The sequence below is a fragment of the Schistocerca piceifrons genome, chromosome 1 (genome assembly GCF_021461385.2).
Source record: "Schistocerca piceifrons isolate TAMUIC-IGC-003096 chromosome 1, iqSchPice1.1, whole genome shotgun sequence".
NCBI lineage: Eukaryota > Metazoa > Arthropoda > Insecta > Orthoptera > Acrididae > Schistocerca > Schistocerca piceifrons.
The window spans coordinates 1017200514-1018341723 of NC_060138.1; the positions used below are offsets into that span (position 1 = coordinate 1017200514).

The following is a 1141210-nucleotide window of genomic DNA, read 5'->3' on the forward strand; positions in this document are numbered from 1 at the left end:
ATTGGTGCACTTGCAGTAAGAACAGATTCTGGTGCACTGTTGGTCCAGGCAGTGGTTCAAATGTAGTGGCAATTTTGGGTATTAAGCCAAATGATCCATCACTGCCATAAGGCTGGGGAGCCTGTCAACCCCGTACAATGCCATATTTCAGTGTCTACTGGTTTACTTCTCGGCTATTTCGCTTTCGTGCTAGTTTCTCATGCTGGTATCACTAGCAGCATTACTCTCTTCAGGGGATGTAATTCTATTGCAAATCAAATGTCATTTACAAAGTCGGTTTAGCCTTCTTTAAATGCCGGCCTTATTACGTTTTGAAAAAGAAGTTTTCATGCTGTTTTTACCATCCAGAAATAACAATACACTTCTTATATACAGTACTTCCAGTATCGATATCGGTAACGCTGAGATTAATTCACCGTGAAAGGGGCAATTAAACTGTTAATCAGTACTGTAACAAGAACAAGGTTGCTATAGTCTGATTTTAACTACAGTTGACTAATGGCGTACCCGTTTAGATCAAAATTTCTCATCTCATAGCACTCTTTGATACTGAAAATCCATTTTATCGTACGAGAATATTCATGGTCATAATCATGATTTTTCATCGCATGGAATTATTATTATTGCGTCCGCAGCCCGTGGTCTTGCGGTAGCGTTCTCGCTTCCTGCGCACGGGGTCAGGGATTTTCTCTGCCTCGTGATGACTGGGTGTTGTGTGTTCATCATCATTTCATCTTCATTGACTCGCAAGTCGCCGAAGTGGCGTCAACTAAAAAGGACTTGCAATACGGCGGCCGAACTTCCCCGCATGGGGCCTCCCGGCCAACAATGCCATACGATCATTTCATTTCATTATTATTGCAACGTGTAATACGGGTGCAATGCGATGAAGGGAAACAGTGAAACGGGCCAAACAATGACGAGGATTCCACGAAGAAAAGGAAAATGTTTGGTGTCGATCATCATAGGCCTTTTGTCAAGAAAAGCTTACAGGAGGAATAACGGGCCGACTTTCCTACATCGCGGAGACTGAGTCCTTGGAAGAAATTGGTGACCTTAAGGAACTATATGCTAATCATAAGCGATTTTATATTTTGGTTCCTAATCCAAGAGAGTGAACGTGTGCAAGAGCATCATTTAAGTTAGCTACCCGTGAACTAACACACCGACATTAGGCTTTGACAGTTTTACGTTGTGCACTTATATTTTGTTACTTTTAAGACACAGAAGCCAAAATTACTGTACTGTTGGTTGGTTTTAATACTAGCAAACAAGTTCAGGTGATTGCAACTCACATTCACCATTTCGTGTAGTCTTGGAAACTTTATATAAAAAATCCAGGAATATAACTAATTTTATCGTATCAGGTTTACATCATCTACCTATCAAGGAACAACTGTAATTAAATTTTCATTGTTGTTTCCTCGGAAGTATATTCAGACGCGATTTTCAGTTGCTTCTGTTCGAACAGCTGTACTGAAACTGTTGCCATTACTTAGTTGTCAGCTTATTTTAGGTTCTACCACCGGGGCAAGATTTGAGACCCATTACAAGGACTTTTTCTTGGTAGTGGCGAAAATCCCGTCGCACCCAGCTTACGACGGAGATTGATTTTTGTTTAGTTTTGCGGCGGACCGCCAGAGGGCAGCTGCTCTGCCAGGAAGGGTAGGCAAAAGGCACGGCAAGCGGGTTGACAGAGCCATCTCACCACAGTTAGCTAAACCGTGTTTGAGAACATCAATGGCAGTGCACCTTACGAACTATTCGCGCATTGGCGAACAGCGCTCGAAGAGATGTGCGTCCTCTGTGTGAGAGGATAACTTAGATGCGTTGCAGAATCACTGTAGAATCGGTAAGTTATGAAATGTCGCCTGTTGCGTTTCTTTATGAATAGCGCATTGGCGAAAAAAAAATGCCGGCCCGATTGCATTTTCGTCACTGTTTCCATGAGCGGTTTTTTGGCGTGTTTTTGATATACGACTGCGAGTAACAATTTGTCTCTTTAAACAGCCGTGACGTACTTGGTGTTGAGATACTGTTTGCTGAAATTTTGTTAGATTTCACGAAAGACATTTGAATTTCGAGTAAATAGTAATTCACATTTGCGCACTTGTCATCGGTTCCCCCAGCTATGGGATGGGCAAAACTTTATATTAGTATGTGGCAATATATTTTATATTATAGCTCCACTCGTATAAAGGTAAACTCAACTGGCCAGAAAAACGACGCCAGACTTGGTATATGAAAACAGATGATTGTAAGAGCTGCATTGTTGCGCTGCCTTTTGGAAATCATGACAGTGAAGCCTAAAATACAGTTCACACTGAGCGTACTATCGGATCTAGAGGTAAAAGCACATTTCTCGTCATAAATTAAATAAAATTTATCTGTGTAGTGTGGTGATACAGCAAAAAAGAAATTGTTGACTTATGTGAAAGGATCAACTTTCGACTTTTAAATTTATATACCACAAATATAAATGTGTGAAAAACAGTCGATATATAAAGCGAAGGTTCTTTAAGACGGATATCTCATTGTCTTTCGTACCCTGTCACTCCATGTATTTTGCAGAGGTGAGGTGAAATTTATGTTAAACGACTATAACGAAGTTCTATGTTGTAACAAGAAGGAAACAACGGTAGTTCAAATGTTACAGTGAGAAGGACGGGCTTAAATACGATTAATTGTTCTTTTATGAAATTACCAATGTTGCATTATTGTAGACTGGCTTCTGACTAGTAACAGTAAATAAAAATGTAATTTTGTGCAACTGCCCAAATATAAATGTTTCGAGCTTGCTATATTTAAATATGTAGTTAACGTCTACAATGTAAAACATGTTCAAATGGGTGTGAAATCTTGTGGGACTTAACTGCTACGGTCATCAGTCCCTAAGCTTACAAACTACTTAACCTAAATTATCCTAAGGACAAACACACACACCCATGACCGAGGGAGGACTCGAACCTCCGCCGGGACCAGCCGCACAGTCCATGACTGCCACGCCTGAGACCGCTCGGCTAATCCCGCGCGGCTCTACAATGTAGGTGCTTGAGTTTTTGAGATAAGAAACCGCACATTATGTCCTCTTATATTACGTCGAAATCAAATACCCTTGACTGTTAGAATTATTTGTTTGGTTCCTCTGGCATGAGAGGGACGTTTGTCGATATTCAGAGGCCGCTTACATTGTTTCTGATAGAAATTTGTTATGTATGAAGTTGCTGCGTATAGTTACGGTGCAATCCCTTGTACCTTTTTCATCGATGTATACTTTGTCATTGACGAGTACGGAAGCATCCGTTCATTGTGTTGTCTCTCGCTAGTTAGCACGAGTTGAACGAACAATTAATGCCTCCCGCGTGAACCGATGCTATAAACAGAATACGAACGCGGCAAATGACTTGTAACGCCACTGAAAAAAATGAGACATCTTCAGCGGTTATACGTTATTTAGCATTAACTGTTTCATTTTAACTCACTTGGTTTCTATAGGCAAAAAATAGCTGGTAGTAACGAGGAGGATTACACTGACGAAAACAGAATGTGTTAGTTTTGGTATTCCTAATTACGTTATATTGTGTTGCTGCGGAGGAGACAGATTTGTCCACACGATATTTCTAGAGACACTTAGAAATAAACACCTATGGTTCACTGGTTTTAGACAAACACGCTTTATTTATCGTGCATGGGATGTAATTATGGCTGATTGCTGCAGTGTTTCCAGAGCGAGAAATTTAAAAAGTGAAGCACAAGATTGGGGAAGCGAAGACGCAGTTTTGCAGGTTTTTTAGTGGCTGCTGGAAACAGCATTGGGGGGAAGCTGGGTGGATAATTATCGAGCCAGGTTTCAACAGAAATAAAGAGTAAACTGTTACTAGACACACAAATCATGTAAGATTGCACATTCCATAATATTTGGCACGCGCGATGATTTTCTAAAGAAGCAAAGATGTGAAAGTATTGTTAAGGATGATCTTTTCTCAAGAAACCAGTAGCCATTGCTTGTTCGTCTGCCGTGTTGCCCCATGCTACTCCGGCTATCCGAGTGGTTTCGTCACACGTGTGTAACGTGCAGGTGATTAAAGCGTTCCCAATCGCGCAATCGTTTCAAGACTTGCTTCTGTATTGCCAAACAGTAAATTACGTAACAGCCGAAATGGTCGACAGCTACAGCTACATCGGTCCATTCTCTTTTCGGAAGTTGTAAAGTTATGGCGCATCAGGGCAACGTGTTCTGTGAGACAGTTATAATAACTCTGAGAAAATGTGAAGTCGTCGCTATGCAACATAAACGTGCAATTGCGGTATACGGCAAACGAAGACGTAAAGCAACCTCGTACACAATGCAGCAATGTAGATTTTGACCGAAGTAAGATGGGAGCGGGCACCAAATATTGTATAAAAACATATTCACTTATTTCCTTTGGGTATTTTTTTTTCGTGTTTTATGTCTCTTCAGTAGAAGCGCAACACTCAGATGAGCCCAAGCTTTGGATGTGGCTGCTGCTTCATTAAAAGATTGAAAGTTAAGAGCTCAAAATCTCGTCGCGATCACTAGAGACGTAGCGCTAGCTAAAGTGAGCAAGGATAAGGAGAAAGAAGCTGCTACGCCCTGTTTAATGAATCATTTCGGCATTTGCGTTAAATTATTTAGAGAATCGTGGAAAACCTAAATTACGGTTACCGGACAAGAACTTCAGTCTTTATCTCGCTCTGTGCTTTGTTAAAGAAAGTACTCCAGCATTCGTCTATAGTCATGCTACTGACTTCTACCATCTTAATAAGAGTCTGAAGGTATACTGAAGTAATGCTTGGTCCCCATGTTACTCACTGTATATTCTCTTAAGGGCCTATTGATCCCAGAAAGAGTAAGTAGGCTTGTTTCTAAACTCAGCCCAAGTTATAGGACTGTCTCCCAGCCTTGATACTGTATTTACGGTTCATAGGGCTTGCCCCCATCTCCCCCCTCAGTTACACGGCTCGCAGACATCTGAACACTTTCGCACTATTCCATGGATTACACTAGTCGCAGACAGTTGGAGGTACACTAATTCCTACTTACCCGGGGGGGGGGGGGGGGGGGGGTGGCGGTAGGAAGGACATTCGGCCACCCTTTCAACTAACATTGTCATATCCGATTAACCATGCCGACCCTGCGTATCCGCGGGGAAAACGGTACAAGCAAAAGAAAGAACAAAAAAGAAGAAAAGTTATAGTATTCTCACATCTCAGCTGAACACGGGTTCTCCGGGACCTTGCGTGGTAGGTGCGTCGCTGTTCCTACGAGTCTGTTACCGAGGTTGGAGGTAAACATTGCTATATATATTGGGGTTCGAACTCCCACTGCAGATAAGTGCATTTGCGGCTGTGAACTGAGGTAGTAGGTACATTCTGAATAGGGGGTTGACTGCTGTTCAGGACGACAAGAATCTGAATCTCCGCTCTTGCATTCGAAGTTATTTTTTCTGTTTTTTCTCTCAAACATTTCAGGCAGGTACTGGGATGGTCCCTTTAGAAAAACCATGGAGAATTCGTCTCCCGTTCTTCTCCAGTTAGGATAGTGCTCCACTTGTAATACCCTCCATTTTTATACGAGATGCTACTTTTACCCTCCTTTCTAGATGTGGTTGTTTGAATCTTGACTGAACATACTTTTAGACAAAATCTTATTCGTTGCTGATGAGATTGCTATTTATAAAACGAAAATGTACCTTATGAATTAATCATCGAATGAACTATGTCACGCTGTGTATTTCCACATTAGAGAGAAAAACAACTTGCAAAGAGATCGACCCACCTAGGAATAATACCATCATCAGTGAAAAATTAATAGAACAAACTTCACATTTCACGTACCTGGACTGTGAAATATTTTAATAAAAATTAGAACATTAGGAATTACTATCCATTTTTTAACCTGTGTAGCAAGAGAGAAACTGATTTTTTAAAAAGAAATACGTATGGCGTTCTTCAACTGTATTTTGTCCAAAAGCTTAATAAGAGTAGCAAAAACAGGCGTAAATGAATTATGTTAAGGTAAGTTCACGACGAACAAGTAGGTGTCAGATCTGAAAAGGGCGTATTGACGGAACGGAGTATCTGCCGTTGTCCTGTATGTAGAGCAGGGGTGCCCAAACTTTTAGTTTACTTGGCCCACATTGGAAAAAGACGAGGAGTTTTGGACATCTCATGATATACTTAACACTAAAAATAACTGCCGAGGAAAGAAGAAACAAAACAGGATGGACCAACGAGAGAATAACATCAAGGGGCGGGGGTTTCAGACCGAAAATATTTAACTTTATTCAACATAAACGGAATCGACCAGCAGATTGGACATCCCTCATGTAGGGATTTTGAAGATTTCAGGGGAAGAGGAGTGTCAGTTTTCTGATAAACGAGATAATGGGTTGCATTTGACATGTTCATTTGTATTGTTAATTCTGCACTTCAGTATCTCTGTGTCAGTTCAACATCAGTATTCAGCAATACCTCCCCTCAATCTGTTGCAATAGGGACACAGTACGAGAGCATTTAAAAAAGGGCGGGGAAGGAAAGTGTCTGTGACTTTGCTGACGGGACCAACTGAGCATACATCTCAAACCACGTGAAGTCAGAATCAGGATTATTTCACTTGCTGCTGTCACTGTAGCGCCGATTTCAGATCTTCTGCATGAAATTCTGCGATTCACGTCCATCACCATTACAAGGACAATATTGTTTTTCTATATTTGACGGGACTGGTACAAAATTAAAGTATCATTGAACTTACGATCTCAGGTGAACGAATTTATAGTTCAGAAGCCAGTGTTGCGTCGAGATATCTGACTTCATCCCTTCATTGCCCGCACAATCGACCTCTTATCTTACTGTTGAGTAAAAAGCAATTGTTTTACTGCCAGGACATTCTTTGATGTATTATGTATGCTGCTATCAAAACATGACTGCTCCGTAAGTTTTTCAAAGTGGAAAATATCTTTTTTTTTTCAGTTCAAATAACTGCTAGGATGAAATTCACGATCGATCAGATTATGATTTTAAAGGCAGTTAGCTGTTTGGTTATTAGTCTCTCTATCGTTGGACGATCTGTCTGGAAATAATATCTTAATAAGAAAAGGGTGGCGTTTTCTGTCATATCATTCAACTCTTGCCTTTGTCCCAATGAACATCTTAAAAGTTAAAACTTGTCTTGTTATCTAATAGGCGTCAGTCAAAAGAATGGAGGAAGGCAGGCTGACAGTGTGGGGATAGATCCATCCTGAGCTTGTTTTAGACGCTAGAGGATGTAAATGTATGCTTCTCATTCTCATAACGCAAGAACTAGGGTTCTGCTTCTAACGACAATGATTTAAGCGAAAATTCATTTGCTGAACTGAGGTCAAAAGTTGAAGTTCATAGTAACGATATTGTTCCGAAGTAAACAAAAATTACTAAGACCCAACGGGACTTCACTGATGCTGCTACAAGCGTCGTTTACTCGTCTCATACTGAGCTAGTTAAGAGTTACCATAGATAGTTAATTTATGATATTTATTAGCATCTCACATTGTTTCAGACTAATTTATAAAGTCCTTGTAGCAACCTTTTACACAACATAAAATACAACTTGGAGGAACACTCACTACAAATAGGATTCTAACCAGTAAACCCCGATTCTTTAAAGAGTCGAAATGCCACGTATAAAACAACTTCAAACGTCTGATTACAAATGAGTTACTGTATTAAATATTTACATTTAAGCATATAAGCGAGAAAAAGTTTTGCCGGCCGCGGTGGTCTAGCGGTTCTGGCGCTGCAGTCCGGAACCGCGGGACTGCTACGGTCACAGGTTCGAATCCTGCCTCGGGCATGGGTGTGTGTGATGTCCTTAGGTTAGTTAGGTTTAAGTAGTTCTAAGTTCTAGGGGACTTATGACCTAAGATGTTGAGTCCCGTAGTGCTCAGAAACATTTTTGAGAAAAAGTTTAGGAAAGGTTTGAAACTATGTTTAAAGTGCTCTCATTATGAAAAGCAGGATAATTTGCTCTCCATTTTAAGCTAAAGTCTTCTAGGCAGCTCAGTGTTGCCGATGTCATATCACTGAACTACGTGTCGTACAGTGATATAATTTTGCAGGTACTTTCAGTGGTGTATAAGGATACTGTCTGCAAACTGTGCTGCGAATAGAAGTAGTCAAGAAGTGATAAATTAAAACGCCGTGCCTAATTCTGAAGTTTGACTACACGAGAAGCGACAATGACTAAGCGATAATTTTTTTTCTTTCGTTGTTTTGTGGGGGTGCCAGCGAGAAGAAGTTACACGAAGGTTTGAAATTATGTGTAAACTTTGCTGGAAGTATTTACAGGGTGTTTCAAAAATGACCGGTATATTTGAAACGGCAATAAAAACTAAATGAGCAGCGTTAGAAATACACCGTTTGTTGCAATATGCTTGGGACAACAGCACATTTTCAGGCAGACAAACTTTCGAAATTACAGTAGTTACAATTTTCAACAATAGATGGCGCTGCGGTCTGGGAAGCTCTATAGTACGATATTTTCCACATATCCACCATGCGTAGCAATAATATGGCGTAGTGTCTGAAAGAAATTACCCGAAACCTTTGACAACGTGTCTGGCGGAATGGCTTCACATGCAGATGAGATGTACTGCTTCAGCTGTTCAATTGTTTCTGGATTCTGGCGGTACACCTGGTCTTTCAAGTGCCCCCACAGAAAGAAGTCACAGGGGTTCATGTCTGGCGAATGGGGAGGCCAATCCACGCCGCCTCCTGTATGTTTCGGATAGCCCAAAGCAATCACACGATCATCGAAATATTCATTCAGGAAATTAAAGACGTCGGCCGTGCGATGTGGCCGGGCACCATCTTGCATAAACCACGAGGTGTTCGCAGTGTCGTCTAAGGCAGTTTGTACCGCCACAAATTCACGAAGAATGTCGAGATAGCGTGATGCAGTAATCGTTTCGGATCTGAAAAATGAGGCATGATTCCTTTGGAAGAAATGGCGGCCCAGACCAGTACTTTTTGAGGATGCAGGGACGATGGGACTGCAACATGGGGCTTTTCGGTTCCCCATATGCGCCAGTTCTGTTTACTGACGAAGCCGTCCAGGTAAAAATAAGCTTCGTCAGTAAACCAAATGCTACCCACATGCATATCGCCGTCATCAATCCTGTGCACTATATCGTTAGCGAATGTCTCTCGTGCAGCAATGGTAGCGGCGCTGAGGGGTTGCCGCGTTTGAATTTTGTATGGATAGAGGTGTAAACTCTGGCGCATGAGACGATACGTGGACGTTGGCGTCATTTGGACCGCAGCTGCAACACGGCGAACGGAAACCCGAGGCCGCTGTTGGATCACCTGCTGCATTAGCTGCACGTTGCCCTCTGTGGTTGCCGTACGCGGTCGCCCTACTTTTCCAGCACGTTCATCCGTCACGTTCCCAGTCCGTTGAAATTTTTCAAACAGATCCTTTATTGTATCGCTTTTCGGTCCTTTGGTTACATTAAACCTCCGTTGAAAACTTCGTCTTGTTGCAACAACACTGTGTTCTAGGCGGTGGAATTCCAACACCAGAAAAATCCTCTGTTCTAAGGAATAAACCATGTTGTCTACAGCACACTTGCACGTTGTGAACAGCACACGCTTACAGCAGAAAGACGACGTACAGAATAGCGCACCCACAGACTGCATTGTCTTCTATATCTTTCACATCACTTGCAGCGCCATCTGTTGTTGAAAATTGTAACTACTGTAATTTCGAAAGTTTGTGCGCCTGAAAATGTACTATTGTCCCAAGATATTGCAACAAACGGTGTATTTCTATCGCTGCTCGTTTAGTTTTTATTGCCGTTTCAAATATACCGGTCATTTTTGAAACACCCTGTATGTGTTCTCTTTCTCAAATATTGGACGAATGAAGTCCGTGTATTTGCTTACGCTGCTGCAAGACAAACACAGTTTCTGACTGTGTAACTTGTTTTATTGTGTTACACTTTTAACAAGAGATTATACCTCTTAATGAGTAGATTATGACAGCATTTTAAACTTTTATATTCGGTCAATAATTACGCGAAATATTGAAAATCGAATTTTTATGCCCCTACGCTGTAACTGGTACCGAGTTCCGGGATAGCATTTTACTAATGATTACACACTGAAGCGCATGCATGTTCAAATAGAGAGGTATGTAAACAGGCAAAATACGGCGCTGCGGTCGGGAACGCCTATTTAATAAGACAAGTGTCTGGCGCAGTTGTTAGATCGGTTACTGCTGCTACTATCATCGATGTGGGCTTTCTGATCCGAAGACCCATTCGTGTATCCTTCATGACTGCCCGACACAAAGCTTTACGCCTCGCCTCGGCCCGTCAACACCGACATTGGACTGTTGATGATTGGAAACATTGTCCCTGGTCGGACGAGTCTCGTTTCAAATTGTATCGAGCGGATGGACGTGTACGGGTATGGAGACAACCTCGTGAATCCATGGACCCTGCATGTCAGCAGGGGACTGTTCAAGCTGGTGGAAGCCCTGTTATGGTGTGGGGCGTGTGCAGTTGGGGTGTTATGCGACCCCTGATACGTCTAGATATTACTCTGACAGGTGACACGTACGTAAGCATCCTGTTTGATCACCTGCATCCATTCATGTCCATTGTTCATTTCGACGGACTTGGACAGTTCCAGCAGGACAGTGCGACACTCCACACTTCCAGAATTGCTACAGAGTGGCTCCAGGAACACACTTCTGAGTTTAAACACTTCCGCTGGCCACCAGACTCCCCAGACATGAACATTATTGAGCATATCTGGGATGCCTTGCAACATGCTGTTGAGAAGATATCTCCACCCCCTTGTATTCTTACGGATTTATGGACAGCCCTGCAGGATTCATGGTGTCAATTTCTTTCAGTACTGCCACGTCGTGTTGCGGCACTTCTTCGTGCTCGCGGGGGTCCTCATGATATTAGGCAGGTGTATCAGTTTCTTTGGCTCTTAATTGTATAAGACTAGCTACCCCGGAAATGCTTCACAATTGTTAAATATGTATGAGAATTGGATATACGCCCTAATAATCTCCCTTCTCTTCCTCTGTCTATTCTTCTCTCCCCACCCTTCACTGTCCATCTGCTCCTCCCCCTCGCTCTGATCTTATTTATTGTTATTGCAGACGGACCCTTGATTGAGAATAGAAATTGAAATCAGTGGGTAAATCTACTGGAATTATTAGTACACGTGGTATGAGACAGAACTTTCTAGCTGCTGGATCTGTGAGGATAGTAGCTTTAATGACAGTATTTCGCATGGTTTTAATCTACGAAGAGACAGAATTATAAAGTAAGTCATAAACACAGATTTTCGGTTTTCAGTTAAAAATGACTGCGAAAAGGAGAACAACACCGCAAATTTTCACAACACAGCTAAACATGTTCGTTCTCGCTGCCCGTTTAACAGAAAGTGTTTATTGTATAATCCTTATTCCAAACGCGGTCTACGCATTTCGTCAGTCTCATCATGTAGATGGCTTGCGATGCACATGCCCCGACCGATATTTCGACGTCTAACCAGTGGCATTTTTTTTTTTTTCAAATAAATAAGTAAAACACGAAATGAAATCAACTGAATGAGACTTCCTGGAAGATTAAAAACTGTGCGCCGGACCGAGACTCGAACTCGGAACCTTTGCCTTTCGCGGGCAAATGCTCTACCATCTCTTTTTTTATCGCGCTTTGTTCATTATTGGTCATTGTATTTATTCGGGGCGGACGCCTAATGACGCTTGTTCAAGCTCGTCGTTGATCCATTAACTCAGTTCTTTTATTACGGAGGGCAGCTAACCCTCTGGCCAAACACGCTGAGCTACAGTGCCGGCAAATGTGTGGTGAACTGGGATTCGAACCCGGGATCGCCTACTTACCAGACAATCGCATTAACCACTGCTCCATCTGGGACACACCATCTGAGCTATCCAAGCACGACTCACGCCCCCTCCTCACAGCTTTACTTCCGCCAGTACCTCGTCTCCTACCTTCTAAACTTCACAGAAGGTCTGCGAAACTTGCAGCTAGCACTCTTGGAAGGAAGGATATTGCGGAGAGATGGCTTTGCAACATCCTGGAGAATGTTTCCAGAATGAAATTTTTGGAAATTTGTGTTAAGGTCTTATGGGACCAAACTGCAGAGGTCATCGTGCCCTAAGCCTACACTACTTAACTTCAACTAACTTACGCTATGGACAACACACGCACCCATGCCCGAGGGAGGACTCGAACCTCCGACGGGGGGAGCCGCACGGACCGTGACAAGGCGCCCTAAGACCGCGCGGCTATCCCGCGCGGCTGAAATCTTCACTCTGCAGCGGAGTGTGCGCTGATATGAGACGAGATACTGTCGGAAGTAAAGCTGTGGGGAGGGGGTGTGAGTCGTGCTTGGGTAGCTCAGATGGTAGAGCACTTGTCTCGGTCCGGCTCACAATTTTAATCTGCCACGAAGTTTAATATCAGCGCACACTCCGCTGCAGAGCGAAAATTTCATTCTGGAAACATCCCCCAGGCTGTGGCAATGCCATGTCTCCGCAATATCCTTTCTTCCAGGAGTGCTAGTTCTGCAAGTTTCGCAGGAGAGCGTCTGTGAAGTTTGCGAGATAGGAGACGAGGTACTGGCGGAAGTAAGCTGTGAGGACGGGGCGTGAGCCGTGCTTGTGTAGCTCAGCGTGTTCGGTCAGAGGAGTAGCGGCTGTCTGAAAAAAAAAAAACAACCCTAGAGTTCATGAATGAACGATGAACTCGAACAAGAATCATGGAACGTCCGACACGAACAAATACAACGAACACCAACGCACAAAATGAGATAAAAAAATCAAAAGAAGGTGGTAGAGCCCTTCTCCTCGAAAGGAAAAGGTCCCGAGTTCGAGTCTCGGTCTGGCACACAGTTTTAATCTGCCAGGAAGTTTCATATCAGCGCACACTCCGCTGCAGAGTGAAAATTTCATTCTGGAAATCAACTGAATGTTTGCAACACACCAAATTACCACCAACCGACATCGATTCAGTAATCACAACACACAAAAGGGACGATCACCACTGATAACACACTGAAATATACCTTTCAGTTATATTCTTTTTCGCAAAATATTAAGTTCATTGCGAATTTGTTGTTTTTGTTTTGAAAACATGCGACAGCAGTTCTGTCAAAGTGAACGTCATTTTTTTTTTTTTTTTTATGAAGGCATATGACAGCAGAACTATCAAACCGACCATCACATTTCTTTCATCGAGATCTTCATACAAAAATGCCATCCAGATTTCCGACTTTTGCAGTGGATTTTCTAAAAATTTTCTTTGGTACAAACCTTGTCCTGACAATTACGAACACAACCAGAAAAAAATGAACCAAATCGGTCGAGCCTTTCTCAAGTGACGATCTTTCATACATGCGGCAGTTGATTTTAATTTATATAGCTAGATGTTGCGTCTGTTACTACAGATGAAACTCTCTCGCTTAGCGTATGTTCGATTTTTTTATTTTTTATTTTCTTTTTTCTTTTGTTATTCTGATCGCTCACCCAAGTTCTAAGAATATTAGGTTAAATTTTGTCTGCTCTGGATGCCGAGATCACTACAAACGAAGCGCACAGTTTTGCAAGCGAACCAGGCGATATCTGCCATACTGACTGAAGCAGTCCGGCATTCGTCAGAAACCCTCGGAAAAGTTAAACGTTTGCGATTGTACGGAGATTTGAGCACCACTTCTCTCGACTAAGACTCCAGTGTCGTAACTATTGCGTCACTTGGATCGCCCTCAGTCTCATAATGACAGTTAGCAGTATGAATGCAGCTAATTAGTTGAATTATGGCCAATTAATTCTCTCCTTCGCGACCGTCCAATGAACTGTTATCGACCGATGAATGAAAGCCTTTCGCACTGCTGGTCACCGTTGGCATCGCAACGACAGGTAGTATAAATACGACGCTTTGACTTCATAATCTGGAAAATTATTGCGTGGATAAAACATCAGTTCTCGAACGTCCAAATAAAACGTCATGCTTTCGATCAATGAGATATGAGCGCTGCCTCTACGTTATATGTTAATCGACAGTGTTTTTATATAGCTCCATCTCATGTAACAGAACAAAACTGGTTAATGTATCTGACTTCGTGGTCTGTCTTGGTTAGTGAAAAAGCAATACAGCTAACTTATCTACGGGAATTCACGTCGGTTTGAGCAGGAGTACACACTGAGGTGACAGAGGACTTCCAACGACTTATTGAGTCCTTGCCACGTCGAGTCGGTGCACAATACCCGGCAAATAGAGGTCCGACACGATATTGGGAGGTATCCTATAACTTTTATAGGATACCCCCTAATATTGTGTCAGACCTCTTTTTGCTAGGTATTGTGCACCGCCTCGATGTTGCATGTACTCAATAAGTCGTTGGAAGTCTCTTGCAAAAATATTGAGACATGCTGCCTCTATAGCCGTCCATAATCTCGAAAGTGTTTGCGGTACAGGATGTTGTGCACAAATTGACCTCTCGTTTATGTCACATGAATGTTCGGTGGGATTCATGTCAGACGGTGTGGGTGGCCGAATCGTTCGCTCGAACTATCGCTTATGTTCTTCAAACCAATAGCGAACAATTGTGGCCCGATGACATGATATAGTTATTTGGGAACAGCAAGTCCGTGAATTGCTGCAAGTGGCCTCCAGGAAGCCGAACATAACCATTTCGGTTCAGTTGGACCAGAGGACCCAGTCCATTCCATGTAAACACATCCCACGCCATTGTGGCGCCACCACCAGTTTTTACAGTGCCTTGTTTACAACTTGGCTGGATGGCTTCGTGGGCTCTCCGCCACCGGTACTCCAATGATCAGTATCCATTGTTTCCGAACAGCGTCCGTAAATGTGCAAGTTCCTTAGACAAATTCTCTGCATCCGACGCCATATGTGCCCTGTGCATAAGGGTTTTAAGTAAACTCATGGTTTGGGATGGGTGATGGCAACTTGGAGAATGTAGGTACAAATCAGTGTCAATGGGCTTACGATAAACATAGTGTCCCATCGAGCAGTCACTCACTCTTCCGTTTAACCAAAACATCCAGGAATGGAACGCAACCATCTTTCTCTAGCTCCATAGTAAATCGAATATTCTCAAGGATGGAGTTAAGATGATGAAAAAACTCCATTAACTTATCTTCTCCGTGGAGCCACACTATGAAAGTATCAATGGATACTCGACCCGGCAAATTAACAGGACCTTCTCAACTAGAGCCAGGAAGTGGATAAAGAGGAGAACGCGCCAGCCAGGTCCCTTGGTTTTCTTCCATTCGTTGGAAGTATCTCCTTCAAAATAGCGAGGATTCTTAATAATTTACATGTGAAAGTGGTTTTTCGTTCACCTTCTATGACTTCGGATTTTCTGCGATTGGTGAAAGATGATTTAACACTGCGGAAGGCGGGGATTTACAAAATACTGTGTCAATGTGGCATGACCTATATTGGAGAGACAACGCGTACAGTGGAAGAGCGTTGTATGGAACATCAGCGTTGCACTCGCCTACTGCAACCCATTAAGTCTGCAGTTGCGGAACATTGTATTTCCAACGGATATTCAATGGAGTACGACAAAACTTCGATTTTGGCCACAGCAACAACTTTTTGGGAGTCCATCAAAGAGCCGGCCGCTGGTGGCCGAGCGGTTCTGGCGCTACAGTCTGGAACCGCGCGACCGCTACGGTCGCAGGTTCGAATCCTGCCTCGGGCATGGATGTGTGTGTTGTCCTTAGGTTAGTTAGGTTTAAGTAGTTCTAAGTTCTAGGGGACTTATGACCTCAGCAGTTGAGTCCCATAGTGCTCAGAGCCATTTTTTTTTTTTTTTTCCATCAAAGAATCCGTTGAAATACGCATCGTGGGAAACCTAATGAACCGTGACAGTGGTTACCAATTGAATAACGCGTGTAATCCCGTCATCTCCGAAATTTGCTCGAGTCTAAGACGCCAGAAGACTTCGATAGCTGCGACCAGCGACAATACCGACGGTAGCTGAGTCTTGCAGGTCCACCAGCGAGGGCTCTGTCGCTGGGCGGTGCGGTCTTTCTGTCTCCGCGACTGCAACGCATGCGCGACAGTACCATCAGCGCACTGTATAAGACGAAGCGAACGTCTTCGTTAGTCCTTGTTCAGCTCACCTGAAGGTGGCTGGCAGTTGTCCAGCCGAAATATCGTGCAACGAAGTTTACGACGACCGGCTGCAAGCCTGAAATCTTTTTGAACAACTACTTTTATTTGCTTCATGCAGTTTCAGCAAATAGTGTCTCAGATGATAGCATTGTCCTACAGCTGTATCAATTTTATTTATTGATTTATGCCGTCTTTTATATCTTTTTCAATTTGCAAAGGTTTGTCAGAACATTGTATTCTCCACATTTACATAGCAAATGAACACAGCATCAGTACCTCACCTTGTCATCCTTGCGTGGTTATTTAATGAACAGTTTACTATGTTGCTTGTAGCTTTATTTAAATGTGATTGCAAATGCTATTAAAAAGCTGACTGATTTAAGAGTGGTCAGTGTCTTGTGTTAGCAGACACCAGAGTTGAAAAGAGAATCAAAAGACTCTTCTCTGGAGAAGACTAACCTAAGGACATCACACACATCCATGCCCGAGGCAGGATTCGAACCTGCGACCGTAGCGATCGCGCGGTTCCAGACTGAAGCGTCTAGAACCGCTCGGCCACACCGGCCGGCGACATTTCTTTATTTAAATATTATTTTAATGTATTAGTTTAGTCTGGAGAGCGGTCTATTTGAATCAAATCATGTCTGTAGAGTTTAAGAACGATGTATTTTCGTTGGGATGGCTTTCAGTCAATGAAAAAAAAAATGGAAATGAGCGTTTGGCATCATTGGACGGGAGGCCCCTTACGGGGCAGGTCCGGCCGCCTTGGTGCAGCTGTTATTACATTCGACGCCACATAGGGCGACCTGCGCGCCTATGGGTATGAAATGATGATGAAGACAACACAACACCCAGTCCCTGAGCGGAGAAAATCCCAGACCCAGCCTGAAATCGAACCCGGGCCCGTAGGACGGCAATCCGTCACGCTGACCACTTTTTTTTTCGTTGATCTTATTTTGTTTTATATTGTTCGTTGAATTTGTTCGTGGCGGATGTCCGATGACACTCGTTCATGTTGTTCATTGATCCGTTCACTCAGTTTTTTTATTACTGAGGGTAGCTAAACCCTCTGACCAAACACGCTGAGCTACCGTGCCGGATACCACTCAGCTATCGGGGCGGATTTCAGTCAATGGAAAAGTAGACAGTAGCTGAACACTACCCAATCAGGTGGAGACTGGGACTTTTCGAGTGAAGAGCACAAGGGAGCGATTCTGGAGACCTGATGTTGAGTTCTTGAAGAAGGCAGACCTGCCTGCAGTAACATGCGTGATTCGGTATTTTTATTCTGGGCGGTGAATCGCTGCTACTATACTTTAATTTCTCTGGGGACGTTATATTTCGAGAGATCTGAAGGTTCTACAGTGCAGGACTCTTAATTTATTCTGCTTGATTTACGGAACTGAGGATAGACAGAGTATGAGTTACTGTTCTTCGTATCATGTGTACTAATTTGCGAATCATCATGTTGGACTCTGAACTATTTTGAGGTGGTGAATCTCTGGTATATTGTGATCACGAAATGGATATAGTTTTCGCGAGTCTGATGACTGTTTAGTTTGGAGATCTTGCTACCATTCTCACAACGCCCTCAACGTAATTTTATTACATTTGATAACGATATTTTTCTTTGTATTTTAATTGAATGTCGTAGGACCACTTCCCATTTGTTTGAGATGTATTTTCGTGAATAAATATTATTCAACATAATTCTCTGTGCACTACCTCAATTGCAGATGTTAGAATAGGACCCTTGTTATTTATCACAGGGTGTATACGCCCTGGGTCAAGCGGGAAATCGGATAAAAATTAGGGAATTTTTCATTATTTTAGTTGTCAGTTAAACGTCTGTAATTTTGACTGTTAAGAACTGAAACTCTAACAAAAAATTCGACTTTAGCCCGCTACTGCAGAATAATACTGCAGCAATAAAACATAAAAGAGATAATACAGGGTGATTCAAAAAGAATACCACAACTTTAGGAATTTAAAACTCTGCAACGACAAAAGGCAGAGCTAAGCACTATCTGTCGGCGAATTAAGGGAGCTATAAAGTTTCATTTAGTTGTACATTTGTTCGCTTGAGGCGCTGTTGACTAGGCGTCAGCGTCAGTTGATGCTAAGATGGCGACCGTTCAACAGAAAGCTTTTGTGTTATTGAGTACGGCAGAAGTGAATCGACGACAGTTATTCAGCGTGCATTTCGAACGAAGTATGCTGTTAAACCTCCTGATAGGTGGTGTATTAAACGTTGGTATAAACAGTTTACAGAGAATGGGTGTTTGTGCAAAGGGAAAAGTTCTGGTCCCTTTTTCTTCGAAGGTGCTACTGTAACTGGACTACAGTATCTGGAGATGTTAGAGAATTGGCTGTTCCCTCAGCTCGAACAAGAAGCACAACAATTCATATTTCAGCAGGATGGAGCGCCACCACATTGGCACTTATCTGTCCGTAACTACCTGAACGTTAACTACCCGAGGAGATGGATCGGCCGCCAGGCAGCCCGTGACAGAGCACTTCATCACTGGCCTCCAAGAAGCCCTGATCTTACCCCCTGCGATTTTTTCTTATGGCGGTATGTTAAGGATATGGTGTTTCGGCCACCTCTCCCAGCCACCATTGATGATTTGAAACGAGAAATAACAGCAGCTATCCAAACTGTTACGCCTGATATGCTACAGAGAGTGTGGAACGAGTTGGAGTATCGGGTTGATATTGCTCGTGTGTCTGGTGGGGGCCATATTGAACATCTCTGAACTTGTTTTTGAGTAAAAAAAAAACCTTTTTAAATACTCTTTGTAATGATGTATAACAGAAGGTTATATTATGTTTCTTTCATTAAATACACATTTTTAAAGTTGTGGTATTCTTTTTGAATCACCCTGTAACACCAAATTAAAATGTTAGTTGCAAAGAAAATTATCTGTTTACAACAACGGAACACAGTGCACATACAAGCGTCTTCCGATAGCAAAATGTGGCAAAGGATTTAGGACGAAGACTATGCCATACTTTGTAACAACGAACTGCTTTCGGTGAGTGTGACGTAACAACTGTTTACATTTCTAATAGGTCACGGCAAAATATTGCGAATGGTGGGTTCAGAAGCATTACTTTCAAAGTGAATTTCCACTTACGCAAGGCGATTTATGTTACGTGTGAGAATGTGTGATGAATTTATTAAATCACGCAACGTTTGACACTCGTTTAGAACATAAAGCTTTGAGTACAAGGCACTTAAAAAAATTCAAGCCCAGAGGACCAGCCATTTATGTCATAATTTAAAATTTTGCTAGCACTTTCGTGTTAGATATATTGTAAAGGGTAACACATGCTAAAAAACCAATCTTCAGCGTTAGCTTTTCATATTTATTGTAGTTGTTGCACAGATAACAAATTTTGCAGTAACTATGGCAGTAAGTGTAATTATCCTTCTAAAAAAGTGCAGGATGAGTTTTTGAGCAATTTCACACGTAATCGGCTTTTCTGTGGAAAAGTCAAAGTCCTCGACGGAACATGTATTCAGTTAGGTGACCCACAAATGTGAATTTTACGATCGCGCTTGTCAAAAAAAAAAAAAAAAAGAAAAGAAAAAAAAAATATTATGACCAATATTACTTGATGAAAAATACTGTATCATCTAGTAGTCGTATTTCTCAAAGCAAGAATACATATTATCGCTCCATATTTTCCCGAATTCGAAGTTCAGTTCAGGCCTCTCCGAGCGCTACTACGGTGCTTTATTTGGTGATTTCGTATTTTTACTTTTATAATGCGAAAATATGCAGTGTAGGTGTCGCTACGCATTAAATATCTTTCCAAAATGTGTTAATTTTTGCTACGAGTGCCTGGTGTTTCTACGCCGGTGTATAAAGCGTTTACCTTTCAAAGGGTTGATATGTTTTGCATCTTCGTCATTGTCACTTATCACGGAAAAAAGTGCTTTCACACAGCGTATAGTCTATTTTCACTCAGTAAACAGTGCATTTTCATCGAGAAGAAAGCGTATTTTTAACCGAGAAATCCGAGCACGTGTTTTTCTTGTGCGCGTGTACACCCTGTATTAAATTAATCATTTATCTTTTATTTTATATTTCTGGGTAATACATTACTTCCAATTCTAGCCAATGCTTAGACTATTTGACTGCAAGATCACAAGTTACGGGTTATTATTTGCAGCGATTTAGCTGCGGGGCATGAAAGTAGACGTGCACGGATCGACCTCATGACTACGTCCAGCCATTCTTTTTAAACAGCGCCGTGCACAGCCCAAGTACTTAAGTACGAGTAACCGCAAGTAAAGACGCAACTGGTTTGCTCGTTTGGATGCTATTAGGAAGAACAACTACACAAGCAGTAACCGTTAGGTAACGTCGCAAGTTTGTGACAGTTTTTTCAAAACTTAGTGATTAGCATCAGTCCAGAGCAACTGTTATATTGCGGCAGGAACCGCAGATTTAGCCGTGGGCAGTATTTTAGAGTAATCTTTGTCCGCTGACGGTGCTTTCTTACATAGTGATTATTGCTTCGTGCGCGCGCTTAGCGTAGTCCTGTGGTAGCAGATATGACTGGAGTCTGTCGTTGTTGGGGGGCTGTACTCGATAATATGTTCGGGCTAATTACCCCCACCGCGTTCGCACGGGATTAAGGTTTCAGCGTGAAGTGATTAACGCCGTATTGTGGCATACGGGATGCTGCTAAAACTAAGAGTAGCTAAATTGGTTTTGAAGTGAGAAATAATTTCAGTATTAAGTAATACTATCAGTTATCCTTTCATCGCCCGCTTCCTAAACGTTACCAGTAAAAAACAGTATATCATTAGATCGTTGAGCGGAAGTTCTGATTAATAAAGCATCACTCAACGGTACGCTTACAAAATCTCTCACTGTTTGTGTGCATATGCCACAATTATGAAGAAGTTTCTCTGCAGATTCGCCCTTTTACAACATTTCTACAACTCCTTATCCCATTTTGATCGTTAAAACAACTCGCTTGCGTTTACCTCCTGTGGTCTTCTTAGCACATATAAACTGCCCGTGAGTTCAACAACAAGAAATGTCGCAAGGGCTAACACTCATTTTCCATGACCCATTTTAGAAGGTGCGGAATTTTTGGGATCTAGAAAACAACGATCGGAAATGGTTTCGCCCTGGCTATATTTAACAGTATATTTTCATTTCGTAACAACATAAAATACGAATTCTGAAGGGAACCGTCCTGAAAGAAAACGTAAATCCTTTTCTTTTACTGTGTGCCTTAAGTCAGTTGGATATTATTAATTCTTAGCTCCTATGGAAAGGAGTAGACCTTTTAGCTCCTAGGGAAAGGGGTAAACTAACTAGACAAGTAATCTGCTACGAGTATGCTACAAAAGGAATCTGCCTCAAAATGAAATGGGAAACAACGAAAAAATATAAGGTTGCCGCTTAAGTTTGTAGCGTTTTTGTTCTGTTGGTATTCCGGTTGCTATGGGTTTATTCATCGATTGTCATTTTTTTATTTCTAGTGCACTGTTGCTATTTGAGTTTTTCGTGATTTGGAGATAGTCAGTGGAGCTGTGGAGGCTAGAAAATGCAGTGCCAATCTGAACATTCCTGACATATTCTTCTGTTTGAGTCCGACAGTCGGGTGATAGCAGCGGAGGCAGCCAGAAACATTCTGTCCGTATATGGGGGTAATGCCATCGGACGGAGCAAGACAAGAAAATGGTTTTCTCGTTTTAAGAGGATCGTTTTGATATTAGTGACCTACGGGGTTTGAGGAAGATCGTTTAAACGCATTAATCCACAATGATGCACGTCCTTGTAGTCGAGAACTGACAGATATGATGAACTGGTATCATCCGACCATCATGCGACTTTTGCTTGCAATCGGGTGTATGAGTACCGCATGCGCTAAGCTAAAATCACAAAAATCAGCGGCTGGCCGTACAGGCAACCCTGCTTGTTCGTCATTAGTTGGCTCGTGAACAATACCGGTCATTCCAATCCTGTATCGTTACTGGCGACGAGAGATGCTGTTTTTATGCTAACACATAAGGAACAGAAAGGAATGAATGAGCCCATACAAAGACCTGCGCGCATCCACAAAAGGTAATGTTATGCATCAGGTGAAACAACGACGGCATGGTGTACAATGAATTGCTCCTCCGAGGTTAACCATCACTGCGGACATTTATTGTCAACAACTGGGACATCTTGCAAACGCAAACCAAGAACAACGACCAGGAAGACTGCGTAAAGTGATGCTGCTTCATAATAACGTCCGCCCACATTCTGCTAGACTGACAGAAAAACACTGTACAGGCGTTGGATTGGTGCGTCATTCCAGACCCATCTTATTTACCTGATCTTGCGCCCTCAGATTTTCACCTTTCTCGCTCCCAAGGAACTTCCTTTTTGGATGAAAATATGCTCCGAACATGGCTCCACGAGTTCTTCACCTCAAATCCAAGTGATTTCTGCAGTCGCGAAATCGAAAAGGTACACCGTCGTTGGCAGACTTGTAAATAGTGAAGGAGAATAAATTATTGATGACTAAAAGTCTCTCTTATGTGTATTTTTTGTGCTTTTTAAACGCATGGAAAAACGCTACGAACTTGTGCACTAACCTAACATTTCAGGGATGCCCGTCTGCGGGATTGGGGCCTGCATCCTCTTCTGGAGCTGAAACACGAGTCACATCTGTAACATTGTGTTCTAAACGAAAATTTTCGTTATAATCTATATTACTAACGGACTAACCTGGTCCATGGCCCATGGTTCCAGTTGCAGGTTGCCTACCTAACAGCCTCCAGGAGCAACAACAGTTTGATATTCAACATTTCACATAATTATTAATCTAATTTAAAATCGTTTCATAATCTACTCATTAAGAGGCATAACCTTATTTTAAATGTTTTATATAGTAACACAAGTATTAGAGTTAGAAAGTGTGGAGTTGTCTTGTGGCAAAGTAGCTCACTATGCGCAAATTGGCCCGAGTATATTCATACAATATTTGAGAGTGAAAGCACGTAGTGACTTCTAACGAACGTTAAACATAATTTGAAACCCTTACGATTCTTTTTCTTGTCGATACTCCCAGAAAAATGACGAAAGAGAAAAAGTTTATCGCTTACTACGTTTTGCTGTCTTAGCAGTAAAACTTCGGCGTTAGGAATGACGTTTTAATTTAATAATTCTTTGCTACTATCTCTATTTGCAACTCAGTTGCAGACCCTATCCATATATACCACTGCCAGTACTTAAATTATATGATTCTTAGCCACATAGTTCAGGAGACACGACGTCGTAAACATTGACATGCGCGAAAAACTAGCTTTTGCTTAGAATGGAGTGCAAATTACCCATACTATACTTGTTATGATGACGACGAACGAGACGTCGCCAATATTGACTGGTGGCCAATGGTAAAGAGAAACATATAAATCACAGCAGGTTTGTCAGTAACGTCGAGAAGGTGCTGGCTGCATGGTCTCGATCTGCAACGACTAAAATAATTAGAAGTCGTTGGTAAAAAGTAATATATGTTGTATTTATCTGGTTGTACAGGATTCTTCTTGGCTGCATACGTGTAATTGTAAACAGATAGCTATTGAGCCTCACTTAGGCCATACGTTACTAAGCGCCTTGTCAGAAGTTGCTTCCTGTCAGCTGAAGGCTATGCTACTTTACAACTTGACGTCCCGAGCAAGAGTGGACGAGAGCTCGTTAGAAACTTGATACAAGCCGCGGAGCGGCGCTGGTCGAGACTCGCGGGTCCAACGATATTAATACGGATCGCGGTCGATAACTGCAACCCCTAACAAGTGTGGTAGCGAACGTTGATACCACAATACTCATAGTGTGAAAGCACTTAGCGACTTCCAACAAACTTTAAACATAATTTCAAGCCTTTACTAATTAACTTTCTCGAGTATATATTTAACGACAAATGTTCAACACGTTAGCTCATTTGTGAAGTACTCAGACGTCTGAAAGTATTTTATGCATAGGAGTTCGATTCTTTAAAGACTCGGAAAAAAACTGGCTATAACGAAATACTGCAGGCTTTGATTTTTACTTTTTTTTCGAAAATCGCCGATGTAAGCAAGGATAATCCGCACACCGTGTAACCAGCGCCCTAATAACCGGCAGATTGCTTTATGTTCTAGTTTTTAGTGCACACATGGAATGCGGTTTGATCTCTGTTGTTCTTCGTTGTTCTATCTGTTGTGTCTCCGCAGAACTCGGGTACTCGCTACCTCAAGCGTCCAGTCGCTACTGCCTCGCAGTACGGATACACTCTGTGTAACGTAATACCGCGGCAGCGCCAGGCCGGGAAACTGCTGTGTCCGCGCACGCACTGTAGGTGACGTGTCTCTTTGTGCCGCCGCAGCAAGCAGAGGTCGTTAAGTGAACAAAGTAAGCCTCGGTTGCTTAGTGCTATGTGGCTTCCAGGCAGATGCGAAATTACATCTACCTCCTATTTAGCGGACAAAGCGGTGCGATGAACGTTTATGGTAATGAAATTGTATGTTTAAAACATTCTCGGTTTTCTTGCCACTTCACATCTGTCTAAAAACTTCTTTCGGCGATCACCTCTATTGTATTCGTCTGCAACAACTGACTGTCGCGGCTGCTGTTGTAAAGCCTTTTACAGCCCATTGGCAACTTTTGATTGGTCGACGTAAGTCATCATTACGTCATGTTCCCAGAGACCATATCAGTGACGCGCTGGTTACATCACCACTCTCAAAGGTACGCAAATAATTCAGCGAACTTCTCCAGATGTGCAGGCGGATTTTAGGCATCTGTAAGTGTCATTAATTTGCTTGGATTTGCAATTCGATCGCTGTGGCTTCCACCCTGCTTACGTCATACTCATCTGCTAAGACCTAAGTTCTAAACACGCCTCCTGACGCTGATAGGCTAAAAACAGAAATAGACAGATCCTCTAGACCTGTCACGGTTGGTGTTCCGGCCACGTCCACTCATTTCCGTTGCAATCGTCCCTTCCGCCCTGATGTACTGGACATCATATGGCAGTACGAATTGTCAGTAATTAATGAATTGGACTCGGATCACAATTCTGTCCTCCTTACGTTGCGAGGCAATGCCCGCCGACAGGGCCACGGGCACACCGTTAGGACTACCCACACCAACTAGGAATGTTTCAACACCTTCGTTACCACTGACATTTCATCATTACCTATCTCAACTTCTAAGGCACCCATCAACAAAACCGCCAGCCGCGGTGGTCTAGCGGTTCTAGGCTCTCAGTCCGGAACCGCGCGACTGCTACGGTCGCAGGTTCGAATCCTGCCTCGGGCATGGATGTGTGTGATGTCCTTAGGTTAGTTAGGTTTAAGTAGTTCTAAGTTCTAGGGGACTGATGACCACAGATGTTAAGTCCCATAGTCCTCAGAGCCATCAACAAAACCATTACTTCCTTGACGGACAACATTACAGAGGGCAACAAGCGAGCAAGATCACACAAGCAGATGTTTACTTCCTCACGACATCCAGGATCTTCCTTCAGGAAAACGGCTTTGCCACAGACGCTGCCAGAACTACTGCAATGCGTAAGACGGCCACCAGGACAGTTACAGACGGCAAATCAAAGAGCAGCTGCGGCAACATAGATTCTAGCGTTGAAAGGCATACCTTCAGCTGAGCGTAAGCTGAACCTGTTTTGGAGGATCATCAGATCGAGAAAACATCATTCTTCTACCATCAAACCACTTCATGGACGAAATGGGCTTGTTTACGACTGAGCGAAAAGCAGACGCCATGACTGACACTTTAAAACTTCAATTTAATACCTCTACCCCGGCGACTAGTAAAGCAAAAACCATGAATAAATTTTGATCAGAAGGATTAGCCCGCAGATTGTGTGCACCCATTATGGTAGACTGTCCTCACATTATTACGACACAGTGTGCAGGTACGTCAGACGACTTCATAAGAATAAGGCTCATGAGCCAGACGAAATCACCTCCCCCCCCCCCCCCCCCCAAACACCCACCACCTACTGGTGTTGCGTGCCTCACCAGCATCTATAACTCCTGCCTCGATATGTTCTGCTACCCACAGCCCTGGAAGTTGGCAAAGGTTATCACCTTGCCTAAGCTGGGAAGGACTTTTCCCTTCAGTACTGTCCAGATAAAATCCTCGAACGAATCATTCTGCACGTCCTCCCAAGAATTTATTACAGCCTGGAATATCATTTTCCCTCAGCAATTCGGCCTCCGCAACTACCAAACCACCACTCACAAAACTCTGCGACTGTTCGAGCATGCCGGCCGTGGTGGGCGAGCGGTTCTAGACGCTTCAGTCTGGAACCGCGCGACCGCTACGGTCGCAAGTTCGAATCTTACTTCGAGCATGGATGTGTGTGATGTCCTTAGGTTTTTAGGTTTAAGTAGTTCTAAGTTCTAGAGGACTGATAACCTCAGATGTTAAGTCCCATAGTGCTCAGAGCCATTTGAACCTTTTTCTGGTCGAGCATGTTTGTGCCGCACGCCAAATCAGGCCCAATACTAGTGCCGTATTTGTTTGTATGGAAAAAAACTTTCGAGAAGGTTTGATTCTGGGGCCTTACCTACAAACTTCTCCGTCATGATAATGCACATCATCAAAATAATCTTTCTCTTCCCCTGCAACAGGTACTTTTTTTGTCACTATTCAGTGCTGTGATAGCCAGCTACGTACAAAAGCTGCCTGAGTCCCTCAAGGCTCCGTTCTGGGCCAACTCTGTATTTCATCTACACGAACGACATTCCGCATCTGCTACGGTGTCATTTGTTTATCTTCGCCGATGGCATTGTGATTTACAGGACAACCTCCACCTAATGTACGCTGCACGGAAACTGCAGGAGTTCCTGAACTAATTTCATCAGTGGGTACATTATTGTACAACATAGCTAAAACGCGAGCTATTCTCTTCGCTTTCAAGCGCATACTCCACAATGTCAGACTGATGGCGTTTGGAAGTGACATATCGTGGAAGACAAGAATAAAATACCTAGGCATCATCCTCCACTCCCGTCTAACATTGTGGAAAAGAGTACGTCTACAACATAGTTTCTGGATTGCTCTAACAACTATGTATGCTCCCTCAGGATGAAAACTCGATTTTTTAAAACGCTCTTGCTTCGTGTCATCACATATGGATCGTAAATCTTGGCATCAGGTCGGCTACTAGAGATGAAAAAGGTTCGAACTCTTTTTAAAATCGATTTTTCCACATAGCGGCGGATGTTCTGCGCTTTTACTCCTCAGACTGCGTGGAAAAATTTAGCACTTGTACCACAGTATCTTCATAAGCTCAGTTCCCTCATTCAAACCCCTAATTCTTCGACAAAAGGAAAGAGACTTATCATATCCCAGGCCTTGAACCTTCATGGGGCTCGTCTCCATGAGACTCCGCTGTCGGTCGGTCTCTGTATCTTCTTAGCAACGAGAGATTTTGATGCCCCGTTGATGTTCCGCAACAGCGGTCGTAAATGGTACAGTTGGACTGATCGGTGTAGTTCCTTCCGCACTCAGACGTAATCTTTTAAATTATAGGCGCCTTGAGACTGTCCTTAACTAGACACAGCATCTCCTTTATCTTCTTAGACTTTTACACAGCAGTAAGAAAAGCGAGAACGCCTTATACAAGTACAAGGATGCCGTCGCGAGAAACGTCGTTGTAATAAAATGGTATGCCGAACTGGGAATCTAATCCGGATCCTTGCTTCCCGCAGGCGGTGTTTTCATTTGCACTGCCTGTGTACGCTCCTCGAAATGTCCCCTTTCTCTACTTGTCTTTACCGTACCTTCCAAGCTTCAAAGAGGCTGTGCTGCGCCGGTCCAATTGGGCGTGCATGTATACTGCATTTTCTGGCTCTTTGCCAGTGATAGCTAGGGATACTTGTTCGAGTCCCGGTCCTACTTGTAATTTTATCTTGATACACCTATAGCGGGAGTTTGGCGGTCATAAAGCGAAATGCTGTTTTGGAGGTGATTTGTCAGTGTTTTTTTCCCATATAAGAAAAGATTGTGTAGATGACAGTGGCATAAAATAAAACGCCAGACAAGTGCGAGTTGGACTGGCGGTGTGAGAATTCCTTATAAACTTAATTAGGCTTTAGGAAATTTTAATAATAATTTCGTTTGGCCCAATGGCCTGGTGCAGCTCTTTATTGGCTTTTTATGGGACGCCACTTGGGCAACTTTCGTGTTACTAACTTACTCCAGCTATCTAACGGGGAAAGGAGACCTAAAGTTTAAAGTGGAATTCGAACCACGTGTTGTTTCTGGCAAATCATCACATCGTTGAGAGGAGAAGACTTTGAATAAAACCAAGGCTGCAAAATCCGTAGTCAACCGAGATTTGATCCCGCGTTCTTTCGGTTGCCAGGTACGCACTATGCCGTTTTTTTTCCTCCATTTTCTCCGCTAGTGTTCTCGTCATTTGGTCTGGGTGGACGTCGCATGATCCACTTTCAAGTTCATCGTTGAATACTTCCATCGATATATATACTAGCCCTCTGACCTAACACGCTGAGCTACTGCGCCGCCTTCGTTAGACCATCGGGCCCGATACATATGTCCGTATCTTCTGATTGCATTGACTTAGAAGCTTAAAATTTTACACCGCCAAGGGACCGTAGAACTTTGTATTTGACATGAATTTCAGCTTGATACCTGTATCTATTCGTGTTAAAAAGGGGTCTTAACAGTCGGATAGACAGGCAGACGGACAACAGTGACCTTATAACGATTTCCGTTTTTACTGACTGAGGTACAGAGCCATAAAAATGATTTCCCAATGTGGTTCACCCGCCTACCATAGTAGACTACTCCAGTGCAATACTATCATAACGTCCACATCACCTAAAGACTCTCCGAACAGCCCGTCGTAGTAGACACTTTTACCTGCCTTGTGTAGAAAAATACCCAGCCCACGCCACAAAAGTGAATTATGCATATAAAGAACTGTTTATAGCCGGATAGCTTTACTTATCTACCAAGACCATGATTACAGCCTTCTAATTGGAGACCCACTAACTACAGAAGTGTGCGAAGAAGGTGATCTCAGTTCTCGGGATCACTAATGCTGTGAAACATTTTACTCAAGTACAAGATCATTAAATCTAAATGTCTATCTAAACTAACAGAAGACATTGAAGTGAATTGTGGGAATTGCGCACAAATTATCACCCAGCTTTCAAACAGCAGACAGCAAAAATTAGTACTCGTACGAGCACATCGGAAAGATAATATTTTATTTCTTGCTCTACAGTGACATGTTGGTTAGTGGTGTTTGAAAAATTCTTCATTAATTAGGTAAGATGGCTCTTCATTAATGATAACTATTCGCGTTTAAACAATGTGGCTGTCATCGAATCAGTTTCATAAATTGTGGCTCCTCAAGTTAAGGTTAATGGTCATCCCTTCTATATGCGCATTCACCTGTTACCTAGTCGAAAAGAGAGTACTTGTCTGTCGACACTAGGTTGTAATGTTTTCGGAGCAGTAATCCCGATACCTGTATAAACTGATGAATGATCGGAGCTCAGAAATACTTCAGAGATACATCCCATCCATGTTGCGTATCATGTCAGTTCAGCCAAAGTTTTCATCTTGGGAAATAGGAAGAGGTCAAACGAAGCATCTTGTTTTTAGTCGCAAATTCCTGAACAATGTAGGCCTTATGATGCCGTGTTCGTTTTCTTGTCACGTTCTCCTCAAACGTCTTAGAACATCGCTATGGAACTCTTTATTGAGCGGCCGGCCGGTATGGCCGTGCGGTTCTAGGCGCTACAGTCTGGAACCGCGAGACCGCTACGGTCGCAGGTTCCAATCCTGCCTCGGGCATGGATGTGTGTGATGTCCTTAGATTAGTTAGGTTTAAGTAGTTCTAAGTTCTACGGGACTGATGACCTCAGCAGTTAAGTCCCATAGTGCTCAGAGCCATTTTTCTTTATTGAGCTCCGATCAGGAGAGACGAAATCAATGTTGCTTTTGACTTGTGTCTTCTTTTTCCGAGGTGAAGAACTCATCCGTCGTCACGATTGCTGCTTAGTTTCAGAGTCACAGCCATAATCCCAGCTTTCGCTGGGTCGTCTCTGACGTTTCTGATCAAGTCGAAGCAGTAATGGCACAAACTTCACTGCAATCTATCTCATCTTCAATTCTTCTGATGACAAAGTACTTTCACATGTAATTAATGTTTGCAGAGGTCTTGGATGATCTCTCTACAATCTTACAGAATCAGATACCTCACTTTCTAAATTTTCTCTGATGCGACGCCAGTTTGCTGCCGAGTCGATGTTCGCCCCTTTTTACAACTCTTATACGAGTCCTAAGTTTGTGTCTGACCTAAAGTGTTGTCTCTATGAACTTGCTTGAACAACTGGCGCTTTTCTGCAGCGGTCAACCTAGTTTATAAAATTAAAAAACCTATTTCTACAGACGCACTTCTCTTTCAGGTGAGCTACGACCAACAACCAACCATACCATTCAGCTCGCAGCCACTCGCTACAGTGAATCAAGAAGGATCTATGGGCAGGCACCTAGCGGTATTATCAGTGTATTCGTAATAGAAAATTTCGGGAACTTTTGGCAAGCTGTTGAATTGAGTGTTCTCTAGTGGCTTTCGCATTGTCAGTGTGATGTGGCGGCGGAAACGTAAGGCAGAAGTGTCGTCGCGCTGTCTACAAGGGCGTGCTAGTTATCACCTGTTACGGCGGGACGTCTATAAGCGACCGTGGCCGTAGGAACACTGCCTGCTTTCAGACACCTCGGCGCTGCGCTGCGTCACACAGTTTGCAACGACTGCCCCTGGGGCACCTAGGTGCAGGATCCGGAGGCCAGCCTGCTCTTATCTTTATTGCTTCCGCTGTTTTCCTCTAGTTTCCCGTCTGCGCCCTACTATCTTCAGCAGAACTCGTTTCGCAGCTGTTTTTCTTGCCGTCGACGTTTATGACTTGCGATTTACCCGTCCACTCGACTTTTAATGACACAGAGGTAGCAAAACCTCTGTAATGTCAACGGCTCTAAAATCGACCTCTCCTTCCTCCTACGTTTCTGTTTGCTCGATGTTTCGTTAGCGTCTAGTCTGAATGTGCTATGTGGTGTGCATTCGAAACGCGGATTTGCCCTTTTGTGTGGTCGAGTGTCATTACATTTAAAATGTCGCCTAATCATTACGTCCGTTTCGATCTGCCATATGAACTCCGATGCGTAAATTATCGAATTCTGATTCTTTGCATATCACTTAATAGAAATCGAAGCGCCGCGCGGGATTAGCCGAGCGGTCAGGGCGCTGCAGTCACGGACTGTGCGGCTGATCCCGGTGGAGGTTCGAGTCCTCCCTCAGGCATTGGTGTGTGTGTCTGTCCTTAGGATAATTTAGGTTAAGTTGTGTGTAAGCTTAGGGACTGATGACCTTAGCAGTTTAAGTCCCATAAATTTCACACACAATTTTTCGAGAAATCGAAGCATTTCCCATCTCAAAATTGATGATGAGGCTGCATTTCATACATCGTGTTCGGCCATTCTGCATAACGAATATCGACATATCATTATGACGAAGCTACAGCGGAACAGAAGGTGAAAGAAGGCCCATGGGGTGCCGACCGGCCACCGTGTCACCCTCTACCTTGCAGCGTCATGAGAGTGCGGTATGGAGGGGCAAGAGATCAGCACACCGACTTCCAGACCCTGGAGCCGCTGCTGCTCGGTCAAGTTGCTCCTCAGTTGGCATCACGAGGCTGAATGCATCCCGTATTGAGTCCTCCCATCAAGGAAAAATACTTGTTAGTATCCGGGAGTCGAACCCGGCGTTCCTCGTGGCAGCCATCTTGCTGATCTCTCAGCTACGGAAGCGGGCGTATTGTCTAAGTGGTCGTAATTAACTGATTAAGCAACAAAGATTTGTTGCAGAAATTCTGTTTCTATAGAAATGTTCGGTCTCTAGTGGAAATACCTTTATTATGAAATCACAATAACACCTCACACAGCTGAAGGTACTAAATGTCTTCTTGAAAGCTACATGAATCAGACGTGATTCTCATTTCTTACCCAAGATTGGCACTGTTCCGAACAGTTTAAATGCTGTTTTGGCAGAGTTTTAAAGTGCGCTTCCACTCATCCCAATTTATGATATTCCGTTGTTGTTTTTTTTTAAATGTCTTCATTTAGGTAAGCACTGGGGTGGTACGTTCAACGTCAGTTTCGTCCCGTATCCTCCACTGGAACTACTTTTTCATCCCCATAGACATGATGTACGCAGCGCGGCATCCTTCGGCAATATGAAGATTGGAGATGCTTCAAATGACGTAGTGTATGCCGTTCAGGAAGCCTCATTCCTGCTGAATGGGTATATTATATGACGAGACTGGGAGCCATTGAAGTCAATGGCAGTCAGTGCTGTGCCTTCTGAACTGTTCCTCTGCAGAACGTAAGCGATTGCTAGCTGTATTGCCATGTTGAAAGATGACGTTATTTGGAAAATCAACTTGTTCCGGTGGAGATCATAAAAATCAAAGTCTCTCCACAGGTACTAAGGAGTCAATTTGTTGCTTCGTATATTTTTCTCACGCTATACAACGTTTACCACTGCCTTCCACATTTATTAGACCACATGGCAAACGAATCTTCAGCGTTATACGATTGAAATAAACCATGTCCCCCCCCCCTCCCCAAACACACACACAAGCGCACTTGTAAAACCAGCAGATTATTTGCTAGTAGTCACTTGGTTCGTCGGCATGCTTGCTGCACAGGCAAGTTGCTTTTGATGTGAGATGCTGGTGAGATACGGCTGATGGAGTGAACACATCCAGAACGAGCCCAGTACAACTAATAATGCGACATCTGTTCGTCGAGAATGTGTCGTCAGGTAAATGTCTGTTAAGTTGCTACTTATGACTCTACAATACTGCGTCATTGGATACGAAACAGTTACCTAATCCTGCGCTGTCCCTAATGTGAACGGGAATGAGATTTTCACTCTGCAGCGGAGTGTGCGCTGATATGAAACTTCCTGGCAGATTAAAACTGTGTGCCGGACCGAGACTCGAACTCTGGATCTTTGCCAGCAGCTGTGGCAGAGCGGTTCTAGGTGCTTCAGTTCGGAACCGCGCTGCTGCTACGGTCGCAGGTTCGAATGCTGCCTCGGGCATGGATGTGTGTGTGTTGTCCTTAGGTTCAAATGGTTCAAATGGCTCTGAGCACTATGGGACTCAACTGCTGAGGTCATTAGTCCCCTAGAACTTAGAACTAGTTAAACCTAACTAACCTAAGGACATCACAAACATCCATGCCCGAGGCAGGATTCGAACCTGCGACCGTAGCGGTCTTGCGGTTCCAGACTGCAGCGCCTTTAACCGGTTGTCCTTAGGTTGGTTATGTTTAAGTAGTTCTAAGTCCAGGGGACTGATGACCTCAGATGTTAAGTCCCATAGTGCTCAGAGCCATTTGAACCATTTGTTAAGTTCCATAGTGCTTAGAGCCATTTGAACCATTTGATAACAGTAGTGGGTGAAGTGCACGTGCTGCAGTGGCACCTTAAAAATTAAGGAATATTATTGTATGGCAACACGTAGAAGACACAAAACAAGTAATTCAGATAGTCTTACCTGGTTGATAAAACATTTTTATAGTTTTATCACCTTTATGATTAGCAATTTTATTTTGAAGTGGCTAAGATACAAACAATATTTTGTCAATGACTGCTGCTGCGAAAGACTCCACAATTATATAATCTTCCCGATAAGGGCTATTTTCAGAGTTTCCATCGCAAATGTTTTATTTAAGCTAGAAATCTAATTAAATGTGAGAGTAAGTTTTCATTGAGTAAAATAACTTTTAAGCATTAGTTTTTCTGCAGCAGTTCATAAACAAACTTTCCCAAACAAACAGGTCTTTGGGGCAAATACAACTTTATTAGACACAAACTATGTTATTTATAACTACTTATCTTCTAAATAATTTACTTTTAAATGAGATAATTAACTCAGAATACAGTAACTGGTCAAATTAGAATACAGTGATTATTAAAACATTTTGCTTACTCAAAAATCAGCTGAGCCGAAAATGTCGGAGTTTGTGTTGTTTACAGTCCTCGTTTGCTATTCTGTTTCCCATTTGGTGTAGAAAAATTTTTAATTAGCTGCTTGCTTAGTATTTGACCAAATAGTTACTAGAATACATGACACGTGCAGGTTTCCTGAATGACGTACACAACTTCGCTTGTATATCCAATTCAGATAAACAGATACCACACATAGGAAGGTAAAAGACGGCTGTCGAGACCGTAGCTGTATGCCTAACGTACGAGCTACCTGCCCTACATGGTAACACGCACGAGTTGTTCAGCGACACAGATGAAATTAGCCTTGTATGGAAGTGAAAGTTGGACGATAAGCGGTTCAGACAAGAAGTGAATATAGGCTTTTGTAACGTGATACTATAGAAGAATACTGAAGATTAGATGAGTAGCTCGATTAACAAATGAGGAGAAAGTGAGTCGAGTTGGGAAAAACTGTGCATAGCTTGACAAAAAGCAGAGATAGTTTCGTAGAACATATCCTGATGCATAAAGGAATAGTCTTATGAGGTAATAGAAGTAACAGTTGTGTGCGGGGAAGTGGGGGCATAAAATTTATAAAAATACCTGTGTTTGAAAACAGAAAGCAGGTTCAAATGATGGATGTAGGTTGCGGTAGTTACGCAGTCTTGCACAGGATAGACTAGCACCGAAGGCCTCATCAGACTTGTCTGCGCAACAACAACAACAACACAATTTTGACGGTATGGAGAGAAGGTGTGATGGTTTGCAGTTCTGAACGTCACAGCGTGAACGAATCTCATTGTATAAATCACAATCATTTACACAGTGTCTTAAGAAGTGGTGGCGTATGACACTGTTTGCGATCCGTCCATTCGACAGGGCCAAACACGGCGGCCAGCTTGTAGCTATTCGAGAGCAGTAGGGTTTCTGATGGTACCGGCTTTCACACTCTGTCTCCGCCTCTGTTGTTAACAACATAGCCGGCCGCTCTGGTCGAGTGGTTCTAGGCGCTTCGGTCCGGAACCACGCGGCTGCTCCGGTTGCAGGTTCGAATCCTGCCTCGGGCGTGGATGTGTGTGATATCCTTAGATTAGTTAGTTTTACGTAGTTCTAAGTCTAGGGGACTGAGGTTAGTTAGATTTACGTAGTTCTAAGTCTAGGGGACTGATGACGTCAGATGTTAAGTCCCATAGTGCTTAGAGCCATTTGAACCATTTTTGTTAACAACATAAACACAACACTACGTTCCTGATGCACTTATCAGTCGCTTTCAGTAAATAGATCCAGTTAAGGCGCGGTTCGTACATTGCTAAGGTAATGTGACATTTACGGTAAAGGAGAAATTCTTTTACATTAGACGTTTGAACTGCTTCTCGATGTCAGCCATATCATATGACTGTTTTCATATAATATACGGTTGGGAGGATTACGATTTTACCGGAGTCACTTGCTTCTTAAATGTTAATGCAGAAATGTACACACTCACCTAAGGTACCTGTACTACCCAAATTTAAGCGAAGCAAATTCTTTGCATTGCTGTAATCTGATCAGCCTATCTACAGGTTAAGTACAACTCCGCAATAGCAGTTAATAGACTTGCCGAGCGTTGGAAAAAATAAAACCAACACGAATGCTAAGTACCCAGAAGTATTGCGCCCTAAACACAAAATCATTTTCATGGTCATTATGGCACGTACTCTGAGTCGAAGAGGTCTGTTTTACGAACGTCAGGAACAGGTTTTTAGCATGCTTTATGTTAGCTTACATGCCGTCGCTGAAACTACACTTCACTCTCCTTGTGCAGGGTGAGTCAGGAGGAAAGGTAAATGCATTGAGGGGTGATAGTATCAGTGACACTGGAGAAAAACGTCAAATGAACACATGTCCTGTTCTTAACAGTTTCCGGAACTAAGGAAAATAATGGTAAACAGGACAAATGCAGGTTATAATAAATGAAACACTGTGATCAAATGTCTTGTTTAATTATGCAAAATTTACTCACAAAAATGTTCAAAATGTCCATCTTCAAACGCAGTGCTTTTTGCAGCTCGTGTAGACAGCTATTGTGTTGCTGATCTGAGCTTATTAATACCGTCCTTTACACGAGCACAAGCATGTAAAATACGAACTAGTTTCTCCATTGTGAAGTGCGCACTGAAATGCGCAGTAAAGAAAACGATACTTAGCCTAATGTTGCTGCGGTTATATTCGCTTGTGAGTGTTGACAGAAAAGGACATGCGCCCGACGCCCGTGTTTTTGAAACAGCTACTTGTCGGATACGGCGAAGAAAATATTCATTTGAATCACCAATACTATCACCCCACAAATCATGTACACTACTGGCCATTAAAATTGCTACACCAAGAAGAAATGCAGATGATAAACGGGTATTCATTGGACAAATATAACAGAACTGACATGTGATTACATTTTCACGCAATTTGGGTGCATAGCTCCTGAGAAATCAGTACCCAGAACAACCACCTCTGGCCGTGATAACGGTCTTGATACGCCTGGGCATTGAGTCAAACAGAGCTTGGATGGCGTGTACAGGTACAGCTGCCCATGCAGCTTCAACACGATACCACAGTTCATCAAGAGTAGTGACTGGCGTATTGTGACGAGCCAGTTGCTCGGCCACCTTTGACCGGACGTTTTCAATTGGTGAGAGATCTGGAGAATGTGCTGGCCAGGGCAGCAGTCGAACATTTTCTGTATCCAGAAAGGCCCGTACAGGACCTGCAACATGCGGTCGTGCATTATCCTGCTGAAATTTAGGGTTTCCCAGGGATCGAATGAAGGGTAGAGCCACGGGTCGTAACACATCTGAAATGAAACGTCCACTCTTCAAAGTGCCGTCGATGCGAACAAGAGGTGACCGAGACGTGTAACCAATGGCACCCCATACCATCACGCCGGGTGATACGCCAGTATGGCGATGACGAATACACGCTTCCAATGTGCGTTCACCGCGATGTCGCCAAATACGGATGCGACCATCATGATGCCGTAAACAGAAGCTGGATTCGTCCGAAAAAATGACGTTTTGCCATTCGTGCACCCAGGTTCGTCGTTGAGTACACCATCGCAGGCGCTCCTGTCTGTGATGCAGCTTCAAGGGTAACCGCAGCCATGGCTCCGAGCTGATAGTCCATGCTGCTGCAAACGTCGTCGAACTGTTCGTGCAGATGGTTGTTGTCTTGCAAACGTCCCCATCTGTTGACTCAGGGATCGAGACGTGGCTGCACGATCCGTTACAGCCATGCGGATAAGATGCCTGTCATCTCGCCTGCTAGCGATACGAGGCCGTTGGGATCCAGCACGGCGTTCCGTAGTACCCTCCTGAACCCACCGATTCCATATTCTGCTAACAGTCATTGGATCTCGAACAACGCGAGCAGCAATGTCGCGATACGATAAACCGCAATCGCGATAGGATACAATCTGACCTTTATCAAAGTCGGAAACGTGATGGTACGCATTTCTCCTCCTTACATGAGGCATCACAACAACGTTTTACCAAGCTACGCCGGTCAGCTGCTGTTTGTGTATGAGAAATCGGTTGGAAACTTTCCTCATGTCAGCACGTTGTAGGTGTCGCCACCGACGCCAACCTTGTGTGAATGCTCTGAGAAGCTACTCATTTGTATATCACAGCATCCTCTTCCTGTCGGTTAAATTTCGCGTCTGTAGCACGTCATCTTCATGGTGTAGCAAATTTAATGGCCAGTAGTGTACATCTCCTCCTGGTTCACCCAACATGCACTGCAAAAAAGAATTAAAGGATCATTTTCTTGAAATCCTTCATCTCCCCCCCCACCTTAATTGCGATGCAGAAGCGTGAAATTTGGCTAAAATTGCCTACTATCTTCCTTTGCAACGATGCAGAAATATGGCGCCTTGCGACTTCACTCTCCGGCTCGGTTACGCTTCATACTGCAAAGTGTGGACACATGCGAAAAAAGGCCAGAGCTCACAAGTTCATGTGACGTGTAAGGTGAGTAAATGAGATCACATTGGCACCGTTATGCCCATCGCCACCGTGGACGCATCACACAATGGGAAGGCCGCCACACCTCTCCTCCTCCCCTCCCCTCCCCCCTTCCAACCAAATCTCAACCTTTATTCTGACGCCACCGCCATGGAGGTCAGAACAGCGACTCATGGCGCTGAATCCACGCCATTTTCTTATGGGTACTTGAGGAAAACATTTCAGACACACCGGCACTCTAAATCGACACGAAAAGGCCTCGGGACATGGCATAAGGAGCGTCAATGAAACCACCCCTTCCTAGGGGCGATCATTTATACGCGGTCGAAAAGGACACTTCACAGTGTGATGTGCAACAGAAAGACGTCCTTGATAATCTTAGACACTGTCGACACCCCCCCCTTACCCCCCAGATGATTCACCACTTCTATAAGGATATCGTGGGTCTGCAGCCCGACTGAAGTGATCTGACCCTCTTGGAGTGTAGCGCGACCGCAATTTTTGCTGTGGTATACAGGATGGAACCCCTACGGACCATTGAAAGCCATTCAACGAAATTTGAGGTCCGAAGCAGCAAAGAAGGGTGTTTAAGTTTTTCCAGCCCTCCTGTTTCGCGGACGCATGTGACATGATCAACCGGGGGAGGAGGTGGGGCGACATTGACACGTACATGAATAAAAGGTGTACTTATGTATTGTGTTTTTTACTAGCGTCACAAGGTATCTGTTCAAATGTTGCTTCAATTATAAAGAAAAATTTAATACTCAGGTTGTTGTTCTTTCACGCATTGTTTGTGACCTGTAAAACTTTCAATGGTTTAACGTTGGTACCGACTTTCATGGTTCAGAGGGAGTAACTTTCTCTGCTTTTCTCTTCAACTGCTGAACTGTGCTGACATCAGGTTACACTGAAAGATTTATGGTTAGTGGGATATAGAATCGAAGTCCCAGACTCCGACAAAAAATTGACTCGTGTTAAGTATTCTACCCAATCCGTAATTTGATTTTAGGGTGTATCTTTTCTTCTGATCCTGTAGATCTTATCCGTAATTTTTCTGACAACGTTCATAGTCATGTTAGCCGTTATAAGCTTTATATGTGTGTTATGTGTTTAGTACAAACTCTAGGAACTGAGCGACGAAAGGATGCGGAACAAAAAAAACGTCTAATGAACTTACCTCCGGAAATGCATGGTTTCCATGCTAGAGACCATTTATTCAATCATACATTGTTACAGAGACTGCGGTGTAATACGCGCTGTACCGTGTAGCCACAGCTGCAGCTACAGTATGTGTTGACAATGGTTTCCACGTGCCTCAACGCCTGCGTGTATGCGCCGTAGTACATTCTGTTTCATACGTTCACACCGACCAGGCTGCATCCGAACAGTGTCGAAGGGAGCATGAATACGCTGCTCAAGTGTCTCCACACCTGGAATGGGCTCTGCATACACGATACTTTCCAGATGGCCCCATAACCAGAAAACGCATTGGTTGAGATCCTGTGAACGAGCAGGCCATTCAACTGGACTCCCTCGTCCGATCTATCGACCAGGGAAGACACGATTGAGATACGTCTGGACGTTAACGGCGAAGTGGGCTGGGGCACCGCCATGTAGCAGCCACATAACCGTTCGAATCATCAATGGCGCTTCTTCCAGGCGGGGAGGCAAAGTCACCCGCAAGAAACGCATTTTAGGTGACGTAGAAGGAAGACTGGTCCCAAAATACGGTTGCGAATGACGTCGGCCCACACATTCCGGCTGCACCGATGCTGATGATTCGCTGTCACCATACCATGGGGGTTCTGCATACTGTCCCACAGATGACTGTTATGAAAGTTGAAGATACCACTCCTCGTAAAGATGGACTCATCTGCGAACAGGATGAATGACACAAATCCCGGAATCGTGGTTGCCTGGTGAAGAAACCAGTGATAAAACTGCTCCCCATGTGGATAGTTTGTCGCTAGTAAGCCCTGCACACGCTGTAAATGGAGAATGTTCCACACAGTCGTCTGGCTTACCCTGTGCTGGCGGCCCAACTGCCTGGTAATGACACGACGGTCGATTTCCACATTGTTAATCATATTTTCCGCCAAGTCTGGTGGCTGAACATTTCGGGTATGTCCTTCATGATTTTTTGCTTCCTGAAACGACACTGTCTCAGACAAACGGCGAAACACTGTTGCAAACATTGAATGCTTTTGAGTTGTCGGCGGGGCTAGGTCCAATACAACCTATGTGCCCGCCGCCCGTTGCCATTTGCCTTTCCGTACGTCAACACCACGTCGGCAAGTTCTCGATTCGAATACGGAACCATTGTGTACAAAGCCGTATCGCATCCACTACAAGGTGAGTCAACAAGAGAAGTGAATCTTGCACAATATTACCAATTACTATCGCAGGAGAGGGCGGTAGTGCATGACGTTTGAGGAACAGTACCACCCTCTAGGAGGAAACCGTGCACACTAACTGTGGATGCGTAGTACAGCGCGTATTAGATTGCAGTCTCTGGAACAAAGTATGATTGAATAAATGGTCTCTAGCATGGAAACCATGCATTTCCGGACATAAGTTTATTAGATCTGTTTTGTTCCGTATCCTCACATCGGTCCATCCCTAGAATTTTATACGCTGGAAAAAAATCACCCTGTATAGTGATTGGTATTGAACGAATGAACAGTGTAGCACTGTGCAGCATGCACTGTTAAATAACTTTTTTGCAAGAATGTTCAGACAAAGGAGCATTGTACAGTAGGTATAAGCCAAACGAAATTGCGTTTTTATTAAGAAACTGACCTCGTATTCAGGCCACCTTAATTTAGGTTTTCCGTTATTTTCCTAAATTAATTGCGGCAAATGCCAAGATGGTTCACACACAGCCGTGTATAACAGTGACACAGATTTTTTCTCCATTTTGATATTCATGACATCATATATCCTTCAAAGGAAATACTGGGGACAATTAAGTTCGGATAAAATCGGCGACCTTGAAGTTACATCTCATATTTTCTCTTTGTACTGTTTTTATGTGCTTGCCTTCTTAATATGGCGTTTGAATTTCATCGTCTCGAAACGTCCAGCACCTTATCTTTTTACCATCTCTATTATAATTTCGTACTGCTTCAAATTCAACCTACACATAAAACTAGAAGGGAACCTATCTGTAGCGCTAAATTGTGAAACTATATTACCTTGAGACATGTCTAGGAGACTTTGGTGGTGCTCAGTAGCTTGAAACTGACGTGACATCTTTCTGGATCAGCTGGAAAATTTGTTAAGTGCCCAGACTGGCTTGCGCAACAAGAATCTGTGAGTACAGAATTATAAACACATTCTCTCCTGGACTCGTTAGGACGGCCTAAATGACGTTTCCTGTAATTAAGGAGCAAAATCTACAACTGCGTGATCACACCCTACTGTAGTTAGCAAACACTATATCTTATTCAGACAGTACAAATTAACCTAGTGGAGTGAGACAGCAATAAACTTCTTAACTTGAGTACAGTAGTTAAATTTGTCTGACCGCTCAGACCTACAGTTTTTGTGTTTTACGGAACATTGTTCAAATACAATTTTCCGCTAGCTGCGTAGTCTCCAGCTTCTGTTTGTTTTAGACAAAATAGATATTGCTGAATTGCTTACAATTATCCGAAAATTTAGGCGTGCGTCTCACCGTGCCTTTGTGGGAAACAGTGATTTTCCATCTAGCTTTTCTATTTCCTCTTCGGCAAACCAAGGATTCACTTGAAGATTTTCTTTTACGTTTTTTTAAATTAAAAAAGCATTCATCTATTTAACTTTACATCAGCGTCAGACGATGGTCACGCATCTCTCTGTCTCTAATTTCTGTTTCTTACAGTGTCAACAAGACGAGTTACAAAAACTGCAACAAAACTGTGAATGTACTGTTCCTCCACTCCATTTTTTAGTTTATATATAGAGAGTATAGAGCTTCTCAACTATAACTGAGCAGCCAGAACTATGATATTCTTTCTCTTTTTAGGAACATCTCTTAGAACATAATATCCTCAGAACTAATACAATTTGCCCACTCCTCTCGTCGACATTGCAGGTTCTGCAATAACTTTTCCATCATGTGACCTGAAGTACTTTTCATTGTTATTGTTGTTGTGGTCTTCAGTCCAGAGACTGGTTTGATGCAGCTTTCCATACAGTAAAGTTGGTTAGTGTTACAAGGCCAGATCAGTCAATCATCGAGACTGTTGCCTCTGAAACTACTGAAAAGGCTGCTGCCCTTCTTTTGGAAGTTTGTCCGGCCTCTCAACAGATACACATCCGTTGTGGTTGCACCTACGGTACGGCTATCTGTATCGCTGAGGCACGCAAGCCTCCCCACCAGCGGCAAGGTCCATGGTTCACGGGGGGTCATTGTTATTGTTGTTGTTGTTGTTGTTGTGGTCTTCAGTCCTGAGACTGGTTTGATGCAGCTCTCCATGCTACTCTATCCTGTGCAAGCTTCTTCATCTCCCAGTACCTACTGCAACCTACATCCTTCTGAATCTGCTTAGTGTATTCATCTCTTGGTCTCCCTCTACGATTTTTACCCTCCACGCTACCCTCCAATGCTAAATTTGTGATCCCTCGATGCCTCAGAACATGTCCTACCAACCGATCCCTTCTTCTAGTCAAGTTGTGCCACAAACTTCTCTTCTCCCCAATCCTATTCAATACCTCCTCATTAGTTACGTGATCTACCCACCTCATCTTCAGCATCCTTCTGTAGCACCACGTTTCGAAAGCTTCTATTCTCTTCTTGTCCAAACTAGTTGTCGTCCATGTCTCACTTCCATACATGGCTACACTCCATACAAATACTTTCAGAAACGACTTCCTGACACCTAAATCTATATTCGATGTTAACAAATTTCTCTTCTTGAGAAACGCTTTCCTTGCCATTGCCAGTCTACATTTTATATCCTCTCTACTTCGACCATCATCAGTTATTTTACTCCCTAAATAGCAAAACTCCTTTACTACTTTAAGTGTTTCATTTCCTAATCTAATCCCCTCAGCATCACCCGACTTAATTTGACTACATTCCATTATCCTCGTTTTGCTTTTGTTGATGTTCATCTTATATCCTCCTTTCAAGACACTGTCCATTCCGTTCAACTGCTCTTCCAAGTCCTTTGCTGTCTCTGACAGAATTACAATGTCATCGGCGAACCTCAAAGTTTTTACTTCTTCTCCATGAATTTTAATACCTACTCCGAATTTTTCTTTTGTTTCCTTTACTGCTTGCTCAATATACAGATTGAATAACATCGGGGAGAGGCTACAACCCTGTCTCACTCCTTTCGCAACCGCTGCTTCCCTTTCATAGCATCTTGAAAAGAAATGAGAGTGAGCACATAATTAAAAATCTTGAAGCTTCTGCTAATCTGAGAAAGCCCTTCTTCGAAGCCACAACTGTTCCTGCATTATTTGTTATCTCCCTTTTTTCCACTTTATACAATTCCTGGACAAGCTGAGGACTTACACAGAATATATGATATGTAATAACCCGAATAACTGATACCAGATGATTGGTAGATTTTCAAATAACAAATTGTATACCCAAAACTGTCTTGACATAAAACAGAATATGATAAAACAAGCAGTTGAAAATATCAATTTACACCTATGTGTCTAAAAGGTTGAACGATCTTGGCTGCTCAGTAATTTGGCCCGGCCACGTATTGAACATCCGATTACCAACCGAAGTCACCGTCTCTGGTATTCGAGCTACTAAATCTCTCATACGCCCCCACATTCAGTGTGCATTTCAGGTCATCGAGTACGTGTATTGTTCCAGCTCATCCAGGACACGCTCGCTTTTCTACAACATCGAGGAGATGAGGTACCTTCCTGCTGGGTAAAATAACAAATAGGAATCCACGGCAACGAACTGCCGAATATATCGTCCAAGGGGACTTGCGTAAGACCTAGTCCGGCCTTATATAAAGTCCCCCCTACAAAGAGTGATTTGAGACAAAGGGCCATGCTTATTTGTGAGGCAGCGTGACTGGGAAGGAAGTTAATATGCTACAGTTGCTGAAGCCAACTACCCGCTAGTGACATAGCTCCTTATTGCACAAAACCAGAAGTCAATCACTCCTGCTCAACTAGAGGACTTGATAGTTTGCGTTGTGAGTGGCATCCGATTATGTAGGCGAAACGAATGTGTCTGCGCAGAAAGCACTCTGTACTTCACCAGATGGTAACGCTGTCTGTGTGCATACGTGAGTAGTGCTGGGCGATAATTAATATAGCACGGAACACCAGAAGTTAAGGAGATTCTGTACCGCGAGTCAGTCTGGCAGATCGTAGACAACAATGACGACGCAATGCTTTGAAAGGCTCCGGAGGCGTATCATCATCTGAATCAATCCTCCCCCCTCTGCTATTGGAACAACAATACCGTTGCTTTGCCCACCTAGGAAATCTGAGAGAGTAGTGACTCGATTCTTTTCTGGACGACGCTCCTCAACGAATGTGACTGTGTGCCTTCAGCCAAGGGTTAAACCTGCTGCGCCGCGCGGGATTAGCCGAGCGGTCTCGGCGCTGCAGTCATGGACAGTGAGGCTGGTCCCGACGGAGGCTCGAGTCCTCCCTCGGGCATGGGTGTGTGTGTTTGTCCTTAGGATAATTTAGGTTAAGTAGCGTGTAAGCTTAGGGACTGATGACGTTAGCAGTTAAGTCCCATAAGATTTCACACACATTTTTTACACCTGCTGCAACCGAGGAGCCATGGAGAAAAGATGCAGACGGATACTTCTGTCCACCCAGAAACAGACGAAGAATCAGATTCTTCCACAACATTTGTAGTACACATCTACAGGCCACTGAGTGACCATGACGAGCATCTGATGCACAAAATTCTCAAATAACTAGTAGCCATGAGCTTAGCGTGGTAAGGATAGATGTTATTAGCCATCATAATATTATTGGATTTAATAATGTTGGAGGTACACTTAGGCAGATGGAGTAGTAATAGTAACAATGGTGATGGTCGTATTATCATATTATTAATAGCAATAGCCCAACGAAAATAGTTCTCTGTATTTTTAATCGCAATGTCATTATTATTTAATTTAATGTAACTGTAAAAATAGAAGTTTAGAAAGAAAATGCGGTATGTTGTATAACATTAAGTTATAGGCTGCACTGTTGAACGAAGAAATGAATACCTGTATACAACGGATTGAAGGAGTGGATCCAGATTGATAACCATTAGGGTTGCCTTTGAGAGAAACAAGTGCCTGGTATTAAAGTTTCATCTAAGTAGAAACATAGAAGGAAGACTCATTCAGTAAGCCACTAATTATTTAGCTGAAGGTATTTCTGTATATTTTGATCAATATTTTTGTGTCTACTTTTTTCAAAAATGGTTCAAATGGCTCTGAGCACTATGGGACTTAAATTCTGAGGTCATCAGTCCCCTAGAACTTAGAACTACTTAAACCTAACTAACCTAAGGACATCACACACATCCATGCCCGAGGCAGGATTCGAACCTGCGACCGTAGCGGTCGCACGCTTCCAGACTGTAGCGTCTAGAACCGCTTGGCCACCCCGGCCGGCCCTACGTTTTTCAGCATTTTCTTTTATTTATCGTTATTTTCCTTTTTGATTGATGAATTTCCATAATTTATTCGATATGGGCCTCTGTTTATCCGTACTGGAACAGTAACTCCTACTCTCTAATCCTCAGCAAGAGCAAAAACCAAAACCGTAAGTACCATTTCGTAGGCTTTCGTCGGCTGCGCATGAATTAAAATTTTTAAATAGCTCTATGGAGGAGACTGGAACGGTATGCTGTTAACGTAAGGTTCTCTCACAAAGTGCACGGAAATCTTCGATAACAATGAGAAACAAGTGGCTGGTATTTCCCTAGCGACGCTGCAAATAGAGAGGGGAAAAAAAGTTAATACTTGGGAACATCCTGCCAGTGACATCAGCACAGTAACGTAAATGAGGCACTTGAGGGGGGAACACCCATTACAACACAGTTTGTGGAAAGCTCAAGGCGCTAATACTCGCAGTAATGTGCAAAGTAATGTGCACGCTTTACTTTTTATTAGGTTAGTTAGAGTACAAGATTATAACTGAACACGATGGCCTTTCGTCTAAAAGATACTATCTTCACAATGTGGAAAAAGAGTTCATTACTGTCTCCTCTCCTTTCTTACATCAGCTTCCATTTGTGTTTTACAACTTTTACTTCAAAATAGTTCGTAAATGTTCAGTGTCATGGTACTTGGAAATCTGTTTAGGAAACCGAGGAACTACATTTCGTGCATTTATATCGTGTCATTTTTATTTACATTTTGGGGTTATTTCTCTTGGTACGCTTTCGTTGCGAAATACATTTTCCTTCCGGGGAAGGAAGCTTTCGCTAGCCAAAGTATTTTTTATTATTATTTCAATACATAAAATTTAATTAATTGTGTTATCTGTGACATTCGTCGCCCTGAGCCAAGAGTGGATCAACCATCAGACATTTTTTTCCGCTCTGTTTCAATTTCTTTTTTCTTTACGGTAAACTTTTTTCCTATTTTTTTTTCAAAAAGTCGTCCATTTCTCGTCGAAATATATTTGTTATTTTTTCGCCTTGTTTAGGGAGTTAAAAAGCGCGACTATTAAAGGACCTCATGCTCGATTTCCTCCTAAAACAAAAACTAGTAAGTACTGTATCGATTAGTGATTTCCTCACTACGAAAATATTCCATACTCTTGTTTTTCTGTACTCTTGCTTTTTCAGTGAGGAGAAACGTTTCAGTTTCATAGCATCAAAATTTCGACAGAATCCAAATTATCTACAACTTCAATTTACATTTTTCAGTTGAATCGTTGAACTGCGTACATCGATAACTGCAGTAAGTAGTTTTAATGTTTGTTAGACAGTACTGTAAGTGTGTGTCTTAACACAAGTTATGCTGCTCGTATCCATATTATTTTCCGTCGGGAATTTATAAAAGGGCCTTTGCCTTTTCTAACTCAGTACATTCCCATACGACGTCTGAACATTTTGATCTGGATGCAGGATACATTAGATTCATAAATTCCGTCGACGAGATAGTCAACACTGCAGACCCAACAAGGAAGAGTGACTTAATTGGGACGCTGCCTTGTCAAAGGAAGCATTTGCCGACAGTGATCTCTCGAAACGAAGAAAGAATCACATCTGTAAGCTCTTACGTGGATTTGCGCCTCATTCCTGTCGAAACCAGTGTCAGATACTGTGCCTCCCTCCTTGGCTCAAAAATGTTTCATAGAATACCAAGAATCTATAGTTCTCTGTAAAATCGCGTAATTAAAGTTTTCATCCAACATGTCGGTGATCAAGCTGACGTCGAAAGAGAAGACAACAGAACGGAACCAAAACCCTTGTGTCTGCTTATAAACGTTCTCTGACGGAGGAAGATCACTGCATAAAGTCTTAAATTAGTAATGCCATACAACATAACCAGTAAGCAAATGATAAAATCAGACACGCAGAAGAGAAGTAAAGGCTTTCTCGCCATGTTTTAACTTGCTTGTACTTTGGCATTGCTTACCTGTACCAGAAAATGGCTATCCCGGTTCGTAATTATTCGTGATTCACAATCGCAGTTGCAGGTTGCTTATCCAGCGGTTTTCACGGACAACAAAAGTTCTATTTTGTATATTTCATATAATTATTGACCGAATTTAAAAATTTGAAATGCTGCAAAATCAGCTCATTAAGATTTGTCTTAAACAGCACAATAAGAAAAGTTTTACTCTTAGAAACTATGTTTATGTCTTGAGGTAGCGTAACTCATCGTGCGCAAATATCCTGATTACACATAGTGACTTGCAACAACCTTTACACATAATTACAAGCCTTTCCAGACACTTTTTCTCGTCGACATCCCCCACGAGATAATGATTTCGCGTGCCATATTTTCCCTGTTCATGCAGTAGAAACTATTAATTTATTACTTCTTTACTCCTAGCTCCATTGGCAATATAATTTGGAGATGGTATCGGCATATTACATTGAATGTATCCGTAAAATTAAGTAACTGTACTTATATTTCTGGAGATACGACAGCCTAAACATTGCGACTTCCTACAACTTTTAAACAAAATTTCAAACCTTTGCTAATCTTTTTCTCGTTTACATGCTTAACGTCAAATATTTAACACATTAACTCATTTGTAATGTAATGAAAAGCTTGAGGTTGTTTTATCCATGGGAGTTCGATTCTTTAAAGAATCGACAGCGTACTGGTCCTCTCAGAAGCAACTTATTTTTAATGTCTCACACACCGAACAGTTCCATGTGGTGGTAATGTTAGATGTGGGAACAGATGTTAGTTATACACCGATGTTCCTAACGTCTGTCTGTTTCCCCAGTCTAGAATATTCTTCAGACTCCCGAGTAACGGCATTACATAAACTGAGAAACTTTAAAATTTTTCGGTTTTTATGCTCATCTCACTCACGAACTGACTTGATAAAGAAAAGACATTCCGTGTATCTACAGAAACAGGCGCCTTCTCTGCATGTGAAATGACATCTGCTTTGCATAATTAATGTATAACGCTTTTGCGAAGATGAAAGTTGGTTCATCTAAATAAGTCGTACGATGAAGAAGATTATGATTGCTTGCAGTGTGTACTCCGCCATCATTGCAATCGAGCCAAACAACGGAAACCTTAACTCAGAATATCCGGACAAGGATTTGATCTGCGCTAGTACCGAAGTCAAGTCCGGTGCCTTGAGAATTAAATCATCCCACGCAGTCCGTTTCGGTCAAGACTAGAAACGGAGTAAAACAGTAGAACCGACTGTTAAGTTTGAAATATTTTTCGAGTGACTGTTTTGGTGTGATGGTGTTCTTCATTTAGTCTACGTTACCAGTAAATCTCCAGAGTAATCACGTAGCCGTAGACACCCTATTCCTTAAAGAATCGAACTTCCATCTATAAAATATCATATCTCCCGAACTGTGTATCATACATTGGTATAATTTTTCCGGTACATTCACTGATATATGTGGACAGTGTCTGAAAACTGTATTACGAATAGAAATAATAGTAAAGAGGTAATAAATTAAAACGGCATGCCTGGTGCTGTGGTTTTATTGTATGAATAGAAAAAATGTAGAAAGAGAGAAGCTTTTGTCCTTTCATGATTTTGTTGTGGCGTGTCAGGGAGAAAAAATTTTGAAAACGTTTGAAATTATTTATAAAGTTTGTTGGTAAGTCGTTAAAAGCTCTCATTGTCAAATACTGAATATAGTAATGTGTGCATTGTGAGTTTCTAATTTTAATACTTGCTGTGTGTGCAATGTAAGATTACAGCTCTTAATGAGCAGATTATGACAGAATTTTAGTTAATGTCAATAACTGAGAGATATATTGAAATCAAATTTTTGTTGCCCCCGGAAGCTGTTAGATAGGCAGCTTGCTACTGAGAATGTGCCCCGGGTTAGCCGTTTGGGAATATCGGTAAGTCGGGCACTTGGACACTTCACACGTTTGTTGAAGTAACAGAGAAGGGAAAATATTTACACAATTTATTTTCTTTTACAATCTCGGCGAAATACGCTTGTTCGTACGTAAAATTACTCATTCAGAACATTTTTGACACCCAAGTAGAATGTGTTTGTTCTGAAACACATCGATGAGTTGTCATATCTTGTAACGTTAAAGCCGGCCATTGTGGTCGAGCGGTTCTAGGCGCTTCAGTCTGGAATCGCGCGACCGCTCCGGGCGCAGGTTCGAATCCTGCCTCGGGCATGGATGTGTGTGATGTCCTTAGGTTTAAGTAGTTCTAAGTTCTAGAGGACTGATGACCACAGATGTTAAGTCCCATAGTGCTCAGAGCCATTTGAACCATTTGTAACGTTATACACCATCGGCCAGTAATAGGAGAAAAAAAGTCAGCACGTCGTTCGTGGGGTTCTAACCTGAGAGATACCTGTATCCTTCTGTGCGACAGTCTGATCGCCTCGCCACTACCGCTCTCTGACGAGATACAAATATTTCACACGTACTGCACTGGTTATAACGCTGAAGTTGCAAGCAGCAACAGAATGCTTTTTATTAAAAGTCCACGCGACGAAACATAGTGATAGACTTTCGAATACGGTACTCTTAGTTGGTTATTTTTGCTTTCAATACCTATACACTCCACTGTTCTGGAATTAAATCGAGACCATTTTTTAAGTTGTCCTTCCATACACTCTGATGAGAGCTTTCAGTATCAACATACGTGTTTCCGACCACAGATCCATCGGTCTCGGATTCTATCCTTGATCATCAGTCCTAGGTTTTACGTCACTTTCATTTCTTTCACCACTGGCAATGTTTGCTAATGTGAAAAATGCTGAGCTGCAACATGATTTCCAATCCACGTTATTCTGTGGTCCCCCCATAGCTGACTGGCTAAATCAATTCAGACGACGGAATAATGGAAGAATATACCTTTTCCGATAAGATCTTGTCTAGTAAAGCTCTGCAGTGTCCAAACAAGCCTTTCTGCTTCCAAATATATCTAGACGTTTAGTACAAAAGCCAGAAGTTTAGAGAGATACAGTGTAATACGTTCAGTCATCACAGCAGTATGCGGAATTTCCACTGCGTATCATTTCTATTTAAATGAAAAAGTCTGAACCGATACAACACGTGGCAGGCCTCTCGCTTAAACTATTCGTATTTGTGTTCTTCATTGACGAGTGCTCATAAAAAACGGACCTCGAAAGTATTATCCGAATGGGACGGAAATAGGCAGAAGTGACGTACACGATCAAACAAATAAAGGTTACGGTTCTGGAAATGAATGATTTATTCAAGGGGAAGATCTTCAGAAATTGAGGAAGTCATTGACGTGTTGGCGCACCTATGGCTCTTATAAAAGCAGTTATTACGCTTGGCATTTATTGATAGTGTTGTTGGATGTGGTTTTGAGGGACACCGTGACAAATTCTGTCCAATTGGCACGTTAGATCTCCAAAATCCTGAGATGGTTGGAGGGCCATGCCCACAATGCTCCAAACTATCTCAATTGGGTAGAGACTGGCGACCTTACTATCCAAGGTATGGTTTGGCAAACACGAAGACAAGCAGTATAAACTCTCCCCGTGTGTAAGTGGACATTATTTTGTTGAAATGTAAGCTCTGGATGGCTTGCCATGGAGCGGAACAGAAAGGGGCGTAGAATATCGTCAACGTACCGCAGTGCGGTAAGAGTGCTGCGAATGACAAACAAAGAGGTTCTGCTATGGAAAGAAATGACGCCCAAGACCATCAGTCCTGAGTGTCGGGCCGTATGACGGGTGACAGTCAGGTTGGTATCCCACCGTTGTCTGAGGCATCTCCAGACACGTCTTCGGCCTGTAATCTCATTGACTGGAGTACAGCCCTCTTCAGCGATGAGTCTCGCTTCGACCTGAGCCCCGATAACCACCGAAGACGTGCCTGGAGAAGCCGCGACAGCTGTGGGTTACCAACCTGACTGTCACCCGCCATACGGCCCGACAACTATGAGTGGTGGTCTGCAGTGTCATTTCTTTTCATAGCAGGACTCCTTTGGTTGTCATCCGCAGCACCCTTGTAGTTCGTCGATGATATTCTACGCCCAATTTTGTTGCCCTTCATAGCAAGCCATCCTGGCTTTACATTTCAGCAAAATAATGCCCGCCTGCACACGGGTAGAGTTTCTACTGCTTGTCTTCGTGCTTGCCAAACCCTACCTCGGACAGCATGGTCGCCGAATCTCTCCCCAACTGAGAACATTGGTACACTATGGGCAGGCCCTCCAACCAGCTCGGGATTTTGACGACCTAACGCGCCAATTGGAAAGAATTTGGCACGGTATACCGCAGGAGAACATCCAACAACTCTAGCAATCAACACCAAGCTGAATAACACCTTGCATAAGGGACAGAGGTGGGCCAACGCTTTAGTGATTTTCCCAATTTATGAAGCTATTTCTCTTGAATAAATCATCCTATTTTTCTGAAATCATAATCATTTGTTTGTCTGTACATGTGCATCACATCCCCCGATTTCCGTCCAAATTTGGATAATTCCTTTGTGGTGCTCCGTTTTTTCCCTCTTAGAGGGTATTTTCAATAGTGACGCAAATTAGCCTTCTGCGCATACGAGTAGTCCTAACCCGCCTCCTTGGCCGAGTCACTGACACGATAATGTGGTCTGCTCCTCACGAAAATAGCCGATAACCTTGCCCTTGTAAGAAATTTTCCTGACGGTTGTTTAGCTGAGAAGTGAATGAGGTAGGGTGTCTTACAGTTCATAATCGCCAATATCCTATGTTAAATTCCGAACGCATATACAAAATGCCTTTACACGGCAGAGTTGGATGATGAAAAAATGCTCAAATGTGTGTGAAATCTTGTGGGACGTAACTGCTATTATCATCAGTTCCTAAGCTTACACACCACTTAACCTAAATTATCCTAAGGACAAACACACACACCCGTGCCCGAAGGAGGACTCGAACCTCCGCCGGGACCAGCCGCACAGTGGAAATGAATTCTGCAGCTGTGAATGTGCTTTTTGGTGGAGGCAAGGAAGATATTCCTTTAATTATGAAGGACTTTCTTAGTGTAGATATTCATACTTAGTATACAGCAATGCAAATAGTTTATCGTCTCCTTCATAATTGTAACTGCTTCAGTGAGGACAAGGGATTCGAAGGAGGGAGGCACGTCTACTAATGGAATGTTCCAGACAGCAAAGACATGTGATACTCGTCGTCCTAAAAGACTCTCCGTCTCCCGAATTGAACTTGAAATATGAAGTACTAAACTACCCGCCCAGAATCTTTTATCAGCCTGAAGGGTCCGATCCACCATTCACTTCTTCTACTGACATCTCCCATCTGTGTGGCCGTCATCGGTCATAATATTCACAGGCAGTTCAAAAACACTACAGGGCACTGGTTTTGCGTACTTCATCGGGGATCCACTACCTTGGGCTTTGTTTAAACTTCCGACAGAAGCCACTATCTTTAGTGTCGAAGTTCTTGCAAATCAGTTCGATGACATACATTTTGTCACAGATTCAAGGAGTGCACTGGAAAACCAAGAAAAGTAGCACTGGGACTACAACACTAACCGCCACTTCCTCAATATGATTAAGTTACTGTACCAGTGTGAGAAATAAAACAAATGTGTCCAGTTTTTATGAGTTAAGGGACACACCTGTATTGCATGTAACGAGTTGGCGAACCAGCCGACGAAACCAAGTGTGATTGATGACCAACTTTACTGCACTTGCCCTCAACATATAGATTTCATTGCTGGTGTAAAGAATTAAGTTCCTGAAGAGTGGTCACACTTATGACAGATCTTACGACAGTGTAAAGGAAGACATTTACCGCAATACAGCCGAGAATTCCGCTGAAAAGCTGGTTTTATAACGCGCATCCAGCAAGGTCACGGCTGTTAGACCTGACATCTTTCTAGGATGAACTTTCGTCCGCCCCAGTACTGTAAAGTCCATCCAGCTGAGGTTGCAGGTATCATCAACGTGATATAAGAGTGTTCGCATTAAGACAGACAACCGTGCAAATTTCTCAGGGCGTTAGAGTAGGAATTCTCCAACCTACATCTGTGACGAACCTGTTCACAGCGGGCTATGTCAGTATATGCTTCTACAAGAAGCGGACATCCAATTATAAGTTATACACAAAGGATACAGCGTTAGAAGATGCTATTTATAGACTGTGTTGAGTCTATTAATGGATTAGGTGTGCCATGAAGCTTATTAATTGGTATCAATGTAATTTAATATGCCGGTACTGCATATACGATATCAAATACCAAGTGTGTAATTACTCTCTTCCCTGGCTAAAATGGTCCACGCCAAACACCAGTAACTAAACAAATGCGAAATTCAACCGACAGGAAGAAGATGCTGTGGTATGCAAATGATTAGCTTCTCAGAGCATTCACACAAGCTTGGCGCAGGAAAGTTTCCAACCGATTTCCAATACACAAACAGCAGTTGACCGGCGTTGCCTGGTGAAACGTTGTTGTGATGCCTCGTGTAAGGAGGAGAAATGCGTACCATCACGTTTCCGACTTTGATAAAGGTCGGATTGTGGCCTATCGCGATTGCGATTTATCGTATCGCGACATTGCTGCTCGCGTTGGTCGAGATCCAATGACTGTTAGCAGAATATGGAATCGGTGGGTTCAGGAGGGTACTACGGAACGCCGTGCTGGATCCTAACGGCCTCGTATTGCTAGCAGTCGAGATGACAGGCATCTTATCCGCATGGCTGTAACGGATCGTGCAGCCACGTCTCGATCCATGAGTCAACAGATGGGGACGTTTGCAAGACAACAACAATCTGCACGAACAGTTCGACGACGTTTGCAGCAGCATGGACTATCAGCTCGGAGACCATGACTGCGGTTACCCTTGACGCTGCATCACAGACAGGAGCGCCTGCGATGGTGTACTCAACGACGAACCTGGGTGCACGAATGGCAAAACGTCATTCTTCCGGATGAATTCAGGCTCTGTATACAGCATCATGATGGTCGCACCCGTGTTTGGCGACATCGCGGTGAACGCACATTGGAAGCGTGTATTCCTCATCGCCATGCTGGGGTATCACCCGGCGTGATGGTATGGGGTGCAATTGGTTACACGTCTCGGTCACCTCTTGTTCGCATTGACGGCACTTTGAACAGTGGACGGTACATTTCAGATGTGTTACGACCCGTGGATCTACCCTTCATTCGATCCCTGCGAAACCCTAAATTTCAGCAGGATAATGCACGACCGCATGTTGCAGGTCCTGTACGGGCCTTTCTGGATACAGAAAATGTTCGACTACTGCCCTGGCCAGCACATTCTCCAGATCTCTCACCAACTGAAAACGTCTGATCAATGGTGGCCGAGCAAGTGGCTCGTCACAATACGCCAGTCACTACTCTTGATGAACTGTGGTATCGTGTTGAAGCTGTATGGGCAGCTGTACCTGTACACGCTCTGTTTGACTCAATGCCCAGGCCAGAGGTGGTTGTTCTGGATACTGATTTCTCAGGATCTATGCTGCCAAATTGCGTGAAAATGTAATAACATATCAGTTCTGGTATAATATATTTGTCCAATGAATACCCGTTTCTTGGTGTAGCAATTTTAATGGCTAGTAGTGTACATACACTTAGCACGGAAAAAGAGAGTCCACTGCAACATTTCCATATTTACAGCGAGAGCTATTGAAAGTGTGTAACAGTATTGAGGTCCAACTATTGACTAGGCATATCTATATCTAGCCGCCTGTCTATAACGCTCCAATAGCAAGATCACTCATGGTGCAAAAACTTACAGATCTCGCCGCTGCTAGCCTTTGTTTTTTGAAGAGTCGCTCGACCTTACCTTCCCAGCGCGGCACTGACTTCTCTCTCTCCCTCTCTCTCTCAGCAGACGTGCCGCGCGGGCGTGCTGGCGGCAGACTCTTCCTGAAACTCGTGCCAACACCACGCCCTCAACCACAGGCTCGTCCACAGATGTCATCGACGTCAAACAGCTCCTCGCTAATGTGACCGGCCGGCGACAACACGCTGTCCTCTTATTTATACATCAACGTTCCTGAAAGACACTGAGGCATCCGAACAAAAGAAAAAGCTGTCCATTCTGTCTAGAAGAAAAACAAACGTTCATGCAATTTGTGCTGTCACTTCAAAGAGTTCGCTTGGGCGAAGTTTGAAACTTAGTAGCAGATCACTCACAGCATGTCTAGAAGAAAAATAACTATTATGCAATTACGCTGTTATTTCAAAGAGTTCACTGGGAGAAGTCTGAAACTTATTAACAGATCACTCACAGAAGACCGCCGCAAAACCTGTACGACTTTTGAAGTCTAGCATATGCAGATTGTTTTCTTTATGTTTTAAGAAACTACACTTTCAGTCTCCTTCCGAATGTCACCTTCAGTAAATACGTATGTAACGTCACAGAAACTGGGAACTGCTTTTCATGGAGCCATGTTGTTTTTTCCCTTGCGAAACGGGAAAGTTTGCCTTGTACTCCATCTTGAGGTAGCCGTTGTTAAGTAATATGCCTTCCTTCAGCTTAAAGGAGAACCATGAAAACATTTTTTTATGAATAAAGGTCTCTCCTGCGCTTTTGTATCTTCGTATATTTGTTAAGAGTTGAGTAGCACTACAAGGTTAAATTTCTGTTCGCACGATTCGTACTTTTCATTACGTAAGAAATTTCTTCTATTTTCTCATTAGTGCAATCTCTCCAGCGAAAGAGGCGCTATCCTTCTTTCTCACATGTACTCTCGCTTTCTGTCAGCAATTATATCCACGTGTTGAGCATATGTATTAGATTGGTGCATATGTTCGTCGCGTTTTTGTTTTGCTCGTTGGTATTCCCGTTGCTACCCGTATATTTATTGATTTACATTTTTTTATCCGTAGTTCATTGTTTCCACTTGAGTTACATTTTGTCATTTGTATATAGTCAGTGGAGCTCTGGACGCTAGAAAATGCAGATCCAAGTCGAGAAATCGGAACATTTCCGACATGTTCTACTGTTTGAGTTCAATAGAGGGGTGATAGCAGCAGAGGCAGCCAGAAACGTTTGCATCGTGTATGGGGATAATGCTATTGGACAGAGCACGACAAGAAAAGGTTTCCTCGCTTTAAGGAGCATCGGTTTGACGTTAGTGACTCTCCACGTTCAGGAAGAACTTAGGGGTTTGAAGAAGATCGTTTGAACACATTAATCCACAACGATCCACGTTAGTATACTCTAGAACTGGCAAATGTGGTGAACTGTTATCATCCCACCATCATGCGACTTTTGCGTGCAGTGGGGAAGTTTCAAAAATCGGGTGTATGTGTACCGAGGCTCTAAGCCACAATCTCAAAAATCAGCGGCTGGCCGTATGTGCAACTCTGCTTGCTCGTCATCATTTGGCTCGTGAACAACAGCTACCATTCCTATCCTATATCGTTGCTGGTGGCGAGCAATCGTGTCTTTATGCTACCATGAGGAAAAGAAAGGAATGGTTGAGCGCAAACAAAGCAGCGAGGACTTGCGTGCGTTCACAAAAGACAATGTTGCATATCTGGTGGAACTGCGATGGTGTGACGTACAGCGAAGTGCTTCTCCGAGGTGTAACTATCACTGGTGACATTTAGTGTTAACAACTGAGACGTCTTGCTGACTCAGTCCAAGAACAACGACCAGGAAGACTGCGTGAAGTGACGCTACTCCACAATAATGCCCGCCCGCATTCTGAGAGACTGACAAAGAACACTGCACAGGTGTTTGGAAGGGGAAGTCATTCCGCACCCACCTTATTCACCTGATCTTGCGCCCTCAGATTTTTCAACTTCTCCGCGCTCTGTCGAACAACCTTTAAGGAACTCCCTTTCCGGACAAAAATGGCTCGACGTGTTCTTCGCCTCATATCCAAGTGATTTCGGCAGTCGCGAAATCGAAAAGTTACCGCAGCGTCGTGAAACTGTTGTAAATAGTAGTGGAGAATATACGAGTGTTATTGACGAGTAAAGTTACTGTTATGTGTATTTGTTGTGTTTATTAACCTTATGGAAAAACGCTAAGAATTTACGCGCCAACGCAATAGTATCTTACGAATAGGCAAGAACTGCAAGTGCTCGACAGAATGACGTACATATTTTCTTTTAAAATTATGAACAGGTTAATTCAAGTAATATTCGTATGTATTGCAGACTCTTTTTGCAATGATAATATATGAGGATTATCTAGCTATGCAAAACATGTAACATGCACTTGCAAATCCTCACACTGAACACATTGTAAAACTCTTTATTCATTCAACAAGACGCAATAAATTTTCTGTTAATATTCGGTGTACGCAATAGTATCTTACGAATAGGCAAGAACTGCAAGTGCTCGACAGAATGACGTACATATTTTCTTTTAAAATTATGAACAGGTTAATTCAAGTAATATTCGTATGTATTGCAGACTCTTTTTGCAATGATAATATATGAGGATTATCTAGCTATGCAAAACATGTAACATGCACTTGCAAATCCTCACACTGAACACATTGTAAAACTCTTTATTCATTCAACAAGACGCAATAAATTTTCTGTTAATATTCGGTGTACATGAAGTACCCAATTTTCTGTCTCAAAAACAATATAGCATGATCATCTGGAATACCGTTCTGTGTCCCCAGGATTTCCGTTCAAAATGACATATCTATTTTATTTAAAACTCCAAAGGTATTTTTCTCCACACATCCTGTTCCATCCATAACTCCGTTAACTTTTAAAATCCTCCACAGTCCTTACAAGCACCTCACATGTGCATCTCTTAAAATTTTGTAAACACTTTAGCCCGTTCATTATGCCGGAGCACGGACGGTACGCTTACACCTAGCCTGAAATTTTGTCAGCCGAAGTCGGATTTGGTAATTTACTGTCTGTACCCAAAGTAGAGACCAATCATAATCATATTTTAATGTAACTAAGAAAGTAGAAGCCAACCACGACCATATTTTAGTGCAGCTTTCTTGATAAAACTATCTGTCGTTATTACTAAAGCGGATTTTATGAAATTTTTTGAGTTATTTCCGCAACATAGAGAAGTCAGATGAAGCCATGTTACAAAATGTTCAAATGTGTGTGAAATCGTATGGGACTTAACTGCTAAGGTCATCAGCCCCTTAGCTTACACACTACTTAACCTAAATTATCCTAAGGACAAACACACACACCCATGCCCGAGGGAGGACTCGAACCTCCGCCGGGACTAGCCGCACAGCCATGTTACAAGTTGTCGTATAGGTTCAATACTGTTAAATGTTATTCAAATAGTTCGTTTATAAAATGTACGTTCATTTACAGTAATGTAAAAACATTTTAACATGTTCACTTCTCAGTGTAATAAGCTTTGCACTGTGTACTTGTAAATATATTTAAGAGAAATATTGATAGTAGATTCACTGATTTATCATGAAAAATTACGTATGCGCATGTAATGCAATAGAAGAAAATTCTAATATTAATCTGGCTCCTTAACTTTTAGCCTCGAAGAACTTACAATTGCGGATATTTACAGGTATATCTGCGGATATCTATAGTGTCTAGGCTTTTATCTGGAAAGTAATTAATTAGATGTTGTATTTGAAATTATTGGTATCTTAAACTAGACTTGTAGGGTTCACTTTCTTTTGTATCTCAGAGTTTGCAAACCAGCACCGAACACTTTAGTGCCTTCTCAGTCGGCAGCGGAGGGTCCATCACCACATCCGATACAATGACGAGTTGCCACTACTGTTAAAACAACGGCGGCGCCGATGACGACGACAACGACATCGACGACATTCGCGATGGTGTTTATAATACGTAGAAAATACATTACAAGAACTAAGTATTCGACCTAGACGTTCCGAGTAAATAAAACTCAGCATCTAAATCCTTAAAATTTATTGGTAGCGTTTAATGTTCGGTGTCAGTGCCCCGCTAACGTCCGCCATCACCGATTTAAGAAGATATGGAAATAAAAATCAAGGTGGCCAGACTAGAATTTAATCTTGATACCTTCCAAATACGAGTTCTATGTTATGGCACTAGACAACCAAACTGGTAAATTTCAGAACTCTCTGTGCGTCTTAGTTCTCCCACAGGCAGGCGGAGAATAAATTCTCTGTGGCTTTCAGTGGCATTTGCATCGTACATCCATTTAGCTGTTTATGGATTCATTGTTAGCTGGCACGAGATAGGCGTCAGTTGAGTGGAATGGCTACCAACGTTTTAGCGGCAACCAACCACAAAATAAACAGCCATCATGTTCAAACGACGCTTGGTGTTCAGCGCACGCACAACTGAAAGTAGTCAGTTTTACTTCTTTACTAGGTTTTTGGCCGTGGCTTCGTCTGTGTACAAGTGTGCGCGCGCTTGTGTGTGTGTGTGTGTGTGTGTGTGTGTGTGTGTGTGTGTGTGTAAATGGAAAAGATAGTTTTAAAACTGTAATAATCTGTTTCATCTTATTTCTTCATAGTCATTCACATTCCTTCTTTTTTTTTAAATTTTACCTATCGCTGATGTGCTGGCTCGTTCCCCCATTCCTTATAAGTGACTTTCACGTTGATTTTCAGATACACTAGGCCACATTGTGGCAGGAACGCATAGCCTGAAATCGATGGTGTCGTTGATAATCAGTTTCACTTCTTCGCGATAGTTTTTCATTCCTTTCCGCTGAATCTAACCGACAGTCTTCCGTTTCGTTTCAGGAGTATTGAAAACAGTAACTAACTGGCGTTTCGAGAAAAACGCCTGTCACTGGCAACTGTTTGATTTTCCGCACACAATGTGATCCCACAGAGGACGTTAAACGTGTCTGTGGTATTCAGCCGTGTGGCATGGTCTTTGGCCTCAAAATTCTTTGACAAAATTATTGGCTCTCTGCAGTGTTCATTCTCACGACCTAACTGACGCACCGAAGAATTTAAATGAGGGACAGATTGTCCTTCATTCTGTAAAATATTCCAAGTCAATCAGATACAGGAAAGAAATGCGAGTAGGTTTTTTTTCCAACATTTTTCCATGTCCCCACTTTCAATCCCAACCCCCACCTACATGTGTAGTAAACTTCTGTTGTTCCCACGGTAGATGTGTGGAAATAATGAGTCATGTTTATGCCAGATTTTGTTTAAATTACTCCAGCAGTTCATAACTTATCGTTTTACGCCACCCCTTTTCAACCAGCGCTCGGTCATGGGGGTAGTACAGGTGTCTTATTGTCACGGTAATTTTTCCAGATAGCAAGTGATACATATCTCAAGTTTGGCAGAAACTGGTTGAGGCATTGCAGAGACATGCAGGTGTGTTACAGTCTTTACATCGCCCCTGCTAGGAGTGAAACATCATCGGGACCGTCACCAAGGAGCCTAGCGACCGCGAAAACTATTTATTCGAAATTTATAGCGGTCGTCATCAAATATTTTTGCGTGTCACGACTTCCCATCCGTCCCCCCACACACCGTCTCAAAGTTGGTTGGGGATGTATCCCCCCCCCCCCACACACACACACACACAGAATTTTTATGCACATAATACAAACAAAATTTAGTCGATACTGCTACAGACGTTCCTGAGGTGTGCTTCTATGTCCCTCCATTTTCATCCTCAACCTACCCCTATGGGAGATAGGTAGTTCTTAACCTCACAGTGATTCATCCTGTGATATGTGCACCACGTTTAGTTGAAACTGATTCGGTGGTTTAGGAGAAGACGTTGTATGTACATACATACAGATATAGATTTTTATAAATATACCAGTCACTGCTCCGGCTTCGAACAGCTAGCAATAAGCATCTACATACGGATAAATTGTATGGCAAAGCGGTAGATTTATTTGTAGCTCACTGTGTAGAGTTATGATTAAAATTCAGAGAACAACATTAGGTAGTTGAACACCATCTCTTTCATATTAATTACACGTTTTAAGCAGCACACAACAGGTGAGTTCCCAAGAGGGACGGATGTTATCTCTTCCGCATTTAACTGGCGTTTGTAGTGGTATCTTTTGGCAATGGTGGGAGCTGCGATTTGCCGCACCGCTCGGTCCTTTGCCGGCAACCAAACTCCAGCGCCAGTCTGGCGCCAGCTTCGTTTTCTGCGTAACATTTTAGTCGCACATTTCCCTTCACATCAGACACCAGTGCCAGTCTGGCATGAGATGCATTTTCTGTGTGACATTTTCCTGCATTTCCCTTAACACCCCTTAAACATTAACTCTACACCAAGAAAGTGTTCTGATCAGCTTAGTTTCTGATACGTTTCCATCGCAGGTCGTTTAAGAAATCGTCGTAACTTAGCGCCGACCTCCCGTTAGCGGTAGCTGGGGCTGGCTTGGTACTGTAGTCGGGCGACCTCACCCATATAATATATTACACTGGTATCCAAAATTAAAGCAACAAACAGAAATTTTGAAAAGTTGCGTTTATTTTTCCACAAAATAGCATAAAAAGGTGATAGTAAAGTAGAAACAATGTAAAGAATACAGAACGTAAACAACTGCAACTTGCATAACAGTAAAAATTTATGTTCTTGGTTTTTTTCCAACTTAACGGATTTAGACACACATACTGACAACGGGTTAATGTGTTCAGAATAGGGTGTGACCACCTCTGGCAGCCGTACAGGCCTGACAACGATGGGAAATGCTGTAAATCACGTCATCAATCTCATGTTGAGGTAATAACACCCATTCTTGCTGCAGAGCTGCTCGAAAGCCTTGGAGAGTGGTTGGTGGATGCTAACGTGATGAAATCCCTGTCCCTACTGCATCCCAGAATTGCTCTATGGGATTAAAAACGGGAGAGAGAGCAGGCCACGCCATGCGTACAAATTCTTTCGTTTCTAAGAAAATATCAACCACCCTGCTCTGTGAGGTCGAGCATTATTGTCCATCAATACGAAGTCTGAGCCTGCAGCACTTCGCAACAACCCCACATGAGGTCCGAAGATGTCGTCACAATACCTGACAGCAGTTAAACCTTGCCTGTTCAACTGTACAAGTTCATGAAGTGGTGTTCGAGTGGTCAACATAATCCCTGCTCACACCATTAGGGACACTACTCGATATGTCTCTTTCCGCAATTTTTGGGTCCCTAAACTGTGTTCCACATTCCATCTAGATGGAAATCCGTCGAGAATCACTCCCCAAACGAAATCGGGACTCATCCGTGTAAAGAACATTGCCCTACTGTTCGATTGCCCAGGTGGTATGTTGATGACTCCAATGTAGACGTTCCCTTCTGTGAAGACGCTTCAGAGGTATAACTTTTGCCTCTATACAACACGTCTAGTGAGTACTGCGAGGTCAGATGCCAGTTGTCGTGTAGTAAGTATTAAGACCGCACCGTAGTCGCCTTTCAGTTAAACAACGGTCCTCTCTTTCTGATGTCACATGTGGTCAGCGCTGTTGTGTCTTCGGGATGCAGTCTGGTCTCTATGAACTGTCGCCACATCCGAAAAACAATAGAACGTTTCACATTAAGCCATCGGACCACATCAGTTTGCGACTATCCTGCTACCATTCTATCTATATCACTCCATCGCGGAGAGTCTGGCAGGCGTCTTCGCTGTGCCATACTGCACCGCCTGTGACCGTGTACACTGCGATTTTGGATGTAACACTACCCAGCAAACAGTTCTCCGTTTCATGGTGCCGGCCGCTGTGACCGAGCGGTTCTAGGCGCTTCAGTCCGGAGCCGCGCTGCTGCTACGGTCACAGATTCGAATCCTGCCTCGGGCATGGATGTGTGTGATGTCCTTGGGTTAGTTAGGTTTAAGTAGTTCTAAGTATAGGGGACTGAAGTCCTCAGATGTGAATTCCTATAGTGCTTACAGCCATTTGAACCATCATCTTCGGCGTGGTTTTTCGTTGACCAGAATGCTATCTTCCGTGCAGAACACGATCGTAAAGACATCTGTTGACAGTTTGTACGATTATATCATTAATTAGACACAGGACGGGGAAACAGTGGTTTGTTGCTTTAATTTTGGACACCAGTGTTGGTGATTCAGCTGCCCCCACCAATGGGTTTTATGCAACCCGCAACGACTACAATTTCATATTCTCTCGCTCGCTACGTGCAAAGTGATTCGAAAACTACGGTCTCTAGCAAAAACGTATCACAGTACAAAATTTAACTATATTAAATTTCTTACAAAAAGATCGTCTTCGTTTTTTCTGTAGGACTAATAGTTTGCATGTAGTGAGCGAGAGGAGATGAAAATTTCTGCATGGTATTTGAACATGTTATGGGTTGCACAAAACTCATTGGTAGGTGCATCTGAATCACCTTGTATACGGATGATTCCAAGAAGTTCTCTAGTCACTGCATGATAGCAATGGCACCGTTTTCACAGTGGCAGGTGACTTAGATTCATTGTGGTTAAGCTAATTTGCGAAAAATATTTATAAATTACATACACACACATTCCTTGTGAGACATTTTATCTATTAGTGAACACTGTATCCAAATCTCCTCAGTGGTTCCTAAAATTAGCCCGAACATACACACGAGAACCATTGCAGGTTACTTTGTATATATAAATAGATTGTCTGTTACCTGTGACTGCGCTCCTGTATCAGTAGTTTTTTATGATGAGTGATGGTGAGCAAGTAAGCTATTTCTACATGCGTTATGTCGGCTGCGCACGCACCTGTCTGCCTGTACGGGTAATCATAGCTTGTAATATGTGACCCTCCCTCTCCCCAAACACTACAACGCACAGCGACGCAGAATGGGGAGCATCGCTGCTGAGCGGTGTGTTCAGAGGGGCGTGAACGGGAGTGCGCGTATATGTATTGTGCTGCTGTAGCAGCTATGCATTATACAAGGTGTACAGTATGCGACGAACATAATAATTTTTAACACGGTTTATGTTCACTGATTTAAAAAAAAATTCCAATCCTTACTTCACCATCTTAAGGATGGATTTATAATAATAATAATAATAATAATAACAATTAGTATTATTTGCTCACCGGCCGTGGTGGCCAAGCGGTTCTAGGCGCTTCAGTCCGAAACCGCGCGACTGCTACGGTCGCAGGTTCGAACCCTGCCTCGGGCATGGATGTGTGTAATGTCCTTAGGTTAGTTAGGTGTAATTAGTTCTAAGTTCTAGGGGACTGATGACCTCAGATGTTAAGTCCCATAGTGCTCAGAGCCATTTGAACTATTATCTGCTCCTGAAGTAGCTAATGTTCTTCCTCAAGTTTCTAGCTATCTCCAAACCATATTATACCGAAATTGGTTCAACAGTTTAGTTGTGAAAATTTAACAGACAGTTACTTACGCATTTAATAATATTAGACGGATGCGTGGATTAAACACATTGAAGATTGTATAAGCATTGTATTTGTTGTGTTGAATCGTATCACGTAGAACATATCAATAAATGCATGTTCACGAACACGACAAAGTTGAAGAGTCAAGCCGGCCTGGGTGGCCGAGCGGTCCTAGGCGCTACAGTCTGGAGCCGCGCGACCGCTATGGTCGCAGGTTCGAATCCTGCCTCGGGCATGGATGTGTGTGATGTCCTTAGGTTAGTTAGGTTTAAGTAGTTCTAAGTTCTAGGGGACTGATGACCTTAGAAGTTAAGTCCCATAGTGCTCAGGGCCATTTTTGAAGAGTCAAAGAGTAAATAGCTTTTTCAAAGAGTATGTGGCGACGTCATTTATCCACTGCGCCAAAAACAGCGGGTGAAAGCTGCAGCTGATAGATATTTATCTTTGCCGTAGTCGGCTTGGTTACGAGTTGTTTATTCTTGTTAGTTTTTGATCTGTGCTTGGAAAATAAAATGTTTTCTCATCTCATGAAAAAGCTGTTACTTCATAAAATATAAAAGCTCCCATAAGTAAATATTTTTCCCTGATTCGCATAATATACTTCAAATCAACGTACATCTTGTACTACACACTTCAGTTTGAAACCGCGTGACCGCTACGGTCGCAGGTTTGAATCCTGCCTCGGGCATGGATGTGTGTGATGTCCTTAGGTTAGTTAGGTTTAAGTAGTTCTAAGTTCTAAGGGACTCATGACCTCAGATGTTGAGTCCCATAGTGCTCAGAGCCATTTTGAACCTTCTTTGGCACTCTTTCTTCCGTTCTCTGCACATGTCCAACCACTGAAACCTTCATACCCTTACGTCTGCGGTGATTAGTGGATTTTTATAGAGTTCGTACAGTTTTGCATTTGTTCTAATTCTCCAAGCACGATTTTCACATTTTGTTGTTCAGTAATTTGCGTTCACATGCATCCAAGACTTTTCTGGCCTGTTGTGTTACTGTCTGCGTTTTGGACCCATATATAACAAGTTTTATAATCGTTTTGTGAACTCTCATCTTCAGTTTTCTTAAAATGCTGGAGCATTACAATGCGTTAAGTTTGCCATGACGATTCTTGCCTTTACACTGAGGTCACAAAAGTCATGGTACAGCGATGTGCACACATAAAAATAACGGTAGTATCGGCTACACAAGGTATAGAAGGACAGTACACTATATTTCCAGTTATTAAGGAGTTCCTTTTGCAGAAATTCGCCAGTTGTACCTGCATTTATTTAATTATTTTAACCATACTTCCTATACCATTATATCCACCAGTTGTCATTATTACAGTTGTCTGTTATCCTCTTTCTTCTTCAGATTTTCTAAATTATCGTAATTATCGAGACTTGTTAATCAGGCAAGTTTTATGAAGACTTGGCTCGATCTCAGAAACATCGCTACCTCGTCCATAGGCTCCAGTACCGGTATGTTATATTTCACACTTCGGGTTGAGACCGTAGCCACACCACGTGTAGACCTCCTTGTTCTGAGTTTCTCTCTTGTAAAATCGTACCGATCACATGTTCGAGAGTCCTTTCATGATCTCTTGGTCACTTCTCATATCGTCTTTTCGGCTGTCCTGTTTTCCAGCTTGTAACCTAATTCAACCAGCCAGAGTTCCATTCCGTACGCTTCCTGACTTCTACCCGTCCCCAGTACAGTCCATGCAAGCACCTGATTAACGACAGTGTGTCCAAATTTTGTTTCGGACCATTTTTTTGTCTCCCTGTTTTTCTACGGGAAAGATACATGTCACAGCCTCTTGTTGCTTTCCACTTAGGTAAACGGGGCGCCCACCACTTGCATAATTTTGTGTTTTGTGATCTACCGTCCAAAGAACGGCGTGGTGCTATTCTTCACCCTATTTATCCTGTATAAGTTTCTTCGCCTCTGCATAACTGTTGCAATCTGCATCCACTTGAACTAGTAACTGTAGTCAAGCATTGGCCTCCTCCTACCATTTTCATGCCCCACACTACCTTCCATTAACAAACTGACAGTTCCTTGGTGCCTCAGTATGTGTTCTGCAACCAGTACCGTCTTTTAGTCAAGTTGCGCCATAAATTTTAATTCTCCCCAGTTCTGTTCAGTACTCGTTGATTAGTCTCCTCGCGTAGTGTTCAGCATTCTTCTGTGACACCATATTCCAAATGCTTCTTTTCGCTTATTGTCTGAACTGCTTCTAGACCACGTTTCATTTCCGTGAAACAGTACAGTTCAGGCAGCTACCTCCAGAATGGAATTCCTGACATTTAAATTTATATTCTACCTTAACAAATATCTCTTTTCAGAAGTTCTTTTCTTTTTATCACCAGTCTTCATTTTATGTGCTGTCCATTTCGGCGATCGTCAATTATTTTTCTGCCCAAATAACAAAGCTCACTTACTACTTACAGTATCTCACCCTCCCTAATATGATTCCGGTATCATCGCTTGATTTTGTTCGACTATGTTCAGTTATTATTGTTACACTTTTATTGATTGTCATCTTATAGCCTCTTTACACTACACTACCTGACAAAAAAAAAGAGCGCCCAGCAATCATGGTCGCACGTCAGTGTAACTCCGTACATTTATACACCATCGGAGATTACGTAAATTATTAGGATTGCAGTTCTCTGTGACAAGTAGAACGGCCACCAGAGTGTATTGGTGTTGTTCGTGTTCAGTGTTGTAACGAGGCCTCGTACGGTATACAAAGGGCCTAAACAGCGTCGGAGGTGGAGTGATTACTATAGGGTACGTATATGCCACATAATGAGCGCCTGAGTTCGAAAGTGGCTTTATTGTGGAACTCCATTTGGTGGCTGACAGAATAGCACAGCATCCAGATTAAAGGGGCACTCAGAATTGGCAGTGGCTCGATTTTGGTCTGAATTGGAACTTGAGGGCAGGCATACTCGTCGGCGAGGTTCCAGTCGACCATGTCTGACCAACATAACTGTATAACGCAACCAAGCACACACTCCCATCACATCTGCACCTGCCATCTGAGAACACATATTGGACTCCCAGCAACTTTCTCTGTCATCGCGCGCCATTAGTCGGACACTATCAGCAACCAGACTAGGGATTTACTATCACGTGAGCCTGCCTTGAACACCACAACACAAACGGCTGCGTTTGGAGTGGATCGAGTGCTATGAGCTAGAAGCATGGAGTGGTGATGAATGGCATCGCGCTGTGTTCGGTAATGACCATAGTCAGCAAGTATGGCGGCGATTTTGGGCGGGGGGTGTCCTATTCTTCCAAGTTTTTCAAGAGGCGCAGCGGTGTCACTCAGGACGTCATAGTGTGGGCAGCCATCGGCTAGGACGTGACGTCACGGTTGGTAGCGATGGAGGGAACTCTGACGACACAACGGCCCATCATGGACATCCTGCATCCTCATGCTAGAGTGTAGTACTGACATTTTTCAACAGGACAATGGTACATGTGTCTGTTAACTGCCTGCATGATGTTGAGGTACTCACGTGACCAGCAGAATCTCCAGATCTGTGTTTGACAGGAAATGTATGGGACCCGCTTGGACATAATCTCCGTCCCAGTGCCGTTATCTAGGATATTAAGGACCTGAAGGAACGTTTGTGGCCATGTCGCTTCAGGTGAGGATACAACACCTTACTGACATCCTTCCCAATGGAATGAGTGGATACATCCAGGCCTGAGGGGTGCAAAGTCACACTGATTAGTGGGCTCATACTGCAAAGTTCTTTCTAAATTTGACTCAATTTTGCAATGACTGAATTAACATCAGAAACCCACTCAACCTGATGCTATATTTCGTTTCCTCCTCCCCTTTGGGTGCTTCGTCTTTTTGTCAGGCAGTGTACTCCGATCAACTGATCTTCAAACTCCTTTACCATCTCTGATGGAGTTACAATGTTTTCTCTCATTTTTAATTCCCATTCGAAATTTCTCCTTTCCTTTACTGCTTGTTCATTGTACTGATTAAATAATTTTGAGGAATGGCTGCAACTCTGTCTCACTCATTTCTCAACGGCTATATACTTTTCATGTCCTTTGATTCTTATTATTACAGTGTGATGTCCGCACAAGCTGTATATAACCTTTCGCTTTTTAAGGATTTTTCGCATACTAAAACACAACATTGCGCTGTAGTAGCGCTCGTCTGTCATCCACATAACGCAGAAACACGTGACACCTTCCTAAGAAAAAAAAAGAATGGAAGCCCCCCACATAGTGCTTTTCTTGTGACTCTTGAACACGTATTAAAATCGTTCGTAGTGATCCGATTTGCGTCGCTAACAACACAGTAAATTCTGCTCGTGTGTAAAGAATTAGCACGTTGTGTACCGGTAGGCCCCCGGAAAGAGACGTTCAGCAGGGTCTCCGCGAGAGTGGTGACCCCGTTAAGTGGCGGGACGAGTGTGTCGCAGTGCGACGCCAGCGGCTAGGTGTGGGCGCGACCTGCGACCCGTGACCTCGGCCGTGTGACGTGACGCGACTCGCCGACCGCAGCGCACGTACACAGTCGCCGTCCGTCCCCTGTTCCTGCACCTCTATCTGTGTTGGATGAATTTACGTTCCATGAAATCAGTGCACTAATTTCCGCCTGTTAATTAAACTTGAGGTCGTTTCGGTAGAGCAATGTCATCATCAAGCAGGGGCATCCGTAAGAGACTCCAACCTGCCCCCCACTCCACCCACAGCCAAAGAAGAGGGACGCTTGCCTCCGACTAGCATCTTGAGTACAGACTTTATTCATTATAGTATTCTCACGTATTTATACATTATCTGATCAAAAGTTTCCGGACGGCTACTGTGGAGATTATCGTTTTTATAATGGTTTGAACTCTGCTGGGGACGCCTTTACTGGGGTTTCTGAATGTCCCTAGGGGAACGGTAGCTCATTCTTCCTCAAGAGCTGAAACCAGAGAAGGTAGTGATATAGGACGCTGGGTTCTGTAGCCAAGTCGACTTTCTAGCTCGTCCCAAAGATGTTTCATTGGGTTCAGGTCGGTACTCTTGGAAGACCAGTCTTTTCAGGAACGTTGTTTTCCACAAACCATTGCCTCACGAGCCAGCTTTATAACATGTGTGTTGTCATGCTGATATGATCATAGTCTCCAAACTGTTCTTCTACTGTACGCAGTACACACTGCTGTAAAATGTGTTAATATCCTCTCCCATATAGCGTTTTCCTTAGCGCTATAAGGGGACCACACCGCAATTACGAAAAACACCCCCATACCGTAATGCCATATCCTCTGTGCTGCACTGTTGGCTTTACACATTGATGGCAGGTAACGTCCTCCAGGCGTTTGACAAACCCAAACCCTTCCATCTGGTTGCCACATGGTGCACGTGATTCATTAATCCAAATCACTCGTTTCCAGTCATACACTGTCCAACAGTCGAGTCGCTCTTTACACCACATCAAGCACCACGTCGCGTTGACTACAGTAATGTGTAGCTTAAGCTAAGCTGCTCGACCATTATACCCCATTCATTTTAACTTCCTACGCACAGTTATTCTGCTACCTGGACTGCTGACAGCACTTCGGAACTCATGACTGATTCCATCCGCTGATTTCGTGTGACTTTTCTCAACCACCTTCCGCAGTGCTCGACGGTCTCTGTTCGTCAGTACATGTAACCTGCTTGGTCTTGATTAAGTGTGGTTGTTCGTTCGCGTTTTCACTGCACACTCGCATCAACTACAGTCGACTTGGAAAGTTTTAGGAAGGCTGAAATGTGCCTGCTGGATTTTTTACTCAGTTAACATCCATTCACTAGTCCACGTTCAGAGTCACTGGCCTGTCCTGACTGACCCATTCAGATGTCACTCCTCCTCCACTGACAAAACAGTACTAAATGGTTCAAATTGTTCTGAGCACTGTGGGACTTAACATCTGAGGTCATCAGTCCGCTAGAACTTAGAACTACTTAAACCTAACTAACCTAAGGACATCACACACATCCATGCCCGAGGCAGGATTCGAACCTGGGACCGTAGCAGCAGCGGAGTTCCAGACTGAAGCTCCTAGAACCACTCGTCCACAGCGGCCGGCAAAACAGTACTCCCTATTCCCTTTTACACTGGCCTGTCTGCCTCTCTTGGTGGTCAGTTCCGCATTATATACGATGATGAGATACAAATATACCTTTGCTGTTCTTGGATTCTAGTAAAACATAGATTTAGAAGTGATAACTTTTTCTGCCCGAACTGTTACTAACTATTGCAGGACTCTGGATGCCAATAAACAGAAACGGGTCACACTGTTGCTTTAGGGAGCGCTACATCACTTGGATTTCTTTGGTTGCCAGGCTATTCATGGGAAGCTATGCTATTTTCTTGTCGCAATGGTGGTTTCAGCGCTGTTTTGCAATCGTGATGGATGCAAACATTTACAGAATATCAGAATATTTCAGAAATACTGCCTCCAGTCTATTCTGTCCGCAGCTCGTGGTTCTATTCCCGGCGGGGTCAGGGATTTTCACCTGCCTCGAGATGACTGGTTGTTTGTGTTGTCCTCATCATGAAAGTGGCGGGATTGGACTGAGCAAAGGTTGGGCATTTGTACGGACGCTGATAACCGCGCAGTTGAGCGCTCCACAAACCAAACATCATCATCATCATCCAGTCTATTTTCTGCCACTTCCTCCTAAAGGTATTTTTCAGCTGGAGAAATGGACGGTTCCAACAGCCAGCCCAAAGTAAATTTAGCTGCAGTGTACAAGCCTGACACCTGCCCCAGTTCTCACAAGGACAAGATCTTCCCCTGTCGCACAACTTAATCTCAACAATACGTTACGGTACTATTTGTCTGTGGACAGAGAAGTGCGGTCAAGGCTTGCTTAGTCTGTGTTCAGTTTTACACAACTGAGAGTTAATAGAAGAGTTTAAAGAGTACAGTCATGCTATACTGGAGGGTCATCTATACAGGGTGCTCAGAAACAGTCCGAAAAGCTTACAATTGTGTTGTAGGGTATGCTGTGATGAGAAATAATTGTTAAGAAAAAAATTCGATACGTTGCGCTATTTACGATTTAGTTATCATTGAAGTTCACCAGTCACGTCGCGGTGCTCACAAATTGAAGCAGCCTACTACAGATGGTGTTGTCCAAGTGTTCCTTGTTTGCTTATCTCGAACCAAACGAGGGATCCTTACTACCACCCTGTGTCCAACTTCGATATCGCTCTCTTGGTCTGTTTTACGAAACCAAATAAAGAATACTTTCTGCACCACCGCCTCTGGCGTCGTCTGTGGCAGGCTGCTTGAATTTGTGCGCACAGTGACCTGTTTAACGCTAATTAACTCGGATATGGCGCAACGTATCGAATTTTTTAATAATTATTTCGCAGCACCCTTACAAGCTTTTCAGACAGTTCGTGAGCCACCCTGTACATCATCTGCACTGGTGAAACAAACCTTGTGAACTCTTCCCCCTGCGACACTGAATGCCGCCTTGTGGCGTTGCGAGCTCGTAACGTGGCAAGGAAAGTCGAGCAGAGACGAATGGAGACTCACATGTGCTGCAAGCCCGGACTGTCTATAGAGCGGTTTCATTAGGCACGGCCTACACCTAAACAGGACAGGGAAGGGAATGTGCTGCAACTGATTTGTGAGTATAGGGGGTGCATCACCGACGCGTGTTCAAATACCTGTTGTCATGGTTAGGAGAAGTAGACTTTTTTTAAAAAAAAAAAAAAAAAAAAAAAAAAAAAAAAAAAAAAAAAAAAAAAAAAAGCTCCGGCAGCAGATTCCGCTGCCTTAAAGAGTTTTTTCATCAGTTTAAAATTCCGTAATAATCACAAGATAGATTCTGACACACCAAATGGCACACTTATTACAATTCACAGACTGAACAGTTCTTCATCGTCAAAACATACAATCAATAGCTATTAAAATATAGGAATGTGAAGTTGAGCTCGAATCGTCGAACTGAACAGCAAAAACTGGTTCAAATGGCTCTGAGCACTATGGGACTCAACTGCTGAGGTCATCAGTCCCCTAGAACTTAGAACTAGTTAAACCTAACTAACCTAAGGACATCACAAACATCCATGCCCGAGGCAGGATTCGAACCTGCGACCGTAGCGGTCTTGCGGTTCCAGACTGCAGCACCTTTAACCGCACGGCCACTTCGGCCGGCAACTGAACAGCACTTTGCGTCAATGAGCAAAGGTGTAGAGACATAGAAATCGAACATCTAGTATTATAGGTGTATGAAAGGGAGACTTTTACTGGGGACTACTTCAGATGGTGGAGGATTGTGCATTTGTACCAGAAAAGGAACACAGTTCAAATAAAGACATGAGGTTAGTACAGTGAGTAAAGACAAACACTTGGAAATATCAGCTGTAGAATTTAGAGTCCTCGACATCAACAAGATATTAAACATTTTGTTATGAATCGATCGCCCAGTGATAATGTGGACCCTTTCGTCAACAAATTAGCAGAAGTTCTAGACAAAATCTCATGTACAAAAGTTAACATAATTTTGTGTGGAGACGAAAACACAAATACAGATCTTACAAATGAAAATAGTGGCATCCTCATAAATATCCGTCAGAGTCTTGGCGCGTCCCGTTAGTCAGTAGTACAAGAAGTGTACCTACAGTGACTGCATGGATAGTCGATAATTTGGCTCAAGTATTGACAGAGAATAATTTGGTGTAACTGTAAATGATGTAGGACTCTTAGACCATTTCTGTCAAATCAGGTGTGGAAAGAACATCTAAATTGCAGGCGTAAGACAGATATTGATCAGCAATCAAAAAACAAGATTTTTCCATGGGAACCAAAGTTAGGGTGAAGTATGTGGAAAAGCCAATGTCAATGCGAAATTCTCTAAGATTTCAACATTATTTAAATAGAACTCTAAAAAGACATTTCCAAAAGTATCCACAGTAGTAGCAATTTCTCACAAAAAATAGGTAATAAGAGGTATTAGGAAGTCCTGCCAAATTCGTAAGTACTTCAGCTCCACGAGAAGGAGCCAATATAGGCCACAGTACTTAAATTTCTATCATAGACAAAAAAATATCTGTGGCAGGGTGCCGACTGCTGCAGGAAATCTATATAATGTCAAAATAATATACAGTGCAAAGCAAAGAAGTCTGACAGGAAATAGGTAGAGACAAAGAAAAGCATAATAACATACTAATAAAGGCGGAGTATAAAGTAATAAATTATTCACACCCACTAGGAAGCTGTGCGAATAGTCATTTTTTTAAGTACCGCAGAAAAATTACCACAAAAATTTCCAAAATCAGATGTAACACTTGCAAGTATTTATGCATTAAGTACAAAGATATTTTTACCAACTACAGATCATGATGTCACTAAAACTGCACAAAGCATAAAAGGTAAAAAGTCAGTAGGCGAACTAATCGCTGTTGAGAGGAATGTCGTTACACGTATTGCCAAGTGCACTGAGGTTGACGGACATCATTTTGAGCATTTATTGCATTAATGTGGTATTTACAGGTAAACACGCTGTAACAGCATGCGTTCTCAGAAATGATAAGTTCACAAAGGTGGATGTATCACATTGGAACAACTGAAATAAAATGTTCAAACGTACCTACGTTCTGTATTTAAAATACCTGTTACCAACTGTTCGTCTAAAATTCTGAGCCATATGTTTGTGACTATTATAGCGCCATCTATCACAAAGCGAAAAAAGTAGTCCAACGAAAACATTCATATTTCTTTACGTACTACACGAATATGTAATAAAAAAAATGGGGGTTCCTATTTAAAAAAAAAAAACTCAGTTGATGTCCGATTGACCTATGGCAGCGCCATCTATCGGGCAAACCATAGCGCCATCTGGTTCCCCCCTTCAAGCTAGACGAGTTTCGTTCTTTGTAGTTTTTTCGTTTGATGCTTATTTCGTGAGATATTTGTCCCGGTCACTATCAATGGACCACCCTGTACATTCCACGACTCGCTAAATATCTCAGAGTTTTCTACTTCGAGTTTCAGCCAGTTCTCGGTCCCAAGAATAATTTGAGCACGAGAACTTTCCTGGAGGGCAGAATGTACGGTCGCAAGATGTCAAGGCCCCGGACGCCACGTGATACTGCTGCGGGGGAAGACCATCGTGTTCGGCGTATGGCTCTGGCCCTTCGTACTACAGCTGCAGCAGTAATTTGAGCAGCAGTTAGCATCACAGTGACACAAGGAACTGTTAAATATCTGTTACTCTAAGGACAGCTCCGAGCCAGACGCCGTGTAGCGTGCATTCCACTGACCACCACCATTCGCGATTTCAGTGGTGCCAAGCAAGAGCTCATTGGAGGGCAGGGTGGACGTCTGTTGTGTTTTCTGATGAAAGCTGGTTCTGCCTAGGTGTCGGTGATGGCCTTGTGTTGATTAGGAGGAGGTAAGTTGAGGGCCTGCAACCAACCTATTTGCGTGCTGGACACGCTGGCCTAGGCCTAGAGTTATGGTCTGGGGTGCAATTTCGTATGACGTTAGGAGCACTTTCGTGGTTATTCCATGCACTCTGACTGCAAGTTTGTACGTCAGTCAGGTGACTGGACCTGTTATGCTACCATTCTTGAACAGCAATCCAGGTGGTGTTTTCCAACAGGATAATGCTCGCCCACCCAACATGCCCTACAGTGTGTCGACATATTTGCCTTGGTCTACTCGATCACCAGATTCATTCCAGTCGAGCACGTATGGGACACCATCGGGCGACAAATCCAACGTCAACCATAACCAGTATTAACCGTCCATGTATTGACCGACCAAATACAAAAGGCATGGAACTCCATCCCACAAACTTGCATGCGGCACCTGCAGAACACATACACGGACGTTTGCATGCTTGCATTCAACATTCTGGCAACTACACCTGTTATGAATGTACCAGCATTTCGCATTTGCAGTGTTTTATCTCGCACTTACATTAACCTGTTATCTTGCTATGTTAGTCACTTAAATAAGTTACCTATACAAATGTATTCCCGAAACGTTAACACTCTTTATTAATTATTTTTTGGTGTCGACGATTTTTTTCCGTCAATGTATTAAGGCATAACACAAGTTCAAACACGTTGAGACAGGCAGATTTTGTAGTGATCGTAGAAGTTTGTGGTTGTGAATTAATATTGAAAAATAGTTCACTTTTAATTCTGATTGTTTACAGATCCCAAATGGGATATTTTGAAATGTCTGTGAGGAATTTGGATTCCTTACTATGCTGTGTGTCAGACAGCAGCAAGCAGTCAATAGTCTGTGGTGACTTCAATGTAGATTTTCTAAAGGATTCTGGTAGAAAAAATAACATGGAAACGTTAATTGGCTCCTGCAATTTTATCTCAGTGATAACTTCGCAACACGGCTGGATGAACACGTAGGAGTCTAATTGATAATATTTACTTTGGTGAAGCTCAAAGAAAGAAAATAACTGTTTAGCAAATAACAAATGCTCTCTCTGATAGTGATACACGGTTGGGATAAATAACATAGTGCCTTACTGTATGGATACTCCTCAGTGAAAATCAGTTAGAGTAATTAATGGGTCCAGGACAAATGTTTTTAAGAACATTTTACAAGAGATGACCTGGGATGAAAATTATAATGAAACGAATAGTAGCATAAAGTTTAATCTATTCCATGATAAACTGATATTATTATTTAAAAATAGTTTTCCACATAAGGTAAGAAGAAATGGCACTAAATGGCCACGTAAGAAACCATTGATCATTAGAGAGTTAATGTATGTTGTGAAAGGAAAAGGGAATTGTGTCTTTTGGTAAGAACAAATAGAGATCATGCAACAGTTGCTACAAAATTACTAAGAAAGATTATTAAAACATTAAGGAACATGCACATAATGTCTGAAATCACTAATTCCGACAACAGACTTAAGGCTACGTAGACTGTAGCGAAACGAGAGAGAGGACAAGCCACAGAAGAGGATAACACCAATTTTTGATTGAATGGAAGGGCTATAAATGCTGAATCACAGGTAACAGATGTATTTAATAATCATTTCGTAAACATAGCAGAAAGTACAGAGAAAAACAGTTTAAGATAAAAATCGCAGCAGTATGTGGAAAATATAACTCTCATAAAATTCAGTCACAGTAATGTATCACCAACTTCTGCTTCTTAAATGAAGAAAATTATATATTCTCTGGTTTTGATGGTATTTTCAATCGAATAATAAAGATCTTTTTCCGTACAATAAGCCCGGTCTTATATGAAATGTGTAATGCATTACTAACTCAAAGCATTTTTCCAGATAGACTGAAATATGCCGTTATCAAACTATTTCAGAAAGATGATACAGATGATAATAATTACCAATTTCACTGATGATATCAGTTTACAAAATTTTTGAGAAGGTGATGTATTCTAGAACATATCTCACCCGAGCAACAACAATATCCTCAGCAAATCATAGTTTTGATTCCAGAAAAAATGCGCTACTGAGAATACCATTTACATTTTACTCACCAGATTTTACAAGCATTATTAAATAATAAAATTGCGCCGGTTGGCGTTTTCTTGTGCCTATACAAGACATTTTACTGTGTGAATTACAGTAATCCCCTAGATGAATTGATGTTTTGTAGGATTGATGGTATAACCAGTCATTGGGCATCATATCTAACAAAAAGAATGCAAAACGTTGCTCTTAGTAATTCAAGCTATATAGTTCGAAAACGTTATTCTGACTAGGGAGAAATCATGTATGAGGTCCCCAAGGCTCAACCTTGGGTGCACTAGTGTTCCTCATATATGTAAACGATCTTCCGTCTAATATCAACATGCAGAATTAGTTCTTTTCTCAAAGGACACTAGTATTGTAATCAATCCAAGAATACATACTGAAACGGAAGAAATGGTAAACAATATTGTAAAAGGTATTATTGACTGGTTTTCTGCGGATGGTGTCGCTCTCTATTTTAAAAAGACACGCCGGCCGAAGTGGCCGAGCGCTTCTAGGCGCTACAGTCTGGAACCGCGAGACCGCTACGGTCGCAGGTTCGAATCCTGCCTCGGGCTTGGATGTGTGTGATGTCCTTAAGTTAGTTAGGTTTAACTAGTTCTAAGTTCTAGGGGACTGATGACCTCAGAAGTTGAGTCCCATAGTGCTCAGAGCCGTTTGAACCATTTAAAAAGACACGGCATATTCCGTTCTGCACGTTCAGGACCACCACATGGCGAGGAAATAATAATAATGATGGTGGAAACATCAGAATTTTTAGGTGTCTATGTTGATGAGAATTTAAACTGTTAATACACATTTTGGAACTCCCAAAACAAATTAGTTCAGCAACATTTGCGCTTAGAGTCATTACAGATCTTGGACGGAAGTTGACATATCTTGCGTATTTTCAATCAATAATTTCGTGTGGAATAGCGTATTGGGGCACTCCATCTTTAAGAAAGAAAGTCTTCATAGCTCAAAAACGTGCTGTAAGAATAATATGTCGTTCTCACCCGCGTTCATCTTGTAGACATCTCTTTAAGGTGTTCTGACTACTGCTTCACGGTGTATTTATTCTCCCATAAAGTTTGTTGTGAAAAATACCCTTCAGCTCAAAAGGAACTATGATGTACATGATTACGTATTACCAGGAGGAAAAATGACATTCGTTACTCTAAACTACGGTATCTTTAGAGCAAAAGAGGGAGCACAAAGCTGCAGCTAAAATCTTTGATCACATACCCGGGGATATGAAATGTCTGACATACAGCAAAGTAAAATTTGAAAAAAAAAAAGTTGAAAAAGTTTCTCCTTCACAGCTCCTCCTATTCCGTAGAAGAGTTTATATTATCGTAACGTGTAAAAGGTGCTGCATATTTAAAAGAAAGGCTTATACATGTTCAGCATTTAACCATATTTACAAACTAATTTGCGAAGCGAATGTAAAATGACTCGTTCCACAGCAGTACGATTTATCGTGCAGAATGAACCATGGAACATTAAACTAACGCCTTCGACATGTTTCCGGGTTACGACTTGTCTAATTGTACATATTAGCAATGATGTGAAGAGAGATTTTGTAATAGTAGTGTATGTACTTATGTACTATCATTGTGTCCAGAAAAGATCACTGACAATCTGATACGTGTATAGCTTATCAGTGTATGTAGTTTTGCATTATTGCATGGCTGAAACGTACATGATGAAGGAAAGAGATCTTGACACAATAGCAACTGTACGTCTGAGGTAAAACGCGAGAATCTTCTAGTTAACTAATTTAATCTCGTAATAATAACGTCACTGAAAAACCTGCAATTTGCGGTTCTGTGAGAGTACATGACATGTATGCTGAATAACGTAATTAGTTGAAGTGCGTCGTGATGAAGGCTTCTAATGATGTCCGCTGTGTGTAGTACAACAGAAAAAAAAAAGCCGCCCGTGAACTGTGAGGTCACGCCCCCTCTCTTCTCATGATACGTGCACACGTGCCGGAAACTGAAGCACAAACACATTCGAATAATGTGCATTATAAATTCATCTCAGCCCGTGTATACATTAACACAGGAAGTTGCACATCTTTAGATTCCTTTCCTATCCCGCTGCGGCTAACTGGTTCAGATAAAAAATAAATAAAAAAGAGCTACTTCACTTGCGTAAGGAGCTGGGCTCTTCATACGCTTCCTCATGGATCTGCTATGTGTGTTTGGCTGGTAGTTGTGTTTGTGTCAGTATATCACCACTACTCATTTTACGTACACGAAACGGCAACGGTACGTTTTTGAACTTTTTGAGATGCTGAAGATGACTTTGACTTTCGTTTTATATGCTCATTTTTGGAGAAAAAAGTATCAGTAAGGATTGTGGAGATTGTACGTAGCGTTCCATTTCTTCATGTGCCTTCAGTAAATGATTAGCTTGATTTTTCTGCTCCAAAGGACATCTTGGTATAGTGCCGTCCTCGTAATTAAGCAAACACTTCTCCCGGTTGGTCTATATTGGCTTAGTTAGCGAATAGTAAGATACAACACTTCTTCATAACTACAAGAAATAGTCTATGGACGCAGGCGCATACTTCCTTTGCAGCGAAGTTCATACTCATTATCCTCATCCAAATATGTTTTTTTAAAAATGTATAACAGTGTTGAGAAAATTATTTCAGACAGAAAGAAAATGCTATCAGCTTCCGAAGGGAAAACATGGCCTTGAGAAGAGAACATAGTCTTTTGAAAGAAACATGTAAAGTAATTTAAGGATTACAAAGGAATCTTGAATTCGGATGCTCAGATGGGAATATAAATCCTGCTGCTACCGAGTCGACTCTTCTGCGTGAATCATTGAACCAGCTGCCTCGGTATTGTCGATTTCAGGATGTTCGACAGTTGCTCATCAGGCAGCCTCCAGGTTCCATCAGCGTTTTTTTTTTTTTTCCTGTATCTCTTTTCTCTGTGCTTCTTTCACACTTTTCGCATAGGTTCCTTCGATCCGACGCGAACATTAGACAATATATTGCGAATTAGTTTTCTTTTGCTAACTTCGGTACAAACTGGTAAGTGGACGCCTGCCCAGTTTTCAAGAATGTTCACGAATGAACTCTGCTCAGTCTCTGAGTGTGTGCGAATATAAGTGAAACCATGTGGAACCAGCAAGAGTATAAAAGAAGGGAGGCTTTAAAGTCAAATATTAGTGAAGCGCTTTACGAGCTGCGCATAGGACTGTAGGTACCACGTACACGGATGCGAAAATGGATGTTAGAGATGGTTGCAATGCAGCCCAGACAAAAGTTCTCTGCGCATTTGATAATGTCAAGATCATGAGACCAAACAAATTGGCCACTTCATCTCCAAGGTCGAGTGGGCGCAGAGTACTTCGTCGGAGGGCACCATGCCAAGGGTCACCTTGAACTAGGTTAAACCACTGACGCTAGAGTTAACTGTCGTAGTCAGTAGCGTGTGAATGAAGGAAGCGACCATCAGTTAAGTGTCTCACTTCAATTATTGCCCGCACGTGCACTTTTCAGTGCAAAGTTTATATAACAAAATAATTGGAAGTAGTAGAAGAAGATGGAAATGACAAAATTCTTTGCCAGAATTATATTTAAGTGCCCACTTTGTCACTGCTGAGCGGTAATAACTGATGATTATTGTGTTAAGTTTACTAAAGAAAATGCTTACGTGTCGCTTATTACTTGCGTTCCTTTCCTCTAACAGTATTGGGATCCGCTAATATTTATGATACAGAACATTACTCATTGCTCGTTGCCATGTGACTGGCTGGATTTCTACTTGTAATAATTAAATAATTATTGCTCTGTTATTATTACCTGTATTAAGTATATTAACTGCATCATCTGTCATTAGAACGAATACTACGTCTCACAGTACAGAAATATTTGAGTACCAGACTTTCATTGAGTATTGGCCTGAGAGTGATCATTACATTTCATCAACTATTTCACATGTTATGAGCAAAAGTAATATTTCAGGTGCAGGTTTAACAGATGGCCATGTGACCGTTAAAGTGGCCACACCTGACATTCCGAACACTACAGAGATGTCTTACTTTTTAGCTCACATTATATGCCTGTCCCTCCCCCATCCCTCTCTCTCTCTCTCTCTGTTTGATTATCAACTACGTTACTACGTTTGTATGTTCTGTATCCATTTTAACCTGCTAAATGTGACACAATATCTTTTTTTCTACGTTCCGAAAACCATGCTGTTATTTGCTGTGGCAGGTTCTTGAATTACGGCAAATACAGCGTACTTAACGTCTCGTTATTTACAGGACTTCGACGTTTTGTCTGGGTCAAGATCTTCTGAGTGCAGAAACATTACCACTCTAGTGCCACAGGACGCAACCAAGAACTGAAAAGTTATAAGTTTCTATTTCAAACTAGATATTGATAACAGTAGCAGAATTCTAAACTCGGAACACTTGAACAAGATAAATAATGTGTCCTTCATCTTGATATAAGCAGTAATGTTAAGTTTTCCGTTAAATGAACTGGAAAAGAAATGCTTAAAGCAATAAAATAATAATAATAATAAGTGCTTTATATCGTATCAGCAGTAATGTTGCCAGAACCTGCAGGCACACTATTTAAAAAATAGTTAGTAGTCAGTAAAATTAGATATTCATTACTGATATTGTGTCAGGAAATATTAGCTGAAGCAGAAAGGGATCTATGAAACATTTTTGTGTGCATAGTTGTATGAAAAGATTATTAATTAAAAGCACAGAAGTGTAATCTGCAGTAGTTCTAATGGTAGAAGATTTGTGGTTATATGAGCAGTAGAAGAAAACAATAATTAAAAAATTGTTGTAATCTGTTCCAGTTCTCTCTGTTTGTAGGTTTCGCTGCATTGTTATTTCACTATCCCCAATAACACATCGTCTAATCACAGCCTTTAAAGACTGTTTAATTTCATACAGATTACTGTGACATTTCGACTATCGGTAGATGACGGATCGAAAGTCCCATACTTTCTAAATTAGGCAAATGTTGCAGGGTCGAAATCAGCCTATTTGCTTACACGCCCTATGCTTTAACCTTGCGTAACCACTTTCGATGTAGCACTGCCGAAGCTTTAGAATAAGTACAAGTCTTTCTGTACTCGTACTTGTGCGAATGAAAGCCGACTGTGATGATGTCAGACTGTGTTAAAGCTTGTTTGTAGACCTTCGAGTCCCACAGTAACGAAGCTGCCGTGTTACAGCAGAGGCCCATCTTCTCGCAGACCGTACTTGGTTGACAAAGCCTGAATATACTTGAAAGAAAGCTTACTATGATCGCAGTGATCCTTGAGCCTGAGCTCCTGTCCTTTTTTTAACTGTAAACGCAAAATTCTATTTGCAAACCACGAAAGCCTCACTTTCTGGGTACAAAAAAATAGACATAATTAGTGCTCTGCAAAGCACCAAGGCTATACTAGCAAGATGTATATTGTGGTATACTAAACAAAAGTCGTCGTGTTCTTTAATTGATTATTGTTCTATTCGAACAAAATGTCTTAGTTCTGCGTTGGTCATTCGTTGCCTTTATTTCTGCCCCATGAACCATGGACCTTGCCGTTGGTGGGGAGGCTTGTGTGCCTCAGCGATACAGATAGCCGTTCCGTAGGTGCAACCACAACGGAGGGGTATCTGTTGAGAGGCCAGACAAACGTGTGGTTCCTGAAGAGGGGCAGCAGCCTTTTCAGTAGTTGCAAGGGCAACAGTCTGGATGATTGACTGATCTGGCCTTGTAACAATAACCAAAACGGCCTTGCTGTGCTGGTACTGCGAACGGCTGAAAGCAAGGGGAAACTACAGCCGTAATTTTTCCCGAGGGCATGCAGCTTTACTGTATGATTACATGATGATCGCGTCCTCTTGGGTAAAATATTCCGGAGGTAAAATAGTCCCCCATTCGGATCTCCGGGCGGGGACTACTCAAGAGGATGTCGTTATCAGGAGAAAGAAAACTGGCGTTCTACGGATCGGAGCGTGGAATGTCAGATCCCTTAATCGGGCAGGTAGGTTAGAAAATTTAAAAAGGGAAATGGATAGGTTGAAGTTAGATATAGTGGGAATTAGTGAAGTTCGGTGGCAGGAGGAACAAGACTTTTGGTCAGGCGAATACAGGGTTACAAATACAAAATCAAATAGGGGTAATGCAGGAGTAGGTTTAATAATGAATAGGAAAATAGGAATGCGGGTAAGCTACTACAAACAGCATAGTGAACGCATTATTGCGGCCAAGATAGATACGAAGCCCACGCCTACTACAGTACTACAAGTTTATATGCCAACTAGCTCTGCAGATGACGAAGAAATTGAAGAAATGTTTGATGAAATAAAAGAAATTATTCAGATTGTGAAGGGAGACGAAAATTTAATAGTCATGGGTGACTGGAATTCGAGTGTAGGAAAAGGGAGAGACGGAAACATAGTAGGTGAATATGGATTGGCGGACAGAAATGAAAGAGGAAGCCGCCTGGTCGAATTTTGCACAGAGCACAACATAATCATAACTAACACTTGGTTTAAGAATCATGAAAGAAGGTTGTATACATGGAAGAACCCTGGAGATACTAAAAGGTATCAGATAGATTATATAATGGTAAGACAGAGATTTAGGAACCAGGTTTTAAATTGTAAGACATTTCCAGGGGCAGATGTGGACTCTGACCACAATCTATTGGTTATGACCTGTAGATTAAAACTGAAGAAACTGCAAAAAGGTGGGAATTTAAGGAGATGGGACGTGGATAAACTAAAAGAACCAGAGGTTGTACAGAGATTCAGGGAGAGCATAAGGGAGCAATTGACAGGAATGGGGGAAATAGATACAGTAGAAGAAGAATGGGTAGCTTTGAGGGATGAAGTAGTGAAGGCAGCAGAGGATCAAGTAGGTAAAAAGACGAGGGCTAGTAGAAATCCTTGGGTAACAGAAGAAATATTGAATTTAATTGATGAAAGGAGAAAATATAAAAATGCAGTAAGTGAAACAGGCAAAAAGGAATACAAACGTCTCAAAAATGAGATCGACAGGAAGTGCAAAATGGCTAAGCAGGGATGGCTAGAGGACAAATGTAAGGATGTAGAGGCCTATCTCACTAGGGGTAAGATAGATACCGCCTACAGGAAAATTAAAGAGACCTTTGGAGATAAGAGAACCACTTGTATGAATATCAAGAGCTCAGATGGAAACCCAGTTCTAAGCAAAGAAGGGAAAGCAGAAAGGTGGAAGGAGTATATAGAGGGTCTATACAAGGGCGATGTACTTGAGGACAATATTATGGAAATGGAAGAGGATGTAGATGAAGATGAAATGGGAGATACAATACTGCGTGAAGAGTTTGACAGAGCACTGAAAGACCTGAGTCGAAACAAGGCCCCCGGAGTAGACAATATTCCATTGGAACTACTGACGGCCGTGGGAGAGCCAGTGCTGACAAAACTCTACCATCTGGTGAGCAAGATGTATGAAACAGGCGAAATACCCTCAGACTTCAAGAAGAATATAATAATTCCAATCCCAAAGAAAGCAGGTGTTGACAGATGTGAAAATTACCGAACTATCAGTTTAATAAGTCACAGCTGCAAAATACTAACACGAATTCTTTACAGACGAATGGAAAAACTAGTAGAAGCCAACCTCGGGGAAGATCAGTTTGGATTCCGTAGAAACACTGGAACACGTGAGGCAATACTGACCTTACGACTTACCTTAGAAGAAAGATTAAGGAAAGGCAAACCTACGTTTCTAGCATTTGTGGACTTAGAGAAAGCTTTTGACAGTGTTGACTGGAATACTCTCTTTCAAATTCTAAAGGTGGCAGGGGTAAAATACAGGGAGCGAAAGGCTATTTACAATTTGTACAGAAACCAGATGGCAGTTATAAGAGTCGAGGGACATGAAAGGGAAGCAGTGGTTGGGAAGGGAGTAAGACAGGGTTGTAGCCTCTCCCCGATGTTGTTCAATCTGTATATTGAGCAAGCAGTAAAGGAAACAAAAGAAAAATTCGGAGTAGGTATTAAAATTCATGGAGAAGAAATAAAAACTTTGAGGTTCGCCGATGACATTGTAATTCTGTCAGAGACAGCAAAGGACTTGGAAGAGCAGTTGAATGGAATGGACAGTGTCTTGAAAGGAGGATATAAGATGAACATCAACAAAAGCAAAACAAGGATAATGGAATGTAGTCTAATTAAGTCGGGTGATGCTGAGGGAATTAGATTAGGAAATGAGGCACTTAAAGTAGTAAAGGAGTTTTGCTATTTGGGGAGCAAAATAACTGATGGTGGTCGAAGTAGAGAGGATATAAAATGTAGGCTGGCAATGGCAAGGAAAGCGTTTCTGAAGAAGAGAAATTTGTTAACATCCAGTATTGATTTAAGTGTCAGGAAGTCATTTCTGAAAGTATTCGTATGGAGTGTAGCCATGTATGGAAGTGAAACATGGACGATAAATAGTTTGGACAAGAAGAGAATAGAAGCTTTCGAAATGTGGTGCTACAGAAGAATGCTGAAGATTAGATGGGTAGATCACATAACTAATGAGGAAGTATTGAATAGGATTGGGGAGAAGAGAAGTTTGTGGCACAACCTGACCAGAAGAAGGGATCGGTTGGTAGGACATGTTCTGAGGCATCAAGGGATCACCAATTTAGTATTGGAGGGCAGCGTGGAGGGTAAAAATCGTAGGGGGAGACCAAGAGATGAATACACTAAGCAGATTCAGAAGGATGTAGGTTGCAGTAGGTACTGGGAGATGAAGAAGCTTGCACAGGATAGAGTAGCATGGAGAGCTGCATCAAACCAGTCTCAGGACTGAAGACCACAACAACAACAACGTTAGGAAAGTACATGATAAACTTAATATTTTTGAGATTTTAACGATAAGTTCATATCGCTTGGAGGCAACCTTTATCATTTGCTGGAATGTAAACAAACTCTGAAAAATCTAAACCCAGTGGACACAGAAAGAACACTTATGTGTTTTTGATAAGGCATTAATATTTTATGGCACTAATGCTATACCTGAGATCCGCTTAACTTCAGTTGCCGAACAGAAGCATTTGGCAAAAGTGCGTATTCAGGCTGCTTTCTTGTTTGATGCTTGTTTTGCTTTAGCTGTGATGCAGTTCGAAAAGGAAAGTTTGAGCATAATGTTCTGTAGGTAGCGCATTTAGAAGAGCAACAGTGTTAGTTGTATAAAGATGGTAAATTAAATAGAACAGTTGTGTGGATTGACATGTGGGAAACAAGTTGAGAACTAAACCAAAGTGTCCATATTTCACCAAAGTGAAATATTTAGTTAGAACTACTGAATCAGAAAGAGTTTTGTGTAGTCTCAGTCACATAATTCAGCACTGCCTCGCATCATACAGAGGAGACCAAGACAGGACTTTGCCAAACTCCGTGATGCCACTTGTGGATGCAACGTTCAGTTCGGATTGGTGATGGCACTGAAGCGAAAAAGAGACAAACCAGTTTCTGTCACAGCATTTTGATCTAAATTGTTTTTATCTTATTTCAGGTGAAATACCTGGTTTTTGCAAAGGACAAGCTAAAGTCATAGAGGTTTTTCTGCTTATGTTCGATATTGAAGATCGAAAGGCTCCTTACTGAGTTTCAGTACATTTCGTTACATTATTAACATTCAGTTAAGCTGTATTTTATCACACCGCAGCTTTACAATTTAGGTGAGCAACAAAAATTTGTTTCGTTCCTTTCGAAAGTCTGTAAGGCCAGACATTATTCAGTCTCAGATGCGCGGGACATCGTCTACGGAAACACTGCAAGATGTTATCGCTCCGGATGGATTCTCATCAAGCGAAAATAACGTTGGATTCATTGTCAAGAGTGTCGTCAATTTTAATCACTCTGATGAGTTTTCTTTCTATTCCTCTCTTTTTTTCTTTCTATCCATCACCATTCGTGTATCCACGTCTGCATTCGATACCGGCACTCGTCCAGAAATACAGTACTAGGAAAGCGGCTCCGAGCGGCCTTAGGACGCGTGACGTAACAAGCTATTCCCGGCTAGAGCTGTACCACCTTCCTTCCAGGTACGAGCCTCGTAGCGCCGGCAGTGATAGCACCAGTGGACATAATCTTCCCTGAAGGCCACAATTTGATATTTCCTTCAATATTTCTCATTATCAGGCAGAAAGATAATTTGCTGTTTTGTTTTCAGAACGGTTTAAAGCATTGACTGAAACGCCACATTCAGTTCCGGAGTGGCTCAAAAATTAGTTTGGACCCAACCTCATTTCCATTGTTCATGCTATTACTCCAAGCGAAGCTTAGGTTGTCGCGTCAATATAGATGTGGCCCAGTACCCTATCCCCTTCATGTATTATTACTTAAACCCTCTCTAAATCATTAGGAGCATATATGTAACGATCTTGGTGCAGGCAATCTATTAAACCTTAACAAGAAAGGGAAAAATTGTCTCTTATTACAAATGTAATACGCCAGAACGTTTCTTACCATATCATCGTGATATACAGTTTCTGTTTACTCGTACATACAGGGGGGGGGGGGGGGGGAGGACAGGGATAATAAAAGAATGTGTGTATAATCTTTCTAAACACAGTGACAGCAGGTTATGTTAAACATGAAACTGAAGGAGAGCACGGCAAACATGACTGCACGATCCAATTTTCCGGATGCAAGCGTAGAAATAAATCAGTAGCAAAAGGTGCCGTAGCATCAACTAAAAGCTCCGTTGAAAAAACTTGACACAAACCACTGTGAATCGTGATGTGTGCAGCAAGCAAAATAGTGAGGATTATCCATCTTTCAGTAACAGCCTTGGAAACCTGTTAATGACGATCCGAAAATACACCGCGGATCTGATAGCAGTAACGCATACACCGACAAGTTAAAGACAAATAAAAAAATATTCCAGTATATAAACTGGCGTGCGAAACTTAACGACGAAAGTTAACTTCCGCAAGCCATGGCGCTGCCAAATAACGTAGTTTGATGAAACTTTGGACGATACAAAGAAAAATCTGCTACAGTATAGTACAGAAGGTAAGTGAAAGAAATACCCAATGAGACAAACAGAAATGACAGTTTTATTCAAAGACCATAGCTGCGCTGAAGGCACCGCGGTTTGTGGTGGTTCCCTGGAAGCAAAACACAGTTCGTAATAGGAGCTATGATCACCATAGACGGTAGGAAATGTTCTGAAACGTTCTCCCATGCTTGACAAGGTTGGTAAGGAATTCTTGTGGTATGGAGTTCTATTTCTCCACCAGCGCGGTTGCCAAATGCTGCATGGTAATTGGTGCACATGGACAAACTGCAGTACGTCTCTCCACCATATCCCACACGTTCTCGGTAGGATTTAAATGGGAAGCCAGTCCATTCGCCGAATATCCTCTCTTTCCAAGAGCTCCTCCCCCCGTGCTTTTCAATGCGGTCAAGCGTTATCATCCATAAAAATAAAGCCGGGGCTGAAAACCCTCTGAAAAGACTCACATGGGGGAAGAGTACATTTTCGCAATAATGTCGAGTGGTGAGCGTAGATTTGGAGGTAAGTGTGTCCATGCAACATTACGCCTCACTACACAGTAACACCTTCACCATCAAAACGACCATGTTCGACAATGTTCCTGGATGCATTACGGGTTCCCACCTCTCGCGATATGAGGGTACTCAGACTGAATCTGCTCTCATCCGAAAAGAGCACCTGATCTCACTCCCCGTTGGTCCAGTCCCTTTTCTCTGGGCACCAACGCAGACCTGTGCCCCCGATGTGAGAGTGTCGTCGGAACACAACGTAGTAATCACCCAGCAATGAGACCATCCCTACGCAGTCTCAATGCCACTGTGGAGCGTCTGACTGGGTGCCTTGCAGTCCTGTTAAGTGTTGCAGTTTCACCAACTATTTAACGTGGTTCCTTCCTTAGCTTTTGCACAATGCAGCGGTCATCTGCTGCTTTAGTTGTCCGTGGTCCACCACCTCCTCTCCTTCAGAAAGCAGTACCCTTGTTGGAACGCTCGCCAAGCACGTGAAACAGTTCTGTGGGCAGTACCAAACTCTTGGTCTATACTAGTCACCCTTCGTCCTTCTTCCAGTTCCCCGATGATTCTGCCCGATGTGAAGTCTTCCAAATGTGGTCTCCAGGCCATGGTGTAATGAAGAACACCACAGTGCACTGTAACTGGTCGCTGACTGACACACACTGTCTTTTCCCGTTCTTTCAACTGCTTCGTGTTACAGTGCCAGGCCCATTTGTCACTAGTCATGCTGACCTAGCGCTACGGGTGCGACATTGTACCCTCTGGCAACACGCTCCTGCATTGTCATTCATTTACATCTTGTAATTAGTATGTTGTGTACTCTAGCTAGCTCGTTCTTAAGTTTTGCAGGGCAGTGTATATATACAAGTAACTTAAGGAGAACAAATTACTATAATGTAAAATTTACTATGGAACCCATTGAAGTATTAGCCAAAACTAAAATTAGTTAATGGATCTAAATGTACGTTCTGTTGTTGGATGACGAAACAGATGATAGCAAATCGAACGTGAAAAATAAGTTTTATTTGCGAAATTATTTTATTGACCAAAAGAATATGTATCTCGTCTGTTCGTGAGTCACATGGTTTGCAATGATAGAAGTCGCAGCAGTAATTGTTTACGATACTAAAAAGCGCGCTAAAGCGACGGATAAGAATATGATTTTCCAAATAATCTGAATTTTTTGTTTGTTTCTATTTTGTGCATGAAGAGCTGTGAAGTAGTCTCAATTTTTCAGTATGCATAAACGATTTATCATTCAGGCAGCACTCTAAGATTGCTCTCTGAAGAAGATGCTGTTTCGTAGAAGAGAGTGTAGCCGTTGCATGTTCGTAAGGAGTTGCGGGAATATTTGGAAAAAAATTCCACTTTCTATCATGAATGACAGGTCTCTTTAAACGCGGGTAAATGTAAGTTAACGCCTATAACAAACAGAAAGAACGCGGTAGCGTCTGATTACAAGGTCAGTGGGGGACATTTTGAGCGCGACACATAGTGTAAATAATTACACTAATAGTAAGAAGAGATATGAAATGAACGGTCACGTAAATAAGTATAGGGGAAGGCGAATGGCAGATTTAGATTTGTTGGAAGTATTCTGGGAAAATACAGTTCATCTGTTTCTCTGCCTCGTGATGACTGGGTATTGTGTGATGTCCTTAGGTTAGTAAGGTTTAAGTAGTTCTAAGTTCTAGGGGACTGATGACCATAGATGTTAAGTCCCATAGTGTTTAAAAAAAAAAAGTTCATCTGTAAAGTAAATCGCATAAAACGCAATAGCCCGAACAATTCTGACGTACTGTTCCATCATTTGGAGACGTTTCCAAGTGGACATGACAAAACACTTGGAATTAATTCTGAGGTATGGAGGTAGGATCGTATCAGGTGAGTGTAGCCCATACGAGATTGTTAACAAGAATTCTCGTGTGACTTAATTGTGCATCGTTGGAAGAAGTACGGCATAGTTCTCGTTAAGGGGACTGGTAAGTAGACAGAAGGGGAAATTTTGAAAAATATGTCAATTTCCTAAATAGTGTAACTCAAAGAATAAGACTTGCAAGCCCATGTAATACTTACCATCTTTTAACAGGTCTATTGGGAACATTTTGATGTATGAACCACAGTTCTTTTGTCTCACACTTTTTTCTGAGTTGTATTTTTTGTTGCAAGTGAAATAAAGCATGTCAATTATAAATGCACAGAGTAGGTAAGTATATCTCGAAATAAAAACAGTAAAGGCTTGAATTTTTTTCTGTTTAGTTTCTTACACTATTCTCTTTTAAATGGACGTTTAAAGAGACGTTGCTACCATAAACTAAGATTCAGAATTTTTTTAATATAGACTATAAAAAATTTCAGTTATTAACACAAAATTTTTGTTTAAAAGGTCTTCGATTTTAAAATTTAACTTATAAGAATAGTCAACTTTAAAAGAATGTTTTAAGACCGTATACAAAATTTCAGGCCTCTGTCTTTACTAGTTTTTAACCAGCGTGTACCAGAACATCAAAAAAACGAGCTTCCGGGAAATCCAAGATAAAGTTAAAAAGTGTTTCTATACCTACCCTGTGTAACACTAATGCGTCGCAGCTCCACATTCATATTGTTTATGGTGTTTTTTCCCTCCCTTTTCTATTTCAGACTTCTTATTTCTGCTTCTTTGGTGGCTTCCAACACTGGTTCCTCTGCTTCGAAGAGTCTCCTGTGGTCTGTGGCAATTAAAACTCCTTGCGTATTTAGTCCACCAGGCATCCCACCAATTCCATAACCTTAAACCTTGACACTGACACATCACTGATCATCCAGCACACCTATTTTCAAAATATTTGGTTTTCCTAGAATAGTTTTTGGTGTGTGTTTCTTTATACAGTTGTTAAAACTCACTTTTTTGTGTTGAGTCCTACCATTTAATTACTTCTCTAATAATACTGCCCTCCCCCCATGAACCATGGACCTTGTCGTTGGTGGGGAGGCTTACGTGCCTCAGCGATACAGATGGCCCTACCTTAGGTGCAACCACAAATGAGGGGTATCTGTTGAGAGGCCAGACAAACGTGTGGTTCCTGGAGAGATGCAGCAGCCTTTTCAGTAGCTGCGGGGGCAACAGTCGGGATGATTGACTGATCTGACCTTGTAACATCAACCAAAACAGCATTGCTGATCCGGTACTTCTAACGGCTGAAAACAAGAGGAAACTACAGTCATAATTTTTTGCCAAGGGAATGTGGCTTTACTGTACGGTTAAATGATGATGGCGTCCTCCTAGGTAAAATATTCTGGAGATAAAATAGTCCCCCATTCGGATCTCCGAGCTGGGATTAATCAGGAGGAGGACGTTATCAGGAGGAAAAAAAAAAAAAAAAAAAAAAAAAAAAAAAAAAAACTGGCGTTCTACGGATCGGAGTGTGGAATGTAAGATCGCTTAATCGTGCAGGTAGGCTGGAAAACTTAAAAAGGGAAATGGATAGATTAAAGCTAGATATAGTGGGAATTAGTGAAGTTCGGTGGCAGGAGGAGCAGGACTTGTGGTCTGGTGAAAGTAGGATTACAAATACAGAATCAAATAGGGCTAATGCAGGATTAGGATTAGTAATGAATAAAGAAAATAGGGACGCGGATAAGCTACTACGAACAGCATAGTGAACGCATTATTATAGCCAAGGTAGACACGAAGCCCACGCCTACCATAGCAGTACAAGTTTATACGCCAACTAGCTCCGCAGATGATGAAGAGATTGAAGAAATATATGATGGGATAAAAGAAGTTGTTCGGGTAGTTAAGGGAGACGAAAATTTAATAGTGATGGGTGACTACAATTCGATAGTGGGAAAAGGAAGACAAGGAAAAGTGGTAGACGAATATGGAAAGAAGGAAAGGAACGAAAGAGAAAGCCGTCTGGTAGAATTTTGCACAGACCATAACTTAATCATAACTAACACTTGGTTTAAGTATCATGAAAGAAGGCTGTATACGTGGAAGAGACCTGGAGATACTGGAAGGTTTCAGATAGATTATATAATAGGAAGACAAAGATTTAGGAACGACGTTTTAAATTGTAAGATATTTCCATGGCCAGATGCGAACTCTGATCACACTTTAGATTAAAACTGCAAAAAGGTAGGAATTTAAGGAGAAGGGACCTGGATGAACTGAAAGAACCAGACGTCATAGAGAGTTTCATAGGGAGCGTTAGGGAACAATTGACAAGAACAGAGGAAAGGAATACAGTAGGAGAAGAATGGGTATCTCTGAGAGATGAAATAGTGAAAACAGCAGAGGATCAACTAGAAGACGAGCCGGCCGGAGTGGCCGAGCGGTTCTAGGCGCTTTAGTCTGGAGCCGCGCGACCGCTACGGTCGCAGGTTCGAATCCTGCCTCGGGCGTGGTTGTGTGTGATGTTCTTAGGTTAGTTAGGTTTAAGTAGTTCTAAGTTCTAGGGGACTGCTGACCTCAGATGTTAAGTCCCATAGTGCTCAGAGCCATTTGAACCATTTTTGAACTAGAAGACGAAGGCTAATAGAAATCCTTGGGTAATACAAGAGATATTGAAATTAATGGGTAAAAGGAGAAAATATAAGTGCAGTAAACGAAGCAGGCTAAATGGAATACAAACTTCTCAAAAATGAGATCGACAGGAAGTGCGAAATGGCTAAGCAGGAATGGATAGAGAAAAAAAATGTAAGGATCTAGAAGCATATATGGGTAAGATAGATGCCGCCTAAGGGGAAATTAAAGAGACCTTTGGAGAAAAGGTAAATGAACCTGTATGAGTATCAAGAGCTCAGACGTAAAACAAGTCCTAATCAAAGAAGGGAAAGCGGAAAAGTGGAAGAGGTATATAGAGAGTCTATACAAGGGCGATGTACTTGAGGGCAATTTTATGCAAATAGAAGAGGATGTAGATGAAGATGAGATGGGAGATATGATACTGCGTGAAGAATTTGACAGAGCACTGTAAGACATAAGTCGAAACAAGGTCCCGGGAGTAGACAAAATTCAGTTAGAACTACTGATAGCCTTGGGAGAGCTAACCATGACAAATTTCTTCTATCTGATGAGCAAGATGTATGAGACAGTCGAAATACCGTCAGTCTTCAAGAAGAATATAATAATTACAATTCCAAAGAAAGTGCTGACAGGTGTGAGAATTACCAAACTATCAGTTTAATAAGTCAAAATGTAGGAACACACGAAGCAGTGCTGAACCTACGACTTATCTTAGAAGAGAGGTTAAGGAAAGACAAACCTAAATTTATGTCATCTGTAGACTTTGAGAAAGCGTTTGACAGCGTTGACTGGAATACTATCTTTCAAATTCTGAAGGTGGCAGGCACAAAATACAGGGAGCAAAGAGCTATTTATAATTTGTTCAGAAACCATATATCAGTTATGAGTCGAAGGGCACGAAAGAGAAGCAGTGGTTGGGAAGGGACTGAAAGAGGGTTGTAGCCTAACCCCGATGTTATTCAGTCTGCATATTGAGCAAGTAGTAAAGGAAACAAAAGAAAAATTTGGAGTAGGAATTAAAATTCAGGGAGAAAAAATAAAAAACTTTGAGGTTTTCCGATGACATTGTAATTCTGTCAGAGACAGCAAAGGACTTGGAAGAGCAGTCGGACGGAATAGACAGTGTCTTGAAAGTAGGATACAAGATGAACATCAGCAAAAGCAAAACATGGAAGGTAGTCGAATTAAATCAGGCGATGCTGAGGGAACTAGATTAGGAAATCAGACACTTAAAGCAGTACATGAGTTTTGCTATTTGGCCAACAAAGTAACTGATGAGGGTCGAAGTAGAGAGGATATAAAATGTAGACTGGCGATGGAAAGGAAAGCGTTTCTGAAGAAAGGAAATTTGTTAACATCGAGTATAGTTTTAAGTGTCAGGAAGTCTTTTCTGAAAGAATTTGTGTGGAGTGTAGCCATGTATGGAAGTGAAACATGGACCATAAACAGTGTAGACAAGAAGAGAATAGAAGCTTTTGAAATGTGGTGTTGCAGAAGAATGCTGAAGATTAGATGGGTAGATCACGGAACTAATGACTGGGTTCTGAATAGAATTGGGGAGAAGAGGGTTTGTGTAACAACTTGACTAGAAGAAGGGACCGGTTAATAGGACACGTTCCAAGGCATCAAGGGATCACCAATTTAGTATTTCAGGGAAGCGTGGAGGGTAAAAATCGTAGAGGGAGACCAAGACATTAGTACGCTAAGCATTTTCAGAAGGATGTTGATTGCAGTAGTTACTCGGAGATGAAGAGGTTTGCACAGGATAGAGTAGCATGGAGAGCTGCATCAAACCAGTCTTTGGACTGAAACCGCAACAACAACGATAATATTGTGTCACTAAGACATTACAGACAAAAAGTCATAAATAACAGACAAGTGAGAACAAAATTCAGTTTTTAAGAGCTGTTTGTGTGTCACGGCTGTGTTGTCATGTGTGCAGATGCTTTTAAATTCCTATGATTTTGGGGCTTTGGTTCAAATAGCTCTGAGCACTATGGAACTTAACTTCTGAGGTCATCAGTCCCCTAGATCTTAGAACTACTTAAACCTAACTAACCTAAGGACATCACACACATCCATGCCCGAGGCAGGATTCGAACCAGCGACCGTAGTGGTCGTTCGGCTCCAGATTGTAGCACCTAGAACCGCACGGCCACTCCGGCGGGCTTTGGGGCTTTCTTCTGTACAGTTTCCTCGAAGTGAACTCATTCTTGTTCAGAAAAATTCGGATAATTTTTAAGACAAAAATGTAAAAAACTCTATTTTTAACGGTTTTTCACATACTAGTCCCATTAAATCGGTTGGGTCGAGTTAGAGAACCTGTGGTGGAAGATGACTTTGCGACCATTATATGACCCCATTGTATATCTCGCGTAAGCATCATGAGAACAACAGAGATTAGGGCACGTAGAGAGCATGCCCGCTCGAATAACCGAGCACATTAAAGCGCCACTGTCGAGGTACTGGGAGACGAGCCCGACCCGGATCGAATCTGCTTCGCAGATTTACAACGAGGGCTGGTGAGCCGGCCAGCCTGGCAGTGGTTTCCCACATACCACTACGTGGATACCTGGCTGCAATTTACAATCTTCATCCTTTAGTCTTTTGAGTTGGTGTATTGAAGTTTCTGTTCTCACACTTTTAGGCACACAAGGTTTCTTTATGCTGTTCTGCAATGAATTGCGCAGGCGTCTGTCTTTCTTCCTTGAAGCAACCTGGGCACTACTCACAAGACTACTGGACACTTCCCTCGACACTTAGTCATGTTCAAGCGTCAGTTCCTTATGGAGCACATGGGTATTCACAATACTTGCAATAATAAAGTCCGAGAAGATAAGAGGCTGACATTTGCAGCTCTTACTGTCAATTTCCTACCTTGATTTCCTTTGATCAACACCTGGAAATATTACAGCACGGAGTATTGCCATTATATTCATCATCTTTCAGTATTTCCCTACAGCGATCCATTACAAACGGAAACTAAGTTTATTAGCGCTCTCAAGCAATTTGACTGCACAGACAGTGCACGAAATGTGGTAACTCTACTCGATATTCCCCGCAGTATGTAACGCGGTGGAGAAACATTCACGTATGGTGGTACATATTTTGAAGTCAGAATTATTCTCGAAATACTCCTTTTCTGTAGAATATATCTTAGAGCCGTAATTCAATAATTATTCTCAATCCATAGAAGTCATTATCTCACGTGTAATAAAGACACAAACCACAAAATATCACATAAATTGGAAACAATTACGCACCCCGGTTGCAATGGGCATAAAGCAGAATTGTGCACACCGTGGGAAATAACTATAGTTACAGATGAACTGTTTGGCAACATGCTATTTCTGACCCCTTTCGGTCGTAGTGCGACCTGCCACATTACTTACAATGGGCGGTTCAGCAAACAAACCTTCATGCTGGATGTGTGAAGACTTGAAAATTAAGTGGTATGTTTTTTGTATCACCATGCACCGAAGGAAGGAGGAATGGTGGTGCCTCCTTTTTACCATACACCCTGAAAGAGGTAATAGACTGATGCCAATAGATATTTCGCCACTTTAAATCCCATAATCATCCTCGTCAGTACAGAGCATTTAAACAGTCGTATTTTCCTCGTTCAGTACCCAGATGGAATAGGAAATAAAATCGGTAGTATTGGTACGATGTACCCTACGCCGAGCTCTATAAATTGGCTTCCGGAGTGTTTATGTAGAGGTCGACAGTTTAACACCGAAAACGGTACTTCATCTACACGCAGTACTGATTGCACACCAAACCTAGTCCCACTTCTTGTTAACTAGGTCGAAGGAAGGGCGTTGTTTTCCACTCCACTGGAACGGAGCGCAAGTCACATCCGTTTCAGAAAAGTGTCGCAAGATAGGTCAGCCGTATACGAATCTGTAGCCATTCATTGTGTAGGCCTACTCGAATTCGTGCTTGGGTGTGATGGCTTTTCTTCAGGATCGACAACGGAAGGATTTCAGAACCAACCCTGATCGAAACCAAATATACTTTTTTGTTGTTGTTTTCCAAAAGACAGGAGATCAAGTAGGTCTCTTGGAAGTAGATTTTCCCTAATTTTGAGAACTCTTTGGACACAGTTCCACACTGTCTTGATGAAGAACGTACTCACTCACAGAACATCACATACATCTGCTACAAAATAGGTGATTTCTTGACTACCAGTTGAACCTCGACGGCCACCCGGGGTAGCCGCGTGGTCTGAGACGTCTTGTCACGGTGCGCGCGACGTTAGTTTAAGTTAGATTAAGTAATGTGTAAGCTTAGGGACCGATGACCTCAGCAGTTTGGCCCCATAAAGCTTTACCACAAATATCAAACCTCGACGTCCGAACCTTTAAAGAATCGAATTCCCATGTATAAAGTAGCTTCGTAAGTCTGATTAATATTTAGTTAATAATAAAATATTAATATTTCACGTTAAGCGTGTAAGCGACAAAAAGCTTAGAAAATGTTCGAAGCACAATTTGCCATTCAACAAAGAAAATTACCAAAAAGAACTTGACATAATAATACAGATAGCCCAAAACAGCTGTTACAGAAGAAGTCATGAAAATAATTAGAATCAACCATAAAAAAAGTCATAGCCCTGCAAGGACATTACCACCTACAGAAAACCAAAGCAGAAAAGAAAACTCGCACTGAATAAACAATGGCTCTGAGCACTATGGGACTTAACAGCTGTGGTCATCAGTCCCCTAGAACTTAGAACTACTTAAACCTAACTAACCCAGGGACATCACACACATCCATGCCCGAGGCAGGATTCGAACCTGAGACCGTAGCAGTCGCGCGGTTCCGGACTGCGCGCCTAGAACCGCGAGACCACCGCGGCCGGCCCTGAATAAACACCAAAGCCTTCACTCCACAAGAAATAAAACATGCATAAATACTCCCCCCACCTCTCTCTCTCTCTCTCTCTCTCTCTCTCTCTCTCTCTCTCTCTCTGTCACACACACACTCAGAGAGAAAGAGAGAGAGAGAGAGAGAGATAAACGTAACAGAAATGAATAGACGTTAGTTTTCAGCATATATTTCATTAGATTGGCAACATATACGTATACAAACCAAACAGAGTGAGATTCATAGTGAACTCACAGTAGTAACGTCTTGAAATCAGAGTTTTCGATCAAATATCTACAATTAATGACAGTAGAATGATAGTGCATCGCAATAATAAGAGCAAACAAGCTGAAAAGTGGGAAGAAAAAAGCTCTGAACATAAAACATGCTTATGCTTCGTGAATAAAGCTGTAGTGCGACCTCCAGCATGTGACCAGATGAGAGGAAACACAGATGGGAATCAAAAACGTGAAGAACTGTAAGTTATCTCTTATTTACATAAATAATGAGACGTGAACTGTTTTTTAATCTACAAATAACACATAACAAAACAAAAGCGTATCATTCTACATCCCACTGATGATTCCTCACAGTGAAAAAGGCGAAACGCATCTGGGAGAAACAAAATACAGTGCAACAAGAAAATACGTCTTTTATTTACAAAACAAATGTTTGAAATTATGTTTAAAGTCTGTTGTAAGTCGCCAAGTGCTCTCACTATGAAACACTGGATGAATATAGTCTGGGTAATTTGCACTCCGTTTAAAGCAAAAGCTAGTTTTTCACATCAGTCAATGTTTATGTCATTATGTCTCCTGAACTTTGTGTCGTTCGGTGATTTAATTTTTCAGGTACATTTATTGGTACGTGAAGACACTGTCTGCAAAATGTGTTTCGAATAGAGGTAATAGTAAAGAAGTAATAAATTAAAACTCAAGCTTGTGTGGCAATTTGACTGAACGAACAGCGAAAATGTAGTAACCGAAAAACTTCTTTTACTTTCATAGTTTTGTTGCGAGTGTCAGCGAGAAAACGTTTCGGAAAAGTTTGAAATTATGTGCAAAGTTTGTTGCTTTTCGATAAGTGCTCTCATTCTCAAGTGCTGGACGATCTGGGTGTTTCTACGAGGTGAGTTACGGTGCCTCTAGTCATATACACATTTTCTAAGTGTAGTACTTGTTCTAACGGTGTTAAACCTTTAACATAAGATTATAACTCTCAGTGAGTAAATTATGACAGGTTTTTAAATTTTGAAATTCTGTCAGTTATTACTTGAGATGGACCTACTAAAAACCCAGGTGTTGGTTGCCCCTGAAAGACATTACATAAGCAACCCTCAGCTGAATCTGGGTGCCTTGAACGGGACTAGTCGTGTAGTAATTATCAGATGCGTCGCTTTAAATATTCAACCATCTCTAAAAGTGAAAATATAAAAAGAAATTTATGGTTTCCCGTTGTTCACTCTGTGGTGATTAATGATACTGCGGACTCACTAATCTTGTTAAATGACGTTGTTTCATAAATACAAGTTGATCGCGAACCCCACCGATCAAATTTCGGAGGCTGTTAAGGTGTACTTTTGAGTATAAGGGTTCCTTGATCGTTGATTCGCTCTTCCATTGTCTTCAGTGAACGCATACACGAGATGCATATCGGTCAAAATTTCAGCAGTGAATCTATCCGTACGGAAATGTATTACTGTTGACCCATCCCTAATAGAGAACAGCCAGTTCGTACTGAATGAAAGCTAGAGGGTGAACAGAGTGGGCATTACTTTCCTCGAAAGAAGGTACCATGTATGAATGGAACAAGTTTGTTTTCAGAAATGATATACAGCGCATACCGTCCACATTTACAATTTTGTACAGATATTTTCGATGGTACAACGAAAAATTGGTACCAAAAAAACTGGAGGGGGGGGGGGGGCAGACGAAATGCAATTACTCTGTAACGAGTCACCGGAGACATGGTTCCCGGCGACAAAATACTCAGGAAATATCCTTGAACGAAGTCAAACATTTAACCGGTGGACTTCGGGCCAGCCTGTAGAGAAGTGATGTTTCGAAATTGTAGTTGCGAAATGCAGGAAGACGCAGTCTGTGCTGTGACTAGCAAGCGGCTTGAAATATAACTGAATTAAAATGGTAACAGTGAACAGGCAAAAGGCATCCACATCACCCTGGTGATAAATCTCTCGACTCAGCAATGTCGTTGGTCGTATCCTGCGTCAAGGCGGCATCGATATTGTGGAGAGGGGGCGGACAAAGGAGAATCATGCAGGCGTAGCGTTTCTATTAATAAAATAAAATCATGCGACTAAAAGTTTCCAGACACCTGCTGCTATTAATTGACTAATAATGTGTATTATTTCCTTTCGCTTCTGTTACAACAAATCTTGACATTTAAGTTCTGCTACAGTGTAGAGTCTATTTTTCCTGCAACAGTTGGTGCTTCTGGCGAATTCAACTGACAAGCAGCAGACAATTTCAGAGTTGTTCGATGGAGTTCCAGACAGTCTCCAAAACGGCCATTTGCTATCTTTAGTTCGATTTGATCCAAGAAATTGTTCGGGTTATGGCGGACAAAAAACGGTTCTAACCTTCAGCGAGCCCGTTTGATTTGTCACGTCATGTAGAGTGACGCATCACTCAGTTCACTCAGTAAAATCTTATTCTGCTGGGCCACATAATAATGACCGCTTTGTTTATGCCACTCTGATGACCCGCGTTCTTCTAATTATGAGTTGTTTCTGTAAAACAACATGACCACGGAGATACAGTCCCATCATACGTGACTTTCTGCTTCCCACTAACCTGTGCGCCTCTTGTGCAATGGATATCTGACGAGTGGTCCGTACAGCATGTTTCACTCTGCAACCAAGCGTGCGCTGTTTTGAAACTTTCTTGAAGATTAGTAGAACTGCGTGCAAGACTGGGTTTGAACCTAACGGTTGAGCTATCGAGGCAAGACGACCTCACCGCAGTACTGCAGTTCTACCATTACCTCTCTTCTATTTTACAAACTTGACACAAGCTGTCCTTAGAATACTTGCTTGAGCAACATTTGTAGAAGAAAAGATGTCGCAAAAACATTTAGCCACAGACAGGGCGTTGTGTCCAGAGCAGGCAGAATTGAGGCGGGTGGTGAATTGTGTCTGGATAACTTACGTTAATCGCTAAGAGCATTGCCCACAAAAGGTATAAGGCATAGTTCCAGGTTCTACTTCTGGTCCGGGAGACAATTTTGAAATGCGTAGAAGATTCTGACTAGTGAACAGTTCTTCGCTACATAGTGATACATTTATTCTAGGAATAATCTTATAGGCTGTGTGGGCTATAGTTATGGCATATCACCGTGGAATCCTTTCTTCAGGGATGGAAGGAAGGCATATTAGGGTAAAGTCCCATCGGCGACTAAGTCATTAGCGGAGAATTTCTTCCAAAAGTGCTGTTGAGCAATGTACGTAGCAGAGCGTTTGTGTAAGTTTGCAGAACAGGAGAGAGGTACTGCCAGAATGAGGCTGTCAGGGGGAGTCGTGAATCGTGGCTGAACAGTTTAGTTGCCTCGAAAAGCGGTTACGCAGAGCGCGTCTAGTTGGGTTTGCAGAGGCTCGTTTGTAACATAACGTAGAATATGAGGCACTCTTACTAACTTTATTTCACAATTGTGTGTCATCTGCTTAGAAGCGTTTCCATGTGCCACTGACAGAACAGTATGGTCCGAAAAAATTCACGCTTTTTTTGACGAGTTTTATCAGCATGAACAGAATTGTCGAAAGCACCTTAAAAAAGTATCGTACATAGCATTAAAGACCACTTACAATATGCTAACTACCCTCCTTCGCAGAGGGTGCTAAAAATGTCCCGAGCGGGTGTTGCTCAATGATACGACACTTGTGTCTTATTCTTGTGGAACAGAACTTAAATCCCGATTTAGCTTTCTAATATTTAAATGTGTGTGAATTCCTAAGGGACCAAACTGCTGACGTCATCGGTCCCTAGACTTACACACTACTTAAACTAACTTAACGCTAAGGAAAACGCTCACGCCAATGCCCGAGAGAGGACTCGAACCTCCGGCGGGAGGGGTCGCACGATTAGTAACATAGCGCCACTAACCGCGCGGCCTCTCTGCGCGGCGATTCAGCTTTAATGATGCAAGGTCTCTATGCTAAATCACTTCAGTGATGAATGCATCATGAGCAATTTCCCTCTCTTAGTGTGAAGTGATGTGATCTCTCTGGTTTTCTCGGCGAAATTCGTTAGTGGTGAGCTTTCAGAAATCCTGCCTAGTTGTTGATACCATTTTATGCACAGTATTTCGACGACTGACCCAGTCGTCTTCTCCGAGTTGTGCCGTGAAACTGAATTTCGCGGCACGGTTGGCTTTCTTCTCACCCAGCAGGCTGCAGCAGCACTGTTCTGGCGCTCGTAGTTTGGCCAGAGGGCGCAGTTGACGGCGTCAGAGCCGCAGCAGCCGAACTCCGAGTTGCTGGGGCGGTGTGACGCAGTGGTAGTTAGTCAGCTGTGCCTAGTAGTAACGACGATTGGGGCCAAGGAACAAAGCAGCGGCCGAAGCTGTCCGTATCAACAGGTTGGGCCTGCATATGTATCGATAAACGGGAAAGGAAAATGTAGCGAATACAACTTCAGCCGCCCCGGAAGCCGCACTGGCTAGCAGCGGACGAGTCGTGGGGCATCACCAGTGTTGCTCTGGGGCACTGTCAGAACTTGTTTTGGGTGCGGCGTGGCGGGCCGAAGTTATCGTGGGCCACAATTGGAGCAGACCATTGAGATGTCTGTTGGCCAGAAAGCGACACGTAAATCGAGCGGGAACGGGGTGTGCCAAGGAGATGAGCAGCCTGTATAGTCAATGGTCAACACAGGGCGTGGCGAAATTGCTGTGGAATACGGAGCACTAGGAGAGTGCTATGGTGACCTGTAGTATTTGATGGGCAGCTAACAAGTTGTCAGATTGAGAATATTGTATGGTGCGTGCTATGTACAGCGAAGACAGACAGTGGCTGGTGTATGTGTATGGATGTGAAGTATTCATTACTACTACCAATATGGCATGGAGTGCCTTGAAGGGCACAAAAGTGTGCTTATCTACTGTATCTTTCCTCCTTACAAAAGGAGTGTTCTACCATCATGCGATGGGGAGAGTTCTGTATTTTGCTTGAAATCATCGTGAAGCCGTGTTCAACTATTGTGCATAACTAAGTTTTTTAAAATTTTATATTGCTGTTGTTGCCCGTAGACTACGTAGTCCCGTTAGGCCTATTGTAGGTAGCAGCAGTAAATTACTGGTCGAATTGCGTGACAGTAGAAGTGCATCTTTTTTATTGTATATTCACGCTGCATTATGACTGCCAGTGCCATTTTATTACTTTATGCAAGCCGTAGTACTCCGCAGCAGAACTGTGCTACACAGTTGAGGTTGGAAGTAAAAAATTAAAAATGTGTGGCGTATTTTAACAAGAGAACAAAAAGAAGACATGGAAGAGGGCTGTAGACGTCCCTTCACTCACATCACCTGGGGAAGAGGACTTAACACCGTACGTCAAGTTCGGCATCCCTCTGTGTTGGAGGCCATGTTTGTATTACCCACATGAACATCACTCCTCACGAAAACTCAATTTGTTCAGTCCATGTAGATGTAATCTAATTTATATCAGTGGTGTTTATCACTGTGCTGTGTGTTTTGATGTCTGTACAGTTACAAGACAACAACAACTACTACTAGGTTAGTATGTCAACAAATTTTGCATGGCATTGGAACAATATCCTGCCACAGGGATAGTTATGAATACATCTTATGTCGCCTTATAAAAATAATGGTTTATAATTATGAATACCCGATTGTAATGTACTACAGGTGTGGTGTGTGAATATTGTGCTTTCTATTTTGATGTTCTTGGTTGATACCTGTTGATGTTTCACAGTAATTGAATCACACACACACACACACAGATATATATATATGTATATACACTCCTGGAAATTGAAATAAGAACACCGTGAATTCATTGTCCCAGGAAGGGGAAACTTTATTGACACATTCCTGGGGTCAGATACATCACATGATCACACTGACAGAACCACAGGCACATAGACACAGGCAACACAGCATGCACAATGTCGGCACTAGTACAGTGTATATCCACCTTTCGCAGCAATGCAGGCTGCTATTCTCCCATGGAGACGATCGTAGAGATGCTGGATGTAGTCCTGTGGAACGGCTTGCCATGCCATTTCCACCTGGCGCCTCAGTTGGACCAGCGTTCGTGCTGGACGTGCAGACCGCGTGAGACGACGCTTCATCCAGTCCCAAACATGCTCAATGGGGGACAGATCCGGAGATCTTGCTGGCCAGGGTAGTTGACTTACACCTTCTAGAGCACGTTGGGTGGCACGGGATACATGCGGACGTGCATTGTCCTGTTGGAACAGCAAGTTCCCTTGCCGGTCTAGGAATGGTAGAACGATGGGTTCGATGACGGTTTGGATGTACCGTGCACTATTCAGTGTCCCCTCGACGATCACCAGTGGTGTACGGCCAGTGTAGGAGATCGCTCCCCACACCATGATGCCGGGTGTTGGCCCTGTGTGCCTCGGTCGTATGCAGTCCTGATTGTGGCGCTCACCTGCACGGCGCCAAACACGCATACGACCATCATTGGCACCAAGGCAGAAGCGACTCTCATCGCTGAAGACGACACGTCTCCATTCGTCCCTCCATTGACGCCTGTCGCGACACCACTGGAGGCGGGCTGCACGATGTTGGGGCATTAGCGGAAGACGGCCTAACGGTGTGCGGGACCGTAGCCCAGCTTCATGGAGAGGGTTGCGAATGGTCCTCGCCGATACCCCAGGAGCAACAGTGTCCCTAATTTGCTGGGAAGTGGCGGTGCGGTCCCCTACGGCACTGCGTAGGATCCTACGGTCTTGGCGTGCATCCGTGCGTCGCTGCGGTCCGGTCCCAGGTCGACGGGCACGTGCACCTTCCGCCTACCACTGGCGACAACATCGATGTACTGTGGAGACCTCACGCCCCACGTGTTGAGCAATTCGGCGGTACGTCCACCCGGCCTCCCGCATGCCCACTATACGCCCTCGCTCAAAGTCCGTCAACTGCACATACGGTTCACGTCCACGCTGTCGCGGCATGCTACCAGTGTTAAAGACTGCGATGGAGCTCCGTATGCCACGGCAAACTGGCTGACACTGACGGCGGCGGTGCACAAATGCTGCGCAGCTAGCGCCATTCGACGGCCAACACCGCAGTTCCTGGTGTGTCCGCTGTGTCGTGCGTGTGATCATTGCTTGTACAGCCCTCTCGCAGTGTCCGGAGCAAGTATGGTGGGTCTGACACACCGGTGTCAATGTGTTCTTTTTTCCATTTCCAGAAGTATATATATATATATATATATATATATATATATATATATATATATTACTTAGGACGTTTTATTAGCTCTGTACCGCATAATGTTCATTTGTTATTAATTGCCCAATATTCTATTGATGGCATTGTGTTTGTGTGAAAATACATACGTTAGTAATAAATGCTTTTATAAAATAAGCGTACACCAGCACAACTCCCAGGCCCAACACCACTCCATCCAAAACCAGCGTTATACAGGGTCATGGCAGTCGTCCTGTTATGTCTAAACTCTGCCTGGACAAAGCCAACATCTGGGCTGAACACCAGAAAGCTCACCATTAATTTCCCTTCCTACGTTCCTGTAACTGAACTGCCGGCCGGAGTGGCCGAGCGGTTCTGGGCGCTACAGTCTGGAATTGCGCGACCGCTACGGTCACAGGTTCGAATCCTGCCTCGGGCATGGATGTGTGTGGTGTCCTTAGGTTAGTTAGGTTTAAGTAGTTCTAAGTTCTAGGGGACTGATGACCTCAGAAGTTAAGTCCCATAGTGCTCGGAGCCATTGAACCTTTTTTTTTTTTTTTTTTTTTTTTTTTTTTTTTTTTTTTTTTTTTTTTTTTTTTTTTTTTTGCAACTGAACTCATGTTCTGTTTGTAGCAACGTTAAAATGGCGTGGAACTCTAATCTTACCGTCTTCCTAGCCTTCTTTCTTGAGGAAAAATCACACCCCTTTCCCCTTCGTGTATAATGCACCAAGACCGCAAAACTGCACCATTTAAGACATATTGAAACTCTCATATACACTGAAGAGCCAAAGAAACTGGTACACTTGCCTTATATCGTGAACGCAGAAGTGCTGCAACACGACTTGGCGTGGACTCGACTAATGTCTGAAGTAGTGCTGGAGGGAATTGACACCATGAATCCTGCAGGGATGTCCATAAATCCGTAGGAGTACGAGGGGGTGGAGATCTCTTCTGAACAGCACGTTGCAAGGCATCCAAGATATACTCAATAATGTTTATGTCTGGGGAGTTTGGTGGCCAGCGGAAGTGTTTAAACTCAGACGAGTGTTCCTGGAGCCACTCTGTAGCAATTCTGAAAGTGTGGGGTGTCGCATTGTCCTGCTGAAATTGCCTCAGTCCGTCGGAATGCACAATGGAGATGAGTGGATGCAGGTGATCAGACAGTATGCTTACATACGTGTCACCTGTCGGAGTCGTGTCTAGATGTAACAGGGGTCCCATATCACTCCAACTGCACATGTCCCACACCATTACAGAGCCTCCACCAGCTTAAACAGCCCCATGCTGACATGCAGGGTCCATGCTTGCATGAGGTTGTCTCCATACCCGTACACGTCCATCCAGTCGATACAATTTGAAACGAAACTCGTCCGACCAGGCAGCATGTTTCCAATTATCAACAGTCCATTATTGGTATCGACGAGCACCAGGCGATGCGTAAAACTTCATGTCGTGCAGTCATCAACGTACATGAGTGGACTTTCCGCTTCGAAAGCCCATATCGACGATGTTTCTTTGAATGGTTCGCACTCAGACACTTTCCCAGCACTGCAATCTGCAGCAATTTGCGGAAGCGATGCACTTCTATCACATTGAACGATTCTCTTAGTCGTCGTTGGTCCCGTTCTTGCAGGATCTTTTTACAGCCACAACGATGTCGGAGATTTGATGTTTTACCTGATTCCTGATATTCACGGTACACTGGAAAATGATCGTACGGGAAAATCCCCACTTGATCGCTACATCGGAGATGCTGTGTTGCATCGCTCGTGCACTGACTATAACACCACGTTGAAACTCACTTAAATTTTGATCACCTGCCTTTGTAGCAGCAGTATCCGATCCAACAACTGCGCCTGACAATTGTTATCTTATACGGGCGCTGCTGACCGTAGCGCCGTATTCTGCCAGTTTACATAACTCTGTATTTGAGTACGCATGCCTATACCAGTTTCTTTGGCCCATCAGTGTGTATTGTGAAAATTAATGGATCTATAACACGCCGAAAGTGACTTTTACGCCTGAAGACTTCTCTCCATTGAGAATGAATGACATGATGTGTTCTGTATGCTAGAAACTCTCCATTCGAATCACGCAGTTGGTGTGATATTCCGTACGCTAGTATTTTATTCATTAGGCGGCAGTTCGGAATTGTATCGAGTGCCTTACGGAAGTCAAGGCACTCGAAATCTAGCTGGACGCCGGTATCTGCCGCTCGACACGAGTGACATCTTCATTACTTGCAGGCTGTTTCATTGGCGGTCGCGTAACTGTTTCTGAAGCGCTTGCAACGTGAGCTGAATAGCTATTCAGCCTGGATGCGCACAAAAGAAGACTGTCACACGGTACATCCCTTTCTGTGTGTTCACTCTGCCTGTGCCATGAGAAACAAAGCGCTGGGAGAAGCATCTGAATGGGCTGAATACTCCGCTTTTGCAAGGCGCTTGTCTGCTATACGCTACAGCACGCGTTCGTCGGTAACTTTTGTCATTTCTCCGCACGTTGAATCCTTCATTAATACACTGATAGGTGAAACAGTATGACCAATACCCACCGCGAGGTTGGATATCGCCTGTTGACGTTGCGGGAGCGTGACACCTTAAGGAAAGTATATAAGTGGGCCAAAGACGGATGGGGACTCATTCTTGCGACGACGCGGGCTGCAAATGGGGAAGTCTACTGTCACAAGAGACTTTGACGAAGGTTATATTATCATTACCCAGAGCTTGTGAACGAGTATCTCGAAAACGGCGTGTAAGTGATAGTACGACAGTGAAACAAGTGAAACTACCACTGGGCGATAAGTGGTTGAACGTCCACGACTCCTCACGGAATATGGGATTTAGAGGCTTTCCTGCTCTGTAAAGCAGGACAGATGGCGATCTGCGACATCTCAGAAGCTTTAGGATAACACAATCACATTCGAACACGAGAGTCATCATAACTTTCACCATAATGGGGCTCTGACGCACTTTCGACTTTCGTGGGATCCATAACGACATCATTCGTTGGTGGCGTTTTAGTCTTGGCTTCGTGGCATTCGCTTCAGAACTGTTCCAGAGATTCGACAGGCAGCTGACCGCTCCAATCGCACCATCAACAAACGGGCTCTGCTAACGATATACTACCTCGTAGATGCTGCTACCATAGAAACTGTGGAGCCCACAGTAATAAAGATACGAAGATACAGGGTGCTGTACATCTGGAAATTTACTGTGACATGGACTTGGTCTCAATGAAAAACTGATGTGCTAAAGAAAGTGTTGTCTTCGCCCCTCGTAACAGACTGCCTCTTAAAGGCGGAGTGCAAGGTTCATACCATTGACTGTGATTCAAGAGATTCGCAGCATTGCGTGAGAACCTTATTACTGTCCCTGCCCTCACATAAACAATAAATGATACATAACGGCTCTTCAAAATATGGGTCAGAGAATCTAGCCTGGCTTGCTGTAACACTGGTGCCCACCAAGCACACTCTCGGAGACTGGTCTTTAAGAGCGGCGTTAAAGATAGTCAGTTGTCCTAGAGCGTTACTTCCGTGTTTAATTAGATCTAGGTTCAGGGACCCCTTGACATGTTCTCTATATCTGTATGTCCATCTTTTCAGAGATGTTTGTCTAACAGTCGGAAGGTGATGTTTGAAGAGATCGCTCCGCTCTCTCAAAAGTCTACAGATGCCAGTCTTTAAATTCTGGCCCCGTTTTTGACGGCAACCGAGGTTAATTTTGCATAGTGTCATCGCTAAACTGCAGCTGTCTCAGTAGCCCCAATGGTGCGTTTACACCTGTGCGCCTTGCGGTTAGTCGCCATGCAGCTCCAGCTTGCCCCAGAAGGAAGGAGAGGTTCGAATGGCTCTAAGTACTATGGGACTTAACATCTGAGGTCATCAGTCCCCTAGACTTAGAACTACTTACACCTAACTAACCAAAGGACAGCACACACATCCATGCCCGAGGCAGGATTCGAACATGCTACCGTAGCAGCAGCGCGGTTCCGGACTGAAGCGCCTAGAACCGCTCGGCTTCAGTGGCCGGCTGGAAGTAAGAGGCGCCCAGTGTGAACACAGGTGTGAATGAAATCACTCGCACGCACGTGTTGGGGAATAGGCATGCAACCTACATGCGTGCCTCTATTCGCATGTGGGGCAAGCACAGTCGCATGGCAACTAGCCGCAAGGCGCATAGGTGTAAACGCACCTTGAGAAAGGCATGAAGTGGCATCACACTCCTTAAGAAAACACATCAAACGAGAATAATAGCAATGCCAAGTCACTCGTTTCCACAGTACTAGAAGGGTTCTAACGTGTCCCAAGGTACGCCAGACAAACAGACGGTGTGAAGCACTCTCCTTGTTAAACGACCAATGAATCATCGATAGGACAGTACCTAACTGTTACCAGGTCCACCCTGACAGCGAAGGCACCACATTCTGTAGCCACGCGGGGCTTTTGTGTGTGGGGAACACTTCTGGCGGATCGCTGACTACATAAAACAACCTCTCGAAACCGACGTTACGCTGCTTGACGGAGGAAGTGTGAAGCAGTGGCGACTTCGATGTCTCTGTGTCGCGCTGGTGCTGTACTGGTTGGGCATATTCGGGCAGTTAAGGCGAGATAACTATCCTGGGGCTGTATCGTGCTTAATGCCTGACCTTGCTGCTGAATGTTTCTTCTCTTCTGGGATCTTCTCCACTACTCTTACCCTACTGGCGACATTGATCTCCCACCCTCGTGCTGACTATGCTTGACTTCTAATCTATCAGTGATCCGGCCATACATGATGACAGTCTACATCTACATCTATATGGGTACTCTGCAAATTACATTTAAGTGCCTGGCAGAGGGTTCATCGAATCACCTTCACAATAATTCTCTATTACTCTAACCTCGTACAACGTGCGGAAAAAACGAACACCTACATCTTTCGGTGCGAGCTCTGATTTTTCGCATTATAATTATGGTGATCGCTTCTCCCTATGTAGGTCGGTGTCAACAAAATATTTTCGCATTCGGAGGAAAAAGTTGGTGACTGAAATTTGGTGAGAAGATTCCGCCGCAACGAAGAACGCCTTTGTTTTATAATACCTACCCCAAATCCTTCATTATTTCAGTGGAACTCTCCTCTGTTTCGCGATAATATAAAACGTACTGCCCTTCTTTGAACTTTCTCGATGTTGTCCGTCAATCCTATGTGGTAAGTATCCTAGACCGCACAGCAATATTCTAAAAGAAGACAGACAAGCACAGTGTAGGCGGTCTCTTTAGTAGATCGGTTACATTTTCTAAGTGTCCTGTCAATAAAACGCAGTCAATAGTTACCCTTCCCCACAACATTTTCTGTGTCTTCCTTCTAATTTAAGTTGTTCGTAATTGTGATTCCTAGGTATTTAGTTGAATTTACGGACTTTAGATTTGACTGATTTATCGTGTAACCGAAGCTTAACGGATTCCTTTTAGCACTCATGTGGATGACCTCACAATTTTCATTATTTAGTGTCAATTTCCAATTTTCGCACCATACGAACATCTTTCTAAAACTATTTGCAATTTGTTTTGATCTTCTGATGACTTCACTAAACGATAAACGACAGCAACATCTCTAAACAACATAAGACGGTTGCTCAAATTCTCTCTTGAATCATTTATATAGATAATGAACAGCAGAGAGCCTATATCACTACCTTGGGGAATGACAAAAACAACTTCTGGTTTACTCGATGATTTCCGTGAGTTACTACGAACTGTGAACTCTCTGACAGGAAATCACAAATCCAGTCCCATAACTGAGACGATATTCCACAAGGATGCAATTTCTTACAAGTCACTTGTGAGATGCAGTGTCCGCAGAACATACAGGGCACTATGAAGCCGCGCAAGCGCCACAATGATACGGATGTAATTTTACTCAGTTTGAGCTAACCCGCTGCCACAAGGCTCAAGTGTCGTGATCAATAACGTGCGGATGTCAGAGGTCATCGCCTAGTTCGGGCTGCATCAGTGGGTGAACGAGCCACAACGCAAAAGGTCGTTCTGCAGCTCACTGCTACCCGACGACAATTAACGAGCGGACACACGATTCAGAACGTTTACGCCTTACAGAGCACAGGTGCCTTTGTGCCACAAGAGTATCTCTAGCCACAGAGATTAACATGGATGCAGGAACATAGGCATTGATTACTCGAAGTTTTGAAATAGCAATCTGCTAAGCTGGGTCGTCATACGTGTTTGTAAAAGTGCGTCTAAGAACAAACCGTGCAGTGGATTCCTCTGATCGGCGTAGTCAAATTCAGCCCAATTTTGGCATCCTTCTATAGGAAATATTTACACAGTATGACGTTGACAACTGTTAAGTCTGCCACGGACCATCACATACAACAGATTAATATTTTGTACGAGGATGGTTTGATAAGTCTGGTAAATTTCGAAGAAATCCTATGCGACTTTATTGTACAGTGTGAGTAACCGTGATACTTATGATGGCTTTGGTGAAACTTTATGTCTCATTATGCATAAACGAATAAAAATCAATTTCATGTAGTGTTCAGTCATTTTTATTTTTAAAAAAGTTATATGTCCCAAATAGAGACTGAGTGGCGGAAGTGTGTAGGGTCTTTGTACCAGATAGTTTACTTGCAGATAAGTTTAAACGGGCTCGTACGAGTAGTGCAGATGAGGCATGTTCGTCTACTCGATTGAGTCTTCTTTGAAAAATGTCCGATAAAATTCGTAGTGTCTTAACAGAAGACCGGCTCGTCAAGATTCGTAATGCTGTGATGAACGGATGCGTGGTATATTGTATGGATCACTGTTTATGTGCAAGGTGATCGCATGATCGATGCCATGTCCGTCGAATCTACCATTACAACTCCGTAAACAAAACTGCGATCAAACCTGTGGATTGGGGAAAAACAGGTTTGTCGGTGGTGGTATGCGGTTATCTTTGGGACTCATAATATGTCACCATGACTGACTATGTGGGAGAAGATGAAATAGAGGAGACTGTATCCTGTGACAAATAATTTTTGAACCTTTTGCCTAGCGAGCAGTAGCGACACGGGCAATGTGCCTGCACTATACACTGAGGTATGGCATAGTGCAGCAACTGGATGTGACATGGACTCAACAAATCATTGGAATCCTTGTGCAGAAATAACAACCCATGTGGCCGCTATAGCCGTCCATAATAGCCAAACTGTAGCCGGTGCAGGATTTTGTGCACGAAGTGATCTCTCGATTATGTCCCATATCGGGCGATCTAAGTGGAGAGATTATGCGCTCGAATTGTCCAGAATGTTATTCAGACCAGTCGCGAACAATTGTGGCCCGGTGACATAGTCCATTGTCATACATAAAAATTCCATCGTTGTTTGGGAACATAAAGTCTATTAATGGCTGCAAACGGTCTCCAAGTAGCCGAAAATAACTATTTCCAGTCAATCATCGGTTCAATTGAACCATGTAAACACAGCCCACACCATTATGGAGCCATCATCAGCTTGCTTAGTGGCTTGTTGACAACATGGTCCGTGGGGTCTCATCACGCTAGAACCTTACCATCAGCTCTTACCAACTGAAATGAGACTCATCTGGTCAGACCACAGTTTTCCGAACCCACGAGAGGCGCTGCAGGCGATGTCGTGCTAACAAAGGCACTCGCATCGGTCTTCTGCTGCCATAGCCCATTAACGCCAGATTTCGCCGCACTGTCCTAACGGATACGTTCTTCGTACGCCCCAAATTGGTTTCTACAGTTATTTCGCGCAGAGTTGCTTGTTTGTTAGCACTTACAACTCTGCGCAAACGCCGCTGCTCTCTGTCGTTAAGTGAAGACCGCCGGCCACTGCATAGTACGTGGTGATAGCTAATAACTGAATTTCGTTATTCTCGCCACGCTCTTGACTCTGTGGATCTCGGAATATTGAATTCCCCAACGATTTCCGAAATGGAATGTCCCAAGTGTGTAGTTCCAACTACTATTCCGCGTGCAAGAATCTGTTAACTACCGTCGTGCAGCCATAATCAGCAAAGTGCAAATGACAGCTGCGCCAATGCACTGCCCTTTCATATCTTGTGTACGCGATACTGCCGTCATCTGTATATTTGCATATCGCTATCCCATGACTTTCGTCACCTCAGTGTATAGGTCTATGAGCTTCATCCCACGTCGTCTCCTGTGATGGCAAAACTGCTTGACCCGAGCTTCGAAATAGTCGCCCACATAGAATTTTTCTGTCCCCTCCCATCAAAAAATAATGTGAAAGGAAGAAATGTTAGTCTGTTTAAGAAGTGTGTGCAGTGAATAAGTGTTACGTTGGAAACAAATTTCCTTTCTGAGGGAATGAAACAGTTAGATCTCCTTTAACCAAATGCATGTAGAATACGATTTTTCTATGTTAGGCAGCGGTAACAGTGGCACAATTTTATCAGTAAACTTAGTTGCAGTTAAAACTGACATAATAGCTATGTGACTCTACGAGTCTCGACTGTATAGTACAGGGTGAGCACAAAGTCTTGCCCTGATTATAACAATTTATTACAGAATAACCGTTTGACATAATACCTTAAATTTGATGCCGTTACATAGGTTAGTGTTACTAGTTTTTTTTTAGACCAGTTACATTAGTAAACCTTAACGTGTGCTCCATTGGTAGTTCGGAGAATGTCGAGGCGGTATTCCAGTTCCCGCCAGGTGTTTCGTAACATGTGTTCTGTCACAGTACCCACGGCAGCTTGTGTCCTAGCCTTCAGTTCGTCGACGTCAGCAACTGGTGTGACGATGACTCAGGAAAGAAAGTCAAGGAGCGTAATGTCTGGAGAGGAGGGTAATGTTCGGATCGGTCCAGCACCCTGGCCACCCCGCTGTCCAGAGATTACGCCCCTTGACTTTTTTTCTGGGCTATATCAAGGACAGAGTCTTCGGCACACCAGTTGCTGACGTCGACGAACTGTAGGCAAGGATACAAGCTGCTGTGGGTACTGCGACAGAACACACGTTACGAAACACCTGGCGGGAAGTGGAATACCGCCGCGACATTCTCCGAGTTACCAAGGGACCACATGTTGAGGTTTACTAACATAAGTGGACGTAAAGAAAAACTAGTAACACTAACCTATGTAACAGCATCAAACGTAAATTATTATGTCAAACGGTTATTCTGTAATAAATTTTTATAATCAGGGCGAGACTTTGTGCTCACCCTGTATTTTCAGTAGCTCATGTGCGTCGTCATTACCGAGCGCCATAATGAATGCGAGACTTCTACCACCCACACGTTGCCAAGGATGTTACGACTACGCTGCGGAAGTTTCGCTGAGAAGTCCATATCCCTTACACATCCTCCATGCAGTCCCGATCTCTTCCCAAGCGATTTACGTATTTTTGGAGCCCTGAAAAAAAGACATTCTTGTCCGTTGATTTGTTTCGGAGCAAGAGGTGCACGCTTGAGTACAATCATGGTTCTGCAGGCAACCGCAACGTGTCTCCATTGACCGTCTCGTTTTACAGTGAGATTGATGTATTAACAGTTATGGATTACTTTTGAATAATAAACAATTTACTTACTTTTCCTATCTGCCTCGTTTTCATTTGACTGTCCCTTATACACATGCCGTCCCAAACTAAGATCATTGTGCAACAACAGTGGCGCATTGTGAGAAGAGTGTACATACACTGATCAGCCTGAACATTAAGACCACCGACCTACTATCTATATCAACCTGCCTAGGCCAGTGGTTCCTAACAGGTGGTCCGCGGACTCCCAGGGGTCCGCGAGCTATGCCAGAGGGGTCCGCAAGATGCTATTAGAATAAAAAATATATTAAATATATTTCGTATGATTACAGATTTTTTTGTTTTGGCCGCTTCCTGCATGAGCAGAGCTTTAGCGAACGCTAACTTCTGCGTCTAACTTCTTCCTAGAGTGTAAAGAGATCGGCAGTAAGCATGAGCAACTTCTTGTTCACATTGAAGTAAGATGGCTTTGTCAAGATTTTTTGAACTTAGAGATGAGGTTCGTGTCTTCCTTCTTGACACAAAGTACGCGGATTCTCTCACCAACTTGGCTTTGCTCAGTTGCGTACTTAGCTGATGTGTTTGAACACTTGAATGTGTTAAACTTGAGTTTACAAGGAAAAAATGTAGACGTGTTCAAAGTTGAGGATAAGATTAGTGCTATGGTCAAAAAGTGTCATATCGGGGCGTCAAGGATAGAAAACGAGTCACTAACTTTTCTACTTTAAAACAATTCTTGGACTCATCGAAGGAGACTTTGCCTGACCAGATCAAGATCAATGTAGCCGAACATCTACGCAGCCTAGCCACCACTTTTAGAGAGTATTTCCCAGAACCTGACCCTGACGACAGATGGATTCGAAATCCCTTTAGCTGTGAAGAAATAGACAAAATCCAAGGAGTCACTGAAGAAGAGCAAGATCAACTTGTGGATCTGTCCAGCTGTGGGACGATGATAAACATTTTCATCGGTGATAAAATTAGACTTCTGGGCATCAGCACGCAAGGACTACAAGAAACTTGGAGATAAAGCAATGAGAAAGATCCATTTGCAACCACATATCGGTGTGAGCAAGTATTTTCTTCCGTGTGTTTCATGAAAAACAAATATAGGAATCGGCTCGACAAGTGGTCGGATTTCAGAGTGAAAATTTCAAGTTTGGAATCTAATATTTCAGAAATAATTGACTCAAAGGTCAGATTGCACTCATCTCATTACGAACTGAAAATTAAAACTAACTGTATACTGAAGCCTACACGCTATGATTAACTGTATACTGATGGAGTACTCTGCTGTAACTATATTTTTTTCAAATAAATAATATCTTGTATGATATTAGTGTTTTCGTACATGTCTACTCAATGCAATCTCAAGTGTAGTACACTTGAAAGACCAATACACTCAGTTTTAATTTTTTCCTGTAATTTTCAGTTCATACTCAATTTTTATTTTTTTAAGGAGTTTGTTATACTAAACACCCAGATTTGAAGACAAAGATTTTGAGCAATAATCAAAAATTTAACAATAACAATGATGGCTAAATTGAAAGCTCAATATTTTTTCAATAATGAACATGTCAATGTTTTTTCTAAGTACCAAAAATAGAAAACGTGTAAAAAGATTCTTAATTCGGCTTTTTTAGGTACTCGGCACTGTGATATGACAAGGTACCAATGATGTTGGATGTGGGGGTCCTCGAGAAAATTTTGTTAGGAACCCCTGGCCTAGGCGATAGCAGCGCCACCTGGCGAGGAATGACTGCTAATCAGACACACGAACGGTGCAAGTATTTTCAGTGAGCGTGCTGTCCACGTATGGAATGGGGAACCGCGCGATCTGCCTGAGTTTGACCCAGGGCAGATTGTGGCATCACGGAGGATTGGCAGGAGCATTTCCGAAACTGCATGATTTGTCGGATGTTCGAGGAGTGTTGTGGTGCGTAGAGTGCTGTGGTGAGTATCTTCAACACGCGGCGACACCAAGGTGAAACCACGTACAGGTGTCGTGGGGTTGGGCGGCTAACCGTCATTACAGATGTCGGACTTCGTAGGGTAGGCGGACTGGTAGAACAGAACAGGCGACGAACAGTGCTGGAGCTAACATCAGATTTTAATTTTAGGAAGAGTACAAATGTGCCTGAATACGCAGTACATCGAACACTCCGAACGATGGGCCTCCCCAGCCGACGACCCATGCAAGTCCCAATGTTGACACCCCACCATATGCAACTACGACTGAAATGGGCACGTGACCGTCAGCAGTGGACGTTGGCGCAGTGGCAGAGCAATGCATGGTCTGATGAATCCCGATACTTTGATCATCATGCCGAAGGAAGGGCACAAATCCGTCGTCTTCCAGGGGAACAGCTCCTTGACACCTATACTGTGGGACGGAAACAAGCTGGCGGCGGTTCCATTATGCTCTGGGGAACATTCACGTGGGTATCCATAGGTCCACTGGAGTTTGTGCAAGGCACCATGACGGCCAAGGAGTATCGTACACTGGTTACAGACCACGTACATTCCTTCATGACAGTCATGTTTCCCAACGGCGGTGGCATTTTTCAGTAATGTAATGCGCCATGTCGCAATTCCAGTAGCGTGATGGAGTGGTTCGAGGAACACAGTAGCGAGTTCCAATTGATGTACTGTCTCCCCCCCCCCCCCCCAATTCCCAGACCTGAAACCAGTCGAACACATCTGGGATGAGACTGAACAAAGAGTCAGAGCTCATTGCTCCCCAGCCCGGAATTTACGGGTATTAGGTGACTTGTGTATGCAGATGTGGTGCCAACTCCCTCCAGCGAGCTACTAAGGGCTCATTGCTCCCATGCCACGACGTGTCGAAAGGCTGTTGGGTAGGTAGTCATAATGTTCTGGCTGATCAGCGTATTACGGGTTTCCTGCAGACACCCCTCTGATGTGGTACGGATAACAGGCGCATCGCAGTGTGCTATTAAAATGGCACTGCAACTGGAAACGTACTCAGAATACAAAGTACGCGAGGCGGTAAGGTGGGCAAAACTCCTAAACTGCACACAGATTCACTGTGAAATTCTGGCCGTGTATGGACCAAATTCAATGTTGCATCCAGTAGTGAAGCGGAGCGAACATTCTGACCAAGGCTGAATAGCCGTGAGTGATGCTGATCGCCGAGTCTATATCTTGCACCATTTCATTTTCGTTTCTTCGGCAAGATGAAAGAACATCCGGGGGAAAGTGGTTTTCCAATGACGAGGACGTTCACACAGAGGTTCTCGACTAGCTCCGTGACCGGAGAGCAGATCTCTGTTGTCGAGGAATTAAATGATTGGCAGCACGCTCCGACCGTTGTTTAATGATAGGTGAATATGTTCAAAAATAGGGTCAAGTATCTGTGTTACTTTTAAGTGTAGCCGGCCGAAGTGGCCGTGCGGTTAAAGGCGCTGCAGTCTGGAATCGCGATACCGCTACGGTCGCAGGTTCGAATCCTGCCTCGGGCATGGATGTTTGTGTTGTCCTTAGGTTAGTTAGGTTTAACTAGTTCTAAGTTCTAGGGGACTAATGACCTCAGCAGTTGAGTCCCATAGTGCTCAGAGCCATTTGAAACATTTTTAAGTGTAGTGCAGCTTAAGGCAAAAGTTATTTTGGCCTGTCACAATAATGTGTAGTTTATTTATTGAAATCCATCGGTATTTACCAAATTAAAAAGTATCCGAACGACTGGAATTAAATTCTGCCTGAATTGCATGCAACTCACATAACGTAACTCTCTTGCGGGTCCTCTAATGTCTTTCCGGTACAGTCGTTCGACAATATAAAATCGCTACCAAAACTGTTCTATGTGTCAAATCAATATCACGTTGTTATAGATAACAGGCAGGCAGGCACTCCGTCTTCAGTGGCCCATCGGGACCATCCGACCGCCGTGTCATCCTCAGATTAGAATGCGGATAGGAGAGGTGTGTGGTCAGCACACCGCTCTCCTAGTCGTTATGATGGTTTTCTTTGACCAGAGCGGCTACTATTCGGTCGAGTAGCTCCTCAATTGGCATCACGATGCATTGCAGGCAACAGCAAACATGTTATTAGAGATTCTGGTTGTAGACTTATATTTATTGCAACAAACGACATATCAAAAATGTTACCACTCGCATTAGCATTTGACACCACTAACATTCGTAACTCTGTGACAGAAATAATGTTGAGATCTTTAGCTAAAACTAAATTTTTGTCTATAAGAGATTTTGCAAGAATATCTGGACTTCCAAAATTTGGTGATAACTCGACGTATTCTTTCTCTCTGAAAGGTTTTCCGACTACTTGTTACTCATTGTTTGACTGGCAAATGGCTTTGCATAAACTAGTCAATGAACTAAACAGTTAAAAAAAAGATTAACAGTTTCAAGCACTCTATGGAAACCGCAGCGTCAACAGCACATCACCAGTCAGTTTTACTGTACTGTGATAGCTCTTGGATGGCATGATGTACAGTTCGACAGTAACTTGTCACCCTTGTAATCCAGCACAAAGTAGCGTTAAATGCTTAAGGGGTTCATAGGCAGGTAGTTGTACACATGTTGGAATTGTAAATGACAAGCCGAAGTGTTTTTTTCTCGTTTTAGATTCAAACCTAACGCCTATGGTCAATGCTAGGCAAGCACAGCTTTCGTGTCTGACCGAGCCTCGAACACAGGACCTATCGCCATTGGTGACTAGGCGTGAAGAGACGTGAAGTACCTAATCTCTGGCCACTATCAGTTAGCTAGTCTCATCTTATAACTACATGTCAATAACTTTTCTGTTCACTTTGGATTCCTATCCAGCAACTAGTGTTCGTGTTAACGAACCACGAAAGATGTTAAACATGGTTTCATTTGGAAGTAACAAAGGGTGCCCATGTTTAAACTTGAAACGACGTGAAGCAAGTAGTTGTATTGGACGGGGATTGAAAATGAGCACCTTGTCAACTAAGCATAGTCAGATGTTAAAGTATCGAATTTTTCACAAACAGTGATATGTTTCAACTCAAAATAACGAGGAGACTTTTGTATTGTTATTTATTTATTTTACTGGGATTCAAAGCCAGCACCCACCACCGTTGTTTTCTAGCTCGAATAGACGTTAAATATAGGTTTCCTTCATCAGTAGCAAGAGACGCGCATGTTTGACCTAAAAATAACTTGACTAAAAGTTTTGTACTGACTGTAAATCGAGCCCTGCACATATCGTCGTTGTTGGTTGCACCCGATGAAAAGTTAACTACAAATTTCTTTTTTATCACTGTCTGGGAGTCACAATACCTGAAACAATGTGATGAAAAATTATGTCCGACTGAGAGGCAAAACCAGCTTTTTTGACAACCCGTGAAGATGTCGAAATCAAAATTATTTTTCACTAATAGTTAGATGTATGCGAGCTATAGCTTGAAATGACATGACCGAAACTTTAGTACCGTGTCCGGATTCGAACCGAGACACACGCCTTTCATGGAGACATTGAGGAGTTTTAATACATGGACAAACAACGAAATGATGGAACTTTATTGTTCCTTCTCACGAAAAGGAAGATCCGAGTTCGAATCCCAATCTACCAATAATAATTTTGACATATCGAGTTAAAATAATATAAGAAATAAGTGCCCTGTGACATTATACGAGGATTGGTTTATTAACCAAAATAAATTTTCTAGTGTAATAAAGCTTACTGGTTCCACTTTCGCCTTCGTCGTGGGCAACAATTAACAAAAAAGTCAGAATCTGTCAGAACAGAAAAGGAAGTAGCTTCCACAGACTCCATGTTTGTATTTTATTTAACGAAAGAAGTTTTGCTTCTCGATCTTGATATCAATTGATCCACACCACATTAAGACAAGATAGGAAAAAATGTACATTATTTACTATTACTAGACATATCTTAGTTTTCGTAGTCCGTACCTGATAAGTCTCTTTACTCATCGATATTCAGGTACTTTTTTGTAATTCCGTATGACTTTCCTGACACCACAACGTCACCTTCATATGAGGAGACGAATGTCGCGCGTTTCATCTGTAGAAGAATCACGTAAAATAGCATGCAAGACTGCAGTCGTTACCCCTCTCTTTTGAGCAGTATTTCAATACACCTCATCTCACTAGCGCCGCGTACTCGCGATACCTTAACGGCGTACTGCATGAACTCTTGGAAGATGTGCCAGTGTACGTGCGCCAAAACATGCGGTTCCAGCACGATGGCTCACCACCTCATTTTTCGCTTGCGGTCCGAGATCATCTGGACGAACGATTTCGGCAAGGATGGGATAGACCGTGGTGGCCCGATTGAAGCCTGCACGTTCCGATTTGAACTCGCTAGACTTCTATGTGTGGGATCACATTAAATCTTTGACCAACGAGACACTTGTGGCCTCCGAGGAAGACCTATTGGCGCGGGTTACGGCTACGGCGGATGCTGGGGCACGAGGTATTTGTGAGCCTGTGTACCGGAACGTTGTACGGTAGTACCGAATCTCACATCGAGCCCTACTTATATATGACCCCGGACGTTGAGCAACACGAGTCAGAGAGCAATGTGTGTTGTGGTATTTTGCGTGTAGAGGGAAAACGGTGCGTTTCCAAACATAGGTTCCTATGCTAAACTTAACCGTCATGGTCTCTACAGTAAGTCCTCAAAGCCAGTAAAGGGAATTTAGTTATACCCTGTATATTCGAAACTACGAGTGAGTGAGGCTCTGTTGGATTTGCGTTTTTCAGGTCTTCAGAACGAGCAGTTTGAAATAACGAGGTCGATACCTTTATCTCTGTGAAGAATATTACTTTGATAGGAGCTATAAATCGATTATCGAGCACTTTCTTAAAATTCAAAGGATCAAGTAGTTGCAAGGTATCAACGCCACGAAGGACGGTCCCACCGTGAGGAGAAAAGCTTACTGTACCAAATGTAAGCAAGCACGTAACACCGGTAAGGCTGGCTTGAAACCGTTGTAGCGATCATACAACTTGCTCGCGGAGCTATTCAGACTTCAAAATATATAGAACATTCGGAAAAGTGGATATAGCTTTATTTTAGTACAGGACCGTACCGGAGGGCGCTAATAGAAAAGGTGTATCAGCTTAGGCAAACGTCTCGGCACCTCACCTCAAAGGTGTAGATGTCGCGGAGCCAGCGGAGTGGTACAGCCCTAACGATACTACAGATTAAACAGAGGGGTGGAGGCCAGAATGACCACTACAAACCCAGGGAATCCAAAAGCCACAATAAATACATACAGACAACGCTTTTCAACCCTGAAATCCAGTGCACAAAGTGCGTAGCGCTTCGTCGACAACAAAAATTGGGAAAGAGAAAGCGGGGGGGGGGGGGGGGGGGGTGAAATAGAGAGAGAGAGAAAGTAGCGGTGCGGTTCTAATGCTGATAATGCTGAATGGTATCCTGACAGCGCGAAGCCCTCATGATCTGTCTTTGCAGACATTATCCATAGACTGGAAGTGTGTAGGATATAATGAGCCAACGGAAAAGAATGTCACTGCACAGAAATGCGATTACCATTTTGGCAGCAGTAACACACAATCGGCACCTCAAACAACCAAGAGAGTGTTCTCAACATCGGATTTCATTCTTTTCACATTTTTCTCCACTAACAGCTTTATGGATACGGTTCACAAAATCGGTTACAGTCCTCCGAACTAAGTCTGTGAAAACTGCAAAGTGACGCCACGTTTCTGTGCAAGAGTTTGTTTACGAATAAATGATCATTCACAAACCTTTCGTAAATTCATCTTCATATATGCACTACCGGTCAGTTGAAAAACCACGTTGGTTGAAAGACACGAATGTGTGGTGCGGGCTTTTCAGCACTCAAAAAATTTGTTCCTGTTTCATTGATGAGGTCCTAAATAGCAAGAAGTATCTACAGTTTATAACAGATATGCTGCTGCAGTTATTAGACGACATCCCACTGGACATAAGGCAATCCATGTTTTACCAACATAACGGATGTTCCACCCATTCTGCGCAGACAATTACAGACCTTTTTAACAAGAAATTTGAATATCGTTAAATCGGTCGTTGGAGAACACAAGATTTAATACCTCTGGAATTTGCGTGGATAAACTTAAAATAAGTTGTCTGCAAAGAAACCCCTACGACTCTAGAATACATGAAATGTCGTATACTAAGCGTCTCTGCTACGATAAGCCCAGATCAGATTCCCTGTACGGAATGGCTTTACAGTAGTATCAGTGCTCAAGGTCAACATTTTGTGCACCTGTGCGTGACAGTAATAATAATAAAGACGCGAACCATACTGGAGTTACATGTTTGCTCACATTTGCTACAGTAGAGCAGTGGTTCGCAGCGTTGATATCGTGTTCCTATTTGATCCAGTTGCATACATGTTATGTCATTGAGGTCCAATTCGAAGGCTCTTTCCAGTGCTACAGAAAAAGTGTATAGTTCCATTGAAAAATGTCGTAATTTTGCAGCTATAAATGTTAAAATTTACTTGAAAATTCGCCACCTTGACCGCTATAACTTAGCGAGACTCACATTTCGATGTATTTAGTCGTTCAGGACATATTTTGGGGGAGGGGGGGGGGGGAGGGCTATCTTACCAGTATGGGTACAGCTTCTGACGGATTTATACCTCTTATTAAAACAGTCAGTGGCCCAGAAAGAAGTTCCATTTGCAGCAACAAAATTTTTTCATCATTTGCGCAGTAACATAAAATGTCTGAGACATATAATTTTAGAGGTCGGGATATCACAGCCAAAATTCTACATGGTGAATAAAATCTTCCGCACTGGCTGTTAAAATCCTTGTATTAAGAAGTCACTACCCGGCTGGCATCAGTAGAAATGCATCTTCAGGTGACAGATTTTTAAAAAAATTATTGCGCGACAAAGTGGTTGCATAGAGCCAAGTCTCATCGTTCATCATCTAGATAAAACCGATAGCATGTTTAAAGCGGTTGTCGGCGGTTTAACTGATTGGGATTGCGCAGCATGTAATATCGGCACGTCAGTACAGTTTACACTGCGGCCTTGCACACCTCTATGCTGTCTGCGGCATGGTGCCGCGCGAGCGCAGTCGGTTTAATCATAGACAATCGCTTTTAGCGTGCTATTGGTTTTATCTGGATGATGAACGGTAGGACATGACTGTAAGCAATCACTTTTCCGCGCCACGATTTTTTAAAATGTTATCACCAGAAGATGCGAAACGGTTTTCCTACGTACTGTAAATCATGGATTTTGATGCGCTTCAATAATGTTGTAGAGACACTTACCCTGAGTACCTGGCTATCCGGTTTTTTAGCGACGGGCCTCGGTTTTTGAGAAAATCGATTTTGAAGTTCATTGCGCGCTTTGTATACCCGTAACATTACATACATTCCGAGCAAGGCTGGCGTCAAATCGAAAGACTTGCACCTGGCGAACGGTCTACCCGACGGGAGGCCCTAGTCACACGACATATTATTTTAGCGTAGCGCAGCTGTAAAAGTTCACGGCTAGCGCGCTGGAGGTACCGTGTTCGAATCCTGCTCGTGTACTTTCGTTTTTTTTTTTTTAATCTACCATATTTTCCAATTTTATTTCAAAGAATATCAACAAACAGTGTAAGGTGTGCGAAATTATAAACATATATTCAGTTATTAATTTTTTCTGTCATACAATATTACAAATTCTTAGTTTTCATCGTCCACATTGTTTGATATGCCAGAACAATATTGTGGGTGATACTTATCATAGAAAGAACCGAAGCACAAATTTTCGCAACACCACGCGCATTTTATGAAAGCAACCGTCTTGCAGACGCACGATTTCTTCGTGAGCGATACCGGGAAACACAGTTCTTTTGCATTCAAAAATATTTGTCTTTCATCCACTAATTTCGGTGCAAACCATGCGTATCTAATCATGCTTTCAAAATTAGTTGCGCTGAATTGATTTTGGATTAGCGAATGCAGTATTGTCGAATATTCCCTAGAAGGGATCTCTCTATTGTCAAGTCGGGAGTATTCTGAATAATTTTCTTGAAGATTTTCACCTGTCGGTAAAAATAAACATCGCAGGACTGGCAATAACGAGTGCACACTTTGGTGGGACCACTTTTAGGGTGCAGGCGCTCGCTTTCCTTTCATTAGTGAATAGATGGTCTTATATAGTTGAATCGGTTTGCCCTCCCCACGAATCGATAATGTACAACAATATTTTTCTGTCCGACGTGCGGAAGAATTACAGAACGCAAAAATTCTTCGTACACCATTTTCGTGAACTTCCCGGATTTCGTGCAGGACTCGCCTACATTTCTGTATTTCACAGTTAATTCGTCTACTCGTTTTTGAACGTTAGGACCAAATTTTCCGGACGGTTCTTGCATTCATAAAAAATCATGGGAGCAGGATTCGAACATAGGGCCTCCAGTGCGGTAGCCGTGAAACTTTACCGCTGCGCTACGCTGACTTGCGCGGAATATATGTATGTTACGGGTATACAAAGCGCGCAATGAACTTCAAAATCAATTTTCTCAAAAACCAAGGCCCGTCGCTAAAACACCGGATAGCCAGGTACTCAGGATAAGTGCCTCTATAACATATTTGAAGCGCATGAAAATCGGTGGTTTACAGTATGGAGGGTCCCCTTGTAAGAGGTGGCAAATCAAGTTTTAAATGTAACTAAAAATGTTTCTCCCTGACAACTGCTTTATTACAATGATGTATTTCTACTTAAAAACTAGTTGTCAATTTTATAAGAATGATTTTTAAGTGTGTTGCATGAGTAGGACTAAAAAATGTGTCCATTTATGTAAACACTAGTCGTGTGTACATATCCTGTAACCTGTCTCGTTCCGTATAATTTCGATGAAAGAATCGTTCAAATGATTTATGGTGCATGCAACTAACTATCGTTAGGATAGCTTTGCTTTTATACAAAGTGAGGTTTCCCATGCAAACGTTTTATACGAATATTTCAGTTTTTCATTTCATTATCCGTCTTTTCGGAGGAAAAGCGGTTTACAGGTATTTAATTTAACACTGGTAGCCTCCATAAACCGATAAGACCAAGAAAATTAAAAATAACTTCGGTAACAGACTTCACATGCCTGACCTTCAACGTAACCCTGGAGACATTGTGTAACATTTCGTCATTCAAGGCTGCAGAGAGAATAGCATTTCCTCGCTCTCACCGCATCCGTCTTGCTGTCCGCTGCTAGGCAAAGGCGGCTCGTAGAATCCAGCCAGCTCTTTCAGTACGGATATAGCTGAGCGTCCGAGCTGGGGTCAGTGACGACCCGCAGCTGAGCGGCGTTGCTTTCTGTTTACGAGTAAGTGGAGACAAATCACTGGACTTTGCGCATAGTCGCAAACTAAATGTTCGTTATTTGTCAACCTGTAGTCCAATAAGCCTTAAGGGGTCCTTCTCACATCTGTCGGCAAGTGTATGAATCGACAAGAATTGAAATCTTTGTCTCGCATAACATGTGCTTTGGTCGTGAACAGTTGTCTAACTTTACATTAATGCAGATTTTCGTCGCAGTTTCACACTGTGAGTTTCTCTTGAACAACGTTTTTGACCCACTATAGTTCGGTTATGAGTGGACTTGTCGTATTATGAATAGAGAGGCACTGTGCTTTGATGAAACACAACAGTCATTTTACATCTTTGTGAACGATGTTGGTGACATGACCAGGAAACGAGCCGTCCATTTTACATTTATATCTATGCTTGTAAAGTACGTGGCAAAGGATTCTTTATGTAATAGCATTATGCAACAATTTTCCTTCGTTCTTTACTCGAATCGAGCGTGCGGAAAAAGTGATTTATTATATGCTTATTGGCAAACTGTTATCAAAGTGGGCTTCTTTTGAAATTATTTGTAGGAGGTTGAAAAATATCTGTAGATCCTGCCTTAAAAAGGCGTTCGTAGAATTTTCTGAGTAGCTTTCCGCGAAATGTTCACTGTATTTTTCGAGTATCTGCCAGTTCTGATTTTTCTGCGCTTTTTTTTACACTTTTCCACCGTGTTTAACCAGCCTGTGACCTTTCGCGCTGTTCTGCTTTGTATACGATCGATAGACCCCCGTCATTTGAGCAGTATTTCAGTATAAGCTGAAAAACTCTCGTGCAAGCTGCAGATGTCTGGTATCCGCCCAATAAATCACAGCTTGAAGTCTGATATACCTACAGTTAAGCACATACGGTCCTTCCACTACATTGCACCATAAATTGTTGCTACTAGGAATTTAAACGATTCGTCTGACTCCAGATGTAACTTCTCGATCCTGCAATCAAAGGGCTGTAATTTTATGTTTCGCTACTTGCTGAACTTAACGTATACAGTCTGTTAAGTAAGCTCGTTGTCTGGTTGACCTACTGCATATACGAATAAAAGAAAAATGCACCCTCAGCGTCGATAATTGCTTGGTATCTAAGAGGCATTCTTGAAGCCGAGTTCTCCGCGTATTCACAAGGAAGAGACCTCCAGATGTATCGAATTTGCGGTGACAGCTGTTTCAAAGTAAAGATCTTTTTTTCCTTGCAAACTTCTTTTTGAGGTAAGACCATACATTTTCAGTAGGATCAGCGCCGGGTAACTGTGAGAGCCAATCAGTACCTGCACATCTTTCTCTTTTTTCCACGCGCTGCAAAGCCTGCTGGGTGCTTCGAATTATTGTCCTCCAGCAGTATCCAGTCTTCAGTTCTGTCAGTGCACTAACGTTTGGCAGTTGGCATCAAACATCTTTGATGAACACGACGCTTAATCTGCACTCATGTCTCTTCTTGTGTATCTCAGTCGAGAAAACAAAGTAAACTAATGCTTTATGGATACTGCAAGATGTACAAAGTCTTGGGTTGCGAAAGAACTAAGGCGGTATCTTTCACAATCTGTGTGTAACGCCGACCACGCTCTGACTTAGCCGACTGTATATACTTAAGGGCTCAATGCCATGCTTTGTAATAGGATACTGATACAGTTTAATCTGGTTACACTGAGGCTGCAACTTATCGTAAGCATTATGATTACCCGTTACACAACCGCTCACTTGCTTAGGATCTCCATCCTGTCACCTCCAGACTATGTCACGTGGCACAAGATTGGTGCCTTAGTGAATTAAGAACATTTAAAAAACTAAAAAAGTAGCTGATGTAATTCTAAAGTAACAGGCTGTATCTGGAAGGAAGAAGGCGAATGACGGTAAGTCAAGTACCTGAACATTAAAATAATAATAATATTTTTTCGCATTAAAAGGCCGTCTCTAACAGCCGTAAGTCAAAACTGGTAACACACATTATTATTGTAAACTTTGCGTTTCAGGCGCTTCAGTAGCTTCATTCTGAGAACTATTGAGGTTATCACCAGCACACTACCTCGATTATATGTTCATGTGTGCTCTGTCGTTGTCTACGAAAACTTACCAACTGGTTCTCTGATGCCATTGTTAATGCTTTTCAGTGTGTTCACTGCATAATTTTCTAACCTGCAGTCAAACATGCTACATGGTTGTTGAAGTTAATGTGCACCTAATGCAACTAATACTATATGCGAAGTACGTAATATTAACAAGAACGGTCGTGGGGCTATTACTGCGACGGACGAGTCCATGATAATGTGCTACGTTCCACCAGTCAAGAAATCGTCAGTCCTTTGTCAAACCTCGCCAGATTCTCATTAGAATCCTTGATAGTTATTTAAAAAACACACAAAGAAGCCAGATGACCTCAGAAGTTAGAAAAGCTAGGCCTTCGATTAGCGTCGCAGTGTATCTTCCCGTCTAGGAGAGGGCCAACAAGAAAGTAGTCAGACTTAAGACGATACTGTGGAAAAGCGTTTTGGTAAATTCCACGTAAATTTTCTTCAACTGCGATCCCAATAGAAACTCAGAGATGGAAAGGAAGTCGCTGCCTGCCTATCAACAGTCTCGCTAAACAGTTCATCCGTGTGTAGTACTCTCTTAAGCTGCTATATTAATAAAACCAGTGTGCTTGCACCTGTAACTAAAATGTACTCTTAAGGCTCTCTGTGCTCGTTAAAGCACAAAGGCTCTTAGGTTGAAATTAGTCGTTGACCAAATCCTGTTAACAGCGCTCTAAAACATAATTTTGCTGCGTGCAACGGGAACACCACATGCTGATGTTTGTAAGTAAGGAGATTCTTGTATGCAATGCTGTATGTCCAGAGGAACAGCCGGCCGGGATGGCCGAGCGGTTCTAGGCGCTACAGTCTGGAAACGAGCGACCGCTACGGTTGCAGGTTCGAATCCTGCCTAGGGCATGGATGTGTGTGATGTCCTTAGGTTAGTTAAGTTTAAGTAGTTCTAAGTTCTAGGGGACAGATGACCTCAGAAGTTAAGTCCCATAGTGCTCAGAGCCATTTGAAACATTTTTGGACCAGAGGAACAAAATAACAGAGCTGCCACTGAAAACTGATTCCCAGTGCTCTACAGATTAATGGACATCTTGCTTCAAATAACTAAATGGATATTGTACTTTATTAAGTTGCTTTCTGGGAGACTTTTTTTCTTAATTTATCATGCTGCTCCTTGTGGGACTGGGCCGCCTGATGGAGACGAAAGTCTTTCCAGCCATTCGTGGTGTTATGTTCTTGGAGCACAGTTAATTTTACAAAATTTCTGATTTATTTCATAATTTCTTTCCTTCTTTCAAGTACCTTTGGGAATAGTTCACAGGCTCTTGGCTTGCAGATGATAGGATCACCTCTAAAACTTCACATAAGATTTGATTATGTTCGATTTTTTTTTTTTTTGTTTTTGTTTTCGTGTACTTGTGACCCTGGCTTTCTTGTGACTGAAGAACAGCAACACGGACCACCAAAAGATATTGTAACGAAATTTTACTCACAGACAACTACTTTTGGTAAAGTGTCCATCTTCAGGTCACAGATTGATACTACATCAAGTGTAATGTTCGTTCTTTGTCGTCAAATACATATCTGCTGTCAGTTGCAGCATCTGCCACACACCCGTGTGTCTGTTGTCTTTTCATGCAAAAATCGACAGTCCATTGCAGAGCTAAGCGTGCTGCCTGGCCGAAGTCATGTCATACACGTGGGGATTGATGAAAAATGCGTAAGATAACAGACACTTGTACGTGGCAGATACTGAAGCTAAAAGCAGTTAAATATGTGAAGCCAAAAAGCGTTCTCACTTCGCTTGATCGAAACGAGCTCTCTATGAATAAGTGTTCATTGACACAGCTTTTGCCGGCCGGTGTGGCCGAGCGGTTCTAGGCGCTTCAATCTGGAACCGCGCGACCGCTACGGTCGCAGGTTCGAATCCTGCCTCGGGCATGGATGTGTGTGATGGCCGTAGGTTAGTCAGGTTTAAGTAGTTCTAAGTTCTGGGGGACTGATGACCTCAGATGTTAAGTCCCATAGTGCTCAGAGCCATTTGAGCCATTTGAACACAGCTTTTGGTGCTTCCACCATGCCGCTCTGTAAGTACACTATCTGATTAAAACAATCCGGACACCTGTTCGTGGACATCCAGGGTTAAGTCTTTATGAAGACTGGAACTCTGCTGGGGCACTTTCCGTGAGGTGTGTGAATGTTTGTGGCAGCCCATTCTTGATCAAGTGCCGAAACTGGAGATGATAGTGATGTCGGACCCTGAGGTCTGGAGCGAAGTCGACGTTCTGATTTCTTCCAAAGGTGTCACATTGGGTTGAGGTCGGGACTCTGAGCTGGCCAGTCCATTCCAGGAATGTTATTGTCCACAAACTATTGCCTCAAAGGTGCTGGATTACGAGACGGCGCATTCTCATGCTGATACAATCAGTCTTAAGTCCCCGAACTGTTAATCTGCTGTTCGCAGTACACAATGCTGTGAAGTGTGTTCGTATCCATGCGCATTTAGCAATTTCTTAAGCGCTGTAAAGGGAACACATACAAACCACGGGAAACACCGCCAGACCGCGACACTGCCTCCTCTGTACTTCGCTGTTGGCTCTACACATGATGGGAAGTAACGTTTTTCAGGTTCACCAAACCCAGACCCTTCCATCAATGTGCCACAGGATGTAGCGTGATTCATCACTCCCTTTACACCGTATCAAGCGTCGCTTAGTATTGATTATGGATACGTGTGGCGTATGAGGAGCTAGTCGACTATTGAACCCCTTCTTTTTAACTCACAATTATTGTCAATATGCTAGCTGGCCTACTGGCAGCACTTTGAGCTGTGCTTGTCCCTTCGAGTTTTCATTTCACAGTGACATCACCAACAGTTGGCTTGGGCAGTTTTTGAAGTGTTTAAATGTCCCTGATGGGTGTTTTAGGTGGCATCCAATGACTAGCCCACGTTCGAAGTTACTGAGCTCACCTGATCGCTCATTCTGTTGTTCCTGCTTCTCTACTGATAACACAGTACTGGCCTCTTTTTGTACTGGGGGCTCGGGGGGCGTCAGGCCCGTCTCTCATGGCTAGTGGTCAATTCCGCAATGCATAGTGATGTCCGGATACTTTTGATCAGATAGTATACAGTGAAGGTGAACAACAAGGTCTAAAAATGTTTCTTGTTAATCGATGTTCTGGTATTTGTTTTCTCTCTTGTGATCTATCACAAAGACGCATCACATCATTCATTAGTAGTATTTGTAAGAAATTTCCGATCCTTCTTTTCTTAGTGGCGTCGTCGCCTGAGCACTTCTAATGACGAAGGTGCTTAACAGACGATGGAAATTACAAAGCCCTAGGAGACAACAGAGCCATTATTTTCAAGGAGACAAAAATAATGTAATTACTTTTTGTTAATTGCTGGTTTCGGAACCACCCGTGTTGTAAGAAGCAGTCATTATGCCAGCTCGGCTGCACAATATCGTTTGCACTGTTTATTTTCAAATGGTTCAAATGGCTCGGAGCACTATGGGATTTAACATCTGAGGTCATCAGTCCCCTAGAACTTAGAACTACTTAAACCTAACTAACCTAAGGACATCACACACATCCATGCCCGAGGCAGGATTCGAACCTGCGACCGTAGCGGTCGCGCAGTTCCAGACTGAAGCGCCTAGAACCGCTCGGCCACATAGGCCGGTCACTGTTTATTTTACTTCGTCGTTAGTCATTTCAATCATTAGGCCTACCTGGATAGAAATCACCGTCACACGCTATCCAGCGACAAGCTCCAAGCAGAAAAATTAAGCATCGAGATGAACAATGTTATCCCTGCAGAGTGTGTGACGTTGGTTTGTATCCGAGTAAATCTTGAAAACGGTTATGGGCAAAACTACTCGTTTTGTAAATTTAATGATGACATCCGAGGTGGGAGAACGGTTGTGTCCTCCTCACAATGTAATTAACTCCTGCCTTGACTCAGCGTCACGCGCTAGATTTCTGCTGTCAAGCGCACATTTGTACTCTGCTGTGTCAGATGCGTTGGGCCATCCAACTCACAATAACTTTGTTGTCACCAAGCGATCCGTTTGCTGCTCCGCGCTCCATATTGCAACAGTTCGTTGTAGAACGGCTTACTCCTTCTTCTACTCCCGCTTTCTCACAACGACTAACGAACAGCTGAAGAACACCTTCAGCTATCGAACGCTACCAGGGATTATCTTTTAGGAACACTGCTGCCAGCTACCATTACTCTTGGACTGTAATCATTTACCATGATAGTAGAGCAAATATTAGTACATCACTATAAACTGCCGAACTTCAAGCATATCTTTATAGTTTAATTTTACTCAACTATCATGATACAGACGGGGAAAATATTTTCAACATACTTTTCGGACACTCACCGTATTTGTTAACCCTCGCTGCAGTGACACGTGTGTAAGGAATTGTATCAATACGAGCTTCGTGAGACTAATATTTGAATATAATAACTTCTCATTCATTCAAAACCAGACTTTGTGGTCTGTTCTCGTAGATATTTGTAGTGGATACAAAAATAATCATACACTGATTTCAGAATAAAGTTCAAGGAACACAACCGGGCATTGAGAACAAAAAAAATGGCTCTGAGCACTATGGGACTCAACTGCTGAGGTCATTAGTCCCCTAGAACTTAGAACTAGTTAAACCTAACTAACCTAAGGACATCACAAACATCCATGCCCGAAGCAGGATTCGAACCTGCGACCATAGCGGTCTTGCGGTTCCAGACTGCAGCGCCTTTAACCGCACGGCCACTTCGGCCGGCTTTGAGAACAGTCAGTCTACATTTTACATGCACCTTCGAAACTAAAAACACTAAGCAGCAGAACTAGAAAATGCAGTAAAAATTCTACATAGGATACCCACAGGACATACACCTCTGTGCCTCTCCAAAACGCTGGGAGAATGCGATGTCGCACCAGGTCGCCGCCATAATCACTGACGATGATAATACAGGGTGGAACAGAAACGCAATTTATGGCTGAACAGAGTGCAATGCCATTTATCAGTAATCCATGCTTTCGGTTCGCGGAAACACTCCATCGGTTGGCGGAAACACTCCAGACCCCGTTTGGGTTGTGATGTTAACGGCAACCTACGTTTGGTTCGGTAATTTCGTAGTCGACTGCTGCTTGTAGTCTCAGATCAATGTCACGGGGCAGTCAGAATGTTACAGGAAGTCCATTACTTGTTGTCCGATAGTGATGCATATGCGAAGACATATGCTTGGTGCGCAATACGGCGATCCTCCCTTGTGTTGGTCAGACGCCGAGTACGCCTGCCCCCAAGTACCCATGCAGTCCAATGTCAGGCCGCTGCCACAGCCGAATGCCCCACCTTTCTTCCAAGCGGCCAAATGGAGACCTCCCATGAGGCCCCATTCGAACTCTGTCAAGCGCTGATAACACTGTCTCACACGGATACGCAGCATCTGTACATCTACGTCTACATCTACATGAATACTCTGCAAATCACATTTAAGTGACTGGCAGAGGGTTCGTTAACCACCTTCACAATAATTCTCTTAGTTCAATTTCGAACAGCGCGCGGAAAAGACGAACACCTATATCTTCCGGTGCAAGCTCTAATTTCCCCAACTAAGTCGGCGTCAACAAAATATTTTCGCATTCGGAGGAGAAAGTTGGAGATGGAAATTTCGTGAGAAGATTCTGCCGCTACGAAAAACTCCTTTGTTTTACTGGTGTCCACCCCAAATCCTGTATCATTTCAGTGACACTCTCTCCCCTATTTCGCGATAATACAAAACGTGCTGCCCTCCTTTGAACTTTCTCGATGTACTCAGTCAATCCTGTCTGTTAAGGATCACAGACCGCGTAGCAGCATTCTAATAGAGGACGGACAAGCGTAGTGTAGGCAGTCTCCTTAGTAGACATGTTACTTTTCTAAGTGTTCTGCCAATAAAACCCAGTATTTGGTTAGCCTTCAAAAAATGGCTTTGAGCGCCATGGGACTTAACTTCTTTGGTCATCAGTCCCCTAGAACTTAGAACTACTTAAACCTAACTAACCTGAGGACATCACACACATCCAAGCCCGAGGCAGGATTCGAACCTGCGACCGTAGTGGTCGCGTGGTTCCAGACTGTAGCACCTAGAACCGCTCGGCCACTCCGGCCGGCGGTTAGCCTTCCCCAAACGCAGTCTTTGGTTAGCCTTCCGCAAAACATTTTCTGTGTGTTCCTTCCAAGTTAAGATGTTCGTAATTGTAATTCCTAGGTATTTATTTGAATTTACGGCCTTTAGATTTGACTGATTTGTCGTGTAATCGAAGTTTAACGATTCCTTTTAGCATTCATATGGATGACCTCACACTTTTCATTATTTAGCATCAGTTGCCAATTTTTGCACCACACAGATATCTTTCTAAATTGTTTTTCAGTTTGTTTTGTTCTTCTAATGGCTTTACTAGTCGATAAACGACAGCATCATCCGCAAACAACGTAAGACGGCTGCTCAGATTGTCTCCTAAATCGTTTATATAGATGAGGAACAGCACAGGGCCTATAACACTACCTAGGGGAACGCCAGAAATCACTTCTGTTTTACTCGATGACTTTCCGTCGATTACTGCGAACTGTGACCTCTCTGACAGGAAATCACGAATGCAGTCACATAACTGAGTCGATATTCCATAAGCACGCAATATCACTACAAGCCGCTTATGTGGTACAGTGCCAAAAGCCTTCTGGAAATCTAGAAATACGGAATCAATCTGAAATCCCTTGTCAACAGCACTCAATACTTCGTGTGAGTAAAGAGCTAGTTGTGTGGCATAAGAACGATGTTTTCTAAAATCTGTGTCAATAGACCGTTTTCTTTGCGGTAATTCCTGTCTCCTTCTCAGTGATCACTCAAAATCTGACGGTTCTCATGCTCCTTATTTACCGTAGCAGGCCTGATAACAGCACCCAGTACGAATAACGCATATGTCCTCTGGTGGCCGTTCTACCTGTCACACAGAACTGAAACTCCAATCATTTGCATACCCGCCGATGGTGTGTACGTATACGAAGTAACATTAACATTGATATATCCGAGAGAACAGATACCATCTTCATATTTATATATAGTTAAGGCTCACCGCCCATTTGTTCAAATGTTCAAATGTGTGTGAAATCTTATGGGACTCAACTGCTAAGGTCATCAGTCCCTAAGCTAACACACTACTTCACCTAAATTAACCTAAGGACAAACACACACACCCATGCCCGAGCCGGCCGGAGTGGCCATGCGGTTCTAGGCGCTACAGTCTGGAACCGAGCGACCGCTCCGGTCGCAGGTTCGAATCCTGCCTCGGGCATGGATGTGTGTGATGTCCTTAGGTTAGCTGGGTTTAATTAGTACTAAGTTCTACGCGACTGATGACCTCAGCAGTTAAGTCGCATAGTGATCAGAGCTATTTGAACCCATGCCCGAGGGAGGACTCGAACCTCCGCCGGGACCAGCCGCACAGTCCGTGACTGCAGCGCCTTGGACCGCTCGGCTAATCCCGCGCGGCCCGCCCATTTGACCATCTTCTTCTGTGCGGATGCACAAACAGTCCCCGAACTCTTACGGGAATCGGCAGTAAAGCCGCAAGGAATGAGTATAATGGGCAGGGGCACTATGAATATAGTGCGAGACAATAAGTTGCGAATGTGTGTCTCACGGGAGGCGTGCCAGAGATAAGTTCCTGCAGTCGCACTAGCCTCTGTGTCCTCGGTGGCTCAGCTGGACGCCGGCACGGTAGCTCAGCGTGTTCGGTCAGAGAGTTGGCTGCCCTCGTAATAAAAAACTGAGTCAGCGGCTCAACACTGAACTTGAACGGGTGTAATGGGACATCCGCACCGAACAAATGCAACTCACAAAATCGAACAAAATGAGAACACTAAAAAAAAAAAAAAACAAAAAATGATGGATAGAGCGTCTACCATTTAAGCAGGAGATCCCGGGTTCGAGTCCCGGTCGGGGCACATATTTTAAACTGCCCCCGTTGACTTATATCAACGCCTGTATGCAGCTGGGAGTATTCATTTCATTGTAATTACATTAACATTTGACTGTGTCAAAATATCCACGGTTGTACTGCCGGTCTACAGTGTCCAACGGGCACAATATTTCGGCGATCATACATGTCGCCATCATCAGGTGAACTGACGGACTGAGCTCCCGTGAACGTGCCGGTACGGAGATCCGTACGCTATGGGTTCGGTCGCGGCGGCGGCCGATTTAAATACCCTCCGTCCGCGGCGCATTCCTTCCGCCGTCCGCGCCCCGCGCCACGGTCGTGCGGTGGAACAGATTGCGACGGCGTCTGAGATGACGTCGGTGTGATGGCTCTGTCCGCCGTGGTCGTCACAACTATACGTTTGCTCGATTTACTCTTGATTAACCCAATCGCTGGTTCCCAAGCCTTGCTAAGATTATAGCCACAGTCACGGTTTATGAGGTCGTCATTGGTGCGAATTTCGATGGCCCCTCTAACAACGCTGTCCCAGTATCTCGACGTCTGTACCAGAATCCTCGTGCGTTCATACTCCATAGCGTGATTTTCCGACAAACAATGTTCAGCGACCGCCGACTTGCTCGGATACATCAGTCGAGTGTGCCTCTGGTGTTCCCGTTGGACACTATAGACCGGCAGTACACCCGTGGATATTTTGATTATCAAATACACCGGGAGAAACTCAAGAATCACATTTGACTGTGTGTTCGGGGTGCTTCACTTTTTGTCAGACAGGGTAAATTCTTGATGACGAGCAGTGTGTGTTTGTTTACAGGTGACGAGATGTGAGCGAACAAAGTTTGTATGTGGTTGGTGTGCCTGCAGGAGCGGCACCATGCCCCGGGCAGAGTGAGCGGCCGTAGGCGGCGCCGTGTCTCGGCGATGCGCCAAGCATGACCGCGGCCTGCTGCAACGCCACACGTCGCCGCGCCGCGGACACACGTGAGTCACGAGCCGGCACCGGCTAAAACCGTGGGTCGCGCTGGACATGGACACTGAGGGGACAGATCTGGGTAGCTGGACATGGATGCGGGCGTTCCGGGTTCGAGTCCCATTCCAGCAAACTGTATTTTTTTTCCTCCTTCTAGGACGTTTCAAGCAGCGCCCGCTGTCTACATCTACATGATTACTCTGCAATTCACATTTAAGTGTTTGGCAGAGGGTTCATAGAACCACAATCATACTATCTCTCTACCATTCCACTCCCGAACAGCGCGCGGGAAAAACGAACACCTAAACCTTTCTGTTCGAGCTCTGATTTCTCTTATTTTATTTTGATGATCATTCCTACCTATGTAGGTTGGGCTCAACAAAATATTTTCGCATTCGGAAGAGAAAGTTGGTGACTGAAATTTCGTAAATAGATCTCGCTGCGACGGAAAACGTCTTTGCTTTAATGACTTCCATCCCAACTCGCGTATCATTTCTGCCACACTCTCTCCCCTATTACGTGATAATATAAAACGAGCTGCCCTTTTTTGCACCCTTTCGATGTCCTCCGTCAATCCCACCTGGTAAGGATCCCACACCGCGCAGCAATATTCTAACAGAGGACGAACGAGTGTAGTGTAAGCTGTCTCTTTAGTGGACTTTTTGCATCTTCGAAGTGTCCTGCCAATGAAACGCAACCTTTGGCTCGCCTTCCCCACAATATTATCTATGTGGTCGTTCCAACTGAAGTTGTTCGTAATTTTAACACCCAGGTACCTAGTCGAATTGACAGCCTTGAGAATTGTACTATTTATCGAGTAATCGAATTCCAACGGATTTCTTTTGGAACTCATGTGGATCACCTCACACTTTTCGTTATTTAGCGTCAACTGTCACCTGCCACATCATACAGCAATCTTTCTAAATCGCTTTGCAACTGATACTGGTCTTCGGATGACCTTACTAGACGGTAAATTACAGCATCATCTGCGAACAACCTAATAGAACTGCTCAGATTGTCACCCAGGTCATTTATACAGATCAGGAACAGCAGAGGTCCCAGGACGCTTCCCTGGGGAACACCTGATGTCACTTCAGTTTTTTACTCGACGATTTGCCGTCTATTACTACGAACTACGACCTTCCTGACAGGAAATCACGATTCCAGTTGCACAACCGAGACGATATCCCATAGGCCCGCAGCTTGATTAGAAGTCGCTTGTGAGGAACGGCGTCAAAAGCTTTCCGGAAATCTAGAAATACGGAATCAACTTGAGATCCCCCGTCGATAGTGGCCATTACTTCGTACGAATAAAGAGGTAACTACGTTGCACAAGAACGATGTTTTCTGAAACCATGCTGATTACGTCCCCTCGAGGTGATTCATAATGTTTGAATACAGTATATGCTCCAAAACCCTACTGCAAACCGACGTCAATGATATAGGTCTGTAGTTCGATGGATTACTCCTACTACCCTTCTTAAAAGATCTATCGGTGAGCGACCGGTTGTATATGATTGCGTAATCTGGAAGGGAACTAATCGGTATACAATCTGGACCTGAAGACTTGCCCGTATCAACCGATTTGAGTTGCTTCGCAACCCCTAAGGTATCTACTTCTAAGAAACTCATGCTAGCAGCTGTTCGTGTTTCAGTCTGCCACACTGCAGAGCGAAGCATTCGTTCAGGAAACAACCTCTAGGCTGCATTTCTGTGTGATATCCATTCTTTCAGAAGTAAGAGCATATGGACTATCAGACCAATTGTGCGATTGGTTTGAAGAGTTCCTAGATAACAGAACGCAGCATGTCATTCTCAATGGAGAGAAGTCTTCCGAAGTAAGAGTGATTTCAGGTGTACCGCAGGGGAGTGTCGTAGAACAGTTGGTATTGACAATATACATAAATGACCATGTGGCTAACATCGGAAGTTCACTGAGGCTTTTTGCGGATGATGCTGTGGTGTATCGAGAGGTTGTAACAATGGAAAATTGTACTGAAATGCTGGAGGATCTGCAACGAATTGACGCATGGTGCAGGGAATGGCAATTGAATCTCAATGTAGACAAGTGTAATGTGCTGCGAATACATAGAAAGAAAGAAAGATCCCTTATCATTTAGCTACAATATAGCAGGTCAGCAACTGGAAGCAGTTAATTCCGTAAATTATCTGGGAGTAGGCATTAGGAGTGATTCAAAATGGAATGTTCATATAAAGTTGATCGTCGGTAAAGCAGATGCCAGACTGAGATTCATTGGAAGAAGACTAAGGAAATGCAATCCAAAAACAAAGGAAGTAGGTTACAGTACACTTGTTCGCCCACTGCTTGAATATTGCTCACCAGTGTGGGATCCGTACCAGATGGGCTTGATAGAAGAGATAGAGAAGATCCAACGGAGAGCAGCGCGCTTCGTTACAGGCTCATTTAGTAATCGCGAAAGTGTTACGGAGATGATAGATAAACTCCAGTGGAAGACTCTGCAGGAGAGACGCTCAGTAGCTCGGTACGGGCTTTTGTTGAAGTTTCGAAAACATACCTTCACCGAGGAGTCAAGCAGTATATCTCGCGAAGAGACCATGAGGATAAAATCAGAGAGATTAGAGCCCATACTGAGGCATACCGACAATCTTTCTTTCCACGAACAATACGAGACTGGAATAGAAGGGAGAACCGATAGAGGTACTCAAAGTACCCTCCGCCACACACCATCAGGTGGCTTGCGGAGTATGGATGTAGATGTAGATCTGGAGTTAGTCCAGCAGGGTATGCAGGAGATCTGCGACGTCTGAAAAGTACCAAAGCTGCTGACAGACCGCAGCTGTGAAGATGAGCCGCGTGTCGCGTCTGGATAGTTCAGTCCAGTGCTTCCGAACCTCTAAAGGCGGAGAGAGGGGGCGGGGGGGGGGGGGGGGGGAGGAGGTGTTGAGAGATTTATAAGTGGGGCACCGACATCTCAGAGAAAAGCACAAATTTGCTACCGAGTCCTTTGGGACGCTATAGTTTAGTATTACTAAAGTGAGTATCGCAGATTACTCTCAAATAAAGTTTTTCGAAAGAGTCAAAAATGCGTATATATAAAATTCTCATGTCACAGTGTTAGTTGCCATATTCCTCCGAAACGACTCGATCGATTCTGATGAAATTTTACATGTATATTCTGTACGTCTGAGAATTGATCGTAATCTGTTTTTCATAGCCCTGAGTGATAAGGGTGGCCCACCCCAAAAAAAAATTTCTTATTTTTTGGACAGAACTTTTTATTTTTTTATGATGTGGCATTAAAAATACATACAACCCTAAATTTTCACCCTTTTACCACAAACTCCTATTTTTAATAGCGATTTTAGTAATTCAATAATTTTCAACCCCAGTCGATAACTGATCAGTTATCACTTGATCAGTTATCCCCGCCAGGTGTCTACCGGTGATAGTCTTTCACTATTCGATAGATAGGTAATTGAAAACGTACCAAATGCAACGACTCGAATATCCCTCTTTGAATCGACGTTACTAGACGGAGAAGTTTCACTAGGTAGCATGCATCATTCGCCAAACTGACATTCAGGCCTAGCGCACACCCATCGATTTTTATCGTACGGAAATATATCGTAAGATCAAATAATTCTTTTAGTGGAACAAAGAAGTTCCTATGCTCTCCTTTGTTCCTCTAAAAGAATTTAATCATCGTACAATATTTTTACGTACGATAAAAATCGATGCGTGTGCGCTTGGCCTTATTCATAATGCTGGAGAACACGTTTCGACACGAAATTAACCGCTACGTTTGTATGCTCATGGACGAGCCGTGTATCGGTTGCAGTTGTTAAATCGGCGCGATCTACCCTAGAAACGCTAGAACTAATAGTGGACGATACTGCCGGACTTCATCCTAAGCCTTTTCTCATTTCCTACGCAGTATTCGGCCATTATTATTGTTTGTGTCTCGAGCTCCGCCAACAACAGCTATTGTGTTACACGTATACATTGTGTTACACGTAAACGTTATTCTTATAGACTAGAGATAATTTATATGGAAAATCAAACGTTTCCGGGTCAGCTATAACATATAAAGATTTTCAGAGGTGTAACTAAGTTCGCCGGGTATAGCTAATCAATCAATAAAATAAATAAGCATTTGGGGGGGGGGGGAGAGGTATGAGATACTGTGGCGTTGCAAAACAGGGCACTACGTAGAAAAGATTAGGAGCCCCTGGTTTAGTCAGAAAGAGCATTCTCTGCTAGTACCAAAGTTCCAGGTTCGAGTCCAGTGTCGAAGACTGTTTTCATGTGCCACGAAGGTGCAGTACACAGCGCACGCGGCAATGCAGAGTGGAAGATTCGTTGTGGATCCAACACGAAAAATGGTGGGGAAGTACTGTTAAACAGAAATATACTGCTGTATAAAAGAATGGCATTACTGCTCTCTCCCTACTGAAGGCGGCAAGTCTGAAGCTGTTATTTGAAACGTCTCTACGTCAATAGCATGCCGACTAATGTTGTTGATTAATTTCAGTGTGAAGTATCACAAGACAGGAAAATGAAGTCTGGCTAAATTTTTCAATGAGCTATGATAATATTAACAGTATAATCTTACAGGGTGTTTCAAAAATGACCGGTATATTTGAAACGGCAATAAAAACTAAACGAGCAGCGATAGAAATACACCGTTTGTTGCAATATGCTTGGGACAACAGTACATTTTCAGGCGGACAAACTTTCGAAATTACAGTAGTTACAATTTTCAACAACAGATGGCGCTGCAAGTGATGTGAAAGATATAGAAGACAACGCAGTCTGTGGGTGCGCCATTCTGTACGTCGTCTTTCTGCTGTAAGCGTGTGCTGTTCACAACGTGCAAGTGTGCTGTAGACAACATGGTATATTCCTTAGAACAGAGGATTTTTCTGGTGTTGGAATTCCACCGCCTAGAACACAGTGTTGTTGCAACAAGACGAAGTTTTCAACGGAGGTTTAATGTAACCAAAGGACCGAAAAGCGATACAATAAAGGATCTGTTTGAAAAATTTCAACGGACTGGGAATGTGACGGATGAACGTGCTGGAAAGGTAGGGCGACCGCGTACGGCAACCACAGAGGGCAACGCGCAGCTAGTGCAGCAGGTGATCCAACAGCGGCCCCGGGTTTCCGTTTGCCGTGTTGCAGCTGCGGTCCAAATGACGCCAACGTCCACGTATTGTCTCATGCGCCAGAGTTTACACCTCTATCCATACAAAATTCAAACGCGGCAACCCCTCAGCGCCGCTACCATTGCTGCACGAGAGACATTCGCTAACGATATAGTGCACAGGATTGATGACGGCGATATGCATGTGGGCAGCATTTGGTTTACTGACGAAGCTTATTTTTACCTGGACGGCTTCGTCAATAAACAGAACTGGCGCATATGGGGAACCGAAAAGCCCCATGTTGCAGTCCCATCGTCCCTGCATCCTCAAAAAGTACTGGTCTGGGCCGCCATTTCTTCCAAAGGAATCATTGGCCCATTTTTCAGATCCGAAACGATTACTGCATCACGCTATCTGGACATTCTTCGTGAATTTGTGGCGGTACAAACTGCCTTAGACGACACTGCGAACACCTCGTGGTTTATGAAGATGGTGCCCGGCCACATCGCACGGCCGACGTCTTTAATTTCCTGAATGAATATTTCGATGATCGTGTGATTGCTTTGGGCTATCCGAAACATACAGGAGGCGGCGTGGATTGGCCTCCCTATTCGCCAGACATGAACCCCTGTGACTTCTTTCTGTGGGGACACTTGAAAGACCAGGTGTACCGCCAGAATCCAGAAACAATTGAACAGCTGAAGCAGTACATCTCATCTGCATGTGAAGCCATTCCGCCAGACACGTTGTCAAAGGTTTCGGGTAATTTCATTCAGAGACTACGCCATATTATTGCTACGCATGGTGGATATGTGGAAAATATCGTACTATAGAGTTTCCCAGACCGCAGCGCCATCTGTTGTTGAAAATTGTAGCTACTGTAATTTCGAAAGTTTGTCTGCCTGAAAATGTACTGTTGTCCCAAGCATATTGCAACAAACGGTGTACTTCTATAGCTGCTCGTTTAGTTTTTATTGCCGTTTCAAATATACCGGTCATTTTTTAAACACCCTGTATTTTGGGTGTGGAGGGGGGGGAGGGAGGGGAGGGGACATGTGTATTCCGTACTGGAAAACTGTTACTGAATCGACAACCCGTTAGACACAGACGATCATGAATGCAGAATTCTCTGAAGCTAAAACTATTCATTTCTCCCGATTCCACATCTTTTTTCTTAGAAGTGACTATTTGCGAACTTCTCGCCTGACTACTTGTCTTCATAGCGCTTCCACAGTTCCACGAACGACTGATTCAGCGCTTGGCAGCCTGCAGCCTGTATTTACTTCTCCATTAGCGCCTCCAGGAATGCCAACAGGACGCGCCAACCATTGGGTTCAAGCGATTACTCACAACTTAGAGAGCCCGACTTCGTGTCGATAATAGGCAATGAAAACCCTCGTGAATCCATTTCATTAAATTTTACAGGAGAAGCAAAGACAGTTTCTTAAAAAATAGCAGATAATGTTGTTACATGTGTAGTATATAGTAGAAGCCTAGTTTAAATTTATCCAAACACAGTCTATCGTCTACGTGCTTGGTGACGTTTCTCAGACATTGCAAATTTTCAGTGCTCCAGAGCGCGCGATTCTACTATGGTGTAGCACAACTATTTCGGTTACAGTTATTCTTGTCACAAGGAGATGTCCTCAGGCATGGGATTGACTCTTTGAAATCATCTATATGGCAGTGTAGGTTAAGTTGGGTTGGGTTGTTTGGGGGAAGAGACCAAACTGGGAGGTTATCGGTCCCATTGGATTAGGGAAGGACGGGGAAGGAAGTCGGCCCTGCCCTTTCAAAGGAACCATCCCGGCATTTGCCTGCACCGATTTAGGGAAAACGTGGAAAACTTAAATCAGGGTGGCCGCACGCGGGATTGAACCGTCGTCCTCCCGAATGCGAGTCCATTGCGCCACCTCGCTCGGTGTAGGTTAGGGTCCCAGGTATCTCACTCTGCAGCTATTCACCCTGGTAACCCTTGTTTGCGTGTAATCGACGAAAGACGTCCTAATTTTGCGTGATTACCCTTAACATTGACAGCTATACGTATATTGTTATTGCAGCGAAATGGTTAGCATACAAGACTAACACAAAAGGCTGAGGGTGCAACTCTAGTCAACTACTTATATATTTTTTATTTTTAAGTAGACATCGAAACAACTTTGATTACTATTTTTATTCAGTTAATTCGTTTTAATGTAATTTTTTCAAATTTCTAATCCTTTGTCACGTCATTTTAATCATCGCATTAACTTTTACATTTGCTTTTTTTTCTTCCTATCTTTCTTTTTCTATTTGGAATCTTTGTGATGCGATTTGAATTGGTTTTATTTATCCATCACAATGTTTGAACGTTAGAAAATGCCGATCCATTGGTTAAAAAACAAAAGACGAAACAATCTATATTGGCTCTGCAATGATGCCCAAAATGCATTTTTGTTACGTGTGAGATGCACAATTTTTTGGATGGTAATCGTCATGCAAACATTTAAAACACAAATTCTTGTTCCGCTATGGACAAAATAACGCCGATGAAGATTCAAAAGGAAGACGAGATTATTAATAAATGCGCAAGATGAGGAATAGAAATAATGAATGCTATAACGTGAACGAAAATATAAATATAAGGTAATCAAAGGGAGGAAATTAAATCAGAATTAATACAAAAAATTGTTAAAATCACGTACGCAAAAGATTCCAAAGGAAAACAGAATGATGAGAACAAAAAATAACAGCAAACGAAAAAATTTTGCTATGATGAAAATGACAAGACAGAGGATTAGAAATTTCAAAAAATTAAATTCAAACCAATTGACTGAATAAAAATAATGACTTAAGTCATTTCGATAACTATTTAAAAATACAAAGAAACTGAAGTTTTGAAACCACGACCTTCTGCATGTCATTCTCTTATACTAGCCACTAAACTATAACATCACTCGTTGTATTATTTTCAAATTTAAGGCCCTACAAGATCACTCAGAATAACGAAATTTTTTTCGTCGATTACTAACAAACGAGGGCCAATCAGAGTGAGTGGCTGCAGAGTGCGGTGCCTGGGACCATAATTTATATTATCGTGTTGATAGTTTCAAAAAGTCGACCCCACTCCTCTCCTTGTCAGAGTGAGTGCATGTTCACAGTCGGTCTTTGTAACGCCTGTCGGTCATTAGGAAGTCTTAGAATCAAGCAATATTATGACATTAGTGCGCTGCCTAGTACGAGAAACATTCTTTCGAGTTCGCGTGTCGTGTCCAGACAAAGGAAGAGAATTTGCAAAGGACTTTTACTTAGGAACGTCGTCGCATTTTCATCCCATTGCATAAAGTTGTAGCAGGAGAGCCCTCGAAAAACTTCCCGTTGTTTCATTTCTGCTGCAGCTCCGCTGCCATGTCAGTTCGCAAAAAATTGCTGTAGACGATTACTGCCGAGTCATGGAAGAACGTACTGTAAGGGAATTCTTCAAGCAAGATATCGCGGAACCCTTTTTACTCTTTGCGATGGTCACTTTCTTTTAAATGACGTAGCGCTAATGGAGCACTGTTATCTCAGATACTTAACACAAGCTAACCACCCGCATACGATGTTGCCAGGTTTGTGGATTTTATTCTGCAGGTGGTGGAGACGTGCAGGACATTCATGAAATGTTACAAGGAGCGTATGTTACTGGTTCTGCAACTGGACAGTTAAAATACCTGTGAATTTCATAGTGAATATTCATCTAAATTTCTTATCAAGAACAAATCGAAGGAATACTGAAATGAAGCTCTGATTATATCCTTAATACTGTTAAGTCACCACGAATTGGTTATTAATCAACTGATGGCTCCTTTCCCTACGGGGGCTAACATTTTGTGTGCACATCAACATTTTTGTGCTCCGTGTTTCTTTACGTGTGTTAGATTTAACTCTTTTTGAGATTTCATAGATTTGTCCGTCCTTTATCTTCTAGTTTCGTTTTTGAACACCAGTAAAGTATTATTTGTTTATTCGTGGCTGACACTTTACTGCGTGGTATTTAATGTGACTACTGTCGATAAATCTTTCTTTTTTGTGAATTTCGAGAACTGTTTGATGGTTGTAGCAGTTAATGTACTCCGAATTTTGACGGACAGGAAATTTGGTATTTAGGAATCCGCTAAGACTATTCCAGACAGCAGACTGACTGTTTCACGTTTGACATTCTTTTTCCAGATACTGACAGCAATGTAAATGTGGTAACGGTCTTGAATTTAAATGAGGAAGGACAACAGTTTCTTTTCTTCGACAAATTAAAATGTGCAACTTACGCGAGTTAAATAAAACAACTTTATAATTAGGCAAAGGAGACACTGCGAAAAGTTAAGTGATCAAAAAGTTAAAGTAGCGTATCAGATGCAGGGTACTTGGATTTTTTGCAGCAGCACCTTACAACTGGGAAAATTAATTAAATTCGAAGACTTGAAGAAGTAAAAAAGGCTCTAAGAGCCAAAATCATGAATTTGAGGAAAATGAGTTTTTAAGTGTACTAGGTAGGTAATGGCCGTAATTGTACTCATTAACGTGTTTTATTTTAAAGTTAAGCATAGTATTGAGTTAGTTTCCAAAGGAAATTACAAAGATTGAATTGTAATAGTATGAAAAACTTACTAAGTGCGATAGTTCAGTGGTCAGCAAAAAGATAGTAAAAGTTCATTCTTCTGTTGTAAAACTATATGTTGTCATTATTTATCAGGTACTGCATCATTTCAATCAAATCTTTCATCTGTTCTTCACAGATGTGGCTTGTAATCCCTGGGCAGGTAGTTGCATTTTGTTGACGTCCTGTACTTGTACACCTGTTCTCAAAATAAAATAGGAATACCTTCCCAGACCCCAGTTTCATTTAAGCTTCTGGTTCTAACTACGTGAAGCTTGTTTGTTTAGCCATAGTAACTGTACTTTGGATATATGTAGATTTGCTGTTTGCATTACAGTCTGCTGCTTTCTTCGGATCTAAGAAGTCCGATGCATTTACGTTACTGACGATAAATGGTTTTATTCGCCTTGATTGCAATAACATGCCCCCCACAGCGGAAATAATACACCCGGTAAACCAAGAATAAACAGTCTGTCTGTGATTTAGGATAGCGATCAAAAATGAGACTTGCCTACTGAGCTCAGTGCAGGAATACAGGGTGTTACAAAAAGGTACGGCCAAACTTTCAGGAAACATTCCTCACATACAAATATAGAAAAGATGTTATGTGGACATGTGTTCGGAAACGCTTAATTTCCATGTTAGAGCTCATTTTAGTTTCGTCAGTATGTATTGAACTTCCTCGATTCACCGCCAGTTGGCCCAATTGAAGGAAGGTAATGTTGACTTCGGTGCTTGTGTTGACATGTGACTCATTGCTCTACAGTACTAGCATCAAGCACATCAGTACGTAGCATCAACAGGTTAGTGTTCATCACGAACGTGGTTTTGCAGTCAGTGCAATATTTACAAATGCGGAGTTGGCAGATGCCCATTTGATATATGGATTAGCACGGGGCAATAGCCGTGGCGCGGTACGTTTGTATCGAGACAGATTTCCAGAACGAAGGTGTCCCGACAGGAAGACGTTCGAAGCAATTGATCGGCGTCTTAGGGAGCACGGAACATTCCAGCCTATGACTCGCGACTGGGGAAGACCTAGAACGACGAGGACACCTGCAATGGACGAGGCAATTCTTCGTGCAGTTGACGATAACCCTAATGCCAGCGTCAGAGAAGTTGCTGCTGTACAAGGTAACGTTGACCACGTCACTGTATGGAGAGTGCTACGGGAGATCCAGTTGTTTCCGTACCATGTACAGCGTGTGCAGGCACTATCAGCAGCTGATTGGCCTCCACGGGTACACTTCTCCGAATGGTTCATCCAACAATGTGTCAATCCTCATTTCAGTGCAGATGTCCTCTTTACGGATGAGGCTTCATTCCAACGTGATCAAATTGTAAATTTTCACAATCAACATGTGTGGGCTGACGAGAATCCGCACGCAATTGTGCAATCACGTCATCAACACAGATTTTCTGTGAACGTTTGGGCAGGCATTGTTGGTGATGTCTTGATTGGGCCCCATGTTCTTCCACCTACGCTCAATGGGGCACGTTATCATGATTTCATACGGGATACTCTACCTGTGCTGCTAGAATATGTGCCTTTACAAGTACGACACAACATGTGGTTCATGCATGATGGAGCTGCTGCACATTTCAGTCGAAGTGTTCGTACGCTTCTCAACAACAGATTCAGTGACCGATGGATTGGTAGAGGCGGACCAATTCCATGGCCCCTATGCTCTCCTGACCTCAACCCTCTTGACTTTCATTTATGGGGGAATTTGAAAGCTCTTGTCTTCGCAACCTCGGTGCCAAATGTAGAGACTTCGTGCTCGTATTGTAGACGGCTGTGATACAATACGCCATTCTCCAGGGCTGCATCAGCGCATCAGGGATTCCATGCGACGGAGGGTGGATGCATGTATCCTCGCTAACGGAGGACATTTTGAACATTTCCTGTAACAAAGTGTTTGAAGTCACGCTGGTACGTTCTGTTGCTGTGTGTTTCCATTCCATGATTAATGTGATTTGAAGAGAAGTAATAAAATGAGCTCTAACATGGAAAGTAAGCGTTTCCGGACACATGTCCGCATAACATATTTTCTTTCTTTGTGTGTGAGGAATGTTTCCTGAAAGTTTGGCCGTACCTTTTTGTAACACCCTGTATATTTATTACTCGAACTTGTGTATTCATTCCCTCCATTTTCCAATTTTTTCCTCATTGCTGACACTTTACGTACTCCATTAATTCGCTGTTATAAACATCTGCTGCCTTCGCCATTTATCTAACACTAAGGAGTAATCATGCGGAACATAGAGCATTTCCTATGTTAACAGCAATGGCTATTAAACCACGTGCCATCTGTTGATTGCATTTGGGTACTGCATTTTCCTTCGTGGAGTCTGAACCTTTTATACGTTGTTGAGCTTTGCATGTAGACCCCAGTTCACACAAAACTTCAAAATTTCTTATTATGGCACCTACAGCCTTTTTTATTTCAACTCTTCAACCGTCTCTTGTAAACTGCATGTTAAGGTACTGTTCCAGATAGTGAGAGAATATCGAGAAAATAGCTCGTAGCTTCATCGTGCAAGTGAAAGATAGATTTTATAGGTAAAAACTAGCCCACGTCTAACTACTCTTCAAATTTCTGCTGCGATCTTCTGGTGTCCCCAGTTAGCTGAACACTTACAAAAGGGAGTAAATGCCGTCTTCTCTGTGGAAATTAAGTTCATTCTTAGAAATCTCAATCGCTTCTCGGACATTCCTTCAATAAATATTGCATTCTATGGCCAGCAAACACCCGTACATTATTGAAATTTACATCTTCGCCCCATTTCTCCAGGTGCCCATTTACCGGCGATTTCACACTCTGTTTTAAAAAAAACGTGAGACCTTTGCGCTCTTCAATCCTTGTCTCGCTGTCCCAGTTTCAGTTATATAGGCTTTCCTACAGCCACACGTCACTTCATACGAGGGGCGTTCAATAACTAATGCACCACATTTTTTTCTGAAAGCAGGTTGGTTTTATTCAGGAGTCCAATATACCATATCATTCCCCACTCTTTTGGCTATAAGACCCTCCCTTTTTCTTTTCTTTTTTTTTTTTTTCAACATAATCTCCGTTCAATGCGACGGCCTTACGCCACCTTACTGGGAGGGCCAGTACACCCACATGGTACCACTCTACTGTTCGACGTCGGAACCAACGTCTTGCTGCATCATCCACGTACTGCGTCCCTCGGAGTGCGTCCTTCATTGCTCCAAATAGATGGAAGGTGGAACGTGCGATATCTGGGCTGTAGACTGGATGAGGACGAACAGTCTATTGAACCTTTGTGAGCTCCTCTCGGAAGCACAAACTTGTGCGAGACCCTGCGCTGTCATGAGAAGGAGAAGTTCGTCTGCAATTTTTTGGCGACGAATGAGAGTGTCCGCACGTTCCGACATTGCTGGCGTCACATCCGTGTGCGGCCAGCCGGCACGCGGGAGATCGGTCAGGTTCGCGCGACCTTACTGCGATGATGACAGACGCCTCGTCCAATGGCTCACCGTGCTTTTGTTCACTGCCAGGTCTCCGTAGACATTCTGCAAGCTCCTCTAAACGTGTACGATGCTCTGGTTTTCCTCCAAAAGAAACTCAATGACAGCTCTCTGCTTGGAACGCATCTCCGTTTCAGGAGCCATTTTGAAGGTATAGCGCCGTCACCTGTCAGAAGTTAGTGAGACTATAAGGGCTGAAGTTGGAATATTCTAAGATGTCCCACGACAAACTGCGTATTTTTTCAAGAGTAACTGGCCGAGGAAAAAAATGTATTGTATTACTCACTGAATTCTTCTCGTAGATCCCTGCAATGTGAAGATGATCTGGCGCGTCCGTTTTACTTCGGAAAGAGACCTTCATTTCCGTCAGCCTCTGTAACTCGGTGCTCAGCGTTTCTGCCTGCTATGCGGAGGACATGAATTCGATTCCTAGTCCTGCCACGAATTTTTCGTGGGTGGCCTGACTGGACCAGGGGCAATGTCTGCCTCGTGATGCCAACTGAGCAGCTACTTGAGCGAGAAGTAGCGGCTCCTGGATAAAGAAAGCTGACAACGACTGGGAGAGTAGTGTGGTGACGATACGCCCTTTCATATCGCATCCGGTGATGCCACTGGCGAACGTTGAACGGTGGTCGATCGATCCATCAGCACCAGAACATAGAGCTTTGCTTTTGCTTCGCTATGGCATTCTCCCGAAAAATGTTGCTTATGCTGTCAGTAACTCGGGAACTTCTTATTGGAAATGGGCAGGGACTGCAGATAGCGGGCGCTCGGTGGGAGTGCTGGTCGGCCATGAGGCGTGCTGAGAGAGTCCACGCAGTTTAGATGAACAGTGTCCCGGATGATGCAGTGGTTAACGCACCTGCCAAGTGACCTAGAGATCACAGGTTCGAATCCCGATCTGGCCCACAGTTTCGTCCGTCACCACTGATACCACGTAATGTCCTAATGCAGCTGACTTCAGCAATCCCTTCCCTTTCCTTTCTCCCCTCTCCACCTTCACTCTATCCATAATGTATCACAGCTGCGGGTTCCATGTGGTGTCTGTTCTTTCGGACATGTCCGAAAGAACTGACACCACGCATTCATATAACTGTTTCGCCTGTATGAGCAATATCTCCACCTTCTTCAGAGTGGATGCACCAGTACGTCTGACGTCCTGCGGGAATATCAGACTAGTGAGCATGAAGGAAATGGACAGGGGCTGCAGATAGGTGGCATTCGGTGGCAGTGCTGGTCGGCCATGAGGTGTGCCGAGATAGTCTACGCAGCTGCGATGGATACTGTTTCCGGATGGTGGAGTGGTTAAGTCACGTGCCTAGTAAGCAGGAGATCCTGTGTTAGAATCCTGGTGTGGCACACATTTTCACTCGTAGCTGCTGATTCCGCGTAATGTCCTAATTCAGCTGACTTCAGTAGTCCCTTACCTTTTCTTTCCTTTCTCGCCGCCAGCCGCTGTGGCACAGTGGTTCTAGGCGCTTCAGTCCGGAACCGCGCTGCTGCTACGGTCGCAGGTTCGAATCCTGCCTCGGGCATGGATGTGTGTGATGTCCTTAGGTTAGTTGGGTTTAAGTAGTTCTAAGTTTAGGGGACTGATGACCTCAGATGTTAAGTTCCACAGTGCTTAGAGCCATTTGAACCTTTCTCGCCCCTTCACCTTCAGTTTACGTACAAAGTATGGTAGCGGCGGATTCCGCGTGGTGTCTGTTCTTTCGGACATGTCCGAAAAATGAGAGACCACGCACTCATATAATACTATTTAGTTTGAAAGCAATGTCTATGGACAAACATCTTACCTGTTGGCTTTCAGTGTCTTCTTTAAGAAATGCAGCTGCGTTTCCAAGCTGTTATTGCCACTGATGCGGAAGCAACGCGAAAACTCGATGTCGGACACTGGATGCTTCTGGGCTGGGTGGTAGTGCGAACTAGCATCTAAATATCTATTTGAGTTTGTAGGATTTCTGTACACTCTTTATCTTAGAGTATTATCAGATCTTTTGTATGCCAACACGTCATGATTGTGCCACCCACATAATGAAGCCAACAAAAGAAGGTCCTTGTGGAGCGATATCTAATTCCCGTTGCCCTAAATGTGGAAGAGCTTCATGTTTATGGTCTTCGCCCCAGCCTAAGGCTATTGTGCAAGTGTGGCGCGTTGTCAGAAGAGAGTAGATGTTTCGGGTTTCTCGCAGTCGCAGATCTGCTGCGGTACAGATAGCAGGTGCGTCACAGTGGGCATCTGAAATGGCGTGGCAGCTGTAGATGTTCACCAAAGTCGCACTACGCGGGGAACACAATTCTTATGGGTGAAAAGTTAAATTGCACACAGGCTCTCAGTGTGGCAGTACATGGACGGAACGTAATGTCGCATCCATCCGTCGTGAAATTAAATTGCACGCAGATTCTCAGTGAAATTATGGCGTTGTGAAATGGTGCCACCAATTTGACCAAGGCTACACAGGCGTGGGTGATACTGATCCGCCTAACACTCCAGATATTGCAGATGAAATAACGTCTGAGGGAAATAGATTTTCCAACCATGAGGACGTTTATACATCGGTTTTTTCGAATGGTTCCGTGACCAAGAGCGGATTTGTATCGTAAGGAATTTACATCTACATCTACATTTATACTCCGCAAGCCACCCAACGGTGTGTGGCGGAGGGCACTTTACGTGCCACTGTCATTACCTCCCTTTCCTGTTCCAGTCGCGTATGGTTCGCGGGAAGAACGACTGCCGGAAAGCATCCGTGCGCGCTCGAATCTCTCTAATTTTACATTCGTGATCTCCTCGGGAGGTATAAGTAGGAGGAAGCAATATATTCGATACCTCATCCAGAAACGCGCCCTCTCGAAACCTGGACAGCAAGCTACACCGCGATGCAGAGCGCCTCTCTTGCAGAGTCTGCCACTTGAGTTTGCTAAACATCTCCGTAACGCTGTCACGCTTACCAAATAACCCTGTGACGAAACGCACCGCTCTTCTTTGGATCTTCTCTATCTCCTTTGTCAACCCGACCTGGTATGGACCCCACACTGATGAGCGATACCCAAGTATAGGTCGAACGAGTGTTTTGTAAGGCACCTCCTTTGTTGATGGACTACATTTTCTAAGGACTCTCCCAGTGAATCTCAACCTGGCACCCGCCTTACCAACAATTAATTTTATATGATCATTCCACTTCAAATCGTTCCGTACGCATACTCCCAGATATTTTACAGACGTAACTGCTACCAGTGTTTGTTCCGCTATCATATAATCATACAATAAAGGATCCTTCTTTCTATGTATTCGCAATACATTACATTTGTCTATGTTAAGGGTCAATTGCCACTCCCTGCACCAAGTGCCTATCCGCTGCAGATCTTCCCGCGTTTCGCTGCAATTTTCTAATGCTGCAACTTCTCTGTATACTATAGCATCATCCGCGGAAAGCCGCATGGAACTTCCGACACTATCTACTAGGTCATTTATATATATTATGAAAAGCAATGCTCCCATACCACTCCCCTGTGGCACGCCAGAGGTTACTTTAACGTCTGTAGACGTCTCTCCATTGAGAACAACATGCTGTGTTCTGTTTGCTAAAAACTGTTCAACCCAGCCACACAGCTGGTCTGATATTCCGTAGGCTGTTACTTTGTTTATCGGGCAACAGTGCGGAACTGTATCGAACGCCTTCCGGAAGTCAAGGAAAATGGCATCTACCTGGGAGCCTGTATCTAATATTTTCTGGGTCTCATGAACAAATAAAGCGAGTTGGGTGTCATACGATCGCTGTTTCCAGAATCCATGTTGATTCCTACGGAGTAGATTCTGGGTTTCCAGAAATGACATGATACGCGAGCAAAAAACATGTTCTAAAATTCTACAACAGATCGATGTCAGAGATATAGGCCTATAGTTTTGCACATCTGCTGGTCGACGATTGGTACAATGTCCCGATCGTTGTTTACAGAGACTCGGCGACTGTGTTTATACAAGGTGTCGTGTATCTTCCTCACTTTGAAGTGTAGTGCAGCATCCAATAAAAATTACTTGTTGTTCAAAATATTTCTTCTAACAGTCAGTTCCAAATGGTCACACTTGATGACTTGTTTCGATCATAAGTAACTATCATTTTCAGATCGAAAAAAAGATATTAATTAATAACTATTTCCGTAGATGACATATTATTTTACAGATTTCTCTATGTTATTTTGAAGAATATTAACTTTTCACATCTCGTGATTAGTCAGGTACAATTTTTGAGAGTATTAATTTTTAAATATTGTGAGTCTACGTTATCTGCATGTTCAGGTTCAGTTATAAAATGTTTAAAATTTTGAGTAATTTCATTTATGTCATTTCAGAAATAGTTATTTGTTAATGTTTTATTTTATTTTAAATCTTAAAATGATCGTTACTTACGGCGGGAGCTAATTGTCAAGTGTGACTATTTGCGCCGGCCACTGTGGCCTAGCGGTTCTAGGCGCTTCAGTCCGAAACCGCGCTGCTGCTACGGTCACAGGTTCGAATCCTGCCTCGGGCATGGATGTGTGTGATGTCCTTACGTGAGTTAGGTTTAAGTAGTTCTAAGTCTAGCGGACTGATGACCTCAGATGTTAAGTCCCATAGTGCTTAGAGCCATTTGACTGCTTGCGACTGTGACTTTTGTAATACACTTTTTCAAAAATGGAAACAGTTGCGGAATATCTCGTAATCCATTTATCCTGCCAAAACACTATTTGATTTATTTCGTGAAGGCCCCTTGTAGATTCCACATGGCCAACTACTTGCTCCAAGTACAGAAATGCGATAGATATGTATTTTCCTTTTTCCCTTGATCTGTAACACCATGACATATCAAATATACTTGTAGAAGTGATATGAATGTTAACTGTCCATAAACTATTGCCTCGCAGATGCTTATTTATGACATGTTGTAGTGTCATGCTGTTGCAATTAATTATCGTCTCCGAACTGTTATTCTAGTATATACGGTACACAGTGCTGTAAAGTGTGTTCATGCCCTTCAGCATTTAACGTGTTCTTAAACATAATAATAGGACCACGCCCTAACCACGGAAAACACCCCCATATCATAGCACTATCAACTCTGCAGTTCACTGTTGGCACTATACCTGATAGAAGGTAACGTTCTCCAGGAATTCGCCTAACCCAAACCCTTCCATCAAATTTCCATACGAGGTGTAGCCTGATTCATCGCTCCAAATCACTCGTTTCTAGCCATCCACTGACTAGTGGTGTTGCTCTTTGCATCACCTCAACCATCGCTTAGCGTAGAAATGTGTCGCTTATGAGGAGCTCCTCGACCACCATACTCCTTTGTTTTTCACGCGCTATGCACAGTCATTGTGCTAGCTGGAGTGCTGGTAGGACTTTGGCACGCACGATGGATTCTTTCCGCTGATTTCATGCTATTTTTTACGACCATTCTCCGTGTTTCCCAACACTCCCTCTCCATCAGTACATGGGGTCTGCCTGGTCTTGGTTTATCTGTGGTAGTTCGGAGATTGGAAATTTGTGGTAAGTTCTGTGGGACTAAACTGCTGAGGTCATCGGTCCCTAGGCTTTCACACTACTTAATCTATCTTACGCTAAAGACCGCGCGGCTACCCCGCACAGCTATGTCGTAGTTCCTTCTCCTTCCACTTCACAGTGACATCACTAACATTCGGCTTGGGCAGCTGGATTTGTTACTCAGGTGACGTCCAGATTTCCAGAAGGCTTTCGACACCGTTCCTCACAAGCGTCTTCTTACCAAACTGCCTGCCTGTCAGAAAGGTTACAGTTCCTAGTAATAGACGGAAAGTCATCGAGTAAAACAGAAGTAATATCCGGCGTTCCCCAAGGAAGTGTTATATGCCCTCTATTGTTCCTGATCTATATTAACGACATAGGAGACAATCTGAGTAGCCGTCTTAGATTGTTTGCAGATGATGCTGTCATTTACCGTCTTGCAAAGTCATCAGATGATCAAAACGACTTGCAAAATGAATTAGATAAGATATCTGTATGGTGCGAAAAGTGGCAATTGATCCTGAATAAAGAAAAGTGTGAAGTCATTCACTTGAGTACTAAAAGAAATCAGCTAAATTTCGATTACGCGATAAGTCAGACAAATCTGAAGGCTGTAAATTCAGCTAAATGCTTAGGGATTACAATTACAAATAGCCTAAATTGCAACGATCACGTAGATAATATTATGGGTAGAGCAAACCAAAGACTGCGATTCATTGGCAGAACACTTAGAAAGTGCAACAGGTCTACGAAAGAGACTGCTTACACCACGCTTTTCTGCCCTATTCTGTAGTATTACTGTGCGGTGTGGGATCCGCGTCAGATGGGACTGACGGAAGACATCGAAAAAGTACAAAGAAGGGCACCTCGCTTTGTATTATCGCGATATAGGGGAGATAGTGTCACAGACATGATACGTGAATTGGAGTGGCAATCATTAAAACAAAGGCGTTTTTCGTTGCTACGGGATCTTCTCATGAAATTTCAATCACAAGTTTTCTCCTCCGATTGCGAAAACATTCTGTTGGCACCCACCTACATATGGAGAAATGATCATCACGATGAAATAAGAGAAATCAGTGCTCGCGTTTCCCGCGTGCCGTTCGAGAGTGGAACAGTAGAGAGACAGCTTGAAGGTGGTTCATTGAACCCTGTACCAGGCACTTTATTGTGAATAGCAGAGTAATCACGTAGATGTAGAAATGACCAGTCCACGTTCGAAGTAAATGATTTCTCATGACCGACTCATTTTACTTTAACTGCGTCTATAATGACAGTACAATTCTTTGGGGGGAAGGGGGTCCTCCACTCGTGATCAATTACGCATTACATTGGGGTGTCAGGATACGTTTGCTGAGATAGTGTAAGAGTGCCCAAGTAGATTCCTTACTTTACTTTTACGCGATCACGCCCAACAGACAGCACTCTGCTACAAGTTTCTTTCTCCATCGCCTTCTATCCACCGTTGCCATTTGCCTTCCATCCACACCTATTGGTGAGTATTGCAGGACTTCATAGTGGACATCCCTCCATACCTTCCTTGACATTTCTGGGGGTCTCCCAGCTATGCGGGTGAAATCCAGGAGCTGCCATGGCCATCTGTTGTCTTTCAAATGACCACATGTCTCTTGCTTCCACTTTCCTCTCAAATACAAGGGTGAGTCAAATGAAAACCTTAAATATTTTTTATTGTGCAGAAGTGGTACAAAGCTGTATCACTTTTCATCATAATCTCCCCCACGCGTAATGCAAATCCTCCAGCGCTTACAAAGTGCATAAATCCCTTTATAAAAAAATTCTTTTGGTAGTCGGCGCAACCACTCATGCACCGCGTGGCGTACCTCTTCATCAGAACGGAACTTCTTTCCTCCCATTGCGTCTTTGAGTGGTCCAAACGTATGGAAATCACTTGGAGCAAGGTCTGATGAGTATGGTGGATGAGGAAGACACTAAAAATGCAGGTCTGTGATTGTTGCAACTGTTGTACGGGCAGTGTGGAGCCTTGCATTGTCATGTTGCAAAAGGACACCTGCTGACTGCAATCCACGTCGCTTTGATTTGATTGCAGGTCGCAGATGATTTTTTTAGGAGATCTGTGTATGATGCACTGGTGACAGTGGTCCCTCTAGGCATGTTGTGCTCCAAAATGACGCCTTTTTCGTCCCAAAAGAGAGTCAGCATAACCTTCCCTGCTGATGGTTCTGTTCGAAAATTCTCTCTTCATTTCCGGTTGGTGGACGTGAATCCAGGTTTCGTCCCCAGTAACGATTCTTGCAAGGAAGGCATCACCTTCTCGTTCAAAGCGCCGAATAAGTTCTTCACAAGCATCAAAACGTCGTTCTCTCATTTCAGGAGTCAGCTGCCGTGGCACCCATCTTGCAGACACTTTGTGAAACTGGAGCTTATCATGCACAATGTGGTGTGCCGACCCATGACTAATCTGTAAACATGCTACAATGTCATTCAGTGTCACTCGGCGGTTTTCCTTCACTATGGCTTCAACTGCTGCAATGTTCTGTGGAGTGACAACTCGTGTCTGAACTGGACGAGGAGCATCTTCCACTGAAGTCACACCATTTGCGAACTTCCTACTCCATTCGTAGACTTGCTGCTAAGCATCAAAACGTCGTTCTCTCATTTCAGGAGTCAGTTGCCATGGCACCCATCTTGCAGACACTTTGTGAAACTGGAGCTTATCATGCACAATGTGGTGTGCTGACCCATGACTAATCTGTAAACATGCTACAGTGTCATTCAGTGTCACTCGGCGGTTTTCCTTCACTATGGCTTCAACTGCTGAATGTTCTGTGGAGTGACAACTCGCATCTGAACTGGACGAGGAGCATCTTCCATTGAAGTCATATCGTTTGCGAACTTCCTACTCCATTCGTAGACTTGCTGCTGTGACAAACATGCATCACCGTACTGAACCTTCATTCGTCGATGAATTTCAATAGGTTTCACACGTTCACTACGCAAAAACCGATTAATAGAACGCTGTCCTTCCCTGGTGCAAGTCGCAAGTAGGGCGGCCATCTTTGTACTGATACTGCGATGGTATGTGTGCATCTGACCTATGCTGCCACCTACAGGCCATTCTGCACGCTGTTTGCAGCACGCTTACCAACTTACAGGATAACTGCGTGAAATTTCGATTTGTTATTACAAATTCAAGGTTTTCATTTGACTCACCCTCGTACGATAAGTTCCTGAAAGCCCTGCTTTCGGATACACTACGTACCACACGTACGTGGCACCACAGGTTGGATCTGGGTTTTATACAATCGAATCTTGAACCGAAACTAGAGAGTTGTGTCCGGCAGTAGAACGATCGCTCTCCTGCCTGAATCCTGGCGTTGATCTCTACCTCGCATAAGCCGTGAAGACCGCTCCCAGTTCGCTAACTCTTTTGTAGGACTGGTCTCCCACCCACAGTGGCTGTAGTTGTGCGGTATCATGACCCTTCTTGACTTCGTTTATGAGTGCCCCAGATTTGCTGGCGACCATCTCCAGTGCACTGGTCATCGCTGATGATGACCAGTGTGTTTTCCTTTACAGAAGATGAGCGGATTTTATAAGTTCCTGCCAGATGTTGCGCTGTGAAACGGTGGTGTGCTGGCGGGAACGGCATGCCCCGGACAGAGCGAGCGAATACTTTTGATCAGATGGTATACTTTCAGAGCGCATAGCACGCGAACGGTATTCACGACATATTGCCTGTATGTGACAAGCGCAGAGGAGGAGCCGTGGCGGCAGATATTTGAGCCAGAGCTGTGGAGCTGCAGCGGCCGCGATTGCTTCATTTCCCGTGCGAGGCGCGCCTCTGCTTGTGCGTCGCAATATCCTGTGAATAGCCGCAGGGGACGCCGGCACTTTGGTCCGGTCGGCAGTAATTTGCCGGCTCAGGCGAAGGGCGGCAGCCGGGGTGTGGCGGCAGTCCTCGCAGTCCCGGGGCAAAACATTCCCCTCTGTATTTAGCAGAGAGCGCTTGCTTCAGCCGTCTCCAGACAAGTTCGTGCCGCTGCCTGCGCGCGTGTGTATTCGTTAGCCGACGCTGTCGTCTCTTTTTTAATCTCGACGAGTGCCAAAAGCAGCTGCAAACGGTTCTAGTTTACGCTTTACATCTATGTACGAGGGGCGTTCAATAACATCTACATCTACATACTCCGCAATCCACCATACTGTGCGTGGCGGAGGGTACCTCGTACCACAACTTGCATCTTCTCTCCACGTTCCACTCCCAAACCGAACGAGGGAAAAGTGACTGCGTATATGCCTCTGTACGAGTCCTAATCTCTCTTATCTCTGTGATCTTTCCGCGAAATATAAGTTGGCGGCAGTAAAATTGTACTCCACTCAGCCTCAAATACTGGTTCTCTAAATTTCCTCAGTAGCGATTCACGAAAAGAACGCCTCCTTTCCTCCAGAGACTCCCACCCGAGTTCCTGAAGCATTTCCGTAACACTCGCGTGATGATCAAACCTACCAGTAACGAATCTAGCAGCCCGCCTCTGAATTGCTTCTATGCCCTCCCTCAATCCGACCTGATAGGGATCCCAAACGCTCGAGCAGTACTCAAGAATAAGTCGTATTAGTGTTTTATAAGCGGTCTCCTTTACAGATGAACCACATCTTCCCAAAATTCTACCAATGAACCGAAGACGACTATCCGCCTTCCCCACAACTGCCATACATGCTTGTCCCACTTCATATCGCTCTGCAATGTTACGCCCAAATATTTAATCGACGTGACTGCGTCAAGCGCTACACTACTAATGGAGTATTCAAACATTACGGGATTCTTTTCCCTATTCATCTGCATTAATTTACATTTATATAAGTAGTGCAACACATTTTTTTCTGAAATAAGGTTGGTTTTATTCAGGATCGCAATACGTCAAATTATTCCCCACTCTTTCGGCTACAAAACCGTATTTTTGAACAAAATCTCTGTTCAGTGCGACGGCTTTACCGCACCTTACTGGAAGGACCAGTATGCCCGCGTGGTACCACTCCACTAGTCGACGTCGGAGCCAAGGTCTTGCTGCTGCAATAACTTCCCTCGTATCGCGCAAACATTTCCGCACAGATTGACCTTCATTGCTCTTTATGGTCTTTTGTTAGGCGGCGAGAAACTCAGCGGGCACACACCTTTGAGTACCCCAACTGGTGGACGATCGTGTCAGCATTAGCAACAGAGAAGTCCTGTTGTGCATTGAGGTGTTTGATTGTGATCCGTCGATCACCTCGAATGAAAGTGGCTGCACGTTCCAACATTGTTGGAGTCATAGATCTGTGCGGTCGGCAGGCACGCGAGAGATCGGACAGGTTTGCGCGCCCTTGTAGTGATTATGACATACGCCTTGCCCAGCGGCTCACCGTCCTTTTATTCGCTGCCAGGTCTCCGTAGACATTTGACAAGCGCCTATGAATATCTGCAATGCTATGGTTTTCTGCCAAAAGAAACTCGGGGACAGCTCTCTGCTTGGAACGCACCTTCGTTACGGACGCCATTTTGAAGGCTCGTATAGCGCCGCCACATATCATAACTTCATAAAGCTATAGGGGCTGAAGTGGGAATATTCTACGATATCCCATACGTAATTCTGCATTTTTTTCAATCTAAATTGGCCGAGAAAATTATTGCATTATTTATTGAACGATCCTCGTAATTACTTTATGTGGATTGCAGGAGAACTAAGGTAATCGAAGCATCTGAGACGTGTTGTTGCGTGAAGATGCTGACAGGAACACGCCTAGTCTATCTGTCGATGGAAGAACAGCAGTATTGCCCTTCCCTCTCCCCCTTCTGCCACCCAGCTGATATTGAAATTATATTGACCAGCTACGGGCGTATTGATTTTGTTTTAGGAGTAACACAAAAACACATTCCGTAGAAACTTCATACACTATATACTCATACAATACTAAATATAAAATTAGTCATTCAGTTTTAAAAATAACAAAAATATTTACAGCACATCTGCTTTGCGTGCTTTGTTATCCAGAAAATTTATAACGACGTCACTAATTTTAATATGAATATCTTGTTGAGCACTAATCAAAGATAAATTGATTAGTCTACTTTGTGGTAACATTGTACTGTTATTTATAAAAACATATTTCACTGTGAGCTTCTGTGACTGCTGATGTTAGCTAAATTCTAACGTGCTTATCGTCCAGGCCTTGTTGGTCGAAGGGATATCGACCAGCCGCCGTGTTATCCTTTGCCTTGCAGCGTCACGCGGATGCGGTATAGGTGGGCATGTGATCTGCTGACTTTCCAAGACTTCTCATTCAAGCAGCTCCTCAGTTGGCATCACGAGGCTGAGTGCATCCCATACCATACCTTCCTTGGCGATACTACGAACTGAACCCGGGCCCTCCACATTGCAGCAACCTACACAGACCACGCAGCTACGGAGGCGGACGTAAATTCTAACTGCTATCGATAAATTCAGAATTGCTGAAATTAACATGTAGAAATTAAATAATTCAGCGTATCTAACTGGGTCGTGTAATCAACAAGCAAGCTACGTAAAAAATTTGTTTTGTTAAATACATTGCCTGACAAAAAACTTAAGCACCTAGAATACACGGTTGGATGTCAGTGTCACTTCCCACGGACACACCATTGGCGGGTTGTTGTTGTTGTTGTTTTGGAGGTGGTCTTCAGTTCAGAGACTGGTTTGATGCAGATTAAATCTTCACGGGCTTCCATCCGGGTAGCTGCGTCGAAAATCCGCGACGTTCCGATGGATGTCATTCTCATCATCTTCTGGCGAATCCCAAAAATATTTCATCAGCATTATACACCGGGAAAGCCTACCTTCACATATGGTTTGATGCAGCTCTCCATGCTACTCTATCCTGTGCAAGCAAGCCTCTTCATCTCCGAATAACTACTGCAACATACACTCTTCTGAATCTGCTTAGCGTATTCATTTCTTGGTCTCCCTCTACGATTTTTACCCTCCACGCTTCCCTCAGTACTAAATTGCTGAATTCTTGATGCCTCAGAATGTGTCCTACCAACCGATCCCTTCGTCTTGTCGAGTTGTGCCACAAATTCCTCTTCTCCCTAATTCTGTTCAGTACCTCCTCACTAGTTACGTGATCTACGTACCCATCTAATCTTCAGCATTCTTCTGTAGCACCACGTTTCGAAAGCTCCTATTCTCTTCTTGTCTAAACTGAACGACTTCCTGACACTTAAATCTATACTCGATGTTAACAAATTTCTCTTCGCCAGAAACGCTTTCCTTGCCGCAGCCAGTCTACATTTTATATCCTTTCTACTCCGACCATCATGAGTTATTTTGCTCCCCAAATAACATAATTCATTTACTACTTTTAACACTTACTGTGCGGCTGACGTAATATTACTGCGCTGGCGGGAGACAGGAATATGCGACGGATGTCACACTACGTCACGTAAGTTATGGTGATTTTCAGCGGTGTCAAACTTACATTTACGGCTCCCGCAAACGTGTCTCATGTCTGCTGTTTTCGTAGTTTTTACTGTATGGTAAGAGTGGTATGACTGGAAAAATTCGTCGTTTTTGAAACCTTTGTTATCGTCTCTCGTAGGCGGTTGCTTACGTTCAGGTTTTCTCTCTTTCGTGCGTGTTGCATGCTTTTGTGTTGATTCTGTGTTCAAAACTTGCAATGAAGAGAAGAAACGACTGGAGCAAATTATTTATGAAGCCTCTGACGAATCTGAAGATGTTAGGAACGGAGTATTTGATGACGATTCAGCTTACACGTTTCTCGTGCTATTTTCACAGATTGTATTGTTATGTAGGAATTCTCTGCAGGTAAATCAGGATATCAATGCAGTGTATCATTCTAGTGAGTGTAATGTTTGTATCACACTGTACTTTCGATGAACACTCTGCCAAGCAAGAACTTAACTGTGAATTGCAGAGTAGCATGTAGATGTACCACTGTCTTACACCCTAATTCTTATTCCATTAACGAATGAGGCTCGTGAAGAATTGATCGCTGCTAAAGCTCCTTATGAGATCTAATTTCTCTAATTTTCTTGTTGAATCTTTGCTTTGTTCTTGAGTTTTTTGTCTTTCTTTAGGATTAAAAGGACTGCAACAGAAATTTAAACATATAGATCACCTGTTTACTTACTAGGGTATGTATTTGAATACGAGGACACCTTTTTAATTATTTTTATGCGATAATTACTATTAATTTGAACTTTTACCTGTGGACTCAGATTTAACATAAGCATTGAGAAAATATGTAAATTTAAAATAGAAAGCCCAATAAACCCAAAAATGCTCGGAAATTCGAACTACATATTTGTACACTCGAGTTATTTCTTCCCAGAGCCACATATTTTAGCCTGACCATAGTTAATGGCAGCTGTGTGCAAGACTAGCACCGTAAGTGCTAAGTGTCTGATTTCTTAATCTAATACTCTCAGCATCACCTGATTTAATTCGACTACATTCCATTATCCTCGTTTTGCTTTTGTTGATGTTCATCTTATATCCTCTTTCAAGACAGTGTCCAATCCGCTCAGCTGCTCTTCCTGGTATTGCGGGATATTTAAATGATGAAAACTGCAATTGTCTGTGACTGGTAGAACGGCCACCAGAGAACGTTAGTGTTTTTCGTGCTTAGTGTTGTTATCAGGCCTGCTAGGGTATATAAGGAGCGTGAGAAGCGTCGTTGTGAAGGACACGGAGATGGGAGATATGTCAGAGAAACAGTGTTATCAGCGCCTAACACAGTTTGAAAGGGGCCTCATGGCTCATCTCCATTTGACCTTCTAGCCGAATCTTGCAATATCAAGATTTATGGGGAATTCGGTGATGACAGTGGCCCCACGACTGACCACCTCTAGGGATATTCACCGCATTGTGCACCGAGCATATTGTAATCCCCTCATACATTGTGTGATAAAAAGTATCCGGACACCCCAAAAACATACGTTTGTCATATTAGGTGCATTGTGTTGCCACCTACTGCCAGGTACTCATATCAGCGACCTCAGTAGTCATTAGACACCGTGAGAGAGCAGTATGGTGCGCTCCGCGGAACTCACAGACTTCGAGCGTGGTCTGGTGATTGGGTATCACTTGTGTCATACGTCTGTACCCGAAATTTCCACACTCCTAAACATCCCTAGGTCCACTGTTTCCGGTGTGATAGTGAAGTGGAAACGTGAAGGGACACGTACAGCACAAAAGCGTACAGGCCGTCCTCGTCTTTTGACTGACAGAGACCGCCGACTGTTGAAGAGGATCGTAATGTGTAATAGGCAGACATCTATCCAGACCATCACACTGGAATTCCAAACTGCATCATGATCCACTGCAAGTACTATGAAATTTAGGCGGGAGGTGAGAAAACTTGGATTTCATGGTCGAGCGGGTGATCATAAGCCACGCATCACGCCGGTAAATGCCAAACGATGCCCCGCTTGGTGTAATGAGCGTAAACATTTGACGATTGCACAGTGGAAACACGTTGTGTGGAGTGACGAATCACGGTACACAAGGTGGCGATCCGATGGCAGGGTGTGGGTATGGCGAATGCCCGGTGAACGTCATCGGCCAGAGTGTGTAGTGCCTACAGTAAAATTCGGAGGCTGTGGTGTTATGGTGTGGTCGTGTTTTTCGTGGAGGGGCTTGCACCCTTTGTTGTTGTTCGTGGCACTATCACAGCACAGGCCTACATTGATGTTTTAAGCACTTTCTTGCTTCCCACTGTTGAAGAGCAATTCGTCGATCGCGATTGCATCTTTCAACTCGATCGAGCATCTGTTCACATTGCACGGCTTGTGGCGGGATGGTTACACGACAATAACATCCCTGTAATGGACTGACCTGTACAGAGTCCTGACCTGAATCTTATAGAACACCTTTGGGATGTTTTGGAACGCCGCCTTCGTGCCAAGCCTCAACGACGGACATCGATACCTCTCCTTAGTGCAGCACTCCGTGAAGAATGGGCTGCCATTCTCCAAGAAACCTTCAAGCACCTGACTGAACGTATGCCTGCGAGAGTGGAAGCTATCATCAAGGCTAAGGGTGGGCCAACACCATGTTGAATTCCAGCGTTACCGATGGAGGGCGCCACGAATTTTTAAGTCATTTTCAGCCAGGTATCCGGATACTTTTGATCACTTAGTGTATATGCGCTTGCCAGTGGAGAACGAGTAATGGACCCGTTGCAACATTCTGTATAATCCCGCATCTTTGGTCGTAGACTAGCAGCAACCAGACTAGGGAATCACTATCACAGCACAGGCCTACATTTATGTTCTAAGCACCTTCTTGCTTCCCACTGTTGAAGAGCAATTCGGGGATGGCGATTGCATCTTTCAACACGATCGAGCGTCTGTTCATATTGCACGGCCTGTGGTGGGATGGTTACACGACAATAATATCCCTGTAATGGACTGGCCTGCACAGAGTTCTGGCCTGAATCCTGTAGAACACCTTTGGGTGTTATCGTCCGGTGTGTAGGCTAATGTTAACACCACGCACATTTGTGGGCCATTTTACCTCAGGAGGGGGTACAACATCTTTATGAAACCCTTGCCAACATCAGTGCTTGCGCCCAGGCCAGAAGAGGTGCAGCATTATACATGGGCTCATGTTGCGTAGATCTTCGTAAATCTGACTCGATTTTATAGTCACTGAAATAGTATCTCGTACCTTCTTAACTTCTGCAGTTTCGTTTCCGCTTCTCCTCCTCTCCTGAGGGTTTCACTTTTATCCACAGGCGCTATAGGTTGAGATCAGTATCACAGTTTACGCCGCTGCTCACTCTATTTGAAAATTTTTCGCGGGACTTTCTTCAAGTTTGGTAGACAGGAAAATCTCTACAGCTTCATTTAAAAAATCGAAATAATTTGTGGAGTTATGTTATAACGGTAACCAGAAAGTAATGGTAACAATTTAATTTCAGATATGTTTGTTGGTCATTCTTCGGCTCGTTTGTAATCTCGTTTTTCTTTCTCTTTTTTTCCTGAGCGGAGGATGGGTCGGTGGGGGAATTAACCTCTTTATTCAATTCTTTTGCGCCACTGATCATTTCTTTGACCGCACCCAGGAGCTCGTGGTCTTGTGGTTAGTGTTGCTGACCATCGATCACAGGGCCATGGGTTCGATTCCCGGCCGGGTTTTGGATTTTCGGTGCTCGGTAGTCTGTGCGAGGAGTGCACGCGCGAACATTCAAGATGCGGTCTACCGGCCAATAGTGCTATACGCACATTTCATTCTTTTCTTTTTTTTCTTTCTGAACGCAGATTCAATTCGAATTTCAACTAATTTTTCTTTCGCTTGAGATGTCATTTAGACAGCGACTGATAGAACAACGGTGGATTTTTTTTTAAATCTTTGCTCATAGTATTAATTTTCAACAGAACACCGTACCAAAGAATTATGGAGCTGATTAATTTGAACGACTTTAACTTCACCGTTGATGAACTGACCATGTTATTTGTTTCAGTGCCCCTATTTTCATCACAGCAAATTTTATGTGAAACATCATACATCTTTCCTAAGTTGAAACGAGGTGATTTTAACACCTGTACTCAGCCCTCACACCGAGCAGTGGACGACGGGTATAGACTCAAAGTAGGCATTACACTAATAAGTAGTTACGAACTTGCCGATGGATGGCGAAAGAAATTATCGACGTTTCTTGAACTACAGAAAAAGTCTGTTATTTCTACTGAACTTCTAGTGGCGTTCTTTATTTGTAAATTGAGACTCTGATGTTTTAGGGATAGGGATGTGAAATGCACGTGGGTTAAGGTCTAGCATTCGTTTCTCTCTTTACCTCCAATTTTCTAGCCGTTATTATAGCCTTGACCTCGCGTATCTTGTGAAGCAGTGTTATACGACGATGAAAAATCAAATGTAAATGTAGTTAGCCTCTGGCCATTTGCGTCTATTATAGGGAAAAACGGGAAAAAATTGTTTTATCTCGGCTTTCTTTGTACAAGACTTAATAAAATCTAAAGTGATAACAACTCAAGTAAGTTCTTCGTGTGCTAAGTCGGCTGCCCCGTACCAAACGACGTTTGCTACGCTCTCCACAGCAAAATAGAGCCGTACCCACGACTGCAGGATATTTACAGATCTGAATTGCTAAAGGAGGACCCATTTAAATATGTGAACCACACGTTTTCAGAAGCCAGCCACTCATATAGAACGGATCTATTACCCATATTTGTATGTTCTGACTTATGCGCTCTCCTGGAGCCGGTGCTTGGATGCAGTCCACCGCCGGGTAGAGCCATCTTTGTGTGCTGAAAACTATGTTGTCTTAGATATGAAATTAGAAGGTTCTTCGCAGAATCGGCGGGGAAAGGTATAAATGTAAAAACCGATTATAAACAGGGACAGGATGTTAGGATACGTGTTAAGACATCGGGGAATAACTTCCATGGTACTAGAGGTAGTCGTAGAGGGGGAAAACTGTAGGGGAAGACTGAGATTGGAATCTGTCCAACAAATAATTGAAGATATGGGATGTTAGTGCAAACTTGAACATGAAGATGTCGGCGCAGGAGAGGAAGTCGTGGAGGCCTGCATCAAACTAAAAAATAATAATACAAATCCATAGGCTCTGTATTCAATCTTCATTCGATGATAAGATTTCTTTCTGTTATTCATCTGTTCTTTTACCTCTTGCTATGGTTTGTGTATGCGAGAACTGTCAAATTGCACTGTTTCGGAGTCCACTTGAAACTGTTGCGTCAGCTGTCACTGGTCATCATTTCTAAGACCACAGAAAGGCAAGGGCATATCACTTCCAACAGGACAATGTCTAGTAAGGCACTGCAATGTTCAAATCAACATTCGGGCTCATGACAGTTTCACTACACCTTAGCAGCTTGCCAAGGTTATCGGGAGTTTCGACAGATGGCGTCGCTAAAATTTTGCAATATTTTGACGGGGCACTTACTCATAACCATCAGACGAAGGTGTCGACTAGACGTATATCCTGGCAGGATGGTAACTGTCGTGCAGAAACTCTATTCACTTCCCTCAAGCAGTAAAGCTCTAGCACTCCGGTAAAAGCCCGCTTTGTTAAAAGGCGAAAGAAATACGTCTCCGTGTGGGCAGCCGTATCAGTGGGCGCAAAGTAATAGCTTCTTAGCTCTCTTGTTGTTTCATCGTCAGTAGTCCACATAGTTTCAAACTATCTGCAAAAACTGTTAGTTAATACTTCTAGAGGAATTTTAGTTAATATACTGACGTCACTTGACGAAGGAAAGTGCTGCTTTCGTTTAGGCCTATGTGTCATTTTTTACGGCATTGGAAACTTGAAGAATTTATAGGGTATCAGATCACATGCATAATGTGGGTAAATCAACACTCGTGTCTTTTCTTTTCGCAAAAGGTCGACGCTTCTCGTCATTGTAAAGCCCTGGTACATTTTCGTCGTACAAAAGGCGATAACTTTTCTTAGACCTCGTTCCCTTCGAACCCCACCTGCGAATGGCTTGAGAGAATCAGTGAGCAATTTCTTCTACTCCAACGATGAATTTGTTAGTTGGATCAATTGACGTTTATATTATTAGTAGTGACAAATAACTTCTATGTTAGGTAAAATCTGACCCCTGCAGGTCTCCAGAGCAGTAATGTAATCAACGTAAATAAATGTTTTATACTAAGGTGACAAAAGTCGTGGGATAGTGTTATGCACATAGACAGTGGTGTCAGTATCACGTACATAAGGTATAAAAGGGTAGAGCATTGGCGGAGCTGTCATTTGTACTAAGATGATTCATGTGGAAAGTTTTCTGACGTAATTGTGACCGCACGACGGTAATGAACAAACTTAGTACGCGGGACAGTAATTCGAGCTAGACTCATGGACATTCCCTTTTGGAAATCACTAAGGAATTCAATGTTCCGCGTTCCACAGTGTCAAGAGTGTGCAGAAAATACCAAATTTCAGTCATTACCTCTCACCACGGGCAATTCAGGGTCCCGTAGCCTTCACTTAACGACTTATAGCAGCGGTGTTTGCCTAAAGTTGTCAGTGCTAACAGACAAGCAACATTGCGCGAAATAACTGCAGAAATTAATACGGGACGTACGACGAACATATCTGTAAGGACAGTGCGGCGAAATTTGGCGTTAATGGGCTATGGCAGCAGACGACCGACGCGAGTGCCTTTGGTAACAGCACGATATCGAATGCAGCTCATCTCATGGGCTCGCAACCTTATGGGCTGGACCCTAGACGACTGGGAAACCGTGACCTGGTCAAATAAGTTCCAATTTCAGTTGGTAAAGAGCTGATGGTAGGTTATAATGTGGCGCAGACCTCACGACGCCATGGACCCAAGTTGTCAACAAGGCACTGTGCAAGCTGGTTTATATGGAATGGACAGGGTCCTCTGGTCCAACTGAACCGATCATTTACAGGATATCGTTACGTTCGGCTACGTCGAGGCCAATTTCAGTCATATATGATCTACATTTATTTATTTATGCATTTATTTTACGTGGCAAGATTAGGGCCCTCAGGCCCTCTCTTACACCTAACCAGGCATACTCAGATTGAACGAATTTCAGTTTGTACAGAACATTATGGACGTACCACGTGTTATACAGTATTAACGTTAAAGAAAAAAATAAAGATTATAACAGTAGTACAAGGATAATTATAACAATCAAAAAATAATTATAACAATCAAGAATAATAATAATAATAGTTGTTGTTGTTGTGGTCTTCAGTCCTGAGAGTGGCTTGATGCAGCTCTCCATGCTACTCTATCCTGTGCAAGCTTCTTCATCTCCCAGTACCTACTGCAACCTACATCCTTCTGAATCTGTTTAGTGTATTCATCTCTTGGTCTCCCTCTACGATTTTTACCCTCCACGCCGCCCTCCAATACTAAATGGGTGATCCCTTGATGCCTCAGAACATGTCCCACCAACCGATCCCTTCTTCTAGTCAAGTTGTGCCACAAACTTCTCTTCTCCCCAATCCTATTCAGTACCTCCTCATTAGTTATGTGATCTACCCATCTAACCTTCAGCATTCTTCTGTAGCAGGTTATGTGATCTACCCATCTAACCTTCAGCGTTCTTCTGTAGCACAGTAATGACTATGTATATGAAAGTAAACATATTTTTCTATTATGAATGTCAGTCCTATTGCTAGTTGGGAATTTTCTCGTTATGTTCTTGCAGCTTGAGAGTTATTCACATCGAGCAGAGACATAAGACGATAGAATGGGGTGAAAGAGATATAGAAGAGGTAGCTAGGTTAGAGGAAGAGAAATAGAATGGTAAAATTCGAAGCTATGATGGAGAGGAGAAAGAAAGAGATGAGAGGGGCACAACAATGGTGGCTATACCGTCCCTAATATGTCGGTTTTGAGTTCCCTCTTGAATGTTGAGTGGTTCTCGATAAGACACGGATCACAGGGGAACGCGTTCCATAGTCGTATGGCTGAGATGAAGAATGACACGGAGAAAGATTTTGTGTTATGTAAAGGTACAGCCAAGATGCTAGACGTACCCGATCTGGTATTGCGGTTGTGGAATGATGATAGATGTTTAATGTGAGAAGATAAGTATTGGGGGCACCAGTGATTAAGAAATCGATGAAGTAAGCACATCGTGTGGAGATCGCTTACCCTATGTGGGCGTATCCAACCTAGCTGGGAGTATGAAGGACTGATATGATCATACAGCCGTATATTGCACACGTATCTAACGCAAGCATTCATCACTAGCTCGAGGCATCTCGAATTTTCACTACTTGTGCCGTGTTGAACTACATCACTGTAGTAAAGATTGGGCAAGACTAGTGTTTGGGCTAATTCTTGTTTAACATGGGTTGGAAATATTTTTCTAAATTTTTGGATTTTATGTAGGGAGGAGAGCTATTTCCGGCAAGCTGTGACTGTTTGTTCTTCCCAGTTTAGGTGTTCATCCAAGATTATTCCAAGGTCTTTTACTGTTTTTTGGTATGGTAGTTGGGTACCATTGAGGAGTATTTGAGGGACTGTTTCGCGAAAGTACCGACTGATTAACTTTGGATGAGATATTAGAATGACCTGGGATTGCTTGGGGTTTAGTCTCAGACCTAGGTTCTGTGCCCATCGAGAAACAGAGCAGAGATCCGCGTTCATACTCGCTACTGCGTCAGCAATGTTCTTGGCGCTTGCACTTATGTACAGTTAGATGGTAGTTGCAGGAGTGAATCACTGAAGAAATATTATTAATGTACAGTGAGAAGAGTAATGGACCAAGAACGGAGCCTTGGGGAACTCCAGAGCGCACGTTTCTCCATGATGACTTCGCTGACCCACAAATGACTTGTTGACTTCTGTTTTTGAGGTAACTTTTGTTCCCCAAACAACGTTGGCATTTTTATGGACCTTATGTCACCGGGCCAGAATCGTTCGCAATTGGTTTGAAGAAAATTCTGGACAATTCGAGTAAATAATTTGGCCTCTCAGATCGTCCGACATGAATTCAATCGGACATTTATGGGACATAATCGAAAAGTCTATTCGTGCACAAAATACTGCAGTGGCAACACTTTCGCAATTAAAGACGGTTGTAGAAATAGCAGGGGTAAATATTTCTACAAGGGACTTCCAACGACTTTTCATTCCATCTCACGTCGAGTTGCTACACTAATTCAGGCAAAAGGAGGTCCAGCACGATATTAGGAGGTATCCCACGACTTTTGTCACCTTAGCGTTGATTGATTTTTCTCTGATAATGCGGCACTACAGTAGCCTAAAAACTATCATACGTATATCGTATGCACATCAGTGTATCATACATTTACACGTTTTGTGACAATTTTTTAATACCTTTCAAATGAAAATATGTTTAAGATGTTTGAGTTATTTCACATCCATGAGGATAATTTCACTTACCATCTGCGAAAGGGACATTAGCATAACCTTTCTCAAGTCTATTATTTATTCTTCTTATATGAAATTCTTTTTCCTAGAACAAAAATTAACAAAAATTGCATCTCCACCAGTCCCATAGTTCGAATAGTAGGGAAAGTAAATGAAACAGTGGGCTAATTCGGTACTGGAATTTGAGTTCTGATTATAATGTGCATTAATCTTTTACGAAATAACAATTTTCATTAAAAGTGCATAAAAGGAAATTGTTAGAAGCCTTTCAAGTTGCGTTTCGTCTAAACCCTAATGGGTCTGCGTTACTAGGAATACAGCAAATAGTGATGTGTCATATTGCTTCTGATTTGTTAGGGTATAGTCATGTATCTTACTAGGAAAGGGGGGCAGGCCTTCCCAACCTTTCCAGCTGGCGGACCCTTTCTTCAGTAGAAAATCCATGGCCGACCCCTAGTCAGTCAAGAGCACAGTAACTTTAAATTTCAGAGCGAAACCCATGGGAACTGAAAGCTCCTTAATGCAAATGCCACGTTTCACAGCGCTATATTTTCTTGTTCTTGCGTCAATTGCTGTTGAGGTCCAGAAAGGGTATTATCTTAGAAATTGCCTTTCTCTTCTAAACTCATGACACTAATTTTGCCGATTATCTTCATAGACGGGACACACTCTCCTAAACATGTATCTGGTAACAGTAGTAGTCTTTTACTCGTACATTCAAGATTTCATTACTCAAACATAGTACGAAAACTACGTCAACAGAGGTCCATTTCTGAATGTAGCGTGTCTCAGCTGACGTTTCTTCGCCCATTCCATTGTACAGAACGTCCTCGGCAACTGCGAATGCAATGAGACTAAAAAAAATAAACAACGTTTCATATCCCAACAGTTCAATTATTATCGTAGACGTTGTGTAGCGATGCCGCTAAAAAGTTTAGCGCCAATAAGAAAACCAGCATCAGACGTAAGAGCATCGTATGGAAACCCCGAAAATGAGTAAAGTTTCTGGCGTTACTAGCAGGCCTGTGTTCGTGGGTATGTGACCCTAGCAGTACAGTAAGACAGACAATTTTCGTACATTTTCAAATTGTGGGGATGTATTTTTTAAATTAAAAACCGTCATATTTGCAATTTGTAGGAACGTAAGTGCTTGTGCTTCTACAACAAGAAATAAAGGTTACTTTTTACTTAATTATTAATTCAGTGCTACATCTTGTATAATTTGTAAAAAAAAGTTTACTATTTGTGTAGTAATTAAAGGAAAGGAGCTTAAAACAGGATGTATGTTGCTTTTCCTTCTTTCTGCTTTGGGTTTATAGAGACGACGTAAAATAATGAAATGCATTCACTGTTTCCCGTTTTTCAGCTTGTTTCTCGCTTTCTAAGAGTTCTTCATCATCTAACTTTTTCCGCCTTACTCCCGCCAACAGTCGTTTCTGTCCCTCCTCTCTGAAAACCTTAAAAATCTGTACCAGATTTCTAAATATAGTTTTGTATCGTAATTTCTGATTACGTTTCCTACTTTTGGAACACAGACGAAATTTTTTTATTGGTTGAATTCTTTGGTTAGTCTACTGTTGTCCATCCTCACTCTACGTTCAAGGAACGTAAGCCAGTGTTTTCTTGCTCTTTCAAACATTTATTCACTTTCTTAATTCTTCTAGAAATCTTAGACTCTCAGTATCTAAACTCATCTTTCTTTGTTCCCACTTGCCCCAAGATTTTTCTTAAAACGTGTCTCCCTTTTTTTTCTATTTTTCTTTATGTCAATAGGACTATTCATTCTCCAATGTAAAGACTTACCATGTTGAAAAATGCATTGCAGTGTGCGCTGTGTGTTGATTGTGTGTACCTTCATTCTTTTCCCATCGTCGCTTGTTGCTCGTTTAAACAAATTATGATCATTTAACTGTGTCAAAACATGGAAAAATTAAGCAATACCATTATAACAGAGAGAGATTAGTACAGGAAACCAGAGCTGGTGAAGACGATTAAATAAAAAAGAGGAAAATTTAAATGAGTTACGTGGAAGGGAAAAAAGTATTCAGAAAGAAAGAAGGTCGGGATTTAAAATCACGACCAAATCTAGGTCATTAGAAACGTAGCATTAGATTAGGTGAAGAAGTTTGTGGGGTGAATCTTCCCCCATGACCAGACCTGCCGTAAGTCAGAACGCAAAGTTGATTTATACTGTGTCAAAACATGGAAAAATTGAGTAGTACCGTTATTACAGAGAGAGTAATAGTATTGGAAAATAGAACAGGTGACGTCTGATTAAATGACAAAAAGAAAATATGTATGCGCTGCGTGGAAGGGAAAAAAAAGTTCAGAAGGAAAGAAGGTCGGAGTTTACAATCACGTCTACATGTAGATCATTAAAGACGTAGCATTAGATCAGCTGAAGAAGTTCGTGGGGCTGACTCAACCGAGACCGTTTTAAAGAGACTATCCGATATCATTTAAAACCATTTTACGGAAATAACAGAAAAACACAATCAGGAAGACTGTACGGAGATTGAAGCCCACTCCTCCTGGATGTGAGCCCAGTAGCTTAACTTCTGCACACTCTTGCTTGGTACGAGATTTGTTGTTTAACCTCTTGTCGTCGTATAACACCTTAAAGATGTAGGAATGACGAAACTGAAAAAAATTAGGGACAAATCGTTCGTAATGTAATTGAAGGAACCATCCAGTCATTATTGTGAAATAATTTAGAGGTACACTGGATACATAAATGACTCTGACTTGAATACTACTCACCAGCAATAAAAAACAGACTCACTTGCAAATGCGAAACCACATGAACCTGCAATATAGAACTGACGCCGAGGTGAACAGTTTAGTTTCGATGCGTAAGTTAAAATTCATCCTGAGTTTCTAGAGTAACAGGTGCTTCAAGCAGGTCATACTTCCATGTCTTTCTGTTGTGGAGTCATGAGCCCTCATCACAGTTTGTCGTAGTTATTGTAGAGCAAAGGATTTAAATAGTTATCGATCTAACACATTTCTCGCGTTTTACAACCGTAGTATGCTGTTGCGCACCAGAGCCAACTTCGCACCACAGAGATTCATGTTTGTTTGTCGAATGGAGACCAATAATGCACTGCTTACTGCTTCTCTTTACTACTTTTGGCATTCGCCCACGGGCTAGTGCACTCAAAAGCGGCCTATGATGTATGACAGGGGCGCTCGACAGTAGATAACGTGGCACGCTTCCAGTTCCATCGGCAGTCAGATTTCGGCTAAATCACTTGCCTACGAAATCTTGACGTTTGGTGAATTTTCTCTAATATTATGAACATAGTTAACGTATGATTTATGTTTAGGGAGAAGATGTTGTTTATTTTGTCTACCTAGACAATTTGGCATTCGCCCACGGGCTAGTGCACTCAAAAGCGGCCTATGATGTATGACAGGGGCGCTCGACAGTAGATAACGTGGCACGCTTCCAGTTCCACTGGCAGTCAGATTTCGGCTAAATCACTTGCCTACGAAATCTTGACGTTTGGTGAATTTTCTCTAATATTATGAACATAGTTAACGTATGATTTATGTTTAGGGAGAAGATGTTGTTTATTTTGTCTACCTAGACAATTTGTCGGAGGCCAACATTTCGTGTTTCTCATTTAGCTAATGGAATGCACTTTGGCACTCGTGCAAACTAAACAAACCTGAAACGAATGCTGCAGCATGCTTATAAATTTCCTTGCGGCCATTATGACTCTTTCGTAGATGATATTGCCTCGAATTTCTCTCGAAAAATGAAGACTTTCAATTTCGCTCTCCTATTATAATACCGCTTTGTCGCTTCATTTTTATTTATTTATTTGTTTCACATTGTATGATCAGTGCGAGATACGCGGCCAGTGTGATTGGTTTTTATTGACGTTTTTAACAACCCTAGAGGCTTTCATCTAGTTACTTGTGTGACGTTACATTTTTTTACGTAGAAGTTGGACTTGTGTGACGTTGCATTTTTTTACGTAGAGGTTGGGTATAGGCACCACCACCTCTTTAGGTGGTGGTGGTATAGGCCATTGCACCAGCCATTAATAAGTCTTCCCAAAACTACAGGGTTCTCAGAAACTATTTCTAAACAAATAACACCTTCTCCTGCGAATTCTCTTAGAGAGCTACTTACATTATTTACTGAGATTTCATGTATACTGCGAATTGTTGTCACGAATTAGTTTTCCTGACATTAAGAACTTTGTGCGATATTTATTTTTAATTTTTTAGTTATTTTTCCTGCCTTCTTATTGTGGTTGGCAACGTATTCCAGCGATGTGCAGTGCGGTATACTATTTATCGGACTGACTGTTAGCGGCATTATTTATTTTTAATTAGGCTGTGAAAAACCAATCACACGATAATTGCAGGTTCAATGCGCACAACAATCAATCTGCTAAACGTTTTGCCATCCCACCATATGCGACATTTCCATACAATATGTTTATCAGTAATTGAGTATAACTACATAATGAGAAGAGTAAATTACAAATTTATTGAACGTCCAGTAACTCTAGTAGATGCAATGTCATGAAACCGAGAACAAAACGTCTCTCTTTCTCCTGTCGACATAATATAAACAAGAGCTCTTTTTTCTTAATAATATTCCTTTACGAGAAGTAGTGGACAGTTGAACTGCGGCCATGTAAAAATTATGAACCAGAAGCGTCTATGACTCTCACTGATAATAAAATACTACCCTGACCTCGCGCGAAAAGCGAGCAACAATAATTGTTGAAATAAGCTAATAAGCCCTTTTGGGATGTTATAGCGACCCGGCAAGGAATATTGTAGTGTTTAAGCAGACTGATACGTCGGCATACCTTCCGCTTCGTCACCTATCACGTCACGTGCATGCGAGTGAGAAATACTAAAGGAAGTGGGAAACAGACAAGGAAAAATTAAACTGACTGTATATTCTAAGTAAGGGGGTTCATAGAGTCTGTTCCTAACAGAGTAATTCGATTTCACGAAACTACCTCCGACATTAGTGAAGATATAAACTTGGGGTAAATTTTGGCTCACGCATTGGATTCCGACGTTTTTATTTTCAAAGAAACCATCTGATAACCCCAGAATATATCTTTTACATGCGTTCACGTGCAATCTTGAGGTACTTTTTACAATTACGTTGGGGATCGAAGTTTTCATTTATATCTGCCCCACCACCAGGCGCACGACAGTAATTCTGACGATAGTCAGACTCGTCGTGTGAAGTTGGGTGAATCTTTTTGAAAGAACCTGAATTATTACGACGAAAGTGACGGATTTGTCAGTTGTTTAATGCGCAAAACACTAACCAGTAGGCCGGCCGATGTGGCCGTGCGGTTTAGACGCTTCAGTCTGGAACCGCGTGACCGCTACGGTCGCAGGTTCGAATCCTGCCTCGGGCATGGATGTGTGTGATGTCCTTAGGTTAGTTAGGTTTAATTAGTTCTAAGTTCTAGGCGACTGATGACCTCAGAAGTTAAGTCGCATAGTGCTCAGAACCATTTTTGAACTAACCAGTAGTTACCGGTGTGCCTCGTTTGCTAGCGGACCAAGACGGACATGCGGCAGACGCTGTACAGTGTAAGCACCGCGAAGCGCGCGTAGTCGCTTCGCGCCTTGTCCGCCCCGGGGGAGGCTGCGCAATCGATACTGGCTCTCCGCCCGCATACCGTGCCGCGGTCGCGCTTTACGTGCTACGAGCGACACCCTGTTATCTACTCCACTAGCCAAACTGGCTCCTACTCTAAAGGCATGTTCTCACCTAATATACACACAACACTGTTAATTACACTACTGGACATTAAAATTCGTACACCAAGGAGAAATGCAGATGATAAACGGGTATTCATTGGACAAATATATTATACTAGAACTGACATGTGATTACATTATCACGCAGTTTTGGTGCATAGATGCTGAGAAATCAGTACCCAGAACAACCACCTCTGGCCGTAATAACGGCCTTCATACGCCTGCGCATTGAGTCAAACAGAGCTTGGATGGCGTTTACAGGTACAGCTGCCCATGCAGCTTCAACACGATACCACGGTTCATCAACAGTAGTGACTGGCGTCTTGTGACGAGCCAGTTGCTCGGCCACCATTGACCAGACGTTTTCAATTGGTGAGAGATCTGGAGAATGTGCTGACCAGAGCAGCAGTCGAACATTTTCTGTATCCAGAAAGGCCCGTACAGGACCTGGAACATGCGGTGGTGCATAACCCTGCTGAAATGTAGGGTTTAGCAGGGATCGAATGAAGGGTAGAGCCACGGGTCGTAACACATCTGAAAAGTAACGTCCACTGTGCAAAGTGCCGTCAATGCGAACAAGAGGTGAACGAGACGTTTAACCAATGGCACCCCATACCATCACGCCGGGTGATACGCCAGTATGGATATGACGAATACACGCTTCCAATGTGCGTTCACCTCGATGTGGCCAAACACGGATGCGACCATCATGTTGCTGTAAACAGAACCTGGATTCATCCGAAAAAATGACGTTTTGCCATTCGTGCACCCAGGTTCGTCGTTGAGTACACCATCGCAGGCGCTCCTGTCTGTGATGCAGCGTCAAGGGTAAGCGCAGCCATGGTCTCCGAGCTGATAGTCCATGCTGCTGCAAACGTTGTCGAACTGTTCGTGCAGATGGTTGTTGTCTTGCAAACGTCTCCATCTGTTGACTCAGAGATCGAGACGTGGCTGCACGATCTGTTACAGCCATGCGGATAAGATGCCTGTCATCTCGACTGCTAGTGATACGAGGCCGTTGGGATTCAGCACGGGGTTCCGTATCACCCTCCTGAACCCACCGATTCCATATTCTGCAACAGTCATTGGATCTCGACCAACGCGAGCAGGGACAGGGACTGTGATTTGCTGCGTTCGGATGAGGACAAGAGTTGGCATCCCTTCGCTCACAGCTGCAAGCGGCGCTGACCTCGGTCGCGCAGCTTGAGGCTGTTGCCAATGGGCACCACTGTGGGGAACCGGACTTGGGTATCACGGGGATGTCAACCTCGTCCCGTCTGTCCCCAGATCGGTCTGCCGCTGTGGTTGCCCCGGTTGCTGCCCGCAGTGGGGCTGAGCTCTCCCCTGTGGTTGATTGGGAGGGCATTCCAAGGCATGGCAGGCAGCGAAAGACGTCCCCGGAGGCTGATCAAAAAGCCTCCCCGGTGCGTCTGACAAAACAGGTTTAAGGCAATGTCTCTGGCTGAGCCAGATGCAGCTGCCTGCCCTGTTTCAGAGGATCATTCTCAGCCTTCAAGGTCCGGGCAATCGCAAAGAGGGTGGGCTTACTGGTAGTTGGGAGCTCCAATGTTAGGCGCGTAATGGGCCCCCTTAGGGATATGGCGGCTAGGAGGGGAAGAAATCCAGTGTGCACTCCGTGTGCATTCCGGGTGGAGTCATTCCTGATGTGGAAAGGGTCCTTCCGGATGCCATGAAGAGCACAGGGTGCAGCCAGCTGCAGGTGGTGGCACATGTCGGCACTAATGACGTGTGTCGCTTTGGATATGAGGAAATTCTCTCTGGATTCCAGCGGCTATCTGATTTGGTGAAGGCTGCCAGTCTTGCTTACGAGATGAAGGCAGAGCTCACCATCTGCAGCATCGTTGACAGAACCGACTGCGGACCTTTGGTGCAGGGTGGAGGGTCTGAATCAGAGGCTCAGACGGTTTTGCGACCGTGTTGGCTGCAGATTCCGTGACTTGCGCCATAGGGTGGTGCGGTTTCGGGTTCCGCTGAATAGGTCAGGAGTTCACTACACTCATCTGGCGGCTACACGGGTAGCGGAGGCTGTGTGGCGTGGACTGGGCGGTTTTTTAGGTTAGAAGGCCTCGGGAAAGTGCGGGGTGGGCTGCAATCTCAAAGGGTGCATGGCAAATACAGCACGTGCTTGGATCAAGGAACAGTCGGAATTGTAGTTGTAAATTGTTGTAGTTGTGCTGGGAAAGTCCCTGAGCTACAAGCGCTAATAGAAAGCACAGAAGCTGAAATCGTTATAGGTACAGAAAGCTGGCTAAAGCCTGAAATAAGTTCTGCAGAAGTTTTTACAAAGTCTCAGACGGTGTTCAAGAAAGATAGATTAGGCAGAATTGGTGGTGGAGTGTTTGTGTCTCTCAGTAGTGGTTTATCTTGTAGTGAAGTCGAAGTAGATGTTGTTGTTGTTGTTGTTGTGGTCTTCAGTCCTGAGACTGGTTTGATGCAGCTCTCCATGCTACTCTATCCTGTGCAAGCTTTTTCATCTCCCAGTAACTACTGCAGCCTACATCCTTCTGAAGCTGCTTAGTGTATTCATCTCTTGGTCTCCCTCTACGATTTTTACCCTCCACGCTGCCCTCCAATACTAAATTGGTGATCCCTTGATGCCTCAGAACATGTCCTACCAACCGATCCCTTCTTCTGGTCAGGTTGTGCCACAAACTTCTCTTCTCCCCAATCCTATTCAATACTTCCTCATTAGTTATGTGATCTACCCATCTAATCTTCAGCATTCTTCTGTAGCACCACATTTCGAAAGCTTCTATTCTCTTCTTGTCCAAACTAGTTATCGTCCATGTTTCACTTCCATACATGGCTACACTCCATACGAATACTTTCAGAAATGACTTCCTGACACTTAAATCTATACTCGATGTTAACAAATTTCTCTTCTTCAGAAACGCTTTCCTTGCCATTGCCAGCCTACATTTTATATCCTCTCTACTTCGACCATCATCAGTTATTTTGCTCCCCAAATAGCAAAACTCCTTTACTACTTTAAGTGCCTCATTTCCTAATCTAATTCCCTCAGCATCCCCCGACTTAATTAGACTACATTCCATTATCCTTGTTTTGCTTTTGTTGATGTTCATCTTATATCCTCCTTTCGAAGTTGATACTCAGTGCGAATTGGTAACAAATAAATACCCCACTCATACGGTTATAGTTGGTGGGGACTTCAACCTTCCCTCGATATGTTGGCAAAAATACTTGTTCAAAACCGGTGGTAGGCAGAAAACATCTTCCGAGATTGTCCTAAATGCTTTCTCAGAAAATTATTTCGAGCAGTTAGTCCACGAACCCACGCGAATTGTAAATGGTTGCGAAAACACACTTGACCTCTTAACCACAAACAATTCAGAGCTAATAGACAGCATCATGACTGATACAGGGATTAGTGATCACAAGATCGTTGTAGCTAGGCTCAATACCGTTTCTTCCAAATCCACCAGAAACAAACACAAAATAATTTTATTTAAAAAAGCGGAAAAAGTGTCACTAGAAGCCTTCCTAAGAGACAATCTTCATTCCTTCCGAACTGACTATGCAAATGTAGACGAGATGTGGCTCAAATTCAAAGATATAGTAACAACAGCAATTGAGAGATTCATACCTCATAAATTGGTAAGAGATGGAACTGATCCCCCATGGTACACAAAACAGGTCCGAACGCTGTTGCAAAGGCAACGGAAAAAGCATGCGAAGTTCAGTAGAACGCGAAATCCCGAAGATTGGCTAAAATTTACAGACGCGCGAAATTTGGCACGGACTTCAATGCGAGATGCCTTTAATGGGTTCCACAATGAAACATTGTCTCGAAATTTGGTAGAAAATCCGAATAAATTCTGGTCGTATGTAAAGTACACAAGCGGAAAGACGCAGTCAACACCTTCGCTGCGCAGTGCCGATGGTACTGTTACCGACGACTGTGCCGCTAAAGCGGAGTTATAGAACGCAGTTTTCCGAAATTCCTTCACCAGGGAAGACGAATGGAATATTCCAGAATTTGAAACACGAACAGCTGCTAGCATGAGTTATTAGAAGTAGATACCTTAGGGGTTGCGAAGCAACTCAAATCACTTGATACGTGCAAGTCTTCAGGTCCAGATTGTATACCGATTAGGTTCCTTTCAGATTACGCTGATACAATAGCTCCCTACTTAGCAATCATATACAACCGCTCGCTCACCGATAGATCTGTACCTACAGATTGGAAAATTGCGCAGGTCGCATCAATTTTTAAGTAGGGTAGTAGGAGTAATCCATCGAACTACAGACCTATATCATTGACGTCGGTTTGCAGTAGGGTTTTGGAGCATATACTGTATTCAAACATTATAAATCACCTCGAAGGGAGCGATCTATTGCTAAGTAATCAGCATGGTTTCAGAAAACATCGTTCTTGTACAACGCAGCTAGCTCTTTATTCGCACGAAGTAATGGCCGCTATCGACAGGGGATCTCAGGTTGATTCCGTATTTCTGGATTTCCGGAAAGCTTTTGACACCGTTCCTCACAAGCGACTTCTAATCAAGCTGCGGGCCTATGGGGTATCGTCTCAGTCGTGCGACTGGATTCGTGATTTCCTGTCAGGAAGGTCGCAGTTCGTAGTAATAGAAGGCAAATCATCGAGTAAAACTGAAGTGATATCAGGTGTTCCCCAGGGAAGCGTCCTGGGACCTCTGCTGTTCCTGATCTATATAAATGACCTGGGTGACAATCTGAGCAGTTCTCTTTGGTTGTTCGCAGATGATGCTGTAATTTACCGTCTAGTAAGGTCATCCGAAGACCAGTATCAGTTGCAAAGCGATTTAGAAAAGATTGTTATATGGTGTGGCAGGTGTCAGTTGACGCTAAATAACGAAAAGTGTGAGGTGATCCACATGAGTTCCAAAAGAAATCCGTTGGAATTCGATTACTCGATAAATAGTACAATTCTCAAGGCTGTCAATTCAACTAAGTACTTGGGTGTTAAAATCACGAACAACTTCAGTTGGAAAGACCACATAGATAATATTGTGGGGAAGGCGAGCCAAAGGTTGCGTTTCATTGGCAGGACACTTAGAAGATGCAAAAAGTCCACTAAAGAGACAGCTTACACTACACTCGTTCGTCCTCTGTTAGAATATTGCTGCGCGGTGTGGGATCCTTACCAGGTGGGATTGACGGAGGACATCGAAAGGGTGCAAAAAAAGGGCAGCTCGTTTTGTATTATCACGTAATAGGGGAGAGAGTGTGGCAGATATGATACGCGAGTTGGGATGGAAGTCATTAAAGCAAGGCGTTTTTCGTCGCGGCGAGATCTATTTACGAAATTTCAGTCACCAACTTTCTCTTCCGAATGCGAAAATATTTTGTTGAGCCCAATCTACATAGGTAGGAATGATCATCAAAATAAAATAAGAGAAATCAGAGCTCGAACAGAAAGGTTTAGGTGTTCGTTTTTCCCGCGCGCTGTTTGGGAGTGGAATGGTAGAGAGATAGTATGATTGTGGTTCGATGAACCCTCTGCCAAGCACTTAAATGTGAATTGCAGAGTAGTCATGTAGATGTAGATGATACGATAAACTGCAATTGCGATAGGCTACAATCCGACCTTTATCAAAGTCGGAAACGTGATGGTACACATTTCTCCTCTTTACACGAGGCATCACAACAATGTTTCACCAGGCAACGCCGGTCAACTGCTGTTTGTGTATGAGAAATCGGTTGGAAACTTTCCTCATGTCAGCACGTTGTAGGTGTCGCCACTGACGCCAACCTTCTGTGAATGCTCTGAAAAGCTAATCATTTGCATATCACAGCATTTTCTTCCTGTCGGTTAAATTTCGCGTCTGTAGCACGTCATCTTCGTGGTGTAGCAATTTTAATGGCCAGTAGTGTACTTCATCTGCTGTGCTGTCAATTACTCTTCGCACTACATTGTTACCTACTCCTCGAAACCGAGCGGGTGACTCAACTGTTAAGGTACTGGACTCGAATTTGGAAACATTAGGCTTTAGATACCTGTTTTACGATAATAATCGTCCCTGGCTACTGCCGGAAGACGATGAACATACAGATTATAAAGTCCATACCGTGAATACAATGGGACTCGAAACCTTAAAGTTTGTTCGGTGGTACTCGCCTAAGCGATGAAGGCTAGGCACACAAAAGGCCTGTTTGCATTTGGAATTACTTTACAATGTTGGCAGTTTAAAATCCAACACCGTGTAGCCAACTTGCACGCAACAAATATCACATTAACATGAGGTGTAGAATATACTTGGATATGCAAATGATTAACTTTACCGGCAAAGCGCACCAGCATGAAGTAGGTACAGAAACATCTACATGCATACATAGTCCAGAAGCAACCGTACTGTGCGTGGCGGAGGGTACTCTGTACCACTACTAGTCATTTCCTTTCCTGTCTGACTCGCAAATAGAGCTAGGGAAAAACGACTGTCTGTACGCCTCCTTATGAGCCCTAATTTCCCCTAACTTACCTTCGTGATCCTTACGCGATATGTACGTTGGTGGCAGTGCTGTCAGCTTCAAATGCTGGTTCTCTAAGTATTCCCTATAGTGATCGTCGAAAAGATACCCTTATCTCTAGTGAACACTCGCCGTCGAGGACAACATACTTGGTTCTATTACTCAAGAACTCTTCGATCCACTCACGTATCTGGGAACCTATTCCTTATACTCGTACCTTCACTAACAATCTGCAGTGGGGTGCCGTGTCAGAAGCTTTCCAGAAGTCTAGAGATAGGGGCTCTACCTGTTTGCCCTCCGTCTTGGTTCGCAGGATCTCATGTGAGGAAAGGTCAAGCTGAGTTTCGCACTAGACATGTTTTCTAAAACCATGATGATTCGCGCACGTAACCTTCTCGGTCTCAAAAAACTTATTGTATTGCAACTAAGAATATATTCCAAGGATTCTGCAGCAGATCGATGTGACGGATATTGGTCTGTGATTTTGCGGGCCCGTCTTGTACCTTCCCTATACGAGGGTTGGAACTTTAAAAGTGGCAACTATTTATTTACAGCTCGTACAAAATACATACGTGTTTCAAAGTTTTACTGACCTTCAAAGTAGTCACCAGCATTGTGTATAACCCGTTGCCACCGATGTGGAAGTCGTAGGATACTCTTAGCAGTCCAGTCGTGTTGACAGTTCGAGGGGCGCGGTCTATTGGCCGACGAATTTGTAGCAGTTCTGAAGCGAATGCCTTGAAGTGTTTCCTCCAGTTTAGAAATCGAGTTGAATTCACGAGTGCTTAAGTCAGGGGAGTGCAGTAGGTGGTATAGCACTTAGCAGCCCCATCAGTCAAACAAATCAGTATCAGCTTGCACTGGACGTGCTTAAGCATTGTCCTGCAAAATTATGGTCAGGTCCTACAGAAAGTGTCAGCACGTCTTCCTCTAAGCTGGTCGTAGGTTGTGTTCCAAAAATGAACAGCATAGAGACAGAAGTGATGACACTTTCTGCCGGACCTGACCATCGTTTTGCAGGACAATGCTCAAGCACGTACAGAGCAAGCTGTTGCTGATTTGTTTGACTGATGGGGCTGCTAAGTGCTATACCACCTACTGCACTTCCCTGACCCTCGTAAGTTCAACTCGATTTCTAAACTGAAGGGAACACTTCATGGCATTCGCTTCAGAACTGCTACAAATTCGCCGGGCAATAGACCGCACCGCTCGAACTATCAACACAACAGGACTGCTAAGAGTATCCTACGACTTCCACATCGCTGGCAACGGGTTGTGCACAATGCTAGTGATTACTCTGAAGGTCAGTAAAATTTTGGAAAACGTATCTATTTTGTACGAGCTGTAAATAAATAGTTGCCACTATTAAAGTTCCAACCCTCGTATACAGGAGTCGCCTGTGATTTTTCCAGTAACTGGGGATTTTGCGCTGGCGAGAGATTGTGATAAATGCAAGCTAATGCCGTAAAGGACTCTGTAAAACCGAATTGGGATTTCATCCGGACCTGGCGACTTATTTGCTTTCAGTTCTTTCTCTGCGCCAGGGATGCTTATTATTCTGTCGTCCATAGGGGAGCACGTTCAATTGTCAAACGACGGTATGCTTGTGCGATTCTCCTGCGTTAACGATTTCTTAAATGCGAAATTTAAAACTTCGGCTTTATTTTCGCTATCCTCTATTGCCAAAGCAATTGCGAGAAGCCTCAGTCGCACTTCGCGGTTTTACAAAGGACCAGAATTTTCTCGGCTTCTTGGCAAGATCTATTGCTAAGATATGACGGTAGCATCGATATTTTTTCAGATGCAGGAATACTGTTCAATTTTGCCTGTTGTCATTACCGCGTTCTTGTTTGAACCGGGAATGCAACGGTCATTGCTTCCTCAGCATTTTCTAAATTTCGTTATTGAACCGCGATGGGTGTTTTCCGTCCGTAATCCACTGTACTTGGCACATCGTTCTCTAGAGCACGATTTACAGTCTCTTTACACCTTGCCCATAATTCCTCTATGTCCAAATTACTGGAACCAAATGATGTCAGTTCAGTAAGTGAGATGAGTAACGCTACGTACATTTTGTATGTAACGGTTCCTCATTCAGAAATGGCATTTGAATGTTGGTTATTTCGAGAAGGTGATTCCATGCCTTGTGTAAAGTGAAGAAACGTCTAGCAGTACGGAATGTCAAATTAAACACATTTCAACTGTCTAAATTTCCAAATTTTTATTTTATTGGGCTACCAGCTTTGGCTACGCCATCAGCTTGAAAAGAAAGCACGTTCAGACATAGAACTTATTGGTGTGAATGAAAACCTTGCCAAGTCTGTCTCATTCACTAAACACACCTGTGCACAAGGACACATTCACAGAATCTGTAAATTTCCCAAAATAGCAAGAAATAACTTGATTGATGACCTTGACTCATCTGCTCCCAACTTCTGAAATACACTACATCCACCCCAGGGGCCACAACACTGCTTCACTAGACAAAGGGAGCCAGCCGGCTCCTCAATTTTGTGAACTCCAGACGACTTCACAAAATTATTTAACATTCAGGCCTCCAGCCAATTTGAAGCAGAGGCAGAATGTAGGCATTTTCATGTGTTTGCTGATAGAGCTTCTGTAAGGTACTGCTTCTTGGACTATCATGGGGAAATTATTCATCCTTACAGTCAGCCTAGTTGATGCCTACTGCCACCAATTTTGGAGGATTACGGGAAGATGGGCTCATTGTCTTTAGACTGAACTAAAATACCTGTCCCTTGCAAGTGGAAACAGGCCAAGGTGACTACAATAGTAAACAGGTCTAGCACAAATAGGCAGCCAGGAAATGAGGCGTTTTATCACTTCATTTGTGAGGTACCAGTCTTCGAGCACTGGGGCATCCCCTTACAATTCCTGGTTCGTCACAGAGAGATGGTCAAACACAATGTTCTTTGTCATTCAGACTTGTTTGAGCACAATGGAACCTAAGACCATCTGTGCCACCTAACGAGTGTCATATATGATGTTGCATTGTTGCCGTACACTCCCACCAACCCAGTATGGATTGCTGCAGCATTGTACATTTCAAATGCCACCATACTGTTGGAACAGTCTATCTATTCCCTTTATTTCAATAAAAACTTTAGTTACAAATTCTGTCGGGATTAAAGAATTCGGTGCGCAGCAGAAGCTTCTTGCTGGTTGCACTTACATAAAGGATCAACACTGAAATTTTGCAAGTCCTTATGTTCAAAAATGGCTCTGAGCACTATGGCACTTAACAGCTGTGGTCATCAGTCCCCTAGAACTTAGAACTACTTAAACCTAACTAACCTAAGGACATCACACACATCCATGCCCGAGGCAGGATTCGAACCTGTGACCGTAGCAGTCGCGCGGTTCCGGACTGCGCGCCTAGAACCGCGAGACCACCGCGGCCGGCTCCTTATGTTAGGCTCAAGTCTGTTGTAATGCTGTGTGAATCTCAGCCAGAGACAAATAACAAATATAATCCAGGTTCACAGTGCAATTTGTTGATAGAGCAATAACCAGTGCATATTTGATGAGCATGTAGGGAAGAATGCCAGAATGAGTTGTCTCTGTGCATGGAACTTTATCCTGCTCCAGAGATGACGGTATCGCAGCATGTGACATGGCATCATAGAAGAGGGTTTATCTCTGGCCCATTGCTGTGTACTTCCTACTTGCTGCAAGTATGTGCACTAATTACGGCAGTGAGTACATGTCTCAATCTCTGTGTCTGGCTACAGCAAGCATAATACTCAACTTTATAAATGGGCTATGCTGTTTTGTTTTGGTTCCTCTAACGGCTTGCTAAGGTACTGTGGCATGGGGATTTCAAGTGTACCAAGACTGCAGAGATTTATCTGTAAGAAAGCAAAAAGCCACACAGTGAGAGGACACCCTAAAAGGATTTCTCAACCATCTGAACAGCATACATGAGAACATCAAGTTCACAATGAAATTAGAAGAAAATGAGTGCCTAATCTTCCTCAATATCCTAATAAAGAAGAAAACAGATGGCACGCTGAGACACTTGGTCTACTGAAAGAAAACACACAAGAACCTGTACCTCAACACCCACAGCTTCCACCACTCAGCACAATGGAAATCCATGCTCACTGCCCTTGTCCACAGAGTGCATGACATGCAACAAGGACAATCTACCTACTGAGAGCCTTTCAGAAAAATGGCTACACTGGAATGCAGATTAGACATGCCCTCAAAATTAGCAATAAGAAAGATGACCTACAGTAAGACGAGGACAACAAGGGCCTGGCATTGCTTCCATACGTGGGGTTGCCCACGGCAAAGATTGCCAGACGATCAAGATCAAAACCATCTTCCATCAGAAATCAGGAACATGCTGGTCTCAATGAAGGATAACTTGAGTCTCAGAACACTGGGTGTCTACAGCATTTCCTCTGAAGATGGAACATAGTATACTGGACAGATGCAGCTTTACATCACACAATGCATCTCCGAGCATATGAGAAGTGTTTGCCTCAGACAAAAGGAAAAATCTGTGGTAGCGGAGAACAGCCTCCGTGAAGAATACATGTTTCAAATGGAACAAACCTAGGTGCTGTGTAGAGCGAATGGTTTCTGGGACTCAATTATTAAAGAGATTAGAGATAACCAGGTCAGTAGGGATAGTGGCTTTGAACTTAGCATTGCTTGGGACACAAATTAGCAAGAATAAAATGAGAGCAAATCCATGGAGGCAGGACAGGGGCAACTGACGGAAGAAACAGGCCGCACCGAGACAAGACAGTGGGACCCACCACCCACGGCTCCCACCTACCACACGCCGCTGCACCGATTCCACTCACACCTAATTAGTCTGACCAACGCCAAGGATGCACAGAAGCCCGTGACCCAGTAGCTATAAAGACCCAGCTGATTCATGAACCCAACATATTGCCTGAAGATGGCAAGTAAGAAATTTGCTGAAACGTTGCTGGAGAATTATGTATTGACTTGACTGTCAACTCGAGAAAATTTTATCATCAAGATTTGCTGAGAAAGCCAGCATTCTCATGTACCTTAAAGTGTTGTAATCAATTAATCAGAGGTCTAAAGGCGTATTATATAGAAGAATATGTCTACTGATGTGAATTATACATGAGGCACATGGATCTTAGTGAGGTTGTGAAACACTGAAACTTGATTTCTTCTAGCCAGTTTGAGATGCTTAACTTATAAACACTTTCTATCTAGTAGAGTGCAGCAAACATGATCATTCATTGTTTCATTAAGTTGTGAAACACTAAAACTTGATTTGTTGTGACAGTCTAGGATACTTAACTCATAAGTATGGTTCATGTAGTAGAGTGCAACATTCATGATCGTTCAGTGTTTCATTAGTATTTAAGAATAACTAGTAAATAAAAGCCACCAGAACACTGACAAAGTTATGACCAGAATAGAACAGAATAAATCATTATTCACCTATCAGAACTGGCCAAACAATTGACTTTACCAAAGTTTACATTATAGTCAAGTTTTATACAATAATCAACTACATACACAGAAAATAACTAGCTTTGTTAAGAATTTTAAGATTCTCTTTAATACTTGTGAAACACATATATTATAAAGATTTTTTTCTAGGAAATCTTCAGTTGAATAGAATTTGCTGTATTTTAGCTAAGTTTGTAACACACTCTCATATTTACTTGGTGGTATTGTACAAACTGAGTATGATAACTTCGTGGAAAATTTTATGCTTAAGTACAGTACTTATAACAGAGCAGCATATATATCACTGATCAAAGCAAAGTCAATTCCACTCTTTAAAATTGCATGGTTTGTTCATTTACTTCATTTGGTCCAAATACTCTGATATTCCTAGTTGCTTTAACAATACTGCAGGTAAATCGGTGCTTGAAGAATAGACATAAAACTTACGGTTCACATCAAAACCAGCAGTTGCCGACTATTTAGAATTTGTCTGGTTCCTTCCTTATATACAGTGACAGTTATTCACCTATAAGTACACTGGTGACATTTGAAACTGTTTCGCCATATCCATCCATTCAAATATTAGTCACTGAATACCTCATTGTTAAAAAAACAACATGTCAGTTCTGTGGCACCAAATGTCTAATTCCTCTAATACATCACTTTGCTATCATACATTCTGTTTACTTTAACATCCCTGAAAGTTCTACTTCATAATAGAATGTGCAGAACTTGATGAATGAATCTTAGTTGTGCATGTGGGTTACCAATGTTCTAGTCATTGTCTTGTTGGATGTAATGTTTGTTGGATGTAATGTTTTCTTCGTCTTCTTATGTATGTTAGATACTTTCTTTGTTTAAAAAAGTACCGTATTTAAACATTTGTCACAAAACAGAAAATTACCTGACACTCAAAGTTGTTTTAGTCACATGAGTCTCACTAAACAACAGTGTGCATGTGAAAAGGAGGAAGAACTTAGAGCTACAAAACATAACAACCTTAATAAGAATAAGAATCTTTATTAGCCGTTCAGTATTTTCTTATACAATGGGCTTCGTCAGTAAGTTCAATTACAGTATAAAGATGGTTATATTCTCATAACAATGTATATATAAATCATATGAAATTTAGTGTAGTACAATAGCACACATTTGGAATTTTATATATTATTAATTTTACAATAAAAAGGAAAACATTATACAGATTCATATTAAGCAGGGAGTATTCATGTTGATGACACTATGTCATTATCCTAAGCTATTGATACAAATTTAGGTCCTACTACAGGCAGAGGTTCCTTTCTCTATGTTAAAACAGCAAATCTGCCATCTTACAATCTTTACATTCATCAACTGAGTAAAATGGTTTACCTTTGAGCCATTGACCCAATGTTGTCTTAAATTTACTTTTAGGTACTGTTTGTACAATTTTAGGGAGCATATTAAACACTTCGAGGCCTACATATTTATAACTATAATGTATCTTAGACAGTCTGGAGTATGGCAGATCAATTGTGTGGTTTCGTCTTGTATTGTGGGTGTGGACAGATGACCTAAGGGGATATTGAGCTATGTTTTCTTTTACGTGTAGTAAGCAATAATAGATGTACAAACAAGGAACTGTCATGATGTTAAGTTTTTTGAAATGTTCCCTGCATGTATCACTAGAAGATAAACCCACTATACATCGAAGAGCTTTTTTTTGCCATCTGAAAATTGATATTGAATTGGGAGAATTTCCCCAGAGCAGAATACCATATGAAAGATGGGGGTGGATATAAGCAAAATATGAATGCAGCAGTAAGTTTTGGCTGACATTACTCCTAAGCTTATAAAGTAGGAACATAGCATAGATTGGGTTGTGCATTCAGATACACCATTTGCATATATGAAGACATAAAAACATTATGTATTCTTCATTAATTTATATTTGGTACTCTCTGGTAGCCCTAATTTAAAAATATTCATGTTTGTTGTCCGATTTCCTTCCATGCTAAAGAACCATTTGAGGCATTTGCAATGAAAAGAATTTGTAACTTTGTGTAGTGTTATGTTAACTTGATTTTGTGTGTAACATTAAAGATTTTCAATAGGGTTGTGCTAGAGTGGCAGAATTTATTTCTGCTCTTGTGCTTTATTGAAATTAATTTTTTTCTTCTGTAGTTACTAATATTTTTACTGTTTGCAGTTATGCTGTTGCTGCTCTTTTTACCATTGCTGAATGTAACATCTGGAACCAAGGAGACAGAAGAGGAAGATGTGTACAAAGTCTTACTACCATCTAGTCAGACATTCTTGAAAAAGCATGTACAAGCCATATTCAGTTACCAAGATCCAAAGGCTGTGAAGAAAGAGTATTCTGTTGCTATTGTAAATCGGCCAGGAGTTACATTTGTCCATAAAAGAGCTATTTCAAGTGGTGAACTAGATCTATTAGAGCTTAATTCTGTACAGTCTAATAATGGGCACAGTGGCAGTGATTTCAGTAGGAAAGCAAGTGTCTTCCACGAACAATTCACTACTCCACTTTCTGCTGACCCAGACAAACTATTGAACCCAAATAAGGAACATCCAAGTTTACAAGTTGTAAATACTGCATCCATATGGAAGAATGTGTTTGAAACAAGTGCAAATGCCCCAGTATTAAAGAAAGTTGGAGACAAAAGTGTATTTTTGTACAACATAAATTCAAACACAAAAAGTGAAAGGTTTAACAAAGTGGACAGTGAATTTCAGTATGGTTTCCGAAACAAAAATTCTCATAGTTTGAAGAAGAACAAGAGGTCTGTCATTACCCTTGGTGATTCAGAAACTGTACAGACAACGGACTGTGTGAACAGATCATCAGTAAATAGCACTTGTGGAAATGATGGTAGGTTTAACTTTGTGCCTGGCAGTGATGATTCCAGCAGAACTGCAAGTAATATTCAGTTGAACAATACTTCCAGTGACAGAAATCGTAAAAGCGTGAAAGACTTCAGCATGTTTTCGCAATCAAGACTGACATTGCCATTTCAAAAAAAGAAGTTAGTTGATATTACAGATAGCAGTATGGGTTACAGATCACCATCAACTATTGATTCTTCTCAGAAACATCAACCACCTTCAGGGAACAGCAGTGAAACCAGTGCCACTGCAAGCAGATCAATAAACATATCATACTCGATCCCCAGTGTGAAGTCAGCTGGAAGATTATCAGCTACAACCATCCCTCCTGAAGGTCTGGATGCTGCATCAATAACAGGAATTACTGTGGGATTAGTTGTCTTCCTTGGCATAGTAGGTAAGTTTTGATGACCATCTGTTTTCGTATTCATGATGAAATACCATGTAAAAAAAATTGCATCTTAGTACATGTATGTACTATACTGCAGGGACAAAACCAGAAGCTGTAATGCAGTAGTATAGGAAGTAAACATACTAATAACCAAAATTTGATACCTGAGCTTTCAAAATTATTATTAAAGTTTGAATAATCCATTTTACTTTGTTCGATAATTGAATGACAAAGGAAATAGCAATAAATGTGATGCATTGATTCTTAATGGTCAAATAAATGGGCTTGGAAGAATGGATTCAGAGAAACTGAAGAGAGTTTTCTGATACAGCCACTATAATAATAAATAATAATAATAATAATAATTTTATTGTCATTCGGCCATTACAGCAATAGACAACGTCATATACATACTAAAATACAATTAATAATTTGAAAGAAACAACAGGTTTCTTGTTAACATTGTAGTATTATATTACAGTTGATAAATTCTCTTATGTCATAGAATGGGTGGAGGACTAGCCAGTCATGAATTGTTTGTTTGAATAATTGTTCAGGTAATTCTTGAACAGATTGAGGAAGATTATTAAATAATTTGTACCCCATGATTTCGTAGCTGTTGAGTGACTTTGACAATCTGTGGTAAGGAATATAGAGGCACCTATTCCTTCTTGTATTGTGGCTGTGTACATTTTCTCTGGTTTTTGTTTCTGGTAATTTCTTCTTCGTATAAATTAGAATATAGTATATGTACAAGTTTATAACAGTCATGATTTTCTGTTCACAGAACAATGGTTTACAGTGTGCCTTACATGCAGAACCAGTAATTATCCGAATAGCTTTTTTCTGCAGTATTAATATGTCATGTACACAGCTAGAGTTCCCCCACAAAATAATTCCATATGTTATTATACTTTGAAAGAATGAAAAATAGGATGTTCTAACATATTTTTCAGGAACACAATCCATAAGTCGCCTTAACAGGTAAATAACTCTTGACAATTTACCACTAATATAGTGTACATGTTGACCCCAAGATAATTTATCATCAATGTATACCCCCAAAAATTTGACATAACTTGGATCATCTGACAGAAGCTTGTCTCTAAGACTACAGACCATCTGCTGTGTTTTGTTTTCATTCAGCAGGAATCCATTTGCCTTAAACCAATAGGATGCTTGGTCAATTGTCTTTGCTGCACAAGTTTTAAGGCTATTGAAATCCTCACTAGCATGAAGAAATGTTGTATCATCTGCATACAACACAGTGGTGGACTTGATAAATGACGGCAGATCATTTATCATTATCAGGAACAAAAAGGGGCCCAGCACAGATCCCTGCAGAATACCTACCTTGACTTGCTCTATACTCGACATTTCTCTCCCTACACAAACAACTTGCTTACGATTCTGAAGATATGATTTTATTAACTTAAGGCTGTTATGTCTAATGCCATAGAATTCCAGTTTTTCTAGGAGTGGCTTATGCTTTACACAGTCAAAAGCTTTGCTTAGATGACAAAATGTGAGTTGAGCATAGCCCTTATCCTCAAACACCTGATGTAAGTATTTGACTAAAAAGTCTGTAGCATCCACAGTAGACAACTTTTTCCTAAAACCATACTGAGATTCACTAATTATTCCTAATTTTTCAAAATAGACAGATAGCTGTCGGTAAATTACACATTCCAGTATTTTAGAAAAAGCTGGGACTATGGAGATTGGTCTGTAACTGGAAGGTAAGTCCATATCTCCCTTTTTATATATTGGAATTACCCTAGCCACTTTGAGTTCTTCAGGAAAATATCCTTCAGATATGCATTTATTTATACAGAATGTTAAGGGGTACACAATATAGTCTATTACTTTCTTTAGTGAATTACAGGATATGTCGTATATATCTACACTGTCTGAAGATTTCTTCCATTTTACAATGCTTAGGACATGACTAGGTGAGACCTCGGAGAACATAAACGTACCTGTGTCTGTTGGTGTTCTGCAAACATTTTTAGAAAGTAACTCTGATGAACTGATATCGGGTTTGATTATAGTATTTCCTACATTTTCAACAGATTTAATAAAGAAATCATTGAATTTTTGGGGACTTATATTATTTTTTTGCTTCTTACATCTTTAGCAACACCATTTATTAATTTCCATGCAGCTTTGCACTTATTTGTGGAATTATCAATGGTATTGAAATTATGTGCTTTTTTGGCTTCTACGATGGCTTTTTTATACTCATTCCTGCATTTTATATAGGCTAATGTGGCATATTCTGTTTTCTGATTGCTACATATATTGTGCAACACCATAACTTGGTTTTTCATATTTGATAATTGTTTAGTGAACTATGAATTTTGTCTGTTTGTAGCCCTGTTTGTAAAGCCTTTGTCAGTTAATTTGCATTTCTTTATGGGGATGTTGTCATTAAATTGTGTCAGAAATGTTTTAAAAAATCTCTCAAATAATAGTTTTCCTGACAAATCAGCACTAGGACTATAACTTGTGTCACCATGACATTGGTTGAACCAGTCTCTCTCAGCAAGGGACTTACAGAGCTGAACAATTTTGTCATCTGTGACAGGTCTGGTGATTATAACTTTTGGGACAGGCTTAGGAATATTACTATTATCAATACAGAACCTACTTGTATATTTTAAAGATACAGAGTCATGATCTGAAAATGGAAACGCTGTAACAGCACATGATTCTTCTGTAGTTTTAAAGTTGACAAAAATATTGTCAAGACATGCTTTATCTCTTGTGGGCCTGTTATTGATTGAGTGCAAATTGCACTGTCTTAGAAGGTTTTTCAACTCAGTCACAGTACATTTATGTGTTATTATATCAAAATCTGCATTCAGATCTCCACCAATTACTACGTCATAATGCAACCATCTCGCCCCTCTTAGTACATCTAACAGCATGTCCAATTTTTCTAGAAATACATTGATGATACCCTTAGGTGACCTGTAAAGGGATACTATTACTAACTTAAGATTGTCCATAACTATACCAGTGGCTTCAAAGTTCTGTTCCTCACATAAATAATCTAGGTCCAACTTAACAATGGAGCTTCTGAATGACTGATTAATATATATTGCCACACCACCTCTTATATGCAGTTTTCTACAGTAACTATTTGCTACATTATAGTTATCAAGTTTGACAACTGGAAGTACACTCTAAGTAACCCAATGTTCACTCAGACAGAAAATATCAAATTTGTTATCTAGTCCAAAACTGTTTACAATAAATTCTTTATTTATTAGTCCTTGAACATTCAGATAGCAAATTTTAAGATCATAATTGTTGTTTATTTTAGATTGAACGTTTTGGTGAGGTGTTATGAAATTTGTTACACTACTTATCTCGTGGGCTTCTTCATGTTGCTGCCTTCCACTAAAAAAATCATTTAGACGGACAGGAGGTGCTGTTTTCCGTCTACTCGTAACACTTGATGCTGCTTCTCCTGCTGCAAATCTCATTTCTCCTTTTAGAGGCACTATAGTTACTGTTGCTGGTGAAACTTCTGCAGTTGATGCTACTGTTACTTCCTTTTCCACTGCTGCTACTGATAATGCCACTGGTGACTGTGACGCTTTACATGTTTGCACAGTTGTAATTTTTTCATCGTAGGGTGTATCTGCAGATGTTTCTTCCTCATATGCTGTTGGTGCACTTTTCTTTTCTGTTGTCATTGGCAGAAAACCTGTTGCAGGTAGTGCTATTTTTACATAGGCATCCACTCCTGCTGTCTTTATCACCTGGAGAATTTCTTTGGCGAGCACTTTCTTGCCTAGGTTGTTTCTGTGCAGTCCATGTCTAGTAAAATGCTCTCTTACTGAATTCGTTGCTTCAGTGAAAGTTGTGTGCACAAAACCGCTACAAATCTTCCTGAATTTCCGATTTGTTGCGATGATTTCTCTGTTTACACACGAGTCTTACGTTAAGTCATGTCTGTAGGGAATGTTTACAACAAATACCTTCACCTGTGAAATTTTTCCTAGCGATTCTTTCAGTGTTCTTATAGCAAGGCTGCTTTCATTTTTATAGACATCGTTTCCCCCTCTGATTATGACACAGTTGACGTCGCTTTTCACAGAACTTTCACAGTTTTTCAGCACTTCCCGTAGAGGAGCACCAGGTTTCGAAATTCCAGTCACTTTATATTCGGACTGCATATCAGACATGTTTGTAGCCAGTCCCTTGCCATGACTCTTCAATAATATGTATATTTCTTCCTTCTTCTTCTCTGTTTCCTTTTTTGTCTCGTATTCAGTTTTATTACAAGTTGCTCTCACACGATTTTTTCGTTTTGATTTGATTTATTTCGTGTTCCATAGGTCCAACTGTGTTGGATACACAAGGACGTGGAACGAGTCAGGTTTTTACAAATACAATCTGATAATCTTATAGCATATACAGAAATTTGAATACATAATTATATAAAAATTTATACAGTAAATTCTTTGGGCAGCAATATAGAAAAAGAAAATACATATTTTCTTAGAATCATTAAAACACTACAGAAAACAGATACGGAGCACACACAGTTACAGAGCTCAGGTTAAATAAAATTCATAGTGGCATTATGTCAACTTGTATTATATAATATTAAAATATTACAATTTATTTAGTTAAAAATTCATCTAGACGGTAAAAAGCTTTTTCTAGCAAAAATATTTTTAGAGCTTTCTTAAACTCACTATTGTTGTGAATCTTTGTCTTTATTTCGGGAGGAAGAGCATTGAAGAGTTTTGCTCCAGTGTAGTGGACACCCTTTTGTGCCAGGCTCAAATTTCTGAGTTCACTGTGTATGTCATTCTTCCTCCGTGTGTTATGCTCATGAGAATTACTGTTTGGTTGAAATATATCTATATTTTTACAAACAAAACACATGAGAGAAAAAATATATTGGCATGCAGTTGTGTATATTTTAAGATTACGAAAACTATTTCTACAAGAGTCTCTTGGGCGCAATCCACATATAATTCTTAAAGCTCGCTTCTGTGTAATGAACACTTTCCTTGCTAATGGCTGGTTGCCCCAAAAAATAATTCCGTACTCAATGAGACAATGAAAATAGCCATAATATGCCACTTTTGCAGTGTTAGGTTCAACACATGTAGTGACAACCCGTAAAGCATAGGTAGCAGAGCTAAGCCTCTTACAGAGATCAATAATATGTGAAGACCAATTCATTTTCTTGTCAATGTGCACTCCAAGAAATTTTGTTGTTTCCGTTCTAACTATTGGTTGATTACCACATGTCACACTGATCTCTCTCTCTTTTTCTGTTTTTGTACAGAATTGAATAAAGCTGGTCTTGCTGGAATTTAATGAGAGACCATTCACCTTGAACCAATTAACCACATCTGAGAGTATGTGATTAGTGAGTTCCTCAAGATTGTTGTCTGTTCTACTGCTCATAAAAATTGTGGTATCATCAGCAAATAATGTAAATTTACACGGCAGGCTTGTACATGATGGTAGATCGTTTATAAAAATCAGGAGTAATAGTGGCCCAAGAATTGAGCCCTGGGGCACTCCACATGTAATGGAACTCCATTCAGAATCTGAGGAAGTGTCACATACTCCACCTGAGCTATTCAACACAACTTTTTGTTTTCTGTCTTGGAGGTACGACTGTAGCCAATTGCCCGCAACACCACTTATTCCTACTAATTTTGCTTTTTGCAAGAGAATCTGGCGATCAACACAGTCAAACGCTTTGGATAAATCACAGAAGACACCAAGTGCTAGCATTTTTTCATTAAGAGTTTCTAGGACTTCATTTGCAAGTGCGTAGACTGCATTTTCTGTTGAAAGGCCCTTTTGAAAGCCAAACTGGCTCGTACTGAGAACTTCGTTCTTCATGAGATGATCAGTAATTCTTACATGTATTAGCTTTTCTAGAATTTTGGAGAAAGCTGTCAGCAAAGAGATAGTTCAATAGTTAGTTAGTTCATCTTTATCACCATTTTTGTACAGGGGCTTCACAATGGCATACTTAAGTCTACTGGGAACAACAGCTTTCTGAAGGGAAGCATTGAAAATATGACAGAGAATGTCCCTTATCCACACACAAGAGTATTTCAATAAATTACTAGATATATTATCAACCCCTGCAGAATTCGTACTTTTTAGAGACATGATGATTTTTTGAATTTCTTCTACAGTGACAGGATTAAGGTGCATTTCTGAAATTGTGTTTGAATATACGGCTTGACAAAGATTTACAGCTTCATCAACATTGGGCTTGCAACCAGTCTGTTGAGTTACTGATAGGAAGTGTTTATTAAAAATCTCAGCCACCGTTTTGGGGTTATCTACTAGGATACCTTCATATCTGGTATTATTTATATCTTCTTTACTTGTTGTATCTCTTCCTGTTTCTTTTTTTACAATGCTCCAAATTGCTTTTATTTTATTATTAGAATTATCTATTTTCTTCTCATAATAAAGGGCTTTTGATTTCTGTATTAGTTTCTTCAAAATTTTACAGTATATTCTATAGTGTTCCCATTTTTCTACATTTTTACAGAATCTTATTGCAGCATAAGTTTCCCTTTTGGTTTTACATGACTGTTTTATACCTTTTGTAATCCAAGGCTTGCTTACAGAATTGGAAGCCCTGTTTCTGACCCATTTCTTGGGAAATATTTCTTCAAAAAGAGCACAGAATTCATTTATAAAACAGTTAAATTTAGTATCAACATCATCATGGCTATATACTAAAGACCAATCCATTTGCTGCAACCTGTGGTTGAAAGTTCCTTTCGCCTCTTCATTAATTACTCTTATGAATTTCCATCGAGGAAATTCTTTTTTGAACAGATTAACGTCATAAATAGTGAGAATTTGTCCATCATGATCTGAAAGCCCACTTATAACCTGCCTGACAATATAATTCTGATGTCTATTTACATCTAAAAAAATGTTGTCTATCATAGTTTGGCACTCAGATGTAATTCTTGTTGGGAAGTTTATTACTGATGTCAGATTGTGTAAGGTCATCACAATCTCAAAGTCTATTTTATTCTTATTTTCTGTCAAAAAGTTTATATTGAAATCACCTAATACTACAATATCCTTCGCTTTTGAAAGTAACCATGACAGTAGGAGTTCCATTGAATGCAGAAAAGTTTTTATGTCACCTGAAGGAGCCCTATAGACAGCCAACACTATTGTTGTTGTTGTTGTGGTCTTCAGTCCTGAGACTGGTTTGATGCAGCTCTCCATGCTACTCTATCCTGTGCAAGCTTTTTCATCTCCCAGTACCTACTGCAACCTACATCCTTCTGAATCTGCTTAGTGTATTCATCTCTTGGTCTCCCTCTACGATTTTTACCCTCCACGCTGCCCTCCAATACTAAATTGGTGATCCCTTGATGCCTCAGAACATGTCCTACCAACCGATCCCTTCTTCTGGTCAAGTTGTGCCACAAACTTCTCTTCTCCCCAATTCTATTCAATACTTCCTCATTAGTTAGAGAAAACATTATTGGGTATAATTTAGTTGTTATTTCTGTGGCACATGCCTCAAATTGTTGTTCCACACAATATTTCTTAATATCTATAGCTTTGTATGCTACACTATCCAACTATCTCGCACAAGTTTTAGCGTGTTCAGTTCACTATTTTCTTGTTGTATTTTCGAAATGTCCGTTTTCAAACTGCCAATTATGAACTGTAAGCTCGTTATGCGTTCATTCAGTTTCTTGATTTCGTCTTTACAATTTTCACACGATTTCTTTTTTACGGCAAAATTTAAGTTTTTCTGGAAGGACACTTGCTTAACTTTTACTGTAGCCACCATCTTTAATAGTATTTGATGGTAACGTGTTTCTGCTGGCACTTTTTTGTTCAACAGATCTTTCCGAGCAGTTATCTGTTACACTGAGATTTTTTGTCCTTGATTCTGAACTGTCTGCACTTAGAACATCGTATTTATTCATTAGTGGAACACGAAAAACGTTGGTATTTAAGACAGGTCGAGAGATTTTCTTAGGCCTAGTATATACACACTCTCGTTTGCCTGTTTGCGTATCTGTGGGGGCACTGTATACAAAGAGAAAATTATAAAGAAGTTAACAAGCAGACATAAGTGAAATGTAATGTGAATGCATGTGACAGCGCCAACAGTTGTAATAAATACATTTTCAAGAGGCTAACCACTAAGGCTAGAATAAATAAATGAGAAAATTGGAAGCAGAAGCATTTTCATGTATAAACATTGATAGTATCAATATAAATTAAAATGGTGAACTAAGGTGTTGAAAAATGAAAAATAAGAAAGAAGGGTAAGAAAGGAAGTGACAGGTAGCAGGAAAATCAGAAAATGGAAAAAAATATTGAGCACATGTACAAGAGTACTGGTGAACCAAGCCAGTGAAAAACATAAACTTTAGAGAGTAGCAGACTGAAGAAACCAAGTGGCCCAGGAAATATGAGGTTAGTGGGAGTCAAGAGAAAATGCCAGAACAGGAAAAGAAATGACTATAGAATGAGTTAAGATAATTAGAGGAATGTCATTGTATTTTAGTAGTTATTTTACTGTCTGCCACATTTTGCGTGTATTTCTATTGTTTACTATGTACTTTACCTTATTCTGTGCAAAACTCAATCTCTAGGGTGATACTTTTTAATATGTCAGTCATTAAATTTACAATTGTGTGTTCAATCAAGCAATGGGAAATCCAGGTGATTATGAAAGTTGCTACTCACCATATAGCGGAGATGGTGAGTCGCAGATAGGCATAACAAAACGATTGTCACAAATAATCTTTCGGTCAATGAGGCTTTTGTCGAAAGTAGACAACAGTCACACACACACACACACACACACACACACACATGCAAACACACCTCACACACACACACACACACACACACACACACACGACTGCACTCTCTTGCAGCTGAAGCCACATTGCAAGCAGCAGCAAATGCAACTCACACACACAACGGCAGTCTATGGCAGGTGAAGCCACTTACGTGCTACACACTTATCCATCTGCGATACAGCTCCCAGTCATGGCAGAATTCATTTGGCGTCATATCACAGGGGTAACCAAATAAACTCCCTCAAACATTTTTAAATTGGCATGGAAATAGAATAGTTTCCCAACTTATGAAATAAGTAATTTTAATTTTCCTCCTGCAAAGGACTGAAGCTTCTGAAGCAATTGCCATAGTGCCGTCCTTACTAGCACTGCAAAAAATACCATGAAAGAGATTATGAACACCTTCTCTGGATATTAAAATCAAGTAAACTCTTTATCTGCTGTTAATGAGAGTAGATGAGATATTATTCCTTTGTTGATAATGAGGTACTACCTGTGATAATACTTGGATGAATAATGTTTCCATGCAGCTTAAAAGTATGAGGCTTATCATAGTTATGAGGTTCCAACACAAGTACCGAAACCGTAAAGTTCTATCAGACTAGTTTGAACAAAAGAGCAGTGACAAAGTACATTTTAAGCATAACTAGCTCTGTTATTAATTATTAATTAATACACATCTAATGAAAGGAGAACTGTTGCATTACCTTCTTCCTCTGGTACAGTTAATAAATCTGGATCAGATTGCTGTCCTTATGACAGAGGTGATATTAGCTAACTAGGAGGAGCCTGCCTCATTGTATGAGTAAACTCATGTCTGATTTCTTCCCCAAAATTCAAAGCATGTCATCATCAGTATCTTTACTCATGAGGTTACCAGGAGCTGTTGATGGGTGTAGTCACCTGATGTTGAGGGTCGAGAACAAAGGTGACGAAAATTTGAAGATTACCTAGTAGCGATGCTCCTGTCACTCTATTAGATAGAACAACCCACACATTCACAAGCTGCTGCTGACAGCGGAGACAAAATCTCCAAGTACAAGTAAAACAAATCTTTAAGAATAACATCGAGTTGTGTATGAACAAAACGAATGTGCTCTACAACACATTCCTTGTGCTGGAAAGATGTACCTCGGCTTTTGAGTGTAGTAGTGTAAATGTATATTCCAGGTTGTCATTTAAAATGTGCAAATCCATCACATCTTGCAGTTTTTCTTAAATCCACTAACCTTGTGTCTTCAGAGATGTCCCTTCACTGCAGTGGAGGTGCTCAGTCATGGTCTTGTACAGAAGTGGTAGATGTAGCTCTGTAGTGGTGGTATTTAGAGGATATCCTTAACTACTTGCCCTGCAGTAAACAGCACACAGTTTAACATCACAGTTCACTGTGCACTTAATGCATTGCACAAGATAGTTGTTATCAATAAGTCTGCAATTATGGGCAGATGGCAGTTTAATTACTTCCAGCACCCATATGGTACAACACTATAGATTGGCCTGCACCTATGCAATCATAAATGACATTTTAATGATAAATCTTAACAGCTGATGAGAGCCACTACACATGCAACTGTACACTGTGGACTCTGCTCCTAGACTGCTTTTACAATGTAATGATTAGCCTAACTGGCAAGTGCCTCCACTGATAAAACTGCTCAGTGTGGGCCCTGCTGCAGCCCTGACCTTCGAGTTCCTGTTGACATAGGAGCTCTTCTGTGTCAGTCATTTCAGCCAGTCCCAGCCATGAAAATTTTGTGTTATTACATAGAACTTGCTCAACTAGTAGTAAGCTTCTGACTTGGGTGATGCTAGTCCACATCATCAAGGTGCCTTGTAACATCCACATCATTCATATATCATATTGTACCTCTAGGCAGACAGTAGGCTTTGCACAGTATCACATTTTGCACAGTATTGCACAAGCTTGTGAAGTCCTAGATACCTTTTCCATAACACAAATGTTATAGCTCCCTTACTGGGGCAAAATTAGCATGATTCTCATAATAATGGCCATTTTGGTGTTTATAAAGTTTATCAAACTTAATGTACAGGTTAAACCATTTCCTTGCCACACAGACACTTGTGACCATGTATAAATTACCAGCATATAAATTAATTATATTCTTGTTGGGTTGCAGCTGGATCACACAGTAATATTGACACAATATTTTCAGCATTTTAACTGGCCACTGTCTTCAGGTGAGAAAGTTTTTTGGAAAATCTCACCTGAACTGATTCCTACAATGAACAGTGGGCCTTTCATACATGGAGAACCAAAGCACCAGTGAGAGAAATTATTGCTCTGTCTCTTAATACAAAGTGAAGGTACGGCACCTCACTGGTGAAACCTGGCAGAAATGATGAATCACTGCAGAGTATATGCCCCTGCCAGCCAAGCCAAAGACAGTTGTTTAAGTCAAGATAAAACAGTTTTCATCTTTTACTTTAATTCACATAATTCCATTTTTATTTACAGAGTTTTGAGTTATAGTCTTTATGAATCAGTGGAAGTTGATTCACTGCTCATGTTCATTTCCAGGAATATTTTTAGCTCAGGAAAGGTCAGTAGACGTATCTGTGGTGTCAGTTTGCATACTCCAGTTCTGTATGTTAGTTCCTCATAGTAGTTAAAAACTTTTCTCTGCGACATGTTATTTATTTTTACACTCTCTCATAATTCTTTTTCATATTTTATTGATTCCTTAATTCTTTTGTTCATAAATTTTCTAATCAGCCTTCTGTAAACTAAGCATTAACTCATTCCACAATGAAATAACTGTAAAATATGTGTTTATTGTACTGTTTTCACTTTTTACATGAATCTCTTTTGCTGTTTTAACTTTCTTGTTACTATTAGGCTGGTCCAATAAATGACATTGCTTCAGAAATAAAAATAAACTGATTGACTATATGAATTAAGTAAGTTAATATTCATCAAAATATAACCTTCATACATCCAATATGATGTTATCGCTTTTTCCAGTTTTCATATGCCCTTCAAAAGCCCATGAAAAAGTGGGCCCTAATCTTTAAATGTTTGAACACTTCAGTATAAATTTTTCTGTGCACTGAATGTCCAGCAGGCACAAACTCCTTATGAATCACACGTTTTTCAGTGAAGGATGCAATGAGCATGAAATTTACTCTTGATTTTTTTAGTACATGCTTTTTTACTATCTGCAAATATTCACAACAAGGACTGATGCTGCTGAGATGTCATATGGTGCTTTTTATGATCACCTGACAAAAATTATCGGGGTTATTGGTGTCACCTTTGTGCACCACTTTTGCATTTGCAAATTAGTGGTAACTGTTGAATGAACAGTTGATTTCAGTTAATCTAACTTCTACGCTATTAAATGGACTCTTTAATTGGTGATCACAGTTCAGACATTCCCACATTCTAGCCACATTTTTGTAATTTTGATTAAATGTCAGAGATCCTGGGCATTTTCTGCCTTCAGTGTTCCTATTCATCTTTAAATTTTTCATCCTACACAAAACAATGTGTGTTCTGATCAAGACTTCATCCTTGCAACCTACACAGATAATTTTAAAAGTTTCTATAGCAGATATGTTCAGTTTATTAGAAAATTTTATGGCTCACTGGTTTACAGCATCTTGGCTCACAGTGCAAGCATTAACACACATTCATTTTCAACATCATCTACATGTTCTAAGGCTAAGAGGCAACTGAGCTGAGTCTTCTAGATCACCTGATATTCTCTACCACTTATCTCATCCACAGACACTATCCTCTACCCTTCCCCAATGGCTGGGAAAAATCAGTTCCTGAATTTTATCCAATTATTCACTCACTTCTGTTATCAGAACGCAACTCTAAAGCATCATATTGATATGAATTACCTTGATTGATTTCAGGTGCCATGTGCTTCATTCTTTATAAGCGGAGGAACCAAAACAAACCACAGACGCTGAGTGACAAAAGCAGCAACCCTGATTCCAGTGTATACATCGAAGAAAGCTCTGTAAGGGTATGAGTTAATTAGGGCATGAAAATATGAGTTGCAAAATTCAGTGTGTGACTGACAATGTCAGCATTAATGCCACTTTCAAATACTTGGGTGCAATCCTTGTTATTTGTTTTGTAGTTGTGTGCTTTGTCAGATGCTATTCATTGACTATCACCCAAGTTTTTCTTTTAATTTCTGATCAACTTATAATCCAGTTATGAAAATGAGAACACTGTGCCAGTATTTATAGTTATTGAGGAAATAAGGACAATCACTGCTATTGGTAATGCTATTTTGTAATTCTCTCATACTTTTGTAGCCATTTCTGTGCACTTTTTCAGTTATTTTCCTTAAGAAATTTTGTCATCCTTTCATTACTTGAGCAGAAAAACTTATGAATCAAATAACTTCCAGAAATTTTAAATGATTTCTACACACATTTCTTTTGAATGCTTGAGTATGAACAAGAAATGCACCCTAGGAAATGAAGTTTAGAATGTGTAATGATTCAGTGGAAACTATACTTGGAATCGACAGTGTGTGACTGTTTCACACCAGAGTAAACAGACACACAACTAATTTCTTTTATGATGACAACTTACAAATAAGTCAAAACAAACTACTAGCAGAAGTAAAGCTGTGAGGATGGGGCATGAGTCGTGCTTGGGTAGCTCAGATGGTAGAGCACTTGCCCACGAAAGGCAAAGGTCCCGAGTTCGAGTCTCGGTCCGGCACACAGTTTTAATCTTCCAGCGCACACTCTGCTGCAGAGTGAAAATCTCATTCTTGAAGTTGAAACAAGTTTACCATTCATCTAACCCAAACTGAAAACCACAGTAAAAGGATTTTTATCCCTCAGGTTTTCTCAGCACATTTCATTAAAGGTGTGCATCCAGGTGTTTTGCTGAGTTGTTGTTTCAATGACCCACCTCGCTGTCTTCTTCAGATGCTGTGAATTTTGCTATTATATGTACTCACTGCCTGACTGTGAACTATTGTTTGTCTCCTGCCACTGTTTATAGCTGAATTCAACTCCAGATGCCCACTATGCCCTTTGATACTCATTTGTTCACACTGATATTCTGTGAAACAGAAATTCTCTCAGCATTTTCCAGATTTGGTGGATGTGATTGCGGGTAAGGTTTCAATAAATTGAATGCTGGAACCCAATCCTTGATCAAATTGAAACCTCTATCCCTGTTTATTTGGTTTTCTATCTTTATTTCAATAGACTCTTTAAGTATGCAGTCCCACAAACTTGGTTTTTGCACCATGATACCTGTCTCATTGTATTTCATTTCATGACTATATTTGAGGCAGTGCTTGGTGATAGCTGGATAATTGTTTGTTTTAGTCGGGTGTGTCTCTGACCCTCCTTGTATCTGTCGTCAACTGTTCTGATAGTTTGTCCAATATATGACATGCCACATTTGCAAGCCCTTCAGCTAAGATAAAAAGTATTCTTTGCAACACTAAAGATGATCTGGGTGTCTGAAAGCCAGATGTTTATTGCATTCCCTACAAATCTGACAATCTTATGTGGGGCAGACTATCAGGATAATCAAGGAGATATGAAAAGAACATTCAGTGATAACACCCAAGTAAAACAACCAAGCAAATCAGCTGTCACCAAGCACTGCCTCAAACATAATCATGGAATGAAATACGATGAGACTAGTATCATGGTGCAAATACCAAGTGTCTGGCACAGGATAAATAATGAGTCTGTGGGAATAAAGATGTCAGAAACCCTAATAAACTGGGTTGGAGATTTCAGTTAAGTAAGGCTTGGGGTCTCGCACTCATTTTTTTGAGATATTGCCAAAAATCACATCCACTGAGGTGGAAAACACTGATAGAATTTGTGTTACATGGAATTTCAACGTGAGCTATGTCCGCCTCAATAGCTGAGTGGTCAGCGTGATGGATTGCCGTCCTACAGGCCCGGGTTCGATTCCCGGCTGGGTCGGGGATTTCTCCATTCAGGGACTGGGTGTTGTGTTGTCTTCATCATCATTTCATCCCTATCCGGTGCGCAGATCGCCCAATGTGGCATCAAATGTAATAAGACCTGCACCAAGGCGACCGGACCTGTCCTATAAGGGGCCTCCCGGCCAATGACGCCAAACGCTCATTACCATTTCCAATGTGAGCTCTGAAAAACAAAAAAGCATCAAACAGCATAGCAGGCTTCACTTACAACTTCCGGGTTGATAGGCCATGGTTTATGTATAAAACTCTCCCCTGACGTTTCATCTCCAACTGCGGGAGGCATACTATGAGGTAAAGCAGCAAACTGTTCATCTCTTTACCTCAGAGAATGTTTCCTGCAGTTGGAGACGAAACGTCAGGGGAGAGTTTTATACATTGACCATGGCCTACCAGCCCAGAAGTTTTAAGTGAAGACAACATCAGTCGTGAAAGCCTACAGTGTATGACTGGGTGTAGTGGACATTGTAAGTTGAACTTGGATATAAATACCAATGTGAGACCAACAATAGTGCCCAGTACAGGTGAAATGTAATCAGCAAGTACACATAACAGCAAAACTTGCAGCACCTGAAGAAGATGGCTGGGTCAGTCGTTGAAATATTGTTCATAAAGTGGAAGCTGCTTGGCAGAACACCTGGAAGTACACCGTTAAACAATAAAAGAAATCTGTTTGTAAGTCAGTCACTGAGTTCTCCTAAGGCAGTATGCTTATTTGGTGTAAGACACAGAAATGGAACAAAGTTGCATATAATTTATGGTTCAAATTTTTAATATCCATGTAAAATACATTCGAGTAAAAATATTTTGTATGCATTAAGAATATGTTTTAAAGATCAAGGGACTACTGTTTTCATGAAAAATTATACTTCAGGAACTGAGGGGAATAGTGCGAAAGTATTTGCTGAATTTTAAAATTCTGATGAACTTGTTAGGCATGACATCATGTAAAAAAAATGGCACTGGCAGAAGTGAAGTATGTAAAACAGCAAATATAATGTAATATGAATGGAGCACATATTGGGCCATAACCACCACTGTAGCCCAGCATTTTGTTACTTGGCTATGTTGTTCAGTATCTGAACTGATAAAGCAAATGCCTTTTATACTAAGACATAGCAAGTACTCACACACTGAACATGCTCATGGCTAAACCAGTTGGGACAAGTAGATAATGTTACTTACAATATTTTCATAGACATTAAAATGATATTCAGTTTTTCACTTGAACATCTGTGTTTGGATAGATGACAGTATTATCAGTAGATATCGATGTATAACTGATTGGCATCATTCTTTTTATTTTCAGGATGACTCAGAGGAAATGTATAGTTTAGATAATGATTCTTTCTTGAATAGTCTAGAAGCCATGACTATCCAGAACTACTGGACAGAAAATGTCAAACATACCAAACTATAGGAGAGCTATTATATATTATTTAATAGAAACTGTAAGTAAAGCAACTCTGAAAACTATTTTAGTGTTATGTTGCATCAAAATGTGTGTTTTACATGAGAAGAAAGCAAAAAAAATTTGGGTATCTCCACTGTAGCTACATTTTTTTCCTTCAAATGAATGAGCAAAAATAGAATAGGCACAACTGCCATGACAGATGTTAGACATGCAATTAATTTGTGGCATTCTCAGTTATAGGCAGACTTGCTTCCTGGAAAACTTCTTGCTTTTTAATTCCTTGTAACCTTAATTACTATTATTTGTAAATAGTTTTTCCATTACATTATTGTTTCTTCTCATATGCTATTCTGAAAATGAAATAGTAACAGAAGCAAATCTAAAGAAAGAAATTATATTAAAAAAGTAGTAATATTTTTACTTGATATTGATTTCTTCATGCATGTTTTTGGTTCTTCCTAAAATAAGAGAAACAAGAAAGCAGGCTGTGTAATTATCTTCAGTTTTAATGTGCCAAGTCGTATTTTAACATAGAACAAATTTCAATTTATTTTTGAAATAGATGTTCCACAGCTGCAGTTCATTTTTATTGTATTTATCTTTTGTTCTTTGCTAGTATTTTCAGGGTCAGGAGCCCATTCTCCAGCAATCACCTGTCGTCATCCAAACTGTAAAGCTGGAATCCTCATGACCAATAGTCACTGCCAAACTAAATTTCCTGTCCCCCCCCCCCCTCCTAACAGCTTGGCTTATGACAGGAATGACTGCTTGAGAGTACGGGTGCAACCCCAAAACTAAAAGCAAGGAACAAAAAAAATCATAAATAAAATATAACTGTGAAACATCTATTTCCAAATAAATACTTTTGTCAGCTATTGTTCCACCAATAAAATTCTGCTCCGAAAGTTGTGAAGATCATTAATTATCTTTCAGCTTCATTAACTATATTTCAGCTTCATTAACTATCTTTCAGCTTCTGTTGACAATTATTTTGTTACTGTGTGTCGTGTGGTTTTACATTTGCCTGAAGCTAATTTTATAAAAAGACACTAATGCATAAGATTTGATTTGGCTTCATAAAGTACTTCCATCTGATATAAAGTCTGATGTGCTCTTCCTCTGACCATAATGTTCGAGAAATCAAAAATAATGGTTCTTCTCATTTTCAGATGACAGATTTTAGATGTCTGTTTAGTAGACCAAAGATGGTGAAAAAACTGGACTGCTTTATATTAAGGTTCCACTAGTTACAGGTAATGCATATGTATTTAATTCTTTTCAGATTTCTTTTTGTGTAGATTGAGAATGTTCACTTTAGTTACAAACTACTTGTCACATTACAAGTCAACATAACTAGCAGTTCCTTTACACAAACACACACATACACACAAACACAATGAAGGAAAGTTGGAAGTGAAACATAAAGCAGCAATTTTCATTCGTAAATTCACAGAAAAACAATGTTTAGAAACTGAAAGAGTGAGAAATGCTGAAGAATTCCATATCCTGAAAGAACTTAATCACACTTTTAATGTTTATGTAAGCAAATGGTATCAATTTTAGAAGTTCAACTTTGAAATTACTTTTAATTCTGTAAGCCAATAAATACATACTGCTACATAAATATGATAGCCAGTGTGCTAAGACCCAGGTAAATAAAATTTTGCCGAGATTTTGACAACAAATAATAGTTATCATGATAATGGCTCTCATGGAAAAAAGTGTGCTACTTAGCTGTAGTAATTTATTCATCAAAGGATGATCATTTTACAATGATGTGGGATTTGTCAGCTTATTACAAGGAAAACACGTGCAGACACGTGTGACTATATGCACAGGGTGAGTGGGAAAAGGAGAAGCAGTTGGCTGAGACTTCATTCAATGAATAGGCATGTAACTGAAGTGGTCCCAACATGCAACACACTTTTCTGGTAATAAGTTGTGCTCAGTCTCATGGCTTGCTGTGTGGTCTCATAATTATGGATGGTTCCAATTAAATGAGTGAGCTGTTTTTGTTTAATAGTTACATCTTAAGAAACGATTAGTATTGTAAATATACAGGGTGTTTCAAAAATGACAGGTATATTTGAAACGGCAATAAAAACTAAACGAGCAGCGATAGAAATACACCATTTGTTGCAATATGCTTGGGACAACAGTACATTTTCAGGCGGACAAACTTTCGAAATTACAGTAGTTACAATTTTCAACAACAGATGGCGCTGCAAGTGATGTGAAAGATATAGAAGACAACACAGTCTGTGGGTGCGCCATTCTGTACGTCGTCTTTCTGCTGTAAGCGTGTGCTGTTCACAACGTGCAAGTGTGCTGTAGACAACATGGTTTATTCCTTAGAGCAGAGGATTTTTCTGGTGTTGGAATTTCACCGCCTAGAACACAGTGTTGTTGCAACAAGACGAAGTTTTCAATGGAGGTTTAATGTAACCAAAGGACCGAAAAGCGATACAATAAAGGATCTGTTTGAAAAATTTCAACGGACTGGGAACGTGACGGATGAACGTGCTGGAAAGGTAGGGCGACCACGTACGGCAACCACAGAGGGCAACGCGCAGCTAGTGCAGCAGGTGATCCAACAGCGGCCTCGGGTTTCCGTTCGCCGTGTTGCAGCTGCGGTCCAAATGACGCCAACATCCACGTATCGTCTCATGCGTCAGAGTTTACACCTCTATCCATACAAAATTCAAATGCGGCAACCCCTCAGCACTGCTACCATTGCCGCACGAGAGACATTTGCTAACGATATAGTGCACAGGATTGATGACGGCAATATGCATATGGGCAGCATTTGGTTTACTGACGAAGCTTATTTTTACCTGGACGGCTTCGTCAATAAACAGAACTGGCACATATGGGGAACCGAAAAGCCCCATGTTGCAGTCCCATCGTCCCTGCATCCTCAAAAAGTACTGGTCTGGGCCACCATTTCTTCCAAAGGAATCATTGGCCCATTTTTCAGATCCGAAACGATTACTGCATCACGCTATCTCGACATTCTTTGTGAATTTGTGGCGGTACAAACTGCCTTAGATGACACTGCGAACACCTCGTGGTTTATGAAGATGGTGCCCGGCCACATCGCACGGCCAACGTCTTTAATTTCCTGAATGAATATTTCGATGATCGTGTGATTGCTTTGGGCTATCTGAAACATACAGGAGGCGGCGTGGATTGGCCTCCCTATTCACCAGACATGAACCCCTGTGACTTCTTTCTGTGGGGACACTTGAAAGACCAGGTGTACTGCCAGAATCCAGAAACAATTGAACAGCTGAAGCAGTACATCTCATCTGCATGTGAAGCCATTCCGCCAGACATGTTGTCAAAGGTTTCAGGTAATTTCATTCAGAGACTACGCCATATTATTGCTACGCATGGTGGATATGTGTAAAATATCGTACTATAGAGTTTCCCAGACCGCAGCGCCATCTGTTGTTAAAAATTGTAACTACTGTAATTTCGAAAGTTTGTCTGCCTGAAAATGTACTGTTGTCCCTAGCATATTGCAACAAATGGTGTATTTCTATCGCTGCTCGTTTAGTTTTTATTGCCGTTTCAAATATACCGGTCATTTTTGAAACACCCTGTATACAGATGTTAGAGTCAAAATGCTAAGTTTCCTGAAATGCTGTCTACATGACTCATTTTTCCCAGACTGAACGTTGTACAACCTGCCTTTTTTAAGATATCTGTGCTGCATGGTTAGTTTCCCCTCAAGCGGATTCCATACTATAACATGAAGTGAAAGTAAGAATATTTTATTTGTAATAGAACTGAATTGGGAATGATTTGCTGAGTACTTTTAGAATATAATTAATTGACAGCTAAATTTATATATAGTTGATATCGGTATTCCATTTAAGATTTTCTTCAAGGCTTATACACAGAAACTGGCAGATCTTATGTTAGACAGCTCTTGGTTCTTAGGAACAGCCTTGGAATTACTTGTTTTTGAGTTGAGATGGTGCAACTGATAATGGATTTGTACATTTACAGTGAGATTGTTCTCAATGAATCATTCACTCATTGATGACATAAACTGTTTAATCTCTTGGTCATGATCAACTTTGTCAGTGACTGTTATCAAAATACTTGTGTCATCAGCAAATAGTGTAGTATACCCCGCAGTAAGCTTTGTGTTTATGTCATCAGTATATAACAAAAACAGTATGAGACCCAGGATTTTGCTGTATGGTACACTATATCTAACTAGCATTATGTTATTTTCTGTAATCTGTTTAACAGATGTAATTCTAACCATTGGTTATCAATACCAATCATAGCTTTACCTGGTAGCTTTCTTAGGAGTATGGTGTGATTAGTATCATAAAGGCTTTCAACAAATAGCAGCAATAATTTCCTTATTATCTAATGATTTTAAGGTTGTGTAGAGATATTCATGTCCTGCTGTGGATTTTGTTGCAACACAACATGAACAAATACTAGTTTTTTTATGTGTTTGGTAGGCTACAACACACTAAGGCATAATGCAGAATAGCGTGAAACTGACTGGAGACAATACAAGGCCAATAGCATAACAACGTCCAAATCTTGAGGGCTGCACAATCAATAACAGTTGACAGCACGACGCAGTAGGCTCATGTCAGCCATGATACAGGCAAGCATAGACATCACTGGTAGTGGTTGTGCTAGTTTTGAGTTGGGACATGCAGCCAGTGTTGTAGGCTCATGCTGGAGGCTGATGATGGAGTTTCTGATGTTGATCTGCACATCCATGGCTAGCAAGCCATAGATCAGTGCATCAAGTAACATCTGTGATGAGCCAGCATGCCCATTTGCAGGCACTGCCAGCACAGCTTATGGATCTGGAGCAAGGTAGTTGGTGAAAGCTAGCAATATAGCTGTGGTTTTACAACACCCTTTCCCTACCAGATAGAGGTGGGGGGGGGGGGAGGGGGGGCTGCACTGTGCACTGTGGCCAGCCCCATGCCATGTGGAGAGTGAAGTGTAAGACATCCATCCCTTCTGCAACCCACTGCCCCCCCCCCCTCCCCCACCCAACGGTTTAGGCTCCAGGTGCTTCTGGTCTGTGTGCACTCAGTTGTAAGGCTGAAAGTGACCTGGCCAATGGTGGCTGTGCTGGGTGGGCAGTGGTGGGAACACTGGTTAGGTGGTAGACACTGGAGGTGACATTGTGATGACATTTGGGCTCCAGTGTGTCAGCTGCTCTACTGGTACAACAACTGCGGATGTCCCCCATTGTGGTAACTCAGTCTGAAGTGTTGGTCTGCCCTGGGGCATGGAAGCCAGTTTTGAGACCAGACTCACATCCTGGGGCTGTGGTGGCCTGAAATAACTAAAATTAGAATTAGAGGAGTTTGGTGAAGGAGGATGGGGCGAGTGGGCTCCAGCATGATCTCTTCTTCTGCTGAAGGGTGGGAAAATGGACTGCGGTGTAAGGGATGGAGAGAAAAAGATGGAGAGGCAGTCACGTAACCAGAGCTGGTTCCAGTGGTCGGTGATGGTCCAGTCTACAGTATCGAGAATAAAAGCCTGTTAGCCCCATTGCTGATGAATGTTAGCTTGGAACCAATGATCTTGTTGGCCTAAGCCACAGGCCCACAAACGTATGCCAGGCCAGGACTTTCGGGAGGTAGCAGGAACCAGTGTGCTGGGAGTGGGCAGCAGTAAATGCAGGACAGAATGGGGTTGACACCCATATAAGAACTCTGATGGGCACTTATCACCAAATGGTGTTGCCCAATATGAACTTTTAAAAAATGTCAGTGAAACTTGCCTGGAAGCATCTTGTATGTATTTCTTTATCTGCTATTTGGGTGAACCTCTCTGCCTTTCCATTCGATTGGGGATGAAAAGGAGGTGAAGAGACGTGCTTCATTCCACTTTTAGCATACAAATCCTCAAAGACCTCTGCTCGAAATTGTGGACCATTGTCTCTCACTAATGTCTGTGGCAGGCCGTCAGTGGCAAAATTTTTTAACAGCACCCTGACTGTGTATTTCACTGCGTATTCCACTTTGGTTGTATGGCAGTCAACAATACTTGGGAATCTGGAAAAAGTGTCAATGATAGTGAGTCATGTAGTATTCAGGAACAAAACTGCAAAATTGAGATGCATTCGTTTCCAAGGTTTGCTGGTTGCTAGCCAAGGAGAAAAACTGATATAGGAGCGCTATGATTTGGGACATGAGCTGTTGTGTTGAACACCGTGATCAAAGCCTTATGGTCCATTGCCAGGTGGACCTTGGTGCCATAAAGAAAGACATGAAATTTCTTCAAAGTGGGTGTCATTGCCAGTTTTTCCTTCTCTATTTGAGGGTATTTCATTTGCGCAAAGGGGAGGGTTTTTGAAGCATATGTGATGGGGTGTTCTGAACCATAAACCTCTCAGTGAGCCAGGACATCCCCCACCCCATGCTCCAATGCATGCATCACAACCGCTGTCTGCTTCCTGGGTTGGAATATTGCTAAACAAAGTGCTGAGTGTAGACACTGTTTGAGCTCACAGAATGCCATTTCACATGCTGCCAAACACATGAAAATCACTCCTTTCTTACACAAGTAATGTAATGGATGAGTTATCTGAGATGCTGCTGGAATTAATTTTCCACAATATGTAATATTTCCCAGAAATGCCTTGAGCTGCTGAGATTCATCAGCCAAGGCTTGGTTGTACTTGCTTTGGTGTGTTTCTGGACTGGTGATATACCTTCATGAGAAAGTATGTGGTCCAAACTTGCTGAAATTCCATTTTAATCCTGCCTTCTAAAAAATGAAAATGAGAGAGTTCATGGTGGCTAAAAGTCACTTGGTGGAAATTCCCACAAGAAAAATGCCTTACAAACAGTTAATGAAACCCAGCATGTTGTAAAGCAGCTCTTTCAGGAGTCTGTAGAAAATCGCGAGGGCACTGGAGACCCCAAAGGTCAACCATTTCTATTTGTGTAAGCCATGTAGTGTATTAATCAACAATATCTTTCGTGAACATTTGTCTAACAGGAACTGTAAGTACACTATGGCAAGGTCAATTTTAAGAAGAAGTGTCCACCCTCTAGCTCTGCATGTAGTTCCTCAGGCTCTGGAATGTGGAACATGTCCACATCAGCTTGAGCATTCAAGGTGACTTAAAGTCCCCACAAAGTCTTGAGTTTGTCAGATGGTTTCTTGGCAACATCAAGGGGGGTATCACATTGACTCAGTGATATACATTCTATCACATCCAGTCCCTGCAACCTGTTTGATTCATCATTGACCTGGTTCTAGAGTGCCAGATGAAATGGCCAGGGTCAAAAAAAGTAAGGCAGTATCATAGGTTTTCAGCGAAATGTGAGCTTCAAAATGATTCGCTTTTTGTAGACCACAAGAAAAAAAAAATCAGGAAATTTGGTGCAGAGCATGTCCAGTTGTGGATAAGGACTATTCTCAGTGATCAGAGTTACTGTATCATTGGTGGAAAATCCAAAAGACTTCAGTGCGTCCAGACTGAAAAGGTGCTCAGTGTCAGTACTGTTTATGATTAAGTAAGTTATGTCCCTGGTTAAATTTTTGTTCAGGGCTTCCATGGTAAATTGACCTTCCATGGTAAATTGACCTATCAATGGAATGTATTGCTTATTATAAGTTACCAACCATCAAACTGTTAGAAGTAGTATGGTTGCCCCTAGTTATAAATATGTTTGAAAATTGATGTCTGGCAGTGGCATCCGTATTTACTTAAAAGCAGACTCTCTTGCCAAGTATGAAGCTGAGAATTTAAGTGGTTTCTTCCTACAGTATACAGAAAGGTTTTGTTCCTCTTCTGTGACAGAATGTCACTTGCTGTGTAAAGAAAACAACATTTCAGAAGTGCTATTTGTGAAATCCAATTTCCTATTTATGTCCCATGAAACAGAAAGGAGCTTACAAGTTTGGTGACTACACAACATTAAGAGTGTCAGTTTGAATTAGTACAATAACCCTTCAAGCAAATAGCTGCCAACATGCCTAGCATGTTGGTGGTAGTTTATATGGCCAGTTGGTACAAGAATGCAACATTTTGTTTAAATTGCTATAGTGCAAGAATTCATTTGTTGAAAATCAATAAAATTTCAGGAACAGTTAACAATAGACCTCTGTTACATTTGAAACATACATGATCAATGAAAACTAAAGCTCAGTGTGGTATATTTGGTAACAAACTTCAAAACAAAAGTCCTGCACTGCAGTCTCTTCCCATGTGTTTCTAGCAACCAGTTAATATATGAAGCCTGAAATTTATGTGTGTAGCTTCCTTTGCCTTCTCAGTGTCTTGATAAACAATAAATGCACTGTGCACTGACATATTTCGTAGCCATCTAAATATTTTCATGCATCACGCCATTTTTTTCTTTTTCTTTGAAGTTCCTGATTTCTTCTGACTTGTTCACTTTCCAATAAATATCTTAATGCTACATCAGCACAGAAACACAGCTGACAAAGTTGTGTTCCTGCTATTAACTGATGGGCAAGCAATGCAGCTTTACAGGTGATACTACAACTGATGAGTATGTGGTTGAGTAACCACCAGAGCAGATGCCTGCGGCGCATGATTACATACTGAGGTTCCAAAGGTGTAAGAGACAGCAAAGAAGTGTTTCTGGAGGTTTCATTGCAAATTGTTGAAACAGATAGGGTAGGTGCTGAGTGACTACTTGCACACTATTAGTCAGAAAACTTCTTACAATGGGTTGCCATAAAAAAAGAGGAAGTATTCCTTATCTCCCAACATTTCCAGCTTTTACAAACTCCATATCTCTTCATTCATTGCTCTTTATACTGACACACTGCAAAACATGTGAATGTGAAACAAGTATAATTGTACAGACTCTAAAGTGTGACTTCTATAAACAATTTGATGAGAAATGTACCTAAATTATCACTACAGTAAAATCTCATAGTGCTCAGAAACTATACACGGTATACCCTACAGGAAAAAACAAATGGATTACTGTAGCTAATTGTTGCTTAAAATGAGTAGTCTGTTATTTGAGGTTCCATTCTCACTTAAGTTTGCTCATCTTCTGAGTGCATATCAAGTTCACAGTCAGTTCTTTCACTGTATTAATATTCACTGCTGTGTTCCTAATGCTCTGTTTGAAGTAATCTCTTTCTCACTTCTTCTGAACAGTCTTTAACATAACACTCAAATCTTTTTCCATAAAATGTTCCAGAGCTTCATCGGTAAAGTGTGGAACACCAGCAAACTTAAAGGATGTGTTCCTGTTTGCGACATTCCTTTTTACTTTGACATATATCAGCTCAGTCGATTATATTCCAGTTCTTATATTTTCATTTATCTTTTTACATGGTGGTTGGATAAAGGAGCATCCCTAGATATGGGAAGGGAGAATGTAACCAGTCTGCAGTGGTTGCTCTAAGCCTGGGTAATATTGTACGTCAACTAGCATGGATTGATGGCTAAAAAATCATCCATTACTATAAGGCACCATTCTTCCATTAAGGGCAGCACAACACATTAACTATAAAATTCTTAAAAAATGTTACCATTCCCTTCTGAATGCTGATTGGATCAACAGGAGTGTTAGAGCCATGAAAAACAAGTTTTGCTCCTGGTATAAAACATATGTTTACTTAAGTACCATGGACCACAGTGAGGCAACCACGTCTATCTGTAGTTACTTTCAGGACACTGCTCCCCTTGGAGACAAGTCGAAAGTAATGTTCATCTGTAGGTACTTTCAGGACACTGACCCCAATGGCAACAAGTCAGAAGTAATGTTTGTCTGTAGGTACTATATACACAAACCTTCCTCGTGAATCAGTCTGACCATTAGTGGAAACTGTATCAAAATCTTACCGTAGTTCCTGATATTAGTCCAAACATATATGCTGAAACTGTAGTAGGGGACTTTAATGTATATTTGTATATAATAAAATTAGAAATTGTTGCTGTTCTTCAAGCTTCTTTATTTTTTATGTATACTTTGACAAGTTATAGGATTGTGTGTCAGCAAAAAAAAAAAAAAAAAAAAAAAAAAAAAAAGCTTTCCTCGTAAGCACTCTTCTTGGGACCACTGCACACATGTTGGAGACTTATAAAAAAGTTTGGCAATGACAATGCAGAAAGTGATTGCTTATCAATACATTAAACTTGATAATAAAATTCATGCATGGGCACGTGCATGTCTACAGTCATATTCATGGTCTTTTTACACACTCAAATAAAGCCTGTAATGAAATCATGATACAAAATGATAAATAAAATGAGAATTAGCTCAGATAAATGCCAAATGTTATTCCCTAGTACATGCGGCTGGCTGTCCACTAATAAAAATGGGGAAAGAACCAGTCAATATTGAGAGTAAGTAAATGACGGTTAACAGTTCTACACATTAATGTTAAAATGCTTAGGTAGAAACCACAGTTTAACAAGATATATTAAAAGAGAAATGGATGCTATAACGTGCTGACTATTGTCCTAAACACAAGTTTTAGAGTTTACATTTCAAATCCAAGCACTTTTTAGCTATATTGATGGAACTGCTAATGTAGTGGTTTAACTTACATGCAGAGTGGCACAGTTATATATAGACACCACAGAGTACATATTTTACACAAATCAGACTAGGGATGATTTGGACCCTGGGAACTTGGTGCATGATTAAAGATGTAAGTATAATTCTGTTTCAGTTCCCCTCAAACTTTTACAATGACTTAGAAAATGTTTCACCACAGCCCATCATACCACTCAGTTTGTAACAAAAATCCAAACTACAGTGGAGACAAAAACCCCCAAAGATACTAAGCCAATACAGGGACATGCTGTCACAGCCACAATCATGTTTATAATCTTTCAACAGTTAATAAATGTCTTACTTTTTTAAAATGTAATTATAATTAAGACTGTTAATTTATGAAGTGTTGCAACTTCTTATACTGTTTTTGTGTGCTTTAACCTTAATATTCAAAAATGCAACTGCCTGTGAATATCCATAAATAATCAATGAAATACATAAAATTTGTAAATTTACAACTCTAGATTTTGTATAAGTAATTTACAATTTAGTACTAACATTACATGTGTAATTTTTCCCCATATGTTTCTTACTGAACCTAGAAATTTAATTAAAGGCTACTGGAAAAATGCATATCTTGTATTAATGGTCAACTATTAATGAAATGTAACATGTTACAAAAACTGAAACTACCACAAAATAAATATAAAATACACAGAACACATTAAAACAACTCATCGTAGTGGAATGAAACATCTTCTGCAAATACAAATATGAAAAGATACGAGTAATACATTACAATACTGTGAAAAGGAAAGTTGCTGCACACCATATAGCAGAGATGCTGAGTCGCAGATAGGCACAACAAAAAGACTGTCACAAATATGTCTTTCGGCCAGTAAGGCCTACACTGTCACGCACATACACATGACTACAGTCTCAGGCAACTGAGGCCACACTGCCAAGAGAAACAAAGGAAAGAAGAGAAAGAAGAACGGGCATTGAGTATAGAGAAAATAGTAAGAAAGGAAAACAGCACTGGTTGAGGATTGAAGAAAAGCCGTCAAGCAAAAATCGAACAATGAAAAATCCAGGAATGGAATGTAATGATATTGTGAGAAGGAAAATTGCTACTCACCATATAGTGGAGATGCTGAGTTGCTGATAGGCACAACCAAAAGACTGTCACAAATATAGCTTTCGGCCAGTAAGGCCTTTGTTGTCTAATTTGGACAAAGGCCTTACTGGCTGAAAGCTATATTTGTGACAGTCTTCATGTTGTGCCTTCCTGTGATTCAGCCTCTCGACAATATAGTGAGTAGCAAGTTTCCTTTTCACAATAATATTACATTCCATCCTGGATTTTCCATTGTTTGTAATACATTACAAGCTGGCAAAGGTGGTTATATTTCATCACACAGTCAAAATTGTAAAACTGATACAAATGGCTGGCCAGGTGAGCGTCTAAAAAATATGACTCAGCCACTCTAAAAAACATTAAAATAATCCACCCAATTATCTGCGCAGCAGTCCTGACATGACATAATAACTTAAGATCATTTCCACACTCCTCTTACTGTTATGTAATAAATTTGTTTAACCACAAAAAAATTCAGTAACTTGGCCATCCTGTATCAATTAAAATACCACTCAGTTGTTATAAAAATAAGTGTTACTAATGGAATATTACTGCTGTTAATTTAAAGGATGCCAGAACTATGTCATAACTAATATTTTTGCCTTTCAGTTTAGATTCCTGGTAGTTGAAGATGAGAGAAATCCCTTTACTGGACAATTATGAACACTTTGTTGGGACTGAAGACTTCTGTGTTTGACCAAGGAAAGAGTACAAATGACTGAATATAGTGGTCTTTTTATGTATTAAATGAAAAATCTCATATTGTATTCTGTAATTTTACCTATTTTGACATATTACATTTCATTAAATTAATCATTAAAAGTATTTCTTTAGAAATATTGCAGTTAGTTATTGCTAGAAACACCTTACATCCTTAGTATGAATACTTGCAGCAGCATAATGATGCAAGATTTCAGTTTAGAGTGCTCAAAAAAGAACTTTTAAATTCTGAAATATGTTTGATTGATAGTACAAGAATGTGCTTGAGTGAGAAACATTGAAAGTGTAAAATCGTGTTTTGTGTGAAAAATTACTTTTATAAGTTTCAAGAACCAGACATCAGTAAGGATTATAAATAGTGTCATGTTGTCTTCATCCAGTATGTCACCCAACAGGGAAAGGGGGTGGGGATGTTAATGCCCCATCAACAGTTACTCAATGGATTTATTTGTGTGCCCCTTTATCATGATATATTTTTGTATGTTTCTTTCCATCTTCCAAATGTTTGTGCTTTAGGATATTTAACAATCCAAATTTGTGAACAAACTTGTGTTTACATATTGTTGACATAACTTTGCTTTTATTTACTGAACTTATCACATGGAAGCTTTTTAACATTTTGTTACCTTTTTGTCTTCTGCATCACACATAATAGTATACATTCATCAGTGAACAGACATTGTTTACTGTTGTCCAGATTTGTCCTTTTTCTATGAGAAAGTCCACATCCTTGTTTAAGACCATGATTAGTTTTTAAGTAGAGTTGTTATGATTTTGACTGTGTTACGGCATTTACTAAATATATAGATCTGTATTCTTCCAGTATTTCTCATAAGCATTATATAGAAACTAACCCTACCATAAACATTCTCCTAATACGGATAGATAAGAACAGAAGATATATTTTCTATGTTTCTTCCATTAACAGTGTAGTCATAAATCTTATACCTGTACATAACCTTCTCTTCCTGAATCAACATTGTACACCCTATAGTATGTTTTCTCCAACTGGTTGCAATTTTGATTTCGTTTCAGATACACATATTTGTAGGCAGTATTCAGTAATGATGTGACTGTAACTGTTAACCATTTTTTCACTCATTAACACTACTCAAAATGAACATGGCACCAAGCCTTGACAAAATTCCAATTAGATTTTATATGGAACAGAAGGCAACATTAGTGCATTTCCTAAATCATATATATTGTTGATCTCTTGCATAGCAAACAGGTTTGCATACTGGAAAAGGACCACAAGTCATTCCCCTGTACAAGAAGGGAAAAAGTGGATGCACTGAATTAACAACCAATATCACTGATGTCCATGGTCATTGAGAACGTTCTAAACTCAAAACACTATAACGTTTGTGGATGAAAGGAACCACCCCAAAGAATGATCATGGAGGAAAACCAACTAGTGTGAAAAACAGCTCACATTATTCATAAGTGATACCTTGCAAACAGTTAATGCAGATGAACAAGTAGATTCTATTTTGCTAGCTTACCAAACGACACTGGATACACTACCACAGTGTCAACTGATACTGAAGGGCGTATGTTCAACACAAACAAATGGAATGTTGGGTGTGCCCCAAGAAAGTATGATAGAACCTCTACTATTCTCAGTATACATAAATAAATTATAAACGGGGTAAGCAGCACTACCAGGTTATTCACTGATTCTTTTCTCTTCTTAAGATGATGGCCAACATAAAAGAATTTTTTACAAGTCAAAATCAAGCATGTGCAAATTGTAAGAATGAGGTTTCAGAACTGAAAGAAACATGTGTCAAGTCCGCAATTTAATACCAGTGCACTGAAAATAGATATTAATAAACTTAAAGCAGCAAAATGTGTATGACTGACAAAGACGCTGAAAAATCTACCAGAAACATTTCCTTTGTTCTGATAATGGGTCTGAAGTGAAACACAACAATAAAGTTAACAACCTGCTGCAGGAAGAAAACAGTGTTATGAAGCTAAAAACGGGGATTTGTAAATAAAAGCAGATTACTATGAACAAGCTGTAATGAAAAGACCAAGGTGTGATGCATGTAAAACATGTGGCCTGTTAAGCCTAAAACAAGTGCTATTATAGATACTAGATAACAAGTCACAATAACAATTTGAAGTGCAAACTAATTTATGTGATGATCCAGAACTAAATTATTCACTGAGAATTGGAAAAGAAAAGTCTAGTGCACTGACAGTAAATAATCAATGAAATGAAGTACTTTTCATAAGTGATAGTCAAGGAAGAAACCGGGGGGAAGATACTGGAAGACAAATTGGGTAATCATTTCACTGTGCAAAGTATTATAAAAACTGATGCATCAATCAAGGAACCTGTTAAAAACATGGACAAATTAACTAATAACTTCTCAGTGAATAATACATTAATTATTATTGGTGACTCAAATGACAAAACAACAACAAAAAAAAAGAAAGAAGCTGCAATACGCCTACCGAGCTGGATTTCAAACCAACTTAATTAATGGATAGATGGGTGAAAAAAGACTGTAATATAGTGGAAATTGGAAACATGTCAACAGAAGAAAGGCAGAATCCCACATCCAGTGAACCAATAAGCCAAAAGTCAAACACCTTAAATCCCACCATTGGCAGAAATGTGATTTTTTTTTCCCACTATAGACACTAGTGCAAAGTGTGAGGTAAGTGATCAAGAAATAAATGACACATAATTTTAAATTGCTCCATTAAGCTTAAACAAGATGTACTGAAGGAAAATATCAGGTTATATCAAAGAAAATATGGAATTCAACAGTGTAATTAAATATCATAACCTGTACAGTGAAAGAGATGAATACTTTGTAGTTGAATTTCTAGGTGAAATACAATTATTATTTGTATGTACACTTCACCACATTAAGACAAAAAAGTGTTTTGTAATCATGTGAAGGAACTTTTGGAAGAAAGTAACTCCCCCAAGAGAAATATAATTGTCTTTGGTGATGTTAATACTGATTTCTCAAAATCTAATCAGTTCAAAGAGGATATAAATTTACTACAGTCACCCAACATAAGCTCAGTTGTAACTGAAGCAACAAAGAAAACAGCAACTTCTGTATCTATCGTTGACCAGTTTTTGATACATAGGTGCAAATATGCCTATAACACACAAGTGGTAAACACAGATTTTAGTGGTCACTAGGCTCAAATTGTATAATGAATGTAGGAGTACACTCAAAACTCCATGAAGTAAGATGGACAGTAAAAAAATTCAAAATTAAAAAATTTGAATATTTTAGTTTTCTCCTGAAGAATGAAAATTAGAATGATAAAATAATGGCTAGTTTATCAGCACACTAGCTTAGTGCCTGCTACTTTGTTCAAACAGAATGCATGGTCTACAAAGGTTTCTATTTTCCTTTTTTATTTTTATTGTTTTTTAATTTTTGTGTTCTTCACAAATTGCAACACTTTCTAAACTTTTCACAATAGTTAAGGCCGTATAAGCACAGTCGTTTATGAATATACTTCTGATCAAAAACTGATTCTGGTAGCTAGAGTCCAAGGTTTCTGTTAACCATGCCGTTTGTGTTCTTGGGGTGATATTTCTCTAGAACTTTCATCCACTAACACTTACTTCTTTACATCTACCTGAGAAGCGAAATACCAGTTTTCATAGATTTAGCTTTCAAGTTTCTTTAATATAATGAAATATGTTCTTAGGTTCTTTAAGATAATGAAATATTTCTTAAAAATGTAAAGCCACTATTTCACCCCCTTAGGGGATGAATTTCCAAAAACAGTGAAAAAAATTTCTTTTATTTCTAACCAAGAAGCGAAATACAGATTTACATAGACTTAGCTTTGAAAATGCTTTCATAATGAACTAATTTCATAAAACGTATGATCCTCTATTTCACTCCCTTATGGGTTGAATTTCCAAAAACACCAGAACATGAATTTATTTTATTTCTAACTGAAAAGCCAAATATCAGTTTTCATATTTAGCTTCAAAAACGCTTTCACAGTGAAATTTTTTCATAAAACATTCCATCCCCCTAAGGGGTTAAATTCCAAAAATAGTGAAATGAGTTTTTGTTTTAACAGGGACGCCAAATACAAAATTTCACAGATTTAGCTGCAAAAATGCTTGCATAATGAAATATTTCTGTTAAAATTTCCATCCTCTATCTCTCCCCCCCCCCCCCCCCCCCCTCCCGACAACGGTTGAATTTGCAAAAAAAAGAAAAAAAAAATAGTACAACATTTTTGACCGAGATGTCAAATTCAATTTTCCATAGGTTTAGCGTTAAAAATGCTTCCACAATGAAATATTTCATAAAACATTTCATTCCCTGTTTCACCCCCATAGAGACTGGATTTCCAAAAACACTGAAACATGTGTTTTTTTTCTTTTGTAACCAGTTTTCATAGCTGCAATTTTAAAAATACTTTAGTAGTTCTTTAATAGTGATTTATTCTCAAAAAGACTTTCACCCACTATATCACCCCTACAGATGTTAAATTTACAAAAAATGCTGAAACATGTATTTCTTTATTTCTGACAGAGAATCCAAATACCAGTTTCTTAGGTTTAACTTTAAAATTGCCTTAATAGCAACATATTTTCAAAACCCTTTCGTGTCCTATTTAACCACAATAGGGCTGGAATTTTTTAAAATCCTTTCTTAAACAATGCCTACAGTATAAGATCAACATCTTCTCCAAACTTAAAGTTTCTATCCTTAGCAGTTTGGGCAGGGCGAAGATGAGTCAGTGAGTGAGTCAATCCATCAGTACATTGCTTTTTATATGTAAAGATTTAAAAAATTTTTGAAATAGATTTTCCCTTCAAAACAACTACATTGAACTCTGTTCGAAAAACAAACAAGCAAATCACAAAAGGGATAAAGATATCATGCCAAAATAGGAGGATATTGTATTAGTATTCTAAGTAACATACTAGTCTCGATTTTATTACTTACTTCAAATGATACAAATGGATACTAACCCAAGTTACATCAGAAACAAAGAAACTTAAAAGTGACAAACTATTGCGTTATTCCAAGAATGGAACTAAAGCAGTGTAGCACATTATAAGAGGGGAAATAGGTGCTAGTTCAGTTAACCGCAGCAAGATAAGATTGATTAAGAATAACAATAAACTAACTGACTCCAGATGAGTAGCTAGAGCTTTAAAGATTATTTCTCAAATATAGCTATGCAGTAGGAAATGCACATCATGACAAGTAGCCAGACAAGAAGAGAGTACAGTCATATAAAAAAATTCATGCAAATACATTATTCATGTATCCAGCAACACCTGAGGGACTGTCTAAAATTGTAATGGGTTTCTTTTTCTTGTGCCTTCATTCCGCATTGTCGCAGGGTCACCATGGTTATTAACAGTTTGATATGGTTAGTTTCAGAGATAGTCAGTTGCACTTCCTGTCACCATCACGTTAACCTCCCCCCAAATGCAATACGTGTACCCCAACTGTCTGCATGTAGTGTTATTCATATAAAAGTGAGATAAAGTTTTTCAAAATGTTTTCAAATCATTTATCTGAAGCTGTACTTGTGTACCAGGCCAGTTTTCACCTAGTGGGATGTGGGAAATTACCTAAAAACCTCATCCGGACTGGCTGGCACACCAATACTTCTTATTAATACATGGAGCAGATTAAATGAGGTGATAGTGCACCATCTCATTCAGTGGGTGCTGGTCCAGTGGGTGCTGATGAGATACCAGATGCTATCATCAAAGCTAATGCAATACCTATTGTAGAACCACTAGTAGGAGAGAGGTGTATTTCCAGTTTTAAAACTGCAAAAGTAACCCCTCTGCATAAGAAAGCTGAAAATGTGAAATTGCTTATTATAGGCCAGTTTTTCCAGGCTTCAGCAAAATTATGGAAAAATGTTCCTTATAAGATTAACAGCCTTCTTAAATAAAGAAACGCTAAGTAAATGACTCACAACGTGGGTTCAGAGCTGTAAAGCCAACCAATTCAGCAGTTTTTGCCTTTTTAAATAAATTACTGCAAGGGATGATGATACAACATGTATCTGGGACATTTCTTGATCTTAATAATGTCTTTGATATTAATCATCATGACATTCTCTTGCATAAGTTAAGTAACTATGGATTTCAAATGGTTCAAATGGCTCTGAGCACTATGGGACTCAACTGCTGAGGTCATTAGTCCCCTAGAACTTAGAACTAGTTAAACCTAACTAACCTAAGGACATCACAAACATCCATGCCCGAGGCAGGATTCGAACCTGCGACCGTAGCGGTCTTGCGGTTCCAGCCTGCAGCGCCATTTACCAGACGGCCACTTCGGCCGGCAACTATGGATTTCAAGGCAGACTGAAAAGTGTATTCAAACAGATTACAGAAACAAAATACAAAGACAGTGAACCAAAAAATTCTAGTTTTTACAGTAATAATTTCAAGTATAGAGTCCCACAAGGGTCAGTTTTGGGACTGATGCTATTTCTGATGTATGTAACTGACTGATAAAATTAATGATGGAACAACAAAACTCTTTGGAGATGACACTAATATTCTAAGTAAATCACACAGACACAAAAATCTGCAAGAAATTGCAACATTGCTTATGTATAGTTTAGCACAGTGGTTCAGAACCAACAACTTCATCACAAACTCTGAAAAAACTGTCACAGTTAACTTCTGCACCACACAAAATTTGCATCCTGCAGACCCTGTTTTCAATATCTCAAATGTGAGGTACAGGAGGACTTGAAGTGGGTGATTCTCTTAAACAATCTAAATAAAAAAGTGCTCACCAAGCGGCAGCAGGAGAACACACATATAAAAAAAGGTCTCACATCTGTTCTCCTGCCGCCACTTGGTGAGTAGATTTTTATCTATCCAATTTATACTGTAAAAAAAGTTTACCATATTAGTATGCCATCACTTCTGATCTAAGGAATAATTTTTTGGTGGAATTCTGCATCTTAAAAACCATTTTAAAAAAAGAAAAAGATCATCGGGGTGATAGAGGAATCTAACAAAGGAATTCCTGTGGACCCCCTTTCAAAAGTCTGAAAATACTGCCTTTTCCTTGCTTGTGTAAATAGTAAATACTGATTTTTAACAAAAGGGAGCATCTTTAAAAATCAGCACGTTTTTAAGCATAACTATGATTTACAAACATATGACAAGCAGCAACTTAACCTGCATGTAACACGGTAAGTACAAACTTGTGCAAAAGAGGAGTATACTATACTGGATTTATGTTATAAAACCGTATGCATATGTAGAGCTGCACTAGGTGACAGTGAGGTAGACATATAATAAAATGACGCAAGTTAGATATAAGACACTTTTTATTCCGAGAAGAAGTATGCAGTAAAAGGCAACCAAATACACCAAAGCCATTAAGCTGACTGACTGTCAAAGACGGCTCGTATGGTCTTGGTTGCCCCATCAGTGATGATCTTCAGAGTTCCCACAGAGAACACACCCTATTTCCCTCTAGTGGAAACCACTGAGAGGGAAGGCAACTGGGGTGGGAAGGTGTCAAGGCACTGTGGAGGGGGACTGTTAGTCCATGCAGTGTCTGGGTGTGATAGATAGCATGTTGCCAGCTGTGGAGTCAATGTTGAGCGGCAATGTACACCACATGGCATACAGGTGATAAATCATGGAGGTGGGCAAGCACAAGGGAGGGGGGGGGGGGGGGCTGAAGCGAGAGTGCAAAATGGCATCTGGTCAGGAGCACGACATAGTCATAGCTGGGGTTGGATGACGCTGGTGGCAAAACACGGTGTGGTGGGTGCAAGCATCATGAGGATACCATTGACCATGAAGCAAGAGGTGAGGGCAGCAGTGTCAACATTGTGTGAGAATTTGACTGTTTTGCGAAAGCAGCGGGCGACAGAGCCAACTGTGGTCTGATGATCCGGATGCTACCCTTCAATGAAGATTTCAGTATCTACCAGGCTCCAGGCTGGAAGTTGTGGACATCAGTTCAAAAGTTGAAGGTCAGAGGTGCACCAGCAGCAATAGCTGAGACATCCAAGGAAGAAAGTGTGTAAGCTTGGAAGGAATCAACATCTGGAAGAACCTCTTGCAGTGTCGACACTGGCTTAAATCACTTGACAAATTCCGGGAAGGGGGGGGGGGGGGGAGTGTGGAGGTGCAATGCTGGTGGTACTGTGTTGCCACTCAACTTCTTGACAAACACAGTCTTTGAGGGCCTTGTGAATAAAGGCTTTAGGCATCTTGTATGAGAGAGGGGAAGGTTACTTGATGGTGAGCGATATGTTGCTTAACATGTGAGACTAGTTCAGGCAGGTCTGGAGTTGTAATTGGAGATTATTGGAGCACAAAGAGCACCTGCAGGGTGTGCCTTCACCCTATACGATCTCAATTAACGAGTCTCTCAGGTCATGACTGTGGGCCTTATGGATTCCAAGAAGTACCCACAGCAATGCCTCAGGCTGTAGTCCTTCATGGCACCTGACAGCTGCTTTTACTGTGCAGTGCCATCATTCAATGAGACCATTACCCTGCAGGTGATATGCAGAATTCTGACCATGTTGTGCAGTTCAAGGAACAAGGTGCATTCAAATTACCAACCATGGTCACTTGTGATCTACGTGGGAGAGCCGAAGTGCAAGATCCACATGTCAATAAAGATTTCAGTGGTGGACTCGACTGTTAATCCTTAAGCAGCACTTCTTCAGTCCATTGCATGATGTGATTGATCACTGACAGAACATAGTGATAGCCATCAGAGATGGGAAGGGGTCCCGCAAGGTCAAGTACACAAGTGAAAATGTCGTTTTTGGGACTTCAAAGTGGCCCATCCTATAGGATCTCAATTAACAAGTCTCTCAGGTCATGATTGTGAGCCTTATGGATTCCAAGAAGTACCCACAGCAATGCCTCAGGCTTTAGTCCTTCATGGCACTTGAGAGCTGCTTTTACTGTACAGTGCCATCATTCAATGAGACCATTACCCTGCAAGTGATATGCAGAATTCTGACCATGTTGTGCAGTTCAAGGAAGAAGGTGCATTCAGATTGCCAACCATGGTCACTTGTGATCAACTTGGGACACCCGAAGTGCAAGATCCACATGTCAATAAAGATTTCAGTGGTGGACTCGACTGTTAATCCTTAAGCAGCACTGCTTCAGTCAATTGCATGATGTGATTGATCACCGACAGAACGTAGTGATAGCCATCAGAGATGGGAAGGGGTCCCACAAGGTCAAGTATGCAAGTGAAAATGTTTTTTTGGACTTCAAAGTGACATGAAATGTTAATCTTTTGGCATGGAACTCATGCATTAGTCCAGATTTGCAATCCTTCTTTATGTTTGGTCATAGAAACTGTCTGTCATGAGTGTGTAATTGGACATAGGCTGGGGTGCCAAGCTATTTAATTGGTGAAACATGACATGATTGATTTTGCAAAACATGACAGCTGATCATATGATTCATGCCCAGGATAGGTCAAAGTTTGATACGTAGGTTTGTAGAGGCATTGTCCAGCAAGTCCTGTATCCACTGGTCTTGTTGTTGTGTTACTGTCAACTGTTCATCATCGAAATAAGATGACATGGTGCTAATGTGCGAGAAATAATATGTGATAATGTGTTTTGTATCTTTCAGTTGATGGATGTCTGTCATGAACTGAGCAATGTTGTCAAAAGCATGGGCAAGTGTCCTTGGGTGAGTTATGGATAGTCAGCGAGTGAACGATGATCCATGTAAATGATCAGAGGGTGTGCTTCCACATCTTGCCAGAAGTAGCATACTGCTTCATAAAGTGCCAGTAGTTGCCGATCATATGCTGACCACTTTCACTGTCAAGGCAAGAGCTACAGAAGGTTGGGTGAGACACCTCTGCATGAAGTCAGGAGGGTTAATCGCAACCTGTGAAGCATCAGTGACATTAGTAAAATATCATTAATTGCTCAGTTCAGTCATTTATTCTCATGGTTAAAAAGTCATCATTCTTCCACACCAGTGCTGGCTGTAGGTCATTCAGCTGCATGTTGGATTCTATCTGAATTTTGTCCAGTCAACTTCATGGTTGCATGCTCAGGCAAGGCTTAGTGATCCTGGTGCTGTAGCAGGTTGCTGGCAAACAGGTGCAGCCATTGCCCAGCACAAAGTGGCCTTGGGCTGGCTGCTGGAGTATCCAAATTCAACACTGTACCTTGATGACCAATCTGTGATGTATCTGGTGTCGGCAGACATGTGGCTGATGGATTTCCTCCCTACCCCTGCTAGGTTTCAGCACCCTGAGGTGCGTGAATGTTCAACAGTAGCATGGACCCCAAGAGGTCCTGTTGCTGACTTCCACATTGAAGTTCATCACCCTGTGACGTGATGTTGTTGGAAGACAGTCAGTTGTTCCATCAGTAGATGCTGAGCAGCATGAAGTTCATGAGGTGAAGGCTATCATCTTGAATACATCGTCAGCTAGTTCATTGCTGGAGCATCTAGGACATAGACTCAGTATGGTATCATGGAACTGAGTACTATTACTGTAAACAACATTGACCACAACAATCAACTCATGACGAGAGTTGGAGTATTTAAAAGGAGCTGGCACGAGGCTATAATGTGAGGCTTAGTTCATAATGACTACACGTGTCTTCTTTATTCTGCTGTATTCACTTGACGAGCTGCCAACTGCTGTGTCAGTTCCTCAACATGTAGTCTTGTGAAAGAGGTAGAGTTTCTTGCAACATGTCTTATGAGCTAAAGAATATGCTTGTCTCATTTCCTTTGGTTGTCTGTCACAGTCTCCTTTATACTGAATGTGTATTCTCACATGGCAGATAGTGCCATAATGTGTTGACAAGCTGACCCGCTTGCGACATACTGGCTTGCTTTCTGCTTCTGCCTCAGTTTCTGGAATGACTTGATTTTGCCTTTGGCAATGGGAGTGAGTTTTAATAAAAATTTTCTAATTTCTGCCACTTACTGTTCTGTGTTGTAACAGAGCTTATTTGAAAAAAAGTGGCCTTTGAACACCCCATATCTCTAGATGCAGGGCAATTCTGACAGCAGAGTCACTCGCATCTGTTGTTATTATCAACTGATTTGGATGAAGCAGTCTTTAATGTGTCCAAAGGCAGATTGCATCTCTATTGCCCACTAGAATTTGCTGAAGGTATTCTTGCTGACGAGGGCTTGAGTGAGTGGTGCCTGAAGGGAAGCTTCCTGTGAAAAGTGTCTTCAATAAGAGTTTACTATGACTAAGAACTGACATAATTCTTGATAATCCTGTGGTCACAGGAGTTGTTGAATGATTTCTGTAAACTGTGGTGAAAGGTGGATGCCAGAATTGTTTACTACATGACCAGGAAAGATGACTTCTTTGAGTCAAGAGTTGACATTTCTCTTTATTACTGGTGGCACTACTGTCAAAAACTAGTTTTAGATGTGTGTCGTGGGAGTGACCATCTGGTGATAAAATAAGGATATTGTCAAGGTAGGCATAAGAGAATGGAAATGTGAATATTCACCATCAATATAGCATTCCATGTTTGTGCTACTTCCTTAAGTCTGAACAGCATAAATGTAAACTTGAACAGGCCAAAAGTGTGACAATAGTTGTTTTGTGAACATTGTCTGGGTTCAATGGGATTTGCAGGTATGCTTTCTTGCAGTCAACAACACTGCACACTGAGGAATTCTCCAGATAATGAGTGAAGTCCTGAATGTTCAGAACTGGGTAGTTTTCCAGGACAGTATGAGGTTTGAGAACTCTGCCACACAACCTGACAAAAACTGTCTTTTTTTGGGGACCAGTTTGATGGGTAAAGCCCAGGCACTGTCAAGGGTTGAACAGTGCCAGTGAGTAAACGACTGTCTACTGCTGTTTTAGTAGTTTGAAGTAAATGCAGCAGTAGTTGGCACAGTCTGTAGCACGCTGGGGGATCAGGCATAGTGCAGTCTTATGGACCATTTAATTCTTAATGGCACACTGCTGAGAAGCAATCAAAGACACTGTAGGACGTGGGTTAGCAAAAAGTCTAGTAATGACCTTTGTGTCGATAAGCGGAGAAAGTGCTGCGAGTGTGTCTACAAGTACTGGAAGGACTGTTGGATCCATGCAATATGAAGAGGTCAGTGTGGCTACAGGATCAAGAGGATGCTGATGGAGTAGCCCATCAAGGTACCATTGTGCTGCTCTGCTGGAGTTCTGTCTCAGTGTCACAAATTCTGTGGCAGATAGCATTGTTGTCATATTGCAGGCGGAGTTCAACATGCACATGCCCAAGTAGAGCTGTATTACTTTTTGGATGTAGTCAGTAGTGCGGAGGCAGTCTTGAAAGAGCCAATGGCCATTGGGCATTTCCGAGAGTGTCAGGAACTGCTGCATAAAGTGAGCCACATTGTTGTGCCGAGTCACTGTGGGATCTTGGTGAGGGACACTTCTGGCAGAGTGGCTGCTAGCAGTGTGAGTTGAGACACCATTTTTCAGGTCTGGGACCAAGCAGAAGTGGCAGAGGAAGTTCACTGACATCAGCAACCTGTCCAGGTGAAGGCATTGTCAAATCCTAAGTTCACTGTACATGTATAGGATCTTTAGACTCAGATTGTTGAGTTGTTTGCTGCACAAAGCTGACTGGGTGAGCAGGTATGCATTGGAGAAGATGATGAATGCAGCGAAGTACTGACTTCCAAACCAGAGTCAATGAGAAAGTGCCATCCACTGATGTGATCAGGTACGATGAGTCTATTTTTGAAACAAGAGCAATGCTGAAAGGGCCAGTGTCATCATTCTGGGTGCCTTGGGAACTTAAATACCCTGCACAGTTTAGTGCACCTCTTGTAAACCATGTCAAGTATGGGAAGTTACATGGAGAATGGCAGTTGTGAGCAGATTCACCAAATTGGTCATGGCATCAGCAGAAGCAGTTCTGTGCAGCTGCAATGCAGTTGATGATGTTCTGGGCAGGTGTAGGTGTGGCACAGTTGGGAGCGATCTGCATGGGAATGGCTGCAGTGTAAGGTAAGATCGGCTAAGACCATGGTGAGCAAGAGAGTGGTTGTGCTCCTGCTGCAGTTGCATATCATGCTGGCTGCCATTATTATCTGAATTATTTATGCAGTGTCAATGTTGAATGGCGGAGAATATTCTATCCACAAGTTTTAGTCATGAGTCCAGTGCCACATGCTTATGAGAAACCATGGGCATCTGAACTTGCAGGAGAAGCTTGACAACCCATAACGTCCATAAACTGTCATCAGGCATGAAGTCAAATCAATTTGTACATGTAGCCAGTACCATAGCTTTGATGGATTCTTGTTCTTAAAATCTCTGTCATATATGACACGTTGTAATTGTTCTTCTGGGGAGTGGATGATGCAGCAAAGTAATGCAACTTTCACAGTCTCATATTTTGTCTGCAGGGATGGCAAGGATGATATTGCTTATCATATCTGCATGGTCCCTGAAGTGACTAACTGCAGAGATGAATTTTGTGCTGTCACAGATGATGTTACTTGTAAAACTGCTGTCCACAATGGTAAACCAAAGGTTTGGCTGACCTGGCTGTAAAAGTGGTAGCTTAGAATTGTTCCTGTCTGAAAGGGTGCCAGGGTGACAACTGTAGGGGGAGAGCAGGAGAGCAATTAGAGTCCATGCACAGCATGACCAGATGTGCATTAGGTGGGACAGAAGACAATGCAGCCACTTTATGAGGCCCAGAGCAGCTGTGAGGGTAAGTCAATTATTATAATTTATTGTAATCAAATAGGAAACTTCCAAGAACATCATTTTTCAACATAGTCTCCTTGGATTTCAACACACTTGGTCCATTGTTGTACAAGCTTCCTGATGCCCTCATTAAAGAAGATTCTCTATGTGGCTGCGAAGGCTTTCCCGGCGTAATAATTGATAATATTCTTCTCGGGTATGCAGCCGGATCACAACGTCTTCATGACACAATATTTCCACGGTCCATCTGGCCGCCATCTTCAGGTGAGAGTGCTGGTGCACGAACTCGCCGGAACTGACTTCCTAGCGCAAGCTGCGGCCCCTATATAGACCAGCAGAAGACCCACAATGCGTGCGCGAGAAGGTGCCGTGACTGCCCTCTAGCGCAGTAAACATACCGCGCCGCCAGCGGTGGAAATAGGCGAAATCGAGATATCGCTGTCAAAAATTAAAAAATTTTTTACTCCGACGATTGAAACACAGACCGTTGTTTTTTGATGTCAGATAACACCGGGTCCCAAGTCTTACTTAAAAGATAGCCCTTGTCTCTATTAAGAAGATTGTCAGATAAACGAATCTCTATGGATTCTTTTAAAACACAGTCCCAATAGCGAGATGCAGAGGCAACCCTTTGTGTCTTGTCATAGAGCATTCTGTGTCCTTCGGTGAGACAGTGCTCCGCCACTGCAGACTTCTCAGGTTGAAGCAGCCGTGTGTGTCGCTGATGCTCAACACATCGGTCCTGAATGGTCCGGATTGTCTGCCCAATATAAGCCTTCCCACAGTGGCAAGGAATCTTGTACACAACGGGCTTCCTCAAACCCAAGTCATCCTTTACAGAGCCAAGGAGCGCTCTAATCTTGGCTGGCGGATGAAAAATACTTTTGATATGGTATCTTTTCAGAATTCTTCCTATCTTCGAGGAAATGCACCCAGAAAAAGGCAGAAAGGCCACCGATTTGCAGGTATCTTCTGGTGGTTCAGGCGAAGGTCCATACTGGAAAGCACGACGGATCTGTTTATCTGTATAGCCATTCTGCTTGAACACAACCTTAAGATGGTCCAGTTCTTGTGTCAAGCTTTCTCCATCTGAAATGGCATAAGCTCTTCTCGCCAACGTCCGCAGGACCCCCGTACGCTGGAACGATGGATGACAGCTAGAAGCATGCAGTAACGGTCCGTGTGCGTGGGCTTTCGATAAACACTGTGTCCCATCATCCTTTCTGTACACCAGAACATCCAGAAACGGAAGCTTCCCATCACTTTCCACCTCCATGGTAAACTTGATGCTAGGATGCAGGGAATTAAAATGATCTAGGAGGCGGTCAAGAGCTTCTCTCCCATGGGGCCACACCATAAACGTATCGTCGACGTACCTCCAAAAACAAGTTGGTTTTAAGGACGCCGTCTTCAGCGCCATGTCCTCAAAATCTTCCATAAAAAGATTGGCGACTATTGGGGATAATGGGCTCCCCATAGCCACTCCGTCAGTCTGTTCAAAATATTTGTCATTAAATAAAAAGTACGTCGACGTCAGCACGTGGCGACAAAGCCTGGTTGTTTCCTCATCCAGTTTCTCACCAATTAGTTGCAAGGATTCTTCCAGAGGAACCCGGGTAAAAAGCTACACGACATCAAAGCTCACAAGTAAATCCGAGGGACTAACAGACAAGGACTTCAATCTCTGAATAAACACCATAGAATTGGAAATGTGATGTTCGCATTTACCGACGTGAGGGCCAAGAACAGATGCTAAATACTTGGCTAGATTGTAGGTAGGAGCACCCAAATAACTCACGATCGGACGAAGCGGGACGCCTGTCTTAGGAATCTTGGGTAGACCGTATAATCTCGGTGGCTCGGCAGCACCAGGACGAAGTTTTTTAAGAACGTCATCAGGTAAAGAACTCTTCTTCAGCAGTGAAAGCGTCTTCCGTTTTATCCGTTCAGGTGGGTCGTCCCGCAATGTTCTGTATGCTGAGTCTTCAAGTAAGAGATCCATCTTTCCCAGATAGTCATCACGTGACAGAAGAACCGTTGCGTTGCCTTTGTCTGCTGGTAGAACTATCAGATCTTCGTCTTCTCTAATGGACCGGACGGCTGCCCTTTCGAGAGAGGAGATGTTACTCCGTGGAGGCGGCGCCCGCCGCAATGTATGTGAGACCTCTTGCCTAATCTCTTCAGCTTGGTCCTCCGAAAAGCTGGACACTGCTTGTTCGACTGCGCAGATGATTTTGGTGATAGGCACATTCCTCGGTGTAGGGGCAAAATTCAGGCCTTTCTCCAACACTGACATCGTGGCGTCGTCCAGTTCTTTACTCGTGAGGTTAATCACTGTCCGTCGACGGGTGTCGTCATCAGATGTCGTGGGTTGAGAAGAAAGCCGTTGAAACTTCAAAGACTGTTTCATGACGGCGCTCCTATGCGTCCAATCTGATAGTGCCCAAGAAGTTTGATAAACTTCGTAAGAAGAAAGGCAAGTTGCTGAGTGCCCTCGCCTTTTTGCTTAGATGCCGCGATGGAAGAGTAATACCTAAGTTTGCTAGATTTGTGCATTTTATTGATACGAAAACGGCCAACAACATCAAGAAGCGTGCCAGTTTCGCCTTAGTCAAGGAGCGCATTCGCTTCACTCGAAGACAACTGGATCTCATATCCAATGATTTAATTTTCTTGCACTTGGAGTTATCGTCGCTGCTGTCGGACGCATCCTGGGAATAGGTGGATAGTTCTTCTTGGGCACTATCAGATTGGACGCATAGGAGCGCCGTCATGAAACAGTCTTCGAAGTTTCAACGGCTTTCTTCTCAACCCACGACATCTGATGACGACACCCGTCGACGGACAGTGATTAACCTCACGAGTAAAGAACTGGACGACGCCACGCTGTCAGTGTTGGAGAAAGGCCTGAATTTTGCCCCTACACCGAGGAATGTGCCTATCACCGAAATCATCTGCGCAGTCGAACAAGCAGTGTCCAGCTTTTCGGAGGACCAAGCTGAAGAGATTAGGCAAGAGGTCTCACATACGTTGCGGCGGGCGCCGCCTCCACGGAGTAACATCTCCTCTCTCGAAAGGGCAGCCGTCCGGTCCATTAGAGAAGACGAAGATCTGATAGTTCTACCAGCAGACAAAGGCAACGCAGCGGTTCTTCTGTCACGTGATGACTATCTGGGAAAGATGGATCTCTTACTTGAAGACTCAGCATACAGAACATTGCAGGACGACCCAACTGAACGGATAAAACGGAAGACGCTTTCACTGCTGAAGAAGAGTTCTTTACCTGATGACGTTCTTAAAAAACTTCGTCCTGGTGCTGCCGAGCCACCGAGATTATACGGTCTACCCAAGATTCCTAAGACAGGGGTCCCGCTTCGTCCGATCGTGAGTTATTTGGGTGCTCCTACCTACAATCTAGCCAAGTATTTAGCATCTGTTCTTGGCCCTCACGTCGGTAAATGCAAACATCACATTTCCATTTCTATGGTGTTTATTCAGAGATTGAAGTTCTTGTCTCTTAGTCCCTCGGATTTACTTGTGAGCTTTGATGTCGTGTCGCTTTTTACCCGGGTTCCTCTGGAAGAATCCTTGCAACTAATTGGTGAGAAACTGGATGAGGAAACAACCAGGCTTTGTCGCTACGTGCTGACGTCGACGTACTTTTTATTTAATGACAAATATTTTGAACAGACTGACGGAGTGGCTATGGGGAGCCCATTGTCCCCAATAGTCGCCAATCTTTTTATGGAAGATTTTGAGGACATGGCGCTGAAGACGGCGTCCTTAAAACCAACTTGTTTTTGGAGGTACGTCGACGATATGTTTATGGTGTGGCCCCATGGGAGAGAAGCTCTTGACCGCCTCCTAGATCATTTTAATTCCCTGCATCCTAGCATCAAGTTTACCATGGAGGTGGAAAGTGATGGGAAGCTTCCGTTTCTGGATGTTCTGGTGTACAGAAAGGATGATGGGACACAGTGTTTATCGAAAGCCCACGCACACGGACCGTTACTGCATGCTTCTAGCTGTCATCCATCGTTCCAGCGTACGGGGGTCCTGCGGACGTTGGCGAGAAGAGCTTATGCCATTTCAGATGGAGAAAGCTTGACACAAGAATTGGACCATCTTAAGGTTGTGTTCAAGCAGAATGGCTATACAGATAAACAGATCCGTCGTGCTTTCCAGTATGGACCTTCGCCTGAACCACCAGAAGATACCTGCAAATCGGTGGCCTTTCTGCCTTTTTCTGGGAGCATTTCCTCGAAGATAGGAAGAATTCTGAAAAGATACCATATCAAAAGTATTTTTCGTCCGCCAGCCAAGATTAGAGCGCTCCTTGGCTCTGTAAAGGATGACTTGGGTTTGAGGAAGCCCGGTGTGTACAAGATTCCTTGCCACTGTGGGAAGGCTTATATTGGGCAGACAATCCGGACCATTCAGGACCGATGTGTTGAGCATCAGCGACACACACGGCTGCTTCAACCTGAGAAGTCTGCAGTGGCGGAGCACTGTCTCACCGAAGGACACAGAATGCTCTATGACAAGACACAAAGGGTTGCCTCTGCATCTCGCTATTGGGACTGTGTTTTAAAAGAATCCATAGAGATTCGTTTATCTGACAATCTTCTTAATAGAGACAAGGGCTATCTTTTAAGTAAGACTTGGGACCCGGTGTTATCTGACATCAAAAAACAACGGTCTGTGTTTCAATCGTCGGAATAAAAAATTTTTTAATTTTTGACAGGGATATCTCGATTTCGCCTATTTCCACCGCTGGCGGCGCGGTATGTTTACTGCGCTAGAGGGCAGTCACGGCACCTTCTCGCGCACGCGTTGTGGGTCTTCTGCTGGCCTATATAGGGGCCGCAGCTTGTGCTAGGAAGTCAGTTCCGGCGAGTTCGTGCACCAGCACTCTCACCTGAAGATGGCAGCCAGATGGACCGTGGAAATATTGTGTCATGAAGACGTTGTGATCCGGCTGCATACCCGAGAAGAATATTATCAAAGAAGATTCTCGGTTGATCTGCGAGCCAGGAATGCACCGCTTCTCTCATTGCTTCGTCCGAGGCAAATCGACAAGTGATGGTCAGAAGGGACATGATCGGGACTATGTGGAGGATGATCCAGTACTTCAAATTTGAGTTTCTGGAGAGTTTCAGCAGTGTGGGCAGCAGTATGTGGATAGGCATTGTCGTGTAACAACACAACACCTTTTGTCAGCAATCCTTGGTGTTTGCTTCGAATTGCAGTCTTTAGCCTGGCAGTAAGCACCTCACTGTAACATACACTGTTTATTGTTGTGCCCCTATCCCCATAATGTTCTAGTACTGGACATTGTGCATCTCAAAAAACTGTAAGCATCAGTTTTCCTGCAGACGGTTGGTTCTTGAACTTTTTCTTGCACGGCAAATTTGGATGTTTCCATTCCATACGCTGCCATTTACTCTCCAGCTCATAATGACTGATCCATGTTTCGTCACCAGTAATGATCCTTTCTAAGAAGTTGTCCCATTCGTTACCATAGTGATCCAAATGTTTTTGCAGATGTTCAAGCGCATTTGTTTATGCAACTGTGTGAGTTGCACAAACTTTATGAAACCCAATTCTGTTGTGGATGATTTTGTAGGCAGAACTGTGACTAATTTGCTCACACTGTGCCACTTCGTCAATAGTTAATCGACTGTCTAAGAGAATCATTTCATGTGAATGATCAATGGTTTCTTCATTTGCGGCGGTAAACAGTCGTCCAGCTCCTCATCGTGTGTAACACTTGTGTGACCATTTCAGAATTTTTCAATCCATTTATAGACAATCTGTTGTGCCAAACACTGTTCCTGTACTGAATTTCCGCCCCTGATACATCTTCTGACCACAAAAAACTTCTTTGGTTCAAATAGACAGTGGAGCAGTCTTGATTAACAGCACAGCAGCAATAACGAAACTAACCTAGCAGCTTGAAAACTGCAAAGACATAACAACAAATAAACAAAGCATGCGTTATCAACGTAAAATGGCAGTACTACCAAAATAAATAAAAATATAACTAAATTGCGGATTAATAGTTGACTTACCCTCGTATATTCACCTGTGGTGTGGATGATCCCTCACCTAAAGTGAGTGGACATGAATCCAACTGGTTGTTTGGACATAGCCTAGTTTGTGAGTGAAATGGATCACAGAGTAAATTTTGGATGCGCTAAATTGTTTGGCACCACTGTTCACAATCAGAGCACCGAAAAGAAGAGTGGCAGGGTCACTTTTAATCACTTCAGGTGTGTTATCCGTAGCACCTGATACTGAAGCATGAGAAACATTGTTCAAAAGCATGAATTGTCAGCAGCATTCTAGTTGCACAATAATGATAAATGTTTGAAATAATCTCAAACACGGTCATCGGAGGTCAGCAATGTAGAGCTACACTACGTTTCCAGTGTGGTAGATGCATAATAACAGATGTATAATAACGCAATATGAGTCAGATATAACACCCTTTTTCTTCTGCAAGAAGCTTGCAGGCAAAAGGCAACCAAAGCAAGTAAGCTGACTGACTGTCAAAGATCACACTTATGGCCTTGGTCAATCACCATTGGCGATCTTTGGAATCACAGAGTTCTCACATCTTCTTACTTAAAATGCATACTGACATGAAATTCATTTACCTTAAAACGGAAACACTTTTTGCGTGACCCCTTTTTCTAAACCTCTTAGTCCTTTTCCTTCACCCTTCTTCTTTCCCCTTCAACCCTTCTTCCAGAAGAAGGACCCAGTGGCTCCAAAAGCTTGCCAATTAAAACCGTCTTTTACATGTGTGTTCTGCCACTGCTCGGTGAGTGGATTTTTTATCTATCCAGTTTAATTATTATATTCAAAATTAATATAAAAAGTCCTAGGTTTGATTTAAAATTTCCACTAGTGTTAAAAATGGCCACATATTCAATGCTGCAGGAAACCTATCTCTATCTGGCAACTTTAGATTCAGTTGGCAGCAACAGTGCACCAAGGCGATGAACATGAGTTGCAGGAATTCACAAGTCTCCCTCCTGCCCACCCATCACAAACCCAGCACTCTGTCTAGCCTGTGATGCATGATTGCTGTCTACAATGCCAATGAACTTGAATTGAAAGTGATTTGTGTTATCGGTAAGGGTACAATATTTTTGTTAGTAGCCAGTTTCATAATGGAAGAAAATAAAAGATATTTGTATGAGGTAGACTATAAATTTAAAGTAATACCATATACAAAAGGACATGGAAACAGAGCAGCTGAGTGGCACTTTGGCGCTCCAAAAAAAAAAAAAAAAAAAAAAAAAAAAAAAAAAAAAAAAAAAAAAAAAAAAAAAAAAAAACACACACACACACACATTCAAGATTGGCAGGCTAGTGAAGAAAAAGTGAACAAAATGAGGAAGACTAAATTTGCAACTGGAGGACTGATTGCAAAATGACCAAAACTAGAAGATGATGTACTGAAATGGATACAAGGACATCGTAAAAATGGCACTGGGACTAATACAAAAATGATTCAAATGTATATGACGTCATGATGAAAATATGTTGTATGATATTGTAGTTATTTATTCTAACAAATATTTATTTATACTGTAAGAACATTTACTGAGGAAATAGTTGTGGACAGATCCCAGTTCTGCAGTACGTAGGTACTATGAACAGCTGCTTTAAATGCTGAGATATTTTTGACTGTTTTGGTCTCACAAGGTATTTTGTTTTACAGCTTGCTTACTTCTTGAAGTGGTCCACTTTGTTTCAGTGTTGTATTTGAATACTGGATATGTATATCCTAGTTTCTTCTTGTGTTATGTGAGTGAATACCCTGGTTTCTAACTACAGGTTGGCTATTATCATCTATCGTCAAGTATTACTTGCAAAACATATAACCAAGGCAATGGAAGGACTTGTAGTTTTTTGAATAAAGGCTTGCACAAACTTCTAAGAGCTGCCCTTTCCATGTTTCATGCGATTCTCTTTTGGGCTGTGAAACTTTTCTTTTAGAATTCGAGTCTCACCAGAAGAAAGAATGAACCAAGCTCAATCAGCAGAGGGTGGTAACTGGACCTAATGTGTTATCTGTATAATTCTGTATTGATTTCATAAAGGAACTTCCTTTTCTCATAGCAGCAGTTTTTGTAGGATGCTGGAGCAATGAAGCATTCTGAACAATTCGAAAAGGTGCTGGTCATTTCTGTTTTCAGTAGGGTCGCAGACTGATGTGCATAACTATAGGCCTAGAGAGCTGATGTCATTCTGCTGCGTAATTATGAAACATGTTTTATGTTTGCGTATTATGACCTCAGCCGAGACCAAAAATCTCCTATGTAGCAATCAACACAAATTCCGTCAACAATGACCACATGAAACTCAGCCCATCCATCCACCTTATTAAGACCAATATAGGAGCAGCCAGATTGGTGCCATGTTCATCGATTTCAGGTAGATATTTGACATAGTTCTGCACTGTTGCTTAGTGAACAAAATGGAGTGCATGAAATATTGGACCAGCTTTGTGAGTGGATCCAGGATCCCCAAGCAGTTAGAACCCATACTGTGAGCTCATGATGAAAATCTCATCTCTCAGAAAAGCTATGCGTGGTTTTCTCTCTTATTATGGTTGCCCAGCAGTGCATGTGGTTTCTCTATTCCCACACTTGAGTGCAGGCAATCTCCTGTTGGCTTACTAGTGGCTGAAGTGCAAGGTCTTCTCCCCGATAATGCAATAAAAATATTTTTGTTTTACTTTTCATGTATGAGGTTTTCATTCTAAGCTGATGATATGTCATTTTTAACAGTGCGAAATCATCAGATGTGAAAGTAACTTCTGATGTACCCATGGTAAAGGTATCAGACCATTTCTGTTGGATAATGTTGGTAGCTCTGTGACACTGTAATGAATTATACTGTTGAATATATGGGAGTTGCATTGCTGGAAAGTTGAGGTATTGGCATGGAGAGCTGTAGAAGATTGACACTTGGTGTAGTTGAGCCTCAGCAGATACAAATGCAACATATTGTATATAAAGGGCAGAAAGACCTATTATTTTTAAATTATATGACAGATGTTTAATCACTAGAAATGATAAAAACTACAAAATATCTATGAGTCTGTGTCTAAAATGACTAAGTGGAACTAAGGCATGTACAAAAATAGATTCACTGGCAGAATCTTAATAAGATGTAGATCACCAACAAAAGGGTAGCTCACAGAATGCTAGTTTGATCAGTTCTTGAGTATTGTTCATTACTGAAGGGCTCTCATCAGGTAGGATTAATGAAGGTGAACCAAAGGAGAGTGGCTTGTTTCAATATGGGTCCATTTCATAAGCTCATTAAATTCCAGTGACAAAAGCTCAAAAGAATTGTTAGGCATCAAGGAGAGGCTTGCTGTTAAAATTCTGAGGGTGTAAACTTCTTGAAAGGTTTATTTATTTTTTGCACGACCTTTATGGTTGCCATCTACACACTGTGTCAAACTGTAGATTCCATTAATAACACAATGAACAATCACAGCTGCAGTAATAAAATCACATAAATTATGGTGTTTAGTTACATTTTACATTACAATTATGAACCATAGACTGTGCTGTGTTGGATGGCTTGTGTTCCTCAACAATACAGGTAGCCATACCATAGTTACAACCACAACAGAGGGGCATTGTGGAGAGGCCAGACAAACACCTGGTTCCTGACGAGAAGCAGTGGCCTTTTCAATAGTTATAGGGGCAACAGTCTGGATGATTGACTGATCTGGCCTTGTAACATTAGCCAGCGTGGACCTGTTACACTGCTACAGCAAATAGCTGAAAGCAAGGGGAAACTACAGCTGATATTTTTCACGAGTGCATACGTCTCTGCTGGCTAAATGATGATGACATTCTCTTTGGTAAAATATTCCAGAGGTAAAGTAGTTACCCGTTTGGTTCTCTGGGCTAGGACTACTTAGGAAGGTTTCATTATGTGGATAAACGTAACTGGATTTCTATGAGTCAGAGTGGCAAGTGTTAAATCCTGTAATCTGTTAGGTAGGCCAGAGATCTGACGAAGAGTTGATAAAAAATGATACTATGACAAGAATTTGGCAGAACACTGAAATATCTCAGTGAAAACAAGGCACCTGGTGCAGACAACATTGTCTAGAATTATTGAGGTCCTTGGGAGATCCAGCCATGACAGAGATATTCCACATGATTTGCATGATATATGAGGCAGGAGAAATACCTTCAGACTTCAAGAATAATGTAATAATTCCAGTTCCAAAGAAAGCAGGTGCTGAGAGGTGTAAGCCTAACTGAAGCATCAGTTCAATAGCTCATGCTTGCAAAATACTGACATGAATGATTTACAGAAGAATAGAAAAACTTACAGAAGCCAACCATGGAGAAAATCTGTTGGGGAATTTGGAAAAAATGTAAAACTGCATGAGGCAATACTGCCTCTATGACCTGTCTTAGGAGATAGACTGAAGAAAGGCAAACTCATTTATCACTTTTGTAGATTTAGAGAAGGCATTTGACAATATGGACTGGAATGCATTCTTTGAAATTCTGAAGGTAACAGGGATAAAACACAGAGTGTGAGAGGTTATTTACAAGAGAGGACATAAAATGCACACTGGTTGCATCACAAACAGCATTTTTTGAAAAGGAGAAATTCGTTAACACCTGATATAAACTGAAACTATGGAATATTCAGGATAGAATAACAATAAAATTAAAAGTAAACACTTTAGGAGTAAAGGAGACAACTTACCATAAAGCAGAAGTGTTGCCACCAATAAGAACACACAAACGGAAGGAAAATTCTCTAGCTTTTGGAGTAATCCTTTTTTGAGCTAGAATACAAACAAGACCTGCCAAATCCATCCACTGAGTACTTCCTATTCTATTCCTGTCACACACTTATCCTACCCCATCAGAGGCTGGCCACCTGTGAATGCAGCCATGTCATATACCAATTCTGCTGTGAACAGTGCACAGTTTTTTATGCCGGGATGACTACCAACCAGCTGTCCACCTGGATAATGGCCACTGCCAAACTGTTGCCAAGAATAAAGTTGACCACACAGTAGCACAACATACAGCTGAGAATAACATGCTCAATTTAAACAGCTGCTTCACAGCCTGGGTTGCCTGGATACTTTCCTCCACCACCAGCTTTTCTGAAATGCACAGATGAGAATTATCCTTGCAAAATATCCTCTCCTCTCTTAACAGTCCTGGACTCATTATCCAGTAACCACAACCTCAAGCCAACAGTTTCCCCCTCCTTTAACCTATCACCTCCTCCCAATTCACATCCCCATGTCACCTTCAGTGTGTGCCACTCCCCTTTGGCTTCGGCACATCATGCATTACATGCCCAACCTGTGCACCTGACAACCATCCCTCTCACATCCTGAGCTGATAAACCAGCAGCCACCCTGCGAGTCAATAGCCACCCATTCCCAACCCCTCTCTGTCCCCCAACTCTCTCCCCTTACACACACCCTACTGAACACAACCCCAACCCCCAACCTAGTCCACCTGCCAAAATGTAGCAATAGCGTGCATCCAGCTATCACCATGTAAGGGCACAGGCATGCGTATGTGTGCTTGTTTTTGTGTGTGTGTGTTTTTTGTGTGTATTTGCACTCTAACTTGAGAAAGGATTACTCAAAAAGCTAGAAAGTTTTCTTTCATTTATGTGTGTGGCTGCCCACGATTCAACTCTTGTGCTTTTTGGTGAGTGGTCTCCTTTACTTCTAAAATATTTACATTCTACCAGAACAATAGGGAAAGGATAGATTGGTACCCACCACATAGAGGCGGCATTGAGTCACAGAAAGGCACAACAAAAAAGAATACTAGAAATATTTAAGCATTTTGACAAAAGTATAACTGTCATACATTCATAAAACAATAAGGCCTCAATGCCCAGAGACATCAGCCATGTGAATGCGAGTTGTTGTTGTTGTGTGAATGTGTGAGAGTTCTATTTCTAAGGGCTGACTTTGTCCAAAAGCTGAAATATTTCTAGTAATATAAATGTAAGTGTTATTACATCTTTTATGAAGGTAATTGACTGGTGTGTAGCTTTTTATGGAAGTGAAATGCGGAGGGTAAGCAGTTGACACAAGAAGAGAATAGAAGATTTTGAGGTGTGGTGCTACAAAAGTATGCTGAAGAATAGGTGACTAGGTTAACTAATGAGGGGGGTACTGAAGTCAATTGGTGCAAATCAACTAAAAGAAGGGATTGATTGATGGGACACATCCTGAGGTATGAAGAAACTGTAAGTTTGGTAAAGGAGTCACCTATTGCCAGTGTGGCCATGTATTCAGTACTTAGGATAGCCCATTTTGGGTTGGTTACAGCAACTGGCACCTTAGCATTACAACAACTTTTTATGACTCCAACACTAGGCAGAAAAGACTACAGTTGATTGTAATGGACTTAGGGTTCTTGAAGACACAATTTTTCCACTCTCAGCTCCTGGAACATTCTTCTCAGCTCTGCAGAGACTAGTATGCTCTTTACAGCATTTATTTATAGTAATTTCTCACTAGATGTTCATTGTAAATGTGTAGCATTTCAGAGCTGCCTGTGAGGTGTAAAAGTACACTGTTCCATGGCTCTCACTAAATACCTATATACCTTGTTGAGATTCAATTCTTCAAATCACCACATGTGTATATGACTAAGCAATTCACTAAGTTCTTGGGAATTTATTGGCAGTTTATCAGACTGAAGGACCATTTGACCCATTTGTTCTGTTGTAAGTCAGTCTTGTTAATAGCCTTTGTATTGTTGTAAGGTAATTTTGTTCACTACGCTGTTAAGTTTAAATTCTTTGTATAAATCTTTGTAGGATTACTGGTTGCAGTTTTTAAGTTATAAGGTCTCGTCTCCAAGATTATCCTTGCTACTGAAGACTCTACTAATTGAAAGTGTACTATCAACTTTTCCATATTGGCTCTTTCGGTTGCTAGAGCCAATTATATTTACCCAATATCAGATTTTTTGGTTATATTACTCTTACTGAAATGTATCAGACTGATTTCACCACTTTCTCACTTTCAGAAGTGCCACATACAGTTGTACAAATCACTGTTGATGATTGTTCTCATCTTGGAAGAAAGCCATTTGAATAGCTTTGTGGATACCCACACCCATTTCCTTAGCTGTCTCCTGTTCAAGCAGTTTACCTTCCAGCTCCTTCATATGTGAAAGGAACTGCAGTTGGAAACCGGCCTGCAAGCAGTCAGTGCTTAATGCATTCAGCAACTGTGGGCTCAATGTGTCATCGCTACTATAGGTTGTGTCCATTTCTATTAGGGATGTGTGTATACCACTTCCATCTCAAACACAGACTGCAGTGCATTTTTATCAATCACTCTGTCCTGCTGGAGAAGCATCAGCTGTCACTGCGTGGCAGTGGCTCACTGTTACGTAATGGTGCACAGTCATCTATGGTCTCAGATGCAGTGGTATTTGTTTTTTCTGTTCTTCTCAGTTGTGTACCAGGCACAAAATTACTAGGAGAAGCTACATTATATTCTGGCATTTCTCTTGCATTGAAATCCACACATAATTTACTAATTGTACTCCACTTAGGCAGCTGCTGGCACATTTCACATTCTCTTTCTGTTATACTGACACCTACGCATCGCACATGGTATGTACCTCATTTTACTCTCATTTTTTTACGGCCCCTTTTTTGGTAACTTTTGTCTCTAAGCTTCACACATTATTCTGTCATGGAATTTCACTGGGTGACCTTAGTGAGTGGTCAAACGACAGGCTTATCTCAGTAGCATGATTTGCTTACACCTAGATCCCATTTTGAATCTAGCCTTGATCTAGCTTTTAAATTCATGTTTACTGATGACCACAGTCAGTTTTAATTTATAATTTTCCTCCATTTCAGTCCTCTGCTGCAGAGTCCGGTAACTGATAAATTGTGATCAAGAATTTTCTCTTTTTAGGCTCATAACACCTTTCATATTTTTTTACCTGGAAGCTTTTAGTGTCTTTTTGGGACACAGTTTCCATTATGATTGCATTTATAGGCATTCTGATTTGTCTAATCCTTAAAAAATCCATATGAGAGCTAATCTCTCTGATGAGGAGTTTCTGTACTTGCTTGGTATCCTGCTTGTTAGTGGATCTGGTGTAGAGCGAGTGACATTTGTGATATAACAATACACAGTGCTGTGGTGGCTGCATCTAGTATTGTATAAACTGTAGAAAGCAGAGTCTCTCTAGCTCCTTTCCACATCAATGAGGCATGTGCATGCCTGTGTACCTGTCAAGTTAAATTAAAATGGAATGCAGGAAGTTTCTGGAAAAACAGCATGAGCAGCTGTCATAGCACATGGTGTCTTTTTGTTTCTAAAGAATGTGAATGTTTGTGTAACTGAGTGCTTCATGAAAATAAATACAGAAATTTATTACTCAACATGTTGACTGCTATGACTGGTATCTCTACACAACTGTAGCTTGTGCCCATCCTCTAATCTGACAACAAGGTTCCTTCCAGACCTGAAACATATTAATTCTTAAATGTGCAGGACACAAGGAATGAACACCAAGAAAGTGGGAGCTTACAAGTATCATGGCTTGCCACGATTTCGCCTATTGTACCTTCGCCACAATGAGCCACCTGTTTTTCCCTTCAGCTAATGCAACAGATGGATGAGACTCCTTGATGCTGCTGCTTTTTCTGTTCAAATGGTACAAATGGCTCTGAGCACTATGGGACTTAACTTCTGAGGTCATCAGTCCCCTAGACCTTAGAACTACTTAAACCTAACTAACCTAAGGACATCACACACATCCATTCCCGAGGCAGGATTCGAACCTGCAACCATAGCGGTCGCACGGTGCCAGACTGTAGCGCCTAGAACCACTCGGCCACTCCGGCCGGCTGCTTTTTCTGTGAAGACGCATTTTCCACCTCTAATCACTGTATTCACATGTTTTCTTCTGGTGACTTACAAGTGTGGAACTTCTCCTCTGCTATGAGATAGTCGAGTTGTCCTTCAAGTTTTGTCTGGCAGCATGGGCAGACAAAACTTGAAGGACAGCTCGACTAATTCATAGCAGAGGAGAATTTCCATTCTTGTAAGCCACTGGAAGAATTAAGTTCATGATAACTGGAGAGCCCTAACAAGTTTTAAAATATGACAGTGATTTGATTTTCCATTTCACCTAGAATGTTCAGCATGGTGAATTCCAGACAGAGGTGTAAGTCAAGGCAGAGGACTTCAGTGGTGTCAGTTGGTGGGCTATGCAGCTATGTCATTCCATGAGGACTCAAGCAGCGTATTATTTCTTTCCACATACATCTCGTGAAAAACCATTGCAGTAAAACTGGAGAAATTTGAGCTCATATGCAGCCTTACCAATAATCATAATCGTTCATCTTGTGCACAATTCATGAGTGGAATAGGAATAAGGGAAAAATGATAGTTGTACCCAATGTAACTCCTGCCACAAGTCGTAAGGTGGTGTGCACAGAAAACAGCTATATACAGATACCATCAACCTGGCTTCAATGCTACTATACAGGATGGTCCATTATTCATGACTGGGCCAAATATCTCACAAAATAAGCATCAAATGAAAAAACTACAAAGAACAAAACTTGTCTAGCTTGATGGAGGAAACCAGATGGCGCTATGGTTGGCCCGCTAGATGGCGCTGCCAAAGGTCAAACTGATATCAACTGTGTTTTTTTAAATAGGAACCCCCATTTTTTATTACATATTCATGTAGTATGTTAAGAAATATGAATGTTTTAGTTGGACCACTTTTTTCACTTTGTGATAGATGGCGCTGTAATAGTGACAAACATATGGCTCACAGTTTTAGACGAACAGTTGGTAACAGGTAAGCTTTTTAAATTAAAATACAGAACATAGGTAAGTTTGAACATTTTATTTCGGTTGTTCCAATGTGATACATTTACCTTTGTGAACTTATCATGTCTGAGAACGCATGCTGTTACAGCGTGATTACCTGTAAATACCACATTAACACAATAAATACTCAAAATGATGTCCGTCAACCTCAATGCATTTGGCAATGCGTGTAACGACATTCCTCTCAACAGTGAGTAGTTCACCTTCTGTAATGTTTGCACATGCATTGACAATGCACTGCGCCGACGCATTTCGTCAGGCGTTGTCGGTGGATCATCCAGTGAAGTCAGATCTGGTCAACGTGCGGGCCATGGTATGGTGCTTCGATGATCACTCCACCTGTCATGAAATATGCTATTCAATACCACTTCAACTGCACATGAGCTACGTGCCGGACATCCATCATGTTGGACGTACATCGCCATTCTGTCATGCAGTGAAACATCTTGTAGTAACATTGGTAGAACATTACGTAGGAAATCAGCATACATTGCACCATTTAGATTGCCATAGATAAAATGGGGGCCAATTATCCTTCTTCCCATAATGGCACATCATACATTAACCCGTCAAGGTCGCTGATGTTCCACTTGTCGCAGCCATCATGGATTTTCCGTTGCCCAAGAGCGCATATTATGCTGGTTTACATTACACTGTTGGTGAATGACGCTTTGTCACTAAATAGAATGCATGCAAAAAAATCTGTCATCATCCCATAATTTCTCTTGTGCCCAGTGGCAGAACTATACATGACATTCAAAGTCGTCGCCATGCAATTCCTGGTGCCTAGAAATATGGTACGGGTGCAACTGATGTTGATGTAGCATTCTCAACACCGACATTTTTGTGATTTCCGATTCCCACACAATTTGTCTGCTACTGATGTGTGGATTAGCCGCGACAGCAGCTAAAACACCTACTTGGACATCATCATTTGTTGCAGGTCGTGGTTGACGTTTCACATGTGGCTGAGCACTTCCTGTTTCCTTAAATAACGTAACTATCCAGCAAACGGTCCGGGCACTTGGATGATGTCGTCCAGGATACCGAGCAGCATACATAGCACATGCCCATTGGGAATTTTGATCACAATAGCCATACATCAACAGGATATCAACCTTTTCCGCAATTGGTAAACGGTACATTTTAACACGGGTAATGTATGTCAAAGCAAATACCGTTGGCACTGGCGGAATGTTACGTGATACCACAACTTGTCCTCACAGCCCTACTTTCTCCAGTACCTTATCTCCTACCTTTCAAACTTCACATAACTTTTCTTCAGTTATCACACATTGAGATCACCCCTAGACTGACAATGTCAGGAATATAAGTGTGCACTTGTTGCAGCAAGTTCCAATTTGTTATTGTTGTGTGGAATGTTAGAGACAGCTACAATATATCAATAAAAACTGTATTTTTACCCTCAAGACTGTATGAACAGCTACTGTAGCAAAAATTTAATATTTGCACTGAGTTTGGGGCACTCTACACAAATGGTTCTGTACCTTCTCTTCTCTCAAAGATTCTATAACTGGAAAAACCAAATCTCACATGTCTTCTGTAACAAGATGGAGAATGAGTTTCTGCTCTTACAGCTTCAAAACACCCTCTGGTCTTATGGATGCAGATTACTTTCTACAGATACTAATGTGCCACTGAAACTTACACTGAGAGACAGATTATCTCCTACTTACTGTTTGTCCAATATTTATATATTTTTAAAGTCCTTTTTAGGAGAATATTCAAATCAGCAAACTAACATCACTTAGAAAAGTTTGTATCCTTTAGCATGCTTGAATGTCATTTCAGAGTGCCCCCAAAGTGTCACTAGAATGCAAAACATAATATTTTTTGACTACTCGACCATATAAGACTATTACATCATATGCTCTTTCTGGAGAACAATATGCTCCAGATTTCTGGAGAACAACAAAATGAACTGTTTCAGCACTGTCAATAGGTCTGCTGTATCTTTTGAAAACTTTAGTGAGATCCAGAGATTGAATGGCAGATTAGAAAATTGATTGTGCTTTATTTCATTTGTCCTTTATTCATACAGTCTCTTGTGCAAAAACTGTGAGGTGCAGCAGATGTTGATAAGCTAGGCATTATTTACCAAGCCCCATTAGTAGCCTATGTATAATTCAAAAAATCAGGTGTTGTAAATTATCCAGACACCTCTTGAACAAAGTTGACATTGTTTGCTCAGACATACCACTACTGATGACAAAAACGAGTGAAATGTGCAAGGGTACCTACTTCTCAATTTCGTTAATAAATTACATACTTGGAATCTGAAGTGATGCATTCCCTAGCAGCATTTATGCTGCCACTCAGTGTCATGAAGACATGCACTGCAAATGAAGAATGATATTTCTCTCAATGGGACATTAAATATTAAGTTTTCAAGGAAATTATCTTCACTTCCGAATACTGCATGTGGTCTATTTTGGCAACAGACAAGGTTGCAGACAATCTGTTTGAGGAATAATGTTACAAATGCTTATCAATTTTCTTCTGAACACAAAGAGTGAGGATACAGAAGATATGAAGTTTTTTTGGAGCACTATATTTTTTGGGTACTATATGCAAGAACAAAATCACAAGAAAGATTGTAAAATTTGTAGATTATGTGAAAAATAAAATAATTCAAGTAAATAAGTCTTGGTCACAAACAGAACAATGGAAACTTTTTACCTAACTATGGTACATTGGATGTTGCAGACATCAGCAATCTGCAGGTGTGCTGAAGTTCTATGCTACAAGATCAGAGTTCTACACCTAGGTAAAACAGAAATCACTGTGACACTGATAGAGTTTTAAAGACAATATGAGAATTACAGCAGCACACTGTAACTCACTCTTAACGATGGTTGGAACGCATGTGGTACAACCATTAGTGGATGCAGAAGGCCCAAAATTTTGTCTACTAATGACTTAGTAACAAATATTGTTACCCATTGCTGCCAGGTACTGTTGATAACGACATGAGTGCTATTACTTGCTTTGCAGTAACTTCACTTACCTTCACTGATACTTTTTTCTTGATGATAAGAATGCAGAGTATGCTGATGACACACAATATAGCCAAAAATGGCTCCTATTTTGGGCAGCAAGGAACCAAAGTACACTCAAATCTAAGTAAACTTTCATAAAAACTCTTTGAGCTTCTTCTCTCCAGCCTGAAGACAGGCTTCCACTCTCCCCACTGAAGATGCACTCAAACACAACGGAATGCCTCTGTACTATAATGAACTACAGCTAATGCTTATCTATCACTGCAATTGATACCTGCTATTTATACTCATTGACTAATCTTCTTAAGTGTCCCCATAAAAATCAGATGAACAAGTCTAGAAATGGAGAGCATGGTGGTAATGCTGCAGATTAGTGTTAATGTGGTGTCTCATTAAAAATGAAACGGAATGCTATCTTGCATGAACTGCATATTCAGTCTTGCAGCCATATACAGCAAGATTTAAACAGAGTTTGAAACACTTTTTGATAGGCAACTCATTCTACTCTATAGATGAATATCTTAACAGACTGTTAGGCCAGCTTAAGTAAAAATGTCTGTTAGATTTCAGTTTTGACAGCATTTTGTCAGAACAGTCAAGATTAGATATTTTGTGTATGATAAATTTATTAATAGTGCATAACAATGATTCATTCTGACAGTGCATTAATTCTGTAAATATTAGCCAGTTTACTGTATTATATTCACTTAGTTTGACAATCTCCTGACAAATGATGAGGGTAGTAAGTATTTTATTCATTTTTTAATGTTTTTATGTTATAATTTCTGACATGCTTCGCACCCACAAGAATCATCTTATTTTTTGGGTCTATGGAACAAAATCTGAATCTAACCTAATCTAATCTCTCAACGTCTTCCAGTAAGTCTGGGAATTGTACAGCAGTAGATCAGAAACTCAACTGATTTAGTGTGTAAGTGTTGATGGTAAAACAACTTGTCTAATGTCGTGGAGTCTTCTCCGCTTGTCAGTGGATGGTTCTTGCCAGCTCGAATTCTTGGTCAACACTCACTGTGCAGATAGATGCTTCATAGGACCCACCTCCACTTGGTCCTCCAAGTGCACTGACAGACAAATGTATTACTCATAGGCAAGTGCTCTACCAATGGAGCAGGAGTGCTAGTCCTATGAGTTCCACAGGAGAAGTAGTGTTAAGTCTGGAAGGTAGGAGATGAGTCATTGGCATAAGTAAAGCGGTAAGGACTTGCTGTGAATCATGCTCAGATTGCTCAGTTGCTAGAGAACGTGACACAAAAGACTTGCACACAGTTTCAATCTGCCAGGAAGTTTCATATCAGTACACAATCTGCTGCAGAGTGAAAATTCTGTCTGGGATTGTGTTATTGCTGGCTGGTGGCTAAAGGCAACCCTGTGTGGAGGATATGTTCCCTTCAGTGCAGTAATCTTTCAAGTCTAATTTCTGAGGTGATATGTGGAACTGGTTGTGGATACCCCTATACTTGACAACTGACAGATTGTGTGACTCCACACTGGTACAAGACACTTTTTTGACTAAATGCCATTCCACTTCTATGTGCAATTCTGCACAAATGCTCCCTGCAAATGAATGTAATTAGTTAGGGGCATTAGTTGAAATACCACTGGAGAGCAGTTGGAACCATAAAGTCACTATTGGCTTTGATACAAACACATTACACAAAGTACTATAGCAAAGCTCTCCCAAGGCTCACCTCGCATTTCAAACAAATGTAACATATATTATTAATACTGAGCCTAAACAGTATCGCGATGAATACTACTTGTTGTTGTTGTGGTCTTCAGTCCTGAGACTGGTTTGATGCAGCTCTCCATGTTACCCTATCCTGTGCAAGCTTCTTCATCTCCCAGTACTTACTGCAACCCACATCCTTCTGAATCTGCTTAGTGTATTCATCTCTTGGTCTCCCTCTACGATTTTTACCCTCCATGCTGCCCTCCAATGCTAAATTTGTGATCCCTTGATGCCTCAGAACATGTCCTACTAACCGGTCCCTTCTTTTTGTCAAGTTGAGCCACATACTCCTCTTCTCCCCAATTCTATTCAATACTTCATCATTAGTTATATGATCTACCCATCTAATCTTCAGCATTCTTCTGTAGCACCACATTTCGAAAGCTTCTATTCTCTTCTTGTCCAAACTATTTATCGTCCACGTTTCACATCCATACATGGCTACACTCCATACAAATACTTTCAGAAACTACTTCCTGACACTCAAATCTATACTCGATGTAAACAAATTTCTCTTCTTCAGAAACGCTTTCCTTGCCATTGCCAGTCTACATTTTATATCCTCTCTACTTCGACCATCATCAGTTATTTTGCTCCCCAAATAGCAAAACTCCTTTACTACTTTAAGCGTCTCATTTCCTAATCTAATTCCCTCAGCATCACCTGACTTAATTCGACTACATTCCATTATCCTCGTTTTGCTTTTGTTGACGTTCATCTTATATCCTCCTTTCAAGACACTGTCCATTCCGTTCAACTGCTCTTCCATGTCCTTTGCTGACTCTGATAGAATTACAATGTCATCGGTGAACCTCAAAGTTTTTATTTCTTCTCCATGGATTTTAATACCCACTCCGAATTTTTCTTTTGTCTCCTTTACTGCTTGCTCAATATACAGATTGAATAACATCGAGGAGAGGCTACAACCCTGTCTCACTCCCTTCCCAACCACTGCTTCCCTTTCATGCCCCTCGACTCTTATAACTGCCATCTGGTTTCTGTACAAATTGTAAATAGCCTTGTGCTCCCTGTGTTTTACCCCTGCCACCTTTAGAATTTGAAAGAGAATATTCCAGTCAACATTGTCAAAAGCTTTCTCTAAGTCTACAAATGCTAGAAACGTAGGTTTGCCTGTCCTTAATCTTTCTTCTAAGATAGGTCGTAAGGTCAGTATTGCCTCACGTGTTCCAATATTTCTACGGAATCCAAACTGATCTTCCCCGAGGTCGGCTTCTACCAGTTTTTCCATTCATCTGTAAAGAATTCGTGTTAGTATTTTTCAGCTGTGACTTATTAAACTGATAGTTCGGTAATTTTCACATCTGTCAACACCTGCTTTCTTTGGAATTGGAATTATTATATTCTTCTTGAAATCTGAGAGTATTTCGCATGTCTCATACATCTTGCTCACCAGATGGTAGACTTTTGTCAGGACTGGCTCTCCCAAGGGCATCAGTAGTTCTAATGGAATGTTGTCTACTCCCGGGGCCTTGTTTCGACTCAGGTCTTTCCGTGCTCTGTCAAACTCTTCACGCAGTATTGTATCTCCCATTTCATCTTCATCTACATCCTCTTCAATTTCCATAATATTGTCCTCAAGTACATCGCCCTTGTATAGACCCTCTATATACTCCTTCCACCTTTCTGCTTTCCCTTCTTTGCTTAGAACTGGGTTTCCATCTGAGCTCTTGATATTCAGTACAAGTGGTTCTCTTTTCTCCAAAGGTCTCTTTAATTTTCCTGTAGGCAATATCTATCTTATCCCTAGTGAGATAAGCCTCAACATCCTTACATTTGTCCTCTAGCCATCCCTCCTTAGCCATTTTGCACTTCCTGTCGATCTCATTTTTGAGACGTCTGTATTCCTTTTTGCCTGCTTCATTTACTGCATTTTTATTTTTTCTCCTTTCATCAATCAAGTTCAATATTTCTTCTGTTACCCAAGGAGTTTTACTAGCCCTCGTCTTTTTACCAACTTGTTCCTCTGCTGCCTTCACTACTTCACCCCTCAGAGCTACCCATTCTTCTTCTACTGTACTTCTTTCCCCAATTCCTGTCAATTGTTCCCTTATACTCTCCCTGAAACTCTGTACAACCTCTGGTTCTTTCAATTTATCCAGGTTCCATCTCCTTAAATTCCCACCTTTTTGCAGTTTCTTCAGTTTTAATCTACAGTTCATAACCCATAGATTGTGGTCAGAGTCCACATCTGCCCCTGGAAATGTCTTACAATTTAAAACCTGGTTCCTAAATCTCTGTCTTACCATTATATAATCTATCTGATACCTTCTAGTATCTCCAGGATTCTTCCATGTATACAACCTTCTTTCATGATTCTTGAACCAAGTGTTAGCTATGATTAAGTTATGCTCTGTGCAAAACTCTACCAGGCGGCTTCCTCTTTCTTAGCCCCAATCCACATTCACCTACTATGTTTCCTTCTCTCCCTTTACCTACTCTCGAATTCCAGTCACCCATGACTATTAAATTTTCGTCTCCCTTCACTACCTGAATAATTTCTTTTATCTCATCATACATTTCTTCAATTTCTTCATCATCTGCTGAGCTAGTTGGCATATAAACTTGTACTACTGTAGTAGGCGTGGGCTTCATGTCTATCTTGGCCACAATAATGCGTTCACTATGCTGTTTGTAGTAGCTTACCCGCACTCCTATTTTTTTATTCATTATTAAACCTACTCCTGCATTACCCCTATTTGATTTTGTGTTTATAACCCTGTATTCACCTGACCAAAAGTCTTGTTCCTCCTGCCACCGAATTTCACTAATTCCCACTATATCTAACTTTAACCTATCCATTTCCCTTTTTAAATTTTCTAATCTACCTACCCGGTTAAGGGATCTGACATTCCATGCTCCGATCCGTAGAATGCCAGTTTTCTTTCTCTTGATAACGACGTCCTCCTGAGTAGTCCCCGCCCGGAGATCCGAATGGGGGACTATTTTACCTCCGGAATATTTTACCCAAGAGGACGCCATCATCATTTATCCATACAGTAAAGCTGCATGCCCTCAGGAAAAATTACGGCCGTAGTTTCCCCTTGCTTTCAGCCATTCGCAGTACCAGCACAGCAAGGCCATTTTGGTTATTGTTGCAAGGCCAGGTCAGTCAATCATCCAGACTGTTGCCCCTGCAACTACTGAAAAGGCTCCTGCCCCTCTTCAGGAACCACACATTTGTCTGGCCTCTCAACAGATACCCCTCCGTTGTGGTTGCACCTACGGTAAGGCCATCTGTATCGCTGAGGCACGCAAGCCTCCCCACCTACGGCAAGGTCCATGGTTCATGTGGAAGGGAATACTGCTTAATGACAGTGAAAAACTCGAGATGTTTTCCATTCTTTTGGCTAATTTAAGGGGAGCATAATTTCCTTTCCACATTTAAATGCTTGTACTTTTTATGTACTGTTTCTGCATGCATGAAACAATTTTTTAACAAAAATGACTCATGTTAAGTGGTCTATTTTATTTGTTGCTCTAGATATGATTCAAATGGCTCTGAGCACTATGGGACTTAACATCTGAGGTCATCAGTCCCCTCTAGGATTCCCATTATATAGTTAAGCAGAAGTAATTTAAGTGTTTTTCGTGTATTTGTAGTTTGGTTGTTTTGCTGTAGGGTATAATTCACTTTATGTTTATAGATTCAAGTGCCAAAATTGGTACAGTCCTATGAACTAATCAAAGTTCCACATTCTGGCCCCGATGGGCCAATCAAGACTGACTGACCTCTATGTCATCCTCTGCCACTGCATCAATGGATGCAGTATGGATGCATGTGGAACCAACACACCGCTCTCTCATATATTGTTGGCTTTCTTGATCTTGGACAAGCTACTTCTTACTCCTCAACTGGCATTGCAGGGTTGATTGTACACCATTACTGTCCTCCCAACAAGGAAACCATACTGGCTGTACTGCAAATTGGGTTAGGTGAGTCTCCATCCAATCCAAATAATCGGAGCTGCACGAAACCCAGCGTAAGATCAAAAGAAATGCCTCTCACAGGTGCGTGTATTAAAATCCTAATGGTAAACTGCAGAAGCATTCACAACAAAGTGCCAGAATTTGAAGTGCTTATGAAAAGTAGTGAAGCTCACATAATACTACGTACAGAAATCTGGCTGAAACCTAAAAGTGATAGCAGTGAGGTAGAACTGAAGCTGCATGTGAGACTGTCTGAGTTAGACTCAGTATCAGTGGTGGGCGTAAAATGATAACTGGATCCTTCTATCACCCAGCAGACTCATCTCCTGATGTAACTAAAAACTGTAGAGAAAACCTCAGTTCACTTGTACATAAGTTCCCCAATCATACTGTAATCATCCAACAATTAATCGGGACAATTGCAGTTTTGTTAGTGGTGGGCATGGTAAGACATCCTATGAAATAGTACTAAATGCCTTCCCTAAAACTACTTAGTTAGGTACTCAACTAAAAAGGTTAATATGTAATATGTAGAGGTTATAATTCTTTCAGTGAATAGGCTATAGACATTTATTTATTTCTAAAAAAATATTTTTTTAATCTCATTTCAAATGAATCTCCAGTACCGTATATATTCGTATTGATTCTGGCAATCTGTTGTACCGCATTAAGCCACTGGTATATGGACTGCGCTCTGTTACTTTTAATTTCGTTTTCTGTTTCTAAAGGCGTTTTGTTGTTTCTTGTGTTGTGATTAGCGATATATATCAGACATGACAAGTGAGATATTTTTTTATGGTAAGTGCATCACAGAAACACTCTTTTGTAGAAACAGTATTCTGTTCAATTGCACGGGTTGTAATGTCTTCACTCCAGCTATCTCCAGGGATCATCAATTAGTAATAATAATTTGATTTCGTCTTGTAATTTACGTGAAATATCGGTTGTAGGATCATGTTTTTACTGCTTACTGATTTTGTACTGGTCGAAACTCTGAAGTGCACATTTGTTGTTGCCATGCCACTTGCTGAAGCCTTACAATAACGTTTGGCAAAACGTACCGGTACCGAAAAATCTGCTCCATCACCGTTTTTCCGATGTCTCTTTCCATTGACGCAGAGTCCAACTGAAGTTATGTTCTTCATGTGCAGCGCGCAAATTATCCATCTAATCACAAGAACACGGCCTCGAGGTGCGCTTTACGTTGAACATGTGTGTTTCGTTTACCTTTTGATGGTAGACACCCCTGTACCCTTTTGCACTTCATGTACATCGACGAATGTTCATAGGATTTTGTCGGCCACTACAATAGTCTCTATTTCATTTCATTTATTTTCATCCTTTTCATCATTTACATGATACAATTTTCCTTCCCCCCCCCGGAAAAAAAATACTGGCAACTCTTTTCACTTTTATAATATAGTATTATGTTAGTTTTTGACACCCCTGTTCGGTTCAACTTTTGATTACTTGTAACAGTGTCTGCGTTTCGTATCAACAAAGCTCAACAATCTTGTATCTTTTCGTTTCTGTCCTGTTTACGTTACCTATGATAAAAAGGGATCTTGTCATTATGGCAAAAATCTACATTTTGTTATGGAAACAGGCTTTATAACATAATATTTTAATAGTTTTACGGCCTACAGATATACGGCGTAGAACAGATGTACGAAAAGATTAATGCAAAGGATCATCCGATGGCAAAATGTTTATAGACTTTCCAATGGTATTAGAACACCGCCACCTTTTCCTCTATCCGCGAAGCCTTCAGCGAGCTGTCCCGCCAATATGACAAATAATCCTACCTAGTCTGCCGCATTGCCGCTAGATGGCGAGTTCACTGACGAATGCCGGAAAAGCTGCAATTGCAGCTGCTGCGACCTGGCGGCAAGTTCGGATACATTTCGCGTTTACCTGTCATTGGTGTAGTGTTTGTTGTCAAGTGCTACAGGTTTAAACCATCGGGCTGTGGTGCTCTCGTATCATCGCGTTTGTTTACATGAGGAGCATTCTTTTTGACGGTGAGTCGCTGTATATTTACTTTGTTTATCTCACTAAAATATTGTAGCAACTTGTTTTGAAGCAAATAAAACACTAAAGCTGGTAAACGCCGAACAGGTGCTGTTGTTTGCTGCAGGAGCGCGGCGGCTTTTGAAATGTTGTCAGTTGTGTTCATTCATTTTTGTGAGTGGCTAATCGCTTTGTCTTAAAATATATGTAAATTACTATTGCGTTAAAAATGGCTTTCATAATTTTAGCGTGCTATGCAGCTTTAGAGTTGCAGAACCAGTTTTGTATGTAAAAACAGCAATGAAGAACCGCGTAGTTTAAATTGCGGTCGTAAAATTATATTTGCTTGCTATGGTTCCTTTTTATTTATTAGAAAAAGTGCCTTGTAGACTAAACTACGTATTCAAAGCAAATTTGTTGCACACTTAGGGAACATATTTTGCTCCAAGAGCAGATTGAGACAGAAAGGAGGACTTTCGTTAGACATATTATTGTCTGTTGCTGAAAATAATATATAATGTGCACTTTTGTGTGGAATGCCGCGCTACTTTCTGCATCTTGCTAGTAATCTAAGTCGTTATGTACACATTTTCATTGTTCAAAGGATCGAGGAAAAATTTCATAAATAATATTTCTTTTACTAAGCACGGTTTGGCTAAATAAACTTGTTACGTACGACACAAAGTGGCTAAATCTGATTGGAGACTGCTTGAACAGCTTCCGTATACTTTTCTTTTTAACCTTAAAATAAAGTTTTAAATGATACAGTTGCGTCAACCTCTACTTTCTTGGCAATTTGGAAGTAAGAACAAGAAAGTTGTGTTCGTTCTTTTGATTTTAATTTTCCTCGCCTTTCAGTATTTACTTTCGGGATGGTCTTTGTTAGAATGCTTGTCTAGTCCCTGGAGTTTCCGTCAAATTGCTTGGACAGGAACACTGGTGACTTCTGTTTTTATGTCTTCCTAATTTTGCATTATTTCCCCTTTGAGATCATTAAACACTTCTGGGAAATGAGGCACATTTTATTGGCTTCTATGGAGTGATGTTCAAATTAGCGTTCAGCCACTTTTATTTACTGTTCTGTCGATTCATTCTTGTTATTTCATCATTTTTTGCCCCTTCTCTAGCAGAGTTCACTAATGCCAGACTTAACTCATCAAATGTTTAGCTGCTATTTTTCTTTACTTCCTTGCCTGGATGCACTTCCAGTCACCACCGCGGTTTCCATTAATGTCTGAAGGTGTATACGAATATGATTTTTTAGATAAGTGCATACTTCATTTCTTCCTACTAATCGTACTTGACCGAGATAAGCGTTCATTCACAGAACTATGGAAGGTTGCAGTATTCATAAAAGTGTAAACAATTTTTGTTTAGGTGTACGTTCGAAATAATTTTCTTCGATGTGCATACGATCTTTAAACACGGAACTGGCCAAACGACAATAGGCTACCCGAACAAAACTAATCGACTTTTTCTAAAGTACAAGCTCCGAGCGGGTGGAAAACTCTTAACCTTCCCCCTAGCCACCTTCCATCTGATTTATTGAAGTGAGTGATGTTTATCCTAGGATCATTTTTGTTCAATTTATTTCCCCGTGCATTCAGAGCATCTCTGCGTCCTTCAAATTCTTGTATCCGATTACTATTTCCTAGGTGTCTTTTAAGGACTGCGCACATTCGTTATCATAAGACTGCAAGAGGTTTTCATCCGCAGTACGTTAATTCAATATAATTTCAATCGTGTTTTTACTTGTGGAAAGAAGCCGAACTTTTGACTTGACGATCGCGAAAGAAGGCTGTCGTGATTAAAGAAAGCAGCGCTTTGACATACATTGTTTAGCGTAACTTTGATTCGTGAACGGTATTTGATAGTGGACACAACACATTTAAAAGATTACTCTGAAGTAAGCTGTGGTCACCCACTCGTCGGTGGGCCAAGACTTTGAAACGGCCATTCGCCTTCAGATGCTCATTTCGAGTTTCAAAACTTTGTTGGAACATCAAACTAATGTATGACACGTTCCCAACAAATTGAATCACCAAAGATTCATCTGACTGTTAATATCTCTCTCTCTCTCTCTCTCTCTCTCTCTCTCACTCTCTCTCTCTCTCACTCACTCACACACACACACACACACACACACACACACACACATATTTCTTCCTTTGCAATACTCAGTGTGTATATGACGGATGGAGGAAAAACAGCGGAAACAACCGACATCCGAGTTTATGGCTTCTGCTGACCAGCCAAATAACTTAAGGGATTTTGTTAGCATTGCAAATCTTAATCATCTTTAGCAGCATCTGTGTTATTGTGGAACATTCTTGTTGTTCCTCTGCGTTCCATCTTTAGCTGTACGACGTAACCATGTCTGAAAATAAACGTGCCCCCGTCGATATCTAGACTGAATATTTTAGTAATCGTTAACGGCGTGTTGGTGCACGTCGATAATGACGGAACTCTATACAGATGCGTCACACTCCATGCGGGAAGATTAGAAAACGGATCTGGTTACTGCGTTTGTGGTACGCGTCAGCCTGTATGTAGGGGAAAAAACGCACAAAACTGAAATTACGAATGATTTAACTATAGCAAACGCTTTTTATGATTATCTAGTGCTGCTTTATCTTGAGAATCGAATAAAAAATTTTGAAAACTGATCTAATACTTCCTTCTTTCTGTCCGTTGACCTGTGTTGACTGCACCAACGCTGGATCAGTCGAAACTGTGTTCGTCAGAATTCCATACTCTTAACAAATTTTTTAACTTCATTACATACATTATTTGTATGTTTTTCTCTGCAAAGACCAGTGTATCATTGACATACATTGTGCTGATTGAGTTCTGAGTACTTGGAACGTCATTTTAGTTTGTCTAACTGGGCTTCCAGTAGCGACAGCACTCGTTTTCTAAATTTAATGTGCTGCTAAAAGTTCTTGCCCGCAGTACATATGCAAAGATGGTAAAGAAAACTTTTTGACAAAAATCTGACTAAGTCTGGTAAATGATGATCCGCGATATGATGTACTGAACCCTCCCTCCCCGTCGCTGAGGTGAACCGCGTCTCGATAGGGTGATTTGTGGTCCTGATCGAAGCAGAAAGCTGAACAATAGGTGTAACCATTTCATTTATTCATCCGGGGATCATCTAACAGCGATATAGGATTTGTCATCAAAATACAATGAAAATAAATACATTCATATCGCATACGAGTGCATAAGTATGCTTTCAGGATATGACAGGAGATGGGCCGTGGCCTTGATGAAGGAAGCATCCCAGTGCCTCCCTGAAACGTTTTAGGAAAACGTAAGGAAGGCTGGACGGACAGAGAAAAAAAATTCCATCCTCCTGCGTATGAGGCCAGCATCTTAACGACTGCACTGCCTTATTCGGTTAGTCTCTTTTGTATAATGTTCTTTTGTTCACACATAATTTGTACAAGATAAGTTATAATACGATAATAGTTTTGCACTGTTTCTTCGCATCGCAACCATGTTGGAACTAACGTATGGCTCCTCAAGAGGGAGATGAGCCTTTCCTGCAGTTTCTGAAGCAGCAGTCTAGAATGTTGACTGATATTGCTTGTTAATATTAACCATCGTTGCCTCGACATGGCAAAAATCAAGGGAAAGTACAGCCGTTATATTTCCCGAGAACATGGACCACTACTCCGTGGAGTAGAGAGCTGCATCAAACCACTTTTCGGATTGATGCTTACAACACCATTGTGCTCTGCATGCTACTTTGAAAGTTGCTGAAATTCTTATCCTTTACCACAAGCGCTTATTAACGACTAACTCCATTATAACAGCCAGGAGTTTAGCTATTTATCACGCCACCTTCAACGTCACTAAAAGATGTTCACAGATATTCAGCTCGAGGAATCATGAAGAACTGGGCAGTGGCTCACGATTGTCAAAACAAGAACTGTCTCAAATATAGTCTCGATTGATCTTCAAACGAACATTAAAGTATGCAGTGATTCCATCATGTTGCAGCTAGTACAGTTCTGTAATATTATATTTGGGAATCAGCGGGACGAGTGAAAATATGTGCCGGGCCGGGACTCGAACACGGGATCTCCTACTTACTATGCAGTTGCGTTAACCATTGCGCCATCCGGGCACAGTGCTTATCGCAAATGCGCAACTATCTCTGCACGCTTCCCACCCGACCATGTTCCCACCTAGGGCCACTTGTCTGCTGTCACCGTCCATGCCCTCCATACTCGCTGATTTTTAGATTACCGCAAAAAGTCCAACGAAGTGTGCATCTGCAATGAAGATTGTGGATTCATTGTCCATCAAGGCGAATTATATATGTGAACGCGTGACGTCTGTTCTTTCACGTTCAGATAATCAGTTCTGTTTTTCTCCGACTCTTCCAGTAACACATGCAGACATACCAGACAGATTTCTCCTAGGAGCGTCTTGGGAGGAAAATATCTAACAAGACTTCTCTCTAGCGGGAAAATCGTGTAATAGACTATCGTCATATACTAATAGTCCGAAAGCTTTTGGCAACGATCATAATATGAGAAACATTTTCACTGCAGAATTTTACGTGGAAGATGACTAATCCATTTGATTGACTGATTTTATCACAGTCAGTGCTTGTTATTGCAGTTGGTCTTTAGACAATGTCCCTTACCCTGCATTAGGCGTACGCAGTTACCCGTATAATCACTTAATTTTTCTTTGTGATTTGTGGCAACAGCTGTGCGACTAATGGAAGGCGAAAAATGCAGGTGGCGTGAATGATTTTAATCGTCATTTCGTTTCACAGCCAGTGTTGAGGATCTCCACAGGTCTTTGCCCCTGTTATGTGCGACAGAATTATTTCTTGAATAGTTTACTCAGTACGCTTGCCAGATATTCACATGGCGAGAAAAAATTCATATTGTTGTTGTAACAACGAAGATCGATGTGTTTGTTCTCTAGAGAATGGAAATCCGCGTCTCGGACTGATTATCCGCTTACGGCCTTGTCTGCTTTTGAGACACTGGCCAGAGAGTCGGTTCCTCTTCGTTAATCGTTGCTCTTTTTTTTTCAGCTACCTGAAATCTCTCAAACCAAAACGTAAAATTAGGGATTAACATCCGTCGTTTACCAGGTTTCTTCAGAAGCGGAGCACAAGCTCGGATTATACAAAAACTGGGAAACAAAACGACCATGTCTGGAAGAAATCCTCCCAGCATTTGTCTTAATACGTTTGGGGAAATGGTGGAAAACCTAAATTCTGGTGGCCAGACGAGAATTTGAATCCAGCTTCAGTCAAATGCGAGTGCAAAGTCTTATCTACCATTGGTTTTATTATAGTTCTAGACTGACAAATTCGCGGATATTGCGGAGGAAACTCCAAGTCTGTTAGCTGCAGTATATTTCATAATTTTCATTAGTTTATCACAGTGCTGTTCTGTTCATAGCTATTCTGCATAGCAACTGTTTAGAGTTTAAAAATTTGCCCATCAGTGTGTGTGAGAACCCCCTCCTTGCAAGCTTCATCTACAGATTGAGCACATTTTTATGTTCTTGTGCCGAGAAAAATATCATAAATCTTGCAGCTATTCTTACGAGTTTTTCAACTACATCTGTGATTCTCATTTCTTGTGGCCTCCAGCGGACAGTATTCAGCAGTGGTTCACTCTCTATGACTAATTCCGACTGAACGTTTCTGATTGGAAACAGTCTTGAACCTCGTCTTCAGCACAACAGACGTATGGTCGCCCAGTGTTGGTTCTCTTTAAGTACTCGAACTAATGTATTTAAATGAGATTCTCTTAACACACTCAGTGTATGAGATTTTGGTTTTCGCGTGCATTATATTGAATTTGTTTAGTTAGACAGCATTGCCAGTCTCTATGTCGATTGAAGGAAAACTTTTCGGGTATCGCACCTGATGTGTCGAAGCATCGTACCATGTTGACACACCCGGCTTGATGACAGCCGAGAATTTTTCCTTCAAGATATCCGCCAGGAAAAGACTTCGGTCTCACTGCGTCGATTGCTAACTATCGGGTGGTGTTCCATAGGACTTTTAGGTTTTCGTGGAAATTTCCTGCCCTACTGTCATAGAGCATACTTGTCGTATTCTGTGTATATCTGTATTTTGACCTGTTGATTGTGTTACTATAACAATCCCTGTGTCATTCTGACATGGTTCTTGGATGACCAAAAATAAATATGTAAATTATATCATTGTCGACGGATCAACTTGGGTACATACAGGCTAAATACTAATATTCTACTGGGCAATGAAAAATGAAATCTCTTCAGCAACGATCTCAAGCAAATGACGATTTGCTCTCATGTTATACTAGTTTTACGGATAATCACTGAATCATACATCCATGGACAGATTCTCTTGGACAATAACTACTGCATCTCGTGTGTAGCAACGTTCGCTTGTAGTGCAGTCTTGCACTCGTTCAACGAGACGGCCATAACGTTGGATAACATTCTTGTTTGTCGTAGATACTGCAGAAAGTTGAACCAACATTTGGGTCGGTGCAACAGTTGTCGAAACGTTGCTTCAACTTTTTACGATATGATGCTGCTTAAGAATTTTATGTATCTGAGACCTGCCGCAGAAGCCTACAAACATTCATAGAACCGTCAGATGTCATTCTACGCTACGCCCACAGATGGTTGCAGCTGGACTCCAAGGAATGCCGCTGACCGTGCAGAAATGAGAACTGAAGCATGTGCCACATCTTCGTACTAGCCAGGGCAGTGCGTTGGGTAACGCGAAAAATGCGCACTCTGGCATTCTCCTGCTAAGGACACAACCCTTCGATTTTGCAGGAACAGTGACGTAATGGATTGCACAATCTTCTGGACTTGCTCTGCACAATTCATTGTCCTCCGACAGGCGTCAGAGGTAGGCTGCAGCTCCACACACTACAATGGCCAGAGCTTCTCCAGTATGGTATTTGCTGGTCTGCGTAGCATCACTGTTTCGGACCTGAATTTCTCCCGGCATATATAATTATCAAATATGTTACGAGAATGCGCGCGCGCGCGCGCACACACACACACACACACACACACACACACACACACACGCGCGTGTGTGCGCGCGTGCGCATACATTGTAAAACTATCACCATCACTCAACCAGAAGGTACTGGTAGTGAAAATTACTAAACACCTGGCGAAGTAACATTGACTCTGTCCTTCTGTTTTTTGATAAGGTGGAGAGCAGGCTTCCACGCAGAATTTAAGCGAAAACCTCCATGTAAGCAACTTTTGATGCAGTCTTTCTCGTCACCTGTGTTCCTCTGTCTGATACGTGACGGTTAATTGAGATTAGGTTTGATGTTGAACTGAAAAAGCCATTTGACACGAATTGACTTCCACTTTTTATTCAACAACCATCGCCAGCGCTATGAGCAAACAGATGGAGTTGTGATGGGAATCGCGTTGTCGCCAATTATTGCAAATTTCCTTATGGAATGTGCCTTAGAGTCGGCGGCTTTGAAACTTGCGTGTTCTTTTTTGTTTTTCTTCTTTTCTTTTCAGATATGTAGACGATAGTTTTGTTGTCTGGTCTCATGTCAGTGGGAGTTTAAAGGACTTTTCACTACACATGATCCAATCCAACCGAATATTCGTTTCACGATGGAGATGGAAAACTTCCATGATTTGGTCAGGAGGCAGGTTTATTGTACGTTGGTATGCTGTTTATAGGGAGCCTACTCACACTGATAGGCTGATAGTTGTCACCATCTGGCTCAGCGTGAAAGGGTACTTCGTTACTTAGTCCACAGGGTCGACGTCATTTCAGACTCTGAGAGTTTACAAGATGAGTTAACTCATCTTGAGGTCACCTTCAGTCAGAATGGATATAGTGAAAGAGCAGAGGTGCGTTGAGCTATCTACTAACTGTGCATCGCGTGAGCGATGATAAAATGAGTTGGCACCAGGGAGCACCTCCAACAATATATGTCGTATTTTGCGGAGATACTATGTTATCCGCTGTCCATCTAAGATTAGGGTTCTTTTATATCCCGTTAAGGATGATTTTAGTCTGAGTAAGGCGCCTGTCTACCGTATTCTTTGCAGTTGTGGCATGTCATATATTGGTCACACTATCAGAACTGTGCAGGGCAGCTGTACTGAGCGCAATCGCCACGCATGCTACAACAGCCGAGTAAATATGCTACTGCAGAACACTGCCATGGCACTGGCCATCCTATGGCACGCGACAACACGTATATTCTGTCATGCACTTCCAGCTGTTGGGGTAGTGTTACTAAGGAAGCAGTTTAGGTTCTGTGGTGGCGCTAGTGTTTTGTGTGTGTGTGTGTGTGTGTGTGTGTGTGTGTGTGTGTGTGTGTGTGTCCGCGCGCGCGTGTGCGTGCTTGTGTGCCCGTTTGCTGTGATAATCGAGGTTTTAAATTCACTTGCACATCGCTTACTTGCTTTGTCTTGAAAATGACAGGGTGGCCACCTGTCGAAATATCGGCGGTTGTCGACGATGTGACCTGGTTGCATTCCCGTAAGTTATTTGAATAACCAACAGTGTTTCTCGCATCTTTAACAGTTGTCGTCTGGCACGGCTTGGTGCGTGTTCTTCAGTTGGCGCCTCACTACTAGTGACTGAACTTTGCCAGCCTCCAGTAGTTAACGTCGCTGGCGTGTGGGAAAAAGAACCCCGTGGTAAGCAGCAGGGATTGAATGTCGAATGGCCGGCTGTGCCTGGTCGCTTCTTGGCAGATCGTGAAGTGATACACAAAATTTTCGAACGTGCGGAACTTCTGAGCAACGGTACCTAATACTTCTCTGGGACTGCGAGTGTTCGACAGAGGCAACACTAACGTCCAGGGTGCACCCTAAGTAGTGAGACAGAACTGCTATTGTTCTCCACGCACATGAACATGTCGGACAGGATGGGCAGCTGTCCGAAACTCTACTGATCATGATGATGTGTAAGGTCCTTTCTTCTGCGAAGAGTGGTTCGGCTGTAAGAGCAGAGCTGGTTAGACAGTCTCGGTGGACAGACATGTTGTCTGCCTTGGTCGGTATCGGTTAACGACTTAATTAGCAAGGTTCGCAGAAGAGCTTCTGTGAATTTTTGGAAGGTAGGGGACTAGGTACTGGCAGAATTGAAGCTGTGAGGACGGGTCGTGAGTCGTGTTTGGGTAGCTCAGTTGGTAGATCACTTGCCCGCGAAAGGCCAAGGTCCCGAGTTCGAGTCTCGGTCCAGCACACAGTTTTAATCTGTCAGGAAGTTTCCTCGTAAACTGTCGTCGCTGAGTGACTGTAGGACAGATGGTTTATTCGGTACGGGTACAGTGAGAAACACCGCCTAAATTGTAGTCCTTCTGCGCGATTGGCTGCTGCGTTCGGAAGTAGCGCGCCAAAATGACAAACTTTTGTTACTAATATTAGAAAAACTAAACTGTGATTTTACATGCCTTTCATATAAAATCATCTCACAGTAGCAGGCTATCATTCCATTATTTCAAAAATGTTAATTACCAGCACCAGCACTTCGGTTCGTGCCTAACTTGGATGGTGGGTGAAGTGGTTCGGCTGTAAGAGTAGAGCTGGTTCGGCAGTCTCGGTGGACAGACATGTTGTCTGCCTTGATCGGTGTCGGTTAAGAACTTAATTAGCAATCTCTGATTATGTGGACATGTAATTGTGAACAGTTTGATAGCAGTTACGCTAACATGCAGTTCATTATTTTATTTACTTTCTATTAAAGTGTGAACAATGGAACTTATTTGTGATTCATAAAGTGGAATATAATTGTGCAGTTTCTCGTATTCTGCTAATAAAAAACGAGTGGCGTGCCATTTAAAGAAACCAGTTCAAAATTTAATTATTTACACAATACCAGTTCCTCGCTAATAGTTTATTACAGCCTCAAGATACGGACCCACGACCTGCGTGCTGTTTCTTGCGCAAGGGGCAACTATAGAATACTGCAGGGTTGTGAACATTATTCGGAACTTTCATACATTCCACTCAGGGCGATGGGAGCAACTAGGCACCTCGCGTTTATTGCCTACTTAGTAGAAATGAGATCCGTGATACGTCATCTGTGGTAACACTGAGAAGGTACGAAGTAGGGAAATTCTCGAGGGAAGGAACTGGTCATTCACACGTAAATCCCTCTTGCTATCTCTCTCTCCCTCCCTTTCACTTGCCGTACGCTGTTTAGTATCCGATGGTGATTCGGATTCTCCGCTCAGCTCAGGTATCGATTATATTAATGTTAAAAGCCTCATGTGCTATTTGGACAGTGTTGATGACAGTACAATAAAATTTATTAGTATTTAGTGCCATGAAAATTATTGGCTATTGTAGATACATGTAACATTACAAGATTTGTTTCTTAATCTGCAGATAGATGGAGAAATTTTATTTATATTGGAATGTAGGAATTATTTACTGGAAGGTTCCCTGAAAACACTCAAATATCAATAATTTTCTCCACCCATCTGCAGATCAAGTATATAAATATTATGTGTTTCTCCAATAATTAATAATTTTCATAGCACAAAAATTTGTAAAGTAATCGTCAACACTTTTCAAATAGCGCGTATGGTTTTCACATACCTTCTTGCCCACTTTCATTTTTGTACCATTTTGTTGATTAATTTTGCAGTGCTGTAATTCACTAAATCCCATTTCTTTCTGTGCGTTCATTGATCTAAATTTAATATAAAATACATTTTCAATTTAATATAGTAGAAATACGTGCTTCCTTTCCCCAAAGGCAATAACTTTGAAAGATATTGTACCGCAGTATCTTTGACACTCGTGTACCTTGTAAACAAACTGCATTTCTTTTCATATGTTGTATGTCAGACACGTGGTGCGCATTAGTAATATTTGTTTTGTAGCCCAACGCATGTGTTTATTAACGAAGACCAACGTGTGAGTGTGCGAAAATACAAATATCATGAATACGATTCGTAGAAGAAAAACTCCAGGCGGACATTTCACGTAACTTTCATTCGAACACAAGTCTGTAGCTCAACCATGTTTGATATACGTTTGTAACTAAATTATAGTACATTTTAGGATAGCTGAGCAGGAAACCACGCGTTTTGACGAAATCATGGAAGCCGCCAGACGATGAATTTTATTAATTGAAAACCGGTAATGGAACTTTTTTTGGATAAAGTAACTTAAAACCAATTTTTGGCTGGTTGCTGCTGTACACCTGTTCCATTCTCTTATGGAGGGAGGAAAGAATGATTGGTTAAATGCACCTGTGCGCGCTGTAGTTTTGACTTGTCCACTCGGTCCCTAGGCAAGCGATACCAGGTTGTAATGCATTCCAAGATTCACCATTTAAAGCTAGCTCTAGAAACTTTACAAGTAGGGTTTCGCGGGATAGTTGACGTCCATCTTCAGGCATCTGCCGTTCAGAATTTTCAGGATATCCGTGACACTCACTCAAAGCCATAGGAAACTATGACCATTCGTGATGCCCTTCTTAGTTTGCTTCTAACATTCTATGTTAAGAGTCAAACTGAACAAGTTTCGTACTAAAAATGTGTAGGGTGGAGGGGGGAGAGAGGGACATATTAACTGATAACTGCACAAGTGAAAAAGAAATACGATGAAAAATCAGACTGGCAAAGCAAGTTCTCCAGAAAAAGAAGAGGGGATATATATATATATATATATATATATATATATATAGAGAGAGAGAGAGAGAGAGAGAGAGAGAGAGAGAGAGAGAGAGAGACCAAAATTGAAGCATTTGAGATGTGGTTTTGGAAGAGCATGGAGCAAATGAAGTAGGTGTATGAAGTGAAGAACGGTGAAGTACCGTTCTTGTCAAGAAAGCGAAAGCTGACTGTATGGAACATGTACAGCGAGGACAAGGAATTCTAAAAAACAGCTATCGAAGGTACAGCGGAAGGACAGAACGAGATAGAGTGGAAGAGAATAAAAATGCTGGGTAAAGCGAATAATGGGTCATACCAGACTGCGAAGCGGATTAGGTGGAGGCAGCAACGTGTCAGAAACACGCCAATGGGCAAAACACGTGGTGATATGTGTATGTCACACTTGGACAATATTCAGTGATAGGTTGCACTAGTGTTACGTAACCATTCACCTTTGTAAACTGTAACAGGATTTCCATTTCTGGACGCCTATAGTATCTGAGGTAGTACCAATAATTACCTTCGCTTAGAATTGCAGTGTTGCCCGAACAGTCCATACATGGATGACGGAAATGATGAAAGGAAGATTGCAGCTTAATGTTGCGTTGATGTTGAAGTCGTTTTAGAGACAGTGCATGAAACCGGATTGGACAATAGTAGGCAAAGCAATTAGCCGTGGCCTTGCTTTAAGGAAACATGGCACAATTCGCCAAAAATTACTCAGGAAACCACGGGAAACTTAATTGAAGGCATCCGAACGAGAATTAAGACCTGGGTCATCTTGACACCCTGTACCTCCGAAATTGTGTGTGTGTGTGTGTTCTTAAGGATCGGTCCCTAGACTTACACACTACTTGAACTAATTTAAACTAACTTATGCTAAGAACAAAACAAAACACACACACACACACACACACACACACACACACACACACACACACACACACACACACGTCTGATGGAGGACTCGAACATCCGGCGGGAATGCCGCGCAGCCAGTGACATGGCGCCTCTAACCGAAATTCATCGATGCCGTATTCTCTCTCTCTCTCTCTCTCTCTCTCTCTCTCTCTCTCTCTCTCTTCCACTTTATAAGTATATCTTGTAATTTCTTTTAAATTATCTTACAATTTTCTGTTCCTACTTATGAAATCACCAATACATCTTAAAATTCAACATCAGGATCCTGTAACAACAGACCTCAGTTCAAAACGTAATCAGTAAATCGAGCATACAGGTTTATTTCATGGTTCCTGTACACCGTGAGGTTTGTTCAGAATACATGGGAACAAAGTCCACCAAACTCGATGAAATTTACTGCTCTTGTCGATCAGAGAGCACCCCAGTAAGCTTTTACGTACCATAGACAGTTATCTGTAAATGCCGACAAAAACTTTTTGTGTTGGTTCCAGTTTTGCTCTACAACGTATTATTTGTTTTATTATAACGAGCTTTTTGTTGTTGTTTTTATGCATACACTCAGAGTTTATATCTGCCATGGGATTTGCACCTTTAAAAAACCGAACCCAGTTTATGAACTACATGAACATTTTCCGGCGATGTATGTGTACATGGGAAGCCGTCCAGTGGTATCGTGTGAAAAAAGCTGCTCTGAAGGGTGTTATTGTGGATGACGGTAATAATCCTGTTAAATTAACGTAGGCAGCGATGCGCCAATTTCAGATTATTCGTGGTCTGAAAAGCTTCTGAGGCAGCTAATAGGATACTCCTGTCTTGTCACGGAGAAAAAAGCGATTAAAAAGATGAATTACTGAGATTTTTCTGTACTGTTTCTTTATAACTTGGAAGGTCCTGAGATGACACCATGATTAGCACTCTGACTTCATTTTCAAGGAAACTCGGATGCGAATTAGAAGGCCTCCCTACTGTTATCCGAGCCCAACTTGCCCTCTGTTTTTAATGACTTGGACATCAACGGAGTAAGTATCCATTCTGTTACCCAGATGTGCATTGTTTAGGAAACTTTTAATTCTAAACGGAAGTAATGCTTAACACGATCATAAGCTTATGAGCAAAATTCCATTCTTTCAATCCAAAATTTTAAACATGGCTGCGCCTCAGCAATGGTGCACATAGAAACTTGACAAGATTGGAAAACTGGTTGGCTGCTGTTTTCCAATCTTATCAAGGTTCTTTCAGTTCATGTAGAACTCCATCGGTAAACTTCAGTCACTTCGTTACGGTGGTCGGATAGATACGTCAACAACAAAAGTTTGTATGGTGTTTTATACATCCGGTTTCTTAGAATGTACAGCATTCTCATTTGAAGAGTCTCAGTTTCACTGCCACCGAGCGAGGCGGCATTCGAGAGGACGACGGTTCAAGCCCGCGTCCGGCCATCCTGATTTAGGTTTCCTGTGATTTCCCTAAATCGCTTCAGGCAAATGCCGGATGGTTCCTTTTAAAGGACACTGCCGATTTTCCTCCCTGTCCTTCCATAATCCGAGCTCCGTCTCTAATGACTTCGCTGTCGACGGGACGTTAAACACTAAATCTCCTCCTCTTCAGGCTCATTGCCTACATTTGTCGAGGAATTACAATCTAGCAACTTGAACAGAGGTGAAATATGCTTAAGAGTTTTGTCTGATATACGAGAAAACTGTCTTTAAGAATTATTTACGTGCTTATAAATTAATTTAAGAGGTAGTGACTGTGGAATAGGCTGCGGATTTGTTTGCGTTTAAACGTACGCTGTAAGTGGGCTGCTTCTGTGTAGGCAGCGCTGTGTAGTGCTTTGCATTGGATCTCTGACTGCGCATTCTTTGTATGTGACTTTGTGGCTGGTTCGACTCGTTGTTGAAGGTTAATCGCCAGTAGTGTTCGGCAGTTGGAAGTTAGCCGCCAGCAGAGAAGGAAGTACTGTTGGGCAGTTGGAGGTGAACAGCCAGCAGTGATGGATGTTAGATGTGAGAAGCTATCATTGATGGAGGGTAGAGGTCTGAAGTGTTAGCGTAGGCTAACGATCTGTACATGTTCGACTTGGAGATTGAATATTATTCATGACCTTTGTACTAAATGTCAGTGACGATTTATATTCGTGGTTCAAATAGCTCTGAGCACTATGGGACTTAACATCTGATGTCATCAGTCCCCTAGACTTAGAAATACTTAAACCGAACTTAATCTAAGGACATCACCCACATCCATTCCCGAGGCAGGATTTGAAACTGCGACCGTAGCAGCAGCGCGGTTCCTGACTGAAGCACCTAGAACCGCTCGGTTACAGCGACCGGCTATATTCGTGTCTGAACTGGATGTCACGTTATTAAGGCAAAAAATACATTATTTGGTTTGCAACAAAATCTTTCCTTTGCTAACCACGTGCCTATTAGTAGTTAGTGGCTTTAGTAGTTAGAATCTTTTGTTTAGCTGGCAGTATCGGCGCTCGCTGTGTTGCAGTAGTTCGCGTAATGAAGATTTTTGTAAGTGCTTAATGCAATGTATAGGTTACTGTTAAGATTTTTTAGTCAGGGCCATTCTTTTGAATTAATTATTTGAAGTCAGGTTGTAATTTCTTTGAGCAGTCAGATTGCGTTGCGCTAGAATATTGTGGGGCAGTGTTGACATAAGAAAATAGTAAGAGAAAGTAGGCTCAGTACGTCCAGTTTTACTCAGCTGTTTCAGAATCAAATAACATAGAAGTTTCACCTTCTCAGTCATTCTGCAATTTAAGTACAGACAAACTCATTTAAATAAATAAGTTTCAGTGCATATTTGCAACTTGTAGCTCCACCGTATGTCTCTGAAACTGTATTGAGGGAATGGAGAGAGGAGAACACTTTAAGTATTTTGCAGTGAACAGTACAGTCTTTCATATACATTACTGGTTTGCAGAATACACTATGTGATTAAAGGTATCCGAACGCCACTATGTAACGCAGAATTGACCACTAGATGTCAAGAGAAGCGGACCCGCCAGTATAAAAGGAAGCGGAGGGGGGGGGGGGGGGAGTATTGTGTTGCCAGTGGAGAACACCAGAATGAATCGCTCAGGAGAGTTCAGTCACATCGAACATGAACTAGCCATTGCATGTCACCTGAGTAGCAAATCCTTCAGGACATTTCAACCCTTCTAAAGTTGCCTAAGTCGGCTGTTCTGCTGATTTAGTTGTGAGGAGGAAACGCGAAGGAACAACCGCAGCTAAACCAAGATCGGGAAGACCTCATGTAGTAACGGACGGGGACCGCCGAGCATTGCGGAGGATGGATGTAAATAATCTCATGAAATCGGCGGAAGGAGTCATTAGTGAGTTCCAAAGTGCCGCCAGCAGTCCAGCTAGCAAAGTGATGTGCGTAGTGAGTTAGAGAGACTGAGGCACAAAGGTCGAACAGTCCTCATAAGCCGTACATTTCTTTAGTCAGCACTAAGTGACACAAGTTGTGGTGTAAAGAGCGACGCAACTGGACGGTGGATGACTGGAAGCGAATGATTTGGAGAGATGAACCAAGCTATTCCCTAGCGCAATCCTACTGAAGGGTTTGGGTTAGGCGAATGCCGCCGGCCGGTGTGGCCGAGCGGTTCTAGGCGCTTCAGTCTGGAACCGCGTGTACCGCTGCGGCCGCAGGTTCGAATCCTGCTTCGGGCATGGATGTGTGTGGTGTCCTTAGGTAGTTCTAAGTTCTAGGGGACTGATGACCTCAGATGTGAAGTCCCATAGTGCTCAGAGCCATTTGAACCATTTTTTTAGGCGAATGCCTAGACGACAGTACCTACCATCATTTGTGGTACCAATAGTGAAGCACGCAAGACGTGGTACGGGGTGTTCAAAAAGTCTCTGCGCAGTGCCGCATGATTGTTACCCGCGCGTGCCGTATGCTGCAGTGAAATATACCGAAATGGAACTCAGTTAAATACAAGTTATTAATTTATTGAATATTCAATTTTACTTACAAATTTTCATATAAATGTTGAAAGTGTTCCCCCCCCCCCCCCCCCCCCCCCTGTTGTTGAAAACGCAATTCAATTCGTCTAATCATGTTTCCAAACACAAGCTGTAACATTTCTTCTGTAACAGAAGCAGTAAAAGTGGATATTGCAGTTTTCAATTCATCGATGCATTTTGGACGGTTTTTATAGACAGTTGTTTTCGCTACACCCCAGAAGAAAGTCAGTTGGTGTTAGGTCAGCCCATCGTGGAGGCCAAAGCCCCTGTGAAATAATGTGATCACCAAAATCACCAAGTAGTGACATTGAAACGCGAGCTGTATGCGCGGTTGCACCATCTTGTTGAAAATAACCGTTCAGTATTTCACTTAACACAAGTTCTCCTATGAATTCGTACAGAATATCACTCCAGTATCGTTGTGCGTTTATTGTTTCGTTGAAAAATATGGGACCCACAATCCGACGTCTAGAAATTGCAATCCAAACTCCTATTTTCACAGAATAAAGTGGTTACTCATGAATACACAATATAGATTTGCAATACTCCACATACGAGAATTTTGCGAGTTCATGAACCCGGATAAATGAAACCACGCCTCATCAGTGAAATTCGTTTCATTAAGAATATCCCTTCCATTTTGTTGAACGAAATGTTTGAACCATTGACAATAATGAAGTCTCTTGCCATGATCAGTATTTTTCAATTCTTGCACGACTGTTACTTTGTATGGGAAAAGTTCTACTTTTTTCCTTACAGCTGTGTGGGCCGTTCCGACACCAACTTCGATTTCCTGGACGAGTTTTCTTACTGACTTGTTCGGACTCATGGACATTTTATCAGAAATATCTTGTAGTTTATCCTCAGACAAAACGCTAGGACGACCACTTCTCGGTGCGAATCCGTACTTCGAAATTTGTTAATCAAATCTCGCACAGTATCGCGATGTGGGAGTGTTGTCTCCGTAAAAACTGAATTAAATGTTTGACGAACCGAAACTGTGTATTTACCGCCAGCTTTGTAACACTTGTTCGACTAAAAACACACGTTCTTCAGTGGTTAGCATTTTAACAGTGACAAAAACGAAACAAACGAACAAAGGAACAAAACTTAAAACTTCACGTCAGCACGTAACAACACCACTCACACACGATACTACTGACGCTGGCTGAGATAAACGGAACAGTGGAATACCGGAAGAGTCCACTTGAAGGGAAGCAACCCAGGCAGGCGAACATTCATACGGACGCGGCTAACATTCATACGGCACTGCGGAGAGACTTTTTGAACACCCCGTATTACTATATGCAGGTGTTTGTCGCAGTTAATGTGTGGTCCGCTTATTACATTTAAGAAAACGCCAAATTCGGACGGATAAGAACACATTTTACAGCATTGTGTACTGCAGACAGTAGAGGAGCTATTCGGACAAGATGATTGTATCGGCGTGACAATGTACCCTGTCATAAAGCACCATGTGTGAGACAATGCTTTGTGGACAGTAACATTTCTGAAATGGATAGGCCTGCCCAGAGTCCCAACCTTAACCAGATGGAGCACCTTTGGCATGAGTCAGAACGTAGACTTCGCTCCAGACCCCATCGTTCCTCTCTGGTTTCGGCTTTTGAGGAAGAATGGGCTCCACATACATTCAGACACCTCATTAAGTGTCCGCAGCAGACTCAAAGTGGTCATAAAGGCGAATGGTGGGTCACGCCCATTCTAATGTCAACTAATAAGGGTCCAGATACTTCTCGTCAGACCGGGACTCGAACCCCGATTTTCCGCTTGTTGCGAATGGTCGTCTTAACATCTTCGGTTATCCGAGCGCGCTTCCAGGACCGACCGAAATCTACACATGTCCCAGTCCCGGTTAGGGGCAAATTTTCGTACGTTTCCAGTAAATTGTATATCTGCTGCGGACCGCATTCTCAGTCTGCGAATACATTTCATGATTTAATATGGCTATCGATCGTCAGCAGTGCATGTTCGTTCGGACGTACCCCACATGCGTACATTTCTGAAGGAACCTTGCATCGAATTATACAGAAACTGTCAGATATACACTCCTGGAAATTGAAATAAGAACACCGTGAATTCATTGTCCCAGGAAGGGGAAACTTTATTGACACATTCCTGGGGTCAGATACATCACATGATCACACTGACAGAACCACAGGCACATAGACACAGGCAACAGAGCATGCACAATGTCGGCACTAGTACAGTGTATATCCACCTTTTGCAGCAATGCAGGCTGCTATTCTCCCATGGAGACGATCGTAGAGATGCTGGATGTAGTCCTGTGGAACGGCTTGCCATGCCATTTCCACCTGGCGCCTCAGTTGGACCAGCGTTCGTGCTGGACGTGCAGACCGCGTGAGACGACGCTTCATCCAGTCCCAAACATGCTCGCTGGATGTAGTCCTGTGGAACGGCTTGCCATGCCATTTCCACCTGGCGCCTCAGTTGGACCAGCGTTCGTGCTCGACGTGCAGACCGCGTGAGACGACGCTTCATCCAGTCCCAAACATGCTCAATGGGGGACAGATCCGGAGATCTTGCTGGCCAGGGTAGTTGACTTACACCTTCTAGAGCACGTTGGGTGGCACGGGATACATGCAGACGTGCATTGTCCTGTTGGAACAGCAAGTTCCCTTGCCGGTCTAGGAATGGTAGAACGATGGGTTCGATGACGGTTTGGATGTACCGTGCACTATTCAGTGTCCCCTCGACGATCACCAGTGGTGTACGGCCAGTGTAGGAGATCGCTCCCTACACCATGATGCCGGGTGTTGGCCCTGTGTGCCTCGGTCGTATGCAGTCCTGATTGTGGCGCTCACCTGCACGGCGCCAAACACGCAAACGACCATCATTGGCACCAAGGCAGAAGCGACTCTCATCGCTGAAGACGACACGTCTCCATTCGTCCCTCCATTCACGCCTGTCGCGACACCACTGGAGGCGGGCTGCACGATGTTGGGGCGTGAGCGGAAGACGGCCTAACGGTGTGCGGGACCGTAGCCCAGCTTCATGGAGACGGTTGCGAATGGTCCTCGCCGATACCCCAGGAGCAACAGTGTCCCTAATTTGCTGGGAAGTGGCGGTGCGGTCCCCTACGGCACTGCGTAGGATCCTACGGTCTTGGCGTGCATCCGTGCGTCGCTGCGGTCCGGTCCCAGGTCGACGGGCACGTGCACCTTCCGCCGACCACTGGCGACAACATCGATGTACTGTGGAGACCTCACGCCCCACGTGTTGAGCAATTCGGCGGTACGTCCACCCGGCCTCCCGCATGCCCACTATACGCCCTCGCTCAAAGTCCGTCAACTGCACATATGGTTCACGTCCACGCTGTCGCGGCATGCTACCAGTGTTAAAGACTGCGATGGAGCTCCGTATGCCACGGCAAACTGGCTGACACTGACGGCGGCGGTGCACAAATGCTGCGCAGCTAGCGCCATTCGACGGCCAACACCGCGGTTCCTGGTGTGTCCGCTGTGCCGTGCGTGTGGTCATTGCTTGTACAGCCCTCTCGCAGTGTCCGGAGCAAGTATGGTGGGTCTGACACACCGGTGTCAATGTGTTCTTTTTTCCATTTCCAGGAGTGTAGATACTGCACTATTGTAATGTGTACGTGCATGAAAAGCTGAGGATCTGAGACGTTGTCTTGGGTGTATCAGATGTTCAGTGGCGTATTTTATGGATTCCGCGAAGAGGATAGGAGCTGACGCTGTAGCCGACGCAACATTTTTCTTAGCTCGCAAGCATATTTGAATTTCGACTCCACTCCTGCAAGCAAAACTAAAGAAATAAAGCTTCTCGAGTATAGGCAATAACATAGTTTTGCAATGAAACCGCAAACGCGGAACAATCGTTACGCAAAACAGAAGCGAGGAAACCGTCACGGCCGTTTTCTGTAGGTCTCTCCACAATTGTCTGAGTGGGCTTGCAGTAGGGCAACCCACTTCCTTCATTCAATGAACAGAGAACCTTTTCGGCCTCGATGAGTAGCTTAAAAGAAACCAACAAAAAACAAACCCATATAGACAAATGATAGTGTGGGCTATGCCAAAAAGCAGAGGGCGAAGATATATAGTTTCCCCTACACTTATTATATCTCTCCGTCCTTCAACGCCACTTGTCAGATCATTTTCACTCCAAATGTGTATCAGGAGCTGCACATATTCATCGTCTTAAGTATGCAAAAGTTCTGCAGTGAGTCGTCATTCTTTTACATGAGTTGTTGCTTGTGGCAGTAAGGCAAAACCAGATGAAACATGATCTGAGCTAAGGGGGGATACTCAAGAACTTTGAAGGCCGCTGCAGTTAAATAGTTAATAAAGATTCTGACATATCGATGTGGTGAGCCACTATAGCGCTGAAAGAAACAGCTGGCAGTTACATATCTGTAACGGATGTTTCTAAACAACTGATACTCTCGATACTGCATTGTTTAGCGTTGCGTTAACTTGTTAGAGGTTTGTTATTGGAACACCATACGCTTCAAGATTCTCCTAGAAGAAAACTTTCACCGTTATCATCTTAACAGGCCAGAGTTTATTTTGTTACTGTGATATGTTGCGCTATCACACATTGAGACCTTCGCTTCTCGTTCGAAACTTGCTAATGATATCATCAAGAGAAAGTCAGAATGCGCCGTTCGCAACGAATCTAATTGCACAGGACAATACCTAACATTAAGAGTAGAAAAGTATTGCGTGAATAGTTAGGCCATGCCATTCGCATGACACAAACTAACGAGCCGAAACCTTATCACTGCCCACTGCGAGACTATCACCTGGTGGCGTTGCCGGATGTAACACGGTAAGGGCCAGCCGGTGTGGTCGAGCGGTACTAGGCGCTTCAGTCTGGAACCCCGCGACCGCTCCGGTCGCAGGAGCGAATCCTGCCTCAGGCATGGATGTTCAAATGGCTCTGAGCACTATAGGACTTAGCTTCTGAGGTCATCAGTCCCCTAGAACTTAGAACTACTAAAACCTAACTAACCTAAGGACATCATACACATCCATGCCCGAGGCAGGATTCGAATCTGCGACCGTAGCGGTCACGCGGTTCCAGACTGTAGCGCCTAGAACCGCACGGCCACTCCGGCCGGCGGCATGGATGTGTGTGATGTCCTTAGGTTGGTTAGGTTTAAGTAGTTCTAAGTTCTAGGGGACTGATAACCTCAGAAGTTAAGTTCCATAGTGCTCAGAGCCATTTTTTCCTAACACGGTAAGGAAATTATGTTAATTACCGGAGCAGGGGAGAATGAGGAATCATTCTATCGACGATACCGGCCGAAAATAGATAAATCCACTGATCCAAGCGACTTTGACAAATTGAAGATTATGGCCTGGCTCCTCGGAACGATAATCTCAGAAATGGCAAGGCTGGTCGGCTGTTTGTGTGCTACTGTCGTGAGTATATATGGAAAGTTGTTGAACGCTGAAACCACGAGTAGGTGGAAAGTTATTTAACGTCGGCGCCTCATCACAGAATGCTGGCTCTGGAAATCAGTCTAGGCAGATCTGAAAATAGCGTGCAATGCTGGTGCAGGCGTAATTTTTTCGGAGCACACCCTTCAGCGCACATTGTTGAACATGGGGCTTCGCAGCAGACGACCCCTACACGTTACCATGTTGACAGTTACGATTGCAGTGAGCACGGAGCCGTAGAGATTGGACCTTAAATCAATTGGAACGCGTCGCCTCATCCAATGGATCACGTTTCTTGTTAAAACAGTTCGATGGCCGAGTCCAGATACACATCCCTTGATGCCTGATGTCTTTCACAACGGCGATGACATTTTCCAGCGGGGTAACTGTCCTTGTCACAAGGCCAGGATCATGCTACGGTGCTTGAAGGAGTACGATAGTGAATTAACCTTGATGTCTTGGCAGTTAAATTCGCCTGATCAGAATACATCTGAGACGCAACCGTGCGCCAACTCCACGCCCACAAACCACCAGCCCGTAATTTATGGGAACTGCGTGAACTGTGAATAGACATCTGATCTCTCATACCTACGGAAACCTACCGAGGTTTGCTGAATCTATGCCGCACAGAATCATTTCAGTATAGCGTTCTAAGGTGGACCAGCTCACTTTGAAGCAGGTGGTCACAATTTTTTGGGTTATCGGCGTATTTATCGGTAATACATCTTTTACTTTTTTTATTGTTTGCCATGTGCGTCTTCGAAAATGTCAGGATTTATCGGCTGTACCAGCAAACAAGTCATGCACTTGAATTTCGCCAAAATAGTGTAAGAATACACGATCCATGTACTCATTGACTGCAGAGGACCGTTGTATTGTCGAGGCCCAAGTAGAGGAAGTCCGTCACCAGTAAGCACGTAACGAAGAGAGAGGCAAGAGTGGAAACCAGAGCCGTCACATAGCCTACACCTCGAAAAAAAAAAAAAAAAAAACATCTACGGGAATGTTACATATGATGCACTCAGACGGCAGTGTCATTTTCGAGCCCACGCATCAAAGCTTATCATGGGGTTGTAGGTGAACGCGAAGGGCCATAACACAATCGTAGCAATGAAGTTGTCCAACATGTAAGATTTATAGCCAAACAGGAAAACACACACACGAGAGAGAGAGAGAGAGAGAGAGAGAGAGAGAGAGCAACGAGGGGCACGATAGCGTTTACCTAACCCTTAGCATCTCGCCGTATTATGCAGACGGCAATTGGCGATTGTTTTCGGATCACTTGAATTACGTAAATTGTTTACGTCTCGCGAATAGAAAACAAAATACGTGATTTTCAACTGGCTCTCACTACAAGTGCATGAGACCTTACAGTAGGACTTTCGTCAATAAGGCACATACCAAGAGGTCCTCTGTCATCAAAACTGTCTAAGAGGACGCTACATGTTGACTGTTCTAGGACGCCGACAAAGATGAGGCTGTTGATCCTGCTGGGTCCTGTTTAAAAACTAAGTTCCAGCAAGAAAACAGCAGACTGTTGAAATAAGTACATTTAAACGGCCGTTCCTGCAAAAGCTATGCTCGTCTTTAACGAGTTCTGGCGGAACTCTGCAGACCCGTTAGGTTGCTATTACCTGGTTGGTCGTAACCGCCAACATCGTCCCAGGCAAGTGCTCCTGAGCTCCTAGTCTCTTTTTTTCAAACCAAGGATCCTCTCTGGCGGTCAATGTCATCTTGCTGATCACCGGTAATTACATTTTCAAAGCCGTTGCGTTAAAGTTAATCTGGCCCAAAATTACTCCTGTGTAGAGTTATCTGTAATTCCTGTTTCGTTCTCTCCTTGAGGAGACACACAAAATCCGGAGGCTATCAAAACTTTTTGTCCAAAGGCCGTACAATTCATAATCGGTATGTCATCAGGCAAAATCGTCGTGGACATCGAGGCAATCATCCCACTGACGCATTAGGTTAAAGATGCCTGTTTGATAAAAACACTGTGTCCTGTGGGTGAGGCTGTGCTCCCAGATCGGCCGACGTTTTATGTCGAATCGCGACCATCACGGCACTTGGCCCACCATTTGACAACGGCGGTTTTCGACGGATATGCTGCCCCCATACACATTCTTCGTTCTCTATTGGGTGTCTGACGGTATTTTTCTTTCGGAAGCAAAGAAAAGAATAATAGTACGTTGGTCCTGTTTGGATACATTTGGTAATAACGTCGCCGTAGTTCACGTTTCCGCATTTACCACACGCGCATCGGATAGATACGAATGCCTCACTGTCCCTCGCCTATATGTCGGTGCTCATATGTTCGTATCGGAGTCATGCTACGTTGCATATACGCTGCAGCAGCGCTCTCAAACGGAAACTTTTTCGTCGCCCCCTTATAAATTACAACTTAACTAGCGACACCATCCTGCTTCGCATGAGTAGCACTATGTGACTACGCCTGGACGACTTCTTTAGCGAACCAATAATACATTTCCTCACAAGGGAGTGGAGCGCCCAGGAGGGAAGGAGGAAACGAAATGAAACTTGTCGGACTGAGGTGGTATATGACGTTATTTCAGTGATTAAAAAATCGAGTCGAATCTTCCAAGGACGTGGCAGTACGAGCTGACTTACCAGTATGACGTTGCACCCCCTCTGGCTCGGATGTATGCACTGATTGGGTTGGAAAGCAGCTCACCAAACCGCCATAGCCTCTGCTGAGGTAAGCTGGCCCACAGCGGTTGTAACTGATGCTTGATATCCCGGATAACGGCACTGGGACGGAGTTGACATCTAAACTGGACCCACACACATTCTATCGCGGACAGAACTGCGGATGGTGCTGGCCAACGGAGCACCTCAACATCAAATATGCAGCTCTTGGAGACATGTGCCCTACGAGGGGCGTTTGAAAAGTCGGTGCAAAAATAAAAACTACTTACGTGTTTGGGGTAAACCTTTTTTATTTTTCGACACAATCTCCTTTTATACTTATACACTTCGTATAACGCTGTTCTTATTTGTTGATCCCTTCCGAATAACAGGAATTGTCAAAGTCTGCAAAACAGCTATTAGTTGCTGCAGTCACCTCCTCGTTTGAATAAAATCTTTGTCCCACCAGCCATTTCTTCAAATTGGGAAACAAATAGTAGTCCGAGGGAGCCAAATCTGGAGAATAGGGGGGATGTGAAACGAGTTGGAATCCTATTTCCATTAATTTTGCGACCACAACTGCTGAGGTATGTGCTGGTGCATTGTCGTGATGGAAAATGACTTTTTTGCGGTCCAATCGCCGGCGTTTTTCTTGCAGCTCGGTTTTCAAACGGTCCAATAACGATCAATAATATGCACCTGTAATAGTTTTACCATTTTCCAGATAGTCGATGAGGATTATCCCTTGCGAATCCCAAAAGACAGTCGCCATAACCTTTCCGGCCGAAGGTATGGTCTTCGCCTTTTTTGGTGCAGATTCTCCTTGGTAACCCATCGTTTAGATTGTTGTTTGGTCTCAGGAGTATAGTAATGCATCCATGTTTCATCCACAGTGACGAAACGACGCTTAATGTCTGCGGATTCTTCCTGAAGAACTGCAAACAATCCTTGCAACAGTTCACACGATTCCGTTTTTGGTCAAACGTGAGCATTCGCGGAACCCATTTTGCGGATAGCTTTCTCATCTCCAAATGTTTATGCAAAATATTATGCACCCGTTCATTCGAGATGCCCACAGCACTAGCACTCTCACGAACCTTAACTCTTCTGTCATCCATCACCATATCATGGATTTTATCAATGATTCCTGGAGTCGTCACCTCCACAGGGCGTCCAGAACGTTCAGCATCACTTGTACCCATATGGCCACACCGAAAATTTTGAAATCACTTACAAACTGTTCTAATCGAAGGTGCAGAGTCACCGTAATGTTTATCAATCTTCTCTTTAGTCTCCTGAGGCGTTTTTCCTTTCATAAAGTAATGTTTAATCACCACACGAAATGCTTTTTCGTTCATTTTTTGACAACCACTCGACTTCCTTGATTCACACGAATGCCAAACACAAAGAAAAAGACCAATATGGCTGAAACTTGGTGAGCGTTCGTTCCAAAGATGATACTAACTAAACATGATCTCGATACGTGCTGGTGGTGCTATCTCTCGGACTTTGCACGGACTTTTCAAACGCCCCTCGTATGTGGACGAGCATTATCCTGTTGAAAAAAGGCACTCCGATACTGTTGCGTGAGAGAGAATACTGGGGGTAACAAGCGGTGCCGCTTCTACCACTGCAAGAATGGGACTTCTCCTCAAGTCGCCACCTTACTCTCTGACGATGGTTATCCTGGATAGTGCAGAACCGCGATTCATCGCTGAACACATTGCGACGCCATTCATCAGCAGACCATGCTTCCTGGTTACGGCACACAATTGTTTGCGTTGTTTTGTTAATGGCAGCCTACGCATGGGACGGTAATCTCCGAGGCTAGCTGCGGTTGGTCCCCGATCAGTGGTGCAGGATGACAAAGAATCTTACATGGAGTCCATTACTTGTCCTCGGATCACAGGAGCAGATGTGAAGGGCTTACCATGTGCTTGGGGGCACGTTACCGTGATCCTCCCTTGTGATGATCAGACGTGGTAGGCCGGAATCTCGACGGCGAGTCTGGCAGCCCTCGCGTTGCCATGCAGTCCAACGTCGGTTTATTGTCACTTCCTAATGTCCGACAAATCTGGATATTGCACGATTCGACCAGCCGGCCAAATGGAAATCCACAATGAGACCATTTTCAAACTCTGACAGGTGCTGATAACCCTCTCTCTCACGAGTACGTGACGTTTCCGCGTTCTTACAGAGATCACTCAATATCTAAAACTGTTCTCACGCCTTATCTGCTCACCAGCCCTGGTAAAAACACTAAACACGAACAACACTATTGCAATCTGGTCGCCGTTCTACGTGTCACGACGAGATGCAACTCTAATCATCTGCATATTCGTCGATGTTGTGTACGTGTAGGAAGTTACATTGACATCCTATCATGTCTCCTGGGTGCTTCATATTCTTTGTCAGGAAGTGCAAATTATGTACGCAAAGCTTCCTCGTGAATCAGTATATCTATTAGTGGCAACCAAACCAAAACCCTTACAGTTTTTCTTGAACTAGCCTTCACATACAGACAGAAAAACGCGGCGTGTATGTATTGATGATCTCAAGTAACCTGTTCTAAGAGGATCAGTTCAAATAAACACCGCTCCCAAGAAATTAATGTCTTCCATTTGCTTTTCTTCGTACTAATTTCGTGCGTTCTTCCATTTTCATGTTTCGCACTATCTTGTATGAGGGACAATCGCAGCCATAAATAGACGTCTTGAATAGTAACCACTTGGGTTGATCTTGTAAATAATTTATTTAACGATCGGTTTCGTAGCCTAGAAGCCACATAATCGGGTTAAATAGTATACTTCTCCTGTTGTCACTCAGTTCATTAAGGAAGGAAGTGTTTACAAACTAAATGACAAGATTTCAGAGACTTTGCTGGTCTCGTACAGATATGATTTTACGTATATAGACTGAAGCGGCGAGTGAAAACTTGTATCAAGGCCTCGAATCGAAGACGGGTCTCCTGCTTGCTTGGAAGGTGCGTTAGTCACTAAGCCACCTTGGCAAGCGGTTCACGCAACGGCATGAATTACCCTGGCACGCTCCCCTACTTGATCCAAATTCAGTAAGCAGAAGACCACAGTTCTACTCCCGGCAGTGGTACAAATTTTCACTCGTTGCTTCAGTCTATACAAATAAAATCATGTCTGTATGAGATCAGTAAAGTATTTGAAATTGTGTCATTTCAAGTGTGTAAGTACCTGAACATGGGTTTCAGGTTGGATCCTCCATTTACGTTCGATGCTTATGTGCTCTTCCAGAACATGGAGAGCCTCTGCAGTTCTATTCGTGTGTAATGGGGAATTTAAAGTAGACTGGGGCGGCAGTGAGAATCTGGATCGAGGAGGAAGGCTTGCTAGGGTAATTCATGCAGTTGTGTGAACTGCTGTGCTAAGCTGGCTTAGTGGTTAACCCACTTGTCTAGTAATCAGGAGACCCAGGTTCAATTCCTGGCTTCGCTACAGATTCACTCGCCGCTTCAGTCTATACAGGGTGTTACAAAAAGGTACGGCCAAACTTTCAGGAAACATTCCTCACACACAAAGAAAGAAAATATGTTATGTGGACATGTGTCCAGAAACGCTTACTTTCCATGTTGGAGCTCATTTTATTACTTCTCTTCAAATCACATTAATCATGGAATGGAAACACACTGCAACAGAACGTACCAGCGTGACTTCAAACACTTTGTCACAGGAAATGTTCAAAATGTCCTCCGTTAGCGAGGATACATGCATCCACCCTCCGTTGCATGGAATCCCTGATGCGCTGATGCAGCCCTGGGGAATGGCTTATTGTATCACAGCCGTCCACAATACGAGCACGAAGAGTCTCTACATTTGGTACCGGGGTTGCGTAGACAAGAGCTTTCAAATGCCCCCTTAAATGAAAGTCAGGAGGGTTGAGGTCAGGAGAGCGTGGAGGCCATGGAATTGGTCCGCCTCTACCAATCCATCGGTCACCGAGCTGTTGTTGAGAAGCGTACGAACACTTCGACCGAAATGTGCAGGAGCTCCATCGTGCATGAACCACATGTTGTGTCGTACTTGTAAAGGCACATGTTCTAGCTGCACAGTAGAGTATCCCGTATGAAATCATGATAACGTGCTCCATTTAGCGTAGGTGGAAGAACATGGGGCCCAATCAAGACATCACCAACAATGCCTGCCCAAACGTTCACAGAAAATCTTTGTTGATGACGTGATTGCACAATTGCGTGCGGATTCAACATTACCTTCCTTCAATTGGGCCAACTGGCGGTGAATCGAGGAAGTACAGTACATACTGACGAAACTAAAATGAGCCCTAACATGGAAATTAAGCGTTTCAGGACACATGTCCACATAACATCTTTTCTTTATTTGTGTGTGAAGAATGTTTCCTGAAAGTTTGGCCATACCTTTTTGTAACACCCTGTATACATAAAAAGGAAGTGTTTATTATCCAAGAGTATGTGTTAAAGATAATATGTAATGCCCATTCTAGAAACTCTTTTAGACAGCTTTGTAATACAGTTGGTACCGTGGACAACACAGTCTTATAGTACATTTACTTTCGTAACACGTTTCTTGTCATCATCAATGACAGTGTGTTTAACTCTGTGACGATTGTCATCAAGTTCCGTGACACGTCCCACAGCTTCACAAAGACCAATAAATTATGTACAAAAGCAGTCAAGTGATTATTATTCAAAATTTCATATTCGTTGATATTTTAAGTTACGTGTCACGCTCTTGAAATTTACTACTGACCTTCTACATGTACATTCCGCAAGCCATTTTATGGGAGATACACGTAGGGGGGAGTAGTATATTGGATGACTGTTCTAAGTACGTGCGCTCTCGGAATATTAACAGTAAACTACATCGTGATGCAGAACACCTCTCTTGCACCGTCTGACGCTGGTGTTGTAACTCTTTAGCCCTTTCTAAACGAACCCGTAACGAAAAGTTTTGCTTTTTTGTGGAACTTCTCTGTTGCATCTAGCAATCCCATCTGCTGCGGATCTCGTACTGACGGGCAATATTCAATTACCGCTCGAGCGAATATTTCGTAAGCTACTTCCTTTGTAAATGGACTGCATTTCCTGAGGCTTCTTCCTCTGAATCTGTCTGGCTTCTGCCTTACTCGCGATTAATTTTTCACATCGCTTAGTACGCATACTTCTAGACATTTTATGGGAGTAACTGCTTCGAGTGAGTGTTCTGCAACCGTGTAATCACACACTTAAGGTCGTGCCTGCCATGCCATGGCTGTGAGGAGGGTCAGCGCAATATGCTTTTACGCTCGATCGGTGCTTACAGACCATCTCCTGGGGGGGGGGGGGGGGGGGCGCAGGCAGGCACTAGTAATTATTATTATGCCCCTTGGACATTCAAATCAGGGAAGAAGCAGCCTGGTATTGGGTTAAAAGAGGGGAACTTGAAAAGACCGAACACATTTTGTGGGAGACAAACCTGCAATTAGAAGGAGAGGGGAAGAACTGTGGCAGGAATTCTTGGAAAGAGAAGACGCAGGAAGGAGGACATACCAGCTGCTGCCAAATATTGAGGAATGACTTCAACTCTGGCACTTAAAACCGAGCAAGGGATTGCTGCACTTCCTTACATGTCATGGGCCGTACCCTGCATATCTTTGCCGGTTCGGAAAGACGGCTACCCCTCGTGTGACTGTGGTGCTGAAATTGGCACTCCGGACCACGTGATGTACTAGTTTCCCATTTTCGATGCCGTAGCCACCGATGTAAGACGCCAGTTACCCAATAAAGACACATATCATCTGATTACAGACCTAACCACATTGAAGATCATCGATAGTCTTGCCAGCGAGGTATCGGCAAAGGTCCTGCAAGAATACCGTCGAGACAATCTATACATCGTGATCAAAATACTCGTATGACATACTTGCACCTATCCCATTCCACCGGGGCGTGGACTAGCCCGTCGCCGTGACGGTCGGAACTCTCCAACGTCTTGGAGTAGGGGGAAGATGCGAAAAATCCCGGATTTGACTTATGCACACCGATAATGACTCCTAGTAGGTAGGTAGTTATTTAAGTAGACTGTAGATTTCGGACACCCATTAACAGTACCTGCAGCGATTTAAAGGTTAAGGCCAGCCCACTGGGGTTAGGTCGGTGGGCAGGGCCAAAAGTTGTAGGTTTGTAGATCATCTGACACATCTGTAACGCTGCTGGAGTAGCTTGTTAGGACAGTAGAGTAGATAAAGTAGACTTACCCATGGCAAACAAACATTTTCACATCCTGTTGCAAGGTAGAAAACTTGTAATTGTAATAATGCTGCAATGTAAATAACTGTACTGTAGTAATTAAGACCCACTAATGTATAAGGTGATGGGTTATTATGTATGAATATCTTGGTTGAATAAAGAATTTTAAAAAAAACATACAGTTAAAGACTTTCTCTGCAAATATTAGCAACACTTTACATTTGTTTATGTTGAAGGTCAATTGACTCTCCATGCCCCAAGTGTCGATCCTCCGCAGATCATCTCGTATTTTGCTTCACTTTCCTAGCATTGCGACTTCTCTGCGTATAAAAGCATCATCCGTGGAAAACCTCGTGGAACTTCCCACGTCATCTACTACGTCATTTATGTATACTGTGTAAAGTAGTGGTCCTGTAATACTTCGTTGGGCCTCGTCTGAAATTACTTTTCACATCTAAAGACTCCTCTACGTTGAGAAAGACATGTTACGTTCTGTTTACTAGAATATCTTCAATTACACAATTGGTCTGATACTCCAAAAGCTCTTATTTTGTTCGTTGTGGGGCAGTGTGGAACTGTATAAATGCCTTCCGGAAGTCGAGGAACACACCATCTACCTGGGCGACTGTATCTACTGCTTCCACGGTCTCGTGAACGAACAGAGCGAGGTGGGTTTCACTCGGTCATTGTTTTCGGAACCCATATTGATTCCTACTGGGGAGATTTTCGGTCTCCAGAAATGTCGTAATTTGCGAGCATAAAACGTATTCCAAAATTCTACAACAGACGGACGTCAGAAATATAGGCCTATAGTTTCGTGCGTCTGGTCGACAGCCCTTCTTGAAAACGGGAAAGACTTGTGCTTTTCATTGTTTTTTCGGTTATTAGGAACGCTTCTTCCGTCCAGATGCCTACGATGAGAGCAAAACTTCTTAGGATTTTCTGTCAAGTCGGTGGATAGGATTTTACTTTCGAATTCATTGAATGCTTCATGTATATCGGTCACTACGGTAATATTGGCTTAGTTATTATTTGTCTGTGAGGGTTTGGCTACGTTTAAATTTACACTGAAGCTCTCTTTGCCTTTGTAGCAGCTTTCAAGCAGGGTTGTCGAACCATTGTGGTTCTTTCCATTTCCCACAACTCTCCTCGACCCGTACCAGTGTAAAACGTATTGTGCAATTCTGTTAAACTTCATCCATTGATAATTAACAATGTCAGTGCTGAAGGTGAAGTTTTCATGTTGACCTGTCAGGTAATCTGAAACCTATTGCTTATCGCTCTAGCTAAACAAAGACGGCATTATGATCACCGATTCCTTGTTCTCTGCTGAGTAGAAAAGTTTGGGCCCGTTTATCACCAGCAGGTTCATAATATTACCTTCACGGGTCGGTTCTTTCATTAACTGCTCAAGGTGATTTTCAGATAAACCATTCAGAACAATTTCACATGATTTCCTGTCTCTATGACATGTCCTAATCACTTGAGTATTGTAATCTGTAGCTGGTAAGTTGAAATCTCCACCTAAGTTATAACATGACCAAGAAATTTACGCGAAATATTCCCCAATTCCCCCCCCCCCCCTCCCCCCAGATACTTCGCCAGTACGGTTGCTGAGAAAGGGCAACCATAAAACCATCCGACGACCATGTTTGATCCACATTTAACACTTTTCAACCAAATTATTTCACATTCTGAATCTGTACTAATATCACTAGATATTATCGTCACTTCTGTTGCTATAAACACGCCTCCACTACCAGCGTTCAACCTATCTTTAGAATATACGTTCCAGTCAGAGTTTAGAACTTGGGTGCTATTGACATTTGGTTTCAGCCAACTTTCTGTCCCTAGTACTGTATTAGCATTGCTACCGTTTATAAACAAGATTAGTTTCAGGACCTTTCCATAGATGCTCCTGCAGTTAATTAATTCTGTATTAATATTTTCTTTCTCCGATCTGCTATGAGAAATTCTATCGTGTATGGACTCAGGACGTCTTATCGGGTCTATGGAGGGATTTCTCTCTCGCAAAAAGCTCACATGTACACGCCTCACGTACTCCACTACCCTAGTAGCTGCCGAGGTGTAGTGAACGCCTGACCTATTAAAAGGGTCCTAAACTTTTCCACCCGATAGCGGAGATCGAGAAATCCGCATCAAAAACCTCTGGTATAAGCCTTCCACTCGACTACAAACCGGAAACCAGAACACCGCTACCGCTTCTGAGAACGATGCTACAAAACGATAGTTCTGCCTCTACCCTGTAAGCCAGCCAACAGCCTGCAGGAACCGATGACGGCCTCTGAACCCAGGCGAGAGGCGTCATTCGTGCTGACATGAGCCACGATTTGCAGCCGGGTGAACGCAGCGTGCTCGATCGCTGTCCGCGGTGCCTTCTCCACGTTTCGAACGAGATCCCTCCGCCCAGCAAGCAGGCAGAGTAGTCACTGGACATCTTTCCTGATCTGGCCGATATTTCCCCGAGGGTCTCCATCTCCTGCCTAACGTTGGAATTCCCAATGACAAGCAGTCTCACGTCTGCACTTGCCCGGACGACACAGGAAGATCGGACACAATCCCAACAGGCGAGGCAGCCTGTACTGGCTCAGATGTACTTTCATCAGTGGGCGTCCGCCCCTGGTAGCTGATTGGTCAGCGCGACGGAATGTCATAGCTAACGGCCCGTGTTTGATTTCCGGCTGGGTCGGAGATTTTCTCCGCTCAGGGACTGGGTGTTGTGTTGTCCTAATCATCATCATTTCATCCCCATCGACACACAAGGCGCCGAAGTGGCGCCAACTTGAAAGACTTGCACCAGGCGACCGGTCTACTCGACAGGAGGCCCTAGCCACACGGCATTTCTATTTCTATCAGTGAGCAATACCTCAGGCATCATTTTGAGCCGTGAGGGGACAGCTGTGTGGCAGGCACCCACTTTCACCTTCCGCCCTGTAATTCGCACCGTCGCCACTGTTCCTCAATCACCGTCATCTGAGCTTTAGTCGGCCGGAACGTGTGAATCTAAAGGCATAGCGGAATCGGGGATCCCTGACAACGCTGTAGTCTCCAGAGGTGCCAAAGCATTTGACTCAGGTGCCCCAACACCACATACCCAGGGCAGCAGCTTTGAAGCCTGTCGACCGCTACCAACACAGATTCCAGCTGTTTACGGGCGTTGGCCAATTTCCCCTGCATCGACACACAACAGGCACAGTCCCTATCCATTTGTAATCTTTTTTTTTCTACATCACAATTACGAGTACTTAGCTGTAACCCAAGAAGTCGCAGGGTGGAATCTAAGTTCTGCTGCTACGTTATTCTAGTTTATACTACACCAGAAAGTTAGCTCTCACACACAGGTAATGCACTGAGGTTTACATGAACTCTGGAGAAGTTGGTAAACATTATTTTATTTTATGATTCACTTCTTTACAGAAAAACGTCAAAACAGAAATTGAACTAAATTACATTGTATAAATCAGAGACTGCTAGTGCTCCAGGCACCCGTATTACCAGGTTCTTCCTCTTTGTGAAGGGTATTGCCATGCGTATATCCATTTAGTAAAGCAAGGGTGGCCATTATAAGTACACCACGGATCAGAGACTTAAGAGTCGTGAATAACGCGAGGAATACTCCAGCTTATTAGTGAAACAAGAAAATATGGGACTGCAAGGGGAGGAACAGAAAGCAAATCAATCAAAGCACGCCACGTAAAAATTAAATCAACAGGAAATGAAATGGCGTAAACATGGTAGTGAGGGAGAGGTGCCTGCAAAGCAACTGAAAAATAGATGGTCTTAGAAATACTTCACCCAAAGCGAACATAATTTCAATTGTCTTTTCGAGGATGTAAAAAGGAAATATGCCAGGCAACAAAGTGTAAGACAGGAAGCTTCTGTTAATCGCGGAAAAAAAGGCTTCAGTGGTAGAAGTATATTGAAGGTCGGTTTACGTGAAATAGCTGTTCCGCGGCGCGATAAAAGACGAGGAGTATTGTGACGGATAAGAAGCGAAATAAATCAGACCTGATCAGAGAATCGCCCACAGTGAAGTTAGCGCCGATACTGCGTTAAATTCTAACATTTCTTCCTTCGTATCAGCTACTTCTGCTCTTTGATCTGTATTTCACGCCGATGTAGCAACCTAACTTGTGAATGCTGTTGATTTAGCATTAATGACGAAACAGGGTGTAAGAACATTTTACGGAATTCATAACTTCTGATACAATTCTCGGAGCGTGTCGTATTTTACATTTGTGTTGTGGCGATTTTTCTTTTTGCAGAAATCTGTAAAAGCACACTGAAAGATAGTCAGCCAGTATGTGTCAAATGATCTGTACAGTCCCGGCAGTGAGGATTGCTGTATCTTAATGTACGTACAAAGATCTCTTGTTTTTGGGTCCCTTTTTCAACAATTAAATTAGAATTCTGGAATGAATTTTCAGTCTGGACCGATGTCTGCGCTGATTTGGAACTTTCTGGCAGATTAAAACCGTGTGCTAAACCGGGACTCGAATCGGGGACCTTTGCCTTCGCCCGTACTTAATTTCCTACCTTCCAAGCTTACATCCTTCCATCCAGGAATTTTAGTCGCGCAAGGTATGCGGCAGATATTGTGTGAAGTTCTGAAGCTGGGAGATGAGGCACTGACAGAAGTGAAGCTGTAACGGCGAGCCGTGGGTTGCGAGTCGAGCTTGGATAGCTCTGTCGGTAAAGTCGATGTTGAACGTTAATCTCTAATCTTCCTTCCTTCCTGTCTGCTATTTTTCGCAGACTCCGTTTTTTCTCCTCTGTGTGCACAGTTTGTCTGTCCGAAAGGTTTAGGCATCTGTGGTAGGAGCATAAGAATCACATTCATGTACTTGACCCTGATAGGTCAGAGGGCTTTGTCAATAGGTACATTTTGATGATAGGCGTATACATTAGTATTTTCTGTCTCTGCCAAAGTGTAGAAGCCACTTAAAAACTAGTGTAAAGCGCCCCTTCAAAAGCCTCAATAAAATAAACGAGAAGAGCCAAATGTTTTGCAGATGAATGTGGGTGACAATTCTAATATACGCGAAAGATCTTGGTGTATCGAAAGACCAATATCGAAGTAGGCGATAAATGAAGTGTATCGATGAAATAATTTCTTCAACAGACATATTAGTGAAATTCATGCCAAGACTACATGTGTGAATGGCTCAGACACCTCTAACAAATGAAAATTCGTTATGGGATGAGAACCAATTGTTTATATAGAGGTAAGGAAGCTAACATCCGTGGGTCAAAAAGTGTGTAAATTTCTTTAAACTGAATGACTGAGGTTTCATCAATATATTGAGTTGTGAATTCTGAGTAATAGGCGTAGCCAGGGCGTAGGATAGCTCTGCAGTTTACTTGGAAACAGGCTTACATTCTCCGCGGTAATCTCCAGTGATGGCGCTTGGTAATTGAATAGGGGGATAACGTAAACAGGAGAAACCATAATGGAACATTGTTTACTCTGCTGAAGCGCACAATCAAGAGGGGCCCCAAAATGAGCATAGGCACCACCATGCTCCGTACGAGACCGCATGTTAAATAACTTGCATGAACATCTTCAACTTTTGTGGTCCTGTCCTCTTCAGTTGCGCGTAATACTACGGTATATTGATAATTTTCACTTACGGACCGTCTGACAGCAACTGAATAAAACACAATTTTAGTGCCATACGCGTTTCGCCTTTATTTTGCAAGGCATCATCAGTGGCAGGTTGCGTAGACAGTTTCTTACATATTACGCTCCTGTTGCATTTTTGGTGTTGTTCTTCTTCCTATGAGCGCCAATTTGCTGTTTTTTCCGCATTCCACAGCACTATGCACTGAACGCTTGTTTTAATGCCTTGATACTTGTGCAAAGTGATTGGCATTAAAACAAGTGTTCAGTGCATAGTGCTGTGGAATGCGGAAAAAACAGCAAATTGACGCTCATAGGAAGAAGAACAACACCAAAAATGCAACAGGAGCGTAATATGCAAGAAACTGTCTACGCAACCTGCCACTGATGATGCCTTGCAGAAAATAAAGGCGAAACGCGTATGGCACTAAAATTGTGTTTTATTCAGTTGCAGTCAGACGGTCCATAAGTGAAAATTATCAATATACCGTAGCTTGCATGAAGTTCATGTATTTAAAACGGGCGTCTGCTCGCTGGCTACTAAGGCGCATAAATACTGGTCGTTCGCCCTTTTTTAAAAAAATTCTTTATTTATACTGTGGTGTGAAGTGAGGGTTTGGGTTGAGCGGTAAGCGTATAGTCCACGAAAATATTTAACAAAACTCAACAATCTCTTTTTGATCCTTGAGAATATTTAATACTCCCAGCACAAATGAATCAGTGAACGAAGAGAGCAACATCTCATTATCAAATTTAGCGTTCCGTAACAGGAATAACACTTTTAATTTAATTTTCCAATGATGCGGTTCCAACCCTCCGGGTATTCTCAGCTTGGCCTCTTGGACAGGTAAGACACAAGTAAAACAGAGGTAGGGTACATTGTAAAAGATGCAGAACATAAATTCTTAAGGCCAGCCAGAATCGACCACAAATAACCCAGATAGCGAAATTCTAAGGATTCCTTTCAACAAGACCTTAAATAATGAAACCTTTAAGTTTAGCTCTAGATAATAAAAAATCTTTAAAACAAAGAACATTAAGCTTCAAGTAAGATTTAAGGCTTGTGATTATAACTGTGGATAAAGAACTCTTAACAACATTTAAATGACACTGATGTACTGGAAAACTCCAACTTCATGAATTTCACTAAGCTAAAGTTTGCAACAAACTCAATAACTCTGCACCACAACAGACGAGTTATTTACAGCAAACAGCTTACATACTAGTGACTAAAAATAACGTCTCTGTGATAAAGCACAACAGTTCACAATGTTTCAGAAAATCGCCGTTACAGGTCAGTTATTACGTCTTCTCAGTTTGCAGCCAGTCAGAAGTAAGATGGCGTCCGCTCAACGGAATGCGTTCTGTGTGCTGCCGTTTGCAGAGTGAGGTTGTTTGGTTGGTCGGTTGGTTTGTTTGTTGACTAAGGTACTAAAATGCAAAGAGTGAGTCAATGATTTTAATTCGCCGTGCTTTTCGTCGGCGTTTTGGCATTGATCCTCCTGCATCCAAAAACATTCGTCGTTGGTACCGACAATTTGAACAGACAGGATACTTGTGCAAAGTGAATAGTGCAGATCGAACTCGCGCTTCTGATGACATGGTGACAAAAATTCGGCAAACGTTTGAGCGGAGTCCACGAAGGTCTCTTCGCCGTGCAAGCAGAGCACTGATTGTGCCTCATACGGCTGTCTGGCGTGTGTTAAGGCGTCGTTTGAGTTATAAACCATACAGATAGAGTTAGTGTAAGCTCTTCTGGTTGGTGGCTTCAGCAATGCTCTGTTGCAGGAAGTGGAAGGCGATACATTTTTACCACAGCTAATTTTCAGTGGTGAAGCAACATCTCATATTAGCCGTAAAGTAAACCGTCAAAAAATGCGCGTATGGGTACTCCAGGATCATCATGACATTGTTGATCGTGGATGACTCACCTAAAGTGACCCATTTGTAAGATTACTCCTGAAGAAGTGTACGGTTTCTTCTTTTTTGAGGAAAACAGTGGCTAGACTTAGCTGTCTTCAAACGCTAAAAAATTGACTTTTTCCTCACCTTCAGGAGGACCCTGACGATTTCATTTTCCAACAGGATGGAGCTCCACCACACTATCGCAACAACGCACACTAGTTTCTGAATGACATTCTGCCTCAACGCTTGATAAGGCACACGGGAACCCGAGAAACAACGCCCTGCATTTTTGGCCTCCAGGATCGCCACAAGTGACCCCATGAGATTTTTTCTTGTAGGGATACGTGAAGGAAAGTGTAAACATCTCCGCTTTACCTCGTGACATAGAAGTGAAGACCAGAATAACAACCGCCATAACTTCTGTAAAAGCAGATAGGCTGTGTAAAGTTTATGGTGAATTTAGCTGTCGTCTAGATGATATTCGTGCTACTGCTGATGGAAACACAGAATACTTCTAGTAGCATAGCTAAAACTGTAAGATTTCGTCAGTATATTGCAAGTCACCTCAGGTGTGTAGTATGTTTTTATTAGTAAACATGGAGTTTCGAAATCAGGTAATTGTTTTTGAAACGCCCGGTATATTAATGTATGAAACTGCCTCTCCTGAAAAATCACTCCTTATGTATAATATTTTTATCGTCTAATTTATCTATGTTCTTTGGTCATGTAACGTTGTTCATACGTGGCCAGTGTGTTCATCATATGAAGGGCTTATTTCAATAGTGGCACAAGTCCATTACCTCCACTTTTCTGCCTATAATGCCTCTGTAATTAATTATCCAAACAAACAGAAAGAAAGGTTCATCTCTAGCAAGAAACCATAGGCTTGGATATTTCTGGTATCTCAACTGCAGATTTTTCAGCGCTCATTTAACTTTCGGACTCTGTATCTCACAATGAACAAACATGGACTTGTACCACTATTGAAATAAGCCCTTCATATATACTGACAACCTTTCCTTGTAGACGACCGAATATTCAGCCTGGGTGGCTGACTAGAGGGATAAGAATATCTTGTAGAACAAAGTGGCAATTATATGAAAACGTTAGAAACAGTCAAAATCTAAATGCAGCAGCCCATTACAAACAGTATTGTAAGGTGCTTAAAAATGTTATTAGGAAGGCAAAAAGTATGTGGTATGCAGATAGAATAGCTAAGTCTCAGGATAAAATTAAAACCTTATGGTCAGTCGTAAAGGAAGTTGCTGGTCTGCAGAGACAGGTCGAGGATATAGAATCAGTGCGTAGTAGGAATGTCCGTGTTACTGATAAGTCGCATATATGTACAGTATTTAATAATCACTTTCTGAATATAGCAGGTGAACTAAATAGAAACCTAGTCCCAACAGGGAATCATGTAGCGCTCTTAGAAAAAAGTGTTCCGAGACTTTTACCTGAAATGCTCATCCATTATACTGACAAGAGGGAGATTGAGTTAATAATTAAATCACTAAAGACCAAGAACTCTCACGGATATGACGGGGTATCTAGCAGAATACTGAAGTATTGTTCTATGTATGTTAGCCCAGTACTTAGCCATATCTGTAACTTTTCCTTTAGGAGTGGTCGGTTTCCTGACCGATTAAAGTACTCGGTAGTGAAGCCACTTTATAAAAAGGGAGACATTGATAATGTTGACAATTTTAGACCTATTTGTATGCCATCGGTGTTTGCTAAAGTTATCGAGAAGGTTGTATATACAAGGTTACTGGAGCAATTAAATTCACATAATTTGCTGTCAAATGTTCAGTTTGGTTTTAGAAACGGTTTAACAACTGAAAATGCTATATTCTCTTTTCTCTGTGAGGTTTTGGACGGATTAAATAAAAGGTTGCGAACGCTAGGTGTTTTCTTTGATTTAACGAAGGCTTTTGACTGTGTTGACCACAAAATATTACTGCAGAAGTTGGACCATTATGGAGTAAGGGGAGTAGCTTACAATTGGCTCGCCTCTTACTTTAAGAACAGAAAGCAGAAGGTAATTCTCCGCAATATTGAGAGTGGTGGTGATGTTCAGTCCCAATGGGGCACTGTTAATTGGGGCGTTCCCCAAGGGTCGGTGCTGGGGCCACTGCTGTTTCTTATTTATATAAATGATATGCCTTCTAGTATTACAGGTGATTCAAAAATATTTCTGTTTGCTGATGACACCAGCTTGATAGTGAAGGATCTTGTGTGTAATATTGAAACAGTAACAAATAATGTAGTTCATGAAATAAGTTTGTGGCTTGTGGAAAATAATTTGATGCTAAATCACAGTAAGACTCAGTTTTTACAGTTTCTAACTCACAATTCAACAAGAACCGATATTTTGATCAGACAGAATAGGCATATTGTAAGCGAGACGGAACAGTTCAAGTTCCTAGGCGTTCGGATAGATAGTAAGCTGTTGTGGAAAGCCCATGTCCAGGATCTTGTTCAGAAGCTAAATGCTGCTTTATTTACCATTAGAACAGTATCTGAAATAAGTGATACTTCAACACGAAAAGTAGTCTACTTCGCATATTTTCATACGCTTATGTCGTATGGTATTATTTTTTGGGGTAATTCTTCTGATTCAAAAAGGGTATTTTTGGCTCAAAAACGGGCTGTTCGAGCTATATGTGGTGTTAAGTTCGAGAACGTCTTGTCGACCCCTATTCAAAAACCTGGGAATTCTGACATTGCCCTCACAGTATATATTTTTTTTAATGTCGTTTGTTGTTAGCAATATTAGCCTATTCCCAAGAGTTAGCAACTTTCACTCAGTTAATACTAGGCAGAAATCAAATCTGCATGTAGAATGCACTTCCTTGACTCTTGTGCAGAAAGGAGTGCAGTATTCTGCTGCATCCATTTTCAATAAGCTACCACAAGAACTCAAAAATCTTAGCAGTAGCCCAAACTCTTTTAAGTCTAAACTGAAGAGTTTCCTCATGGCTCACTCCTTCTATTCTGTCGAGGAGCTCCTGGAAGAGCTAAAAAATTAAGCAAATTCCAGTGTTACATTGTTGATTTTCTTAATTTAAACTTACGACTTGTCACCTGAATATGTTTTTTTTATATTTCATTTTATCTGTTTTTAATATCGTGTTATAATTTCATGTATTGACTCGTTCCATGACCATGGAGACTTCTCCTTAATTTGGTCCCACGGAACAATAAATAAATAAATTCTGTGTTTATTTTTCTACTTTTCATTCTCTACTCCAAGGAGTAGAGCGGGATGATAGAGCTCCATTTAAAACACAGTGGCAGTTCTTTTCAACCAGCTACTGCGGAAGCTTTTTGTTGGGCAGAGGTTCCCAATTGGGAAAAAATGGTAGGGAATTAGCTGTTTCGGCGTTTTCCTTGGAACCAAGAGAAACTACCCAAAAATCTCTTCGTGAATTGGGGTAATGGAACTGTTTTTATTTCTAGGTCGATGTTGTTCGTCATCCCAGAATAAAAAAAAAAAAAATAAAATTAGTGAGTTTGTGAAAACTGGACATCTGGCCCAGTTTCAGGAAAAAGGGTGTGGCTAACCTCCTTGAAATCGCTTACAGGCCCAATATCCACCAGTCTAGCAGACCTCATATCTTGATGGAAATGCCGAGTGAGATAGCCACACTGGAATCGTTTCGGGAGGAAAGGGACGAAATCTCCGTACAGCCATCCACATTTAGGTTTTTCATGCTGACCTTAAACCGCTACAAGCAAGTGTCGCATTGTCTTTTTCCTTTAGCCTTTTTTTTTTAAAAAAAAGGCTAATTTCACGCTTGGCCGAACTCCAGTATGATGATGCACTCTGTCTCCCATGGAACCCTGCTCGTCAACTTGATCCATTCCTCCCTCCCTCAGGGGTTTTGTAGATCATTGTATACAAAAAAATCCAAGTTTCCCAAGATTTTCCTGGCACTGACTGTGGCATCCACATAGGCCAGTGGTTTACGCATGTGGAAAAAAAAGTTGCGCTGTAGTTCTGATTTCACTTTAAACTGTATATCCTTTTGTAAGTAGCTACCTGCTTGGTTCTCAGGTCGGAGGAAGAAAACGGCATTCTGCCTGCTTTAGGAGCACGTCTGCTAAAACACTGTGGTGTTCAAACCAACCATCGGGCTGATGCTAACATTACTTAAGATGCACTTAAATAGGCCATATTTTACGGCAATATTTGGATGCTATAGCGTCGCCGTCAGTGCTGCACTGTGGGCGCAACAGACGGCAAATTTGAAGTATGGCTGGACGGTATCGCTGTTTCAGGTAGTTGCTGACGTATCACCGGTGTTGTTCACAATGGCCGGCCGAAGTGGCCGTGCGGTTAAAGGCGCTGCAGTCTGGAACCGCAAGACCGCTACGGTCGCAGGTTCGAATCCTGCCTCGGGCATGGATGTTTGTGATGTCCTTAGGTTAGTTACGTTTAACTAGTTGTAAGTTCTAGGGGACTAATGACCTCAGCAGTTGAGTCCCATAGTGCTCAGAGCCATTTGAACCATTTGTTCACAATGGCTGGGGAACATTTCGTATTGCGAGGCACTACGTATTTCTGCACTTGGCTTTAAATGCATCTCTCTCGCTCTGACCTTTGTTTCCTGCTTCTCTCAGCGACAGCGCTGCAGTCAAGTGCCTGAGCTAATACAATACTGTTTCGCTTTCGTCGAAAATTTGCGCGCATACTTATAGCCACATGTTTTGTAGTTTTTTGTTGTGTACAACAATGGAAAAGTGGACAAACGAGACAACAACTGTATGAGTTCTATAAATGCAATTCACGTTCGACCAGTGCTACGGGTTGTCGAAAGGAAGATCGGAATCTGAAGAAGAAAAACAAACAAACAAACAGCAGGTGAGGTGTTGCCGATGAGCTCGGAATGACGTTTGATAAAGCATACAAAGAATTCCGAAGTCTTCGAACCTATGTGGATACGAGACAAAAAAAAAAATTGCATACGGAGAGTGGTAGCGCAAGTGGCTCTCCATCAACGTGATTGTATTTGATGCTATGAGCTTCACATTATCATGAGCTGTACCTGAAGCAGTAAGTGATGGTGTAAACAGAGGTGTATGCTGGTGAACAAAAATAAAATAAAAATTGTATTTTTATTTCAAACCCTCCCTTAGTGGAATCTTTTAGTCCTTCTGCAAAAGCATTGGTGCTATGAGGCTTATTGATTAATAGTGAAATTTAAATAGGTATTTGAACATTAAACGTCTGTGCGAATCACCAGTAGTTAAAAATCGCAGGGTGATCGCCAATTGTGTTGTGGGTTGTACAGATTTTACCAATTTTCAGACCAATTAATTGCCTGTAGGAGATATTGGAAATCGTGTTTCGACATTCTGGTAATATTGTATAAAAGATATGTATCCAGCATCACTCCACTAATTAAGTCTTCTGAAACATTCCGCTTACTTAAAAAAGAACGCTGCCACAAAGCCCGAGTGCTCTTGTTCTTTCTAACTCGATTCCTTACGTGTTGTGAAAGCAGTAGCCGCACTCACTTCCATTAGTTCGCGTTCGTCCAATTTGTGGCAGTAGTGTAGCACTTTGTAAACACTTCTAGCTCGAAAATATATTACCTCAAACATTGTCCGCTATAATGGTCAATAATGTTGTAGCAAATGTGGCTGCAATTCATGTTGCCGGACAACATTGTTGGGCTTCATTGTCGGCAATATACAATTTTTATGGCCCATTGAATGTACCTTTAGTGGCTAACTCTCGCTCAAACGTGATTGTAGATGCCCCGAGCTGTCTCATAATACAAGGTGTTTCTAAACGACTCATCAGATCTCACAAGACTATTTCTTCTACGTGAAAGAAGTAAACGTATGCATCGAAATGCCAGTTGTAAGTTGCCGGTTCGTGTTGTTATCGGCAGTAGTTTCCCTGCTCATTGTGCGGCAATTCGAGAAGGCGATGAAAAAAGCAACAAAAAGCTTCTCGCTTTCTCGGTTTTAACAGGTGCAATTCAGTTACAACTGTGCGCGTCGTGACTTTCGTCAAGAATCCAACACTGCACCTCTTACAGCTCAAAGTTTTCCACGATAGTATCACCAGTTTCTAGGCAGTGGTTGTTTCTGTGTACGGGGCCTGTTTAACGTATTTTCTTTTCCTTTGTCGTTTATTATGATTTTCATCGAGGTCGGCTTGTGTTCTTGGACAATAGATATCTATTGTACGGGTCGAAAGTGACTGAGTAGTTTTTGGTTAGTATCTTTCAATTATAAGTTGTTCTTAGGTGGTGATCACACCACCGACAGTAATTATAAGCTGATCATGAACTACGAGTCACAAAATAAATGCTTTGCTTAAGGACGTTAAAAATACATTAGCAATCGCAATTGAAGCTTTCTTAGAAGACATATTTCGGGCTTATGATCATCTTCAGGTGGTTTCATGCAGTTTATAAATTTACACACTCAATGTTGGAGTTCATTGTTTAACATAAAAGGCAAATTATATCATGTTGGATAAGGAGACGTTACATTAAAGCACTGAAAGTGACAAAGTGACGCGAGTTCAGTATACTAATGTACTTACATTTATATCGACAATCGAAATGCTTATTGCATATTTGACTGCGAAGTAGTCATCTGTAACACAATTATCATATAGTAAATACTAATTATTCCTCGTAAAATCCTATAAACTGTGGATAAAACGTGAAGTCACTGCGTTCAACGTGCTTAAACAAAGAGTGAACTCAGACATTGAACTTCTAAAGACAATATTGAATTAACCACCTGAAGATGAATATAAAGCCAAAACCGATTTTCATTTAAATATACAGCGTCCAGTTATGACTGACAGTTAATTTTCTTTAACCCTGCTCTTTAAAGGCTCACAGCTCAGCAACGTCCGTTATGCATAAAATTAACTTTGCAGTGGTGTTGCGTTGCAGTCTCGGATTGGTTGTCTCGCTTTATTGGTGTAACTGTTTTCCTTTTTTTTCCCCATCATGAGGTTGCGCGAGGCAGAGCTGTAGGCGAACCGCGGTACTGGCTACAGAAAAAAGCGAGCGGACCCGATCCATAATGATTCCCTTCAGAGCTAGAAGCAATCCGGAAAAGAAACGCAAATCGGTAATCATCTGTGTGTAGTGGGAACTTCATAACGTTTCCAGCAGGAGATGGTGGTCAGGGTTAGCGTGGAACGGCGTCGTTATGCTGCTGACACGTTGGTGTGTCTTTTCAGTCAAAATGTGTTGCATCACGTTGTGCATCTCGGAGAGGTTTGCAGTTGAAATTCTGAGAGCGTGCGTTCCAAGAAGAGTCGGACAACGCACTTACATTACTTCCTCCCATGTATGTCTCGCGAAATGGTTACGACGAGGAAATCAGAGAACTTCCAGTTTATACGAAGCTTTATCGACAACCACTCACGTTCCACACACATTCATGAAACTAATTGGAAAGGAGGGAAAAAATACTAGTACCCAAACTACTCTCCGACTCTATACAGATGAAAAAGTATACGGTGTGGACTCTCTTACAAAGGTAATAAATGCCACGACCTAATGGAATTAATTAAATCTCCGTGTAGTCTACTAAGCGGTAAGTAAATAAAGCACATTGCAGTTACCACAATATTTAATTTCTTGAGCTACACATTTTTCTTCGTATCATATCAAGCGAAATGACTCCCGCTCGGGTAGCTGCGCTTACAAGCACGCCGCTTCTGGGATCTGAAGAGGTGCACCGGCCCAGGACAGAAACCGCCTGTCAAGTTAATAACAAGGACCTATGTGCGGGCCAGCCAGCCTGGATATAGTTTTTATGCAGTTTCCCACATCCGACTAGGTGACTACGTCCCCTCTCAGTTACACGATTCGCAAACATTTCGAACACATTCTCACACTTGCACAAGAGATTACACTAGACACAGCAGATTGAGATTACACACAATTCCACTCCATGTGGAGAGGGGGTGGGGGGTTAGGGGTGGCAATAGTTAGGACATCTGGCTACACTATCACCAATATTGCCAAATACAGATTAACATGCCGACCCTTTGAAGATACGAGATAAGGCCAGGAGGAAGAAGAAGAAGAAGAAGAAGAAGTCAAGCGATATGACAACTATTAAAATTTTAGAGATAGCGAGTGTTGACACTCAAACGATCAGTTCACCGCAAAAATACATTAGCAGTCACAATTGAAACTTTTTTACAGGGCCTATTTCGGGCTTACGATCGTCTTCAGGTGGTTTTATGCAGTTTATAAATTTACATACTCAGTGTTTCGGTTCACAAAAAATGGCTCTGAGCACTATGGGACTTAACTTCTGAGGTCATCAGCCCCCTAGAACTTAGAACTACTTAAACCTAACTAACCTAAGGACATCACACACATCCACGCCCGAGGCAGGATTCGAACCTGCGACCGTAGCAGCAGCGCGGATCCGGACTGAAGCGTCACGGTGTACTGTTGATCAGCAATAATGTTCACTTAGTCCACAGCCGTTACGGTGCCTGGGTCCAATGAAAGCCCGGGTTAATGTCCCCCATAGCATAGTACTCACCCCACCGGCCTGTGTCCATGGCCCGATACATGTTTAGAGCAGCCGTTCCCCTGGATGACTTCGATCCCGGACACGACTAATGAGGTAGAGTAAGAAGTGACGTGAGTCATTCCACCAGGCTACTCAATTCCACTGATACACAGTCATATCTCGATGATCCATTGCTCAGAGCAATTTTAATTTGCAAACTCGTTGGGTCAACAAGGGCGCACTTAGGGGGTCATCTGCTGTGGAGCTGTGTCCAGCAGTGTTACTGTACGTTGTGCTACAACATTTGTGCCAGCACCAGCAGATCACTGAAACGTGGGGTTTGGGACAAGGGATGGCACGAAAGAGAGAAGACCACTTGCACTTACCTGCAGCATCAGAATTATACAGCTGATAAAGAGTCGTAAAGAGAGCATATAGAGATAATAAGCTAATGGTCGACTGCGAATACTTAGTTTTTTACAGACAAAGTACATGCCATTGAAGTTCAGGTGAATGTCCCCCATTGCGTAATACGGCCCCCCATTGGCCTGCAATCGTGGCGCGATGCCGAAACGTATATGTAGTATTCGTAGTACACAGATTACTGTTGCGAGACCCCGACAAACCCTTGCGCCAGCATCGCGGAACAATAAACGGCTGTCTCGATGAGTCATGACTATGCCACTGTCACGTTCTGCTTCTCCTTAATTTACGAGGCATAACACGATTTCCTCGCAAACAAACGACACTGAAACGAGATTTCAAATGGAGAAACCCGTTGCGAAATCTTTCGTTGTAAACATAATATAGATGGCATTGCTCTTACTATTAGGGCGACTGGAAAATAATGTTTCCTTATATTAAATTCAATAAATTGTTAATAAGATATTATTTTTAATCAGTGATGCAATCACTTTCATTATCAACAACCTTTTGCCATCTAATGTGCAAATTTTAAATGCCGGATCGATAAAAATCAATTGGTTTTTGAACAAAATATCTGTAGATGGAATTTTTGACGTCATCCACGTTTTCAAAATTTTTTGCCGCTTAAAAATTCTTGTAGCTGTCGCAATAAATGGAATTTCTAAGGCGTACTATTGGGCGAGTATGTTGGGTGAGGCAATACATCCCACCCCAAATTCATTCATTTTTACCATGGTTTGTCTTGTGCAGCGCGGTCTTCCATTGTTGTGTTGCAGAACAACGCCTTTTCTGTTGACAATCGCCGAGCGTTTTTGAATTAAAGAATTACTCGATCTAACTGTTCACAGTAAATGACTGTCTGTTCAGGTTTCAGAACTACAAAATGAACGACCCCACGAATAGTCCACCAAAAACACATGGCGCCTTTTTGGGGTGTACACCTGGATTAGCTGCATTTCGTGGCGATTCATTCGGAGAGGAACACTGCCTTTAGCACTTTGAATTATCGTAGAGTACCCTTTCTTCATCTCTAGTGATCAGGCAATCAAAAACTCTTCTATATTGCGCCGCTCAAGCTGTAAGTTGCATGTGGTGGATCGATTAGCTTTGTTTGACTTTATCAGTCTGTTGCAGCTGTTCTTGGATGATCGACCGAGATTAGTTAAGAGTGATAGTTCCTCGATTGCCTGACATGGACTTGCTTCTACTTCCGTCCGTAACATGCCATTGTCTAAAATTGTTGATCGTCCTAATCAACAAGGGCTGGAAAGATCAGTAACGGATTTGAACTTAAAAACCAGCTTTGGCGTTTACGAACGTCTAACGCACTTCGATAAATAGAGCAAAAGTTTTGGTAGCAACTGTAGCGTTACTATCTTTGCGAAACTGAAAAAGCATTCAATGACGGATAAGTAGCTCTTCTGGTATTTTGCTGGCCATGTCACCATAAACTGCAAAAAAAGGTTGAATTATTTACGAATAAACAAGTCACTGTAACCTTAAAATGTCTTTGGTACGACTGTGAAGTACACATTGAGTTAATAAATGACAAATTAATAACAATATGCACAGAAAAGACATCACTATAAGGCCCGCGTAATAATTTGAGTGGTTGCCCCCAAAGGCTAATCATTTGCATTTCCGAGCTTGTAGAACGCTTAATGCCAGACAGTTTGATGGTTGTTACACGGCTCCTTCATGGAGTTGGCAGTTTTGATAGCCACCAGTGTACTTGCAGGCAGCGGTACCGTTTGGGTGACAGTGAAGTCGTTAACGAGCGGTACCGCGGCTGCAGTGTTTAAGATTCTGGCGCGTAGCCGCCGTGCTGCGTCTGCCGCGTCGGCGCGGTATTATTCTGTCGGCGTCTCGGCAATGAAGGCCGCGGCGCGGCGATTGCACTTTCGTCACGTTCGCGAGAGGTTCTCAGAGGCCCGCAAGGTTCCAACCGCGTCACCCCCTCTAGTGAGAGCAATTTCTCTTTCCGTCGAGGCACCTGTTCAGCTTGGGAGATCCGTCGCACTTCAGATCTGCAACCACTACGCCATTACCGGAACTTCATTCGTAATGACTGATGCCTTACGGCTAATCGTGTGTTTCGCTGCTCGATTATTGGAGCCACGAAGGAAGATTTGACCATGTCAGCAGGTCAGTCGTCCGCCTTTTTTCTCGTGCAAAGTTGTAGACAAAAACCTTGAGAGGCGATAACGTACTTGCGCACTGCGTGTCAAGCGCCTTTGAGCACTCCGTTGCTAAACACATCGACACGAAATATCTGTCGCGTGACTCGTTGGCGCTGCTACGCCATCGGCCTGCCAGACAAATAGATTTGTTGTATCTGAGGATCAAAAGACACTTCGTATTACACTACTTCTTGAATAGTGTTTCTTCCAAGTTAGGTTATGTGCAGTAAATGACTGTTCGAAGAGACTGATCTCTCCTTTATCAAGGATAGCAGCGGCGACACCTCGTGGCATGGAAGCAATGAGACCTTGGTACGTCTCTGGAGGAAGTTGGCACCTCATCTGCATACTCACGTCACCAATTTCCTTAAATCCTGGGGGAGCGGGGGGGACGGGGGGGGGGGGAGGCGACGATGACCTCTGACGCCACGTTCAATCACATCCCAGATGTGTTCGATCCGATTCAGATCTGGTGAGTTGGGAGGCTTGCAAATCAATTGGAATGCGCCACTCTGATCCTCGAACCACTCCATCACAATCCTGGCCTTTTGACATGGCGCATTATCTTCTTGCTAAACGCCACTGACGTCGGGAATCATGGTCGTCATGAAGGGATGCACGTGGATGTTCACGTGAATGATCTCTTGAGCATAATGCATCCGTCGCCAGCTTGTGTCCGCCCCGCAGCAAAGGTGTCAAGGAGCTGTACCCCTGAAAGGCGACGGGTTTGCTCCCTCCCATCGGCATGATGATGAAGGTATCGGGATTCATCAGACCGTGCAATGCTCTGCTACTGATCTAACGTCCAGTGCCGATGGTCACATGCTCTTTTCCGTCGTAGTTGCCGATGTCATGGTGTTAACGTTGGCACATGCATGGGTCGTCGGCTGCGGAGGCCCATCGTCAGCAGTGTTCCCTGCACTGTGTGTTCACACACACTTGTATTCTCCCCAGCATTAAAGTATGATGTTCGTATCGCCACAGTTCGCCACCTGCCCTGTTTTACCAGGGGTGGCCGCCCAACCCCACGATGTCTGGGCGTGGTTTCACCATGTGTTGGAGACACTCACCACAGCTCTCTTCGAAAACCTAACAAGTCATAATTTTCGAAATGCTCGGCCCGAGCTTCCGGGCCATCACAAGCTGCACTCGGTCAAACTCAGATGGAGCGTACGCCTTCCCCATTCTACACATGGGCAGCACGCTCACTGATAGTTCATGCACCATCTGACTAGCAGTCGTTCCTTGCCAGGTGACGATGTATCTGGATGATCGGCGTACGTAGTAACATAGTGCTGCAGGAACTGATTGCGAGATGGGTGTTGAAGACTTTAATGTAACATCCTGAGAATGAAGTTGCTGATTCGATGCAGCTTTCCACGCTATTCCATACAGTAGAGGCGCATGTCCTTGGGAAATCTTAAATATCTAGGTGTAACGTTGAAATGCGACGTCAAATGAAGCTACCCCGTAAATCGGTTGAGGGAAGCATAATAAACAATATAACACATGAATCTGCTTAATTTTTATCCAGGAACTGCCCAACTGAGTAGGAGGAGTGAACCATGAAGAAGTTCTTTAGTTTAGACTCACTCAATAGATTTCATATGCTGTCTGTGTTCATACGAATTTTGTTCAAACGTGCTGCAAGAATTCATACATCAATATTGTCAGCAAATACAGGGCGTTTCACAATTCCTATTACTGACAAAACTGTCAAATTTCACAGTCTGCAGATCGCTTCTGTATATTTTCAAATAAAATTGTCCATCTTCAGATCATTTGTTACAGTCACGGAGTAATTTGTTCATACACGAAGTTTAAGTTTACAGTAATTGTTAAAGTAATGAATTATAAAGCAGCAATACTTAAACCAGCAAATTTCATATGCACATCCATCGAAAAAGAAGACGCTGTGGTTGAGTTAGGACCAGTGTGTGGAAGGAGCCGGATTCAGGCAGCCCTGACACCATCTCAGTTTAGATTTTTTGTGTGGTTCCCGTAAATCAGTCCAGGCAAATATCAGAATGATAACTTCAAGACGTGTGACCCTTCACCGCGGGTTTCCAACCGAACTATTGCTCCGCCTCTAATGATCACGATGTCGACGCGATACTAAAAATCAAGCCATGCCAAGCGGAGAACGCTGCTTCCAAATATTTAGATGAGCAGAAAGGAGGAACAGAACAGGAGAGAAAAGAACTACACAGTTTACACAAAGTAACTACGAAATATTAGTCAAGTATGAGGATCTTATACTCTCAAGATAGTTACTGCACTCCTTTTTCCCAGAACATATCCAAAGAGCTCATCATAGATCTTGATATTGGCCCTAACGGATTTACTTACGATGCACCAGATGGCAATGTGACCTTAAGTTACAAACTATATCACAGGGTACAAGAAGTCTTCATCGTTAATTTTCATGTTGCACACATTCTGTACTCATTACACAAGAAAATCATTAGGCCATCGTAACAGTCTGTCATGAGTTTGAGCACCTGTAACAGGCGGTTCTTGTGTAAACACTCATAATCGGACGATCAAGTGCAGCGGTGGAGGGAACATGTTAAGTAAGAAATAAAATAAAGGAATATAGACATGATATAGGAATTTCGCAGCAAATTTCTGAAACATTTTACAACGGTGGGAACTATATTACATGTACTCTGAAGAGCCAAAGAAACTCGTACATCTGCCTAATATCGTGTAGAACCCCCGCTAGCACGCAGAAGTGCCGCAACTCGACGTGGCATGGACTCGACTAATGTCTGAAGTAGTGCTGGACGGAACTTACACCATGAATCTTGCAGGGATGTCCATAAATCTGTAAGAGTACGAGGGGATGCAGATCTCTTCTGAACAGCACGTTGCAAGACATCCCAGATATGTTCAATGATGTCCATGTCAGGGGAGTTTAGTGGCCAGCGAAAGTGTTCAAACTCAGAAGAGTGTTCCTGGAGCCACTCTGTAGCAATTCTGGAGATGTGGGGTGTCGCATTGCCCTGCTGGAATTGCCCAAGTACGTCTGAACGCGCAGTGAACATGAATGGAAGCAGGTGACCAGACACGATGCTTACATACGTGTCACCTGTCAGAGTCGTATCTAGACGTATCATGGGTCCCATATCACTCCAACTGCACACGCCCCACACCATTACAGAGCCTCCACCAGTTTGAACAGTCCCCTGCTGACATGCAGGGTCTGTGGATTCATGAGGTTGTCTCCATACCCGTACATGTCCATCCACTCGATACCATTTGAAACGAGATTCGTCCGACCAAGCAACATGTTTTTAGTCATCAGCCGTCCAGTGTCGGTGGTCACGGGCCCAGGCGAGAAGTAAAGCTTCTTGTCGTGCATCCAGCAAGAGTACGCGCATGGGCTTTCGGCTCTGAAAGCTCATATCGATGGCGTTTCAATGAATGGTTCGCACGCTGACACTTGTTGATGGCCCAGCGTTGAAATCTGCAGCAATTTGCGGAGGGATTGCACTTCTGTCACGTTTAACGATTCTCTTCAGTCGTCGTTGGTCCCGTTCTTGCAGGATCATTTTCCGGCTGCAGCGAGGTCGGAGATTTGATGTTTTACCTGATTCCTGATGTTCACGGTACACTCGTGAACTGATCGTATGGGAAAATCCCCAGTTGATCGCTACATCGGACATGCTGTGTTGCATCGCTCGTGCGCTGACTATAACACCACGTTGAAACTCGCTTAAACTTGGATAACATGCCATTATAGCATCATTAATCGATCTAACAACTCCACCAGATACTTTTTGTCTTATATAGGCGTTGCTGACCGCAGCGACGTATTCTGTCTGTTAACGTATCTCTGTATTTGAATACGCTTGCCTATACCAGTTTCTTCGGCGCTTCAGTGCAGTTACTGCAACATTTGCAACCTACCGATAATGACATCATAATCGAATTTTGCTGTGCTATGCAGGAAGCAATCGACAAAGTCGCCACAGTTGTTCATTTGGTAAAGAGACAATATTTGACGGAATAGAAAGTTGTACTACTACAAAATTCGAGTAGGGGCAGTGGACGCTGCACTATCATTCAGGTGGATGGAGGTTCAAATCCCCATGATTTCCCAATATGGCTGAAGGCAATAGCCGAGAGTGATTCCTTCGAAAAGTACATGACCTTCTCTATCCTTCCCTAATCAGTGTTTATGCTGCATCTCCAGTGGCATCTTTATTCAGATGTTAAACCGTGCTCTTCCTTCTGATGACGGGTCACAGAAAGCCCCCAAGTTCCTGTGGAACGGGAATGAGATATTGACGAACTAAACGTGTTATATAAGAGCTCAGAAAAAACACTGTTAGTCACGAAAATTGCAGCACCGTGAAAGCAGTATGCAAAAAAAAAAAACTCAAATCGCCGCACAAGATAAATGATTAGCATTTTAGCGCAATCGCACAAAGCAGGTAGGAGTAACCCCATCTGGTGGATACCATGTTCATTTTGTGTTTAAGGTAAAATTACACAGCAGGTTTCTCATGTCATATGTGAATATTGTATGTTTGATCGTTATGTAGGCTGTGTGTCAAGTAAGATGTAGAAACATCTAGTAGCGTGTGTCTCAATTCGAAAATGCCATTATCGTGGTCTGTGGAGAGTGTGGTTTAACATTTCGCAAGTTTGGGCTTCGCGCTTGTCGGGATTTTACGGCAGGCAAGCGAATGCATTGATGTGTTCAGGAGAGCTGTAACGCCATACAGCATCTCGTAAGGTCCCAGACGACTAGCGCCCAAGAGGACAGACATATTGTTCGCTCGGTAGCGAGGGATTGCACTGCAATGTCACGTAACTTGAGTTGGAATTGGCTTTGCTTGCAGCAAAGCAAATATTCACATGGACAGTTCAACACTATCTTGAGCTCCATGGACTGTCAGCACGGTGGCTTCCATCGACGCCGTAACAGAGAGGGGTGCGCTGGTAGTGTTGCTCTGGACACAGCAGTGTCACCGTGATGCCGTTCCAGACGAATCTCAGTTCGGCGTACAGCATCATGTTGGACGTATTCCTGTGAGAAGGCTCTGAGAAGAACGGACGTTGCCAGATTGCTTTCATCATTCTCATGCAGGAGCAGCAATGGGTATGGAATGTCACTGGGAGAACAATACGATCGCCTTTGGCTCACGTAGCTGATAATTTGGACCGCAGATGTCACATTTCTGAAATCTTTAGGTTGATGACTATGCCCTATCTTAGAGATATCAGTGACGCTATCTTTCAACGAGATAACACAAGCTCGCATGTTATCCGAGCTGTCGTGACCTTCCTCGATAGAGATTGTATTCGACTGTTGTTGTTCTCCAGATATCATAGCCGTTGAAAACACGTGGCTACTAGCTTAGCATCCGCTGCTTCGCTCATGTATACTTTGTGGTCTGCACAGATATTTTTCTTTTTCGTCAATCGAACTTTTATGTTCTTCATAAATTGAAACATCATCTAAACTTTCCACGCTAGTCGAGTTCATAGACGACTGGATTTCTCCGAATGTACTTCTGACCAAAAAGCGATTCTGGTAGCTGGAGTGTGAGTGTGGGTGTGTTTGGAACTTATGGGCGTAACGCGACGAGGTTCTCAGCGCTCTGACAGCCGTTAAAACAAAAGAATGTGGGTGAAATCTCTGAAATTGTTGTCTGCAGTGAGGAGGAAATCTATAGAGTTACACTCATACACAAACTGTCACATCACGCGCGCGAAGCCACACGATCACACCATCTCACATGCCTAAAGTCAACTGAGCTGGAGTTCAGAGTCTAATCATGTCTTTTGCGTTTTGTAGTGTATTTCCTTAGAAACTTTCACCTTCCAATACACTTGACTTCAAAACTTTTTTTAATACAACGAAATATTTTCTTAAAAACTTTCATCCTCAATTTCTTCCCCTTAGGGGTTAAATTTCCAAATAGAGTGAAACATCTTTTTATTTATTACCGACTAGCCAAATACAAATTTTCGTAGGTTAAGCTATAGAAATGCTTCCACAATGAAATATTTTCATAGTACATATCACCCCCTTGGGGGTGGATTTCCAAAAACAGTGAACACTTTTTTTTTATTTGCAACTGAGAAGTCAAATAGCAATTTTTGTAGATGTTGCTTTAAAAATACTTTAGTGGTTATTCAATAATGATTTATTTTCAACAAAAACTTTCACCCACTATTCCACACCCATAGCAGTTAAATTTCGAAAAGCACTGAAAAACAAATTTTATTTCTGACAGAGAGGTCTAGCTTCGAAATTCCCCTGATAGTGTCGTGTTTTCAAAAACTCTTTCATTCCCTATTTCACCCCCTTAGGTGGTGGCATTTCGAAAAATCACTTCTTAACGAGGTCTACAGCATAAGATCAGCACCCTCTGCAAGTCTCAAGTATCTATTCTTGGTGGTTTGGGCTGGGTGATGATGGGTCAGTGAGCTGGGACACTGTCTTTTATATGTAGAGACCGATTGTCGAAATCTGTCACTGGACCAATCGCGAGGAATCACGACTGGTGAACTCCGGCATTGAGCCGTTGTTGATGGCAGAGATGGCGGTTGCGTGTACTAAATTTCGCATTTTCTGTACCCCAAATCACCTACAAATTTAAGCATAAGCTTTTCCTACTGTACTGTGTACGCGCAAAAAAGAACTTTTTCCCTATCCTTCCTGGTGTTGCAGTTTTAATGACCAATATTGAATATATGACTGTCTGCCAAAAAGAAAATTGTCGGTGCTGTACCTAATCTTGAAATGTCGCAACGGTGGCTGTCTCAGAATTTAAAAGGCGACCCAAACAATTTCATTGCCCATAAATGCGAGTTTCTACCTCGTTGGTATAGTTAAATGTGGCGCTACGTGAGTGAGGGACTCGCATATCATTCATTGGGGTGTATGATGAGAATGGCACGCTTTGGAGACATGTTGAAGTTTATAATCGAGCTCCTCGTCCAGCGTGTAAGGCACAAGTGATGCCGACCTGTCTGTCTCGCGGCGTCATGCGGATGCGGTAGTAGATGGACATCGTTCAACACACCGCTCTCTCAGGCGTTTTGCCGAATTTCAATGAAGTAGCTCCTTAAATAGTATCACTAGACTGAGTGCATCCCATACCAGTCCTCCTACCAAGGAAAAATCCTTGGCAATACCAGGAATCGAACCCGGGTCCTCCACATGATAACCGTCTAGGCTGACCAGTTACAGAGGCGGACTGTTGAAGTTAATAAATAGGTCAGAATAATCGCTTACGCCGATCGCTAGGGACATGCTGCAACCTGTGCAGAAATAAATCGACTTCTGCATGGATGTGTGCCGTTTGGCGAAAGGAAGACAAATTACCATTATTTCACGGTTTCTCCGGAGAAACATGAGTCTCGATTTACATTATATTCTTTCTCAAATAAAAGTATACAAAGTCCAACAGTTCTTTTGTAACTATCGTGAATATAAACAGTGAGATTGATTTCTGATTGTAGCCTCAGAGATCTCTCTGCGGTTGAGTTCATGTCTAGAACCTGTGCTCTTGTTTCACACCGCAGATACTTGTGAGCGAGTGAGTCACATAGTACTCTTTCCTCTGATGTCTCTTTGTGTACCTAGATGAGAGCGTGATTCATACGTGGCGCTCACTTCACTGTATCAGTATCCGTTCCGTTCCGGGATCAGCCGCACAGCCCATGACTGCAGCGCTAAGACCACTCGGCTAATCCCGCGCGGCTCCCTGTAATTGAATGGCAAGCTGGATGAGACCAGATTTATGGGCATATGAATGAAGCGTTTGTTTTCGGCTGCAGAATATTTGCAGCTAATATCTGGATCATTTTAAATTCGATTTCATCTGTGAGGTTATGGCTCTACATAGAGACTGGCCGTAAGAGAAAACGAAGGTTAAAAGCTATTGAACTACTTCAAAATTCAGTCTCTGTACAGTAATGTTAAATAAACACTGACGTGTAGAGGGAGGATGCTAGTTGTGTCACGGTCTTTGTGTTTTCAGTCGCGGTTTTGTAGTATCTGATATGAAAAACAAAAAAATCCTAACTTTTTTCTCAGTGGTTCATAAAATTTAGCTGATGTGAGTTGTGAAATTAGTGCCGAGTAATCTGGACCAAATAACGGGAAAACGTATACTGTCTAAACACAATGTCATATTTTCCCTGCAACTGCACAATTTGCATCCAACCACAGGATGTCCACAGATTAGTATAATTACTCCATTTGATGCTCCTTTGTTGTTTTCGTTTCGCGTTTTGGATCATTGCAGTTCTCCTTTATGATCTCTTGCACCCCTCCCTCCTTACAAGCGCATCAACACTAATCTAACAGTAATATCAGCTTTTCTCTCAACATGTCGTAGCCGGCCGGCGTGACCGAGCGGTTCTAGGCGCTATAGTCTGGAACCGCGCGATCCCTACGGTCGCAGGTTCGAATCCTGCCTCGGGCATGGATGTGTGAGATGTCTTTAGGTTAGTTAGGTTTAAGCATTTCTAAGTCCTCGGGGACTGATGACCTCAGATATTAAGTCCCATAGTGCTCGGAGCCATTTGAACCATTTTTTCGGCATGTCGTACCAGCCACGTCTCTGTATCACAGGTGATGCTCTACTATGGAAAACCAGTTCATTACATTCTTCGTATAAAAGTTAAATCGTATTGTGTGCCATGCCAACCAGTATTTAAGCTTAGCTGAAAACGGTAAACAAGTACGCAGCTATGGGTGCTTCTAGAGCACTGTGAAAGCTAGTTGGTACTACAACACAAAGATAAGAATCATTCTAGGTGTTCATCTGATGCTATTGCGCCTGGAGCCTTTCAGGCAAACTTGGTACTCCTTCAAGCGCGGTAAGCAAGCGGAACACAGAGCATAGGGAAACATTCTTGCGACGATACGGTCCGAAAATCGGGAAATGCGCTGACAAAAGCGACTTTGATAAAGGGCAGATTGTTATGACACGGGGCTTGGGAATAGGCGTCTCGGAAACTGTTATGGACTGTGAAACCATGTATGGGCTACAAGCTGCTGGACGCCCACACCATATCACGAAACGTGAAGGTATGCGGCATGCTCGATCTGTAAAGCAGGATATGCGGCAGTTTGTGGCAGATCTGACGACAGAATACTATGCTGCTGCAGAGACAACTGTTGCAAAGCAGGCCGTTCAGCGCGCATTGTTGAACAGGGGTAAACAATCCCACATGTTCGCATGTTGACCCAACGACATAGTCAGTTAAAAATGCAATGAGCAAGGGGTCACAGAGATTAGACGATGGATCAATGAAAATTTGTCGCTTGATAAAATTAATCACATGTCCCGTTACGCCAGGTATATTGGCCGTATCCGGATACGCCGTTATCCATGTGAATGGCTGCTGGAAACATGCACTGCACCAACGATGGCGGCCGGTGGTGCTTGTATTATGTTATTGGGGACATTGACCTGAGCTTCCATGGAACCTTGGAAGTAACTGAAGGCACGATGAGAGCTATATGAAGATTACTGCGAACCACCTGCATCCCTTCATGGTTCTGGTGTCTTTCCCAACGGCGATGACATCTTCCTGCATGATAACTGTCCCTGTCACATGGCCAAAATCGTGCTACAGCGATTTGAGGGGTATGATAATGAATTAATGATGATGTCTTGGTCATCAGATTCGCCTTATCTGAACCCAATGGAACTCATCTGGGGGCGCTATCGGGCATCACATCCTCACCGACCAGTAATTTACAGGAATTATTTGACTTTTATGCCACATACCTGCGGAAGCTCACTTAGAATTTACTGAGTTAATACCACGCAAAATCCATGCTGTATTACGTCCCAACGGTGAGCATGCTGTTAAGCAGGTGGTTATATATTGGCTCAACAGTATAAATGATTAACAATCTGAACAAAATTGTGGAGTCATAACATCTCTAGTACTCCCAGCTGTGGGAGAAGGAAGATAGTGACTTGGAGGAATGGAGACACTTCAGTCACTGTTAGTATACATGTGACTTTCTATCTAAGGAAATATACTGTTGGAGTAAGTCTCCAGTTGCATCATTGTGGGTTGGATGTAGGTGCAAAGAAGTAAGAATAATCAAATGTTAGTATCGAATCCCTATTATCCAGAGTTATTAGGCTGGTTGGTGACAATTTTCATTGCCATTGACCCATAGTGGTGGGAGAGCAAAGTGACAATCTTAACTGGAACGGGAGGATTCACACAGTCTTTTTCCCACAGATACCACTCATTTCGACGAATCTCCCTTCTAAGATATTGCAGTTTCCAACGAGGCGTGCATTCTCGATCAATAAATTACAGGGGAAGTCTATTATGTATTATGGGTAGTTCAGAGGTCGTCATTTTATCCCATGGACAACTTACGTTCGCTGAAGAGTGCGTGTATCGTAGTTTTTGCACTTGAAGGGAAAACAAAGTATTTCATACACTCCTGGAAATTGAAATAAGAACACCGTGAATTCATTGTCCCCGGAAGGGGAAACTTTATTGACACATTCCTGGGGTCAGATACATCACATGATCACACTGACAGAACCACAGGCACATAGACACAGGCAACAGAGCATGCACAATGTCGGCACTAGTACAGTGTATATCCACCTTTCGCAGCAATGCAGGCTGCTATTCTCCCATGGAGACGATCGTAGAGATGCTGGATGTAGTCCTGTGGAACGGCTTGCCATGCCATTTCCACCTGGCGCCTCAGTTGGACCAGCGTTCGTGCTGGACGTGCAGACCGCGTGAGACGACGCTTCATCCAGTCCCAAACATGCTCAGTGGGGGACAGATCCGGAGATCTTGCTGGCCAGGGTAGTTGACTTACACCTTCTAGAGCACGTTGGGTGGCACGGGATACATGCGGACGTGCATTGTCCTGTTGGAACAGCAAGTTCCCTTGCCGGTCTAGGAATGGTAGAACGATGGGTTCGATGACGGTTTGGATGTACCGTGCACTATTCAGTGTCCCCTCGACGATCACCAGTGGTGTACGGCCAGTGTAGGAGATCGCTCCCCACACCATGATGCCGGGTGTTGGCCCTGTGTGCCTCGGTCGTATGCAGTCCTGATTGTGGCGCTCACCTGCACGGCGCCAAACACGCATACGACCATCATTGGCACCAAGGCAGAAGCGACTCTCATCGCTGAAGACGACACGTCTCCATTCGTCCTTCCATTCACGCCTGTCGCGACACCACTGGAGGCGGGCTGCACGATGTTGGGGCGTGAGCGGAAGACGGCCTAACGGTGTGCGGGACCGTAGCCCAGCTTCATGGAGACGGTTGCGAATGGTCCTCGCCGATACCCCAGGAGCAACAGTGTCCCTAATTTGCTGGGAAGTGGCGGTGCGGTCCCCTACGGCACTGCGTAGGATCCTACGGTCTTGGCGTGCATTCGTGCGTCGCTGCGGTCCGGTCCCAGGTCGACGGGCACGTGCACCTTCCGCCGACCACTGGCGACAACATCGATGTACTGTGGAGACCCCATGCCCCACGTGTTGAGCAATTCGGCGGTACGTCCACCCGGCCTCCCGCATGCCCACTATACGCCCTCGCTCAAAGTCCGTCAACTGTACATACGGTTCACGTCCACGCTGTCGCGGCATGCTACCAGTGTTAAAGACTACGATGGAGCTCCGTATGCCACGGCAAACTGGCTGACACTGACGGCGGCGGTGCACAAATGCTGCGCAGCTAGCGCCATTCGACGGCCTACACCGCGGTTCCTGGTGTGTCCGCTGTGCCGTGCGTGTGATCATTGCTTGTACAGCCCTCTCGCAGTGTCCGGAGCAAGTATGGTGGGTCTGACACACCGGTGTCAATGTGTTCTTTTTTCCATTTCCAGGAGTGTATAATCAACTTTCTTGTTAAAGGAAGATTACATTGAATTAGTGACTATTTTATTTTATTCTTCATACTTTATGAATAATTTTAAAATATGTACGTTAACTAATTACTTTTATAGAGGAGACGATTTCATTCTTTTTTCTGACTAATATAAGATTAGACTAAATAAGTGACCAGTCGATGCCGAGTAATCAGTTAGTTGTAAGATAAACTGGAACTCATCTGTGAAGTGAACTGTCCTGCATTGATATGCAGCACAGTGCTGATGTTGCAGAGGCTCCCTCTTGTGGCCACGGTACACAAAGGGCAACTCGTCTCCGACAAACATCACCTTAAGGAAGACACCCGCGCACGATACTCGATGACATCACGGTTCTGCTAACTGCAGCAAGGACAGACCCTAGTTGGGATTGAATCGCGGTCATATTTTGTGAAGAACGCGCGATGTTGCCCTCAGGCGTCGACGGCTAAACCATTTGCGTACTGACACAGTGCTTAAGTTACATAGTCTGTGAACACTTAGGTGGACATTTGTTTCAGTCTACCTGTCTGCAGTCTGTCAGTCTTCTTCCACTTCAGTTCAGCCAGCAGCTGATGCTTAGTCGTCATGTCAGCAAGCTGAATACACTCAGCTTCGCTGTCAGTTGCTACGTTTTCCGGAATTAGTCCTGTTTTTTCTAAATTTAAAGATAGCTGTCTACATTCACCATTCCGAAAATATAACCTACCTCCTCAAACTCTTGTTGTATTTAAATTCTCCTCTTTTTTTATCCTCTAAAGAGAGTGATGCAGAAACTTGTGTGATTGTTGTATGTGTTAGTTTAGTTTGACTTAGAACAGAGTATTTTTATTCGCACAGGCGTCATAAACATCCTTTTTCTTAGTTCCTTTTATATCCACAACCCCTGCTAGATGCATTGCTCCGTAACTTGATTATATTCCGATTGCTTTGTTGAGTTTCCAGGCTAACAGTTTTTCTCCTTTTCTACAACCATCATACATCACTAGACTGTATCGAATCGAGGTATCTCTTCAAAGGGTTAAATTTACCCATTGTATTTGAACTCCCGTGCTGGTATGTTAAATGTACTGTATGCAATATCGTCGTAATCTTGCCTAGGGGCTATTAGACGCACACTTTTTTAAAGTTAATCGGCTCACGTTGCAGTTTTATCTCACCACGATTTCAAGTATCCAAAAGTTTGTTATACGAGCGAAGAAGATTTAGTTCGTCTAAGGAAAGGTACTTCTGATTTGAATTAAGGGGAATCGATAAAAGAAAAGAAATAAAATAACCTTTAGTTCACATCACATGTAGTCCGAACCTGTGAACTTTTACTGCCTTTGTTACACAACTGGTGTACGAGCAGGCGATACTTTTTCTGACATTTACCATGCTATATTAAACTTTCAGTAAAAGAGAGCATTCTAACTTTCAACAGTTTAATAGGGCACAAAGGAAAATTATTTCTGGCGTATTGATTAACGTCCTACGCTACAAGGCATTGCTCCCTGCGGGAAAACACTTCTAAGAGTTGTCTTTGTTGTACAGCCTTTTGAATTCCAGCAGTTTGATTGAAATGCCACTTTACTACTAAATACAATGCAGTAATTTTTTTCTGGTTCGCGAACTTTTCCAGATGTTCGTGCATAATCGCATAGACCGTCAATGAGACCGTTATTACCACGCATCGATCTTAAAGCGTAATAGCAGCGCTGTGGATAGCCCTAGCAGTCTTCGTGTTTTCCGTAACACATTTGTGCATCCTTTAGAAGTGGGGAACAGCCCTGTTAATTTTCGCCGCCACAATTTGTCTCCACTGTTTTTGCTGGCGCTATACGTGGCTGATTTGTTGTACTGATTTGAAATCAAAAGCTGCGAAGCTGAAACTTAACGCCATTCATTCTCACGTGAACGTAGCTACACACCAACAGAACTGTCAAGGTTAATAAGCGGTTCGGATTCGAGGTTCGTTGCATATGTTGGCTATTGGCTTGTCCAGGCGGGCCTAGTAAGAAAACAGAACTTCGACTGAACTAACCCAACTCGCTCTCATCCTATAAATGTGTTTACTAGATATTTTCCGTTGAAAAGTTGAATGATGTGCAGTCATTATTTTAAATGCCCCTAATACATATGTGTGTCATTTTCAGTGTGTGGTACACTATCTCCATGATATTAAACAGAACGAAATTAAAAAAAAAAAAATGGCTCTGAGCACAATGGGACTGAACTTCTAAGGTCATCAGTCCCCTAGAACTTAGGAACTACTTAAACCTAACCAACCTAAGGACATCACACACATCCATGCCCGAAGCAGGATTCGAACCTGCGACCGTAGCGGTTCAAGGCGCCTTGAACCGCTGGGCCATACCGGCCGGCCGAACGAAATTTCAGTCTGCGCCGGAGTGTGCGCTGATTTGAAATTTCCGGGCATATTAAAACTGTGGGTGGACCTGGGCTCGAAGCTGGAACCGCCGCTTTTTCCGGGAAAAAGCTCAGAGTGATACACCCTCAAGCTACACCCTCACAGCTTTAATTCCGGCGGTACTTCTCTCTTATCTTGCAAATTTCGCAGAATTTCCACATCTACAAATGTATTCTGCAAGCCACCTACGGTGGAGGATCCCATGTATCACTACCCCCTAGCCCCATTCCTTTCCTGTGCCACTTGCCAATAGACCAAGAGAAAAACGGCTATCTATATGCATCCGTTCGTGCTCTAGTTTTCCTTAGCTTGTCTTCGTGGTCCTTACACGACTGTAGATTGGCGGCAGTACGATCGTTCTGAAAATGGCTGTTCTCTAAATTTTCTCAACAGTGTTGCGCTACTTCCTCCAGGGATTCGTATTTGAGCTCACGAAGCATCTCACTAACACTCGCCCGTTGATCGAATCTACCTGTGACAAATCTAGAAGCACGCCTCAGAATTCCTTCGATGTTGTTTTGGTCTTCAGTCCAGAGACTGGTTTGATGCAGCGCTCCATGCTACTCTATCCTGTGCAAGCTCCTTCATCTCCCAGTACCTACTGCAACCTACGACCTTCTGAATCTGCGTAGTGTATTCATCTCTTGGTCTCCTTCTACGATTTTTACCCTCCACGCTGCCCTCCAATACTAAACTGGTGATCCCTTGATGCCTCAGAATATGCCCTACCAACCGATTCCTTCTTCTAGTCAAGTTGTGCCACAAACTCCCCTTCTCCCCAATCCTATTCAATACCTCCTCATTAGTTCTGTGATCTACCCATCTAATCTTCAGCATTCTTCTGTAGCACCACATTTCGAAAGCTTCTATTCTCTTCTTGTCTAAACTATTTATCGTCCACGTTTCACTTCCATACATCGGTGCACTCTGTACAAATACTTTCAGAAACGACTTCCTGACATTTAAATCTAAACTCGATGTTAACAAATTTCTCTTATTCAGAAACGCTTTCCTTGCCATTGCCGGACTACATTTTATATCCTCTCCACTTCGACCATCATCAGTTATTTTGCCCTCCATATAGCAAAACACATTTACTACTTTAAGCGTCTCATTTCCTAATCTAATTCCCGCAGCATCAGTCGATTTAATTCGACTACATTCCATTATCCTCGTTTTGCTTTTGTTAATGTTCATCTTATATCCTCCTCTCAAGACACTGTCCATTCCGTTCAGCTGCTCTTCCAGGTCCTTTGCTGTCTGACAGGATTACAATCTCATCGGCGAACCTCAAAGTTTTTATTTTTTCACCATGGATTTCAATTCCTACTCCGAATTTTTCTTTTGTTTCTTTTACTGTTCGCTCAGTATACAGATTGAATAACTTTGGGGATAGGCTACAAACCTGTTTCACTCCCTTCCCAACCACTGGTTCCCTTTCATGCCCCTCGACTCATATAACTGCCATCTAGTTTCTGTACAAATTGTAAATAGCCTTTCGCTCCCTGTGTTTTACCCCAGCCATCTTCAGAATTTGAAAGAGAGTATCTTTAGGATTGTAATCATATTCTCCTTGAAGTGTGAGGGTATTTCGCCTGTCTCATACATCTTGCTCGCTAGATAGTAGAGTTTTGTTAGGCCTGGCTCTCCCAAGGCTGTCAGTAGTTCCAATGGAATGTTGTCTACTCCCGGGGCCTTGTTTCGACTCAGGTCTTTCAGTGCTCTGTAAAACTCTTCACGCAGTATCATATCTCCCATTTCATCTTCATCTACATCCTCTTCCATTTCCATAATATTGTCTTCAAGTACATCGCCCTTGTATAGACCCTCTATATACTCCTTCCACCTTCCTGCTTTCCCTTCTTTGCTTAGAACTGGGTTTCCATCAAAGCTCTTGATATTCATGCAAGTTGGTGTCCTTCCTCCAAAGGTTTCTTTAATTTTCCTGTAGGCAGTATCTGTCTTACCCCTAGTGAGATAAGCCTCTACATCCTTACATTTGTCCTCTAGCCATCCCTGCTTAGCCCTTTTGCATTTCCTGTCAATCTCATTTTTGAGACATTTGTATTCCTTTTGCCTGCTTCATTTACCGCATTTTTATATTTTCTCCTTTCATCAATTAAATTCAATATTTCTTTTGTTACCCAAGGATTTCTACTAGCCCTCGTCTTTTTACCTATTTGATCCTCTGCTGCTTCGCTATTTCATCCCTCAAAGCTACCCATTCTTCTTCTAGTGTGTTTTTCTCTCCCATTCCTGTCAATTGTTCCCTTATGCTCTCCCTGAAACCCTGTACAACCTCTGGTTCTTTCAGTTTATCCAGGTCCCATCTCCTCAAATTCCCACCTTTTTGCAGTTTCTTCAGTTTTAATCTACATTTCATATCTAATAGGTTGTGGTCAGAGTCCACATCTGCCCCTGGAAATGTCTTACAATTTAAAACCTGGTTCCTGAATCTCTGTCTTACCATTATATAATCTATCTGAGACCTTCCAGTATCTCCAGGCTTCTTCCATGTATACAACCTTCTTTTATGATTCTTGAACCAAGTGATTCCTAATCATCATTTCATCCCCACCGGCGCGCAAGTCGCTGAAGTGATGTCAAATCGATAGATTTGCACCCGGCGAACGGTCTACCCGACGGGAGGCCCTAGTCACATGACTGCGGAGTCACCTAAGCGGGTTAACAACGTTCGTAATGGGAAGGGACGAAAATACATTAAAAAATGTAATCGGCTAAAACAGTGGTGTCTCTTTGATGTGTGAACTGAGCTAATAAAGCGAACTTTGAGGAGTGATTTTAGTGGTTTCGCGTACGGTGTTTCACGTTGCTCAGAGAGCGAAGTGCATAGCATCCTGTGGTAGTGCCAAATGCAACAATATGTTATTAGACGTTACCTTCACATATCATGTGGATGTACAGCACGTTAAAAAAACGAGTGCGTACTCCTATTGCTGAATAGGTGCTGCGGGCCCCACGATGGTAAACCGGCATTAGGGATGACCTGATCAGTATTTACAGTTTCGTGCAATACGCGTGTAGTAACGAAAATGCACCACTTACAACAGCCTGAGAAGGTGAAAGGAGAGAGCTGCTAGATTAAGAAGGTAGACTTTGGAGCGCTGTGTGCCGGTGTTGACGGAAGGGCCGCTATCCAGAACTAGGCTAGACCAGGGCTCGTGTCGGGTGTCCCCGCTCAGCTGGAACACGCGGCCGTAACGCGACCCCGGGCCCGGCCGCACGTCTCGCGTTTCGCGGCCAGACACATCCCTCCGGTATCGCTCCGGTCATCTGCACGGACCGCGGCGTGCGCACTCCGCCTGCCTGTGTGTTTGGTTACCGACCACACTACGTTAAGCTCTAGACCGTACGCCTTGTTCGCCGTTCTGGAGTGTACAGTGCAGGTCAGATTACTGCAGTCAGCCGCAAGGGAGCACTGCGAAGGGCCTTAAGGAAATTTTGCAGTACTAACGATCAATTTGTTCTCTGTTTTCATAGAATAAGTTTCAGTACACCACTGCAGCTCTAACTGCTTCGAAACCATTCATCTTATCTTTCTTTAGGTGTATTCTGAGGGTAATTTGCATTCGTCGTCCTGTAACTGCAAGAGCGATTCATCCGTAAAAGTGACCTTGCTTTCGGCGAAGTTTCGACACAGTTTTTATTTACACTATGTATATATAATTATACATATTTTAACGTCATCGTCATCATCGGTGGGAGCAACAGCAGCATATTATAAGCACTATCTCACGAGCTTGTTCAGAGAAACGGTAGAAATCAAAAACACGCGAACAGTATCAACAGGAAAGAGGAAAGCCTTAAGGTAAACGGATCCTGGCTTCCCGTACTGCAGCGAACGACCGTCGCAGGTAGCAAGAGGAGAACCGCACCGGAAATGACCGCAGAGAAGCCCACGGACGTTGGCGCGCCAGGTACATATAGTCTGCGGCCGCGAGGTCGGCTCCAGTTCACAAACGTCAATGAAGGGTGAAGCTTTGACAATGCCAGCCACTCGCGCTGGCGAAACGTCAGTAAAATCGTTAGATGAAGATCGGCCGAAGAAACTGAGACAGAAGCCAATAGGCAGTTTGTCAACAAGTGGTCACGAAAGCCTTAACAATTTTCCATCTTCATAAACTTCAGCAAATCATGAAATCTCTTAGCTGTAGAATGACAGTTTTGATCCATTTGGCTTATTTTTTTATAAATAATCCTCCTTTTTCCCAGTTCGTTTTAATTGTTCCATATCACTTTAAATACTATCGAGGTATCTTTTAAGCGGACGTCCAAGATGATGTTTTCTTGTGGGATGATCTGTAATTCTTTCGGTATACTTATTTGGTGGTACACCCTAATTATATTTCCTAACCACCGTAATAATTTGGCTTTGAATGTTGCTACCATATCTGATTCTTTTTATACATTACAAACTTCATCCGTGTGTAGTATTCTCCAATCCATATTATTCTTCTCTCTTATGGACGCAAATATTCTCTTTAATGCCGTTTTATCGAAAACTGAGATGGAGAGGCCGTGGCTGGGTCTAAATTTGGGTTATTATTACAGTATAAAAACAACAACCAGCCACTGTTAATAATGCCATGTATTAAAGCCAAATAACACTGTTACAAATTTCGAACGGTCAACTTCTTCATCAGGGGACAGTTCACATATAAATTATACTATGCCGTACATGTGATGTTCGCTGTTGGTGGCGAAAGTTCCTTAGAGTGGTAGTTCCCTACAGCAAAAAACAATGTAAGAAAAAAGGCCTATAGAAAATGGACCTAACAATGAATTATAACAACGTAAACAACTTACTAAGATATGAACTGAATTAGTTTTGTTGTGTACTGCTTTCGAAGTAGTACATATTCCACCGAATACCAGCAGAGATTTAATAATTTCCTGAGCTCTAAAGACATAGATAGCAGGTAGTGTAGAGCGACCCACTTCTCTCCCTCCACATACACGTATAAATAGTTCGACCACACGGATGTTTGTATAGAAAGATGGTGCTGTACAAAAAAACAACTGTGCCAAAAACTGTCTCTCAGAGAAGTTTCAATAGGTCCACAGATGATGCGACAGAAAATTCACAGAGCATAGGTGTTGTAGCAAATGCAGTGTACATTGAATGGGCACTGATTATATCTAATGTAAGCAAAGTCCGTTCTTCATAAAAATTATGGAAACAGAAATTCTACTAAGTTTTGTGAAATACAAAAAGTGTGAGAAACCGGTACACACATATAGTGTTAGATATTATTGCAGTTTGCTAGTATTTTGCATTTTTATAGTTATTGTATAATAGGCTTGAGAACACACAAAGTTTTACGTATATAGTTGTTATTATAGTGGGTACTATATCTACGTTGTGACAGCTTTCGGTAAGCCTAGATTAATTTAATTCGTGTGTTAATTTATGAAAATGTGTTTAATGAATTAGCTGGCTGTTATATTTTAGGAGACAGAAAAGTCTGAGTTTTATTACTATCATTGTGAGTAGTGTTTACTTATGTTTCATAGTAGAAAGTAATTGGCCAAAACCCTCTAGAAACGCTGAAAAGGCGTTTCAACTTCGAGTAGTATTTGGGTGAAACATACGTATGTGATTGGTTGTGTGTCGCTGACTGCAGGGGTGGTAGTCCCTTCTTGAGGGAATGCTTGGTTTTAGAATTATAAAGAAATATGATTTGCGAACTATGTCATTGTTGCGCACAACTACACCACAGCACGTGTACTGCGTGCTTTATGGTATTGAGAGATGGGTCCTTTACGGTACATTCATTCAGGCAGTTCCCATTGCTGCTGCCGTGTAGATGGAACTAAGGGTAATACGCTAGTGTGTATTTACACGTCCTAGATCATACTAGCTTATTACTGTTAAATATTCAAGTATGTTTAAAGTGTAATCGCGATGACTTTACGACCATACTATAAGGACATTTATTCTTCTGTTCAAAAGTTTTCACATAAATATTATAAACTTCTGTTTTTCACCCAGAATGCATCTCATCAGTTCAATTTATGTCGTGGATGTTTTACGGAACTACGTGGCACAGTCAACAGTTTATCGCAAAGTGATAGAAGATGGAACTGAATATATATAAACGAATTGACAGGAACCGTTACAGAGAGGTATAAGAAAATGTATACATAACGTAAAATAATTAAAAAAGAAGCTTAATAGAGACTATATGTCAATGACGGCAAATTGTATAACAAATACAAATAAAGCGGAAAGATTTTGCAGAACCCCTCCAAAATCATGTAAGTATTCTTTAATAAAAAAGGAAATGTCTGAAAAATTTGAAGAATACAGGGAACGTGATCTGATTGTTCATGATTGCAGTTTACAAAATCGTATTATTTCTGCTAAGAAACGGAACTGTAAATGCCTTACGTACTACTTTTGTAGACGGATATAAAAGAAAAACCGCATTCAAGACCTGTTTTTGCGGAAGAAATAAAGGACGGAAAAGACATAATGGAGTATGCTGCCGCATTTGTACCCATGGTTAACCCGTTAATAACAGGAGAAGCGTTTAGTGGTAACAGCATTTTCAATACAGTCCAATCACGATTTGAATATGAAATGGGAAGTGAACGAACTTTATCGAATGCAGCAGAAAAGCTCACATACGCTGTACTGAAATCTGTTTCATCTGTAGCACATCATTATACTGTCGACCTTCGTATGTCATCTGCAGGATGACTTCTTCCAAAGATGTAGGCCTGCATTTGTTTTCAAGAGCAACATGTACAGTTAGGACCAAGGATGAGACAGCTGATAACACGGAAGTAACATTTAACCTCTGCTTAACTTATGCGGAACCATATTATCCGGTAGTTAAAAAATATTTTAATTACAAGTTTCAAACACAACACCGTATTGTTACTTGACTCTTGGACATGGCAAAACGGTGGAGCTATATTTCAAGAACCTGAAATTCAGAAGTCCTGAAATGGGAAGCATATTCGCACAGAAATAAACCCCCACCAACCACCAAATACATCAAGAGACGTCTACGTTTTCAAGCAGTATAGACTTGTTGAAATATAAACTTTTTGTTTGCAGGCTTCAAGATTACATTAGAAATCAATTTGTTTTGGAGATACCGCAGGATACGTTACGTGACTAAGTATTAATAATGAAACTTTATTCAGCTGCTTATCACCAGGGATCTTCGCCAGTTTTTAAGGACGTGTTCATTTATGCCCAGCAGACCTGTGGATGTGTGACACAGCAAACTGTTAGCGAATTTCATCAGCGAACTAGAATCACTATTGCGAGAAGTGATTGTGGTATCAAACAGTGTCAGGACTGCGCTGTTATTAATTGTTTGTAGTGTTCTCTAAAGTTCTGCCCGAAACATTTTGTAATGATGTCTTATTATCACATATGAACAGTATGGTATGATGCAGCAAAATAGACCAGTATAGAAATGCCATTTTGCAATAGAAAAGTATAAGTCAGTTCTTATAGACATGTTACATCTTATACAGAATATAAACTGTGTCCGTTTAATTATGCGTGTATTTATGTACGTATTTGTGTGTGTGTGTGTGTGTGTGTGTGTGTGTGTGTGTGTGTGTGTGTGTGTGTGTGTGTGTGTGTGTGTGTGTGCGCGCGCGCGCGCAAGCAGGCATGTTAAAGGATGAAAATAAATGTGTCCGTTGGTGTATAAACTGTTTCCTGTTACGTACGGTACAGTGTATTGTGGAATTTATTTTTATTAGGAAATAACACTGCAGTTTGCCTCCAAAATCGACACACGGCTCATAAACTTAGCTGTCAAAGATGACACTCCCGTTATGTAGGTCAAACCGGAAGAAATTACAGGATTCGATTCAAATAACGCGTAGACGCCATACATCCGAAAAACACATCAAAATCGGCATTTGAAAAGTTCACATCTTTCATCAAAGATGAATGGAAAGGAAGAGAGACTAGGTTTAGCGACCCGTCGACATCGAGGTCATCAGAGACGGAGCATAAGCTCGGATTGTGTCAAGGATAGGGAAGAAAATCGGCAGTGCCCTTTCAAAGGAACCATCCTTACATTTACATCGAGTGATTTAGGGAAATAACGGAAAATCTAAATCCGGATGGCCAGACGCGGGTTTGAACAGTAGTCCTCCCGAATGTGTGTCCAGTGTTAGTATGAAGAAGAGCAGATAGAAGAGGTTGACAGTCTTAAATTCCTGTGATTACAACTTGATAATACTCGTAAATTAGTTGGGAGGAGCACACCACAGAACTGCAGAAACGCCTTAACAAATCTGTGTTTGCAATTCGAGTGTTAGCTGACATAGGCGACATAAAAATGAAAAAGCATGCATACTTTGCCTGCTTTCATTCCATAATGTCATATGGTATAATATTTTGGGGTAACTCTTCGTGTCAAACAATAGTTTTCAGAGTCCAAAAGCGTGTAATACGTATTATTTGTGGAGTAAATTCACAGACATCCTGTAGAAACATCTTCAAAGAACTGGGTATACTAACTACTGCCTCTCAGTATATTTACTCCTTAATGAAATTTGTCCTAAATAATATAACTCTTTCTCCAACAAACAGCTCAGTTCATACATACAATACCAGGAGCAAAAATGATCTGCACAAGGACTTAAAAGCACCTACTTTAGTTCAAAAAGGGGTCCACTACTCAGGAACACTCATCTCCAATAATTTGCCAGCAAACATAAAAAATTTAGTTACAAATAAAGATCAGTTTAAAAGGAGCCTGAAGGACTTACTAGTGGCCAATTCCTTCTACTCCATTGATGAATTTTTTAATAGAAACAAATTATGTATTGTATATATTCATACTATTAGTATCGTTATTTCAGCTTTTTTTTTAAAAAAAGAATAACAAATTGACATGTTCCACATCCACGAGGATCTCCTTAGCACGGATCTATGGAACGAAAAACTAATCTAATCTAGTGTGCTAATCACTGCGCCACCTCGCTCGGTCCGAAGAGATGGAGTAAAAGCATTGAAGACCATTTCCAAATATTGAAGTATGCTGAAAAAGATATCCTTGTGAATCGCTTTGAGGAGGCGGAAATGTTACTGCATAAAAGCAAATCACAACATCTACTCAATGAAAAGAGAGGGGGGGGGGGGGGGCTGCACTGTTTATCAGAGTGAGACCGGCCGCGCCTGCCGGGCTCTCGTCCTGAACCGCGGACGCTGCGCCCAGAGTCCTCTGCGAGCTCCCACGCCACTTGCCCGCAGCGGCAGCTGTTGTTAGCGTGTATTTCCTTACGTTTTAAAAGTGCTGCGCAGTTGGGTTCTGCATAAATGTAGATTCAGTTTCTGGACAAACTAACAAGACTTGCTGCAAATATTTGTTAGAGTAACGCACAGCACAAATTCACTAATGTTACACATGAAGATTACCTGAAGAACTTCCTCGGCACTTTTTCATGCTAACCCTCAATTTGTAAATGCGAATAGCGAAGATATTCTTATGTCCTACTCTAGCTCGTGAAAGATGTCAGCTTGTGATGTTAAGCACAGCTGGACACCAAGCAACAGTTAAATTGCAACACCAGGAACGATAACAAAAAACGAAATGTTGTTCACATAATTACTATACAGGGTAGGAGAAGAAACATATAATTAAATTAGGTGTAGTATGGGAGATATGATGCGGCCCTCCACGAGTTCCTCTCCTATGCCAACCTCTTTACCTCAGAGTAGCATTGCAACCTACATCCTCACTCATTTTCTGGATATATTCCAAACTCTGTCTTCATCTACAGGTTTTACTCCCTATAGCTCCCTCCAGCACCGAGGAAATTATTTCGTGATGTCCTACCATCCTGTCCGTACTTCTTGTCAGTGTTTTCCATATACTCCTTTCCTCGTCAACTCAGAGAATCTCCTCCTTTCTTACCTTATCATTCCACCTAATTTTCAGCATTCTTCTGTAGTACCACATCTCAGATGATTCGATTTTCTGATTTTTCCACAGTCCATGTTTCCATACCCTACAATTTTGTGCTCCAAATATACATTCTGAGAAATTTCTTCCTCAAATTAAGGCCTGTGTTTGACACTGGTAGACTTCTCTTGGCCGGGAATGCCCTTTCTGCCAGTGCTAGTTTGTTTTTTGTTGTCCTTGCTCCGTCCATCATGGGTTATTTTGTTGCCTAGGAAGCAGAATTCCTTTACTTCGTCTACTTCGTGATCCCCTTTCTGATAAGTTTCTCACTGTTTTCAATTCTGCTGCTTCTCATTCTTTCGTCTTTCTTCGATTTACTCTTAATCGATATTCTGTACTCATTAGAGTTTTCATTCCACTTAACAGATCTTGGAATTCTTCTTCACTTTCATTGAGGATAGGAATGTCATCAGCGAATCCTATTGGTATCCTTTCACTTTAAATTTTAATTCCACTCTTGAAACTTTCTTTTATTGGTATTCCACTCTTATTGCCCCCACCCCCCCTTTGTTTTTTGTACATATTGTACATTACCTATTTTTCCTTACAGTTTACTACCATTTTCCTCATAATTTCGAACACCTTACACCATTTTACGTCCTCGAACGCTTTTTCGAGGTCGACAAATCCTATCTACGTGTCTTGATTTTTCCTTAGACTTGCTTCCATTATCAACTGCAACGTGAGAGCTGTCTCACTGGCGGCAGACTTATCGTCAGCTAACACATCCTCAGTTTTCTTTTCCATTCTTCAGTATATTATTCTTTTCAACAACTTGGTGCGTGAGCTGTTATGCTCCGAAAACTCTTTATTCAAAAAACATGGCTGAATAAGACACTCCTAACGTTATAATGATGTATTGTTTTCTTCAGTAGTAGTACAAAGTCATGTATCTTACTCTCCCTTCTTAACCTATCAGAACTTCGTTTGTAATTGCACTCTTTTGTACACTGCCTGAGGACACTTCTTCTGCAGCAACCATTAATAATCAGCTATCATGCTGACGGCCCGTGAGTCCTGGCACCTCCGTTCCGTTTTATAATACGAGTATATCGATGGAATCATTCTCCCTGTTTATCTGTCATAGCATCTGCATTTTATAGAAACTAGATGTTTGGAGAGTCGGGGAAATGCAGCTTCAAGTTCATTTAGGCACCCAATACTTTGACTTTATCAAGCATGTTTCTTAGTGCAAGGTTCGTCTGAGAAGTTGAGTGAATGGTCTCAGAAGATAAAGGAAAATAGTGTTACTAACAAAACACCTTTGCTGGCCGTCAAAGTAATCTCCATGAGCTACAGCACTCTTCTGGCATTGGTTGTGAAACGGTTGGAAACTTGTCAGCTGATGCTTCTTGTAGAATTGCTCGACCCACCAAGATTACGCGTTGCTGGATATTCGCTCATTACAGGAGAAGAGTCCAATTGATACAAGTACGATATGGAGACGAAGCGAAGTCAACTGTATGGTATTAATCGTCTTCCCCGGCTCCCAAAGAAAATCAGCTAACAATGTTAAAGATAAAGATGATGCTCATTGCGTTTTTCAACAGCAAGGGCTTGATCCATCATAAATTTCTACCCGATGGAGGTGGGGAGACGATTAACGCCGTGCCATTGACAGTCTCTTAAGCAGGATCACATTGGTTGCTCCAGGTGTCATTCTCCTGCAATGATGCGGATATCCAATAATGCGTGATCACGGTGCTTCGAGCGATTCCATGAGAAGCGCTTGCTAACAGTTACCAAAAGCTCTACTACAGATGTCTGAAGTGTGTTGTAGCCTATGGTGATTTCTTTGAATGTCAGTAAAGGTATTTTGTTTGCTAGTATGGTTTCCTTTATTTTTTGAGACCAGTCACTGATATTTTCAGACGCACATTGTACAGGGTGTTTCTGTAAGAGCGTGTAAAAATTTAACAAGGCATAGAGGATGCTCCACTGAACGATTTGAGGCAGGGAACCTGGGGTCGGAGAAGCCAACTTAGGAGATAGTAGGAATAAAATCACATTACTGTGTACTTTTTTATGTGTGTTAGTTAAAGTTAACTGCAAATGCCATCACCGACACAATGAACGCACTATTTGCACTGTATCTCACTAAATGTGCTGAAACTGACGGCCATAAAAAAAATGGCTCTGAGCACTATGGGACTCAGACTGCTGAGGTCATTAGTCCCCTAGAACTTAGAACTAGTTAAACCTAACTAACCTAAGGACATCACAAACATCCATGCCCGAGGCAGGATTCGAACCTGCGACCGTAGCGGTCTCGCGGTTCCAGACTGCAGCGCCTTTAACCGCACGGCCACTTCGGCCGGCACGGCCATCAACCTCAATGCAAGCATGACATCGGCGAACAAGATTATGAGACACCCTGACAAATACGCCTGGTGCTACCATTCTGGCAACTAATTCCATCTCCGTTTCCACTTGGGACTCACACACGTTACTTTAAATATCCCCTTGGAAAAAAATCAAGGAGATTGTTGCCGATATCCACACTGAATTAAGGCGGTGCACCATTGTGTTGTATCCACAGCCTTTGTTGAACAGTCAAGGGTACGTTCTCCAACAACTCAGGTATAATCCTTTGCACGAACCTCAAGTAAACAAACCCTGCATCATGAATCCCTAATAATGTCTCGTCTTCCTTGCTTCCTTGCAGGAGGTAGAGATTTTACATCTAAATGAACAGCACAATACGTGTAAACTTGTACGAATGTTAGTTGTAAACAACCTGATATCATATTTTCGGGATTTCGTTCTCACTCGGTCCTAAGATTTTCTTCTGTCTGTTATTGCTTCTTTTATATTTGTCAGTAACTTGTGTTTATGAGAAGTGCCATTCCCAAATGATTTCCTATCCTGTGACTTTCAGCATAGGCAGGCGTGTATTGTGCTTTACTGAGTGCGCCGTCAACCAAAAAAGTGGGCCGTCGTAATCCATTCTTTTTTTGAAGTCTCATAAATCAGCATCGTTCCTCGATGTCTGCATGTAGTATCGAACAAATGATATCTCTGAGGAATGGTTCTTGTTTTGTGTGTTTAGTATAGCTACGCTTGATGGTAGATGCGCTTGATGATAGTGTGTGACCGTTACCTCGCTTGCAGGGTGTTTGTTGATGATGATCTTGTCTTGACATGTGCCAAATAGAAGGTAAGAAGAAAGTAGCAATATATTTCGCGTGGTGTTACTGGTGGTCATTCTCGGTAACAGTACGAGCTCATACATGTAACAAACTTTGGGGCAAATCCCTATTTACGCTGCGTTACCTAAGTATTGTGTTCGGTCGGAATCACTGAAATGAATTATTCTTTTATTTTCAGGTGAGTGAATGGTCGACTGCTTTGCTAGTGACTGTGAATCAGTAGTCATCACCTAAGCGCCAACTTCTGCAAGGCAAGTTTACATCCAGTTTATCCACCACGGATTGATTGTCGGAATGACGGAAATGGTGGTTGGAATGACGGCAACTGTTTTCCACAAATCTTCGTGCTTCCCTCCTCCTGCCCCTCCCCTCGCTCTACCACCATAGACAGACGTTGTGTTATTTTATGTTTGAAGACGATGAAGATGATCTCATTAACTGTTCGTCGACCTGTCTATCGCCCAGCAGAAATGTTACCAAGTGCGCACAAAAAAATCAATGACGGACAGGTCGAGATCATAGTGTTATGCGTAAAGTCAGTCATCTACATGCAACTGTTGAGTGGCAGGGAAAAGGAGACGATTAAAACATATCAAGGTGCAGTACTTAGGAAAAAAGAACAGACTAATCAAACAGCACGATGATGGATTGCACCACATATTCATTTCGTTGTCCTCCGGAAAATAGTGTTTTCAGGATACAAAAACATCAGTTGTAGCAGTTTATTTTCAACCTTAAATTGTGACTCGTCAAATTAGAAAATTCATCTTTTCGAAACATGCCTTTAAACACTCTCAGTACTGCAACTGGGTCAGTATCGGTACGAAGAGCAGTACCGGAAACACACAATTCATCGCTCACTTGATTAGCCTACTAGACATTCACGGGACATTAACAGACGTTTGCGGTGATCATGTAAAGTTTTTATACGCTGCAGCAACAGCAGCTGGACGCGTTTGTACTCGTGGTCGTTCAGATACAGTTATTTTCTCGTTCAACACCGTGAACCGTACTATCGACTTACGCTTTATCGACAATACTGGCAGTTTTTCTGCCTTACTTCTAAACCGGGCTAAAAAATCGTTCAAACTTTTAATGTTTCCGTGCTTCCAGACCTACTTCAATAAAGACTTTCTTTATATTCATATGATCGTCATCGATTCAAAAATCATTACGCTACACTACCGCAGTCGTTAGCACACTGGTCTCGCATTTGGGAGGACGATGGTTCAAACCCGTGTCCGACCATCCTGATTTAGGTTTTCCGTGATTTTCCTAAACCACTTCAGGCAAATGTCGGGATGATTCCTATGATAGGGCACGCCCAACTTCATTCCCCCTCCTTCCCTAATCCGATGAGACTGATGACCTCGCTTTTTGGTCCCTTCCCACAAACCAACCAACCAGCCATTAAACTGTCACTCAAGACAGGTAATTGCATTTAATTTTGTTTCAAAGATATAAACTGTTAATGATTGCCCCTTGAAACCAGAGCAAATCTTGTATGTTAGAATATATCCTTCACGGTATCGCAACTAGGCTTTTAGTAACTAATAGCACGAAAAATAGGAGTGCTTTTTATGCGTGAAAAATAATCTTAACTTTAATTACCACAACAGTGAAGAACTACGTTGATTTAGATTGAACAATGTGATTATTTTAACGACCTTCGATCGATCGTGAGCATGGAAGTTGCAAACTCCCTACCAGTAAATTACCACAGTTTAATTACTTTTCGGTTGGTGGTATTTGCTTCTGACAATAACCGTCTGCCAGAGCCAATACGATCACGGTTAAACCCATTTTTGTGTGTATGTACTACTACTGACTACTTGTGTGTGTGTACTACTACTGACTACTTGTGTGTATGTACTACTATTGACTAACAACAGCTGAATTCAAGTTTCACGACACCTTTAGAATTTGTTCTCAACTATGTCTCGTAGTTTTGGTGTCCATACCGTTGAAATTATAGTTTTACCTTTTATGCACATAACGCCATTACCGACGAAATGTACTTTGCTCCTGACTAAGGCAAACAGTGTGCTTAGAAAAAGTACAATTAAAATTTTTGCCAGTGTCACGGGCATAAAACAGGATCGTACAATACTTTGAATGTGTAGAAAAAGAGCAAAATTTATGTAAAAGATAAATTAGAAAATCGCGTTAAAAGAATATGGAAACAATGAACGCAGCTTAAAGAAGGGAAGCGAACAAATATTTTTTTTCTTGTTAGATGTATACTACTGGCCATTAAAATTGCTACACCACGAATATGACGTACTACAGACGCGAAATTAAACCGACAGGAAGAAGATGCTGTGATATGCAAATGATTAGCTTTCCAGAGCATTCACACAAGGTTGGCGCCGGTGGCGACACCTACAACGTGCTGACATGAGGAAAGTTTCCAATCGATTTCTCATACACAAACAGCAGTTGACCGGCGCTGCCTGGTGAAACGTTGTTGTGATCCCTCGTGCAAGGAGGAGAAATGCGTACCATCACGTTTCCGACTTTGATAAAGGTCGGATTGTAGCCTATCGCGATTGCGGTTTATCGTATCGCGACATTGCTGATCGCGTTGGTCGAGATCCAATGACTGTTAGCAGAATATGGAATCGGTGGGTTCAGGAGGGTAATACGGAACGCCGTGCTGGATCCCAACGGCCTCGTATCGCTAACAGGCGAGATGACAGGCATCTTATCCGCATGGCTGTAACGGATCGTGCAGCCACCTCTCGATCCCTGAGTCAACAGACGGGGACGTTTGCAAGACAACAACCATCTGTACGAACAGTTCGACGACGTTTGCAGCAGCATGGATTATCAGCTCGGAGACCATGGCAGCGGTTACCCTTGACGCTGCATCACAGACAGGAGCGTCTGCGATGGTGTACTCAACGACGAACCTTGGTGCACGAATGGCAAAACGTCATTTTTTCGGATGAATCTAGGTTCTGTTTACAGCATCATGATGGTCGCATCCGTGTTTGACGACATCGCGGTGAACGCACATTGGAAGCGTGTATTCGTCATCGCCATATTGGCGTATCACCTGGCGTGATGGTATTGGGTGCCATTGGTTACACGTGTCGGTCACCTATTGTTTGCATTGACGGCACTTTGAACAGTGGACGGTACATTTCAGATGTGTTACGACCCGTGGCTCTACCCTTCATTCGATCCCTGCGAAACCCTACATTTCAGCAGGTCCTGTGTGGGCCTTTCTGGATACAGAAAATGTTCAACTGCTGCCCTGGCCAGCACATTCTCTAGATCTCTCACCAATTGAAAACGTCTGGTCAATGGTGGCCGAGCAACTGGCTCGTCGCAATACGCCATACTCTTGATGAACTGTGGTATCGTGTTGAAGCTGCATGGGCAGCTGTACCTGTACACGTCACCCAAGATCTGTTTGACTCAATGCCCAGGCGTATCAAGGCCGTTATAACGGCCAGAGGTGGTTGTTCAGGGTACTGATTTCTCAGTATCTATGCACCCAAATTGCGTGAAAATGTAATCACATGTCAGTTCTAGTATAATATATTTGTCCAATGAATACCCGTTTATCATCTGCATTTATTCTTGGTGTAGCAATTTTAATGGCCAGTAGTGTAGTTCAGAAAGTAGTATAAGAGTGAATTAGAAATAATCGTCTATTTCGAATAAATAAAGACAAAATATCAGCCTTAGTGTATATATGTGCAAAGATAACTTACGTGTATTCCTACTTCAACCCAGAACAACTAATTTGTTTTCAGTACGTATATATTCTGTGAAATATTCTTTACTGTTGTACAGTAATGAGCTGTGATCGCCAGGATTTTAATACTAAGTAAGTAAATATGTACACATTGAAATTAAATTAAAAACTTTAAATTAAATTAAATTTTAAAATATAAGATTAGTACACACGAACATAAGTTTACTAACATTGTATTTCATGTTTTTAATTTTTGCTTTCAAAGCTAATGGACAAAATTCAGAGAATCAGTCGAAATGAATCATATGTCATTATTGTGACAAGCTCTGTTTTAATCTATAGTACTTGGCAGGGAGCAGTCTTTTTTAATAATAATAATGATTATTATTATTATTATTATTATTGCAGTTGTGCTGAATCTCTTTGGACTGGATAGGTAGTTCAGAATTTGTCATGTCAGTCTGAAACGTGCCATTGGTTTAGTGATGATGTAATTCGTTTTATCTGTTTTGTGGAAGGGAATGTGTTAAAAGTGTAATATTAACCTTTTTGGCCAGGATTTCATTGGCTTTATAGTGTAGAAGACCATAGCCAAAAGTTTTCTTCAGAAATATTCCTTCAACTCCTGCTAAGCAGCTCCTTTCCCCGTACTTCACCCACTCAACAGTGTGTTGATGTACTGAGGCGTTGCACGCTGTTAATTTTTTTGTTAACACTTCTGCATTATTTTGTTGTGCGAAATTTTTTATTTGATTTTTTTTCCATAAGTGATGAATTTCCCGTAATTTAAATACAAACAAGTTGACTGGATGGTCTTTTAACTTTCAGTTACAGAAAACATCGTTAATTTTCCGTTTTACTTGCATGTGCATGGTAGTAAGCAAGCTGTGCGCTACAAAAGATACTTTCATTGTCGTGATATGCTGAAGACATATTCTCTTAGTAACCCCCCCCCCTCCTCTCCCACTCCACCGCATTTCCAATTATTAATTTAAATACAGACACTGTTTACCAATAAATATTGTAAAAGTTTAGCAAGTCGTTTTAAGGCAGATTCAAAATTCAGTGTTTTATTTTCTTTCCTACCCACTTGCTGCAATGACTAAAAAAAATACATGTCTTTCTCGCTGTTTAATATGCCAACTTCCCAGAAGACAATGGTGAAACATTTTATGTCAGAATGTAAGGTTCCTTTGAACAAAAAAGTTGTATTTATTCGTGTCGTAAACTGTCTTAGCAACCACAAATATACAATACTGCTGAGAGTCGCAGCTAATTCGGACTGGTCTGCATATTCGTAACAGAAGAGAGATCGGCGAAGATTCGCGCAGCCGTAATTAGCTGCGTGAGTCCGCATTGTCTACATGTGGGAAACAGCGTGTTGCAGCGTCTCTTTCTCGGGCTCACTCTGTTGTTAACTACCGGCCCTAATGGTAGACCTGGACGCTCACGAGCTTCCATCGCAGCTTCACAGTTGATGAGGAGGCTGTAATGAATGTAGCGCTTCAGTTGCGGTTTTATTCACGTTTTTACTTTGACCATAAACATATTTTGTTATCAGATAATCTGCCTCCACATGTAGTCTGTACTTTGGAAATCACTGAAGTGCATGGTAAAGGGTACTTGCAATTGTACCACATAGAGATTTTCTTCCAGTTCCATTCATTTATGGAGCGCGGGAAGAATGATTGCGTAACTGCTTCTGTGCGCGCTGTAAGTAGTCTAATCTTGTCTCCGAGCTTGCTACAGGGGCGATACGTATTGAGTTGTAATATATCCCTAAATTTATCACTTTATACTGTTTCTTGGAACTGTTTAATCTTTGACGAGGTAGTTTGCGTCTGCCTTTAAGCGTCTGCCAGGTCAGGTATTTCAGCATCTCACTGATGCTCTCTTATGGATCAAACAAACTTGTAACCACTGGTGCAGCCCGTATTTTGTGTACCTTCAGCATTCTCTGTTACTCCTATTTGGTAAGGGTCTCCACACTCTTGGTCAATAAAAAAATGGTTCAAATGGCTCTGAGCACTATGGGACTTAACATCTGAGGTCATCAGTCCCCTAGGACTTAGAACTACTTAAACCTAACTAAGCTAAGGACATCACACACATTCATACCCGAGGCAGGATTCGAACCTGCGACCGTAGCGGTCCCGCGGTTCCAGACTGAAGCGCCTAGAACCGGTCGGTCACCCCGGACGGCACTTGGTCAATACTTACTCCTTTGGTTTTGCACATTAATTTGTTTAGAACAAGTATAATTCCAGTCATGTACACACTCTTGAGTATAATAATGACTGATCTCGTGTGAGTGGAAAGGCGCCCAAAAAAAAAACAGTTGAACGCAGGACTGTCAAGATTTGCGTTATCAGCATAGCTGCTGCATGACGCACGAGACACTCCGTCTCAGAGATGATGCAGGTATTGAGATTTTCTTGTGATACATTTTAAAAAGTGTGGCGCCAGCGCTTAGTCAGCTGCGGTGAGCAGTCACTGTTGTAGAAAATCGTGAATTGTAACAGCGGATGAACGGGACACTAAGCAAGTAACTGGTCAATTCAGTACTGTACAACACTACCGTTGAGCAGTCACACTACTTAGGCGGTACAGCAGACATCACCCCACATCTGTACCTGTGCTCACCGAACATCGTTAGGGGAATCGATTAGCTTGGACGCAGGGACCCCAACATTCAAAGCTGAGTACATGGAAAAGTGCCGTCAGGACTGAGAGGTACACGTAAGTGATAGAGTGCTGTTACACCGAAAACGACACGAAACGTTTGCCAGTGCGCTGCAGGCAACTGCTGCAGTTATTCTAGTATGGACGATTTTCATTTGGGATATTGTGGTACCTTCTGTACGTTCACCATTGTCTCTCCCTGGAAAACAATACCGGAACTTACTTCCCGACATTGTGTATCCATTTGTTCACCTACAACAACCTGGAAGCGATCTGTATCTTAAGAAGAGTAAGACGTCACTCCATCGAGCCCGAACTGTGTCACAGTGGTTTGTCGAACACTGCATGGACATTGAGAGTGCTTGTGTGGCACTGAGGTGGGACTTGACCTCAGTCACAGCTTGCACATTGTGACGCCAGTGAGAAGGACGGTAGAATGGTAACAGCAAAAAAAAATCGTTTCTGAAGAAGATAAATTTAACGCCGAATATAAATTTATATTTTTAAATGCGACCATTTTAGGTTAGGCTTTACCGTGACTGTTATTGACATTAAATGAAACAAGTTTACTGTTACCAGTCATCGTTTTATTTATCTCCACGACGCGTTTTAAAGGTTTAAACCTCCATATGAGGTGGATTTACATTAGTTAGTATGACATTTGTGTGTGTGTGTGTGTGTGTGTGTGTGTGTGTGTGTGTGTGTGTGTGTGTGTGTAGTGTAGTGTTACTAGACAGTGCCACAAGTTCCTCCAAAAAAACCGTAACACAACATACACACAAATATCCCACTAACTAATGTAAAATCCACCTGATGATGGAGGTTTAAACCTTTGAAACGCGCCGTGGAGATAAATAAAACGGTAACTGGTAACAGTAAACTTCTTGTTTCGTTTAATAGATTTATATGTCAAGAAGTCTCTTCTGAACGTTCACTGCTGAAAAAAATTTAGTGCACCTTGAAAGACGACGTCGATTTTGATCGGAAGACGGCCTATGCCACCTAGGGGATAGTAGATATATCGATAATAGTTTGAGCGTCGTCCACCAACTGATAGCGTAGTGGCATAACTGTCAGAGCGCCGCGTGTCTCTATCCTTTAACAGGGATTGCTCACAGCCGGAAAGCTGTCTGGTGCAGACGTGTGAAGCAAGCAGGCAACCGTGTCACGGAGCCGCACTCGTGGTTCCTGCAGCCAAGTGAGCGAGTTTGAAGGGTTTCGTTGAAATTGTGGCCTTCCGAGTGGCGGGATTTCCGAGAACTGCGACACAATTCGGAAGAGCTGCGTCGGTTCTGCAACGGTGCTGTTATCAGTGGTCACGTGAACATTCTCACACCCGTGGACGACGTTATGAACGTCCACACAGCAAAGACGTCCGCCAGGATCGTCGTATTGTAAGGGCAGCAGTGGCAGATCGTACAGCTACCACAGTAGAAATAAGAGGGCTTGTGAGCCCAGGCGTCTCAACATGAACTGTGACGAACCCGTTATTAGCGGTGGGGCTGCAGGCTCGCATACCTTTAACTCGTATTCCAGTCACGCTACAGAATCGACGTACACGGCTCGAATGGTGCGTCAGAGGCTTCCCGCATCTGCCGCTACTTTTTGTAACAAGTGGAACCCTAAGAGGGTGACGCCGTACCATGTGGCTTTCAAGCACCTGGCTCGACTCTACTGTAATAATAATAATAATAATAATAATAATAGTAGTAGTAGTAGTAGTAGTAGTAGTAGTAATTGCGGGTGCAAGTTTTTCAACTGGACGCCACTTTGGCGACTAGTGCTTCCCTCACCTCCCCCAGTTATCCAAAGAGGATCTGGAAAAAGTACCAAGAGTTTAATGTGAAGTTCTAGCCATTTCGGGCGACTCCTAACACACATCCTTGAGAAGAGAATAATAGTTTGAAGACAGGCAAAGTCCCCGTGGTTCGGCCAAGATTGGATCATGCGAACTCTTGCTTTCCAGACATACGCTTTCACGCTGGGCGACAAGGCCTGACTGGACCCTCCTGAAGGCGTGAATCAGTCAGTCAGTTTGAAAAGGAAGGGCCATGTCTCGATCAAAACAGTGGAAGTAGCTAAATTTGACTCATTAATTGAAATATTAAGCAATGAAATCTGGATGAAAGAGTGCACTAGTATTTGATACTGGATTTCAGATGTGATCAAGCACCAATTAAAAATCAAGTTACAGAATGACGTCAAGGAAGACATTACAAGTTTGAGATGAGTGACAGAGAGATATATTAACAATGAGAAGCATGATGGGATGTTACCTTGCCTGTCAGTAGCAGCAACTGGCTGTGTTATGTAAGTGATCGAGGAGGCCTTACAGCAGGGATGCGCAGACCGCGGCCCGCAAGCCATATGCGGCCCGCCACTGACCTGATGGTGGCTCCCACCTCACCAATTGTCCTTGAATTTTTTTTTTTTTTTACTTTCATTCTCCGCCAGAAAGTAGAGGGCGGGCGCTTGTAGGACTCCGTTCTTTTGAGAATACTTTGATGTAATTGTACTTGTTAAATCAAGTGAGTGTTTGTGAAACATATGTGTATCTTGCAGTGAACACACAGTGTGTTGTGGGGCGATCACCCTGTTGTAGAAATAATTCAAAAGCCAAGATCGCTTAAATACTGTTTACTAGATGACCTGTTTCAACACATTAAAGGTGTCATCATTGGATCTGAATGACTTACACATGTTAAGCTACATTCAGATCCGATGATGGCACCTTTAGTATGTTGAAACCGGTCATCTAGTAAACAGTATTTAAGCGGTCTTGACTTTTGAATTATTTCCACATACGTATATCTTTTGCGGTCTTTACGTAGTCACTGTGAGGGCGCTGCAGTCATGGACTGTGCGGTTGGTCCCGGCGGAGGTTCGAGTCCTCCCTCGGGCATGGGTGTGTGTGTTTGGCCTTAGGATAATTTAGGCTAAGTAGTGTGTAAGCTTAGGGACTGATGACCTTAGCAGTTAAGTCCCATAAGATTTCACACACATTTGAACGTAACTGTGAGGGACTACTACACTACCTGTTGATTCCTCCAGGACACTGACAAAAATGGGCCTGAGCGGCTCTGCTGGGTCCTTCTTAAAACTCGATCCCAGCAATACAGCAGACAGCCAGCGCAGGCACAGTTTTCTACTGCCACCATAAACGACCGTTCCTAGAAATGGCCACATCGCCTCACAAGTGAATTCTGAGTGGACTCTCCAAATCTGTTACGTTGCAATTACGTGGCTGGCTGGTCCTAAACGACTAGTAGATTCTAGGAAGGTACGAGTATACGTGGGCTCCTGGCGTTCTTGAGACCAAGGACCCTTTCTGACGGTCAGTGCCATCTTGGTGGCCACCAGCAAGTACAGATTTTTTGAAGTCTTTGCATTAAAATTAACCTGGTCCAAAGTTACTCTAGTACAGAGGGGATATTCAGGCGCACTCTCGTTTCTGAGACACAGCAAATCTGGAGGCAAAGTTTGTTTCTATCGAAACAAATGTGGCGCCACAAACTTCTGGCCAGCCGTAGTAGACTTGTGTATACGAATGGAGATGACGCCCTCATCAGGGTCGATGAGCCAGCAGAAAAGCTAGTTTCCTGACAAAAAAAGGCAGCGCGACCAGTTGTGTGTGATGTGCGGCGCGCAGCCTCACAGCACGGCAGAGCCCGGCCGATCCGGCCGCGCGGAACCGGCCCGCCAGCCGCGGTGAGCAGGAAGCCGCGCCCGCTGCATCCGCCGCGCACAAAGCGCGTCGCACGCCGCCGCCGCCGCTGCCGGTGGGGGAGGCAGCGCGTGCGGTGGCGCCTCGCATGTGCCCCTCGTGCATGCCGCCGGCCTTGACACGCTCCGGCGCCCACGCCGCGCCGTGCCGGTCCGAACCACCTGGACAGCCGTTGACCGGAGCTGCGCGCGGTCATTACAGAGGTAACCGGCCACCTGCTCTGGACTCTGCTAGCGCTCTCCAGCGTCGCACTGGACGTCGTGAGCGGTCCTCCGTTCCAACTGCAATTCCGAAACTGGAATAAAAAAGACTGGACTGTCGTAATCTCTAGATTTCACACTGCGTTATGTGGAGAAATACAGCGACCAGCCTCATTGTGTATAGCTTAATTTATGCCAAATCACGTTTCGGGCTTTCACCCATCTTCAGTTGCGGTAATACTTCTACACGTTGGTTATACGAGTAAAAAATTTTCACGTAGTTAAACTTTCACTACTTGAACTAGTGCAGATGTTACCCTATGGGAACCCAACTTTATAGGAATAATTCTCAGATTGTGCGCTGCAGGATTTACGTTGTTGGTAGTCTTAAGTTAGGGGTGGCAGTTATCGCTGAAACAACCGTTTTTCCGTTACATCGATTTTTTCTCAGTTTACCCTGAGTATTAAAACCTCTCAAACAACCGGTTTTTGAAATAACCGTTTTTGGTTTTTTATTCTCATTATTTCCTGTAATAAACTTATAAATCGAACAAAGAGTGAAAAATGTTGACTCTGTCTGTTTCATGGTACATACAATCAAAATATTAAATTAGATGTGCAAATAAAAGGAAACTTAGTCATTCCATCATTCGCTACTTTTCTCGAAATGTGCCAAGTGACTGAGTACTACAAAAAAAATCACTAGTATTTTCCTATTTATTCAAAATTTTTAGAAACTGTGCTCAAAAATCATTTCCTAATCTATATCACATCACTAACTGAGCACTACGAATAGTCAGTGCTCAAGGGTGAAAGCTGTCCGTTTTCAAAGGCTACAAGCAAATAAAAGCATATTATATAGACACAGGCAGCAAATCAGCTACTTTCTGTTTTTATTGTAAAGTGTGAATGAATTGTCGAGTTTCAAGTTTTCTACTGTTGTTGTTGTTGTTGTTGTTGTGGTCTTCAGTAAAGAGACTGGTTTGATGCAGCTCTCCATGCTACTCTATCCTGTGCAAGCTTCTACATCTCCCAGTACTACCGCAACCTATATCCTTCTGAATCTCCTTAGTGTATTCATCTCTTGGTCTCCCTCTACGATTTTTACCCTTCACGCTGCCCTCCAATGCTAAATTAGTGATCCCTTGATGCCTCGGAATATGCCCTACCAACCGATCCCTTCTTCTACTCAAGTTGTGCCACAAATTTCTCTTCTTTCCAATTCTTTTTAGTACCTCGTCATTAATTACGTGATCTACCCGTCTAATCTTCAGCATTCTTCTGTAGCACCACATTTCGAAAGCATCTATTCTCTTCTTGTCTAAGCTGTTTATCGCCCACGTTTCACTTCCATACATGGCTACACTCCATACAAATACTTTCAGAAACGACTTCCTGACACTTAAACCTGTACTCGATGTTAACAAATTACTCTTCTTCAGAAACACTTTCCTTGCCATTGCCAGTCTACATTTTATATCCTCTCTACTTCGACCATCATCAGTTATTTTGCTCCCCAAATAGCAAAACTCATATACTACTTTAAGCGTCTCATTTCCTAATCTAATTCCCGCAGCATCACCCGATTTAATTCGACTTCATTCCATTATCCTCGTTTTGATTTTGTTGGTGTTCATCTTATATCCTCCTTTCAAGACGCTGTGCATTCCGTTCAACTGCTTTTCCAGGTCCTTTGCTCTCTCTGACAGAATTACAATGTCATCGGCGAACCTCAAAGTTTTTATTTCTTCTCCGTGGATTTTAATTCCTACTCCGAATTTTTCTTTTGTTTCCTTTACTGCTTGCTTAATATACAGATTAAATAACATCGGGGATAGGCTACAACCCTGTCTCACTCCCTTGCCAACCACTACCTCCCTTTCATACCCCTTGACTCTTATAACTGCCATCTGGTTTCTGTACAAATTGCAAATAGCCTTTCGCTCCCTGTATTTTACCTCTGCCACCTTCAGAATTTGAAAGAGTATTCCAGTCAACACTGTCAAAAGGTTTCTCTAAGTCTACAAATGCTAGAAACGTAGGTTTGCCTTTCTTAGTCTGTTATCTGAGATATTATTCTTATTATTTCCTATAATAGACTTATAAATCGAACAAAGAGTGAAAAGTGTTGACTCTCTCTGTTTCAAGGTACATACAATCAAAATATTAAATTAGATGTGCAAATAAAAGGAAACTTTGTCATTCCACCATTCGCTGCTTTTTTCGAAATGTGGCAAGTGGCTGAGTACTACAAAAAATCACTAGTATTTTCCTATTGATTCTAATTTTGTAGGAACTGTGCTCAAAAATCATTTCGTGATCTATATCATACCACTAACTGAGCATTACGAATAGCCAGCGCTCAGTTGTGAAAGCGGAGAATGAAGAACTCTGTTTTTGATGCTAATTTGTCCGTTTTCAAAAGCTACAAGGAAATGAAGATTTATTATATAGACACAGGCAGAAAATCAGATGCTTTCTATTCTTATTGTAAAGTGTGAATGAATTGTCAAGTTTCAAGTTTTCTACTTATATGATGTCGCAAATTTGTTGTGGCTCCTCCCTTTTCTTAATCTTTGAAAGCAAATGGGACATTGCACTTCGTTTGTCCGTTTTCAAAAGCTACAAGCAAATAAAGGCGTTTATATAGACACGGGCAGCAAATCAGCTACTTTCTGTTTTTATTGTAAAGTGTGAATGAATTGTGAAGTTTCAAGTTTTCTACTTACGCCATGTCGCAAATTTGTTGTGGCTCCTCCCTTTCTTAATATTTGAAAGCAAATGGGACATTGCACTTCGTTGATACCGCATTTCGTAAAATACTTCCAGACCAGCGATGATGCCATTCTGTAATAGAACTAATGCCCGACGACTATAGCGTGAAACAAACATATACAGCAGGTGGGACAAATTTCTCGTACTACATGTACACGCATACTATACAATAGGCCATGCCACATGGTAGCAGGTGCATTGTCATCTCAGCAATGTTGTACCAGTTCTTATGCCGTATGTTTGTTGTTCGTTTCTATTGGCATTATTATTAAAACAGCATTGATCGCTTTTCCCATTTACTAATACAATGCAGTATTTCAGAGCAATGGATATTTTACGAATAAAAATTACTCGCTCTTTCAAAACAAGTGTATTTAAAAATGGAAATTTTAGCTCTGCTGCTATGTCTAATTGTTACTTCGGGTTATTCCCCAGTTATTAGTAAAAAATAAAAAACACCTGTTATAAAAGAGACCAGATAAATACGAAAAAATACCGGTTACTCAGAACTAAAATACGGGTATCGGTTTTAACCAGTCGGTTTTTCCCATCCCTAGCCGAAGTGTCATGATTTGCCGCTAGGCGTCGGTACTAGTACTGCGACGTAGGGTTGAAACACAAACATCATTGTGCTTCAGAGTTACAGTCAGTCAACGTGGGTCTAGCAGGGCTTCACTCATAAAGCGGTTTTACCAAAACAACAGCAACAGTGCTGCTGTTATTCGCTAGTATCAACGCATTAAAGCCCTCTGGAGAGGTAGTCTTTCCGCTCCGGGTTTGAAGAACGTGACTCGAAAGTTCGAATTAACTGGCCATGGCTGAGAATGCTGAACGCAATGTGCGATCTTAAAACCGTGGACGAGCTATGTCTCGACAGCAGAACCTTGCACGACCCACAGTTTGAAAATTGCTGCGAACAATTGTGATACAGTATCTCTAGTTTAGTTCCAGTGTGTCGTGAATGCAAGACACTCGTCATATTGAGCTACGTTTGTGACCTGGAACATAAACATCGTAACCTTTAATGCAGAAATTAAAATGTGTTTCTTTCGATGGTACATTCGTTATTCCTCTTCTTCATGTCCTTACTGTTGTCCTTAGATTTTCATGGTGGCTCTCTCAAGTAGCCAAAGTTTAATTATAACCACGCTGTACATCTGTATCCACACTCTGCAAACCACTGTGAAGTACATGGCAGAGAATGCTTCCCACTACAACAGTTATTAGGGCTTCTTCCCCCTTCCATTCACGTGTGGAGGATAACTTAGTGTGATACCCAGCTCGCTCTCTTCGTTCACGAGACCCAGAAAACAGTAGATAAAGGCTCCCAGGTAGATCTCAGGTTCCTTGACTTGAAAGCATTCGACACACTTCTGCACTGCTGTCTACTGAACAAAATGCGAGCGTACAAAATATCAGACCAAATGTGTGATTGCACTGAAGAGTTCTTAGCAAACAGAATACAGCATTTCACACTGACCAGAGAGAAGTCTTCAGACGCAAAAGTAACTTCGCGCGTGGCCCAAGGGAGTGTTAAAGGACCATTACTTTTCACGATATTTATAAGTGACCCAGCAGATAACGTCAGAAGTTCCGTAAGGCTTTTCGGGGATGGAAATGCCGTGTGGCTAGGGCCTCCGGTCGGGTAGACCGTTCACCTGGTGCGAGTCTTTCGAGTGGACGCCACTTCGGCGACTTGCGTGTCGATGGGGATGAAATGATGATTAGGACAACACAACACCTAGGCCCTGAGCCGAGAAAATCTCCGACCCAGCCGGGAATCGAACCCGGGCCGTTAGGTATGACATTCCGTCGCGCTGACCACTCAGCTACCAGGGGGCGGACTTTTCGGGGATTGTGCTGTTGTACATAGACAACTCGCAGCGACCTAGAAAATTGTAGGAAAGAGTAGGAAGATCTGCAGAGAAACTACGCGTGGTGGAGAGAGTGGCAATTTACTCCCAACATAAACAAATGTACCGTATCGCGAATAAATAGACAGAAAGATGCCTTTGTGTATGATTACGCCATAGCAGAAAAATCACTGGAAGCAGTTACTTCGATAAAATGTTTAGGAGGTGAGACAATTCTCGTCTATTTTTCCACCTCAGGTGCACATTTTTGATTAGATTACATGTTTCGATCTCTCTGGATCATCTTCAGATCTAAGTAGTTGCGTAGTACGTAGTGGTTCCAAAGAAGAGCAGTACGTTTTGATACGCGTTGATTTAACAAGCGCGAAACCATCACGGAGATGCTCGGCCAATCCACTTGAGACGCTGCGAGAGAGGAGTTTTGCATCACGAAATGGTCTACTCTTGAAGTTCTAAGAGAGTACTTTGCTAGAAGAGTCAACCAATATGTTGCTTCCTCCTACGTATATCTCGCTAAAAGACCACGAAGATAAAATTATACAGAGATGCGAGCCCACACACAGGCTTACCGGTAATCGTTCTTCCCTCAAACGATACGCGACTGGAAAAGGATAAGGAGGAAATAACACTGATACGCAAAGTAACATCCTCTACAAACCGCAAGGTGGCTTGCGGAGCATAGATGTAGATGTTCAACTCTGTCTGAGCGTGCTGTAGTTAATATAATCCTGTCCACACAGTCCCTACGGGAGCGACACGTAGGAGTTTGTACTATATTTCTGTAGTCATCATTTAAAAGGAATTCCCTAGTATATTCAAGCAGGCTTTGTCTGGATACTTTACATCTACCTTCAAGAATCTGACAGTTCAGTGTCTTCAGCATGTACCCATGACACCCTCCCGCAGGCCAAACAAACCTTTGTCCTTTCGTGCTGCCTCTTTCTGTTTACATTCAATATCGCCTATTAGTCCTGTTTGTTATAGGTACCATGCACTTGAGTAGTATTCTAGAATAGGTCGCCGACTTGGAAGCAGTATTCTTTGTAGACTGACTGCATTTCCTAAGTATTCTACTGTATGAGATGGTGCAGTGGTTAGCACAATGTATTAGCACTCGGGAGGACGACGGTTCAAATCCCTGTCTTGCAATACAGATTTAGGCTTTCAGTGATTTCCCTAAATCGCTCCAAACAAATGCCAGGATGGTTCCTTTAAAATAACACGGTCGATTTCCTTCCCCTATCCTTTCTTCGTAATCCGTCCATAAAGACCGCGATGTCGAGGGGATGTTGAACTCTAATCTTCCTTCGTTTACGTAGTATTTTACCAAACAAAGCAAATTCTACCACTTCCCTTACCTACGAATGAGCCTATTTCAGCGTTTCATTTTGTACTCCTGGACAGTGTTACAGCCAAGTAATTTTAGGAACAACAATGACTTATTGATACTGTAGTCAAACGACACTAAGTTTTTCCGTTTTATGACGTTCACACTTATTACGTTTTTGAACATTTAAAGTAAGTTGTCGCTATTTCCACCATTTTGAAATCTGCATGAAGATTTGTGCAGCATTTTTCAGAGAGTACTCCATTACACATACCTACATCATTTGCGAAAAGAATGAGGTACATTGATTGATTGCCTTAAAGCGTTCATTAATGATTGTCAACAGGTGCAATTTCGAACCTTACATGTTCGTTTTCAAGCCAGGTATACTGAGGCTACAAAAAGCAGTACATAGTTGTCAGTGAACAGTGAATACAAATATGGTATTAGAACACAAAGTTCAAATGTAATAGAAATTAGTTATTAGAATATAAATATACCTGCACTGGCAGTGCCTGATCTTAATAACAAAAATCAAAGTGGCAACACATGCTTTACAAATGTTTGCAGAATGAATGCCACAATCCACACTCCTCTTACCAAGTCAAAATAAAACTGGAGGTTAACATAGCTGACAGAACCAGGAAAATTTCGATGGCGCTAGTGTCGCTCTTCACGTACAGGCGCACTTCCGCAGTCAATTTGCGTGTCGCTTTTTAAAATGAGGATGTGTTTAAGCATCTTTATTAACCCTGACAACAGTACAAATACAAATACTAGTGTCGCGTGTACTCGTTACACATTTGAATAGGACTCTATTTATACCGATCCCTTTTCCGTTCGAACTAGAATATGGGTGTTTCGTTTATTCACCTGCGCGTCCGTCCGTCTTACGCCTTCTTAACACAATCCACCATTGTTGAATACCTTTGGCCACTGGCGCCTTGTGCACTAGTCCGGTTGACGGTGTCTATACAGAAGCTGCCGAACTACCACTGTCATATCGACATGATTTTCTCCTCAGCGGATACGAATGCCGTTAGAATTATATATTAATACCTTCAGCTGCTGACGGGCGTTGATATATATCAACGGGGACAGGTGAAAATGTTTGCCCCGACCGGGACTCAAACCCTGGATCTCCCGATTACATGGTAGACACTCTATCCATCTGAGCCACCGAGGGCACAGAGGATAGTGCGACTCCAGGACTATCACGCGCACGCCTCCCGCGAGACCCACATTCTCACCTTATATGTCCACACACTACATTTATAGTGTCCCTACTGTAAGGGGTCCGTAGGCCCTTACTATAAGTTTTGCGACAGCACAGGTCGACAGGACAAACAATCGATAGTGTGCGTCGGGTGGCGAGAGCGAGAGCGAGTGTTGAGACATAGTGGTGTGGTACGCAGGCTGCGGGCCGAGCCGGGTGGAGGTCTGTTGCTGGAATACAAGACCGTACCGACAGAGGGAGTGGCCATCGCCGTGGTTTAACCCCTTTGTGTTAGAAATATACGGGAAAGTGAAAAAGTATAATTACTAGTGTGATTCAGTGATATTTTTGTGCCGATATTTGTAATTACGCCTCTACCGCGCCGGCATCATTTGGATTGCAGTGTTGGATTGCAGTTTTGGATTATAGTGTTGGATTGAAATTGCGTGTGACGATAATGAATAACGAAAGGGCCTGTGCTGAGATTAGCCGTTATTAACTCTGTACGACGAAGGCAGTGGCTGTCTCCTTACTTGGGTGTTTTTGTAATGAATATAGGTCGTTGATTAATGAAGCTGTGTTGTCGTTCTTCTTGCCACCAGACATTTTATTATTACAGCATTCGAGATGGACAAAATGGAATGTAACAACTCCGTAGCAGCCCAATCCGATTGCCAGCCCCGTTAGGTACACGGTCACATTAATTATTATCTATTTGGGCTGCTATCAGATCCCGATCGAGCGGGATAAGTCAGTAGATTAAACCGGAGTGTTACACCCTTGGCTTACCGTGAAAGGACAAGTGCAATTTTCGGACGAATCGCAAAGAACAATAGGTAATTTTATCTTATTTGACGCGAAGAAAATATTTTCCAGTGTTGAATCGGGACAGAGCATAAGCTTTATAATCGCGACAAGAAACAGTGCATTTTGAACAATACGAAGTAATAGCACCTTACGATTGTGACTAAACTTTTTCTTGCCATTTTAGATGAGAATAATAGTGTCAATAAACTGTGTTATAATGTGCTAACGCGTAAATCCGCACGAAAAACTGTGAAAAGTGAACACCAAAGAAAGACACGTGTGAACATTAAAATAGCAAAATGAGCCAAGAATTCGTCACGAAAGCTTTACAGAAGTGTTTAATAGTAATATTGTGACTGAAATTGTTTTTTGAATAGTGAAATTCAGACAGCTTCATGCTGACCCATAAACTGGTATGCGGACGACAATTCGTGTGGCGACGCAATTGTTGAGTGACGTCACACAGACCCATGTAGCAGTTGTGCCAAAGAGTTTCGATCTGCGAGGTGATTTCACACGTCATCCCAACCACCTGTGCAAAGAGTAGTTCAAGCACAGACGCACTACACCGAGCGCCGTCCCGACATCTAGCAGCCGAACTACAAACTACGCCCGACTGCAGCGCCACGGAGCGGCCGACGGAGAACTACGACGTCCAACCACAGCGAGCAGCGCGACTTCACGCGGTTCTGGCGGCAGTACAGCGCCACGTCCACTTCAAACGTCAAAACATCGCGACTAGTGGTAACGTCGGTTGGTGAGTGGAGACGACTGGTTGACATAACATTAAATTGCAATGTGCAGTTTTCGCGGTAAATAAACGTTTGTAAACTGAATTGCGTGTTAGGAAAAGTGCCCAATTGCAGTAATTTCCGAAAAGTTTGCGAAAAATACTCTGAATTGAGCATACTTATTTATGCATACTGCGCTGTCTAAATGATAATTATACAGATATGCTTATTGTTTTTGGGGGATTTTATATGTATAGATTTTATGAATAGTATGATTTATCTTATTTAAAACATTTTACATAAGCTGTGTATGTGAAAATTGATATTTGAAGTGATTAGGTTTTGAGAGTTGTTATGTTCGATGCTCCTGCATATTGTATCAATTTAGGGATAAATTGAAAAATACTTCAGGTACTGTTTGATTAGTTTCATGGTAATTAGGAGTGTTTTGGGTTACTAGAGGTTATTCTATATTACTTCCTGTGTGTTAAAAATAAACAAACATGTCTACTGAAGATAAGCACGTTTGTGAGCCAGTAGTTGAAAGGAAAGGGATAGGACAGGAAGACAGAGATGATTCAGGAATCAGTGGTTATGGAGTGTCATTAGATAGCCCATTAGCACACGCAACTAGTTATCCCGAGACACCGGGACAAACAACGAGAGATAAGCCAATTTCCGAGGGTGCAGATATACGGTCAATGTTGGCAGCCTGGCTAAAAGAAAACAACGCATTACTAAAGAAATATTTTCAAGAAAGGAGAGAAATAGTCCACAAATCAATACAGGAAAGTTTACGAGAATTCAGAGAATCATTAAAGAAAAATTTACAAGAAACTATAGCACAAGAGATCAAAACATCATACACAAAGATGGAATGCAATCTGAAGGAGGAAGTGCAGGAGTTACCCGAACAACTGAAGGTGAACATCGACGAGAGAGAGAGGAAGCTACAGGAGAATATAGACCAAGTCCAGGGAGACGTGGAGAAGATAGAAGGGAAGCTAACAAAAAAGGTAGAAGACGATATTGAAGAAACTAAAGCCGAATTGGGAGAAAGGATCACCGAAGTGGAAACAAATTGCTATCATGGAATCGCCGAGGTGACGCAGGTGCGGAAACAATGCAACGATGCGGTTAAGGGGATAGGAGATAGGCAAAACCAATCAGCTGTCAATCTGAGAAATGCTATAGCCATGCGACGAGAAGAGGATAATCAGAGGATTGCAATGGAAGGCAAGGCCTACACTTGGGGAATCAAGAAGAAGGAAGGGACTAAGGTTCATGCAAAATCAAAGAAAATAAACTCTGAAATACATAAATTTAACCACGTTTATAAGGGACCGTACAGGATTATAAAAGTTGGTCATCCTAACACTGTGGAGTTGGAGTATGCACGGACAAAGAGAGTGCATGGTAAGGAACATGTGGAAAACATAAAAAGGTACTACTCACACGACTAACAGGGATAACCCAGATGAGGAAGAGGTACGAGTTGAAGAAAGTTAGGTGTAGGGAGCTAGCAACTCTTTTGCTGGTATACCAAGTGGCGACTGGTACACTCCCAGCTGGGTGAGACTTTATTTCTAATTTCAAGTGTCACTCCTCTACCATCTTTCTCTATCCTTAGGTTAAGAAAGTTAGTGAGTAGTAGTTAGGATTGGTAGTGGTCATCCAAGTAATTCAGTCAGGAACCATGTAGTAAATTTATAGTTGGCTTAAAATAAGGATAAGTAGTTACTGTTGATGTAGTGCGTGAGGTGTCAAAGAATCAATAAGTTGAAAGCTCAGTTTAGTGTGAGTACATTACAAAGTGAATAGTGCCAGAAGTAATAAAATGAGAACCAGATAAAAAAAGCTGATGTATACAAAATGTCGTGGGAAGCTAATTGGTCAAACAAGATTTTGTGTAATCTTATAGAGTTGTTTTATGAGACATGAAAAGGTCAACTGTGGTAAGAAAATCGAAGTAGTGTATCAGCTAGTAAGTAGATGAACATATAAAGAAACAAATACATGAGGAGATAGTTGTTCGAATAAATGATGTGAAATATGATGAACGGAGAGGCCAAGGAGCCTGGAGTAAATTTATGTGGTTATTGCAGCGAATATGGAGAGTTGATGTAGGTTGAAGATATATATGCAGTTGAAGTTGCTGTTAAGTTGAGGGAGTTATGTCGTAATTATGTGTATTGAGTATGAGATATTTGAAGTATTGAATTATATGGAGAATTGATGTAGGTTGAAGATATATATTTATTTATAGTCGAAGTTGATGTTAAGTTATGTGTAATGAAGAATATGGAGTATGAGATGTTTGAAATATTGAAGTATGTCATTTAGCACATGAGCAACATCTGTTTGCAAGTTATTTGTAGGTATACATGTTTATCTAAAGTATGCTGATAAAACAAAGTGTAACTAATGAATAATTGGTAATTCATGTATCCAATTAGCTATCAGAGTCAATTATGGTTATACGTAGGTCAAGCTTTAGAAGCAGGATTCTGGCACTGAGTAATGAATGACAAATATCCATATAGTGGATTTGAATTAGTGTGAATATAACAGGAGATATTGTACCTCTCATCTAAGCTTTCTTGATAACAATTCACATATGGAAGTAATGTTTGGCAAAATGAAATGATCAGTAATTTAAAATTTTCATTGGGTGACCACATTAGTTGTAGTGTTGCAAATAATTATGTAAGACATGCTTAGCGGTACTATGTAGCATTTAAATTTATGGAATCTGTAATGAACAAGTTGTGAATTTCTTCCTTAATTTTTATAAGTGTTGGCCAAGTGAGTTATAAATTAGAGTGATAGTAGTATGGACGGCATGAACCCCGCTGAAAGGACGGCATACCAAAGGGGTAGCTGGCATTCAACTAGTTTCTTTTCTTGTCTTTGCTATAGCAAGTTATAACAGATAGGTAGTTAATGACTCGTACAAACCTTCGAAAGTGAAGAGTTTTTGGAAATTTTGATAAGATAAGTTTATAAAAAATATTTTCCATGCTATGTTAAGTAAGTAGGATTGATGATGTGTGTTATTTGGACAATGCCATATTTTTGAGATGTAATAACTTTTTGTAGAATATTATTGTAGAGGCAGCCCACTACCGGAGTCGAGGATTTTCTTGGTGATTGTAATTTCATTACTTACTTGCACTGGGTGTTTTGTTCATATGTAGTGATGTCTAATTCCCTAGCCGATTCTTTTACGCCTGTGGCTTCAAAGAAGTTTTCGAGGGCGGGGATGTAAGGGGTCCGTAGGCCCTTACTATAAGTTTTGCGACAGCACAGGTCGACAGGACAAACAATCGATAGTGTGCGTCGAGTGGCGAGAGCGAGTGTTGAGACATAGTGGTGTGGTACGCAGGCTGCGGGCCGAGCCGGGTGGAGGTCTGTTGCTGGAATGCAAGACCGTACCGACAGAGGGAGTGGCCATCGCCGTGGTTTAACCCCTTTGTGTTAGAAATATACGGGAAAGTGAAAAAGTATAATTACTAGTGTGATTCAGTGATATTTTTGTGCCGATATTTGTAATTACGCGTCTACCGCGCCGGCATCATTTGGATTGCAGTGTTGGATTGCAGTGTTGGATTACAATGATTGAAATTGCGTGTGACGATAATGAATAACGAAAGAGCCTGTGCTGAGATTAGCCGTTATTAACTCTGTACGACGAAGGCAGTGGCTGTCTCCTTACTTGGGTGTTTTTGTAATGAATATAGGTCGTTGATTAATGAAGCTGTGTTGTCGTTCTTCTTGCCACCAGACATTTTATTATTACAGCATTCGAGAAGGACAAAATGGAATGTAACAACTCCGTAGCAGTCCAATCCGATTGCCAGCCCCATTAGGTACACGGTCACATTAATTATTATCTATTTGGGCTGCTATCAGATCCCGATCGAGCGGGATAAGTCAGTAGATTAAACCGGAGTGTTACACTACCCAACACACTCATTACTCGTGGAAGACATTCTTACCAAGTCCCGTAAGAGTTCGGGTAATATGTGTACATCCGCACAGAAGAGGAAGGTCATGGCCGGTATTGCCAGAACCATTTACTTGTATGGATATGGTGTCTGTTCTTTCGGACATGTCCGAAAGATCCGTATAAGTATATAGTTCTGGCAGTCTTGCTGCTAGCTCTTCCACTCGTTCGGATGATCTCCGTGTTGCCGTCTGTCGGCAGCTGGTGTCACTTGGGCATAACCACTGGTCTTTTATTCACGGGAACAAGTTACGGGGAACTAAACCTCTCCCAACGACGTGGCCGATCTCCTCCCGTCCCTCTCGTTGCGTATTGGGAACTGCCATTTCAGCCATCGGTATTTGTTACGTGGTGATCCCCCACCATTTTGTGCTCATTGTCATCAACTTTTGGTGGTTCTCCATTTCCTGACCCAGTGCCCTTTTTTTTTAACCGCATGCGTTCCAGTGTATGTTTACCGTCCGAGTTATCGGCCGTTTTAGCAAACGACTCGCGGGCTGTCGATTGCGTTACACTTTTTATCCGTCGTAGCAATACTTTGTGAATATCAGTTAGACTGTTTTTTTTTAAGATGTGCTTTTGAGCGCCTTTTTTTAAAGTTATGAGTTTATTCGACGTCCTTGAGTTTTTTATGCAAATAGCGACTTTAATGTCGTAAATCAAAACCTGTACAGTGGTTTTACAAATGAATAATTATGTTCAAGAGTTACTCTCTTCAGAATTCACAGTGAGACTTCTAAAAATTTTCCATACCACACGTTACTTTTCTTCCAAAAATTTGAGGTCTTCAGTTACCGTTCGTTAATGCCCATGTAAGGGACTGAGATTAGTTTCAGATATAGCTTCACGGGTCATATTAATGTGTAATTCGATATGCTTGGGCAAGGGAAACAACGGAAAGATATTTACTGAATTTACAACTTACGATAATGGCTCTGAGCACTATGAGACTTAACATCTGAGGTCATCAGTCCTCTATAACCTAGATCTACTTAAGCCTCACTAACCTAAGGACATCACACACATCCATACCCGAGGCAGGATTCGAACCTGCGACCGTAGCAGTCGCGCGGTTCCGGACTGAAGCGCCTTGAACCGCTCGTCCACCGCGGCCGGCCAACTTATGATAATGCCGATCTGTGAACACACATCTTATTCCTAAGAACTATAACTTGCGGGATTTAAATATTTATTGCTAACCTTTACTAACTACTGTAAAACACAACAAATCATTACAAATGTGCTGGACATTAGATACAAACAAGTTTGACGTTATTTGTCGGTAAAACTGAGATAGGACTTTGAGTTCGTCGTAACTTTCTCCACTCTTGTTTAAATAATTTTGCGGAAGAGCGTATTAACATCCGCTTGATACGCAACATTTTTTCCTTCAGTGACAAATCATAAAAATATGATGGCTCAAATCCTGCAACACTTGCCATTATGGGTTCTCAGTCGCCCTAAGAGTGACCTAACGCGATATTTTTTGCAATAGTGTAATTTAAACCAGGTATAGCATGTTATCTATCGGTGATAATGTACTGCCGTTTACATAAATTTAGCCCCAGAAAACGCAGTGGTGCAATGAAACGAATGATGCCATAACTAGAGTTACGTCTTTCTTCCATAATTTTCTTAATTGAGAATTGTAATCGACGCTTAGCTTCATTACGGGATTTTGTTACAAAGGAGAACCAAATATGTTACTGCTTGAAAAGGGAGATACATTCGCTATCTGATTAGCCACTGGATGTGATTAGTATTTCGCATACTGGAACGGTACTCTAGGATGTGTTGTAAGAAATGGAAATGAGCGTTTGGCGTCATTGGCCGGGAGGCCCCTTACTGGGCAGGTCCGGCCGCCTTGGTGCAGGTCTTATTACATTCGACGCCACACTGGGCGATCTGCGCGCCGTATGGGAATAAAATGATGATGAAGACAACACAACATCCAGTCCCTGAGCGGAGAAAATCCCCGACCCATCTGGGAATCGAACCCGGGCCCCTTAGGACAGCAGTCCGTCACTCTGACCATTCAGCTTTTTTTTTTTAATCTCATTTCGTTCGCTTTTGTTCGTTGAATCTGCTCGGGGCGGACGTCGTAAGACATCTGTTTAAGTTCGTTGTTGATCGATTAACTCAGTTTTTTTTGTTACAGAGGGCAGCTCACCCTCTGACCAAACACGCTGAGCTACCGTGCCGACTTCGCATAACATTTTCATAGAAAAGCGGTGATAGCGCAAGCGGCTACGGAAGTAAACTAGAAGTCTGCAGTAACTTCCGACCTCCTTCGAGAATCACGATAAATGCTGCAGGCAATGAGGATATTGGACACGTGGGCGTTATGGGTGTAATGTACGGCAAGCTGGGATTTTGGGTTGGACGGAAAGCGTGTTCGGATAGCCGAAAACGCATAAAGCGACCGCTTCCGTAACGTAGGAAAACCGGGTGCGGCACAAATTTTCATTTGCGGCCATTGAATTATATCACTGCCCTAATGCGGCTGACGTCAGTATTTCTCTTTCATCATGTTTATAAATACCTTCATGCACGTATCGTAGTGAATTCAAACCTGCCTGCTTTGAATGACCTAAACTATATTTACGATACGCGCATGAATGTAACGATAAGTAAATGTTCACCTCACCACGAATCCTAATTATACCTCGGCACATATAGACCACGATGATGATGATGATGATGATGATGATGATGATGATGATGATGATAATGATAATGCTATCACCGCCATCACTACTTTCCGCCGGCCGGTGTGGCCGTGCGGTTAAAGGCGCTTCAGTCTGGAACCGCATGACCGCTACGGTCGCAGGTTCGAATCCTGCCTCGGGCATGGATGTGTGTGATGTCCTTAGGTTAGTTAGGTTTAATTAGTTCTGAGTTCTAGGCGACTGATGACCTCAGAAGTTAAGTCGCATAGTGCTCAGCGCCATTTGAACCTCACCCGCTTGAGGCAACGTCACTGCTTGACGGTTGGCGGTGTTCAAAAGAATCGTAAAACTCTGAATTTCGATTTCTGTTAAACGGTTGAGAATCGCATCGTACTAGCGCAGCATTCGTTACATCTACGTACAGGGTGTTTCAAAAATGACCGGTATATTTGAAACGGCAAAAAAAACTAAACGAGCAGCGATAGAAATACACCGTTTGTTGCAATATGCTTGGGACAACAGTACATTTTCAGGCAGACAAACTTTCGAAATTACAGTAGTTACAATTTTCAATAACAGATAGCGCTGCGGTCTGGGAAACTCTATAGTACGATATTTTCCAGATATCCACCATGCGTAGCAATAATATGGCGTAGTCTCTGAATGAAATTACCCGAAACCTTTGACAACGTGTCTGGCGGAATGGCTTCACATGCAGATGAGATGTACTGCTTCAGCTGTTCAATTGTTTCTGGATTCTGGCGGTACACCTGGTCTTTCAAGTGTCCCCACAGAAAGAAGTCACAGGGGTTCATGTCTGGCGAATAGGGAGGCCAATCCACGCCGCCTCCTGTATGTTTCGGATAGCCCAAAGCAATCACACGATCATCGAAATATTCATTCAGGAAATTAAAGACGTCGGCCGTGCGATGTGGCCGGGCACCATCTTGCATAAACCACGAGGTGTTCGCAGTGTCGTCTAAGGCAATTTGTACCGCCACAAATTCACGAAGAATGTCCAGATAGCGTGATGCAGTAATCGTTTCGGATCTGAAAAATGGGCCAATGATTCCTTTGGAAGAAATGGCGGCCCAGACCAGTACTTTTTGAGGATGCAGGGTCGATGGGACTGCAACATGGAGCTTTTCGGTTCCCCATATGCGCCAGTTCTGTTTATTGACGAAGCCGTCCAGGTAAAAATAAGCTTCGTCAGTAAACCAAATGCTGCCCACATGCATATCGCCGTCATCAATTCTGTGCACTATATCGTTAGCGAATGTCTCTCGTGCAGCAATGGTAGCGGCGCTGAGGGGTTGCCGCGTTTGAATTTTGTATGGATAGAGGTGTAAACTCTGGCGCATGAGACGATACGTGGACGTTGGCGTCATTTGGACCGCAGCTGCAACACGGCGAACGGAAACCCGAGGCCGCTGTTGGATCACCTGCTGCACTAGCTGCGCGTTGCCCTCTGTGGTTGCCGTACGCGGTCGCCCTACCTTTCCAGCACATTCATCCATCACGTTCCCAGTCCGTTGAAATTTTTCAAACAGATCCTTTATTGTATCGCTTTTCGGTCCTTTGGTTACATTAAACCTCCGTTGAAAACTTCGTCTTGTTGCAACAACACTGTGTTCTAGGCGGTGGAATTCCAACACCAGAAAAATCCTCTGTTCTAAGGAATAAACCATGTTGTCTACAGCACACTTGCACGTTGTGAACAGCACACGCTTACAGCAGAAAGACGACGTACAGAATGGCGCACCCACAGACTGCGTTGTCTTCTATATCTTTCACATCACTTGCAGCGCCATCTGTTGTTGAAAATTGTAACTACTGTAATTTCGAAAGTTTGTCCGCCTGAAAATGTACTGTTGTCCCAAGCATATTGCAACAAACGGTGTATTTCTATCGCTGCTCGTTTAGTTTTTATTGCCGTTTCAAATATACAGGTCATTTTTGAAACGCCCTGTATATACTACAGGCAGTTCGAAAGATATACAAGATGGGCGACTCTTTGGTTGTATGCTTCGCTTCTGAGAGTGTCTTAGTGCTGGTTTACGTAAAACTCTAGCTGCTGAAACTGAGACACATTTACCGGTGACCAGTAGGTGAAATCTGGCATAGTACTGGCTCAGGGGAAGCTGTAGTTTCTGCAACTGAGACACATTTCGCGGTGGCCAGCAGGTGAGATCTGGCAGTCTAATAAAGGGCGCGTGCGAAGGAAATCCGGCCCGCTTCTTGCAAGGCACAGAAAACCGACCGCGTCACCTGCTCTGCCTACGGAAAGTCCCGCAGCACACGTCACTGCCGCGGGCGTCGGAGGCTGCTTTCGTAATTACCTGCCGGGAGAGCAGAAACACGCTGTCGGTGCTCTAATTGTATTTATGTGCAAGCCAGAAACACTTGTAGCTTGAACATTAGGAAGAGTAAGGTGGAAAGAGTTTTCGAAGGAAACAAAATACGGTGAGGCGAGTATCAGTGTTACGTACACATCTGATCGAAAGTATACGGAGATCTGTTAGTGGACCTTAAAAGGGGCTGTGTCTACCATTCGGCTGTATGACGGCTTGAACTGGGGACACTTTCAGTGAGGTGTCTGAATGTCTGTGGAGGAATGGCAGTCCTTTCTTCCTCAAAATTCGAAATCAAAGGAGGACGTTGGAGTCTGTAGCGAAACTGTCGCTCTAATTCATTCCGAAAGAGTTCCATTGGGTTAAGTTGGAAGTCTGGTCGAGCTAGTTCATTTTAGGAATGCTATTTACCAGAAACAATTGCCTCGCTGACGCTGCTTTATGACAGGATGCACTTTTATGCTGAAACAGTCATACTTCCCGAATTGCTACTCTACTGTACGCAGGACACTGTGCTGTAAAATCCTTCCACAGTTAATGTTTTCTTAAGTGTGGTAAGGATACCACACTCTGAGCACGAAAAACGCCTCCATAGCGTAACACCACTTCCTCGGTACCACACTGTTGGCACTACACGTGAAGGCATATAACGTTTACCACCTATTCGCCAAATACAAACCTTTCCATCGAATTGTCATGGATGGTAAATCACTCAGCACGACTCGTTTCGTGTCATTAATTCATCCATTGGCGCCACTCTTTACAGTACCTCAAGCTTCGCTTAGCATTGATCACAGAAATTGGTGGTTTCTGAGGAGTTGCTCGATCATTGTACCCCGTATTCTTAACTACCTAGGCCTAGTCATTGTGCTAAGACTCTGAAACTCAAGAGTTATACCTTCCACATTCGATATTTACGACCGTCCCCCGTAATGCTCGGCTGTCCCCGTCCGTCAATACAGGAGGTCTGCCTGGCCCCGGTTTAGCTATGGTTGTTCCTTTGCGTTTCCACTTCACAGTCGCACCACCAACATTCGAATTGAGATGTTTTAGAAGGCTTGAAATGTCTCTGGCAGTTTTGTTACTCAGATGATATCCAATGAGCAGTCCACGTTCCAAGTGACTGAGCTCTCCTGACGAACCCACTCCGCTCTTACTGCTTCTCTGTTGACAACGCAGTACTCCGCGCCTCCTTTTATACTGGCGGGTCCGCTTCTTGTGACGTCTAGTGGTCAATTCCTAATCATTTAGGGTTGTCGAGATACTTCTGGACAGTGAGCGTACTATCCCAGCGTAAGGCAAACAACTTAGCGGCGTTTAGTTAACAATCTCCTCGCCGTATTTTGCACCAAGAAACTGCTCTGACATTCAGAAGTACGAGCAACTGAATTTCACGCACCTCTTTATTAGCAAGTAGCTTCAGCCTTCATCCTGATTATAGCATTTATACTTCGTGGAATTAAGTTTGCAAGGCTTCGGAAACACAGGTAGGCCATTCTATTCCTCGACCACTCACCAGCTTCCCACAAGTGGTGCACAGCGCAATGGTCCCTCTCCGCGACATTCAACACAGGACTTGCGACAGTTTACCAGAAATTACGGAAGCTGACAGTAAAAGAACGACACTTTTCGCGTTAGTGACGAACGGTTCGTCATCTCGATAACATGAGCTGTTCGCTTAGGCTGTTACAGAGGTATCATCTGAATGAATAATCTCTACGGCAGTGGACGAATAGTTTACTGTAGACGTGTTTTTGCGATCCGCCGGAAATGAAAAAAGGCACAACTCCCCAGAGCCCTCGCGGAAAGACACACGCAGAAAAAGTTTGATCAGTGGAGGGAACGAATTTAAATATGTGTGGACTTGCGTGGGCTCTACTTTTAAGGCGGTAGCAGTAACTCAACAGATTGTTAAGTATGCTAATTAGCAGTATTAGTCTCGTTTGTTTCGTGATGGACGTCATTCACATTTTCCGACGGAGCAGTAAAACGTCTGCAGTAAACTGCTCATCCACTTTCTCTGAGTTGATTTGAAGCATCTCAAAGCGTAAGGACACAGTTTAAAGTCGATGAACAGTTTCGCGTTGTTACACCACGGCAAACAGGTTTTTAGTGATGCAAGAAATCTCCTTTGCTTGCTGTCAGACAATGTATTCTCGAAAAACCACGTAGCTAATTAACCGGATACGAGCAGCAACACTTTGTTTATAGACGATACATCATTTCTGCAACATAAGAAAATTGTGCTATTTTGTCCAAAACTGATATTTTGAGGCCGTGGTTGTGTGCAAAATACAGGTTGATTCTTGCAGAGAAGAAAACAGCAACTAGCCACTTTATTTATCCTCAGCAATAGCGCCATTGCCGGTTTCGAACCGACAGGTTGTTCATACGGCTGTGCACGTTATGATGCGCACTTTTTGTTCTTCGCGTTAGTTTTCAGTTTTTATTCCTCATTGTGGTGAAAAATTCTTGGGTGGTGGTGCCCTACAACCAAAACACGATGTGAGAAACGGCCTATTTAACTGTAATCATACCTAATAATGATTGAAAACAATGTAAACAAATCATTAAAACTACAACAGATCCACTTTAATGATTTGTTTACATTGTTTTCAATCGTTATTAGGTACAATTACAGTTACATAGTCCATTTCTCACATCATGTTTTGGTTGGTGGGTACCCCACCCCAAGAATTTTTCATCACAAGGGGAATAAAAAGTGAGAACCAATGACAAGAACAAAAAATATGTCTTTACTTTAACAGTCGTCTGACAATGTCCATGTTGGTTTGAAACCGGTGACGGCGCTATTAATGTGAATAAATAACAATATTGAAAGTGGCTGGTTGGTGTTTCCTTGTATAAGAAAATTATGCGGAGAAGCAAGCAAACCTTTTAGTTGGGTGCAGACTCAAAAACTTCAGAATAAATGCAAGTTGGACAGTAGTGTTCAAAAAATGTTCAAATGTGTGTGAAATCTTATGGGACTTAATTGCTAAGGTCATCAGTACCTAAACTTACACACTACGTAAACTAAATTATCCTAAGGACAAACACACATACCCATGCCTGAGGGAGGACTCGAACCTCCGCCGGGATTAGCCGCACAGTGACAGTAGTGTCCTTGGATCGTTACTGCAATGTTACACACATAATTAATCAGAATTTACACGTTTGCGATAGTAAAATTCGTATTGGCCCAGCAGTGGCCTACACAGTAACGTTTATCACCAACACGTCACTTGAGCTGTTTGAGATCACGTCATTCACAAGGGGACTCTGGTATACAGGCAGTGCCGTGAACTTAACACAGGAAAATGAATATGCTGAGCTGGTTTTCTTCAAATTTATTTTCATCCTTCTTTATAATAGCAGTAAAACCTGAAGACTGCAGATGTCTAGTACTAATGGTAATAGAGAGTGTTGTTTTGACTCTGTGTAATTCTGGATTTTTTCTGGCATGTGACCTCTGGAACTGGGCGTACTCAGTTCGGATGAACCCACATAAATAGAGGTTGTGTAAGAGAAAGCAGTGTGTTGTAGCTCACGTAAGGGATATAACGGCTGATGAATTATGCCAAGATAAACGTTTCCCAAAATCTGGACTACCTGGAGAGAGTAATATTTGTGAAGCTTTTTCTGGTAAATTTTTTGTAATTTGCCACTACCTATGTTGACGGTCCGGTGCATATCAACATCACAAGGAAGACTGCACTTTGAGTGTTTGCCAAGTAGCGTGGATCATAAAAATTGTTAAGAGATTTGACTCATTTAGAAGAGAAACAGATTTAAAATCATCTTCAAAGTATCCTCGTTTCCTTAAATCATTGCAAGCGACTGTTGGCACAGTTCTTTGAGCGAGCTTCCGTGACTTGTCTTAACTATCGAGATCTTAAAGCCTGACTTACTGTCCTTCATTTCCGTGAGATTTGGTGAGTCTTCTGTTTCGCATTGGGTAAGTTTTAACGTCAATAATGACCTTCATTGCCTGTTAGCGGTACACAGAGAAAGGCAGCAAGTTGTAAAACGCGTTCCTCTACGAAAGGAAGAATAAAGTGTAAGGAGTGTGGGTGGATGTGGAGGGGGGCTGCGGGAACACTGAGACTGTTTGTAAAGCAGCGTCACGCGCTGATTGACGACATCGCTGCCGTGACGATGCGTTGGGTCTCCACTGTCGCAACGACGCTAGCCTCTCTCCGCAGAAGGCATACTAAGGGAATACCTTACAGGTAATTCACAGTCTGTAGCTTAGTGCAGCAGTTTATGAGTTTTTATATTTCTCATATTGTTGGGAAGCGAGATGAAGTGCCATATTAGGGGTACGGCAATAGCAATACAAGCAAAATGTTTTCGCTGCTGTTGAGCCACAGTCGCGCAATATTTTTTAAATACTAAACCGCCATTTGACTGCGTATTACTACATTTATCTTCTGTACTATCTGGATTACGGCCTTGTGCTTGATAATGACATAAAGGCCGAAATCTAGATGGTACAGACGATCAATACAGTAATACAAAATCAAATGGCGGTTTAATTAAAAAAGAAAGCAGTAAAAGCGTTTCTGAAGAGGCAAGGGTCGGATGATAGGACGCCTCCTAAAACATCAAGGAATTATTTGGTGGTGTGGGAGGAGTGGGGGGAGGATGGAGTACAAATTGTATTGGGACACCAAGGCTTGATTGGATTAAGCAAGGTGAAATGGAAGTTAGGTTGCAGCAGGTGAAGGGTAGTCGCACAGTTAGGTTGCAGCAGGTGAAGGGTAGTCGCACAGCTTGGAGAGCTGCAACATACCAGTTAGGGGACTGAGGACTGACGACGACAGAAAGCCATTTGAAATCTTCGTACAATTGACGTCATCGAATCGAGGAAGCGTTTAATCTTCTGCGGACCTGTGCACCTGATATAGTTTTCGGTCCGACTCTACACATGCCCGTAAGTGCCGGGGCGGGGACTGGGGTGGTTGTTGGAGAATGACGGACTAGTTGGTAACTGTCAATAGGCGACACTTGTCAAGCAGGCGACGTATGTACCAAACAGATGGACGGAGACGGAATAGGTTGTTTCTGTACTGAGAAGGAAGGATACTACTTCAGCCATCAAAACTTCCCTGAAGTAGCAGTTCCTGTTGAGCTTCCCACACATCGGTGCAGTCTCTATCGTGGATGGCACTGGTCTGGTATTCCGGGGCAACAAGGCTCAGATCCCCATTCGGTCATCGGACTGAGATTTTTATGGTTGCCTTACATTAAGGAGAATGTCGGGATGGTTCCCTTCAAAATGCCATGGCCGATTTTTTTCTACATTTTTACCCTTTCGAATCTTATCAGATGTTGCCCCGGTCTGCAGAAGCTCGTCGTCGACGAAACCGTATGATCCAGTCTTCATTCCTACGTAGATGATATTACGCTTCTCCCACTGCCATGCTATCTTGTGTGTCCAATAACCAAAATGCAGTATGATGTAATCAAAACATCGATGCCTCACGCTACACTCGTTGAACGAATACAGTCGATTTGCTACCAGTGGATGGGAGTCCTAGTTTCGCATCAAGTTTATATTAACTTCTTCTCTATAGATAAATGGAAATGTCCTGAATCATTCACTTACTCATCACCGCCAAGCCCAATCCGCTAAGGATAGAAACTTGAAATTTAGAGAGGGTGTAGGCGTCTTTAAGAAGGGGCTTTCCGAAACTTAAAATAGAGGATGAAAGGTGTTTTGAAAATATAATACTATCAGGGCAATTTTGAAACTAGAACTACGAAAATTGGACTTGCTTTGTCGGTTAGAAATAAAAAAGATACTTATTTCAGAATTTTTGGAAATTTAACCCCTGACGGGGTGTAATAGGGGATGCAAACTTTTATGAAAATATTTCGTTACCAAAAAAAAAGTGTGCAGACCATACAGTCTACGCGAACGAAGCAGCGAGCAATAGGCTAGTCTTTAGTAAATTTTACCAGATACGTTACTGCGTCGTTATGTCGCTAAATGGACCGCAGTTGCAAACGGCATTCATCAAGATGGTTTAACAGTGCAGGAGGCATTGGTCTCCAGCACAACATATCGATGCGCCCAAGCACCCGGAAAAGTGTTAGCTGACGGTAACAACGGCGGCAGAAGACTAAGCTCTCAAGAACTGTGTATCATTAACTGCAATGATGGCCAGTTTCACGTTAGGTATCTGTTGTGTGTCTTCGAACACTCTTGAAACTTCTTACGAGACGAATGGTAGCCACAATGGCGTAGTTTCTTCTGTAGAATTTCAAATCTCTGCTCCTACGGAAATAGTTGTTCGCAATAGCATCCGCTAGTTTGTGGAAGTTCTAAAGCTATAATGTGGTGCATCTGTATAGGTGTTGGTCATAACTGACATAAATGTTATTCTGAGAATGAATTCCGTTATTCGATGCCTGGTATATAAGGTGCAATAACTGTGCGAGATAAATTAAAACTGTGTAGGATCACGGGACTTACAGCGACAGTACGCTACTACCATCCGAACACTTGTCCTTGTAGTTGTGCATGGATTCTACGACGGTGCCGAGAGGCTAACAGAGAAAGGATATGGCGGGAAGTTTGACTTACCACAGCCTTGGGGCAGTCATTGTGCAAACGCCTTTCTGGTAGTTAAATCAAACACAATTACGCAGCTGAAATTGTTTCCTGTCCAGCACATCGATTCGGACCACTGATTGCTAATGATGTGGTTCCATGTCGCTTTGCCCATGGTGTCCCACGGGACAGCTCCGAAGGCTACTCATACACTACCCAATGCCAGGCCCAGTTTAGTAGTGGAGACTTGAATGATGCAGGTGACGTCGTATAAAGTATTGGCGCGTACTTTAACATCTGTTACAGCGTGATAAGGCTTTTTTCTATGTAACTTATAAAAAAGTTAAAGGAATCAACATTTTGATAAGTAAACGTAAGAAGTGTTACCCCTTCTGCGGAGTTATGAACACATTTCATTTAGTCATTTTCCAGAGTCTTACAACAGCGAGTTATAATTCTTAAATAGAAAATTATTTTTTCTGTTGTGTAATCTATGTATTTAAACCAACTGTATACAAATCACTTCTATTCAAATGATTGTCGATTTTAGTTTCGGAGCTAGAAGCAGCGTGTCACTGCGTGACACCAACAGCTTCCCAGCTCGTCGTGCATCCAGGAAAATGGGCGCTCATTTGATCAGCTGATGGCGGAATGTTCATTAAAGTGAGGAGTTCGAACGACGGCCAGTATTCATTAACGCACAACTCAGTGCGCCTTCTAAACGGTCTGGAGATGAGAGGTGAAGTAGCTAGTGCCACAGGGCGACAAGCTTCTTCGAGCTCTCAAACTGAAATTGATTGAAATTTGCCTAGAATTGATTTGTACACAGTCCGTTGAAGTACATGAGCTACACGGTGGGAAAAAATAATGTTCTGTGTGACAAATTGAACTAGTTGCTGTAACTTCTTGGAAAATAGCTAAATAAACTGTGTTCGTTACTACACAAAAGTCTAACAGTTCTTACGTACACCTACCTAAATATTAATTCCTTTCGCTAGCTGTTTTGTAAGTTACAGAGTAAAACATCTCATCTGAAACAACCTGCAGGTAAATAGCTTGCATGCATCAAAGAGAACTGGAGAGATTACAACTGCATCTTACGTACGCTCTGTGAGTCGTCGTTAAATTTGTAGTAGAGCCACATATTAAGGCTCCCTCCCACCTGTTCAAAGATGGACCGTGGGAAGAAAGACTGCTTGTACGCCCCTAGGCAAGCTGCTATTTGCCCAATTTTATCTGCACGATCTCTACCGGTTAGATGCTGTGGGGAAATGAAGAATATTAATAGTGGTTGCCCTGCTTAACGGGTTTGAGGTTTCCTCAGAGATGCACGACACGTCTTTCGGTGCCTCTATCACTTAAGATTGTTCATTATTTTGTTACATACTTTCGTTACTCAAGCAAGTCTCTGATCATTCACACCGATCTTCTTTGCGTACACTCGATGCGCGTTCTGACCATATACGGGTTTCGTACACTTGAGCAGTATGCAGTTAAGGGCCGTTCTGTGTGCAATCTCTTACGTAGACGAACGTTACTTTCCTAGTAGCATACGAATGAATCGTAATCTACAATTTCCTTTAAGTACAACTGAGCATTCCACGTCGTCTATCGTTAGTATCAAATATTTCTGTCATTGCCAACTCCAGCTGTGACTCAATCAAGGATACCTCGTTGTTCCGAGAACACAACTTAGCCCCTCTACGTTAGGTGCAAGCTGACAGTTTTCGCACCGGATTTATAATTTGTGGAAATCTATCTCGATATTGCTACACTTCTTAGTAGATAGAATTCCGCCTAGGTAATTGTATCATGTGCAAAAAGCATGAGACAACAACGATAGTGCAATGCATACATCTCCGAAGGAACAGGCACTGCGGTGACTACAGCTATTATGAATTACATTAAGTGTATTCGCAGATGCGAATATGGACAACCTTCAGCTGTGCCATGGATGCTTGTCGCGAGCGTTCGCCTTAACCACTTAAGTTATCCGGAACATGCTTCGCGGCCAGACTCAGACTTCCACAATTTTATGTCGTTGAGCATGTGTCTTGAACGTGCACTCGTACATTCATTATGTATATTCCCGTACAGGGGAGACTTTTTAATTGAAAGTCGCTTGCGCAATATTGGCGGATAAATAAGATACTGCAATGCATGAATGTATTTCGTAACAGCTGTAGTCGCCGCTATGCCTGTTCATTCAGGATGCATGCACTGAAACATCGTACTTATCCGCCAATACCGGGCACGCCACTTTCAATTAAAATGTCTCCCCTATACGGAAATACACGTAATGAACCTACGAGTGAAGGTTGTAGACACATTGCCTACGGCATATGGAAGTATGGATCTAGCTGTGAAGCGGGCTCGGATACCATGAGTTGTTATGGCGACCATTCAGACAGGCGGGAAATTCGGGCTAGAGTCACGTCCGGCTCAAATTTTAAATGTAATGTCGTCATTCTATTGTACAACTGAAGGTTGTCCATATTCGCATTTGCGGATACGGTTTCATGTATTTAACGGCAAAGGTCATTTTACACTTGTATAGAAAACTGAGGCCATTATGCATTTCCTCTACAGTGCCGTCCATTAAAGCTGCTACAGCAGGAAGAATAACAAATAACATAATTTTACTTGTCGTGCGTACACAATGTAGTAGGAAGAATAGATAATTAAGTTTATAGGTGATCTGGGGTATAAAACGAGCTTCTAGTCCTGGTCTTGAAGGCCCGAGGGATGTAGACCAACCATCGTACCATCCTCAGACTTTGAGTCTTGTGCATGCGGTATGGAGTGGCGTCTGGTCAGCAACCGGTCTCCCGGCCGTTTGGCCGACTTTCCAGACCGTTGAGCCGCTACTTCCCATTCTAGTAGCTGCTCAGCAGGATTCGGGAGGCTGAGAACACCCCGTACAACTCCTCCCACCAAGGACAAATCATTATCAGTACCGGGAATTGAAGCTGGGCTCCCCACGTGGCAGCTACCTACACTGACCACTCGGCTACGGAGGCATCCGGATTTGGGGTATGCAAGTTGGAAAATATAGTATACAGAGCTGCCACCTCCGGCAGGAACCAACGGGTCTAATGCAGTAGGGCATAGAGTAGAGCTGAGCTTGGAGGACAGTTACACGCGAATCATCCCGTGGTGCTTCAACTCTGTCGTAGACTTTATTCATCGTAGTGGCTGGTGAGTTGTGTGTGCTGATCCCTTGGCAAGCCATGAACAGGTGTTTGCAGTGGGTGCCAGATAGGGAGAAAGAGAATGACGGGGCAACCTTCAGTCTTGCATTATTTTGTTGGTAGATAACTTGGCGGGGACATCAGAGACAGTGCACAGCTGTTGGCCTGAACACTTGAAAAATGCATCGTTTTATGTTCAAATTACCAACCATGCGAACTGGCGGTGGCAAATTGTGTATCTAATGGGAACACTCATTATTACGGTAGGTGCTGAATTGGTTTGACGATAACGAATGCGATCTGGTGATACACACTTTCATCGTGGTGCTGCGTGCAAAACCGGGACTAGTAAAAGAAAGAAAGAAAAAAAAAAGATTTTAATCCTACTACTCTATGGCCATGTTGCAGCAACCGTGATAAATTTTGAGTAGGAAAAAAATCAGTCTAGGTTACAGTGTCAACGGGAGCTTTATTGACGGGTTTCATCTTGTTTAGGAACTGCAGGTAGCGCATTAGTCGTAAGTAGCCGAAAATTTTTGGTGTGCACCTTCGGCGAGGGCGTGCAGCTACGCTTAGATAGGGCCACCATTCTAATCTTCACATAGAAAATATAATAGCCGTTAATACGTGACTGCATGTGCACACATGCGGTCATGTATTCACGGTAACTACAATTTCTGTGTCATGGTTAGAAGGGTGGCCCTATCTAAGCACAGTTGCACGCATTCGCCGAAGGCGCACACCAAAAGTTTTGGCTACTTACGACTAATGCGTTGCCCGCAGTTCCTAAATAAATTCTGAAGTTGCCTCAAAAAGGCGACACGCTTCAGTACAGCTTCTGCTGACTTTGCAACCTTGACTGTTATTTCGTACTAAAAAGTAAGATTTGTTGGCAAACTTGTGTCCAGTACTGTTGGGCGTATCAGCGCCAGTGCGCTTTTCTCTGCTGCCACGTCACGGGAAGCTGCATCAATGATCGCCGTGCTGATAGACCATGGTGTTTCGCATTGTCCATGGGTATACTTGTTTTGCTAAAAAAATAGAACATTCCGGGACGCGAAGTACGTTAGGTAGCTGTATAATCCTGCACAGTTAACAATGTCTGTCCTCTCGGGAGCTAGTCGCGTGTTGGCATTGACATCCTTTGTGACGTTGAGTGTAACTCACGAAACCCGTTGATTCCATATTCGGTTTACGGACGTTGGATCCCTACTAATTCGAACAGCATTATTGCGAAACGAGAGACTGCAGTCTGGACATGCCATGATGCTGCCGCTCTCTAATTCTGACACGTGATGGTAGACGTTTCTGCTTCTTAGACGAGGCATAACGCCACCTTCTAGGAATAAACAAATATCCAAATGCAATTTCTGAATGAGGAATCCAGACCGTACAGAATGTGTAGGGTGTTGGTTGTCGGCGCGGTTCTACTGAAATGCTGATCATTTGACTATCAAAGAATGTAGCTCATTTCGTGCCAGTCCGACGTTTCTTGCATGAGGCCTCCACGATGCGGAAATTTTTGTGGTCAGCAGTGTAGGACAGCGTACTGCGTCCTGCTTGTCAGCAAATTCTCAATTGCGACGCTGTTGCTGCTGCATGGGGTTTCAAAACATTGCTTGTTAATGTCGAATACATCACCGCACTAGTGCAACGCTAGGTAAAGATAACTATTTAAGTTTTATGCTTTAGCTGTGTACTGTCGCATTATGTTCCTGAAAATATTGTTCGTAGAAAATAGCTGCAAATATTTCTAAATAATAATGTTTAGCATGAAATGTCTTCGCTGTTACGAAATGGACATGTATAATCGAATGGCAACAGTGAAAATTTGCGCCAGACCGGGACTCGAACCCGGATTTCTCGCTTATCGCGAGCGGTCACCTTACCATTAGGTTATCCGACCACGACTTACGGGCAGACCCAAACTTCCATAGGAAGGGCTTATTTCAATAGTGGTACAAGTCCATTTTTGTTCATTCTGAGATACAGAGTCCTAAAGTATACTTGAATATTTCTGGTATCTGAACTGCAGATTTTTCAGCGCTCATTTCACTTTAGGACTCTGTATCTCAGAATCAACAAAAATGGTCTTGTACCACTATTGAAATAAGCCCTTCATATGTCGTCAAACATGGGTCCATAGCCTGTACTCGTACATCCATTATGTATTGTTATCTTTAATTACATTATTTCGCAGCTATAGCGTCTCCAACCATGCCGAAACTCCAGATTTGTCGATTATTGTGTCTATCCTCCTTCCTCGACTTCAATATTATAGGATTTGGCTGGCGTAAAACACCAACTGGAAAATATTACATCTTACACATACGGATACAACGTGCTCTTTAAATCCCGTAGAACGATCGCTCTCCATCACATAATAAATTCATACGTGTCTCTCGATTTACGTGTTAACGCTCGGTGGTAAGGAGACTTGCAGACGCCCGGAGCAATTGTTAGCCTTTTGGTCAGACGTGATCGTGGCAGCAGGACGCCTGAAATTTCGTTTAAGAACAATTTACGACGCTCTATTTCTGCCAAATATGGTAGTAATTAGAGTGCTTGTTGAGTACGAGAGGTCATTTGCCTTTTGTCACCTTGTAAAAAATAACGTTTATCTGCTTTGGTAATAGGATTTAATCACGCCTGCTTTGGCAACACTCCTTGAACGTCCCCATAATACTATGAACTTGCTTGGTGTCGGTTGATAAACACGATATTGCATTGCTTGTGTTGTTCCGAAGTGCGATACAATATTTCTTCGGACATGCGTGCATGTCCCAAGGAACTGATGAGCGCGACTACAGCCGTTATGAAATGCGTGCATTCGTGTCCGAGTAAATACTGCATCGTACCTTGGAAAAACACAGGCACTGCAATATCGTAATAATGTTTATGGATGATTTCAAATTACTGTAGTCTCCGACATACATGCACAGAGTCGTTCTTCGTTAGAGCAGTTGGAGTTAACCGACTCACTGAAGTTAAATTGTAACCACCAGCCGATTACTCTAAATGCGAACAAAATGGTTCAAATGGCTCTGAGCCCTATAAGACTTAACTGCTGAGGTCATCAGTCCCCTAGAACTGAGAACTTAATAAACCTAACTAACCTAAAGACATCACACACACCCATGCCCGAGGCAGGATTCGAACCTGCGACCGTAGCGGTCGCGCTTCCAGACTGTAGCGCTTAGAACCGCTCGGCCACTCCGGCCGCCAAATGCGAACAATTTTTAGAGTATTGATCCTAGTATCACTCCCAACGCTTAGTCCCTTCAAAAGTGAAAGTGTCGCGAATTGCTGATGAAGCTTCAAACACCAAGTCTCTCCTAAGTTCATGAATTTAGCACATCTCTCGACAATGTGGTTGAACTGCCACTAGTACCTACCCAGGTTGTCAGCACAAACACGTCTCGCGCAGTAGCACGTTCTTTGAAGAGAAGCGCTTCAAATAAAATGCGCGCGACCTTTTCGGCAGACCATCTATACTGAAGAGCTGTTTGAGAAACAAGGTCAGTTGGTAATGCGAGAGGCGTCCTAGAAGCTAGTGGTTGGCGCTCGGCGTTTTGTTTGGCTGGTGGGCACCGGTACGGCACCAGTGGCTGCGCGCGGCAGACAGACTGTGACGGCCGCGGACAAAGGAGTAACGGCGGGCCGGCAGCTCTGGTGGCGCTTTGTCGGTGCTCCCGACCGTAGCGTGACGTGACGTGCCGTGCCGTGGGGCGGCGCGCCGGGGCTGACGGCCGCCCATCCGCCCCAGAGACCGGAGGCCGACTCGCCATACGGCGGAACCACGGGGTCGCGGAATCTGGAGCGGTTGCACACCTCACTTCCCGCTGCTGCGAACCGAGAGGGCCGAAGAACGGACACGAGGAAATTCGTTGCACCAGGTGGTTATAATTAAAGTGCAGCTACTCGCGGAGGTACAGTGTGGGCCGTAATTATCGTATTCTGCGAAACTTGGTAGATGAAATAATGCGGAATGGATTTACACTACAAAACAATTAGTTCCAATTTTGGCCACTAGATGCAAATCTAGCGCTGTATGCCGTTTATATGACGGTATGATATCCACGCTGTAAATAGCAGTATGACTATCGAGAAGAGAAACCACACACCGCTGAAGCGCCAAAGAAACTGGTACACCTGCCTAATATCGTGTAGGGCTCCCGCGAGCACGCAGAAGTACCGCACTACGAAGTGGCATGGACTCGACTAATGCCTCAAGTCAAATGTTGATGGTGTTAGGACAGCAACCAGCCACAAACTTACTTTCAGTTCCTTTATTCAAAGGATACCGTTACCGGTTTCGAATGGTTGTGATTCATCCTCAGACGGTTTGCACGCTTTCTTTATGATATGTGGTGTGCTTTTACAGATTAATTGTCGTGTAACGTCGGTTTCGAGTGTTTGTTTTCATAACATTCGTCCAACAGATGTAAATGCATTCCCACTGCATCCTCGTTGTTGCACACGTAAATAGCTCTCACTGAACACTTTAGATTTGTCGCTGAGATCATTTCTACCCCGAACCACATGTTTTGATACATACAAAGAGCTTACAACGATTCGAAACCGGTAACGGTATCCTTTGAATAAAGGAACTGAAAGTAAATTTGTGGCTGGTTACTGTCCTAACACCATCAACATTTGTCTTCAAACAACAGCCACGGTCTCCATCATGTCATCATATGACAAAATTGCGTTAACTCGCCAGGTAATGAGAAATATACATGCTTTCAAGAAACATAAAATTAACTTAATTTGTAAACTCTCTGTACGTATCAAAACATGTGGTGCGTGGTAGAAATGATCTCAGCGACAAATCTAAAGGGTTCAGTGAGAACTATTTACGTGTGCAACAACGAGGATGCAGTGGGAATGCATTTACATATGTTGGACGAATGTTATGAAAACGAAACACTCGAAACCGACGTTTCACGACAATCTGTAAAAACACATATCATAAAGAAAGCGTGTAAGCCGTCTGAGGATGAATCACAACGATTCGAAACCGATAACGTTATCCTTTGAATAAAGGAACTGAAAGTAAATTTGTGGCTGATTGCTGTCCTAACACCATTAACATTTGTCTTCAAACAACAGCCATGGTCTCCATCATGCCATCATATGACAAAATTGCATGAATGTCTGAAGTAGTGATACAGGGAACTGACACCATGAATCTTGCAGGACTATCCATAAATTCGCTGGAGTTCGAGGGGGTGGAGATCTCTTGTGAATAGCACTTTGCAAGGCATCCCAGAGATGCTTAATAATGATGATGTCTGACGAATCGGGCAGCCACCGGAAGTGTTTCAACTCAGAAGAGCGTTCCTGGAGCCACTCTGTAGCAATTTTGGACGCGTGGGGTGTCGCGTTGTCCTGCTGGAATTGCCAACACCGTCGGAATGCACAATGGACGTGAATGGATGCAGCTGATCAGACAGGATGCTTACGTACGTATCAACTGTCAGAGTTGTATCTACACGTATCACTGGTCCCATATCACTCCAAATGCACACGCCATGCACCTTTACAGAGCCTCAACCAGTTTGATCCGTCCCCTGCTGACATGCAGGGTCCATGGATTCATGAGGTCGTCTCCATACGCGAACACATCCATCCGCTCGATGCAATTTGAAACGAGACTCGTCCGACCAGACAACATGTTTCCAGTCACCAGCAGTCCAATGTCGGCGTTGACAGGGCCAGACGAGGAGTAAAGCTTTGTGTCGTGCACTCATCAAGGCTACATGAGTGGGCCTTCGGCTCCTAAAGCCCGTATCGATGATGTTTCGTTGAATAGTTCGTACGCTGACACTTGCTGATGGCGCAGCAGTTTGCGGAAGGGTTGCACTTCTGTCGCATTGAACGATTCTCTTCAGTCGCCATTAGTTCCGTTCTTCCCGTATCTTTTTTTCCGGTCACGGCGATTTTCTGTTTTACCGGATTCCTGACATTCACGGTGCTCTCGTGAAATGGTTGTACGGAAAAATTCCCACTTCATTGCTACTTCGGAGATGCTGTGTCCTATCGCTCGTGCGCCGACTATAGCACTACATTCAAACTCACTTAAATCCTGATAACCTGTCATCGTAGCAGCAGTAACAGATCTAACAATTGCGCCATACACTTGTCTTATACAGGTGTTGCCGACCGAAGCGGCGTATTCTATTTGCATATCTCTGAATACGCATGCCTATATCAGTTTTCTTCGCCACTTCAGTGTATATGTGAACGGTAACAATTACAGTGCTGCATTGAGAGAGTATCGCCGACTGAAAGGTCTGAGGAGAGGCCCGATTTCATTAAATGATGATGATGATGGTGATGATGATGATGAAATTAGGAAACACGGGTGAGTTTAGTGTGGCACCTGGAAGAGGAAGGCGTCCTATCTCGGTGGCAGTTATTTACGAGGTTGCTGTTGCTGTAACTGACGATGCAGCTCGTACCTCGGGTAGTGCTAGTGTTCGTGCAATATCACGAGAATTGTCCATCACATAGTCAACGTTACGGAAAGTTTTGCGGTCTGTTTTAAACGGGTATACACGCACGGAACATCCAGAAGGTGCAGAAGCGAAACTTCATGAGCCGCAGCAAAGTCTGAATTTGCTCTTCGGTTTCTGATACGGATCGAATTTGGTGACGTGTGACCGGGCAATGTACTATAGAATGACGAGTCACATTTTAGACTACAGGCTGCAGCGAGCACACAGAACTGCCGAATTTGGGATACTGTTAAGCCGTGTTGTACACGAGGAGCCATTGCGGTATGTTACTGTGGTGTGGATGCACAAACACTTTATTCTCGGTCCGTTCTTCTTTGAAGAGAACGCTCCCAAAGGGTCTGTCAGAGGTACGGTGGCGTCTGAACGTTATCCAGACGACCCTGTACAGCATGCAATTCCTGCTTTGGAGAGCGCAACTGTGTGGAAACCATTGTTCTCATACAACATGGGCAATACCTCATGTTGTTTGCCCACTGAAATAGCTGCTTAACCGCTACCATCCACGAACGTATTGTATCCAGAGGTTTTCCAGATCCATGGCCTGCAAGATGACCCGACCTGAACCGGTGTGATTTTTGGTTCTGGGGATATCTAAAAGAACGCGTTTGCCAGGACCACATTCGGTTGTCTCTACCTGATTTTGAAGGCCAGTACACAGGAACACGTTCACATTCCACCGGAACTGCTGCGAGCAACTGTCGATTACGCCGTTTTACGGATGCAGCATCTCGTCGACGTCTCCGATGCTTGCGTTGAACAAATAGTGTAAGCGGCGGTTGATAATAATGTCAACATTATTGCATCGTATTCAGAATAACTCAGGCAATGCAGTATCGTGTTTATCCGCCGACACCGGGGAAGCGACTTTCACCTGTACGTATATACATAACGGATGAAAAAGTGCAGGTTGTAGACTTTCACCTGTACGTATATGCATAACGGATGAAAAAGTGCAGGTTGTAGAAGCACGTTTGGCGACATATGGAAGCTCAGGCCTGCCCGTGAGTCGTGGTTGGATAGCCAAATGGTAAGAAGACCGCTCGTGATGAGCGGGAAATCCAGGTTCGAGTCCCGGTACAGCACAAATTTTCATTGTCATCATTCTGTTCTACAGCTGATGGTTGTCCTTATTCGCATTTGCGAATACATTTAATGGATTTAATAACGTCTGTAGTTGCCGCAGTGCTTGTTCCTTTGAACATGCATGCACGTCCAAAGGAACTTCGTATCGTATTCAGAATAACACAGGAACTGCAGTATCGCATTTTGTTGGTGGTGCTGACGTAAGCTGTTGTCGGTGTCGCTGATTGGGAATGTGTAGTGACATTCAAATATCCACAGTTCGCATGTTTGGGCACATGTGAATTCACGAGTACGCGACTTCGTGCAAATAAACTGCACTCTCTCCGGCAGATTAATTGGACTATACCTTCTTCCATTCCGCCTCAACGGATGGCGATATCACATCTTCGTGGAAAATTTGTTGCGAGAACTGCTGGAGGATGTGCCTCTAAATGTTAGACAAAGGATGTACATCCGGCACAATGGGGCGCCAGCTCATTCCAGTGTTACTGTGAGGAATCATAAGAGAGCCATCTTTGGAAATCGATGGATCGGCCGAGGTGACCCTTGGTGTGGCCACACGGGTCACCTGACGTCACGTGTCGGAATTCATTCCTCTGGGAGCTTATGAAGCAGCTGGTGTACGAAACATTTGTGAAAACAAAAGACGACCTTGTTCTAGTATTGCCATCGCTGCTGGTACCATCACGGACGTGCCATAATCCTCGAACGGACATGACAGTCGATGGTCCAACGATGTACTGCGTGCATACACGCCAATGGTCGTGCATTCGAGCAGTTCCTGTGAATGCTACTACTTTTTTAATTAGCATGCAAGAACTGCCTTGTGGGTAAATCGTTCCTAGCATCAGAAATTGCCGTCAGGGATACATGTACAATGACTAAATGTATTGTTTTGATGCTCTTTACCTCCTGTATTGATTCGAAGCAATAGTTTCGGAACACCCTGTATATTGTAATTTCGGCGTTACTCCGATGTCAATCATAAATAATTTGTGCCATGTGACGGCAGAGATATAAGTATCGGTACCCGTGTAGGCTTGTGTCCCACATTATAGCACTGGAACCAGCAGCTGTGAGCACTTTCTGCAGTGCCTTTTGCAGCCACCCGTTGTTATGAAGAACGGCGAGCATACATACCACGTTCACGAGCCCTTGGGTCATCAATGACGCCTTTCTCTGGCAGGCGTCGAGAATAGTTTGTATGGGATCTCCGTTCTGTTCCATCGACTACGTACCAGCAAATAGCGAAAATTGGTGCACATTGTTGACTTCAGACATCCTTCGCATTGGCTGTACCATCTCCATGTCGAATCCGCGGGTATAACTTGTGGCCATATTCCACGAAACCACAGGGACACTATAATTTAACAAACTGACCAATACTGCCTGAATTGAGATCGACTTTTTGAAGTTGATGATGCTCTTGACTCCTCAGTTATTGATATTAAACGTGGTTCTGAATGAAAAGGATAGGGCTTTCGACAACTGTCGCAACACAGAAAATCATTGAAAAAGTTGATTATTCGGTAATAAGGTAATAGGAAATGGAAAAGAGAGAGAGAGACCGACCAACCACCCGCTATGTTCACTTCGCAGTACCCTCTGGCCAACAACGCTATCATTTCCGCTTCCTAGTCGTCGCTCGGCGTTACCGTCAGTGACCACGTATAAAGTGCTGGTTAGTGCGTATTACCGTTATGTGCGTACTGAAGGCGATGGTCATGCGCTGTTAATCATGCAACAGACTCTGCTTACAATCTGAGGAATCATATATTCTTTCCGGATGCACGTAGAGTCTGATTTTAGCCATCAGAAAATGTATCAAGCGTACCGTCTTAAACATGATACATGCTGCTAGGGTGGATTTATATTCGTGTGAATAGATGGTAAATATGATCATCTAACTACGTCGACAGGTCCCCGTTATGCAGACAGTGTTTTAGCAGATTTATGAGAGTGAACCTCTCATTCTGCAGCCACCAGTACACGCGCGCGCGCCTGAGAAACGAACCCGCGCCCTTGGCTTCCATAGGCAACTTCGTTACGAATTGCGCTATTCAGGAGGCACCATGATCTCAAAAGGTACTTCGTTGTGCTGGTGCTTAAATTTTCTTCCAGAAATGCTAGTCCCGCAAGGTATACAGGAGAGTGTCTGGAGTTCGGAAAGCTGTAAGGAGGTACAGGCACCATGAATATTTGAATTGTAGCATTGGGTGGAAACATCAATTGGTGAAAGAGTTTCCGCGTAATACAGAGATACCGGAACGGTTTCTATACCGACTGAGGCTTTTAAGTTCGTCAAGCTTAATCTTCCTTCCTCTTTTTAACATGTTTTTATTTGTCGCTTTCTTGTCTGTCCCTCTGTTCGATACAAAGATCGCAATTGATTTTAAAGTAACTACCCGATTAGATAGAGACTTGAAACTTTCAATTTAGCTCGCAGATGGATGACACTGCAATATTAACTCGCTTTTTTGTCTGGTGTGTGTTGAAGGGTACTTTGTTTACCACTGCTATTTTCCCCTTTTCCTGCTTCAGTCGCGAGTGTGTCGCAGTAAGAATGATTGCTGGTAAGGCTGCGCCTGATGCCCTTCCTCTCTAATTTTTATATTCACGGTCTTCCGCGAGAAATGCTTAGTAGGTAACAGTATATTGCTTAACTCTGGTAGTGAGAAACTGAAATAAACCTGAAATTTACCACATGTCTCTGTTGTAATCTCAACAAAAATGTTGAAGCGAATTGAAAAATTTCGCACACGCAAGACTGAAGAGCAGAAAATATTCATTTCTACATCTACATGGATACTCTGCAAATCACATTTAAGTGTCTGGCAGAGGGTTCATCGAACCACCTTCACAATTCTCTGTTATTGCAATCTTGTATAGCGCGCGGAAAGAACGAACACCTATATCTTTCAATACGAGCTCTGATTTCCCTTATTTTATCGTGTTGATCGTTTCTCCCTATGTATGTCGGTGTCAACAAAATATTTTCGTATTCGGAGGAGAAAGTTGATGATTGGGATTTCGTGAGAAGTTTCCGTCGCAACGAAAAACGCTTTTCTTTTAACGATTTCCAGTATCATTTCTGTGACACTCTCTCCCATATTTCGCGATAATACAAAACGTGCTGCCTTTCTTTGAACTTTTTCCATGTACTCCGTCAGTCCTATCTAGTAAGGATCCCACACCGCGCAGTAGTATTCTAAAAGAGGACGGACAAGCGTAGTGTAGGCAGGCTCCTTAGTAGGTCTGTTACATTTTCTAAGTTTCCTGCCAATAAAACGCAGTCTTTGGTTAGTCTTTCCCACAACATTTTCTATGTGTTCCTTCCAATTTAAGTTGTTCGTAAGTGTAATACCTTGGTATTTAGTTGTATTTAGTTGAATTTACGGCTTTTAGATTAGACTGATTTATCGTGTAACCGAAGTTTAACGAATTCCTTTTAGCAGTCATGTGGATGACCTGACACTCTCCATTATTTAGGGTCAACTGCCACTCTTCGCACCATTCAGATATCTTTTCTAAATCGTTTTGCAATTTGTTTTGATCTTCTGATGACTTTATTAGTCGATAAACGACAGCGTCATTCGCAACCAACCTAAGACGGCTGTTCAGATTGTCTCCCAAATCGTTTATATAGATAAGGAACAGCAAAGGGATTATAACACTACCTTGGAGAACACCAGAAATCACTTCTGTTTTGCTCGATGACTTTCCGTCAATTTCTACGAACTGTGATCTCTCTGGCAGGGAATCACAAATCCAGTCACATAACTGAGACGGTATTCCATAAGCATGCAATTTCACTACGAGCCGCTTGTGTGGTACAGTGTCAAAAGCCTTACGGAAATCCAGAAATACGGAATCGATCTGAAATCCCTTGTCAATAGCACTCAACACTTCATGTGAATAAAGAGCCAGTTGTGTTTCACAGGAACGATGTTTTCTAAACCAATGTTAACTGTGTGTCAATAGACCGTTTCCGCCGGCCGGGGTGGCCGAGCGGTTCTGGGCGCTACAGTCTACAGTCTGGAAACGCGCGACCGCTACGATCGCAGGTTCGAATCCTGCCTCGGGCATGGGTGTGTGATGTCCTTAGGTTAGTTAGGTTTAAGTAGTTCTAAGTTCTAGGGGACTGATGACCTCAGAAGTTAAGTCCCATAATGCTCAGAGCCATTTGAGCCAGACCGTTTTCTTCGAGGTAATTCATAATGTTTGAACATAATATATGTTCCAAAATCCTGCTGCATATCGACGTTAACGATATGGGCCTATAATTTAGTGGATTACTCCTACTACCTTTCTTGAATTTGGTGTGACCTGTGCAACTTTCCACTCTTTGGGTACCGATCTTTTGTCGAGCGAACGATTGTTTGATTGTTAAGTATGGAGCTAATGCATCAGCATACTCCGAAAGGAACCTAATTGGTATACAGTCTAGACCAGAAGACTTGCTTTTATTAAGTGATTTGAGTTGCTTCACTACTCTGAGGATATTTACTTCTACGTTACTCATGTTGGCAGCTGTTCTCGATTCGAATTCTGAAATATTTACTTCCTCGTCTTTTGTGAAGGCATTTCGGGTGACTTTGTTTAGTAACTCTGCTTTGGAAGCACTGTCTTCTATAGTATCTCCATTGCTATCGCTTGGAGAAGGCATTGATTGTTTGATTAAAAAGCTTTTTAATGTAACACATTTGTATAACGGACTAAATATTGCAAAATAATTTCTCCTGGCCCCTTATATATTCCTAACCCTACACAGATAGTCCTGGTAATTTGTGCATGTGAATTTTTGTTAGTCAAGAAAATACTTGTAAATTTTAAAACGATAAACTTGGAACACATGCAACAGATAATACACACATCAAAAAAGGTTTTGCAACATTTCGGTTCCGAGAGTTCCGGAACTTGTACAGAGAATTGGAATAGAAAACAATATAAACATCATTTCCGCCTTTTTTATTACTTATGAAAACAACACATTGCGCGTTGTACCACCATACAGCGAGACCTTCAGAGGTGGTGGTCCAGATTGCTGTAGACACCGGTACCTCTAATACCCAGTAGCACGCCCTCTTGCATTGATGCATGCCTGTATTCGTCATGGCATACTATCCACAAGTTCATCAAGACACTGTTGGTCCAGATTGTCCCACTCCTGAACGGCGATTCGGCGTAGATCCCGCAGAGTGGTTGGTGGGTCACGTCGTCCACAAACAGCCCTTTTCCATCTATCCTAGGCATGTTCGATAGGATTCATGTCTCGAAAACATGCAGGTTGCTCTAGTCAAGCGATGTCGTTATCCTGAAGGAAGTCATTCACAAGATGTGCACGATGGGGTTGCGAATTGTCGTCCATGAAGACGAATGCCTCGCCAATATGCTGCCGATATGGTTGCACTCTCTGTTGGAGGTTGGCATTCACGTATCGTACTGCTGTTACAGCGCCTTCGATGACCACCAGCGGTGTACGTGGGCCCCACATAATGCCATCCTAAAGCAGCAGGAAATCTCTAGCTAGCTTCTCTCCCTGGACAGTGTGTCTAAGGCGTTCAGCCTGACCGGGTTACCTCCAAACACGTCTCCGACGATTATCTGATTGGAGCATATTCGAAACTCATCGCTAAAGAGAACATGATGCCAATCCTGAGCAGCCCGATCGGCATGTTATTGGCCCCATCTGTACCGCGCTGCATGGTGTCGTGGCTGCAAAGATGGACCACGTCATGGACGTCGGGAGTGAAGTTGCGCTTGAGTCGTAACACGTCGTCCTATGGCTGCACGAAAAGCATTATTCAACTTCTTGGTATAGCTGTCAGGGTTCCTCCGAGCCATAATCCGTAGGTAGCGGTCATCCACTGCAGTAGTAGCCGTTGGGCGGCCTCAGCGAAGTACGTCATCGACAGTTCCTGTCTCTCTGTATCTCCTCCATGTCCGAACAACATCGCTTTGGTTCCCGCCGAGACGCCTGGACACTTCCCTCGTTGAAAGCCCTTCCTGACACAAGGTAACAATGCGGACGCGATCGAACCGCGGTATTGACCGTTTAGGCATGGTTGAACTACAGACAACATGAGCCGTGTTCCTCCTTCCTGGAGGAATTACAGGAACTGATCAGCTGCCGGACCCCTCCGTCTAATAGGCGCTGCTCATGCATGGTTGTTTACATCTTTGGGTGGGTCTAGTGATATCTCTGAACAGTCAAAGGGACTGTGTCTCGGATACAATATCCACAGTAAACGTTTACCTTCAGGAGTTCTGGGAACCGGAGTGATGCAGATTTTTTTTGTGTGTGTGTGTAGTAAGTAGTGTGGAGAGTAGCGGTCGTTAAGAAAAATCACAGAAAAATTCATATCGTTTGCAGTTCAATAAAATTGTTACTGACTCAGGTGAAGTATTCATGCATCAGTTCTCTATTTCGTGCGATCCACGATTTTCGTTTTAAATTTTACAAGTATTCTCGTAGCTATTAAACATTCACAGTCACAAATTTTCGGTGCTATCTGTATTGTGTGAGGAATCTGTGTGGGACTAAGAGAAATTATTTTATACGTATTGGTCCATTTTAAAAAGTGTTACAGTAAAAAAAAAAATTATTTACATATTTATTTTACTTTCGAGTTGCCATGGAGTTATGTACAATTAAAATAAATTTTTACACGACGGCCAGTGTGTTTCCCTACAGAAGCAGTATGCCTAGTCTCTGTAAATTACATACTTTTTAGACGTTTTGCGACTCTTCCTGCATGTTTGTTGCGAATAAGCTCTTGCTCTCTCGTTAATTCTTTTCCATTGAGATAGCATAACTCACCACTGCCGTCAAACTAAGCAACCATGAAGCGACTAGATTCATATGGAGGTAGGCAATGCGCGAGTCGACTACCACTTTCTGAACGATAGTGTCAGGTGTGTACACAGTGACTCGTAGTCCGTGGGATGTGCCCTACGTCACCAGCTTGGCTGCCTTGCCTTGCGCGACCCAGCCTCAGTAGCGACCGCGACATCAGGCGGCTGTCAGAGCCGGCATTGCTACCCATCGTTCATTGAGTTCCTGAAGTGCTAAACGTCATAACGTACATCCAACAATTGGAATATGTGTGAAAGGCTTTCTTGCACCGCAGACAGCGTTGCTATACTGGCGCGATCATAATTCAATGATCCGTTTCTCGCAAGCGTTCTTCGAGTAGCCAGTGCATCTGAATTCCGGACTGAGGTAGACATCATCGAGACTCGTTTCTTCTAGGACACACAAAGAAGTGTTTGGTTCGATATGCAAGAATACCACCACAGTACGTATCTGCTTCACTACATTCAGATTTTCTCATGCAGTTTTATTTCGCTGCTGAGTATAGTTAACCACATATTTATACCATTGCAGTTCTTATGTGAGCTAAATGACATTCATTTGTGAAGATCCTTTCACGGTGCTGCAACTTGCGTAATTTGTTGCTAAAATCGAGAAAAATGTTTCGTAAAACAGAAGAGAGTTTCGAGGAAGTAATCTAGTGTATACCTCCACATAAAATAATAAGTTGTGATGAATCAATTGTTACATCAAGTGTGTGTTCCCCTTGCTGGGATGCCGTGACTTAAGAAACACTCCACGCAATATTTATAAACGCTGTTTCGTGACAAAAATTACTTGAGAGGTTAATTACAAGTACGAATAGTGGAAACGTTTAGCAGGCATCATTTTTTCCATGAATTTACGATTGAAAGCGGGTCTTTATATATATGAGAGAGGGGCTGAGTAGTAGTTCAGTGTTTGTCCACGGGCTGAGCAGCAGTTACGTCTCTGATTTACCGTGAGAGCAGACTACAGGTGAAGTCGACGGCTAATGACAGATACATTCGCAGGCTCTAACAAATTGTCTAGACAGAGTGCAAACAGCGTGGGTGCCATCAGTCATGCAAGATCCGCATGAGTTGTTTGCAAAAGTCTTGTTGACTGTGGAAGTTCTTTCAAGAGGTCATTAATGCGTGTGTACGAGCCAGCTATTGCGAAGACAGTGCTCTGGCATGCTCGTATCTGTACCAACATTCATATAGTAGTTCGTCGCTGATGACTAATAGTCGACGGCTTTTCTGAGCTGTTCGAACTAAACAAAATAAATGACAGTTCAAGTAAATAAAACGTAAAAAATCTGTCCCAAATACCATCCTTTTTTCCCAAGGGTGTTAGTTTTTCATGCCATAAGAGAGCACGATACTTACATTCCAGTTATCACAATCTGATGTAGCTGACTGCTTGAAGCAGAAATGTTATCAATTAGGTTTACGTGTTTTATATTTTTCCAATTTTGGCTGGTCCACTAAACTGGTTGCAAAGACGCATAGATGAGAGTACGCTGCGCGGGTTGCATAATCAGCGCCTCTGGGGTGAGCATGTTGGGAACCGCCACATTCGCCTTCGGCGGAATATGTTTGCTTCTGTGTCCAGAAGACTTTGCTATTAATTACATGAAATGTATTCGCAATTGTGAATATGGACTACCATCAGCTGTACAATGGAATGACTATGAAAATTTGTGCCGTACCGGAACTCCATGCCAGATTTACTGGTTATCGCGAGCAGTCGCCTTACCATTTGGCTATCCGGGCTCGATAGTCGCTTGTCCGGTGTCGGCTGATAAGTATGATACCACAGTGCCTTTGTTATTCCGAATTACGATTTACTGTTCCTTTGGATATCACTGCAATATCCTATCGCATTGCTATTAACCGTTGTCAGTATGCGCTCCGCAGCAAAGAGGGTTTGACTCACGTACTGCGAAAGAAGACAGAGATCTGCTCTTTCTGCTGCATTACTGTTTCTTCTGTTTGCAGCACCAAGCACAAATACTCAGAAATAAATCAGTAATATGCAGTCTACAAGTCACATCTAAGGAATCCAAGGATCTCTTAAATGCTAATCTTTTTAGATCACGCTTGGCACTGGACATTGTCAGGACAATTTGTTAGAACTTGTCTTTGGATTTAATTTTACTTTTGAAACGTCACTTATTTTGACCGAGCGGTTCTAGGCGCTGCAGTCTGGAACCGCGCGACCGCTACGGTCGCAGGTTCGAATCCTGCCTCGGGCATGGATGTGTGTGATATCCTTGGGTTGGTTAGGTTTAAGTAGTTCTAAGTTCTAGGGGACTGATGACCTCAGATGTTGAGTCCCATAGTGCTCAGAGCCATTTGAACCATTTTTGAACTTATTTTGACATTTTTTGTTTAAAGAAAACCAGAATAAAGCCAAAACGGCAAACAAGTTAAAACATTGCTTGTCTCTTGGACCACTCTGTTTTCAGTAATGATGCCGTATCCGTAATTACAACCAAACTACAGTGACAGTGCTGTACGGAGAATAGCTACAATTCGTGAAACTGTAATAATAATTTATTATTATTATTATTATTTCTTTCTTGTCTCAGACGTTATGTCTGGTTAAAAATGGAAGGTGACGCGGACCTTGATCAAGCGTGACTTCCTTTTAACTGTACGGTATATGTTACATTGCGTTTAGGAACTTTCGGGTAATTGAACAAGTGTCAATCATTACAGATTTCTGTAGTTGTATATATAAGTTTTGATGTAGCTGTATTGCATTGATGCACTGGTGGATATTGTGTGGTATGACTCCTGTAGTTGATAGTATAATTTGTATAATGTCAACTTTATCCTGATGCCACATGCCCTTCACTTCCTCAGCCAGTTGGATGTATTTTTCAATTTTTTCTCCTGTTTTCTTTTGTATATTTGTTGTATTGGGTATGGATATTTCGATTAGTTGTGATAATTTCTTCTTTTTATTGGTGAGTATGATGTCAGGTTTGTTATGTGGTGTTGTTTTATCTGTTATAATGGTTCTGTTCCAGTATAATTTGTATTCATCATTCTCCAGTACGTTTTGTGGTGCATACTTGTATGTGGGAACGTGTTGTTTTATAAGTTTATGTTGTAAGGCAAGCTGTTGATGTATTATTTTTGCTATATTGTCATGTCTTCTGAGGTATTCTGTATTTGCTAGTATTGTACATCCGCTTGTGATGTGATCTACTGTTTCTATTTGTTGTTTGCAAAGTCTGCATTTATCTGTTGTGGTATTGGGATCTTTAATAATATGCTTGCTGTAATATCTGGTGTTTATTGTTTGATCCTGTATTGCAATCATGAATCCTTCCGTCTCACTGTATATGTTGCCTTTTCTTAGCCAAGTGTTGGATGCGTCTTGATCGATGTGTGGCTGTGTTAGATGATACGGGTGCTTGCCATGTAGTGTTTTCTTTTTCCAATTTACTTTCTTCGTATCTGTTGATGTTATGTGATCTAAAGGGTTGTAGAAGTGGTTATGAAATTGCAGTGGTGTAGCCGATGTATTTGTATGAGTGATTGCTTTGTGTATTTTGCTGGTTTCTCCTCGTTCTAGAAAGAATTTTCTAAATTGTCTACCTGTCCATAATGTAGGTTTTTTTATGTCGATAAATCCCCTTCCTCCTCCCTTTCTGCTTAATGTGAATCTTTCTGTTGCTGAATGTATGTGATGTATTCTATATTTGTGGCATTGTGATCGTGTAAGTGTATTGAGTGCTTCTAGGTCTGTGTTACTCCATTTCACTACTCCAAATGAGTAGGTCAATATTGGTATAGCATAAGTATTTATAGCTTTTGTCTTGTTTCTTGCTGTCAATTCTGTTTTCAATATTTTTGTTAGTCTTTGTCTATATTTTTCTTTTAGTTCTTCTTTAATATTTGTATTATCTATTCCTATTTTTTGTCTGTATCCTAGATATTTATAGGCATCTGTTTTTTCCATCGCTTCTATGCAGTCGCTGTGGTTATCCAATATGTAATCTTCTTGTTTAGTGTGTTTTCTCTTGACTATGCGATTTTTCTTATATTTGTCCTTTCCAAAAGCCATATTTATATCATTGCTGAATACTTCTGTTATCTTTAGTAATTGGTTGAGTTGTTGATTTGTTGCTGCCAGTAGTTTTAGATCATCCATGTATAGCAGATGTGTGATTTTGTGTGGGTATGTTCCAGTAATATTGTATCCATAATTTGTATTATGTAGCATGTTGGATAGTGGGTTCAGAGCAAGGCAGAACCAGAAAGGACTTAATGAGTCTCCTTGGTATATTCCACGCTTAATCTGTATTGGCTGTGATGTGATATTATTTGAATTTGTTTGGATATTAAGTGTGGTTTTCCAATTTTTCATTACTATGTTTAGGAACTGTATCAATTTAGGATCTACTTTGTATATTTCCAATATTTGTAGTAACCATGAGTGGTGTACACTATCAAAAGCTTTTTGGTAATCAATGTATGCATAGTGTAGCGACCTTTGTTTAGTTTTAGCTTGATATGTCTCCTCTGCATCTATTATCAGTTGCTCTTTACATCCTCGTGCTCCTTTGCAACAGCCTTTTTGTTCTTCATTTATAATTTTTGTTCTGTGTTATTAATTTCTGTGTAATGACTGAAGTTAATATTTTGTATATTGTTGGTAGGCATGTTATGGGGCGATATTTAGCTGGATTTGCTGTGTCTGCTTGATCTTTAGGTTTCAGATAAGTTATTCCATGTGTAAGTGTATCAGGGAATGTGTATGGGTCTGCAATGTAACTGTTAAATAATTTAGATGTGAATGTGTTGAGGTGAATTTCTTTAGCCAGAAATTTGCTATTTTATCTTTTCCAGGGGCTTTCCAATTGTGAGTAGAATTAATTGCTTGGGTGACTTCATGTTGCAAAATTATCACTTCAGGCATTTGTGGTATCATCTTGTATGTATCTGTTTCTGCTTGTATCCACCGTGCATGCCTGTTATGTTGTAGCGGGTTTGACCATATGTTGCTCCAGAAGTTATTATTATTATAACAATAATTAGTCATTGCAATGAGGAGATAATGGCAGTATACTTTGAAAGAGAAAGGAATAGGCGATAGGTGCACAACGTGTGGGGATCATTAGAAGACGGTGTCACAGTTTGTATCTTGATATAAAACATTGCAACCTATGGAATGTTTTCTAAGCGTGATGAGGTGGCCATAATAAGCCGCGACAAGTACCTGACAGCAGAATCAGTTAGTGAAAGACATCTCTGCATAGTAGTGGAACTATCCTATCACTGTTGCTGAAAACGAAAAGTTAAAAATTTGCTGGAATCGCAACACCATAATCAGTGAAACTATCCGCTGTAATTGACTTAACGGAAGTGGTGAATAAAGCTGACCAAGTCACTCAGTGCCCAAAATGTGCAAACCACCTGTAATGAGGTGGCCTAATGCAGGGTTCTGACAGATGAGGTAGAACCCATGTTGAAACAGAAGTCTGTGCATGTCGTCTCTGGCTAATATCGAACGAAGGAGTTACCCGAAAACTGTTTGTTGAGAACTCACGGGACCTAAAACCTACATCCTGCACTCTGTTGGAAACTGCAGAAGGCACTTGTACTGAGCACCTGAAAGATACTCTTGAGTACTTTAACAACATAGTTAACTTAATAACAACTTGTTATTTAAACTGTTATTATATAGATACCATGTACAGAAGTGAGTCAACAAATTTTATTATTATTATTAATAATAATATTTTATCTATCTGCTGGGAAGATTCAACATTGAGCGTAACGGATATTATACCACTACAAAATGATATTAAAGAAATCTCGCACTATACTTTCCTTTTTTTCTTTTCTGTATTATTACCGTTTTCAGTGTGTTGTATTTCTATAGTTCTTTAAATCCTGCTACAGTTATTTTGTGATACGTAATTACGTCAGTACTATTTGGTCATAATGAGAACCAAAGTGGAGTTTAAAATGTGCAGAAATTACGTGGCTCGAGAAAATTGAAAAGGTCGATGAGTAGCTTCAGAGCGTTAGTCATTCTGTGTCCTGAGCCCCGCACACATTCACCTCTTGCGCAGCGAGCTGTTGAAACAGGCGGCGACGAACAAAAGGCTGCGAGCATTTCTCGCGACCATTGCGCACGAAAGCCGTAAAAAAGTGCGAGCGCTTTGAAAAAGTCTCCGTATTATAGCGGCGCGTGGAGGTGCCTGGCTGACATTTACACACACACAGTACCGGCATGGGAAGAACCGTGGTGAGGAGGGGAAAGGGGGGGGGAGTGAGATAGGGGGCTGTTTATCGACAACGTCTTCACATTGTGCTCATGTGAGTTCGTCATTTTCACTCAATTAACCTATGAGTGATGAATGAGAAATATGCGACTTGCAAGTCGATAGGGACACATTCAAACCATCCTGGGTGGTTCCCACGGCGTAACCCTGTACTGAAAGTTTTAGAAACCTGAACCATCTTCCCTCTAAGACTACTTTATTGATTAAAATAATCCCGTGATTCCCGCTTTGCCCAACTGCAACATCAGTGTCGTTAATATCTGCGCCTGTGTAGAACAACAATAGAGTAAAACTGGATAATAAATAATACCCAGAAAGTGAAAACAGATGCAACAATAGCGACTAACCATCGCTGACACGTATGTGTGACCAAGATAGTTGTTTCAACGGGTCACACATAGTTTATCAGATGTTCAAAACAGATGGTACACACAACACAAACTGTTTCTGTATAAAACTATAGTATCAACAAATTTATTAGTCATTCTATGAAAAATGAAGGTTTTGTTACGTCTGTGAGCACGCTGTTCCTTTGTTTTATGGCAAATCAACACAGCTCCATCATAGAGCCTTCGCTGTATGTAGTGTCATATTTAGGTCTATCTATTTTTTATTTACATAATAATACTTCAATGTAAATTATTCATTTTTTAAGTCGGTAACCATGGAATGAACCTTGTGTAGAAACTGAGAAATATGTGGCCCATTTGATGTATTTTTAACGTCGTACCTTCTCCCTCATAGGATATTTCCGTCCGCGTATGACGTAATTCTTTTGCATTATTTGCGCCCTTCGCCAGCCTAAAATCAATTGCAGTTCTTCAGACGAAAACTGCTTTGTAAAAAATAACCTAAATTTTAACTTGATAAAAGTTAGACCTGAATTAACATAACACACACTTTCCCACAACGTAAAATTGCTCGAAGTTATCTGTCCGTTTCCATACAGGTATTCCTACTTGTATTTGCTTCATCATTTGCCCTCCCCGTGGTCCAAGTTTTTGAATTGAGTTTCTCCTTTTGCGAATTAACCCCACTTTGCTAACGTATTGTACATCGGACGTAATAAATTTCGTGGACCATATCTGCCATTAACTATCCCACTAGGCCGGACGTGAGAGTACTGCTAGTCCTGATTCTCTCTCTCTCTCTCTCTCTCTCTCTCTCTCTCTCTCTCTCACACACACACACACACACACACACACACACACACAGTAAGTTCACAAAAGTACATGTATCAGACTGGAACAACCGAAATAAAATGTTCAAACGTACCTACGTTCTGTATTTTAATTTAAAAAATCTACCTGTTACCAACTGTTCGTCTAAAATTGTGAGCCATATGTTTGTGACTATTACAGCGCCATCTATCACAAAGCGAAAAAGTGGTCCAACTGAAACATTCATATTTCTTTCCGTACCACACGAATATGTAATAAAAAATTGGGGTTCCTATTTAAAAAAAAAAACGCGGTTGATATCAGTTTGACCTATGGCGGCGCCATCTAGCGGGCCAACCATAGCGTCATCTGGTTTCCCCCTTCCAACAAGACGAGTTTCGTTCGTTGTAGTTTTTTCGTTTGATGCTTATTTCATGAGATATTTGGCCCGGTCACTATCAATGGACCACGCTGTATATATAAAAGCGGTCAAATTAACCCAACTCCGATAACCACTTCCATTTAAATGACGAAGTATTGTTGTTGATGAAAACAGCGATAAAGATTCATCGATAATTATCGTAATACTGCGTCTAAAGAAAATACAATTTGAGTACCGTAATCCTGTGATCAAATAGAATCGCTTGATTTACATCATAATAACACTGCATGTTTTTTTTTATTTTGGCATTTTTCTGGTGAGCTTTGTTTGTCTAGACCTCTTTCACCCCAGTTCATAACAGTGGTGTGCAATACTTAAGGACGAAAGTAACTTATGCATGATTTGTCACTGCCAAGTAATCACACCTAGATTAAATTTGAACAATACGTACAAAGAACTGTGACAAGAAGGTAATAGTAAGAAATACACAAATGGACGAATAGAAATGACACTTTATTTTAAAAAATTACGCGCAATTCATGGTAGTACTCTGGACATTAGAAAAGGCGAGATATGTTCTTAATTATGGTTTGTGATCACCAAGAACGGCAGTGCATGCTCTGCAACGTACCCTTATATGGCGAGAGGTGGAACACGTAATGCCCCCAGAAACGCTGTCGAACATGATCGTTTTGGTGGTCCAGGTTGTATGCTGTGGGGAGGCATAATGCTGCATGAGTGTGCTGACCTCAAAATATTTGAACGCATTACACTCACTTGCAAAGTTATCGCGGCACTGTACTCGTTGCCCATGTGCGTGTTTTCAGAGGTGCATCCGGCCCTGACTTCATTTTCGTGAACAACAATCCGCTATCACACGTAACAGAGCAGGTGGAGCAGCTCTTGGAATGAGAAGATATTCGATGAGTGGACTGGCCTGTCCGTTCTCCGTCTTAAACCCCATCGAGCACATTTGATATGCGTTGGGGAGACGTATAGCAGCACCTCCACATGCACCAATGACTTTTCAGCAGTTGTCAACCGCGCTGGTGGAGAAATGAAATGCTCTACTGCAAGAACTCATCAGTCTTGTAGCCAGCATGTTAGCACGTTGTAGAGAATTCCCTGCCGTTTGTGGTGATCACACGTGTACCACCTTTCGTACTGTCCAAGGGACCATCATGAATCACGGTGAGTTAAGTGTAATTTCTCTACGTCGTCGTGTCTATTTCCTTCAGTTACCTTCTTAACTATACTGTAGCAGTTTTCTGTGCGTGGTCCAAATTTCAGCGAGCTGTGTTGCTTGGCAGAGGCACATCAAGCAAAAATTACTTTCATCTTAAGTTTCACACGCCAGTATATTATAAACACCATCTGCATGCGAAAGTCAGCGGCCTTGCCGCAGTGGTAACACCGGTTCCCGTCAGATCACCGAAGTTGAGCGCTGTCGGGCTGGGCTAGCACTTGGATGGGTGACCATCCGATTTGCCGAGCGCTGTTGGGTAGCGGGATGCACTCAGCCCTTGTGAGGCAAACTGAGGAGCTACTTGGTTAAGAAGTAGCGGCTCCGGTCTCGGAAACTGGCATACGGCCGGGAGAGCGGTGTGCTGACCGCATGCCCCTCCATATCTGCATCCAGTGGCACCTGTGGTCTGAGGATGACACGGCGGCCGGTCGGTACCTTTGGGCCTTCATGGCCTGTTCGGGAGGAAGATCTGCATGCGAACGAAACCGGCAAATTGTGAGGGACTATCATTTAGATACGCTGAATTATACATCTAATTGGCCATCAGCTTAAATTAAAATAGTATGAAAGTTAATTTTGATTCATAAGATGCGTACAGTTCTGGCGTAGGCTTTTTTGACGCCATGAGAACTGAATATGGTTTCGTCACTTTGAACAGATACCATAAGCTAAACCTGTTGCTGCTATAAGGTATAAATTCTTTACGTCAAAAGAAAGCTAAATATTCATTACCGACCGTTATTTACTTGTCCCAAAGTCCTTGGAAAAAGATCACTTATTTGTATAATTTCGTCCATAAAGTTATTTGGATACTGCATAATTGGGCTACACGAATGAAATTAAGAGATATTAAAGTTGCGGTTATTCTAAACAAAACAAACCTCATGAATGTTATTAACTATTTCGTGGATTTAAAACATTTTACTTCGGTTGATGTATTCGCTGCGTTGATCATACTGAAATTGCAAGCTTCTGTATGAAGCGTGAATCAGTATTAAAGTTGAGAACTGTATCCCAGACTACCAGAGAGGAGCGTCTAGATTTATGCTCCCATAGCTGTAACTTGTGATGAATATTTCACCCATTCCTGTTTATATATTTGCTGTATTAGAAAAAATATAATAATGTCGTCTCATTTTTCAGGGCCCTTCCGAAGATTGATTTGCAATGAGGCATCAATCAAAAGTTCATTGAAATGCTGAATAGCCATCTGCTGAATTCCGAGAAGAGACGTCACGTATTCATTAACGTAGGTAAGTGGCACTTTGAAGGAGTCGTAAATGCACTAATAAGATCATAACAATGTTCAGAACCAAATGGAGAGCATAGCCAGCAACATTTACGAACAGCAGTATTTTCTGACTACACATGCGCTTCTGAACAGACTCGAAATGGAAATCTCAGACAGGACAGTGCAAGAGACACTGAATAGCGTTCTAGATGAGTTTCATTCATCCACTCATTTATCAGTCTTTCCCACTCTACAAGCTGATACTTACGACTGAACAGCTCGTAAGGTGCTGCATAATCTAATTAATGACTCGAATATATGTTAACAGTTACTCTCAGAGACATTTCTTCACTTCATATACACTATAACAGCTGTGGCCCCAGATCTTGCGTATTCGCACTCTGGCAGACGATTGGAGCATCTTGAAGACTGGACGTTTCTGGTGCAAACGAAATTTCTAAATGTTAGCTGCAGTTGTAGTTTTAAAATCACAGGTGCCGCAATGTGCGCAGTTTCATTTTAAACAGTGGCAGCAATAGTCGTTTTAGTTATTAGTTGTCTGTACAAACAAGCTTGACCATAGTCAAGTGAGAACAACCGCCATCAGAATGAGATACTTTAATGATATACGATCTCTTCAGTGCGGATACACATCAGGCTCGAACTCTTACGGGAATCAGCGAAATGCCGCGAGTAGTGAGGGTAATGGGCAAGGGACACTACGCTCGTAGCGTGTGAATAGGTTGAGAATTTAGGTGTGACGGGAGGCGAGCTAGGTTAGTCTGTGTAGTAGCGATGACCGCTGTGTCCAGATGGCGCAGTGGCCAGCGCATCTGCCTGGTAAGCAGGAGACCTGGGTTTTAATCCCCATCCAGTATAAATTTTCAACCTTCCCAACTGATCTAATCAATGCCCACTCGCAGCCAATGTCTGTAATTCCTCTGTGTCGTAAACTTAAATGGGTTGAGCCGAGCGGTCTAAGGCGCTGCAGTCATGGACTGTGCGGCTTGTCCCGGCGGAGGTTAGAGTCCTCCCTCGGGCATGGGTGTGTGTGTGTGTGTGTGTGTGTGTGTGTGTGTGTGTGTGTTTGTGCTTAGGATAATTTAGCTTAAGTAGTGTGTAAGCTTAGGGACTGATGACCTTAGCAGTTAAGTCCCATAAGATTTCACACACATTTTTAACTTCATAGGGTTGGTCTTGTTCGGTATACACAACAGTGGACTGGATTACTGCATACTGAGAAAGCTTCGAAATTAATTTTGCTTGTTAAAATGGACGCAGTTCTTCTTGTTGAGCAGCAGTGGAGAAATGGGAAGGTTATCTTATTAGCATAGGCGACAGTCAAACGATAACGGGGCGTGTAGGCAAAAAGTAAGTAGACATTATTATTTCAGAAGCTATTGTCATAACTTCTAGCACATTTATCCTACTGTGAGACAAGACGTCAATGCTTTCATGAGGAAATGTTTGTGATTGCCTACGGAACCGTGGTTCTACCCTGGGTTGCACTACTTCGTCCGAAGCAAACCGACGACTCCAAAAATATGGAAATAGCTTCGGGAGAGATCAAAGACGTATGGAGGATATGTAACGCTTTCGCAGCGAGATGTCTGCAGCGTAGTCGAAACAACCTTGGCAACATGTGGGTACGCATTATCTTGCAACAGTATGATGTCGTTCATCAACCAGGTGCTCATTGACTTTCTGAAGGACAGCGCCACAAGTAATGTACAGCGGTGCAGGGACACTACAAAAAATTAGGTGCACCATAAAGTCCAAACGCCCGGGAATGTTGCAGGATAATATTCACCAGCATGCCGACGAAGTCGTTTCGATCAGACTGTAGAAGTTTCGCTGGAAAGCCCTTACACATCCTCAATACAGTGTCGATCTCTCCCCCATGCGATTTCCATTTTTTTGGAATCTTAAAGAAAGACATTCGTGGTCATCGATTTGATTCGGACGAAGAGGAACACGCCAGGGCACAATCATTGTTCCGCAGGCACCAGCAACCATTTTTCCATGAAAGCACTGACCGTATTGTTCCACAGTGGGATAAATAATAAACAGTTTACTTACTTTTCTCCATCGGTCTCGTTTTCTTTTGAGTACCCCTTATATATGTGCTTGAGTGTCTCCTAAGGAAATTGAACGAAGAGTATCACTTCTTAACGAGCTCGGTGGCTCGTTCTCGACAGTCTAGTCCCTCACCCCCCAATACAGGAAGTCAGAAAAGGGCGTGGTGGACATTTGTCTCGTTGACAGCTCTCCTATCACAGATGCGAAGCAATTAGGGAAAGAGGTAGAAACCTAGATCTAGATGCCTGGGGACAGTTTTAGAACCATCATCTCCAGAACAGCGTAATTTCTTAATGACTGTGCGACGTTGCTCGTTTCATGACTTCGGTTGTTTCTTTAAATAATTTTAGGCACATTATGGATCTCAGATCAGTTTCAGATTAATAACCTAATTTTTTTCATTATGTTGTCACCTTTAACAACATTTATTCATTGGAGGATCGTTTAGTAAATAATACTCCACATTTTTTTCTCAGAACATAGTTATTCTTGAGAGTTACAATTCGGTGATGATGTAAGTCAACATTTCATGTACATGTACTGTTTTTCTACATACATAGTCTACGTCACGTTCTAGAACTAAACGCCAGCGTTACAAAGAGCATGTATTCCCTGTTTGTAAAAGCTCTTGTTCTATGCTCGTAGCCATATTTTCACTGCATGAGTTACGCTCTCATCATCTTCAAACTGTCACGTAGTCGTCCAGACGGATAGAAATCAGAGAGTGCCAGGTCTGGGCTATATGCCGGATGACACAGTGGTGTCCAACCTAATTTCGCCATGTACTTGCAAGTTCTGTGGTGTCACTTCTTTTAGACTCGAAGTGATGAACTAGGTTCCGCCAAGTGTATCAATTCATGACAGAAACACCTCTCCATTGGCCTCAAACTGCTCCAATAGTTAAGATGAAGTGGCTTTTCTTTGAATATTTCAGTGTCTCGTGAACATTCGTGTAATCAATCTTGAGCACACCTTTGATTATGAAACTTCCTGGCAGATTAAAACTGTGTGCCGGACCGAGACTCGAACTGTGGACCTTTGCCTTTCGCGGGCAAGTGCTCTACCAACTGAGCTACCCAAGCACGACTCACGCCCCGTCCTCACAGCTTTACTTCCGCCAGTACCTCGTCTCCTACCTTCCGAACTTTACAGAAGCTCTCCTGCGAACCTTGCAGAACTAGCACTCCTGAAAGAGAGGATGTTATTATTGATTATGATAGTCTGTCATTGCACTAGCGCTTCCAACCGTCACTGATAGGTGTAGAACCTTAAGGCGAGTTGTATTGATCCGGTCTGCGCGAATAATGGTAACAGCACGGTTTGTCGTGTCTGGAGCAGTGGCTGTGACAGGACGCCTCAAACGTGGTTGAGCATGGAGCTCATTTTCTGCAATTTCTGGCGTATTATGTCTCCTTATTGATCGCCCAACAGTTTTATTAACTGCATCGTTACAGTACTCTGCACACAAACGTTTGTAGATGTTCACTACTGTTACTTTCGTCGTAACCGAGAATTCAATTACAGCACCCCCCAGGGGGTCCACAACTCTTTCGTGGATACGTGCGTGGCGAGCACGGGGCCCCGAGCCATTGCAGCCTTCTTTCTCTCCCGGGCTGCATTTCCTTTCCCTTCCCCTCCGTTCCCCTCCATACCCCTTTCCCCTCGCCCTCTCCTCCCCCTCTATTGGTGTCCTTGCTTATGTTGGCCCCCGCTATCCTCCTGGTTCTGTTGGTTTTACACTCTGGCTTTGTTGCGTAATCATCTCCTCCTTTTGGCATTCCTTGGTCCCCCTCTGGGGTTTGACCTCCATTCCAAAATTTCTCTTCCGTAGTGTGAGCCATTTGGGGAAGAGCACCTTACCTAGTGTCTCCGACGTGTGCCCTCCTAGTATATTCCACCTTTCTTCTACGTCGTTGTCTGATGCTAGGGTGCATAGCCAGCACGGTAGCCAGCCCGTGTGGTGGGGTCGCTATGTACCCTTTTGGTTGAGCCCCCTGAACACACAGGGATCACACTTCTGATACCTGAGCTGTGACCTCCTCATGCATGCCTTGGAGTGGTTGCTCGTCATCCTGGAGCATCGGAACTCCCGGCAATGGCCGCCGTGCCAGACGGCCCTTGCTGTGGCTGGGTGGCGCCCGTGAGGAGAGCCCCTGATCGGAGTGGGTGGTATCAGGGCGGACGCTATGCAGATGAAACGCATACGGGTCCAAACCTCTGGCCGCTCTTCTGCGGCCGTCTCTCTGCGTGGTACTGATTCCTCAAGTGCTGCTTCTCTTGCCCCTTCGGCCTTCCCTTCCGTGGCTACCCCCTGGGAGGAGGGTCAGGCCCGTCGTCTAGGGGCAAAACCTTTCCCCCGTTATCTAGTTTGCACCAGGACTGATGGAGATACTTTCACCAGTGTCAAACCTTTATTCTTTGTGGAACACATTGAAGACAAGTTCGGCGAAGTGGACTCCCTGAGCAAGATGCGGTCGGGTTCGTTACTGATAAAAACTGCTTCGGCTGCCCAATCTGCGGCCCTTCGTGCCTGTACCCATCTTGGCACAATTCCCGTGTCCATTACCCCTCACCAGTCTCTAAATATGGTACAAGGTGTGATTTTTCACAGAGACCTCATCCTTCAAACTGATGAGGAACTTCGGGACAATCTCGGACGGCGGGGTGTTCACTTTGTTCGGCGTGTTCAGAAGGGTCCTAAAGATAATCGTATTGATACTGGTGCCTTTATCCTGGCCTTTGAAGGGGATACCCTTCCTGAGAAAGTTAAGATTATGGTCTATCGCTGTGATGTGAAGCCGTACATCCCACCTCCTATGCGGTGTTTTAAGTGCTTGCGTTTTGGCCACATGTCTTCTCGCTGTACCCAGGACCCTCTCTGTGGTGACTGTGGACGTCCACTCCATGAGGGGAGTCCCTGTGTTCCCCCTCCTGTATGTGTAAATTGTCATGGTAGTCATTCTCCACGTTCAGCAGATTGCCCAGTCTATAAGAAAGAAAAAAAGATACAGGAGTATAAGTCTCTTGATCGTTTAAGCTACACAGAGGCCCGTAAGAAATATGCACGATTGCACCCTGTGTCCATGACATCTAGTTACGCCTTGGTTACATCTTCATCCCTTCCTCCCCCTTCCTTACCCCCATCCCGGACCCCTCTCCTTCCCCCCTCCCCTGCGGCTCCCACACCTTCTCCCCTGGGCGCTGCTCCCCCTCCCCAGCCGGAGAAGTGTCCCACTCCTTCGGCGTCTGCCGGTCAAGGGCGCCTCTCCCGGGATGCCCCTTCCCGGCACCTTCCAGGTCAAAGGTCTGCTGCAGCGCGGCGACCGCGAGAGCCGCGGTCTATCGGCCCCCAGGTCGCCCGGTCACTTTCTGTTCCTGATCTTGCTGCAGCTGGCTCCATTATGCCACACAGCCCTCCTCGAACTCAGCCTGAAAAGAAGAAGAAACATAAGTCCCGGGACAAAGAGCCTCTGGTGTCACCGGAGGTCCCTTCCCCGGCTTCACAACCGGATTCTGACCTGTCGTTTATGGATGTCGCCCCCTCCTTGTCGGTGACGGGTGGGGACCCGGCGGTATGACTGGATTTAGCGTGTTCAGCCCTCATTTAAACCATCGTTCTGTGGTTCTCCAATGGAATTGTAATGGCTACTATCGTCACCTTCCGGAATTGAAATCCCTTCTTTCGTCCTACTCAGCAGCTTGTGTGGTTCTCCAGGAATCTCATTTTACTGATGCTCACTCACCGACCCTCCGTGGGTTCCGTGTTTTCTGTCGAAATCGGGTCGGACCCTTGCGGGCTTCTGGTGGCGTTTGTACGTTGGTCCGTACAGACATTGCTAGCACGTGGATTCCTCTCCAAACTACATTGGAAGCAGTTGCTGTTAGGGTCCACTTAGACTCTGCAGTCACAGTATGCAATCTTTATCTCCCTCCTGACAGGACTCTTACACCTGCTGCCTTAACCACCCTTCTTCAGCAACTTCCTCCTCCCTTCCTCCTCCTTGGGGATTTTAATGCTCATCATCCTTTGTGGGGCAGTGCCTTTCCATCTAGACGAGGTCTTCTTATCGACCAATTTATTGCAGACCACGACCTGTGCCTTCTTAATGATGGCTCCCCTACTCATTTCAGTGCTGGTCATGGTACCTTTTCTGCCATTGATCTTTCTCTTTCTTCTCCCTCTCTCCTCCCTTCATTACACTGGTCGCCACACGACGACCTTTGTGATAGTGACCATTTCCCGTTGATTATCACGCTCCCTTCCCGCTCCCCGATGGAGAGGTTACCTCGTTGGTCTTTCCACCGCGCCGATTGGCCTCTATATACTGCACAGGTCGAGTTTTCTCCCTCTTTGTCGGGTTGTATTGATGACGTCCTACGTGACGTGTCTGACGCGATTGTTCGCGCTGCTAACCTTGCTGTCCCGCGCTCATCTGGACAATTTCGTCGTCGGCAAGTCCCGTGGTGGAGTACGGCCATTGCCATTGCCATCCGTGATCGCCGTCGAGCTTTGCAACACTTTAAGAGGCACCCATCTGTAGCCAGCCTTTCTACCTTTAAGCGCCTTCGCGCTAAAGCCCGTTATTTAATCAAACAGAGCAAGCGGATATGTTGGGAACGATTCGTTTCTTCCCTTGGTTCCACTGTCCCTCTGTCACGGGTATGGGCTACACTTCGCTCTCTCCAAGGTTGCCATCGGCAGTCCACCCTCCCAGGCCTTCACCTCCCAGATGGCATTTGTACGGACCCATTAGTTCTTGCAGAACATCTTGCGACCCATTTTGCAGTGGCATCAGCGTCGGCCTCCTATCCAGCTGCTTTCCTTCATCAAAAACAGCAGGCTGAAGCTGTCACCTTATGTTTCACCACTTGTGAGTCAGAATCTTACAACGAACCTTTCACTGAATGGGAATTTCTTTCTGCTCTATCTGCTTCTCATGCTACGGCTCCTGGCCCAGATTCCATTCATAACCAGCTGCTTCAACATCTCAGTGCTCCACAACGGCACCATCTTCTTCGGGTGTTTAACCGTATCTGGCTCCAGGGTGACTTCCCTTCTCAGTGGAGGGATAGCATTGTGGTTCCTGTCCTTAAGCCTGGTCAGAACCCCCTATCTGTTGACAGCTATCGGCCAATTAGTTTGACCAATGTTGGTTGTAAGTTACTTGAACGGCTGGTAGCCCGTCGGCTCACTTGGGTCCTCGAATCTCGGGATCTATTGTCCCCTTACCAGTGTGGCTTTCGAGAGGGACGATCTCCAATCGATCATTTGCTTCGCTTGGAATCCGCAGTTCGGCAGGCTTTTTCCCAGCGCCGCCATTTGGTTGCAGTGTTTTTTGACCTTCGCAAGGCCTATGACACGGCCTGGCGCCATCACATCTTACTAACCCTTCATCAGTGGGGTCTTCGGGGCCCACTCCCGATTTTTATCCGCCAGTTCCTGATCCATCGGTCATTCAGAGTTCGAGTTGGTACTGCTTTTAGTTCTCCACGGACCCAGGAGACGGGCATCCCACAGGGTTCGGTCTTGAGTGTCCTTCTTTTCCTCATTGCTATCGATGGACTTGTGGCCTCTGTCGGTCCCTTGGTCGCCCCTGCCCTGTATGTGGATGATTTCTGCATTTGGGTTAGTTCCTCCTCGATGCCATCTGCAGAACGGCAGCTCCAGGTGGCTATACGGCGTGCCTCTGCATGGACCCTCTCCCACGGGTTTCAATTCTCTCCTTTAAAATCGCGGGTGGTCCACTTCTGTCGCCGTACTACGGTCCACCCTGATCCAGAGCTCTATCTCGCTGCACAAAGATTGCCTGTGGTTCCACAGTTTCGTTTCCTAGGTCTTCTTTTCGACAACAAGCTCACTTGGCTGCCCCATATCAGACTCCTGAAGGTAGGATGTTTCCGTAAACTCAATGTCCTTCGCTTCCTTGCCCACTCCTCTTGGGGTGCGGACCGTTCCCTCCTCCTCCGTCTTTATCGTGCTCTAGTTCTGTCACGTTTGGACTATGGTTGTCAAGTTTATGGTTCAGCTGCTCCTTCCACGCTGCACGTGCTGGATCCAGTCCACCATCGTGGTGTCCGTTTGGCCACCGGTGCCTTCCCTACTAGCCCTGTTGATAGTCTCCTGGTTGAAGCTGGGATCCCCCCCCTTTCTGTTCGGCGGTCCCAGCTTCTGGTGTCTTATGCCCTTACTATCCGTTCTTCTCCCGCTCATCCTTCCTATTCTATCCTATTCCCAGACCATGGACGTCGCCCGCCTGACTCCCGCCCTCGGGCGGGTTTACCGGTTGGGCTGCGCCTTGCGTCTCTTACCCGTGATTTTCGGCTTCCTTCTTTGTCCTGTCTTCCTCGCTCCCTCCCCTCCACCCCTCCTTGGTTAGTTCCTCGGCCTCGACTTCGGATGGATCTCCGCCGCGGACCGAAAGATTCCATCCCCCCGGTGGTGTTCCGTACCTTTTTCCGCCAAATTTTATGGGAGTTTCGGGATGCTGTTATTTTTTACACTGATGGCTCTAAATCTGCTGATCATGTTGGGTATGCCTTCACGTCCTCTGTTGGAACGGAAAATCATCTGCTGCCACCTACATGTGGGGTGTTTACTGCGGAATTGATGGCAATTTCCCGGGCCCTTACCTTTATTAAACAATCCCAACACAACCGCGTTTTGTTATGTACGGACTCGATGAGTGGCCTTCTTGCTATTGACCGGTGTTTTTCGCGCCATCCCTTGGTCTCTGCCATCCATGACCATCTCGCTGATCTTCACCGTGCTGCTTGTTCCATTGACTTCTTATGGGTCCCGGGCCATGTGGGTATCCCGGGTAATGAGCTCGCTGATCGTTTGGCTGGGGGAGCAGTTACTTACCCCCCGTTTTCCGTAACCCCTCCTGCAGCGGATTTACGGCTTCACATCAAATTCCACTTTGCACAGTCATGGGCCAATTCTTGGGAGGCTACTCCACTGTCTAATAAACTTCGTGCCATTAAGGTGAATACAGGCCCATGGCGTTCTTCCTTTAGCCTCTCCCGCAAGGACTCGACCACACTGTGTCGTCTCCGCATTGGCCATACCAGGCTGACCCATGGTTTCCTTTTGCGTGATGAGCCACCCCCGCTATGTGGTTGTGGAGCCTTCCAGTCAGTGGCCCACATTTTGGTTGAATGCCCCCTTCTTTTGGCTCTGCGTGCTAAGTACAGACTCCCCCACACTTTACCTTTGATGTTGGCTGACGATTCCCGGATGGTCTCTCTGGTTCTAGGTTTCCTCCGGGAGAGTGGTTTTTATTCTCAGTTTTAAAGTTTTTAATCTCTCTCTGGTGTTGGGGCAGGGCGGTGAGTTTTGGGTGTCTCCCACTGTAGGCAGTGTTCAGAGATTCCCGATTCACCTCCCTGACCAGAATCCTCTTTTCTTTCCCTTTTACTCTGTTTTTACCCCTTCTTTTTAAGGCTTGGTTAGTTTTTCTATTCCCATACGTACTTTCTGCATTATAGCAGCTGTACCTTTTAAGTCACAGGTGGTCTTGCCTATGCTGTTTCAGCATAGTGTTGGGTTCGTTCTCTTGCCAACTTCCCTCATTTGTTTTTACTAATGACATCGTGACTGCCCTTTTACGTTTCCCCTTTATCCGTTTTATTTTTCTGACTATACTGAGATGTCCCGTTAGCAGAATGGAGTCTATTTGAAACAAGGGACTGATGACCTTGCTGTTTGGTCCCTTTAACCTCAAACAACCAACCAACCATCAATTACAGCACTTTCCTTGTGACGAACGTCTTGCGTAGACGCCATTTTGCTGGTTCACCGCGGCTCTGACACCTGTCGAACCTGTTCGAAACTTCGCGCATCAAATTTGAACCACTTAAAAGTACTTCTTCCTGTGTAATACTAACGACTGCAAAATTTTATTGGTCCATCACTTACTGAACGAGCCTAGTACATGAGAACATTAAATAATGAAAGCACTAGTATCAAATTTGTTTTACGATCTAAAAATTTATTCTTGAATAAATAAACTGTACACAAATGCGCATGCACCCTTTTACTACCTAATTCTTCCGTCTTTCCGACAGATTATTTTAGCTGAAGTTGTGACAGGCTTGTTGATTAGGATTTAGCGTCCAATTGATGATGTCATTAGAGTTGCAGCCCAAGTTCGCATAGGGGAAGGACACTGGTTATGTCCTTGTAATCAAAGGTACCGTCCTGGTATTTGCCTCAATCGATTTTTGGAAGCTACGGGAAACGCACTTGCGATAGACTGGATGAGGATTTGAAACGCACTCGTCCCGAATGCAAGTCAAGAGTCTGATCGGTGCAGTTGTGATCTGAGGATGGAATCAGAATCCGAAAAGTGGTTAGTAAATAAATAAAAGTTTCAGTAAGACATCCTCAAAGAAAGCTTTTTCTTTTTTCTTTTTTTTTATCACGACACACAGCTTCTTTTCAAGGAACAGATTTATTTTCTTTAGATTTCAGTTTCTACAGAAATACTGTTTTCTTCTTGTTGAAATTGTAATACAGTGTTACAAATGTTTGAATTTAGGTGTCTAGTCCTAAAGTATTGTACTGAAACCTAAAGATAGTTAATTATGTTGTAAGGAGGTAAAAGTCACTTTAATTCCACAGGAGATACTTTATCGGTATTTTTTAAATACAAAAATTAATTCAAACATATTTAGATATATTAATGTAATGGAACTGAGGATGTGCAGTAATAAGAGGGAAATTACAGAGAAGATATCTCAAGTCAAACTAGTTTCAAACAACATTAACTCCGTGTAATGGTCAGAGAAAATCCAGAAGTTAGAGCTAGAATGCTCCTGCACTTCCGATGATCTGACTGACTCAATTCCATTAATTACAGAGGGAGATGGACTACGAAACATAATTCACCTCGGCTTTTTTCATAATACAAGTCATTGCCAAATATGGAAAAAGCGGTAAGTGGTAGGAGATATTTTAGGATCAACCGAGGATTGATCGTTTTGATGGTCCAGGTGTTATATTATAGGATATTCGGCAAATGGACTGGCCTATCCCGTTCCCCCCGACTTGAGTCCCATCGGGCACGTGTGTGGTGCGTTGGGGAGACGTATTTCCGAGCTCCACTTGCACCAACGTCCATCCAACAGCTGTTAACGAGTTGGTTGAGGAATGGAACTCCCCACGACAAGAACTCCTTACCAACCTTGTGACCAACCAGGGAGCACATTGCAGTGTACGCATAACCGTCCATGGTGCTCACACACACTATTAAGAACCATGTGCAGTCGTTTGTAATGTGCAGGGGAGCGTCATGAAGCGCGGTGACTTCAGTGTAATCACTGTCTTTGAATAAGAGAGTCAGTTCTGTTCGTCTCATTGCCTATTTCTTTTAGTTACCTTGTGTATCATACTGCATCAGCTCTGTCTGTATATGGTCCATGTTTCATTGAGCTGTGTTACTAGGCAGTGACATATCATGCGAAAGTTAGTTTCGTCATTAAGTTTTTCGCACCAGTTTATTATAAACACCATTTGCTTGCGAATAGAATCAGCAAATTGTAAGGGATCCCGAACGTCATTTAGGTATATTGCATTATACGTCTAACTGGCCATCAGCTTAAATTTAAAAAAATAATTTGATTCATAAGATGCATATAATTCTGACTCAGGCTTGTCTGACACCATGAGAGCCTCCGAGAATCAATTATTCGTAGTTTATTACCCTGTGGCATGGCGAGAGGAGAGGAGGTGGGAGTCATGGACAGCGACACAGATAAATCGATGAAGCGTTTTTTTTTTCCTTTTTCTCCCTCAGTCTTTTTGCTTGCTTGATGCGACCCGACCCTAATTCATCTCCTGAGCCAAGATCTCCACCACAAGGTAGTTTTTACACCCTACTTCAATTACTTGTTAGATCTTTCTACAGCAACACATCTCAAACCGATTCGCTTCTTTTTCAGTTTTCCCACAGTCCTTGATTCACTACCATACAATCTTCTGCACCAAACGAATATTCTCAGAAATTCATTCCTCAGACTTGTTCGATACTAGTGGATTTCTTTTGCCCAAGAATGCTCTTTGCCTGTACTAATCTGCTTTAAAGTCTCTTTTGCTTCGTCCGTTAGCAGAAGGTACCTGAATTCCTTCACGTCTATATTTTGGTTCTTAATTTTGAAGTTAAGTTTATCGCTAGTCCCATTTCTGCTACTCTTCCTTACTTTGTTTTCTTCGGTTCACTCTGTTTCTAGTGTGTGCTCATTACGAATTTCATTCCATTCAACAGGTCCTGCAGTTCTTCCTCATTTTCACTCAAGACAGCAATGTCATCAACGAATCTACTTAGCTGCTTAAATAAAGAAGCGGCAGGTTTCAGCTATTGGCAATAACGACCGGAGGGATGGCGACTTGCTGGTCACATGTCCTACGATCACAAGTATCTCCTCGCACTGCCTTGTAGGCAGCTGTCAGCCAATCGGAACTGGCCTAAGGCGTTTACATTTTGTTTCTTCGATGTGTAGATTGAACAGTAGATGCGAAAGGCTGCAGCCCTGTCTTACACCTACACGAGTCTCTTGTAGAAGACGTACGAGTAAATTGACCTTGAACAATTACAGGAGCGTAGACTGAAGCGGCATTGGGAATGGGGAAACATCATTGCCCAGTGAGAGCATGTGAATGACAGCGGCAACCACAGCGAAGGAAGGAAGGAAGGAAGGAAGAAAGAAAGAAAGAAGAAGAAGAGCGGAGACTGCCCTGAACAACGCTATTAATAATAGAGGGAAAGAAATATATGTTCGTATAAGCCACTTATAATATATCTGATATCAATACCACGTAGGCGCGCCATAAAAAGAAATCGGATAAAAGCTGCGTGTACCAGGGGTTGTCCTGGTGAGAATGCGGGTTCGATCATATAGTGAACAGTTTCCGAACGTTAATTGCTGTCACAGGACTGGAATTTTCGGCAAAAAAGTAAGGCGGGTAGACTGAAACATTGCGTAGTCCATCTATGAATGTTATTGGTTGCCGTGCCAATATACGGAACTGAGATATGGCTACTGAGGGTAGAGGAAGAAAGATGAATGGAAGCATTTGAGATGTGGATTCAGAGGCTCCCTGCCGCCGTTGGATAAGCAGCTGCAGCAGCAAGTCGTATACTCCTAGCTCACTCATTTGTTACATAGTGTAATTCTTAATTTCTTAGCGTGTTTTTGGTACTTGCATTGTTTAATTCATAAATTTCGGGCGTGTTATAGTATTTGAGAGTTGTAGCATCGCGTTTTAGTACCTGAATAGTGTAAAATCGCGTAGTCTCCTTCCGCCGCCGAGCAGTGTGTCAGCAGTGCGCAAGTAGCACCATTACTGCATTTACTAGGCAATCTTGTATTTTAATAACCGTTTAAATTTTGTGTCGATTTGTTTGCGCTCTCTGTACATTAGTTCAGACGTTCTTTGCACAACAGCTTTTAGCATGGATAGGGACCGCAACTGCTGTGTTCGGATGCAGGCTGAGTTGGCATCCCTTCGAGCCCAGCTTCAGGCAGTGTTGGCTTCGGTCACACAGCTTGAGGCTGTTGCCAATGGGCCTCACTGTGGGGGTCCGGATGGGGGTTTGTCGGGGACGGCCAGCTCGTCCCACGCATCCCCCGATCGGACTACGACTGTGGTTGCCCGGGATACTGCCCGCATTGAGGCTGATCCCTCACCTGTGGTAGACTGGGAGATCGTCTCAAGGTGTGGCAGGGGGCGAAAGACATTCCGGAGGGCTGAACGGAAGGCCTCTCCAGTTTGTCTGACGAACCGGTTTCAGGCTCTGTCTCAGGCTGATACTGACCTTCGGCCTGACATGGCTGCTTGTCCTATTCCAGAGGTTGCCCCTCAGTCTGCAAGATCCGAGCGGTCGCAGAGGGTGGGCTTACTGGTAGTTGGGAGCTCCAGCGTCAGGCGCGTAATGGGGCCCCTTAGGGATATGGCAGCAAGAGAGGGGAAGAAAACCAATGTGCACTCCGTGTGCATACCGGGGGGAATCATTCCAGATGTGGAAAGGGTCCTTCCGGATGCCATGAAGGGTACAGGGTGCACCCATCTGCAGGTGGTCGCTCATGTCGGCACCAATGATGTGTGTCGCTATGGATCGGAGGAAATCCTCTCTGGCTTCCGGCGGCTATCTGATTTGGTGAAGACTGCCAGTCTCGCTAGCGGGATGAAAGCAGATCTCACCATCTGCAGCATCGTCGACAGGACTGACTGCGGACCTTTGGTACAGAGCTGCGTGGAGGGTCTGAATCAGAGGCTGAGACGGTTCTACGACCGTGTGGCCTGCAGATTCCTCGACTTGCGCCATAGGTTGGTGGGGTTTCGGGTTCCGCTGGATAGGTGAGGAGTCCACTACACGCAACAAGCGGCTACACGGGTAGCAGGGGTTGTGTGGCGTGGGCTGGGCGGTTTTTTAGGTTAGATGGCCTTGGGCAAGCACAGAAAGGGCAACAGCCTCAACGGGTGGGGGGCAAAGTCAGGACATGCGGGGACCAAGCAGCAATCGGTATTGTAATTGTAAACTGTCGAAGCTGCGTTGGTAAAGTACCGGAACTTCAAGCGCTGATAGAAAGCACCGAAGCAGAAATCGTTATAGGTACAGAAAGCTGGCTGAAGCCAGAGATAAATTCTGCCGAAATTTTTACAAAGGTACAGACGGTGTTTAGAAAGGATAGACTGCATGCAACCGGTGGTGGAGTGTTCGTCGCTGTTAGTAGTAGTTTATCCTGTAGTGAAGTAGAAGTGGATAGTTCCTGTGAATTATTATGGGTGGGGGTTACACTCAACAACCGAACTAGGTTAATAATTGGCTCCTTTTACCGACCTCCCGACTCAGCAGCATTAGTGGCAGAACAACTGAGAGAAAATTTGGAATACATTTCACATAAATTTTCTCAACATGTTATAGTCTTAGGTGGAGATTTCAATTTACCAGATATAGACTGGGACACTCAGATGTTTAGGACGGGTGATAGGGACAGAGCATCGAGTGACATTATACTGAGTGCACTATCCAAATATTACCTCGAGCAATTAAACAGAGAACCGACTCGTGGAGATAACATCTTGGACCTACTGATAACAAACAGACCCGAACTTTTCGACTCTGTATGTGCAGAATAGGGAATCAGTGGTCATAAGGCCGTTGCAGCATCCTTGAATATGGAAGTTAATAGGAATATAAAAAAAGGGAGGAAGGTTTATCTGTTTAGCAAGAGTAATAGAAGGCAGATTTCAGACTACCTAACAGATCAAAACGAAAATTTCTGTTCCGACACTGACAATGTTGAGTGTTTATGGAAAAAGTTCAAGGCAATCGTAAAATGCGTTTTAGACCGGTACGTGCCGAGTAAAACTGTGAGGGACGGGAAAAACCCACCGTGGTACAACAACAAAGTTAGGAAACTACTGCGAAAGCAAAGAGAGCTTCACTCCAAGTTTAAACGCAGCCAAAACCTCTCAGACAAACAGAAGCTAAACGATGTCAAAGTCAGCGTAAGGAGGGCTATGCGTGAAGCGTTCAGTGAATTCGAAAGTAAAATTCTATGTACCGACCTGACAGAAAATCCTCGGAAGTTCTGGTCTTACGTTAAATCAGTAAGTGGCTCGAAACAGCATATCCAGACACTCCGGGATGATGATGGCATTGAAACAGAGGATGACACGCGTAAAGCTGAAATACTAAACAGTTTTTTCCAAAGCTGTTTCACAGAGGAAGACCGCACTGCAGTTCCTTCTCTAAATCCTCGCACAAACGAAAAAATGTCTGACATCGAAATAAGTGTCCAAGGAATAGAAAAGCAACTGGAATCACTCAACAGAGGAAAGTCCACTGGACCTGACGGGATACCAATTCGATTCTACACAGAGTACGCGAAAGAATTTGCCCCTTTCTAACAGCCGTGTACCGCAAGTCTCTAGAGGAACGGAAGGTTCCAAATGATTGGAAAAGAGCACAAGTAGTCCCAGTATTCAAGAAGGGTCGTCGAGCAGATGCGCAAAACTATGGACCTATATCTCTGACGTCGATCTGTTGTAGAATTTTAGAACATGTTTTTTGCTCGAGTATCATGTCGTTTTTGGAAACCCAGAATCTACTATGTAGGAATCAACATGGATTCCGGAAACAGCGATCGTGTGAGACCCAACTCGCTTTATTTGTTCATGAGACCCAGAAACTATTAGATACAGGCTCCCAGGTAGATGCTATTTTTCTTGACTTCCGGAAGGCGTTCGATACAGTTCCGCACTGTCGCCTGATAAACAAAGTAAGAGCCTACGGAATATCAGACCAGCTGTGTGGCTGGATTGAAGAGTTTTTAGCAAACAGAACACAGCATGTTGTTATCAATGGAGAGACGTCTACAGACATTAAAGTAACCTCTGGCGTGCAACAGGGAAGTGTTATGGGACTATTGCTTTTCACAATATGTATAAATGACCTAGTAGGTAGTGTGCAGGGAGTGGCAACTGACCTTTAATGTAGACAAATGTATGGTATTGCAAATACAGAGAAAGAAGGATCCTTTGTTGTATGATTATATGATAGCGGAACAAACACTGGTAGCAGTTACTTCTGTAAAATATCTGGGAGTATGCATGCGGAACGATTTGAAGTGGAATGATCATATGAAATTAATTGTTGGTAAGGCGGGTACCAGGTTGAGATTCATTGGGAGAGTCCTTAGAAAATGTAGTCCATCAACAAAGGATGTGGCTTACAAAACACTCGTTCGACCTACACTTGAGTATTGCTCATCAGTGTGGGATCCGTAGCAGATCGGGTTGACGGAGGACATAGAAAAGATCGAAAGAAGAGCGGCGCGTTTCGTCACAGGGTTATTTGGTAACCGTGATAGCGTTACGGAGATGTTTAACAGACTCAAGTGGCAGACTCTGCAAGAGAGGCGCTCTGCATCGCGGTGTAGCTTGCTCGCCAGGTTTCGAGGGGGTGCGTTTCTGGATGAGGTATCGAATACATTGCTTCCCCCTACTTATACCTCCCGAGGAGATCACGAATGTAAAATTAGAGAGATTCGAGGGCGCACGGAGGCTTTCAGACAGTCGTTCTTCCCGCGAACCATACGCGACTGGAACAGGAAAGGGAGGTAATGACAGTGGCACGTGAAGTGCCCTCCGCCACACACCGTTGGATGGCTTGCGGATTATAAATGTAGATGTAGATGTAGATGTAGGAGCATGGAAAGGATAAAATGGGTAGAGAAAGAGAGAAATTTGGTGTTGAGATGAGTGGGGGGAGGAGAGAGAAATTTTAAATGTAATCAGGAGAATGAAACACAGTTGGCTTGGACATTGGATGAAAAGAGTGTAAGGACAGGAAACAACTATGATGAAAGGAAGAGGGTAGCAAATGACAGGACTGCATGTAGGAGTAATCCACTAAATTACAGGCCCATATCGTTAACGTCGATATGCAGCAGGATTTTAGAACACATATTGTGTTCGAACATAATTACCTCGAAGAAAACGGTCTATTGACTCACAGTCAACACTGGTTTAGAAAACATCGTTCCTGTGAAGCACAACTAGCTCTTTATTCACATGACGTGCTATTGACAAGGGATTTCAGATCGATTCAGTATTTCTGGATTTCCCGAAGGCTTCTGACACTGTACCACACAAGCGGCCCGTAGTGAAATTGCGTGCTTGTGGAATATCGTCTCAGTTATGTGACTGGATCTGTGATTTCCTGTCAGAGAGGTCGCAGCTCGTAGTAATTGACGGAAAGTCATCGAGTAAAACATAAGTGATTTCTGGCGTTCTCCAAGGTAGTGTTAAAGGCCCTTTGCTGTTCCTTATCTATATAAACGATTTGGGAGACAATCTGAGCAGCCGTCTTTGGTTGTTTGCAGATGACGCAGTCGTTTATCGACTAATAAAGTCATCAGAAGATCAAAACAAACTGCAAATCGATTTAGAAGAAATATCGGAATGGTGCGAAAAGTGGCAGTTGATATTAAATAACGAAAAGTGTGAGGTCATCCACATAAGTACTAAAAGGAAAGCGTTAAACTTCGGTTACACGGTAAATCAGTCTAATCTAAAAGCCGTAAATTCAACTAAATACCTAGGTATTACAATTACGAACAATTTAAAAATGTTCAAATGTGTGTGAAATCTTATGGGACTTGACTGCTAAGGTCATCAGTCCCTAAGCTTACACACTACTTAACTAAATTATCCTAAGGACAAACACACACACCCATGCCCGAGGGAGGATTCGAACCTCCGCCGGGACCAGCCGCACAGTCCATGATTGTAGCGCCCTGACCGCTCGGCTAATCCCACGCGGCCCGAACAATTTAAATTCGAAGGAACACTCAGAAAATGTTGTGGATAAGGCTAACCAGAGACTGCGTTTTATTGGGAGGACACTTAGAAAATGTAACAGACCTACTAAGGAGACTGTCTACACTGCGCTAGTCAGTCGTCTTTTAGAATACTGCTGCGCGGTGTGGGATCCTTAACAGACAGGATTGACGGAGTACATCGAGAAAGTTCAAAGAAAGGCAGCACATTTTGTATTATCGCGAAATATGGGGGAGAGTGTCACAGAAATGATACAGGGTTTGGGATGGACATCATTAAAAGAAAGGCGTTTTTCGTTGCGACGGAATCTTCTAACGAAATTCCAATCACCAACTTTCTCCTGCGAATGCGAAAATATTTTGTTGACACCGACTTAGGTAGGGAGGAACGATCACCAAGATAAAATAAGGGAAATCAGTGCTCGTACGGAAAGATGTAGGTGTTGATTCTTCCCGCGCGCTATACGAGATTGGAATAATAGAGAATTGTGATGGTGGTTCGATGAACCCTCTGCCAGGCCCTTAAATGTGATTTGATGGATATGTAGATGGTGAGCTACATGTGAAGCACTGCCCTAGGGCAAAATACATTATTATCATCATGATCATGATAATAATCTCTGAAAACTAATCAAAATTTAGCAGTAGTTGTGCAAAGCTAAAAACAACGGAAAGAATCAAAACGGAAATTATGAAAATGAAAGATTTGTATGTGTTGTGCTGTACGCAAGTTATGCGTGTCGTGTTCTCCAGTACTATTTGATACTGGCAATTACATTCCAACAGGCACCGGTCGAATACTCATTCGTCGTCCGTCTGCCTGTACTATGTAGTCCATTGGCTCTAGGCTAAGCATACGTATGAGCTGAAAACACGTTTTAGCAATGAGCATGCGAAAGAACAGCCAGCTCGAACCCCCTGTCGGCACTTCAGGTAAGACGAGAATGTATGGAAAAGTGTGCTTGAAACTCCGAACGAAACTGCAACAGAATCAAAGAGAGGAGGAAGACAGAATTGAGATGGTCTTTCACAGCGTTTCGCGTTTCCTGCTTAAGAATGAAATGAAGAAATACGTCGCATTATGTCGGTGGCCTAGTATTAGATGTGCGCTGCAATTAGCTTTAGTGTGGTACCCACATGTTGTTGTTCTGGTTGTTGTGGTCTTCAGTCCTGAGACTGGTTTGATGCAGCTCTCCATGCTACTCTATCCTGTGCAAGCTTCTTCATCTCCCAGTACCTACTGCAACCTACATCCTTCTGAATCTGCTTAGTGTATTCATCTCTTGGTCTCCCTCTACGATTTTTACCCTCCACGCTGCCCTCCAGTACTAAATTGGTGATCCCTTGATGCCTCAGAACATGTCCTACCAACCGATCCCTTCTTCTAGTCAAGTTGTGCCACAAACTTCTCTTCTCCCCAATCCTATTCAATACTTCCTCATTAGTTATGTGATCTACCCATCTAATCTTCAGTATTCTTCTGTAGCATCACATTTCGAAAGCTTCTATTCTCTTCTTGTTCAAACTATTTATCGTCCATGTTTCACTTCTATACATGGCTACTCTCCATTCAAATACTTTCAGAAATGACTTCCTGACACTTAAATCTATACTCGATGTTAACAAATTTCTCTTCTTCAGAAACGCTTTCCTTGCCATTCCCAGTCTACATTTTATATCCTCTCTACTTCGACCATCATCAGTTATTTTCCTCCCCAAATAGCAAAACTCCTTTACTACTTTAAGTGTCTCATTTCCTTATCTAATTCCCTCAGCATCACCCGACTTAATTCGACTACATTCCATTACTCTCATTTTGCTTTTGTTGATGATCATCTTATATCCTCCTTTCAAGACAATGTCCATTCCGTTCAACTGCTTTTCCAAGTCCTTTGCTGTCTCTGACAGAATTACAATGTCATCGGCGAACCGCAAAGTTTTTATTTCTTCTCCATGGATTTTAATACCTACTCCGATTTTTTCTTTTGTTTCGTTTACTGCTTGCTCAATATACAGATTGAATAACATCGGGGAGAGGCTACAACCCTGTCTTACTCCCTTTCCAACCACTGCTTCCCTTTCATGTCCCTCGACTCTTATAACTGCCATCTGGTTTCTGTACAAATTGTAAATACCCTTTCGCTCCCTGTATTTTCCCCCTGCCACCTTTAGAATTTGAAAGAGAGTATTCCAGTCAACATTGTCAAAAGCTTTCTCTAAGTCTACAAATGCTAGAAACGTAGGTTTGCCTTTCCTTAATCTTTCTTCTAAGATAAGTCGTAAGGTCAGTATTGCCTCACGTGTTCCAACATTTCTACGGAATCCAAACTGATCTTCCCCAAGGTCGGCTTCTACCAGTTTTTCCATTCGTCTGTAAAGAATTAGTGTTAGTATTTTGCAGCTGTGGCTTATTAAACTGATTGTTCGGTAATTTTCACATCTATCAACACCTGCTTTTTTAGGGATTGGAATTATTATATTCTTCTTGAAATCTGAGGGTATTTCGCCTGTCTCATACATCTTGCTCACCATATGGTAGTTTTGTCAGGACTGGCTCTTCCAAGGCAGTCAGTAGTTCCAATGGAATGTTGTCTACTCCGGGGGCCTTGTTTCGACTCAGGTCTTTCAGTGCTCTGTCAAACTCTTCACGCAGTATCGTATCTCCCATTTCATCTTCATCTACATCTTCTTCAATTTCCATAATATTGTCCTCAAGTACATCGCCCTTGTATAGACCCTCTATATACTCCTTCCACCTTTCTGCTTTCCCTTCTTTGCTTAGAACTAGGTTTCCATCTGAGCTCTTGATGTTCATACAAGTGGTTCTCTTATCTCCAAAGGTCTCTTTAATTTTCCTGTTGGCAGTATCTATCTTACCCCTAGTGATACGCGCCTCTACATCCTTACATTTGTCCTCTAGCCATCCCTGCTTAGCCATTTTGCACTTCCTGTCGATCTCATTTTTGAGACGTTTGTATTCCTTTTTGCCTGCTTCATTTATTGCATTTTTATATTTTCTCCTTTCATCAATTAAATTCAATATTTCTTCTGTTACCCAAGGATTTCTACTAGCCCTCGTCTTTTTACCTACTTGATCGTCTGCTGCCTTCACTACTTCATCCCTCAAAGCTGCCCATTCTTCTTCTACTGTATTTCTTTCCCCCATTCCTGACAATTGTTCCCTTATGCTCTCCCTGAAACTCTGTACAACCTCTGGTTCTTTCAGTTTATCCAGGTCCCATCTCCTTAAATTCCCACCTTTTTGCAGTTTCTTCAGTTTTAATCTACAGGTCATAACCAATAGATTGTGGTCAGTCCACATCTGCCTCTGGAAATGTCTTACAATTTAAAACCTAGTTCCTAAATCTCTGTCTTACCATTATATAATCTATCTGATACCTTCTAGTGTCTCCAGAATTCTTCCATGTATACAACCAACTTTCATGATTCTTGAACCAAGTGTTAGCTATGATTAAGCTGTGCTCTGTGCAAAATTCTACCAGGCGGTACCCACATACGCAGTGCATTAATGAAGCTGTGTCGGTAGACGTAGCCGGCAGAACAGAAAGGCGCTGTTACTTGGCAGGTACAGTACGGGCGACGTGCGGGAGACGGAGTGCTGTCGGTTTGGTTTGGCTCGGCGAGGGAACCGGTTTGGCCGCGATGATTAGGAGTGGAGGGAGTGCGTGCGTGGGTCGCGGCGCCCGTTTTCCGGCACGGAGCGCCTCCACAGCTTCATCACGGGCAGGCGACGTGGGTGTGGGAGGGCCGAGAGCCGAGGGCCGGCCGTGTTGTTGCAGCGGCGGTGTCTGCCTGAGGTCAAGATCGGACGGCCGCTCCTTTGTTTTCCGCGCTCTCGCTTTCTCCTCGGCGTGTCGCGGCGGGCCGTCCCGTGAGTCACTGCAGTTGTCGGCGGAGGGAAGGGCAGGCGGCGCATGGCTGGGGGAGGACCACATTCCATCCCGTCTAAATCATCCGAAAACTAACAAAGCGACTTTCCTCCATCAAAATAACGTTAATTTTGAAACAAATTGTGTAATTTTCAAATATATGTAACCTTATCCCGTAAAAACCTAGAAAATTCCCCATCAAATATTTTTTTTCAAATGTAAATTGTATGTAAATCAGCAAATTGATTTTATGCAATACTTAATCTCATCTCGTCAACCATTATCAGCTAATAAAATCATTCAAGACAGAATAACTTGGCGCGTAATTATTGACTATATTAATCTCCTTAGTCGAGCAGGAAGGTAAGATACTTTAAAAAGGTAACTGGACAGGCTGAAGTTAGATACCGAAGGAGTCAGTGGAGTACGGTAGTAGAAAACACACGACTTCTGGTCGGGCGAATATAGGTTTAAAAAAATCAAATAAGGGTAATGGAGGAACAGGTCCGAGACATACGGACAGGTGAAATGTACTCAGAATTCAGGAAAAATGTAATAATATCTGTTTAGAAGAAGGCAGTCGCTGACAGGTGTGAATATTGCCGAACCTTTAGTTCAGTAAGTCGTGCTTCCTAAATACTGGCAAGAATTATTTGCAGAAGCTCGAAGGAAAAAAAAAACGGCTTAGGGGATGATCTGTTTGGGTTCCGGTGAAATATAGCGGAACGCGAGGTGTAACACTGACCCAGCGACTTACCTTACAATGGATTTCAAAGGAAGCAAGCCGGCAAATTTGCTAACGTCGGGTGTAAGTTGAAGTATTACGAAGTCTTTTCTAAAGGTATTAGCTGCAGCCTTGAACGGAAGCGAAACGTGGACGATAAACAGTTCTGCCAAGAGAGAATAGAAGCTTTTCTAATGTGCTATAGAAGAATGCTGAAAATTAGATGAGTAAATCGCGTAACTAATTATGTGGTACTGGAAAGAATTTTGAGGCATAACTTAACTAAATAACTTTGTATACGAACTAGAGTAATGGGAAGGAAAGCGCGAGTAGGAAACTAGCGACTTCGAGTCGTACAGGGCACTGTGGAAATGCAATGGCAAAAATTTTTGTGCTGGACTGGAACTCGAACCCGGATTTACCGCTTCTGCTGGAATATAGGTGGAACATTTAATGATAAGTACAATCTTACGTGTGCTGGATGTGCTTAAACTGCACTGTCCCTAATTTGGAATTTGTAGATGAAGACTAAAAAGCACGTAGGACGTAAAGTGTTACGTGATGGCCAATTTAGAGTGTGTGGGGTTTTTGGATTCAGACCACCTACATTAGAGCTAGGTCACGGTCTAGGCACATTGTAAAGTATTTCCGTAGTTACCTAGTTAGTTGTTGTGATTGAGCAAAGATGGATTAAAATAGTTCTTGTGTGTGTCATTACCTCAAAATTAATGACAGATAACTCCTTAAAATTTCCTTTCGAAATAAATTATTTCAAATCGACTTATTTACAGAAAGGCGACCATGTTCTAAAATAGACTGAGAGCAAATAATTCTCTAGGAGAGACACTCTACATCGAATAGATAATTACCGACAAGAAAACAAGAAAGTTTATTTCATTATTCATTGCGGAAAGCACTGAGAAAATGCCGAATGTAGATTGTCGACCATAGACCGAATTATAGCAGACAATGACGGAGCTGTTAGTATAAAAATAAGAGATGAAGAATATTAGGCCATTATATAATTCATTACAGGGACAGGTCTTTATGTGCGAGGGCTATATGGAAATTAACGTCCGATAGGTCGAGAAATGGAAACGATAGTTGCACTGTTGCGTTGGGTAGTGTCTCTACTATGCCTGTCGATCCCGTCACGCCGCTGTTTTCAGTTCTGAGCACACAGCGATCACGTAAAGATGCCTGGAACAGTAGTGTCTCCCACCAAGTGTGGGTGCCCGCTGCAAGATTTTGCCTGATTTCATGCAACCCCACATAACTTATCTATCATGCATTTTCTTCTTCACGACTATTCTCAGCCGCACACTGCAGTGGCATTGTTTTCGATGGGAGGTGTTTGATTACCCACTATACAGGCCGAACTTGTTCCCTCTGCTCAAATGAACCGTTGGCTATGAAGACAACATTTTGTCTCAGAAAAAGAACTGCAGACCAGCGTAGAGAAACGGTGGAAAGCACAGGCTGCTGCCTTCTATGACGAGGGTGTTGGAAAGTTAGTACAACACAACAGATGTCTTAAGTCGGAGCGCCGACTATGTGGAGAAATAGCTGGAAGTGTATCAAAGTGTTGGAAATAAAACCTTTTTTATTTCCACTGTGGTTTCCATTTCGCGGCGGATCGGACCTCATTTTCCGAATAGCATTCGTATTTTGTTACAGCAACGAAACTAGATATACCAAAATAAGCGTTGGGCCTGTTCTATATTCGGGAAAAAGGTAGTGTAAAGATAGGGCGGTTGCAAGTACTTGTGAATAGTGCGTAGCTCATAAGGAAAGATAGATTACATATCAGTAAACACCAGGCGTTACTTATAAGCTGTAATAAAGTGCAATCAAGGTGCCGATTGACTGTGTGATGAAATCAAGCTATCCCAGTAAGAAGGGGATGCATGGAGAGTGTTTAGTCTCAGAAATCTTGCCTTCCTGGGGAAGCAAACTGAAATCGTCTGTACGCCAGTCTGATGTCTAATCGCTATACGACACACAATAACATAAAACATATAAAAATGATCTTCTTTGTACTGTTAATAATGGCTTAATTGTTTTGGTTGCCATTGTATGTGGAAGGATATCTGACGAATTATATGTGACATAAGCCTGTGTTTGGTGGCTGAAAAATATGAAGTAATTATTTCTATTTGCTACCAAGTAGTTGTTCACAAATTTCGCTGTCTTGTGAAACACTGCCGTCAGTCAAGCAACAGTTCGACAAAACATGCTGTCAAATACAGAACCGCACGGCTGCTACGGTCGCAGGTTCGAATCCTGCCTCGGGCATGGATTTGTGTGATGTTTTGGGTTAGTTAAGTTTAAGTAGTTCTAAATTCTAGGGGACTGATGACCTCAGATGTTAAGTCCCATAGTGCTTAGAGTCATTTGAATCAACTACAGACTTCAGAAACTTCTTGTTAATCCTCTGAGAAATGAAGCCAATACATATGTGTATTATTAGGACATACAGTCATGATAGAATATAACGTACATCTTGTGTACTAATGTGCAGAAAACGTGCCATGTGTTTGTTGTTCCTTGCATTACAATAAGAAACAAAGATATTTTATCCATGCTTGAAACAGATCATAAAAAGTTATGTGGGTGACATATGGAATGTTTGGCAATGAATGGAAACTCTTTTATAATTGAAGGAATTCATTGTACGTCCTTGCGCAATACCGTGGGAAGATTCCCGTCAATCGTTTTGAAGCGCCTGGTTCAGATCCGACCAAGCACTTTCTTCTCGAGCTACCTGCGCCTCTGTTGAAGACCGTTCCTAGACGGCACGTGAGCCGAGAGAAGGACGCACACTGCTCATCAGCGTGTTTCGCTCGTAATTGCAAGGCTGCACGGCGGATGCAGGATACTCATTTTAATTAAGACGAGATGCAGGACGCGCTCCTCTTCGGTAATGTGAAACGTCTTTGTTTATGTACAAGGTTACTGTGCAGGGCACGTGAAACTGAAGGTCGTACCAGTCACTTGTTTACTGTATCGGGTATAAGAAATTTACTAAACATATTTATTAGTGGTCATGTTGGCAAAGTCTGCAAGCACATCAACAAACAGCTTATCTCTCTCTCTTTCCCCTCCCTCCCTCACTCTCAGCCGTAAAAGTCTTTTGTTCGCTTCGAGCTTCTAAGGTAGTAGCAAATGTAATTCCTGTCGTTTACAGAGCGTGGAAAATTATGTATCGGTCAGACAGACATAACTATGGCACTAAAGTTGCCTGAACACTGAACATAAGAAGGGCTGGAGATTAACGAAAAAAGATACGTTTGCCGATGATCTTCTAACAGAAAACCATTCGTATGATGCAGACTCTGAACTTTTGCATTCTATTGAGAAAAGCAGAAAGAGAACACTACTGGAAATCAACAAACATATGACACAGAATGCCACCTTAGTACTGAATAATCTCTCAGTTCCCTTCTTCCTCGTCAGCTGCTGCTGCTGCTACTACTACTACTACTACTACTACTACTACTACTACTACATTTGTTCTGTGTGTCTCTACATAAAAGTACTTTGTTGTCCCCTTTATTATTATTTACTTCTTATGGCCTGCATTCGACCACTCTAGCAAACTTTATGCAAAGAATTTTTCAGTTTCTTCTCAGCCCAGTACTTCCTCATTCTCTCGGATCTCATCCTTCTTTCTTCATCGGAAATCACCCTTCCTATTGTCTGTCTCTTGATTCTCGTTTGCAGTCTGGTTTGTTTGTCTGTGGGTTTCCTGATTTTTGTCAGTTTTGTTTCTTAGGCCTTCCAATGTAATTGTAGCTCACCCATATCTTCCTTTTGTAGTTAATATAATTATTTGTATGTGACAAAAAGTAATGTTTATATATGTAAACACACTACGTCATTTTTGTTATCTTTGTGCAAATAAAATCTGCTTAATTCTTACATCGTTTTATGTGTGTTGCTGATATCTGGCTGTCACCTGAAGACCGCGTAAGAGGCCGAAAGCTGGTTCTTGACTAAATAATTGACGTTAGGAAGTGTTTCCTATGTAATACTGGAAAACATATTTTAATTCAGTGTACCGTCTATCTTACACATAAGCTCTACGCATACCAAAAATGCCCCAGATATACTGACGAGTTGGGTGTGTATGCTTTAACTGTTTATTTTTCCCCAAATGGCAGAAATTCAAGAACAAACAGTGTATCATTTTCATAGAAGATAGCGCCCCGCCTCATCACCATGTCGAAGTGCGTAACATACTAAACAACAAATTCCCAAATGGTTGGATAGGCAGCGATGCGCCTTATCCCTAGGCAGCCAGAAGTCCTGATCTTACCTCTTTAGACGTCGTTTTGTGGGGATAAGTAAAGAACATTTTCTAGGCAGAAGAAACTTTGAAATTTGAGGCATCTGCAGGAGAGAATTTCGACAGCCGTCGCGACTGTTACACCAGAGATGCTGCAAAACACATGGCATGAAACAGAATATCATTTTGATGGCTGCAGAACAACAGATGGAGCCAACATCGAAACTTATTAAGGTACAAATGGAAGAACTTGGCATTTAAATCGTTTCATTATATCGAACAGATTTTCTGTTAGCGCTTGTTCAAAGTCCGGGCCTTCTTTTTGGAATACCCCGTATGTGTATATATTCAAAGAAAGTGAGGGCTTGCAGCAAGTCGTTTAATGCGAGTACATCACACGATATTTCAGCTAGGCAGCTGCAGTCATTTTCTGGTGAGCCATCGTAGACTGATGAAGACGAGCTCAATTCAGCAGTATACAGCGCGCTGCAAGTATAACACGCAGTTTTCAAAATCAGGTTGACAGACGGCCCACACTTCGCGAAGACAGCGAAATCCCTGATGGAACCGCGGAACTCAGCTGTTCTCCTCTGTGTTGCTGTTCGCCGTGGCCGTTAGCGCACTCTTTCGTCTCTGATGAGAACAAATCGAGGAGATGGAGTTCCATGGACTGTCCAACTGGTAGCCGCTGTCGCGGTTCGTCAGATTTTCCACCAGGCGTAATTCCACGGATTCGGGAGGACGACGGTTCAATCCCGCGTCCGACCATCCTGATTTAGGTTTTCCGCGATTTCCCTAAATCGCTCCAGGCAAATGCCGAGATGGTTCCTTTGAAAGGGCACGGCCCTTTCGCGTCCTTCCTTAATCCAATGAGACCGATGACCTCGCTGTCTGATCTCCTCCCCCAAACAATCCAACTCTTTAACAATGGAGTCCCCACGCCCCCCCCCCCCCTCCCCCCAAAAAAATCATAGTTCTCTCATACTGCATTGGATGTACAATGGAAAACAGTAAGCAGATTGAGAAGGACGTAGATTGCAGTAGTTATTCGGAAAGGAACAAGCTCGCAAAGGATGGAGTAGCATGGAGAGCTGCACCAAACCAGTCTTCGGACACAAGACCACAACAATTAAATTGACAAGGTATTTTGTATATACAGGCCTTCCACAATAAAAAGTCGTCCCTCACTGATCCCAAAAGGTCTGTAATCTTAGACGGACGGAAAATGACAGTCACTGAAATTTAGGGAGGATTCTTCCTGTTTTAAATACAATGTTCCCCACAAAAGGACGAACCGCTAAAGATTTTTCCGGCCTGTTCTCCTCTTTGCCGCGCGGGATTAGCCGAGCGGTCTTACGCACTGCAGTCATGGATTGTGCGGCTGGTCCCGGCGGACGTTCGAGTCCACCCTCGGGCATGGGTGTGTGTGTTTGTCCTTAGGATAATTTAGGTTAAGTAGTGTGTAAGCTTAGGGACTGGTGACCTTAGCAGTTAAGTCTCATAAGATTTCACACACAGTTGAACATTTTTTTTCTCCTCTTTATCCACTTCTTGATTCTTGTTGTTACGGACAGTGCTCTATTTATCAGCTGTGTGGAAAATTCATTTTTTTCTGAACACTGTGTTGAGGTGGACGAGCTCTTTAGGAGAAACTACCTAGATCCGAGACAGTGTCATCTGTGTGTACGATTGTTGTAAGGACACTCATAGTTTGGGATGGGTCATGTCAGCTTGACGCTTGCAAATTCAAATCAATATGACTAGGCTTGCGATAAACTGAATGCCCCAGAGAGCCATCATTCTTTCGTCTAACCAAGATAGCCAAGAAAGGCAGACAACAATATTTTTCCATATCCAACGAGAACCGAATATTAGGAATGGAGCTGAGGCGGTGAAGAAGCTCCATCAATCTGAACAGTCTACTCAGTTCGCTGAGAAAATTTTATAATTCGCGCTTTGTATGTACAGGTACATGTAGATGGATTATAATAATGTAATGGGGAGTACTAGGCTCCGTTATGAAGAGGGAGTGCTGTGGTTTCAGCACGAGTGTTGCCTTCGGAATGCGTCCCTGGATATCGTGGCTTCTTAAGAAGCCCGCAGCCGCGTGCAGCAGTAAGACGAGAACAAAAGGATGCTCGGCTGGCTGCGACTCTCGCTCGCAGCGTGCGTCGCACGTGAGCCGTGTGAATGCGAACTGCGTCAAGGCTAGTGGGGGTCGGGCGCCCCGCGTGTTGTAACAGCGGTGGGAGGTGAGCTGAACTGAGGTGAGGCGTTAGCTCAGTGGCTGGGAAGCGGGCCGCGCCTGATAGCATTGCGGGGGCGGCCACCTGCGCTGCCTGCGGCCGCGTAAACAGTCGCCTCGAACTGGGCCCAGCTGACTGCGAGTGCGGATGAGTGCTCCTGCGTCGCCACAGGTACGTGTCGTTACCGTCTCACCTGCGCTGGATTTGTGCTTGCAGTAACACAGGGTGTTTCAAAAAGAGTCGCCCGACCTGAATGAAAGTATAAACCTGGGATAAATTGTAACTGTCGCATAGAAACTGAAAGTTTGTTTGCTCCAGCTATAAGTTCCCGGATCAAGTGGTTGCAGCTACACATCTCCCTGGTGCAACTAGCTCCTTCCATTCCTCCCTCTCTCGTTTTTTCTTTACTGTAACTGGAATCGAGTTTAAGCTTGTACTCCGCCAGCCAGTGCATACATACATGCATTAACCCTTGTTCCATAGATCATGAATACGACATGTCGTAATGATGTGGAACGTGTCACTTTAACGTAAGTTTTATTTACACAAAATTATTAATTAATTAATTTTTTTAAGGTTACTACTTCATATCTGAGAATTCATCTATTGAGTAGGAGGAGTTGTCATCCAGAAATTCTTTTAATTTGCTTTCAAATGTTGGTTGACTATCTTTCAGACTTTTAATACTATTTGGCAAATGACCAAAGATTTTTGTGGCAGCATAATTCACTCCTTTATGTGCCAAAGTGAGATTTAATACTGAGTAGTGAATATCGTCATTTCTTCAAGTGTTGTAGCTGTACACTTCGCTGTTCTTTTTCATTTGGGATGGGTTATTAATGACAAATTTCATAAGTGAATATACGTATTGCGAAGGTACTGTGAATATCCCGAGTTCCTTAAATAAATGTCTGCAAGGTGATCTTGAGTGGGCTCCGGCTATTACCCTGATTACACGCTTTTGTGCAATGATTACTTTCTCTCTTAATGACGAATTGCCCCAAAATATGATGCCATATGAAAGCAGTGAATGAAAATAGGCATGTGTTGTTGTGGTCTTCAGTCCTGAGACTGGTTTGATGCAGCTCTCCATGCTACTCTATCCTGTGCAAGCTTCTTCATCTCCCAGTACCTACTGCAACCTACATCCTTCTGAATCTGCTTAGTGTATTCATCTCTTGGTCTCCCCCTACGATTTTTACCCTCCACGCTGCCCTCCAATACTAAATTGGTGATCCCTTGATGCCTCAGAACATGTCCTACCAACCGATCCCTTCTTCTAGTTAAGTTGTGCTATTTACCGTCCATGTTTCACTTCCATACATGGCTACACTCCATACAAATACTTTCAGAAATGACTTCCTCACACTTAAATCTATACTCGATGTTAACAAATTTCTCTTCTTCAGAAACGCTTTCCTTGCCATTGCCAGTCTACATTTTATATCCTCTCTACTTCGTCCATCATCAGTTATTTTGCTCCCCAAATAGCAAAACTCCTTTACTACTTTAAGTGTCTCATTTCCTAATCTAATACCCTCAGCATCACCCGACTTAACTCGACTACATTCCATTATCCTCGTTTTGCTTTTGTTGATGTTCATCTTATATCCTCCCTTCAAGACACCATCCATTCCGTTCAACTACTCTTCCAAGTTCTTTGCTGCCTCTGCCAGAATTACAATGTCATCGGCGAACCTCAAAGTTTTTATTTCTTCTCCATGGCATGAAAATAGGCATAGTAGGCTAATTTACTGATATGTTTATCACCAAAATTTGCAATAACCCTAATAGCATAAGTAGCTGAACCTAACCGTTTCAGCAGATCATCGATGTGTTTCTTCCAATTCAATTTTCTCATCAGTGCACACACCCAGAAATTTTGAGTGCTCTAGCTTAGCAACAGACTTCCGTTCATAGTCTATATTTATCAATGGTGTTACGCCATTTACTGTACACAATTGTATAAACTGTGTTTTCTCAAAATTTAGTGAGAGTCCATTTGCAGAGAACCACTCAATAATTTTATGAAAGACATTATTTGCAATTTCCTCAGCTGATTCTTGCTTCTTGGGTGTAATTACTACACTTGTATCATCATCAAAAAGAACTAACTTTGCATCTTCATGAATATAGAGTGGCAAGTCATTAATATATATTAACAATAAGGGGCCCAAGACTAAACCCTGTGGGACACCATTCTTGATACCTTCCCAGTTAGAGGACTCTGCTGGTTTTTGTAGACTATCTGTACTGTTAATTTCAGTGTTAATTTCAACCTTCTGCATTCTTCCACTTAAGTATGAATTAAACCATTTGTGCACTGTCCCACTCATACCACAATACTTAAGCTTATCTAGAAGAATTTCATGATTCACACAATCAAAAGCCTTGGAGAGATCACAAAATATCCCAATGGGTGATGTTTGGTTATTCATTGCATTTAATATTTGATCAGTGAAAGCATTTTCTGCATTTTCTGTTGAAAAGCCTTTCTGAAAACCAAACTGACATTTTGTTAGCACTTCATTTTTACAAATATGGGGTCAGCAGTGTTCTGAGCGCCCTGCTGTGATTGTTGAAGCCAATGCGAACATTAACCGTGATCGGTGCGAGTTATTTAGTGAATCCTTATTCCATTTCTTGCGAGTTGTTTTCGCTCCAAGTGGTAATAAGCGACAAATTCTACATGAGCAAGCGAGACACACAATTTGCAGGACACGCGCTTTCTTCAGGCACAGAGCACATGTATGCGTGTACCGGAACTGTCACTTGGAACCGGCAACATGCAACCCTCGTCCGTGCCTAAACCTGTGCTAACCACCATCGTTCGCGAATCGGACTGTAGTGCTATGCTTGTGCACGGCTCGAATGGCTCGAGCAGTTGACGTCACAGTTCGAGAAATTTCGTGCTTAGCCCGACCTTTCGATCGCCGTACGGTCTCTTAGCAGTATTGATTCATTATGGATTTTGCAGACAATTTTGTATTTGGGCATCCACAGCTGTGAAATTGTGTCATGATGAAAGACGCCACTTCAGATCTATGACAAATATTTATTTATGGCGTTAGGGCCACATCTTCAGGGATACGCACCTATTTTCAAGCTATATCCAGTAGACTACCCAACATTTTCTGCCCAGTTGTAATACCGACCTCTTGGCACTTCAGCATTTTTATTGCAATTGGACAAAGAATGCTGGTTCGTCTGCTGATTGTCACTTCAACTAAGTTATGAAGTGAAATGTAAGTGTCCTGAAAATGTGACTAACGCCATCAAACTAGCTGGCTCATAAATAAATATTTAGCACGCACTTGAAACGATTTCTTCATCATGATCCTGCATTTTAATAATAGAAATAACCTTGTAACTCGGATGCACTCTCTTACAGAATGTAACTCATTTCTGCTAATAGTAAATAAAAAAAAATTTCCCAAATTGCAATTTAGTCTAATCCTCGATCTAGTGGCGTATGTCGGCACTATCTCCACGACGAGCCCTTCTGGCTGCCGCTGTCATTTATTCTCACGATCGGAAGTACACTCAGTTTTATACAATTTACTTCGTGTATTTGGCATTCAGTTCACATTTTTCTACGGTTTTTAACATCTTCATTCAAAGATGGTACCTTTTTTACACGTTATTCGTATGTGTGAACTGCAATCGACATGCTCTTCTCCCACTCACTTGCTAAATCGTTGTCGCCTATTAAGCAAATAAAATGGTTTATTGGGTTCAGAGACAGGTTAATATTTTTGAATATGACTCTTAGAATTTTCTTGAAATCACCGTGAACTTTTATATAGCCATAAATACCGTATGACAACTATTAGTGCAAATTTGTTCAAATACAATCAGTGTTTGTATGGAGCTAGGATTTATTGCTGCTTCTCCCTGTCTTACACGAAACTGGCAGATTTCAAGCAAACCTTATTTTTGTGACTAGTTCGTAAATTCTGGGACCGCTTTCTCTCGCGACGCGTGAGTCAAACGCCACCTGATTGCCGGGACAGCGCTCGTTACTGTATCGTGCGCGGTCGGACGCGATTACCGTTTGTCCAGCCCTATTCATTACCGACTGTGTGTCGAGTCGGCAGTGCGATAACATAGCAATGAAAGGCGTTTTGCGACCTCCATTTCAACAGGTATGATTCACTTCGATCTACAGCTAGAATTGTGTGGCTTGGTTTTTATCGCGAGTGCAGTGCAGCACAGGACGCCCTGCTCTGGTTAAACGGTAGATCAGCCGTAAGGAGAGTACACATCTCGCACTGCAGCATGGACCTCCAAGGTCACCTCATCTCTCAATGTGTGCTTTTCGGTGGGTGTTTGTGAAAAACTCCATATATGCGCTTCCACAACTCCACGTTAGCCGTAACGCCGAAAGGCAACGCAGTAGACGCAGGAACTTCAGACATGAGCGCGGAAGACTGAACCAGTTTGACTATCGTCTAGATATTGTCGAGCGTCAGATGGAGAGAAAATTGAAGACTTTGGCCAAAAGTGAATGAAAATTTTGATCCTAAATGCAACTGAGAAAGGCACCCCAAGGTTCTGCGTACATGCATAACATATTCTGTTGGTTCTTTTGAAAATAAAAATTTTGTAGTTCTTTCCGTAAGTTAAAATTCGCCTTCATTCATCTAGAAAATGTAGTCTTCTAAAACTGGATGAATCTTTTTACAACTTGGTGTAAGTTCTGTTGAAGGACTTTGAGGACTTGTAGAGGAGATCAATACGGTTAAGTTTAACATAGGAATTCTTGTCCAGTAACGTACCGTTTTACCGATACGCGCAAAATACATCACTTGCTGCTCTCTAATACGTGCTGCATGTCGTCTGGGTCCACTTACAAGTAGCGCTCGATGTGATGATCACAGACGTCAACAGATATACGGTACCTCTGTGCCATATTCCGGTACACCAATCCCTTATGCTCTAACATCCGCCGCAGCCATAACCCGCGCCAGTAGGTCTTCATCGGATGCTACAGGGGTCTTGTAAATCAAGGGTTTCGTGTGACCCCACAGGTAGTAGTATAGCGGGTTCAAGTCGGGAGAACACGCAAGTCAGGCAGTTGGGCCATCATGACCTATTCTGCCCAAACCATTAGTCCAGCTGATACCAGGCCGCACGTGAGAATTGAGGTTTTGCGCCATCATGCTCGAACCACATGTTTAGACTCTCATGCAGTCGCACGTCTTCCACGAGCCCATGCAATACGCCGTCAAGGAATCGTAAGTACGCCGAACAAGATACGGCCCACACACGTCCGTCTAGGGACCCTTTCCAAATGTTCAGACCTTATCGTTCCCGAAACCCATGGGGGTGCGTAGTTTGCAGGTTTTCTTCAGCCCACAAATCACTGTTGTGGGAATTGGGAACGTCTTCTGTGCTGTACTTGTCTTCGTCCGTGAAAAGTCTTCGCCGAAGCAGGGCTCGTCAACGCAACGTTGTAAGAACCACGTGCTGAATTGGGGCTCGCTTCGCAAAGTTCTGTGGCTGCATTGCTTTTACTTTCTGTAACAGCTGCTCAAGCAGATCACGCCGGACATTTCGGTGGTCCACATTCAGTGTACCTGCTATGTTTCTGATACTCTTCGTCGCATCCTCTTCCGTGGCATGGAGTACAGCCTCTTCAAAAGCGGGTGTGCGGCGCCGTTATGGACCACCACAGTCGGCCCTGCCGGTGGCGAATGTGCCCGTCTCAGAGGTCCGGTGGTGCACCGTAGCGAAGAGGGAGCGCCAAGGTGTCTGGCGGTGTGGAAAACGCTCGCATACCAGTCAAGAGCAGCCCTCCCACTACACCGAGCTTCGCCGTTCAGTAATATCATGTCGGCGTATCCCGCAAACGTGTAGTTCACCATGATCAACAGCAGCATACTAAAACGGAAATGTACGTATAGCTTGCATTCTGCATTGTAGTGAATGATTACTACTGCACTGTAGTACAGTATGAACAAAGACCTCCAAGCAGTATAGTCGGTAAAATCCTCTTTGTGTAAATGACAAACTCAACTGAATCGCACGTAAATAATCCTGTAGTGGGCATGGAATATCAGGTGATCGGTGAATGTTTACTTAATACCTCAGTCAGCGGCGCCGAAAATGCGGGCTGTTTGAACGTGTGTCGTGCTATTTTACATGTAGCGGGAAAGCCGTACGTTTCCAGACATTAATCTCTGTGCTAGTCATAACTGCCCAGTCCTCATTAAGTCCTCAACGTCTGTAAACGGAATTTAGTTAAATACTGTATAATGGTGGCATCAAATCTGTTCTACAGCCCTTTTTAAACACCGTTTCTCTGTGTTTACTCAACAGCGCTTTACAAGAACAGCGTCATCATTCTGACTACCAGCTACGATTCCTGAGCGTCTCCGTTGTCTTTTCCTACAGGGTGTACTAATGTTTTACGATTCTACCAGTGCATTTCTGAATTCGATGCGTACTGCGTGCTACGTAATAGGGTCTGTAAACATTAGACCTGTACCATAGAACTGGTGGCACTAGAATCTGCTAAACGGTTTTCTTTACAGTACATCGCATTTTCACTGAACTTTCCCAAGAAATCCTAGTCTTCCATTTTCCATCTTTACTACTGACTTCACGTGTTCGTCTCATTTTGTGCCGTTTTCTAACATTACCCCAGACATATAAACGATTCGGGAAATTCCAGAAACTTCTCTTCAAAAATGATCCATCATAATTTGGGAAAATCAGTGATATCCGTATCTACGACACTAGAGGAAAAAATTACCTTTATTGCCCATTACTAAAATGTCAGTGACTCAGAAAGAAGTTCAGTATACAGCAACAAAAATTTTCGATCATTTGCTCAATAAAATAAAATGTCTGGCAGGTACCAAAGCAAGTTTTAAATCTTAGCTAAAATTATTTCTTCAGAATAACTTCCTCTATTCCATGGACGAATTTATGTTTAAAAATTGGTAGCCTGTGAAAATATCCTAGTTTGTAAGTGTAGTTGCATGATTAGAACTGAAAAATGTGTTCATTAATTTTAACACTAATGATGTGTATATATCTTGTAAACTGACTACTTCCACATCAATGAGGTAGAAGAATCGTTCAAATGATGTAACTAACGTATTCAGCTCAGTGTTTATATCTTGTAACCACACACTACAGCGTTCTTGTTTTAGTTATCACGTTTAAGAAGAGATTACTTTCAGTACACCAACTGAAAGTGCTGCACAAGTCTTCCTTGGTTTCCTTAAAATCGTATTCTTTCCTGCAGGGAACACCGATACCACCAATGAAACATCTGAATGTACTGCTGGTGCAATCTGACATCTTTTGTACGTACTAAGAAGTTTTGATTCTATTACGCTTTCTTGTGAAACATCTGAGTTTAGTTTCATTTATGTTGAACGTTAGCCGTACTGTATGACTTATTGGATTCCATTACTAAATTTTGTTCTTTCTGAACCAATCACTTACCTGTAAAGTTAGTATCCTATCTCTGTTATTCGTCGACAGTGTGGGACAGTGTTCTGGGAATCTAGAAAAGCATCTATCCCTACACCTTTATTTCCTATGTATGAACAAGGCAAGTGTTTCAAAACACAATGGTTTCCTCCTGAACCGTACTAGTTCCTTCAGTAGATATTTTCCTTCCGGATCATCATAATGTTAAAGCTTAAAACAGGCTCCAAAATTCTGCGATAGTGGGCGCTAGCAGTCGTGGTCTTTATTTCTGTGCATCTGTTGTTTTATCCTCTGAATTAACAGGAATGATTCGCACTCCTCCGCCCTCCTTCACGCGGAACACCTCACAGCGTGAGAGTTCTGAACAGGTATGAGCTAGGAGGAAAGGTGTGATTCCGAGAGAAATCTAACAGTATTTCCGTCAGGCAGTGGCGTCTTGTTCAGCTTCAGTAGTCTTTACTGTTCTTCCACATCTCACTTGTGAGTGTGTGCGACGATAAAAAGAAAAAAAAAGTGTTGTAGCATCCTCACGCGTGTTTGCATTTTTGAATGCAGAATTTAATACATCAGCTTTCTGTCTGTCGCCTTCAGTTTAATTTAGTATCTCTATGACTTCCCAGAAGTTCCTGATCCATATTTTTACAGGATTGACTGAGAATTAGTGTACAAGCACGGGCGACTTACCCTTCATCAATTTCAGTGCATTCTTTTTACAATGATTGTATAGTTTAAAAATGTTAGTGTCGGTACATCTGTACGGAAGGTTGAATAACGTCGCATTCAACGTATCTGAATTTTATGTATCCCATATTGCAGAAGATGGCAGATACGACGACATGGCATTTAATCTCGTTTGTGTTTGATCCCTCAAAGCGTTTGGAAATGGTGCAAACTCAGAAACTGTTGGTCACAGTTAAGAATTAATGTTCACTGTAGAGCCGCGCGTGCAAAATAAAGATTCCTTTAAAAACATGTTTTATTTATAGTACCAGCCTCGAATGGTGCTGTTCCTTTCCGCATATTAATCTCAGAAATTACGTGTTGCTAACAGAGACTCTCCTGTGCGCATTGGCTTTCTACTGCACGGTTTAGCGCTGATATTATTGTAACTGTTGTCTAGAAGTAACAGGAAGTGATCTGTTGCGTAGTGGTCTGTCCGTACGTTGTTACAGTACGTGGTAGCATCTGGTGTCTCTCCTTGTTATGCATTGGCGGGCTGACCTTGATATCTGAGTCGAGGTAGACGCTATTGACAGGGTGGTTCACAAAAAGCCCAACGTCTGCCCGACTGTCGTGGTCGAGAGGTACTCTTCCAGTTATGTGAAAGATAACGCCGCTCAAATTGATAATGAGTGTATTTTCGCTAATGGTCCCATGTCTCTGGCAACATATAAAATTATTAACTGACTGTAAATCTACGAGCGAAGAAATTCTTCGTGCCAACCGGTACTTTGTTAACGTGTAAGATATACTTGCAAACAATGATGAAAACGAGCAAACGCCCTGTAATGGATTCGGAGAAGAAACGAAGCATGGAAGTAACTCAGAACAACAATTAAGCCCCAGATCACGCAAGACGATATTACGTGAACTAGGATTAAAACATGTGAATTCACGTCCCACCAGCCATTGTATTCTCTGATTGCCATTAACTGAGGCTCAACAGGTAACTACCCCTGTTGTGGACGTTATTGACCTGTGGCATTGGAAACGTGTGTGTGTGTGTGTGTGTGTGTGTGTGTGTGTGTGTGTGTGTGTGTGTGTGTGTGTGTGCGTGTGCATGTGCATGTGTGTGCGTTTCACGCTCATTACCATCACACTGCGTCCCAATCACTGGACGCGTCGAAGTGCGCTGTTTGCATTGCCCTGCCCTGTCCGCATACGGGAAACCTGATAGCTGTGAGCTGTTTACCTGATATATGCGTGGCCACTGGCGGAGTGCGCTGCACTGCATCGTTATCGACTTGAGCTTTTTTGACGGTACTGTCGGCGCAATCTCGACTAAACTCGTGTTCTGCAACAGTTATTAACTTGGTAATCTACTGCGGAGCTGATCACACGCGATGTGAGAGTAGCGCTGCCATTTACAGACGTGGACTAAGCTAAATGGGCCAACTCCTTCCACAGCCGGTTCTGCACTTTTTCTTGTTGCCCTTTGTGCTCGAGGAATTATACGTGGGAAAGGAGTGCGCTGTTTGACAGCATTAATTCGGGTGATGTACGACCGTGTAATATTGTAATAAAATACGACGAAATGCATCGCAATGCACAGCAATGGATTTCGGACTTCGTTTCAAGCGCAAATAAGACTACAGGTTGTAAAATGAGAAAATCAGTGATTCATGTACTTCTAAACGGATGGCGTCTCGTCATCACATCACCGAACTGTTGCTTCACTTCTATAATAAACTGCAGAAGCATAAAAGCCGTACATGTAAGTAATCAAGGATGCAGGTCAGGTATGTCTCAATCACATTATCACACAATACATGAATATTGTGATAATTATTTCATTGAGTTTGACTACTACAATAGACATCTTAAATGTTAAACATCCGAGGAAAGAAAGCCGAATCTGAAGGACGCTCATATATGTTCATTTGTTTTGTTCTACAAGAAAAAAGGCTACTTAAAATATACCAAAGTCACGTAAATTATTGCCGGCCGTTGTGGCCGAGCGGTTCTAGGCGCTTCAGTCCGGAACCACGCTGCTGCTACGGTCGCAGGTTCGAATCCTGCCTCGGGCATGGATGTGTGTGATGTCCTCAAGTTAGTTAGGTTTAAGTAGTTCTAAGTCTAGGGGACTGATGACCTCAGATGTTAAGTTCCATAGTGCTCAGAGCCATTTGAATTTTAACGTAAATTATTCTCTGTGAAGTGAGTCGATATAAGACAAATCTTTTTCAAACTTGACCAAAAGAAGATATGTTGATGTGACACATCCAGAGCCATCAAAGAATTGTCTATTTGATACCAGAAGTAAGTAAGTGTGGGGTATAAAAAATGTGTAGGTAGGCCACGGCTTAAATTCAGTAAACAGGTTGAAATACATGTAGGTCGTCATCAACATGGTCGGCAGTGTCAGCTATCTTACTTGTGATAATTGCTTATGAAGAAACAGTCACGATCGCAAAATATCATTCATTTGAAGTAACCGGTTTCGACACGAGCAGTAGGCCACCTTCAGATTGCTTGCAGTGTAAAGATTATAAAAGTGCGCATGGTAATTAGGGTAGTCAGTCTCGTATAAATACCCAAAGATTAAACCAAAAAGGTGTGATGTTTTACCCATCTGCTGGAGCTGGCGACGTGCTGAGCAGCTGTGCATTGCCAAGATGATAACTGCCGCTACTGACTGTGCTGCTACGCCTTAAATAGCGCGCCAATTTGGTGCATTACGTCAGCTGCAGTCAATGGGAACTTGCTTAAAATAAAAATATTTATGACGTGCAAATTGAGTCTAAAACTAACAGTGCAGTTTTATGTATATCATTATAGAAGTCCTGCTGTTTAAATAAGTAGTGCAGGTCGTTAATAAAATTGCTTAACTTGAAATAAAGTTTAAATACTGATGTACAAAAGGTTTCCGAACGTTAAACGCCAACTCCAGCAAATGGGTAAAACATCATGGCGTTTTAGCTTAATCTTTGTAAATTTATGCAAGACTGACTTCCCTAATTGCCATGCACTTCTATAACCTTTAAAGTACAATCAATCTGACGATGGCCTACTCTATGTGCCTAAACCGCTCATTTCAAGTTAATGACATTTTGCGATTGTGATTGTTTCGTTATAACTGATGTAGGCTGAAGTAGTTATGCAGAGATGAAGAGGCTTGTACAGGATAGAGTGACGTGCAGAGGATGCACCAAACCTTTCTCCCGACTGAACACAACAACGACGTGACAAATATTACAATTTACAGTTTTTAAGTATACAGATATCGATAGCGCAACGATGTATCGAATCTTACCCTCACCAGCCTCAGCTGTACACAGGTGGCGGGGGATAACTCTCGGCTATGGACTGGTGTAAGTTTTTGGGCGCCTGCAGAAGAGGCGCGTAGGTATTTAACAGATCGGATCATAGAGTGGAGGAAAAAAGCCGGGCGCGGCCTCCTCCACCTCCACTTCTTCTTCTTCTTCTTCTTCCTCCTCCTCCTCCTCCTCCTCCTCCTCCTCCTCCTCCGCCTTTTACCGTTTCCCGTTGAGCAATCCACAAACCAATCATCATTACCGTTTCTCTACGGGGTTGGCATTGGTAATTACTGTATACACTTGACAGGTTTTCACTGTCAGAGAAGTTTTGCAAGTAATGTGCCGTGTAAACAGCGCCGAGAGTCAACCCGTCGGCAGCGCTGAGAGCGGGGCAAAATCTTGTATCAGTCCTCTCGTGTAGACGGCAACACCTATCTCCCGAGAGTTGCTCGCTTTAGCTCTCTGGCAAGAAAGATTGTGCAGGCATTGTCGGGGTAGCTGAGAGTACTCTGTGAGGATTTGTGCTGTATTTCACAGTTTTTACGCTACCATATCTTGGTAATATTTCATGCAGCACTCAAGCACACATTAAATGAAAGTACTCACGAAATTGCGTGTTTGAGCCATAACTTGCGACCGTGGTATGTTTCTGAGCGAAGACATCGCTCCTTTTACTTCTTTGACGATCAACAAGAGCAGTTAGCCTGTTTCGGAAGTTCGAGTCTCGAACAATGCAACATAACAAAGAACTTATAGAAACATCATGGACATAATGTACTGAACAAATAAGCGAAAAAAAGAACTGTCACGAGGAGAATCGATGCTACGTTAATGTGAATGAGAGACTGCAAATGTGCCTCTTCTATGAAGTTACATGTACGAAAACGACGGAGAAAAGAATGTTTGCTGGTGCTAAAATGTTAAAAACGCTTTTCTTGGATTATGTGGTAAGTTTACACTGTTCATCTTTTCCCCTATTTTGCACATATTTTCCGCGCTCGTCTTACGAAATTCATAACCTAACATTAAACCTTTTCGTGACAGGAATATGCATTTCACCTCATTCAAGAGAAGAAGTAAAACAGGTATTAGGACAAATTACACCTAATGATGGACCCACAGAGTCCGAAATGCATCTTGTATTTAATAAAACACGAAAAGTTGTGACTGATGACTTTTTTTAATTCATACCTCCAGTGTACTGAATTCAGTCACGTTTGAAGCTGCAAAATATGTATAAAATTTAAAAAAATAAGTTGTTTAATTTCAAGATCTCTTTTATCACAGTACTTTTAATGTTACTTATATTGATCGGTGCTGTAGCAGCTTGAGAGGACACGTGTCATATAGGCAAACGGGCGTGCATTTCCGAAATCAGTTGTTCTATAATGCCAGGAACAGATAATCCAGTGCTGAATTAATACGACAGCACACAACACGTATCCCGTACTAAGCCAATCGACAATTTAATAAAACCAAGAGACCCGTGCGAAACTTCTGAATTCTTGTGGTTTTAAATAATGACAATATTTGGAATAAGTGTAGTCCTTGGGATAAGAGTAGTTGTGGGAATGAAAAGAAAACGTGTTTAAAAATGAACCGAATTACGTGAAATAATAATCATGAATTTATGATACTTCCAGGCCGTCGCAATAGGTTAATCACAATTAAAGGCGACATTGATAAATATATTTGTTGTTTCCGAAAGTATATTCGTTAAGTAAACTCAACTTCTACGCAAAATCGGTATACAATGGCAGAGGTTAAAAATCTTTGCTAATGATAGTTCATTCCTCCCTGTAACATTAGTATTTGTTGAGAAAAAGGGATGTTAACGTGAGAAATAATATATGTAATCGTCAATCGGCCGTACAACTAACAAGTTACATAGCCGACATTGCTTCTAGAATGTCGTTTTGCTATTAGTAACGGCGCTTAGCAGCATTCATACATTTTTAAACCTCCTTTGCCGGCAATGGTCCCAGTATTCTATTTATGGCTATCTATCTTATTCCCTCAAGCCATCCGTTGTACTGATTTGAAATGTTTGAGCTATCTTTTCATTTTAATCCTACCTTTTCAGTCTTATGTAACCTCTCATTCCTGTCTTGGCAACTGTGCGTAATTGTAAACATTTGATTTCTTAGTCACTCCTCATCGACACTGTTAAGGGCCTCATAAAATATAGAAAATTCGATTCAAGCTTCCCGTTTCGTCTTTTCTTGTCATTCGGAAGGTAGGACCTGCGTGCACACTTTTTAAGTAAACTTAGTGTCCGATTCTAGCTCGTCATGAGGTGGATCTCTTACTTTAAAAATAGTGGAAAAGTCATTGAAAGTACAACAAAAAACGAAAGGCGTAGATATTTTTGATAAACTGGGGTTTTAGCTTCTTATCTTTCTCTCTCTCGTCCCTCGCGACACAACCTCAAATTTATTTTCAGGTTTCGGATGATTGGCTCAATTAACAGAATTCTGACCTCTGTTCACTTCAGAAACATATTCTCAGATATTCACTTTTCTGTATAGATGAAAGGAATTTGTGCGGAACAACAGTGAACAGACAAATCTGTACGTTCAGGTCCTGTCGGCCCCCTGGTAAATGCTCAACAAATTACCAGCGGGGAAACCGACAATGCCGCTACACGCCGGTATTTACCGCCTGCCAGCGCAAAACGAAGAAAAGTCTGTCCTGAATGCCCGCGCCGCCTGCGCCACGAGTTACGTGCACGCTCTGAACCAGGCAAGCCGCAAACCGTGTATTATTCGCATGCTACGAGCTGCGACACACCGCGCGCCCGGTTTACATAACTGCACGGACCCTCACCAGTTGGTCTAACCCGGGGTACCTGCTGAGATCTTTTTTTGTTCTCTCGTCCCTCACACTGAGCTTTTCATCACCAAACATGCAATAAGCGCGAGAATACCCCGACAAAAATCACAAGTGTGTGTGTGTGTGTGTGTGTGTGTGTGTGTGTGTGTGTGTGTGTGCGTGCGTGCGTGCGTGCGTGCGTGCGCGCGCGCGCGCGCGCGCGCGCGCGCGCACAAAAGTTCTCAAAAGACCACATGACGGCATCGGATAATTACTTAATTCTGTCAGTAAAATATTTGATGTCAGCTGGCTCTCTGTATGCATGTTTGCGGTGTGTACATGTACTGTAGGTAAGATTTGCAGTTTTCTTCGCTCAAAAATTCTCTGAAGCTTTTGGATCACTCATTCTTCTCTTAATTCATGCCCAGCGGATAACGTCCGAAACTCCGTAAGGCTGTTCGCGGATGATGCTGCTGTATACTGGGTGAGGCAGCTAAGACAGGCCACATCAGATACATCCAGAATTGTTAAATATAACGAGGTACGATTTTCGCCAAAAGTTGTAGCGGACAATATGGCGAATGTGCTGACGTTCGTAAGTAATTTTTATCGTTCATACCTGAATTACGACACCGAGTTTGTGTTTATGTGATGCAACTATTTACTTCTTCTGAGGTCTTTGAAAGAAGCTTCTAAGAGAACTTCGACATAACGTGTATGGGGCTTGGTCAAATATTATCTTGATAACAGCCTGCGAACCACAGTCCCACCAACAGAAGAAGAGCGTCCACAAAGGTCTGCCTTATTATACCAATTGTAAGCAAACACGTAACTCAGGTAAGGTCGGTGTGTTTATTGTCGCGGCTGTCATAACAAAATGTTGACCTTGAGCACTGATACACGCTATAAAGTGATTCTGGGGAGACGGTAGTGCAAGTTGAATTTCATCTGGAGTTACTGGCAGCGCACACTCATGTTATAAGGCATTTCATGCATACGGGAATAGTCGGTGTTTCCTAATAGACCGCCTCTTTTAATTTTCCCCATAGATAAAAAGTATGCAAGTGTTAAATTTGGTGACTGTGCAGAGTGTTTTGCGTTTCCTAAATGACCGTTACAATAATCTGCAATTGTTCGCTTAAGAGGGGAATGGGAGGGACATCCGTCATGTTGATATAACACTTAGTGCCTTATGTGCAGTGGGATATCCAACAATAATTGCAGCATCAGATCTTAGGAATTCTAGATACGTGAGCGTATTTAAATTCCCATCAATAAGTACCAAACGCTGATCGACCAAGAATGTTGTTTCTATCCACTTCTTTGTGTCATTGCGGATTTTCAACTAACGATTAGTGCATTTTGCAAAGATTGACTTTCACGTGGTTTGTAAACGATGCTTTTTCTTTAAACAAAGTTCTTCATAGACATGCCACATCACTTTGTGCGTTTTGTGGATAGCATTCGGAAAACTGTAATCAATTCTGGAAGTCACTGCCATGAAGCTGTAGATGCAGCGAAATGTGAAGATTATCAAATGGGATGGAATTTAGTATTCGCAGAACATTCGTTTGGTTTATCCCTCTCGTAGGCTGCTTCGGAGATGCCTGTCAGTGACACTTGTATTGTGTGTTTCTGCAGCTTCGTTTCTTTCATCAGTTGCTTTTCGTCGTCCTTAGCATATTTTATTGTCCGCGCTCCTAGAATCTAGAACTTTTTTTTTTTATAATGTTTGCAAATACTATTCAGCATATAACCGCACCGCTGCTCCGTGGTTTGGCAACAATCGCCAAACACGATATTCACTTTTTCGACTGTTGTATGTACTGTGAATGTCTTAATAGCTTTACGAGCAAGTTACCTGATAGCTGCACCAACAGAACATAAGACTGTTGGGCTTCAGGCGCACAGGTAAACACAAGAACCATAAATGAGTTGCGTGTTTCATTACGTTTGTTACAACGGGGCAAATGTTTGAGCAGCCTCTTCTCCTGACGGCGGGACAGTCGTTTGCGGCGCTATTTATCGTGATACTATTTGACTGTTACGTTGTCAAACATCTGTTACAAGCTTCTTTCACCTGCCTCAGAAAAATGAATATAGTTCCATTAGAATAAACAAATTCGATGTCTTAATTTGGTGACTATAAAAGATTTTGCGACTACAAAGGGCAAAAGGGGCCGGCCGGTGTGGCCGTGCGGTTGTAGGCGCTTCAATCTGGAACCGCGTGACCACTACGGTCGCAGGTTCGAATCCTGCCTCGGGCATGGATGTATGTGATGTCATTAGGTTAGTGAGGTTTAAGTAGTTCTAAGTTCTAGGGGACTGATGACCACAGATGTTAAGTCCCATAGTGCTCAGAGCCATTTTTTGAAGGACAAAAATTACTTGCGAACGTCAGGAAATTTGACATATTGTCCGCTATAACTTAGCGAAAATCGCACCTCTCGATAGGTTTGGGCCTCAGCTGCCTCACCCTGTATAGAGAAGTCACATCACTGGAAAATTGTAGCTACTAAATGCAGGAATATCTGCAGAGGATCGAGACTTGGTGCTTTTATTGGCAGCTGAACCTCAACATAAACAAACTGAACGTATTGCACAGAAACAGTTATTCCATGATTACACGACTGCCTAACAATCACTGAAAGCAGTAATATCAATAAATATTTGGGAATAAGCATGCGGAACGCTTTAAAGTGGAACGATCAGACAAAACTAATCGTCGGGAATCCAGATGCCAGACTGAAGTTTAGTCGGAGAATCCTCAGTGTAGCGCACCGACGAAGGAAATATACTGCAAAACTCACGTTCGACCCATACCTTGGTATTGCTCGTCAGACTGGAACCTTAACCATATAAAAGTGATAGAGGAAGTACAGAGGATCCAAAGAAGAGCAATGCGTTTGTCACAGGTTCGTTTAGCAAGCGCGAAAGCTCCTTGGAGATATAGTTCCAACTACAGTGGCACACGATATAAGTGTGTCGTTGTGCATCACGATGTGACTTACTGTTAAAATTCCGAGAGCGTACATTTTTAGAACAGTCAATCGACTTATTTCTGCCTCCCATGTACTTCTCTACAAAAGACTACAAAGGTAAAATTCGAGCTCACACATAGGCCTACCAACAACCGTTCTTCCCGCGCAAGATTCATAACTGGAAGACGATGATGGTGGCGGGAGAGGGGGAGGGGGGGACCGGGAAAGGGATTAAAAGGCAATTTCACACAAAGTACCATCCGCCATCCGGCACTGTGAACTATAGATATCGATATATACGCAGATTTGTAAAGTATCGTTCCATTCAAGCTAAAACCATGACGCTGTAATAACCATGGTGCTGGTCGGTTTTTGATTAGTTCAAGATTATTGTATGAGGAGCAGTAACTAATTGAAATGTTCTTTCTGCTAATTTATATTAAGTGTTAGTTGCAGTAACCTAACCAAGTGATCCACTGGTTAAGACTCTGAACTGGTATCCTGGCCTCCAGTTGTACTTTTTATGATCTGTTACGTAGCTACTGGATTTAGGTCTTCGATGCGAGGAGTGTTTTGACTTATGTGATTACTGAGTATCTACGTCGGTTGGGTATATGGAGAATATAGAAGCCATCCAAAAGGTTGTTTAGCATTATACTTAGTGTGGTGGCCACCACTGTCACGTTTCAGGAAAACTCTATTTCTGGGGTTCGGGAAGTTTGGTATTGTTGCAGGGAGTCGACGTTTTAACGAAGAACTAGAATGTGCTGCATTGTAACTATGTCTCCTCTAATTTTTTTAAATGTTTGTTGTGTCTAGTGGGATCTGCTAATGACGGGGAATCGCCCAAACATGATTTGCGATTATTTGAATTTTTCACCCGAATGCCCTCACTGTCGCGATACTCGTGAGATACCGCCAAGGATGAAAGTCATGTAATACCCACCGTAACAACCTTCTGACCACAAACGTCACAACCAAGAGAGCGACCTGGTCGTTTTAGTTTCAGCACGTCAGTGACAGATTCACTTTAGTGTGAATTGCAGAGCAGTCACGTAGCTGCAGGTGTACCAGGCGGACGTGTAGCGCTTCACGGCTTGCAAGTTGGTTGATTGAAATCTAAATTGGGTCGACGTGGAGATATGACAGAATGACACAAAGCAGCCAACGAGTTTGGACGTGCTAGTGACCACACTGTGAATGTAGCCTTCCGATGTATTGGTGTATTAGCACCGACTGTCCAGTGTGTTTATGAGAAAAGGTGTAGCACTTGCAGCCTTGTAACAAACCGTAATAACACTGCTTGTACAAAGATCTTAGCCGACAAGGACGGTAGCCGGATGTCACACCTTGTAAATGACTGTGTTTCCAACCCGACAGGTATTGGCGCAGTAGGCGAATGCAGGTCCATCTCAACCAGTTTCCGGGGAACATTGCGGGAGAAGTTGCATGTAATGAAAATCTGGAGTCGGCTACCTCTCAAAAGGCCAATGTGTGCAGCGCTACATGAATTTCACGTCTTCTGTGGACCAGACAACACGGAAATTGGAGAGCAGCTGACTGGGTAATGTGATCCTACGAGTCGCCATTTTGCCTCTTTTTCAAATTACACGGGGCATCAAATGCGCCGATGGCCCGATGAGAAGCTTAATCCGTAGTGTGTAAATGGTGGTTCTGTGGTGTTTTGTGCGTATCTTTTCGCACCATATCTTGGGCCTACACACAGTTCAGTACGTATACTCGTATTTCAACATTCTCGGTTCCCAAGTCTGCCTTCTCTCCTATATTCTCATGAAGAATGTGCTGTGAATTCACTCGTCTTCCGAGATGACAAGAGCCACATTCACAGCCGTGCACGCATGGGTTGCTGGTTTAACGAAACTAAAGTACCGTATCGACCTCGACTGACCCTCTAAATAGACCGATCTTAGTCTCACAGACGGTACTACGAAATGGATTAAGGAATTGCTAAAAAGTTTTGACGTCGCCTTAACGACGTGGGCCATCCGTGAACGCCTTCCGGGCCGACCCATACTTCCATATGTCAAGCTGTCCATCTCCCCTGTGCGCGCACTTTGTGACTCCCGCACAGAGAGACGCAAATTTTTATCGTCATTTTTGCCCGTCGAGGCATATATACCAATGATTTTCACAAGATCTGTTTGTACTGTTTGTGGATGTTACATTACAATGTTCTTCAGACACGCACGACTGTCAGAAGGAATAGACACTGGCTATTCAGAACTGTTGTGAATATCACGAAATGGATTCGTAGACTGCGGATACAACATGACATATTGAAGTTTGGGTCGGCCCAGGAGGCGTGCGCGGGTGGCCGAGAAATCGTTAACGCGACTGCTAGCAAGAAGCGTGAAATCCAGGTTCGAGTTCCGGTCCGGCACAAATTTTCAGGTGTCTCTAATAAAATGCATGATTGACGTCAAAATCCATTTCCTAATCGTTACAACAGTTGTGAAACGTCAAACACTGTCTCCATACAAGTCTGAAGGACGTTGCAGTGCAACATACAGACACTGTATAAACACAAAACCGTGAAAACCATTGCTCGTAGATAGTATCTAAAAATAATGGAACGACGAGTAAAATGTACACTACTGGCCATTAAAATTGCTACACCACGAAGATGACGTGCTACAGACGCGAAATTCAACCGACAGGAAGAAGATGCAAATGATTAGCTTTTCAGAGCATTCACACAAGGTTGGCGCCGCTGGCGACGCCTACAACGTGCTGACATTAGAAAAGTTTCCAACCGATTTCTCATACACAAACAGCAGTTGACCGGCGTTGCCTGGTGAAACGTTGTTGTGATGCCTCGTGTAAGGAGGAGAAATGCGTACCATCACGTTTCCGACTTTGATAAAGGTCGGATTGTAGCCTATCGCGATTGCGGTTTATCGTATCGCGACACTGCTGCTCGCGTTGGTCGAGATCCAATGACTGTTAGCAGAATATGGAATCGGTGGGTTCAGGAGGGTAATACGGAACGCCGTGCTGGATCCCAACGGCCTCGTATCGCTAACAGGCGAGATGACAGGCATCTTATCCGCATGGCTGTAACGGATCGTGCAGCCACCTCTCGATCCCTGAGTCAACAGACGGGGACGTTTGCAAGACAACAACCATCTGTACGAACAGTTCGACGACGTTTGCAGCAGCATGGATTATCAGCTCGGAGACCATGGCAGCGGTTACCCTTGACGCTGCATCACAGACAGGAGCGTCTGCGATGGTGTACTCAACGACGAACCTTGGTGCACGAATGGCAAAACGTCATTTTTTCGGATGAATCTAGGTTCTGTTTACAGCATCATGATGGTCGCATCCGTGTTTGACGACATCGCGGTGAACGCACATTGGAAGCGTGTATTCGTCATCGCCATATTGGCGTATCACCCGGCGTGATGGTATTGGGTGCCATTGGTTACACGTGTCGGTCACCTATTGTTTGCATTGACGGCACTTTGAACAGTGGACGGTACATTTCAGATGTGTTACGACCCGTGGCTCTACCCTTCATTCGATCCCTGCGAAACCCTACATTTCAGCAGGTCCTGTGTGGGCCTTTCTGGATACAGAAAATGTTCAACTGCTGCCCTGGCCAGCACATTCTCTAGATCTCTCACCAATTGAAAACGTCTGGTCAATGGTGGCCGAGCAACTGGCTCGTCGCAATACGCCATACTCTTGATGAACTGTGGTATCGTGTTGAAGCTGCATGGGCAGCTGTACCTGTACACGTCACCCAAGATCTGTTTGACTCAATGCCCAGGCGTATCAAGGCCGTTATAACGGCCAGAGGTGGTTGTTCAGGGTACTGATTTCTCAGTATCTATGCACCCAAATTGCGTGAAAATGTAATCACATGTCAGTTCTAGTATAATATATTTGTCCAATGAATACCCGTTTATCATCTGCATTTCTTCTTGGTGTAGCAATTTTAATAACCAGTAGTGTAGTAATCGACATATCGCACTTTGGTAGCTCTACTGGATTTAATTACCAATGAGTGACTCCAACTGAATACGGAATACTTGAAAAAAGGTTATGGACTCTCTTCGTCTCTGAATTCAGACTAGAGACGGTGTTATACGGTATTAGTGTGATTTATCGTTGGTGGGAGAGGGGGGGGGGTGCATGTTACTGCCTGGTGCACTTACCTGAATGCGACAGTTTTAATCTTCCAGGAAGTTTTAGATCAGCGGACGGTCCGCTGCTTACAAGAAGGGAACCTCTCCATCGCACCTCCTTCAGATTTAGTTATAAGTTGGTACAGTGGATAGGCCTTAGAAACTGAACACAGATCAATCGAGAAAACAGGAAGAAGTTGTGTGGAACTATGAAAAAAATAATCAAAATATACGAACTGATAGTCCATGTGCAAGATAGGCAACATCAAGGATAGTGCGAGGTCAGGAGCGCCGTGGTCCCGTGGTTAGCGTGAGCAGCTGCAGAACGAGAGGTCTTTGGTTCAAGTTTTCCCTCGAGCGAAAATTTTACTATCTTTATTTTCGCAAAGTTATGATCTGTCCGTTCGTTCATTGACGCCTGTGTTCACTGTAATAAGTTTGTCTGTGTTTTGTGACCGCACAGCAAAACCGTGCGATTAGTAGACGAAAGGTCGTGCCTCTCCAGCAAGGTCATAGGTCAATCGATTCCTCCACAGAAAACACGTCCGATGTATTCTATACGACACTGGTGACGGCATGTGCGTCACATGACAGTAATATGTTGTCGACCTATCTAACTTGTACGCTTGGTGAATGGGTAAAAAGATTCTTCTACCTTGCCCGATTTAGGTTTTCTTGTGGATGTGATAATCACTCCCAAAAAAGTGATGAAAACATAAGAGTTCGTCACATAAACTGCAACAAATGAATGCAACAGTTTCACAGTCGCACAGTTTTCCCTGTGCTCTGTCAAAACGTATGCATCAGCCGGACAGACGAACAGATAATAATTGTCTGAAAATAAAAAAAGTAAACTTTTCACTCGAGGAAATACTTGAACCAAGGAATTTTCGTTCCGCAGCTGCTCACGCCAACCACGGGACCACTGCGGTCCTACACTCATACTCTCCATGATGTTGCATATCTTGTGTATGGACTACTCAGTTTGTATATTTTCCTTATTTTTTCATAGTTCCACACAACCTCTTCCAGTTTTCTCGATTGACCTGTGTTCAGTTTTTCAAGACCTATCCACTGTGCCAACTTATAACTAAATCTGAAGAGGGTGCGATGGGGAGGATCCCTTGTTAGTGAAAACTAACTCAGCAAACATTCAGGATTGCTAGTCCCGCAAGTGCCAGACATATTAAATTTCTGAAGCTACATATACGTTTTCAGCAGTTTTGCTTAGTGGAGATGAACGCGACGGACTAGGATCCCCGCTGGCTGGCTGCGTGTTTGGTTCGGCCCAGCAGGGCGCGCGCCGCATCGGCTAATGCCCTGCGCCCTGCAGATAGCGAAACGACGCCACCCGACTCGTTACGGCCGCTAATGGCGCCTACTTATCTGTCCCCACTGGAGCCGCACCCCCGCTGCCCGCTGTTTCTGGTTTCCCTTTCCTTTGTGTTCGAGCGCTCGTTTCTGCAGCGTCACCTGCTGCGTTACTGTGCCGCGCGCCCTAATGACATTGGGACAGGTTGTTATTTTTGTCCTCATTTCAGATTCAGTTGAATCACCTGCAGAGCCTTAATGTTTTTCCGCAGTACATAAATTCGGAACAAAGGCGATGGACGCTTTAACCTTTAACTAAGAACTTTTCGAACTTTCAAAAGAAAGCTACTATGTTTAATAGCAAATTACACACCCGAAGAACTGTCTAACACACACTCATCTCGACTAATAGTTTCTGACTCCCAAATCGTTTCCCACTAGTGTCGTGTTGATTCGTGGGAAAAAATTTTTCTCCAATCACGTCGTTCGCCTTTCGATTAAAAATTCGTGTTGTAACATTTCCTACAGCAGTTGGCGCCCGGAGGCATTTGCCCTCTCGTGGGATCTGAATACAGGCTTTTTATTCATTACAAGTTCTCTCACATTTATAGCAATGACCGACAGCGACTATACGGAATTACTGGTTTAACACTGCTAAGCCCGACGGGAAAAACTGTAACTTAAGCCATCAGTATGTATTTACAGTTATCGCATTCAGAAAAAAATTCTTTACTACTCAACATTCCAACTTACTATTTTCATTCATTACTAGTTTCGGCTATGGCTGTTAGCCATCTTCAGATATGTAATCAAGTAGAAAGTTGCCTATAAGGTGAAATGGTATAATACGAACTGCCAATATAAAATAGTTCCACGACGCAAATACCTACCACAAGATAAGAAAAAGTGTTTTCTCTGTATACTTCGACATAAATTTCGACATAAATTTTGTGTAAGCTGCATAGCTCAGTCCTATAGTACAGCTCGATGAAACAACATGAAATCACTAAAAGAAGTTTTTGGATAGGGTCCGCCTTTAGCAAAACACAATTTTGTTTTTCGACCCAAACATGTTTCACTGCAGTTGCAGCATCTTCAGTGGGCTTTCATTTTATGGCGGTTAAAGATAAAGAATGTTCTTTACTGTTTGTCTACATGTAAATTTACCTGTTAAATCGTAATTACACATATCTGAAAAAAACACGCAACATTATGAATTCATACCTTTCTACCACATGGTGTGGTTTTCCTGATATGTTTGTACAGTGACAGGTTTGTTTCACAGTTGGTCATCTGCAACCACTTACACCTTAAAGTAGACAAATTGTGTAAGTCAAAATTACGATTTGAAAATTGTTTTGACTATGCCTGAAATTAATTATTCTGTGTGTGTGTGTGTGTGTGTGTGTGTGTGTTTACATTATGTTTCACTTACGTTTCCTTTTTCCTCATCTCCATCACTGTGAAACACTATGTATTGAACTTTCACTGTCACTGTTTCACTGTTTACTATTTACCCGTTCTAAAAACAACATGGCGGACAGTTTGTTTTTACAGCTGGTAAACAGTGAAACAGTGATAGCTCAATATACAATGTTTCACAGTGATGAAGATGAGGAAAAAGGAAACGTAAGTGAAGCATAATGTAACCTCCCCCCCCCCCCCCACACACACACACAGAATTAATTAATTTCAGGCATAGTCAAAACAATTTGTCTACTTTAAGGTGTAAGTGGTTGCAGATGACAAACTGTGAAACAAAACAGTCACTGTAGAAACGTAATACATCAGGAAAACCACACCATGTGGTAAAAAGGTATGAATTCATAATTTTAAGTTTTTCAGATATCTGTAATTACGACTTAAAAGCTAATATTTACATGTAGACAAACAGTATAGAACATTCTTTATCTTTAACGGCCATAAAATAAAAGCACACTGAAGATGCTGCAACTGCAGCGAAACATGTTTGGGTTCAAAAACAAAATTTTGTTTCGCTAAAGACGCACCCTATCCAGAAATATGTGTATTGTCAAAGAAAACACAGGAAAAAAGAGCTTCAACGACAAGATGATTTTTACTAAAAAAAGTATTTACATCATGAATAACTATTATGACGCTTGCTCAATCGTATCAAAGGAAAGTGAAGACCACATAATTTTTACCAAGACTAAGAAATCGTCGCATCCACTCTGTGGTAACATTGTATCAGATAATCTCCACATGTGCAAAGTGAGGTCACAGTTAAAACATTACGCCACTCTGGAGACGTAGCGCCAGAAACCAATACATAATTTTCACTAAACCATATGAGGTCATATCCACTGTGCAAGTGTTGTACTGCATAGACCCGTTGAGCGCAGTGTGAACACTGCAGTCCACAGAATGAGCTACCCGTAACACGTAGCATCGGTTAAGAAGAAGGAAAATTCCCGTACCATAACTAGCAAGACACGAAACGGTGCTATGCCTTAAGGGATACAAGAAATCATAGTTCCGCTAGGTACCACTATTGGTGGAATATACACTTCTGGAAATTGAAATAAGAACACCGTGAATTCATTGTCCCAGGAAGGGGAAACTTTATTGACACATTCCTGGGGTCAGATACATCACATGATCACACTGACAGAACCACAGGCACATAGACACAGGCAACAGAGCATGCACAATGTCGGCACTAGTACAGTGTATATCCACCTTTCGCAGCAATGCAGGCTGCTATTCTCCCATGGAGACGATCGTAGAGATGCTGGATGTAGTCCTGTGGAATGGCTTGGCATGCCATTTCCACCTGGCGCCTCAGTTGGACCAGCGTTCGTGCTGGACGTGCAGACCGCGTGAGACGACGCTTCATCCAGTCCCAAACATGCTCAATGGGGGACAGATCCGGATATCTTGTTGGCCAGGGTAGTTGACTTACACCTTCTAGAGCACGTTGGGTGGCACGGGATACATGCGGACGTGCATTGTCCTGTTGGAACAGCAAGTTCCCTTGCCGGTCTAGGAATGGTAGAACGAGGGGTTCGATGACGGTTTGGATGTACCGTGCACTATTCAGTGTCCCCTCGACGATAACCAGTGGTGTACGGCCAGTGTAGGAGATCGCTCCCCACACCATGATGCCGGGTGTTGGCCCTGTGTGCCTCGGTCGTATGCAGTCCTGATTGTGGCGCTCACCTGCACGGCGCCAAACACGCATACGACCATCATTGGCACCAAGGCAGAAGCGACTCTCATCGCTGAAGACGACACGTCTCTATTCGTCACTCCATTCACGCCTGTCGCGACACCACTGGAGGCGGGCTGCACGATGTTGGGGCGTGAGCGGAAGACGGCCTAACGGTGTGCGGGACCGTAGCCCAGCTTCATGGAGAGGGTTGCGAATGGTCCTCGCCGATACCCCAGGAGCAACAGTGTCCCTAATTTGCTGGGAAGTGGCGGTGCGGTCCCCTACGGCACTGCGTAGGATCCTACGGTCTTGGCGTGCATCCGTGCGTCACTGCGGTCCGGTCCCAGGTCGACGGGCACGTGCACCTTCCGCCGACCACTGGCGACAACATCGATGTACTGTGGAGACCTCACGCCCCACGTGTTGAGCAATTCGGCGGTACGTCCACCCGGCCTCCCGCATGCCCACTATACGCCCTCGCTCAAAGTCCGTCAACTGCACATACGGTTCACGTCCACGCTGTCGCGGCATGCTACCAGTGTTAAAGACTGCGATGGAGCTCCGTATGCCACGGCAAACTGGCTGACACTGACAGCGGCGGTGCACAAATGCTGCGCAGCTAGCGCCATTCGACGGCCAACACCGCGTTTCCTGGTGTGTCCGCTGTGCCGTGCGTGTGATCATTGCTTGTACAGCCCTCTCGCAGTGTCCGGAGCAAGTATGGTGGGTCTGACACACCGGTGTCAATGTGTTCTTTTTTCCATTTCCAGGAGTGTACATGGAAGAAGAAGATGGCCAATTTACGAACAGTAGAGTAGGAAAAAAAAATGTGACGGTAGCAAGAGAGAACACGAAAACTTCGTACAGTTACAAATCAGTTTCCTAAATGCCACACAGGGCATAGAAACTTTTATATAATATATTTGAAAGTACCACCAATAACATATGCAGTATCTATGGCTCTATGTAACTGAGTATAAGTATCACAAGCAGCGACATTGTTGCAAATAAAACAGTGACAATAAGTTTCCTTTAATTTACGTCTATGGTCACAAAATTTTTGTTAACAGATTAACGGTTTCGGTCTATAATGACCATCATCAGATCTGTTTTATAAAAACAAAGTCCTAATGTATTGCAGCCATAGTGGCATCGTTAAATGTAGAATCAGCACCAGCATTGTCAAATATATATAAATAACATCATATGCACAAGTCATGTTGTCAGTAGCACTAGTGTTCAAAACAAGCTTAGGACTTTGTTTTTATAAAACAGAGCTGATGATGGTCATTATAGACCGAAACCGGTAATCTGTTAACAAAAAGTTTGTGACCATTGACGTAAATTAAAGGAAACTTTGAGTATAAGTAACTGAAAATTCAAATACAGAATATGAGAGAATCATATGAAACTGTAAAATTAACAGGAGCTCTTTAGTAACCTGACCGATTATGAGAAGGTGCCACAAGCAGTCTGTAAGCATTTCGTGGTTTTTACATCAGCATTCTTAGTGACAGTGTTCAGTAATAAATATTTTGTAGACATGAGCTTTTGCAACCATTATGCGCGACTTATTCATATTTAATAAATAATTAATTTAAATATTTAATAAATAACAGGTGTACACAGCTTACAAATAGCCGTTGTTTGTGAATAACGTAGAATCACAGTTGAACAAAGGGATGTAAAAAATGGAATGTATCTTGATTTTGTTTTTTCGTTGCAACTCTGTTCGGGAAACTATGACGATTCCTAGTTTCGATGGCGGTTTCAGATCGGTTCTACAGCCAAGGTGAAAGCACAGCTTTAGACTCGTCCCGAAACAGTGTCCTCAATGTTTCCTCTGTTACTTCCTCAAACAGCCCTTATCGAACTGCTTATTCCCTGGCGCGCTGATTCCGACGCCGATTCCTAGACCAACATGAACATGGCAGCAGGATAAGTACCCGTCATCAGTCCGCCAGTTCCCGTAAGGACACTCCCCCTCCCTTTGCTGCATAAAGGAATCAATCACATCAGTAATATGCCGTTTTCCGTGGAGGAAAAATACTCGTAATGGTCTGCTGAACATACATTCTTTCACACTCAGAACTACTGTATGTATTACTTTCTGAAAAACTTGGTTAATCTTGGGAGCTAAAATACGTCAGCCGAAAAAAGATAATACCATTTTCTACTTTATAAGAGACGAAAAAGTGTGGATTATCGAGATCGAAAAGACGTTCTCTCCACGGATGGAGACACTCTCAAATTCTGTGCTACGTAACACAGCGCCAAATGCATTCATAGAGCTACGAATACTGCAGTCCAGTTGACCTGGCTTCACAATAATGTTACAAACTGCCGATTGAGAGATTGCCCACCAGTCAGTTCAAAAACTGTTGCTTTCAAAACGTATTTTGTTGAATTGTAACTATGCCAATCAAGACTAAAAATATAAAGCTGCCAAGTAACCAATAAACCAATTAGCGTGATCAGATGTGAAGTTTCGTAAGGAAACAAATTGTTATGTCATCGAAGTTGAGTAACTGTGTTTTGAAGGTTTTGTTTAAGTTTGTCCATTTCATGGAACAATAAAGTGGCAGTTATTGTTGGTTATTTTGGTTTGATGTTCAGTAGGATTTACTCTGTCGCTCTGAATTTTTGCACTTCAGATATTTCATTTCACGCCCAGTCTATCATAAGTACAATAATTTTTTTGTAAATGTTTTCTGTCTATAAGTCACAGCTCATTGGTTACCCTGCATGTAGTCACGTGATAATATAATTTAAGATTGTTGACAGAAAAAAGGATAGCATCCACACTCACATTAATAATATTAAAAGATTTCATAGACTATTTTCTATATGACACCGAAGTTAAGCGCTGTCGGGCGTGGCCGGCACTTGGATGGGTTACCATCCGGGCCGCCATGTGCTGTTGCCATTTTTCGGGGTGCCCTCAGCCTCGTGATGCCAACTGAGAAGCTACTCGACCGAATAGTAGCGGCTCCGGTCAAAGAAAACCATCATAACGACCGGGAGAGCGGTGTGTTGACCACACGCCCCTCCTATCCGCATCCTCAGCTGAGGATGACACGGCGGTCGGACGGCCCCGATGGGCCACTTGTGGCCTGATGACGGAGTGCTATTTTCTATATGTGGCCTATGCGAGTCGCTTTAGTGTCAAAGTATTTTACCTTAAAATCACTATGTGGATAATTATCAATAGTTTGAGGTATAGTAAGCCTTGTGTATTTACTGGGAAAATCAGTGCTTGGGGCACGACCGTTTTCAGACTCAGCGAATCAGTTTTAGCAAAAATGGCAGTTTTACAGTTTTGCGCCCTCTTGGGTAAATTTCTGCAGCCACTCATGCATGTACTCAACAGCCTCAGCGATAACCACGTACAAAATTATGTGGCCCCAGTAGTCTCCGTTCATTCTAAGAGATAAATCCTCTTTGATTTTTGCAGAATGGTTGCACATACGTGCCCACAGGTATGACGTCACGCGACTGTGTTAGCTACGGTTTGTGGTAACTTAGCGAATTTTAAATATCACGACGTTTGATTCAGAATTTAGTTTGGAATTTCGCATGAAGATTTAAAGACACACAGCCTTTCTTGATTTTCTTTTCAGTTGGCTCCTGCTCAGGTCCTAGACGACCAGTGAGAGATCAATTCATATTAGAATTCTCACGTAAACATGTCTATACAGCATAAAGTTTGTTTCCTGGTACTACTGCACAGAGTACATGGGAAGGTTCTACGGAAAAAATTGTTAGTAATAGTGTTGTAATAATATTGTGGTTTTCAGCATATTAGCAGTACATAGCACAAAATGTAGCCTGAGACTGCTACTAGAAATGCATCCAGAAATCTACTATTACAATTTTTCGAGACTGGGAAATTGATCAGAATCATCCTGTTTCATTTTCAGGAAGGTTAGTAGAATTCTGGAAATAAATAATTACTTGGAAATCGGAGACAAGATTAAGTCAGAAAATACAATTACAAAAAAAAGTTTGCGCATAAGGTAATTCGCATTGTGTGAAATTCTGAATGGACAGCGTGTTTATGGGCACCAGAAAATTCAGTCTTCTTCCTTTTACCTCAGAGTAAGCAATATTTTAGGTATCTGAGTTAAACGAAACTGTTGGTAAGGCATATGGCTAATCTAAAAACAGTACAGACATCATAACGATATTAAAAGATGTTAACAACAGTGGAAGTAACCTAGGGCAATTGCTTCCTCCGTTTCAGAGACCACATTTGTGTTGTTGATAAAGGCGTTTGAGATGTAGGCAGTTAGGTCATACAGCATTGAGGCACGGAAATTACATTTGGCAACAATAAAGTTTCAACTCCGACATGATTTCTTCACCAGTACCACTACCAGTTCAGTACTCTCGACTAGAGGAACATTTGCAACACATTGTGAACCTATTTCTGTAGAAGCTATAGCTTTGCGTAGTACATTTCCGAGTGCACATCGGCGGTGGGATGTAACCGAAAGCTGTTTCTCACCGGCTCTGTTGTGCTGCGGTCCACTTACCGAATTTCTCGGAGTAAGGCGCCCTCACATAAAGAACAAAGACAGGATTAACTGTGTCGTTAAGCGCGCCATCGCCCGAGAACAATGCCAAGCCAGCAACGTTCAACAGGCAAATGCCTCGTTCGAAACAGGTTCATGAATGGAATAAAAAAATTCATGGATGGTTGTTGCTTGTCCAAACGGAAAAATGAACAAGAGCCGACATACAACAGATGAAATTGCTCTATACTGTGATCGTAGTTCGAACACCTCAGATACCGCTGTTTCCTGGAAAACTATTGGCCTATGAAACTATGAAAGTCACTTCACACTGGCGATCATAAAATCGTAATTTTTAATGAACAGTTGCACAGAGAATTAAGGCGGTGACATTTTTACGTTCATTTCCTTTTATTTTGACAACATGAATCGCATTATCGTTGGTATTCGCGAGATTGCATATCACGGCATTAGACAAGGTTAAAATTATTTAATCCGAACACGCGAAATACGCTACTGGCCATTAAAATTGCTACACCAAGAAGAAATGCAGATGATAAACGAGTATTCACTAGACAAATATATTATACTAGAACTGACTCGTGATTACATTTTCACGCAATTTGGGCGCATAGATCCTGAGAAATCAGTACCCAGAACAACCACCTCTGGCCGTAATAACGGCCTTCATACGCCCGGGCATTGGGTCAGAGCTTGGATGGCGTGTACAGGTACAGCTGCCCATGCAACTTCAACACGATACCACAGTTCATCAAGACTAGTGACTGGCGTATTGTGACGAGCCAGTTGCTCGGCCAACCTTGACCAGACGTTTTCAGTTGTTGAGAGATCTGGAGAATGTGCTGGCCAGGGCAGCAGTCGAAAATTTTCTGTATCCAGAAAGGCCCGTGCAGGACCTGCAACATGCGGTCGCGCGTTATCCTGCTGAAATGGTTTCGCAGGGATCGAATGAAGGGTAGAGCCACGGATCGTAACACATCTGAAATCTAACGTCCACTGTTCAAAGTGCCGTCAGTGCGAACAAGAGGTGACCGAGACGTGTAACCAATGGCACCCCATACCACCACGCCGGGTGATACGCCAGTATGGCGATGACGAATACACGCTTCCAATGTGCGTTCTACGCGATGTCGCCGAACACAGATGCGACCATCATGATGCTATAAACAGAACCTGGATTCATCCGAAAAAAATGAGATTTTGCCATTCGTGCACCCAGGTTCGTCGTTGAGTACACCATCGCAGGCGCTCCTGTCTGATGCAGCATCAAGGGTAAACGCAGCGATGGTCTCCGAGCTGATAGTCCATGTTGCCCGCTGGTGTGGCCGTGCGGTTCTAGGCGCTTCAGTCTGGAACCGCGTGACCGCTACGGTAGCAGGTTCAAATCCTGCCTCAGGCATGGATGTGTGTGATATCCTTAGGTTAGTTAGGTTTAAGTAGTTCTAAGTTCTAGGGAACTAATGACCTCAGAAGTTGAGTCCCATAGTGCTCAGAGCCATTTGAACCATTTAGTCCATGTTGCTGCAAACGTCGTCGAACTGTTCGTGCAGACGGTTGTTGTCCCGCAAACGTCCCCATCTGTTGACTCAGGGATCGAGACGTGGCTGCACGTTCCGTTACAGCCATGCGGATAAGACGCCTGTCATCTCGACTGCTAGTGATACGAGGCCGTTGGGATTCAGCACGGCGTTCCGCATCATCCTCCTGAACCCACCGATTCCATATTCTGCTAACAGTCATTGGATCTCGACCAACGCGAGCAGCAATGTCGCGATACGATAAATCGCAACCGCGATAGGCTACAATCCGACCTTTATCAAAGTCGGAAACGTGATGGTACGCATTTCTCCTCCTTACACGAGGCATCACAAAAACGTTTCACCAGGCAACGCCGGTCAGCTGCTATTTGTGTATGAGAAATCGGAAACTTTCCTCATGTCAGTACGTTTTAGGTGCCCCCCAGTAGTGTAATTAGAATGAGTACAGTATTGAATACCAAAGACAAAAGCCTCGCAGAGTGGACTCGCGGTTTGATGTGCCTTGTCACGGATTGCCTCCTCCCGTCGGAGGTTCGAGTCTTCCCTCGGGCATGGGTGTGTGTGTTGTCCTTAGCGTAAGTTAGTCTGTAAGTCTAGGGACCGATGACCTCAGCAGGTTGGTCCCTTAACAATTAAAACACACACACACACACACACACACACACACACAATGGCGCATTATCCTTCAAAATATATTAATAGGATAACTGAATGAATCCTGATGCGACTGAAGTAGAATATCGGTGATGATTATGTATTATCTGTTACCAAGTGAGCTGGCACAGTTGTAAAATTCTGGACTCGCATTTGGAGGGACAGTGGTTCAAATTCTGTGCACCTTGCCGGAACGGGGATACCGCGGAGAAAGGAAAAGAGGGGAGAGTTTTTGTAGAGGTGAAGCTATGAGGGCAGTATGAGCATTTATAGATTACATATAGTGGTATGTTTAATAAATCTCAATTCCAATGCAAATAAGGTAAAAGAGAAAAACGTACGCGTGTTACTTCGACACAAAGTAAAAACACAACAGCATCAGAAACAGTAAGTAACACGAAAAATAATACATACGTAACGATTTTAGGTCTGAAATGCACAATAAAAAATAAAGTACCGTAACGTTTTGCTGTTTGTAGATGAGAAGCTGTAGCTTGCGTAGTTGAACTAAAGCTACCAGCCTAAACATCCAATAGCTTCCTGTGAGGAATGTAAACAAATGGATACATCCACTTTACTTCCAGATGTACTACAAAAACTGCAACCTTCAGATATATCGTAAATAATCAACGTAGAATGCTTCAACACATTTATACGTTTCTCAATCAGTACTGTACACTAATCAATTTGAAGTATTTGACAATAATCACTCATTTTACAAATGTAAATATTTTTACCAGAAATTTCTTTAAAGGTAACATGTAGCAATTTTTCAGACGAAACACGGGTTCCCGGGTTCGATTCCCGGTGGGGTCAGGAATTTTCTCTGCCTCGTGATGACTGGGTGTGTGATGTCCTTAGGTTAGTTAGGTTTAAGTAGTTCTAAGTTCTAGGGGACTGATGACCATAGATGTTAAGTCTCATAGTGCTCAGAGCCATTTGAACCATTTCAGACGAAACAAACCCACTGAAGATAGTGAAAAAAAACTGGGTAAAAAAAACTAAAAAGTGTGTTGCATAAGCCGAAATTCCCTTCCAATTTCATTAGCAAACACGGAAAGAAGAATTGTAACATTCACAAGGTGATTACAAAACTGACTTTAGACCTTAATTGTACACCCGTAAGATTGTGTTACGCATTTTTTAAAGTAAAAAAAAGCTTGCACCCAGAGGACACTAGACGACAATGGTTCAATGGCTCTGAGCACTATGGGACTTAACATCTGAGGTCATCAGCCCCCTAGAACCTAGAACTACTTAAACCTAACCAACCTAAGGACATCACACACATCGCGCGGTCCCAGACTGAAGTGCCTAGAACCGCTTGGCCACACCGGCCGGCCACTACACGACATCGACGTAAGGCTTTCACGGAGTGCGAGGTTGGTTGGTGGGAGCTCTAAACGCCACAATTTTCAACCTAGATCAAAATTTCAAAAACTGCTCTGAAACTGTTGATATTGTCTAACGTAGTACGTAGGGACATTAAAAAATGATTTTAACTAAATGGCGGCACTCTGAAATAGGTTAGGTTTTTCGACAAAAAAGTCGTTAAAAAAACGTACACCAAAAATTGAAATTATAATATGCTGCAAAAAAATCCTACATACTGCAATGGAAAAAAATGCGGACTCATACATTACAAAGAGGTATAACGTAATTGCATGTATATTTCATAAGGTATAGCTCCTTCCAAGTTGCAAAGTGTTGTTTTGGAAAAAAAACAAGCGTTTACATTTTCAACGTGTATCTTTTGATATTGGAACTGAACAAACCTTTAACCAGCAAAGCCAGAACCGTAGAATTGTCCTTTTTTCGCCATGTTTGAAATACTCTGATTTTAACGAAATTTTATCGATTAACCGGCTTCCGCTTCCCTATCTTAGCATTTTTTCACAATTGGGATTACTTTTCAAACCTTTTTTATCGGCATAAATACATTTGTTTATAATTTTCAGTCTCACGGGTTTTATTTCGTATAAAATTAAGCAAAATGACAATTTAAAAAGACGCGAGAGAAGCACGTGCTTATGAACTGTTTATCGTAAATGACTCGTATTACAGAGTTAAGTCTTGTTGTGAATAGTGTTTTAGTTGGTACGAATGCCGTCTGTGATTGTGTCTGAAACTGAAAGGACCCCTATTCCGTCGGTAACTATATAGTAGTATTATATCGGTTGTATTTGAGCGCTCAGATGCGCCATATCCCCATGCAGTAAATCGCACTTGTAATATATTTTAACACATTTCAACATTTATGGCACACTAAATATGAATGGATCTTAAAAGTAGTCTCTCTTAGAAACATCTAAGTCAACAAGAAAATAGGGGTCAAAAAAATTTCTACCCTGATCCACCCCTTTAATGCTGATTTGTAAACCATTCTTAGCTGTGGTCGTTTTTACATTGTAGTTTGCCAAAATAAATGTTCATGACAATCTGGTTGCTTTCTTGCGGTTGGCGCTCCCAGTCCCTTTACTTATTATGCAAATTACGCACTCAGGTGCAAATAAAATCAAATGCTAATTAGTAAATGTCAACCCAAACTCCAGAACCACTACAAACTATAGTGAAGCACGTGGTCACCTGACATGGTATTACGCTGGCTGAGTATTGCGTTATAGCTGTGGCTCAGGGCTAGGACGAAATCGCCGAGAGGACTCGCGCGCGTATGTGGTTTTGGGAGGCGACGGCGGCTGTCAACCCCCGGCCGCAGCGGCCAAATTCCAAGCGTTCCGCCCTCCCCACACCACAGCCCAGTGTCTGCAGCCCCGAAGAAGGCCCGCCACGCGGGATTCCGCCAGCTATGCGGTTAATTTTGGCCGGCAATTCTCCGCCACCAGGCGACGGCATTCCTAGCGAGTCCCCCGCGAGTGCGGTTATTGGACGCGATCCGTCGCTGCAATGCACAGCATAGCCTCATTCGTAGAGCCACCAAGGATTAGATGCGGCCGGTCAGGGCTGGAAACACTGGTACCATTCCTCTCTCCTATATCTAGGGTTTATTCTGTCGCACGGGATCGACTATTTTCATAGTCTTGCAAATGTATTTTAACGATGACGTCACATGCCTTCCCTGTTGCAAGAAATGCATGTTAAGGGAGATAAGTCCTGCGCGCAAACCGTCTGCGAGTTGTGTAAACAGTGTGCTGGTTGGGTATTGTATTTTCTGACGCGAAGATTGAGCGCCAACTCAGAATTTGCCAAAACATGCGTGGAAAACCGAAAAGACACCATACTTGGGTTTTCCCTTTGCACCCGACCCACGGTCGTTAAGGCGCCGCAAAGATTCGTTCCAGGATTGTATCACATCTGCGACCCGAAAGACAGCTGCGCGTGAAGATTTACGAGCGGGTCTGATCACAACCCTCCCTCTCTCTGCTGTTAATATCACAACATAAACTACATCACTCCCACTCGTTGGTTTTTCCAGAAAATGATTTGTGGAGAACTAATTGGAAAATGCAAATAAACCGTGCTCCAATAGATGTGAATAAAAAATTAATCGCCGCTGAAGTTGAATAAGTTGTTCTTCGAAACGTGTCTGCAAATACGTAAAGTCAGTTGTGGCATGTTTATTCTGGAAAACAAACTTTATCGGAAAAATTGTTTTATCAGATTCTTTGGGACTACATCTGCTCCCTCATAAAACGCGAATTTTATCGTTCAACTTGAAGAAGATAAGTAAACATAGTGGAATACTGAGTATGTTTTACTACCAGACAGACAGACAGACAGAACCTCTACATTAACACGATGAACCCCTTCGCAAAAGAAGAGGAGTGTCGTCAATTAAGCCTATTGAATCGTCTTAGAAAACCCCAAATTTTACTGTTCGAATTTTTCTTTTCTCTCGTAAGTATGTTGATAACAAACGTACAAATTAGCTCAAATTTTTTTGTCTACTAGTTCAGGAAGAGTTTCGTAAGAGCAGTTCTTTATTCGGGCAAGTGCAGTTTGTTTACAATGAGTCTGTACTGCTATTCATAAATACTGTGGAGATTATATGTAATACTATGACAATTTTAGGGATTCGTAGATGTTTGAACGCCAACTTCTTCAATGCACTGACAACGTGGCTGTACCTATTCACGTGATGAAGGGAATTTCTGCTTCGGCCGGTTCTACGGTACGCTTTGTCGGGCAATTGTGTCATTAACACTCAACCAAATGGTGCAAATGGCTCTAAGCACTATGGGACTTAACATCTGAGGTCATCAGACCCCTAGACTTAGAACTACTTAAACCTAATTAACCTAAGGACATCACACACACCCATGCCCGAGGCAGGATTCGAAACTGCGACCGCAGCAGCAGCGCAGTTCCGGACTGAAGCGCCTAGAACCGCTCGATCACAGCGCCCGGCAACACTCAGCCACTAGCACGTGTTTGCATCGATCTGCAGTGCTTGTAACAGTCGCCTATTAGCAACATAATTACACAGACATCAGAGTCCATTTCTTTCGCTTCCATCCGTACCTACAGATGACGTCGGAATGAACATAAACAAGAGGGATGTTGAAACTTCCTCACGCTGAACTTGCAGAAATTGTTTTTAGTTACGTTTTGTTTCTCCTTTTGCAATTGCGGTGGTATGGCAAATACATATAAAATTTCAAGTGCTTGTATTAAGAGCACTGTCACGTACCATTGCAGGCCAATTGCACTTTGCAGGGCGCTCGTTTTCTGCAAACAAAGAAAGAAGAGACTTCTTTTAAAAATGTAGTTTTCTCTGTCAAATTTTACATTTTAATTATCTTTTCTGCTAATTTATTTCATTCGTCTTATTGACTGTTGTACAGATTTTCTCTACAGAATACGATTGTAACGAAATAAGGTAATAATTTTTCTGTCTTTCACAACCTGCAGCTCTCCCGTATTTAGCTAAACTAAACTCGTTACAGCGTACAAGAAAACAATACAATTTACTAGATGACGTTGATCAGGAGTGATATAATCAAATCAGAAAAATTATCGATGTAAAAAATTCTAAAACTAATTTAATTACATCTAAAACGCGAAATGTGTGACGCACGAAGGTGCGTGAGGCAAGAGGTAAACAGCAGTTACCTGTCACAAAGAAGCAAAGAGCAGGCAGAAGTTTTGCTTCACGGCAGTTCTACGAACCCTATTGCACGATAAAATCCTTGGCAAACGAATGATTTCGGCGTCTAAGCAACACAAGGCTTGACAGTGGGGGAACTGATGTTGTAATTGTCGGAATGACGTTGCCACTTCCTATTATTTGTATTTTCTCTTTCTTCAAATTGTTACACGCTATCATGTCATCCGAGAAACAGTAGCGAACAGATAGTATGCAGGCATTGCTGGGAAAGAACAAAAATACACTTCTTTCTCTGGGATGTCGGAATTTTTTTGGAAAAATACTTCCTGTTATTCAGCTAGTTGTGTCTGACTAGGTACACCACCTCGATTGCAAGTGGCCTTGCATATAGTGTGTTTCTGTGACCAGATGCTTTTGAGGCGCCAGAAAATTACCTTAATAATTACTAAAGCTGTTTGCGCCCATTTTCTGCGTACAATATACATGACGTTACAAGGGCTATTGTATTAATTTAAACGTTTGAGGACTGTTTTCTGGGGTGCCGTCGGAAACAGAGAACCGGCCGCAATGAATAGTTGAGAAAAACGTTGGTAACCCCCACCTCCCCACCCCCTTACCCGACTCACAGAATGACCGATTCTGATATTCGATCTCACTCCCCATTTTCAATCGCAAACTAGCGCACTACGCATTGCGCTAAAGGAGCAACACTCTTGTTTACTAATAATTGCGGAAGTGACAAACTGATGAACGAACAGTAACGCAGAAATATTCACGCATATACATATTGTTAACACATCTTATTTTAGAAAACGTGCAGTTGCTAAATGGAAGTGGATAGGTGGAGACAACAATGGGTGGAGAAATATGGAGGAAACCTTTGTCCAGCGGTGCATGTTGATGGATGATATCTTTCAACCTGTCCTTTGATGCGATTGTCAATCACAGCCGAGCCTCGCAGGTTCGAATCCTGCTTCGGGCATGGATGTGGGTGATGTCCTTAGTTTAGTTAGGTTTAAGTAGTTCTAAGTTCTAGGGGACTGATGACCTCAGATGTTAAATCCCATAGTGCTCAGAGCCATTTGAACCATTTTTTGACACCCAGAGTCGTCTTAGTCGCGGGATGCTCAAGGCGAGAGAATAGGAGACGGTAGATAGTCACATCTACCCAACGTATTTTGAATTCTTGTTCGAGGACACGTTTTTCTGCACGAAAAATAGTTACTGATATGGGTATGTGATATGTCAGTAGTATTTTAACAATACTCTCGTATTGATACTAAATATATATTCAGAATCAAAACGAATAACCCTAAGAGACTAAAGAACTGTTACGAAATTAAGTTAATGGTATTCGATTAACAGTTCAATCGTTCTAGTGACGTTGAAGAGTAGGGCATCTTCTGCAAATGTACTTGACTTTCTCAGTGCCAACTTTAAAATTCAAAGAAAGTAACGCATAACAGCGATGTTAATAATTGAACAGCGCTACGCTACTTTGTTAATGATACACTAATTCGTTTCAGTTATTTACACTTCTAGCGCTACGCTACGTCGCTAATGAAACACTAACTTGTGTCATTCATTTACATTGCACACATGAATCGCAACATAAAACTGTTCTAAACAGGGAGGTATCTGGCAACAGGTAAGGAGGGCTATGCGTAAGGAGGGCTATGCGTGAAGCGTTCAGTGAATTCGAAAGTAAAATTCTATGTACCGACTTGACAGAAAATCCTAGGAAGTTCTGGTCTTACGTTAAATCAGTAAGTGGCTCGAAACAGCACATCCAGACACTCCGGGATGATGATGGCATTGAAACAGAGGATGACACGCGTAAAGCTGAAATACTAAACACCTTTTTCCAAATCTGTTTCACAGAGGAAGACCGCACTGCAGTTCCTTCTCTAAATCCTCGCACAAACGAAAAAATGTCTGACATCGAAATAAGTGTCCAAGGAATAGAAAAGCAACTGGAATCACTCAACAGAGGAAAGTCCACTGGACCTGACGGGATACCAATTCGGTTCTACACAGAGAACGCGAAAGAACTTGCCCCCCTTCTAACAGCCGTGTACCGCAAGTCTCTAGAGGAACGGAAGGTTCCAAATGATTGGAAAAGAGCACTGGTGGTCTCAGTCTTCAAGAAGGATCATCGAGCAGATGCGCAAAACTATAGACCTATATCTCAAGAGCTCAGATGGAAACACAGTTCTAAGCAAAGAAGGGAAAGCAGAAAGGTGGAAAGAGTATATAGAGACTCTATACAAAGGCGACGTACTTGAGGACAATATTATGGAAATGGAAGAGGATGTAGACGAAGATGAAATGGGAAATATGATACTGCGTGAAGAGTTTGACAGAGCACTGAAAGACCTGAGTCGAAACAAGGCCCCGGGAGTAGACAACATTCCATTAGAATTACTGATCGCCTTGGGAGAGCCAGTCCTGACAAAACTCTACCATCTGGTGAGCAAAATGTATGAGACAGGCGAAATATCCTCAGACTTCAAGAAGAATATAATAATTCCAATCCCGAAGAAAGCAGGCGTTGACAGATGTGAAAATTACAGAACTATCAGATTAATAAGTCACGGCTGCAAAATACTAACGCGAATTCTTTACAGACGAATGGAAAAACTGGTAGAAGCCGACCTCGGGGAAGATCAGTTTGGATTCCGTAGAAATGTTGGAACACGTGAGGCAATACTGACCCTACGACTTAACTTACAAGCTAGGTTAAGGAAGGGCAAACCTACGTTTCTAGCATTTGTAGACTTAGAGAAAGCTTTTGATAATGTTGACTGGAATACTCTCTTTCAAATTCTGAAGGTGGCAGGAGTAAAATACAGGTAGCGAAAGGCTATTTACAATTTGTACAGAAACCAGATGGCAGTTATAACAGTCGAGGGACATGAGAGGGAAGCGGTGGTTGGAAAGTTAGTGAGACAGGGTTGTAGTCAGACGTTAAGACAACCTCTGACGTGCCACAGGGGAGTGTTATGGGACCATTGCTTTTCACAATATATATAAATGACCTAGTACATAGTGTCGGAAGTTCCCTGCGGCTTTTCCGCGGATGATGCTGTAGTATACAGAGAAGTTGCAGCATTAGAAAATTGTAGCGAAATGCAGGAAGATCTGCAGCGGATAGGCACTTGGTGCAGGGAGTGGCAACTGACCCTTAACATAGACAAATGTAATGTATTGCGAATACATAGAAAGAAGGATCCTTTATTGTATGATTATATGATAGCGGAACAAACACTGGTAGCAGTTACTTCTGTAAAATATCTGGGAGCATGCGTGCGGAACGATTTGAAGTGGAATGATCATATAAAATTAATTGTTGGTAAGGCGGGTACCAGGTTGAGATTCATTGGGAGAGTCCTTAGAAAATGTAGTTCATCAACAAAGGAGGTGGCTTACAAAACACTCGTTCGACCTATACTTGAGTATTGCACATCAGTGTGGGAGCCGTACCAGATCGAGTTGACGGAGGTGATAGAGAAGATCGAAAGAAGAGCGGCGCGTTTCGTCACAGGGTTATTTGGTAACTGTGATAGCGTTACGGAGATGTTAAGCAAACTCAAGTGGCAGACTCTGCAAGAGAGGCGCTCTGCATCGCGGTGTAGCTTGTTGTCCAGGTTTCGAGAGGGTGCGTTTCTGGTTGAGGTATCGAATATATTGCTTCCCCCTACTTATACCTCCCGAGGAGATCACGAATGTAAAATTTGAGAGATTCGAGGGCGCACGGAGGCTTTCAGACAGTCGTTCTTCCCGCGAACCATACGCGACTGGAACAGATAAGGGAGATAATGACAGTGGCACGTGAAGTGCCCTCCGCCACACACCGTTGGGTGGCTTGCGGAGTATGAATGTAGATGTAGTTGTAGATGTACACGTTAGAAACCTCATATTTTAACATAATCAACAAAGAATGTTAACAATGTCAAAACAATAATTCTCAAATCTCCACTGCTTAACACTTCGCATCCGGCCGTAGGCAGCTGCAGTGGGGCGGAGCGAGTGAGAAACATGCGACGCGCCCGAAAGCTTAAAAACTATACTGTCAGACGGTCTGGACTGCGTACTATCAGATTTATGGCCCAAATTTTTGGGTGGGATCGATTGCTGGGGACTAATAACTTGCAAGTGTGGTTTTTTTCTTCTTAAAATATGAGGTCAGGTTGGTGATATTTCCTCGTTGGATGACCAGTGTGTAGCTGCCGTCAGCCACAACGGCTAACAGCTAACAACTCGCACAACATTACTATTGCCGGCCGCTATGGCGGTTCTAGTCGCTTCAGTCTGGAACCACGCGACCGCTACAGTCTGGAACCACGCAGTTTCGAATCCTGCCTCGGATGTGTGTTATGTCCTTAGGTTGGTTAGGTTTAATAGTTCTAAGTTCTAGGCGACTGATGACCTCAGATGTTAAGTCCCGTAGTGCTTGGAGCCATATGAACCATTTTTTTAGTTACTGGAAAACGTGACGAGGGCCATTATCGGCCGGAGATATACCAGTGAGAATACAGTCGTAACTTTCCGAAACGGAATAAAACGATGTGAGAATGTAAAAACTGTCGAGTTGCGTTACGTGTACCGCATTGTTTCGAAAAATATCACACAGTTGCAAATTACAAATTGTGTGCTCAAAACATAAGTAATTTAAGCTTGGTATTAATTTACAAATTGGTACTGATACGTTATCCACTGGCAAACAATAAATCATTTTTGTTCACTGATGAACCGATCATATTTACCTCCCAGACATCTTAAAATTGCTGATTGTGCCCAAACGTTAATTATTTCACAGCTTCTTACGTTGCGCTGAAATACACGTTATACGACGCATACTTTTCGCGAAGGTTCGAGCACACGACTAAACTGCTGAGTTGCTGTGCACACGGCAGACCTTTTGGCTTACTATGACCCGAGCGATCGGCAGATAGCGGGCAGGCCGAGCGGGCGTTAATCCTGGTTCACGTCGGGGCTCGAACACGACTCTCACAACATCAGAAGGAATTGGCAATTCCTTTGGCCGTATATGAGTTCTGCTTTCGCAGAAGCACAGAACACGGTTGTCGGGTGCGAGAAGGAGTTGCGGCTTGACCCTCTTCCGTCGCGTGGCCGTAGCTCTCGTGACCAACTGCCACGATACATTGTGCGCACCCTACTGTCTCTTCTCGCTACTTCTCTTCGTAAACAAAAATATCTTATTGTTTCCTTCACTTGTGACATTGGGACCACAACAAACAACGTCTAATTTTTTTTATTTCTCTGCCTTATCCTAGAATACGGTGAGTACGTCGACATAAGCATTCTGATATTACGTTTTGCAAACCAGACATTTAAGGCAAGTAACAAAACAGCTCCCGATGCAGTCTTTAGAGGACACTGATGTAATAGAACTGTGAGCGGTCACCTGGAAACTCTGGCCAACGACAGCAACGATGAGGTCTAGGGCAGGACTCGGTCGCCCACGCAACGAAGCACGCCCCCGCATAGGGACGGGCGTCGCGTGCCCAACATGGAAGGGCGCTCGGGCAACCTCCTCACAAGGTAGGACAGCACAGCACAGCACAGGCAAAGTCCACGTCCCATGTTGCTTGCCGTGGCTGTGTTTGTTCTGCGGCGTTGCCGGCAGTTACTCACGCTTCTTCTGGTGGTACACCTCGCCTTCCCACCACTTCCGCTAGCAAGGGGAATCCGTGTTAGTGATGTTGTGCCGTGTGATCTTGGAACCACCTAACTCGATTCTACATGCAGGCGTAAAACAAACAAATGATCTGAAACGAGAAATTTCGATCTCTGTCGCATTCGGGTAATGAAACAATTCATTGGTGACAAATGAAAATTTTTTGCCGAGGCCAGGATTCGAACCCAGGTCTTCTGCTTACTGTGCAGGTGGGTTAACCATATACGCCACCCTGGCACAGTTGTTAATCACAACTGCACGGACTACCCAAGCACTCCTTCCCCCTCAGTCGAAATTACCATTTGCCGCCCTCTACCAAAGTAGCGTCTCTTAGCCCTTTTCCCTCTTTTTTGCTCGTTATAACATGTGAAGTCCTGCACGATATGAGGCGAAGAGTGCTCTGCACTGTATAATCATATTAACCTTGATGGCTAATATATACCTACATATCCGAAGGAACAGACACACAACTCATAGAGATGTAAACCAAGCGGTCATTACTCAATGCTTATGAAAGGGATGTAGCTCAAGAGAACGGACCGTATCGCAACACAAAAACGCGTGTGGCCAAAATTTGACTCATTCAATGAAATTTATTGTGCATTGAATATTTAGAAACAGGAAAACGAATATTCAACACTGAAATCGGAAGGAAATAGTGCACTAGCATTTGATATCGGGATTCATACTAGATGAAGCATCAGTTAAAAGTTAACGGTTAGAGGACGCCATGTGATTGAGACGTGGGAGGGAGATGTAGACTAACAATGAGAAACATCAGTGGAGCATGATGGCGTGTTACCTAGCTTGTAGACGGTACCATCTAGCCGTGTCATCGAGACGGCGGCCGCGCTTACCTTTCGATCGCGTGGATCACGTACATGATTCACGTCTCGTGGATGGCAAACATCATATTCGATTTTCAAAGCTCTGTAAGCTATGGGACTTAACATCTGAGGTCATCAGTCGCCTATCTTTATACGGGTGGTTGAGGGACTTCGGCTGTTCAACATAGAATATCAAATCAGGCACACCTTCAGGCGTCTTCATTTCAAATTTAATGTTACTTATGCGACAAGTTTCGTCGTTCCAATACGTCATCTTCAAATCCCCTGACCGTCGTGTAGGAACAATCTGACCTGATGTGCAATCGAAATAGGGAACAGCATTCAGTAACTGGTATCCGAAGACTAATTTTTTTAACAATGCGATTTCTTCGTTTGCAATTGATGAATGAAGGGATCGCGTTGTTAAAAAAAGTAGTCTACGCATACCAGTCACTGACTGCTGGCCCACATTTCAATTGCACATAAGGTCGGATTTTTCCTACACGTCGGTCAGGAGGACCTGAGGATGGCATAGTGAAACGCCGAAACTAGCCCCGTAACTAAGATAAAATTTGAAATATAGGCAACTGAAAGTGTTTTTGATTTGATGTTTAGACTTTCTGTGGCTCTCACTACCTTTTTGAGTGGGACGCCTTACAGCCACAATTGGGGACTACTACATTGGTCGCCTGTGATGACCAATGACTACGCGGACGTTTCGTGTTGACTGCGCCAGGACACTAAGAAACGTGAGGCTTGCTGACTCTGCTGAGCTCTGTTTGAAGTCCTAGTCTCCTCAGTAATACAGTAGACTACCAGGCAGGTACTGTTTTCTGTTCCCAACTTAAACTGTCCACAATAGACGCCATGTTCATCTCACAAGCGAGCTCTGAGGGAATTCTTTTAATCTGTTAATTTGTTACCAATGAACTCTTGATTTTTTAAAGAATGGAATTCCCATCTACAAAACAGCTTCAAACGTCTGATTACTTCACAAATGGGTTACGCGCTCCAAAGCTTGCTAAGTCGCAAGGGCTCTCGTTCTCAGATACTGTATGAATAATGTCCAGGTGTTTCCGCGCCGTCGGCTACGCGCCTCAAGCCAAACACGCAGTTTCTAATTGCAGTACTTGTCTTATTGTGTTAAACTTTTAACATACTTGCCGGCCGCTGTGGTCGAGCGGTTCTAGGCTCTTCAGTCCGGAACCACGTGGCTGCTACGGTCGCAGGTTCGAATCCTGCCTTGGGCATGGATGTGTGTGATATCTTTAGGTTAGTTATGTTTAAGTAGTTCTAAGTCTATGGGAGTAATGACCTCAGATGTTAAGTCCCATATTGCTTAGAGCCATTTGAACCTTTTTTAACATAATTAGTAGATTGACAGAATTGTAAATTTTTAAATTCGGTCAATAACTGTGTGAAATATTGTCGTCCCTGGAAGCCTATAGACAGGTCACATGCAGCTGGAACTGTGTTCCGGAATAGCCGCTTAGTGTAACAGAAATGTTTGGACAAACTTCCGGGTAACATTCTTGGCTCTTAGAGGAAAAAATCTGTTACATGTCCACAAGTGTGAATAGCTTTATTTCCATGTTAGAGCTTATTTTTTAGACCTCTTCATAATCACAATCATAGGAAACACACACAAACAGATCGCACCAGCATTACATACGTATTCTGACATGAAATGCTCAAAACACCCCCTGATTACGTTTGGTCAGAATGTAGTGTAAGTACACTACTGGCCATTGAAATAGCTACGCCACGAAGATGACGTGCTACAGACGAGAAATGTAACCGACAGGAAGAAGATGCTGTCATATGCAAATGATTAGCTTTTCAGAGCATTCACACAACGTTGGCGCAGGTGGCGACACCTACAACGTGCTGACATCAGGAAAGTTTCCAACCGATTTCTCATACACAAACAGCAGTTGACCGGCGTTGCCTGGTGAAACGTTGTTGTGATGCCTCGTATAAGGAGGAGAAATGCGTACCATCACGTTTCCGACTTTGATAAAGGTCGGATTGTAGCCTATCGCGATTGCGGTTTATCGTATCGCGACATTGCTGCTTGCGTTGGTCGAGATCCAATGACTGTTAGCAGAATATGGAATCAGTGGGTTCAGGAGGGTAATGCGGAACGCCGTGCTGGACCCCAACGGCCTCGTATCACTAGCAGTCGGGATGACAGGCATCTTATCCGCATGGCTGTAACGGATCGTGCAGCCACGTCTCGATCCCTGAGTCAACAGATGGGGACGTTTGCAAGATAACAACCATTTGCCAGAACAGTTCGACGACGTTAGCAGCAGCATGGACTATCAGTTCGGATACCATGGCTGCGGTTACCCTTGACGCTGCATCATAGACAGGAGCACCTGCGATGGTGTACTCGACGACGCACCTGGGTGCACGAATGGCAAAACGTCACTTTTTCGGATGAATGCAGGTTCAGTTTACACCATCATGATGGTCGCAGCAGTGTTTGGCACTATCGCGGTAACACACAATGGAAGCGTGTATTCGTCATCGGCATACTGGCGCCTCACATGGCGTGATGGTATGGGGTGCCATTGGTTACACGTCTCGGTCACCTCTTGTTCGGATTGACGGCACTTTGAACAGTGGACGTTACATTTCAAATGTGTTACGACGCGTGGCTCTACCCTTCATTCGATCCCTGCGAAACGCTACATTTCAGCAGGGTAATGCACGATCGCATGTTGCAGGTCCTGCACGGGCCTTTCTGGATACAGAAAATGTTCGACTGCTGCCCTTGCAAGCACATTCTCCAGATCTCTCACCAAATGCAAACGTCTGGTCAATGGTGGCCGAGCAACTGGCTCGTCACAATACGCCAGTCACTACTCTTGATGAACTGTGGTATCGTGTTAAAGTTGCATGGGCAGCTGGACCTGTACACGCCATCCAAGCTCTGCTTGACTCAATTCCCAGGCGTATCAAGGCCGTTATTACTGCCAGAGGTGGTTGTTCTGGGTACTGATTTCTCAAGATCTATGCACCCAAATTGCGTGAAAATGTAATCACATGTCAGTTCTAGTATTACATAGTTGTTCAATGAATACCCGTTTATCATCTGCATTTCTTAGCGATTTTAATGGCCAGTAGTGTTTAAATTTTAAGGTTCACCACCACAGTTGGTTGTTCCAAATGAACGAAGGTAATGCTGACATGCGACTCATTTCACTGCTCTACAGCATAAAGCACGTAGCATCAACTATGTAATGTCCATTACATATTGTACAAGCACATAGCAACAGCTGTTTAGCGTTCATTATAGACTTTGTTTCTGGTACGGTGCAATGGAAGGGTACTCAGATGCGGAGTTGGTAGATGCCCATTTGCTGTACAGTTTAGCAGGTGTAGACGCTCTTGTCTTCCAAGATATCAGCGTTGTTCACAGGGATCCACTGTTATATTCTCGGTCTGACGAACATCGAGACACCCTACCGCTCTTCTACTGACCCGCTATATCACCCAGTCTTAATCTCTTAGATTTTTGAGACTATTTGGAGCAGCGAGTGAAATATAGCAATCAACATCCCCACCCCACCCCCTCCACCTCAGATTTGATAGCTGCACGGGCTGTAATCATCATTGAGTGGTTTCAGTCTGACATGACACACCTCGCCGAACTGAGGCCATCATCGAGGCTAGGGGCAGTATTACACGAGAGTAGCGCCGTGTCTCCAGGTCCAGGAGGTATCCTATCTTCCAGTCGGTGGGCACAACTCCGTCATGCACGACAAGCCATAGACGTATTTTGAAACCTTAACTTTTCCTTGCGAGTTGAATGTTCAAATAATTTACGGGTTTGCTGCCGGGTGACCTCGTCGACCACCGCCGGATATTTCGGCAGGAGCACACCCTGCCATTCTCAAGGCGCAACTGCAAGGAGGAAGCAATGTGCAAGTGACTTCCACTTACTTTTTATTCAATGGTCAGTACTACGAACAGACTGATAGAGTTGCAATGGGAAGCCCGTTGTCACCTATTGTGGCCAATTTGTTTATGGAGGACTTTGAGGAACGTGCATTGGAGTCAACGACCTTCAAACCTGGGTGTTTTTTCAGATATGTATACGATACTTTTGTTGTATGGCCTCATGGTAGTGAGAATTTAGACCGGTTTTTGAAACATCTGAATTCAATCCACCCGAATATTCAGTTCGCTATGGAGGTGGAAAAGAATGGATGCCTTCCATTCCTTGATGTGTTGGTCAGAAGGAAGACTGATGGTACGTTGGGACATTCTGTTTATAGGAAGCCTACTCACACTGACTTGCATCTGCGAGCTGATAGTTGTCACCAGCTCAGCGTGAAGGAGTACTCGTACCTTGGTTCACAGGTTCCACGTTATCTCAGACCCTGAAAGTTTGGCAGCTGAGCTATCACTTCTCGAAGTCACCTTTCGTCAGAATGGCTATAATGAGAGGCAGATCAAACGTGCGTTGCGCTATCAGCCTTCTGTGCAACGGGTGAGTGACGATAGCAACAGAGTGGCACGTAAGTCTACTGCCTTTTTGCCTTACGCAGGAAGCATTTCCAACAGGATTGGCCGTCTTTTGCGGAAACATGATGTGAAATGTGTTTTTCGACCACCTTCTAATCTTAAGGCCCTGTTGGCCTCCGTAAAAGATGATCTTGATTTGCGTAAGGTTGGTGTCTATCGTATTCCTTGCAGTTGAGGCACGTCGTATATTGGTCAGACAATCAGGACTGTGGAAGACCGGTGTATTGAACATAAGCGTCACACACGCTTACATCTGCCTAGCAAATCCGCTATTGCAGAACATTGCCTTGACACCGGTCATCCTATGGAATACAACAACACGGAGATTTTGGCTTGCACGTCCAGCTATTGAGATAGTGTCATTAAGGAAGCTGTTGAAATCAAACTATCAAGCAACCTTATAAACAGAGATGGTGGATTTTGTCTAAATGCTGCTTGGAATCCGACTCTGTCTCTCATCAAAAAACAGAGCGACAGAATTAGGGCTACCTCAACCTGTTGACTAATATTCACTATCGATATTCTGATGTTGGTTATCTTTGGTTGTGTGTTGACTTTGCGGTTACTTGTTCTGTGTGTGGTACCTTCCTTGTATCTCCTCTGTGAACCGAGGTATCAAATTCCCTTGCACAGTGCTCCCTCCTTGCAGTTGCGCCTTTAGAATGGCAGGGTGTGCTCCTGCCGAAATATCCGGCGGTGGTCGACGACGTCACCCGGCAGCAAACCCGTAAATTATTTGAACAGAGACGTGTTTTCCTTGCCCGCTAGCCGCTGCCGTGGAGGTTTTGTTGCGCCGTCCTGCCTGTCAGACAGGCGGCGTGTCGCAAGACCGTCCCGCAGGAAACCGCACCGCCAACTGTGTACGACGACTGGTAGGCCACCTGAGACCGCAGCGGAGCGGCACGCGTCCGCCGGTGCCACCGTACTGCGCGCCGCGCTCTTCCTGTAGCACTGGGGCCGGCACACCGTGTCGGATCTACATTCTCCGCAACCGACGTCACAATGTATGGTGGAGGACAGGTTTTGTACCATTGTTATTCCCACCACCGCCATGTATCCTTCTCCGCTTGCGAATGCGACACAGGAAGAACTACTGTCGATCTCATCTTCTTCTTTAGTGGTCAACCCTGAGGTTGGTTTACAGCAGTACGCCATTACCGTCTTCTGTCAGCCTCGCCCATCGTTTCCGCATGTGTAGCGCATCTCACATCATTCATAATCCACAGCATGTCTGATAGATGGTCGTTCTCGGCGATTCCTTCCCTCAATAGCACCTTCTGCTGTCATTAAAATGATGTTATTATGTCTTAAAATGTTTGTCTTGTAGTCTGGCTGTGCCTCAACAGAATTTCTTTTCCTGCAATCCTCTCAGCATCTCTTCATGGGTAACTGTCTGCAATTGATCTTCTTCATTCTTCTGTAGCACCAAATCTCAAAGACATCTACCCTTCTTCTCTACTTTCCTGTTGTCCATGTTTCACATTCGTATAGGCGACACTCCAAACAAGATCTTTGTAAGAGGACGAATGTGTCTCATTTTACCCTCATAGTCATCCCGTAAGTTGTAGGTGGGACGAACCTTCGTCGGCAGTATTAAATACACGAATACAATACATATCAATTGAACATACCCCATAACGAAGATGGTAACCATTTTCGTTTTGGGGTTTAGTTAAAACGATCTTCCGCTATCACAAGTAATCTTTCCCAGCGAATGGAACAACTAAATAGAGGAAGTTTCAAAGCACTCCTGAAACGAATTACAGTAACACATCAATAGTGTATAACCAATATGTTGTTCTTATGTTCTTCAATCTAAAGACTGCTTTCATGCAGCCCTACGTGCTACTCTATCCTGTGCAAGCCTCTTCATCGCCAGATAACTTCTGCAACGTACATCGTTTTGAACGTGCTTACTGTATTTATCTCTTGGCCCCTCCCGCCGGCCGTTGTGGCCGGAACCGCCTTGCTGCTACGGTCGCAGGTTCGAATCCTGCCTCGGGCGTGGCTGTGTGTGATGTCCTTAGGTTAGTTAGGTTTAAGTAGTTCTAAGTTCTAGGGGACTGATGACCTCAGATGTCAAGTCCCATAGTGCTTAGAGCCATTTGAATTTTTTTTACCCCTCCCCCATACTTCCCTCCGATAGTAAATTAGTGATCTCTTATGTATCAGAATGTGTCCTATCAACCGATCCCTCCTTTTAGTCAAGTTGTAACAAAAATTTATTTTCTGTACAATTCTATTCAGTACGTCTTCATTAGTTACAGGAGCTACACACCTAATCCATAGCATTCTTCTGTAGCACCATGTTCCAGAACCTTCTATTTTCTTCTTGTTAAAATAGTTTATCGTTCATGTTTCGCTTCCATACAACTCTACATTCCGCACAAATACTTTCAGAAAAGACTCCCCAACACTCAACACAATGTTAACAAAATTGCTCAGAAACGTTTTCTTACCATTACCATTCTACATTTTGTATCCTCTCTACTTCAGTCATCATCAATTATTTTACTGTTGAAATACCAAAGCTCTTCTACTTCAGTGTATCGTTTTCTAAGCGAATACCCTCAGCACCGCCTGATTCTCTTAAGTCTTTTGTTGTCTCTAACAGAATTACAATGTTATCGGCAATCCTCAAAGTTTTTATTTCTTTTCCCTTAACTTATTTTCCTTACCAAGTTTTTCTGTGGTTTCCTTTACTGCTTGCTCAAGGTACAGATTGAATAACATCGTGGGTAGGCTACAACCCTGTCTCACTCCAGTCTCAACCACTGCTTGCCTTTTGTGCCTCGTGCCAAACTGCCATCTGGTTTCTGTACAATTTCGAAATACTGAGCACTCCTGACCGACCCCGTTTGTAATGGAGGGTCCGCCTCTCGTGACTTGTTACTTCCACATTACACTTAGGTGATAATGAATCTCTCCAGTAATCGCTGGCGAGACCCCAATTTGTGAATTGATTCTACATTAAAACCCTCTCACTATCATGTCAACAATGGTACCGCACATTCATTTTCAGGTACATCGGAAGCTTAACTTCGAAAACTCTGGCAGGAATGCTTTTGGTATACAATTTCTATTGCTCAGTTTATTCGTTTTATTGCCCACTGTGCAATTTTTATGAACTTTCCGAAAGACAAAATCCCATAAAATGGTTCTATGACTGCTCTGTACATTAGTACAACTTCCTTTCGTTGCTCTGATTGTGCATTATTTTATTTTTTAATTGACTTTTATGGCCATTCTCAAATTTGCTCCATTACGTTATTCTGTTCGTTGCTGTAGCTCATCTGCTCTACACGCAAACAGCAGAACGGCACCAGCAAAAAGAGGATGGTACATATATGCCCTATAACATATATTCTACCTATTTTTTCAGTTTTAGGGAGATCTTAGACATGTCGTAGAAAGCATATTTAAGTCATTGTCGACGCAACATTCTGCAATGCGCTGCACACATGTAGCGTTTGGCAGTTACTTTAAGGAGCTCGTACAAATACTCTGCAAATATTAATAGAAAAAAATAGACTTGAAGACAGTTTTGAACTCCAGCTATGTCTTATGAACAAATTAGAACAGAAATTTAGTTGTGAGCCGGCAATTTATTTGTGAATTTATCTGGAACTTTCGGCAACTTTTTAACCGTAATGTAGATCGGACTCTATTAACTGTAAAATATTTAAAGATTAATTGGGAAAAAACTTTCTCAGTTATGTATTCTAATCTAAATACACTGATAAGCCAAAACGTTAATGATCACTGCGCACCGCGACGTTGGACGTCCCGTGGTGGCGTTGCGGGCGCGCGGGTAACGCAGTAACAAAAGTATGAAAGCAGAGCAGACAAGGACGGGGGATCACCCTAGCGAAGATATGGGCCGCAAATGAGGAAATCCATTGAGATAATCGACTTTGACAAAGGGCAGATTATTATCATGCAGAGCCTGTAAACGAATATCTCGAAAACGGCGAAGCTGGTCGAATGTTCACGTGCTACTGTCGTGAGCATCTACGGAAAGAAGTAAGACGCCAGTGAAACTACCACTAATCGCTAAATGGTTGGACATCCACGACTTTTCACAGGACGTGGGGTTTGAAGGCTTATCTGCTTGGTAAAGTAGGATAGGTGGTAGTCTCTGGCATCTCTACCGAAAGAATACGAACGATGCTGATGCACGCAGAAGTGTTTCGGAGCACACTGTTCATCGCATGTTGTTGAACATGGAGCTCTTCAGCAGACCTCCCTACGAGTTCACATGTTGACACGACGACATCGCCAGTTACGATTGCAGTGGGCACGGGACCATCGGGATTCGATCGTCGATCGATGGAGACATGTCGGCTCTTCGAGTGAATCACGTTCTTGCTACACTAGGTCGATAGTTGCCTCGACAAACGCCGCACTGAGGTGGACGTGGCTCGAAACGTGCAGTGCGCCTGGTACAGAGGCTTGTGGGATCAGTATCATGCTATGGGAAACATTCTCTTGCGCTTGCATGGGATCTATGGTAGTATTCGAAGACATGCTGACAGCTGCGAACCCCCTGCATCCCTTCATGCTTGATATCTTCGTCGACGGCGATGTCATCTTTCAGCAGTATAATTGTCCGTGTCTCGGAGCCAGAACCGTGCTACGGTGCTTCAAAAAAATGGCTCCAAGCACTATGGGACTTAACGTCTGAGGTCATCAGTACCCTAGACTTAGAACTACTTAAACCTAACCAACCTAAGTACATCACACACACCCATGTCCGAGGCAGGATTCGAACCTGCGACCGTAGCAGCGGCGTGGTTCCGGATTGAAGCGCCTAGAACCGCTCGACAACAGCGGCCGGCGCGCTACGGTGGTGTGAAGAGCATTATAGTGAACTCAAGTTGATGTTGCGGCTACCAAATTCGCCTGATGTAAATCCGATGCGACCCATCTGGGTCACTATCGGGCGCCATCACCGCGAACGCAAATCAGCGGCCCGTTATTTACGCGAATTACATGAGCTGTGTGTAGACATCTAATACCACATACTTCCACAAACCTACCAACAAACCTCGGATTCCTGATACTCAGAATCTGAGATATATTTCGTTTCAAAGTTGGACAAATAAGCTATTAAGCAGGTGGTCATAATGTTTTGCCTCATCAGTGTATATCTTCATCGATTACAGAATGCGACATGCCCTGAATCCAGCAGCATCTGCACGTACACTCAAGTTAGCTGACATATACATTCAGCTCGTCAATAACCAGAGGGTATCCTGTGCCAGAAAAGTAGGGAAGTGAGCCTGTTTATGGAGGGAAACGCGCCCACTCTCGCGGAACACTGCACTCTGAATACGATACGAGGCTGCTTCCTGCTGCTGTAGCTTTAAGCATGCGGGCTGCCACACCACCACCACCGCCTCCTCTGTATCTCAGGCGCGTGCTCTGTGAATGAATTTCAATAATTGACTGTGCTTTACAAATTTAGAAGCTGCACCAAAATGTTAAACTATGATAACCTTGCTTTCCGGGCAACACATACGTTGTGATTGTGTAGTTGTAGTATTTATTGCTGTTTTGGTAGTGGTCGTTTTCAGTCGAAAGAGTGTTCTGATGCAGCACTCTACGCTAATGTGTCCTGTGCAAGCCTCTTCATCACTGTATAATTTCTGTAACCTACATCCATTTCAAGCTGATGATTGTCTTCAAACCTTGGTCTCCCTCTACACTTTTTTCGCCTGCCGCAACCCCCCCCCCCCCCAAATCTACGCATTCGTTAAAAACTGAAGATTCCTTGATGCCTCAGAACCAGTCCCTTTTTTTAGCCAAGATGTGTAACAAGTTTCTTTTCTCTACAATTCTGTTCAGCAACTCCTCGTTAGTTATTCGATCTACTGAGATGCTCAGCATTCTTCTTTCGAAAGCTTCCATTCTCTTCCTATTACAACTTTTTATCTTCAATGTTTGACTTCCGTACAAGACTACACTCAATATAAATACCTTCAGAAAAGAATTCCTAACAGCTGAATTCGTTGTTAACAAATTTCACTTTTTCAAAACTGCTTTTCTTACTATGTCCTGTCTGTATTTTATATTCTCTATAAGTCGGCCATTGTTAACATTCTTCGCTATCCAAATAACAAAACTCAGCCAGTACTTTTAGTGTCACACTTCGTAGTCTAATTTCCTCAAAATAGCCTAATTTAAATCTACTACATTCCATTGCCTTTGTTTCACTTTCATTGATATTCATTTTACAAACTGTTTTTAAGACACTGTCCATTGCGTTTAACTGCCCTTCATAGTCCTTTACCACTTCTGACAATTACAGTCTCATCAGCAAACGTCAAAGTTTTTATTTCTTCTCCCAGACCTTTATTTCGCTTTCCAAATTTCTTCTTGGTTTCCTTCAGAGTTCGTTCAATGTACCAACTGAATAACATCGGGGATAGGCTACAACCCTGTCTCATTCCTATCTCAACTTCCTTTTCATGCCCATCGACTGCAGTCTGGTTTGTGGACAAGCCATAAATACCCTTGCACTGCCCGTGTTTATTCCTATTACTTTCAGCATTTCGAAGAAAATATTCCCTCTGAGATGAAGCATCTCATCTGCTATGTTTTTTGAAGATTTTACAAATTTTTTCCTGAACTTTGTTAAGTGCAGTTGTTTCAGGTTCATAAATAAGCTTAGCTCTATTGAATTTCATTGGTCATTACATACTACTTGTTAATGTAGTTGCAGTTATCTAATTAGTTAACTCACAAACTTTGTTAATTAAGAAGTATTCTTAGTTGAAAAGGTTGTCTCACCTTACATATTTAGTGATCGGTATGAAACATACTTCGGTATGTTAACGCCTATCATTTGAAAGTACATCTGTCTTCCGTAAGGCACCTAAGGCTCTCTGAAACTGATTATCTTCGGATCTGATTAACATTAAAGCTGTAGACCATTGCCGGCCGGAGTGGCCGAGCCGTAAAGGCGCTACAGTCTGGAACTGCACGACCGCTACGGTCGCAGGTTCGAATCCTGCCTCGGGCATGGATGTGTGTGATGTCCTTAGGTTAGTTAGGTTTAAGTAGTTCTAAGTTCTAGGGGACTTATGACCACAGCAGTTGAGTCCCATAGTGCTCAGAGCCATTTGAACCATTTGTAGACCATTGATAACTTCAATTACGAACGATGTTAAAATTACTGTCAGATTATGAACTTTGAATTTTAATTTTGTGGATAAATTTTTTATGTTACGTTTGACATATAGCGTTTATTAATTAACTCACTAATTAGAACGTTCAGTATTCTGTGGGTCATAAAATATTTTATTTAAGGTTTCTACCGTCATTAATGAGTATGTAAAACATAGTGTTCATAGACGAAACCTGTTATTCTGCTAAAAAACATTACTCAGATAATGAATGTAAAATTTTTTTTTATAAATCAAGATGATGGTCCACCTATTATTCCTACAACATGCTGACAGTGTCTTAACTTGATTTTCAACATTCGTATGTGAATTTCATGTAGGTAACTATACTGCAGATTTCGTAATACACAAGGAGCCACTATTAACTGCAATAGTTTCCACACGCTGGAATAACTTTCTGTGTCTATCCATAAGCCCCGCATCGTTGTCACTGCCTCGTGGTGGAGAGGAACTGCTTCCCTCTCCTCTCACTCCCTTCTCCCTCTCCCCAGATACTTTTGATTATATAGTGTACCTCTTGAAGGCGAAACTGACTTTCTAGTCACTGAAAAGTGTTTGATTCTTTGCGCTGATCTGATAATGTTCCCATAAGAGTAGCAATATGTGCATTTTGTTTATTAATATCGCGATTAGCTCCAGTCACAATAATTCTAAATATAGCTTTAATCGATTTAAAATATAATCAGATGAGAACATCCTCTCTAAATTCTGATACTAGGTTAGTTCTGTTCGCGAGACTGTGGTGTGCCAAATCACCTAGAAAACAATGCGGCAGCCTTCCTTCCCGTTCCTGCCAACAGAGCCTCATATTTCTCGGCTGCGCGGTGGACGCGGCCACAGTCTCTTACGCCCATTGAACACTCTGACAACGACCGCCGCACAACTGAAGGGCGCTGAGCCGTGTCAGAAACCCGTTTTGTCGTCACCGACTTGGGTTCGCAGCGTGGCGACTTCAGGAACCATTGAGCTAACGTAAGCCACGTCGCTCACGTACCATCATGCCTCCGTTAGAAGTCATACCGCAACACAAGGATTAAGAGTAAATCTCTACAAGAATTTCCATTTAAACGTAACAGAGGAACGCAGTCAGATCAGCTCAAAATGAAAAGCATTGCAGTGTTTGTGAGCATCAATGCCTCAAGCATTAATCATGCTACTCCAGTTTATTGGTAAATCCGAAATTAATTTAATTTTAAAAGTAAAAATGCATTTAGATTACTAATATCGCAATTAAACAATTAAAAACACGTTTTCCCGATATACCTGTTGTCATATATACAGGGCGGTCAGAAACAATCTGTAAAGTTTTTAAGTGTGTTTCAAGAGAGTTATGCTGAGAAATAATTGTTAAGAAAAAATTCGATACGGTGCGCCGTTTCCGAGTTACTTACCATTGAATGTTAGCCAATGAGGTCGCTGTGCGCGCAGATTCAAGCCGCCTGACTGAGGCGGTGTCACCAAAGGCATTCTTTGTTTGGTTTCCTCAAACCGAACAAACGTAGCTTTTGCTCACCTAGCATAAATGTATCACTTTCGAAAACGCACATTTTAACTGGTAATGAGCATTTCAACAAGTGGTAACTAACGGACCCACAGATGTCTGTGCATGACCGCATTTTAGCGCATGCAAGTTCTTGAATGTGTGCTAACTGAGTGGGTAACTTCAGTGCTAAATAACGCTGAAACTGCCCAACGTATAGATTTTTTTTTCTTTTTTCTAAGCACTGCCGCCCCTGCAACAATCTTACATGCTTCCTAAACTTTTTCTAACCCATGTATAACGAATCACTTTCGCAAAGCATATTTCCACAAGTATGGACTGTGAGACCTCCATCTAAGAAATGTATTACCACGCTTATTAACAACTATATCTACCTGTTTCATTATTAACACATTTCAAAAAAAACTTATGGAAAAGGCGAGTTATATAATATCGGTAAATGTGGGAGTTCGCCTCAACTTAAATTCCAGAAGAGCCTCTACACTGAATATGCTATATAGCATTTCACTGGTCGTACATTAAAATAATTTGACTTAAAAAATTTCACGTAGTTGGCTTCTTTCAATTCTTGGAGAAACTAGTTGTTTATGATCTTCAAGGTACGATGAGTAATTAGTCAAATGGTTCAAATGGCTCTGAGCACTATGGGACTTAACTTCTAGGGTCATCAGTCCCCTAGAACTTAGAACTACTTAAACCTAACTAACCTAAGGACATCACACACATCCATGCCCGAGGCAGGATTCGAACCTGAGACCGTAGGGTCGCGCGGTTCCTGACTGAAGCGCCTAGAACCGCTCGGCCACCCCGGCCGGCAGTAATTAGTCGGTCGATTCATATACAATTTTAGCAACTGGTCTGAGATGAAGAATGGTGTCAATAAAACTGGGAAACCACTGCCTGTCACCAGTTCCCAAGACAGGTTGCAGCACTCATCCGCTAATCTTTTGTCACTGTACAATGCGGACGTCAGGCTGCTGCTTTTGGCATAAGTTTCAGCGTCTAGTTGACAGTTCAGTTCAAAGAAAAAGGAATAGTGAGAAAGCTACAGAATAATGATAGCCAGTAAACGCAAATAAATTTGAATATACGAGAGGCGTACATTAAGTAATGCAACACATTTTTTTTCCTCGGCAAATTTGTGGACTGCTGAGGTCATCGGTCCCTAGACTTACACACCACTTAAACTAAGTCATCCTAAGAAAAACACATACCTATGTCTGAGGGAGGACTCGAACCTCCGGCGGGAGGGTCCGCGCCTCAAACCGCGCGGACACTCCGCGCGGCTGTGGATTTTCCCGCTTCAGCCTCTATATTTTCATAAAGTTCCGATAGGTGGCGGCTGCGGCGCTATACGTAGCGTTCAAAATGGCGTCTGTAACGGAAACGCGTTCCAAGCAGAAACCTGCCGCTGCGTTTCTTTTGTCGGAAAACCAGAGCATCGCAGATATTCATAGGCGCTTGCGGAATATCTACGGAGACCTGGCAGTAAACAAAATCACTGCGAGTTGATGGGCGGGGCGTCTGTCATTCGCGCAAGTGGCTCAAACCTGTTCGATCTCCTGCGTGCCGATCTGCTGCCCACAGCTGTGACTCCTGCAGATGTGGGAACGTTCGGACACTCTCGGTCGAGGTCATCGACGGACCACACACAAACACCTTGCTGCTCAAATGGATGTCTCTGTTGGTAGTGCTGACACACACGTCCACCGGTTGGAGCACCCAAAGGTGTGTGTACTCCGGGTTCCTTCCCGCCTAACAGAACTCCATAGAGAACAACGGAAGACCATGTGTGCCGAATTGCTTGCTTGTTAAGAGGCTAATCCTGACAATTTTTTGTCGAACATCGTCTCAGGCTATGAAAGATGTGTTGATGACTTCGAACCGGAAGCAAAATGGCAATCCATGGAGTGGCGCAACACCACCTCTCGTTCGAAGAAGTCCGCGGCTCGTGGTCTTGCGGTCGCGTTCTCGCTTCCCGAGCACGGGTTCTCGGGTTCGGTTCCCGGCCGGGAGATGACTGGGTGTTTGCATCACTCATGAAGGTGGCGAGATTGGACTGTGGAAAGGTTGGGAATTTGTACAGGTGCTGATACCCGCGCAGTTGACTGTACCACAAACCAAACATCATTATCATCCTTCGAAGAAAAAATTGAGAGCTGGGCCCTCGGCTGGTAATGTCATGGAACTTTGAAGGGGTTGTTCTGTTTAATGTCCTCTCTCTGAGTGCAACGTTCAACAATGTACTGTGCTACCCTCAGGAAAAGACTTCAACGTGTTTGTCGCAACAAGAATGCAAATAAACTTATCCTCCGTGACAACGCAAGGCCTCACACAAGTCTGCGCACACGAGAGCAGCTCACAAAGCTTCATCGGACTGTTCCTTCCGATCCACCCTATAGCCCGGATCTCACTCCTTCCAACTTCCATTGTTAGGCCAATGATGGATGAACTCCGCGGGAAGCAGTACGTGGGTGATGGCGAGGTTATTTGTGCAAAAAGACGTTGGCTCCGACGTCGACCAGTAGAGTGGTGCCATGCAGGCCCTCCCCGTAAGGTGCCTCAAGGCCGTCGCATCAAACGGAGATAATGTTGAAAGATAGGGTTTTGTTGCCAAAAGGGTGGCAAATAGTATGATGTATTGGAATCCTGAATAAAACCAACCTGCTTCCAGAAAAAGAAAGTTTACCTTACTTATTGAACGCGTCGCTTATATTGCAGGTAGCGTCGTAGCTTCTAACATTGCCTTATAGAAAACATCGACCATTCTGGATGGCTAGGCGAGATGTCGCTTTGCTATAGGACAGAGAAACAAGAAGACCCAAGCACAACGCGAAATCTAAGCGAGAATGCGTCCAGTCGCTCTAGGTGAGGAATATTCGACTGAAATGAATCAAGAAACTGAGAGTTGATAGCCACATTAGGTGCACAGAGGCAAGAGCCAAACTGCAGAACTTATCACATTGAGATCAGCGCAGAATCAATGTCGGATTGTTGCGGTGGAAAAAGGCGTGATCGCGCGGAAGCAACCGCCGTAGTTGCTGCGTGTTTCCTGTCGCGTGCATTCTGACCAAACCGGTGGGTCTTGACACAAAGCTGCTTCCTAGGTGGTGGAAGGCAACGCTTGCGAACCAAAAGAAGTAACTGCCGCGCTCATACTATCTGTGACGTATACTCGTCTAACAGCAGCAACCGAATTAGCTGGAGAGTGGCTCTGTCTGCTATTTGTGAACGTCGACGCCGAACCGTAACGTGCGCCCGCAGTTAACCAATAGGTCCCCGGTGCCAACATGACAGGGAAGAAACAAACCGTTGGTGCAGCCTCACTTCGGCGGGCGGCACGGTCTCTTTGACCCTCAATTTGGGACACCTGTTCGGCGCCAGTTCCCCGAACGAGGGAGGAAATGGGTGCCTCCCCTAACGCGTGGCTTCAACTTAAATTCAAATCTAAACAATTCAGTCTCTTTAGCAGTTTACATCCTCCATTCGATGGCCATGTAAGCAATTCACCGACGGTATTTGTTGGCCAGGGAAAATTAATCTAATTGCATAAACTGATCAATTAAGTTTTATGATTTTTTTGTGAATTAACAATATGTTCAGACTGTAGTAGTAGTAGTAGTAGTAGTAGTAGTAGTATGGTATCCTGCCTTACGGGAGGTCTTGTCATGGGTTAAGCCTCTTCCACTTTTGTCTGTCCATAGCTAATCGCCGGCCGGTGTGGCCGAGCGGTTCTAGGCGCTACAGTCTGGAACCGCAAGACCGCTACGTCGCAGGTTCGAATCCTGCCTCCGTCAGAGATGTATGTGATGTCGTTAGGTTAGTTAGGTTTAAGTAGTTCTAAGTTCTAGGGGACTGATGACCTTAGAAGTTCAGTCCCATAGTGCTCAGAGCCATCTGAACCATAGCTAGTCTTTTCATTTCTGAAAATTTGTCTCCTTTGATATTGTCCACCATTTCATATCTTCCTTTTCCTCTTCCACTTTTTCCCTCCACCATTCCTTCTATTCCTTCCTTCAATAAACAGCCCCCCCCCCCCTCAAACAATGTCCAATCCAGTTCCGTTTTCTCTTTATGACGACTTCAGCATGTTTCTTTCTTCTCCAACTCTTCTTAATACTTCTTCATTCCTTACTCGGTCTTCCCATTTCACTTTTTCCATTCTTCTGGAGTCCTCGTTGTATTCCCCTCCCGGAGATCCGATTGAGGGGAAGCTTTACCTCCGGAATATTGTACAAAGAGGTCCATCCCATGAACGTCTAGGGAAGTAATTCTAGTAGTGAGTTCCCGTTGCCTTCCAATGTCCTCCACATCCTGTCGGCTCGCTGACCCAGTTTCCCGCTGGGGTTGGTTACCCAACCTTCCACTGGATGCAGTCTGAGATCATTATAAATAAGCTCGGAATTTTGTAGACGCCCCGAATCTATGGTTTGGAATTATGAAATTAATTTTATTTGTCTCTCTCTCTTTGCGAGAGGGACTGGGATGGACAGCCGTTGTGGCTGCACCATGCGTGTTAATGCCTTCAATAGTCTCCGCATTATAAACTTAGAGCAACTGATAGGAAACAGAGCGACAGCCCAGACAGCCCAACAGTTTTCATGCTGAGTCTTATTGCGAATGTGGACGTACCACCACTGGTATTCTGCACTACTCGATATTCGGCCCACTCCTTCTCTTGTTATTTACCGTTTAAACGACCTCCCACCTTATACCGATAAAGCATAAATTATTTTACTTGCTGCCGACACCCAACATCATAACCAAAATTCTCACACTTCATTTAGGAGCTATTTGAAAAACTAGACGTGTTGAAAGCAACCACATAATACATATATGAAACGACTTACAATGAACCGGTGACAAATTCAGAATAATATTAAATTTCATAAATATAATACTAGAAACAGTAATTGACTTTTTATTCAAAACTTCTTGTCTTATATAGAGACTAATATAGCGGACGGCTATAAAAATGTTACAATGCCTCGCTTGTCAATAAAGGTCACAACAAATTCGTTTTAATTTTATATTGTAATCTTTTTTGCATGACAACTGCTTCTACTCTCCAAATATTTTTCTTAATAGATGCAGTTAATAACTTTAATTGTAAATAAAAAGTCACGCAAAAGGCAGTCAAATAAACGTAACCCTGCTCTCACTGAGAAAGTCGTTTTTGCAAACCAGATGCTTTGTTCCGGAACTCAATGACGTGTCCCGGATATGATGGATGGATCGAGAGAGTAAATTACAGAAAACCAACTAGAATTTAAGAAATTTATGTTCTTCCGTGAGACTAGCTTTTAATTTTCTTTCTTGTCGTCTATGATTTCCCCTGTGAACTAGTTTACCTACTGGTGTTTCGTCACACAGATTCTAGGCCACTAAATGATGGTATATAATCACACCTTTAGTGATAATACAACAGTTCGTTGAAATACACAAAATGTATCAAATGATGAGTGTCAAGTCAACCTCGCCATATACCTATGCTCATTTTTGGTAAGAGCTCATTTTCCTAGTGGGATAAAGTCTAGAGCTATCTCATTTATTTCTTATCTCACAGTTATTTTCTCGGAAATGTCCGTGGTATACTACTCTTCCTTGTATTAAACAATAAAACACAAGTTGGACAAGGACATATCTCAGCAAAAATATAAAGAAATTCTTGGCTTTAAAACCAATTCAGATACATAAAAATAAGCTAGTGACGTAGTCTTGTCGTTAGAAATAATTCGCCCGTGTGGAACAGTCTGGTACGAAGTACATGTATCCTAGAACAAAACAGATGAAAACGGAGGGCAAGAAGAGGTGATACTAGTATATCCATTAACTACATTGTAAAATATAACTACACTGAATAACATAACAGGAAATTCATTAAATTGACGTATCTGAATCTTAAACTATCTTGAATCACTTTCTACGAAAGTAATAGAAACAATCGAAAATAAATAATACCGAGTTTAGTAATGTGAGTCTAGCCAGAAAAGTAGTTAGAGACCACAGAGAGCGTTCTATTGTGTCTACAACGCTCTAAGGCCGATAGACATGCATTTCTCAGTGTTCGCATACGCCCCTCTGAATAGATATCATGTACCACGAACCATCACTCTGTAAACAAATGTATTTTGACTGGCTTGACAAACTTAGTATAGCGTTTAAAAACACTGGTACAAAGGATCTACTGGAAGTACAAGTTGACATCAAGTTGGTATATTAAAAAATTTGTGTGTGAAAGACATAAATTTATATTAGATGACTGTGCACGGTCACGAGTCAAAGTACAGAATTCGAAAAATATCAGTTTTGCTCATTATGAAATAAACATTAATGAATGAATACATGGTTTCGCAGCGATATGAATTAATAAAATTTTCTCGGGCTATTGAAATAAAAACCTCTGAAAACACCATCAACAAGGACGGCGGTTTGTAGCTCAGCACAGCCTGGGATCCGGCCATCGCGAAGTTGAAACGGGCGCGACCGACGCGGATGAAAACATTACCATATATGGCGAGGAAGAGAGCAGTATGACGTCACAGCCAGCAGTGCAGCTATATAACGACGCGGCCACGGCGGTACAGCAGTCATTCTTACCACCTGACAATGACTGAGGAGAGCTCGGTCGAAAGCTCGTGGGATTTTAACCACCTGACGCGGCTGGAGGCTCGAGAAAATTTTATTAAAACATTAATGAAGTTTACAACTGTGAAACAATATTTCCATTTTTAACATCAAAATACTTGCTGCTGAATCCGATGTGGAAACAGTAGTAAAGAAAAATATAAGAACCAGGAAAATTAATTAAATTTGACAAAACAGATCCACTCAGGGCTGTTACGAAGGATGGACGAACTTGAAAATACAGTGAAGACAGATAATTCAAAAATAAACATCAGTCAGATATCGTTATAGCTATAGTCCGCAAGCCAGGCTGTGTAACGTGGTGTGTGGCAGAAGGCACTTTGCCACCACTGAGGCTGACCCCGCCCCCCTTTCCCGCTCTCTCAAGCGATACCTCTTTTCCCTTTCCAGTCTACAATGTTGCGCGGGAGAAACGATTTTTGGTAGGACTTCGTGTTAATTCGAATTTCTAATTTTGCCTTCATGACCTTCCCGCGAGATATGCTGTATGAGAATGCAACGTATTGGTAGACTCTTCGAGAAAACATAAACTGTCGGAATTTTAGTACTAGACAACACAATTATGCACAACGTTCCTCTGGTAGCCTCTGCCTTTGGAGTTGGTTAAATCATCTCCATGACGCTTTAGCGCTTACGTAATAATCTGTTTCGAAACGCGCTGCTTTTCTTTTCGATCTTCTCTATTTCCTTTATAAATCCTGCGTGGACTTGGCCCCAACCTGACGAGCAATATTCAAGTATTGGTCAGACTACGCCTTTGCAAGCTACCTCCTTTGTTTGAGGGTTATATTTCCTCTGAATTCCTCCAGTGAATCTCATTCTGGCATCTGGATTTTCTGCGGTTAGTTTTTTATCGTCGTTCGTCTTTAGATCATTCAGTACGCACGTTTTAAGATCTTTAGTGGATGTGACAGCTTTCTGTGATGACAAGCGTGCGATCATGGAACAGTGTGCCTTTCTTCTATTTGTGAGTAATACTTTACACTTGTTTATTCTCAGGATCAATCGCCAAGGTTCGACCCTTGGCAGGGCTTCTTACATTTGTTTACGACTTCCTGGCTTTGCGACTTTCAAAATGGTTCAAATGGCTCTGAGCACTATGGGACTTAGACACTGGACTCGCATTCGGGAGGATGACGGTTCAATCCCGCGTCCGGCCATCCTGATTTAGATTTTCCGTGATTTCCCTGAATCGCTCCAGGCAAAAGCCGGGATGGTTCCTTTCAAAGGGCACGGCCGAATTCCTTCCCTGTCCTTCCCTAATCCGATGAGACCGATGACCTCGCTGTCTGGTCTCCTTCCCCAACAACCAACCAACTATGGGACTTAACTTCTGAGGTCATCAGTCCCCTAGAACTTAGAACTACTTAAACCTAACTAACCTAAGGACATCACACACATCCATGCCAGAGGCAGGATTCGAACCTCCGACCGTAGCAGTCGCGTGTTTCCGGACTGAAGCGCTTAGAACCTCTCGGCCATACTGGCCGGCTTATTCGAGGGTGTCCGCCAGTCAATGTTCCATCGATGTCGGGAATACGTAGCGTCTGGTGGTGCAAACTTCTAGCATCTGTTGTAACATTAGAGCTGTATGTAGGATATCTACATCAGGTGTTCTCATTATGACTAATAAACGTTTCAATGGATCACTTCATTGTTCCTTTCTGATCCTCGACCTCTGGTATCACTTACCCCTGACCATTACGGCAGTGGATTGGTATGCAGTTTTCAGTCATTATGTGCCCCACTTCCCCAAGAAGTTTGTCGCAACGTTTCTGGGACACCCCGTACATTGTGAATAAATGTGGTCCTGTAACATTCCCCCCCCCCCCCCCGCCCCCATGAACAATGCACCTTGCCGTTGGTGGGGAGGCTTGCGTGCCTCAGCGATACAGATAGCCGTACCGTAGGTGCAACCAGAATGGAGGGGTATCTGTTGAGAGGCCAGACAAACGTGTGGTTCCTGAAGAGGGGCAGCAGCCTTTTCAGTAGTTGCAAGTGCAACAGTCTGGATGATTGACTGATCTGGCCTTGTAACACTAACCAAAATGGCCTTGCTGTTCTGGTACTGCGAACGGCTGAAAGCAAGGGGAAACTACAGCCGTAATTTTTCCCGAGGGCATGCAGCTTTACTGTATGGTTAAATGATGATGGCGTCCTCTTGGGTAAAATATTCCGGAGGTAAAATAGTCCCCCATTCGGATCTCCGGGTGGGGACTACTCAAGAGGATGTCGTTATCAGGAGAAAGAAAACTGGCATTCTACGAATTGGAGCGTGGAATGTCAGATCCCTTAATCGGGCAGGTAGGTTAGAAAATTTAAAAAGGGAAATGGATAGGTTAAAGTTAGATATAGTGGGAATTAGTGAAGTTCGGTGGCAGGAGGAACAAGACTTCTGGTCAGGTGACTACAGGGTTATAAACACAAAATCAAATAGGGGTAATGCAGGATTAGGTTTAATAATGAATAGGAAAATAGGAATGCAGGTAAGCTACTAGAAACAGCATAGTGAACGCATTATTGTGGCCAAGATAGACATGAAGCCCACGCCTACTACAGTAGTACAAGTTTATATGCCAACTAGCTCTGCAGATGACGAAGAAATTGAAGAAATGTATGATGAAATAAAAGAAATTATTCAGATTGTGAAGGGAGACGAAAATTGAATAGTCATGGGTGACTGGAATTCGTCAGTGGGAAAAGGGAGAGAAGGAAGCATAGTAGGTGAATATGGATTGGGGGGAAGAAATGAAAGAGGAAGCCGCCTTGTAGAATTTTGCACAGAGCATAACTTAATCATAGCAAACACTTGGTTCAAGAATCATAAAAGAAGGTTGTATACCTGGGAGAATCCTGGAGATACTAAAAGGTATGAGATAGATTATATAATGGTAAGACAGAGATTTAGGAACCAGGTTTTAAATTGTAAGACATTTCCAGGGGCAGATGTGGACTCTGACCACAATCTATTGGTTATGATATGTAGATTAAAACTGAAGAAACTGCAAAAAGGTGGGAATTTAAGGAGATGGGACCTGGATAAACTGACTAAACCAGAGGTTGTACAGAGTTTCAGGGAGAGCATAAGGGAACAATTGATAGGAACGGGGGAAAAATACAGTAGAAGAAGAATGGGTAGCTCTGAGGGATGAAGTAGTGAAGGCAGCAGAGGATCAAGTAGGTAAAAAGACGAGGGCTAGTAGAAATCCTTGGGTAACAGAAGATATATTGAATTTAATTGATGAAAGGAGAAAATATAAAAATGCAGTAAATGAAGCAGGCAAAAAGGAATACAAACGTCTCAAAAATGAGATCGACAGGAAGTGCAAAATGGCTAAGCAGGGATGGCTAGAGGACAAATGTAAGGATGTTGAGGCTTATCTCACTAGGGGTAAGCTAGATATTGCCTACAGGAAAATTAAAGAGACCTTTGGAGAAAAGAGAAGCACTTATATGAATATCAAGAGCTCAGATGGAAACCCAGTTCTAAGCAAAGAAGGGAAAGCAGAAAGGTGGAAGGAGTATATAGAGGGTCTATACAAGGGCGATGTACTTGAGGACAATATTATGGAAATGGAAGAGGATGTAGATGAAGATGAAATGGGAGATACGATACTGCGTGAAGAGTTTGACAGAGCACTGAAAGACCTGAGTCGAAACAAGGCCCCGGGAGTAGACAACATTCCATTAGAACTACTGATGCCCTTGGGAGAGCCAGTCCTGACAAAAGTCTACCATCTGGTGAGCAAGATGTATGAGACACGCGAAATACTCTCAGATTTCAAGAAGAATATAATAATTCCAATTCCAAAGAAAGCAGGTGTTGACAGATGTGAAAATTACCGAACTATCAGTTTAATAAGTCACAGCTGCAAAATACTAACACGAATTCTTTACAGACGAATGGAAAAACTGGTAGAAGTCGACCTCGGGGAAGATCAATTTGGATTCCGTAGAAATGTTGGAACACGTGAGGCAATACTGACCCTACGACTTATCTTACAAGCTAGATTAAGGAAGGGCAAACCTAAGTTTCTAGCATTTGTAGACTTAGAGAAAGCTTTTGATAATATTGACTGGAATACTCTCTTTCAAATTCTGAAGGTGGCAGGGGTAAAATACATGGAGCGAAAGGCTATTTACAATTTGTACAGAAACCAGATGGCAGTTATAAGAGTCGAGGGACATGAAAGGGAAGCAGTGGTTGGGAAGGGAGTGAGACAGGGTTGTAGTCTCTCCCCGATGTTATTCAATCTGTATATTGAGCAAGCAGTGAAGGAACCAAAGGAAAAATTCGGAGTAGGTGTTAAAATCCATGGAGAAGAAATAAAAACTTTGAGGTTCGCCGATGACATCGTATTTCTGTCAGAAACAGCAAAGGACTGGGAAGAGGGAAGAGCTGTTGAACGGAATAGATAGTGTCTTGAAAGGAGGATATAAGATGAACATCAACAAAAGCAAAACGAGGATAACGGAATGTAGTCAAATTAAATCGAGTGATGCTGAGGGGATTAGATTAGGAAATGAGACACTTAAAGTAGTAAAGGAATTTTGCTATTTGGGGAGCAAAATAACTGATGATGGTCGGAGTAGAGAGGATATAAAATGTAGACTGGCAATGGCAAGGAAAGCGTTTCTGAAGAAAAGAAATTTGTTAACATCGAGTATAGATTTAAATGCCAGGAAGTCATTTTTGAAAGTATTTGTATGGAGTGTAGCCACGTATGGAAGTGAAACGTGGACGATAAATAGTTCGGACTAGAAGAGAATAGAAGCTTTTGAAATGTGGTGCTACAGAAGAATGCTAAAGATTAGATGGGTAGATCACATAACTAATGAGGAAGTATTGAATATGATTGGTGAGAAGAGAAGTTTGTGGCACAACTTGACTAGAAGAAGGGATCGGTTGGTAGGACATGTTCTGAGGCATCAAGGGATCACCAATTTAGTATTGGAGGGCAGCGCGGAGGGTAAAAATCGTAGACGGAGACCAAGAGATGAATACACTAAGCAGATTCAGAAGGATGTAGGTTGCAGTAGGTACTGGGAGATGAAAAAGCTTGCACAGGATAGAGTAGCATGGAGAGGTGCATCAAACCAGTCTCAGGACTGAAGACAACAACAACAACAACATGTAGCAACCTTATGGTGCGCTCGAAGTTAATTTCACATCCCAATTGTTCTCTCCGTTAAGAAAGACAAGCTGTGTTCGCGTTATTAGGAACTTCTCAATCAATTCACAAAGCAACTCTGGTGTTCCGTACGCTGGTATTTTGTTCATTAGGTGACAGTACGTAACTGCATCGGATGTCTTGCACAGGTCAAGAAATGCACCAGGAACCTGTACTCTAGTGTCTGCTGCCTTCTGGGTCTGATGGACGAACAGAGTGAGGGAGGTCTGTCGCCATATTTGTCTGTGAAATCCACGTGGATTCTTGCAAGGAAGTTTTTCGGTCTCCAGAAAGGTCAAAGGCAGTATATAAGCATAAAATTCGTTCTAAATTCTACAACAGACTGACTTCAGCGATATAGGCCTTTAACTGTGTGCGTTCGTTCGACGATCCTACTTGTAAATGGGGATTGTTGTTGTCACTAGATCGCTGCGCGACGTCTGTCAAAAAATGGTTCAAATGGCTCTGAGTACTATGGGACTTAACATCTGAGGTCATCAGTCCCCTGGACGTAGAACTACTTAAACCTAACTAACCTAAGGACAACACACACATCCATGCCAGAGGCAGGATTCGAACCTGCGACTGTAGCAGTCGCGCGGTTCCGGACTGAAGCGCCTAGAACCGCTTGGCCACGGCGACCGGCGACGTCTATCACATTCGGTGAAACTGGAGGCCACCGCAAGAAATGGCGAGCTGGCAACGGTGTGTTAGGTGGCGTCCGGCGGCTTCAGGGGGGTGTCTCTCTTTCTCTGCTGCCTTCATATTCTGAAATGCAAAAAACTCCACCATTAGGATCACACTCTCGAGAAGGGGGAATTTCTCAATCATCTCTGAATTTGTGATGCAGGTTTTCGAGTCCGCGCTTTGTTCCCTTAACTTAAGATTTTTCGATTTCTTCACCTAATCCGTTCACTGTAGAGATGTGCTCGCTCGCGGCGGGCGCGAGCGTGTGTTTGACGACTCTCTGATACCTTTGTGTCCAACCAAGCCTAGGAGTACGCCCGTGACGTCCGTTGTCCAAGCCAGGAGCTCCATCCAGGTTACGCATTTCTTTAGAGTCCGTATACTGCCATCTGCTCCGCCGTGATGAAGTATTTGTAATATCCAAATAAGTCTGCTGCGCTGTCTTCCAGCCTAACAGAGAAAGGTATTAGCGGGTTAGTACTTCGGGAATTGAACAATTAAATCGTCGTGTGCCGCTGCTCACACTAATGACGTTAGGTGTCCTAATTACGTATCTGGTCACACACCACTCTATAAAATGTTCTTCTATTGCTACAAAATAAATAAATAAATAAATAAATGAGCTCTTCACGTCACCATACTAATTAATGGTCGTCGTGGACTCGATGTGTGATTAGTGACATCTGATTCCTAGTGTCTCTAGCGTGACCACTCTGTCACTGACCCCTGTCACTGGTTTGCTCAGATGTCATCAGTTATAAGGTTTCATTATTGGTCATCATGAGACTGTTGTTTCGTAAATCATTGACCAAACGAAAGTAGTTCTAAGTTTTTGCGTCGTAATTGGCGCTCATTGACACCTTTCTGCGATTAGTGCGTGTTGTGAAATGTAGCTTACACTTCACCATTATATACATCGTTGGGAAGGGAAGTCGTATCTGAGCAAGATGCTCCTGTGCGAAAGCAGCTTTACTGTTCAGGAGAATCAGTTGATTTGTTACATGTGTCACAGTGATGACTGAGTGTAGTGCGTCCCAAAGTTTCCACTTCTCAATACCAGCGAATGCGGGCTCTTTTAACTCGTGTGTAATAGGAGATGGGAACCCTGAAATGGGGTTCTATATATTGACACCCTTTTCGAACTCAGTTCTCCGTCAGCTCTTTCTTAAATAAAACACGCCTACGGAGCGTTTTTCATGTCTGAATTACCTTCGGTGCATAATCTTTACTTCATAGTAAAGATCACTTGTATGTCGTCCCTAATGCAGTCGTTTGTAAATTGGTCTCGTCTTGTCTTCTGCGGAACAGATCGTAAAAATTTTATCTTTCCTGCCTTTAGTTTGCTGACTTCTCTTTTCGATATCAACACGTCTCCAAGCCGCATGTCATGATTGACAGAAGTTACGATTTGATAGTTTGTTTGGCTTTTACGGAAACTGCTGAAACTACTGAGTCTTTACTTATTTTTGTCATTTAAACACTGACCTGCAGAATTTTCCCTGACAAAGACAACTCAAGCTTAACCTATTCATTTATTACCCACAATATACAAGGCCAACGAAATCTGACTGCTATACAGTGACAACATGACTTCCAGTAATTAACACAAAAGAGTAGCCCTGAATTGCAGGAAATCCTAACAATAATAAAAATCCAAAAAATATTAAATTAAAGAAATATGAAACTACCTCCAACTCGCTTAATTGTCCAAACTAATTTCAGTCACGAACTCCATTATTTTTTTTTTAGTCAGTTGCCTCACAGAAAATAAAAAGATTCTAACTACTAGGAGGCATATGGTTGGCAATAGAGAGATTTTCTTGAAGAGCAAACAATGTATTTAGAGAATTTTGCCTTATTCATGTGACAACCAGTACCAAAAATTATGTAGTTGTCAACAATACTGCTGGTCCGATACTATCAGCAACATCCACCATCCTACGTTTCCTTGCGTCTCACTTTACAATGCATGTCCTACCAACATACGAGTCTGCCCTAAGAAAAACATGTCCACACACTTCTCTACCCATTAACTGCTAGTCTTTCCAACCACAGAATCTCTTGCTGAGGGCGCAGGGCGCTGTCAGCGATATTAACACAGTCTACAGCGCTGCCAACATTTCAAACAGGCTACTTACACTGCCTTATCTCAAATTAGATTTCGTGATATAGGGGAACAAGGAATTTTTTGACACTGTGTTTTGGACTTCTAATTTAGCACACCCCTTTTTTGATACGATACTTCCAAGATAACTGAAGCATTCTACACATTCAGTTCTTTCGCCATGAAGTTTGAGTTTACGTTGGCTTGGTGTTCTGCTGAATTTCATTGGTACTGTTTTCCTCCTACAGTTAACTTTTACTTATTAAATGTGTTAATTCCACAATCTAATTTTTTCGGAACTTCTTGCTCTCTCTCTCTCTCTCTCTCTCTCTCTCTCTCTCTCTCTCTCTCTCTCTCTCTCACCAGAGGGCAACATCACCTACAAACAGTAACAAAACAAATTTCTAACTTTAATTTTTTCCATAGTTACATCCATGAGCGCAGTGAGAACATTTGGAGATAGTGCACCACCTTGTACGCTTCGTTGTTCGGAACCATTGTGCTCTACTATTTCCTTCTTGTGGATTGCTTTCACAGTTTCCTAGAGCAATTGGATCTTTCGAATTAGAGAACTTGGAAACCACTTAGTTTATGCAGAAACCAACACACATTTTGCGCCTTGAAACACTGTTCGTATCATCTACGAGCAAAACAGTGTAGGTGGTAATGTTAATTACGAAAGGTGATTAATAAGCGTAAGAAAAGGAAGGGACCTAAGCTGTGACCTTGGGGGGCACCACATGTAATTAGTACCAGTTGGATGATGATTCATGGCTGTGTTTGCACGCTGTCGGATGTGAAGGCTGACGTGACGCGGAATGCATTCAGTAATGTATTCAGAACTAATCTGCACAGCGTGGGGTCGCATTGCCAGAGACGCAGCGCAGCGGTTCGCAGAGCGACAGGCGCTGAGTCAGTGTCGCGGCAAGGTCGGCGGCGACCTACCTATCGCCTCCCGTCGCCGCTGTGACGCAACAGGGGGCGCGTGAGCAGGTGCACTGCCGCCCGCCTTCGCAGCGAGCGCCAGCTCACATTTGCCTTTCAAAACACCGCCTCCTGGCACAAGGTCGGCAAATACGAGAGCGAGCGCAGAGCGCGCATTGTGCTGCTGAGTTGGCCGACTCTCCGCAGAATCGAATATTTTCCCGGCTGGAGAGAATCGTAGCAGACAGCTTTCCAGATACTGCTATTCCAGTGGCGGTTCGTTTCAAATTATACGAAGATGCTACAATGGTGGTGACCTACAGCCTTTTGACTTGTGTTGATAGTAACAGTAACTAAATTTAATATATTAGTTTTATGTACGAGGCGTGTTTTTTTAAGTAAGTACCGTTTTGAAATTAAAGACGTGCTAAGATATCTCAATAATTTTATTTTTACATGACAGCCTGTACCTTAACCTGCTTTTCTACGTAATTTCCGTCAATATTGAGGCACTTGTCATAACGTTGTACCAGTTTTTGAATACCCTCCTCATAGAAGTCTGCATCACTACTGCTTTGACTTCATCTTCTTGAAGACGCTGACCGCCCAGGTGTTTCTTCAAGTGCAGGAACAGGTGGTAGTTATTGGGCGCAAGTTCGGGGCTGTACGGAGGATGATCTAGAGTTTCCCATCGAGAAGATGTGATGAAATCGTTGGTTTGATCCGCCACATGCGGACGGGCATTGTCTTGCAGCAAAACGATGCCGTTGTTCAACTTCCATGGACTGTTGCTTTGATTCTGGTGTGACGTAGGCCACACGCGTTTCATCGCCCGTAACAAATTGTTTTAAGAAATCATCACCGTCGTTGTGGTACCGCTCAAGGAAAGTCAATGCACTGTCTAAACGTTTGGTTTTGTGCACATCCGTCAACATTTTCGGTACCCAACGTGCGCACAATTTTCGGTAATTCAAGTGCTCGGTCACAATGCCATACAAACACTACGAGAAACATTAGAAAAGTCATCCCGCAAGGAGGAAATCGTAAAGCGTCTGTTTTCTCTCACCTTATTGTCCACGTCCTGCACCAAACTTTCATTAACGACCGAAGGACGCCCACACCGTTGTTCATCATGCACATTTCTGCGGCCATCTTTAAATGCTCTCACCCACTATCTTACCATTCCATCACTCATAGTGTTTTCTCCGTAAACTTCACAGATCTCACAATGAATATCGATCGCTTTTAGGCCTCAGCAGTAAGAAATTTTATAACAGCCCGTACTTCACAGTCGGAGGGACTCACGATTATCTTAAACACTCAGTACACAACGTAAACAAGGAATAATCAGACTGTAATGGCGTCAGTGCGTAGAGTAAGGTACAGGCTTTCATGTATTGAGATATCTTAGCACGTCTTTTTTAAATTTCCAAACGGTACTTACTTTAAAAACATGCCTCGTATATAAACTGAACTGTTCACATGTACTTAAATTTTATGATTATTTGCTTAACATTGCAAAGAATAAAATAAAATACGGAAAAAAGTATCAGAATGGCACCCGGTCCGCTAATTACCAGTGGATGTTTCAGACCAGTCGCTGACAGCGGAATCGTAAGGTCAGTGCTTTAAAAATCCCTCATACTCTTACACTTGCACAGTACTCTACACGCAGTTCCAAAGAAAAGTATTGACATGGTGTTGTGATCAACGTAGAACTGGTTGTGCCTGAAAGGATGACGTCATAACAGAGCATGCCCATTAGAAAACTGTTCACTGCGTCGCTGCTGAGTTAGTCGTTGTGCGGCTGACAAGTCATTTCAGCACTCGACACTGGTTTCTAGTTATCGCGGAGAGAGCGCTGCAAAACATATTTTCGTCCATTTTGTTTGCATACCAGCACGCATTCCAAGAGAGACGGCGTAATTTCAGTGCGATTTCCGGGTCGCATTCGAAGAGAAAAGGCGTAATTTTAGCACGATTTCCACCTCGGATTCGGAGTGTAGCGGCATAATTTTAGTCTATGATTACAATGTGCTGTAGCTATTAGCACATGTTAAAAGGCCGCCCATGTGCTTTCCTAATAAAATCTATACAGTGCGATTCGATAGCATGTCGCCAGTCTAAACCAACGTTACCATCATGTCGTGACATATTTCCCTCGGTACAACATATGGAAAGATCGGTTACTATACAGGGTATAAATGATAACTGTGTACAATGTACCACAGTGGTGTAGAGGAGGACGAGATGAAAATTTTAGTATAGGACATTCTTGCGCTCTATAAAGCCGGGAAACAACTACAAATTGGTCTGCAAAAGCCAACTAAGGTATAGCGCAAGCGCGTCGCGTGATGTTTTCGATGTTCTCTCGCTTTCTTACTCCACCAGCATAGTTGGCTATTTCGTTAACGTTATTGATTAACTTAAACATTCCCGTAAGGTACACACACCACACCACTCCACTCCATTTTGGCATCAGGGAGCGTCAGTGGTTCATTGTTCCCAAAATAGAAAAGTCTCTATTGCAAATGTTGTATTGACGCGTTTCGCGCATCTTCAAATTATCCATAATAAGTAACAACAATCTTGTAAAGTAATAGTTCGCGAACCTGTCTAGCACCGATCAATAGGATAAGGTGAGTAGTAAAGTGATTCACTTGCCTTGAACAGCAGAGATCATATTTAAAAGCCATTGATTGATGGCGTTAAAGAAAAAACTACAATCGTCAAACATGGACACAGGGAAGCCTCAAATGGCAAGTCAAAACCTATAAGTTAAAGCTGCAAAACTACAACATTAATAACAAAGTAAATCAGCGTAGGATTGGCAACAAAAAAAGAAACTCGGCAAATCAAGGCAACATGCGGTGCGAGAATAGGTTAGTGATCACGGCCATATATGACAGTGGTAAACAAATACTGCTCTAGGCAACGTATCCTGAAGCTTTGTGGGTGGCACAGTAGATTGACGTGAGAACGAAACTTAACGAAAGCGCCAAGTGGCGGCGCTGATAGTAAATAGGGATTGAAATAAAGTAAATTCCATAATTTTTAACTTACTCTGTTTAGCATTTACTTTATTTCAGTCCCTGTTCACTATCAGCGCTGCCAATCGGCGGCATTCAGTATGTAAGAAGATTGTTGTTACTTATTCCAGATAATCTGAAGATGTGCTAATCGCACGAAACGCGTCGTTATTTGTATAACATTTTCAACAGAGACGGTTTTCTAATTCTGGAGTATTTTCGTAAGGATAATAAAAGAAAAAATGTCTCACAAAATCCATGACAAAATTAACTAATTTTACAATTCGATCCAAATTTAACCCTTAGAAGCACACTAGGTTTGTAGTAGCCGCGCGGTGTGGCCGCGCTGTTTAAGGCGCTATGTCACGGAGTGCGCGACCGCTCCCGACGGAGGTTCGAGTCCTTCCTCGGGCATGGGTGTGTGTTGTTCTTAGCGTAAGTTAGTTTAAGCTAAAGTAGTGTGAAAGTCTATGGACTGATGACCTCAGCAGGTTGGTCCCTTAGGAATTCACACACATTTGAGCATTTTTGTAGTAAGGCGGCCAGACAAACAAAATGATTTAATTGTTAATTTTCAGGTGCATGATATTTTAAGGTAAAATTTACACAAACGTCAATTTCACATTTTATACGCGCAAGCACAACGTGTGTTTAATAATCAAGGACAATCTTGCGCGTGCACTGTAGTGATTTTTGCAGACTAATTCGGGGCTGCTTTCTGCCCTGATAGACCCCAAGTGTCTTGTATCAATTTGTTCGTCTCGGCTTAGCCTATACCACTGTGTTATGTTGTAAACTGTCCTTATTTACACCCACCATATAAAAGTGGTAACAGTAAGAATACAAGACCAACCATTCTGACCTATTGTTTAAGCTGTGCACTGAAGAAGCAATTAATGAAGTGAAAGAAAGATTCATAAGCGCGATTAATATTCTCGGTGAAAGGATACAAATGGTAAGATTCGCTGATCAGTTGCTGTCGTATGTGAAAGCGAGAAAAAATTAAAAGACGTACTGAATGGAATGAACTGTGTAGTGTGTACAGATTACGGGCTGAAAATAAACCAGTGGAAGTACAGAGACCGCAGCAGAGGCGCGATTAACTTCACGTGAAAATTGGAGACACAAAAGCAGACAAGGTGAAGGAGTTGTGCTAACTTTGTTTTCAAATTAACGCTTGTCAGACTATTAAGGAGGACACAGGAAGCAGAAACCGGCCTCTGCAGAGGTGGAAGGGGTGCACCGCAACCGGGCACCGGCACCGGCTCCAGGGAGCGTGAGCGAGTTATTCGTTCACCTGGGGCTGATACTGAAGAGAGCTGAATTTGCTTGCTGATCTGGATGCGAGGCGGCGAGACGAGGACGTCACAGGGCCGCCCCAGACGAGATCAGGTGCATCTACAGCTACATGGTTGCTCTGCAAATCACACTTAACTGCTTGGCAGAGGGTTCATCGAAACACCTTTACACTAATTCTCTGTTGGTCCATTCTCTAACAGGGTGCGGAAAAAACAACAGCACCTGTGTCTTTCCGTGCCGAGATGCTGGAGTTGGTGGTCGTTTGTGCTAGCTTGGTGGTGTGAATGGTGAGCGTCTCTCTTTTACTGATGAAGGCTGTGGCCGAAAGCTTAATGTAAGTGTCTTTCGATTGTGCCTGTCTGCAATATGACGTGTCTTCTTTACGATAAGTAGCAATCTGTCTTTTCCTACATTGTTGGTGTTCGTTTCGGTCTATGTAGGTCGGCGTCAACAAAATATTTTTGCATTCGGAGGAGAAAGCTGTCGATTGAAATTTTGTGAGAAGATCCCACTGCAATGACAAACGCCTTTGTTTTAATGATTCCCACCCCAAATCCTGTATCATGTCCTTGACGCACTCTCCCCTATTTCTGGATAATAGAAAAATTGCTGCTCTTCTTTGAACTTCCTCAGTGTACTCTGTTAATCCTATATGGTAAGGATTCCACATTGCGCAGCAGTACTCCAAAAGAAGACGGGGAAGTGTAGTGTAGGCAGTCACTTCAGGAGATCGGTTGCACCTTCTAATTGTTCAGCCAGTAAAACAGTCTTTGGTTAGCCTTCCCCGCAACATTTTCTGCGTGTCCTTTCCTATTTAAGTTGTTCGTAATTGTAATTCGTAGCTATTTAGCTGAATTTACCGCCTGTAGGTTTGAGTGATTTATCGTGTAGCCGAACTTGATCGGATTCCTTTTTGTACTCATGTGAATGACCTCATACTTTCATTATTTAGGGTCAATTGCCAATTTTCGCTCCATATGGATACCTTATCCAAATCGATTTGCAATTGATTTTAATCTTCTGATGATTTACTAGACGATACACGACAGCACTATCAGCAAACGACCTAAGATGGCTGCTCAGATGGTCTCCTAAATCTTTTATGTAGATAAGGAACAGCGGAGGGCCTATAACACTACCTTCGGGAACCCCGGAAATCACTTCTGTTTTACTCGATGATTTTTGGTCAGTTTTTAGAGACAAGCAGCATGTCGCCGGAAACGGATAAATCCCAAAGTTGGAAATTTGGACTGTTGTAGCTCACATGCCCTTTGTGCATGAGATCACCAAAAATGACAGTGTCATACAAGCTGAAGGACGGCTTCTTAGAGCTCTTTCAGAATCTATAATAATTTACGGTTGAATATTAAAGTGAATCTTAATACATCTTCCATCTCATAAAAATGAGGCGCGTTCAGTGACATGACACTATTTCAATGTCTTTAGAACTGCAGAAGTTAATGTTCTATAGCAAATAAACGTATTCACAATCGGCCTCTGAATTAACAAATTTTAAATGCTTCATGCGATTTCAACATACGGTATCTCAGATGATAGCATTGCACGATAGCTATCATCCCAGAAATTCCTCTCATCTGCATCTACACACATCAAAAAAAGTTTTGCATCTCATCGGTTCCCAGAACTCCTGAAGACAGACGTTGACTGTGGATACTGTACCACAGACACAGTCCCTATGACTGTCACTAAACCCGCCCAAAGATGTAAACAACCATGCATGAGCAGCGCCTATTAGAAGGAGGGGGTCCGACAGCCGATCAGTTCCAGTCATTCCATCAGGAAGGAGGTATATGGCTCGTGCTATCTGTAGTTCAACCATGTCTAGACGTCAATACCGCGGCGCGATCGCGTCCGCATTGTTGCTTTGTGCCAGGAAGGGCTCTAAACGAGGGAAGTGTCCAGGTGTCTCGGCGTGAACCAAAGCGATGTTGTTTGGACATGGAGGAGATACAGTGAGAGAGGTACTGTCGATGACACACCTCGTTGATGCCGCCCAAGGGCTACTACTGCAGTGGATGACCGCTACCTACAGATTATGGATCGGAGGAACCCTGACAGCAACGCCACCATGTTGAATAATGCTTTTCGTGCAGCAACAGGACGTCATGTTGCGACTCAAACGGTGCGCAGTAGGCTGCATGATGCGCAACTTCACTCCCGACGTTCTTGGGGAGGTCCATCTTTGCAACCACGGCACCATGCAGCGCAGTACAGATGGGCCCAACAACATGCTGAATGGACCGCTCTGGATTGGCATCACGTTCTCTTCACTGATGAGTGTCGCATATGCCTTAAACCAAGACAATCGTCGGAGACTTATTTGAAGGCAGCCAGATCAGGCTGAACACTGTCCAGCGAGTGTAGCAAGGTGGATGGTCCCTAATGTTTTGGGGTGGCATTGTGTGGGGCCGACATACGCCACTGGTGGTCATGGAACGCGCCGTAACGGCTATACGATATGTGAATGCCGTCCTCCGACCGATCGTGCAACCATATCGGCAGCATATTGGGGAGGCATTCGTCGTCATGGACGACAATTCGCACCCCCATCGTGCACATCTTGTGAATGACTTCCTTCAGGATAACGATATCGCTCGACTAGAGTGGTCAGCATGTTCTTCGGACATGAACCTTATCGAACACGGCTGGGATAGATTGAAAACCACCAACCACTCTCCGGGATCTACGCCGAATTGCCGTAGTGGAGAGGGACAGTTAGGACCAACAGTGACTTCATGAACTTGTGGATAGTATGCCGCGACGAACAAAGGCATGCTTCAATGCAAGGGGACGTGCTGCTGGGTACAGGAATCTGGACCACCACCTCTGAAGGTCTCGCTGTATGGTGGTACAACATCCAATGTGTGGTTTTCATGAGCAGTAAGAAGGACGGAAATGTTTATGTTGATCTCTATTCTGATTTTCTGTACAGGTTTCGGAACTTTCGGAACGGAGGTGATAACAAAACTTTTCTTGATGTGTATATTTTGTAGAGTGACTCATGACATCTTTTACAACTGTTTCATTATGCAAGTGCTTTTCAGAACATTGTAAACTCCACAGTTACGCAGCAAACGAATACATGTGAATACCTCACATTTTGTCATACTTGTGCATTTATTTAATGAAGAGTTTACTATTTTACCCGCTACTTTATTTAAATATTGATTGCAAGTGCTATTAAAAACGATACTGATTTAAAAGTGGTCAGTCACGTGTGTTAGTGGACACCACAACTGAAGAGAGAACCAAAAAGACGATTCTGAGAAGAAGGCACAAATAATTCTTTAAACAATATTTAACTACAATCTGTTGTCATTTATGATGGGTGCGCTTGTGCAAGAGTACGTGCTTATTTATTTCTGGATAAACTTTGACTTATATTTATTGCGAATAGCCTGAGTGTGACCAGATGTTTGTAACATTTCTTTATTTAGTCGAGAAAGTAGTCAAGATAAGTCAAATCATGTCTGTCGAAATTAAGAACGATGTATTTTTAGTACCAATGGAAATGGAGACAGTTGCAGAACACAATAGGTGTCAAGTGGCGACTGGAACGTTTCCGAATGAATAGCTCAGAGGAGCGACTGGGGACACTTGGATATTTGTTCTGGACTAAGGCAGACATGCCTGTGGTTTAGTGTGGGTTTTGATGGAGTGGGTGATGGTTTCTGAACGGTGAATGGCAGCCGTGAGACTTCTGAAGGGAGGTCTTGAACGTGCTCCAGAGTACGACCCTTAACTTTCTCCCGCGTGTATTACAGAACTGAGGATAGACTAGAGTATGACCTGCTATTCTCTGTATCGCGTGTGTTAATTTGTGTATCATCATGCCGAACTCTGAACTGTTTTGAACAGGTGCATATATCATGTATTGTGATTACGAAATGGACTTAGCTTTTCACGTATCTTTGATTGCAGTTTAGTTTGGGGTTTTGTTACCATTCTCGTAACGCTCTCAAGGTAACTTTCCTGCATTTGATAAGGATATTTTTTGTCTGTATTTTAACTGAATATCGTAGGACCACTGCCCATTTCTGAGATGTCCTTTCCTGAATAAACGATATTCAACATAATTCTCTGGCGACACATCAATTGCAGGCATTAGCCTCGAACCCTCGTTATTAAATTATTCATGTAACTTTTGTTTTGCATTTCTGTGTATTTCATAAAACTCGCAATTCCAGCCAATGCATAGTCTATTTGACTGCAGAAGCATAGCTACAGGTTATTATATTTTGGGGTTTGAAAGCAGATGTGCGCGGATCGCCCCTGTGACTATTTCGAGCTATTCTTTTTTAAATAGAGCCGTGCATAGCCCAAGTACCTAAAATAAAAGTAACCTAGGTAACTATACAACTTGTCTGCTGGTATGGAATGCTGTTTAGAAGAGCAACAACTCTCAGCAGTAACCGTTAGTTACTGTCACTAACGCGATTATTAATTTGTACAAAAATAATGAATGACTAATCTCCCTGTTAGTGTTATACTAGTAACTCAACCCCGTTCTTTAAAGAATCGAACTCCCGTGTACAAAAACGCATCTGTATTTTTATAAGGTCATATCTTCTGAAATATGGGTTATGTAATGATATGATTGTGCAGGCAGATTCAGTGGTATGTTTGGATACTGTATGCAAAATGTGTTGCAAATTAGGTTGGTCCCAAAGAAGTGATTAATTAAAACATCATGCCCGATGCGGAAGTTTTAACTACATGAACAGCGAAGATGTAAGCGACGACCCTTTTTCGTACCTCCATTATATTGTGGAGGATATCAGCGAGAAGTAGTTTAGAAGAGACCTGAAAAAATGTGTAGTTTGTAGGAAGTCACTAAGTGCTCTCATTCTCATGTTGTCGATTAATAGTCTGGGTGATTTGCGCGCCGTGAGTTAAGATTCCTCAAGACATACACACAGTTTCTAACTTTCATAATTGTCTTACTGTGTAAAAATATATGATTTCACCTCTTAATTAGCAGATTATAACAACATATTAGAAATTTAAGTTAGGCCAGTAATTGTATGAAGAATATGGAAAAACAGTTATTGCACCTGGAAGCCATTAGATAGGCAACCGGCAATTGAAAAGGTTTCCTTGCCCCCGGTTAGTCGCTTAGTAATACACACTGGTGTGCGAAACTTGAAGACGAAAGTAATTTTCGCATGGTGTGTGACTGCCAAGTAACATACTTACCTTTACGCGATCAGGTCCAACGGACCTCGCGCTGATACAAGTTCCTTCTCCTTTGTCTTCTGTCCATCGCTGTCACCCACCATCCGTCCACATCTATCGCTGACTGTTGCTTGGTCTTCTCAGATGTTTTCTACCTGTGCTGATGAAATCCAGGAACCTCCCGTCATCTTCCACCCGAGCCACATGTCAAGCCCATTCATCTTACGATTCCTGCTATTTTGGAATCTCGGTACAGTTCGTCTAGTTCATGGTTGTGTCTGATTCTCCATTCACCGGTGTTTGCGTCCAACACCGGACCAAAGATCTTCCACAGCACTTTTCTCTCAAATACGACAAGTTTATGAAAGACTTGCTTTCGTATACTCCATGTCTGACAGCCGTATAGTACTATACGTGGATCAGGGTATTATATAGTCGAATCAGGAACTGCCTCGAAAGACACCTGGAGCGAAGCATTTGTGTTAGGCTGTAGAAGGGTCTATTTTCTGCCTGTATCCTGACGTTGACCTGTTCTTCGTATTCACGTATGATAATCTCGAGGACAAAACTGAAGAGGATAAGAGATAAACCGTCTCCTTGCCTGAGACGCTTCACAATTTGAAAGTCACCTGTTGGTCGGTTCTCCGTCTTCACCTTACTACTTGTTTCACTGAGGCATATCATTACCAAGTTGATGAGTAACATAGCTTGAATAAACTTGGACTATACATAGAAAGAACTGCTACAGTGTAATACAGAAAATAACTGAAACAAATACGAATTGAGAATAACAGGAGACGTTTATTCAAAGACAATAATTACACCGAAGTCACCATGAATTTTGATGGTCCCCTGGACATTATAAAAGGCAGAACATAGATCTTTATAGGGTGTGCGATCACCACTAACAGCAGTGCATGCTCTGCGACGTGTTCCCATCCTGGACACAAGGTTGCTAAGTAGTAATTGTGGTAGGGTCTATTATTCTGTCTTTCCAAGATCTCTTCCACATGAGTTGTTCGAAATGGCCTCCGGTGTGTACCATAAGGCGGCTTGCGGAGTGTAGACCTTGGTGTTGATATGCGATCAAGACGTTTGTGAACAAAAGGAGGATTGCAAGTGCCTCGCGATGTGTTGCTGAATCGGTAAGTATGTTACACGGTGGCTCAATAGTGGTACTGGCTGGTATCTGGAAGTAGCAAATTGATACACTGTTTACTTTGGTTGTTGGAATAAATTTCGTTTGGTGAATGGCTGCAGTGGCTTTTCACTCCCATTTATTCCCAAATGGAAAACCTTCCGTCCAACCACCAGCCCGCTGAGTACCACGACTGCACAGTGGGCCAGGTCTCAAACAGCCCACTTCGAGCAGAGACTGAGAAAAAGGGGAGAGAGAGAGAGAGAGAGAGAGAGAGAGAGAGAGAGAGAGAGAGAGATGCTGGATACGCGACGCAGATAAATTTTCCAATACACACACCCTATAAAAACCCAGTGTGTGTAACGCATGATTTTTCTTACGTTTAAATCAAGTCCATAGTACAAAGCAACAAGTGGCCACAACTTTTTTAAGTTTATCAAAAAGATGGCAATGTTATCAATTTCGAATCGACACACTAGTCTTGAGACGACTTACATGCTTTCATCAGAAGACGTGGACGTTGCTTAGAAGATAAGGTTGCGTGAAATGACAACCAGGAATTATCATCTTTATGGAACGACACCGAGCGAGGTGGGTCAGTGGTTAGCACACTAGGCTCACATTCGGAAGGACCATCCAGATTTCGGTTTTCCGTGATTTTCCTGAATCGCTCCAGACATATACCGGGATGGTTCCTTTCAAAGGACACTGTCTATTTCCTTACCCATCCTTGAAAGAAACTGAGCTTGTGCTCCGTCGATGATGACCTCGATGTCGACGGGACGTTCAACTGTCATCTTCCTTCGAACGAACAGCACTTATGTTGTTGTTCATGTTTACAAATACGCTCACTGCACTCTACATTACCATTCATATTCGTTAGACAGCAACACAATACATGGAAGCTCGTTTTGACTCACGTATATGAGAGCGCCCACTCTTTCGCTCGCGTAGGCTTTATAGCATGCAGAGATTTTTATTTAATCGAATTTTTATGTTGCTCACACATTGCAACACCTTCTAATATTTTCACGCTAATTAAGGCGATATAAGCATGGTCTTTTTCGATTGTACTTCTGACCAAAAAGCCATTCTTAGCTGGGATCCAAAGTTTTTTTTTTTTTTAAATCATGCCTTTTGCGTTGTTCTGGATTTATTTCCTTAGCAACTTTCATACATCCAGTAACAAATATTTTTTATATCTAACAAAGAAGTGTAATGCCAATTTTGATAAATTTAGCTTTAAATTTTTTTTAATGTAACGGAATATTTTCTGAAAAATTTTCATCCCCTACTGAACTCCTTCAGGGGTTGAATTTCCAGAAACACTGAAACACGTATTTTTTTATTTGTAACTGAGATGTCAAATACCAGTCGTCAAGCCTTAAAAATCCTTTAGTAGTTCTTTATTAATTATTTACCAAAAAAAACCATCATTTTACCTCCTTAGTGGTGGAATTTTCATAAATGCTGAAACACGTATTTTTTTTTTATTTTCTGACTGAGAAAGTACCAGTTTCCGTAGTTCTAGCTTCCAAATTCCCCTAACAGCGACATACTTTCAAAAAGGCTTTCATCCTCTATTTCACCCCCTTAGGAGTGGTATTTCGCATAATCCCTTCTAAAATTATGCCTACGGTATAAGATCCGTACGCTCTCTAAACTTCTAGTTTCTATCCTTAGAGGTTTGGGCTGCGCGATGATGAGTTTGTGAATCAGTCTGATCAAATTTCACCCCTTAAAGTTTGCATTTCCAGAAATAGTGACATGCGTTTGTTTTATTTCTAAGTGAGTAGCCATATTCAAATTTTCATAGATTTAGCTTTAAAAAGTCTTTCATAATAAAATATTTTCATAAAAACATCTCATCCCTATGTCACCACCTTAGGGGTTCAATTTCCAAAAATACTGAAACACGTATTTTTTTTATTTGTAACCGAGAAGTGAGATACTATTGTTCATAGATGTGCCACTAAAAATGCTTTCGTAGTTCTTTAATAATGATATATTTTCAAAAAAACCTGCAGCCATTCTTTCACCCCCACAGGGTTAAATTTCCAAAAATGCTGAAACACGTATTTCTTTATTTCTGCCCGAGAAACCAAATACTACTTTGGTCTAGCTTCAAAACTGCCTTAATAACGACATTTTTCAGAACCCTTAATCCCCTATTTCACCGCCTTAGAGTTGGAATTTCGAAAAATCCCTACTTAAATGACGAGTACAGCGTAACACCCACACCCTCTTCAGATTTCAAGTATCTCCCCATAGCGTTTTGGGCTGGGCCATAGCCAGCCAGCCAGCCAGCCAGCCAGCCAGCCAGCCAGTCAGTCAGTCAGTCAGTCAGTCAGAACATTGCCTTTTATATATGAGATGAAGACGAAAAAAACACATGTTGCAGCTGTGTCCGGACAATGCAAAAAACTTCCTTAGCTATGTAGGCTGGCGTGACAAATCTGCAACATTTCTACTGCTGTCGAAAGCTTGTCAACGTACGATACTCCACTCAGTCATAGAGTTGCGGCATTTACTTCTGGTTTCTTTAGCGGCGTGCTACGGTACTGTGGCGAGGGTAATCGTATTTCTGATTGTACGAGGACTGCTGACATATCTCAGTCAACAAATAAAATATTAACTGCGTAACTTTACTTTTTTAAAGTGACGTTGAAAGCTTTTTTACTATTCATGTGCTCTACACTTTTGAGTAAATGAAGCTAATGCCGCAGACAACGTAAGAAGTATCGTCACTTGCTTTGGAAAGAACTTGATCAATGCTGTGTCATTCTTCGGCAATGAGAAGACGAGAATCGTTGGAGCAGAAGGATCTGGAGGGGCGAGCTAGACTAAAGACGAAAGCTGTTAAAAGAAGCGTGTATCAAGAATTGTCTACCGACTTATGAAATGGCTCCTAGTACTCGGACACACACACACACACACACACACACACACACACACACACACACACACCTATAAACTGTTGTAAATACAGACACAGTGTCCCCACAAATTTACTTCTTACCACATAAGGAACATTTTCAACTGAAATGGTCGAGATAAGGACAAAACATTTTCATTGTTTGTATAGCATATCAGTTTCCACATAACATCATAGCCTGTTCAGTATGTGTGTGAAAATAAAAGCTCATTACCTACAGAAATTGGTGAAAAAGTTGTTTTAATTTTCTGAGCTACAAAAAATCTGAAGAATGGGCCTACTCAAGTTCCTCCGATAAATAGCGCTAGCCTACACTGATAAGTTAAAAAATTGTGGCCACCTACTTAACAACTTGTTTTTCCGTCTTTGGAACGAAATATTTCACTGATGCTGCGTGTCAGGGATCCGGCAGTTTGTTGGTTGGTTTGCTGAGGTACGTGGTATTAGATGTCTACGCCAAGGTCATGAATTCGCGCAAATAACAGGCCGCTGATTTGCGTACGCGGTGATGGCTCCCGATAGCGACCCAGATAGGTTACGTGGGATTTACATCAGGCGAATTTGGTAGTCGAGACATCCACGTGAGTCCAGTATAAAGCTCCTCGGAACACTGTAGCATACTTCTAGCTCCGAGACACGGACAATTATACTGCTGATAGATGACATCGCCGTCGGGGAAGACATGAAGCATGAAGGTTCAAAATGGCTCTGAGTACTATGCGACTTAACTTCTGAGGTCATCAGTCGCCTAGAACTAATTAAACCTAACTAACCTAAGGACATCATACACATCCATGCCCGAGGCAGGATTCGAACCTGCGACCGTAGCGGTCGCTCGCCTCCAGACTGTACGCCTAGAACCGCACGGCCACTCCGGCCGGCCAAGCATGAAGGGATGCAGGTGGTTAGCAGCTGTCAGCATGTCTTCGATCACTACCTCAGGTCCTACGTGAGCGCAGGAGGATATCTCCTATAGCTCAATACTGCTCCCACCAGCGTGAACCCGTGGTGCGGTGCATGTTTCGAGCCGCCGTCCACCTCGTTGACGGCGTCTGTGAAGACGGCCATCGACGTAGTGTAGCAAAAAATGTGATTCACCTGAAGAGCTGACACGTTTCCGTTGATCGACGCTCGAATCCCGATGGCCCCGAGGCCACTGCAATCGTAACGGCCGATATCGTTGTGTCAACATGTGAACACGTAGGGTATTCGCTGCAGAGCTCCATGTTCAACAATGTACGATGAACGGTTTGCTCCGAAACACTTCTACGTGCGTCAGCATTGTGCTCTTTCGGGTGAGGTGCCCAGAACGTCATCTGTTCTACTTCGCAGAGCAGACACGCCTCCGAACCCCACGTTCTGTGAAGAGTGGTGAACGTCCAACTATTTAGCGCCTAGTGGTAGTTTCGCTGTCCGCCTACATCTTTCCGTAGACACTCACGGCAGTAGCGGGTGAACATTAGACTAGTTTCCCGACATACTCGTTCACAGGCTTTGCGTAATAATAATAATCTGCCCTTTGTCAAAGTCGCTTATCTCAATGGATTTCCCCATTTGCAGACCATTACTGCGCTGGGGTGATCCCCCCTGGCCGTTTCTGCTCCGCTTACAAACTTCTGTTACCGCGTCACGTGCCCGGAACGCCACAACGCAGTGGTCATAATGTTTTGACTTATCACTGTCCTCTCCATCCAACTCTAAAAAAGAGTCTTTACATTGCGTGTGGCATAAAAGAAAATGTTCCTTAAATTTAACATCGCGCTTATAAGGTACGGGTCGCATTAAAATGTTGAACTAGGAGTATACGCCATTTCATACTCTAAAGTAAATATATAGTTATATAATACGATCATAGCAATACAAATGTGTTTTCTTTCAGAAAATGGCGTACTATAATTATGGATTATGTCTATATTTGCCAGATGATAACATAAATTGTCGAAACTACTTGCCACATGGTAAAGATCTTAGCAGGTTTGTGGTCGGATGCATAAAATTTTAATTTGTTTTCCTCCCTCCCCCTCCCCTCAGACAGGAGGCAGTTCCTGTCTCGCTTGAAATTGTGATTAACTCGAGGCTACATCATGAAAGTGGGAACGCGGCAGACGCAAACTTGGGAAGCGACTTCGTTGTCTGTCGTAGATGGAGAGGAATGCTGGAACAAAGTTTAGCAGTAAGCAGAAATTATTCTTAGTCCTTCTTCCGGAAGTAATTAGAGAACTCCACTTTTGTGAGGACTCGTTATTAGGTACAGAGCTTCGCCGGAATTGCGCAAGCGGGCAATCAGCTAATTGGCGCTCAGAATGCGCTTTCCCGTCTCACCTCGGATAATTCGATTTCCGAAGAGAAGCACGTAGAGCGCAGCTCTTAAGAATTATTTAAACAGGAAGAACCAAGTCGAGTACGTGATCGCGCTAAGAAAGGACAGAAAGGAATCACGTCACCGACTTAGGCAACGAAGCTGTAAGTCGTCTTAGACTCTTTAATAAAGTCGCTTTCTTATATCCCAGTGCAGGTAGCATGTCTTTTAAGTTTGTACAGCTCCATAGAAACCCGTAAATATGCTCTTAAGACAAGAAATGATTACACCACGAAGGGATTATCCGAATGGGACGGAAATCGGTAGATGTGATGAACATGTACAGGCAAACAAATTATTAAAATTTGAGGAAATTTGCATTATTTACTCGGGAGAAGGAGCTTCACAATCTAAACAAGTCAATAAGGCGTTGGTACACGTCTGGACCGAGCAAGGTGGCGCAGTGGTTAGCACGCTGGACTCGCTTTCGGGAGGACGGCGATTCAGTCCCGCGTCCGGCCATCCTGATTTAGGTTTTCCGTGATTTCCCTAAATTGCTTCGGGCAAATGCCGGGATGGTTCCTTTGACAGGGCACGGCCGACTTCCTTCCCCGTCCTTCCCTAATCCGATGAGACTGATGATCTCGCTGTTTGGTCTCTTCCCCCAAATCAATCCAATCCACCTCTGACTTTTACGCAAGCAGTTATTCGACTGACAGAGCTGTTGGATGCCCTCCAGGGGGATTGTATCCAAGTGGCGCGTTATTCTCCCTATCTGGTTGGAGGGCCCTGCCTATAATGTTCCAAAAGATTTCCACTGACGAGAGGTCTCGCGACCTTGCTGTCGAAGGTAGGTTTTGGCAAGCGCGAATGCAAGCAGTAGAAACTCTTGCCGTGTGCGGGCGGGCGTTATCTTGCTGAAATTAAGCTCAGGATGGCTTGCCATTAAGGGCAACAAAACAGAGCGTAGAATATTGTTGGCGTACGGCTGTGCAGTAAGGGTGACGCGTATGACAACCAAAAGGGTTCTGCTATAAAAATAAATGTCATCCCAGAACATCACTCCAATTTGTCGGGCTGTATAGCGGGTGACAGTCAGGTTGGTATCCCACAGCTGTCCGAGCTGTTTCCAGACACGTATTCGGCCTGGAATCTCATTGACTGGAGTAGGATTTTCTTGGGTGATGAATCCCGCTTCGAGTCGCGCGATGACCAGCGCAGACGTGTCTGGAAACGCCCGCACAGCTGTTTGATACCAGCCTGACTGTCGCCCGCTATACAGCCCGAAAAAAAGGGAGTGATGGTCTGGGTGATATTTCTTTTCACAGAAGGACTCCTTTGGTTGTCATCTGCGGCACCCTTATAACACAGCGGTACGTCTACGATATTCCACGCCCCGTCTTGTTGCGCGTCTTGGCAAGCCATCGTGAGTTCCAACCAGCTCAGGATTTTGATGCTCTAACACACCAGTTGCTGACAATTTGGCACGATACCGCTCAGGAGGACATCCAACAAATCTATAAATCAATGCTAAGCCGAATAACTGCTTACATAAGGGCCAGATGGGGACCAACGCATTATTGAATTGCTCAATTTGTGAAGCTGTTTCCCCTGAATCAAAGAACCAATCTTTTTAATTTGTAAATATTTCTTTGTATATGTACATCACGTCTGCCGATTTGCGTTCCATTTGAATAATTCTTTCGTGGTGGGCATTCTTTTTTGTCTTAGACTGTGTCATAAAAATGGATTTGTGTATGTCCCATACCCCCAAAACGAGTGGACCGGTTTAAACCAAACTTGGTACACATATCGTTTACCGTCAGGCAACAGTGGCTGTGAGGGTAGGAACCACCTACTTATGGTAGATTCGGAAATATAACATCGTAAGCAGTGAGCTGTGTGACATTTAAATTTATTACTTTTGTGCTACTAACTCTATTCGCAAAGTATTTGGCAGACAGTGTCCATATATTGTCTCTGAATGCACCTATCCAACTATATCATTGCACGGCACACAGATATGACTAGTGTGCAGTACTAGGGAACCTCCGCGTGTGCTCGACTCAACGGATTAGGAATGGTGGAACCATTAGAGGAAAATGAGAATTGTTTTATAACATTTTTAAATGTATTGGGGCATAAAATTATTGATATTACAAATGTAAATTGAGCACCAGATAATTATTATGAATTAAAGTGATTTTAATAAGGGAACCACTATTTCATTAGAAAAAAACGTGAAACAGAACCAAGATTGGTAACAGGTTTGGGTGTCCTTTCAAGAGTCGTTTAAGTTTTATTCGAATTTCCTAATGAAAAGTTTTAAGATTCTTTAATTAAGAAAAAGTACACACACACACACACACACACACACACACACACACACACACACACACACACGCACACCAGTCCCGGCCGAAGTGGCCGTGCGGTTCTAGGCGCTGCAGTCTGGAACCGCGAGACCGCTACAGTCGCAGGTTAGAATCCTGCCTCCGGCATGGATGTGTGTAATGTCCTTAGGTTAGTTAGGTTTAACTAGTTCTGAGTTATAGGGGACTGATGGCCTTAGAAGTTGAGTCCCATAGTGCTCAGAGCCATTTGAACCATTTGAACACACAATAGTAAACTATAAACGGTAAAAGGTAAAAATACCAAACATAACGAGCAGCATATAGACAGAAATGGTGCTTGTAAAGCGTGATCACCAACATCGTGTTCCAAGACCGGCAAGGCTCCCAGCCGCCACGTCAACCCAAACAGGCACGCACAAGGTCCGCCCAGGCCGCACAGGCACACGCCTAAGCTGGCGTGAGGGCCAGATTATAATTGACTTCTGTAACACGCTTAAATTGTTAAGGCAAGTGAGGAAACGCTTATTACAACCTCCACCCCCCCCCCTTTTTTAACGTAATAAAAAAACAGGGGTGCCTAGAGAAAGGTTGCTACTTTTAACAAATGTAAGCATGAAATAGCAAAAGGTGGCTCAAAACAGCCAAGCATGCTTCAAATAAACTTACAGCGGGTACATTAGCCCAAACATGATAACACATAAAGCCCAATACAAACTGTAAAAAAAACCAACATCACACACGCACACTACTACACTTTAACAGGTGAACACAACACAACAGAAACGCTAGGCAATAGAAGGCAAGAATAAATACAAATTACATCCAAGACGGAGGCTGAGCATAGCGGTGCTAGATCGACACGAACACAACCAAGGCACACTAAATGAGGCAGAAAGTGATGCACCACAACAGGTTGCCGAATAATATTCCAAAAACTGTACTACACACTCCACTGCCCGGCTCTGAGGGAAATCACGAACGCACGTGAATAATTACGCTGCTCACCCAGTCCTAATAAGTCCAGGAGCAGCTAAGCTTCGTCCTTGGCATCAGCCAGCACCAGCAGCGAGATCTGGAAAATATAAGTTGTTACAGGCCGCACGTCCTCGGGTCACGGCGCGTTCCCGGTACAGGAACGTCCTCCGTGGCGTGTTCACGCTGTTGCTCCTTACTCGCCCATCGACATCCACAACAGCGTCCGTTCGTACCGAGCGCCTCGTAGCCAAAACAGACCGCCAGCCATCTTTTTCGACGGCAACCAACCGAAATTTCTATCTCTCTGCCCGCTGCTTCCAGCCTGCTCTATCTAAGCAAGCTAAAGAGATCCTCACATCGCAGCACCACGGATATACTCGCAGGTCGGGAGTGAGGTATCGGCATCAACCTTATAGCATGGCTCAATGACGTCAAGAACATTAAGATGCGTGAAAAAATGCCGCATCATGCATGAAGTTTTAATACATTCATTCTTTAGTACTAATAAACTCCTACAGAAGAATCAACGTAAGGATCTCCCTAACTCCTGACAGCGCTTTTGGTAGCTTTCAGTTGCGAAACGCAGCGCTTTTGACGGCTTTCAATTGCTAAACGCGAACGGCCTTAGGCGAAAACAATAGCTGCTTATAGAGCTATGAAGAGACGTTGCCTTAGAGATGTTTACACAATCGCGTTGTACGCACGCGGAGCCGCTGCACTCAGCTATCGAAATTCTTCTGGATACTGTACTTGTACATTTGTTACATTATGCACATTTCTTTGTACGTCTGTTTCATAATTTAAAAGATGTCTTCAAGAATACATGCGTTCAAATTTTTTACGACATTACGTTACAAACGCAATTCATTTTCTTGTTTTCATTTCTGGTATAAAACTGGCAAAATGAATACCCAGTCAATGCCAGGTTTGTCAGCTAGTAGTAGATAAATCAATGCTAGTATTAGAAGAAGCTTGGAGGATTTGGAAGATTGATATATAGAGCTAGTGGAACGATTCAAGGTTATTACCCATAAATGCCTGGTCATTCTGTAGTGACAGGAAGAGAGAAAAATTGGTCAGCACTACAAGAAGACACTACCGCATTTTGAATGGCGGGTAAGGACAGAGATTCTTGAGGAATTGTACTAAATGTATTTTCAAACTTATTAGACCTGGTGGCAATAAACATACCTGAACTTTTCTATTCTCTGGATGTAGAGATAGGAATGGGTTAACTTAGTTATAGCACTATTAGTCACAGCTGTTGCCCTAAAAGTTAAGATACATAGAAAGCTATTTCTGTCATGGGCGTCCGCAGAAATGTTTCCAGAGTGGGACAAAACACTCAAATTGTCATATTGGTGTAAGTGAGTTGGTCAGTTTCTAGACATATCATGCCACAAGAACTAATTTTTACAGCTGACACAAAAGACTTATTATATCCTAGAGAATTGACGGTTGTCCACAGAATGTGTAAATAAAAACTTTGTACTCTAGATTCCATAGGGCGGGGGGAATTCGCAAGTTCCGAAGTGCCCCCTTTGCCCTCCTGGCGGACGTCTATGACTTCTGCTGAACAGCAAATATTCAACTCGCGGCAGGGGAAGGCATTAGAACAATAGGGAAAGCATTTAGCAATATCTAAAACAACCTTAACCTACAGTTAAACGCGTAAACCTCTAAGAAGTTTGGATCCTGCGAGGATCAATCAGTGGCTCGAAGTATCTAGTTGATAGGTGCCTAGAACAACACAGCTTTCCACATGATCGAAAAAAAGAGGTAATTCCATTCAGTCCTATCTCATTGACGTCAGTTCTCTGTAGAATTGTTGTTGTTGTTGTTGTTGTTTTCATCCCAAAGACTGATCTGATGCGCCTCTCCTCGCTAGTCTATCCTGTGCAAGCTTAAAATGGCTCTGAGCACTATGGGACTTAACATCTGAGGTCATCAGTCCCCTACACTTAGAACTACGTAAACCTACCTAACCTATGGACATCACACACATCCATGGCCGAGACAGGATTCGAACCTGCGACCGTAGCGGTCACGCGGCTCCAGATTGAAGCGCTTAGAACCGCTCAGCCACAACGGCCGGCCCTGTGCAAGCCTCTTCATTCATGAATAACTACAGAAACCTACATGCATTTGGACTTGATTACTGAATTCCTGACATGGTCTTCCTCTACAGTTTTACTCATCAGACATTCCGTGCACTACCAAAATGACGATTCATCCATCCTTCAAGACGTATATTATCTACGAGTCATTGTTTTAGTCAAGTTGTGCTATAAATTTCTATGTCCTATAATTTTATTCAATACCTCCTCATTAGTTACGCGATCCACCCGTCTAATATTCAGCATTCTTCTATAGCGTCACATTTCAAAAGCTTGTATTCACTTCTTGCCTGAATTGCCTATGGCTCACATTTCCCTTCGTACAAGGCTATACTCCAGGCAAATACCTTCAGAAAAGACTTCCTATCACTTAAATTTATATTAAATGTTAACAAATTCCTCTTTGTCAGAAATACTTTTCTTGCTATAGCCAGTCTGCATTTTTATCCTATACACTTCTGCCATCACTTATGTTGCTGCTCAAAGAGCAAAACTCATCTACTATGGTCTCACTTCCTGATTTGTGGCCTTCAGCATCGCGTGCTTTAATTCGCCTACATGCTATTGGATGTATTCATCTTGAGGCTGAAGCTCTTCTGTCCTTGTTTGCTTACAAATAGCAAATTTACTATTAGCATAATTTTGCTTCCGAGCGAGGTGGTGCAATGGTTAACACACTTGACTCGCGTTCGGGAGGATGACGGTTCAACCCCGCGTCCGGCCATCCTGATTTAGGTTTTCCGTGGTTTCCCTATATCGCTTCAGGCGATTGGCGGGATGGTTCCTTTGAAAGGGCACGGCCGATTTCCTTCCCCATCTTTCCCTAATACGATGCGACTAATGACCTCGCTGTTTGGTACCCTCCCCGCCAAATATCTGAAAACATCTGTTCGAAGCGTTTTCGGGTGGAAAGACATATTAAATGTAACCTTAGAGAGGCGTTTTCGAGGATTAAATTTATCAAAGGAATCTTAGAAAACTATAATTTACCCAGCTAGGTAGATGACAAAACCATTGCTCGACCAGTTCTTGAATGCTGTTTACTAGCTTGGAAGCCTTTACAAAACAGGATTAACGGTAGCGATAGAGTAAGTTCAAAGAAGAGCTGCACGATTTGTCACGGTTTTGATCACTCGGTAGTAGAGCGTTACAAAGAGGCTCAAAAATTCGTATGAGAGACACTGCAAAAAGGCGCTGCGCATCGTGTTTACGTACTCTCAATAATCTGAGAGAGCACGTTCCAAAACTAATAAAAAACGGACTTACTTCACTTTCTATATCTCATAACTGCCACTGGGACAAAACTAGAGGAATTCCGGCGTATACAGGGTGATACCGATAATACTTCTCCTCGTGTATCATCCTTTATTTGAAAAGGATGAGGAAGAAAAATAATTCTGGTACACTACGTGTCGATCTCGCGTCAGACGGAGGCTTGTGGGGTACAGGTGGAAAATTGGTTTACGTACAAAGCTGAGCTTTTAGGGCCTTTTTTGTTATTTTTTCCCGTCGCTAGATAAGTTGTTTACAACTGCCTTTAGCAAAAGCTAGGCACAGAAACTTTACTCACTTACAGTCGAGAAGATTATCATTGATTACATAAATCAAAGAATGACTCTGCCATAATCGCTCCTGCGAATTAGTGGATAATGTGAGAATGAGCGTTGACTAATTCGGAAAAGTGATGGAAGTGATTTTTACACATAATTTTTAGACATACTGGTTCGTCGCATGTAGGCAGTCACATAGTAGGTTTGCGCGAGATGTCTCCTACCATTTCCTTATCCGTGAAACATGTACTTCTGAGGTAAAAACCACGTAACGATCATTAAAATGGTTGTATTGTATTAAACCGACGACCTAGAAACGACGGAGAGGCTTCGTCCCGCCGTAGCCCTCAGTGGTTCACAACCCCACAACAGGCCGCATGAGTCCACCGAAAGCCGGATATTTGCTACGCCGGACATTTGCCACACTTGTCCCTTCGCCGGGTAGCGGTAGCGATCCCTCAGGTAAGGGACGCCCTTCCTCGTACTACTTCCGTCCGCTTTCAAACCGCCGTCTCCACATCTTACTCGATACAACCAGTACGTAAGGGACCTTCTTCTTCGACATCTCGGCCAAATACAGAGCTTCTTTCCTGATATCGAAATATTTATAACCTTTGGAAAGCGAAAGCAATACCGACGATTATGTCAGTATGTGATTAGTTCTGCCAAGTATAAATATAGATTCCACTGTCTGTACGGTAGCTTTCTTTCACACTTACTGATTGCGATAGAAACAGTCCATCGCCATGGGAGCAACAAGAGAATGCGAATGTGCGCTAATCATTTCTTTTTGACACTACATTTGTGCCTACTTTAATTACTACAACTGCATGCCCAAAGGACAACAAGGAAGGAAGAAATGGGTATATGGGTATGTGAATGTTTGAAAAGAAGAACGACATACTCCATACTAATTTACTCTCTAAAATGCGATATCCTTGCGGCGAAACATTAGTTAATAAAGTGTAGTGGGACAATGTTCAAAACATGACTGAAAATACGTTCACTAAATAGAGATAATAACATGTATGATTGACATGTCATCTGAAGTCGACGTACAATATTAAAATGTTAGAAATAAGGAAATGAAGTAAAACAGAATGCTCTGCTCGTAACGTACGTTGTTGTTCTACATTGTTTAGCTCTGGTATTTACAGGGTCACAGAGAAAGCATCCTAGGTTTTGGAGGGAAAAGCCGTAATTGTAATGATCTGCACTACAACAGAAACAAGAAGCACAACTAAAGGAAAAATAATGTAATGTGTGTTCCAGCTCACAAGCAACATTGAAGCAGATAGTTCCTGTGACTTAGTATGGGCAGAGGTTATATTCGACAACCGGAATAAATTAATAACTGGCTCCTTTTACCGACCCCCGGTCTCAGATGAAACAGTTGCTGAACAGTTCAAAGAAAACTTGAGTCTCATCACAAATAGGTATCCTATTCATACAATTATAGTTGGCAGTTACTTCAATCTACCTCCAGTATGTTGACAAAAAGATCCTATTGTAGATAGAAAACAACTTCCGTAATTGTTCTAAATGCTTTTTTAAAAATTATTTTGAAGAATTACTTCACGAGGCCATTCAAATTTTAAATGGTGACGAAAACACACTTGACCTCTTAGCCACAAATAATACTGAGCATCACGACGGATACAGGGATTGGTGAACACACAGTCGTAGTGAGGCTCAATTCCGTAACAAAGACATTCACCAAAATTAAACGCGAAATGTATCTATTTACAAAAGCAACTAAAAATTCGGTTGACGTCTTTCTAAGAGACAGTCTCCAATCCTTCCAAACTATGTGGCTTAAGTTCAAAGAAATAGTATCAACAGCACTCGAGAGATTCATATCAAATGAATTAATAAGAGACGGAACTGATCCCCCACAGTACACAAAACAGAAAGCTGCTGCAGGAGCACCGAAAAAGGCGAGTGTAATTTAGGCGAACGCAAAATCTCCAAGATTGCGAAGTTTTACTGAGGCTTGAAATTTGGTGCGGATTTCAATGCGAGATGCATTTAATAGTTTTCACAACGAAACACTCTCTAGGAATGTGGTGGAAAATCCAAAGAAATTCTGGTCCTATTTTAAGCAAACCAGCGGAAAGGCTCAGTAAGCGATGAGGAGGAGTCTCCCTCGGGAACGTCTCAATCGCCGACGCAGTTACCTGAGGTGGAATAAGTGGAACCAGCCCGCTTTTGCCGAGGTAGATGGAAAACCGCCTTAAAAACCACCCACAGGCTGGCCGGCACACCGTATCTCGACACTAATCCGCCGAGCGGATTCGTGCCGGGGACTTAACGCTGTGGCCAGGTATCGCTTGCTGCCTGATACGCACGCAATCCAAACGACGAAAATTTCCTTCTGCTATAGTCGTTTGGCTTTACAAAGCAGTATTCTTTCGGCTAGCTGTTTCGTATTTTCACGTAACCATAAACAAATTTACATCACATCAACTTGGCATCGTTTTTATTTTAAAATTTCGGGTTTGAACATAAAACGTTTCTCCACGCTATGAATCAACAAATTAAAATGTATGCAGTAGTACGGAAGTTCCCCACTCATACTGTAATCATTGGTGGAGACAATCATCCAACAATTAATTGGGAAAATTACAGTTTTGTCAGTGGTGGGCGTAATGAGAGATCATGTGAAACAGTACTAAATGCCTGTCTGGCAGTGGAAACACATTGGATGTAATTGCAACAGACCGACCTGACTTCTTTGAGGATGTCCACTTCGAAACTGGTACCAGTGACCATCAACCCGCTTGTGGCAACAATGATTATCCAAGTACAAAGGACAATCAAACCAAGCAGAAAGATTTATATGTTCAGTAAACTAGATAAAAACCAGTAGTGTCATATCTCAGTAAGAAGCTTGAAACTTTCCGCACAGGACAGGGATGTAGAGGATCTCTATGGCTCAAATTTAAAAGAATAATTGACTACGCACTGGATAGATAGGTACCCACTTGCTTTTTTGGTTGATTTGGGGAGAGGAGACCAAACAGCGTTTCATCGGAATGGGGAAGGATGGGGAAGGAAATCGGCCGTGGCCTTTCAAAGGAACCATCCGGTACTTGCCTGAAGCGGTTTAGGGAAATCACGAAAAACCTAAATCAGGATGGCTCTCCGGACGTGGGTTTGAACCGTCGTCCACCCGAATATGAGTCCAGTGTGCTAACCACTGCGCCACTTCGCTCGCTGTATGTACAGAGTAGAACAGTCCATAATGGGAAGGAACCTACATCTACATCACATTTAAGTGCCTGGCAGAGGGTTCATCGAACCACCAATTTTCTATTCTTCCAATCTCGTATGGCGTGCGGAAAGAACGAAGATCTTTATCTTTCCGTACGATCTCTGATTTCCCTTATTTTATCGTGGTGATCGTTTCCCCCTATGTAGGTCGGTGTCAACAAAATGTTCTCGCATTCGGAGGAGAAAGTTGGTTATAGGAATTTCGTGAGAAGATTCCGTCGCCTTTCTTTTAATGATGTCCAGCTCAAATTCTGTATAATTTCAGTGACACACTCTCCCATATTTCGCGATAATACGAAATGTGCTGCCCTTCTTTGAACTTTTTCGATGTATTCCGTCAGTCCTATCTGGTAAGGATCCCACACCGCGCAGCAGTATTCTAAAAAGAGGACGGACAAGCGTAGTGTAGACAGTCTCCTTAGTAGACATGTTACTTTTTCTAAGTGTCCTGCCAATAAAACGCAGTCTTTGGTTAGCCTTCCCCACAACATTCTCTGTGTGTTCCTTCCAATTTAAGTTGTTCGTAATTGTAATACCTAGGTATTTAGTTGAATTTACGGCTTTTAGATTAGACTGATTCATCGTGTAACCGAAGTTTAACGAATTCCTTTCAGCACTCATGTGGATGACCTCACATTTTTCGTTATTTAGGGTCAACTGCCAATTTTCGCAACATTCAGATATCTTTTCTAAATCGTATTGCAATTTGTTTTTATGCTCTGATGGCTTTATTAGTCATCTGCAAACAACCTAAGACGGCTGCTTAGATTGTCTCCTAAATCGTTTACATAGATAAGGAGCAGCAAAGGGCGTATAACATTACCTTGGGGAACGCCAAAAATCACTTCTGTTCTACTCGATGACTTTCCGTCAATTACTACGAACTGTGATCTCTGACAGGAAGTCACAAATCCAGTCACATAACTGAGACGATATTCCATAAGCACGCAATTTTACTACAAGCCGCTTGTGTAGTACAGTGTCAAAAGCCTTACGGAAATCCAGAAATACGGAATGGAACTGAAATCCCTTGTCAATAGCACTCAACACTTCATGCAAATAAAGAGCTAGTTGTGTTTCACAGGACCGATGTTTTCTAAACCCATGTTAACTGTTATAAAAGATATCATATTTACGCCAGTGACTGTAACACTTCATTTCACGATTGCAATTTCGGCCTTAGGCCATTATCAAGTGAATATGAAAAATACAGAATGTTTTTAAATTATTTAACAAAATCGGTGTGTATCTTGATATTCTGCCGACTACACAGGATAAAAATGCGATTGCGTAAGCATGTTACTGAAATGTTGTGGCTATTAGGCCATGTCAACCTAAAATGAGCTGACACATTTATATGTCGTTGTAATTACTATTAAATACATTGGTGGCGCTGTTACATTGTGCGAGCACACATATCTATATGTCATACAACAACATAGTCTGTAGACACTCATGTTCGATGGCCCATGACTAGTCATATATCACTAAACTGCAGCGAGAGATTACTGTTTACAGGCTACTGGCGCGTAAATGGATTACAGATATTGTTTTGCTCTGTGTGGAGCACCATTGCCGTCCAGCGACTGTACTAGGAAGCATAGAGTGTGCCCTCATTGTGCCACTATAATATCTTACGTAACCTATTTTTAATACAACGTACATTCTGTATTTTTCAGCTTCATTTGATAATGGTCTAAAGCCGAAATTGCAATCGTGAAATAAAGAAAGTGTTACAGTCCTTGCCGTAAATATGTCTTTTATAAAGTTCTACATGACTGTGGATCCCAGGTATAAAAAGTTAATTAATTTCTTGCCTAGGCAGGCACACGGGATGTTGCTGAACTACCAACGAACGAAGATAAAACTACTAAAGACAACAGAATGTATAAAGTTTAACAAACAGTGCAAGAATAATGAAGTTTTTCCAGAATACATCAACGTGAAAATTAAAGCTGCCTCCACAGCAGCAAAACGAGCTAGAAAGGTATGTGAAAAAGTGTGGCTCAAAGAACAAATTAGACAGTTTTAAACGAAAAAAGTGATTAGGTAAAAAGTTAACATGTTGACTATGTGTCAATAGACCGTTTTCTACGAGGTAATTCATATGTTCCAGAATCCCAGTATACAGATACTGTAAAGGAACTTCTAAAGAAACAGAGATTACTGCGTAATATGTGTAAAACAAAGCGTAGGCTTTAGATACAGAGACGCTGAATGAAACGCATTTTGGCTGTCAAGAGAGCAATGCGTGATACCTTCAGTGACTAGCTTAGCAGAATATTGCCATATAAATGCTGTTAGTGGCACCAAAGTTAGTGTCCAGTCCCCAGTGAATGAATGAGACAGGAAGTGAAATTGAGATTAGCGAAGCAAAAGCTGAAACGCTTAACTCCATTTTCAAATGATCCTTTACAAAGGAAAACCCAGGAGAATCGCCCCATTTCAGTCCTCTTACTAAGTATTAGTGTCAGTGGTGTTGAAAAACAGCTGAAATCTATAAATCTGAACGAAGCTCCTGGACCCGTGGAATCCCTGTCAGACCGTGTATTGAATTTGGGGCCGAATTAGACCTCCATCGTAATCTATAGTAGGTCTCTTTAACAAAGAGCCCTGCCCAGTTCTTGGAAATAAGCACAGGTCACACCCGTTTATAAGAAGGGTAGTAGAAATAAACCACACAAAACTACTGTCCAATATCCTAAACATCAATTTGTTGTAGAATGTTAGAAAATTTACTCAGCTCAAACGTAATGACGTATTTATTTGTAATTTCTGTTACCAGTTACTTATTTTTTTATGTTTAATGCAACATAATACAACGCTTTTCTAACATGTTCTGTTCATCATCAAGCGTTTATACATACATGTATACATACATACATACATACATACATACATACATACATATGTTACTTAAAAATAAATTGTCTTATACTAAATTAACCTAGTACGTTTTGCCCATTGTTCGTTACTGTAGTGGCAGGTGTGGTATTCAGGGGGGCGGGGGGCGGGGGGGGGGGGGGACAGTGGATGGCCAGAAATCGATGTCAGTGATGTTTGCTGTTGGTTTTCCTTGTTGTTGGTTATGTATGAAATCACGGCGATTTTATCACCTTGTAGCTTCACTCGCATCCTTGGTGTAATGGCGGACTTTGTGTTTTGTAACTATTTTCCGACGTAATTCACTGCACAAATTGTTTCGACGTACATGTAAACATTATGCTCTTAATACATGACGTATCTTGAAAAGAATGACCACCTCAACTCCCTAGCAGTATGGTTTCCGAATACATAGATTATGTGAAACCCAACTCGCACTTTTTTTTTCGCGAGATACTGAAAACTTTGGATCAAGACAATCAGTAGATGCAGTATTTCTTGCTTTCCGAAAAGCGTTTGGTTCAGTACCACATCTATGCTTATTGTCAAAAGTTCGAACATATGGGGCATCAAGTGAAATAGGTGACTGGATTGAAAACTTTTTGGTAGGGAGCACACAACATGTTATCTTGGGTGGAGAGTCATCGTCAGTTAACTTCCGGTGTACCGCAGGGAAATGCGTTGGGATCCTTGCTGTTTATATTGTATATTAATGACCTTGCAGACAACATTAATAGTAAAATCAGGCTTTTTGCAAATGATAGTTATCTATGATGTACTATCTGAAAGAAGCTGCATAAATATTCAGTAAGATCTTCATATGATTTCAAAGTGGTGCAGAGACTGGAAACTTGCTTTAAATGTTCAGAAATATAAAATTGTGCGCTTCACAAAATGAGAAGACGAAGTATCCTATGACTAAAATATCGTGTTGGAATCGGCCAACTCATACAAATACCTGGGTGTAAGACTCTGTAGGGATATAAAATGGAATGATCACATAGGCTCATTCGTGGGTAAAACAGATGAAAGACTTCGGTTTACTGGTAGAATACTGGGGAAGTGCAATCACTCTACAAAGGAGATTGCCTACAAATCATTCATGGGACCCATCCTAGAATATTTCTCAGGTGCGTGGTACCCGTGTCAAGTAGCACTAACAGGGGATATTGAACGTACAAAGAAAATGGCAGCACGAATGGTTACAGGTTTTTTTTAATACGCACGGAGATACTGAAGGAACTGAACTGGAACACTCTTGAAGGTAGGCGTAAACTATCCCGAGAAAATCTGTTAACAAAGTTTCAAGAAACAGCTTTAATTGTTGACTCTAAGAATATACCACAATCTCCTACGTATGGTTCACAGAGGGATCATGAGGATAAGATTAGAATAATCATTGCACACACAGAGGCATTCAGACAATCATTCTTCCAGCGCTCCATACGTGAATGGAACAAGAAGAAATCCTAATAACTGGTACAATGGGACATGTCCTCTGTCGTGCACCTCAAAAATGGTTCAAATGGCTCTGAGCACTATGGGACTCAACTGCTGAGGTCATTAGTCCCCTAGAACTTAGAACTACTTAAACCTAACTAACCTAAGGACATCACACACATCCATGCCCGAGGCAGGATTCGAACCTGCGACCGTAGCGGCCTCGCGGTTCCAGACTGCAGCGCCAGAACCGCGCGGCCACTTCGGCCGGCCGTGCACCTCACAGTGGGTTGCAGAGTATAGATGTAGACATAAAAGTACGAGTTTTTATAAACTATAATCATTATATAATATTGGAAACTACATTTTAAAAATCAATAATGATAATACATCATAGCAATAAATGAATTATACCACATAAACAACATGTACACCTTCGATGAGGTTTCGGGATTGCAGCCGGATCATGTTGACTTCTTGCCACGATATTTTGGCGGGCAATCTTCCAGCCATCTTCAGGTGAGTGTCCATCACTGCGATGCACGCGCGCACACACACACACACACACACACACACACACACACACACACACACACACACACGATATCAGCACTGCCCTCGCTTTGCTCTCCTTTGTTACTCGAATGTGTATTACTTGTTGGACAAATATTTGTCGGGCCTGTACGTAACGGAGCCGACTTATGAATGAATTTCCCTCGGTTATCGAGCAGGTGGTAAGTAGTCGGCTGATTCACAGCTGAGAGCGACGAGCGACATGCACAAGATAGGCCGCGTGTGACTGTCAGCTGCGTTTCAGCCAAGTTGCCGCATTGGCATGAACACGGCAGCAAAACGGTAGTTGTTCTGTGTACTGATTTCGCATGTGAGTTCACAGAATCAAACGGTCCTTCAGTAAAGTTTTTAACTGGGCTGTTTTATTAAATTCCTTATGTTGTAGTGACACCTACATCTATATCTATATCATGCCAACCATTGTGGGGGCTATTTCCCTTTGTACCACGTTTTAGGGTTTCTCCCCGATCGGCTTGCTACTGATTGCATGAAGAATGCCTCTGTGTGCGATGTAGTTACTCTAATCTTCGAGGTCCCTACGTGAATGATATGCAAGGGATTGTTTGCTATGTTACTGTTTTCCTCCTTTGATGATGGTTCTTGAAAGTTCTTCACAAGAAGACTTTTGCGGGATGTTGGGTGCTAGTCTTGAAGGGCCTGCCAGATACGAATTTTTCCAGTATTTCCCTGACGCTCTGCTGCGGGTTCACACACTCGTGCTGCGATTCTTTACGCCCTGTTAGTCGTATTTGTTATGGGTCCCACACACATCAATGTTCTAGGTTGGGTGATACTAGTGTTTTGTAAGCATGGACTTTGTAGTTTTCCCAGTGCCCTACCTGTGGACTGAAATCTACCGTCGTACATACGACTGAGTCTACGTGATCATTATATTCCATACCTACACAAACTCTTTCTATGAGTTCACTGATTCCACTTATGACTCATTGGTGTTGCACTCATTGAATACTATGGCTTATTTTTTCATATGACGAAGTGTACAAGTTTATGTTTCTGAATATTTAAGGTTCGATTCCCGGCGGGGTCAGGGATTTTCTCTGCCTCGTGATGACTGGGTGTTGTGTGATGTCCTTAGGTTAGTTAGGTTTAAGTAGTTCTAAGTTCTAGGGGACTGATGACCATAGATGTTACGTCCCATAGTGCTCAGAGCCATTTGAACCATTTTTTTTGAATATTTAAGGCAAGTTACCGATGTCTGATAATCAACTGGTGGGTATCGATGTGTATTGGTCGTCTCTGACGACGTGATAATTTATGCAAAGTTTCTACAGCTGTAGGATTAACTTGACAAAAAAATACGAACACTTTTTTTAGTTCATGTGTACTGCAACGATTGTATATTCTTGTACCACACTTCACCCAGACAGTAATCTTAGTAGCCTCAGTCAATTTCAAGCTTTCTTCCATGGTAAATAAGTGCGAATTCCAAGTTTGTTTCCGGTCGACCTTTTGTCCTGCAGATCTTTCTGTTTCCGTTATATGCGTTGGACGGCCTTAGACAGTGAGGCAGTGGTCTCGGTTACGGAACATCTGGATGTTTTATCTTTCAGTTAACACTGGAATTTTTGCAGTGTTGAAGATGTGAAAGTTTTGAGATGGAATTGAATGGATTGTTAATATGAATGGAGAATATTATCAGTCCGTAGACAGTAGGAAAGATTGAGGAGTATCCATTTTTGAAGTGGCTCCATGGGAGAGGATGATTTTGGGACGACATCTCCGTGTTGTAGATTAAGAGATGTTTCTAGCAAGGATAAAAGATAGTCCTGACTGGGGAAGGTTTTATTTTTTTGCACTACAGGCTTTTATTACATGCAATGTGTTTATCTGTTTAAATCTGTGCGTGATGTGCAACATAAGTATTAAACGTTCAGTATGCAGTTTGTCTGGAAGAAATAGGCTGCCTTGTGGAAGAGAGAGTAATGTGGAGCATGACCGTCGTTTGTAAGAAGTTAGTTGAACCCTTATTTCAGTTTATGAATGGTATTGTATCGAATTAAGTACGTAGTAGCTAAAATTTATCTGCTTTGTTTTCATTTACGTTGGCACGTGTCTGTAATTCTTAACGGAATCTTAATGTGTTCGAAACATCGGTGTGGAGGAACGAGCTGTAGAGTCTGGAGGATCCTCAGAGAATTTAAAGAAGCCGCGAATGATGGTAAGAAGTAGATGCAATGTTTCGGTATATGTGTAGTTAAAGCTTTAGTCAAGGGTTGTTTAAGAATGTGAAAGTAATAGTGGAAATCTCTTCAGAAACGTATCAGCGAGTCATCCAATTTGGTTATGCGTATTCTCCCGATAGTCATACCATTTTGGGGTACCTTGTTTAACTTGCGTTGGGTTTGTTGCTGTGGACTGTCTGTCAGAAATGAGAGTTGGAATTCGTCGTTAACGCTTCAATTTCTAAGAAAGAATTTGCATATATGCATCCAAGAAGGTTTGCCAATGTTATTACAGCAGGTGCGTAGTTGCTTTCAAGATTTATATCGCGAGGATCAGAGTTTTCATCGTCAGGGAAGAAGGTGATAAATTTACGTCACTTGTTGTGTTTGTCTTGGAAGTGACTATATATCCTGAGTTCATCAGCGATAACATAGGTCGGAAAGGATAGGTCAATGTAGGCGAGGAAATTGAATACTGTGGAATGATAGGGGTACGTGAAGATAGTGGCACGGATAACCCTTAAAGGGTGAAAAATTTGAACAATATTCTACTACATTATGATGCACAAGGGTTGAGTCGAACTGAGATGTTTATAAAATATTCAATGGCGAATACACCCTCTGCTACTAGGAGGCGATTGTCGTTTCGTTGGAGACTGCAGGGAGGCATTTGCAGTATGTGGTGAGGTCAGCCATTAAATTGGTTACTGCTCTTAATACGCCTTTAAAGAACACACTGTTAACAAGAGCAATGCGATGGGATATGTGTAGGAAACTTTCATGGTGAGCTGCTGCTGCTATAAATCGTGTAAAACTATATGAACTCAAAATATCGGCAGCAGCTGGACAAGGGACACAAAATAGTGCAGAATGTGTGCACGTGCGGCGTATTCCAAACGACGCACACAATTCACCTCTTCTTGCAACTGTACAAAATGGTGAAATTTCTGAATTCCTTGGGCAATAAGTCGTATAATCAAATTAAAATGGTAAGTTAATGATAAAATCTACGAAACTGTTACCAGTGGCCACGTTCATTCAATGATGCAGACAATGTTACTAGAAGAGTGCTGTATTATCCAACTTACATCGTAACGTCCGCTAACAATTGGGATATTTAAACTGTGACCCCATAATGCACCAAGTGTCAGATGTCACAAAACTGCCTCTTCCTTTAGTTGACAAGAAATTCTTCGGCTGTCGGACTTTGGCTATGGTGCTAAGTGAGATTCAATAATATGATACCTGCATGGTCAAAGCAAAAGTTGAGTATAGAAATTCGCGTCCAATGTCGCTCGCTTTCTCTGTTCCCCCTATACCGGTGTCGTAAATGCCATCGTAAACGCCGTAGAAAACACACTTTGCCTCTGGAAACAGCCCAAGCCGCAGGTACAGTAACTTTCGGCCTTCCGCGCTCTTCTTTACTCGGGGACGAAGTGGATGAAACTGGCCCGACGCAAAGTAGAACTTACTACATTCATACCACTGCTCCACATTAACCTGACCTGTCAACACAATTGCTGAAAGGAACTCCAGCTTCATGGAAGGAGCTGAACCCCAACGTATACGAGAATAAGATGAATGATAAAAGCTTCTAGCCAAGATATTAACTGCCTATGGGGAAATCCATTGCGATAAGCAATTTTGATTAAGGGGAGATTATCATTACGCAGAGGTGAATGAGTATCTGGAAAACGGCGAAGCTGGTCGAATGTTCACCTGCTACTGTTGTGAGCGATTACGGAAAGAGGTAGGAGTACATTGAAGCTACCACTACGCACTAAATGGTTGGACGTCCACGACTCTTCACAGAATTGGGTTCGAAGGTTTGTCTGCTCTGTAAAGTAGGATGGATGGTTATCTGTGGCGTACCTGCCGAAAGAGCGCAATGCTAGTGCACGTGTTAAGTGTTTCGGAGCACACCTTTCACCGTATGTTGTTGAATATGGAGCTCCGCTGCAGACCACCATTACGTGTTCACATGTTGACAACAATATCGCCAGTTAAGATTGCAGTGGGCACGGGACCATTGGGATTCGACACTCGATCAATGGAAACTTGTCAGCTCTTTGGGTTAATAACATTTTTGCTACACTAGGTCGACGGTCGTCTCCACAAACGCCGTCATCGAGGTGAACGGCGGCTCGAAACATGCACCGCACCACGGATTCAGGCTGGTGGGAGCAGTATTAAACTATGGGAGATATTCTCATGCGCTCGCGTAGGACCTGTAGCAGTAATCGAAGACTCGCTGACATCTGCTAACCACCTGCATCCCTTCATGCTGATGTCCTCCCCGGCGGCGATGTCATCTTTCAGCAATATAATCGTCAGTGTCTCGCAGCTAGAACAGTGCTATAGTGGTTTCAGCAGCATTTTGGTGAACTCACGTTGATGTCTCGGCAACCAACTTCTCCTGATACAAATCGTCTGGAACCAAGTACGTCGCTATCAGGCGCCATCACCGCGTACGCACATCAGCGGCCCGCTATTTACGCAAATTACATGACCTGTGCGTAGATTCCTAGTGCCACATTCTTCCACTAACCTACCAACGAATTGTCGGATCCCTGATATGCAGAATCAGTGCTGTACTCCGTTCCAAAGACGGACAAACCAGCTGTTAAGCAGGTGGTCGTAATGAACATAGGAAGTGCAGGGAAGCCAACGCTAAATGGCTGCAAGAAAGATGTGAAAAAAACGAAAAAGAAATGGTCGTCGGAAGGACTGATTCAGTATATAGAAAGGTCAGAAAACCTTCAGTGAAATTAAATGCAAGAGTTGTAATATTAAAATTGCATTGGAAATTTTACGGTCAAAAATGCAGGAGAGAGCAGATAGGTGGGAAAAATATATTTAAGGCCTCTGTGTGGAGGGAGGACTTGTCTGATGATGTGATAGAAGAAGAAACAGTAGTCAGTAGGGAAGAGATAGGGGATCCAGTATTAGGATAAGAATTTAAAAGAACTTTAGACGATCTAACATCAAATAAAGGTGAAGGGAAAAATAACATACCATCGGAATTCATAAAATCAATGAGGAGGTTGAAGGGAAAGATAACATACCATCGGAATTCATAAAATCAATGAGGAGGTGGCGACAAAACGATTATTCACATCGGTGTGTAGAATGTGAGAGACTGCCGAAATACTATCAGAGTTCTGCAAAAACATCATCCACAAAATTCTGAAGATGGCAAGAGCCGACAAGAGCGAGAATTATCGCACTATCAGCTTAACAGCTCATGCATCAACGTTTCTGACAAGAATAATATACAGAAAAAAGGAAAAGAAAATCGAGGATCTGTTAGATGACGATCAGTTCGGCTTTAGGAAAAGTAATGGTGTCCGAGAGGCAATTATGCCGAAGAAAAATGAACACAAGTTCAAACGATCATACTTTCGTAGTTATTCTTGGTGGCAATAGTTAGTGACTCAACCTGTACACAGTATGCCTTCGTAAATTCCCAAGTAAAGGCCTGCGTAAAATCTAAGTATGCACGTTATCTAAAGCGGTATAAACATTTCGTGGACAATAAAACTGCAAAACGCTGGTTCATAAGTAATCAATTACTCTACTTAACGAAAACTCCTATTACCTGACATACTATTACAAGGAATGAACGAAGCGAGTGATCTAGAAAAAGCGTTCGACAACGTAAAATGGTGCGTGATGTTCGAAATTCTGAGAAGAATAGGAGTAATGTGTAATATGTACAAGAACCAAGGGGAAACAATACGAGTGGGAAACAAAGAACGAAGTGCTTGGATTAAAAGGGATGTAAGAAAGGGATATAGTCTTTCGCCCATAGTGTTGAATCTATACGTCGAAGAAGCAAAGACGGAAATAAAAGAAAAATTCAAGGGCAGGATTAAAATTTAGGTTGAAAGGGTATGATAAGATCGGCAGGTGATATTGCTACCTTGAGTAAAAGTGAAGAAGAAATACACAATGTTTTGAACGGAATGGACAGTCTAATGAGTACAGAATATGGAGTAAATCGAATGAAGACGAAAGTAATAAGACGTAGCGAGAAACTTAACATCAGGGTTGGTGATCACGAAGTAGATGAATTTAAGGAAGTCTGCTATCTAGGCAGCAAAATAACCCATGACGGACAGGACAAGGAGTGCGTAAAAAGTACACTAGCACTGACCAGGAGAAGTGTACTAATACGAGACATAGGCCTAAATACTTTCTTGGAAATGTACGTTTGGAGCACAGAACTCCGGCCGGAGTGGCCGAGCGGTTCTAGGCGCTACAGTCTGGAGCCGCGCGACCGCTACGGTCGCAGGTTCGAATCCTGCCTCGGGCATGGATGTGTGTGATGTCCTTAGTTAGGTTTAAGTAGTTCTAAGTCCTAGGGGACTGATGACCTCAGAAGTTTAGTCCCATAGTGCTCAGAGCCACTTGAACCATTTGAGCACAGAACTTTATGATAGAGAAACATGGACTGTGGGAAAACCGGAACAGAAAAGAATCGAAGCATTTAAGATATGGTGCTAGAAAAGAATTTTGAAAATTAGGTAGGGAATGATGAAGTACTGTGCGAAATTAGCGAGGGAAGCAATGTATTAGAAACACTGACAAGAAGGGACAGTATGAGTATACACCTCTTCAGCCATCAGGGAAGAACTTCCTTGGTATTAGAGGCAGCTGCAGAGGTCAAAAACTGTAGGAGAAGACAGAGATTGGAGTACATCCAGCAAATAATTGAGGACGTAGGTTGCAAGTGGTACTCTGACGTGAAGAGCGTGTTAGAGGAGAAGATTTTGTGGCGGGCCGCGTCAAACCAGTCAGAAGACTGATGACTCAAAACAAAATGAGGTAATATGTCACAGGCTCAAATATCTTTCATGAAGACGTTGAGAGAACTGTGTGACTGTCGTTGCGGAAACAATGCGTCGATTTCTTCCATGACGGCTTCAGAAAACTGGTTCATCGTTGGCAGAAATGTACTCAGTTGGCTGGTGATTATGTGGAAAAGTGAATATTGGTAATTAAAAGATCACATTCTAACGATCATTTCTGCGATTGATTTATTAAAATAAACCAATCAAAACCCAATTAACGAAGGTGGAGGCATTACTTTTCATTCAACCCTCGTATGCTCGCGCACGCGCGCACACACACCCACACGCACACGCACACGCACACATCACACCTCTCTCTACTTAAAATTATTCTTCCAAACAGTCGTCGGATAGGAAATGATAAATGACTGAAGTGCAAAATATTACACCGTGAACATCTTGGCCGAAAGTGATAGTCCACTATTTCTTTGTCTGAGAGATATATTGATTAAAATTTCTTCGATGTGTAACCTTGTTTTTAGTACAAGAAAGTAATTTCTACTCTCGAAGAACGATGCGAATACATGGTAGCTATTGGGTGTGCGTAACGTTCCATGTGGAGATTGCAATGCAGCACACCCAGAGGACGGACGCATGCAGTTTACCGGCATCTTTCAGACTCTGGGAATCATTGACGACAGGGACATGAGAGCAGCATACTGACCGATTGCACAAACCATTTCCGGTGGAGAGCTAGGGGTCACGAGATGAACAGTACAAAAAGAAATGTAGGTACCCGTCGTTTCAGAAGGATCACACAACGATAAGATCGTAGGGTTTCGATTGTCTCTGACAAATAGACGAATGACAGGAACTGATATCTGGACAGAGGCTACAGACAGGGTCTCTCTGAGCCGTCGGGAACAGATTTCAGGAGGCTGCATTGAGGCCTCGAGGTATCGTTGTCTGTCGCTAACACCATACCACAAGCAACAGAAACTTGCACAGTGTAGAGACAGTCAGCTGCGATATGTCGTGACATTCTGTAGGGTTCAGCGATGAATGTAGATTCTGTTTGTGGTGGTTAGATGGTCGCCAAGGTGTCTGTAGACGACCAGGTGGAAGGTCGCAGGAGGCAGCGATTGTGTACAACCATACCTGTCCAACCCGAGGTCGTGGTGAGGCGAAGTATGCGATATGACAACAGGACTGATTCGGTAATTCCTGAGGGAGGCAGCAAGCTATGGCAAGTATGGTAAATCCCATTGTGATCCCGTTGGTGAAAAAGGCACCAGTATCTTCCAGCAGGACACTGCAAGACTCTCAGTGCAATTCAAGCGACAAACCCCATGCTTTGTCACCTGTAGAGCATGGCTGTGATGCCATGGGATGCCTCCAGCTAGCCAAATTCATGAACTGACACAGCCTGTGTTTTGAAGCATCGCGAGACATTGCTCAAGATGACGTTACTTCCATGCTTCAACGAATAGAAGAATCTACTTGTAACCTGATGTGCGACACTTATATTCTCAAAGTTTGATAAATATCGTACTAGTGCTGCATAGTGTGGCATTTTACATTACCACCAATGTACGTCGTGCCTATGCGTTGTAGCGAACTGTGCGTCTACTGCTCGTCAAGTACCAGTCGTAACTGTTATCAACAATCAAAAGTAAACGTAGCGTATGCGTGTGTGAGAGAAGGTTTTCTCTGAGAAGTGTCTCGATAGTAGAGTAAAATCCAGCCTCTAGGATGGTTCGGTTCCTGAGGCACGTATACGGAAGTATAGTTTCACACTGCTGGACGCTCAGTGTTTCACTGCTTCTCCATTAAGAGTATAGAGTGGACGCCCACTCGTGATGTGTCCACAGCGAGCACGGGTCGGTGTCGGTGACACTGAGTGGCGAGCAGCGTGCTCTCTGGGCAGCCCGCCAGCAATCGATACGGCACAGGGGGCTACGGCCGCTGCCGCTGCCACGGCCACGGGCATCTCCCGGCGGCTGCTGTCGCTGCTCTTGACCCACACACTCTCTCTCCCGCCCCCCCCCCCCCCCCCGTGCCCACCACTGAGAGCCGGGTCGCCATACGGAAGAGAAGAAATGCTCCAACTGCTGCAGTCTGCAACTGTTCTTCCCTCACAATACTTGCACTGAACTCTTCTGATCTTCTAGTGTCAACGGTGCGAAACCAGTCGCCAGGGGACAAGACGGAATTATTCTTTGCATACTACGTCTACATCTAGGTGGATGTAGGTCTACGTGCATATACCGCAAGCCACCATACTCTAGAAAGCGTCATGAAAGTGTTCTGCACACGATCTCCTTTATACTCGTAGACGAGCTACACTTTCCTAGAATTCTCGCAATAATCGAAATCGATCATTCGCCTTACCTACAACCCACCTTACGTGCTTGTTCCATTTCATGTTGTTTTTCAACTTAACGCGTAGATATTTAATCGACGTGACTGTCACTAATAGCATGCCATTAATTCTATATTCCAACATCACAGGATTGTTTTTTCCTCATCTGCCGCATTAACGTACTTTTTGCCACATTTATCGCATCAAATACGAAGTCTATCCACGTCATTTGTTTTTGTCACTTAAAGATAGATGACACTACTCCGTACGCTACAGCATCATCAACAAACAGTCGCAGACTGTTGCTTACCCAATCCGTCAAATAGACAAGAGCGGTCCTGTCACTCTTCGCTGGGGCACTCCTGATAGTACTTACGTCTTATGAACACTTACATTGCACAGCGGTAGTAGTGGCTTTCTAATAGTTGGAAGGTGTGAAAGTCATGGCACAGATAGATTCGTCTACTTCGTTGCTAAAGGTATATGCTGTCTTTATCATTTGCAACAACTATTTTTAAGGACTGCTTATGGCGTGAAGTGTGCACTGAATTGAAAGTTCGTGGTAGATCAGGGACTTAATGTTGGATCGGGACTCTAGCTTGCCTTCAGTGGGCAAGTGCTCTACTGACTGCGTTATTCACGCACGTTTTAAACCAGACCTCACAGCTTTACTTCTACCAGCATCTGTCTCCTGAAAGTTGTAATGGCGGGTCGACAGATGAGCCTGGATACCTCATTCGATACCACAACTGCTCGCAAAAGGCAGCCAGTGGTTCTGGTTAAGAGTACGTCAGACAAGCAGTTTCATTCTGTGCATATTACTACTCTGTATATGAGGAAGACAACTTCAAGGACATACCCCCCCCCCCCCCCCCCCTTGCCAGTCCTAAAAGTTTCCAGCTGCATTAATAAAAAACAGAAAAATTAAGATAGTAGTTTTAATGCTTCAAGCGTTCCACATAGCGTACCCCATCCCTGACCTGTGTACAACAATATTTACATAAGAAACTTCCTGGCAGATTAAAACTGTACCGGACCGAGACTCGAACTCGGGACCTTTGATCTACCATATTTATTTATTTATTGTTGACCGGTGGCGGCTCTAACAACTTTTTTTTTTCATTTTGTTCGTTATGGTCCGTTGTATTTCGTTGTAGCGGACGTCGCATGACATCTGTCGAAGCTTCTTGTTGATCTTTTCACTCAGTTTTTTTTATTACAGAGGGCAGCCAGCTCTCTGACCGAACACGCTGAGCTACCGTGCCGGCCCGTTCCATCTGAGCTACCCAAGCACGACTCACGCTCCGACCTCACAGCTTTACTTCTGCCAGTACCTCGTCTCATACCTTCCAAACTTTACAGAAGCTCTCCTGCGAAAGGCAAAGGTCCCGAGTTCGAGTCTCGGTCCGGCACACAGTTTTAATCTACCAGGAAATTTCATATCAACGCACACTCCGTGGCAGAGTGAAAATCTCATTCGGGAATGTTTACATAACCAAATGAAACTGCGATAAAAGTCGTCGTTTAGAATGGTTCAAATCGCGCGTCACATTGCCTTGACTGTCGGTTATGTCGTCAAAGTGCTGACCATTCATGTGAATTTATGTACGTTGTTGTTCTGTCGTAGGCTTGTATTGCTAATACCAACGTCTTGCCATTCGTGATAATTTGTTCCAAAGAATTGTCCGCGTTTACATTTCAGCCGAGTCGCGACACGTGTCCACGCGTTGTCGTTTTTGCTAGAGAATAAAGGTGCGCAAGACAAACTTTGCATGCACTTTTCTGTTTTTACGTATCGTATAATAACTGGCAGTACAGCATATATTGTTTTTACAGTTTTATTTACGTTACTAGTCAGAGTATCTAATACAGAGATTAATACACTGCAAACAGAGTATTTATTTAACCCTTAACATTCTCCCCACCGTGGTCGATCTCCAGTGGGATGACCTGTTGCAATGACCGAGTAATATTTATTCCATCTGGGGTTCGAGGAATAAAAGCCCACACTATTCCATCTATTGTTTCCATAATGCGGGATTTCTTCCACGTATGTCTTGGTTGCTTATCCCCATGTAAGAGCACAATGTCTCCCACTCTACATTTAACCGGTGTCTTGTTAGGACGCTGAGTTTCATGAAAGTGTCTTAATTCCAACCAATATTCTTTCTTTCACCTTTTCACAAAATCGTCTTGCAATTTTTCTCGTAGCTTCGCTTCTCTTCGCAGAGCCTTCTGTATACTAGGTTCAGTACCTGTGGGTGTTGTAGTTAACCGTTCTCCCGTTAAGATAGGGCTTGGTGTCAGTGCATCTGATCTCCGAGTGCGATTGTTTTTGAGCTGATGGCAACTTCTATTTCTACTAATAAATTGCTAAGTCCCCGAATCATCCGGAGGCAACTTTTTGTAGTTTCTGTCAAGCGTTTCCACCAGCCTCGCCACTAAGCCACCCGTGGTACAATAAACATCTAAGAGACACATAGGTGAGCGGAGTACTGGCTGATCCTTGCGCCTTCGAAGAAATGAACGATGTCTTCCAGTTCTCCGTTTGCTGCTTGAATGCGAATAATTAGTATTTGGTAGCAACAGCTCCCATAGCACATTTGCTGACCACCTTATAGCCAACAATTACCATCCAACCACAATAGAAACAGACTTAAGAATACTAAAACCCAGCCACAGCCTATACAGTAAACTGACCATTGAGGAAAACTTCCATTTACAGAAGGCAATAGCAGAAGGAAAACAGGTCTTAAACATAAGAAACCACAATCACACTGTGTTCTGGTGTAGTGAAAAAGTGTTTTACTACGTTATTTGAGGAAAATACTTGTTATAGTTACGTATGCATCACAACATATCAGCATCATGTGGAGAATGGGAGTGCTTGCCACACGAAAACGTAAGTAAATACGTGATACTGAGAAAAACGGTGTTTTGCGTAACTGGCGGACCTCACATCCAAAAATTTTTAACTGCAAACGCGGCCAATACAAGGAGCTGCAAATCAAAAAGATGAGTATTTGGTAGTCCTCTTCTTGCAGTAAATCTTCTGAAGGTCATCAAAAATACATCTGTGCTCATATCTGATGCGAGTTCGAGATGGAGAGCTCTTGTAGTAGCACATGTAAATAGTAACCTACAACATTTTCGTAACAAGTTGCCAAGTTTGACGAAAAGCGGTCCTGCAAAACTTCAGCCTGTTACTGCAAATGGCTTATGAATTTAATGCGGTCAGATGGTAGAGAAGGTTCTCTCTCGAATCTTCGGGCACTTCCGGCTAACTTACAAGGGAGAAACGTATGTACGTCTCCTTTTACTGTTTGTCTTCCCCTTAAAATCCAGTGTTGTTCCCGTAATTCAGCTACTACTATAACAGTTCCTAGGTAGTGTAAGCATAGGTGCGTTTGTCGAATAAGTAAGTCTACAAATGGTTTGGAACGTTGTAAGATTCCAGTACATTCAAGTCCGCAAAATGAAGTCGTCCTCCAAGTCACATGAGTCCATCCTGATGGAACGGGTCGTAACTTTATATCTTTGATTTCGGCGGAAACTGTGTCTTGCTTTTAAGCGCGTGGTATTCCGCTGGAAAGGTTCCCTGCTGGACTATCGGTTTTCAACTTCGTTTTGCTGATTCAGTGAATTTATCTTTTTACTTTACTGGACGTGTAACATTATGGATGAAACGGAGAATCCATGCCATTTTGTGCGTTTCCAATAGGAACTGTATTTTGATGCGACAATGGGGCACTCGCATGCATTAATGGTTAAGGCTTGCTTACATATCTTTTGTGTTTCTGGTAATGGGTCACAACAGACTTGTTGTTGAGGCGGAGTTTCAGGTTTTCTAAATTAGCCATGAAGGCCCATGCCACCATAGCACGGAAGATAGTAATCTTTCTACCGAAGCTCCACGTGATAGCAAATCTGCCGGACTGTCTGTGGGAGGGCAGTGTCTCCACTGCGATGGCGTTAAAATGTCATTGATTCTAGTTATTCTATTAGCAACAATCGTATTCCAGCAATTTGGATCGCTTCATTTCGTGCCAAATACTACCATGGAATGCTTCCACATTATCATGTTCGCGATGTGAAATCCGGAAGGCTGGCGGAAATATAATAGAAGGCGTGAACCCTGTAGGGCAGCTAGTTATTCAAGCTGCGGAAGCTTTACCCTTTTGATTGGAGACGTTTGGATGGGACGTTTTACATTACGTATCACAGTCGTCAGAGTTCCTGTCGCGGCTGAAGCTGGTGTCAGATTTGACGACGACAAACTAACCTTAGCCCTTCTAGATGCCTTCAAAATTGCTTTCCTAGCGATGTCTACATATTCCTCGCACCTACTGGCATCGGCGTCATAGTCTGTATCGGAAAGCAGATCCTGAATTGCATCGTCAAGCACTCTCAAAACATGTAACGTCTACAGTCGCGTCCGAAAGTACTCATAATTTGTATCTTCTCGTGCATCTCCTGCATCAATTGCCGTACTGAACCTTGTTACTGATGTTCTTTCCGTCTTTCTTTTCCTTTTCAAGTTGCATAAACGTCTTTCTATATCTGTCTCCGTCATCGTAGTTTGAACTGATGTCATACACAGACAATCACAGAATGCATACAAGAAACTGCAAATACTGCGCTCTCTCAGATTGTAGTACAACAAACATTCGACGGCGCTGTTTGCTCTCATAATGTCACTACTCAACAGTACTCAGTATCCTTCCTTGTTATTGAATATGAGTTAATATGCACGTCCATTAATATGCTTCTGCCAGGAAGAACGTACTACTCAAATGTAGTTGCTGCTAGGCTGAATACCGTAACACATACAACCATTACAAGGAAACGCAAAGTATATCTCTTTAAAAAAAGCTGATAAAAATGCTCTTAACGCCTTTTAAAGAGAAAGTCTTCACTCCTTCCGATCTGATCATGTAAGTGTAGAAAAGTTGTGTAATGTTTTCAAAGAGATAGTGTGGACAGCAATTGAGAGATATATAACACATAAATTAATAAGTGATGGCACTGATCTCCCATGGTTCACAAAACGGGCCAGATCGTTGATGCAGAAGCAACGAAAAAAGCATGCCACATTTAAAAGAACGCAAAAACCCAAAATTGGTAAAGTTTTACAGAAGTTCGAAATATAGCGCGTACTTCAATGCGAGATGCTTTTAATCATTTCCACAACGAAATTCTGTCGCGAAATCTGGCAGAAAACCCAAAGAGATTCTGGTCATACATAAAGTACACGAGCGGCAAGACGCAATCAATACCTTCACTGCGCGAAGACAACGGTGAAGTCACTGATGACAGTGCCACTAAAGCAGAGTTACTAAACACGATTTTCCGAAACTCCTTCACCAAAGAAGACGAAGTAAATATTCCTGAATTCCAATCAAGAACAACTGCCAAGATGAGAAACATAGAAGTAGATACCCTCGGAGTGACGAAGCAGCTTAAATTACTTAATAAAGGCAAGGCCTCCGGTCCAGATTGTATACCAGTCAGGTTCCTCTCACAGTATGTCATAAAATAGCTCCATATTTAGCAGTTATATACAACCACTCGCTCACAGAAAGATCCGTACCTAAAGACTGGAAAATTGCTCAAGTTACGCCAATACCCGAAAAAGGGAAGTAGGAGTAATCCGCTGAGTTACAGGCCTATATCACTAACGTCGATTTGTAGTAGGGCTTTGGAACACATACTGTATTCGAACGATTTATTGACCGGTAGTCAGCACAGTTTCAGAAAATATCGTTCTTGTGAAACACAAACAGCTCTTTATACTCATGAAGTAATAAGTGCTATCGACACGGGATGTCAAATTGATTCCATATTTTTAGATTTACAGAAGGCTTTCGACACCGTTCCTCACAAGCATCTTCTAACCAAACTGCGTGCTTACGGAGTATCGCCTCAGTTGTGCGACTGGATTAGTGATTTCCTGTCAGAAATGTCACAGTTCGTAGCAATAGACGGAAAGTCATCGAGTAAAACAGAACTCCTATCCGGAGTTCCCCAAGGAATTGTTATAGGCCCTCTTATTATTCCTGATCTATATTAATGACATAGGAGACAATCTGAGTAGCCGTCTTAGCTTGTTTGCATATGATGCTGTCATTTACCGTCTTGTAAAGTCATCAGATGACGAAAACGACTTGCAAAATGATTTAGATAAGATATCTGTGGGGTGCGATACGTGGCAATTGACCCTGAATAGGGAAAAGTGTGAAGTTATTCACATGAGTACTAAAAGAAATCAGCTAAATTTCGATTACGCGATAAGTCACACAAATCTGAAGGCTGTAAATTCAACTAAGTACTTAGGGATTACAATTACAGATAACCTAAATTGGAACGATCACATAGATAATATTGTGGGTAGAGCAAACGAAAGACTACGATTCATTGGTAGAACACTTAGAAGGTGCAACAGGTCTACTAAAGAGACTGCTTACACCACGCTTGACTGCCCTGTTCTGGAGTATTGCTGTGCGGTGTGGGATCTGCATCAGGTGGGACTGACAGATGACATCAAAAAAGTACAAAGAAGGGCAGCTCATTTTGTATTATCGCGAAATAGGGGAGATAGTGTCACAGACATGATACGTGAATTTCAGTGGTAATCATTAAAACAAAGGCGTTTTTCGTTGAGACGGGATCTTCTCATGAAATTTCAATCACCAGTTTTATCCTCCGATTGCGGAAACATTCTGTTGGCACAGACCTACATAGGGAGAAATGATTATCACGATAAAATAAGAAACATCAGGGCTCGCATAGAAAAATTTAAGTGCTCCTTTTTCCGCTTGCCGTTCGAGAGTGGAACGGTAGAGAGGCAATTGAAGGTGGTTCATTTACCTCTCTGCCAGGCACTTTATTGTGAATAGCAAAGTAATCACGTAGAAGTAGATGAACGTGATTACAGACTGCCGTGCTACAGGCTGTCTCCGCTCTTACCTCGTTTCGAGGATGTAAAACAAGCGGACGCCATTTTTTGCTTTCCATTTCCGTCCAGTATCTGGTTCCTTTACCACCAGTTTCGATATTCCGGGTCTCAGCACCATTTTCTGTATCGTATAACAACTAACAAGGTAACATATCGTTCTTACAGTTTTATTTACTTACTTTTCAGAGATACATAATACAAAGATTAACACACTCCAGACAGAGTATTTATTTGACATTCAACAGTAGTTATCCAGAACATTCTGGAGAATGATGACGTCACCATTACTGGAGGGTGAAGCTTTGACAATGCAAGCCACGTCAGAAAAATCATCGACTGACAAGTGGCCACAAAAACGTCAACTATTTTGTATTTTGGAGAGTTTGGTGGACACTTGATTCAGAGTTGTTGTTCTGTCCCAATTTATGATAAACAATGTTGACGCACTACAGCCGTGGTCAACAGGAAGGGAATCCGGTCACCCATTAAATGAACCATGCCAAATCAGCTCATAACCACGCCAATCCCGCTCAGATGCGGGACAAAGGCACAACAAAAAGGAGGAAGACGAAGAAGAAGAAGACGAAGAAGAAGAAGAAGAAGAAGAAGAAGAAGAAAGTTGTATTGCTTGCATGTAAAAAATATAACTTTGTAAAAAGAGATGGATCTTTCGAAAATAAAATCTTCGTAGCCGTATGCGTAAGTTAAAATTTATCCCATGTATAATATCATTTATGTGGAAGATACAGTCTTGTGACATCGGATGAGCCATTTGAAACGGCTTGTCTTCCTGGGGATTCAACCTCCTCGTAGTTCACCTGCAACCTCACAAAGCTTGTGCCGTGACAAGTCAAGTTTCCGACCAACCATGTCGGATGGGCGACGTGTTAGGCGGACAAGCACTCAAGAGAAAGTACTATATTCCTTAGATTTAGACCTGCATATTCTTCACTTTTTTTTATCCGGGACTTGTCCTCTTGAAATATGGAACTGCAGTTGCCTGAAAGGTCGTCAATTAAAACAAAATAAAATTCAGCCTAGACGTGATTCTATGCCGCACATTCTCTTCCATATAACTATGTTAACCTTTCTATGCTTCATGTTTGTTTCGTCAATAAAGAAAAAGAGGTTACTATGGTTTTATATGCCGGCCGCGGTGGCCGAGCGGTTCTAGACGCTCCAATCCGGAACCGCGCGACTGCTACGGTCGCAGGTTCGAATCCTGCCTCGGGCATAGGTGTGTGTGATGTCCTTAGATTAGTTAGGTTTAAGTAGTTCTAAGTTCTAGGGGACTGATGACCACCGGTGGTAAGTCCTATAGTGCTCAGAGCCATTTGAACCATTTTTTGGTTTTATATAATTACGTGGATCTACAGCTGAAGCTGAGATAGACGGCCAGTGTGGCCACGCGGTTCTAGGCGCTTCAGTCTGGAACCGCGCGACCGCTACGGTCGCAGGTTCGAATCCTGCCTCGGGCATGGATGTGTGTGATGTTCTTAGGTTAGTTACGTTTAAGTAGTTTTAAGTTCTAGGGGACTGATGACCTCAGATGTTAAGTCCCTTAGTGCTCAGAGCCATTTGAACCATTTGAAACTGAGATACTGCAGCAAGTCAAGGCTCTGACACTGTAAAAACTCATTCGTACACACCACCGCCATCGGAACGTTCATTGTAGAGACAATAATACATCTATTTATAAAGGAGGGAGGTATTTATAGACTGCCTATTAGCTCGAATTGGACAATGACTTGGAAGGAAATAAATCTTGTCATTTTTAAAGTTAGCATATCTGCATTCAGCTTATCAAATTTAGGAAAACCGCCGAAAATTTAAATCGGAATCGTCTAACGGGGATTTGATCTTAATGCCCACGGATGAGCCTCCAGACCTGAAACCACTGCCCATCTTACTCGCAAGGTACAGGTACATCACAGATAATACAGGTGTACTGGGTGTGGAAAAACACGCTTGATAATTGGGTCAGAATAGGAGAGGGAAATACAGTCAAGCAAAAAAAAAAGTAGGACTTATGTATCCATCATTCTGGAGCTACATCCACAAAACAGCATTGGTCACGTCCGCACGCATATGCAAACAAAATCCTAGCTTCTCTAGGCAACATCTGTTACGTGAAACGTCATGCATTCGTTTGAAATAGCTGCTTAAGCTGTACTATCGAAGCTGGGTATATTTCAGATTCATATCCGAGTGTAGTTAGATTAGACATGATTTTTCTGTGATTTCTTGTACTGGACAGAGCAGTCTAACAAAACCGCACTGTTTAAAACACTTACTACGGTCGGTTTACCGGACAAACTTCGGTGCACTTGGGTACTATGGCGAAAAATGACAACCTTTTGGCGATAACAGTAAAATTTCGATCTGTGGTTCTGCTGCACAATTTGTTAAAGCTACTTTTTCTACTCCCAATATGCAGAAGTAATCCATTAGTAAAGTATGATTTCCGTCAATTTCAAACTTTATTTATGTGGAGTTTTTCAGTTTTTGTGATTTTACCGTTATCTATGACTGGAAAAAATTATTGTGATAATAATTGTCACACTAGGATCTGAGGACTTCAATAACCTGTTGAAATATTCCGGACTGTTATTGTAATACGAAATTCATCCTACCACAGCATAATAGCGCGGAGTATTTTATTACGTTTTGATATTTCCGACCGTGGAAGTTACTTTTACTTGATTAATTTCTTTTTTATTCCTTGAAACGTAGAAATAATGTATGATGAAGAATAAATTTCAGAACCTTGCTCACGCTACACAATTTAGCGACCTAGTGCAAAACTGTGAATCGGTTCTCACCAGTAGCAACAAACAGTAATTTAGCAGGGATAACAGGAATGTTTGTTCTCAACGAGCAGTTGCATTCACGCAGTCATAGATTTTACCACTACATGTTTCATGACTGATACTTCGATGGCTTAGTTAGCCTAATGTGAAGAGAATGATGTTACATTCTAACGATCTTTGAATAGCTGTAAGCATAGCATTTTTGGTATACCATACAATTAAAAGCCCTGATAAGTTTATGGGGATGCCCAAGATAGGGGGCGTTCCTTATCTTACTTCTGCAGTTTTTAAGCGACAGTTTTTTTTTTTTATTTGGTTCCTCGCGGTCGTTCACTACTGTCTAGCCGACGTCAATCTTCTCCGCTGTGACAATCTTTCGCGTGTAACCTCTCCATTAATCAGTGCTGCATACTACAGTCTTTGTATTTCCATGAAACATTCCTTATAGCTCCATGTCTTGCCAAATTATCTAAACCAGTCTCTCCCCCCCCCCCCCCCCCCCCCGCCCCGCCTCCGCCAACTATCCTAAGACCTCACAGTTCACCTCCAACAACCAAACCAACCTGTCCCTTGTTCTTCGTTCCATAAACAAGCGATGTGGCACAGCGGTTTAGGAACTTGTCTCGCATCCATGAGGACTGCGGTTCTAATTTCTGTCCAGCCACGCAGGTTTGGGCTTCCCCTGGATCCCTAAGATTACTTTCAGCAAACGGCATAAGGGCTTCCTTCGAAAAGGACACAGCCACTTTCCGTCTCATCCTTGATTCGATCCCATTTTGTGCTGTGCCCCTAATGAGGTCGTCGTCGTCCTCGTCGTCGAAGACACGTCAAATCATAATCTTCAGTGCTTCTTGTTCATCGAGGTGGCGCAGTGGTCAGAACCCTGGAGTCGCTTTCGGAAGGGCAACGGTTCATGTCCCCATCAGAACATTGAAATCTTGGTTCTTCGTGACTATCCTAAATCGCATAAGGCAAATGCCGGTGTGATCCCTTTCAAAGGCCATTTCCTCCCCTCTCCCCCCCCCCTTTCTCTACTCTGAGATTGTGCTCCGACTCTAATGAACTCTTTGTCGATTGAACGTCAAATTCTAGTCTTCCTTCCGTCGGTTTAGTTACAGGTCAGCACTCCAAACCTGAAGTATTTGAAAATATTTTGTAACACTAAACTAGGTGCCTGTAATCTAGGTAGACTGCCTTCGCATGCAGTAGTCCCTTTCTTTTATCCCATTTCCATCTCCAATTTTGTGTAATTTTTGCTGTCTATAGACTTTAATGGAAGGGGTCGGCGGGAGGAAGTGCTGTTCCTCAGTTTGGTAAGAACCAATAAACCCCCGATTCTTTAAGAAGGCGAACACCCATTTACAAAATAGCTTCACACGTCTGATTCCAATAAGTTAATGTATTCAATATTTTACGTTAAGCGTATAAGCGAGGTTTGAAGTTACGAAGAAAATTTGTTGGAAGTCGCTAAGTAGTTTCTTTCTCAGTACAGTTGCCGTGATTCAAACAATGAGTCACTCTGCCTCTGGTCACACAGTTTCTAACTGTAATACGTTTCTTAGCGTGATAAGCGTTTAACTTCACATTATACCTCTTAATGAGCAGATTATGAGACCATTGTGAAATTTTAAATTAGCTTCATAATTATATAAAAATCAAATTTTTGTTTCCCTAGGAAGCCGTTTGGTGGGCAACCTGCAACTGGGAAAGTGCACCATGAATCATGAACCAGGTTAGCCGTTCCCTGATTCGGAGGAGTCTGGTCACGCAGTCTATTGTACGAGGGTCGTTCCGAAAGTAATCCCGCCTATTTTTATTCATGCAAACTACAGGAGATACATAAATCACAACAGCACAGCTACAGGCTGTTTTTCCACATAGTCACCACCATTCGTTACGGACTTTCGCCATCGACGAACCAGTGCCTGCATGCCGCGCTTGTAAAAATCGGAACCAAGGTTGACAACAACATCAGAGTCTTGAAAATATTCGCCACGTAGTCCACATTTCAGAGACCCAGAGAGATGGAAGTCTTTAGGCGCTAAATCAGGACTGTACGGTGGATGTAGTAAGACAGTTCAGCCGAATTTTGCTATGAGTTGCGTGGTCGCAAAACTGGTGTGGGGCCTGGCATTATCATGCAACAGGTGAAAGTTGGTCTTCTTCTCTGGCCTTTCACTGGAAATTCGGGCTTCCAGCTTAGTTACTGTCGTCTTGTATCGTGCTGAACTCAGTTTCTTCAGGCTCCAGCACATCCAAAAGAACCACACCCTGGCTATCCCAGAAGACTGTTCAAATCACTTTGTCTGCAGACGACTGTGTGTTGAATTTTTTCTGTAACAGAGAACTCGCATGTCGACATTCCATTGACTGTCTTTTGGATTGCGGCTCGTAGTAGTGACACCATGTCTCATCTCCAGTGACAATGCTATTCAGAAAATTGTCACTTTCAGCTTGATATTGGTCCAGCAGGTCCCGACAAATTTCCTTTCAGTGAGCTTTTTTTTTTTCTTCTGTAAGCATCCGCAGGACCCATATTGCACAGGCTTTGCGATAACGAAGATGTTCCAACATTGTTTTCAAGGCATTACACCCGACATTCAGCTTTTAATACAATTCTCTGGTTGTTAACCGTCTGTGGCCGAGCGGTTCTAGGCGCTTCAGTGTGGAACCGCGCGACCGCTACGATCGCAGGTTCGAATCCTGCCTCGGGCATAGATGTGTGTGATGTCCTTAGATTAGTTAGGTTTAAGTAGTTCTAAGTTCTGGGGGACTGATGACCTCAGAAGTTAAGTCCCAAAGTGCTCAGAGCCATTTGAAGCTTTTTTTTTTATTTTTATTTACCGTTGATCACCATGGATGAATTGATTAAGACGCTCTTGACTGCGAGAGATGACAACTGTGCAGGGTCGACAGGGCCGTGGTTTGTAATACACCATCTTCAAAATGCCGTACTCATCGCCTCACACTGATCACGTCTATTGTAACGTCTCCATGCACATTTAGCAGGCGTCGATGGATTTCAATCGGTGCAGTTTCCTCAGCGATGGATCACACATCGCTGTTATATACGTGCGTCCATGACAGACTCCATTTTGGAACACTCCTTTGCTGGCGCCAACTATCCCAGAACAGCGGAACCACCTGTAAATGAAAGAGGAAGGTTCAAACGTTAGCGCTACACCAATGACATCTGGCGCGGACATCCAGTGTCGCCAAAAAAACAGGATGCATTACTTCCGGAACGACCCTCGTATTTTCAAATACTCCACACCCCGGTGACAAGTCGTTCTCTGTATACTGCCAGATAGCACTGTCTATCATATAAACTGAATTTGTTCGGTTTTGCAGGACAGCTACAAGTCACCCTTAATATTTTTTATTGACTGGATTCGCTCAGTTTAACAATAACGTCGTCAGAAATCAAATGAAAACGACATAAGTAACCTGTTTATTATTTAAAAAGTAATCGCTTTAACTGTTAATGCATTCATCCCATTTAGAGACAAGATCGTTAATGCCCTTATGGAAAAAAGCTTGCGGTTGCCTACGGAACCGCAATGGTATCCAGGCGTATCGTCCGAAGGAAATCGGCTGCCACAAATTTCTTTGTCCAGGGCTCCAAAAATATGGAAATCGCATGGGGAGGAGTCAAGGCTGTATGGAGACTGTGTAAGGGATTCCCAGCGAAACATTTGGAGCGTAGTCGAAACAACCTTGGCAACGTGTCGACGGGCGTTACCATTTAACAGAATGATGCTGTCCGTCAACATTCCTGGGCATTTGGACTTACTGCCGCGGTTCACTTTTTGCATAGTGCCCACATACCGCTGTAGGTTAATTGTGTTGCCCTGTTGCAAAAATTCGGTGAGCAACGGGCCGTTACAATCAAAGAAAAAGGTCATCATGACTATCCCGGAGCTGGCGTGACTATTGTTTTGACTACGCTGCAAAGTTTTACGGGGAAGCCCTTATACAGCCTCCGTACAGTCCCGATCTCTCCTCGTGTGACTTCCACTTTTTTCGAGACCTGAAGATAGACATTCGTGGCTGTCGGTTTGCTTTGGACGAAGAGGTTCATACCTGGGCACAATCATGGTTTCATAGGCGACCACAGACATTTTTCTATGGAGACATTGTCTGTCTTGTCTCACAGTGGGATAAATGAATTAACAATTCTGAGGATTAATTTTGAAATGATAACCAGTTTTCTTACTTTTTATCTGTGTCGTTTTCATTTGACAACCCTTGTACTTTTAACTTAAATTCGTCAGTCACAAATGATGCTGTTGTAAAATTGAGCGAAACCGCTCAATAAAAAAAATATTGAGTGCGATTTGTGGCTGTCGTGAAAACTTAATTTTAGCAGTAGCTGTTTCTCCTGCAGGGAATGCCTGCTGTCGCTAAATTTGTCCTATTATGTTTATTTTCTTGTCTTTGAAATTAACGAAACATTTAATACACAAGAACTCAAAATACATCAGTACCTTAGACTGTACACAATTTAGGAGCGTTTTTTCAAAACTCGATAAATGCAAGAGATAAAGTTTTTCATAAAATGAGCTGTTCTGTTTTCACCTACATAGACATGTTTGAGCACTTGAATTTTTACTTGACTTATAAATCTTACTGACATTGATAAAGCCTTATATTATAATGAAATGTATTAAATTGTTTTTTATAACAGTACATTGAGGTGTGAGTTTTACTAGTTGTTTTCAGAAATCGATAAATGCTTATAATTATTGCTCGTATCACTTACGTTGCCTTCAATTCCGTGGATTTTTTCCCACAATTAACTTTTGTATGTACTACAGTGTTTATGATATAATAAACACTACAGCCCTGCATTGTTAGCAAATGCGTATTTTCACATATATTCTTATATATAGCATTTTTTAATTTATAGTTTTGACTTAACTGAGAATACAATCAATAAGAAAAATACAATGGCGTAAAACAAAAATAGTAATGATAACTATTTTAACATAACTGTTTAGCTTATATCATTATTATCAGTGCTACATGAAGTACGAAATGAATAACACAAAAAGTATTGCATGTTACAATCACATTGTTATTGTCAAGTTTTCCCTCTTACATTCATATACCATTCGTCTATGATATCTTTTTAAAACTCCTTTGCATCATCTGGAATTTCAAAATACTTTAGCAAGGCAGACGCATCTTTCTTCTTTTCTTTGCTTACCAAATTTTGTTTTGATAAAAGGTTGAATGTTAGTACTGTTGGATAACACGGTTTCATTCGTCTCAGGATGCCAACTTCTACTGTATCTCCAGAGTACGTATCACTTACTGACACATTAACAATTTTCTTTGCTTTCTTGTATGAGATGACGCACTGCCCATTCATTTTGAATGGCAGCTTGAATTTTAGTACATTCTCTGCACTAGCTTGTAGATTTTTGAAAACAGTCCAATCTGTGTTAAGAACTTTAAGAGTACCATGCTCTTCTAAAATATCGTGATATTCTTTCTCAATTCCACCAAACACTCGGTCTGGAGGCATATAGCTATGGGATGAAGTGACGAACAGTACTGAATTTTGCGCTCTTTTCCAAGAACGCTGTAAGCATCGCCATCATACAGCTGTTATTATTTTTGCTGCTGCAAGAATCTGAGAATAGATATATAGCATTGGTGCTACCATTTGGTGTTTTTTTTTTATCCAAGTCGGAAAGAAAGTCCAGCAAAGCCGAAGTACGTTGACTGCATCCTCTTGAAGATTCTGTCTCCAACCAAGTTTGCTCCTTCTTAGGGATCATGATGTGCAGATTGTGTAACCATACTCCTCTAACACAGAAAATCTCACCGACCGCTAGTTTTGGAGTAGGCTGGTTTTGCTGCGTGTCAAAGCAAATGTTAATGACTGTAGGATTATCCTATTTCATTTCATCGTAAAATTGCTTTGCACGAATTTTATTTAATCTGCGTCTAGTTCGTAATTCGTTCTTCTTCTGCAGTAATGTTTCTGCCTTTATTTCCATGAAACAGAGCTTACAAGTGCGCCAGGTGTCGGTATGAGATGCACTGAATGATGGAATGAAATGTTTGTGAAATATATGCTTGTATTTTGATAAGGAGCATTGTTTCAGTCCTAATTTTTTTTTCTTTCTTCACGGAATCTCTTGAACATTTTATTGAGTGTGAGATCTAAAGACAAATAACCTCTCGTAGACTCCACCTTACTAGGTGACTCCCTCTGATTTATATATTTTTTTATATCATTCTTAATGGTAGTGGTTACCTCCTTATGATGCTTTGCCGTTCTGTCGCCTCCTGTCCTTTCCTTTGGCAACCTTCCACGTTCATGGAACCTGCTTGCTAGATATGTTAACCTATCCTTCTACATTCCAGATAATCCTTGGAAAGTGGCAGGACAAAACAGGCACTACTTCAGCATTCCTTTTTCTATTGGTATATTACACTGTCACAGTTTTCTTCCTTTTTTGCGTTCTGGGTGTCCACTACTCTGCGCTGAGGCGAAGGAATTTAACAGAAACTTGCCTTGATCCATTTTATTTAATGACACGTGGTGGAAGTACGAAATACATTCGTAGCAGAGTTCAGCAGCTTTACACTCTCTCATTCCTTTAGCTTTTGAAGGTAATACCTCAAATCCATGATTGCATTTTGTAGTAGGTTCCTTTTTACATTTGTTCTTTGCGTTTCAGGTCGACGTAAGATCTTCTTGAATCGGGATTTCCTCCCATCGGAACATTCTTTGACATGTATGCCGTTTTCAGAATCACAAGACTCGTCTTCCATGCTGCTTCCGCCTAGCGTCAAGTGAATATTTGTCTAAAAGTAAGCTGCAGGTGTTCCAACCAACAATGCAGTCTGGTTGCAGCACTATTCCTGCCAGTAAATACTGTTACTACAATGAGTAATATCACCTGAAGCAACCAGTATGCACCATTCTTGTTAACTGCTTGCTGAGCAAAGAGAGCCGAGATACGAGAGAGTAATTACTTTGCATAGTTTGCTGTAACTATAAGAATGCATATATCATGTAAAACCTTGCAATCTGGAGTGTTCATACACACAGCAGTAGTCGGCTTTTGCAAAAACTTGGTTCATAGGTTGACGTAAAAGGCCAACTCAATTTAGAATTTTTTTTGCATATATCGAGTTTTGGGAAAACGTTCCTCAATTTTTTGTTGTAAAGTCTGTGCGGCAGTAGCATGCGTCAAGATGGCGCGAGGGACCGGAAGTGCTTAACACACAGCGGGATTCTCCCGACACTTGGGACATCCGCTTACAAAGCAGGCAGGTCTCTATAGCGTATAGCCGCTGCCGCGGCGTCGACGGCCGACTCTTTGGTGCTGCGGCCCCGCCTGGCCTCGCCGCTTCCCCCCGTTCCATTGTTCGGCGGGCTCTCGGTCTTTTGAGGCTTTGACTTTCACTGGCGATGTATTCCCATACGCGGTGCCGTTTCTTGCGTCAATAGCAGCTCCCCGCTGCATCAGAGCCCTAGGGACCGCCGCCGCCTCGGAGCGGAGTGCGTCTTCCTGTCTGCAGCCTTTCAAAACAATGGGCGTGCGGCTCACGCAACCGCACACCTTCCGGCATTGCCTGATAAGCGACGGATTCAAACCAGGCGCCGTGGATCCGGCAACGGTTGAGCACTCACAGACGACGGACTTTCTCGAACGGGCAACCACCTCACGATACGGTTCCACTCGTTGGAACCTTACTGTGCTGTTCTAGTCCTCCGAGTTTTTCTCATATCTTGTCATAAGGCTTGGCTACATTTTTGTCGTTCTTTCCGCCATTTAGCCTAGATGATGAGAGAAGCACGGCAGAGAACTCAGACATTCCGGTTCCGCAATCTGCGCATGAGACGTAACAAAGCATTCGGGCCCGCAGAGGTAGTGACGTGAAGTGGCGTGTAGCGGTTCCACCGGGAAACTTGCGTGGTCCACTGGGAGTCCTGAACCGCACTATAACCTTGGGTTCTGTTTGGGACAGCAATGGGGCGGGTGGACCGCTGTGGCCTGTTATTGGATGAACCACTGAGGGATAAGGCGGGACGAAGCCTCTCCGTCGTTTCTAGGTCCTCGGTTCAATAGACAATACATCTCTCATCAGCATACAGGCTGTTTCGCTCTAGTGAATAAATTTAACGCAGGTGATCGCATTAGAGGCTAGAGGGACTGGAGGTGAAAGGTTAGGAAAGAAAGCAACGGCGGTCAATAATGGGCGAAAGCGTCGGCTGTGGCATCTTACTTCAAACAATTGCAGCTTTCTCCTCGAATTATTTAGGAAACTACTAGAATTTTAATCAGGACAGTGGAATTTGAGGCCTGTCCCGCGTGAATATGGGTCGAGTTGTTTAACGACTGCCTCATCTCGCAACGTAGATGATTAGAAAGGCAGAATGACATCTTTTCACCAGACAGTTATTTAAAAATAGTACTTTATGAATCAGTGCTATGTAGTTTAGCGTTTTGCTGGAGATCATCCTCTTAAGCTGCGAAAAACAAAAGTCCCATGCTATTCACAGGTATGCACAGTATGATTATCAGTGTACAAGAACTCGGAAAAATGATGTACCAGGTGTGTGAGAAAAGTAATGAGACTGATTTTATCTACCGAAGTTTTTGATTTTTCCAAACAATATTGCCCCCTTCAAAGTAATTCTATTCGGCAGTTATACACTGGCGGAGTCGTTCCCACTCCTGGAAGCAGCGCTGAAAGTCTTCAACTGGTAGGGCCTTCAACGTTTCGGCCAAATTTTCCGGAGTCCCAAATGATGTCCTTATAAGACATTTTTTTATTTTCGTGAAAAGAAAAATGTCGCAATGAATTAGGCAAGGTGAAAAGGGGTCTGTGGAACAACACGAGTGCCTTTTAGGACAAATCTCCTTGATGGAAGTGACATGATGCGTTGTCATGATGTAGCATCCACTTGTCTCCAATGACCGGTCTCATTCGATTCACTCTTTTCCTGAGCCTTTCAGGGAACTCTTTGTAAACGATTGGTTGGCTTTGTCCTGGAAAGACAAATTGGGTCTAACCTCACAAGAGCACTCATATGTTCGAAGTTTTCGTCGCTTTTAGAAATTGAATGTCTCCGGCCGGCCTCTGTGACCAAGCGGTTCTAGGCGCTTCAGTCCGGAACCGCGCTGCTGCTACGGTAGGAGGTTCGAATCCTGCCTCGGTCTTGGATGTGTGTGATGTCCTTAGGTTAGTTGGGTTTAAGTAGTACTACGTCTAGGGGACTGATGACCTCAGATGTTAAGTCCATAGTGCTTAGAGCCATTTGAACCATTTGAATGTCTCCCTGAGTGAGGTTCTTCTCCAACGTGTTTTTAGCCTGCCAAAAATGATTTGTACCGGCGAAAAAATTTGTGTTCTTGATAAGGAATGTTCCTCATAGACCTGTTTCAACTTTTCGAAGTTTATACTCGTAGATTCCCTAAGTTTAACACACAATTTGACTGCATAACCATGCTCTAAATTCCGCTGTTCCATTTTCGTAACACAGAACAAAAACACTTCACTAACAGCGCTGTCAAAAATCACGTGATGGCTGTAAGGAGCTGAAACGCGGACTGAGCATCTGGAAGGGAAGAACACACCGATCTTCACAAGTGATAACACAGCGTTACCAGCTCGCTCTCAGTGTTCTCAGTCTCATTACTTTTCTCACTCGCTTCGTACAAATTAGACATACAGACAGCTGTTTAAAGTTCCTTTACGTGTGCAAATAGCTGCGTACTTTGACAAATATGCTGTGCATGGCATGGAACTTCTGCTTTATGCAACTTAATGAGTACCACGTATGCACTTCGGAAAGAGCAGGGCACGAAATTAGCTAGCAGTGCTTGATGAAGTACTATTTCAAATCAGCAGTGTGGTGGAAACTATGTCGTTCTTCAAGTTTTTCGAGCCTGTGGTGTCCTCGCAGAAGTACTCAACAGATGGCAAGATGTCACTCATTGTGGCCTGTCGTAAAGGTTCGAGCAACCTGCAAGATCTAAGCCAACAGTGACCATCCTACTTAGATTGGATTGACACCATGAACAGAAACATCTCTACACCCTCTACGTCGAAATTTCATATCGAATAGTTGTGGTTTCGCTGGGAACGTGGACAAAGAGCCATATGGATTCATTGGTGGTATACTGCTACTACATTGATTAGCCGTAAATGTTATCGCTGATGTTTACTATTAACGTTATTAGGAAATACAGGACTTTCAAAAACAATAAATTTTATTTCTCTATAATTATTGGACAAATACTAAGACTAAATCTAGAATCAGCAGTTGCAATAATTCAAGCTTATGTCTTCCCAATTTTAAGATCCCTTAAGAGTTTCTGAAGGAGATTATATGATCTTTCGTGCTAAGCTACACCTGTAGGGGTGCGTGATCGTCAGTCGATAAGCGGGAAAATATCGCCAGTGAGAAGCTGGCCATTGTCGAAATTTTAGTACACGCTTTGAAACAGATCATTTAATGCTCCATATACTCGTGGTGGACAGAAAAGTGGTTTTATGTGTACTACATTCCCGGAATTCTAACAGGGTTCATTGCGGAGGTCTTACCTGCGCCAATGAATCGATATTCCTGTTCCCTGGATGAGAAAGATATTGTTGTGTCATGTAAGAAACAGAGAACCACTTACCAGTTTTAGTTGTTAAGGGAAGATGAGGGATCGGCCACTTTGGTTTGTTGACTGTGTCCGCTCTCGTCTGTGGAACCACTACGGCAGAGACGGCACTACTGATTAATCTTTACGGCCTTACAGTATTCTAGAAGGCAACTGAGAGTAAACTTGGAAGATAGAAGCATCGTATAGCGTACAGGCCGCTTAGCAAGTATATTATTTGTTGTTGTTGTGATCTTCAGTCCAAAGACTGGTTTGATGCAGCTCTCGATGCAGTCTCTTATTGTACCAAAGTTTTTCTGAAATTATTTTCTTGTATCATCGCATTATAATTCTATCTGGCCTATGTGCCAAGTAAGGTCAGCGCCCCAGCAGCATCCTAAGAACTAGTGTAGCTGAAAATCTGATCTCTAAGCACTCGGTTTGTATAGTAAACAGGGAACGTGGGGAACCCATCACGTGTTGACTGCTGATCGCCGCTGAAGAGGGCTACCCCTAACAAAAAGGTCACTCTCGCATCGGCACCCAGCTAGTACATAGGTCGTGAAAACTTCGAAACACCTTCGTGGACCTAGATCCGCGATGGGACACATACTTTCCTAACTTGATCACCTCTCAGCCCCGCCATGGCTGCCTGACAGCCGTTCAACCTAACCTAGGCCCACCAACACAACCAAATATAAAGAATACGTTTTGCATCACGAAAAAAGTGAATGTTGAAACTGAACGCTCGTTACGTATGTCCACTCAATGATTATCCCGGTCAGGCTCGCCCTGCACTTGAGCTGTAGAATATGACACCCTGATAGCTGTATTCTGCCAGTCAGAGTTAGTACAGTGTTTGGCAACTGCTAAGGAACAACTGACATATGCAAAGGAACAACTGCCATTTGGTGCAGAAGAACCGGCAATTGCTATGGAATACCCGACCAATAACAGTAAAGGGAAATGTGGAGGTCAGGACGTGTTGATTGCAGCGAATGCTGCTCACGAACGCTCTGCAAGCATTCGATAGTTCATGCAGCACGGTGTTTGACAATAGTGTGACATTCCGTGTGGTACGGCAACAGATCTGCAAGAGACTGAGTGCTTACGATCGCAGACGAGCAGTTGAAGGGCTCGAAGCCGGTCAAAGTGTAACTACTACGGTCACAGTAACGGGCGTTTCCAAAAGTGTCATCTCGCGAAAAAAGGGCCACTGAAGGTGTAAATACTATGCGAGAGCATGCTGGTGGTGGTAAACGGACCACTACACCGCAAGAGGATCGACACGTAACACTAATCACGAAAAGGCACGGACAACTCACCCCTGGGCAGACCTTGCAACCTCTACCAGAACATGTCCCTCCCCCAGAACCATTTCGCAGCAATTAAACCAGGCTGGTTTGTATGCTCGGAAGCCCGTTAAAAGCATCCCAATTCAACCACACCATCGTCGAGAAAGAGTTCGTTGGTATAGGGGGCATGTTGGTTGGCGTCAGCAACAGTGGTCCAGAGTGATGTTCTACGACGAATCCCGCTTCACTGTGGCAAGTGACTGTGGCCAGTACTAGCATGGAAGGAGAGAGGAACACATTACTAACCACAGAATGTTCATGAATGCCATCGTTACAGCCTAGGCGTTATTGTGTAGGCAGGCATCGCCCACAATCGCCGAATACCGCTGCATATCTTCGTGCGAGATATCGTAAAGCACAGCTGTATTTCAGGGAGATTATTCTGTACCGCCAGTCTGTTTAGAGGAGGCGCAGGTCCCGAGTTTCTGTTTGTTGACGACAATGTCCGTCCCCACAGGATCACTGACATGACGGCCACACTGGAAAGTGAAGATACTGAACGTATGGAATGTCTTGCGTACTCCACGGACTTACATCCTGTAGAACATGCTCAAAATGGTTCAATTGTCTCTGAGCACTGTGGGACTTAACATCTGAGGTCATCAGTGCCCTAGACTTAGAACTACATAAGCCTAACTAACCAAAGGGCATCACACACATCCATGCCCGAGGCAGGATTCGAACCTGCGACCGTAGCAGCAACGCGGTTCCGGACTGAACCGCCTATAAGCTCTCGGCCACAACGGCCGCCGTAGAAAATGCCTGCGACGCCCTTGTCAAAAGTGTTTCTCAACGAACACCCCCCTTCTCGAACCTTGCAAGAACTGAAAACCGCCTTGAGAGAGGAGTAGGACAATATCCACCAAGGACTACTCAACAGTTAGGTAGCCAGTATTAATAATATATGCAAAATGTCCATTAGTGCCCAATATGGACATATTCCTTACTAAGAGTCTGATATCGACCTTTATGTTGGGTGTTTGACATGTGTCTGACACAAACGTTATTTATGTCTTTTGACCTGCTATCCCATCTGGTAAGAGCTGTAACATTTTTCGTTATAATTATACCACTCTGCCTCTATTACGTATCTACTGTGTTTGATGCCGTCCACCATTGCCTGTGATTATTCCTGTTCAAAAAATGGTTCAAATGGGTATGAGCACTATGGGACTTAACTGCTGAGGTCATCAGTCCCCTAGAACTTAGAACTACTTAAACGTAACTAACCTAAGGACATCACACACATCCATGCCCGAGGCAGGATTCGAACCTGCGACCGTAGCGGTCGCGCAGCTCCAGACTGTAGCGCCTAGAACCGCTCGGCTGCGCCGGCCGGCTATTCCTGTTCAACAATGTCTCTGTTCCTTAGCAATTGTCAAACAGTGTATTGTGACCGAAGAGGGCATAGAGTTGTTGGCTACAGTGTAAGCATGGCGAAATGTAAACATGCACCGACAAATACAGCTACCAGTCCATCGGGTGCCTCAAAGTACGGAACTTCCCTCGCACCCTTTGTAACTGAGTGAGTCATTTCTGTTTGTGTGCACAGTGCTTTGTTTGCATGCACACCAGGTCAGAGGCGGTGCAGGCGCGGACGTAGACGGGTGTCCGCGGGGCACGCAGCGCTGGCCGGCTCTGGCAGTTAATATTGATCGTCCCCCCCTCCTCCCCACGCCCTCACCCGTGACTCTGGCTCGCAGCCGGCCACGGTATATTGGGCCGCGAGCCGCGGGTCACTGCGGTCGCGCTCCAGCACGGGGTGGCGCACGGTACTCACAGCTACGGCTGACGCGCTCTTCCAAATCTACTCTGCACTACAACCTAATAAAGCTGCGGCCGTCATCGTGGGTCGAGGCCGCTAACGATCATGACGTTCAAAAACTAGTTCCGTGCGAAGCTCAGGTAGGTTGTGAAGAATGCTTTCCCCATGAACACTCTGTCTCAAGATATACCAGGTTTTATTTGATAGAGAGGAGTACCCTAGGACTCGGGAGCCTGATTGCCACACTGTTGGAGCGAATCACAGCAACGGAAAGTAAATATTGCCGGCCGGGGTGGCCGAGCGGTTCTAGGCGCTTCAGTCCGGAAACGCGCGATTGCTACGGTCGCAGGTTCGAATCCTGCCTCGGGCATCGATGTGTGCGATGTCCTTAGGTTAGTTAGATTTAAGTAGTTCTAAGTTCTAGGGGACTGATGATCTCAGAAGTTAAGTCCCATAGTGCTCAGAGCCATTTGAACCAAAGTAAATATTGTTAAAGCATTCGTGAAAGACCATGAGGTGCCTTCGGGTAGTGAATGAGAATTGAGATCAGTTTAAAATAAAAAATGTGCATAGATTAAATAAATAATAACTGGAACATTTCAACCCTAACTCAGTTTTAACTGAACCTTCGCTTTGATGACGAACTGGGATTCGTGGTGAACAAATATTGAATCTAAAGATGACCTTATCAAAGTTCCAAATCGGTAATTCGAAGAAACATGAAAGTGATCCAGACGGTATCTGCCTTAATTACAGTCTCAATAAAGCTTTTTGTGATAATTTCACTTGTCGCTAGTAATGTACGAGGTTAATCCCAAAAGTAAGGTCTCCTATTTTTTTCTACGTACATAGACCTGTCTATTTCTACAATGGTTTAAATCAGTTTACAGCTTGAGCATTTAGCTAATTTTCGACATAATCACCATTTCTGTCGATGCATTTTTGTAGACAATGTGGCAGTTTTTGTATGCCCATGTCATACCAGCTCGCCGCCATCCTGTTCAGAAAATTATGAACCTCTTCTTTCACCTAAAACAACTGTATGAAACCTCTCTTCACCATAAGAAAAATGAATTTAATCTTCGCACTAGCATTAAACACTGGACATCTTTGGTAGCAAAATCATCAAATGGAGTCGTCAATTTTTATGCTTATTACGCCGTATTTCAGACTTACATCGGTCTATATCCTAAATCGGTTTCTTAAAGGAAAAAACGCGCTATTTTCCCGAATCAGGAAAACCGGAGATTCTGATAAATAGTTTCAGCTGAATAGTTGTAGATTTAAACTTAATGAAGACTTGCCCTTGAAGGTTCTGTAATGCGATAGAGCGCTGACAATAATGAACAACAATACAGATGCCTTGAAAGGTGGCTACACTGAGCCACTGCGCCAGAGATTGCGCCAAAGAGTATTATTAAGCCGCCTCCACAGTGCTTGTCGAGAGCTCGTGGTAGTCAGTGCCTGTCGAGGACCCGGGGTAGTCTGTGCTGAGATGTTGTAGCTGAGAGAGTTTGTTGAGATGTGCTATTAGGCAGTGCTTGCTGAGATGTGATATTGGAGAGTTCTGGTTGAGATGTGATAGTAGAGAGACAGTGTGAGATATAATGTAAGGATTAGAGTGATTTTCATCAATATAAATGAGGTAACTAACTCCGTTTCTTTTTATTTCAGTATCCTAAATAATGCGTCATTACAGGTTCAGTCAACAAAGCATCTGGCGTGTGTTCTTGTATTAGAGTTTAATTCTGCTTTCCTTACGCAATTATAGTATTTGTAATTTTCTTTTATCACGTCAGTAAAATTGGTATTTAAAAATTCCTGTCTTGTTGAAGAAGAACCGTGCCAGATGTGCGTTGAGTCATACTTCCACATACAGAACAGTTATACTTGTGCTTTGGTTTCGTAGGTTTCATAGTTGCTGGGGACTTAATTAATTAATTGTGTTAACGAAAATTTTCATTTCATTCTTTGTTGTTGTTCTTTGCAGTCAGATAGCGTAATAATACTAGTCAGGGCCAACCGTTTACGAAACAGCGTAATCGGACTTACAGCTACTAAAAACTAAAAATATTTTCAATCTTATTTAATTAAGCCCCCATGCAGCCTCCGTGAAATGTCTTAGAAGTATTCATATGGCTCCTTTTTTTGAAATACTAGAATATGTACGAAGGGTACGTTACAGTTTCCTTCATATACTACTGTTAAATCTGCTTTGCGCTAATGAGCGATACGAGGGGCGTTTGAAAAGTGCGTGCAAAGTCCGAGAGGTGGTACCACCGCCGTGTATCGAGGTCATGTTTAGTTAGTAGCATCTTTGGAAAGAACGCACATCAAGTTTCAGCCATATTGGTGTATTTCTTTGTGTTTGGCATTCGTGTGAATCAAAGAAGTCGAGTGATTGTCAAAAAATGGACGAAAAAGAATTTCGTGTGGTGATTAAACATTACTTTATGAAAGGCAAAACGCCTCAGGAAACGAAAGAGAAGCTTGATAAACATTACGGTGACTCTGCACCTTCGATTAGAACAGTTGGTAAGTGGTTTCAAAATTTTTGGAGTGGCCATATGGGTACAAGTGATGTTGAACGTTCTGGACGCCCTGTGGAGGTTACGACTCCAGAAATCTTTGATAAAATCCATCATATGGTGATGGATGACAGAACAGTTTAGGTGTGTGAGATTGCTAGTGCTGTGGGCATCTCGAATGAACTGGTACGTAATTTTTTGCGTAAACATTTGGACATGAGAAAGCTATCCGCAAGATGGGTTCCGCGATTGCTTACGCTTGACCGAAAACGGAATTGTGTGAAGTGTTGCAAGGATGGTTTGCAGCTGTTCAGGAAGAATCCGCAGGACTTTAAGCGTCGTTTCGTCACTCCTGAGACCAAACAACAATCTAAACAATGGGTTACCAAGGAGAATCTGCACCAAAAAAGGTGAAGACCATTCCTTCGGCCGGATAGGTTATGGCGACTGTCTTTTGGGAATCGCAAGGGATAATCTTCATCGACTATCTGGAAAAGGGTAAAACTATTACAGATGCATATTATTGATCGTTATTGGACCGTTTGAAAACAGAGCTGCAAGAAAAACGCTGGCGATTGGAGCGCAAAAGCCCTTTTCCATCACGACAATGCACCAGCACACACCTCAGCAGTTATGGTCGCAAAATTAATGGAAATAGGATTCCAATTCGTTTCACATCTCCCCTATTCTCCAGGCTTGGTTCCCTCGGGCTACTATTTGTTCCCCAAATTGAAGAAATGGCTGGTGGGACAAAGATTTTATTCAAATAGGTGGTGATTGCAGCAACTAATAGCAATTTTGCAGACTTGGACAATTCCTATTATTCGGAAGGGATCAACAAATTAGAACAGCGTTGGACGAAGTGTATAAGACGAAAAGGAGACTATGTCGAAATATAAAAAAGGTTTACCCCAAACACGTAAATAGTTTTTATTTTTGCACGGACTTTTCAAACGCCCCTCTTACTTCATGGTCTTTCTTGCTTAAAACTCGATGACAACAACTGACTTCACACAGTCTTTATACTCGCACTACCAATGTTTCTCAATAATATATTGTCTTTATATGGGGGATTTATAATGCTGTTGTTATCTATAAAGGTTAATTTGATACGTAGAAAAACAGTAAACTGTCTTGTTGCTACAATCCGTCATTTTTAGAAATGTTATGTATGCATAAACTGTTAAATACATTGCTTGGTTATAAGCCCTTACGTTGAAAGTGATGTATTTGTTTCATGATAGGCGTGCTCATATGCGAACATTTTAAATTCCTTTGCAGACTCCTCCGATTCTTAAATGGAGCGCAACGTAAACCTAATCCATCTCCCCAGTCTTCCATGCCTGAGAGCATCAAAGTCTAAACCAGAAGCGTTCATCGCGCTGTCGAGGACAAATTTCCAGCCGTAAGAGACCCTGGCAAATAAAATTCTCCCGTACAAAAAGAGCCGGAGGGGCCGTTGGAGGCGGCGTAGCGTGAATATCTTTCCGCGCTGTGCATTGTGCCGCTCGATGGCGCTGGCACTTCGCCAGGAGAGTTTGGACGGGAAGGAAAAATATTATGGCCTCTAAGGGCGCGGCCAAATTTCACTTCTCTAAAGTTTTCCGCTTTTAGGCCCCTCGACAACGTAAATATTTAACGTGCAGCTGGCGTGTTTGAATTCAGCAGCGACGTGGGTCCGACACTTTGTAAACCCACATTGGCTTCCGCGGCTGAGAGCATGGCGCAGAGTAATCCGAGTCAGCGTTTTAACTGCCACTGAATACTCCGGCAGAATGTGAAAGGTTATCTGTTCCTGCCGTAAAAGCCTCATTGTACTTAATCTCTTCCTGCGTTTTCGACAAAATCAGACTGGGAGATTGAAGAGTAATGACCACGCCATAAGGGAAATTGAACGATTGCACTCTTGCTTTGATGAGTTTATATAATTACTTGTCTTTCACTTCCTGTTGCATTCAACACCTGATCTGCTTCTGCTAGCAACCCTATTAAGAGGCGATGATAATTACGTCAGTTACGTTCCGTAATTCTGATGAGTAGTGCGGCTTAATTAATACGGCACTGAGCAGCAAATATATCGCACCCCGGCGAGAACAGTGACACAACTCAAAAGTGCAGTACTTGTGAAAAACCGACCTAAAGAATTCTATAAAACTTACACTGTAGCAGCATGTGCGCCATTTTAATTTCTATTTAGAAGTTTTAGGCAGTAAAATCCATTATGGACTATACAACAGTAATATGGACGTGTATTTCTGTACTCGTTCAATATGAGATGTTGCCAGATAATTATTAATTAATTCTTTGAGTTGTGCTACTCTTCTTGATTTTCTAAATGACTGCTCGTGTAGTAATTCAACCACTTTTACTTACTTTAATGTAATATGACATTCGAACGTCGATCACGCAAAATTAGAACCTAAGCTGAAATAACAAATGAAAAACAAGTTGAAATTTTTGTATTAGAAAAATAAAACACGTAAATTTGTGATTTATGAAAATTAATAATGAACATACATTAGGTACAATTTAAGGAACACAATTCACGAAATCATATAATCATAAATGGGCTTACAAGTTGTGGAAACACTTTTCGCCAAGGGAAGGTACCGTATACAATGTGAACTTTCTTTACAGCAAAAATTTCCATTTTTTTTTTTATGTACGCTGCAACGAACGAATTTTCGTAATATTTACAACAATTGTAACCCTCAAAATATTGTCTATACCTTTAGAGACGCATACGTGTCTGAAAGACATTGCAAGATAGACATAGCATAAACAGACATCGTAATAATCAATGATACTAAAAATTATATTCAGTTTCACCTTATACGTCAGAAGTTTCACAGCTCAGAATGTGCCGCTCATGTTGAATGACCCATGCACACCTGCCAGTAGCAACGCTGAAGTGAATCTGATCTTGCCGTGGCGAACCATGAAGTAACCTCAACAAAACTGACACAACTACCCTGAAGGGTGCAAATTGAGAGATAAAGGGGTGACGTTTTTCGTGCACGTTGGGGCACTTGACACGTCTTTTTCGGTACCAAAAACTGAAAATTGCCGTTTTTTGACTCGTCACTTTTCTTGCCGGTGTGCGATATATTTGTTGCTGTAAAAGCTATCAATAATTCAGAGGAAAATCGCGCTTCTGATCTATGTTGTAACCAGCTAGCCAGTATGCACAAAAACTTCATCTTATTGACAAAGTTTTCTTAATTGGCTTTATTAACTCAATACGTTATTGTCTTTTAAATTATGTAGAGAGAACTTATAATTTTCAAATGCAAAACTAATATCTAGTAAACAATACTTCATTGAAAACAACGATTTCATCGTGCTCTCTTTCTGGTTCCCCAGACTTTATTTTTCTCGTTCTTCATCTAAGCTGTGAGCACAAAATATTTTTTCCCGACGGAAGCAGCGAGAATAATGTGTTAAATATGTTCGCCACCTGAGTATACTTTAGTAGTATCGCAATGGCAGAAGTAAAGCTGTGAGTACCGGGCGTGAGTCGTGCTTCGGTAGCTCAGATGGTAGAGCACTTGCCCGCGAAAGGCAAAGGTCCCGAGTTCGAGTCTCGGTCGGGCACACAGTTTTAATCTGCCAGGAAGTTTCATATCAGCGCACACTCCGCTGCAGAGTGAAAATCTCATTCTGGAATATTTAAGTTGCCTCTTTTCCGGAAAAAAAATGGTTCAAATGGCTCTGAGCACTATGGGACTCAACTGCTGAGGTCATTAGTCCCCTAGAACTTAGAACTAGTTAAACCTAACTAACCTAAAGACATCACAAACATCCATGCCCGAGGCAAGATTCGAACCTGCGACCGTAGCGGTCTTGCGGTTCCAGACTGCAGCGCCTTTAACCGCACGGCCACTTCGGCCGGCTTTTCCGGAAAAAATAGTTATATATGCTGCCAGAAAAAATAAATTATTGTAGACTTTTCTTGTACTACGTTAACTACTAACATCCACAGTCATTATTTTGTCTTTGCCAGAAATAATAGACAAACTTAGAGCTACGACTTCAGTGCAATGTCGTGTTCAACAAACTTTCAAAAATCAGTTTTCAGGCAGTTAAAACCTCAGGCATGACACTGTTAAATGGCAATAATTTTGAATTTAATTTCATGTCTCCATAGACTTTTATTCCACCACTAATTACAGCAGAATAACTGCATGAGCCATATTGCTATACCTTTTCTTGGAATTCTCTACACTGACCTTCAGTTCGAAAACAATAAAAAATAGATTCTACTCTTTCAGGCGTGCGCTATTTTCGACTGGCGTCTTTGCAAAACTAATTATATTCCCAGATTTCGAAACAATCTGTACCTAATCGAGAATAATCGTGTTTTACTTTCATTGCATAACCATACAGAACCTTGCTGCCTGAGTAGCAAAAGCAGTAGGCTTCGTCTCTTGCAAAAAATGTGAGATCGTCACAGCCGTGACAAAACAAATTCTCTCTTTATTGTGACTTCAAAGGGACTAGCGAACGGAATGAATGATTCTTCTCATTACAATCGTATACGAAAAATTGTTTATGGTTCCAGGCTTAAGGCAGCTAGTTCTTGTTTGTGTCCTTGGGATGCGTGGACTCCTTTGTAATCCTACTGTTACTACGATCATTACTTTTGTTCGCCGCGTACCGGATGGCGCGTCGGTCGTCTCCGTGGTCCACCTTTTTTTTCGCTCATACTTCTACTGCGCGTCGTTTTCTATTGGATGTTTTCTTTTTGCTTGAAACATTACAAAACAAATAAGTCTTAAAACACAAATTACAGGCGGATCGCATTACCATGGAGCAGAAAAATAACAAGTATTACAGCAGGTATTGCTCTTTTGTAGCTCGACGCGTCAGTGCGAAGCTAGTTACCGTGACGTTCCCAAAATGGCACGTTACATCGAAACAGAACTGATCTAGGCTACTGAAGTTTCACCAAAGCTTCCTTTAATCTTACACGTGCGCCGACAGGACGCCCTGTTACTGCGACCAAAGTGCCGCACGTAACGAATCGTTTGCTTTCAAACAGAAACGTGCAGATGAGGGACTCTTCACATTTCACTCTCTGCTCTCTCGTGTAGTTAGCTTCACAGTAGGAGCTGTCTGATATCGAGGACGGGACAGTCCTACGATTCTCCCCATTCCGAAGGAGACTGTTTTATAGAGGCAACTCAGCTCCAGGTAACTAAATGGAACAGTAACTGTTTTTATTTACTTAATTCATTGCATTCGTATATAAAAGTGAACTTCGATTTGTTCAAAAATGGTTCAAATGGCTCTGAGCACTATGGGACTTAACAGCTGTGGTCATCAGTCCCCTAGAACTTAGAACTACTTAAACCTAACTAACCTAAGGACATCACACACATCCATGCCCGAGGCAGGATTCGAACCTGCGACCGTAGCAGTCGCGCGGTTCCGGACTGCGCGCCTAGAACCGCGAGACCACCGCGGCCGGCACTTCGATTTGTAATTATTAATTACGGGTACAGCGAACGTCTGTATGACACGGCTTGTAAATGATCAGGCTTAGTGTGTGCGTGTGCGTGCGTGTGTCTTCTCAATAAAGATATCAGCCAGTATATTTCCTTTGGGATGTTGCATATTACGTCAGTAATCCTACTACATACAGTGGGTACTAAAGAATGCTAGCACAAGGAAAAAAGCTCTCTTAGTACATCAGTAATGAAATGGTGCAAATTGTACAGTTACTACGGTTGCTTATAATGTCCACAGCTAGGCTTCAGACGCTTCTTATAACGGCTAACTGCTACTGGGGATATGTCTATCAAACAGTCCACTGTAACTGTGGCTCATGCCATTTCAGTTTCTACCCAAAAAATGTGCCAGTGTAGCTGTTTTTGTGCGGCACAGCAGTGTGGAGTCCTTTTTGGTAAAAGTCTATCGGTTATTAAATACACTGAATTCACTTGTATCTGTTAGTCCTGTCCGTTTCCCCGAAAGGATCATCGAGAAAAGCTTGCAGGTCCCGCTAATAATGTGGTAGTGTTTTTACTCCCAACAAGATGCCCAGTCTAATTGCTGTAGAGTGGCGTACGACTAGTAAGACGGATGGTGGAAATGCATGCATATACTGTATATGCAAATGCATGCATATACACAGTGTACTGATGTGACTGTTTGGGCACCCTTTGTGGGACAGGTGTTTCATTTGGTCTGTATTTGGTACCACATTTCCAACCCTGACGAATTGGCTGTCACTTTACTTATCAGTCTAATGACCTTGTCCTTAGCGCGTTGCATTTTTTTCCGCTAGCGTACGTTCATTATCGTGCCACGTGCCCGCAACGTCAACAGACGGCACTCAGTCACGTGGTGGGTACTGGTCGTCATGTTGCGTCTCACCACTGTGTACATGAATGTTTAGCGGCAGTACAAATGAGGTGTTCAGAGTAAGTCCTGATTCACGCAAGGTACTGCAATTGCTAGTCGACAAAGATATCACCAGACAACATCCACATTTGTCCGAGACTGATTTAGGTGGATCTCTGCAGAACACTCATAGCAGTCGTGAAATCTTCTCGGGTGATCAGCCGAGTAAAGGCGTCGTCTTCTCGCAACGTTTCGAAGGGTTTCGTACCCATCTTGAAGATGATGGGTACGAAACCCTTCGAAACGTTGCGAGAAGACGACGCCTTTACTCGGCTGATCACCCGAGAAGATTTCACGAATGGAATACGCCGAGAAAGTCTCAAATCACATTTTACTCATAGCATTGTCTCCGGTCTTCCTCCTTGTTTGTGTCTCTTTATTCATTTAGAGGAGACGCATTTTCGATCCACACTGTCGACGTGACACCGTCTCTTCCGAGCAGAGCTGAGGATTGCAACTGCCGCGACTCGTAACTTCGACATCAGTCAAGGATATGCAGGACTAGTAAACCACGGCTAGTTGAAATATTGCAAAGTGTGTTTAGAGTGAAACTCAGTGTAACTCAGAGATATTCAGAAACATCGCCGATAGAAGTAAGGTAGCATCATTCGATATATTAGCAAGAAGGACCATGTAGTCGATTAGTAGTTGATATCTGACTTGATATATATGCTTCACACTTATCCGTGAGTTTGAGGTATTGTTTAGTTACAAGCGACAGAAGGTCACAAAGGGTCCGTAGCAACATATAAACAATTTACATGCAGAGCAAACGTATCCAAACATAGTTCACCTGTCATCTGGTGTTCAATTCACCTTTTTGCCAACGTATGTTATGTGGGAGGCTAATGGTTTGCGACTGAAAGACGCGTGATTTAGGCAGTGAAGTAGTAGTAATGCATACATCAGCTGGACTTATGAACAGTATGCATCAGATCAGAAGAACAGCTAAGGTTAATTCTTAAAGTTTGCTTATTATGTTTATGAATAAAATTTCTGCGTCTACACATACAATATTTATTCATTTCAAGTTACTCACCTTTGTACGTACTAGAATGCTGCTATCTGAACCCGTCATACCGCTCTCTCTGTGTGATTAGAAAAAATATTTCCTGACGATAGTTTCACTCGCGGCACCAAAAACAAATAACAGAGGCGTGTCTACTCAAAACAAGACGGTGTTGTATACTGAATTGAAACAGTATGTCTCCCCAGTCCTTGTCCATCGAAGCCGCTGGTCCGTGCATACTGATTTCAATATCGACGTGACATAAAGCTCGTACATACTTCCCGCCTTTCCTTGGAAATACACGTCGATCAGTTGGTTCTTTGTTCAAGCGAAATTCCGTCGGCTCATTGATCAACGCAGTTAGCATTCCATAACAACGTACGGAACGATACATTAGCTGCCTTTAGATACGCAAATTAGCGCTTGCGAGTCCACTGATTTGTATTCGAACTACCGGTACAGGAACTACAGGGATAACGTACCAAAGATGTTTTCGTGCTAATCGCGCGTTTTCTAGGTTCTGGAACGCAGAAAAGCGCGAGCACCAGCAAAGATTGTGATTTAGTGTCACGCGATGACTTGTGAGCTTGTTGCGGAACAGCGGTACGTGTCTTGATATGTTGCTGACAAGAGCCCATATAAAGGTAACAAGTGTTGAGGAGTCATCGAGGAATAATTAGAATTTTACTGCTCCAATATGCTGTGTTTGAGATATTGCTGTACGAAGAAACTGTGCTATCGATTTTATAAAGATTTTCAGCACGACGCGTCTTGCAGCTTTCAAATATGGAAGAAAATACATTTTTAAAATTTCATACCATAGCAAATATTAAATCATAGCTAAACATACATCAGTAGCATTCAGTAATGGCTGTAGCCCAGAGCTAGTAAACAAACTACATAAAAAGAAATTAAATACAAAACAGAACAGCATTAAAGACGAAATTACCCTGACAAAGACTGCAACAAGAAAGAAAGATAAATTTATAAAACTTCCGTACTGTGGGCATGTATCAGACAATAGATAATACACTAAAGAAAGCAAATCTCAAAATACAGTTCCATACCAGCAACACATTAGGCATACCAGCAACACATTAGGAGGCAACATCAGTCACAAAACAGAAAAACACAGCGATAGAATCATTCTGTGTTTACAAAATCAAATGCAGCGAATGTAATAAAGCCTAAGTTGGAGTGACAAAGACAGCTTTTAAAACGATCCAGAGAACACACAAATAAAGCAAAAATAACCTTTCAGTTTTCGGCACGGATCTCAGACAAAGTAAACACTCCAAGGAAATTCCTGAGAGAAATGTCACTATTTTACATACTCTCTGCAAAGGCCAAATTAATGGGCATTTTATGAGATATACATATCTAGATTCACACGACTAAGCACCGAGAATAACCAGATTTGCGCAAAATGTTGTATAAACTATCCGTAGCACCTTAATTAATCAGTGTATTAATTCACTCCATCCTGCCTTAATCACAAAGTACGCCACTACGAACTATACAATGTAAATTATAACAGCGTAACAATACTATCTATACAGATTCCATTGAAATACGAATAAAATAATACGTTTCCTATTAAATAGTGCTGAAAACGAAAAGAAAAAAAATGTTATACAAATGTGATATGTGGAACGCTGTGTTTCACACAGTCTACAGTCATTGGTACTAAAACAATCGTGAAGTAAACTGAAAATACCAGAGGTTATAAAGGACGTTATAATAAAATTCTTTGCGCCATCATCTGTCAAAATCATGGTAACATCAATGAAAAATAAGCCATCGTGATTCACAGTGTAATTCAAAGACAAAATATTCTCCACTGTTTATAAAAGATGGTTTTCACGTAGATCACATAATGGGGGATAATGAAGATACCACAATGAAGCCAAAAACATTTTATGCACATAATACAGTAACTTGTAACTGCAACTGTGATATCTTTAAACGCATTATCTCAAATTCATTTAAGTATGACGACATACATAAGAATGTCCACAGTATACATATCCTAAATACAAAAAAATAGTTTAGTAGATACCGTATGAACCGTATTATTACTGATAGCTTTATTACCCACATTCGATGCATCCACTCATCACTCATAACAAATTGTGATCACTGTAATAGTTACTGCCTGCAGAGTCAAAACAGAGGATGCACAGACTGGTCTCCTGAGTAACCTCCGATCGGCGATGACAGTGACAAATGAATCACTAACGCAATAGCTCCTCCGTGTATACATGTTATAACCTGGTGGCCCAGAACACAACCTTTGAGGGTGTTGCTTTTTTCTTTGCCCCGGCAGTGTGCGAAAACCGTACAGTGACGAATGGGAAATCATTCTTGCATACGGGATGCAAGTGGACTGAGATAAGCAACTTTGACAGAACGAAAAGTGTTAAGGGCCGCCAACTCGTAACGGGTATCTCGGCTGCTATTGTCGTGAGAATCTATGGAAAGTGCTTCACGGACGGGGAAACTACTAGTAAGCGAAAAGGTCTTGGACGCGCACTCCTCATCACAGGAGGATTGCCCAGAAACCAGGATATGCGGCAATCTGTGACAGATCTGACGACAGAGCACAATATTGGTGCAGGCACATGTTATCCAGAGCACACCTTCCAGCGCATTTTGTTGAACTTGGGGGTCCGGCAGCTTACGACTCCTGTGTGTTCTCATGTTGACCCAAACACATCGTCAACCAACACTGCAATAGCCACGGGATCACTGAAATTGGACCGTGGATCAATGGAAATGACTTTCGTGGTCGGATGAAAAACATTTATTTTTACACCTTATCGACGGTCTTGTCCGCATACGCCGTCATTTAGGCGAACGAATGGTCGAAACACGCATCGCATCACGCACATAGGCTGGCGGGGCCAGTATTGTGATGCGGACATCGTTCATCTGGGCTTCCATAGGACGTGATCTGTAGAAGTGACCGAAGGCCCATTGACAACTGTGGACTAAGAAAGGTCATTGGGGACCACCTACGACCCTTGACGGTTGATGCCATCCACGAAAGCGATGGCATTTTGCAGTAGGTTAACTGTGCTTGTTGGAAGGTCAGAATCGTGCTTAAGTGGTTTGAGGTGCTTGATTGTGAATTCACAGCTACCAAATTCGTCTGATCTGAACACATGTGGAACGTTTTCGAGCTCCAGCTCCGCGGCCACAGTTTACGGGAATTTCGTGACCCATCCGTAGACATCGGTGCCACATACCTCCGGAAAACTTAAAGACTTATGGAAACCATGCTACGCAGAATCGCTGCTCTATTCTCTATTGCGTTTCGGTGGTGGTCCTAGACGCTGTTAAACAAGTGGTTATAATGTTTTGTATCATTAATGTATATGTATGCTAAGATGGAGTATAGAGTCAACATGCGTCTTTGAATATATTCTAAGTGCTACTTATATTTATTTTACATAAAACCACGAAGCTTTATTGGCTTCATTACTTTATGACTGTACCATATTTACGTATGTTGCTCTATGTGATTGAAAAATTGTTTGTACGCATGCCCTCAGGATGGTCATCGTAGACCGAAATTAATTTTTTGCTGTAAAAATATTGTGGTCAATAACTGGAATAAAGACAGAAACGGTTCGCTAAATTTATCGCTCCTGAATTTCCCGAGAAGAACGTCGCCTTTTTTTTTATACATTTCCGAGCATGTCTGTTATACTTTCGTGTGGACTAGTACGGACATGTTACACTCACGTCTCTGAATTCTGTCGATTTCTTTCATCATGCTGACTTCACAAGCGCACAAAAAACTACAATAATACTGTGTAATTGGTGGCATTAGCATCTTCTTTGCAATTTAGATGTACATTGACTTCCTCAGAACGCTTCCAACAAATGTGAGTCTTCTATTTGGCTTTCTTACTGCCGATGCCCTCCCCCGGTAGATGAGTGGCCAGCGCGACAGAATGTCAATCCTAAGGGCCCGGGTTCGATTTGTGGCTGGGTCGAAGATTTTCTCCGCTCAGGGACTGGGTGTTGTGTTGTCCTAATCATCATCCTTTCATCGCCATCGACGCGCAAGTCGCCGAAGTGGCGTCAAATCGAAAGACTTGCACCCGGGGAACGGTCTACCCGACGGGAGGCCCTGTCAGCCGACATTTACATTCATTTTTAATTCCGATGTCTTTTCGTATCGCTTCTTAGCATGTATGTAAATATTTAAAACCATGTAGTGTGCGCCAGAAGTTTTCCACCAATTGTGCTATACAATCGGGATCTTATGGTGAACTTCCTTGTTTGTCGCTTTTTTGGTTAAAAAATTATTTCTTTTTATTATGAAGGAATAAATTCAAGGCGCTTTACGATCGTGACTTTCGCTCCGGGTCGCACGCTGCAGTCAGTATGAGGTGAACCGTGCCTTCTTCGTTAGTTGTTTGTGCCCTCTGGCCGTTGAATCAATCTAAAGCAGTGGGCGCTTCGCCTTAAAAATATCGCCATAGTTCTTCGCTCACCAGGCGTCACGCGATAGTCTGTTCGCGCTCGCTGCCGTCAGCACTGCGGACGATGCTCTTTCAACTATTCTCGGTAATTTCTCAGAACGCTCGCGAGCACCTCACTTCCAGTAACTGGACTTTCTAACGCAATGTTCGACGTACTGGCGTTCCCAAGTTCCCGCATGAGAAATGCCCTTCCTTATCGTTCGATACGTGTGTTACCACCGTTTCCTGTTTCGCAAGGTATCGTTCTTCTGAATGCATTCAGCACCGTGTCTTCTAACTAAATATTACTTTCTGACATATCTTTCTGTTACTTCTAACAACTACGATAGAAATACTTATGAGAGAAGGGCACGGTGTATAACTACACAAATAAACCAAAACATTATGACCACTCCCCACTGCGACGCTGGATGTCTCCTGGTGGCGTTGCGGGCACGTGACGCTGCAAGTAAAGTATGTAAGAGGAACAGCCACGGACGGGGAATGTCAGTTAAGTCCCATAAGATTTCACACACACGGGGGATGTTCCTAGCGAAGATATGTGGTGCAAATGGCGAAAGCCGTTGAGACATAAGACTTTGACAAAGGGCAGACTATTATTACGCAGAGCCCGTGAACAAGTATCTCCAAAACGGCGAAGCTGGTCGGATGTTCACGGGCTACTGTCGTGAGCATCTACGGAAAGAGGTAGAAGTACAGTGAAATCACCAGTAGAAGCTAAATCGTTGCCCGTCCACGGCTCTTCACGGAACGTAGGGTTCGGAGGCTTGATTGCTCTGTAAAGTAGGACAGATGATGATCTGTGGATCTCTGCCGAAAAAGCACGATGCTGATGCACGAACAAGTGCTTCGGAGAACACCGTTCATCGTATTGTTGAACATCAAGTTCCGCAGCAGACTACCCCTACGTGTTCACATGTTGACACGATGACATCGCCAGTTATGATTGCAGGGGGCACGGGACCATCGGGATTAAATCGTCGATCAGTGTAGACATGTCGACTCTTCGGGTGAATCACTTTTTTGCTACGTTAGGTTCATAGTCGCCTCCACAAACTCTGTCATGGAGGTGGGCGGTGGCTCGAAACATACAGCGCGCCACGGACGCACGCTGGTGGGAGCAGAACTATCCTATGAGAGACATTCTCATGCGCTCGCTTGCGACCTGTGGCAGTAATCGAAGACACGCTGATATCTGCTAACCATCTGCATCCCTTCGTGCTGACGTCCTCCCCGACGGCGATGTCATCTTTCAGCAGAGTAATTGTCCGTGGCTCGGAGCTAAAACCGCGCTACAGTGGTTCGAGGACCAATATAGTGAACTCACGTTGATGTCTCGACGACCAAATGCGCCTGATGTAAATCCAGTGGAACCCATTTGGGACGCTATCGGGCGCCATCACCACGTACGCAAATCAGCGGCTCGTTATTTACGCAAATTACATGTCTTGTGCGCAGACATCTAACGCCACATGTCTTCTGATACCTATCATCAAACTATCGGGTCCCTGGTACGGAAAATCAGTGATGTGAAGTCGGACAGACAAGCTATTAAGGAAGTGGTCATAATGTTTTCGCTCGTCGGTGTACACTATTCATTATAGTCTCTCTCTCTCTCTCTCTCTCTCTCTCTCTCAACGTAATTGTTCGATAAGCACACATAGTTAGTCTCGCATTTGTGTGGTCTGGTCTTCTTTAGTAAGTTCTTCGAGCTAGCACTAGTATCAAACCACAAATTATTCAATTTTATAGCTATTTATACACTTTGCCTTTTCCAACAAACATAATGTTATAATAGTTAGTAGCCTACTATTGAACGACAGCATTTATAGCCGCATCACTGGAATGGCAGCTTGAATTTATATTAGGGTGTTTTTAATTTTTTAATTAGATTAAATTTTGCTCAATTGTAACCAGCATTCCGCAAGTCGGAACGGGCCTGAGGCCTAATCCATGAGTGGTGTTTACGTTTGTTACTGTTACTCATTTGTCTGTTTGAGTTTTCTACGTACTCACTTGCTTCGAAAGTATAACGAACGGTGCACGAGAAGGGATCACTGGTGAACGTTGCCGCGCGTGGTAGCCGCGCGGTCTTACGAGTCTTGTCATGGTCCGTGCGGCTCCCCCTGTCGGAGGTTAGAGTCCTCCCTCGGGCATGGGTGTGTGTGTGTGTGTGTGTGTGTGTGTGTGTGTGTGTGTGTGTGTGTGTGTGGTGTCCGCAGTGTAAGTTAAAGTTAGATTAAGTAGTGTGTAGGCTTAGGGACCGATGACCTCTGCAGTTTGGTCCCATAAGACCTTACCACAAATTTCCAAATATTAATAAAATTATAGGGAACACGTTCGAAGAAATTGAGAGTGGATTTAGCGAATGATCTCTTTAAAATATGAATAAATCCAGTGTAGTGCTTAGAAACACTTACACGACAGCAGAAAAAATGTTGTTTCCTATATGACTAGTTACAGTGTTGGATATAGTGGAAAGATTCTAGGAAAAACTTTAACGAAAATAAAAAGAAAAAGAAAAAAGGACAATACGACAATACGCTGTTGCTTGATGAATTCTTGGGTACTGTTAAGGTGTTTGAAGGTGTATGTGATGTTCAACAAGTAGAACTGAAAGAATAGACCGAAGGATTTCAGAGAGATCCGGATAGACAAATTTGTTCCCGAAATTTCGTTGCTCTACATCTATTATGTTTGGGTGTTGTGATTTTTTCCGTCAGCGTATATAGTTATTTGCTTATAGTTTTACTTATTTGCTTATAATTTTACTGTTATCAGTAAGAATAAGACGAAATTGCCTCAATAGGGATTTCTCTTGCTGTGCCTGCAGAGAGGAGATCGCGACACTGCGACGGCGGCGGTGGGAGGTAGGCGTGGCTGACTACTGCTCGGCGACCACACCCCGCTCTGGACTAACGAGGTGAGCTGCGGGCCCCACAGGGCGCCACGCTTGTATACTGTGTACTTATACCACTGTGCTAACAAGCACGCGCCACGGTTAAATGGTACTGCGGAGGCGCTGTGGCCTTCTTGTTCATTGATCATTTAAATCAGCAAGCTCAACAAATATGCTGCCTGATTCAAGATAACAATGTAACTCAGTCGAGTAATGCTGCTAAAACTTAGCCGCCAGAGATGTGTCCCTAGACTACATTCAGTAGTTGTTAATCCACTGTTAGTTTATTCTACACATGAGGCCTTAGTTCACTCTATACCACCTTAATTGCTTTGAAACATAATTGTGATCTATTTTCAAATAGAAAACTCACAAATGGCGCCACCAAGTGTCTGCTTGTACAAGTAGTACACATTTCTAAATAACAGTTCATAGTACAAAAGTTAATGCTTGTCTATTCCTTCACTGTTCAGTTCACTCACACTAAGCACTCTCACTGACAGAGCCCATGTAGAATCAACGACGACAACTAATAGACAAATATTCTCAAAATATCAATAACTATTTCTGTTAGCGCAAATATTTCACAGTTCCTCACTTCTCGGCGAACTAGTGTCTCTAATAAAAGTTTGCCTTACATGGCGCGTGGTGTTATGATGTGCAGCACAAAAGGCAGTTTTCACTTTAGCCACCAAAACTTTCAGAAAAAGCATCTAAGTGGGATATTAATGATACTGTTTTCTTTATAATGTCGTTCGTCACACGTGGTCAACAAAATGCTTTTTCTAACCATGTTACCAAAATTTCATACTCTTTGACTTGTGACTTACAGGCAGTAGAAAACGTGGGAGGGGAGGGGGGGGGGGGGGGGCGCTGGGCGCTCTTCTCTGTCTGACTATGGCCAATGAGAGTTGGAGCTGCCCTCGTGTACACATACTTGACACATCATTTAATGAACTCGCTTTTTCTCCTTAGATATGTTGCCTGAAAAGGCGAGCAAACTTTAACTAACAAATTTTTTAAGTTGTGGAAGGACTGGAGTAAAAATACTTCAATCGTATAAATACTAGAAATTTTTGCGTACCTTAGTTCATACAGTGGCCGTAATTCATTACATGACTGTACAATAGTAGGTATCCACTCAACACTCATTCATAGTTCATTACTTACAATTTTAAAATTCAGTTTACACTCCGTCACACTTTCTGAAAGTGTAACTTCATTTTATCAACCAAAAACAACTTGAAACTAAAAAGAATTTCCCGAAAATATTTGTGAAGCACATCATATTTTTTTTTTTTTTTTGTCGTTAAGGACTACCTTTTGACTATTTGACAATGTATTTACTTAAATTTTTTTCTGTGATGTGTGCACAGTGTTATATAAGAAAGCTGTTGTTTAAACACACACACACACACACAGTACACCAGATAGTGCATGGGCAGCGTGGGTACAGTTCTCTCGGGTAGAACTCCGCATAGCTTCCTCACAGGCAGACATTTCTGACTCTTAATGAGTGATGAAACAACATTGCCACGGTACAGTACCACTCAGAAAAGGTAGACACTCTCGCTACAAGTGAAACTGTTGGTAAACTGACAGAAAATTTAATAGCAATTCCCACATCCGTAGGGATGGCTGTGCGTAAAGCCTGTAATAATTGTCACAGAGGATCTTGGCGAAAGAGCTATCGGAAAATCCTAGGAAGTTCTGGTCATATGTTAGGTCAGTGAACGGATCCATACATTCCGTTCAGTCTCTTCTGGACCAGTCACGTGTTGAAACTAGAGGTAAGATAGAAAGCAGAAATATTGAATTCCGCATTTTAAAATGTATTTATGCATGAGACAATTACCGTACTAACGTTCAACCGACGCACACACTCACAAATGAGAAGTATCGTTACAGAAACCCTGGGTATTGACAAACAGTGCTACTCAGAACACGGAATGTGTTCACAATTGCGAATTTGGACATCCATCAGCTGTATGACGGAAAGGGACAGTGGAATTTTGTGCCCGACCGGGCCTCGAAGCCGGACTTCCCGCTCATAACGAGCGCTCGTCTTAACATTAGGCTATCCTAGCACGCTTCACGTCCAGACTCAAGCTTTCATATGCAGTCAACCAAGTGCCTACAACCTGTACTTGTCGATCCATTATGTATATTCCCGTACAGGGGAGATACTTTAATTGAAAGTCGCTTGTCCGGTGTCTGCGGACAAATACGATACTGTAGTGCCTGTTTTGTGCAGAAGTACGCATCGTAAATACTACTCAAAGTTAACTAGCCACTAAGCCCTGACTGATTACCGAGTAGATTTCGCGATGAAAAACGCCGCGGTATGCGAGAATATGTTGCACAGCGAATAGTCTCTCACGACTGGGAAACATTGTTCACAGAAAGGATAAAGGAACGGATTCTCGGTATAACAGTCCAGTATAGCGGAAAGGATAAAGAAACGGATTCTTGGTATTACAGTCCAGTACAGCTGACGTTTGTCTGTTGTAGGGTCCTGGAGCATGGTGTGAGTATGACGATGACAGTTTCTAACATTAAAACCCCCCTTGTAATACTACCATAAGCGCACTGACTATACGCTCTTGCATTGTCCTGCTTGCAATAACCGAAGATCCATACGTTAGTTCTCTGAAAAAAAGATTGCATATTGTTCAAATGCCTATCAGGAATTATGATTGCGAGAAAAAGATTAGTCCAATAATTCGTGTTTTGACATAATGCAAAGACTCCTGATGAGGATTTGCAGAACTTTACGGTCGACTGTTCTGAGAGTTCACGCATTTGCTGAAACCGTTACGTTATCTGCCATAATAACCACGTAACAGTCCTGGGCGGCAGTCGAAACTTTCACGGAGTTACTGACTGCCGTGTAACGGCGGAGACAGCACCATCTTTGAGCACACTGTTAGTATTATTATTATTATTGTTATTATTATTTCTTTCTTGTCTCAGACGTTATGTCTGGTTAAAAATGGAAGGTGACGCGGACCTTGATCAAGCGTGACTTCCTTTCAACTGTATGGTACATGTTACATTGCATTTAGGAACTTTCGGGTAATTGAACATGTATCAATAATTACAGATTTCTGTAGTTGTATATATAAGTTTGGATGTAGCTGTATTGCATTGCTGTACTGGTGGATATTGTGTGGTATGACTCCTGTAGTTGATAGTATAATTGGTATAATGTCAACTTTATCCTGATGCCACATGTCTTTGACTTCCTCAGCCAGTTCGATGTATTTTTCAATTTTTTCTCCTGTTTTCTTTTGTATTTTTGTTGTATTGGGTATGGATATTTCGATTAGTTGTGATAAGTTCTTCTTTTTATTGGTGAGTATGATGTCAGGTTTGTTATGTGGTGTTGTTTTATCTGTTATAATGGTTCTGTTCCAGTATAATTTGTATTCTTCGTTCTCCAGTACATTTTGTGGTGCATACTTGTATGTGGGAACATGTTGTTTTATAAGTTTATGTTGTAAGGCAAGCTGTTGATGTATTATTTTTGCCACATTGTCATGTCTTCTGGGGTATTCTGTATTTGCTAGTATTGTACATCCGCTTGTGATGTGATCTACTGTTTCTATTTGTTGTTTGCAAAGTCTGCATTTATCTGTTGTGGTATTGGGATCTTTAATAATATGCTTGCTGTAATATCTGGTGTTTATTGTTTGATCCTGTATTGCAATCATGAATCCTTCTGTCTCACTGTATATGTTGCCTTTTGTTAGCCATGTGTTGGATGCGTCTTGATCGATGTGTGGCTGTGTTAGATGATACAGGTGCTTGCCATGTAGTGTTTTCTTTTTCCAATTTACCTTCTTCGTATCTGTTGATGTTATGTGATCTAAAGGGTTGTAGAAGTGGTTATGAAATTGCAGTGGTGTAGCCGATGTATTTATATGAGTGATTGCTTTTTGTATTTTGCTAGTTTCTGCTCGTTCTATAAAGAATTTTCTTAAATTGTCTACCTGTCCATAATGTAGGTTTTTTATGTCTATAAATCCCCTTCCTCCTTCCTTTCTGCTTAATGTGAATCTTTCAGTTGCTGAATGTATGTGATGTATTCTATATTTGTGGCATTGCGATCGTGTAAGTGTATTGAGTGCTTCTAGGTCTGTGTTACTCCATTTCACTACTCCAAATGAGTAGGTCAATATTGGTATACCATAAGTATTTATAGCTTTTGTCGTGTTTCTTGCTGTCACTTCTGCTTTCAGTATTTTTGTTAGTCTTTGTCTATATTTTTCTTTTAGTTCTCCTTTAATATTTGTATTATCTATTCCTATTTTTTGTCTGTATCCTAGATATTTATAGGCATCTGTTTTTTCCATCGCTTCTATGCAGTCGCTGTGGTTATCGAATATGTAATCTTCTTGTTTAGTGTGTTTTCCCTTGACTATGCTATTTTTCTTACATTTGTCTGTTCCAAAAGCCACATTTATATTATTGCTGAATACTTATGTTATCTTTAGTAATTGGTTGAGTTGTTGATTTGTTGCTGCCAGTAGTTTTAGATCATCCATGTATAGCAGATGTGTGATTTTGTGTGGGTATGTTCCAGTAATATTGTATCCATAATTTGTATTATTTAGCATGTTGGATAGTGGGTTCAGAGCAAGGCAGAACCAGAAAGGACTTAATGAGTCTCCTTGGTATATTCCACGCTTAATCTGTATTGGCTGTGATGTGATTATTATTATTATCATCGTTGTTGTTGTTGTTGTTGTTGTGGTCGTCGTCGTCGTCGTCGTCATCGTCGTCGTCTTAGGTCCTTCGATTGCATGTGCAGGCTGCCTGAGTCGGCTATATTGAACGTAGTTCGCAGCGCATCCGACGAAACGAACTGGATGCAGAAGCGCCGGAAATTGACTGAGCTGTGCGTACACTATGCGTACTGGATTGTTTAAGTAAATGAAATCTTTTATGACTGTCATAAAATGTGTGTTTTCGTAAACAAGAGTCTTATCTAAGTGACCTACGTTTCATACTGCAGGCACAATAGCATCTCATTCACTGGTTCCACGGGGTCAACAGAAGCGCAGTACTGTGAAAAGTCGTTTCATTCACGAAAGAAGTGAAGGAAGTATAATGAGTTTTATTGGCATGTAGCCATGTTTACAATTTATTGTCTGCAAACCTTCGGACATGAAGCTAAACTCGGCGACTCCATTCACTATGTAAGCGGCTATCGTTACAATGACTGGCATATCATTAGCAGGCCTCATTGGGTGAAGATCACAGGAACACAAGGACCACAATCTAGAATGAAATACTGTGATTCCAATGATCGGCGTGGCCTTATTGTAGGTGATATGACTCTGTTTCGGCACTCACAGCCCACCATCTGTACAAATCACTGCCAGGCGCTATCACGCCCGGTGACGTGACGCTTCCAGACAATTTATGCAAAGGAAAAGGTTGTGCCACCAGAATGCGGACAAAGTTAAATTTAAATTTGCCGCCGGCCGCGGTGGCCATGCGGTTCTAGGCGCTCAGTCCGGAACCGCGCGACTGCTACGGTCGCAGGTTCCTGCCTCGGGGCATGGATGTGTATGATGTCCTTAGGTTAGTTAGGTTTAAGTAGTTCTAAGTTCTAGGGGACTGATGACCTCAGATGTTAAGTCCCATAGTGCTCAGAGCCATTTGAACCATATTTAAATTTGCCGTCGCATTATTTTTCCCACCGATGGTGATCGTAGGCTTTTTTCCCTGCTGGTTGTTTCTAATAAACAGTCGTAATTTCAAAATGTCCAATATGTTGAAAGGAGGTGCAGGGTATGATAAAAAAGAGGGAGGGGGGGGCGATTATGAAAGGCCTTCGTGCTGCACGCTCAGCATGGATGTAATTTGCTTCTTTAAATATCCTAAACCCCCTATTTATGGCGATGTGGTGAAATATTCGGTTTCAGAAAAGTCGAACGAGGATTACTGTGTGTCGACGAGGAAACGTCACTCGATGGACCGCATCGCTGGGTTCGCTGATGACGCGGCGAGAGCTCAAGCGCTTATTTAAAAAAAATCCAGAGCAATCATTGCGACCATTCGTGAATATTATTGGTGTGAAGGAACCAACAATACGTACATTTACCGAAAAGAACCTTCGATATAAATCCTACGCATGGAAAGTGAGACTGCTTGGTCAAACCGAGCCAGTCGCTGCAGTTCAATAAAAAATGAATCCGTGGGACGAATCGGATTCTTTTATGATGAAAAAATTTTCGTAACAGATGACAAAAGCAACCGGATAAATGCAAGCTTCAGAGAACATCCCGGTTGCCGCGAGAATAAAATTTCTTGTGAGTCTTCAACTGCTAAGCGTGTCATGTCATGACATAACCCGTGTGTAAAGAAAAAGTCACTAAAGATTTTTATTTGAGAGTTATTGTGTTTTGAAGCTGTGGATGGAAACATTAGCGTCTCGAACTGTATGTTTTTTCAGGATGACAGTGTGCCAACACCCAAGAGCCGTTTGGTTCAAAACTGTATGTCAGTTTTGATATGTATTGGTTTATGATCTTTCGACCTGTCTACTGCTCTGATTTAAATGCGTGGATTAATACATATGTATCCTACTTGAAATGGCCTCCAACAAATGCCGAATTCCTCATGGTACGTTTAAGGATCTCCATTGTGGCAGCATTTCCCGACATGGACTCGGATACTTGACACCGATGTGAAAAAAGTCATTGGATACCTTCTAATATCGTGTCGGACCTCCTTTTTCCCGGCGTAGAGCAGCAGCTCGTCATGGCATGGACTCTTTGAGGTCGCTAGAAGTCCCCTGAAGGAATACTGTACCATGCTGCCTCTACAGACGTCCATAATTGTGGAAGTGTTGCCGGTGCAGTAATTTTGTGAACGAATTGACCTCTCAGTTATGTCCCATAAATGTTCTATGGGATTCATATCGGGCGATCTGGGTGGCCAAACCTTTCGCTCTAACTGTCCAGAATGTTCTTCATCCAGTCCGGAACAACTGTGGCCGGTGACATGGCGCATTGTCGCCCATAAAAATTCCACCGTTGCTTGGGCTCATGAAGTCCATGGATGGCTTCAGATGGTCTCCAAGTAGCCAAACACAACCATTTCCAGTTAGTGACCGGTTCAATTTGACCAGTGGACCCAGCCCACACCATGTAAACACAGCCCAGACTGTTATGGAGCCACCACCAGCTTGCACAGTGCTTTGTTGGTAACTTGGGTCCATGGCTTCGTGGCGTCTGCGTCACACCCGAACCCTACCATCAGCTCTTAAAAAGTGAAAGCGGGACTCATCTGGCTAGGCCGCGGTTTTCCAGTCGTCTAGGGTCCAACCGATATGGTCACGAGCCCAGGAGAGGCGCTGCAGGCGAGGACGTGCTGTTAGCAAAGCCACTCCGTCGGTTGTCTGCTGCCATAGCCCATTAACGCCAAATTTCGCAGTACTGTCCTAACGGATATGTTCGTCGTACGCCCCACGTAGATTTCAGCGGCTATGTCAGTCAATGTTGCTTGTATCATAGCACTAACAACTCTAGGCATACGCCGTTTCTCTTGGTCGTTAAGTAAAGGTCGTCGACCACTGAGTTTTCCGTGGCGAGAGGTAATCCCGGAAATCTGGTACTCTCGGTACTGCTTGACAATGTGAATTCCGTAATATTGAATTTCTTAAAAATTTCCGTAATCGACTGTCCCATGCGTCCAACTACCATTCCGCGTTCAAAGTCTGTTAATTCTCATCGTGCGGCCATAATCACGTCGGAAACCATTTAACATGCATCACCAGCTCCGCCAATGCACTGCCATTTTATCGCTTGTGTACGTGATACTACCGCCATCTGTATATGTGCAGATCGCTATGCCATACCTCAGCGTACGTTGTCCAGGCTCACGTTTTTGACTGATATAAAAGACAATTTTTTTTTTTGTCATCAGTCTACTGACTGGTTTGATGCGGCCCGCTACGAATTCCTTTCCTGTGCTAACCTCTTCATCTCATAGTAGCACTTGCAACCTACGTCCTCAATTATTTGCTTGACGTATTCCAATCTGTGTCTTCCTCTACAGTTTTTGCCCCCTACAGCTCCCTCCAGTACCATGGAAGTCATTCCTTCATGTCTTAGCAGATGTCCTATCATCCTGTCCCTTCTCCTTATCAGTGTTTTCCACATATTCCTTTCCTCTTCGATTCTGCGTAGAACCTCCTCATTCCTTACCTTATCAGTGTGAAACGTCCCCTTTGAACAATTATATACGTGACTGGGCTTTAACTGACACACAATATTTTTTAGCGCAACGCAATCTGACTTTCAATAATCCCTACAAAAGAATGGCCCTGACTAACATAACCTATACCTTTCACAAATCGCTTACCTCACAAAAATCTTGGTTACTCGAACTACTGCAATACAGCGAGCGCCACTACTGCCAGCTAAATAAAAGATTCAAACTACGGAAGGCACTAACTACTGATAGGCATAGTTAGCAAATGAAAGATTTTGAGAGAGAACAAACAATGTATTTACCTTAATAGCGTTGAAAAATCATAATATACATAGCAGTTCATGATATCCAGTATTACAAATTTCAAAACTCCGCCATCTCTCTCCCCACATCCACCACTGCTGGCGGCTCACCTCCAACTGCGCAACGCTACGCACTGTTCACATCCAGCTGCCGCTGCCCAACACTACAATGGCAAACAACAATGCAAACTAGCCACAGACTGCACACAGCACAGCCAGTGATTTTCATGCAGAGCGCTACGTAACGTTGCCAATAAGAAGACATAAACAGCCTACTTACATATCCCCCATGCTCTCCACAAAAAATTTTACAAATTGTTTTGCACTGGCCAATACAGATTTGAAAAAATTTTTTATAATTACAGTAAGAAATACATCGAATGCTCACACTTATTAATACAATGTTGGTCAAAAGCTAAAATTTTCTCACAGTCCATAAAGACAGTCCTGATCATTCACACAGTAAAACTGCCGTTTCTTTTCTCAAAGTCTGAGCAGTAAAAGACAATGCACAAGGAAGTAGTGGATTTCCATGCAGTCTTGAAGAAGTAGTGTTGTCCTTCCAACGAAAAGACAGTGCTGACTTTTGACATGCAGACAGGTAATGGGCCACAACAGAGTCATTCGAAGTTTTGAAGACTATTGGTAGGTAGGTCATCACAGAGCAGACCCGCTGTAGTCCTGGTAGAGATTATGGTATTGGTGGGCCACCAGAGGCGCAGACCCACTGTAGTCCTGGTAGAGATTGTGGTATTGGTGGGCCACCAGAGGTGCAGACCCACTGCAGTCCTTGTAGAAATAATGGTACTGGTGAGTCAGCAAAGATGTAGACCCACTGTAGTCCTTGTAGAAATAATGGTATTAGTGAGTCATCAAAGATGCAGACCCACTGTAGTCCTTGTAGAGATGGCCAGCAGCCATCTGTTGTGACTGTGCAGGTGCACAATCACCATTGAAGAGTCTTGCAGATAATATAGCAAGTCCATAACCACCACTTGTGCACTCACAAAGTTTTTGGAATTGTCCTTAGAACCAGCAATGCTGTTATCCAGTCCCTTGCTGAATTATTAACACACATGCAAACACTATCAGTCCCTACTTCTCACATATTGTCCATATACTATGACCAACAGAAACGTGTGCAATGAAATGTAACTTAATTTGAAGAACTGGTGTCTATACAATTACAACATAAGAATACGATTACAAAGGTACAAAATACATCATTAAAGAACATAACAGTACAGATAACATTTGTAGTAACACAGACTTTACAAAAGAATGGAAATAAACATATACATCAGTGTTACAGGAATTATGAAATAAGTAAATAAATAAAATAATGAGAATAGTTTTCGAGACATTAATTTCACACATGATAATTGAAACAGAACAGAATTAATGATGTCTAAACATCTTTACAAAGAAAATAACATATTATAAATGCAAATTATATTTGAGGATAACAGTATTCCTCATCAGAGTGAATGTAGCTGAGTATTAGAGAAATTCTACAACACAAATCTTATTAGCTAAACACATAAAGACCGGAAGAACACAAATACACAAGGGTACACAAAAACATAGCGAAATAATACAAAAGGAAAGACAGGGTTCGTTTTCAGTGTGTCATTTGGTACTGCAGTCCAACCCAAAACTTCGTTCTGTAGATCTTTCCTCTTATTTCAACATTTGTTTCCACCAAAAAAATCCTAGACAAGCATGCTTTCTATATTCTGTTCACATCCTCTTTCAAAACTCTTTTTTGGCCAAACCATTTTCTTATAGCATCTCAATGCATTTATTCCATTTCATCACAACTCGTTCTCACATATAGCCTACCCCATCTTAAGCTAACTTAAATCTACTGAGCTCAGATGCTAAACTTAGGGATGAGGCAATGTAGCAGCACAAAACAATTAACACAAATAGCAATGACAAAAAAATGCAGAGTGCAAAGCAAGCAGCAATAAATCTAAATTAACAGATAAAATGCAAAATTACAACTAATATGAGCCAATGTGCAGCAACAAGAAAAATAAATCAGTAGTAAAACTGGCTTAACAGAGTAATGTAAAGTGAAATTTAGTAGCACTATGCCTGGCAAACAGCAGCAGCAAATGCAATAACTTATATCTAAACATGACATAGCTCAAGCAGAAAAAATATTACAGTAAAGATGGCCATGTCTAATACCTATGTCACATCTTAGTGTCTATGTAATTAAACTGGTGCACCACAACTACTTATTGGAAAAAAAATATTACCGTGTAATTGAAAAGTAAATTATGTATGCAGTTCCTGTGAAGGGAAATGTCTTTGTGCTCCCTCATTTTTTTGGGAAGTGTATTACAAAATTAGTATTTACTGGATCTGTAGACAAAAAATATTTATATTAGTACATCTATAAAATTCTATTTTAACCAATGCTGCAGTGCAGCTAGAAACTAGATATTAAACAAAATGAGTTAATAAATACATAAAGTAAGCCATATGGCATTTCTCTCAACTAGCAAGACAGTAGCCGTGAATGTTTCTCATCGTTTTATTAGGCATTTTAGTAAATATCATAAATTAAGAGCTCCACAGTATAATCATATGTTTTCAAGTTTGAGCGTGTCGTATTTGCGATGCTTTCTACAAAGGAATGTCAATAGCGAGGATAATGCCCCCCCCTTTTTTTTTTTCTACCTGTGCCTCTGAAAAGGCACACACTAATGGCTTTTTCTCCAGGCGACTGGCACACCTGGGCGCCACCTTGGTCACTTAGCTTCCTTACCGAAATATTTACGACAGCAGTTTGCTCTACAGTGACAGTCTCATATAAAAAATTTTACAGGTCGAGAATTTGCGTTGCAAATGTGTAGATACAAAATCTTATGAATATAACAGTGTCCAAAAAATTTTCGTCGGCATTGTAATACATTCACGCATTTATGTACATTTCATAGCTCTTAAAGTACGATTCTCAGTTTCCAACATCCTTTCTCACAAACCAGAGTCCCTAACCACTACTCATTATTCCTTGCTTTATTACACATATACATATTCGTAGACACTTCTTCAATATTTCATCATAATAAATACATATCATAATAAACATTCCTCAACAGCATCAGCTTATTGATCATAAACATACGGCAACAGCGTAATACACATCGTCATCATAACATCATAAAACCTCAGCCAAATCTCAAAATCGTCGTAGCTTCCTCCGACAATTTCAAAACCTAAAAAAAATTCTCTGCTCACGTCAAAATTGTCATCTGCCTCAAATGTACTTTAAAATCATGATCCCATACCAAATACATCATTCAAAGCTCTTGTAATATCACAATGGTTCCAAAAAAATATGAACATTTCACAAAGTACAGACAAAATACAATTTCATAAGTATGAAATTATCCAAATGTGTAACTGCGTAAACATGTGTCACTGATGTAGTAAAAAAATGTTTGTTTCTCTGTTAAATAATCAGGTAGCTGTGTAATTCTGTGTTGGAGAAATATGATAAATGGCTCTGAGCACTATGGGACTCAACTTCTGAGGTCATTAGTCCCCTAGAACTTAGAACTAGTTAAACCTAACTAACCTAAGGACATCACACACATCCATGCCCGAGGCAGCATTCGAACCTGCGACCGTAGCGGTCTCGCGGTTCCAGACTGCAGCGCCTTTAACCGCACGACCACTTCGGCCGGCTAGAAATATGATACCGATGCGTAAAGTTGTATAAGCAAATACCGTATTAGCTAGGGCTCCTTGTGCTTGCCACACACATGGTACACAAAGTAAGCGTGTACCCCCCTGAGGATTAATGTAATTATACCCTCAGCTGTTACAGATTACAGCAATGGAATGAAATGTATCACGGAAAACCCTTGTATCATTGTACTTCAAATATCTTAAAATAATAAATGTTTTAAGTGCGAAATTAATCACTCAAATACGTGTACTGTAGCGCTAAACTGTGCGTCATGTTGTAAGATAATCTCTGTGGAAGTCTCGTAGTTATCGTCCTCTGTAAGCAAAGTTCTGCTGAAGTCAATGTACTCACCTCATCATAAGCAAAAGTGAGATGCTTTGCGTATAGATATCTTAGTTATTATGCTTATTGCCGTGATGAACAAAGTACTATAATGTAACGTATTGTTGTGCTACGAAAAAGGCTGTCTCATTGTAGCTATACCACAAAAGTTACTACTAAAACATGTTTTACTTTCCAGAATATTTCAGAAAAACTGTGCAGATATACACTCCTGGAAATGGAAAAAAGAACACATTGACACCGGTGTGTCAGACCCACCATACTTGCTCCGGACACTGCGAGAGGGCTGTACAAGCAATGATCACACGCACGGCACAGCGGACACACCAGGAACCGCGGTGTAGGCCGTCGAATGGCGCTAGCTGCGCAGCATTTGTGCACCGCCGCCGTCAGTGTCAGCCAGTTTGCCGTGGCATACGGAGCTCCATCGCAGTCTTTAACACTGGTAGCATGCCGCGACAGCGTGGACATGAACCATATGTGCAGTTGACGGACTTTGAGCGAGGGCGTATAGTGAGCATGCGGGAGGCCGGGTGGACGTACCGCCGAATTGCTCAACACGTGGGGCGTGAGGTCTCCACAGTACATCGATGTTGTCGCCAGTGGTCGGCGGAAGGTGCACGTGACCGTCGACCTGGGACCGGACCGCAGCGACGCACGGATGCATGCCAAGACCGTAGGATCCTACGCAGTGCCGTAGGGGACCGCACCGCCACTTCCCAGCAAATTAGGGACACTGTTGCTCCTGGAGTATCGGTGAGGACCATTCGCAACCGTCTCCATGAAGCTGGGCTACGGTCCCGCACACCGTTAGGCCGTCTTCCGCTCACGCCCCAACATCGTGCAGCCCGCCTCCAGTGGTGTCGCGACAGGCGTGAATGGAGGGACGAATGGAGACGTGTCGTCTTCAGCGATGAGAGTCGCTTCTGCCTTGGTGCCAATGATGGTCGTATGCGTGTTTGGCGCCGTGCAGGTGAGCGCCACAATCAGGACTGCATACGACCGAGGCACACAGGGCCAACACCCGGCATCATGGTGTGGGGAGTGATCTCCTACACTGGCCGTACACCACTGGTGATCGTCGAGGGGACACTGAATAGTGCACGGTACATCCAAACCGTCATCGAACCCGTCGTTCTACCATTCCTAGACCGGCAAGGGAACTTGCTGTTCCAACAGGACAATGCACGTCCGCATGTATCCCGTGCCACCCAACGTGCTCTAGAAGGTGTAAGTCAACTACCCTGGCCAGCAAGATCTCCGGATCTGTCCCCCATTGAGCATGTTTGGGACTGGATGAAGCGTCGTCTCACGCGGCCTGCACGTCCAGCACGAACGCTGGTCCAACTGAGGCGCCAGGTGGAAATGGCATGGCAAGCCGTTCCACAGGACTACATCCAGCATCTCTACGATCGTCTCCATGGGAAAATAGCAGCCTGCATTGCTGCGAAAGTTGGATATACACTGTACTAGTGCCGACATTGTGCATGCTCTGTTGCCTGTGTCTATGTGCCTGTGGTTCTGTCAGTGTGATCATGTGATGTATCTGACCCCAGGAATGTGTCAATAAAGTTTCCCCTTCCTGGGACAATGAATTCACGGTGTTCTTATTTCAATTTCCAGGGGTGTAAAACAGAAACACCGCAAAAACAACATTTTAAATTGTCACTTATTAGTAGCGTCGTGATAAAATCGTGTAGCTGTCACATCAACTAACCACTGTGTCATCTGGTATCTCACAGAAAGTACTTTAAATCCAGAATGTATTTTCAAGTAAACCAAAATGTTGCATTAAAATGTCATTAGCAGTACTGGTAAATGTTCTAAGTATGTGGGCCTTATAGTCGTTACGTAATCGTGCAACTAACAAGCAAGAATGTACACGCACAATAACACTGTGTTGTCTGTTCACAATAACAATGCATTCGTAATTTCTGTTTAAATAAGTTCTATTGGTTCTTGACTGGATATTTAACTTCAAACATTGTTGCATGTTAACAGTTTCTTAAGTCTGACAAAGCATACTAGAAATGTGAAGTGAAATTTTTATGGCAAAGACTAAGTTAAAAAGCAGATTATCTTTCAATAAACGGTTTTACATGTGAAATGTGGTGCAATCCTTTACTCTTCATAGTACTCACAGTTTGATTTGAATGCAATTATCATGCGGTATACGTCGGTAAAGAATACTGGAATTTTTGTCAAGGTTAGCGTCTATGTTATTTTTCTCTGAGCCAGCCGGCGCACGTGGATGCCTGCGGTGCGACTCATTGTCTGTCTCTTTGTTGGCGCGCGTCGTTATTGGGATTAGGAGACCTAACTTCTACATATTCACCTTGTTGAGAGTGCCCTGCTCTGTTTGAATCCCGCCAGTTCTGATGGAATTCAGGTCTGTCGTTTTGTCGGTAGTTTATATAGTTTCTTGTTTGTCGGTCATGTGGTGGAGAATTTCTCCCGGAATCGTAACTGCGCGCTGAACTGTTGCGTCTGAAGTTATTCTGTCTCCCTTGATAATAATTGTTTTTGTTCCCATATTGTCTGTTTCTATGGTAATGTCTGTCATATTCATTACTACGGAAATGCGCTCTTTCTCTGTAACTATTATTACTCTGCCAGTGGTTGTCATATGGGTGGTGTCTGTTTTGGTCACGATTTGCGTTGTAAGAATAGACTTGTCGCGTCCAGTTATTGTTTCCTTCGTCCCGGAATTGTGATGGATGTGACCTGTAGTGATTGTTTTCCTGTTTTCGCATCCCGCGACTGTCTGTGTCAATTTCTAATTCTTGTAAGAGTCCCTGAAAAGCTTCAATGTCGTCTTTGCAACTTCCTGCCAAAATAATATTTCTTAAATGTTCACGCAATTTCATTAAGCAAATGCGGATGAGTTCTGAAGGGCTGTGTGGGTTTGAAAGATATTGATTCTTATGCAACATGTCTTTAAAATATTTGACAAGACTGGAAAATTCAGATTGTTCAAAGTGTTTCATCATCATGATGCTATGTTTTACTTGGTCTTGTGTAGCTTGAGACCAGTATGCTGAGAGGAAGGCATGATAAAATTATCCTTCACTGTGGCAATCGTGAATGACCGATCGCATTCTTACAGCTGGTTCATTCTCTAAATAGCCACACATTAATTCTAATCTGTGCTCTAATGACCAGTTGGTAGGAAAACAATGAGAGAATTGATGGAGCCATGCCTGTGGATGAATGTCGTTGCCAGAATTCTTAAATGTTTTGAATTTACGTGTAGTAATGAACAGCTTATAGTCAAAATCATCATGTCGGCGAGTCACATGTCGGTCATTGTTACGTCGTTTTGGCGGTTCCATCTCAAAATTCGGTGTGCCTTGCCAATTTCTTTCATAATTTCTGAAGTGTCCTGTGTTATTATTTTGTGGTTGTTCCGTATTTTTAAGTCCCTCTTCCCGTGTTGGAGCGCGAGTGTCCTCTGAAATATGTAATTTTTGCATTACTTGTGTCAGCTGATCTTGTACTTCCCGGATTTCTCTTTGGTGTTGCGTATTGATTTGATTCTGATTTTGTTTGAATTTCCTAATTTGTTCACACTCTTCTGTGTCATTAAAGACTACCGGGTTTGTGTCATTCAGATTATCATCTACCTTCGTAGATAAATTATTTAGCTGATCCGAAAGTTCAACTACTTTCTCTGATAATGAACTAATTTCCTCCATGTGTCTTTCTACTGTGTCCTTTAAGTTTTCCTGAGTTTTTGCAAGTTGCATAACCAAATCGGTAGATGCAACTGAGTCAATTTTAGCTTTCAAGGTCTCATGATTTTCATGAACAATAATTTGCAGTTCTTTTATGGCTGCTTCGTGATTCTGTAATGCATTTTCATGCCGCGAAAAAATAGGTTGAAAATGCTCACAAATTTGTGTTACAGACTTTTTGACATTCCGATTCGATTTTATGTAACTCAGCAGTTAAATCTTCACGTGTTTGTTCAAGTGTGGTGTGAAGATTTTGTTCCATTGCGTCTAACTGTTGCTGTGTTTGTCTCTGGTGTTGTTCCATTGTGTCTAACTTTCGAAGCTTTTGCTGTGTTTGTCTCTGATTTTGTTCCATTTGTTGCATTAGCTGTAATAACAATGCATTAGTGTCTGGAATCTGTTCCTCTACGCTTTTCGGCAGTGCATTTGCACCGGCAACATTCACATTTTGACAAGCAGAAAATGTGTCTTGACTTATTTGAGAAAACGGTGAGGACGCAAAACCCGAATCTACAGTATTTGCAAAATTGTGTCCTGTCATTTCGGATTCCTGAGGCGAGCTATTGCCGACCAATCGATCGATAATGCTTCCCTGTTCACTAATTGTTTCATTGCCTACGCCATTGTTTGCCGCCCGCTCCATTTCCCTATGCACAATTACCCAATTACTACTTTGAACATTAGTTAATTCATTACTCGGCCGCGCTGATAAGCTACGCTCGTCGTCACTATTATTTCTCAGTTTACTTTGGAGCCTAGTGTTACGTTTTTCACACGCCATTGTTGTCACAATATTTCACACGATAACACAGAAAGCACAATTTGAAGAGCAAAAATAAGAGAATACATTAACGTAGCACTGAAAATGATATCTCGTTAATTGCAAGCGCAGCTGCGAAATACTTGGTGCAAATCTACATGCATGCCACAACAACAATGAAAGACTGCAACTACAAAGGAAATTCTCTCTATAATTACGCGCTAGCAATAAACAATAGCTACACTAATTACACAAACTACAAGAAAAAATCAGAAGATTCCAGTGAGGTATCCTCGGCTAAGGGTCGACATATGAAACGTCCCCTTTGAACAATTATATACCTGACTGGGCTTTAACTGACACACAATATTTTTTAGCGCAACGCAATCTGACTTTCAATAATCCCTACAAAAGAATGGCCCTGACTAACATTAACCTATACCTTTCACAAATCGCTTACCTCACAAAAATCTTGGTTACTCGAACTACTGCAATACAGCGAGCGCCACTACTGCCAGGTAAATAAAAGATTCAAACTACGGAAGGTACTAACTACTGATAGGCATAGTTAGCAAATGAAAGATTTTGATAGAGAACAAACAATGTATTTACCTTAATAGTGTTGAAAAATCATAATATACATAGCAGTTCATGATATCCAGCATTACAAATTTCAAAACTCCGCCATCTCTCTCCCCACATCCACCACTGCTGGCGGCTCACCTCCAACTGCGCAACGCTATGCGCTGTTCACATCCAGCTGCCGCTGCCCAACACTACAATGGCAAACAACAATGCAAACTAGCCACAGACTGCACACAGCACAGCCAGTGATTTTCATACAGAGCTCTACGTAACGTTGCCAATAAGAAAACATAAACAGCCTACTTACAATTGGTTATTTTACTGCCTAGGTAGCAGAATTCCTTAACTTCATTGACTTCGTGACCATCAGTCCCGATGTTAAGTTTCTCGCTGTTCTCATTTCTACAGTTATTAAAGTTAAAAGGCGATAGATAGAATGATGGTGCTCTTTAACTGTCACCAGAAAAATGATTTTTTTTTAAATATTTGGCAGCTTAATATTTCATTTCTAAAATTTTGTTTGTCACTGGATCACACTTTTACAGCACGATAGGCGGTCCATCAAGCATGTGTGTAGTTCGTGTCGGGGCCGTGTGCTCCACTCAGACCTAGAGACAAGAAGTCGGTGAAGGGCCTCCCTATGCTCTGAGGTCGCATCTGCGGGATTTCATAAGGGCGTGCGGCGCGCCTCGGCGCTACCTCGGCTCGCAGCCAGCGTGAGCGATGGCCCGGCCCTTAAGCAGCTTTCCCTGGAGATTACGTCCACGGCGGCTCGGAGAACTCCTCCAAGGGATCGCCCGCTGCTCCACCTGCCAGACTGGAGGCATCTAGCAGCTCTTAACTCACTGCCGCGAACTGAATTTTCTGCAGACGTTGCGTCTCCATATACTTTCAGAAAGAAGTTACGTTGCGCGTTCCGTTAAATAAGTAACTCTTAAAACAGGTAATACTTTTGTAAATTATTATTTTAAGTCCGTGAGGAATTACAACGCGGCAAAATTATTACTGAGGGCTGTTACGCAGCCCAGAAAACAAATAGAAATAAACTTATCTCTCTCTTTGGCCTTTGCCGATATTTATACCGTTGGTTTATGTTCGTCTTCAAAGAAACATGATGTTGGAACTAAACCATGCTGCCTTGGGAAATGATCCTGCATCGCTGTTTTAGATGAGGAAGATTGACTAATTGTACACAGCGTACCCATAAACTGACGTCCGTCTCTCTCTCTCTCTCTCTCTCTCTCTCTCTCTCTCTCTCTCTCTCTCTCTAACACACACACACAAATTGAACGATTACAATACAATTATTACTTTCGACACGAATTCGGCAAGCAATTTATCAGTGTTTTATAACTGATGTAAAGATTAACACACTCGAGGGAGGTACACGACTGGTGTTGACCACCTCGATACTTAGCCAATCCGATTCTCTTCTGCATCTAGGATTGTCAAAATATATGTGGCTGACGTCCTGGATCTCCAAGCAGAGAGACAGAGGTTAGACAAAAATATAGAAACTCAAAAACACAACTGATTACCATGCCTAATACGGGTTAGGACAACAGTTTGCATTCAAAACAGTCTCAATCCGTCTATGAAAATGATACAGGACCTGTATCTATCCACTCCAAGGAGTCTGTACCATTTTTCCTCCAAAATAGTGACAAGTTATGGTGACGATTGTGGAGATGGATAGTTAACATGCAGCTTCACTCAGCTCACTCTCCAAAATAGACCTTAAGGGTTCAAAACAATGATTCTGGTGAGTGTGGTGGCCAGGGGAGATGCGACAATTCATGATCATGCTCACAAATCCAGTCCTGCACGATTGAGTTGTGTCAACAGGGGCCCTGTCGTCTTGGAACACAACATCGCTATCAGGGACCAAAATGGCTCAAATGGCTCTGAGCACTATGGGACTTAACATCTGAGGTCGTCAGTCCCCTAGAACTTAGAACTACTTAAACCTAACTAACCTAAGGACATCACACACAGGATTCTAACCTGCGACCGTAGCAGTCAGGCGGTTCCGGACTGAAGCGCCTAGAACCGCTCGGCCACCACGGCCGGCTATCAGGGACCAAGCATTAACAATGGAGGCCATGGAATACCACGATATTCCCAAATCACCATGTTTCTCTGCCCTGCCATGTTTCTCTCTTGTAAATTCGGTCAGAACTTGGAAACAGTGTGAAACAAGATTCATTCGACCAAATTTATTTCTTCCATTGCACTGTAGTCCAGATTTTGTGATTTCGGCATCACGTTTTCCTATTACGGGCATTTGCATCACTGACGTGTGGTTTTTGGAATTCCAGTTCGCCCTTCAGTTTTCCGCTAAGGAGCTCCATGCTTGTCGTTTTGGTGCTGGCAGGGTTCGCTATTGCAGCATTCGGTGCTGCAGTGACTTTTGCATCTGTCGTCCTCTTTATTTTTCGTTACAATGCTCTACGAGCGTTCGTATCATTCACACAGCACACACTTTCGCCCGCATTGTGACTTTGCGGAAGTTTTTCCACTTTTCGTGTATACGGTACAAATCTTCGATACGGGACCTCTTGATACACAAACACTTCGGCTACTTTGGTTGTGGAAGCACCCGGCAGCCCTCCTACGAGTGACAGCAATTTGCCCATGTTCGAATTCACTTAGCTCTGTTCTGACCAGGATTGACACTTGCAAATTATTGAGGGCATCGCACAGGCGCTGCTCTTGGTCAGATACAACAGCGCACCCAGCAGGCTTGTCTAGCATCTGCATTTATGTTAAAGTGTGCAGTTCTAGCGGTGTGTCAGTATATCTGTCCAACCCCTGTGTGCGTTTGTTTGAAATACAGTGTAAGCCTAGATAGCTCTGAAATGAGTTTTCTGCTTCATTGGTATGGCTTTTCTGAAATATGTATTTTCTTCGATACAAGTTGAACAATTTATTCCAGAATATCACAACCGAAGACTAACATGCTTGTGATAAAGGGGAAGCAAGTGATTTCCATAGTGAGTCGTCGTAGAGAGCTAGTCTCACCATTTCTTCTATAGTGCGGTATGTTTTCCTACACGAACGACTTTTTCTTTCTTTTTTTATAGTATTAAACCGGTATTATACATCACTAAATCGTCCTCTTCACTATATACGAGGGTAATCCCAAATCCGCGCCCGGGTTCCCGGGTTCGATTCCCTGCGGGGTCAGGGATTTTCTCTGCCTCGTGATGACTGGGTGTTGTGTGCTGTCCTTAGGTTAGTTAGGTTTAAGAAGTTCTAAGTTCTAGGGGACTGATCACCATAGCTGTTAAGTCCCATAGTGCTCAGAGCCATTTGAACCATTTAATACCAAAAGTAAGGTCTCTTATTTTTTTATAAGTAAATAGACCTGTTTATTTTTGCAATGGTTTACATCAGTTAACAGGTTGAACATTTAGCTATTTTTCGACATGATCACCGGCAGTTTTTGTATGCTCATGTCATATCAGCTCGCCGCCATGCTGCGAAGAAGAATACCGCCATTGGTGTGATTGTTGCTTGGTGGTGGTGGTTATTGGGATGTTTAAGGGGGACTAAACAGCGAAGGTCATCAGTCCCTGTTGCTTGGTCTCAGGTGTAAAGTGGTATGCCCAGGTTTCGTCATCCGTGACAATTGAGTCCAGAAATTTGTCCTGTTCGGCTGCAAGGCGGTGAAGAAAAGTTCGGGAAGCATCAACTCGCTGATGCATGTGGTCCTCAGTCAGCATGCATGGCGCCAATCGTGCGCACATCTTCCGGTAGTTCAATGTTTACGTTAAAATTCTGTGAGTGGTGCTTCGGGAAAACCTCAGGAACTAACGTGCAGAGATCATCCAGGGTGATCCGCCGATCTTAACGCATGCTTTGCTCAACCTTCAACACTGTCTCCTCAGAAGACGGTCTCCCGCTCCTTTGTTCGTCGTGAATTTCGGTCCGACCAGCTACAAACTCTCTACGCCAGTTAACGAACATATTTGACATCAGTGCCCGACACACCGTACACTTCCGTTAATTGACGATGGATTTCAATCGGCGCAGTGGCCTTTGCGCTCAAAAACTGAGTAACTGCGCTCAATTCGCACTTAGCGGGAACATCCAACGGGAGCTCCATTCTCAACGGCTGCCAAGCCAAGACTGAGCGCCTCAGCGCGGCGTGCGCATGTTTACACACAGCGCGTGAAGCACTCTTTATAACAGTGTGACCAATTGCCACACAAACAGAGTTCCGTACTTATAAAAAAAATAGGAGACCTTACTTTTGGGATTAATCTCGTATGGCACAGCATACAGTGTTGGTGGAGACGCGACCAATGAATGCAATCATTAACCGATTCCGATGATCGGAGCAAACATTAATTTCTTTGCAACACGAACCATGAGTAGACGCTCCTTGGGATACGGCATACTCGTTAGCAGTACACTGCCATCTTCACTTTCCTGTTATCTTTCACAAAGATAGTGGTGACTCAGAAGTCAGATGGAGTTCAGAATTTATGAGAGTATTCCGATGAAACATTTCCTTCGGAAATGTGGCAAGATGAGAGATGTAAAAAAAAAAAAAAAAAAAAAAAAATCTAAGAGGAAGGATGCTTATAGTTTGTCTGATCGATGACGAGACTGAGCACATTTTGGGATGGGGGAAGGAAATATTCTTTCTCAATGGAATCATCTAGGAGTTCGTTTTAGCGATTTAGGGTAACCAAAGAAAATCTAATCCTTGATGGTCGAGCTGTGATTTTAATTCCTGTCCTGTCGAATACGAGGCTAGTGTGTATCACTACCGCTTCGCTTGGTAAGTAGAGGAGGAAGCTATAAGAAAGCATGCGCAAGAAAGCCGCTAATTTTGGGATAGCAGTATTGAATTTATAGTCGTATCGCCCTTCCACAGAAAATGGCCAACCGCACCACCACATAAGGTGAGCTCCGGCACGGATTGATGTAGGAAACTTGCAAGCAGTCCTCGCTTCTTGGCGGACTATGCCGAACGTAAATCTCACTGTGGAGCGACAAGCGCGCGTGCCTGCAGAGGAGACGGCAGTGGGAGTCGCGCAGGAGATACTGCCCCCGCCCCTCTCCCCCCACCACCCATTAGCTAGTGCAGCGCTAAGCCGGAGTGGCGTGAGGTGTCGCCAACGAACTGGAGCGTTTAGGCGAGGAAGAGGCTCTGCCGGCGCGCGGAGCTCTCGGCTAATCCACTTACCCCTCTCTGTCTCCAGCAGTTAGCCGCATTGCGCTCCTCGCGGCGATCTTACTTTCCCTCTAAGGCAGAAGAGCAACTTTACCTCTGGAAACACATTAGCCCAACGCGGATTAAAAATATTTATATAGGCAACAAAGACAATAGTTCATTTGCTAGCAATTGCGCCTCGGTTTTGTTACCCAGTTTTTAATGAGGCGGCTAGAAACCAAAGGAGGTGAGCGCGCTTTACTAAAGATCTCTACAATGCTTTGAGACCTGATCCAACATAGTATTTTGTTTTTCCATTGTGGGCAACATTATTTTATTGTATCTTCATTGCGTGTATAAGATTCCAGACGCCATCTTTGCTCTCTTCCGTTTTCACAGTGTGTGATAGTGTATGTGATGCAGCACGACAGAAAAAGGAGCGTGTGACCGCTGGAGGTATTTTTAATTTTACATTTATGTTTATGTTTTTGTTCGTATTTTCAATGACCTCGAAAAAATTATTTAAAAAGTTAAAAATCTCACACTAATGATTACAACCCACTCTGTACGTGAAGCCGCGCGGGGTTAGCCGAGCGGTCAGGGGCGCTGCAGTGATAGACTCTGCGGCTGCTCCCGACAGAAGTTCGAGTCCTCCCTCGGGCATGGATGTGTGTGTTTGTCCTTAGGATAATTTAGGTTAAGTAGTGTGTAAGCTTAGGGACTGATGACCTTAGGAGTGAAGTCCCACAAGATATCTCACACATTTTTGTACGTAAAAACACCCTTCTGTTCGATACTATCCTGAGTGTCAACTGAGGTCTGCTTTCGGTAAAATCTCCAAATTATTGAATCATTCTTATTTCATGCAATAAAGACAACTTCATTTGCGAATCATACCATTTTTTTAATCATACCATTTTTTAATCGTATCATTTTTTAATCGTATCGTTTTTTAATCATATAGTTTTTTAATCAAATCGTTTTTTAATCAAATCGTTTTTTAATCATATCGTTTTTAATCATATCGTTTTTAATCATATCATTTTTTAATAATATCATTTTTTAATAATATCATTTTTAATCAAACCATTTTCTAATCAAATTGTTTTTTCTAATCAAATTGTTTTTTCTAATCATATCATTTTCTTCCAATCATATCATTTTCTTCTAATCATATCATTTTTTAAATTTATTGACTTTCGGTATGTGCCCATACAGCCATCTCAACAGTGGAAAGCTTGGTACGATAGTGTGCTTCGACAGTTCAGAACATTCATGAGGGTCAAGCCATACCCTGGTACGAAGTTATACAGGGTGTTACAAAAAGGTACGGCCAAACTTTCAGGAAACATTCCTCACACACAAAGAAAGAAAATATGTTATGTGGGCATGTGTCCGGAAACGCTTACTTTCCATGTTAGAGCTCATTTTATCACTTCTCTTCAAATCACAGTAATCATGGAATGGAAACACACAGCAACAGAACGTACCAGCGTCACTTCAGACGCTTTGTTACAGGAAATGTTCAAAATGTCCTCCGTTAGCGAGGATACATGCATCCACCCTCCGTCACATGGAATCCCTGATGTGCTGATGCAGCCCTGGAGAATGGCGTATTGTATCACAGCCGTCCACAATATGAGCACGAAGAGTCTCTACATTTGGTACCGGGGTTGCGTAGACAAGAGCTTTCAAATGCCCCCATAAATGACAATCAAGAGAGTTGAGGTCAGGAGAGCGTGGAGGCCATGGAATTGGTCCGCCTGTACCAATCCATCGGTCACCAAATCTGTTGTTGAGAAGCGTACGACCACTTGGACTGACAGAAGCTCCATCGTGCATGAACCACATGTTGTGTCGTACTTGTAAAGGCACATGTTCTAGCAGCACAGGTAGAGTATCCCGTATGAAATCATAACGTGCTCCATTGAGCGTAGGTGGAAGAACGTGGGGCCCAATCAAGCATCACCAACAATGCCTGCCCAAACGCTCACAGAAAATCTGTGTTGATGACGTGATTGCACAATTGCGTGCGGATTCTCGTCAGCCCACACATGTTGATTGTGAAAATTTACAATTTGATCACGTTGGAATGAAGCCTCATCCGTAAAGAGAACATTTGCACTGAAATGAGGATTGACACATTGTTGGATGAACCATTCGCAGAAGTGTACCCATGGAGGCCAATCAGCTGCTGATAGTGCCTGCACACGCTGTACATAGTACGGAAACAACTGGTTCTCCCGTAGCACTCTCCATACAGTGACGTGGTCAATGTTACCTTGTACAGCAGCAACTTCTCTGACGCTGACAGGGTTATCGTCAACTGCACGAAGAATTGCCTCGTCTGTTGCCGGTGTCCTCGTCATTCTAGGTCTTCCCCAGTCGCGAGTCATAGGCTGGAATGTTCCGTGTTCCCTGAGACGCCGATCAATTGCTTCGAACGTCTTCCTGTCGTGTCACCTTCGTTCTGGAAATCTGTCTCGATACAAACGTACCGCGCCGCGGCTGTTGCCCCGTGCCAATCCACACATCAAATGGGCATCTGCCAACTCCGCATTTGTAAACATTGCACTGACTGCAAAACCACGTTCGTGATGAACACTAACCTGTTGATGCTACGTACTGATGCGCTTGATGCTAGTACTGTAGAGCAATGAGTCGCATGTCAACACAAGCACCTAAGTCAACATTACCTTCCTTCAATTGGGCAAACTGGCGGTGAATCGAGGAAGTACAGTACACACTGACGAAACTAAAATGAGCTCTAACATGGAAATCAAGCGTTTCCGAACACATGTCCACATAACATCTTTTCTTTATTTGTGTGTGAGGAATGTTTCCTGAAAGTTTGGCCGTACCTTTTTGTAACACCCTGTGTAGACTTAGACTTGTCATATGACGACATGCAGGCGATTTTTCGTGTCAGTTATGACTATATGAAGATAAGGACAACGCGACACCCAGTCCTCGAGCGAAGGAAATCTCCGACCCGCCTGGGAATCGAACGCAGGCCTCTTCGGTCAGCTATCTGTCGCGCTGATCCCGCAGCTACCGAGGCGGACTAAACATTTTATAATTAGCAACTTTCACACCGTATGTAGCACGAAGTCGTACATTGACCGTTGCTGCCTCCGGATCACGAGGTCCCAAGTTCTGTTCTCGGCCGGGTCGGGGATATTCTCCGTCCGGAGACTGGGTATTTGTGTTGTCCTCATCATTTCATCATCATTCGGGAAAATTGGCGTGATTGGACTGTGACAAGATTGGGAATCTGTACGGGCACTGTTAACGACGCAGTTGAGCGCTGCACAAACCAAATATCATCATCATCTTACACTGACAAGGAGAAAGTGTTACACCATGAATCACCAGGCCGATTTATCAGACTGTTTCTGTTCCTCACATAGCGAATATTAAACGATTACACCTTAATTTCGGAACTAATTCTTTCATTAAGATGTGAAATGTGACCCCACAGGCTCTAGTACATGATCGTATTCGTTGTGACCTGGAAAGAAACTGCTTCCGCGTGACATCTTTAGGAATTTCTTTCCATGTTTGAAACACGTGCTATGTCAGTTCTTGACAATTGCTGGCTGGTATGAAAGAATACGTCTTCCCATCGAAATCCCGATATGACCCAGGAGAGACACATCAGGGATCAGGCAGATCAATCAAGGTTCCGTACATTCCTCAAGGTGTTCGCGCTATCAACTGCAGTGTGGAGTGTTGCAGTATCCTACTGAAATATGTCATTTGGTACACTGGTTGTGAAGGCTCGGACAAATGAGTTCCCGTTCTTGACGGATACTAGCGAACATTGTCTCCCTTCAGTAGTTACTAAATCGGTTCTGTTAACATATCCAGCAGCTCCCCCATCTCAGATTGCAAGTGTTGTACAGTGTCGACAGTCGCCTCTCCCTCTGACGTTTTACGAGGTTGTCAAGTGACATAGTGGCGTCAATCTGATCACCACAAGCAAAAGCCAAATTCAGCGCTGAATACCGCTGAATCCCACTCGATGTCCCAACTGACTCGAGCTCTATATCAGGCATATGCCTATTGTCTGTGATATGGGGCTTTTGTTAACAACTCATGGAAACTTGATATCCCAACCTACCTGCCAGTAATCTGTTCCCAACCGTTTGCGGTGACACTCTGCCTGTAATCTCTTTCTGGATTTCAGCTACTGTAATAAATCTACTTGTCAGAGCCAATCGAATAATCATACGACCTCCTCATTGTGTGGTCCTTGTGGAAGGACCTGTGCCTTCCCTTGTTACTACATTGTCATCCTGAGTCCATCTCGTGACCATATATTCTGCTGTTGTACCACTACAACCAGTTACCTTTGCATGCCAATGGTTGGACCTTCCTCAAAGTTTGGGCGATGGTGATAAGCTGTACATGCACGCCCTCAGGGCATGCTGTGTTGTAATCTGCACCAAAAAAGTTCGAGTAACGTTAGACACAAGCAAAAGCCATCCGTACTCACACCATTCTTCGTTTGTAGTAACCGTCGTTTTCTGTACTGAAAATAAGCTCGAATATGGATGAAACTTTTGTGGTATCAGCTAGACATCGCGGTGCCACACCAAAATCGGCAACGCGAATCAATATCACAGACATTAGCGAGGGCTCGCTGCAATCCGCAATTGTGTATGGGACGTGTTGCTGAAGACCACACCTGCCCTCAGCGTGGTAGCGCCATCACCCTGAGGTCAAATATAGTGTCAAGTACGCAAGAGCTCCCCCCTGTTTGAGACCTCAGCCTCAGCAGTCAACAAAATCATGAAAGAACAACGATCATGAAGTTTCAGATGAAGATGTGCTTCAATTAAATTTGAACATTGTACTTCAAGAGAACAGTTTGTGATTGTATGCATCAAATGCTGCTTTCATAGTCAATGACAGCTGTAAATATTCTACGTTCTACTGTGGCAAAGAAGTGTCTCAAGTTAAGTAAATCTTTTCATGTAATAAATTGTACTCATGTTTCATGTGTTGTAGTTACAAATGAACCATCTCCCAGACCTCTCAAAGTACCGACAATTGTGACCGGACGATTGTAGTTTCATCTGGTCAGAACACGTTTCACCATAAGTGTGGTAATACTTGATATGTGTGTGGCAGCGTTCGCTCAAAACGTTCACAGTGCAACACGTGCAATTTTAGTCAGCATATTTATTGATACTCTACTTTTGTTTTCTGTGGCCGAGCGGTTCTAGGCGCTTCAGTCCTGAATTGCGCGACCGCCACGGTCGGTGTGATGTCCTTAGGTTAGTTTGGTTTAAGTAGTTCTAGGTTTTAGGGGACTGATGACCTCAGATGTTAAGTTCCATAGTGCTCAGAGCCATTTGAACCTCACATGGTTTACACAGGTTTTTTCCCATAATATTCTCACGGTTTGATGTGGTCCGCCACGATTTCCCCTTCTATGTTAATCTCTTCATCTAAGAGTAACACCAGAACCAATTTTCATCAATATTATTTGTGTATGCAGCTGTATTAACTTACGAATCTTCCTCCATAATTTGTGTAAATATGAACTAGAGAACATATTCGTAATTATGAAGAGATTCGAGATGAGATAGCAGTCTGCTTCTATAGTTCATCTTCACTCTGTGTTGTTCCATTTACATTGTTTACTGCTTCCTCTAAGGCCTCAAACTCCATGAAGATCCTACTATTCCATAATTCTCCTTTCCGTTACTAAGCCCGAAGTTAGGAAGCCCTCTCGTCATCTTTACTCCTGTGCGGCTGGACCGGTCGTAGCCAGTAGCTCTTAATACCGGGATAGACACGTCCACATATCACGAATCGCCGTGACTCAGTTGACGCCTACGCATACGAGACGGCCGTGACGCATGCACCTGATTCACTTGCGTCACGCCAACTATCCACCTGCCTCTCGCCTTATCCATATGCCATTGGCATTGCGCCATACATAGGCGTCATCTGTGCACAATATCTCTCAGAATTCCATCACACGTACCTACTGATAGCGATGGCGATGGAGTTAACAGTGCACATGGTCAAATTCATTGTTCACCCACTAGCGTCCCCAATAACGTGTAATAGACCGACTATCTCACTGCCACGGGGAACTGTGAAATCAGCGAGAAGTCTGCAACTGCATGTTCTGGCCACCGGCCCTTTCATATCTTTGTGATGTTGTACAGTGTCTTAGAATAGATTGTGAATGTCTAAGCTACCGATTAATTAACGACGAATAACTTCCATCTCAGAATCTCTCAAAAAGACTTCTGCATTAATAAAAGTAGCAGACAACCTGACGCTGATCATGGACAGACAAGAGCCGACCATCAAGCGCTTTTTGTATTTCAGCAAAACGTTCCTTGTTGTAGGAATCGGCAGTTTACTTACCAAGCTAAACAAAGTTTTTTTCTCCAAACACAATACATTGGCTTTGCTTGTATCTGATGTCCCACAAACAATGAGTAAGTTTTGGAACTAGTAAATGGGAACAGAGACAAGTAGTATCAGGCGTTGCTTACGGTCCGATTGTGATGATCTCTTTCTTGTGAGTCAGTCACATGTCTCAGTTCTATCCCAAGGCAAATATGGCACGTTTGCCTCCAGTTGCACATGACTGAGAAGCCATTTAACTTGAGGAGAGCCATCGCGAATTTCGATGCTGATCTGTTTACAATATCAAAATGGCCACAGATCACACGATTCAAACTCAATATAACCAAACCGAAACCAGAGAGTTACGTATGATCATTTTAAAATCATTGGTCCGAAGTTTCCGGATTCGCTCTCATCCTTAGTGCCAAATGTGTCAAACTTACTGTTTTCTCCCTTCCAGGTCAGGATAGAGTAACACTAACTGAAAACTGGGCTCACACATTTGTTTGCTGCAAGGAAGCATAATCCCCCCCCCCCCCCCCCCCACACACACACACAAGCGCGCGCACGCTCGCGCGCGGCGGGATTAGTAGCACTGCTGGAAATAAAGCTGTGAGGGCGAGTCGTGAGCATAGTTTGAGAGGTCAGCCTGTAGAGCACTTGCCCGCGAAAGCCAAAGGTCCCAAGTTCGAGTCTCGGTCCCACACACAGTTTTAATCTGCCAGGAAGTTTCAAATCAGCGCACAGACCGTTACAGAGAGAAAATTAATTCTGGATGTAAAAATTTGTTACCTTCGTATTTGAAGTGTAAATTTGTAGAAATACTTGTGCCTTCAGTTACGCAGTGTTGTTATTGCTAAATGACTTCTTCAGGAAAGTCCACGACGTTAGGACCTAATGATGGACGCTTGGTGATGATATGTCTTTGACGTTCGTCATTTTGATCATAATGTGGCCCAGACGAATACTTCAAGGAACAGCCCCTCAGTTTCATGTCAGCATCTAAAACCAAGAGTCCCCATTAATATATTTACTAATTTTTTTTATCGAAGAAATCTTTCTCCTCCTGTGCAAATCTACTTCTGACGTCTTCGTTGCTTTGCTTATCCTGTATAACCTTGATTCCTAAACATAATTGATTCAATTCTACTGCTATACTGTCGTTCCCGATATTGACGTTAAGCAAAACTGTTATTTTCACTTCTGGTACTTTTCATCACCTTCGCCTTTTCCCTAAGCCATATTGTGTGTGCTCTCCATCCCTTTCAGCAGATCTAAGCCTTCGATACATCCCGCAACGAAAATTATCTTGTGTGTAAAGCGTATCATTGTTTTGTGTTTCCTTTGCACTATTCTCATAAATTGCCTTTTACTTTCTCCATTGTTTCTTCGACGTACACATTGAGCAACACTGTTGGTTAGCTGCAGCACCCTTTTTAACATGACCTCTTCTTTCATGACCTTCCACCCGGGGTTTGAAGAAGTTGGAGACTATTGTACTTCCTTTCTAATCTTATTGTTGCCCTCTTATCGAAATTTATGTTGACAACGGCATTTTCTAAGTCCACAAATGTTCGGAAGGTTCCTAACTTTTCTTAATTCTACGTTCCATTACAAAGTGCATCGGCAGAATTATTTCTCTGATACCTTTTTCGTTCCAGATTGCAAACCGATTTATTTACAGTACTTCAGTTTTCCTTTTGTTCTTCTGCGTATTATTCTGGTCAACAGTTTACAAGCGTCACCTGTCACGATACTCATCCTTTTCCACTTCCCCACGACTATTCTGAAATTCAGAATTAAATGCCTGCCATAGGTTACATCGAATCACCTTCAAGCTATTTCTCTACCGTTCCACTTCGATCAGCGCGGGAAAAGCGAACACACAAATCTTTTTGTGCGATCTCTGAATTCTCTTATTTTATTACTAAGATCATTTCTCCCTATGTAGGTGGGTACCAACAAAATACTTTTGCATTCGGAGAAAAAAGTTTGTGATCGAAATTTCATGAAAAGACCCCGCCGCAACGAAAAACACCTTTGTTTTGATGGTTGCCCCCCACCCCCTATTTGCGTATCGTATCTGTTCCTCCGCTATTTCGCGATAATAGAGAAAGAGCCGCCATTTTCTGAACTTTTTAGATGTCTCCCGTCAATCCTATCTGATGCGAATTCCACACCGCGCAGCAATAATCCAAAAGAAAAGTGACAAGCGTAATATTGGTAGTCTCTTTAGTGGACCTGTTGCATCTCAAAATTGTTCTACCAACTAAACGCAGTCTTTGGTTCGCGTTCCCTACCACACTATCTATGTTAGGGGTAGACAACCTTTTTTCCTACCTTCCACTTTTGCATCTCTGTTAACAGAAACATTTTCTAACAGCCCATTGCTGTAAAATAATGATTACTTTTAAAGTAGGAAAGTAACTCTACTGTGTAAAATTTATGATGTGTGTTACTGAGAGTTAAGGCATATCATTATTAACTGCCAAGCGTTTTATGTTAAAATTTTGTGAAAACCTAAGGAAAATGTTTCTTAAAGCACTACCACTCACCGCCCACCATGAAAGCTGAAACGCCTGGTAGTGGGCGACTATTCCCGCATCTCGTGGTCGTGCGGTAGCGTTCTCGCTTCCCACGCCCGGGTTCCCGGGTTCGATTCCCGGCGGGGTCAGGGATTTTCTCTGCCTCGTGATGGCTGGGTGTTGTGTGCTGTCCTTAGGTTAGTTAGGTTTAAGTAGTTCTAAGTTCTAGGGGACTTATGACCACAGCAGTTGAGTCCCATAGTGCTCAGAGCCATTTGAACCAGTGGGCGACTATCACTGTTGCGTGTGATCGGTCTCCAATTTAGCCGGCCGTTGTGGTCGAGCGGTTCTAGGCGCTTCAGTCCGGAACCGCGTTGCTGCTACGGTCGCAGGTTCGAATTCTGCCTCGGGCATGGATGTGTGTGATGTCCTTAGGTTAGTTAGGTTTAAGTAGTTTTAAGTTCTAGGGGACTGATGACCTCAGATGTTAAGTCCCATAGTGCGTGGAGCCATTTCGTTCTCCAATTTAAGTTGTCTGTAACTGTAATCCCTAGGTATTTACTTCAACTGACAACCATTAGATTTGTGTGATTTATGGTGTAACCGAAATTGTTTTTTTTTTTTTTTTGTCATGAGGATGTGTTCACACTTTTCGTTATTTAAAGGCAGATACCAATTTTCGCACCGTACAGAAATCTTGTCTAAATCGTTTTTCAGTTAGTTTTGATCTTCTTATGACTTTACTTGACAGTAAATGAGAGCTTTGTCTGCAAACAATCTAAGGGCAGCTGCTCAGATTGTCTTCTCTATTGTTTATGTAGACCGAGAACAGTAGTAGTCCTATAACACTCCATGGGGAACGGCAGATATTCCTTCAGTTTTACTCGATTTTCCGTCAGATATTACGAACTGTGACCTTTCTGATAGGAAATCACGAATCCGGTCACACACCGGAGACGATATTCCATAGGCGCGCGGTTTGATCAGAAGTCGCTTGTGAGGAAGTGCCAAAAGCCTTCTGGAAATGTAAAAATATGGAATCAGTTTGACCTGTCGTTAGCACTCATTACTTCGTGCGAATAGAACGCTAGTTGTGTTTCACAAGAACGATATTTTCTTATTGGTATTGGCTATTTGCCAAAAAATCATTCTCTTCGCGGTAGTTCATAAAGTTTGAACACAGTATACGTTCCAAATGCCTACTGCAAATTGACTTTTGTGATACGGGTCTATAATTCATCGGATTACTTCCCCATTTATCCGCACGCGTCTTCTGTGGTAATGTGATCACAGTGTTCTTCTAGAGATCAGTTGGTAAGTCACCCATTTCATATATTATGTACACTAACTGAATCTCCTACGTCTCTGAAGATATGTCGTCGGCTCCTGGTACGTGTTTCAGGTCAGATAATTCAATTCCCCGTGAAATTGTGAGCGCATTGCTGGATCACCTATTTCTCCCTCCTATTACACTTTGGGACAGTCCCTATCCATCGTACAGTCCTTCGATTTACTACTGTCATCTATTTGCCATTTCTTCTGCCTTCTATAGACCTTTTCCATCTGCACTTCTTCGAAGATTCGTTTTATGTTCATGTAAGCCGTGTCGATTGTTCTTACCGTCATATCTTTCTCAGTCTCATGTAAAATGACTTTTTTTAAATAATATTATATTTATATATGTGTTTGGAGAGAGAGAGAGAGAGAGAGAGAGAGAGAGAGAGAGAGATTGATTTTTGATTGAGATTTTTACTTGAAGTCGTAACTGGTACCTGAATTTTGGTTGCTGCCTTCTTGAATGATCAACTTCTGCACCAGTTGTTAACGTATTGCAATTTGGAGGAAATTATTGTTCTTTAAAGTTTAAAATACGACTATGTCAGTTACTTGGCCGTATTGCGGATAGCTTTGAGCCCATGTATTCGTAGATTTTCATACCTAAGGGACCACTGTTGTAAGTAAGAAAGATCAAACAGCAATCTGATTTTCGTGAGAAAAGGAGATTGCTTGACACACAAACTCCCTTCAAACTACACGTCGTGCTACATCAAAATTGGTGAACTTTGTACACTTGCAAGTCTGTCAATTAATAGACGGCGATGACAGTGAAGTTCACCTCCTTTTCCAAAAACAAGATATTTCTATTCTTCACTTCCAGAAAATTTGTATACATAAATGTTTGGCAACTCTTATCATACTTCACTCGGTTTTATCACTAAAATATTTTTTATCAAATGTAACAATACGTTCTGAGCGACGGTTGAGTCCATACTCAAAGATTCTCTAATACAGGGTGGCGCAGGGGAACGGGAAATTTTGAACGTTACAGTTGGCATCACTATAGCGCCGGCAGATGTTCGAAACTTTGCACAATTGATGTGAACGCATTGCCATTTAGTAATCATGGAGAATTGGTCTGGTGCGGAACGTGCAGTAGCTGTGAGAGCGTTTTACAAAAATGGTGATGGTGCGACTGCCGCATTACCAGCTTGGACGTCATGGACGTGTCCCATCTGCGCATGCGATTACAACGTGGGTGCGTATTTTGAAGAAACAGGATCTGCCTTGAAAAAGAAACCTCCAGGTGGCATTCCAACGGTACGTACCCCAGAGAACATTGCAGCTGCTAGAGCTGCAATCGAGAAAAGTCCTCGCCGCTCCGTTCGACAGCATGCATCTTCGCTAGAGATTAAGCGACGAAGCTTACAAAGAATACTGCACGTATTAGACTTCCATCCCTATAAGTTACAGAATGTGCAACACTTACATGAACGAGACCCAGCGTCACGTATGGATTTTAGTAGCCAGATATTGCTAAAATCAACGAGGACGCGAATTTCCTTGGTAACTTATGGATATCAGACGAAGCCCATTTCCACCTGAACGGATTCGTGAACAAACAGAATTTTCGTTATTGGGCGCAGGACAATCCTTGTGAGTTTCACCAGCGACCACTACATAGCGCCAAGGTCACAATATGGTGTGCTGTATCATGTCATGGTGTTATCGGCCGTTATTTTTTTGAACGTGAGGATGGTAGTGCAGTGACAGTAACATCCGCTCGATATGTTGAAATGCTTCAAACATTCTTTACACCGAGACTGTACGAGCTTAATCTTAACGTCGAAAACATGTGGTTTCAGCAGGACAGAGCCACGTCACACTGCTCGACAATCGATGGCAGCAGTTAGTCAATTGTTTGGAAGACGCATTATTTCACGTAACGGTGACATTGCATGGCCTGCGAGATCCCCTGATCTTAGTGCGACTTCTTCCTGTGGGGATATCTCAAAGGCAAGGTGTACCGTACACGTCCTGCAACAATCCATGAACTGAAGGAGAACATTGGAAACGAAATCACTGCCATTCCCCAAGATTTGCTACACCGCGCATTCCAGAGTTTTCATAACAGGCTGTTTAGAGTGTGAACGCCGAATGGGTGCACATCTTTCCGATGTCATCTTTAAAAAGTAAAGAGACACTTTTGGACATTTTGATTGTAAAGACATACTGAATAGTGGCATACTGAATACATTCACTTTCGTTAATAAATTACTAGTTTTATGAATTTATTCATGGAAATGACGTTATTTCGAAATTTCCCGTTTCCCTGCGCCACCCTGTACTATCGTTGCGGGTATTGCGCGCTAAGGAGTTTCTTGCTGTCCAGCTGCGCTTCACTTCACTTTAAGTACTTTTTGAATCACATTTACATTTTCGGTATTTACATACATTACTGAGCTTCCCAGAATAAAATCAGGCACAAATTAGTTAAAGGAAAAAAAATAGCAGTGAGGCAAACATATCGTTACACTCTGTACTTGCGTTGCATAGCGCATAGCTTCGAAGTGTAGCTGCCGAATTTCTTGTTCGCCCTTTGAACAGCGACACAGTGTAAGTTACAAGGATGTCCCGTTGGTGTCCGTGTGAGCAGAAGATGGCGCGGCAGATAGTGTGGTGTTTAATTAGACAGCGGTGTATCGGCCTGTGACTGAGGTGCTGATTAGATAGCGGCTGTCGTGGGCGCGCGCGCTCCGTTGTTCCAGTCGGTCGCACCCACTGCACGAATACACACGCGGAAGTGGGCGCCTGGTGACCGCCGCTTCCCGAAAAAACCGTGGTGAGTCTGCTGTTTGGAGCGTAGTCTGTATCGCAGCAGTGCGCGCAAGCCTCGACCCTACACATACGTGTTATCGAAGTCATATTCCAAGCAGCCACGCCCACAGAGAGATACACCTCTGTGTTTAAAAAGTACCTGAACCATTTTTGTTTGACTGTTCATGGTTAGTTTGTGTCTGCGAGGCAAACAATTTTCTGCCCTTGATAGCCAGTGTGCTGTATGACGTTTCTTCCCCGTGATGTGTTCTGTTATTTTAAATTTGGTCATGAAAGTAATATGTTATCGAATGAAGGGTGCTTTACATTACTGATAAAAAAAGAAAACAAGTAATTATAAAATTGGCAATAATGTATTAGCTTTATTAATCTTTTCTTAGGGCATAAAATGATTTTCACTCGTATGAGTTAACTTTCATTCACATGCAAGAGCTGGGACAAGTAGTTGCTGGAAAGCAGAGAACTTCGTGACGAGAAGCCATGTTACCTTAACTGTGAATGCAGGCAAATAGTCTGAATAATAATAATAATAATAATAATAATAATAATAATAATAATCGCGATCGGATTTCGTCTAAAACATAGGCCGCAGTTTGGACTTGCAAAAGTGAAGAAGGGAAAAACGATAGCGCGATCACCTCGTAATGGAACTGACTTCTTCCAAGTAATTTAAAGCCCAAATATTATATAAAACAAACTTCGTTAGCACGGGAACACACAAATTCGCAACGTGATACAAAGACAAAGAGGAAATAATTTAAACAGCATTATTATTAATCACAGAATTAAAGTTGCAGAAATGATACAATCTTGTCTCTCCGATGCTCGAAGAAGAAGAAGGGAATATCAGTTGTATTAGTTTAACAAAAAAGGACCTCCCGACTGCTACGGTCGCTGGTTCGAATCCTGCCTCAGGCATGGATGTGTGTGATGTCCTTAGGTTAGTTAGGTTTAAGTAGTTCTAAGTTATAGGAGACTGATGATCACACATGTTAAGTCCCACAGTGCTCAGAGCCATTTGGACTATTTGACAAACGTCATGAGTGCAGTGGATGCGGGTGAAACAGTATGTTTCAAACTGTAGCAAAATGCAGTCAGTGCTCAGAGCTTGGGTTCATAGCAAATTACATCGGAATGCAGTTGTAAATATTGCTTGTATTTTTACTAAAATTTGAAACATACTCTTTCACACACATCCCCTGTATTCATTATGTTTTTACTACAGGTACTGGAAAATAGTCTTTGGTGAATACTGGTTGCGTATTAAAGAATATTATTAAGAGCATCTTATGATAGTACTTGATGTCATTTCAAAAGTTGATGAAAACTGTGGAACGAACTCAACAGCAAATATTGTCATAAAATTGAGGTTTCCTTATTAAGCAGTTTATTTCGTATGCCATATAACTATCCTAAATAGTAAACACCTCTATCACGTAAAAGGATTATTTCATTAATAAAGAAAATAAATTTCCTGAATATATTTGCGATCATTCTGGTATTTTTTTTTTTTTTTGTGATTAAGGCCGTCTAGATCACTTATAAATTTCTTTTCTTATAACGACGGCCGGCCGAAGTGGCCGTGCGGTTAAAGGCGCTGCAGTCTGGAACCGCAAGACCGCTACGGTCGCAGGTTCGAATCCTGCCTCGGGCATGGATGTTTGTGATGTCCTTAGGTTAGTTAGGTTTAACTAGTTCTAAGTTCTAGGGGACTAATGACCTCAGCAGTTGAGTCCCATAGTGCTCAGAGCCAATTTTTCTTATAACGACGTTTCAACTACCACCACCAACAGATGGAAACGTCCTGCTTGTGCATCGTTTCTACTGAAACTGACACTGATCTATAGGCTTTACAAGCTATAACTTTTGATCTGGCAGTAGCCCGTATGTCGTTGCCAGTCGAGACATGTATCACACGATAGGAGGTTTCATCTTCAAAATACACGATTCATTGTTGCACTCGCGTTCCTGTTCCTGAATAATTTTGTACAAGACGTCGCACCTTCGTTCAAAGGTGAATACTAGTTACATAGTAGTAACAAAATGTTACAAATTGTCAGATTGTCACAATTACTCTTAAATCGTGATGTAAATTTCTGTTTCAAGTAAGGGACAGTCCTCTACGAACACAGGATCTTCATTGCGCTGTCTATGGATCATTTACTTAACTTTGTGTCGTGTAACTCCAAACAAGGGAGCCATCCACTGGCAACAAGTTTAGAAACAGACACTTAAAGATCAAGGATTCATAGCGCAAATAAACCAGGCTCTGTGTTTCATTTCGCCGTCGGCTAATGTAATTGATCGGTCTTTGTCACTTCTACTCCGGTCTCCATAGTTCATTAGGATCAGGATGAGTTTAGTAACACTTCTGTCCCTGTTCGCTGTGTTCCTGGAATTCATTGGAATATATTGATAAATTCTGGGTTTGGTTGTAGAAGAACGTGTTAGGGTTTGATTCTCGCTTCTCTAGAATGTCAGCCTAGTGTCTTTATTAGTCTTTCGGCACCCGTTGTTATAAGGCTATATCTGTACGTAAACGTTAAAAAACACGTTACTTCAAGTGCCATGCATCGTGAGAGCATATTTGTATAGTAAGTCAAAACGCTGCTGTATTCAAGGATTTTCTATTGTTGTTGTTAGCCGTAGCCGTGCGTTCTAAAGGTACGTTGTCCAAGACACCCAAGACGCGACGCACACTAGCGACTGCGACGGGTCGCTACGTGACGTCAGAAGTTGCCTGCTGGCGCATGCGCAGTTCGAGTTTGGGATGCGACGCGCGACTGTTGCGGCAGCTGCCGCAGCACTGCACCAGTGAGCAGTGTTGCGACGGAAGTCGCACGACACAAAGGCGTACGGCTGCCAGAAAGATGTCGAGCCAGTCAAGGAAAACTGAAATGAGCCACTCACAGGATGTGATGCTCTGTGAGCTGGTCTCGCAACATCCTTGCCTTTACGATTTGAAGAACCCTAAATATAGAGACACTATGTTCAGAGACAGAATTTGGGAAGAAATTGGTGCACAGTTGAAACTGGCAGGTGAGTGAAATATATAATATTTTCCCATTAATGCAAATTTTTCAGGCCTGTTATGAAAATCAGTATAATCCATGCAGATGTAGAATTAGAATGATGAAAATGAACTTGAAGGTCAATTTTCGCATTACTCTTTTTTGTGACGATAAAAATTGAAAACGGCAGGTACATTATAAAATGAACAATCTAAAGTACAACGAGAAAGTTACATTTTACAATACCTTCACTCTGAAAGTAAACGGTAGATTGGTGTCTTGATGACACCTTCTAGTTGTGAGAAACCACCACCAGATTGTTGTACAGCTTTCTGTAATCAATAGATGTTCGTTTTTGAGGAAGGCGTTTCTCAACAGATTGCGCAAACAGTATGCTGCAATAAGTAATTTGTCACATTCACTTCAATTCATTGGTGGAAGATGCTGCTCAAAAAACTTGTGCCAAAAGTGCACTACTGTTTTACAAGGCCCTTCTGGTCTGACGCAGTTCACAATTGAAATTCGTCTTTTGTAAATCCTGGAGTCATCTTTTGAGTGCAGCTTGGCAAGATTAAATGTTCATGTCATCCATAACGATGTATGCTGTGAGAATATAAGAATATGGAAGTTCATTTGGATGGGAATAAAGATTCAGTCGGCTATGAAAGTTGCCTTAGCTTGTTCCAAAAGTTTCTGCATGGGAGAAACTGACAAGTATAATTTGGGGAAATTTTGTGAACAAGCACGGACATTATTTCTTCCACATTTCTGCCAGTGTATACTGTAGACGTTCAGAATCAAAATTCTAGAGATGTTTAAGGTGTAACCCTATCTTGTTGTCAAGAACTTGAAACAATGCAATGACGCTAGCGTGCGTTTATTGTTAATAAACTTATCTTTCATTGGAATTTTAGGTGCAATGTCCAAAAACAGATGGAGGAATATTCGGGACTCGTATCAGAGAAATAAACGAGAAAGCAAGCTTGGAACATGTTCAGATGCCTCAGCAAAACCAAGAAAATGGGTTCTGCTTGATCAATTGGCTTTAAGAAACCTACATTTCGTGGCATTTTAAATGAAATTGTCAAGAGCATATGGAGAAATATTAGTAACTCATACCGGAGAAATATGACATAAAATGGTTTCATTAGGTCCAAATGTGTCAGCGAAACAAAACAAATGCATTCTCTATCGTGTGATGACCACACGATTCTCGTTGCGCGTCGACAGAACTGGCGGCTAGTCGCGACGCTCCCGGAGATATAAGAGCCCAAATCTCGGAAACGGAGATCGATATCATTCTGATCTCAACTTTAAAAATAATTTCGATATGTTAGCTTCTTTTCATCGGCAACGATGTATGACCTAACGTGAACCATACGTAAAGTAGCCAGCGACCACATTTTTCACTGTACACAATTCAAATTTTATGCAGTAGGTTACTCGTAAATTAAGTATCGGAATAACTTTGACGAATATCGGAAAAATAGACACCTCATTATCAAGCTGTGATGTGAAACTGTAAGATACGCAAACATCAATTTTTTGTGCCTTTTACTTTCCTCACAATTGATAGAGAAATAATATACAGCGAAAAAAACACGCAAAACCGGAAGAGATACTTTTCAATTTTTTAAAGTAAAAGGAGAATCTGTATCGAAAAACTAACTCTGGGAGCCGATGTAACTTTGTTGCATTAACATACAGTATTTTTTACAGCAAGAAAATCGGAATTCTTATTTTTCTTATGTATTTGAATCCGCCGCCGCCGACCGGAGCTTGGGAAAGGCGTCTTGTCGCGTGTCGCGCGGCTCCCCCCGTCGGAGGTTCGAGTCCTCCCTCGGGCATGGGTGTGCATGTTGTCCTTAGCTAAGTTAGTTTAAGTTAGATTAAGTAGTGCGTAAGCGTAGGGACCGATGACCACAGCAGTTTGGCCCCATAGTCCTTACCACAAAATTCCAAAATTTTTGTTGTTGTAATTCTTGTTGTTGTGGTCTTCAGTCCGAAGACTGGTTTGATGCAGCTCTCCATGCTATTCTATGCTGTGTAACCCTCTTCATCTCTGAATAACTACTGCTTCGATTAACACCTACGTCAAAACCGTTGACTTCGGTGTCAGCTGAAGCCATCAAACTTACAAATAATTGTAAAATGGGTCTTAGCGAATATTGCTTAGCAATAAGTTCCACTTCCGAGGCGTTACATGTATAAAGAGTAACAATTTCGTCTGCGGTATACTTACGATATGCAGAAATACAAGCAACGAAATAGGTGCATAACACCAGAAAATAACATCTTAATAAAAAGAGTTTGAATGTAGCAGCATTTTGGCTTACTATACATATAATTTCCTTACGACACATCGATACCGCTGCAGACCCAGAAGAATTCAAAATGTTGCAGTTGACTATGTTACAGCTAATTCCTCCTCAAACAGCTAGTTTCTCCAAGTCGAGCACAGTTACCAGTTTATACCCTTCTCGACATATCATGTCACGAAGTGTAAATTGTGATTTTCCGAACCGAGTAGGCAGATTCATCGGAAGAATCCTCAGAAAATGTTGGCCATACAGAAATGAGGCAGCATACAAGCTTCGTTTGATCAGTAACTTAATAGCGCCCTTCAGCCTGGGATCTGTACCAGACAGGATTGCTAGAGGAAAAACTCAAAGAAGGGCAACGCTTTTCTTTACGGGTTCCCTTAATAAGCGCGAAAGCGACACGGAGATGCCCAGCCAACACAGGTGGCAAACGCTGCCAGAGAGGCGTTCGGGCATCAGGGTGTGGCTTACTGTTAAAATTCCGAAGCGCGAACGTTCCTAAAAGAGTCAAACAGTCTGTAGCTTTCTCCTACTTATATATCGCGAAAAGACCATGTAAGTAAAATAATATAGATTTGAGCTCACACGGAGCAATCGTTCTTCCCTAGAATCAATCGTGATTAGAATAGGAGGGGGGGGGGGGGGGGGGTGTTTACCGCACGTTCAGAATGTTGCCAGTTCCCACGAGGATACGAGATTGAAGGTAATATGACGCTGTCGAGTTCAAACAATACGGTAATCATTGACGATAACTATTGCTTGGTAAGATACGCAGGATCCATGCCTTGACGACAGTTACTTTCTACACTCTCTCTTCTTTCATATTTTAACGGTTCAATTTCATATTCCTACAAGAAAGGTAACGACGATCGTACACTTCATCGTTTTGATCTCAGGCGGTTGAAATTCTTGAACAAAACTTCCAGACGTGACATACAGAAAGTCTCTAGTCTACATCTACATACATACACCTGACGTTGTGTGGCGGGGGGGTACCTTGAGTACCTCTATTGGTTCTCCCTTCTGTTTAGTCTCTTATTGTTCGTGGAAAGAAAGATTGTCGGTATGCCTCTGTGTGGGCTCTGATCTCTCTGATTTTATCCTCATGGTCTCCCTCACAAGATAACTACTATATTCACTGCAGAATATTGCCACTTGAATTTTCACCGTTTTTTTTAATTGAAACATTGTTCCCTTAGGCAGAACCTCTTACATTTTAACCGGGTAAGCGACTTTGTTGTTGTAGCAAGAGAGTTATTCACGACTACAAACGCTTCTGAAAAATTCTGCGGTAATATGAACTGGATACTAGTTATTATTTCACAAGGCGCACACGATACATACTTCAGTGCTTTTTTTCATTCGGTATTTTAACACTAATTTAGAATGCGACATGAGGCTATCTTTCACTAATACTATAGGAAAGCGTCCGCTTTAATAAAGAGTTTCACAGGCAATTACATTTAGACTTTTCAGTAGACTTAGCTTGGTGCTGTTTTTTTCTGACCGAAACGAAGGAAAGATGACCGTACTGGGGGTAGTTAATGGTGACTGTTAGCATTTCTCTATAAGCAAACTGAACTTCCACCGAAAATTATTTGTGCTTTCATAATCGAAGTCCTGCCATAACGTAGGCATTGTGGCTACTTGCATTTAGTGACATATTACTTACTTTTGAATTCTCTGTTCTTCAGCTGATAGCTTTTTGCTCGCAATATAAGACACGGACGGTAGTTGTGCTAATTTTTCTGAACATTGTATATCAAAATTACATTCCTTGATGAAGAGAGTGTATAAAGAACTTGCAATGTTATAATTTTTATCTTCGACATTTATCTACATTCATAGATAACTTTATGGCTAAGAATAATTTATCAGCGTGCACGATTATCAGTACACTGTTTCTTTTCGTCTTTCACGATATCGTACATTTGTAGATAGTACATAGCTAAACATGTTAGGTTGCTCTGACTTGCACAATAGGCGTCCTACAGATGCTTTCCCTCTCATTTGCTATTAAAGTTGCAGTCCTTGTGAGGTGACTGGTACCTCACTATAATACCATCCAGGAGAGCACACTGATCCAGTCAGAAGTATTCTGATAGGTGTTATGTATTTTATATATTGCAGTTCTAATGGATAAGGCTCCTTCTGACACAATATCATTGCTCTACGTATTCTCTCTTCATCTTAATGTAAGTTTCTCTGCAGATTGTAGTGCGGAGTAGCACATCAGTGAGGACACTAGAACCTGCTCGAGAGAACGGCAGATCAAATGTTCGTCTGGTTTTCTAGATTTAAGAATTATTTGGTTTTCTTTGAAAACGACGAGATGGAATTGCTTCTCCAAACGGAGCTTGGTCTTCATAGGTAACGATCAGGTCCTGTCTGGTATTTCATCTCCACCTCTCTCTCTCTCTCTCTCTCTCTCTCTCTCTCTCTCTCTCATATGTGCGTTCGCATAATTATTCATACTCAAGCATTGTCTGAAAAATGAAAGTCTGTATCAGTCATACATTAATTGTATAGACTGCTGTTGGCTGAAAGGAATGCAAGAGAGGAAGCAGAATCTTTGAAGAGTCATTTGAAAAATGGCCTCAGAAGATTAACTTAGGCATCAACTATACACTCCTCATAGTGAAGAATTAAAATTATAAGTGGCGTTCAGATGCAAAGGTACGAAACGTCGTAACAAACAACCCGGTTGAAATTTGCATATGCCGCTTTGGGATAACGTAGTGAGACATACATGCAAGGGAATTATGCGTCGTCACCTCCCCCAAAAATATTCAAAGCTGTCCCATCAGCAGACATGATAGTCTTTTTCGACGGTGGAGGTCCGATACTCATCGAATTCCTCTAGCACAAAAAAAAAAAACCATCAACAGTGAGGTGTGCTGTGAAACACTTGGTAGGCTACGCAAGTCCATCGAGAGCACACGTCGTGGGCCACTCACGGAGAGAGTGCTCAGCTCCCTGATGACGTGCGCGTCCACGGGTCTACAAGGTTACACAAAGTGTAAAGGTCAAGTTGAAGTGGGAGCAGGTTGAGGGTGTGCCCTACGGCGCAGACATGTCGCCATGCGCCGTCATGTGTTTCGACCACTAAAAAAAAACCTCAAAGGTATGCGCTTCAACTCGGACGGTGAACTTAAGGAGTATGACGACTGGCTCCTGTCGCAGCCACAGGATTTCTGGCAATCCTGGGGCTCGTGAAACAATGGGATAATTGTGCTCAGGCTTCTGACCTAAAGACTTCAGTTATACCCATAGCGTTGTTTCGTATCTTTTCTTTGGAACACCTCTCTTACCATAAAAGCGAAATACTTATCGGACTGTGTCAAGATGCGCTGTATCTTTTCCGCAAAAATTACGTAATTTAAACTGTATAGCTCCACTGCACGAGTGTCACAATCTCTAACAAGTGCCTGATTTGGGATGCCCTCGATCTCTTCAAAATGTCGAATAAAGAAGGGTCTAGAGTAAGTGGCGGTTTGAAGAGTTTTCCTTTAGAGGCCCCCACGTGTGGACGTGAAGAGCGCACACAGGGTGGGTGACGCGTGGCCGTGGCTACAGGCGGGCCACGGGCCCTGGGTCGATACTCGCCGTGATTGCCGGCGAGCACGCCAGCAGCTCGCCATTTTCGCGCCCATTCACGGGATAATCCTGCACAACTCGGCGCTCTGCCTTTGTCTCGTGGCCCGGTCCTTTGTGTACCGCCACAGGACTCCATCTAACGGAAGCTGCAGGGCGAACGAGCCACACAGGAGGAGATGCTGTTACTGGATGCAATGTCAACTTTTAATCTTCGGTAACGAATGGAACGTTTGCATGAGAATAGAACGAGTAACACTGAACTAGCAGCCCGTCCGATTCGCGGGCAGTCAGCATCAGTGAGGAGAAAGGGTCGTTTGGACGAGGTCTTAATATACCATTCTTCGCCTGGCTTGCACTTATTCGCAGTCTATCACATTCCAATAGCACCATAGCGTTATTATGTTAAGTTCAACAGATAAACAGCACTGAATCCTACAGTGTAAAAATTAATGACTTACTGGATCAGCACCACCGTCATAATGAAAGGCACGGTAACTCTTTGTGAACCTTGGTCTTCTTGCCTGTTCCTCCAATTCTAAATTCCAATTTTCCTTGTGTCCCCTCTGACACTTTTCTCCCACACTAGCTTTGGTTCCAACCGTCCTGGCTCATTCAGGCACAGCGTTGAATATCTTCTTAACCATTCTTTCACTAGGTCTCAGTACACATCCTGACCATTTCAGCCTTTTAATATTAATGCAACTTACAATGTCTTGTTCATTGTACAAATCTATAATTCATAGTGGAAGTTCCTCCACCAGGCGCCATTTTCTTTCACTATCCCGAGAATTTCTTTCAAATATGCCAAGCTACTTTTCATCGAATTCGTTAGTATCCAGGTTTCAGCAGTTGTTAGCATCGGCCGCACTAAAACTTTGTACATCGTAACTTAAGTTTTCTTCAACAGGAACATAGATTTCAGATGTTTTCTGAGGCCGCGTAACACGGTTTCGGATATCACTGCTGACTTCAGACTCAACATAAGTGAAACTACCCACATCAGACTTACTGTACCATGTTCTGTGAATGAGTGTGTCCACACGTTCCAACACTACACGAGTGACGTGTTTGCGCAACCTTGTTACCTTGTTGCGATGATGATAGACGCCTCGCCCAACGACTCACCGTGCTTTTTTCACTGTCAGTCTCCGTAGACACTCTGTAAGCGCCTATGAATAATTCATTACGATAATCTTTCTTGGTTACAAGCATCTACTTAGTGTTCTCTTCATTTATCTATAGGGTCATCTTTTTGGCAGATATTTCAAGATTTGTAAGGGATTCTTCAATTAGTCTTGGCGGTCTCGCAATTACATCAGTGTCATCTGCTTATGCCAGCATCTGAAGTGATTTTTACTCTCCAATATTACTCTTACGTACAGTAGTTGATAACATTTTCTGTATCTTAATGTCACTAGGACGTTCAGTTTATTAGGAGTCTCTAACTCATCCATTGCTGTATATAGATCATTCAGTCATTATTGTCACAGGCTGTTCTGAAATATATAAAGAGGTGATGTGTATCGATCCAAAATTCCTTACTTTTTTCGTTGGTGGAATTTTTTTTTTTTTTTTTTTGTAGTCGGTAATAGGCAAATTCCTCTGCAGTTAAACCACACCATAATATCGCCTATCTGACGCCCTGAATTCCTATTCTTAATACTACGTGTGGCGAAAGACCGGGACATTCCACACTGTTTTCTTGTCAACAGTCTAGTAACGTTGGTATACTATTGACTTCCTTCCGGAAGTAGGTAATGTATCAGTTATGTATCTATATCGTTGCCTAACTGTAGTGAGAATTTGTGCAGAAAAAAGAGAAAGGAAAGTTAGATTTTTACGTCCCATCGACGACGAGATCGTTAGAGTTGTAGTACAAGCCCAGATGGGAGATGAATAGTGAAGAACATCGACTTTATCTTTCTTTAAAGAAACAATTCCAGCATTTGACAAAAGGAAAAAAACCACGGAAAACCCTAAATCTAAACGACTCGTCAATGATTTGAACCGCCATCCTCACGAATGCAAATCCATTGATGAATGCGCCACCTAGCTCAGTTTGTCAGTAGTGTATCGTGTGATTGATGATGGCGAGAGTGAGAAGGGAGAGTGTGAAGCGCACACGCTCCTGCCCTCTACACCAGCCCAGTCCTCGTACGTGGTCTTAGCCCCCAAACGCGGACCTCTTTAGTTCTGAAAGTTAATAATTTAAAAATAGTAACAAGCAAAACATTTAAACCATAAAATTAGGGCTGCTAATTAAAATATACATTTAATCAAAGGTCAGCATCTAGTGATGAAGACAATTGACAGTAGAAGGAGCAGCAATAATAAACTCGCTGGAAGGCCCTGCATACTTTCTCAGAAGGCAATCGCGGACAATATGCTGAACATTCTCGGGCCCCTCAATCGCAGGCTAGAGAGTTTCAAATGGTTCAAATGGCTCTGAGCACTATGGGACTCAACTTCTGAGGTCATCAGTCCACTAGAACTTAGAACTACTTAAACCTAACTAACCTAAGGACATCGCACACATCCATGCCCGAGGCAGGATTCGAACCTGCGACCGTAGCCGTCTCGCGGCTCCAGACTGTAGCGCCTAGAACCGCACGGCCTCGCCGGCCGGCAGGAGAGTTTCGGAGACCCCACTTGTGCATCATAGCATTGCACTTGGTGTGGCCGGTTCTTATCTTGATCAGTTCTGTCCGCTCTGTTCTCTTAACGTCATATCCTGGTAGGCTGCTAGATGGATACCGATGTTTTATTGTTGCAGCATTCCATTTCTTGCGCCACTCTTTTTTAACGTCAAACTCTTTGTTGTTTCTTCCATTATGCCACAGTGGAGTGCTTCATAGCAAGCGGTCTGGGGGAGGGTCATTTATGACTGTAGGAGTTAGAAAGTCTTGAGGATGGTCGGGGCGACGCAACTGCTTCTTGGCGTCTAAATTCACGTGGTGGAATATTGTTGTTGTTGTGCAGCCACGGGATCGGTGTGGATGTTAGTGTATCCGTAACAATTCTCATTGATTTGTTCAATGCATGTCCGTGTACGAGCATCTTGTTGCCATATTAGGGCACAATTTTAGCTGGGTATACTAGTCAGAGCTGCACTCCTTAGAGTGGATGACGTTTTACTACCCAAGGCTGTGCCAGACAGTTTCTTTACGATGTTATTTCAGGTCTTTAGCTTTTAGATGATATTTTACGGGTGTCTTTCATACGCCGAAGATCGATCCAGTGTGACACGAAAGTATTTGTGCTGGAAATTGTGTCTACTCCTCTGTTGACAGAAGTTAACATTGAGCTGTTGATCTGCAATTCGGTTGTTTAGGTGCTCAGATTTCTGTATTGGCTGCATTTGATTGGAGTCTTTGTGCTTTGCAATATCTGATGAGATTTTCTAAGTCTCTAGACAATATATTTTCTCATTCCTTGAGTATGCTGTTTTGTGTGGCTACAGCAAGCTCATCGCCATAGTAAAACCTCTTGCTAGTAGTGTGTGGCATGTCACTGGTGTAGAGACTGAAGAGAAAGGATGCTAGGACTGATCCTTGGAAGATCCATCTTTTATGGTAAGGAACTTACTCTGATTTTGTCCCGCGCTAACGTTGCAGTGTCAGTTGGTTAACGTGTCTCCCAGAGTCGACAGTTTATTATTTGGAATGTGCTTTTTTAACTTCAGCAATAGTCCATATAGCGACACAGTATTTATATACTGCTGACAGATCGACGGGTGCCACCGATTTATTTAGTGTGTTTCGGAATCCAGCCTCAGTGTAGAATGCCAAGGCTAGAACCTGTTCAGAGCAGCTTCACTGGCTTCCGAACCTAGCCTGGTATGTTGGAGTTACATTATTTATTATTCATTGAATTCTGTTAAGGATGCGTCGTTCCAATGGTATTAGGCACAAACTCAGCTATGCGAGTGGGTGGCAACTTCAGGGCTCGTCTACTGGTTTTTCCGGATTGCTAGTGTATGTGAAATCTTGAACAGCTGTACTTTTACGGTTGCGAGTATATCATTGTAGAACCTCTTCAGCCACGTTTTTCAATGTTACCCCATATGTTTCATAACTTCGGGGAATATGCCATCCAGTCCTGCTGCTTTCCTCATTTTCAGTGTTCTGATAGCGTGATTAGTATCTCTTACGCTAAAGGAAGCTATCGGTCTCATTCAGTTCGTTCATTATCTTTTCTTTGGTATTTGAACCTACAGGGATTTTTTCAGCCCAGATTTTATATTTAATGCCAGTTCTGATGGCATTATCTTCGGTTCCTGGTTGCAGATATTGATTGCAGTGCCGAGTTTCCTGAATAACGTCCACGCTTTTGTGGTTGAATGAGTGAAATTTACGCTGGAAGTTAAGTCCACACATTTCTGCTTTTTCACTTCGTTTAGCACTTCTAGTATTCTTCTACCAGTATCAAGGTTTTCAATTTGTTGGTATTCCACGTACAAGCCGGCCCCGGTGGCCGTGCGGTTCTAGGCGCTTCAGTCCGGAACCGCGGGACTGCTACGGTCGCAGGTTCGAATCCTGCCTCGGGCATGGATGTGTGTGATGTCCTTAGGTTAGTTAGGTTTAAGTAGTTCTAAGTTCTAGGGGACTGATGACCTCATAAGTTGAGTCCCATAGTGCTCAGAGCCACTCCACGTACATGTTTCCGATTGAGTCATCCCGACGAGGAATGCAAGAGTGTTGTGGGGCTGTGCTGGTTTCTTGGGAAGCTTTTTAGGACTTTCCTTTTATGTCTCAAAGGAAGTGTGTTTTCATTAGGGGAGGGAAAGGACAGCCCAGGAGTGGTATAAGTGTGCCATCTGGCAGAGCGTAGGTTTTCATTTGGTTGGCGTCATAACTAAGATGAAGGGTTGCTCCGTTTGCCCATTCTAATAGTTTTTCTCCATTTTAATCACTGTCTTTTAACCCTAGGTTGTGTGGTGGTTGTTGAAATCATCTAAATATATACACGTCTGCTGTACAAATGATATGACTCGAGTGAGCCACTGGACGTCCAGTGGGTTGTAGACTGAAATAACCTTGACCCACTCAGCTCCAGAGTGATGACGTGTGTGCCACTGATCTCTTGGCACCACACTCCCTGAATATCAAGGAGGCTATTTCTTATATATGTGGTGGAGCTGTGTACTGGTGATGATAAGAATCATGCCATTTTGTATCTCACAACCTTACGCTTTGTTATATTATCTTCATTTGGATGGGATTCTTGAAGAGCTATGATATCGGTGTTACGATCAATGCTCAGTTTGCTCAAGTAGTCACATTTGTCTTTAGATAGTCCTTCTGCACTGATCTGTAAAATATGGATATTTGTCCAGGATTCTTCGTCATCTTTGGCTCTGAGAATAGCTTTTGTTGCAGTTCGTGTCTTTGCGATATTGTCCTTGAATAACCTTGAGAGATCATTGATTTAGTACGACTGCCGGTGGAACAGACTTTTCGCCGTCGTGCCTTTGCAGTCTGTTCCCTGGGCCCACCATTTTAGAGTTTGTCTACACGTCGCATCCCTAGTCCTGTAACTTGTACACACTTGCAGTCATTTCAGCAGTTAACCAGATTAACGACCCAGTTATTACATATAACAATTGTAACAATGAACTGGAATCGTTATGCCACTTATTTTGCTAGTGTACAAAGCTTTGTAAGATATAGGAACCACATAAATAGACAGACGAATATCCTGGCACTTTTCAGTTCAGTGCAGTAATCACCATTTGAATCGCCCAGCCGGACAGAGATGACGGCCCCCTGTCAGTTCGCCACTCCAAGCCTGCTTCTGTGACAGTCGGGACCTGTTCTTCAACATTGCTCTGTCGGAGTACACATGAAGGTCCAGTGCAACGCCACGGACTGAGCAACGCCGTTGCGGAGATTAGAGGCAGCGAGTGCTTGCTAACAAAGGCTGTTAGCGTCTTTGGGAGAAAGGACGCACTCAACAATGGTCTGCATGTTTAAAAAGGGAGCTTGTATGTCGCAGAGTTTTGGGAAGTCTGACGTCTCCCGGAGCATACACGTCCTCTTCTATTTTACTGTGGTACACTGAAAATATGGTCCCACGCACCTTTCACCTGTTCCTTTAATAGTTCTGGATCAGCGCACACTACGTTGCGGAATAAAATAGGTCGTTTTAAAATGTTACAATTATATGGGAATGAAACCTTTCTTAGCGAATTTCATTGATGAAATCTTCTCGAATTTTCAGCCAAAATGTGGCAGCGTGCTGTCGCAACGTCTCGACGGGTTTCCTGCTCACATCGTCTGAAGGTGACTAGTAGGATATTCGCCAAAACGCTGCGATAGCACGACGCCACGAGCCCCTGAACACTTCTCTAAAATTACTGATGGTAATGATAATGAGCAAATGATTTAGGAAGAGGGGACAGCACAATAAATTTTAGCCGTCGTGAATGGATACATTTTTGTCCATTTGTTTCCACACTTCTTGAACATTTAGTTAACTCTCTTCAGAATATTAACAGGTCAGTGTGTGTCTGAGTAGTTCAGAACTGTAAATCTCTTCATATCAAGTTGAAGCTTTTATAATCGTCAGACGTCGGTTAACTGAGCTTCCAAGCAAGTCCCTGACGGAATTACAATATCATCGGTATAAACATCAGAGTTTTAATTTTTTTCTCTCTCAACTTTAATCCTATCTCCATTTCCGAATTTCTCCTAGGTTCCCTTCAAAACTTGCCCAGTGTATAGATTGAATGACCACTGGCTCCCTTTATTATATCCCAGATACATTAATAATGTCAGAGTATTCCAGTTAACAATGTTAAAAGCTTTCAGATAACCTGCAAATGCTCTAAACGTGCTTTCCTTTCTTCAGTTTTCCTTCTAAGATAAGATGAAAGGCCAATATTTGCTCGCGTGTTCATCCATTTCTTCGGAACCCAAACTGATATTTCCCAATATACTTGCACTTGTGCGGCGGCGCGGTTCTTTCCGTCCCTTTATGACGAACCTGCACCTACCTACCTGTGAACATTGTCTCTGCAGATCATCAGTAGGAAAGACGAGTGAAACCTACTGTACTTTGACGTGAACCAGGCTGCAATTTAAGTCACTAATCTAAGTTTCGGGAGAAACACGAAATGAAAGTTTCGAAATTTAGTCCTCAATTAATATATTCTGAAACTTAGGTGGACAAGTATCACTGCCAAGCCCGTGCTAGTCTTAACACAGTCACTCACAATCCCCTTCACTCACGTTAGCAAGTTTATAGTGTTGCATTTCCCGAAAACGTAATAGCTACAAAAATACTAATCGTTTTTGATTGAGAACGCTCGCCAAATATTGAACCTGTCGGTACCAGATGCAGTCACAGTTTTTAGCCACCGACCTGCTCAATATGCCACGCGGAATATGAGTCTTTTCTCTTCACAAAATTCACTTAAAAATTCCGAAATTTCTACACGCCCATCGGAATAATTATGCCGTCACTTTACCACACTTTTGATGCATGAAGCACTGCTAGATCCGGCAGCTTATCATTTCCATCGGAACTGTTTCATGGCTAGGCTTCGACTCCTCCCTAGAATAATCTGTCTTCTCTACCAGCAGAGAAAGGCGCGCGAAGAATATTGCTTTACCATTGGTCAGTTTACTCAACAGCCAATAGCAAAACAACACTCTCCCGCGTCAGTCCGCGCTTTTCATCAATAACCAATCGCAAAATAGTAAATCTAACGACTGCACCTTTTACCGACGTAATTATGTAATATGCTGAAGTTTTGTTTATGCATAAAGTTATTTACTATTGTTATTTATACCTGAATTAACTTTCCCTTTACCATAAACTTACTTTACAAATCTATTCTACAAAAACCCTCTTTGTTCATATCCATACTTCTTCGAAATGTTCCCTCACTAAATCCTACTACATAACTCGTTAAACAATTATCTTCATATTAACATTAACCCACACTCACGCATCATCCATACTGCTAAAACACATATATAACATTTTACATACACAAAAAGACATAACAACACTCTATGAAAATACTAGAACAGTTTATGAAAAACATTCTACTACTTTAGTGCACTCTACTGGGCACAATCGAAACTAAAATCACAGCTCCGCTGTCCCATATTGTCCTCTATCGGCTGATGCATAAACTACGTGCGCGTCCAGTCTCGCGTCACCATCTGTTACTCTCCAGCTCTGAGACACATCTCTCACTTAACTGTCTCCAGGGCAGGATCGTTATACGGCGCACACCACTCAGCTACGCATGAAAGCGCTGTGCTTGCTGCTCTTTCGCTACTTCCTACACAGAGTCTCCACCAACACAATTGGCAGCAGACTTTTTTTGTAATCCTTGGTTAACTTGTTATGCTCCTCCCACACAGATAAAAATGGTAGCATCTCTGGTACAAAAAGCGTACTGAGGATTCTTGCACATATCAACAGATAAGACATGGGCACAGTTTCCGCAAGAACTAAAAGTTCATCATCGCTACAAGTCTACGACGTCGACAACAAGCTGTGAATGTTTTTTAGCCCCCTCCTCCCAAGATGAGGATTTACAGTTTCCTGCTGTTTCCGGACCACTAAAAAATCATTCACTGTAGAAAGAGGTACCGGAAATTTGTCAAAAATCTCATCACTGAGATTCTGATTCCGATGGCTAATGATAATCTCCCCTGTCTTTCCCAGCTCTCGCCGACTGCTGTATTTAGAGAATACCATTGCTGCCTATCAATTAAGGCCAATATGTTGGCCGTTCGTCTGGTGTGCGTGGTCGTGTCTACTTATACTTCGCAAAAGATAATTGATAATTTGATGACAGAAATTTCCCGGCAGCTTTACATACCTAGAATCCTCATGCGCTTAGAGGCAGCGGCGCTGTATGATCTGACAGCGAAGGAGTGTAAATATTGCCTTCAATCTTTTAAGAGAGGAGACCTGCCAGTGTCATGGCAGGGTGATAAGAAGAAAGACCCAAGTAAATTTATAAATCAGTACTCCGTTCTGAACACTTTGCTGTTGTAGGGGTCATCAGAAAGGGAAGAAGAGGGACACTTATAAGATTGCGTGAGGGTACAGATATCGATAAAGTTCCTACACATCAAATAGCGCCGCTACTCACCTCTGGCGGACCAGTGCCCACAGATGGCGCGGGGATACCCCATCATCCAAGTACATGGCTGGGGTCCTGCCGTATTGGCGTGCGGCAGTCAGTAACCGGTAGTAGCCGGTAGTTGGTCCGAAGGAGTCTGCAGAGCTAGTGGCAGGCCAGCGCGGGGTGCTAAAATTGCGCATCGAAGTGCGGAAGCGTCCGGGGTGATCCACCGCAGCACTGGCAAACTTGGGTGAAGTTGTGTGATGGTGTCAATGCCGAAGCACTGTGAACTAACATTAGACATCATAGAGACGTTGTACTATAAGCTAAAAGTGTAATAAATGTTCTGATTTCAAAGGGCTTAGTTGTGTTGTGTAATGAGAGTGAGAATTTGATAGGGCTTCTGTCTCTTAGACACACAAAAATAATTTGATTACCGTCATACATGTATCTTGAGAGGAAAGCTACACGCCAGTACTGTCAAGATAGCGTGTCCTGTACCAAATTAATACGACCGAAAACTGAAGATGTCAGCATTCAAAAGCTAGCAATTATTTTAATTCCGGATGGAGCTTTACAAGTTCACAACATACGGTTTGATACGGTCTGTGCCAAAAGATAATGTTCTTGGAGGCCGTTGTTTATGGAGGCCGTTGTTTATGGAGGGATGTTTGTAGTGCTTCGTTGCAAAATGGACTTAGCTTTGTTGCAAGTAGTTTTAAAGCGAGTACTTTTTTCTTTTCCCTGAGGACTGGAAGACAAAGGTACAACAGTCTTACTTGCCGTAGAGAGTGCCAGTACAACAGGAAGAGCCGAATGTACGTGAAATTGTGATACTGCACGTGGCTTTGAAGCGAAGGAATGTTTAAAGTATGGATATACAAAATTTAAAAATTTTGCGATAATGAAGTAGGCTCCAATGAAAACAACGAAGGGGCTATGCAGCAACCATTAGAACAGTATTCGTGGCACGATAAGGGCTACCTACGCCTGTTGTCGTTCATGGTGTAAATAACGGAAGAAAGAGGCTCTCATTAACGGCGCCCAGTACCAAGCATGTAATCAAAGTACAATACCAATTGGCGTCGTAGTTATACCGAGCTGGCCGCTGTGGCCGAGCGAGTCTAGGCGCTTCAGTCCGGAACCACGCGGCTGCTACGGTCGCAGGTTCGAATCCTGCCACGGGCATGGATGTGCGTGATGTCCTTAGGTTAGTCAGGTTTAAGTAGTTCTAAGTCTAGGGGACTGATGACATCAGATGTTAAGTCCTATAGCGCTTAGAGCCATTTGAACCATTTTGAGTTATACAGATACAGATTTAAGTCAGATTTTCGAAATAGCTTATAATCTACAAATATAGACTCTAAGGAAAAAAGACCTACCACGAAGAAATTACCAGAATGGGACGGAAATCGGTAGATGTGATGTACATTTACAGGCAAACAAATGGTCACAATTTCAGAAAAACTGGATGATTTATTCAAGAGAAAGAGCTTCACTAATTGAGCAAGTCAATAACGCATTGGTCCACCTCTGGCCCAAATGCAAGCAGTTATTTAGCTTGGCATTGTTGGCATTGATAGAGTTGTTGGATGTCCTCCTTCCTAAGGGATATGCCAAATTCTATCCAACTGGCTCTTAGATCGTCAAAATCCCGAGCTGGTTGGAGGCCCTGCCCGTAATGCTCAGACGTTCTCGGTTGGGAAGAGATCCGGCGACCTTGCTGGCCGAGGTAGGATCTGGGAAGCACGAAGTCAAGCAGTAGAAACTCTCGCCGTGTGCAGGTGAGCATTTGGCGAAATGTAAGCCCAGGATTATGGTTTGCGTTGAAGGGTATCAAAGCCGAGTGTAAATATCGTCGACGTACAGCTGTACTCTAAGGATGCCACGGATGACGACCAATGGGGTCCTGCTAAGAAATGATATGGCATCCCAGATCATCACTGCTGTTTGTCGGGCCGTAAGGTGGGCTACACTCACGTTGGTATCCTACCGCTGCCCGAAGTGTCTCCCGACACGCTGGTCATCGGGCACAGTTAGAAGTGGGACTCATCACAGAAGACAATTCTACTCCAGTCAATAAGATTCCAGGCCGAATGTGCACGAGATCACTGCAAACGCGCTTGTTGGCGTACAGGGGTCAATGGTAGGCGACAAAAGGGGTGCCGTGAGCTTAGCCATTTTTCAGTGAGCCGCCTAGTAATGGTCTCTGTGGTCACTGAAACACCAGTTGCACGTTGAGTCGATGACAATGATGAATCCTGGGCCCTGAGTGCCTCTCTGACCATTGTTCAGTCTTCTAGTTCTGTCGTCTCCCTAGGTCGACCGCTCCCGTTTTGACGCCGTGTTCGGCCATGGTTCACCCATTCCTGCCACCATCTTCGAATAGAATGCATAGTTATTGTCCAGCTGAGAACACGGAATGAAATTCGCAAAGACTTTTCGCCCTGATATCGGCATGTCTCCTGTTTTCTATTCTTGAATGCTGCCCCGGTGAAATTGCGCTGCAGCGTCGAACATTCATCAATCAGCCGCCAAAGTTAAGTTTTGCATTTTCCGTCGATACCTTTATAAATATCAGTTTGTAACCAATTTGCGTAAGTCCTCCTTGGTTCGTCATCTTTTTGTTTTAGAGTGCTCTCTTTTTTCCAGCTTAACAAATTAACCTTCCATTCCGCAAATTTTATAAATGCCCATTAAAAATATTTTCATGTGCAGGATGGTTCAAGAAAAATAGGAGAAAACATTGCTCACGCTTTTTTTTACATTAGGTTTTTTTGTGATTTTGCATATTCGACAAACAGCGTGTACGTATACGAGTAACAATTTAAAGCTGCGCAAATTCAAATGAGCGAAGTAGTCGGCAACGTTAAACACTGACAGTACAGAAAATCCAGTTGAAACTCTGCTTCGCAGATGTGCTTTGACTCGCCTCCGCCACATACCGATAACATAAAACGTGAGACGTAACTCTCTTTTATCCTGCTATAGAGGTCGGTGAGGTAAACATCTGAAAGGAACGAGACGACAGCGATAAGGCTCAAATCCTTCCATCAGAGTGGAATGTCGCGAGGAAGCAGCAGCATTCAAACAAAGGGACGCTGATGGACCCCTTGGCGTCGCGGACTCCTGCCTTGACAACCATCCCATTTCCTCTTCTCTCTACCCCCCAACTCAACCGCCACACCCCCCCCCCCCCCCCCCCCCCGCGCCAACCCTATCTCGGCCGCTCCACAAACAAAAACTCCGACGCCTGCTATGCGTGTTGAAGCACCGCACCGTTGAAGCTCTAAAAGAGTGTTTAACGCTTTTGTTTAGAACTGAGCATCTGGTAACGGCGCTGTAACTTCGTATTTGCACTCTGTTTCCCAGCTATCTATTAAGTCAATAGTAATAAACGAAATGACACAGTTTCAAGAGACTTTACCGGTCTCATATAGGTATCATTTAATGTATCTTGACTGAAGATGGTGAGTTGAAATTTGTACCAAGGTTGGGAATCGAACCCGGGTCTCCTGCTTACTAGACAGGTGCGTTAGCGACTAAGCCACCTCGGCGCAGCGCTTCATACAACTACACGGAATCGCTGTGCCAAAGTGGCTTAATGGTTAACGCACCTGCGCAGTAAGCAGCAGACCCGGGTTCGATTCCCAACCTTGTTACAAGTTTCCACTCGTCACTCACTCCTCCCCCTGTGGGTCTCTGGGATAGAATAGACCCGAGGTATCTCTGCCTGTCATAAGAGGTGACTAAAAGGAGTATCACACTTTTCGGCCCTATAAGTTCAGGTCCCATTTTATGGTTTGACCTGCCACTTTCCAAATTCCATAGAAGTGCGGGCCTTATGGGTAAGGACGCCTTACGTGGTGCACGAGTTATCCATAGTGCCCTTAGATTTGATCTCCTGAACCTCTTGTCGTGGCTTTGCATCTCCACCTGCAATTCAACTATTTGGGCGAGGACACTTTCCAGGCTGTGTCATCTTTTTCCGTTGTCTGCTGTCCTCTTTCACCCTCATGACAATAATGGATTTCTCTGTGCCAAATATCCAGCAAGGTAGCCAGTCCGTTGTTGTGGGGCTGTCATGTACCCATGTGGCGGTAGCCCCTGACAACACAGGGATGTCACTGCTGATAACCGAGCTGTAAATTCCCAACGTATGCCAAGGAGTAGATGCCTGTCTTCCTGGGGCGTCAGGTCTCCTGGCAAACGCCATTAGGCCAGGTGGCCTTTGCTGTGGCTGGGTGGCGCGCGGGAGGAGAGTCCCCGATCGAAGTGGGTGGCATAAGGGTGGATGATCCGCAATGAAGCGGGCTAAGTCATCTCTTGCTGGTGACCGTACGGCGCCAGCAGTCTCTAAGAAGAGAAAGATCGAGTACAATGTTGACAAATATGACCCTAATCGTTTCCCTCCCTCGCTACACCATGGGAGGAACGTAGGGCTACAGAAAGAAGAGAGCCATATTCGCCTGAGTATTTAGTCTGTAGTAGAATGGATGGGGACTCCTTTCTACCTATGAAATCTAATTTTTTTGTTGAGCATCTTGAGGATAAGCTTGGCCAAGTGACAGCACTGTCCAAGATGAGAAGCGGTGCAGTCCTGATTCAGACTGCATCCGCCAGCCCAATCCCGGGCGTTACTCGCTTGTGACCAGCTGGGTGATATTCCTGTTTCCGTCACTCCCCATAAAAGCCTCAACAGGCCCAGGGGATTATTTTCCATCGCGACCTCCTCTTGCAGTCTGACGACGAGTTCCGCGCCAATCTTGAACGGCGGGGTGTTCATTGCATCCGACGCGTTTGCAGCGCACCCAAAGACAACAGGGTTGCTACTGGTGTCTTCATCTTCCCCTTTGAGGGTGATTCATTGCCTGAAAAGGTCAAGGTGACTGCTTACCACTGTGACGTTAAAACATACGCATTAAGTGCTGGAAATTCGGGCACATGTCTTCCTGGTGCACTTCCAGCGCCACATGTCGAGACAGCGGACGTCTGCTGCATCCAACTACTCCCTGTGCGTCTCCTCCCACTTGTATCAACTGCGGAGAGCAGCACTCTCCCCGCTCGTCAGACTGCACAGTACTCCAAAAGGAGCGGAAAATCATGAAGTACAAGACCCTGGACCAGTAGACTTATCAAGAGGCTAAACGTAAATTTGAACAATTACACCCCATTTGGTTGACGTCCACATACGCTGCAGCTACATTACCATCGCCATCACAAGTACCATACCACACTCTGTGCCACAAACAGTGGGCCAAATTGGTTCAAATGGCTCTGAGCACTATAGGACTTAACATCTGTGGTCATCAGTCCCCAAGAACTTAGAACTACTTAAACCTAACTAACCTAAGGACATCACACGTCCATGCTCGAGGCAGGATTCGAACCTGCTACCGTAGCGGTCACGCGGTTCCAGACTGAAGCGCCTAGAACTGCATGGCCACACCGGCCGGCAAACAGTGGGCCATCTGGCCTTCCAGAATACATCTGCCCCCTTGATGATAAGGGAAACATCTCCTTCCGTTGCTCCCATACCTACTTCGGGAGCAAGCCCCCCCCCCCCCCCCCCCCACCCGCCCAAATGCAGGGGACATCGGTACTGTCCCCCCAGCCGGAGAAGCAACAGCCTCCTCTGGCTCCTCTCAGGCGGAATGGGTCCCTTGGGACCCTCTCCATTAATGCCACAGTGGACACTCTCCAGTGGCTAAAGGAGCCAAAAGCTGCTGGACGAAGACCTTCACAGTCTTCCTCCATGCCTGAAGCTACTTCAGAGAAGTCCTCCCAGCAAGCCCCTAAAGAGAAGCGAGAGGGCAAGCAAACAAAGAAGTCTAAGAAAAAGGACCCTCTGGTGGCCCCAACACCACCACTCCCTACCAGTTCTGCACCTGCAGATGAGGTGGAGATATCAATGTCCACTTAGGACCTGGATGTCACTAAGGCCTCATCCACAATAGGAATGGATACAAATACTCAATCGGTGACAGCAGGTGACCTTGAGGTGTAACCTCTACCTCCTTGCATGCTTCATACCTTCTCAGCCTCACGATAACGTTATCCTCCAGTGAAATTACTGCCGTTTTTTTCCACCACCTGGCTGGGCTACGGCAACTGTTAAGCCTTACACCTGCTTTCTGCATTGCCCTCCAGGAAACCTGGTTCCCGACATTGCGGTCCCCTGCCCTTCGCGGCTATAGGGGATATTACAAGAACTATAGCGAATATAATAGAGTGTCAGATGGAGTTTGCGTTTATGTCCTCAACTCGGTATGTAGTGAACCTGTGCCCCTTCAAACTCCTCTTGAAGCTGTGGCTGTCAGGATACAGACGACGCAGGAAATAACTGTCTGCAACGTATATCCCCCTCCAGATGGTGCGGCACCCCTCAACATATTGGCCGCACTGATTGATCAACTCCCTAAACATTTCCTACTTATGGGATATTTTAACCCCTTATGGAGTAGCACCATGCTTACTGGCTGTGGCAGAGATGTCAAAAATTTACTGTCCCAACACGACCTCCGCCTCTTAAATACTGGGGCCGCCACACATTTCAGTGAGGCTCATGGTAGTTACTCGGCCATTGATTTATCAATTTGCCGCCCAGGACATCTTCCATCTATCCACTGGGGAGCAGATGACGACCTGTGTGGTAGTGACCAGTTCCCCATCTTCCTGTCACTCCCCCAGTGTCATACCCACGGACGCCTACCCAGATGGGCTTTAAACAAGATAGACCAGGTAGCCTTCACCTCTGCTGTCACCATTGAATCTCCCCCATATGGTACCATCGATGTGCTAGTTGAGCAGGTCACTAGAACGATCGTTTCTACGGCGGAAAACACGATCCCTTGTACATTAGGGTGCCACTGGAGAAATTCAATACCTTGGTGGTCGCCGGAAATCGCTGAAGCCATTGAAAAGCGTCCGGCGAGCTCTACAGCGACATAAGCGGCACCCTTCCGTAGAGTACCTAATAGCTTTTAAACGGCCCTGTGCCCGCGTTCGCCACCTTATAAAAGACAAACATGCGTGTTGAGAGGTACGTCTCGACCATTGGGTGCCATACGTCACCTTCCCAAGTCTGGACGAAGATTAGACGTGTTTGTGGGTACCAGACTCCAACAGGTGTCCCTGGCATCAACATCAATGACGTAAAATCAATTGTCGAGCACTTTGTTGACCACTGTGCTCGAGCCTCCGCATCAGAGAAATATCCCCCCAGCGTTTCGCACCCTCAAATGGCGGATGAAAAGGAAAGCAATCTCGTTCACTGAACGTCACAGTGAACCCTACAATGCTCCATTTACAGTGTGTGAGCTCCTCATAGTCCTTGCACATTGCTACGACACAGCTCCTGGGCGAGATCGGATCCACAGTCAGATGATCAAACATCTCTCGTCCGACTACAAGCGACATCTCCTCGTGATATTCAACCGGATCTGGTGCGATGGCGTCTTGCCATCGCAGTGGCGTGAGAGCACCGTCATTCCAGTGCTCAAACCCAGTAAAAACCCGCTTGATGTGAATAGCTATAGGCCCATCAGCCTCACCAAAGTTCTTTGTAAGCTGTCAGAACGTATGGTAAGTCAGCGATTGTGTTGGATCCTGGAGTCACGTGGCCTACTGGCTCCATGCCAGGGCGGTTTCCGCCAGGGTCGCTGTACCATTCATAATCTATTATCCCTCGAGTCTGCCATCCGAACAGCCTTTTCCAGACAACACCTTATTGCCGTCTTTTTTGATTTACGAAAAGCTTACAAGACGACCTGGCGTCATCATATCCTTGCCACATTATATGAGTGCGGTCTGCTGGGCCAGCTTCCGATTTTTATCCAAAATTTCCTGTCGCTCTGTTCTTTCCGTGTCCAAGCTGGTGCCTCCCGTAGTTCCCCCCATATCTAGGAGAGTGAGGTCCCGCAGGGTTCTGTATTGAATGTGTCTATTTTTAATGGCTGTTAACGATCTAGCAGCAGCTGTCCGGCCGTCGGTCTCACCTTCTCTGTATGCATACGACATCTGCATTTCGTACTGTTCCACCAGTGCTGGTGTTACCGAGCGGCGCCTACAGAGAGCCATCCACAAAGCGCAGTCAGGGACTCTAGCCGACAGCTTCCGGTTTTCAGCCGCAAAGTCGTGTGTCATGCGCTTCTATCGTCGTCGTACCGTTAATCCAGAACCAGAAGTTTACCTTGGAGACATATCGATTCTTAGGACTGGTTTTCGACGCCCGATTGACTTGGCTTCCTCATCTTCATCAGCTGAAGCGGAAGTGCTGGCAGCACCACAATGCCCTCCGCTGCCTGAGCAACACCTGTCTGGGGTGCAGATCACTCTACGCTGCTGCAACTCTACAGAGTTCTAGTTCAATCCTGTCTTGACTATGGGAGTTTGGTGTATGGTTCGACGGCGCCCTCATCGTTGCGTTTACTCGACCCAGTGCAACACCGTGGCGTTCGACCGGCAACAGGAACTTTTAGGACGAGTCCGGTGGCCAGCGTCATGGTGGAGGCCGGAGTTCCTCCATTGAAGGTTAGGCGTGCACAACTGCTCGCCGGTTATCTTGCACACATTCATAGTTCCCCTGAGCATCCGAATTACCGTCTCCGTTTCCCATCGACAGCGGTTCATCCCCCTTATCACAGGCCCAGGTCAGGGCTTAAGATTACGGGTCGCATCCAATCTCTTCTGTATTCTGTTTTCACTGCAGAGCTGGCGGCCATTTCTCGTGCTCTTGAGCGCATCCGCTCCTGCCCTGGCGAGTCGTTTCTCCTCTGTACTGACTTCTTGAGCAGCGTACAAGCTGTCGAGTAGTGCCACCCCCGCCATCCTTTGATAGCGACGGTCCAGGAGTCCATTTATGCCCTGGAACGGTCCAGTCGTTCCGTTGTGTTTATGTGGACCCCAGGCCACGTCGGAATCCAAGGAAATGAACTTGCCGAAAGTCTGGCCAAACAGGCTACACGGAAACTGCTTCTGGAGATCGGCATCCCTGTAACTGACCTGTGATCATTATTACGCCGCAAGGTTTTTCAGCTTTGGGAGACGGAATGGCATAATCTCAGTATGCACAACGAACTGCGTGCCCTTAAGGAGACAACAAATATGCGGAAGACCTCCATGCGGGCCTCTCGCAGGGACTCTGTGGTTCACTATCGGTTCCGCATTGGTCATACGTGGCTAACACATGGCTACCTCCTCCGTCGCGAGGACCCAGCTCGGTGTCACTGTGGCTCGCATATGAGTGTCGTCCACAACTTGCTGGACTGCCCACTTTCAACCGCTCTGCGGCGGACTTTTAACCTTCTCAGCACCCTACCTTCGGTGTCGGGCGACAATGTCACAACAGCAGATTTAGTTTCACGTTTTATTCGTGAGGGAGGGGGGGGGGTGTTATCGTACCATCTAAGGGTGGGCATTTAACCTTCTCTCTGAGGTCGCCAACCTCCATCCATTTTTAACTTGCGTTTGTTTGTCTTGGGGGTTGTCTTTTCCCTACATGTGTTCATCTCGCCTTGTCTTTTTGGGGCGGTCATTTGAATGTGTTGCAGAAAGGCTGGCTCATCCTCTTTTAATATTGTGGTCGTCAAGCTCGGACCATATGCTCTATGGTTTTAATACCTTCTTCTACTTTTCCTTGTGGTGTATGTTTTCAGAGTTTCTTTTTATTCGTTCCATTCGCTTTCTTTTTAGGTGTGGTGCTGGGTGTTTTTGTACCTTGAGCCTTGCTAGCGTCAGGAAAAAGGGACTGATGACCCTGTAGTTTGGTCCCTTTATCCCCAAAACCAACCATCCGATTTTTTGAAGGTAGAAAAGAAATGTCTAACGAAGAAGCGCATCTTGCTGTAACAACAGTGCATTGGGTGCTTAGAAGATAGTGAAATATCGATCTTTGTAGTTGTATGTAGTTGTCGTACGGGTATAATGACACGTTAATGTCCAGCACATGCGATGTGTGTATCGTTATATGTAAAACGTGTGTGACTGCTTCACAAGCAGCTCAGTTCCATGAAAATTTCTGCTTTTACACCATGAAGACATACAGGGCTATTCAGAAAGAAGGGACAGATTTTAGACATTTATTGCTTCCAAACTACAAGAGATAGAAACACAATCCCAATGTCCCTAGAAAAAGTCCAAATTTTCATGCATGCAATGTGAGTACCAAGTGTTACACGAGAAATATCAAAACGGTGGCTCATTTCTTGGTACACGGGAAGCAGCTGGTCTCTCTTTATCGAATTCACAGCTTCAGCAATGCTACGTCGCAGAATTTCAAGTGTGTCAGGCATAGGGGAAGACAAAAATGCAGTCTTTTACGTGACTCCACAGGTAAGTCACAAGGTGTGAGGTCTGGAGACCTGGGACACCACGGGCGATGAAATTAATCTTCTGCTCCTCCTCTTCCAAACCAAAGTCACGTTGTAGGACGACATCATCATTCAGGTAACGTCGGGCGTGCTTAGAGAATTTCTCTGTGGCTTTACGTGAAATACCGCGTTTTTGTCCCCCCTGTGCCTGACACTCTTGAAATTCTGCGACATCGCATTGCTGAAGCTGTGAATTCGATAAAGAGAGACCAGCTGCTTCCCGTGTAGCAGGAAATGAGCCACCGTTTTGATATTTGTCGTGTAACATTTGGAACTCACACTGAATGCATAAAAATTTGAACTTCCCTCTTTCTAGGGACATTGGTATTGTTTTACTATCTTTTGTAGTTTGGAAGCAACAAACGTCTGAAGTCTTTTCCATCATTCTGACTAGCCCTGTGTTTATTAAAGCAGCTGTGAGGACGGGACATGAGTCGTGCTAGGGTAGTTCAATCGCCAGGCGAAAGGCAGAGGTCTCGGGTTCAAGTCCTGATCCGGCACACAATTTTAATCTACCAGGAAGTTTCATATTTATTAAATGTTTATTTACGTTTTGTTAATTTCTCAGTAATATCCTCAGTTTACCTCTAGGTGCATTTTTTTTTTTACCATCAGTTTGCCTGCGATTTTATATTATGTGTACGCGGTAGACGCCATTGGAACGGCCAGCATTCTGTATGGTGACCACCAGAATAAAACATACCATATCGGATAGAAGAGAGACATGTGCGTACAGAATAGAATTCACACTCAGATCTGTGACGACGACCTGCTGCTCGATCCCTACCGCAGCCTCTACTTCGTCCTTGAATGTCTTAGTGTTGTGGTCAGACAAGTGTTTTATCCCGCCGTTAAGATAGGCTTTAAAAGCCAGAGCCGCTCGTGCTGCCTGACGTACGTACTCCGCTATCGTCACTAGGCTGAGTGGCCCCTTCCATGCCTCCCACTACGGTAAAGTCTTTGTAAGTATCAGCGTTCGATCCTATTACTGTGTGTGACAGTCGCACACGGTGACTCCTCAGTCACAAAGGCTGACAAATTCCATGATAGAAACGTAAAAGCCTTAACTGAGAGCAACCAGCGATTAAATGCTATGGCAACTGGTGCGATGCTCCACTGCAGTTACATGTGTAGTTTCAGTTTTTATTTGATTCTAGTACTTCATTAATTCTTTTGGAACCTAAAATGCTGTGTAGCATATGGTCGCAATAAAATGCAAAATTACTCTGTAGCGTAACTTTATGAGGAAACATTTGTTTTATTTGGACGAGGGAGAGAGAGAGAGAGAGAGAGAGAGAGAGAGAGAGAGAGAGAGAGAGAGAGAGAGAGAGAGAATAGTTATAATGAAACGCGCACTCGATTGCGCCACTGTCCTCATCATCAAATTCATTTTCATCTTGGATATTAATAACCGCTTCAGCTGTATTTGGTCCTTTATTACTGTATCACTACCGGTTTCGTGGCGCTAAAAGCCACATCTGCAGATGAAAATATGATTAAAACATTAAAGCGGAAAAGCTCGGTATCTTGTTTCCCAACATTCGTTGTCCGTCAGAACAAAACACCGCTAAAAGACGGTATATCATTTATTAAAATCTGCCAGATTCCAATGTAGTGGATGGGTCCAAAACAAATCGGACCATAGGGATCGCTTCTCCGATATATATCAAACCGCGTACAAGGGAGAAGCGAGCACTGTGGTACGATTTGCTTTGGACCCATCCACTATATTGAAATGTGACAGTTTTTAATCCATGACACACCGTCTTTTAGCGGTGTTCTGTTTTGACAGACAACGAATGATGAGAAAAAAGATTCCGAGATTTCCCACTCTAATGTTTTAATCATCTGTTAACCTGAAGATGTGGCTTGTAGCGCCACGAAACCGATTGTGATACAGTAATAAAGGACCAAATACAGCTGAAGCGGTTATTAATACCCAAGATGAATACTCATAGCTGTGGTTGCCCCACCTACAAGGTTGTCTGCAAATTCATTTTCGTTCGACAAGAGATTTTTAAAATAGCGTTTAGTTAGCGTTTACTTTTCCATCGTGTACTTCCCTACACAGCATATGAATAGATAATTAAAACATGTTTCAAATGTTAGTACTCGGCTACAGCCCTTTCCTATTTTTCAGTCTTCCCGCCAACTGGCCCCTCTCTTTCTGTTTCGTTTTCCTGTGAAACTTGAGCGATTTCAAAGTAGGACGGCTCAGAAGTCCAGTGTAACTGATGTAACATCCTAGAAAGGTGAGATGGCGTCAGTGGTTTCGAGATAATACAGCGTTCATCGGTGACGAAAATCTAGCTTACTTCACCATGCACTTCATTTATAAGTTTACGTTTCACGATTAAGCGGCAGTCACAGTATTCTTGACAAAACCTCTCGTGACAGTTTGTTTTCCTCCTTTAATCCTTTCTATTCATTATTTTTCCCATCGGTACGAATACTCCTGGTCCGCGCTGCCTGTTTTAATTTTTAGTGAATGGCTCAGGGGAACAAGTTGTGCAAGCGGAACAGAGTCGAATTCTCGTGCACGTGCAGAATTAAGCTGCACTCTTGCGACGTGGGAATGCAGTGTGCAGTGTGTCTGTGGGGAGCACCGTGCCGCTGCGAGCGTTCTCTACAACCCACTGTTGGCCCCCCTGCGAGCAGGCATAACGTAGGGGTTAGCATATGAGCTGTGCTGGCAGATTCCTGATAACACATATGCGTTACCACGGTTCTTTTCTGGAATGGTTCTGTCAGTGTCGTATGTTATTACCGAGTGTGCTATATATTTCAGTTCTTATTTCCATACAGTCCACTATTGTGGGTTATCGCTGTGATTTTTTTCTTTCCTTGCTGAAGTTAATGCCTTTGTTAGCACTAGCCTGATTTGATCTGTACGTTGTTTTTGCGTTGTTTTCTCGTCTTTATAACGTAATTTCTCTCAGCTACTCTTCGTCGCCAATATTCATGTTGTACTTGCGATTACAACCCTGAGCCCTGAGCTCCGACACACCAGACGTATCCGAACATCATCAATGATGGAACCTGTAACATCTCGTTGTCCTGCGTACTGTATTACGTTCTTTTGTAACAAGAAGATAAAGATACTTCCTGCGTTCTAATTGTGTATCCTGTATTTCAAACAATACTGCCCAAAACGTTGCTCAAGGGAAAAACAGCCGGCGCCAAAGTCCTTCGAATTGGTAACGCTGGCTAGCTGTGCAAGGGGGAATTACAGCATTGTGTCAGAGCAATACCAAAAACTTTCTGTAGTCCGTGAGTTTAAGCTTTGAGACCAACATGCGAATTTCCTACGGATTGTATCGGAATGAAATGGTATTCAGATATTGTAGTCCTCAGTTTTTCGTCTCATCAAATGAGACCTAGTTCAGGAAACTAACAGTGCGTCATTATGCATCGCTAAGTCGCCATCAGTGCATGAACAGCCGTTGCATATTGCTAACGTTACTGTTCGTTGGGGAATTCCCGGCTAGCTTTTATTTATGCCAATGTGTGATTGAAACAGTATCATTCTGCCTTTCCCTGTAGCTTCGTGTGAGGGAAGGATGTCTTTGAACGCCGATTAAGCTACAGAGTGTGGCACAAATACATCGAAAAACTTCGAGGTACTGTAGAGTGTGTCTTGAACAAATTGTTGACATGAATCCACGTCCGGAAACGTGACCCATCGACGCTGCAAAGAATCGAAGCTACAGAGGAAAAAATCTTCCCGGTAAGGTACCACCTCGGTAACGAACCTGAGTTGTAACGCTGACGGATCGTAGGGCGAACTCCTTGTAATAGACCTGACGCGACATGTATGGCATCGAACACTTGCGTCCAGGCCTTCCTTAACAACGCCGTAAAGACAGCAAAGAGTCAACTTGGCAATTAACGTTTTCCGTAGAAAGAGCAGCCCAACGGCAGGTATTTTACTTTCAATGTTCCGTAGCGTTGTAGGTGAGGCTTCCGGACATAGATTTCTTACTGAACTTATTCCTCAAGACAACCTCTCAAAGTCTGTTTGCATACTTCCGTTGCACTCTGTACAGTTGAAGGCGAGAGCAAGTAACCAAAAAATCCAGAGGCTACATACCATCTTCTTCTTCTTCTTCTTCTTCGTCCTTTCAAGGATTAGGCTGTTCCCTGTTCCGAACTCACAAACAACATCCTACCCATCCGTTCCCAGGTCTTCTAGTATCTCTCTTCGCATTCAGATTGTAGTTCAGGATCCTCTGGGGAATTCTGTGACCTGCCATTCTCTTACGGCGTTGCAGCCAGTCTTCACGATAGTTTTCTGTTTTTTGATTCATGTTGAAAATATTTAATTCTGTTCTAATATCTTAATTTCTAATAATGGCTTGTGTAGCCCTTTGTCTTCCTCATGAAGTTTTGAAGTTGTATTTCTTGCGTATTTCGTTCAGCTGGTATTCTGATTTTTGGAGCTCATCTTCATCCTTTTCAATAATAACGGTATGATCTGCAGACAAAAGTACATTCAGGTGTTCCTCATTCATTATCTTACTTGCTTAGTTCAAAAAATGGTTCAAATGGCTCTGAGCACTATTGGTGTTAACATCTATGGTCATCAGTCCCCTAGAACTCAGAACTACTTAAACCTAACTAACCTAAGGACATCACACAACACCCAGTCATCACGAGGCAGAGAAAATCCTTTGTTCACTTTACAATAAAAAGGGTAGTTGACAATCCACACCCTTGTGTAACGCATTGGTTAATAATTACTTTTAATCGATTCCTACCTGCATTTATTACATTGCGCATATTTTTGTCAAGGCTTTTCACTGTCTCCATTAAATAGTAAGGATATCCACATTCACACATTATCTTCCATAGGCTAACACGGCTTACAAGGTCAAAAGATTTCTCAAATGTTCAAATGTGTGTGAAATCTTATGGGACTTAACTGCTAAGGTCATCAGTCCCTAAGCTTACACACTACTTAACCTAAATTATCCTAGGGACAAACACACACACGCATGCCCGAGGGAGGACTCGAACCTCCGCCGGGAGCAGCCGCACAGCCCGTGACTGCAGCGCCCTAGACCGCTCGGCTAATCCCTCGCGGCTCAAAAGACTTCTCAAGGTCGATAAAGGCCGTATGGGTTTCTACATTAAATTCTGTGTTTTTCTATAAAGTTTATAATTACAAAAGCATTGTCTGTGCATGAACGACCTGGTCTAAATCAACATTTTTCTTCAAAAATAATAGCTTCTGTGATATTCTTCATTGGATTTTTGATTATCATTGAGTATAGTTTCTAGCCAATGTTTAGAAGACTGATCCCAAGATAATTTTTAGTCATTACGTTTCCGTTTCTTGAAAAGAGAGATCACTTATGACACACACAGTGGTTACGGTTACTACAAGCCACACCACAAGTTGGGAAACGGGGCCAAATTTCTAGTGGTTTACTGTCGAGTTGAGATTTTCACAAATGTTTCATTCGTTTATTACAGAAACTAGCAGTACGGCAATAAACAGCCTTTTAAACACGCCGCTAACGGCAATCAAAGTAATTTATAGCAATACAACAATTTAAAAAAATTAAAGAACATTAGTAAACAGGCTATTAAAGTAAATACAGAACTTTGTTAATAAAGTACGGTGAGGTAGTGAAGCTACCAACACCGCCATTAAAAAAATGAAACAGGTCTTAGCAAACACACGATTAATGGCAATAAAAGGAATTTACAAACTTGGAGGAATTTAAAAAAGTTTTTAAACAAAAGTGTCCTGGAATATCATTAGAACATAAGAGATATGGCAGACACGTGTAAAGCGGCCACAAATCAGTACTCAGGGATGCTCAGGCTAGACAGAATACTGACCAATTTAAATACGCCCGTAAACACAATTGCCACTCTCAGGCTGGTCACTGCACCGACTTTTAAAAAAATGGTTCAAATGGCTCTGAGCACTATGGGACTTAACATCTGTGGTCAGCAGTCCCCTAGAACTTAGAACTACTTAAACCTAACTAACCTAAGGACATCACACACACCCATGCCCGAGGCAGGATTCGAACCTGCGACCGTAGCAGCCGCGCGGTTCCGGACTGCGCGCCTAGAACCGCTAGACCACCGCGGCCGGCGCACCGACTTTTAGCCAGCGAAAACTTGCTGACAGAATTAGAGCTAACCTCGTACAAGGAAACATTACACCACACAGTCCTGAATGAGCGGCCACATGATCAACCAACATGAAGCATGAATTTACTCATTACACACGACAGAATAGCGAAACAATTAGACTGCGAAAACTACACCTCCCATCGGACAGTAACGAGAGGAGGAGGAAAGATCACGGTCTTCAATTACATCGGTGCCGGGGACAGGAAACCTGGTCGCCGGAGGCCACAAGGCAGAAGAGACGCTGGTTACACAAAATTATTACTTAATGATTAAACCTTCCACGAACTTAACTTGTAATTATGCTCGAACAGGCAGTACACGACCTCCGATGGCAAGGATCCACACATACGACCGCGCACGCGTCGCCAGTGTACCCAACACGCCACGGTCACGCGACAACACGCTCTGTCACCGGAGTTCACATCTTCTCTGCAACGTTGACGGGTAGTGACCGCTCCTTCATGTTAGGTGTCTCCTTTTAAACTCCAATGTTGAAACGGAGGATTTAAAGAAGCTTGTTAAAGCGAAATGAACGGCAACTACTCGTGGGGCGATTCTGTATACAACCAACATGCGGGGAGCTCTTCTGTCAACTCGACCCGCTCGTTACACACAACCAATATACATCACGTGGCAACTCGGTACAACCGACCAAGCCTGCTTCGCGCTGGAGAGCCACACTGCCCTCCCCTACTTCCATGCCATCACACCAAGAGGTTGCAACCGGTCAAAGATCTCACTTCCTCCGTAGCAGTTTCCCGGAAGCAAAAACGCAGATGTCGATAGCAGAGGGAAAAGACAACCAAGCAGCCACTTAATGACAGACAACATATCAAACAAATATGTCAGGGGAAGAAAAGGAAAACCAATGCAATCTAAACACAAGGTGTAGCACGAGTCGATACACGGCTCAACTTATCTGAGAGTGTACACTAAATAGCAATAAATAAAGAACTGTAGAAAGTCAACACTGACATTGGGTTCCAGAAAGCCAGATTTCTGTTGTTATTTTCTCCGTTTTGTAGCTACTTCTGTGTATGTGATTGGTGTCTGCTAACGTCCGCTACGCTACAGTGAGACAGTTTGTTTTAAGTCACACATAGGCGCCGCACTGGCCCGCTGCCGTTGAGTCGGTGTCCTGGAGGGCTCTCAGAGCTGACACGGACCCCCCTCCCCCCCCAATGGAGTAGGGGCACTGCTCATTCATACCACGACCGGCCCCGGCTGCTCTTGGTATCCCCACTCGCCCATCTAGGACCGCAGACGCGAGTGTCAAGCACTTGCAGTAGTTAAGGCGATTTTGGAACGTTGTAAATCGTCTGCTTCAGAGAGAAAAACTTTACACTTCCGAGACGGCGCCCTAGTCTCGCTCGTGCATAGCCAGTGACCGAGTAAGACTCGGGCGCCACCTCGAAAGAGTTAACATTGTGAAAAAACGTATCAATTACAAGAACAGAATCACCTTCATCTTTATTGACGGAATCACATGAAAAAAAGAAAAAAAACGCTCTCCTATGCTTCTTTACAGGTCTAATGATGCAACTGTCACTGGAATCTTTTTCAGAACCATGAAAACAACTATTCAGTCATCTGGACCTTCATTCCCGCTAGGAACATCTCAATAATCATTGTCAAAACCGCCGAAAGCATTTCAGATTTGTTGATTACCTTCCGTTTTCTGAATAGGGCCACCTCTGAAAGCAGGAGAAACGTCACGACGAAAATAGTAACTATTTGAAATATCAAAATACAATCAAAATCCAAAATAATGGAAAATCAATTCTAATGCATAGACAACTGGTGAAAACACCTACACAGACAAAGTTGTTAAAAAATATAACAGCAGATGGTATCTTCAGACGATATGTGGGAAGCACGAGTAGTGTCGAGATCCGTCCATAACGTATGGCGCTCGAAACACGAGTAATCTCGGGATCCGTCCACATTGTGTTAAAACTCTTGTCACACACTGTGACGTCCAGCGGATCGATGAAAACATTATCCTCGCAATGAAACATTCCCAGGGATTCTGAAAACGTCATATATGATGTATTGCAGTGAGTAAAGGTACTAGACGTTACCCTAGGGCTAAACAGATTTTTTATATGGAGCCCGAATTCGTTGGCCGTATTATAAAAGATTAAAAACCTCCAATATAAGTTCAAAAGGTAGAAGGAATACTGGAAGAATTACACAATCACGTTACAACAAAAATGAAATTTAAATATCTGTAGAGGACCTGACGATGAGGACAGGAGTAAAATGAGGTGCGGTGATACAACCAGCAATCGGAAACCGAAGTCCGTAAAACGTCGTCATCAGCATTCATACAGGCGGATTGTTCTTAGAAATTCGAAACCTTGAAGTCTCGTTTGTTGGAATTAAAATGCAACTACTCATACAGGGCCAGCGTCGGCTGTAATTATCATATGGAACCGCAACTCTGTAGATACTCTAATGCGTTAATGCGGAACCGATTTACGCTGGCAAAGAAATAGTTCCGGTTTTTTTCACCAGGTGCAAATATGGCGCTGTGAATGCAAGAAAAACGTTTAGAAAAGTTTCCATATGTAATGGGATAGAAACGGGACATAGGCAGAACAGGTCAAACAAATGAGTGAAAGGTATAATGTTGATGTTGTTATTATTAGCTGACACACAATTTGTTAAATGCAAGCACCAGAGACGTCGACGAGATGCTGTGCAGCGCCAGATTTGCACATCGTGACCAGAATTGTAACTAATTTTTTCCAGTGTAAATCGGTTCCGCAGTGGCGCATTAGAATATCTACCAAGTTCCGCTGCCACACGACAGTAACAAGCCCACACTTGACCTCTGTGAAGAGCTGCTGGGAGATTCGTTTAAGTAGTAAAGTTGTGAAATGCCGATGCCCTTTAAGTCTTACGCTGAAGGTCGAACATTTACTACGTGGTTGCCCCTGCTCGAAGAAACCTCAGGGGAAAGGTTTTATGAATGAGGACAATCAGATAGGCGCTAGCACGGTCTCTCAACGGAAACAACCAAGTGTGGCTGGTGCAGACTTGAGAATATAAAAGCTTAAGCCTGACGCAATGCATAACGAGAAAAAAACTTTAAAAAGCGTCGTGATTAGCACGATAACTATTGTTAAGGAGTGACAGATAACAAGAATAGTGTATTCTGAATGAAAAATATCCGCGTATTCCTACAACTGAAGATTTTCCACATAACGTTTTTATTGTATGATGAAGAAAACCTAAATCTTAGACAATTCCTGCGAGTTAGAACTATTTCGTCGTATCGTCAATTTTTTTATTCGTTGGTTTATTGTTTTTTGTTCCTTCTTTACAGTACCAATGAAACCTTTCTCTCTTAAAAATAAACAATTTTGGCTTTGTGTTCTTCGGACACTGTAATTAAAGACAACTAAATTAAATGACTAAACCACATTTCCGCACATTAATAGTTTCACATTGCCCTTACAATAATGCGTGGCTCCAAATGCAAAGTATGCTGAACATACGTTGTAGCACGTATTAGGTGGAATCTGTAAAACGTGTGCATTTTACCTCGTCCAGTAAGTGTTTATCTACAGTAGCAAAAAAAAGGTGTTGCCAGCTACAGAATGCAGCTCCATGTCAATGTTGTCTTTATCTTTTGTTTATCTGCGGAAAATGCCACGGAGTGGCGAATTAATCAGGTTTTCAGTAGGTGGACTGGTTGCCCGTGTTAGAAAGACTCCATTTGATCAGTATTTTCCTGATAGCGGGGAGGGATCACGTCGCATCGTCTGTTAGCTCCAGCTTGTCGATCCTCGTCATTATTAAGTCTCACGAACGTGCAAGAAACATTAATGACAGTGGTTTTTTTTCTACTTCGCGGTGCCTTTTTTGTGAATAAACGTTAGACCATCTAGAATTTACAGTCTTCCCTGAGCGTTGGCGTTGGTTGCACAGAACTTAAATGGGACGTTTTTTATGCCCTCTAATACATTTATTTCGTTTTAGCACAGAGTACAAGGCTAATCCAGAAAAGGCCTGACGTATTGCGCATTCCCGCAGTGGAGACTGATGTCAGGCTTTCGACCAAGATCGCAAGCTTTCCTCAGCATTATGCTTCGGTCGACACACGTTGTTGTTGTTGTTGCTGTTATTCATTCTCTCACTGTTTAAAGTAAAGTGATAGCAAATCCCGCGGACTGTGCGGTCATGCGAAGTATTCTGGTTCTGATTGCTTGGTTCTATAATCTTCAGAAATTTACCGGCAAGCAATAGATGTAAGTGTACGGGGCTACAGTAACGAAGGAAAGAAACTTGAGAAAGTGGAGTGAAATGTTAAACAATGGACGAGTAAATCTGCATGATGATGATTAACCCGGACGACCGTCACTCATTCATACGATTTGATGAATCAAATGAGGAACGAAATCGTACAAGACACCTATTCACTAAGCTCAAAGAGTTCACGGGCGGAAAACATTTTGGAAATAACTAAATGAAGAATAGCGAGAACTTGACAGACTGGCTACTGCACAGATAAGACAAATGTTTGCATAACGAAGGTGGCTATGTAGAGAAATAAAGTCAACTTCAATTGTGTGACATGGTTTTTCATGGTAATTTTTTTATTAATTTGTTAAAACCAAACTATTGTTAGTTCCTGGATTACCTTCGTATTTCCACAAGTACCGAAATGCTGTCAATACGAATACTTGTTGGGCCTCAGAAATGGACTGCTGCTTAAATTTAACGCAAGTACTACGCATTGAAAATAAATAGCATGGCTTCTAAATTTACAGTTTGCCTTTTTTCCTTTTTTTTTGCGCTTATTGGCATTTGGCCATCGTCATGTAGTCAACCGTCACATTCATATAGTATCGTTCTTAATGGCTATTCTGGTAGGCACTTTGTTAATTGCTACTTAAAATAAAACGAGGGTATGAGTAAATAATGAAAATATGACAGCACTAGAAACTACTACTAAAGTAATTCTGCAGTAAATAATAGAAAAACGTAGCGTTATACGAAATCTACAGATTTTATGCACTGTCGATTGACATAGTTAAAACACACACATTTAAGTGGTTGAACGTCACATTTAATACTAGTTCATTCTTTCGAGTTGCTAGCAACTCCGATGTTGGAACCGAAACTTCTGCGTTAACAAATGCTCGGATAAAGAATTTTTGTTGTGTCTTACAACTGGTACACGAAAGTAGCCGATGGTTCACATTTCCTCCTCTATTGAAAAAATCGCATAGTTCATATTGTTTACTCTTGTTGTGTGACTCTCTGGGCGCTGATTCATGGTCTCGCTGAAATTTCGCAATATTTCAACGGAGCACCAGCTTGTTATCTGAAAGCGACGGTGTTGACTGTTGGTGAAAGACACACTCAGAGTGTGGTTACAGCTGCTGTCAGCGACCGTGATCGATACCGCCACGGCCACGGGCAGGCTCGACACAGGTTGGACGGGCGCCGCGCTCGCTCCAGATATTAGTCACGCCGCGCCGTTCAGCCGGTGACCCTGTTATCGATTGTGAAGAAGGGCGGCCAGTCGACCAGGCGCGAGACCTTAGAAAGTGGCAGTCGGCGCCAGCTGCCGCCGGAAGGAAGGTCCCCTTTTCGCGAGGAAGAACACAGGAAGTCGCTTTCCCCGCTGTGGGAACAGCGCAAGTGACAACGGCCTTGCGACCACGGCTCGTGCTTAGATTACGTCCAGCACTCACAGTGCAAACTGTCACTTCCTCGTAAAAGTACTGGTAGAGATACCAGACAAAACTAAGGGGGTCTCCGAACTACGGCCCGCGGGCCGAAACCGGTCCGCGATTGCCGGCAAACCGGCCCGCGTTAGCTGGCCGGACATCCCCGGTATCCGGCCCGCCAAATATTTGAGGCGGTACCTATACTGGCAACAATTGAGTTTCGAGGCCTATCGCGACGAATACACCGCGACATTGTCGGAGCTCTATCTTTACAAAGCGGAAGGTCATGGTTAAACTTGTGGCTATCCACGATGAACAGACAGACCATTCTCCGTGCGATAGTGAAAAATAGAAAAGAACTGTTAACAGACTAGTTTGGCGAAAACATTTAAAGTAAAAAAAAAATTCTTTGCATTATATTCTACTCACGAGTCTGGCGCAAGTCTTTCAAAAGGACGCCACTTCGGCGACTAGTCTTAGTAATCAATCATTATGGAGATGCTTCTTAAGCGAGGTTTCACTTTCTTTTGATTACGTTATAAAATACGTCTTGCAGTAATAGTGTTGCTAAAAATGATTTTGAAATTTCGTTGACTTTGCAGGACGCTTTCGTGAAGAATGTGCAGTGACATACTTTTTTGTCGGTGAAATTCGCCAGAATAAAATACGCCAGAATTTCGGTCAGGTACCTCCACCAATCAAAATTATGTAATTAAATAAAAATCGTAGTTCGTTTCAGTGCTAGCTATTCCCACAACCTTAGACTTATGCGATTTCATCTTTTCTTTAGCCTTACATTATGGTGATCATGGAGTGCTAGGGTGCTTTAATCCCACTAGGTAGATCTTGGCCCTTAAGACTTCGTGAAGGAGTCAGTGTGGCCCGCGGACTAAAAAGATTGGAGACCCCTGGTTTCGTACATACCCTAATGAGATATAAAATCGTACAAATTTGCGTGCTTTTGTACACTGGTGTGTAAAAATTAAGGACGCAAGTAACTTTCGCTTGCTGTGTCACTGCCAAGTAAGATAGCTCGATGAAACTTTGGCCATACATAGAAAGACGTGCTACAATATGCTACAGAATGTAACAGAAAAAAAGTTCAGTGAGACGAAAGGAAATGACATTGACCTGGACATTAAAAACGTCGAGAAATGGTCCTTAGTAGGGTGTGTGATCACCAAGAACGGCAGCCCTGAGCATCGTCCTCTTTGCTCATAGCAGTTAACACTATGCCGTCCGGTGACACCACAGTGGTGTCGTCCGCGATATAGCGGTCAACGGCCGGCGACATCACAGTGGTGTTTTCTGCATAGTATCGCTCAGTGGCCGGCGATAGCACTTTAGTATCTTTTGCATTCTGTTGGTGTTTTGTTTAGGTAACAATAAGTTACACACGTCAACAAGTTTTTAGTTTTTATAAGTACTTGTGCCCTTTCATCATGGCGGACGAAACAGACAATTGGATTATTTACGATGAATGCGGGGACGTCTTGTCTGACGTTCCGGATGACTTGGCCGACTGGGAAGAAGACATTCGATATCACAAAAATGAAAGTGAAACAGAGTCCTAGGAAGATAGTGAAATACGTCGATGAAGAACTCAGACGAAGAAGGCAGTTCACAGTGGTCAGACTTTGATTTACCGAGGACCAATAATGAATCTGAAGGATCCCCGGGTCCGAACATATTTCCCAAAGATACACAGAGCGTCGAGGATATCGTAGAATTATATATTGGGAACTATCTATTTGAATATATTAGCAACGAAACCAACAAGTACTACAGTCAGAATTGCAATAGAAGGAAACTGGATTTATAAAATGCCAAATGTGTCGACGTTACGGGACCCGAACTTAGAAAATGGTTTGGGCTTGCTATCCTTACGGGATTTGTAAAGAAAGCAAGGCTTGATACTCATTCGGATGCTGTGTGATTCGATTACGGGATACATTTTCTCATTCAAGATATATTCCGGCGCTGGACAGCCTTTAGCAAAAACAGTGGTGGAACTATTGACACCTTCTAATGGAAAATAGCATCACCTCTGCATGGATAATTATTATAACAATGTAGAACTTGCAGAGAAGTTACTTGAAATGAAAATTCGAGTTTGTGGAACGATACGGCAAATAGAGGACTTCCGGAAAATTAAAGCGCGCTAAAGCCAATGTGTTCGAAGCTTGTCATGGACGGAAAGGTGACAAGGGGCCGGCGCCAAGGGAATAAAGTTCGCCCGGGATCTCCGGCTCCCTTTTCGTTGACGATTTTGCGATCTATTGCGGTTCTCTACGGACTTGTCACCTTGAGCGGCGTCTTCAGCGATGTCTCGGCCGTCTGTACTCGTGGAGCATCGGCACTGGCTTTTGCCTGTCCGCTGGCAAAACCGTTTCTATGAGTTTCTGGCGGTGCATTCGGTTTCTTTCATCGTCTTTACGTCTTGCGCCTGTTGCTCTTCCGTTCGCTGAAACTACGAAATTCCTGGGGCTCATGCTCGATAGGAAACTTCCTTGGTCCTCCCACGTTTAGTTGGCCGCCCGTTGTACCCAGTCCTTCAGCGTCCTCCGTATCCGCAGCGCTACTTCCCGGGGAGCGCGATCGAATCACCCTCCTCCGTTTGTACCGAACCCTTGTCCGTTAGAAACTAGACAGTGGGTGTTTCGTTTATGCATCTGCACTTCCGTCCGTCTTACACCGTCTAAAGAAAATCCACCATCATGGAATCCGTTTGGCCACTGGCGCCTTTTATACTAGCCCGGTTGAGAGTCTAAGCAGAAGATGCCGAACTGTCGCCGTCATACCGACGTGAAGTTCTCCTCAGCGCGTACTCACGCCGTTTGTCTGCCATGCTCGGCCACCCATCCTACGCCGCTTCCTTCTTCGATGACTCCTTTGACCGCCAGTATGGGGCGTGTCCCGCTTCTCTGTTACCTCCTGGAGTTTGCTTTCGACTATTGCTCTGACAGCTTAACTTCACGCTACCTGCCACTTTCGCGATGTCTGTGAACTCTTCACCATCTAGGCTTCGTTCGGCGGCCCGTGTTTACCTTGGACTTCATTCGCTTCCTAAGGAACCACACCAGATTCAATCTATCGCTGTAAGTTTCTCGACCTGCGCACGCAACTTAGCGATAGTACCTTTGTGTCCACTGATGGCTCTCCGACTGACCGTGGTGTCGGATGTGCCTTCGTCATTGGCACCGACCACTTTCGGTGTCGGCTTCCGGACCACCGCTCAGTATTTACAGCAGAGCTCTTCTCCCTGTATCAGGCCACGCAGTACGTCAGGCTTTTCAGTAGTGCCATCTGCTCGGATTCTCTCAGTGCTCTTCAGAGCCTCCGTGTTATGTACACGGTCCACCTCTTAGTGCAACGGGTCCAAGAAAGATTTCACTTACTCAGCCCTGAGGGACCTACTGTGATGATTATGTGGGTCGCTGGTCACGTCGATCTGATAGGGAACGAGGCTGCTGACGCTGGTGCCAAGGCTACGGACTCATACCTCGGCCCACTAGTTTTTCCATTCTATCTGGTAATCTCCGTGTTGCCGTCTGTCAGCAGGTGGTATCGCTTTGGTTTCACCACTAGTCTTCCCTACATGGGAATAAACTTCGCGGAATTAAACCTCTCCCAGCTGCTTGGCCGAACCTCTCTCGGCCCTCTCGCCGCGAGATCACTTTAGCCAGATGGCGTATTGGACACTGTCGTTTTAGCCATCTCCATTTGTTAAGTGGTTATCCGCCACTACTTTGTACCCATTGTCACCAGCCATTGACGGTCGGTTACCCTTTTTGTAATCATTTACGTTCTAATGTATGTTTGTCGTCTGAGTTACCGGCCGTTTTAGCGAAAGACGCGCGGGATGTCGACAGCGTTTTACTTTCTATCCGTCGTAGCAATATGGCGAAGGACATTCAATCTTTAGTTCGGGACCTCCGTTGTCTTTACGGCGTATTTTGTGGACTTTTCTCAAAGAGAAAGTCGTTGTTCTTCTCCTCTTTCCTTCCATCGATTGAGCCTAACGTGTACTCGCTTTTAATTCCTTTTTCGTTTTAGTGTTCTCAGGTTCTCACATGGACGCGTATGACCTTAGTTCTTTTTGCGCACTAAAACAAAACGTAGTTGGTGTCTGTAGATGCGCTGTAATAAGTCTTCCTGCCGCAACCCATACGTGCTCGATGGGATTTAAGATGGGGGACAGACAGACCAGTCTACTCGCTGAATATCTTCTCCTTTCAAGAGCTGCTCCACCTGCTCTGTTCGATGGTGTCGCCAATTATCATCCATAACAATGAAGTCATGTCCAATGAGTATCTCGCGGTTCTAGGCGCGCAGTCCGGAACCGTGCGACTGCTACGGTCGCAGGTTCGAATCCTGCCTCGGGCATGGATGTGTGTGATGCCCTTAGGTTAGTTAGGTTTAAGTAGTTCTAAGTTCTAGGGGACTGATGACCACAGCTGTTAAGTCCCATAGTGCTCAGAGCCATTTGAACCATCCAATGAGTAGAGTGTGACAGTAACGTTGAGCAGTGAGTACCGTATTCAAGAATTTGGCGATCAGTACGCCCGTGCAACATTATACTTCTCCACACCGGAATATCTTCAAAACGATCATGTTCACAATGTTCCTGGCTGTATTACCTGTTCCCACCTCTCGCCATATCAGAGTACGTCCAAAATCACTGAATCTGCTCTCATCCCAGAAGACCCTGCGACCCCACTCAACGTTGGTGTGGTCCCTATGCCCTTGGCACCATTGCAGGCGGTGCCGCCGATGTGCGGTTGTCAGTGGAACACAAGGTACTAATGACGGGAAAAGCAGCCCACCCCACGCAGTCACCGTGTCACTACGGAGCGAGCCATTGCGTTCCTTGCGTCCTCTTCAATGTGGTAGCAGTTGCACCCGCTGTTTGACGCGAGACTTTCCTGTTGCACGACGTAGCGGTCATCTGCTGCTGTAGTTGGCCGTGGTCGACCACCTCCTCACCTTCGGGCAGCAGTGACTGAGGCTCGGACCACTCCCCATGCTTGTGAAACAGTACCAGGCTCCAGGGCGCTTCATCCTTTTTAAAAATGGTTCAAATGGCTCTGAGCACTATGGGACTTAACTGCTGAGGTCATCAGTCCCCTAGAACTTAGAACTACTTAAACCTAACTAACCTAAGGACATCACACACATCCATGCCCGAGGCAGGATTCGAACCTGCGACCGTAGCGGTCTCGCGGTTCCAGACTGCAGCGTCCAGAACCGCACGGCCACCATCCTTTTTACGGTTCCCCGATGATCCTTCCCCGTATGAAGTTATCAAGATCATGTCTCCGGGCCATGTCGTAGTGCGGAATACCACCACAATGCTACGCGGCCGGCTTTGTGGCCGAGCGGTTCGAGGCGCTTCAGTCTGGAACCGCGCGACCGCTACGGTCGCAGGTTCGAATCCTGCCTCGGGCATGGATGTGTGTGATGTCCTTAGGTTAGTTAGGTTTAATTAGTTCTAAGTTCTAGGGGACTGATGACCTCAGATGTTAAGTCCCATAGTGCTCAGAGCCATTTGAACAAATGCAACGCGCTCGCTGATCTACACACACTTTCTTCTCCCGTTCCCTCAACTGCCTCGTGTTGCGAGGCCATGTGACGTCGAATTTTCTGTGTACAGCTGGTAAATCAATGACAATGTGCTCCCGCACTTTCATTTATTTCCACTGAGAAGTTAATATGTTGCGTAACTTTATCTATCTCGTCCTTAACTTTTACAGAGCAGTGTCTTCGAGGCGGCAACAGGCTAGATGCTCTGTAGTAGTTCTGGTAAATTTGAATATTCAAAACCAGATGTCTAATATGACGAAACCGAAGGTTGACAATCAATGTGTATTACTAGTTTCGGCTTGGCAATGAGAAATTACCTTTTGATTCTATAGTCATTCAAAACTAACGGCTTCTTAGCAAACAGGTGAGTTGTCTACTGGGAATCACAAAAGGAAAACAAACAAATGAAGCGAAGATCGAAATAGAATGGGAGATGTAATTACGACTGGGCTATTTTATCAGTGGATAAAATTTTGAGAATACCGATGTTATGCGGAAAAATAAGTCTTTTTAAAGCTACTAGCAACTGCATTAATAATATATTTTTAAATCATTTTATTCATGCAAATCGGAAGCTGAATGTAAACTTGAATAATATAACCCTCGGATACACTGACAAACCGACGACCTGGGTGTCGTACTGGATCGGTTACAGACGTACGAACATCACTGCGAGAAGACCCGTCTAAAGCCGCAGCAAAAAATAATGAAAAAAAATGGTTCAAATGGCTCTGAGCACTATGGGACTCAACTGCTGAGGTCATTAGTCCCCTAGAACTTAGAACTAGTTAAACCTAACTAACCTAAGGACATCACAAACATCCATGCCCGAGGCAGGATTCGAACCTGCGACCGTAGCGGTCTAGCGGTTCCAGACTGCAGCGCCTTTAACCGCACGGCCACTTCGGCCGGCAATAATGAAGTGAAAGCTAATAGCATATGAGGGACAGGACTGAAGGTGTTGAGAGCCACAGTCCAGGCACTTTGTTGATCCTCGCAGGAATATGCTTGCCTGATTTGATCCAGATCTCTATATGCCAAGAAGATCAACTTAAGCTTAAATGAAACATGCCGACTAATAACCCGTTGCATGAAACTCACGTCGCACCATTAATTATACAAAACGAACGGATTCACATATCCCCAACTCCCGAAGATCCGGTCACAAGCACACTGACAAGCTTAAGCATATCTTGGATGAAGGCCACTCCTTATTTGGAGCTTCGTGTGGACTTATAAGACAAATTTCAGAAGATATTCTTGAACAAAAAACTTACCGAAACTTCAAACCATACCCACACGACAGGAGATGCCCAGCGGTGAGAACATGAGGTGGGAGATTTGAAGGAGTCTGCAAACGCATCGCCGCTCGCGGTGGCCGAGCGGTTCTAGGCACTTCAGTCTGTAACCGCGCGACCGCCACGGTCGCAGGTTCGAATCCTGCCTCGGGCATTGATGTGTGTGATGTCCTTAGGTTAGTCAGGTTTAATTAGTTCTAAGTTCTAGGGGACTGATGACCCCAGATGTTAAGTCCAATAGTGCTCAGAGCCATTTGAACCATTTTTTTGCAAACGCATCAGACCAGGTGAACACCTGTGAAGGGAAACATGATAAAGTAGGGCATTATATGACAAAATGTGTGATAGTGACCTAACTGTCCCTATAAATGTACCCTCCATAAATTAGCGAAGGAAAACAAGGAAGCATCGGATATAGTCGAATTTTGGGCTGAAAAATTTCGATCTGCAGAAGTAAGTAAAACATCTTACTCTTTCTTGCTATTCCTGGATTCGTCCATTATGTTTGTCAGATGACATTATTTCATTTATAGATAAACTGCTGAAAGTTTACAGTACCACAATGAACTGCTGTGGAACGAGATACATTCGAAATGATAAAGGTAATCTGGGATAACGTCAAGCTAAATACAAGAGGCCGAATGTATGTCCTGCATTTTCTGAACAGCAAGTTAGGAAGTAGACGTAATTACAACCCTTGCTTAAATGCCGCTTTGGAGTAGCACGCCTTCATAGATAGATTCTACTTTAGTAGATTTTTAAAGTCCTTAATTCTGAGTCTTGGCGGGGAAAAAAGCTGTAAACGAAGGACACGCAAGGTTGGGCAAGATGTGTGCCGCGGCGACGTCCATAATTATGAGAGAGCTGCTGTTCCACACGCGTCTGCGCAATTGGGACGCCGGACACATCGTCCGTGAAAATGGGGCTCTACAAAAACACCATCCGCGTTTCACATCTGTAACGCAGCGTTTCTACGAGATCGAAATTATGTGCCGTTTTCCTTGTCGTTATCAGCACTGTCCACGCCATTTTCTGCACACAATGAGTATTAGGAAAGCATATCGTAAACTCGGGAAGGTCGGTAAATTCGTTGATGCTAATCAGATACTTTCGGAATTAAGTGATGATGGAATTGCTTACCTGCAGTTGTAAGTCAAAAATATATTCGTATTTGTTCTCACTCTACAGATCACAGACAATTCTATAGAATCTTTATTACTGCATTAGAGATCGTAATTTGACCGAAGGGAATAACACGAGCTAAGAATTCTTTGTGTATAATGTTAATTAACGCTTACGCAAAGAGAGATAAGAAACATGCACTGAGTCCGCAGCTCGTGGTCTCTCGGTCGCGTTCTCGTTTCCCGAGCACGGGGTCCTTGGTTCGATTCCCGACGGGGTCAGGGATTTTCACCTGCCACGAGATGACTGGGTGTTTGTGCTGTCCTCATCATTTCATCATCATTCCTGAAAGTGGCGAGATTGGGCTGAGCAAAGGTTGGTAATTTGTACGGGCGCTGATAACCGCGCAGTTGAGCGCCCCACAAACCAAACACCATCATCAAACATGCACAGAGGTGACAAATGTCATGGGATACCTCTTAATATCGTGTCGGACCTCTTTTTTCCCGGTATAGTGCAGCAACTCGACGTGGGGAGTGCCCTGCAGAAATATTGAACCAGGATGCCTCTTTAGCAGTCCATAAATGCGAAAGCGTTACCGTTGCAGGACTTCGACACGAACTGACGTCTCGATTATATCTCATAAATATTCGATGGGATTCATATAGGGCAATTTGGGTGGCCAAATTCGCTCGGATGGTCCAGACCAGTCGCAAAAAGTTGTGGCCCGGTCACATGACAGCATTGTTTGTGAAGATGAAGACCATGAACGGCTGCGGATGGTCTCCAAGTAGTCGAACATAACCAGTCTCAGTCAATGATTGGTTCAGTTTGACCAGGGGACACACTCCACTCCATGTAAGCGCAGCCCACACCATTATGGAGCCGCCACCAGCTTGCACAGTGCCTTGTTGACAACTTGGGTCCATGGCTTTGTGGGGTCTGCACCACACTCAAACCCTACTATCAGCGCTTACCAACTGAAATTGGGACTCATCTCACCAGGCCACAGTGTTCTTGTCGTCTAGAGTCCAGGAGAGGCGCTGTAAACAATGTCGTCGTGTTAGCAAAAGCGGTCGCGTTAGTCCTCTGCTGCCGTAGCCCATGAACACCACGTTTCGCCACGCTGTCATAACGGATACGTTCGTCGTACGACCCACATTGATTTTTACGGTTATTTCACGCCAAGTGGCTTGTCTATTAGCACTGACAACTCTATGCAAACGCTTCTGCTTTCGGTCGGCTGTCGGCCACTGCGTTTTCCGTGGTGAGAGGTAATGCCTGAAATTTGGTATTCTCGGCACATTCTTGACACTGGATCTCGGCATACTGAATTCTCAACCAATTTCCGAAATGGAGTGTTCCATGCGTCTGGCTCCAACTACTATTCTGCGTTTAGAGTCTATTAATTCCCGTTGTGCGGCCATAATCAAGTCGAAAACCTTTATACATGAATGAGCTGAGTGCAAATGACAGCTCCATCAATGCATTGCACCGAGCGAGGTGGCGCAGTGGTTAGCACACTGGACTCGCATTCGGGAGGACGGCGGTTCAATCCCGTCTCCAGCCATCCCGATTTAGGTTTTCCGTGATTTCCCTAAATCGTTTCAGGCAAATGCCGGGATGGTTCCTTTCAAAGGGCACGGCCGATTTCCTTTCCCATCCTTCCCTAACCCGAGCTAGCGCTCCGTCTCTAATGACCTCGTTGTCGACGGGACGTTAAACAACACTAACCTAACCTAACCATCAATGCATTGCGCTTTTATACCTTGAGTGTGGGATACTACCGCCATCTGTATATGTGCATATCGATATCCTATGACTTTTGTCACATCAGTGTATAACGTCATATTAAAAATAAAAAGAAACAAAAGAAAATAAGAAACGCCAGTACATGTGGTTACTGGGTGGCCCACAGAAGAGGTAGCACGAGTCAAGTTGTATGCAGCTGTTTTGTTCATTAAGTCGCAAAGATAATTACAACGAACACTGAACAAGCATCGTCCATCTCCAGGGGAGTTGCCGATAAAGCTCCGAAACACGCCTTGACAATTGAAAATACCTTGAACCTACCAAGTGCATATTGGCACAAGATGCAGAGCTACAGCAGTGCCAAAGCGCTACCTATTCGTCACTGGTTATAAGGAAGCAGTTGTAATGCGGTAGTCAGTTTTGAAGTGACCGTATGGGCACATCGATTTCGATTTACTACCACCATAATGAGACGAGCGCAGTGAAATGTGCTTTCAATACTTGTTGGAACTTTCAGGGCAATACCGGCTGTAGTCAAGTTTGTGATTCGTACAAGTATGCACTGTCGACGAAACTTTGAGTTACGGCAACAAGCTCCTAACGAGATAGTCTGCTGTACGTGCGGAACTTGGTCAGTATGGGAAAAGGAGCGGGAAGCGTGACGTATGGTGGCGTTAGGAGAAAACATTCGAAAGAAAAGACTGTTTCCACCAACTGAGCTACCCAAGCACGACTCACACCCCATCCTCACAGCTTTACTTCTGTCAGTACCTCGTCTCCTACCTTCCAAACTTTACAGAAGCTCTACTGCGAACCTTGCAGAACTAGCACTCCTGAAAGAAAGGATATTGCGACGACATGGCTTAGCCACAGCCTGGGGGATGTTTCCAGAATGAGATTCGCAGGAGAGCTTCTGTAAAGTTTGGAAGGTAGGAGACGAGGTACTGGCAGAAGTAAAGCTGTGAGGGGGTAGAGCACTTGCACGCGAAAGGCAAAGGTTCCGAGTTCGAGTCTCGGTCCGGCACACAGTTTTAATCTGCCAGGAAGTTTCATATCAGCGCACACTCCGCTGCAGAGTGAAAATCTCATTCTGGAGACTGTTTCCAGTCACCAGAGGTCGTTTTATTTCTCCAAAGGCCTATGCCTAAAGGGTACACTAAACTAAAATTGGCTTCTGTGACAGGAGACTGCCGTAATTAAGTTGAGAGGCACTGCGTCACCAAAGGGAGGAACTAGTGGACACGTGCGGTCGCGGACCGAACCGGCAGGCAAGAGAGCGTTCTCGATACCGACGCATTCTCAACAACCAGTCCCTCGCGCCCCACGTGACCGCCCCCCAGTTCGCCCTTTGTTGGGCAGCGGGTGCTTCAGTGGGACGATGTTCACGTGGAGTGAGCTTGTGTGTTACGAAAAACATCCAGTAGTGTGCCGGCCCAGGCTCAGCCACTGTCTTACCAAAGAGGCAGTACCGTATGTCTCATATGAAACACATTTAAAATGGAAAATTCGAAAAAAATTAGAAGAAACTTATTCCTCGTAATAAAACTGCTCACCAAGGACACTACGATATTAAAGGTTCCGGTCCGTTATCACGGTCTGGGGTAGGCTAAAATTCAGAAAAATAAATGCGTGGCAACATGAGTGGATGAACAGACTGAAGCTAGACTTCAATGGAATCACATTAAATAAAAGTCCGTTCTTCACCTCCTCATCGGCAATGATCCACAGCGGCAATATTTGTTCAATATTGCAGACGGCGCTCATAGATATGTGACTGTCGACTGGTCGGACTTTCGACCACATACTATCAATTCGTCCACTGATGGCAGACGTTAGGAAACAAGTCCTTTCAGAAGATTAGAATAACAGATTAAGAGCCACAGAGCTATGAAACTCAGTGGACACAATTGCACATAGGGTGCCGAAAGCAGAAATTAACTTCGATGTGCGCCATCGTGGTAGAGATCCAGTCAAAAGTGTTTGTGAAATGATTGTGAATACTGTACCTAAAATCGTAACAACGATGGCAACAACCCATCGGCAGGGATCCCAGTCACAACAATCCATGTATCTTATTTTGATAGGTGTCTGGTATGAACGGAATTACAGGTCAGCAGCAAGTAAGTGCCATTTTCATGAGGTAATCGGAAATGTGCGTAGAATTTAATTTTGAAATTAGGGTAACGGCAATCCTCACGGAGTAGTGCCGAAACAAGGAACAGCCGGATACTGAATGTGTTAGGTACAGTTACGTAGTTCCGAATGCACGACGAGGGGCTGGCGAAGTTAGGAAACAGTATTATCATCTGAAGATGGCGGCCAAGTGCACCACTGAAATACTGTCTCTAGATGATTGTGTGATCCGGTTGCAGATGCGACAGAAATATCATAAGTTAATACGCTTGCGAAGTTTACGTAACCACAAGAGTTTCGTAAGCCTCTTAAGTTTCTTCGAGAGAGCCACGAAACCATTTAGTTCCCTTTAGTAGGGGGTTGAGTTGTACCGATATCACTTCATTTTATCGCACGTATTATTTTATGTTAAACATTGTTTACATAAAAACATATTCATGATTGAAATTTGTGCAGAAATGGATTGCTATGTAGGGGCGTTCTATGATTGAAATTTGTGCAGAAATGGATTGGTATGCAGGGGCGTTCTGTGCGTTTAACGAGCCGCCGACAACAGAGACTAGGCAGGGGTTGTAGAGACTAAGTAAAATTACATAAAATAGAAAAATCCGGAACCCTCGGCTTATGTGAGGGTGGATTGTCATAGCTGAAGCACGACGCGACGGAGACCACATAAATTTGGTTACAAATTCGTGGAATAGGGTAAGAACCACAGTATTTGAAGAAAGATTTGTCCCCATTTTAGAAGCTGTATCTTGTTAGCAAAGGCATCTGCGCTTCAACAACCGACAGAGATTAATGTACAGGAACTTCGGCTAAGAGTGACATCCTCTGTGCCCATTCTCCTCTCGACTCTTTATCGTAAATGGAACGGTTCTGTGGCTTCCAAGATGAGGCTATCCTACGCTAATCAGTAGAGCTCTATCTCCTATACTGGACACTACCATGCATAATGATACATTTTCTGATGCTGCTGACTCGACATCATAATAAACTAAATCAATATACTCTCATATGCTTCAGGGTTCGCGGTACAGTCATTTGGGATATCCCCTATAGACCATGATGACAATACGGTGCTGGAATGTTGAATAATTACTTTCCCTTGTTCCTCAGTAAGCGATTTTTATGTTTGTTCTAAATGGGGCCATTTGTCCAATCACAATACACTTGCGAGTACTTACAAGCTGTGTCAGGAAGTGAAATTAAAATAAATTTAAAAAAAACTCGGCGAAGTGAGTGTTCAAACAAATTTCGGGCTTGCAACCTGTCGTCAGCTACTCTAGGCACCTGCCATTCGTCCTCAAGTGAGCCACCGATGACCGAGGAGGAAGTCCTCCGTGCCGCAATATATAGCGCACTGAGAGTATTCCGCACATGCCTCAAAATAAAGTTGATAGACGGAACACACTACCTGGCGGGAGCGCCCGCACTGGTGGAACCGCAGAACTCAGCTGTCCTCAGGGTTGTCGCCTGGACCAGCCGTCGGCCTACTCTGTCGTCTTCGATTAGAGCAAATCGTGGAGATGACAGGGTCTCACGCACTGTCCAACTGGTGGCCGCTCTCATGGTTCACTAGATTTTCCGCCAAACACATTTCCACGGATTCCTTTATAATGGAGTCCCAAAAATATGTTTCTTTGGTCAGAATAATTTAGGTGCCTGCTCGTAGCCAACCACTTGACATCTCTCCGTTCTGGCACGCCTACTAACAGGCAGCCAGGAATCTCTCACGGGGTAGCTCTGTACGTGTGCATTTTTAAAGTGCTCAACAAACGTCAGCGAGTAGCAGTGACAGTATTGCCGAACTGGGGGGTCTTGAAGAGATCCTTTTTGCGTTTTATTCCAGCATGTGTCAGTGTGACTCCGTAGGAGGGCGCAAAACAGGAAAGCTGGAAAAACATAAGCACCCTTTCCTGCTTCAATACCAGAGCAAAAACTGCTGCCGCATTGCACTCCAAAAAAGGTCCGATCACGTTCGTTGGGACTGCTGGCCCACGGTGTCCTTCGAGAACGGGTGAGACGTCCGTGGGGTGTCAGCAGCGTCAAAGACTGTCAACAACGTCGTCCTGTAGCTTATCACACTGCGAACTGTCGTTTTCGACCGCAAAATGTTAGGGAATCAATGCATCAAAGGAAAGGATGGTTTTATTGACGCCCTTTAAGCCGCCCTCTGTGGCTTCTTCGTGTTGATTCGGAGCGGCGGTGTGTCTGAAACGTTTTACTCGGCCACCAACAAAAAAACCGCCTGATTTCAACGCTGGTCGTCACGTTTCTAACCTGTATCGCGGAGGCGTCAAAATAAGCGGGAAATGTGGGTAAGAGGGGATGCGACGACTTTTCCCATTGTGAAACACGTCCACTGTGGCTTTGGGCAGAATTGTGGTTCTAATGTGACATTAACGCACCTTACATCTCACATGAACTTCTGATATCGGACCTCTTTTTTTTTCCCCGCATGTGTCGACACATAATCGTTTGAAGCGTCGCCGACCCCGACGGTGAAGTAGCAGGGCGCCACGCTTTTGCACCACTGCAGAGGAAGGCTGCAGCCATCTTTGAGCGAAATTTCGAACTTATACGTCACGATGGGAACTAACTGCGGAGCTTCAAAACAATGATCCTTTAATTGTGTTGCTCGATTTACAACTTGTAACATGAAATGTACCTGAGATATCCCCCAAGTTCTGCTTTGAGCCTCTTGCATCAGCAGCACATGACGCAAGTGGCCTATAAAAGAATTGACTGCAGTCCTTTTCTCTCTTTTTTGCGTTTATCGTCACACAAGTTATTTCCTATTCAGAATCAGTGATAACTCCTCTAAAGTATCAGAATACAGAGCCAATGATCTCTGCTTCTTTCACGTGCCAGTTGTATGATTTTAATCTCACTTCACTTCACCGTTATTTCATCTCTGCCATGTTTGTTGATATGAAAAATGCCGGCTTGGGCATACGTTAAACATAATAGGCTGGGTGTCAGCTCGACTATAATAGGACTGTTCTTACCGCCTTTTGCAAGATAGGGGGTTCTTTATGGCAATCTTATCGATATATATTCCATTTGGCATTTAGAATTTTGCTGCTGTTTGCTATTGATTTCAGCTACCTTTATGCTCCTAGAATCATATTCATGTCGCGGTCTTATAATATTATATTATTAAACGGCTAACCCAGTTCATGGTCCACACGTTCAGTTGCAGATTACCTGTTTAACGGCCTTTAAGAGCAACAAAAATGTGCTTTTCAATATTTCATCCACATATTGACCGAGTTTAAAAATTTAAAATTCTATTTTAACCCATTCATTAAGAGTTATAATTTTATAATTGCTGTAATAAAGTATTATCGATAGAAACTCTGTATATGCCTTGAGGTGCGTAAGTCACGGCGCACAAATTGTCCATACTATGTCCATGCACAGTTTGAGAATGAGAACATTTGGCGACTTCCGGGAAACATGATACGCATAATTTTAAACCTTCACGAAGCTTTTTTTCCCTGATACCCCTCACAAAATGATGAGAAGAAAGTTTATCGCTTGCTACGTTTTCGCTGTCCTTGCAATAAAACTGCCGCATTAAAGGGGGGTAGGACGTCAAACGAGCCGACTTGGAGCAGGAGAGGCACCACAGGAGATTTTAATTTCCAGTGCCTATACTTTTACAAATAAATTCATAAAACTTTGTCAGCATGACCAGGAAGGATTCAGGATTCTCACTCATAGCAATGGAAGTTCAAAAACATAACAAAATATTTTTTTTTACATGTGAAATTTCATCATTTTTTCACTTACTATTGGCTACATTTGTTGCTATAGGTACATTTTTCTTCACAAGTAAGAGAGATTCTTTGATGAATTTTGAGCAGCATACAAATCATACTTACAGGTGTATGAAACTCTAGAATTTTCCAAATCTATTAAAAACTATGGTAAGAATTGAGATAATTAACAATTTTTTTTCTAAACATAAAGCTTAAAACGTAAGAGCGCATTCATTTTTTCATAAATTAAATAGATTCTAGAGTTTCAGACACCTGTAAGTATGGTTTGTATGCTGTGCAAAATTCATCGAACAGTCTCTCTTACTTATGAAGAATGCAGCCAATAGTAAGTGAAAAAATGATGAAATTTCACACGTAAAAAAATTATTTTGTTATGTTTTCGAACTTCCACTGCAATGAATGTGAATCCTGAATCCTTCCTGGTCATGCTGACAAAGTTTTATGAATTTATTTGTAAAAGTATAGACACTGGAAATTAAAATGTCCTGTGATGCCTCTCCTGCTCCAAGTCGGCCCGTTTGACGTCCTACCCCCCTTAAGGCATGACGTATTAATTTATTACTTATTTTTTACAAACTTTATTCGCAAAGCATTTTGCAGACCGTATCCACAAATATCGCTGAACGTTCCTACAAAATTATGTTATTGTACGACACACAGTTCAGGGAGATTTGATGTCATAAACTTTCAGGTGCGTGAAAAAGTAGCTTTTGCTTAAAACAGAGTGCGTATTGCCCAGAATATTCTCATCCAGTGTTTGATAATGAGAGCACTTAGCGGCTTCCCACAAATTTAAACGCAGTTTCTAACTTCTTCTGAACTTTTTCTCGCCAACTCTACCGTCAAATATGCATTACATTAACTCATTTATAAAGTAATCAGACGTTGAAAGTGTTTTATACATGAGGATTTGATTTTTTAAAGAATCTGAATGGTTTGGGAGGGGGAGAGTGTTTACTGGTCTTTTTGTAACTGAGATAAAATCTTGGGTCTTTCGTTGTTGGGGAATTCAGGAAATGTCTATTTGTAAGAAAAAATTTTTTTTCACTATCTCAGTTGCATTGCATAAATGACTGAAAACTAGTTTGGATCATTCATGGATTTCCTCCACATCTGAATATTAACCGTTGGAGATTATCAAAATAACTGCTAGCTGAACACTGATTCTGACTTATCGCCAGTTTTGAACATTCAGAGATAAAGATGACCGTACAATGCTCGAAAATAGTCATCAGTCATTTATGTCATGTAACTGAGACTGTGAAAAAATTTATTTGTTCCACACGTAATACTAAACGTGCCTTCAGTTTACAAGTACCATTTTAACATTTTTTTTTTCTTTCTGCGAAGTCGAATTTCACTTTCTATAATCAACGTGATTGATGGACACCACTTTGCGCATATCACAAGACAGGTCATCGGGGGAAGTGATGGGTATCCTTAACCTAAAGAAAAGCATGTACATATGCGCGCAACACAAATTCTGTTACTTGAAAAACCTCGTCCTGTTGGTGGTGCAACTGTGGCCTATTCAGGAGGCTCCTACAGTTCTCCACTCGATGGCAGATATCAGTAAATACTCATCAGTGATAGTTGTAGAAATGTCTGAGATTCTGGCGTAACACATGCCTCTGCTTCCGCAGCAGAAAACCATGATTGGTCCTGAGTTGAAAAACTACAGTGTGGCATCTAAGATAGGAATTCACAAAACTTATCTTAATTGGCGATGTCACAATCCTATGAAGTTCAGAGTAGTTCACCATTAGTCAACAGAAGGCAAGGAAAATACAAACAAGAAAATGTGGAAACAAAGAAAGATGAGCATTTTGTCTTTGAAACGGTAAATGACACCAGCGATACACTCCTGAAAGTTACACTGAGACTAAAGGGCAAGCACTGAGAAGTTAGCGCAAAAGTACTGCACGCTGGTGGACAATCCAGTTACGATGATTGCTACAGCACGCGTTTTCATCCCCTCCAAGTGTGAGTGTAAGTCTCAAGTTTCTCGTTACAAGCGATTTTAATTAAACTGTTAATATTTTAGTATGTAAGCTATCGAAAATGTATTAGGTTTTCTGTGTCTAACTGCACAAACTAAACAAAGGAAGCGAGTTATTTTGGTACAAATTTATCTCTTGCATTCTCCGGTATATGTCGGTGCACAGAGGCTATACCGACTGCCTGTTGAGGGCATTTGTCAGCGAGAGATTAGCCGGCGTACACAGGCGTCGAGCCGGCACGGACTGCCAGTCCGGGAAGTGCGGGGCGCGCAGCCTATTACTGCGTCGGCGCTAAGCCGCGAAAATCCAGATTGGTGACGCGCTTGTGCTGGTGCACAATGCGTGACGTCACGAGAGGCTCGCGCTAGCAGCGGAATAACTGCGTCCCTCGCTAGATGGCTCTCACTGTAAAATGAAGCAGATGAATCGGAAATGGGCGCTCTCGGATGGGCAGGCTACCGTAAATGCTAATTGAGTTACACTGATTAAGCGCATTTAGGACTGGTCTGCTGAAAATTGAGTTACGGCCGATCAACGTCCGCCGTCTCACCGCTGGTGTAATGTATCCAGCGGCAACGCTCCGCATCTAATCGGGATTTAGCGAAATTATGCGGGTTTGTTGTACAGTCTAGTAAAGGGACGGTTACAATGACTTTATTTGTATCCAACCGCAACACAACGGGAGCACCATTCAGCGAAGTCTAGACATCGTAGCCACGTTTTGTTGCAGTTATGCCTGTATTACAAAACATTTTTGATCAATCTTATACAAAAAAAAAAAAAACTAGAACCACGTTCCAGACTGTACAGATGATGTGATATAAAAGCAACGCAGTGCATTGTCAAGTATATTGCAGAGGTCTTTGTAATAGTTCTACATAATAGTTTTGCAGGGTAATAAAGGTCTTACGTGTTGATTCAACTTGTAGCCGTTTCTTTCCTTGGTAAAAGTTTTATAAACGACGCATCCGAAGGACAAGGAAGTGACACAGCAAGTAGTAACACAAAGCGCCTGAAATATCTCAGGTATCTGTCAACGCGAAAGGTAATTTAAAATGTGTAGGGTTAAAAGATTAATTTAGTTTCATGTTGCAGCAATCGGCAGTTCAAATGGTTCAAATGACTCTGAGCACTATGGGACTTAACATCTGTGGTCATCAGTCCCCTAGAACTTAGAACTACTTAAACCTAACTAACCTAAGGACATCACACACATCCATGCCCGAGGCAGGATTCGAACCTGCGACCGTAGCAGTCCCGCGGTTCCGGACTGCAGCGCCTAGAACCGCAAGACCACCGCGGCCGGCTACGTCAGTAGTGTATGGATAGGTTGAGAATTTGGATCCGACGGGAGGCATGCCAGGGCAGTCCGTGCGGTTGTAGTGACCACTGTGTCGTAGTGGTCTGCTCATCTGCCTAGGAAGCAGGAGACACGGGTTCAGATCCTGGTCCGGCACAAGTTTTCAACTTGCCCCATTGATTTAAATCAATACTCACTCGCAGTTAATGTCTTTAATTACTCTTTGACTTTTATTTTCATTATGGACGCCACAGCAGTAATGACGCGATGGGCAATGCGAAATTTTCTGTTAGCTGATGAGATGGTGCATCGTTTCGACAGCTGACTGGTACCCAGAATAGGCCACTGCCATTTCAGTGAGTCCTGCACTGACATCTCAATAACATTTTGGTCATAAGATACATAGTTGAAACAGGTTGCTCGAAAATTAGATAAAAAAACGGATTTGACTCTTGTCAGGGTTAGTGGATGATCAAATTGCCTGAAACTAACAGTAAATTAAGGTTTACTACTTAGTAGCTTGTGGTGTCAGAAAAAAAGGATGGTCTCCACATATTTACGACCTGTGGGACAGCATACGAACAAAAATATAAAAGCAAGATTTTGAGTGAAGTAAGACTGGCAGCCACTATAAACTGTCTGAATAATATTATTTTACTACACTGATTGCAGCTGGATAGCTGGAAACATTCTTTTATTTTGTTTCTACTGCTATGAAAATGGCTTCACAGCCGATATTGTGCATGCCAGTATGATGATGACCTATAAAAAGGACACACTTGGATTTGAGTCTAAGAACTCATCAAATCACCCAATTAGTAATGTAAATGTAGGAGGTTGGCCGGTGGCCACACTTCCAGTCTACGCATTGCACAAAGCGTATTGGAACAGTAGTAATCTAGCATACCACATTAGGATTTTAAGGGCGTATTGGACTACGTTTAGCACATCTTGCGACTAAATTACTCAAGATAAACCTGCAGGATAAGAGACGTTCATTCTGTAGGCATCGTTATTTTTTCCTCGTTCTCCACATTGAAAATATCTCTGACAGGGGCGTGCTATTCAAAGTTAGCAGTGCAAGAGTTCGATGTCTAAACGAGGATGTATTGGTAGACTGAGTGTTGACTCGAGTGTATCTCCTTCACGACCGCTTGCGTGTCAAGGCGAACGATGACAGTAATTCGATCGTATCCTACAGTAATGTTTAAATTGGCTTAATTTACCTCTAGCTGGCGAAGTAAGCCACTGAATGAGTGTTTGACTATTACCAGAAAGCAAACACGTTTCCATTTTACACTATCCATTTTGTTTCAGACTTCGCAGTTTACCGATTCGTTTCAAGCAAATATTGGAATGATTCTTGATTATCGCTTGATTATTGCTTGTCAAGACTGAAATGGCTCTCATTCGACTCCTACTAGCAAGGAGAGGTCTCGAAATGAATTTGTTCACATTTATGAGGATAGCATAGAAACTGCTGTAAGAAGTAAACCAGTGGCTCCAGCTTTCAGAACCGAAGTTGGCGGTCGAACGTCAGACACCGAGCAGGAAAGGGAAAGAAATACCAGAGTTTAACGTCCCGTTAACGGCTAATGCATTAGAGACGGAGCACTAGCTCATTTCGGAAAAGAGCGCGGAATCAAATCGGCTGTCCTTTCCAAAGAAACCATCGCAACATTTGCAGTAAGAAATTTAAGGAAACCACAGAAAACCTAGATCTGGGTGGCCGGAAAGGAATTTGAAGCGCAGACCTCAGAGCCACCTGAGACTGCTGACAACAAAACCCGTGAATAAGATAAATTCAATAAAATAATGCCCAAGCTAGAGCTCGACTGGGATGTCATAGCTCCTAATCATAAAGTCAATGTACCTGTGTCATAGGATAAGCGACGTCGGATGTTTGTGTACGTCTCCGATACATATTCTTGGTGAATTTCCGTACAATACCATTATAAATGTAGTATTCCCAGAGAGACGAGTATATCAGGAGTTGTATAGATTGTACAGAAAGGGATAGAAAAAAGCCTTGCTACCACCGAACTGCCTGCACTGAGGCTAGCCAGTGCGCGCTATGTTTAGCTGTACCGCGAGTGCGAAGAACTCGATGTAAACTCATAAAATGCTAAAAGCGGCGGCCGCTGCCACTGCGGCGCCGGTTACGCCCACGTCTCTGCGCGCTGCCGCCCACACCTGCCGTCCAAGGCTACTCACGGCAAATACGCTACTCACTGCTCTGCCTGCTCTCAAACGCCACAGATCGCGTTTTGACAGTAAAAGTGGATCAATTCGTCCTGATTCGCCTCTATACTGACGGCCTCTTCTTTAGCGTTGGTAACCTAGGAAAACATGTGCTTCGCTCATTTCATTATGTGCACACGTCGCCAAAAACTGTGCGTTGCTTTCGGCGGTGCTACAGACTTGTAAATTTTAAGACTCTTGGCAGACTTCGCAACAAATAACAAGTATTTCATCCTATCATTTTAGATTTGGGACCACAGTCAGGTGCCTGCATCTGTATTTACATCGCTCATCCTCATAAAGGGCGGCTGTTCGATATGTATGGTAACTTTGCTTTCAGGAAGGGCAGATAGTGTACAGAACAAAATTCCTCTCCATGTTTTTTCTCTTTTCCTCTACCTTAGTCAATTATTAACGACAAAGATTTTCTTGTTATTGGAACGCTATCCGGAAAGCGTCAGTAGCTGCAAGAAGCACATGCACAGGTGACTTGCTGATACCTGATCGAAAGTATTCGGACCCTCTTGTGTAATGTGAATTTCACCACTAGCTGTCAAGAGAGGCCGACGCCAGTGTAAAAGGAGGCGGGAGTACTGTGTTGCCACCAGAGAAGCAGAATGAGTCGGTCAGAAGATGGCTCAAATGGCTCTGAGCACTATGGGACTTAACATCTGAGGTCATCAGCCCCTAGAATTTAGGACTACTTAAACTTAACTAACCTAAGGACATCACACACATCCATGCCCAAGGCAGGATTCGAACCCGCGACCGTAGCAGTCGCGCGGTTTCGGACTGAAGCGCCTAGAACCGCTCGGCCACCGCGGCCGGCTCGGTCAGGAGAGCTTGGACTTCTTAGTAACGAATCCATCCGCGATACCTCACCCCTCATAAGCTTCCCAAGTCGACTGTTGGTGACGTGATTGTGGAGTGACGTGATAAACTTTGAGGTGTGTGAAAAACTAGCTTTTGCTTAAAACACAGCGCAAATTACCCAGACTGTATTCATCCAGTAGGCCTGTTTGACAGTGGCAACACTTAGCGACTTCCTACAAACTTAGAACAAACTTTCAAACCTTTTCTAAAAATTTTCTCGCTTACACGATTATAGTCAGATATTTAACACAGTAACTCATTTGTAAAGCAATCAGGCGCTTGGAACAGTTTTATAGATCGGAGGACTAATGTTTAAAGAATGAAGGTTGGTAGGTTCCCAAAGGATGCCACCAGAGATTGTCCCACTGGGAGCGAGTGTGACAATAGCACAAGTGGAAGAATAGGGTTTGGTTGCGTGGTTGATTTGGGTGAGGGGACCTAACAGCGAGGTCATCCGTCCCATCGGATACGGAAGGAAGTCGGCTTGTGCCCTTTCAAAGGAACCATCCGGGCATTTGCCTGAAGCGATTTAGGAAAATCACGGAAAACCTAAATCAGGATGGCTGGACGCCAGTTTGAACCGTCATCCTCCCCAATACGAGTCCAGTGTGCTAACCATTGCTCCACTTCGCTCGGTAATAGGGTTTGGTGGAGAGCCGTAGTTTACCCTCGCGCAGAGATGCACAGCAGACAAACTGAATTAAATCCACTGATTTCGTATTATTTATTTCATTCACTCATTTCATTTCGAATATTTAAACGGTACATATCCCTAAGGCAGTCTAATGCATGACCATTCATCAAACCCGTGCCACAAATGGTGCTATTCTCACCTATTTCGTGGAACAACCTCCAGTAGAAGTGTTTGAAAATAGTAGGTGGAAATGTGAGTTACTATGAACATTTGAGTCGGGCCTGGTGGCATACATAGATAGCCTAAAGGCTAGGGTGACTGCTCAGGATAAACTGCAAATACTCCGAGTCGCGGTCTGGCACAAATTGATCACTGGACAGTTAGGGTACGCTGTACGAACACCGCGGGCCGAGTCGACAAGAAGAATGTCCGAGTTGTATGTTCGTAGCAGTCCATTGCGGTAACCCGCTGCAGGTTTTGTGGCATTCCTTGTGCTGGCGCGATGGAGCGTGTGAATCGCGGCAGGTGGGCCTCGTCCGCTGCCCGCCTCGCCGTTTATTTTGCCTTTCCGCCTGGACGGCGCGCAGCCAGGCGGCCGGGCAGCTTAGGTATTTCTGCTGCACGCCCTGTCTCACCCTTCTCGCTCTGGGTGTTCGTCCTTCCTGCGGGCAGTCTCTGCTCCAGTCCGCTGGCGACCACCCGGAACGCTGGAGGCGGCTCCGTCGTCTCCAGATGCAGGTGAGCCAGCCCTTGCATAACCTACTACAGTTTTGCGGCAGTAGAAGTCCAGTTCCTGCTCCTTGAGGAATGAGACACTGTGTCGTCACCACGTGACTGGACACTGCTCTCTGCAGTATGATTGATACCACTAGTAATAATTTTCTCTAAAACAAATATTCGTTTACTTCCTAGACACGCTTATACCTGGATAAAGAATAACAGGGACAGTTTAGACACGGACAGGAGCGATATTGGCGACTGGCAGTATTCTGCACACCAATGTGGGCGCGGCAGCAACAGCTGTGAATATTAAAGTGCTAACCAGGGCACGGTCAAGTGTCAGTTCCATGTTGCCTGTATAACGGTTTGCAGGGGACGACAAAATTTGGTTCTCAGTTTACGTTAAACAGTATAAGCATTTTCACAAATATACAGCTGAAAATTCAAGAAGTAAATGGCTTCTTCTAAGAGTAATTACTGTACCACTGTTCGCGGTATACTTTTCAAATCAGTGAATATCTTGAAGCTTCCTGGCAGATGAAAACTGTTGAAAGCCAAGTCAAACAAAAGTTTTCAGAGTCCAAAAGCGTGTGATACGTATTATTTGCGGAGTAAATTCAAGGACGTCCTGTAGAAACCTCTTCAAAGAACTGGGTATACTAACTACTGCCTCTCAGTATATTTACTCCTTAATGAAATTTGTCCTAAATAATATCTCTTTTTCCAACAAACAGCTCAGTTCATACATACAATACCAGGAACAAAAATGATCTGCACAAGGACTTACAAGCACTTAACTTAGTTCAAAAAGGGGTCCACTACTCAGGAATACTCATCTTCAATAATTTGCCAGCAAACATAAAAAATTTAGTTACAAATAACGATCAGTTTAAAAGGAGCCTGAAAGACTTACTAGTGGCCAACTTCTTCTACTCCAGTGACGAATTTTTTAATAGAAACAAATGATGTATTGTGTATATTCATACTATTAGTATTGCTATTTCAGCATTAAAAAAATTGACATGTTCCACATCCACGAGGATATCCTCAGCACGGATCTATGGAACGAAAAACTAATCTAATCTCAAGGTAGGAGACGAGGTACTGGCGGAAGTAAAGCTGTGAGTACGGGGCGTGAGTTGTGCTTGGGTAGTTCAGACGGTAGAACACTTGCCCGCGAAAGGCAAAGGTCGCGAGTTCGAGTCTCGGACCGGCACACAGTTTTAATCTGTCAGGAAGTTTCATATCAGCACACTCTCCGCTGCAGGGTGAAAATCTCATTCTGGAATGAATATCTTGTACAACACACTTTTAAAAGTAGCCTATGTGTTAATTCAGGGTATAAGTTATAATTCCATTCCAAATTTCTTCCTAATCAGTTCAGCCATTCCAAACACACTCACGCACAAACATTCGCGCTTATACACTGAAGAGCAAAGAAATTGGAACACCTGCCTAATATCGTGTAGAGCCCCCGCGACCACTCAGAAGCGCCACAACACGATGTGGCAAGGACTCGACTAATGTCTGAAGGGCTACGTGGGGTTTCCTGCCGTGGGGTTTCCTACAAGGGTGCAGCAAGTAGCGAAGCTGTCCAGAGCAACCGGTTCCCTAACGAGGTGTTTGCGAACTGAACCTCCCCCACTGCTTGTCTACACCAGTCGCTCACTCTCAGTGCAAGTGTTGTCACCGTTTCTCAGACAGTGTCGTCGTCGATCAGCATCAATAATTTCGCAAAGTTAACTTGCCGATTCTGGAGTTTCGTCATATATGTCATACGAAACTAATTATTTGTATTTGTCGGATCTCATTCACAAAAGTACGCCCTCAACGGTATTTCTAAAATTCTAATACACAATCTGCTATTTATTGAATTTTTATCTCAACAAAACTGTAATTTTACTTGGTAAATTCTTACATAACATGGTCACTTGCCCTGTGAAGCTTCCAGAATTTTTGGTGCGGAAGGCGGAACGAGGAATCAGACAGCTGGTTGCCCACTTTTCTGTCAGAGACTTTCAAACACGATCATATTTGCCTTTATTGTGCTCCAACAGGAGCATTTTTCAGCTGATTATTATGTAGTTCACTTTATAAAGATGAAATTCCAACTAGATGAACTTTGGTGGAGTCATCTATATTAAGCAACGAATTTATCATCTGTAGACATCAAGAACAACACTCTAGTCATCGAGACGCTATACGCCGCATCTAACCACAGGGAAATATTCTGTAATTTCTTTCAGATGAACACGCCCATTGTCGCGTAAATCTTTATCTAATTACTAACTGTAAACACGGCGTTGCCCGGATATTTATTCATCCCAGTTTTATGTCAGTTCATCCCCTCTTCCCTCATCTCTCTTGTCTATTTAGTCCAATCTCGTCTCTCTATCCACCTCCTACTTCCGCCCATCCGTCTCTCTTTCCATCTCCTCCATCTGCCCTCCCCTCTCTCACAACACTTCCTTCTCCTCTCCATCCTCCTCTCCTTCTCCATCCATCATCCCGTCTCTGTCCACCTCCTCCTCCGCTTTTTCTAATAGTACATCAAATCCACAATAACACCCCTAATTTATGTATTTATTACAGTCTTCCATTAGTCATTCATCACCATCCCACTTTCTCTGTTTATCTGCTGCTCCCTCTCTCTTTTAAACTGATTCTTTCACTTCTCTGGATGCACCTCCTCCCCCTCCCCGCCCCCATCAAGTTCTTCTCTCTCTGTATATCTCCTCCTCCGCCTCCGTCATGCCATCTCCTCTTTCTCCGTCTATGAAAAAATACGTATATCTGCCAACTTTCATGCTGATTGACGAGGCGATGTTGAATTTATTTAAAGGTAGGCCAACCATCCGCCATCCAGCGTACTTTGGCTTGTGTAAATGCCTTCACCACGAAAACATACATACATGAGCCAACTCCCAAGCTGATCAGTCAAATGGTGTGTAATTCTGTTGTTAAGCACCCTCCGCCATACACCGTATGAAATTTCACGTAGACGGTGAGGTTCCCTTGCTTTGAAGATCAAATGTATAAAATTTCATTAATATCGGAGCAATACTGTGGCTTTTGTTGAAATCCGTAAGTAAAGTACCCTCCATCATGCACTGAACGAAGTTTTATGTAGACAGTGACTTTCCTCTTGATTTGGGAAATAGGAATTCATTTTTATACACCCCGCTCGCTCTATGCCGACTTAGTTGCGAAACATAAATAATAGATTCGAACAACAGAAATCATGAAATGATTTCTGTCATATAAGGGGCAACATAGCTATTAAATAATAGTAACGAGATTACCAGAGCAGTCACTTTCAGTGTTACGTAAAATAATGTTATACCTTGTAAATTATCACGACAGAAAATGAAGATGATAAGCAATGTGGGACTTCCCTCCGTTTGCGTTTGAAACTCTCGGAGAAATCCTGTGTGGTGAGGAGGGTGGGAGGGGGCAGCAAGGGCAGCCTCAATTTGTTTTGCCGGCCCGGGCCTCTGACAGGTTTACTGTGCCACTGGTCGTAGGAAACCCCACGGTAGGAAACCACACGACACCGTCTGAAGCAGTGCGGAAAGGAATTGACGCCATGAATCCTTCAGGGCTGTCCAAAAATCCGTAAGAGTATGAGGGGTGGAGATATCTTCTGAAGAGCGCGTTGCAAGGCATCCCAGATATACTCAATAATGTTCATGTTTTGGGACTTCGGTGGCCAGCGGAAGTGTTTAAACTCAGAAGGGTGTTCTGGAGCCATTCTGTAGCAATTCTGGATGTGTGGGGTGTCGCATTGTCCTGCTGGAATTGCCCAAGTCCGTCGGAATGCAAAATGGACATGAATGGATGCAGGTGATCAGACAGGATGCTTACGTACGTGTCAGAATCGTATCCAGACGTATCAGGGGTCCCATATCACTCCAAGTGCACACATCCCACACCATTACAGAGCCTCCATCAGCTTGAACAGTCCCCTTCTGAGACGCTGGGTCCATGGATTCATGAGGTTGTCTCCCCGTACACGTCCATCCGCTCGAAACAATTTGAAATGAGAATCGTCTGACTACGCAATATGTTTCCAGTCATAAACGGTTCAATGTCGTGCGCCGACTGCACAACCACCACCTTCAAACTCACTTAAATCTTGATACCATCGTAGCAGCAGTAACCGATCTAACAACTGCACCAGACACTTGTTGTCTTATATAGGCGTTGCCGGCCGCAATGCCGTATTATGCCTGTTTACATATCTTTGCATTTGAACATGTATGCTTATACCAGTTTCTTTGACGCTTCAGTGTATATAAACGCGTATGTTTGTTACTTCTTCACACTGAAACTGCTGGACGGGTTAGGAAGAAATTTGGAATGGAAATACAGCTTATACGCTGAATTAACACACAGGCTACTTTTTAAAAGTGAGTTGTACGAGATACTTACTGGTTTGAAGAATATAACGCGCGAAGTGGAACAGTTATCACTCATAGGAATAGCTATTTACTCTTTGACTTTTAAACTTACGTTTGTGAAAATGCTTATATTGTTTAATATGTCCTACATAATACGATCAACGTAATGAATATAATCCTTATACAATCTACAAAGTATTTAATCAAAACTTGAGTATAAACCCTTTGCATTTTACCCACCGAGCGTCAGGCTTCTGAGACGCTTGAAGACCCAAAACGACGGTGTCATTTAAACGCTGTACAACGGAGAGACACCGTGCCTTTACATCCAGAACGTGGTAGGCTTTTGGTGAGGCTGAATTCGATTACATTACGCTAGCGTATCCGCTGGTAACAGGCGCGTGCTTGAAAGCGAATGACGGTGTTGCTCCTAAAAGTAGTATAAAATTGCGTTGCACCAAACTAGAAATTGCTTATTTTGTTTCTTCGTCGAGTTAATTTGTTTGTTATTCCTTCACCCTGAAGTGGCTGGGCGAATTTGGATGAACTGGAGAATGCAGGTGGCTTATACCCTGAATTAACACACAGGGTACCTTTTATTCCGAAAAAAATCTCTGTTCCTTTGGGATGGTCACGTTGCCTACTTCTCTAATCGGAAAATTGGCGTAGCTCTGTTCCCGCGGAATGGGTAAGGTGAATAAAAACTCATCCATTAGAGTTAACTATCAAATAAATGCACTAAGTTTAGCGCAGAGATTAGCTTGTAACTATTTTGAAAAATGAAATAAGTAAGTAAATAAATCCAGGACAACAGAAAAATTCCTGTAGGGTAAAATCATCACTAACCTCAATAAAATGTAACGTATGCACAAGAAAATATCTCTCAGCGCACATAATGTTACGTAAGCGTATTGGATTGTGATATTATCGGGAACACTATAAATAAGAGTCAAGGACGAGGTTAAAAGTGGCTGGTATTCATGTGGCCACACCATATTTTTTGCACGGACAGCTCTTATGTTGGCTGCTCACGTATATCGAGAGCCAGAAATCTGTACTTACATGCAGTGATGTCACATGGTTTGCTGGGCCGCAAGTAGTCCGCTTCTCAATACCTTAAAGAGAACTTTCTGTGTGGATAGTGAGTTTCGCATTAACATTTCTTTATAAACAACTGTTTAACCGCGTGTAACATCGCGGGGCGCAGTAGATTATTGACCGAATTTAAATTGTTTTCATAATCTACTTTTAAGTTAATGGTTTAACCCAGTAGTACAAATATTACTGTTAGCAACTGTGCATATATCTTGAGACAACGTAACTGATGGTGCGCAAATTACCCAGACTATATTTATACGGTGTTTGAGAATGAGAACACTTGGCAACTTCTAGCAACATTTAAACATAATTTGAAACCTTTTATAAACTTTTTCTAACTTACACGCTTAACGTCAAATACTTAACACATTAAGCTATTCTTAACAATAATCAGATATCTGAAGCTGTTATATACATCGGAGTACGATTTCTTAAAGAATCGGGAGGGAGGGGGGGTGTTCCTGGTAGATTCCTAAATTCCTTCTTTTCCGTTAACCTGGAATATTGAGTTTACCTTGAAGGATCGTAAAGAAACTGATGCCCTTTTACGCTGTTAACTGCAGACATTCTTTTGCGTATCGCAAAAAAATTGCAGAAAGAAACAAAGCACATGGCGAATACGAGCCTCTTGTCAGCAGTTCCTTACATTAGCAGTCGTTTGTCCGCAGAGCGATATGACAAGGGCGAACAAAGCAGAGGGCGGCACCAAGGTCGTTCTCTGGTTGGTTGTTGCTATGGCTCTCTTGTACATACAATTAGCTGTCACTTTGTTATTCTTAGCCACGTGCGATCATATTACTATGCATGGAGTTTTATGTTGTATTGACACCGTTGATATTTCACAAGTGTTTCAAGGTTCCCAGCAAAATTTTCCTGTAACTAATAGCACGAAAAGGTACGAAAATTTTGCTCTTTTTTTCCACTGTTCATTTTCCGTGTTCAAAGACATTGAAGTAACTATTAAAAAGAATAAGGACGACGAGGTTTTCTAATGGCGTTAGACACCTCGTGAAAAAGAGGGTTACAGTTATGTAACACTTGTGACATGTTTAAGGGAACTATTTCTCGTAAATAACCGTGTAGATTGCTAAATGCGAATATGAGGGCTGCCGATACGGAGCAGTTTCAACTCCGTTGTTACGTAAAATTATTTGAAAGCCCCTTGTCTTCACATTGAATACCTTTATCGGCTGTTGTGTGAAAAGTTTTACTCGAAACGATGATTTTATCAGTTATAGAATGCTGTTTAAAAAGTACATAGCTCCATTCAAGGAGTAGAAGAAGAAGTATTGGCATCTTAATAGATAAAGAACTCATTGTGTTACCTTACATCAAATAACTCGCCCCCTTCGAATACTTTTTTCCTTATTTCGTTTCACCCTCTTTCGGGTACGCTGGATCAATCATTTCTTTGCGCGTTGTTCTTTTTCTAGGGCCCAGTATTTCTTCATTCTTTGTGATCTTCTTTCCCTCTCTTCTTCCGAGATGCAGGGTTTGGACTTTTGTGTAGATTTGTCTTGGAACCTTATGTTTTCATCTTTAGTAATTAATTTAGCTGTTCGATCAATAAGTGAATTTTCTGAAATCTTTAATTCTACTAGGTCTTTCTCGGTTTCTTTAAACCAGTTGGGTTTCGTTTTGCGGTTACGGAAAAAGTCAAACATTTGTTTAGTTGATCTGTTGGAATTCATTCGGAGAAGATAAAAATGTATCCTCCTTTTTCGCATAGTATCTGAACGTTTTTAAATTTTCTTGTAGAGAGTTTCATGTTTGATGTATATAATCTTATTGTCTTGGAATTTTGGTCCTATGATTTTCCTTAAAATTTTTCTTTCCTTTTGCTCAAGTTTCTCCATTTGGCCTTTGAAATTCATGTTTAGTATTTCTGGTGCATACAGTGCTTCTGGCTTAATCACTGTCTTTTAATGTGTAATTTTGGACGCCCATGAAACGGATTTTTTGTTGTATGTATTTTTTGTTAGTTGGAAGGCCAATCCAAGTTTATTTTTTCTGGATTTCATTGCTTTGGTTTCCCCAGCATTCAGAGATATTTGAATTCTTTTACTATTTCAATCTTTTGTTCTTGAACTTTGAGGTATTTACACGAAGGCTATTCCTTGAAGATTTTTTTATTCTGCAATATTAGGACTGTCCACGCTACTTGGACACCTTGTACGTCTACACCTATGTTCTGCAAGCCACCTTGCACTGTGTTACCGAAGATACTTTGGGTGTAGCTATCATGTTCCCCTCTTGTGTTCCATTCACAAATGATTCTCGTCAAGTGTCTGTATGAGCTCAAATATCTTTGATTTTTCCGTCAAGGTCTTTTAGCGAGATGAATGGTTGAGCCGGCCGGCGTGGCCAAGCGGTTCTAGGCGCTACAGTCTGGAACCGCGCGACCGCTACGGTCGCAGGTTCGAATCCTGCCTCGGGCATGGATGTGTGTGATGTCCTTAGGTTAGTTAGGTTTAAGTGGTTCTAAGTTCTAGAGGACTGATGACCTTAGAAGTTACGGCCCATAGTGCTCAGAGCCATTTGAACCATTTTTGAATGGTTGAGATCAAATGTTACCGGATTTTTCCAGGATTCAATTCTGAAATTTTAAAACTCAATATTTCCGTGATGCACGATGCCTCTCTTGTAATGTCTGCAACTGGAGTTCAGTGCGCATTCCGTGTCGCTATTAGGGTTTCTAAATTATTTCGTCGTGAAACGCGCTGCTCTCCTTTTGATCTTCCCTGTGTCCCTCATTACCAGAGGGACGGGTAATATTCAAGAATACGTAAACCGGGTGTTGTAACGAAATGTTATTCAGTGCCCAAAGATGTAGCTTATGAGTCTTCCAACGAATTTGTGTGACATCTATCTTTCCTAAACAAAGTATTGTGGTCGTTCCACTTTCCGGACACATAAACTAGGTATTTTATAGTGTCCAGTATTCGATCGCTACTGGTGTTGTCGAAAACAGTAATGCGTATATGGATTTATTTATGCACAGTATCCTACATATATTTATGAGACTTGCTGGTGCATTTTCAATGAAGAGGGATTGCGAGTAACAGTGTCTTTCCACTTCCACCTACGGCAAATTTTTCACATCAATAAATATGAAACGTTTGCAGCAAATGACGTAAAAGGCGGCAAATTGCCTCTGGCGCCTTTAAATTCTTTTTCAGCTGAAGTAGATCTTTATGTGCCTTATGTTTCGTCATTACATATCAGTAGAAAACATTATATGTGGCTGCTAGTTTGTTATATCAATTTGTATTTATATCACACCTTTTTGCAGCGAGAAATAAATCGGGTTCAACGGTCGTCCTGCGTGGAATAGAACGCAAGTCATGCCCTCTTTGTTTTTGCGAACATCAAAGCTTTCACAGTTCCTGCTGTCCGTGCTTTTTGATAGCGAACGTGTTTGTAGATATGACATTGAAGTTTCTCTGACGGCGCACTTGAAGAAAATCTCTGACGAGGTATGTTATGAGGATTTTACTGCTATATTTCTGTGCTTAGATAGCAGGCCAACGAAATTTTGTAATGACAGGTGCTGAATTTGCGTGATTGTGAAACGAACCAAATACAGTCAGCCGCTTCCACGCTTCCAAGTTATTCGACAGCGCTTCCTTGGCTGTGTACCTGAGACACCTCAATATAGTTGGCCTTTATCCATATTTCGTCCGTCCAAAGGTGCCAATGCAGGTTGCCTCATTAGGAATGTTCACTGTTCAATGACATGACAGGAACGATGATTCGAAGCAAAAAAGGATCTCGTATTCCGAATTGTTTCCGAGATAGAACCAATTTAATGTACATGGTTGTGTATTTTCTGTTGTATTCAGTACGTTATCATTTTTTACAACTTTACACAGCGGTGTAGAGAAAGTCGAGTCGATAATTTTTATGTGAGACACTTATGGTCTATCAAGTCGGGAAACTATTTCAAATTGGCCTAAAAGAAAAATATACGCTACAGCGCTTGCGCTTCGCTCTACAATTTCAATATTCTCTCGCTCTCTTCGTGCAAAATACAAGGTGCATTCAAGTTCTAAGGCCTCCGATTTTTTTTCTAATTAACTACTCACCCGAAATCGATGAAACTGGCGTTACTTCTCGACGTAATCGCCCTGCACACGTACAAATTTTTCACAACGCTGACGCCATGATTCCATGGCAGCGGCGAAGGCTTCTTTAGGAGTCTATTTTGACCACTGGAAAATCGCTGAGGCAATAGCAGCACGGCTGGTGAATGTGCGGCCACGGAGAATGTCTTTCATTGTTGGAAAAAGCCAAAAGTCACTAGGAGCCAGGTCAGGTGAGTAGGGAGCATGAGGAATCACTTCAAAGTTGTTATCACGAAGAAACTGTTGCGTAACGTTAGCTCGATGTGCGGGTGCGTTCTCTTGGTGAAACAGCACACGTGCAGCCCTTCCCGGACGTTTTTGTTGCAGTGCAGGAAGGAATTTGTTCTTCAAAACATTTTCGTAGGATGCACCTGTTACCGTAGTGCCCTTTGGAACGCAATGGGTAAGGATTACGCCCTCGCTGTCCCAGAACATGGACACCATCATTTTTTCAGTACTGGCGGTTACCCGAAATCTTTTTGGTGGCGGTGAATCTGTGTGCTTCCATTGAGGGTCGCTTTGTTTCTGGATTGAAAAATGGCATCCACGTCTCATCCATTGTCACAACCGACGAAAAGAAAGTCCCATTCATGCTGTCGTTGCGTGTCAACATTGCTTGGCAACATGCCACACGGGCAGCCATGTGGTCGTCCGTCAGCATTCGTGGCACCCACCTGGATGACACTTTTCGCTTTTTCAGGTCGTCATGCAGGATTGTGTGCACAGAACCCACAGAAATGCCAACTCTGGAGGCGATCTGTTGAACAGTCATTCGGCGATCCCCCAAAACAATTCTCTCCACTTTCTCGATTATGTCGTCAGACCGGCTTGTGCGAGCCCGAGGTTGTTTCGGTTTGTTGTCACACGATGTTCTGCCTTCATTAAACTGTCGCACCCACGAACGCACTTTCGGCACATCCATAACTCCCTCACCACATGTCTCCTTCAACTGTCGATGAATTTCAATTGGTTTCACACCACGCAAATTCAGAAAACGAATGATTGCACGCTGTTCAAGTAAGGAAAACGTCGCCATTTCAAGTATTTAAAACAGTTCTCATTCTCGCCGCAGGCGGTAAAATTCAATCTGCCGTACGGTGCTGCCATCTCTGGGACGTATTGACAATGAACGCGGCCTCATTTTAAAACAATGCGCATGTTTCTATCTCTTTCCAGTCCGGAGAAAAAAAATCGGAGGCCTTAGAACTTGAATGCACCTCTTATTAGTGCTAGAGAAAAATGAATAGAACCTTTTTTTAGGAAATCTGATGTAGTTTAATTTTGTACTGAGACATGTTTTCGCTAAAGCCCACCGTTTTCGGTTTACTCGAAAACGTACAAAAGTGATATTAAATGTGTTCCGTCTTGGAAACAATTCGCAATAGGGCATATGACCATAAGAAGCTTTTTATTTCGAATGAGCGTTCCTGTCATGTCCCTGAACATTGCCTGTTCCCCCTGGAACATCCTACATGTGTGTCATGTGACGTAGTAGCTAAGCACAGGTGTGTGGCGGAGTTGGCTTCTGTACTCCGTAGGCATGCATTGGTTCTGGGTGGCATGGCTGCTCACCGCTGCTGTTGTCCGGCAATGAATTGATGAGTCATGTGCTGCAGCCTGGCCCGCTTTCCAGCTGTTCTGATCCCCAAAATTTCAGCGGCGGCATCCGCCATCGACATGTTCTTGCCCACGGTAGTTCATTAGGGGCGTCAGCAGTACACCCTCAGGACAGTGGCACGTGGAAACTCCAGTGCTTTTATGACCTCATATCCGCAGCTCGTGGTCTGGTGTGCATAATTCAGGAACACACATTTTCAGTAACTTGCCAGCAGCCATAAAAAGCTTAACAACCAATGAAATTCAGTTTAAGAGAAGCCTAAAGGATTTATTGGTGGCCAACTCCCTCTACTCCATTGATGAATTTCTCAGTAGAACCAACTGATTTTTTTATATATATATATATATATATATATATATATATATATATATATATATAACTTCTGCACAATTTCAGTGCAGTAATGTGTTCATTGTAAATAAGTGTGTGTGTGTGTGTGTGTGTGTGTGTGTGTGTGTAAGTGCAGTCTAACTTCTGCACCAGTTCAGTGCAGCAATTTGTTCATTGTAAGTAAGTATTTAGTAGTTGTATTACACGTTTATTACCTTATAAATAAATAAAAAACTTTTTTACTTTAAATTCAATGCATTAGTATTTGTAAAGTGATTCTTTCATATATCGTTCATTAAAAAATGACGACCATGCCACTTGGGACCTGTGGAATGGTACATTAGCTTATTTGTTTGAGTTGTAAATATTTGTCATGTATGTTGTGTTTCTGACATGTTCTACATCCTGGAGGACCCCCTCACTACGGATCAGTTGGAATGAAAGTAAATCTAATCTAATCACTGCCGGCAGTCCCAGTCTCGTGATACGCTCAACTTCTTCATTCGCTTTACTGACGCGGTAGTTCTCACCTGGTTACCTGTATTTCAGTTCTTCAGCAGATCAGGTAATAAACACACAAATTATATGATATCGGGGTGTATATATAGAGGAAAGAGGAAGGGAGAGGGAGAGACAGAGAGAGAGAGAGAGAGAGAGAGAGAGAGAGAGAGAGAGAGAGAGACAGAGAGAGAGAAACGCACAACACTGGAGCAGGTGAAGTCTAGACTAAGAAATAGCTGTGTATTTCACTTGGGATCTATCACGTTGCGAAATAACCTCAAACTACCAAAAATAAATAAATAAATAAAATGCCACCAGGGCCACAGCGGATGCGCGCCGCGCGAGATTTTGAATACATTAGTCCTTGAATATTGTGACATCCAACAGCTTAGAATTAACAATTAAATCGTTTTCCTTGTCTGGTATCCTTACTACAAAATTATTGTGCTTGTAAGGCTTACGTTTTGATCGAATTGTAAAGGTAATTAGTTTTTGCGTAACTTTTACAAAATTCTTTTTTCTTTCGTTAATCTCACGGAGAAAATCAAATTAATAATGCTTACGAGGTAGCTGACTAAGCCCGTGACGTAAGAGAGCGAGAGAGTACTGAATGCGCTGTATAGCTTAGGTCATTTTTGTATTGCGAAAAAATGCCGACATGTTTATTTTTCAAGAAGATGGAGCACCATCGCACTGGCTCCTGCATCTAAGAGCATTTCTTAAGAAGCAAGGGACTTAACGTGTTAAATATGTGGGTCGATAAGTGTCCTCATTATCAAACACTGAATGAATGTAGTCTGGGTAATTTAGGCTCCGTTTTAATAAAAATTCGTTTTTCACGCATGTCAACATTTATGACCTGATATCTCCTGAACTATGATTCGTAAAATGATATTTTGTTAGTAAATTCAGTGATGTATGTGGATACAGTCTCTAAAATGTGTGACAATGACAGCGTTTTGAATTTTTAAATCCGGTCAATAATTATTAGAAATAATGAAAATGAAATATTTGTTGTCCATGGAAGCCGTTAGGCAGGCAAACAGCAACTGGTCTTCAGATAACCAGGCCGTAAGGGTCTTACGGTTCTCGTAATGCAACACTGCTGTGTGTGTGTGTGTGTGTGTGTGTGTGTGTGTGTGTGTGTGTGTGTGTGTGTGTGTGTGTTTTTTTGTTTTGACGCTCCTTCCAACAACTTTCTGTAAACTGCAACGCGCTATTGTATAGTAACAACAGTGAATGAGTGAATGCAGTAACTCCAGACACGCTCGCAAAAGTATGGGACGAGTTTGGCGCTGAACTTTGATTAAATGAAAACAAACATTGATCATAAACGTAATTCTAAGAAGCACCCAAAAGCCGGATGTGCATGTGTCTAAAACTTCTACTCTCGTAGAGTCTGAATGATTCCTTCGAAAATAAAAACTTTGGAGTCGCTTGTGTTAGTTAAAATTCAGTTCAGATTTGTCTTCGGTCTTGTGTTAGAGGATAAATGTTTTAGAGATGTTCTGTGCATTCAGGGGATCGGTTGACTGTTCCTTTAACGGTCCTAGTACCACTGTGTCAATATGACCCTATAATCACATTGGGGAATCATATTTCCCTTGTTTTCAAAGCTGTATTTTTTCAAAAAAAACTTTCTCTCTCTGAGTCAGTTGAATAAAAAGACGTTTTGTTCAGTTTTATATTTACAAGACATTAAATATATTCTGTTTTTTGCACTGAGTACCACTGCGGTCGGCACGACCCCGCTCTAAAATTCTTTTTATTTTTTTGAACGTAAAACAGAATCATCACTGTTACACTGAACAATTTCTTTTGTACGTTTTTATGTTAGTTCATTAAAATAACGCCAATGTATCCGGTGTACATTAGTTCTGATCTGTATGACCCCAGTGGTACTCAGTGAGAGAAGAAAACGTCTGGTAACAGGAAGGTTAACATGACTGTGCTACATTTGTCACAGCTGTTCTTCACCAATCTGTCCGTGATTGCTGGTGCCGCTCTCTCATGCGCAACACTTTTGCACACGTACGAAAAAAGAGTATTGTAGGCCTCTGGTTTGGAAAAAGACTTCACTTTTGGTACATTCAGACGTAGTTATTAGTCTTTGTACGTGACTTAAATTTTATCGGCTGCAGAATGTGTATCTCTTATTTGTGAAAGTAGACTTCCAACTATCATTATTTTCTAGAAAAAACTGCTTTACCTGCAAAAAGATTCAGATCACAAATAACTATCTACCATGTCAATAAGCTATCAGTATGAGTAGCACAAGTTACTGTCCCTGATTAGTTTGGACGACGAATAGGACAGTTTTGTAGTTCAGTTGACGATGAGGTCACTGTAGGTGGATAACAGCCCGCAAATGGATGGGACAAGCATGGGGCGTGGAACTAGCGGCGACATTTTGGGGGCAAAATGAGAAAAACTACCAGTCGGTTTCCGTGTGGAGCGAGGGACGCAAACCGTGTTTGTTATTTATGATACTTGTCTTAGTATCAAAATGAAGACCTTAAAATCCACCACCGAGCTGATTACCTACTCCTGAAATGACGAATTACTGAATGAAACGTGTAAAAACTAGTTTGGGGAAGGCATAATGCGGACGTACAACCTGCCAATACAAAGTCGTGTCTAAAGATCGTAATTTCTCTAAATGAACTACCGTCACTGTTTGCTAAATGAGATTTCGACATGGATGTTTTTCGTTTCATCTGTACAGAATGAACATTAATGTAACGTCATTTCCTGACTGTCACAATTATTCCCTCTGACACCCAAACCAGCTGTTATTCTCAGGCAGTATGAAGCTGTGAGAGAAAAAGTCTTGCAGCAGCTTTAACTTCGTTACGTGTCCAGTATCTATATAATAATATTTCATTCTTCAGTAGGCATGTCCCTAAAGCAATCAGTGAACTGATATCGAAAAGCAATTGTACTATTTAAATTTGAGTGTGACTAAGTTACAGCTATAAAACCTTGTGGATTGATGTTCTGTAGTTTTTTAATGTCCCTATCATATTATCTTTGCATTAACTTGTGTTAACACTTGTAGAGAGGAATCAATGAATGCCGTTTGTTCTGAAGACTAGGACTAAAACTTACAATGGGCAGTTGTCAATAACCAAACTGCAAGGTCCTACGGACTAAATGTCAGTAGAATAAGCAAACACTGTAAGCATTGTCTTGTTCCATAACAGACTTCCGCGAGATTTCATTGTTCATGCAGTACACTGATATACGATAACGACCACAAAATTTATGTACACTACTGGCCATTAAAATTGCTACACCAAGAAGAAATGCAGATGATAAACGGGTATTCATTGGACAAATATGTTATACTAGAACTGACATGTGAGTACATTTTCACGCAGTTTGGGTACATAGATCCTGAGAAATCAGTACCCAGAACAACCACCTCTGGCCGTAATAACGACCTTGATACGCCTGGACATTGAGTCAAACAGGGCTTGGATGGCGTGTACAGATACAGCTGCCCATGTAGCTTCAACACGATACCGCAGTTCATCAAGAGTAGTGATTGGCGTATTGTGACGAGCCAGTTGCTCGGCCACCATTGACCAGACGTTTTCAATTGGTGAGAGATCTGGAGAATGTGCTGGCCAGGGCAGCAGTCGATCATTTTCTGTATCCAGAAAGGCCCGTACAGGACCTGCAACATGCGGTCGTGCATTATACTGCTGAAATGTAGGGTTTCGTAGGGATCGAATGAAGGGTAGAGCCACGGGTCGTAACTCATCTGAAATGTAACGTCCACTGTTCAAAGTACCATCAATGCGAACAAGAGGTGACCGAAACGTGTAACCAATGGCACCCCATACCATCACGCCGGGTGATACGCCAGTATGGCGATGACGAATACACGCTTCCAATGTGCGTTCTCCGCGATGTCGCCAAACACGGATGCAACCATCATGATACTGTTAACAGAACCTGGATTCATCCGAGAAATGACGTTTTGCCTTCGTGCACCCAGGTTCGTCGTTGAGTACACTATCGCAGGCGCTTCTGTCTGTGATGCAACGTCAAGGGTAACCGCAGCCATGATCTTCGAGCTGATAGTCCATGCTGCTGCAAACGTCGTCGAACTGTTCGTGCAGATGGTTGTTGTCTTGCAAACGTCCCCATCTGTTGACTCAGGGATCGAGAGGTGGCTGCACGATCCGTTACAGCCATGCGGATAAGATGCCTGTCATCTCGACTGCTAGTGATACGAGGCCGTTGGGATCCAGCACGGCGTTCCGTATTACCCTCCTGAACCCACAGATTCCATATTCTGCTAACAGTCATTGGATCTCGACCAACGCGAGCAGCAATGTCACTATACAATAAACAGCAATCGCGATGGGCTACAATCCGACCTTTATCAAAGTCGGAAACGTGATGATACGCATTTCTCCCCCTTACACGTGGCATCACAACAACGTTTCACCAGGCAACGCCGGTCAACTGCTGCTTGTGTATGAGAAATCGGTTGGAAACTTTCCTCATGTCAGCACGTTGTAGGTGTCGCCACCGGCGCCAACCTTGTGTGAATGCTCTCAAAAGCTAATCATTTGCATATCACAGTATCATCTTCCTGTCGGTTAAATTTCGCGTCTGTAGCACGTCATCTTCGTGGTGTAGCAATTTTAATGGCCAGTAGTGTATAAGGGGGTGGTCAAATGAAAACTAGATAGAGTATATACTGAGCATGACGCGGACGCTGGTAACGATGTGTGTGTTGAAGTGCCCTCCGCTGGGAAAAGGAAGGAGCAGTGCGAACTTCCTGTGAAGGCCAGAAAAGAGAAATAGCGGGCGCGGTGCTGTTTTTGACTGCGGAAAGTACGGCGGGAAGTAAAATTTATGCCAGAACGTCTGTCAGTATGCCATACGCGCCCTTGTTTGCGTGGAACAAACGATTTCGGCTGTCATTGAAAGGGAGCAGTCGACCAGGACAGGCTCATCGTGTCGTTACCCCTTCTCTGAAATCTGCGGTTGACGTTGTTGGCCGACGACGGACGCTGTGCTACCGCACACGCCTTCATGATTGAGCATATGAAGTTCCAGAAAATCTGTGCGCATTGGGTTCCACAAAGCCTGAAGACGAGCAGAAGTCGACATCACTGCAACATCTGAAACGATACTGGAGAGCAGGAATCAGAACCAACAGTGAAGGCACTTGGATTCGCCCCCACCGAAAAAATACAGAGTCGTGCACGCCAGCTGCGGGAAAGTTATGATGCCCTTTTTCTTTCACTGCAAAGGCCTGCCGCTCATTGACTTCCTGGAACGCGGCGCCACGATTAAAACAGAGTAGTATGTGGACACTTTGCAAAGATTGAAGGGCGCCATCAAGTTCAAACGCCCAGGAATTTTGACGGACAGCATCATTCTGTTGCAGAATAGGGCCCAGCCACATGTTGCCAAGCTAGTTTAGACTACACTGCAGAAACTTCCTGGCAGATTAAAACTGTGTGCCGGGCCGAGACTCGAACTCTGGATCTTTGCCTTTCGCGGGCCAGTGCTCTACCATCTGAGCTACCCAGGCACGACTCACTCCCTGTCCTCAGAGCTTTACTTCTGCCAGTACCTCGTCAGAAGTAAAGCTGTGAGGACGGGACGTGAGTCGTGCTTGGGTAGCTCAGATGGTAGAGCACTTGCCCGCGAAAGGCAAAGATCCAGAGTTCGAGTCTCGGTTCGGCACACAGTTTTAATCTATCAGGAATTTTCATATCAGCGCACACTCCGCTGCAGAGTGAAAATCTCATTCTGGATACACTGCAGAACTTCCTCTGGGAAGCCCTTACACAGTCTCCGTAGATTCCTGATCTCTCTCAATGTGATTTCCGTATTTTTGGAGCACTGAAGAGAGACATTTGTGTCCGCCGATTTACTTCGGACGAAGAGGTATTCGCCGCACTGCAGCCACGATTCCGTAGGCACCCGCAAACATTTTTCCATAATTGCATTGAGCGTGTTGTGTCACAGTGGGTTTTGCAACAATAAACAGCTAGCATATTTTTTTCCCATCTATCTTGTTTTCATTTGGTTGCTCCTCATACTCAAATTATCCTGCCTTCGAAGTTGAATCTTGGAGATACTAATTACTTGATACACCGAGATGTAATTGGTTATCTCAGAAACGAAAAGCATTACACCGAGCAGTTCGGTGCTACCTTTCTTAGCTGGGGCACATAATGTTTACCGGCTTCTCCAACCTGTGTTGTTAAACTCCGTGCTATGACGATATCGAGCAAGTGGAATAGAGTGGAGCAGTTACAGAAGATTTAATTACTTGTGTTGACCTCAAACTGCTCGTTTCCGCGCAGTGTTACGCCTAGCGGGTCAGATAGTGATGGATGGGCTCTCTCGTAATTAAAGCCTCCGCTCGTATCGCGCTACAATGTTTTACGCTACGTGGCAGTAATTATCCGCACGAGTTCACAGGCATTTGCGTTAATCAGGAGTAGGAGCAGCGATACTTTATAGTGCAGATACGGCACACACGAGCGGACAGCGAAATTAAGCGAGGCATGCGGCCTGGCTGAGTCCGACAGCCGCGTGTCACAGTTAGCGGTGACAGCCGTGTCGTACTCGCGTCACCCCTACGTCAATGGTAGTACCACAGCGTTACTGCTGTCTTCATTACAGAGGACAATGGACGGGATTTCAGTAATGGAATGTGACGCTGCTGTAGTAAGGAAAAACGAACGATTCCTAAAACCGTTGAGAGTTACATGGTGACAGAGAAAGAAAATCTGTTCCATTTGAGGAAATAGCCACTTGTCGGAAATTACCCAAAAACTTACTTAGGGTACAGACACGCTCTGCTGATTTTCATGTTTCACTCATCAAAAGAAATCAGACCCATCATATCAATCCAGCTGAAATATATCTGATATATACATTAACTGCAACAATTTCTACATAGGTTGAAGTTGCACGAAATTAAGAAATGTCTAATGAAAATCGTGTAGCCCCTCGCCTTCAACGTCCAAGGAAATCGGCAGTGGTTGCCCATTTCCTTCAAGCTGAACACACTACTGGCAGTATTGGATCGACCGGAATATATTACACATGTAAAGCAAAAGTCGAAAACTGGACTCCGTATAACACTTGGAAATTTTCAGGCACAGAAATACGCACCCAATGACACATTCAACGAATAGACAGACAGTGACTTCATTGGAGATCTATGTATTTTCAAAAAATTTTGGCTCAAGGTGTCCAATGCATTGTGAGCTCTTATTTATATCTTCTTCTACTCCGTCGCAAGTCAATTCGTAACAAAAGATCTGTAAAAATACTCTGTACCTCTTTCCATTAGAATTTACATAATGTCTCCTAACTCTAAGAATGTAGTATACCTGTCTATAGAGGAGGGCTTCTTTAAGAGAATATCTTTGGTCACATAGGATGTTTATTTTCATTGTTTTCATACTTCAGTCTCTTGACGAAGTATGTGCTATGAAAACCAAACAACATAGAGGAATTTCACTAGGAGCACCAATGAAGCAGATATGCAGGTTTTTACACGAGCCTGTTTTTTCTTCTTATTTCCCCTTTAATAGAGCATCCATCAGGTGCGTCTGCCTCACCAGCTCATGACGAGAACGTCGAATAAATCATGGCAACCCTGATGATGGAACTTTCGCTCCGAAATGTGTGTCGCAAATAAAAATCTAAAAAAGCAAGGTAGAAGTAGTCGACGGATTTTTATTCAAAAAACATGTGTCTATTGTGCCGCGTGAAACCATTGTGGATTCATTAAGACAGACATTAACGTTTGAGCAATTCAAGAAGTATCATACTCGGATGAATAGTGAAGCACAATAAGTGATCATCACTAAAGAGACAGGGCTAGGTGTACTCCTAGCAGTACTCTGTTTTCTAAATGGCAATGGCAGTATTACGCGATGAATACGAGTGGAGGGGGACGTACATCAAAAAGCACAGGAGACGATGCATCCGCTTGCTAAGAGTGCACCGTAGAGACAGGTACGGAGGCTGTCTCCATGAAATAAAATGGGGCGTTGAAGCGTCCGCTATCGTCTCCTACGGGCAAACTATGTACTAACCTTCTGTCTGAGCAGCTGCGTCCGTTCATTTACCTACTGCACCCCTTAGGCGGCTTGTAACTGCAGCAAGAGAATAAATACACCACTGGAATGGTTTAAGGAACACTACGCAGATATGGCGACACTTGCAGAGTCCTTCAGATTGCCCGACGTCATCCGTGTGTAGCAAAACTGAGACACCATCGAGATCCTACCCGTCTCTCAGAGTTGTGGACTGCGGCTGAGCTACAGCACATTGGAAAGACATTACCATTGCTTTCATGCTCCGATACATCGCCACCACCATCATCATGGCGAAAGGCCATAGGCTGTAAGTGAGGCCTGTCTACTGTAATTACTCATTAGCATATACCGTGTGTCTCCCCTAAGAGTCGCTAGGCACATTTCCTCTGGTGTTTTGGGTAGATATTTGCAATTTTATTTTTGCATTGCGTAGCGGGATACAGCCCTGACAATTCCTGCTCTTCACGTCTTTCATGCGACAGCCAGTGACGACAAAACGGGCTAACCCCCAAGTGTAAAAACTTAGAGATTAGTGTTTCCATCTGCTGCTGGGTATGGGAATTATCAAAATTGACAGTGGCCTCCTCCCTAAGTGATATTTAGGGGTCAGACCAATGTCAGTTTTGATAGTTCCCGTACCCAGCAACAGATGACAGCACTTAACTCTATATCTTTTCATTTGAGGGTTAGCCCGTTTTTCCGCGCATATCTGTGCTGCGTTTGACTACAGTTCCATAAGCACAAGCTAAATAATGTTCTCTGAACTAAAGTCGGAAGAAAACTAATCTTCTGTCTTGATGTGATATTCGAAGGACAGTTCCGTACTAACGGTACTCAGTTAAATCTCTAGGCAAGTGGTCTTTGTCCACATGCGATAATTCTATTCGCTGTTCTGTTTCTACTGAAGACTAACCGCTGTCTGTATGCAGGCCACTGCTTCTGTCTCATTCAGACGGCTTGAAGACACGACGAACGTTCTGCAGGAACTCCCCAGTAAGACTCAGACTGACAACTGTGTTCGTGCACGCTTACTTGAGCGCGCGTCTCTCTTCTTGGTGGCGCTGCCGCTCCAGAGGGCGTGATTCTCGCGAACAGCATGATGATTTGCAGGCAGCGATGTTCCTACTGCGGGCAGACGTCCACGGTATTTCTGGGACCAACCGTCGTAAACTCTTATTGTGTGGTACCTCAGTACACCACAGTTTGTGTGCAGGCGGTAGTATGGAATCACCACTGTAAGATTGCTCGATTTGGAGATGGGCAGAAAATAACTAAAGCACTATCATGTTTGAACGTGACCGTGACCACACCGTGAATGAACACCGGCAGTTACGTAACTTGGTATGAGAACAGTAATCGTAAAAAGACCCTAACCGACAGGGAACGTAGATGAGTCACTCCTGATCGATGACAGTCGCTATCAAACTCGTCAACATTTGTTGCTGTCAATTATAGGTCCATCTAAATCAGTCCCCGAACGACCATTACGAAGGAAATTGCACGCATTGGACATTTGTAGTTGGGTACCTAGCAAAAGCTCATTGCTCACAGAGGTCAATAAAATGCACGTCTTCAATGGGCCAAGAGACATAGAAACTGGGCAGTGCTAATCGGAGGCGTGTAGGGTGTGTGATCTGAGGAATGGCGATTTTGCCTTTTTTTCAATTGATACAAGGTGACAAGTATAGCGACGGCTCTATAAAGCGTTTACCCGCAGTGTGTGGACAGTGCAGCTGATGCCGGAGGCATTTCTGCGATGTTTTGGGGGTGTTTTTCATACTATGACTTGGGCCCAATCGTTTAGATTACTGTGAACATTCTGAGTGACTAATAGTTGCACTTTCCCGTACATCTTCAGGCAGTGGACACTTCCTTCTAAAATGAAAATATCTATTTTAATAGCTGCACGCACACATTCCTGGTTTTACGAGCCTTCTGGCACAGTATCACACCTTGTCTGGCTCTCCAGACAATCCGGTCTTAATCCCATAGGAGATGCACGATCCTTCTGGCAAAGTATCACACTTGCTCCTGCCCACTAGACAATTCAATCTTCCAACAGGAGAAGTTTGGGTCACTTTGGAACAAAATTTGAAACATAGAAATCCTCATAATTTTGTTGCTATGGGATTTAATCATCAATTACAGATTTTACTGGATATGGCATATGTGAAGAAACTTGTTGACTGCGTTTACATTTATACTTCATTTACAATTTTACGGTACGTGCTAATCTTTCTGAAACTTCTTGTTGCTTTCAGTGAGGTGCCTCGTTCCAAAACTAGCGTACTAATCTAAACATAGCAGAAATTTTGAGCCCGTATAGTGATGTTAACAAATTATGCTTTGATCATTTAACAGCGCATAAAATCACATCACAAATACTACTACCTCTACTACTACTACTACTACTAATAATAATAATAATAATAATAACCACCACTAATAGAGCTAACCCGCCTTTTAGTGTGATTAGTTGGTTCAGGACAGAACTAAAGAAGCCTCGGACAAGCGCCGTCATGGTCGGGGACGACGCTTGAACCCTATGCCCGCCCACAAAGGTAACGACACTGCCAGCCAACTGGAAAATGATTCAAATCCAAATAGAGGTGTTTTGCAGGATATGCTTCCTGCAACCACCCTAGAAGGAAAACAAAGACAGAGGATGAGATAGTCAGATGAAGTTAATCGACACCTCATGTTCTGTTATTATCAAGCAACAAACCTAGGAACCAACACAACTGTATACAGATCACAAGTATACACAACATTTATCACCAGATACCCAGAATTAAAATTTTTAACAGAACGACTAGCTGATCAGATCCGTGTAATAATGAAAAATGACCGGATACCCCACTCAGAATTAGAAAACATCAAACAACAAGTACAACAAATTCTGGAACAAAATAATGTGCAATCAGAAGAAGAAGAAAATACAGTAATGGACTCAAACATCCCAGAGCAAACAAACAAAGAACAACACGCATCAATTAAACAGTCAGAGGAAAACGAAATCTTAAGACAGCCACCAGAACAAGCATAAATAGAACACGAAGTGACACATGTTAGATATAGAAGAAAAATTTCAGCTGACATATATAGAATACAAAGACACAAATACAGACATTAGACCATTCTTGCATAGACCGCCAAATAACCCACAAGTCGAAACAACAATAAAAACTATCAACACAATCATACACAACAAAATAAATGAAAACACAACTATGGAAGAGTTACAACTACTGGTTTATATAGGAGCACTCACTACACTAAATATACACACTAGGCAGAGATCAGAACCAACCAACACACAGAAGAAACCCACAAAACCAGCATGGCAACACAGGCTACAGATCAGAATAGAAAAACTGAGAAAAGACATCGGACAGCTAACACAATTTATAAGAAATGAAATGTCAGAAAAAAAACGAAAAATGTTAGGTAAAATCTCACAACAAGAAGCGATAGAGCAATTAGATGAAAAGAAGCAGAAATTACAAGCATTGGCCAAACGACTTTGGAGATACAAAAAAAGTGAAAATAGAAGGAAACAAAACCAAACATTCAACACAAACCAAAAGAAATTTTACCAGACAATAGATAACTCACACATTAAAATAGACACTCCACCAAACATAACAGACATGGAACACTTCTGGAGCAACATATGGTCAAACCCGGTACAACATAACAGGCATGCACAGTGGATACAAGCAGAAACAGATACGTACAAGATGATACCACAAATGCCTGAAATGATAATTCTGCAACATGAAGTCACCCAAGCAATTAATTCTACTCACAATTGGAAAGCCCCTGGAAAAGATAAAATAGCAAATTTCTGGCTAAAGAAATTCACCTCAACACATTCACATCTAACTAAATTATTTAACAGTTACATTGCAGACCCATACACATTCCCTGATACACTTACACATGGAATAACTTATCTGAAACCTAAAGATCAAGCAGACACAGCAAACCCAGCTAAATATCGCCCCATAACATGCCTACCAACAATATACAAAATATTAACTTCAGTCATTACACAGAAATTAATGACACATACAACACAGAACAAAATTATAAATGAAGAACAAAAAGGCTGTTGCAAAGGAGCACGAGGATGTAAAGAGCAACTGATAATAGATGCAGAGGTGACATATCAAGCTAAAACTAAACAAAGGTCGCTACACTATGCATAATTGATTACCAAAAAGCTTTTGATAGTGTACCCCACTCATGGTTACTACAAATATTGGAAATATACAAAGTAAATCCTAAATTGATACAGTTCCTAAACATAGTAATGAAAAATTGGAAAACCACACTTAATATCCAAACAAATTCAAATAATATCACATCACAGCCAATACAGATTAAGCGTGGAATATACCAAGGAGACTCATTAAGTCCTTTCTGGTTCTGCCTTGCTCTGAACCCACTATCCAACATGCTAAATAATACAAATTATGGATACAATATTACTGGAACATACCCACACAAAATCACACATCTGCTATACTTGGATGATCTAAAACTACTGGCAGCAACAAATCAACAACTCAACCAATTACTAAAGATAACAGAAGTATTCAGCAATGATATAAATATGGCTTTTGGAACAGACAAATGTAAGAAAAATAGCATAGTCAAGGGAAAACACACTAAACAAGAAGATTACATATTGGATAACCACAGCGACTGCATAGAAGCGATGGAAAAAACAGACGCCTATAAATATCTAGGATACATACAAAAAATAGGAATAGATAATACAAATATTAAAGAAGAACTAAAAGAAAAATATAAACAAAGACTAACAAAAATACTGAAAACAGAATTGACAGCAAGAAACAAGACAAAAGCTATAAATACTTATGCTATACCAATATTGACCTATTCATTTGGAGTAGTGAAATGGAGTAACACAGACCTAGAAGCACTCAATACACTTACACGATCACAATGCCACAAATATAGAATACATCACATACATTCAGCAACTGAAAGATTCACATTAAGCAGAAAGGAAGGAGGAAGGGGATTTATCGACATAAAAAACCTACATTATGGACAGGTAGACAATTTAAGAAAATTCTTTATAGAACGAGCAGAAACTAGCAAAATACACAAAGCAATCACTCATATAAATACATCGGCTACACCACTGCAATTTCATAACCACTTCTACAACCCTTTAGATCACATAACATCAACAGATACGAAGAAAGTAAATTGGAAAAAGAAAACACTACATGGCAAGCACCCGTATCATCTAACACAGCCACACATCGATCAAGACGCATCCAACACATGGCTAAGAAAAGGCAATATATACAGTGAGACGGAAGGATTCATGATTGCAATACAGGATCAAACAATAAACACCAGATATTACTGCAAGCATATTATTAAAGATCCCAATACCTCAACAGATAAATGCAGACTTTGCAAACAACAAATAGAAAGAGTAGATCACATCACAAGTGGATGTACAATACTAGCAAATACAGAATACCCCAGAAGACATGACAATGTAGCAAAAATAATACATCAACAGCTTGCTTTACAACATAAACTTATAAAACAACATGTTCCCACATACAAGTATGCACCACAAAATGTACTGGAGAACGATGAATACAAATTATACTGGAACAGAACCATTATAACAGATGAAACAACACCACATAACAAACCTGATATCATACTCACCAATAAAAATAAGAAATTAACACAACTAATCGAAATATCCATAGCCAATACAACAAATATACAAAAGAAAACAGGAGAAAAAATTGAAAAATACATCCAACTGGCTGAGGAAGTCAAGGACATGTGGCACCACGATAAAGTTGACATTATACCAATTATACTATCAACTACAGGAGTCATACCACACAATATCCACCAGTACATCAATGCAATACAGCTACATCCAAACTTATATATACAACTACAGAAATCTGTAATTATTGACACTTGTTCAATTACCCGAAAGTTCCTAAATGCAATGTAACATATACCGTACAGTTAAAAGGAAGTCACGCTTGATCAAGGTCCACGTACCTTCCATTTTTAACCAGACATAACGTCTGAGACAAGAGAGAAATAATGATAATAATAATAATAAAAGAAAAAATATGATCATCCAAATTAAATGAACTGACAGAATTAGAAATACCGTAACATAGTAAGTTTACGAATCGTCAAAGCATCAAATTTTGACTGTTAAATATTTCCGCAGAAAAATGTCGTTGTTACTCGTAATTACTGAAAGTCTGGGGCGTACATAAATAATTAACTCTGCTACTGTTTAGGAAATGGTTTAGTTTTCACTACATGTTGCCTTTATCGGACAGCAACGTAACGGAAACATTCGGTAGGATACGTATGTCACTGCTCGGATTAAAAGGTATGTACAACAGGGACGCAGTCTTTCCCACCTCCCACGTCGATAGCGCACACTACTGCTCAAATTGTACATGCAAGAAGCTACGAAGTAAATAAAAGAAACCTTCATCAGTGGGATTAAAACTGAGGGTGAATGGGGGATCTCAGTCACAAGATTTACTAATGATATTGCTACCCTCAGTGAAAGAACTAGAGGATTTTTTGAATGGAATGAAGCTTCTAATGAGCACAGAAAATGTATTCAGAGGGAAGCGAAGAAAGAAGAAAGTCGTGAGGATTAGCAGGAACGAGATTAGCGACAAAATTCATACAGAAATTAGGGTGCACGAAGTAGACGTAAGCCCGCATCTCGTGGTCGTGCGGTAGCGTTCTCGCTTCCCACGCCCGAGTTCCCAGGTTCGAATCCCGGCGGGGTCAGGGATTTTCTCTGCCACGTGATGGCTGTGTGTTGTGTGCTGTCCTTAGGTTAGTTAGGTTTAAGTAGTTCTAAGTTCTAGGGGACTGATGACCATAGATGTTAAGTCCCATAGTGCTCAGAGCCAAGTAGACGAAGTGAAGCAAAATTAAGCGTGACGGGCGAAGTAGACTAGCTCAGACAAAGAGGACACATCTCCCTAAAATGAGATGTCTGAGAATTTCTCATGGAGGATGGCAATGTATGGAAGTGAATCGTGGACCGTGGGAAAACCGAAAGAGAAGAGAGTCGAAGCATTTGAGATGTGGTTCTATAGAAGAATGTTGAAAATTGAGTGGATTGATAATGTAAGAAATGAGCTGCTTCGCAGAATTAGCACGGAAAGGAATATGTGAAAAATATTGGTAAGAAGAGGGAACAGGAGGGTAAGAGCTGTACGGGTAGATAGTTAGGAATGTATTCAATAAATTAACTTCTCATGGTTGGGATTCACAGTCATGTTATATTTCTTAAAAGACATCATAGTCGCCGTTGACTGTATAAAATATTTATTATTACGATTGCAATTTCGGCCTTAGGGCCATTTTCAAGTAACACTGCAAAAGTTACATTCTGTCAGAATATAAGACTATCTGACATGAGTACATGTCGTCGTCAAAATGCAGCCTTTTGACTGTGAGAGTCCCACAAGATCCGATGAGTACGACACTTATTACATCGTAGAATGCTGTTAAATGTGTACCGAACTGTCAGTGTTACCATCGTTCTAATAATCTCACACACATTCAAGCTCAGGTGCACTGACAACATGTGGAGCTAAGACTCAGCTCCACATGTTGTCAGTGCACCTGAGCTTGTATGTGTGATACAGGGTGGCACACGAAATGTGTTACCATTTTGTTTTTGAATATAAACTTTATTGTCAATACAATCTGAAAGGAACATACACTACAATGAAGAGTCGTCCATGGAGATTTGTTTTAACTCAGCACATGCTCAATATGTCCACCATTTCGTTTCCTAACTTCCTTCAAGCGAACACTGAAGTTAGTGATTACCCTACGGCACACGTATTCCCTAATTTCACTGCAAGCTTGAAGAATAAGTCTTCTCAGTTCCATTAAATCACGTGGACGTTTCGGGAAAATTTTTTCCTTTAGGTACCCCCAAAGAAAAAAGTCACATGGATTGAGGTCTTGACTATTGGGGGGCCAATTTTTTCCGTCATTGAAGCGACCTGGAAACATGAGTGAAATGATCCGCATGTCGAAATGCTCGTGTAAAAACTCCAACACAGTGCTTGCAGTATGTGGCCTTGCTCCATCTTGCACGAACCACTGCGTGTTGAAGGGCAAGGCAGTAGTAAGAAGCTGTGGAATGAAGCTATTGCGAAGCATGCTCAAACAACGTTCGCTGTTCACAGTTTCTTCAATGAAAAAGGGTCCAATAAGTCCGCGACTGGAAATTGCTGCCCACGATGTTATCCTCGGAGCATAATGTTGTCGTTCATGAAGCACTTGTGGGTTTTCAGTGGCACAAAAGCGTACAGTTTGTTTGTTAACCACACCGTCTAAATGAAAATGCGCCTCGTCTGAAAACCAAACGTTGTTGAGAGTTTCTTCCCTATCCTCCGCCCACTGAGCAAACAGTAGTCTCTGCTGCTTGTGTTCTTCAGTGAGCTTCTGTGCACAGGTCATCTTGTATGGGTACATATGGAGATCACTTTTAAGAATGCATTGAACGGAGCATCTGGATATTCCCAGTTGCACTGCTGCCTTTCTACACGATTTCCCGGGACTTCTCTGTACAGCAACTCGTACCGCTTCAATATTCTCCGGCGAACAAACAGGCTTAGGCCGAGGTCGCTTCGCTTCCAATACTGTTCCTTCCTGTACAAATTTATCGTACAACCTGTGGATGGTCTTCTTGCAAGGGACCCATCGTGTGTTGTCGAAAACGCGTCTGAGTCACAACAAGGCTTTTCGCTTCATGAAAAAGTAACACAATTGGCGATCGTTGCTGTGTCGTCAGTCTTCCATTGTCAGCCAATGCTGCTTACTAGTCTTCTAGCGGCAGTATCGTGAATTACACGTCATTTCGTAACTCATTTGTTTTTCCAAGTTTTGCTGGTACTGCTGTAGAGATCCCAGCGGGATATCTAATGTGCGTCGTAAATTGTGAAAGAAACAATTGGTAACACATTTCGTGCGCCACCCTGTAGATTGACGACGACATGTACTCATGTGTGCTTCTGTAACATGAAGCTTTCTATTTAGCCGTAGAAAATATCTTCATCAAGTGCAAATACTATTGCAAGAGGAAACAAACCGAAGTGAGAGCTTTTACGCTTCCAGTTGGGTGACGTCGTGAGGCCATCGTAGTGCTGATGACAGTGGTGATGATACCGTGACATGCGCTCTGAGTGCCAGATGGGGACGGAGGTAGGGCACAGGCCATGTCTGCCAGCAGATGCGAGCCTAGAGCGCTGCTCGAGAGGTTACTGGCCGTGGCTGTGCGTGGGCACAGCGAGCGGCCCCGCCGGTATTCGAATGCAGCCTGGCAAACAGGCGCTCCCGGCTGCTGCAGGGCCCAGCAGTTACGCTCATCTCATCTCACGCCACTCTTCGGCTCGTAACTAATATCAGAGCCGGTGTCGCGTGTGCTCTCCGCTCCTCCGCGCTAGCCTGGCGGGCAGGCCGCGTTTCCTCCTCTTTCGAAACAACGCCCACGCAGCTCTGGGGCCACTAACCTCACTTGTCAACAAAGCGTGCACTCCTCGTGGCAGTAGGAGGCCTCTCTGTGCTGTACGGACGAATCACGTTAGCTTTCGTTGTATTTCTCCAGTTTGGCCTAGTAGTGCTGACGCCATGCGCGGATCCAGGGGGCGTACATGGGGCGATGACCCCTCCCCCTCCCATTCACTGCAAAAAACATAAAACGTTTCTCTCAAAGTATTTACGTTTCTACACATTAATTCCTAAGTTCCAGACTAATATTAGGAAAAACGTAGCCTGAAAGTAGCGCATGAATAGCAAGGGATTCTAGAAAATTACTTGAATAGGAACGTTGATCGAAACCTTCCAGTTAGGCAAAGGCATCCAGGTAGACCATACCCGTCGTCAACAGCACCCAAAGGCAGAACCGACAAACCACAAGAAGTTCAGAAAAGCAATACAGAGAGGCAAACATCCTCGATGAAGAAATAAATAACTGAGACAAACAGTATTCCCCACGCTCATATAGCCATAGTCTGCAGATTTGTGTTCACAGTCGTAGAGCTACCTTAAGTGTTGATAACGGTGAGTGCACACTTGGATTTTTTGTTGTTTAAATTACGGCTTTTCGAAGTAGTTGCTATCACTTGTCAGATTCGGGGACGAATGCTTTTGCAAGTTATGTTAAAGCAGTGTACTAAACACTAATCAAGACGAAATTATTATTATATTAAAACACTTCCACCTATACAGAATCCCATCACACAGACTGACCAAACAGATCTTTGACTCGGTAACCACTAGAAACAACAAATGGGTGGCAGAGGTAAAAAACGACCTACCAACTCAACATAACAGCAGACACAATAAACAACAGAATAAAATTCAGAAACATTATTAAGAAAAGTAAACTACATGAGATACACTGTGACAAACGAACAGGCGTAAAATGGACCGAAGAACGCAAGCAAGATCACAGCCGGAAGATGAAAGAAATATGGGTACCCAAAAAGGCGATCTAGATGAAGCCGAACACACCAAGCCGACAAGAAGCATGGACAGAGGACCGGAAACAGAAACACAGTGAGCGAAAGAGGGAAGTTTGGGCAGCAAGGAAGGCAGCAAAAGGAACTGGCCATGTAGTTTAGTCCAACTGTGCGCTCTTTAAGGACAAAACACCAATAATAATAATAATTAAGACACTTCAGTATATTTTATTGTTATTAAAATCGCACACTGCTATCACTCCCATTTTTAACACTTGACAAACTACATTGGGGGTGGCAGGAGAAAGTAAGGAAACTTATAACACCATCCCAGAACACAGTCCCGCATCCGCACATGGGTAACGCTATTCTCGAAGAATTACTTCATTAATATAATTACTTTATAATTAAATTTACAGGGTGTCCCAGGAGAAGGAAAGAAAAAAGGAAGGAAAACAAAAGTCTTGTAAACGTGGGCTCTAAAATGCATGCATTAAGATGTATGAGCACTTGTTCAGTAGAAGAGATGTGTTTCGCAGTAGCTAAGATGAACAAACGCTTGTAGGTGTTGCTGTATGTTTTACAGTCCATATTTACACGACTTTTTTTCTTCCAATGCACTTTCCTGTCACATCCTCAAATATTGATCATTCCTTCTCCTGGGACACCCTGTATGTTATTGAGCGAGGTGAGGCAGTGGTAAGATAATGATCTCGTATTCGGCAGGCAGTGGTTCAAAATCTCGTTCTGCCGTCCAGAATTAGATTTGACGTGATTTCCCCAGAATTCTCTACGTGAGTAACTGGTGAGTTCATTTGAAAGGTCTCCACCGTTTCCTTCCGCATCCGCCCCAGTCCAAGCTTGTGTTCCGTCGCTAATGACCTCATCATCTGCTGGCCGCTATAGTCTAACCTTTTCTTTTTCCTACATCTATATTCGTTAATTTCATCTCGTTCTTGAATGGTTACCTTCCCACATTAAAGTACTTCTTCCTCTTGTACTTCTGCATTCCCTGGAAGAGCAGCTCCTCTTCTGTATTCTGAGATGTGCTCTACTGGTTTATAATGACGAGGAGGGAAAGCGGACCTCATCCGCCTTCGTCGATATCGTGAAACCACAGAAACTCTGAAACTGCATAATAGGACAGCTATTTGAACACACTCACCCCAAGAGCACATATTTTATATGCTTATACAATGTGTAGCTTCTTTTCTTATTACGTAGTCTTCTCTTCCATAACTGTTGTGGTTCTCAGATACTTCAGGCCTGCACTTAAAAATATTTTTGCTAAGCACTGGAAGTATGTTTCATTTGAGAAAAGGGGAAAAAGGGAAAAAAACTTAGAAAAGGTAGTCGTGTCAGAGATTGTTCTTGCGACGTAGCCAGTTGGATATGTCCATACTTATTATTGTCTAAAACAGTTTGACTCCCCAAACATCTGAAGGATAATAATTATTTCAGATGTTTTTCACCATCATAGCTTGGACCAGACCTTTGTCGCAGAAAGCCACCTCCTCAATCTGACTTTCAAAGATCTCATCACCATTTAGTTTACGGAGATGATTAAAGTTATATGTATACATAAACTTTCATTATTGAGGCGTAGGCTGGGTATAGAAATATGTTCAAAGCACTGCTTTTTCATATCTCGGTATTTCAGTGTGTGTGTGTGTGTGTGTGTGTGTGTGTGTGTGTGTGTGTGTGTTGCTTTCAGTGTTGGGAAAAAGCAATGAATGTAATTATTCAAACTAATTGGGAATATTAGACAATTTTTTTGTATTCATTTATATATTAAAATTTCAACTGTCTTTATTTTGCTTGGGATTACTTACAAACAGCTGTTCCTTCTATAGTATTTCATGTCGTTTATTAATTTGCTGGGACCATTAATGTCCAAAGTTTTATCTGACTACATTATCACAGTTTATAAATAACGTTTTTATTGGTTTGAAGATAGTTCATATCAGTTGTTTCAACATCAAATTATGGTTTAATTTTTTTAATGGATGTCAATGTAAGACAAATTACAGTGGGACGCACAGTGGACAGGTATTTTTTCTGTGACAAGAATTAAGCTGTTTCTTCCCTTCCCATTTACTAATAATGCGTACAGGGGAAAAAATTCTTATATGCTCCTCTGTTATCTATTATTAGATAAATTTTCTCTTCACCACACCTTTCAGTAACTACATATACAGTGTTCAAGAACATTTGTAAATGTTACCGTAAAAGGTGATCGTCGATAATAAAAGTAGGTTCCCTCAAGATATGAGGTGTCTTTCATTGTGCACCACTTGATATCCCTGTGATACTCTCAGACGAGTCAGCCAATCTTGTAGCTAACCGTGCCACTCCTCTCAGAACATACATGATACCATGTGCTAGTCAAGTTGGTATGGATTTCAGTCGTTTAGCGGCGTACCATTGCAGACGGTAACAGCGTTTCACTAGCAACCGTTTTCATAGACAAACCACAATTTCCCGGTATCGTAGCGGTGAGTCAACGCCCGCTGTTCTTGATATCGACGACTGCATCTATACCACTGTGTACAGTTTCATATTCTTTCAGTATTTGTGGAAATTGGTCAGGTATGCAGATAATTCACCAGAAATAATCAAAGACTAGGTCATTATTATGTTTCTTGAAACATTCAGTTTAAATTTGTCTGCATTGAAGATGAAGACATCTTAGTACAAGACTGATACTTTTACTAATATTTCCAAGATTGCTTTCGGTTAATGTATTGCTGCGAGCTGTGGTGCCGTAGTGATTAGTGCGCGTCACCAGTTCAAACCCGACCACCGGTAATAATGTTATTTACAATTTGCATTTCTCAAAGGTTCTTGTACTATTTTATGTTTGTAATGTTAGTATATTCTGGAATATTTGATGTTTGTGTAAATATCGGCATTCTGAAATATTCAGTGTTTGTGCAAATAGCTGCACATTAGGTGCAGGAGGTCAGTTCTGTCCTGGATATACACTCATGTGCACAATAAACGTGCTTTCAGTTGTAAGCGTTGTGCTTCGTTGAGGACCATACTTTCGGATTTGGACCTGATTATGGTTCCGACGTGACACCTTCATCCTAAGAAAGGGATTGTCAGCGGAAAGCATGAGACTGCAGTTAAATAATCCCCAAAGCCATTAATGTACAGGGTATTCGGGTTAAACATATAATAATGTAAATGTAATAACTTGAGAAGTAATTGAGATTTTTTGACAGGTATATGTAACTCAGATTTTTTACACACCTATTATACCTCGAAATGCTCACCGTTAATGGCACGATAGACATCTAGTCTGTATTCCACTTCTCTCAAAGTGTTTTGCAGCATTGCAGGCGTAACGTTTGCGATAGTTTCACGAATACGATAGCGTAGATCTGGTAAGTCACGAACTTGCTTCTGGTACACTCGATCCTTGATAAACCCCTACAGAAAAAAAAATCAAGTAGCGTAATGTCTGGGCATCTAGGGGGCCAAGCAATCGATGGTCTACCTTACCCAAACCAAGACATCGCTCACGATGTTCGCAAAATAACATGGTGCGCCATCTTGTTGAAAGATCATGTCACGAGGAAATTGTAGCACAGCTACAGGTCCAACATGTCTACGCGAAGAAGAATGGACATATAGTTCTGTCTTTCAACAATCCAAAACAAACATTCATTTTTGGAGGGTCACGTTCGCACTCTGTCTCTATGTGGGGGGATTCAGTTCCCCAGATGCCGCAAGTGTGGAGTGTAGCCTCGTCCGAGAAACAGACGAAATCGAGGAATACCTCGTTGTCACCCATTTTTTCCAGAATCGTCTCAGCGGATGCCTTCCGTCGCGGCCTGTCGTTTGGCTTGATTTGCTGAAGCTGCAGTTTGTGCGCCCGTAGACGCAATCTTTTGTAGACAACATCGTGCACTGTTTAACACCGTAGCTGTCACTGCCTGTTTGCTTGGCGGATTGACTTTGAGGGTTCCTCTGAAAGACGTATTGGTTAATTCAGCAGTAGCCTCTGAACTGCGTGCTTGGCGTGATGGCCCAACATCGAAAGCAAACTTTCGGTTTCCCGAAGACTCTTGTCTCATTTCTTGATTGTTAAGTTAGTCGGAACAGTGTAAATTTGGAAATTTGTGGTAAGGACTACGGGACCAAACTGTGAGGTCGTTGGTCCCTAGGCTTACGCACTACTTAATCTAACTTAATCTAACTTAAACTAACTTACACTAAGGACCACACACACACACACACACACACACACACACACACACACACACACAGACACACACACACACGAGGGAGGACTCGAACCTCCGACGGGGGAGCCGCGCAAACCGTGACAAGACGTCATAGACCGCACGGCCACCTCGCGCGGCTCGGAACAGTTTAACCGACGTTAGCCCTGCCAGAGGAAGTAAACAGAACACCGTCTGTTGTGGAGACTACATGGCCACTGAGACGCTTCTACGAAAGCAATTACCCGAATGCGCACGTGGTACCAGCTGCCACAAGCAAACACAGAAAACACTTTGTGTTACCATATTTGTAGAAGCAAGCCACCAGTAAATATCTCAGTTACGTCTCAGTTTATTACATTTTATATTGTTATATGATTATCCTGGACACCCTGTATAGTATGACGCGCAGTAATGCAACTTTTGTCCCTCGGGTAGACCTACAATTTATTCTGTGAGTGACTTATCTTCGAATTGTCACTAACATCGCATTCCAGTCGAAAATATGGTTCAGTTGTATTTTCGGTAGTACCCCTCGGTATGGTAAGATGCAGAATCCATTTTATTAGCTCTATTCAAGGCGATCAACGTATGATGTGGAAAGAAGACCAAACCTGCACGCTCGAGGAATGTACTACGGTAAAGTACATTCGCAGGACCCACATAATGAGTTACCCTGAACAGTATCAGATTTGGATGAGTCACCTAGTTGTGACTTCAGTATGAATTACAGTTTAATTGGTGTACATTTAGCCGGTTGCTCGTTTAAAAGGACAAACAGGAGAGCAGTTCATATGGTAGAGAATTACATTTTTAAGTTTAATATTATTTCTGAAATTCTTCCAATGGATTTTTATCGAGTAGAACCAATGTGATTTCTCCACGACACCTCAAACTCCTCACTATTACCTTCTCTGCTACCGAAGTTGCACCTTCGAGCCATAGACGAGACAAATGGTATAGCTTTAGCTGCCAAGAACTGTAGTACTCTTTTTCTTGGCTGACTGCATTGAGACAGAAAACTAGGCAATGCGTATGGGAGAACGAGGTTCTATGCCTGCGATCGTCCAAGCAGAACAAAGATTGGGGCATCATGTGAGCATCCTTCCAGAGATGTCGTCGGTCATCGTAAGGCTACCGTAGTGCGCCCCTTGCAGTAAATGAACCGATTTCGGCACAAAATTATTGAGTGAAAACGCTGCATCAGGTGAAAATCATAGTTCGGCACAGGCATTGTGGAGTCGTTTTACAGGTCACCTTTCGTACTAAAATGCATTTTATTTTTATCTATATTAGCATCGGGGACAAATTACCCTTTGTTTGCTTATTGTTGCTGTCCTGGCTGTTGCAGATGCGTTGCCACTGGTTGCGGTGCTGAAGGCGTGCTGATGTCGGACCGCTCGCCATGACAGTTCACTGGTGGATGCATTGGTTCTGGATCACAACTGGTAAGTTTGCTCTGTTCGCTCGTCGTTCGCTTTTTACCTTCTTCATCTTTCCCTGACTTTCACGGATTAGGTCTATCGATCTGTTCTGGCCTCCGTTTCATCTTTTAATTGGCCTTTCCATGTTCCTCTTTCCTTTGGGTTTGTATTGTAAGGCCATCTCTGGCATCCTTGTTTCTTCCATCCGTTCCAGGCGTTCCTTCCACTTTTGTTTATGTTCTATTTTGTCATTTATTGCAAAAATATTCAGTTCTTGTCCAATATTTCCACTAGGGATCCTGTCCAACTTCGTGCACTCTTTGACTGCTCGTAAAAATTTTACTCCAACCCCCTGAACATGCAGGGATGTATTCTGTCACCTGCCTTGTTCTTTTTGGTACTGGACAGCCTAATGAAAAGTGTTGTTGATGGTAGGAGAAATAGGTATTCGGTGGGGAATGCAAGGCAGGCTTGAAGACCTTGACTTTGCTGAAGATATCTTGTCTGCTCTCGCAAAGATTGCGTGACATGGAAGAAAAGTTGGAAAGACTGAAAGAGGAAGCATAAATTGCAGGACTTAAAATAAATCTCCAGAAAACTAAGGAAATGAGAATTCAGTCTGAAAAACAAGCGAAGCAACAGTGTCTGGAAAGGAATTGGAACAAGTAGACTCCTTTGTATATCTAGGAAGCACCGTCTGTAAAGATGGAGGGGCCGAGGAGGATCTAAAGGCTCAGATACGGAAGGCAAATGGAGCCTTTGTACAACTGTACCCTGTCTGTCGTAATAAGAACATCTCGAGACGAACCAAGCTGCCCTTGTTCAGTAGCAACGTAAAGTCAGTCCTCTTGTATAGTTGCGAAACATGGAAGGTAACAAACATGATTGTAAACCAGCTGCAAGTCTTCATAAACCCGTGTTTTCGGCAAATTATAAATGTGAGGTGGCCAGATGTTATATCAAATGACGAATTGTGGGAGATGACAACCTAGCGACCAGTCCGTGAACAAATAAAGGAAAGAAAATGGAGGTGGATTGGTCACACAACACGCAAACAACAAGGTGCTGTTGAAAAGGCAGCACTGGATTGGAACCCACAAGGAACACGTAGACGTGGTCTCCCGAAAAAGACATGGAAAAGAAGGGGGGAAGAATAAGCTCTGAAAGCTGGTAAAACATGGAGTGAAGCGAAATGTTTGGCTGCCAATAGAACCAGATGGAACAGGAAATAAGTCAAGTAAGTCAAGTCCCCCTGAACATTGCTAGCTTTTTTTCTCCTCATAATCCAGGTTTCACTTCCGTACAATGGAATCTATACAGCCAGCATCTTACAGAACTTATGTTTGTGTTTCTTACTGTATTTTGTAATGTTGTTCTTGCAGTATATACTATGATCTCTCTTTAATTTACGAGGGTGAGTCAGTAAATAAGTCGCAACTGGGATAGAGACATCAGAGCCGCGTGTACAAGTCTGAAATTTATTTTGCTTTTCAACATTAAGTTTATTTGGTTCCTTAATATGCTGCAACCCACAAGGTCGATGTGTCGTAGGGTAGCTGTATCCAGCTGCACAAAAATTTCCATGAACTACAGTTAAAACCATATGCTTGGCGAATTTCGCTACAGTCGTGATTTGCGTAAATTCCATCGGCTCACAAAAATAGTTTTGTTGCAGTCGTGTGCAAGTTCATGTCACACCTGCCGTCTTGACCTGACTGCATGTCATTAGTCATTGGCCGCGGAATACTGTGTATCGGCTGCCTTCCACGCGACATGTGCTGCCACCTTCTAGATACGTACAGGCGCGAAATTTAATACGGTATTCGAAATTCTGGCGTTTGCGACTTATTTATTGACTCACCCTCGTAATATTTACATCCTTGCCTTCGTTAAAATTAATATAGCTCCCTAGGTAATTGAAATGCTGAACTTGTTTCAAAATCTGGTCTTGAATTACAATTTTTTTCGTTGTACACTTTTGATATCACGGTTTCACCCAGTAAGTTCCTGGTTCAACGTTTCTCGCAGCACTTTCCATTACTAAAATATTAAATGCTATTTAGTGAAGAGAGGTCTCCAGTTCCAACTTCCAGGCAATGAAAATAACAAATTTATATGAATAGAAACACATTGATCAGTTACACAGTGCACTTAAGACCAATGTATTGCAGGAGAAGATAGGTAACATCATTAATTGCTTGTAATGGTAGATAAAGGTACACCATATACCAATAATAGCTTGTAAAAATTTCTAAGTTGAGAAATGTAAGACTGAAAGCGATTTATTTGAAGGAGAATAGAAGAAAACAGTGACAAAGTGCATATAATTGTGTTAGACGTTGACGATTAATTGCGTAAAATAAGTGACGCCATAAGAATATTAGAAGAACGAGCCTTGAATATTTTCCAGGAAGAATTAACTTTGAGGAAACTTTGGCTAAGATCGGTATGTACTTATCGAACGTTGACAAGAGTAAATACAATCACACATTTTAAAAAAATCGAACTGAATTTGATAATTGGTTTATTGCTGTGGGTACAGCGCGTCATTCCAGGAACGAAACGGCAATCGTAGAAACGATTGGAATCTGATGATAGTGCACAAAAAACGTTTTCATCTGCTACCTATGACCCTTATAAATGACGGACAAAATCCATAACCTCAAAGGGGACTTCCCCAAAACACAATTGTGGAATTCGAGGTAGTTATCCTGTGGACATCGATTGAAAATACCGATGAAAATACTTCAACAGTTTTATTCACAGTGGCTTTCAACGAAAATTTAGCAATGTCCTCTTCGTTGTTTTGCTATTTTTCACAAATATAATCGCAAAATGCTCTTCCTTTAACTCACCAGCGAAACACGTAATATAAACATAATGCAGCCATCCTGAAGATGCCCGAAAGCAGTAGTGGTACAAGGAATGTCTTTATCGAATGACAGTAACAGAAATATTAATTATTATATACATATTGTACGTATATTAGTCATTTATCTCTCTCTCTCTCTCTCTCTCTCTCTCTCTCTCTCTCTCTCACGGTGTTTGGAGTTCCGCTCCACCAAAACTACGGTTCGATAGTTACGGTACTGTACATAAATGACGTAGTAAGTGGTAGGATTGGTTGCATTGGTAGGGGAAGAAACACGTAAATGAATGTATGCGAGAGAAACTGGGAGCCGACGACTTCTCAATTTTTTTTTCCCCTCCACATAATTAGAACCGCACATCGCACAGTTTTAGTCCGTCGTGCAGTGCATTTTATGTCATCGCAAAATATAAATTCGCTTCGCCTGAAGATGACAAGGAAGAAACTTGCTGGAACGTTGCCAGAGAACGACGCATTGACTCGGCTGTCAACCCGAGATGATTTTATCATATAAATTGTATTTTATAAGTAATAAAAATTAGTTTATCGAGTAACTTTCGCATTTTTGTACAACCAATGCAATTCAAGTGCACAAACATAAAATATATATAATTGGTGTTATTTTGTACCCAGTGGAGCGTTATTCATCACAATCAAAGGCAAGATTTTCCTGTTACTACTGATATGTGCGAAAGTTTTTATGAACAGCAACATGTTTCATACAAACTCAACGCCATATTGAGTTATTAGATATGTTTCTGTTTTGCTTTTTAATAATTTTACTTCTTATGAGGAAATTGCGTTTTCTAGCGCTACATGATAAATTTGTATTGTCTTTTTTTTATTTTTGCTACAACATACATCTGTTCCAAGTTACAAATCAAAATGTTTATGTAACAGGCAGGAGGATAGCTACGCAGAACAAAAATGTTCTGTAGGTTATGTGGTCCTGTATATATCCTCACTGAGTTCCTAGACAGTTCACCACTTTCGTTTTCTAGGTGAATCTATTACAAGACTGATCACACATGCAAACAAAGCGACTGAAATGAGGTAACGCCCGATAGAAATGCAACACGCCCAACATACAAGTAATGCGGTTACGATCTTGACTGAACAAAGCTACTAGAGTAACTACCGTAGTCTACGCTCGCTTCTGATAGTCTACGCTACAGTAGTTTTACAACTCTAACAGCGTTACATCATGTGCAGTGTACAGGGTGCCTCAGAGTATTTGTGACGAACGTGTAGGGGTGACCAATCAAGGCATGGGGAACAACCTTTGCCAGAGACAAAATGTTCGCTGACGCTTCCTAGTGACGATGTTAGGTGTCCTTTAGCATTCGCCAGCGCTGGGACGACGAGGTTTCACCGAACTACCAACCAGGTGTGCAGCATACTACCTACCCCAGTAAACTGATAGTGATTTTCAAGAAGAAAACCTTAGGAATCAGAGTATTTCATCGGGAAACTATACAGGGTGAGTCACCTAACGTTACCGCTGGATATATTTCGTAAACCACATCAAATACTGACGAACCGATTCCACAGACCGAACGTGAGGAGAGGGGCTAGTGTAATTGTTTAATACAAACCATACAAAAATGCACGGAAGTATGTTTTTTAACACAAACCTACGTTTTTTTAAAAATGGAACCACGTTAGTTTTGTTAGCACATCTGAACATATAAACAAATACGTAATCAGTGCCGTTTGTTGCATTGTAAAATGTTAATTACATCCGGAGATATTGTAACCTAAAGTTGACGCTTGAGTACCACTCCTCCGCTGTTCGATCGTGTGTATCGGAGAGCACTGCAACATACATCGCGTTTCGACAGAATGATCTGCCAACATTGCTCGAAAATGTCCCACTGGAAACGCGTCGACGTATGTGGTATCAGCATGATGGTGCACCTGCACATTCCGCAATTAACACTAGGCTGACCCTTGACAGGATGTTCGACGGGCGTTTCATAGGACGTGGAGGACGCATAAGTTGGCCAGCCCGTTCTCCTGATCTTACACCTCTGGACTTCTTTCTGCGGTGTACGTTAAAGGAAAATGTGTACCGTGATGTGCCTACAACCCCAGAGGATATGAAACAACGTATTGCGGCAGCCTGCGGCGACATTACACCAGATGTACTGCGGCGTGTACGACATTCATTACGCCAGAGATTGCAATTGTGTGCAGCAAAAAATGGCCACCACATTGAACATCTATTGGCATGACATGCCGGGACACACTCTATTCCACTCCGTAATTGAAAACGGAAACCACGTGTGTACGTGTACCTCACCCCTCATGGTAATGTACATGTGCGTCAGTGAAAAGGACCAATAAAAAGGTGTTAGCATGTGGACGTAATGTGCTGTTCCAGTCTCTTCTGTACCTAAGATCCATCACCGTTCCCTTTGGATCCCTACGTAATTCGGTGCTCTCCGATACACACGATCGAACAGCGGAGGAGTGGTACTCAAACATCAACTTTAGTTTACAATATCTCCGGATGTAATTAACATTTTACAATGCAACAAACGGAACTGATTACGTATTTGTTTATATGTTCAGATGTGCTAACAAAACTAACGGGATTCCATTTAAAAAACGTAGGTTTGTGTTAAAAAAACATACTTCCGTGCATTTTTGTATGGTTTGTAGTAAACAATTACACTAGCCCCTCTCCTCACGTTCGGTCACTGGAATCGGTTCGTCAGTATTTGATGTTGTTGTGGTCTTCAGTCCGGAGACTGGTTTGATGCAGCTCTCCATGCTACTGTATCCTGTGCAAGCTTCTTCATCTCCCAGTACGTACTGCAACCTACATCCTTCTGAATATGCTTAGTGTATTCATCTCTTGGTCTCCCTCTACGATTTTTACCCTCCACTCTGCCCTCCAATACTAAATTGGTGATCCCTTGATGCCTCAGAACATGTCCTACCAACCGATCCCTACTTCTAGTCAAGTTGTGCCACAAACTCTTCTTCTCCCCAATTCTATTCAATACCTCCTCATTAGTTATGTGATCCATCCATCTAATCTTCAGCATTCTTCTGTAGCACCACATTTCGAAAGCTTCTATTCTCTTCTTGTCCAAACTATTTATCGTCCATGTTTCACTTCCGTACATGGCTACACCCCATACAAATACTTTCAGAAACGACTTCCTGACATTTAAATCTATACAGAAACGCTTTCCTAGCCATTGCCAGTCTACATTTTATATCCTCTCTACTTCGACCATCATCAGTTATTTTGCTCCCCAAATAGCAAAACTCCTTTACTACTTTAAGTGTCTCATTTCCTAATCTAATTCCCTCAGCATCACCCGACTTAATTCGAGTACATTCCATGATCCTCGTTTTGCTTTTGTTGATGTTCATCTTATATCCTCCTTTCAAAACACTGTCCATTCCGTTCAACTGCTCTTCCAAGTCCTTTGCTGTCTCTGACAGAATTACAATGTCATCGGCGAACCTCAAAGTTTTTATTTCTTCTCCATGGATTTTAATACCTACTCCGAATTTTTCTTTTGTTTCTTTTACTGCTTGCTCAATATACAGATTGAACAACATCGGGGAGAGGCTACAACCCTGTCTTACTCCCTTCCCAACCACTGCTTCCCTTTCATGTCCCTCGACTCTTATAACTGCCATCTGGTTTCTGTACAAATTGTAAATAGCCTTTCGCTCCCTGTATTTTACACCTGCCACCTTCAGAATTTGAAAGAGAGTATTCCAGTCAACATTGTCAAAAGCTTTCTCCAAGTCTACAAATGCTAGAAACGTAGGTTTGCCTTTTCTTAATCTAGCTTCTAAAATAAGTCGTAAGGTCAGTATTGCCTCACGTGTTCCAACATTTCTGCGGAATCCAAACTGATCTTCCCCAAGGTCGGCTTCTACCAGTTTTTCCATTCGTCTGTAAAGAATTAGTGTTAGTATTTTGCAGCTGTGGCTTATTAAACTAATTGTTCGGTAATTTTCACATCTGTCAACGCCTGCCTTCTTTGGAATTGGAATTATTATATTCTTCTTGAATTCTGAGGTTATTTCGCCTGTCTCATACATTTTGCTCACCAGAAAACTGGCGTTCTACGGATCGGAGCGTGGAATGTCAGATCCCTTAATCGGGCAGGTAGGTTAGAAAATTTAAAAAGGGAAATGGATAGGTTGAAGTTAGATATAGTGGGAATTAGTGAAGTTCGGTGGCAGGAGGAACAAGACTTCTGGTCAGGTGACTACAGGGTTATAAACACAAAATCAAATAGGGGTAATGCAGGAGTAGGTTTAATAATGAATAGGAAAATAGGAATGCGGGTAAGCTACTACAAACAGCATAGTGAACGCATTATTGTGGCCAAGATAGATACGAAGCCCACGCCTACTACAGTAGTACAAGTTTATATGCCAACTAGCTTTGCAGATGACGAAGAAATTGAAGAAATGTATGATGAAATAAAAGAAATTATTCAGATTGTGAAGGGAGACGAAAATTTAATAGTCATGGGTGACTGGAATTCGAGTGTAGGAAAAGGGAGAGAAGGAAACGTAGTAGGTGAATATGGATTTGGGGACAGAAATGAAAGAGGAAGCCGCCTGGTCGAATTTTGCACAGAGCACAACATAATCATAACTAACACTTGGTTTAAGAATCATGAAAGAAGGTTGTATACATGGAAGAACCCTGGAGATACTAAAAGGTATCAGATAGATTATATAATGGTAAGACAGAGATTTAGGAACCAGGTTTTAAATTGTAAGACATTTCCAGGGGCAGATGTGGACTCTGACCACAATCTATTGGTTATGACCTGTAGATTAAAACTGAAGAAACTGCAAAAAGGTGGGAATTTAAGGAGATGGGACCTGGATAAACTAAAAGAACCAGAGGTTGTACAGTTGTACAGAGATTTAGGGAGAGCATAAGGGAGCAATTGACAGGAATGGGGGAAATAAATACAGTAGAAGAAGAATGGGTAGCTTTGAGGGATGAAGTAGTGAAGGCAGCAGAGGATCAAGTAGGTAAAAAGACGAGGGCTAGTAGAAATCCTTGGGTAACAGAAGAAATATTGAATTTAATTGATGAAAGGAGAAAATATAAAAATGCAGTAAGTGAAACAGGCAAAAAGGAATACAAACGTCTCAAAAATGAGATCGACAGGAAGTGCAAAATGGCTAAGCAGGGATGGCTAGAGGACAAATGTAAGGATGTAGAGGCCTATCTCACTAGGGGTAAGATAGATACCGCCTACAGGAAAATTAAAGAGACCTTTGGAGACAAGAAAACGACTTGTATGAATATCAAGAGCTCAGATGGAAACCCAGTTCTAAGCAAAGAAGGGAAAGCAGAAAGGTGGAAGGAGTATATAGAGGGTCTATACAAGGGCGATGTACTTGAGGACAATATTATGGAAATGGAAGAGGATGTAGATGAAGATGAAATGGGAGATACGATACTGCGTGAAGAGTTTGACAGAGCACTGAAAGACCTGAGTCGAAACAAGGCCCCCGGAGTAGACAATATTCCATTGGAACTACTGACGGCCGTGGGAGAGCCAGTCCTGACAAAACTCTACCATCTGGTGAGCAAGATGTATGAAACAGGCGAAATACCCTCAGACTTCAAGAAGAATATAATAATTCCAATCCCAAAGAAAGCATGTGTTGACAGATGTGAAAACTACCGAACTATCAGCTTAATAAGTCACAGCTGCAAAATACTAACACGAATTCTTTACAGACGAATGGAAAAACTAGTAGAAGCCAACCTTGGGGAAGATCAGTTTGGATTCCGTAGAAACACTGGAACACGTGAGGCAATACTGACCTTACGACTTATCTTAGAAGAAAGATTAAGGACAGGCAAACCTACGTTTCTAGCATTTGTAGACTTAGAGAAAGCTTTTGACAATGTTGACTGGAATACTCTCTTTCAAATTCTAAAGGTGGCAGGGGTAAAATACAGGGAGCGAAAGGCTATTTACAATTTGTACAGAAACCAGATGGCAGTTATAAGAGTCGAGGGACATGAAAGGGAAGCAGTGGTTGGGAAGGGAGTAAGACAGGGTTGTAGCCTCTCCCCGATGTTGTTCAATCTGTATATTGAGCAAGCAGTAAAGGAAACAAAAGAAAAATTCGGAGTAGGTATTAAAATTCATGGAGAAGAAATAAAAACTGTGAGGTTCGCCGATGACATTGTAATTCTGTCAGAGACAGCAAAGGACTTGGAAGAGCAGTTGAATGGAATGGACAGTGTCTTCAAAGGAGGATATAAGATGAACATCAACAAAAGCAAAACAAGGATAATGGAATGTAGTCTAATCAAGTCGGGTGATGCTGAGGGAATTAGATTAGGAAATGCACTTAAAGTAGTAAAGGAGTTTTGCTATTTGGGGAGCAAAATAACTGATGATGGTCGAAGTAGAGAGGATATAAAATGTAGGCTGGCAATGGCAAGGAAAGCGTTTCTGAAGAAGAGAAATTTGTTAACATCGAGTATAGATTTAAGTGTCAGGAAGTCATTTCTGAAAGTATTCGTATGGAGTGTAGCCATGTATGGAAGTGAAACATGGACGATAAATAGTTTGGACAAGAAGAGAATAGAAGCTTTCGAAATGTGGTGCTACAGAAGAATGCTGAAGATTAGAGGGGTAGATCACATAACTAATGAGGAAGTATTGAATAGGATTGGGGAGAAGAGAAGTTTGTGGCACAACTTGACCAGAAGAAGGGATCGGTTGGTAGGACATGTTCTGAGGCATCAAGGGATCACCAATTTAGTATTGGAGGGCAGTGTGGAGGGTAAAAATCGTAGAGGGAGACCAAGAGATGAATACACTAAGCAGATTCAGAAGGATGTAGGTTGCAGTAGGTACTGGGAGATGAAAAAGCTTGCACAGGATAGAGTAGCATGGAGAGCTGCATCAAACCAGTCTCAGGACTGAAGACCACAACAACAACAACATGGTAGAGTTTTGTCAGGACTGGCTCTCCTAAGGCTGTCAGTAGTTCTAATGGAATGTTGTCTACTCCCGGGGCCTTGTTTCGACTTAGGTCTTTCAGTGCTGTATCAAACTCTTCACGCAGTATGATAGCTCCCATTTCATCTTCATCCTCTTCCATTTCCATTATATTGTCCTCAAGTACATCGCCCTAGTATAGACCCTCTATATACTCCTTCCACCTTTCTGCTTTCCCTTTATTGCTTAGAACTAGGTTTCCATCTGAGCTCTTGGTATTTGATGTGGTTTACGAAATATATCCAGCGGTAACGTTAGGTGACTCACCATGTATTTTAGAAGCGAATCAATTTTGCTCGTCCTACCGCCTTCCACGCGCAGCAGCAGACTGGATGATAGGCAACACGTATTCCATATAAACGCTGCCGGCTGCTTACATCCTGCTGCCTCTGAGGGGAAGCCTCAGCGAACATTTTGTTTCTAACAAAAGTTCCCCATGACATGATCCATCACCTGTAGACGTTTGCCACAAGAACTTAGAAACATCCCGTATTTCGCATGTATAGTCATTTCAGGACGAAATGGTTGTTGTTTGTTTTTGTACTGTGTGACTTTATGAACATAGCAGAGTCTAGATCACATATTTATTATTGTAATAACTGGTTTCGGCTAATTAAGCATTTTTTGTGCTTGAAATGTTCAAACTCCTTACAGGAAAATGTTAATAAAAACTACAGACTAACTGCTGAAGGCTGTCAAAATATTTTGTGCTTTGTAGTATGGGACACTCGCACTCAAAGCACGAAACCGACAACTTGAAGGGTGTTATTCAGACTGCACTGCACTGCACTCGGCGAAAGATTCCAACTCTGTTTCGTCCTATTCTCCTTGTTGAATATTTTAATTACCGCATTGTGCATGTGGACGTACACCATAGGGAACACAAAAATCACTCTGCTCCTTTCACGAGCGCGAGCTGCAGTTTTTTCGCCGCCAGCCTTTGTCCTTTTTGGCTGGCACGCTTTATCGGTGCCTCGGCAGCGCGGGAGTCGCTAAACAAAAGAGCAACGCGTGCTGCCCCCGCCCCTCCGCCGCCCGCCGTGCTTCTTTTGTCGCAGACTGCAGCGACGCGCCTCGGCGTTCTGACAATGTAACACACCGACGGGTGAATGTGTGGCGCGAAGCAGATTACACTGCATTTTAACAGATGCCAGGCGCTTCGCAAAACAAAGACAGAAGAAATGAACCGCTATGTTTACAGCTGTCCGTTCTGTGCAACAAGAAATGATTTTCAAACTTTTCATTTTCCCCAGAACGTAAAACTGACGTCTATTATTAGCTGCAAAGTTAAACCAATCTGAATTCATTTACAAGTGAAAAAGTGATTGCTGATAAAATATTCACTCAGGTGGAATGAGGAATGATGAATCTGCAATGATTCTTAAAAAATGCGAGTAGAACAATATACTATTGACTTTTACATGAATATGTTGCTCTATGGTTGCCGTCGAAGTAAAAATCGGGTACGTTTCTAGTACACACCGTCACGTAGTTCCTCCGACACTCGTCAGTGCTCTTAAAATTTCGATAAGTGACTGAATGTAAGTTTTGTCAGGTGCTGAAACCATTGTTTTTCAACTATTATTTCATTATGCGATGAAAGTGAATTTTCCTCTAGATTTTCCTTAAGCTTTGGTACGGTTTACGATGACAGAGAGCCAGATTTAGTGTCTACATAGAATGGTATTGAGAACATTTGTTCCGCAGCACAATATATTGCTCGTGACGGAACGCATGTACTCGTTCATTGTGACATCTGTCCTTAATTTGACCCCAAAGCTTTCAGTGGTCAGCCTAGAGTGACAGACTGCCATCCAGCGTGGGTGCTGATAGTTGATAGAAACGCGTTGCTAATACAGTGACATTGTCTGAAATAAAGGAAAAGGAATCCTCTTCGCAGAGTAATATGAAGGAAACAAGAGAGACGTTGGCAAATTTGGATCAGACCAAAGCGGCGACACGGTTTCCAGTTGCTTCGCAAAATATTCCTGCAAGATTTTTACCGAGCGAGGTGGCGCAGTGGTTAGGACAATGGACTCACATTCGGGAGGACGACGATTCAATCCTGCGTCCGGTCATTCAGAGTTGGGTCTTCCGTGATTTCCCTAAACCTCTTAAGGCAAGTGCGAAGATGGTTCCGTTGAAAGGGCATGGCCCATTCCCGCCTGCGTCTTTCCCTCATCCGAGATTGTCCCTCGCCTCTAATGACCCCGTTGTCGACGGGACGTTAAACACACTCCTCTTCCTGCTTCAAGACTATTTGTTACCCCACTAAGCTCCACATATTCCACTGCCTGTTCTTAGGGCGACAAAGTACCTTAGCCAAGAAAAGCTGTGGAAGACTGCATTGCTTGGGTTTCTAGACTGCATCATTTTTAGTATTAATTTGTTGGATGCTCCTACTACACCTCGGGATTAGATTCTCTACTAGCTGATGTAAGTTCTTTGAAAAACAACTGATGAATACTTTCGAACAGTAAAGTAACAAGAAAGTCTGCATTTTAACTACAACTACATGTTTATGACGAAATACAATATGGAATACAATTTAATATTAAGCGATTATTTCCTTCTTCAGAAAATTCATACCACACATTAACAGTCCGAATCCAAATCGAACCGACGGCCTTGCGTTAAGAAATCATGATTGAGCCAGTTTACTAAGCGTCTCAATTTCCACAGTGTTCAATAGATCGTTATGTTCATAAAAATACTACACAGTTCATTTGTTAGTATCGATCTAATGTCTCTAACGACATTTGGGTAAGGTGCCACGCGGCGTTTACAACACTAGTAAGAGACAAGTTACGCTGTAACAAAATAAATTCTCAGAATCGCCATCCAAATCAGGTATCATTGCGCATGCCTTCTCTATACTATCCGAGATCTCACAGTTCCTCACCAAAACGCATTTTTTGCAATATATTACCAAAATTATAAGGGCGAAGGCAGACACATTGTCACTCTCTGATGACTAGAGTACTATCGATACTTTATATTGTGCAGACATCACCCGGCTTCCAGAATCTAGGAACGCGCTCACCTCTGATTGATCCTATCTGTGGCCAGGGTTGTTGTATCTGCTACTCTACAACTAGGTCAGTCCCATACATGTCAAATCATGTTTTAAATAAAGCTTACGCTTTCACCCAAAATTTATTCTCAAAAATACTGAATGAACATTAATTAAGCACATATTTACATATTTTTAAGAACAGGGTAAATATGCTACTTTGCCGATGTAATTACTGGCTGTTTTTACATTGTATCTTCCATTCATGGTAGAGACCCATTCCACTATTGGACAACACTTTGGACGTGCTCGGACTTTCTTAGTTGCTCACTATCTCAAGGTTCGTCCTCCGAGGGCACTTCTCATTCACTTCACAGACGTTCTTTAAATATACATGCTATATACTGTTACTTACTACGGGAAAACTTTGAGTTGTAGGTTATGTTCTGTATGTAATAAACTATACATTTCAGAAAAAGTTCTGCATGACCTCGGTTCCGAGAGCTCCGCAACCTGTACAGAAAACTGGAATACGGATCAACACAAAATCATTTCCGCTCTTTATGTTGCTCATGAAAGCCACACAATGCATGTTGTGCGACCATACAGCAGGACCTCCAGAGGTGGTGGTCCAGATTGCTGTACACACCGATAACTCTAATACCCAGTAGCACGTCCTCTTGCATTGATGGATGCCTGTATTCGTCGTCGCATACTATCCACAAGTTCATCAAGGCATTGTTGATCCAGATTGTCCTATTCCTCAACGGCGATTCGGCGTAGATCCCACAGAGTGGTTGGTGGGTCACGTCGTCCATAAACAGCTCTTTTCAATCTATCCCAGACATGTTACATAGGGTTCATGTCTGGAGAATATGCTGGCCACTCTAGTCGAGCGATGTCGTTATCCTGAAGGAAGTCATTCAGAAGATGTGCACGATGGGGACGCGAATTGTCGTCCATGAAGACCGAAGACTAGTGCCTCGCCAATACGCTGCCGATATGGTTGCACTATCGGTCGGAGGATGACATTGACGTATCGTACAGCCGTTACGGCGCCTTCGATGACCACCAGCGGCATACGTCGGCTCCACATAATGCCACCCCAAAACAGTAGGGAACCTCCACCTTGCTGCACTCGCTGGACAGTATGTCTAAGGCATTCAGTCTGACCAGTTTGCCTCCAAACACGTCTCCGACGATTGTCTGGTTGAAGGCATATGCGACACTTATCGGTGAAGAGAACGTGATGCGAATCCTGAGCGGTCCATTCGGCATGTTGCTGGGACCATCTGTACCGCGCTGCATGGTGTCGTGGTTGCAAAGATGGACCTCGCCATGGACGTCGGGAGTGAAGTTGCGCATCATGCAGCCTATTATGCACAGTTTGAGTCGTAATACGACATCCTGTGGCTGCGCAAAAAGCATTATTCTACATGGTGGCGTTGCTGTCACTGTTACTCCGAGCCATAATCCGTAGGCAGCGGTCATCCACTGCAGTATTAGCCCTTGGGCGCTCTGAGCGAAGCTTGTCACCGATAGTTCCTGTCTGTCTGTCTGTATCTCCTCCTTGTCCGAACAACATCGCTTTGATTCACTCCGAGACCCCTGGACACTTCCCTTGTGCAGAACCCTTCCTGGCACAAAGTAACAATGCGGACGCGATCGAGCCGCGGTATTGACCGTCTAGACATGGTTGAACTACAGACAACACGAGCCGTGTACCTCCTCCCTGGTGGAATGACTGGAACTGAACGGCTGTCGGACCCCAGCCGTCTAATAGGTGCTGCTCATGCATGGTTGTTTACATCTTTGGGCGGGTTTAGTTACATCTCTGAACAGTCAGAGGGACTGTGTCTGTGATACAATATCCACAGTCAACGTCTATATTCAACAGTTCTGGGAACGAGTGAGATGCAAAACTTCTTTTGATGTGTGTATTAATGATATAAAACCTAAGTTCAAATGGTGAACTGTCGGTTTTGTATCCCGCCTGGAAGGCGGTGCGTGGATCTGCTCCTGCAAACTGAAAGGTTGGCCGAATGAAGGAACCGAGTAAGGAGTAGGAGCAGGTGAGGTAAACCACGTCGGTACTGCGAGTGAGTAAAAGTGGTTTACTGGTGCATGAACATTCACAGAGGCATACATAACTTAGTACGTAGGTGCGAATCTGAAGCGAAGTGTCCCAGCTGTCTACTGTTCATGAAATGGGCTGAATCTTGAGCGGAGCTCGTAGAGCTCCACAGCACCGGCTAGAAGGCGCTGTCGTCGGTGTCTGTCGTAGTGCCAACCTAAGTCGTGGCATCGTAGCTATCGATACCACAGTCGATGTTATTAGACATCGTTGTATAATCTGTTCAAAGAAAGTCAGAAGTAAGAAAGGTGGTCCTATGTTTTAGGTATCTATACAGCCTGAAGCCTCGCATTACGCCAGCTGACCTAAATACGCGGATACAGCGTGCGTGCATGCATGTCACATTACCACTTCGCATCTGTATGAGTAATCAGCACTAGCTCTAGAGACGAATAGATACTACAATGGCACGTAGGCCTGCATTATTCGCAGTACTGGATATAAATTATTTGGACATGTAACCCTTTTCTGATTTACAGCCGTCTTCCTTTAAATGCAGTGCACACGTAATCGCAAACTACTAGACTACGCGTCCTCTCTTGGTCGTTGATTCTTTTTTTTTTTAAGAGCAGGTGATGGCTGTAATGCTAAAAGAGTTTACCTGTTCAAATATTTGTGTCTAAGGCCCGCGAATTCTGCAGTTTAGTAAGGTATGTAGGTCACCGGTGCTTTGCAAAGGTCGAAGCGAACACGTTTCGCAGCTGCTGCTGAATGGTGAGCTGCGACCGCCATAAGAACGGTAGGAGTAGTGTGTTGCGGGCTGTTGGCCCTCGGCGCCCTTCGTTTGGTGGACGAGCGGGGGCGGCGGCGGCGGCCACGGAAGCGGCGACGCGGGGCCATTGTGGCCGGGCTTTGTGCCGGCAGCATCCTCCGTGCCGACCATCGATCCCACCGGAGGCCTTCCTGTCTAAACGCCGGGCCCCGAGATTAAATGGAGGCACTGCCGGCTCCGTCTCGCAGCCTCGACCTGTTGAATCCAGCGCGCAGATTCACCCTTTTAGTAAATGACCGAAGTTGTGGCTAGAAGCACTCTGGTAAATCTTGTTTCTCTTTTCTCTAGAAACGCTCCCAGTTGCGTCTTACTGGAGAATACAACTTTTTCACCTTTCTCCATGGCGATGTCTTCGAATGCGTGGAGCACGTGCAGATTTCTTCAACCACCAACTACAACACAAAATCGTTGACACATTAGCAACAGGCGTCACTTCTTAGAGCACCGCAAAACGTGCCTCAGGAGCAAGGTAGAAAATGTGATAAGACCGTTACTGTTTAAATACAGGGTGAAAAGTATTTAAACCGACAAACTCTGGGAGGTTGTAGGGGACATCAAAACAGATGTTTTTCCCTAATGTCATTTTTTCCTATGAGGATTATTTAAACCGGTGGAGGCCCTATTGCGATCTTCAGTTGTTAGAGGGCGTATTACGTTCTTTAGTTGTAGGCAACTGCTGTCCACCAGTGTAGTAGTGCATTGTCTCTGTTTACTAATGGAGCGATACACCTGGAGTGAGTATACTGATATGGTTGGTGCGTACTACGTAGCGCACCACAACGGACGAGCTGCACAGCGGGTTTATCAACAACGATATCCTAATCGCCGTATCCCGCATCATACGATCTTTGTTGCTGTGTACCAACGTCTGCGTGAGACCGGGTCATTTAGCAGATTACCTGGACAGGGACGCCGTCGCACGGTAAGAACACTGCAATTTGAGGAAGCTGTCTTGCAGCATGTGGAGCGGGATCCTTCAATCTGCACTCGTGCAATTTCACCTAACATGGGGACGAATGAGACGAATGTAAGAACAGTCCTTCGAGAGAAATTGTTACGTCCATTTCACTTACAGCGTGTCCACAACCTGGAACCAGTTGATTATCCACCCACAGCACAGTTTTCCCAGTGGTACCTGGAACAGTGTGAAATGCATCCTACATTTCCATCCTCTGTGTTGTTTATCGATGAAGCAACGTTCGGGCGTGATGGAGTCTTCAACATGCACAATTCGCATGTTTGGAGTGAGGATAACCCACATGCCACAGTTACTAGCGCTCATCAAGTGCGGTTCTGCGTTAGTGCGTGGGTCGGTGTTGTTGGGGGCTGTTTAATTGGGCCGCATCTGATACCTAGGCCATTAAATGGCAGGCACTATTACAATTTTCTCACCAGAGCATTGCGATCATTCCTGGAAGACGTCCCCTCCCTACAAGACAACGCATGTGGTTCCAACATGATGGGACGACGGCACATTTCAGTCGTCGTGTGCGTCGATTCCTGGACCGACGGTTCCCAGAAACGTGGATTGGCAGAGGTGGTCCTGTACCAAGGCCTGCTCGATCCCCAGATATGTCCACTTTTTTTGTGTGAGGAGAGATGCTCAACCTTGTTTACGCAACTCCTGTTGCACCAGAAGAGGATCTGGTTGCCCGGATAGTAGCAGCAGCAGCAGCAGCAGCAGCAGCAGCAGAAACAATTCAAGATACTCCTGGGGTTTTTGCCCGTGTCAGACAGAACATGATCCGACAGTGTAATCTTTGTTTACGTGTCAATGGAGGCATTTTTGAAAATCTGCTCTAATTGAAAATGGGTTGTGTTAATGTGTTGTCTCTTGGTCATAAAAAAATGGAAAAGTGTTTCTTAGTTTAATTAATTTGCCATCAGAGAAATATTCCTCTACCGGTTTAAATACTCCTCATAGGAAAAAATGACAGTGGGAAAAATATTTGTTTTTTATGTCCCCTACAACCTCCCAGAGTTTGTTGGTTTAAATACTTTTCACCCTGTATACGTTAACGATCCATGGGTAACGTCATAAGCTACAGGAGGCTGCACACCAACGATGCAGTTATCTGTAATAAGGCAGCAACACCAGAGACTCTAGCGAACTGTAGGGAATCGATGATTAGTGCACGGACTAGCAGTTGATCCTGACCGTAAATGTAACGTACTGCGCATAGACAGGCGAAGAAATTCACTACCGTTCAGTTATAGTATCTGCGAAAAATCACTAAAATCACTGGGAACAGTATCTACTGTATAGTATTTGTGCGTAACCATCTGGAGCGATTCAAAGTGGGATGACCACACTAAACAAATTGCAGGAAAAGCAGATGCCAATTTGAGATTCCTTGGAAGAATGTTAAGGAAATGTAATACGTCCACCAAATAAATATCTAACAAAACACTTTTCGATCAGTTTTTGAGTATTGCTAATCGTTGTGGGCCGTTTACACGGCTAACAGATGTGAAGGTCCAATGAGGCGCTGCACGTTTCACCCTCATTCGTTTAGTACATGAGATTTTTGCTTAGATATTCCACAAACTTCAGTGGCAGACGGTACAAAAGAGGCGTTGTACATCACGAAGAGGTTTCCTGTGGCAACTCCGATAGCGTATGTTCGAAGAAAAGTCGGGCAACAAAATATTTCTTCGCGAAATAACCGTAACTAGCAAATCAGGTAAATTTGCAGCTCATACGGAGATTTCCACGTCTACAATTACATCCATACTCCGCAAGCCACCTGACGGTGTGTGGTGGAGGGTACCTTGAGTACCTCTATCGGTTCTGTCATTCTTTCCACAATGAATTTTTCACTCTCCAGCGGAGTGCGTGCTGTTTCGAAACTCCGTCAGAGATTAAAATTGTGTGCTGGACTGGGACTCGTATCTGGCTCCAATGGCTAAGCCATGTCCTGTATTATCCTTTCCTCGTGCAGCGCTAGTCTCACAAGGTATGCAGGAAAACTTCTGTGAAGTTTGGAAGGTAGGAGATGAGGAACTGGTGCAGGTGAAACTGTCAGACCGGGTCGTGAGTCATGGTTGGCTAACTCAATCGGTAGAGCACTTGCCCGAGGAAGGCAAGGGTCCGAGGTTCGAGTCCCGGCCCTGCACACAGACTTACCCTGCCAGAAAGTTTCAATAACTATTCTTTCCACGCGCAATTCGAGAATGGAACACCGCAAAGGGGGCAGAGGGGGTCAGAAGCATTATCCGCCAAAAATCTTAAGGTAGCTTGCGGGCTATAGACATAGATGTCTTAGGACATAGATGTCTTAGGACATAGATGTCTTAGGACATGATAGATTGTATTCGCTATTATGAAGGAAAATCCTCCAGTAAATGTATACTCTAATCGTCACGGTTTCCGAGGTATAGCGATTCGACACTAATGGCGTTGGTAATTTGATATGAATTACGTTCGTTTGGCTTCAAGGGCAGCGATATACACCGGCCGTCCAGAAAATTCCGACACTGACTTTTTCCTGGCGTATACCGACGTAGCGCAGTAACTACGGTCGCAGTTGAACTGACAACTGTATATACCAAAACTTCTTTCGACCGGTCACTTATGAGCAGATAGTGTTAAGCAGCGGACGTGCGGTCGTAGTGCACCAGCATAGTTGTGTCACAAATCGCAATGGAGAAAAATCTGTAAATCAAGTGTTCAAGACATTCTCTAGTATGTTTGGAAGAAGAGAAAGTGTGTGCAATGTTTGTCCCACACATCTTGACTCCCGAACGAAGTCGACACCGCTTCGACACGTGCTGCGGCTTGACTGAAATGCAAAACGTGAAGAATTATTTTCGGATGATGTTCCGAGCAGAACCAACAAGCTTCACTGTTACAGATTTGGTTCTCTGTGATGGCGAGCCTTTCACGTCTTCCGCAAGCTAGATAAGAAATCACTTAACAGTTTTGAGAGCCTGAGTGAAAATCTCATTCTGCAAACATCCCCCAGGCTGTGGCAAAGGCATATCTCCGCAACATCCTTTCTTCCAGGAGTGCTAGTTCTGCTAGTTTCGCAGGAGAGCTTCTGTGAAGTTTGGAAAGTAGGAGACGAGGTACTGGCGGAAGTAAAGCTGTGAGGACAGGTCGTGAGTTGTGCTTGGATAGCTCAGTTTTGGCCGGAACGGTAGCTCTGCTTGTTCGACCAGAGGGTTAGCTACCCTGTGTAACAAAAAACTGAGTGAATGAATCAACGAAGACCCTAAACGGGTGTCATCGGACGTACGCCCCCGAACAAATTCAACGAACAATGTTGAACGAAATGAGATCAACATACAATAGAAAAAGTTTGGTACAGTGAAAGGCAATGGTCCCGAGTTCGAGTCACGGTCCGGCACACAGTTTTAATCATAACAGCGCACACTCCGCTGCAGAGTGAAAATCTCATTCTGGAATATCTCAGTTTTCAGTGATGTACAACGATATGTGGTGTTCTGTCAGCCCAAAAACACCGGGTGTTCCGCTGAGCTGTTGAGATTTGTCTCGAAAGTGAATAGTAATGTCATGCCCACAAATTATGTATTTTCCCTTTTTAGCATGCCCTTTTGGGAAACACCTTTCTTCCATCAAAATTAAATCGGGGTACGTCTATGTTCTGTAATCTAAAAATATCCATCACTTGAAATAACATGATACTAAAATTCGACACACACATATAAAGTTTTACCAACACACAAATTTTCCCCAACTAATTGGTAAAATTTTTATTTACTGGTATCTCATTTTACTGAACTGATACGTACACAACGGACTGGCAGTGTACTATGGCGTAAAGTCATCAAATGTTATGGCGTACAAGCACACGTACAAACTTGGCAATCGACAATGTGGATCACTTATATGATACCCAGAGATTACAGCGCATAGTTCAGTTGACACTATTTGAAGTAATTGATAATATTGTAAACTTCGTATTTTACTTTTACCTACTACTTCAAGAGAATGAAAATCACGAGGAGAACAATAAATCTAGCACATCAGCAATTAAAGAGACTCGACGTGTGAACGGCTGAGCATCCACGAACGGAATGAATGATCCTGTCAATGTCATTGGATTTTATCGTAGATGCTTCGGTTATGCATAGCCATTCAAAACATCTATGCTAATTCTGATGTTTATGGACGAAACCTCGATGTTTTCACTTCGTCGATGTATCGTTTGCATCTCTAGTCAGGAGGTAGTAGTCGGTTATACATGGACGCTCGGCTATGTGTGTCGTGTCCGATTATCTCGTTTAATTATTGTTTCATATGTAGTGCTCTGTACTAGATTAATCTGTCAAGTAGGAAAATGGCTGAGCTGAATATTCAGTGTGAAAAAATGTACTAGAAGTTGTGACGTATAGCCGATTTCAGACATTATGTAATTCCATTGTTGGTGTTCGTGCAACAAACAAGGAAAAAAAAGCTTGGAGTTTGAGCTCGCGATTGACTGTGGCAAATGACAGCCCATGTTGGGGATATTGTAATATCACATTTCATTAAAGAAATAACTATGTCCGATACTGTGATGTGTGTAGGAACCAAAGACGTTCCTCTTTGCAGAAGAAAAGGGGAAACGCGAACATTATCATTGCATTATCTCTGATCTTTATTATCTGCGTTGTTGAATGTAATGTTAATAACTCATATTTTGTTCTGCCCTTATTAAGACGAAGGGATCTTACGACTGGTGAATATTACGTATTATAACTTGATAGTAAGAGTAAAAGTTGTACTCCAGGTAGAAATAAGCGAGTGTTTTATCTCTGATAAATAATTGAGAGAGACTCTAAAGTAAATATTACACTTTCTGGACATTCCGCTTCCAATAGAAAATCTCAGCTACACTCCGTCGACGTGAATTTGGAGATACACTGGGGAGACCGGCAGACGAACATGCAACTTAACAAGGCGGCTTTCAACGGACTCAAGAGCACGCAACAAGAAATCTGTGACAGCTCTTTAATAACATATTACCACACGACAAAACACACACAAGACGGGTTTATTTTCAATGAACATTTGAATATGCCATATGAAAACCAAGAATACACGCTAATCTTGTCTATAAAACCATAAAATACAATAAAAATAATAACGTATCATCATCGGCTGATCCTCATTTAAACCATTTCATGACGGTATTAAAGCAAAATAGAGACTTTGACCTCTATTACTAAACCGATACCCAATAGCCGACACCAGTCACAGGTTGCCTATCTAAAGGCTTCCAGGGGCAACAAAAATTTGATTTTCAATTTTGCGTGATTATTAACCTGATTTAAAATTTTTAAATGCTGTCATAAACTACCCATTAGCAGGTATAACCTGTGTGTTTCTCTTGAAGCAGCGTAACTGACGACACACAAATAAGCGGACTACATTCATCCGGTACTTGAGAACGAGAGCACTTAGCTACTTCCAAAAAAGGTTAAGCATAATTTAAAACCTTTTCTAAGCTTCTTCTCGCTTAGACACTTAACGTCAAATCTTACGCAAATTAAAACGTTTGAAGCTGTTTTATAAGTGGGAGTTTGATTCTTTAAAGAATCGCGGGTTTACTGTTTGTCTGAGAAACGACGAGATAGAGTGGAACAGGAGAAGGGGATTGTTGTGATATCATCATTCCGGTGGGAGTGATACAGTGTCAACGAGACATTAAACCCTGATCTTTCTACCTTCTTCTGCCAACTGCTCTGAGCACAATAACCCACTCGTATCCGATAGGAGAAGTCGAGTGGGATGACGTCAGTGGAGCGTGGAGGCCAGGGACTGGGCGTCTCCTTCCAATAGCTCTCTGAAGATGTCCCCGAGATATCTGCAGGTCAGGCGATCGATGTGCGTCGAAGCGCATTCGTGCTCCTACCAAATGCCGCTGATCAATTACAGGAAACGTCCTTCAGTATTTCAGGGAAGACATGCTGACGTTACAGCGGGGAGCACAAGCCAAACGAAATAGCAAGTAGCAAACTGGTTCCTACAATGAAATAATCACCAATGTTTACCTACTAAGCATTATTTCGAAGTACTTACGGTAGCTTTTGTGACGGATGCTACGAGCATCTTCAGCGGTCCAGAATTTGATAACTCGAAAGAACTGTAGATGCTGTAAGGAATATTGTGATTCGAATACTCTTTTCTTGATTCAAAATCGGTCTGCTTCCGCTTTTGAATGAGCTAACTAAATCATTCTAAAGCCCGCCATGTGGAACTCACCAAACACTCATGTGGTAGGCGTCCACTGCAAGGACTGTGCCGTTGCTAGAGGGGCAGTTTCTCGATATAGACGTAGTCAGTATTCAGGGATTCGTGTGCTACAGCGACATTCCAGCGAGATTCCCCCATAGCACTGACGACATTGAATTGCTTTGAATGTATTTAATTACGCTTTGAAGTAGTTTTGTTTCCAAAAACGTCGAGACTACCAAAATAGAGAAAACTCTGAATTTATTCATGACTGGATGTGAGGTGGCTGCTGTATTGCAAAAGCACTTATTGTATTGCAAAAGCACTTATTTAAAGTGTTTTCATGGTTATGCCTTCATTATCAGAACAATCTACACCAAGGATCTTCACTGCATGGAATACATTTATAAAAGGTCATCCACGCAATATCCTCACAGTAATGTCATTATTTTTACCTTGATACAATAATGACTTTACCCTCAACGATTCACCCCTCCTTCCACACACACTCTTTCCTACCTTACCATATTAATAATCATTGATCTCTCAGGATATGTCCTTCTAACCTGTCTTTTTGTTTTAGTTATATTGTACCAGAAACATCTTTCTTCCTCAGTTTCATTCAGTACTGTTTAGTTCCTCGCACAATTCATTCTCAACAGCATTTTTCTGTAGCTCCGTATTTCAAAAGATCACATTTTCTTCTTATCCGTATTGTTTATCGTCCACGTTTTATGTTCACGTCATGCTACACTCCAAACAAATATTTTCAGAAATGAATTCCTAACACTTAGCACACTTTCTATATCAATTCTGACCAGCTGTAAACGAACTTTTTTGACGCCTCTATTCCGGGCTTGCGAGTTACACGTGAAACTGTCATTATTCACCTTAACCCGTACCGACAGGAACGAGATACTTGCTAATGAATTTACAGATATCATCGTACCGCCATTAGTTACAAAGCTGTTTGTGTCAAATTTTCTGTTCAACTTGTGATAGTAATAGGTTTCTTTATAATGGAAACGAATAATTCGAAATAATGTCTGTTCGTAATAACACAGAATTTGGCTGTGTGTACATGAGATCGGCTACATCATCGTTGCGAAGTCCATTACACTCTTCAGAAAATTACGCATCTGCCTGACGCATCGGTAAAAACTGATGCATTAGTAACAGGGCGATAAATCGTTTTATATGTGCGGTAAATCGGTCACTTGATATTAGGACTAATCAAAAATATAAACATACAAGCTTACATGTGCGGTAAATCGGTCATTTGATATTAGGACTAATCAAAAATATAAACATACAAGCTATCTCTGCTTTTAATTTCTCCATGTAATCGTAGACATTTTTCAGACCGATGATCAGAATTGTCTTGCATACGGTACCTGCCTGGAGTACAAAGAACTTGCGGGAAGCCTGTGCTGGACGGGATTTACACAAATTTTTGACACTTACTAAAGTCTTGTGTCATCTAGTACAAGGGAAGTAATCTTTCTCGTGCACTAAAATATCACTGTTTTCAAGCATTAATGAATCTTTGTCTTCTTTTCTTGTAGTTTTTCGTGTATTGTTCCGTATACAAAATTATATGAGAGTTTCTTCCAATTGCCTTTTCATTATAATAGATGTCAGTTAGCATGGATTGGGATTTTCTTTTCGTTCTTATAAGCGGCAGTGAGATGAATGATGAAACAGGTAATGAAACTGTTTATTACTTCAAAAGTTATCGCCAGTCCACTTAATGCATTTATCTTTCTCTGGGACAAAACCGTCAATGCTTTCATGGGAAAATGTTTGCGTTTGTATACGGAATCATGACCGTACCCACACGTGTACGTCTTCGTCCGAAGCAAATCGACGGCCACGAACGTTTTCTTCAGGCCTCTAAAAAATATGGAAACCGCTTGGAGAGATGTAGGTAGTTTGTGGAGCATGTGCGATACTTCTACAGCGTAGTCGAAACAACCCTGACAAAATGTGGGCAGGGATTCTGCAACAAAATGATGCCGTTCGTCAACATTCCTGAGCGTTTGGACTTCACGACGCGCTACAGTTTCTGCAAAGTGTTCACATACTGCTGTGCGTTAATTGGAGTTCTATATCTCAGAAAGTCAATGAGCAACAGACCCTTGCAGCCAGAGAAAAATATCATGTTTTTCCGCAGTTGGTGTGCCTGTTGTTTCGAATACGCTGCAGAAGTTTCGCTGGGAAATCATTACACATCCTCCATATAAACCTGTTCTCTTCCCATGCGATTTACATGTTTTTGAAGTCCTGAAGAAAGACGTTCATTCCGTCCATTTGCTTCGCACGCCTCGGTACAATCTTGGTCCCTTAAACAACAGCAAATCTTTTACCACAGTTGCACTGAGAGTGTTGTCTCACAGTGGGATAATTGTGTTTACAGTTTTGGGGATTACTTTTGAAACAATAAATAGGCTACTTACTTTTTTCCACCCACACGTTTTCAGTTGACTACCACTTAAGTATTCTCGTGTTTTGTATTATTCTGATACAAAAATGAGTGGTACTGAGCTGCGTTATCTTTCAGATTTTGCACCACATGTATATCTGCGAACGTTTTGGCTTAGATTCAAGGGGAGCATAGAATGAAAGACTAAGCAATAAGAAATCATATGCGACCCCATGAAAACTCCATTCGTTATACCTCCATGGTACTGGTAGTGTCAGGGCTCTCGTAGGATCATAAAAAATTCAGTGCATTTCTCTGTGTCCTCTCAGCGTGGGGAGCTCGCTTCCACGCACTATCAAGATTACAGCCACTGTCCGGATTGAAACTGTTCTCGCACATTCTAATTTTAGTCCTTCTTTGATAACTGAATCGCAGTAGGTAGAAAGGTGGGACAAGATATTAATTTCTCAAACATTATTCTGTGTTTCCTTGTTAGACAGCGCTTAGCAGCTGCTGATTTCTCGAGTTCTCATTTTTCAATGTACCTATCAGCGTCCGATAATGGTACAGGTAGACCAGTTGACGTACACCACTGGCCATTAAAATTGCTACACCAAGAAGAATACAGATGATAAACGGGTATTCATTGGACAAATATTTTGTACTAGAACTGACATGTGATTACATTTTCACGCAATTTGGCTGCATAGATCCTGAGAAATCAGTACCCAGAACAACCACCTCTGGCCATAGTAACGGCCTTGATACGCCTGGGCATTGAGTCAAACAGAGCTTGGATGGCGTGTATAGGTACAGCTGCCCATGCAGCTTCAACACGATACCACAGTTCATCAAGAGTAGTGACTGGCGTATTGTGACGAGCCAGTTGCTCGGCCACCATTGACCAGACGTTTTCAATTGGTGAGAGATATGGAGAATTTGCTGGCCAGGGTAGCAGTCGAACATTTTCTATATCCAGAAAGGCCCTACAGGACCTGCAACATGCGGTCGTGCATTATCCTGCCGAAATGTAGGGTTTCGCAGGAATCGAATGAAGGGTAGATCCACGGGTCGTAGGACATCTGTGCCGTCAATGCGAACAAGAGGTGACAGAGACGTGTAACCAATGGCGACCCATACCATCACGCCGGGTGATACGCCAGTATGGCGATGACGAATACACGCTTCCAATGTGCGCTCGCCGTGAAATCGCCAAACACGGAGGCGACCATCATGATGCTGTAAACAAAACCTGGATTCATCTGTAAAAATGACGTTTTGCCTTTCGTGCACCCAGGTTCGTCGTTGAGTACACCATCGCAGGCGCTCCTGTCTGTGATGCAGCGTCAAGGGTAACCGCAGCCATGGTCTCCCAGCTGTAGTCCATGCTGCTGCAAAGGTCGTCGAACTGTTCTTTCAGATGGTTGTTGTCTTGCAAACGTCCACATCTTTTGACTTAGGGATCGAGACGTGGCTGCACGATCCGTTACAGCCATGCGGATAAGATGCCTGTCATATCGACTGCTAGTGATACGAGTCCGTTGGGATCCAGCATGGCGTTCCGTATTACCGTCCTGAACCCACCGATTCCATGTTCTGCTAACAGTCATTGGATCTCGACGAACGCGAGGAGCAATGTCGCGATACGATAAACCACAATCGCGATAGGCTACAATCCGACGTTTATCAACGTCGGAAACGTGATGGTATACATTTCTCCTCCTTACACGAGGCATTACAACAACGTTTCACCAGGCAACGCCGGTCAACTGCTGTTTGTGTATGAGAAATCGGTTGGAAACTTTCCTCATGTCAGCACGTTGTAGGTGTCGCCACCGGCGCCAACCTTGTGTGAATGCCCTGAAAAGCTAATCGTTTGCATATCGCAGCATCTTCTTCCTGTCGGTTAAATTTCGCGTCTTTAGCACGTCATCTTCGTGGTGTAGCAATTTTAATGGCCAGTAATGTAGTTACTTCCGCGTTCAGAAGGAAATTATAAATTCCACGGGATCCTGAGACCGAGACTGTCCGTAACTAAGCACAATGTCAGTTATACGAGACTGTCGTTGCGATAACTATAATGTTGTGCCTGTGGTGATATGTAGGGCAGTAACACGATGGAGTCAGCTGTGTTTGCGTGGGTGGTAGAGTGCCGTCCGCAGTCAGCACGTGACGGGCAGCTGACGCCGCACAGAGTCAGCAGTGCAGGGCAGCGCGTCGAGTCGAGTGCGCTGGAGAGGCCGGCGCGTGCTCAACGGGCCGCGCCGCCCGCGGTGCATCAGCCGCTGCGGCCCTGTCCGGTGCACGGGCTTCAGCTGCGTATCAGACCCTCCCCCACTGACCCTCCAGGCTGGTTTTTAGTTCACAGCGACTAGTATACAACCTGCTGTACCCAGCACTCACTCAAGTTCTTCCTTGCGGCGTGACCCCAGCGGAGCGGTTAACGCAGTGGTCGTCAAACTTTTTTGCTCAAGAGCCAATACCGACATTGTGGCTCGGCTCCCCGAGCCGCATACTTACCGATCTTATTATTAACTGGTGACCTACATAAATTACTATGGTATGAGTCCCCACTAGACAACCTGTGGGACATAGTAACAATACGAGTCAAGATAGACGTAACGGAACTTGAATAGCGTATTTGCCTCTATTGGTTACGGTAGAGAGATCGATCTTTCGGTCCTGTCTGTATATTTATATATAATATTACCCGAATAAAGGCTGGGCCAGTGTAAAGCTATCGTTAAAAACGCACGCCACGCGATTTGTTACGATTTGGTCGGTCATAATAATTATAACATGCTTTTGAATACAATTAAAATATAACGGCGATACCTATTTATTATTATTATTCACGTTTGGGCCCTACTGGACCACGCGAAGTACAATCACGGGGCATTCAGTTATTTTCTTTTAGACCTTCTCTCTGCCCAAATTGTTTTCATTCTCTCGGAATGAGCTCTTTTCCTTTCATCAGACCATGTAGTTCCAGTTTTCTTTGGTTTTTCAGCTTGACCAACTACCCAGTCATGAATTTTTTGCCCAAATAATTTTCTGTCTTGAATTTCATCTTGTTTTATATCTGCCTCTTTCATGTCCTCTTTTATAGCAGCAATCCATTTTATTGTCTCAAATTTAGCTTTACTTCGATTTTCGTAGAATTCCACTACTTGTTTAGTTAGTCTGGTAGCATCCATTCTTTTAATATGCCCATAAAATTTTAATCTGCGTTTTTTCATATCCGAATATATGCTGGTGTATTATTGAATTTCACTATTTGCTCTTAGCCTGTATGTTCCTTCTTCAGTAAATTTTGGACCTAGAATTTTTCTGATTACTTTTCTTTCTCTTTTTTGGATTTCTTGAATGTCCTTTTTTCTGTTTAAAATTAGCGTTTCAGCCCCATAAAGGCACTCTGGTTTTATGACCGTGTTGTAATGTCTCAATTTAGAGTACCTCGAGAGACATTTTTTGTTGTAGATGTCTTTTGTAAGTCTAAAAGCTGTCTCCATCTTTTGACAACGAATTTCATTTCCAATTTTTTCTAGACCAGTCTCTGAGATTGTTTCACCTAAATATTTGAATTGCGAAACTCTTTTGATTTTTCCATACTTAGTTTCCAAAAGTTTGGGTGCCAGTTTGTTGCTAGTCATATACTGTGTTTTTTCAAATGAGATTTGGAGACCTACTCTTTCTGCTGTTTCTTTAAGAATTTCTATTTGTTTCTGAGCAATTTGGATGTCCTGCGTTAGAATAACCAAGTCGTCTGCAAAGGCCAAACAGTCTATTCGAATATTTGTTCGTCCTAATTTCACTGGTTGGTCAATTTTGAACTCCAATTTTCGTTCGCGCCACTCTTGTATTACTTTTTCTAGAACGCAGTTAAATAGCAACGGAGAGAGTCCATCACCTTGCCTCACGCCTGTTTTTATTTCAAAGGATTCTGAAATTTCTCCTCTGAACTTTACTTTTGATTTTGTACCAGTTAGCGTGTCTCTGATAATTGTCGTGGTTTTAGGATCCAGGCCTTGTTCTTTCACAATTTGGAAAAGAGATTCACGATCCACTGAGTCATAAGCCTTTCTAAAATCTACAAAGGTACAAACTAGTTTTTTATTGTAAATTTTTTGATGTCTGAGAATTAGTTTGAGGACTAAAATCTGTTCTGGGCAAGATCTATTTGGCCTGAAACCTGCTTGATATTCGCCGATTTTCCATTCAAGTTGTTGTTGTGCTCGGTTCAGAAGACATTGAGAGAGGATTTTGTATGTGACTGGAAGAAGAGAAATTCCTCTGTAATTATTAACATCAGTTTTGTCTCCCTTCTTATGAAGTGGGTGAATCAAGGCGGTTTTCCATTCATCAGGAATTTTTTCAGTTTGCCAAATGTTTTGCATGATTGAAGTAATTTCTTTAACGGTTTTTGGACCAGCTGCCTTTAAAAGTTCTGCAACAATTCCATCTTCACCAGATGCTTTGTTGTTTTTCAACCTATGAATTTCTTTAATGATTTCCTCTTCATTTGGTGCAAGTGAAACTGGATTGCATTGTTGGGGAATTTTTGGTGGAAATCTTTCTGTGGGCTCGGGGCAATTTAGAAGATTCTTAAAATATTTAGAAAGTTCTTTGCAATTTTCTTGGTTGTTAAGAGCCAACTGTCCATTTTCCTTCTTGAAGCAAAGATTCTGGGATTGGTACCCCTTTATTTTGGTTTTAAAAGTTTTATAAAAATTTCTAGTATTGTATTTCTGAAAATCTTCAATTTCTAAGAGTTGACTATTCTCATATTGTCTTTTTGTTTGTCTAATTAGTTTTGAAGTGTCTTTTCTAGTTGTCTTCTGTCTTGTTGCTATTCCATGCTTTAAATGTCTCTCGTCTGGCTTTGATGGCATGATCACAGTTTTCATTCCACCGAGCATGTTTCTTGTGTTTTCGTAAAGGATTTTGATCTTGAGCTGTTTTGATAATCTTGTGTTTGAGTTGTTCCCAATTTTGTGCACTTGTTTTGTCAAATTCGTCTGCTAATAATGATGGTTGGATTTTACTGGTGTCAAATTTGGGGATTAATGGTGTCCTTTTGTTGAAATTTTGGGGTTTTAGCTTTAGTTTCACACGGGTTAAGTAATGGTCTGAGTCAATATTGGCGCCTTTACGAACTTGAACATTTAAAATTTACCTATTTAGTGTTATTGGAAATAATATGTAGTAAAATAATGAGTAAGGTAGCCGATCCTATAAGAAGAGATAAAATTGAGCATATTGAGGTGTTTTGCTTTATATCGAAGGAGCCGATGATCCGGCGTCATTTTTTTCGTTTACTCTTAGAAATAAACAAGTAAAGAAGTGCTAATTGTGCGTAGTGAAAAAAATATAGGGGCAAGTTTTAAATAACTACAGTATACGATCAGAGTAAAAAAAGGATATTTAGTTACACGAAATCGCGAATAGCGAAGTGTGGTTATTAAATTGAGTACACCTACAGGCCGGTCAATTCCCGGCTAAATCTATAAGCATCTCACGAGGGACGCGGTATTGAGACCGTTTTTTTTATACTCCACATCAGAGTGTAAATGAGTGGTGAATGCGAAATAAAACTGTGAACAAAGTTACGTTAAATAAAACAGGAGAAACAAGACAGTTTGGTCGTATCTGTTATTATTCCATAAACTGTAACATTTCTTATCGTTGTACGAAGCCTTTATAGATCATCGTTGTGACAAATTGCTTCGAAGGGATCTCGTTACCAGTTAAGTTTTCGGGACCTGGCCAAGAGAGTGTAGTTCGTAGATCCTAACTACTGGAGCTATTCTGGAATCAGGTGCTACCGTGACCGTTGTGTGTTGTCAATGACTTAAGGTTACCATATCTCATGCTCTAAGATCGACGCGCCTTCCCACTTGGTATAACGGTGCCTCACGGCAACAACGACAACGCCGACAACGAAGGAAGACACGGTAGAACGTCCGCCACCTTCTCCCCCGACAGAGGTGGGGATGCGAGCGTATTGAACAGAAGCAAATACGAATTTAAAAATTAATTAATTGGCTGAAACAAAAGTACGGTCCGACATAATAAAAAATTAAAATTCATATTTACAAAGATATAATGCACTTTTAAGTAGGACTATATCAGTACTCCAGGTAGGAATATCAACAAAGTAGGAAAAGATAGTTTGCTACTTACCGTAAATAAGACAAGTCAACCGTGCATTGCTTGTGTGTGTGTGTGTGTGTGTGTGTGTGTGTGTGTGTGTGTGTGTTTACTGACGAAGGCTGTGGCCGAAAGCTACACGTGAGTGTCTTTTAATCGTGCCTGTCTGCAGCTTAACTTGTCTTCTTTGCGGTAAGTAGCAAACTATCTTTTCCTACATCGTTACTATATCAGTACTGTACGATGCAGTTGATAATTAACTATTCACAATAAATCAAAAACAAGTTCAGTAATTATTACGGACTCCTTTGGCATGGCTTGCAGAGCAAAGTTTTTCGAAGGATGGTTTACTATTAGAAATAAGACACAGGTATTTTTCTATACTTAGCTGAGATCTATATTTTGCCGGTTTCGCAAAGGTAGGACGTTGAAAATGGTAATAGTGTACGAAATGCTCTTGTTATAGGTGCACGACCATAATTATCCACCCCTGCCCAAAATACAAAGAGCTATTTTTTACTAAATTTTCTTTAGATTTCGCCACTTGCCGTGAAATGGAGGAAAGATTTCTTCTTCTATAGTTGCGAGACCTTCGGGAGAATTTTGATATGGATCCCTAACCCATTCGTAGCGTGCTGCCAAGCAGCTGCCAGCAAGAAAATACTTTTTGAAATTCTTTTCTGGCATGTTTAAATGATTTACAGTGGTTGAAGAAACAGCCTTCAGATGTTTTTCTTCGGCCTTGTATGTTTTAAAACGGTCACCCACATTTGCGAGCGCTTCTATGGTTTTCTTCTGATCGACAACTCCAATTTTCAACAAACCATCACTTTATCACTCGTTTCCCACATACGTGTATTTGCTCCTTGCAGTTGAAAATTCAAGATATTTAATTTCTCGAATATGTGTCCAAGTAGCTCAATTTCATCACAAGTCAGCCATCTCAACACTTTTCAGCTACCAGTCAGGTTTCTTTTCTAGAAAATTTGAGATATTTTTTCTTAACTTATAAACACGATGAAAAAGAATCAATCTCTCTCTCTCTCTCTCTCTCTCTCTCTCTCTCTCTCTCTCTCTCTCTCTCACACACACACACACACACACACACACACACACACAGCTCCGGATATATCTCTCAAAGTGTAAAAGTACTCAACATAGGAGGATGGGGGCCACGAAAATAGATGACTGCCAATAGGTGGCGCTATGTGGGAATGTGGGTCAACGAGGGGAGTACCGAGATAGTCCGTGCTGTTGCGATGAACACTGTGCCCGTGTGGCGCAGTGGTTAACGCACCTGATTAGTAAGTAGAGCCCGGTTTCGAATCCCAGTCTGGCACTTTTTCATTCATAGTCGCGGACTCCACCTAAAGCTCCGATACAACTGACATTACGAATTCCTTTCCTCTCCTCTCCTCTCCTCTCCTCTCCTCTCCTCTCCTCTCCTCTCCTCTCCTCTCCTCTCCTCTCCTCTCCTCTCCTCTCCTCTCCTCTCCTCTCCTCTCCTCTCCTCTCCTCTCTCCCCTCCCCGTACCCCTTTCCACCTTCAGTTAACGTAATCGGTTTACCCTTACCACAGATAGGAACAGTGGAGAGAAAGAGAATAACAAAGGCGCTGTGTATCACATCAAGCCTTCCTCTCAAAATTCAGGAAATTATTGTTCGCATGAAAGTTAAGAAACATGTTACATTCTCCAACAATACAGTGTATTAGGGGTATAGGTACAGATATTTGATAACTGTTAACTTAAAATGTTTTTTCTCTGCGTCTAACAGTCTTCCTGCAAAAATAATTTACTAACTGGTGTAACTGCGGCACGAAGTGGACTACGCCTGTCAGTATAGACTTTCCATTTTGCGTCCATGCGTCCACACTGCTGCCCAGGGTAAAGGGAACATTAATGGTTTCCTTGTGCCAGAGGTAGTTGGAGGTATTACCCAAACTACGAGTGTAAGTCAGTTATTATCCGGAATTTAGTTATATTTTTGTTTATTTTGGTAGTACTTTCGTTTTACGTTAATGATGCACACTTTATTTGTTGTTATATCATTACAATTTTCAAGCTGCTAGATTAGTCTGGTTATCGCTACCGTGCTGTTCATCATGGCTGCTCCTCTGTCTATTTGCACCAAAGAAGAGCAACGTTCAGTGATCCGTTTTTGTGGTCGGAAGGCGTATCAGGGGCCGAAAGTCATCGAAGACTTTTGGTACAGTACGGAAACAGTGTTTTGCGACTGCGGAATGTCTACGAATGGACTGAAAAATTCCGAAATGGTGGCACAAATGTTACGCACGATGAAGGAGCCGGACGACCGCTTACCACCATAAACGAAGAAAAAAATGGTTCAAATGGCTCTGGGCACTATGGGACTTAACTACTGAGGTCATCAGTCCCCTAGACCTTAGAACTACTTAAACCTAACTAACCTAAGGACATCACACACATCCATGCCCGAGGCAGGATTCGAACCTGCGACCGTAGCGGTCACGCGGTTCCAAACTGAAGCGCTTAGAACCGCACGGCCACACCGGCCGGCTAAACGAAGAAACCATTGAGCGTTCACGTGAAATGATTCTCTTAGACAGACGATTAACTATTGACGAAGTGGCACATGGTCTGCAAATTAGTCACGGTTCTCCCTAGGAATCGTCCACAACAGACTTGGGTTTCATAAAGTTTGTGCAAGATGTGTCCCAAAACAACCCACACAGTTCCATAAACAAACGCGCTTGGACATGTGCAAAAAACATTTGGATCGCTATGGTAACGAAGGGGACAACTTCTTAGACAGGATCATTACTGGTGACGAAACATGGATCCATCATTACGAGCCGGAGAGTAAACGGCAGAGTATGGAATGGTAACATCCAAATTCGACGTGCAAGAAAACGTTCAGGATCCAACCGTCCACAGGAAAACTGATGCTTACGGTTTTTTTGGGACGCACGAGGTCCAGTACTGGAACATTATGGACAAAGGAGCACAACAATATACAATGTACGTTACAGTGAGATGCTTACTGCCAGGCTAAAGTCTGCAATTCGAAGCAAACGTCGAGGATTGCTGTCAAAAAGTGTTACTTCACGACAATTCCCGTACCCATACTGCTGCCCACACTGCTGAAATGCTCCTCAATCTCATATTTGAAGTACTGGATCATCCTCCATATAGTCCCCATCTTGCCCCTTCTGTCACTTGTTTGGTCCACTCAAACAGGCATTAAGGGGCCGTAGATTTGCCTCGGATGAAGCAGTGAAAGAAGCGGTGCATTCTTAGCTCGCAGCTCAACCGAGAACCTTCTTTCATGAGGTAATCAGGAAGCTTGTATAACGATGGACCGAGTGCGTTGACACGCAAGGAGACTATGTCGAAAAATGATGTTCTTGTAAGTTTCCTATTTGATTACAATAAAATTTTATTACTACTTTGCGGATAATAATTGACTTATCTCTTAAAAACATACTACTCGTAGTAGCCTTAATTACTAGTCCAAATCCGGCCGGAGTGGCCGTGCGGTTCTAGGCGCTACAGTCTGGAACCGGGTGACCGCTACGGTCGCAAGTTCGAATCCTGCCTCGGGCATGGATGTGTGTCATGTCCGTAGGTTAGTTAGGTTTAATTAGTTCTAAGTTCTAGGCGACTGATGACCTCAGAAGTTAAGTCGCATAGTGCTCATAGCCATTTGAATTTGAACTAGTCCAAATGAAGTAAATATGTTATATTGTTCGCTACATTGTCGTCACTTATCAACAGAAATATATGCATTTACATCCGTAACACCCTCTATAACGTGTAATGCCCAAGTACACAGAATTTTACAAATTCGGCCTTGTGTAGAAAGGTATCGTAAATGATTCTTCCAGCTCGCCGTCCGCGAATGGAACAGAATAAACGATCGACGTACGGTCCGAGGGGAGTGGGAACACGAATAGGTGCTTCTGGTACTCTCTGCACTCTCCGCCACACGCCGCGTGTAACTCAGTTGTAGATGTTGCGTGAACCAGCGATTAGTCAGTAGGCGTGTGACCCGCGGAACACTACCGCCACGGAGGTGCTTTATATTTTGAAGTCTAAGCAGGAAAGATGATCAGTATATAACATCCCACTGATGACGATGCCCATAGAGACGGAGCAAAACCTCGAAGTGATTAAAGATCAGAAAAGAAATCTGCTGTGTTCTCTTCTAAGTAACCATCCCAGAATTCGCTTTAAGCTGTTTAGGAGAACCACAGGAAAGCTATATCTGGAAGCATCGACGGGGAATTGGCTTTGATCCTCCCGATTGTGAATTCGGTGCGTCGTCTCATTCCACCTATACGGTCTAGTTAATTCACCTTGCTCCACTTTTACAGTTTCGTGAATTTAATCTCTAGGTGCTCACGTGTCGACACTTCTTTAACAACCCCTAATCATCAAAATTTTATTCATAATTTACTTTGCTGTAATTGGTCAAGCACTAGTGTGTGTGTGTGTAATAAATGAAATATAATTGGAACTGGTGGATGGATTCTTAACTCAGGTCTTCAGAATGGTACGTTTACTGGTATGTTCTTAGTGCCGGATTGCTTTGTGGAACTGTCAATTGTTACGGCAAGAAGTTTCTTTGACTCTTTGGGGACAGACTTCCGTCAATAAGCAAGAGGCCGGCCGCTGTGGCGTAGCGGTTCTAGGCGCTTCAGTCCGGAAGCGCGCGGCTGCTACGGTCGCAGGTTCGAATCCTGTCTCGAGCATGGATGTGTGTGATGTCCTTAGGTTGGTTAGGTTTATGTAGTTCTAGGGGACTGATGACCTCAGATGTTAAGTCCCATAGTGCTTAGAGCCATTTGAACCATTTGAATTTGAATAAGCAAGATTGTGCGTCACCTGTAATTTAACACGGAGAATTTTTTGCTTTACTATTATGCCATAATAAATTGAAATATATTTTTACGGTTTGCACATTCAATATATTCTCTGCAGATAATGTATCATATCGAGTTCCATTATACAGGGTGTTACAGAAAGGTACGACCAAACTTTCAGAAAACATTTCTCACACACAAAGAAAGAAAATATCTTATTTGGACATGTGTCCGCAATCGCTTACTTTCCATGTTAGAGCTCATTTTATTACTTCTCTTCAAATCACATTAATCATGGAATGGAAACACACAGCAACAGAACTACCAGCGTGACTTCAAACACTTTGTTACAGGAAATGTTCAAAATGTCTGCCGTTAGCGAGGATACATGCATCCACCCTCCGTCGCATGGAATCCCTGATGCGCTGATGCAGCCCTGGAGAATGGCGTATTGTATCACAGCCGTCCACAATACGAGCACGAAGAGTCTCTACATTTGGTACCGGGGTTGCGTAGACAAGAGCTTTCGAATGCCCCCATAAATGAAAGTCAAGAGGGTTGAGGTCAGGAGAGGCTGGAGGCCATGGAATTGGTCCGCCTCTACCAATCCATCGGTCACCGAATCTGTTGTTGAGAAGCGTACGAACACTTCGACTGAAATGTGCAGGAGCTCCATCCTGCATGAACCACATGTGACGTACTTGTTCTAGCAGCACAGGTAGAGTATCCCGTATGAAATCATGATAACGTGCTCCATTGAGCGTAGGTGGAAGAACATGGGGCCCAATCAAGAACATCACCAACAATGCCTGCCCAAACGTTCACAGAATTGGAAAGAAGCCTCATCCGTAAAGAGAACATTTGCACTGAAATGAGGATTGACACATTGTTGGATGAACCATTCGCATAAGTGTACCCGTGGAGGCCAATCAGTTGCTGATAGTGCCTGCACGCGCTGTACATGGTACGGAAACAACTGGTTCTCCCGTAGCGCTCTCCGTACAGTGACGTGGTCAACGTTACCTTGTACGGCAGCAACTTCTCTGACGCTGACATTAGGGTTATCGTCAACTGCACGAAGAATTGCATCGCCCATTGCAGGTGTCCTCGTCGTTCTAGGTCTTCCCCAGTCGCGAGTCATAGGCTGGAATGTTCCGTGCTCCCTAAGACGCCGATCAATTGCTTCGAACGTCTTCCTGTCGGGACACCTTCGTTCTGGAAATCTGTCTCGATACAAACGTACCGCGCCACGGCTATTGCCCCGTGCTAATCCATATATCAAATGGGCAACTGCCAACTCCGCATTTGTAAACATTGCACTGACTGCAAAACCACGTTCGTGATGAACACTAACCTGTTGATGCTACGTACTGATGTGCTTGATGCTAGAGTACTGTAGAGCAATGAGTCGCATGTCAACACAAGCACTGAAGTCAACATTACCTTCCTTCAATTGGGCCAAATGGCGGTGAATCGAGGAAGTACAGTACATACTGACGAAACTAAAATGAGCTCTAACACGGAAATTAAGCGTTTCCGGACACATGTCCACATAACATCTTTTCTTTATTTGTGTGTGAGGAATGTTTCATGAAAGTTTGGCCGTACCTTTTTGTAACACCCTGTATACCGAAAAAGAGAGAAGGAAGATGACCGATTCGCCAAAAGAATAGTGATTCTGGGTACTCATAGATCTATAGCGTCATCTGTGCTGTCAACATAATCTATGCACAAATATCATGTTACTCATGTTCTAAGAGGTATAATTTTATATGTCTTACCTCTGCAGTGATCATGTTGAAAAAGGAATGATACATCAAATCCCTGTTCAGTGTAACAACATATAAATATTGCGTGGTAGTCCAACTCTGTTGTTCTGGGGTGCGTCGGCTCAGTATCGGTCACGTTTTCTCCTTCTGCTGCTGGCTCTGAGCCAAAGGCAAAAATCGGAAACCGGGAGAACGGTGATTGTAAGAAAGGCAGCAGTACTTCACGTACTGTAGCTACGGAGCGCACGCCGAGGAAACTCACGTTTCTGATCGCTCGATTTCACACGAGTCACTCGCCCTGAGAGTGCATAGCTCCCGTTCTCGTGTTTACGTAATACGAAGATTGGGAGTAATTCACAAGGTTTCGCCAGTCTTAAAACAGTCACTGACAACAGACGTTATGTAACAGCTGATGCTCAGGTTAACATGTCTGTCGCTTCGGAAGCTTACTTAACGTGCATTGCACAACTATATATGTAACTGCAATTTATCCAGGATGCGCCTGATCACCACGACACATGTCATGTATTAAAATAAATAGACATTATGCCTCTTCTGTGTATTCGAAAAATCATTAGGTGTTGCGCCGGAAAAAAAAAATTGGCAGTTTACATGGCAGTTAGTGTCAAGGTAGTTTCTGGATGTATAGTGCATCAAATCATTTTGTCTCGTTTCCGTCCTCCTTGCACAATTTAAACATATCTTGTAGACGTATTATTCTCCCTGTGAATTTCTTAAACTAATTTTTTTTACAAGCTCACCGAGTGAGGTGATGCAGTGGTTAGGACATTGGACTCGCATTTGCGAGGGCGACAGTTCAAATTTGAGGTCGACCATTTTCTAAATCGCTCCACGCAAATGCCGGCACGGCCGATTTCCTCCCCCTTCCTTGCAAAATGGTTCAAATGGCTCTAAGCACTAAGGGACTTAACATCTGAGGTCATCAGTCCCCTATACTTAGAACTACTTAAACCTAACTAACCTAAGGACATAACACACATCCATGCCCGAGGCAGGATTCGAACCTGCGACCGTAGCAGCAACGCGGTTCCGGACTGAAGCACCTAGAACCGCTCGGCCACAACGGCCGGCCCCTTCCTTGCAACAAGCCGAGCTTGTGCTCCGTCTCTGATGACTTCGATGTCGACGAGATGTTAAGCCTGATCTTCCTTCTTCCTTCAAGCTTGGTAGCCTGGTTAAGCGCAATGACGTGTCCCTAGCTGAAATGCCTGTCAGGTAACACTTACGAAAATGTAAATCGATTTTCGTAAGTGGTTAAACTTTTTGAAACGTTCTAACTAACGTTAGGAATGTTGTTAGGACTCCTTCTCAAATTGTAGTTCCTAACACGACAGACTGGATGAAATAGTTCACAAGTTAGAAGACAAGGAAAATCATCACAAATGAAACATCACTGCACACCCTGCTATGCGAAAATCAATCTCTGGATAAATAATTGCTTTCCTCTGCTTTTCTTACGTTATCTAAATTGACGTAAATCATTTCTGTTAGCAGTAGTGCTCATCAAGAGCGATCTGCAGCAGTCAACAGTTCAGCAGTGTAGAAGATCTGTCCAATGTTATTTATCTATGAGGGAACTGTCAATAACATCCCTCTGTAATAATTCAGGGATTCCAATCTACACTCAAAGCGCAACACATATTTGTTGTATAAAGATTTATTGTCTTACTGCGCCTCTTTCTGAAGTGACAGAACTGTTGTGAAGGCCAGCGGTTAATGTGACGATTTCCTGTCTCTTTGGTTGTCTTGCAAAGTTAACTGAACCAGTTACTCAGATCGCCAGTACGTGTAGTTGATCTTCACCCGGACCTTCATTACGTTAATTCTTCCAGTCTAGAAAGGAAGAAAAGCAAAATGTGGGTAGAAGGGCCTCATGAACTCATGATTAGGTGAGACGACATACACTTACCAGCTATCTGATTAACAGTGTTTTGGTGCACTATTAAAAGAAAATATAGCAGCGTTTCTGAGCAGCACGGATTCGAAGAGTCCCTCGTATTTTTCCGAAAGTATGTGGCATCAGATGTTTACGCGCAGGTCACGCAGTTCCCGCAGATTACGTGCCGGTGGTTTCTGGGAACAGAGCTGGCGAACAGTGACGTCAGTGACGATGGCCTTCGGACTCAGGTCAAGCGAATCTGGGAGGAATCAGATCACTTCACTAACATTCTCCTCAAACCACTGCACCATGGCAGGACAATTCTCCTGCTGAGAAAACGCCATCTGCGAGTGGGAAGGAAGGTTTCAAACAGTGTCAAAGCCCCTTAATGAGGTTTTCATAGGTAAGTTGTGCATACCTTGGGGCACCGTAAAGACTTTGTTTCGTAAGTATCAGGTCATGAAAAAAAATCGTAATTGTAAGTTTTATACATACTAAATTATAAATGCGAAAGTAACTCTGTAACGGCAAACACGGTGAACCTATTTCGATTAAATATGCTGTGGAGATAGCTTTAATCCCGAGGAAAAACTTAGGCTGCTCTAGGAAGTGTATAGTACAAGATACTTATTGATTTGAAGAATATAACCACAGTGTAATACACACAGACGCCACATTCTCTGGGGTGAAAATTGTTACCGTTTGGCAGCTGGAGCGACATGAGCGCTCCAAGTGACGAGAATGCAGACAGTGGCACGTATTGCAAGGATAATGCATGTTTTATTTATTTTTCTACTTAAAGAACGAAATAATTTTTATTTTTTTGCGTTCCATGCATTACTAAATTGCCACGGTACATGAATTATCGTGCAGTAAATGTAAAAATAGACGAATTTCACTTATTCAGTGATGTAAGCTATAACTTATTCACTAAGAAATACTTTCGAATATATGAATAATTGTAGCTTATTCCGCTGAAAGTAAGATTAAGAAATACTTCCGAATATACGAATAATTGTAGCTTATTCCGTTGAAAGCAAGGTAATATAAATACATATTTCATGCCTAAGAATCATATGTTTCTTTTGTAGTCTGTTCTTATTATGACCGGCACTTTCCTTGACATGAAAATATTTTTTATGGATTGTAAAGTTTCGCCTATTCTTACACTTCATTCGACTTCCTGATACACGAATATTTTTGCAAATGTAATTACGTTTGCTTCAAGAATAAATACGTTGAAGATCCCTGTCTTCTGTGGCTCTGGTGTTGCATCAATTGTGTAATTGGTTTCTTCCGTGTTGCGAAAGCTGTCTTGTTTTTTGGCGTTGAATTATGACGTATGTGGGCTACAGTCACTGATTGGCTGGAAGTGTAGCGAACAAAACTTCGCATTGTTGTGTAGAGGCCTTTCTGCCAAAAGGTCAGGTTTTCTTTTCTGAGGTTTACTGGAAATTTTATATTATTAAAGAAAACAGATATTCTTCAGTAATTATCAGAACGTTACATTTACATGAGAATCATAGATAGTGTGTCCTGTAATCTACAGTTTCCTTTGGAAACTAAGGAATGACAAATGTGACATCAGTTTTTAGTTATTGTCAATTTTTATGGCACTGCGTACGCTTCCTATTGTAAAAACTATATAAGTGATAGTGTTCGCACTCATCCGATATCGTACTAATAAGAATCACGTGACGCGCTGCTATCGAAATGGGTAACAGCAACCAGGGGGAGTGGCTCAAATGGCTCTGAGCACTATGGGACTTAACATCTGTGGTCCTCAGTCCCCTAGAACTTAGAACTACTTAAACCTAACTAACCTAAGGACATCACACACATCCATGCCCGAGGCGGGATTCGAACCTGCGACCGTAGCAGTTTCGCGGTTCCGGACTGAGCGCCTAGAACCGCGAGACCACCGCGGCCGGCCCAGGGGGATTGTCACGACTGTTATGTTAAATTGTGATACTACGTGAATTAGGGTAAAATATTTACTCTTTGAAATAGCTATTTACTGTTTGACTTTTGATCTTTATCATATTGCTGAAAATGCATTTGTTGGTTGGTATGTGCTATGTGGTACTATTAACAGTAATGAATATAACGGTTATACTATCTTCGGTGTGTTTAATCCATACCTGCGCACTATTTATTGCATAATGTACACGTTGTATAATGTATAGCTTAGCACGATGCATACCTAATACGCGCTTCCGCCCACGCTCCGCAGCGAGGCTGTAGATGCCGACCCATAGTGGATTTGGTCATCTTGGGAGGGGAGTAAAGCGGATCGCACGTGACGAGCTATGCTTACCCGAACACACAGACATGTGACGGCAGCTGATGCTATCGTACTTACAGTAGTTTACTTACTCATCATAGCAAAACTACAGCCGCTGTTAAGGGCTAGTATAAAATATGGATATTTTCTTGTTCCTGCTAAACCTAAGACAGTGGTCATCAAATCTAGGAATATATTAACGTATATAATCAGAATATGCGCGTTTGTCTTAATTTACCGCACCCGTAAAGGGTTATAGTGAGAAAATCGTGGAAACATAACAAGATACATGTGTAAGTAAGAAATTTGACTGTAACAATGGCTAAAAATATTAACCTTGTGTTTGAGATACCAAGTTGAGATTCATTAGAAGCATCCTAAGTAAACGTAAATCCATAGAAGGAAAGCGCACTCTTGACCGAGTGTTGTCGCCAGTGTGGGACCCTTACCATATAGGATTAGTGGAGGAGATTAGAGAATATGCACAGACGAATGACGCGTTTCGTCATGAGTTTATTTAGTAAGCACGAGAGAGCTATGGAGAATCGCATCAAATTCAAGTGGCAGACGCTACAAGACAGGTGTTGTGCATTACGGAGAGATTTACTGTTGAAATTTCGAGAGTTGACATTCTAGGAGTCAAGTAATATATTACTTCCTCCGACACACACACACATCTCGTGACATGACCATGAACGTACAAATCAGATGCCGGCCGGTGTGGCCGAGCGGTTCTAAGCGCTTCAGTCTGGAACCGCGCGACCCCTACGGTCGCAGGTTCGAACCCTGCCTTGGGCATGGATGTGTGTGATGTCCTTCGGTTAGTTAGGTTTAAGTCGTTCTAAGTTCTAGGGGAGATGTTACATCCCATAGTGCTCAGAGCCATTTGTAAAAATCAAATAAATCGGAGCCCATGTGGATTCTTACTGACCATCGTTTTTCCCATGCACCATCCGCGAGTTCATTAGGTAAAGCGGGGAAACTACAGCGGTACCCTAAGTGCCATCCACCGTAACCGCAGAGAAGGCCTTGCGGAATATTAATTTCGATAACGTTTATTCAGCTACAAAAGTAATGAGTTGTGTTACCATGCGCATTACATCTTATTGGAGCAAAACATTCGCAGTGGTGGTCTTTCCTCATATGTTTCCGCTTGTTTTTGATGTGGATGTGTTATCTCTGTGCTGATTTTGCAAGATTTCTTTTCCCTAGGTCTGTTTTTTCTTGCCCTTTCTTTGCGGTACACACTGGGAAGAGACGAGGAAACTCCACAAAAAAAGTAAACGCGTATGGAAGGCGAAAAACGCATTATTTCAGTATCTTCAAACAGGGTATGAAAACCAATGATGTACTTATAAGGCAACTACTCAAACAAAAAAACTGTCTTCCAGTTTTGAGAGCACAAAGGCGTATATGATTAAAACGTTACAACTTGTTAGCGTTTTCCGTTCTATTGTTTAACAACAGTCTAGGATTTTTTCGTACTGAATATCTCCAAACAAAAGCGAGGGCTACTACAACGAACAAGCACATCACTGCGTAAAGTGCGTTGCAGAGGAAAGGAGGCGACTCGGTAATAAGACAGGTGGCTTTTAGCTGAATGCTCAGGTGTAGTGAGTTTCATTTCAGCGTACGACAAACGGCGGCGTGTTCTATTTATACACAAGTACATTTGTTTCAGAATTGGGACGGATTACGCACAAGACACTTATAGATAAGCTTGTTTGCGTGCCGTTGCACCGCGCGTAGAAACCTCGCTAAGAAGAAATAATTACCATTTTGATCAGGGCAAAGACACGTTTCGATCTGTTTCCGCTCTATAATTCGTGTTTGCTGTTTCAGTCCGCTCAGCGTTGGAAAAAACAGATTAACCTTTACGTTGCGTAACGGCAGTGCCTATTAAAGAAGCCTTTGCGCGGGAAGACCTTCAGCGCCGTCAGAATCGTAATATGCAAAAAGGTCCGGTCGGCATTAATCACAATAAAAGCAGGCGCGACAAGCGGCTGGACATGGCTGACAGCGGTCGGGCTTCCGGCGGCGGCGACTCTGTTGGCCACAAGGCGGAGCCCGGCCACCGGCCGCGACCGCCGTGCTCACTGCCACAGTCAACTGTCAGCAGGGTATAAGAGCTGCGTGAGAATAGTAACGAGACTGAATTTTTGTCTACCAAAGTTTTTATTTTGTTTTTGTACTTCCAACATTGCAGCCCAGTCAGGAATCGTGATAATCTAATATATAAGGAACTATCAGCCTCGATTGCGGTAATGAAACCAACCTTTACCTAGGTTTCGACCCAAATAATTGAGCCTTCTTCAGAAGATATATCTGAATCTATAATTTGTCTAAGAGGGCATGGTCTAGAAATAAAACTAAAACAGCCTGAATAGGCGTAGTCAGGCTGTTTTACTTTTATTTCCAGACCATGCCCTCTTAGACAAATTATAGATTCACGTATATCTTTATTCGCACGAAGTAATGGCCGCTATCGACAGGGGATCTCAAGTTGATTCCGTATTTTCAGATTTCCGGAAAGCTTTTGACACCGTTCCTCACAAGCGACTTCTAATCAAGCTGCGGGCCTATGGGGTATCGTCTCAGTTGTGCGACTGGATTCGCGATTTCCTGTCAGGAAGGTGGCAGTTCGTAGTAATAGACGGCAAATCGTCGAGTAAAACTGAAGTGATATCAGGTGTTCCCCAGGGAAGCGTCCTGGGACCTCTGCCGTTCCTGATCTATATAAATGACCTGGCTGACAATCTGAGCAGTTCTCTTAGGTTGTTCGCAGATGATGTAATTTACCGTCTAGTAAGGTCATCCGAAGACCAGTATCAGTTGCAAAGCGATTTATAAAAGATTGCTGTATGGTGTGGCAGGTGGCAGTTGACGCTAAATAACGAAAAGTATGAGGTGATCCACATGAGTTCAAAAAGAAATCCGTTGGAATTAGATTACTCGATAAATAGTACAATTCTCAAGGCTGTCAATTCAACTAAGTACCTGGGTGTTAAAATTACGAACAACTTCAGCTGGAAAGACCACATAGATAATAGTGTGGGGAAGGCGAGCCAAAGGTTGCGTTTCATTGGCAGGACACTTAGAAGATGCAACAAGTCCACTAAAGAGACAGCTTACACTACACTCGTTCGTCCTCTGTTAGAATATTGCTTCGCGGTGTGGGATCCTTACCAGGTGGGATTGACGGAGGACATCGAAAGGGTGCAAAAAAAGGGCAGCTCGTTTTGCATTATCACGTAATAGGGGAGAGAGTGTGGCAGATATAATACGCGAGTTGGGATGGAAGTCATTAAAGCAAAGACGTTTTTCGTCGCGGCGAGATCTATTTGCGAAATTTCAGTCACCAACTTTCTCTTACGAATGCGAAAATATTTTTTTGAGCCCAATAGGTAGGAGTGATCATCAAAATAAAATAAGAGAAATCAGAGCTCGAACAGAAAGTTTTAGGTGTTCGTTTTTCCCGCGCGCTGTTCGGGAGTGGAATAGTAGAGAGATAGTATGATTGTGGTTCTATGAACCCTCTGCCAAGCACTTAAATGTGAATTGCAGAGTAATCATGTAGATGCAGATGTAGATATCTTCTGAAGGAGGCTCAATTATTTGGGCTGAAACCTAGGCAAAGGTTGGTTTCATTACCGCAATCGAGGCTGATAGTTTCTTATATATTTTTATTTTGTTCATGCAACAGTCTTGTCCACTTCAAAGCTGTTTCCTTCGGCAGCTGTACACAGACGGAGTCGTTGTTCCCAGTCTTGGTAGCCGCACTGAAAGGCCTCAGCTGGTAGGGCCTTTAACATGTCGGTCACATTCTTTTGAATGTTGTCCACAGTCCCAAAATGACATCCTTTTAAGACATGTTTCAGTTTCGAGAAAAGAAAAGAGTCACAAGGACTCAGATAAGGAAAACGGGAGGGGGGGAGGCTGTGAAACACCAGCAATGGCTTTTGAGGTCAAAAATTGCGAGGTGGAAGTGACCGTGTACTTGGGGCGTTGTCATAATGCAGCATCCACTTTTGCGCAATGTCCGGTCTCACTCGATTCACCGTTTTCTTAGCTTTTCAAAGACATCTTTGTAAAACAACTGGTTGAAAGTTTGTGCTGGAGGAACAAACAGAAAGCAGATCACCATTGTTTTAGTCTTTGCTTAACTCATTCGAGTTTGTTTCGGTCGAGGAGATGTCTCAGGGTGTCACTCCCATTTTAACGTTTTGTCTCAGGATCGTACTTGAAAATCCAGGATTCATCACCTGTGATCACACCACTGAATCATTCGTGGTCATTGGCAATCCTCTCAAGGAGATCAACGCACACGTTCCTTCGACTATCCTTGTACTCAGTTGTGAAGTTTTTCGGCGCCATTTTGGCACAAACCTTTCGCATGTACGAAACTTTAGTCAAATTTTGATGTACGGTGAAAGTGTTAAACGGGTCACCGCCATCCGTATTGTTTAACGTCAGTCTGATCCACAAGAGCATGTTCGACGTTTTCGTCGGTTATTGAAGCTGAAGGTCTTCTTCATCGAGGTTCATTTTCAACGTGTTCTTGGCCTTCCATTCGGCCGGAGTGGCCGAGTGGTTCTTGGCGCTACAGTCTGGAACCGCGCGACCGCTGCGGTCGCATGTTAGAATCCTGCCTCGGGCATGGATGTGTGTGATGTCCTTAGGTTAGTTAGGTTTAAGTAGTTCTACGTTCTAGGGGATTGATGACCTTAGAAGTTAAGTCCCCATAGTGCTCAGAGCCATTTGAACCATTCGGCCTTCCAAAAGCGACTTTTGGCAGCGAAAACCTTGTGTCTTCATAAGGAATGTTCCCCATAGACCAGTTTCAAATTTGCAAAGATCACAGTCGCCGATTTCGAAAGTTTAACACACAAATTTTTGTACGAACTGTAATTAAATATTTGTCACTATTAAAGTTCCAACCCTCGTGCTGGAGATAGGTTCCTTAGGTCCACTATTGCGTATCACTATTAAACAGGATATATCAAAAAGATTTCTATGATTTTACAAGATTGTATCTCCTACATGCATGACTTTAGAAATTTGGGGCAAATTTTAACTTGTGCTTAAGACTACGAATTTTTATTTTTATTTTTTAATTAATTTATTTATTTTTTTAAATCCATCAGATTTTACTCGTATGTAACCTTTACACGCATACACATACAATGTTTGTGTATTCTTTACACTTACATTAAAGATCAGAGTTTTCCTTTCACAAATGTTCCGTGTGCCCTCTACCGGACGAGCGTTGAACATTTACACGATATTCAAACTGGTCCCATAGCTCTGCGAGGATGTCTGGATTCATTGAACTCATTGTTGTTACTTGATGAATTTGCAGTTCACTCACAGTTGGAACGGGAGGCAAATAGACGAAATCTTGCATAAACTCCTACCAAAAATAAAAAAAATCACGTACCGTGAGATAATGTCAGGTGCAATGTAAGATCCACATGCCCACTACGCTCTAGGTCTTGTAGGAGACTCTATTCCGTATTCACGACGAAACTCACGCCACAGTAACTGTAACTCAGTTGCACCTGTTGAAATGGAGAACGCTAACTTCATCCGTACGTGCGTTGCCGCATCAAGTCAACGCACATTAGGAAATGGACGAGTGAGTTAGCACAAGAGATACCCCTACCGACAACCACATGAACAGGCAACTTGCAACTTATGGCAAGGTAAACTTGTTGTTTCTATGCGTAAGTTAAGATCGACACCAGCTCTCTCTCTCTCTCTCTCTCTCTCTCTCTCTCTCTCTCTCTCTCTCTCTCTCTCCATTCATGTTGAAGATATTATCTTCTGAATTCGGATGTATCTTTTCGAATCTCCCTGTTTCAAAATGAAAACCGAACACCGGCCACAAGGGGACCATGGACTGATAACACTCAAAAATGATCACACGTGTTACGGCATTTATGCCACTGGGAGACGAGTCGTCCAATTCCGGTTTCCTAGAAAGCAGTTGGCCGCTGAGGGATCCACCACCGCACCCACTCTTGCTAGTACTCTTTCTCGTCCAACGCATGTTATTTGTCAGGTTGCAGAAGATTTGAAAATCACACGGTGAAAGATTCGGACTCTACGCCGGATGTTGCAGTGTTTCCCAACCAAATCGCTGAAACGTAGCCTTCGTCCGATTGGCATTGTGGGGAAGGGCTTTATTGTGCGTCATGATTCTATCCGACAGCATTCGTGGCGTTTAAATTTTATGGCTCATGGCAGTTTCTGCAAAGCGTCTTCGTAGCGCTGCGCATTGATTGTGGTTCCACGCTCGAGGAACTCTACGAGGAGAGGGTCCTTACAGTCGAAAGAGGTGGTCACCATGACCGTCTCAGAATTTGTGTGAACAGCTTTGGATTTCTTTGATGGAGGAGATGTGAGATGTTTCTACTGCCCGCTTTGCCGTTTGCCCTCGGGCTGCCGGAATGCTGTTGGACGAAATTATCCTGTTGCCCGATAACACCCTACCAATCGGTGAAGCGCTGCGCTTCAGCGATTTCGTTGGGAATCACTGCAACATCCTCTGCACAGCCCGAATCTTTCACTGTGTGATTTTCACGTCTTTGGTGACCTGAAGAAAGACAGACATGAACATCAGTTTCAGTCGGACGAGGAAATGCGCAAGTGGGTGCGGGACGGATCCGTCAGCGGCCAACCGCTTTCTACGAAACAGGGACTGCTCGTCTCGTTTCCCAGCGGAATAATCTTCTTAAAGCGCGTTCCACGGTCCCATTGTGGCGAGTGTTCGGTTTTTTTTTTTTTTTTTTTTCATTGGACTGCCCCTCATAGATAACGCCCGTTAGTGGATCAAAATCGCCAGTGTAATCGTTTCGATTATATTCTACACACTGCGTATAGAAAACACTTCAGTTGCATTTGTTCTTTTTGATGGAGTACCTTTCCGCTAGATAGAAGTGAAAATACGCCGCTGTTGGGTTCTTTTCTTACCTGAATGTCTCCTCCGTTGTATTGCATTTTTATTGCGTTAAACACTAATAGAATCGCCATTTCTCCTCTTTCTATAGTTCTTAATTTTTTCCTGCGCTTTAATCCAAACAATACTTCCTTAGTTTTCTATTGCAGTGAAATCAAACAAGATTACAGATAATCGAACTTACCTAAATCACGATCGGTTTGAGCGAGTGGTAGCCTGGAAAGTTTAGTAAACGTTATTTATTTAAAAAGAAATCGACAAAATTTAATATCGCTGGGAAACGAAGACGTGTGCAGCACAGAAACTTCCTGGCAGATTAAAACTGTGTGCCGGACCGAGACTCGAACTCGAGGCCTTTGCCTTTCGCGGGCAAGTGCTCTATCGACTGAGCTACCCAAGCACGACTCAGGCCCCGTTCTCACAGCTTCAATTCCGCCAGTACCTCGTCTCCTACCTTCCAAACTTCACCGAAGCTCTCCTGCGAACCTTGCAGAACTAGCACTCCTGGGAGAAAGGATATTGCTGAGACATGGCTTAGCCACAGCCTTTCATTCTAGAAACATGTGCAGCAATTGGTGGTAGTATGTAACTGAAATAGGACGTGTTGAAATAATTGTATTAAAATCAAAGATAACAGAAAATTAACGAAATATTCTGTATTCTTTTATTTGGAAACTGTTATACGAAAGAGCTAAGCGATCGCGGACTCGAAGAAAATTAATTAAAGCAGCTTAACAAAGAGGACATCTCAATGATACTGTATAATTTTATTAGATTCGATACTTACTATGCAATAGATCTGATCTTTGTTTTTAAAAATCTCTGTAGAACATCGCTAAAGCAAGGAAGAGTCTGGAATGAGAGGTCGCGTGGACTTCTATCAATTCACATGATCCTCAAATCTTATACAGCTTCTATCAATTCACATGATCCTCAAATCTTATACAGCTACGGTCAGATTGCTGCCAAGTTTGTATAACTGACACAAAATATCATATTATGTATTTCTGTGCGGTAAACATACTTTCTGACAGAAATGTAACATAAGTAAACGGCACGATAGTATCAATGTATCTAAGAAAATTTCGTTCTTCCATTTCTTCTTCACCACCACCACCACCACCACCACCATTACTGCTGTAGGTGCCGTCTTGTCACCGAATGTTGGTGACATTAATGAAAGATCTTTCTCCGTCTTCAGTTGTTCCAGTCATGATGATGGTATGTCTTCTTCACGTGTCCAGTGTTTGAGATTCATCGACTAAAAACCTCTTCTCCGCCCTTGTCAAACTTTCGCTTCCAAGTTTCCTTCAGTGATAAGTGGCATGAGGCTATATTTATCGCTAAGATGGGCATAAAAAGACTGTTTCTGTGGCTTTAATGGAGGTCAAGATATCGGGAGTCTTACAACCACACTGAAGTACTTTCTCGTTGGTTACCTTTGACTTCATGTGAGATAAGCAACTATCTAGAATCGTACAGCTATCTCATCAGGTCATGCTGCTTTCCTTTGCTGAACGATTCCGGCTATTTTCTATCCCGCAATCACTTATTTTAGTATCTTTCATTTCGGCTTTCGCTCTTTCGTGAAAGTAGGAACTGCGGTGAAGAATTAATGAGAGATAATACGTTCAAGGGCGATTTTGTTACTTGCATTCAAGGATTAAGAGATTTGAGATATTTCATTTCAAAGTCTGTGTTACAACAAAATAAAGACCAACAGAAAGTGTTTAATCCGTAGGAAACAGATTGACTTGCATTACATGCAGTACTTGCACGTATGCTGTCTGCAACGCAGTGGGGTTGTGCAGATTGCATAACTGCTCGTTGGCAGGCGTATCCTGCTCGGCAATTGGACGTGAAGGCAGTGCATTTAGATCTCGTATCAAACGCATCTGAATAACGTTTCCGTGGAAAATACCACTAAACAGTCCAACTAAAATACTTCTCCTTGGATTATTTACGACACTGTGGGTTTAATGGCTACAGCCTTCATAACTGCGACAATGATAAATTTAAGACACTGTTGTTTCAATTAACGCCAGATTCCAGTTTGCTTCTCAGCGATGGTCTTGCTGCTAAGATTGACGAAGCTTAAATTTATTGTGTGTGTGTGTGTGTGTGTGTGTGTGTGTGTGTGTGTTTGTGTGGAGAGGGGCGGAAATAATATTTTCCTTTAAACAGCTTTAAAAATGTTAAACGGCATCTTCTGTTTGATGCTGAAATTGTATGGCGGAAGTTGGGGGAATAGACGGGACTATCAGTGCAACAGTTTAGATGAAAAAAAGTATGTGCTGCGAATAAACCGTTTCTTGGGTGAGTGTAATATAAATGCACCAAAAAGATTTTATAAATTAACAACTGATTTTGGTGGTGGTGGTGGTGGTGGTGGTTAGTGTTTAACGTCCCGTCGACAACGAGGTCATTAGAGACGGAACTGATTTTGGAAGTAGTTGCTGACGATTTCTTTTATACTCCTTAACGAAAAAAGCACTGCAGCTTCTGGTCGCTGCTGTCAGTATATTTCTGCATTTTCACACTTTACATTTTTTCTACTTACACTGCGAAGCGGCAGTATCATATCTTTAAAATGCCTCGAAGGAAAACTGCATTTTTGTTGTGTTACACTGAGAGTGAGGTGGCGCAGTCCTAAGGCACTGCACTAACGGCTGAGAGGAGCTACTTTCAAATGGCCGTTCACTCTTTCTGACCACGGTTTCCGTGGCGTTCCTGGATCACGAAAGGCGAACTGCCCAGGTGGTCCTGTAGAAAAGGGCCCAGGCGAATTATTTCCTCCATCTTCGTCCACAGCGAGTTTGTAATCTCTAATCATCTCGTCAACGGGCGTACAACCTTATATTCCTTTCTTCCGGTTTGTTTTACACAATGGCTGATGTGATTAAATTCATTTAATTGACCATATTGTACGTAGTTGCTTCACAATTATTGAGGGTAATTTAAATCCGTCTTTGCAACTACAAGAAAACGCGTGTTTTTGCCACCAAAAGCGCTTCGTTTTACTGAAATAAAAATCATCAGCGGTCTGCAGCGAAAGCGTCCACTTGCACGTTCATGGATTATTTCTTCGTTTCGACTGATAAGAGGTCTATTGTTCTTTGTTTTGTGACGGCACTATATCTCATGGAGATTAATATCAATATATTTATTTTACTTGGGTACTGACAGAGGAAGAACGACGGGTGCAAGCTACACAGGGTTCACTTGGAAGTCGATGTTCTTTTGTGGCTGATAGTGATGTGGCTGAGAGCGACTTGAGACGCGGCCCATTACAGATTACCGGTTCCTTTCAACCAAATACCAGGCGAGGTAGTAATGGCGATACTGAGGAAGGGCTTTGCAGGTCAGGCACTTGCTTTACAACCAAGGGAAACATTTAGATAACGTTGACCAGAACTGCAGGATAGGAATTACTTTTAGTGTAATTCTTGGGCAATATACCCAGAAAAAACTGAAACGCTATTATATGTGAAGGTGTCTTTGTTAATGGGTATACGGAGTGAAGCCGATGACTCGCCCGACATGTACAGCACATGTATCTCGCTATCGTCCCAGGAAGCCCGTGACAACAAATTTTGCAACATGTAGCACAAAATGACTGAGAATTCGGGGCGTTACTATACGAGCTTTCTGGGATTAAATATGAGAGATGTTGACTTTGATGTGGCCAATGTTGTTCATTTACTATTTTTCCCGGAACCCATTTCAGGAGAACGAAACCACTATTCTTTGAAGAAGTCAAGAGGTGACATCATCCCATACCAGCGTTAAAACAGAATTATCTACGTCCAAAACCCTAACAAATAGAAATTTCGAGCGCTACCGTCTCACATTTATCCTACTTTAGTGGTCAGTGATCATCGTCCACATATCCACAAGTATCTACATATACAAAAAATTCGCTTATGACCCAAACTGTGATGTGATTTGTAAAATACTGATCAATGTGGAACGAGATGCTGCGTAACAAAGAAAGTGGCTCGTTTTCGGAAGGAGATGCCTTCAGTTCTCGGTTCTGTCATTGTGACTGAAGAATTCTGTGGCGTTTGTAAATAACTCCGATTGATTAATAAAATATTTCCAGCTCTATCTCAGTAACGATGCTTTCGCTCTTATTTGACGCAAATGTACTGGTGCTTCGTGCTGGGACGATACCTAAACGACTAGTCACAAAGATAAGTCGCATAATTTTTCAGCTGAGGTGCATTATTTGCTATTACGTTTTTATGAAAATAAGAGACTGAAAAAATGGAAACTGTAAAGGCATAACAAAACAAGCGAAGATGCTGCCAGTAACCTGTAAGTTGGTATGCATGTATCTAACAGTGTTCGAGATGTTGACTAAATGTACAGATACCGGCATAGGTATAGCGTATCAATGATTGCCAAGTAAGCAACTTGAGCTAGGGACCAACAGTGTTACGGATTTATAGTTTTCATTTGACTCGTCCTCGTAGTTCGCCAATGCAGATATCATGTCTTGGTCGATCTTAGTTTACGTAGCAGCACAGGTCCTGCAGTCTTAACGTCTTAATAGCAATAGCCAAATTTGCTTAGTTCTCTCCCGACTGATAAGCTGAACTGTTGTGCGTCGTTTTGTGACTGCCGATAAAACGGATATTAGGTATTTAGACAGGAAGATGACGGATGAGGATTTGATTCGTCGTTTCAGGGGAGGTAACCGTGTAGCAGGTCACTTTTTTTTCATCGCAAAGCCTTTGATGGATCAGATTAAATATCTTACGAGTATGTCCGAGCATTGCCAGGTTAATGGGATCGTCACATAAAGTTAGACAGCAACAGGTTTCAGAGCAAATAAATTTTAGATTGGGATCAAACCAAATTGAATCAACTGTTAAGTTGGAAGATTAAACCTTTATTATTATTTTCGTTGCCGTATTTCGATGTGACCTGGCAGTGGAATAGCAGTTTTCGTACGACGTGGACTGCCAGTAATATCTGGGATTTTAATTTTTTGCTGTAAGATCTAGGTAGCCATTTATCTTATACCATTTTCAGTTGCCGTGATTAATATGTGAACTTTCTCATCTGTTACTTCTTTCTTGGTAACGCGCCAATCAAAATTTTAGGGACTTTCGTTGACTGTGCGACATTGCATCGTGAGCTATCTTCTCTCTGACAAATATCATTTACTTACATTGGGAAAGCAGCAATTCTCTTACGTGAGACTGAGGGATAGTCAACGCTACGTTAATTATTGAAAATGACATTTCATCTACAAATTTCTTTTTCCCATTTTGTACGATGTTTGTACTGCGTTGCAATACTTAATTCCCGGAATATGCGAACTATTGCACTAGTTACGAGACTGCACTTACAATCCTTAGCTGCTGCTCATCCATTTTTTGAGAGCAGTTGCTGTTTTCAGCCTGTGCTGAAGTAAATAGAGAACAGTGGAAGTTACGTAGAAAGTTAACTGTAGCCATCTATTTAGTTGCCACAAAATTCATTGGAGATGTTTTAAATCTGTAATTGTCCACAGCTGATGTTTCTAGCTTGATACAGAGTTAACAAGTTTCCATGATAATTCAGCACACAGGAAACAGGTCATTTTTTAATTATAAAGGAAGTCATTTATTATAAATGGGAAATAAAAGCTACAAATCGTCTGAATAATGTATCGATCAATGATCACAGGATATTGCTGTTCCTAAAGATGCTTTATGAGTGTCCAATAGTAATTATCTCACAAGGATTCACAGAGAAACAGCAGCTAAATTTCTCATCACTTACTACAATGTTATTGAGATTTTAATCCTTGATCAATTTGAATATACACAGGACAACGATAAGCCTTCCTTTAATTTGGCTTTACAGAGAGATGAAAATTTGTTATGCAGATACGGTAATGTTTGCCAGTCTTACCGATGTCTTTCACCATGTTCTTAGTAAAGCTGTTCAATTTTAGATTAAGATCAGGAAGTAGAATTTAGCTGGATTCTAAAAGTGGTTTGTTTATCACTTTTTGTGTTCCATTTTGATGTTACTAGTGAATAGGCAGACAGGCAAACCACCACAGTCGACACGGGCCACGTGTTGCACCCTTTGCTTTCCCTCTTCTGTCCCTGCGCTCCCACGCTAAAAATAGAGTAAAAACAATCACAAAACCCCCTGCATGTTTCCTGAAACGAACAGCACGTATGTTACCATACGTGAGGTTTTTAAAACAAATTTAGGAAACTCAGAATAATGCTTATCGGTAAATGACACGCGCCCCATTAATATGTCGAAAGTAGAGCTGATCAGCGGTGTTCATGGTCGTTTGGGTTGTAGTTGTTTTAAGAAGGAATATCTAGTTTCGTTCAAGGAACATTTTTAATTTAGTCCACTCTGCTTATGTGCGAATAAAACCCAACAAGAAAAACAAATGTCACTTGGTAAGTAAGTTCGTATGTGTCACTATGTAAGTAGGCTGTACAGGTTTTTATGTTGGTAACGCCACGTAGTGCTCTGTATGAAAATCGCTGACTGCGCTGTGTGCAGTCTGTGGCTGGCTGCACTCATTTTTGGAATATTCGCTAGTGTAGCGTTGGACAGTTGGATGTGAGCCGTGGATGTGGGGAGAGAGATGCCAGAGTTTTGAGAGGTTACTATGAACGGACGATCTGGACGTGTGTCCGCCAGAAAAAGGATATCATGAACCGATATATATACACTTTTGAACACTATTAAGGTAAATACACTCCTGGAAATTGAAATAAGAACACCGTGAATTCATTGTCCCAGGAAGGGGAAACTTTATTGACACATTCCTGGGGTCAGATACATCACATGATCACACTGACAGAACCACAGGCACATAGACACAGGCAACAGAGCATGCACAATGTCGGCACTAGTACAGTGTATATCCACCTTTCGCAGCAATGCAGGCTGCTATTCTCCCATGGAGACGATCGTAGAGATGCTGGATGTAGTCCTGTGGAACGGCTTGCCATGCCATTTCCACCTGGCGCCTCAGTTGGACCAGCGTTCGTGCTGGACGTGCAGACCGCGTGAGACGACGCTTCATCCAGTCCCAAACATGCTCAATGGGGGACAGATCCGGAGATCTTTCTGGCCAGGGTAGTTGACTTACACCTTCTAGAGCACGTTGGGTGGCACGGGATACATGCGGACGTGCATTGTCCTGTTGGAACAGCAAGTTCCCTTGCCGGTCTAGGAATGGTAGAACGATGGGTTCGATGACGGTTTGGATGTACCGTGCACTATTCAGTGTCCCCTCGACGATCACCAGTGGTGTACGGCCAGTGTAGGAGATCGCTCCCCACACCATGATGCCGGGTGTTGGCCCTGTGTGCCTCGGTCGTATGCAGTCCTGATTGTGGCGCTCACCTGCACGGCGCCAAACACGCATACGACCATCATTGGCACCAAGGCAGAAGCGACTCTCATCGCTGAAGACGACACGTCTCCATTCGTCCCTCCATTCACGCCTGTCGCGACACCACTGGAGGTGGGCTGCACGATGTTGGGGCGTGAGCGGAAGACGGCCTAACGGTGTGCGGGACCGTAGCCCAGCTTCATGGAGACGGTTGCGAATGGTCCTCGCCGATACTCCAGGAGCAACAGTGTCCCTAATTTGCTGGGAAGTGGCGGTGCGGTCCCCTACGGCACTGCGTAGGATCCTACGGTCTTGGCGTGCATCCGTGCGTCGCTGCGGTCCGGTCCCAGGTCGACGGGCACGTGCACCTTCCGCCGACCACTGGCGACAACATCGATGTACTGTGGAGACCTCACGCCCCACGTGTTGAGCAATTCGGCGGTACGTCCACCCGGCCTCCCGCATGCCCACTATACGCCCTCGCTCAAAGTCCGTCAACTGCACATACGGTTCACGTCCACGCTGTCGCGGCATGCTACCAGTGTTAAAGACTGCGATGGAGCTCCGTATGCCACGGCAAACTGGCTGACACTGACGGCGGCGGTGCACAAATGCTGCGCAGCTAGCGCCATTCGACGGCCAACACCGCGGTTCCTGGTGTGTCCGCTGTGCCGTGCGTGTGATCATTGCTTGTACAGCCCTCTCGCAGTGTCCGGAGCAAGTATGGTGGGTCTGACACACCGGTGTCAATGTGTTCTTTTTTCCATTTCCAGGAGTGTACATTGTTTGTTCTCCATCAAAATCTTTGATTTGCTAACTATGCCTATCAGTAGTTAGTGCCTTCAGTAGTTTGAATCTTTTATTTAGCTGGCAGTATTGGAGCTCGCCGTATTGCAGTAGTTTGAGTAACGAAGATTTTTGTGAGGTAAGTGATTCACGAAAGGTATAGGTTATTGTTAGTCAGGGGCATTCTTTTGTAGGGATTATTGAAAGTCAGATTCCGTTGCACTAAAAATATTGTGTGTCATTTCAGTGACGATCAGAATAAGGAAAGAGAGAACTGTCTGAGTACGTTCAGTTTTGCTCTGCTGTTTGAAAATCAAATAACGTAAGAGTTTTTCCAGCACTGTCATTTTTTTGTTTTTTTGTTTTTGCACACAAAGGGGATGTTTCAGCAGCACAAACCGTAGGTTCAATCGTCGATCGGTCCTAGGCTTATTTTCTCTTATCGCTTGTTTCACTAGTAGCAATGATTAATCGGTGTGAAAAATGTAGGTTGCATCGTGGTTCGTTAAGCTATGACGGACCTTTTGCCCGGTTTAGTCCAGCAACTCGACGTGGCATGCACTCAACAATTTGTTGGAAGTCCCCTACAGAAATACTGTGTCATTGCTGCTTCTGTCGACGTCTATAATTGCGAAAGTGTTGCCGTTGCATGATTTTGTGCAAGTACTGACCTCCTGAACATGTCCCATAAACGTTCGATGGGATCCATGTCGAGCGATTTGGGTAGCCATATCATTCGCTCGAACTGTCCAAAATTTTCTTCAAACAAACCGCAAACGATTGTAACCCGGTGACAAGGGACACTGTCATCCATAAAAATTCCTGTCGTTGTCTGGGAAATGAAGTCCATGAATGGCTGCAAATGGCCTCCAAGTAGCCGAACATAACCATTTCCAGACAATGAATGGATCAGGGGACCCAGTCCATTCCATACAGACACAGCCCACACCATTATGGAGCCGCCACCAGCTTGCACCGTGTCTTGTTTGACATCTTGGGCCCATGGTGTCGTGATGTCTGCACCACACTCGAACCCTGCCAAGAGCTCTTACTATTTAAAATCCGGACTCATCTTTCCAATCGTCTAGGGTCCACCCGAATGGACACGATCCCAGAAGAAGCGCTGCAGGTGATGTGCTTTTAGGAGAGGCACTCGCTTAGGTCGTCTGCTGCCATACCCCATTAACACCAAATTTCGCCGCACTGACGTATACATTCATCCTACTTCTAACATTGATTTCTGCGGTTAGTGACGCAGTGTTGCTTGTCTGTTAGCACTGACATCTCAACGCAAACGTCGCTGCTCTCGGTCGTTAACTGAAGGCCGTCGGACACTACGTTGTTTTTGGTGAGAAGTAATGCCTGAAATTTGGTATTCTCGGCACATTCTTGACACTGTGGATGTCAGAATATTGAATTCCCGTACGATTTCCAAAATGGAATGTCCTTTGAGTCTAACTGCAACTACCATTCCGCGTTCAAAGACTGTTAATTCCCATCATGCGGCCGTAATCACATCGGAAACCATTTCACGTGAATCACCTGAGTCTAAATGACAGCTCAGCCAATGCACTGCCCGTTTATATCTTGTGTACGTGATACTACCGTCATCTGTCCGCAGCTCGTGGTCTAGTGGCTTGCGTTGCTACCTCTGGATCATGGGGTACCAGGTTCGATTCCCGATAGGGTTGGGGATTTTCTCTGCTTGGGGACTGGGTGTCTCTGTTGTCTTCATCATCACCATCATTCGTGACAGTTGCTAGATTGGTCTGTGAAAAATCTTGGAATGTGAAAAAATTGGGACTTTGTACGGGCGCTGATGACTGCGCAGTCTAGCGCCCCATAAATCATCATCATCATCACCACCGTCATCTGTATATGTGCTTCTCGCTGTCCCATGACTTTTGTCACCTCAGTGTACGTCCTCCATAACTCACTGGGTAAGAATGTTCAAACGTCGGACTAATGAAAGGCCATACTACCTCCTATAGGACCATGTGTAGTAAAGCACTGTAGTGTTCAAACCAACCTTTGGTTTGAGAAATGGGATCATCGCAACGGTTAAATATTTAGTGATATCAATGTCAAACGACTTAATCTGAATGACTTCATGAATCTGGTTGCGGACTAGACTGATATTCACTTGAAGAGTACTTGTTAAACGTAGTTGATCGACGGAAGACGTTGGTAACAAAACTGCCATCAGATCTCTTCTTGAATATTTTCCATTCTTTTTCTTTCTCCTCGTCTTCTTCTTCTTCTTCTTCTTCTTCTTCTTCTTCTTCTTCCATCATGGTCTATGCCATAGGTCAGTTCCGTCATCTGAATATCCAGCCATTTCTTTCTTGGTCTTCCTACGGATCTGGTCCCTAAAGCTCTGAAATGTAATGCTTGTATTGGTAGTCTCGAATCTGAAATTTTACTTAGTTGTTCTAGCCAGCTTTGTTGTTACGACTTTATCTTCTCATTTATAGCATACATCCCAAGCTCTACTTTACATTCGTTCCTTAGTCTATCTAATCTTGTGCAGCCCTTAAGTCCTCTTAGAAATTTGATTTCTGTCGCTTAGATTCTAGATTATTGCTTTTTAGCGATTGTCCAAGTTCAAATAGCAAAGTAGGGGCGGCCATCACCTGATAAAAAAGATTCTTTTGTGTTTCCTATGTTTCTCAATGTTCTAGTGATTGATGGCATATCAATTGATGTTTCTTCAATTTGTTGTCCATGTCGAGTTCATTCTGGTAGGTTGTATTATTTCCCAGGTAACTGAAGTGACTAACTTGTTCAATTGTTTTGTTTCCTATTGTGATCTTAGTCCTCAATGTCTTTGCCCCTTTGAAAGCCATAACTCTTATTTTTGGAATAGATATTTTCATATTATTTTCCTTAGACATCTGGTTAAGACTGTGAATGGATCTGTGTATCGAAATTTCGCTGTCCTGTACGACGACAAGATCATCTTCAAAAAGAATTTTATTAAAAAATATGACAGTGATAATCTCAAGCCTGGACCAAGATATTGTTTCATGTCTCAGTCATATAGTCACCATATATACATATATTAAAAGTGTGAGTGATAACTAAACCCTTGTCGGGACCGCTTGATCTATAGGTATGTCTTCTGATGCAGCATGGTTAGTCTGTATTATGTTTGTACATTTACGGAGAATATTCTTTCTTGTCTAATATGTTCCATAACAGTTTTTTGCGTATTAAGTCTATAAATGCGATGTTGTGTTTCCCTCTTGAACTCTTTGTTTCTCTATAACTTGTTTAAGTGTGAAAGCACCAGTGCAGAATCTCGCTTTTCTGAAACCATTTTGTTGTTCAGATAACAGATTTTCAGCAATAATTTGCAGACCTCGATTTATTATTTTGGCGCAAATCGTATACACTCATTTTGCGCCCTTCCCCCCTCTTTTAAACCAACCAACCATCTTTTACACAGTGTCCTCTAATGTTGAATTCACAAGGGAAACAAAAACGAAGCAAAATGAAGCATCTGCTTCCTTGTAGTTAGGTGACTGGCTTACCAAAGGCCAGGGGAAGTAAACCTAGATCAAAAGTTACTGGTAAGTCATGAGGCCGAAAGTTGACAGCTCCCAACACGTCTCTAGAATGACTGCAGTGTCTTACTCATGATCTTAAAAGAAATTAGCTGATGTATTAAATAGAAGACGCATCAAGCAAGAAAAGGATAACCGGCTTGGATTAATGTGGAGTACTTAACAAGATCAATTAACGGAAGAAAGAAAGAGAATTCAAAGTGCTGCACATTTTACCATGGGTTTGTTAAATCGATGGAAGAACGTGGCTGAAATGTTCATCAGTCCTCCGACAGTGAGTCTGAAGAACATCATGCACTACATAAAAGTATACTGTTAAAATTGAGAGTGCGTGTATTTTAAGCAGGGGTAAGGAACAATACTTCTTCCCGCATAAATCTGTCGTACTGTTGTTGATAATAAAGTTAGTAATACACAACGTTTTTTAAAACTTTGACGGTAATTTTGTTATTTTGCATTGTCAAGACAGCGTTTTTGTTACGAAGTGCGTAAGTTTATGAGAACGAACTACTTAGGTGTTACGTCGTACAACGTTTCTATCTGATAGCTGAAACGCAGATACGAGTTGAGATCAGGGCGGTAAAGATGGACAACGCGGAAGATAGCTGCCAGAAGACAAAGGTTATGAAGGCACCACTTTGATACTAATTATCGAAGTTTTGGAATTGGATCAGAGTCCTGAAGACAGAAAAATCACATGAAAACATTCCAGTTTCCAAGAGCACAAAACTACTCACGTGTACTTTGATAAATGTGTTAAGTCCGTTTGTTCGACTAACAACTCATTCAGATAGCTATTAGTTCCCTGATGTAAATGCAGAACTGATGCCGAATAGCAACACCAACTTGGGCTAAATCAACCGTAGGCTCGAATTGGCACGAAACAGTAATCGATTAGGTATTACTGCAGCAAAGCTACCTCCGTAGAATCACATCCGCCTGCACTAAAATGACAGAGGTCGTCTACGAAACTCGGCGAACTGGCTGTAACACTATTCACCCTGCTCTCGCTGGACCTGTTGTCTGCCCTCATCGAGGATGCGCTGCCGACCCTCCGATTTCGCGAGGTCAGATCAGCCCCCGAAATTTGTTAAGGATTGTGATTTCTTAGTCAATTAATGGCACAGATAATAAAAATCAATAGTTTATAATGCAAGGAGAATGTTTAACAAAAAGGAAAGTAACATCGATTGCGTTCCAAAGAAGCGCAATAGGATCTCTACGCGATTAGAATGGGACAGAAAATCGCTAATATCGAAAGGAAAACGCCCTGGAAAGACTATTTTGGCCGGCATAAAGTATGCCACTGTGACTCTAAGTAAGCATCTGACTGCGTAATGTTAAGCACTCTCTAGACGATCGATAATATTATGCCACAATATTCTGTTTAGGAATGTTGGACGATAAAAACGCTGCTGCTTTGTTAATAATTGCACTACTTTGTTGCAAGCCGAAGAAAAAGGTGGATCGAAATTCGTTTCAAGGAGCGTTGAAGATCATTCATGAGGGAGAGAATTGAGGGTAAACGAAAAAAGATTATAACTTTTTACGTGGTGATGGTTCCGATAAACGTCGTCGTTAACCAAATGTAGCACTACTTGGCTGATGGCTGCGATGCAATACTATGGCTTTAGCAACTGATGCATAACGTACGTTAGTTTGTTGGTTTTAAGTGCCAAAGAAATCTGCTTGTAACAGATAACCATCATTTATCTGGGACATAACAAGTTTTTTGTGTGACCAACGAATTTATGTACAGAATGCCAATTTTAGAGTCTTTTTCTCTCGCCCCGTGGACTTCGCATGTATTAATTTTTTTATTTCCTTTTTTGGAAATATCATCCTTCGTGGCTGTAGAGTACCTTTCTATGTATTTCTAAGAAACATATCATATGATTCATATTTCTGTTTGTGTACTCCAATGCCATAACTTTCCAGAATGCCAGCAGAGATTTATACATTTCGATGCACTCTAATAAGAAAACTCTTTCGTATTGTTTTGAACTCATTTTCAATACAACAATGACGAACTGCGAACACAGAGATATCCAGAGACTGTTGCACGCGAGAGACTGGCACATGGATTGCCAGCGGTATTGTCTATACTGCCGACAGTTTTTCAGAAATTTTTGATGTGCTACATATTATTGCGCAACCTCTGTCTCGCTCCTACATGTTCAGTATTACTGTGAATGGAAATATTGCGCAATAATATTGACTGTCTCTAGGGGACATTTAAATATTTGCCGCTGCGTGGAGTTTCTTCAAACAGCTGAATTTAAAGTTGGAATTCCAATGAATAAACAATTGTTCCGAGTCGTAAACGCCGATTGTAATTTTTCACTTCAAAAATTTATGTCAAATTAAATTAAAGGTAACTGTTTCAAGCGTACTTTCTCATCGGATCGCATACATTTCCTTGACATACAAAACCAGTAGAAGTGAAAAATAGTTGAACACTGCGTCTTGCTGTCTCTTCTAATTTTCTAAATACATGCAATAGTTCTAGCCTGACAGAACTAAAATTTGTCAGCCCAGTTCGAATACGGAGCAACCACTACAGTCTAATATATGCAGTTGCGACGTTTCCTCATCGTGGTCCCCTGTTATGAAAATCTTTGCCGGCCGCTGTGGCCGAGCGGTTCTAGGCGCTTCAGTCTGGAACTGCGAGACCGCTACGGTCACAGGTTCGACTCCTGTCTCGGGCATGGATGTGTGTGATGTCCTTAGGTTAGGTCGGTTTAAGTAGTTCTAAGTTCTAGGGGACTGATGACATCAGATGTTAAGTCCCATAGTGCTCAGAGCCATTTGAACCATTTTATGAAAATTGTTATCGTGGAACGACACGCCTCTAGCGACGAGTAAAACAGCTGAATCTTGAAGAAATACTTTCGAATAGGCTTATAATTGTAACTTATCCCGCTGAAATTAAGAGGCGGACACACACACACACAAACACATTTTATGCATGGAGAAGTGCGTATGTTTATGCTGTCCGTTCTTATTACGATAGGCACTTTCCTTGTACGGAATTTAATGATTCGCACATTCTTACACTTCAATCGAGCTTCTAATGCACGAATATGTTTGTAAATGTAATTATTTTTGTTTCAAAAGCGATGTGTTCATCCTTGCCGTTTGTAGTCAGATGTAGCAACAATTGTGGAGTTGGTTTCTCCTGTTGTTGGGAAAGAGTTTTATTGCTTCTGACGTTTTATTGTCACGTTGTGTGGATTCCCCTTCAGCTGCAGTTGTGGTAACTCATTCGGTACTTCCAATAATGTAGGTACATGCACGACGTCTTTCTGCAAAAGTTCAGGTCTTCTTCCATGTACTAATCATTTTGTCTTCTTAAAAGAAAAGGCAGCCTTCATTAGATATATAGATGACAAGAGAATCATAAATAAACTGCATCTAATGTACCGCTTCATACCTGCTGGGATCCACAAGAAACTAAAGAAAGACAAATATGTCGTAATTTTTTATTTGCTGCCGATTTTCATGTCATCATACGCTTCTTATTGTAAAACTGTGTTACAAATCAATATAAACGATAATGTTCGCACTCATCCGATATCGTGTTCAGAACATTAGCTTTGAGTCCGCTTGGAGCCCTGCTGTCGCAGTGATAACAAAAATAAGCAGAAGTGTCGCGACTGTTGTGTTACACTGTGACAATGACTGACTTCATTACAATACAGTTCTATATAACTACAAAAGTAGATATTTGTTCATAATCTCATATCTCCGAAAGTTGTTCACGGATTGCTTGGAAATTTTGGCACAACATTGCATTCGAATACTTACGAGTTTTTATAGGCCTACTGCAACGCCATCTAGTATATATGTAATAAAAGTGGAAACTCTGTAAAAATGTAAATGTTGTTTCGTTCAAAATCGTTAATCTCCGAAAGTTCTTGACCGATTGCTTTAAAATGACACAACATTCTATTGGTATTCGCTCGTGTATTTTATTCACCTATTTTCGAGTATATGTAAAAGATAAATTTATGTAAATTTAATAGCAGGGGAACGTTGTTAACAAACAGGAAAGTTGTACTCATGTTTATGGATTATTAGTTTATGATTATTTATTTATTTTATTTGTTTTATTTATTGATTTATTTAACCTGGCAAGATTAGGGCCATCAGGCCCTCTCTTACATCTAACCAGGCATTCTACTTATTTTACATTCATATGTTTTAGTAGGCATGTTAAACTACATCTAGTACAAAAAGTGAAATAAACAATTTGAAAAGTACACCTGGAAAAATACATACATATAGAGTTTATATTCTTAGGTCACAAGTACTGTTATAATTAGACATTATTGAAGAGACAGATTTTAGATAGGAGTGCTGGCAGCAGGGAGTATGAGGGAGACTCATGGTGAAGGGAGGAGAAGAATAGAGACATGATGAAACATAAGGTTCATGGTGAGAGAGAGTGGAAAAGAGGAGATAGACAGAGAGGGGTAATAGGAAATGGTCATAGAAAACGGGAAGGAGGAGATGGACAGAGGCAGAGGGGAGAGTGGAGGCAGGAGGATATGGAGAGAGAGGGCGGATTAGAAGGTGGACAGAGACAGAAGGAGAAGCTGATGGACAGAGACAGGGAGAAGTAGGAGGAGATGGACAAAGAAAGGGGGAATGGGAGATGGACGGAGACGGGGGAGAGAACGAGAGTAGGACGTATATCCAGTTACCATATATATTAGAAACGTGTGCTTTCTTTTTCCTTTCTTTTCCATTTCAATAGACTAGACCACAGCAAAGCATGACCGGATACAGCTGATGTATATTTTAACACAATTATTAATGAAAGGTTTTCCCCCGTCGTTCCATTTTGTCTCAGGAACGAATCCACTTGTATGCACCCTCCTGTTTTAAGTTATATCTTACGGGGAATAAAAGAAGCAGATTTAAGTTGATCTTAACAACCTGCCTAGATCTCGTCCTGAAGATGCGGGTTAGGTTACGGACGAGATTAGACCTTTCTGTTTACTCGTAGTTGTGCAGATGCTGTGCGCAGCATCCACGTGAGCCCACTGTTGGGCGGAAGGTAGCGTGGGAGGCGGTGACTTAGGGCAGTTGGCAAGAGACGCAGCAGAGCGCCTGCCACACTCGGCGGGGCAGTGCGCGACGTTAAACGCCGGGCGGCGCCCCACGACTCGGTGTGGTGTGGTGTGTGGGCGCGCGTGACGCTGTTTACGTAAGCCGTAATCCCCGGCAGGGCGCCGCGAGGGGCTTCTGCGGCCGGCCGCAGTGGCGGGGCCCGGGCCGCCGCTGAGTCCGCGCGCGCCCCCACAGCCGCATGGAGCTGCGATACGGAGCAGGTGAGGGTCGGGTGACCAGCTCCCCCGCACTTCCCAGCATCTCCCGCGTAGCACCAATTTTTTTCTGTCCTCCCGATTCCTTTATTAACTGCCTCTTTCCCCCCGTATATTTCGTCAGTGACCACGCTTACAAGTAGAATCCCGGAAAGTAGTCTACTATTGATAGTTCAGACCTCCTGATTGACAGGCATCGAAAAGTTTACGTGTAGTAATCGATATTGGTGTCAACGTACAGTCTTTTTTTCTGTTCATGCTTCTACGGAAAGAAGAAGTTTTGCCTCAAGGGAACGCTGGGAGCGGAGAAAGAATGACACAGCCTACGCGTCTAGAGACGTCGCGAGAGGGGAATTTTTACTCGTTTCTCGCTCAGTACTGGCAACCAACGGATGCACTCGCCTCGTACCGATCAGCACCTACGGTACTGTATAAATAACACACGGAAGTAATAAGAACTCAGGAAATCGGCTTGTATAGACGTTAATGTTTAACCAAACTCGTTACATTGTTTATTTCTCAGTTGACTTGAAGACCCATGTCACGGTGTGCGCGGCTCCTCCCGCCAGAGGTTCGAGTCCTCCCTCGGGGATGGGTGTGCGTGTTGTTCTTAGCATAAATTAGTTTAAATAGTGTGTAAGTCTAGGGACCGATGACCTCAGCAGCTTGGTCCCTTAGAAATTCACACACATTTGAACATTTTTTGACTCTAGGACAGTCAAGACGAAATATTCTGATTTGCGTATACTTCTTTCCGTGTTTGTAGCAACTATACTGTTCAGCGTTCAAGCGTGTGTGCACTCGCTTCTGAACTGAATCAATTGTTATCATATGCTCTCGCAATGAAAATGAAGATGTAAAAACTCCACGAAGCAAGAAGATTGAACGCTGTCATGTGTTTTGTTTATTTGAATAAGTGGAAGCAACAATATCCTTGGTTAAAATCGATTGTCTCCAACGGTAACCTAGCGTACTGCGTTTTACGTCAGCGTAACTTCCGCGTCGCTCGTGGGAGTAATGCCGACTACAGGCAACATTCTTTCAATTACAAATCATAGTACAACAATTTACTATTAATTTTGTAAATGGAGGTATTCTATATGAAGAGATTTCTAGTGCAGAAAGTGCTATGGGCGTAGTGAAACAAGAAACACAGACGAAAGTTGGGTAAAAGTGTTAAAGATTTAAAACGCAAAGAAACTGATGTGCCAAACATTAGTAGCTTCGTAGGATTGAAGACGTATTGCTTAAAACAGACTTTATTAAGGAAGGAATATACTGAGAAGCAATAGTTAGTATAACCAGCTCTTTGAACGGGTTTCGGTATGCTGTTCTTGAATTTAGACCACAAATGACTATTATTACACGCTTTTCCATTCTAAGAAATTGTTGTGTCGGTAGCTGGGCCGACACCGTGAAGTTGAGATGGCTGAAAAAGGCACGCTAGACTAATGCAGACGGGCGTGAAGTACTGGAACAGGATACGTAATTAATGTTAGGAAGAAAAGTACGGAGCAGGTTTAATACTTAACTTTAATATCATTGTGGTACATCGATCTTGACGATACACAGGAGACTAAGTACAATCACTGTATGGCTAATGGCGCCTGGCTAGTTCGTAGCCATTAACTTAGCTGATGGCTATTCTGTCTCTCGGCTAATGAGAGAGAAAGGCTTCGTACAACTGGGCGGTAGCTAGGTTCTCGTACAACTGGGGCGAGTGCTCTCTCGTATCACGAGACCTGCCTTGGTGGTGGCGCTAGGTCTGCGATTACACAGTGCCGACACGCGGGTCCGACATGTACTAAATGGACCGCGGCCGATTTAAGCTACCACCTAGCAAGTGTGGTGTCTGGCGGTGACACCACAGAAATTTCTCTCGGCTTCTGGAGTTACCCCAAAGTATGATACCGTAAGACATAATAGACTAAAAGTAAGCAAAATATGCCAATTTTTTAAAAAAATATCTATGGTTTCATTGTCACCCATTCCAAGAAAATGTGATCTAGTTGGGAGCTGAAATTTATTGCAACCAAATCTCCCTTAAACTAACCGTAAAATCATTGTCATATGTGCCCATCTTCGTTAAAAGCATGATCAAATGTTGGTCGCCCTATCGATCTGTTGCTCGTTGCTCTTGTACTTGTCCTCACTCCGTACACCTCTGTGCTGGACGAGATGAAATAAGACGGCGGCCGTCTACTGAACACGGAGTAAATTTACAGAATTATTTGTACTTGTGTACCGATGCACATCTTACACCGACCTGATAGTAGCTTCAGTAGAAGTATAACATTTACAAACTGTCCCACATGAAATGAAACTTTTAATACTCCATGCTGTTGTTGCGGGCTCCTGTCCGAAGAATGATTTGATGCAGTCTCTACGTTAGGCTGTCCTGCTATCCTGAACAAGTCTCTTCATCTATACGTAGCTGGTGCAACCTAAATCCAGCTGAACCTGCTCACTGTGCTCAAGCCTTGCTCCCCCTGTACGACTTTTGTCCCTTCGCATTTCCCTCCATTACGAAACTAATCAGTAATGCCTCAGGATATGTTCCACTAACCGATCCCTTCTTCCAGTCAGTTTTGGCGTAAATTTCTTCTCTCCCCAATTCTATTCGGTACCTGTCGTAAATGCAGTGATGAGGTTTCGGCAGTCCACAAAGAAACCAACAATTTGCTGTAGGCTTTATTTTCGTAACTCTTTTTATCTATAGATATAGCTTTTGGTTTTTAAATCTGTGTAGGGAAGAGTGTTCTGCGTTCGTACTCTTTCGCTTCTAGCCAGTGCTGTAATAGAAGTTTAATATACAATGACAAAAAAAAATCGCAACGCCAAAAATAATTAATGTCAAATAATGGAATTTGGGAATACATTTGTCTACGTAACATATTTAAGTAATTAACATTGCAAGATCACAGGTTAATGGAAGCATCACATAAGCTATCGCAAATGTGAAATGCTGGTACATTAATAACCGGTGTAACTGCCAGAATATTGTATGCAACATGCAAATGTGCATGGATTCTCTTGTACAGGTGCCGGACGTCAGTTTGAGGAATGGAGTTCCATGCCCGTTGCACTTGTTCCTTCAACACAGGGACGGCTAATGCTGTTTGTGGATGACGCTGGAGTTGTTGCCTGATAATGTCTCGAATGGGCTCGAGTGGAGACAGATCTGGTGATTCGCCAAGACAAGACAACATGTCGACACCTCTATAGGGTATGGCTCTGAGCACTATGCGACTTAACTTCTGAGGTCATTAGTCGCCTAGAACTTAGAACTAATTAAACCTAACTAACCTAAGGACATCACACACATCCATGCCCGAGGCAGGATTCGAACCTGCGACCGTAGCAGTCCCGCGGTTCCGGACTGAGCGCCTAGTCTATAGGGCATGTTGGGTTGCAACGGCAGTATATCGGCGAGCGTTAACCTGTTGGAAAACACCACCTGGAAGAGGTCGAACCACCAGACTAACGTACAGATTTGCAGTAAGAATGCGTGGGATAACAGCGAGACTGCTCCTGCTGTCATACGAAATCGCACCCCAGACCATAACTCCAGGTATATGTCCAGTGTGTCCAGCACGCAGACAGGTTGTTTGCAGGCCCTCAACTGGGCTCTTTCTAACCAACACACGGCAATCCCTAGCACCGAGGCAGAACCAACATTCATCAGAAAACACAACAGATCTCCACCCTGCTCTCCAATGAGCTCTCGCTTGACACAACTGATGTCGCAAATGGCCGCAGTTTGGGGTCAGCGGAATGCACGGTACAGGGCGTCTTGGCTCGGAACTGTGCTTGAAATAACCGATTTGTAACAGTTCGTTGTCTCACTGTGGTGCCAACTGTTGCTCAAATTGCTGCTGCAGATGCAGCACGATGCACCAGAGCCGTACGATGCGCCACAGCCACAGACAAACACGATGGTCTTCCCTATCGGTAGCGCTGCGTGGGTCTGGAGCCCTGTTTTCTTGCGACCGTAAATTCCCATGACCACTGCTGCGAGCAATCACGTACAGTGGCTACATTCTCGTCAATTCATTCTACGATATCGCAGAACGAACATTTAACTTCTCGTAGCCCTATTACATGACCTCTTTCAAACTCATTGAGGCGTTGATAAAAGCGTCTTTGCCACCTTAAAGCCACTCTTGACAAACATCAACTCGCCACCTTCATTCTCGTTGGTAACAGACATTCGCAGCTGTTACAGCGTGAATTTAAAGCAAACCTGATTTGCATCCTCATAGTGGAGCTAATAGTACTACTCTTATGCAATTGGCGCGAGATTTAAATAGACATCACCTTTCAGATGTGGAAAGACTTCTATCAACTTTTCTTTTATGCCGCACTACTCTGTGGCGTTGAGACTTCTTTTCCATCAGTGTATTTACTTAATCCATTTTTAAATGATGGCATTAACTTTTTATGTGCTGTAGTCTTTTTCTGAAATTACAGAAGTTACTCCGGAAAAAGTTTTTCCAAATTTGTATGTACCTACGAACAAATATTGTATTGAAATTTGCCCGCAGCTCGTGGTTGTGCGGTAGCGTTCTCGCTTCCCACGCCCGGGTTCGATTCCCGGCGGGGTCAGGGATTTTCTCTGCCTCGTGATGACTGGGTGTTGTGTGATGTCCTTAGGTTAGTTAGGTTTAAATAGTTCTAAGTTCTAGGGGACTGATGACCATAGATGTTAAGTCCCATAGTGCTCAGAGCCATTTGAACCATTTTTTTTGTATTGAAATTTAAAAGTGTTGAAAGCGAGAAAATCTTGTCAGTATTGTGCAGTATTTAACCGCCTATCTGTCACACGTTGCTCTGCTACACACCAGTAATCAGTAAGTGACATCAAATTAAGCTGAAGCACTACCAGAAACCCTTACAAGTTAAATACATTTTGAAATATAAGCTATTGCAAACTAAAACCATTTTCCATTTTCAAGAAAGGTAAAATTATTAACACATTAAAGAAAAACCGTTCATTTTCAAGTATCACATGTTACACAGCGGAAGACTTTCCTTCGATTTCTAGGTACAAGATAGTGCACGACAGGCGGAGAATGGTTTAACTATTCACAAGTCATATAAACGTTTGTAAAATACACAGAATTTTTCTCGCCGTAAAATTCTGTACCTTAAGAATTAACAATATATTCCAAATCGCTTTAATATATCAGACATCACTCAAATGTGTAGATATCGAAACATTTACAAGTGCTGCAGAAAAGACAGTCCCGTGTATAACAGCAGCAAAACTGTAGAAAATGGCGGAAACTGCTTAGGGCGGTCTATACCGCGTTTCTTCATGTGATTCTAAAATAAGTCTTACTGACTGACGTACTTACCAAAAAAAACATGTGTTCTAACGTACACTGTCTCGCCTACTTTTAAAGGGCATTTGGTATAGTTCACGGGAAGAAAGGGAAGATTAGTGTCTAATTTCCTGCCGTCGTCTTCATCATTAGTCTTAAGCACAAAGCTCAGTTAGGGAAAGGACGAGAAAGTAAATCGGCCATACTCTTTCAAAGGAACCATCTTAGTATTAACCGTAGCGATTCGGGTAATCTACGTGAAACCTAAGGGTGGATAGTCGGACGGACATCTGAACCGCTATCCGCCGAATAAAAGCACAGTTCTCAGTTCGTGAGAAGATGAGTACGGAGGTAGAACTCACGCCAACGTCCAGAGTAAAACGTTTTGCAAGAATTGCCAGAAAATGTGTGTTTGAAGACGGCCGCACCAATGTTGCCTCCTGTTCTCTGTGACGTAAACACCAAATAACGAGCCTTAAATTCCGCTGTGTTGCAGACTTCGGCATTATTTTTAGCACAATTACAGACTAGTTTTCCAAAACATCACTGTGAACATTTACAGTTTATATCACTGCAGTCTTCTTTTGGCAAACTATCGAATGGTGATTCGAACAACAGATCATCCCATTAAAACCGTGTCCCTTCGATATCTCTATAGATGCAGTAATTGAGAGCACTAAACAGCACAGAATAAAAACTCGCCATTCTTTCCTGTACGATTGTTTCCCATAATAATTTTCTCTTTTTCTCGATCCTTTTATAGAATGATCCAAGTGGCGAGAAAAGCTTTAAACTGCAGCCTGTTAACAACAGTAAAAAAATATCAACTGTACACACATTGTATATTATGGTTATGTAGAACCAATGTGTAAGGGGCAATCAAAAGGTTTCTGTTAGAAGGCCTTACAATATATAATCAGTATGCCAATCAGACAAATTCGCCGTTAGCATTGAGGCAATCATCCCACTGACTCACCAAGCTGAAGATAGCCGTTTGACAGAACACTGTGCCCGGCTGTGTGAAGAATTCGGCCGGCCGGTGTGGCCGTGCGGTCTAGGCGCTTCAGTCCGGAACCGCGTGACCGCTCCGGTCGCAGGTTCGAATCCTGCCTCGGGCATGGATGTGTGTGATGTCCTTAGATTTAAGTAGTTCTAAGTTCTAGGGGACTGATGACCACAGATGTTAAGTCCCATAGTGCTCAGAGCCATTTGAACCATTTTTGAAGTCCGTAAGTGCCTGCTTCACGTCCTCGTCCAACAGGAATCGCGACACTTCAAGGCTTTTTTTTATGGGACCGAAGGCATGATAATCGCATGGGGATAGATTTGGACTACAGGGCGTAGAGTTGTAAAATTACCTTAGGCTACCACAGACTATCAGAAGTAAGCGTAGAGTGCGGTAGTTTTCCTAGTAGCCTTGTGAGTTGATATCGCAACCGTGTTACCTGTACATTAGGTGTGTTGCACATCTATCAGGCGTTACCCCATTTCAATCTCTTTGTCTCTGCGCACGGTCAATGTCTTACTCGGTTTCCCTAGAGACTGGAAGCAGTCAACCGTCCGGAAACTGAGTGAGGGTACATAGGGCCACATAGTCTACAGAACACTTTTGTTCTGCACAGTTTCATCTCATCTGTTACTTAAAAATAAACAGTATTTATAGCGAAATTGAAACGGTCAATGTTTAATTCCGGTTTTATTTGAACATTTTTAATTGGAAATAGAGAGATGTTGTAGTAAAAATACAGGGTGTCCAGAAAAGGACTCCCTGATTTCAAAATTAAATAGCTCGAAAACAAAGATCGATAGAGGAATGCAGTAAACGGTATGTTTATTGTGAAAGCTGTAAGAAGTTTATACAGCAGTTTGAAATAAGTTACAAAAGCTGCTAACAGATGGCGCTGTAATCGCCATACGTAATGCCTAGTATAAATAGTGATCCGAAGCCCAGAGCGATCAGTTCCACTATTGAAACGTGAAAGGAGATTAGCGTACCGAAGGAAGAGATTAAAACCATGTACTCCATTGAACAACGCGTTTTTCTGGTGCTAGAGTACCACAGGTTAGAAGAGTCCTACGGCAACAAGGCGAAGTTTCCAAGCACGATTTAATGTTCCAAAAGGACCCGATGCGAAAACCATTCGTACGCTCTTCGCAAAATTTCAACGAACAGGCAGCGTAACTGATGATCTAGTGGGGCATGTTGGCCGCAAGCAAACCGCAGTTACGCCTGAAAATATCGCCACAGTTTCTGGAATTATCCAGCGAAATCCAATGTCATCCGTCCGTAGAATTGCATCTGAGGCTGGTTTGAAGCGTTCTAGCACGCAGAAAATACTGAGAAAGAGCCTACACATGTTTCCATTCTAAATTCAAACGCACCAGGCCATACCCGTACGAGCTGTGCAACAAAGGGTTGCCTTTGCTGATCAGATGCTCACAATGATTGATAGTGAAGGATTTGATGTTGGCTGCATCTGGTTTACAGATGAAGCACAATTCCACCTGATTGGATACGTGAATAACCAGAACTGGCGATTTTGGGGTTCCGAAAAGCCATATTGGTGTGAAGCGAAACCCCTGTATTCTCCTAAAGTTACTGTTTGGGCTGCAGTGTGCAGCAGAGGCATTATTGGCCCTTTTTTCATTCGAGAAAAGGTCACTGGTGCACGTTACGTTGCAATTTTGGAACAATTTGTCGCCACACAGCAAGCGTTAGAGGATCGACCAGGTACTGAATGGTTTATGCAAGATGGAGCCCGACCACATCGGACCGAACAAGTGTTTCGCTTTCTTGAGGAATACTTCGGGAATCGAGTCATTGCTTTGGAATATCCCAAATTTACTGGTGCAGGCATGGATTGGCCTCCATATTCGCCGGATTTGACTCCCTGTGACTTATTTTTGTGGGGCACAGTGAAAGACATGGTCTACCCGAAGCATCCCGCCACGCTGGACGAGCTTGAATCGGCGATCTCTGTGTCATGTGATCCATTTCGGTTGAGACGCTACGAAATGTGATGGCGAATTTCATTCTTCGTTTGCGCCACCTTTGTAGTGCCAATGGTGAACATTTTGAAAACATTGTGATGTGACTATTTGCAAAGATTGTTTTCATACGATTGTTTTCATACGATTGTTTCACTTATGTATGCTGATATGAGCTGTACAGCGTACAGCGCCATCTGTTAGCAGCTTTTGTAACTATTATTTCAAACTGCTGTATAAACGCCTTACAGCTTTCACAATAAACATACCGTTTACTGCATTCCTGTATCGATCTTTGTTTTCGAGATATTTAATTTTGAAATCAGAGAGCCCTTTTCTGGACACCCTGTAAAAGGAAACAATACAGATTTATCATACAGCGCTAGAAAATGCAATTTCCTAAAAAAAGTAAAATGAAAAACTCGAAACATAAACATATCAAACATCGCTTCAGTACTTCGTCGAACTTTTATAAAACATGTTTCTGTTATTCATAAACAACTTGTGCACCTATTAATAAAAACAGGAAACCTTTGAAACTTCCTGGCAGATTAAAACTGTGTGCCGGACCGAGACTCGAATTCGGGACCTTTGCCATTTGCGGGCAAGTGCTCTACGAACTGAGCTACCCAAGCACGACTCACGCCCCGTCCTCACAGCTTTACTTCCGCCAGTACCTCGTCCCCTCGTCTCAGGAGTGCTAGTCCTGCATGGTTCGCAGGAGAGCTTCTGTAGAATTTGGAAGGAGATCTTCTGTAGAGTTTTGAAGGAGAGCTTCTGTAGAGTTTGGAAGGTAGGAGACGAGGTACTGGCGAAAGTAAAGCTGTGAGTACGGGGCGTCCTGGCGGAAGTAAAGCTGTGAGGACGGGGCGTGAGTCGTGCTTGGGTAGCGATAGTTAGGTCGGGTAGTAAGAGCAGTAGCGGATGTCTTGCTGCCTGCGACAGGTCATGCAAGGGTAGGCTTTGTTAGTAGTGGGTATCGTGCATGTCGATACCTTTGACGTCGTGCGGTGCTCTTATTCGGCGGCTGCCGCTGGGTGCCGGTGGTGATCTCTCGGTCAGCTTCAGCATACCTGTAACAGTTAGGTTCATCATTGTTTTGTGTCCAATAGGTCATACATCAGATGCGCAGTGTAGGGTGATGTTGGCGATTTTTTATTTTTTTATTTTATTTTATTTATTTATTTATTTTTTTTTTTTTTGCGTCAATGGCTGAGCTCGTCGGTTTCCCTGCTGTAGCCTGTTCGTCGGCTTTAATAGCAGCTGGTATATCCAGTCAATCTTGCTGATATGCAGGGGCTTGAGACGTTTGTCGCATGTTGGTGTGTGTTAGCTTGTCATAGGTGGTTATGCCCTAGCTAGTAGTGTCTAGTAGCACCTTTGGCTGCCCATACACATTCCTCACTCTCCGATGAATGTCTACCGGTGTATGCCCTTCGACAGTAAAATAAAATAAAATAAAAGAGATAACAGCATGTTGGTGCTGTTTGGACGCGTTTGGTAATAACGTTGCCATAGTTCACGTATCCGAATTTACGTCACGCATGCTGGATAAACACGAATGCCACTCTAATCTCTCGCCTACAAGTTGGTGCTTATATACCAGCATTGGAGTCGTGCTGCGTTGCATATAGGCTGCAGGAACACCCCCAAACGATAACTTCTTGTTCGCCACTTATAATTTGCTCAACTCCCTACCCCATTACTGGTATTGAATACAAATAATGCTATCCAGTAAATTTCTGAAAGGTCTACGCCACAATTTTTCCAAAATTTTTCGGTGTACATTTGGGTGAGAATTTTAAATAGAAAACTTTCTGGAGAGTATTAAACAGTTACGTTAAGCAACTTATCCTCTTCGTTTCATAAGTCTCAGAAAGGAGAGAATTGGATAAAATCAATTTTACCTGTTTTAATTTGCTAGTGCCATATGGAACGCGCTTCCGCAGCCGAGGTCGCTAATGCACGATGGCGGACGGAGGTAACCGGTTCGAAATGTTGGTTTTAAAAGTAACTTTGATCACTGGAATTTTATAAGCAGCGGCTGTGGGCGTTGTGAATTGGCCGCTGTACCAATGTCCTGAGCTTCATTCCAGAGGTTTCGATAGTCATGGAATGAGGGTTGTTGAATGTGTTCCGTCCGTAGGTTGGGGGACGTTAGGTTCTGTGCCTCCCTGCAACAATATGAGACAGGTAATCTATGTGGCGGCACTGCTATTCTGTCTCTTTCTTTCCTTCTCTCTCTATCTTTCCTTCTCTCCTTCTTTCCTTCTCTCTTTCTTTCCTTCTCTCTTTCTTTCCTTCTCTCTTTCCCACCTCCTTACCCCCTTTAGTATTCAGGAAATAACACTGCACTAGAGAAGTATTGGTTCAAATGGCTCTGAGATTACTTTGTAGCTCCCTACATAATTGGGAAAGGAGAGAAGACTGCTTTGTGACTGATGCCCGTATGTCATGTCAAAGGGATCGTAAGATACTGTATTTTCACAGCATGGAAATTTGGAGCATCGGTAATCGCACGCTGGAACTGATATTAACGGTGCAACGCTCTTTTTGTGTCATGGTTACAATTTCAGATTGCTAAAGATTTGGAACAAGACAGACGTCTTTTCACGAAAATTAATAGTTCTGAATGGAACACCAGTGTCGTTTGTTCCATCTTATCAGTACAGCTGTACACGAGAATTCCGCCGCTATGGAAGGAAAATCGTAGTTGGTACGTGTCGCTTTCCTTTCTGATAAAGTCTTCGTTCCTTCTCAAGTAAAATTACATTCTCATCGAAATCAGCTACAGAATATTCGTTTGACACGCATGGCATGCTGTATTCTCTCTCACTTAATTCCGTATCTGCTTCAGTGTGTAGCAACTGCGTTTTCTTATTACGAGTCTTGAACTTCATGGCGCTACAATGTAATAAAACAAGCTCTTCATTAACAGGAATTCTTTCCTAAAACGCCTGCTACGCAAAACAGACAGAACCCCAATGACATAAACCAACTTTTCTTCTTCTCTTTTTTTTTCTTTTTTTTTACAGTAGCAGTCTTTCAAAAAAGCTGTTTGAACAGACCCAGCTATTGTTAGGTCAGTCTCCTGGTCCTCTGATACCTGTCCACAAGTCCGCCCCCCCGTAGCTGAGTGGTCAGTGTGACGGAATGTCAAACCTAAGCCCGGGTTCGATTCCCAGCTGGGTCGGAGATTTTCTCCGCTCAGGGACTGGGTGTTGTGTTGTCCTAATCATCATCATTTCATCACCATCGACGCGCAGGTAGCCGAAGTGGCGTCAACTCGAAAGACCTGCACCAGGCGAACGGTCTACCCGACGGGAGGCCCTAGTCACACCACATTTCATTTCATTTCGCCTGTCCACAAATCTGTTAAGAAAGTTCATCATATCGTTGTCGTTTGTGACTTATGTAGATATGTATTTCGATATAATTAATAATTAGGAACCATTAGCGGTTCTTTCATATTTTGGGGCTCGACTCTAAGCAAAGAAATCAGAGATCATGTACTAACATCATCTAAAGTTTTGCATCAACCCATTATTTCGAAAGTAATGGCACAGGAAAAAAATTCGCTCTGATGCATGCGTATATATTCATTTGCAAATTGTCTAGACCACCAAGTAAAGAAAAGTGTGTGACGACAAAGTCGTGTGTTTCTCACATCAAGGCGATACGTGCTGGAACGTCCCATTTCTCGGATCCAACTTGAAACCGTCGCGACATACCATCGATGAGAGCAACAAATTTTCCCACTCTCCAGTGGCGATAGGTCTAAGTCGCGCAGAGTACTTGTCGAAGTCCAAAAACAGCTCGTTTCAATACATCCCACACGTTATATTCGATTGATGTCCGGGGAACAAAAAGGTCACTCCATTACGTGATTCTAGCATGTTGAAGGAACGTGTTCACGAGAACAGCACGACACGTACGCGAGCTGTCATCCAGTAAGATGAAAATGTCACCAAATTTTGGTGATACGATCCAGCTATTGGTTGCAAAATCCTGTCCGTGTACCGTAGAGCAGTGAGGTTGGCATCGATAACCACAAAAGGTGTTCAGTGGCCCCATGTAACGCTACCTCAGAAGATCACTCAACCACCACCTTGTTGCACACTTGGGACACAGCGTTGAAGGCTTTCGATATTACCGATATTATCAGGGTATAAACAGATCTGACGTAAGCACGCCCTACCATGACTATCCTGTTGCGTAGCTACCGAGCAAACATGTATTCAAACAGCTGTAGCATGGAAACGGTACTTTTCAGGACATGGGTTCCACTTCAAAATATTGTCTACTGACTCCCCTCTACAAGTTCTAGAAGTGTGTCAGGAGAAGTTTAGAACAGCAAGTGTAGTCTTTCCGCTCCGCCAACCGCTACCTGGGTATTGCAATAACATTAATAGCCCATGTCTCACCCAAGCCGCCCCAAAAACGTTATTTTTTTTCTAAATACTTGGCCACCCGGAGCCCTCGCTTGTCTTTCATTGCTGCCTAAGCAGTGCATATATAGGGCTATTCAAAACCAAGGAAAAGATTTCAGACATTTATTACTTCCAAAGTACAAAGGATAGAAACACAATTCCAACGTTCCTGGAAAGACAAAAGTTACAATTTTTATGCGTTCAGTGTGAGTACCATCAAAACGGTGGCTCATTTCTTGCCACACACGAAGCAGCTGGTCTCTCGTATCGAATTCACAGAAACAAAGGGGGACAAAAACGCGGTCTTTTGCGTAACCCTGCAGATAAGTCACATGGTGGGGCGTCTGGAGATCTGAGAGACCACCGACGATGAAGATCAACTTCTGTTCTTCGTCTTCCAGTCCAACTCCCTGGAATGGTGTCATTCAGGTAACGTCGGACGTGCTTAGAGAATTTCATTGAATGCGTAAAAATCTGAACATTTCGCTTTCCAGGAACGTTAAAATTGTGTATCTTTTGTAGTTTGGAAGCAATAAATCTTTGAAATCTGTTCCTTCTTTTTTCAATAGCCCTGCACTACACTGCAGAGCCAAAGAAACAGGTACACTTGCCTGCTATCGTGAAGGGCCGCCGCGAGCACGGAAAAGTGCCGCAAGGCGACGTGTCATGGACTCTACTAATGTTTGAAGTGGTGCTGGAGGGAACTGACACCATGAATCCTGCGGCGCTCTCCATAAATCCGTAAGAGTACGAAGGAGTGGAGATCTCTTCTGAAAAGCACGTTGCAAGGCATCCCAGATATGCTCAATAATGTTCATTTCTGGGGAGTTTGGCGGCCAGCGGAAGTGTTTAAACACAGAAGAGTGTTCCTGGACCAAGTCTGCAGCAATTCTGGATGTGTGGGGTGTCACATTGTCGCGCAGGAAATGCCCTAGTCCGTCGGAGTGCACAGTGGACATGAATGGATGCAGTTGATCAGACAGAATGATTACGCACGTGTCACCTATCAGAGTCATATCTAGACGTATCAGGGGTCCCATATCACTCCAACTACACACGCCCCACACCATTACAGAGCCTTCATGAGCTTGAACAGTCCCCTGCTGACAAGCAGGGTCCATGGATCCATGAGGTTGTCTCTATACCTGTACACGTCCATCCGCTCGATACAATTTGAAACGAGACTCGTCCGACCAGGCGACATGTTTCCAGTCATCAACAGTTAAATGACGGTGTTGACGGGCCCAGGCGAGGAGTAAGGCTTTGTGTCGTGCAGTCATAAAGGGTACACGAGTCGGCTTCTGCTCCGAAAGCCCCTATCAATGATGTTTCGTTGAAAGGTTCGCACGCTGACACTTGTTGATGGCCCAGCACAGAAATCTGCAGCAATTTGCGGAAGAATTTCACTTCTGTCACGTTGAACGGTTCTCTTCAGTCGTCGTTGCTCCCGTTGTTGCAGGATCTTTTTCCGACCTCAGCGATGTCGGAGTTTTGATGTTTTACCGGATTTCTGAAATTCACGGTACACTCGTGAAATGGTCGTACGGGAAAATCCCCATTTCATCGCTGTCTCAGAGGTACTGTGTCCTACCGCTCGTTCGTCGAGTATAACACCACGTTCAAACACACTTAAATCTTGATAACCTGCCATTGTAGCAGCAGTAACCAATCTAACAACGCCAGACACTTGTTGTGTTTTATATAGGCGTTGCGGGATTAGCCAATCGGTCTAAGGCGCTGCAGTCGTGGACTGTGAGGCTGGTCCCGGCGGAGGTTCGAGTCCTCCCTCGGGCATGGGTGTGTGTGTGTGTGTGTGTGTGTGTGTGTGTGTGTGTGTGTGTGTGTGTGTGTTTGTCCTTAGGGTAATTTAGGTTAAGTAGTGTGTAAGCTTAGGGACTGATGACCTTAGCAGTTAAGTCCCATAAGATTTCACACACACATATATATATATATATATATATATATATATATATATATATATATATATATATATATAGGCGTTGCCGACCGCAGCGTATTCTGAGTGTTTACATATCTCTGTATTTGAATTCGCGTGCCTGTACCAGTTTCTTTGGCGCTTCAGTGTATAAATTTGGACGAAATCGGTGGTGACTAGTAGACGCCATCCTGTTGTGAGTGCAGTGGACGGTCGGCACGTACACGTGTTCGCTCTGTCAGCAGATGGGTGTGCGGCGAAGTACCTCTACTGGCTAGTTTGGGACCGTAAGGAAGTGCATTCCGATCACTTTAGTGACTTACATTTACAGCCGCTGACTCGTTTCTTTTTGAATATACCGTAGCGATGACTTAAAATCTTTAGAACAGGCTCTCACTTTTGATTAACACTTTCGTGGGCAAAATCATTGAGCAGTTTTTTTTTAACGAATGGAGATCAGATAGTAGTTAACAAGTAGGTATATTTCTCATACAGAATATCAAATTTTCTCCAACTGTGAAACTGAGGTCATACAACAAGGTGGGAAGTATTCTTCCCACTGCCCTTCCTTGGAGTTAAATGAAAAAAACAACTTTTTCAATATATGTCATATTTATTTGATAAATTTACTTCTCTTGTTACAATGATTGTTCACAATTACTTGCCATAAAATTTTCTGAAACATGGGTCCATGAAAAGTGGTATTTGACGATATGTACAAACACAGCGAGTGCTCTTTTCCGCAGCTTTGGTACTACAATGACGGCACGTCCAGTAGGTTTCTCCTAAAATGGGTTGATGCTCACCTACAGCCATACGACGAAAATCTTCAGGTACTTTACCCCTTTTTGCCAGAAAGGTTTTTGTCCACGGCTTTTTTGGGATGAGAAGCCAGCTATCAATTGTCTGGCTAGATGGATCTTGTATGTGAGCTGATCATGCTGTCCACTTTCTGTTTTACTAATTTTCCACATGATAAAACTGTTCACTGCAGCAACATCCACCAGGAAAAAAAAAATTCTGTGCCACCATTTTACAGAACATCTACTAATAGCATACCTTTCTCGTAATTGATCAAACTTATCGACATCACCCATTATTTTGTTGTATTCTGTCACAACTTCAGGACAAGAAATCTCTGTACTAGTACCATCCTTGTTTTTCCTTTTCATTGTGGCTGTTTCTCATGGGTCATGAATTGAGGACAGGAAAGTGACTGGATGGTTATCCATCCATTTTACTGCAGAAATGGCTCCTTTTGTTTCTAACTGGAATTCTCCTCGTTCCAATTTTACGTGGTCCTTCATAAATTTGGGTAAATCAAAAGTATTTACCATATACTATAGCTTTGAGGAAAAAAAATCACAAAATGTCACGCAAGCAGCACTGAAAGGCTCCTCTACAGAGCAACACTCAGCTATACAATGCCTCTGCGCGAAGGTACAGCAAAAACGGCGGGAACTTCCGATTGGAAGTAGTACCCTGTACTGTTCACTATGTGGTAACACCGTACAGAGGTGGGAACTGTGAATCCCACGGGACTAGGAGCGAGTTCATTGTAGTGGGAAGCATGTTTCCCACGGCTCATGAAAGGGTTAATGAAGGACTAGGCCCAAGTTTGCACATATAATAAATTTTATTATAGTGTAGTTCCTCAGAACATGTTCACATTCCTTGGCACTCAAAAAAAATGTACTGTACAATTTACATTCATTACACTCTTTATCCTTTAGCAAACAAATTTTGAAATAAATACGATCACTATCAAATTCTCTTTAAACCATTTCAGTAACACCAAAAATTTAAGCAAAGGCTTTCGAAGTGAACTCAGAAAGAAACTCGCCTCACAACCAGGCTAAAGTTTACCTTTCCCTTAAATAAAATATACTAAAAGACTCAACGTTGAAGAGACACAAGCATAATTGCATTTAAAAAAATATTTACCCAAGTAATAAAATTATTGAACGTTCAACATTATCTTAGCAAACCTAGAACAAAGCAAAATTTCTGCAAGCTTAATTAACCACACATTTAAGCAAAGCTCCTCAGACAATTATAGCTCAGTAAGATTGTTAAATTACAGGAAGAAAATACAATGTAGAATTTTACAGTCCTGCTCTGGAGACATGCCCTTTTTGCTCTCCGAACGGACCCACACGACCCGCGTACTCCTCCGGGCCAAGGTAGATAAACATTGAAACTAGAACAAGAAAGCCTTCTAGAACACACAGAAATCTGCTATTAGAAACATTTCTACCCACGGTCTTATACATACGTTGCAGTCTTTAACATGCAAATAAAACACAATAAAATAGTGGCCATACAATCAAGAAAACAACCTCGCAACTTAATTACGAGTAAAAAACCTTAACAATTACACATCTCTCTTTAACTAATGAAAAGAACATTCACTGATATACACATACGAAAACCAAAATGCCTCTTTCGCAACCAATTAGCATGTCCCGGCTTAGTCGAATATTAATTAACGACAAGTAATGAGCAGCACCAATATCATAATCTGAATCTGAACTGAGAAAGTTTTTATACGACGAACGAGCCTGCGCAATTCTTTAATTTTTGCGATAACCACAATTGTCATCGGAATGATGCTCACTAGAAAGATTATGAAACTCCAGCAGATGGAAATGGAGCCCCGTAACCAACATCCGAGGGCCGGAGAGCAGATCAATGTCCGGTGTTAACAACAAGGCAGTCCAGCCGTCACTGGCCCCTCTCGCACACTATGCTCCAGTCGCAGCGCACGACAGTAGCGCCTCCTGGTCGCTCAGTTCCGTCAGCCACACTGATTGTTTTTTTATTTTATTTTTTTTATATCTTATTTCATTCCCCTGCCCCATATGGGCAGGAGAGGGCTGTCAGCGGCATAATCCGCCGCTCTTCAGCCGAGTGGCATGACAACTTAAAACAAGAATAAAATGTTACATACATAAGGGGAACTTAAAACATAATAATGGGAGAAAATGGAGGTAAAAAATATAGACTAACACGGAGACGTTCACGGAGGACAGTTAAAAAAAAGTCACCAGAAAGTTAAAAAACACAGTTGGCGATTCTTCAAAACTCAGAGAAGGCACTTAATGGACATGCACACGTTAAAAGTCGGCCACAGTAGTAAAAACACTCCGGAACAACACACTCACAACCCACTTGGAGCACACACGACGAAGAATTAAAGTGCCAGGCGGGACCTGCCGAGGGAAAGGGCAGAGAGGATGGAAAAGGGACAACAGGGGAAGCGGTGGGATGAAGAGAGGAGGGGCATCAGTGGGTTCATGAAGAGGCGGGAGACACGTGGGGCGGGAAATGAAGAGGAAGACAGGGCAGGAGGGAGTGCAGAGACACTGAAAGGAGGCACAAGAGATGGAGGGGGAGTAGGAGGGGGAAGCCGCTCAGGAGGAGGGAGAGGGAGGAGAGGGATCCCTCAGGAGGAGGCAGGAAAATGGGGTTGGAGTTGGTAGGAAGGGTAGATGTCAGGGCGAAGCTCATCATCCGGGAGGGGTAGACGGTGGAAGTTGCGTTGGGAAAGGAGATGAAGGGTGTGGAGATGGAGAGAGAGTGGGACACAACGGTAAAGACACGGCAACTGGTTGGGGGTGGAGAGGAAGGGAGACACCAGGGGGTGAGGGGGATCAAGGCGGCGGACAACATATAGTGTGCGGATGTGTTCAAGGAAAAGGAGAAGGTGGGGGAAGGGGATGAGGTCGTAGAGGATGCGCGTAGGGGACGGAAGGCGGATGCGGAAGGCGAGGCGGAGCGCACGGCGTGCGAGGATTTGGAGGGCTTTATAGAACCGGGGAGGGGTGGAAATCCAAGCTACGCTGGCATAACAGAGGATGGGGCGGATCAAGCATTTGTAGGTGTGAAGGATGGTGGAAGGATGCAGACCCCACGTCCGGCCGGACAGGAGTTTCAGGAGGCGGAGGCGGTTGTGAGCTTTGTTTTGGCTGGTAAGAAGGTGGGGAGTCCAGGTGAGGTGGCGGTCGAGTGTGAGGCCAAGGTATTTGAGGTAGGAGTGAGGTGGATAGCACACTGCTTGCCTCAGACATGCGCGAGACAAAATCGATACCTTATTTTTTTTCAAATGTGAGACCTCAGTTTCCTCTACGGCGATCTACGGTTCACATTGTCGACTAATACGATGTCGTCGATTGTGACTGTGGTGGTGGTGTTGTTGCAGTGGTGGCAGCCCTGCTGCTGGTGCCGCTGGCGACCGGCCACCCCACGGCCGGCCCCACGTCGCCGCCGTCGGCCGCAGGGGGGCGCTCGGCGCACGCCGGCCCCCGCGACTGGCACTCCTGGCCGCCGCCCTACGAGGACGAAGAGGACGACGAGGACGGCTTCCTGGGGCCGCGCGCGCTGCCGCTCGAGGGCCGCCCGCCCGACGAACCGCCGGAGGAGCTGGTGCCGCAAGACGCAGACGTGGACGGCGAGATCCTCGCCGAATACGCTCGCGAGGTGGCTGCTAGCCGCGCCGCCGCTCACAACTCCGACGTACCTGAAGGGAACGGGGCACCCGGAGAGCAGCCCGCCTCCAAGGCTCTGACCACCAGGGACGTACAGAATGTTGCGCCGTCGGTGTCCAACTCCACAGTCGTCGACGCAGTTTCGTCTAGTCAGCCAAATAATTCGGGCAGTCGCGGTAACTCTAGTAGCGATAGTGTGACGACTGGCGCGAGGGAGAGCAAGTCTTTCAGCTCTTCGGTGGCGCCAGTTTCTGTGGCACCTGTGAAGCCTCTGAAGGCGGAGACGGGGCATAACAACGTGGATACCGAGAGTAAGGCGGGCACCGCGCGGGACCGGCTGCCGACGTCAGCTCCGGTGGCGGCCGCGTCGGGGAGCAGCACTGCCGCCCCCGAGAGCGCCGAGCCGCAGGGCGGCGTCGCGACGGCCCAGGCCGAGGTCGCGCCGCAGGACAGCTCCGACGCGCCGCAGGCCGGCGGCGTAGCTGCCTCGGCGGAAGCCGGCAGCCCCCAGCCGGCAGAAGAGGACGCGTACGCCACGGCACCAGCGGAGACAGTGCCGGAGACGGGCCCGGACGCGTCCTCCGTGCCGCCGGAGGAAGAGAGCGGCTGGACGGCGTACGACGCCTCCGCGGCGGCGGCGGCAGCGGCGGCCGACGACGACGTGGACGTGGTGGGCCAGCAGGAGGAGGCGGCGCCGCGGTCGCGCACGGCGGAGCGCGAGGCGGCCGACGAGGAGGAAGTCCCGGCGGCGGAGGCGGACGCGCCGGTGAGCCGCGGCCGCGTCGCGCCCGCCGCGCCGCCCACCGCCGCCATGGACGCCGCCTCCATCACCGGCATCGCGCTCGGCATCGTCGTCTTCTCCAGCCTCGTCGGTGAGCACTCCGCTCGTTTTTCTCCGACCCACTGTGCATTAATTGGGGGCGGGGTTACCTTCACCCGCACTTGGTGTCTGACGAGGGAGTACTCGATGGGGGACAATAACGAGTTTCACAAAATAAATTAGATGCCTCCCAACCACTAGACACACGTATAAATTCAGTAACAATTTAGAGAAGGGAGGAACGTGTAATCAGTGGTGGAAAAGAGGGCAAAGGGCGCCAAATGGTCTCCAGACAAACAAGATAATTTCGAAAAATATTATTATTATTATCATCATGCTGTCTTCAAGTTGATGTCACCAGCGCAGAAAACAGCACGCAGATCTTAGGTTCTGTATCTTGAGGCTGAAACTGACTTAGCGAGGTTCTGTTCTGAAATAATGTATCACTTCTTTGGGATGCCACTCGCGTATTGTAATATAGCCACACGAGAAGACTACATGATCTTAATACAACACCTTCTGATACAGCAAAGTACATGATCAAACACAATGTGTACGAAAATGTATCTTTACACTATTTGTGGCACGTGTCTGTGCCTCATGACTACCGAAGTGAATCTTTTAATACTGAATACTGCCAAACGTGTTCCTGCCACAGACAACATGACTGTACATCTCGACTGCCTAATCCATAATGACGAACAGGAACTTAAATAAAAATTGGAAACATCCTACGACAGACAACATGTCTGTTCTTCTAGACTGCCTAATCCAGAGTGACGAACAGCCCGAAACATTTCGCGCGCCATACCAGAAAAGGCGTAACCCGAACGCTTCCGAAGTGCTTCGTCTGCAGTTTCGTCAGTCTTTTGTTTTTTTTTTTAAATTGTTTTTAATAATTCTAAAATGACTGAATGATAGTCAACTCTTGAGAGATATTTATATTAAAAAGCGAAGTCATTCCAGTGAGTAGCTTAACTTATAATAACAACTATACTTAAACGTTTCGGCGCCCTTGCTCCGAACACAGCAGCCAGTCACAGAGCAGTAACATTACGCAGGCGGTCTTTCTCACGGGAATGATACCGAATCTAACATCTGTCACAGGTGCCTCACACCGCATTTCGTCATCTATATACTTCTTCCATCTCCACTGCTCTGGGAACAGCTTCTTGGAGCCTAATATGATGACTGACTAAGCCAGAAATATTACAGGAGGACAATAACAAAATGTAACGTGGTATCCCTGGCGCCGAGGAGGGGGTGACAATTAAGTGTTGTCTCGGGCAGCAGTACAATGTTGTGCCCCGGCCACTGATAGGGGAGCGGACGCCAAAAAGAGTTGTGTTTGCTACGCTGCTACATATAATCGTTACTGACTACTCCGATTGAAATTACTTTGTATTTGACGCTTCACGCATTGCACCTGGTTTTCTCCACTCAGAGCGTTCAACATCACACTCGATCCGTTAATGCTCGATCCTGGGCAATGGATCTGGCACTTTTATTTCGTATTTCATCACACGCATGCACACATACGCGCGCGCGCGCGCGCGCGCCTTTCATACACAGCACTGACTCGACAAAGCTGCAATTCGTCTTTGCGACTAGGTCACCTCAATCATAAATATAGAGAGGTACAAAAAATGTATCCACTGTTTAAAAGTCCATAACTGGCAAACTAATTGACGGGAGTTGTCTCATCTTCAATAGTGTAATAGTTTGTAGTTCCGGTAATCGCCACACAAGCGTTGTATTGCGTTGTTTTGTTTTGTTTTGTCAGATGACAGTCGGCAGATAGTGTTTTGTTCTTAGTTGCACTTAGTTACTCGAGTAAACATGGCTGGCGCAAGATTTACATTTGATGAAAGGAAGTCAGTTTTGAAGTAATATTTTAAGCACGAAAACATTGATGAGGTTCAACGGCAATGGCGAAATGAGTATCAAACAGAGCCACCGACACGTTTAACGATTCGTCGCATTCTAGACAAATTTGAAGCCGAAGGCTGTGTTAAAGATGTACACAAACAACGATCTGGACGACCTGTAACAGTAACAAATCCAGCTAACTCCCGTCGTCTGTTAAAACAATTCACTCGCTCACCACAGAAGTATGTGAGACAGAGATGTACACAAACAAAGATCTGGACGACCTGTAACAGTAACAAATCCAGCTAACTCCCGTCGTCTGTTAAAACAATTCACTCGCTCACCACAGAAGTATGTGAGACAGTGTGCCCGTAAAACTGGAGTGAGTCGCTCAAGTGTTCGGCGAATTTTGGAGACAGCAAACTGGAAGTGCTACATCCCACGATTGCTACACGCAATGAACGAGGACGACCCAGATCGTAGATGGAGTACTGCGAGTGGTTTGCTAACGTGGTGCCCAACGATGAAGAGTTTGCAGAGATGATTGTGTGGTCTGATGAGGCACAGTTCGAGCTCAGTGGTACAATAAATTGCCACAATTGCATCTACTGGGCCGCCGAAAACCCGAACCTCCATGTAGAAAAAGCCGTGAATTTTCCAGGGGTAAATGTGTGGTGTGAGCTGTCTTACTGGGGCTTGATTGGTCCATTCTTCTATGACATCGGTGAGGTGTACCTTCAGAAGCTTCAGACATCCATTTTACCTGCCATCCGAGACTTGTATGGAGACGAAGGAGTTTACTTTCAACAAGATGGTGCCTCAGCCCACTACCAAAATCGTGTTAGGGCGTATCTCGACGAAAATCTACCAGGAAGATGGATAGGCCGTAAAGCCACGCACACTGGATGAGCTTCGAGAATCCATCGTACATTCATGTGCAAATGTTCAACTGAACACGTTGCAGTCAGTAGTTCGTGCTGCAGTTCGGCGGCATCGTTTGTTTGTGGATGCTAATGGTGACAATTTCGAACACCTAAAGTGATGTCTTTAAGTTGGACTTTAAGCTACACTTTCACCAAAAATAAGAAAACTTCGTCAATTAGTTTGCAAGTTATGGACTTTTAAACAGTGGATACATTTTTTTGGACCCCTCTGTATAACTACTTAACTCTGTATTGTCGCCTTATAGAATGATAAGACTATAAACCTGACGTGTAGAAGATAGGTTCGAATCTCGTCAAAAATTGTCAATTTTTTTTATTTTTAAATATAATCGAAAGAGAGTAATTATTATGTTTATTCAATTAACTGTTCGAAGTGCAATCTTTTTTATTTCTAATTCTTTGCTACGTCACTTTCATCATCGTATTGACTTCTTTATTAGGTCTTATTTTTCTTCCTATCAGTCTTCTTTCGTCTGGAATTCGCCCGTGTCGCCTATAACATGCAATTAAGTGCCAACGAGGGCTGATCGTCGGTTCGAAACGCGCGCGTCAGCTTGTGTAGCTATATAGTGCGAACATAGTTTCAGGTAACCAATGACAGAGAGAAATTACAGTTTCTTTTTGGCGCCGGAACTGAATTTCTTCTATCTTGAATTTACTCGTAGAGGTTAGTTTTAGTCAGCGTGAACAAAGCGACCATGGTTTCATTTCCGCTGTAGACTGTTGACTTATCTTTTGTCGGATGCATTGCACTTTACAGGTTGTGATTAGCTTAGGACAGGTCTACAAAACGCGTCGCCTGCCGCAGTTCAGTCGTTGGTCACTTAAAATCAGCTGTCCACATAGCATCTCGCATTTCCGACATACCTCGCAGCGCAGCTTCCAACACTGCACCACGTTACACATTAACAGCATTTTTGAAGTGACCCGCCGTGTTTATATGGTACCTACAACTGAGCGGTAGCCGGCACCTGCTATGGCAACATTGTAGCGGCAAGTGGCAGACATCAACTATCAAGCAATTTTAATCAGACTATAGTAGCAAGTGTACCCAGCACTAGATTTTGCGAAATCTCAGAACCTTTTCGCCATTGACAATGAAACTAATATGAATTTCAGAATCTGAAGGTCTGACTCAGACGTCTAGAAATTTAAGCAAATTGCTTCTAGGTTTTTTCTTGTGCCCGGAATGGGAGGAGCAAACGAAACGAAACATTGCGGTTATGAGAGGGGATGTGATGTTATTTCAGTGGCTGCAACATCGAATCGAAGAAATTTTGTGTGTGCAGTCCAGGTCAGCGCCTTGTATTTTTCGTGAAAACTTTGCGATAAAATCATAACTAGTGTTCCGTATTAATATGTATCTGAATTGTAAGTCTCTATAATACAATGGTTAGACAGGGTAGTATAATGGTTACAGAATAGATAAATCACAAGTTTGAACTGTCGCTGCCCTTGCATGCTCGAGGGCCAGTTATTTAATCAATTGCGCAATTTTTTCTTCATTTCCTTTTCAGCGCTGATGTACCGTTCACATTCTCTGTGCATTAGACTTCTTTGGCGTTTTGGATTCCTTTCGACGCGAGCTTTCGTATGTCTTGGGTTTTCTATAATTCTTAGCATATTTACGAATCGTATGAGATGACATCTTCCATTACTTTGTAATTTCCAGTTGAATACCGGTTTCCATTGCGGCGAATACTTTTATTGTCTCACTTTGGACCCTGGTGGTGCTCCGGAAGCTCTTGAAATTGACATCCGAATCAACGTAGCTAAGCACGTTCCCATGCTACAGCAGTTTTAACTTTATGCAAAGCTAATTCGTAACAAGCACGCACATGCACTGGTACATTGAGGTAACAGGCAAAATAAATACTGTGCAACAAACACCTATGGAATTGATCTATCCATTGTCTTCTCAACCATTGCTTACACATTATTAGTCTGGTAGTTATTAGCGATGCAAATCTGAAGGTACTGTGTCACATAGGATTGTTCGACTGAAGAGTGAACAGACGTTTTCAGCTCAATATTCAAAGAAGATGACAGTATGAGCTCATTTATCAGTATGACGTTTCACCCATTTTAGCCTAGAGGCGTGCACTGATTCGGCAGTGTCATAAAGCCATTGTATCCTCTCCTGAAGCAAGCTGGCTTGCAGTTGTAGTCCGTCCTTGATATCCAGCATACTGGCACTGGGATGGATTTGACGTCTTGAGTTGGTCCTCACATGTTCTGTAGGGGCATACCCGGGGATCCTGCTGGCCACAGAAATACCTCAACATAGTGCAAACAGTTCATACACACACGTGCCATTTGTGGATGAGCATTGTCCTGTTGAAAAATGTCACCACAGTATTACTGCATGAGAGGTAACACATGGCTCCTCCATGATGCCAGGAGTAACACCACTCTACCTGTCCAAAACCTCGAAAGTGTGGGGCCTCTTCCCCATACTCGCCAATGGCTGTTGTCCTGGGTATTGCGGAACCACGGTTCACTGCGAAACACACTGTGATGCTACTCGTCAACAGTCCATCCTTCCCCATCATAACATCATTCCAGATGCAGTCGTTTGTTGTGTGGTGTTAATGGCAGTCTATATGGCGGCGCAATTGGTTTCTCCCAAAATATTTACATCTTGGGCATGTTGCTCTTCTGTTCTTTGAAACCTACGAAATTCCTGGGGCTCCTGCTTGATGGGAAACACTCTTGGTCCTCCCACGTGTCTTACTTGGCAGCCTGCTGCACACAGTCTCTCAATGCCCTGTGTGTCCTCAATGGTATTTCCTGGAGCGCAGATCGAACCACCCTCCTCCGTTTGTACTGGTTCCTTGTCCGTTCGAAACTAGACTATGGGTTCCTTGTTTATGCACTTGCACATCCGTCCCTCTTAAACTGTCTCAAAACTATCCACCATTGTGGCATCCGTTTGACCACTGGCGCCTTTTATACTACTCCAGTCGAGAGTCTGTGTGCAGAAGCTGCAGAGCTACGGCTTTCCTACCTCCGTGACTTTCTCCTCAGCTGGTATGCATGCCGTTTGTCTGCCATGCATGGCCACCCATCCTATGCCGCCTCCTTCAATGACTCCTTTGTTCATCAGTATGGGGCACTTCCCTCTTCTCTGTTACGTCCTGAAGTTCACTTTTGGTTCTTTCTTTGCCAGCTTCACCTCACACTACCTACAACTTTCCCGGTGGGTGTGAACCCTTCAGCACCTTGGCCTTGATTCGCTGCATAAGGACACTGCTCCAGCCTCGCTCTATCGCCTTCAGTTTCACGACCTTTGCAATAGTACCTTTGTGTACACGGATGGATCTGGGACCGACTGTGGTTTTAAGTGTGCCTTTGTCATTGGGGCTGACTTTTTTTGGTATCGGTTTCTGGCACACTGCTCAGTATTTACTGCAGAGCTCTTCGCCCTGTATGAGGCCACAGAGTACATTCCGGCGACACAGGCTTTTCAGTTGTGTCGTCTGCTGAGACTCTCTCAGCTCCCTTCAAAGCCCCTGCATATTGTACACAGCCCATCCTTCAGTGCAACAGGTCCAGGAAAACTGTCACTTGCTCACTCTTGACGGAGCCACCGTGATGTTCTTGTGGGTTCCTGGCCATGTCGGTCTGAGAGGAAACGAGGCTGCTGACACTGCTTCCAAGGCTGCAGTCCTTGTACCTCAGCCCACTAGTTCTTATATTCCCTCTGATAGTCTTTGTTTTGCCATCTGTCAGGAGGTGGTGTCACTTTGTCATTGTCACTGGTCCTCCCATCATGGGAATAAGCTCCGGGTTATTAAGCCACACCCACCGACTTGGACGACCTCCTCTCGGCCATCCCACTGCGAAGAGGTCATTTTAACTAGATTGCATATTGGGCACTGCCTTTTTAGCCACCGCCATTTGTTAAGTGGCGCTCCTCCACAATGTGCTTGGTTCTCACAATGCAGTGATAATCTGTAGTGGTGGTCAGACATGGTCGTCTGGAATCTAGATGACAATTATGCTTGCCCTCTCATTCCCATCGAATCCAATACTGACCTGCTGTCACATCTGAAAACCCCCTAAATTTGGATATGGTACATTTTGCCCAGGCAACCTAATGGAGACCCACAATGCAGCACATTTCAAACTTGGTCACATACCAGTAAGGCTGTCGCACATGTGTATTCGTCACCATAGTGCCCTTCACAGTGATCACTCAACATCTGACACTCTTCACATCCCTTGTATACCCTACCAGGCAGGTAAAAACACCAATGCACTCTGATAGCATTTACCTGTTGCAGAGAATTGTAACTCTAAATTATTTACATACATACCATGTGTTTGAAGTTACATTGATGTCTGACAGTGTCTTCTGGGTACTTCACACTTTTTGTCAGTCCGTGTAAAATCTGTGGTGCAACGTCAATAAAAATGGGGGACCAATGCAATTACTATAATTTAGTTATTGAGAGATTAAGTTTTAAAATAGATATGTCACTGTCCTTACTGAGTTGAAACAAGGCCCCAGGAGTAGACAACATTCCATTAGAACTACTGACAGCCTTGGGAGAGCCAGTTCTGACAAAACTCTACCATCTGGTGAGCAAGATGTATGAGAGACAGGCGAAATACCCTCAGACTTTAAGAAGAATATAATAATTCCAATCCCAAAGAAAGCAGGTGCTGACAGATGTGAAAATTACAAAACAATCAGTTTAATAAGTCACGGACGCAAAATACTAACGTGAATTCTTTACAGACGAATGGAAAAACTGGTAGAAGCTGACCTCGGGGAAGATCAGTTTGGATTCCGTAGAAGTATTGGAACACGTGAGGCAATACTGACCCTACGACTTATCTTAGAAGCTAGATTAAGGAAAGGCAAACCTACGTTTGTAGCATTTGTAGACTTAGAGAAAGCTTTTGACAATGTTGACTGGAATACTCTATTTCAAATTCTGAAGGTGGCAGGGGTAAAATACAGGGAGCGAAAGGCTATTTACAGTTTGTGCAGAAACCAGATGGCAGTTACAAGAGTCGCGGGACATGAAAGGGAAGCAGTGATTGGGAAGGGAGTGAGACAGGGTTGTAGTAGCCTCTCCCCGATGTTATTCAATCTGTATATTGAGCAAGCAGTGAAGGAAAAACAAGAAAAATTTGGAGTAGGCATTAAAATCCATGGAGAAGAAATAAAAACTTTGAGGTTCACTGATGACATTGTAATTCTGTCAGAGACAGCAAAGGACTTGGAAGAGCAGTTGAACGGAATGGACAGTGTCTTGAAAGGAGGGTATAAGATGAACATCAACAAAAGCAAAATGAGGATAATGGAATGTAGTCGAATTAAGTCGGGTGATGCTAAGGGAATTAGATTAGGAAATGAGACACTTGAAGTAGTAAAGGAGTTTTGCTTTTTGGGGAGCAAAATAACTGATGATGGTCGAAGTAGAGAGGATATAAGATATATACTGGCAATGGCAAAGAAAGCGTTTCTGAAGAAGAGAAATTTGTTAACATTTGTATTGATTTAAGTGTTAGTAAGTCGTTTCTGAAAGTATTTGTATGGAGTGTAGCCGTGTATGGAAGTGAAACGTGTACGATAAATAGTTTAGACAAAAAGAGAATAGAAGTTTTCGAAATGTGGTTCTACAGAAGAATGCTGAAGATTAGATGGGTAGATCACATAACTGATGAGGAGGTACTGAATAGAATTGGAGAGAAGAGGAGTTTGTGGCACAACTTGACTAGAAGAAGGGATCGGTTGGTAGGACATGTTCTGAGGCATCAAGGGATCACCAATTTAGTACTGGAGGGCAGCGTGGAGGGTAAAAATCGTAGAGGGAGACCAAGAGATGAGTTCATTAAGCAGATTCAGAAGGATGTAGGCTGCAGTAGGTACTGGGAGATGATGAAGCTTGCACAGGATAGAGTAGCATGGAGAGCTGCATCAAACCAGTCTCAGGACTGAAGACCACAACAACTACGTTCTGCCACATCAAATTCTGCATTATTGTGTACCCATAAAACACTTGTAATGCTCAATCTAACTTAATTCTGTTGTGGCACCCCATGCAGTGTCTCGCAATAGTGTTCACTCTTACATACTATTCTTTCAACATTGAATGTCTTGAACACATGTACACCTTAACTGTACTGAAACTAACTTAAAATTATGCCTCTTAAACACTGTGTTGCGCTACCCAAAACAGAGGTGGCAAACAAAATTGTTCTTCCCTTTTCACACACTGTAGGGGTTGTCTTAAAATCACTCTCCGGCTACCCTGGTTTATGTTTCTATAAAACATGCCAGGCAAATATTAAGCATGATCCTTTAACAAGGTCATAGCTGCCATTTTCTCCCATAATGCTGCTCATGAGCTAGTGCTCCATTGCTGCTGGATTTAACATTGTTACCACCATGTCATGAATGTTTGTTTGTCATGACATTTAGTTGACTTCTTGACGAAGGGAGATGTAAATTAGAATATCTCCATAAGATAAATAATTACTAACATTCTTAGTCCTGTGTTCAAACTGTGGGAAAGACTAATGTTGTTTGATTTCAAGCAGCATTTAGATGCTACAGTGCTTCCTTTTTAAAGTTCTCATTCTCCACATTAAATTAAAATAAATTGCGTACATGCTTGCCATAAGCTAGTCAACCATTCTATGCTGACAGCAAACTGTGTATTCTCAGAATATAGCTGGAGCCGTATTAGCAGTCAGCCTCCTCTCATTTACAAAACACACAAGCATTACAAGGAACATAATTGGTATATGAGGTTGCAAAGCTAAATTTTCCTTGAAAACGAATGAGATTGTACAATTTTTTTGACACTGGGCTTGTTTTCAAAGTGGGATACCAAATTCCTTCTGACATAATTTAACCACTGTCTCCCTAAACCATTTTGGTTGGTAGAAGGATGGTTTCTGCAATAAAGCTAAGGCCATTTACCTATGTCAGTCTTATACTACCAAGTCAGTCTTCAATGACTGTCATGGTGATGGGACACAACAATTTCTGACCAGCCAGCATTTAAAATGTTGTTCTTGTGGTCTGCAATCCAAAGACTTGCTTGATGCGCCTCTCCATGCTACTACATTCTGTGTAAGCCTCTTCATCTCTAATAACTAGTGCTACCTACATCCTTCTGAATCCGCTTACTGTATTCATCTCTTGGTCTCCCTCTACACTTTTTATCCCCCACACTTCCCTCCAAACTAATGATCCCTTTATATCTCAGAACATGTCCTGTCAACTGATCCCTTCTTCCAGCCAAGTTGTGCCACAAATTTCTTGTCTCCCCAATTCTATTCAGTATCTCCTCATTAGTTACATGATCTACCCATCTAAATTTCAACATTCTCCTGTAGTACAATGTTTTGAAAGCTTCTATTCTCATTTTGTCTGAAGTGTTTATCATCCACATTTCACATTGGCACATGGCTACATTCCATACAAATACTTTCAGAAAGGACTTCCTGATGCTCAAATCTATACTCAATGTTAACAAATTTCTCTTCTTCAGAAACACTTTTCTTGCCATTGCCAATCTGCATTTTATATCCTCCCTACATCGACCATTATCAGTTATTTTGTTGCCCAAATAACATAACTCAACTACTCCTTTAAGTGTGTTGTTTCCTGATCCCTTAGCATCACCTAATTTAATTTGTCTACTTTCTGTTAGCCTTCTTTTGCTTTTGTTGATGTTCATATTCTGTCCTCCTTTCAAAACACTGTCTATTCAATTCAGCTGCTCTTTCAAATTAGAGTATCATTGGCAAATGTCAAAGGTTTTATTTCTTTTCCCAGAACTTTAATTCCTAAATCAAAATTTTCTTTGGTTTCCTTTACTGCTTGTGCAATATAGATATTGAATAACATTGGGGACAGGCTGCAACCCTGCCTCACTTCCTTTTCAACCACTGCCTCCCTTTTGTGCCCCTTGACTCTTATAACTACTGTCTGGTTTCTGTATGAATTGTAAATAGCCTTTCGCTCCCTGTTACCTTCAGAATTTTAAACAGAGTATTACAGTCAACAGTGTCAAAAGCTTTCTCTAAGTTAACAAACACTGTAAACGTAGGTTTGCCTTTCCTTAAACTATCTTGTAGTGTAAGGCATAGGCTCAGTATTGCCTAACATACTGCTACATATTGCCTGAGGTCAGCTTACCAGTTTTTCCATTCTTCTGTAAAGAGTGTGTTGGTATTTTGCAACCATGATTTGTTAAACTGATAGTTTGGTAATATTCATATTTGTCAGCACCTGCTTTCTTTGAAAAATGGATTATTACATTCTTCTTGAATTCTGAGCATATTTCGCCTGTCTCACCATCTTGCACACTAGATGGAAAAGTTTTGTCATGACTGCTCTACCAAGGCTATCAGTAGTTCCAATGGAATATAGTCTGCTCCCAGGGCTTCATTTTGACTTAGGTCTTTCAGAGGTCTGTCAAATTCTTCTTGCAGTATCATATCTCCCATCTCATCTTCATCTACATTCATTTCCCTTGTATAGACCTTCTATATAATCCTTCCACCTTTCAGCTTTCCTTTCTTTGCTTAGGACTAGTTTTTTATCTGATCCCTTGATGTTCACACAGCTACTTCTCTTTTCCCCAAAAGCCTCTTTAATTTTCCTGTATCCAGTATCCATCTTTCCCCTAGTGAAATATGCCTCTAAATCCTTACATTAATCATCTAGCCATTTCTGCTAAGCCATTTTGCACTTTCTGTCAATCTCATTTTTTAAACATTTGCAGTCCCTTCTGCCTGCTTCACTTGCTGCGTTTTCATTTCAGCTAGTCTCTCTATAATGAGTATACAATTATATATCATTCTTGATATCGGATGTAAGAGGTTTATGTATATCCCTCAACAACAAAATTCAGCCAGCATAATTTTCATTAATTGTACATCATGGATATCGTGTAGAAGTATTTCTGGGAATTTGAAAAGTCAAAGATGTACAATTTAAGTGCAGTTGATTAAAATTACTTAAATTTCTGAGTGTTTACAGTATTAAAATGCTAATATTAATTGTCTCATAACACAAAACATTAATTTTAGTAATGTGAAAGTGCTCTTCAATAGAATAGAAGGAATTCCAAACAGAAAGCTCTTTAATACAGTCTTAAGCAACATGACATTTTAGTGGTATTATGAGATAAATTGATTTTGTTTCACAAATCCTGACACTGTTCATAATTTAGAAGGCAGTTTAGCATCATTACAGCTACAATTTCATGTTTTAACAAACCTTTGTATATATCATTAATGTACTTTATTGAGAACTAACATGATTTAATATGATTATACTTCAATTTTTTAAACTTTGATGAACACTAGCAAGTAAAATTTATGATGAACATGTTGGCATTGATCACATACCTCTATTTGGAAATTGTGTACTTAAGTTTCTATCGCTAAATGCTATCTGCTGACAGTTTTTAAATGTGGAATTTTACTCAAGAGAGTACTTTACTTTGTGAAATTAATGATTTCAGGAGCAGTAAGCTTCGTAATGTACCGACGACGATATCTGAACAAGCCACAGACATTGAATGACAAGTGCAGTAATCCTGATTCAAGTGGTTACATTGACGACAGTACACTACGGGTGAGTTCCAGCAAGGGTCACAGAGTTATGACATACAAGGTACCATTAAGACACATGCACTGGCATTTTGATGAAGTAGATGGTCTAATGTATGCTTCCTATTCTGGTATAGAACCAATGAATCAAACATCACTTTATCCTTCAGATGAGAAGAGTATTCGTCTTGTTACACAGTAATGTTCTAAACTAGAATATATTAGCTACAAACATCAAAAATAGTTTTGCATAACCTTGGTTCCGAGAGTTCCGGAACCTGTTCAGAAAATTGAAATAGCGATCAACATAAAAATCATTTCCACCCTTTTTATTGCTAATGAAAACCATACATTGCATTTTGTTACCACCGTACAGTGAGACCTTCAGAGGTGGTGGTCGAGATTGCTGTACACACCAGTACCTTCAATACCCAGTAGCACAACCTCTTGCATTGGTGCATACCTGTATTCGTAGTGGCATACTATCCACAAGTTAATCAAGGCACTGTTGGTCCAGATTGTCCTGCTCCTCAACAGCAATTTGGCATAGATCCTGCAGAGTGGTTGGTGGGTCACGTCATCCATAAACAGCCCTTTTCAATTCATCCCAGGCATGTTCAGTAGGGTTCATGTCTGGAGAACATGCTAGCCACTCTAGTCAAGCGATGTCGCTATCCTTAAGGAAGTGATTCACAAGATGTGCACGATGGGGGTGCAAATTGTCATCTATGAGGACAAATGCCTTGCCAATATGCTGCCAATATGGTTGCACTATCGGTCGGGGGATGGCATTCACGTATTGTACAGCCATTACGGTGCCTTCCGTGACCACCAGCGGCATACGTTGGCCCCACTTAGTGCCACCCCAAAACAGCAGGGAACCTCCACCCAGCTGCACTCGCAGGACAGTGTGTCTAAGATGTTCAGCCTGACGGGGTTGCCTCCAAATGTGTCTCCAACAGTTGTCTGGTTGAAGACATATGCGACACTAATCGGTGAAGAGAATGTGATACCAATCCTGAGCAGTCCATTTGGCATGTTGTTGGACCCACCTGTAACAAGTGAAGCTGCACATCATGCAGCCTATTGCGCACAGTTTGAGTTGTAACATGATGTCCTGTGGTTGCACAAAAAGCATTATTCAACATGGTGGTGTTGCTGTCAGGGTTTCTCCGAGCCATAATCAATAGGTAGCAGTTATCCACTGCAGTAGTTGCCCTTGGGTGGCCAGAGAGAGGCATGTTATCGACAGTTCCTGTCTCTCTCTATCTCCTCCATGTCCGAACTACATTGCTTTGGTTCACTCAGAGACGCCTGGACATCTCCCTTGTTGAGAGCCCTTCCTGGTACAAAATAACAATGCGGATATGATCAAACCACAGTATTGACTGTCTAGTCAAGGTTGAACTACCGTCAATACGAACCGTGTTCCTCCTTCCTGGTGAAATGACTGGAACTGATTGACTGTCCGACCCCCTCCATCTAATATACGCTGCTGAGGCATGGTTGTTTACATCTTTGGGCTGGTTCAGTGACCTCTGAACAGTCAAAGGGAATGTGTCTGTGATATAATATCCACAGTTAACATCTATCTTCAGGAGTTCAGGGAACTGGGGTGATCCAAAACTTTACTTGATGTTTGTATATGGCTTATAATTTCCATAAATTATGCCCCTAAATAAACTCTCCCTTCAGTGTCTTCCCACACAGAACTAAGAATTTTTCATTAATTTCCCAATATCTTGTAAAAAATGTGTGCCTCTCCTCGACCCATTTATTTGTCATATGGTAAATAATCTTGTGTGCAACCTAATTCCAAAAACTGTGTACTGCATCTTTTGCCTCCATTTACTTCAGTGCCGTGATCTATAAGATATGCTTCATGAAACTATCACTTTTGATAAAATACGTGTCATTTGTCACTGAGGTGGAACAATTAATCTGCCAGTGAGAATATGCCATATCTTTCAAAACAATAATATGCTGTTACAGAACAGATGCTGCAGCATAACAACAGTGTTTTATTTCTTTTTAAATTCAATCAAGATTGTATGCCTGCATCTTTTTTGTGCCAAGAGAGATAAATGCAGATTGAATATGGTATGCACAATATTTAAAATGGTTTTTGTGCATTGCACATTTTCTTTCTGTTGACTCATTTATCAGTGTATAATTATAGGATTTTATTGTTGCTTCTACTCTTGTTCTATTCTGTATCTCCCTTGATCTGGATTCCTGGAGAATTTTTGCTGTAGCATGGTTCACAAAGAACTCCCCAATATTAAAATGAAGTAACCCAGAAATGGCAAACAACATAAAATTAGATAAAGAAGTTTAACCATTAGGTACAAATGTTAGAAAGATGTGATCCAAGTTGTGGTCTTCAACCCCGTGCTTGCTGTTGTTATACATGATAATCTGAGGACATCCTGTGGATCATTTGCAGCTGAGCCTCTGTTAACATTAACCAGTACTTACTGAATCCTATGAAATAATGTAAATGTGCATCTGTAAAAGGTGCAGTGTCACCAGCCAATATATAAAGAGAAGAGTTTGAGAGTCTATATGTACATCTACATGACTGCCCTGCAAGTCACACTTAATTGACTTAACAATAATTCTCTATTATTCCACTCTTAGAACAACACATAGAAAAAACAAACGCCTATATCTTTCTGTGCGAGCCCTGATTTCCCTTGTTTTGTTAAGATGATTGTGCCAACCAAATATTTTTCATTCAGAGGAGGAAGCTGGAGATTGAAATTACATGAGAAGTTCCCGTCACTATGAGAAACACCTTTGTTTTAACCATGTCCATGCTGAAACCTGTATCATTTCTGTGACACTCTCCCCCTTATTTCTTGATAATACAAAAAGTCTGCCCTTCTTTGAACTTTCTTATGTACTCTGTTGATATTACCTGGCAAGGATCCCATACCACACAGAGGATGGACAAGCATTGTGTAGGCAGTCTCTTTAGTAGATTTATTGCATCTTGTAAGTGTTCTGCCAATAAAATGCAGTCTTTGGTTTGTCTTTCCCACAGCAGTATCGATGTACTCTTTCCAATTTAAGTGGTTTGTAATTGTAATTTCTATATATTTAGTTGAATTTATGGCCATTAGATTTGATTGATTTAGCATGTAACAAAAGTTTAATGTATTCCTTTTAGCATTATCACACACATGGATGACCTCACACTTTGTCATTATTTTGTGTTAGTTGCCAATTTTTGGACCATACTGACAACTTTTTAAAATCTTTTTGCAATTTGATCTTCTATTGACTTTATTAAACAATAAATGACAGCATCGCCTGCAAATAACCTATGACAGATGCTCAGATTGTCTCCCAAATTGTTTACATAGACAAAGAACAGCAGAGGGCCTATAATACTAACTTTGTGGAATGCCAGAAGCTTTCCTTGATTGGTAGTTACAGATTTGATGGTGGTAATATTCCGTTTCTGGATGAGACACATTTTTGTTGGGGGATTTTACAAACATATAAATCTAGCATTCTTAAGGTACTGAAAATCTGCATTTGCATAAAACATAGGCACTACATTTCACAAAATTGACTCTTTAGCTACAGTATTCCCAAAAGGCGTTACTGGCACTTTTGTTGTGTGGGGAATGGGATGCTGAAGGTCTTACCCAGCATGTCATGGTTTATACAAGAGAGAGCCTGATTGTACCAAACCCTGCTGATGTTGACCTTTTTTGTGAATACTAGTGTTATCAATTCACTGCTATGTGTAATATCACATTTACAGTGGCAAGTATGGACTGGTTTCCATACCTGCCTAACCTTGCCTCCTGCAACCATTTCTTGTGGGGAATAGTGACAAAGATATGTTCGCCAAAAAGTATAATATATTTTGTGAGACTGTGTGTGTTTTGAGCAAAATAAGGCTGTGTTATGTAAGTTGTATACAAATTTAAAAATTCAAGACTTCACATGTTTTCAGCTAATGTATATTAAAAATCGGAGGACATTTTTAATGGTAAACTCAAGTTTGAAATTTACCACTTTAGACTCATCATAGCTGTTATCATTATGTTATAAGTGACACACAACATATGTATTCGCCTATTTGCCTGGCTCCATTCTTGTGGAGGAAACAAATAATATCATTGAAAATTCAAATGAACGATCTTTTATTGCAACAATGTATCTTCAGTTCAGAATACAGACAAGTTCTTTTACTTGTATTATAGTGATAGGAATTTATAGAACCAGGTTAAAATACATGAAATGGATGTATTTGTCATAGAAAGTAACTAGCAATATTATGAAAAGGACAGTTGCTAACCACCATGTAGTGGAGATGTTGAGTCGCAGATACGCACAACGAAAAGACTGTCTCAAAACGAGCTTTCGGTCAACAAGGCCTTTGTCAAAAATAGATGACATGTGCAGCCCCCAACCCTCTCTCTCTCTCTCTCTCTCTCTCTCTCTCTCTCTCTCTCTCTCTCTCTCTCTCTCTCTCTCTCTCTCTAACAACTCACACACGCATGACAACAACAGTCTCTGGCAGCTGAAGCCAGGTGGCTGTGTGTGTGTGTGTGTGTGTGTGTGTGTGTGTGTGTGTGTGTGTGTGTGTTTTGTATATTCTTGTATTCTTGACAAAGGCCTTGTTGGCTGTGCATGTGTATCTGGCTGTCATGTATTTTTGGCAAAGGCCTTGTTGGCTGGAAGCTTATTTTGTGAAGTCCTTTTCATGTGCCTATCTGTGACTCAGCATCTCCACTCTATGGTGAGTAGCAACTATCCTTTTCATAATATTGTTACATCCCATCCTGGGCATTCCACTGTTAGAAAGTACCTAGCTAATTATATGGAATAATTTGTCTTTGTAGGTAACTCCCAGTGCTGGTTTGAATGTGAGTTTAATTTTTGATGTTTCAGCTATGTAGATTCACTGAAACTTGAAATAAGATCTTTTTTCCTTTCTTGTTTCAGGAGAACTCGGAAGAAATGTACAGTCTGGATAATGATTCATTTTTAAATAGTCTTGAAGCAATGACGATACAAAATTATTGGACAGACAATGTAAAACATACTAAACTGTAGTATTTGTCCTTTAATTTGTGAGAAAATTCCTAATCCTAATTTTATTTGGTCAGATTAGGCCCTTGTATAAGAAACTCTAGTAATTTGATGACATATTTATGTCTAGATGAAGTCCATTAAAGTTTTGCAGGTCATGTAACAGAAGTAATTAAATGACCACTTAAAAACAATTACCTTATTTGTAGAATTTCACTGCTGCCACAGAGTTAAATTTGATGTTACTTCTCTACAATGCAGGTAATTTTCAGATAACTGTATAACAATATATTATGTTACTACTACTTACTTCTCAGATATCTCTTAACTTTTTGAAAGTGAATATGAATGCAGTAAATAAAATTGCACTTTGTACTCTTTATTCCAAACAGAAACAATTTATCATATTTGATGTACCTTCCTGCAACAATCAGGTGCCCCTCTTGTAGTTACCTTCAGTTCATTAGACTCGATCCAAGATCTGTAAACACTTTTGTAGAAATGAGGAAGTATAAAAAGTAGTAATATATTTTGAAGTAATTCTGCAGCAATAAAACTGTATATTATGTATAGTGTAACCTGTTGGTTGTTTGTTATAGTAAATATTTCAGCAGAAGACTGTTAAAGTGGTTTATTGTGTGTGTGTGTGTGTGTGTGTGTGTGCACATTTTAGCAAATATGTGAAAAATGGTATCAAGTACAATCTCTACAAAAGTTCATTAGCAATTCTATGTATGAATGAATACAATTTCAAAATAGTAGTTTTAGCATCTGACTGTTATACTTGTATTTAATCAAATATATTTTAAAAATGTAGTTGGATAAATTCAAGTTGTAGCTTCCAGTATTACATCAGCTGGTAAAGACAGATTGTGAGCTATTTACTCAAGAATGTAAAAGCAAATTTTATGGTATTTTGCTAATTTGTATCAAAGTTTTGTTAATTTCTGTAAATCGTGTATTTAAAACATTTAATAAAATATTTTCCAGGAACAGTCACAGTTCCACGAACTGTTTTTCTTACACATGTATTTGTTTGTGTGTGTGGCCATGCAGTGTGTGATATGCATAAAATATACTTTCCAAAAGGAAGGACATGGGAAACACCATGCAGCAACAATCAAATCAGTAAAGCAGACAGAAAATAAAAAATATATCTGTCTTCTACAACTATTATTAATTGTTTTCTTCCTCACCCATGTACCTAGTGGAAGGACTGTGTATGGAATATTAGTAGTAAAAGGCTTGCCAATTGTAATAAATGTTGCTGAGACTGTTGCACATGCCGTTAGATGGTGCCACAACATGTGATACGTGGCAAAGCACTTGCTCATCGTCTTGAAGCATTGATGTCAACTGCTTGTGAAGGATCCCAGCAGGATGTTAATTATTAGGGCAATATAAGTATGAATGTGTGAACAATGGTCTTTAGGGCTGGCTAACTGTATTTCGTGAAATAGATGTGAGCCCCATAATAAATGTTTTATCTGACCATGATGGTAAATGACAGCAATATAGAATCTCCTTCAGTAACACAGGAAAATCACAATTTTACCTATTTTCTCCTAACAATATTCTTGCAATGCTGTCTACTTAGTTTTCCTTTATGACAGGTAAGGGGCAGTAACAGTGAAAGCCAAGAAGAAGGGTAACTAACACCTGTAATGATAGTATCTTGTGCCAGGAAGAGAGAGCTTCATCAATGCAGAGGATTGGTTCCAATCAAGACTTAAAATTCTTCACAATGGCATCAAAAAGGCAAAATGTATATACTGTGCACAAAAAATTCAAAATTCCAAGAACAAGCAAGGCATTTTTGAGCATTATTAGGCATAAAATTAATGATCTTGATAATGCAAATAATATTCAACTCCCTGATGACACTAGCAGTTAAATAGATGATATTAAATTCAAATAATCTTCCACTACATTCTGTAAATTCTTCCTCAGTAGCTGAGAGCATGGGGACCAAAAAAAAAGGTCCATTGAAAGTAGTTCCTTTAGATTTACTTACTCAGGCCTTACAAACTCCACCACCAGATATAAGTTTTGTCAAATCATATGTTATAGAGAGATCACAAAATTTATTACTATTCTTGCTACATTTGCGACCAGTCAATGTTCATGGTGTTTATCCTGAATGAATGGATTATGCAGTAGTAACAACAGTGTACAAAAGTGGAGGTGAGCAACATACCTCCAATTTATAAGCTCATGTTTGTCCTTGCATTCTCAAAAGAGAGAGAGAGAGAGAGAGAGAGAGAGAGAGAGAGAGAGAGAGAGAAATAGTTTACAATATCGAACCACTTTACTGAGAATAACCTTTCAACAACAGCTGAGTTTTGGTTACTTATAGCTTTCTCTATGGAAAAAGAAATTATATGATGTCACAAATTCAAGTGCTGTAGCAGTAAAGAAGAAAAATACAGTGTTGTTATTTCGGTGATCTTGTCAAGGCCTTAGGATGTGTGGATCAAAATGTTGTATTAAGCAAACTAAAATACTGTGGCATTAAGAGTGTTTCCTTTGCTTGGATAGAGTTGTATTTTAAAAATAGAAAATGAGGCTAATGTTAACAAATGAAATAAGACTAAATTCAGATGTGGGGTGAGGAAGGGAAGGGGGAGGGGGGGGGGGGGGCGGCATAAAATAGTGTGCCCACAATGTTCAGTGCTTGACCCACTCCTGTTCTTGACATACAATAAACGATTAATTTGGGACATTTCTTCATAAACTGTGATTGTTGCTGATAACGTATGTATACTGGTAAAGGGAACAAACAAACAAAAAAACCCAGAATTAGCCAGGGGAGTAATAAAGCAGGCTAACAGGTGGTTTGCAGCAAATATCTTAACCCTTAATCATACAAACTCTCTGTTATAACTTCAAGTTGAACAAATATATTTCAAGGAAGATGCAATACATGAAAGCCGCAGATCAAGTAAACAGAGTAAGACATGTGTACACTTTAACAGTCAAATCATAACTGAGTCCAAGTCTAGCGGCCGCTGGCTGGCTGGCCGCTTAGGTGGTGCTGCTGCTGCATGGCTGGCAGACAGCGCTGCATGTAGAGGACGTGCGTAGCTGTGCGGCGGCACTTTGAAAGATCAGCGAGTCACAATACTTTTCCCCCCTTTGAAGTTTTTGCACAGGTCTTGATGGAGGTGGCCTGTAGATTGCTAACGTCCATAGGTGTTGTTTGACTGGCAGTAAAGCCTCGAGGAGGAGGCTTCCTGTACGGACGGAAGTGTCCCCGATGATAACGGGTCGAGATGACAGGAGACATGGGGGTCGAATCTGCTGGGGCCTCATGCACCAATCTACCCGTTGCGGCAAGTCCGGTTGTTATAACAGTAGACATGGGCAATGTGTCTGCGTCCGTGGGAGAAGGAGGCGAGTAGAGTTGCTCCGACAGATGATGGTCATCTGGTTCCTGCATGGTCACGTCTCCTGGTGGTGTCAGTTCTTGTGCTGGCACTGATATGATGGTGAGAGGACTGCATTGTGAGTAATGAGAGATTCCAGTATCCTGAGCGTGAGGTAGAGCCAAAGGTGGTGTAGAAGCATCCAGAACAGGCGTTGTCGGCACGCGAGGCCAAAGCTGGTCCGAATGACGCACTGCAACACGCATATCCATCTGGATTTCATACAGGCGTTGGCCACGGTGTCGTAAGACGCAGCCAGGACTCCATTTTGGCCGCCTGCCATATCCCTGTACCCATACAAGGTCGTCGGCGGTGAACCAGACAAGCGAAGGCACCTGCGGCAGTGAGGTGGAGGGCTGCAGAAGATGAAGTAATGTGCGGGGCTGTCGGCCATGTAAAGAGCTCAGCTGGGCTGTGGTCGCCCATGGGGGTGAAACAGTAAGAAGCCAGAAATTGGAGAAGTGCATCATCAGCAGCAGAAGAAGTCAGGAGTTTCCGCATCTGAGCCTTTAATGTATGGACCAGTCGTTCAGCCTCACCGTTTGACTGTGGATGGAACGGAGAGGCCGTGATATGCATGACGCCGTGACAGGCACAAAAATCCGCAAAATCAGAAGAGGCAAATTGCGGACCATTATCAGTAACAAGAGTAGAGGGAAGGCCTTCCAAAGAGAAAATGCTAGCTAGAGCATTGGTGGTTGCTGCGGTGGTAGGTGACGTGCAACGGACAATGAAAGGAAAGTTAGAGTAGGCATCAATAATGAGAAGCCAATAAGTACCTAAAAAAGGTCCTGCGAAGTCAGTATGAATACACTCCCAGGGCTTCTCAGGCAAAGGCCACGGTGACAAAGATTACTTCGGGGCGGCGGCCTGTGACGCACAAGGGCCGCAGACAATGACCATATGTGTGATTTCAGAGTCGATGCCAGGCCAGTACACATGACAGCGTGCCAGAGATTTTGTGCGAGAGACACCCCAGTGCCCTTGGTGAAGGAGGCGCAAGACTGAAGCATGCAAAGACGCAGGTACCACAACACGCGGCGAAGCATTTTTGGTGGAAACGAGGATAACACCATCCCTAGCCGTGAGGGAGTAACGCAAAGCGTAGTAGTTCCGCAATGGATCAGAAGTCTTAGCAGACAGACGATCTGGCCAACCCTTCTGAATACAGCGTAAAATCCGGGAGAGGGTAGGGTCAGAACCCGTAGCAGCCGCCAGATGGTCCCCAGTGATGGGAAACCTGTCCACAACCCACTGCTTGGCAACATCCAGGTGGAAAAGTTTGTCCCTATCTGATGCCAAATCAGAACCCATGGGAAGGTGAGACAGTGCATCAGCATTCGCATGTTGAGCTGTCAGCTGGAAATGAATCTCATAATTGAAATGAGACAAGTAAAGAGCCCAATGCTGGAGGCGGTGGGCAGCCTTGTCGGGAAGTGACGTTGATGGATGAAACAAGTGGTTTGTGATCCATAACAAGATGAAATTTGGATCCATAGAGAAAAACACCAAACTTATGAAGAGCATAAATAATGGTCAAAGCTTCCTTTTCAATTTGAGAATACTTTTGTTGGACATCTGTGAGCATTTTGGAGGTATAAGCAATGGGTTGTTCAGAACCGTCAGAAAAACGGTGTGCAAGGACTGCACCAACCCCATATTGAGAGGCGTCTGTGGCAAGAACAAGATGTTGGCCAGGTCAATAAGTAGCCAGGCATGGGGCCTGTTTCAGCATAGTCTTCAATTTCTGGAAAGCTGCATCGCATGACACAGACCAGTGAAAAGGCGCGTTTCTATGCAACAGGCGATGCAACGGCTGAGCCACCAAAGCCGCAGGTGGTAAAAACCTGTGATAGTATGCTATTTTCCCCAAGAAGGCCTACAGTTCCTTAACAGATGTAGGGTGAGGAAGGGCATCGATCGCAGCGACAGTTTGCTGAAGCAGACAAATACGATCCCGAGAGAGTTGAAACCCCAAGTACGTGATAGATGGCTGAAAAAATTTTGATTTCTGAAGACATGAAAAAGTGTGCAGAGATTTTGGAGATGTTCGTCAGTGGTGGAGCCAGTGACAACAATGTTGTCCTGGTAATTTATACACCCAGGGACAGTGAGCAATAATTGTTCCAAGAACCGCTGAAAGAGAGCAGGGGTGCTGGCAACCCCGAATGGCAATCGTTGGTATCGATAGAGGCCGAAAGGCGTGCTAAGGACCAGAAACAGCCGGGAAGCAGTGTCGAGAGGAAGTTGATGATAAGCCTCTGACAGGTCAAGTTTAGAAAAATACTGGCCTCCAGCAAGTTTAGCGAACAATCTTCAGGTCGAGGCATAGGGTAAGTGTCGATAAGGCATTGAGCATTTACAGTGGCTTTGAAATCGCCTCAGAGACGAATATCACCTTTTGGCTTAGCAACGACAACGACAGGAGAGGACCACTCACTGGAAGTGACAGGAAGCAAGACCCAGTGAGACGATCCAGCTCCCGTTTGATCTGATCACGAAGGGCCACAGAAATGGGCCGAGCCCAAAAAAACTTTGGCTGAGTTGTGGGTTTGAGCATGATATGAGCTTCAAAGTCGTTTGCACAGCCTAACCCAGGAGAAAAAAGGGACGAAAATGTCGTCGACAAGGAATCCAATTGAGCATAAGGAATAGCATCAGAGACGATATTGACAGTCATCTATGGAGAACCCAAAAACACGAAAGGCATCGAAACCAAAAAGATTCTCCGTGTTACTATGGTCGACCACAAATATAGGAACAGTGCAAACGAGCAAACGACAGATTTGTAAGATACCTCAGCATCAAATTGCCCCAAGAGAAATCTTCTGTTTATTGTAAGTCCGTAATTGCCTAGTGACAGGTGACAGGATTGGAGAACCCAACTGAAGATATGTCTGAGAATTGATGATAGTGGCAGCAGAACTAGTATCCACCTGCATGCGAACATCTCGACCAAGTGTTTGGACAGTGAGGAATAACTTCCCTGAAAGGGAAGAAGTACAATTGGCAGACAACACAGAATCAGAATCGGCGTCATGTTCATGAACATCATGTATGCAGTCAGATTTGCAAACGGATGACACATGACCCTTTTTTTTTTTTTTTTGCATTTGTGACACACGGCCCAACATTGTGGACAATCTTCTCGTGAATGTTTCGTAGAACACCGCGGGCATGAAGGAAGTTGCCGTAGGTTTTGCTGCAGTTTCTTAGAGGTTTGTTTACGATTAGGCCGATGCTGTGCTTGGGAGTGTACTGCAGCCACATCGGCCGGTGGGGACACGCCACACGCTTCGTCAACATCACACAGAGGTTGTATTTCGCCGATGTCGCTCCATGCCTCTATTTGCGCTCCGGCGATGCGAGAAATTTCTAAAGACTGAGCGACGGATAGGACTTCATCTAGAATCAGATTTGCCAACTGAAGGGCACATTGCCTAACTACTTTGTCGAGCGCCGATCAGATAATAGCATCCCGTACCATGGAATCGGTGTAGGATTCTTTGTGAACTTCAGTAACAAATTGACACTTTCTACTGAGGCCGTCAAGTTCAGCAGCCCAAGCGCGATTGGATTGATTCGGTTGTTTTTGACAACGATAAAAGCCAAAAAAAATAAAAATACCTGTGGTCTAGTGGTAGCGTCTTTGATTCATAATCAAAATGTCTTTGGTCCCGGGTTCGATCCCAGCCACTACCTAAATTTTCATAAGTAATCAGCATTGGCGGCCGAAGACTTCCGGCATAAGAAGTCAGCCTCATTCTGCCAATGGACTTGTCAAAGAGGGCGGAGGAGCGGATAGAGGTTCAGGGCACTCTCTTGTCCTAGGGGTGGGAAATTGCCCCTAAAGGCGGAAGAATCAGCAATGATCAACGACATGAGGATGCAGAAGGCAATGGAAACCACTGCATTAAAGACACATAACGTGTATCCACAGGACATGTGGCCTGTATTTGAAGACGTGTCATGATGATCTCTCCATTGGCAAAAGATTCCGGAATAGTCCCCCATTCGGATCTCCAGAAGGGGACTGCCAAGGGGGAGGTTACCAAGAGAAAAAGACTGAATAAACAATGAAAGGATAACGTTCTGTGAGTCGGGGCATGCAATGTCAGAAGCTTGAACGTGGTAGGGAAACTAGAAAATCTGAAAATGGAAATGCAAAGACTCAATCTAGATATAGTAGGGGGTCAGTGAAGTGAAGTGGAAGGAAGACAAGGATTTCTGGTCAGATGAGTATCGGGTAATATCAGCAGCAGCAGAAAATGGTATAACAGGTGTAGGATTCGTTATGAATAGGAAGGTAGGGAAGAGGGTGTGTTACTGTGAACGGTTCAGTGACCGGGTTGTTCTAATCAGAATCGACAGCAGACCAACACCGACAACGATATTTCAGGTATACATGCCGACGTCGCAAGCTGAAGATGAACAGATAGAGAAAGTGTATGAGGATATTGAAAGGGTAATGCAGTATGTAAAGGGGGCGAAAATCTAATAGTCATGGGCGACTGGAATGCAGTTGTAGGGGAAGGAGTAGAAGAAAAGGTTACAGGAGAATATGGGCTTGGGACAAGGAATGAAAGAGGAGAAAGACTAATTGAGTTCTGTAACAAGTTTCAGCTAGTAATAGCGAATACCCTGTTCAAGAATCACAAGAGGAGGAGGTATACTTGGAAAAGACCGGGAGATACGGGAAGATTTCAATTAGATTACATCATGGTCAGACAGAGATTCCGAAATCAGATACTGGATTGTAAGGCGTACCCAGGACCAGATATAGACTCAGATCACAATATAGTAGTGATGAAGAGTAGGCTGAAGTTCAAGACATTAATCAGGAAGAATCAATACGCAAAGAAGTGGGATACGGAAGTACTGAGGAATGACGAGATACGTTTGAAGTTCTCTAACGCTATAGATACAGCAATAAGGAATAGTGCAGTAGGCAGTACAGTTGAAGAGGAATGGACATCTCTAAAAAGGGCCATCACAGAAGTTGGGAAGGAAAACATAGGTACAAAGAAGGTAGCTGTGAAGAAACCATGGGTAACAGAAGAAATACTTCAGTTGATTGATGAAAGGAGGAAGTACAAACATGTTCCGGGAAAATCAGGAATACAGAAATACAAGCCACTGAGGAATGAAATAAATAGGAAGTGCAGGGAAGCTAAGATGAAATGGCTGCAGGACATCGAAAAAGATATGATTGTCGGAAGGACAGACTCAGCATACAAGAAAGTCAAAACAACCTTTGGTGACATTAAAAGCAACGGTGGTAACATTAAGAGTGCAAGAGGAATTCCACTGTTAAATGCAGAGGAGAGAGCAGATAGGTGGAAAGAATACATTGAAAGCCTCTATGAGGGTGAAGATTTGTCTGATGTGATAGAAGAAGAAACAGGAGTCGATTTAGAAGAGATAGGGGATCCAGTATTAGAATGGGAATTTAAAAGAGCTTTGGAGGACTTACGGTCAAATAAGGCAGAAGGGATAGATAACATTCCATCAGAATTTCTAAAATCATTGGGGGAAGTGGCAACAAAACAACTATTCACGTTGGTGTGTAGAACATATGAGTCTGGTGATATACCATCTGACTTTCGGAAAAGCATCATCCACACAATTCCGAAGACGGCAAGAGCTGACAAGTGCGAGAATTATTGCACAATCAGCTTAACAGCTCATGCATCAAAGCTGCTTACAAGAATAAGATACAGAAGAATGGAAAAGAAAATTGAGAATGCGCTAGGTGATGATCAGTTTGGCTTTAGGAAAAGTAAAGGGACGAGAGAGCCAATTCTGACGTTACGGCTAATAATGGAAGCAAGGCTAAAGAAAAATCAAGACACTTTCATAGGATTTGTCGACCTGGAAAAAGCGTTCGACAATATAAAATGGTGCAAGCTGTTCGAGATTCTGAAAAATGTAGGGGTAAGCTATAGGGAGAGACGGGTCATATACAATATGTACAACAACCAAGAGGGAATAATAAGAGTGGACGATCAAGAACAAAGTGCTCATATTAAGAAGGGTGTAAGACAAGGCTGTAGCCTTTCGCCCCTACTCTTCAATCTGTACATCGAGGAAGCAATGATGGAAATAAAAGAAAGGTTCAGGAGTGGAATTAAAATACAAGGTGAAAGGATACCAATGATATGATTCGCTGTGACATTGCTATCCTGAGTGAAAGTGAAGAAGAATTAAATGATCTGCTGAACGGAATGAACAGTCTAATGAGTACACAGTATGGTTTGAGAGTAAATCGGAGAAAGATGAAGGTGATGAGAAGTAGTAGAAATGAGAACAGCGAGAAACTTAACATTAGGATTGATGGTCACGAAGTCAATGAAGTTAAGGAATTCTGCTACCTAGGCAGTAAAATAACCAATGACGGACGGAGCAAGGAGGACATCAAAAGCAGACTCGCTATGGCAAAAAAGGCATTTCTGGCCAAGAGATGTCTACTAATATCATATACCGGCCTTAATTTGAGGAAGAAATTTCTGAGGATGTATGTCTGGAGTACAGCATTGTCTGGTAGTGAAACATGGACTGTGGGAAAACTGGAACAGAAGAGAATCGAAGCATTTGAGATGTGGTGCTATAGACGAATGTTGAAAATTAGGTGGACTGATAAGGTAAGGAATGAGGAGGTTCTACGCAGAATCGGAGAGAAAAGGAATATGTGGAAAACACTGATAAGGAGAAGGGACAGGATGGTAGGACATCTGCTAAGACATGAGGGAATGACTTCCATGGTACTAGAGGGAGCTGTAGAGGGCAAAAACTGTAGAGGAAGACAGAGAGTGGAATACGTCAAGCAAATAATTGAGGACATAGGTTGCAAGTGCTACTCTGAGATGAAGAGGCTAGCACAGGAAAGGAATTCGTGGCGGGCTGCATCAAACCAGTCAGTAGACTGATGACCAAAAAAAAAAGGCAACATGAGAGGCTACCACATGCATTTGCTTTTGAAAATAGATGGACAGAAGTGAGCACATTTCAGCAAAGGACGAAGACGCAGGATCTTTCAAAGGAGTTGATTGCGACAACAACCGATACATTTGAGGTGAAATCCATGAAAGGAACAGAGACTTCAATGTTTGTTCATGCGTGACATGAAATGCCAAGAAGTGCTGTCAAAGACATTTTTCGTAATCAGACCAGTCCTCCGCCGTCTCATTGTAAGGAAGAAAAGGAGGTAGAGACAATGACGAGAGACGCCGCGCATTTGATGCCACGACAAAATCGTGAATCGCATTTGTGAGAAGCATTTGCTGTTCTATGAGACCTTGCAATAGTTGCTCTAAAGTAGCCATGGAAACATGTGGGTCAATGATGGAAAAGAAAAATCACTACCTTGTCGCTAATTGTTATGACTTCAAGTTGAACAAATATATTTCAAGGAAGACACAATACATGAAAGTCACAGATCAAGTAAACAGAGTAAGACGTGTGTACACTTTAACAGTCAAATCATAACTGAGTCCGTGTCTAGCGGCTGCTGGCTGGCTGGCCGCTTAGGTGGTGCTGCTGCTGCATGACTGGCAGACAGCGCCGCATGTAGAGGACGTGCGTAGCTGCGTGGCGGCACTTTGAAAGATCGGCGAGTCACAACACTCTCGTGTTGTGAACAAATAATTATGACTTCTCTTTACCAGAAGTAGAGATAATTGAGTGTACACTCAATGAAGCTTCATGTGTGAAGTTCCTAGGTATCCAGATGTATAGTAAACTGAGGTGGCATCGGCATGTGACTAGGTTGATGAGAAAGTTGTGCTATGCCTGCCGTTCACTTATAAATTTCTGCCATAATGTTGACTTACAGACAATTGCTATCATCCCTTACATAATTCCCCTCAATACTGTTTAATAATTTTGTTTATTCTCTAATTCTTCTTTTTTCTAGTAGTGCGCAGTAAGAAAGTTATGTAAATATAACTCAGCATCTTGCAGAATCTTATACTTACCTATTAATAACATATTTTCTAATGATATTTGTGGTTAATGATGAGGGAATTTCTTATGAAGTGTGTAATTCACACCCATAATACTAGAAATAAAAATAATTTCCATATATACTGCATGCCTATATACCGGGTTCCGAATGGAGTTTTATACCCTGATGCGGAAGTGTGGAGCACTTTGCCGCAGACATTGTGGAAGTGATTGAAACCCTTAGACATTAAAAAAACAATATTAAAAGAATACTTCATTTGCCACTTCTTTTACAGTTTATCAGGATGTATGAACTCAAAGACGTAAGTTCTGTGTCATTATAATTTATTTTTTATTTTGACTTTGTAAGTAAATAGGCACTGACAGTGGTCTGCATAAATCATTACTTCCAAGATGATGTCATTTGGGAATATGTCACTATGATTGGCACTAATTATGAGGGTGTGCTGAAAAGTGATGCCTTTGGTTTTTTTGTGAGCTCTCACAGCTTTTTAAATAAAACTCATGTTATTAACAGCCTACATCTTTACTCTTCATGTTTACATATATACAGCCCACGCTGCCAGAGGGCTCTGAACTGTAACATGTAACAGGTGGTGTGGAACATAGTTATGTCAGTGTGTGACAAGCAGCATGCTGTAATCAAGTTTTGAATTTATAGAGTTTGTCCACACATAGAGATTCATCTCCGTTAGCATGACAACGCCAGACCATACACAAGTGTAGTGATGTCTGCAACAATCCAACACCTTGGGTTCACGGTCATCCGTCAGCCTCCATACTGTCCCGTTTGATACGTTTTGCTCTCAGCATCCTCATATCTGTTGTACAAAATATAACCTGAGAAAAGACTGAAAACGATTTTCTGTGCAATGACACCAATATACAAAATGTAACATGGAGACTAGATGGAGAACAATTGTCTGTACATGACACAATGAGATGAGTTATGTACCTTAACAATTAGTCAATTGTAAAAATTCTTACTTAGCAAAAATGACCAAACTGGCACAGATACCTTGGCATATTAAAAGGTAAACATATTTTGAGATGTGTACATATGAATCTATACAAATTGTGTATTTAGAATTGTGATTTTTCAAGACATAAATACATACAAGAGTAGCAGCTTTATATAAAGAAGAAGGAACCTTTATTACAACAACCTTTGTTGTTAACAAAACAGTAAGGTGACAGGAATCTTTATTACAACAACCTTTGGAAATGATCATGTGTATCAACATGAGTAATGTGAAACTACTGGTGTAACAATGCTACATTCTTCTTGATCGTTACTTAAGGTTACTTAACTTTTCCCTGGAGTTCATTTTAACGAAAGAAAATAAATTTGCAACTTCTAATTATTTATTGATAACTGAACTGCATTCTCGACATGCTTAAACAAAACACTTCACAGACATCACTGATCTCTTTGACTTCCAAAAGTAACTTCGAAAGTGACTGACAAAACAACAACTCAAGAACTGACTCACAGCCTCGCTGCTTTCCCTTATATAGAATTTTAACAATTGCTCACAAAATATACCATTATTAGTTTTGTATAATTTCAATGTTACAATTAAAATTTACAAAATGTAAAGAAACTGATGTTACATCCGAATAAGATATAAAATACAATATATGAATAACAATCTTTCCTAGTAATATCTTTAGTTTTCCATAAGAAAATCATTCTGAACTTTAATTACAATAATGTCTCCTATATTATTTTAGTTTTGTAATTAATTACAGTTTGGATTTTGTTATTAATATGTAATGGTATTACAAATCTTGTGCTTTATCTGACTGCATATGAGAAAGTTACAAATAAAGCCTCAAATTCTGAAACTGCAAAACTGTGAGATGTAAACAGTTGGAGAGTTAATTAGAAATGTAATTACAAGGACTATTAATTGCAGAGGAAGACATAAAAATAAATAACAAATGAAAATACATCGCTTGCTAATAACTTTCAAACCCTTTCTCGAGATAATGAGGTTCTTTGTGTTAACTCGTTACTTGATTGTAATTATGGTAATTAGAGGCACCGGCCACCTATGCCAACACTTCCACAGCATTTTAATATTTTCTGCCAAATATTTATCCCTTCAATTTCTTTATTATACATTCAATCCAGCATTTGTATGTAATTTTGTTAATGACAACAATCTCTTGATAATGATGACAATATATGTTCCTCTAGAACATTCCATACACTTCGCAATGAATGTCAAGTTTTTGAGATGAGTTACGTACCTTAATGAGTTACGTACCTTAATGAGTTACGTACCTTAATGAGTTATGTACCTTAATGGGCACACAATTAGTCAATTGTAAAAATTCTTACTTAGCAAAAATGACCAAACTGGCACAGATACCTTGGCATATTAAAAAGTAAACACACATACATAAAAACACACATACAAGGCCTTAGGATGCCCTGAATTGTCCGATAACTATCCGAATGAATATTAAAAAGTGGTATCAGACATTTCATATGAATTTTGGGGAAGGCTGTATCGCTATATTGGGACACCATTTCTTTAAATGAAATGCAATGAAAATGTATCCCATATTCAATTTCAAGTATTAAAAATGTACAAACTATGACAAAACAATTTTTACAAATTATATACTGATGAGTTAGTAACAAATATGTTGTTGGTAGCTTAGTGATAGCTGTAGCTGTTGTGTTTTAACATAACTAAAATGAAGAATCACGTATAAAGAATATGTACACTAGAATTAAACCACAGTAGCCAACAACAATTTTAAGGAAAGGATAGACTGCTACTTGCTGTAAAGATGACATGTTGAGTTGCAGACAGGCATAACGAAATGATGGTTACTTGTTTAGCTTCCAGCTAAACTTTCTTCACACACACACACACACACACACACACACACACACACACACACACACACACACACACACAACCACTATCTCGGACAGCTTGGATTTCTGGTACAAGTTGCTGGAGATGGCTGGCGCATGTGTGAAGTGAGCTTGCTTGTATGAATGCACGTGTGTCTATGCTTTCTTTTCTGAAGAAGGCTTTAGTTGAAAGCTAAATGAGTAACAGTCTTTTCATCATGACTGTCTGCATCTCATTGTGTCCTCTTCGGGGTGAGCAGCAGTCTACCCTTTCCCTAATATTGTTGATATATTGAGTTTCTATGATAACCAACAGTTACACAAAATGTCAGTTACATAGAACACTATGAAAATTTATCTCTTCTGGTATGAAGCAAAATAGTCACCCTGTGGCTACATGATAATTTACGTTTACCAGTGACAATAGTGAAACTAAGAATAAAAACTAACAAATGTGTGCTGTGTATATCTCTCATGGTTGTATGGAGATAAACATGCAAAAAATTGGTATGTTGCATCTAAAAGTTTTTAAGTGTGTACCAGTTTTGTAACTAAGCATTCGCATGTCACAGATATTTTTTGATGTGTTGGAGATGATTTCTCCAATGCCATTGTGTTGCAAAAGACGTCTACTTTGTTACAATATGGCGTGAATCAGTTTGGCCACTGACATTAAGTAAGAATATTTATAATGGACTAGATACTATGTATTTATTCATGTATGTAACTCAACTCATTGCATTGTGTACATATAAGTGTTCTCCACCTAATCATTTGTTACAGCTTGTATACTGCATCATGGTGCAGAAAACTGTTTTCCGACTTTTCTCAGACTGTATTTTGTACCGTGCATCTGATGATGCTGAGAATAAAATGTGTGTAAAGAGTAAAAACTAAAAAGAAATATTGGTGACCAAGACAAGAGTAATTTATTAGGTCTGCATGAAGTTATATAAATGTTTTATTTGCAGTTAGTAGATAAAAAGTATGTACAATGTAAGAGGAGGAACAGATGGTGTTTCCAAAGTAGCTAATATGTGTAATATAAATTGTTCTGCAAGTAACTCTTAAAATTGCCAGTGTCACTAAATTAACACTACTCATACTTAATACACTTTCCAGAAATAGCCTACAAAGACCACTGTTTCCTGTTAATGGATAGTATCAATAAAAAGTGAGCTACAGCTTGAAACTTGCTTTTTCTTAGCCACTGCTCAGTTCATACCAATAAATATGTCTGTCTCAAGTGTCATGTGAGCTCCAACTTAAGCAACAGTTCATCCCCTCCAGCAATTTAAATGTGAGTTATAATTGGTTTTAATATAACCTAATGGTGACTAATGAAGGTGAGACACAGCTTGGAGTTCCTTAAGCCACCTCATGTGGCGTCTCACCACAGGCAAGTGAGGAATGTCATGACAGAATTGGTAATGGTGTTTTCTTGACAAAATAACATGTAAAATAGCTTAGTGATTACTTTGTTGTTGAAACAATACAATAAAGAGCTGCAACTGAAAGTGTGTAACAGAAGATGAATATCTAACAAAGAGACTGATTTTCAGTGTTAAAGAGCTACAGCTGTGGCCCAAATGTTGTACCACAAATACACTCCTGGAAATTGAAATAAGAACACCGTGAATTCATCGTCCCAGGAAGGGGAAACTTTATTGACACATTCCTGGGGTCAGATACATCACATGATCACACTGACAGAACCACAGGCACATAGACACAAGCAACAGAGCATGCACAATGTCGGCACTAGTACAGTGTATATCCACCTTTCGCAGCAATGCAGGCTGCTATTCTCCCATGGAGACGATCGTAGAGATGCTGGATGTAGTCCTGTGGAACGGCTTGCCATGCCATTTCCACCTGGCGCCTCAGTTGGACCAGCGTTCGTGCTGGACGTGCAGACCGCGTGAGACGACGCTTCATCCAGTCCCAAACATGCTCAATGGGGAAAAGATCCGGAGATCTTGCTGGCCAGGGTAGTTGACTTACACCTTCTAGAGCACGTTGGGTGGCACGGGATACATGCGGACGTGCATTGTCCTGTTGGAACAGCAAGTTCCCTTGCCGGTCTAGGAATGGTAGAACGATGGGTTCGATGACGGTTTGGATGTACCGTGCACTATTCAGTGTCCCCTCGATGATCACCAGTGGTGTACGGCCAGTGTAGGAGATCGCTCCCCACACCATGATGCCGGGTGTTGGCCCTGTGTGCCTCGGTCGTATGCAGTCCTGATTGTGGCGCTCACCTGCACGGAGCCAAACACGCATACGACCATCATTGGCACCAAGGCAGAAGCGACTCTCGTCGCTGAAGACGACACGTCTCCATTCGTCCCTCCATTGACGCCTGTCGCGACACCACTGGAGGCGGGCTGCACGATGTTGGGGTGTGAGCGGAAGACGGCCTAACGGTGTGCGGGACCGTAGCCCAGCTTCATGGAGACGGTTGCGAATGGTCCTCGCCGATACCCCAGGAGCAACAGTGTCCCTAATTTGCTGGGAAGTGGCGGTGCGGTCCCCTACGGCACTGCGTAGGATCCTACGGTCTTGGTGTGCATCCGTGCGTCGCTGCGGTCCGGTCCCAGGTCGACCGGCACGTGCACCTTCCGCCGACCACTGGCGACAACATCGATGTACTGTGGAGACCTCATGCCCCACGTGTTGAGCAATTCGGCGGTACGTCCACCCGGCCTCCCGCATGCCCACTATACGCCCTCGCTCAAAGTCCGTCAACTGCACGTACGGTTCACGTCCACGCTGTCGCGGCATGCTACCAGTGTTAAAGACTGCGATGGAGCTCCGTATGCCACGGCAAACTGGCTGACACTGACGGCGGCGGTGCACAAATGCTGCGCAGCTAGCGCCATTCGACGGCCAACACCGCGTTTCCTGGTGAGTCCGCTGTGCCGTGCGTGTGATCATTGCTTGTACAGCCCTCTCGCAGTGTCCGGAGCAAGTATGGTGGGTCTGACACACCGGTGTTCTTTTTTCCATTTCCAGGAGTGTATATCACAAAGAATGTGCTATAATTGAAGACTGTTTTGGACAGGTAAAACAGCACTTTTCAGTTACCACCCACCCACCCACCCACCCACGCACACACACACACACACACACACACACACACACACACACACACACAGAGAGAGAGAGAGAGAGAGTTGATGTTGGGCATTTCTAAAAATTCTTCTAATGAATAGAATGGATTAGTTAACAAGAAGTTATGTACATTTTCTTTAAATAATTTATCAGGCTTGATTGGCATGTTCTTAGACAATTTGTTATATATTTTAATTGCCCTATACTTATGACTATTGTATATGGCAATTAAAAGCAAGAGCTTTAGCTTTCAGTTATTTTACATGAAAGGTCAATTTTGAAATTCTACAAGTTGACTATGGCAGAAGAAAAATGAAGGAACAGCAAAAGAATTCCAGAACACAGAACCTGTCAGTCAGAAAGGACAACAAGGTAGGGACAGAACTGCAAGAATGAAATGAGACCATCAGAGTTGACCTGGTTCTCTGTTTTCTCAGCAATAACACATATTGTCCTTAATTCACATTTGATTTGTTGAAAGACAGAGTTTGACTGTCAGAACTTGTTTGGTTGAATCACAATTTTTTTTTTCTTTTCTATAGTGATTCAAGTACTGTATATTATTTTCTACATTCCTTGTGGATATTAATTTGGTTTCTTGGTCATTTAGGTACAATGTATGTGTCTTTATCATCTACTATCATTAAAGGACATGAACTAGCAGGGTATACCATGATAGATCTTCCAGCAGCTGGAATTGTTGCCTGAAGATGAGTGAGTGCTATGCTGAAATACCAATATCAGCAACACCATACAAGACTACATCTGACAGCCTCAGCTACTTCAGTCATTATGCTCCTGTTGCTGCTTTGAGTACATGTACACATTTTCACAGTGAATACAGCTTTCCCATGTACCTTCAAGTAGTTTGTAACCTTCCTTTCATAACTACGTGTTCAGTTTTCCTATTTATAAAATATTTCATAAGTCAGCTGCACAATTTAAAAATAACTGTGAGAGTGACTGTCTTGCACACTCCAATGTCTGCCTTATTGTTAATATGAAGATTTGTGACAGCAGACTCTAGGCATATGCTGAAATTTTTTATAACAATATAGCTCTTCTGCTAGTCTAAATATCCTTCTATTAAAACTAAGGCTGTCACAAACAATTAGATCAGTGGGTTAATCTCATCAGTTTGCTTGATGTTTAATACATTTGGCCTCTTCAAGAATACATTATTAATCAATTTTCATCAGAGAAACACATTTCCTCAACTCATAAAAAGGCAGTAAAATAAGAGAACTTCCATACACCACAGTTTTTATATTGTGTTTCACACAAGACAAAATATGACCATACATTAGTTAAACTGAATGGCTTGTGTTGTGATGTAATTTCATTTTAATCGTGTTCCTGTAAGTACATATCACATTGTCAGTAATTTTTAATTTTTTAATTATTTTTGTTCATTCTTTCTTTCATTTCTTTTGTTCATTCTATCTTTCTTTCTCCCTATATTGCATTGGTTGTTGATGAATGTTGTGTGTCACTGTGTATGGAAATTATTCTCAACAAACGTGACCTGTGTAATCAATGTTTTAACTCATAAAAAGGCAGTAAAATAAGAGAACTTTCATACACCACAGTTTTTATATTGTTTTTCACACAAGACAAAATATGACCATCCATTAGTTAATCTGAATGGCTTGTGTTGTGATGTAATTTCATTTTAATCATGTTCCTGTAAGTACATATCACATTGTCAGTAATTTTTAATTTTTTAATTATTTTTGTTCATTCCTTCTTCTTTCTTTCATTTCTTTTGTTCATTCTATCTTTCTTTCTCCCTATATTGCATTGGTTGGTGATGAATGTTGTGTGTCACTGTGTATGGAAATTATTCTGAACAAACGTGACCTGTGTAATCAATGTTTTTTGTGTTATGGGCATTGTGAAAAGGTGTTTTTGATAATGTGCTTCTGCTATCAACTGTAGAAGTGAATGCACAATCAAAATAAAGTTGTGAGTTCTTGTATTTTCATTTTGTTTCTGAAATGCCATGCAATTTTTTTTTCCAAATGATCAATATAAATGGCTTTGTGATGTTTAACAATATTATGAAAAGGGAAGTTGCCTCTCACCATATGGTGGAGATGCTGAGTCACAGATAGGCTCAACAAAAAGACTCTCACAATATAACCATTCAGCCATCAAAGCCTTTGTTGAAAATAGATCTCTCTCTCTCTCTCTCTCTCTCTCTCTCTCTCTCTCTCACACACACACACACACACACACACACACACACACACACACGTACATATACATGCAAATGCAAGCTTTTTGTTGAGCCTATCTGCAACTCAACATCTCTGCTCTATGCTGATTACTAACTTTCCTTTTCATAATACATAATATGGTTGCATTCTGTCCTGGATTTTACATTGTTTGATTTGTGATTTTTAAGTTTGTTGTGAAGTTCACAAACACTGGATACCAAAGGAAAGGTCAATGGCTTCTGCTTTTCTACAGCATGCAGCTATGAGTTGCTGCTCTAAAGAGATACCGTGGCTTTGAGACAGTTGTAACAGTTCTTCTGTTTCTACATTTGCATTTAAACTTTAACTCCAAAGTCACAGTGTAGCAGTATTTCTGGTGTTAATGCCAACTGTTGCTGTTCTTACTATTCTCCTTTATATACTCCCTTGTTTCTCAAAATTTATCATTTCTACATTTGAGTAATCATTCTAAAATAAGGGCTGATATATTTCTACAATTCTAAAATTGTAAAATTTAAAACTTCTTTTTATTACTAAGCACAATATTTTTCTTGTAATCATCTTTCATAGGAGCTCATTAAGCAGCTCTGCAGTAAACTTCTGCTGACCTAGTAAACCCTTCCAACTTTCACATTTCTCCTCTGGATGTATTCACTCATTTTGAAATGACAAGAATTCCACTAAGACAAGAAATGGCCTAGGATTGGTCAAACATGTATATGACTTTGCAAGCATGTTCTAGTTTTACTTTTAACCAACAGATAAAACAGCCACAAAAAGTGCAGTCTCTACACTTACTTTTTGAGTTTGTGGTATCTCCATGAATTCTAATAAGTTACATTAATCATATTTTGATAGAGGTTATCACTTCTCCAGTATTTTCATGAACCTTTAAGTCAGCTTTGGAAATAAAAAGCCAGAAATTGATAGAATTCTTTATGAATGTTGAGCTTCTGTTTTCATAACTACATTGTTACTTTCAAAGAAGTGCTTCTGCTGGGTAAATTAACAACAAACTTTGCTACATGTCTCAGTGCATACACTGGCGATAGTTTACTGCAAGTTAGAAGTAATGCATTTATGCTTTACATCAAGAATAAAACGTATATGGCAAACATGAAATCTAGGTTTTGTGCTGTCAAAAATATCACACATCCTATTAACTTAGTATTGCCAACAAGAAATAATAAACATGGAAGAAAGTTTTAAGTTCTTAGGCATGTACCACCTGATGAAAACTTAAAACTGGAAAAGACATATAGCAGAGCTACTAAAATGTTGAAGCCTACTTTTGACATACAATAATTGCTAATTTTGGGGACATATAAGTCAGTACATTAACATATTTTGCATATTTTCTTTGTGGATGGTCTTACAGGGTAATATTCTGGGATAAATACCGACTTAGGCAGACAGTAATCATTGAAAAAAAAGTAATTAGAATTGTGTCTGGAGTTTACACATATGTATATTGCAAGTAACTCTTAAAGCAACTGGGAATATTAACACCAATCTTACAGTATATTTACTTACTTACGAAATTTGCTGTCAAAACTTCCTCTGAATTTCAGAGCAATAGTGATATTCATAAGTACAACATGAGAAGGAAAACTATCTGCATTAGCCTTTAATAAATCTAACTTTGACATAGAAAGAGGTGAAATAAGCAGAAATAAAACTCTTTGACTGTCTATCTACAATTTCACAAGCCACCTTATAATGTACAGTGGAGGGTACTTTGTGTACCACTGTCACTTTACACTTTTCCTGTTCTAGTCTCAAATGATTCACAGGAAGAACAATAGCCAGAAAAGCCTCTGTGTGGGTTCAAATCTCTCTACTTTTACCTTCATGGTCTTTTCATGAAATGTACATCAGAGGAAGCAATATCGTGGTTGACTCTTCTAGGAACGTACGCCTTAAAATTTTAGCAGTAAACCACAGCATGATTCAAAGCAATAGCTCTCTTGTCTACCACAGGTGTTGGCTGAACTTTCCTTGATGCTTTGGCACTTATTAAAAAAACCTGTAATGAAATACACTGCTCTTTTTTGGATCCTCTCTGTTTCCACTACCATTCCTATCTGTAATGGATCCCAGACTGATGAGCAATATTCAAGTACTGATTGAGCAAGAGTTTTGTAAGCTACCTCCTTTGTGGATGGACTACACTTCCTGAGGATTCCTCCTGTGAATCTCAGTCTGACATCTATCTTATTTGCAATTTGTTTGATGTGGTGGTTCACCTTTAAATCACTCTGTATGCATATTCCATGATATTATATGAAATTGACTGCTACCAGTGACTATTCTGCATTCATAGTCTTATGATAATGGGTCTTTCCACCTATTTTTGTGCAATATATTATATTTGTTTGTGATGAGGGTCAACTGCTGATCCTTTCTCCAAGTGTCAATCCCCTGCAGGTCTGTCTGCATTTTGCTAGAATTTTCTAGCATTGTGACTTCTCTGTACACATCTGCAAAAAAATCCATGGAACTTCCAACGTTATGAGGAGGATTACCGGGTTGGTTGCACCAATAATCACACCCAATTAGCAATAGTTCATTTATTAACCTTAACACGTACAAGGATCACAAAGAACTAACTTGAACATGGCGGAACAACCAAAGATAATGCTTAGTGTCCAAAGGTAAACGCATATTGATGTTGGTATCGCCCCCCCCCTCCCCCGCAGTACGGAGTACTCTTGAGAAGCCGGATGGGGGGTGATTATGGCATCAGCAGGGGTGGTCCGCGGGAGCCGGACCACAGTCAGCTTGAAAGCATCGTCGGGGAGCTGTGTGGGTGGATGTCGTGAAGGAAGGTTCGGCCACCAAACCTGGAAGTTGTTGAAGCAAGCTGGGCATTGTACTGGGCGTGCTGGTTGTGCGGCGACTGGTAGGCCAGCGGTTTGCAGGTGGAAAGGAGCAACGACAACGATGTCTCCGGTGGGCATGGCGAACACATAAAGCATGTCCAGGTCGACGTCGGGCAGGAGGGGAACACATTTCACCAGGTGGCAGGGAATGGCGGAGGTTGTGTCATGAGCAGTGGATGAAGAGAAACACACGACGAACAATGTATAATCATGCAGTATTATTGAGATGTCAAGGATTATGTCCAAGGGGGCAGGCACAAACACCTTGAGCAAGGGCACATTCAAGATGGGGGTGTGTGAGAAACCTCGACGGGGTGAGGCAGGCGATGGTGGAGAGGTCAAAGGGACCGGCGAAGGGCCCGGCGGCGAGGGCATGATCGTAGGTAAGCTCGACGTGGGGAGCATGTGGTCACTCAACGGAGTGCGTGAGACCGGTGTAGAGGGCGAGGTCGGAGGAGAGCTCGATGATTGGAGCTGGAAGTCACATGATCGAGTGTGTAAGTCTGATGTGGAGGGAGTGGTCGGAGCGTCGTGAGCCACGGCAGTGAGGGGCGTGGTTGTGGCCTGAACAGGGAGTAGAAGAAGGCTCAACGTGAGCAGGCTTAAGTCTGTTGAGAGAGACTGTAACAGCTGAATCTTTCATCTGGATGTCATAGATGTTGGCTGAGTGCCAGAGAACTCGGTACAGACCGGTATATGGAGGTTGGAGGGGAGCACGGACAGTGTCATCTCAGAGCATGACGTAATCGCAATTGTCCAGAGATTTTGGGACGTGAACCTTAGGGCGGAATGGCTGGCAGGTGGAGGGATGTGGAGGTTGATGAAGTGGCATCTGACGCAGTCCACGAAGGAAGGTAAGTCAGACTGAGGGAGAGAAGCAGAAGGGCTCACAAGTTCGCCAGGGAGAACAATGTTCTGGCCGTATACAAACTCGGCTATTGTGCCTTTGAGGTCTTCCTTATAGAACGCACGAATGCCAAGTAGCACAAGAGGAAGGGCCTCCATCCATAGAGAGTCGTTGCATTGAAGAGCCGCCTTGAAAGTGCGGTGCCAGCGCTCAACTAGCCCGTTACTTTGCGGGTGATATGCTGTGGTACGGATGCGCCGGATGCCGCAAATGTTACTATACCCGTTGAGCAGGGCCGACTCAAATTGTCTGCCCTAATCAGTCATGATGATAGCTGGACATCTGAAAAAATGCGATACCAATGAATTGACGAAAGCTCAAGCAACAGTTTCTGCCGTAATATTGGGGAGGGGGACAGCCTCGACCCAGCGAGTTGTTCGGTTGATAGACGAGAGAAGATAACGAAAGCTGTTACAGGGGGAGAGAGGGCCGACAGTGTCAATATGAATATGCTGGAAACGCTCAGGAGGGATCGAAAACACTCCAAGGGGGGTGAAGTGTGCTTGTGTACTTTGCAGTGTTGGCACGCGAAGCAGGAGCGTGCCAAATGCCTGCAGTCCTTGTTGACATTTCTCCACACAAAGCACTCTGCTACGAGGCAGGCAGATGCACGAACACCGGGGTGGGCTAAATTATGCAATGCGTTGAAGACAGCTCGATGGAGTGAGGTTGGGATGAGGGGGTGTAACATGCCCGTACTGTCGTCGCACCAGATCTCACCAGAAATGCCAGGGAAGGTGGTGCAGACGAAGTGTAGTGAAGAAGTAGAGTCTGAAATCAGGTTTTGTGTTTCCTCGTCGGTGGGTTGGAGGTTAGGCAGTTCAGAGAGGTCTAACAGCGAATTGACAGCGTTGACTCGTAAAAGGAAATCAGCAACTATATTGTCAGCACCCTTTATGTGGCTGACATTGGTGGTGAACTGAGATATGAAGTCCATGTATCTGAAGCGGCGAGGAGATGGGTCAGCTGGCGGGTTTGTAATGGCCGCAGTCAGGGGTTTGTGGTCCATTAAAACATAGAAAGGGCATCCCTCAACATCAGTCTTAAAATGCTTAATCGTTTCGTAGACCACGAACAACTCCCTGTCAAACGCGGAATATTTTCGTTGTGCATTGGTGAGCTTGCGTGAGAAGAACTGCAGAGGCGAAGTTTGGCCATTGATTGTCTGGCTAAGGACAGCGCCGATGACAGTATCGCTCACGTCTGTGGTCATGAAAAGCTGCGCATTGGGATCAGCAACTATATTGTCAGCACCCTTTATGTGGCTGACATTGGTGGTGAACTGAGATATGAAGTCCATGTATCTGAAGCGGCAAGGAGGTGGGTCAGCTGGCGGGTTTGTAACAGCCGCAGCCAGGGGTTTGTGGTCCGTTAAAACATAGAAAGGACGTCCCTCAACATCAGTCTTAAAATGCTTAATCGTTTCGTAGACCATGAGCAACTCCCTGTCAAACACAGAATATTTTCGTTGTGCATTGGTGAGCTTGCGTGAGAAGAACTGCAGAGGTGAAGTTTGGCCATTGATTGTCTGGCTAAGGACAGTGCCGATGGCAGTATCGCTCACGTCTGTGGTCATGAAAAGCTGCGCATTGGGATGAGGATGCATGATGGTGCAGGCCTCGGCAAGAAAGTTTTTGAGGGCAGTGAAAGAGTCAGTCATAGCAGGGGTCCATGGAACAGCCCGAGATCCAGAAGTGTTGGTGCCTACCAAGGCGTCCGTCAGTGGAGCCTGAATCTCCGCAGCCCGAGGTAGATGTCGGCAATAAAAATTAACCGTCCCCAGAAAGCGCCGGAGTTCTTTGAATGATGAAGGTATGGGTAGGTTTAGTATTGTTTGTACTTTCTCAGGGAGCGGTGAAATGCCGTCGGCAGAGACCCAAAAACCAAGAAAAGTGACAGCGGGTTGATGTAGCTGCAATTTGTCCTGGTTGGTCTCGAAGCCTGCTGCCATGAGAGTGTTCATAACAGTTTGCACATGACGAATGTTGTCCTCAACGGAGGAGCTGAACACAAGAATTTCATCAAGATATGCAAAGCAGAATTTTAGGTCGAATAGCACTTCGTTGATGAAGCGTTTCCAGGTCTGGGTTGCGTTTTTCAGACCGAAGGGCATGAATCGAAATTGAAATAACCCGATCGGGGTGGTGGTTGCTGTATTCTCAATGTCTTCAGGTGCCATGGGGATCTGGTGGTAGGCCCATTTGCAATCAATGACAGAACGTGGTTGCACCTGCGAGGGAACTGGTAAAGTTGGCAATGTTGGGTATGGGGTAGGTGTCCATAATTGTTTGTGTGTTTAGTCGATGGTAGTCTCTGCACATGTGCCAGGACCCGTCTTTCTTGGGTGTCATATGTATGGGTGTAGACCAGCTACTGGCAGAGGGTTCAATGACGCCAGAGCTTAGTAGTTCAGAAATCTGATTTTTAAGGTCGGAGAGGCGCTCAGGACAAAGTTGACGTGGTTTACTGGAGATTGGGGGACCTGGCGTGAGGCGAAGCTTGTGAACCATGCCGTTGGTGACGACGGAAATGTTTCCGGCGGCACGGGAGGCGGTTTGTTTACAATATGTGGTGGGCGGGGCAGGCGAGGCGTGGTTGTGGTGTTCGGAGCCCCTCGGCAGATCTGTTGGGAGCCTAGGTGGCGAAGAGTCCCAGGAGTCAACGTGACAAGATGGCCGCCGGCCCGAAGCAGTGGAATCGTGGTTGGGTGAGCTTGGTAGAGCTCGTGAGCCATTAGTGAGTCCATTGTCTGAGGGTGCGGCCTGTGGCAGCACCGTCGTGGGCGAAACGCTTGGCACGAGTGCACTGTTTGTGTTTTCAGGGGCGGTCACAAGGCAGCGCACAAGAGCCGAAGTTGCATAGTTTGAGGTGCTGTCCGCGAGGGGCGGGGTAGGAGCCGTCAGTTCAGGAAGACGTGATGCTCGTCGCGCATGCGCACTTGTGTCCGGCCGAGTGTCAAACGCTGCCATGTTAGGAGGGTGTGGCCCGGCGGAACTGTCAGTACACGTTATAGCAGTCTTGACAGCACAGTTGTGAGGGGTAGCGGGAGGTAAACACACAGAGGCTCGATTGCTGGGATTGCAAGCAGATTCGGCACACTTACTGACCTTGCTTTGTCCTTGCTGTAGTGTCTGTAATTCCTTTGCTGCATCAGAGAGCTGGAGCTGTGTTCCATGGAGCCGGAGGAAGAGCTCGAAGTTTTCCTTGCATAGGCGAGTGACGTGTTCAAGCTCGACAAGGCACTTATGTGTGGTTTCTTGTAACGTCGTCAACAGAGACGAGCATGCACGGATGAGATGAGCCCGGACCGGTGTGTCACGGGGGGGTTGCTCGACGGAGCACAGTGGAGGTGAGTCTTGGACAGATGATGAAACACGGGGTTTCGCACTAGGTCTGGTGAAAGTTTGTGGTGTCGCAAGAACTCAATGCCTAGTATAGGTTCATCAATTTCACACACTAAAAAAGTCCACTCGAGTTTGCAGTTTGCGGAGAGTGAGACGACATGGGAAGTTGAACCCGAGCATTGTAGTTTAGTTGAATTCACGGCTTGCAGTGAAGTATGATGAGGACGAATGTTCGACGATGCTAAGGATGTAGGCAGCAGCGAAACATCAGCGTTTGTGTCCACTAGGAAAAGGTATCCTGACGAAATGTCTTTAATGTAAAGTCGTCCACAATTATCGGGAGACGACATGGGAAGTTGAACCCGAGCATTGTAGTTTAGTTGAATTCACGGCTTGCAGTGAAGTATGATGAGGGCGAATGTTCGACGATGCTAAGGATGTAGGCAGCAGCGAAACATCAGCGTTTGTGTCCACTAGGAAAAGGTATCCTGACGAAATGTCTTTAATGTAAAGTCGTCCACAATTATCGGGTCGTTTCTGGACAGAATGGAGCACTGCGGGGTGCCTTTCATGTTGTGCACAGGAGGTGGCACCCGGACCTACCTGTGAGGGGCTTTGGGAAGTAGCAGGGTGGTCTGCAGTTCCGTGTTGCCTCACCAAACTGTGTGTGGAAGTAACAGTGTGGGTAGTGCGGTTACATATCTTGTGGAAGGTTCATTGCCAGTGGCGGTGGCCGAGGTTTGGCGGCTGCAGCGGGTTCAATTGCAGGAGGGGGCGTGACCACGGGCGGTGCCAGTGACATCCCAGTTGCTTGTTTACTGCTTCCCAGAGCGACCAGAATGGTCGGTACAGTGCAGCCCCAGCCACGTCTGGACTTAGGGTGATGAGCCTGAACCTGAGACTTGTCAGGTAGGCAGTGGCTGGCGAAATAGAGCAGTGATGCATCGTGTAGCTTGTCAGCAATTGTCATTCTTTGCTCAACAGGTTCAGGAGACCTTTGAGCCAGAGCAAAGCGGATGTGAAGAGATAGTTTATCTGACCAGACGGTGAGGAGAGCTGGGTCAGAGAGTAGATCGGCACTGACCAGAGCACATAGTCATCTCCAGAGCTGGGAAGGTTTGTCGTTGCCTAGTTGCTTGACTTCGAGCACTTGCCGTATTGCTGCCTCAGTTGAGCGTGCAAGACAATGTAGAACTGTCTTTTTGGCTAGAGTGTACTGGGAAGATGAGTCTGGGGCATCGACCAGGTTAGCAATCAAGTCGTCCTGGTCGTGCAGGTGGGTGATAAGGCACAGAAACCTGGTTGACTCGTCGAGTTTGTAATGGTCGAACACTTCGGCCACAATTTTGAACCAGGTTGTTGCTCTGTCGGGATTAAATGGCGGCAGTGTTGGTAAGCATTGAAGAATTTTCGGAAGAACAGGTTGAGTTGAGTTAGTTGGGGCACTGCCTGAATCGAGCTGTTGTTGCTGTAGTATTCCAGGGGAGTGTGCCTCCAGGGGATGTGGCAACGATGGCTGTTCGGGTGGCAGCGTGTAGGTGACACGTTGTGGTTGAACACGAAGGCCGACGTGGGTGAGACACCATAATGTGTCGCTTGCGGTTGCAGAAGCTCAACACATTGCGGGTGTGTTTGGATTGATGCGTCGCAGAAGACCGATGCAGATGAGGCACTGAGATGTGCTGAGAATGGTAGCGGAAACTCGACTGGAGCCGGCACAGGGGAGACAGGCGAGAAAAAGTTCAAAGTTTGAGAACGCTTGTTAGTCCACGGAAAGCTCAACATATGATCAGAGCTGGGGCCACCTGTGTTCCAGGGAGGCTGCAGAGGTGTGGGCTGTCCAGAAGCACAGTGTGGGAAATGATGTTGAATGTGGGACGGAATGTGTGAATGTTCACTGTTCATAGTCACTCCACTCAAAATGGTGTGTGGATAAGGTTAATGTCGTGGCACAAAACACTGAAGTGTAGCAGTGGGAAGGAGGTGGAGGTCAGGCACAGATAACAAGTTATTGTTCCTGTTGCAGGCCGAGGTATCGAAGTAAGAAGGCATGTGCTGATGCTGAACCGAGGCAGATGAGGGCGTGGTCGGATTCTGAGGAGGTAGACCTGTGAACGAAGCAGTTCTGGCCACGTGGCAGGTATCTGTGTGGTACTGCATGGATTGTGGCATGGCAAATCGTTGTCCTGGTGGTAGTAGGTTGTCCAACGTAGCATTTGCAGAAATCGGCATTGGTCCCGCACTGCACAGAGATCCGTAAGAGGTAACTGCACGGTCTATGAGGGAGGGCACATGTGGCGGGAACAAAGACATTTGATAGCTGGACTCATGCACACTCCTAACCTCATTTACTGTTACAGGCTTGAAAACGTCCAGCGAAATCGGCGGAATCATCAAGTGAGAGGCATCGTGTTGCAGGACTGGCGGGTCACCCGCAACATGATGCATGTCAATCACAAAATCCGGCATTAGGCGCTGGGCTGAAAGTGATTGTTCGAATGCTGTGTCGATGTAATACACACGAAAATAACCGACGTGGAGGTCGTGGACACAGTAAAACGGCAAAAACGGAAGACGTTACAACTCGGGGTCACCAGTGAGGAGGATTACCGGGTTGGTTGCACCAATAATCACACCCATTTAGCAATAGTTCACTTATTAACTTTAACACATACAAGGATCACAAAGAACTAACTTGAACATGGAGGAACAGCCAAAGATAATGCTTAGAGTCCAAAGATGAATGCATATTGATGTTGGTGTCGATTTCATCATTGCCACAGTTACCTACTAGGTCATATACGAGGTCACTTCAATAAACTTCAGAACTTTGTCCACAAAATTTTACTATGCTTACCTTTTACTTACTGTGCATGGTCTCCTTCAAAATACTCTCCTCCACAACTAATACACGGATCCCAACGCATTTTGCACTTCTAGAAGCAGCCTTGGTACACCTCTTGCTGATTTGCATGAAGCACCGTCTGTGAGTTTTGTTTTATCTTGTCTATCGTCGCAAATCTTCATCCTTTCAATGGGGTTTTCAACTTTGGAAATAAAAAAAAGTCCACAGAGACCAGGTCTGGAGAGTAAGGAGGGTGAGGCAATAGACACACACTAGAGGGGATGAATGTGCGGTTGCATTATCATGGTTCAAGAGCCACAGATTGTCTTGCCACATTTCAGGCTGTTTCCTTCTCACATTTTCTCACAGATGTTGCAACACATCCTGACAGTACCATTGATTAACAGTTAGTCCCAGTGGCATGAATTCAAGATGGGCTAATCCTTCGAAGTCAAAGAAAACTATTGGCATGACTGACATTTGACCTGACCTGATGAGCTTTTTTTGGTCTTAAAAAACCTTTCCCAACCCATTGGTCTCAATATCATAACCATAGACCCAAGTCTCATCACCAGTTATGAGTCTCTTAAGGAACATCTCGTTCTCATTTGCATGATCCAAAAGCTCTTCACAGATTGCGAGGTGAAAGTCTTTCTGGCCTTGACTCATGAGCCTTGGGATGAACTTGGCAGCAACACAGTGCATTCCAAGAGGCTGTGTCAGAATTTCATGACATTATACAACTGAAATGTTACATTCTTCTGCAATCCCTCAGACAGTCAGTCTTCAATTGGCATGCACAATTTCATTGACATTCCTGACATGAGCGTTGTCGATAGATGTCAAAGGGCATAATGAATAAGGGTCATCTTTAATTTCTATCCAGCCATTTTTAAATTGTGTGAAGCATTTGTAATACCAATTATGGTTTAAGCATTCATCACTGTAAGTTTCTGCATCATTTGGCACGTCTCTGTGAAAGTTTTATTGAGTTTCAAGCAAAATTTAATGCAGACGCATTTCTAATTCTGCCATCTCAAAATTTGCAAACTGTGAGGCACAATATTCTACTTAATATAGCACTGAACAAAAACTAACAGACATATAATAATAAAACTTCCTCATTACACAGAGTCATGCGCAAGAATACCAACCCCATTTCACTCCAACACATCATTGGCGTGAATTTAGAATATTCTGTAATTTTTTGAACAGTCGTCGTATGTACATTGTCAGAAGTAATGGTCCTATAATGCTCCCTTGGGATATGCCCAAAGTTACTTTTACATGTGAAGATTATTTACTGTCTGCTGAGGCTGAAATACTGCATTCTATTTGCTAAAAATCTTCGGTCATGTCACATAGTTGGTCTGATATTCTGCATGCTCATGTTTTTCTCATCAGGTAGTAATGTGGAACTGTATTGAATGCCTTCAATAAGTCAAGGAACATGGCATCAACCTGAGTACCAATATCTACTGCCCTCTGAGGTCCTGTGGACAAACAAAATGAGCTGTTTTTCACATGATTGTTGTTTTTGAAACCTATGTTGCTTCCTACAGAGAAGATTTTTGGTCTCTAGAAATATTGTTATATGTGAGCATAAAACATGTTCCAAATTGCTAAAAGACTGACATAAGAGATAAAGGACTACAGTTTTATGCATTTATTGATATCTATCATTTTGACATTCATGCAATGATTTAGAGGTGGAACTACAGTGCAATCTTCCTCAGATTCAGAAAAAGACATTTAATATTTTTGCATTTCTGTGTCATACTGTTTCAATGCCATTAAGATCACAAAGCATCTGGTCATATGGTTTTGTCCCTTTACTGATTCACACAAGAACAAGACCTCCAAAACGTCTTAGGATTCTCTGTCAAATTAGTAGATGGTATTTTACCAGTAGGGGGAGGGGTGGGGGTGAGGGGGGGGGGGGGGGTAAGCAGAAAAGGGGAGGAACAGAGAGTGGAAAAGACTGATTGGTACATTAGCAGAAAGCTGAGCACAATGAGTTTGTAGAGACGTGAACTGGGAAGATGTGGTATGGCCGAGCATATGGAAATTGTTGGGTGGAGGGTGTGGATGTAATACGTTACTGTATGTTGAGGCCAGGAAAATTTTGAGAGTGGCAATGTTTTATAAGGATCACTCCCATTCGTGCAGTACAGAAAAGCTGGTGGTGGAGGGAAGGACCCAAATGGCCTGGGTTGTGAAGCAGCCAATGAAATCAAATGTTCAGTTGCATGTTTTGCCACAGGGTTATTGACTTTGCTCTTGGACACAGTTTGGTGGTGGCCGTTCATCCTGGTAGACAGCTGGTTGGTAGTCATACCAATACAGAAAGCTATGAAATGATTGCAGCAGAGCTGGTATATGAAGTGGCTGCTTTCACAGTTGGCCCATCCTCTGACGGGGTGGGATAAGCCTATAACAGGAATGAAATAGGTAGTGCTGGGTGGATGGATTGGGCAGGTCTTGCACCTGGGTTTTCCACAGTGATATGATTCCTGTGGCAAGGGGCTGGCATTGGGTGTGGTATATGGATGGACTAGGATTTTTTTGGAGTTTCAGGTGTGTGATAGAACCACACTTTAGCAGCGTGGGGAAGGATCTTGGGTAGGATGACCCTCGTTTTGGTGCATGGTGAAAGAAAATCAAAGTCTTGATGAAGTATGTGGTTCAGCTGTTCCAGTCTGGGGTAGCACTGAGTGGTATTTCTCTCTTTGGGGTGTAGTGATAGGTAATCAAAGCCTTGATGAAGAATATGGTTAAGCTGTTCCAGTCTGGAGTAGTACTGGGTGATGAAGGAGATGCCCCTTTGTAAGGTTTCTTGGAGGTGGTGGGAGGAGGACCACCTACAAAGGATTGTCCCCTTCATCACCCAGTACTTAACCCAAACTGGAACAACAGAACCACATCCTTCATCAGGGCTTTAATTATGTATCACCATGCCCCAAACAAAGGGACATCCTATCCAAGATCCTTCCCAACCCTTATAAAATGGTGTTCTATCACCCACCCAAACTCCAAAATATCCTAGTCCATCCCTATGCCACTCCCAAACCCCAGCCCCTTGTCACATGTGCGAGACCTGCCCAATCCATCCACCCAGCTCTCCCTATTCCAGTCCTGTCACAGGCACCTGTGAAAGCAACCATGTCATACACAAGCTCTGCTCCAGTCATTGCACAGCTTAAAACCAACCAGCTGTCCAACAGGACAATTGGCCATTGCCAAACTGTAGCGAAGAGCGAAATGGACCACCCTGTGGAACAATATGTAGCTGAACATGAAATGCTTGATTTCAATGGCTGCCTCACAACCCAGGCCATCTGGTTCCTCCCCTCCACCACAAACATTTCTGCACTGTGCAGATGTGAATCCTCCTTGCAACATACTCTCTGTTGCTGAAATTATCCCAGCCTCAACCTGCAATAACCTACTGTCCTCATCTGCCACCCAATGGTTTCACCCCCTACTGTCCTATCACCTCCTCCCAACTCATGTCCCTTCACACTCATTATGCAATGCTCTCTGTCAAGGCATCCAACAGTCTTTTCCCCTCTCTGCTCCTGATCACCACCCCCCACACCAACCTCCATAGCCTACCAATACTGTGTCTGGCAGCCTTGTTATGTCACCTTCTAGTCCCTGCACTCTCTTCCAGACAGTATTCTTCTCTCCCTCCAACTGTGCCCTGTTATGCCCCCCCCCCCCCCTACCCTGTCCCACTGTGGACATCTGCTTTTGTTCAATGCAACAGTTGCAGTCTGGCCAGAGTAGTTGGAGATAGTGGTCATGTGCATGTGACATGTGCCTGTTTGTGTGAATGTGTATATTTTCCTTACTTTTCTGAAGAAGGCTTTGGCCAAAAGCTCAGGTGTAACGGTCTTTTTGTTGTGCTTGTCTGCAACTCAACATGTCATCTTTATGGCGTGCAGCAATCTATCCTTTTCATAATTGCTGATATTCCAACCTGGACTTTCTATTGTTTGCATTTAGAACAATTTCACATAATTCCCTGTCCCTACCACCCACTCTAAGCATTTGAGTCTCTCAGTCTATAGTTGGTAAGTTGAGATCTCCACCTAGTACTATAATAATACAACCAGGATATTTGTGCAAAATATTCTCTCAAGTTCCCCCTGAAATGTTCCACCACTAGTGCCCCACAGGCAGGAGGCTATAAAAGCATTCCATGAACACGTTTGATCTGCTTTAACACCTATCTTCACCCAAGTTCTTTTACTTTCTGAATCTATAAGAGTCTTACTAGATATTATTGTATTTTTATGGCTATAAACATGCCACCACCACTGGTGTTCAACTTATCTTTGTGATATACATTCCAATCAGAATTTAGAATTTTGTTGCTGTTAATATCTGGCTTCAGTCAGCTTTCTTTACCTGGTACTATGTGAGCATTGTTACTGTTTATAAGAGACACTTGTGGCAGACCTTTCCATAGATGTTCCTGCAGTTAACTAATATTATATCAGTATCTTCTGTCTCCTGTCTGTCAAGATGAATGCTACTATATTTAATTAATGGGGCTTGTATTCTTCCTCGTTAGAAATCAAAACAAATCTGTCCATTGATATAAAATAGTATATAACAGACAGAAGAAGTGTCTTAAATGCAGATTAAAGGTGTTTCTTCTTAACAGCTCCTTCTATACCACAGAGGGATTCTTGAATAGAAATAATTAGTCATTTACAGACCTCTAAATGGGCAGCATGTAACATATATTTTTTTGTTTTTAAAAAATGATTGTTCTATGCTTGTTCAGTTGAAATTTTCTACATCATAATATTTGTCATGAATATTACCTCTGGAACTTCTAACTTACGGTTCTTGCTGATCTAGTTTGGTAAGCTAATTTCTGTTATTAGAAAGAACAATATTGTTTCCAGAATGAGATTTTCACTCTGCAGCGGAGTGTGCGCTGATATGAAACTTCCTGGCAGATTAAAACTGTGTGTCCGACCAAGACTCGAACTTGGGACCTTTGCCTTTCGCAGGCAAGTGCTCTACCAACTGAGCTATTGAAGCACGACTCACACCCGGTACTCACAGCTTTACTTCTGCCAGTATCTCGTCTCCTACCTTCCAAACTTTACAGAAGCTCTCCTGCGAACCTTGCAGAACTAGCACTCCTGAAAGAAAGGATATTGCGGAGACATGGCTTAGCCACAGCCTGGGGGATGTTTCCAGAATGAGATTTTCACTCTGCAGCTGAGTGTGCGCTGATATGAAACTTCCTGGCAGATTAAAACTGTGTGCCCGACCAAGACTCGAACTCGGGACCTTTGCCTTTCACGGGCAAGTGCTCTACCAACTGAGCTACCGAAGCACGACTCACACCCGGTACTCACAGCTTTACTTCTGCCAGTATCTCGTCTCCTACCTTCCAAACTTTACAGAAGCTCTCCTGCGAAGGTTCGCAGGAGAGCTTCTGTAAAGTTTGTAAGGGCCAGCCAGACTTACTGTCTGACAGTGTGTGGGGCAGCAGCAGAGCTGCACAGTCTTTGAGTATGTGTCTGTGGAGGTGAGTAGGGATTGGCTGCTGCCAATGTGTGATTGTTGCCCCATATGGATGGACGACAGGTCAGCCAATGCTATCTGAGTGTTGTCAGTGAAAGTGTATAGTGAAGCAGTCGAACAGCTTGGACTTGGAAAGGCAACTGAGGAGCCAAGTGTTGGGTGTGACTGAAAACACTTGTGGGCAGTCCCAAGGCTTAGGAGCATGGGATATGTGGTGATGTCTTAGTGTTTGTTCATTGTTACTCTTGAATACCACAGACTGGGGCAGCACTTTGGGCCATGCATGAGTCTCACATATGGCTTTTCACATGGGCAAGAGCAAGTAGATCTTAAGTCAGCCTGCTACATGACTTACCTTGCCTTACTGGAAATAGAACAGTACTAGTGATACATAGAATTTTAGGGCAGCTGGTTTGTGCAAAGCTGACCATGTCCTTACACTGCCTTTAACTGATTTTGTATGTGTTTGGTTATGCCTGCTTATGAATCTCATGGCTAACATTATTTATTGCAGTCCTTGTAGCAATATTGGGTGAAGCAAGTTTTTATGTATGTTGTTTAATGATGTATTTTCACCTGGAGGATCAAATTTTTTTGGGGCCAAATTAGTAGTGATGGTTATGTTGTTAATTCTGATGCTCACTTCATTGCATCATTTTGCAAGACTTGTGAGCATCACAAAGTATTCTGGGCATTTGACTGCTACATTCTAGTACAATTAAATTGGCTTGTCTGGTACCTTGAGAACTGATCTTCTACTACAAAATTTTATTTAGTCGATGAAAATTTTAATTCTTTGGTTTGGCTTAGTGTAAAATAATAATTATTTTGTTTTTGGTATTATTAGTATTGTCATGTTATTCTCTGAATAGAGTTCTTTCATTTTGGATTTTAATTTTTATTCTACATTGATTGGCAAGCCTTTAGCACTGTTTCTAATTATCTGACTTGAAATTTGCTTATCTGCTGGTGAATCTTACAGCTTTTGTGTGGTCCATGAAACCTTCCCATTCCTGACATTTCATCCAGAGATGTGGAAAAGTTTAATGGATCACAACCACAAAACCAGGAATATTTACCAGCAGATAAGACATCCAGTCATGAAGGCCTTCATTGTATGACTGAAATTTGTTATTCTTGTGAGTTTCTTAAGGATTTCTTTTAATTTTCTATATTATAGTGAACTGAATCACTTGTTGCAAATGGTTTTTGTTGTTCTGTTGTTAATAAACTGGGTATTCTGTGACAGTTTGATGAGTACAACTGTCAATATTCATTTTAATCTTTGAGTATATCATCAGGTTATTAGGTTTTTAATAACCTTCGCTGCTGAGAGGCAGTGGACTGCAGGTAGAGAAATTTTTTTATGCAAATTAGGATAGGCCTCACTGCATCCATATGTATCAGGGGAGCTAACAGTACCTGATAACAAGATGGATGAGTAGCGATGATAGGGCTACAATCCCGACCAACAAACACTATTCCTGAATAATGAAAAAAAAAAAAAAAAAGTAATGTGTTGTATTTGTGAAACACTTAAGCACCGGGCCAAGGTTACTCTGATTATTTTGTTGGGTTGTAACTGAACCTGGTAGAGATTAGTCAGGGAATATTATGGTACTTCATGTGTAAATAGTATTCCCAGACTGGATGAGGATCTTGTGACTGTATTTGTGCTCTTCTGACTCACAGCCTGGTGTGTAACGAAGTGGCTACCTTTTGCAATGGTAATTTGATGAAGTTTACCATTGAGCAGTTTTACTTAAATCAGTTTACAGAAAATGACATATAGTTATTCCATGAAAATGCTAGAATCTCCATGAGTACTGAAAATTTTATCAGTTGTGAGCAGTCACAATTTTTAACTTGAAATCCTATGCAGATAGATGACAACATATCCATCAGAATCAAAACAACTATTAATCATCATGCATTCTCAGGGGATTTGTTTTAGACCCATTCAGTTGGTGTTTCCACCTGCATTGGATTTAAGATTTGTTGCATGTTCGAGTTTTGGAAGGTGGGAAAATGAATTGACTTACTGACATCAGTTATAATGTTCACTTCCTGATAGGCAGACTGCCACAATCCTGATAAGAAAGGTATTTGCCCCTACAGCCCCAAGTTATTTCTGCTCTTTAGCCTATGTTGCTACTAATCCTATTGTACCAACAGCATTATCAAATAGTGCAGAGATTCATGCCTTATCTCACTTAATTTTTTATCAACAAACTGCTCCCTCTGAATTACACCGTACATTAGCATAACATCAGGTACAGTGGATTTAAATGGGCTGTAAATCCGTAATATTAATTAGTCATGGATGTATGTCCATCAGTTGCACATACACGTGCATTTTCAGAGGGAATATACACTCCTGGAAATGGAAAAAAGAACACATTGACACCGGTGTGTCAGACCCACCATACTTGCTCCGGACACTGCGAGAGGGCTGTACAAGCAATGATCACACGCACGGCACAGCGGACACACCAGGAACCGCGGTGTTGGCCGTCGAATGGCGCTAGCTGCGCAGCATTTGTGCACTGCCGCCGTCAGTGTCAGCCAGTTTGCTGTGGCATACGGAGCTCCATCGCAGTCTTTAACACTGGTAGCATGCCGCGACAGCGTGGACGTGAACCGTATGTGCAGTTGACGGACTTTGAGCAAGGGGCGTATAGTGGGCATGCGGGAGGCCGGGTGGACGTACCGCCGAATTGCTCAACACGTGGGGCGTGAGGTCTCCACAGTACATCGATGTTGTCGCCAGTGGTCGGCGGAAGGTGCACGTGCCCGTCGACCTGGGACCGGACCGCAGCGACGCACAGATGCACGCCAAGACCGTAGGATCCTACGCAGTGTCGTAGGGGACCGCACCGCCACTTCCCAGCAAATTAGGGACACTGTTGCTCCTGGGGTATTGGCGAGGACCATTCGCAACCGTCTCCATGAAGCTGGGCTACGGTCCCGCACAACGTTAGGCCGTCTTCCGCTCACGCCCCAACATCGTGCAGCCCACCTTCAGTGGTGTCGCGACAGGCGTGAATGGAGAGACGAATGGAGACGTGTCGTCTTCAGCGATGAGAGTCGCTTCTGCCTTGGTGCCAATGATGGTCGTATGCATGTTTGGCGCCGTGCAGGTGAGCGCCACAATCAGGACTGCATACGACCGAGGCACACAGGTCCAACACCCGGCATCATGGTGTGGGGAGCGATCTCCTACACTGGCCGTACACCACTGGTGATCGTCGAGGGGACACTGAATAGTGCACGGTACATCCAAACCGTCATCGAACCCATCGTTCTACCATTCCTAGACCGGCAAGGGAACTTGCTGTTCCAACAGGACAATGCACATCCGCATGCATCCCGTGCCACCCAACGTGCTCTAGAAGGTGTAAGTCAACTACCCTGGCCAGCAAGATCTCCGGATCTGGCCCCCATTGAGCATGTTTGGGACTGGATGAAGCGTCGTCTCACGCGGTCTGCACGTCCAGCATGAACGCTGGTCCAACTGAGGCGCCAGGTGGAAATGGCATGGCAAGCCGTTCCACAGGACTACATCCAGCATCTCTATGATCGTCTCCATGGGAGAATAGCAGCCTGCATTGCTGTGAAAGGTGGATATACACTGTACTAGTGCCGACATTGTGCATGCTCTGTTGCTTGTGTCTATGTGCCTGTGGTTCTGTCAGTGTGATCATGTGATGTATCTGACCCCAGGATTGTGTCAATAAAGTTTCCCCTTCCTGGGACAATGAATTCACGGTGTTCTTATTTCAATTTCCAGGAGTGTATTTTCTTTCAGAAAATCTTCCAGTCTCCTAAACACAGAATATCCTTTCATGTTGGTGGTCAAATTTTTGGCAAAAAAAGCAACAATCCCTCATTACCTCATCTTTCTGATTAATCGACAAAATGTAAGCTAGCAACAACACCTTATAGATTCTATGTTCTTCAAGATATTATAAAGCTTTTCATCTGCATAAAATGCCACCTCAGTATATCTTCTTGAAAGATTTCTCAAATGAACTGATTTCATCATGACACTTCATGTATCAGGTGCCAGTATTGTACTGACAGTTTCTTTAACTGTGGGGAATGGGAGAAAAAAACTAAAATCACTGATTGACTAGTGCACTAGGGGAAACAAATAATGACTTTAAGTTCTCTTGCTTAGTTTTTGCAGACAATGTAATGACAGTGACAGACAGTGAAATCACAGCAAACAAACAGAAGTTCACAAAATATTGCTGATAAATCTGGTGTATAATCCTATTTTGAAAAAAGAAATTGAATTCATCTGCACTAAACTTAAGATTTAGAAATTAAATACAAAGTATGGGCAAATCAAAAGGGTCACAGTCCCAAGTATCTTGGTCAGATCACACAACCAAAGAGGCTACGCAAAGCAGCATAGAGAGTTCAATTACAGAGACTCGAGAGAGCATTCAGGAGAATGCATGACATCTGGAATGAAAAGTTAATTTCCACACTTCTTGGCCAGAAAAAAACAGAAGATAGATGCACTCTGAAATCCTGTAAAGCAGCAGAGATAGTCAAACCTGGCAGCAAACATTACAAAATAAAGGTTTAAATTTTATGGGCATGTTCAAAGACTGCCAGAAATCAGGCTCACATGCAACATTATGACATCCGTCAGAGTATTAAAGAATATACCACAGACCCCAACAAGGACCTCAAGAAAGCCCAGATAGAAGCACTTGAGGCAGTAGACAGGTAGATAGGAATCTGTAAAGTCAAAACATATACTGTTGAGTAATGTAACTAGAAAATGAGGTTAAAAGAAAAAAAGAACCACATGGACCGAATACAGAAAAACAGCCTATAGAGAAGGAATTAAAGCAGGTGGAAGATTGCAAAAACGAATGTTTCAGATGCTCTGAGACCCAGAAGGATGTGTATGAATTATAGATCGCATTTGGAAAAGTTGGTTAGTTGCCATTTCCCACAGTTATTTTAGAAATTCCAAAGAAAAGTTATCTATAACTTTTGCCTCTTTTTTTTATTGCTAGTCATCCACAGTTCTGGCAAACTCTGATTCTAATACTGGATCCCCTAGGTCTTCCCAATCTTTTGGGAATGCAGGAGGACAGCGTAAGTTATTTTCAACCAGAAAGATTCCCAACAATTAGTAATAAAATGATATTTATTAAATACTAAGAAATACTCAACTTAAATGATACTTTGTTATGTACAGAAAGTTCTGGTTGAGAATAACAAATTATTTGCGAATAAAGGAGATGACTCACCTAAAGGCAGAAGCACTGCATTGTCGACAGATACACTCACAAAAGGTACTAGGCTTTGCTTTGCTAGCTTTTAGGTGAATGGTAGTCTTTCTTTCTAAATAATTCATTAAATGATGTTTCTTTTCATGAAATGTCTAGCACAATTAGACATTTGAAATTATTACAAGAACTCTGAAATATTAAAGTCGTTTCACTGTGGCTTTGAGTGATGCCTACATAGAGTCCAGAGCTGACTTACGATACCTACAGGGTCTAAGTCTTGGAGACGATGGATGAACACTGCAGCTTGTAGACTCTGTGGTAACTGGAGACTGTACATGACTTGGTGCTCTGAAGAGAACTGTCTGCAATAGCTCAGTGCTTCAGTATTTGACAAGACATTAACCAATCATTATCCACACATCTGATGTCCATGGGTTGGCAGCTGCAATCCCTGGCGGACCTAGGTATAGTTCATACTACCAACCCATACAGCTGCTTCACTATGAGGGTTTTGAGTGCATCTTATCAATTGTGGTGTGGTACACTCTGCAGTAATGAGTAATGTCTCCACAAAATCAACTTCTTTTCCTTCTTGTACCATTTCTGCCTGCATTTTGTCACCCTAGTAGAGACCTTTGATGTATTCTTTCCAACTATTTGGTCTGTGCTCTATGTTTAACAGCAGAATTTACTCTGTTCTCTTAATGTTGACATCTTTACTCTTAATTTCACTGAAGGTTATTTTGACTTTTCTGTATGCTGAATGTGTCCCTCTGACAACTATTTCTTTTTCAACTTCTTCACATTTTTTTCTGTAGCTATTGCTCTTTAGCTTTCCTGCACTTTCTGTTTATTTCATTTCTAAATTGCTTATATTGCTGTATCTCTGAATTTCCCTGAGCATTTTCATACTTTCTTTTTTCATTGCTCAACTGAAGTATTTATCCCATTACTGAAGCAGTTTCCTTGCTTGTACCTATGTTTGTCTGTCCAATTTCTGTGATCTACTGAATTGCCTGTAGTGACATTCACGACACAGTACCTACAGAATCAGAAAAATTCACACACACATAATTATTTATCAGTACTTCCAAACTCTGCTTCTTTCCACACTGATTTTTCTGGGCAATTCATTTAAACTTCACTCTGCTCTTCATCATTTCTAAATTATCATCGAGTCTGTATCTACTCCTGGGTATACCTTACAATCTAACATCTGATTTCAGATTCTTTGTCTGGCAATGATGTAACCCAACTGGAATTTTTCCGTATCTCCAGGCCTTTCTGAAGTATACTTACAGTGACAGTAATTTCTCAAACTAGGTGTTTGCTATTGCTAGATGAAATTTTTGGCAGAACACAGACTCTTTCTTCCCATATTCCAAGTAACAAGACCGTATTCTTCTGCAATGTCATTTTCAATTTCTTCCACCGCCACATGGGTGTTTGCAGAAATTTTTCCAAGAGGGTGCAAAATTCTGAAATTTTTGTTTTTTGTGTAACCGGTTCAGTTAGCTTCAGAAGGTGTTATGGCCCAGGAACTGTGAAATAAACTAAGAAGTAAGCTATGACATAAAGCTAGAAAATATTTACAAAATAATTATTTATTGTCCCATAATATGGTATGAAAAAAATTAAAAATCACAGACATAAAACAAGTCAAATTCTGTTAATAGCAACAAAAATAACTAATGTTAACACTACTCAAAGTAGAGGAATGGTCTGTGAACTCTGAAAAAAGACTTATTAGATCTGAGTCATTTACAGCACTTTCTTTCCTTACAAAAACATACCATATCAGGTAAATGGTTTTATTTGATCACTTTCATGCTTCCTGTTTTTTTATGTTGATTGGCATAACAAAAATGAAACAAAATCAATTTTAAAAACTACATTTGTTTGGCTTGGTTATTTAAAGTGTAGCCTAGGGCCTGTCACCAAGTAGACAATTTCCAAAAGTACCCTCAAACTGGAACACAGAATCAATGTCTAACCACCTGGGACCAAACCAAATCAATCCTTATCTCTTGAATTTGTCACACTATATCTGCAGCTGTACCAACTTCACTGCATGTGGTGTTGAGTTCCATGCCACAGAGTTGAGAAGGTTTCATTTCTTAGAGAGGACATCTCTTTGACCTTGAAATGTTACACTTATTCTCTCTCTTCTAGCACATAAAATAGGTTTCCTGTTTTGACTGAAGCATTTGGGCTCTCAGATTAAGTACAGTTGGTTTTGTTCTTCAGTGATTACTGCAACAGATCTGCTGTGTGAAAGAATAAAGAAATTTCAAGTCATTATGTGTCTTCTTTGTCTACATTATGTACTGTTGAGATCCTGTTGTTCAGAAAGGGTAGGGGCATTCTTGAGGAAGTTGGGGACTGATGACAGGCATGTATATTGCTGTCATGCTTATGTTGTACTGAAATCTGCACTTCAGAAAACTTATTCTCCCTTTCTGCAGCTTAAAACAAGCTGTATGACGAAGAGGTGGCGGAAAGAATGGTGATATGATTTCTGCATTGTTCAGTAAATGTTCACATCCATGTTGACTGCAGAACAGTTAATCTGCAATTAGTTGTGTCGCAGACAATCATTACTAGAAATCTGAGAGAATTCTATGATGAATAACATCTACATCTACGTGATTACTCTGCTATTCACAATAAAATGCCTGGCAGAGGGTTCAGTGAACCAGCTTCAAGCTGTCTCTCTATAGTTCCACTCTCAAACGGCATGCGGGAAAAATGAGCACTTAAATTTTTCTGTGCGAGCCCTGATTTCTCTTATTTTATCGTGATAATCATTTCTCCCTGTGTAGGTGGGTGCCAACAGAATGTTTTCGCAATCTGAGGAGAAAACTGGTGATTGAAATTTCATGAGAAGAAGCCATCATCATGAAAAACGCCTTTGTTTTAATGATTGCCACTCCAATTCATGTATCATGTCTGTGACACTGTCTCTCCTATTTTGCGATAATATGAAATGAGCTGCCCTTCTTTGTACTTTTTTGATGTCATCTGTCAGTCCCACCTGATGCAGATCCCACACCGCACAGCAATACTCCAGAACAGGACAGTCAAGCGTGGTGTAAGCAGTCTCTTTAGTAGACCTGTTGCACCTTCTAAGTGTTCTGCCAATGAATCACAGTCTTTGGTTTGCTGTACCCACAACATTATCTATATGATCGCTCCAATTTAGGTTATTTGTAATTGTAATCCCTAAGTATTTATTTGAATTTACAGCCTTCAGATTTGTGTGACTTATCGCGTAATCGAAATTTAGCTGATTTCTTTCAGTATTCTTGTGAACAACTTCACACTTTTCCTTATTCAGGGTCAATTGTCACTTTTCGCACCATACAGATATCTTATCTAAATTATTTTGCAAGTCGTTTTGATCATCTGATGAGTTTACAAGATGGTAAATGACAACAAAATCTGCAAACAATCTAAGACACCTACTCAGATTGTCTCCTATGTCATTAATATAGATCAGGAACAATAAAGGGCCCATAACACTATCTTGGAGAACGCCGGATACTACTTCTGTTTTACTCAATGACTTTCCATCTATTACTATGAACTGTGACATTTCTGACAGGAAATCACGAATCCAGTCGCACAACTGAGGCAATACTCCATAAGCACGCAGTTTGGCTAGAAGACGCTTGTGAGGAATGGTGTTGAAAGCCTTCTGGAAATCTAAAAATACGGAATCAATTTGACATCCCCTGTTGATAGCACTTATTACTTCATGAATATAAAGAGCTAGTTGTGTTTCACAAGAACGATTTTTTCTGAAACCGTGCTGACTGTGTGTCAATAAATCGTTTTGTTTGAGGTACTTCATAGTGTTTGAATACAGTATATGTTCCAAAATACTACTGCAAATCGATGTTAGTGATATAGGCCTGTAATTCAGCGGATTACTCCTACTTCCCTTGAGCAACTTTCCAGTCTTTAGGTACGGATCTTTCTATGAGCGAGTGGTTGTATATAATTGCTAAATATGGAGCTATTGTATCAGCATACTCTGAGAGGAACCTGACTGGTATACAATCTGGACTGGAGGCCTTGCCTCTATTAAGTGATTTAAGCTGTTTTGTTACTCTGAGGATATCTACTTCCATGTTTCTCATCTTGGCAGTTGTTATTGATTGGAATTCAGAAATATTTTCTTTGTCTTCTTTGGTGAAGTAGTTTTGGAAAACAGTGTTTAATAACTCTGCTTTAGTGGCACTTTCATCAGTGACTTCACCATTGTTATCACGCAATGAAGATATTGATTGCGTCTAGCAACTGGTGTGCTTTATGTATGACGGGATCTCTTTGGATTTTCTGCCAGATTTTGAGACAGAATTTTGTTGTGAAAATTATTAAAAACATCTCACATTGAAGTGCACACCATATTTCGAACTTCTGTAAAACTTTGCCAATCTTGGGGATTTTGTGTTCTTTTAAATTTGGCATGCTTTTTTCACTGCTTCTGCAACAGTGATCTGACCCGTTTTGTGTACCATGGGGGATCAGTACCATCACTTATTAATTTATGTGGTATATATCTCTCAATTACTGTCAATACTATTGTAACCTCCATGTGACACAGTACTTGTTAAAGCCTGTGCTATGGTAAGTGAGCGGGGGTTCACCTTATGAGAAAGAATTTTCGTATAGTTATCAACCGCGTGTGCCTGAACGGTGGCAAATCAGACTTACATCCACTCTGTAATAACAATGATATGTCAAGTAAGTTTGAAATGCAATTACACATCAGGATGGACCAAAAGCAACTTTGAAGATGCTACCAATTTGTTAATAATACGGTCACCAGCCTAATTAGGCATTAACTGAGTTTCTTCCCTGTGCAAGTTGGTATATATTCATGCAAAACAACAAGTAGTAACACTGCATAATATAGTAGAATTTTAGAACCAGGAAATCTATTGAACTGATAGTCTCACATTCTGTACTGATATGTAAAAACCATTAATACATAACACTACACTACAATGCATACTACTAAACTTTATACTGTCTATTAATCTGATTAAAATCAGGCATAGGTTACCCTAGAAATATCCCTTTCGTACCACACACAAAATGTCAATTTTGATAAAGATAAAGCACTGATAAATTTTGACCTTTATATTGACTTTTACTTTTGCTGGTCAAACCAATGTAGAACACTTCAGAATTCAAATGAAAAAAAGGGGGGGGGGGGGGGAACCCTGAAACTGTTATGGTCACTGTATTAAAAAAATTGATTACTGAATTTATTATGTGTTCAAGATTTCCAGTATATAAGTTACTACTCTTTTCATCTTATTTACTGCTCATTTAAATACCTTTATATGTCTCAAAATAATAAACTTCATTACTATATCAATATTAAAGTTATCTTCCAACTTCGTTAGACCTTCGTTATTAATTTACTGGTTCAGTAACAAAACATTTCTTTAAACACCATTCTAACATAGCTAGTTCTGCAAATAATTATTATTAACACAAATTTTAATTTTCCTTTTTGGGACACTCAGATTGCACAACATTTGGAAAGGACCCTGTCTAGGTTAGTTGTGAGGATAATTAAATGATGCGAAAGTTCTGGTAAAATTTAGGTTATTATTGCACAGTTCACTCTCTGATCCATACGAATACAGTATTAGAAGTTTCAACCTGCTAGTATTGATGCGGCGGTTGGCGGGCGGTGAGATAACGAGGCACAGAGCTCACATACAACCACAGCTATGGCTCTTGACGTATCGGCACTTTAATTCTTCTTAGCATCGCAATACTTTTCCATTTAGTGCCTATGGAATTTTGCCATGCTGTATGGGCGTTGGAATGGCATACCTGAGGCTCAGTGAAGCTACGTCTTCCAGGAAAGCCTCCTCGCTCCAGAAGGTGTTGCTCAAACTAGTACCAAACTCCAACCAACTACTGAGCCTGTTGTGCCGTGCAGTCCCCGTGCGCATTTTCCCGCGCTCGCCTGCCATCCACCTTTTACCGCTACGTATGGATCAGACGCACAGTTACAATTTTAAACATCTTACGGCAGTCTCAACATTTGTTACATTTCAGTTCTATTACAATATTACTTGACATTTGACGTAAACATTAATATTCACACTGAAACTTGTTTACAGTTTTCTTAATGTAATGACATGAAACAAAAAAGAAATGAAATCAGAACATCAATTACACAAGTTTATCAAAAAATCAGAAGAAAAAATATTATTCAAAAAAATGGTTCAAATGGCTCTGAGCACTATGGGACTTAACATCTATGGTCATCAGTCCCCTATAACTTAGAACTACTTAAACCTAACTAACCTAAGGACAGCACACAACACCCAGTCATCACAAAAAATATTATTTATATGTATTATATAGGAGGGGCAAGTGAACTCTTTTGCCCCCTCCCCCCCCCCCCCCCCTTGTTGCCTTTGCAGACACTTATGACACTCCCCCCACCCTCCTCAACTCACCACCACAGTGTTCCAATACCCCACAATAATTACAATATTCTCTCCTGTTATATGATGAGTTATTTGTTAAATGCTTTTGTATAATCTCTCTATCTCATCATCTTCTGCTTTTGATGTTGGTGTGAATACATGAATTATTGTTGTTGGAGTTGGTTTGTTGTAGACTTTGATGAGATTAATCCTACAACTGAACTGTTCAAAGTAAGTTACTCTCTGACCTAACTTCCAATTCATAATGAATCGTGTTCCTATTATACCATTTTCTGCTGTAGTCAATATTACCCTGTGTTCATCTGAGCAGATACCTCATCTTCCATCTATTTCACTTTGATGACTCCTACTATGTCTAGATTTACCATCTCCAGTTCCCTTTTCAGAATTTTTACCTTCTGTACAACATTCAGACTTCTGGCATTCCACACTCTGTCTCATGTAATGTTGCCCTTTCATTGGTTTTTAAAACTTTTTCTTGTGGTTATCTCTTCCCTGGCAGTCCCCTCCTGGAGATACAAATGGTAGACTAATCCACAATCCTTTGCCAACAAAAAAGAAGTCATCATGACATTTTTTCAGTTACAGATTGCATATCCTGTGGATACATGTCGTGTGTCTTTAATACAGTGGTTTCCATTGCCTACTGCATCCTCACACCATTGATCACTGCCAATTATTCCACATTTTATGGGCAGTTCCCCTCCCCCCGCCCCCTTGTCCCCTCAAGGGCAAGAGGGTGACTCAAACCTCTGTGCACTCCTTTGCCCTCTTTGACAGGGCTGATGGCAGAATAATGGTGTCTCCTTATTTCAGACGTCTTTGGTTTTCATTGCTGACAATTTTTATTCATAATTTAAGGAGTCGATGGGATCAAACCCTGGACAAAGCTATTCTGATTACTAGTCAAAGACACTACCCCTACATCAAGGGTCCACCAGTGACACTTTGATTTTAAGGCTCTGAAAGATGAAATTGGCTTACCCACCTCATCAGAATGCAATTTTCCAAGGTTATTGCTTAATGTTGATAGCTTTGTAGCTTCTTTTGAAAATGCTTTTTTACAAATAAGTTGCAGTGGTGGTTTTCCATGTTTCAAGTTTCATTAGAACATGGACAGATTTTTTATCATATGCCACCAACTGTACGCACAGTTAAATTCCTGCTGGCATGACAGTGAAAACTGAAGTATTAATTCTTACAAAATGGTATTTGAAAGTATTTTGTATTTATATGTCTTCATAAGTTTTTATGGAACTGACTGGTAAAACAAAATATCATCTTAAAAGTAGATATCAGCTTAGCAGTCATGTAGTTTCATACCAATATTTAGAAAATTGAATTCACATATTTCCTTTTTGTCTGTTAGTACCTAAAAAACAACAACATTAAGGTCAACCCAGAGCTCCCAGAACACCTCTTCAGCCAGTGCCTATTATTCATTGCAAAACTGGTAATAACATCTAGGTTGAGAAACACTGCTTTATGATGCACAACAAACCCTTGTTAATCTTTATTTGCTTCAAAAATAAGTATGGCATTTTTTTTATTTTATTTTATTTTTTATTTTTTTTAGGGGAGAATTGCTGTGAAGCCAGTCATGTGGTCTACATGCTAGGTTGCAATCACTGTGCTGCATTCTATGTAGGCATAGCAACCAACAAGCTGTCTGTCCACATGAATGGAAACTGACAAACTATGGCCAAGAAACAAGTGGATCACCCTGTACCTGAACATGCTGCCAAACATAATATCCTGCATTTCAATGACTGCTGCCTGTGTCATATGGATCCTTCCCACCAACGCCAGCTTTTCTGAATTGCGCAGGTAGGAACTTTCCCTGTAATACATCCTATATTCCCATAACCCTCCTCACCTCAAACTTCATTAGTCACTGTCATCACCCACCCAGCCCCATCCCTGTTCCCATTCCAGCACTACACAGCTGTCATTCCACCACCACCACACCCAGCCTTTTTTTTTCTCTCTCTCCTTTTCTGGTACTTTCCCCCCGCCCCACCTAAAATGCAGTACTTCACTGTCTGCCACCCCCAACATAGTATCCCTCCCCCTCCCTGCCCCAGCCTCCTCCATACCCACAACCAGTTGCCACTCCCATCATGCACTGGTGCTGCTGCTCGCAATTCGATTTCAGTTGCCTGAGACTGCAGTCATGTGTGTGAGTTGCATTTGTGTGAAAGTGTGCATATGTGTGTCTGTTATTGACGAAGGCCAATGGCCAAAAACTTTAATTGTGAGAGTCTTTTTGTTGTGCCTATCTGTGACTCAGCATTTCTGCTGTATGGTGAGTAGCAACTTTCTTTCTCATAATATTGTTTCCACATTTCAGTTTTTTTAATGCCTGTAATTCTTTGTGTGTTGAACGTAGCCATTTGTCAGAATCTTCCAGCACTGATGTGTCATAGTGAATCATATCTTTAGAGTGATGTGAAAAATACTTATCATTTTTTTCCTTATTTTCTCTATCAGCAATGGGTATTGCAAAATACTGACAGTGCTGTCACATTAGGTGAGTTTACCAGAGAGACTGCCATATTATGTTGTTTGAACTGTAAATTATTGTGAGGTTTTAAATCTCATGTTTCAGCGGACATATTTTCATCTCCTGTTTTCTGAGTACATGGTGCTGGTATATAATGTTGCTGATACAGTGTTGCATTGTTTAATATTGATGTAGACATGTAATGTCATGGCAGATGACATATGAAAATGGATCCATAACATTCCAAAACTGATCACATTGGCAAGTTAACTGTCAGCAGTAAAGTGCGAGTAAATGCTATACAAAATACTCATGCATCTGGTAAGATTTAGGTACTTTTGAAGATCTTATCAGTGGCTAAATTTGCTGAGATGGCCCAACACATTCGTAAACAATGAAATCTTGTGTGCTGCTTTCATTCAGGCCATAGTCACTTGTTTTGATTCACTTTCTTTGGCTCCAGTTTCTGTTTTTATCAGTACCCTTTTCATATTTGAATGGGGTAAATATTTCATTTCATTCTTGTGAAGGATTTTAGTCATTCTACTCATTGGGTTACCTGCTGGATACAACCTAATGATTCTGAATCTGGAAAATTTTAATGTTCTTATCATAAGAGATTCATTTAAGGTTAACTTACTGCAAGAAGTAATGGATGAAATTTGATGTAAATAATCATTATAGCAACTTGGTTATTCACGTTAAAATGAAGATAATTGGAATTATGATTATAGTCCTAGAAGTATTTGACTTTAGTTGATTTTTGTCAACCATTTCCTCACTGAAAATGACACCCCTTGAATGTGCACTGACTGGGGAACAAAATCAAAACAGCAAAAAATAATTAATGCAGAATAAAGAAGTTTTGGGAATACTTTTGTCCAAGTAACATATTTAAGTGATTAACATTACAGGATCACAACTTGATGTAAGCATGACATAAATCATTGCAAATGTGAAATGCTGGTACATTAATAACTGGTGTGACTGTCAGAATGTTGAATGCAAGTATTCAAACATGCATGCATTGTGTTGCACAGGTGCCAGATGACAGTTTGTGGGATGGAGTTCCATGCCTGTTGCAGTCTGTCAGCCAATACAGGGACAATTAATGCTTTTTGTGGATGATATTGGAGTTGTCACCTTATGATATCTCAAATGTGATCAAGTGGAGACTTGTCTGGTGATTATCCAGGACAAGACAACATACCGACACACTGTAGAGCATGTTGGGTTACAACAGTGGTTGTGGGTGAGCATTATCCTGTTGGAAAACACCCCCTGTGACAACTGATTTCAGGGGGTGACAAATTCATATTTTTGAAGAGAAAGACCTGGTTTCACAAAGCGACTACCCTCCAGTGCATGTTGATCTATTGATTGTTCATATGATTTTGAAACATATCCCTGTTGGTTTTTGAACATATTCTAAGTCGATATCTGAACAAATCATAAGTTGATTTTTGAATGTGTGTATAGTGTACATAATGTTTCTGCCAGAGGAGAATCCATGTCACATCTAGAAATAAAAGCATTCCAGTAAACAAAAGGGGACAGGGCTGTACAAGCTGATCCAAATAAACCAGAATGGATAATGAATGCCAATTGCTGTTTGTTTATGTGATTGATTAGGTGTGTGAATGATTAGCATTGCTGTAATTATTAGCGGAATCCATAGATTCAGACTACTGGAGTAGAAATAAAGGACAAACTGGTAAAATATATCTAAAAACAAAGATGATGTAACTTACCAAACGAAAGCATTGGTATGTTGATAGACACACAAACAAACACAAACACACACACAAAATTCAACCTTTCACAACTCATGGTTGCTTCATCAGGAAAGAGGGAAGGAGAGGGAAAGACGAAAGGATGTGGGTTTTAAGGGAGAGGGTAAGGAGTCATCCCAATCCCGGGAGCGGAAAGACTTACCTTAGGGGGAAAAAGGACAGGTACACACTCGCACACACACACACACACACACACACACACACACACACACACACACACACATATATCCATCTGCACATATACAGACACAAGCAGAAAATGTGATGACAAGATTGTTTGTAAGAATGAGGAAGGAGAAGAAAAGAGGACATCACACAAATTATATGGAAGAATATGATGATTCCAAATTTATATAAAAATTCCATACTACTACTATTTGATCTCTTGCATGAGAAACTGGAGCATATGAAAGAAATGTGAAACTATTTCTGACATAAGACTTTTTGCTTGTAATTGGTGTAATAGGCATCTGATATTGATACTTCATGAATTATATTCTGTCTTGTTATTTATGTAAATGAGGTAGATAAAAATGACTATTTGTTCCAAAAAAATCTCATATATTTGGCATGTGTTACAGTTGCTGCAATATTAGAAATGCCTATTTTGTTCAGTGTAGCAGACACTGACAAAACTGATATAATCAAATAGAGAAACCAGACCAATCTTGGGTACTACTCATATTAACAGCTTTCTCAGTATTAGACAATCACATTTTGATTTTTCATGTAGCAAAACAGTTGATGAACTTTGATGAGGTAATAGATTCTTTTGCAGAAACAATAGTATGCCATGTAAAGCTGTAACAAAACTGGAGAGAAAAAAATGCTCAGACCCAAGGGTTGAAGAAATGTGCACTATTTTGCTTGCCTCTTGTCTTTAATGCTTTTATGTTTCCTGTATTCAGTTTTATATCACATAAAATAGAAAGTTATTAGCTAATAGGCAATAAAGAGAGAAAGTTGTCTGAAGAGTTCTTATTCTCCTGGTCACAAATAATCCCACCCAGTATTAATTGTGAGGTTTTTTTTTTTAAGGGGTTAGAATGTCAAACCAGCCAACTGGGAGCAGGAGATGCACCACAGGACATTTTAATTTACACTGTCCTGAATGTAGGTTTGATGGCTTCTGTTACAATCTATACTTGTTTGAATTCCACAGGGTAAAACACAGTGACGTGCAATAGACGAATACTGTGGGAAGAGGTGTGGCACTGCACTTTGGCAAACTGAAGACCAAATAACATGTCATACATTTCCTCAAACACATATTTTTTACACATCAATCTCTTCAGAAAGATGTGCATTCCAAAATGAACATATTTTTGAAAAATCAATTTTTTTAAAAATTTTGACATCCTATCTCAAGCTCTCAAGGGGGAGGAGGAGGCACCACTATCAAGTTTTTGCCCCAGTTCAGAAATATAGATCCAGGGCTGCCTTGGAATGCTGTCCATGAATGACAGAACTACAGGCTGAATCACCAAATACACATACAAATTTGCAATCAGGTGGATGGAATAACACCGAGAGAGCGCCTGCTGTCATACAAAATTGCAGCCCAACCGTAACTCCAGGAGTAGGTCCAGTGTGTCTAGCACTCAAACAGGTTGGTTGCAGGTCCTCAGCTAGCTTCCTTCTAAACAACACATGGCCATCACTGACACCAAGGCAGAACTAGCCTCCATTAGAAAACATAACAGACCTCCAAGTAGTCCTCCAGTGATCTCTTGCTTGACACCATGAAGTCACAAATAGTGGTCCTTTGGGGTCAGTGGAATGCACGCTACAGGACATATGGCTCAGACTGTCCTAGAAGCAGCTGATTTTTAACACAAACAATCCAGTCAGAAGAACATCTGCAACTGAGCATTGTACCAGAGGTTGAAAATAGTGCTATAGTTCTAAGGTTCTTTTTAGTTAACACATTACCATTTCAGGCTCTTATATACCCACCTTCAGGTGTTGTACTGAAAATAGCAAGAGACAAGAGATAATTTTTACTCGCAGCAATTCACATAAGAAACAAAAAAATCCATAGAAAATTTAAAAAATGCCAACGTGACACCAGACAGTACTACAGACGACTGTCTGGGTAAAGAAATATGCAAAGAATATCAGGACACTTACACTTGGTGCTGTGACCCTGCACACTGTGGTGGGCATGTACAAGACACAGTGTGCTCCCAATGAGCGCAAAGCATGGAATAGCGGATGCGAAGGAGGAAGCAAACTGGTAAACCAGAGTGGCAAAAGTAATGCCATCAGTTGACAGGAAGAAGAATGTGGGGCCACTAGCCCAGCTGTTCACAATTTGAATTAGTGATTTACATTTAAAATGAGGAATAAATAAAAAAAAGACATATTATATAAAAATATAATAGAGGGAAACATTCCACGTGGGAAAAATATATCTAAAAACAAAGATGATGTGACTTACCAAACGAAAGTGCTGGCAGGTCAATAAACACACAAACAAACACAAACATACACACAAAATTCAAGCTTTTGCAACCAACAGATGCTTCATCAGGAAAGAGGGAAAGACGAAAGGATGTGGGTTTTAAGGGAGAGGGTAAGGAGTCATTCCAATCCCGGGAATGGAAAGACTTACCTTAGGGGGAAAAAAGGACAGGTATACACTCGCACACACACTCATATCCATCCGCACATACACAGACAAAAGCAGACATTTGTGTGTGTCTATCGACCTGCCAGCACTTTCGTTTGGTAAGTCACATCATCTTTGTTTTTAGATATATATTATATAAAAAGTTACATGAAAAATGTTAAAAGTGCATTATGCATGGTAAGGGAACATACTGAACAGAGCAGTACAGGACTGTACTAAAATTGAGTGGAAGCTGCAACAAATAAGTTATGTATAAACTGTAAAACACAAAAAAACTTTTCTCTTTATGGGAGTGGCATACAAGTTTTCAATTTAGTGGGGATATATATGTGGCAATGTGGAACAAGATTCAGTGTATGATAGAATACCACTCTGGCTTTACACTCCAATTTTTAGATCTGGAAATTTCATTACAGGACAGTAAAGTTCACTTTAACATATTTATGAAACCAACTACAACTAGTTTTATCATCCATTGCTCTTCAGTTAATCCAAAGCAGCAAAAGATGGCAGCTCTTTGTGCTATGCTCTACTGTGTGGCCAGAGTCTCTCTCTCAAAACAAAACTACCAGCAAGAGTTGGATACCATTACATTCATACCACATGCTAATGTATACCAGTCAAATGTTGTTGATGTTCTTCATCAGCAAATGCGATCAAATGCCACTTCCAATTATCTGTATGGGACTACCCTGTCATCTACTAATAATAATAACTCTAAAAATTTTTTTTGCAGAATCGCATATGTAGGTGTTATATCTGACAGGATCAGCAAATGGCTTAGAAAAGAGAGGGGTTATACCCACCTTCTACACTCTGCATAAGGTTGGGCACCTATCGAAGCACCACAGAAGAAGAGAAGATAATTGCCACACACAATCTTGTGTCTATCGCACCCAGAGTAGTGAGTGTCCTTCCGCATACATAGGCCAAACTGGCTGCTTCTTTAACATACAGTTCAGAGAGCATCAGGTTCTTAGCAATTCCAAATCTGCTCTCACTAACATTTCATTTGAAATATAAACACAAATTGCAGAATTCTACATATTCAACATAAGGAATTAGTTTTAAAAATATTAGAAGAAGTAGAAATCATCTTCAGCATTTGCCGTGATCCATCTGGCATTTTGAACAAGCAATCTGCACTTAAGCATGCAATCCTGCTGAATAACTTTTCTTTTCTGAAGCAGCACCGAGCCTCACTTCCTTCTCTTTCTGGTTTCTGATTATTGTACACCATACATGTATATTTCTTAACTGGGTCAGTGTATTTTGCCATTAATTTTGTGGTCTTCAATTAGACTTAACAGTTGTACAGCATGTGCCTGTTTCCTATAGTGAGGTCTGCGAGGTCCACCCAGTTCATTTTATGTAGCTGTAAAATTGTCCTCCTTTAATAGAAGTTTGCATGTTTTTCATATGTCCTATGACTACAGTGCATTATTGTGCTGTTTCATTATCTGTGTCCTCACTAATTTAAAATTTACCTGTCTTTCATGATGTAAAACGCATCTCAGGCCTTATCTCACGTAAGCGTCAGTTAGTTGTTGACTTTTAGTTAGCAGGTTTTAAATTGACCACATTTTTAATGTGTCCCTTTAGTGCTATTGCTGCTGGCAATTAATTGACATAATAGTTTCTGACAGTGTGGACTGTAAGGTTTCACTACTTTCCCTTTTGGTCAGTAGCGAGATGCTTGTAAATAGGAGTGGCACAAGTGTATGTTCTTTTGACTGATGACTATGGTGTGTTGTTCCATGTTGCCACATATATATCCCTACTAAATCAAAAACTTGCATCCACTCCTCTAAAGGGAAAAAGTTTAATTTCATTTTATGGTTTATACACAAAATTTATGTCGCAGCTTCCACTCAGTTTTACTACAGTCCTGTACTGCTCTGTCCAACTTGTTCCTTTACCATGCCTAATGCACTTTTAACATTTTTCATGTAACTTTTTATGTATTGTTTCTTTTTTAATCCTTATTTTTAAATGTAAATCACTAATTCAAATTGTGAATGGCTGGGCTAGTGGCCCCGCATTACTCTTCCTGTCAACTGATGGCAGTACTTTTGCCACTCTGGTTTACCAGTTTGCTTCCTCCTTTGTGTCCGCTACTCCATGTTCTGTGCTTGCTGGTAGCACACTGCATCTTGTATACATCCACTGCAGTGCACAGGGTCACAGCACCAAGTGTAAGTGTCCTGGTATTCTTTGCATATTTCTTTACTCAGGCAGTCGTCTGTAGTACTGTCTGGTATCACATTGGCATTGATTTAGGTTTCACAGTGCCTAGCCAGACTGATGGTTTTTTTTAAATGTTTTTAAATTTTCTTTGTATTTTTTTTTTTTTTTGTTTTTTATGTGTATTGCTGCGTATAAAAATTATCTCTCATCTCTTGCGTGCTTGGATAATGCTTTTGTCAACTGTGCTCGTGATATGTACTCCACCAAGGTAAAAGAATTTGTTTTCTCAGACCACTCCATGTTAACAGTAGAGTTAAGACATTTTATAAAAGGGGATGAGAGCAAGGCTGCACAAAAGTTAACAAAATCCAATACCTTAATATTTACAAAATACAATCTCATAAAACTAACACACCAGCTGAGCATAACAAACTGGGACAGATTATTTCAAAACTGTGATTCCAGTGCCCAAACAGTTTATGAAACATTCCACAATTACTTAACAGGTACTTTAAAAGCCCATCTTGTTCAAAAGAAATAACATAAAACAAGAAAGGGTAAATTTTGGTACACCAAAGAATAAATTTTGGTACACCAAAGAACTGGAGAATCTAAAAAAATAAGCTCTACTGTTGAAGCACCTTGCTAAAGTAAACAATTCTAATGAAATTAAGGATCTCGAAAAATCACTAAGAAACTGTATAAGAAAGAGTTGCAATTGGCGAAACAAAGATACAACACAAATCTCATAAAAAATAGTAAAAACCAATGCAAAGCAGCCTGGTCAGTAATTAACACTGTTAAAGGTGAAGTCAGAAACTTTGACAAGACAGTCCCAATACCAGCAGATACATTCAATAAATATTTTGTAAGCTGTGTTGATGATATCAAAAAGTTGATCAGTAAACCCAATTTAACATGTATAGATTATCTTAAGAGAGCAAACCTAAATCATAATAGGGCCAGATCACCATTGAAACACTTTAAAGAGGTACGCCAACATGAAGTTCTTAAAATAGTCAAAGAAATGAAAAATTCATACAGTACAGATATTTTTAATATGTCAAACAATCTATTGAAAGAAATCATACATTACATTGCTGCACCATTAACATATTCTATAAACCTGTGTCTCATAGAAGGGTTTTTTCCTGATCCTCTCAAACTATCCAAGGTAACTCCAAAGAAGGGTGTCAAATCAGATCCTGCAAACTACAGACCAATTTCACTAATTCCAGTACTAGGAAAAGTCCTTGAAGGCATAATATATCAGCAGAAGTATGAGTACCTAGAACTAAATGGTATGTTAAGTGCATCACAGTTTGGTTACAGAAAAGGAAGGTCAGCTATACATGCCATAGAGCTCTTAGTCAGAGACATTCTAGCAGCATTTGAGGACCATGCGCAAAGCTTTTGACTGTGTTGACCACTCACTTTTGCTCTCTGAACTTGAGTACTATGGAATATGTGATAAAAGCTTAAAACTCATCAAATCATACCTCAATAAAAGGAAACAGGTGGTGAGTTCAGGAAGTCATCTGTCAAACATACTCAAGGTTCAACACAGAGTGCCACAGGGATCTAAATTGGGTCCACTTCTTATCCCTGTACACATAAATGACTTACCAGGAAATATAGATGTAAAGACATATATGTATGCAGGTGACACAACTTTTCTATCTGTATACCATGTACTTGATAACCTTGTAAGTGATATGAAATTGGCAAAAGAAAATGCATCATCATGGTTCAAAAATGGTTCAAATGGCTCTGAGCACTATGGGACTTAACATCTGTGGTCATCAGTCCCCTAGAACTTAGAACTACTTAAACCTAACTAACCTAAGGACATCACACAACACCCAGCCATCACGAGGCAGAGAAAATCCCTGACTCCGCTGGGAATCGAACCCGGGAACACGGGCGTGGGAAGCGAGAACGCTACCGCACGACCACGAGATGCAGGCCATCATCATGGTTTAATGCCAATGGTCTGCTATTAAATGAGGAAAAGATCCAGAATACATGGTTCAGTCTGTCAAAGACTACAAAAATAGAACAACAAAAGGCAAAGTTTTTAGGTATCGTACTTGACAACAGTCTAACATGGAACTCTCATGTTGATCACATAGTGGTTAGGTTGTCAAGAGTTATATATTTGTTGAAGAGGCTGATGTGTTGTGTGACATTTGAGTGCGTAATGACACCGTACTTTACCTTTTTTCAATCTGTTTTAAGGTATGGGTTAATACTCTGGGGAAACAGCAGAAAAATAAATGAAATTATGGTGATCCAGAAGAAAGCAATCAGAGTAATGGCTAAGGTAGATAATAGAACACATTGTAAACCATTGTTCATTAAATATAGAATTTTAACAGTTATTAATTTATATATTCTTGACAGTGTTAACTACATACTTGCTAAACTAACTAATTTAAGTGTAACAAATCAAAGGCATGACTACTATACAAGAACCTGTACTTCTCTACTATTGCCACAAAATAGATTAGCTAAAACTAACAATAGTCATAAGTATATGGCAATTAAAATATATAACAAATTGTCTAAAATGGGTCAATCAAGCCTGACAAATTATTTAAAGAAAATGTTCATAATTTCTTGTTAACTAATCCATTCTATTCATTGGAAGAATTTTTAGAAATGCCCAATATCAACTTAAATATGTAAAAATTTATTTTGTAAAATTAATAGGTTAAGTGAACTGATGAAGTCTATTGCATGTAATAATGCTGAATGACCAATAAAGAATCTGAATCTGAATCCATCTGAATCTTGCTATTTTCATTATGACACCTGAAGATGGGCATATTCGAGCTCAAAGTGGTCATGTGTTAAATAAAAAGAACCTTACAACTGTAGCAGTATTTTCAACCTCTGGTGATTTGTAATAGTTCATTCTGTCACTTTGGTGCCAACTGCTGCTCAAATTGCTACTGTAGATGCAATATGATGCACATTCCTGCCAAGTCTTTCCGCAGTACCACAGAAGGAACATCCAGCTCTTGTACCCCTGTTACATGACCATTCAAACTCAGTGAGATGTTGATAATAGTGTCTTTGTTCCCTTGAAGTCATTCTTGATTAACACCAACTCACTACATCCAATCTCAAAGGTAACTAATGCCCATGATCATTAGAGCATGTATTCGTATTTAAAGCAAACCAGATTTGCGTCATCATAGTGGCACAACTAGTGCTACTCTTATGCAACTGGCACAAAATTTGAATAAAAATCTTCTTTTGGGACCGATGGCCTTTGTAGTCTGGTCCCTTCAACCTCCACAAACCATCCAACATCTTCTTTCAGATGTAGAAACATGCCTACCAACTTTTGCGTACGTCACACAACTCCTTCTTGGTGTTTTGATTTTTTTTTCTGTCAGTGTACAATTGTCATGAGTGGTTCCAGTAAGTGGTATGCTTTACTTTCTTCACAGTACCCTACAAGAATAGGATTCATGTTTTTCCTATCTCAGTTATGCCTAACCACCTCTTAGGAAAAGTGTTCATAGTGATCTGTTGAAGAGATGACACTACAGCAGCAACTGTTTATGCTCAAAACGTAGAGGGTAATTTAGTTTCAGATAACAAGAATCAAGTGTTTCAAATAATGGTCTTCTTACAACACTTGGATAAGCTATTTTGTTCTGGAGAGGAAATAAGTTATTGTTTACTTTCACATAGTTCATCAACTTCTCACCCACAGACTTGCAAATATTAAAGTTGTTTGTTTAAATGAGCACTGGTTTAATGAAGACACAATTAAAATTCTAAACAAAATAGGGAACTTCAGATTAGCAAGTAGCGTTTGCAAAAGAAACAAGTCATGTGGAGGCTCATGTATACTTCTACATAGTGATATAAATTATGAGACTAGAAACTGTTTTAATTATTTAAATGAAGAATGTGTGTTTGAGAGCTGTTGTGTAGAAATAGTGGACTCACTAGCAAATATTGCAATAATCTCAATACACAGAATTCCAGGGATGTCAACAACAGAACTATTCTTATCTAAGTTTCAAATTATGCTAGAAAACAGGAAAATAGAATTTCTAGATGAATGTCTAAAAAATGTACTTCAAAATCTGAGTCATTTGCTATGGTTAGTTATGTAGATAATTGCAGCCCATGTTGCAAAAGTGGCTAAATCCTGATTTTTGCAGTTTTCTGCATAAGTATTGTAATTCTGAACCTCTAGATCTCAGTAACAGATAATGAAATCAAAAAAGTTCTGAATGTCCCTGAGAATATCACTTTGAGAACATACTGTAAAATTTCAATGATCTGCCTTGAATAGAGATTGTTGTTCTGCTCTTCAGTCCAGAGACTGGTTTGATGCAGCTCTCCATGCTAGTCTATCCTGTGCAAGCTTCTTCATCTCCCAGTACCTACTACAACCTACATCCTTCTAATCTGTTTAATGTATTCATCTCTTGGTCACCCTCTATGATTTTTACCCTCCATGCTGCCCTCCAATGCTAAATTGGTGATCCCTTGATGCCTCAGAATATGCCCTACCAACCGATTCCTTCTTCTAGTCAAGTTGTGCCACAAATTTCTCTTCTCTCCAATTCTGTTCAATACCTCTTCATTAGTTATGTCATCTACCCATCTAATCTTCAGCATTCTTCTGTAGCACCACATTTCGAAAGCTTCTATTCTATTCTTGTCTAAGCTATTTGTCATCCACATTTCACTTCCACACATGGCTACACTCCATACAAATACTTTCAGAAACGACTTCCTGACACTTAAATCTATACTGGATGTTAACAAATTTCTTTTCTTCCGAAACGCTTTCCTTGCCATTGTCAGTCTACATTTTATATCCTCTCTACTTTGACCATCATCAGTTATTTCGCTCCCCAAATAGCAAAACTCCTTTACTACTTTAAGTGTCTCATTTACTAATCTAATTCCCTCAGCGTCACCTGATTTAATTTGACTCCATTCCATTATCCTTGTTTTGCTTTTGTTGATGTTCACCTTATATCCTCCTTTCAAGACACTGTCCATTCTGTTCAACTGCTCTTCCAGGTCCTTTGCTGTCTCTGACAGAATTACAGTGTCATCAGTAAACCTCAAAGTTTTTATTTTTCTCCAAGGATTTTAATTCCTATTCCAAATTTTTCTTTTGTTTCCTTTACTGCTTGCTCATTATAAAGATTGAATAACATCAGGGATAGTCTACAACCCTGTCTCACTCCCTTCTCTACCACTGTTTCACTTTCATGCTCCTCAAGTCTTATAACTGCCATCTGGTTTCTGTACAAATTGTATGTAGCCTTTTGCTCCCTGTATTTGACCCCTGCCACCTTCAGAATTTGAAAGAGAGTATTTCAGTCAACACTGTCAAAAGCCTTCTCTAAGTCTACAAATTCTAGAAACATAGATCTGCCTTTCCTTAATCTATCTTGTAAGATAAGTCATAGTGTCAGTATTGCTTCATGTGTTCCATCATTTCTGAGGAATCCAAACTAATCTTCCATGAGGTCAGCTTCTCCTAGTTTCTCCATTCATGTGTAAAGAATTCATGTTTGTATTTTGCAGCTGTGACTTATCCAACTGATAGTTTGTTAATTTTCATACCTGTCAACACCTGCTTTCTTTGGGATTGGAATTATTACATTCTTCTTGAAGTCTGAGGGAATTTCACCCGTCTCATACATCATGCTCACCAGATGGAAGAGTTTTGTCACAGCTAGCTCTCCCAAGGCTATCAGTAGTTCTAATGAAATGTTGTCCACTCCTGGACCTTGTTTCAACTTAGATCTTTCAGTCTGAACATTAAATATACAACTAACAATAACTTTACAGTAAAGTTTTTAGAATTTGATTCCTTCTCTTTTAGGAATATTCTTATATACTACTGTCAATGATTATTTCAAAATATTCTATTATCTTATAAAATGGGTGTTTGAGTAACCAGTCATAAATCTTACATTTGAAAATATTACTGGTCAGTGACCGAGCAGATGCTGGAAGTTTATTGAAGAGTTTTAAACTCATTATTTTGTGTGAGTTTGCAGTCTTTGTGAGTCTGTGTCTTGGTATGTTGAAGTCCAGTTTGCCTCTGGTGTTGTGGGGATCTATGTTCTCTCTGGCCTCGAACTCATTTAAGTTGCTTTTGACTTAAAGCAGTGTTGTGTAGATGTATAGATTCACAACAGTTAATATCATGTGCTTGATAAAGAGGGGGCGGCAGTGTTCCTTGGGCTTAACTTTGCTCATTATTCTGATTGCTTTTTTTTTAATTTTCAGAATTTCACTGACAAAGCAAGAATGTCCCCATAACAATATGCTGTAGGAAATGTGTGACTGAAAGAGGCCAAAATATACCACCTTTAGATACTCATCAGTGACTACATCTGTCAGTCTCCAGATGAGATAACACACTCTTGCTATTCAATGCATGGTTTACAGAATCAGACACCTCTGTGAGTTCGCAGAAAATTCCTGCCACCTTATTTCTCTTGTCTAATGATGTACTTATTTTCTCAATGAAACTGTTCACTCCATTGATGGTGTTTTTACCCTGCTGAAAACCAAATTGATTGTTTAGAATAACAGAATATTTTGCAACAAAGTTTTGGATTTGTGCAACAGCAAGTTTTTCAAATATTTTAGATAGGACTGGGAGAATCAGGATAGGACAATAATTTCCCATGATCTCTCTTGATCCCTTCTTGAAGAGTGGTTTGACTTCAGCATATTTCAGTACCTCTAGGAAACAGCCCTCTTCAAAACATTGATTTATTATCTGAGCTAGTGGGTTTGCAATTCTGTTGTGTACCGCTTTAATAACTTTGGTGGGTATTCCATCCCAACTTGTAGATTTTTTGTTTCTTAATGTTAGAATAGCATTTTATACATTCTCCACAGAAACTTTTGGGAATTTTGTAAAGTTTTCAGAGTTTTCATCTAGGCCAAAGGGGTTTACTTTGTTGTGATAATCTGTTGCATCTACATCAGACTTTGCTACATCTATAAAGAATTCATTAAAGTACTCTGGTATTTGAGTTGGATTTACAATAGTATTTCCTTCAATGTCAACTTTTGGAATTTCTTGGTTACAGGCTTTAACACCTAACTAAGATTTAATGACTGACCACACAGCCTTTGTCTTATTTTTATGATTTAAAATTAGCTGTTATTTGCCAGTTGTTTTTCTGCCTTGACAACTCTTTTAAATACGGTTTTATAGAGTCTAACGTATTTAATGAAATCAATATCTTTATTATATTTTAGTTCTCTGTGCAGTTGCCTTTTCCTTACACTGGAAATTTTTATGTCCTGGGTAATCCACTTTACTGTATTTGTTATTTTACTGCTGCAGAGTCTAGGTAGAAATGTTTCATTAAAGTCTCCAAGAAAACTATCTAGGAATTTCTCAAAGTTTTCATCACTTGAGTTACAATAATCAAAAGGTCTTGTTTTATCTCTTAGCTTCTCACTAAATGTAAGCAAGTTTTCTTTGCTAAAATTCCTGCTCATATGGGTTCTCATACGTGAAATGTTCCTGTCTGTCTCTGTCAACTCAATGAACAATGCACAATGATCTGAAATACCTAGATCTAGACAAAATTTATACACATCTTCATATACATAATTAGTTAGAACATTGTCAATGCATGTTGCTGATTGCCCATTGTCTCTGATAGGTTCAAAGAAATTCAATTTGAAACCATATTTCTTTACTAAGTCAGTGAAACTTGAAGCATGGCTACTACCACATGTGTTATCGATATTAAAATCAGCAGCTATTACAACTTTTTTCTTTTTTTCTCTGCAAAAGTCTCCTAGCATAATTTGAAACTTAGATAAGAATAGTTCTGTTGTTGACGTCCCTGGAATTCTGTATATTGAGATTATTGCAATATTTGCTAGTGAGTCCACTATTTCTACACAACAGCTCTCAAACACACATTCTTCATTTAAATAATTAAAACAGTTTCTAGTCTCATAATTTATATCACTATGTAGAAGTATGCATGAGCCTCCACATGACTTGTTTCTTTTGCAAACGCTACTTGCTAATCTGAAGTTCCCTATTTTGTTTAGAATTTTAATTGTGTCTTCATTAAACCAGTGCTCATTTAAACAAACAACTTTAATATTTGCATATTCTGACAGAATGATTTCCAATTCATCTATTTTGGAGCTGTTATTGTTAGAAGCATCAGTGTTTAAGCCATTTATATTCCAGAGGATAACATACCTATTCTCACTATCACTTACAGGCTTTAGCACATTTCCTGCCAGATAATGGTTTGGTTCTGTCTTTCTTAATGCTACATAAGTTTTTTCACCCCCATCACTACTTATAAGTTTCCCTTATTTTTTATGATCTGGCAAGTATCTACGAACATCTTACTGAATATTTTTGAACCCAACCTATTTAGATGTAGACCATCTTTGGCAAGACACTTTGCACTTAGAAATTTGTTAGGACCAATGAAAACAACTACTAGTTTATTGCGGTGCAGAGAGAACAGCTGACACCTCTGGTTGAACTAGAGCAAATGGACACCTGATGTGCTACAATCATGTCTGGATTTAGATACCCCTGTTTCAGACATCTTGTACTCAGTGCCTAGTCATTTTATCTGAATCACTGATTCTGACAGAAATGACAGTCTCACTAGTTACAGGTTAGCTCTGCTGGCAAACCATGTTGTGCTACTTGCTGCCTGTTTGTAGACTTCAACTAGGAGACTGCAGCCTGCTGGCTGTGGTTGGACATCAACACTCAATGCTGCCACTACCGACAAGTCAAAGCCATGACTGATAGAAAATGTGGACTTACTAGGCCCTTCTATGGTGATGGGTCAAACTGACTGACTACAAGCTGACATCTGTTTGCTGAGTGGGCACCTGATGTTGCCTCCTAGGTTGTACGTGTACTGCCTTCCTGACAATATACTGTGTATGCTGAAGTAGCCCTGGCCTTCTGCCCTCATGACAGTCACCATCCTGATGGTGCTATAGGTACAGTTCTAAGCGAAAATCCATCTTTGAGAGCACTGAGGCCTATCGTATCCACAGAGGCACTTCCACAGACAGCCTCATTGGCTCCCATTAACGCACCCCACACTGCCTTGCTGTCAGATAGAGTGCCTGACCTGCAGCAAGCTACAAGAGCTGCCAGAGTGCTGCTTCTAGCATTCCTCATTAACGCCTGAGCGAGCTGCCCAGCTCATTTCATGAGTGCCCGAGAAGGCAATATTCACTGTAGTGATCAGGTTAATAAAGTGTTATTACAGGTACTGCTGTGTGACTGACACCTTTGGGCATAAGACTGGAACACTCACCAGCCCTCGACATTTTCGCCAGCTCATCTGATCAAACCTCAACAACCACTTATCTGATCTGAGGGGCGACCATTACGAAACAGATGAAGGCAGCATGAACCAGTAACCACATAAACTTGTTGTTGTTTTTGGGGAAGGAGACCAGACAGCGAGGTCATTGGTCTCATCAGATTAGGGAAGGACGGGGAAGGAACTCGGCCGTGCCCTTTGAAAGGAACCATCCCGGCATTTGCCTGGAGCGATTTAGGGAAATCACGGAAAACCTAAATCAGGACAGCCGGATGCGGGATTGAACTGTCGTCCTCCCGAATGCGAGTCCAGTGTTTAACCACTGCGCCACCTCGCTCGGTACCACATAAAGCAATTATATCAGTAGTGTCAATATGTACTCTAAAGTCAGGAGCCATAACTGGATGTGGCAACATGACCACATCCACATGTATGTGTGCATGACTTTCCACAGTTAATAATTAAGTGCCTGACAGTGGGTGCATTGAATCACTTTCCGACTATTTCTCTACCGCTCCACTCCCAAACAACATGGGGGGGGGGGGGGGGGGGGGAGAAAGAAAATTTAAATCTTTTTGCATATGAGCTCTCATTTCTCTTACTTCATGATGATGATCTTTTCTTCCTATCTAGGTGGACATCAACACACAAGTATAAAGCATTTTTATGAATATCTGCCAGTCAGTTGAATGCATCTTTCAGTCAAAATGCAGGCTGCATTTAAAAAAATAAAACACAACTGACAAGGCTGTGTGCAGGATTTTTGAGCATTTGTCTGTTTCACAGTTTAGTCTGATAACTTTCAGACTTATGCATATGCAATCCCTGGATTGGTTTCCCATGTCCACAGTAAAAAAAAACAGTGTTCCATGTAAGACTGACACTACTATTCATGAAACTCTGCTGACTAATATTTAGGGAACTTGCATCTGAGGTAGTCCGTGTGATAATTCTGTGCTAGCCATTGTATGTATCGCGTTGAGGTCATAGGAAGAAGATAAGAGGGACAGGTGAAGCAAAACGAAGAATTAATATTGGGAGGTCTGTATTGATTGACAGTCTCATACACACAACAGTAAGATACGTAAAGATTTAGTGCATTACACTCTATGTGCAACTTGAGAGTCAATGACTTTGACACTGGATTTAGGATAGAGTAGTTATATCTCTTCCGTCTGCTGCAGTATCCTCAAAGTACAGTATCTGCATTATATCAGACTTTGACTAGAGTAGACTATATTCCCCCCGCCTTCTCTCCCCACCGAGCAAGGTGGTGAAGTGGTTAGCATACTGAACTCACATTTTGGAGAACAATGGTTCAAACCCACATCCAGCCATTCTCATTTAGGTTTTCTGCGATTTTCCTAAATCGCTTCAGGCAAATGCTGGAATGGTTCCTTTGAAAGGGCACAGCTGACTTCCTTCTCCATGTTTCCCTAATCCAATGGGACCGATAGCCTTGCTGTTTGGTCCTATCCCCAAAAATCAACCAACCAACTGACCACCCCCCCTCCCCTCCATTTTTCCACCCCCTCCAAATGGACACTGTGTGAACTCTTTCAATTTAGCTACATTTGTGATCTAGATATGTTTCTTTTTATGAGTTGGAATGGCATTCAAAATACAACAGCTTTTAGAGACGATCCTAGTTTCTACAGGGAAACTGCAGATAAAATAGGATTTGTAACATCCAGATGCCACCTCACAGTGTGTGGTAGAGAGTACATTAACATCCATCCTGCTCCATTTGCGCCGCACGGGATTAGCCGAGCGGTCTAGGGCGCTGCAGTCATGGACTGTGCGGCTGGTCCCAGCGGAGGTTCGAGTCCTCCCTTGGGCATGGGTGTGTGTTTATCCTTAGGATAATTTAGGTTAAGTAGTGTGTAAGCTTAGGGACTGATGACCTTAGCAGTTAAGTCCCATAAGATTTCACACACACTCACACGCTCCATTCGCATGGAAAGAACGACTGCTGGTAAACATCCATAATTCTTGGTTGTTATTTCGTGGCACATATATGCAAGGAAGTTAAACATCAATGCTACATACTTTCTTGGAACTTTTTCTCTATAGTAAACCTCTCCAGCAACTCTAATGCAGAGGCCATAACCCGGGATGGAGATTTAGAGGTATTATCGTGACGCTTATATTATAGTTCATAGGTATATTGCATTGTTGCATGGTAAACCGACACATACTGCAAAATCCGAATCTATCTGCAATGTATACGACGATTATGATCTCACACAGGAATTAGAGACTATCTGGTGTAGTTTTCTGATGGCTACTTGGAGAAGAATACCCCCAAGTAATACAGCCATTGCAGAAAGCAGTGTCAGCTAACTCAGTACTATAATCCTACCCAATATTGATTTAGTCGACGTATACATCCCTGCAAAGCCACGGTACGTTGTGTGGTGGAGGGTACCCTGTACCTCAATTACTCATTTCCTTTCCTAATCCACTCACAAATAGAGCGAGGGAGAAACGACTGTCTACATGCCATGCGAAATGTATGTTGGCAGCAGTAGAATTGTTCTGCCGTCAGCTTCAAATGCTGGTTCTCTAAATTTTTTCAGTAGTGTTCCTCGCAAAGAATATGGCTTTCCCTCCAGGGCTTGCCATTTGAGTTACCGAAGCATCTCCATCACTTTGCTTGTTGTTCGAACCTCCTGGTAACAAATGTAGCAGGCCGCCTCTGAATTGCTTCGATGTCTTCCTTAAATCCGACCAGGTGCGGATCCCAAACACTCAAGAGTACCCAAGATTAGGCCGCACTATCGTCCCGTATGCGGTCTCCTTTAAAAATGAAACACACTTTCCTAAAATTCTCCCGATAAACCAAAGTCGACCATTCGACTTCCTTAGCGCAATCTTCACACACTCGTCCCATTTCACATTGTTTTGCAACGTGAGGCCCAGAAATTTAAACGATGTGACTGTGTGAAGTAGGATATTATTAATGCTGTACCCGAACATTACTGGTTTGTTTTTCCTACTCATGCGCTTTAATTTATATTTTTCTAGTTTTAGAACCGGCTACCATTCATCACATCAAGTAGAAATTTTGCCTATGTCATCTTGTACCAGCCCACAGTTACTCATCGACACCTTTCCGTACGCCTCAGCATCATCAACAAACAACCCCAGATTGCAGCTCATGCTGTCTGCCAGACCATTTGTGTGTATAGAAAATAACAGCGGCGCTATCACACTTCCCTGCGGCACTCCTGACAATACCGATGTCTGTGATGAACACTCGCCGTCGCAGACAACAAACTGGGTTCTATTACTTGAGACGTTTTCGAGACACTCACATATCTGGGAACCTATTCCATATGCTAGTACTTTCGTTAATTGTATGCAGTGTCAAATGCTTTTCGGAAATCTAGAAATATGGAATCTGCCTGTTGTCTTCGCCAACATTTCGCAGTATATCATGTGACGAAAGGGCAAGCTGAGTTTCGCACGAGCGACGCTTTCTATACCCCCTTCTAATTTTTGGACAGAAGCTCTTCCGTCTCGAGGGCATTTATTATATTCGAACTCAGAATATGTTCAAGAGCTCTGCAACAAACCGTTGTTAAGTATATTGGTCACTAATTTTGCGGGTCCGTTCTTTTACCCTTCTTATATACAGGAGTCAGTCACCTGCGCTTTTTTTCCCAGCCTTTTGGGACTTTGCAATGGGCGAGAGATTCGCGATAAATTCAAGTTGAGTAAGACGCCAAGGCCGTAGAGTACTCTTTGTAAAACTGAATTGGGGTTCCATCCGGACACGGCGCCTTATTTGTTGTCAACTTGGCTCAAATGGCTCTGAGCACTATGCGACTTAACTTCTGAGGTCATCATCGCCTAGAACTTAGAACTAATTAAACCTAACTAACCTAAGGACATCACACACATCCATGCCCGAGGCAGGATTCAAACCTGCGACCATAGCGGTCGCTCGGTTCCAGATGTAGCGCCTAGAACCGCACGGCCGCTCCGGCCGGCTGGCATGTGGGATGTTGTCAACTCTTTCAGTTGTTGCTCTACGACAGGGATGTCTATTATTGTGTTTTCCATAAGGGAGTCTGTTCGTTGGTCAAACGACGATCTGTTTGTACGATTCTCCTGCGTGACCGATCTCTTAAACGCGGAATTCAAAACTTTGGCTTTCGTTTTGGTACCTTCAGCTGCCACACTAGACCGGTCAATGAGTAGTAGTCGGAAGCTTTAGACCCACTCAGCGATTTTACATAGGACCAGAATTTTCTCGGGTTCTCAGCTAGATCTTTTGCTAAGGCATGACAGTGGTAATTGTTCGCGCATAGGCCTTTTCACAGACGCACGGATCTCTACTAACCTTTGCCTATTGTCATTTGTGCATTCTCTTTTGAACCGAGAGTACAACAGCCTTTGCTTCCTCAACGGTTTCCGAATTTCGTTGCTAAACTGCGGTGGATCTTTTCCGTTCTTAATCGACTTACTAGGCACATACTTGTCCAGAGCACGAATTACACTCTCTTTCTTTGTGTACTTTCACAACGGAATCGGGTGCCCGGTAAAAACATCCAACATTTAACTTGATTTCAGCTAGACGTGTGGTACGCGACCAGATATTCACCATTGCACTAAATTTCAACGTTAATCGAGACAATATTTTTGTCTCCTACAACGAACGCTGCCTCTCCTGTTAGCGTCTTATATGTCCTTCCGATACACGTTCAATGAATCACTAAATATCTCACAGCTTTCTGCATCTAGTATTAACCAGCTCTCAGAACCAAGAATAATTTAAGAGTGAGAACTTTCCTGGAGGACAGTAAACAGGAACTTTCACGAATACTTCGACAATTTACTGATGAACTCAGCAAGGATCCGACCCAAGTAAATCGGCTGTTCTTCTGTGTCGGAGTGTGTGTTAACGGGTGGTTGTAATTTAACTTTCCCTATTTAGCACGTTCTAACACGGAAACTAATTATCATACGAGTACCAAACTTGGTGGTATTAATGTCAAGGGCATAGGGAAGAGAAATAGTGCAGAATCAATTGAGTTGAAACACTGTTAATGTGCTGCTACGGTACATCATACCATTACATACCGGTAACATTGCTGCTGCAAAAGGGGCTCAATGAGGCGCCCATCAGTGTAAAAAGAGTCGGAAAGTGCAGGATTGCATTCTGCACAGCAGAACGAAGCATGTCTGTAGGTATGCTGGCTACCTCTCTTGATACGCTGTGCTTCAGATCAGTACATGTGTGAATGTTCCCCCGGTAAACCCCGTCATTCAGGTAGCCCCACAAGCAAAAATCACAGGGAGTGAGATCAGGTGATCGTCCTGGCCAAGCATTTGGAAACGATCGGCTGATAATTCGATAAGTCGATCATTTCCAGACGTGTTTCTGAGAAATAGATGAACTTCACATGCGATGTGCGGTGGGGCCCCATCTTGAATGAAAACCGTCGAGTTCAATGCGTTTCTCTCCTGTAGGGCGGGTGTGACAGGCTGGCGAAGCATATCACAGTAAAACTGGCCAGTCACACTGCACGTCTTTGGTCCTCGAGCGCCAATTTGTTCAAAAAAGAATGGGCCAATGATGAACGAAGCTGTGAAGCCACACATTACGGTGACACGTTCATCATACAGAGGAACTTCATGCACGGTGACTGAAGGTACAGATCCCCACACAGGGCAACTCTGTGTGTTCACCTCACCCATCAGAGAAAAATGAGCTTCGTCTGCCCATAGGATGGTCCTGGGACAGCCCTCGTCAGCTTCAATTCTTGCGAGAAAGTGCGGAGCGAAGTCAACACGTCGTTGTGCGTCCTGTGATGCAAGCTGCTGTACGATATGGATCTTGTACGAATACCATTTGTGAATGGTTCGAAGCACCTTCCGTACAGTGGACGATGGGATATTCAATTGTCGTGACACAGCAAGCACACTGCCTGACGTCGGGAGTTGAGCGCAGTGTTGTCTGCCATAGCAACAGCGATTTCATCAACCACCTGTGGAGCAACCGGTCGTCGGCCTTTCCCCGGAGCGACTCAATTCTCCAGTTTATTCGAACTTCATCATCATGCTCCGCACAGCAGGTGAAGAAAGAGGACCCTTTCCGTAGTCCATTCAGCTGGCGATATTCTCGAAGTGCGGCTACAACATTACTGTTGTTTTGATAATAGAGCTTCACTAACAATGTCCTGCTCCTTTTGTCCAAGCTCCCAACAAGTGCAGTGTGACTGGTCAAGGGTGTGAGACTATGAATCACGATGACTGATCACGGCACCTGGTAGCTGTAGTTGGAACTGGATGGTGGCGCTGCGACGCACGGAAATCATGCATCGCATGCTCTGGGTATTAATGCTACAAAATGTGGTACTCGTACGGTTATTAGTTTCCGTGTTATAACGTGTTAAATAGAGAAAGTTTAATTATAATCTCCCGGTATTAAAAAACTACACTGTGACGCATGGTTCGAATCCTGCCTCGGGCATGGATGTGTGTGATGTCCTTAGGTTAGTTAGGTTTAAGTAGTTCTAAGTTCTAGGGGACTGATGACCACAGATGTTAAGTCCCATAGTGCTCAGAGCCATTTGTGACGCATGGAAATCAGCATCCCATACTCTGGATGTTAATGCTACCATGTGTGGTAGTCGTACGGTTATTATTTCCGTGTTATAACGTGTTAAATAGAGAAAGTTTAATTATAATCACCCAGTATTAAGAAACTATAGTCTTCTACTGCATATACATCTCCTCCAGATTTTGAAATGCAATTTTCTTACAACGAGTAGTCAGCACTCCAGCAAAGCAGTGTAACATAGAATTCCACCAAGAGAGAGTCTACAATATTACTGTCAGTATCACAATTTGGTACTGCGCTCACCGTCGTCAAATATAAACATTACAGTCTTCTATAGCATGTACACCCCCTCCTATATTTTGAAATGTAATTTGCTTACAACTATAGAAGGATGAGGCAATGATCTCTACAATTTTCTGGATAGCGTAGTGCAGACTGCAGGGGTGAGGATCTGATGGGCACCCGAAGGTGCGTATGTAACATTGCTAACAGAATACACATTTATTAATCACAAGTATACACATCTTCCCCAGGTCGCCAGCAGTCAGACGAGGCATTATGTGCTGATGTGTGCTTACCTTGAAGTTTTGGCTCGGCGTTGACAAGATTGCTCATGCCGCGGCAGCTACATCATGAACGGTCGTTGACCCGACATACTGCGGATGCTGCCGATGCGGGCCCAATGGCCAGCAATTCTAAGGGGGCAGATGTTTGCTAGTTATCAGTAGCTCCAGCTCTAGATGCGTAATGGAGCCCCTTAAGGAAAAAGAATTCAGGGCCAAAAAGAAAACCAGAGTGCACTCGGTATGTCGGCCAGGGAGTCTCATCCGAGATACGCTGAAGAGCGTGCAGGGTGCAGTTATCTGCAAGCTGTGGATCATGTCGGCACCAATGATGGCTGTCGCTTGGGTTCTGAGCCCATCCTCAGTTCGTACAAGTAGCTGGCGGTACTGAAGACTGCTGGTCTCGCGCTCGGGTGCGGGCAGAGCTCACAATTTGCAGCGTTGTTCCCAGGGTTTATCTGGGTCCTGTGGTTTGGTGGTGATTGGAGGGTGTCAGCCAAGGGTTTTGTCGATTCTGTGACGGTCTTGGTTGCAGATTTCTGGACCTGCGTTATCGGGTGGTGAATTGTACGACTCCCCTTGGTATGTCAGGAGTGCACTAAACAAAGGAATCAGGAGCAGAGTACTTGTGGAGTGCACATGAGAGTAGCCTGCAGTACTCTGACGAACACTCGCCAGAAGACATGCAGATAATGAAACCAGACCGTATTCAGAGTAATGACACTTCGACTGTACAAATTTTTAAACTGCCGAAATATTCGTAACAGACTTCCCGAATTTAATGCCGTCCAGGAAAGTTCTCGCGCTCAAATTATTATCGGGACCGAGAGCTAGTTGAAACTCGAATTAGAAAGTTCGGAGATATTTAGCGATACATGAAAAGTATATCGAAAACACAGATTAGACGCCTTAGGAGGGAAAGTGTTCATTTCAGTTGACAAAAATATTCTCTCTATTGAGATCGAATTTGAGTGTGACAGGCCGGCCGTAGTGGCCGGGCGGTTCTAGGCGCTACAGTCTGGAACCACGAGACCGCTACGGTCGCAGGTTCGAATCCTGCCTCGGGCATGGATGTGTCTGATGTCCTTAGGTTAGTTAGATTTAAGTAGTTCTAAGTACTGATGACCTCAGTAGTTAAGTCCCATAGTGCTCAGAGCCATTTGAACCATTTGAGTGTGACAGTGAAGTTGTTCGGTCGCTTATAACAGTTCTTGGTGAATCAGGTTAATTCTTGGATTTTTTACCGGCCCCCAGATTCCGATGCGACAATTTTAGCCATTCAAAGGAAGTACATGGTCAGTAGCACAGAAATACCTAGATCATGCGATATCCGTTGGAGCAGACTTTAACCTACCGAGTATAGAATGGGACGACCATGGATTCACCCAAATTAGCTACAAATTTTCAATGAATTCTTACAACATACTGTACACACACAATAAGTAAAATTTCTTTGATTGCTATCTTTCCTGATGTTGCAGTTTTAGTTGCCAGCAGTGTACTAATTCATCTCTACATGTGCCGGCCGGGGTGGCCGAGCGGTTCAAGGCGCTACAGTCTGGAACCGCGCGACCGCTACGGTCGCAGGTTCGAATCCTGCCTCGGGCATGGATGTGTGTGATGTCCTTAGGTTAGTTAGGTTTAAGTAGTTCTAAGTTCTAGGGGACTGATGACCTCAGAAGTTAAGTCCCATGGTGCTCAGAGCCATCTGAACATATCTACATGTTATTGCTGCAGTGCCATGTTTGTCTCTATTAACTCATGTTTCTCGCAGCCGACTGCGCTGTTCTCATACACTGCAAAGGCGTAAAAATTCACTTTACTTTCTTAACGTAAAATTACACGTAATTTTAGGACTGCTTATGCCCCTTTCCATTCGACTTCCTGATTCAGACGTTTCCGTACATAAGTTCTTCTGCTCAGCACGGACTACTAATTTCACCGACAAAAAAGAAATAATGCATGAGAGGTTCGGAAATAGTTTGCAACAGTCCTCTTGGGAGTTGTAGCGCCACACTGTCATTATAGCTTCTTTGCCGTGTTCCAAGGCGATACATTAATCTGTGCGTAGTTGGACGCGTTCCGCTGACCATCCGAAGCGTCACTGTTATCACTTTGACCTACTTCGTAGCTTTGTATTAGTTCCATTCCTTGGACTGAAGGAATCCGAGTGCTCAGCCGGTAGAAGAAAGCAGATTATCGTCCGACGAAAAGGCCTATTTTCTTGGAAGCACAACTGAATATTCTCGATCTCGTTGCTCGTTTTTTAGTACCTTTATATGAAAAAAAGAGTAGGAAATATAATGCTCAGTGTTCTAGATAAGATTTTCCTAGATTAGAAGAACGTTTCCCTCTTTATCATAACACAGTTCAATGTCAGTATGATTGACAGACACACTCATCTCTTGGTCGGGTTATTGCCTATATAACCTCGATATGTGCAGCGTATAAGCTGTCAAAACTGCTGCACAGTTTTCATTGAGCTAGTTAGGAACTCGTCAGCGGATCTGTTAACAATCGACAAGCTTCTTAAGCACGGAAAATAGGGGGATGTTGGTACTAAGCTCTATATGACCTAATGAATTTTCAATGTTTTTTGGTGTATTGCACTTACCTTATACTGATATCTAAAATTCTACATCAGTCCGTTTTGTCGCGAATCGCTTACTCTCCCGAATTCGCTTTGCCCTTCTTCTGTAGGGGTGCTTAAATACGCAGTACAGTGTGCATAAAAGAAGTAAGAGCACAACGATAAATGTCACTACTCTACTTAATGTTCCTTTTTTTAAAAAAAAAAACAACAACAACAGGAAATGAATCGTAGCGAAATTGTCGAGTGAATCTGGGGATCGAAGCAAAGTAGCGCTTTTCACATGGGGCCTATAACACCACATGTATTGTTGTTTCAGTTACGCAATCGTAGGCCTTTTGTCGATTTAGGATATGGCTGCCCACTGTTAAAAGACGCACGAGATAATATTTTATTACTACTAGTGACACTACCAAGTGCGTCTGAAGAAGCAATCGTAATGTTAAGAAGCAATAATTGTTATACAAAAGGTGTATTATTACAGACAGTCCGGTTGCTACTCCATTCAATGAAAAATGTTCTCATAACTGTAATCTCGATAAGCGGAAAGAAGAGCAGCAGCGCAATAAAAAGATATGGAGGAGGGGTCATGAACTGATGGTATAATTGTGGACAAAGTTCTAGCGAAGACCACACGTTGTACGAAAGACTGACAACGCCTTAAGAAATTATAGTGCGTGACAGCATCGCTTCTTCCATACGTCTCCATGTATCACAATGCAGACAACGTTCCAGATGCATCAATGCACAGAAGCTAGATCCGCTCCTTTTGCAACGACGACATGAGTTTCAGCAGCTCGTCACCACTAGCACGGTTCAGCTCCGCTGCTTACTTTCATTCTCTTATGTCACATGGGAATTTTGTATTCTGACCATTGCTTCTCAGTATATTTATTCCTTAAGGAAATTTGTTGCACGTAATATATCTCTATTTCCAACTAATAGCTCAATGCATAGTATCAATACTAGGAATAAGAACAATCTGCATAAAGACCCAAAATCGCTTACCTTGGTCCAAAAAGGAGTCCAATAATCAGGAGCACACATTTTCAATAAACTGCCAGCAACTATTAAAAACTAGATTTCTGTTAAAGCACTGTTCAAACAGAGTTTGAAAGACTTTTTTTATAGGCAACTCCTTCTATTCTATAGATGAACATTTTAACAAGGACGGTAAGACCAGCTTAAGTAAAAATGTCTCTTAGATTTCAGTTTGGCAGCACTTGGTCACAACAGTCAAGATTAGGTATTTTGTGTATGATAAATTTATTAAAAGTGGTTAACAATGTTTTATTCTGACAGTGTATTAATTCTGTAAATATTAGCAGCTGCAGTTTACTGTCACGTATTCACCTATTTTAACAATCTCCTGACAAATGACCAGGATAGTAAGTATTATATTCAAATGTTTTATGTTCTTTATATTGTACTTTCTGACGTGTTCCACACCCACGAGATTCTTCTCATTTTTTGGGTCTACGAACGAAAACTGAATCTAATCTAATCTATCTGATCATATCACGCAACTGCATATGGCAGTATACATATTGAGAAATTTTCTCCTTCTCTCCTGTCATTCCCATCCATTTTAAAGGTTTGTGGAGATAAAACGCTAGACTGCCTCTTTTTGTGCACTTGTGAACTTCTTTTATACCATAAACAAATAGCGAAGGGTAAACAGCGCTAATGCCATGGTTCTACTGAACAGAAGAAAGTCTTGCCGACCAAAAAATTAAACAACGCAATGCCATACGAAATGTCACTCTGTATAGAGTACTTTTGAGAACACCGAGCAAAGCCGAGATAGATCGAGCCACGGCCCACATGCTGCTCTTACATCGTGCTCACGTGCACGTTGGTACGTCATGGCCGAACCTATTATAAGTACTAAAGATAAGGAAGAACACCGTGTATTTGTTCCTGAGCTCACAGTCAAACTTAGGGAGACATTGTTTCAGCTGAAGGGGACAGATGTAAATGGTTCATTGTCGCAAGGTTCTGTTATCATGAAAGTAGAACGACCTAAATTAATTCAAAGAATAAAAGGAATTTTTTTTTTATTAAAAAAAGATACGAGAACGCACGGTAGAAGACATAGTCGATCTGTATTCAGCTTTAAAGTAAAGGAAATAATTGCAATTACCAACCAGTTTTTTGTTGGAGTAGTACTGTGCATAGTTTTTTGTGTAAGTATTGTTTTATGAATATGTTTTCTGAGGAAATTTAGGGGGTAAGTTTTATTTCAAAGACACGCTCCATATGCGACTAGTGAAATTAGATGTGTTGTTGGACAAAATCGATTCAGGCTTGCCTGCCATAGGAATCTAGTTATTTATTATTCTCCTAACGACTGGTGTGGCAAACTGATTTCACTGCATAGAGCTTAACATATTTAGAAAAGATATTATATAAGCCAACAATATATTTAACCTCCCCCCTCAATGGCAGAAGGTAGTGGACCTGAAAGGCAGTACTAAACACACTCAGAGGTTTTTTTAAGGTAATATTGGATGCACTGCCGTCTTACTATCCAAATTCGAAAGTTTTGCCTTTTTTTGCGCTGCAATGCCGCCAAACACAATGAGTCCGCCATACAATTGCTTTGCAGTGGGAACACAACCACACACACACACACACTACTTCTCTGATAGGACATCTCTCCTGTAGAGCTAAACACTGTCGTATAATTGGTAATGTTGTTTTATCTTGGGATTATTCCCTTGCTGAAGAAGAAGCTTCACTTTACTCCACCTGGGGTCGTTACTTTGTCATTCCTTCATGTTCTTATTCATGGATAGAAAATATATCTTTCCTCAGCATAATTTTGAATTCAGAGGGTTGTTCTACCAGATCTTCAAACTCGTATAATCCCTGAGGCAATCGTGATAAGGCTTCAGCAATGATATTCTAATTTCTTTTTATGTAAACGGTCCCAAAATCATATGACTGAAGAAACACTGTCCAATGGGCAAGACGATTGCGTAGCAGTTTATATAACAGTAAGAAACCCAAGGCTCAGTGATCACAGTAAGCCTTGACAAGTGTTCTAAACAAATAATGGTTAAATTTTGTAAAAGCCCAGACAACAGCCAAGTTCTCTAGTTCAGCTGCAGAACATCTCCATTTGCACTCGGATAAGGAACTACTGGCCAAGCTGATTACCCTTATTAATTTTTTTCCTTTTTTGGGTATAAGCTGAAAGATACATTCAGCCTGTCCATAAAATGAGGCGTCAGAGGCAAGGCCAAATTCTTTCGACATGATGGGATGATCCAACATGTCGGAGTGAACTAACGCATGCTTTATTGTCTCAAAGTCATCATTCCAACTCTCTGTCCACGAACACGGACTATTCCTTAAAAGGGCTAATAAGGCATTGCTATTCAACAGCTAATATGGCACAAACCGCCTAAAAATGAGCATAACCCTATAAAGGTTTTCAGTTGTCGTGTGTTCCTTGGAAACGGAAATTTCTTAATAGCACTCAATTTCTTGGAATCAGGTGTTACACCCTCGGATGAAATTACATGCCCTGGGAGTTTTATCTTGCTTTGCACAAACTTGAGTTTTGATAAGTTTGCAGTAGCTTCAGCAGATGAAAATTTCTGCAAGTTTTTTTCTAACAATTCAATGTGTTCTTGCCAGGTAGTAATGACAATTAGGATGTTATCGAGATACACACTAATTTTATCCAATAATTCTGGGCCAAGTTCTGTGTCAGGCGTGTCTATAATGAATCCTGAACTAACGATCAATCCAATGGGCGACACACAGTGTTGGTAAGATCTTCAAGCACAGATAAATTCAGTGTATTTCCTCGAATCTTCTGAGAGCAAAATTTTCCAGCAGGAAGATCGGATGTCGATGCAAAAAGTTTCATGGAGTTTGACCTCCATGCAGTATTCGTAAGTTTTAATTACGTCTGGCTTCTTGTCAAATCCACCATTATACTGCACTATGACAGTAAACTGCTCCTGCTATTAGAGAGTAATATCGGTGGATTCCAAGACTTTATCCTATGATGAAACGTATGATCAATAAGTAACTGTTTCGTTTTGACAACCTGTAATCGAATTTTTTGACAATACTTATCGTAAAGCTTAAGTGTTTTGATTAAATCAACAGCGACTTCCTTCTCATAAACCCAAAGATAGCATTTACCCAACTCTAAGTCAATTTTGACACGCTTCTCCTTTAATAACTCAATACCAGAAGTATACCTTCCTATAAAATTTTCCACTACTAAAAAAATGCATTCTATGGCTGTGCTCTCTACATGAGTTTGGATTTTTACTTGTTTTGAATTATTACCCATTGCAGTAACGATTGTGCAGTTGTGAACGGGGTAAGTTGGCAGCTTTCGAATTTTTCTTATTTCATCAAATAATACTCTGGACATAACATTGATCATTGTCGCAGTGTTGAGCAAGATAACATTAAAGTGGTTTCTATGAGTCCACTACTGTCCTCGAACCCTCACCATACGTGTAAAAATTATCCGTTAATTCCGTCTTTCAAATCTACATCTTCATTATTCCTTAACAGGCGATCATTTTAACCCACTCCATCCTATGGCCAACAAATCAAGGGGGGGGGGGGGGGGGTAGGAGGGGTTAATGTGGCCGAACTGGTTTGTTGGACTAGTCACTACAGGGCAAGACTCATTTGTGATGTCGGCAATATTCGCTGTGGGATTTTGATTACATCAGGGAGTGCCAGCATCGCGATTTACTTTGGGATTCTGTTCCGGATAAGTGTCTCGTTAAGGGGTTTCTGATTCTGCTGACTGAAATGCCACTGGTTGTTTGAATTACTTTGCGTTGTACTGAATTGTGGTGTGTTCTGAGCATTGGGATACCACTGATTACGGTTATTGTATTCACTCCAAGGGCGTACTCCATTATTTTGACAACCCGGATGACATCCGAGGCGCCGGCGGAGGGGCAACAAAACCGGCGCGAGCTTCAGCTGACCAGTCGTGATTGTTGCCGTACTGCTGGCGCAGCAGCGTTGCCCGATTCATTCCAGTATTACTAGCGCTTGCATCTTCATTTATTAAAGCAATGGAGTCTAGTAAAGATAAAAGTATACCAAACTGGATTCAGGTATCTGCACTACTTTTCTCTAATGTGAATTGACAACAGACCTTGCAGAATATGTAACACATCTTTATCTGGTACAAGTTCATCCCAGAGGTGAATCTTGTTGAAATATTTCTGAAAATACTTTCTTCGGCTTCCTTGCCTGGGACTGAATAATTCTGGATTAGAGAGTTCTTTTTACATTTTTTCTTGAGCGCATTTTGACGAGTACTTTGCCGAAATGGAATTTTTGAATTGTTAATACGATTAACAACGCTCTGCAGTCACGGTAGCGCACAGGGCAGCCTCGACATGGACAAAGCACGTGATGAACCGAATCTTTTATGGGTCAGACCAAGTTTTATGCAATACATTTCTAAAAGATTTAATGAAAATAACAGGATGTACACGTTTTTTTCTGGTATGAACACCTGGAATTGTCTATGATTGAGGAGACTTTCCTGCAACGAGACAGATATAAAGGTGTGTCCTACCAAGAGTCCGCAGCTCGCGGTCGTGCGGTAGCGTTCTCGCTTCCCGCGTCCGGGTTCCCGGGTTCGATACCCGGCGGGGTCAGGGATTTTCTCTGCCTCGTGATGACTGGGTGTTGTGTGATGTCCTTAGGTTAGTTAGGTTTAAGTAGTTCTAAGTTCTAGGGGACTGATGACCATCGATGTTAAGTCCCATAGTGCTCAGAGTCATTTGAAGCTTTTGTGCTTCCAAGAAACTGCTATTATAGTTTTGAGGCAATAGTGTAGCCGGCCGCTGTGGCCTAGCGGTTCTAGGCGCTTCAGTCAGGAAGCGCGCGGCTGCTACGGTCGCAGGTTCGAATCCTGCCTCGGGCATGGATATGTCTGATGTCCTTAGGTTAGTTAGATTTAAGTAGTTCTAAGTACTGATGACCTCAGAAGTTAAGTCCCATAGTTCTCAGAGCCATTTGAACCATTTTGAGCAAATGTCTACCCCAGCATATGTCATCAACGCACGCACTGTTTTGTGTTATCGGACTGTGATAGTGGTCACTGCCTCCATGTACTTGAGTTGTATGTGACGTTTTATCACCAATTCGCCCTTTTACAGCACTTAATTCCTTTTCCTCACAATCAGTTTGACCACTGAATTTATTTGGAACTTCTTGTTGCCACCTGGGGAGATACTGAGTCAATGTTTTGCTCATGAAACTATGTTCGCTCTTGACTTCTTGCGCTGTAGTTAGGGTTGCCATCCGTCCCAATACATCGGGACCGTCACAGTTATAGACCTTCTTGTCCCACCATCCCGACAAGACCCAATTATGTCCCAACTTTGCAAAATACTCTTACAAGCTTGGACCAAGTACTGAAATAACACTATCAGTTAACGCAATATGTAAATGCACCCTCAGTTTTATTTACGCCACCAAGTTTATGTGGACAAAGTCGTCTCACAGATGGCGTTGCGTGTTGCGTATCCTGACCTACGATGCAAGTCACTTCCAAATTTGAAGATGGCATCTGTTCTTTCGGACATGTCCTAAATAACAGATGCCATCTTCATGTCGTTTAAGGCTAACCGGCTGATGACCGTCTTCAGTGCGGATGCACACGATTTGCCTGAACTCAAATGGGACTCGGTGGATTGTCTGCCGCGAGTAATGGGTATGATGGCAGGGTCACTACGAATGTAGTGTGTGGACTGTAAGTTGAGAATGTTGGTCTCAACGGAGAGCGTGCCGGCGATAAATCCCTGCAGTCGCACTATCCTCTGTGCCCTCGGTGGCTCAGATAGTTCGATCGTCTGCCATGTAAGCAGGAGATCCCGGGTTCGAGTTCCGGTCAGGGCACACATTTTCATCTGTCCCCGTTGATCTATATCAACGCCTGTCGGCAGGTAATGGTATTGAGTTATTCATTTCCAGATATAGCGCCATCATTCGAGAAAGCAGATTTCTCCTGTGTTAAGCAGAGCCACGTGGAATAGTCGGGCAGTTCCCATTTGAATAGCGATCTGATAAGACGATTATTCCTAAACGTAATACTAGCAACGATTGCAAGTTAGTAATGTCTCAAGTGCGGGTATGCAGGGCGTGAAATATGTAGTGACGTGTACTTCGAAGACTAAAGTGTTATTCTCGACTATTTTCCGTCTTATAATCTTATCTTATCACTGCTTATGAAAATGCCTAGGATGGAAAGAGAAAGTGTCACTTTTCGGACGATTACGCAAAAGAGTGGTCTTTTACCAAGAAAGGGCGTACGAATCAGGAAGCGCTGTGTGAGATTTATAAGCTGTTTCATTTCAGTAACTCACGGAGATAAGGCAGATGTGAGGCATCACATTTCTACCAAGACTCATAGTATTAGTTTCGCGATAGCATCGACATCAAAGCCTATTTCTGCATTCGAGAGTAAAGCAGATAACCAGCTCGTTGCTGTTGCAGAGCTAACAATATCTTACAAAGTTGTCAAGCATCATCAATCCTTCAGTTATCTTGACTGTACCGTAAAACTGAAAGTCACAATGTATCTTTACTCTGAAGTCACCGCAAAGCAGTCTACAGCCAGGGCAAATCTACGGGGATTGTTAAAAATACTCTTGCACCACGCTCCGTGTCCGAATGCACAAAATAATTGCAAGACGTTTAATTTTACGGCATAGGCACAGACGCATCGAACCACAGGGCTGAAAAGACGTTTCTTTTCGTTGTTCAATATGTTACTGAAACTGACGGGGTCCAACAGAAGCTACTGAAGTTTGATTCACTCAATAACAAAACAACAGAGACAATTGCAAAGTTTTGTCTATACAAGTCTGCAGGCTTTCGCGGCCGTTGTCACTAAAGTTAAAATCTTCTGGTTTGTTGGGCCACATCATGTTTCCTTCTAAAATAGTCGACGTTTCGGCCCCTCTTCATCAGGATATTTCGGTGTCCACTATTGCTAGAACACTGTCAGAGAACAGTGTCGCGTTGCCTTATAAAGGGGAGTTTCCCGCGTTTGTGCTGGAGAAGTGAAGAGTATCGGTTAAAATTCTTGTGGCTACCATTGGTGGGCCATCGACATAGGCTAATATTCCCGAACGTTTCAGCCACCAACGTCATTTTTCAACTGGTTACTTGAATAAAGATACATAATAACATTAAAAAATATATGGTGCAAAGGGAATAAATTACATAAAGAAAAGTTACAACAAATATAATTAAGATAAGGCAGTGTGGTGTGAATTACGTAGCGCAAAACAAATAATGTTGTCTAATAACTCACTCACACACACACACTCCGTCTTCAGGCCACGAGTGGCCTACCGAGACCATCCGACCGCCGTGTCATCCTCCGTGGAGGATGCGGATAGGAGGGGCGTGAGGTCAGCATACCGCTCTCCCGGTCGTTATGATGGTATCCTTGACCGAAGCCGCTACTATTCGATCGAGTAGCTACTCAATTGGCATCACGAGGCTGAGTACACCCCAAAATATTAAGACGGTATCGTAGATAATGTATGGCCTTAGGAGTCTAGCATTGTAGAGACATACAGATGCAGACAAGGCCCTTCATTAATTATGTCAGTGAAAAAGCCAGTTATAACACTGTTCTGTTTATTTCTACGTTTGTTAACTGTACTGGCCCGTGTCATGCCTTTACACTCTCATGACCTAGTTAACGTCTATGTTAGCACTCATTAGCACTAGGTAACAGTAGTTAATATCACAATAGCTAGACGCTGAAATACACTGGTATGCAAAAGTTAAAGACGAAAGTATTTCCACATGATGTGTCACTGACTAGTAACGTAAACTTAGGCCATACATAAAAAGAACTGCTACAGTATAGCACAGAAGGTGACTGAAACAAATTGGCAATGAATCGGATATAAATAATACTTTTATTCAAAGAAAATTATTCACTGACTCCACTGCGATTCATGATCGTCCCCTGGACATTACAAAAGACAGGACATAGTTCTATATACACTCCTGGAAATGGAAGAAAGAACACATTGACACCGGTGTGTCAGACCCACCATACTTGCTCCGGACACTGCGAGTGGGCTGTACAAGCAATGATCACACGCACGGCACAGCGGACACACCAGGAACCGCGGTGTTGGCCGTCGAATGGCGCTAGCTGCGCAGCATTTGTGCACCGCCGCCGTCAGTGTCAGCCAGTTTGCTGTGGCATACGGAGCTCCATCGCAGTCTTTAACACTGGTAGCATGCCGCGACAGCGTGGACGTGAACCTTATGTGCAGTTGACGGACTTTGAGCGAGGGCGTATAGTGGGCATGCGGGAGGCCGGGTGGACGTACCGCCGAATTGCTCAACACGTGGGGCGTGAGGTCTCCACAGTACATCGATGTTGTCACCAGTGGTCGGTGGAAGGTGCACGTGCCCGTCGACCTGGGACCGGACCGCAGCGACGCACGGATGCACGCCAAGACCGTAGGATCCTACGCAGTGCCGTAGGGGACCGCACCGCCACTTCCCAGCAAATTAGGGACACTGTTGCTCCTGGGGTATCGGCGAGGACCATTCGCAACCGTCTCCATGAAGTTGGGCTACGGTCCCGCACACCGTTAGGCCGTCTTCCGCTCACGCCCCAACATCGTGCAGCCCGCCTCCAGTGGTGTCGCGACAGGCGTGAATGGAGGGACGAATGGAGACGTGTCGTCTTCAGCGATGAGAGTCGCTTCTGCCTTGGTGCCAATGATGGTCGTATGCGTGTTTGGCGCCGTGCAGGTGAGCGCCACAATCAGGACTGCATACGACCGAGGCACACAGGGCCAACACCCGGCATCATGGTGTGGGGAGCGATCTCCTACACTGGCCGTACACCACTGGTGATCGTCGAGGGTACACTGAATAGTGCACGGTACATCCAAACCGTCATCGAACCCATCGTTCTACCATTCCTAGACCGGCAAGGGAACTTGCTGTTCCAACAGGACAATGCACGTCCGCATGTATCCCGTGCCACTCAACGTGCTCTAGAAGGTGTAAGCCAACTACCCTGGCCAGCAAGATCTCCGGATCTGTCCCCCATTGAGCATGTTTGGGACTAGATGAAGCGTCGTCTCACGCGGTCTGCACGCCCAGCACGAACGCTGGTCCAACTGAGGCGCCAGGTGGAAATGGCATGGCAAGCCGTTCCACAGGACTACATCCAGCATCTCTACGATCGTCTCCATGGGAGAATAGCAGCCTGCATTGCTGCGAAAGGTGGATATACACTGTACTAGTGCCGACATTGTGCATGCTCTGTTGCCTGTGTCTATGTGCCTGTGGTTCTGTCAGTGTGATCATGTGATGTATCTGCCCCCAGGAATGTGTCAATAAAGTTTCCCCTTCCTGGGACAATGAATTCACGGTGTTCTTATTTCAATTTCCAGGAGTGTAGAATCTGTGATCACCACGGACGGTAATGTATTCTCTGCAACCAGTCCTGTCATCAAGGGGGGGAGGGGGGGAGGGGGAGCCAAATCCCCCGGCCCAAGCCTCATGGAGGCCCAAGTCTCTCAAGGGTTCGGATCCCCAAGAGGGTTATTGAAAAACAATATTTATCACATAATAAATGAAAGTACATTTCACCAGCGCCTATCAAATCTATCTCTTGCTTTTCTTTTTTGTGAATCTCACAGGTCAATTCCATACAATTCTATTTCGTGCGTGATCTTGAATGCATACCTTTTTCTTTAGACAACGTGCGCTAAAAGCACATTCCTTGTGGTGGAGTCTAAACTAAGCTTTCTTTAAATTCTGTTGGAAAACCCACTAAAACATTTTCCAACAAATGCACACGGCAACAGTTGTTAAACATCGTTATACTCGTAGTTCGGTAGGACTGTCAACAACATTCAAAGATAAGGCACTTCTGATTTCCTTACAATATGATTTTCCACAAAATATAGATAAAATAGTTTTCATTCAGGAATAAACACAAAATACGAGTAAAATATAATTATGCGTATATAGATGTCCTGGAAGAATCGAAAAAGTGAAGAAATGAAATGACAAGAAAGAGGTGCATTGGCCACGCTAATGGTGGGAAATAAAGATGTAATGTTCTTTTGTTCGTTGATAGAACCGCCAACTTACCGTGGGAACCCTCATCTTACTTGAAGTGACATTTTATCTTTGTCAAAGAAGTTGGGCTTTCAGAGGTTCATCTCAGAAAACTGGAGATCCACATCATTGAAATTTTCTCGGAATATTTGAGCTATTGAGCTCGTTCCATGTATCGCGAAATACATTAGCAGGTCAGAACTGGACAAGAAGCTGGAAACGGTTACAAGTGCATTATCTGTCAAGTTATACTCGGAATGACCGTATTCCTAGTTGTACCCATTACGTGCCATCTTGGAACAGAGGCAAATGATAAGTATTATTCAGTTACCGGTATTGTTGATGCAGTTCCTGATTCAAAAGATGGTGAACAGACAATATTCATTCTGTGTTATATTTTTACGAATACAAACATGAAATAAATGAACGGCTTAGGAATTTGTAGATTGCAACCAGAAAACAGGAGTGCCTATTTCACATTTAATTCTGAGACACTCAATTCCTATCAGTGAATGACGCGGACAAGCGAGCTCAGACAAGTTTTCTTCAGTGGAGTCCTCTCGCAAAATTCCCTTTGTGCGCTTGTCATCACCTTATGCGATGTACATGCAGCTGAGAGTTGTCACGAAGCAGATACTTTTCTTGGAGTGATTCAATTTCTTTACGATCCTTTCATTTGCAGTCTACAACGATGAATGATATTCTGAAACTCCATGTTGAAAGTTCTTCATCTTCCATGTCTGGTATTCATCGAGTGCTCGCTTTGCCACCGTGAGACCAATTGCTGCTGATATGGATAAGATTACCACTTCTGTCCCAATAAGTTAAATTTGTCAGCTTAAACATGTTCTTTCGTCAGGTTTCTTTGGATTATGGGAGATCTTTCAAAAGTGTTTAACCGTGGCATCAATTTGGCTAAAGTTGTTGGTGCCAAATGAACGCAGAATAAAATTACTATAAGCTCGAAATTCTAACCATCGATATTGAGGTAAGAAATCATGACAGCTCATTAAATGACTTAAAATATCTTCATGAAAATTTTCCCGGAATCTTAAATTATTGCCAGTGCAGTTAATACCGATCCTCATTTTCCGCAAGTGAGCAGTAAGAAGAGGAAATAATTTCATTATAAAACCAGGTATGAAGTGACAGATGTAAATTCAGAAGATTTTTTTCAAGATAAAAGGGTTTTGTGTCTGTAACGCTGCGATATGCAGTGTTCTATCCCCGCTCGTTTCCTGGCATGCCACATGTCGGCTGGAGTGCCATGCCAGTTGCACTTGGAGGGCCAATAAAGGGACAGTTAATGCATTTTACGAATGACGCTAGAGTTGTCGTTCGATGATATCCCAGACTTGCTCGATTAGAGACAGATCTGCTGATCGAACTGGCCAAGGCATCTTGTCGACACTTTGTAGAACGCGCTGAGTTACAACAACGATGTGTGGACGGGCGTTATCCAGTTGGAAAACACATCCTGGTATGTTGTTCATGACTGGCAGCACAACAGGTCGAATCACCAGACTGACGTACAAACTCGCAGTCAGGTTGCGTGAGATAACCAAGAGAGTGTTCCTGCCGTGACATGAAATCATAACCCAAACCATAGCTCCAGGTATAGGTCTAGTGCGTCTATTACGCAGGCAGGTTGGTTGCTGGCCCTGTACTGGCCTCCTCCTAACCAACACATGCCCATCACTGGCACCGAGCCAGAAGCACCTTTCATCAAAAAACACAATAGACCTCCACTCTGCCCACCAATGAGCTCTCGCTTGACACCACTGAAGGCTCAAATGGCGGTGATTTGTGGTCAATGGAATGCAAGCTGCAGGGCGTGTGGCTCAGCCGTGTCCTTGAAGTAACCGATTTCTGACAGTCATTGCGTCACTGGTGCCAACTGCTGCCCACTCTGCTGCTGCAGATTCAGTACGATGCGCCTGAGCCATACGCCGAACATGATGGTCTTCCTTCTCGGTAGTGCTGCGTGACCGTCTGTAGCCCGGTCTCTTGCGACCGTACGTACTCTTGACCACCGCTGCCAGCAGTCATGTAAAGTGACTAGATTTCTGTCAAGTTTTTCTGCAGTATCGCAGAAGTAACATCCAGCTTCTTGTAGCCCTATTACACGACCTCGTTCTAACTCAGTAAGGTGTTGATAATGGCATCTCGGTCACCTGAAAGGTCTTGTCTAACAGAAACGTCCACTGTTCACAGTGCCATCAATGCGAACAAGAGGTGACCGAGACTTGTAACCAATGGCACCACATACCATCATGCCGGGTGATACGCCAATACGGCGATGACCAATACACGCTTCCATTGTGCGTTCACCGCGATGTCGCCAAACACGGATGCGACCATCATGATGCTGCAGCCGGCCGAAGTGGCCGTGTGGTTAAAGGCGCTGCAGCCTGGAACCGCAAGACCGCTACGGTCGAATCCTGCCCCGGGCATGGATGTTTGTGATGTCCATAGGTTAGTTAGGTTTAACTAGTTCTAAGTTCTAGGGGACTAATGACCTCAGCAGTTGAGTCCCATACTGCTCAGAGCCATTTGAACCATTTGAACCATGATGCTGTAAACAGAACCTGGATTCATCCGAAAAAATGACGTTTTTCCATTCGTACACCCAGGTTCGTCGTTGAGTACAACATCGCAGGCGCTCCTGTCTGTGATGCAGCGTCAAGTGTAACCGCAGCCATGGTCTCCGAGCTGATAGTCCATGCTGCTGCAAACGTCGTCGAACTGTTCGTGCAGATGGTTGTTGTCTTGCAAACGTCCCTATCTGTTGATCGAGACGTGGCTGCACGATCCGTTACAGCCATGCGGATAAGATGCCTGTCATCTCGACTGCTAGTGATACGAGGCCGTTGGGATCCAGACGGCGTTCCATATTATCCTCCTGAATCCACCGATTCCATATTCTGCTAACAGTCATTGGATCTCGACCAACGCGAGCATCAATGTCGCGATACGATAAACCGCAATCGCGATAGGTGTCGCCACCGGCGCCAGCCTTGTGTGAATATACTGAAAAGCTAATCATTTGCATATCACAGCATCTTCTTTCCGTCGGTTAAATTTCGCGTCTGTAGCATGTCATCTTCGTGGTGTAGCAATTTTAATGGCCAGTAGTGTAACTTCAGTAGATCATTGTTTCTATGATAAGAATAGCAGCTGAAACAAAAGCATCAAACATTTAAGTGACGAGAACTGGCTTTTGTACAGGAAACGAACCATTTGCAGACATTGTGATACAGTGCTTATGTTCATGTCCTCTACATGAGAAAATTAGGAGCAGTTACTCTAACTTCGGAGCAATGAGCGCTATTTCTTGGGGCCTCTGCTTTCGAAATACAATGCAATATCATGTCGCAGTCTGTATAATTTCCTCGATTGTTTACAGGCTCTGTAATGCAGGACACCACTGCACCCAATGTGCAACCGAACGTAGTGCTCGATGGTACACGTGTATATACTATCGCGCCCTCTGATTCAACCTAATGCGTAATTAACAGCATAGTTCGCTCGAATTCCGTCGTCAATATCTCGTGCAACGTGTAGTGCCATTGCATACATATTGTTTGTGCACATATGTTTAGCTATTGCACGTATATTTATGAAATTATATTTATTGCTTATTTCATCCTAATGAGCCTATTCCAATGATTACTTGCTTTAAAGCCGGCCGGTGTGGCCGTGCGGTTCTAGGCGCTTCAGTCTGGAACCGCTTGACCGCTACGGTCGCAGTTTCGAATCCTGCCTCGGGCATGGATGTGTGTGATGTCCTTAGGTTAGTTAGGTTTAAGTAGTTCTAAGTTCTAGGGGACTGATAACCTAAGATGTTAAGTCCCATAGTGCTGAGAGTCATTTGAACCATTTTTTGAATCACCATCGCGGTTAACAACTCCTGTTTGATCCGATCGCACATTATCTCTCATAAAAATTAAGTCAGGGCCCAGTGCATCAGAGAAAGGACGCACATAGTGAAGGAGTACCATAATGTTGCACGGTGATTGTTCCGCGTACAAAGATTTGGTGTTCAGTACGCCCATGCAATGTTATGCCTCCCCACACCATAGCATCTCGACCACCACAACAATTACGTTCAACAATTCTGGACGTATCCTCACATGGCGAGACGTGGGAACCTATAATGTACCCAGGAAGAAGCTGAGCTTAAACAGGGGAGGGATGAGTTGAGGAAGAGGTTGTAGTGGGCAAGGAAGGTTGACACGAGGAAGCAAAGATTGATAAGATCATGTGAAGAATGCTTTAAACGTAAAATGAAATACTGAAAACGGTTGTCTTAAATAGCACCAAGGTTTTTGTAAGCGAAGCTGTTGTGTCAAGACACTACGTAATTTTAATGCACTGGATTCTTCCGCAGAAAAAAACTCCATAAATACTTTTAGGTAAAAAGCAGGAAGTTGTTGGGCGATTCCCCTCGCCATTTTTTCACAAGCAGGCTAGTAATTCGTATACATCACCTTGTAACGGGACATCCTGGTCTACCATTTCTTTTCCTCAACAGTAGTTGTCGGTACCAGTATTATTTTTCGAATTTTGGACAGGTTAATTTTATCGCAGTTGTTTTTCTGAAAACTTTCATATAATTTTCTACACAGTATGTTATATTTGAAGTTAAAATTTATGAAAATGAATTACTTTATTAAATGTTTTGGTCTCGATGTTATAATCGGTAAGTACTAGTTCTGAACGCACAGTAAAAACTATTTTTTTTAGAAACATTTGAAATTACGAACTATTGGCACACTTAAAATTTCTATTATTAATTACGCAATATTGTACTGGTTACTATGTTTATTCCCGGATTCAGTTATGAAATAATAATCAAAAGTAATAATGTAACAGAAAGTAGTAGAAATTCATTTAAGAAAAATTGCAAACCCTTTGAAAAACGGTTATTTCCGCTGAGTCGTAAGCATGCCTCTGATGTGGTCGGGCGTATTTTTGTATTTTTCTGCGAACAATGCAATTTCGGCTTTGTTAACGTGAAAAACCAAAAGAACATAGGATGTACTAAAATGTGACAAAATATATTTACGTAAAAAAAATTTGCATCAACAATCTTCAAATTTATTTAGTTCAGTTCAACCGTGAGGACCTAAAATGAGAGAACTTCAGCTTCATGAATCAGACCCCTAGATAAGCCAACTCAACATGATAAGCTAAGTAAACTAGAAAGTTTGTTCTAATCTTCGCTCCTCTCAAATTTTTCATAAAAGACTTCGCTTATTGTGGACAATAGCTGCAAGCAGAAAGGAGGGGGTGGATTACAGCCTGGATTCCTGCGGAGCAATAAGATCCAACAGTCTTCTCCCTTCAAATTCCATTTTCGTATAACGTATGACCGTAAATGTGTGATGACAAACGGCGTCTTGTGGACACAGCGATTTCCATGCCCATTAGCTTATTTTACATCAGGCCATTGGTGATAACTGCCTACTGATGACTCTCCATTAAGGTTAATGTTCTGGCCGTCATTCAACTCACAGAAACGGCCTAAATACGAAGTTTAACCATATCCACTTTAAGAATCATTGCGATGGTGCTGGATAGGTAGATCCATGACATTCAGAATTAAAGTGTAGGCTAGGTGAAATGGAAAAAGACTAAAATACAGTAATCCAATGTATTGCGCAGTGGACTGTGCTACAAACAGATTTCATCAACTTCGTAGACAAACTTCGCTCATCCATTCACTGCATTAGCCCTCTGTTACTTACTGTGGTTTACTGCATGTAGCGACAGTGTTAATTTAGTAGCAACTTTTATAGAGCCCCAATAGTTTTGAGTGTCATCGATGCGGAACTCGAGGCAACTGTAAGATCCGTCCAGTACGTTGCGGAAAAACGCATACTAAGGTTAGTCAACGCAGCACCTTACTGTGTCCGACAATATCCAAACAAGGGACCCTGAACTAGTATTCAGGGTCAATGGGCTTTATTTCCTCGCCCCATCATGCACGTCTCGTACACTGCGTGACAAGAAAAGTGGAGCACCCAGAAGGAAAGGAGGAAACGAAAGATATTTCACACGTTGACAGGGTATCTGATGGTATTTCAGTGATTACCATATTTTCAAGAACTAGGCAGTTGAGCCCGCTTGTCAGTAAGGTGTTGCACTCCATCTGGTCTGGACGCATGCAGTGATTAGCTTGGGAAAGTGCCATATAGCCGTTGCATCCTCTTCTTGAGCAAGCTGGCCCACGACTGTTCTAATTGGTCCCTGATATCGTGGATACTGGCACTGGGATGGAGTTGACGTCCGAGCTGGTCCCACACATGTTCTGTCAGGGACAGATCTGGGAATCTCGCATGCAACATCACTTTCGCAATTCATAGAGACACATGCCATATGTTGAAAAATGTCACTACGAGACTTTCGCTTGAAAAGGAACACATGAGAGCACAGGACGTTTGTGAGGTACCATTGTGCCATCAGTTCCCTCAATAGCTACCAACCGTAACCTGAAGTAATACCCGATGGCTCCCCGCAGCAGTAACGTAACCGTACCTCTCTAAAACGTTGGAAGATGGAACCTCTCCCCAGGAAGCCACCACAAAAAAAAAGTTTCAAATGGCTCTGAGCACTATGGGACTTAACATCTGAGGTTATCAGTCCCCTAGAACTACTTAAACTTAACTAACTTAAGGACATCACACACATCCATGCCCGAGGCAGGATTCGAACCTGGGACCGTAGCGGTAGCGCGGTTCCAGACTGAAGCGCCTAGAACTGCTCGGCCACAACGGCCGGCGAAGCCACCACACTCACCGACGATGGTCATCTGGGGCATTGCAGAAACACGATTCATCACTGAACACAATCTAAAACTCCATGCTTCCCGGACATGACACCACGCCAAACACAGCTAGTTGTTGTGTTACAGCAGTCAAGGAATGGGATGGTCATTCCCCAGTCTTGTCTCCTACCAATGGGGCAGGATGCCACAGAATGTTGCACGGCGTCCATTAGTTTTTCTTGGATGGCAGGCGGTGATCTGAAGGAGTTTCGATGTTTCTTGGTGCACAATGCACCAATCCCCCTTTTGGTCCACTGTAACCTCGACGACGAGTAGCGGTACACCCGCCTTCACATTTCCACGCAACCCAAAATCTGGCAACTGTCACATCCGAATGTACCCCAAATCTGAATATTGCAGTATTCGAGCAGCCTTCCAAACGGAGACCCACGATGTGGCCCCGTTTCAAATTCTGTAAAGTTCTGATGACGCTGTCTCACACGAGTATACGATATCTCCGTCATTTTCTCAGTGATCACTCACATCTCACGCTGTTCACGCCCATTATATACCGTACCAGACCTTGTAACAACACTAAACACGGTCAACCGCTAATGCATTCTGGCGGCTATGTTACCTGTCACGGAATAATGCAAGATAATCATTTGCACATCCGACCACGCTGTGTACATGTATAAAATTAAAATGTCTTCAGACCATGTATTCTGGGTGTTTCCCTTTTATCTCAGGCCGTTTAGTTTTTGCGTGAGTTCCCTAAACCAACTGAAGCGAATGCTGGAGTACTTCGTTTGGACAGGACAGGGCTGATTTCCTTCTCCCTCGAACAACCACGTCATAACGGAAATTTGAACTCTCACTTTCCTTCCTTCTGACTATGTTTAGGGCATTTCTGATGTTCAAAACAAACATTTCTGGCGTTCCCCAAGGTAACGTTATAGGCCATTTGCCGTTCCTTATCTATATAAACGATCTGGGACACAATCTGAGCAGCCGTCTTCGGTTGTTTGCAGATGACGCTGTCGTTTATCGACTAATAAAGTCATCAGAAGATCAAAACAAACTGCAAAACGATTTAGAAAAAATATCTGAATGGTGCGAAAAGTGGCAGTTGACCCTGAATAACGATAAGTGTGAGGCCATCCACATGAGTGCTAAAAGGAACTCATTAAACTTCGGTTACACGATAAACCAGTCTAATTTAAAAGCCGTAAATTCAACTAAATACCTAAAAAAATGGTTCAAATGGCTCTGAGCACTGTGGGACTCAACTGCTGTGGTCATCAGTCCCCTAGAACTACTTAAACCTAACTAACCTAAGGACATCACACACACCCATGCCCGAGGCAGGATTCGAACCTGCGACCGTAGCAGCAGCGCGGCTCCGGACTGGAGCGCCTAGAACCGCACGGCCATCGCGGCCGGTAAATACCTAGGTATTACCATTACGAACAACTTAAATTGGAAGGAACACATAGAAAATGTTGTGGGGAAGGCTAACCAAAGACTGCGTTTTATTGGCAGGACGCTTAGAAAATGTAACAGACCTACTAAGGAGACTGCCTACACTACGCTTGTCCGTCCTCTTTTAGAATACTGCTGCGCGGTGTGGGATTCTTACCAGATAGGACTGACGGAGTACATCGAAAAAGTTCAAAGAAAGGCAGCACGTTTTGTATTATCGCGAAATATGGGAGAGAGTGTCACAGAAATGATACTGGAAATCGTTAAAAGAAAAGCGTTTTTCGTTGCGACGGAAACTTCTCACGAAATTCCAATCACCAACTTTCTCCTCCGAATCCGAAAATATTTTGTTGACACCGACCTACATAGGGAGGAACTATCACCACGATAAAATAAGGGAAGTAAGAGCTCGTACAGAAAGATATAGGTGTTCATTCTTTCCGCGGGCTATACGAGATTGGAGTAATAGAGAATTGTGAAGGTGGTTCGATGAACTCTCTGCCAGGCACTTAAATGTGATTTGCAGAGTATCCATGTAGATGCAGATGTAGATTTTCCACTTAGATAAAAATTTACTATTCTACCTGACAGACATCTTATGCAGTTGTATTCAAGATTTCCGTGCTATCATACAGAACCACGGACACTGCTTGAATGATAAGTAATGCAGATCATTTGTTATAATATTGTGGAAAAAAATCACTAGTTTGCTAATATAGCCCCTTAGGATAATGCATTTTGTCCCACGTTTTTCGAGTGAATGTGTTATAACTTTGAATTTAGGTTCTGGAAGGTCTGGAAATGTTTCATCTACGGCATCCATGACCTTCTCACTGGAGAGAAAATATTTTTCATTCATGAATTTCTTCAAGTATGGGTATAAGTGGAATGGTCCCTAATCCAGCCAACGTGGCGTACATTCTAACGATTCATTCTTCAAACCCCTCAGTTCACAGCACCTTCGTGGCCAAACACAGTGTTCTGATTTAAGACAATTTGTCGTGATGTCTGTTGGTGCTCGTCATGGGACCTTCAGCCAACGGTCATTTAGTGGTACTTCTGTCGTTTCGGCAGCACGAGTGCCTAGCATTGTCAAGGATTCACCCTCCATTGCTGGTGGCAAACTCACTACAATGGAGACTGAATCTTAGATAATGCTAGCCACTTGTGCTGGTGAAAATAAAAGGAAACCACTAAACTACCGTTGGCCTAAGATCCTCAGATGTGCGTCAACAGGCGAGACATCAAGAAGTGGCCGAAAAAGCCTCAACAATTTTACAAAAGTGATTAGTTTATTTATTCTGAAATCCAACTCTCTTATCACCCATTTCTTTTGCATTCGAAACGATTTGTTAGTGTTCGCCAGTAATTTCCCTACCATATTTACTGCAAGATAATCAATAAGAATCGTCACTCTTGTACTTCAAAAAGACTCGCCATAAATCATACTGTGAGGCAAAATCGAATTTTTTTAGCGCCATAGGCTACCACTTGCTGCACCTGTTGTTTTGTCTAATGGAAAGCGTACGTCCACGCCTAACCCATAATATAAAATTGACACATAATGTGTGTTGAATTCTTTGTAAAACGGTCCAAACATTACTGATAAGTTCGTTTTCCCATTTGCTTTCGGCTAGCTTTCAATTACACGGTTATTCACAAGTACCTCTGGGATTTTCGTAGTGTGCGAAAACTGCAAGAAATATAGAAAAACCGCGTAAGTGCGAGTATGACTCGCGTTCTGAGTGTTCCAGAAACAAAAAAAAGAAGGCATTATCCGAATGGGTCCTGCTATGAAACAAAATGGCACACCAGACCATCACTCCTGACTGTCGGACCGTATGGCGGGTGACAGTCGGTTGGTATCCCACTGCTATCCAGGGCTTCTCCAGAGACGTCTTCGGCAGGGAATCTCATTTACTGCAGAAGAGTTGCCTTCAGTGACGAGTACTGCTCCAAACTGAAACCCGATTACCAGCGAATACATGTCTGGAGATCCCCCAGACAGTGGGGAGTACTAACCTGATTATCGCCCAACAACCAGGAGTGATGGTCTGTGCTGCCATTTCTTTTCGTAGCAGGAACCCTTTGGTTGTCATCCTCTGCACCCTTCCAGCTCAGCGGTACATCAACGATATTCTACACCGCGTTGTTGCCCCTCATGGCAAGCGATCCTGGGCTTAAATCTTAGCAAGGTAACACCCGTCCGCACGCAGTGAGAATTTCTACTCCTTGTCTTCACGATTTCCAAACCCACCTTGGCCAGCAAGGTCATCTGGTCTCTCCTCAGTTGAGAACGATTGGAGCATGACCGGCAGGGCCTTTCAACCACCTCGACATTTTGAAGATCTTAAGCGCCAATTGGACAGAATTTGGCACGATATCCCTCAGGAGGAAATGCAACAACTCTGTCAATAAATTCCAAACCGAATAACTGGTTGCATAAGGCCACAGGTGGACCAACGCATTATTGATTTTGCTCAGTTTGTGAATCGTCTTATCTTGAATAAATCATACAAATTTTCTGAAGGTGTAATCACTTTTTTGTCTGTACATGTATATCACACCTACTGAGTTCCGTCCCATTCGGGTAATTCCTTCGTGGTGCTTTTTTTTGTCTTAAGAGGATGTATGGAGAATAATAATAACTTCGTGTGGCTCACTGGCTTTGTGTAAGTCTTGTCATTGGACACTACTTCGCCGACTTGCATGTCCGTAAGCTATCCCAGTTATCCAACTGGGGAAACGGAACACACAGTTTAAGATGGAATAACAACCACGTGTTCTGTCTGGTGACTCCTCAGATCGTTGAGAGGTGAAGGCTCGGTTGAAACAAAGACTGAAAGACCCGAGAAGCGAGCAAAATTCTATCCCACAATCTCTAGGTTTCTAGACAAGCGTTTTTTTCCACTAGACCACCAGGACCAAGATGTATACAGCAAGGTCACATATAGGTTTTGATGAGTGAGTCTGCAAGTACCAAAATATGTGATATATCTAACCGTATGTGTTGATTGCATTGACTTAGAGGTTTTAATTATTTACACCACCAAGGGACCGTAGTCATTAGTGTGTGACATAAATTTCAACTTGATTCCTGAGAAAAAGGGTTCTTAAGAGTCGGACAGACAGCCAGACGGACAACAAAGTGATCCTATATGGGTTCCGTTATTACCACTACTGAGATTTTTTTTTCATCAGTCTTCTGACTGGTTTTGATGCGGCCCGCCACAAATTGCCCTCCTGAACTAAGCTCTTCATTTCAGAGTAGCACTTTCGACCTACGTCCTCAATTATTTCCTGCATGTATTGCAATCTCTGTATTCCTCAGTTCCTCTGCGGTTTTAGCCCTCTACAGCTCCCTGTAGTACCATGGAAGTCATTCCCTGATGTCTTAACAGATGTCCTACCATCCTGTCCCTTCTCCTTATCAGTGTTTTCCACATATTGCTTTCCTCTCCGATTCTGCGCAGAACCACCTCTTTCGCGCGCCTTTTCGACAGCATCTCACGCTGTCAGACTCTTATTTTCTTCCATTTTGTTCAAATGAACTGAAATTGTATTCCTGTTAGGAATTTGTTTAATTTCGCCATTATTATCGCCAATTGCGATTACTGATATGACTTTACTATGAATACTTTTTTTTCTTTCGGTCCAGAGTCGGGCTAAGATTATTGTAATTTCTACGTTTTTCGCCGGAATATGGCGTTCAAAACTGTGACATTAGTGCACGAGATGTCAGATGTCTGTATAAAAAGCTTCTTTCGTTAAATAATAATTGTTTAATTTGGCATTTATGCTTTCATTTCGTAGTAACGATCATCAATCGCCAATTTATAAGTGTTACAGATTTTGCTTTACTACATTTTTTCTTACGTTGCCCCTGCGATACCCAAGAAATTAAATTAAACTATTCTGAATTTTCTCGCGAGGCGAGAAGACTGTTAGGAGATTATAGAAACCCAAATTAACCGTTTTTCAACACGCCACGAGTCTACCGGCCTTCACTTCAAACAATAAAAAACGGTAAAAAAGAGTAGAATTAACTAAGGAGTGCCGGCCGTGGCGGCCAAGTGGTTCTAGGCGCTTCAGACCGGAACCGCGCGACTGCTACGGTCGCAGGTTCGAATCCTGCCTCGGGCGTGGATGTGCGTGATGTCCTTAGGTTAGTTAGGTTTAAGTAGTTCTAAGTTCTAGGGGACTGATGACCTCAGATGTCAAGTCCCTTAGTGCTCAGAACCATTTGAACCATTTGAACTAAAGAGTGAAGTGATTTATTTTACGTAGTGTGCATCATCCGACAAAAAATTATTTTCATTATAGAGATTAAGAAAGTGGTGTGTGTGTGTGTGTGTGTGTGTGTGTGTGTGTGTGTGTGTGTTTGTGTGTGTGTGTGCGTGTGAAATATTTAGGTTCATTTTACTTTGCATTTACTAGATTTCCTTTTAATTATTTATTTAATTATTATTATAGTCAGTTCGTGCACAAAATCCTCCCATGCTTGACTGGATCCCGCAAGGACGACGGAGACGAGGCAGGCCCAAAATGACATGGAGACGGTCAGTTAAAGCAGACGGCCATCAGCAAGGAATAGGATGGGAAGAAATGACGATACTAGCAGAAGACAGAACAAGATGGCGATCCTTTGTTGCAGCCCTATGCTCCACGTAAGGAGTTAAAGGAATTAATAAAATAAAATAAAAATAGAGGCAGCATGGCTCAGTATTTCTGCAGGGAACTTCCAACGACATGTTGAGTCCATGCCACGTCGAGGTGCTGCACTACGCCGGGTAGAAGGAGGTCCGACACGATATTAGGTGGTATCCCATGACTTTTTTCACCTCGGTGTATTGAGATTTGCCGCGTCACATGCGGCGCTCAAACGTAGCACTGTATTGTAGATCAACAACTTGGCAAGATGCTCGTCTACTGATACCGTTCCTGACGAGCGGCATCCAATCAGAGTGCGTGCCTATGGAGTATCGCCTCAGTTGTGCTACTGGATTCGTGATTTTCTGTCAGAAAGGTCACAGTTCGCAGTAACTGATGCAAAGTCGTCGAGTAAAACCGAAGTGACATCTGGCGTTCCCCAAGAAGTGTTATAGGCCCTCTGCTGTTTCTATTCTATATAAGTGAAATAGGAGACCATCTGAGCAGCCATCTTAGATTGTTTGCATATTATGCTGTCATTTACCGTTTAGTAAAGTCATCAGAAGATCGAAACCGATTGCAATGTTTGAAATGGCTCTGAGCACTATGGGACTTAACTACTGTGGTCATCAGTCCCCTAGAACTTAGAACTACTTAAACCTAACTAACCTAAGGACATCACACACATCCATGCCCGAGGCAGGATTCGAACCTGCGACCGTAGCAGTCGCGCGGTTCCGGACTGTGCGCCTAGAACTGCAATGTTTGAGACTAGATGTACGTATAGTACGAAAAGTGACAATTGGCCCTAAATAATGAGAACTGTGAGGTCGTTGACAAGAGTACTAGAAGGAATCTGTTAAATTCCGGTTGCATTAATTCACGCCAATCTAAAATCTGTCAGCTGAATTAAGTACCTAGGAATCAAAACTATCAATAACTTATATTAGGAGGATCACTTAGGTAATATTGTGAGGAACGCAAATCAAAGACTTCGATTTATTGGCAGAACACTGAGAAGATGCAACATGTCTACTAAAGATACTGCCTACATAAGGGGTGTTCAACACGCTGCCCGAGGGGCCGCTTGCGGCTCAGAGCAAGTATCAATGTGGCCCAAGAAGTGAGCATCTACCACACAATTGGTAAAAAAAAAGTAATCTGGCAAGTTTCTGACCTTACATTGCCAGAAAACTGTATAAAAGCGGCAATGTTATCTGTTCTTCCCGTTCTTAACTTTGCCGCCCATGCTATACTTGAACCCCCAGAGTCTCGTTCTTATAATCGGCCAATCCATCAGACGCGCTAGGCTGTAATCTTACGGCTACCTCAGTTGCAACTGCGAAACTAGATATTTAGAGACGTACAATAAAATTAATTTATGGAAATACAAGTAACTTCTGTGATATTTCTGTACAGCTGTTATAAAGAATCATCTGGTAACCTACGAGGGTTGCCTAGAAAGTAATGCACTGTATTTTTTTTCTCAGCCGAAAATAATGCTACGAATGCAAAACGTTACGTATGTATTATTTGAAGTCTCCTGAATGGGCGAGCCAAGTTCTCGTCACTTCCGACAGATAGCGTAGCTGCAGGTCGGTTTCAAAACGGCGTCTATAGGTGGTGTACGTTACAAGCAACGTGCCGACATTGAATTTCTCACTGCAGAGAAAGGAACTGTGGAGAATATTCACAAACACTTCTGCGAAGTCTACTGAGCATCTGCGGTCGACAGAAGTACAGTTAGTCGCTGGACACAGAGGGTGACGTCAGCAGAAGCGCTTCCGCGGAGCTCCACGATTTGCAGCGGTCGCGGAGACCATCCACGGCTGCCGCACCTGACACGTTGCAGCGAGCTGATGTTGCCATTCGCGAGGACAGACGGATTACGACTCTGCAGATGGAGACCATCCACGGCTGCCGCACCTGACACGTTGCAGCGAGCTGATGTTGCCATTCGCGAGGACAGACGCATTACGACTCTGCAGATGGCGCTGCATCTGTCAATGAGTAAAGGAAGTGTGGATGCACTTATCCACACTCTTGGATATTCAAAAGTGTGTGCAGCATGAGTGCCGTCGTGTCTAACGGTGGCTCACAAATCGCACGCAAAAAACATTTGTCTTGATTTGTTCCAACGGTTTGAAACTGAGGGAAAGGCCTTCTTGTTCTGGATTTTGACAGGTCATGCAACCTGGGTTCACCGTTTTGAGCCCGAAAGAAAACGAGGAGATGGAATAGCACCAACCCACTCTCCACAGAAGAAAAAATTCAGAACAACTGCTTCCGCCGGTAAGGTCATGATCATCGTGTTCTGGGACTGTGAAAGTGTGATTCTCATTGATGTGATGCCAAGAGGCTGCACCATTAATTCAGAAGCATATGTCAACACATTAATTGCAGAGTAGTCATGTAGATATGTGTCTATTTTCTGTATGTCTTGTAGTTTTCTCACTGTTGTCTTCAGTAACCTCGGACACACTCACGAGTAATCCTGTATATGTCGGCGATCCACTTCATGACTACTTAACTGCGTGAAGAAAATAATTACCTGATCAAACTGACACTTGGTTTACGTTATTGCACATCATGTTGTAACATGCAAAACGAAAATTTTATGGATATCTATGCAATGTCTGCGTCAGGCCGACATCCTTTTCGCTTTGACCACATAGTACACTACTGGCCATTAAAATTGCTACACCACGAAGATGACATGCTACAGACGCGAAATTTAACCGACAGGAAGAAGATGCTGTGATATGCAAATGATTAGCTTTTCAGAGCATTCACACAAGGCTGGCGCCGGTGGCGACACCTATAACGTGCTGACACAAGGAAAGTTTCCAACCGATATCTCATACACAAGCAGCAGTTGACCGGCGTTGCCTGGTGAAACGTTGTTGTGATGCCACGTGTAAGGAGGAGAAATGCGTATCATCACGTTTCCGACTTTGATAAAGGTCGGATTGTAGCCTATCGCGATTGCTGTTTATTGTATAGCGACATTGCTGCTCGCGTTGGTCGAGATCCAATGACTGTCAGCAGAATATGGAATCTGTGGGTTCAGGAGGGTAATACGGAACGCCGTGCTGGATCCCAACGGCCTCGTATCACTAGCAGTCGAGATGACAGGCATCTTATCCGCATGGCTGTAACGGATCGTGCAGGCACGGCTCGATCCCTGAGTCAACAGATGGGGCCGTTTGCAACACAACAACCATCTGCACGAACAGTTCGACGACGTTTGCAGTAGCATGGACTATCAGCTCGGAGACCACGGCTGCGGTTACCCTTGACGCTGCATCACAGACAGGAGCGCTTGCGATGGTGTACTCAACGACGAACCTGGGTGCACGAATGGCAAAACGTCTTTTTTCGGATGAATCCAGGTTCTGTTTACAGCATCATGATGGTCGCATCCGTGTTTGGCGACATCGCGGTGAACGCACAATGGAAGCGTGCATTGGTCATCGCCACACTGGCGTATCATCCGGCATGATGGGGTGGGGTGCGATTGGTTACACGTCTCGGTCACCTCTTGTTCGCATTGACGGGACTTTGAACAGTGGACGTTACATTTCAGATGCGTTACGACCCGTGGCTCTACCCTTCATTCGATCCCTGTACGGGCCTTTCTGAATACAGAAAATGTTCGACTGCTGCCCTGGCCAGAACATTCTCCAGATCGCTCACCAATTGAAAACGTCTGGCCAATAGTAGCCGAGCAACTGGCCCGTCACAATACGCCAGCCACTACTCCTGATGAACTGTGGTAACTTGTTGAAGCTGCATGGGCAGCTGTACCTGTACACGGCATTCAAGCTCTATTTGACTCAATGCCCAGGCATATCAAGGCCGTTTTTACGGCCAGAGGTGGTTGTTCTAGGTACTGATTTCTCAGGATCTATGCACCCAAATTGCGTGAAAATGTAATCACATGTCAGTTCTAGTATAATATATTTGTCCAATGAATACCCGTTCATCATCTGCATTTCTTCTTGGTGTGCGGAAAACAGTGCGGGCATTGTCGTGATGTGGAAACGAAGCGATTTGTATGACGCTCAAAAGGCATGATCATTGGCTTTCGGTTCAAGGTTGGAAGCATTTCCGAGCCCGCTAAGTTTGTAAACTTTTCGCATGTCGTCATGGTTAAAGTACACCGCACTCAGCGTTGAGCTAACTGTGGTGCATAGATGACAAGGGTGAACGACAGCTACGGAGATGTGTACAGGCGAATAGATATTCAGCCGCTGAGCAACTGATCACCCAGATGAACCAAAGGGCTGCCAAAAGTGTCTCTTGAACGATTTTTCAGCGAACGTTGCTGCATGTGGGCCTCCACAGGAAGTGCCTGGTTCAATGCTGACTGCTGTTCATTGGCAACGAACGCTGGAATCTGCACGCCAGTACTGCAACTGGGTGTCCACTGAGTGGCGACAGGTGGCTTTTTCAGATGAATCACGTTTTATGCTCTACTACGAGACAGATTGTCATTGGCGTGTACAGCATGAAAAATCTAAAAGCCAACACCCTGGAAGGTCCAGGTCAGAGTTCATACGCTGGGTGATCTCATCATTCTGGAAGGCACACTGGATCAACACAAGTATGCATCTATCCTTGGGAACCATGTCCATCCCTACATGCAGTTTCTTTTTCCTTGGCCGATGGCATCTACCAGCAGGACAAGGCAATGTGTCACGCAGCTCGCAGTGCACATGCATCGTTCAAAGAGGACCAGGATGTGCTTACCGCACTCCCCTGTGCACAAAACTGGCCAGATTGAAACCCAATCGATAATATGTGGGACCATCTCGATCAGGCTGTTCGCGCCATGGATCCTCATCCGAGAAACCTAGCACAGCTGACCATGGCATTGGAGTTGGCATGCCTCCACATTTCTGTTGGTACCTTCCATTACCTCACTGAGTTTCTTCATGTACATCTCACAGTGGTCCATGCTGCAAAAGATGGTCTTTCAGGCTTTTGACAGGTGGTCACACTAAATTGATTGGACAGTGTATGTGCACCACAATTGATGGTGATGATGATTGGTTTGTGAGGCACTCAACTGCGCAATTATCAGCACGCATACAAATTCCCAACCTTTGTTCAGTCCAGTTTCCCCACTTTCATGAATGATGATGAAATTATGAGGACAACACAAACACCCAGTCATCTCGAGGCAGGTGAAAATTCCTGAGCCTGCCAGGAATCGAAGCCGGGACCCCGTGCTCAGGAAGCGAGAATGCGACAGTGAGACCACGAGCCGTGGACTACACCACACTTGAGCTGATTATGATAATAATGTGTAGATCTATGTTTTCATACCATGGTGATGATGATGATGATGAGGAGGAGGAGGAGGAGGAGAAGTAAGGGAAACAGCAAAATCCGATGTCTACACACTGACTGTTCTCCCAATGTTGAGGAGGTATCGGGCTGACGAATGGGTGCCGATGTCAGCATCCCAAATCCTCGCCTGCTGGATGGGATTAACACACTGGAAGGCATGAGCTCACCAGACAAAATATTACTAATCCCCTAAAAAGAGTAAACTGTCCTCTTGGAATGCTGTAGGCCGCGTAAAACTGGAAACACAGAGATATGTGACGCTACGCCACAGACCTATATTATCGCATTGAAGTGGTGAGTATGTGTCAATTGGTTGTACGGAATCAGTACAGTAAGATGGGTCGAGGTGGAGACGTGACAGAATGGCAGAAAAGAGTCGCTGTGTTCCGGCACGCCTGTAGCCACACTGTGACTGAAGAAGCCCTTCTTGTTGGTGTATCAGTGCGGCCTGTCCATCATGTCTACAAGAAATGATTTACCACTCTCAGGAGGTAAAATGGCCTAAGAACAGCGACCATTAAAAGATCCTGGCAACCAGGTACCAGAGACAAGTGTCAAGACTTGTCAATAGCAATCCGTTTCTGACCCAATAGGAACTACTGCTGTCGGTGATGTAGGTCCATCTCAACCAGTTTCCGAGCATGCTTGCAAAGGGAACGGCATTATATCGACATTTGGAGTTGGGTACCTCACAAAAGACCTTTGCTCACACGGCACACAAAGATGCATGGCTTCAAAAGGCAAAAAACACCGAAATTGGTCAGTAGCTGGCTGAAGACTTGTACTCCAGACTGACAAGTTGCAGTGCTACCTCTTCTCAAATGATGCAAGGAATCTAGTACATCAACAGCGCAAGGAGGCGTTTAACATGCAGTGTGTGAAGGATGTATTTCAACCTAGAGGTTCTTCTGTGAATTTTTGGGGGTGTTTTTGTACCATGATTTGGGTCCCCTCACTCAGGCTGTGACATTACCAGTCTGTGTGAGCTGGTGGAACTCGCGTTAATTGACGGTGCGGCAGCTGTCTTGGGATGGTCCAAAGTATGCAGAGTGACCTTCTGGGGCGGGATATTCCCTACTGAGTACAGGCCGGCATAGATAATGCGTGTGGAAAAGACACATTGGCGACTGCAGTCAAAGAAATGTAGGATGGATATTGCATTCTCGGGGAAAGTACAGACCTCGCACAGCTGACACAATAAAATGGAGTATGTCATAAAAATCAAAGCAGTGAGACAAGCTGCTGTGTGTGCCGTGTGAGCAATGGCCTCCCACTGTCTCAAGAATACCAACTATTTACGATTAACAATTAAACATTCGGAGAGATCACATCATACCTGAAGAATCAGATGAAAGATGACGACGTAAGTAAATACCGTAATAGGCTACTTTTCATATCCAGCATGTGTATCAAAAGCTGCAGATAATTTTAGAAAAGTTAAAACGGCAAATATGCCACAGCGATAAATCTTCCACAAGCTACATGTAATATGAAGGCAGCATGAGTTACCTATTCCTAGAGGGGCCGATGACCTCAACAGTTTGGTCCCTTAGGAATTCACACACACCTATTCCTTCGCATAGCCACCCAAGATAACAACTTCCTACAATTAGCTATTAGATTTAGTTTAAATGATTATTTATGTAAATGGTCATTAAAAATCTATGGGAGAGCAAATAATAAAAAAAATAAAACATGAAAGGACATGTATAAAAAGTGCAGAAGTATGTGCTTTCTTCAAGTCTGTCTTGTAATTTAGCATAACTATTTCATTTTTTTAAACATAATGCCAGTATACTTAGGAATTTTGCTAGTAACTGATGTAATACTATATTGTTTTTGTAATGAGAGGTCACAAAATAATCGTAATAATTATGTATTTATTCTAATAATTGACCTGCTTTGACAACATTATTAATCCCACAGTACTTATCCATGCAGCCTGCTTGTTATTAAATTATCTCGCTACCTGCCAACTAAATTGGAATGGTGTAAGGATTTGTTATTTAGTAAATGCATGTGCTTCGGAGTGCTGGCATTAAGACAGCCGTTACGACACTGAAGAAATCCAAGCTAATTGTTTAGGTCGAGCATTGAACACACCAAAAGTGGGTGTGGGCATAAAAACTGGGAGTGCAGGCGTAAGTTTATCATGAACAAGGACCAAGTTGCTTATTTTAGTTTGCTCGCTGACCCAGTGCGGTCCTTCTTTTTACATCTCCATGATGAGGGTGATATGAACACTCCAGTCTTCTAAGACGACAATGACCATGGCCATGTTCAAAGAGCAAATTCTGAGGCAACCTGTCGCACCTTAACTGGTCCACGTAGTCACCTGATCCCATAGAAAATATCTGGAATATTTGGAACAGCAGGTGAGACGTAGTGATCAATATCTCAACAGTTTGTTAGCTCTACGGGAGTGCTTAATTGACTATGGGATACCTGAAGATACTTGTACACTCTTCCTCAATAAATCAAGATAATTATCAAAGCTATAGGCGGTATTCTGCAGCGTTAGCGTGTCTTCTTCTAGGGGGGGGGGGGGGGGGGGAGGATAATAATTTTCTAAGGTGTGCTTCTGATGGGTACAATATGTAATCCAGCACATTGTCAGGCCATCTAATATCTGGGACATAACGGATAGCCACTTCTCTTCGCCGATCAAACAGTGGTGATGATCTTACCTGTATGGTCTTCTTAAACTCTTACTCAGTAGAACCTAGTAGTTACTAATAGACAATCCACCTTAAAGTCTAATGATTTTGGAAATAAAGGAAGTCTGTATTGGAAAGTTAAAACAGATTTAAATGTGACTGTTGTCATTTTCTAATAAGGCTTGAGACAGTACAAACATTTCATTTACTAGCAATATAAGTCCCAAATCCTAAATCATACGAACTGGAGCGGATTCCTTATTCTTTACTGAAATTAAGTAAGATGTCTGAACGATCAATCGCCGAAGGCTTCAAATGGCTCTGAGCACTATGGGACTTAACTTCTGAGGTCATCAGTCCCCTAGAACTTACAACTACTTAAACCTAACTAACCTAAGGACATCACACACATCCATGCCCGAGGTAGGATTCGAACCTGCGACCGTAGCGGTCGCGCGGTTCCAGACTGTAGCGCCTACAACCGCTCGGCCACCCTGGCCGGCAATAGCCGAAGGCCTTTAATGTTTTGCTCAGTTAATAAGACCAATAAAAGTTAACATCCTTAGCTGTAGACATTAAACTTCATAGCAGTGAATCTGTACTGGTAATTCTGAACTTCTCTGTACAGTTAATGAAGCAAATACTTAATGAAATTTTTTCATACACTATGTTACATAAATATGAATTTGGATAACAGGGTATTTTGCAGTCCATCAAAGACGTTGAACTTATTACGTGATATATTGTCAAAACCTAGAAAAACACTGATCGACACTCTTTTACAAAACGAATTTAAAAAGAAAATTACAGCACTTTCCTTTTGTGGTCGACGACGACGGTGAGACGCTCGGTTCGTTGGTGCTCAGGCATGTTGCGTCATGCTGCACAGCTCACACACTATTTGCATATTCTCGTTCCTTGCGTGCTTCTGTACGTGCAAATGTAGTTATTACAGGATATCCATCTGAGACGAATAATCATTACCTTGAGCGGAGCGCACTCAAATTTGTCTGCTCTCAGGTTTTTTCTTGCCTCTTACGCAGCGCTGAATAGCTGCGCCGTTCGAGGAACACACACCACATCTAACTGTTACATACTGATCTTTTTGCATGCTTGATTTAAGTTCTTCTGTAGTTTCCTTCGGGCATCTCAGGTACACGAGAAAATGACTTCTTAAACAAGATCAATCAAGATACCCTCCTGTACCCTTGTCAGACTGAGCCAGTATTTTGCCTCCAGCGATATCGATGATGACGAGATATTAGGCGTGTTTTACGCGATCGTCTACGCAGTATAAATCGACTACTCGTAGTGACTGTGCCTCACTTGCCAGCGTATAAATCAGCCACCAAGCACGTAGCAAGTTGGCCAATGATCAACTAATTGTACCGAGTTTAGAGTTCTAAAATATTGAGAACGCTGATCACTGAGTATGTGCGTAACAAGAGAGAGTGGCATTATCGTCTAAGATTACAAGTTAACCAGATCTCGCTATGCGCATTCATGTTAAAGTAATAGACTTTGCGCTTTTTGTGTTTTATTAATGCCTATTTTATGGTGTGCTTTGTTTTCGAAACACATTCCAAAGGTACCATCAAGGGATATCGATAAAAGAGACAAACTATGTTTAAGCAAAAAGCTATTTAGGTTTTATGATACCTAAACAAAGAAAAAGTCTACACTGTGCATAAATGGAAACGTAAATAGATGAGAAAAGTTTTTTAATGGAAATTGTTTCAACAGAGAAAGGCCCAGCTGTATTGAAGGAAAAAATCAGTTTTGTACACATAAGATAAAGTAAAATGGAAGTTTGTTGTATCTTATAAATATTGTTTGATGTTTTTTTCTGTCAATAAATGTTCATATTTTGAAATGTTTGGACGTCACTTTTCCCTTTCTTTCGTTCTCGCCAGTGAATTTATCATACGAGCTTCGTCAAACACATTCACTACGAATTTCGCTTTGGTCATTAATAAACTCTACTATCCTTAATGCTGTTGTTATTTTCCGACTCTTTGTTTGGACATTGTCTTGTAACCTCATTTTCAGCGATCAGGCCCCAAAGTGAGCGAGAGACCGGACTCAGAATAGACTTAATTTTGAAGCTGGCGTGTGAATATAAACGATTATCCTTTCAAGCGCCAGGGGAGCTGCAATACACTCACCTGCCCGAGTAGTCGATTGGCACGCGAAAATCGCGCTTGCTGAAGAGGTTTAAATAATAGTTCCCCTCCACATGGTGGACATTTCTACATCTACGCTCCGCAAACCATCTGTGGTGTGCGACAAAGGGTACATGCCTTTATTTTTGCAGTCGCGAATGGTGGGCTGGAACAACGATTATTGAAAAATCTCAGTTTAGTCTCGAATCTCTCTCATCTTAGCGATATACGTAGAAGAATGCAGTATACTGACTGCGCTCTAGGAATTCTGAAACAGTAAACCACTCGATGTAGTACGTCGCCTGGCTTGTAGTGCCTGCCACTGCACTTGGATAAGCATCTCTCTGATGCTTTCATGCTTACTTAATGAACCTGTGACGAAATGTGTTGTTCTTCTTTGGATCTTCTCAGTTTCCTCTATCGATTCTTTCTGGTACCGGTCTCAGACGGACGAGTAATATTTAGGTATCAGTGAAACGGGGCTTTTTTATGTGTCGTATCTACCTTATCTGTTTACTTTTGTGTAGTAACTCCGCTTTAAATGGCTTCATAATCATATTCCCAGATAGTTAATAGATGTGGCTGCTTCCAGTGGTTAATGAGTAATCGTGCAATCAGAGAATAACAAGTTTTTGCGCCTTTTTATTATAAAATTAGTCTGATATACAGCACGTTTGTACTTCATTGCATCAAACTATATAATATGGGGATCTGCAGCTGAAGATATGCATTCTTGAAAAATAACCGCAAACAGCTGTTGTATGATCCTGATTGGGAATGATGGGACGTTCAATGCACTCAGCATTTATTTGAATTCGTGGTGCCCGTTCCTTCGCAAGAACAGACACGACGATCATTCCGCAGCTGTGAAAAACTACATGTAAATTGAAAGGGGATTACTGTTGTCAGCTGTAGCGGAACATTAAGCGGAATCAGCGAAAACGTGTAACGGACCGGGATTCGAACCCGGGATCTCCTGCTTACTAGGCCGGTGCGGTGCCCACTGCGCTATCCGGGAGAAAGGGTTATCGCAACTGCACGCCTCACGGCCGATCTACCTTCCACCGAGCGACATCCTGTCCACAATCTCTGTCCGCTTATATTCCCATTCGCTACTTAGAGATTCCCACAGGAGGTCGGACGTGATTGTGCGCAATCGCACTAAAGAAGTGGATCCATTGCCCAGCCAGGCTAATCAATTATGTGAATGCGTCGTGTCTGTTCGGTGAAAAGGTGGCTCGGACGTGAGGCGTACCGAAATAGTCCGTGCAGTTGGGATAACACCAGTGTCCCGGATGGCGTAGTGGTTACCGCTCACCTGCCTAGTAAGAAGGTGATCCTAAGTTCGAATCCCAGTCCGGTACATATATCCGCTCATCGCCGCTGATCTACCTTCATTTTACATTCCATTTTTGCCGTAAACGATCTGATAATAAGTCGACTTCTATATTTAAATTTGCTTCTGCTAATTACGGCCTTCGTATATGATGTTATATTCTTCTCCCTAGATTTTTCCCATTTTGAAATCTTCAAATTCTTAATCCCCTCAAGTGCTATTGTCTATTTAGATCAGTGATCGTCAAACTTTTTTGCCCAAGACCCAATATTTACATTGTGCGGAGGCACCTCGAGCCGCATATGTACCGATCTCATTATTAATTGGTTAATTTATTATGTTATGACCCTCCAATAGACTGCCTATAGTAAGGGCGCAATATGGTGGCCGCCAGCCCGGAAGTACTAATCAAAGTCAGCACCATTCAAAACACTTCGTGTCCACTGTTCTGTTTCAAAATGCTAACACAATCAGCGACTCCACAGCTGTGGAACTGTAACTGCCTGACGAAAATTTTGTGTATTGTCTGTGTGAGATGATTAACTGGTTAATAATGGCAACTGTAGTTATATTTAAATGCATTGTGCAATACCAAACACAATCACGAATGTTTACTAAATATTTCGAATGCCATTATCCTTATACTCATTTTGTTGTATTGCAACAGCCGTAATCAGTTTAATGTTCCTTTCTACAAGTAAGTATCGCATTTGAAGACGGCTGTCTCTGTATTGGGTATACACGAATCCACGTTACTTCTGTGTGAAAATTTGTATCGTAGCATGCGTACCCCCGTATATTGGACACAATCAATAAACTATTTCCCTCTCAATCCTCTGACCTTTCAGTGGCCACGCTAATTACCCCTCTGCCCCTGAGGTAAACTGCCAACTTTACTTAGCTCACGAAGAAATTCCCCAACGTCAATTAAAATTAAAAACATACTTAAAATATTAGCGTTTCTGTATGTATTTTTATTTGTTACTGAGCAGGAAAACTGCGCTTAAGAAGCTCTTAACATTAGTTGATGTCATTAGATTGGGTGTTAGTTACTATGTGCATATTATTATAAAATACGGCTGAGAATCGTGGAATCTACGAATGCCTGATTTGTGCCGCATGCTGCCCTAGGGTCGCAGTTTGACGACCACTGATTTAGACGAACCTGAAGACGCAACTCTAACGTTGTAAAACTAGTAGTACTACTACTAAATGATAATACAACACCTGTTTGTGTTTTTGTTTTTTTCGAACGCATTCCAGAAGTCAAGGACCACAGCGTAACAACTGCCTTTTGGATCTTGCGCGTGAGGAGAGCGAGCTGGGTTTCACACAATAATTGTTTGTTTGTCGATTCTATATTGATTTCTACTGAGGAGATTTTCAGATTCACAAATATCATATTCATATTAAGTGAGCATAAAATGTGTTCTAAAATCCCACAACAAACTGGCTTCCGTGAAATATAACAATAGTTTCGTCTGTCTGTTCGACGACTCCCACTGAAAAAAGAATGACTTGCAAATTTTTTTCAACGCAGAAACCAAGCTGTGACCGAAGGGGCGTAGTATGGTCTAACGGTCTCACGCCTCAGCTAACGCGCTAAATCACCTGACCTTAATGCCTTGGACTATTTGGAACAGCGGATAAAAGTAGCAATCAATAATCCCTCAGTTTGGTAGCTCTACAGCAGTGGTCGAATCAGGTATTCGAGAAGCCCGCTATTCTAAGCCATATGTTCTAATAATTCTAGCTGAGAAACTAGTTATTTCCCTGGTATTCATTTTTGCGCGGCCCCTCCCGCCAGAGGTACGAGTCCTCCCTCAGGCATGGGTGTGTATGTGTGTTGTTCTTAGCATAAGTTAAAGTTGTGTGTAAGTCTAGGGATCGATGACCTGAGCAGTTTGGCCCCTCAGGAATTCACACATATTTGAAGGAGTCTGGGATTTCCTTGTTGACTCGACTGTAGGAGCTTCTTAATAGTCAAGAATAAATGATCTAAAGCTTCATGCATGATGCATTTTTTCATGCATCTCAGTACTTATGACGTCATGTCTCTTGAAATGTGTGTAGTACGATGATATATTTGAGTACGTACATTCAGCGATATGCGGATAGTGTCTGCGACATACGTTGCTAATAGAGTTAATAACAAAAAAGTAAACGACATACATAATTCGGAAGTTTTTCACGCTCCTCAGTGTTTCTGACGTCATATCTCCTGAAAAATGTGTGGTGTCCTGATACATTAGCAAACGTTTATGGTCTCACAATGTATGATGCATCTACAAGTAAGTACAATTACTGTTTATTATTTTATTCAGGTCTAATTTTCAATAACTGTAGTATATATTTTAGAATAAAATTGAGTCCTCAGTTGGCAAATACGAATTATCAATCTGTGTCTACAATAATCACAAGCAACATGTTCAATTTTGGACCTATCATGGTATTATGCTTCTACAAAGAAGATATTGAAATCTGCTAAACCAGTGCTAGGTAAGTTTCTGTAATGTACTTGTTATACTTTCTATAAATGTAATAGACATTGTCTGCAAATTTATGATATCCTTAATTTAGTAGGCTTCTGAAGATAATAAATTAGTCAAACCGCCAAAGCGAAATAAAAATATATTTGAAACTAATGACTGAATTTTATTCTGAAACAATTACCTTTATTACGAAATTAATCATTCGCTTACAGAGACACCGTAACCCTTCGTCAGGTAATTGTACTGTCACAGCTTTGGTGGCAGCAACCTGAGACAGAGAACAGTCGACACGAAGTGGTCCGAATGCCGACTTTTAAAGAGCGGTATTTGGGAGACAGCGGCCAACTTATCGCGCCCCTACTATAGCTAGTCTACTGGGACTCATAACATGCTAACTTATATAGACTAACAATTCATAATAAGATCGGTACAAGTGTGCGGCTTGAGGTATTAGGTCTTGAGCAGAAAAGTTTGATGACTACTGCTCTACAGCATCTAATTACCAGCTGTATACGGAAATCTCTTCCTCGTCAAATTGAGGCCATTTTCGAGGCTATTAAGCGGTGTTACTCAGTGATGTCTCCTGGAACAGATTAATGTTTGGTCTGGTGTGCTTATATTCGGTCTTTTTGTAACGACGGCCCCTCAGAATCTTACTTTCACCTACCAGGCGTCAAACTGTACAGCAGACAACACTGAACACTTATAATGGTGGCACCAAGGTGTGAACAAAAAAAACTGACGCTCATCACAGACGTGTCTCAGCACCAGAACAGTACTCCAGGGTCACTGCAACACACACAGCTGCCACGATTGGTCGACTGAAACAAGGAACTCGCTCGTGTAAAAGGGACTTCAAATAACAATTCTTCTCCTCTTCCTTCACAGGGTCGTTACTTGCTCAGATTATGGTAATGTTAAATTGCAACAAAATAGAGGCGCTCCTCGGAGCTGCTACGAAGCAGAAATTAAGGTGACGAGCGGCCGTTCCCACGGTTTCTCCTCTGCGGTTCTCGGAAGAGCTGTGAGAGCGTGAAGGCATCGTCAGCGCCAGGCGGTCCACAGCATCGCCAGTATCTGGGCCGCGTCGACGCTTTCGCCAGGCACCGTTGCGGGGTCGGCCTGCAGCCGGTTAACGCTTTCTGGCCGGGATGGAACATTTCGTTATCTTTACATTTACAGCACCTGTACAGTTTAAAGAACATATGTAGTAAGGGCAACGTAACGGTTAAAAACAGTTCGCTGCAAGTTCTCTCTACAAGGAACTGGTTCGAATCATTAAGTAACAAATGCTACCTAAGCCTATGGTTGGTAATGTGTGGAAACGCGAAGAAATAACCAGAGCTAAAGCAAGACCAGATAGACCTTTTGTACTGACCAATAGGGACAGTCGAGTAATGTAGACGATGGTTGTAGAAAATCGCATGAAATCAGCGGAAGGAATCACTCCCTAGTTCCAAAGTGTCACCATTAGTATCGCTAGCACAATGACTGCGTAGGGATTTAAAAAGAATAGGGTACAACGGTCCAACAGTTCCTCACAAACCACACACTTCTGTAGTGATACTTGAGGTGGCGTGAAGAGCGAAGTCACTGGAAACGAGTGATTAATGTAGCTATACTCTGTTGCAATCCAGTGGAAGAGTTTTGGTTTGACGAATGCCTGGAGAACGTTATCTACTATCATATGCAATGCCAACAGTGAACTACGGAGAAGGCTGTGTTTCAGGATGGGGGTGTTTTTCTTTGTTAGGGTCTGGAGCCCTTACAACTTTGAAGAGAACGCCGAGTGCAGAAGTATAAACAGCACAATGAAGGTCTGTATCTTATATTACGTGAATACGTACTCGACGTTCGAAAATAGAGATTCTGCAATCGCAAACTGTTCCAAATAAATGAGCTGCATATACTGGATGGTTATAATTAAAGTGCAGCTACTCACAGTGGTCCAGTATGCGCTGTAAGTATTGTACGACAGTGAAACTTGGTAGGTATTGTAATGCGATAATGTGGAAACCGATTTACACTGAAAGAAGTTAATTCCAATTTTGATCACCAGCTGCAAATTTGTGACTGAATGCGGGAAAGACAGACGTACAGAAATGTTTCCATGTGTATTGGACAAGGAACGCAAAGGTCAAACAAGTGAGAAAGGCATAATGTTGATTTTATTATTAAACGCTGCTTACACAATTGGTTCAATAAGCGCACCAGAGATCTCGGCGAGATGCTGCACAACACCGTATTTGCACCTGGTGGCCAAAATTGGAAATAATTTTTTTCGCGTGTAAATCAGTTCCGCATTAAAATATTAGCAAATCTACCTAGTTTCTCTGCCATACGATAATTACAGCCCACATTGGGCCTCTGTGAGTAGCTGCACTTGAACTATAACCACCCGCGATTTATTATCAACATAAATCGCCTAGCTAAAAGCCAACAACATTGATAACATTCAAATTGTAAATTCAGCTTACAACAAACAGTAGGTTGCGTATCTGGGATATCATGACAGACAGACAAAAACGGCGAATATTATCGCTTCCGAGGTCATTGATGACCACCTGGATTTGGCTAGGTATGCCATTGACGCGATTTGTATGGTGGTTTAGAAAACATCTGCGACAATTATCAGGAGGGGCGTTTGGTCATCATTATCCTGCATTCGTCTGTAACTTGGCGCAAATGTGTGCATCGGAGTTTGCAATGGTGATGATGTGCGCATGCGTGTACCCAGCGGGAAGATTGATAGCTGCACCCTCGCCCCCCAACGAACACAAACCAGAGAAGAAATTATCTTCACAAATATAATTCTCGTCCTGCCCCGCGACGTAGACATATCAGTTTGAAAAAGAGCCAAACACGTAAATAGATACTGACTACTAGCAAGTACACTTGTCCTGAAACGTCACAATTAGCTTCATGCTAGGCTTTTGTGGCCACGGCACACGTATGACTTGGCTTATAGGTCGAGAAAGTAGGTATTGGGTAGAGCGTTAGACACTTCTTTCATCGTCCTCGTGCTGAACACAGTGACTACCACGAGACCGCCGGCGGACACAGCGGAGTTAGCTGCCTGCCAAATCTTCCACTGTTTCGTACAGTACACATTTTGATAACACGTAAAAAAATAAAGTTCAAAACCTTGAAGATTTGTACCTGATTTCCTGTACATCAGCGTCAACTCAATGAAGAAATAGAAGTTAACGCACAGTAGAGAACTATAGTGGGCGTCACGGTTATAAGTACACATTTTTTATACGTGGTACCGTAATATGTACACACATCACTGTGTTAGTTGTTTTCTTTGTCTGTGTCGAACAGTCTTTCCACAGACTTAACGACCTGATGTTTTCTGCACCACTAAGTGGACTACGCCTGTCAGTATAGACAAAGCGTTTCGCGTCCACGCTTCAACACGACATGCTGCCCAAAAGAATTAATGGCTTGCTCTTGCCACACACATTTCGAGGTACTAACCAACCTAAAAACCTACGATTTGTAATAGCTATAATTATTAGTCTGCAAACGACATAAATACTGATGTAATGTTGTTCAGTACAATGTCCTCCTTCACCAATAGACATATCTGCACTTGTACCCGTTACACCCTGTATGCTGTGTCCGCCAGCAGCTTCGTGACAGTGTGTTAAGGTGCCAATAACAGAATTGATGTATCCACCTCTGATAGTTATTTGTGGGTTGTATGTACAAAAGCGTAAAGTCGAATTTAACCTGCTTGCACTCTTGTAAATTTTGTGAGTTGGTCAGCGACCTACGTGTATTGTAGCATCATCTTTCTGTACTACCCATATGCATTGTTACAGGTACCGCCTACCTTCAATACATTTGCACTACAGCTGTAATTACGTCCACCACTCCAGTCTGCTCCATAAACCTTTTGTATCTTCATAAGTAATACCTAACACCTTTGCCGGTACAGTAGCTCATGTTCTGTCAGAGGGCTGGCTGCCCTCTGTAGTAAAAAAGTAAAAGAAATCGAAGTTTTCACCGACAATTTGACAGATGTCATGTGATACACGCCGCACAGTACAAATAACGAAAAAATGATGAAGAATCAGATAAAACGACTATAATAGTGGCAGCTTGGTGGCAAAGTGCTATGCTACGAACTCAAAGATCTCGGGTTTGATTAGCGGTTAATACAGGATTTTTGTCACATATCACTTCTTTCACATCTGGAAACGTTTGTTAATGTGAAAAAGGCCGAGTTGCACTGTTGTTCAGAATCCATGTTAAACGCTATGTCTCCCTATAACTGGCTGAGTCAGTCCAACAGCCAGAGCAAGGCAACAGCATACCACCTCCAACAGCATCATACCTAGTAAACCACCACTGTGTTCAAAAATCTTTGGACTTTTGACAGCTTACTTTTAGTGGTCCTAAGTAAAGTTAAGAAGTGTTATTCTTACATAAATCCGGTGGCTCAAATAACGGCTGTGTGTCAGCTACAGTCAGAACCTTGCTATACTCAGACTTTCTACACTCACTGTGACGTAGTTGGGCGCACCACTAAAGAAAATGGTTGTGGAGATACACAAACACCGTGGTTGGATTTTTTGTCTTTGAATTGTAATTTGAGCATTTTTTTAATGCATCAGATATTTCATATCAGATGATATCCTGAAGTTCCAAAGGACAACATAGTTTAGCGAACGTACGAGGGCTATTCGGAAAGTAAGGAACGATTGGTCGCAACATGGGAACCACAGCAAAAATTAAAACTATTCGCAACAGTCAGCTACATCTTCCAGCTACTCCTCTACACAGTCTGCTCTGACTGACATCTGTTATAGCACTGTACCAACTTCCCAATGCCATCATCAGAGAAGGCAGCCTCCTGGTTTTTTTTTTATGACAATTTTCTGCAATTGACAGCAGCTCGTCTGTGCCAAAATGCCATCTTTGCCAGGGTTCACTTGAGAGAAGATGAACATAAGAGGGATCCACATCTGGGCTGCATGGTTGTTTTTCCCATAGAGAACACTGCAGGAGCATCCTCATTGGCCCTGCAATGTGTGGGAAATGAAGGAAATGCATAATGGTTTCATTATGTGGGGGTTGCATGAATTCATGCACCCATACTTGGTGCTCACAAATGAGAAGAATGACGTGATGCTGCCTATGGCTACACCGGAGACACTGCCCAACACATCTATGCAAGCTTTGTCATTTGCACTGGTTTTCATTCGTGACTGACCATCCCTTACTTTCCAAAGTATCCCTAACATGAGAATCATCAACTTCAGATATCACAGTAAAACAGTATGGGCACCTTAAGTAAATGTCTGTGTCAAACTATAGTGGGCTTCCAGAATGAATTTTGTCTGCAGCAAAGCGTGCAATGATTGGATACTTTCTGGCAGATAAAACCTGTGTTGCGCAGGGATTAGATCCGGGACCTTTGCCTTTCCCACGAAAGTGCTCTAACAACTCAGCTATCCAATTATGACTCGTGACCTGCTCCTGGAAGGTAGGACGAGATACTGACTGAAGTGGGGCTGTGAAGGCAGGTTCACGAGTTGTACTTGGATAGCCAATTCTGTAGAGCATTTGCTAATGAAAGGCATACGTCCCTGGTTCGAGTCCCAGTCTGGCACACAGTTTTAACCTGACAAAGTTCTAGCGGGTTTGGTTGCTGGAGGCAATGAACTACAGGAATGACTAGCTTTGCACAGACTTCTTGGTTGTGTTTTTAAGCAAACTTTTATTTAGATAACTTGACAGCTTTGTTTCATATATCAAAGTGAGTCATACACATCTGGGATGAAGAAAATGCTCAACTAAGATACATTTTCGTGGTTCTAATGTGAATGCATTTTGTGTTACGGCCTTTTCCATACACATTGAACAATTTTTTTAATTAGTCATAAGGTAATGCTTGAAAAGTTCATGTGGGCAGTTTACAAACATTGTCGGAATGACAGCATAATTCAAAGTCATGGTGGTTGGATAAAATGTCAGTTCTACTCACCTCTTCATTAACACACCAGTTTGAAAGCAAAATATCAGTAGTAAAAAACAGGTGTGCTGCAGGCAGAGTTGGCTACAGTTTGGTAGATTTGGTACTCTACATAAATAACACAGTAGATGAAAGGACTAGAGGTAGTTATCATAGGGAAAGAAACGAATGTGTAAGAGAAAACTGAAGCTGACAATTTGTTTTTGAGGTCATCAGTCCCCTAGAACTTAGAACTACTTAAACCTAACTAACCTAAGGACATCACACACACCCATGCCCGAGGCAGGATTTGAACCTGCGACCATAGCGGTCGTGCTGTTCCAGACTATAGAGCCTAGAACCGCTCGGCCACCCCGGCTGGCCTACCTTCTGCACTTTTATGTCAACAAAGCAATTACTTTTGTTGCAAGTACAGTTTAAGTGCAAAAAAAAATATTTTGTACTCAATAGAACATTCATCATGATCAAAGGTAAGAGTTCCTTGTTATTGTCAACAGGATTTTTGTTTGTGAATCACAGAAACATGTTGAATATAAATTCGATGAACTACTGAAGAAATGTTTTTTACTTTTTTGTTCATGAAATTGAATTTTCTGGCACTAAATGACAAATCCGTACTATTTTCTTTATTTTTACTACAACATTCCTCTGTTTCACATAAATCAATTTTTGAATAATGTATGAATTACACATTGACAATTTCAGTATTGCTATAAGCATTGTTTATTATTAATTAACAGAGGAGCATAACACTGTACAAAAAAAAATGTTCTGTTGGTTACCCAGCCCTTTGTATATCCTCACTAAGTTTGTGAACAGTTCACTGCTTCCGGTTTTCAGGAGAATTCAGTAACACTCGCTGCATACGTAAAGCGATCATGAGGTAATGCCCAATAGGTATGCAACGTACCCAAAATACAGAACTTAGGTACAACTAACTGACCAAAGCTACTAGAGCTACTGAGTCTACAATTATGGTAGTACACAATAGCCTACAGTAGTTTGACACTGCCTCCTTTCAGTTGTCGTACGAACATCGAAATGGCAGATATTGAGATAACTGATCGCGGAATTGAAAAGCAGCTACAATCGTTTAGTAATGGAAAGGCTTCAAGACCAGATGAGATACCTATAAGATTCTATAAAGATTATGCGAAAGAACTTGCTCCCTTTTTAGAAGTAATTTATCATAGATCGCTTGAGCAAAGAAAGGTACCTAACAACTGCGAGAAAGTACAGGTCATTCCCACCTTTCTTAAAGGCCGTAAGATAGATCCACACAATTATAGACCTATATCGTTGACGTCAATCTGCTATAGAATTATGGAGCATGTTTTATGCTCTAGGCTTATGAAATTTTTGAAAACTGAACATCTCTATAAAAATCAATATGAATTCTGCAAACAGATCCTGCAAAATTCAGCTCGCTCTGTTCCTCCACAAGATGCATGGTGCAGTGGACAACAGCACTCAGGTTGATGCCGTGTTCCTTTATTTCAGTAAGACATTTGACACCATTCCGCGTTGCCACTTAATGAAAAAATACGGGCTCATGGAATATTTAGCAGACCTGCGACTGGATTCAAGACTTTCTTGCAAATAGAACAACACATAGCTCTAAATGTAACTAATCGACAGATGTAAAGGTAATATCCAGAGTACCACAGGGAAGTGTGATAGGACTGTTGCTGTTTACAATATATATAAATTATCTAGTAGGAAGCGTTGGATGATCTTCAAGGCTATTCACAGATGATGCAGTTTTCTATACCGAAGTAGCAATGCCACAAGATAGTATGAACTTGTCGAACAACCTGCAGATTAATTATGAATGGTGGAGGCTCTGGCAGTTGACCCTATACATAAATAACATATTGCGCATAAATAGGAAAAGAAATTTACTACTGTACAGCTGCATTATAGATGACAAACAGCTCGAGACAGCATCTGCCATAAAATATCCAGGCATAACTATCCAGAGTGACCTTAAGTGGAGTGACCACAAAACAGTGGGAAAAGCGGACACCAGACTCAGATTCATTGGAAGAATCTTAATGTAACTCATCCATAAAAGAAGTGGCTTATAAGGGACTTATTCACCCGATTCTTAAGTTTGTTCATCTATCTGCGACCACTATCAGGTAGGACCACTAGAGGAGAGAGAGAAGATCCAACGTAGAGCGAGTCTTTTCATCACAGGGTCACTAAAACTCCCATGGCGGATGTTACAAGAGAGAGGTGTTTTGCCTCAGAGATTTACTATTGAAATTTTGGGACAGCACTTTTCAGGAGCCTGACAATGTATTACTTCCCCCAGATACATCTCGTGTACTGACCATGAGGAGAAAGTTTGAGAAATTAGAGCCAATACAGAGAGAGGCTTACTGATTCTGACAATCATTTTTCCCACACACTATTCACGAGTGGAACAGAGTTGGAGGGTTGAGATAGTAGTACCGAAAGTACACTCCACCACACACCATTGGGTGGCTGTGGAGTATAATGTAGATCTGCAGACAGTTGCCAGATGTCCTTCCTGACAAGTCACATAAGGGAAGTAAGTCATGTGTGCCACCTATCAGATTGCAATGTTAAGTCTATCTACAAAGGTAATGATGTTCAAAGCATGTGAATGAAGCACAGACCTCTATGCTTTGAGTAGGATAATTTTCAGCTTATTTCTGAATGTACCATGCACTCAATTTTCTTATCAAGAGAGTTCTTACTACACTCAGCCATTGCAGAGACCCACACCTGACATGTCCACCAGTGGCCACACTAATACAGTATACAGTGCAGTACTGTGCATTACTCTGTATTTTCCAACACATTGACTTCTACAATGTTACCACAGCAGTCTTCTACACCTACCACCTTGCACAAGCCAGCAGTGACAGCAGAGACTCGCATATGATTGTGTGGCCTGGCAGTGAAACATCCATCACTGTGTGCAGCAGTTAACAGGTCTAATTCACACCACTATACAGGAAAAATCTGGTACAATATACCATTCAGTGTTTCGAATTTCATTTTAAGCAACTTCATCTTCAGAGTTTTTGTTACTAATTCTTATGATATTTCAACACTGTTCTACTTACCTTGTAAGGCTGACTGCTAATTTATATTTTGGCTTTGTTTTATCGTATGAGTATTAACAGGTCCCATATTGTCAAACAGTTGGATGCCATGCAAAGTAAACAAAAATGATTGTCTTTACTTATAAATTACTGAGGATGTTTGAAGTATCAGCTTAGTCACCAGTGACCCAGCATTAGCAAATATTCCAGTGCATTGTGGACAACTGATAGTGACATCAGTGATAATGCTAATGATTGTATTAGTAATGGTAACAGCAATGGACAGCAGTAAATCTACAACAAACAAAACTAAGAAATCTAAAACACCTTTAGCTGCCTGTACTTCCAATTTTATTTTACTGCTGGTTTTGGCATTACATCATCTTCAGGGCCCCCTATCAACTTGCAGCAAGAAGCCCACTTGTTCTAGAATCACAATAGGGGCCTGCCCCACATTCACTGGTATCTGTACACTTCTTTACAACAATGCGATCCCTTTGATCACTGCTTGCATTGTACTGCTTAACAGAGGTCTGTCTTAAGGTGGGTGCTGTTGCTCCTTCTTGGGAGTGAAGTTTTGCAGTATCATTCATACTACCTCAACCTTCACTAGCAACTTAATTTTCAAAGTAGCAGAACTAGCTCAGTTGGAAGACAAAGAATAAGGCAGGCAGAACATTTGTGTCTCTCTGGAAAACAAAGGAGCCTACTTTCAGTCTGAAAGCATGTACTGGAATGTAAAGATTGTTTTACATATACAATGTCTTTAGAATAAGATTTCTTCAAGAATATTTTTCTGTCCTGTAGGGACAGTGAAGCAATTTGACAACACATTTCCTGGTGGAGCCAGTATGTCTTTCTGCAGGAGTCGTGTAAGCTTCCTCAAATTTTTCCATTCCACGATTACATGATCTGGCTCAGGTATGTGGATGACTACACAACTTTCAGATTAAATTCCCATTTCTTTCACTTTTACTGCTTATAACAGTCTCCAAATACATCCATCTTACACTATTCTCTTCAGCTGTTCATGCACATTAGACATCAGACAGTAATCCCATTAGTTTTGAAATGTTTACAACTTTACTTGTTTTAGTACAGCTATTATGCTTGATCATTTACATTCAAGACATTTTGCAAGTTACAATGAAAAGTAGCCTGGTACATAAGTAATAGCTGTGCATGAAGCTTAATGCTTACCAGGTCCATACAATCATGCAACAAATACAGAAACACTAGAAATAAGGGAGAAAAATTACATGTATCAATTCAAAAGGATTCAATAAAACTTTAAACTGTGAGGGACTTTGGGAGGCAGTGGTCAACCAATTTCACAGTGCTGTGACAGCCAAATAATGGATCCACAAGTGAATGCTTATGCACACAAAACCCCACAGTCATGTGTACACTGCTATTGTTCACAACTGCTGAAAGGGATTTACAAAATGTTATTTGCAACCTGGAAATAAATGTATTTGTAAAAAAGTATTCTCAAAAATTGACTACAATGTAAAGAAATTCATTTTTTCACAGAAAAACTTGTGCAGTGTTCAAAGTTAGACTCTATAGATGTGCTACAAACTTCTCACTCAACTTTATCTTCAGCATGTTACAGTCTTTTGTCAAAGAGGAGAGAACTGCACCAAATGGAAGGATCCTAGGTGAAACATAAGACAGCTTAATATTTTTGACTTAACAAATCCTCGACACTTCTGCCCAGTTAAAAACTGTTTGCCACGAAAGCAAATATTTTGATCACTTAACAGTTTCTTTTTTAGTTCCCAGCTAGTGAAATTTCCAATTACACCAGCTACAAGGAAAAATCTGAATTTATAGCATTGGGACACTGGGCAGTTTAATGATGGTAAAGTACGCAGCACGCAAATTTTGCAAATTTATCAATTTTGATATACTTACTTGGCAGGATAGAAATATCCAATATAATTCATATTTTAAGAACTGTCTTTTTGGGTTGTCAACAGTTTCAAAGTGTAAGTTTCTCCCCAGTGAATTTCCTACATTATACTGAAAAGAGTCATTTAGCTTCAATTGGCCAGATCTTTTATCCCAACAATAATCCAAAAGCATTTTCTGACTTCAGATGGACAGTTACTTCACAGCACTACTCTACACAATACAGAAATATGAACATGCTCCATTAACATTTAATGTTACCAATACATCTCACATGCAGCAATTTACACACATGGGGGATAGGACTGACATGTTATTCCAATATGAATGCAAAAAACCTCAATGTATCGAAAGTATTTGTATACTCACTGTATGTTAGACTGACAGCTAATCTCTTTACTGCAAATTGAGAAAGTTTCACAATTCAGTGCACAAACTGACTGCCGCAGAAAATAAATGGGAAAAGCACAAACTCCAGACCTAGTTTCTCATTATGTATGCCTCATGAGCCAAGAACATTGTGTTGTGGAATTATGAGGTTAGATCCAGATTTAACTGCTACAAGCCTCAGAAGCTTCTGAATTCGAAAACTTTTGCATGGCACCCATACAGCCTCACATGACAAGCTGTGATTGTAACAGTAAGACCAACAATACAATTCTGAAAAGCTATTAAAATGGCACCAAATTGCTAAGTATACACTAGCTGTCATGACTTCTTGTCATTAACCAGTCATTCTTGATACTACAATCCTAGTATAGATATCTTTTTTCATATATGCTGCATTTTAAGTTTAAATCACAATGGTTGTTACTAAACAGCTTGTCACCCAGTTCCAGTTTCAGGGTACCTAATGGCTTCCATGAGCAACAAAAATCTGGTTTTCAGGATTTCATGCACTGTTCAAATTTAAAATTGTTATCTACTCTAAGGTGCAAGATCTGACAAAGATTTTTCACACTAAGTATTAAAGTTAGAAACTGCGTACATGCCTTAACATAGCATTAACGTACCTCACAGTGCAAACTAAGTAGACTATTTTATCCAGTATTTCAGATAAAGTACTTTCAGACAGCCAACAAACTTTATGCAAATGCAAACCTTTTCAAAACTTGCCATTGACACCCACCACAAAGAAAGGAGGAAAGTTTACCAGTTACCTCATTTTCATTGTTCTTGCAGTGAAACTTCAGTATCAGGCACTGCATTTTAATTTAATAGTTCTTTTCTATTTTGTCATGGGAGTGAGTCTTCAAAGAATTAGGGTAGGTGTGATTGCTTAGCTAAATAGTTATATGCACCAATATTAAATAAAGACAAAAGAGGTACAAGTCAAGGGAAGGGCAGGGCAGCTTAGAACTTCATCCAATGAAATGCTAACCCATTACTTTTGTTCCTACAGATAAAAAATGATGTTTGCAAGAAGTCTTACTTTTTTTTAGCCAACTTCAGTTCATAACATATTTGAGACAAAGAAGATAAATTAAAAATGTTTAAAACAAACCAGATTACATATGTAAGCCATGTAATGGCTTAACCAAACATAAGACTGGAACTGACACATCTGCATATTTACTTTTTGCTACGGAGTGCATATGCACACCAGAGGACACCAAATCAAGAAAAAATTGAAATGAAAAATCAATGGTAATACACTATTCTGGATACAAATACAACTCACCACCAGGGTGTTTCTGCAAGCATTATCTGCCATTTTTACTCCATGTGAACATTAGTTTACAAAGAAACTGCACTTTGGACTAAAAAATCCATGCACCTAGACAACCACACCGTTTTTTAAATCATTAACAACATACTGTCCCCATCCCTACTAAGAGATGAATTTCCATGGATTTGCATTACAATGCAGTATCTTACAAAACCCACTTTTTCCACTGCACTAAAACAGTTTACTTGTCTAGCTGCAGTTCAAAATGTGTGTGCAAACAATAACACTGAAGCTGAAAATTAATGACCTGAATTCAATTTAAAATAATGCGGGGAAAGAAAGTTCACATGCATTCCATTAACACAAAGACCTAAATTACTTTGATCTGACATCACAGCAGCAACAGCCCTCATCATGGTTCCACACAATAAGGATAACAGAAGTTTCCAGCATGATCATTTTTAGACTGAATTAACATGTTAATTACACCATCAGGTGTAAAAGCAATAAAGACAAGACATAGAATAAATAAATTTTATAGTACGTAATGCTACAGAAAATTTCACTTCCAAGTAATGTAACTCCTGAAGCTATATTTGTTTGCAAGAAGAAATCCAAAAGCATACTTAAACACAAAAGTACCTCACAGCACAGCAGAACGAAGTTATTTAGCAGCCATAATGATTTTCTCTGCAAACTTCACATATTAAATTTTTTTGCATCACACTTTATATAGACTATATTTCACAACACTTACTATTACTAAAAAGTAGAGATCATAAATCTTTCAGCAAATTTGTCCACTTTCAAATAAACAGCCATAAAATTGAATATTTTAACAAAATGATTACTACACTGCGTAACATTCACAAGACAATATTCCCAACAAATTAATGCAAAATTTGGGGTTGGAAAATTTGGAAGCATTATGCAGTTCAGCACAAGGACATGAAGACCACTGTACTGATAATACACAGTACTGCCATAAAGAAACAAGGATAACTCAATATTTCTCACAATAGAAGAACTGGTGACAAAAATGAGTAAGATACTGATGCTCTGATTACACCATCTTAGGTAAACTGGAATGTAAAATATTTAATGCGATACATAGAAACAGTCAACAAAATATTGAGTACTCCTGCCTGTGCAGTTTACATAACTTTTTTAAATATTTATTTTGGTATTAACCATATGAAGAAATATTTGTTAAAAAAGTTTTCTGAACAGGTGAAACATGTAGTTACCGTACATCTATAGTAGACTATGGTATAGATATTAAATGAACTAACAGAACATTGTGAGCTCAGTTTTTAAACTTTACAAGTTCATTTATTTTCAAATAGTGCAAATGAGTATCATGCAATCACTAAAATTAGCTATAGTTTCAGAAATGCAATTGTAAAAATTGTTTCACAGGATACAGCTTAGTTATGTAAATGGAAGAATGTTCTAAAATTCATCCCCCCCTTTTGCACACTCAATAATACTGTGCATATGTCAAGATGAACTCGCACCACAGTTGTTTACTGTCCACTGTTTATTGTTCCCCATAGAAAAATTAGTACATACATTATGGCAGAATTGCCAACTGTTATATCATAGAGCAATATCCTTTAAATCTTGTGGAAGTTCATTTTTGGGATGCTTATTTTCAAAATGCTGCCTGTATGTCTTCGGATCTGGCATCTGTGCCTGTAACAATGTATGAAAACCTTACTTGAAAACTCAAGAATTTAAACAATTTTCATGAACACGCAAAAATTCAGTACAGTCACCATATTTACTTAAATGTTCTGTTAATATGGTTACAGTAATGCAATCCTCCCAGCCTCAACAATTGTGAAGTTCAAAAACAGAATCCCATCACTTAGTTTTTGTATTTAATAACTACCTGCACAATAGCAGCAATAATCTAAGTTTGAATCATGAGTGCCGTATCTAATTGTACTATCAGTGTTCTACAGCTTCATAAATATTTTTATTTGCAAAACAGACATACTCACAAAATATAAAAACTTTGATCACATCTGTGAAAGTTGCAGCAACACAATGGATCTGTAGCATAGCCTGAGGTGTGGATTAGATTGGTGTTTAATGTTTGGAATTGAGTGAGGCCAACAAATGTGCCATCAGAAGTTTGGCCACTGCTACTGAACATAAAGATTCAAAAGACTGACTGTAGGAAGGTTATAACCTCGATAACACCACTCTTGAAAGATCGTTTGTACTACTGACTACATTAAATTTTGAAATTTCCACACAAATTTCTGTACACAGCTGACCACAGATAAATTTGCCAGTGATGAAGTTTTGATTAGATTCAAATAAAAGAGATTAAACTGTCATCCATACTAGTTTCATCAGGTTCTTAACTGCCTTCACACCATATTCCACAGTTTTTGATCAGTTAAGATATGAAAGTTTAGCTTCATTTCATCTAAAAAACCTGCCTGCTGCATTATCATTGCCCTCTTCAAACAGTTGTCAGTACTTCTATAGTTCCCATCATTCCTTGCAGCTGTGTGCAAGTCAAGATACCTCAACGAAATATGTAACAATTCGTAAGTCATACCATATAAATATTTCTTTTAATAGTCCATACTAGGATGTGTTCTAATATTACATTTCATCTATGACTTGCATGTTACAAGCTTCTGCTTGTGTTTTGTGCTGGAATACAAGTTAAATGCAAATTTTCATTTCAGTCTTCCAAGTTAAAAAAGAAAATTTCTTCAAAAACCAATACCGGACAAGAAAAACGAAGTGTCTTCATAATGCGAAGATAGTATTCATAATTTTGTTCCAGTGCAGAACATCAAAGAACGCCACATACTTCTTAGATCTCATCAGTTTTAGAGTAGATAATCATGTACGAATTTCTAATGCACCTTAAGTCATGGGGAATTCTAACACCAATTCATCATCATAAAAAATTTCAGCACAGTACAATTAACCACAACAAAAAATACAGGGAACACAATACAGGACTGCCAAAAATAATTCATATCATCGAAGTCTACGAGTTTTAAACACCCTCTTGTTCACAGAAAGAGAGCCATGTAACAATGATAAAAGACTGACATTATGAGATAAGAGATTTAATGGCATTTACCAGATACCCGAGTTTGTGTTAAGCTCTGGTGCCTTGACCAACCTTCATATTGGTGTCTAGTTTCCTATATCAGTAACAGAAACTTCTTTCCGGCTTCACTAACATACACAATCTCTTACTAATTTATTTAAGAGTGTTGCCATCTTCTAAAAAATATAATTTTCCTTAAAGCATTTAACTAAATGACTGATAAACAAAGTTCAGCAAACAGGACTATGCAACCTGTAACAGTATTTTAAAAGTTTTGCTACTTCGCAAGCCACTTAAGTGAATGCATTTAAGCAATGGCTAAATCCTAGGATCTATCAGAATCAACACCAGACTCTGAAGATTTTTAGAGGCATAGCAACCAAATTAATACATACATAATTGTTAGCAAAGAAGGTACCTCTTAAATTACCAACTCCCAATAGTCTGGTGTGACCTTTGTTGCCTGTCATGAACTATAGAGGTTGCATGGCAGTAGCCATTGTGGTTGTGGAGATGAGAAGATAATCATATCATGGTCACAAGGACATCATCATCACTTCAATATATTTTCAAGGAGGGAAAAAATCACAATGTTCTTTTAATGTTCATGAGCTTGAACAAATATTCTAGAACAACTTGGAAACACATATTACATTGATCCACACTGGTAAAATCTAAATTGACAAGTTGTGCAAAGTTATAAAGACATTAACAACTCAAAGAATTTTACCTACTTGTAGAGAGAAACAATGCAAGCAAAAGGCATGAGTGAACAATTTTAACAACAAAACTGATGTTCAACAAACAAATTAATACATACAGAATATGACATCAGGGGAATAATAAATATTTAAATCCAGTGATACAATTATCAAGACAAAAACCAAACTGTCCAGTAGAATTCTCAAATTAACTCCATATTCCTGCTTTGCCCTCACAAAGCAGCTTCTAATCATTATACAAGCAGACTTATTACCTGTAGGGTGGCAGGGGTGGGTGGGGGCGGGGGGGGGGGGGGGCATTCCAGCTATCATACCACATATTCAACTCATTTCAACCAACTTACCAACTAGTTTTGAAAGGCTACAATTCCCAGTAATATTAGTATATTGTGCAAGTCAAAGCACAGGAGTACATATCTCAATGTTGCAGAGTGAACTTAAAATAGTCAGGTTTCTCCTATTGAGAACTATACATAGGATGTCTGCTGTACAACCACAAAACTTGCACCCAAAAGAAAACACCAAATGCAGTTTATAAGGATATACAAGGTGTCCCAAAAGGTACATTACAACATCAAAGTTTTAACTACTTGTTAATTAAGTGACAAAAGCTCAATTTGTCTAATGCACCAATTCACTTTTTAATTTAAGTTACTCAATAAATTTTATGGCATTCCAGGCTACAAGAGCAACATAACTGAAGTATTTTCATTGTTGCTGCAGGATGTTAGGATTACTGTGAGTGAATCAGGAATGGAGTCTGAACAGGAAAAGGCATAGTGTGTGGCTTCGTTTATTGAAACCAAATCAGAACCCAAGTTAAGCAATTTTCAGAATGCTATATGAGAACCCATTCTCTCAGCCACCTATAAGATACCGGCACATGACATCTGTCAATCTGGAGCATCTCAGACAGGTCAAGGACAGGGTTGCTATCAGTTTTCCAAGTGAAATTCCCTGATTTCCAGGAAAGTTTTAGCATTTTTCCCTGAAATTTTGAGAACTCAAGGGTACGTAAAGACCTAAGTTGACACAACTTTAAGGACTTCTGTACGTCTCCCCTGTATAATACATTTTGTGACAAAAATACGCATTTCCTTGGAGTTGCAAGACAGATTTAAAATATCTTCACTGATTTCAGAAATAATCTCAGAAAAAAGTAGACCTCTTGAAAGATGTGTACGAGGCATGTTTAAGTAAGTCCCGTTTTGAAATTAGAAAAGACGTGCTAAGATATCTCAATTTTATTTTTACATGAAAGCCTGTACCTTAATCTACTTTTCTACATAATTTCCATAAATATTGAGGAACTTGTCAATGTTTTACCAGTTTTTGAAAACCCTCCTCGTAGAAGTCTGCCGCCTGACTTGTTAATCACTGCGTCACCACTGTTTTGACTTCGTCATCATCTTGAAGATGACGACCACCCTGGTGTTTCTTTAAGTGCAGGAACAGATGGTAGTCACTGGGTGCAAGATCGGGGCTGTACAGAGGATCTAGAGTTTCAGATCGAAAAGATGTGATGAGATCTTTGGTCTGATTTGCCACATGCGGACAGGCAGCATTTTCTTGCAGCAAAACGATGCCCTTGTTCAACTTCCATGGACTGTTGCTTCGATTCTGGTGCGACGTAGGCCACCCATGTTTCATCGCTCGTCGTGGTGCCGTGCAAGGAAAGTCACTGTCTAAACATTTGGTTTTGTGCACATCCGTCAACATTTTGGGCACCCAATGTGCACACAATTTTCGGTAATTCAAGTGCATGGTCACAATGCCAAACAAAACACTATGAGAAACACTAGGAAAGTCATGCCGCAAGGAGGAAATTGTAAAGCGTCTGTTTTCTCTCACCTTATTGTCCACTTCCTGCACCAAACTTTCATTAACGACCAACGGATGCCCACTCCATTGTTCATCATGCACATTTGTGCTGCCATCCTTAAATGCTCTCACCCACTTTCTTACCATTCCATCACTGTTTTCTCCGTAAACGGCACAGATCTCACAAATATCTATCACTTTTAGGTCTTTAGCACTAAGAAATCTTAACAGCCCATACTTCAGTCAGCAGGATTCACGATTATTGGAGACATCTTAAACACTTGGTACACAACATAAACAAGGAATAATCAGACTGTAATGGCGTCAGTGAGCAGATTAAGGTACAGGCTTTCATGCAAAAATAAGATTGAGATATCTTAGCACATCTTTTTATAATTTCAAAACAGTAGGCCTACTTGCTTAAAATCACACCTCATAAGGCAGGAGGAATTGTGTAAACCAACACTACGAGTTACAACCAACAAAATTTTGGTTCTACTATGTTTATGTTGGCTATTAGTCACTGTGTTGTCTTATTTCACAGATATTGTATGATTTTTCTCTTGTGTATTTCTCAAGTACATAGCGCATAAACTGTCAGCGACTGCCACAATTTTCTTATTGTCCATAGTTTCTTACATATAAATTATTTTCGAAGTGGCAAAAGGTACTAGAATAAATGCCTATAACAACCCTCACACACATTACCACCATCTCTGGCTGCTGCATCAACAATCTCTGAGAATCACAACAACAAAGAAAAGCCCTTATTTCAGTTATATTGCTCTTGTCACTTTTAAAAGTGAAACATTTAGTCATATTACATTAAAAAACTGAGGTGCATCAGACAAACTGCTTTTTTCCTCTATAACTTTTAGTCAAGTTATACAATACTGAAGTTTCGACATACATTTTGGGACACCCTGTATCTTGAGCTTCAAGTTAGATGTTGCACAAATAAGTTTATTAGTTACACAGTTTTACAATTCAGAAAACAAATGAGAGAAGTGACCAGGCAAAATGGGTCCTTCTCAGATAGTTAATATTCATTAATAAAGTGATTATTTTCATTTTAGATACTACAGAAATCCTTATATCAATAACAACCTTTGTCAGAAGGACACCCAATTAAAGTTTAAACTACTTCATGTCTGGTTTCTGATATGTACATTTTTAAGTTTTGTGTAAATGTAATTTTTAGTTTGAAGCAATGAAGAACTGTGTGCCATTCAATATATTTGAGTTTTACCTACCTAAAAGTTTGTTATCTGAAGAGGGGAATCCACAGTTCACTTATTGACCTATATGTAACTCAGTTTAAAGGTAACAGATGAACAGCAAAAAAGATACATTGGTAAATAGATAAATGTTATCGGGTTGAATAAATGAAGGTATGGCAATGTAACAAAGGGGTATTAACATTTATGACTATTGTGGGAATAAACTATTATGGTTTAATGCAAAGAACAGTGTCAGGCACAGCAGGGGTGAAACTGGCAACTTCACACGAAGCTTGGTACGCACTCCATTACATTTCGCGAGAGCAGCCACAATAACTATTCTAATATTTCAGCCATGTACTTTTTGGTTATATTCAGAGTGAGCCAACCATGTGGACCACACTACAACTTGCAAGCTTAACACTCTGGAGTGTGTGACTTAGCTAAAAATGTGGCAGCAATTCTGTCTAGGCAAGACAGGAGAAACGAACATAGACAATACTATGTGTTATTTTCTTTGTGACATTCACATTCACCTTGTTATGTGCAGCTCCTCAAGGTCGTAAACAGTGCAAAGGACTTTCATTGTTGTCTGTTACACTTAATTTCCAAGAGGACCTTACAGTACAGTATTGAAAAACAGAACGGGATAGCTAAATATCTAATTGCCCAGAAGTTGAAAAAATTAACTATTGCAGGCAAGACCATTTGCTGTTTGTGAACTGTAAATACACTAGGAAAGTATTTCATTTGATAACAAGACAAAGTGATCGCATCCAATGCAATGTCAGAACTAAATTAGGAATGATAGAGATAATACAATTTTATTTCATCTTTAAGTATAATAGAAGCAAGGATAATGTGGAACAATGTCACACTAATACTATTGAAATGAATGTTACATTTCACAATTGTAAATTTGTATGTTAGCTGAGGGCTACTAGCCAACATATTCTTGAATTCGTTTCTGAACAGGGAGGGGCTTTGATGAACAAAGGAGGCCTGGTTGAATCAACTTTCACTCAAGATAGTTCACTTTTAAACAGGCGCGGTGGAAGACATTTTCCTGAATTGATTCCAGCTACAAAAATGTCCAAATGGTCTTAGAGGAGATGCACAATTTGTGCAGAACAGAATTAGGCAAAATCTGGAAAGTAGCAAAACAAGGTATTGGATGCAATTGTGAGGAATGTGCTGTTGGTCGGTTTCCCAAAACACTTTGGGAATTCATGCTAAGAAACTAAGCAATATTTAACAAAAATCTACATTTTCATACCATTAATTCTAGTAGCAACTATTTATAATCCCATCTCAATTTACAAAACGAAAGACAAAATTTTCTTGTCATGAAAATGAATTTCATATCATTAACAGATGCCTTAACTGCCCAGTCCCAAATTGTTAAAAGAACTGAGTGAATGCTATAGCTTCAATCTGCCAGCTCACTTGGAAAAAGACTGAAATATTAGAAATAAAGTTTATGCAGCTGCTTGCCCTGAATTCAATTTAGCAGCTATTTTGCTGCAAAAAACATGAAAATGCATGTGTCAATATGTGTTTCACACTATGGCGTACCATTGGTTAATACTGCCATGGAACAGGTGACCACTACCTGTAGAGAAATATTTTACCTGTTTAAGCCATTTCTGCTTTGACCCAATATCTAAATAGGCAACAAACCACTCACTGAAACAATGTACATGAACTACAATTGATAACAAGAATTAAAATTCTCATGGCATCACACACACACACACACACACACACACACACACACACACACACACACACACACACACACACACAAACTGAATTACCCTCCAATAGAGGCTACACCTAAGGCAATGCTGTCAACCTACATACCAAAAAATAAAGGCAATGTGAGTACTGTCAGTGTCTTGCATGTTTACACACGCACGGCATAATGTATCCCATCATTAAGTAATGGGCCAAAGCTGACTCTCCCACCTTGAATCTAGAATTCAAATGATGCTTTAAAATAAACATAGAACTGCAGTGCTCATAGTTTACCCTAAATTAAAGGAATAAGGATTATTTTTCATATTTTATGAATGCACAAACATGAATTTGTGTGTTTCAAAGTAGAAGTCTAGGTGTCATCACAACATGGGGAAAAACATTAAGACAGAAAATATTCACCAATTCTTCCCAGCAATGCTAGCCATCTTTCTACTGAATTTTTCAACCATGGGACAAGATTTCACCGAACTAACAAGGGTCATTCCATGTAAACACTCATTTTGTCATATTGTAAGGTGATCATTTCATGGATACCTACATGTCTTAATGGACTGCCAAATAGCACTGCCTGAGCTAACCATTTTTTATAAATTCAGGTTTGTAGGCTGAAGGGTGTGTATCTGGTCAGGCACCAATTTCTCTATTTTTAGAGATTTACTACTTACTTTTGAGACGACCTACAGACCTGTGTTTTTATGACCTATGTAAGACAATGTATAGAAAGTAGAATAAATCATTCCAATTTAATGCAAAATGTTGGAACAATTTTTCCACAACATTTTTTTACATTAACATGTTCTTAGGAAGTGTTAACTGTACAAGGAAACAGAACTACTTGTGCACTGCAACTTGTTAGTCCTATTATTAAGTATAATTAATACTGGAAAGCATATGGCATCTAAATATCTCTTATTTTCACTAAGGATGACTCCATCAGAGATAGGTCAAATTTGATAAACTTCAAAGTCTTCGTGCATGCGTGCATGTGGACACTTTAATCTCAACTTTATTTTTGCTGAAATGTTAATATATCTGACAGCAATCTTAGGTGCTAAGGAGAACTTAACAGTTTATTCATTGGCAAAAAATCAAATGGAAATGTCTTTTACACATACCACCCACATTCAGCACAACTCCATAGATGAATATCTTAACAGACTTAAGCCAGCTTAAGTAAAAGTATGTTAGATTTCAGTTGTGACAGAACTTTGTCAACAGTCAAGATTAGGTATTTTGTGTATGATAAATTAATAGTGCATAACAGTGTTTCATTCTGACAGCATGTTAATTCTGTAAAGATTAACTGTTCCAGTTTACCGCATTGTATTCACCTATTTCGACAGTCTCCTGACAAATGATCAGGATAGCAAGTATTACATTGAAATGTTTTATGTTTTTATGTTATACTTTCTGGCATGTTCCACACCCACAAAAATCATCTTTTTTGGGTCTATGGAACAAAAATTGAATATAATTAATGGCAATGGTAAATAAAAACCATGAGTATTCTTTAAAACATTGTTTCCAGAATATTGGTGGTTGACCTGTAGGTCAGAACTGTAAACAGGTTAAAGCTGAAAACTATGAACCTTTTTCTTAATGGACATGTGTTTCACTATTCAATGTCTTCAGTGTAAACCATTATAAGAGCTTGGGTGCAAAAATGTGATACTCATTCTGTTACTGTAAACTAGAAAGAACCTTAATGAGACAGAACAAAGCTGCAAGCAAAAATCAGATATTTAATAACTTTTTATACATACTAGTATGTATGCAAGCAGAGTCAAATTCAAATGTAAATAAGGAAATTGTTATTAAAATTAATTCCATCTTGCCTGTAACATCTTCCTTGACATCTTGATCAAAAAACAATAAGTTCACTTAAATGTGGAGATACAAGCTTTTCATCGCACTTTCCGTCACATTATACAACTGTGTATAAAGACTTCGTAATGAGACATCCAGCTTACGTGTGAAATTGGAGAAGTAAACCCAAACAGCATCTTTCCTACTGGGGCATGAAAGGACTTATCAGTCAGCAGCAAGGACACAGTTAATCTCAAAATCTTTAAATTCTTGTAATACCTGGGAATCTCTCATATATATACCACTGTCATATTTGTAAGTCTAATATTGCCCCACTTTCAGCTGCTCAAACAAAGCATTTTCATGAGCTGCCTTAGCAACAGGGTTCCCATTTGCATGTGTTTAAAGTCTCTTCATTAGAAAGGTGTTAGTAGCATTGACAAAAAATGCATTAAGTAATCATGTTCCTGTGCTCCAAAAAACCTTGACAAGATTTATCTCTTGTGAAGAAATTAAAAACATTAACACACGTATTTTATGAGTATTTTGTGCAGAACTTTCAGATTAACTAAAATAAGTCTTTCCTGCACATGATCCTTCTTGTTACCTACTAAGACAATTTTTCCTTCCTGCACAATGCCTTGTGTAATAATAAAAAATTATGATTAGCATAACTGGGAAGAGCCAGCAAACATTTTTGGTCTAATAAAAGTTGTTCCCCATGACAATCATCATCCATAGACAGTTTGATGCAAAGACAAATACCCTGTATGTATTAAAATATTCCAATTTGGCTTATCTAATACAGACAGTCTGAATTTAACTTCCTGTTTTAATTTCATGGTTGCATTAAATAACACTGCATTAAATGACTATACTACAGAGCAATCTCTTATCACAATTATTTCACCATCAACCAAACTGTCACTGTCCAATCTAACCTAGACCTCTAAGCTACAGATAAGCTACCACAGCCAAGATTCCAGAAGGAGTGGATGGCAGTAACACTAGCCACAGCTTATGATATATCAACAGCCATTAGCACCCTCACTTTCAGGTCTTTAATTGTGGCAATAAGAGTTTTAGCCCGAGTTTAGCACTGAAGAAATTTGTTATTGCCAAAGGGCAAATAACAGGACTTGATGTGTGGAATCTGTGAAACTGGTTACGGCACAAACAAAATTTGCTGTTTGGAAAATTTTCAAAGCCGCAAAAAAAAAAAAAAAAAAAAAAAAAAAAAAAAAAAAAAAAAAAAAAAAAAAAAAAAAAACTAGGCACAAATGTCAGGTAACAAAAAAACATGGAAAAGTGAAGCAAACATATCCACAACAGTAACTTGAAATGAGTAAATTTAAACACGAGAGTGTCTGCATACATCAGAACTTAGATGGGACATGCCTGTAAATTAGTAAGATTATAACCTCTACCTGATCTGACCAAAAATGAAATACTGTTAGACAGGAAAACAAAAGATAGAAAATATAAAACTACATGGGTGCAAATACTTCCTATAACCATTTTTAAACAAAGCTATTAATACCATGCAGCCTGCATTTTCACCTCTAATAAAACACTGCACTGCAATGAGCAGATCTAAATCCAAATGTCTTTCAGCATGCAAAGCCAACATTAAAAGTAGAATAGAAGCATCATTTCAAGAAATTCAATAAAAGTTTTAATTTTATACCTTGATATGTACTATGATTTAGCCCTACAGCTGACTTTGAATTGTCCATTATGCACTGAACAGATTTACATCACAAATTTTTCTATAGGAAAGCTGTTAGGGAAAACTACAGAACATGCCCTCAACATTGTTATTAATTTACAAAATGCATTTTCGGAGCTTTCTTGTAACAGTCATCACATTTACCTTGCACACTACACAGACATGCACAAGCGCCGCTTGTGCAGCCTTCTTCTGGGTATTGGCATTGTGACCCTGCTGCTTTTTCTGTTTAGCCAACTTTTCGGCAGCTTTAGCCTGCGACTGCAATTTCTGCTGTCCTCGTGCCATTGCAAACTACGACAAACAGAAAGCATGTTATACTTTATGGAACGTAATGCATGCAATCTTAATTACGATAGCTTACGAACAATGACAAGAGACCTATTTAAGCAATGTTTACGTATTCAGTTTTGAAAACTGTCACACCATGTTAATTTATTGCAACATACAAAAAATTACTCATCGTGAAAAGTTACGGTTGTAACATACGATCAAATTCCAATTAAAAATCCCGCTACTACAGACCTCAGCGCACGCCGTACAGTTAATGGTAGCAGCTAGTGTGTCAATGTCCTACATCAACCTTATGAATCATCATACATTTCTTCTCTCACGCACATTCTTACTACATTAATTACAACGTTAATTACAATACTTACGCACTCCGCTACGAATTTGCCACGACTCACAAGAAGAGTAAAAGTGAATCTACAATCCAAATTCTAACGATGCAACACCTTTCACGAAAGCAGAAGCGTTTCCGAAGCTTATCGCAGATAACAAAAGTGCTGCCAACTTTAAAGACTTCAATGTCCTGAATCAATTCGATTTATTGTTGATCCAGCCGATTATTATAACGTTGAACACAATTTCCTTTATTTACATTTTCATAAAGCACAGTTACTTGTATTCGCATATCTCTAGAGAGTCATCAAAATAATTAAGTAGTCGCCAATTTCGATAACCAAATTGTTTTTGTCAATTTATTAAAAACTAATATACGTATGCAGCGTAGAAAAAGAACACTGAATTTGTAACTTATTAAGTAACTCCAATGTATTTCACAGAAGTAAGCACTAGATTTGAATGCTCAATGGCTTTAAAAATTAAGCACTGCCAATGTTACAAAATCTCTGGTGAGAGTTCAAAACGGAATGTTTGTTTACAAACACAATTTGGCAAATTACAAATTTCAAAAATGTGTCACGAATTTGCTAAAAGGCACCTTGAAGCTACGGAACTGGAACTGTTTGTTACAGTCGTTTTACGCGTAATTTAACGTTATAGTGTTTTTTTGTAAGGTAGGTACATGTCACAAAAAAGTCATTTTTCATAACCTGCTGTACAGTACAGTGCAATTATTTGATATTTTCCCCCTAAGGATAAGACCATATAAGCACTAGTATGCGAAAATACGTAGACCAGTTTTAACTACTTGAACTGTCATGTCAGCATTAGGTGGTTAATTGATAAAGTAATACAGACATGCCGTTTCGTAAATCTAAGGACAAAGGAGACTCGTAAACGATTTCGAAGCTGTCAGTTGCCCAATTATCAACCGCTGTATATTATCTATCAGGTGGTTATGAGAAATCATTCAGCAGCATCTGCTTTACAACTACTGAACCCCACACTGCAGAATGCGGTTCCATCACTCCTTGTATTGCTCAGATTCGTCTCATTGCTAACAATGTTTAAGTACTGTACTAGTTGCATATTCCTGAAGGCCGTCATTGATATTAGAGGCTTGACAACACAATGTATGAAAAAAAAAGCCCGTGTACCTCAAGATCGTTACCATATTTTTCAAATGACATTTCTCAGCACGGTGGACCTACCAACATAACGGCTAACACTTGTCATCTAGGTTCGGCCTGATCCTATTTGCAGCTTGATAGCAGCTACATCCACCGTATTGTCTACAATGGTAGTAGAGCATGATTCTTCATCGGTAGCACTTAGTTTCCATCCTGGACTGGTTTGGCTGTTCCCAAACATATTCCTTTAGGGATGATTTCTGAATTCTTATAGATTGGTGATTTGAAGTTCTCCTTGCCCTCTTGCAGTGCTTATGATTATCACTAGTATGTAGATTTCTTATTTTGCGAAACTGAAAAACTTTGGAACTGACAAAAATTTTGCAGTTTAACTGAGCATCTAGGTTCATGGGAGAAACTCATCTCATTGATGATGGTGGGATAACCACATCTTCAGCAGCTAACGACTGCCTAGAGAAATCTCTGTTATGTGTGACTCTTGGGAGTTGTCATTCTGGAGCCTCGATCTTCCACAGTCTACTACTGCATGTGATGCCTGCGAAAGAATGAATCCAAGAGTAACATTATGACTGCATTCTGTTAAAACAACAAGTTATAAGGCCTCTGATCTGTTATTGATAGTTATTCTTTCGATATATGTTCCCTTTAGCTAATCTGTTTCCCATTTGTGACTTTCAGAACAATCACTTCCATATCATGGAACAAAGTCCTTGTTCACTGGACATTCAACATTACAGAACAAGAAACCCTGGATTTGAATAGTGCTCAGGTAGGTTGGCTGTCGATGATACCAACAAGATTTCCTGACATCTTGGATGACAGTTGTCCATGGAGGATTATCATATGTGGTGGCGTCACCTCTATACATGGTAGCCTTGCTTAATTTTCTTGAATTCATCAGTTAGGTGAGTGGTTGATACTTCTTTATGGCAACAGGGAATGCGTAAAACATATTGGGGAGTGACGTAATTCAAGGTACGGTGATGAGATTCATTCCATAGGTTGACTATAATCATCTGCAATTGACTGGCGTCAGTAGGACTGTTGTGATGTTTCATGTTTTGCAGCATAATAGCTGTCGAACACTTGTCTTTTTTCTCTTGAGTAGTGTAGGCCTACAGTGAATGCAGGACATCTACAGTGGAAACATACTGACATGTTTTCGTCTGTCCTGCTAATGTCTGTTCCTCTGTGGGGCTGCTTTATGCTTGGTGGAGAAATTTGTTTTACCTTTGTTGGTCAGATGCTGGGTTGATGTTTGACAGCGGCGCCATAAACCTTTGTTATCCAAGTCCATTCTTCATGGTGCTTTAGACTGGTGGTGGAGATTGGTGCTAAACATTGAAATGCCTCTCCTTCAACATTTCCTGTCGCCTCCTGACATGGGATCAACATTCATTGCTGCTGTCTCTTGTGTACTCGGTTCGATATTTCTGGCTGCCATAACCTGCTGTATATTATCTATTACTACCTGGCATTTGAGAGAGTCTAGGTCATGGTGGTTTTCCACAACAGCCATAGGGGGACATTCAGGATTTGGTCGTACCTCTTTCATCCATCTGTTTTCTGTTACATTTCCTCGACCACTTGATGAATTCCTCTGTTGTTACATCCTTTACAAGAAGAGCTTGGCACATGTCTTCTGTGACTCCTTTCATAAAGTGTGAGATTTTGTCGATTTTATCACTTTCACATTCACTTTGTGACAAAGGGCCAATACATTCTGTATGTAAGACTTGAATTGTTACCTTGTCTGAAATAGTGTGTTTAGATTATGATAACCGTTGCTTTGTAATTCTGAACTCCCGCTTCCTGATTTAATGTTCAGACTAACCATGTTGGTAGTTCTTCTCCATTGCAACTGTATCTTTGTTGGAAATTAGTATATCCACCAGTAGCCAGATATCAGCACATGCATCAGAACCCAGGAGAGCAGAAGGGCATCTTGCAGAAGAGAACACAAAACCAAATGGTAGTCTGCCAAACGTGGCTGACACAGTGGACAAGAAACAAATAGGACAAGCCCAAAGAAACGTGTGCAACAACAAGGTGCAAGCCAAAACCTTCATCACAACAGTGTCAACAGGCCAAGAGCAAAGAGAGACACAATCCAAAATGCGACCAGAGAGAACAACCAAGTACCAAGCAAGTTTGTTGTGGAATACTCCATTAGTACAGCGATGTACTATCAGATGCAATTACAGGACTGACTAACCATTTGCTGGGTGGCTGTATTTATACTGTCAGACAGGACAGCATTTCCAGCATATTCACATGGTGAGACGGGGGATGTAATCGCTATATGAGCACAGTTCTGCGGTGGTACTATGCTATCTAATGCGTATTTCTTCCAGCAGACATTGAAATTTCACAGAGCCTGATACCAGAGAAATTTTAAAACTCTGTTCTATTTTTAACTTTCTACCAGTTAATAGGAATTATTTCGTAATAAATCGGATTATACTGCTCTTTCAGATACAATGAGGTAATACTTCAAAAGATTGTGTATTCATACATGAGCAATGACATTACATGTGTTCTGTATAACATTGAAATTTGACAGTTCTGTCCTGATCTTACAGACAGAATTTCACTTCTTTTCTTCCATGGTGTTGCTCTCATTGTCATGAACGGCACTGTTTCATTGCGTGCCTCACTTCTCTGGTCGGGCAGGTAATGCAGTGCGTAGTGTAAATTGCCTGGAAGAGCTGTGACATCCATCCAAAGTAAATGCAGAAATAACAATAATTTTTCCAGCTATTTGTGCCTCCAAAGTAATTATTTTCATAGGGGTGATCATCAATCATTGGCTAAATAGACATTGGGTATCACATCACTTTACCAAAATGATATTTTGCACCACATATTCCCACCCTTATGTGTATCATGTCACCATCACAACTCTACTGCATAACTAAACAAAGAATATTTGTAATTATGAACAACATTTTGTATTCACAAATGGAAATGGTGACAACTCATCTCTTTATGGTGCCACCTTTCAAACCTTGCAATGTAGAAACTGTTAACATATAGCAGTTGTATACCACTTTATTCTTTTATAAAATTCAATTTTTTAACCTCATTAATTATGACATTGGGGTTGGGGTTGTTTTGAGGGAAGGGACCAGACAGTGAGGTCATCGGTCTAATTATGACATTGTCATACCATTACATAATCATTATGTGTGGACCAACCATAAAGAATCAGTAACCACTAAGCTTTGTAAAGTAACTGACCTTGACCTTGATCAAGGTTACATAAATGTCACTGCAAAGTAACCAAGGTATAAATTTCACTAGTACAAAGCTCATAGAAAATAAGTTTACTGCTAATCATAAGAAAAGTATAAAAACTCTATAATACTTACCAGTTTATAGTTCCATAGTAAGGGTATATCTCCAGTCTGTGAATATTTTCATAGATATTTTAGGCTTTCCAACAGCCCTTACATATCTGTAATGTCTATCGAAATACCTGTTATGTACAACAGTTTATAGTTCCATAGTAAGGGTACATCTCCAGTCTGTGAATATTTTCATAGATATTTTAGGCTTTCCAACAGCCCTTACATATCTGTAATGTCTATCGAAAACCTGTTATGTACACCAGTTTATAGTTCCATAGTAAGGGTACATCTCCAGTCTGTGAATATTTTCATAGATATTTTAGGCTTTCCAACAGCCCTTACATATCTGTAATGTCTATCGAAATACCTGTTATGTACTGTACACTGAAGAGTTTTGTATACTTTTCCCATAGTTTTGAGTAATATTGTGGTGCACTTCAGTGGTCTATGAGTAGCGTCCTTGACCAGTAATCAAAATGTCCAGGATCTCAGGTTCAAACCCAGCCACAGATTACATTTTGAATCAAAATCATCAGCATTGGTGGTTGAAGACTTCCAGCATGAGAAATAACCCTCATTCTGCCAGCAGCCTTGTCAAAGAGGGCAGAAGAGCAAAAGAGGTTCAGGGCACACTTTTACCCTTGGTGTGGGAAACTACCCCTAATAGACAGGAGAATCAGCAGTGCTGAATGTCATGAGGATGCAGAAAGGAATGCAAACCACTGCATTAAAGACACACAGTCGGAATCCACAAGACAAGTTGTATGTAACTGAAAAAGTGTCATTGGCAAAAGATTCCTGATTAGGCCCCCATTCAGATCTCATGGAGGGGACAGCCAAGTGGGAGGCGACCATGAGATAAAGGTGGAGTAACCAATGAAGAAATAACATTCCATGGGTCAGAGCATGGAATGTCACAAGTTTGGATATAGAAGGAAAGCTAGAAAATCTAAAAAGGAAAATGGAGATGCTCAATCTATATGGTTTGGGGTCGGTGAAGTGAAATGGAAATAAAATAAGGATTTCTGGCCATATGAATATGGAGTAATATAAACAGCAGCAGAAAATGGATTAATGGGAGTAGGATTAGTTATGAAGAGGAAAGGAGGGCAGAAAGTGAGCTACTGTGAACTGTTCAATGATAGGGTTGCTCTCATCAGATTCAGCAGCAAACCATTCCCGAAAATGATAGTTCAGGTATACGAGGTGTGTTCAAAAAGTAAGGTGACTTTATACTTTCATGAAAGAATATTTATTTATTCATCAATATTCAAGTTGTCCCCTTCAAAGTGATCCCCTCAGATACAACACACTTGTGCCAATGCTTCTTCCAATCCTCAAAGCACTTCTCATAAGCACTTTTTCGTACAGCCTTGAGTACTTCCAATGATGCAGTTTTTATTTCCTCAGTCATTGAAAATCTTCATCCTTTCATAGGTCTCTTCAGTTTTGGGAAGAGGAAAAAGTTGCATGGGGCCATATTTGGTGAATATGGTGGCTGAGACATGATTGTCGTGTTGTTTTTGGCCAAAAAATCTCTCACAAGCAACAATGAATGAGCAGGTGCATTGTCATGATGCAAAAGCCATGAATTGTTTTTCCACAATTCCAGACATTTTTTGTGTATTGCTTCTCACAAACAGCACATAAATCAATGTAATATTCCTTATTGATTGTATGATCTAGAGGCAAAAATTCATGATGCCCTACACCATTGTAATTGGGAAAATCAGTAAGCAAAACTTTGACACTTGATCAAACTTGGCGCGCCTTTTTCGGTCTTGGCTCTCCAGGATGCTTCCATTGGGATGATTGGGCTTGGACTTCGACATCATAACCGTAAACCCATGTTAAATCACCAGTTATGACCATTGTGGGCAAATCGGGCTCATAATTGATGTCATTGAAGAGTTCCTGAGTGATGCTCATGCAACGGTTCTTCTGATCAAAATAAAGAGGTTTTGGAACAAACTTCCCTGACACGTCTCATTCCCAAAACTTTTGAAAAAATTGTATAACACAAGACAACCGATATGCCAACATCCTCACCAACTTCTCTTACGGTAATTCTATGATTTTCCAAAACAATTTTCTTCACAACTTTGACGTTATCATCTGTTGTTGATGTGCTGGGGTGTCCAGAGCGAGTTTCGTCATGCCACAGTCAACATCTCAAGTGTTTTAGAGCACTTGATTTCATTTTTTACACAAAATCTGATGCAAATTCTTTGCTCCATTTTTTATAATAATCAAAAATCGCTGGGCATGCTAAAACACGTCTAACCTTTCTGTCAAAAACAAATGAAGTATGGTGTACACTTGAAAATGTGAACATGTGTTTGGAACATATGTACAGATGTAAGAAAAAAGATCGATAATCGAATGACCATATCCCATGCAATTTGAAAAGTCACCTTACGTTTTGAACAGCCCTTATACATGCTGATGTTACAAGCAGAAGATGAAGAGACAGAGAATGTATATGTAGATACTGAATGAGTAATTTAGAACATAAAGGGAAATGAAAATCTGAGGGACTGGAATGCAGTTGTAGGGGAAGCAATAGGAGAAAGGCTATGGGAGAATATGGTCTAGGTAGTAGGAGTGAGGTAAAAGGCAGACTTAATTGAGCTCTGCAATAAATTTCAGATGGTAATGGCTGTTCAAGAATCATAAGAGGAGGAGGTATGCATGGAAAAAACCAGAAACACTGTAAAATTTCAGCTTGATTGCGTCATGGTCAGACAGAGAGTTTGAAATCAGGTATTGGATTGTAAGAAGCAGGTAAAGACTGAGATCACAGTTTAGTAATGATGAAGATTAGACTGAAGTTTAAGAGGATCATTGGAAGAATGAGTGTGGAAGGGAATGGGATACTGAAGTACTTAGGAATGATGAGACTTGTTTGGAGTTTGCTAAAGATATGGATATGTGATAATAAATACCATTTCAGTTGAAGAGGAGTGGACATCTATAAAAATGGCAATCACACGTGTCTGACAGACAAATATAGGTATAAAGAAGGTGAATGCGAGGAAACCTTGGGTAACCAAAGAACTACTTTAATTGATCAACAAAAGAAGGAAGTACAAAAATTCTCAGCAAAAAACTGGAATATAACAATATTAATATAAGAAGTGCAGGGAAGCCAAGGCTAAATGGCTGAAGGACAAATCAGAAAACCTTAAAATTAAAAGCAAGGTTGGCAACATTAAAAGTACAATGGAAATTTCACAGTTAAAAAGCAGTGGAGAGAGCAGATATGTAAGAAGAATACACTGAATGCCTCTTTGAGATGGAGGACTTGTCTGACAAAATGATATAAGAAGAAATTGGAGTTATCATAGAAGACATAAGGAATCTGTTATTAGAGTCAAAATTTAAAAGAACTCTGGAAGACTTGATATCACCAAGGCATTGGAACCCCTGAAACCACTGGGGGAATGGCAACCAAACAACTATTTAAGTTGGTGTGTGGAATATATGAGACTGGCGACATAGCCATCAGACTTTCCAAAAAATATCCTCCATGCATTTTCGAAGAAAGCAAGGGCAGATAAGTGTGAGAACTATCGCACAAGCAGCTTAACAGCTCATGCATCCAAGCTTCTGGCGAGAAAAATATACAGAAAAATGGAAACAAAAACTGAGGATCTGATAGATGGCAATTAGTTTGGCTTTAGGAAAGGTAAAGGCACCAGGGAGGTGTTGTTACCTCTGATGTTGGGTTTGACGAAGGAAGCAAGACAAGAAAAATCAAGGCACACTTATAGGACTTGTTTACCAAGAAAAAGCAATTGACTATGTAAAAGGTGCAATATGTTCGAAATTTGAGAAAAACAGGAGTAAGCTGTATGGAAATACAGGCAATGCACTGTGTGTACAAGAACCAAGAAAGGAAAATAAGATCGGATGACTAGAAATGAAGTGCTTAGATTAAGTAGGGCGTAAGACAGGAAGGCAGCCTTTTGCCTAATCGGGTCCATGCAGTATTTCTTGGTTTCCATAAAGCATTGACTCAGTACCACATCTAAGCTTATTGTCAAAAGTACATCATATGGGGCATCAAGTGAAACTTTTTTTCGGATTGAGGATTTTTGGTTGGGAGTACACAGCATGTTATCTTGAATGGAGAGTCATCATCAGATGTAGAAGTAACTTTAGGTGTGCCTCAAGGAAGTGTGTTGGCACTGTTGCTGTTCATGTTGCAGACAATATTAACAGTAAAATCAGGCTTCTGCAGACAATCTAGTTATGTATGATGAAATACTACCTGAAAGAAGCTGCATAAATATTCAGTCAGATCTTTATAAGATTTGAACTTGGTGCGGAGATTGGCAACTTGCTCTAAATATTCAAAAATGTAATATCCTGGGACTGTAATATCAATAAGTCTTTGTTGGAATTGGCCAACTCATACAAATGTAATACTTTATAGGGATATGAAATGGAATGATTACATAGGTTCAGTCATGGGTAAAGCAGGTGGTAGACTTCAGTTTATTGGTAGAATACTGGGGAAGTGCAATCAGTCTACAAAGGAAATTGATTACAAGTCATTCATGTGATGTGACCAGTTCTAGAGTATTGCTCAAGTGTGTGGGACCCGTACCAGATAGGACTGACAGGGGATATTCATTGTATACGGAGAAGGCCAGCACGAATGGTTACATGTTTGTTCACTCTATGAGAGGGTGCCATAGAGATACTCAAAGAACTGAACTGGAAGACTCATGAAGATAGATGTAAACTATCCCGAGAAACTTTATTAACAAAGTTTCAGGAACTGGATTCAAATGATTACTCTACGAATACACTACAAACCCCTACTTGCTCACATAGGAATTGTGAGGATAAGATTAGAATAAATACTGCACACATAGAGGCATTCAGACACTCATTCTTCCCACTCTCTGGACGTGAATGGGACAGGAAGAAACTCTAATAACTGGTACAATGGTATGTACCCTCTGCCATGCACTTCACAGTGGTTTACAGAGTATAGATGTAGATGTCCATATATAGTGATAGGAATGTGGGAGGAAGGGGCGGCACGTGCAGGGGCAAGGCATGTGTCACAAGGCCTCTGGAGCCAGACAATTTGTGCGGTGCACGATGAAGATTGTGTGTATAGGGAGAGCGTGACAGGGCAGAGGAAGGGGAAGTTGTTGGGTGGAAGGTGTGGGAACAATGGGCTATGTGGAGACTGAGGGTAAGAATACTGTGGGAAGGAAGTGTTGCGCAAGAACAACTCTCATCTACATAGTTCAGAAAAGCTGGTGTTGGAGGGAATGATCCAGATGGCAAAGATTGTGAAGCCACCATTGAACTCTTGTGTTACAATCAGCAACGTGTTGTGCAAATGCATGGTCAACTTTGTTCATGGCCACAGTTTGGCAGTATTCATTCATTCTGGTGGACAGTTGGACAGTTGGTTGGTGGTCATGCCCACATAAAATGCTGTGCAGAAATTGCAGTGGAGCAGGTATATGACACATTTGGTTTCACAGGTGAACTGGCTTCTGATAGAATAGAATAACCCTGGACAAGACTGGAGTAGGATGTGCTGGGGCAAGTCAAGAACCTCACACACACACACACACACACACACACACACACACACACACACACACACGGCTGTAGCCTCTGACAGCTGAAGCTGGCCAGGAGCATGAGGAATGTGTAGGGAGGCGGCATCAACGGTGACAACTTGGGATCCAGGTAGTGGTGGGGGGAATGGGGGGGGGGGGGGGGGGAGAGGAAGGCATTTTTCAGTCAGTGAAGGAAGCAGTTTGTATCTTTTATATGGCAGGCTAGACTATGAGCAGTTCATTGGAGGTGTTGAAGCAGAGATTCTTTCACAGTAACCAACTACAGTGGAATGTTTCAGAGCGCTTTGTAAAATTGGAACCAATGCTGCAGATGCTACTTGAAGTGGTCTTTGTGATGAAAGCCACTGGCAAAATTCGCTGAAACATTGTTTCATCATTTTCAGGAGATAGTCTACAACTTAGAATTTTATGCAAATTGACTCTGGTCACAAAAACCTAAAAACAGACGTTTGATGCAATTATTAAGCAGATTTTTTAAAACTGTGTGCCAGACCAAGACTCGAACCCAGGACCTTCGCACTTCGCGGGCAGGTGCTCTACCATTTGAGCTACCCAAGAATGACTCATGTCCTGTCCTCAGCTGTACTTCTGCCAGTACCTTGTCTCCTACCTTCCAAACTTCACAGAAGCTCTCCTGCAAACACATTCTGAGATATCAAGGGATCACCACTTTAGCATTTGAGGAAAGTGAGGGGGGGGGGGGGGGGAGTAAAAACCTTAGAGGAAGACCAAGAAATGAATACAGTAAGCAGATTCAGGGGGACTTAGATTGCAGTGTCTTGAAAGGAGGGTATAAGATGAACATCAACAAAAGCAAAACGAGGATAATGGAATGTTGTCGAATGAAGCCGGGTGATGCTGAGGGAATTAGATTAGGAAAAGAGACACTTAAAGTAGTAAAGGAGTTTTGCTATTTGGGGAGCAAAATAACTGATGATGGTCGAAGTAGAGAGGATATAAAATGTAGACTGGCAATGGCAAGGAAAGCGTTTTTGAAGAAGAGAAATTTGTTAACATCGAGTATAGATTTAAGTGTCAGGAAGTCGTTTCTGAAAGTATTTGTATGGAGTAGACTGGCAATGGCAAGGAAAGCGTTTTTGAAGAAGAGAAATTTGTTAACATCGAGTATAGATTTAAGTGTCAGGAAGTCGTTTCTGAAAGTATTTGTATGGAGTGTAGCCATATGTGGAAGTGAAACATGGGCGATAAATAGTTTGGACAAGAAGAGAATAGAAACTTTCGAAATGTGGTGCTACAGAAGAATGCTGAAGATTAGATGGGTAGATCACATAACTGATGAGGAGGTAATGAATAGAATTGGGGAGAAGAGGAGTTTGTGGCGCAACTTGACTAGAAGAAGGGATCGGTTGGTAGGACATGTTCTGAGACATCGAGGGATCACCAGTTTAGTATTGGAGGGCAGCGTGGAGGGTAAAAATTGTAGAGGGAGACCAAGAGATGAATACACTAAGCAGATTCAGAAGGGTGTAGGCTGCAGTAGGTACTGGGAGATGAAGAAGCTTGCACAGGATAGAGTAGCATGGAGAGCTGCATCAAACCAGTCTGAGGACTGAAGACCACAACAACAACATAGATTGCAGTAGTTATTCAGAGATGAAGAGGCTCGCACAGGATTGAGTAGCATGGAGAGCTGCATCAAATCAAGCTTCCAACTGAAGACCACAACAACATGCATTCTGATGATGTAGATTTTGGATGATTCTTAGAAATAGTGGCATGTCTGACACCTTCTCATGCCAGAAGCTCTTTAAAACAATTCCCTACAAATTACATTCCGTTATCTGTGAGTAAACAGTTGGGGCTTTCCCATGCTTGCAAAGTATTCTCATAATTGACATTATAGTAGCAATGTTTGCCACTTTTATGGGGTATAGTTTTACATGCTTCTACCAACATTCTATTGCCACAAATACATGTGTAACTCTGCATCTACCCTTACACAAAAGTCCAAACAAATTGGTTGCTGTTAAATTGTTTAGAACTTTTGATGTTACTGGACACATTTTATAAGTTACCTGTCTATTGTCTTCTTTAACTTTTTGATACAGCTCACAAGTTTGTAAAATTTTCTGTATCCCCTTCTTAAATTCTTAAAATACTAGAATTGTATCATACACTTGATACACTTCCTTATCCCAAAGTGTCTGTAGTCTTTATATAAAAACCAAATCAGATCTTGTACTGCTATTTCAAGAATTCATAACTTCCAATGTTTTAAATCCATATTTATTCTCCAAAATAGAGTATCTTCACATAAAAATCATTTATTCTTTTCCTTTTCTGACAGTGTTCCTTGTTTCCATGATAAAACCATATTACCAAAATATTCATCAGACTTCCCTCCTTCTTTTATATTTCTAGTTAGAAGTTATATCTCATTACTCTTCAGCCCTGGGTAAACACTGCTGTAAGGCGTATTAACACTGAGCTGAATGGGATGCTCCAGACACCGGCAAAGTCTCACATGCGTGTTGTTCCAGCTGTTGCTATTGGTAGGTGGGGTTACTCTACACATGGCCTGCACCTTAATAGGAAGGGGAAAGTTAAGTTAGCTTCTCTATTAGCGGATACAGTAAGGGGGGCCACAGTCACACAAGGGGTGATCCCTGTGGTTATTGGGACCAGACAGACAGGTTTTTTTAGGTTAAAGCCAAATTCCAGACAGACAGCAACCAAGGAAAATAGAAGAAAAGAAACTTCATGCACAGTAAATGTGTGTGGACCTGGTACTCGATTATTTGGGCAATATCAACTTACTTCACCAAAATATCAAGGGAATAAAAAATAAAGTAGATGAGCTTATAATGTGTTTAGATGATCTCAAAAATAAGAATGAGATTGATATACTTTGTCTGAGCACCATGTAACTGAGGGGATGGAAAATGTCTGTATAATTGGGTATAATTTAGCATCTTACACTTGTAGATCTAGTATGGATAAAGGAGGAGTTGCCATTTTCATAAAACAAGGGTAGAAATACAGAACTGTTGAAGTAAGCAAATTTTGTGTTGATCAGCACTTTGAGGTTTGTGCATGTGAACTTCAGCTAGATAATGTTGTGTTGATATTAGCAACAGTGTACAGGTCTCCACTAGGAGATTGGGAGCTATTCATAAAAAAGTTGGACTCCCTATTATATTGTCTGTCAGACAAAAAGAAGAAGTTATTAATCTGTGGTGATTTCAGTGTTAACTTTCTAAGCAATTCTGATAGGAAAAGTGAACTAGAAGTGTTGTTAACAACATATAACTTAGAATCAGTGATCAATTCCCTTACACGTATAGCTCAGGACAGTAGTACTCTAGTAGATAATGTATTTGTACAGCAAGAAGATATAGAACAAACATATGCTTTCCCTGTGGTAAATGGATTATCTGACCATGATGCACAACTGATTAACTCACAAAACCTAACAGGGCGTACACTTCCGAAACCAATAAGTGAAAGTGTGAGGGTGCTCAACCTGGTATCTATAGATCACTTCAGAGAAAGTTTAGGGAATGTAAACTGGGAAGATGTATATAATGAGCCAAATGATAATGATAAATGCAGCATATTTCTTGATAAATTTATATCCCTTTTTGAACAACCTCTTGTGAAACAAGGAAAATTATTAAATCTTTAAAAAATAGATGTTCTGTTGGAGTAGATGACATCTCTAACAAGTTATTAAAACAATGTGGAGCAATTACAGCTGATGTTTTGAGTCACATATGTAATGCATCACTGACTCAGGGTATTTTTCCAGACAGGTTAAAATATGCCATTGTCAGGCCTCTCTACAAAAAGGGGGAAACAACAGATGTCAATAATTACCAGCCAGTATCCTTGCTTACAGCATTTTCAATTTTTTTTTTTTTTTTTTTTTTTTTTTTTTTTTTTTTTTTTTTTTTTTTTTTTTTTTGAGAAAGTAATATACTCAAGAGTGGTTAGCCATCTCAACAGTAATGGGATACTTAGTAAATCACAGTTCGGATTTCAGAAATGCTGTTCCACTGAGACAGCAATATACAATTTCACTGGCCACATAATAGAGTCTTTAAATAGTAAAATGTCACCAGTAGGAATATTCTGTGACTTATCCAAAGCATTTGATTGTGTGAACCATGATATTATGTTAGAGAAATTATAATTCTATGGTATAAATGGAACAGTATATGAGTGGTTTAAGTCCTATCTACAGAACAGGAAGCAAAAAGTCTCTTTATATGCTTCAAGTGATTCAAAGGAGTTTGCCACTTCATCTAACTGGGGTGAAATTACATTAGGTGTTCCACAAGGTTCAATCATGCATCCCCTCCTGTTCTTGATATATGTGAATGACCTCACTTCTTATGTGAAACAAGATACTGAACTGACACTGTTTGCTGATGATACATGCATAATTATTAATCCAGTAAAAGAAAGGCCGATAGAAAAATTATACAAATGAGGTCTGCGGAAAAGTCATTAATTCGTTTTCTGCGAATGGGCTTGTTCTGAACTTTGAAAAAACACAGTACATCCAATTTTCTGCTGCAAAAAGTATAATTCCTTCAATAAACATAACACATCAAAAGAAGTCAGTAGCCAGGGTAGAGCATACTAAGTTTTTTGGTGTACATACAGATGAGAATCTTAATTGGAAAAGTCATATTTTTGATCTCCTAAAGCGACTAGGTTCAGCAACTTTTGCAATCAGAATAATTGCCAATTCTGAGGATTTGGAAATTAGTAAGCTAACATACTTTGCATCCTACCACTCTCTGAGGTCATACGGAATAATATTCTGGGGCAACTCAACACTTAGGTAAAAGGTATTCACTGCTCAAAAGAAAGTAATTAGAATAATGTGTTGGGTTCATAGTCGCACATCTTGTAGGCATCTGTTTAAAACGTTAGGAATTCTTACAACTGCTTCACAGTACATTTACTCAGTAATGAATTTTTTTCTCAGCGACACAGATCAGTTTAAAATCAACAGCTACAAGATTACAATACCAGAAAAAAGAAAGACCTACACTATCCTTTACTTTGACACAGAAAGGGGTAAAATATGCTGCTATAAAATTTTTTGATAAAAAAAAAAACCCTGTTGCGGCAAATAACCCTCAGAATCTGCAAGCATCTTAAAGTTGCTGATGAAGAAGTTCTCTTTGTCAGAGCTGGCTGCTTCGCCATGCCTCACGAAGCTTTCTCTTAAACTTTTCAAACCACCCATGGCTTCCCTTAAACACTTCTTTGGGCACTGATGGTCCTAATGCCTTCCTAATGAGGTCAGTGAAAATCATTCACACCTTCTCACAAATGATGTTCTTGTTAATAGTGTTGCCTTGCAATTGCTTTTCATTTATTCATATAAGGAACAACCTTTCAACATCATCCAGATGTTTTTTGAAATCAGTTACAAAAAGTGCTCGAAATTATACCCATCTGCTTGAATGCACACCATGCAAGGTTGCTGGACTGACTTGTGCTCTTTCAAACACTGCGGGCAAAATTTAAATTGCATAGGAGGCTGCCCTAATGTGAAGCATCAGCTCTTCTTCAGTCTCAATAGGTATTTCATAGTCGACAAATTTCAGATGGTGCCAGGAGAAAAAAATATGTGGGTGTCAAGTCAGGGGGAATGTGCAGGCCATGCCACTGGCCCACTGTGCCATATCCAGTTCTCACCAAAAGTTTCATCCAAATGTGTTCACACTGCATGTGTAAAGTGCGCATTGCACTATTGTGTTAGTACCACATTTACCATAGCATGTTGAGAAGGACATGTTCCAACAACGCTGGCAGAGCTTTACCCTCTCTGGTAAACGATGCCTCATCCATAAAAAGTACACGGTCCAGAAAGTCTGGTTGAATGGCAAACCTTTGCAAAAACCAGTGACAGAATTCAGTCTATGTGGAAAATCATCTGGGTTAAGGGCTTCAACCTTCCAAAGGCATGGCAGGGGTGCAAATCATCTTCATGCCACACACACCAAATTGTGGATTGGCTTACACCCATTTCCTGTGCAACACGCCAAGAGCTTGTATTTTCAAACATTGCTAATGCCTCCTATTGAAGTCCTCATGTAAGTACTGTGCATTGACGACCATGTCTATCAGCTCTTCACACCTGTAACACAAAATAAATACACCAGTATTCAGAATAGGCCATTACAAGAACATGCCAGTGGAAATCATACCTCAAGTGAATATGTCTCTCGTAGGACCTGTGGATGACAGTAAATGTGTGTGGACCTGGTACTCGATGGTTTGGAAACCACCAAATGTTCAAACATTGGGCAGCATGAGCATACATCTGCAGCTCCATAAGCACAGTGCATGTATACCCATTCTTCCCAAGAATAGAGCTCCATTTCCTGTGTGCTTCACACAGTAACAAACACAAGAGTGTCCCCATTTGATGACAAAGTGACACATGGCAAACCAAACTCCACAGTGTGCACAGGTGTTACCCTCTATGCAACTTCTATCAAACAGGTATCTCCACAGCCACAAGCAATGTGTTCATGTCCCAATAAGAGGCAGAAAACCCATAGCGTTGTCGTGCCTGGAATATCTGCAACTATGTTGACTACACCATTTGCAAATAAAGGTCATAAAACTTCAACCTGACATCTCTTCTACCTTGATGTCACAAATGTAATAAAATCATTGCCCTACAGACCTGCTATCGTGACAGTTCGAATGGCATGTTATGTGCCTACCCTCATAGTGACACATGATACTGTTCAATGACGCCTGGCATCATATACTAAGGACTGCAGACAAGGGTTGCTATGTGAAATATGCATGATATGACACACTCTACCAGCCTTCTCATTTCTCTACATTGATTACACATACACCCTGTATATCTTGGTGTCCGCAGTCTTCCTAGATCTTTGCCATATTTTAAGAGAATGTGATAGCAGTGCTATAAGTCTGTAGTTCAATATTTATATGAGTCATATAACTTCTTAATAATGATTTGACTCTTGAATTTCTTTGATTCGAAATATATCTGACATCTAATGATGGCATACATATTCACGAGGTTTTTAAATGGGAAATGAACTTTAACAATTCAAGTTAAAAAGTGAGCTAAATGCAGGCATTCCTGTAGACCCTTTTTAAAAGTCTGAAAATACAGCTTCTGCACAGTTTCTATGTATATGAAACGCAAATCTTTACAAAAGGGTACATCTTAAAAAAAGGAAAACATTTTCAAACATAACTATGTGTTAGGCTCATATGAAACTAGGCAGAAGCTTAACCTACATGTAAACATGGTAGTTACAAATTTATATAAAAGAGGAATATGTCATACTGCAGTTATGTGGTATAATTGTGTGCCTTCTTAGTTAAAAATGCATAGCGACATTAAATTCGTGTAATGTAAATTTGAAACAATTCTTATTTGGGAACATCATAATCAAGTATACCTTATTTATCAAATATTGTTAATTTTATCATGTCATTTAATATTATTATTTGGTTGTGTTGATCATGTACTCTTACTTAATAACTACTATAATCATGAATTAATTGTGTTACCCCTGACTTGTCCTGTATCATATGTTCAAACAATGTCCAAAAAATGATGTACTGGATCAAAATAAAAATTAATTAAGTAACAGATTATAAATATGTGCCACTTATTTTTCAGAACAGTTGATATCTTAAATGTTCCATTCTGATTTTGCAATCACTTATTTTAGTACAAAAGCTTTGATAGGTTCCTAAGACATACTCATTTAACTGGTATTTTTGTGCATTAGTAGCTATTCTGAGGACCACTGTTCAAAATTCCTGTTAACATTCTATGCCAAAATCTTTATATCAGAATTAGCTATATAATTTTGCAAATAAAATTTAAATTTAATGCGGGTACATGAATATGCTTTTATATGGGCTCAGAAATTAAAGCTAAGCATGATTTTTTTTTTCAGAAAAATGGATTTATTGTTTCTAAAAGGGGTCAGTGTGTTCATCAGATCAGTTTCTAAAGAGTTGAGTCAGCCCTACATAGCAACGAGAAATTTTACAACAAGCGTACAATGCTTTGTGAAGAGGAAATATCCTATAAATGAAGAAGAATCAAAGTTACTTCCAGGTAGCTGTTACAATTAATACTGGTTCCACTGTAATATAGTATAATGATTGATGTTATTTATAAACTGTTTACATATTTTAAACTAGTGTTTAGTGTTTCAGTATCCTGTGAGCTCCAGGAGTATTCGCCGTGTCTATGTATGGGGTTTGGCAGAGCATGGAGCATTGGGAAATGCACTGGAATGCACAAAAAGTAAAAGGACACCTCTAAAAAGTGTTCGCCATCCAAACAGACTTCATTTTGCAGAGAAACACAAGGTAAATATTGTAACTGTAAGCTTTGTATCAAAAGGAAAATTCAGTTGAGGAAACTATAAAATTATGAGAAAGGATCACTGACCAGTACTTGCCTTCAAGAGACAAAAATTTTAGTACTGCCAACAGACCAATATAAAAGATCGTAGTAGAAGAAACTGACTTAGGTTTTGGAACTTTAGTTCTTTTCATGGGGAGAACAGAGACATAGATTGGGGAAGGTTAAAAAATAAGGGGAGATCTCTTGGATCACTCATTGAGAGGGACCCACTTGTGAGGATAGAGGGGATACAAAGAGGAAGAGGGAAGTCTCAGAGAGAGTAAGATGTCAAAAACAGTACATTGGTACACACTGTGCTTCAGTCCAGAGATGATGAGGACAGAGTGAGAAGTAAGATTATGCATCCATTATAGGGATCAGAATGGGGATTTATAGTCTGTTGCTAAGACCTGTTTTAACAGGTTACTGTTGGGCGTTGTTTAGAGCAGCATCTAGAAGCATGTGCAACAGAAGTAGAGTTCCATAACAGATCCTATATAATAATAACTATTTACCGAGCACCTGCAGGAAATTGTAATCTATTCTTAGATCATCTAGAAGCTCTTTTGGGTTATTTAACAGGAAGAAAAAAAGAAATTTTGATTGCTGGTGACTTTAATACAGATTTTCTAATGCAATCTTCCAGTAAACATTCACTGCAGTTAGTAATGTTGTCTTTCAATCTAACTCACACTGTAAACTTTCCAACTAGGATCACTAAATCCTCAAGGACAGCCATTGACAACATTTTTATAGACAAATCAAAGGAACAAAATCATATCATAAAACCTGTTATAAATGGACTATCAGATCATGACATGCAGCTCCTTGTTTTAGATGTAAATTCTAAGCAGATTATCAAGACTGCTAAATCTGAATACAAGAGAGTAGTCAATCAACCAAAAATTGGGTGTTTTAGAAAACTACTCAAAGACATGAACTGGAAAGATGTTTATAGTGCTCATGACATGAATGAAAAATATAACATATTCATGAACAATGTCAGTACCATGTTTGAAAACTGTTTTCCTCTAAAAGTTACTCAAATTAAACAGAAGTCTATAATAAAACCATGGATTACACAAGGAATAAAGATTTCCTGTAAGACAAAAAGGAAAATGTATCTGTCGACCAAGAATAGCTCCAATGCTGATGATCTAGCTAAATACAAGGAATACTGTAAAACATTAAAAAAAGTAATTCAGACATCTAAACAAATGCACTACGAGAAGAAGATAGCAATGCCAGGGAACAAAATAAAAACAATATGGGATATAGTGAAAGAGCAGACTGGTAGAACCAGAAAGGAACAGGAGCAAATGGCACTAAGGGTAGATGACACATTAGTAACTGATGGGCATAGTGTGGCAAATCTATTTAACAAGTACTTTATATCCGTTACTGATAGAATGGGACTTTCAAGATCAGTAAATAATGTCCTTGAATATCTGAAACTAGCCTTCACAAATAGCTTCAAGTACATGAATATATCACTCACTTCACCAAAAGAAATAACGTCCATAATAAAATCTTTAAAAACAAAGCATTCTAGTGGGTACGATGAAATATCAATAAAGTTAATTAAGGCATGTTCTTGTGAGTTTAGTACAATTCTAAGTTACTTGTGTAACCAGTCAATTATAACTGGGACATTTCCTGACTGGCTAAAATATGCAGATGTTAAGCCTCTATTCAAGAAAGGGGATAAAGAGATACCATCAAACTACAGACCGATTTCACTTTTGCCAGCATTCTCAAAAATTTTAGAAAAAGTAATGTACAGGCAGCTGCTCAACCATCTGACCACAAATAACATATTATCAAGAACACAGTTAGGATTTCTGAAGGGTTCTGATATCGAGAAGGCTATTTACACCTACAGTGAAAATGTACTTAATTCATTAAATAACAAATTACAAGCAGCAGGTATTTTCTGTGATTTGTCAAAGGCATTTGATTGTGTGAACCACAACATCCTTTTAAGTAAATTAGAATTCTATGGTGTCACGGGCAGTGCTGCAAAATGGTTCAAGTCATACCTCACTAACAGGAAACAAAGGGTGTCAGTGAAAGGGACTAGTGAATTAAGTCATCAGTCATCATCAGAATGGGAAGAAATTTCATGTGGTGTCCCACAAGGATCCATCTTAGGGCCATTGCTTTTTCTTGTGTACATTAATGATTTCTCATCAGTTACACTGCCAGAAGCAGAGTTCATTTTGTTTGCAGATGACACAAGTATTGCAATATGTATGTCGAGTGTAGTTCTAGAAAGATCTGCTAATGGTATTTTCATGGATATTAATAAATGGTTTAAAGCCAACTCACTGACATTAAACTTCGAAAAGACTGTAGTTCAGAACCTGTAAGAGGTTTCCACCCAGCATATGCATTAAGTATGAAGAAGAGCACATAGAAGAGGTTGACAGTCTTAAATTCCTGGGATTACAACTTGATAATAAATTCAGTTGGGAGGAGCACACCACAGAACTGCAGAAACGCCTTAACAAATCTGTATTTGCAATTCGAGTGTTAGCAGACATAGGTGACATAAAAATGAAAAAGCTTGCATATTTTGCCTACTTTCGTTCCATAATGTCATATGGTATAATATTTTGGGGTAACTCTTCAAGTTAAACAAAAGTTTTCAGAGTCCAAAAGCATGTAATACGTATTATTTGTGGAGTAAATTCACGGACGTCCTGTAGAAACCTCTTCAAAGAACTGGGTATACTAACTACTGCCTCTCAGTATATTTACTCCTTAATGAAATTTGTCCTAAATAATATATATCTTTTTCCAACAAACAGCTCAGTTCATACATACAATACCAGGGACAAAAATGATCTGCACAAGGACTTAAAGGCACTTACTTTAGTTCAAAAAGGGGTCCACTACTCAGGAACACTCATCTTCAATAATTTGCCAGCAAACATAAAAAGTTTAGTTACAAATAAAGATCAGTTTAAAAGGAGCCTGAAAGACTTACTAGTGGCCAACTCCTTCTACTCCATTGACGATTTTTTAATAGAAACAAATGATGTATTGTATATATTCATACTATTAGTATTGTTATTTCAGCTTAAAAAAAAAAAATTGACATGTTCCACATCCTTGAGGATCTCCTCAGCATGGATCTATGGAATGAAAACTAATCTAATCTAATCTAATCTAAAATCTCAAACATTCAAAAACAAAGTAAGAGAATACTTCATTAGCTACTCCATCTAAAATTTATTTTGACTCAGGATTGTAAATTCACATAACTGCAATATTTGAGCATGTAGATCATGACCGGCTAAGTTTCACAGAAGTTCAAAATTTAGTTCAGATGTCAATGCGAGGTGCTTTTAATAGTTTCCACAATGAAACATTGTCTCAAAATATGGTAGAAAACCCAAAGAGATTCTGGTCATATCTAAAGTACACCAGTGGCAAAAAACCAGTCAATACCATCATTGCGTGATAGTGATGGAAATGTTACCGATGATGGTGCCACTTAAGCGGAGTTACTAAATACAGTTTTCCATAATTCCTTCACAAAAGAAGACAAAGTAAATATTCCAGAATTCGAAACCAGAACAGCTGTGTTAGCATGCGTGACATAAAAGTAGATATCTTAGGTGTTGTGAAACAACTCAAATGACTTAAGAAAGGCAAGTCTTCCAGTCCATGTGGTATACCAATCAGGTTCCTTTCAGAATATGCAGACACAATAGCACCTTTCTTAGCAATCATGTACAACCGCTCACTTGACGAAAGGTCTGTTCCTAAAGACTGGAAAGTAGCACAGATCACGCCAATATTCAAGAAAGGAAATAGGAGTAACCCACTGAATAACAGACCCATATCACTGACCTAAATTTGCAGGAGGATTTTGGATGAATCACCTGGAAGAAAATGACTTACATAACCAACACGGATCCAGAAAATATCATTCTTGTGCAACACAGCTACTCTTTATTCCCATGAAGTAATGAGTGGTGTCAACAAGGGATCTCAGATCGATTCTATATTCCTAGATTTCCTGAAGGCTTTTGATACTGTTCCTCACAAGCAACTATTAATCAAATTGTGTGCATATGGAGTATCATGTCAGTTGAGTGACTGGATTTGTGATTTCCTCTCAGAGAGGTTACAGTTTATAAAATTATCGGGTAGAACAAAAGTGATATCTGGTGTTCTGCAAGTTAGTGTCATAGGCCCTCTGCTGTTCCTGATTTACATAAATGATCTAGGTGATAATCTGAGCAACTCCTTAGATTGTTTGCAGATGACACTGTAATCTACCGTCTAGTAAAATCATCAGGCCATCAATTCCAATTACTAAATGATCTAGAGAGAATTTTTTGTATGGTGTGAAAAGTGGCAATTGGCACAGGGGTCCTAAAAGAAATCCAGTAAATTTTGGATATATGATAAATCGCACAAATCTAAGGGCTGTCAATTCGACTAAATACGTAGAAATTACGATTACGACCAACTTAAATTGGAAAGACCACATAGATAATATTGTGGGGAAGGCGAAACAAAGATTGGGCTTTGTTGGCAGAACACTTAGAAGATGCGACAAACCAACTAAAGAGTCAGCCTACATTACACTTGTCCGTCCTCTGCTGGAATATTGCTGCGCGGTGTGGGTTCCTTACCAGGTAGGATTGACAGAGGACACAGAAATAGTGCAAAGAAGGGCAGCTTGTTTCGTGTTGTCGCGCAACAGGGGTGAGAGTGTCACTGATATGATACACGAGTTGGGGTGGCAGTCACTGAAACAAAGGCAGTTTTCTTTGCGGCGAGATCTGTTTAAGAAATTTCGATCACCAACTTTGTCTTCCGAATGCAAAAATATTTTGTTGACACCTGCCTACATAGGGAGAAATGATCATGATAATAAAATAAGAGAAATCAGAGCTCGAACGGAAAGTTTTAGGTGTTCCTTTTTCCCACGCACCATTCGGGAGTGGAATGGTAGAGAAGTAGTATGAAAATGGTTCGATTAACCCTCTGCCAGGCATTTAAGTGTGAATCACAGAGTAACCATGTAGATGTAGATGTAGATGTAATTAGACAGCTGATAGTGGTTTGTGCAAAGCTACATGAATGCTTTTCTTGAAGTACTAGCTAAAAGTAACAGGTGAGTAGAGTAGGAAAAGGAATAGTGGCTTTTCCCCCAAGGTAACTTTTTATTGTAATGCACATACATAAAGTAATCTAGAAGTAATTGTTGGTACCATAATTATCAGTTTGAGTTTATTAACACTAGTCATAATTTGTTATTAGTGTACTTTACGGAAGTATCCAGCATTGGTTGCTTCTGCCTGGTAATGTAAACTTGACTCAATTTTCTTGTGGTGGCCATTTTCACAAAAGCTATATATAAATTGCAGTAGTTTAACAGAAAAATGCCTTTTGCATGCTGCACGTTAAGTTTTTTATTTAGCTTCTGCACTTAGAGGCATTTGCCTTATTTGCAAGGCATCTTCAATGGCTGTCCTGAAATAAGACATGATTTTTTCATTTGCAAATATACACTATGTGATCAAAAGTATCTGGACACCCCCAAAAACATATGTTTTTCATATTAGTTGCGTTGTGCTGCCACCTATTGCCAGGTACTCCATATCAGCGACCTCAGTAGTCGTTAGACATCATGAGAGAGTAGAATGGGACACTCCATGGAACTCTTGGACTTCAAACGTGGTCAGGTGATTGGGTGTCACCTGTGTCATATGTCTGTACACGAGATTTCCACACTCCTAAACATCCCTAGGTCCACTGTTTCCAATGTGATAGTGAAGTGGAAACGTGAAGGGACATGTACGGCACAAAAGCGTACAGGCCAACCTCATCTGTTGACTGACAGAGACCACTGACAGTTTAAGAGGGTCATAATGCGTAATAGGCAGACATCTATTCAGACCATCACACAGGTATTCCAAACTGCGTCAGGATCCACTGCAGGTGCTATGACACTGGGAGGCGAGAAAATTTGGATTTCATGGCTGAGTGGCTGCTCGTAAGCCACACATCACGCCGATACGTGCCAAATGATGCTTTGGTTGGTGTAGGGAGCATAAACATTGGACAACTGAATAGTGGAAAAACATTGTGTGGAGTGAGGATTCACAGTACATGTTGTGGCAATCCGATGGCAGGGTGTGGGTATGGTGAATGCCCGGTAAACATCATCTGGCAGCATGTGTAGTGCCAACAGTAAAATTTGAAGGCGGTGGTGTTATGGTGTGGTCATGTTTTTCACGGAGGGGGCTTGCACCCCTTGTGGTTTTGCGTGGCACTATTGCAGCACAGGCCTACACTGTTGAACAGCAATTCGGGGATGGTGATTGCATCTTTCAACACGATAGAGCACCTGTTCATAATGCACGACTTGTGGCAAAGTGGTTACTAACAATAACATCCCTGTAATGGACTGGCCTACACAGAGTCCTGACCTGAATCCTATAGAACATCTTTGGGATGTTTTGGAACATCGACTTCGTGCCAGGCCTCACCAACCAAAATCGATACCTCTCCACAGTGCAGCACTCTGTGAAGAATGGGCTTCCATTCCCCAAGAAACCTTCCAGCATGTGATTGAACATATGCCTGTGAGAGTGGAATCTGTCATCAAGGCTAAGAGTGGGCCAGCGCCATATTGAATTCCAGCATCACCAATGGAGGGCACCACGAACTTGTAAGTCATTTTCAGCCAGGTGTCCGGATACTTTTGATCACATAGTGCAGGTTACAGATTTAAAACAGTTCACTGCTGTTTTTTTATAGGAAGGTGGAAAGGTATTTACAGATCATATCCAATTCATTATTTATGAACCACACAGCGTTGTCACATGAGAGAAATAATTAATTAGAAATAATTAATTAGACGCTGATCTGCAAGTATCTTTCCATTTTATTATAAAATTTAAATCTGTAAGCTATATGTGCAAACGATAACCTATGTATGCAAACAAAAACAAAAAAATCATGTAATATTTCATAACACCCACTGAAGATGCCTTGTAAATAAGGTGAAACACATCTGGGTATACACGTTAAATAAAAAACTTAACATGCAGCATGCAAAAGATGGTTTTCTTTTTAACTATTGCCATTTAAACTTGACTCGTTCCTCACTCCTGCAGGCCTTCTCCATGGCAGGATTGACAGAGCACGGTGTGTGTGTGAATAAATGAATGAATGAACAAATGAATAACTATAATGAAGCACTATAAAATATAGCTGTAAGCATACTTGTGTTCAAGTTCCCAGTGTTAGTAGAGTGCATAAGGTAGGATTTCTTCATGTTATTGTAGGTCATCATGTTTCTAACCTTGTGAGAAAGAGAGGGAATAAACTGCTTCTGAACATGCCTTATAAGACTCAATGGTACTGACTGACTGCAGTGTCATCCTCAGCCGATAGGCATCACTGGGTGCAGATATGGAGGGGCATGTTGTCAGCACACTGCTCTCTTGGCTGTTGTCAGTTTTCATGAATGGAGCTGCTATTCTCTGAAAGTAGCTCCTTTATTGGCCTTACAAGGGCTCATTGCTCTCCACTTGTCAACAGCACCCAGTAGACCAGTCAGTCACCCATCCAAGTGCTAGCTAAGCCGACCAGATTTGACAGTGCTTAACTATAGTGATCTGATAGGAACTGGTGTTGCCACCATGGCAAGGCCATTGGTGTCGTAAACTTGTACACTGGTGTAACTGGCTGTCACACCGTGTCTAATAATAGGCTGTCTATCTGTGAGAAATGTAATGTATACATGAAGCTAGAACAGAATGTAACTCCTCATGTGTCATCTGTTCAAACTAACATCCAGTGTGGAGTAGAGAGTTTGCCAAATAGCAGTTAAAAAAAATTACAGAATGAGTACCATTTGCATTGGCAAGAAATTGTAGAAGGCCTACATAGCTGCCGGCTGGGATGGCCGAGCGGTTCTAGGCACTACAGTCTGGAACCGCGCGCGGGTGTGTGTGATGTCCTTAGGTTAGTTAGGTTTAAGTAGTTCTAAGTTCTAGGGGACTGATGACCTCAGAAGTTGAGTCTCATAGTGCTCAGAGCCATTTTTGAATCTACACAGCTGTCAACATTTTAAATATCTTTTTTCTCTGTTCTCAAGAGTTTGACCTTCAACATAAATTCAAAAACACAGAAAAATTCTTCTAAACCAAGCACATCCAAAAGAAGGCAGGTTAAAAAAATCACAGTATCTTCTATGCATATGTCGAATACATTAAAGGTAATTAAAATGGAGGTTAATCCATCACTACAAGAAGATAAAACCGAAAACAGTGTTGTGTCATCTAAAAGCACACTTTCCTCTAATTATGAGTTAAAACTCATAGAGAAAGAAAAGATTTTCCAAGAGAACAGGTTGTAAATCGTCCGACTACAGTTGATTGATATTGTCATGTACTGAAGACACCTCATCAGGCACCGGTGGAATTAATGTTGATATCTGCCAGAGATCACCAAGAAGTCTCTCAATTCCTTTGCCAACTGTCACAGGTTCCTCATGTAGGTAGAAAGGAAATAGAAATGGTGAGCTAAATCTCGCCAATAATATGGCCCAAATTTTACATTGGGACCCTTCTGGGGTAATAAAACTACTGACACAGTTAAGAGGCATTTGCACTTGTCTCCAGACCCGTTACTAATAAGCATCATATTTGTGAAAAGGGATTACTCCTTCCATAGGAATGATGACCACATGGTGAGAGAGCTGAGGAGAATGTTGTTGTGTTTGTCAGTAACAAGTATAATGTGTTACTTGTCACTTTTTCACTACTGATTTGCAAGCAGGGGCAGTCACAAGTTAGTAACACTCATTAAGTCTTATCAAGTGAAAGCACTTATGCCTCCTCAATACCAGACATATGAGCTATTTCATCATTACTTTGGGATCATTTTTTGTATTCACATGTCATTATGCTTTCTATCCCTCAGGTAAACAGATGATGCTCAGTGGGAAGTGGATGGCACTGTTCATTCAAGCAACCACTCCCATCACTGGATTCACATGCAAGGTTATCTTTTGGTGTAATGACACTCTGTAGTCAGAAACAAGTGGGCAATGCTGAAAAAGCTCAAGTGCTAATCCCATAAAAATATGAGGTGCTATCAGAGGACTTCCAAGACACAATCCTTGTCATCAGTAACAGCTGTACTTGCACAATGGAGCTTACACATTGATAGTGCAGACATTACCTAGGCAATGAAAGAATGTTAATGCTGATGTGACTGCAACAAGTAGCATGGATCCAACATTTTACCTTCCCCAAGATTTCATGGAAAGGGGCAACAGGAATTTGTCTTCCAACTATGAAGAAGAGTGCAATTGTTGTTTCTCTGTGTGGCAATCTGATTCCAGCCTGCATAAGGCTCAGGACATGCCTCCATGTAGTGACCAAATTAAGTACAGCAAGCTGTGACAACTTAATAATCAGACATAAGGAACTCTCGTCTTGTATTTTGATCAGATTTGGCAGACATGACATAAGCATAACCCCCCCTGTTGGTCCGGGGGTTAGAACAGGCCCGAGGTATTCCTGCCCGTCATACGAGGCGACTAAAAGAAGTTTCACACGTTTTGGCCTTTATGTGATGGTTCCCTGTAGGTTTTGACCTTCATTCTTCAACATTTTCCCGAAGAGCGAGCCATTTGGGGAAGGGCACCTTACATGGTGCATCGTGTCCATCGTGCATTGAGATCTTTAGCCCACTTTCTCGTCATCGCATTGCAGTCCTGCCAGTTCTCCATCTCTTGGGAGAGGACACCTTCCTGGGTGCATTTTCCACCATGTACTATGCAGTGTCGACTTCTGCGTCAACAATGACCATGGACTTCTTTGCACCTGATATCCATCACGGTAGTCCGTCCATTGTGGTGGGGCCGCCATGTACCCTGTTGGTTGTAGCCCCCTGACCACTCAGGGATCGCTCTGCTGATGCCTGTGCTGTTAAGTCCCCACGTATGCCAAGGAGTAGATGCCCACCCCCCCTGAGGCATCGGGACTCCCGGCAATGGCCATCCTGCCAGATGGCCTTTGCTGTGGCTGGGTGGTGCCCATGGGGAGGGCCCCTGGTTGGAGTGGGTGGCATCAGGGCGGATGACACGCGATGAAGCGTAGTCCACCCTCTCTTGCTGATGGTGAAACACCAGCAGTCTGTAAGCGATCACGAGCTCAATTCAGTGCAAAGAAGTATGACCCAAAATCGTTCCCCTCTCTGGCCACACCATGGGAGGAACGTCAGGCTAAGGATGGCAGCGTATCTTATTCGCCTCAGTACCTTGTATGTTCGAGAGCTGATGGGGAATCTTTCATGACGATGAACCCTCAGTTTTTTGTTGAGTAATTAGGGGACGAGTTTGGGGAGGTGGAGGGCTTGTCCAAAATGAGATCTGGGTCAGTCTTGATCAAAACAGCATCCTCTGCCCAGTCATGGGAGTTACTCGCTTGTGACAATCTTGGGGGATGTTTCTGTAACCATTACACCCATAAGAGCTTAAATATGGTCCAGGGTATCATATTTCACAGAGACTTTCTTTTGAAATCCAGTGATGAGCTGCACACCAATTTAGAGTAGCGAGGTATACATTTCGTCCAGCTTGTCTACCGGGGTCCGAAGGATAATCAGGTTGCCACCAGTGCCTTCATCTTGGCCTTTGAGGGTGATACATTGCCCAAGAAGGTCAAGGTGATGGTCTACCGGTGTGATGTAAAGCCCTGTATCCCTCCCCCAATGCGGTGCTTTAAGTGCTGGAAGTTCGGCCATATGTCTTCCCGCATCACATGCTGAGATTGTGGATGCCCATCATATCCCAATACCCCATGTGGCCCGCCTCCCATCTGTATCAACGACCGAGAACACTATTCACTTTGCTTGCCTGACTGCAGGATTCTCCAGAAAGAAAGGAAAATCATGGGGTACAAGACCCTGGACAGACTGACCTACACTGAGGCTAAGAGAAAATTTGAATGCCTGCATCCTGTGTGTATGACATTGTCTTACGCTGCCAGTACTGGTACCATCAGCTCTGCCAACCCAGGTCACCTCTCAGATCCAGAAGACTACACCTGCCCCCTTGATGGTGGGGGGCCTTCCCCTCCCTGTTGCTCCTGCACACCTACTTCGGGAACAACACCCCCCCCCCCCCCCTCTTACCATCAGGGACATCCATCCCCACTTCTAAGCTGGAGAAGCGTAAGTCTTCTTCAGCTTCTCTCACCAGGAAGGGGTCCCTTGGGTCACTCCCTTCCCAGGTTTCTGCTAGTGGGGAAGACGACACCTGCCAGTGGCTGAAAAGCCCAAAAGCAGCTGGTCGTAGGGCTCACGCTCATCCTCAGTCCCAGAGACTGAGCCAGTGAAGTCCTTCCAGCCAGAGAAACCCAAGGAGCAGTGAGAGAAATCCAAAAAGAAAACCCCTAAGACCAAGGAAATTGCAGTGGTACCCACACCACCGCTACCTACAAGCTCTGCGGCTGAGGATGGGGTGGAGATTTTGGCATCCACTGAGGACCTAGATTTCGCCAGACCCTCAGCCACAATGGATATAGACTGCTCAGGCAAAAAATTGGTGGCAGCAGGTGACTCTGAGGCGTAAACTGCCTCGTTGAATGTTCCATGCCTTCCCAGTCTCACGATGTCCTCCTCTAGTGGAACTGCGGTGATTTTTTCCATCGCCTGGCTGAGCTACGGCAACTGTTAAGCTTTACACCTGCTATCTGCATTGCCCTCTGTGGCTATAAGAGATATTACAGGAACCGTAGCGACTATAATCGAGTGTTAGGTGGAGATTGTGTTTATGTCCTAAACTCAGTCTGTAGTGACACTGTGCCCACGCAAACCCCTCTTGAAGCTGTGGCTGTCAGTATAAGGACGACGCAGGAAATAACTGCCTGCAATGTATAGCTTCCTCCAGGTGGTGCAGTACCCCTGAATGTATTAGCTGCACTGATTGATCAACTCCCTAAACCTTTCCTACTTCTGGGAGATTTTAATGCCCATAACCCCTTGTGGGGTGGTACCATACTTACTGGCCAAGGCAGAGATGTTGAAACTTTACTGTCGCAATTTGACCTCTGCCTCTTAAATATTGGGGCCACCACACATTTCAGTGTGGCTCATGGTAGTTACTCGGCCATTGATTTATCAATTTGCAGCCCAGGACTTCTCCCATCTATCCACTGGAGAGCACAAGACGACCTGAGTGGTAGTGACCACTTCCCCATCTTCCTGTCACTGCCCTAGCATCAGGCGCCCGGAGCCAGCCCAGATGGGCTTTGATCTAGGCGGACTGGGGAACTTTCATCTCTGCTGTCACCGCTGAATCTCCCCCACATGATAACAGTGATGTGATGGTTGAGCAGGTGACTAGCACAATTGTTTCTGCGGCTGAAAACATGATCCCTCGCTCTTTAGGTTGCTCGAGGTGTAAGACAGTCCCTTGGTGGTCGCCAGAAGTCGCTGAAGCAATTAAGGAGTGTTGGCGAGCTCTACAGTGGTATAAGCAGCACCCTTCCCTGGAGCACATCATAGCCTTTAAACGGCTCCGTGCCCGTGTTCGCTACTTTATCAAACAATGGAAGAAGGAGTGTTGGGAAAGATACGTCTCCACCATTGGGTGCCACACGCCACCTTCCCAAGTCTGGGCAAAGATCAAACGTCTTTTCGGATACCAGGCCCCAACAGTTGTCCCTGGTGATACCATAAATGGCGAGTTATGTACCAACACAAATGCGATTGCCGAGCACTTTGCTGAGCACTTTGCTCGAGCCTCTGCATCAGAGAATTACCCCCCAGCCTTTTGCACACTCAAATGGCAGCTGGAAGGGAACGTCCTCTCATTCACTGCACGCTGCAGTGAATTCTATAACGCCCTATTTACAGAGTGGGAGTTCCTCAGTGCCCTTGCACATTGCCCTGACACGGCTCCTGGGCCTGATCGCATCCACAGTCAGAGGATTAAACATCTCTCATCTGACTATAAGTGACATCTTCTCATCATCTTCAACTGGATCTGGTGCGATGGCGTATTTCCATCACAATGGCAGGAGAGCACCATCATTCCGGTGCTCAAACCCGGTAAAAACCCACTCGATGTGGATAGCTATCGGCCCATCAGCCTCACCAATATTCTTTGTAAGCTGCTGGAATGTATGGTATGTCAGCACTTGTGTTGGGTCCTGGAGTCACGTGGCTTGCTGGCTCCATGACAGGGCAGCTTCCGCCAGGGTCGCTCTACCACTGATAATCTTGTGTCCATCGAGTCTGCCATCCAAACAGCCTTTTCCAGACGGCAGCACCTGGTTGCCGACTTTATTGACTTACGTAAAGCATACGACACTACTTGGCGACATCATATCCTTGCCACATTGTATGAGTGGGGTCCCCAGGGACCACTCATGATTTTTATCCAAAACTTCCTGTCACTCTGTGCTTTTCGTGTCCAAGTTGGTGACTCCCATAGTTCCATCCATATCCAGGAGAATGGAGTCCCTCAGGGCTCTGTATTGAGTGTCTCTCTATTTTTAGTGGCCATTAGTGGTCTAGCAGCAGCTGTCGGTCCCTCCATCTCACCTTCTCTGTATGCAGATGACTTCTGCATTTTGTACTGCTACTCCAGTACTGTTGTTGCTGAGCTGTGCCTCCAGGGAGCCATACACAAGGTGCAGTCATGGGGTCTAGCCCATGGCTTCCAGTTTTCAGCACTTTTGTCGACGTCGTACCGTTCATCTGGAACCCGCACTGTACCTTAATGATGATCCACTCACTGTAGTGGAGACATATGAATTCCTAGGACTGGTTTTCGATGCTTGATTGACTTGGCTCCCTCATCTTCGTCAGCTTAAGCAGAAGTGCTGGCAGCACCTCAATGCGCTCCGTTGCCTGAGCAACACCAATTGGGGTGCAGATCGCTCTACGCTGCTGCAGCTCTACAGAGCCGGTGTCCAATCCTGAATTGACTATGGGAGTGTGTTTTATGGTTCAGCAGCGCCTTCAGCATTGCATTTACTCGACCCTGTGCACCACTGTGGGGTTAAATTAGCAACAGGAGCTTTAAGGACAAGTCCAGTGACCAGCGTACTGGTGGAGGCTGGTGTCCCTCAACTGCAGATCAGACGTGCGCAACTGCTTGCCAGTTACGCAGCACACATTCATAGTTCCCCTGAGCATCCAAATTACCATCTCCTTTTCCCACCTGCGGCAGTCCATTTCTCGCATCGGTGGCCCAGATCGGGGCTAACGATTGCGGTTTGCGTGTGGTACCTGCTCTCCAAACTGGAGTTCTTCCCTTTACCACCTCTACTTGTGGTCCGTTCACGTACGGTCTGGACCTTTTGCATGGCCCTAAGGACTCTGTTAATCCCATCGCTCTCCACTGTCACTTCCTCTTGATTCTTCCCGGGCTCTGAACTGGTTTACACCGACGACTCAATGGCTGATGGTCACTTAGGCTTTGCATATGTTCATGGAGGACATATTGAGCAGCACTCCTTGCCAGTTCGCTGTAGTGTTTTCACTGCAGAGCTGGCGGCCATATCTCATGCTCTTGAGTACATCTCCTCATGCCTTGGTGAGTCATTTCTCCTGTATACTGACTCATTGAGCAGTCTACAAGCTATCGACCAGTGCTACCCTCCCCACCCTCTGGTAGCGTCCATTCAGGAGTCCATCTGTGCCCTGGAACAGTCCCGCCATTCCGTGGTGTCTGTGTGGTCTCCAGGACACATCGGAATCCCCGGCTACGAACTTGCCGACAGGCTGGCCAAACAGACAACGTGGAAGCTGCTTCTGGAGATAAGCATCTCCAAAGCTGACCTGCATTCTATCTTACACCACATGGTTTTCCAGTTTTGGGAGACGGAATGGCATAACAGCACGCACAACAAACTGTGTGTCATCAAGGAGACTATGAATGTATGAAAGTCTTCCATGCAGGCCTCTCGCAGGGAATCAGTTGCCCTCTGCTGGCTCCACATTAGCTATATGTGGCTAACACATGGTTACCTACTCCGTCGCGAGGACCCACCTCAGTTTCGCTGTGGCTCCCAAATGACAGTTGTCCACCTCTTGCTGGACTGCCCACTTTTAGCCTCTCTGCAGCAGACTTTTAACTTTCCAAACACCCTGCCTTCGATATTGAGCAGCAATGCCTCCACAGCAGCTTTAGTTTTACATTTTATCTGTGAGAGTGGGTTTTATACTTCTATGTAGGTTTTAGCACATGTCCTTTGTCCCTTTGTGTCCTCCACCCTAGTGCTTTTAGGGTGGAGGTTTTAATGTGTTGCAGAGTGGCTGGCTTTCCCTTTTTATTCTCGTGGTTGGCCAGCTACTGTAATCTGCTTTCATGTTTTACTCTCGTCTGTTTCTAGCGTCTCTCTGTTGTTTTCTTGTCCTCTTTTGTTCCTTTTAGTGTTTGTTGCTTTCCCTTCATTCTTGTGGCTTTTCCTTTCTTTCCGTTTTGTGTTATATGTTTTGTCCATTTTATTCTCACACTTGTGGCATTGTTTTATTAGGAACAAGGGACAGATGACCTCATAGTTTGGTCCCTTCTCCCGCCTTTAAACCAACCAACCAACCATAAACATAATCCGCTGCTTCTTCTGTAACCAGAGAAGTGCCTTAGTTTCCAAGTACTTATCACAATGTACCACTTATAAGCTTCATAGGTAAGACATTGCAGCGTGTGACAAACCAATGCCTAACTTGAGTTCTAGAAATTGAGAAGATCTTTGTTCACCACCTGAGGCAATATCATTCAACTAAGGCTAACCTTGACTGATGACCTCAGCAGTTAAGTCCCATAGTGCTCAGAACCATTTAAGGCTAACCTTATCCTATTTTAAGAGGTTACACAGCCGGCCCTCTGAAGTAGGCAACACTGTGTGGGCATCTGCTTCAAAATAGCATGATTATACTTAAGAGAACTCCACAAATGGCTATTCTGTGGTTGGCTTTTCATACTATACGCCCCTTCCTGTCAAAATGGTACATGAGATACTTTTTTGGTCAATTCCCTTCTGAACAGTATGAGCAGGAGATGATACTCCACAGGACGTATGCCCTTTGTCAGAAAAGTTCTAGGATAAGTTCTCTTTATCTCTGAGTTTGCAATACTAAAAGCAACAGTTGTTGTTTTTATGTTACCAGGTACATCTGCATCTTGAAATGATCTTGGCCATGTTTCTGTGCATACTCCCTAGGTGGGAGGGTTTTGCTTAGCAATACACTGTTTAAATTCTTGGTGCATTTAATTATGGTGACACAATGGATGCTCATTGTGAGCAAAGAGTGAACATTAAGTTCTGTGTTAAGCTCAGGAAAACCCCTGGTGAAGTGGGGACAGTGATTAAGCAAGCATCTGCAGATGATGCACTTTCAAGAAGTTGTGCTTTCGAGTGGCACAAAAGGTTTCAGGAAGGCAGAGATTCAGTGCATGCAATATCAGAAGAACTTAATTTGAACTGTGATGTGTGTCATAACATTTTACGCAAAGATTCAGGAAAATGGAAACTCAATGCAAAACTTGTCCCTCACACACTAACAGACAAACAGAAAGAGGAAAGACAAAGAATTTTTGCTGAACTACTGGACAGAGCTAGATGTGATCCCACATTTCTGTGTAAGATTATTGCTGGGGATGAAAGTTGGTGCTACCAGTATGACCCCCACACAAAGTGTCAAAAGTGCTAAATGGTAGAGTCCCAGATCACTAGTGTTTAAAAATGTCAAATGACAACCTTCGAGAACAAAGACAATGTTGATCACATTCCTTGATAGTAAAGAATTAATTCACCATGAGAATGTTTCTCCAGGTCAAACAGTGAACCCAACTCTGTACATCAAATGCACGAAACATTTGCAACAAGCAATTCAGCATCACTGACCCGATTTGTGGCATTCTCAGGACTGGTTCTTACTGCATGACAATGCAAGACCATATACTGCTTTATCTGTTTCTGAGTATTTGACCAGACATTCTGTTATTGCCATCCCACATCCGCCATATTTGCCCAGCTTGTTACCTTGCGATTTTTTCTTGTTTATGCAAGTGAAAAGGCGAGATCCTAACCCACAATTACTTCTTCTTTGAAGGGAAGGTATACAAATAAATCTGCGTCACAGCCGTGGACATCCATATGGCACCCACCTATGCTAACCTGTTTATAGGCCATCTGAGGATACCTTCCTAGCCTCTGAAAATGCTAAACTGCTTTCCTGTTTCAGGTTCATTGATGATATCTTCATGATCTGGGCTTAGGGCCCAAGACACTCCCTTCCATACAACCTAGCCACCCAGGGATGGCATATCTGCAGTGACAAGAACTCCCTTGCCCAGTATGCTGAGGGTCTCATCAAGGCCTTCACAGACAGGCAGTATGTCCCAGACCTAGTCCGCAAACAGATCTCCCATGCCATTTCTCCTCACACCCCCAATCCTCCCACTACCCCTCAAAAACCAACCACAAAGGGTGGCTCCTTCATTACCAAATACCACCACGGACTGGAAAAACTGAACCATGTCCTTCGCCAGGGCTTTGATTGCCTACCATCATGCCCTGAAATAAGGGACATCCTACCCAAGATCCTTCCCACCCTCCTAAAGTGGTGTTCTATCATCCACCCAAATCTCCACAACATCCTAGTCCATTGCTATGTCACTCCCAACGCCAACCCGTTACCGCAAGGATCTTATACTTGTGGGAGACCCAGGTGCAAGACTGCCCAATCCACCCACCCAGCACTTCCAGTCCTGTCACAGATTTATCTTACCCTGCCAGTGGTTGGGCCACCTGTGACAGCAACTATGTCATTTACCAGCTCTGCTGTAATCATTGCACAGCATGACTGCCAACCAGCTATCCACGAGGATGAATGGTCACTGTGACCAAAAGGAAAGTGGAGCACTCTGTGGCACAACTTGCAACTGAACATAATATGCTTGATTTCAATGGCTGCTTCAATACCTATCACCTCCTCCCTATCCTCATCTTTGACCCTCTTTGTTTGCCACCCTCTGCCAACATACCCACCCATCTTTTCCTGCTCCTTTCCTTTCTCGCTCCTTTTCCCCCAGGTCTCTGCCGCACAACATCCTGGTGCTGCACATGTTGGAATTTTAGTCCATGCACACTCTGCCAGGCAGTGCTTCTCTCTTCCCTCACCCATACACTGCTGTCCCTTCTCCTTCCCCTCCAGATTGCTGCTTCCGTCCATCATGACACTTGTGTTCTGATCTGAGCTGCCAGAGTTGGAGGTCATGTGTGCTTACTTGTGTGAATGACTGTTGTGTGTTCCTTTTTCTCTGATGAAGGCTGAGGCCAAAAGCTTATGTGAAAGTGTCTCTTTTAATTGTGCTGTCTGCAATTCAGCATGTTATCTTTACAATAAGTTGCAATCTATCTTTTTCTATATTGTTGATATTCCTACCTCGAGTTTCCATTGTTTTGTATTAATTACTCATTTCTTGAGAGTTCAAGCAAGCCACTCTTGTATTTCAGATAGTGGACATTGCATGTGGATATGGTTTTACAGCATTTGCTGTAGATGCCAAGGATGGATACAAAGTATTCGGCTGTGGGATAAATACAGATTCACAGATAGGTAAATGAAACATTTCAATTGCTTATTTTACTTTTGTAAAATATTGGTATCAAGTATTCTCTATAATTTTAATGCTCATTCCTCTTGCTAATGAAAAGGATCTCCAAAATGAAAGTGCAAGGAAGTGAAAATGGATAAAAGTTCTACTTCTCAGGTGGTAGTTGTCATAGACAAAAAAGGTGGCACATATGCTGGTCTATTTGACAATATTTTTCTTCCTTTGTCAAAATAATACATTGTTGGAGGAAACTGCCCTATTCAGGAACTAAGTAGAAAACCTGTTCAGAACCACTGATCAACAGATACAGCAGGACATGGCAATAGGTAAATCATCAATGGAGAACAGAACAAATTTGAAGAATTGAATAAAGGCTATCACTATGTTCATTGTAAGAGGCAGACATGTGCAAAACTGAAGCATGGCAGTTATGATGTGGTAGAGTATGGAGTTATTGACTGTGTAATGGTATACATCTCAATCCGGTGTTTGATGGATCAATTTGCCCCTTACACTTCTTTGCTGCAGCACAGCATGTCTCTTTGTGACATCACTAAGGAGGATGCCCCGTAGTTCTGGAAGGTGCGAATTGGTGCTAGAGATTGGTTGGCAGTGCAGCAGTCACTCGTGTGCAATACCCAGAGCCATCAAATGAGCAAGACATGAGTATGTATGAGAGTGCTATTGCAGGAAATGTGTTAAAAATATTAGTTTGTTGGTTATGAAAATGATTAATATTGAAAAGATGGCTACAGGAAAAAGATGGCAGGGTTAAATCATTTTACATCATGAATGTAAAGTGAAGTGCGAGTGCTGTTAGAAGCCATGTTAATGGAATTTGCAATCAAGGAGTGAATAAAATTTAGTGTTCAGCACAAGTTTCTTATGTGATATATAACCTGAATAATTTTCATAACTTTTGGATGAACTGTTTTGTGTTACGTGAATGGAGTGAATAAGGCATGTGTCGGAAGGTACATGGTTGGGATTCTAATTACCAACACAAGTACCTTGGATGTAAGTTTGCCCATCTAGAAACTGGCTAATTGAGATGTCCAATGTCTTTAAAAATATCAGTCATGCTGAAACAATTTTCCAGCAATTCAACCTTAGTGACTTGGTTGTCAGCCTGATGACTTGTTTTAAGCCTCTGCTTAACACTGCCTGATCCCTACACACCACTGCTAAGGTGTATGGAAGGGAGAGTCATATTTGAAATTATCTATATTATACTAGTGGATCCATTGTTCTTGTTTGTGTGTCAACATAGAAACCACTAGGCTATTAGTAAGAATGATTGGATGCAGAAAGAGGGTAAACATTGGTAAAATCAATGTCTGTGATATAGCATGCTCTTCAGTTAAATGGGTGTGACTTTAATACTTGCTTTTCCATAAGCATGATGTAGACTTTTTCCTTCCACTGGAATTAATAGAGAGGAACCTCCTTTCTCTCCAGCTCTTTGTTCTGCTATCATCCTCAGTCATATTTAATTTAAGTATGTAGTTTTTCATAATTAGTGATAGCACACTGGACTCGGATTCGGAAGGATGACAGTTCAAACCCATGTCTGGCCATCCTGATTTAGGTTTTCCGTGATTTCCCTAAATCGCTTCAGACAAATGCGGGGATGGTTTCTTTGAAAGGGCATGGCTGGCTTCCTTCCCAAATCCGATGGGACCGATGACCTCGCTGTTTGGTCCTGTCCCCACAACCAACCAACCAATAATTAGTGATTTCTCTTTTTTTCTTTCCTTTAGCTGCTTTGTCTCCATTTTATACTGCTCTCTTACTTTGTTACTGTTATGACATTACAAGCATGGACATCCTGCAGGCAATAATGTTTGTAAAACAAAACTCAGAATATAATGTAACAAATAGTAATGTACATAAGTACAATACACAGGGAAGGGAAAATTTTCACAGAATTGCAGGAAAAAAAAAAAAAAAAAAAAAAAAAAGGCTGCAGCCCATAGTTAACGTATAATAGTAACCATCTTTTATAACAGACTCCCATCTGACCTCAAGACAGATAATTTAAACACTTTAAAGAATAAACTTAAGCATTTATTAACAGAGAAAAGCAGTTATTCAGTAGAAGATTTCAAGTTGTAATATCCCTTTTTAAAACAGTGTATATTGCAGGAGTTTGTTTTTGCAACACAAAAATGATAATTTCTGACCTTCACACACTATATCAATGTATGCTTTTAATTTCACATTGTAAAATCTCTCTGTAAAACAGTGTATATAGGCATAAGTTTATTTTTGCTACGAAAAATGATATTATCTGATCGTAACTATTTATATCAATGTGTGCACTTACGTGTGTTAATTAAACCTTTGTACATATGGACTAAAGTCTATGACAATGTCCGAAAACTGATTGTTAAATGAAAAGCAAACAAACAAATAAACAAGCCTAACAGTCTACTACAGCAGATGATGTGAACTTATTCTCTGTAGGTTTGCAGCCTCCAAGGAAAAGCTGTGCAGAGTGAGTCATATTTTCTGGTAAGAAGTGAATAAATATGCTACTAGCCAAGGCACCTTGGAAATTTCAGCTCTTACAGGCCAACTGAAAACAAAGAGCAGTGAAATGTCTGGGACTTAAAATTATTTCAGGGATATATGTGTTAATTAGCCACTGGAGCTTTGCAAAAACTGAAAGCAGCATTACCACTGAAAATAATAATGAATGCATGCAGTATAATGGCCTGGTTATTAGAAGCCATTCAAGCTTAATTACATTATGAGGACTAGTTATCATCTCAAAAAAATCCAGTTGTGACTAGGAAACTTGGTGATGATGTTAATCTTGCTTCACAAAGTCACCCTTCAATGAAACACGTTTTTCACAACAATAAATGACTTGGCAAAGACCGTGGTTGTAGAAGCCTACGTTTTGACTTTGCAGAAAATATTCCACCCCAAAAACCAACTCACTGGCAACCTGAAAAGCCTACCATGGAGTGGTTTGTTCCAATGAGGATAGAGGATGAAATCACTTGGTGTCATTTCAGGAGAGTATTGGGATGAGACAAAATTTGATAGCCCAAAGAAACAAATGTGTAAATGTGTCTTGTGCAGAATGAGGTGGGGGCTTGTCATGGAGCAAAAATACCCTCTCTGGACAGTATCTCATAACACTTCACCTTGACGGTCCACCTCATCAGGAAATTTTAGCAGTATGCTTATGTGTCAGCGTTGCCGGTATTTTCTGTGATAAAGAATTAAGTACTTTCACATTAGTTACTGCATAATTTGAGGTATAATGAAGTTATGACATAACCAATTACACCAATTGACTGTGCACAGATAACTGGTTTTAAACCTATATCTGGCACACCCACAAATGTTGTGATGAAAAATAATTAAGTTACTTAAATTAAATGTATATGGTCATGTAAACAATTTACATGATTTTTTAAATACAGTAACTTGCCTGTAATTTTTCACCAGATACAACAGAATATCATTGTGTAAGAGTAGGCTTAAAAATTGTATGCAAACAGCACTGGCCTTTCAAGGACGAAACTCACAACGTATTACAGAAAACAGCTCACAACTTTGATGTTGTGTAATAGCAACATTGCCAAATAAAGGTTAAAGGCAACCTACATGTGTAAGTAAACCTATAGTATTTGAATAACAGATTAAAATACAGTTGAAATTATTTGCTTATGAAAAATGTATCTGCTAACACATCTTAGGGGCAAATGGCTCTTTCATGATAGAGGGTGTACATAGAGAGTCTTCCACATATGGCATTAGCAGTCTAAGTGCATGTGCAGGGCAGTTCACAAGACTTCCTTGGGGATATGTGAAACTCTGATAATGCATAGTATCTCTACGTGAGACTTATTTTTTGCTGAGTCATTCAGCTTATGTGAGGCTTGAAAATTGTCTCTTGACATACATGGAGTGGGACAGTGTTTTTGGTATTTGACTTGCTGCAATTGGACTTGAATTTGTTGTTATCATGTACTGATTTGGATTTGGGTGTGTCTTGTTCTGGGAGGGAGACTTAACTCGTGTGGGCTTATGATGAAGAATAACTCAATTTACTTATGGGCTTCTGTGTGTTGTATGTTGGTAAAATTCTTGAGAGCACATATGTTTTTTGGTTACCATTTACCTGTGGGAGCTTTGCTGATTGTCACTAGGATAGCATAGTTGTAGGGAATAAACTTTTTATTGTATAGTGACCAGAATGTGACAAGACTGGGAACAACTCGAGAGCCCACTGAAACTGTCTGACCTGCCAGGGGCCATCTACAAGAAGTCACAAAGAGTTAACAACAGGACAACAACAAGAGGAAGGACAATGGAGACAGTAGAGCTGAATAACAAGTCCAGTAAGTAAACCAAGAGTAAAAGCTAGACATATTGAATCCAGGAACAAAACAATGATGTGTAAAGAGATCAGTACAAAACCACAGTGAAATTACATCTGAAGACTGAGCTGCTGCAGTGCTAGCTTTAAAGGGCAGCTGGGGGTGCTGACAGGTTGGCAAGATGGGCATGGCCCCACAGCCAGCACTTTCAGGAGTGTTGCCAGCGCCCTCAGTGCAGTCTAATGGCTGTCATCAAGGTCCATGCATTCCAGCGGACCTTCAAACTCGCTGGGCCAGCATACCTGATCTTTTCTCCCTGAAATGGTTTCATATGGCCAGTGGTGCCCAGACAATGCTTTGGAAGGTGAATTGGTAGTATGGTTGACATCATGGCATTATAAAGACTACTAGCTGGCAGGAGGAACCCAGGATGTCTGGCAACATACTGGGGCATGGCAGTGTGGATTATGATTACTGAGGGGTTGGAGGCTGCAGCAGAACCTCTTCCTCCATGCCTGTATTCACCCATGCTGGTGTGATATCAACAAGGATGGCGGTTTAATAACGAGGGGTAGATGGAAGTGGTCAGTATGACAGTATCCAATCCCCAGGCAGTATCAACTGTCATAAGGCGCTGCCAGTGGGTGGTAATCACCATCCTTGAGTCTTTTGCCCCATACTAGCGTGGCTGTGCATGTGACTGTTCCTGGTGGAATGTGCCCAATGTACTGGGTCCAGGTTTCCTGGGTCTGTGGCGTCAGGAGGTGGAGGAGAGTACACAGCTGCCTCCCATGGAGGAGCTCTGCTGGGCTAAGGTCGTGGACACCATGAGCACAACTGTGGTGGTGGTGGTGGCAGTGGTGGAGGCGGTGGCGGAGGCGGTGGCAGCGGCACCCACCACTTGTAATGTTTGTTGTTTAAACATCCATACTATATGCTCTGCACTACCATTGGAGGATGCATGAAACAGAGGACTAAACAGGTGTTTTATACTATTCATGGTGTAGGATTGTTTCAAAGCCGTTGCCGTGAATTAGGGTCCATTGTCCAACATAATGGTTCAGGGAACCCCGTTGATGGCAGGAACCTGGATGAATTCATTAAGTGTGGTGTCAGTGGTGGTGGACAGCATGCTGACCACATATGTGTACTTAGGAATAAATGTCCACAACAATGAGCCACATTGAGCCTCGAAAGGAACCAGCAAAGCTCAGATAATGTGTTTCCAAGTCAACGGAGGAGGTGGGCCAGGGAGCTAAAGATGGCGTGGTGCCAGGCGCAAGCAGAACAGTTGTGCACCTCAACTTCCAAGTCTTTATTCAGTTCTGGACAGTAGGAATGTCACATTTCATCCATAACATACACCAATGCCTGCGAAGGAGGAGTTGGAAAACTTGAAAAAGCAGCATAGGTAGGATGACAACACAGTTAGTAAACAGTTCTCCATCAAGCAGGAGTCAACTGTGATGTCTGTCAAATGGTGGTGAGAGGTGAAATCAGATCTGGAGCTCTGTAATGATGTTCTTTGGAAGATAAAGATAGGGTCATGGTGTATGTCTGCAGCGATTTGAGTAGCTGTGTTGTGTTGCTGTTCCACATCAGTGTGGAAACACAAGATTCTCTGTTGGTAAAATGCCAGGTCTGAGTATGCAGGTAGAATATAGAGATCATACACATTTGCCAGTTGTGAATGGGCTTGTATTTATGGTATAATTCTAGGAGCTGAGGAAAGAATCCAATGCTGGAGACATCGTACCATCCACTTTGGAAGCTGGAAGCACAGCCCAAAGAGCACTACTAGCAGTTTGTGATCTGTAAACTTGGTCCCGAATAGGTAAATATGGGACTTCTTAGTGGCATTAGTGGCAAAGATATTCACTAAAGCTCCTTTTCTATCTGCAAGTGATTTGATTGAGTGGATGTCACCATCTTCAGCATGTGGGAAATTGGTTGCTCAATACCATCATCATCCCTATGCTTCAAGACTGCACCAGTGCCATAGGGAGAGGCACTCACAGCCAAAACCAGAGGCAGTGTTTGGGTAAAAGAGTGTAAGGCAGTGCGCCGAGTGCAGCAGACATCTCAGCTGTGTGAAAGTCTGTTTGCAGGCAGCTGTCCATCTGTATTGACAACTTTCTTTCATAACTGTTTCAGTGGATGCATAATATGGGCTCCTTGTGAGATGAACTTCGAATAACAATTCACCTTTCTGAAAAAAAGCCTGCAGCTCTTGCAAATTTTGGGTATAGGTTAGAGAGTCAATTGCTGCGACATTGTGGTCAGTGAGCTGGAGCCCTTCTTTGTTGCACAAGTGTCTGAGATATTCCAATTGCTCCTGAAAAAAACTGGCATTTGTGTAAGCGACAATAGAGCCATGTGTCACAGAACATAATAAAGAAGGTGCAAAGGTTACGCAGGTGGTCCTGACACTTAGTGCCAATGACAGTTAAGTCATCAAGATAGTATAAATGGAAATGGACATCATTAACTGTTCCAGGTATCTGCCAAAGTGGAAGAGATCCCAAAAGGTCTGCCATAGAAAAATATTCACCTCCAACAAGCTTCATGAGGAGGCCCTCTGGTTGTCAGTTTAAAATCTCCACATAGCTGCAGGGAGCCATCAGCTTTCTTTACCACTACCAGGTGTGTGGCCGAAATGTTGGTTTTAACAGGTTCAGTCACTCCAGCATATGTACACAGTCTAGTTCCTGCATAATGAATGCCTATAAGAAAACCAGAATAGGCTGTGCCCGGCAGAAATGGGGCATTGTGTCAGGACGCAAAGAGCTATGGGCTGGAAAGTCTTTGGCACATCCCAGGTATAGACAGCCTGAACCTCTTCAGTGATGGAGAATCCAAACAATGAGGAGCCATCCTGACAGAAATATGAGGTTTGCCCAGAAAGTAATGCACCACATTTTTTTTCTTCAACAATTCTTAATTGAACTTAATGAGAATTACACACACAAAAGAATGGTATTTTATCTATACACCCTATTTTTCCACGTAATCTCCATCCCGAACTATGGCCTTGATCCAGCGCAAAACAAGGGTGTGTATGCCCTGTTGGTAGCAATCCTTGTCCTGGTGGCGGAGCCAGTGCTTCACTGTGTGAATCACCTCCTCATCATCCTCAAAATATCTGCCATGAATGGGATCCTTTAATGGCCCAAACCAGTGGAAGTCTGAGGGGGCCAGGCCAAGGCTGTAGGGTGGATGGGGTAACATTGTCCAACCCTGTTTTGCAATGTGTTCAGTAGTCCTCAGACTTGTGTGGGGTTGAGCATTATTGTGTTGCAGCAAAACATCTCCTGGGTTGCTGTGGTGCCAAAGTCGCCAGAAGTGCGTCTTGAGTTTTGTTAATGTGTTGACAAATGCTTCTGGGTTAATGGTACTGCCTCTTGGCATTACGTCATTGAGAATCATATCTTCACAGTCCCAGAACATGGTGATCATGACCTTACCGGTGGAGGCAATTGCTTTAAATTTCTTCTTCTGTGGAGAGTGGGAATGGCGCCATTCCATCGACTTTCATTTTGTTTCAGGCTCAAAATGGTGAACCTGGTTTCATCACCTGTCACAGTCTGGGACACGAAGCCCTTCACCCTCAGCTTCAAAACGTTGCAACAAATCAGGACAATTGTTTTTTCTGTGCGTTTTGTGATCCAGCATCAGATATCGCAGGACCCATCTTGCAAATACTTTTGAATACCCAAGAGTGCAGATAAGTGCATCCCCACTTCCTTTACTTATTGACAGATGCAGTGCCAACTGCTGGGTCATAATGCGTCTGTCCTTGTGAATGACAACATCAGCTCACTGCAACAAGTCAGGTGTGACAGCCGTGGATCGTTTCCCCGACCACTGCAAATTGTGGAGCTCCACCGAACAACCTTCTGATGACCTTACCCTCTGTGCCCAGTAACTGTTGACAGCAGATGCTCCATAGGCTTTGCACAAGTGTTTGTGAATATTCCCCACAGTTTCTTTCTCTGCAGTGAGAAATTCAGCTTGTAACATATGTCACTTACAGACACCATTTTGAAACAGTCCTGCAGCTACGCTGTCTGTCGGAAGTGACCCACGCAGGAGACTTCAAATAATACATATGTAACATGTCGCATTCGTAACATTGTTTTTGGCTGAGAAAAAAACTGTGATGCATTACTTTCTGGGCAACCCTAGTAAGTGTTCCTGGCCAAGCAACAATGAACTGCATCATCAACTGTGTGATCTTTTTGTAGGTAGCTATGATTGTGAATTGATTCTGGGGAGAAACTGAATTGTCACCATTTGTGACTAATGTACAGGACAGTGGTACCAATTCACTGGAACCCATATAATTATTCATTTGCAAGTTTACCAAGGAAACAGTAGCTCCTATGTCCACCTGGAAATGGATACCCTGATTCGCTGTTGTGGGGTTAATAAACAACTTGGTAGTGGAAGGATCACCCGGAATTACAACTGTCTGAAGCTAATACACAATCCCAGGATATGTATGGGAGGAACAGGATCAATTCTTCCCCCAAGATTTACAACTGACAGTATGGAGATGGCCGTCTGTTCCATACTGGGGGTAGTGCATCTAGTGATCCAGATAGTTTGCATGCAGGTGCAATACAAAGCGGTAGGGACAAGAGCTTATGCTGAGTGAGTGTGTGGCTTTCCAGAAGCCACTGATACGTTAGAAATCAAGGAATCACAATGACACCAATGGGGAAGAGGCTTATGAGGGTTCTGCCTCTAGAAAATTGAAAATATTGTTGCTAATAATGAAGGAATCTCAGACAGAATAGCAAGACATGGTTTAAGAATAAAAGAAAGGTATTACATTGGAACCGTTAAAGTGTATGCACCTCACAGTCTTACATTTTTTTGAGGAATGAGAAGAGTTACAGAGGCTGGTAAGTAACAGCGTATCCGTTTTTAAGATGATTGGGAGATTTTAATACAAATGTAGGGCAAGAAGTAAAGAATAGTTCTTCAGTGAGGAGCTTCAGATATATCAGAAATGACAGAGCTCATACATTAATAAAATTTGTTAAGAAGACTACATGTTCTTCTAGAAAAAAGCCAACAAAAACAAAACAAAAAAGATAGACAAGAATGAAATAGAACTAAAAATGAAACTGATTGTATTTTATCAAATAACTTAAAAATGTAAAGTTACTAAGAGACAGAATGCCTGGCCAGTATTTATTTTCAGGAACAAATTCTATCAGCATTGATAGACACATTTAAAAGTTTAAAAACTTTTCCTGGCTTTCAGTACTGTTGATTCCTTCTTCAGTTCTGGGGGTAGATTGGGGAAGGTTAGAAAGGAGGGGTAAGTCACTCAGGATCCACATATTGTGAGCTCAGAAGTACATTCACTAAGATCATGGTCACTTTTTGTACAATTCCTTTAAGAATGAAGCAATCTCCCAGCTTGGATTTCACCCAACTATCTTAGAAAAAATAATAAATCTGACCAGTTATTTGAAGCCAATATATAACTAATACAATTTATAAATGGCTCGGATGACTCTGTGATGATCTTATATGTGGGTTTCTTGACCTCTGCTGTTGGGTGGAGAAGCATAGGACCCTTTCAATAGGTCAGGCATGCACTATATGCAGGAAGAGGTTACTAGCATAGCAGAGTGCTCATGGGATGCACTTGTGGGTTTTTTAGGATAGAGAAATTCTTCCGCAAGTCCAACAAAATGTGTTCTGACACCAGAGAGGGTAATATTTGTCGTACCATATCACAGAAAAAGAAAAAAAAGCATTAATATAGTATTAGACAACTGCAGGGACATCTATGGAAAGGCTCTGGAACTAGCCTTGCTTATAAATGGTAAAAATGCCCTTGTAGTAGAATGGACAGAAAACTGCCTAAAAACAGAATTTAACGGGAATGAAATTCTAAACTCCAACTGGGATGTACAAAACCAACTGCAATGTATATCCCAAAGATAGTTGTTATGCTGGTTGTGTAGGTGTGTTTACAGCCATACAAATATGATAAAATCTAGTGAGATTGGTACAGATTGAGAACACAAAATAATTTGGATGAAGATAAGTGTTAATAGTGGATCAAACATACTTTTATATATCCCCTGCCTCAGCACCGTTAGTTGCAGAACATTTAATGGGAAACCTGGAACTATTTCATGTAAATTTCCTGGCCATATTATAGTTTTAGATGGAGATTTCAACTTACCAGCTATAGAATAACAAGACTCAAGTGATTAGGATCAGTAGTACGGGTAGAGAATTATGTGAAATTGTTGTAAGTTTGTTATCAGAAAATTACATTGCGCAATTAACCAGATAATTGACTCATGAAAGTAACATCTTAGACTTGCTGGTAACAAACAGGCCTGAATTTTTCGAGTCAGTGTAGAACAGAAAACCAGTGATCATAAGGTCATTACAACATCACTGAATGTGGCTGTAAATAGGAATTTAAAGAAAGGTAGGATGATCTTTCTGTTTGGCAGAAGTGAGAAGAAAGAGATTTCAGATTATCTGACAGCTCAAAATGAAAATTCCATCTCCAACACTAACAATGTTGAGCATGATTGGACAAAGCTGAGCACATTTATGAGAGATGGAAATGACCTGCTGTGGTTTGGTAACCGTATTAGAAAGTTGCTACAAAAGCAGTGAGAGCTTCATTACAAATTTGAACCTAACCAAAGCTTCACAGACAAATGAATACTAAACGAAGTCAAATTTAGTGTAAGGGCTGATGACCTCAGATGTTAAGTCCCATAGTGCTCACAGCCATTTTTAGTGTAAAGAGAGCCATGTGCAAAGCATTCAACAAATTCTAAAGTAAAATTCTTTCTGCTGACTATACAGAAAATACTAAGAAATTTTGGACTTATTAAATTGGTAAACAAATTGTCACTATCTATCCAAACACTCAGTGACCATAATAGCATTGAAACAAAGAATGACACAAAAAAGGCCATAATACTACACATATTTTTCCAAAACCATTTCACAGTGGAAGATGACATGGTAGTACCTCCTTTAACTAGTCGCACAAACTGTAAAATGACAATTGAGTTAGCTGACCAAAGAATAGAAAAACAATTAAAATTGTTCAACAGAGGAAAGGCCACTGGACCTGATGAAATACCAACTTGATTCTACATAGAGTATGCAAAAGTACTTTCATCTCTTCTAACTGCAGTTTACTGCATGTTTCTGGAGGTGTGAAGCATTCCTAATTATTGAAAAAACCATTTCCATTTTCATCAAAGGTCATCAAACAGACACACAGAACTGTAGTCCTATATCTCTGATGCCAGTCTGGTGTAGAATTTTGGAACATTTTTTATGCCCACATACTATGGCATTTCTGCAGAATGAAAAGCTCCTCCATAGGAATCAACACGGGTTTTGAAAACAAAGATTGTGTGAAACCCAGCTTGCTCAGTTTGTCCACAAGATCCAGAAAGCAGTAGATACAGGCACACAGGAAAATGCCGTATACCCTCACTTTCAGAAGGTGTTCAGTAAAGTTCCACACTATCATATAATGAACAAAACACAAGCATTCTGAATACCAGACCAGATGCGTGATTGGGTTGAAGACTTTCTAGCAAAAAGAGCACAGCATCAAACTTGCTGGCAGATTAAAACTGTGTGCTGGACCAAAACTCAGGACCTTTGTCTTTCGCGGGTAAGTGCTCCACTGACTGAGCTACCCAAGCACGACTCACGACCCATCCTCACAACTTCAGTTCTGCCAGTCTACCTTCCAACTGAAGCTGTGGGGACAGGTTATGAGTCATGCTTGGGTAACTCAGTTGGTGGAGCACTTGCCCGCGAAAGGCAAAGGTCCCAATCTGCCAGGAAGTTTCAAATCAGCGCACACTCTGCTGCAGAGTGAAAGTTTCATTCTAGAGCTCAGCATAACATTCTCAGTGGGGAAAAGTTTTCCGACAAAAAAATAACTTGAGGCATGCCCCAAGGAAGAGTTATAGGACAATTGCTTTTCACAGTATATATAAGTGGCGTAGTAGACAGTGTCAGAAGTTCTATGAGGTTTTTTGTGGATGATGCTATTGTATACAGAGAAGTCACAACTCTATAAAACTGTAGGAAATGCAGGAAAACCTGCAGACAATCAACACTTGGTGCATGGAGTGATAGTTGACCCTCAAAATAAACAAATGCAACATACTGTGAATATGTAGACAGGGAGACCGTTCACTGTCTGATTACCCAATTGCAAAACAGTCACTAGAATCAGTTACTTCCATAAAATATTTGGGAGTACGTGTATGGAGTGACCTGAAGTGGAATGAACATATAAAATTAACCTTGGGGCAGGCAGATGTGGGGCTGAGATTCATTGGAAGAATGCTCAGGAAGTGTTGGCTGTCCGCAAGGGAAGGAGCTTGCAATTCACTCGTGTGACCAATATTGCTCCTCAGTCTGGGCTCCATACCAGATACAATTGATAGAGGAAATAGAGTAGATCCAAAAAAGAGGAGCACATTTTGTTACAGGTTCATTTAGTAAGCGTAATAAAGGCAGAGAGATTCTCAGCGGACATTGTAAGAGAGGCATGATGTGGACTACTGTTAATACTCTGAGAGCTTGCGGTCGTGGAAGAGTAAACAATACATTGTTCCTTCTTATGTATATCTTTTGAAAAGACCACACACACATAAAACTAGAAATATTCAAGCCCGCACAGAAGTTTACCAGCAATCATTCTTCCCATGAACCATTCATGATTGGAACAGGAAGTGGGGGAAGTGACTCTGGTACAGAAAGTACCCTCCGCCAAACACTGTAAAGTGGCTAGTGGAATATAGATGTAGATGTTGATGTAAAAGTGAAGAGATGAACCCATAAGTGTGAGTCATTCTGAAACATTACAGTTTTATGTATGCCTTTTGTCGTGCTCATTAACAGCAAGAAATGTGAATGATAATTGCAGGTGAAATACGTTACAAAAATACATATTTATTTATTTATTTATTTACAGCTCGAAACATGTATTTAACAAGCATGGGCAATGTTATAATAATTACATTTAGATTATTGATACGCAATATAAATAGATTACGTGCTATTAAGTAAAATATCATTTAAGTATATTTAACATAGCATTCCTGAGGTCAAATCATGTCAGCACCATACTGTATGGGCACTTCAATATAAGCCATTTTTTTAACTCGTTTTTAAAAATTCTACCAGAAAGCTGTTTCAGGTTGTTTGGCAGAGAATTATAAAATATTGCTCCCTTAATGAATGGGGTGTTTGTTGTTAGATTCAATCGTCTGCTCACCATATGAAAGTCTGATTTTTGTCTTGTATTGTAATCATGGATTTCAATATTCCTGTTTCTCACTTTTTTGTATAAATACAAGTAACAAATGAAACTAGAGCAATTTTAGATGAACCCATTTTGACTTGTGCCTAATTTTTATTGTTATTGTTTTAAACAACATGCACTTATTCTTTTACTTGTGTGGGGTAAGGATACTATGGATTTATCACATACTGTCATCATATCTCATATACTTATAACACAATTAGTTGCCTGTTCACACATAGATTTGAGGGATGCTTAATTATTGCCACAACATTGAAATTGCCAGTTGTGTCAACATGGAGTTTTAATCAAATATTTTTTATTTGAGACATCATATGTTTCTTTATCAATCAGGCTTCAGGAGTAATTGTGGTTTTTAAAGACTTAATTTGATATTTGTAGAGGAAGCTTTAAGTTGTCGACAGTCACATGCAAAAGAGAAGGAAAACTCACTAGCTTTCTTCAGAATAAATCCTTTTTCAAGCTAGAGTACACACATACTCATGTATGCACACATGCTTGTGCTTCTACATAGTGCCAGTTGAATGCACAATGTAAGGGTTGCAGTCTGGCAGTTGTATGACGGGGCGGGGTCTGTGCTGGTTGCGATGGGTAGAGGGTGGGAGAGAGACAGGAGGTAGGAAGAGGGGTTGGGGATGAGTAGCTAGTGGCTTAGAGGGAGGCAGCCGGTTTGCTAGCAGGGAACGAGGGAGGAGTATGGGCTAGGCTAGGCATGTGATGCATGGGTGCCGGAGACAGTGGGGAGCAGTGCTCAATGAAGCTGATGTGCAGATGTGAATTGGGAGAGCGTGATAGGACAGAAGAAGGGTTAATGGAGATTAGGGCCAGGAGGGTTACAAGAACAAATTATGAATTACAAGGACAACTCGTATCTGTGCAGTTCAGAGAATTGGAGGGCCAGGATAGTGAAGCAGACATTTAAATTGAGCATGTTGTGTGTTACGACTGAAAGAACACAGAATCAGTTGTTGACCTATGTTTACTACTCATACCACAAAAATACAAGTCCAATTCACAAGCCAAGGTCTGTTCAGATAAACAGTGTTCACGTATTCCAGCCAATGTAGACAGTGAATGATAGAGTATACCAAAACGCTAGTCCAGAATTCAAAGTGTGGTCATAACTCTTGATCGTTGGCATGGGTAGGATCCTAGCACAGTGAAATGAGATGAACTGGCTGTAGCAACTTGTGTGGTCATTTAAATAAGGCCACTCTTAGTCTTTGTGCCTGTGTGAGCACGGCGGTGACCAAAGGTGAGGCTTTCTTCGCCCGTATCAAAGGTGGCCTGTCTGGCCAGCTGGCGAGTCTTCCCAGCATGCTGTGGCTAGTGTTGTTGTTGTTAATCTGTTTGGCAGATCAGTTGAGGTAGTCATAGTCAGACACAATGCTGTCGCTGCTCAGACTGGCTTGCTTCTCATATCGGGCTTTAATTTGAAGTGGCAGTCACCATGCCCCTCCCCCCCCCAGAAGGGTGGAATGGGGACCCAGGCCCTGGTGACAATTGAAGTGCTGTTGGATCCACATATGGGTGATATCCATTTGCTCTGGCAAACAAAGATGTCCCCCAGTGCTGGGTCATCCATGGCCTGCAGTAGCTGCCAGCCAGCAGGGATAGGACTGTAGGGCCGGAAGTGTCCTGAGTGGAAGTGTCAACAACTCCCAGAAAGTGCAGCTCTGGGTGCAGGAACAGTGTCACTGAATGGTGGTGAAGGCATCTCCATCTCTGGAGGCTGCTCAGGAGGCAGGCTGGCTGATAGGAGACAGTTGCCGGGAGTCAGCAAATGGTGATAGAAGATCCCGCACGGTCTCCTGGCAGAGATAGGCAAATTTTGCTTTGCTCTCTGTTGGATATTTTTATATCACTGGGTAACTGATCAAAAATTTTAGTTGCAGCAATTTTGTACTAAAGGCAACCTTAATGGAGTAATGAATGTAGTTTTCCTTTTGAACTATAGTGGATTATTTACAACAAACTTCATGAGTGAATAAATGCTCAGCTCCTTAAACAGAGCTACAAGATGACTGTAGACGGGCACCCCATATTACTTTTACAGCACATTTCTGAGTAATGATGACTTTCTTAAAGATGAATTACCCCAGGACATTATTCCCTACAATATTATTGAATAAAAATATGTAAACTTACTGGTTTCTCTCTTCCAAAGGTTTGCATTGATTCTAAGTGCAAAAGTGTCTGAACTAAGTTGTTTTAGTAGTTCCAAAATGTGCTTTTTCCAGTTTAAATTCTCATCAGTATGGACACCTAAGAATTTTGAAGTTTTCACCCTATTTATTATTTCCTCACCAAGTGTCACATTTATCATTGCTGTAATATCTATAGATGTGCAAAACTGAAAATGGTGTGCATTTTTAAAATTAAGAAAACCAGACAATGATACTTTTAAGAAGTTGTTACCATTTTTGCTTCTATATGTATGCTAAGATTGATCACAATGCTATTGCCATCTGCAAAAAGAATTATTTCTACTTGTTGTGTATTAGATAGAATATTGTTTACATATATGAGGAACAATGGAAGACCTAAGATTGAGCCTTCAGAAACCCCATATGTGATTTCTCCCCTGTCAGGATTATGTCCTTTGTTGGATTACTAAGTACAACTTTCTGCTTTCTTTTGGTTAGCTATGACATTATCCATTTGTTGGCTATACTACCAATCCCATAAAACTTCAATTTATTTGGGTGAGTACTGTCGTTCTCAGAGTTGACTGCCTCAGATAGGATGTAGAAAATACCAGCAAGTGGTATTTTATTATTTACTGCTTATGAAATGTGGTGAGTGAACATTGAAATGGCATTCTAAGTAGAGCAACTCTTCTGAAACCCAAACTTTGATTTGCTGAGGACATTGCTGCTGCTAAGGTGAGATATTATTCTGGAATACATCACCTTCTGCAGGATTTTGGAAAATGGTGTCAGCAGTGAAACAGATTGGTAGTTATTGACATCTCTCCTGTGCTCCATCTGAAGAATATAGTTCCCCACATAAGTACAAAGAATTTAGTAAGTACATCACAGTTTAAGTTACAGAATTATTGTGCAAGAGAGAGTGTCATTTATACAGTTAATAACCAGATATTAAAAAGCTTACATAACAAAATATCAACAGTTGGTATTTTTTGTGATCTGCACAAAGCATTGCTTTCATGAAATTGAATGTGTTACAAACAATTTGTTTGAATCATCTTCTGGTTTCAAAAGGTTATTCCTAACCTCTGCAACTACAGCTTCCTCTCTTCATCAGTTCTCTTAATCTCCATGTATGAAGAACATCCCATCTCATTGATCATCTTTTGTATATAGGATGTTCTGGATCATCCCTTCATTTTCTTCTCTATGATCTTACCTTCGAAAATGTTTTGTAGAAAAATATTGTGTCTAATTAAGTGTCCAACGAGTTTTGCTTCACACAAGCCTGTAACATTCAGTAGTTCTTTCTTCCTTCCCATTTGCTGTAGAACTACCTCACTCATTTTTGTCAGTTCAGCGAGTTATTGTAATTCTCCTCCAGAAACACATTTCTCTAGCTTCAAGGCAAGCTTTCTCCTGTTTTGTTAATGTCCAGGTTTCATATCCATATGCCAGGACACTCTGCCCAAAGGTCTTTAAAAGTATCTTCTTCTTCTTTTTTTTTTAAGTGCAGAAGCTGATATACTTGTTGAATAGGAATGTTCTTATTTTGGAAGACACTCTTGGCTATTGTCATTATTATCTTGATTTCCTCGAGACATCTATTGTTTTCCTCCACAGTGCTGCAGAGACAGTGAAATTCAGTTACTCTGTTGAGCTGCTCACTGGCGGTTTTTATGTCAGTCTTACCACTACAGTAGAACCCCTCTAATCTGACTTTGGATGGTCTGTCACTCCGGTTAGTCCGACCATGCTCAGGCTCGCAAGCCTGTGCCGACTTGTTACTGACTGGACGCCTGTCGGGCCATTGTTGCAGTGTCTATCGCTGTGCATATTGTTATACTGTACGTTATTGTGCAGTTTTATCCTTTGTTGGGATTTAAAAAGAACATCATTGTTTGCTTTGTTCCGTGTTCTCTACAGTACTGATTACTGTAAATTCATTGTGTGTGCAGTTGTCAGTTTTTCAACAGTTCTGTATTCAAACGTAAACATGTAACTCTTTCACTAAATGAAAAATTTGCAGGGCTACAAAGACTAGGCGAAGGAGAATTGCACCAAAAATTGCAAAGGAACTGAATGTAGGTGTTACTACAATTAAGAATTGGAGGAAGAATCGGAAAGACATTGAATCCTATACAGTTACAATTGATAGTAAAAACACTCTGAAGAATCGCAAAACATTAAAAAAGCCTAAACTTCAACTGCTTGATAACGCATTGTGGATGTGGTTTTGTCAAGAAAGAAGGAAAGGAGCTCCAATATCCGGACCAATTCTCAAAGAAAAAGCGATAGTTTTGCACAAAAAACTGGAAGCTGAAAGTAAATTTGCTGACAGTGAAGGCTGGATTGATTGTTGGAAAACTCGTCCTGGTGTCCGATTTGTTTCTATTTCTGGTGAAAAAGTATCTGCCGACGCTGCAGCTGCTAGCAGTTTTCTGTTAAGTTTCAATAAATTGTAGAAGAAAATGAACTGTTATTCTGCCAAGTGTATAACATAGATGAGACAGGGCTGAACTTTAAAATGTCGCCAACAAAAACGCTCGCAACTTCAAATGAATCCGTGGTAGGAACAAAACCTATAAAAGATAGAATAACAGTCATTTCTTGTAGCAACGCAGATGGTACCCCCAAGCTCCCCTTGTTCGTCATTGGCAAATCTAAGAAGCCAAGGGCATTCAAAAATATAAACTTATCTTCCTTGCCGGTTTATTACCGAATTCAAAAATCTGCTTGGATGGGCTGCAACCTTTTTAAATCCTGGTTTTTCGACGAGTCTGTGCCATCGGTCGAAAAGGACTTGAAGCAAAAAAATCTGCCTGTTCGTGCTCTACTGCTGTTGGATAACGCACCATCACATCTATCTGAGGAAGATTTGGTGAAAGGGGACATAAAAGCTCTCTTTCTGCCTCCTAATGTGACCTCACTCATCCATCCAATGGATCTGAGCATTATCGAATGGTTAAAAAGGCCATACCGCAGACAGTATATCACCTCAATCTTGGAAAAATCTGAAGGAGGTCATATTTTATTTGAGGCAATGAAATCCCTGAATATCAAAGATGCTATCTACACAATCGCTGCACCATGGAATGAACTGAAACCTGACACACTGCGGAAATCGTGGCGTAAGCTTTGGCCACAAGTTATGACTGAAAATGAGCATACCGAAGATGAGCAAAACGACGACGCACTGGAAATCGTTAAAGAGCTACAAACTTTGGAGCCAAACGTCCCTGCCAATGAAGCTGAAGAGTGGATAAACGAATGTGACAAAGACTGTGACACTTTTGAAGAATTCAATGACGACCAGATTGTTGTCGCTGTTTGCCAGGAAACTATGAATGAGGACTCAGACGGTGAAGACGAACCCCCCACCCGGATTCCACACAACGATGCAAAAAAACGCTTTTGACATCGCCCTTCAATACATCGAGCAGAATCCAACTTCATCTCCAATGGACGTTTTGTGAATAAAAAAAATGGAGGTACACTGCAGATAAATCTAGAATAACATCTGCTAAACAAAAATGCATCACTGACCTTTTCTTGAAGTAATTTGTTTTCGTTTTTACTGTAAAAACAATGCATACAATGTAATCATTTCTTAGTTTACACATACAGTAGTTTATTTCTTTGTAAAAAATTTCTTTTTATATACACTGCTATAAACATTTTTTTAGTTTACAGTATATATCGTTTGTATATATGTATATATAGATGAAGATGAAATGGGAGATATGATACTGCGTGAAGAGTTTGACAGAGCACTGAAAGACCTGAGTCGAAACAAGGCCCCCAGAGTAGACAATATTCCATTGGAACTACTGACAGCCTTGGGAGAGCCAGTCCTGACAAAACTCTACCATCTGGTGAGCAAGATGTATGAAACAGGCGAAATACCCTCAGACTTCAAGAAGAATATAATAATTCCAATCCCAAAGAAAGCAGGTGTTGACAGATGTGAAAATTACCGAACTATCAGCTTAATAAGTCACAGCTGCAAAATACTAACACGAATTCTTTACAGACGAATGGAAAAACTAGTAGAAGCCAACCTCAGGGAAGATCAGTTTGGATTCCGTAGAAACACTGGAACACGTGAGGCAATACTGACCTTACGACTTATCTTAGAAGAAAGATTAAGGAAAGGCAAACCTACGTTTCTAGCATTTGTAGACTTAGAGAAAGCTTTTGACGATGTTGACTGGAATACTCTCTTTCAAATTCTAAAGGTGGCAGGGGTAAAATACAGGGAGCGAAAGGCTATTTACAATTTGTACAGAAACCAGATGGCAGTTATAAGAGTCGAGGGACATGAAAGGGAAGCAGTGGTTGGGAAGGGAGTAAGACAGGGTTGTAGCCTCTCCCCGATGTTGTTCAACCTGTATATTGAGAAAGCAGTAAAGGAAACAAAAGAAAAATCCGGAGTAGGTATTATAATTCATGGAGAAGAAATAAAATTTTGAGGTTCGCCGATGACATTGTAATTCTGTCAGAGACAGCAAAGGACTTGGAAGAGCAGTTGAATGGAATGGACAGTGTCTTGAAAGGAGGATATAAGATGAACATCAACAAAAGCAAAACAAGGATAATGGAATGTAGTCTAATTAAGTCGGGTGATGCTGAGGGAATTAGATTAGGAAATGAGGCACTTAAAGTAGTAAAGGAGTTTTCCTATTTGGGGAGCAAAATAACTGATGATGGTCGAAGTAGAGAGGATGTAAAATGTAGGCTGGCAATGGCAAGGAAAGCATTTCTGAAGAAGAGAAATTTGTTAACATCGAGTATTGATTTAAGTGTCAGGAAGTCATTTCTCAAAGTATTCGTATGGAGTGTAGCCATGTATGGAAGTGAAACATGGACGATAAATAGTTTGGACAAGAAGAGAATAGAAGCTTTTGAAATGTGGTGCTACAGAAGAATGCTGAAGATTAGATGGGTAGATCACATAACTAATGAGGAAGTATTGAATAGGATTGGGGAGAAGAGAAGTTTGTGGCACAACTTGACCAGAAGAAGGGATCGGTTGGTAGGACATGTTCTGAGGCATCAAGGGATCACCAATTTAGTATTGGAGGGCAGCGTGGAGGGTAAAAATCGTAGAGGGAGACCAAGAGATGAATACACTAAGCCGATTCAGAAGGATGTAGGTTGCAGTAGGTACTGGGAGATGAAAAAGCTTGCACAGGATAGAGTAGCATGGAGAGCTGCATCAAACCAGTCTCAGGACTGAAGACCACAACAACAACATATATCGTTTGTACGTTATTAAGTACAGTACAGTACTGTAATATATTTGTCATTTTTCCTTTTAAAACCAATACATATTATAATGTGGGAAGAAGTTTTTTAGTTAATATATTGCTTAACACTGTGTAAAAAAATCTTTTTATATTACTGTAGATTCCTTTTAGTTCTCAAATCGTTTAATTTTTTTGTACTAAATGTGTTTTTATGTTTTCTGCAATAAATATTAGATTTTTCAGATAATCCGACCTTTTTTCGTTCTGACCATGGTCCCGATCCCGAAGGTGACGAATTAGAGGGGTTCTACTGTACCTCCTTTCTTGTCTATAGCCATGACTTTTGTCTAATTGGTAATTATTTTTAGTTTTACCATTGTTAGCTCTTGATTTAAGACCTTAAGCAGTTTATTTAGTTATTTCTCTGATCCTTCCCATATTACAGTGTCATCGAAAACTCTGATGCAGTGAATATGAATACCATTAATTTTTATTCTCAGTTGTCTTTTCTTTCATTGTTGTTGTTGCCTCCTTGATGAACATATTAAATAAGTAAGGTAACAGAGAGCATCCTTGTCTTACTACACTTCTGATTTTTGCTTCTTTCTTGCTATCATTAATTTCCAGTTCACTACCTTGACTTTCTTATATATACTCAGTCAAAATTAATTTCCTGCCCTTCCAGTCAAGGTGAACTTTGTACATTGCTTTAAATAATAACTGCCAGTCAACAATGTCAAATGCTTTTTCTAGGTCGATAAATGCTATATAAGTTTTTCTGTTTACTTCTAATCTTCTTTCCAAAATTTGACATAGTGTCAATATTACTTTTCTTGCTTCTTTCCCTCTTCTGAAGCAAAATCAGTCATTGGCTTGGTTACAAACTTTGTTCTTTCTAATTCTCTCTTTAACTGTTGACAGAAATATTTTTATGCATGTGAAAGAAGGGCTAGTGTTCTGTAATTAGTGCAGTCCTTTGCATTTGTCTCCTTCATTAATGCAATGTTTCTACTTGTTGTGAAGTCTTGTGATATGGTACCCTCTCTATAACATTTAGATACTACAGTAAATAATTTGCTTCTGATGTTGTCACTGCTGTCTTGTAGGAGCTCTACAGAGAAGTCATCTACACCTGTTGTTTTATTTGATTATAACCTATTCAGCACAAAGAAGGACTCTTCTTTTGTTATCAATGATCCTTCATAGTTTTCATCAATTAGTTTTTCATCCTCAGTATACTCATCTGAACGTCCAGTTTCAGCACCACTGCACAAATCTTTAATATACGATTCCTATCTGTTACTTATCACTTCTGTGCCAAATATCAGTTTCCTATTTTTGTCTCTTACTATGTTACTCTTGATTCTCTCTTTTTGTTCCAGCAGCTTAATCTTGGAGAAAGCTTCATCTTATTTTCCATGTTTAAAATCAGCTTCTATTTCTTTGGGAATTTTTTCCAGAGTCTTTTCTTTTTCTGTAGATGGCACCTTGTTGTCATCATATTTTTTGTTTGCATTGATCAAGACTTTTTTCTTTTAGTCTATTTCTTTTGTCAATAAGTTCGAGCATTTCTTGGGTCACCCAAGGCTTCCTAGGCTCTAACGTCCTTATTCTTAATCTGTCTGTGACTGTATTTGTTGTATTTGACTTAGTAACATCTCAACTACTTTCTTCTCTGTTTGATGCTATTGTCACATTCTTGAATTCCTGCAGAACCTCTGCATCCTTCAGTTTATATAGTGCCCATTTCTTTGAGTATTTCAGATAGAGTTTCATAAATTTGATATGGCACTTTGCCACAACAAGTGTATAGTCATTATCTGCATTAGCACTTGGGTATCTATGATTAGATTTCACTTGGTTCCTGCACCTCAGCTTTACTATTCCATGTTCAGTCATGTATCTCCCACTATCAACAAGTGTCTTCTCTTTGGATCTTCATAACATGTGTTTATTATGCCCATCTCACATTGTTCACAAATTCTAATAATTTCTCACTTCTTGAATTCACTGTTCCCAGCTCGAACTTACCAGCACATTTTTGGTTCTTTTGTATGTCTATTGACACATTAAAAGATCCCCTTAGACTAACATTGTCTTTGGTGTTCCATTTCCATTAGTTCTTCAGTGGAGTCATATGTTTTTAATTTTATTTCTTCATTGTTACTATTTGTCAATGGTAAGTATACTTGAGTTATTGTTATGTCCACTGGACTAGCATTTCCCTTTATCATTTATACCCTATCATTCACATGGTATATGTTTATATTACAGTATGCAACCATTACTTTGTTAATACAATAGCTACTCCACTGTTCCCTGACTATTGGTTCTCACTGTGAATTATTCTGAAATCTTCGTATCTAAAGTCACAATTTCCAGCCCATCTTGTCTCAGGTAGTCCTAGAATGTCCAGTTGACACTTTCGCATAGTCTATTTAACTTTCTCCAATTTTCCAAGATTTAAGTGTATTCACACATTGGATGTGCCATTGTTAAATTTATCATTTTCTTCTTCTTCTTCTTCTTCTTCTTCTTCATCATCATCTTCATCTTCCTGCTCCTTCTCTTCACGGATTTCATGGAATGACGAAGTGAGAAGCCTCACCACTGCTCATGCCAGACATTGGGCTTTGAAATCCATGATCAGTAAGGATACATATATTATTTTATTCTGCCTTAGTTGCTACATTCAGGATATCCAGTGTATTGTTACTGTGGTAATTTCCCATTGCTTTCTACTTATTGATGCTGTTGGCCTTGGTGACTCATCTGCCTTTAGGGTTGGTTTCCCATTCCAAGGGCAATGGGGTGCCCTATTTCTGTCTACTCATCTGCTCTCCAAGGAGACTGATGGCACTTTATAGAGGTTAAATCCTTGATTCTAGGAGACATTTGGTCTCCATGTACGTTGGCTGCGTGAAGCGTTGTGAAGCTCCCCACCAATAGGAGATGTAGGTGGGGTTTTCCATTCATTGAGGATGAGATCATGAAGCATTTCTCATAGCTCTCCAGTACTTTTGATTTGAATCACATTTAATAAAAATGCTAAAGATGATGCTGAATGATTCAAATAGTGCACACTTTAGTATGTGGAGAGAAATCGCAATTTAAGTCCCACAGGGTTGAGTTTTGGATACACAAATATTTTGTATGTACTTGAGTGACCTACAGTTTTACATATATCAAGCAGACAATTTGCAATCCCTTTTAATTTTAAAAAACACAGTGTATTCAGGTACCTACAACATATGGAATAACCCTAACAGCTAATTTAAGCTGCTTTCTGAAGAAAAGAATCAAGTATGATTCTCATAAGACATCTTAAAGACAACAAAATTGCAAAAAATTACAAAAATAATCCAATTATCATAGGCAAGAAAAGGCATAGTGTTTGAGACTGTTAGGACAGTCACAGTGAAGCAGGGCTGATTGCATTTTACAAGAAATACAGTGATGCTTTTGGATATGAACTGTCTCAAGCATATACAGTGTTTTCTTCTTTTTGCCTGGACATATTTCGCTGAAGTTACAGCATCATCACTGTTTTCTTTTGATTTAATTTTTGTTACCACATGCTGTGGTTTTTGTGGATTTCTGTATTTTGCGTTTAGCTATCTTTATTTCACAGTATGTGATAGCTATAATTCAAAGTACAGGAATCCATAACACGTGGTTACAAGAAAGAAAATGAAAACCTCACTGATGATGCTGTAACTTCAGTAAAACATGTCTGGGTAAAAAGACGAAAACATAGTGTTTGCTCAAGGCTAGTAATATCCAAAAGCAAATTTATTGGATAGCCAACACTAACGTAAGAGTAAGCGTCAATCTGACTAATGCGGTGCTGTCTGAAGAAAAAGTGACTAAAATTGAAAAAAAATTCTTTGTGCAATATCTGAAAGAAGTAATTAAGATAACGAAATTAAACATACATTGAAGTGCCAAAGAAACTGGTGTAGATATGCGTTTTTAAATACAGGAATATGTAAACAGGCAGATGATGGGGCCGTGGTTGGCAGCGCCTATATAAGACAGCAAGTGTCTGGTGCAATTGTTAAATCTGTTACTGCTGCTACAATGGCAGGTTATCAAGATTTAAGTGAATTTGAATGTGGTGTTACAGTCAGCACATGAGCGATGGAGAGCAACAAAGTGGGGATTTTCCCATACGACCATTTAATGAGTGCACTGTGAAGATCAGGAATTCGGTAAAACATCAAATTTCTGACATTGCTGTGGCTGGAAAAAGATCCTGCAAAAATGGGAGAAACAATGACTAAAGAGAATTGTTCAAAGTGACAGAAGTGCAACCCTTCCACAAATTGCTGCAGATTTTAAATGTTGACGTGCAAACCATACAATGAAACAACATTGATATGGACTTTCAGAGCCGAAGGCCCACTTGTTTCTGCTTGATGACCTGCATGACACAAAGCTTTACACCTCGCCTGGGCCCATCAACACTGACGTTGGACTGTTGATGACTGGAAATATGTTGACTGGTCAGACAAGTCTCATTTCAAATTGCATTTAGTGGATGGACGTATAAGTGTATTGAGATAACCTCAAGAATCCATGGATCTTGCATGTCAGCAGGGGACTGTTTAAGCTGGTGGAGGCATGTGCAGTTGGAGTGATATGGGACCCCTGATATGTCTAGAAATGGCTCTGACAGGTGACACGTATGTAGGTATGCTGTTTGATCACCTGCATCCATTCATGTCCATTGTGCATTCCAATGGACATGGATAATTCCAGCAGGACATGGATAATTCCAGCAGGACAATGCGACTTCCCACACATCCCGAATTGCTATAGAGGGGCTCCAGGAACACTCTTCTGAGTTCTGACACTTCTGCTGGCCACCAAACTCCCCAGACATGAACATTATTGAGCATATCTGGGATGCCTTGCAATATTCTGTTCAGAAGAGATCTCCAGCCCCTCGTACTCTTACAGATTTACAGACAGCCTTGCAGGATTCATGGTGTCAGTTCCCTCCAGCACTAGTTCAGACATTAGTCAAGTTCATACCATGTCGTGTTGCAGCACTTCTGCATGTTCACGGGAGCCCTACATGATATTAGGCAGGTGTACCAGTTTCTTTGGCTCTTCAGTGTTTGATAGCCTGCATTGATTTATGCAACAGTCTAGCACACATAGGGAAAGTCTACAATCTAATTGCTTTTTTTTCATATTGCTAATGTTAATAAATAATGCATTTAGAATAACTGAAAACTAATTTTTTTAGTTCATCTATGTTAAACACACTGCATAGAAATATTAGGACATTTATACATTGTTGAAGCACTACATCTTGATTTTATTTGAAATGATTTGATTTTGACGGGGAAGCTACAACAGCTTTGGTCTAACCCGCCACTGCTCACACCAAAGCCGAGTTTATTGTGCGGTATCTCTCCCTGTACATCTAGTAAAGCCAGCCAATGCCCTTAAATAGTGCAAGGAGTCCGTTTACCACTTTTTTGTTAGACTAAATTTCTACAGGTCTAGTTGTCCCGAAGATTCTGTATCTTTTGCTCTACAGTGCCATGCATTCGAAGATTAGGTGTGATGCAGTTTCTTCACCCTCATCACAGATCCTACATTTAGGGTCTTCTTCCAATATACCCATTGTGTGTAGGTGTTTTTTGAAATTCCCATGGCCGGTCATCAGTCGAGTTATGAGTTTAATCTCTTTCCTGTTCATTCCCAGGATTACAGAACTTCTTTTAAAACACGGCTTAGCTATCATTACCTTGCCATGTTTTTGTATATGGACCTTGGTCCAATATTCTATGTGCTGTTTCCTAAGTCAGTTCTGTAGTTCTAGTTTGATCACAGCCTTGGTGATAGTCAGGACAGGTTCTGGTCCAATAAATGGAGTCATTGCCCCCATCTTGGCCAATCTGTTGGCTTGTTCATTGCCTGAGTGGCCAAGGACCCCCTAGCTCCACCAGAGCCCTGTGGCATTCTCTAACGATCTTAGATCTCACTGCAGGAGCTGCCAGTGATTTCAGAGCTGCCTGGCTGTCTGAATAGATGTACAAGGGGCGTTTGAAAAGTCCGTACAGAGTCTGAGAGATGGCACCACCGGCACATATCAAGGTCATGTTTAGTTAGTATCATCTTTGGAAAGAATGCACACCAAGTTTCAGGCATACTGGTCTATTTGTGTTTGGCATTTGTGTGAATCAAGGAAGTCGAGTGATTGTCAAAAAATAGACGAAAAAGAATTTCATGTGGTGATTAAACGTTACTTTATGAAAGGCAAAACGCCTCAGGAGACTAAAGAGAAGCTTGATAAACATTATGGTGACTCTGCACCTTCAATTAGAACAGTTTATAAGTGGTTTGAAAATTTTCGGAGTGGCTAAATGGGCACAAGTGATGCTGAACGTTCTAGACACCCTGTGGAGGTTATTACTCCAGAAATCGTTGATAAAATCCTTGATATGGTGATGGATGACAGAAGAGTTAAGGTGCGTGAGATTGCTAGTGCTGTGGGCATCTCGAATGAATGGGTACATAATATTTTGCATAATTATTTGGACATGAGAAAGCTATCCACAAGATGAGTTCCGCTATTGCTCACACTTGACCAAAAATTGAATCGTGGGAAGTGTTGAAAGGATGGTTTGCAGCTGTTCATGGAGAATCCGCAGGACTTTAAGCGTCGTTTCGTTACTGTTGATGAAACATGGATACATTACTATACTCCTGAGACCAAAGAACAATCTAAACAATGGGTTACCAAGGGAGAATCTACACCAAAAAGGGCAAAGACCATTCCTTTGGCTGGAAAGGTTATGGCCACTGTCTTTTGGGATTCGCAAGGGATAATCCTCATCAACTATCTGGAAAAGGGTAAAACTATTACAGGTGCATAATATTCATCATTATTGGACTGTTTGAAAACCAAGCTGCAAGAAAAACGCCGACGATTGGACTGCAAAAAAGTCCTTTTCCATCATGACAATGCACCAGCACACACCTCAGCAGTTGTGGTCACAAAATTAATGGAAATAGGATTCAAACTCATTTCATATCCCCCCTGTTCTCCAGACTTGGCTCCCTTGGACTACTATTTGTTCCCCAGTTTGAAGAAATGGCTGGTGGGATGAAGATTTTATTCAAACAAGGAGGTGATTGCAGCAACTAATAGCTATTTTGCAGACTTGGACAATTCCTATTATTCAGAAGGGATCAACAAATTAGAACAGCGTTGGATGAAGTGTATAAGTGTAAAAGGAGATTATGTCGAAAAATAAAAAAGGTTTACCCCAAACACGTAAGTAGTTTTTATTTTTGCACGGACTTTTCAAGCACTCCTCGTAGATGCTACTGTCCTTGTAGCACCTATGCAAATTCTCCTCTACACATGCCCTGATTGCAGTAATTTCAGCTTGGAATACTGAGGTCAGTTTTCCTAGAGAGATGATGCCACCCAGTCTTGGCTGAACCCCGTACACCCCTGCCCCAATGCCTTGGTCTGATTTTGACCCATTGGTGAACCAAACAGTGTCCCCCATACGGTGCTGAACTGTTTTTTCCCACTGCTCCCTGCTTCCAATTATTTTACTGTAAGGCTTGTTGAAGCAGTTGGGAGTTATTATATAGTCGGCTGGCATTTCCCCAGCCATTCCTGTATTTACCTCACTCGCTACCTTAGTGTGTGATTCTGGATTTCCCTGTGAGATCCAGTTTTTACCAGTTTTAAGTCTGTATGCCCCAGCTGCTGCCCCCGTCTTGGCCCAAAGGTGTAGTGGAGGCATATACAGCATGGGTTCTGTCCCAGAAGTTGGTTTGCTGCTAATTCCGCCTACTATGGCTAAGCAGGCCAGTCTCTGAACCTTAGCAAGCTCCTTAGCTGCAACCCGCTGTTCTGCCTTCTTCCACCACACTATGGCTCCATAGGATATCCTAGGTCTAACCACTGTGGTGTATATCCAGTGCATACCTCTGGGGCTTGGGCCCCAGTTTTCACCACAAGCCCTTCTGGTACTCACTAGAGTACCTTTCGCATTGGATCAGATACCCTTAATGTGAAAGGTCCGTGTTAGTTCCTCATCTAAGGTTACCCTTAGACACTACATCTTAGTCTGTATGTTTTCTTCTGTATTTTAAACACTACTATTTTCAGCAGCCTTCTTTCAGGAAAATTTGACATTCCATCTTACATTTGTCCTATGGTATTGCCAACAAGTTTCACCTTATACCAGCATCCAGAGATGTGGTGTTCCTTGAGGTTTCTTTTGAAGTTGTTCAGTTCCTTTATTCTCTTGAGGCTAGATGGTACACTGTTATAAAATAAGCTTCCTGCAATTGTAGGGTCCATGTCTGTCATTTTCAATCTTTTGTCGCAGATGTGGTAATTTTCTCTGGTTCTTGTGTTGTGGTCATGAAAGTCTGTAAAAGATGCTGTACAATTTACCATTAGAAGAAGTATTGTCTCATGTATGTATAAACTTGGTACAGTTAATATTTTGAATTCCTTGAATTTGTTTTTGCAGGATTCCGAAGGCGTTAGGATATCTATACATCTACTGGCTTTCTTTTGAAGTCTTAGGATTCTTTCTACAAGTGCATCTGCTGCACTGTCCCATATTGGGAAAAATAAGTCTTTAGTAAATTTCAAGCAAATTTTCTGTGTCCACTGTAACCGCATTTTTTCATAAAAAGATATATTTGTGTTATTTTGGAACAGATTCTATCATTGTGGTATTCTCGTGTCAGAAATTTGTCCACGTCTATACCCAGAAACCTGTTACAGCCCAGTACATCCCCAATACACAGAGTAAGTTACTCTGCTCTGATGGTTCTGCTTGTTTCGAAATTTGTACACACAGTTTTTTTCCTGTTGATCAATAAGTTATTTTCTGTAAAATACTGTTCTGCCATTTGCAAGTTCTCACTGGCTCTTTTTTCCACCTCCTTTACTGAGTCACTACATGCTAGTAAAGTTGTGTCATGGGCATACATGATCACTTTTTCATTTACAGCAGTGATCACTTTTTCATTTACAGCAGTGATCACTTTTTCATTTACAGCAGTGGACTTATCATTTATATATAAGATAAAAAGCAGAGGTCCTAGTACTGAACCCTGAGCTACTTCATATTTTACCTGCAGAAAATCAGAGTAGACATTTCTCTCTATATTTCCTGATTTATGTTTTATTTCAACATACTGTTGTCTGTTTTCAACAAAGGTTTTTATAATATCAGCAGCTTTCCCTCTTATGCCATCGCAGTCCAGTTTCTGTAGGAAAGTTTTATAGCAGGCACAGTGAAAAGCTTTTGAAAGGTCTAAACATACATTTGATACTTTCTTTTGATGATTCAATGCCTCACTGATGTGTGTTGTGAAGTTTGTCACTGCTGTCTTGGTGGATCTTCCCTCTCTAAATCCATGTTGTACCTCATTTGAGATGTTATGCTTCTCTATGAAGTTTATAAATCTATCTTAATCACTGTTTCTACTGTTTTAGACAGAACAGGCATAATCGGTATGGGTCTGTAGTTTTTGGGGTCTCCTTTATCCCCTCCTTTGAATACTGGCACAACTTTACTTATTTTTAAGCATTTCGGAAATATCATTGTTTCATTTCTAAATTTACAAGGAATGCTAGAGGCTTAGCAAGCTGGCACAGTGTTTGACCATTTTTGCTGAGATACCATCCAGACCTTTTGTATTTTTATTTTTTAGTGCTCCAATTTTCTTAAGAACTTCCAATTCATCTCTAGGGAGGAGGTATAAACTCTCAGCCACTTTTTTTGGGACTTTCTATCCTTTTTGGCACTAATATGTTTTGTTGTAGAAGTTTCTCCACTATATCTAAATAGTGCTGGTTGAAAATATTGCACACTTGTTGTGCATCATTCACTTCTTTCCCTTCCCTTGTCAACACTATATTTGTATCTTTCAAGGCATGTGACTATTTTCTGTTTTCATTTACACAGTTCCAGACTGTTTTAGATACATTACAGGAAGATTGTATTTCAGATTTTTGGTGGCTCTGCTTTTCTTATCATCCTAGTGTATGCTTTCTTTTACACTTGTAAGCCTGATGACTGACCTGACCTTTTCCTTTCTGGTATGTTTCAAAGAGTTCAATCAGTTCATCTCTTGCCTTTTTAATTTCTGCGATGAACCATTTTGTGTTTGGCTTACCCATAACAGTTCTGCATATTTTAGGACAAGCTGTACTATGTGGTTTCTTAATACACCACAGAAAGATTCCCAGCTCTTTTCTACTCTGTCCTCTATGTACATATCATCCCACTTTTCTTTTTTTTTTTTTAGCAAAATTTATAACCTGCTTAGATGTGTTTGTTTAAATTCAGCCACTACATTTTCCTCAGTTTTTTTGTGAGCTCGCAGTACAGTCGTTTGTTCAAAACGGTCTGCATCAACAGTATTTATAACCTGAATTATTTGTCTGTCAGTAGGTATATTTGATAGAACATGATCTATTAATGTGCTAGATGTTTGTGTATGTCTTGGTGGTGGATTTATTACATGAAACTAGAGATTGTGTGTCCTTATAATGTCTTGAAAAATTATTGTGCAGCCTCTGACTTTAAGCATTCTATTATTTAAGTCACCAGCTATTACTATGTAAGTGTATTGCTTTGTTACTTTATGCAGGAGTGCATCAATTTCCAGTAAAAATCTTTCAGTGCATGAGCTAGGGGGTCAGTATATTCCTATTACAAGGCATTTTTCCCCCAAGAAATTTATTTGTACTGTTGATTCAAAGCAAAATTCTGTACAGTTTGTGATTTTCTGTGAAGTGCAATTTGTTACTTTGCTGTCTACACATATTGCTACTCCACCACTTTTATGTGTGGTTCTGCAGTAATACGCTACATTTTTATATCCTATGATATTGAAGACCTTTCATTTATTCTGCTTTAAACCATGTTCAGCCATTATGAAAATGTTTGGCACTTCAGCAGCTAATAACACTTCTGATTCCTCTGGTTTGTTGGATGCATATTGAACATTTTGAAGCAGTATTTTTAAATTGAATTTCTTTGAATCTATGCTTTACTTGTTATACTGGTCTTTTTCCCTACCTATGGATATCAAAAATTTCGGTCCTTTCGTGAGGGCTTCCTGTTCTTGGTGCTTCTTAATGTGGGTCCAGGTGCTGATGCTACTGTCAGAAGATCTGTTGCCGTGTTTGCACTGCTTTTGCTGTGGATGCTGGAAATACTACTTCCCTGGACACTAGTGTGATGGCCCCCTAGTCTAAAAAAACTTCTTGCTTGTAATATAGAGCAGTTCTTTGCTAGTTTTGTTGAACATTTCACTCAACTGAGAAACTAGTTTGGCCTTTCCTATTCTGTGTAGGTGTAGACCATGGCTTGTGTGATCATCGCGGTTCATTTCACTAAGGTCTACCAATTGTATGTAGTTAAATTTTTCACACAATTTTTTTAACTCAGAATTATACAGTTTCATGTCTTCATTTACACACGACCATATTGGCCGATCATATCCCGCTGGACCAGTTGTATTGACAACATTTGTATTAAACAATTTTGGCAATACGCTTTGGAAACATCACAGGGCAGTCTTGTTTTCGTTTGTATACATTTCATTTCTGCCACCAATAATAATGGTGTGATCATTGTTTTTTAGTTGTCTTGTATCTGTTGCTATATTTTCCACCACTACATCTAACTTGACAGATGGCTTTACTTTCACGAAAACTGAATGTTTTGAATGCATACCCTCATGTAAGCGTCTGGTGAGGCCTTTTCCATGACTGTCAGTGTACATTTAGGTGCTTGCACAAAAACAGGCACTAAGAATAGCCTCACCTATTAATACTGTAGGCTACAACATTAGAACGAAAAAAATTGACCTTCTTTATTCAGTAGTAAAGCTGTCAGCAGCTCATAAAAAGAGGACATTATGGAAACACAGAAGTCTTTGATCATAAGGCCCATAATACAAAATACCTAGCAGATAGCAAAGTAAATTATCAGTCTTATCTGAAATCATTTCTTCTGGACAAGTCCTATTCAATATACAAATAATTAATTAATCATTGTTGGAATGTGTTGTATGGTAGAGAAAGATATTTACATTTTTGTTAAATTTGTATTTCACATATAAAATGAGTACTGGAAAAGGTTAACACGTCCATTTCATCTACATCTACATCTACAGGGATACTCTGAATCACCTATATCTTTCTGTACAAACTCTGATTTCCCTTATTTTATCATGATGATAATTTCTCCCTATGTAGGTCAGCATCAACAATATATTTTCGCATTCGGAGGAGAAAGTTGGTGATTGGAATTTCATGAGAAAATTTCTCCGCAACGAAAAACACTTTTGTTTTAATGATGTCCATCCCAAATCCTGTATCATTTCAGTGACACACTCTCCCTTATTTCCCAATAATACAAAACATGCTGCTCTTCTTTGAACTTTTTCCAAGTACTCCACAATCCTGTGTGATAAGGATCCTACACCGCACAGTAGTATTCTAAAAGAGGACAGACAATTCTAGTTTAGGTGGTCTCTTTAGTAGAACTGTTACATTCCTAAGTGTCCTGCCAATAAATCACAGTCTTTGGTTAGCCTTCCACACAACATTTTCTGTGTGTTCCTTCCAGTTTAAGCTGTTTGTAATTGTAATTCCTAGGTATTTTGTAGAATTTGTGGCCTTTAGATCTGATTGATTTATCATGTAACCAAAGTTTATCAGATTCATTTTATCACTCATGTGGATGACCTGACACTTTTCATTATTTATGGTCAATTGCCAATTTTTGCACCATACATAAATCTTTTCTAAATCATTTTGCAATTTGTTTTGATCTTCTGGTGACTTTACTAGTCAATAAATGACAGCTGCTGAGATTGTCTCCTAAATCATGTGTATAGATAAGGGACAGCAAAGGGCCTAAAACACTACCTTTGAAAACACCAGAAAACACTTCTGTTTTACACAATGACTTTCCATCAATTGCTGCAAACTGTGACCTCTCTGACAAGAAATCAAGAATCCAGTCACATAACTGGGACAATATTCGATAGGCACGCAGTTTCACTAGAAGCCGCTTGTTTGGTGCAATGTCAAAAGCCTTTCAGAAATCCAGAAATATGGAGTCAATTAGAAATCCCTTGTCAATATCACTCAACACTTCATGTGAGTAAAAAGCTAGTTGTGTTTCACAAGAACAGTGTTTCCTAAATCCGTGTTGACTGTGTGTCAATAGACTGATTTCTTTGTGGTAATTCATAATTTTTCGAACACAATATATGTTCCAAAATCCTGCTGCATATCGATGTTAATGTTATGGTCCTGTGATTTAGCAGATTACTCCTACTACCTTTCTTGAATATTCATGTGACCTGTGCCCTGTGCAACTGTCCAGTCTTTGGGTTTGGATCTTTTGTTGAGCGAACGGTTGTATATGATTGTTAAGTATGGAGCTCTTGCATCAGTACACTCTGAAAGGAACCTACTTGTATACAGTTTGGACCAGAAGACTTGCTTTCATTATGTGATTTAAATTGCTTCACTACTCTGAGGATATCTACTTCTACGTTACTCATGTTGGTAGCCGTTCTTGATTTGAATTCTGGAATATTTGCTTCGTCTTCTTTTGTGAAGGCGTTTCGGAAACCTGTGTTTACTATGTCTGCTTTGGCAGCATTGTCTTCAATAGTATCTCCATTGCTGTCACGCAGAGAAGGCCTTGATTGTCTCTCACCATTTGCATACTTCACATACGACCAGGATCTCTTTGGATTTTCTGCCAGGTTTCGAGACAAAGTTTCATTGTGGAAACTATTATAAGCATCTCGCATTGAAGTCTGCTCTAAATATCGAACTTCTGTGAAAGATCACGAAACTTGGAGATTTTGCGTCTGTTTAAATTTGGCATGTTTTTTCATTGTTTCTGCAACAATGTTCTGACCTAATTTGTGTGCCAAGGAGGATCAGTTCTGTCACTTGTTAATTTATTTGGTATAAATCTCTCAACTGCTGCCGATACTACTACTTTGAATTCAAGCCACATCTGTTCTGCACTTACATTATTAATTTGGAAGGAGTGGAGATTGTGTCTCAGGAAGGAGTCAAGTGGATTTTTCTCTGCGTTTTTGAATATGTGTATTTTTCATTTATTTTTGGAGTATTTGGGGATTACAATATCCAATCCCAGTACGACAACCCTATGTTCACCCATCTCTTGAATGTAATACTTTCAAGATAAAGTCTTCTGTCTACTCTCAGTCTTAATAGTTTAAAATGACCTACTTGATTGACTATTTGGTCACCCTCTGACAATAAAAATTTCACTTTTACAACAGTTTTATGTCAGAAACTTTATGCATTTCATTTTGTTGCATTTAAGCATGTTCTCTGAAAGCCTCCCCTCGTAAGGACATCATTTATAATAATCTAGTTTTTTGCCATTGGGTTGGATGTGTAGGATGCTGATGCTTGTGTTGTTAAAATGGCATTTTGTTTCATGCAAGTGGTGGCTATTGCTGATGTGTGGTATTTTTTGTTTTTTAGTGCTGTCAACTAGACATCCTTGAAACACTCCAAATACACAAACACCAAACAAAACAACCCGAATCCATCTTAAATGATAAAAATGACAGTATTTACAATAGTATCATCCCTGTTTTCAGCAACTGCGTACATTATTAAAATTTGCAGTTCGCTCGCTTGCGCGCGCGCGCGCGCGCGCCCACTCACACACACACACACGCACACACACACACACACACACACACACACACACACACACACACACACACACACACACAACCATGCGCGAACGCGCGCACACACACACACACACACACACACACACACACACACACACACACTCACTCAACTGTGCGCGAACGCACACACGCTCACACACACCTTAATATTTACCACAAATATTTAGTTATGTTACCATGACGGCCCCCAAATGTTCAAGGGATTGACCTCATTTAGAAATATATCATCACACCAACAGCTTGTACCCCCCGTCAGCTAGAAACTGTATGTACATCAACTATTGGTGCAAATTGTTCATCCATCTGCATATTTTAAAGAATTAATCAATGTATTACCCCAACCTTTAGGCAGTTATTACATGTAACACAAATAATCTAAAGATTCTCTGCTTTGTAAAGTTTGCTCTCATACAATCACTCCTTCCACCCTCCCCCTCTCTCACCCCTCTCCTTTTCTCTTCCTCTCCCTCTCCCTCTGCCTCCAGCCTATCTGTGAATCTGTGAATCCCAACCAAAATGGTTAATTGTATATAATTTTACCAATGTAGCCAACGTAATTATTGTACGTATGAGTATGAAGTTTAAGCTATATTACCTTGTCAAAATTGGATTTATATACCACCTGAATTATTTATTCCAACGCATGCATTCGACACCTCAAACAAACATCTCAAAAATCCTATAAAAACTTTATTCTGTAATAATGTTGTTACAGTGTATATTCTTTGTACTTTGTGATAATGTTTTCTCTTCTGCTATATGATCCTTGCACCTAATAGTTTTCAGACACCAGTATACATGTGATGTGTACAACAATGAAAGGAACCTGTGACCATTGTGGGTACTCTGTTTTACTTATTTCATTTTTACTGTTAGATATACATTTAGTTTTTTGTCAAAAGAAACCCAAAACCATGTTCTGAAATAGTGTTTTGTTTCTCCACTAGACAGTGCCACAATTCCTCCAAAAAATCATAACACAAAACACACGCGCACACACACACACACACACACACACACACACACACACACACACAACACACAAATGTCATATTAAGAGGTTTAAATCTTTGAAACATGTTGTGGAGATAAATAAACAGCATCTGGTAACAGTAAACTTGTTGTTTCTTTTAATGTCAATAACAGTCACAGTAAAACCTAACCAAAAATGTTCACATTAAAAAAAAAAGAAACAGAGTGTTAGTCAAAAAGCACTTTATAACTGTGAAATGATATAAAAAATTATTGAGATAGCTCACAGACTCGGTAGATGTGTCATTTTATAGCGACCAGTCTCAGGTTTGATTCACATAGTGCATCAGTATCCCATTCCTCACTAGGAGCACCAGTATAGCACACAGTTAAAATGGCTACTTTCACTGGTGAGAAGTATGCTTGCTGTATGTTTTTATTTCATGAAGTGAACTGTACATCAACTGTTCAGTGTAAATTTCACACGGGATATGCTAAAGAACCTCCAAGCAAGCCTACAATTGACTCTTGGCACAAGTGTTTTGATGGAGTATACTAAGTAAGTGATCTTTAGACTCTTGTTTCTTTCCAGCATGCAGTAATTCACTTATCTAGCTCCAGGCATCCACATGTAGACCATACCATGTATGACTAAATGACGGAATTGCACTTATGTGCTCAGCATCAAGAAACTGGTTACTAAATGTCTTTTCATGCTACTTGAAGTATGTCACAGTCTTAACTCTAGTTTGAGAAGCATTGCTAGCAATTTGAACGGTGTGATCTTTGATTTTGTTCATCTTTGTTGCACTGTAACAGTACTTTTCCAAAGGGACATTGAAATCTTAGCCCGTTTCCCTCTTTGTTATAGAAGAAACAAAAGGTTATGGAAGAGCAGATGGAAGAGTAAGAGGAAGGTGAGGAGAAGAAGGTTTGTTCTAAACTGTCATGAAGTGCAATCTGCCTGATTAATTTTCACTGTCTCTAAAAGTGTCTTCGTTAGTGATTTTTTCCTTCATGTGACTTCTGCTTATTGGTATTTCTGTTCACTTGTGTGTGTATCTTCATGTTATTTCAGAGTATACCAAGCAGCATTTTATTGTGTATGTGTGAAGCTGAATTGTGTTTTGCTATCTGTTGTCACTTTAAGAGTGCACTCAATACAAACTTTATCCTTTTTTTGTACATTGTTGTCAATATTTGTTTCAAGGGTACCATGCACCACGTAGGGATCATCCCCTGGGGCTTGTATTAGCACCCGCCCCTGTGGAGTTGCCAGTGCACAGTCGAGTGAAGAAAGTTGCTGCTGGGCGCGCACATCTTATTGTATTATCAGAGAGAGAAGGAGCTTTTACTCTTGGCAATAATGCTTATGGACAGTGTGGCAGGAGGATAATTGAAGATGAGAAGTACTCTGGGAGCCAGACAGTCCATTGTATTCCTTCCCTTGATGGAGCTGTGATTGAAAAGGTCTTTTGTGGACAAGATCACAGGTGAATAAATAATGTCAGAAACAATGCATCGATGTAACATTTTGTGGCCAGTCTTTCCTGCATGCCATGTTCTATTTTGATCCTGAATCATGCTTTTCAAACAGTCTGGTCATTTTGCATTACATTTTCAATTAATTTACTATCATTATGCTCACTTGTTCTTTTCATTTATTATAGAAATAGAAGCATTTTATCTGCAGTTCTAGTCGACAGCATGTCAATGAATTTATGCTGTATGTAATGTTTTGTAGAACATTGTGGTTCCCTCTTTTGCTCATTTAATTATTGTTTGATTCAAGAGAGCATGTACGAGGACCATCATCCCTGGTGTAGATAACATTCTTTAACCATTCTTTAACCACTCTTTAACCATTGACAGACAGATGTGGGTTATGAATTAGCATATTCACAGCAACTTGTAAACCTATTTTTTGTAAACTAATTTTCAGTATTTGTGTACACTATGTTGGTATAAAAATCATTGTGAAATTAATGGGAGAGAGAGTACTACTGTTAGGTGCTGGATTGTCATATATTCTTGCATGGAAACTGGTTTCCGATATTTTGTAAATGCGTTTCCACAAGAGTGTGCTTACTTTCCTTTGGGTGATTGTATTTTCAAATAATGAACTTTCTCCTTCACTCATATGTGAGTTGAACTAACTAATGACATTCTGTGTTGGACTTCTCTGCATACACTAAAGTCCTTATTAATTTACCCTGGCATTGGTAGTACACGTTTAAGCAGATCACTGACAGTTCTTGCTACAGTGATGAGATTACAACCACAAGAATCTGTTAATAAACTGCTGATGTAGATCTGTAAAGTATTTTGTCAAATGGGGGAAACCTACTTTTCGTGTTGCCCACAGTGAAGCTGCCAGGAGTATTCCACTTTTTCTCCATGTACTCCAAATATTGGAGGAATTGTAGAAGGTGTTATGCTGGAGCCAAGGTAGCCTCTGAGGGCCAGCAACCCATATTACACCACAGAGGATGGGGTTGTCTATGTCCAAGGCATACCAAAAACACCATGATAAACACCAGCTATTTACATACAAGAAAATGGAAACAGACATTCTGAGCACTACTTCCTGCAGGGGGAGATCGAGCCACGGCCTGCAGGAAGTATCACTATGCCAAAACCTGATTGACTGGACACAGCTATTTAGGGGCTAGAACCAGCCCCAAAGTTCAGTTCACTCCAGATGCGGACCTCGTGGACTTCGATCACCAAAGATTATGTCTTCGTCTCTGAATTGGACTTTTACTAATGAGTGTGTGTGTGTGTGTGTGTGTGTGTGTGTGTGTGTGTGTTACCCCAAACCTTTGTGGAAAATTTAGAAGTGAACTTTTTGATTGCCTCAATTAGGAGACTTTTACTGGCATCGTTATTCTTACCTTTCTGTTGTTGTTAGTCATCAACCTTGTAAACTTACATAAATCAAAGTTGTGTTTCTGAAAAATTGCGAATTGTCAGTCACTACACAAGTGGCGAAGAGTTAGTGCCTGTGTGTGTCTTCCTCATGGCGGAAGTTGTACTTCAGCAGCTGGTCCAAAGTGTGCATGACTTACTACAAGGTTTTCAACAGTTTTGCAAGAAATCTCAGGTTACACAGGAATGTTTATTTATGGAACTCTTGCAAAACCACCTGGTTCCACCACCCCTGCCGTTTCCCACTTTCAACGAGCTTGCTGAAGACTGGGAAATGTACAAGAAGCGGCTCCAACAGCCTTCTCAAATCAACCAGGTTGTCTAAGAGGCTGCTCGTCGTTACTGCTATTTGTCCCGGAACCAGTCCAAAGTGTATATTCTCTTGACGAAACTCCAACCTCGACCTCCAGATTCTTTGACTTTCTCCGAGATTTGTGAGGTTCTCGCAGCTTACTACCGACGACGGTTCCACCTGTTGGCTGCCCGTGTCAAATTTTGCCAGTGTCGCAAGAACGCTGTCCAATCCTATCGACAGTGGGCAGTGGAACTGCAAGGTCTCAGCTGGAAATGTCACTTCACCACACAAGTCTCCAAAGAATCCTACACGGATGAGATGGTCCGTGACCACCTCATCCAGGACGCCCCTGACGCGGCTTTCCGGTTCGATGCCCTTAGACTCGACGATCCTACCCTGGACCAGATCATTGGTCTAGCATTCAAGTACAAAGTCATGCATTTGGAATCCTGCGCAGAAGTGGCGGCCCTCCACAACCACGACACCTTGGAGCCCGTCGCATCACTGACGAAGGTCGAAGATGTTGCCACCGCCCATTCCAGTCACCGGCGTCAACCATCCTGTTCTGCACAGTGTCGACAGGGCAGCTGCCCTGTCCAGGAATTCACACCCTCAGATGACTCCATGGGTCCAGTGCAGACCTTCGGTGCACGGAGGCCCCTGCACCCTTGCCAGTGCCACCTGCCCCTCCTGCTGCCATCCTGCCTGGGATGCCTTAAGAACCATGCACGGGAAGACTGCCCTGACAGGTGGGCGTATTGTGCAGTGTGTACCTGTAACGGACATGTCAGTTTGGTCTGATGATCTTGGCAACCCCCTCCTCATCCGGCCAATGACCATCGGGGGCCTGTACCCATCGATATCAACCAGGTGCAGTCTTCGGGATCTTCCGAGCTGATGATTGACGTTCAGGTCAGCGGTTGTCCACTGCAGATGCAGGTGGATACCAGAGCAGTGGTCTCACTGATCAACTATTTCTCTTATGCGAAGATCCCCCCCCCCCTTCCCCTGGCGCCCACACCTAAGCGCCTCCTTTCTTATAATAAGCAAGCAATTTCCCTGTTGGGTTAGTTCATGGCTTCCATCCTGTATAAATCGGTTCGCTGAGAAGTTACCTTCCTGGTGGTCAACAATGTGGCCATGGTGGATATCTTCAGGTTGGATGCCTTCCGGGTCTTTGGCTTCGGCATCGATGACAGTGTTCATCTGGTGTCTTCCCAGGTTCCATTCCTGGCAGTCGATACCTTGTGCACGTAATTCCAAGACCTCTTCTCGCCAGGCGACGGCTGTGCTCAAGATTTTCATGCGTCACTCCAGCTGAAACTGTCTGCCCACCCGAAGTACTTCCGGGCTTGGCAAGTTCCCCACGCCCTCCAGCAGCCTCTTCAACAAGAAATGGACTGTCTCACCATGGAGGGAGTCGTCACTCCAATCCGTTACAGTTTGTGGGCGACACCCTTGGTCGTCCTCAAGAGACCAGATTGGCGTCTGCGAGTTTGTGGCGACTTCAAGGCTACGCTTAACCCTCAGCTACAAGTTGAAGACTATCCCCTCCTGTGTCCTGAGGACCCGTTCTCCAAGCTCGCAGGGGGACAATTTTTTTCGAAGATCGATCTTGCTGAGGCCTACCTCCAAATACCTTTCGATGAGCCTTCTACTTCCTTGGCCGTCGTCAACACACTGTTTGACTGTTCCGGTCGAACCGCCTCATGTATGGCATCGCTAGTGCACTGGCCATCTTTCAGCATTACTTGGAACAGCTCCTGTGGGATGTGCCAGGTTGTATAACCCACCTCAGTGACATCATTGTCACCGACTGTACCATGGAAGAACATCTCAGTCATCTGCGACAATTGTTCCTGTGCCTGCGGACTGCGGGCCTAAAATGCAACCTTGCTAAATGCTCCTTTTTTCAATCTGCTATCTCCTACCTGGGTCACATTATTTTCCGCGATGGCATATCATCTACCTCCTCCCACATCGCCATCACCGCTGTAACGGCCCTTCGCCGTCCACATGACGTCCACCAACTGCGGTCTTTCCTGGGTAAAATTGCTTTCTATTGAAAGTTCATCCCCTCTGCTGCCCACATTGCTGTGCCCCTCCATCACCTATGCCGAAAGAATGTACCTTTTCATTGGTCCCCCATTTGTGAATCGGCTTTCCAAACCTTAAAGCGGAGGTTGCACTCTGCAGCGTGTCTCATGCCATATAACCCCTCTCTTCCTCTCCTCTTGGCTACGGACACCTCAGACTATGGTGTTGGGGCTGTCCTTTCTCACCTTCAACCAGATGGATCAGAACGCCCGGTGGCATACATATCTAAATCCCTTACAGATGCCCAATGCAAATATTTCCAAATTGAGAAGGAGGCCCTAGCCATCGTGGTTGCCCATACCAAGTTCCTCCTGTACCTTTACGGTATGTCTCTTCGCTTAATCACTGACCAAAAGCCCATCGTGACCTTATTTTCTCTGTCAGCCCAGTTACCTACGAAGACTTCCCACCGCCTGCAGCGATGGGACCTATTCCTTTCATGTTTTAGGTACACCATCCATTTCCGGCCCACCTCCCAGCATGCCAACGCCGATGTCTTGTCTTGGCTCCCCTCCAGCCAGGATTCTGCATTTGATTCATTGGACCTCCTAATTTTTCAGGTCAATGACAACATACAGGATGCGTTCACTGCGTTCCCAGTCACAGCTGAGAGGGTGGCCGCAGTGATGACCGCAGATCTGCTCCTAGAACTGTTGTGCCTGGCCAATGCTTCCTATGCTTCGTGCTCAGGCTGACCTCTGATTCTTCTACTCCATCCGTCACCAACTGGTGGCTGTCAATAGGGTGCTCCTCCGTGTGGCAAATGACGCCAATCCATGAGTCATCGTACCAACTTCCCTGGGGTCCCGGATACTCGACGTCTTACATCAAGGTCACTGGGGTATCGCCCGGACAAAAACCCTCACACGTCGCCATGTCTTCTGGGTAGGCATGATAGCAGATGTGGAGTGCATGGTCCGGGGATGTCAGCAGTGTACCCAGGCCCTTCCTGCACCGCGTCACTCCTTCCAATACTCGCCGGCTACTTCCCTCCCATGGGAACGCATCCATGTGGATTTTGCGGGATCCTTCCTCAGCGCTTACTGGTTACTCGTCACGGATGCCTGCTCCCACTTCCCTTTCATTATCCGATGCTCCTCTATCACCACAGAGAATACCATATGGCCCTGTCAAAAATATTTTCCAGTGAAGGCCTTCCCATCACCTTAGTATCAGACAACGGCCCGCATTTCGCAGTTAAGAGTTTGCCAAATTCTGACATGATAATGGTAGCCACCACGTCTTTACCCTTCCTTCCCATCCCCAATCCAATGGAGAGGCAGAGCGCCTTAGTTCACACTTTTAAAACTCAGATGAAGAAGTACACAGAGGACTGTTCTCCGGAAGAAGCTCTTACGTTATTTCTCAGTACCTTCAGGGCCACGCCAGTGGGTGACAAAAGTCCAGCCAAACTGCTCCATGGTCGCCAGCCTCGGACCCTACTCCATCTCCTCCTGCCGCAGGGTGGATCTCACGCCCTGCCCGGCAGTTCCCGATATTCATCCGGCTTCAAGGTGTTGGCTCGCGGTTTTGGGGCTCAGTCCAGATAGCTTCCGGGGGTCGTTATCCAGCCCCGTGGTTGACAACTGTTCGACATACGCCTGGACAACAGGTGGTTTCGTGTCACCGCAACCAACTGCGTCCTTGTTTCCTCAAGCAGCCGCAACCCCAAACACTGGCTCGTCTCTCTCTCCCATCGCTGGCCACTTCCTGGGAGGCTATGTTGATGCCCTCTCCTCAGTTTGTAGATTGATCTTCCCAAAGATAGTCAGCAGATGCCGGCTGCTAGCCCAAGGCCCCCGCATAATCCGGACCTTCCCCTGAATCCTCCTCCCAGCCCCTCTTCAGTGCTGACTTGGTTGAACAGCGTGGACGTCTACGTGCCGCTTGCACAGCCCAACATTGCCTCGCAACTGCCACTACTTCGGCGTTCCAGCCGCCTGTTGCAGAAGGCGGCACCCTACTCTCTGGTGGCCGGGTTCCACTGCCTCCTTCAGGAGGACTTAGCTGCAGATCAGCCTGCAGCTCTGGACTATTGGTACCTCCCACCCCCCTCCCCTCCCCCACAATCGCCCTTGCCGCACCAGCTTTTCCAAAGGGGGGAGGGGTATTATGCTGGACGGAAGGTAGTCCCTGAGGGCCGGCAACCCATATCAACCCATATTACACCACAGAAGACAGGGTTGTCAATGTCCAAGGTGTACCAAAAGCACCATGGTAAACACCGGCTATTTACATATAAGATAATGAAAACAGACATTCCAAGCACTACTTCCTGCAGGGGGAGCTCGAGCCACAGCCTGCAGGGTGTATTACTACACCAAAACCTGATTGGGGGATGGTATTAACTAGCTGTCAGATTGGGTAATGGATCAACTAAATATAAACATTTGGGTTGTCAAAAAGTTGTCAGAGAAAATATGAAATCACCTACAGTTCTTTCTGCTGTTGGGGATGGGTGGACAATAACTGAACCTCTGAAGACACAGTTGAGCTATTGTTATATATATGCTTCTCCCCATCTGCGTGGACCCTGAGGTGCGAACTCACACAGCAAAGAGCTTAATTGATTAATATGAGAATGGCTTAAGAGTTTACATCATTTTGGTGGAAGAATTAGCAGATGTTATACACTATCTTTGGAGTGGAAGTCCTCAGTCCAGACAAGATTTCTGTCGAATTATACAGAGATTATCACTCAAATTAAAACCTGTGTAAAATTGGCTTCTCTATGAATTTTTTATGCAAGACAGATTTTCCAGTATTTTAAAATGTCCAGGAGTGGAAATATTATCGAAGAAACCAGGAAAGGATCATGTTTCATTAATCGTACTGTCCAATTTGTTTAATAGATGTAATGAGCAAATTATTAAAAAATTTCATTGCACTGGCTCACATGTCATCATATATTGTAAAGAAAGAACAAGTGACATTTCACATAGATGATGTAAATCAGTGGAAGAAAAATATGTAACTGATATTTTTGGGACCTTTGGCAGTTTCTGGTGGCCTTTACTGTTCTCTCTCTTTTGAGGAGTACAGTGTCCACAAGTGCTCCTTTATTTTCTGGAAGATTACCGGAAGCACACAAAGGTGAATCTGCCGTTATCTGATGCATTAATTATAAAACTGCTTGGGATCAGTATGTAGGCCCTTTTGAGATTTAAAAATGGAACCATTGCTGATATCCTTACAGCAAGATGATTCAGCTCTGGAACAATAAATAGCTTATGCCAACAACCTACTCATGCATTTAATGACTCTGGAATAAGCAATATAATTTTAGATCTGTCAACAGCTATAAGAAGTGACGCTCTGCATAAAAAGCATCTCTGAGGTGTATCTCAATATGTAGGAGAGAGATTAAAAACAATATACTTTTATCAAAAAAAGGAATAATACGCTTCCTGACATACCATTTCAGACTGGAAAAAGATAGTACGTGTTTATGAATACGGGACACCAAAAGATAATCCTGATCCCAAACTGTTTCATTTTCCTATTATATACGCATTAGTTTGCTCTGTGGGGAGGCAATTATGTAAATTTATTTTTCTGATATGGAAGTAAAGAAAAGCTGAAGACATTGGGTGATTTAGCAGTTTGTTGTTGTTGTGGTCTTCAGTCCTGAGACTGGTTTGATGCAGCTCTCCATGCTACTCTATCCTGTGCAAGCTTTTTCATCTCCCAGTACCTACTGCAACCTACATCCTTCTGAATCTGCTTAGTGTATTCATCTCTTGGTCTCCCTCTACGATTTTTACCCTCCATGCTGCCCTCCAATACTAAATTGGTGATCCCTTGATGCCTCAGAACATGTCCTACCAACCGATCCCTTCTTCTGGTCAAGTTGTGCCACAAACTTCTCTTCTCCCCAATCCTATTCAATACTTCCTCATTAGTTATGTGATCTACCCATCTAATCTTCAGCATTCTTCTGTAGCACCACATTTCAAAAGCTTCTATTCTCTTCTTGTCCAAACTATTTATCGTCCATGTTTCACTTCCATACATGGCTACACTCCATACGAATACTTTGAGAAATGACTTCCTGACACTTAAATCAATACTGGATGTTAAAAAATTTCTCTTCTTCAGAAACGCTTTCCTTGCCATTGCCAGCCTACATTTTACATCCTCTCTACTTCGACCATCATCAGTTATTTTGCTCCCCAAATAGGAAAACTCCTTTACTACTTTAAGTGCCTCATTTCCTAATCTAATTCCCTCAGCATCACCCGACTTAATTAGACTACATTCCATTATCCTTGTTTTGCTTTTGTTGATGTTCATCTTATATCCTCCTTTCAAGACACTGTCCATTCCATTCAACTGCTCTTCCAAGTCCTTTGCTGTCTCTGACAGAATTACAATGTCATCGGCGAACCTCAAAGTTTTTATTTCTTCTCCATGAATTATAATACCTACTCCGGATTTTTCTTTTGTTTCCTTTACTGCTTTCTCAATATACAGGTTGAACAACATCGGGGAGAGGCTACAACCCTGTCTTACTCCCTTCCCAACCACTGCTTCCCTTTCATGTCCCTCGACTCTTATAACTGCCATCTGGTTTCTGTACAAATTGTAAATAGCCTTTCGCTCCCTGTATTTTACCCCTGCCACCTTTAGAATTTGAAAGAGAGTATTCCAGTCAACATCGTCAAAAGCTTTCTCTAAGTCTACAAATGCTAGAAACGTAGGTTTGCCTTTCCTTAATCTTTCTTCTAAGATAAGTCGTAAGGTCAGTATTGCCTCACGTGTTCCAGTGTTTCTACGGAATCCAAACTGATCTTCCCCGAGGTTGGCTTCTACTAGTTTTTCCATTCGTCTGTAAAGAATTCGTGTTAGTATTTTGCAGCTGTGACTTATTAAGCTGATAGTTCGGTAATTTTCACATCTGTCAACACCTGCTTTCTTTTGGATTGGAATTATTATATTCTTCTTGAAGTCTGAGGGTATTTCGCCTGTTTCATACATCTTGCTCACCAGATGGTAGAGTTTTGTCAGGACTGGCTCTCCCACGGCCGTCAGTAGTTCCAATGGAATATTGTCCACTCCGGGGGCCTTGTTTCGACTCAGGTCTTTCAGTGCTCTGTCAAACTCTTCACGCAATATCATATCTCCCATTTCATCTTCATCTACATCCTCTTCCATTTCCATAATATTGTCCTCAAGTACATCGCCCTTGTATAGACCCTCTATATACTCCTTCCACCTTTCTGCTTTCCCTTCTTTGCTTAGAACTGGGTTTCCATCTGAGCTCTTGATATTCATACAAGTCGTTCTCTTATCTCCAAAGGTCTCTTTAATTTTCCTGTAGGCGGTATCTATCTTACCCCTAGTGAGATAGGCCTCTACATCCTTACATTTGTCCTCTAGCCATCCCTGCTTAGCCATTTTGCACTTCCTGTCGATCTCATTTTTGAGACGTTTGTATTCCTTTTTGCCTGTTTCACTTACTGCATATTTATATTTTCTCCTTTCATCAATTAAATTCAGTATTTCTTCTGTTACCCAAGGATTTCTACTAGCCCTCGTCTTTTTACCTACTTGATCCTCTGCTGCCTTCACTACTTCATCCCTCAAAGCTACCCATTCTTCTTCTACTGTATTTATTTCCCCCATTCCTGTCAATTGCTCCCTTATGCTCTCCCTAAATCTCTGTACAACTGTACAACCTCTGGTTCTTTTAGTTTATCCAGGTCCCATCTCCTTAAATTCCCACCTTTTTGCAGTTTCTTCAGTTTTAATCTACAGGTCATAACCAATAGATTGTGGTCAGAGTCCACATCTGCCCCTGGAAATGTCTTACAATTTAAAACCTGGTTCCTAAATCTCTGTCTTACCATTATATAATCTATCTGATACCTTTTAGTATCTCCAGGGTTCTTCCATGTATACAACCTTCTTTCATGATTCTTAAACCAAGTGTTAGCTATGATTATGTTGTGCTCTGTGCAAAATTCTACCAGGCGGCTTCCTCTTTCATTTCTTAGCCCCAATCCATATTCACCGACTATGTTTCCTTCTCTCCCTTTTCCTACACTCGAATTCCAGTCACCCATGACTATTAAATTTTCGTCTCCCTTCACAATCTGAATAATTTCTTTTATTTCATCATACATTTCTTCAATTTCTTCATCATCTGCAGAGCTAGTTGGCATATAAACTTGTACTACTGTAGTAGGTGTGGGCTTCGTATCTATCTTGGCCACAATAATGCGTTCCCTATGCTGTTTGTAGTAGCTTACCCGCATTCCTATTTTCCTATTCATTATTAAACCTACTCCTGCATTACCCCTATTTGATTTTGTGTTTATAACCCTGTAGTCACCTGACCAGAAGTCTTGTTCCTCCTGCCACCGAACTTCACTAATTCCCACTATATCTAACTTCAACCTATCCATTTCCCTTTTTAAATTTTCTAACCTACCTGCCCGATTAAGGGATCTGACATTCCACGCTCCGATCCGTAGAACGCCAGTTTTCTTTCTCCTGATAACGACATCCTCTTGAGTAGTCCCCGCCCGGAGATCCGAATGGGGGACTATTTTACCTCCGGAATATTTTACCCAAGAGGACGCCATCATCATGTAATCATACAGTAAAGCTGCATGCCCTCGGGAAAAATTACGGCCGTAGTTTCCCCTTGCTTTCAGCCGTTCGCAGTACCAGCACAGCAAGGCCGTTTTGGTTATTGTTACAAGGCCAGATCAGTCAATCATCCAGACTGTTGCCCTTGCAACTACTGAAAAGGCTGCTGCCTCTCTTCAGGAACCACACGTTTGTCTGGCCTCTCAACAGATACCCCTCCGTTGTGGTTGCACCTACGGAACGGCTATCTGTATCTCTGAGGCACGCAAGCCTCCCCACCAATGGCAAGGTCCATGGTTCAGGGAGGGGGGGGATTTAGCAGTATGGATTTCAAAAAGGCCTCGCATAGACTACACTGGGCACTTGAAACATTTATACACTATGTGAGCAAAAGTATCCAGACACCTGGCTAAAAATGACTTAAAAGTTTGTGGCGCCCTCCATTGGTAATACTGGAATTCAATATGGTCTTGGCCCACCCTTAGAATTGATGATAGCTTCCACTCTCGCAGGCATACGTTCAATCAGGTGCTGGAAGGTTACTTGGGGAATGGAAGCCCATTCTTCATGGAGTGCTGCACTGAGGAGAGGTATCAATGTCAGTCAGTGAGGCCTGGCATGAAGTCTGTTCCAATACATCCCAAAGGTGTTCTGTAGGATTCAGGTCAGGACTCTGTGCAGGCCAGTCCATTACAGGGATGTTATTGTTAGTAACCACCGACGGCCTTTCCGCAATGGTAACACCGGTTCCCGTCAGATCACCAAAGTTAAGAGCTGCCAGGCTGGGCTAGCACTTGGATGGGTGACCATCCGGTTTGCCGGGCGCTGTTGCCAATGGGGTGCACTCAGTCCTTGTGAGGCAAACTGAGGAGCTACTTGATGGAGAAGTAGCGGCTCTGGACTAGGAAAATTGCATACGTCTGGGAGAGCGGTGTGCTGACCACACGCCCCTTCATATCCGCATGGTCGGTCCATTGAGCCTTCATGGCCTGTTTGGGAGGAGTTTAGTTTTGTTAGTAACCACTTCGCCACAGGCCGTGCATTATGAACAGGTGCTCTATCATGTTGAAAGATGCAGTCGCCATCCTTGAATTGCTCTTCAATAGTGGGAAGCAAGAAGGTGCTTAAATCATCAATGTAGGCCTGTGCTGTGATAGTGTCAGGCAAAGCAACAAGGTATGCAAGCCCCTTCTATTAAAAACACGACCACACCATAACACCACCGCCTCTGAATTTTATTGTTGGCACAGGACACACTGGCAGATGACGTTCACCGTGCATTCGTCATACCCACACCCTACCATTGGATTGCCACAACATGTACCGTGATTTGTCACTCCACACAACGTTTTTTCACTGTTCAATCATCCAATGTTTATGCTCCTTGCACTAAGCGAGGCATCGTTTGGCACATACGGACATGATGTGTGGCTTATGAGCAGCCACTCGACCATGAATTCCATGTTTTCTCATGTCCCCCTAACTGTCATAGTACTTGCAGTGGATACTGATGCAGTTTGGAATTCCTGTGTGATGGTCTGGATAGATGTCTGCCTTTTATATATTACGACTATCTTCAACTGTCGGCGGTCTCTGTCAGTCAACAGCCGAGGTCAGCCTGTACGCTTTTGTTCGGTATGTGTCCCTTCATGTTTCCACTTCACTATGACATTGGAAACAGTGGACATAGGGATGTTCAGGAGTGTGGAAATCTCACATATGACGCAAGTGACACCCAATCACCTGACCACATTCAAAGTCCGTGAACTCTGTGGAATGCCCCATTCTGCTCTCTTATGATGTCTAATGACTACTGTGGTCACTGATATGGAGTACCTGGCAGTAGGTGGCATCACAGTGCACCTAATATGAAAAACGTATGTTTTAGGGGATGTCCAGATACTTTTGATCACATAGTATAAGTGAACAACAGCTGAGGCTACATCTACTGCAGAATATTGCAGTGTAAATATTTGAATGGCATTTCAAGCTTAAAGGTTGCATCTCTAACTGAATTAGGACTATTTTGTAAAACCTAATGCACTCTTTCTTTCATCTATATTTGAAACTGTATTAACTGATCATTTACTTGTTAGATACTTCGTTAGAGTTGTCATGAAAGATATGTAATTTAGATATGTAATGTAGACTGGTGCATGGCAGGTAACAGTAGCTGTACTTAGTTTTTATAGAGCATTATGTTTAGTTGCCTTACTGTGTGCTTCTTAGTAGTGGTTAACCATAACTGTTTATCTGTTTGCGTTGAGTAGTGATTAATAAATTCCTTTGCCTAATTGTGTGCTAGTGTCACATTATCCTGGTAATCTGTCAGCTTTCGCCATAATAATTATCTCACATCTTTAGATTCTTTATACTATTTGGCCAGACAGCCTTAGATTGTCTTTATTCTTTCACGTATGGTACTTAAACAATAGAAACTCCAAGTAGGAATACCAACAATGTAGAAAAATACAGATTGCTACTTAACATGAAGAAGACACGTCAACTTGCAGACATGTACAATTAAAAGACACTTACATATAGCTTTGTCCCCAGCCTTCACCAGTAAAAGAGAGACACAAACCATTCACACACAGGAAGCACACCTCACACATACAAGAACAGCAACACCGCCATCTCGGGCTGGAATTGAGGGCGCAGGGACTAGATCATCAACAGGCACAATGTCAGGAGGTTGTGGTGCAGGGAGGTGGGGAAAAAAGGAGAGAAGCAGGGAAAGACAGTCGGATGCATTGGCAGAGAGCTGCAAATAAACAGGGTGGGAGATGAGAATGGGGATAGAGGAGATGGAAACTGTTGAGTGGAGGGTTTGGGGACAGTACATTACCATAGGTAAAGGCCGGAATAATTACGGGAGCAGAGAATGTGTTTTAAAGGTAACTCCCAACTTTGCAGTTCCTATAAGTTGGTGGTGAAGGGAAGAATCCAGATAGTTCGGGTAGTGAAGCAGCCATTGTTGTGTTCAGCTGCATGTTGTGCCACAGTATGGTCTACTTTGCTCTTGGCAAGAGTTTGGCGATGGTTATTCATCCCGGTGGACAGCTGTTTCAGAGTCATACCATATTGTAGGCCACTGAAAGAATTTTGGCTCTCATTGACCAACATCTCCAGCCAGTTGACCATAATGTAGCCTCCCACATCAAAGACACCACCCACTTCCTTCACTGACTCTCCACCATCCCCACCCCTTTATCTCCTGGATCCCTACTCATCACTGTTGCCACCACTTCCTTATACACCAAGATTCCACATGCCCATGGTCTTACTGCTATTGAACACTACCTTTCCCAATGACCTTCATACTCCAAACCCACTACATCATTCCTCATACACCATAATCCTCACCCACAACTACTTCTCATTTGAAGGGAAGGTACATAAACAAATCTGTGGCACAGCCATGGACACCCACATGGCACCCTCCTATGCCAGCCTTTTTATGGACCATCTAGAGGAGACCTTCCTAGCCTCCCAAAACACCAAATCCCTACTCTGGTTCAGGTTCATTGATGATATCTTCATGATCTAGACTCGGGGCCAAAACCCTTATCTTTGTTCCTTCACAAACTCATCGCCTCCTCTCCCATCCACTCCATGTGTTCCTCTGCAACCCAGCGGGCCACCTTCCTAGATGTTGACCTCCTCCTCTCTGATGGCTCCATGCGCACTTCTGTCCACATTAAACCCATCAACCACCAACAGTATCTGCATTTTGATAGCTGTCATCCCCTTCACACAAGAAAATCCTTCCCATACTGTATGGCCACCCACAGACGGTGTATCTCAGTCTGCTGACGGTCTCACCAAGGCCTTCACAGAAAGGCTCTATTCACCAGACCTAATCTGCAAACAGATCTCCTGTGCCTTTCCCCTTGTATCCCCAATCCTCCCACCACCCCCAAGAACCAGCCACAACGAAGTGTCCTCTTCATCACCCAGTACCACCCTGAACTAGAATAACTGAACCACGTCCTTCACCAGGGCTTTGATTACCTATCATCATGCCCTGAAATGAGGGACATCCTACCTGAGATACTTCCCACCCCTCCTGAAGTAGTATTCCATCCCCCACTCAACCTTCATAACGTCCTAGTGCATTCCTGTGCCACTCCCTCCCAATCCCAACCCCTTGTCACAAGCATCTTATCCATGTGGATGACCCAAGTGCAAAATCTGCCCAATCACCTATCGAGCACTTCCTATTCCAGTCCTGTCACAGGTTTAACAGGTTTATTCTATCTCATCAGGGCTCAGGCCACCTGTGAGAGCAGCCATGTCATTTACTAGTCTTACTTTGGCCTAGAGCAAATTAGACCATCCTGTGGCACAACATGCATCTCAACACAACACATTTGATTTCAGTGGCTGCTTCACTATCCAAGCCATCTGAACCTTCCCTCAACCACCAACTTTTATGAACTGTGCAGATGAGACGTATCCTTAAAACACATTCTCTGCTCCCATAATTATCCCAGCCTCAACCTACAGTAACGTACTATCCCCACACCCTCCACCCAACAGTTTCCACCCCCTCTTTCCACAGTCTCATCTCCCACCCTGTTTATTTGCAGCACTCTGCCAATGCATCTGCTCATCTTTCCCCACTCCTCTCCTTTTTTGCTTTTTTTTCCCCACCTCCCTGTCCCACAACCTGCCAATGCTATGCCTGTTGACATTCTTGTCACTACACCCTCCACCAGTCCACCAGACAGCATTTGTCTACACCATCCTTTCCCCTTCCCCGTCCCCTCCAAATTGCTGCTTGCATCCCATGTGATGTTGCATTCTGGCCAGAGATGCCGGAGTTGGCGGTTGTGTGCACCTGAGGTGTGCTTGCTTGTGTGTGAATGGAATATCTCTCTTACTGATAAAGGCTGTGGCTGAAAGCTATATGTAAGTGTCTTTTAATTGCACCTGTCTGCAACTTGACATGTCTTTTTTATGGCAAGTAGCAATTTGTCTCTTCCAGTATGATTTAGCTAATATACCTAGGAACTGTGTTTGTTATGTACAGATGTAAGATATGTGAGTGCTGTCTACAAAGAGCTGGAAGCTGTGTTGGGCTGCAGTTGAAAAAACCTTCATACTGCTGTCCAGAACTGTTGGGGGGAGGGGGGGGGGGGGGAAGAAAAAATAAAAGGAAGGAGATATGATTTACAATAATTGGTCCAGCATGAGAATAACTATAAAACAGTTTACAGTTAGAAAGAAATGGTTGTTGCATAGGGGCAGAAACTGTAGTTGCAAGAGGAGTCACAGTCATCTAAATTGCTTGTGGGAAATCCTGGATCCTATTCTGTAATGAGTTGAATGAACTTTACAACAACCCAAATATTATATGCATGATGAGATTATAATGTCAAGTTTGGACAGGTCTTGTCCATCTATAAAACAGCACAGTTTTATTTCTCAAACATCGGAAACTCCAGGTAGGAATATCAACAATATAGGGAAAGACAGTTTGCTACTTAATGCAAAGGAGACAAGTTAAGTTGCAGACAGGTAAAATTAAAAGACACTTACATAAAGCTTTTGGCCACTGCCTTCATCAGCAGTCTAATATTGCTGCTTGCATTCTGTGTGATAGCTGCATTCCGGCGTGAGATTCTGCAGTTGGTGGTCATGTGTGGATAAGTTGTGCTTGCTTGTGTGTGTGAATAGTGTGTGTTTCTTTTTTGCTGATGAAGGCTGTGGATGAAAGCTTTATGTAAGTTACTTTTAATTGTGTCAGTCTGCAATTTAACATGTCTTTTTATGGTAAGCAGCCATTTGCCTTTTTCTACATTGTCAATTTTATATCTAACTGGCAAAGTCCTTGAGGAAAGCCAAGAAAACAAGGGAGGGATCGACTTTTTAAGCAACTGAATATCAGCATACAGGCTGACTGGTAGAGGAGAGCAAGAAACAGAACACTGTGGAGAAGCAGATTTTAGCTGTGCCCGTGGCATGATTGTGATATTATTATTATTATTACTCTTTCTTTTCTCAGACGTTATGTCTGGTCAAAAATGGAAAGTGACGCGGACCTTGATCAAGCGTGACTTCCTTTTAACTGTACGGTATATGTTATATTGCATTTAGGAACTTTCGGGTAAATGAACATGTATCAATAATTACGGATTTCTGTAGTTTTATGTATAAGTTTGGATGTAGCTGTATTGCATTGATGTACTGGTGGATATTGTGTGGTATGACTCCTGTAGTTGATATTATAATTGGTATAATGTCAACTTTATCCTGGTGCCACATGTCCTTGACTTCCTCAGCCAATTGGATGTATTTTTCAATTTTTTCTCCCGTTTTCTTTTGTATATTTGTTGTATTGGGTATGGATATTTCGATTAGTTGTGTTAATTTCTTCTTTTTGTTGGTGAGTATGATGTCAGGTTTGTTATGTGGTGTTGTTTTATCTGTTATAATGGTTCTGTTCCAGTATAATTTGTATTCATCATTCTCCAGTACATTTTGCGGTGCATACTTGTATGTGGGAACGTGTTGTTTTATAAGTTTATGTTGTAAGGCAAGCTGTTGATGTATTATTTTTGCTACATTGTCATGTCTTCTGGGGTATTCTGTATTTGCTAGTATTGTACATCTGCTTGTGATGTGATCTACTGTTTCTATTTGTTGTTTGCAAAGTCTGCATTTATCTGTTGTGGTATTGGGATCTTTAATAATATGCTTGCTGTAATATCTGGTGTTTATTGTTTGATCCTGTATTGCAATCATGAATCCTTCCGTCTCACTGTATATTACCTTTTCTTAGCCATGTGTTGGATGCATCTTGATTGATGTGTGGCTGTGTTAGATGATACGGGTGCTTGCCATGTAGTGTTTTCTTTTTCCAATTTACTTTCTTCGTATCTGTTGATGTTATGTGATCTAAAGGGTTGTAGAAGTGGTTATGAAATTGCAGTGGTGTAGCCGATGTATTTATATGAGTGATTGCTTTGTGTATTTTGCTAGTTTCTCCTCGTTCTAGAAAGAATTTTCTTAAATTGTCCACCTGTCTATAATGTAGGTTTTTTATATCGATAAATCCCCTTCCTCCTTCCTTTCTGCTTAATGTGAATCTTTCTGTTGCTGAATGTATGTGATGTATTCTATATTTGTGGCATTGTGATCGTGTAAGTGTATTGAGTGCTTCTAGGTCTGTGTTACTCCATTTCACTACTCCAAATGAGTAGGTCAATATTGGTATAGCATAAGTATTTATAGCTTTTGTCTTGTTTCTTGCTGTCAATTCTGTTTTCAGTATTTTTGTCAGTCTTTGTCTATATTTTTCTTTTAGTTCTTCTTTAATATTTGTATTATCTAGTCCTATTTTTTGTCTGTATCCTAGATATTTATAGGCATCTGTTTTTTCCATCGCTTCTATGCAGTCGCTGTGGTTATCCAGTATGTAATCTTCTTGTTTAGTGTGTTTTCCCTTGACTATGCTATTTTTCGTACATTTGTCTGTTCCAAAAGCCATATTTATATCATTGCTGAATAGTTCTGTTATCTTTAGTAATTGGTTGAGTTGTTGATTTGTTGCTGCCAGTAGTTTTAGATCATCCATGTATAGCAAATGTGTGATTTTGTGTGGGTATGTTCCAGTAATATTGTATCCATAATTTGTATTATTTAGAATGTTGGATAGTGGGTTCAGAGCAAGGCAGAACCAGAAAGGACTTAATGAGTCTCCTTGGTATATTCCACGCTTAATCTGTGTTGGCTGTGATGTGATGTTATTTGAATTTGTTTGGTATTAAGTGTGGTTTTCCAGTTTTTCATTACTATGTTTAGGAACTGTATCAATTTAGGATCTACTTTGTATATTTCCAATATCTGTAGTAACCATGAGTGGGGTACACTATCAAAAGCTTTTTGGTAATCAATGTATGTGTAGTGTAGCGACCTTTGTTTAGTTTTAGCTTGATATGTCACCTCTGCATCTATTATCAGTTGCTCTTTACATCCTCGTGCTCCTTTGCAACAGCCTTTTTGTTCTTCATTTATAATTTTGTTTTGTGTTGTATGTGTCATTAATTTCTGTGTAATGACTGAAGTTAATATTTTGTATATTGTTGGTAGGTATGTTATGGGGTGATATTTAGCTGGGTTTGCTGTGTGTGCTTGATCTTTAGGTTTCAGATAAGTTATTCCTTTTGTAAGTGTATCAGGGACTGTGTATGGGTCTGCATTGTAACTGTTAAATAATTTAGTTAGATGTGAATGTGTTAAGGTGAACTTCTTTAGCCAGAAATTTGCTATTTTATCTTTTCCAGGGGCTTTCCAGTTGTGCATAGAATTAGTTGCTTGGATGACTTCATGTTGCAAAATTATCATTTCAGGCATTTGTGGTATCATCTTGTAAGTGTCTGTTTCTGCTTGTATCCACCGTACATGTCTATTATGTTGTACCGGGTTTGACGATATGTTGCTCCAGAAGTATTCCATGTCTGTTATGTTTGGTGGATTGTCTATTTTAATGTGTGTGTTATCTATTGTCTGGTAAAATTTCTTTTGGTTTGTGTTGAATGTTTGGTTTTGTTTCCTTCTATTTTCACTTTTTTTGTATCTTCTAAGTCGTTTGGCCAATGCTTGTAATTTCTGCTTCTTTTCATCTAATTGCTCTATCGCTTCTTGTTATGAGATTTTACCTAACATTTTTCGGTTTTTTTTCTGACATTTCATTTCTTATAAATTGTGTTAGCTGTCCGATGTCTTTTCTCAGTTCTTCTATTCTGATCTGTAGCCTTTGTTGCCATGCTGGTTTTGTGGGTTTCTTCTGTGTGTTGGTTGGTTCTGATCTCTGCCTAGTGTGTATATTTAGTGTAGTGAGTGCTCCTATATAAACCAGTAGTTGTAACTCTTCCATAGTTGTGTTTTCATTTATTTTGTTGTGTATGATTGTGTTGATAGTTTTTATTGTTGTTTCGACTTGTGGGTTATTTGGTGGTCTATGCAAGAATGGTCTAATGTCTGTATTTGTGTCTTTGTATTCTATATATGTCAGCTGAAATTTTTCTTCTATATCTAACATGTGTGTCACTTCGTGTTCTATTTGTGCTTGTTCTGGTGGCTGTCTTAAGATTTCGTTTCCCTCTGATTGTTTAATTGATGCGTGTTGTTCTTTGTTTGTTTGCTCTGGGATGTTTGAGTCCATTACTGTATTTTCTGCTTCTTCTTCTGATTGCACATTATTTTGTTCCAGTATTTGTTGTACTTGTTGTTTGATGTTTTCTAATTCTGACTGGGGTATCCTGTTATTTTTTATTATTACATGGATGTGATCAGCTAGTCGTTGTTCTGTTAACAATTTTAATTCTGGGTATCTGGTAATAAATGTTGTGTATACTTGTGATCTGTATCCAGTTGTGTTGGTTCCTAGGTTTGTTGATTGGTAATAACAGAACATGAGGTGTCGATTAACTTCATCTGACCATCTCATCCTCTGTCTTTGTTTTCCTTCTAGGGTGGTTGCAGGAAGCATATCCTGCAAAACACCTCTATTTGGATTTAAATCATTTTCCAGTTGGCTAGCAGTGTCGTTACCATTGTGGGCGGGCATAGGGTTCAAGCGTTGTCCCCGACCATGATGGCACTTGTCCGAGGCTTCTTTAGTTCTGTCCTGAACCAACTAATCACACTAAAAGGGGGGTTAGCCCTATTAGTGGTTTGTTCTTTTCATTGCCTTTTACGAGTGGCAGAACATACTGGAGGCTTATTCTTTTCCCGGGCCTCCACGGGGATTATTATTACTTCTTTACTTTCTCAGACGTTAAGTCTGGTTAAAAATTGAAAGTGACGCGGACCTTGATCAAGCATGACTTCCTTTTAACTGTACGGTATATGTTATATTGCATTTAGGAACTTTCGGGTAATTGAACATGTATCAATAATTACGGATTTCTGTAGTTGTATATATAAGTTTGGATGTAGCTGTATTGCATTGATGTACTGGTGGATATTGTGTGGTATGACTCCTGTAGTTGATAGTGTAATTGGTATAATGTCAACTTTATCCTGATGCCACATGTCCTTGACTTCCTCAGCCAGTTGGATGTATTTTTCAATTTTTTCTCCTGTTTTCTTTTGTATATTTGTTGTATTGGGTATGGATATTTCGATTAGTTGTGTTAATTTCTTCTTTTTATTGGTGAGTATGATGTCAGGTTTGTTATGTGGTGTTGTTTTATCTGTTATAATGGTTCTGTTCCAGTATAGTTTGTATTCATCATTCTCCAGTACATTTTGTGGTGCATACTTGTATGTGGGAACGTGTTGTTTTATAAGTTTATGTTGTAAGGCAAGCTGTTGATGTGTTATTTTTGCCACATTGTCATGTCTTCTGGGGTATTCTGTATTTGCTAGTATTGTACATCTGCTTGTGATGTGATCTACTGTTTCTATTTGTTGTTTGCAAAGTCTGCATTTATCTGTTGTGGTATTGGGATCTTTAATAATATGCTTGCTGTAATATCTGGTGTTTATTGTTTGATCCTGTATTGCAATCATGAATCCTTCCGTCTCACTGTATTTTGCCTTTTCTTAGCCGTGTTTGGATGCGTCTTGAGCGATGTGTGGCTGTGTTAGATGATACGGGTGCTTGCCATGTAGTGTTTTCTTTTTCCAATTTACTTTCTTCGTATCTGTTGATGTTATGTGATCTAAAGGGTTGTAGAAGTGGTTATGAAATTGCAGTGGTGTAGCCAATGTATTTATATGAGTGATTGCTTTGTGTATTTTGCTAGTTTCTCCTCGTTCTAGAAAGAATTTTCTTAAATTGTCCACCTGTCTATAATGTAGGTTTTTTATATCGATAAATCCCCTTCCTCCTTCCTTTCTGCTTAGTGTGAACCTTTCTGTTGCTGAATGTATGTGATGTATTCTATATTTGTGGTATTGTGATCGTGTAAGTATTATTATTATTATTATTATTATTATTATTATTATTATTATTATTATTATTATATTGTGCAAGAATGACTGTAAGTAAGTGTATAGCATCTGCATTTATAATATGTTTGCACCAGATGTTTTGTATCAAGTAATACTGTATGGCCACATGGCACCCTCTATTGTAAAATGCTCTGTTATGTCATGATTTACTCTTATTTGGTGTATGTACGTTTTTTGTTAAATCAAATAGCAGTTAAAACATCTGAAACATTTCTTGTTCTAGTATCTTTGTCACTAAAAATGGAGATCTGTATGCATGTGGTTGGGGAGCTGATGGCCAAACTGGATTAGGCACTTATGACACAGTTTATACACCTACAAAGTTGAAAGGTGATGTTGAAGGAGAGAATATCATAAAAGTTTCGTGTGCAGCTGATTGTGTGTTGGCACTTAATGGTAGGTATTTTATAGCGACTTTATTTATTCCAGTTACAACAAAACAATAAGTGATAGGAAAAGTGGCAATTTATTAGACACAACTTATTGACTTCAAGTCATTAAGGCACAGATGCATCTAACAGCTTAGTTTGTGCTCTACTTTTATTGTTTGTTTGATTGAACCTTTTTTTGAAATGAATGTAAATGTAAATTGTGCCTCCAGTAACAAAATAAGTTTATTGAAATTAAACTGTGCTACATTGCTGAGGATCTATCTTCTTCCGTTTTCTTTGACGTATTATATATAACAACTTTTTTTGTTAAGACCAGAAGCAGTAAATCACTTCAAAGAGATATGCAGAAGCTGTAAGAGCCAATGGACCTGAAAATAGATCTGTGGGTACTGGAAGGCATGGGTCACAGTTTAAATAAAGTTATTTTACAACTGAAAGTGAAATTCTGTGTCCATAAATTATCCTTACAAGTTTAGATTTTAACAGCTTTAAAACTGTATTAGATAATAACAACTAACTTTCATCATGTGACAAGATAGCTCATAAAGTTTTGCTTCCTCATTCAAACACGTCAATGTTTGCATGCTTATTTGTATCTGTATATGCTCCAAGGTCTCCATGGTGATACATTGTGAATGTGTGTCTTGATGTACTGTAGGTCAATAACTGTTGTTCACTTCACCCAATCCCTTAAAATGACTGTTGGAAAAAGTCTAGTGGAATGAGTTCAGGTGGTCCCGATGACCACCAAATCATACCATTTCATCCAGTCTACTTATGGAAACTTTTAATCCATAATTTGATGGAAGTGTAGGGACCAGTGAAGTGTTACCCCATCCTGCTGGAATATGATGTCAAGTTGTGGGTGTCCCAGTTGTGGCACAGCTGACTCTTGTAACATATCCAAGTAAAAATCACTGTTGTCTGTAGACTTGATGGAAAAGAAATGACCACAGATCCAATTAATTTATGCATGAGCCTGGACTACACATTGACCTGGGACTATTGTTTTCCATTTCACGCGTAGTATGAGGCCCTCTGCTCTCCATATACACTCCTGGAAATGGAAAAAAGAACACATTGACACCGGTGTGTCAGACCCACCATACTTGCTCCGGACACTGCAAGAGGGCTGTACAAGCAATGATCACACGCACGGCACAGCGGACACACCAGGAACCGCGGTGTTGGCCGTCGAATGGCGCTAGCTGCGCAGCATTTGTGCACCGCCGCCGTCAGTGTCAGCCAGTTTGCCGTGGCATACGGAGCTCCATCGCAGTCTTTAACACTGGTAGCATGCTGCGACAGCATGGACGTGAACCGTATGTGCAGTTGACGGACTTTGAGCGAGGGCGTATAGTGGGCATGCGGGAGGCCGGGTGGACGTACCGCCGAATTGCTCAACACGTGGGGCGTGAGGTCTCCACAGTACATCGATGTTGTCGCCAGTGGTCGGCGGAAGGTGCACGTGCCCGTCGACCTGGTACCGGACTGCAGCGATGCACGGATGCACGCCAAGACCGTAGGATCCTACGCAGTGCCGTAGGGGACCGCACCGCCACTTCCCAGCAAATTAGGGACACTGTTGCTCCTGGGGTATCGGCGAGGACCATTCGCAACCGGCCCCATGAAGCTGGGCTACGGTCCCGCACACCGTTAGGCCGTCTTCCGCTCACGCCCCAACATCGTGCAGCCCACCGCCAGTGGTGTCGCGACAGGCGTGAATGGAGGGACGAATGGAGACGTGTCGTCTTCAGCGATGAGAGTCGCTTCTGCCTTGGTGCCAATGATGGTCGTATGCGTGTTTGGTGCCGTGCAGGTGAGCGCCACAATCAGGACTGCATACGACCGAGGCACACAGGGCCAACACCCGGCATCATGGTGTGGGGAGCGATCTCCTACACTGGCCGTACACCACTGGTGATCGTCAAGGGGACACTGAATAGTGCACGGTACATCCAAACCGTCATCGAACCCATCGTTCTACCATTCCTAGACCGGCAAGGGAACTTGCTGTTCCAACAGGACAATGCACGTCCGCATGTATCCCGTGCCACCCAACGTGCTCTAGAAGGTGTAAGTCAACTACCCTGGCCAGCAAGATCTCCGGATCTGTCCCCCATTGAGCATGTTTGGGACTGGATGAAGCGTCGTCTCACGCGGTCTGCACGTCCAGCACGAACGCTGGTCCAACTGAGGCGCCAGGTGGAAATGGCATGGCAAGCCGTTCCACAGGACTACATCTAGCATCTCTACGATCGTTTCCATGGGAGAATAGCAGCCTGCATTGCTGCGAAAGGTGGATATACACTGTACTAGTGCCGACATTGTGCATGCTCTGTTGCCTGTGTCTATGTGCCTGTGGTTCTGTCAGTGTGATCATGTGATGTATCTGACCCCAGGAATGTGTCAATAAAGTTTCCCCTTCCTGGGACAATGAATTCACGGTGTTCTTATTTCAATTTCCAGGAGTGTATGAATGTTATGGAAGCTCAATTTGTTGAGTACATCAAAACTTAACTCATCAAAGAAACAAATATTTTCCTAATCCCATTGTTAGCATTACTCTTTGCTGGCACATCCACAGCCAACTCTTAGCACTGAGATCCATACATCAGTTTTAGTGACCAGAGCAGCTTCATGCTGTAGGTGTAAAGACATACCCTCTTAAGCAATACTTTGTGCACTGTTGGGCGATGCATTTCCAACTCTGTGGGTGCCTTACACACTGATTTTGTCAGGCTCCTTAAAAGAAGTTGCTGTACTCTGCCCTCGTTGATGTCTGAAACAGACAGGCAACCCACCCCATGTTTGTGGTGAGCAACACCTGCTTCCATAAATGATAGGTAATCAGAACAGTGGCTTTCTTTCATACTGCATCCAACAGTTTTGATGCACATGGGTGCCACACTTTTGTCTGTATGATCTAGGGTACAGCCTGAGATATTTTCTGTGGCATCTGCTGTGGTGCCCAAATACCAGACACTGGTGCAACACACACAACATTTAAGTAGTTTGGGTTACTGCGAGATTCACTCCTATGGAACAGATGCCAGGTGAAATCTGAGTTCCGGAACTCCATGGCCAGACCAGTAGCTGGTGATGACAGTGTTCTGGCCAGGGCACCGAGCAGCATCCACATCGGCAGTACAAGTTGCTGATGTACCACACTATTTCCTGCATCCGCAATATCACATGTCAAAAATAGGTCCACTTTTATCCTACCACGAAGCAGCTATTTAGATCACCAACAAGCACAGCAAGCCAGTTCCATCACTGCAGGCAACCTGCAAGAAGACTCCAGCAATATCTCCCTATGGAGTCTGCCACTATCTTCCATGACAGCACACCCACTCCTCCAGTGGCAAAGTACTGCCTAGGACTTGGTATAATTTCTCCAGTTTTTAATTCACCTTCTAGATATGCCAAGAATTTGCTTTGTGATTATGTCCTTGCTGGACGTAGAAATTTTCTATGCTGTTTGATCATTGCTACTTCTCCTGTGAAGAATGACTGTAAGATATTTTGAAAGTGTTTTTTCTGTGATTTAAGGTAGAGTGCGGACCTAATTTATTTTCAAACCTAAGATTTAAGAAACTTGTTTTATATTGATTCCTAACTTTATTCTGACTTCAAGATACTGCTCACCTTTAAAGAGTGTTGTAGTCTCTCTTATCAACTGATTATTTTCATGTGTTGAGGAATTTAATCATTTTTTTGATTAAAGAACTTTAATTTTGTTTGCTGTTGGAAAACTATTGTTTGTTTTTCACTTGGGAAGAACTTTGTTTAATTTCACACTTGAAGATACTTTACTTACATAATGCATTGAAGACTTTATTAAAGTTGTGTTCAAGAAATAAACTTGGCGCGTAGCATCCACTACTGTGGGTAGCTGTTAATGGTCTCTTCTTTGGGGTTTTCAGTCAGACCTAAGACTGCAGTCCGCTGGAATGGGCACTCCCTACTGGTGTTGTGCCATGCATGCATTTGTAATCTCATGACTGACTGAAAGTGCCAGAGAACTAACCATTAACAGCTATCCACTGTAGTGAAAATGTATCACAGTGTTATTGTGACTGCCTGTCTCTGTAGTGGATATCTCCATGGAACTGGACATATCACATTCCACTTTGTTTGCCAGATCTTGGCACATGGAAAGTAAAAATAACAAACTTTATGAGGTATATTATCAGAGTTTGAAAACTGGTTGTTATAATCTTATATAGTTATATATAGTACACATCATTTGTGGGCATGCTCTAGATAAATATATTTATGTGAATTGCCTTGTAATGAACAGTTTTCAATGTAATGGATAACATAAAGCTGTTTTAATGATTCAACATTAAAAATCACAGTGAATAAAGAAGATGAATTAGTTAACAGTATTACCTATTTCAAGATTAAACACCATTATCTGACTGTAGTGTATATGTCACTTCATATGCTTTTAATTTCCAAGGCTTCCTGTGTGACTTCTTGAATCAGTTTTAATCTGTATTTCTGTACTGAAACATTAATTCTGATACTGTCCTAAAATTATCATTCAAAATCAGAGTCATAGTCTATTCCATACTGTACAAAATATGAATTTGGCTGTAATATTCTATTAAAATATGTTTTAATTTTGTCTCAGCTATGTAATAAGTAACCTATTTATGCTTTACATGTTTCGTTATTATTTATGTTTTTGCTTTTTTAGCTAAGGGTGAAGTTTTTGGTTGGGGAAACAATGAATATGGACAGCTTCCGTTGCCAACTGACTTGCAACAACTGAATGCACCGAGACACATCAAGCTTGCTGGTGTGGGCAAAGTATTGGATATTGCTTCTGGAGGATCTTTCTGTCTTGTAGTAAATGGTAAGAAGAGCTATCAGAATGAATTGTGCATTTTCTCCTGAGAACATTAATTATAAAAAAGAGCTATTTTCTGTGTTATTCATTGCATTCATTACTTGTGCATCTGTCCATTTTGTCACAAGAGAGACACTGTTTGACTGCAAAAGTGAAGCACCCAGAAGGGGAGAAGGACACAAGGTGAAATTTCATGAGCTGTGTGATGTTATTTCAGTGATTACAAAACTTAGTCAAATTGCTGAAGAACTTGATACTGTGAGCCCACTTACCAATATGACATTGTACATATGCTGGCCTGTATCCAAGCTCTGATTTGATTGTGAAGGGTGTCATAAAACCATTGTATTCTCTCCTGAGGTAAGCTGGCCAACAACTGTTATAAATAATCCTTGATACTCTAGATCCTGGTACTGGCACTGGGACAGAGTTGCCATATGAACTGGCCCCACACATTTTCTATCAGGGCCGAGTCTGGGACCTTGCTGGTCACATGAATATGTCAGCATCACACAGTCAGTTCACAGAGACACGTGCCATGTGTGGACATCCATTGTCTTGTTGAAAAATGGCTCCACGATACTGTCCTATGAGAGTAACACATAAGGACATTGCCATTCTTTAAATCACTCCCAGCCATGACCTGAAGTCATACCTGATGGCTCCCCATACCATGACACTGTAAGTAATGCCGCCGTGTCTCTCCAAAACATTGGAAGGGTGGGGTCTCTCTCAGGTTGCTTACATACTCAACAACAGTGGTCATCCAGGGTAGTACAGAACCGCAAAACATTGCTGAATGCAATGCGACACCATTTATCAGCAGTCCATGCTTCCTTGTCACTCCAATGCAGCTATATTTGTTGTGGCATAAATGGAAACCCATGCACGTGACAGTAATTCCTTAGTTCAGCTGCTACTAGTCTCCACTGAATGGTATGGGATGACACAGAATGTTGCAGGGAGCCCATTACTTGTTCTCAGATAGCAGATGCAGATGTGATGGGGTTATGATGTGCTTGGCACACAGTCTGGTGATCCTTGTTAGTGACTGAAAAATGGAAATTTCATGTAAGAACATCAACAATGTAGGAAAAGACAGATTGCTACTTACCCCAAAGAAGACATGTCAGGTTGCAGACAGGAACAATTAAAAGACACTCACATATAAACACCACCACCACCACCACCACCACTACCACCACCACATTCACACAGGCAAGCATACCTCACACACACCCGACCGCCAACTCCGTCATCTCAGACCGGAATGCAGCATCACGTAGGTTGCGAGCAGCAGTCTTGAAGGGATGAGGGAGGGGAAGGGGAAGAGATAGTAGTGTACAGATGGGGAGAGAGACGAACACTGTCTGATGGCATATGCAGGGACTAGACTGCCAACAGGCACATCATCGGAAGGTTGTGGGGCAGGTAGGTGGGGAAAAAAGGATCATAAAAGAGAGGAGCAGGGACAGCGAGTGGATGCATTGGCAGAGGGCTGCAAATAAACAGGGTAGGAGATGAGAGTGGGGAGGAGGTGATAGGACAGACAGGATGGGCAGTGGCACAACATGCAGCTGAACGTAATACCCTTGATTTCAATGGCTGCTTCACTACCCAAGCCATCCCGATCCTTCCCTCCACCACCAGCTTCTCTGAACTGTGCAGATGGGAGTTATCCTTGCTAGTAATTAGTCATACGTGGTGAATCAGAACCTTGATGACAAGTATGCTCGACCTTGCATTCCATGGAGGCCAGCATCGAGCAGCTGTCACACCCCACAAAGCCGAATATTGCACAGTTCAATCAGCGACCAACTGGAGACTTGCAATGAGGCCCCTTTGAAATTGAGTCTGGTGCTGATAACACTATCTCATGTGAGAACATGGCACCTTTGTCTCCTTCACAGTGATCACTCAACGCCTGATGCTGTTGACGCCTTTTGTATACCCTAGCAGGCCTGATAGCAACACTAAACATGAACAACAATAATGCACTCTGGTGGCCACTCTACCCATCACAAAGAAATGATGCAACTATAATGATTTACGAGGGTTAAATGAAAAGTAATGCCTCCACCTTCGTTAATGGGGTTTCGATGGGAATATTTTAATAAATCAAATATGGAAATAGTCCTTAGAATGTGGTCTTTAATTATCAGTATTCTCTTTTCCATGTAGTCACTATCCAATAGGATACATCTCTGCCAACAATGATTAAAAGTTTTCTGAAGCCATCACAGAAGAAGTCAACACTCTTTTAATGCAACCACAGCCTCACAGTTCTCTCAACATCTTCATCAGAAGCATAATGATGTCCCTGCAGATCGTCTTTCATTATCAGGAACAGATGGAAGTCAGATGGTACTAAATCTGGACTGTACGGAGGATGCCATATGGTGGTGAGATTCAGTCTCTGAAGTTCCGCTGTGGTGGCAGGTGAAGTGTGTGGTTTGGCATTGTCATGCTGCAGGGAAACATTTTCCCTCTCAGACCCTTGTTAGGCATTGTTTCAGAGTTCACAGTGTTGTGATGTAACACTCTGAATTTATTGTTGTTCCTCGATCAAGGAAATCAACATGGATAACACCATCTGCATCCCAGAATGCTGTGGCCATGATTTTTCCAGCTGAGGGCTGCGTATTGGATTTCTTTTTCTGGGGCGAGTCTGTGTGTCGATATTCCATAGACTGGCGTTTCATCTCCGGGTCATAATGGTGTACCCATGTTTCATCTCCTGTAACATCTGAATAGATAAAGGCGTCACCTTCATTCTTGTAACGTGAGAGGAGTTCCTGGCAAATTTCAAGTCTGTGCACTTTCATTTCAGGAGTCAGCATCCGGGGTACCCATCGTGCACAGATCTTCTGATAGCCAAACGAAGCAAAAATGTGACTCTCAATTTCTTGTGAAAGGCCAGTTGTGCTTGCAGTTTCTCTTTGAGTGATACAACGATTGTCCTGAATAAATCTGTCAACATTTTGCTTGTGAAGCTCGGTGCTAGCTGTCACAGGACGTCCAACTCTTTGTTTGTCACCCAGGTCAGATGTTCCCACCTCAACATCTTACAACTTACTTGCCCAGTGATGCACAGTACTTACAGCACCAAATTCACCATAAGCTGCTTTCGTTCTCTGATGAATCTCCTTTGGGTAACACCTTCTGCTGTCAAGAATTCAGTGACTGCACGTTACTTAAATTGCATTGACCAATGCTGCCAACTGTTGAAGAATTACAAAGGGGGAGGCATTACTTTTCAGTCAACCCACGTACATAGCCACCAGGGGGTGTCTTTTTACATAGTTATGTTGACATCTGACCATTTCTTCTTGGTGCTTCACTTTTTGTAGATGTCGCATAACATTATTTGTAATGTGTATGTAAAACTAAAAAGTTAAAATTTGGTAAAAGTTCTGTACATGGAACAACAACAGTTGTTAGTAAAAATGGCAGTATTATGAAGAAAGTAAAACTAAGAATTATGAAATCTTTGGGTTTTTCATGAGAAGCTAAGAATAAGAAACAAAAAATAAACTCTGCACATTTGCATTGTGTATTGAAGAGAAATGGTAGAGACAGAAAACAGGAACTTGTATAAAAAAGGCAACAACGAAAAAATATTAGTGTAAGTAAATAGTATATTAATTCCTGTTCTTCTTGTTCTGATTTCTTTACATGCCTGCTGCTCAAGGAGAAAATAATTGCTGATGATTACAGTGATGTGGAACTATTCAGTCGATTAAGTGTCCTAAGAAAGTGCTATGCGCTAGATACACCTTATGTACTAAAAATGATGCTTTAAAGAATGGGGATATTGTACAAAATGAAACTATTATAGAAATGGTTAACATCGTGAATGTGAAGAGTTCTAGTCAGTTGTAAAATGCATGTATATACAACTTAAATTAAAGCTTAAGTGAGGTGTCAAGCAGTAGCCAGGATGTATGGTTCTGTGTATACAGGATGTAACAAAAAGGTATGGCCAAACTTTCAGGGAACATTCCTCACATTTAGAGGAAGAAATTTTGTTGTATGGACATGGATCTGGAAATGCTTTATTTCCATGTTAGAGCTCAGTTTCTATGACTTTTTAACATATTAATCATGGGAAACATGCAGGAAAAGAATGTATCAGCATGAAACACTTTCCTGAAGAAAATGTTCAAAATTTCCACTTCTAACGTTATAACGACTCAAAGTGTGAGTGTGAGTTTTGGCTATATCGGTTTATTTCCACAAACCACCTTCCACTTCTTTACGAGGTGACTTACTTGGAACTTGCAGCCACTCTTCTTTACTGGATAGCTGGTTGCTGGAAACCCCCTTAACTTCTTGTCCATTGAATAACGCTAGGTACAAAAATTTTTAGACTCTTTTTACTCATGAAATAAGTAGACATACAAACTTTACTTTTCATCAGTTAACGATGTATTTAACCTCCATACACAGTAAAACTGTCACTTTCCACATAAATATGTAAGTTCCTGTAAGTCCCTCATACAGCCGAACACCAGAAACAAATTGAGTTACAGTAAAAGAAAGTTGGCTTAGATACCATAACTTCTTTTAACATGAATCAGAAAAAAGTCTTGCCTATAGCAAGCTTATGTCAAGAGTTTTCAAGAGCTATTATTCAACTGTCCTTGTTTTAATAACAATAGTCAATGACACAATAAGCACAGAGCTGCATATAAACTCAATTGTTCTTCCTTACACACTCACTAAAACGTCTATGGATTGCCTGACAGGTACTTGTTGGTGCCGTTTGTCTGCCGCATCTACTTTCTTCCCACAACTAATTTTAAACCTGCAGATACAAACATGTGATGCACAGTTGGTAGGATTCTACCATTCCATGCTCATATCCAGAATATTGTGTGTTCTAGGTGGTAGAAGGCTGAGTTGTTCTATAATTTACACAGAAATTCTCGGATCACTACACTGTGTAAGCAATGATACTAGCATCAAAATTCCATCACACAGTCATGTGGTCAACATTACCTGTTGCTGCTAACTGTCTTACGCTGACACTAGGGTTGTTGTCAACTATGCAACAGAGTTTCTCCTTCAATTGTGGTTTCCTTGTCTTTTTAGGCTTTCCCAAGTCCCCTGTCCTGTGCTCTTTGAGATGATGCTCAGTTGCTTCAGATATTGTCCTGTTGGGGCACTGTTATTCTGGAAATCTCTCCTGTTACAAACATTGAGTACTATGGCCATTACAATTTGCTAATCTGTAAAGCAAATGGGAATCTTCCAAGTCCGCTTTGAGTACACTTCCATTGCACTGTACCAGAAATCCAATCTATGATGAGCACTAAACATTTGATAATACATGAGTGGACAGGCCGTGAAGAACATTAAACAGTTGAGCTTGACGCTATAAGAGCAATGAAGTTAGTCACATGTCAACACAAGCAATGAAGTGAGTCACATGTCAACATTACCTTCATTCAGTTGGAACAACAAACACCGGCAGTTGTAATAAACTTGATTATCGTGAGATAAATGTACTAACCGATCTTGGATCATATGAAGTGAAAGATACCACACCAAACATAAAAACGAAAATTCACTTCTACATAGCTATGCAAAAATGTTTAAATTTCAACATTTATAAATACTTAATATAATTACGATGATGATTATGGACTTCTCAAAAAAGATAGACAATTAATTGTATTTTATTTATGAAATGTGTGTTCCAAAGATTGTTTTGCATAAATAGATTAATATATGTATATTATGTGATGATTTATAATTTGCAGATGCAGGTGATGTTTTTGTCTGGGGTTATGGCATACTTGGAGTGGGTCCCTCAGTTGACCATGCAAAAAAGCCAGTTCTTATACCACCAACACTCTTTGGTAGAAATGAATTCAGCACAGAATCAAGAATTGTTAGTGTTGCTGCTGGAATGAGCCATATGGCTGCTGTTACCAATTACGGGGATTTGTACATGTGGGGCCGAAACAGGGGTGGTTGTTTGGGTCTTGGACATGAAAACAACCAATTCTTTCCTCTTAGGGTAAGTATTGTGTTAACCTGTTGCAGTTTAGATAAAACGTAATTGTCTTAGTTTGCAGTTATGTTGTAGTTCAATATATTTACTGTTGCAGAACATATTCCTTCCATTAAGTATCAACACTGAAAAATTAAAAAAAAAAGTAGAGATATTTATGTTTATCTAATTGAATAGCATTCCATCGTCATTGTTAAAGCAATTGATGCAGACTCTTTAAGTACGTTGTAAATAATGAATGTGTTTTAATTATTTAATTTTTTTCTGAAAGTGTACCAGCTTGTAAATTCACTTGCAGTAAGTGTATAACACTACTGGCTATTGTTGAATTAATAATATGCCAGTAATGTTATTCCTATGAAAGGATACTACTTTGACCATGATCATGTGTAATGAAAAGATATCAGCTTAGTTTCATTTCTGTGAACTTTTCTATTGAAAGGAAACAGTAGTAATATAAATGGGAGTCAAACCAATGTTCTGTTAGTACTCAAGTAAACTGTAATCAAATAAAAGGAAACAGTCACCAACCTAATTAGGCAAAGTTATACCTAATCCTAGCACGATTCATAAAGAAAGTTAGCTATTGGGACTGACTTGATACTGAACTTCTGTTTGGCTGATAAGATACAAGACAGTAGCACAGTTTAGCAAATAATGTACCAGTGATTTGACCTGCATTAGTTAGGAGGAGTATTAACACATTTAGGCAACAACCGGCTGTCAATAACACTTACAGTCTGTACATTACATTAGCAAGATAATGATAATAATAGGTAAATGATTACTAATGGTGGAGCACTACTGACTTGGACAAAATATTCTCTTGTCAGTTTAATTATAAGAAATTACTACTATTGAAATACACTCCTGGAAATTGAAATAAGAACACCGTGAATTCATTGTCCCAGGAAGGGGAAACTTTATTGACACATTCCTGGGGTCAGATACATCACATGATCACACTGACAGAACCACAGGCACATAGACACAGGCAACAGAGCATGCACAATGTCGGCACTAGTACAGTGTATATCCACCTTTCGCAGCAATGCAGGCTGCTATTTTCCCATGGAGACGATCGTAGAGATGCTGGATGTAGTCCTGTGGAACGGCTTGCCATGCCATTTCCACCTGGCGCCTCAGTTGGACCAGCGTTCGTGCTGGACGTGCAGACCGCATGAGACTACGCTTCATCCAGTCCCAAACATGCTCAATGGGGGACAGATCCGGAGATCTTGCTGGCCAGGGTAGTTGACTTACACCTTCTAGAGCACGTTGGGTGGCACGGGATACATGCAGACGTGCATTGTCCTGTTGGAACAGCAAGTTCCCTTGCCGGTCTAGGAATGGTAGAACGATGGGTTCGATGACGGTTTGGATGTACCGTGCACTATTCAGTGTCCCCTCGACGATCACCAGTGGTGTACGGCCAGTGTAGGAGATCGCTCCCCACACCATGATGCCGGGTGTTGGCCCTGTGTGCCTCGGTCGTATGCAGTCCTGATTGTGGCGCTCACCTGCACGGCGCCAAACACGCATACGACCATCATTGGCACCAAGGCAGAAGCGACTCTCATCGCTGAAGACGACACGTCTCCATTCGTCCCTCCATTCACGCCTGTCGCGACACCACTGGAGGCGGGCTGCACGATGTTGGGGCGTGAGCGGAAGACGGCCTAACGGTGTGCGGGACCGTACCCCAACTTCATGGAGACGGTTGCGAATGGTCCTCGCCGATACCCCAGGAGCAACAGTGTCCCTAATTTGCTGGGAAGTGGCGGTGCGGTCCCCTACGGCACTGCGTAGGATCCTACGGTCTTGGCGTGCATCCGTGCGTCGCTGCGGTCCGGTCCCAGGTCGACGGGCACGTGCACCTTCCGCCGACCACTGGCGACAACATCGATGTACTGTGGAGACCTCACGCCCCACGTGTTGAGCAATTCGGCGGTACGTCCACCCGGCCTCCCGCATGCCCACTATACGCCCTCGCTCAAAGTCCGTCAACTGCACATACGGTTCATGTCCACGCTGTTGCGGCATGCTACCAGTGTTAAAGACTGCGATGGAGCTCCGTATGCCACGGCAAACTGGCTGACACTGACGGCGGCGGTGCACAAATGCTGCGCAGCTAGCGCCATTCGACGGCCAACACCGCGGTTCCTGGTGTGTCCGCTGTGCTGTGCGTGTGATCATTGCTTGTACAGCCCTCTCGCAGTGTCCGGAGCAAGTATGGTGGGTCTGACACACCGGTGTCAATGTGTTCTTTTTTCCATTTCCAGGAGTGTAGTTATGAAGTAACTGTATCTTTTGTACTGATTATTATTTGCATTCTCATGGAATATTCACTTCCATATGGCATTTAGCTCAAATGGAACATGTGATACATGGATCTAGTATAGTTTGAGTATTTATAGCTAGTTGCTGATTTTTGATTACTGTTATTGTAACACAACATTTATATCTGGCCTGGAGGCTGAAAAACTAATCTATCGCTAGACTCAGATCAAGGTGGTGGTGGTTAGTGTTTAACGTCCCGTCGACAACGAGGTCAGTAGAGACGGAGTGCAAGCTCGGGTTAGGGAAGGATTGGGAAGGAAATCGGCCGTGCCCTTTCAAAGGAACCTTCTCGGCATTCGCCTGAAACGATTTAGGGAAATCACGGAAAACCTAAATCAGGATGACCGGAGACGGGATTGAACCGTCGTCCTCCCGAATGCGAGTCCAGTGTGCTAACCACTGCGCCACCTCGCTCGGTGGACTCAGATCAAGACTGAACACTTTAGTCTCAACACATTATGGGAAACACTGTTAACTACATAACACGTGAAATTGTGAACACTATTATTTCAATAAGAAAAATCTTTGCGCTGAATACCGTAGATCTTCTATTAGTAATTGTGCTTTGATGAAACCTCAACTGTTCACTTATGAAAACTACATGGAGTATTTCAAAACTTATGCTCATTAAATAATTATGTACTTTACAATTCCATGATGTTTATTGACTTTTGTTAAGGGAGGTAATGGCTTTTCAGTTCAGTAAAATAGGGTACTTGGATTTATCATAGCACTAAGGATAAAATATGGTGACTCAATACACAGTTTACAGAATACAAAATTATTACTGAAAATGAATCCGCATTACTGATCCATGCTGTTATACAATATTTGACAGATAATTTGAGGTGAAGGTGATGGCAGCATTGATCTCCTGTGCTATTCCAAAAAGGTAGAAAAATTATCTGTGGATCTTCCTGTGTAACGAGCTCTGAAAATTCTCTTCTTAGCCCTGGATTTTCATAGTACAGAGCTAACCAAAGCCAATTGCGTCTGCATTCAAAGCTATATTACGTGATCTTGCAGTTCTCACCTCTTTCAGTTTGCCATTTCACCAGATGTGCAACCTTTGCCCGGTAGCCACCGACTGACTCACACCACAAAGGAGCTTTGCAGTTTGACTGCCAGATCCACCTTTTCTATCCAAGTCTAGCTAATTCTGTTGCAGAGGGCTTACTTTCAAGTTTTACATGATTAGAAACCTGCTTTCCTGACACATGAACCAGTGTTAACAATTAAAGTTTTAATTTTTATACTTTTTACAGCACATCACTTTTGAAATTACATTCATAGAGTAATTGCAATTATATAAATTATCATAACCAATGAATAAAACATTTAAATGGATGTTACATCAAAGAACGTGATTATACAGAAATCACGTTAAGTAAATCCAGACAAGAATTTAGATAAGACTATTATAGGTAATACTGATAATAATATTGCAAGTGCTCAGCAAATTTAAGTTGATACTGTTCCCTTTGATTCTTTGATCATATTAAATGTAATGAGTATTACAATAAAAGAAAGAAATATTGAAAAAGTTTCAAACTGCACACTGCTAATTAAAAATGTAAGCTTTGATAGAACTATCAGAAAGCTAAAAAAAGTTTATTAAAAGCTTTTACTTTTTGTGCTTAAAAGTACAAGAGTGGAGGGATGGAAAGAGAGTATGTAAAAATATGGTATGTTTGGCAAAGGAAAATCTGAATTATTACAATGTTTCTTTTCTAAAGATGTGGAATTAGCATGATAAACCAGGAAAGACTTAAGTTACAGTCAAGTTGATTAACTATTAGCAGTGAAAGGTGGACTTCTTCAGCTAATATGTGACATGCTGGATAGTGAAAAAAAGAAAAAATTGAAGACAACATGCTGAAAGAAGAACTATGGAGAAGTAAGAAAATGTGGAGAGCTGTAGATACAAAGAAGATTGGCACATGTGATGGATGTAAACTTCTGATTATTACAAAATCAATTGCTTGTGTGTTTGCAGGTATCCGCCTTCAGTCTTGGTACACAGATATCTGCACCATAGTATTGCAGCACTCCACTGGAAGAATAAAAATGAACCGGCACTGCCCATCTCCACCTTATTAGTGTTTGGAGCCATTTTGTTGTGGCTCCTGTAGTAGCATGCTTCAGTACTGTGGTGTGGAGCCTTTCATGTGTACCATGTATGCAGACATTTATCTGCAACCAAACAAACAAATAATTAAATTATGTAACTTTATTTTTTTGAGATGATAATTAAATTGTCATGACTACCCCTTGCACATAGATAAAAGTTTTAGTATGTTCTGGAGAACAGGGCGTGTTTGTAAAAGACTGTAACCTTACACTGAGGTGACAAAAGTCATGGGATACCTCCTAATATCATGTCAGATCTTTTGCCTGGCATAGTGCGGCAACTTGACATGGTGTGGAGGCATCAACTCATTGGAAATTCCGTGCAGAAATACTGAGCCATGCTGCCTTTATAGCTGTCCATAATCGTGGAAGTGTTGCTGGTGCAGAATTTTGTGCACAAACTAACTTCTCAATTATGTCCATAAATATATGATGGGATTCATGTTGGATGATTGGGATGACCAGACCACGAGCAATTGTGGCCCGGTGACATGGCACATTGTCACCCATAAAAATTCCATCGTTATTTGGGAACATGAAGTCCACAAAAGGCTGTCATTTCCAATTAATGATTAGTTCAGTTGGAACAGAGGACACAGACCATTCCTTGTAAACACAGCCCACATCATTATAGAGCCACCACAAGCTTGATGGCAACTTTTGTCCATGGCTTTATGTGGTCTGTGCACACGTGAACTCTACCATCACTCTTACAAGTAGGGACTCAACTGACTAGGCCACTGTTTTCCAGTTATCTAGGGTCCAACTGATATGGTCAAGAGCCTAGGATAGGGGCTGCAGGCAGTGTTGTGGTATTATCAAAGGCGTTCATATCAGTCATCTGCTGCCATAGCCTGTTAATGCCAAATTTCTACACACTGTCGTAATGGAAACATTCATTGGTGGTTAAGTGAGGGCTGTCAGCCTCTTTGTTGTTCATTGTGAGAGGTAATGCCTGAAATTTGGAGTTCTCAGCATACTCTTGACACTGTGTATCTTTGAATATTGAATTCCCCAATGATTTCTGAAATGGAATGTCTCATGTATCTAGCTCCAACTACCATTCTGCGTTCGAAGTCTGTTAATTCCCATCATGCCATAGACACATTAGAAACCTTTTTACATGAATCACCTGAGTACAAATAATAGCTCTGCCAATTTACTGCCATTTTGTATCTTGTGTATGTGATACTACTGCCATATGTATTTTATTTTGTTCAGCAACAACATATGCAACTATTATTGTTGTTATTGTTATGGTCATGGTCATGGTCATCATCATCATCACCATCATCACCCCATCATCATCATCACCATCACCATCATCTTTATGAACTTCATATAATTGTTATTAACAATAATAATAATCTTTATTATTGTTATCTTTATTAGTACTGGAAGTCATGTGGTGTTTTTTGTAAACCCTCATCGCCAGTTTTGTAAAGGCCTCGCCACTACTGCTGTGGATACCAAGTTGCCACTATTGTTACGGTAGGCCAAGTTTGTGAGTTCGTGAAATGGCATCTGGTGCAGTACACCGCTGAGCAGTTTCTCCCTGCCACTATTACACAGCTAAGCCTCAGGGCCAGGTAACAGGATAGGAAAATGAAGGCTCTACAACACTCCAACAAATTAGTAACAAAGTCACACAAATGAGTTAAAAAGGTCTACTTATATTTGTGACTTGTTGAATAATGAAGTCTGCAATACTTCTTGTAATGTAACACAAGAAAAGGCCCTCAGTGGCTAAATGCAAATAATCATCGGTAAACTTCACAGTTCATAGCAAATGGAATTTACAACAACTGTTTATTCAGTTCTAAGAGTTCACTAAATGACGTTCATTGTCTAAGTCAGCCCTGGACGATGATCCTCAACCAAGTGGATGAGAACTACTCTTCTGTCTTCTGAGTAGGCTTCTATCCATTGTTGTCCAGTCATTGGCGGATTGTACTCATCCAGCAGTTGGCTGAGGCGAAGTCGATATCTTCATCCTCAGCACCACCCGTGGTGCTGGTGGAACTTACACAAATGACGAATCTCTATGACACTGGCATCAGCTCACATCTTTGCACCTTTGATGCTTTTGCCATGGCTGTGTTTTGTTCGGATGATACACCAGTGTCCATAACAAGATGGACTGCTGAAAAATATTTGTATGTGGGTGTGTACTTCCTAAGTTGCTCTCATGCTGATGACATACATCTTATTAGCATAAAGATTGTGTGGTGTATCTTGGATGTAGTCAGTAACAATGCGTTCTTGATTAACAGCATATGGCCTGAAAAATGTGATTGGAGAATAGTAACAGATGGCTAGTCTCTATGGAATAGGTAAGGACATTTTCCAGAAACAGCTTAATCTGGGAGTTCATTTGAGGAAATTATGCTATTTACTAGAGATAAATAATTAATTTAACATGAGAATGATTTGCATAAAAATTTATTATTGGTTTATGGAGTTCTTTTATGTTTTTGCTAGTTTTATCATACAAGTGGACACCCTTAAACTACCAGATTTTTAAATAACAAAAAGCAGTCAAGATAACAACAATTTATTTATTTATTTATTTATTGCTTCTTTTTAATTCCGGTAATTGGTTTCCACCTATATGACCATCTTCAGACTGAAGGATCCAGAGGACATGAGGGGCCAGTTCGTGAAGCTGCTGTGTGGCACCTACTGCTGCCTCCTGGATCATTGTTTTGAATGCTCACAAGTCTTAGTGACACTGTCCATTAATAGCTGTTATTTACAGAATTAATCTTTCACTCTGCAATGGAGTGTGTGCTGATATGAAAATATTCCTGGCAGATTAAAACTGTGTACCAAGCTGAGATGCAAACTCAAAACATGAGTTATTATTCAGGACAATCTATAGTATCTTTTCACAATTTCTTCGTTGTTCCATTTATTTACCCCACTCACCTGAAATTTTTGCTTCAATGTTCCACATCCCTTTACAGCTGTTCTTACTTAGAACCACCTACAGTGTGTATTCTTCCCTTTGTCCAACAACTACTCCTCACCTGAAATGAAAATATTACATGAACTCAAGTTTAGTTCTTACTCCTTTCATAGAAATCTTGTAGTAAATCACTGTGGAAGAGAAAGTAATTAAACATGCATTTTTGCACAAAATATACTTAACCATAGTGAACTACTAGTAACTCATAACTGAGTGACGACAATCTTACTATGTTGGAAGTATGCAGACAAGGTGATTGATATCAGATATTGATTCAAACATGTAAATGGTAGAAAATCATTGAAGTTGAGGATTACTGTTTAGGTAGCTATATTTCAAGCTATTATTTTCCTTTTGGCAGCCAAGGACTTTAAGATTGTGACAGCCACAAGACTAACCACTTCTTCAAACTTTGTCATATTTTTTTTTGTGATTTCTTGGAACGTCACATTAATGAAGCCAGGTTTTTGGCCTCCCAACTATGGAGATGCATAGTTCCAAATAGCTTTAGAGTAGTTTTTTGCTCCATGAGACATGATATTGCATTTGCTCCTCTTTCACAGTGTGTGGTACTCTAAATAAACAAATCTTCTTTACTTCAATGTGATTTTAAATAATTTTATGGTTTACAGTTGCAGACAGGGCAAGAATTCTTTTGTCTGTTGATAAGCTCTATTTTGCAATGGAAGATATGTGAATTGGCTTATCCATGTCCTGTAAAGCACTGATCTAATATCTGTTCTTGAAAAAATGTGTCTCACAGCTGCTCTCCATTTTTCTTTTCTTCACTGCTGCGTCTATTGGTTCCAACTGATATGAATAGAACAAGATTCTGCCTATACTCCGTTTATGAACTGACCTGAATGTGAGTAGAAGCCAGTTGTGTCTTGTCCACATGGATTCTCAAATTGGAAAATTTAATAGTACTAAAATAGTATTGTATTCTCTGGAATCTTGCTGGTGTTGTTTGGCTTAAATTTATAAATGATAAATTGTCACACACTACTGTGATTAGAATTAGGCATTCGCACAAATTATGCTTTTTTACAATAGGTAAATGTTGGTGCAGTTTTAAATTTATAGCTGTGGGAAATGAAGAGATTTATTCTGTATACTCATAATACGGCACTTCAAAATGACGCTGCTACTTTATCCTTTGCATTATCATGAAGGATCTATCCATTAATGCCCCACCTTCAATTTATTTGACCATGCTGTCAATGATAAAAATCACTGATCTCACTGTACATTCTCTTTAGTTTATTCTATATTACCTAAAATGCCAGATTTCTGTTTGAACTACAATCCTGTTTTAGTATGTCCAACTGTTGTCTGGTCTTCAGGATTCCACAAAATCCCAAAATTTATAGAACTGTTAAGGTATGTAATTAACATTTTAGGAAAATATATTATGACTTCAGCTTTCCATTTCAAGCTGTTTAAGCAACAAAAGTTATTCTGTGACCAACATGGATGTCCACAGATATTTATCCAAAGTGAGTGGAATGGTTGGTGGTTGAGGGGGGGGGGACTCAGAAATAGCCATGTTTACGGTTCTGTACTTCAAATGAAAAAACAGGACTCTTAAAGGCTCACTTAGTTGTCTGTCTGTCTGTAACAGTTAGAGGTATCAGATTGCAATTATTACTAAGGTACCATGGCAATGTACAAAGCTTAACCTTTTAAGTCAATGCAATCAAAAGAGTAAGCCACTTATGTCACACATTTTGTTATTTGGAAACTCATTCATCAAAACTTGTAGGGGGCTTCCCAGCAATCTGAATCATAAAATTTTCCAAAAAGCAAGCATTCACAGTACAAGTAACAAAAAAATTCTGGAAATTGTTAATTTGTAATTATATCACATAATTTTTTTCCCATTTGTTGTACATCTGTCTGTCTGACTGTTCATGTAACTTTTTCTCAGGAACAGACAGAGGTGTCCCATTGAATTTTATATCAAGTATTAAGGTCTACAGTCCCTTTGTGGTGTAAAAAATTTAAGCTTCTAAGTCAGTGTAGTCAAAAGTTTCCTCAGGAATGGGTGTAGATATGAAGCTGAAGTTTATGTCAAATAACTAAGGTTTACAGTCAGTTAGTAGTGTAAATAATTTTAGCCTCTAAGTAGATGCAATCAAAATTTACAGCCATATGTGTCACGTATGTGGATACTGACAAACCCACTCATCAGAACCTATAGATGAACTATTTATATACATGTCAAGGCTGGTGTTCTAGCGATAAACTGTGTGCCTCAAAACTGAGAGGTAACAGGATTGAACCTTGGTCAGGCCATGGATTTTTCAGTCTGCATTTACAGCTAGCCTTGACATACCAATAACGTAAGGAGTCTCCAGAAACATCATGTGTTTTTGATTCCATGTTGAACTGCATGTCCCCTTTCTGTGGTTTGATAACTGGTGTGGGTTAGGAAAACTAAAAGTTGCTAAAGTGGCATTCAGTAGAAAGACTTGCACCAGGCCATTGAGCCACAAGAAATTATTATCTACATATGTAATTAAGTTTGTACGGACCCTCATAGTGTGTGTCCTATTCACACTTATCCAGATTTTTTTAACTGAGTTGGTAAGTTTGCATATATATCAAAGGCACAAGAACCAAATTGTGTATGACAGACAGAAAACTTGTATCATAAAGAATTGATAATTATATCTTTAATATGTTTGAAGGAAGGTTACTTTTGTATTATAAAAATAATTATGTGAGTGATACATTTTTGAAGTTGATAATCAGAAATTGTACGATTCAATCCATCACAATAAGTTGCTACGGAAGAATACTGATAATTAGATGGATAGACTGGATAGATGAAGAAATTGAAAATATGTATGGTCAAATAGAACCACTGTTAGAAGTAAGAAGTAAAAATGACGATGACTGACTTTTAATGCATGTATAAGCAGCCATCACAGTTCAAAATGGGTTGACAAATTTGGACTGGAAAACATGAATAGTAGAGGAAAAATGCTATTAGAATTCTGTGAAAATCATGAAATGGTACTAACAAATACATGATTTATAGTTCCTGTCAGAAGAAGATGTGTGTGCAAAGCACCAAGAGATAGTGCTAGATATATTATACATTATATTCTAGTCAAACTTCTGATATGACCAGCTATGTGGAGTATTCAATTGAAACTCAAGGTAGGAATACCAACAGTGTAGCAAAAGATAAATTGCAACTTATCATGAAGATAACACGCTAAGTTGCAGACAAACACAATCAGTAGACACTTACACATGAGCTTTTGGCCACAGCCTTCATTGGAAAAAGAAAAACACACACCATTCATTCACACAAGCAAGCATGCCACACACACACACACACACACACACACACACACACACACACACACACACACACACACACACACGACTGCCAACTCTGACAGCTTGAGCCAGAATGCCAGAGTTGACGGTCATGTGTACATGAGGTGTGCTTGCATGTGTGAATGAATGGTGTGTGTTTCTCTACGTTCCTGTAACCCTCTTGGACTCAACCTTTGTTAGTCATTGTCCTCACCTGTCTAACCCCTTCTCTGTTCCCATTCCAGCACTACACAGCCCTCTACTCCACCAACACAATCAGTCTTTTTACCACTCTCCTTTTCCATCCCCCCCCCCCCCTCCTCTCCCGCCCGCCATCTCTCTCCCGACTGCTTTTAGCTGCCCTACTGTCTCTCAATCTCGTCCCTGCATGCTCCCCAGCAACACTTCACTGTCTCCCACCCCTACCCTGCAATCCCTCCTGCTCCCCGCTCCAGACTCCTCCTTACCCCACCCAGTTGTCTCTTTTTTATGTAACATTGTTTATGTTGATCCAAGGAAGGATTCTGCTCAAAGCATTCTTTGAAGCAACATATGCCACTGAGATACCTCTGCTACACCTGAGCTGACATCAGAGCATTGGGCACTGCACACCCAACTCTGCACAAAGCCTAATAAATACCTTGGACAGAAATTGTAAAATACCAGCAGGAATGTAATGCAGTGCATGTCCCTTAAATAAATCATTGGTCTACAAAATGAAAATATTGTTTAATTTTAGCTATTCACAATCAAAAAGAAGAGTACAGAAATTTTAAATGTAAAAAATATAAATGAGGATCTCCCAAACTAAAATCTCAAAATTTTTTCACCCTCTCCACATAATACTTAGAGCAACAAAGTCCAGTGGAACTAAGTGGCGTATAGAACAATGAAGACACAGCTGATAAATTTAGGGTGGATACATAGAAAATCGATCAGAAAATTGTAAGTTGGGAAGAAATAAGAAGAAACCGGAGGAGTACAGAATGCACTAGGGAAGAAGAAACTGAAGCAATGTAACTATAAATGGTACAGGTAATACTGGATTTCATAAAAGGATGAAGTAGATTGAGAAAAGTAGGTTTTGTGTGATACAGAAAAATCAGACAGGAAATAACAACTGAGTTTTTTTTTTTTTTAAAAAAAAAGAGAAAGTTAAGTGGATGAGACAGATAAGTAGGGAAGTAGAAGGAAATGTTGCAAAATCAAATGAAGACAAGAAGTACTCAAAAATTACACCGCTAAGTGAAAAAATAGCAGATGGGGGGAAAATACATTGTTGGAGATGTCAAAGATTTTTCAGATTATATGAGTGCAATGGAAAAAGTGGAAAATGTATTCATAATACCATAAGTTACCAGTTCAGAATTCAACAATGTGCTGAACAATGACAAAGTGACTAGCCCAAATAACATCCCCATTGATTTATTAAAGAATGCCTAAGATAAGACAAAATAACAGCTGTACAAATTTATGTGTGTCTGCAATGAGGACAGAGAACTGTCAGTGGAATTAATAAAAAGTAAAACAGTTTCCATACTTAAGAAATGGATTGTCAGTTATTGTTCAAATCATAGAACCTTGGCATTATTAAGCCGTATTCCAAACATTCTACTCAGTACTGTTAAGGAATGACTAGAAGCTAAAATTAACCATAATTTAGGAAAAGACTAGTTTGGATTTAGGGAAGTAAAAGAAACCGAGCAAGCTACAATGGCACTTTGAATGAACTTAGAAAGAAGAATTGATGTGAACAGGAAAGCATATGCCTCAGTCATTGACCTATGTGAGGGTTTTGATAGAGTGGACTGGAAGATACTGTTTGGAAATTGAATAAACTTGGAATAGATGGAAGGGATGAAAGATTGATTCTCAATTGAAACAAAAAACTGAAGTACAGAAATTGATGTCAGTGGCATTAAGAAAGAGGCTTAGACAAAGAGGTGTTTAACAAGGCTCTTTTTTCCTTTCTAATTTATTTACAGAAAATATAGTACAAAAAATGAAAAGCAGCACGAAAGGGATCAAAATTAATGGTAAACAAATACATTGTATTTGATTTGCTGATATTATAGTAATAGCAGATTCTGAAAAGGACAAGAGCTACATGTTAAAAATTTCACCTGACCCCTTCGATAACCACAAACAAGACTAAAATAATGGAGGTAGTAAAATCCAGCAGACAAGAAAGAGCAAAATAAAATGCTAATGTAAGTAAATGATTTTGGCTGTTTGAAAAGTATAGTAACAGATAACAACAGCTGTATAATGGCTTTGAAAAGAAGAATTGTGATTACTAAACAAACATTCAGAAATAAGAGTAATTTATTAATGAACAGCCACTTTAATATAGAAATAAAAAGAAATTCATCAAGATGTTAATGTGGAGTATTTTAAGAGAGGACTCATGGGAAACAAGAAAATAGACATTAGAAGCAGTAGAGGTAGGGTTATGGAGAACAACCACACACAAATATCTTGAACTGAAAGAAATATAATTGAACAAACACTGGAAGAAATTAAAGAGAAAAGGACTTGATCAACATGATACAGAGAAGAAAAACTAAATTAATTGGTCACCTAATTTGACACAATAGCTATATCAAAAAACATCTTGGAAGGTAAAATTCGAGGGAAAAGATCAAGAGGCATGCTCAAAATATCCGTATCACAAAGCATCATTAGTGGACTGAACTGCAGTAACTACAACCAGATAGCAAAGATGTTGAGAAACATAGAAGGATGGCAAGACCATCTAGGAATTGCATTTAGTGTCTGAAGATGACAATGAAATTGAGTAACTAATGAGGGTATACTGAATTGAGTTGGGGAGAAAATTTATGGCACAACCTGACTAAAAGAAGGGAATGGTTGATACAAAACATCCTTAGGCATCCAGGAGCAATCAGTTTGGTAGTGGGGGGAACTGTAGTGAATAAAAACAGCAGGACGTAGGTTGCAGTTGTTATTCATAGGTGAAGAGGGTTGCTTAGGCTAGACTAGCATCAAACTAGTCTTTGGACTGTAGACCAAAACAAGAAAATGATCCGTAAGTTAGGAAATAAAACAGTAAAATTTTTGTTAAACATATTTTTATTCTTATACCAATATGAGGTTGTAACTAAAATGTGAAACATTGAAATAGGGAAAAAAATGAGACCAATGAGTATCAACAAAAATAACTGTCCGCCCCAGTAGCTGAGTGGTCAGCATGACAAAATGTCATGCCAAGGAGCCCGGGTTTGATTCCTGGCTGGGTTGGAGATTTTCTCCACTCGGGGTCTGGGTGTTGTGTTGTCCTAATTATTATCATCACATCCTCATTGACATGCTAGTCAACTCAAAATTATTGCACCAGGCGACCGGTCTACCCGACTGGAGGCCCTAGCCACACATTTCATTTCAACAAAAATAACTAGTCAAAAAGTGTATAACAACAATGGAAATTCCTGGATGGACTAAAATTTAAAATAAAGGAAAGATAACCACTCAACTATAGCTGGATGATGGTGGTGATTCTTAGACACATGCAACAGAAAACAGTATTTATACTGGCTTTCGAACTCTTGCTCTTTTTCTAACAAAAGTACACATGTTCTCGCACACAACCATACAGTCACCCAAATGCACATGCCTGTAGCCATGGTGAGACTCATGGCTACCAGTGTGTTCATTTGGGTATCTGTGTGTGTACTTCTACTAGAAAAGTAACAAGAGTTCAAAAGCTAGTATAAATACATTTTCCTTTTGCATGTGCCTGTGCACCAGACTTCAGTCAGTGATAGGTGTATGGTAACCTTTCCTTTATTTTATGTATTAGTCAAAAACTTTCTATGACCAAGAATTCTCAAGAATGTAAAAGCAGAAAAGCGTTTAAAGTGTGCTTATTCAATTTCACTGTCTTCTAGAAAACTGTTTACAATATTCCGTACCTGTTAATGTGTATGTATTTACTGCTTAATCTACATGTCATCTGTTTTGTAACATTGACAGGAATAAATGAAGTTTGACTAACACATGTCAGAAGATATATTTTTGTCCCTTATGTAACATGTAACCCAGGTATAGTATTCACCTGGATGAATATGTGGAACATCCAGATCATCATCATCATCATTTACTCATCATCATCATCATTTACGACTGATTATGCCTTTCAGCGTTCAGTCTGGAGCATAGTCCCCCTTATAAAATTCCTCCATGATCCCCTATTCAGTGCTAACATTGGTGTCTCTTCTGATGTTAAGCCTATTACTTCAAAATCATTCTTAACCGAATCCAGGTACCTTCTCCTTGGTCTACCCCGACTCCTCCTACCCTCTACTGCTGAATCCATGAGTCTCTTGGGTAACCTTGCTTCTCCCATGCGTGTAACGTGACCCCACCATCTAAGCCTGTTCGCCCTGACTGCTACACCTATGGAGTTCATTCCTAGTTTTTCTTTGATTTCCTCATTGTGGACACCCTCCTGCCATTGTTCCCATCTACTAGTACCTGCAATCATCCTAGCTACTTTCATATCCGTAGCCTCAACCTTATTGATGAGGTAACCTGAATCCACCCAGCTTTCACTCTCATACAACAAAGTTGGTCGAAAGATTGAACGGTGCACAGATAACTTAGTCTTGGTACTGACTTCCTTCTTGTAGAGGAGAGTAGATCGTAGCTGAGCGCTCACTGCATTAGTTTTGCTACACCTCGCTTCCAGTTCATTCACTATGTTGCCATCCTGTGAGAATATGCATCCTAAGTACTTGAAAATGCCCACCTGTTCTAACTTTGTTCTTCCTATTTGGCACTCAATCCGTTTATATCTCTTTCCCACTGACATTACTTTCGTTTTGGAGATGCTAATCTTCATACCATAGGCCTTACATTTCTGATCTAGCTCTGAAATATTACTTTGCAAACTTTCAATCGAATTTGCCATCATAACTAAGTCATCAGCACATATCTTAATCTCACCCAGCCAGTCTATTGTTTTCAACATATGATCCATAAATAATATGAACAACAGTGGAGACAGGTTGCAGCCTTGTCTTATCCCTGAAACTACTGTGAACCATGAACTCAATTTACCTTCAACTCTAACTGCTGCCTGACTATCTATGTAAAGACCTTTAATTGCTTGCAAAAGTTTGCCTCCTATTCCATAATCTCATAGAACAGACAATAACTTCCTCCTAGGAACCCAGTCATATGCCTTTTCTAGATCTATAAAGCATAGATACAATTCCCTGTTCCACTCGTAACACTTCTCCATTATTTGCTGTAAGCTAAAGATCTGGTCCTGACAACCTCTAACAGGCCTAAACCCACACTGATTTTCATCCAATTTGTCCTCAACTAATACTCGCACTTTCCTTTCAACAATACCTGAGAAGATTTTACCCACAATGCTGATTAAAGAGATACCTCTGTAGTTGTTACAATCTTTTCTGTTTCCATGTTTAAAGATTGGTGTGATTACTGCTTTTGTCCAGTCTGATGGAACGTGTCCCGACCCCCACGCCATTTCAATTATCCTGTGTAGCCATTTAAGACCTGACATTCCACTGTATTTGATGAGTTCCGACTTAATTTCATCCACCCCAGCCGCTTTATTGCTCTGCAATCTATTGACCAGTTTCTCCACTTCCTCAAATGTGATCCTATTTCCATCATCATTCCTATCCCATTGTACATCGGAATCTGAAATATTACTGATCATATTTTCACCTACATTGAGCAACTCTTCAAAATATTCCCTCCATCTGCCCAAGGGATCAACAGGATTCACCAGCAGTTTTCCTGGCCTGTCCAAAGTACTTGTCATTTCCTTCTTACCTCCCTTTTGAAGACTGCTAATTACACTCCAGAATGGTTTTCCAGCAGCTCGACCCAAAGTCTCCAACCTGTTTCCAAAGTATTCCCAGGATTTCTTCTTGGATGCTGCAATTATCTGTTTGGCTTTGTTTCTTTCTTCAACATATCTTTCTCTGTCTACCTGAGTTCTAGTATGTAGCCATTTTTGATACGCCTTCTTTTTCCTTTTACAGGCTGCCCTGACTGTGTCATTCCACCAAGCTGTTTGCTTCATCCTACCTTTACACACTACTGTTCCAAGACGTTCTTTAGCCACTTCTAGTACTGTGTCCCTGTACCTTGTCCATTCCTTTCCAGTGACTGTAATTGACTACATTCAACTAACTGGTACCTTTCTGAGATCACTGTTATGTTCTTGTGCCTGATTTCCTTATCCAGAAGTTTCTCCTCTCTTATCCTCCTACATATGGACCTGACCTCCTGCACTTTTGGCCTCATAATACCAATTTCACTGCAGATTAAATAGTGATCAGTATCATCAAAGAATCCCCTGAATACACGTGTGTCCCTCACAGCCTTCCTGAATTTCTGATCTGTTATTATATAGTCAATGACAGATCTGGTTCCCCTGTCTTCCCAAGTATACCGGTGAATGTTCTTATGTTTAAAAAAGGGGTTTGTGGTTTGTGATTACTAAGCCCATACTGGCACAGAAATCCAAGAGTTGTTTCCCGTTCCTGTTGGCCTCCATATCCTCTCCAACTTTGCCCATAACCTTTTCATACCCTTCTGTTCGATTTCCAATCCTGGCATTGAAATCACCCATGAGCAGAACACTGTCCTTGTCCTTTACTCTAACAACTACATCACTGAGTGTGTCATAAAAGCTATCCATCTTATCTTGATCTGTCCCTTCACAATGTGAATATACTGACACAATCCTAATTTTCTTGCTAGACACTGTCAAATCTATCCACATCAGTCGTTCATTCACATACCTTATTGCAACTACACTGAGTTCCATTTCTTTCCTGATGTAAAGCCCTACACCCTATTGTGCTATTCCTGCTTTGACTCTTGACAGGTAGACCTTGTGTTCTCCCACTTCCTCTTCTTTCTCACCCCTTACCCGAATGTCACTAACAGCTAAAACGTCCAACCCCATCTTACTTGCAGCCTCTGCCGGCTCTACCTTCTTCTCAGAGTAGCCCCCATTGATATTAATAGCTCCCCATCTCGTTACCACTCGTTTGCCGAGTCGTATCGTAGGAGTCCCTGGTTTGTCAATTAGAGGTGGGACTCCGTTACCTCCAAAGGTCCAAGGCATTTTGCTCTGATTGTTGCCAGCATCATATTTAAATTACCAGGAAGCAGGTTGCTAGCCTTACTTGCCCCAGGTCCCATTGAGTTTTACCCCTAACGGTTAAGGGACTAACCGGTGGATTAAGTAGTCTTTGCCGTCTGAGCACAAAGGTGACCACGACTCAGAATATGTCCGAGATGCCCAGCCTTATTCCAAAGTAACTGGTATCCCGACTGTCAGGACCACTTACTTGGCCACTCATACATTGCCCGTGGTTCATGAACTATGACAGGACAACAGGAACCCACACCAATCACATTCAAATTGGCCACTAGAATTGATTGATAACAAAATGGAATTGAAACAAAACAACTTTTGTCTCCCCAGTATAATGCATTATTGTGCAACTATGCCAGAAGATTGCAGAATTTGTAATTATGTATCTGAAATTTAAGTGGTGTTGCAGAATAGTCAAGTTTGAGAAATGCCAACTCACGGAGATGACACATTTTCAAGCTTGACAAAAGTTTCATGTCATTTCTCGTGACTTTAGTAAAAATTACATATGCTCTACTTATGTGTGTGACTGCTAGGTGGATGCGTATTCAGCTCCACAGCAAAAAATCTAGATAAATGCAAGTAAAATGTGCGCACTGAGTATCCGTATTATGTATATAGATAGTTCATCCAGCCCAGGAATTGAAAATCTGGATGATTTTTTACTATTTTCAATATTGATACTAGCATGCTATTGATCCCAGGGATTCAAGACTTTCAAGAATGTTTTAATTTTTAAGTTTACATATTTAATGTTATGTTTTAACTTTAAGTTTGAATATTTTTTGTCACTTTGCATTCACTTTTTTATAATTTTTCATTTGTTTTATGGATTTTGGAGTTATATTAAAAGGTCATGCTAGCTGGCAATTGCAGATGTACTGACTTTATGCACTCTTGTACTTGTTATTTACTCATGTAAAGAAGTCCCTAGAGAAGAAAATGCGACAGCTGATCATGGAGCTACTATTGTTACACAGATGTCGAATTGTTCTGTGGAGCACTTCAGTTGACATTTTATGGGGTATCGGAACCTCATTCCAAATGATGCAAGTGCAATATTGCATCAATCAGTATTAATTTACTTTGAAACATTACAGATGCTGTACATGTCATAGGCATAGACTGTCAGCATGGTTGTGGGCAAACTTATGCCTATCATGGCTATATGGCAAAGCTATCATTTTTGCAGCATGAAATGTTTGTAAATTTTATACAGATAAATCTTCCTTGTGAATAACTCTACCTATCACTGAAAGTCAGATCAGAATCTCTATACTAGTTGCTGAGATTTTTGACAGATCGCAAATGCAATGTAAGTTTGTAATACCAAAAAAATTTCTATGTGATATAATCACAATTTAACAATTTTCAGATTTTTTCCCCTTTACTTTACCGTGAAACCTTGCCTCTTGCCAAATTTCATGATCATAGGTCAACAGGAAGTTGGTGGGTTTGGTGAATGAGTTCGTGAGTATCAAAATATGACATAAATGGCCATATCCTCTGATTGCATCGACTTACAGGCTTAAAATTTTTAGACTGCCAAGGGACCCTAGACCTAGTATGTGACATAAATTTCAACTTCTCTAACAAAGAGGGTTCTTCACAGTCGGACAGACAGACAGACAGATGGACAACATAGTGATCCTACAAGGGTTCCATTTTTACTGACTGAAGTATGGAACACTAAAAATAGACTGTTGGGCTTATGATTAATTTGATGTGGTGTTTTGTAATCAGTTTGTTCATCTTTAATGTGATAAATATGAAACTGAAATTTCTGTTTATTAATCAAAATAAGAAATCTTATCTTAAATTACCTAGTGAGAAAAAGAAGAATAGCAGCACATAGATGACTTCAGTATTGAATAAATGACACCACAAACAGTCTGAAAGATTTCTATTTTATGCTAAATCTAGCCACCGGGAAGAGTATTCTGATTACACAAATGAGAAGTTATGAAATTGGTTGGCTGGGAGGCACCATTGTCTGGTATTGGTAGGTGTTCTGTGGCTGTGGGAGCCAGTGGGATTGACTGAATGCCTGGTGTGCTTCCCCATATGAAGCTCATACCACTACTTCTTTCATGGCAATCCGCCCTACAGTAATTTAGAAGTTTAGCTTGCTTTGTGTATCACCTGAGAAGGGGGCCACAAAGTGAGGCATAAATTTTGAAGAAGCACATTTGGTGACCCATCAGGAGTGCAGAAATTCAAAATAAGCAGTTAAACAACAAATGTGTGAATTATTTTAAAACTAGAATACTTTCATGCATAAGTGCATATGCAGCTGCTTTATTCAATCTTTAAAGGATTACTGTAACTACTTTCAGATTTTAAAGTTGATGGTTACTCTTCATAGGAGGTAAATTTACTCTATATCTTCACACATAGGACTACATTTTTTTCCTTATAGTGCAGTAGATACAGAAACTGAATCCCATACATAAAGAATACATGCACAAGACTCAGGAGAGAGGTAAGGATGAGGGGGGGGGGGGGGGGGGGAGGTTATGTTTATTTATTTATTTATTTATGCATTTATTTTACCTGGCAAGATTAGGGCCTTCAGGCCCCCCTCTTACACCTAACCAGGCATACTCAGATTCAACAAATTTCAGTTCCTACAGAACATTCAGGACATATAACATGTTATACAGTATTTATGTTAAAGAAAGAAATAGAGATTATAAACGTAGTACAATGATAATTATAAGAATCAAAAAATAATTATAACAATCAAGAATAATAATAATAATAGTAGTGACTATGTATATGAAAGTAAACATATTTTTCTTTTATGAATGTCAGTCCTATTGCTAGTTGGGAATTTTCTCGTTATATTCTTGCAGCTTGTGAGTTATTCTCATCAAGCAGAGTCGTAAGACGATAGAATGGGGTGAAAGAGATATAGAAGAGGTACATAGGTTAGAGGAAGAGAAATAGAGTGGTAAAATTCGAAGCTATGATGGAGAGGAGAAAGAATGAGATGAGAGGGGCACAACAATGGTGGCTATACCGTCCCTAATATGTAAGTCTTGAGTTCCCTCTTGAATGTTGAGTGGTTCTGGATAAGACGCAGATCACAGGGGAGCGCGTTCCATAGTCTTATGGCTGAGATGGAGAATGACACGGAGAAAGATTTTGTGTTATGTAAAGGTACAGCCAAGATGCTAGATGTATCCGATCTGGTATTGCGGTTGTGGAATGATGATAGGTATTTAATGTGAGAAGATAAGTATTGGGGGCACCAGTGGCTAAGAAATCGATGAAGTAAGCACATTGTGTGGAGATCGCATGCCTTATGTGGGCGTATCCAACCTAGCTGGGAGTATGAAGGACTAATATGATCATACAACCGTATATTGCATACGTATCTAACGCAAGCATTCATCACTAGCTCGAGGCATCTCGAATTTTCACTACTTGTGCCGTGTTGAACTACATCACAGTAGTAAAGATTAGGCAAGACTAGTGTTTGGACTAATTTTTGTTTAACATGGGTTGGAAATATTTTTCTAAATTTTTGAATTGCATGTAGGGAGGAGAGTGATTTCCGGCAAGCTGTGACTGTTTGTTCTTCCCAGTTTAGGTGTTCATCCAAGATTATTCGAAGGTCTTTCAATGTTTTTTGGTATGGTAGTTGGGTACCATTGAGGAGTATTTGAGGGACTGTTTCGCGAAAGTACCGACTGATTAACTTTGGGTGAGATATAAGTATGACCTGGGATTTCTTGGGGTTTAGTTTCAGACCTAGGTTCTGTGCCCATCGAGAAACAGAGCAAAGATCTGCGTTCATACTCGCTACTGCATCAGCAATGTTCTTGGGGCTTGCACTTATGTACAGTTGGATGTCGTCGGCATATAGATGGTAGTTGCAGGAGTGAATCACTGAAGAAATATCATTAATGTACAGTGAGAAGAGTAATGGACCAAGGACGGAGCCTTGGGGAACTCCATGATGACTTTTCTGACCCACAAATGACTTGTTGACTTCTGTTTTTGAGGTAGCTGTCGAACCAGTGTATTGCGCTGCTTGAGAAATTCATCTGCTTCATTTTAATCAGTAATATATCAAAGTCAACTGTATCAAAAGCCTTGCTAAAGTCAAGCAGTGTTAGGATGGTAGCTTCACGTCTGTCCATAGCATGTTTAATGTCATCAGTTACTTTGATTAATGCAGTTGCTGTACTATGGTGCTTTCAAAAGCCCGACTGATATTTGTCGTGGATGTTATGAGTTTTGAGGTAATCCGTCAGCTGTTCATGGACGATGTATTCTAGGGCTTTAGATATTGCAAGTAGTATGCTGATCGGCCTGTAGTCACCTGGCGACTTAGGGTTGTCAGTCTTGAGTATAGGTTGAATTAAACTTTCCTTCCACTCAGTGGGATATGTACTACTGACAAGAGACAGGTTGAAGATGTCTGTGATAACTGGAGTAATAGTGTCTACGACGTTCTTAATCATGCCAATGCTCACTCCATCATTTCCTACTACCTCGGAAGAGATTCTCATAATTGCCTTGTGTACTGTGCCGGTAGTGACATGTTTTAGGAAAAACTTGTCTCTCGAGAGATTGATATCTTGGGGCTGGTAATTTGTCGCTGCGTGGCAGTTTGCAGCTGTTGAGAAGAAATCGTTTAATTCTTCTGCAGACGCTTGATAAACAGCGTCAGCTCTTCGCTTCCCTATACCGAAACTGCGCAGCTTTTTCCACAGTGCAGCAGGTTTTGATATGCTGCATACGACAGAGCGGGCATGTCTGATTTTGGCATTCCTCACGCTTTGCTTGGTTCTATTCCGGAATTTCCTATAAGCTTCGTACACCTCGGGAGTCGGGTTGTGTTTGAAGGCCCTATGTGCAGCACCACGTTTATTCATTAACTGGCGTAATGCAGTGGTGAGCCACGGAGCGGGAGCTCTCTTTACCTTGACAGTGCGTTGAGGAGCATGTTTATCATACAGTGCAATAATTTTGCAACATAATTCCCGAATTTTTTCGTCTAAAGTCGGTTCATTGCTTATATCATGCCAAGGGATGTCTGAGCAATCCTCTTGGGAAGAGCGTCATGGTTAACATTTTTTAGGTTTCTGTAGGTTACCGGGTGAGGTTTTTCTTTGGTAGTATGCACTGAGTAATTTAAGAATATCACGTCATGAGCAGAGCGTCCCGGAGCGGATGTCTGATTGGCGCGAATTATTTTATCTGGTCGCTTTGTTACTATTATATCTATGAGTGTATGGCTGTGTGGCGTGGCATGAGTTGGGTCCAGCAGTGTTTAACTCATATCATTGGAGTGGAACAGTCTCCTTAGTTTTTCTGCAGAGGGAGATTTTAACTGTAAGTCGATGTTTGTGTTGCCCATAATGATTATGTGTTCATACAGTGTCACGAGCGAGGACAGGGCAGACTGAAAGGAGGACATAACACCGACGTTTGGAGGTTTATAGATTACTACAATTAGCAGTTTCTGATTTGTTGTATTTATTTCGAAAAACAAGAACTCTGCTTCTCCTTCGCCCTTTGCATCCGATGTGCACAGTGTAGTAGGTCTCAGATCAGAGCGAACATAGGCACCCACACCACCCCGGCGTCGTGTTTCACGATCTGCCCTTAGGAGAGAGTAACCAGTGATTCAGATAGCGTTGGAAGAAATGTTTGGTTTCAACCAAGTTTCAGAGACGAGGATAATATGGAACAGCGATTGGCAGAACAGGTCACAGAACTCGTCGAAGTGAGCCGTTAGCGACTGAGCGTTCGCGTGGGCCACAAAGAGCCCGCCGCCGGAACCGGTCCGTCCCATTGTGGCCGCCTGTAGGACCGAGTGTGCTCCATCTATCTGCTGGCCAGAAGAGGGACAAAAGCTGGATTTCGTGGGGGAAGACATGTTTACAGATGTGCCCAAGGTCGTGACTGACTCAAGCGTCTGTGGGCTAAAGGTGAAAGACAAGCTGGAGGTATCGGAGCAGGGAGTGAAAAGAAAGATGGAAAGTGGCAGTAGTGGTTACGAAAAAGATAATAGTAGTAGTAGTGGTAGTGACAGGGATGAAAATAACAGATATAGAAAGGCGGTTTTAAGGAGATTCCTGTTAATGGAGAATGTTAATTCCTGTTTGACTGACAATATGAATATACATGAGCACTTATGATAGACAAATAAAGAAGCAATATTTATGTGAAACAATTGACTGATTTTAAATAGAGTACTAATGGTACTTATAGAAATAACGAAGCAATATTTATGTAAAAAAATGAAAAGAAAGAATAAAAATTAACTTATATTAGACAGAGTACAATATGAGACTTTGTGTCTCACGAGATTTAGCTCAGTCTTTCAGTTCGGACATGTTTGTCACCGTTTTCCTCCCTCCTTCCGTCTTGACTACAATCCTGCCATCCTGGGTCCATACATTTTGAAGGCCGAACTGTGTGATCGCAGTGTTCAAAACTTTTAGTCTTCCGCGCGTCAGATCTTCCCTCAGGGTAACCCCACTCTTGGCGAGTTTTCTTTTCTGAGCAAACACTTCAGCTCTTTTCCGGTATGACACAAATTTAATTATTATGGGCCTGGGTTTCATGGCACCTGGTTCCTGCGCCCAACACGGTGGCTTCTGTCAATATCGGCCACGTCGATCCGCACGCCAAGTTTTTCACGCACGAGGCTAATGGCCAGGTCGTCGGTGTTTTCACATTCGTTTTCAGCTACCCCGAACAAGCGCAAGCTGTTCCTTCACTGATACTGCTCAATTTCATCGGTGGCCGCAGACAGTTTAGCTTCTAGGTCGGCGGCTTTTTTCTCTTGTGCGGCCAGGGACTTTTTAAGAGACTGGATTTCGGTGCTGTTGCGCCCGACAGACTCTTGCAGTTTGTCCATGACCGCGGCCGTCACAGAGTCCGTGATGGATTGCACTATTACGTCTAGCGTGTCTTTAGTGTGCAGCGCCGCACTCACCTGGGACCGGACGAGCTCCCCGATGTCGGCAAGCGAGGCCTCACCTGCCGCCGGAGACCGGGCGCCCGCGCCGCCTGCGCCCCTGTAGCCTCGCCTGCTGCCGCTTACTCGTGCTCTTCCCATTTTTCACTCACTTATCTCTTATCACTTGTGGTAATCAACAGAGAACAATACACCACGGCAAGTAACACTTGTTTAGTCGGATGCACACGTTGTGGACTGCCGCACTTCTCTGTAACACCTTCAATGAGCGGAAAAACTCGCGAGCCAAAGAAACGTGCGTCACTCAGTGGCCGCCATCTTACTCGTTCTGTTGTTAAAGCTTGGAGTGCTCCAAAGGTCTCAGGCATTATGCATTTATTAGACTTTTTTAAGTGTGGATGTAAGAAAGATGAGTTTAATTTATAGAAATTTCAGTTAATGTTGTGAAGAACGCCTTCTTTTCTCTTAGCAAGGGGTTTGAAATGATAAAATGAGGCACACAATTATGGAGCACAAGTTTGTTTCTTTTGTGAGTTATTCTCCCTTCCATGTTTTTGAGTTTGCTGCTGTACTGCGTAACAAAGGAATGTGAGAATGAAACTGCTCTGATTTGTCATGCAGATTTCTCTTATTGCCTTCTTCAGCATACTGTTGCTGAGCTGTCTACAAGGCATATCTACTATGTTACTAAATGAGTAAAACAGTTACATGGTCCCAGTTGCACATTTTCTATGTAAAGGCTTCCACAGAAAACAAAAGTTTGAGTTTTGGTATTTCATGTAAGTACTAACAGAATTTCAAATTTAAAATGCTGTTATAATCTACTATTTAGAAATAAATCTACTATTAAGAGATAAAATCTCACGTTAAAGGTCTAACACAATACCTCAAGAAACCATGTGTACGAAACTTCCTGGTAGATTAAAAGTGTATACCAGGCCGGGACTAGAGGACTTGCATGCAAAAGACAAAGGTCCCGGGTTCAAAGGCTGGCCCAACACGCAATTTTAAATCTGCCAGAAAGTTTCATATCACAGCACACACTACTGCAGAGAGAAAATTTCATGCTGGAAACTGTTTATATCCTGAGGTATGTGCACTGTGCAAATCACCCAGAAAGTATTCCTCCAGTATTTCAGAAGAGAGCTCTTAGTGACTGCCAATAGACTTTGCACATAATTTGAAATCTTTTCATACTTTATATCTCATTGACATACCCCACAAAACAGTAAAAGAAAAAAATTATCCCTTATTACATTTTTGATGTTCCTGCAGGAAAGTTCCAGCAACAGGCATGACATTAATTTATTCATCTACATCTACATCTTCATACATACTCCGCAATCCACCATACGGTGCGTGACGGAGGGTACCTCATAGCACAACTAGAATCTTCTCTCCTTGTTCCACTCCCAAACAGAACGAGGGAAAAATGACTGCCTATATGCCTCTGTACGAGCCCTAATCTCTCTTATCTTATCTTTGTGGTCTTTCCGCGAAATGTAAGTTCGCGGCAGTAAAATTGTACTGCAGTCAGCCTCAAATGCTGGTTCTCTAAATTTCCTCAGTAGCGATTCATGAAAAGAACGCCTCCTTTCCTCTAGAGACTCCCACCTGAGTTCCTGAAGCATTTCCATAACACTTGCGTGATGATCAAACCTACCAGTAACGAATACAGCAGCCCGCCTCTGAATTGCTTCTATGTCCTCCCTCAATCCGACCTGATAGGGATCCCAAATGCTCGAGCAGTACTCAAGAATAGGTCTTATTAGTGTTTTATAAGCGGTCTCCTTTACTGATAAACCACATCTTCCCAAAATTCTACCAATGAACCGAAGACGACTATCCGCCTTCCTCACAACTGCCATTACATGCTTGTCCCACTTCATATCGCTCTGCAATGTTACACCTAAATATTTAATCGACGTGACTGTGTCAAGTGCTACACTACTAATGGAGTATTCAAACATTACAGGATTCTTTTTCCTATTCATCTGGCACCTTCCCGTACACCACAGCATCATCAGCAAACAGCCGCACATTGCTATCCACCCTATCCAAAAGATCATTTATGTAGATAGAAAACAACAGCAGACCTACCACACTTCCCTGGGGCACTCCAGATGATACACTCACCATCGAGGACAACATACTAGGTTCTATTACTTAAGAAGTCTTCGAGCCATTCACATACTTGGGAGCCAATCCCATATGCTTGTACCTTAGTTAGGAGTCTGCAGTGGGGCACCGAGTCAAACGCTTTCCGGAAGTCAAGGAATATGGCATCCGTCTGATACCCTTCATCCACGGTTCGCAAGATATCACTTTTCTACTGCTAATTCTATTCCTAACACATTTTTCAGATAGTTTCTACAGATACCATTGAGTGTATCTGCATATTGTGTCACTGGATGACACACAGTTTAGGAAATATGCCACCATAAACATAGAGGTGTATGAAAAACTAGCTGTTTTTTTATTTAAAAAAAAAAAAAAAAAAAAAAAAAAAAAAAAAAAAAAAAAAAAAAAAAAAAAAAAAAAAAAAAAACAGATCACAAATCACCCAGACAATACACATTCATAATCAATAATATCACCCAGTGACATCCAACAAACTTTAAACATAATTTCAAACCTTTTCTAAACATATTCATTAGTATATGGGTGAAGAATCTGAAATTAATAAAATCAACATAATTAAGATTTTTCTTCTTCAGTCATACACATGTTATATGCTTAACACCAGATATTTAACTCTTTAACTCATTTGTAAAGTAATCTGACATTTGAAGCTGTTTTATACGTGATAGTTCAATTCTATAAACAACCATGGGTGGTTGAAAGGAGTGAGGATTACTAGTCTCAGCTGTTGGGGTAATCACATTCCACATACTGTACATAGATAAATCATTCTATGGAATATTTCATAGGCTCTACATTCTGTATCATTTTCTAAAGTGTCAGTTGTTTGTTGTGCATGTGTTATATGTGGACTGTCGGCAGAAGTTGGAAGTTTTAAACAATAGAGTCTTTCTGAAAATGTATAAAAACAAAAATTTCATACAAAATAAGTAGTGTCATACTTATGTGCTAAAGAAAAACATTTGCACTAATTATATGTATACTGAAGGGGGGTCACTACTATCCACTGCAGCAGGACATTAAGCGGAATCAGCGGCGACAGTCGAATCCGGGATCTCCTGCTTACTAGGCAGGTGCGGTAACTACTGTGCCACCTGGGGCAGTGCAACTGCATGGACTGTGTCTGTACATTTCACAGCTGATCTACACTCCCATCTAGCGCCACCTGTCTGCAGTCCCTATCCTGTTCGCACATAGAGATTCTTGCAGGAGGTCAGACGTATTTGTACATTTGCACTGAAGTGTTTCACTGATGCTGGATCTGCGTGGTCTCTGTTCTTTTGAAGGCACAGACACTGCACATTCAAATAATTTGCAGTAATGTTTCAGGAAGTACATCTTATTTTTTGGCTGACTGACGTCTTTGCACAAAGACCTGTGACTGAAATAAGCAGACCTATTCTATAAGACAATCAGTTTTTGAGGGGGGCCAGTGCAGCAATTTTCCCTGTGAAATCAAAGAGCATCTGTATGCCCCATCTGTACTTATCTGTAATGGGTATGGGAAATTGAGAGAAATAAGAATGCTGTTCCAACATTCTTCTGCAAAGGTTAACATCTGCCTTGATTTAGGTCAGCTACACTGAAGGAAATGGTGTAATTTTCTGTGAGCAGTGTCACAACTGCACATAAATTATGGAGCAGTTCGGAATTTCCCACATATGTTATGTTATGTTTAAATTGTCTAAACATGTACTCTAGCAGAAGCTTAGACGATCAATTTTAGAAGTGATGATGATAACCAGTCACTAAAATGTATCTCTATTAGTGATGATGTGTTTCAGTATCTCAGTTCCATCTTCATGTGACAGTCTTGATTCTTAGTATGTCAGCATAGCTTTTAGGAATGAAACAGCATTAGGTGTTCAGACATAACTGAATTTCTTAAAGAACATAATTGAATTTCTCATAAAAAACAACTTTAAATTTATCACAGAAATAGGCTGATTTAGAAGTACTTTTACAAAATATCTGCAGTGTTGTTGCACTTGTATTCTGTATTGCATCTCGAGCTGTGAATTTATACTTCACATTTTTCAGCTGGCAATGATTAGTGCCTAAGATAAAATGTTTTATGAAACTTGTTGCGGCATAACATTTCTGACTCTGTAAATGAAGATTCCTGAAACTTCCTGGCAGATTAAAACCATGTGCCGGACCGAGACTCGAACTCAGGACCTTTGCCTTCAGCAGGCAACTGCTCTACCAACCCAAGCACGACTCACGCCCTGACCTCACAGCTTTAATTCCGCTAGTACCTCGTCTCCGACCTTCCAAACTTCACAGAAGCTCTCCTGCGAACCTTACAGAACTAGCACTCCTGGAAGAAAGGATATTGCAGTCCAGCACATGGTTTTAATCTGCCAGGAATTTTCATATCAGCGTACACTCCGCTGTAGAGTGAAAATTTCATTCTAATGAATATTCCTGCCCATTAGGCAATAGGATTTAGTATGCTCTGTACACTTGTAATGCTTACATGTGTTACGTATATGTGCTTACTAATAAATAGTGTGAGAATTGTATCTCTATGCTTTATCACTATTCTGCTATCATGCCATTGGTACACCATTTCCCACAGTGGTGACCCCGAATTTCCACGCTGTGCTGCAATTTTGGCATTAAGTTGCAGATATGCCTCACTGTTAATGCCATCAGTCATGCTGCTGTTACATATGGTACAACCTCACCATTTTGTTTCTTTGGCAATATTGACGATATCTCTCAACAAGTGCTTGTGAATTTCACGAACATCCCGTGTGCAAAATCGATGGATATCCACAAACACTTGTGCACTACTACAGTGCTGAACAACATAGCGACAATGCCTTCGTTATTCACCACATATTTGGACCAACCTTGCATCGCCACCAATGTCAAGCAAACATGCCACAAAGAGTATTGAATTTACTGAGTGACTTCACGATAAACATTCCAAATTTTACACTGCGTGAATCTACTCCTGGCACTTCAAACAAATCTGCAGCAGAGTGTCACAATAAACAATGGCCACTGACCTCCATAACAAAAGTTCTTCGACTTTCACAAAGGATAAAACATTGCATGTTCCAATGATAGTGATTAAGAGCAGTGTGATACTTTCATTTACGAACTGGAGTGTGTGGATGCCTCCCACAGTGCCGTCACGGTTGAATAATGGCCTGTGCTATACCACTACATTGTTCTGTTCCATCGTCCATCTGCAAACAGACTGCAGGATCAAGGTTTACATCACCTATTGCATTCTGATTTTCCAAATCCTGTTTCAGCCATTGTGACTAAACACAGGATCCACGAGACAGATGTGATGTCAAGTCATTTCCTAGCCACGCCAGCCTTGCAAGGCATCACAATCGCATTGCTTCTGGTACAGCACTGTGCTTTGCATTTGCATCATCTGCATCTAGCACCAAAACCAAATATGGACTCTGAGAATGTGTTTCTCATAGCCTCTCCTTGGCAAGGTCAGATACTGCCACCTCCCAGTTCAAGTGCTGTCATGCCCACATCAACTGTTCTGTGAATGACTGCACATCTGCACGAACTCCATAAGACAGTGCCATTGGGTAGTAAGTGGATTATGACTTCCTTCTTTACAGTGCCAGGGCCTCATATGCATTCTCCCATACATTTTCTCCCGTCTTAGACATCTGACATGGGGAAAGTTGTACCTACCGTATTGGCCCTGGAACTTCACTCCCGTGCACAGCCATTCTTCAGACAGCCACCTGAGTTCCATGCACATTCCTGTGTTACACCATTGCCACCCACAGCACAACATGACCCACCTCATCATGCAATGCAATGCCCTATGTTGAGTCGCATTTCCTGTATGTCTCATGCACTGGTGCTCTTGCACGTCCCGCTTCTCCAGCACTGTGCCATGACCACCTCGTGATATTCCTTTAAATCAAACTACTGACAGCCATCGTACCATCCAGCACCATCATAAACTACTATTGTTCTGCATGGATTATCCTGCAATGTGATTTTCCCTCAGAAAGTGTTTGATGTCAGCCAGTGGTATTATTGGGAACCATGAGAAGTTCACCATACTTCTTAGCCACCTCGGAGACAATGCAGACCATATTAGCAGCTTGCTTTTGAATGTTCTGGCTTCTCACAAATACAGAACTGCCAAGACACTACTGCTACAGTGACTAACATGCACGCCTGAGCAGCAGCTACATCTTTTAATCAACAAGACTACTTTGGGGAACAACATGCCATCTTTGCTCTGGGACCACCTGTCAGTTCTAATTGACCCAATGCTCCTGCCTGATTGTGAGCTATGGAAACTTTGGCTTCTAAAAGTGCCATATAACATCCAAACATGGATGCTTGCTTATGAGAAGGCTCCACTGGAGTTTAAACTTTGACATGCAGACAGAACGCAGACATTATCACTACACCAGATTCTAATCAACAACCAACAGCACTACTCTGCAGCTGATGGCCTGTACGCCTGCACCAAAACCAATTTTGCACCATCCCGACCGAGGTGCCCCAACATTCCATGCTGCCACAGACTGCCCGACAATGGCTGGACTGACCCGAATCATGCTGTGCTCCCTGCTTCTACCAACCCGAGTGCCTTTTGCAGCTCTGGCAGACAACAGTCACCTACTTGACAGCTAAAGTTGTTGCCCTCCCAGCTAGATACCATCCTAACTCTATTTATAAACAAAAGCTGCACCAACCAAGTGCATCACTTGCTTCTATGTCCAACACACAAAAATGCTACTGCTGGTTTCTCACCAGATTTGGGCAGGATGCACAGTGCTGCAGACAACCCTGCACCTACCCAAACTACTACAGCGACCTGATGTAGGTGCACCAGGCCACCCTCCATTAAAAAGATGCCTCTGCACACCACAACAAAGCAGCACTGATGCAGCCTATCAATGGACAGATGGTCTCCGTCTATTTGTCCTTGACATTCACTTGCACACATATTTCCTCATCAATACTGATGCCGATGTGAGCACTCCACTGCTGCTCTTGCACCTGTTACATTGTTTCCATTGCCACTGCAACTGTGCAGGGCCTCTGACACTGTAATCACATTGCTGGAATTGCACATGTGTCACTCAACCTCGGCACAGATATGCAAACATCTTGGATATTCTTAGTGGCAGAGACAGTTGAACCAGTCCTGGAAACCAACTGCCTCTGGCACTACCAGCTACTGCCAGATTTAAATTGTGACCTCCTACTACAATGGGATGCCAGCAGTCGATCCATGGTGTGGTCAGTGATACACTACTTTCCAGCACTTCAACACCGTTGTGTCATGCTGCTACACCATGACAAATCACTATACCTGAAGCTACAAAACAAAGCACTTTTCAATTAATTATGCTTAAAGGATCCGAGTACTCATCATTGCTTCATGACAATGAGGCCACATGCCTCACCAACGAACAACTACAGAGGCGAATTGTGGATGCCACCATGTCACTACATGCAGTTCAACAGCATCTCAAAGACCTTCATCGATACCAATCACTACCATGGCACTTCTACTGTAGACAGTTCTTAGGTTAGTGGAGCATCACAACCCCCACTTAAATGTGCTGCTCAGACAGTGCCATCTGACTTTAACAATGATGGCGAAACACATCATGTCCCGCTTCCTGCACTCACTCCATGCTCCCCCATTAGACCACATACAATCTGTGCCATGTGGGACGGTACAGCCCACCACATTACAACCACACTAAGTCCCCCTGTCTGTCACCGCCCCTATCAGCTAGTTCCCCACAAACTTAAAGTGGCTTAAGCTGCGGTGGATAAACTTTTGCGAGCTGGTATAGTCAGACCATCAGAGAGTGCTTGGACATCACCAATTAACCTAGTTCCTAAAAGAATGGTACAAGGTGCCTACACAGTGACTAGCACTACCTCAACACCCATACAATCGGTGACGGCTACTGTGTTATGCACTTGCATGATTTTTCCTATGCTTTGGTCGGGGCAACAATTTTCAGCATCGTCGATTGCGAAACATATCTAGACATTCTGATGGCTGACAAAGACATACCAAAAACTTTGATAATCATGTCATTCGCTCTCTTTAAGCTCTGCTACATGTAATGTGGACTAAAAAATGCAGCAAAAACATGGAACAGATTTTTCGGGAACGTACTGTTCAGTTTGCCTTTCTGTTACACCTATCTAAAAGGGTCATTAAATAATTAAAGAGACAAATTGGTCTGGAGAAAAAGTATTTATTTTTACAAAACAATATTTTATCTACTTTTCAACATAATTTGCTTGAACATTTATGCACTTGTTTCAATGGGCTACAAGCTTTTTTTTATTCCAGCTGCAAAGAACACTCTGTCCTGGTGTTTGTACCAATTTCCCACAAACTTTTTCATGTCTTCGTTCTCCTGAAACCTCTTCCCTTGTAATGCCTCCTTCAGTGCACCAAACAAATGGAAATCATTAGGTGCTAAATCAGGACTGTAAAGGGGATGAGGCTGTACTTCCGAGCCCATTTTATCAATGGTTTCACGGGTTAGTTGACCAATATGAGTACATGCATTATCTTGCTGGAGAATCCCACCTCCCCTCTGAGATCCACAACATCTCTCTCTCATGACTGGCTTCACCTTATTTAAAAGCAAAACTGAGTAGTATTGGCTGTTCTTTGTACGCTTCTCTTTGAGATAATCACAAAAAACTGGACCTTCAGCATCCCAAAACACTGTCAACATGACTTTTCATGCTGATGCTTGGGTTTTGAATTTTTTCTTGACAGGTGAGTTGGTGTGCTTTCACTCCATGGTTTGTCTTTTTGATTCTGGCTTATAATAGTGAACCCAAGTTTCATCACAAGTTAAACTTTTGTTGAGGAAGTGCTCACCTTCTCTTTCATAACATTCCTTTAGCCCTGTGCACACTCTCAACCTCATTTCCTTGTGTAGCCACGTCAACTCCTTTGGGACCCATCATGCACATGTTTTGTGGTACTTCAGTTTGTTACAGATAATGTTATGAACTGTACCAGTACTAACTTGAATCTTATCAACTATCATTTCCACAGTCACCTGGCGGTCAGCACAAATAATGTTATCAGTTCGATTTTGAAGTGAGGGAGTTGAAACTGCAACTGGTTCGCCAGAACTGTGTTCTTCAGCCACTGAGTCATGACCATTTTTTAAGTGCTCTACCCACTTGTAAAAATTTGCATGATTCACATGATGGAAGGCACATCATTGTCAGCAACGTGTGCCAGAAGGGGGGGGGGGGGGGGCATGCCCAAAGTGCGACATTGGCATTACGGATAGCTGGTTGCTAGTGGCGGTGTTAGCGAGTAAGGAAGTAGTCGCAGTGGTGTCTGTAATTGTTGTGGTGTCTGCAATTGTTGCTGGCTTGGTGGTGGTGTTTGAAGAGGCAGACAGCAGGTATTGCAGGACCAGTGGTGGTGTAAGCTGATGTGGTTATGGTGAGTTTACTGTCTGCTGAAAAACGAGAGGTGAGTCCTGCCATGTCAACTTCTGATGGAACAGGAGTGGTGTGCACAAAACTGTGTGTGACAATACTTACACCTCACCACACGTCGATGTAGGTAGTGGTAACCACAAGGTCAGTATCACATAACATGATGGGTATGTTGCCAGCCAGAAATACAAGGGATTCACATGCATTTGAAAATTGAGCAACGGGTGCATAGAAAGTGGTAGGATGGGTATGTGTGTTGTGGCAGGTCCACTAAATTCCACACCAGTTTAAGCCGGTTCACCAGGACTATAGTTTGGTTTCCAGCAGTTACAATATCAAAAGCATCAGTATCGCGATTTCTACATTCAGTATGGTCCTGTGTGTGTGTGTGTGTGTGTGTGTGTGTGTGTGTGTGTGTATATCTCTGGCTGCAACCCTTCCTTCCATCAGTCCCTATACCAGTTCCAAACTGAACAATCCATTGCCCTCACCCACCTAATCCTTCACCTACACATCAACTCAGCCAATGAACACACCCGTCAACTCCTATCCTTAATAAAAGTCCTTAATCTTTCCTCTCCCACATCCACACCGGCTGTTCAGAGCATCCTCCTACAGGCCAACCATAAATTAGAACAGCATGCCACCCTCCACCTCAAAAAACTATCCAATCTCCTGGTTTCCCACCTCCGGAAAGGCAACTCACTCACCCTTCACAACCTTTCCAGCAAACCTCGACCTCCTCTCATTGCACACAAACCCAGTCTCTCCCATCTACTCAATCTCCCACTTCCAGCTCCACTCCCTCCAAAACCTCAAAATTCCGATCAACACAATCTGGAACCACAACACCCTAATTTAGTAGTTAACCTTTCCTCCAAACCTCTATCCCAATCCGAAACCTCTGTCCTATCCAAAGGCCTCACCTTCAGCCCCACTCCCAGATTCAACCAAACAGCCCTCGTCAAAGATTTACTGTCCTACACTCGTACTCTCTGCTGGAAGTATCACTTTGCCACGAAGAAAAATGATCCTAATCCTACTCCTAATGATCCGACTCCTCAAGACACCATCCAAATTGAACCCTGCCTGGAACAGTTCCGTCCTCCGTCACAGCGGGACCCACCTCCTCTTCCTCAAAATCACCCTCTCCAAACCTTCCAGGAATTTCTGACTTCCAGCCTTGCATCTCAATCCTTCTTAAAAAACCTTAATCCTACACCCAACATCACCACTGCTGAAGCCCAGGCTATCCGTGATCTGAAGGCTGACCGATCCATCGTCATTCTTCCGGCGGACAAGGGTTCCACAACCGTGGTACTTGATCGTCGGGAGTATGTGGCTGAGGGACTGCGTCAGCTTTCAGACAACACCACATACAAAGTTTGCCAAGGTAACCCCATTCCCGATGTCCAGGCGGAGCTTCAAGGAATCCTCAGAACCTTAGGCCCCCTGCAAAACCTTTCACCTGACTCCATCAACCTCCTGACCCCACCGACACCCCGCACCCCTACCTTCTACCTTCTTCCTAAAATCCACAAACCCAATCATCCCGGCCGCCCCATTGTAGCTGGTTACCAAGCCCCCACAGAACGTATCTCTGCCTACGTAGATCAACACCTTCAACCCATTACATGCAGTCTCCCATCCTTCATCAAGGACACTAACCACTTCCTTGAACGCCTGGAATCCTTACCCAATCTGTTACCCCCGGAAACCATCCTTGTAACCATTGATGCCACGTCCTTATACACAAATATTCCGCACGTCCAGGGCCTCGCTGCGATGGAGCATTTCCTTTCACGCCGATCACCTGCCACCCTACCTAAAACCTCTTTCCTCATCACCTTAGCCAGCTTCATCCTGACCCACAACTTCTTCACTTTTGAGGGCCAGACATACCAACAGTTAAAGGGAACAGCCATGGGCACCAGGATGGCCCCCTCGTACGCCAACCTTTTCATGGGTCGCTTAGAGGAAGCCTTCTTGGTTACCCAAGTCTGCCAACCCAAAGTTTGGTACAGATTTATTGATGACATCTTCATGATCTGGACTCACAGTGAAGAAGAACTCTAGAATTTCCTCTCCAACCTCAACTCCTTTGGTTCCATCAGTTTCACCTGGTCCTACTCCAAATCCCATGCCACTTTCCTTGACGTTGACCTCCACCTGTCCAATGGCCAACTTCACACATCCGTCCACATCAAACCCACCAACAAGCAACAGTACCTCCATTATGACAGCTGCCACCCATTCCACATCAAACGGTCCCTTCCCTACAGCCTAGGTCTTCGTGGCAAACGAATCTGCTCCAGTCCGGAATCCCTGAATCAGTACACCAACAACCTGAAAACAGCTTTCGCATCCCGCAACTACCCTCCCGACCTGGTACAGAAGCAAATAACCAGAGCCACTTCCTCGTCCCCTCAAACCCAGAATCCCCCACAGAAGAACCACAAAAGTGCCCCGCTTGTGACAGGATACTTTCCGGGACTGGACCAGACTCTGAATGTGGCTCTCCAGCAGGGATACGACTTCCTCAAATCCTGCCCTGAAATGAGATCCATCCTTCATGAAATCCTCCCCACTCCGCCAAGAGTGTCTTTCCGCCGTCCACCTAACCTTCGTAACCTGTTAGTTCATCCCCATGAAATCCCCAAACCACCTTCCCTACCCTCTGGCTCCTATCCTTGTAACCGCCCCCGATGCAAAACCTGTCCCATGCACCCTCCCACCACCACCTACTCCAGTCCTGTAACCCGGAAGGTGTACACGATCAGAGGCAGAGCCACGTGTGAAAGCACCCACGTGATTTACCAACTGACCTGCCTACACTGTGATGCATTCTATTTGGGAATGACCAGCAACAAACTGTCCATTCGCATGAATGGACACAGGCAGACAGTGTTTGTTGGTAATGAGGATCACCCTGTGGCTAAACATGCCTTGGTGCACAGCCAGCACATCTTGGCACAGTGTTACACCGTCCGGGTTATCTGGATACTTCCCACCAACACCAACCTATCCGAACTCCGGAGATGGGAACTTGCCCTTCAGTATATCCTCTCTTCTCGTCATCCGCCAGGCCTCAATCTCCGCTAATTTCAGGTTGCCGCCACTCATACCTCACCTGTCTTTCAACAACTTCTTTGCCTCTACACTTCTGCCTCGACTGACATCTCTGCCCAAACTCTTTGTCTTTAAATATGTCTGCTTGTGTCTGTATGTGTGGATGGATATGTGCGTGTGTGCGAGTGTATACCTGTCCTTTTTTCCCCCTAAGGTAAGTCTTTCCGCTCCCGGGATTGGAATGACTCCTTACCCTCTCCCTTAAAACCCACTTCCTTTCGTCTTCCCCTCTCCTTCCCTCTTTCCTGATGAGGCAACAGTTTGTTGCGAAAGCTTGAATTTTGTGTGTATGTTTGTGTTTGTTTGTGTGTCTATCGACCTGCCAGCGCTTTTGTTCGGTAAGTCACCTCATCTTTGTTTTTATATATAATTTTTCCCACGTGGAATGTTTCCTTCCATTATATATATATATATATATATATATATATATATATATATATATATATATATAAAAAGAAAGATGATGAAACTTACCAAACAAAAGCGCTGGCAGGTCGATAGACACACAAACAAACACAAACATACACACAAAATTCTAGCTTTCGCAACCAATGGTTGCCTCGTCAGGAAAGAGGGAAGGAGAAGGAAAGACAAAAGGATATGGGTTTTAAGGGAGAGGGTAAGGAGTCATTCCAATCCCGGGAGCGGAAAGACTTACCTTAGGGGGAAAAAAGGACAGGTATACACTCGCACACACACACATATCCATCCACACATACACAGACACAAGCAGACATTTGTACACTCGCACACACACACACACACACACATCTGTGTGTGTGTGCACCTGTGAATAAGTGTGGTAAGTCTTGGTCTTTGGGTACTGTTTCACACGTTATAAATTCAGTGGGTAGAGTGAGGGGCTCACTTTATAGTATTTCTGCAAATGATGCACCAGGGTCCTTTTTTATGTGCTGTGAGAATGTCCAGGAGAATCCATGGAAGGGCCACCAGCCGTGATACTGAGTGGTACATGAGAGCAGCTTTAATGGTCCAATGCAACCATTCCAAGAGTTGATTGGTAGAGGTGGTAGGCAGTTGTGTGGAACTGGTGGCATCTGCGATAGTGACATAAGTAATTGAACAGTTGGGATTCAAACTGCCAACTCAGGTTCAACATTAAGGAGGCTGGGCAACAGTATCCGTCAATCCAACTGTTGAGGAGTGTTTGTTACTGTCTCTGCTGACATGTTGGAAATGGATGTGGCCTCCACCCATTGTGTCATGTGATCTGTCATGTAATGGTAACCTAACGATTCAGGGAGTGGCCCTATGACATCAGTGTGGACATGCTGAAACCGCCCCTTTGGAATTGGGAATTTACCAAAGGGTGGCTGTATGTGGCGGCCAGTTTTTGCCTACTGACATGGAATGCAAGTCCTGGTCCACATGGCAAAATTGTTTTTAATGTTAGGCCAGACAAACTGTTCTGTGATGAAGCATACAGTAGGGCAATGCCTGGATGTGCAAGGTTAAGGAGATCAAAAATTGTCCTGCAATATGCATCTGAGACGATTGGTTGGATCCATCCATTCATAGCACTACACCAAACTTGTTTGGTGGTGCTGGGTAGCATGCTTTGTTGCAGTTGGAGGACAATGACTGGTTTGTTAAACAAGCTGTGGAGATCAGAATCTGTTGCTTGTGCATCTATGATTCCGTCAAAGTGCAGCTGGGTGGAGGTAGCTGCAATATTGAAAAGATAGTCCACCACAGTGTTACAGGAACCTTTAACATATCGCACGTTGGTAGTGAACTATGCTATGAAATCTAAGTAGCAGCATCTCCTGGGTGCAGAATCTGCCAATAGGTAGTGGAATGCATCTGACAATGGGTGATGGCCTGCATATATCGTAAAGGGATCTCGCCTCAACATCATATTGAAAGTGACGAACTGCTTCATATACGGCTAGTAGTTCAGGGTCAAATGTGGACTGTTTTCTCTGGGTATCAGTAAGCTTACGTTAGAAGAACTGAGCAGCTGACTGATTCCACTAGTCTCTTTCTGTAAAGCACACCTGCTTGAGTAATCGCTAGCATGAGAGAGAGTTAGTAGATGTGTGTTGGGCGATGGGTGGGTGAGGGTAGCGCCATGTAACAGGTGTTCTTTTATTTTGTCGAAGGCCACCTGCATTTGCAGTGTTCAGTCGAGGCATAGTTTACCAGAAATATTTGTGCTGCACAATGCTTGAGTGAGTGGTAGAAAAATCTCAGTGGCGTTTGGCAGTTGGTTCCGGTAGAAATTTATGACCTCCAAAAACCAATGCAGCTCTTGGTAGTTGTTTGGATATGGGAGGAGGCACATCTGGTCACTTTTCTCAGGAGGACGCATTCCAGATGCGTGGAATGCATCAACATGGTGTCTGACAAAAGTCACATGGGGTTTGTTTATCACAACCCCATGAGAGGCCAGCGTATCAAGGGGGATATACAGGCGGTCATCATGGTCATGCTTGTTTTGCGAAAAGATTACGTGACATCATCTAGATAGGAATAACAAAAAGTTAAATTGCACAATATGCTATCAATAAAAACTTTTCATGTCCATGCCATGATTTTTAGTCCACACAATATGTAGAGGAACTCAAAGAAGCTGGTTGGCATGGTTATTGCGTTTTTTGGCATGTCTCCATTTGCCACTGGAATTTGCAGGTATGCTGTTTAGCATTTGATGATGCTGAACATTTTTGCTCTGACTAAGACATGGGGAAAAAGCATGCAAGTGTAGAATGTGGTAGCTGTTAATGATTGCACTGATGATAAGGAAGTGGTAGTCACCACATAGGCACCTAGTATCATTCCTTTTAGGAACTACTTTAATTGGGGAGGCCCAACCACTGTCTTATGGCCTGACTATATCAGCTCACAAAAGTTCGTCCGCCACAGATTTAGCAACATTAAGTTTGTGGGGAGCTAGATGATAGGGGCGATGACAGACAGGGGGACTTGGTGTGATTGTAATGTGGTGGGCTGTACCATCCCGCATGGCACAGATTGTATGTGGTCTATTGGGGGAGCGTGGATCGAGTCCAGGAAGCAAGGCATGATGTGGTAAGCTGTCACTGTTAATGTCACACTGTATTGTCTGCGGAGCGCACCAAGTGGGGTTTGTGATGCTTCACTAACATCAAAAGCGTCCATGGAAGACATGCTGTCGTAGTGATCAGTGTCAAGGTGATGAAGGTAGTCGAGATGCTGTTGAGCAGCATGTAGTGCGTTGGTGAAGCATGTAACCTCATTGTCATGATGTAATGATGAGTATTTAGCTGTCTTTAAGAATAGTTGGTTGAAAAGTGCTTTGCTTTGTAGCTTCAGGTCCAGTGGTGTGTTGAGGGGTGGCAGCATGCCCGGTGGCATTGCAGTGTTGGCAGGTAATGTATCGCTCACCACACCATGGATCAATTGCTGGCCACCCCATCGTAGTAGGAGGGTACAATTTAAATCCAGCTGTAGCTGGTAGTGCCAGAGGAAGTTGACACCCAGGACTGGTTCACGTGTCTCTGTCACTAGGAATGTCCAAGGTATTTGCATATCTGTGCCAAGGATGAGCATGATGTGTGCAGTTCCAAAAACTGCGATTTTAGTGCCACTGGCTGCCGCAGTTGCCACAGCGAAGATGACAGTGTAACAGGCACACGAGAGCAAGTGGTAGAGTGCTGACATTGGCGTCTGTGTCTGTATCAACAAGGAAGTACAAGTGCGTGCACCTGTCATGATCCAATAGTCAGGGACCATCTGTCCACTGAAATGCTCCCTCGGTGCTCTTTTTTTTTTTTTTGGGGGGGGGGGGGGGGGGGATGCAAAAGCATCTACTTGATGAAGAGCAGACTGTTGCACCTACGTCAGTCGCTGAGGTAGCTTGGGTAGGTGCAGGGTTGTCTGCACCACTGTGTGTCCTGCCCAGACCTGGTGAAACCCAGCAATAGTATTGTTATGTATAGGACTTGGAAGCAGGCGATGCACTTGGTCGGTGCAGCCTTTGTTTGTACACAGAGTCAGGGCGTTGGCCAGCTGGGTGGGTGACAACCTCAACCTCAGCTGTTGTGATAGGTGACTGCTGCCCACCATGGCCATGAAAGGCACGTGGAGTGAGAGAGGTAGTGGAGCCACAGCCTGATTCAGTTCAGTCCAGCCATAGTCAGACAGTCTGCGGCAGCACAGAATGTTGGGGTAGCTTGGCCAGAATTGTGCAAAATTTGTTTCCGTGTAAGTGTGCTGGGCATTGACTGCAACATAGAATTGTGGCTTGTTGATTATAATGTGGTGTTATGATAGTGCCTGCTTTTGTCAGTGAGTCAAAGTTTAAATTCCAGCAGTGCCTCTTCATTTGCAGGCATCGCTGTTTGGATGTTCTCTAGCAGTTTTAGAAGCCAAAATATCAATAGTGCACAATCAGGCAGGAGTGTTGGCACAATTACAACTCACAGGCGGCACCAGAGCAAAGATGGCATGCTGTTGCCCAATGTAGTCTCATTGTTTACGAGATGTAGCTGCTGCTCAGGCATGCTTGTTAGATGTTGTTGAGTGATGAACTTCTCGTTGTCCCAATCGATGCTACTGGCTGACATCAAACACTCACTGAAGGTGAACCACATGATGGGAGAATGAATTCAGAACAATGGTAGCATCAGATGGTGATGAATGGTATGGTGACCATCAGTGGTTTGATTGTAAGGCACCATCATGAGATGGGCAGCAGGAGGGGTGGAAGACATGGGAGCATCGGTGCGCAAGGTAGGCAGGAAATGTGGCTTAACATTGGGTGGTGCACGATGAGGTGGGTCATGTCGCAGCATGGGTGGTGCCAGCATATCATGGTGATGTGCATAGAACTCAGGTGACTGATGAATGGCTGCATGGGTGAGTGAAAATCGAGGGCCGATGTAGTAGGTACGACTTTTCCAGTGTCATATGTTGAGAGGGCAGAAAATGCATATTAGAGTGCACTTGAGGTCCTGGCACCATAAAGAAGGAAGGCATAGTCCCTTTATTATCCAACAGCACTGTCTATGTGCATTTGTTCTTGGTGCAGCTAACACAAGTGTGACACCACTCGAACAGGGAGACAGTGGTATCTGACCCTGCTGAGGCGAGGCCATGTAAAATGCGTTCTCAGAGTCCATAATTGGTTTTGGTGCTGGTTGCAGGTGATGGAAATGCGAAGCACTGTGCTGGACCAGAAGTGAAGTCGGTTGTGATGCCCAGTGTGGATGGTGCAGCTGGGATATAAGGGACGTCATAGTCTGTCTCATGAAATTCGCGTTTACTTGCAACGGTCAGAACAGGATTTCAGAACTCAAAATGCATAGGTATTAAAAAAAGGTGATGTAAACCTTGATCCTGTGGTCTGTTGGCAGATGCATGACAAAACAGAACAATAGAATGGTATGGTGGGGGCCATAGTTGTTCAACCGTAATGGTACTGTGGGAGCCATCGGTATGGTTCGGGGCATTAATGCGAGTGTTATAACTCTATAATCACTAGTAATGTTTTATCCTGTGCTAAAGTTGAAGGCACTCAGATTAACATTTGTTATGGAGGAGGGTGGCCATTGTTTATTGTGACTCTCACTCGGTCAATTCAACACTGCTTGACACAGTTCACTGCTTGGCATTAGCAGTGATGCGAAGTTGGTTTGAAGATGTGGCGAACAATGAAGCCATTGTCTCTATGTTGTTCATCACTGTAGTATCATCCAAGCCTTGACAGATATTCTACGTCTACATCTACATCCTTACTCCGCAAGCCACCCGACGGTGCGTGGCGGAGGGTACTTTGAGTACCTCTATCGGTTCTCCCTTCTATTCCAGTCTCGTATTGTTCGTGGAAAGAAAGATTGTCGGTATGCTTCTGTGTGGGCTCTAATCTCTTTGATTTTATCCTCATGGTCTCTTTGAGAGATATACGTAGGAGGGAGCAATATACTGCTTGACTCGGTGAAGGTATGTTCTCGAAACTTCAACAAAAGCCTGTACTGAGCTACTGAGTGTCTCTCTTGCAGTCTTCCACTGGAGTTTATCCATCATCTCCATAACACTTTCACGATTACTAAATGATCCTGTAATGAAGCGCACTGCTCTCCGTTGCATCTTCTCTATCTCTTCTATCAACGCTATCTGGTACGGATCTCACACCGGTGAGCAGTATTCAAGCAGAGGGCGAACAAGCGTACTGTAACCTACTTCCTTTGTTTTCGGATTGCATTTCCTTAGTCTTCTTCCAATGAATCTCAGTCTGGCATCTGCTTTACTGATGATTAATTTTATATGGTCATTCCATTTTAAATCACTCCTAATGCCTACTCCCAGATAATTTATGGAATTAACTTCTTCCAGTTGCTGACCTGCTATATTGTAGCTAAATGATAAAATATCTTTCTTTCAATGTATTCGCAGCACATTACACTTGTCTACATTGAGATTCAATTGCCATTCCCTGCACCATGCGTCAATTTGTTGCAGATCCTCATGCATTTCAGTACAATTTTCCATTGTTGCAACCTCTTGATATACTATTTAGTGATATTGCACAGGCAAAGTTCATGGATTTCACAAGCACTTGTCGAGAGATGATGTCAACATTGCCAAAGAAACGATGAGGTTGTACCATTTGTAATGGCAGCATTCTTGACAGCATAATAAGTGCAGAAGATTTTTGACCTGACAGAAAAATCCTGGGGCAATGCATAAATTTGGGATCATCATTGTGGAAAATGGGGTACCAGCATTGTGACAGCAGATTAGTGACACAGCATGGAGATACGGTTTCCACACTATTTATTAGCCAGCACACATATATAAAACAAATGTACATGTTACAAGCATACAGTGTGTGCTAGCTGCCTCTCAGGGCACTAATCCTCCTTTACAGAGAAGAGGTGCTACGCCGCCACGTACTTTTTTCCCTCTTTTTTCCTCATGGCCAAGCAACTGTATCACATAATAAAGTTCTGTATGGTTGCATTCATTTTTGTTTCAGGTTGCAGTGGGAGCTCAAGTGAAGAAAGTTAGCTGTGGAGTGGATCATACAGTTGCATTATGTCAGCCATATGTTTGATAAATATAAAGAGTTTGCAAATAGTATATGTAGACATAGATATAGTAAGGATATATCATTTTCATTTTAATTTGAAATAAATAGTAGGAAAGTTGTGGTGAAATTTAAATATTAATATTTCATTTGAAATGAAATGTTCGCAATTTGCCTTTCTAAGTTTGCTAAATGGAAAGAGTTAAAACAAATAAAATTAATCCATTCACATACAGAAAAATAAGATCATTGATAAAGAAGATCGAGGAGGACATGATGATATGAAGCAAACCAATAAATAAGTGACATTTGATAATCTGAATAGAGATGATCTGAAAATCAAATTGCTTATTCATTTTGTTGTGAAATACAGTTTAGCTAAAGAAATACTAAAAATGTTTGAAATAAGAAAATGTATTTGTATGAAACTTGTTGACCTGTGGGTTTGCTTCAGTTTCCATGTAAATCTGGCATAGAATCCAGAACTTGACTTACAATTATGTAATAAAAATGTTGTTGTACATAGCCAATTAAAATTTTGTTTAAGTGGCTGGGTGTTTTACAGATGACAGCTACAGGAAACTTGCTTGATGAGATCTGAAGCACTTTGGGTGTGCTGATTCCATGTTCTGCATTTTGAACATTTTGTAAATAGATGTAGAAACTGACCATTGTATTTAGCTTGATTTATGACACAGACAGATGTGTAAACCATGTCTGGAGAAAATTGTAACTGATTTCTGGACTGCAAATATATGTTAATATTCACTAAAACCATAATTCCACACATGTATATGTCAGTTTCCTTGTGTGAATGTGTGTTTGTTTTCTATTTCTGAAGGAAGACTTTTTTGTCCAAAATGTTAAATGTTTAGTACTTTTTCATTATGCCTGTCTGCAACTCGATGCCTCCTCTGTGTGGTGAATAGCAGTCTATTCTTTTCATATAATTGTTGTTATTTAATCCTGGACTTTGTATTATTATTACTACTACTACTACTACTACTACTACTACTACTATTATTATTTTAATTTGTGGTAGTCATCATCATAATCATATTTCTTTGTCTCTTCATTTTTTGGATTAGCTTTTTAAGTACTGCAAATATTCATAGTGTAACTACATTTTTTCTTTCTACAATAAATCAGTAATACTACTCAACCAAGTTTTAATGTTTCATTAATAATTAAATTACACATTTCTCTCCATTCATACACAACTGAAGACTCTTCATTGCTGCTACTCAAGACTGACTGTAGTCTGACGCAGCTGGCAGCTAAGCTGGTCTATTGATACATTTATACAACTTTTTTAACAGTTATGTGCATTTTACGTAACATTACATACGTAAGATAACAAATCTACATCTACATCTACATCCATACTCCGCAAACCAAATGATGGTGTATGGTGGAGGATACCTTGAGTACCTCTATCGGTTCTCCCTTCTATTCCAGTCTCGTATTGTTCATGGAAAGAAGGATTGTCGGTATGCCTCTGTGTGGGCTCTAATCTCTCTGATTTTATCCTCATGGTCTCTTTGCGAGATGTACGCAGGAGGGAGCAATATACTACTTGACTCCTCGGTGAAGGTATGTTCTTGGAACTTCAACAAAAGCCCATACCGAGCTACTGAGCATCTCTCCTGCAGATCGTCCACTGGAGTTTATCTATCATCTCCGTAATGCTTTCGCGATTACTAAATGATCCTGTAACGAAGCGCACTGTTCTCCATTGGATCTTCTCTATCTCTTCTATCAACCCTATCTGGTACGGATCCCACACTGCTGAGCAGTATTCAAGCAGTGGGCGAACAAGCATACTGTAACCTACTTCCTTTGTTTTCGGATTGCATTTCCTTAGGATTCTTCCTATGAATCTCAGCCGGGCATCTGCTTTACTGATGATTAATTTTATATGGTCATTCCATTTTAAATCACTCCTAATGCCTACTCCCAGATAATTTATGGAATTAATTGCTTCCAGTTGCTGACCTGCTATATTGTAGCTAAATGAAAAGGGATCTTTCTTTCTATGTATTCACAGCACATTACACTTGTCTACATTGAGATTCAATTGCCATTCCCTGACCATGCGTCAATTCGCTGCAGATCCTCCTGCATTTCAGTACAATTTTCCATTGTTACAACCTCTCGATATACCACAGCATCATCCGCAAAAAGCCTCAGTGAACTTCCGATGTCATCCACAAGGTCATTTATGTATATTGTGAATAGCAATGGTCCTACAACACTCCCCTGCAGCACACCTGAAATCACTCTTACTTCGGAAGACTTCTCTCCATTGAGAATGACATGCTGCGTTCTGTTATCTAGGAACTCTTCAATCTAATCACACAATTGGTCTGATAGTCCACATGCTCTTACTTTGTTCATTAAACGACTGTGGGGAACTGTATCGAACGCTTTGCGGAAGTCAAGAAACACGGCATCTACCTGGGAACCCGTGTCTATGGCCCTCTGAGTCTCGTGGACGAAACCCATGCTGATTCCTACAGAGTAGATTTCTAGTCTCCAGAAAAGTCATTATACTCGAACATAATACGTGTTCCAAAATTCTACAACTGATAGACGTTAGAGATATAGGTCTATAGTTCTGCACATCTGTTCGACGTCCCTTCTTGAAAACGGGGATGACCTGTGCCCTTTTCCAATCGTTTGGAATGCTATGCTCTTCTAGAGACCTATGGTACACCGCTGCAAGAAGGGGGGCAATTTCCTTCGCATACTCTGTGTAAAATCAAACTGGTATCCCATCAGGTCCAGTGGCCTTTCCTCTTTTGAGCGATTTTAATTGTTTCTCTATCCCTCTGTCGTCTATTATTTCAATATCTACCATTTTGTCGTCTGTGCGACAACCTAGAGAAGGAACTACAGTGCAGTCTTCCTCTGTGAAACAGCTTTGGAAAAAGACATTTAGTATTTCAGCCTTTAGTCTGTCATCCTCTGTTTCAGTACCATTTTGGTCACAGAATGTCTGGACATTTTGTTTTGATCCACCTACTGCTTTGACATAAGACCAAAGTTTCTTAGGACTTTCTGCCTAGTCAGTACATAGAACTTTACTTTCGAATTCATTGAACGCCTCTCTCATAGCCCTCCTCACACTACATTTCGCTTTGCGTAATTTTTGTTTGTCTGCAAGGCTTTGGCTATGTTTATGTTTGCTGTGAAGTTCCCTTTGCTTCCGCAGCAGTTTTCTAACTCGGTTGTTGTACCACGGTGGCTCTTTTCCATCTCTTACGATCTTGCTTGGCACATACTCATCTAACACATATTGTATGATGATTTTGAACTTTGTCCACTGATCCTCAACACTATCTGTACTTGAGACAAAATTTTTGTGTTGAGCCATCAGGTACTCTGAAATCTGCTTTTTGTCACTTTTGCTAAACAGAAAAATCTTCCTACCTTTCTTAATATTTCTATTTACAGCTGAAATCATCGATGCAGTAACCGCTTTATGATTGCTGATTCCCTGTTCTGCATTTACTGTTTCAAATAGTTCAGGTCTGTTTGTCACCAGAAGGTCTAATATGTTATCGCCACGAGTCGGTTCTCTGTTTAACTGCTCAAGGTAGTTTTCAGATAAAGCACTTAAAAAAATTTCACTGGATTCTTTGTCCCTACCACCCGTTATGAACGTTTGAGTCTCCCAATCTATATCTGGCAAATTAATATCTCCACCCAGAACTATAACATGGTGGGGAAATCTACTCGAAATATTTTCCAAATTATGCTTCAGTTGCTCAGCCACGACAGCTGCTGAGCCAGGGGGCCTATAGAGACATCCAATTACTGTGTCTGAGCCTGCTTTAACCGTGAACTTCACCAAAATTATTTCACATTTCGGATCTCTGTCAATTTCCTTCGATACTATTGCACTTCTTATCGCTATAAACACGCCTCCCCCTTCACTGTGCAGCCTGTCTCTGCGCTATACATTCCAATCTGAGTTTAGAATTTCATTACTGTTTACATTTGGTTTGAGCCAACTGTCTGTCCCTAATACTATGTGGGCATTGTGACCGTTTATTAATGAGAGCCGTTCTGGGACCTTTCTATAGATGCTCTTGCAGTTTACTATTAGCAGATTAATATTGTTATTCCCTGTTGCATTTTGACTACTCCTACCTTGCCGCGTCTCAGGAGGCTTCTCGTCGGGCCTAGGGAAGGAATTATCTAACCTAAAAAAACCATATGTGCATTCCACACGTACTCCGCTACCCTTGTAGCCGCTTCCTGCGTGTAGTGCACGCCTGACTTATTGAGGGGGACCCTACATTTCTCCACCCTGTAGCGGAGATCGAGAAATTTGCACCCTATATCTCCGCAGAATCGTCTGAGCCTCTGGTTTAAGCCTTCCATTCGGCTCCAAACCAGAGGACCGCGACCGGTTCTGGGAATGATACTACAAATAGTTAGCTCAGATTCCACCCCGCGAACAAGGCTTTCTGCCTTCACCAACTCCGCCAACCGCCTGTATGAATTGAGGATGGCCTCTGAACCCAGACGGCACAAGTCATTGGTGCCGACATGAGCAACAATTTGCAGTCGGGTGCACCCAGTGCTCTCTATCGCTGCTGGCAGGGCCTCCTCCATATCTCGGATGAGACCCCCTGGCAAGCAGACAGAGTGAACACTGGCCTTCTTCCCCGACCTTTCTGCTATTTCCCTAAGGGGCTCCATCACCTGCCTAACGTTGGAGCTCCCAATCACTAATAAACCCCTCCCCCCATGTGCCTGCTCGGACCTTGCTGAAGGAGCGGCCACATGTACACTCACAGGCAGAGCGGACGATGCCACACGGCCAGCCTCCAAATTGACCCTCTGCCTCGTGCGCTGCGAACGCCGCTAAACCCGCCACTCCCCTTGGGGAGAGGGTGGCCCAACTGCGCCCGGTACCCGCGAAGATGTCTTGACAGCAGGGACAGTGGGTGAAGCATGTAACACCTGGGGTAACACCCACTGCCGCTACACTCCGAGGCAGCAGCCTGAAGATGGCTGACCGCGGCCATCAACACGTTCAGCTGTTCGCAAACAGTGGCCAGCTCCTCCTGCGTCCTAGACTATGCTGCTGGAAAATATCCTCCTTCATATTTCGAAAATAGGTCTCTACACCCAGAGAAACAGCAGCCCTGTGTGTTTGTGTGTGTGTGTGTATGTGTGTGTGTGTGTGTGTGTGTGTGTTTTACTAAATCTGAAAAAGGACTTTGTCAGATAGCTTAGATTACTTTTAAATGTGTCTATATGCTGCTCGAAACATGAGTAGAAAATTTCAAATTGTTGTTACTTCATCCAGGATTTTCAGTTGTTTAATTTACAGTAAATTAATTACTGTGTTTTTTAGAAACAATTTGTTCAGTCTTTGAAGCTAGTTTCACTGAGAACACAAATCACAGTCAAATATCCCACTTGTTACCATTTTCTATATCTATAGTCTGGAAGACACCTCATGATGTGGGGCATAGGATACTTTGAAAACTGCCATCACTTCCTTCCTTTCCTGTGCCAGTAGTGAGTGGTCTGTGGGAACGATTCTTGATCAGGTTATTTGCGAGCTCAAATTTCTCTAATTTTACCTTCATGATCGTTTTGCAAGCTATTCATAAGAGGTAACAATGTATGGTTTGACTCTTGTAAGATGTACATTCTCAGAATTGTAACAGTAAACCACAGTATGATGCAGAATACCTCTCTTGTAGTGCCTGCCACTGCAGTTAGCTGAGAATCTCCATAATGTTTTTGTATTAATGAAATGAATCTGTAACAAAATGTCGTGCCCTTCTTTGGATCTTCTCTAACATACCCATCTGATTCAGGCCCCAGCTGGATATCCAAGTTTTGGTTGAATAAGACGCAGTAAGAAACACAGTTATGAGAACCCAACAACTAACTATTTATTTGGTCAAGGCATGACAGCATAGCATAGACAGTTCCATACAGTTTCACAACAGATAAGAAAGTGTTGAAGTGTACAGACAAAAAGACTAGTGTTGGGTAAATGCTGGCTGATGGGCACAGACTGTTGGCAAGAGCCAATGCAAGGACATATAAAGAGCATTTTGCCACTCTGGGGCCACTGGCTCTCGGCTGCAGGTGAGTGAGGGATCAATCTCCAGTGGGGGTCTGAAACAGAAAAATGGCATGCTACTCAAACTGCACGATGCGTGCCATGGCAGTGGCAGCTAAGGTGTTGTAACATATGAGTAACACATTCCTCTTTCCATGAGGGGGGGGGGGGGGGGGCGGTGAGGGGAAGAGTGACCAGTTGCCCATTCTCCCACAAAGTGCTGATGGATGACACATCCATAATATGTGAGGTGGATGTCTTGGATGTGCACAGTTTGAGGAGTGTGAGCCGGTGCAGCAGAGAAATGCCTGCTCCTTCCAGGACAGGCTGTTGCATGGCCTTGGCATCCCAGAGGCTGGGCCTGGCAACAGAAGTCCACGCTGGGGAGCTGTGGTGTGTGGAGAGTTCCCCACATCAGTGCAGGAGGTACCATCATAATGGAAGGGCATCGGCATAGGTGCAGGGGCGAGTATAGGAGTCACCCCTGTCGGTGCTGGAAGCGCCTGGGTCGATGCTGGAGGTGCCCAGACCAAGGTAGGAGGCATCCATGTAGGTGCTGACAGAGGTGAGAGGCCACTCTTTTGCTCACATTGGTGCAGGAGGCAACTGGAGGCCCTCACATTGGTACAGAAGGCATCAAGAGGCCAAACTGCATCATCCGTATGTGGACACAATGAATTGCGGTGCCAGTGGATCCTTGTTCCAGAAGCAAAAATTGTAAAAAGAGATTATCCAAAGAAACACTTTACAGAGAAGGCCTTTGACTGAAGAAATGTACGACAGTGCCACAAGAGTCATGTCTACTGCAGTAGTGGGACAACATACAACACAAGGAAATATGGGCATCAAACGACTAACAAAAAAATGCAGTAAGGATTCTCTCCCAAGATAGCATGGGTGCTGGCCATGGGAGAAAAAACAGTGCGTGGTGCTGAATGCAGATTGCAGCAGGGCCCATCCAAGAACAGGAAATAGCTGTAAATTGTAGCTTACTAGACAGTGTTTGATGGGAGCCAACAGTAGGGAGCCCAGCTATGCATATGTTTAAGAACTGAGGAGTGGTGTCCAGATGAACTCTCACATGTTGCATGATAAGAGAGGGGTAAGATAGAAGTTCCATATGGTGCTGTCATTGTTGTTATCAACGGAGTTGTCCGTTGTGGCAATATTTCCTTGTTTGGACTGCAGCACAGCTTCGTCTTTGTCCAACGGGCTTGTCGCGATGTGTTCCATGAACAGGGATAGAACCATCCCACTCCCCTCTTCCCACCACCAACCCCTCCAATCAACCTGCTTCAACTGGAGAGAGTGGAAAACAGCATTCAAGGACTGCATAATGCACACTGCTGTAGTGGTGGCTAAGGTGTAGTGATGTGAGGGTTACTTTAATGATCTACTTTTGTTGTGATAAGGATTCTTTCAATGAATATCAGTCTGGTTTTTGTCTTATCTACAGTTATTTTTATGTGATTGCTCCACTTTAAATCACTTTGTACACACACCTCCAAATGTTAAATGTATGTGACTGCTTACAGTGACTGTTTTGCAAATGTGTAATCATACAGTTATGGGTCTTTTCACCTATTTATTCACAGTACGTTACATTAGTTGAGTGCCTGCATCAAGTGTCAATCCACTGCAGGTCTTCCTGTATTTTGCTACAATTTTCTAAAGTTGTGTCATCTACATATACAAAAAGTGTCAACAACAGCATCCACAAAAAGCTTCTTGGAAATTCTGGTGTTATCCACTAAGTCATTTATATATACTGTGGACAATAATGGCCCAATAACACTCCCTTGGTAAACCCAAAGTTACATTATTTCTGACAATATCTCTTTGTTAAGAATGACATATTTGTCTGATATTCTGCAGGCACGTATTTTGTTCTTTAGGCAACAGTGCAGAGGTATATTGAATGACTTGTGCATGTCAAGAAACAAATCATCACGATTGATGCAGGTATCTACTGCTTTCTGGGTCTCATGAACAAACAGAGTGCACTGGGTTTCACGTATTCATTGTCTGTGGAACCCATGTTGATTCTCAGAGAGGAGACTTTAAGTCTCCAGAAATGACATAATAAATAAGCATAAAATATGTTCCAGAATTCTACAACATACCAACACCACCATTATAGGTCTTCCTGAAGACAGGAATGAACTTTGCTTTTTGGCAGTCTTACTCCTTCAGCAACCTACAATATCTGGCAAGCTGAAGTTTCCTCCTAATGTTATAACATGATAAGGGTATTGATTCGTAGCTGTCTCCATATTTTCTCTGAAAAGTTCTATCATTCTTGACCGGGAGGCAGGGTGTTAATAAAAGTTTTAGAAATTACATTGTTTAACATGTGAAACTGCTAGACAATTTATGCTTAATTGTATGACCAGTTTCAGTCACCAACATAATTTTCTTAATAGCACGTGTTATATCATAAAACAAAAGTCAAAATATAATATTTACAAGTAATATTTTGTTATGCAAATCTAGCTATGTGAAGTATCAATTGCCCAACTGGAAAATGGTCTCTGACCGAAACCAGTCATAAAATTAAAAATAAACTATACAGCAGCTTCACATGTTAGATAACATCATTTCTAAGACTTATCAAAGCTGTGGATCACAATCAACAAAAGATATTTTGTCTATGAGATACATTCAGAAAGTAAGTGTACTGTGACCAAAATGGGCTGTGATTTTTTTTGTTTTTTTTTTTTTCTTAATGGCTGGAAACACTGATTGGAGGGAGGGGGCGGGGGGGGGGGGGGGGGTGGTTTCTGTGCCCAGAGCAAGCATCATAGGACCACAGTAGTGTATAAATTCACTTTGTAGTGTCCAGTTTCATGAAATATGTCAGTAAGAAATCCCCCAAAATGCAAGCCATGTGCTGTGATCTGCATCTTACTCATGGAAGCTGTTAACACCTACCAAAATTTTTTCATGAATCAAAACAGTTTATGGCGAAGGTGTGATGAATAGAATGAGTGCGTTTAAGTGTTGTAGGGAGTTTAACACAGGCAGAATGAATGTTCATGATGAACAGAGAAGTGGAATATCCATTTTGACTGATGAGTTGGTACAAAAAATTAAGGAAACAGTTCGTGAAGACTGCCGATTGACAGTCAATGAAATTTCTGCAGTGTTTTCACAACTCTCCAGAACTCTCTAATAGAAGACACACTCAGAAACACTGGGATACTGGGAACTGTGCACAAAATGGGTCTCAAAATAGCTGACAGAGCAGCACAAGGATAATAGGGTCAATAGCATCTGTGAGTTTCTTGAACAACTTGAATTGGAAAGTGAGGATTTCTGAGCTCTATTGTGACTGGAGATGAAGCATGGGTGTCTCATTACATTCCTGAGACAACAAGACAGTTGTCAAAATGGCATCACTCCAATTTTCCACCTGCCAACAAATTCAAAACCACAATTTCGGGCAAAAATAATCATGGCCTCAGTGTTTTGGGACTAAAAAAGACATCATTTTGGGCAGCTTTCTGCCTCAGGGGAGGGAGGGACGGTAACCATAAATACACAACAATACTGTGAGACCCTTGAAAAGCTCAAAAGGAGCAGTTAAAACAAAAGGAGGGGAATGGTGGTGATAGGTGTTTGCTTGCTGCACGACAACATGGCCTTAATCACCAAGGTGTTCTGACTCATGTCGTTGTGATGATTTGAACTACAGCCCATACTACCCTGAATTAGCACCTTCAGATTTTCATCTTTTCACCTCTCTGAAGACACACGAGTGGAATTAACTTTTCAACCAATGAGCAGGTGGAAGAAAGGTTCTGAAATGGGGGAAGGAGCTGTCAGGAGAGTTCTTTGAGGAGGGCATAAAGAAGCTTGCCATGGCTCGCCACTGCATTGAACAGGATAGCAGTTGTGTGGAAAAATAGTCAACAAGTGTATCAACAACATCCGGTAATTCTTCTGAAATACATTTTTACTAAAAAAAACCTTGTAAACACCTCATAGTCCACTATCCTGGTATATGCTTCCTGCATGTTGTGCACACCTAGAGCATTTCCATCTGATAGCGGAGGACGAGAAATTTGCATCACAGAACTGTCTGACCCTTTGGTTTAAGCTTTTTATCTGCTCCAAACCTGACAACCATGATTGGTTCTGGGAATAATGCTGCAAAATGCCAGCTGTGCTTCCAATCCATGCACAAGCTAGCTGTAGGGAAGGTTCTCTTCTTCCTGAAGTGCTCTTTGTACTCAGCTAAGAGGACTTCACATCCAACAGACTTTTCTCATGACTACCATTATGGAGTGACAGCTGTTGTTAGGCTCACAAACAGGGTTTATTATCCCAGTTATAAATTGGTTTAACTTCCAATCAACAATAAGTTCATATAACCAACTGTTAACATGAACAGACTCTCCTTATGGTTCTCAGTCAAATTCAGTTCTGTTTGATACATAGATCTCCATAGTGGCTGAGTCTGACAATCAAGGAACTTTGCCATGGATGGATCCCCATGACGTGCTACACTGCTCTACAGACTCTGAGCTCCTGCCTGCTCTGTCATCATGAGTGGCCATCTGATGTCCCTGGAATATCTCCATCATAAATCACCACACCAATCTGGACAGAACCTAATTTTCTTTTACCTACAACTATTATTACTTTTACCTAGTCTTATGCAATTCAACTCTTGAGCCTTATATATATTTCTGTGAACACCAACATATATGATCTCACAATCTCAGTTCAGCATTAAAGGTGTAGATCACCAACTCCCACTGACCACCATGCACATTTGCATCCTTACTTCTGGTGCCCCTCAAGGTTGCTCGATTGTGTCTACTTACATATATGTTGATAATAACTAAGAGTATCCTGTAACATACTTAATTATTGTTCATTTATTCACAACATACGCTTATTCTGTACATCTTCTCGTCCCAATTACATCTTACATTAATACTGAACTATCTGTTCATAAAACCACTCTTTATGTAGCATAGCCACTGTAAGCACATTGCCCCCAGCCCCCCAAGTCCCAACTGTTCGTATACTAAGATCCTGGTTTTTAGGCATACAGTTCTTTCATACTGTTCTCACTGTTCTAATACATACACATGTATTGTCAAACCTGTATCCCAGATAAAGTGGGCACTTTTATTAGTCACATTTGTCAACATTATTATTCTAATAAAAAATATTCTGTACATGAAGTTTGAAGTATGCCATACAGGCCTACATTTTCTTCCAGGTAGAAGTCAGGAGATACCATTCCTGATGTCCTGATCTAGGCTACATCTCCTTATCCACTAAAGGTTCCTTCATGTGCACCTTTTACTACCAATACTGTGGATCCTTAATCCAATTGACTGGACAGACAATGTAATCTTAAATAATATACCCCATTCACGCAAAAGGTAAACAAAGAAACAAATCTAGAATTTTTTTATTTTAAAAGAAGAACCCACTGGACACGTAATAACTGTTTTTCTTAGTAAACATTAATACTTAATTCTGCCTTGCCAGGCAATAATACTATTTTTCTTAGTAAATATTAATACTTCAATCTGCCTTACCAGGCAATAATAACTATTTTTCTTTGTAAACACTAAAACATAATTCTCCCTTACCAAGCACCTCACAGGTTGATATCAACCATGACTTTCATAGTTGCCATCTCATTCAGGTTAATTACAATTCATCACTTGAATGCTATCTAATTTCCATAAGTAATCTCTTCACTCCTCATCACTGAGTAATATCTTCCCTTTAATAGATATCATACCCTTTAACTTAATCTTGCCTAAAAATTGTTTCATTGAACCCCACTTTCCCTTAAATTTTACCTTAACATATTGAAGAATTTATTGCTCATTGACTACAAAAGGTTTTGAATCCTGTATATTAACATCTCTTTTTCTTTCAATGTAATTAGGACGGTGAGCACAGTTGCTTTTGAGTGAGGCATCTATCTTATTACATATGGCCCTTCATAGAGATGTTTGAAACTTGGGTGTTAGTTCTCCAATCTTTGAACTTCTCTTATGCTTCTTTATTAATACCAAGTCCCCTAAATTGTACACTATTGGGGCGCTACTTTCCCATCGTTTTTTTCTCATGCTACATGCTTTAATTAATGTCTTTTTAATATTTGACTGTGATACTGGAGTAATCAAGACATTCTCTTCAGGCAAGTCAATATACACACATCAAAATAATTTTTGCATCACCTCGGTTCTGAGACTTCCGGAACCTGTACAGAAAATTGGAATAGAGATCAATATAAACATCATTTCCACCCTTTTTATAGCTCATGAAAACCACACATTGCATGTTGTGCCACCATACAGCGAGACCTTCAGAGGTAGTTGTCCAGATTGCTGTGCACACTGGTACCTCTAATACCCAGTAGCATGTCCTCTTGCATTGATGCATGCCTGAATTCGTTGTGGCATGCTATCCACAAGTTCATCAAGGCACTGTTGGTCCAGATTGTCCCACCCCTCAGTGGCGATTCAGTGAAGATACCTCAGAGTGGTTGGTGGGTCACGTTGTCCATAAACAGCCCTTTTCAATCTATCCCAGGCATGTTGAATAGGGTTCATGTCTGGACGACATGCTGGCCACTCCAGTTGAGTGATGTTGTTAACCTGAAGGAAGTCACTCACAAGATGTGCACTATGGGGGTACGAATTGGCGTCCATGAAGATGAATGCCTCACCAATATGTTTGCACTATCAGTTGGAGGATGGCATTCACATATCATACAGCCATTATGGCGCCTTCTGTGATCACCAGTGGCATACATCGGCCCCACATAATGCCACCCCAAAACATCTGGGGACCTCCACCTTGATGCACTCGCTGGACAGTGTGTCTAAGGCATTCAGCCTTACCGGGTAGCCTCCAAACACATCTCTGACTGGTTGAAGGCATATGCAACACACATCAGTGAAGAGAACGTGATGCCAATCCTGAGCAGTCCATTCGGCATGTTGTTGGGCCCATCTGTACCATGACGCATGGTGTCGTGGTTGCAAAGATGGACCTCGGCATGGATGTCGGGAGTGAAGTTGCGCATCATACAGCCTATTGTGCACAGTTTGAGATGTAACATGATGTTCTGTGGCTGCACGAAAAACATTATTCAACATTTTGGCGTTGCTGTCAGGTATCCTTCGAGCCATAACCTGTAGGTATTGGTCACCCACTGCAGTAGTAGCCCTTGGTTGGCCTAAGTGAGGCATGTCATTGACAGTTCCTGCCTCTCTGTATCTCCTCCATGTCCGAGCAACATCGCTTCAGTTCACTCCAAGATGCCTGGACACTTCCCTTGTTGACAGTCCTTCCTGGCACAAAGTAACAATGTGGATGCGATTGAACCACGGTATTGGCCGTCTAGGCATGGGTGAACTACAGACAACACGAGCCTTGTGCCTCCTTCCTGGTGGAATGACTGGAACTGATTGGCTGTTGGACCCCCTTTGTCTAATAGGTGCTGCTCATGCGCAGTTGTTTACATCTTAGGGTGGGTTTAGTGACATCTTTGAACAGTCAAATGGACTGTGTCTGTGACACAAAATCCACAGTCAACGTAAATCTTCAGGAGTTCTGAAAACCAGGGTGATGCAAAACTTTTTTAGATGTGTGTACTTTAACAAAGGTTCACCTTCAATTTACTCAGGTAAAATCTCTACAGGTGCTATGTGGATAACCAGATGGGGGAGTTCATTCAGTATTCTTCTGAAATCACTCACCATCTCAATCCACACGGTGTTTACCAGCACAATATGTTCAAGATAACCTTGCTAATTCCCAGATCCTTATATCACCTTGCCATAAATTATGTCCCTTTATCTGATAACAAATGTTTTATTCTCCCTACTTGCTTTAAATAATGATCTGTCAGTTTCAGTATGACACTATGAGTCATGGCTTTGTGTAACAGGATAGAATCCATTCAGTTGTAACTTCTTATATCAATGTTTCTTGTGTTGTAATTGCCTACACTGTCACCCTATCAATATCCATTTTTATCATTGGAATTGTGATTGAACATTGCAGATTAGTAGCATGTATTTATACCCAGGTTGTCTGTTAATTTTCTGCATATTTGTGAGGGGATATTGTTTGCCTAGTTGTTTTATCTTCCTTACTTCTATGAAACATCATACGTGTGTGTCTATTTTTGCTTGCAGCAGATTTTATCTCCTCCTTGAAATGGTCTTCTTACTTGTTTCTGATGGAACCTGTCTTCTGCCAGACTTTTGCTATGAAATGACTACTATTACTTAGTGACAGGGACTGGTAGGTTCACAAACATGATTTACTTTGCCAGTTAAATACAAACAACTACTAAAATGAACAGACTATCCTTATGGTTCTGAGCCAAATTTGGTTCTGTTTGATACATGGATCTTCTTAACTACGAAGTCCAGCAATCATGAAACTTCACCGTGGATGGAGCTCCTTCACATGCTGCACCGCTCTGCAGACTCCAACCCCCTGTCTGCTCTGATGTCCCCAGAATATCTCCAACATAAATCACCACACCAATCTGAATAGAACCTAATTTTCTTCTACTATAACTATTATTACGTATACCTAGTCTTCCGCGACCCAATTCTGAGCCTTATATATATTTCTGTGAATACCAACACACACGATCTCACTTCAGCAATAAGAGTGTATATCAACTCCCATTGACCACCATGCACATTTGCACCTTATGCTACCTTCACTAAAGCAGACAGCTGCCTGTAGGAGCCAAGTGGCCTCTAAACCCAGGCAGCAGACACCATCTGTACTGACATGAGCCACTATTTGCGGCCGGGTACACCACCCAGTGCGTTCAATTGCTGCTAGCAGAACCTTCTCCACATCAAACATGACGCTGTGGCAAGCAGACAGATTAGACTCTGCTCTGCCTTTCTGAGCTGCCTACTGTTTCCTTGAGGGGCTCCGTCCACCTAACCTTTGAGCTCATAGTGACAAGCAGTCACACCCTCTACATTTGTTCTGACCTCTTAGGAAGACTAGTCTCTGTCCCATTGAATGAGGGATCTTGTGCTGGCTCATATGTACTTTCAGCAATTGGCAATACCTCAGACTTTATTTTATGGCATAACACAACAGCTGTGTGACCAGTACCAACTTTCACCTGCTGCCCAGAAATTTACAATCTTGTCACTGTTAGACATTCACCAAAAGGCGAGTGTTAACTGGCCAGGACAAAGAAATCAGAAAGCATTGTGATATCTGAGATCCCAGGTGATGCTTTAGCCACCAGAGTTGCCAAAGCCTTCATCTCAGATACTCCAGCACCCCCACAGCCAGGACAGTAGCCTAAAGCCTACTGACTGTGGCCAATACAGATGTTTACGGACAGTGGCCAGTTCCCCCTGTATCCATATACAATGAGTGTAGTCCCTATCCATCTTTAATCAAATTAAAATACAACAAATATAACACTAACCCAACCAGTCACCAAATTCAATCTAAGTACTATTTCTGTGCTGTTCCAGGTTTTCACTGAACTCCAAAGTTGGCTCACATGATACAGTGCAGTAAAAATTATGCAAACATTTGGAATAAGTTGTTCAGTGCTACTCAGTTAAACATACCGATACATCACAGAACCACATGAGAATAATGTATAAACATAAACTGCTTCAACTGCTGGTACGTCTACTTGACTTTGCAGCTGCTGCACTGTTTATTCAAACCCTATGTGCAACAGTCACAAAATTCAAAATGAATTAGGCATGTGGTGTGAAGCTACACTAGGAAGGCAGATCACACAATGCAAATGGACTCAGAAATTTAATCACGTTTATAACTTTGAAGTTTCTAAGGTGTTAAGACAATACTTTAATGTTTTTCATTATATTTGTGTAATCAAATGGAGAGAGAGAGAGAGAGAGAGAGAGAGAGAGAGGGGGGGGGGGAGGAATCATTTATTAAGAAATTTTTCTTTAAAGTAGAAGGAATTACCAAGCAGATCTAATTATTTTTATTAAGTGTTAGAGCCTTTATCACTAAGGAAAAGGTCAAAAATTTTTGTAGGAGTATATAGAGTGGTACATGAAATGATCCAACATCAGTTGCTATTATGTGTTATCTTGGCATTGAGATTAGTTTCTTTGATTTCCGAGTGCACTGTTTATGTATTGTCCCAAGATGGCTGACAAAGGAAGACTGATTGATTGTTAACAGTACATCAAAACTTTGTTATTTTCTTATGAAATGAGAATTGCTGTGCTGTCACAGACAGTTTCTTGCACATTTTAAAACTTGGTGGTTGCCCTAATTTAAAACAATAAATAGCCTTTATGAAGAATTTAATAGTAATGGTTCTATGGTTAAGAGAAAGTGTGAAAGGTCTGCCAGTGTTCATTCCCCACAGAATGTTGAAGCTGTCAGAGTAGCATTGCTGAGAAATGCAGGCAAATCAACAAGGAAAACAGCAACACAGACTGGTATTTCTAGAAGATCTGTTTAGCAAATTTTAAAAACTGATATGCATTTGTATCCATACAAAATAGCAGTGTTGTCTAAATTAATAAAGGACAGCAAACTTCGAACATTGACATACACTGAATGGGCTGTGAATCAAGGTGTATTGTTGAATCTTGTTTTCAGATGAGGCACATTTTCAGATTGATGGTGGTGCACAAAATGCGCGCTTTTGGGCTTCTGAGAATCCAGACTTGCTTCATGAAAAGTATGGGTCACTATCTAAACTTGTGGAGTAATAGGGCCATTCTTTTTCGAGCACACAGTGAACTGTGAACAGTATCTAAACACGTTGTGTAATAATTTTGTTCCTCGTCTTCCTGCAAAAGAGTTTCAATTGGAAAACCAGTGGCTCATGTAGGATGGGGCCAAACCACACACACCTAATGCTGTCCTTAGACTTCTTGCATGGAACATTTAAGGCAGATATCATTTCAGACAGATTATCTAATTGTTTTGTGTGTGTAAGTAAAACTAGCTCTCAAACAGTCCTAATTTGAACCAATGTTTTTTTTCTGTGGGTTTTTCTAAAGGAAATGATTTTCCCTCAACATCCTTGTACAGTGATGAAACTGTGATTTCTGATAATTGAGGGATGCAACAAGGCAGCCAAGGATATGTGTCAGTGAGTAATTCAAAACATGAGAGTTTGTGTTAAAGTAGTTCGTGGGCATGGTGGTGGTCGTACTAAATACACTATAAGCCATACATAATCATCAGGTATATTGTTAACATGTTTTATTTTACATTTTTACAGAAACAAATGATGGATCATTTCATGCCACACTGCATTTCATTTGTCTCTGTGCCATGGCATGGTTGACTAATGGAGATAGTAAACACATTTCCTTCTAGTATAATACCAGTACTTATGAATGTTACTCAGTTGAGATTGGATAATAGCAACAGAACTTATTAGACAGTAACTGTATTGTAAGGTTGTTGTCAGTATGGCCACCACTCTAATGAACTGCATATTTGATTATTCAATCCTTCATTGTGTTCCATAGACTCCATCATGGAGGAGGACCTACAAATGAACAAGATGGGTTATGTGTTGACAAAGAAAGGTAGATGTCTACATAGTCATTCATCTCAAGGGAAAAAAATCACCTGGGACATAAAACACGCCATTTAAATATTTTTTTCACTCTGGATAAGATATTGCCTCAGTCCATTCACCAACTGAGCTAGCAGCACATCCAAAAACCCATGAACAATTGAGTTAGAGACCTACGTAGTAGTCTGCAGAACCCCTTAACCGAGATGACAGCAGTGACACATTGTGGTAAGGACTCCACAAGACACAAAAAGTATTGATGATCCATCTTTATCCATTACCACTCAACTACCACACACGACTGAAGGGGGCTGGTGAAAGTATTTCCAAGTTGACATCCCAGGTATATTCAATGAGACTGAGGTCAGTTGACTTGGACGACCACACAAGCAACTTCATGTTATTAAGTCCAAACCATTCTTTTTACAGTTAAGGATTGGTACAGGGTGTATTGTCTTGTTAAACATACAGATTGGCTGCAGATAACTGTTAAGTGAGCAATCGGAAGCACATGATTGAATAGTAGGTTCCTGTGTAGTCTGCCAATGAGAGGAAATTGCAGGTGAATAAGGTACACATTGCCCCCCTTTGTAAGTGTCCTCCGAGGAAGAATACCTCCACCACCAGCCTAAATGTTGCCTTAGTGACAAGCAGGATATATCACCTCACGCTATTTTTTATACCATTAGCATGTAGCGTCACTGATCAGTCGAGAAATCTTTTCAGTGTTTCAAGCAGTGATTGCAGTGGTCAACAACAATGGAAATTCATGAGTGAGCCACACATAGCATAAGGGAAAGGCAACTGATCACCTGTAGTAAACTAGTGTGTGGAGCATAGAAACACATACCAAAAATTAGTATTCCCATTAACTTTCCAGCTCTTAGTCTTTTCCATATTCACAAACACAGCCATACAACATCCAAATGTACACTCCCACAACTGCAGTGGGACTGATTGTTGACAATTGATTATTGAAAGCAGTTGCTTAGGCTGATGGACATGGGGAGAGTGTGGCGAAGAATGCATGATGCAAGGAGGGAACAGCAGGATAAAGGTAGGTAGATTTTATGACAAATAATGAGAGCTTGCAGAGTTTAAAGCATAAGTAGGATTTAGAGAGGGGAAGATGGAGGGAGGGGAAAAAAGGAGAGAGAGAGAGAGAGAGAGAGAGAGAGAGAGAGAGAGAGAGACAGAGAGTGGACAAAGAGAGAAGTGTTTGTGTGTGTGGGGAGAGAGAGAGAGAGAGAGAGAGAGAGAGAGAGAATGCCCACATGGCAAGGGGGAATCGGCATTGCCACACTGTGGTGACCCACAAACTTGATCATCCAGTTGCTGAACATGCTGCTCAGCACAACACAGATTACTTCAAGAGCTGCTTCGCTATGTGAGCCATTTGGACACCCTTCCAACACTAGTTTCTCTGAACTACACAGGTGGGAATTCTCTCTCCAGCATATCCTGCAATCGTTCTGGACTAAGTCTCCACTAACCTATTTTCCACTGTCTCTCCTTGCCTTTCTCTTCTGTCCACAACATTCTATTCCCATCCAGATCGTGTACTGCCTTGTGTCTCCCCCCTTCCCTGCTTGAAATGCAGACCCTCTCTTCCCCCTCCCCTTTTCACCCCATCTTTGTCTCCCTCTTCATCTCCACCTTTCTCTGGTCTCTGCACTCCCCCCTCTCTCTCACTCACTCTATATACTTACAGGGTGTTTCAAAAATGACCGGTATATTTGAAACGGCAATAAAAACTAAACGAGCAGCGATAGAAATACACCGTTTGTTGCAATATGCTTGGGACAACAGTACATTTTCAGGCAGACAAACTTTTGAAATTACAGTAGTTACAATTTTCAACAACAGATGGCGCTGCTGTCTGGGAAACACTATAGTACGATATTTTCCACATATCCACCATGCGTAGCAATAATATGGCGTAGTCTCTGAATGAAATTACCCGAAACCTTTGACAACTTGTCTGGCAGAATGGCTTCACATGCAGATGAGATGTACTGCTTCAGCTGTTCAATTGTTTCTGGATTCTGGCAGTACACCTGGTCTTTCAAGTGTCCCCACAGAAAGAAGTCACAGGGGTTCATGTCTGGCGAATAGGGAGGCCAATCCACGCCGCCTCCTGTATGTTTCGGATAGCCCAAAGCAATCACACGATCATCGAAATATTCATTCAGGAAATTAAAGACGTCGGCCGTGCGATGTGGCCGGGCACCATCTTGCATAAACCACGAGGTGTTCGCAGTGTCGTCTAAGGCAGTTTGGACCGCCACAAATTCATGAAGAATGTCCAGATAGCGTGATGCAGTAATCGTTTCGGATCTGGAAAATGGGCCAATGATTCCTTTGGAAGAAATGGCGGCCCAGACCAGTACTTTTTGAGGATGCAGGGACGATGGGACTGCAACATGGGGCTTTTCGGTTCCCCATATGCGCCAGTTCTGTTTATTGACGAAGCCGTCCAGGTAAAAATAAGCTTTGTCAGTAAACCAAATGCTGCCCACATGCATATTGCCGTCATCAATCCTGTGCACTATATCGTTAGCGAATGTCTCTCGTGCAGCAATGGTAGCGGCGCTGAGGGGTTGCCGTGTTTGAATTTTGTATGGATAGAGGTGTAAACTCTGGCGCATGAGACGATACGTGGACGTTGGCGTCATTTGGACCGCAGCTGCAACACGGCGAACGGAAACCCGAGGCCGCTGTTGGATCACCTGCTGCACTAGCTGCGCGTTGCCCTCTGTGGTTGCCGTACACGGTCGCCCTACCTTTCCAGCACGTTCATCCGTCACGTTCCCAGTCCGTTGAAATTTTTCAAACAGATCCTTTATTGTATCGCTTTTCGGTCCTTTGGTTACATTAAACCTCCGTTGAAAACTTCGTCTTGTTGCAACAACACTGTGTTCTAGGCGGTGGAATTCCAACACCAGAAAAATCCTCTGTTCTAAGGAATAAACCATGTTGTCTACAGCACACTTGCACGTTGTGAACAGCACACGCTTACAGCAGAAAGACGACGTACAGAATGGTGCACCCACAGACTGCGTTGTCTTCTATATCTTTCACATCACTTGCAGCGCCATCTGTTGTCGAAAATTCTAACTAGTGTAATTTCGAAAGTTTGTCCGCCTGAAAATGTACTGTTGTCCCAAGCATATTGCAACAAACGGTGTATTTCTATTGCTGCTCGTTTAGGTTTTATTGCCGTTTCAAATATACCGGTCATTTTTGAAACACCCTGTATATGCTTTACCCTCTGACTTCCTTTCCTTTTGTGCAGTCACTGAGACATCTATCGGAAGACCTACCTCATTCTTTCCCACAATACCCTCCCTACCTTCATCAGTGCAGGCAACTGCTTTTAATAATCACTAATCAGGCTCACTGCAGATGTGGGATTGTACATTTAAGTGTTTGTGTATAGTTTTACTAGAAAAAGAGCAAGGGCATAAAAGCTAGTGTGAAAACTGTTTTCTGTTAAGTGTTTCTAAACTACACACATTGGGACACTATAGATGATTTGAGTCATTACTTTGACATCTCCATGATGGTGTCATCTGTATAACTTTAAGACAAGATTGTTTCGAATGGTGTGGCTCCTCATCAGTTGTTATTGCTCACAGCTGAAGTGGTAAGTGATTTGTTGCACTGTAGTTCAATTTGCAATAGCCGACAGTGAAACTGCAGGTTTTGTCTGCAGCAGTTACTGCCAATCAGGACATAAGTAACAAATGCTCGAGTACCTTCATGGCAAACATTGTTGTTAAAAATGGCTGAATGTTTATTGCCCGACTCCATTGGTTTGCTCTTGTCACAAATATTTAGTAATTGAGTGCCTTTTTCTAATAGTGGCCATATTTTTTATAGCTTAGAATTTATCTGATTATCACATCTTAAGTGAAATATCAAGCAGTCACAATTAGAAGAGTGTTGGTTTATATCACAATGGTCCTCTTCAGTGCCAAATCTTGTCTTTTGCTGCTGAAATTTACACATCATGAATGTTGCAGAGTTTTGATTTCAGCACTAACATAACGGGTAATTTGCTTGAAGATGATGATAAATACACAGGCAATGGAGAATTTAGTGAAGATGATTTTCTTGAAGAAGAAGAAGAACAGACACAGACTTTCAAGCAGCAACTGAAGAACTGGAAGAATAATTCCTGGGTGACTGAGCAGGTCTTACATAGATTATATCAACAGTGTCTGAAGAAGACTACTCATGGTGCGTGTAAAATACCCTTTGAGTTATAATAATTTGTAACTAGTACATAGCATAGATGACATTTTCAGCTGTAAAACTGTCATTATAAAGTATATAACAGGACATTTTGTACATATTTTGTGTGTAATATACATGTGGAAATCTAATGATTGTAATTAACTAGTGCATAATTTGTAAATAACGAAGTTCTTTAAAGATCGAAATGTAGGAAATCACAGTCCATCACCATGTTCAGTATTATCAAATTGTCAGGACTGTGATCTAGTCGTAAAGTGCATGCCTGGAAGCTGGGAGGTTGCAGGATCAAATCTCAGTTGGACCATGGATTTTTCAGTTTTCATTTTCACCTCTCAATGACGCGAAAAGTCACCAGAAACAACTCGTGGTTCAGATTCCGCATTAAACTGTAGGTCATCTTTCCGGAGTCAGATAACTGGAGTACATTAGGGACATGCAAGTTACTGAAGTAACGTGTGACAACTTGCACTAGGCAATTGAGGCACATTAAAGGATCATCTTATTTCATTAATGTTTCAGTTACAGAAATTAAAATAAATCACTTTCTCTGAATTGTGAAGTTAGTTCTTAGATTTCACTTTTGATACTTATTTTTGTATAGTAGTAAAATTATATATCCAAATCCTGATATGTCCTGACTTAATCATCTTTGAGTGAAAACAACTGCCCCATTATGTTCACAGTTAAATATTACTACAGCTCCAACTTCCTCCTCCTGATGGCAAGTCACCTGTAAGAACCAAATTTTGTTGGCATGACAATCTAAATTGATCATGAGGATGATTATACACACTTGGGTGTCTATACAACCGATCACATACTCCACAATGTGAGTTTTGGATCGTTTTCAACACTGATGCAGCACCTCGGAATGTAGGAATGACAACTTTCTCTACAACTGCACAGCTTAGGAATGGCTCCTGCTGTTTATATTGCTTAATCACTTCTGGTATTGCTTAATCCCCACCATCACTGACATGTCAACTGCAGTCCCTGCCACATCTAACATTTTAGATCATCCAATTATGTCCAGTGTTAGCATTTAATTATTTTAGTGCATGTCTAATTAATATGAGAATTACCCTTGAAAGAATTACAGATGCCGAATTAACTGTTTCTGGATAGCAGAGACCATTTCTCAACCCCTCCCTCCCCCCTTCTGAAGGGGGGGGGGGGGGAGGGAATGGTTTCCTAGACTTTTCTCCATCAGTTAAGTGTAATACCTTTTCATTTAGTCATTTATAGAATCCACTTTACGGTTAACATTCTGCAAGTCTTCAGTTCCCTTCTCTTTGTTACTTTTTGATTAATTAGATTACAATTTTTCCTACTGTCTATGTTTTACTTTCTTTTGGATCTACTATATATAAACTGCTCAGTACTCTAATCTGATCCCTTTGTCAATTACAGTAGATAATAAAAAGATTCAGTTAGTTGAAAACTTCCTTTGCTTGTGGTACATGTAGTTCTAACAAGAAATTTGAGTGCTATGTAGTGCAACCAGTGAAATGTCCTAAATTATCCACATACTGCACAGATTTGTAGGACAAGATGATGTGATTTATGTTTTGCTGAAAATGTTACTTATCACTGATACTGCAGGCCACCTAAAAATGTACTATCAATTATTTATTGCAACAGTAAAGAATCTGCTTTTTAAGGCTTGCAAGTGAAATTTAAAGACCTCTTTAAGAAAGTTGGATCGGGCTGAAATTTGTGTTTGTAAATATTAAGAAATATAAAATGAATGAAAGTAGAAAGTCTACATTCTGCATGGAGAAAAAAAACCATGGCAGTTTTGTAAACAGCCTTCAACTGCAAAAGGTTATTGGTGGTACTGAACTCCGCATCTTCCTTGCATTACTGTGAAAGACCAGAAACATTACCCAGTAATTTCCTTTCCTATGGAGTGTGGAAACTTGCTTTTATACAGGTTGTGACCTTTTGATAGCATAGTCACCTGAAGAAGATCCCAATGGGGTAGGCAAAGTAGTGAGTCAGAAGTGGAAACTATGGCTTGGCA

At 42.2% G+C, this 1141210-nt stretch overlaps 4 protein-coding genes, 1 long non-coding RNA gene and 1 pseudogene across 10 annotated transcripts; 4 read left to right on the top strand and 2 right to left on the bottom strand.

Annotated features, from left to right (window-relative positions):
- The first annotated feature begins 1713 nt into the window (after positions 1 to 1713).
- LOC124709119 lies at positions 1714 to 223450 on the top strand. 2 transcript variants are annotated; one of them, XM_047240817.1, is made up of 7 exons: positions 1714 to 1852; positions 137544 to 137660; positions 193182 to 194276; positions 207005 to 207111; positions 210395 to 210536; positions 211669 to 211752; positions 222740 to 223450. In XM_047240817.1, the coding sequence occupies exons 2-5, from the start codon at positions 137612 to 137614 to the stop codon at positions 210503 to 210505; spliced, it is 1362 nt and encodes a 453-aa protein (XP_047096773.1). In that variant the 5' UTR covers positions 1714 to 1852; positions 137544 to 137611; the 3' UTR covers positions 210506 to 210536; positions 211669 to 211752; positions 222740 to 223450. The 2 variants fall into 2 exon arrangements, with proteins under 2 accessions (XP_047096773.1, XP_047096781.1); XM_047240825.1 differs by lacking the exon at positions 137544 to 137660 and having other exon boundaries at positions 1732 to 1852.
- Positions 223451 to 263070: 39620 nt separating this feature from the next.
- LOC124795696 (skin secretory protein xP2-like) lies at positions 263071 to 827244 on the top strand. 4 transcript variants are annotated; one of them, XM_047259780.1, is made up of 7 exons: positions 263071 to 263190; positions 402604 to 402713; positions 586364 to 586453; positions 722206 to 722302; positions 807519 to 808676; positions 820935 to 821086; positions 825988 to 827244. In XM_047259780.1, exons 4-7 carry the CDS (start codon positions 722260 to 722262, stop codon positions 826096 to 826098), a joined length of 1464 nt encoding a protein of 487 aa, XP_047115736.1. In that variant the 5' UTR covers positions 263071 to 263190; positions 402604 to 402713; positions 586364 to 586453; positions 722206 to 722259; the 3' UTR covers positions 826099 to 827244. The 4 variants fall into 4 exon arrangements, with proteins under 4 accessions (XP_047115736.1, XP_047115756.1, XP_047115743.1 ...); XM_047259800.1 differs by having other exon boundaries at positions 820935 to 821047; XM_047259787.1 differs by having other exon boundaries at positions 402604 to 402709.
- Positions 401601 to 401718, top strand: LOC124722932 (annotated as a pseudogene).
- Positions 827245 to 953084: 125840 nt separating the features above from the next.
- On the bottom strand, positions 953085 to 964739 carry LOC124711080 (zinc finger protein 706-like). The gene is made up of 3 exons (XM_047240993.1): positions 964582 to 964739; positions 964067 to 964216; positions 953085 to 953473 (listed from the first exon to the last, which is right to left on the bottom strand). Exons 2-3 carry the CDS (start codon positions 964208 to 964210, stop codon positions 953378 to 953380), a joined length of 240 nt encoding a protein of 79 aa, XP_047096949.1. The 5' UTR covers positions 964211 to 964216; positions 964582 to 964739; the 3' UTR covers positions 953085 to 953377.
- Positions 964740 to 965053: 314 nt separating this feature from the next.
- On the top strand, positions 965054 to 1118438 carry LOC124711161 (RCC1-like G exchanging factor-like protein). 2 transcript variants are annotated; one of them, XM_047241195.1, is made up of 10 exons: positions 965054 to 965223; positions 966379 to 966469; positions 982600 to 982763; positions 982857 to 983020; positions 1001573 to 1001675; positions 1039713 to 1039995; positions 1061608 to 1061780; positions 1066482 to 1066640; positions 1072400 to 1072659; positions 1117226 to 1118438. In XM_047241195.1, the coding sequence occupies exons 3-10, from the start codon at positions 982604 to 982606 to the stop codon at positions 1117301 to 1117303; spliced, it is 1380 nt and encodes a 459-aa protein (XP_047097151.1). In that variant the 5' UTR covers positions 965054 to 965223; positions 966379 to 966469; positions 982600 to 982603; the 3' UTR covers positions 1117304 to 1118438. The 2 variants fall into 2 exon arrangements, with proteins under 2 accessions (XP_047097151.1, XP_047097067.1); XM_047241111.1 differs by lacking the exon at positions 966379 to 966469.
- On the bottom strand, positions 1076725 to 1080181 carry LOC124711280. Its single transcript, XR_007005456.1, has 2 exons — positions 1080052 to 1080181; positions 1076725 to 1077186 (listed from the first exon to the last, which is right to left on the bottom strand). It is a non-coding gene; the product is annotated as an uncharacterized LOC124711280 (long non-coding RNA).
- Positions 1118439 to 1141210: the final 22772 nt, after the last annotated feature.

Bases quoted from the DNA above. Each gene is read 5' to 3' on its own strand.
- LOC124711080 (XM_047240993.1), bottom strand. From the start codon at position 964,210: ATGGCACGAGGACAGCAGAAATTGCAGTCGCAGGCTAAAGCTGCCGAA. The intron at 953,474-964,066 runs GTAAATGTGATG...ACATTGTTACAG, and splicing joins ATGTCTGTGTAGTGTGCAAG to GCACAGATGCCAGATCCGAA.
- LOC124795696 (XM_047259780.1), top strand. From the start codon at position 722,260: ATGACAGTTCACTGGTGGATGCATTGGTTCTGGATCACAACTG. The intron at 722,303-807,518 runs GTAAGTTTGCTC...GTGTTGTTGCAG, and splicing joins TTGGTTCTGGATCACAACTG to TGGTGGCAGCCCTGCTGCTG. The intron at 821,087-825,987 runs GTACCATTAAGA...TTCTTGTTTCAG, and splicing joins ACAGAGTTATGACATACAAG to GAGAACTCGGAAGAAATGTA.
- LOC124709119 (XM_047240817.1), top strand. From the start codon at position 137,612: ATGACCGCGGCCTGCTGCAACGCCACACGTCGCCGCGCCGCGGACACA. The intron at 137,661-193,181 runs GTGAGTCACGAG...TACTGTTTGCAG, and splicing joins TCGCCGCGCCGCGGACACAC to TTATGCTGTTGCTGCTCTTT. The intron at 207,112-210,394 runs GTAAGGGTATGA...TTTTATTTTCAG, and splicing joins TATACATCGAAGAAAGCTCT to GATGACTCAGAGGAAATGTA.
- LOC124711161 (XM_047241195.1), top strand. From the start codon at position 982,604: ATGGATTTATTGTTTCTAAAAGGGGTCAGTGTGTTCATCAGATCAGTT. The intron at 1,001,676-1,039,712 runs GTAAATGAAACA...ATTTGTTTCAAG, and splicing joins AAATACAGATTCACAGATAG to GGTACCATGCACCACGTAGG. The intron at 1,061,781-1,066,481 runs GTAGGTATTTTA...TTGCTTTTTTAG, and splicing joins TTGTGTGTTGGCACTTAATG to CTAAGGGTGAAGTTTTTGGT.